The sequence below is a fragment of the Sciurus vulgaris genome, assembly GCF_902686455.1.
Source record: "Sciurus vulgaris genome assembly, chromosome: 17".
Lineage (NCBI taxonomy): Eukaryota > Metazoa > Chordata > Mammalia > Rodentia > Sciuridae > Sciurus > Sciurus vulgaris.
In genome coordinates this window covers 54,834,620-55,869,109 of record NC_136478.1, presented here as the reverse complement: position 1 = coordinate 55,869,109, position 1,034,490 = coordinate 54,834,620, and the positions used below count along the sequence as shown (strand labels likewise).

The following is a 1,034,490-nucleotide window of genomic DNA, read 5'->3' as shown; positions in this document are numbered from 1 at the left end:
TAAAGATTATTTTCAGGATTGTTCCATGCAGAGGTTCAAACATGTGACCTCTTCAATATGGTGACAGGAGTCCTGCTCCAGCACTCAGTTTGGCTCCCTGCTCTCCCTGAATTTCTCCTTACATCATTTCAACTTCAACACCTGGATATGCTGTGTGACCTCTGAATTTCCTCCGGGTAGTAGAAAGGATGCTAACATGACCTGTTTGAGGAAGACAGTGTGGATCTGAAGGGGCTGAGACCCTGGCACCCAACCTTAAGTTGCATAGGGCAGGGGCCACCCCCACAGTTCCTGCACCTGGAGTAGTAGAAGGTGCCCCAAGAATTGTTGATGGAAAGACTTCACTAAGACAATCTTTTGGGGAAGTTAATGCCAAACCTTTCCTCTGTACTTTCATTGCAGTAAGTGACCAATAAATATTTCTTTAATGAATGTATAAAAATGAACGAGCTTTAGGCAGGAGAGGAAGGCTGCAGGAATTATGTTCGAGGTGATTCTGTCACTTAACCAGCTCTTTGGGAATTAGAGGATCATTTCAGGTGCTGATGTAGTGAATTTAAATCAAGAAATAGTCTCTGAGGGAAAATAAAGGTAAGAAAGGCTTCCATACTTTCATATTTGTTTGGTCATTGAACAAATGTCTATTTCTTATCTACTATGTGTCAGGTGCCAGGAGGCAGAGTAGCCATGGCAGCAATAGGCTTTGAAAAGAGGTGATTTTAAAAAATACAGCGAGGTGCATAATAGAAATATTTTTTAAATTAGCCATAATCCTTCCCAGACAATCCTCAGTGACATTTAAAAAATAATGCATGTTTAGTCGTTACCTCTTACACTTGTGGGATACATTCCAAGACCCCCACTGGATATCTCAAAGCTTGAATGCTACTGAAATACAAATACTCTTGTACCCTATCCCTGTGATAATGTTTAATTTATAAATTAGGCAGCACAAACAACCTCACTCCTATGTTCCCTTCCATAGTAACCCTCTTCCCAAGGATTTCTTTAAAAGAAGAGCCAGGAACCCCCAAGCACACCTCTCACTCCCAAGCTGGTCCATATTCCCCATTGAGTGTGAATCTACCTTCCTGAATAAACCTGTCTGTGCCCCTTGGTGACACATGGTTACACTATTTTTCCATTGTGTGAGCCAAGCACCCTACTAGTCCTGAGTCCAGTTCCCACTTCTCTCTGGGAACTCCTCAGGACCTTCCCTGAAAATGCCTCTCCTCCCATGACAATACCATCTGAAACACTATCTCAAAACCCTGCCATCTGGGCACCCTGCTGCTGAAAACCCAGTCTGCCTTTGTTGCTTTGAAAAGTGAACATTTTGCTATTATTTATGTGAGATGCAATCGTATGCCAGGTCACAAGTCTACATGTGGTCATTAGCACTGTTTCCTAAATTTAAGATGTCTAATGATGCTCTTTAATTTGGTCAGTGATGTTAACCTCTACAGACCTGTTAAAGGCAGAGTCACATGGTAATAGTTACCCTATGGCACCAGGGATTCTGCATTTTACTTCTAAATTGAAAGCTAGGTTAGTATGTTAAGGACATTTGTGTAACTGTGATGCTAATTGCTACTGTCTTCTTTCAAAGTTCAATGTATTTATGTTCTGCAAGTGTACAAAGTTTCTAAAAAATGAAGCTTAGGAGAACACACTGTGTGTGTATGTGTGTGTGTGTGTGTGTGTGTGTGTGTGTGTTAGTGGGGATTAAACCCAGGGCACTCTACCACCCAGTCACAGCCCTAGCCCCTCCCCTTTTTTCTCCATAGGGTCTTGTGAAGTTGCTTAGGGCCTCATTAAATACTGAGGGCAGCCTCTAACTCGTGATCCTACCTCAGTCACCTGTGGCGCTGTGAGTACAGGCATGTGCCACCCCATCCGGCTTTAGGAGAACACTTTACCAAGCTGGTGTCTTCCAAATAAAAGTTGTTACTAGTGATGACTATTTTGGGCTTCTGTTTGTGTGCTCCTAATTGTTGGACTGAACACTGAGCAGTACCTGGGAAGCCTGCAGTGAGGTAAGGTCTCTAAAAGACAGAGGCCATGGGGGAAATGGGGAGGGGCTGGCCACTCCCCTTGCCTCCAGGCCTCAGGAGAGGATCTGAGCAGTGATCCTGGTTGTGAGGTAAATGAATGGTCTCATAACACCTGAAGACAGCCACCTGTACTGGGGGCAGGTATCTATCCTGTATAGTCTTTGGGCCCAGCACTGCTGGCATAAATGGAGTAGGCCAAACAACAAAGGAGTATGGTAGGAATAAAATAGCCACAGCCTCTGCAAGGACTCTTCCAAGTGCTTTCTTTGGGATTGACAAACAGTACCCTGGGGCTTTTGCAGCCCTGGGGTTGAACAATGGGCACATTGGGCAGGATCCCAGAGAGAGACTGGTTGACTCAGGAGACAAAACTGATGTGGGCTTTTTGGGAAATCCAGGCTGGCCAGAAGCCTGGATGTGGTTGGAGATGGTTTCCCTACTGGAGGGGTGGAAACCACCATGTGAGCACAGGGACACCCTGAACAAACCAAGAGGGGTGTTGAAAGTGTTGGAAGCAGCATCCAAAGTGGTCACTGCTGCAGGGCTGGCAAGGCCCTGCTGTGTCATTAATCTTAGCCACAGACTTGGAGCTACTGTTCCTGGTATAGGAGGAGTCCAAACTGAGAGAGATGCCTGTTCAGAACCTACAGAGGAGCACATGCACTTCAAGGCATGCCCACAGGCTAAACCTGAGGATGAGACAGCCCCGAGCCTGCACTAGGGTGCTGGCAACCGGTGAGAACAGGGGCCCTTGGACGTGGGACCCTCTCAGGGAGTCCACTAGTTTCAGTGACTCAGAAGTGGAGGTGGCAGATGAAGACACTGATGAAGCTGGACCACTAAGTGGGTGACCTGAACTGCTCCCTCCAGGAGGGGTGTTCACATCCCCCAGGAGACCACACCCCAGAGCCGGGGAGACAGGGGGGACGAGTTCAGGCAGAGAATGACGGCAGGTGCCTGCATGGTCACACGTCTGTGGGACACCAGAGCTTCCTGGATGATGTGGAAAGTGGAATTATCTTGAGTGAGCTCAGTGACTGCCCACCTGCCTGATGCCAGCATCTTTACCAATTACCACTGATGACAGCGGGGTCACGACTAGTTTGGCTGCTTCTTGACACTCACAATACGTGACCAAATCCAGAGGTTTTCCTGGGCCTGAGGCATCTTCACATGGGAAGGATGACCATAGACATGGTGGTCCTGAGCTCTACAAATGCAAAACCTTTCATTATGTTGCTGACATTCTTCTCTTGGCCAGATCTCTCACTGAGGCTGAGCCCATGATTCTGACTCACTTGCAAGGGAGAAGGTGGCTGTGAACCCTAACAAAGCAGGGCCCTGGCTGATGGGTGAAATTCTTGGGACTGTTTGGTCCAGTAGGACAAAGTTGTACCTCAGTTTTCACTTTCCAACACAGTAAAGCAAATACAACAATTTGTGGGGCTTCTGCGTTATGGGAAGGCTATCATCCCTCATCTGGCTCAGTATTGAGACTCTGATATGATTTGTACAGGAGGGAAAAACATATGGGACTGGACTGGCCAGTATACTGAGGCATTTAATCAGGCCAGATGAACCGTAAAACAGCCACACATCCTTGGGTCACTAGACACATTGAAACCTGCTGAACTTACCATCCTGGTCACTCTGGACAGCTTTGAATCAGGCTCATGGCAGTGAACTAAAGGACATAAGACCCCACTGAATCTTGGTCATAGGCACAGAAGGGGGAAGAAGATTGTTGTAGCTCATAGAAAGATAACTGTGTGCCACTTCAGCTGTCTTTCTTCCTACAGAGTCCATCACCAGAGAGGCACCGGTCAAGGTTGCACAAGTGGCAAAGATGAGATGGCTGGAGAAAGTCCAGCAGAAGAAATTGTCACTTGGCTACAATGCAGATTAAAGCTGTCAGGTCAAAAGACCATGTGGGCAGCTGTGACATGCTGGAGACTGCCCATGAACAGGTCTGATTCTGCTGCTGTTTGGTAGAATGGTCTTGCCTACCTGCAGTCTGCCTGCAATGACTGGAAGCTGTCAGGAGCATATCAAGCAAGGTGATCCACTCTTCAGCCATGGAAGAGGCCTTCTCCCATTATCACAAGAGACCAAATATGCACTGACTTGTGTGGACGAGTTCCAGGCTTGATGAGAGTCTTCCCCCAAAAAAGAAATCAAAAGGCAACTAGTAAGGGACTGGTCCAGCCCAGTGCCGTATGTGATTGAGAGTGACCACAGGTGATTGAGAGTGACCAGGGAACCTCTCTCACAAGCCATGACATACCACAGTGGAATCAAGACCAGGGCAAACCATGGATTTCTGACCTGCCACATCCAACAGGAGCCGGATTAGCTGGAGGGAGGAACAGCCTGGAACAAGCCTGAGGACTGACAGGGATTCTGCAGAGATGGGGTGCTCTCCTGTCTGCAGCATGAGGACCCTCAGAAGCCTTAACAGCCATGGACTGGGGCCTTTTTTGTGTCATCTCACCAGGGGCCCCCAGGGTTAAGGCTACAGACAGAGGACATGTCCAAGAAGCATTTTCTTTTCATATATATATATATATATATATATATATATATATATATATATATATATATAGTTTTAGATGGACATGATATCTGTATTTTTTTAAAAAATTTTTATATGGTGCTAAGGATCCAACCCAGTGACTCACCCATGTGAGGCAAGTGCTCTACCTCTCAACCACAACCCCAGTCCCACTGAGCATTTTCTCAAACCAGCCTGGGGCACAAGTGACAGCTTCCTGCTGCTGTGTCCTCAAAACGACACACTGGAGACATGAAGCACTGACTAGTCACAGAATGTAAAAGTAAGCCCTGGGCAGGTAGTTTGCCATCCTGAACCCCAGAGAGGGAAAGTGGGCAAACTTCCAAGTGAAGCCTACTGTACTTGGAACCTTGCATTCACAGTTCCAGGTGTTGTGACTCTCCCATGTCATCACCTGAGAAATGCCTGCATGGGCTTATTATGGTCTGGGTGCATCACTGAGGTGTCTGGTTCTCTCCAACCCCAAGGGGCAGCAGCTGAACCAGGCCTGGCACACTGGACGGCAGCCCTCAGGGTCCTGGCTCCCTGCACCCTGTGTCCCAGAGCTGGATGTCATTATTGGTGCATGGCAAACACCCATCACATCACACTCCCCACAGGTCTGCAACAAGGAGTCTTCTCCTGAGCTGTAAGATGGTAAGGGACGCTGCACCCTGCACCAGCCAGAGGGACCTTTGGGGCTGCTCAGAACTGCCGTGTCCATAGCTCGCAGGTGTCCCTGGGGAGCCCAATGCACAGAGGGGACCAAATGGACTCGGATAGAACAGAAGTGGACAGAAACCCTGCATAACTCGCGCTACGACCCCACGTCTAAGCAAACTGTGCACCCCAGTCACAGATGCTCACCCAGGGACTAGGGCGCTTCATGCTTTTGCTGCAGGGATGAAGGTAGGTGCCTGAGCCCAGTGAGGGACAGGAGCGGCTCCCGAGACACGGAAGGTGGAGGGTTGTGGAAAACTCCAGTCAGCGCATCCAAGCGTCTCTTCTCTCGCTGAGAGAAGGTCTAAAAATAGGTGCAGGAGGGACATGGGGGAGAGGCGGCCACGACCCTTTCTCCAGTTCTTAGGAGAGGGTCTAATCAGGGACTGTGGCTGCAAAGTGGAGGGATACACTCATGAGACACCTGGAAAAAGCCACCTGTGCAGGGGGCACGCCACCTGTCCTGTAAAACTCCCAGCTTCTGGGTGGGGGGTTCCTCCAATATATCTCGACTGCCAGGGCAGAGAATTAAGCAATAAAACATCCCATACCTCTCCACGGAGTTTTCCAAGTTCTTGCTTTGGGATTGCAGAAGAGTATGCTTGGGGTGTTTGCAGCCCTGGGGTGGAGCACTGATTATAGTAGGACCATCAGTTGTGAGTAAAGATGAGATGTGCCCAGTAATTGACCTGCCAAGCAGAGCCACTCTGAATGACGGGAAGTCAGGGGCTGTGATCACCAAGGGGGCGCTCCAAAACCATACCTACTTCATCCTGAAAGCATTTCATTTATTTTTTAAGACAAGAAAGGAAGACCAAAAGTCCCCTCCTTCCACTTTTGTACATATTCAGGGCCAAGGACACTCCAATTCTTGTTCAGGAACCAGTTGGAAATGAAAATTGACAACCAGCATCATTAAAGAAAGCATGACTAATTTGCACCCAGTCCCACTCTTAAACCATCCCAGCTCCTCTCATCGAGTTCAAGGGAAGACTGAGATTTCCTCATGTCCAATCTGGTCCTCTTTTTGGTCACCTGGATTTGGGGGTTGTCTTATCTAGTCATGGCCAATCAAAATCCTCCCAGAACTACTGGTTATCCACACCTAGAAGAATAAATCTAGACCCTGATTTCTCACCCTGCACAAAAATCAACTCAAAATTGATCAAAGTCCTTGGAATTAGACCAGAATCTGTGCAACTCCTAGAAAAAAAGATAGGGTCAACACTCCAGCTTTTAGGCACAGGCAATGACTTCTCAATAGGACCTCTAAAGCTCAGGAAATAATGCTAAGAGTTAATGAATGGGACAGCATCGAATTCAACAACTTCTACCCAGAAAAAAATAGAAATGTGAAGGGAGAATCCACAGAAAGGGAGAATACCTTTGCTATCTACTCTTCTGACAGACTATTAATATCTTGCATATGTAAAGAACTCAAGAAACTTTACAACAAAAAATCAAATAACCCAATGAATAAATGGGAAAATGTACTAAACACACACTTGTCAAAAGAAGAAAAGAAAATGGCCAACAAATGCATGCAAAATGTTCAACATCATTAGCAATTAGGGAAATGCAGAGCAAAATTACACTGAGATCTTATCTCATACCAGTCAGAATGGCAGTCATCAGGAATACAAATGATAATAAATGCTGGAGAGGATGTGGAGAAAAAGGAACACTTTTACACTGTTGGTGAAACTGGAAATTAGTACTACAGCTTTGGAAACCAGTATGAATGTTCCTCCAAAGACTAGGCATGGAAACACATGTGACATAGTTTTGCTACTCCTTGGTATTTCCCCTGAAGGATCAAAGTCATCTTACTATAGTGATATATGCAAACCTATGTTGACAGCAACACAATTCACAATAGCCAAACTCTGAAACCAGCCAAGTTGTCCTATTGCTACAAAGTGTGCATGTATAAATATGTAACAACCAATCTCATATATGCAACTATAATGCACCAATAATTTTGTGGGAAAAATCCCTCTCAGAGGCACATGTGGGCTTCAAGCTGCACGGGGTCCCTGTTTCAGATCCTCCAACACCCTCTTACCCACTTTGCTTAAGGTAGTTTGAAAAGATTAGGAAATATAAACTGCATCTTAGATAAGGAAGAACCCAGCCTGAGTCCAGCCCGAGCTCCAGCACATCCCCACTCCTATCCACGCCTACCATCTCCATTCCCTCTTGCTCACTCATCTTTTCTTTTCGGAGCATCTCTTTGTGTCTTCACCTTCCTAATCCCAGGCAGCCAAACACCACTCCCAGGGACATTGCACCCTCTCCAATGACCAAGATTCCCAAAGAATCAGTCACAAGCTATCAGTCAAAATTTCCCCAGAACACACCACAAGAAAGGAGAAGAAAAACCTGCCAGGGAGTTCAGAACCTTTTCCTGCAGCAGCTTAGAAGGAGGGATGGGACAGACTGGCTCTGAAATTCAGGGGCAGGCAGGGTACACTCAAGCCTTTGAGACCACATGCTCTGAGTATTATCTCCCATCATGATGGAATTAAAAATAAAGCAATACAAATGCAAATATGATGCTTAATTGTGGCTTATGTTACCAAACCCAGGTTTGGAAGCCCATCACATGGAAAATCAATGTCTGAGAGACATTCTACAGGAATTGAACATGCTCTACCACTGAGTTACATCACCAGTATTTTTCATTTTTATTTTGAGCCAAGGTCTTCTAAATTGCCAAGGCTAGCCTCAAAATTGAGATCCTCCTACTTCAGTCTCTCAAATAGCTTGGAGTATAGGAGTGTGAAACTGTGTATGGTTCATTTAAAATATTTTTTAAAATTTAATTATTTATTTTTTAATTTTTTACAGACTGCGTTTTGACTCATTGTACACAAATGGGGTACATCATTTCATTTCTATGTCTTAAAATTGTTTCTGACTTACAAAATAGTTGTAATAAGACAGGAGAGAGTGTCTCTCTGTATTTCATATAACATGCAGCATTATACATCATCCCAATTCAATTCTCGACACAGGAAGCTAACATTGACAAGATATTATTAATTAACCTACAAGCTTGAAATTAATTTTTTTAACCCCCAATGCCTATTTCTTGCTCCAGGAGCCTGCATTATTTTTCTTTAACATAATTTTGTCTCCTTACAACTTGGAGAGTGTTTTGTGCTTTCTAAGAGTCTCTATTTATCTCTTTGGTATTCATTAATAACAGAACCCAACTAATCACCAAGACTGTTTACGTCTCTTCTAGATCATCCACATATCAAGCTACATTTCTGCTACTGTAAATCAATCCAGGGCCAGGCAAGAAAACTAGCAACTTATGCTCAGAACCTGCCATTGTTACTCAAACTAATCAGTTTATCTGTTTCTCCCTCATGGCTTTGCCTTTCCCACAGGAAGCAGTAACCACTCTGGCTCAGCTTTCCCCTCACTCCTGCTTCTGTTTCTTCAGCTAGCCTGGTACTTCCCTCATCCCTGCTAGATGTGGTGGGCCTTTCATCTCTAGCAAGCTAAGAAACATTTGGCGTCTTTCAATTTTATTAGCCTCTCTGATTGGTCACCTCCACAGATGAAAATCCTGTGGGTAGAGATGAGACAGGTAGCTATTCCTGAAGTCTTTCCTCTCTGGTAGACTTTGGGTCATCTTGCCTGTTGTATGAAGACTGTTCCTGGTTTGGGACTTTGGAAGAACCCACAGGGACTCCTGAAGCTCACCTCTCACACTTTTCTTCATGTCACATCTTACAGTTTCCAGCTCCAGAATAACCAGAGCTCTGCACACTGTGCTCCCCAATGTCCATCCCTGCCCCTTGCACTTTATCTAGGCAAGTGTCCCAGGGAGACAGCTTGGTTATCTATGATCTTACTTTGTGAGTTTCTCTTCTTTCAGAGGTTGAGAACTTTTGAAACCTTTGTCCACTACCTGGGAGCAGTGGTCTAGTATTTTATCCATTTTCTCAGTTGGTAAAGTAGGAGAACTAGCCTGGTTCTTTGAAGGCTAATTTAGCAGGGTATAGAAGTCTACATTGGTGGTATTTTTTTTTTACCACTTTAAAAATGTGATAGAACCACATCTGTGGTTGACAAGATTCTCCAAAAGTTCTGCTCATGTCCTTTGTCAGTACCAGTTTCCAGAATCTTGATTTCATACCACTTTCTGTCATGCCAGTTACCACCATCTTCCACAATTACTTTCACATCTCAAATTTGATAAAGATTATTTATGCATTTTTGTGTTTATTTGCTTACTTGATGTAAAATTTGCCCAGGTTTGAAACTGGACAGAAACTGCTCAACTAGTGACAAAAGAGGAGAAGTGGAAGGCAGCAAGAAGCTTACCTAAAGAGGGGGTAACTTCTTCAGCCCCTCACAGTCAAGGCAGAGGAACACTTCAGTGTCCTGGCTCACTGTGTTCTGGACTCCTGAACTTGCTGACATACTTATGCATCACTGGATGAGGGAAAGCTGGTAGAGGGGGCAAGCTTAACTGAGACAGAAAACGAAGGAAGAATCAGGATCATGATCTTGAGCTTCTGGTTCTCGAAAGTCATGGAAATTAGATTTCACCTGAACCAAAAGACCACAACTATGAGACTGTGGACCATAGCCTGCATGGAGGCTTGTCACTTGTTCAAGGTTGTGCTCCATTGGGTAAGTGTCCCAGGCCGCTGTGCAGTGCAGTGTGGTGCCATCACCTGGGGTCATCTAGAGATTTAGAGCACTTATCCTACTGACAATGACTTGGGTTTCACCACATATAACAGTATTTTCAAGTCAAACCTTCAAAATACATTACACCCAAAGCAAATGGATCCATCTGCCTTGGTAAGGAGGACTCCAGGCCCAGATGTGTCAGGGAGAGATATCCTGCTTCCTGGGATGTGACTCTACTTTTGAGAGGAGCTTTGTTTTGACAAAATGTCAGAGAGCTGATGAGCCTAGGCATGCCTGTTGTCATGAGTCAGTGAGGGAAGCTGTCCTCGAAACCTGATATTGATCTCTTCCCTAGGAAGGGATTGGATGTTTTGAACTGGTGTGAGATATTTAGGTCAGAAGTTCCTTGGAGACCTGCACATCACACAGCAGTGGGTAACACCTCCAAAGTTAAAGCCTCTGATAAACATCATGGTCACCTTTGTAGTGTTCGGAATGAGTGCACTGGAGCAGAATGGAAACCCTGGCCTCACCACAGTGCAGGCTTCTTCTCAGGTCAAGTAATCAATTAGTTCATTGTTTTGGTTTCTGTGGTTTGTCACTCACATATGGCTTGGTTTGTCTTACATGATTTGCCCCAGAATTCCACTTAAACCTCTGTGACTGACCAAACACACTGATATGTATGTACACAATGAGGTACAAAGATGTTCACTGCAGCATATTTAGGGCAAGACTGAAAAAAAGGGGAACAAATTAAATAACTTTCAAGATTAAATATTTTGTCTTCAATGTCTGAGATTCTGTCTTCCAGGTGTTCTACCCTATTGTTTATGCTTTCTATGACGTTTTTAACTTGGTTTATTGTTTCCTTCATTTCAAGGATTTCTGTTTTTTTTTGTTTGTTTGTTTTTCAGTATCTCTAACTCTTTATTGAAATGATCTCTTGCTTCCTGTATTTGCTCTTTTAACTGTTGATTGGTGTGAACATTTAATGCCTGCATTTGCTCTATCATCTCCTTCAATGCCTGCATTTGCTCTTTCATCTCCTCATTTGCTTCACTGATCATTTTAATTATGTAGATTCTGAACTCCCTTTCTGACATTTCTTCTGCTGTCCTGTCATTGGGTTTTATTGATATCATATCTAGGTTTGTTTGGGACATTTTCTTCCCTTGTTTACTCATATTGGTCAGATATCAGTGGGACTCTGAGATATTGCAGATTTCCTCTATTGGCTTATAGTGTCCCTGTAGATTTCCAGTATAGCACCTCCCAGCCTTCAGTAGCCTGAAGTCTTGGAGGAACTTGATAATGCAGTGCCTCAGAAGAAAGTTGCCCCTGGCCCACTACTGGTTCCAGGGCTGGGGGCTGGCTCTGTGGGGAAAAGCTCTTACTGGGCAACCTGCTTCAAGAAGCTGGCTGTGGAAGGAGCCTGCCCCCGGAGGCAGCAGGGCTGCTTGGGGAAGTCTCTGGCTGCCCTGCCCTGGTCCCAGAAGCCACCTGCAGGCCAAGGCCCACCTCTGGGTCCGGGGCTTGGAGATGGCTCTGTGTGGAAAAGCTCTCACTGGACAGTTTGTTCCAAGAAGATGGCTGTGGAAGGAGCCTGCTGCGGGAGGGATCAGGGCTGCTTGGGGAAGACTCTAACTGCCTTCCCTGCTCCAAGAAGCTGCCCCTGTCCGGGCCTGCCGCCTGGGCTGAGCTTCACCCAGTGGGAGAGACTCACCCCACAACTCTGTGTTCATCCAAGTCTCTCAATGCTTCCCCTTCTTGAATCCTGGGTTCTGGAGTGATGGGAGATGCAGTTACCCTCTAGTTCACCATCTTGGACCTGTAAGGTTGTAAATTGTTTGCATTGGTTACTGTTATTATTTGTCTCCCCCTTAATGGCAAGGTGCTGGAAACTTTCAGAGACACTATAAGTCTCCAGGCTAGAAACTGTACTGCCCTAGATCCACCTGGCTAGATGGGAAGACACACAATCAGCAGAAAAAAAAAAGAACAACAAAAAAAAACAAGGAAAAAAATCACCCTGAACAAATCAAGATGTGCCAATGATAGAATCCAATGACACCACAGTAGGAGAAGTGTCAGAGAAGAAGTTTAGAATGTCATTGTTAAACTGATCTGTGAAGTAAGTGATGATGTAAGGAGTGAAAGCAGAGAAAAAATTCTGGAGGTACAAGATCACTTCACTTTCTGAAAAGAAATCAAACAGAATTCCTCAAAATAAAGGAATCAACAAACCAAATTTAAAATTCAATGGAAAGTATCACCAACAGACTACACCACTTGGAAGATAGAACCTCAGGCAATGAAGACTAAATATAGTCTTGAAAATAAATTTGACCATGAAGAGATGCTAAAAAACCATGAACAGCACTTCCAATAAGATTGCTGCAGCATGAAAAGACCTAATTTAAGATTTATCAGGAGAGATGAAGGTGCAGAGGTACAAACCCAAGGAATGCATCTTTTCAAAGAAATAATATCAGAAAATTTCCCAAACCTAAAGAATGATATGGAAAATCAGATGCAAGATGCTTATAGGAACCCAAATGTACAAAATTACAAAAGACCCACACCAAGACACATTTTAATGAAAATGCCCAACAAACATAATAAGGACATAATTTTAAAGGCTACAAGAGTAAAATAACAGATAATATTTAGCAGTAAACCAATCTAGACCTCAAGTGATCTCCCAACACAAACTCTCAAAGGAAGGAGGTCTTGAAATAATATATACCAAACTCTCAAAGAAAATGAATATCATCCAAAAATGCTATACCCATCAAAATTAAGCTTCATATTTGAAAATAAAATAAAAACCTTCCATTACAAACAAAAGTTAACTAATTCACAACTAGAAAGCCTGAACTACAGAACTTCCTTGATGAAAGATTCGATGAGGATGAAATGAAAAAAAGAGGGAAAACCAGCAAAGGGAGGAGCTACACTAAAGGAATCATCAATCAGAGGAGAAACTTATTCAAATTAACAACCAAAAGTAAATCAAAGTGATCAGGAGTACAACTTATATCTCAATAATAACCTTGAACATTAGTGTATTTCACTCACCAATCAAAAGATATACAATGGAAGATTGACTTAAAAAACAAGACCCAACAATATGCTGTCTCCAAGAGACTCACCTTAGAGGCAAAAATATCCACAGACTGAAGTTGGAAGGATGGGAAAAACATCACTCACATGGATTGTGTAAACAAGCAGGGGTTTCTATCCTCATATCAGATAAAGTGAACTTCAAACCAAGTTAATCAGAAGGGACAAAGAAGGACATTTCATACTTTTTAAGGGAATTATACAACAAAAGATATAACAATCATAAATATTTATACCCCAAATAATGAAGCATCTATGTACATCAAACAAACCCATCTCAATTGTGAGAAGCAAATGGATCACAACATGATAATACTGGGTGATGGTAACACACCTCTGTCACTAATGGATAGATCCTCAAACAAAAACTTAACAAAGAAACTGTAGAAATATTTAATGTAATCAATAATTTAGACTTAATAGACATTTATGGAATATTTCATCCATCAATGAATGAATACACTTTATTCTCAGCAGCACATGGATCCTTCTCTAAAACAGACATTTTCTTGTGCCACAAAACAACTCTTAGCAAATACAAAAAATTGAGAATCTCCTGCATTCTATCACATCATAATGGAATGAAATTAGATATCAATGATAAAATAAAAAGTAGAAGCTACCCTAACACCTGGAGACTAAATAATACAGTATTGCATGAGGAATGGATAGCAGAAGAAATCATGGAGGAAATAAAAGAAGCTTAGAGATAAATGAAGACACTGATAAAACAAATCAAAATTCTGGGACACTATGAAGGCAGTGTTAAGAAGGAAATTCTTTGCATTGAATTGTTCATGAAAAGAATAGAAAGTCAATGGGTAAATGACCTAACATTACATCTCAAAGTCCTAGAAAAAGAACAAATAAACAATAAGAGCAGGGAAAATAGGAAATAATTAAAATCAGAGCTGAAATGAATGAAATTGAAACAAAAGAAACTATTCAAAACATTGACAAGACACAAAGTTGTTTTTTTAAATAAATAAGATTAATAAACCCTTAGCCACTCTAATGAAGAGAAAGAGAGAGAAAACTCAAATTACTAAAATTCGTGATGAAAAATGAAATACCAGGATGGACACTACTGAAATACAGAAAATAATCAGAAAGTATTTTGAAAATTTATAGTCAAATAAAACAGAAAATCTTGAAGACACCAACAAATATCTAGAGACATAGGACCTACCCAAACTGAATCAGGAGGACATACACAATTTAGACAGATAAATTTCAAACAATGAAATAGAAGATTTCCTTCAAAAGTCTAGCAATTAAGAAGATCCCAGTACCACATGAATTCTCAGTAGAGTTCTACAAGACCTTCAATGATGAATTATCACCAATACTCCTCAAATACTCATCAAATCAGTGAGGAGTATTTCATTTTATAAATGAAATATAAAGAGAGGGAACCCTTTTAAATTCATTCTACGAGGCTAGTATCATCCTGATACCAAAACCAGACAATGACACATCAAGGAAAGGAAACTTCAGACCAATATTCTTGATGAATATAGATGGAAAATTTCTCAATAAAATTCTGGCAAATTGCATATAAAAATATATTAAAAATGTAGTGCATCATGATCAAGTGGGGTTCATTCCAGGAATGAAAGTTTGGTTCGATACATGGAAATGAATAAACATAATTCATCGCATCAATAGACTTAAAGACAAGATTCACATGATTACCTTAATAGATGCAGAAAAAGCATGTGATAAAATACAGCACTTCTTCGTTCTTGAAACACTAGAAAAACTATAGAGATAGTAGGAACATACCTCAACATTATAAAAGCCATATATGCTAAACCTAAGACCAACATCATTTTAATAGAGGAAAATTGAAAGCATTCCCTCTAAAATTGGAAAAAGACTGGGATACCATCTTTCACCACTTTTATTCAATGTCATCCTTGACACTGTAGCCACAGCAATTAGAAGAAAGAAACTAAAGGGATACAAAGAGGAAAAGAAGAACTCACACTATCCCTATTTCCTGACAACAGGATTCTATATTTAGAAGATCCAAAATATTCCACCATAAAACTTCTAGAACTCATAAATGAATTTAGCAAGGTAGCAGGATATAAAATCAATACCAATAAATCAAATGCATTTCTATATATAAGTGATGAATCCACTGCTAGAGAAATGAGGAAAACTACTGCATTCAAAATAGCCTCAAAAAAAAAAAAAAAAAAAACCCTTGGGAATAAATCCAACAAAAGAGGCAAAAGACCTCTACAATGAGAACTACAGAACACAGAACACTAAAGAAAGAAATTGAAGAAGACTTTAGAAGATGGAAAGATCCCCCATTCCCTTGGATAGGCATGATTAACATTGTCAAAATAGCCATACTATCAAAGTATTGTATAATTCAATGCAATTCCTATTAAAATTCCAGTGACATTCTTTATAGAGATAGAATAAGCAATCATGAAATTCATTTAGAAAAAAAGAGACCCAGAATAGCCAAGGCCATCCTTAGCAAGAAAAGTGAAGTAGCAGGCATCACAATACCAGACCTTAAATTATGCCACAGAACCATAGTGACAAAAATGGTATGGTAGTGGCACCAAAACAGAAAACAGACGTGAGTGTTGTGGGGCACAACTTAAGAACGTACTGATCACCACTGAGAAGTCCAAATTTGAGAGTCTTTATTAGCTGGCCAGATGACTATCTCACAAAGCCTAAAATGGTTATCAGAACAGGATGGAGATTAGTGTTGCAGGGATTTTTATACCATAAGTAAAGCATGTTGGTGCACTTAATCATAAGCGACTGTTGCTATGATTTGAAACTACAAATTAACATCGTGAGCTCTAAAATCATAAGCAAAAGGGGAAGTGGGTCAAAATGACCTTAGTCAGATACAAGTTAAAGAATGGTTACTAATATTTAAACAAGTGTTCTCTGGCAGGGTACATTGTCCAAGAAAAATAGCAACCAAAAAGATAATTTTACATTATATAACAATTGCCATTTTGTGTTGCCAAACATGCTATGCTAAGCAACAATTGATGGGCACAGAGGTGGTGTGTCCCCATGGGGGAAAGCATTTCCTACATAGCATGGAGTCTCAGGGTAAAGTGAAGTCTGCTTGGTCATTGCTCATATAGCCTGACCATAACAACAAGGTAAAATATTATATTCTTTACCAATATAAGACACAGAAGATAACCCAAATAAAAACAATATCTCACTCTAGACAGAAACACCAAAAACATACATTGGAGAAAGAATAGCCTCTTCAACAAATGGAGCTGGGAAAAAATGGAAATCCATACGTAGCAAAATGAAATTAAACCCCTATCTCTCACCTTGCACTAAACTCAACTCAAAATGGATCAAGGACTTAGACATTAGAACAGAGACCCTGCACCTACTAGAAGAAAATTTAAGCCCAAATCTACATCGCATATGCTTAGGACCTGATATCCTTAACAAGACTCCTAAAGCACATGAAGTAAAATCAAGAATCAATAAATGGAATGGAATTAAACTAAAAAGCTTCTTCTCAGGAAAGGAAACAATAATGTGAGGAGAGAGCAGAATGGAAGAAAATCTTTACCACATGCACCTCAGAGCACTAATCTCCAGGATATACAAAGAACTCAAAAAACTGAATACCAACAAAAAAACCAAATAATTCAATCAATAAATGGGTTAAGGAACTGAACAGACACTTCAAAGAAGAAAAAATACAACCAGTCAACAAATATATGAAAAATGTTCAACATCTCTAGCAATTAGAAATATACAAATCAAAACTACTGTAAGATTGCATCTCACTCCAGTCAGAATGGCAACTGTCAAGAATACAAGCAACAACAAATATTGGCAAGGATGTGTGGAAAAGGTACACTTATACATTGCTACTGGGGCTGCAAATTGGTGCTACATTTATGGAAAGCAGTATGGAGATTCCTCAGAAAACTTGGAATGGGCTCACCATTTGGCCCAGCTATCCCACTTCTTGGTGTATACCCAAAGGTCTTAAAATCAGCATACTTCAGTGATGCAGCCACATCAATGCTTATAGCAGCTCAATTCACAATAGCTAAGCTATGGAACAACATAGATGCCCTTCAACAGATGAATGGATAAAGAAAAATGTGGTGTGTATGCACAATTTAAGGCTGAATATTACTCAGCCTTAAAGAAGAATAAAATTATGGCATTTGTCAGTAAATAGATGGAACTGGAGAATATTGTGCTAAGCAAAATAAACCAATCCTTAAGAACCAAAGATCATATGTTTTTTCTGATGCACAGATACTAATTCACAATAAGGCAGGGTGGACACTAGGGAAGAATAGAGGTACTTTGGATTAGAAAGAGGGAACTTAATGGAGGAGATGGGGTTTGGGGGTAGTTAGAACAGGAGAATGAATGAGACACTTTTACCCTATGTGCATGTTTAATGACATAACCAGTGTAACTACATCATGTACAACCAGAAGAATGAGAAATTATACTCCATTTATATATAATGTGTCAAAGTGCATTCTACTGTCATGTACAACTAATTAAAACAAATAAAAAAGCTGTACCAGTCCAAAAAAATCTGAATTGTCTCTAATCTGACCAGAAAGTATACTCCTTTACTACAGTAATTATGGCTGTTTCATTTTTAGAATTCCTGTTTTTAAAATGTTCCATATTTTTAACCTCATGGTTTTATAGTACATCCATATTTAGTCCTGTCGGGTTAAATCAATATGTTTTCTCTAATCAGCCTTATTTTATCTCCTATAGAGATTTTTATACTCTGTTCAGAGGTCAATTTTCCAAGGGTTAACTCCCAAACACAGTTAGACATCTCCTTTTATGAAGTCCTAAGAAGGACTTAGACCTACTGATGTTGGGAATAAATCTGATAGCTATTGGGACAAGTGGCCACCTGAACCTTTGATTTTAGTGTCCACCATGGCTGTCAGACTTTACACTTGGAATTTTTATCTGTGCAGGACTGCCATGTATTTAAGTCATGATATGAAAGTCTGATAGGCTCTATTTTAATTTCTAATGGGTTAAATCTAACAGAGGCTTCAGTAAACATCTGTAGTGTTGCCTCCTACTTATATAGATCTACCTACAAAAAGCTGCAAGATCTTTGTTTCCTGTCTGCTTTATATGTGTGCACATCTGTGTATTGTATTGTTTACATATGTACTTGTGTCCATATATCATGAACATGATATCAAAATTGACATATAATTAAATGCTCATAAATCAAGGAGTGGGATAGTTGGGTTAAATGGTGGTTCCATTCCAAGTTTTCTGAGGAATCTCCATACTGCTTTCCATAATGTTTGCACCAATTTGCAGCCCCACCAGCAATGTATGAGCGCATTTTTCCCCACATCCTTGCCAACATTTATTGTTGCTTGTACTCTTGACAGTTGCCATTCTGACTGGAGTGAGATGAAATCTCAGAGAAGTTTTGATTTTCATATTTCTAATTGATAGAGATATTGAACATTTTTTCATGTATTTGTTGAGTGGTCATATTTTTTTATACTTTAAAGTGTCTGTTCAGGGGTCGGGGATTTAGCTCAGTGGCAGAGCTCTTGCCTTGCACGAGCAAGGCCCTGAGTTAGGTCCTCGGCCCTGAAAAAAAAAAAAAAAAGTCTGAAGTGTCTGTTCAGTTCTTAGCCCATTTATTAATTGGGTTATTTATTTATTTATTTATTGGTGTTAAGTTTTTTTCAGTTCTTTGTATATCCTGAAAATTAATGCTATATCTGAGATGCATGTGGGAAAATTTTTCTCCCATTCTGTAGGTTTTCTGTTCATGTTATAAACTCAAGTACTCTTGACATCTTAAATTCTGTATGGTAATATATTTAAAAATTAAATATGTTTTCATAAATTGGTTAATGAAAAAATTGAAGATTGTTTTGTTTCTGTGTCTTCACTAAAAACAAGGTTACTAAGAGCTAATATTTTTTCAGGTGCAATTGTTTATACAAAGAGTACACAATTTCAGTTGGGTTTCAATTAAAGTACCAAAAGAAAAGTTTTTCATTTCCTTCTACATAATGAGAAATGGGGTATGAAAAATGGTGGAATGAGACAGACATCATTACCCTATGTACATGTTTGATTACATGAATGGTATGAATCTACATCATGTACAACCATAGAAATGAAATGATGTACCCCATTTGTGTGCAATGAATCAAAATTCAGTCTGTAAAAACTAAAATGAATAAATAATTAAATGCTTGGGGGAAAAAGTCTATTCTCTCTTTCTCTCTCTCTTTTTTTTTTTTTTTTTTTTTTTTGTGGTACTGGGGATCAAACTCAGGGCCTTATGCTTGCGAGGCAAGCACTCTACCGGCTGAGCTGTCTCCCCAGCCCCTATTCTCTTATTAAAATGGAGTAATTTGTCTAAATTCAGAAATTTTATAAGGATTGTTTTAAAATGTAAATTTATAAAGGGGTCTCAGCTAGGAAAAAGATATAAAAATGTTCTTTGTATATAAATCTATTTTTGTATGGAAAGCAAAAGGAGAAAGAAATGTCTTCTGGATGAAATGTCTTTATATGGTAAAGTAAAAAGTTGTAAAATGTCTAAGAAAGTTACATCAGGTTTGTGCAGGGTAAATTTCAAAAGTTTTTGTGTTACTAAATTGGTTATATGTAATTAACTAAATCAATTAAAGTTATTCAAGGCTTTTTCCTAAGGTCAAATGTTAATGTACTGATATAAGCCAAAGTTTAATCCTGTGTGTGTTAAAGTAATAAGAATTTCTTAAAAGATTAATCAGCTCTTATCTATCAAGCTAATTTCGGTGTCAAGTTTTGTAATTTAGAGAAAATGTTCTTAAAGGAATTAGGGTTTGTACAACTTTGATAAAACAACAACTGTTATTTTAGAGTACAAACATAAAGGGGAAGAAAGGTGTTATCCATCTCCAATGAATCATGCTCTTTTTACTTTAAATTTTAAAATTGTGATGGAGAAGGTTACATTGCAGCTGAGAGGTATTTATTTTCTGACCCCAGCTTATTCAGCAGGAATGGTATGGTGGAAGGACTTGTAGTCAGGAAAATGGAATGGGCTGGATCCAGTAATGATGTGGGGGAATGAACCTCTCTGTATCTTTCCATAAGGTGCTGAAAGGTCAATTTGTGTATCTGAGAAAGCAGTGCATCAACGTGGATCTAACAGCCAGACTCAAACCCCAATTCATTTAGATTATGCAGAGAAAATTGAGGGGGAGGGGTATGAAAAATGTTGGAATGAGACCGACATCATTAGCCTATGTACATGTATGATTACACAAATGGCATGAATCTAAATCATGCACAACCATGGAAATGAAATGAGGTACCCCATTTGTGTACAACAAATCAAAATGCAGTGTGTAAAAATATAAAAAAAATAAAATTAAAAAGAATTTTAAAAAAAGATTAAGGATCACTCCAAAGATAGTGGTTCCAGAGCAACAGCCTCCTCCCACATCTCAGGAGAAAAAAAAAAAAGGCATGTAAAACAAGAAACCAGCAGGAGGCACACTAAGTTCTAATCTCCCGACGTGGGGTCAGATAAAGAAGCTGACAATGGAAGCTCAGATTGTGGCTGAGAGTCAAGGGACCTCTGTGATACCAGCTACCATGTTTATGCAGTGCTGGCAATTGTAGGTTGCTGGGAATATACATTGACAGGAGAAACTTACTGGATGTATTTCCCAGACCCTCCTGTAGTTAGTCCTACTTGCTGAGCAGGTGGATCTATTTCCAGTGTTCACAAACCACTCTACTAGGGTGTGTGTGGGTCAATCTGGTTGCCATATTATTCCCTCTCATTATTTTATTTATATTTATTCTGGGTGTAGTGCTGAGGCCTCTATTTGCCTATTCAGAAAACTGGATGCTTACAAATCCCTGGAAAATAAGACACACTATGGAGGAGGTGTCAGTTTCTGGTTCTTGGGATTTAAAATATAATATGTACACAAATAAGTTTTACATATATATGTCTATACAAGCCATCATTAAAATAGGGTTTCCTAATTCCAGTTATAAGAACTCTATCAAACACCTTCTGCTTCCTTATTACCCTAATTCTACTACCTTAGAACTGAGGATTTTTCCCCAATGTCTAGATTACATTTACTTCCTATAAGACTTAACATTTCCCAGTCTGAGACATATGTCCTGGACTGGTCTCCTAGATGTTAAGTCAGCACATCCTCATAATGAACTTATGATTCCTGGAGGGTTTGTTAGTAGTATCTTGACCAAAAGTTCAGGAGGCATATAGGATTAATGGCATCTAGATGATGCTTTACATTTTGCTCACTAGTGAATTACTAACAGATCTAAGCAGTGGTTGTACCTACCTCTAGCCATGTTATGGTTTGCAGGCATGTGTTTAGTCTCCTTATGTATTATTAACAGGAAATACTAATATCACAAAAATGGACAGTGATCATTATTTTGTGCAGTGAATGAATTGTAATCAATAATTGTGTGACTGGACATAACAAAGATAAAGATAATTTGGTTTTATACTAGCCTTCCTTTCTTATGTGTCCCACTAACATTACAGGTGACTGGTATCAAGGTGGACGGCTGCAATTTCTTAGGATTTCATAATTAGTTAACGCAGCCACACCTTGCTGCAGGTCTTATAGTCTTTGATATTGTTACACTAATTACTTTAATTACTACTGTAATCAGTGCTTCTGTCACTCTGGTGCAGGGAATCCAAACAACCCATTTTGTCACTGCTTTGACACAAAATATTTTAAGAGCCCTCTGAGAGCAGGAGGCTATTGATAATAAACTTCATACTAAGTTTAAATGCTTTAGAGGCCACTGTAATGGGTTTGGATGATCAGAGACAAAGTCTTAATGTCAGGCAACAATTATGATGCCATGTCACTTACCAATTTATTTGCGTAACACCTGTTCCATACAATAGCTCCCAATAGGACTGGAAAAGGACAAAAATGCATCTATTAGGAATTTGGAATCATAACAATGTTAGTCTAGATCTTTTGCAACTACACCATTACATCCAAGCATGCAGGAAACTACACCATTACATTTCAAGTCATGAAGAAAAGATAAATTCTCATGTTATGTCCTGCCAGTTTTGCAGAAAAGCTGTTCAATGACCTAAATGGTTTCAATCCTTGGAATATTCTAAAACATACTGCATGGTATCTCATAGAGTTTGTTTCCTTAGTCTTAATTTTGTGTGGTTTTCTTGCAGTCAGCTGCAAACTCATCTGATCCCAGTTCCAATGCCTTCAAGGAGACATTGGTTACAGTTAAAAAATTTAGAAAGAGGGGGAAGATGTGGAGTGTGAACAAGCTCAGTCATTTGCTGATCCTGCAGTGTCAGCAAAAGCCAAGCCTGAGAAACATTCCTTGCCAAAGGCAAGATTGTGTGAACAGCCTTGACACTCAGCTCTCACATCAGCAGTTGTCAGATGTTCCAGTACAATGGTGTTTCTGGGTACAGCAGGGTAGCAGCGCGATGTTCCTAACACTGTAACTTTCTAGTGCACAAAGAAGCCTCTGGAGAGCTCACAAGCCTTGAACAATTTACAGAGCTTCTGTAGTTAGCTTCCTGATCATGAGACTCTATACAATAAACATGCTGAGGTAGTTTTGGTCACTGTTCTTCCATCAGAGGACAGTGTCCCACCTGGATCCAGGTTTATGTAAAAATGTCTCTGTATTTTTCTTAATCTCCCATCACTGCTCCTCAAGGTCATTTGTTGTTTCTGTCCTGATTGTGTCACAGGTAAGAGTTTAAGATTAAAAAAAAAAGAGTTTAAGATTGCTTTGTTTCTTGGTCTTCGCTAAAAACAAATTTACTAAGAGTTAAATTTCTAACAGGTATAGTTCTATATGCAAAAATACAAAAATTTCAGTTGTGTAAATAACAAAGTATTTTGCCTTATTAAAATTGAATAATCAGAAAAATTCACAAATTTCATGAAGATTGTTTCGGAATGTAAATTTAGAAAAGGGTCAGCAGCTAGGAAAGAGATATGGAAATATAAAAGATTAGAAGGAAAAGAAAATGTTTCTGGATAAGGAAGTCTTTTATATGGTAAAGTAAATAAATTGTCAAGTGTCTAAGTACATTACACCAGGTTTATGGAGGCCATATTAGCAGGGTAGGAAAGTCTACAATTGTTTTAATATTTTTGCTACTATGTCTAAAATGTTATACTAACACGTCTGTGATTAAAACAGAAACTCTCAAAATTTTTGCTCAAGTCAGCAGGTTTCAGGACACTTGATTTCATACTCTGTAATGCCAATCATCACTATTTTCCTCTACTCCCCATTTCCAGTTAAATTAACATTATTTACACCTTCGTGTATTTATTTGCTTATTTGGTGTGCAACTTCCCCAGGTCCTAGGAGATAAGGTATCCAAGTACTGATATAAGGAAAACTGGAAAGCAGAACTAAAGCAGACTTTGGGAAAGTGTGTTGCTTTTGGAGAAAAGAGGTAAGTTTTTCAGCCCCACTGGTCAAGCAGACATGCATTTTGGTATTCACCGTGTACTGAATCCCTGAACTTGACACCATGCCCATGTGCCACTGAATGGAAGGAAGTTTGTGGACAGAGAAAACTGAGCTGATAGAGAGGTGGAGGAAGAACAAGGATCCTTTCCTTGATTCCTGGTTCCTGCAAGTCATGGGAACAGCATCCCACCCAAGCCAACAACCCCAGAGTTAAGACTGGTCAGCAGCCCAATGGCAGGCTGTAATCGTCTTTGGGCTTGTGCTCCACTGGGCAAATATCCCCGACCCCTGCACAGTTCAGCATGGTGCCATCACCTGGGGTTGCTTGGAGCTTTAAGCAATTATTATCAATGACTTCCTTTTTCCTCCAAATAAAAAAAAAATGTTTTAAAACCCTTCCAAACACATAACACTCACCCAGGATAATGGAATCCAACTACTACTCTCTCTTGTCATATGTCTCAATTTAAAAAATGCAATTGCTTGTGTCAAGTTCTACCTAACAGCCCCTTTGGCCTTGCTGGTTGTAGCTCACATGCCCTCTCTCTTGGCATGTTTTGGCTTAATTTCTGCAACTTACTCAGTAGTTGTTCCATGTTACTGACTTCTCCTAATCCTGGGACACTTCACTGCAGCTTTGGCTTCCTTCTCACATCTTTACACATCACCCTACAGATTTTCCATCCCTGCTACATTTGGCCTGGCCTCCCAGGCCTTTGAAATCTTGGTAAAAACCTCCATGACCCCCTAAATCTGCATCCTGCATTCCTGTAGAGCCAACACACCCCTCGTGACTCACTTATCTTCCTTCTGAGGGCATCTTAGAAATCCACTATTCTGTCTCAGAGCAATCAGCAACATGCAGCAACCAAATAGGAAAGCCACACACAACACTGCACCTCCCAGGAGAGCAGCCATGTGAACTTCAACAGCAAAGCCAGGGGTGGCAGGGCTACCTAAGTCCCTTGGACACTGCAGCCTGCACTGGGTACCAATCAGGGAGCTTAAGGCTTGATGTTTGACCTGTGGATATTTGGTCTTTCTTGGGCCTATGAACCTTTTCATTAGTTAATGTCCAGCAGTACTTGACCTTGTGCCTGTCCTGCTCTTGTATCATGGAAGCATGTAACCTTTTCTTTTTCCTTTTTGTTCTGGGAATTGAACCCAGTGCCTGGGCTTCCTGGGCCACCTCTCTACCTCTGAGCTGCACCCATCATGTAACTTGTTTTATTTTAATTTGTTTTATAAATTGTAGATGGACACAACACCATTATTTGATTGAATTATTTTTATGTGGTGCTGAGGATCCAACCCAGTGCCTCCATGTGCTAGGCAAGAACTTTAAAAACCCAGCCCCATGAGTTTTTGTTTGTGTGTTTCATTTTGTTTTGTTTTTCACAGGGTCTCACAGCTGGGAAAGTGTCTTTGAGTCTTGAAGGAGACTTTGAACTTGGGCATTTTAATGATGCTGGAATGAGATAAGATCTGGGATTATTAATTTTCAGTGCATTATAGTTAGACACAACAGTGGGGTTCACTTTGGTATAATTATACAATCATGGACTGTAATGGGCTCCACATCAGCCCCCAGTACCTCCCCTTTTCCTCCCTTCTTCTCTCTCTCCCCCTGTTCCCCTTTCTCCACTCTGCTGTTCTTCTCACTATTTATTTACAGTTTTAAAAATAGGTGCTTTAAAGATATTCATAAAGGCAAAGTCCTGTGTGGTGTAGTCATATATGAACATAGCATAACTTGGTCAATTGCATTCCACTGTCCTCCCTGTTGCACTGCCTCCTCTCCTGTCCTCGATCCCTTTTCTCTACTTCATTGATCTCTCCTCTTTTTTCACAAGATTTCAAAACAACTCTTTTATTTCTTCCAAATTAAAATTAAAAAGATCTACACAGCAAAGAAAAGCAATTAAGAGTGTGAAAAGAGAACCTACTGAATGTGAGATCTTTGTCACCTCCTCAGACAGAGGATTACTATCAAGAGCACATAAAGAACACTATTATTTTAGTCAGCTTTTTTGCTGATGTGACTAAATGATCTGACCAGCACAATTACAGAGGAGGAAAAGTTTCATTTGAGGGCTCACAGTTTCAGAGGTATTAGTCCATAGAAGGCTGGCTCCATTCCTTGGGGCTCCAGGTGATGCAGAACATCATGGAGGAAGAGCATGGCAGAGGGAAGCAGCTCACATCATCAGGAGGGAGAGAGAGAGAGAGAGAGAGAGAGAGAGAGAGAGAGAGGAGAGAGAGAGAGAGAGAGAGTCTACTCTTTAGATACAAAATATATACCCCAAAGCCATGCCCCAATTCCAATCTTCTCCACCCACACCCTACCACTTCAATTAATCCCATTAGGGATTAATTCATTTATTCACTGATTGGGTTAAGACTCTTACAACCCAATCATTTCTCCTCTGGTTCTTCCTGCTTGTCTCACAGGTGAGCTTTTAGGGGACCCTCACATCCAAAAAGTAAAACCTATATACATGTATGATTGCATTACAGGTGTGGACTCAGTATCATGTACAGCCAGAGGAATGATAAGTTATGCTCCCATTTGTGTACAATGTGGTGAAAGTGCATTCTACTGTCATATATGACAAATTAGAACAATAAACAAAAAGAATACACAAACAACTCAAAAAAGCTTCACAGCAAAACCAGTAACAACAAGTACCTAATTGTGTGTCTATGATCATGGAGTGATGCATTATACAATGTGAGACAGACAATAGACCTTGGGATCCTGGGGAGGGGTGCCGTAGTTTGGATATGGTTTGTGTCCCCCAAAGATTTCTGTACTGGAATGTTGGTCCTCAGTGTGGCAATGTTAAGAGGTGGTAGAACCTTCAAGAGCTGGGGTCTCTTATGAGGTGGTAAGGTCGTCAGGACACTGCTTGGAAAGGATTAGTGCTTATCTCATGTGGTGAGTTCCCATGAGAGGGGGTTATTATAAAATAGTGAGCCTGACCCCATGGATGTCTCTGTATTTCTGTCTCATGCATACTCTTGCATACACTCCCACTACATTTGGTCGTCTGCCTTGACGCCCTCATCAGAACTGAGGAGATGCTACCAACATGCCCTTAGACCTCCAGAACTGTAAGCTAAATGAGCCTCTTTTCATTAGGTACCATCCAGCCTCAGGTATCATCTTATAGGAATAGAAATTGGATTAATAGAGGTCACTAATGAAAGATGTAGACAAAATGCAAGAAGAGATGGGTGATGTAATAGATCAATGAATTTTTTTTTTGAAAGGATTAAAAAGAAATACTAATATCAAAAACATTGTGTGAAAATTGTGAGTGAACTTGACTGGGATACAAGATGCCTGAATATTTGGTCAAACATCATTGTGGCTGCTTCTGTGACGATGTTTGGATGAGTCAGCACTTCAGCTAGCAGATGAATAAAGCAGGTAGCTCTCCCTGATGGGAATGGACTCATGCAACCAACCTACAGGAGTAAACAAAAGGCTGGATCTCCTTAGTGGACTGAATCATTGTGTTTCCCAAATTCATGTATTGCAATTCTAACCCTTATGTGATTTTATTAGGGGTGAGGTCTGTGGGGATGATTATGTCATTAAAGTGAAACCCTCATAATTTGGATTAGTGTTCATTAAAGGGAACTCCAGATATCTCTCACCCTCTTTCTGGCGTGTGAGGACACAACTGAAGATGGTGTTCTGCACCTGGAAGAGGGGACCCACCCGAATGTGACCCTTCTGACCTGGCACCTGATCTCAGACATGCAGCCTCCTAAGTGTGAGAAATAAAATTCTGGTGTTTATTTTTTATTTATTTTTTTGGAGACGTTTTCAACTAAAGTGTTTTTAAAATTTCTATTTGTTCTTTTTAGGTATACATGACAGTAGGTGTATTTTGACGTATCGTACATAAATGATCGTTCTTGTGGTTGTACATGGTGTGGAGTTGCACTGGTCATGAATTCATATGTGAACATAGAAAAGTGACGTCTGATTCATTTCTACTGTCTTTCCTATTCCCATTGCCCCCTTTCTTCCCTTCATTCCCCTTTGTCTAGTCCAATGAATTTCCATTTCCATTACATTGTGTGTTAGTATCCACATATGAGAGGAACATTTAGCGTTTGTTTTGGGGGGATTATATATTATATCTCTTAGCATGATAGGTTTCATTTCCATTCATGTAACAGTAAATGCCATAATTTACTCCTGACATTTATAAGCCATGCTGTCTATGGTATATTGTTATAGTAGCCCAAACTGACCAAGATGTCCTCTCCTGAGTAAGAAGAGATAATTCTACCTGCCTCACTGCCTTCAAACTGGGATGTTTGTGTTTGAGTTTTTCACCCCTATTTTCAGACTTGAAGTGGATGGCAGCTCTTCCTGGGTCTGAAGCCTGCTGACCTTCAGACTGGACCTACACCAGGGACTCTCCTACCTGCTGGGCCTTTGAACTTGAACTGGAACTTAACCATTGGTTTTCCTGCATCTGCTGCTCCCTGACTCACCCTGAATCACCCTGAGAACTCTACAAGCTTGTGACAATTTCTGTACATTCAATCAGTCCAGCTTCTTGCATGTGTGCCTTTCAATGAGCTATTGTCCTAAATGGGTAACTGATCGATAGCAGAACTACTTCTGTGCTTGGTCCTCTTCTGCTGACCTGAAATGATTCTCCATGGGCATTGTCTTCACCCCAAGCACACTGGGTCCCTACAGAGTCATTCTTCCTTTTCCAAAAAATCCAGCTTGTGTTTGTTCCTAATTTTGGAGACTTTTCCTGCCTATAGAAATTGATGCTCTTTAGGCATCTTATCACTTATTTTTTCACTATCATTTTCAATGAAGCCAAGAATGCTTTGTTTTGTGTGATTTAACATGCTACACTTTCTGTGATGTTTATTGAGGGGAGTCATCCCACGAGATAGAAACCACATTACACATTTTTTGATATAGGACCTTCTGTCTGTCTTCACCCTCTTTGAGGGACAATGACCTTAAGATTTTTGGGAAATACCAGGTTGTTCATGCAATCTTGTGCTGAGAAGATAAGGCAGCCCAAATCCACAGGGACAGGAGACCTGACCTTCAGACCCTTTTAGACCTCGCCTATGTAATCTTCAAATGACTGTTACTATGTGTCCTTTTAATATCCTTTATAATAATGACCTGAAGAAAATGGATTCTTAGCATCTAGAGTTTGGCAGGGAAGGTCTGAGAGATGTGCCCTTGAGATGCTCAGAGGGCATCCTGCCTTGCTGTAAGGCCCCGCGGGGCATCTCCTTGGATGTTTCTGAGGTGAGATGGTCTGGATATGGTTTGAGTGTGTCTCCCGAGTGCTTGTGTGCTGGAACCTTGGTCCTACTATGATGGTGTAGATGTGGTGATACCTTTAAGAGGGGGACCTAGTAGCAGGTTGAGTCACTCAGGGTGCTGTTCTTGGAAGGGACTACTATAGTTCTTGGCACAACCTTCCCGAGGAAGCAGTTGTTATTTTTGTATAAAGTAAACTGGGCTCCTCCCCCATGCTTCCTGCCTCACTATGTGATTTTCCCTGTCACATGACCCCCACCCTGATGCCCTTCACCATGCTGTGACACAGCAAAGAAGTCTCATCAGAGTTTGGAATTTGGGGCCACCCATCCAGGAGGTTCAGTCTCCAATACATCAAATTCTGAGCTTTAAAAGACTCTTTTCATTGTAAAGCCTCCAGTCTCAGGTGTTTTGTTAAAGCAACCAAAACAGGCCAAGACACAAGGTCTTCAAACAACTCAAACAGCTTCACCTTGACTTCATCTTTAACAAGAAATTTTTCTGCAAATGTGAGAAATATTTCATTAGGAGAGACAAGGTTTTGAAAATGATTTATTTCTTCTAAAATTAGTGAGTGATTTGCACACACAATGAGGGAGAGCCAAGGAATCTATTCCAATGGAGTTTCCCATCAGCAGCATTGAAGCAAATCAGTAGCCAGAGTCACAATTTTGAAAAAGTTTTCATAGTAGCCCGTGACCACCAATTTGAAAACTAATATGTGCTTTTATATATGGGTTTTTCCTATATGTAGATCCTTTGACCCAACCCTTTCCAGCAACAACACTGCCTCCGTTGTAATACGAGATGGGAGGGCCCCACTTTATGTTCCTCCATAGGTGTTTCCGCAACACTTTATAAGCCATAGTCTATCAAGGCAGTTGTGCTGCTGCTCTGCCTTCCACTGCTTCACAACTTAGTTGGAATCATGCTGCTCAGAATCTTTGGTAAGGATTCTCCAGCCCCAGGTTGAGCCTAAGTTTTATCTCACCCCTTTGTCCCTCTGAACCTCAAACTCAGTTCTCTCTTCTGCATTCAGTTCTCAGCTTCCCAGTTGGTAATCACCCCTCTGTCTTCCCTGATTGCCCTGCACCCCCTCTGCCCACGTGCAAATGTCAGAAGCTTCACTCTTTCTAGATCCCTCCCTGCATTTCCTCACCTGCCAGCACAGACCCCAGAACCTGCACCAAGAATTCATCCCAAAATCCACTCTGCCATCACCAGCAACACAAGAAGCTCAGTGACATTGTCTTTGGGTCTCTGATCATGGCCTCTTGGCTACATTCCCAGCATCATTTTCATTTCCCTTCTATCCTCAGATGCTGTCTTCATTTTTGAACTCTTGGGCTCAACATACTCAGGATTCACAGGTGAGAAGAGGTGCAGTGAGGAAGGAGGAGAAAGATGGCTCTGTATGGGGTAGGTACTAGCATGGTCCTTGGAGTCCACCCAAATGTGACTCTTCCAGATGTTGACCCATGGATGTGCCAGCGGGCACGCAGGTGTGGGGACCAGATCTACGACCCCTTGGAGCCGTGGTGTAACGGTGACACCATACTGACCCTGAAATGGACCTTCCTGTGTGGCCCCAACTGCATCTACTGGTCCTGCTTTGAGCTCTGCTGCTCAGAGTCTTTTAGTCCCCAGAAGAAGTTTGTTGTGAGACTGAAAATCCTGGGTGTGAAGTCCCAGTGCCACTCAGCCCCTGTCTCCAGGGACAGTTGCAGGTAAGGACCCTTCCCCTGGTGGTGGCGGGTCCTCCTCTTTTGAGTGACTCTTGCTTTCTTGTCTAATCTCTAGGTCTTAATCAAATCTCTTAATTCTTAATGCTGAGGTAGTCTTCAGACGATGTGCAGTAGCTAAGGAAGCCTGAGATGAACACTGCTGAGGGACCTAGGCTGAGATTATTTTTCAAACATTTGTAATGCAAATTGCTGTTTGTTGAGTCAAGACTGTGCAAGTGGTTAACAGAAAAATAACTTGAGATAATTGCTAGAATATTTGGTTTAACATCTCTGAATTTCCCCAAGCAATGATTATGACTTACATATAACTTAAGATTTTAACTTACTGAACAATATTTTTAAAGATATGAGGAATTAATGCAATTACAAATGTTTATTCCATTTATTATCACCTAATTTATTCATTCTTAACAATTTTCTAAATTGCTCATGGAAATTTTGAGGCATTGAATAAAACTAGTTGACCATCATCTCAATCTATTTCTCTGTCAACTCTTTTCAAAACATGTGTATGTTAGGCAGGCTCTATATAGATAGGGCTTCTCATAGCCTTGTGGCTGAGTTGCAGAAGGAGTGTTCCAAGAACAAGTTCTCTAAATAAGCCCATAGAGAGGAAGTCCTGATGTGTCTTTTTTTAAGTCTCTAGGATGGAAAGGGTGAGTTCATTTGACCCCTTTTTTCTATACTCTGTAACTTACTTGAAATACCTGAAGAGGAACAGGTTGTATTAGCCAGTTTTCTGCTGCTGTGACAAAATGTCTGAGATGACCAACTTATAAGAAGGAAAGGTTCCTTTTGCCCATGGTATTAGTCTGTATTCACTTAGCAACATTTCTTGGGCAGTGAGAGAACAGTACCTCATGGTAGAAGTTTGTGGTGGAGCAGAATACTTACCTCATGGTAACTATGAAGCAAAGAGAAAGAGATAGTAAAGGGACAGGGTCCTAATATCTCCTTCAAGGGAACACTCCCAATGACCTATCATCCATTCATTAAGTTTCCAGGCCATCTTGAAACTCTGCAAGTCTGTCTCCATCAAAGCCCAAGAGGCCTTCCGGGGTATAGCGCTTTCAGGAAAATGTTGTGGGGCTCCTCTTCATGAGCCCACTCCCCAGAGCCACCTTGGAATCCTGCCCCCTACTTTCCTACAAAATGCTCTATATCTGCTCCAGCCATGGTTCAAAAAGGCCCTGGAGTGGCTAGTGCCAGTGCAGTTTTTGGTTGCATGTGTGATGTGTCATTTTGCATGCACACACAGATTTAAAGAGGTAGGGGGTCCTGGAATCTTTTATCAAGATGTTAATTATAAACCTGGGAAGATAGGCAGACATGTGCTGCAGGGGTGGAGGTGCCACAGAAATCCCTCAGTGGTGGAACTATGGGGAGTGGACCTCCTTCCAGGATCCTAGAAATGTAGGGCACTTATTATTGTTTCTAGTCTTGAGGACCATCATTCTGACTGGTGTGATGATATTTCAATGTAGTTTTTGTTTTCTATTGGTTGTTGGTTTTTTGGAGCTTTTTTTGTTTGTTTTGTTTTGTTTTGTTTTGTTTTGTTTTATTTTTGGTACCAGGGATTGAACTCAGGGGCACTCAACCACTGAGCCACATCTCCAACCCTTTTTTTGTATTTTATTTAGAGACAGGGTCTCACCGAGTTGCTTAGTCCCTCATTTTTGCTGAGTCTGGCTTTAAATTTGTGGTCCTCCCACACCACTGGATTACAGGTGTGTGCCACTGCACCTGACTGAGTGTAGTTTTAATTTGCATTTCCTTGATTGCTAATAATGTTGAATATTTTTTCATACATTTGATTGTCATTTGTATTCTTTTGTTAAAAGCAAAACTCTTTTATAATTCACAGATAACATAAATACACAACCTAAAGTAGAAATTTGTACATAACAGTGATGATAATAAATATGGTATTAATTGCTAACACTTTGTGAGCAATCTCCAGTAATGAATATAAGCATTTTTTAATGTATTGATTACTTTTTTGGGGGTGTTTTAATTATACACAATGGTGGGTTTCAATGTGGCATATTCATGCAAATATAAAAACAATTTGATCAATTTCAATAACTAGGACCTCCTTCACCCTCCCTTTGCTTCCTCCTGATTTGTATTTCTTCTTTGGAGAGTGTGTTTAATTCATTTGCCAATTTAATAATTGTTTATTTTTTGGTGTTAAGTGTTTTGAGTTCATTATATATTCTAAATATGACTAGATATTAGTGTTCCGTCAGAAGAGTAGATTAGCAAAATTTTTCTCCCATTCTGTAGGTCATCTCCTCCCATTTTAATTACTTCCTTTTCTGTGCAGAAGCTTTTTAATTTGATTCCATCCCATATATTAATGCTTGCCTGTACCTATATGCAGGAGTGTTGATCCTACATTTTCTTCTAGGAGTTGTATAGATTCTGGTCTATATCAATGACTATATTTTAATTAACTATGGTAATATTACTAACTTGTATGTTAATTGTATCCTTGTTTCCCAGATAAAGAAGTCTCTAAAGTATAAGATTTGAAGGGACATTTTACTAAGATGATGCTCTTTGAACTAAAACTTTTTACAATAATGGTCTCTTACAAACATATAATGATAACAAATTAATTAAAAATTTAATTATGTCATTTTATATTTTTAAATCAAATAAATATACATTATACAATTTTTATGTTACTCTCTACCCTGGGAAGTAAACATCTATATTTCTAAAGGACATTCAAGAGACACTATCTTAAATAAGGTTAGCAATATGGGAATTAGAAATATTTTGACACCTTCACCCAAGAGGGGATAAAAGCTCTCTTCACATGTCTGTTTCATGTTCCACATATGATATTAAATTATATTACATAATTCATATTAATTCAAAAAATTATATATAAAGGTTTTATGAAATGATATTCAAATAAGATGCTAGAGTTGGTTTCAAAATTAAAGTGCCTTACCTAAATTTTGTTAAGAGACCCACTTAAGAAAAATTAAGTACACATAGGGGTCTTTTGAGGTTCTACCACCCACAAATAACTATTATTGACATTTAGTAAATAATCTTCTGAACTGTTTTCCATACATAAGCTTAAAATATACACATATATTGCACATGTAAAATCATAGTTAATTTTAAAACTTGTAAAATAATTTTAAATTGCTCATAATTAGTATTCTTTTACAGTATTATTTTTAATGCCAGATTTTTTATCATATAGTTCACTTATCCAAAAACTCTATGTTGGACATTTAAATTATTTTTGCTACCTTGAAAACAAGGTTATTAAACATATTCATATGGCTATATCTTTATGCTTAAAAATTATTTTTGCATAAATCCCTTCAAATATGATTGCTAGATCAATGACATAAAATTCTAAAACTCTGAATAATTTATTGAATCCCTATCCTGAAAGGTATTACCAATTCTATAGCAACTTAAATTAATTTTTAATAATAAGGGCATTACATATAAGACAAACAAGTCATAAAACTGACTTTCAATATCTATACTGACTCCATTTTACAACTTTGCTGCTCAGCCCACTACTAGAGACAAAATCAAATCACACTTTTGTTAATGAAATTATGTACCCCATTTGTGTACAATGAATCAAAATGTAGTCTGTAAAAAATTAATAGCTAAATTAAAAAAAATCCTTAAAAAAACCAGGCCTTTTTTTCTTTTACTATAATGCCCTCTTCAACTCAATAACATTGACTTTAATAATAGGTAATATTATCAATTTTTCTGGCCAAATAGAAATATTTTATGTCATTTCTTATGGTTTAAATACTTGTACAATACTAGGCCCTTGTCCACAATTTAAGGCTAATGATGCTCAGTTTACATTGCTTTTTTCTACAATTTTGAGAAATAAAAAAGGGGAAACAGAGCCCTATGTAAACCCACATAATTTAAAAAATTTTTCTATAAATTTTGATATTAGGAGTGTCACCACTGCTGAGTGACACATGGAGCAAAGTTTTATAATACCATAGGGGAGAAGCTATATTTGTACATTTCCAAAAAAAGCAAGCTGTGATCATGGAGATAACTAAAGGACCTGACACTTCAGGCTGAAGGGACAGTTCAACAATAAGGAGATCTTTAGTCTCCAATCACAATGTTTGTGGACATTCTAGCTCTATTGAGCTGTCAGGTAAGTGGAATTCTTGGGAAAACTTATTGGGCCCATTTCCCAGATCCACCTTTAATACACCCAGGCATGTGGTCTGAAGAATCAATTCCAGTATTTACTGATGATACTAATACAATGGGAGGTTTTACAGATATTCAGATTACACCCATCCATGTGACTGGACTTAACTATACTGGCCACAATATAAAATTTATCTATATGCTGGTCCCATGATAGACACTCTGGCTGTCTAAAGGCAAGCTTTGAGGAAAAGACTACATAGGGAATGCCTAGGCCAGCCAATCATACTGGTCCTTGGAACTTAAGATTTTATGTTTAAACAGTTATTAAAATGGGACCTTACAAAAAGCCAGTCATTCCTATGATATATCCATCAATATCTTACTGCCTTAATTGTTCTACAGTAGAATCTGGCACCTTTCCTAAATGGATAAAATATACAAATGTCTTGCTATGACAATATAAAATCTGTAAAGTTCATGGCTATGTTTTGGATAGATCTTCAAAAATTAATAAAAGACAGTTACATCAGAATGTCACTTCCCACAGAAGGGTCAAAGCCAGGAAGGCTGAATGTGTCAGCATTGCCACTAAATGTGTTTCACTTTTACTTCATGGTGAAAAGAATTTATAAGCACCCATGTTCAATCTGAATTTTTAATACAATGGAAGATCTAAGAAACTAGGCAAATAGTTGAGTTATTTAAAACTATTTTCAGAATACAAGATTAGCTATAGAATTATTCTAATTGAAACTCCATGCAATTTAGAGTATTTCCTAATATTTGGATATTACCTGGCACTAGTAATAACCATGTAACGAAGTCCAAATTAGAGCCCAATAAACTGATTGGTATTACACTAGAAAGATAAGTAATTTACATTTACATTCTAAAAATTATTTCTTACTTGATGATGATTTGGGTCCTGTATATTTTAATGTATTCTTTTAGACTTCTATCTGTTCCACATTCACTATGTCTGGGGGCATAGTCATTCTGCCAAGATGCTATGGCCCCCAAAAGTTAAGTCTAAATAAAATGACTGAGTGCAAATTAAATGCTTTAACAGCTACTATTACAAGCATCAGTAATGAGCTTTTAGGTCACCAATTTAAACAAAGTCCTAAATGTCATAATGACTGTAAGCATGTCTGTGTTATTACAACCAAACATCATATTTCCCAAAGGGACTAAGGAGATAAGAAGAATCATCTAATGGACACTTGACATAGCAATTATAATAAACCTGGATCTTGTGCAGTTACATCATTACATCCCAGGATATATTCAAAAAGCCTAAATTGATCTCATGGACCCTGCATCTCTAGCTGATCAAATGTTTCATAATTTAAATAGCTTTAATCCTACAAATAGGGTAAAACACTCTATGTGATATATTATTGGAATGATATTTTTCCTACTAATTCTTTTTCATACCATAATAATAGGTTGTCATACCCTCAGAACCACAATCTGGGACCTCAAAGTAGTTGCCCATTATTTACATTTAGGAGAAAAGATGAGATACAGGGAGCCATTCATGACCAGCTATTAAAACCAGGTTGGTCAGCTGACAGACATAGAAATCTGACTTTCAGGAACTGGCAAGCATTGAGACATTGTTCCAGGTTGCCTGAAGTATGTGATATTCCTGCAGTGGTTCACCCCTGGGAATTTGCTGGTCCTGCCGGGATGTCCTAATAGAGAAAAGGACTTCCTTTACTCCACCCCATTCTATTCCTCACAGAAGAAACTCCTCCTGGTCCCCTTTTACCTGTATGACTATCAATAAAGGAAAGGCGGGCTCCATTTTCACATTAGAGCCAGATCTGGCATGGCTCAATCTTCACCTACTCCCTTTGATTTTAAAAAAAGATAATTTTCTCCTGGTTTTATTCTATTAAATAAGTTTCTGAGTGATTAATCTACACCTGGATCATCCCTCCAACAGAAACACTTTCCATCACCCATGATGGATGTGGAAGAAACCCAATACTTAATAAAAGTTTGCTTTCTTTCCCCACAATGCTCAATTCTCAGACATTGACTTTCCATGTGATGGGCTTCCAAACCTGGGTTTGGTAACATAAGCCACAATTAAGCATCATATTTGCATTTGTATTGCTTTTTTTTAAATTTCATCATGATGGGAGATAATACTCAGAGCATGTGGTCTCAAAGGCTTCAGTGAACCCTGCCTGTCCCTGAATTTCAGAGCCAGTTTGTCCCATCACTCCTTCTAAGCTGCTGCAGGAAATGGTTCTGAACTCCCTGGCAGGTCTTTCTTCTCCTTTCTTGTGGTGTGTTCTGGGGAAATTTTGACTGATAGCTTGTGACTGATTCTTTGGGAATCTTGGTCATTGGAGAGGGTGCAATGTCCCTGGGAGTGGTGTTTGGCTGCCTGGGATTAGGAAGGTGAAGGCACAAAGGGATGCTCCCTAAAAGAAAAGATGGGAGTCCAGGCAAGTGAGTTTCCTGGGTGTGTGGAGGGTGGTGCTGGGACTGAGGTGTTGCAGGGGTGATGAATGAGCAAGAGGGAATGGAGATGGTAGGCGTGGATAGGAGTGGGGATGTGCTAGAGCTGGGGCTGGACTCAGGTTGGGTTCTTCCTTATCTAAGATGCAGTTTATATTTCCTAATCTTTTCAAACTACCTTATGCAAAGTGCGTAGGAGGGTGTTGGAGGATCTGAAACAGGGACTCCGTGCAGCTTGAAGCCCACATGTGCCTCTGAGAGGGATTTTTCCCACAAAATTATTGGTGCATTATAGTTGTACATATGGGATTGGTTGTCACATATTTATACATGCACACTTTGTAGAAATAGGACACCTTGGCTGGTTTCAGAGTTTGGCTATTGTGAATTGTGTTGCTGTCAACATAGGTTTGCATATATCACTATAGTAAAATGACTTTGATCCTTCAGGGGAAATACCAAGGAGTAGCAGAACTATGTCACATATGGTTCCATGCCTAGTCTTTGGAGGAACATCCAGACTGGTTTCCATAGCTGTAGTACTAATTTCCAGTTTCACCAACAGTGTAAAATTGTCCCTTTTTCTCCACATCCTCTCCAGCATTTATTATCATTTGTATTCCTGATGACTGCCATTCTGACTGGTGTGAGATGAGACCTCAGTGTAGTTTTCGTTCTGCATTTTCCCTAATTGCTAATGATGTGGAACGTTTTTTCATGCATTTGTTGTACATTTTCTTTTCATCTTTTGAGAAGTGTGTTGTTTAGTTACATTTTCCCCATTTATTCATTGGATTATTTGATGAATAAATGGGAAAATGTTTTTGTCATAAGTTTCTTGAGTTCTTTACATATGCCAAGATATTAATCCTCTGTCAGAAGAGTAGCTAGCAAAGGTTTTTCTCCCCTTCTGTGGATTCCTCCCTTCACATTCCTATTTTTCTCTGTAGAGAAGCTGTTTAATTCGATGCCGTCCCATTTATTAACTCTTAGCATTATTTCCTGAGCTTTAGAGGTCCTATTGAGAAGTCATTGCCTGTGGCTAAAAGCTGGAGTGTTGACCCTACCTGTTTTTCTAGGAGTTGCATAGTTTCCGGTCTAATTCCAAGGACTTTGATCAATTTTGAGTTGATTTTTGTGCAGGGTGAGAAATCAGGGTCTAGATTTATTCTTCTAGGTGTGGATAACCAGTCGTTCCGGGAGGATCTTGATTGGCCATGACTAGATAAGACAACCCCCAAATCCCAGGTGACCCAAAAGAGGGCAAGATTGGGCATGACGAAATCTCCGTCTTACCATGAACTTGATGAGAGGCGCTGGGATGGTTTAAGAGTGGGACTGGGTGCAAATTAGTCATGCTTTCTTTATGATCCTCGTTGTCAATTTTCATTTCCAACTGGTTCCTGAACAAGAATTGGGGTGTCCTTGGCCCTGAATATGTACAAAAGTGGAAAGAGGGGCCTAGTAGGTTTTCCTGTTCTTGTCTTTAAAAATAAATGAAATGCTTTCAGAATGAAGTAGGTATAGTTTTGGAAGCACCTCTTTGGTAATCACAGGCCCCTGACTTCCCGTCATTCAGAGTGGCTCTGCTTGGCAGGTCAATTACTGGGCACATCTCATCTTTACTCACAACTGATGGTCCTACTATAATCAGTGCTCCACCCCCAGGGCTGCAAAACACCCCAAGCATACTCTTCTGCAATCCCAAAGCAAGAACTTGGAATACTCCGTGGAGAGGTTTGTGCTGTTTTATTACTTAATTCTCTGCCTTGGTAGTCAGGATATATTGGAGGAATGCCCCCGCCCACATGCTGGGAGTTTTACAGGACAGGTGGCGTGCCCCCTGTGCAGGTGGGCTTTTCCTCAGATGTCTCATGAGTGTATCCCTCCACTTTGCAGCCACAGTCCCTGATTAGACCTCTCCTAAGAACTGGAGAAATGGACGTGCCGCCCCTCCCCCATGACCCTCCTGCAAACTATTTTCAGACATTCTCTCAGTGAGAGAAGGACGTTCGGAGGCTGCTAACTGGAGTTTTCCACAACCTTCCACCTTCCATGTCTCAGGAGCCACTCCTGCCCCTCACAGGGCTCCGGCACCTGCCATCATCCCTGCAGCAAATGCACCCTCATCCCTGGGTGAGCATCTGTGACCGGGGTGCACAGTTTGCTTAGACGTGGGGTCCTATGGCCAGTGATGCGGGGTTTCTGTCCACTTCTGTTCTATCTGAGTCCATCTGGTCCCCTCTGCAGGTTGGCTCCCCAAGGAAGCCCCCGAGCTGCGGACACGGCAGTTTTGAGCAGCCCCAGAGGTCTTTCTGGCTGGTGCAGGGTGCAGCATCCCTTACCTTCTTACAGCTCATGAGAAGACTCCTTGTTGCAGACCTGTGGGGAGTATGATGGGTGTTTGCCATGCACCAATACTGACATCCAGCTCAGGGAGACAGGGCGCAGGGAGCCCAGGACCTGGATTAATAAAGGAGCCACCCTGAGAGCTGCTGTCCGGTGTGCCAGGCCTGGTTCAGCTGCTGCCCCTTGGGGTTGGAGAGAACCAGACACCTCGGTGATGCACCCAGACCATAATAAGCCCATGCAAGCATTTCTCAGGTGATGACACGGGAGAGTCCCAACCACATTGGGACCTGTGAATGCAAGGTTCCAAGTACAGTAGGCTTCACTTGGACGTTTGCCCACTCTCCCTCTCTGGGGTTCAGGACGGCAAACTACCCGCCCAGGGCTTACTTGTACAGTCCCGACCAGCCAGTGCTTCATGTCTCCAGTGTGTCATTTTGAGGACACAGCCTCAGGAAGTTGTCACTGTGCCCCCAGGCTGGTTTGAGAAAATGCTCAGTGGGACTGGGCTGTGATTGAGAGGTAGAGCACTTGCCTCACATGGTTGAGTCACTGCGTTGGATCCTTAGCACATATAAAAATAAAAATAATAAAGATATCGTGTGTCCATCTAAAACTATATATATATATATGAAAAGAAAATGCTCACTGGAATTTTCCTCTGTCTGTAGCCTTAACCCTGGGGGCCCAGGTGAGGCTGACACAGAAAGGCCCCAGGCCATGGCTGTCAGGTTCTGAGGGTCCTCACGATATAGGCAGGAGAGCACCCCCACCCCTGCAGAGTCCCTGTCAGTCCCCAGGCTTGTTCCAGCCTGTTAATCCCTTCAGCTAATCCAGCTCCTGTTGGATGGTGGCAGGTCAGAAATCCATGGTATGCCCTGGTCTTGAGCCCAGGTGGTATGTCATGGCCTGTGAGAGCGGTTTCCCTGGTCACTCCCAATCACCTGTGTTCACTCTCAATCACACATGGCACTGGGCTGGACCAGTCCCTTACTAGTTTGCCTTTTGATTTCTTTGTTTTTGGGGAAGGCTCTCATCAAGCCTGGAACTCGTCCACACAAATCAGTGCATATTTGGTCTCTTGTGATAATGGCAGAAATCCCTCTGCCATTGGCTGAGGAGGGGATCACCTTGCTTGATATGCCCCTGACAGCTTCCAGTTCATTGCAGGCAGACTGCAGGTAGGCAAGAGCATTCCTACCAAACAGCAGCAGTAACCAGGACCTGTTTCATGGGCAGTCTCCAGCATGGTCACAGCTGCCCACATGGTCTTTTGACCTGACAGCAAATAATCTGCATTGTAGCCAAAGTAACACTTTCTTCTGCTGGACTTTCTCCAGCCATCTCATCTTTCCACTTGTGCAACCTTGACCGGTGCCTCTCTGGTGATGGGCTCTGTAGCAAGAAAGACGGGCCCGAAGTGGCACACAGATATCTTCCATAAGGCACAACAATCTTCTTCCCCCTTCTGTGACAATGACCCAATACACAGTGGGGTCTAATGTCCTTGACCTTCACTGCCATGAGCACGATCCAAAGCTGTCCAGAGTGAACAGGATGGTAAGTTCAGCAGGTTTCAAATGTGTCTAGTGTCCCAAGGATGTGTGGCTGTTTTATGGTTCATCTGGCCTGATTAAATGTAAATTCTTTTAACTTTTCTTTATCATGGAAGGATTTTATTTCATCTTCAAATCTGAAGGTTAGTTTTGCTAGGTATAAGATTCTTGGTTGGCAACCATGTTCTTTCAGACCTTGAAATATATTAGTCCATGCCCTTCTAGTTATTAGAGTCTGGGTTGAGAAATCGCTGCTATCTGTATTGGTCTCCCCCTATATGTAATCTGATGATTTTCTCTTGCGGCCTTCAAAATCCTATCTTTATTTTGAATGTTAGGCACTTTCATTATAATGTGCCTTGGTGTGGATCTGTTGTGATTCTGTGCATTTGGTGTTCTGTAAGCCTCTTGTATTTGATTTTCCATTTCATTCTTCAGGTTTGGGAAATTTTCTGATATTATTTCATTGAATAGGTTGTTCATTCCTTTGGTTTATATCTCTGTGCCTTCCTCAATTCCAATAATTCTTAAATTTGGAATTTGGTCTTTTCATGATGTCCCATAGTTCTTGGAGATTCCGTTCATGATTTCTTACCATCATCTCTGTTTAGGCAGCTTTATTTTCAAGATTAAATATTTTGTCTTCATTGTCTGAGGTTCTGTCTTCCGTGTGGTGTACTCTTTTGGTGATGCTTTCCATTGAGTTTTTTATTTGGTTTTATTGTCTCCTTCATTCAAGGATTTCCATTTTTTTTTTTTTTAGAATCTCTCTCTCTTTGTTGAAATGATCTTTTGCTTCCTGCAGGTGCTCTTTCAGCTTATTGGTATTATCATTCATTGCCTGCATTTTGCTCTTTATCTCATCCTATGCTTTGTGAATCATCATAATCATGTATAATCTGAAGTCCCTTTTTCTGACATTTTCTTCTAACATACTGTCATTGGATCTATTAATATAGTATCTAGATTTGTTTGGATCATTTTCTTCCCTGTTTTTTCATGTTGTTCATGTATCTTCCCTCTGGCAGTCTCAGATCTGGGGGTATTGCAGATTTCTCCTATAGGGTATAGTGGCCCTATAGGTTTCCAAACCCTTTCTTTAAGGGGCGAACAATATTAGCAGTGCCCAAATCAGACACTATGCAATCCCTAGACCAAATAGCCCCTATGGGACCAATAACAAAATTGTCATAGTAAACAAAATGGGTTAAAATATTATCTTCAGTAAACAAACATTTTTGCAATAAGATCTGTAGTTTTCTAATGGAGGACAAAGAGGATGCAGAGGGATGAGAGTGTGGCTTTAATGGGATAAATAAAGAATATACAGAAGTTCTAGAAATAGAAAGGGTGAGAAATGTAATCAAAAGAAATCAGATGTTAGCATGCAAAAAGGGATAAAGAGAGTATGAGGGAACAGGAAACAAAGGAAAAGAGAGCAAGAAAGGTAAAGAAATAAAACTTAAATTTTTTACAAAGAAAAAAAAGAAAATCTACAGTATAACAGTCTATAGTAATGAAACCTCCCAGGTTCAGTAGCTGATGCATGAGAGGTACCTGACAATGAGCTTCAAGCCTCCATCAGGTGTCGCAGGATGGGATAAAGATTGGAGCTACGGCTTCCAGGATTATCCAAGATGGCCACTCTGGCTTCGAAATGTGTTGGCAAATGGGGAGCTGAAGCTCAGGGGTGGACGTGGTCAGCTGGAGGTCCTGGAAATGAGATGCAGTTGGTCCGGCAGGGGTCCTGGAGGTCCGGTGTGATTGGGGTGGTTGTGTTATCCTGGAGGCCGGGTGCAGTCAGTCTGGGGTCCCGGTGATAGGTCACAGTCAGTTGGTTCGGGGGTCCTGGCAGCAGGGAGCAGTCAGTTGATGTGAGGGCCCCAGAGGCAGGGAGTGATTGGTTGGGCTGAGTTATCCTGGAGACGGGGCTCAGTCAGTCCGGCCAGGGTCCTACAGGGCCTGGCTCTTGTCTCAAAATGGCGGCAGCCACGTGTAATCAAACCTGCAGGTACTGTAACAGTGAACTTCCAGGCAACAGCAGGCAGCTGGTACTCCACTGGCAGTTGGCGATTCCCTTTGCTGACTGCTGTCAGACAATTGGGAGGTGAACCTCATGCTTTGGGTGATGGATAGGTGTACAGCAGGTGATGGATAGGTGAGAGGCAGGCAAATGCGGATGATAGATGCCCGACAGTGAGCAATCTGCACTCAAAAATGGCATCGATATGCTGGCAGACTGCCAGGTCATCACAATAGACAAATGGGGTAAAAACCAGGGGATCCATAAGCAGCAAAAACTGCCTCACTGAGAAACAGATATCCTCTGCTTGAAACTAGAGTTACAGAACGACAAGGAATGCAGCCTCCCTCTAGTCCACCATCTTGGATCTGGGGTTTTTATCTTAAGCAATTATTTAAGTGGTAATTCTCAACCTCAATGGGAACTAAAGGAAAAATGGGATTTTTCCCAGAGGGTCATAAAGAGGGATAGGTTGACTGGGATCTGCCTATGGATGGACAATGTCCACCTGAAACATTGATTCAGGCCCACCATGTTGGTAGACCCTGACCAACCATCCCAAAATGTCAGGGCCTCCCCCATATCTGTGTCCTTTCTTCAATAATCTATTGCATGTCACATGACAGACATCTGTGACAAACTTTGTTTTGGTTTCTGAGGCCACCATTTGGCTGTCCCCTAGTCTTTCTGGCAATGCATAGACCCCATTCCCCCTCCTTTCTGGTCATCCCAGACTTTCTAAGCAATCCAGGATTTCTCTAAACAAGTGTGGAGTTGTTTCTTCTCAATTCCCTGGGATTTTTTATGGGTTTCTCTGAAATTAATTTTGATATCTTTCTTGAGCTGCTTTTCTTTGTTGTTGTTTGACAGAAAAAGATGGATTTATTTTTGCCAAGTCAGTTAGTCTAGAATACACACCACAAGGCAAAAGGAGCTGGAGTGTATGGGAAATGTCTGTTAGGAGAGTGAAAAGCACTAATTCTGTCTGGGAGCTCCTTAGAGGAGCTTTGATTGTGATGTAGCCCACATGCCTGCAAGTGTGTGCTGTCTTAAGGCAATTGCTTGTAAGTTTATTAACTTGACAATCAACTCAATTGAATCTCACTTGGATGACTGCAGCAACAAACTTATCTACAAGGAGAGGGGATTCTAGTTCAGAGCACAGCTTCTTCCTGGGTTGGAAGAAATTGTGAGGGGACCTTCCAGAAGGTGCACATTTGGGCCCCAGTGACCCTCATCCTCAAGTCACTCTGCTCACTCCTTGGTGTCTGGGGATTTTCTGAGACATATGAAGAGGATTGTCTAGCCCAGTGGTGAGACTGGGGAGGATTCCTAGGAGCAGCACACTTCATTGACCCCAAACACTTCCTGAACCACAGTCCTGGCTTCATTATCAGATGGGCTTCTGGAAGAAATGGAAAAAAGTTTCCTCTATATTGAGCTCTTTTTTTTTTTTTTTTTTCCTTTTTTGGTCTCTGGTAAATTCACTTCTTTTTCTGATTCTCTTTTCTTAAATTATATACTTTCATTTTATCAGCTTTAAAGCATTTTAATTTTTTCTATCTGTGGAAGATGTCTTTCTGTCTCTGAAAAGAAACTGGTTATCAAAGCTTTGCTGGCTTTAAGATGCAGTTTCTACAGGCCTCGACTTGGAAAAATGCAAATTTAAGATGTACAGGAGATTTCAAGATGGTGGACTAGAGGGTGGCTGCATTTCATGTTGCTGCAGGACTCAGGATTCAAGAAGATGAGGTTTTGCGAGACTTGGAACCAATTAAAAGCCACCAGGTGAGTCTCTCCCACTGGAGATGTGTCCCGGATGAGGTGGTAGTCTAGGAATGCAGGGGAATTTGTGAAGTAGAGTTGCCCAACAAGACACCCCTCCACCCACTGGAGTGGTGTACTTGGAAAACCAGGAGCATTGTAGAGGAGGGACACTCAGCACAATACTTGGAATTGGAGTGACTGTACTGGAACTCCAGGTGGTTGCTCAAAGGAGAACTCACGCAGTGATTCACTTGGACTCCAAGCATCTGCACCAGGTCTCCAGGCTCCTGGTGGCTGCTGAAGGAGGAGGCACACAGTGAGTTGCTTGGACTCAGAGCAACTGCACCAGGACTCCAGGTGGTTGCTCAAAGGAGGGGCCACACAGTCAGACAATTAGTTTCAGAGCATGGTCCCAGGACCCTAGGTGGCTTCTTGGTGGAGGAGCCACACAGAGAGATGCGTAGGGGTGGAGCAAAGTTTCCAGGGCTTCAGGTAGCTTCTCTGAGGAGGGGCAGCCTGAGGAGACTCTTTGGCACAGGGCGGGTGTCCCAGGCCGTGGAAGTAGGTCTGGGCCCCTGGGAACATTGCAGAGGAAGGCTGCCCAGCCCAGGTGGTAGTTGTGGGTTGAGGGGAACTTCTAGAAGGTGAGTTGACCAGCGAGATGTCCCCACTGGGTGAGTGTTCTCTGCTGGGTGAGTCTTTCCCACAAGGATGGTAAAACCAGAGACACAGGCCCAAACAGGCCTTGCCTCAGGCAACAGTCTAGTTCCCCTTTGGATGACCATTGGTCAACAAGTGTAGGTGCCTCTGCACACTAGCAAGGAATATACCCCTACTGAAGGCCACCACCACTAGAGAGGCAAAGTTTTTGTGGAGCACTACATTATCAAATTCCTCTAAGAATTCAGGCTACTGAAGGCTAGGAGCTGATATACTAGAAATCTTCAGGGACAGTATAAGTCAACAGATGAAATCTGCAATGTCTCAGCTGTCCACTGATACCTGAACAATATGAGAAAACAAGGTATGAAAATGCCCCAAACAAATCTAGATGTTACATCAATAAAATCCAAAGACAGGATGGAGGAAGAAATGACAGAAAGGGAGTTCAGAATGTACATAATTAAAATGATCAGGGAAACAAATGGTGAGATGAAAGAACAAATGCATGCTTTGAATGATGAGATGAAAGAGCAAATGCATGCATTAAATGATTGCACCAATCGACAGTTAAAAGAGCATATTACAGGAACCAAAAGATCATTAAAAAGATGTAAAGATATTGAAAAAAAAACTCAAACAAACAGAAATCCTTAGAAAGAAGGAAACAATAAACCAAACTAAAAACTCCAAAGAAAGCATAACCAATAGGATAGAATACCTGGAAAACAGAACCTCAGATATTGAAGAAAAAATATTTAATCTTGAAAAAAAAAGTTGACCAAACAGAGAAGACAGTAAGAAATCATGAACAGAATCTATAAGAATTATGGGATATCATGAAAAGGCCAAATTTAAGAATTATCGGGATTGAGGAAGGCTTAGAACAACAAACCAAAGGAATGAACAGTCTATTCAATGAAATAATATCAGAAAATTCCCCAAATCTGAAGAATGAAATGGAAAACCAAGTACAAGAGGCTTATAGGACTCCAAATATACAAAATTACAACAGACCCACATTAAGGCACATTATTACAAAAATATCTAACATACAAAATAAAGACAGAATTTTAAAGGCTGCGAGAGAAAAGAACCAAATTACATTTGGGGGAAAACAATATGAATGTCAGCAGATTTTTCAATCCAGAGCCTAAAAGCTAGAAGGGCCTGAAACAACATTTTTCAAGCCCTGAACGAAAATGGATGACACCCAAGAATCTTATACCCAGCAAAACTTACCTTCAGATTTGATGATGAAATAAAATCCTTCCATGATAAACAAAAGCTAAAAGAATTTACAAAAAGAAAGCTGGCATTACAGAACATTCTCAGCAAAATATTCCATAAGGAAGAGATGAAATCAATGATGTAAATCAACAAAGGGAGGAACTACCCTAAAGGAACAGGCAAATAAAGGAGAAACCAAGTCATGTCAAAAAAAAAAAAAAAAAAAAAAAAAAAAAGAGCCAAATGACCAGGAATACAAATCATATCTCAATAATAACCCTGAATGTTAATGGCGTGAAATCATCAATCAAAATTCATAGACTTTAAAAAGAAGATCCAAAAATATGTTGCCTGCAAGAGACTCACCGCATAGAACGAGGTAACCACAGACTAAAGGTGAAATGATGGGGAAAAACATACCATGCACATGAACTCAGCAAAAAAGCTGGGGTATCCATCCTCATTTCAGATAATGTGGACTTCACACCAAAGTTAGTCACAAGGAATAAAGAAGGACATATCATACTGCTTAAGGGAAGCATAAATCAGCAAGACATAACAATCATAAACATCTATGCCACAAAAAGTGACTCATTCATGTATGTCAAACAAATCCTTCTCAATTTCAGAAACCAAATAGACCACACACAATAATACTAGGTGATTTTAACACAACTCTCTCACCAATGGACAGATTGTCCAAACAAAAATTGAACAAATAAACCATAGATCTCAATAACACAATCAGTAATTCACTTAACAGACTTTTTAGAATATACCATCCAACAAAGAACGAATACACTTTCTTCTCAGAAGCACATGGATGCTTCTCTAAAATAGACCATATTTTATGCCACAAAGCTACTGTTAGCAAATTCAAGAAGCTAGAGACACTACCATGTATTCTATCAGATCATAATGGATTGAAGTTAGAAATAAATGACAGAGTAAAAAACAGAAACTACTCCAAAACCTGGAGATTAAGTAATACGCTATTGTATGATGAATGGATAACAGAAGATATCAGGAAGAAAATTAAAACAGTCTTAGAGGTAAATGAGGAAAAAGAAACAACATATCAAAATCTCTGGGACACTATGAGGAACTTTTACTTAGTTCTTAGAGGAAAATTTATTTCATAGATTGCATTCAATAAAGGAAGAAAAAAATCAACAAATAAATGACCTAACACTACAGCTCAAAGCCCAAGAAAATGAAGAACAGAGCAACACCAAAAATTAGTAGAAGACCGAAAATAGTTAAAATCAGAGCTGAAACTAATGAAATTGAAACAAAAGGAAAAATTGAAAAAATAGTTTTTCTTTGAAAAAATAAACAAAATTGATAAATCCTTAGCCTCACTAACAAAGAGGAGAGAGAAAACTCAAATTACTAAAATTCAGAATGAACAAGGAAATATCACAACAGACACGAGTGAAATACAAAAACCAATCAGAAGCTATTTTGAAAATCTCTACTCCAACAAAATAGAAAATCTCAAGGACATCAATAGGTTTTTAGAGACATATGAATTATCTAAACTGAATCAGGAGGAGATACACAATTTACATACACCAATTTCAAGTAATGAAATAGAAGAAGTCATCAAAAGCCTACCAAGAAAGAAAAGTCCAGGACCAGATGGGTTCTCAGCCAAGTTCTATGAAACCTTTAAAGAATAGCTCATTCCAATACTTCTCAAATATTTCATGAAATAGAAGAGGAGGGAAACCTCCAAAACTAATTCTATAAAGCCAATATTACCCTGATACATAAACCAGACAGAGACACATCGAGGAAAGAAAATTTCAGACCAATATCCTAAATGAACATCAATGCAAAAGTTCTCAACAAAGATTTAGCAATTCACATACAAAAATATATTAAAATGTTAGTGCACCATGATCAAGTGGGTTTTATCCCAAGGATGCAAGGCTGGTTCAACATTCAGAAATCAATAAATGTAAATCACCATATCAACAGATTTAAAGTCAAGAATCACATGATTATTTCGATAGATGCAGAAAAAGCATTTGATAAAATACAGCACTGCTTCATGATGAAAACACTAGGAAAAATAGGGATAGTGGGAAAATTCCTTAACATTGTAAAGGCTATTTATGCTAAGCCCATGGCTAATATCATTCTAAATGGTGAAAACCGAAAGCATTCTCCCTAAAAACTGGAACAAGGCAGAGATGCCCTCTTTCACCACTTCTATTCAACATCATCCTTGAAACTCCAGCCAGAGCAATTAGGCAGACCAAAGAAATCAAAGGGATACAAATAGGAAAAGAAGAACTCAAACTATCCCTATTTGTTTATGACATGATTATATATTTAGAGGAACCAGGAAATACTATCAGAAAACTTTAAGAACTCATAAGTGAATTCAGTAAAGTAGTAGGATATAAGATCAATGCTCATAAATCTAATGCATTTTTATACATAAGTGATGAATCTTCAGAAAGAGAAGTTAGGAAAACTACCCCATTCACAATAGTCTCGAAAAAAATAAAATACTTGGAAATAAATCTCACAACAGAGGTGAAAGAGCTCTACAATGAGAACTACAGAACACTAAAGAAAGAAATTAAAGAAAACTTTAGAAGATAGAAAGATCTCCCATGTTCTTGGATAGGCAGAATTAATATTGTCAAAATGAACATACTACCAAAAGTGCTATACAGATTCAATGCGATTCCAATTAAAATGCCAATGACATACCTTTCAGAAATAGAGCAAGCAATCATGAAATTCATCTGGAAGAATAAGAAACCCAGAATAGCTAAAGAAATCCTTAGCAGGAAGAGTGAAGCAGGGAGTATTGCAATACCAGATCTCCAACTCTACTACAAAGCAACACTAAAAAACTGGCATTGTATTGGTACCAAAATAGACAGGTAGATCAATGGTACAGACTAGAGGACATGGACACAGACCCAAATAAATACAATTTTCTCATACTAGATTAAGGTGTCAAAAATATGCAATGGAGAAAAGATAGCCTCTTCAACAAATGGTGCTGTGAAAACTGATAATCCATATGCAACAGAATGAAAATAAACCCCTATCTCTCACCCTGCAAAAAAATCAACTCAAAATGGATCAATGACCTTGTAATCAGACCAGACTCCCGACATCTTATAGAAGAAAAACTAGTTCCAAACTTTCAACATGTTGGCTAGGGTCAGACTTCCTTAACAGGACTCCCATAGCACAAGAAATAAAAGGAAGAATCAACAACTGGGAGAGATTCAAACTAAATAGCTTTCTCTCAGAAAAGGAAACTATCAGCAACACGAAGAGAGAGCCTACAGAGTGGAAGAAAATCTTTGTCACTCATACTTCAGATAGAGCACTAATCTCCAGAATCTATAAGGAACTCAAAAAACTCTACACCAAGAATACAAATAACCCAATCAACAAATTGGCCAAGGAAATGAACAGACACTTCACAGAAGAAGATCTAAAAACAATCAACAGATATATGAAAAAATGTTCAACATCTGTAGTAATAAGAGAAATGCAAATCTAAACTACCCTAAGATTCCATCTCACCCCAATTAGAATGGCGATTATCAAGAATAAAACAACAACAGGTGTTGGTGAGGATGTGAGAATAAAAGTGCACTCATACATTGCTGGTGGGGCTGTAAATTAGTGCAGCCACTCTGGAAAGCAGTGTGGAGATTCCTCAGAAAACTTAAAGTGGAACCACCATTTGACCCAGGTATCCACTCCTTGGCCAATACCCAAAGGCCTTAAAATCAGCATACTACAGAGATGCAGCCACAGCAATGTTCATAGCAGTTCAATTCACAATAGCCAGATTGTTGAACCAACCTAGATGCCCTTCAATTTATGAATGGATAAAGACACTGTGGTATATATAAGAATGGAATATTACTCAGTCATAAAGAATAATAAATCATGGCATTTGCAGGCAAATGTGTGAATCGGAGAATATCATGCTAGTGAGATAAGCCAATCTCAAAAATCCAAAGGACAAATGATCCCAGTGATCAGTGGATGATACACATAGTGGGGGTGGGAGGGAGGTAAGAATGGAGGAAGGAAGGAGGAACTGTATAGAGGGAAAAAAGCAGTGGGATGGTGAGGGGAAGGAAAAATAACAGAATGAATCAAACAGGATTATCCTATATAAATTATGAGTACACAAATGGTATGCCTTTGCCTCATGTACAAAAACAGAAACAGTATGTATGCCATTTGTGTACAATAAATATAAATTAAAAAAACGATGTACAGACATGTTTTTTGTTTTTTTTTTCTTTTTATATATGAAGAGAAATATGGACTGCTTCATAAATTTGTGGATCATCCTTGCATAGGAACAATGCTAATCTTTTCTGTTTTGTTCCAATTTTAGTCTTTGGACTGCCAAGGGAGCATAACAGATGTACTTTTATATCAGGTCAAAAGTCTGACTTTTAAAATTATCAAATGAGCCAAGCATGGTTGTGCACACTTCTAATCCCAGCAACATGGGAGGTTGACGTAGGAGGAGGCTACATGTGTACACAGCTTACTTGCTTGCTCTGTTCCTGACCAGGGAGGATCTGCTGCTCCCTGCTCTGGAAACTTGAGTAGTCATGATGGGTCTTTGCTTATTTCTTACATTATGAGTGGGGTGATTTCTTAATTTTGATTTTAGATTCCTCATATCCATATCACTTTATCACATGCCAAAATCTTTTCTTTTGTGATTCACCTGTGGTCCACATGCCAAAGCTTCAGTCCTTGTCCCCTAAGCCGACCCAGTAGGTTTTGGACAAGGTTCTGCAAAAAAAGGAAAAGAAGTTATCTTGCTTGATAGCAAAGGAGAAATACGTGGGACTCCCATCCTGGGGGCTGTGATCTGTCAGAGAGAACAGAGGGCTTTTAAAGAGGTTACACTCTATGATGCCCTGTCAGGAGTCATAATTCATTTGTAGCTTTCAAAGATGACCATTTCTTTGATCCAGAGATGTCATCTACAAAGTCTGTAGTGCTTCCTTTCTGTCCTCTATGAGACAAAGGACAGATAACTTGACTCAGTATGGGAAGAACAGTAATCTTTTGTTGCCCTGTGATTAGGGACAGGGAGAGGGAGAAGAGGCAGGGGCTAAATGTCAGTTTTAAAATAAGCCTCAGTGGAAGAGCAGCAAGGGTTATGTTCAAAGAAGGAAGTGGAACCCCTCAGCCCCCACCCCCTGCCTTATACCTGCAGTGTTCGGTATTGAACCCAGGGACAATCTACAACTGAGTTACATCCCCAGGCCTTTTTAAAATTATTATTTGTAAACAGGGTCTCTGTACCTTTCACCAGCTGGCCTCCAACTTGCTATCCTCCTGCCTCAGTCTCTGGGATTACAGGAGTGTGACAGTGCAACTAGCCACCTGTGGTATTTAATAAAATGTGCCATGAGTTAAGATCATTTCCAAATATTCTGAATGGAAAATCCTAAACTTTAATAAGTTTTTCCTCAGGTGTTTTCATTTATTTGCCTGTGACTAATCAGAGAGATTTATTTTAGGATTCAGGTATGCCGAATCTTTTCAAAGCATTCATGTTAATTCTTTTAAAACATTTTTTTCAATTAAAGTTATATACTTTCATGAGGATTGTTATGGGACGCAACTTAAGAACAGACTGATCAACACTGAGAAGTCCAAATTTCAGTCTTTACTAAGCTGGCCGGCTGACTGTCTCATACAATGCCCCAAAAAATGACTGTTGGGAGAACAGCCCCAGCCACAGGGTTGTAGGCGTTCTTATACCAAAAATTACATTAATCATAAGTGTCTGTTGTTATGATTCAAAATTATGCATTAACACCATGAGAATATCGAGAGAGGGGGAAGTGGGACAAAATGACCCTTACCTAGGTACAAACTAAATAATGGTTACTAACATCCACACAATCACTGTTCACATGGTACATTGTTTAGGAGCAATAGGTGCAGGGGCGCCTGGCAACCCAACCAGTGCTTGACAAGGATCCACTGGGGGAATGATGTTTGCAAGGACTCATCATCCAGGGAGATGCCAGATGTTTGCCTCTGGGCTCTGGTGCTTTTTCTGCATTATGTTTCTTATATTATATTACTCATACTATTCCTTGGTAGTAATCACTGAGGGTGAAGGGAATACTACAGAATTTCCCAATAATATTAATAAAACATTAGGGACTATAACTCCTTCTCAGCCACAACTAGTAAAAAATCTTTTACCACTGTGTGACGTGTCTTCTTCCTGGGGCGCTTGTTATGAACATGTAAGGCAGTACATAAATTTGCCCACAGAACCGTCTGTCTTTCCAACCATGAGTATGCAAAAAGCACCTCCCACAGTAGCTACTAGATATGGACTAGCTTATTTTATTAATGGCAAGCCCTGCTACCCCCCAAAGGCAAGCCCTTAGAGAAGGTAGATATAGATCTCCCCCTGTCTCTTACAGGGTGGTTTAATCCAGATGATGGCTTTGTTTATGTGTGGTGGTAAGGTAAAAGAATAAGGCTTCACAATATTCCTTCCTTCCTACAAAAAATAGGTCACTCCTATAATAAACATTGGTACACAATGCCTTGTTCTGGGAAAAGGAGTTCATAAGACAAGGTAACTTATTTAGTAAAAAAAAAAAAAAAAAAAAAAACTTAGCCATGGGAACCATTGGGACTATTGCCCTCCTGTAACTTAGCAATTTTAGATATTAATCAGATCGACCTAGTAGATATGGTCATGTGAGATTATTTGTCTATCACTTTAGCCGCGAGAATAATAATAGTCTTAGGTCACATAGAGTTTAGATATTAAGGAAATAAACAATGTATAGTTCATTGACTTAGTTAAATATTTGTAATCTGTACGGTTACTGATTTCTCACAATCTTTCGATAAAAACAATTTCTGCCTGTGCTTTGGAAACTTCTTTGATTTTATTAATCATAAGCCTGTCATCATAGCCTGAAGAAAAGTGTATATAAACCCAGCCTTCCCCAGAATAAAGTGGGATTGATTGCACCAGAACTAGAGTCTGTGTCTTTCATTCTCCATCCATCGCCGACTCTGTCTCCCCATGCCCCATTTACCAGTGTGGAACCCATGGACTCCTGCTAGGGCTGGACCCCGGCAAGTGGCACCCAATGTGGGGCCCTCTGGTAAGCCCCGCATTTAATTTCCTTCCTTTTCGAGACAGCTAGGATCCTGCCTGGGGTTCCGTGGACCCCTCGGTAGAGAAGGCCGAGAAAGGATAGGCAGGGATAGAAAGAACAGCTACCATGGGAGGTAGTGAAAGCAAAGAAAGAGCACTATTTATTGATATTACTAAGCACTTATTAACTAAAAGAGGAACGCATGTTGGAACAGCTCAATTAAAAAGATTTTTTCATTTTGTACAAGAATGTGCCCCTTGGTTTCCTGAACAGGGTAACTTAGGTGTTAAAACCTGGAAAAATGTAGACAATGCTATGCATTCGCATCATAGATTATATGGCAATGAAAGAGTCCCTGCTGATGCTTTTGCATTGTGGAGTCTTTTTAGGGACTGTTTAGACCCTAGACATGAAAGTGAACAGCTACGTAAAAGGGTAAGATCACCAGACCAAATGTCAGAAAAGGAGCCTTTGCTGACAGCCTCAGTTAAAAAATATACAGAGGAAATTCAGAGTGAAAGTGAAAGTGAATCAGACGATGATGAAGACGGGGAAAAGGAGAAAGGTCTACCTGATCAGTTCTCCCCGTCTGATGAGGAGGACTTGGAAGAAGCCGCTTTCAGATATCATAATGAGGATCCACCTTTGGTGGCTCCTGTTGTGCCGGCCCTTCCTAAACCCCCAGATAAAATAAAAGGGAAACTCCAAAAGGTAGAATTTCTAGGTGCTGTTAGTGAGGCATAAAAACTCTCAACTAATGATTTAAAACTTTTGTTTGAAATACTAAAGGGTGATTCAGATTCTAACTCAAGTAGACTATTAACTAAAGAAGGAGAACAAGCCTTACAAGTTGTTGAAACTGCAATTCAAAAACATTACTTGCAACAAGTTAATTATAACTTGCCTTGGATTTTTATTGTGCTAAAAACAAAACATACTCCAACAGGTTGTTTATGGCAAAATGATCCACTTGAATGGATACACTTACCAGTATCAGGAAAGAAAATAATTAATGTCTTATCCAAATATGGAGCTTCATTGGTCTTAAAAGCCAGACTTAGAAGCAAAGAACTGTTTGCTTGTGAAATGCATGAGATCATTATTCCATATACTAGGGAACAATATAATCATTTACTTCAGATTGATGATCAATGGACAACAGCTTTTCTTAACTACACAGGAAAAGTTTCTTCTCATTTACCAAATAATCCCTTGTTACATTTTCTAACACTAACAGAAATCATTTTTCCTAGATGGATGTAACAACTCCTATTACTAATGCAACCTTAATATTTACAGATGCATCTTCTAATGGAAAAGCAGTAACAATTATTGATTCTCAATAGGAATCAAAAGAGAGCAATTCTTTACTACATAGGAGTTGCCATTGTATATTATTAAACATGTCACACCAAGTAACTGATGATGGGCACAGAGGCGGGGTGTTCCCATGGGAGAAGCTTATTTCCTACATAACATGGAGTCTCAGAGCAAAATGGAATCTGTTTAGTCATTTCCCTTAGAGTCTGCCCTATAATATTCTCATGGAGCCAGTTCTGTCAGCCCATCACATTCCCCGCCGGTTTTAGGCACATAACCAAATCATTGATTCATTAGGTGATTGCAGTGAGTGCGCAACACCATTAGCTTAACAGACTGGATTCTATCTCTAATATATTTAGTTGAACAGTTTATCAAGCATGGCCTGATTAAAAGTCCCAACATAACTAGGATGAGCGGTTTCATCATCATGGTTATTGGAGTAATTAACCAGGGGGAACAAGAGAACAGATTGTGGTACCAAATTTTCTCAGGTTTTTAGCTTTTTCTTTTTCACTTTTTTGAGCCTTTTGTTTTGTTTTGTTTTGTTTTTTAACTCAAAGATAAACTATCAAGAATGATACCTGAGAGTTTAGTATAGAAACAATAGGTCTCCCTTAAGGCCATGTATAATTTTTTATTTTAAAAACAACAAATTTAACCCTCATTTGTTTTGTAAAACTACCTCAGCAGGTGAATCAAGGGAATTTTCTAAGCAACTTACAGAGTTTTTAACTCACTTAAGCCCAAATCTATTTGTCTACTCAAAGTTTTGACATTCTGGTTTCCAGTAATCAGGGTAGTGGTTCCAATAGCTGCGAAGCACACTATACCTATTCCCACTAGGAGGGGAACAAAGACAGGGGCTGCTTGTTTAGATATTAGTCCCATATGTTTTCTTCTTCCCTCTTTATCATAATAGTACACCAGAATTTATCCTATTTGGTAATCTCAAAAAGTTGAAGGGCTAAGCATGGAGTTATTCCTGACATAGTTCAAGCAAGAGAAAAAACATGTTTAACACCTTTTCAGTCTTATCTTTAGATGGTCGTTGGGGTCTCTGAGGGCTGTCTATTTTTCTGTTGTCTTGACTCAGATGTGATGAATTCATATTGTAAGATTCCTTCCATTTCAGCCAGGTGTTAGTCCTCTCTGGAACAATTTGATGTAGACATAGCCTTCTGACTGAAAAGGGTGGTGGAAATCAGTGGTCTCTTGGGGCTGGTTCTCTCAGAAGTTGAACCTGTTGGACAGACTTAACAACAGGTTAGAACAGGAGCAGGTTCTTGGTAAGGGTGGAGGAAGGGCTCTGAAAGCATTAACAATTTAATCTCTCGGAGGTCATTTGCCTCTAACTTTCTGGACCCAAACTGGCCCTTATTTTTGTGATTTAACCCAATCTGCCTATCTAAATTGATTGTCTTTTAAAATTTTTATTACTACCACTCTCATTTTAGGGACTTTTTACTGCTGTAAGGAAAATGGGCTCTTGCTGATTTGAGCTGAGAGGGGGCAATGTGTGGTGGGGTAAGCAGTAATAAGTTTCTTTCTAGGGGTAAAAGTCTTCTTCTACGAAAGAAACAAAAAACCATGAGTAAAAAATAAATAGCATCTGGAACATGTCAATGAATATCATGAAGCTGATAGACATGAATAATCCCTTACCATGAAGTGGAAGAGCTGAGACATTGTTTACATAAAAAGGCCTAACAGAGTCTAACTAGGCTGGAGAGGATAAGGCCTTAATTGTAAATCTTCAACACTGCCAGAGTTATCAGGAATGTAAACACAACATTTAGTTAAGTTACTTACTGTCATCTGAGTTTTGTAAAAAATCTTTTTATTGGCATGATCTCTTTGTTTAGTAGAGATCCCTTTATTTTTGTTACTCAGAGTTAGAGAATCATACTAGCAAACATTGATTAAGTCTACCTGTATCAGAGGTTAGGAAGATCTGTAGACCTTAAACTGATTAAAAACTTAATCAGAGAAACTGGCAGTTTCTCTTGATCATTATCGGGCATTTTTGTCTAAGAATTTTTTTGTTACCTCGACTTTTACTTATATTGGGGGATAACACAAGTGTAAATCTTAAGTTACATTAAAATAACTATTGTGTAGTTTTTTTTAAATGTCCAGGAATGACTTTGTTTTAGTTTTAACTGTTTTTGCTAGGTGTTTAAGATCAAGCTCATCAAATTGACCTTGTTTCTATATGCTGTTAAGAGTCAGCTGAATTCCCACAGGGGTCACTCTTGGGGAACTTGAGAGCAGCTTCTTAGCTCCTTTAGTGCCATTCACCTGGTAGGGTCTCCTGGATGAGGTGGCTTCCTTTGGAAGCATTAGGGATGGCTCTCTTTCCCAAAGAGCCTCCTCTGCAGCAGGGGCACTGATTGACTTTTCATTCTCTAGTGGTCTCATCAGTTTCCCTGATCAGAAGGTTGTGTGGCCCAGAGTTGCAAAGCTCCATAGAGAAGTTCTCACGTTCCCTTGGTTTAGGCTGACTCTGAAGACAAGGGCCAAATACTGATTCTCTTCACCCCTTTATTTTAATCTCAGTCTTTAAGTTTTGATTTTAAACATCCAGCAAGTCAGTTTCACCAGTCATACAGTAAGAGTACTGGGTTTTAACTTTAATGTCTATGACTTTATAGTTATTTATCAACTTTTATTAAACTGGGGTCTATATTATCTGTCCTATAGGTGATGGCTTATTATCTCAAATTAATTTAGATTGTTCTTGATCAGTACCTGTGTAAAACATTAATCAGTCAACAGTTACAGAGTTTACAAGGAACATACAAAATGGAATTAACAACAGTAAAAATATATTTAGTTGTATAATAGCTCTCTTAAATTTTGGCTGAGCAATATCTTATATCCCCTGTTTGAGGTTACAGCAATTTTATAACAAAATAAATCTTTTCAATATAACTTTAAATGAGCGGAAGTCTGACTTATTTTGGAGCCATTGTAACATGTAGTAAGGTAGGAAGCAGAGCCTTATCTCAGGTAAGGCAGGGCTCTTCATAAATTGTAGGTAATGTAGTCTAGTTCTGAAGCTGATCTTTATCTTTTTAAAATATAATTTTATAAAGTTCACATATATTGTTTCCTAAGTCTCTATTAATATTAATTAACACCGTATGATATTATACCTAAACCATGAATCAAAGAAAGCTGAGAGAGCTTTAAACTTTCCTTTTGTGTAGTAAAGTGGCAAAATGTTTTCCTATTTCATGATATTAACCTTTAAGCAGATCAGACTCTCATTATCTTTTAGAATACATTTACACTTTTATCCCAGTCCAGAAGGTAACATAAGGTTCAGGTCCAGTTATAGAACACTAAACTAAATGATATAAATAAATCCCCAATAACATTTCTTATTTTGATAAGTTTAAATTTATCATTACCACTTTAGGTTGGAGAAGACCAGCTTGATAAAATATTCTTTTCAACCTTTTAAAGACTTGTATACCTGGAAGATATGAACACATTTAATATATAAATAAGAGTAAAGGAATCATAATTGCATTGATGTTTGTATAATAACCATGTTTAACTTTTAAAGAAAATTTAGACTTTGTGAGATAGTACAATACTCTAAAATAACAGTTTCTGTTTAACCAGAATTGTACAAACCCTCAATTTTTAAGACTAGTTGCTTTAGAGAATAAAACTTAACAGACACAATGTTAAGGGTAAATTAATATTTTAAGAATCATTTCTCATTTTAGTGTATAGACTGAACTTTGGTTTATATCAGTACATTAATATCTGACCTTAGGAAAAACCTTGAATAGTTTTAACTGTTGTGTTAGTTATATATACACATAAACCTTTTAAAATTTACCCTTCATTTGCACTTTTTAAATTTTTAATTAGATTTTCTTGCTGTTTACTTAGCTGTATTACAGTTTATTTTATCACATAAAGGTGTTTTTATCTAGAAACATTTTTACTAAATATAATTTTATATGTAAAACCTTCTAATGTTTTAATCTGTTGATCCCCTTTTTTAATATTTATATTCTGAAACAACCCTTAAAAATTTCTGAATTTAGATAAATTACTCCATTTTAATCTGATGAAATTCTTTGTTACTTACAGAACTCTATTTAAATACAGTTGAAACTTTTGGACCCTCTATATAGAATAATACCTGTTAAGACTTTTAGTAACTATGTTTTCAGTGACAACATAAAGTAAATTTAAATCCTTTTTTTGACAATTTATGAAAATAATACAATTGTTTTAAGTATGTTACCCTGTGAAATTTAAGGAGATAAGACTACTTGATGTTATATTTAACAGTTATCATTTTAACTTTTTAAATCAATCAGATATCTCTAACAAACACATCCATGATCGATCCCATACATGTTAAACCTAATTTATTTATGTTTTTTAAGCCAAGATATCAGAGAAGTGTATTGGGCCATAGCAGTCATTTCTTTCCTGTTGAAGAAAAACCTAGAAACAATGGATATTAGACATATTATAAAATTAACATTTTATTTATTTTTTGACCACCTGGAAAAAAAACTGTGTTAGTAACTTTGAAAGCCATATTTTTGTTCACCCAATTTAAAAACCTTTGAAATCATGTAAATCAAAGTACTTGGATCCATATTTTAGAATTTTAATTTTTCAGCTCATATGTCAATTTTGGTACCAAATATATGTAGACATGACAACACACCAGTGTACATATACATAAAATAAACAGATGGACAAAGACCTTGTAGCTTTATTAGATCGAGAGTTAACCCTTGTAAACCGGCCTCTGAATGAAGCACAGCATTAAGAAAACTTTATATTTGGATAAAATAGGTCTGATCAAAAATTAACCTAGTTGCACCAGATTGAAATAATGAATTGAAAAAAAAAACAGAAATGTTAAAAGTCTTTTTGACTTTCATACTGATGTGGTCCCTCTCATCAGAGATGAAAAAGAATTAAGAGAATATAGACAAAGTTTATGCCCTATCCCTTCCTGAAGGAGTTTCCCAAACAGACAACAAGGAAGCTTGCTTCCATTGGTCTCCTTGGGAGAGACCCCTCAGGTTGGGTTCTTGTTCTAAACTGGCTTTCCTGGTCTCTTGGACAGCAGCCATCAAAATTTTAGCCTGGCATTTTGGCGGACCAACTCCAATAGTGGAAGTTTCAATTGGCAGCAGTTTATATTTTAATGTAAACTTTAGTGAACATGGTGAAAAACCTTTTTAACCATTTTCCCTCCAATTTGCCTATAAAACATTAGCTCAAGATGTTCAGGCTGCCCAAAGACAATTTGGTGGTCCCCTGAGGGGGCCATCTGATCTTGAAAGTTGGTCATTCTCTCTCACAGAATTTAGCGAGGGAAAAGACATTGCAGCCAGTTCCGTAGTCACTGACTCTTTTCTGGAATTCCTGGAAATTAGTTAACATGCACTGGAGGGGAGCACTTGACTGACATGAGGGAGACTGACCCATGCTTACACTTAAGGGCAACAAAAAAAGAGAAAAGGACAAACAAACAGAACAGATAAAACACCAAAGATGCAGACAAGTGGCCACTCCAGATTCCTTACCAGAGGGACTGAGCAAAGTCTTGCAAGTCGCGGACTCAGGAAGTAATGCTGCGTCCAGCCTTCCTCAGAGTCCCCAGATGTGGATCTGTGATAAACAGACTTACTAGTCCACCAGGGGTGCAGAAACAGGTGACTCTCTTGGAGAATTTAGTTCAGACCTGGGGTGGGGCTCCATAGGCCGTGCAGCCTGGGGCTCAGGAAGGTCTCTCAGAGGCCTTCCCCAAGGAGCAACCTTGTGGTCTCTCCCCTCCATAGGAGTTTCCAGGTCAGTGGTGAGTGGTGGCTACCTACCAGGCAGCGAGGATCTCGCTGGGGCCTCCAAATGTTATGGGGCACAACTAAAGAACAGACTGATCACCACTGAGAAGTCCAAATTTCAGAGTCTTTATTAAGCAGGTCGGCTGACTGTCTCACACAATGCCCCAAAAAATGACTATTGGGAGAATAGCCCCAACCACAGGGTTGTAGGGGTTCTTATACCAAAATTTACATTAATCATAAGTGTCTGTTGCTATGATTCAAAATTATGCATTAACACCATGAGAACATCGACAGAGGAGGAAGTGGTTCAAAATGACCCTTACCTAGGTACAAACTGAAGAATGGTTGCTAACATCCACACAATCACTGTTCACAAGGTACATTGCTTAGGAGCAATAGGAATGAAAAGAGAGCAATTCTTTACTACATAGGAGTTGCCATTGTATATTATTGAACATGTCACACCAAGTAACTGATGATGGTACAGAGACGGGGTGTTCCCATGGGAGAAGCTTATTTCCTACATAACATGGAGTCGCAGAGCAAAATGGAGTCTGTTTAGTCATTTCCCTTAGAGTCTGGCCCGTAACATTCTCATGGAGCCAATTCTGTCAGCCCATCACGAGGATACTACATGATGTTTAGATTCCTATAAACAATTGTGATGATTAAATCAAGTTAATTAAATTATGACTCATGTCAATTAGTTTTCAGTTTTTCCTTCTGGCATTGAAGATTGAACCCAGGGCCTTATGTGTGTCACATAAACACTCTGCCACTGAACCGCAACCCCAATCCTCACCTCATTTTATTTTAAATTTTATTTTTAATAAGCTCTTCCACTTTAATTTGTTTATATAATATTAAATTAGGCATGCATGGTGGTGCACACCTGTAATCCAGGAACCTGAGGCAGGAGGATTGTAAGTTCCAGATCAGCATAGGCAACTTAATGAGAACCTGTCTCAAAATAAAAAGGGCTGGGGCTGCAGCTTAGTGGTAAAGTGCCCCTGGGTTTAATCCCCAGTAACAAATGATTAAATAAATAAGAACCATCATAATACCTGGTCTAATTTTTACATATTGTCTTGGCATAGAATTACTCAATCTGGCCAAATATATGACTGCATTGGTTAGAATTTTAAAAGTAGGCAAGAATTCTATAGGACATCTTTAGCATCTTGAGCTTTTAATCTTACTATTTTTTTCTTTTTGCATAAGGCACTTAATTCTCTTTTAATCTTGAGTTTTAATTGGGTGAGGCCCATTCAGTATGTTTTCCAGTATTCCTAGAGAATAAAGATGAATTAAGGTTACAGTTGAATCCTCTTAAAAGTCCTTGTAAGAGCCCTTTCTTCTGACTGAGGTGGTTTCCAGTATCTCTTTTCACCATCTTCAGATTTGCTAATGTGTTCTACTCAGAAAAGTGCTCAGCCCACCCTGTATTTTCCAGGTCTCCCACAGCCAAGAGGGTCAAAGCCTTCCTCAAGGTGCTGGTGAGATGCTCTGAGTAGTCCCAGGAGTGGCACAGCCTGGGAATGGTGTCCCCGGTGACTACTCCCTCACAGCTGGATTGGTACAGTCACAGAGTTATACTTGGGAGTGAGCCATTGGCAGTCAAAAGGCCCATGACCCCATGGCAGCCTGACCTTACCACACCTCGTGCTGCTGGAGATAGTTCTGAGGTCCAGCCCAGTTCCTGGAACCTCATCTATTTCTCTATCAAAATTAGCCCTTGCTCAATAGGCTTATGAATAAATTCATAGCTCTTTTGCAACTAAAAAATATATAAAACCTCTCAAGGATCTGAGAGTCATTCCTTGGACATGTCATCATCAAGGAGACTATGCCTGTTTCCCAGGCTCCACAGGACGACAGTATCCTAAGTGTGAGAACTTCCATCTAACAAACCCTGGTGACCTAACCTCACACTAAATAACCTTTGTGATGGGCTGACAGATCTGGGTCCATGAGAATGTTATAGGCCTGACTCTAAGGGAAATGACTAAACAGACTCCATTTTGCTCTGCAACTCCATGTTATGTAGGAAATAAGCTTCTCCCATGGGAACACCCCGTCTCTGTACCATCATCAGTTACTTGGTGTGACATGTTCAATAATATACAATGGCAACTCCTATGTAGTAAAGAATTGCTCTCTTTTCATTCCTATTGCTCCTAAGCAATGTACCTTGTGAACAGTGATTGTGTGGATGTTAGCAACCATTCTTCAGTTTGTACCTAGGTAAGGGTCATTTTGACCCACTTCCCCCTCTGTCGATGATCTCATGTTGTTAATGTGTAATTTCAAATCATAGCAACAGACATTTATGATTGATGTGATTTTTGGTATAAGAACCCCTACAACCCAGTGGTTGGGGCTATTCTCCCAATAGCCACTTTTTGGGGCATTGTTTGAGACAGTCAGCCGGCCAGCTTAATAAAGACTCTCAAATTTGGACTTTTCAGTGGTGATTGGACTGTTTTTATGTTGCACCCCATAACACCTTTGCACTGGACTTCTCTAACTCCGCAGGGCCCCCAGCATCCCCTCCCTTAAGACACCTGAGACAGAATGGAGCCAGCCTCAGCAACTTAGTGAGGCCCTGACTTCCCACACAGGTGTGGTGTGAGGCCCAGCCTAAGTCCCAGCATGATGTAGCCAGGACTGCTGGGAAGCTGGGCTTCCAATGGTGGAGTCACGAGTTCCCTCCATTCTGTTCCTGTCAATTGGGTCTGTCACCCTCTACATCACAGGGACCAGTTCCAGGTCTTACTTATTCCTAAGTAACTGGCTTCAGGTTCTTGCCAGACTCTACAATTTTCCAGCAGGCCGATTCTACTTTCCCCTGGGAACCAGGGTTCTAGTCACCCTCTCCACACAGCCTGGTTCTGTGTCCCCAACTGCAACCTGTGTGGCCCTGCACGATGTCACTGTCCTCTCCAGGCTGTGTGTCCATTTGACTAATATCCCTGGGTTGGGTGTTCTGTGTTCAGCATTCCCAAAACCCTAGGGCAGACATTCCCTCTGCATAAACGGGGTGAGCCTGAGCAAGTACAGCAATATGGGAAAAGCAAGTTCATAAATTAATGTTAAGTCACTAGATGTTCTAGAAGCAGCATTTTAAACTTCTATAACTTGGCTATTGCACAGCACAGTAAGTAGAGTAAATACATGTTGTATAAATATAGTACATGTGTGGTAATATAGTATACTTTTAATATTTTAAATGTATACAGTGTAATGTATTATATTTTATAATTTAATATAGAAAATACATATATAACATATATATAATTGATATAGTAAATTTAATATAGTAAACATATGTAGTCTATTATATTTATGATACATTAGAGATATAACAAATAATATTCATGTATATTTATTATAAACTTCCCCTGGATTCAATCCCTGGTACCAACAATAAATTAATAAACTAAGCCAAGCATGGTGGTGCACACCTAAAACCCTAGCCACTCAGGAGGCTGAGGCAGGAGGATAACAAGTTTGAGACTAGCCTGGGCAACTAGTGAGATCTTGTCTCAAAATAAACAATAAAAAGGACAAGATGTAGTTCAGTGCCAGAGTGACCCTGGGCCCAATACCCAATACTGAAAAAAAGAAGAAAAAGAAAAGAAAAACAAAGCCTGCAAAAGGCTTGTGCATATTTTTGTAATTTTCATATATTTTTCTCCAATTTTTAATTATCTACTTATTTCTTAGTATTTTGAAATGCATCTCTGTGGGGTCATGCAAACTTTTTCCTTCTCTTTTTGTGTGGGGCATCCTGGAGTTAACTCAGGGACCGTGAATCACTGAGCCACATCCCCAGCCCAATTTTGAATTTCATTTAGAGACAGGGTCTCCCTGAGTTGCTTAGCACCTCACATTTGCTGAACCTGGCTTTGAACTTCAGATCTTCCTGTCTCACCTCCCCAGCCACTGAGATGACAGGTGTGCACCACCAGGCCTAGCTCATGTAAACTTTTTGATGCTTAGAAAAGTCCTAAGAATTTTCTTCCTATTCTGCTCATCACAGTAGTCATATCCAGAGCTTCTTCCCAATGAGGCTTCTGAAGAGCTCTGTGAGATGGGTGATATCATCCCTGCTTTAATAGACCAGAAGCCTGGAACTCGAGGATGTGAATGTGGCCTGGGAATTTGAGCACCCTAAAGTGAGCAGTGCAGGGCCAGCATCCCTGTCTCTGCCCATCTTGGCACACCGGGGGGCCGGGGGGCATCTGGTGATGTAATTTGAGCTTGGTGCTGGTGTATGGCAAATATCACATTTTCAAAGTGATCTTGTCTAGAAAAGTTTTCCTTCAATTGTAGAGAAAGAAAAATCAACAATTATGAGACATGGAGAAGGAAAAGAGTGGAAAGATTCCAGAAATGGTCAGAAATAAAAAAATGGGAAAGAGAGTCCAGACCCAAGGAGGAGGGGAACCCAATTAGGAGCAAGCTGAGAAAAGAGCTGCAGGCTCTTCTGCCAAGCTACAGAATAAAATGAGTGCTGGGAAACTGAGCAATGCAGCAGCGGAGTCCTAGCATCTGCCTCAGAAAGCTAAAGGACTTGGACTGACCGGTAGGTTCCGCCCTATATCACACCCACCTAGAATGAAACAGCAGCTGCCTGTCTAGCCTTGTACCTCCTGAGGCAAAGCCCTGACTAACCCTAGGCCAGCGGCTCAGCTGAGAGAGGCCAGGCCACCTGTGAGCTACTCCTAAGCTTACTTCCCTACCTTAAGGACCCAGAACCATGAGAGTTCTTTTGCCCACCAGTGGATTCTTCTGCTTCCTGCCGACATCACTGAACAGGTAAAAGGGTTCCTAGAGTCATATGTACACAAGCAAATACCTCTTGGTCCTACTGGTTCCAGCAGAGAGAGGCCCCATTGACCTCCATATGGCCAGTGTGACCTGGACATGAGGAGAAAACTTCAGGAGGTAGAGGGGCACAAACCCCACGCAGTTCCTAGATGCTGCCTCTAAGGCAGAGAATGCCTGGCTGGAACAGAAAGCCTGATAGGGGCCTCCCTCCCTGGAAGATCAGGAACCACTGCAAGAAAAGGGTCCTACAGGAGCCTTGGGCAGTGGGGAACTAAGGTCGATGGCATCGTGATAATGACAGGGTGACGAATAAGTCTCAACTTTCTGTGCTCCAGCCCCCTGAATGCAACCTGGGAAAACCAAGATTAAGCAGAGCTTTATGTGTGGGTCAGATTATCCCATCCCTCTCCTGGGATGAGACGTCATGAAACTAAAACACACAGCTGGCCTCTTCACTGAACACAGGGACGCCATTCACAAGTGCCAGCAGAAAACTCACTCTGATTCCAGTTTTCACTTGCCAATCAAAAAGAGGAAACTGAGCCTGCTTCGCTGGAGTTCTGCTCAAAAAGCTAGTAAGGTCATTTGGGCTGAAGTGATCCTGGGAAGAGTGATCAGTGTTACTGATACTGGTCTTGGAGATCAGGATTGGGTCTTTAGTCCCCCAGTGTTGAAGATTAAACACCCAAGAAATCACAGGCAAGTGTAGAAAGGAAGTTTTATTTGAGAAAAGGACAGAGATAGATTTCTCCAGAGAGAAGGGGGCCCAGGTTGGGTGCCTGTGGCAGGGTGGGGTCTTGCTTTCTTCTGGACCTCCACACCCAGTTTTCCTTCTCTGAGGATACCTAAGGGCAGGAAGGAGCAGCACAGCAGGTAATTGTGTGTGTTGGGAAATGGAAAATGTGATCTCCGGTTGAGTTAAGTGGGTTGAGTGAGATGAATGGGACAGTGTGATTCCATGGGAGGTTGGCCATTCCCTGTGGTATATTTATATAATGCACAGAACTTGAGTTTGTTAAGTTCATCCCACATTCCATGCCCACCCATTTCCTATCCCTCCTTCCTCCCTCTCAGTCTCCTTCTACTCCACTGACATTCTCTCTGTCTTTAACATATTCAATCTCTTCTTCTTTCCATTATTTTGCTCTAGTTTCCACATGTGAGAGAAAATAATCACCCCTGATTTCCTGAATATGGCTTATTTCTTTTAGCAAGATGTTCTCCATTTCTGCCCATTTACCACCAAATGCCATAATTCCATGTTTTTTTTTAAATGGTTGAGTAAAACTCTGCTGTGTATATGCAACGCATTTTCTTAATTCATCTATTGACAGGCATCTGGGCTGATTCCACAAGTTGGCTCTTATGAATTGCATTGCTAAAAGCATTAATGTGCCTGTATCACTATAATGGGCTGATTTTAGCTCTTTTGAATAAATACCAAGGAGTGAGACATCTGGGTCCTGTGGTGGTTCATTCCTTGTTTTCTGAAACACCTCCACACGCCATTCAGAGTAGCCGTGCTAGTCTGCAGTACCATCACCAATGTACAATGTGTCTTTTCCCCCTCATCCTCACCAGCATTTATTATGATGTGTGTTCTTGAGAGTTGCCATTCTGACTGGAGTGAGGTGAAACCTTTGTGTAGTTTTGATTTGCATTTCCCTGATAGATAGAGATGTTGAACATTTTGTCATATACTGGTTGGCCATTTGAGTTTCCTCTTTTGAGAAATATCTGTTTAATTGTTTTTCCCATTTATTGATTGGGTTATTTATAAATTTTTTTTGGTGTTATGTTTTTTGAGTTCTTTTGTATTCTGGATGTTAAACCCCGGTCAGAGAAGCAGCTGGCCAAGATCTTCTCCCACTCTGTAGGTCCTCTCTTCCTGCTCTCAATCATTTCCTTTGCTGTATAGAAACTTTTGAATTGGACGCCATCCCATTTCTTAATTCCTAGTTTATTTCTTGAGCTTTGGGGCTCTTGATGAGAAAGTTGATGCCTGCACCTACATGCTGGAGTGTTGATCCCATGTTTTCTTCTAGCAGTTGTAGAGTTTCTGTTCTGATTGCTAAGTCCTTGATCCACTTTGAGAAGACTTCTGTGAAGGGTATGAGAGGGATCTAGTTTAATTCTTCTACATACGGATGTCCAGATTTCCCAGCACCAGTCATTAGAAAGACTTTACTCCAAGGTGGTTTTGGCAAATTTGTCAAGTATCTGATGACTGTATGTATGCAGTTTTGTCTCTGAGTCGTTTATATTCCATTGGACTCAATGTCTATTTTGATGGTAATACCATGCAGTTTTTGTTACCATAGAAAGCTGTAAGTAATAATGTTCCATGTATTCTGTCCACAGAATCAAATCAATGCACCCAGCCAACTGCAAGGCCAGGTAACTATAGGAGGTCCACAATGCTAGATTTAAAGAATCTGTTCTTATGTATCTCACTGGAAAGGAAGCCCCAATTACTGTTTTCTTTTGAGTGACAGGACCCTGATACCAAAAAGTAAGCACCCCATGATCTGGACTATCTAACCTGAGGAGTTTACAAACTCTCCTACTCTGTTTTTCTAAATAAAATTCTAGTTGTAGATGGACACAATGCCTTTATCTTATTTATTTATTTTTATGTGGTACAGAGGATGAAACCCAGGTACCCAAATGGGAGGCAAGGGTTACACTGCTGAGCCCCAGTCCTAAAACTCTGCTACTTTGTTTAATGAGAGTCTAGCAAAAGACTTGCAAGGGTTACAGCTGGATCTAGCAATCCTTTGCCATATGTGAATGACTTGCTCTTATCCAGTCCTGACTGCAAACAGTGCCTTTCAGACACTGTTGCTGTATTAAACCACCTCTCCCCATGTGGATATAAGGTGTCCAAAAGAAAAGTTCAGCTTTGTAAATAGCAAGCCCCCTATCTCAGACTTCAGGGCTGCCAACTGTAGATTTAATAAGTGGCTCTCTCTCAAGGCTACAATGGATTGTGACTCCTGGCAGGGTCACCTGTGACACCTGGAGCATAGCCTTTGTACTCCCCCCTTAAAAACTAGCTGTGTCCCCTGGCTGTTAGAATGACATCCTCTGGGACAGAAGTCACTGTATATTCTCCTTTGCTAATAAAAACATCTTTTTCCTTTCTCTCCAAACCTTGTTCTTGTTATCGGATCAGCCTCAGGGACAAGGGCGAACATATTCAGTATCACTTCCCCAAGATACACCTTCCTGATGTCATCCCTTCAGAGACCCTAGAAGAGTTAAAGGAAAGTAGCAAAAGTTGGAACTTTCATATAAATGAACCTGGAATCACCCAATTCAGTGGCTAGGCATGTTGGATCATGTTGGATCAGGCCACCCTCAGTCTCTCCCACTTCTTCTTTGAGAATCACCTGAACATAATTTCCTTAGAAGACTTTGATGGTCTGATCTCAGGTGCAAAAACATTTTTGGCCAAAACCAAAAGCTTGCTGAATGACTCAGAGCTTCTTCCCTTGATTACTCACTTACCTCAGGATGAAGGAATACTAGTTGGTCCTGCCCCACACTAGGGTTTTTTCCAAATTTTCTAGCTCAGGCACTGAAGAGCGCAAGGTGGCCAGCTACCTTCTAATCATACAGGAATGCTTTGGCTCCTTCTCACCTGGTTTCAAGTCTCTCCTTCCCAATATTTGCTGTTTCTATAGTTTGCAGGAGCAATGTCTCTGGAAATATCAATGCCATTATCAAGTCACTTTTTTTTTTTTTTTTTTCATTAAGGACTCATCACAGCATTACTGAAAGAATGGACATTTTTTTAAGCTGTCTCTTTTATCTCAACTCCCTAAGGTCTCCCTCCCAGTGACGGGAACAAAGCCCTTAAAGCTGTTCCAGGAATCAGCCCCAAACAGGGAGTAAAAGGGTAAATTGAGCCAGATAGCCAGATAGTGCTCAAACAGTAGGATTACCAGAAACTATTGACCAGAATCTACGCCCTGCTGTAAAACATTGTGAAACATGTTGTATGTTATCAGCAAACCCAGACCCCCTTTGAAATTTCCCGGCAGCTTTGTCCCCCTTTTCCCTTTCATGTGCGACCCCTCCCGATGTGTGGTCTCTGCCTTTATAAACCTACAAGATTTTCTGCTAGGGACTCGACTCCTTGAGTTGGGTCCCAGCGCGCTGGAATAAACACCTCTTGCGGTTTGCATCAAGTGACGCCTCCTGCGGTTGATTGGGGTTGCCGTGGATCCATGGGACAGAGTTGGGGTTTCCTTTTTGGGGGCCTTACATTACCATGGTACAGAAGATGACCTGGGCCACAGAAACTCCACACAGAGGAATCTGGGCAGAGAATAGTGATGGTCTGATCATCATAATGCCTGTGGTGTGAGGATCCAGAGAGCTCCTTTGTCTAAGTTTCAAGGACAAGTGTGGACATGTGCTTTTCAGAGTAACACTGAAAGCTGTCTTGAAAATCAGAATCAGGTCCCATTCCCCAGTGTTGAAGATCGAACACCTGAGAAACGCTGAAGCAGGAGCAAAAAGTTTTAATTAAAGGATAGAACAGAGAGAGAAGCAGGCTCCTCTGGAGAGGGTGGGGACAAGAATTTGTGCCTGAAGGAGTGGGAGTGTCTTGCCCCTTTATGGATTTTAGGTATCCTTTCTTCTCAGGTCCCCTCTTCCTCTTATCTTGCTATGTGACCAAAGACAGGAGAGGACCTACCCAGGGGTACCTCTCCCTATTTTCCCAAGAAGGCCGGAGGGCAGATGCTCCGGGGACATTCGAAGCCAGAATTAAGGATAGGTAGTGTAGAAATAGTGGATCTGGTCAAATCGAGGAAACAAAGCCATGAAGCCACCTGCCTCTGGAAGTTGGAGACTGTCCCTGGAAGAATGGAATGTCAAGGATCTCTGGAGCCCATTGATTACCAAATTTACCTGCCTTTATCAAGGACTGCAAGCATGGAGCTGCTAATTAATGCCCCCTGGACCCTTACCTGCCTGAATCACCTTGGCTCTCCCCCTGACCATTGCTTCTCACTTTATGCAATACCAAACCATCCTAGTCACTGTAGGCAGGAAGGGGAGAGATAATGGGGGAGAAAACTGGAGAACAAAAGAGATTTTAACCTGTAAAAGATGTAGGGTGATCTCACTTCTTGGGACTTTAGAACATCAGCCATGGCCCCCTTCTTCCTCCCAGGAGAAGCCTGTATTATTACCTTTAAATAAAACCTGCTTAATATGCTTGCCTTGACGTGCTTCTCTAGTGTTCAAACTTCACCATTAAAGGGAGCAGAACTCGTCACCGGTAAATGGCGGTATCTCATTCATGAACAACTCCTTGTTGGAGGAAGTGTTCCCTGGAGGTAGGTGACCTTGGCAACAGGTTAGAGGAGTGGGAAGTGCTCTGGAGGCATTTTCTTTTCTCTTGAATCCACCTCCGACCTCCATCTTCCTCACTGGGTCATCCGTTTCTACATCCATTTTGCCCCACGTCAGTATTATGTCAACAGCCATTGGAGTGTGAGGCACCACTCAGAGATGTAGCCCAGACAGAAAGAGGGTCAGTGCAGAGGAAAGCGCCAAGGACAGAAGGACCTGGACAAGTTCAAATGGTCCCAAAGCCTGGGGGTGGTGATCCTCCTATGAGGAAAGGACTAAGGATGTGCCTGGCTTTCCATTCTGCCCTGTGTGGGGTCAGTTTGTGGGTGTACATTCACCCCATCTTCCCTCCAGCCTGCCAGACAGCTCTTCCCATCCAAGCTTTGCTCCCAGCTTTCCAGCACAGGTGGCATGGAAGTGGGACTGGGGTCTTGATGTGTGGGGCTGCTTTCTCCTGCCCTGGAATCTGAGAAGACCAACAGCACAAAGTTTTCTAATGAGCCAGCCTATTAGCTTATTACCAAACTTTGAAAACTCTGGGTTTGATTAGATAAAAATACAAAGGAAAAATAATATCTTTGAAATATAAGCATTACCCCCTCAAACAAGCTTTCCAGGATGCTACTGAGAGCTGGGAAGTTAGGGTGTACTCATTTTTCCCCCTTGGAAGTGTTTTGGGAGGATTGGTGTTAATTCTTTAAGTGTTTGGTAGAACTCACTGGGGAAGCTGACTGGTCCTGGGATTTTCTTTTCTGGGTGTTTTTTGATTACAGATTCAGTCTCTTTGCTAGTTGTAGATATGTTTATATTCTTCTGTGTTGCCTTGAGTGAGATTTGGTGGTTTGTGTATGTATAGAAATCATTCCATTTCTCTGGGTTATTAATTTGTTGATGTACAATTGGTGGTGTGATATATATATATATAATTTTACAAAGGATATTATTATAGTGTTGGAAAGGACTTATCTGGATTTAGTTAAACTTAAGCCCAAAGTAAACTTGTTAACATGTTGAGAACAAAGGAATAAAAACTGAGGGAAGAATTTCATATTGAATTTCTCGCTTGTCAGAAGTCATTGCCATACCAAGTTTACAATAGCATGCCTCAGTGAGGGCTACTCCAAGAAAATATTCTTGTTCATAAGGAATTTATCTGGTGTGCAATAAATGGTATAAGCCCTGATATGCCAGTGCATGCTGGCATTTCATTCCTTTGCCTCTGAAGGATGTCTTGAAAACTAATATTGCAATGCCTCCAACTTTGTTCTCTTTTGCCTAAGATTGCTTTAGAGATCCAGGGTCTCTTTCAGTTCCCTAAGAAATTTTTTTGGTACTGCATGATTGAACCCAGTGGGGTTTAACCACTTAACTACATCCCCACCCTTTTATATTTTGAGGCAGTGTTTCACTATGTTGCTTAGGGTCTTGCTAAGTTGCTGAGGCTTGCTTTGAACTTGTGATCCTCCTGCCTCAGCCTCCTGAGCTGCTGGGATTACAGGCATGCACCACCATGCCTGGCTGGTTCCATAAGCATTTTAGAATTTTTTCTACATCTATGAAGGATGTCACTGGTGTTTTGATGGGGAGTTAATCAAATGTATAAATGTCTTTAGGTAGTATGCACATATTAGTAATATTAATTATTCTAATCCATAAGCATGGGAAGTCTTTCCTTTTGTTTGTGTGTCCTCTTCAATTGTTTTCATCAGTGTTTGGCAATTTCCACTGTACATGACTTTCACTTCCTTGTTTACATCTCTTCCGTGGTATTTTGTGTTGTTCCCTTTTTTTCCCCCCAGAATGTGATTGCGTTTTTGACTTTTTCTTTGGCGAATTCACTGCTGGTATATTTAAAGGGCTACTGATTTTGTTGTGTTGATTTTGCATCCCTCTACTGCCCTGAATATGCTAATCGGTTATAAGGGTCTTTTGGTAGAGTCACATAGAATCATATCATCTGCAAGCAGGGATGATTTAATTTTTTTGTTTGTGTGACTTTCATTTATTTCTCTTGCATAATTTCTCTGATTAAAATGTCTAGTACTTTACAGAATAAGAGCAGTGAGAGTGGACACCCCATCTTCCTCCTTATCATAGAGGAAATCTATCAGGTTTTCTTCATGCAGCATGATGTCAACTTGGGTTTGTCACATGTCCCTTTATTTGTGGAGGCATGATCCTTCTATGCCTAATTTGCTAAAGCTTTTATCATGAAGGGATGTTCAATTTTGCTAAATGTTTTTCTGCATTTATTGAGGTGATCATATGATTGTGTGTGTGTGTGTGTGTGTGTGTGTGTGTGTGTTACTTATGATTGAACCCAGGGCCTCACCCATGCTAGATTAACACTCTGTCAACTGAGTTACTCCAACAGAACAAATCATTTGATTTTGATCTTCATTCTAATTCTATGATGTGTTATATTTATTGATTTACATTTATTGAACCATTCTTGCATCCCTGGAATGAAACCAACTTGATCATACTATATGATCTTACTGATGTGGTCTTGAACTGAATTTGCTAGGATTTTGTTGAGGGTTTTGCATCCATTTACATCAGTGATATTGGTCTATAGTTTCCTTCATCATTGTGTACATATCAGGGTTTTTGTTATCAGAGAAATGCTAGCCTCACAGACTAATTTGGATGGGTTACCTTCCTTTCAATTCTTTGGAACAGTTAGAGAATACTTGGTGTTAATTCTTCTTTAAAAATTTGGTAAAATTCTGAACTTGGGATGTAACTCAGAGGTAGTACACTTGCCTGGTATGTGCAAGATTCTGGGTTCAATCCATAGTACCTCCAAAAAAAAGTTCCTTTGTTAAAGGTTTGGTAAAATGAAGCCATCTGGCATTTGGGTCTTTGGCTCTTTGGGTTGTAAGGATATATATGATTCAATTTCATTACTTGTTATAGTCTCTTAAAGTTTTTTTGTTTTCTTTTTTTGTTTAAGTTTTTTTTTTGTTTGTTTGTTTGTTTGTTTTTGTCCTGATGTTTCAATTTTGGCTTGCCATATGTGTCCAGAAACTTATCCATTTCTTTTTGGTTTTCTAATTTACTAGCACATAGTTTTTCATTCTGATCTCATGAGGAAAGTCATTAGCAGAGAGAAAAAGTAGCTACTGCCGGTAATTTGGCAGAACCTAACCTAAGAAATCTTTTTGACTACCTTGCAGGTAACTTTGACAATTTCACTAATACAATATTTTGTTCAAACTTATACTAGTGGGTCCTTTTTAATACTTTGCTCTCTTTATTTAACCTAGTTATGGGATAATAAGTGATAACATTGATAAATATTACCAACAAGACAATGTCTGTGCTATTATCAATACAACATGCTATTTACATGTAACTCCCTCTGGGGAAATTGAAGCCCAACTATGTAACATCATATAACAAGGTGGGCAATTAAAAGCCTCATTCAGTTCCCCTTGGGCATTTGATTTATTCAGATGGTTGCCTTCAAGCCTCAGTCATAAATCACCATGATTATGTATACTGGTATTATGGTATTTCTATTAATATTACTTTGCATAATCCCAGTGATTCAAGAAGCTGAGGAGGGAGAATCATAAATTCAAGGCCAGCCTGGGTAATTTAGTGAGACCCTGTCTCTAAAATTAGTAATGGGGACTGGAGATGTAGCCTAGTGATAGAATGTCCCTGAGTTCAAACCTCAGTATCACAAAAATGCAAATAATCAAAATATCACTTTATCGTATTTCCTTTTAAAACGAAGCACCAGTTTTCTGTCAGATCTCTGCAGAAATACAACTCTGCATGAGTATGGTTTGCCTCACACTTTGAGACAACAACCAGCAACTATGGAACAGACATGATTTAGTTTAGCAATGAAATCCAGAGGAACCAGGCCTGATAGTTCTCATTTTGGTCTCCGTGTTACTCAAATGTGAGTAAAAGGATCTTGACATTGACTTCCAGCCATTAACTTCTCCCCAGTGCCACATGGAATGTGACCAACTAACTGGGACATGTCTATCCCAGCAATAGGAACATGGACAGTCTACCTAATATTAGGGAGCAAGTGGACATAAGCCATGTGAACATGGAGTTTAAAGGGTTAATTCTGTGGACTGAGCCTAAATACTCTCAGCATGTCTTTCTCTGAAGCAGCTCATACAAATTTCAGCCAAGTCATGGTTTACAAAGTACCAATATGTTAATTCTCTGTTGGAGTGTAGCTAGCAAAGATTTTCTCCATTCTGTAGTTTCTCTTGTCACTTTTTTTTTTGTTTAAGGGAATTATATTATTTATTTATTTATTATTTTTACAGACTGCATTTTGATTCATTGTACATGAATGGGGTTCATCACTTTGTATGGTTGTACACGATGTAGATTCATACCATTCATGTAAACATACATGTACATAGGGTAATGATATCTGTCTCATTCCACTATTTTTCATACCCCCTCCCTCTTATTTCCTTCTACATAATCTAAATTCCTCCATTCTTCTCTCACTCCCCACCACTTCATTCCCATTATATATCATCCATTTATCAGGGAAAACATTTGGCCTTTGGATATTTGTGATTGGCTTATTTCACCTACCATGATATTCTCCAATTCCATCCATTCCCTTTGCTGTGTAAAAGCTTTGAAATTTGATGCCACCCTATTGACTAACTGTTAGCATTAATTCCCGAGTTTTGGGGTCCTATATGCTGGAGTGTTGACCCTACATTTTTCTTTAGCAGTTGCATAGCTTCCAATCTAATTCCTAGGTCTTCAATCCATTTTGTTTTTATGCCTGTACCATGCAGTTTCTGTTAGTATAGCTCTGCAGTCAGGCATTGTGGTGCCTATAGCACTTCGTTTTTCACTTAGAATTACTTAGGCTATTCTGAGCCTTTAATTCTTCCAAATGAATTTTAGGACTGATTTTTCTAGTTCGGTGAAGAACTCAATTCACATTTTGCTGGGGATTGCATTGAATCTATGTATCTTTTGGTAGTATGGCCATTTTAACAATAATAGTTCTGCCTATCCATGAACACAGGAGATCTGTCCATCTTTTTGTGTCTTCTTCAATTTCTTTCTTCAATGTTCTATAGATTTTGCTGTAGAGGTTTTTCACCTCCTTGCTTAGATTTACTCCAAGGTATTTTACTTTTTAAAGTATGCTGAGTGGAATTGTTTTATTTTTTCTTAACAGACTCATTGTTTATGAAATAAGAAAGTTTATGAATAAGAAAGTTATTGATTTTTGTAGTCGATTTTGCCTCTTGCTATTTTGCTAAATGTGGTTGTTAGTTCTAGCAGTCTTTTGGGGAAGCTTTTTGTACCTTCTAAGTATAGCATCACATCATCTGCAAAGAGTACTAATTTACTTCTTCGTTCCTATTTTTATTCCTTTTATTTCCTTCTCTTGCCTAATTGCTCTAGCAAGAATTTCTAGCACTATATGCTTTGCTATACTTTTACTAAATCCTTGTCTTGCTTGGTGCAAAGGCACAAGAACTGAGAGAACAACACAATTGTTGGTAAAGACTTTACTTCAGGTATTATCCTAACACTGTTAGCACAAATTGATTGATCAGCAACATTTTTGGAGAAACATCTGTGTGTGTGTGTGTGTGTGTGTGTGTGTGTGTGTGTGTGTGTGCAGTACTGGGGATTGAACCCAGGCACACTTCATCAATGATCCACATCACTGGATCCTTCTTATTTTTTACTTTGAGAGACAGGGCCTTGCTAAATTGCTGAATGTGGCCTGAAACTTGCCATTTTCCTGCCTCATACTCCCAAGGTGCTTGGATTACAGAGGTGTGCCACCACACCCAGCTTGGAGAAACATTTTGATTAACAAAAAAAGAAAAAAAAGGGAAATGTGTTGGGGCTGGGGCTGTGGCTCAGTGGTAGAGCACTTGCCTATCATGTGTGAGGCACTGGGTTTGATTCTCAACACAGCATACAAATAAATAAATAAAGGTTCATCAACAACAACAAAAATATTTTTTAAGAAAGGAGAAATGTGAAAGTTGAAGATGCCAAGATGATATCATTCTTCTCACACCCAGATGAAATTGAAGCAAGGAAGTAATGAAGGAAGGGACTCAAGCTACCTAAGATAAGCAGTTTTAAATTATTTTCAAAAGTTCCACAAAATGTTCCTTCCTTTTCTACAGGCATCCCACACTTTGCACACCTCACCTGAATATGCATAGATTTATATAACAACGTTTATTTCTAGCACTCTTTAAGACTGCCATAATTCAGAAAAGATTCCCATGACAGAACACAAGCTGAAATTAGAGAATTCAAATTAAAACTACACTGAGATTCCATCTCAGTCCAGTCAGAATGGCAATTATCAAGAATACAAGTAACAATAATTACTGATGAAGATGTGGGGGAAAAGTTACACTCATACATTGCAAATTGGGGCAAACACTCTGGAAAGCAGTATGGAAATTCCTCACAGAACTTGGAATGGAACCACCATTTGACCCAGTTATCCCACTCCTCGGCCTATACCCAAAGGACTTAAGATTAGCATACTATAGTGACACAGCCACATCAGTGTTCATAGCAGCTCAATCCACAATCGCTAAGCAATAGAATCAACCTATGTGTCCTTCAACAGATGAATGGATAAAGAAAATGTGGTATATATACACAATTGAATATTACTCAGCCATGAATAAAAAATAAAATTATGGTATTTCCTGGTAAATGGATCATTTTAATCAGCGTTTTCACTGCTGTGATTAATATACTGCACCAGAACAAATGTAAAGGAGGAAAAGTTTATTTGACTGCTCACAGTTTCATAGGTCTTAGTCCTTAGAAGGCCAGCTCCATTCCATGAGGCTCAAGTGAGGCAGAACATCAAGGCAGAAGAGTGTGGCAAAGGGAAGCAGCTCACATGATGATCAGGAAACAGAGAGAGACTCCATCTGACAGATTCCCCAAAGCCACACCCCCACAATACCCTCAAAGCCATGCCCTCCTCCAGTTACCACTTAGTTAATCCCATCCTGGGATTAATTCACTGACTGGGTTAAGACTCTCACAACCCAATCATTTCTTCTCCAAACTTTCTTGCATTGCCTCACAAGTGAGCTTTTGGGGGACATCTCCCATCCAAACCATAACAGAAGAGACATAAGCTCCAGAACTGGGTTTGAAGGCTGGACAAATTCGCTATCACTCAGGACCCTGTGGCCCTACCTCTATCACCAAATTGACTAATAACTGCCTTCCTAGGGAAAATTTCCTATTTGATCATTTTGCAGCAAGCTGCCTTGCGGACGTCTGGAGAGAACACACTTAGCCAGACCACCTTGTGAGACATGTTGTTTTAATGCCATTCACAGAACCATGCCCCCCATTCCACTTATATCCTAAAATGCATCCTGTCCACATGTTCCCAGGCTCCAGGGAGGAAACACTGAAGGACAGTGTGGTTGGCCAGATCAGCTGCAAGACACGAAAGAGGCAGAGACTGAGCTACTGGGAGAGATACAGACCTGGAGGGGGCTGGGGAGATGTAGGGCTCACCCTCCCCAGGGGCCAAGTGCCCAGCTCCCCTCCCTGCCACAGTTCCTCTTCCAGTCTTACCTTGATTAAGGCAGGTACTTACCTCCTGCAGATCCTGGAGGTAGGAGACTCAGGACACTATGATGTCTCACCATGAATCTTCAACTTCACAACAAACTTCTTGTGGTGGCCAAAGGACTGAGGAGAGCAGAGCTCAAAGCAAGGGCAGTAAGTACAAGTGGGGCCACAGTGCTGCGTCCAGTTCAGGGGCAGGATGGTGTCATAGTCACAGCACTGCTCCAAGAGGTTGTAGATCCTGTCCCCACACCTGGGTGCCGGCTGACACAGCCATAGTTCTGAGCAAATGTGATGTGTGGGAGACCCAGAGTTTGTGTCTCTCCCAAGGAAACAGGTGACAATCACCAGGTTGTGGTCCCAGGCAGGCTCTGACCCCGGCCAAGAGTCCTCCTGTCCCCACCCTCCAGGTTGTCTTTACCTGTGCTTCCATCTGTGCCTGCAACCAGGGGCAAGACGATGCCCACACATACTGCAATGGTGGGGAAAAGAACTTAGTGGGGTTGGGGCTAGAGGACACCCTCTGGGAAGGCAGGTGTGGTAGGAAGTTGGCTTCAACTTAGATTCAGAAGAGGTTGGAGCACTTTGGGATATATAATGGAGGAACTGACCTTGCAGAATGTGTCCCTGAGAAGGGACTGAAAGCAGGATAGCCATGGGCTGAGCTGAGCTTTAGCTGGACTATTTGTGTACTGCAGAAGGAACAGAAGGGAGATGAAGGAATTCTTTCCACATAGGCAGGAACAGGTGGCTGAGTAAGGCAGCTATGCAGGGTGGGGCAGGGTGAGACTGATTTTACGAAATGGCTGCCAGAGTCCTCCTCACTCTGCCACCAGTCTTTGTTCCCCCTCTGCCCTGAACAGAGGTTCCACTCAAATCAGAGCACACACTCTTGGCGCTAATGAGTTCTGACAGGTCTCATCCTGATGGGATGCATGCAGGGTAAAATGGCAGGGCCAGAAAACAATCAGGGAGGTTACTGAAAGGCATCGTGGAGGGACACAGCATGTGGGGGGTCCCCAGAAAAGGTCTGAAATGTGGAAGGCAGAGGTGTGAGGGTCAGGAGTGTGAAGAGAGAAGAGGAGGGGCTCAGAGAGCAGGAGAAGAGACGGATGAGGCGAGGGGAGGAAAAGGCGGGAAGAGTCAGGCATGCTGGGAACACCTGTAGCCCAGCTCCTTGGAGGATGGAGGCAGGGAGATGACAAGCGTGAGTCTACCCCTGAGCAACCTGGCAGGCTCTAGGGCTGGGGTTGTGGTTCAGGGGTAGAGCACTTGTCTAGAACATGCATGTCCCTGGCTTCAATTCCCACTTCCATGGGGGAACAGGCAGGAGAGGGAGAGAGAGGAAAAAAGAAAAGAGAAAAGGGAAAGAGGGAGAAATGAGCAGGGATGGGGAGAGATGGAGAGGTGGGGAGAGACACAGGAGGAGAGCAGGGGTGGAGGCAGAGTGGAGATGAGAGGAAAAGGAAGTGTTGGGAGACACCTGGGAGGAGGGGAGAACCAGGGAGGAGGCAGGGGAAACAGGAGGCATCTGGGTGTAGGAAAGAAGGCAGGGGAGAGGAGAGAGCAACAGCAGCAGGGAAGAGAGGGGGAAGACCAGGGGAGAGAGAGAGAGCAGAGGAGAAGAAGGCCAAGCAGCAGGGCTGCAGCCATCTGGGCAGTGCTGGCTGTGGGGTGGGGGTCTCTGAAGGGCAGAGTTAGAGTTAGGTCCACAGGAGGGTGAGGGCCTGAGCAGCCAGGCCTGGGCTGGGCCAGGTCCCCTTACCTAGCATGCAATCTCTGGTCTTCATATGGCCAATTCCAGCTTCATGCTGCAAGGATGACTCAGAGCTCAAGAGAACTCAGAGAAGAAAGGCAGCGCATTCATAGATGAGAGGGGGAGGATGAGAGGTGGAGATTGATTCCTTTGAGAAAAAGGTAACACAGGACCAACCAGTGCTGTCACGAAAGAGTGGAAGAGAGTACAGAGATCCTCTCAGGCAACCCCTCAGTACCACCTCTGAGACAGGAGCAGCCTGGCTGTAATCACCACGCTGTTGCAATAGGTTTCATTTTCCAACATGGCCCAGGAACATTTGCATGGTGTTCAGATGGCCAGCGAAGCAGGTGGGCAGGTGCAAGACAGGGCAGCGATGGAGGGGGAGGGTGGGAAGGAGTGTGAGGCCAGTAAACAGGTGGCAGGTAACCATCAAGCCACATCCCCAGCTCTTTTTATTTTTTATTTTGAGACAGAGTCTTACTAAGTTGCGTACAGTCTCATAAAGTTGCTGAGGCTCGTTTTGAACTTGTGATCCTGCTGCCTTGGCCCCCTGAGCTGCTGGGATTATAAGCATGAGCCATGGCAACAGGTACAATATTTAAAATGCAAAATGCAAATGAAACCAACAAGACAATAACAAAGGCAGTTTCCATAACAAAGGTAGTTTCCATAACTGTCTTGAGCCATGACATAAGCTTGAAAGTAACCATCTGAATAAGTAAAATGTCCACGAGGAACTGGGTGAGATCTGTTACTCATCCAGCCTGTTCTCTGATGTTTTTGCAGGTGGGCCTCAATTTCCCAGAAGTAGTTGCCTAGACATTGACTGTAGTGCTGCTAATAGCACATTATCTTATTTAACTAAATTGATAATCTGCAGCAAAATTATCATTTGATAGCTCATGATTGGGTTGAATGAAGAGCAGCACTATAATCCAGTAATAGCAGATTATAGTTTTTCCTTGGAAAGGTAATTGTTTTTCCTCTAGTAATACCAATTTTTACCAAATATAGTTAAAAATCTTTTTTCAGAATCAGTTTAGTTTGGGCTTGATTATTTACATAAGTGTAGCAAGAAGAGCGATTTGCCTTACAGCACTGTCAGATTTAGAAACATTTTGAGCTTAGGAAGCCAAACTAAGGTAGAGTTTAGGTTTTCGCCTGCAGTACCCACTTTCTTGAGGTCCCAGGGTCTGCCAGGAGATGACAATTATATTCACTCACTGTAAGGCTGGGAATCCACAGTGTACAGTGGCTCATACCTGTAATCCCAGCAACTTGGGAGGCAGGAGGATCACATATTTGAGGCCAGGCTCAGTGACTTGGCAAGACCCTGTCTCAAAATAAGAACATTTAAAAGGCTTTGAAAATAGCTCAATGGTAAAGCATCCCTGGGTTCAATCCCTTGTAAAAAAAAAAAAAGTAAAAACAAAAATATTTAGGTAAAAAACTGTCTTAAATAAGAGACATAAAAATTTACAAGTTTTGTCAATTCATTTGTTCTCATGTGATTTTCTTTTTCCATACTTTTATTGATGCCTATATTTCCACCTAATGGTGGAATTTATTGTTAGTAGTCATACATTCACACACTATAACTATGTAATTTGGTCAATATCATTCCACTTGCCCTCCACTCTTCTGTCCTCCTGATCCCATCCCTCTATTCTACTGATATGCCTTCAATTTTCATGAGACCTCTCCCCCACCAACTTTATCTGCCTTTTCCCTTTCTAGCTTCCATATGTGAAGGAAAATCCACAACCTTGACTTTTGAAGTTTGACTTATTTTGATTAACATGACGTTTCCTGCCAATGATGTAACTTCCCTTTCCTTTATGACTGAATAATACTCCATTCTGTATGTACACCACATTTTTCTTATACATTCACCCATTGATGGACACCTAGGCGAGTCTCATAGTTTCACTCTTGTGAATTGAATTGTTCAGCCATAAAAGTGGGTATGCATTTATTGCTATACTATGACTGACCTTAATTCTTTTTTTCCATTCTTTTTTTATTTAGCTTTTAATTGTTTACAAACTGCATTTTGACTCATTGTACACAAATGGGGTACATCATTTCATTTCTATGGTTGTACACAAAATAGATTCAATCCATTCGTGTAGTCATACATGTACATAGGGTAATGATGTCTGTTTCATTCCATCATTTTTTAGACACCCTCCCTCTCATTTTCTTCTACATATTCTAAAGTTCCTCCATTCTTCTCTCATTCCCCATCTCTCCACCCCCATTATATATCATTCTCCACTTATCAGGGAAAACATTCAGTGTTTGTATTTTTGGGTTTGGCTTATTTCACTTAGCATGATATTCTCTAATTCCATCTATTTATTTGCAAATGCCATGTGAATGTTGTTAATTTGTGTATGGAACAGGGTATCCTGCCTCCTCCCTGACTGGGTCTACCTCAGCAGCAGAGTATCTACCCTGTGAGTTTGTAGTGTCCCAGTAAATTACCAGTGCCTCAGAGAAAAGGGGGAAATAAGCAATAGCAATAACCAATGCAAAGAATGCACAGCATTAAAATAAATACCCTGTACCTGCTATGATATCTACAACACTAAATACTACAAAAACAGAAATAATGGGGTCAGTAATTATCAAAAGCAAAAACAGTAGATAAATGTAAAGTAGATCTGTTGTTAAAGTAAACAACAGGCGTCCACTGTGCCATCCACAGTACTAATAACTGCAAGCACCTCAGTGATGGAAGCAGAGTTATGGCAACCAGACAGTTATAATATATGGTAAAGATGCTGTTCTTTAAGAGAGAAGGAATGTGATGAGAAGGCAAAAGAAATTTAGGAATGTTCACAATGTTAACAGAGAGAAAGCAGAAGAGATGTAACATGTGATGGCAGAAGACAGGAAAGACAAATAAACAAGAGAAGCAAGCAAAACAAAACAGAACAAAAAAGTACAAACAAACACCCCAATCCCCAAAAGACAAGGAAAAAAACAATCATTTAGAAATGCTAAATATGAGATGTTTTGGTCAGATTTTTCTCTGCTGTGACTAAATGATCTTACCAGCACAATTATGGAAGAGGAAAAGTTTATTTGAGGGCTCACAGTTTCAGAGGTCTGAGTCCACAGAAGGCTGGCTCCATTCCTCAGGGCTTCAGGTGAGGTTGAATATCATGGCAGAAGAGTGTGGCAGAGGAAAGCAGCTTGCATCATCAGGAAGCAGAGAAAGAGACTCCAATGGAATATAGGTGTATTGTTGTCTGGAGTTTCATTGTAACAGACCAGATGGATGTCCTCCCCAGGTGGGGCTGCTGCAGGTTCTAAGTGGGAAGCTCTGGTGTCTGGGCTTCACTCTAATAAGACCTTACAGCCTTTGTTGGGGGTTATCTGCTGTGAAAAGGGTAGATCAACACACTCGTAGGGTTGGGTGGATGCCAATCTCTGCTGGGAGTCTGGATCTCAGGAGACTTTAGAGAATTATACAGGTGAGTCATGCCACTGCCCATGAATATGGCCTTCCCAGGTTTAATCCTTGAGTGTATTCATGCCTGCCCACCTGCCCTCCTCTTCAGTTTCCCAACCATCTTCAGTGGGTCACATGAACTGCCAGACTCCATTGCTGTCTTGAGTCCCCCTGGGTACAATATTATCCGTGCCTCTTTCACTCATGTTCTGATAGGTACATCTCAGGTCACACATAGGTCACACATCTCAGGTCATACTTGCCAGGACAGTATGGCAACATTTGCTATGATCTTTGAGGTTCCTGTAGCAGTAGGCTGCCACCTGGTCTCCTCAAGATGGCTCCTTGCCTCAGCTCTCAGTTTTCCAGTTGAGAAACACAGAGCACTTTTCAGGAACCAGCTCACTGTGCAGCCTCTGGAGCTCAGGCTGCTTTTCTGGTATACAGGTTTTTTCCTTGTCAGTTTTGTCTGTTGTATTTCTTTCTCTGTTAGTATCATCCCTCCCCTCTGCAGTGAACCAGCACCACTGCCACAGCCAGCTTTTCTATGGTGGACTCTATCTTGTTCTTTGTCCAATTCACCTAAATTTCTGAGTCTCTAAAGCTCTGATTTTGTGATGCTGAACTTCAGTGAATTTCCTTTCACCCACCTCACTGAGAAGCAGTATTCCCACTGCTTGAGCCCTGAGTCATGAGCAGCTGGAAGTGCAGCCTTCCTCCAATCTGCCATCTTGAATCCCCTTTCCTCATGTAATTAATCTTTACTGTTTTATCTTTATTTGTAATGTCATGAACTCACAAGTTTGTCAGAGTTCTGGAGATATCCACTTAGTCCAATGATCATAAGGTTATCACAAATCTGCCCTTAAATGTACTTGTTTGGGACTGGTTCTATAGCACAATAGTAGAAGGAACCCTAGCATGAGTTTCTGCGACTTTGCTGGTAGGACAGGGCTCACTCTTTAGACAAAACCATACTACACATTCCTTTGAAACAGGGCCTTTGCTCTACCTTGAAAGAGAGAGACTTAAATCGTAAGATACTTTGAAGCCCTATGTGAGCAAGGGAGGTTCCATGAGAGAAGCCATTAAATATTATAAGAAGTATAGTTACAGATTATTTATTTATTTATTTAGTTTTTTTGTCCTGGCACGTGAATGCCTAATTCTCTCACCACCATTGATTGAAAGACTGTGATTTCCCTATGGAATTGCCTTGCTGCCTTGTTAAAAGTCACATGGACTTAAGTGGGTCTATTTCTGGTCTGTCTCATCATCTGTTGGTCTATATGTCCATCTATTTGTCAAATATGTGCCTTCTTTATGATTATGGATTTATATTGATTCTACAAACTGGGGAGTGTGAGTCGTGTGAGTCTTCCGGACTATTGTTCTTTTCCTTACTATATACATATATATATATATATATATATATATATATTTATATATATATATATATATATTTTTTTTTTTTGCAGTGCTGGGGATCAAACCCAGGGCCTTGTGCTTGCAAGGCAAGCACTCTACCAACTGAGCTACATCCCAGCCCCTTACTATATTTTTGTCAGTTCTGATTTATCTCACCTGTCCATGCACATTGAAAAATAAGTTTGTATGTATTTTTAAAAATTTCCTTTCCTATCACCCTCCCTTCCCTTCATTCCCCTCTGTCTACTCTTACTTTCCTGTGTACACATGAGTACACCACCATCATGAACCTCCCCACCATGTACATCCATGAGAAATCAATTAAAAAAATAACTATGGGTAAATGGTAGAAAGATCAATAGAGGGGAGGGAGCAGGGGGTAGAGAGAGGGAATGGGGAGGGGACATACTGGGGTCAGAGTTAGAAGAAGATATACTGCATGCTTGTATGATCATGTCAAAATGGATTCTACTGTCATGTATAACTAAAAAGAACCAATAATAAATAAAGATTCCTGCTGGGATCTTGACTGGGGTTGGTAAGTCTATAGATTAATTTAAAGAGAACTGACATCTCAACTCTATTTCTGTTGTATCTTCCAAATCACAAAAGAGAGATGATTTAAATCTCCACTGAATCATTTTGTGTTTGATTTTGAGCATGTGCTACCCCTTCTGTGTGTTTTACTGGACATATACCAAAGTATTTCATGGGACTGTTTTTAAAATTTCAGTTTCCAGATGTTCAAGCTAAAATAGGTAAATATTTAATATTTGTGTTTTGAATTTTTATCTTACAACCTTCCTAATGCCTATTATGATCACTTCCAGGAGCTTTTCTTTATATTCAGGTAAATGACTCCCCTTGTTCCCTGGTGATCTCGTGCATTCACTGGAAAAAATAAGTGAGGATTAAGTTCAGCTGGTATACATCTGGGTGGAGCATTCTCATTGTTCCAGCACAGAAGAGTCTGGCAGACTCAGGAGCAGCTTCTGTAAGGTCATTGATATTTGTTTCTATTTCAGGAGCTGTCACAGGAATTCTCTCCTTATCACCCACACCTATGTTTTGTAATTAAGTCTGAGGCTTTCTGTCTCACCTCACTTAGGCTAATGCTGCAGGCCATGAAACTGTTTAGCTATAGTGTGGAAAACTACCTTACAAAAAACTTTTCTTTACTGTTGTAGTCATTGGGTCTATTTTATTTTGGTGTTACAATGCACCACGGACACAGGGATCTGGCACCTGTGACTAGTCTTGCTTTTGCAGAATCTGGAATCTAAAAAAGGGCTTGTTGAAATTATTTAAAATTTTGTTTTGTTTTACTGGTCGAATCTATCAGACTGACTCTTGCTTGAAAATTGGTTTGATGTAATTTTTCTTTGCTGGGGTCCAGCCCTAGCAGCAGTCAGGTGTCTGAGGTGGATGGGAGGCATCGGGACAGTGGAGAAACAGCACACAGAGACACCAAGTGTTCTGAAGCTGAGTCTGAAACTTTATTGTTCACAGAGTCTTTTTGTATGTTTTTTTCCTTTAGTATTGATTACATCATTTCATGGTTAATACAAGGAAATGTTAAGTAAAAAATCTTCAAGAGTATAATTAATGAACTTATTCAATAAACATGTTTTTACTGTATGATAGGTTAAAAAGAAAAACAGTTCCCAGCAAGGTAGAGGCCACCATGCTCTGTTTAGTTTACATTTCCCTGAAAGAATATGATGTTAAGTTTCTGTAGGAGTTACCCCTTCCAAAAACTCTAGTTATTAACAGTGGAATGTTTTTTGTTATTAGTAACAGAGAATAGAGGAATCAGCTTCTTGTTAATATTTATTCTACTTCATGTACTCAATGATGGACTAAAACTGTAACTAGACATAGGAAGAATACAAATTGTACCTATGATTAACCTATTTATTTATTAACTGGGAAAAATATCCTTAAACTTAATCATAAACACTAAGAAAGCAATGAAGACCAAACACCACATCAAAGCTCAGAGGAATACTCTCATATACTTATATATAACTTTTAGAGAATTTGTATACTAAAAGAAATCACAGGCTCCTTACAAATTTGAGCAAATCATAATTGCTTAATTATAATTTCATCTAAGTATTAATATTAAACTTTGTTGTATGTTATTTTGTGTCCCAGCACCATGAAATCTCCCCAGTATTCACTATAATCTGAATCTAAGGATATATTGATTATTAGCATTAAAAGCAAGTGCACATGGAGACACACCTATGGCCCCCAAGAAGGAGGATGATCTTTCAACAGAAAGGTGTCAAGTGTTGAATCCTCTACTCCAACAGAACTGTGTCAAGTGTTGGAGTGGCAGGAAACAGATGCAGCATTTCTTCATTGATATTTTATTTATACTGATTAATTCTAGAAATTGTGTATGATTTTCCTCCACAGTTAGTTCCCTTCACCTTCACAGTTAGTTAGTTCACTTTTCATTTGTTAAGGATTTGTGGGCTGTGGACTTGGAGTTATGAAATCAACTAATTAACTTAGGACACAGGAATGTAATTCTTCTCTGTTTTCCTAGACGTTTATCTGTGTAAGTGGGGTGGGGCTATCATCACGGGTGGGATTCCTGTTCGGATGCATGGGCAAGGAGAAGGTGGACACGCACAAACACACACACACACACACACACACACACACACACACAGACAAATGAGAGGAGGTATAATAATTGATATGCATGTACCAATATGAAGTATTGCACATCCAATTTAAGAGAGGACAGAAGGGGTTTTCTCCCACTGAGGTTGCATTTGTACAGTTCCATGTTCTACCTTATCCCTCTTTAACCATCCTAAAGTTGTCACTGTAAGCTGGGGAGGAAAGCAAGAGAAAATGGAGAAGCACACCATACTACTGCTCCATATGTTGCCTCATCACACAAATAATGATTGATGGTGACAATAAAAAGTGCTAAGAAACATGGATGGAGCATTTCTTTGGATGAGAAACCTCATGAAAAATAAAGGCACTGCCTTTCCATCTGATCTATGAATCCCAGAGGTCTATCCTGTGACTGACTGGTCCTTTTTGTTTGCTCGTTTGTTTTGTACAGTCAAGAGGAGTTTCCAAAGCCTTCAGATTTTCAAAGTCTTCTAGATCATGATACAACTTTTTATTTCCCCCAAAATAACTCTGAAGAATTATACAGAATAGATCGGGAGATGAATGTGGTCTGAGTCTGGGTTAGAATAGCCTTTGCAACTTGCAGGTTGAGGAGGGCCACAGCCTAGGAACAACCAGTGGCCCATGGGTGGTTTGCACAGAGATGAGGGAGGGCCTGGGGATTCTTCCAAATTTTGGTTGGACCCTCATGAGTGTCAATACAGGGCGCAGAGTCACAACTTTGAAAGTTCCCACTATAGCACGTGCCTTGGGATTTCGATAGCATGTGCCTTGGGATTTCAAGGGGGATTTTTGAGAGGAGGGCAGCCAATGGGGGCAGACAGAGCAGCTCAATTCACTGGTGTGTGGCTTTATCATACACATAAGTATGACTTCGTGCACCACCCTTTCCGGTACACTGTGCCCTCTGTTGCAAAAGGAGCAGGCAAGCCCTCCCCTGGGAACGGCACAGAATTCCTATATAAGCCACAGCTCACAAGCCCCAAACCAGTTCTGCTGCTGCTCCACCACCTGCTGCTCCCCAGCCTCAATGTATCTATGGTACTCAGACACTTGGGTAAGGAGACTCCAGCCCCAAGTCAAGCCTAAGTGTTACTGCATCCTTGGGGTGCCTCTGAGTCTCAGCTTTATTCCTTTCTTACTTTTCAGTTCTCAGCTTTCCACTGCTAATAACCCTCCCTTCCCCCATCATCTCTGACTGCACTGCAGTCTCTCTGCCAACCTGCAAAGTTCAGCAGCTTCCCTCTTCCAAGGGCCCTCCTGCATGTCCTCACCTATCGACCCAGACTCCAGGACTCAAACCCACAATTCATCTCAAAACCCACTCAGCCATTACCAGCAATCCAAGAAGCTCAGTGACATGGTCCCTGTGACATCTGACCATGGCAAGTCAGCTAAATTCCCAGCATCACTTTCATTTCCCTTCTGTTCTCAGTTGCTGTCTTCATGTTTGAACTCCTGGTCTCATCAGGCTCAGAAGGAGTCACAGGTGAGAACAGGGGCATTAAGGAGGGAGGAGGTGACTCTGCATGGGGGCAGGTCCTTGGAGCCCACCCAACTCTGACTCTTCCAGCTGCTGCCCCATGGCTGTGCCAGCCAGTGCCTCGGTGTGGAGACCGGATCTACAACCCCTTGGAGCAGTGCTGTGTTGATGACACTATACTGCCCCTCAAGCGGACCCAACTCTGTGGCCTCAACTGCATCTACTGGCCCTGCTTTGAGCTCTGCTGTCCTCAGTCCTTTGGCCCCCAGAAGAACTTCATTCTGAAGCTGAAAGTTCTGGGTGTGAAGTCCCAGTGCCACTCAGCCCCCATCTCCAGGGACTGTGGCAGGTAGGACCCTGCCCCTGGTTGTGGCAGGCAGGGGCAGGGAAGGAGGAGGGAAGTCTGGATGTCTACACCTCTCCTTTGAGCATCCCTTGCCCTGTGGTCTGACCTCTAGCTCGTTCTCAAATCTTTTCATTAGTCTTCTTGTCTGTGATTTGTAATTACTTGTTTTCTTCCTTTTTGCAACAGAGAGATGTTTTCCCAAAGATATGGAAGAAACCCAACTTTCTCTAATACTACTCACCAGGAGAGACTGAGGTAGGCTTCAGGATGTGTACAATAGCTAAAAAGAAGTCCGAGATGAATTTAGAGGACCTAATCTGAGTAAATTTTCCCAGAGAACTTGTAAACTGCTACTTATTGACTCATGACCCTTTGAATGAGAGTCACCTGTTTTGGTGGCATGTTAATGGGTGAAGTTCCATAGTGTCTTAAGGCCATCAGCTTCCTCATACCGCAATTCTGAGTAAGGAGAGTTCAGAGCTTCACTCACTCTCAGATACAGAGTAGTCCAGGAGGGCAGTGAGTTCATGGGAATGGGGACATTTTTCCATGTACAAGTGTACCGACTCTGTGTGTTTTGAACTCTTACCAAGTCATTGTTCATTTCTGGGTGCTGTGGAGTGTGAGGTCTCCTGTTGTGGCCTATGCCATTAACACAGACCGGACACATTTGTGTCTCTCCACCATCAGAATTGATTAACAATAAATTCCCAGGCTATACCACTTTCAGTGGTTGTAGTTCATCAAATACCTGAGGGTCACCCGATAGTCATAAGCTGGGGAATCACAGGTTCTTTTATTTCAATCTCAACTACTAATATCTATAAAACTCATGTCATACAACACACTTTAGGTTAGGGTGGCCACTGGGGCCCAGGAGACTGAACTGAGAGCAAAGGCAGAGAGTCACCAGAGGTGGTCAGATAAGGTTACTGAACTCGTTCAGGGAGCAAATGTGTCAGAGCTCAGAACTTATTCTCGGCCAAGGTCCCAACAGGCTGCAGTTTCAGAGTGTCACCTTGGAGTGGACCATGTATGATTGTCACAGGCAGGAGAAACCATGCTATGGTAAAGTCATAGCCTGCGTACACACACACACACACACACACACACACAGATAGAGAGACAGCATAGAACAGAGATTCAGAGATTTGTCACTATGGAGATTTTTTTTTTAAAAACCTAGGGGTAAATGGAATAAATGGATAAATTAATTAATCATGCTAATAAAAATGACCACCTATGAACTTACTGAATTAATCAGAAGTACACGGATACATGGGGAAATCAAACTCATATCAGTAAAAACCAGGCCCACGAGTTTATAAAACACATCGGACCACAATATGAAACAATCACCTCACCTGAGACCCATAAAAGGAGTAATACCCCAAGACTGAACACGGCAGTACCCTGACCCTCGTCACTCAAAAGGAACCTTGCCAAAAAATCTCCATGGCAACTGTGAGGTGAAGAAAGTATGGTGCTCCATTTTCAAAATATAGTATTTAGCTTTAAATATGAAATGCCTTGGGATGTAAGAAAGGCAGCTAGAGAATGGACAGCTAAAACAGGTTACACGAGAATGTAAACAGTCGCAGTCTCTTGATAGACAGGAGGGGAGAAGGAAGCGTTCCCCACACTGACCAACAGAGCTGAGCTGTTTATGTGCCAAAAGACCCTCAATCCAAGGGGACTTTTCCACCCAAGAGACAAAGGGAGGTGGGTAAACTGAAGGGACACCTCGTTAAATAACCCAATAGGAGAGAGTGAAACCTAGGTGGTGTTGGGGAAGATGGCGCCCGTGGCACTCAGCCCAGGAGGTTGTGAGGGATCTTGCCCTCTAGGGTTTCCAGGTTGCATCAGACCTGCTGGCACACCCTTAGAGATGTTGTCCAAATGTTGCTGGTGTGTCCCTGACTACCAAGCACCTGGTCTTGCAAGACAATCATTAAAGTAAAGCCTCACTTTTTGCTGTTCCTTGTGTCTCTTGGTCCATCTTTGGACTGGGACAGGTGAGCATCCTTCTCACAGCAACGAGTCTGTGCATCTCTCTTCTCAGGCCCCTGCATAGTGGGGATTCTCCTGCCCGTGATGTGATGACCACCCATGGCCCACTCGAAGACAAGACTCCAAACTGACACTCTGGAATGGCCTTCTGTCAGGACCCTGGTCTGGAATTAGCTCTGAGCTGACAGTTCAGCTCCCTGAACAAGTTCCTCACTGGTTCAAGAATTCTGTCTGACCATCTGTGGTGACTCTGCCTTGTCTCTGTTCTCTAATTCCTATGTTCTCAGTTCAACCTCCTCAGTCCCAGAGGCTGCCCTAGCACTTTCTTAGGCTTTCTGCAGTGTGTATTGGTGTAAAAAGTGATATGTGTCCTGAGCTTTTAGAAGCTATGATTGGAATGAAAGAACCTGTGATTGCCTGGCTCATGATGTTCAAATGACCCTCAAGTATTCACTGAACATCAACTGCTGAAAGTGATGTAGCCTGTGAATTTATCATCATTCAATAAATCCTGACTTTGTGCAAAGATACAGATGTGTTTGGTCTGTTTCTGGCACAGCTTGCTAACATCAGTAATGTACCCAGAAGAGATTTTTCCAGGTTGCATCAGACCTGCTGGTGCACCCTTAGAGATGTTGTCCAAGAGATTCCTAAATCTTCCTCACCCAGCACTGGGAAAGGGGATTTCTGGTTGTTGCTAAAATCTCAGTCCTTGTCTCCAATGCCAATTCAAAAAGGAGGATCTGGTTTTGAGAAAGAAAAAAGAAGTTTTATTTATTTGCTAGCAAAGGAGAAATACAGAGACTACTGCCCAAAAGCTGTGACTCTCCCCATCAGATGGGATAGGGGAGTTTTAAAGGAGCTCTTCAAGGGTTACATTCCAGGTGTGCCCCGACAGGAGTCCCAAGGTGCCCTGAAACTGCGTTAACATTCACTTGTTAACTTGGAATAGTCATCTTCCACGTCCTCAGCAGGCATCTCTTTCCTGTGGTGCATGGATAGCTCAAGGTAATCTTGTCCCCTGCCCCCTAGGTTAGGGAGGGGGAGAGGGAGAAGAGGAAAAGGAAATCTTGTCCCTTTTAAAAATAAGCCTCAGAGATATATTCAAAAGGGCAAGAGGACCACTGTTACATTTCCCCACTGTCAATTTCTACATTCCATTTTTGATGAAAAATGGGCACCAACATCTCCAAGCTGCTTCCTGATAAGAGAGGACAAATTTGAGGGGGAGTGACCCAAAGTCCTTGTTTTCTGTTAGGTGGGGCCTGGACATTTAGGGGTTTTCAGCATCACAGCAGTCCAGAGGTCCAAGGTGGCAGTTGGAAGGTGACTGATCAAGGTATACACAGGGCAAGGTTCATGCTAGCACAACAATAAATGACAGTAAAGCATTAATTTTTTTGGTAAACAATTAATACATAACAATTAGTATTTCAGCCGGTTTCTGAAAGAGGACAAACTTGTGTTTTTATAGTCCTTTGTGATAGTTATTAGGCATTTTATAAAACAATCCTTCCTTTACAGCTTCCAGCTCTACTTCCTTTTGGTAAGGCTGACACAAGTGTACATCTTAAGTTATATAATTTAAAAAACTATTTTTTTTTCTTTTTAATTGTCCATATAGGACTGTCCTCAGGCTATATTCTCCTGACAGGTGTTTAAGACCAACCTGATCAAAACTGACCTTGTTTCTATCTACTCTTAAGGGTCAGCTGAGATTCCTCAGAGATCACTCTTGAGGACATGTGTAAAGACTCATGGTTCCTTTATTTTTCCTCTAACAGTGGTACCATGTGCAGGATGGGTCAGGTCTGGGTCTTGATGACCATATGGGGCTTCTCTTGGATGCATCAGGGACATTTCTTTCTCCAGTGACCCTCCTCTTTGCAGAATGGGCACCAGCAGTGGGCTGTTCTCTAGGGTCCTCTCAATCTTCCTGATTAGCAGAAGGGTGACTCACTGATTTTCAGAGCCCTTAGAGGGGACCCTCCTGTCATTCTCTGGGTTCTCACTGAACTTAGAAGGCAAGGATCAAATATTGTCAGCTCTTTCCTTGAAACTTTTACTTCCTTGACTTTGGTCTCCAAGGTTTTGGTTTTAAACACCCAGCATGTCAGTTTCATCAGTCTTAAGGAGGAAATAACAAGTTATAACTTCAATATCTATAATTCTACAGTCATTTGCCCCTTCTATTTAATTGGAGTCTGTATTAGTACTGGAAGTTAGCCTTACATCTTGTCTGTCCTCTATAGACGATGGTCTAAATCTCATATTAACTCTGGTTGTTATATAGGAAGTTACACTTCTGTAAGGCACTAACAGATAACAGTTAAGGTTTACAAGGAAAATACAAAATGAAATTAACTATAGAAAAAACACAATCAGTTTGTAAAATAGCTATGGTCCAAGAAACATAAATTTTTATGATTCCAATCTTATTTATATGATATCTTCTGTGTATTTTGAGGTCACAGTAATCTTTACAACCAAAATTGATCTTTTGAACGCAACTTTAACTGAGCTTAAGTCTAGCCTATTTGGAAGTCATTCTAACATGGAGTAAAGTGAGAGGCTGAGCTTTATCTCAGATATAGTGGGGCTCATTCCAAATAACAATACAACATTACAACTGAAACATGAATCAAAGAAAAGCTAAGAAAGATTTTGTGATGGTAAAACCAGACGTGGTTGTGAAATGAAATTACATAACCATTATGGTAAGAGTCCAGTGCCTGTGGAAGGGGTGAGTTCCCCTCCCCTCTCTCAGTCTTTCTGCAGGAAGCCTCATTAACCATGGGTCCCTACCTTTTAGATTGTCAATAACTGCCCTAAGAGTCTGACTTCTCCCTCATGAAATGTAAGAGATGTCTGTGGAAAGAGCTGTTTCTTCTTATCTGTTCTGTGAGCATGCTTTATGTTAGAGACCCTGCATAAGGTCTTTAGCTGAATAGACTAGGAATTATTTTTAAAAAGAGGGAAAAGTACCAATTATAGGATGGGTCTAAGGTGACATCAAATAACCTATAAATATTGTGAGAAACTGTGGATCAGGGCTCAGAATTTGGACTTTTTGTTTTCCTCTGGGCCTGTCAGTGTGAAATAAAGCTTGAAGTTCTTCTCCTCTCCAAGTGCTGCTTGCTGCTTCCGGACCAGTCTGTTTCCTGCAACACTCTTGACCCTTTTTTTTGTGGGAAAGTGGCAAAATTTTTGCAAGTTTTACAATTCCACCTTTAAACAGATCAGGCTCTCATTATCTTTTTAAAATACATTTAAATTTCTACCCCAGTGTAAAAAGGAACATAAAATATTACATATCTTAATGATAATAGGTCAAGTTACAGAACATTAAATGATATAAATTTCCAATTTAATTTATTATTTCTTGAAGATTTAAAATTACCACGTAAGACAATTTATTTTGGAGAACATCAGCTTGGTGAAGTGCTCTTCCAAGCTTTCTATCTTAAAATTTGTATAGTAGAAGAACATGAGTATACTTAATAGAAAAAAAAAAACTAATAATGTCACTATTACACAGCTGTCCTCATATTCAGTAGGTTTAATTTTCACAGTAAAATTTCAGAATCCACAGATATTTATAGGTTTGCAGAGTTTAGCAGTACTAGCAAAAATCAAGGATAGCCTTAAATCTCTTTTACATTTGGGGAACAATGTTAATAATTAGAATTAGCCTAAGTCAAAGCAGAGAGATGAAAATTGTTTTTTTAAAAGGCAGTGTTGCCCTTTTATGCCAGATGCAATGTATAAAAGATAGCACTTATTGCTTAAACTGAAATGACCTTTCATGTTATAAACTTTTAGAGAACATTTAGATAAGGCTCAGACAAACATATTTGGTTTAGATGTATTCATATCTCTAGTCATGTATATTTAGGTTATTCATGAAAATCAAGCCTGGTCAAGATCTTCAGTCATCTGTTTCTCTGACAAAGGAAAATCCTAAAAGCAATGGATATCACACTTTATTACTTTATAGGTGTCAAGTCTTGTGCAAATTGGCACTCATCAGTGTGAGATTGTTTAACAGGCAGAAGAGGCAGAGCAGGATACCTGGCTAAGCTGACTCATTGTACAAGTTAAACAGCTGCCCAGAAGAGAAGGAATGCCTCTTTCTTAAGCGGTTATTAGTTTTTCCTCTGAGTCACATTATTTGCTCCTAAAGCAATCTTGGTGAGGATGACACTGGCCACTTTCTCAGGGTCCCTTTAGCCTAAAGACCTCACTCACTCCTAGTAGACCTCCAGCAGAGCAGGTTCTGTTTGCTTTTCCTGGAAGGCACTTGCAAATGAAGCAGTTTTTGTTAAGCATTTCAGTCCACTCTTTTGTCCCAGAGTGGCAGGAAAATGGAAATGGAGGTGCACCCAAATGGAGGTTACAAAAACTTCAGACTTAAGGACTAAAAGCACACAGCCAAATAGAAATTCATGAGCCAAGCCAACAACCTTGGTACCTTCCCAACATCTGTGCAGCATAGATTCCAACAATTAGCCTTAAGGCTTTTTTATATCTGTTCATCATGGACTCTGATCAATGTCTTTATCCAGAAGCCTAAGTTCCTGAACGAGTATACTCAAGTGGAAAAGCTTTCTGGCAGTTTCCCCCTCACATCACAGGGAGTCCATCTTTTCTCCTCTCATTTAAAACTATTTTTTAAAAATTTTATCCTCTGTCACCATCCATGGATTACATTCTTTGAACCCACGTGACAAGAACCCAGAAAGAAAATCAATGAGGTGTATGGCTCACATAGATTTCATTTATCTGCAGAAGCAGAAAACTGAGCCCTGTTCTCAAACCCCAATTTTTTTTACATGGGCAATGAGTGGCTAGAAAGCAGGGTAGAGGCCAAGTTCTCTTTGCCCATTTCTCTAACAGACAAGGCAGCTCTCTTGGCATTTTCTTTTTTCTCCTTTACCACAGGACTGGTGTTCCTGACCCACAGCAGGATGATCTGCAGCTGCCTGGGGCCAGGCTGAGAAGTAGTACTCAAACTGTCAGCACCAGATTGAAGAGAAAAAAAAAGTTTTCTTTTTTATCCTCTGTTGCTCTATTGCTAAACTCACACATTAGAGGGAGCACCATTTTGCATCCAATTTATTTTTTGCCTATTAAGACTCATTATATAATTGCATACATTCCTGTACATACAGAGACTTTCACTTTTTAAAATCTCTGACAGACAGCCAACTGCAAGATTGTATGATAATTCAGGATACTCTTCAAAGACCAGAAAACATTTTTTATCTTAGGTTTGTACTTTTAGGTGACCAATGCAGCCAAGATATTTCCCAAGAAACAATCTATAGAATTAACACAGTATTGCCTATGTCTTAAGGGGCCATAAACAAATGTAAACAAATGACAAACAAACAGAGAGTCTCCCCAAACCATGGAAAACAGACAGGAACCTTTAAAACAGACATACCGGATGGGAAAAATTCCCCCCAAGTTTCCAACTCCAGCTTAACCATTTCATTTACACCACAGATGTCCCCATGAAAAGGTACCAGATATTCCCATCAAGGGGAAGCAGATGTGTAGAACCAAGGGTCCAGTGTGCCCACCAGGGGAGCTTACCAAATGGCCAAGGTGTCGAGAATTTACTGCGTTCAGTTTTCTTTTTCTTTCAAAGTAGACCAAGATGGAGCAGTCCTTACAGTGCAGGGAAGGAAGGGGGAATTTCCCAGAGCAAAAGGGACTTCAGCAGCTGCTGGGAATCCCTCAGTCTCTCCCTTTACTTACGGGAACAGCTCCTCTGTTTTGACCCAAGGCACACTCGCTCTCTCCTAACTTTCCAGTAGTCAGCTTTCAAAAGCTCACTTTACATCCTCAGCATGGAAGTGTGGTTACTTGGAGAATCAGGCCTGCCCAAGAAAGACAGAATGAAGCTGCTTTCAGGACCCACCTGACATACTAAATTTTTTGCCAAAACTTGGTTCTTGTCCCCAATGCCAATTCAATAACTAGGACATGGTGTTGAGAAAAAGGAAAAGAAAGTTGCATTTCTTTGCTAGCAAAGGAGAAACACAGGGGACTCCTGTCCCAAAGGCTGTGATTCTGCCCACTAGGAGGGATGGGTGGGGGGTTGGTAAAAGGGCTCTTCAAGGGTTTCTTTTCAGGTGTGCTCTGGTAGGGGGTTCCAGGGCACCTCCAGGATGGGTTAGTATTCCATTATTTATTTGGGAGATAGTCATCTCCCAGATCCTCAGCAGGCATCTCCTTCCTGTGGAGCACACATAGCTCAGGGTAATCTTTTTCCCTGCTCCCAGGTTAGGGAGTGGGAGAGGGAGAAGTGGAAAAGGAAAACATTTTCCTTTAAAAACTAAGCCTCAGACCTATATTCAAAGGGCAAATCACCACTGTTACATGGTGACTATCACTTGACTGTATGGGTCACAGAACGCCACTTCAGGAACATGAATCTCCCTCACCTCAGATGTGACACTTCTGTGGAAGTTGGTGAGTAGAGCATGCTACTGAAAACACACAGAGTCGAACTCTTGTAAGAACCCACAAAAACCATACTGGACATGAGATTTGAAATAAGAGGGTTTATTAAGCAGACAGAGTGTCTCCCTGCAGGGTCAGAGAGAAAATGAGAGATAAAGAGAGAGAGCACGTGCAAGAAAGAGTGTGAAAAGTGAGGAGGAGAGTGAAAGAAAGTGAGTAGGAGAGAGAAAGCATGAGAAAAGATGATGGGGAAGTTATCCTTAAGCAGTTTAATTCCACCAGGCTCACAGGAAACCAATAACGGAGAAGGACACTTGCAAGCTGACTGATGAACCAATAACTAGCTAGAATGTTCACAGACTGACAAGTAGTCAGGAGGTGGGGAAATGGCTGCAATGGAAAGGGCAGGGAAGCAGCTTTATACTCTAATCCATTCCCCCTTTTCTGTTTTTATAAGAAAATCTTTTGTTTTCCAGTTCTTCCTCGCCACCCCCTTATCTCTCCTTCCTGCCTAAGTTACTAGGGCTGGTTTTGCAGATGAGATGTAAAAAGTGCATTCTCCCAGGGGCAGTCTTCAACTTCCAGACTTCCAGAGGCAGATGGCTTTCATGGACTTCATTTCCTCCATTTGACTGATCCTGTATTTCTACACTAATTGCCTGTCCCCAATTCTGGCTTCATTATCTCCTCTAATTTTAGGGACTCCTTTACTGCTGTAGGAAAAGTTGGGGGAATGACCACTCTGGCTTCTTCGAGCTGGAAGGGGGCAGGGTGGGGCAATCAGTTTGGAGTTCCCTTTTTAGAAATCAGGTCAAACGAAGAGTCCATGGTAGAAGTCTGGTTGGGGAAGAGCAGGTTGTAAAGGCATCTGGGGGTGGGTGCTTCTATGAAAGAAGAACAAAAAGACATGAGTACTCCCCTTTTTGGGATAGAGCTGAGAAAGGTGGTATGAGGGGGACCACCTGCATCTAGGCTGCCAGCAGTGTGCCCTGGCCTCCTTGGAGACCCAGATCCAACCCGTGACCTGGGGGGCCAGTCCTCAGGCGCCACCTGGTGGCCACATTCATATGGTTTTCTCAAGTGTCATTAGCAAAGTCGGCCTAGGATGGAACACAACAGCAGTCTACCAAGCAAAGTTCCAGGATAGCTGCAGTGACAGCAGGATCATGCTGGCGTTGGTCCTGCACTGGCCCGGGAGCAATTTATGGACTTGGTATCTGCAAATGCCTGGGTGAGCGGACTTCTGGATCACATGGGAGGGTGCTCTGAGCTAACTATGGTCTTGGGTGTGAGCTCCTCTCTCTCAAAATGTATCCACTTTTGGATGCAAAGTGAATAAAAGTCACATCACTTTCCTCTTTCTGATTATTTGTCCTTTCTGCAGGGAAATGATCCAGTTTCTAGTCTTTCAGGAGGATTCAAGCAGGAGTTAAGACTTCAATTGATCATAGAATTTGGTGCCCACGGCCTCCACAGGGACAGATATGAGGATTTAATGCATTCAGTTCCAAAGTTTCAATCTTTGGATTATTTCAGTTAACATTGGTGTATTAAAATAGGTTGGAAATAATATAGAGTTTATATATTACAGTAAAATTGTATTATAATTATCATAGCATAATTATATTTCTGTCATTACATAATTGCATTATATATGTGCCACATATAAGTTTTATAGGTGTTCCACAACAGGGGCAATGGGACAAAATTTAATTAGCAAATTAGACTCCCTTTCTATCCCTTCTCTTAGTGGTTATCCCTCTATATCTCTGAAGGATTGGTTCTGGTACCCTGGTAGATGCCAAAATCTGTGGGTGCTCAAGTTCTTCGAATAAAAATGCTGTAGTATCTATTTATGACCTACACAATCTTCCATCATCTTTCAAGTCTAGATTTCTTATAATGCCCAACACAATGTGAACATTAGATAAATAGCTGTTATGCTATAATATTTTGAGAACTGTGACCAGAAAAATCTGTACATGTTCAGTGCAGTTTCTTCCTGAGTCCTTTCTATTGCTGTTGGTTGCATGAGGATGAAGAATTGAGGATAAATACAACAGAAAAATATATAAGTGTCCACTGTGTGTCAAGTATGTATTAAGAACAGAGCTATGTGGCAAAAAGGGAAAACAAGGTTCCTGCTCTTACATGAGACCTTCTTACCTGTGGAAGGCAGAAAATGGGGTGTATAAACACATTGATAAGATTGTGACTTATATTCCTTGATTATAGGGGTGTCCACTACAGGATTCCTGGACCACACCAGTTCTGTCCCCTCTAGTTTCCTTTTGAGCACTCACCTGTTGCTGTGCCTGCTGCACAGATGTGGGGACATGTTCTATGATTACCCCTTGAGAAACCATATTTAAATTTATCATATAAAACTAGGAATTCACAGGAGCTTATGAAGAATCAGTGAAGAAGCAAATGAATTAAGGGCAATTTCCCAGGTTAAGAACGAAATGGGGGGTAGAGGATTATGTTTGTTTAATCCAGCAAAGAGACTGCATGTTCTCAGGGAAAATTCCTATCTTGTGTGAAATGGAATTTGTGGAAGTCTCATTGACAATGACTTTGGAAATATGGATTGACAAGCAACTTTGTCATTAGAACAATGACTAACAAATTGAGGGAGCTGTCCTGAGCACTACAGGCTGGTGAGAGACAACACTCCTTGCCTATCCACTGAAGTTGATGTTTCCAACATGACAGGTCTGTGGTCAGCACCACGGACAGAGCCTTGTTCATTCCCCTGCAGTGGCATCTCCTGGCCAGAGAAAGGAGACAACTGAGAAGTTCTTCACTCTGGGTCTAAAGAATATGTCCAAGGATGACAGATTATGGGATGAATATAAAATTAATGAGTTCTGCAGGGACCAGAAGGTGCAGAAACCATTAAATGCATAGGGTGTCAGTTTCTTACTAGTGCTGTAGAATCAACTATTCTCACATTGTGTGGAATGGAGCAATCAACTTCATGATTGCTGGAGACCACAGGCCATATGGATAGCTCTGCTTAACTGGACCGGGATTAGTGGATCTTGGCAGGAATCACCCACATACCATGCTCAGTTGGTGGGTGCAGAATGGATGCTGACTTATCTACCAAAAACTCACTCAAGTTGTCTCAGAGGGAGACCTTGACTCAAGAGGACACATGGGATTCTGAGTATGTGAAAGTATGAAAGAATTTTAGCTCATGTCAGTTGAAGTACAGAGATGTATTTAGGGAAGCAAGGAATACAAATTCAAGGGCGAGAGCAGGCCATCACAAGAGGAAAGAGTGCTTTTTTGGAGTCCCCAGCTCTCTCTCTTTTTTTTTTTTTCCTATCAGCAATTGAACCCAGGGGCTACTGGGTTAAAGCACTGAACCACATTCCCAGCTTTTTTATTTTGAGACCGAGTTTTGCTAAGTTGGCTTAGGACCTTGCTAAGTTGCTGAGGCTGGCTTTGAACCTATGATCCTCCTGCCTTAGCCTTCTGAGCTAATGGGATTACAGGTGTCACCACAACACCCTGCTTCCAGCTCCTTTTATAAAGAAAAGTTAGTGAGAGTGTAGGAAGGTATGCAAGGATGACATCGGTCTGGGGATTGTGATGGTTCATGGTGGCCTGGTTGTCCTCAGAATCCTTAGGCTGATAAGGCCTCCATTATTGGATCAGTGAATAATACTTGGACATTCCATAAATTGTAGGTTTCATAAAATGTCACATCTCTCTTTATTTAATCTATTTGTAGGTGGGTTGATAGTGCACAAGGTAACGTTCGTAAGTGGGTGATTTTATGGTAACCTTAAGATTTACAGACCTCCCAGAAATTTGGGAGTGACAGACCTGGGAGAGAGACCAGGTTGGGGAGGTATGTGGAAATTGAATAAAAAATTATATTTCCTTGCCCTTCCTCTATGTCTTCTTTCTACCTGTTTTTTAATTCCATGTATCTGACCCTCAATGTGAGTGGTTAGGGGGCTCTCAGCAGACTGTGGGGTCTTCAGAGATCACATGTAACTCTTACTAACATGCCCCTAAGTGTCTCCAGGCTCCATCTGTTTCACCAGCATTTGTTCCCTTTGGAATTCCTCCTCTTGTTCCTGATGCTGTCTTGCCTGGGTTCAGCGCTGCCCACATTTAGCTCACCAACCAATTTTAATTAGTAGGGAGTCAAGTTTCCCTCTGGCTGAGACCTAGCTAGGTAGGTGAGATCAAGTATGAGCTCTTGGTTCATTACACCTTTGCTTTTCTATCCGCTCCAGGTTCCTGGAGAACAAGAATGCATCACTTCACACAGAGCTCAGGGATCCAGTCCTGGTCCACATAATCTGCCCCCCTCAATCCAGAATCACTATCTCTGGAATATACAGACATGTCTCCACCTGAATTTGGGTAAATCCTCCCACACCAGCATCCCTTGGTAGTGCAGAATTCTCCTTTCCTCTCTGTATTTCCTAACATATATAGATTATATTTAAGTTTTGGGCAAGAAAATATTTGTTTCATTAAAAATAACACTCAAAAAATATCACACAGGGCTGGGGAGATAACTCAGTTGGTAGAGTGCTTGCCTTGCAAGCACAAGGCCCTGGGTTCAATCCCCAGCACCACAATAAATAAATAAATAAATAAATATATTTTAAAAAATATCATATGAGCCAGGCACAGTGGTGCACACTTGCAATCCCATCAACATGGGAGGTTGAGGCAGGAGGATTACAAATTCAAAGCCAGCCTCAGCAAAAGTGAGGTGTTAAGTAACTCAATGAGATCCTGTCTCTAAAGAAAATACAAAAATAATTCTGGTCGTGTGACTCTGTGATGAGTGCCCCTTGCACACATATTTCTTGCTTTTAGCCACAAACTCCTTTCCCTCTCTGAGATTGCCCCATTTTCCTTGAACATGTATTTATTTCCTAAATAAACTTCCATCTGTGCCTTTAAATAAAATAATCACCTGACAGGGTCCAAGTAGTTATTTATGTTATATATAAGAATAAAACAGCCTGATGTGGTGGTGCCTGTCTGCAATCCCAGCGACTCTGCAGCTTAAGGCAGGATGGTCACAACTTCAAGGCCTGCCTCAGCAATTCAGCAGGGAAATAAGCAATTTAGAAAGACCCTGTATCAAAATAAAAACAAAAAGGGCTGGGGATTTAGCTCAGTGGGCAAGCACCCCTGATTCAAATCCAGAATGCCCCTGCAAAAAAAAAAAAAAAAAAGAAAAAAGAGAAAAAAAACTAAATTTTGTTTTCTCCTTAGCTGATACAGCCAGAAAGGTATGTGTTGTTATTGAACCCACTGAGGCAGAAGCTGGTTATGATTACCGAGTTCAAGAGACCATGTCACATATTCTTCCCTCTTCTATATCCTTTTGTCATTTGAATATTTACTCTAATGTCACGAAGTTTTCCATGGTGACTCATCTCCCCCAGTAAGAAATCCCAGAATCCAGTTAAGTTTATTGTTGAATGTTTGCTGATGGATGTTTGGGAGGACGATGTTGGTGCTTGTCCTTGCACAGATCTGGTGAGAGTGAAGGTCACCAGACAAGGGTCTGACATGACTTCTTCAAGGACATGACATCTCACCAAGAGAAGGGTTATTTAGACACCCCAGCAGCCTCTGGGGTGGATCCTATACCAAGTGGACTATCTAATGCAAATTCTCATTTGGGATTCAAAAGTAAGATTAATGTGGCATTTTAGTTACCTCTTTATTGTGGGTGCTAATTAGATTACATTTGTATATTTAATGAAATAAAGGCAAACCATTTCAGTGGTTATGGGTCACTTCTGGACTTCTGGAACTTCAGCATGGAGAAAGCACAAGTGGCCCTGTCAGTGGGTTGGTCAGCTTCCCAGTCCCTGCACTGAAGCTCCTTCTACTGATTTTAGTCTGAGATGTTTCTTTTGGATGAAGGGTTGGTGTTAATGATGATGGTTTGTTTGTTTGTTTTTTAAATACCAGAAAAATTGAACCCAGGGCGCTTGCCAATTGAGCCACATCCCCAGTCCTTTTTATTTTTTATTTTGAGGCAGGGTCTTCCTAAGTTGCTTACAGCCTTGCTAAGTTGCTGAGACTGGCTTTGAACTTGCCATCCTCATGCCTCAGCCTCACAAGTCACTGGAATTACAGGCATGTGCCATGGTGACAAGCTTGCTTCAATTCTAGCAAATACTGTGCAGCATTTTAAGCAGGAGGAATCTGTTCTGATGCTGAACCAGCTCTTAGCTCCTAAGGCCCTGGTGCAGGAAGCATTTAGAAGCCTGCAAGCTTTCAGTGCTCAGGTGGAGCAGAGTTATTTGCCGAGTCCAATCACATCTGAGGGAGGAACAGCCTCTGTCACAGAAGAGGCCCTGATGTACCACCACTCACGCCTCCTGAAATGCCCTCCATATCTGTTATCCATCACCTGGGAAAGGCTCCCTGGGGCCATATGGAAATTATACCCTAATTCAAAAAGTGACAGATTCAGGCTCCCTGCACTCTTGGTGCAGGGAAGAAACCCCTGACTAGAGGAAGCGCCAAGGTTTCTCTGTGTGGAAAAATATATTTCACATAAATAATAATCAAATGACAACTAGGGAATATATTTAAGAGCGAATAACCATTACAAGCATATATGAACAACAGGACCATGAAATATATGAAGAAAAAGAGAGATAAGTGAAAGTAGACATGTATAGTTAGTTGTTGGAGAATGCAAATCTACACTTTCAATAATAGATAGAATATCTAGGTAGAAGATCAAGAGAGGATTTGAAAATATTAGAACTAACAGACATATAAAAAACACTCCATTCAGCAACAGGAGATAGAGGTTGTCTTCAGATACACATGGAACATTGTCCAGGATCAACCAGAACTTGATAAGTTTAAAATCTTAAAGATGTACCAATAATATCTGAACACAAAAGAACCAGAAATCAATAAAGGAGGAAAATAAAGAAAATTAAAAATTCATGGAAATCAAACAACCAAAGACCAAAGATTTCAAAAGAGAAATTGTAAAGTGCTATAAGATGAATGAAGAGGAAAACAGTGTACAGAACCTTCAGAGATGCAGATAACAGTACGTTGAGGAAAAAGTATACTGTAAATTTAAAATATTTTTTAAAAAAGAAATTTTTCAAATCATTATCCTAAATTTACACTTTCAGTAACCAGAAAAGGATATTTAAACTAAACCCACTGAAAAAGAACAAGATGTTCAGGAAAGCAGGCAATGGGTCTCAACTAAGACCTGATTCAAAGGTGAGACCACACCAGGAGTATTAATGGGCACCATTGAGGCTTACTTCAAATATAAAAGAACCCAAGGCTCACCTTGGGAACACTGCAGCCAACTCCTTTGTCCCAGATAGGCAGGGAAAATGGAAGTTGGGAGTGTACTCAGGTGGGAGTTAGGGGAAGGATTAAAACTCAGGTAAAGAACACAGCCAATGGTCTTGATTTTTTTTATCAGGGCCTGTTTAACAAAGTTTTCTCCATGCTCTACCCAAAACCATATAAGCCCCGAAGCTAGCACACCAAAATGGGATTGCTTGCTATCTGACCCCCTCCCATAACTCAGGAATTCTCTCTCTTCTCACTTAAATAAATCCTACTCCATTTACTCTTCCCTTCTGTTATTGTCTGTGGATTTTATTTTTTGCATTTATGACACAAGATACCAGAAGAAAATTGGTAAAGCAGGGAATACACTCTCATCTCAAAACTCCAGTTTCATCATAGCTAGAAGGAAATATTAAAGAGTAGAGAAGAGATAAATGAAATAAATAAAAAGCAATAGACCCAAAGGTTCAGTCTTTGGAAATATCAAGAAAATTGACAAATCTCTAGAAAGATTGAAGGGGGAATTCAAGTTTAATAAAATCAGAAGTGAATATAGAGATATTATACTTGCCCTTACAGAAATAAAGAGGGTACTAAGAGAATGTGATGCACATGTGACAAATTAGATAAAAAGCAGCCTCACCGTTCCTGAGTAAATTAGACATGGAATCATCATATGAACAAGCAATCTCACTCCTGGATATGTACCCAAAATAAATAAAAGCAAAAACATGTGCTAACTGCTGCTGAAATGTATGTACAATTAAGACAGTTACAGTGGTAAATGCTGAATTTTTTAGGAGTAGTTTACCAAAAAAAAAAAAAAAAAAAAAAAAAGTAAAACATGACGAGGGAGTTCAAAAGAGCAGGAGGAGCTGTCCACATTGTCAGTCCTGACAAGTCCAATTGCTTTGATTATTTCTTCAGCTGAAGTGATGCTGGCTCTGAATGTCCTCACCTAACAGAGGAATTGTGGTGCCAAGCTGCTTGTGTGCAGTGGAGGCTGGTCTGGTTTATCCAGATACACAGTCCTTGATAAACTTGGTCACAGAAATTGATCATTCCCTCCTTGTAGACAGTCTAAAACCACAACAGGGAACCAATTCTCAAGTGTCTGCCTTAAAATCAAATCCAAAGTAGCTTTCATCATAGGCACATCCACACAGGTCTCCTTGGCTTGCTACCCAGTTAATTAGAGGATCTGAGTCATACCATGGTGGGAAAGTAGAGGATAATCAGACAGGGAGGGAGGCTCTCTGAGACTTTGCTGGTGGGAAAGCAGGGCTGCCTAGTCCATGGCTCCATGATAGAAAGAGCCCATGACTGAATAGTAGTGAGTCTTTGGGGTCAACACTGTGTCTGAATCCTGTTTCTTTCCCTTCTGAAAATGTAAAAAAAAAATATCAGGATTCTCTTGGGATTCCATATAAATTTGAGGATGAATTTGTACATTTTGTTTTTGGTCAGGGAATACCAGTGTAGCTGACTACAGCCTTGGGATACAGAAAATTTCCAGGTGCTGACATCTAAACTTAAAGCTAGAGAATGAAGATGATCCACACAGAGTTTGGAGAGGATCATAAAAGAGCAGTGGTATCTGAACCCAGCAGCATGAGCAGGTTCACAGGACAAAGAAAGAGATGGAGGCACAGAAAATAGGGAGAGCATGATGAGGTCTGCCCCTGGGGATGATGGAGGCTGAGATAAGGGAGGAATGTGTCTTTTGATAAGGAGCTCTATAAAGGAGGGTGAGGGGGAGCCACAGAGGGTGTGCAGGTCTTGGTGGGTGGACACCTGGGGCCCATCCACATCCTCAGGGCCTTCCCATCTGCAGGACCTGGAAACCTCAGACCACCCTTCCTCACTGATGGGGTTCTGGGTGTATCTGAAGCTCTGGGCAGCACAGCTGTGGGGTTGGCAGGAGCTTCTGTGGCATCTCATGCCAGGAAATAGTTGAGTTGCTGAAGGGCCATAGAAACTGCAGAAGTGGCACCAGGATCCTGGATCACAGCACAGCAAATGGTTCTGCTGTCTTTCCTGAGGCCCCTCCAGCCCCTGCCTCTGATATTCAGGCTCTTTATTCACTGTATTACATGGGGGACCCAAGAAGGGCAAGAGTCAAGCCTGATCATTAAGCTTTGGTGAACAGAAGCCCCTTTGCAGAGAGCAGGGTTCATCCTAGAAGTCCTGGTGATGTGGTCGGAGCACAGGACTGACAGCTTCCTTCTGCTTAGCCAGCAGAGGAGGGGCCTCCGTGCTCTGGGAAGCACCTGCCCCTCCTTCTGCACACCTGGCGTTCTCCCCACATTCCTGACAGTTCCTAGGAGGAGCTTCCCGAGGCCAGATGGAAATAACAGCCCAAGCCTGCCAGGACAGACTCATCTGTCTATTCCTGTGGAAAAGGGCAAGCCCTGGGGAAGCCTCTGAGAGCAGGAAGTGCCCACCTCCCCCTGGGCTTCACATTCCAGGAGTCCAGCTCTGCCAGCCCCTCCCAGGAGCCCTGGGAACCTCTGACCTGGATTCTACCCAGGGGTGTCTGTGAGCAGGCCCTGCCTGCCCTTCCCAAGGAAGCTGGGACAGTGGTGTTTGGAACCCCTGGAATGTAGCTCAGAAGACCTGGGTCCCAGTCCAGCCTGTGTCACTACCAGCAGTGGGATGTGGAGCGTGTGAGTCTAGACTGGATCTAGGGAGTGAAACAGGAGAATTAAGCAAATGGCCTTTAGAGGTCAGGATTTAGCACTGACTTTAGCAATCCAGAGTCTTTATTAACTGTGGGTAGAGTCCCAACACCTGAGGACTGGCTTCCACCAGGATGGCCCTTCTCTTGCTTCACAGAGATGGACATTACTGTAGAAGGCAGACCGTGGGCATTGACACCACACAGTGGACAGAACAGGGTTGGGGACTTGGAGGGTCTTCTGGTGGGACAGCGTTTTGTCCAAAAGACTTAGACACCTTGATAAGAAGCAGGGACGGAATTTGTACTCAGAGCTACCTGACCCCAATATGATGGCAGAGTCAGGGACATTCAGTGTTCACAGAACCCTGGACTGGCCCTTCTGCTATTCCACCATCCCAGCCTGTGAGTACCCTGTGCTCTGTCCTGACCTCCCTCCAGCTCCTGACTCAGCTGAGAGACCAGGATGCAGGCCAAAGAGAATCTTCTGAGTTCTTCCCTCCTTGAAGACCCTACCTTGCCCTAGGAGTGTGCTTCTCTACTACACCCTAGCTCAAATCCAAGCCCTACATCACCCTTTATTTTGGTAGAAAACAAAACACCTCTCCCCAAAATGTCTGAGGAATGGCCCCAAGAAAATGAAGTCAAACCAAGTTGCAAAAACTAATCATATTTTTGAAATTGTGATGAGACAGCTTCTGTATTCCCAAGTGGTTAAAAACATACTATAACTGAGTGGTAAAACAAAATTTACATTGGCCTGTGAGATCCATAAAGCCACAAAGACTCACGAAAAATATAGAGGTCACTTTATCTGATATGAGTATGGAAAATTAATCAGAAGGGAGGAAGGACATTTTATATTCCTTAAGGGAATTATGCATCATCAAGACATAACAATCTTAAATACGCTGCAAACAATAGAGCATCTATGTATATCAAACAAACACTCCTCAATTTCAATAAGCAAATAGGACATGGCACAATAATACTGGGTGACTTCAACACAGCTCTCTCACTTCTGGATAGATCTTTCAAACAAACACTTTACAAAAAAACTGTAGAACTAAATAATGCAATCAATAATTTAGACTTAACAGACATATATAGACTATTTCATCCATCAAAAAGTGAATACACTTTCTTCTCTGCAACACACAGATCCTTCTCTAAAATAGACCATGTGTTATGCCACAAAACAACTCTCTTCAAATACAAAATAGAGATAATAATCTGCATTCTATTAGATTAAAATGGAATAAAATTAGATATCAATAATAAATTAAAAATTGGAAGCCACTCTAACATATGTTGACTAAATAATACACTAATGAATGATGAATGGAGTAGAAGAAATCAGAGATGATATAAAAAAATTTTTTAAAGGTAAATGAGAATAGTGATACAACATATCAAAATCTCTCAGACACTACAAAGGCAGTGCTAGGAGGAAAGCATTGAACTCATTCATTAAAAGAACAGAAAGTCAATGAATAAATGACCTAAGATTACATCTCAAACTCCTAGAAAAAGAGCAAGAAATACGAAGAACACCCATAGCAGTCAGAAGAAAGAAATAATTAAAATCAAGAGAATGAAAATAAATGAACTTGAAACAAACAAATAAAGAAATTGAATAAAACAGAAAGTTGGTTCCTTTGTAAAGTAAGATAAAATTGATAAACTCTAGTCACCCTAACAAAGATAAAGAGAAAATTAACTAAATTACTAAAATGGTGATGAAAAAGGAAATATCACAACAGAAACTACTGAAAATACAGATGAGAATCAGAATCTATTTTGAAAAAATTATGCTCCAATAACATAGAAAATCTTGAAGACATAGACAAATTTCTGGAGACATATGACCTACCCAAACTGAATCAAGAGTACACACACAATTTAAACATGTCAATGTCAAACAACAGCAATGAAATAGAAGATGCCATAAAAAATCCTACCAACCAAGAAAACCTCAGGACCAGATGGATTCTCAGTTGAGTTCTACAAGACCTACAAAGAAGAATAACACCAAATTATTCCACAATATAGAAAAGGAGGGAACACTTCCAAATTCATTCTATGAGGCTAGTATCATCCTGATACCAAAATGAGATAAAAAAACATCAAGGAAAGAAAATGTTGAGAACTGATGTTCATCACTGATGAATATAGATGCAAAAATTCTCAATAAAATTCTGGCAAATTGCATATAGAATTATATTTAAAGATAGTTCTCCACAATTAAGAAGGTTTCATCCCAGGGATGTAAGTTTTGTTCAATATACAGAAATAAAAAAAATGTAATTCATTACATCAATAGATTTAAGGAAAAGAATCATATGACATCTCATCAGATGCAGAGAGAGGATTTGACAAAATACAGCACCCATTAATGTTCAAAACACTAGAAAAAACTAGGAATAGTAGGAACATACCTTAACATTATAAAAGCCATCTGTGCTATGCCCAGGGCTAACATCATTTTAAATGAAGAAAAATTGAAAGCATTTCCTCTAAAACCTGGAACAAGACAAGGATGCCCTCTTTCACCACTTCTATTCAATATTATCATTGAAACTGTAGCCAAATATTAGAATTGAAACTGTAGCCAAAGCAATTAGACAAAAGAAAGAAATTAAAGGGATATGAATAGGAAAAGAACTCAAATTATCACTATTTTCCAATTATGTGATTCTATATATAGAAGATTCAAAAAATTTCACCAGAGAACTTCTAGAATTCATAAATGAATTCAGCAAAGTAGCAGGATATAAAACCAACACCCATAAAAAAAAACAAATTCCTACATATCAGTGATGAATTTACTGAGAGAGATATTAAGAAAACTACCCCATTCACAATAGCCTCAAAAGAATAAAATAATTGGGAATCAACATAACAAAAGAGTTGAAAGACCTCTACAATGGAAACTACAGAACACTAAAGAAAGAAATTGAGATGACCTTAGAAGTTGGAAGACATCCCAAGCTCCTGGATAGGCAGAATTGATATTGTAATACAATATCAATCATACTACAGTCATACTACGAAAAATACTGTACAGATTTAATGCAATTCCTACTGAAATTCCAAAAACATTATTCATATAAATAGAAAAGTCAGTCATGAAATTCATTTGGAAAAAATAAGAGACGCAGAATAGTTAAAGCAATCCTTAGGAAGAAAAGGGAAGCAGGAGACATCAAATTCCCAGATCTTCAATTATACTACAGAGATATAATAACAAAATGGTGTGTTATTGGTGCCAAAACAGACATGGAACAGAATAGAAAACACAGACAAACCCACATAAATATGGTTATCTCATACTAGACAAAGGCCCCAAAAACATACATTGGAGAAAAGAAAGCCTATTCAACACATGGTACTGGGAGAACTGAAAATCCATGTGTAACAAAATGAAACTAAACTCCTATGTCTCATCCTGCACAAAACTCAACTCTAAGAACAGAGACTTTGTACCTGATAGAAGAAAAAGTAGAAAAGTGGGCCCAAATCTTCACCATGTCAGCTTAGGATCTGACTTCCGTAACAAGATTCCTATATCACAAGAAGGAAAATAAAGAATCAATAAGTGGGATAGATTCAAACTAAAAGGTTCTTCCCAGCAAAAGAAACAATCAAGAACATAAGAGAGAGCCTACAGAATGGGAGAAAATCTTTACTACATACATCTGAGATAGAACATTAATCTCTAGGATATATAAAGAACTCAAAAACATGGGCCCTCTTGGGAGGCTTTCAGAGTTCAGCAGTCTGCAAAGGACTGTGGGGAAAGTTGGAGACACTTAGAGTTCAGTGGAGAGGCTCCTGAAACTGAGGAACACATCATTCTATAACATATAGTGTGTTTTCCAGTGAACTGAGAAGACAGGCTGTTTTTATAGACAACAAGGACTGAGCAAAGCAGAAACAGTACAAAAAGCAGACGAGTCTTTTCAAAGTTACTTCCTGTGTAAAAGTGGAAGCAGAGAGTGTCCTTCTCATGCCAGTTATGACTGGCTTGTTTAGGGAGTGACCTGCAATCTCTCACTCTCCCAACTGCCCAGCTGGTCATTTCTGCTTGAGGAGGAAGAACCTTAGCACGAGTGACTCCATTTTGGCTTGGTCGGCTGGGCCCAATGCAGGGGCTCAGAGCCAACCAAGGCGTCCTGTGATGCCATGTAGCACCATCAACACAGAAAGTGCTCTGTAGACAGACACAAGAAAGCACTGAGCCTGAACGGAAACATGGAGGACCTTGAAGGGCTGGGAGAGGGGAAAGGGCTGGTCCTCAGGCTTCAGGAGGATATGAGTCTCACTTCAAGTAAGCCTCCTCAGAACTCCTCTCCTGGGGGACAGGTGGACTCAGGTGTGACCTTGATGTGAACTAAGTAAAAGGGAAGATTAATGAGCATGAGGAGGTGGGATGGGGCTGTGGGGCAAGAGGCAGTCCTCATGTGGCCTGAGGGGTGGGAGGAATCCATTCAGACAAAGGAGCCGGTCCTCAATCGTGGAAGTCCTGCAGTTGGGCCCTAGTGAGTGTCCAAGGGGGGCCCTAATGGACCATGGTGCTTGACTCTTGGGTTCTCAAGTTGTCCCAACCTTGTTCTTAAGCAATGTGTTCTGACTAAGATCTACTCGTATTAAACTGAACTGTGACAGAGGATTGGAGAGCAGTGACTGAGATTGGGGGTCTCTGATGACCTCACGGCTGTGGCATGTCTGGTGCCTGGGAATGTTCCTGTGCAATAGCACAGGATGCTCAGCTGCTGTGGCAATGCCCTGCACGAGGAGGATGTGCAAGAGTCCTGTCGGCTCTGACCTTGATCTCAGGCACACAGCTCCTGGGAATAGAGGAATTCTCATGCTAGACAACCACAATGTTTCACCAGTTCTGCTTCCCCTGAGCCTTCCTACTCCAAGTAACTTTTAACAGTGGACTTCTTGAGAGCACCACATAGCTCCTAAAATTGCAATTTTGAACTGCGGATTACAACTGTGGAAAAGTTACATTGATACCCCTAGTTTCTGTAACTTTCCTGAATACAAAAGATTAATGCTTGCATAGTCTTTAACTTGATAATGAGACATATACAATAAAGATTGTAGATATGCTTCTCCATGATAGAGCAGCATTCCACCTGATCCCAGCCATTTATCTTCAAAATCTGTGTTTTACTTTCTAACTCCCCATTGCACCTCACAAGAATGAGGAAATTTGGCTGCAGCTGCCCTGGACTTGGCATTAAATTTCACTAGAGCTTAAGTTATCTTTCCCAGTTGGCACACAGAGAAGCAAGGCTTGTGTGGGATCAAGTTTTAGACCTCTAATCTTTTCTCCCTTCCTTTTGGGTGCTTTGGTGAAGATGGTGGGATCTGGGCAAGGGAGGAGTGGAGAGTGCCGGAATTGGGCAGGACCAGGTCAACCCAAGGATCCCAGGCTAGAGAGGGGCGAGGCTGAGTGAGAGGCCTCTGTGCACCTGAACTGATGTTCAGCTGTTGGTGGGGGATTTGGGGTAGTTGAGAGGTTTCACGGAGATTGAGAGAACCTGTTCAGGGGCTGGTCTGACCTGGGAAACAAGCATTTCTCCTGCTCTTTTGGGGTTTTCAGTTGGGAATTTAAAAGAGTCAGTAGGCTATTTCACAGTAGGAGGGGTGATGGGAATGGGCAAATTCTGAGCAGGGGTGAAAGTTCAAGGCACTCTGAATATGAGAAGAGGCTGCCTCAGCAGAAGTCGCTGGTCTGTCCTGCCCCACTCTTCAGGGACAGTGATGGGTCAGGCCTGACACTAACAGGCTGCACCATGTTGGTTTTCCTCCAGAGGTCCTCGCAGCAAGCTGCAGGTGGAGCCCACCAGGATGGGAGTTCATCTTGCTCTTGGAATACCACCTCCCCAGGGGCCTAGGGTGTGCTAATTAAGTGTCTACCACTGAGTGCTTCCTCTTCACCCCTGCCAATTTTGAGACCGGGTCTCCCAAGATGCCCAGGCTGGCCTTGAACTCACATCTTCCTGTCTTAGCTGGGATTATGGGCCCACGCTATGGCACCTGGCACAAGAATACATTTCTGTCAACAGCAGACTGAGTGTAGCAGTTTAGTACCCTAAGATTATATCACCTCATGACACTGTACACATTTTAGTTCATGTGAGTGCACTCTAACATGTTGGCACAGTGACCTAACTGCCTAAGGACACTTTTCCAGAACCTATCCCCATGTCAAGGAAAACATTTGTGTATCTGAAAGCACATTTGAAAGAGAAATAGAATGACAGCAGATGAAAACCTTGTTACAAGATAGAATAGTTTATGCAATAGAACCACAAGAATGTGGGGAAGAACTGAGGAATGACACCCAACACGAGTGGGAGAAGGTGTGGCAAAGTCCACCGAGTGATTGTGCCAGGATCTGATGTCCTGAGGCTGTGCCTTTGCAGTTCCTCAGGAATTTACAGAGTTACCATGTGACCCAGAAATTGCATGCAAAGGGACAGGTCTAAGAGTAATAAAAACACGTCAGGGTGACAGATCTAGTCACAGCAGATGAGTTCTATCTGTCCCCTGGGGAGACAACCCAAAAAATGTCCATCAGCTCTTCAACCTATGAAAAAATTTGGTTTATCCAAACATGAAAGGTTACTTGGCAACAAAACACAATGAAATCCAGACATGTGAGACATTGAGGAATTTTTGAAACATTATGCTAAGTAAAAGACACAGATTCAAAAGGGTCATGTATGACTCCATTCACATGAAGTACTGGAATAGACAAAACCATAGAGATGCTAATTATATCAGTGATTGTCAAGGCTAAGGGGTAAAGAAAATGATTGCACAAATCTCTGAATAAATTAAGAAACCATTAAATGCTCACATTAAATGGATAACTTATGGTATGTAGATGATAACTCAATGAAGCAATATTGGAAAGACTAAGTCACTTATTGAAATAATTCATCAAATAAATCCTTACTGACTGATATTTGTCAACACTGAGTTGACAATGGAGATAAAATAATAAACTAGATAAAGGAAAGAATAACTGTATGGTATCTGAGTTCTATCTCAAATAAAACAGGATTGGAAAGACTGTCAATTCAGTTATTGAAATAACTCTTTAAATATGTCCATACTGACTAGGGTTTTTCAAAACCTAACTTGGAGATGAAGATCAAATAATAAACCAGAAAACATCCTGTTCTTGCTTTCTGGTCTCGCCAGTCTGGTGAGGATGGCAGCCACAGGGCACATGGCAAGAAGGCCTGATAAGGGTTTCTGACAGGTGGATTTCCTGCACAAGTCCATTCAGTTTGTTTCTGGATCCAAAGGTGCAGATCAACCAACTTTATCAAGTTCTTCTGAGGACGTCTGGGACGATCAGCACAAGCCTCAAAGAGCTGCTTGTAGTTGGCAAATTATTTCTGAATTCTACTTATGATTGCTTCAGATAAATTTCGACACTTCCATTCAATGTCTGGGTTCTGTTCTTCATGGGAAAGGCAGAGCCAGAAACCTTTTGCTCTTAATTTGAAGGAGAGCAGAGGTCTTCTTCAGGCAGTGTGTGGACCTCAGCCAAAAAGTTGGGTCTCTTTAAAGTCCTCCAGTGACAAGTGACCTCTGTCCCTTATGGAAGTTGCTGTCTGGCTGGGCCTTTGGCCAAGGAAAGAGAGTCTAAACCTCCATCTCCTCAGCACCATTTCTTGGATCTCAGATCCCTGCCCATCTGGGAATGGTCCCTGGTTGTAATTATAGGAGCAGCTCAGCAACTCCCTGTCTTTAGCAGTAAGAGTGGTGTTCATCTTGTCACCTGCTGTGCCCTGTGCTGATCACACACAAAAACTCATCTGAAGACTAAGAGCCCTGGCAGATGTTCATTCCTGCTCCTGGGCCACCATTAATCTTCGTCATTTTCAAATTGAAGTCATAATCCTAGACTGGCATTTTGATGCAATATACCTGACTTTCACAATCCATGAAGGAAGTGTCATTATAGGCAATAAACCGAAATAGTATCAACCTATCCAGTTTAAAGGCAAGGGGTCAGGTTGTGTATTTTTGAGTCCAGACCTACATTTATTGATAAAACCCTCAGGTCCTGTGCTCTCTTTGGCAGCACATATACTAATATTAGAATGATGCAGAGAAATTTAACATGGCCTCTGCACAAGGATGACATGCAAATTCATGAAGCAGTCCATATTTTTAAACATCATTACCCTATGTACATGTATGATTACACAAATGTTGCAACTCTATTTCATATACAACCAGAGCAACAACAGTTGTACCCCGTTTGTGTACAATGAATCAAAAAAAAAAAAAAAAACAAAACCCAGGTCCCCCCAGTTCAGCCTTTTTAATCATAAATCAAAGACTTGATTAGGACTCCTCTGCCCTACAGAGCATCTGGGACTTTGGAGGTAATTTCCAAATACAGATTCATGTAGTTAGCACAGAATAAAATGAGCAGTGGAGGGGAGGCAAAGCTCCACCTCTCTCCTCTTAGGGCCCCTGCTGGGCCTGGGAATTAACTTGCCACAGGCAGCCTAACAGGAGAAAGAACACAAATTATTTAATCCAAATTCTTATGTGGCATGGGAGCCTTTCTGAGGAAATGAAGACCCACTGGACTCAGAGGTGCATGCTGTGATCCCAGCATTTCAGGAGGCCAAGGCAGAAAGATCACAAGCCTGGGCAACTTAGCAAGACTCTGCCTCAAAATAAAAGCAAAAGGATAGGGGATGCAGCTCAATGGTAGAGCAGCCTGGGTTAAATCATCAGTACCACATAAAAATAAAAAAAAATTTGAAAAGGACCTGAAGACCCAAAAGAAGCTTAGTCAATCATTTCTGGGACTGAGGAATTAGCTCAGTGGTACAGGTTTTGCCTTGCACCTAGCATGCATGAGATCCTAGGTTCATTCCCCAGAGTCACACACACAAACACACACACACACACACACACACACACACACACACACACACACACACTTATTGCATAAACCAGAAGTAGTAGATTGTGATCAGGCCAGGGGCCTTGAGCTAAGGCCATGGATTCCATAGAGAAGTGACTGGGAAGATCAGGGTAGGCTTAACATGTTTGGTTTGCTCAAATTTTCCTCAGTTTCTGCTTTTCATCTTTGATTCTGAGAATGTTACTTTACAGGGAGGAATCTTTCTTGAGGCATTTTCTTTTCCCAATATAAAAAAGAAAACAGAGTGAGGGCCCAAATGGTCCTCTTGTACCTGCTGCTTCTTAAGCACCTTGGATTCCAAATAGTCAACACACCAGAGTGGCATACCAGAGACTGACATGGTAACTCCTCTGACTGATTCATTTGAACAAACATAAAAGCCATCCATCCTGCACTGAAGCAACATGAAAAGCCAAATCCAAAGCTGCTGTTCCAGAGGAGACAGCCACCCTGGACCTGCATCCCTTGGGTCCTGAGGCTATCGGGCCACCTCTCTGGTTCCCATCTCTCTCCCACTTTCAACTCCTTCTACCCCATGGACTGCATGGGTGTTACCAGAGGTTGATGAGGAGTGTGTAACCTCTGGGTCTCTCTGAACCCTGCACAGCAGAGACCCAACAGAGGCGTAATGCTGGGGACTGCATCTCCCCAGGCAGGAGAGTCCGCCCACAGACATGAGCTCAGTACCCTGCAGAAGAGCATGGCACCTCTGGCATGAGCATGGGAGATCATCTGACCACACACCCAACACCAGATGACTGAGGGTCAGTTTGTAGAATGCGAAAGCTACAAGTGCCTTGGAATTTCCCTTTTCCACCCTTCAGAACCCCAGAGAGCTCATGCTAAAACGACTCACCAGAAATGCAGTAACCTCTCCCGAGCTCCAGTCTACACAAAATGCAAGCACAGTGCTCCCAGGAAGCCCACATGCGGCTGGCGAGGGATCACAGGAAGTGCTGCTTCCGGGTCCATCTTCAGTTTCACAAATGCATTTTCCACATTCTTTTCTTCTCTAGCCACCTCTTCCTTCATCCTTTCTCTCTCTTTCTCCATCTCTTCCCTGAGATTCCACTGGCGGTTGCTTTGGTTTGTTGACGTACATTAGTTACTAAGTCTTTGTCATCTTGGTATGGATGACACTTGGGATGGGTTTTCATTTTTCCAGACATGTGATGCTGGTAGAGACTCATGTTGAAATTCGACTGCTGTTTTGGGGGCATCAGGAGGTGAGTCCTTTAAGAGGTCAGTGGATGGTTAAGAGGGATTAATGTATGTGTGAACCAGCACAGTGACCATGACTGTAATCCCAGGGATTTGGGAGACTGAGGCAGGAAGATTGGAATTCGAGACCAGCCTAGAAAGCATATCTGTCTCAAAATAAAACAAACAAATAAATAAAAATGACTGAGGATGCCACTCAGTGGTAGAGCACCATGGGTTCAATAGTGCTGCAGAGAGGGTGGGGGGATTGCTGTCTATTCTTCAGGAGTGCATACTTGCTGTTGCAGGTCTGGATTAGTTAATAAGAGCTGGCTGTTATACAGCAAGGCTGCCCCTCGGGTCTTGCCTCTTTCACCCCTGCCAGAGTACACTTCCACTTTCCCATGAATAGATGTCATATGAGGTTCCACCAGAAGCTGCACAGATGCTAAGGCCAGACTCATCAATAAACCTGTATTCTTCATAAATCTCCCAGCATCAGATATTCTGTTATAGCAAGAGAGAATTCCCAAAAACTTGAAATTGAAAAGAACCAGAGTAAGATGCCATTTCTGGTGACCTGACTCTATTGTATACCTGCTTATAATCTTTTCCTTTCAGCCTCCTGAAGCTGTATCAATGCAGGACCTTTCCTCATCCCTGACTATGGCCCTGATATACAACAAAATGACTCTGAATTGTGTCATCAAACAATTCTCTCATGTAATCAAACTGTCTGTCTCAACAGGATCTTCCTGACCTACATGTGCCTCAATTGTTCTCTACCCAAATTTTATAAACCCTGTACTTCTAAAGATCAGGTGCCAGGAGTTCTTTGAGGCATTAGCCTGCTCCCAGGCACCACTTGCCTGGCATGCTCATTAAAGAACACTTTCTCCCATTCAGTTTGTCTCAGCATGCAGAGTGATTTGTAATTCTCATGCATTCCATAACATTTGGAGACCCCAGTAAGATTGGGGGTTGCAAGGTCACCCCATGCTCTGGGACTCAGCTTCACTCGGGACCTTCCCAGTCAGTAAGGAAGATGACCGGGTGGTGCCCCCCTGATGAAATCCCAGTGTTCCATGCCTCCCACTGAGTCTGGAGTGACTGATGTATTCCTGGACACCAAAAGGATCAGGTCCTTCTAACCATTGTATGATGTTTGGTGGGAGGAAGATCCTGAAGAGGAATCTTCCCCAGTTCTCTCATGTTCTACTGGGATGCCAATAGTGGAGGATTTGGGTTTTCTGACTCCCTTGGGAAATTTGGTTTGGTTTTGTTTTGCCTGGCTGCTTGCTGCTGGACTGTGCAACATGCTGTATTGTTGCATGAATGACTGAACAAGTTCTGGATAGATACTTTGCTTAAAAATGTCTCCTTGTCAATGTCTTTGTCCTCTCTGGTCTCTCTGTTAGTGGTTCAGAGGAAAGGAGAGCTAGACTGTCCACAGAGCTCACTTTGGTTTAGTGGCCACAGGAAGCTGACCTGGGGTACTCCCTGCAGGGATCGGTTCCCTGCCCTCCTCGCCTGTATATGAGCAGAGTGGACCTCTTTCTGGGGTTATATTGACAGTTCCAGTAGACGCCTCCTCTAAGTCTTGTCTTTTCCTGTGCATGTAAATTCTGTGCTCTAAGTTTGTCTGATATTTGTCCTGTCCCTTGTCTGTAGATGTCCCAAATGTCCCTCTTTCCCCTGGCTGCTGGTGCCTGGGTAGTGGAGGCACAGGCAGTTGTTAGGATGGGAAATTTCCAGCCCCTGATCCATCCCCTGTGGCTTGGAGCACTGTCCACTGCCTAGTGCTGGCGGCCTAGGCTGGGGCACCACACAGAACCCCAGGGTGATGGCACCAAGGGGATTCCCCTGCAGCCTCCCTGGCCTGCCAGTTCTGGGCATGTAGCACTGCTGACCACCAAGGTTTAAGCACCCCATGTACCAGGGACCACAAGGCTGCAGCTGCTACTCTGTAGGAAGCACCTGGCCTGGCAGCAGTGGGGATGAGGGCAGAGTCCCAGGCCATGGGCCACCCAGGACAAGTGGTTGAGGACAAATGCTCCACATACAACCCAGCTCTGCTATAGAAAAATGGCCAGAGAACCTGGCCTCTGCCCTGCCTTTTGCCCCTGGACGGGGGTGGAGACTGCTGGTCATGCAGGATGTGGCAATAGGTTCCAGCACTGTTAGTTTATGACATGGTGACAGGAATAATCTCCCCTTTCAAGTTCTGACAGGACATCCCATTTGGCCAGAGGCTATTCATCACTGAGGCAAAAACATATTTTGCTAAAATAGCATCACATCAGTGTGCAGCCCTCTCCTGGGATGAAATTTGTTGAGTAAATTAAATACACAGAAAACATTCATAAGGTCTGTTTCAGAATATAAATTTAAGAAAGGGTCCAAAAGTTTCAACTGTGTTTCATTTAGAGTACTATCAGTTACATAAAGTATTCCAGCTTGTTAAAATGGAGTAATTGGTCTAAGTTTAAATTTATAAATATTGTTTTCAAATTATAAATTTAAAAGAAGAGACATATGGAGGTTTGTGATAGGAATTAGATGGAAGGCTTGTGACAAAAATTTCTGAGTAAGTGAAAGAGGGTCTGAGTAGGTAAAGGGTAAATTTTTAAAAGTTTGTGTTTGTGATTAAATTGGCTATAATTAGCACAGTTAAATTTATTTAATGTTTAGTACTGATATGAAACTAAATCTAAAACATTGATATGCTCCTATCAGAATAATTTTTTGTATTTGGCAGGTTTTATTACTTGGGGTAACTGCATCTTAAAGAAATTAAGGTGTGTTCCTGTTCTAAAGTCTTAAATGATTACTTTGTAACTGATTAGACAAACGTGTTATTCAGGTTAGAACAATATTGTTGACACCCAAAATATATGTGACTAGGTACAGGTATGCATCTGAGAACTATATCTAAGCCTTGTCTAAGTTTTATGTGAAAGTTTAAAGACATCTTCTATCTTTGACTAAGTCAATTTCTGATCATTAACACTGTTTACTAAATGTATAAAGATTTAAGACTATTCTTTGATTTTCATTAACCCATAAAGACCTGTGATAATTGTTATCATACACTCTGAATTCTAAATTGTACTTTAAAAAGTTAAACTTAGTTAAATATAAAGCTTAGAAAAATACTTTGCCAAGGTGGTGTTCTTCACACTAAAATTATGTGTAATGAAAGTCGTAGATTTGTACTAACATAAAAAACGTGGTTCATATTTATTCATGTCATTTGATGTTTTATACCTGGATAAAGTAACCTCTTTTCAAGAAGTTATATATACGGTTTTGTGTTATTCTTTGTAAGTGCAAAGATGGGAAGTTGACTTCAGTGGATTCAGAGAAGCCTTTATTCCTTTGCAGATTCACACGTCATTGAGAGCCATTTTCCAGATGGGAAAAATGGCCCTCAGTTTCAGAGGGGATTTTGGTTTTATAGGGTACAGTGATGAAATCATTGGGAGCTGTGTACGCGCAGTCTTGACACTCAGGGGCTAGCTGAACAGGTTAAAACTTTTATTTAGGAAAGTAGTTGTAAAAAGTTTGAGACTCAGTTTTGTTGGGGGAGATAAGAGTCCAGATCCCAGGGATGAGTACTCAATTCTTGCCCATTGGTATTAGCTGTGGTTCCATTTAGGACTACTAAGCTATGGGGGAAGGTCATGGTTTATGGCCCAGCATTCAATATCGTCCCCTTTCCCCCCTGGCCCATTGTTCCTTGGCTAGTTTCCCATCCCTCCTCCTGAGAAGTACCTCTCTCCATTTTTCTTTGGGGGATATGTTGCAGGAATATTATTTTCCAGAACACTTCATTCCAAACTCTGAAATGGAAGAAAGAATTGGTGTGCTGAGTCAGATATGGCTGCTTCCAGGTGAGAAGGGTTCCTTCTTTCAGAGTGCTGGAACCCAGCATGGAGACCCTGGTGGGGAAGGGGACCGTGAGGTCATCATAGTTGGAGTATTCTTTTTGTGGTTTTAGAAAGTCAGGCTGAGACTGTGGGAGAGGTGTGTTCTAGGAGGCAGTTTGAATTGGCCAGGTTATCACATTAAGAAACTGCTTCTGCCCAAAATTAAGAATAGGAAGAAGAAAGGTTATTATAAGAAAGATGAGCATTAATTTGTGAGTGCTAGGAAAACAGTTTTCCTGTGTTAAAACAGGACATGTTTTCTAAAATGCCAGGAATCATACACCTCAAGAACATATAAGGTAATGCCTTTCTTTCTGGAGGAGGAGTCCATGCTCCCTGTCCCACTGTCTCCCCCTTGGTTTCCTAACTCAGAGGCAATGGATGGAGCCTCTGGTCTTTTGGTATTGGTCCACAGCTGTGCCAGGGTGACCTTAGATCTTTATCTATTTTCCTTTCCTCCACTCCTGCTGCTGGTAAGTCTAGCACAACTCTTTCCTGGACACTTAGAAAGGTCCTTCAGTTTTGCTGGGTCATGACTCCTGCTTTCTGCCAGGAACTCTCCATCTCCCCAGACCCAAGCTCACTTATGGTACTAGTCAAAGGAGCTGCCTATGTGTGGTGGGTAACATTGACACCAGGGCATCATAAGTGGACAGAGGGGCCTTGTGTGACCCTGCATCCCTCATCCTGGCAGGGGAAGTGTGTACACTTTGGTCCTGGGAGGGCTGCACATCAATAGCAGGTTTCACTCCAGGACCTGCCCACAGCCCTGTGGTTACCACACACAGGCAGGTGCCCAAGGCCTAGGAAGACCTCCTGGATTTGGCCACATACTGTGAGTGACAAGAAGCAGCCAAGCTAGTCATGACCCCACTGTCATCAGGGGTGCTGCATGAAGACTCTGGGGTCAGGCAGATGAGCAGTCACTGAAGTCATGGAGACGATTTCAGGGCATTCCACATCATCGGGGCAGCTCCAGTGTCCCTCGGGCAGGGTGACCACACAGGCACATGCTTTCATTCTCTGCCTGAACTTGGCCCCCCGTCCCACCAGTTCTGGGGCATGGTGCCCTGGGGGATGTGAACACCCCTCCTGGCAGGAGCAGATCAGGAAGCCCCTCAGGCAGTTGACTGGGGCTCTCATTTGTGGAATTTAGTGGTCCAGCTTCCTCCAAGTCTTCATCGGCCACCTCCACTTCCAAGTCACTTGAACTAGTGGACTCCCTGTGCTGCTCCCACGTCTGAGGGTCCCTGTTCTCACTAGTCGTCACCACCCTAGAGCAGGCTCTAGGCTGGCACGTCTCCTCAGGTTAACCTGTAGGCATGACCTGAAGTGCAGATGCTCCTCTCTAGGTTCTGAACAGGCGTCTCTCTCAGTTTGGACTCTTCCTGTACCGGGAGCAGTAATGAGTGGCTAACTCCAGGTCTGTGGCTAAGCTTAAGGATACAGTGGGCCTTGCCAACCCTGCAGCAGTGACCACTTTGGATGCTGCTTCCTACACTTGCAGTACTCCTCTTCGTGTGTTCAGAGTGTCTCTGTGCTCACGTGGTGGTCCCCACCCCTCCAATAATGAAGCCACCTCAAACCACATCCAGGGTCCTGGTCAGCCCAGATTTTCCCACAAAGCCCATGTCTCTTCTGTCTCCTGACTCATCCAGTCTCTCTCTGGGATCCTGCCCAATGTGCCAATTGTTCAACCCCAGGGCTGCAAAGGCCCCAGGGTACTATTTTTCAATCCCAAAAAAGAACTTGGAAGAGTCTTTGGAGAGGCTGTGGCCATTTTATTCCTAAGTTATTCCCTTGTTGTTTGGCTTACTCCATTTAGGGCAGCAGTGCTGGACCCACAGGCTGCAGGACTATACAGGAGGGATACCCGCCTCCAGTACGGGTGGCTTTCTTCAGGTGTTATGAGTCCATTCCTTTACCTCACAACCAGGATCACTGCTCAGATCCTCTCCTGAGGCCTGGAGACAAGGGGAGTGGCCAGGTCCTCCCCTTCCCTCATGGCCTCTGTCTTTTAGAGACCTTACCTCACTGCAGGCTTCCCCAGGCACTGCCCAGTGTTCAGTCCAACAATTAGGAGCACACAAAGAGAAGCCCAAAAAAGGTCATCCTTACTACAAATTTTTAATTGAAGGACACCAGCTTGGTCAATTTTTCTCTAAAGCAGGCGAGGTGGCACAGGTAATCCCAGGACCTGGCTGAGGTAGATGGATGTCTAGTTAGAGGTTGTCCTCAGCATTTAGTGAAGCCCTAAGCAATTTAGCAAGACCCTATCTTAAAATTTAAAGAAAATAAAAAGGTCTGGGGATGTGACTTGTTGGTAGAGTTCCCTGCATTTAATCGCCAGTAGCACACACACACACACACACACACCACACACACACACACAGTGTTCTCCTAAGCTTTGCATTTTAGAAAGTTAGTATACTTGGGGACCATAAATACAATGAATTTTCAAAGAAGCCAGTAATAATTAGCATCCCCTTTACACAAAAGTCCTTTACATATTAACCTAGCTTTCACTTTTGAAGTAAAATGTAGAATCCCTGGTGCCCTAGGATAATTATCATCATGTGACTCTCAGACCTGTACAGGTTAACATCACTGACCAGAATTAAAGAGCAACATTAGACATCTTATAAATTTAGGAAGTAGTGCTAATGACCACATATAGACATGTGACCTGGCATATGATTGCATGTCACATAAACGATAACAAAATGTTCACTAGGTCAAAGCAACAGAGGCAGACTGGGGTTTCAGTGTAAGCACTGTCTAGGTGACAGGGGTTTTGAGATATTATTTCAGATAGTATTGTGTTGGGAGGAGAGGTATTTCCATGGAAGGGCCTGAGGAACTCCAAGAGACCAGGGGGAACTCAGGACAAGCAGGGTGCTTGACTCACACAATGGAAAAATAGTGTAAGCATGTGTCATCCAGAGGCCAGACAAATTGATTCAGGAAAGTAGATTCACATTCAAGGGAGAAGGTGGACCAGCCGGAGAGCGAGATGTGTGTTTGGGGGGTTCCTGGCTCTTCTTTTAAAGAAAACCTGGAGAGGGGGGCTATGGAAAGGAATATAAGAGTGAGGTTGTTTGTGCTGCCTAATTTATAAGTGAAACATTATCACAGGGATAGGGTACAAGAGTATTTGTAGTTCAGTACAATTCAAGCTTTTAGATATCCAATGGGGGTATTGGAATGTACCCCCAAGTGTAAGGGGTAATGACTATATGTGCATTATTTTTTAAATGTCACTGAGGATAGTTTGGGTAGGAAGATTATGGCAATTTTAAAAGTCATCCTATTGTGTACATTACAGTATTTTTAAAAATAATCTCTTTTCAAAGCATATTGCTACCATGGCTACTCTGCTTCCTGGCACCTGAGACATAGTAGATAATAAATAGACATTTGTTCAATGAACAAACAAATATGAAAGTATGGAAGCCTTTATTCTTACCTTTATTTCCCCTCAGAGACAAGTTCTTGATTTAAATTCATGGCATTGGCCCCTTAAATGCTCCCTTAATACCCAAAGAGCAGGTTCAGTGACAAAATCACCTTAATCATAATTCCTGCAGCCTTCTTCTCCTGCCAAAAGCTGAACCATTTTTGTACATTCATTAAACAAATATTTATTGGTCACTTACTGCATGCAAAGGACAGAGCAAAGGACTGGTATTAACTTCCCCAAAAGATTGTCCTAAGAAGTAATTCCATCAACAAGTGTTGGGGCACCTTCCACTACTCCAGGTGCAGGGTCTGCAGGGGTGGCCCCTGCCCTATGCAACTTAAGGTTGGGTGCCAGGTCTCAGCCCCTTCAGACCCACACTCTCTTCCTGAAACAGGTCATGTTAGCATCCTTTCTACTATCTGGGGGAAATTCGGAGGTCACACAGCATACCTACATGATGAATTTGAAATGTCCCTCCTGTAATGCAAAGGAGAAATTCTGGGAAAGCAGGGAGCCTAACTGAGTGCTGGAGCAGGACTCCTGCTGCTCTAGTGAAGAGGTCACTTGCTTGAAATCTGCATGGAACCACCCTGAAAGTAATCCTTAAGAACAACAGCAAAAAATTATATAGTAGACACTCTCCTGGAGATTTTAGTTGATAAAACTGCACAAATTCACTGGGCTTCTTTGTAAAAGCAGGTTCTATGCTCAGATCAATACAAATTGTACCTTGGTCTCCACAACAGTCCCTCAGGTCCTGGGTGGTGGCTGACTGAGCATGCAGGGATGGCTAGGACCCCTGCCCCACCTGTCAATCACTAGTCTGGCTGTCCCTGTCCCCAGGGTTAAGAAAAGCATAAATGCCTCCACCCCTCAAGAATGCTGAGTATGACAAGGGGAGACTGAGGTAGTCAACAAACAGAGGCCACCCTCTCTTACTGCACATCTTCAAACTACAGGGAGTCCCAACACTCAGAAAAATGTGTTGCATGAGCCCCACCAAGTCCACAGTCAAGGGCGTTGACCTCCCAGAGGATTCCAGTTGAGGAAGGTGATAATGACATGAAGAACCTTACAGTAAGTACCAGGACTGCGGGTCTGCCAAGACTACCCCAGGCCTGAGTCCAAACTGCATCTAATTTTTTCTTTTCTTTTGTTACTGGGGATTGAACCTAAGGACATCTCCAGCCCTTTGTATTTTTTATTTTAGGACAGGGTCAGTTGCTGAGGCTGGTCTTGCACTTTGGATCCTTCTGCTTTAGCCTCCCAAGTCACTGGGATTACAGGTGTGAGCACCTGTGTCTGGTTTACATCTCCTACTTTAAAAAGATAAACCTGTTTGTCTTTCTTACTTCCTTTCCTTTCTTACTTTGTCTTACTCTGTTTCCCAGGCTGGCCTCCAACTCCTGGATTCGAGGGATCCTCCTGACTCAGCCTCTAGTCTGGGACTAAAGGCATGGGCCACTTGGACCTAGTTTCAAAAAGTGATGTTTTTAAGGCTGTCTTGTTGCCTGGGAAACAAGGTTCTGATAGCTATTGTGTGAGGGTGCAGAACAGACAGAAACCTTAGAGCACATGACAACAGTCAAGAGCCAGCTGGTGGGATCAGTCAATATTTTCTTGTTATTAATTTTATCTTTTACAAATTTTATTTGTTCATATTAATTATAATTGATATGTTACAATCTCTTATAAATTTTGAAATAAACATATTACCACAAGGTGAAACAGTGCATGCCTTTAATCCTAGCAATTTAGGAGGCTGGGGCAAGATCACATGTTTGAGGCCATTCTAAGTAATTTAGTGAGACCCTGTCTCAAAATAAAATTGTGTACAATGAATCAAAATGCAGTCTGAAAAATTTTTAAAAAATAGTAAAGAAAAGAAAAATAAAAAGGTTTTGGATGTAGCTCAGTTTTAGAGCACCCCTGAGTTCAATTCCCAGTGCCACTAAAAAGAATAAAATTATTTTAGTATAATATTAGAAAATCACTTCCGAAATCTAAGAAACCTATAATCTCATTTTTTAAAATTGAGGGTATTTTTCCCTATAAATATGTACATATGTAACTCTTCACTTTATAAAAAAATTTTATCTTTTCTATGTTGTTTTATTGTGTAGCTTGTTTTTCTCACTCAGAATATACATCATTTTCCCATGTGTATTTGTGAGTTTTTCATTCCGGTGACCAAAATACCTGACAGAAACAACTTAAGGGAGGAAAAGTTAATTTTGGCTCTGGTTTCAGAGACCTCAGCCCAGGATCGGCTGCTCTAAGGAAGAAACCTCATGGTGCAAGGGCATGGAGGAGGAAAGCAGATGGTAACAGGGGAGAGAGAGAGAGAGAGAGAGAGAGAGAGAGAGAGAGAGAGAGAGAGAGAGAGAGAGAGAGAGAGAAGAGAAGAGAAGAGAAGAGAAGAGAAGAGAAGAGAAGAGAAGAGAAGAGAAGAGAAGAGAAGAGAAGAGAAGAGAAGAGAAGAGAAGAGAAGAGAAGTGAAGAGAAGAGAAGAGAAGAGAAGGAGAGGATGGAATGAATGTTCCCCATTTTGTAAGTGCTCGCAGATTGAGGCACCATAATTATCAAATGTCACACCAGCTGGAGCACCAGATGGGGCTCTTCTCCAAACACTTCTCCTTCCTTGAGTTTCTGCTTCTCCTTCTGTTGGAGGTGCCTCTTGTCCTGAAGCTGCCCTGAGGCTTCTGAGCTACCTGATGGATCTTGTGGCTTGGATCAGGTCAGGTCCTGTGTGTGGGGCTTGCATCTGAGGTTTTAGCCCCAGGTCAGGTCCTTCCCCATCCTCATGTTTATCTGCTCATTTTCAAGACATCCTAATGGGGTCCAGTACACAGGGAACTCACCCTTCTGGGTCTTCCCAGTGAGCCAGTGAGGTTCCTTTTGACCCAAGAGTGAGCATGTTATTGTGGGGCCTCCCTGTGAGTCTGCTGCACATCCTGGGTTGTTCCCTGTTCCACCTCCACCCTGCTGCATGAAGGAAACTAGGGCCTCTGTGGCCTGTTTGTGATCAGGTGCTCATACAGTTCCTATATTAAAAGGGGTCAAGTTGCAAGGATCAGGAGAAAGAGATGAAAAAGGAAAAGGGTGACTTCATATAAGGGAGGAGTGGCAGGAAGAAAAAAGAATTCTAGCAAAAAAAATAATGATCTGACAAGGGTTTTTGAAACAAAGGATATCCAAATTAAAGAGCTCAGGGTAAACCAATAACTGTCATTCAAACAAAATAAATTTCCAGTAAGACTGTGGTTCCTATCCATCAGAGCACTGTTGCTCCTAGATGAAGGTCTCTGAGAGGTGTTCCTCAACATCAGGCTGTATGGTTTGTGGAGTCCCGCCCCAGGACTTAACTAAATTCTCCAAGAGTCACCTGTTTCTGCACCTGCAGAGGGAGTTAAGTCTCTTTCTGGTGGATTCCTATCTGGGGACTCTGAGAAAGGCTACATGCAGCGTTACTTCCTGAGTCCAGGACTGTGGCAAGATGTCGCCCAAACCCTCAGGTCAGGAATCAGGAATGGCCACTTGTCATTGTCTTCGGCATCTTACCTGTTCTGTGTTTGTTCATCTTTTTCTATTTTTTGTTTCTCTTGAGTGTGGACATGGTCAGTCTTCCTCATGTTCATCATGTACCCCCTTCAATCACATTGACCAATTTCCAGGAATTCCTGACAAGGGCTGCTGACTTCAGGACCTGGTATGACTTCTTTTCTCTCTCTAAATTCTGCCAAGGAGAATGACCAACATTTGAGGTCAGATGGGTCCCTCAGGGGACCACCAAGTTGTCTTTGGGCAGCCTGGACATCCTGACCAAATGTCTTATATTCAAATTTGGAAAAAAAACGGTTAAAAAGGTTTTCAACCATGTTCACTAAAGCTTACATTGAAATGTAAACTGCTGCCAACAGGAACTCCTAACTATTGGATTTGGTTCACCAAAAGGCCAGGCTAAAATTTTGATGGCCGCTGTCCAAGAGACCAGAAAATCCAGTTTAGAACAAGACCCCAACCTGGGGGGCTCTCCCAGGAGACCAATGGAAGCAGCTCCCTTGCTGTATCTTTATGAAACACCTTCAGGGAGGGATGGGACATAACCTTTGCCTATATTCTCTTAACCCTTTTCATCTCTGATGAGCAGGACCACATCAGGATGGAGGCCAGAAAGACTTTTAAAATTCTAGATTTTAAGTTCTTCATTTTGATCTGATGGGCCTAGGTTAATTTTTTGATCAGAGATATTTTATTCAACTATAAAGTCTTTCTAAAGTTCTGTTTTGTTCAGAGACCAGTGTGCAAGGGTTAACTCTCAATCTAAAGGGTTTTCAAAAATAAGCTACTAGCCCTTTGTCTGTTTATTTTTTGTATCTATACACTGGTGTATTTTCATGACTACATATGTTTGGTACCAAAATTGATATATGAGCCCCTAAATTAAAATTTAAAAAATGGATCCAAATGCTTTTGATTCACATGATTTAAAGGGTTTTTAAGTTGGGTAAACAAAAGTATGGTTTCAAGTTACCAACAGTTTTATTTCTAGGTGGTCAAAATTAATGTTATTTTTATAAAATGTCTAATATCCATTGTTTTTTAGACTTTTCTTCAACAATGAGGAAATGACTGATGCTGCCCAATGTCCTTCTCTGATATCTTGGTTTAAAAAAAAAAAACTAAATTAGATTTGACATATATGGGATTAATCATGGATGTTTGTTAGAGACCTCTGATTGGTTTACAGAGTTAAAATGCTAACTCCTAAATATAACATCAGGTAGTCTTAACTCCTTAAATTCCATTGGGTAAAATACTTAAAGCATTATTGGTGTTTTCATAAATTAATAAATTAAAAAAGTGTAAAATTACTTTGTGTCATCACTAAAAACAGTGTTACTGAAACCCTCAACAAATATAATTATATATAAGTGGTCCAAATTTTTCAACCACATTTTAAATAAAGTTCTATAAATAACATAACATATTTCATCTTATTAAAATGAAATAATTTATCTAAATTCAGAAATTTACAAGGGTTGTTTCAGAGTACATTTTTAAAAAGGGGATCAACAGATTAAAAAATTAAGAGATTCTTGACATAAAAATATATTACTAAAAGAAAAAAAATTTTCTAGGTTAAAAAAGTCTTTATGAGATAAAATAAAACTGTAATACACTAAGTAAACAACAGAGTCTAATAAGTGATTAAAAATTAAATTAAGGGTAAATTTTTAAAAGTTTGTGTTTATATATAAGTAAACAACAGTTTTAAAACTGTCCAAGTTTTTCCCTAAGGTCAATATTAATATACTGATATAAACCAAGTTCAGTCTATATGGTAAAATGACAAATAATTCTTAAAAATATTAATTTACTCAACATTTGTCTGTTAAGTTTTATTCTCTAGGGCAATTAGTCTTAAAATTGGGAGTTTTTTACAACTCTGGTTAAATAGCAACTGTTATTTTAGAGTGTTGTGCTATATTATAAAGTCTAAATTTTCTTTGAAAGCTGAACTCGGTTAATATGAAATGATCAATGTAATTATGATTCTGTTACTCTTCTTTATATGTTAAATGTGTTCATATCTTCCAGGCATACAAGCCTTTAAAATAAACAGTTTCAAACAACATTTTATCAAGCTGGTGTTCTCCAACCTAAGGTTGTAATGTAATTTTAATCTTATAAGAATAGCAAATTTCATCATTTAATCTTCTGTAACTGGGCCTGAATTGTATGTCATCTTCTACACTGGGATAAAATGTTGAATGTAAATATATTTTTAAAAGTTAATGAGAGACTGATTTGTTTAAAGGTTAATGTTATGAAACGTAAAAACATTTTGCTACTTTACTACATAAAAGGAAAGTTAAAAGCTCTGTCTGCTTTCTTTTTTTGAAAATAACTAATTAATTAATTAATTTTTAATTTACAGACTGCATTTTGATTCATTGTACACAAATGGGGTACATCATTTCATTTCTACGGTTGCACACAATGTAAATTTATACCATTCATGTAATCATACATGTACATAGGGTAATGATGTCTGTTTCAATTCACCATCTTTCATACCCTGCCCCACACCCTCTTATTCCCTCTATACAATCTAAAGTTCCTTCATCTCTTCTTACCCCCTATCTTCCCATCTCTATTATGTATCATCATCCACTTATCAGGGGAAAATATTTGGCCTTTGGTTTTGGGGGATTGGCTTATTTCACTTAGCATGATATTCTCCAATTCCATCCATTTATCTGCAAATGTCATAATATTATTCTTCTCCATAACTGAATAATATTCCATTGTGTATATATACCACAGTTTCTTTATTCATTTCTCTGTTGAAGGGCACGTAGGTTGTGTACACAATCTAGCTATTGTGAATTGAGCTGCTATAAACATTAATGTTGATTCATTAGTGTAGTATGCTGATTTTAAGTCCTTTGTGTATGAACCCAGGAGTGGGATAACCAGGAAGGTGGGTTCATTTCAAGTTTATGTGGAATTTCCTTACTGCTTTCCCGAGTGGCTGCACCAATTTCAACTCTGCCAGCAATGTACAAGTTTGCCTTTTTCCCTACATTTATGCCCACATCTATTATTGCTTATGTTCCTGATAATAGCCATTCTAATTGGAGTAAGATAAAATCTTAGAGTTGTTAGAATTTGCATTTCTCTAATTACTAGAGATGTTGAACACTTTTTCATATATTTATTAATCATCTGTATATTTTCTTCTGTATAATGTCTGTCCAGTTTCTTGGCCTATTCATTGACTGGGTTCTTTGTATTTTTGGTGTAAAGTTTTGTTTTGTAAGTTCTTTAAAATTTTGGAGAGTAGTGTTGTATCTGAAGTGCTTGTGGAAAAGGTTTTCTCCCACTCTGTAGGCTCTCTTTTCACATTATGAATTGTATCCTTTGCTGATTAAAAGCTTTTTAGTTTGAATCCTTCCCACTTATTGATTTTTGCTTTGATTTCTTATGCTTTGGGAGTCTTGTTAAAAATGTCTTGCCCTAAACCAACATGATGGTTTGGGCCTACTTTTTCTTCTCTTTGGAGCAAGGTCTCTTGATACTTTTTGAGTTAGTTTTGTGTAGGGTGAGAGATAGAGGTTTAATTTCATTTTACTACATATGGATTTCTAGTTTTCCCGGCACCATTTGTTGAACAGGCATCTTCACTGCATTGTATGTTTTTGACTCCTTTGTCTAGTATGAGGTAACTGTATTTATGTGGGTTCATCTCTTTGTCTTCTATTCTGTACCATTGCTCTGCCTGTCTATATTGGTGTCAATATCATGCGATTTTTCTTTCTAGTGCTTTGTAGTATAGTTTAAGTTCTGGTATTGTGATACCTCCTGCTTCACTCTTTCTGTACAGGATTGCTTTGGCTTTTCGAGTTCTCTTATTTCTCCAGATGAATTTCATAATTACTTACTCGTTTTCTATGAGGAACATCATTGGGATTTTAATTGGAATTGCATTGAATCTGTACAGTGCCTTTGGTAGAATGACCATTTTGACAATATTAATTCTGCCTATCCAGTACATGGGAGATCTTGCCATCTTTTAAGATTTTCATTAATTTCTTTCTTTAGTGTTCTGTAGTTTTCATTGTAGAGGTCTTTCACTTATTTTGTTATATAAATTCTCAAGTTTTTTTTTTTCTTGAGGCTATTGTGAATGGAGTAGTTTTCCTAATTTCTCTTTCAGAAGATTCATCACTTATGAATAGAAATGCACTAGATTTATGTTCAGCTTCCTTTGATTCATGTTTTAGATGTAATATCATATTTTGTTAACTAACATTGATATAGACAGGAAACAATATATGTAAATTTTGAAAAAATGATACTTAAAAAGAAGACAAAGATCAGCTTCAGAACTAGGTCACTTTATCTAAGATTTGTGAAGAACCCTGACTTACCTGAGATAAGTCTCTGCCTTCCACCTTACTACATGTTAGAGTGGCTCAAAGATAAGCCAGACGTCAGCTCATTATATTCAAAAGATTTTTTTGTTGTAAAATTACTGCGATTTCAAACGGGGGATACAATGTATAGCTCAGCCAACATTTAAGACAGATATGACACAATTAAATATGTTTTTACTATTGTTAATTGCATGTTGTATTTTTCTTGTAAACTCTATAACTGTTGCCTGTTAATGTTTTTTCAGAGAGACTGCTTCAAGAACAATCTGAATTAATTTGAGATAATAAACCATCACCTATAGGACAGAAAATATAAACTCCATTAAATAAAAGTGAGTAAATGACTGTAAAGTCATAGACATTAAAGTTAAATCCCAGTACAGACTGGTGAGACTGGCTTGCTGGCTGTTTAAGATCAAGACTTAAAGATTGAGATTAAAATAAATGTTGAAGAACAAAAATATTTGGCTCTTGCCATCAGAGTAATTGTGAACCCAGGGAGCAACAGAACTTCTCTAAGGAGCTTTACACTCTGGACCAACGACCTCCTGACCAGGGAGATTAATGAGAACCACTAGAGAATAAAAAGTCAATCAGTGCACCTCCTGCAGAGGGGATCGTTGGATAAGGGAGAAATCCCTAATGCTTCCAAAAGAAGTCACCTCATCAAGGAGACCCTGCCTGGGGAATGGCACTGAAGGTGCTAAGAAGCTGCTCCCAAGTTCCCCATGAGCGACCCCTGTGGGAACTTAACTGACTCTTCAAAACAGACAGAAACAGGTTAATTTGACCAACATGATTGTGAACATCTAGCAAAACAGTTAAAACTAAAATATAGCCATTCTTGGACAATGTAACTTAAGATGCACACTTTTGTTAGCCTCCCCAAATTAAGTAAGACTACCGGTGACAAAGAGAAGATTCTTAGATAAAAATTTCTGATAACTATCCAGAAAAACCGCCAGAGTTATAAGTTTTTAGTCAGTTTAAGACCTATAGACCTTCCTAATCTCCTATACGGTTAGGCTTAATGTTTGCTTGTATAATTCTCTGGCCCTAAGTAACAAAAATATAAAAATTGCTACTAAACACAGGTTATACCAATAAAAGGATATTTTACAAAAGTAAGACAACTTTAAGTAACTTAAGTAAATATTGTAGTAACATTCCTGATAACTCCAACAATGTTAGAGATTTACAAATAAAGGTCTTATCCTGTTCAAATTTGTTAGGCTTTGTTAGGCCTTTGTTATGACTTGTTAAGAGGACAGTGTCTCAGCTCTTCCACATCCTGTTTAGAGATTATTAATTTCCATCATCCTTATGATACTCATTGACATGTCACAGATGCTATTTATTTTGTACTTTTTTTTGTTTGTTTCTCTTGTACAACAAGACTTTTACCTCTAGATAGACCCAAATTCCAAAAGGGGACTCCAAATTGCTCACCCCACCCAACAATGTCCCTTCTCAGCTCAATGCAGCAAGTGCCCTTTTACCCTACAGCAGTAAAAAGTCTCTAAAATTAGAGAAGAAATAAAATTACAGCTAGTGTAGATAGGTAATTGCATCAAAGCACAAAATGGAGGCTGATATGGTTCTGGAAAGCTGGAAATGACTTCTGAGAGATTAAAATGTTAATGCTTCCAGAGCCCTTTTCTCCACCTTTACCAAAATAACTTGATCCTGCTCCAACCTGTTGTTAAGTCTCTCCAACAGATTCATCTTATGAGAGATGGAGCCCCAAGACATCACTGATTTCCAACACCCCATTCCAGCCAGGAGACTATATCTACATCAAATACTCCAGAAAAATGACTAACACCCAATGGAAATGGAGGGGACCTACCTCACAACATGGATTCATCACATCTGAGTCAAGACATCAGAAAAAATGGGCAGCCCTCAGATACCCCCCAACCACCCCCTAAACATAAGACTGAAAAATATGAATCATGTTTTTCTCTCCTTAGACTATGTTATAGGGTCCAAGCTACTAAAGCAACATATTCCATTGGTCAAATTAATGTATACACATGACCACTACAACCCCTTACCTAATTTAAAAGATAAATCAAGGATTCTTGCACCCTTCTTGTGATACTCAGGACTTCCTCAGGCCCATATGACAACCATCTTGTGGCCCCTGAGGGAACATGGTTTATTTTTATGTCAGGAGTAACTCCATGCCTGGCCCTTCGACTTTTAGAGATTACCAAATGGGATGAATTTTGTGTTACTCTTCACATCATTCCCCAAGTGTACTATTATGATATGGAGGGAAAAAATGAACATCTGGGCTAATACTTTGATCTAAATAAGTGGCCTTATTTAGTGGTCTTAGTTCTCCTCCTGTTGGGATTAGGCATAGCTGGCTCCACTGCACTCATTACAGGAGACAAAATTTCAAAACCTTAAGTGGACAAATGGATCTAAACTTAAGGAAATTAAGAACTCTGTAAGCCACTTGGAAAATTACCTTGACTCACTTGCTGAGGTAATTTTATAAAACAGTTGAGATTGGCTTATCTCACTTAACATGATATTCTCCAATTTCATCCATTTGCCTGCAAATGTCATAATTTTATTATTCTTAAAAAAAAAAAAAAAAAAAAAAAAAAAAAAACCTCAAACATTTAATTGGTTCAGGTAGAATCTGACCCCAAAATTAAGGTGTTGAAGAGGACAGAAACAGTATGAAGCCAGAGATGCCAAGTCATTTATCCTGTCCCAGTTACCATGGGACATCTGTAGGTCCAAGTCACAAGTGAAAGGACAATGGGTTAACAAGGCTGCAGCCTTTTCTCCCCTGCTGTTTTGCTGCTGTCATTATTCTGCCTCCCCCACACCATTTTACAACCTAGATTGCTAGCCCATGAACTTCCTAGTCAGTCATTGGTCCAGATTGTTAGTAGCCCATGAAATTCCACTTCTTAAGGATAGTTCCTGTGCCATTTCATCCCCCCCACCCTCTCTCACCCTGCATGCAGACACTCTGCTCGTCCACTTAATAAGATCTCTCACATTAGTTCCCGTGTCTGGAGTGGTTTTCTGGCTGCTTTCAACAAATCAGTGTTTTCAGCAAGAGTGGATCTTGGGTGCCTTAAGCACAGACTAGGCGACCCCCATGTCCAGGGAGTGATCCACCACCAAGCTAGTGGAAGACTAATAATGTATTGCTCAGCTCTGTGACCTCCAAAATGAATGATTTTTAAGTGAAGGAAACCAACAATTTACTTAAAAATGAAACTATAGGGATCCAAAGAAGGTAGAAGATCAGCTCAGAGGGTAGACGTGTTTAATTGAATCAAAAGTGAAAGTGATTTTAAAGTATCAGAAACACGAGATTCATGGAGATGATGAATTTGTTTTGAACTTAGAAAAGGACAGCAATGACCATGTCAAGTGGCCAAAGTTTGACCCAATCACATAGTTAGGTTGTGAATAAGTTTTCTGGGTTGATTCCATCTGTTAACAATTGCTCTACCTCAGGATACCATCAGGTTCATCAACGCTTATAAAATTTAAATTTGTTTACAAGGTATCTTTCAAACAAACCATTATGTTACTCTCAAAAAAAGTGAAACTATAGTGTTTATTTAGTTATTTCCTTGGTGAAATCTTGAAGGACCTTCTGTAATAACCATTCATTACACACTATTCAATTTGGAACAAAATTTCCCTTATTTGAAAAGAAGTAGTTTATGCTGTATTTATTTCCATGACACCTGCAGCTTCTTTGAGATTGTGAGTCCCTGGGGTAATGATCCCCAGCTTGTGCTAATAGACCAGCCCAGTGACAGGAATGACACAGGTATTTGATGAATGAATGAGATCACTGGCAGAAAGCTAAGTTTCCTCTCTAGTTACATGTTAGAAGTTTTCTCCAAGCTCCTCTTGAACTACTTACTTAGTATATTCCATCTAAATAAATGGCACTCCTCATGCTCTGGATTCTTAGAAGAAGATGAAAAAAAAAAAAGAGTCATCATTTTGTCAGCTTTGCATCACTATGACTAAAATAACTGACAAGAAAAAGTCAGAGGAGGAAAGATTTAATTTGACTCAGGGTTTCAGATGGTTCAGCACACAACTGGATCCAAGGCAGCTGTGGAAGGGAGTGGTACAGAAAGCTATCAGCTAATGTGAGGGAGAAGCAGAGAAAGAGGAAGGGGCCAGAGAAAAGACAAACCCTTCTGGGGCATGCGCCAGGGACCCACTTCCTCCAGCTGGGCCCCACCTCCCAGCAGTCCATTCATCCGTCTTTGGACTAATACCCTGATGAGGTTGGGACCAGGCACAAGGGATTGATAGTGTAGATAATGGATAGTTGGGTCGGGAAGATGGGGGCTAATTCAAAAGGAAATAAAATGCCAGTACCACCAGGGCACTTCCCTCTCCTCATAACCTGCTACCAAGGCTACCTCTGTCTCCAGGGACTTGCTCCTCCCAATGCAAGGAGTTGTTAATGAGCACCCCAAGGGTGGCCCTTTCCTGTCTTTTGGCCACAGTAGGCAAGATAAGAGGAGGAGGGGCCATGAGAAGAAAGGAAACCTAAAATTTATAAAGAGGCAGAACGCCCAGCCTGCCTTGGGCACCATCTCTGGGCTCCCTCCTGTCTGGAGGAGTCTCATTCTCTCCCATATTTCTTAAATACGATTTACTTTCTGTGCTTTCTGTTTCTCAGGTGTTTGGTCTTTAACACCAGGGAAACACGGACCCGACCCTGATTTTTAGGACTGGTGTCAAGGTCCAGCCCTTATGCTCTGATCACCTCCCAGAGCTCCACCTCTGAGCACATGGATCTCTGGGGAATTTCCTTTGCAATACTTCTCTTGTTAAGTGACTCATACCCGACAGGTCCTTAAGTTCTTTTCTGCAATGTGGTCATGAACTTGAGGGTCCTAGCAGAGGTCTCCTCCACTCCCGGAGACCACTTCAGACCAATTTTTCCTGAAACCTGTTGATGAAAATGTACATTCCCCCTGCCCGTTCTTGGCAGCTTTGTCAAAAAATCAATGAACTACACATCCCTGGTTTTGTTTGGGCTTTATATCCTGTTCCCATTAGTTGATGAGACTGGTTTTACTCAAGTACCATATTAATCTATCGTGAGAATTATCAAATGTGTGTTTTCCTGGAGTCTGGGGTGAGAGAGGAGATTGACTATGATGAAACATAAAGGAACTCCATCTTGATTGTGGTGGCACATTACTCTGGTACAGGTCAATTTATCAATGCTTATTTAAATGTTCAGTTAAAATGTTAAAAGTTAAACTATACCTTAATAAAGTTGACTTAAAATCATATATGTGTACTTTGCAATAAAGCAAAGCATATCAGGAAATTATGAGAATTCTTGAGGAGCTTAGATCCTCTGGTTGAAACTGCTACAAATGTTCACAGAGTCAGAAATGGAAATTAAAATAATAATAATAATAATCAGATTTAACACTTTTCATATAGTTTGGATGAATCTATTACTAAAAAAAGGTAATTTTAAAATGAAAATTTCCTTGTAATTGAAAGTTGAAGTTACAGATAATCTTTTAGTTTTTCTTTTTTGGAACCAGGGATTGAACTCAGGGGCACTTGACCACTAAACCACATCCCCAGCCCTATTCTGTATTTTATTTAGAGACAGGGTTTCATTGAGTTGATTAGCTCCTTGCTTTTGTTGAGAATAGCTTTGAACTCACAATCCTCCTGCCTCAGTCTCCTGAGCTGCTGGAATTATAGGTGTGTGCCACTGTACTCAGCAATCTTTAGTATTTTTTACTTTTGTTTTTGAAACAGACTGTTCTTATGCTGAACAGATAGGCCTGAACACCTGGATTTAAGCAATCCTCCTGCCTCAATCTCCCAAGTAGTTGGGACGGTGGTGTAGGCACCCTAGTGCTTCACTTGCAAATATTTCAAATTACATACAAATTATGCAACCACTTTAGTTTCTTGCACAATCTCCACAAGTTACCATAGATTTCAGATAAAACATTAAAATACCATTATATATAAGTATATATAAAATATACTTAATAAAATATATATAATAAGATATATATATTATAAAAATAAATTCCAAATTATATCTATCTTTACATATATATATGTGGCACAAGTATACATTTTGAAATAGTCCCAAAATTCATTTGGAAGAATAAAAGACCCAGAACATCCAAAGCAATTCTAAGCCAAAAAAGCAATGATGGAGTTATTGCAACACCTGATTTCAAGTTATCCTACAGCGCTTTGGTCACAAAAACTGCACAGTGCTCGCATGAAAACAGGCATCAGTGGTACAGAGTAGACAACACAGAGATAAACCCATACATCTACAGTCATCTGACACTTGACAAAGGTGCCATAAACATACATTGGAGAAAAGAGCTTTTGACTATTGTGAATCATGCTGCTATAAATCTGGGTATGTGTATATCACTGTAGTAAGATGACTTCATTTCTTCTTAAGCCTCTGGGATTACAGGCCCCCACCTATAATCCTAGGGGTTTGGGAGGCTGAGGAAGGAGCATTGCAAGTTCAAAGTCAGCCTCAGCAACTTGGAGAGGCCCTAAGCAACTTAGGGAGACCCTGTTTCTAAATAAAAAGTAAAAAGAGCTGGGGATGTGGTTAAATGCTCCTGGGTTAAATTCCAAGAACAAAGAAAGAAAAGAAAGAAAGAAAGAAAGAAAGAAAGAAAGAAAGAAAGAAAGAAAGAAAGAAAGAAAGAAAGAAAGGTAGGTCGGTAATGGGAAAAAAGGTTATCCTTATGTCAAAGAATGAAACTAGATCCTTATCTCTCACCCTAAACAAAAATCATCTCAAATGGACAGAAAAGACCTAGGAATAGACCAAAACCTATGCAACTCCTAGAAGAAAACTTAGGGTTGACAATCCAGCAGAATTTCTCAGTTCTTTCTTATTGAGAAAGGCAATGACTTTCTCAATAAGACCCCTAACGTTTGGGAAATAATGCCAAGAGTTAAGATACAGGATGGCATAAAATTAAAATGCTTCTGCATAGCAAAGGGAAAAATTTAGAATGTGAGAAGAGAAATGCAGAATGGGAGAAAATCTTTGCTAGCTTCTCTTCTGACAGAGGATTAATATCTACAATAAAGAACTCCAAAAACTTTACATCAAAAAAAAAATCAAACAACCCAGTTAATAAATGGGCAAAGGAATTAGACACTTCTCAAAAGAATAAATACAAATGACCAACAAACATATGAAAAAAGGTTCAACATCATTAGCTAGTAGGGAAATGCAATTGAAAACTATACTTAGATTTCATCTCACATCAGTCAGGATGGCAGACAGCAAGTACAAATAATAACAAATACTGGAGAAGATGTGGAGGAAAAGGAACTCTTATACTGTTGGTGGAATTATTAATTAGTACAAACACTATGGGAATCAGTATGATTTCCTGAAAAGACTAGGCATAGAGCCACCATATGGTCCAGCTATCCCACTTCTCAAAGTTGATCCCAAAGAATTTAAGTCATCTTACTATAGTGATATTTGCATACTCAGGTTTATAGCAGCACAATTCACAATAGCCAAACTATGGAACCAGCCTAGGTGTCCATAAATGGATGAACAAAGAAAATGTGATATATGGACACAATAGAGTTTTTACAGCCATAAAGAAAAATGAAATTATGTCATTTGCAGGAAATTGAATGGAAGGAACATTATCAGTCTGTTACAGGGGAAGCACAGATCCAAGAAACATATTTGGAATCTTGGCAAGTGGAAAGAAGATACTCAGGTCACAGTCCACTCTGCTGGGTCCCTGTTCACCACAGGGCAATCAGGAATCCATTCACTATATCTTAACTCTACATAGGAGTCCATGATATTAGAACCTTGGCCACCAAACGCTACATGCTGCTTGGTGGCCACAAGCTCCTCCTGTGTACTAGAGTCAATGCATCTCTTACCTTTGGAATATCCTGCCAACTTCGTTCATTGTCAGGGTGGAGGCCCAGACCTAGCAAACACATTTGGGATTCTGGCAGGTGGGAGAAGATGCAATATGCAGTTGGTTTAATAGAAATGCTTTATTCAGAGGTGGCAGTAGTCTTTAACCAGCCCCTTTCTCCAGCTTTAACCCCCTGCCAGTTCCATGTACCTCCGTAGATCTTTTTCATAGGCCTTTTTTATTTGCAGGCCAGACAAAGAAGGTATATGGCCAACAGGTTACATCGATTGGTGCATGCTCACAAGCCTGTGTTTATGACTTTGAGCACATATGCTGAATCAGTGTTTATGACCTTGATTATGCACTAAAAACATAGCCCACTGGAAGTCTTGGTTAGGGAGCCTAACTATGACCATTTGGGACTTCCATGTACAGCCCCAGGGATCTGTTTAGAGTAATGGAAAATGGATGAATACCAGGGAGATTCAGATTTACACCTTGAAGGCAAGTAAGTGTGGGAAGTTCTCCACTGGTCGTTGCTGAGGTTTGGCTGGAGTAAAGCCATTATTGTTTCTTGAACATGTAGGTAATTCACTAAATCCCTCTCTCCATTCAAACTTCCCTATGAACCCTATATCTGCTTCCTTAATAGTCAAGATTAGGTACTTCCATATGGCCCAGCAAAATAGGAATTTCCAAAAATAAAATAAAAGAATAATTTAGTTTCAATAGATTAAGTTTTGTTAACAGAATTTTGTAGCTTAAAAAACCATCTATAAACAATTTCAAAAAACACAAGTTTTCTGTTTTCAGTTTCTAGGAAATTTAAGGGTATAAGAAGTGATATGGTTACCTTGGTTTGTTTTCTGTTGCTGTAACAAAATGCCCAAGATTGGGAAGTTTATAAGGAAAGAAGTTTATTCTGGCTCATGGTTCTGGAGTCTGGAAAGTACAAGTTCACACAGCAACAACTGCTGAGGGCCACATGCCACCTCAACTCCCTGTGGAAGACAGAAGGTCAGTGGGTGCAGTGAGAGTAGAAAGAGCATGAAGAGCAGCCTTGTTATAACAACCTGCTCTCAAAGTAATGAATCTGGGGAGAAGGAGAACTCACTCCTATCAGACGTCACTGAGACATTCACGCGGGCTCCACCCCTGTGACCTCAACACTGGCACCTGCTCCCAACCTCCCCTTCTCTAGGAGTTACTTCAGCATTGAAGAATTAAGATTCCACCACATGATCTTGGGGGACTCACTCAGACCACAGAAATCATCAAAAACCTCAGCATGGCTAGATACCAGATTCTGCTCCCCAGGGTGGTGGGGATGAAGTCAGATCTGGCCGAGGGCTGGCTGGGTGGTGTTCCTGCAGAAAGAGGAAGGGAGACAGCAGAGGGGCAGGGGGAGGGAGAGGGGGAGGGACAGAGACAGAGGGAATTGAGGGAGTCACATGCTTATTCAGGGATGGGAGATGGAGTCTCAACAGGGGCTGCAACCAAGCTCTGTCCCCTGCTGCCCCTCCCCCAGCCTGGGCTGGATCACAGGCTTACCTGGGCACATGTCCTGGAGATGGGGGAGGACCTGCAGTCGGGCTTCATGCCTGGGACCTTGAATGTCACCACTGCCTGATTCTGAGAGCCCTGGGACTCCAGGCAGCAGTGCTGGAAGCAGGGATAGAAGATGCAGTTGGGGACACACAGCCGGGTTGTATTCAGGGGCAGGATGGTGTCATTGTCACAGCACTGCTCCAAGGGGTCGTAGGTCTGGTCCCCACACCTGGGCGCTGGCTGGCACAGCCATGGGCCAGTATCTGGAAGAGTCAGAGCTGGGTGGGCTCCAAGGGCCAGTGTAGGACCCCCCACCAGGGGCACCTCCTCACCCCCTGTCCTCACCTGTGAATCCCTCTGAGTCTGACCTCAGGAGTCCAACGATGAAGACAGAAACTGAGAATAGAGGGAAACGAAAGTGAGGCTGGGAGTGTAGCCAGGTCCTGCTCAAGGGTCCCAGGGTGATGTCACTGAGCTGCTTCTTCTTTGGTTGCTGGTAATGGCTGAGTGGATTTTAGGTCCTGGGCTCTGTGCTGGCAAGTGAGGAAATGCAGGGAGGGGTCTGGGAAGAGTGAAGCCTCTGAAATTTGCAGGAGGGCAGAAAGGGTGCAGGGAAGTCAGGGAAGACAGGGGGGTGATCCCCAGGTGGGAAGCTGAGAACTGAATATAGAAGAGAGAACTGAGTTCGAGGTTCAGAGGGACAAAGGGGTGTGAGAACACTCAAGCTCAACTTGGGGCTGGAGGCTCCTTACCAAAGATTCTGAGCAGCATGGTTCTGGTTTGGCTGTGGAGCAGAGGGAGGCAGAGCAGCAGCACAGCTATCTAGGACCTTGATCTGTGGCTTATAAAGGGTTATGGAAACATCTAGAGAGGAACCTACAGCAGGACATTCCCATCTTGCATCACAACAGAGCAGTGCTGTTGCTGGAAGGGTTGGGCACAAGGATCTGCGTGGTAGGGAAAACCCACAGATGAAACCACATATTAGTTTTCACATTGGTTGACACATCCTATCCTGGAAACTTTTTCAAACTTGTGACTCTGGTTATTGCTTCTTTTTCAATGCTGCTGACAGAATCCCAGTTTTGTGTGCACGCCACCCACCAGCAACTGGCTGTTTCTAGGTTTCCCATTCTCCTCATCTTGGAAGTTTCAATATGAACAGGAGGGAGAGCAGAAGCTAGGGAGAACAAAAAAGGAACAGAGAGACATAAGACAGAGCTCTGGGATTCACAGAGAGAAGGGCAGTGCCTTTATTTGTTTGCTGAAGTTTTGGCCTAAAAATGCCCCACTCCTGTTTCTTACTCTTATTACATTGTCACCATCACTATTGTGTGTGTGATGAGCTGTCCCAGGAATATTCTGACTGTGGCCTCATCACCCTGTATTCCAAGGGCTTCCTCTGAGTCACAGTGAAAAGGCTGGGAGAGTGAAGGAGGGGTCGGGCAGAAGCCTTACAGTCACAGTAGTGCTTTAAGACATCAGGGAGAACCCTGTTCTCCACCTCCTCTCTAAATGAGGTAGAAAGTCTCCTACCTCCCCCACTGGTGGGGTAGTAAGGAGAGACTTCCTTGTGACACTCTCCTGAAATGGATGCAGATGACAATGACTTTGCCTTACATTGATCTATGGATTTAGCACAACTCTAATCAAGAGTCCCAGCAGGAAAATTTGTAAATACAAACCAGTGAATTCTAAAATGTGTATAGAATCAAGCCAGAGCAGGCAGAACTATGCTGAAAAAGAAAAAAAAATATTTGAGTACTTGCACTCCCTGATTTTAAGAATTATCATGACACCATCTTCAAAAGACAGTACTAACTACTGGAAAATGGATGGACATATAGATCAACAGACCATGAGAGACCAGAAATAGACCTACCCAATTATGGTTATTTATTTATTTATTTATTTATTTATTTATTTATTTATTTATTTATTTATTTATTTAATTTATTAGGTATGGGGAATTGAACCCAGTAGCACTTAACCACTGAGCTATATTCCCAGCCCTTTTTTATTCTTTTCTATTGAGAAGGTTATGACAAATTGCTTAGTGTCTCACTAAGTTCCTGAGGATGGCTTTGAATTTGCAATCCTCTTGCCTCAGTCTCCTGAGTCTCTGGAATTCTAGGCATGCTCTGCCATACCCTCCTGGCCATTTGATTTTTGACAAATGTCCAAAGACAATTTGTTGAGGAAAGCATTGTCTTCTCCCTGAGTAGTGGCGGAAGAATGAGGCATACCTGTACCAGAAAAAATTTAAATATACTTCATACTTTCTATAAAATTGAAATCAGAATGGATCGACTATGAAATGAAGAACTATAAATTCTGTAAGAAAATAATGGAGAAAACATTTGTGGCCTGGAGATGTGACATCTAAATCACAGTGCATAAAGGAAAATATTAATAAATAGAACTTCATCAAAACTTAAAACTTTTTGGGGAAAATATTTGCCCATCCCATATCTGACATGGGATTAGTATCTCAAGCATGCAAATATATGGAAAGTATATATCCAGCATATATGAGTATCTGCAAAGTTCTCAAAACTAAGAAGGAAGAAGAAAAACTCAGTACAGGTGAGAGCAGTACCTTACCAAAGAAGATACACAGGTAGCAAAAGAGCACTTGAAAAGTGTTTGACATCATGAGACTTTAGAGTTCTGAATATAAAGAATGCAATGAATGACCACCTCTTGTCCACTATAAGGGGGAAAAATTTTTAAACACTGGTGGGAATGCAGAATGGTACAGTGTTCTAGAAAACATGTTGACAGTTTCTTATAAACCCAGCCGGGTGTGTGGGTGCACCAGGTGTAAATGCATGCCTGTAATTCAGTGTCTTAGGAAGCTGAGGGGTTGGGAGCCATGAATGAATTGTGGGCACGTGTGAGCCATCTCTAAGTGGAGGTGTGCCATTCAGAGAGCTTCCAGTGTAATCTCACTGATCTAAGACCACATCTTTGCCTTGGCAACATCCTGCTCAGAGAGAATTCTGTGATACCACTGTAGTTATTGGTTCAAACGGCCCTAGGCTCAAATGAACTCCCTGGAGGTACAGAGAGATACCAGTGCCCCATCTAGCCTTGAGGCAACAGCTGCCTGGAGGAGGAAGTGATAGTCTCTTCCTCTCACCACCTCTCCCTTCCTGTTTACCTGGAAGAACCCTTCCTCATCATAAATTCCTTTAATGTGTTCTATAAATAAAGCTTGGTCGACTTTATCCCTTTGTTAGGATCAGACCCATCAGGTCTCTTCCACCCATCAAACCCTCACTTTAAATATATTTCTTGTGTATTTTGTTTTTATTTCTCAGTACTACTTTTTCAGCCTTTTATTTCCAGCCAGCCCACACCTCTGGTGGTTCCTTATTTTCTCACCATGCAGGTCACTGTGAGACTGAGGCAGGAGGATCTCAAGTTCAAAGCCAGCCTCAGCAACTTAGCAAGGCCCTGAGCAACTTAGTGAGACCCCGTCTCTAAACAAAAATAAAAAGGGCTGGGATGTTGCTCAGTGGTTAAGTGCCCCTGGATTCAATTCCCAGTACCAAACAAACCCCCCTTTCCAAAAGAAAACAAAACCCACCAAAAAGTTACCTTCCCATAAAAAAAGTTTATGAATATTCATAGCAGTTTTATTTTTAATAATTGGAAAATGGAACCACTGCAAATGTCCATCAAGAGATGAGTGTGTAGACAACCCATGGAACTCAAAGGCAAACTCAATAAATGGAGAACAAAGGACCTGAAATTCTGATGGAAGATTATGTACAGTGTAATCTACTTATAGAATATTCCTGGATGGGCCAAACTGTAAAGATGGAGAACAGATTGTTGTTTCCAGGGGTTAGTAGAGGTGATCACAAAAGGGACATCATGGGTGAACTTTTAAGGGTGAAGAGATTGTTCTGTGAAGAGTGAACATTAGGGAGCCTGAGAAACAGGAGGGGCTTCAGGAAAGTGGATGCCTGCTATTGCTGCTAGCTGTGGGTCCCTAACCCCCACCAGCAGCCTCACACAACCAGAACATCCAAGGGAGTGAAGTGAAATTCTCTCTGGTTTTGCAGCATGTGGGTATTCTTCACTGCACAAATTTCTACTGTAAAAAATATTTTCTGAGAAAACTTGGCAATGCTAAGTCAAATAAAGTTATCTTCATGAAAATATTTACAGGGCACAGTAGAAACAGCTGGGCGGAGGCATGCCAGCTGCTCCCCTGCTGGGGTGTTTCTGGACTTGTTCCTACCTACTGACTCCTCCGCTTCTTTCCTCTCATGCTCCTGAGGGTTTACCCTGGAAAGGTCCCAGTGGTGTTTCTGCTATGGTGCTGATAATTTAGATCTTATAGCTGGGGTTGTGGCTCAGTGGTAAAACATCTACCTAGCAGTGTGAGGTACTGGGTTTGATCCTCTGCACCACTTAAAAATTAATAAAATAAGGGTATTTTGTCTGTATACATATGAAAACATGGACACATTTTTATTCACAATGTATCTTCCTATAGGACATGTTGGTTTCAGTGTAGAAGGAACAGGTCATGTTTTCCAGCTCTTTTTAAAAAATATTTTTTAGATGTTGATAGAGCTTTATTTTATTCATTAATTTATATGTGGTGCTGAGGATCAAATCCAGTGCCTCACACTTGCCAAGCAAGTGCTCTACCTCTGAGCCACAACCCTTTCTGTTCTTGTAGAGTGCTGTTTATCACACATATGGATATCCATATGGATTGTTATGGGGTGCAACTTAAGAACAGACCGATCACCACTGAGAAGTCCAAATTTGAGAGTCTTTATTAAGCCGGTCAGCTGACTGTCTCACACAATGTCCCCAAAAATGGCTATTGGGGGAAAAGCCCCGACCACAGGGTTGTAGGGGTTCTTATACCAAAAATCCACATTAATCATAAGTGTCTGTTGCTGTGATGCAAAATTACACATTAACATCATGAGATCATCGACAGAGGGGGAAGTGGGTCAAAATGACCCTTATGTAGGTACAAACTAAAGAATGGTTGCTAACATCCACACAATCACTGTTCACATGGTATGTTGTTTAGGAGCAATAGGAATCAAAGGAGAGCAATTCTTCACTACATAGGAGTTGCTGTTGTATTTTATTAAATATGTCACAGTAAGTAACTGATGATGGGCACAGAGGCGGGGTGTTCCCATGGGAGAAACTTATTTCCTACATAACATGGAGTCTCAGAGCAAAATGAAGTCTGTTTAGTCATTTCCCTTAGGGTCAGGCCTATAACATTCTCATGGAGCCAGATCTGTCAGCCCATCACATGGATATCAAGTCAGATCTCAACATCTAAGTACAGTAGTTGTCTCCAGTGCTTTATATCATGTAACAACCCCCAATGGGCCTTTATGTGGCTTTTTAAGACTAGTTTTTTGATATTTGGGGAAATTGCATGGAGTTGCTGAGTGAGCTAGAAGTAATAGCCTATATATCCTGAAGACTTTCTATTCAACATGTTACTAGAAAAGGATTCTATTTGATGGCAATTCATAAGGATTATGCCCGAAATTTTCAATTTTCATGATGTTTACAAATGTATTTACTTTATTTGATGCTTATAAATCCTGACATGAAAACAAATCAGTTTTTCATGGAGTTTGAAGAGGAAACAAAAGCTCAGAGAGGTTAAGCACTTTGAGAACAACCCCACAGCTTGTGTTAGAGCTGAGACTCAAGAACCATGAAAAGGAATTGTGAACACATTAGAGGAAACTATGAGGTGACTAAAGCCAGGAACTAGGAACAGCATCAGTCTGTGGGGAGTGTCATGGGCGTTGCACTACAAGGAGGAAGGGAGACTCATTTTCAATTAGTAAAAATCATGTACTGGAGGTTTTCTGTATCTACACGTCTTTGATAAGAAGAGTGGGGGAATACACATGAGTCCTATGGGTGCAAAGCAGGTGCATCACTGCACCAGAGTGGAAAACGAAGCAGGTGAGGATGGTGGGAAGGGGTGCCTGAGTGAAGCCTGAGGAGAGCAAAGTCACTCAGGTGAGGGGCCAGGCAGGGATGAAAGCTGGCACATGGAGGCCTGGTTGGGCAGGTGTAGAAAGTTACTGTTGGACTGATGGGGAGAGTTGGGGAGGAGGAGGTGCTGGAGGACACGCAGGGCCAGGTCCTGGCGGGTGTCAACTAGAGCTGGTACAGAGTCATTCAGCAACTCTGAACTGTAAAAACCCATAATGAGATCTGCAGCCTGGACACAGTGGCACATGTATGTAATGCTAGTGGCTCAGGAGGCTGAGGCAGGAGGATCGTGAGTTCAAAGCCAGCCTCAGCAAAAATGAGGTGCTAAGCAACTCAGTGAGAACCTGTCTCTAAACAAAATACAAAATAGGACTGGGGATGTGACTCAGTGATTTGGTGCCCCTGAGTTCAATCCCTGGTACCCACATTCCCCCCCAAAAATAGATTTGTATTCTTCCCAAAGCAAGTCCCACTTCTGCCATTCTGGGATGTCTTCGCCCCACACACTTGGGACGAAGGCTGAGAGGTACTTTACTGGGCACCATGCCCTGGGCTCTTTTATTACCTTCTTTACAGATTTATTCATTTTGAAATAAATGTTGGCTTGTGGGTGTTGGGGGCAAATCTCCATGTCCTCTTTCATTTCCACACATGTTGCCATGAGACCGTGACTGTCCTCCTGTTCCACAGTCTTTTCAAGGATGTCAAGTAGTGAGCAGTAGAAGACAGAGTTAGTGTCTCCCTCCAGGGCAAAGCAGAGCACTGGTCAGCGTCCTGCATCACTAGGATGCCCTCTGATATCTTCCTACCTGACAAAGGCCAGGCAGGTTTATTGCCTACTATCAAAAAGGTGCTACTAACCTGGGCACAGTGGTGCATGCCTGTGATCCCAGTGACTGGGCAGACCGAGGCAAGAGGGTTGCAAGTTGAAGGCCAGCCTGGGCAATTCAGCAGCACCCTGTTTCAAAATGAAAATGAAAAGGTCTAGGGGTGCAGTTCAGTGGTAAAGAGTCCCTGGGTTTTGTCCCCTGTACAAAACAGGTGACATTTATAATATACTCCATTTTACACCCCTGATTTGTCTTTTTCAATATATGGCAACTCAGAAATGGTCTACCTCTTGCAGAAAACAGATATGGGTTTCCAGCTCCTGTCTGTGTGGGATGTACTTCATATTCCAGCCTCAATTTCCCCTGTAGAATATGCACATTGAATATCGCATGTCCTTCTGTAGTTGGAGGGGTGGGGACTGTGAATTGAACTCAGGGTACTTGACCACTGAGCCTCATCCCTAGTCCTATTTTATATTTTATTTAGATACAGGATCTCACTGAGTTGCTTAATGCCTCCCTGTTGCTGAGGCAGCTTTGTACTCACAATCCTCCTGTCTCAGCCTTCTGAGCTGCTGGGATTACAAGTGTGGGCCACCATACCTGGTCAGGTTTCTCTCTCTTTTGTGCTGTTTTTGCTATGATTAATGGGCCTGGGCTTTGGTCTAAGGGTCAACTGGCCCATTGGGCTGAGACTTGGCCTAACTGAAGAAAGACATCTGGTCTAGTGTTGGGAATGAGTGTGTCCCCTCAGGAAAAGCCGTACCTGGTGACTTTGTAGATCAAAACAATGTGTCTAAGCTGCTTACCCTTGTTAACATGCAAATATCCAAACCACTCTAGGCCACCCTACTGTCTGGAAATTTTATCTCCTTTGCAGTTTTGTGGCAGAGGCACACCCAGTTCTCAGAAATAGAACACTGCACAGAGGCTTGATGGTGATTTGATAAATGCACAGCAGAGCTGGTTCTCTCTTTCCATTACAGGAACAGCACTGGTAGTTTCAGGGCCATCCTAGTCTATGTAAGTCAAGGCCAAGCAATGAATAATGCTCTCTGAGAGACACACAGGTAAATCTAAAAGAAGGTTTCTTGGGAGTGGTGATTTGAATTACAGTCTCTGATTCTCAGGTGACAGAAGCATGCCTCTGCTGGGAACTCCTGGTACAAAGGCATGAGTTGAGACTGCCCCTTTGCTATGGTGACTTCCTGTTCAAAGGAGGTTCCGGACTTGCCGTAGGATGATCAGCCTTGACACTGAACTCAGACAGCAGCTACTGGGGGTAGATAATCATGAGCAAAAAACAATAATCATAATTGTATGACTTCCTAGAACTTTGTCCTTCAGCCTGCTTACTTTGAAGAAACTTTCTCACAAAGAAGCCCTTTTGATGTTTGAACCTATATAATAAACATACTGAGCTAGCTCTGGGTCATCCATCCCTCATCAGGGAGTGAAGAAACACTGGGTCTCAGCTTTTTCTCTATGTGTGTCTGTTTGTATTTTCTCTACTTCCCATTGCCCCTTGCAAGGCTTTCTGAATTAACAGCCATCCAGGTTGTGGCAAAGGTTGAAGATGGCAGAGACAACAAGGAAGGACTCAGAGGTAAGGCCAGGGGAAGTGAAATGCCATCTCACTGTATTGGAATGTATCCACAAAGTGGATTCCAGTGAGATTTACTACACCACATTCCCTTCTACAGGTGACCTTGGCACCCCAGCTTCCTCTGCTGGAACCCAGGCCCAGGCTGAATCATCCAGGGCTCTCACTCAGAACTCAGCCTTGCAGCAGCTTCAGGCACATAGAGCGGCCTCATCTGAGTGCCTTGAGACCCAACTGCACTGAACATTGTGTCTCCCTGTCCCAGGGGCCAGACGTGTGCAATGGAGCCCCCAGATAATTCCAGCTCCAGGTATTGAGTCACCTCAGCCTTCACATCTTTCCTGCTGAAGCCCCAAAAATCATGGAGCAGAGACACATTATTGCTGACCCACAGATACTTTATGCCACTACACTCTGGTGGCTACTAGTGAAGCAGCATTTCCCTAGGACCAAAAGTGGCACATGGCCAAGAAGAGCTGCAGCACACAGTTTTGGCTTGGTCCGCAAACAGTAGAAGACTGTGGAGGAAATGCTCATGAAGCCTGGAGGGCCTTGGTCTGACTTGGTGGAAGCTTGGATAAGAGGGGAAGCAGTAAAGAAAACTTGAAAAGAAAGGAAATCATTACATGCTTGTGGAAAGTTCCGTAAAAACGACACTCATTATAGTATTGAAAATAATAAACATACCTAATGAAAACATGGAGTCAGTTGAAAATATTTCTAGGCAGAGTGTTCTGTATAAAAATTTATTTTAGCCACATTTAGTAAGAAGAAAGATGTAAGATGGAATAAAAAGAAAATGTCCAGTTTCCAGGTTAATTTTTAGAGCATATACATAGAAGTGTCAGAACTTCCTAGATTCAAAAATAAAACAGTTTCCAAACTCCTGTCTCTCCTAATGGCAAGTTTCTCAAATTTTTTGAAACTTTCTCATTAAAGATGGAATCACAGTGAGGCTGTTTGTGTTTTTTGAAGTCCTTGTGACTTAGTTTGGTTTTGGTTGCTCTAACAGAACAGCTGAGTGTTGGTGCGTTATAAGGAAAAGAGGTTTTATAAGCTCAGAGTTTTGGAGGCTAAACCTCCCAGATGGGTAGCCTCATATCCCAAGTTCTGATGAGGCTTCCCAGCTCTGTCACTCATGGTGGAGGGCATCAGGGTGGTGTTCACCTGATGGGGAAAGGACACATGTGAGACAGGAAGTGGGAGAGAGGGTCCAGCCTATATTTTACAAAAATACCAACCTGTTTCTCAGAACTCAGCAGGGTTGGCCAAGAACTACATCCTTCTGAGGACAGTACCCTGAGTGAACCAAAGATTCCACCATCTAAACACCTCCACAGTGGGACCAAGAATTCAGCACATGAGCTCTTGGAAGACACAATCAAACCATATCCAGACCATCACACCTCAGAAATGTACAAGGGGATGCCCCACAGAACCTTTTAGCAAGAGAGGATGCACTCTGAGTTTCTCAAGGGCATATCATGCAGATCTTCCCTGCCAAACTGGGTGCTGAGAATCTATTGTGTTTATATTTAATAAACACAATAGATTTAATATATTGTACTTTTTAAAATAATTCAAGTTACTTATAAAGAAGTTCTGTTTAATCTGGGTAGACAGATACAATTAAGAAGTATTAATTAATAGTCAAAATGGCCGTACTACCAAAAGTGCTATACAGATTCAATGCAATTCCAATTAAAATCCCAATAAAGTATGTCACAGAAATAGAGCAAGCAATCATGAAATTCATCTGGAAGAATAAGAAACCCAAAATAGCTAAAGCAATCTTTAGCAGGAAGAGTGAAGCAGGGGGTATCACAATACCAGAACTTCAACTATAATACAAAGCAATAGTAACAAAAACAGTATGGTATTGGTACAAAAATAGAGAGGTACATCAATGGTATAGAATAGAGGACATGGACACAAACTCAAATAAATACAATTTTCTCACACTAGAAAAAGGTGCCAAAAATATGCAATGGAGAAAAGATAGTCTGTTCAACAAATGGTGCTGGGAAAACTGGAAAAGCATATGCAGCAGAATGAAACTAAACCCTTATCTCTCACCCTGCACAAAACTCAACTCAAAATGGATCAAGGATCTCAGAATCAGACCAGAGACCCTTCACCTTAGAGAAGAAAAAGTAGGTCCAAATCTTCAACATGTCTGCTTAGAATCAGACTTCCTTAACAGGACTCGCATAGCACAAGAAATAAAAGCAAAAATCAGTAACTGGGATAGATTCAATTTAAAAAGCTTTCTCTCAGCAAAGGAAACTATCAGCAATGTGAAGAGAGAGCCTACAGAGTGGGAGAAAATCTTTGCCACTCATACTTCAGATAGAGCACTAATCTCCAGAATCTATAAAGAACTCAAAAATCTCTACACCAAGAATACAAACAATCCAGTCAGCAAATGGGCTAAGGAAATGAACAGACACTTCAGAGAAGAAGATCTACAAGCAATCAACAGATATATGAAAAAATGTTCAACATCTCTAGTAATAAGAGAAATGCAAATCAAAACTACCCTAAGATTCCATCTCACCCCAATTAGAATGGCGATTATTGAGAATTCAAGCAACAACAGGTGTTGACGAGGATGTGGGGGAAAAGGTATACTCATACATTGCTGGTGGGGATGCGAATTAGTGAAACCACTCTGGAAAGCATTGTGGAAATTCCTCAGAAAGCTTGGAATGGAACCACGGTTTGACCCAACTATCCCACTCTTCAGCCTATACCCAAAGTATTTAAAATCAGCATACTACAGAGATGCAGCCACATCAATGTTCATAGCTGCTCAATTCACAATAGCCAGATTGTGGAACCCACGTAGATGCCCTTGAATTGATGAATGGAATATTACTCAGCCATGAAGAATAATAAAATTATGGCATTTGCGGGCAAATGGATGAAATTGGAGGATATCATATTAAATGAGATAAGCCAATCTCAACAAACCAAAGGATGAATGATCTCACTGATAAGTGAATGATGACACATAATGGGGGGTGGGAGGGGGGCAACAATGGAGGAAGGATGGAGTGTATAGAGGGAAAAGAGGGGTGGAAGGGGTGGGGGGAAGGAAAAAAATAACAGAGTGAATCAAACACCATTATCCTTTGTAAATGCATGATTACACAAATGGTATGCCTTTACTTCATGTACAGAGAAACATGTGTCCCATTTGTTTACAATAAAAAAAATCATAAAAAAAACTCCAGAGATCTCTCACCCTCTTTCTGCTATGTGAGTTTACAACTAAAATTCTTGTTGTACTCCCAGAGCAGGGGACGCACCAGAATGTGACTCTTCTGACCTGGCACCTGATCTCAGACATACACCCTCCAAAGTGTGAGAAATAAACTTCTGATTTTTATAAGCTGCACACCCTATGGTACTATATTACTGTAGCCCAAACTGACCAAGACACCCTGTCTCAAGTAGAAGAGAATTCCATCTGCCTGACTGCTTTCAAACTGGCACATTGGTGGTGGTGTTTTCCCCCTATTTTCACACTCAAATGGATGGCAGCTCTTCCTGGGCCTCAAGCATGCTGCCCTTCACTGGAGCTGCACCAGGGACTCTCCTGACTGTCAGGTCCTTGAACTTGGACTGGAACTAGCCATTGGTTCTCCTGCATCTCCTGTGCACTGACTCACTCTGAATGTTTGTTCTTTAGCCACCATCCAGGTTCAGGTATCTTCTTATAGGAATAGAAAAGGGATTAATTTCCCATTAATATCCCATTTGAGGCCTCCTAAATTGCTTGAGGCAATTTCTGTACTTTCACCCAGCCCTGCTTCTTGCATGCCTTTTAATGAGCAGTTGTCTGAAGGAGATAACTGGAGGGTGGCAGAACTCGTTCTGTGCTTGGCCCCCTTTGCTGACCTGAAATGCTTCTCCAGGTATGTTGGCTGCACCCCAAGCACCTTGGTCCCTGCAGAATTATCCTTCCTTTTCCACAAAAGCTAGAGTATTCCTGACCTTTTTTTGGAGGCTTATTCCTGCCTACAGAATTTGAAGCTCTAAAGGCATCTTCATATTTCATTCTTCTAGATCATTTTTCACCCAAGTCAACAGTGTTTTGTTTTGTGCAATTATCTTTAACCTGCTAGGCTTTCTGTAAGTTTACTGAGGGGAGTCATCCCACTAGACAGAAACCACGCTACACATCTTTTTGATACAAGACCTTCTGTCTATCTTCAGGCCCCTGTGAGGGAAAATGACCTTAAGATTTTTGGGAGATTCCAGGTTGGTCATGCACTCTTGTGCTGAGAGGGTTAGGCAGCCCAAATCCACAGGGACAGGAGACCCTGAACTTCAGACCCTTCTAATCCTCGCCTTCTGTACAGCTTCAAATGACTGTCACTATGTGTCCTTTTAATATCCTTTGTAAACATAACCTGAAGAGAATAGATTCTTAGCACTCTAGAGTTTGGCAGGGAAGGTCTGGGAGATAAGCCCTTGAGATACTCAGAGGGCATCCTGCCTTGCTGAAAGGCCCCGTGGGGCGTCCCCTTGGGCATTTCTGAGGTGAGATGGTCTGGGTGTGGTTTGAGAGTGTCCCCCAAGAGCTCACATGCTGGAAACCTGGTCCCACTATGGTGGTGTTGAGGTGGTGGAACCTTTAAGAGGGGGCCTAGTGGCAGGTAGGGTCACTCAGGGTGCTGCCCTTGAAAGGGACTAATGTACTTCTTTGCCCACTCTGGTGACTTCCTGAGGAAGAGGGTTGTTATTATTGTAAAAAGTAAACGGGGCCCCTCTCTCCTGCTTCCTGTCTCACATGTCATCTCTGCCCATCACATGAGCCCCCACCCTGAAGCCCTCCACCATGCTGTGTCAGAGGCAGGAAGCCTCATCAGAGCAGGAGACATGGGGCCACCCAGCTGGGAGGGTCAGGCTCCAAAACTTTGAGCTCTAAAATGGCTCCTTTTATTATAAATCACCCAGTTTCAGATGCTTTGTTAGAGCAACAAAAACAGACCAAGACATTAGGTCTCCCAAAATCAAATAGCCTCACCTTGATTTTACGGTTACCAAGACATTTTCAGAAAATTTGAGAAACTTGCCATTAGGAGAGACAGGAGTTTTGAAACTTTTATTTTTGAATCCAGCAAGTTCTGGCACCTGTATATATATGCTCTAAAATTGGCCTGGAAACTGGATATTTTATTTTTATTCCATCTTACATTTCTGTTCTTCCTAAGTGGAACTAAAATAAATAAATTGTTGGATTATTTTGCCTATAAATATTTTCAACTAACTCCATGAGTTCATTAGGTATGCTTATTGTTTTCAATAATGTGACAAGTGACATTGTTACTACACTTACCACAAGAATGTAGAGTTTCTTTCTTCTCAGGTTTCCATTACAGTTTTCCCTCTTCTTCCAGCTTTCAGTAAGTCATACTGAGGCCCACCAGCCTTCATGAACCTTTCCTTCATAATCCTCTTGTGTCTATGCAGACCTAAGCCAAAACTGTGCTGCAGGTCTCCACACAGGGCTGCACTTCACAGCCACATGCCACCTTCTGGCTTAGGAAAATGCTGCTTCACTAGTATCCACCAGAGTGTAGTGGCAAAAAAGAACACTTTTACTATTTCCATGAAATCTGCAGGTCAGGAGCAATGTGTCTCTGCTCCATGATTTCTGGGGTTTCAGCAGGAAAGATACAAAGGCTGGGATGACTAAATACCTGGAAGCTGGATGTATCTGGAGGCTCCATTGTGCATGTCTGGGCCCTGGGACAGGGAGATGCAACACTCAGAATAGCTGGGACTTGGTCTAAGCACTCAGATATAGCCTTTCTACGTGTCTGGGGCTGCTGCAAGATTGGGTTCTGAGTGGGAGCCTTGGATGATTCAGCCTGGGCCTGGATTCCAATAGAGGAAGGTGAGGTGGTAAGGTCATTCTGCAGGAGGGAATGTGGTATAATAAATGTTGTAGGGGTCCTCTTTTAAATACACTCCCACATGCTGAGATGGCACTTCACTTCCCTTGGTCTTACCTCCAAGTCTTTTCTTGTTCTCTCTGCCATCTTCAAACATCTTTAAGATTTGCCTGTGCATCTCACAGAGTGCATTGTTCCATTGTTTGACCCTGAGTTCTGCAGACAAGAATGTCCCTGAAACTACAAATACTGTTCTTGTAATGGAAAGAGAGAACCAGCTCTGCTGCGCATTTATCAATTCACCATTAAGTCTCTGTGCACTCTTCCATCAGTTTCTGAGAACAGGGAGTGCCTCTGCCACCCAACAGCAGAGGAGATGCAGTTTTGGCGAGTAGACTGGCCTTGGGTGGCACAGATGGCTGCATATTTATAAGAGTAAACAGCTTAGATACATCAATTTGATCTAAAAAATCACAAGGTACAGCTGCTTTTGAGGAGACACACTCATCCCTGCCACTAGATCACACTTCTTGCTTCAGTTTGAACAAGTCTGAGTGCAAAGGGCTGGGCTCAAGTCCAGGACCATTTATCTTTGCAAATATACCACAAAATAGAGGGAAATCTTACCTGCAGATGGATGTTCAATGTGCACACTCTGCAGGGAAATCGAGGCTGGAATATACAGTGCAACTCCTCACAGACAGGAGCTGGAAACCCATATCTGTTTTCTGTCTGCAAAAGGCAGACCTTTTCTGAGTTGCAGTATATTAAAAAATAAAGGCAAAGTGGGGGCACAAAAATGTAGAGTACTTTGAATACCACCGTTTTTTTCATACTGGGGATGAAACCCAGGGGATCTTTACCACTGAATTGCATCCCAAGATCTTTTCATTGTTATTGTGAAACAGAGTTCTGCTGAATTTCCCAGTCTGGTGTTGATCTTGTGATCCCCTGCCTCTGTCTCCTGGTCACTGGGATTACAGGCATGGGCCATGGCATCCAGTTAAGTAGTGCCTTTTGATGTGGGCCCTAAGTCTGCTGCCTGGCCTTCATCCTGGCGGAAGATGGCAGAGGGTATCATAGTTGTATAGGATGATGTCGAGTGATCTGCTTTCCTCGAGGGAGACACTACTCTGTCTTCCACTACTCACTGTGTGATGTCTTTGAAAAGACAGTGGAACAGGACAGTCGCTGCCTCACAGCAATACATGTGGAAATGCAAAAGGTCATAGAGGTTTGCCTCTGACATCCACAAGCCAACATTTATTTAAAAATGAATAACTGTGTAAAGAAGATAACAACAGTGCACAGGGTGTGGTGCCAGGAAAAGTGCCTCGCAGCCATGATAGACTTAGTCCTGAGTGTGTGGTATGAAGATGCCCCAGGATGGCAGAAGTGGGATCTGGAGAATGTAGATCTCATTATGGGTTTTCACAGCTCAGAGTTGCTGAGGACTCCCCATCAGCCCTGGTGACATCCTCCAGGACCTGGCCCTGCATGTCCTCCGGCATCTACTCCCCTCCCTGACAGACCCCCATCAACCCAACAGTTACTTCCTACATTGCTCCAAACAGCCCGTTCTGTTCCAGCTTAGTTGCCTATTCCTGCTTGCTGCCCTTCCTTGCCCTTCACCTAAGTGACTCTGTTCTCCTGGGCTCCTCTCAGGCTTCTCCTGCCCACCGTCCTTGCCTGCTCCAGTTGCCCTCTCTGGTGCAGTGATTCATCTACTCAGCCTCATAGGACTCATGCTTATGCCCTCACTGTGCTTATCATGACAGCAGGTGACACTTCTGATTTTTTGCTCAACCTGGATCCTTTTGACATTATGAATCACATGCACAGGTAAGGAAAACCTCCAGTACATGATTTTTGCTAATTAAAAATGAAAGTCTTCCTTCATCCTTGTCTTGCAATCCCCATGACACTCTCCAGAGACTGATGCTCTTCCTCGTTCCTGGATTTAGTAACTTCATAGTTTCAAGTAATGTTCTCACAATTCCTTTTCGTGGCTCTTGGGGTTCAACTCTACGAAAAGCTGTGGGATTTGTTTCAAAGTACTTAACCTCTCTAAGCTCCCATTTCCTCTTCAAACTCAATAAAATAATGATGTGTGCTCATGTTAGGATCTATAAGCATCAAAAAAGGTAAATATATTTGTAAACACCATGAAAATTGAACTCTCCAGGCATATTCCTTATGAATTGCTACCAAATTGAATTCTTTTCTGGTAACATTTTGGGTAGAAATTTTTCAGGACATAGGATTTTATATGCTATTACTTCTATCTCATTTAGCAACTCCAAACAATTTCCCCAAATATCACAAAACTAGTCTTATAATGCCACATAAAAGTCCATAAGGGGTTAAAGACTGATATAAAGCACTGGAGACAATTTAAATGTTAAGATTTGACTCAATATTGTGCCTAGATGTCTAATGGACAGCATTCTACAAGAGCAGGAAAACATGACCTCTTCCTTGTACTCTGAAAACAATGTGTCCTGTAGGAAGATATGTTGTAAATGAAATGTGTCAATATTACCTATTCCAGGATCTAAATTATCAGCAGCATAGCAGACAGGCCACCAGGACCTATCCAGGGCAAACTCTCAGGAGCATGAAAGGGAAGAAGTGAGAGGAGTCAGGAGGTAGGAACAAGCCCAGAAACATGCCAGCAGGGCAGCAGCTGACAAGCTTCCTGCCCATCTGGTGTACTGTAAAGATTTCCATGCAGATAACATCATTTGACTTAGCATTGCCATGTTTCCACAGAAAATGCTTTTGTAGTAGAAATTGATGCAGTGAAGAATACCCAGCCACTGCAAAATCAGAGATAATTTCACTGACTCTGTTGGATGTCCTGGTTGTGTGATGCTGCTGGGTGGGAGGAGGAACCCACAGCTAGTGCAACAGCATGCGTCCATGTGCCTGAAGCTGCTCCTGTTTCTCAGGCTGTCTAATGTTGTCTCTTCACAGAACAGCCCTTCACTCTAAAAGGCTTCCCAATAATGTCTTTTTTGTGATCACCTCCTACTAACCCCTGAAAACCACAGTCTGTTCTCCATCTTTGTATGGAGTTTGGCCCATCGAGGAATATTCTATAAGTGGATTACACTATACATAATCTTTCATCAGGATTTGAGACACTTTGGTCTCCATTTATTGAGTTTGCCTTTGAGATCCATGGGCTGTCTATGCACTCATCTGCTGATGGACATTTGCAGTGGTTCCTGTGTCTAATTATTAAGAATAAAAGTGCTGTAAATGTTCATGTACTTTTTCATGGGGAGGTAACTTTTTGGTGGTTTTTTAAAGTTTTGTCCTGTTTTTCTGTTTTGAGGGGGTTTGTTTGTTTGTTTGTTTGTTACTGGGATTTGATCCCGGGGACATATAACCATTGAGCCACATGCCCAGCCCTTGTTATTTTTTTTTTTCTTTTGAGACACAGTCTCACTAAATTGCTCAGGGTCTTGCTAAGACTCTGAGGCTGGCTTTGAACTAAAGGTCCTCTTGCCTCAGCCTCTTTAGCCACTGGGATCAGAGGCATGCATGTCATTGTCACTTGTATCCATTTAAGGAGAATGTTACAAGGAAGTCTTTCCTTACCACCCAACCAGTGGGGGAAGTAGGAGACTTTCTAACTCGGCCCACTCATGGCTCAGCTGCAGGGTGTAAAACTGCCAGCCTGCAGCACAGTGTTGCTGATGTGATGATGAAGTGTCTGTCACCCTCACTGCAGTCAGGGGGACCCTTTGGTTTGAGTATCATCCTGTGCATGAGGAGCTGGCACTGTTATGGGGCAAAACTTAAGAACAGACCTATTACCACTGAGAAGTCCAAATTTGAGTCTTTTTTAAGCCGGCCAGCTGACTATCTCACACAGAGTAGGGGTATTCCCAAGGGAGGATCATTGCCTACCTAACGTGGAGTCTCAGAGCAAAATGGAGTCTGTTTAGTCATTGTCCATATAGCCTGGCCTACAACTTTTCCATGGAGTCAAATCTTTCAGTCCATCACATTCCCCACTGGTTTTATGTACGTAATCAAATCATTGATTTATTATTAGTGTAGAAGTGATGGTAGTGTGTACATAACACCATTAGTTTAACAGATTGGATTCTTTCTCTAACATATGTAGTTAAACAGTTTGTCATGCATGGTCCAATTAAAAGCCCCAACATAACTAGGATGAGAGGTCCCGTCATCGTGGTTACTAGAGTATTTAACCAGGGGGACCAAGAGGACAGATTTGGGTACAAATTTACCTTAAGTTTTTGACTTTTCCTCCCTTTTTTTGAGTCTTATCCTAATCAAAGATAAACTATCACGAATGACACTTGAGTGGTTAGTATAGAAACACTACGTCTCCCCTAAGGCCGTACATAATCCTCCTTACTTTAGTAACAGCAAAGTTAACCCTCTTCTGTTTTATAAAACTACCTCAACAGGTGAGTAAAGGGAATTTTCTAAGCAGCTTATGGAGTTTTAATTTTGCTTATGTTTGGATTTATTTGTCCACTTAAGGTTTTGACATTTTGGTCTCCTGCAATGAGTGGAGCAGTCCCTACACAGTGCAGCCAGTTATATGTAGTCCAACTAGGAGGGGAACTAAGAAAGGGGACACTCTCTTAGATCAATGTATTAGCTCCAGATGTTCCTCTTCTCCCTCCCCAACCTAATAGTGCACCTGGGGAATGATGTGAACAGTAACACAGAATTCATCCCATTTGGTGATCTCAAAAAGTTGAAGGGCCAGGCATGGAGTTACTCCTGATGTACAAATAAACCATGTTTCCTCAGGGGCCACAAGATGATTGTCATATGGGCCTGAGGAAGTCCCAAGTACCACAGTAGAGGTATAAGAATCACTGATTTATCTTTTAAATTAGGTAAGAGGTTGTAGTGGCCATTCATATGCATTAATTTGACCAACAAAATATGTTGTTTTAGTAGCTCAGGTCTTATACTCCAAGCAAAAGAAAAAAGCATGATTAACATTTTTCCGTCTCATCTTTAAAGGGTTCTTGGGGTCTCTGAGGGTTGTTCATTCTTCTGTTGTCTTGACTCAGATGTGATGAATTGATATTGCGAATAAGGTCCCCTTCATTTCAGCCAGGTGTTATTCCTTTTTTCTGGAACTATTTGACAAAGATGTAGTCTCCTGGCTGGAATGGGTGTTGGAAATCAGTGATCTCTTGGGGCTGAACCTGTTGGAGAGACTTAACAACAGGTTTGAACAGGAGCAGGTTATCTTGCTAAGGATGGAGAAAAGGCTCTGGAAGCGTTAACATTTTAAATTCTCTGAAGTCATTTGTCTCCAATTTTTTGGACCAAACTGGCCTTTATTTTTGTGATTCAACCCAATTACCTACCTATATTGACTGTGTTTTTAATTTTTTTATTACCCCTCTAATTTTAGGAACTTCTTACTGCTGAAAGGAAAAATGGCAATGACTGCTGTTGCTGCTTAAAGCTGAGAGGGGGAAATATAGGATGGGGCAAGCAGTTTGGAGTCCCTTTTTAGAAATTGGGTCTTTGTAGGGATATGAGTCTGGTTCTATGAAAGAAAAAAATCATGAGTACAAAATAAATAGCATCTGGAACATGTCAATGAATACCATGAAGATGATAGAAATGAATAATCTCTTACCAGAAGGTGGAACAACTGAGATGTTGTTCCCACAACAAGGCCTAAGAATGCCTAACTAGGCTGGAGAGGATAAGGTCTTTATTTGTAGATCTTTATCACTGTTGGAGTGATCAGGAATGTAAACACAGCACTTAGTTAAGTTACCTAATGTCATCTGATTTTTGTAAAATATCTTTTTATTGGTGTGCTCCTCTCTTTGTTTAATAGAGATCCTTTTATTTTTGTTACTGAGGGTTAGAAAATCATACTAGCAAACATTGATTAAGTCTACCTTATAGGAGGTTAGAAAAATCTTTAGGTCTTAAACTGATTAAAAACTTATAACTGGCAGTTTGTCTTGATAATTATCTGGCATGTTTGTCTAAGAATCTTTTTTGTTTCCTCCAGTTTTATTTATTTTGGGGGGCTAAATAAAGTGGCCTCTTTAGTGGCATTCATTAGGTAGAGTCTCCTTGATGAGGTGGCTTCCTCTGAAAGCATTAGGAGTGTCTCCTTTTACAATGACCATCCTCCACATCAGGTGTGCTGATTGGCTTTTTATTTTCTAGTGGTCTCATCAATCTCCCTGATCAGAAGTCGTGTGGTCCAGAGTTGTAAAACTTCTTAGAGAAGTTCTCTTGTTCCCTGGGTTCAGACTGACTCTGAGGGCAAGAGTCAAGTATTGGTTTTTTTGGACCCTTTATTTAATCTCAATCTTTAAGTCTTGATCTTAAAATCCAGCAAGCCAGGCTCAGTAAACCAGTCATAGAGTAAGAGTACTGGGCTTAATATCTATGACTTTATAGTCATCAACTTGTTTTATTTAATTGGGGTCTATATTATCTGTCCTATAGGTGATGGCTTATTATCTCAAATTAAATCAGATTGTTTGTTCTTGAAGCTGTACCTCTGGAAAACATTAATCTGGAAACTGTTATAGAGTTTACAAGGAAAATACAAAATGGAATGAACAACAGTAAAAACATATTTAGTTGTGTAATAGCTATCTTAAATTTTGGCTGAGCTATACATTATATCACCTGTTTGGGATCACAGTAATTTTACAGCAAAAAAAAAAAACAAAAACAATCTTTTGAATATAACTTTAAATGAGCTGAAGTCTGGCTTATTTTGGAGTCACTCTAACATGTAGTGAGGTGGAAGGCAGAACCTTATCTCAAGTAAGGCAGGGCTCTTCATATATCTTAGGTAAAATCTTCTTAGCCTGGAGCTGATCTTTGTCTTCTTTTTTGAATATCAATTTACAAAGTTCACATATATTGTTTTCTAAATCTACATAAATTTTAGTTAACAGAATATGATATTTTACATCTAAAATATGAATCACATAAAGTTGAGAGAGATTTTAACTTTCCTTTTGTGTAGTAAATTGGAAAAAAGTTGTTTGACAACATTGACCTTTAAACAAATCAGTCTCTCAGTAACTTTTAGAAATACATTTGTATTTTTATCCCAGTGTAGAAGGTAACATAAGGTTCAGTTCCAATTATAGAACATTAAATGATATAAATATAACTTCCATAAAATTTGCTATTCTTATAAGATTAAAATTACCATTACAACATTAGTTTGGACAACACCAGCTTGATAAAATGTTCTTTTAAACTTTTATTTTAAAGACTTGTATACATGGAAGATATGACCCATATCTACTCATATTATATTGAGTAACAGAATCATAATTACATTGATGTTTTTATATTAAACGAGTTTAGTTTTTGAAGAAAATATGTAATGTAATACAATACTCTAAAAGTTGTTTGTTTAACCAGAGTTGTACAAATCCCCAATTTTTAAGACTAAATGTTCTAGAGAATAAAACTTAACAGACATAATGTTAGGAGTAAATTAATATTTTAAGAATTTTTTGTTATTTCAGCATATAAACTGAACTTTGGTTTATATCAGTATATTAAGTTTTGGCCTTAGAAAAATCCACTTAATAGTTTTAACTGTTGTTTATTCATGTATACACACGAACTTCTTAAAATTTACCCTAATTTATACTTTTTAGCTAGTTAATTAGACCCTCTTGTTGTTTACTTAGATGTATTACAGTTTTATTTTATCACATAAAGACATTTTTAACTAGAAACATTATTTTCTTTTACTAAATATAGTTTTATATCTAGAACCTTTCAAATTTTTAAACTGCTGATCCCCTTTTTAAAAAATTTATATTTTGAAACAACCCTTGTAAATTTCTGAATTAAGGTAAATTACTCCATTTTAATAAGATGAAACACTTTGTTATTTATAGAACTCTATTTAAATTATAGTTGAAAATTTTGAACACTTTATGTAGAATTATACCACTTGAGACTTTTAGTAACCTTGGTTTTAGTTATGACACAAAGTAATTATAAACCCCTTCTTTATTTATTAATTCACAAAAACACCAATATAATGCTGTAAATTTGTTACCCTATGGAAATTATGGAGTTAAGAGTATTTGATGTTATATTTAGCAGTTAGCATTTTAACTCTCTAATCCAGTTAGATGTCTCTAACAAACACTTCCATGATCAATCCCATATATGTCAAATCTAATTTAGTTATTTTTCAAAAATCAAGGTATCAAAGAAGGGTATTGGGCAGCATCAGTCATTTCTTCCCAGTTGAAGAAAAATCTAGAAACAATGGGTATTAGACATTTTATAACATTAACATTTTATTATTTTTGACCGCCTAGAAACAAAACTGTGCTAGTAATTTGAATGCCATATTTTTGTTTACCCAATTTAAAAAACTTTTAAATCATGTGAATCAAAGGCATTTGGATCCATTTTTTAAATTTTAATTTATGAGCTCATATGTCAATTTTGGTACCAAATATATGTAGACATTACAACACACTGGTGTACATATACATAAAGCAAACAGATAGACAAAGGCCTTGTAGCTTATTTTTAAAAACCCATTAAATTGAGATGTAACCCTTGCACATTGGCCTCTGAATGAAACAGAGGATTAGAAAGACTTCATAGCTGAAAATAGGTCTGATCAAAAAATTAACCTACATCATTTCGTTTCTATGGTTGTACATGATGTAAATTCATACTATTCATACATACTTATTCATACTATTCACACATACATGTACATAGGGTAGTGATGTCTGTGTCACTCCACCATTTTTCACACCACCCTTTCTCTCATTTCCCTCTACATAATCCAAAGTTCCCCCATTCTTCTCTCACTCCAACCCCCAAACCCCATTATATATCATTCTCCACTTATCAGGGTAAACATTTAGCCTTAGGTTTTTTTGGGCTTGGCTTAATTCACTTAGCATGATATTCTCTAATTTCATTCATTCATTTATTTCTAAATGCCCTAATACTATTTTTCTTTATGGCTTAAAAAAATTCAAAGATAAATAAAAAAGAAAAAAAGTGCTATAAAACTGGAAAATAAACTATGGAATAAATTTGATAAGATAATATCCTTAAAATAATCACATGAAAGTTTACATTTTGGTCCAATACAATTATTTGAACTTTGAAGAAAATTGACCTAGGCCCAACAGATCAAAATGATGAACTTAAAAACTAGAATTTTAAAAGTCCTTCTGACCTCCATCCTGATGTGGTCCCGCTCATCATAGATGAAAAGAATTAAGAGAATATAGACAAAGGCCATGCCCCATCCCTCCCTGAAAGAATTTCCCAAAGAGACAGCAAGGGAGCTGCTTCCATTGGTCTCCTGGGAGAGCCTCCTCAGGTTGGGGTCTTGTTCTAAACTGTTTTTCTGGTCTCTTGGATAGCACCCATCAAAATTTTAGCCTGGCATTTTGGTGGGCCACCTACAATAGTTGGGAGTTCCTGTTGGCAGTCATTTACATTTCAATGTAAGCTTTAGTGAATATGGTTAAAAATCTTTTTAAACTTTTTATTTTTTCCAAATTTGAATATAAGACCTTTGATCAAGATGTCCAGGCTGCCCAAAGACAATTTGGTGGTCCCCTGATGGGGTCATCTTAACTTCAAAGTTGACCATTCTCACAGAATTTAGAGAGAGAAAAGATATCACAGCAGATCCCGTTGTCAGTGGCCCTTGTCAGGAATTCCTGGGAGTACAGGATGAGCATGAGGGAGGCTGACCCATGTCCACACTCAAGGGCAACAAAAAACAGAAAACAATGAACAAACACAGAACAGGTAAGACACCAAAGATAATGACAAGTGGCCACTCCTGATTCCTGACCTGAGGGCCTGGGCAATATCTTGCCACAGTCCTGGACTTGGGAAGTAATGCTATGTTCAGCCTTCCTCAGAGTCCCCAGATACGACCTGGCAGAAACGGACTTACCAGTCCCAGGGGCAGGGAGGGAGCGCAGAAACAGGTGACTCTCAGAGAATTTAGTTAAGTCCTGGGGTGGGGCTGTGCAGACCATGCAGCCTGGGGCTGAGGAACATCTCTCAGAGGCCTTCACCTAGGAGCAACAGTGCAGCCTCAATCCTCAGCAGGAGTCTCCAGGTCAGCGGTGAGCAGTGGCTATCCATCAGGCATCAAGGATCTCACTGGGGCCTCCAATTGTTATGCAGCACAACTTAAGAACAGACCAATCACCACTGAGTAGTCCAAATTTGAGACTCTTTATTAAGCTGGCTGGCTGACTGTCTCACACAATGTCACAATAATGTCTATTGGAAGAACACCCCTGACAATAGGGTTGCAGGGTTTTTTAATACCCTAAGTCAGTATATGAATCATAAGTGTCTGTTGCTATGATTTAAAATAAAAAACTAACATCATGAGATCTGAAATATTTAGCAGAGGGGGAAGTGGGTCAAAATGACCTCACTTAGGTACAAAGTAAAGAATGTTACTAACATGTAAACAATCATTGTTGACGTCACTGTTAACATGGTACATTGTTTAGAAGAACAGGAATCACACAATTTTTTTATTATACAAGAATTACCACTTTCTCATTTTGTATTGCCAAACAGGTCATGCTAAGTAACTGATGTACTTAGTACAGAGGTTGGGCATTCCGATGGGAGAAGCATTTCCTATATAACATGGAGTCTCAGAGCAAAACGGAGTCTGTTTTGTCATTGCCCATATAGCCTGGCCTATAACTTTTCCATGGGGTCAAATCTGTCAACTTGTCACAACACCTGTGGCTCACCTTGCTTTCTGTCTACACAAGTAATAAACTCTGACTCTACAGAGGCCATGCTGGTTTTTTACTGGCAGAATCTACCAGCACTGATTCTTGCTGGACAGCAGGTTCTGTGGGAACTTCCACGAAGACACTTCAGTCATAGAGAAGAATTCTCCTGCTGATCAACCTTATTATTTTCCTCCACACTTAGTTCTGTTCACCTGGGGATTTCTCTCTCTCTCTCTCTCTCTCTCTCTCTCTCTCTCTCTCTCTCTCTCTCTCTCTCTCTCTCTCTCTCTCTCTCTTTTTGTGGTGCTGGGGATTGAACCCAGGGCCTTGTGATTACAAGGCCAGCATTCTACCAACTGAGCTATCTCCGCAGCCCAGGGATTTCTCTTTCATGTGATCATGAACTGCTGGGTTGCCATCTCAAAGTCATAAATGTGGCTTCAACTAATTAGCTAAGACAGAAATGATCTGTTTTACCAGAATTGTTTTGTATAAATAAGCATTTGGCAGTGGGATGAGGGTGTTTTTTTCAAGAGGCACTCCTGTTGGGGTGCAGGGACCAGGAGAAGGCATGGTGAGAACCTGACACAGAGACATCTGCAGAAGGAAAGGTGGGTGAGGCTGCATGTGTGGCAGATAACTCAAGTACTGCACATAGAGTTTAAGGTGGAGGAGGAGGAACAGGGGTCTCCCTGATGCTACAAAGCACTTCTGTGACTCTAATGCTTTTGCCTGATCCCTCCTCCACCCTCCCAGGCTTTTCACTGTGGCTCAGAGGAAACCCCTGGAAAACAGGGTGGGGAGGGGCACACTGTCAGAACACTCCTGGTGATAGCTCCTCACACATAATACTTGTCACATATATAACAGTGGTGGTGACAATAAAATAGTAGTAAGAAACAGATGAGGCAATGTTAGGATAAAGAATTGTGTAAACAAATGAAAGTGCTGCCCTTCCCTCTGTGAGTCTTATCCCAGAGCTCTGTTCCTTTTTTGCTCTCCCTAGCCTCTGCTTTTTCTCTGTTCTATGCTAAAACTTCATAATTCCTCCCAAATACCTGAAGAATTCTCTACAGTTCAGAGGGAGAAGTGGACTGAGTTGCAGGTAAAAGGAGTCCTTGAAACTTCCAGGGTGAGCAGTACGGGAAGCCTAGAAACAGCTGGTTGTTGGTGGGTGGTTTGCACACAAAACTGGGTTTCCCCTGGCAGCATTGAAGAGAAAGGCACTTGCCAGAGTCACAATTTTGAAAAAGTTCCCAGGGTAGCATGTGGCAGCCAATTTGAAAACTGATATGTGGTTTCATATGTGGGTTTTTCCTACATGCATATCCTTTGTGCCCAACCCTCCCTAGCAACACTTCCTCTGTTGTAATACAACATGGGAGGGCCCCTCTTTAGATTCCTCCACAGGTGTATCCATACCCTGATATTAGCCACAGTCCAGGGTTCCAGATAGCTGTTCTACTTCTCTGCCTCCCTCTGCTCTGCAGCCTAACCAGAACCATGCTGCTCAGAATCTTTGGTAAGGAGACTCCAGCCTTAAGTTGAGCCTAAGCCTTATCTCACCCTTTGTACCTCTGAACCTCGAACTCAGTTCTCTCTTCTGTATTCAGTTCTCAGCTTCCCACCTGGTAATTGTCCCGCTGTCTTCCCTGACTTCCCTGCATCCTCTCTGCTCACCTGCAAATGTCAGATGCCTCACTCTTCCCAGAGCCCTCCCTGCATTTCCTCACCTGCCAGCGCAGACCCCAGGACCTGACCCCACAGTCCATCTCAAAGTCCACTCTGAGTGTGAAGAGCAGTCAAAGCTCAGAGACAGCACCCTGTCCCCAGGACGGTGCTCAGACTGCCCCTGCCCAGCATTCTCATTCTCATCCCCTTCTTCTCAGCTGCTGTCTTCCTTGCTGAACTCCTGGGCTTGGGCTCAGGCGTCACAGGTGAGAACGGGTGTGGTGAGGAGAGGATGCCTCTGGTGGTGGGAGGTTGTGCTCTACACTGGCCCTTGAAGGCCGCTCAGCTCTGACTCTTCCAGATACTGGCCCATGGCTGTGCCAGCCAGCGCCCAGGTGTGGGGACCAGACCTACGACCCCTTGGAGCAGTGCTGTGACAATGACACCATCCTGCCCCTGAATGCAGCCCGGCTGTGTGTCCCCAACTGCATCTTCTATTCCTGCTTCCAGCACTGCTGCCTGGAGTCACAGGGCTCTCAGCACCAGACAGTGGTGACATTCAAGGTCCCAGGCATGAAGCCTGACTGCAGGTCCTCCCCCATCTCCAGGATTTGTGCCAGTTAAGTATAATTGTGGAACCAACCTAGATGTTCTTCAATTGGTGAATGGATAAAGAAACTGTGGTATATATATACAATGGAATATTACTCCACCATAAAGAATGATAAAATGATGGCATTTGCAGGCAAATGGTTGAAATTGGAGAATATCATGCTAAGTGAGATAAGGCAATCTCAAAATCCAAAGGACGAATGATCTCGCTGATAAGCAGATGATGACACATAATGGGGGGTGGGAGGGGTTAGCGTTAGGGTTAGGGTTAGGTTTAGGGTTAGGGTTAGGGAGGGTGGTAAGAATGGAGGAAGGAAGGACTGTATAGAGGGAAAAGAGGGGTGGGAGGGCTGGGGGAGAAGGAAATAAATAACAATGAATCAAACAACATTATCCTATGTAAATTTATGATTACACAAATGATATGCCTTTACTCCATGTACAAACAGAGAAACAACATGTATCCCATTTGTTTACAAGAAAAAAAAAAAGAAAAAAAAAGCATGTGATTCTAGCCCAGGCTGCGGGGAGGCAGCAGGAAGGGACAGACCAAAACTGGCATGCATTCTCCCAGTTGGACATGATTTATCTGTACCATTATCTGTAACTGCTTTGTCCTTTCATCTGTGGGTGTCTTCTCACCAACACCATTGTGAAATGGGCACACATCTATGCCAGAGTAGCAAACACCTCTCCCTGCTGGGTATGCACTAAAATGCCTGTGATTTTTACCACCAGACTACCCTGGTGAATTCAGACTATAGCTCTGGACAATTGAATGTGCCTGGAAAAGCCTTTTATTGCCATCTGAATATGGATGAAACTGGCAATGGTTTTTAGTAATCCTAGGTGGTGGGGCTTGTCTTCTGGTTGTATGATGTTACAGCTTGTATTGTTTTTGTGGCCTCTGAATGTGGGGCTTTGCTCTCCTCACTAAGGGAACATTGTGGAAGATGTCAAACATGTAGATTGTATGGTGAGGGATCCTATGGTGCAGATCATAAGACAGTCCTCAAATGGCTGGAGTTAGGCTCCTTTGCCAAGACCTCCAGCAGGCTATGTTTTTATTGTGTACTCGAGGTCATAAACACTGGCTTGTGAGCATGTGTCCACTGATGTAACCTGTTGTTAGTGTGCCTTCCTTGTCTGGCCTGCATATTAAATCAGCCTATGGAAAAGACTAGGGACTACATGGAACTGGCTGGGGGCTGAAGTTGGAGCTGGGGACTGGCTACTGCTACTGCTGCCTCTTAATAAAACATGTCTACTATCCCCAACTATGTCTTCTATCTTCTTCCACTTGCTGAGATTCTGAATCTGTCTCCTGGGTCTGAGCCGCCTGCCCCAACAGGGTGGTAATGTTCTTTCCATCAATTTTCCTGCAAGTGACATAATTTCATTTTCTTTATTGCTGAATAAAACTACACTGTGTATTTATACCACATTTTCTTTGTCCATTCATCTTTTTACAGACACCTAGGCTGGTTCCATAGTTTGGCTATTTTGAATTGTGCTGCTATAAATATGGATATGCATGTATCATTATAGTATGATCACTTAGATTCTTTAGGATAAATACTGAGAGGTGGTATACATGGGTCTTATGGTGATTCCATGCCTAGTCTTTCAAGGAAACTGCATACTAATTCCCCTAGTAGTTGGACTAGTTAACAACCCCACCAACAGTGTAAAACCATTCCTTTTTATCTACATCTTCTCCAGAATTTATTATTTGTATCCTTGATGACTACCATTCTGGTTGGTGTGAGATGAAATCTCAGTGTAGTTTTGATTTGCATTTTCCTAATTGCTAATGATATTGCACAGCTTTTCATATATTTGTTGGTCATCTGTATTTCTTCTTTTAAGAAGTGTCTAATTCCTTTGCCCATGTATTGATTGGGTTATTTGATTTTTGGCCTAAAGTTTTTTAAAGTCTTATATGTCCTAGAAATTAATCCTCTCTCAGAAGGGTACTGGCAAACATTTTATCCCATTGAGTAGTTACTGTCTTAACATTACTAATTGTTTTCTTTGCTGTGCAGAAGCATTTTAATTTGATGCCATCCTGTATGTTGACTCTTGGCATTATTTTCTGAACACAGGGGTACTATTGGGAAAGCCATTGCCTGTGCCTACCTGCTGGAGTGTTGACCCTAAGTTTTCTTCTTAGAGTTGCATAAGTTCTGGTCTATTCCTAGGTCTTTATCCATTTGAGTTAATTTTTGTTTAGGATGAGAGATAAGGGACTAGTTTAATTATTCTACATATGGTAAACCGGTTTCCAAATACCTTTTTTTTTTCTTTGTACCAGGGATTGAACTCAGGGGGCACTTAACCACTAAGTCACATCACAACCCTTTTTCATTTTTTATTTTGAGACAGGGTCTTGCTAAATTGCTTAGGACCTCACTAAGTTGCTGAGGCTGATCTTGAACTCCTCAGCCTTCCAAGCTGCGGGGATTACAGGTGCAAGTCACTGTGTCCAGCTCCAGTGCCATTTTTTTTAAAAAGGCTATCTTTCCTTCAATGTGTTTTGGGCATCTTTTTCAAGTATTATATGACTGTAGATGTATGGGTTTATCTCTATGTTTTCTATTCTGTATCACTGATCTATGTGCTGATTTTTATGCCAACACCTTACAGTTTTCTATTCTGTATCACTGATCTATGTGCTGATTTTTATGCCAACACCTTACAATTTTGTTACTAATGCTCTGTAGTATAATTTGAAGTCAGGTGTTATTGAATGAGCATTGATAAATTGGCTTAAATTTGCTTTGACTCTTCTGAGTCTTTTATTCTTCCAATGTATTTAAGAATTGTTTCCAAATTAAAAATTAGGACTGTTTTGCCAGATTATATGTATATAGATTTATATGTGTAGATATATAATTTTTACATATTAAAATATTAAATATGAATTTATATATTAAATATATTTTATACATAATATATTTTTATATATGTTTATATATAATGGTATTTTAAAGTCTTATCTGAAATCTACAGCAACTTGTGGAGATTATGCAAGAAACCAAAGTGATTTTATAATTTGTATGCAATTTGAAATATTATTTGCAAGGCAAACATTGGAAAATGAAGCATTGGGGTGCCCACATTCATAGTCCCAGTTAGTTGGGAGACTGAGGTAAGAGAATTGCTTGGGCCCAGGGGTTCAGGTCAATCTAGGCAGCAAAACAACACCCTGTCTCAAAAATAACAACAACAACAAAAACTAAAAGATTATTTTCTTCATATTTGTAATTTCAACCTTCATTTATAAGGAAATTTTTATTTTACAATTATCTTCCTTATTGGTCATAGGTTCATTCAACCTTTACATTAAAACTGTGTCAAATCTGAATATTATTATTATTATTTTAATTTTCATTAATGACCCTGTGAACATTTGCTCTGCAATGTTGCAGCTGCTTCAATCAGAGGTTCAATGTTTTTGAAGAATTCTAAAAATTTCCTGATATGTTTCATTGCAAAGTACACATGTATGATTTTAAATCAACTTTATTATGGTATGGTTAAACTTTCAATATTTTAACTGAATATTTGAATGAGCATTGATAAATTGACTTATACCAGTGTACTGTACCACCACAATCAAGATGGGGAACTTTTACATCACCCCACAAAGTTTCTTGATGTTTCATCATAGTGAATCCTCTCTCTACCCTAGACTCCAGGAAAATTGATACTTCCCACTACAGGTTAACATGGTACTGAAGTAAAAGACATATCAACTCATGAACAGGATAGAAAGCCCAAACAAAAACCCAAGAATTTACAATCCATTGATTCCTGAAAAAGCTGCCAAGAATGCACAGGGGGAAAGACAATCTCATCAACAAATGCTGCTGGGAAAAACTGGACCTTTATCTCACACCATATACTCAAAATCGACTCACAATGGTTAAAGGACTCCATTGTAAAACCCAGGGCTGTAAGGAGAAAACATGTGAGAAAGTAAGTTTTGCTGGTTATAAGATTCTTGGTTGGCATCCATTTTCTTTCAGGGCTTGGTAAATGTTGTTCCAGGCCCTTCTAGCATTTAGGGTCTGGATTGAAAAATCTGCTGATATTCTTATTGGTTTCGTCCTGAATGTAATTTGATTCTTTTCTCTCGTGGCCTTTAAAATTCTGTCTTTATTTTGTATGTTAGGTGTTTTCAAAATAATGTGCCTTCTTGTGGGTCTGTTGTAATTTTGTATATTTGGAGTCCTATAAGCCTCTTGTACTTGGTTTTCCATTTCATTCTTCAGATTTGGGAAATTTTCTGATATTATTTCATTGAATAGATTGTTCATTCCTTTGGTTTGTTTCTCTAAGCCTTCCTCAATTCCAATAAGTCTGAAGTTTGGCCTTTTCATGATATCCCATAATTCTTGTAGACTCTATTCATGATTTCTCACCATCTTTTCTGTTTGGTCAACTTTGTTTCCAAGATTAAATATTTTGTCTTCAATATCTGAGGTTCTGTCTTCCAGGTGTTCTATCCTGGTTATGCTTTCTATGGAGTTTTTAACTTGGTTTATTGTTTCCTTCATTTCAAGGATTTCTGTTTGTTTGTTTGTTTTTTTCAGTATCTCTAACTCTTTATTGAAACGATCTCTTGCTTCCCGTACTTGCCCTTTTAACTGTTGATTGGTGTGATCATTTAATGCCTGCATTTGCTCTTTCATCTCCTCCTTCAATGCCTGCATTTGCTCTCTCATCTCCTCATTTGCTTCCCTGATTGTTTTAATTATGTACATTCTGAACTCCCTTTCTGACATTTCTTCTGCTGTGCTGTCATTGGGTTTTATTGATATAGTACATAGGTTTGTTTGGGACTTTTTCTTCCCTTGTTTTCTCATATTGGTCAGATGTCAGTGGGACTTTGTGATATTGCAGAATTCTTCTATTGGCTTATATTGTCTCTGTAGAATTCCAGTGTATCACCTTCCTGGCTTCAGTAGCCTGAAGTCTTGGAGTAACTTGATAATGCAGTACTTCCAAGGAAAGCTGCCCCTAGCCCGCTACTGGTTCCAGGACTTGGAGCTGGCTCTTTGTGGAAAGGTTCTCACTGAGGGGGTCTGCTCCGAGAAGCTAACCTGGAAAGGCACTTCCCGCCGGAGGGGTCTGGGCTGTGGGCTGCTTGCAGAGGTCCCTGGCTGCCCTGTCCTGGTCCCTGAAGCAACCTGCAGGCAGGAACTCACCACCCTGGTTCAGGGACTTGAAGCTTGGTTCTGTGCAGAAAGGCTCTCACTGGGGAGCCTGCTCCAAGATGCTGGAGAATCTGGCCCTGTGGGAGGAGCCCACTGCCAGAGTGCGCAGGGCTGCCTGTGGAGGACTCTAGCTGCTCTGCCCTACTCTAATAAACCACCCAAATCCGGGCCTGCCGCCCGGGCAGAACTTCACCGGGTGGGGGAGACTCACCCCGTGGCTCTATTTTAGTCCAAGTCTCTCAATGCCTCCCCTTCTTGGATCCTGGCTTCTGGAGCAACTAGAGATGCAGTCACCCTCTAGTCCGCCACCTTGTATTGCCCTGTTGTGGTTTTTGATTGTCTACAAAGAGGGAATCATCACTTTCTGTGACCAAATTTATCAAGGACTGGTTATCTGGATAAACCAGCCCAGTCTCCACTGCACACAAGCAGCTCGGCACCACAATCCCACTGTAAGGTGAGGACATTCAGAGTCAGCATCACATCAGCTGCAGAAATAATCAAAGCAATTGTACTTGTCAGCACTGACGATGTGGACAGCTCCTCCTGCTCTTTTAAACTCCCCTGTCATGTTTTACTGTTTTTTTTTTTTTTTTCAATTTCATAAAATACTCCTAACAAATTCAAGGTTTACTACTGTAGATGTATTAATGTATCCATATAATACAGTAGCAGTTAGCACTTGTTTTTTCTTTAATTTCTTTTGGGTACATATCCAGGAGTGAGATTGCTTGTTCATATGGTGATTCCATGTCTAATTTACTGAGGAACAGAGAGGCTGTTTTCTATCTAATTTGTCACATGTGTATCACATTCTCTTAGTACCCTCTTTATTTCTGTAAGGACAATTCTAATATCTCTATATTCACTTTTGATTTTGTTAAATTTGAATCCCTCTTCAATCTTCCTAGAGATTTTTCAGTTTTCTTGATATTTCCAAAGACTCAAACTTTGGGTCTATTGTTTTTTACTTATTTCACTTTTCCCTTCTCTATTCTTTAACATTTCCTTCTAGCTATGATGAAACTGGAGTTTTGAGATGAGAGTGGATTCCTTGCTTTACCAGTTTTCTTCTGGGTTCTTGTCTCATAAATGTGAATAAGAAAATCCATGGACAATAACAGAAGGGACAAGTAAATGGAGGAGGATTTATTTAAGTGAGAAGGAAGAGAATTACTGAGTTTTGGGAGGGGACCAGATAGCAAGCAAACCCATTTTGCTGTACTAGCTTAGGGGCTTATCTGGTTTTAGGTAGAGCATGGAGCAAAGCATTGTAGATTGGGCATTGAAAAAGCATCAAGGCCATTGGTTGTGTTCTTTACCTGAGTTTAAATTCTTCCTCTAACTCCCACCTGAGTACACTCCCACCTTCCATTTTCCCTGCCTCTCTGGGGCAAAGGAGTTGACTGGAGTGTTCCCAAGGTGAGCCTTGGGGTCTTTTATATTTGAAGTAAGCCTCAATGGTGCCCATTAATACTCCTGATGTTGTCTCAACTTTGAATCAATCCTTAGTTGGGGCCCACTGCCTGCTTTCCTGACCATCTTATTCTTCTTCAATGGGTTTAGTTTAAATATACTTTTCTGGTTCTTGAAAGTGTAAATTTAGGATAATGATTTGAAAAATAATTTTTAAAAATATCTTAAATTTACAGCATACTTTTCCCTTGAAATACTGTTATTCTGCATCCCTGAATCTTCTGTACACTGTGTTTTCCTCTTCATTTTTCTCCTAGTATTTTACAATTTCTCTTTTGAAATCTTCTTTGCCCTTTGGTTGTTTCATTGGCATGAATTTTAAATTTTCTTTATTTTCTTCATTTATTGATTTCTGGTTCTATTATGTTCAGAGCAGATTATTGGTATAACTTCAAGTTTTAAACTTATCAAGATCTGGTTGATCCTGGACAATGTTCCGTGTGTACCTGAGGAGAACCTGTATCTGCTATTGCTGAGTGGAGTGTTCTTTATATGTCTCTTAGGTCTAATATTTTCCAGTCCTCTGTTGATCTTCTACCTAGTTACTCTGTGTATTATTGAAAGTGTACATTTGCATTCTCCAACAACTAACTACACATGTCCACCTTCACTTATCTCTATTTTTATTCATATATTTCATGGTCCTATTGTTCATATATGTTTGTAATTTTTATGCCCTCTTAAATATATTCCCTAGTTGTCATTTGATTGTTATTTATGTGAAATATATTTTTCCACACAGAGAAACCTTGGTGCTTCCTCTTGTCAGGGGCTTCTTCTCTGCACCAAGAGTGCAGGGAGCCTGAATCTGTCACTTTTTGCATTAGGGTATAATTTCCATATGGCCCCAGGGAACCTTTCCCAGGTGATGGACAACATATGTAGGGCAGTTCAGGAGGCATGGGTGGTTGGTACTTCAGGGCCTCTCCAGTTCCAGAGGCTGCTCCTCCTCCAGGTGTGATTGGACTAGGCAGATAACTCTGCTCCACCTGTGCACTGCAAGCTTGCAGGCTGTTATATGCTTCCTGCATCAGGGCCTTAGGTGCTAAGAGCTGGTTCAGAGACAGGTCAGATTTCTCCTGCATAAAATGTTGTGCAGTAGTTGCTAGAACTGAAGCAAGGCACGTGCTGTAATTCCAGTGACTTGTGAGGCTGAGGCATGAGGATGGCAAGTTCAAAGCCAGTCTCAGCAACTTAGCAAGGCTGTAAGCAACTTAGGAAGACCCTGCCTCAAAATTAAAGATAAAAAGGGCTGGGGATGTGGCTCAATTGGCAAGCATCCCTGGGTTCAATTCCTGGTATTTAAAAAATCAAACCATCATCATCAACAACCCTTCAGCCTTCTTTTGGCATCTCAGACTAAGATCAGTAGAAGGAACTTCATTGCAGGCACTGGGGAGCTGACCAACCCACTGACAGGGCCACTTGTGCTTTCTCCATGCTGAAGTTCCAGAAGTGACCCATAACCATTGGAATGGTTTGCCTTTATTTCATTAAAATATACAAATGTAATCTAATTAGCACCCACAGTAAAGAGGTAACTCAAATGCCACATTAATCTTACTTTTGAATCCCAAAGGAGAATTTCTATTAGATACCAGACTTGGTATAGGATCCACCACAGAGGCTGCTGGGGTGTCTAAATAACCCTTCTCTTGGTGAGATGTCATGTCCTTGAAGAAGTCATGACAGGCCCTCGTCTGGAGATCTCAACTCTCACCAGATCTGTGCAAGGACAAGCACCAATATCCTCCTCCCAAAGATCCATCTACAAACATTCAGCAATAAACTTAGCTGGATTCTAGAATTTCTTACTGGGGGAGATGAGTTAACATGGAAAACTTTATGACATTAGTGTAAATATTGAAATGCCTAAACAATATTGAAGATGAAAGACAATGTGACATGGCTCTCTTGAACTCAGTAATCATAACCAGCTTCTGCCCCCAGTGGGTTTTATAGCAATACATACCTTTGTGACTGTATCAGCTAAGGAGAAAACAGAATTTAGTTTCATTCTTTTTATTTTCTTTTTTTTGAGGGGGCATTGTGGATTGAAACCAGGGGTGCTTGCCCACTGAACTACATCCCCAGCCCTTTTTGTGTTTTATTTTGAGACAGTGTCTTGCTAAATTGCTTAGAGCCCTGCTGAATTGCTGAGGCAGGCCTTAAACTTGTGACCATCCTTCCTCAGCCTCCAAAGTTGCTGGGATTGCAGGCAGGCACCACCAGATCTGGCTGTTTTATTCTTATGTATAACACAAATAACTACTTGGACCCTGTCAGGTGATTATTTTATTCAAAGTCATAGATGGAAGTTTATTTTGGAAAATAAATACATGTTCAAGGAAGAATAGGGCAATCTCAAGAGAGGGAGAGGAGTTTGTGGCTAAAAGCAAGAAATATGTGTGCAAGAGGCACTCAATCACAGAGTCACATGTCCAGAATTATTTTTTTTTATTTTCTTTAGAGACAGGATCTCATTGAGTTACTTAACACCTCACTTTTGAAGAGGCTGGCTTTGAATTTGCAATCCTCCTGCCTCAACCTTCTGAGTTGCTTGGATTACAGGTGTGTGCCACTGTGCCTGGATTGAGTTATATTTTTGAGTGATATTTTTAATGAAACAAATACTTTCTTGCTCAAAACATAAATATGATCTATATATGTCAGGAAGTATAGAGGGGAAGGGAGAATTCCGCAGTACCCAGGGATGCTGGGGAGGGAGGATTTGCCCAAAGTTTGGTGGAGATGTGTCTGTATATTCCAAAGATAGTAATTCTGGATTGTGGGGGGCAGACTATGTGGACCAGGACTGGAGCCCTGAGCTCTGTGTGAAGTGATGCATTCTTGTTCTCCAGCAGCTTGGAGCAGGTAGAAAAGAAAGGTGGAACCAAGAGCTCACACTTGATCTCACCTACCTAGCTAGGTCTCAGCCAGAGGGAAACTTGACTACTTACGAATTAAAATTTATTGGTGAGGCTAAATGTGGGCAGAACTGAACCCAGGAAAGACAGTTTCAGGAACAAGAGATGGAATTCCAAAGGGGACAAAAGGTGGAGAAACAGATGGAGCCTGGAGACACTTAGGGGCAGGTTAGCAAGAGTTACATCTGATCTCTGAAGACCCCACAGTCTGCTTAGGGCCCCCTAAGCACTCACATTGAGGTCATATAGATGGAATTAAAAATTGGTAGTAAGGAGACATAGAGGAAGGTCAAGGAAATATAACTTATTCAGTTTCTACATATCTCCCAAAGTTGGTCTCTCTCTCAGGTATGTCACTCCCAAATTTCTGGGAAGTCTGTAAATTTTAAGGTTACCATTAATTCACCCACTTATGAAAATTTTCTTGCGCACTATCAATCAACCTACAAATAGATTAAATAGAGATGTGCCATTTTAAGTTCCCTATAATTTAGGGAACTTCCCAGTGTTATCCACTGATCCAGTAATGGAGACCTTATCAGCCTAAGGATCCTGAGGACAACCAGTTCACCATGAACCATCACAATTCCCAGACTGATGTCTTCCTTGCATACCTTCCTACACTCTCACTAAATTTTCTTTAAAAAAGGAGGTGGGAGCAGGGTGTCATGGCCACACCTGTAATCCTATTACAGGAGGCTAAGGGAGGAACGCCAGCCTTAGCAACTTAGTGAGGTCCTAAACAACTTAGTGAAACCCTGTTTAAAAATAAAAAAACTGGGGATGAGACTCAGTGGTTTAGTGCCCCTGGGTTTCATTGCTGGTAGGAAAAAAAAGAAAAAGAGCTGGGGACTCCAAAAATGCACTATTTTCTCTTGAGATGGCCTGTTCTCTCCCTTGAATGTGTATTCCTTGCTTCCCTAAGTATATGTCTGTGCTTCAACTGACATGAGCTAAAATTCTTTCATACTTTCACATGCTCAGGACCCCATGTGTCCTGAGTCAAGGTCTCCCCCTGAGAGCTCTTGCTGTGACAACATGAGTGAGTTTTCGGTAGATGAATCAGCACCCATTCTGTGCCCACCAACTGAGCATGATACGTGGGTGACTCCTCCCATGATCCACTGATCCTGACCCAGATAAGCAGAGCTACCCAGGTGGCCTGTGGTCTCCAGCAATCATAAAGTTAATTGTTCCATTGGACACAATGTAGGAATAGTTGATTCTGTAGCAGCAGCAGGAAACTGACACCCTGTGTGTTTAATGGTTTCTACACCTTCTGATTTCTGCAGAACTCACTAATTTCATATTCATCCCATAATCTGTCATCCCTGGATGTATTCTTAGACCTAGAGTGGGGGACTTCTCAGTTGTCTCCATTCTCTGGCCAGGAGATGCCACTGCAGGGGAATGAACAGGGCTCTGTCCGTGGTGCTGACCACAGACCTGGAAACGTGGACTTCAGTGGATAGGCAAGGAGTGTTGTCTCTTACCAGCCAGTAGTGCTCAGGACAGGTCCCTGGATTTGTTAGTCATTGTTCAAATGACAAAATTGCTTGTCAACTCATATTTTCAAGGAGCCTTCCACAAATTCCATTTAACACAGGATAGGAGTTTGCCCTGAGAATACTGAAGTTTCTTTGCTGGATTAAACAAACATAATCCTCTGCCCCCCACTTCATTCTTAACCTGGGAAATTGACCTTAATTCAATCATTTATTCACTGATATTTCATAAGGTCCTGTGAATTTCTAGTTTTATGTGATATATTTAAATATTGTTTCTTAAGGAGGAATCATAGAACATGTCTGCACATCTTCTGTGCAGCAGACACAGAAACAGGTGAGTTTTCAAAGGGACACTAGAGGGTACAGAACTGGTATGGTGCAGGAATCCTGTAGTGGACACCCCTATAATCAAGGTATACAATTCACAGTCTTATCAGTGTGTTTTATATTCCCCATTTTCCGCCTTTCATAGGTAAGAAGGTCTCATGTAAGAGCAGGAATCTTGTTTTCCCTTTGTGCCACATAGCTCTGTTCTTAATACATATTTGACACACAGTGGGCACTTATATATTTTTCTGTTGTATTTTTCCTCAATTCTTCATCCTCATGCAACCAACAGCAATAGAAAGGACTCAGGAAGAAAATGCACTGGACATGTACAGATTTTTCTGGTCACAGTTCTCAAAATACTATAGTATAACAGCTATTTATCTAATGTTCACATTGTGTCGGGCATTATAAGAAATCTAGACTTAAAAGATGAGGAAAGATTGTGTAGGTCATAAATAGATACTACAACATTTTATTTGAAGAACTTGAGCACCCACAGATTTTGGCATCTACCAGGGTACCAGAACCAATCCTTCAGGGATACAGAGGGATAACCACTAAGAGAAGGGATAGAAAGGGAGTCTAATTTGCTAATTAAATTTTGTCCCATTGCCCCTGTTGTGGAACACCTATAAAAACTTGTATGTGTCACATGTAATGCAATTATGTAATGACAGAAATATAATTATGCTATGATAATTATAATACAATTTTACTGTAATATATAAACTCTATATTATTTCCAACCTATTTTAATACACCAATGTTAACTGAAATAATCCAAAGATTGAAACTTTGGAACTGAATGCATTAAATCCTCATATCTGTCCCTGTGGAGGCCGTGGGCACCAAATTCTATGATCAATTGAAGTCTTAACTCCTGCTTGAATCCTCCTGAAAGACTAGAAACTGGATCATTTCCCTGCAGAAAGGACAAATAATCAGAAAGAGGAAAAGCGATGTGACTTTTATTCACTTTGCATCCAAAAGTGGATACATTTTGAGAGAGAGGAGCTCACACCCAAGACCATAGTTAGCTCAGAGCACCCTCCCATGTGATCCAGAAGTCCGCTCACCCAGGCATTTGCAGGTACCAAGTCCATAAATTGCTCCCGGGCCAGTGGGGGACCAACACCGACACGATCCTGCTGTCACTGTGTCCATCTTGGAACTCAGCTTGATGCGCCGCTTTGAGGTGCCATCTCAGGCCGGCTTTGCTAATGATACTTGAGAAAACGATATGAATGTGGCCACCAGGTGGCGCCTGAGGACTGGCCCCGAGGTCACTGGGTCGATTCTGGGTCTCCAAGGTGGCCAGGGCGCACCGCTGGCAGCCTGGGGGTTCTCCTCATACCACCTTTCTCAGCCCCATCCCAAAAAAAGGAACTTGGGGAAATTTGTGGCGTGTCTCCTGTGATCACTGGGCCCTGTATAAGTCAGCTGCCAGAATTGTTACTGAAAGCTTGGTCCTTGTCCCAGTGTCAATCCAATAATGAGGACAGGGTTTTCAGAAAAAGGAGAAAGAACATTTATTGCATTGCTAGCAAGGGAGAAACACAAGGGACTCCTATCCCAGAGGCTGTGATTCTGCCCATCAGGGGGAACAGGGGACAAGCAAAGACTACTTTCCACATGTTCTCTGTTGGGGTTGTAATTGGCTTGTTAATTGGGGAAAGAGTTGTTTTTGAGATCTTCTGGTGCCATCAAAGTCTGAATTACTTTATTATTGTGGTGGGTGTGTACTCAGGGACTCTGCCTAGGATGGGGAGGAAAAGTAATCCTGTTTCCCTAAGGTTAGGGACGTGGGGAGATTAGGGAGAAGCAGGGAGAAAGGATGAGAAAAGAAATGTCTGTTTTATAAATAAGTTGCAAGGACTACTATGTTCAAGCACAAAGTGGACACTGTCACAATATGGGACAGACTTTCCTGCCACCTCCCTGGCTGGCACATGAGGTTCTCCTTCTTCAGCAGGGATTCACATAGACATTAATGGGCACCAGAAGGAAGAGAATCCTGATCGTGACCCCCTCTCTGGACTTCTCAGGCAGGCACAGCTTGGTCCTGCCTTCAAATGCCTGATAAAAGTTTTCCAAGGGGACTATGGCAGCTGCAGGACCTGGGGAGATGGGCTCCAGAAGGGCTGATTGGGGACCCATTACTCTGGGCACAAGGGGAGGCAGAAGATTGTCCCAGAAGCACCTGGTGGAGGAAAGCAGCACCAGTCAAGGCAAGGGGAGCAGAGAGAACAGGGAGGAAGAAGCCAGGGGAGGGAGATAAAATCCCCAGCAACCGACTTTCTCCAGCTGCACCCCACCCACATACAGTTACACCTAGTACCCTTTCAAATTATTAATTGATCAAATGGGCAAATCCATAAATTAAGTATCAAATCTCACGTCAGATCTGTTACCTACAGAAAACCTAGTGGGAGACTAATGATGAACTGCCCAGCACAGTGAAATCCCAAATTAGTGATTTTTATGTCAACTAAGAGCAAGTGTAGCTTGAGGATTTATTTGGGATTTTCCCTATAACCTATCCTGGCCCAAATAAATGGCTGCTGCTTCCTTACTGACCACTGCTTTAGTTCACTTGAGTCTTTCCTCTTTCTGGATAACATTATGAAGATACATTATGAGTCAGCTTGGGCTGCCAGAACAAAACACACAGACTGGGTGACTTTAACAGTAGACATATAACTTCTTACAGTTCTGGAGAAGGGGAGAGGCCTCAGATCAATGCTTCCATCAGTTCAGATTCTGGTGAGGGTTCTCTTCCTGGTTTGCAGAAAGTCACCTTCTCCTGTGTGCTCTCAAGGACTCCTTTTAATTTAAAAATTTTAATTGGCAGATAATTGTACATATTTATAGGGAACAGTGTACTAATTCCATATGCATATACAGTATGTGATGATCAAATCAGATACTATAATTCGATTCATGCACAAAGTGTACTGGAAATAAATGTTCAGGCTTCCCATCACTCAGATAACCATATATGCAATAAAGATGTTGGTAGGAGGAATAAAGTATATTCAAAGTCAGTCTGGAAGAAAATAAAGGGGTCTGCTCCTCAAAGCAGGAGGGAAAAGATACAGTGAGGCTTCAGGATGGGTGGGGTCTCCATCAGCAAGTGTTCCAGTCTTCTTCAGAACTTTTAATTAACCTTCACCTCCTTGGATAGCTTCTGCATTTTCTTTTCAGACAGACAAGTTACTCTTCTGACAGTTATTTGACCTGTTTTGTGTTTTTGATGGCACAATAAATACTATTCACCATTGAACCATCTGGGTTATGATTGTTTAGACTTTAGAATGACAGAAGGGAGGAGTAGCCCACTGCAATATTATCAAATGATCAAATATAGACCATCAAATGCTAAGTGACTAAGCATTTCTGTGTCCTCAAATGATCATTTCTATGTGCTGAGAAGGTCTGACTTTGCTCCTCTAGCTATTCTGGAATGTGTAAGCAATTGGTGGACACAAGAGTCAGCCTATTATGTTATAAAATGTCAGAACTAACTACCCCACTAACCCTATTCACACTGTTTTGAAATCCTTTTCCATTCTCTCATGCTCCCTCTTCCTCTCTCCTTCTTGGCTCCAGAGTCCTCTATTCTACTCTCCACTTCTATGTGGCCAACTGTTTTAAATTCTAGAGTAAAAACAAGTGGTATTTGTCTGTGTCAGACTTACTTCAATGAACATAATGTCCTCCAGTTCCATCCATGTTGCCTAAATGTCAGAATTTCATTATTTCTTATATGCATGGCATTTTATGTGCATGAAGTGAATGAAGGAGAGGGAAAGAGGGAGGAATAGAGGGAGAGAGATAGAGGAGCTCTTCAGCATTTCTTCTCATTGGGGCACTGTTGCTGAAATCTTGACCTTGTCCCCCATGCCAATTCAATAGTGAGGACAAGGTTTTGATAAAAAGGAAAAGAAGCTTTATTGCTTTGCTAGCAAAGGAGAAACACAGGGACCTCTGTTTGAGAAGCTTTTAGTTTTGTCATCAGCAGGAACAGGGGTGCTTTTATAGAGGTGATTCGAAGGTTCCATTCCACATGTGTTCTCTATATGGAGTGGTAATTCACTCATTAATTGGGGAGATAGTCATTTCTGAGATCTTCTGGCACCAACCCCAAAGTCTGGATTACTTAATTCCTATGGTGATTGTGTACCCAAAGAGAGATAAAGTTATCTAGGATGGGAAGAAAGGTAATCCTGTTACCCCTGAGATTTGGGTTGGGAAGATTAGGAAGCAGCAGGGGTAGGGGAAGAGAAAGAAGCATGGCCATTTTAAAAATCAGTTGCAATGGCAGAGCAGCAAGGGCTGTATTCAAAGCATAAAGTGGCCACTGTTACAACAGTAATCATTTTGGATTATAGTGCCATCTTTATGATCTCATTTAACCTTAGAACTCACTTTGTCCTATTGTTCTCTATGCATAGCACCTATGTAAGTTTTAATATGGTATGTAATATATAACATAATGACAGAACAATGAGAATATAATATTTTATAATGATATTAAGAGTAAAGCAGTAACATATATAAGCACTACATAATGCTTTACAACCTATTTTATGCACCTGTGTCGATTTTGTTGAAATCTTTGCAGAATTGGAAATGTGGAATTTCATGTGTTCAGTATTTCCTTATAGGCCCCACATCCAGTTTTAACTGTACTTGGGTTCAAGGCTTCAATAAAGGAATCTGGGAGAGGCATAAACATTCAGACCATAACCATTTTAGGTTTATATAAATCTTGAATATAAAACAGAGCTCCACTCTGTGTGGTTTCTGGTATGTGGTCTGCTCACCAACTTTCACAGAAGTGTCACAGTTTCCCAGGGGGAAACTGTCAGAATGCTTTTCCATGTGAAAAGGCCTAGTTCAGGGACTTAGGCTTCTGCATAAAGGCATTGATCACAGTCCATGCTGAAGAGATATCAAAAAATATTAAGGCTAATTTTTGAAATCTATGTTGGGAAGGTACCAAGGCTGTTGGCTTGACCCATGACTTTTTATTTGGCTGTGCACTTTTTTTCCTTAAGTCTGAATTTTGTGTAACCTCCATTCGCATCCACCCCCATTTCCATTTTCCTGCCACTATGGGACAAAGGAGTAAACTGAAATGCTTAACCTCATAGGGTTGTCTTTACCCTTGAAAAAAATCTTATCTGGGTCCCATTACACTTACTCTTTGATGAGTAACTAGTGTATCTTAATGGGGATGGAAGATGAAAGCTGCCAATGATAAGAAATGGGGCAGTGGGTTCCAGTATTATTTAATTACAATCTGGAAACAAAATAGCCTCCCCTTTTTAAGATTTTTTCCTATTTGGCCAGGGGATACTTCGAGGAAATGTCCTCCCTGAGTCCCCATGAATTCAAACACTGGTGTCTTAGCACTACTGATTTCTGAAGAGAAGGTCTCTAACAATCTCCATATGGTCCTTTATTAGACAGAGTGCCCTAGATATGTAGGCATATAAAGAGAGAGAGTCTCTGGGTACAGTTGACAGTGGGGAACTCACTTAAAGTTGATGGCATTATGATGATGATGAGGGAGACTGATCAAACATATATAACCCATGTTCCAACCCCTTGAATGCAATGTCTTGAATAACTGATACTCTCCTGGATAAAATTTATTGTGTAAATTAAATGTACAGACAACATTCTCACCCAAAATGTAATGATTTCATATGCAAGTGCCTTCCAGGAAAAACAAACAGAACCTGCTCTGCTAGAGGTCTACTATGAGTGAGTGAGGTCTTTAGGTCAAAGAGACCCTGAGAAAGTGATCATTGTTATCTTAACCAAGATAGTTTTAGGAGAAAATAACTTGCCCCAGAGGAAAAAAATAATAACCCCTTAAGAAAGAGGCAATCTTCTCTCCTAGACAGCTGTTTAACTTGTACATTGTGTCAGTCTTTGCCAGATATCCTACTCTGCCTCTTCTTCATATTAAAATGTGTCACACTGATGAATACTAATTTTTGCAAGACTTAAGAGTTATAAAACATAAAAGTGTGATGTCCATTGCTTTTAGGATTTTTCTTTGCCAGAGAAAGAGATGACTTAAGAAAGATCTTGATCAGGCTTAATTTTCATGAATAACCTAATTATACATGACTAGAGATATGTATACATCTGAGACTAAATATGTATATCTGAGTCTTATCTAAATATTCCATAAAAGTTTATAAAATGAAAAGTAATTTCAGTTTAAGCAATAAGTGCTATCTTTTATACATTGCATCTGGCATAAAAGGGCAACATTACCATTTAAAAAGTTGATTTTCATCTCCCTGCTTTGACTTAGACTAATTCTAATTATTAACATTGTTCCCTAAATGTATAAGAGATTTAAGGCTATCCTTGATTTTTGATAGTGCTGCTTAAATCTGCAAGTCTATAAATATATGTGGGTTCTGAATTTACTGTAAAAATTAAACCTAGTTAATATAGGACATCTTTGTAATGGTGACACTATTAGTTTTTTGTATGTTAAGTATGATCATGTTTATTTCTAGTGTACAAATTTTAAAATATAAAGCTTGGAAGAGCACTTCATCTAAAGTTGGTGTTCTACAAATTAAGTTGTCAAAATGGTAATTTAAAATCTTCTAGGAATAATATATTGAACTGGAAGTCTATATCATACAATGTTATGTAACTGAACCTGTTATTAATAAGATATATGTAAAATTTTATGTTACTTTTTACACTGGGGTCAAAATTTAAATGTGTTTTTAAAAGAGAACAAGGACTTTGAGTCACTTCCCCTCAACTTTGTCCTCTCTCATCATGAAGGAGGTTGAAGACGTTGATGCTCATTTTTCCATAGAAATGGAATGTAGAAATTGAGAGTGGGGAAATGTAACAGTGGTCACTTTCCCTTTTGAATATAGCTCTGGGGCTTGTTTTTAAAATAAGGCCATGAGGCACCCTGGAACCCCTACCAGAACACACCTGGAAATTAACACTAGAAGAGTTCCTTTAACCTCCCCCCCTTCCCTTCCTGATTGGAAAAGTCACAGCATTTGGGAAAAGAGTCCCCTTGTTTCTCCTTTCCTATCAAAGAAATAAAACTTTTTTTTTCTTTCTCAAAACTGTATTCTCGTTATTGAATTGGCATTGGGGACAAAGACCGAGATTTTGGCCACAATCAGAAATACCCTTTCCCAGTGCTGGGTGAGGAAGATTTAGGAATCTCTTGGACAGCATCTCTAAGGGTGAACCAGCAGGTCTGATCCTTCCTGGAAAAATTTTGTCTGGGTAAGTTAGTCATGGGAGAAAACTGCAATAAACAGATCAAATACATCTGTGTCTTTCTACAATGTCAGGATTTGTTGAATGATAAAACATTCACAGGCTACAACACTTTCAGCAGTTGATGTTCAGTGAATACTTGTGGGTCACCTGATAGTCATAAGCCAGGCAATCACAGGTTCTTTCATTCCAAATGTAGCTTCTAAGAACCATGACCCTCAGGACACAGATCACTCTTTACACAAATACATATTGAAGAAAGCATAAGAAAGTGCTAGGGTGGCCTCTGGGGATGAGGAGGTTGAACTGAGAACATGGGAAGCCAGAGAGCAGAGACAATGCAGAGTCACCAGAGATGGTCAGACAAGATTCCTGAACCAGTAGAGGAACTTGTTCAGGAAGCAGAACTATCAGCTCAGAGCAAATTCCAGACCAGGTTCCTGACAGATGACCATTTCAGAGTGTCAGTTTGGAGTCTTGCCTTGGAATAGGCCATGGGTGGTCATCACATCATGGGCAGGAGGAGCCCCACTATGCAGGGGCCTGAGGACAGAACTGCAGAGATTCACTGCTGTGAGAAAGATACTCACCTGTCCCAGCCAAAAGAATGGGCCGAGACACAAGGAACAGCAAAATGTGAGACATTACTTTAAAGACAGTCTTGCAAAACCAGGTTCCTGGTGGTCAGGGACACACAGATTGGACACCATTAGCATTTCCTGCCCTAGAGGGCAAGGTCCCTCCCATCCTCCTTGGCTGAGTGCCTTGGGTGCCATCTTACCCAACACCACCTATGTTTCACTCTCTCCTACTGGGTTATTTAAAGAAATGTCCCTTTAGTTGTCCCACTTCCCTTTGTCTCTTGGGTGAGAGAGTCCCCCTTGGATTGAGTGCCTTTTGGCACATACACACCTCAACTTTGTTGGTCAGGTGGGGGAAATGCTTCCTTTTGTCCTTCTGTCTGTCAAGAGGGTGTGACTGTTTACATTCTGGTGTAACCTGTTTGTAGCTGTCCATTCTTTAGCTCCCTTTCCTAAATTGAAGGCATTTTATATTTAAAGCTAAATACTATATTTTGAAAGTAGACCACCAAACTTTCTATTTTTCACAGTTGCTATGGAGATTTGTTTTTTGTAAACAAATGGGATACATGTTGTTTCTCTGTTTCTACATGGTGTAAAGGCATACCATTTGTGTAATCATAAATTTACATAGGGTATTCTTGTTTGATTCATTCTGTTATTTTTTCCCTTCCCCCCCACCCCTCCCACCCCTCTTTTCCCTCTATACAGACCTTCCTTCCTCCATTCTTGCCCCCTCCCTAACCCTAACTCTAACCCTAACACTAACCCCTCCCTTTTTTTTTTTTTTTCAAGGTTCTTGATGAGTGACCAGGGTCAGGGTGCTGCTGTGTCCTCTCTTGGGACACTCCTCCTTTTATGGGTCTCAGGCGAGGGGATTGCTTCATATTGTGGTCCAGTGTGTTTGACAAACTCGTGGCCCTGTGTTTTCCTCATATAAGTTTGATCTGCCCATCTATCCATGTGCTTCTGACTAATTCAGTAAGTTCACAGGTGGCCATTTTTATTAGCATGATTAATTAATTTATCCATTTATTCCATTTACTAATAGGGTTTTAGAAAAATCTCCATAGTGACAAATCTCTCTTTGTTCTATGGTCTCTCTCTCTCTCTCTCTCTCTCTCTCTCTCTCTCTCTCTCTCTCTCTCTTCATATGTGTATGTGTGCATGCCTACTACTGCCTTACAATAGCAGGGATTCTTCTACCTGTGACAATCTTGCATAGTCCACTCCAAGGTGACACTCTGACTCAGAGGCACCTCAGGGATGCAATAACACTTAGACATGAGTTGGGGCTGGAGTCTCCTTACCAAAGAGTCTGAGCACCATAGTTCCAGTGAGGCTGTAGAGCAGAAGCAGAGCTGAGGTTGTAGGCTCTGGCTTATATAGGAATTCTGTGCCATTCCCAGTGGAGGTCTTTCCAGCTCCTATTGCAACAGAGGGTGCATTGTACTGGACAGGGAGGTGCATGAAGTCATACTTACATGTAGTACAAAGTCATACATCAGTGAACTGAGCTGCTCTGTCTTTCCCCATTGGCTGGTCTCTTCTCAGATTCCCCTTGAAATCCCACAGCACATGCTACTATGGAAATGTTCAAAGTTGTGACTCTGGAAAGTGCTCTTATTTGAACCTCATTGAGGTTCCAATCCCAGTTTGGAAGAATCCCCAGGCCCCCCTTATCTGCCTGCAAACCACCCTAGGCTATTCCTAGGCTTCTTGCTCTCCTCAACCTGCAAGTTGCAAAGACTCTTTTAAACCTGAGCTCAGTCCATATCCACCTCCTGTTCTGCTCTGCTTACAATTCTTCAGAGTTATTTGGGGGAAATTCCAAAATTATAGCATGATCTGGAAGACCTGGGGCTTTGGAAACTCCTTTAGAGAGTCAATAAATAAATAAATAAAAAGGATCAATGAGTCACAGGATAGACCTCTGGGATGGAAGTGCAGTGTCTTTATTTCTATAAGGTTCTTTATCCAAAGAAATGCTCCATCCAAGGCTGGATTTGTGGCTCAGTGGTAGAGCACTTGTCCAACATGTGTGAGACACTGGGTTTGATTCTCAGCACTGCATACAAATAAATAAAATAAAGGTCCATTAACAACTAAAAAAATATTTAAAAAAAGAGAAATTCTCCATCCATGTTTCTTAGTATTATTTTATTTTCACCGTAGTTAATATTTGTGTGATGAGACAATTTATGGAGCATTAATAATGCAATCTTCTGGTCTCAGCCTTAATTCTTTCTTCCCTTTTCAGTTCTCAGATTTGCACTACTAATAACCCTCCCCTCCCCCATCATCTCTGACTGCACTGCAGTCTCTCAGCTCACCTGCAAAGTTCAGCAGCTTCCTGCTTCCAAGGGCCCTCTCTACATTTCCTCACCTATCAACCCAGACCCCATGACTCAAACCCACAGTTCATCCCAAAACCCACTCAGCCATTAACAGACATCCAAGAAGCTCAGTGACATTGTCCTGTGGCCCCTGACAATAGCAAGTCAGTTAAACTCCCAGCATCACTTTTGTTTCCCTTCTGTTCTCAGCTGCTGTCTTCATGTCACAACTCCTGAGCTCATCAGACTTAGAAGGAGGCACAGGTGAGAACAGGGGTGGTGAGGAGCGGGGAGGTGACTCTGTGGATGGGAGTGGGTCCTTTGAGCCCACCCAACTCTTACTCTTCCAGCTGCTGCCCCGTGGTTGTGCCAGCCTGTGCTCCAGTGTGGAGACCAGATCTACAACCCCTTGGAGCAATGCTGTGTTGACAACACCATCCTGCCCCTGAAGCGAACCCAACTCTGTGGCCTCAACTGCATCTACTGGCCCTGCTTTGAACTCTGCTGTCCCGAGTCCTTTGGCCCCCGGAAGAATCAAATTCTGAAGATGAAAGCTCTGGGTGTGAAGTCCCAGTGCCACTCAGCATCCATCGCCAGGGACTGTGGCAGTTAGGACCCTGCTCCTGGCTGTGGCAGGCGGGGGGAGGGAAGGAGGAGGACAGTCTGGATGTCTACACCTCTCCTTTGAGCAACCCTTACCCTGTGGTATGACCTCTAGCTCTTTCTCAAATCTTTTCATTAGCCTTCTTGTCTGTAATTTGTAATTTCTTGTTTTATCCCATTTTGAAACAGAGAGATGTTTCCCAAATATATGGAAGAAACCCAACTTTCTCTAAGACAACTCACCAGGAGAGATTGAGGTAGGCTTCAGAATCTGTACAATAGCTAAAAAGAAGTCCAAGATGAACTTAGAGGACCTAATCTGAGTTAACTTTCCCAGAGAACTTGTAAACTGCTACTTGTTGACTCGCAACCCTTTGAATGAGAGCCACCTGCTCTGTGGCATGTTAATGGGTGAAGTTCCATAGTGTCTTAAGGCCACCAGCTTCCTTGTACCACAATACTGAGTAAGTTCAGCTAGAGCTTCACTCACTCTCAGGCACAGAGCAGTCCAAGAGGGCAGTGAGTTCATGGGAATGGGGATATTTTTCCACATACAAGTGTACTGACTCTGCTTGTTTTGAACTCTTACCACGTCATTGCTTTCTTCTGGGTGCTGTTGGGTGTGAACTGTCCTGTTTTGGTCTATGCCATTAACACAGACCAGACACATTTGTGCCTCTCCACCATCACAATTGATTGAATAACAATAAATTCACAGGCTACACCACTTTCAGTGGTTGTAGTTCATCAAATTCTTGAGGGTCACGTGATAGTCATAAGCTGGGGAATCACAGGTTCTTTTATTTCAATCTCAACTACTAAAATCTATAACACTCATGTCACACAACACACTTTAGGTTAGAGTGGCCATTGGAGCCCAGGAGACTGAACTGAGAGCAAAGGCAGAGAGTCACCAGAGGTGGTCAGATAAGGTTACTGAACTTGTTCAGGGAGCAAAGCTGTAAGAGCTCAGAAGTTATTCTGCGTCAGGTCCCAACAGGCTGAAGTTTCCTGTTGTTTTCCTTTCTGCTCACAGTGAAAACTTGAGGATGATTAAGAAGGGATAAGTTAGAAGCATGGAATTGTACAAGTGCATCCATAGTAGGAGAGACTCCCTTTCTGTCCTCTCTTAAATTGAATGTTCAATACTCCATATTGGTATATGCATATCAACTATTATCCCTCCTCTCACTTGGCAAGTGTATGTTTGTGTGTGTATGTGTGTCTGTGCCTTCTCCTGGCCAAGGCACACTAACAGAAATTCCACCGGTGATGATGGCCCCGTTACACAGAACCATTGCTATGTAAACAGACCCAGAAGAACTACATTCCTGCATTCAAATTATTTAGTTGAGTTCATGATTCCAAGTAAGCAACCCATGAGTCCATAATACATGGAAAAAAAAAAACCTTGGTGAAGGGAACTAGTTGTAGAAGAAAATCATACACAATTTCTAGAGGAATTAATCTTGGTATAAATAAAATGTCTGTGTAGAAAAAATCCACTAAACCAATTATCAAACAGGAGTAAGCCTGATAGATTCTACCAGCAAAACAACACAAAATTAAAAAAAAATCCAACAAGCCCTTTTTAGATTGCAGATCACAATATTTTATTACTTACATGCATAGCAAAAGCAAGACTAGACTAACCACTACGGTGCCAGTACCCTGTGTCCTTGGTGCAGGGTGACACCAAAATGAAAGGGACCAAATGACTACAACAATAATGAACAATACTTTGCCATATAGAGTTTGCCACACTGGAGCTGAACAGTGTCATGGCCTGCAGCATTGGCCTAAGTGGGGTGAGACAGAAAGTCTCAACCTGTAGGTGTGTGTAACAAGGAGAGACTTCCTTGTGATAGTCCTCCTGAAATAGACACTAATATCAATGACTTTAGGGAAGCTGCTCCTGAGCCTCCCAGACTCTTCTGTGCTGGAACAATCAGAGTGCTCCATCCAGAAGTAAATCAGCTAAGGTTAATCCTTGCTTATGTTTCCCATTGGATGCACAAGATCACCAGGGAATGAGGGGAGTCATTTCCCCGAACCTAAAGAAAATCTTGTGGAAATGATCGTCATAGGCATTAGAAAGGTTGTAAGATAAAAATTCAAGACACAAATATTAAACATTTACCTATTTTAGCTTGAACATCTGGAAACTGAAAATTTAAAAAGGGTCCCATAAAATACTTTGGCATATGTCCAGTAAAACACAGAGAGGGGTTGTGCAGCTGATTCACAAAATCAAAGACAAAATAAATAAATGGAGATTTAAATCATCCTTGTGTTGTGATTTGGAAGACACAACAGAAATAGAGTTGAGGTGTCAGTTTTCCTTAAATTAATCTATAGATTTAACACAACCGCAGTCAAGATCCCAGTAGAAATATGTATTTATTTATTATTGGTTCTTTTTAGTTATACATGACAGTAGAATCCGTTTTGACATGATCATACAAGAATGGAGCATATTTTCTTCTAATTCTGACCCCAGTACCTCTCCTTCCCATTTCTTGTCTCCATTCCCTGCTCCCTCCCCTCTATTGATCTGTCTGCCATTTACCCATAGTTATTTTTTGAATTGATTTCTTATGGATGTACATGGTGGTGAGGTTCACAATGGGGGTGTACTCATTTGTACACAGGAAAGTTAGAATTGACAGACGGGAATGAAGGGAATGGGGGACAGAAAAGGAATTTTTAAAAAATATATACAACCTTATTTTAAAATGTACATTGACAGGTGAGACAAATCAGAACAGGCAAGACTATAGTAAGGAAAAAAAATTCCAGAAGACTCACACTCCCCAGTTTGATGAATCAATATAAAACCACCATCATAAAGAAGGCCCACATTTGACAAATGGATGGACATATAGACCAACAGATCATGAGATAGACCAGAAATAGACCCAGTTAAGTCCATGTGACTTTTAACAAGGCAGCAAGGCACTTCCATGGGGAAATCACAGTCTCTCAATCAATGGTAGTGAGAAAATTAGGCATTCGTCTTCCAGGACAAAATAAATAAATAATTAAATAAAGAATCTGTAACTACACTTCATATAAAACTTAAATCAGAATTGATCCAAATATAAATGTGAAACTATGACTCTTGAAGAAAACCTTGGAGAAAAAAAGTCTGTGCCTGGAGACATAACATGTAAAATAAAGCATAAAAGCAAACATTGATAAATAGAATTTCAAAAATGTAAAACTTTGGGGAGAAAATATTACCCACCATATATGCGACATAGGACGAGTATCTCAAGTCCTGTGTGAGTTACAAAGTGTATGGGATAGAAAGCTCTCAAAATCAAACAATAAGAAAACCAAACAGCTCAGTACAGGCGAGAGCAGCACCTTGCAAAAGACGATAACAAGTGGTAAATAAGCACTGGAAGTGTGTGACAACCTGAGTCACAGGGGACTGAAAATGAAGGCGGCAGTGGACTGTCCCTCAGTTTCTCAATGTGGTTGCCATGGAGAACGTCACAACATTCAGGGAAACATTTTGACTGTTCCTTATAAAACTAAAGACTCATTTGTGATAAGGACGTTCTCAGAACAAAGGAAAGACAACATGGTGCCATCAGTATCCATGTGCACATTCCACAACTCCACTGCAACTCTACCCTATAAAAATGGAATGCCCAGTCAGAATGTGTATTCCTTCATATGGGAGACAGAGCCAGCAAGTGAGCAGGGACCAACAAAAGGTACAAGGGGCGATGCCTCCTGTGTTTGGGGCTCAGCCTTTGGGCCAGTGCTGGTACTTATAAATGCTGCTTCCTGCTGAAAACCCTGTGCCCTATCTCTGCTTGAGAGTCCCACAACACATTTACCATGTAACCCAGCACCACACTCCTGGGCACTTACCTCTCAAAAAGAAAAATTATGTGCCCCCCCCCAACAAATGTTTATGAGTGTTTTATTTGTAATAACCCCAAAGTATAAAAAGCACAAATGTCCATCAACAGGTAAACCAATAGGCCCTGGTAGATCCATACGATGGAATATGACTCTGTAATAAAACAACAACCACAAAAAAACTATTGACAAAATGAAATTAAACCTATCATTTACCCTGCACAAAACTCCACTGTAAGTGGGTCAAGAACTTGGGCATTAGAACAGAGACCCTGAACCTAATTGAAGCAAAAGTAGGCCCAAATTTACATCATGTTGACTTAAAATGTGAATTCTTCAACAAGACTTCTAAAGTTCAAAAAGTAAAATGGAGAATGAATAAATGGTATGAGTTCAAACTAAAAAGTTTGGCAGCAAAGAAAACAATCAAGAACATAAGGAGAGAGCCTGCAGAATGGAAGAAAATCCTTGCCACATGTACTTCAGATAGACCATTAATCTCCAGGATATATAAAGAACTCAAAAAACTTACCAACAAAACTACAAATAACCCAAGTCATGAATGGGCAAAGGAACTGAATAGGCACTTCACGAAGAAGAAATGTGAATGGCCAACAAATATATGAGAAAATATTCAACATCTCTAGCACTTAGAGGAAAGCAAATAAAAAATACACTGAGATTTTATTTTACTCCAGTCAGAATGTTAATTTCAAGAATACAAGCAACAGTAAATGTTGGTGAGGACGTGTGGAAAGAGGTACACTCATTCATTGGTGGTGGGATTGCAAATTGATGTAACCACTCTGGAAAGAAGTATGGAGATTCCTCATAAAAGCTGGAATGGAACCACCATTTGATCCAATTATTCCACTCCTTAGCACATACCCAAATTAATTAAAATCAACATACTATAGTGACACAGACATATCAATGTTTATAGTGGCTCCATTCACAATAGCTAAACTAGGGAACCAGTCTAGATGCCCTTCAATAGAAGAATGAATAAAGACAATGGAATATTACTCAGCCATAATGAGAAATAAAATTATGGCATTTGCTGGTAAATGAATAGAACTGGAGAATATCATGCTAAGTGAAAAAGCCAACTAGAAAAACAAGGCCTAATATCCTCTCTAATATGCATATGCTAACTCACAAAGAGTGAGAGCAGGGGCACACAGGGAAGAATAGAAATACCTTGGATTAGACAAAGGGGAATGAGGGAAAGGAGTGGGAATGGGAATAGGAAAGATAGAATGAATCAGACTTTATTTTCTACATGCATATATGATTACACAACCAATGTAATTCTACATCATGTACAACTAGAAGAATATGTATAATACGTATGATGTGTCAAAATTCATTCTACTTTCCTGTATAAGTAATTAGGACAAAATTTTTCAAAAGGTTATTGATTCAGACAACCTGGATGGATCTCAAAGGCATTGGCTTGCTCAAATAAGCCACTATCAAAAGGTAGATATGGTGTGATCTCATTTATACAATATTCCTGGATGGGCCAACTGTGAAGACGGTGAACAGATTGTGGTTTTTAGTGGTTAGGTGTAAGGAGAGGAGTGACCACAAAGAGATTTATGGAATGAAGAAGCCATTCTGTGAAAAGTGCACATAAAAGCCAGACACACAGGAGGGGACTCAGGAACATGGACTACTGCTATCACAGGTCAGTGTCAGTCCCTACCCTTCCACCCACTACCCTCACACCAGTTCATCTAAGGGAGTGAAGTAAAATTCTGATTTTGGAACATATGGCTTTAGAAATCTTATGCATGGACCTTCAAAGTAGAGCTGCACTCATGTTTAAAAAACGTCTAGTTCTGGGGACAGTATCTCATACCTATAATCCCAACAACATTGGAGGCTGAGGCAGGAGAATCACAAGCCTGAGGCCAGCATCAGAAATTAAGTGAGATCCTCAGCAACTCAGTGAGAGCTTATTGAAAATAAAAATTGGAAAAAGAAAAAAGGAACTGGGGATATAACTCAGTAGCTTAGTGGTAAAATGCCCCTAGTTTCAATTCTCAGTATCAAACAAACAAACAAACAAACAAACAAACAAAACCACTCTACCTCCATCTTTTCCTGCAATAAATTTACAGACTCCAGTTATAATAATACTCTTTGGTACTCGGTCAAATGGCCTCAACGCTCCTCTAAACCATCATTACACAAGGCCACTGGTCTTTCCAATCGTACATGTGCCCTACCCATTCTCTACTTCAAAAGTATGTGATTTCATAACCACTGGGAATAATGGGTCCACAGTCTGCATCATCCCGTGAGCAGCAAAAGCCTCCTTGGGCCTCCTTAAAAACACAAGCCTATCTCCATTAAGCAAAGGGACTCTTGATCCTTCCTTCACTCACTCCTAAAGATAAGGTAGATGCTACTTTTGAACAAAATCACCTATGCTTACCTAGGGGCATAATCCTCATGATAAAAAAGGAAGTCATCTAGGGATGTCTGAGGATGTGCTGTGCAGAGCATGGATTGGAAAGACATGGTCAGAATATGGGAGAGGGATATGTTATCAGTCCAGCTGGCTCAGGAAGATGGAGTAGATGCTCTGGACAACATCTCTTGCAGTTTTTATCCTGGTGTGTCTGGACAAATAGAAACTAGTTCTGAGAGCAACTTCACAAGACCCTTAACAAGTTAATGAGACCCTGTCTTGAAGTAAAAAATAAGGAAAGGATGAGATGGAGCTCAATGGTAGAGGCCTCTGGGTTCAATCCTCAGTACTGGTGGTGTGGGTGACAGAAAGATAGACAGATGATAGATAGATAGATAGATAGATAGATAGATAGATAGATAGATAGATAGATAGTTAGACAGATGATAGATAAACAAAAGAAAGAAATTGATGCTAACAAAATTTTACAAAAAGCTATTTGTCTTAAAACTACTTAACCAGGTAATACAAAGTCTAGATGGGAACTTATTAAAGCCTACTTGCCTAACCTCTCCTGGCTATTACTACTATTAGGACTACTATTAGTACTATTAGCAATACATTGCTTACTGTATTTCTGCTCTTCTTGTCTGACACTTGCTTCTTTTTCTCCTTTTCTTTTTCTTTTTCTTTTTCTTTTTTCTTTTTCTTTTTTTTTTTTTTTTTTTTTGCAGTACTGGGGATCGAACTCAGGGCCTTGTGCTTGCAAGGCAAGCACTCTACCAGCTGAGCTATCTCCCCAGCCCCTTTTTTCTTTTTATGGGAGGGTTTGTACATGTGGTTGCTGAGCCAGCTGTTCACTTGATGGGATGTTTCCCGGGCTCATTTATACATGCTAAGTGTCCACTCTTATCTTCTTCATTACCCCAAAGGGTTTACCCTGCAGAGATGACAGTGGCCTATCTGCTGATGGTACTGATAACAGTGACAGGCATGATTTAGGTGACATCTCAATTAACATCTAAAAACAAATGAAAGAGAATACAAAAAGAAAAAGACAGGGGACAGATCTCAATGGATCAGTCAGCTTTATTAAGCAGTGGAGGGGCGAAGTTTCAGGAGGGAAGATGGTGACTAGCTACAACCAGGGTCTGAGTTTTACAGGGTTCAACAGAGCCAGGTCATGGGAAAGCTTTTGGTGGGCTTTCTTTTGGCAGGCAGGGGGATTTTGGCAGATAAGGGAGATTGTAACAGGTCAGATTCCTGAGCTCCCCTTTTCCCTGAGGGTGTTGTAAGTCTCCATGTCCTTCAACATCTGCACATTTCACTGATGATGTGTTTTATATAAAGGACACATTTGTTCAGTGCAGAAGGAAAAGGGAACATTTTAAGCTCTTACTCTAGGCTTCCTACTCCATATTGAGTTGAATGCTAACAGCTAAGTATACTGGTTGCTTTTAGTGATTTGGATCCTGCACAATCCCCAATGGGCATTAATGTCACTAACACTATGTTTTAGTGATATTTGGGAAAATTAGTTGGGGTTGTTAAATGAGCAAGAAGTGAGCCAGTACTTAACTCATTTAAATACTAAACTACAAGTTCCTGTGTTCTGAACAACTCCTATGCAGCATGTCATTGAATGCAACAGGTTTGCCTCTTGCTGGGTATAGAGCCCATAAGCACAACCAGGAGATGGAGGAGGGAAAAGGTTTAAAATTTATGGTGGGCTGGGCACTTTTTGAGCATGCCCAGTTCTACTTCACCCTTCTTCGTATATCTCAGGTTCAAAATTTATGAACCAGAACACCCATCGTTTAGGAATATAATGAGCAAAGTTTATTTTAGGTCCCCTAAAAGTGGTAGACCATGATTGCCTTGCAATTCTAACTGGCTACTTATAAATTTCTCAAGTGGGCCTCTTACAAAACATAAAGGAACTTTAGAGGTAGGTTTAAAGTTACTTAAAGGAAAGTGTATTTTCTTTAACCCTAAAAGTTAGGTAATTTTTCCTGAAAGTACCTACCTGTCAGCTTAATGATTTTATCAGAAATGGAATCAGTTTGGTAACAATACTGGAAGTTTTCCATATGTACACACATCTTTGATTCTATAAAAAGAAACAATGTTGAGCAAATAAGTGGGAGAATGGCCAACCAGCAGAAGCACAATGAAAGTGGGAAGCCTGAGTCAAATGGGCTCCATCAGTGGGAACCTAGCCCATGGACTCAAGGATCCGGGTGTAAGGGGATGAATAGATGAGGATTTGGGAACATGAGGTTAAGAGAATAATTCTCTACAATGAGCCCTGTGCTGACTTCCATATGCTTTCTTTGTTAAAAGCAATCTGCCTACAGCCCAACCTGACCTGAGAGGATAGGAAATGGCACATTGCTCAACAAACTGAGGCGGGGGTGGAAGGCCTGAAGGCTGGGAGTAGACAAAGAAAAGACAGCAGGTTGCTATCAGCTAACCTCCAGATCCACACTTCCTGGCTCAACCAGTTGCTAACACCTCCCTCTCAAGGTTTCACTTCCCAACAGAAGTGATTAACCCCTGAGCTGCCACTTCCTGCTTGCAGGCATGTACATGGAGTAAAAAAAGAAGATGGAGGGAGATTCTAGAGACCTATAAAAAGCAAGACACACACCCTCCTGAAGGCACGCAGCTCTGGGCCCCCTTCTCTCTGGAGAAGTCTATCTCTCTCCCTCTCTTAAGTAAAACTTGCTTTTTTACCATTGCCTCCACATCTCTCAGGTGTTTATTCTTCAATGGCAGGAGATCTCCAAGAACCATGTTAGCCCAAAAAGACTGGGGAGGACTCAAACTCAGAAATCACCTCAGCTGTTTATTCAGGAATAAAGTTTCATACTGGAACAGGGGATGCAGAGATGAAATGGCATTGTAGACCCACTTTCCTGGTGGAAAATGAGCTACTAAACAAAGAAATGGAGTGGGTTTATATATGTTATTTTGAGGGGTGGTCTAGTGAGCATATCAGTTTCCTTGGACACTCAGGAATTTGAACTTTTTGGGATCAGGGACCTGTGGGCAGTGTCTGGAGAGGATTTACTTTGAAGGAGATTAATACCTCCTAGAGACAGTTACTTTAGGGCGGATAAATCACTTTCTCCCCATGTGCAACCGGCACCTGGAGAACATTTGTCTTAGGAATTGAAGGCTCTCAGTGCATGGCCTTCTTTTTACTCCCATTTCCCAGGCCATATTATCTTGGGGATTTTTTCATTTTCCATACCTATTAACTGATATCACCATCTCACTGGGTTTGGCACCCACCAGCATAAGAAATAGGAAAAAGATGAATAAAGGAAAAATGAACTTTTGATACTGCCATTTGCTGATGATGAGTTCTGCTCCCTCTAATGTTGAAGTTTGAACACTAGAGAAGCATGCCAAGGCAAGCATATTAAGCAGATTTTATTTAAAAGTAGTAAAAAAACAAACTTCTCCTGAGGGGGGAAGGGGGCTATGGCTGATGTTCTAGAATCCCAATGTGAGCACACCCTACATCTTTTATAGGTTAAAGTCTCTTGTTCTCCAGTTCTCTCCACCCTTATCTCTCCTTCCTGCCTACTTGACTCTTTTGAATTTTGCTGGGACAAAGGATATTGTCCTACAGTGGTTATTTTCCTGTCCTAGCATGTGGATTCCTTAAGACAGTTGCAATTCTAAGTATTGAACCTTTTGATGGCATAATTAAGCTTTATTCTTTGAGATCTTATAACCCTTATCAGCTAAGAAGTTTAGGAACTCTGTAATGGCCTTTGGATATTCCTCCTGGGTGAAGGCACATAAAGGATGTCATTTACATACTGTAGAACAATTACAGATGTTTTATCTTGGAATGTTGTTAAATCCTTAGCTAGGGTTAGTCCAGAACAGGTGAGGGCCATCCCTAAATCCTGAGGCAACACTGTCTAGGTTAGTTGACATACATTACCTGGTTCCTCAAAGACAAACAGAAATTGCAATTGAAAGTCTAGCATATATAGGAAAAGCCAACTTTTAAATCTAACACAGCAAACCTAGCAGCAGTTGTAATCCAAGATAAGCATGTATGGATTAAGAACTACAGGGTGAGGGAAATTACTGCTTCATTATTCTTAGGTGTGGACTAGGCAGTTTGCTTTATAACTCCTAAAATGGTGAATTGCCTGGGTTGCTGCAAGGCATTACAAGTTTTTGTCATTTTGAATGACCTTTAAGATTTTGAATGATCTTTCATAAGCCCTTTTTCTGGTCTTTATGCTCTCTTTCTTTTTTCTTTTTTTATCTCTATTACAAAACATGGAAGATCTAAACTAGAGAAGATCATCTATGGATTGATCAGGGCCATGTGCCAATTTTTGTAATTTTCTCTAAATGCTCGGGACTGACTGAATGATAAATTTATACTTTAAAAGTAAGTGGCCCTGTATGGATTCAGGATGGTGTGTTTCCTTGCGTTCCTGAGTCTCTCCATGAAAATAGCAGGACTTTCCTGAAGGCCTCATATAATAGTTTTCCAGGCATCCTACTCATTATTTGAACATCAGTTAGGATGGTTTCTGGAAACGGCCTGTGCTCTAGATGGTTAACAGCATAATTTTTTCCAGGTGAAGTCAAATACCTGGCATAAGTTTTGAAACATCAATATATTTATCTGGATCCTCCATAAATATCCCCTAAATTTATTTTTATCTGTCTTAAATTGGAGGGTGTAATATAAAGCCAATACTCTGCCTCCCAACCACTTGTCAATCTGCGCTCTGCCCGCCTCTTACGTCACAGGAATTTCCGACTTACTGTTGCCGCCATTTTCCTGCTTCCCACGTTTCATCCTAACATGCTAGATAGCTATTGGTTCATCAGTCCAATGAACTTGCAAGTATTCTCCTCCACTATTGGTTCCTTCCAGCCTGCAAGGTTCCAATATCTGGGAGAAGCCACATGCCATCTTTCTCAATTTTCCTTTCTTTTCACCCTGAGCAGATGTGTTAGTCGTCCGCATAATAAAGTCTCTTGCATGAGACCTCATGTCTGTGGTGCATTTTCCTGGGAGCTATTGGCGAGCCGCAACTGAGACAAGCGAGCAGAGCAGCGCAGCGGGAGTGTGCAGCGGCGGCTGGAATTGCCGCCACAGGTCCCAAGCTGAGTTGCATTTTTCCCTTACAGAGGGGTCCCCTTGATTTTTCTCCCTCAGTAGGTGTTTCCTCAAGGTTTTCTCCTCTCATGGTAGAGACTATTGATGTCAAGTCTGGTAACATATGAAAGGCACATTTCTTGATCATTTGTAATTTAACAGTACGCAGGCTAGTGATGAACCTGGAAATACTGTTGAGAGAGAAGCTCCCTTATGAGTTAGAAGTATGAGGAACGTCTCCCTAAATTTGAGCTTCCTTACCATCCAGAAAAACTGGTGTTTCACTACCTGGCTTTGCCAAATTTATTTCTGGCCTTCTTTGGCAAAGTTCTAGGGTCCTAGTTTGCCCTGTGCTAGAGACTCTTGGAGGATTCAGACTTAAGGGCATTACTGTTTTTGTCCCTCCCACTATAAACTCCTAGTTATGAAAAAAAGATGACAAAAGTAAAAAGGTGTGCATTTTTTCCTATCTTTTTGCCCTGTAGACTAAAGGAATTTCTGGAGGGTGAGGGGACATCTATTGGTTCTTAGGCATATAATGCCCTTTTCTTGGAGGGTCTCATGGGAGGGGTTGATTTTAAATATCTCCCTCTTGCAGCTTAAAGAGAACACAGTGAGCACATTTAAGCACAGGAACAGTAATGGGGAGACTCTAGATAGACTAGTGAAGGCTATCTATGCCAACAAAGGGAACCTGGGCATTTTCTCACTAATCACCCCAGGTCTTAATCCTAAAATTTGAATTCCTAATGTCAATTCAACATGGGAAGGGGAGCATCCAGGAGGGAGTGGATATGGGGCAGTGTGTGGCCCATAGTGAGACAAAGGTAATTGGTGCTTTCCCTCAGTGCCATTCATCAACCAATCACCCTTAGGGCAGTCGGGAGGGGGAGTCCAGGGAAGGACTCTTTGGGACCCACCCAAAAGTAGCCTGGGCCAGAGAACCCCACAGTTGTTCCAACCCTTCATCTGCCTCCCACATCCAACATCCAAGGTAGATCAGGACTAGGGACAATGGGTACTGATGACAACTGTGCTCCAGACCAGGATAGAAAAGTAGGAAATGTCTTCAGAGGACCCAAAATGCCTAGTCTGCACATAGCAGGTGATTGGAAACTCCATGGGACAGGAAAACCTCACCTGAGTCTTGAAGGATGGTGGCTGCACCAGCTGCATTTAAGTAGCTGACAGGTGCCCATTTTTGCCTTCCAGAAATAAAGAGACAGAAAGATGCACCTCAAGCAGATATGGGGTGCATGGAGAGAGAAGCTTACTTTGACATAGATCTTGGTGGGACCTCCAAATCTGATACCACCATTTGCAGGTGACGAGTTCTGCTCCCTCTAATGTTGAAGTTTGAACACTAGAGAAGCATGCCAAGGCAAGCATATTAAGCAGGTTTTATTTAAAAGTAGTAATAATACAGACTTCTCCTGAGGGGGAGAAGGAGGCATGGCTGATGTTCTAGAATCCCAAGAAATGAGTGCATCCTACATCTTTTATAGGTTAAGTTTTTTTTTATTCTTCAGTTCTCTCCCCACTTATCTCTCCTGCCTGCCTTACTGACTAGGCCTGGTTTTGCAGGGCAGGGGAACGACCAAAGTGATTCATCCAGGCAAGGGACCAGGGGGCATTAATTAGCAGCTCCTTGCCTTCAGTCCTTGATAAGGGCAGGTAAATTTGGTAATCAGTGGGCTCCTGAGATCCTTGACATTCCATTCTCCCAGGGAAAGTCTCCAACTTCTAGAGACACATATTTTTCATGGCCTCCATTTCCTTGATTTGACCCAATCCCCTATTTCTGTACTAACTGCCTGTCCCCAATTCTGTCTTCACTTTGGGCAGTTTGTTCAAACTGGGGAGAGGCAGTTAGGTAGAAGAAGTTACTGTTTTTAGAAACAAAAGTTGATGCACATATGTAGATTTAATTGGCCTGAAGAATGGGCAAAAATGGAAGGAAAGCAGGAAACACATATATGCAGATTTAGTTAGCCCATGCTAACAGATCAGGCAGGGCAATGTCTATCTCAGTTTCCTTAGGCATTGGAGGACTTGCATTCTCAGAATGAACAAGTTGTTCATAATTTCAGAGGGCCCCCCAAATCCAGTCTATTTCACTCATAGATCAGGCTCATAACTCCACCAGTGGAAGAAACTGGAATCAGGCTGGAAGGTGGTAGAAGATACCTGAGCTGAACTCTGAAGAAGAAAGTCACTTTGTTGAGGCCCAAGGCAGGTTTCCAAGCAGGGAGCTATAGGTGAGCTGGGGTGGTGGGGTACAGAAGCCTCTTTAGTGTGATGCAAAGAGGGACTGTGTTGGCTGAACAGTGGGAGACCAACAGGGGAGGGGAAGAAGATGCTGGAGTACAGGGCAGGGCCAGTTCATGAAGGACCTTGAGGGATGCACTGGGAAGTTTTATTTCCACTTTTATGCACTGGGGAGATAGATCATTCATGATTTTAAACTGTGAAAACCCTTGACCAGGTTTTCCATGTTTTTAATCCATGTTTGAGAAGGGTCTCTATAATTTGCTAAGTCTGGTCTCAGACTTGAAATCCTCTCATCTCAGCCTCTCAAGTATCTGGAATCGTAGATGTGACCACACCTGCCTGTCTCACTTTTGACATTTTTAATATATGGAAAACTCAGAAAATGGAAATGAGACCTGGTGTGCAGCTCTTAAAGCAAACAGATGTCTTCCCAATTATTGCCTTTTTGAAGTAGAGCAAATTGCAAGCTAACTTTGAGTCTTGATCCCCTCACATATTAATCCTATAGAATATGCACTTTGATACTTCCTTCCTTTTATGCCATTAATGTCATCATTAATGGGTCTGGGCAATGGTCTAAGGTTTAGTGAGGAGACCTACACATTGTACTGACCCTTGGGTAAGCCAAAGCAAGACTTATGTTGTCTATTACTTGAGATGAGTATGTCTTCAATAAAAGTTGAGCTTGGTGATGGTGAAGTATTAGAATTTCCAGAAATATTTTATATCACCATAGTGTGACATGTAAATAAACATGTAGACCTCAGATGCCTCCTAAGAGTCTATTCTGCTGAAATTAAATTTCATCCTCTTACTTATGTTATGCAATAACTATTCCCAGATCTCAGAACAAATATGGGGGAGGTTTGATGATATAGACATTGGTAGGATTGGTTCTCTTTCCCTTGGGGGAAATACCAGCAATTTCTGGGATCCAAACATATGTGTCAGTGATATACTCTGTGAAACACAGGTGGTTGCCGGGCATGGAGTCACATACCTGTAATTCCAGTGGTTCAGTAGACTGAGGTGGGCCTCTCATTCAGAGTGTTTGAATGGCTTATCTCATGGAACCTCCCTTGCACACAATAGGGCTCCCAAGTATCTTAAGATAAGTCTCTCACTCAAGGAAGAGCAAAGGCCCTGTTTCAAAGGAATGTGTAGTATGGTTTTGTCTAATGGAGTGAGACCTCTCCTACAGCAGAGTCACAGAAACTCAAGTGAGGCAAGTCCTCTACTACTGTGCTAACGAACCAGCCCTAAACAAGTATCTTTATGTGCAGATTTCTGATAACCTTCAGATCAGTGGCCTAAGTAAATATTTCCAGAAGTCTGACAAACTGGTGAGTTCATGATATTACAAATAAAGATAAAACAGTAATGATTAATTACATGAGGAACGGGGATTCAAGATGGCAGATTGAAGGAAGGCTGCACTTCCAGCTGCTCATGGCTCAGGGATCAAGCAGTGAAAATACTGCTTTTCAGTGAAGTGGGTGAAAGAGGAAATTCATTGAAATTCAGCATCACAAAATCAGAGCCTTAGAGACTCAGAAATTTAGGTGAATTGAACAAAGAACAAGAAAGAGTCCACCATAGAAAAGCTGGCTGTGGCAGTGGTGCTGGTTCACTGCAGAGGGGAGGGGTGATACTAACAGAGAAAGAAATACAACAGACGAAATTGGCATGGAAAAAAACTGTAGATCAGAAAAGCAGTCTGAAATCGAGGCTGCGCAGTGAGCTGGTTCTTGAAAAGTGTTCTGTTTCTCAACAGGAAAACTTAGACCTGAGGCAAGGAGCCATCTTGAGGAGGTCAGACTGCAGCCTGCTGCTACAAGAGCCTCAAAATCATAGCAAATGTTGCCATACTGTCCTGGAAAGTACCTATGTATGGCCTAAGGTGTACCTATCAGCAAATTAGTGAAAGAGGCACAGAGAAGATTGTACCCAGGGTGACTCAGTAAAACTTACTTGCCTTTGAATCTGGCAGTTCATGTGACCCACTGAAGATGGTTAGGGAGATGAAGAGGTGGGCGGGTGGGCAGGTATGAATACACTCAGGTATTAAACCTGGGAAGGTCATATTCATTGGCAGTAGCATGGCTCCCCAGTAGAATTCTCTGGAGGCCTCTGAGATCCAGACTCACAGCAAAGATTGACATTCACCCAATTCTAGGCATGTTTTGATCTAACCTTTTCACAGCACATACCAGCAGATACCACCCAACAAAGACCATAGGTCTTATTAGAGTGAAGCCCCAACCACCAGAGCTCCCCACTTAGAACCCTGCAGCAGCCCCACCGGTGGAGGACATCCATCTGGTCTGTTACAACAAAACTCCAGACAACAATACTTCCCATCTCATCCCACTATCTTCTGGTGAGAAGAGAAGTTGAAATCTATTCAATCAGCTTTGGTTTTAGGCCACTCAAGCTGTAAGCTTGGTATATAACATATAAAGAAGAAGAGTAACAACCTTCAACCCTTGCTCTAAAGGGGTACATGCCCAAAACAAATGGAAAAAAGGCCTGTTGGTAACAGGCAATGACAATTCACCCTGTTGACTGTTTCTTGGTGGAGAAAGAAAATTCTTTAATTTTTCATTAATAAACTTTTAATCCCTCCCCCCTTTTTGTGTGTATTTTTGCTGGACTGATTGGTTCATGGATATATATATATATATATATATATATATATATATATATATTTTTTTTTTTTTTTTTTTTTTTGGGTGCTGGGGATCGAACCCAGGGCCTTGTGCTTACAAGACAAGCACTCTACCGACTGAGCTATCTCCCCAGCAGGATATATATATATTTTTTTTTTTTGGTCTCATTTTAAGGTTTGGATGTGAGGGGTCCCTCAAAAGATCACATGTGAGACAATGTAAGAAGGTTCAGAGGAGAAATGATTGGGTTTTGAGAGTCTTAACCTAATCAGTGAATTACTCTGATGGGATTAACTGAGTGGTAACTTGAGGCAGGTAGGTTGTGACTGAAGGAGGTGGGAATTAGGGCATAGCTTTGTGGTGTATATATTCCAGTGGAGTCTCTTTCTCTGCTTCCTGATGATGTGAGCTGCTTTTCTCTGCTACACTCTTCTGCCATGATGTTCTGCCTCACCTCGAGCCCTGCGGAATGGAGCCAGGCTTCTGTGGACTCAGACCTCTGAAACTGCGAGCACTCAAATAAACCTTTCCTCCTTCATAATTGTGCTGGTCAGATCATTTAGTCACAGCTGAGAAAAACCTGACTGCAAAGGGCTGGTAAATCTGGTACAATGAGAATACTATAGGCCAGACTATAAGGGATTTAACTGAATAGACTCCATTTTGCTCTTAGACTCCATGTTATGTGGGAAATAATTTTCTCCCATGGGAACACCGCCCTCTGTACCCATCATAAGTTACTTGATGTGACATGTTTAATAATATACAATGGCAACTCCTAAGTAGTGAAGAATTGCTCTCTTTTGACCTCTATTGCCCCTAACCAATGTACTGTGAAAGCAGTAATCATGTAGTTATTAGTAATCATTCCTAACCAATGTACCAAGTAAATGGAATTGTGTGGTTATTAATAATCATTCTTTAGGTTGTACCCAGGTGACCCACTCCCTTTTTTGATGATCTCTTGGTGTTAGTTTGTAATTTTGAATCTTAGGAACAGACATTTATGATTAATGTAAATTTTGGTATAAGAACCTCTTCAACCCTGTGATTGGGGCTGTTCTCCCAATAGCCATTTTTGGGGCATTGTGTGAGACAGTCAGCCAGCTTAATAAAGACTCTCAAATTTGGACTTATCAGTAGTGATTGGTCTGTTCTTAAGTTGCACCCCACAACATGACCAAAATATCTCATTTGGCATTTCTAAATGATTGCTATTTTTCCTTGTCTTTTGGGAGCTAGGGGTTTTTGTTTGTACTTTTTTGTTCTGTTTTGTTTTGCTTCTTTCTCTTATTTTTCTTCCCTGTCTTCTCCCTCTAACAGCCAGGTCTCTTGTCCTCACTTTCTCCCGTTACTTACTTTACTTTTTAAATCTATTTTTCCTCCTTCTTTGTAGCCATCACGTGTTACATCTCTTCTGCTTCCTCTCTGTTAACATTTTAAACATGCTCAACTTTCTTTTGCCTTCTCATCACTTTTCTTTTCTCTTAATGAACAATGTTTTTACCACATATTATAACGATCTGGTTGCTATGACTCTGCTCCCACCACTCAGGCTGCTGCAGTTATTAGTAGTGTGGATGGCACAGGCACATGGATGCCTGTTGTTTACTTTAGCAACAGATCTACTTTACAGTTATGTATTGTTTTTGCTTTTGATAATTATTGACCCCATCCTTTCTGTTTTTGTAGTATTTAGTGTTGTAGATATCATAGCAGGTACAGGGTATTTATTTTAATGCTGTGCATTGTTTGCATTGGTTATTGCTATTGCTTATTTTCCCCTTTTCTGTGAGGAGCTGGTAATATACTTGGGACACTACAAGCTCACAGGGTAGATACTCTGCTGCTGAGCAAGACCCAGTCAAGAGGCAGCATACCTTGTTCTATACAAAAATTAACAACCCTCAAACTTCAGTAATATTTTAATACAAAGAATTAGAGAGACAAAACCCCCAAAACAACCAGACCCCAGGTATCAATCACTAGAGGGGGCCCTTTCTACTCATAGGCATTCAGTCCTACAGCAAAAATAGAATTAGAACAAAAACTGTGGGCACCACATCTATGAGGGTTGAAACCCCAGAGCATTCTGGGACATTTTAACAAGAGAAGGCTGTGCCCTTAAAAGATCCACAGATAAGAATGGAAGGGAAATCTATCCCAATGAACATTTAAAAGACAACTCAGTAATACAATATAAAAAAAATGTACCTTCCTAAAGTTCATAACTCACCAACAATTTACTCCAAAGATATTGAAATACCAGATAAGGAATTCAAAAGAATCTTTATAAAAATGGTCAATGAATTTCCAGACAATACACACACAAAAACAACTGAATGATTTAAGAAAGTCAGTTCAGGATATGAATGAGAAATTCAATAATGAGAGTGAGATACTGAAAAAGAGCCAAACAGAAATCTTGGAAGTGAAAGACACAATAAATCAAATAATGTATTCAATATTAATATAAAATATTAGGGTGAATGTCTCCCTAATATAGTGGACCATGCTAAAGACAGAATATCAAAGCTGGAAGACAAAAGTGGCATCCTTGAATGTTCAGAGAGTAGTAAAGAAAAAAGGAACCATTATCGGGATACACAAGAACTCTGGGACATCATTAAGAAACCAATTTAAGAATTGTTAGACTCAAATAGGATTTTGAGATGTGGGTTAATGGCACCAATACCCTCTTCAGCAAATAATAAACAAAAAAATTCCCAAACCTGCTTCATCTATTTCTTACTGCTCTGACACTTGACACGGTTCTGTTGAAAGATTATCCTCTCTCTTGATGGCCATAGGTGTGGCATGTCTCCATGTGTAGTTGATTTTTAATATTAATAATCAATATATCATTAGAAAGTTATTGGAAAAACATTGGGAAGATTTTATTGTATTGGGACACACAATAGTACACAATAAAAATTTAGTAGTAATACATAGATAAAATATATGAAAATAAACATGCTATGCTCGAATTAAAAGGAGCCTGTGATTACTTTAGTATAATAATTTCTAAATATAGATGGATGAAGAGGCACTCCTCTGAGCTTGGATACAGTATTTATCCTTTTTGCTTTCCTCATTTTAATAATTGATTCTAGAGATACTTTACATAATAAAAATATTTAGGTTAGTCATTAACATAATTTGTGTTTTTCCTATGTTTAGTCTAATTCTTTGAGAATAAAAATAAGATTGTAGTCTGCCATTAAATGAAATAGAATAGACTAAATATTAACTATAAGTTGATTTATTTGCCCTTTGTTAATAATAGTAAAAGCTTTTCACTGTTAAACACTGGAGTTCATGGTGGGGGTGGTTTCTCAGAAAATCTAGTGACATGTTTGTTCTGAAGTTTGAAGTTTGGCAGATTGTGGTGGCCTCAGTTTGGCTGGGGGATGGGGTAGTTTTGGTCTGGCTGGGAAATAAGGTTGTTTTGCTCTCAGCTCTTATACAGAGGGAATGCGTACTTTGAGAAGAAGCAGAGATAGTACTTTTGAAGGTTTTTCTTCTTTTAAACTAACCATAAAATTATATAATCATTACTAGAGAAAAAAATGTATAAAAAGACTGGCAGAAAAATAAAGATAGAGATTCAGCCTCACAACACTTGGTGTCTCTGCTACTTCTCCACCATGTCAATGCCTTCCATCCATCTAGGACCCCCAACCACTGCTAGGACTGGACCCTGGCACAAACCTTGAGAACAAGATGGACATCCAGATATAGGAGACATTTAGAACCCCAAATAGACAAGATCAAAAAATAACTTTTCTGCCATGCACTTTAATTAAAATGTCTAACACACAGAACAAGAATAGAATTTTAAAATTCTCAAGAGAAAAATGTCAGGTCATATTTAGAGGCAAGCCAATACTTCTGATTTCTTGGCACAAACTCTAAAATCCAGAAGGGATTGAAATGGATGTAGTTCCAAGTTCTGAAAGAAAGTAACTGTCAACCGAGATTTCTATATCTAGCAAAGTTATCCTTCAGAATCAAAGAAAAATAAAAAATTTACAAGGTGAGCAGAAACTAAAAAAATTCATGTCTACTAAGCTGGTGCTACAGAAGATAGATAAATACTATATACAGAAGATATAGAACACAAACCCCAGAGCTCACAAAAGGACAAATATCATTTGAAGAGCACATAAGCAAATGAAGAAACAGGACAAAATTAAACATTATAAATGTTTAATCAAACATATTTAATCAAAAAACACAAATCAAAATGGAAGGAATTAATAAATATCTTTTTATAACAACACTGAATGTGAGAAGTCTCAACTGTCCAATTAAAACACATAGGTTGGCAGAATGGAGGAAAAAACAAGACCCAGTTTTATGTCGTTTGCAAGAGAATCACTTCACAGGCAAAGGCAGCCACAGACTGAAAGTGAAAGGATGGAAACTGATACACCATGCAAATGAAGCACCCAAACAAGCAGAAGTAATTACTCTTACATTTGACAAAGCAGACTTCAAGTCAAAACTAATTACAATACAGAATACATAGAAAACTCAAAAACCTCAAGACCCAAATGCCAAATAACCCAATCTTTAAATGGGTAAATTAACTAAATAGACATTTCTCAAAGGAAATATTACAAATGGCCAAAAAGCATGTGAAAAAAAATATTTCGCATCATTGGCAATCAGGTACATGCAAATCAAAGCTACACTTCCATCTCACCACAGTTAGAATGGCAGTCATCAAGAAAATAAGCAATAATAATTACTGGAGATGATGTGGAGAGAAAAGAGCACTTTTACACTATTGATAGCATTGTAAATTGGTATAATCACTATAGAAATCAGTATGGAGGTCCTCAAGAGACTAGAAATGGAATCACCACATGACCCAGCTATATCTCTCCTCAGTATTTATTCTAAGGAATAAAAGTCAGCCATACTACAGCAATAAATGCATACCCACTTTTATAGCAGAATAATTCACAAGAGCCAAACTATGAGAGCAGCCTAGGTGTCCGTCAGTGTGTGAATGGATAAGAAAAATGTGGTGTACATATGGAATGGAGTTTTATTTAGTCATAAAGAAAAGGGAAATTACATAATTGGCAGGAAAATAGATAGAAGTTGAGAACATTTTGTTAATTGAAATAAGCCAAACTCCAGAAGTCAAGGGTTGTGGATTTTCCTTAACATGTTGAAGCTAGAAAGGGAAAAGGCAGATAAAAGTGGTGGGGGACAGATCTCATGAAAATTGAAGGCATATCAGTAGAATAGAAGGATGGGACCAGGAGGAAGGAAGAGGGGAGGAAAGAGGAATGATATTGGCCAAATTAGACAGTTAAAGTGTGTGAATTTTTGAATAGTAACAATAAATTCCACCATTAGGTGCAACTATAAGCAGCAATTAAAGTATGGAAAAGAAAATCCCATGAGACTAAATAAATTGACAAAACATAAATTTTTATATCTCTTATTTAAGACAGTTTACCTAATTATTTTTGTTTTTACTTCTTTTTTCAGTACAAGGGATTAAACCCAGGGATGCTTTACCATTGGGCAACATTTCTAGCCTTGTTAAATTTTCTTATTTTAAGACAGGGTCTTGCCAAGTTGCTGAGGCTGGCCTCAAATATGTGATCCCCCTGCCTCAGTCTCCCAAATTGCTGGGATTACAGGTATGAGCCACTGTACACTGTGGATTCCCAACCTTTTAGTGAGTGAATAAAATTGTCATACCCTGGCAGACCCTGGAACCTCAAGAAAGGGGGTACTGCAGGTGAAAACCTAAACTCTACCTTAGTTTGGCTTCCTAACCTCAAAATGTTTCTAAATCTGAGAGTGCTATGAGGCAAATCACTTATCTTGTTGCACTTATGTAAATAATCAAGTCCAAACTAAACTGATTCTGAAAAAGATTTTTAAGTGTATTTGGTAAAAATTGATATTACTGTAGAGGAAAAACAATTACATTTCTAAGGAAAAACTATAATCTGCTATTATTGGATAGTAGTGCTACTCTTCATTCAACCCAATCATGAGCTATCAAATGATAATTTTGCCGCAGGTTATCAATTTATTTAAATAAGATAATGTGCTATTAGCAGAACTATATTCAATACCTAGGCAACTACTTCTGGGGAAATTGAGGCCTATCTGCAAGACATCAGAGAACAGGCTGGATGAGTAACAGATCTCATCCAGTTCCCCTTTGGCATTTTACTTATTCAGATGGTTACTTTCAAGGTTAGGTCATGGCTCAAGACAGTTATGGAAACTGGCTTTTTTATTGTCTTGGTTTTGTTTACATTTTGCATTTTAAATACTGTACCTGTTGCCAGGTGCTGTGGCTCATGCTTATAATCCCAACAGTTTGGGAGGCCAAAGCAGGAGGATCACAAGTTCAAAACCAGCCTCAGCAACTTAACAAAGCCCTAAGCAACTTAGTAAAACTCTGTCTCAAAATAAAAAGAGCTGAGAATGTGGCTTGGTGGTTACGCACCTCTTGGTTCAATCCATAATGCCAAAAATAGAAAAAAAAAATTGTACCTTTTGCCTGACAAAATTCAACAGAAGTACAACTCCTAACAAAATTGTTTGGCACTGCACTGTGAAATGACGGTCCTCACCTACAGAGCAGTTAGAACTGAACTTGAAAATGGACTCTGGGAAAACAGCCTGAGAACCACTCCCACCTTGTGACTCAAGTGCAGATAAAAGGATTTGACGCTGACCCCTAAACCGGTCCATCAGTCCCCACTGGCAGGCCTGACTCACCTGCCACCTGTCCACTAGCTTCATGCTCCTTCCTACCCTCCCCCCTTGCCTCGCTGCACTGCCTTGCACCTGCCCACCTGCTTTGCTGGTCATCTGGACATGATGCAAATGTTCCTGGAGCAAGTTTGAAAATGAAACCTATTTCAACAGCATGGTGATTACTGCCAGGCTGCTCCTGTCTTCATAGAGAGGCAGTAAGGAACGGTTACCTGGGAGGTTCTCTGTACTCTCTGCCATTCTTAAGTGGCATCACTGGTTGGTCCAGTGCTACTTTTATCTCAAAGTAATCAATCTCCACCTCTCATCCTCCCCCTCTCATCTATGAATGTGCTGTCTTTCTTCTCCAAGTTCTCTTGAGCTCTGAGCAATCCTTGCAGCATGAAGCTGGAATTGTCCATATGAAGACCAGAGATTGCATGCTAGGTAAGGGGGACCCAGCCCAGCCCAGGCCTGGCTGCTCAGGCCCTCCCCGTCCTGCAGACCTAACTCTAACTCTGCCCTTCAGAGACCCCACCTCACAGCCAGCACTGCCCGGATGACTGCAGCCCTGCTGCTTGGCCTTCCTCTCCTCTGCTGTCTCTCCCTCCCCTGGTCTTCTCTGTCTTTTCCCTGCTGTTGTTGCTCTCTCCTCTCCCCTGCCTTTTTTCCTACACCCAGATGCCTCCCATGTCGCCTGCCTCCTCCCTGGCTCTCCCCTTCTCTCAGGTGTCTCTGAGACACTTCCTTTTCCTCTCCTTTCTGCCCTCCCTCCACCTCTGCTTGCCTCCTGAGTCTCTCCCCACCTCTTCCCATCTCTGCTCATTTCTCCCTCTTTCCCTTTTCTCTTTTCTTTTTTTCCTCTCTCTCCCACCCCTTCCCCCCAGTACTGGGAATTGAAGCTGGGGACATGCACATGCTGACAAGTGCTCTACCCCTGCACCATGTCCCCAGCCCTAGAGTCTTCTCAGGCTGCCTGGGGAAGACTCATGCTTGTCATCTCTCTGCCTCCATTTTCCCAGGAGCTAGGACACAAGTATGCCCAGCATGCCCGGCTCTTCCTGCCTTTTCCTCCCCTGGCCTCATCGGTCTCTTCTCCTGCTCTCTGAGACCCTCCTCTTCTCTCTTCACACTCCTGACCCTCCCACCTCTGCTCTCCTCTTTCCAGGCCTCTTCAAGGGACTCCCCTCGAGATGCTGTGTCCCTCCACTATGCCTTTCAGCAATCTCCCAGATTGTTCTCTGGCCCCTGCTGTTTTACACCTGCACATATCGCATAAGGATGAGAACTGTTAGAACTCTTTAGTGACAAGAGTGTGTGCTCTGATTTGAGTGGAACTTCTGTTCAGGACACAGGGGGAGTAAAGGCTGGCTGCAGAGTGAAGAGGACTCCAGTCCAGGCTGCCAGTCATTTTGCAAAGTCAGCCTTACCCTGCCCCACCCCGCATAGCTACCTTGCTCAATCACTTGCTCCTTTCTGCCTACTGTCTGTCCCTTCTGCAGTAGACAGATAGAGGAGTTAAAGCTCAGCTCAACCCTCAGGCTTTCCTGCTTTCTGTCCCTTCTCAGAGATACATTTTCCATTATATATCCCAAAGATCTCCAAGGTCTTCTGAGTCTAAGTTGAAGCCAACTTCCGACCACACATGCCTTCCCAGAGGGTGTCCCTCTAGCCCCACACCACTAAGTTCTTTTCCCCACCATTGCAGTTTGTGTGGGCATCATCTTGCTCCTGGTTGCAGGCACAGATGGAAGCACAGGTAAAGACAACCTGGAGGGAGGGGAAAGGAACCCTCTTGGCAGGGGTAAGAGCCTGCCTGTGGCCACCACTTGGTGATTGCTATCTGTTTCCTGGGGAGAGACACAAACTCTGGGTCTCCCATGCATCACATTTGCTCAGAACTATGGCTGTGCCAGCCGGCACCCAGGTGTGGGGACAGGATCTACAACCCCTTGGAGCAGTGCTGTGACTATGACACCATCCTGCCCCTGAACCGGACGCAGCGCTGTGGCCCCAAATGCATCTTCTGGCCCTGCTTAGAGCTCTGCTGTCCTCAGTCCTTTGGCCACCACAAGGAGTTTGTTGTGAAGTTGAAGATTCATGGTGAGACGTCTTGGTGTCCCACGTCTCCCACCTCCAGGATCTGCAGGAGGTAAGGACCTGCCTTAATCAAGGTAAGACTGGAAGAGGGACTGTGGCAGGGAGGGGAGCTGGGCACTCAGCCCCTGGGGAGGGTGAGCCCTACATCTCCCCAGCCCCCTCCAGGTCTGTATCTCTCCCAGTAGCTCAGTCTCTGCCTCTTTTGTGTCTTGCAGCTGATCTGGGCAACCACACCATCCTTCAGTGTTTCTTCCCTAGAGCCTGGGAACAGATCGACAGGATGCATTCTAGGATATAAGTGGAATGGGGGGCATGGTTCTGTGAACAGCATTAAAACAACATGTCTCACAAGGTGGTCTGGCTAAGTGTGTTCTCTCCAGACGTCCGCAAGGCAGCTTGCTGCAAAATGATCAAATAGGAAATTTTCCCTAGGAAGGCAGCTAATAGTTAATTTGGTGATGGAGGTAGGGCCACAGGATCCTGTGTGATAGTGAATTTGTCCAGCCTTCAAACCCAGTTCTGGAGCTTATGTCTCTTCTGTTATGGTTTGGATGGGAGATGTCCCCCAAAAGCTCACTTGTGAGACAATGCAAGAAAGTGTGGAGAAGAAATGATTGGGTTGTGAGAGTCTTAACCCAGTCAGTGAATTAATCCCAGGATGGGATTAACTAGGTGGTAACTGGAGGAGTTGGGGTATTGTAGGGGCATGGCCTTGAGGTATCTGGTAAGTGGAGTCTCTCTCTGCTTCCTGATCATCATGTGAGCTGCTTCCCTTTGCCACACTCTTCTGCCTTGATGTTCTGCCTCAACTTGAGTCCCAAGGAATGGAACTGGCCTTCTATGGACTATGTCTGTGGAACTGTGAGCATTCAAATAAACCTTTCCTCCTCTACATTTGTTCTGGTGGGGTATGTTAGTCACAGCAGTGAAAAAGCTGATTAAAATGATCCATTTACCAGGAAATACCATAATTTTATTTTTATTTATGGCTGAGTAATATATATATATATATATATATATATATATATATATATAGTGTATATATAGTACATTTTCTTTATCCATTCATCTGTTGAAGTACATGTAGGTTGATTCCATAGCTTAGCTATTGTGGATTGAGCTGCTATGAACACTGATGTGGCTGTGTCACTACAGTATGCTGATCTTAAGTCCTTTGGGTATATGCTGAGGAGTGGGATAATTGAGTCAAATGGTGGTTCCATTCCAAATTCTCTGAGGAATTTCCTTACTGCTTTCCAGAGTGTTTGCACTAATTTGCAATGTATGAGTGTACCTTTTCCCCCACATCTTCATCAACATTTATTGTTAATTGTATTCTTGATAATTGCCATTCTGACTGGACTGAGATGGAATCTCAGTGTAGTTTTAATTTGAATTCTCTAATTTCAGCTTGTGTTCTGTCATGGGAATCTTTTCTGAAATATGGCAGTCTTAAAGAGTGCTAAAAATAAACTTCATTACATAAATCTATGCTTATGGAGGTGAGGTGGTCAAAGTGTGGGACACCTGTAGAAAAGGAAGAAACTTTTTGTGGAACTTTAGAAAGTAATTTTAAACTGCTTATCTTAGGTAGCTTGAGCCTCACCTTTCATTACTTCCTGACTTCAACTTCATCTGGGTGTGAGAAGAATGATATCATCTGGGTATCATCAACTTTCCATTTCCCCATTTAAAAAAAATATTTTTGTTGTTGTTGATGAACTTTTATTTATTTGTAGGCAGTGCTAAAAATTGAATCCAGAGCCTCACACATGGTAGGCAAGTGCTCTACCACTGAGCCACAAGCCCAGCCCCAACATATTACCCTTTTTTTTGAATCAAAATATTTCTCTAAGCTGGATGTGGTGGCACACATGTGTAATACTGACACCTTGGGAGTCTGAGGCAGGAGGATAGCAAGTTTTAGGCCATGTTCAGCAATTTAGCACAGCCCTATCTCAAAATAAAAAAATAAAAAGGAACAGGGAAGTGGATCAATGATAAAGTGCCCCTGGCTTCAATCCCTAGTACCCCCCCCACACACACGCATGCACACACACAGATATTTCTCCAAAAGTATTGTTGATCAATCACTCTTTTGCTGAAAACAGAGATAGGATAATTACTAAAATAAGATCTTTACCAGCAATTGTGTTGTGCGCTCAGCTCTTGTGCATTTGCACCAAGAAAGACATGGATTTAGTAAAAGTATAGCAAAGTGGATAATGCTAGAAATTCTTGTCAGAGCAATTAGGCAAGACAAGGAAAAAAAAGAAATAAAAATAGGAAAGAAGAAGTAAATTAGTACTCTTTGCAGGTGATGTGATGCTATACTTAGAAGGTACAAAACACTTCCCCAAAAGACTGCTAGAACTAACAAACATTTATCAAAGTAGCACGATGGAAAATCAAATACAAAAATCAATAACTTTCTTATAAATCAACAATGAATATGTCAAGAAAAAATGAAACAATTCTATTCGGTATACTTAAAAAATAAAATAAAATAAAATACCTAGAAGTAAATCTAAGCAAGGAGGTGAGAAACCTCTACAGCAAAATCTATAGAACCCTGAAGAAAGAAATTGAAGAAGACACAAAAAGATGGACAGATTTCCCGTGTTCATGGATAGGCAGAATTATTATTGTTAAAATGGCCATACTATCAAAAGCAATATATAGATCCAATGCAATCCCCAGAAAAATATGGATTGAGTTCTTCACCGAACTAGAAAAATCAGTCCTAAAATTCATTTGGAAGAATAAAAGGCTCAGAATAGCCAAAGCAATCCTAAGTGAAAAAAGCAGTGCTGGAGGCATCACAATATCTGACTCTAATTACACTGCAGAGCTATAGTTAGAAAAACTGCAGGGTATAGGCATAAAAACAGATGCATAGACCAGGGGTACAGAATAGGAGACATAGAGACAACCCACACAGATATAATCATCTGACCCTTGACAAAGATGACAAAAACATACATTGGAGAAAAGAGTCTTTTAAACAAAAAGTGCTGGGAAAACTGGATATCATATATAGAAGAATGAAACTAGACACTTTTTTGATACAAAATTCACTCAGAATGGATTGAAGACCTAGGAATTAGACCAGTAGCTATGCAACTGCTAAAGAAAAATGTAGGGTCAACACTCCAGCATATAGGACCCTAAAACTCAGGAATTAATGCCAACAGTTAGTAAATAGGATGGTATCAAATTTAAAAGCTTTTACACAGCAAAGGGAATGTATGGAATTGGAGAATATCTTGGTAGGTGAAATAAACCAATTCCAAATAATAAAAGGCCAAATGTTTTCCCTGATAAGTGGATGATATATAATGGGGGCGAAGTGGTGGGGAGTGAGAGAAGAATGGAGGAACTTTATGTAGAAGAAAATGAGAGGGAGGGGGTATAAAAAATCGTGGAATGAGACAGATATCATTACCCTATGTACATGTATATTTACATGAATGGTATGAATCTACATCGTGCACAACCACAGAAACAACGTGATGTACCCCATTTGCATATAATGAATCAAAATGCAGTCTGTAAAATAAATAAATAAATAAATAAATAGATAGATAGATAGATAGATAGATAGATAAAATAGAATTCCTTAAAAAAAAAAAAAAGAAAGTGAAGAGAGAAACTACAGAATGGAGAAAATCTTTGGTAGCTACACTCTGACAGAGGATTAACATATTGGTACTTTTTTAAATGATGGCTGGGTTGAACTTTGTGTGAGCTGCTTCAAAGAAAGACATGCTGAGAGTATTTATACTCAGTCCCCAGAATTAACCCTTTAAATTCCATGTTTACATGGCTCACGTCCACCTGCTATCTAACATTAGCTAGACTGTGTCCCTGTTGCTGGGATAGACATGTCCCAGTTTGGTCACATTCCATGTGGGACTGGGGAGAAGTTAATGGCTGGAAGTCAATGTCAAGATCCTTTTACTCACATCTGAGCAACAGATAGGTCAGAATGAGAACTATCAGGCCTGGTTCATCTGTATTTCATTGCTAAACTAAATCTTGTCTGTTTCATAGTTGCTGGCTGTCATTTCAAAGTGTGAGGAAAACCATAATTGTGCAGAGTTGTATTTCTGCAGAGATCTGACAAAAACAGGTGCTTCATTTTAAAAGGAAATAATATAAAGTGATATTTTTATTATTAGCATTTTTTGTGATACTGAGGTTTGAACCCAGGGGCATTCTGCCACTAGGCCACATTTTCAGTCCCCTTCACTAATTTTAGAGACAGGGTCTCACTATATTGCCCAGACTGGCCTTGAATTTGTGATTCTCCCACTTCAGCTTCTTGAGTCACTGGGATTATGCAAAGTAATATTAATAGAAATTCCATAATGCCAGTATACATAATCATTTTGATTTATGACTTAGGCTTGAAGTTAACCATCTGAATAAATCAAATACCCAAGGGAAACTGAATGAGGCTTGTAATTGTTGACTTTGTTATATAATGTTACAAAGTTGGGCTTCAATTTCCCCAGATGAAGTTACCTAAAAACAGCATGTTGTATTGATAATAGCACAGACATTGTCTTATTGGTAATATTCATCAATGTTATCATTTATTACCCTATAACTAGGCTAAATAAAGAGAGTGAAGTATTAAAAAAAGGACCCACTTGTATAATTTTGAACAAAATGCTGTTGTATTAATGATGTTGTCAAAGTTACCTGCAAGGTTGTCGAAAAGATTTCTTACGTTAGGTTCTATCCACAGTAGCTATTTTTGCCTCTCTGCTAATGACTTTCCTCATGAGATCAATATGAAAAACTCTGTGCTAATAAATTAGAAAACCAAAAAGAAATGGATAAGTTTCTGGACACATATGGCAAGCCATAATTGAAACATCAGGACAATAAAACAAAAGCAAACAAACAAAAACAGAAAACAACAAAAAATCTTTAAGAGACTATAAAGTAATGAAATTGAATCATATATTTCCCAACAACTGAAAGAGCCAAAGACCCAAAGACCAGATGGCTACATTTTGCCAAACTTTTAACAAAGAAAGTAACTTGGTTTTGGAGGTAACTAGGGTTTGAACCCAGAATCTTCCACACACCAGGCAAGTGTACTACCTGAGTTACACCCCCAGTTCAGAATTTTACCAAATTTTTAAAGAAGAATTAACACCAAGTCTTCTCTAACTGTTCCAAAGAACTGAAAGAAAGGTAACCTGTCCAAATTCAGTCTGTGAGGCTGGCATTACCCTGATACCAAAAACCCTGAGAAGTACACAACAACATAGGAAACTATAGACCAATATCCCTGATGGAAAGGGATGCAAAACCAACAACAAAATCCTAGCAAATTCAGTTCAACAGCACATCAGTGTGTTCATACACTTCAGCCAAGTTGGTTTCATTCCAGGGATGTAAGTGAAGCCAGAATTGGGGACAAGCAATTAGTGCAGAAATAGGGGATTGAGTCAAATCAAGGAAATGGAGGCTATGAAAGCCATCTGCCTCTGGAAGTTGGAGACTGCCTCTGGGAGAATGGAATGTCAAGGATCTCAGGAGCCCATTGATTACCATTTACCTGCCCTTATGAAGGACTACAGGCAGGGAGCGGCCAATTAATGCTTTCTGGGCCCTTGCCTGCTGAGTCACTTTTGTCCTGCCCTGCCCCAACAATTTCTCACTTTTTATATCTCACCTGCAAAACCAGGGTAGTCACGTAGGCAGGAAGAAGAGATAAGGAGGGAGAGAACTGGAGAACAAAAGAGACCTTAACCTATAAAAGATATAGGGTGTGCCCACTTCTTGGGATTCTAGAACATCATCCATGGCCCCCTTTTCCCCCTCGGGAGAAGTCTGTATTGTTACTACTTCTAAATAAAACCTGCTTAATATGCTTGCCTTGGCATGCTTCTCTAGTGTTCAAATTTCAACATTAGAGGAAGCAGAACTTGTCACCGGTAAATGGTGGTATCACAAGAATGGTTCAATATATGTAAATCAATAAATATAACACGTTGAGTAAATTGAATGAGGATCAAAATCATATGATTTGATCTGGGGGTGTAACTCAGTTGATAGAGTACTAACCTAGTATAGGTATGGCCCTGGGTTCAGTCATCAATAACACACACACACACACACACACACACACACACACACACACACACTCATATGATTATCTCAATAAATGCAAAATCCACTGAGTAAAATTGCATTTTCCATGTTGAGGCCTGGAGAAACTGCATCTTAAAGCCAGCGAAGCTTAAATAACCAGTTTCTTTTCAGAGACAGAAAAAACATGTTCAACAGATAGAAACAAATTAAAATGCTTTAAAGCTGATAAAATGAAAGTATATAATTTAAGAACAGAGAATCAAAAAAAAAGAAGTAAATTTACCAGAGACCAAAAAAGAAAAAGAAAAAGAAAAAAAAAAAAAAGAGCTCAAAGTAGAGCAAATTTTTTTTCCATTTCTTCTAGAAGGCCATCTGATGATGAAGCCAGGACTGTGGCTCAGGAAGTGTTTGGGGTCAATGAAGTGTGCTGTTCCTAGGAATCCTCCCCAGTCTCACCCCCTGGGCTGGACAATACTCCTCACATGTCTCAGAAAATTTCCAGATATCAAGGAGTGAGCAGAGTGGCTCAAGGGTGAGGGTCACTGGGGCCCAAATGTGCACCTTCCATAAGGTCCCCCCCAGAGTTCCTTCCAATCCAGGAAGAAGTTGTGCTCTGAAATAGAATTCCCTCTCTTCGTAGGTAAATATGTTGCTGCAGTCATCCAAGTGAGATCTAGTTGAGTTGATTGTCAAGTTAATAAACATGCAAGCAGTTGCTGTAAGCCAGCACACACTTGCATGGTTGTGGGCCACGTTGCAATCAAAGTTCCTCTAAGGGACTCCCGGATAGAGTTAGTGCTTTTCGCTCTCCTAACAGACATCTCCCAAACACCCCATCTCTTTATGCCTTGTGGTGTCTATTCTAGACAAACTGACCTGTCAAAAATAAAGCCATCTTTTTCTGTCAAACAACAACAACAAAGAAAAACAGGTCAAGAAAGATATCAAAATTAATTTCAGAAATCCCTAAAAAATCCAAAAGAATTGAGAAGAAACAACTCCACACTGGTTTTAGAGAAATCCTGGATTGCTTAGAAAGCCCTATATGACCACAAAGAGAGGGAATGGGGTCAATATGCATTGCCAAAAAGACTAGGGGACAACCAAACTGTGGCCTCAGAAACCAGAACAGAGTTTGTCAAGATGTCTGTCATGTGACATGACAATATATTATAGAATAGAGGACACAGACATGGGGGAGGCCTTACAGTTGGGGATGGCTTGTCAGGGTCTACCTCTCATGGTAGACCTGAATCAATGATTCAGGTGGACACTTGACAGATCCCAGTCAATTTATCCCCCTCTTTATAACCCTCTAGGAAGATCCCATTTTGACCTTTAGTTCCAAGTGATGTTGAGAATTACACTTAAATAATTGTTTAAGATAAAAACACTTGAATAACTAGTTTTTTTTTTAAGGCAGTCATGTATAAAAAGCAGAGAGTATTTTCTCTATTTTTTCTCCTATTTATGGGACACCTCTTCATTGTCTAATATACATTTGGACCAAGTCATGGTACAGGAAAGAATTATTTTTCTTTAAATTCTCTGCCTTATATAATCCGGATTATTTAATATGTACCTAAGGGGTCAGTTCTCAAGGATAGACAGTAAATTAGTCATATTTTAGTTTGCATGCTGCAAAGGTTTCTCAGGGGAAAAATAGGTCTCTATAGGGAACACACTCTTGGTCTGTCCCATATTCCCCTGAGTTATACTTGGAGCCTCCACCAGGATCAGACTTTTTAGTCTGTCCCCTGCTGACCATCTGACCAGTGGCCAGGAGGCTCTGACATAGGGACGCAGCTGAGTGAGCCATGTGACTCATTCCTTAAAGAGATTCTAAGGAAGATCCTGCTTCTAAGCATTCCCAGGAGGCCAGGATCATCCACTTTTGGTTCTTCAAGAAAAATGAAGTCATTATGAAAAGAATATCCCTGTGATCTCAAGTAATCTAGGTGCACTTGAAAAGTTATGATTTTTAAAATAGCAAGGACATAAGATCTTCTATTGGGCTGGGGTATGGCTCAGTGGGAGAGCATATTCCTGGCATGTGTGAGGCCCCATCCCCAGCATCACCACAAAAATAAAACAAGGATCTTACAATAGACAGGCATTCTGGGAGAAAGCGGAGTTAGGCAAACTTCAATGGAAAAAATCCATTTACAGTCCAAGTCTAAGAAGCAACTTTAAATCACTTATTTTAAGTCTTATAGCTGAATTTAAGAGATACTTCTTTTATTCTTTGTGCCCTGGGGTAGATTCACATGTAGTTTACACTCCACCATGATTGAGATACAGCTCTTATAAGAATGGGTATCACAGACAGTAGAGAAACATAGGCATAGGCTTCTTCTTTTGTTTGTTTTGTTTTGGTATCGGGGATCAAACCCAGAGGTGCTTTGCCACTGAGTCAAATCCTCAGCCCTTTTTACTTTTTATTTTGAGACAGGGTCTTACTAAGTTGTTTAGGGCCTAAGTCATGAGGCTGGCTTTGATCTCCCATCCCCCTGCCTCAGCCTCCTGAGCCACTTGGAGGCTTCTACTTTTTTAAAGATGCTGGGGATTGAACCTAGGACCTCGCATATGCTAGGCAAGTGCTCTACCACTGAGCTACAATCCAGTCCCCTCCCTTCTTTTTTTAGAGACAAAATCAGTGAACTACTTTATGGTTTCAGAAACTCCTACCAGATCCCAAGGACACTGTCAACTGTCACCTTAGTGCCACTTGAATCAATACAGTTCAGGGGTTCCCCAGTTACCCAAAAAGGAGAGTTATAATAAATAAATAAATGAATGAGTAACAAATAAATGGGGAGCCATAGCAAATAAAGTGGATTGAGCTCTTCGGTCTTCGTAAGTGGAGGAAGCAGAGGAAGAGATTAGAAGTACAGGAGCTTCAAGAATAAGTCATAATGAAGGTAGCAGCAAAAGAATTTGGGTAAATTGTGAGCCCCACGTTGGGTGCCAGAAGAAATGTCACTGGAGGAGTCCCTGGAGAGGGGGACCTCAACTTAGAACAAGTGGGGTCCTCAGCACCCATGAAGGAAGAGAATTCCAGCATGTCCTAGTCAGAGTCTCTGATATTTTAGAAAAGCAAACAAGGTTCCAGGGAGGACAGGGGCCCTCTTAAGAGGGAGACAGCAACCCCTGGGTGCAGGGTGTTAACACCTCATAGAGGGACGGGAGCAGGGGGCTGTGCCTCCAGTGCAGGGAGGGTGGGGTTACACAGTTCTGCACTCTCACTGTTTTTTTTTTTTTTTTTTTTTTGCTGCTTTTGCAGGTAAGGGCAGGCCTGTGGAAATGGGCTGGGTTTGTGACAGAACGCTTGTTTTAATTTTCAAAAATACATAGGTTTTTCCTGCATTCAAATGCACCACTTCTTTTCATTTTTTATATAATTGTTTTTGAGACAGGGTCTCACTGAGTTGCTTAGGGCTTCACTTAGTTGCTGAGGCTGGCCTTGAACTTGCCATCCTCCTGCCTCAGTCTCTCACGTCACTGGGATGACAGGCATGTATCCCTGTGCCCAGTGCCTGCTTCTTTTTGAGAGGCAGAATATCTTTCCTTTTCTGATGCCCCAATTCCACCTCAGCAGCACTGACATCCATGAGGCAGCTGCACTGTGAATGGTGAAGAGTAAACAGCAGCATTTCTATTGCCAGACAGGGAAAAATTCCCACGTGATTCTACAGAATCCTGTTAGCATATTTGAAGAAAAAAAAAGTGTCTACTCCATAATTGCAGGCTCTGTCTCCATTCATTAGGTCTTTATTTCACCCATTTTTAAACTGGTAAATTTGTGTTCTATAAACTTGTGGTGCCAGCTAACAGGGAAGCTACACAGACAAACCAGGCTGGCACAGAGAAATCTATGCTGTGATTTACCAAGAATGGAAAGTGATAATTCTATTTCTGTACCCACCAGGGAGCATTTTGGTTTTCTGTTCTACTTATAGCTATATACCTATCACTAAGAAAATGATGCTTTATTTTTAAAGGTTGCTTTATTTTTTATTTGCTCGAATTAGTTGTACATGCAGTAGAATTATATGTTTTGATAGATCATACATAAGTGGAGTGTAATTTCTCATTTTTTGTATTATACATATTGTAGGATCACATTGATCAGCAGTCATATAGATACAGGAGGTACTAATGTCTGTTTCACTCTATTATCCTTTCTACCCTGATTTTAACCTTTTTTATGATTTATTATTGATATACAGCATGCATGGCCTATGTATCTGAAAGTGTACTGATTTTTGCAATTTTATGGATTTTGTTATTTTATGATTTTGTAATTTGTATTTTATGGTTTGTGAAATTTTATGGTTTTTATTATTTGTTTTGGTATGGGGGACTGAACCCAGGGTTGAATGACAACTAAGCTACATCCTATCTTTTTTGATTTTTTGGTTTGAGACAGGGACTTGCTCAGTTGCCAAGGATGGTTTTGACCTTGAGTTTCTCCTGCCAGGACATCTGCTGTCTCTGGGGTTATAGACGTGCACCCTGTCATGTGCTCCTCTGTCTGTTAGTCCCGCTGTTAGACTGTGTTTATGATGATTGACTGGATAAAGGGAGAAGGATCTGATGGCTGGCAGCCACGGTCTTACTGGAAATTTGTTTTGTTTGGATGACAGTTATTGGTTAACAGTAAATTGTTTAATTTGGATATCTTTTGTTTCAAAAATGCTTGTCAGGACATTTTCCTCCTAGAATTGAGTCTTTTTTCCTCCTGCCACTCCTCCCTTATATAAAGTCATCCATTTACTTTTTCATCTTTTTCTTCTGATCATTGCAACCTGGCTGCTTTTCATATAGAAATGGTATGAGCACTTGATCACAAATAGGTCACAGAGGTCCTTGTTCCCTTCAACTGAGCAGGGTGGAGGTGGCACAGGGAACAACCCAGAATGTGCAGCAGACTCACAGGGGAGCCCTTCCCTCATTAACATGCTCACTCCTGGGTCAGAAGGAACCTCACTGGCTCCCTAGAAGAACCATAGGGACGACTGCCCTGCACACTGGGCCCCATTAGGCCTGTCTTGTGAATCAGTAGATAAATGTGAAACAGGGAGGGAGCTGGTCTTTGGGTGAAAGCCTTGGACACAAGCCCCACACAGGACCTGACCTGATCCAAACCACAAGTTCTGTCAGGCAGCTCAGAAGCCCCTGGCAGCTTCAGAAGAAGGGGCACCTCCACCAAAATGAGAAGCAGAAATTCAAGGAAGAAGGAAGCTTTGGAGAAAAGCTCCATCTGGTGCTCCAGCTGGTTTGATGTTTGATCATTATAGTGCCTCAATTTGTGAGCACTTACAAAATGGGGAACATTCACTCCCCTTCCCCTCCCTCCCTCTCTCACCCCCTCTCTGTCTGTCGCTCTCTTTCCCCTTCCCTATTTCCATATACTGAGAAGCTTTCCTCCACCATGCCCTTGTTCTATGAAGTTTCTGCCTTGAAGCCAATGACCCTGGGCTGGAGCCTCTAAAACCAGAGCCAAAATGATCTTTTTCTTCCTTAAGTTGTTTATGTTAGGTGTTTTGGTCACTGGAATGAGAAGCTGGCTAGTACACATGGAAAATGATGTATTTTCTGAGTGGGAAAAGCAAGCTACACAATAAAACAATATAGAAAAGACAGCATTTTTTTAAATAAAGAGATACACATTACATATTCACAGGGGAAAAAAATCCTGAATTTTAGAAAATGAGATTATAGGTTTCTTAGATTTGTGGAGTGATAGTCTAATATTATACTAAAATAATTTTATTCTTTTTAGTGGCACTGGGGATTGAACTCAGGGTTGCTCTAACCCTGAGCTATGTCCCAAAACATTTTTATTTTTCTTTTCTTTATTATTTTTTAAAAATTTTTTAAAGACTGCATTTTGATTCATTGTACATAATTTTATTTTGAGACAGGGTCTCACTAATTTACTGAGGCTGGCCTCAAACGTGATCTTCTTGCCTCTGCCTCCTAAATTGCTAGGATTACAGATAAGCACTGCTGCACCTAGTTGTAATATGTTTATATTAAAATTTATCACAGATGGCAATGTATAAATTATAATTAATATGAACAAATAAGATTTGTAAAGGATAAAAGTAATAACAAGAAAATATTGCCAGTTCCCAGCAGCTGGCTCTTGACTGTTGTCATGATCTCTAAGGTTTCTGTCTGTTCTGCACCCTCACACAATAGCTACCAGAACATTGTTTCCCAGACAACCAGACAGCCTTAAAACTATTGCTTTTAGCAACTAGGTCCAAGTGGCCCATGCCTCTAGTCTCTAGTCTCAGACTAGAGACTGAGACAGGAGGATCTCTTGAGTCCAGGAGTTGGAAGCCAGCCTGGACAACAGAGTGAGACAAAAGAAGAAAGAAATGGAAGGAAGGAAGACAAACGGGTTTGTGTTTTTAAATGAGATGTAAACCAGACACAGTTGCTCACACCTATAATCCCAGCAACTTGGAAGACTGAGGCAGAAGGATCCAAAATGCCAGACCAGCCTCAGCAAATAACTCTGTCCCAAAACAAAAAAATAAAAAGGGCTGGGGATGTCCCTGTGTTCAATCCCCAATACCAAAAGGAAAGAAAAAATTAGAAGCAGCCTGGCACTCAGGCCTGGGTGAAGGCATGGAGGGTCCACAGTCCTGGTACTTACTGTAAGGTTCTTCAAGTCATCATCACATTCCTCGGCTGGAATCCTGCTGTCTGACACCTGGGAGGCCAACATCCTTGACCTTGGGCATGGTGGGGCTCATGCAACACATTCTCCTGAGATTTGGGACTCCCTGCAGTTTGAAGATGTGTAGTGAAAGGGGGCAGCCTCTGACTTCAGTGACTGCATTGGCCTCCCCTGGCCACACTCAGCATTCTTGAAGGGTGGAGGCATTTCTGCTTTTCTTAACTCTGGGGATAGAGACAGCCAGACTACTGATTGACAGATACGGCAGGGGCTCTAGCCATCCCTGCATGTGCAGGTCAGTCAGCCACTACTCAGGACCTGCAGGACTCTCATGGAGGACAAGGTACAATCTGTATTGATCTGAGCATAGAACCAGTAAATTTGTACAGTTTTAACAACTAAAATCTCCAGGAGAATATCTTCTATATAATTATTTTTTCCTTAAGGATTATTTTTCAGGGTGGTTCCATGCAGAGGTTCAAGCATGTGACCTCTTCTCTATGGTGGCAGGAGTCTTGCTCCAGCATTCAGTTTGGTTCCCTGCTTTCCCCAAATTTCTCCTTTACATCAGAGGTGGGACATTTCAACTTCAACATGTGGATGTGCTGTGTGACCTCTGAATTTCCCCCAGATAGGAGAAAGGATGCTAACATGATCTGTTTGAGGAAGACACTGTGGGTCTGAAGGGGCTGAGATCCTGGCACCCAGACTTTAAAATGTGTAGGGCAGGGGCCACCCCCACAGTCCCTGCACCTGGAGTAGTGGAAAGTGCCCCAACACTTGTTGCCAGAATGACTTCTTAGGACAATCTTTTGGGGAAGTTAATACCAGCCCTTTGCTCTGTCCTTTGCATACAGTAAGTGACCAGTGAATATTTCTTTAATGAATGTACAAAAGTTGTTCATCTTTTGGGAAGAGAAGGTCTGCAGGAATTATGTTTAAGGTGATTTTGTCACTTACCTTGCTCTTTGTTTATTAGGGGAGCATTTGTGGGACCAATGCCATGAATTTAAATCAAGAAATTGTCTCTGATGGGAAATAAAGGTAAGAATAAAGCTTCCATACTTTCATATTTGTTTGTTTGTTGATAAATGTCTATTTATTATCTACTATGTGTCAGGTGCCAGGAAGCAGAGTACCATGGTAGCAATAGGCTTAGAAAAGAGATGATTTTAAAAAATACAGTAACATACATAATAAGAAGATTTTTTAAATTAGTCATAATCTTCCTTCTCAAACAGTCCTCAGTGAGATTTTAAAAATAATACACATATAGTCTTTACCTCTTACACTTCAGGGATACATTCCAAGACCTCCACTGGATATGTGAAAGCTTGAGTGGTACTGAACTACAAATACTCTTGTACCCTATCCCTGTGATAATGTTTAATTTATAAATTAGTCAGCACAAATAGCCTCACTACTTTGTTCCTTTCCATAGTCCCCCTCACAAGGGTTTCTTTAAAAGAAGAGCCAGGAACTCCCCAAACACACCTCTTACTCTCCAGCTGGTCCACCTTCTCCATTGAATGTGAATCTACTTTCCTGCATCAACCTGTCTGGGCCTCCGGGTGACACATGCTTACACTATTTTTCCATCGTGTGAGCCAAGCACCCGGCTAGTCCTGAATCCAGTTCCCCCTTCTCTCTGGGAACTCCTCAGGACCTTCCCTGAAAATACCTCTCCTCCCATGACAATATTATCTGAAACACTTTCTCAAAAACCCTGCTATCTGGGCAACCCTGCTGCTGAAAACCCAGTCTGCCTCTGTTCCTTTGACTGAGTGAATATTTTGTTATTGTTTATATGAGATGCAATCGTATGCCAGGTCGCACATCTACATGTGGTCATTAGCAGTGATTCCTAAGTTTATAAGATGTCTAATGTTGCTTGATAATTCTGGTCAGTGATGTTATCCTGTACAGATCTGTTAAATGCAGAGTCACATGATGATACTTACCCTAAGGCACCAGGGATTCTGCATTTTACTTCAAAAGTGAAAGCTAGGTTAGTATGTAAAGGACTTTTGTGCAACTGTGATGCTAATTGTTACTGGCTTCTTTGAAATTTCATGGTATTTATGATCCCCAAGTGTACTAACTTTCTAAAATGCAAAGCTTGAGAGAATACACCCGTGTGTGTATCTGTGTGTACTTGCACTACTGGGGATTGAACCCTGAACACTCTACCACTGAGCCAGATACACAGCCCTTTTTTTCCTTTTTAATTTTGAGATAAGGCCTTGCTAAAATGCTCAGGGCCTCACTAAATGCTGATGGCAGCATCTAACTTGCCATCCTTCTACCTCAGCTGGATCCTGGGATTACCTGAGCCACCAAAGTTTTTGGAGAACACTTTACCAAGCTGGTGGCCTTCAAATAAAAATTGTTACTAAAGACAACCTTTTTGGGGGTTGTGTTTGTGTGCTCCTAATTGTTGGACTGAACACTGGGCAGTACCTGGGAAGCCTACAGTGAGGTAAGGTCTCTAAAAGACAGAGACCATGAGGGAAATGGGGAGGGGATGGCAAACCCCTTGCCTCCAGGCCTCAGAAGAGGATCTGAGTAGTGATTCTGGTTTTAAGGTAAAGGAATGGACTCATAACACCTGTGGTGGAGGCAGGCAACTGTGCTGTATAGTCCCACAGCATGTGAACCCAGCACTGCTGGCATAAATGGAGTAGGCAAACAACAAAGCAGTAAGTTAGGAATAAAATGGCCAAAGCCTCTTCAAGGACTCTTCCAAGTTCTTTCTTTGAGATTGAAAAACAGTACCCAGGACCTTTGCAGCCCTGGGGTTGAAGAATGGGCACTGTTGGCAGGATCCCAGAGAGAGACTGGTTGACTCAGGAGATGGAAGCAACACGGACTTTGTGGGGAAATCTGGGCTGGCCAGGAGCCTGGATGTGGTTGGAGTTGGCTTCACTATTGGAGCGGTGGGGACCACTGTGTGAGCACAGGGACACCTTTAACGCAGAGGGGTGCTGCAAATGTCAGAAGCAGCATCCAAAGTGGTTGTTGCCGCAGGGCTGGCAAGGCCCTGCTGTGTCTCTAAGCTTAGCCACAGACCTGGTGCTAGCCACTCAGTACTGCTCCCAGTACAGGAAGAGTCCAAACTGAGAGAGATGCCTGTTCAGAACAGAGGAGCATCTGCACGTCAAGGCATGCCCACAGGCTAACCTGAGGAGACATGCTTGCCCAGAGCCTGCATTAGGGTGCTAGTGACTAGTGAGAACAGGAACCCTCGGAATGGGAACAGCACAGGGAGTCCACTAGGTCCAGTGACTCAGAAGTGGAGGTGTTGGATGAAGACATGGAGGAAACTGGACCACTAAGGGTCCACAAGTGGGAGTCCCAGCCAGCTGCCTGAGGGGCCTGCTGATCTGCTCCTGCCAGGAGGGGTGTTCACATCCCCCAGGAGACCAGGCCCCAGAGCTGGAGGGACTGGGGGCCAAGTCCAGGCAGAGAATGAAAGCAAGTGCCTGCGTGACCACCCCGCCTGAGGGACACTGGAGCTGCCCCGATGATGTGGAATGGTGTGGAATTGTCTTGGTGACTTCAGTGACTGCTCACCAGCCTGATGCCAAGGACTTCACACAGTGCTGCTGACAGCAGTGGGGTCATGACTAGCTTGGCTGCTTCTTGTTACTCACAATATGTGGCCAAATCCAGGAGGTCTTTCTGGTCCTGAGGCACCTGCCTGTGCATGGTAACCTCAGAGATGTGGGCAGGAACTGGAGTGAAACCTGCCGTTGATATGCAGCCCTCCCAGGACCAGAAATATCCTTCCCCTGCCACGACAAGGGATGCAGGGTCACAGGCAGCCCCTCCATCCACTTACAGTGCCCTGGTGTCAATATTACCCGCCGCACGTAGGGCAGCCCCTGTGACCAGCAACCGTAACTGGGCAATGGTCTGGGAAGACAGAAAGATCCCGGAATTGCCACCATAGTGCACTGTGGACCAATTGCCAAAGGACCAGAAGCTCCAGCCATTGCCTTTAAGTAAGAAAACCAAAGGGGAGACAGTGGGACAGGGAGCATGGACTCCTCCTCCAGAAAGAGGCAGGCACCGCCTCTCCTGCTGGGAGGTGTGATAAAGGTGGAGCCCACTAAGGGGTCCTTGATTCCCTTTATTGTGGGACAAGTAGGGTAAAGGTCAAGGTTCAGAGGACCAAGTCATGCCTCTGCACCAGAGACCAAATATAGAATCGACTACATATTGGTCTTTAAAAAATATTCAGAGAGAGACAGAGAGGGTGAACTCAGGAGCTGAGCAGACATGTGTGCTGTGAAGCTAATATTATGGGGACCTGCTAAACACTCCCTGTTGTTTTGCCTGTGCCCACTGAATCATCACCACCAAAAATATAGTCCCCTCCCCCATGGACATCAAGAGGTAACAGAGACCATAGGGGAACTCCATAGAATAAATAGAGATCACCCAGCCCTCAGTCTTTTTAACTCCCCCGAGTGGTAGGTAAGAAAGCAGGATGGAACTTGGCACATGACAGTGGACTACAGGGAACTGAATGAAGCAGTCCCTCCACTTTGTGCAGCCATTGCCAACACAGCCAACTCTCTAGAAGAGCTCAACACCCAGCTGGAACACACCCTTGTGTGAGAGACCTTGCTAATGCCTTCTGTAGCATATATATAGAGCCCCTGAGAGCCAAGACCTGGCAGCCTTCACGTGGGAAAACTGATGAACATCGTGGTCCCAAGCTCTACAAATAAAAAATATCTCATTATGTTGCTGGCATTCTTATCACAGTCAAATCTCTCACTGAGGCTGTGCCCATGCTTCTGACTCACTTGCAAGGCAGAAGCTAACTGAGAACCCTGACAAAGTGGAGCCCTGACTGTGAAATTCCTGGGACTCTTAGGTCCAATAGGATAAAGTTATACCTCACTTTCCACTTGTCAACTCAGTAAAGCAAATACAACAATTTGTGGGACTTCTGAGTAATTGGAGGGCTTTCATGCCTCGTCTGACTTAGCATTGTGACTATATGATTTGTACAGGAGTCAGACAATATGGGACTGGCCTGGCCAGTATACTGAGGCATTTAATCAGACCATAATACAGGCGCAAACCCTTGGGACACTAGACACTTTGGAAACTGCTGAACTTACCATCCCAGTCACTCTGGACAGCTTTGGATGGGGCTCCTGGCAGTGGATTAAGAGACATAAGATCTTGATCACTGGATCTTGGTCACAGGCACAGAAGAGGGAATAAGAATGTTGTAGCTCGTAAGAAGATAACTGTGTGCCACTTAGCCCATCACCAGAGAGGCACCAGTCAAGGTTGTACAAGTGGCAAAGATGAGATGACTGGAGAAAGTCCAGCAGAAGAAATTGCCACTTGGCTACAATGCAGATTAAAGTTGTCAGGTTGGAAGACCATGTGGGCAGCTGTGACATGCTGAAGACTGCCCATGAACATTTCTGGTGCTGCTGCTGCTTGCTAGAATAGTCTTGCCTACCTGAAGTCTGTCTGCAATGAATGGAAGCTGTCAGAGACATCAAGGAAGGTGATCCACTCTTCAGTCATGGCAGAGGCCTTCTCCCACTATCACAAGGGACCAAATATGCACTGACTTGTGTGGACGAGTTCCAGGCTTGATGAGAGCTTTCCCCAGCAAAATAAATCAGAAGTCAACTAGTAAGGGACTGGTCCAGCCCAGTGCCATGTGTGCTTGAGAGTGACCACAGGTGATTGGGAGTGACTAAGGAACCCTCTCATAGGCCATGACATACCACAGTGGGCTCAAGACCAGGGAAAACCATGGATTTTTGACCTGCCACACCCAACAGGAGCTGGATTAGCTGAAGGGAGGAAGTCTGGAAGAAGCCTGGGGACTGACAAGGACTCTGCAGGGGTGGGGTGCTCTCCTTCCTGTAGCATGAGGACATTCAGAAGCCTTGACAGCCATGGTCTGGGGCCCTTTCTGTGTCAGCTCACCTGGCACCCCCAGGGTTAAGGCTACAGATAGAGGACACTTCTATTGAGCATTTTCTTTTTTTTTTTCTTTTTCTTTTTATATATTTTTAGTTGTAGATGGACACAATAGAGATATTTTAAATGTTTATGTGTTGCTGAAGATCCAACCCAGTGCCTCACCCCTGCAAGGCAAGCGCTCTACCACTCCTCCACAACCCCAGCCCCCAGTGAGCATTTTGTTAAACCAGCCTGGGGCACAAGGGACAACATCCTGATGTGGGTTCCTCAAGAGGTTGCATTGGAGACAAGGAGCACTGGCTGGTCATGGACTGTACAAGTAAGCCTGGGTGGGCAGTTTGCTGTTCTGAACCCCCAGACAGGCAGAGTGGGTAAACTTCCAAGTGAAGCCTAGTGTGCTGGGAACCCGGTACTCACTGGTCTAGGCAGTGTGACCCTCCCATGTCATCACCGGAGAAATGCCTGCATGGGGTTATTATGGTCTGGGTGCATCCCTGAGGAGTCTGGTTCTCCCCATTCCCATTTTTTTTTACATTGTATTTTATTTTATTTTATTTTATTTTATTTTTTAAAATAATTCTTTTTTTATTGTAAACAAATGGGATACATGTTGTTTCTGTTTGTAGATGGAGTAACACCATACCATTTGCATATTCATACATTTACATAGGGTAATGCTGTTTGATTCATTCCATGATTTTTTTACTTCCCCCCCCACCCCTCCCACCTCTCTTTTCCCTCTATACAGTCCCTCCCTCCTCCATTCTTGCCCCCCTCCCACCTCCCATTACATGTCATCATCTGCTTATCAGTGACATCATTCATCTTTTGGATTTTTTAGATTGGCTTATCTCACTTAGCATGATATTCTCCAATTTCATCCATTTGCCTGCAAATGCCATAATTTTATTATTCCTTATCCCTGAGTAATATTCCATTGTATATATATATATCACAGTTTCTTTATCCATTCATCAATTGAAAGGCATCTAGGTTGGTTCCATAGTCTGGCTATTGTGAATTGAGCAGCTATGAACATTGATGTGGCTGTATCTCTGTAGTGTGCTGATTTTAAGTCCTTTGGGTATAGGCCAAGGAGTGGGATAGCTGGGTCAAATGGTAGGTCCATTCCAAGTTTTCTAAGGAATCTCCACACTGCTTTCCAGAGTGGCTGCACTAATTTGCAGCCCCACCAGGAATGTATGAGTGTACCTTTTCCACACATCCTCTCCAACACCTATTGTTGCTTGTATTCTTGATAATCGCCATTCTAATTGGGGTGAGATGGAATCTTAGGGGAGTTTTGATTTGCATTTCTCTTATTACTAAAGATGGTGACAATTTTTTCATATGTTTGTTGATTGCTTGTAGATCTTCTTCAGTGACATGTCTGTTCATTTCCTTAGCCCATTTGTTGATTGGGTTATTTGTATTCTTGGTGTAGAGTTTTTTGAGTTCTTTATATATTCTGGAAATTAGTGCTCTATCTGAAGTATGAGTGAAGAAGATATTCTCCCACTCTGTCGGCTCTCTCTTCGCATTGCTGATAGTTTCCTTTGCTGAGAGAAAGCTATTTAGTTTGAATCTATCCCAGCTGTTGATTCTTGCTTTTATTTCTTGTGCTATGGGAGTCCTGTTAAGGAAGTCTGATCCTAAGCCAACAAGGTGAAGATTTGGACCTACTTTTTCTTCTATAAGATGCAGGGTCTCTGGTCTGATTTCAAGGTCCTTGATCCATTGTGAGTTGAGTTTTGTGCAGGGTGAGAGATAGGGGTTTAGTTTCATTCTGTTGCATATGGATTTCCAGTTTTCCCAGCACCAATTTCTCCATTGCATACTTTTGGCACCTTTGTCTAGTATGAGAAAATTTTATTTATTTTGGTTTGTGTCCATGTCCTCTATTCTGTACCATTGATCTACCTGTCTATTTTGGTGCCAATACCATGCTGTTTTTGTTACTATTGTTTTGTAGTATAGCTGAAGTTCTGGTATTGCGATACCCCCTGTTTCATTCTTCCTGCTAAGGATTACTTTAGCTATTCTGGTTTTCTTATTCTTCCAGATGAATTTCATGATTGCTTGCTCTATTTCTGTACGGTACATCATTGGGATTTTAATTGGAATTGCATTGAATCTGTATAGCACTTTTGGTAGTATGGCCATTTTGACAATATTAATTCTGCCTATCCAAGAACATGGGAGAACTTTCCATCTTCTAAGGTCTTCCTTAATTTCTTTCTTCAATGTTTTGTAGTTTTCATCATAGAAATCTTTTACCTCTTTGGTTAGATGGATGCCCAAGTATTTTATTTTTTTTGAGGCTATTGCAAATGGAGTTGTTTTCCTCATTTCCCTTTCAGCTGTTCGTCGCTTGCATATAAAAATGCTTTAGATTTATGCGTGTTGATTTTATAGCTTGCTATTTTGCTGAATTCATTGATGAGGTTTAGAAGTTTTCTGGAGGAGGTTTTTGGATCCTCTAAATATAGAATCATGTCATCAGCAAATAGTGACAGCTTAAGTTCCTCTTTTCCTATTTGTATCCCTTTATTTTCTTTTGTCTGCCTAATTGCTCTGGTTAGTGTTTCGAGGACAATGTTGAATAGAAGTGGTAAAAGAGGACATCCCTGTCTTGTTCCGGTCTTTAAAAGGAATGGTTTCAGTTTTTCTCCATTAAGAATGATGTTGGGCATGGGCTTATCATAAATAGCCTTTACAATGTTCAGGTATGTCCCTACTATCCCTATTTTTTCTAGAGTTTTGAGCATGAACGGGTGTTGTATTTTGTCGAATGCTTTTTCTGCGTCAATTGAAATAACCATATGATTCTTATCCTTAAGTCTATTGACATGATGGATTACGTTTATTGATTTACGAATGTTGAACCATCCTTGCATTCCAGGGATGAACCCCACTTGATCGTGGTGTACAATTTTCTTAATATGTTTTTGGATACGGTTTGCCAATATTTTGTTAAGGATCTTTGCATCTATATTCATCAAGGATATTGGTCTAAAATTTTCTTTCCTTCATGTGTCTTTTCCTGGTTTGGGTATGAGGGTGATGTTAGCTTCATAGAATGAGTTTGGTAGGGTATCCTCCTTTTCTATTTCCTGGAATACTTTGAGAAGTATTGGAATGGGTTCTTTGTTGAAGGTCTTGTAGAACTCAGCTGAGAATCCGTCTGGTCCTGGGCTTTCCTTGGATGGTACATTTTTAATGGCTTCTTCTATTTCATTGCTTGGTATTGATCTGTTTAAATTGTGTATGTCCTCCTGGTTCAGTTTGGGAGGAGCATGTGTCTCTAGAAATTTGTCAATGTCTTCTGTACTTTTTATTTTGTTGGAATACAGATTTTCAAAGTAGCTTCTCATTATGTTCTGTATCTCAGTGGTGTCTGCGTGATATTTTCTTTTGCATTATGTATTTCAGTAATTTGAGTCTTCTCTCTCCTTCTTTGTTAAGGTGGCTAAGGGTTTTTCTATTTTGTCTACTTTCTCAAAGAACCAACTTTTTGTTTTGTCAATTTTTTTAATTGTTTCTTTTGTTTCAATTTCATTGATTTCAGCTCTGATTTTAATACTGAGTCCATGTGTGTGGTAGTCTTTTTTACTGAGTCCATGTGTGTGGTAGGTTTTTTCCCATCCTTTCACCTTTAGTCTTTGGATGTCTTTTTCTATGAGATGAGTCTCTTGCAGGCAGCATATTGTTGGGTCTTTCTTTTTAATCCATTCTGCCAGTCTGTGTCTTTTGATTGATGAGTTTAGGCCATTAACATTCAGGGTTATTATTGAGAAATAATTTGTATTCCCAGTCATTTGGCTTATTTTTGGTTTTTAAGTTGGCTTGCTTTCTCCTTTGAGTGGTTTTTCTCTAAGGTAGTTCCTCCCTTTGCTGACCTCCATTGTTGTTTTTCATTTCCTCCTCATGGAATATTTTGTTGAGAACATTCTGTAGTGCAGGCTTTCTATTTGTAAATTCTTTTAACTTTTGTTTATCATGGAAGGATATTATTTCATCTTCAAATCTGAAGGTTAGTTTTGCTGGGTATAGGATTCTTAGTTGGCAACCATGTTCTTTCAGAGCTTGAAATATGTTGGTCCAGGCCCTTCTAGCTTTTAGAGTCTGGGTTGAGAAGTCGGCTGCTATCCATATTCATCTCCCCCTATATGTAATCTGATGCTTTTCTCTCGCGGCCTTCAAAATCCTATCTTTATTTTGATTGTTAGGCATTTTCATTATAATGTGTCTTGGTGTGGATCTGCTGTGATTCTGTGCATTTGGTGTTCTGTAAGCCTCTTGTATTTGATTTTCCATTTCATTCTTCAGGTTTCGGAAATTTTCTGATATTATTTCATTGAATTTTCTGATATTATTTCATTGTTCATTCCTTTGGTTTGTATCTCTGTGCCTTCCTCAATCCCAATAATTCTTAAATTTCGTCTTTTCATGATGTCCCATAGTTCTTGGAGATTCTGTTTATGATTTCTTACCATTTTCTCTGTTTGGGCAACTTTATTTTCAAGATTAAATATTTTGTCTTCATTATCTGAGGTTCTGTCTTCCACGTGGTCTAGTCTGTTGGTGATGCTTTCCATTGAGTTATTTGGTTTATTGTCTCCTTCATTTCAAGAATTTCTGTTTGGTTTTTTTTTTTTTTTTAGAATCTCTATCTCTTTTTTGAAATGATCTTTTGCTTCCTTCAGATACTCTTTCAGCTTTTTGGTATTATCATTCATTGCCTGCATTTGCTCTCTTATCTCATCCTTTGCTTCGCGAATCATCTTAATCGTGTATAATCTGAAGTCCTTTCTGACATTTCTCGTAACATACTGTCATTGGATTCTATTACTATTGAATCTAGATTTGTTTGGATCATTTTCTTCCCTTGTTTTTTCATGTTGTTCATGTATCTTCCCCTCCAGCAGTGCAGATCTGGGCTATTGAAGATTTCCCCCCTATAGGCTTATAGTGGCCCTATCGGTTTCCAAAACCCTTTCTTTAAGAGGAGAGCAATATTAGCAGTGCCCAAATCAGACACTATGCAATCCTAGACCAAATAGCCCCTATGGGGACAATAACAAAATTGTCATAGTAAACAAAATGGGTTAAAATATTATCTTCAGTAAAACAAACAGGTTTGCAATAAGATCTGTAGTTTCTAATGGAGGACAAAGAGGATGCAGAGGGATGTAGAATGTGGCTGTTAATGGGATAAATAAACAATATACAGAAGTTCTAGAAAATAGAAAGGGTGAGAATATAATCAAAAGAAATCAGATGTTAGCATGCAAAAAGGGGATAAAGAGAGTCTGAGGGAACAAGTAAACAAAAGGAAAAGAGAGAAAAAAAAGTAAAGAAAAAAAATTAAATTTTTTACAAAGAAAAAAAAGAAAATCTGTATAACAGTCATATAGTAATGAAACCTCCCAGTGTTCAGTAGCCTGATGCATGAGAGGTACCTGACAATGAGCTTCAAGCCTCCAGCAGGCGTCGCAGGATGGGATTTGCCCCACCCAAAGATCGGAGCTCCGGCTTCCAGGATTATCCAAGATGGCTGCTCTGACTTCGAAATGTGTTGGCAAATGGGGAGCTGCAGCTCAGGGGTGGATGTGATTAGCTGGAGGTCCTGGAGATGGGATACAGTTGGTCCTGCAGGGGTCCTGCAGGTCTCGTGTGTTTAGTGTGGTTGCAGGATCCTGGAGGCCAGGTGCAATCAGTCCGTCTGGGGTCCCGGTGATAGTGTGCTGTCAGTTGGTCTGGGGGTCCTGGCAGTTGGGAGCAGTCAGTCGATGTGAGGGCCCCAGAGGCAGGGAGTGATCGGTCGGGCTGAGGGATCCTGGAGATGGGGCTCAGTCAGTCCAGCCAGGGTTCCTACAGGGCCTGGCTGTTGTCTCAAAATGGTGGCAGCCACATGTAATCAAACCTGTAGGGACTGTAAGAGTGAACTTCCAGGCAGCAGCAGGCAGCTGGTGCTCCACTGGCAGTTGGCGATCAGTTTGCTGACTGTTGTTGGACCATCGGGAGGTGAACCTCGAGCGTTGGGTGATGGATAGGAGTAAGCAGGCGATGGACAGACGAGAGGCAGGCAAATGGCGGATGATAGACGCCTGACAGTGAGCAATCTGCTCTCAAAAGAGGCGTCGATACGCTGGCAGACTGCAGGTCATCACAGCAGACAAATGGGTAAACACCAGGGGATCGATAAGCAGCAAAAACTGCCTCACCAAGAAACAGATATCCTCCGCTTGAATCCGGCGTTACGGAGCGACAAGGAATGCAGCCTCCCTCTAGTCCGCCATCTTCGGGATATCTCTCCATTCCCAAGGGGCAGCTGCTAACTAGGCCTGGCACACCTGCCCTGCAGCCCTCAGGTCCCTGGGCTCTCTGAGAGCTGCTTCTAGGAGATGGATGGATTGGTGCCTGGCAAACACCCATCACACTCCGCACAGGTCTGCAAAAAGGAGCCTTTTCCTGGGCTTGGCCACAGTCACCGATGCTGCACACCTCACCAGCCAGACAGACCGTCAGGGCTGCTCAGAACTCACTGCAACCTCAGCACGTGGGCTTCCCTGGGGAGCCAAACCCACAGAAGGGACCAAGTGGACTTGGATAGAACAGAAATAGATGGAAACTCTGCATCACTCACACTATGACCCCGTGTCTAAGCAAACTGTGAGCCCCAGTCCCAGACACCCAGGGTCTCGGGTGCCTCGTGCTGCTGCTGCGGGGGATGGAGGCAGGTGCTGGAGACTGTGAGGGACAGGAGTGGCTCCTGAGGCACAGACAGTGGAGAGATGGGGGAAACACCAGTCTGTGTCTTGGAAAGCCTCTTCTCTCGCTGAGAGAAGGTCTGAAAAAATGTGGAAGGAGGGACATGGGGAGGAGTGGCTGTGTCCCTTTCTCCAGCTCTAAGGAGAGGGTCTAAACAGTGACCCTGGCTGCAAAGTGGAAGAATGCACTCATGAGAAATCTGAAAAAAGTCACCTGCACAGGGTGCATGCCACCTGTCCTGTACATCCCTCAGCTGGTGGGCGGGGGGCAATCATCCATTGTATCCTGGCTGCCAATGCAGAGCACTTTAAAACATCCCACACCTCTCCACTGAGTCATCCAAGTTCTTTCATTGGGATTGCAAAAGAGTATGCTTGGGGTGTTTGCAGCCCTGGGGTGAAGCACTGATTATAGTAGGAACATCAGTTGTGAGTAAAGATGAGTAAAGCAGAGCCACTCTGATGATGGAAAGGCAGGGGCTGTGATCACCTAGGGGGCGCTCTGAAACCATATCTACTTTATTTTGAAAGCATTTCATTTATTTTTCAAGACAAGAAAGGAAGACAAAAAGACCCCTCCATTTTCATACAGATTCAGGGCCAAGTGCCGGGGACCAGCCCTAGCAGCAGAGTCCAAGGGTCCCTAATGGCCTGAAATGTAAAAGCCCCCGAAAGATTAGGCGGCGCAGCGTCGGCGATGGACAGCAAACCACACGGACTCGGGTCAGTGTTGGAATGCTGACAACTTTATTGAACTCCTTTACAGCTTATATACCCTTGCTCCCACTTCTTTAAAAGTTTCAATAGATAACAGAAGTTAGGTTGTAAAATCAGCCAACTGGTGCCACCTGACACTTAACATTTTTCCGTAATGGGCTCTTCTTGACCCGAAACCTACAGAACATGCTGACGCACATTTTTCTTTAAGATTTAACCTTTACCTAAAGCTAACAACAACATCACAAAACATGTTGCTTCAGAATGTTCAGCGTTCCCCATAGGAAAATTAGTGTTTAGTGTAATCAATTGAACTTATTTTGTTGGAAATGATTTGAATTGTTTGTGTTCCTACCATCCCTCAACTGAGAAGCTTTATTGAGCATAATCACTCACTGTAGTAAGGTGAGCTTCCATTAGAAAAACAAGAAAGGGAAAAAGTCAATATTTTAAAGAAGGGGCTCCGGCTTTACTCAACTTACGACGAGTCCTTGCCAGCGTCTTCCAAGGAAGGCCTTAGCAGAGCCCAACTTACGACGAGTCCTTGCCAACATCTTCCAGAGGAAGTTTCCAACCTCTGGCATGGGCTGTTATCCACCAGGCACATTCCCTTGGCATGAGTTCTATATGCCGGGCGCCCCCGCAGTTCCCCCTTTTTTGTTTTGAAGATCAAAAAGACCTCTTTGAATTTGAAGGCCCTTAATAGCCCTTGTTAAGAGTCGAAGGATGACTGGAAGACAAAGAATCATCATAAAAATGCAAAATCCAATTAAAGCAAATTGTAGAATAGTGTTAAAAAGGGTACTATCAGTAATAGTTTTCTTAATATTGGTAAAAATATCCATGGGAAGGTTGGCATCTGGAGCAACAGCAAGATGTGCTTGACTCAATCTTTTATTTTTTGTTGCAAATCTAAGATATCCGGAGCTAAATTAGTATTATTCCATATACCTTTAAGATGATTTTTGCCTATGAGTAACAGGCGCCACAAAAGGAGGATAATCCTCATTATGATATCTAAAAGCAGCCTCCTCCAAATCTTCCTGATCTGAGGGTGACAATTGATCGGGATCATTACCTTCCTGAATTTCCTCATCATCAGTCTCATTAGTATCACGATTCTCATCCTGTGCACCTTGATTATTTTCAGCTGAAACTGCTATAACCTGATTATTGGCTGGCTCCTGATCACTAGATGGAGATAACAATAATTTTCGTTCCAATTGCTCTGCAGGTGGTTTTGTATCAAAACAATCTCTAAATAAACCCCATAATGCAAAAGCATCCTTAGGAACTCTCTCATTTCCATATAACTTATAATAACTTTTCATATCATGGCCGACCTGTTTCCATATTTTTAAATCAAGAGCGCCTCCGTCTGGAAACCATGGTGAACATTCTTGTATAAACTGAAAAAAATGACGTAATTGTGTAGAACTTACTGTAACACCTCTTTTCTTTAACAAATGCTTTGCTATATCAAGAAATAAAGTTCTCTCTTTAGATTCTGTATTACCCATCCTATCCAATCCCTGCCCTTTCTTTCTCAGTCTCTGTTACTGAGGGGACCGTGGCTCCCCGGGCAGTATCCTAGCTGCCAACCGCCTGAAAAGAAAAGAAAAGAACAAAAGAAAAGAGTAAGACATTTACCAATAAGGTCCCTGTTCGGGCGCCAAACTGCCGGGGACCAGCCCTAGCAGCAGAGTCCAAGGGTCCCTAATGGCCTGAAATGTAAAAGCCCCCGAAAGATTAGGCGGTGCAGCGTTGGCGATGGACAGCAAACCACACGGACTCGGGTCAGTGTTGGAATGCTGACAACTTTATTGAACTCCTTTACAGCTTATATACCCTTGCTCCCACTTCTTTAAAAGTTTCAATAGATAACAGAAGTTAGGTTGTAAAATCAGCCAACTGGTGCCACCTGACACTTAACATTTTTCCGTAATGGGCTCTTCTTGACCCGAAACCTACAGAACATGCTGACGCACATTTTTCTTTAAGATTTAACCTTTACCTAAAGCTAACAACAACATCACAAAACATGTTGCTTCAGAATGTTCAGCGTTCCCCATAGGAAAATTAGTGTTTAGTGTAATCAATTGAACTTATTTTGTTGGAAATGATTTGAATTGTTTGTGTTCCTACCATCCCTCAACTGAGAAGCTTTATTGAGCATAATCACTCACTGTAGTAAGGTGAGCTTCCATTAGAAAAACAAGAAAGGGAAAAAGTCAATATTTTAAAGAAGGGGCTCCGGCTTTACTCAACTTATGACGAGTCCTTGCCAGCGTCTTCCAGGGAAAGCCTTAGCAGAGCCCAACTTACGACGAGTCCTTGCCAACATCTTCCAGAGGAAGTTTCCAACCTCTGGCATGGACTGTTATCCGCTAGGCACATTCCCTTGGCATGAGTTCTATACGCCAGGCGCCCCCGCAGCCAAGGACACCCCAATTCTTGTTCAGGAACCAGTTGGAAATGAAAATAAAGAACTAGGGTCATTAAAGGAAGCATGACTAATTTGCACCCAGTCCCACTCTTAAAACCATCACAGCTCCTCTCATCCAGTTCAGGGTAAGAGTAAGATTTCCTCATGTTCAATCTGGTCCTCCTAAGGGTCATCTGGGAGTTGGGGATTCTCTAATCTAGTTGTGGCCAATCAAGACCCTCCCAGAACAACTAACTTGTTATCCACACCTAGAAAAAGGAAAATAGACCCTGATTTCTCACCCTGCATAAAAAATCAACTCATAATCAATCAAAGACCTTGGAATTAGACCAGACACTATGCATCTCCTAGAAAAAAAAAGTAGGGTCAACACTCCAGCTTTCAGGCAATGACTTTCTCAATAGAACCTCTAAAGCACAGGAAATAATGCCAAGAGGTAATAAATGGGATGGCATCGAATTAAACTGTTTGTACACAGGAAAAAAAAAATAGGAATGTGAAAGGATAACCCACAGAATGGGAGAAAATCTTTGCTAGCTACTCTTCTGACAGAGAATTAAAATCTAGAATATTCAAAGAACTCGAGAAACTTTACACCAAAAAAAATCAAATAACCCAATGAATAAACAGGCAAATGAACTAAACAGACACTTCTCAATGAAAGAAAAGCAAATGACCAACAAATACATAAAAAAATGTTCAACACCTTAGCAATTAGGAAAATGCAGAGCAAAACTACACTGAGATCCCTTCTCACACCAGCCAGAGTGGCAGTCATCAAGAACACAAATGATAATAGATGCTGGAGAGGATGTGGAGGAAAAGGAACAATTTTACACTTTTGGTAGAATTGGAAATTAGTACAACCACTACGGAAACCAGTATGGAGGTTCCTCCAAAGACTAGGCATGGAACCACATGTGACCAGCTCTGCCACTCCTTGGTATTTCCCCTGAAGAATTAAAGTCATATTACTATAGTGATACACGCACACCCATGTTTACAGCAGCACAATTCAAAATAGTCAAACACTGAAACCAGCCTAGGTATCTTATTGTTACAATATGTGCATGTATGAATATGTAACAACCAATCCCATATGTACAACTATAATGCACCAATAAAAATGTGGAAAAACCCTCCCAGAGGCACATGTAGCCTTCAAGCTGCACTGAGTCCCAGTTTCGAATCCTCCAACACCCTCCCCCACTCTGCTTAAGCCTGTTTGAAAAGACTGGGAAGTACAAATTGCACCTTAGATAAGGAAGAACCTAGCCTGAGTTCAACCCCAGCCCCGGCACATCCCCACTCCTGTCCACACCTACCATTTTCATTCCCACTTGCTCATTCATCACCCCTGTAGCACCTAAGTCACAGCACCACCACCCCCCACACCCAGGAGACTCCCTTCCCTGGACTCTCGTCTTGCCTTTTAGGAGCATCCCTTTGTTTCTTCTCCTTTCCAGGTTCCCAACAGCCAAAGATCACTACCAGGGATATTTCATCCCCTCCAATGACCAAGATCCCCAAGCTATCTGTCAAAATAATCCCCAGAACACACCCATATAAAAGAAAAGACCTGCCAGGGACTTCAGAACCATTTCCTGCATCAGTTTAGGAAGGATGGGTCAGGCTGGTTCTGAAATTCAGGGGCAGGCAGATACATTCACATCTATAGAGACCACATGCTCTGAGTATCATTTCCCATGATGATAGAATTGAAAATAAAGCAATATGAAGGCAAATATAATGCTTCATTTTGGTTTATGTTACCAAACTCAGGTTTAGAAGCCCATCACATGGAAAGTCAATATCTGAGAGAAGAGCATTGGGGGAAAAGAAAGCAAGTTTTTATTAAGAGTGCTAGCAACCCAGAAAGGGGGCAGATTAATGTACAAGTTCCTTTTACTTGAGTTTCTGTGAAGTTGCTTGTCTGTTTGTTTATTTACTTCGTATGGGGGATTGAATCCAGTGGTGCTTTACCACTGAGCTACAACCCCAGTTCTTTTTACATTTTTTGAGACAGGGTCTCACTAAGTTGCTATGACCTCAAATTTGAAATCCTCCTGCGCTTCCCAGGACCCGGGATTATAGGTGTGCACCTCCACACCTGCCCAGGTATAGGATATTTTAGATGAAGTTCAGGCCAGGAACTATGCACAGGCATCAGTTTTTCCCAGGAGCTTGACTCAGACATCAGGCGCTGACTGGAGCTGGTTAACCCTGTGCTGGCATCCTCTTATCTTGGGTTAAGAGGATCCCATTTTGAGTCAGTTCTCATGGTTAGCAGCTGGCTCCTGGTGCCAGCTCAGGAAAACAAGCAGGATCACAGGAATGCAAGTGAAGGCCATAGCCTGAGAATGGGAAGGGCACAGGAGAGACAAGAAAGACAAGATGGAACCACTGATGGCAACAGGCTATTGCACTTACTTGAAAAGGACAAATTTTTTCTTGAGTTTTTTTTTTTTTTTTTTTTTTTGCCTGCAAATTGTGGACAAAACTTTATCAGATCTCTACTGTTTTTTGTTTGTTTTGTTTTGTTTGCAGGGATTGAATGCAGGGACACCTATCCACGGAGCCACATCCCCAGCACTTTTTTAAAATTTATTATTTAGATACAGAGTCTCCCTAACTTGCTTAGGACTTCTCTTAGTTCATGACACTGACTTTGAACTTCCAATTCTCCTGCTTCAGCCTCCCTAGCTGCTGGGATTACAGTTGTGTACCACCAGGTCCAGCTCTACTCTTTCTTTCTTTGTCCCCCTCCCTTGCTGTTCCCTTAAGCAAGGATTTGGTGACATCTTAGAGGTGAGAGGTTAAGGACTTCCCAAAGGAGGGATGGTGATTTTCATGATGGAAGACTTAAACCTAGACCACTCCACCACACTCCCTCTATGCCTTAGGTCTTGGCTCACAGGATCTTGACAACTTTTTATTTTTTTGAAAGGGACTTTAGCTCTTTTTTAAAGATACAAGATTTGGACTAAAATACTTTGTGAAATGAGAAGCAACATCATCATAAAATTCAAAGAGAATCATTTTGATGAACAAAGCATGACTTTAGGGATACAAAACCAGAGCAGTTTTTGTTTTTACACCTTCCTTTTAAATTTGTGGTGCTGGATGTTTTTCTGTCACTAGATAAAAGTTAGGTCAAATCTCATGAATTTTTCTGGTCACTTTTATTTAACATGTCTTCCCATGATCAATTAAAATGTTCAGAAGTACATAAAAGTGGACACAACAAGGTGGATTTAAACTTATGCTTTCACTCTCTCTCCAAGTTCTGACCTGCAACCAAGTGGAAACCCCAACACAAGGAAGGATGTGGCACCTCTTATTCTTTTTCCCCACCTGGAACTTTTATGAAGTGCCCCCTATGAAGTTTGTGGATGTGGTTTCTGAGTCTACTGTGGTTGCATCTCAGGAAGTCTCCAGAAGGAGATAAGGTTCTTCCTTCACAGCAGCAAAACTGTTCTAGCAGTGCCCCTTTGACTGGACTTTGGAAATACTTAAAGCTGATTCTCTACCACACGTTGGATTTTGATTTCTTCAGAGAATCGTGCATCTGGAGCTTCCTTTGATGAGGGTAAACACATCTCCATTCTGTCTGATATTTTCCGCCCACAGCTACTTGGAACAGTTCCTGACCCACAGCCAGACTGCTGCTGAGCTGGCTGCTGCCACTGCAACCAATGGAGGGCTGCAGTTCTCCCCAGGTCAGACATTTCCAGAGCCCAGGCTGCGACCTGGAGACTGGTGTCAGTCTCAGGACACGCATGCCCGGATCCTCGCAGGTGTGACTCAGTCGGGCTCAAGCTGTCTCCTGTCCACCAGGAGGGTTGCACTTAAGTGACCTGCACAAGCTATAAAACCAGGTGCGCAGCGGTGGATACAACTCTTCAGTCCCATTTTCAGGTCGGGGAACTCCATGGGCTGACGCCTAAGGGGCCAATCGCGACGACTTGTCTCACCTCCGCTGCAGTAGCAATTTCTTTACATGACAGCATCACAATCTTGACAACCCTGCTCGAGCACCGTTGTACAGCACCTGCGCACTCGGGGCCTGAGCGCCTCCCTCCCCGGAGAGCCTCTCCTGCCACCTAGTGTTCACGGCGGGGAGGCCGGCTCGAAAACCCGCGGAGACCGCGAACGACGCTATGAACGTTACCTATGGCTGTGTCTGGGATACTTTAAACTCACCCTTGACCCCACGGTTGAACAATACTATAACATTTATGGAAACTGATCAAAAACAAACAAACAAACAAACAAACAAACAAAAAAAAAAAAAAAAAAAAAACCGAGACCAGTCGGTTAGTGTGAAGGGTCCGTTTCCATTGATGCCTCTGGATAGCAGGATCCTGATGGTTTATTTAAACTTGTTTATCCAAGTTCTTGGAGATGTTGGAGAAAGGTTGACAACAGATCTTAGCCTTTCTTCGTGGTCAACTGGCCTGAAGTGATCTTATCTCAATACTGTTTCTTTGGATCCATTCTGGGTTAAAATAAAATAAATGTGTCCTCTATTACAAGCAGCATTCATTATCATTACAAAGACGGTTTGTACTAAAAGGACTGTGACGGACACATAGGCACAAAGGACATGTGTAGCTTGGTCTTCAAAATTCAGTATAAGAGGCGGCACGGTCGTGCACCCTGTATTTCCAGGATTCAGGAGGCTGAGGCAGGAGGAACACAGGTTTGAGGTCAGTTTCAACAATTACTGAGATCCTAAATAATTTGGCAAGATCTTGTCTCAAAATAAAAATAACTGGAGGGGATGTGTCTCAGTGGTAATGTGTCCCTGGGTTCAATCTCCAGTACAAAAATAAAAGTAAGAAATGAGAGTTGGTCTCACTGGGAGGGGGCTCTTGCTACACATCTTGCATCACAGTGTGTGTTGGAAGCTCCATCAACAGGTTGACAAAAGATAATGGTCCCTGTGCTGTATTTCATGGTCGTTTGTTGGGCTAATCTCCTCTATAACCCTGAGAAAAGCATCAGATTGGAGAGCAACTGAGTGAGCTTCAGCCTTAGTCACCAGTTCTCTGTAGTGATATGAGACCCCCAGACCCCTGAGAACCAGTTGGCATGACTGTGTTCTTAGAACTGGGAGAGATGTTGATGTTACTGATTCTGTGTCCAGACACTATGTGGGGCAGTTTGTTCAACAGATAACCTGAGAGCTTCCACCACACAGTGACAGTATGAATCATGTCTACACAAAGGTATTGTAGGGCTGAAAAGCCAGAATGTCATCCAGCACAGGTCCAGGCACAGAGTGGGAGGAATTCTATAAGTACTGTACTTTGGAGCAGAAGAGAGTTTTCCTTAAGTCATCTTGGGAAAGATGGACAGGAAAACAATTGTGGAACTGAATCTTATGAGATGGAGAGGTGGATGGACTTGGAGGTGGACAGAATTAAGAGACATCTAGGACACATCTCACTGAGCCCACTTTAGGCTGCTAAATCAACCCATAAGATCAGAGTCATTTGACAGAGAGGGGTTTTCTTCATTGAATTCTTAGAACTATGAATATGCATAATTCCAACATGCTCATGTTATCTGAAAAGTGTGGTTAACTTTTCTCTGCTGTCCCTTAAGCCAAAGATTCAGAAATACCATTGCCCCTCATTATACCCAAATTTATTTTCAATTATATCCATCTTTTTTCAAAGACAGTTTGTACCTTTGCTGGGTTTCTCTATTGTATTATTGCATTCTACTTGAAACCACTAGGTAGTACCAGCAGCATATTTCTTGGATTCATACTGGCATTCACATATAAGAGAAAAAATGGAATTTGGCTTGGCACCAGAGTTCAAAATACACACAGGAAGGAAATATAACCTGTTGGCAATATTACACAAACTGAATGTTTTTCATTCTTGTTAATTTTATTTTGTATTTTACTTATGGAAGTGTATTAATATGGCCTACTAGTGTTTTTCAGAAAAACTGTTTCTAATAGAACAATCTGAGTTAATATGAGACAATAAGCCATCAGCTATAGGACAGACAGGATGTAAGACTGACTTTCAGTACTAATACTGACCTCAAATAAATGGAAGGGGTAACTATAAAATTATAGACATTGAAGTATAAGCCCAATACTCCTAACTTCAAGACTGGTAAAACTGGCCTGCTGGATATTTAAAACCAAAAGTTGAAGACCAAAGTCAAAGAAGTAAATGGCTAAGGAAAAAATAGTCCTTATTTTGACTCTTGCCCTTAAGATCAGTCAAGATTCAGGGAACAATGGAAGCTTTCTAAGGATCCTGCAACTCCAAACCCCAGTGAATCTCCCAACTTCCTGATCATTGTGATGGTGAAGACCTTAGAGAACAGAAATCCCACCATGAACATTCTGCATACAGGAAGGTCCTTGGAGAGGGAAAGATCCCTGATGCTTCCAAGGAAAGCACTATGTGGGCAGCCAGACTCTGACCCATTCTAGCAGATGGCACAACCAGTAGGAGAAAACTGAAGGAGCCAAGGGGCTTCTCACATGATCCCAAGTGTGATTCCTGACAAATCTCAGCTGACTCTTAACAACAGATAGAAAAAAGGTCAATTTTGGCCAACTAGGTCTTAACCACCTGGCAGGAGAGTGTAACAAAAGTGCAGTCATACGTGGGCATTTAAAAAAAAAGAAAAAGAAAAAAGGCCAATGGTTGCTTTGGGTTTTTTGTTTACTTGTTTGTTTTTTAGTACTGTTGATTAAACTCAGGAGTGTTTACCCACTCAGCCATATCCCCAGCCCTTTTTAATTTTTTTTTTTTTTTAAGAGATAGGGTCTCACTAAGTTGCTTAGGGCCTAAGTTGATGAGACTGACTTTGAACTTGTGATCATCCTGCCTCAGCCTCCCGAGTCACTGGGATTACAGGTGTGTACCACTGGTGCCTTGGTTCTTTTAATGTAACTTGAAATGTACATTTGTGTCAGTCCTGCCAAAAGTAAGTAAAATGGGGAGGTTTTAAAGGAAGGGTTTTCATAAGGAGTGCCTGATAAATCTCACAAAAAGCTCTTTCAGAGACACATTTGTTCTGAATTAATTTGAAACCTACAAATCTACCTAACTTCCTACATAGGGACACTTGATCTGTCTTTCTGTATTTTTTATTTTTTGTAATGGTTTGACAATCTAGCCCTTAAATTTATTATGAGCTGCTACATAGTCTACCTTACCAGGGAAAGTCTGCAGAATTCCCTGCCTGGAAACTAAAGGCCAATCTGAAAGAGAATATATTCTGGCCATATCCTCCATTTTATCATCCTTCAGGTTAAAGGGACTCTTTGCCCAGACCCCCTTTGGGGGTCACAATTGTTCATATCCAGCCTGGCAGTTTGGTTTTAATCAAGACCTGGATAAAATACAAGCTTCTGCTGAGCAGGAAAGGATCACACTAAATGCTCTTGACCACCGGCATGGCTATCCAAGCTGCTAAAGAGAGGTGAACTCATTACCTTGAGCAGTTTCCACCTCAAAACATTAATATGGCTAGGATGGGTGGCAATACCACAGGATACAGAGAAAAAAATTAAAATGAAACCAAAGGGCATAAAAAAGAAAGAGTGGAACCTTGTGAGAAATAGAAAATCTGGTGATCCTTTTTCAGAATAAAATATTTAGCTATTAATGTGAAATTACTTAGCATGTAAAAAATCATTCAAAGAAGAAATAGAACAAATGGTTACCAGCAGTTAACACCTGAATGTGCTGGATTCGCAGCCCTTGATAAACAGGAGCTGAGGGGGAAAGGGGCGGCCTAACCAGCAAAGATAAACTTAATAGTGCCAATAATCACACGATCCCAAAAGGACCCCCACCCCTAAACAAATGGAGATGAGAACAACAAAGGTACATTTTTAAATTTTATTTTCATTTATTTTTTGGTACTGGGAATTGAACCCAGGGACATTTAACCACTGAGTCACATTCTCTTTTTTATTATTTATTTTTTTGAGACAGGTCTTGTTTGCCCTTCTTGCCACATGTCCCTGTTCTTATTATATGTTTGACACACAGTGGGCACTTAATATTTTTCCATTGTATTTATCTTCAAATTCTGTATTCTCATGCAACCAACAGCAATAGAAAAGACTCAGGAAGAAACTGTAGTGAATATGTACAGACTTCTTCTGGTCCCAATTCTCAAAATGCTGCAACATAACAGCTATTTATATAACATTTACACTGTGTTGGGTATTAAAAGAAATCTAGACTTAAAATATAAAGGAAGGTTGTGTAGGTCATATACTGATACTACAGCATTTTATTTGAAAAACTCAAGCACCCACAGATTTTGCTTTCTACCAGGGCACCAGAAGCAATTCTTCAAGGATACAGAGGGATAACCACTAAGAGAAGGGATAGTAAGGGAGTCTAATTTGCTAATTAAATTTCATCCCTTTCCCCCTGTTTTGGAACACCTATAAAAATTATATGTGGCATATATAATGTAATTATGTCATGATGTAAATATAATTATGCTATGATAATTATTAGACTAATATTAATGTAATACATAAGTTCTAGATTATTTCAAATTTATTTTAATCCACTAATGTTAATGAAATAATCCAAAGATTGAAAACTTGGGACTTAATGTGTAAAATCCTCACATCTGTCCCTGTGGTGGCTGTGGACACCAAAATCTATGATCAACTGAAGCCTTAATTCCTGTTTGAATCCTCCGGAAAGTCAGACTAGAAACTGGATGGTTTCCCTGTGCAAAGGACAACTGATCAGGAAGAGGAAAAGCGATGTGACTTTTATTCATTTTGCATGTGAATGTGGCTACATTTTGAGAGAGGGAGGTCCTGATCCAGATCATAGCTCAGAATCATCACCCCCCTCCCATGACCTGAAATCCACTTGACCAGGTACCTGCAGGTATTGTTACAGAGGTAGTGCCAGTAACAATAAAACGGAGGCAGTGTGAAGATGCCCTTCACACCTCTACTCTGGTGATCAAGTCAGAAAGACTTCAGACATGTCCCTCAGAGTAATAGGTCTGAGTTTGTTGAAAGTTTAGGAAAAGGGACACTCTCAAGCAAGAGAGTGGGTTCTCTCATAGAGGAGGGACAGCATGCCTCTCCTGCATTACAGTTTTATTGGGAATCCCAAAGACCTTCACAGAGAGTCCTACCCTGGTCCACTTCTTGACTTTTGACTGACAGCAGGATGATATCAAACTTTCAAATCCCCACTGACATGACAACTCTAGGTCACCTAGGCCCATGCAGACCAGTTCTAACTGGATTATTAACCATAAATTCTAACAGATTTTATGATTAGGAAGAATTATCTCTCTGAGTTTTGGGGATCAGATCTGTAAAAAGGGTCAGAAAAGTTTCCCCCTTCAGGGTCACTTGGTCCCTCTTACTGATACTATTTCAGCATGCATTTCTCCTTCAGAAAATAGAGAGTTTTCTGAGGAATGGACATATCCTGGCCAGGGAGGGCTGCAGGTACATTGTTTTCTGGAAGAGAAAGCATGTGGGCTCAGCAAAGTTGACCCACATTATGGACTTATTCTCTTAATTTTGTGTCTCCACCACTTGCATCTGTCTGTCCCCTATCAGTGCCATGCGCATAATTAGCTCCCATAGCAGAGCTGGACCAACGCCACATGATCCTGCCCATCACTGCAGCCATCCTGGAACTCTGCTTCAGTGTCTGGTTGTTGGGGCCCATCTCAAACCGGCTTTGCCAAAGATACATGAGAAAATGATATAAATGTGGCCGCCAGGTGGCGCCTGACTGGCCCCGAAGTCACTGTGTCGGATCTGGGTCTCCAAAGATGCGAGGTTGCACTGCGGGCAGCCCTGACTCGGAGAGCCATCCTGATACTGTATTTCTCAGCCCCAGGCAGTGGGAGAGCTACCAGCCAGACCTCAAAAAGGAGACTTGGGGAAATTTGCAGGGAGGCTCCTGTGATCACTGGGCCCTTCAGAGGTCAGCTGCCAGTAGAGACAAACTTGCCTCCCATTCTGAAATGCCCCTACACTCAGAAACCATGGTTGTTTTAGAACCTTGCAAAAACAGCCCTCAAGCCCCTGGAAACCAACCTATACGACCATTATGACAAAACCCACCTGTCAGATCTGATACCTACAGAAAACCTAGTGGAAGACTAATAATGTACTGCTCAGTTCTATGAAAACCCAAATTAGTGATTTTTAAGTCAACTAAGGGCAAGTGAAGCTTGAGGGTTTATTTGGAATTTTCCTCATAACACATCCTAGTCCAAATAAATGGCTGCTACTTCCTTACTGACCACTCAAGTCTTTTCTCATTCTGGATAACATTATGAAGATACATTATGAGTCAGCTTGGGCTGCCAGAACAAAACATCACAGACTGGGTGGCTTCAACAATAGACATGTATCTTCTTACAGTTCTGGAGAAGGGGGGAGGCCTTGGATCACGGCATCCATCAGTTCAGTTTCTGGTGAGGGCTCTCTTCCTGGTTTGCAGACAGCCATCTTCTCCCGTGTACTCTCAAAACAACAACAAAAAAAGTTTTTTAATTTAAAAATTTTAATTGGCACAAAATAATTGTATGTATTTATAGGGAACAGTGTACTATTTCTACATGGGTAAACAGTAAGTGATGATCAAGTCAGATGCTCTAATTCAACACATGCACAAAGTGTACTAGAAATGAATGTTGAGGTTTCCCATCTTTCAGGTACTGATATTTGCAAGACAGGTATTGGTAGAAGGAATCAAGTTTAGCCAAAGTCAGCCTGGAAGAAGATAGAGGCACTAGGTCCTCAAAGCAGGAAGGAAAAGAGGCAGCAACGCTGCAGGCTGATTGGAGTCTCAGTCAGCAAGGGCCTCAGTCTTCTTCAGATCCTTGCAACTGACCTTGACCTCCTGGAATCAGCTCCTGCATTTGATCTTCAAACAGACACTCTTTTGCAAGCTAATTGATATGCTTTGTGTACATTGACACAATAAATGCTGTTTACCATGAACTGTCTAGGTGGAGCCTCTCTTATGATTTAGAATGGCAGGCAGAAGGGAGGAATCTTTAAGGGACTAGGAAAGAGAAGCCCTGGACAGTTCTGAAGAAGCCTATTATAATAGTGTGTAACAATCAAATATCAGTGATCAAATGCTAAGTGATTAGCATTTCTATCTCCTCAAATTGTCATTTTCTTGTGCTAGGAACCTTGAAACTCTACTTCTCTAATTATTCTGGAATGTGTAAGTATCTGTGGTAAACTAGAGTTACCCCACTCTGCTATGGAACATTAGAAATCTCCCACAACTGTTTTCCCTTTCCACTCCATATTAGTTAGCTTTTCCACCACTGTGAACAAAAAACCTGATGAGAACAACATGAAGGAAATAACATTTATTTGGGGCTCATGAAGGAAGGGTATGAAGCAGTTCAGAACACAGCAATTAGGAAGCAGAGAGCAAGAATTCCACTCACCAGGGACAAAATACAAAACCCAAAGGCACAACCCAGTGACACACCTCCTCCACCAACAACACATCTGCCTACAATAAAACCTAGTTAATCCATATCACTGTGTTAAGCTATCGACTCAATTAAACATCTAACAACCTAATAATTTCACCTCTGAATGTTCTTGCATTGTCTCACACATGAGCTTTTGGGGAGCACCTCAGATATATACCATAACATTCCCCATTCTGGCCTGGGTCCTGTCCTATATTCAACTCTACTTCTGTGTGAACACTTTTTTAACTTTCAGGACACTAAGTGGTTTGGATCGGTGCCCCATCCTTATGATATCATTTACCCATTTTGTCTCACTGATGTTGCCAGATGGAGTCTGAGGAGGTCCCAAGAAGGAAAAGGGGACCTCAACTCATCCCTGGAACGTTCTTGATTTACACAGAAAAGCATTTCAGGACACTTAAAAAGTGGCAAAAGCAAAGATTGATTTGGGAGAGCAAGGAGGTTTACTTAGGAAAACAAACAGTGAAGCAGGATCCACACTCAAAGCATAGGAAGGATGGGTGCCTGAGAGCAAGAGGCACTTTTGAGGCCTCAGGTTTTTTCTTCTAAAGGAAACTCTAAATGGTGAGCATGAGGGGTGAGGTACTGTCAGCTTAATAAGCTGAGTCTTTTGATTTTGGAGCACAGAGCATGTCACAGTAGCCTGGCTCTTCTCAGGACCTTTAGGTTGACATTATCTAGTTTAGTGCTTGAAAGTGTTGGAATTAATGGTGGGGGAGGGGTCCTAGGAAACCCAAGGGCTGAAATAAACACTTGGAGCCTAATCAGGTCTGTCAGGGGGGCAAGAATTTTATTTCTACGTGCAGAAGGGTGGATAGCAATCAACACCAAAAGCAGGTGCACTGAACTTTTGTCCCTGATGCAAGGGTAGTTGGCCATTGCCCATTGTCCATTGGTTGGGGTCCTCGGCACAATCTTTGGTGGGGATTACTACTGGGGAGGTACTAACTTTAGAGAGGTGACTGGGTTGCAAGAACATGACAGCCCAGAAAGTTAACTAAAATGCAGTCTCTGGTTTGACACAAAAGACTTGTTTTTCTCTCAGATTGCTATCAACAGAGGTGTGGTAAGAAATCACTTACTCAAAAGTGAGTGGGCAAGGCAAACCTTTACTCTACCAGAAAAGGGCACCACCAGAACCTGGCTGGCAAGTCCTGGCACCTGGGTGAGCAAATCCGCCTACCTATATGTCTACCCTGCTGCAGCTCTGTCCTTCACTCTGATTGAAAGAGTTCCGAGTTACAATTTATGCAATTGGCTAATTTAATAATTAGGGTGGGCAAAAGGGAGGGGCTACATTTGGATCAAATAAGGGTGAATATTCTGAGAATGGACACCACACTTTCTATTTCTCACAAATCCCCCCTTTTTATTTTAATTCCTTTTGGTTTTATTTTCATTGCACCCTTGGGTAGTGTCATCTCTCCTAGGTATAAACTTTCTGAGGTGGAAATTACACCTGGTATTGAGTTTTTGCCTTTCTAGCAGTTCAGATAGCCATCCCAGTGATCGGGAGCACTTGGTAAGGTCCTTTCCAGCTCAGCTGAAGATTGTATTCTCCCCAGGTCTTGATTAAAACCAAGTCATCAAGCAGAAGTGATGAATTGCAAATTCTAGAAGCAGAGTCTGAGCATCAGTTTATAATAATCACACTGCAAAAAAAAAAAAAAAAAATTCCAGGAACAGTTAAAGTCTGCCTGTGAAGGAGGTTAAGAAGATTTGGAGGTCTTAAACTGACAAAGAAAAACTCATGCATTAGGTGTTCTGTATAAAAACCTTTTCTTCACAGTTTAATTTACTTTTGGGAGTGCTGACAAAAGTGTACATCTCTTTGTACATTAAAAGAACTATTGTTTTATATATTTTTTCGAGAATATTACTCAGCCTTAAAGAAGAATGGAATTATGACATTTACTGGTAAATGGATGGAAGTTGGTCAAAATTGAATTTATGTCTATCTATTACTAATTGTTAACTGAGATTCTTCAGGGGATCACTCTTGGTATCTTTTAAGAAGCCTCTTAGCTTCTTTATTTCCATCTGCCAGGATGGGTCAGAGTCTTGCTAACCACATGTGGCTTCCCTTTAAAGCATCAGGGACATTTTCATCTCCAATGACCCTCCTATTTGAAGAATGAGCACTGACTGACCTCCCGTTCTCCAGGGTCCTTTTGATCCCCCTGATCAGGAGGTCATGTGACCCAGAGTTCCAAAGTCCTTAGAGAAGACTTATTGTTCCCTGGAACCTAGCTGCCCTCAGAGGGCAAGATCCAAATATTGGCCATTTTCCTTTAGTCCTTTAATTTCCTAAATTTGTTTTGGTCTTAAACATCCAACAGGTCAGTTTCACTAGTCTTAAAGTGGGAGTACTGGGTTTTAACTTTAATGTTTATAATGTTACAGTTATTTATCCTTTCTGTTTAATTGGGGGTCACCAGTAGCACTGGAAGTCAGCCTTATATTTTGTCTGTCTTATAGGTTATGGCTTATTTCAAAATTAACTTACAGTGTCCTGTTAGGAGTATTTCTTCAAAACACTAATAGGGAAAAGTTATAAAGTTCTATTAGGAAAAATATGAAATAAAGTTAATAAGATCACAAAGATATATAGTTTGTATAATAGCTTTAAACCAATAAACATAATATCTGTAAGGTCAGATATGAGTGTTCAGATAGGAGTCAGACCAAAATTGGCTGAACAAGGCTTTATTGGGGTTTGTCTCTCAGGAAACATTCACCAGTCCTCCAGGGTGAAGACCAGGGTAGAGGGCCAGGGAATCTGCATGTGACTCTGGTTGGCTGGGGCCTTTATAGTCTAGAATGGCTAGGGTCACACTAAGTGACAAGTGGGTGCAAGGTGCCATTAGGGTTCATCTGCCACCATTTGATTGGTTTTTCTTTGGCATGCATGGGCTGCTTGATGTTTTGCTCTCTCTCAGCCATCCACCTGAATCCAACCTAACATTCCAATGTTTTTGGTAATATTGGGCACCCAAGTCCATCTGGCTACTTCCTGCTTATTAGGGGATGTCATGGGGAAGGAAAGGTTAGCGTGCCGGTATGGTAGGGAGGTAGCTATAAGGGTGCAGGAGCATTTTGCTGTATGTTACCCTGGAAACCTTGCTTATGTGGCTCCAGGCAAACCTGAGGAGACAGGGAACAATCATCAGTAAGAATCCTATTACAAATATTGGAGTGAGGATGGGGGTCATCCAAGTGACAAGAGTAGGGTTTAGCCATCCTGGCCAAGGGTTGTTTGATTGTTTTTGCTTCAGTCTTTCACTCAGATGCCTGAGAGTTTCAACATTTTTCTCAACCAGCCCGCTTTCATTGATGTAGTAGCACCATTCTTCTTTTAGGAACAGACATGTTACCCCTTTGTCCACTATCAGGAGATGCAACGCTCAGCGATTCTGTAAGAAAACTTGGGAAATAGATATTATTTGTCTTTGTAGGGATGCCAAGGAGGCAGCAGATGCCTCTACTGCCTCCTGAAGTTGCTAGTCTAGCCTTTGAGTGGCAGTGACTGCATAACCAAGTCCTCCTGCCCCCAACCCAGAGGCCATGAGTGAGGATACTAGGGAGAGTTTCACCACCACTGGTAGGAAAACAGTCCATTTCACCCTAGGGATGGGATTTTGAGCAAGTCATATTAATTCCGTTTCACTATATAGTGTCAACTGAGGAACTAAAGGGGAGGGCACACAGAAAGCAAAAGGCATATTGGAACCTAATTGTTTTGTCAGAGTACAATTCAGCAGAAAAAGAATCCTGGAGAAGCAAACATTGGAGAAGAGACCTGTATGGTTCAGTTGTAAGGCACTGAGGTAGAGGAACTGTAGCAGTAAGCAAAGTTCTCTGAGGAGTTGTGATAAAGGGGAACTCCCTACAAAGGTGAAGAGGGGGGTTCTTTGAGGTGTTGAGGAAGTGTTAAGAGGGATATTCATGGGAACAGCTGTTAGGGGGATCTGATCCAAACCTGCACAGAGAAAGCAATCTGAGGTGTTATTGACTCTGGAGAGATTGAGACATTAAAGAGCTTGATGTATCAAAGCAAGCCATGAGAAAGGATTAACATGAGGCTGACTGAGTAGCTGCACTGAGCTGGCATTGGATCTCCTTTTCTGCTCCTGGATGGTTGGTGAACCTGAGGAACCACCTGAGTATAACCTCTCCAGATTGTATGTAAAGCCATGGGACAGCTGGCTGTTGGCCCTCTGTAAACTTTACCATCGACCCACAAGGCCCATTTTGGGGTCCAGGGATCTTTGATGTTGATTTTTATTGCTTTTTCCCAGTTACGCTTACGGAAATGTCTTCTACAGCTATTGTGGGGGCACCCTTCATACATGGTGGGCTCTGTTTTGCAGTATGTGTTGGTTTGGTCATATAGAAAGCTAACCATACAGGTAAAACAATAAGGGACAGATATAGTTTTAAAATTTTTGAGATCAAGGGTGATTTCCTGGTCACATTCTATGGGGGAACAGTCTTCTTCTGCTACGATCTTAGAGTGGGAGGTTCCATCCTGCTGCCATGTTTCCTGAGTGTAGAAATGCCATGGGATAGAGGTTTGAGAGAGGTTAATGAGTAGTAGGAATGCTAAGGAATTGGTGAGAGATTTTGAGTTTGGTGGTTCCCAGCAGGGTGGAAGCCCAGGACTGGATAGCTGAGAATGTCACTCTTTTAAAGTGTGAGACAAGGTACCAAGGGAGTGACCCTGAAGTTAAGCCACTGCTGGGATGGTAAGAATAACTATGTGAGGTCCAGTCCAGTGAGGTTGTAGTGATTAAGGATGTAATTCTTGAAACAAAAAAGTGTCACCTGGTGAAGAGGAATGGTAGCCAATTTGGTTTGTGGTCTGGCTGGAGATGAGATTGTGTACAGCGCTGGAAGGCAGTGGTCTGTGTGTTCCCTTAGGAGTTTGTACAAAAGTGTGAGGTAGGGTAGATAAGATGCCAGGAGAGGAGGAGTGATTGGGAAGTTTTGGTTGATTAGGAAAGGGCACTCATAGAGTAGTTCAAAGGGGCTGAGGTGTGAGGATGCTCTAGGGGCTGTCCAGATTCAGGCAAGGACTAATGGAAGGAGATTGGGCCAGGAAAGTCTAAGTTCAATTGTGAGTTTAGTGAGATGATCCTTGAGAATGCCCTTTCAACATTATGTGAGGATTGGGGTTGGTAGGGGATGTGGAGCCTCCAGGTGATGTTGAGGCTTTTGGAGGCTAGTTGAACAGCCTAAGAGGTGAAGGCTGGACCATTGTCTGACTGGATGGTGCAGGAAGTTTGACTCTGGGAATAATCTGCTCAATGAGGATGGAGGCAATAATGTCTGCAGTTTCCCTAGGATGGGGAAGGCTTCTATCCAGCCTGAAAAAGTATCAACCAAGGAAAGTAAGTAACGGAGATTTTCATGTCTAGGCATGTGGGTGAAGTCTTTGCCTGACTGATGGCCTCTTTAATATGATGTGCTGGGAGCCTGGGTTTGATGCCCCCTTGTGGGGATACTGTGGAGCAGACAGGGCAAGTGGAGTGGACCTGCTGGAGAATGGTTCTCATTTCTGGAAGATAAAAGAGGTGCTTGTAGCCAATATGAAGAGTATGAATATCCATCTATAAGTTGTAAGTCTGATGTTAAGGAAGGGCAATCTGGTCCCCCAAGAAGGTCCACCCATCATTCCTGAAATGGCTGCCCTGGGTTATTAGGTCCTCCTGTTCATATGGAGAATATTTAGGTTTAATGGTTCTGGGTAGGAATAGGGCAGAGGCTGTTGAGAACTTTGTTGTTAGCCCACATGCTATAGAGTCCACCTTGCTATTACCCATGATTATAGGGTCTGAAGAATTTTGGTGTCCATGGCAGTGTATGATGGCATTGGGATGGCAGCTGAAGTGTCTCCAAGAGTTTAGAAATTAGGGATGTGTTCACCACTAGTGACACCATCATGGTTAGGAATCCATGCTCCTTCCAAATAGCCAAATGTGAGTGATCAATCAAGAAGACCTATTTGAAATCTGTGTATATATTAACCTGTTTACCTTTGGACAGAATTAGGGCCCTAATCAGAGCAAAGAGTTCAGCTTTCAGGGAAGTGGTTTCTTCTGGAAGGCAGCTGGCTTCCAGAAATGAGGCAGTAGTGACTACTAAGTGGTTTGAAGGCATTCATTGGGACCCAGCACAGAACTGCCATCTACAAAAATGGTTAGATCAGGTTAGGGAAGTGGGTAATCAAAGAGGCTTTCACAGGGTGAATGTAGGGCCTCTAGCTCCTGTGGACAGGAATGGCTGATAGTTGAGGGAGGAGGGGACAGTGGTTGAAGTGTAGCAGAATTGAGAGAAGAAGAAAATAGAGTAATGGTGGGGTTATCAATAAAGAGGAGATGGAATTCCTGAATCCATTATGGGCTCAGGAGTGGAAGGGATTTATGGCTTATGAGGTCCTGTAGTTGATGGGTAAAGAACACAGTTATTGGTTGGAGTAGGGTGAGTTTTAAGGTTTTCTTAGTTCAGTTGCTGCTGCCAGTGCCCAGAGGCATGATAGCCACCCACAAATAGTAGAATCAAACCACTTGGAGAGATAAGCCACCATCCGTAGGAGGTCTGGTTGGTTGCATGAGGAGGCCAGTGGCAACACCCTGTTTTTCATCTGTAAAAAGGTAGAAAGGGTGGTTAGGGTTAGGGAGAGAAAGAGTGGGGGGATGTGAGATCATCCCTGAGCTTATAAAAAGAGTTAGCTATCATTTTCAGGGAGGCGAGGGGCCCATGAGGGGTCTCCTTTGCTTTCTCATTTAGGGGTCTGGCAAGAAGTGCAAAGTTAGGGACCCAATGTTTGAAGAAGCCAGCCAAACCCAGGAAGGAGAGAATATAATCTGCCACCTTAGGTGGCTGTAAGTCATGGAGGGCTTGTATTCTGTCTGTTGTAAAGGTCTTAGAGATAAGATTGAGAAGTATTCCTAAATATGTGACTGAAGAGATGGTAAGCTGGACCTTGGTTGGAGAGACCTGATAGCCTCAAGAACCCAGGAAGTTAAAGAGCTTGGCAGTGTGAGTCTGGGAGGCCTTGATGGATGGGCTACATAGGAGGAGGTCACCCACATATTGTAGGAGTGTGCTATCTCCCAAGGAACGAGTAGACAAATCCTGAGCCAGGGCTTGCCCAAGATGTGGGGACTGTCCCTGAAGCCTTGGGGTAAAACTGTCCATGTCAGTTGTTGAGACTTAAAGGATGTAGGATCCTCCCATGTGAAGCCAAAGGGGTAATAGGAGTGAGGGTGAAGAGGAACTGAAGAGGAAATTTAAAGAATGCATCTTTGAAATCCAGGACTGTGAAGTGAGTGGTAGACAGAGGAACATGGGAAAGAAGGATGTAAGGGTTGGGAACAACTGGGTGAATGGAAATAACTGCCTCGTTAATTAGGTGGAGATCCTGAACCAAGCGGTAGTTCCCTGAGGGTTATGTATTGGCAATATGGGGGTGCTACAGGAGAAATCAGTAGAGATGAGGAGTTCCTGAGTAAGCAAACAGTCTATGATGGGTTCAAGTCCTTTCCCATGAGTATGAGAAATAGGAAACTGGGGATGTGAAGGAAATTTAGTTTGATATTTTAGTTGGATAAGGACTGACTTGTAGAGAGAGGATATAACTGTCTTGGAGGTGTCCCAGACTTGGGGGTTGACCAGGTCTGGGGCAATGTAGGGTAGGTGGTGTGAGGGTGCTAGAGAATGTACAAAAAAGAGATAGTAGAAGATGAGTATTAATAGTGTGCCTGGGAAGAAGTCGTAGGGTGACTCGTAGGAGTTGGAGAACATCTCTGCCTAGGAGGGAAGCCGAACAGGAGGGAAGGACCAGGAAAGAGTGTGTAAAAGGTTGTCCCTCCAGGGCACATGGTAACCTAGCTCTTCTGATTGGGAAAGATGGTTTCCCATCAATTCCCATAACTGAATCCTGGGAAGGAAACAAAGGCCCAGAGTGGGCCAGCAATACAGAATAGGTAATCCCCGTGTCCCCAAGGAAAGGTATGGATTTACCCTCTACCAGGAGCATTACCCTGGGCTTGATGAGGGTGATGGGAGTCCTTGACTCCGGGTTCCTTCAGTCCTCTGTGAATCCCAAAAGCTCAAGGGAAGGGACTGCCTGGCTGGTCACGCCCATGTGTGGGGAGGGGCCAGTCATAGGGCAATCACTCTTACAATGGCCTGCTTGTTTGCAGGTGGAACATGGCCTGGTGGGGGGTCATGGGCTTGGGCATCGATGGGCCCAGTGACCTTCACATCACACTTGAAGCAAGCCCCTGGCCAAGAGGATTGTTGGTCCCCCTTTGAAGCTCTTGCTGGAGCCACAGACCACAGGGCAGCTACCAAGGCTTGGGATTAAAGTGTCTTTCTCTTGGGCATTATAGACTATGAAGGTCATTTTAACCAGATCTCAGATAGGGGTTTGAGGGTCCTCCTCAGCTTGTTTGAGCTTTTCTCTTATATCAGGAGCCAATTGAGAAATAAAATGGGTTGCTAGCACTGTAGCCCCAGAGGGAGATTCAGGGTCCAGTTTAGCACATCTAGTAAGGGTCTCTGTAAGGTGGTTAAGATATAAAGATGAGTTCTCATCTGGATCCTGGGTAATTTCCCTCAGTTTATCAAAGTTCACCTTATTAGAGACTGTCTGCATGCCTACTATGAGGTATTAGACCATGCAAACACAATAACGGTATCCCTCCTGGCCTCTCTGATAGTAGCAATTTGGTACAGTTATTGGGACTGCTGCTGCCCTGGTGGGTAAGGTTATGTCCATTAGGTGGACCTCATCAGCATGATCCTATACTGCCTGTTGGATGCAGGCTCATTCATCTGGGGTGAGAGTGGAAGAAAGAATGACATGAATGTCATGCCAGGTAAGATTATAAGTCTGGGAAAGATATCTAAATTCCTAAATATAGATAGAGGACTCAGCAGAGAAAGAACCTAGATGCTGCTCAATATGGGAAGGATCCTGAAGTGAGAATGGGACATGGACTAGCACAATGTCCTATGCATCAGCTACCTCCTGTAGGGGACAAATAGTTCCAGGTTGGGGGTGGGAGGGTCTGATGGGTTTGGTGTGAGTGGTAACAGGGGAGGAGAGAGTTGAGTGGGTGGAGGGACAGTGGGTGGAGGGACATTCTGGAGGAGGAGAAAGAAAGGGCTTGGAGGAGGAGGAGGAGCTATAGTTCTCTGAGGAAGAGGCAGAGTTCTCAGCATCACATAAAAAATGAATAATTAAATAAATAAATAAATAAATAAATAAATAAATAAAAATAAATAAATAAATGCATTTTTCCATCCACAACCAAAAGTATTTTTAAAAAAAGAAAAGAAAGAGTAATCTCCCACATTAACAATTGAATTACAGTTCCTCCACCAGAAACACCTGGATGGAGTCCTTGAATGTCTTCTTTGTAAACCTTTTTTTTTCTCCCTGAACACAGAATTATAGCCTGTAGGAGTGGAATCTTCTGTACCTTTCCCTGGTCAAAGTAATAATCCTTCATTTTTCCCTTACTTAAAATCATGTCCCCATCAATTCATGGGGGACAAAAATCAAGGTTTTGGTTACTTGATCACCTAGGAAATCATGGGGTTAGTAATTTTAATGGCATCATTACTCTTAACAATTTAAATTGGTCCTTTTTATTAACGTTTTATTTAAGTAATGTGAACTGAAAGACATTTATATCTATTCATTAAATTTATGAGTACTCATTGATCTATAAGTCAAATTAAACACCATGTATGTGATATAGACACAAGCACATATGTAGACCCATGATGTACAATACACAGGTGTGCATATATACATAAAACAGACAGAAAACAAATATCTTATAGCTTTTTAGCAGGTTCTAGGTCTCCACAGGTGGATGACAACAGCTACAGATGTCTACTAAAGTCTCTCTTAGTTTAACCTTTAAGTTTCTCTTAACTTTAGAAATTAAAGCAGAACCTATCACAGAGTTTTACAGTATGACCTAGAAGTGAAAAGGACGTGTGCATTTTGGAACATTAGGAATAGTCTGCCAGTCATGGTGGATGCTGAAATCAGAGATTTCAGCCCCAATCTTCCATGGGGCTGATTTATTCCCAATATTACCATTGTTTATTCCTTGCTCAGGACATTTTAAAGGTAAAGATTTGGACACATGGCCTCTTTCCATTGTTCTTCCCTGTCCCTAGCCCTAGGAGTTTTATTCCCTATTTTTGGTGAGTTCTTGTAATTGAGTTTCCCCTTGTGCATTTAGTTTTTCATCCCCCACATGTTTAATTCTCCTTATTGGGGATTTCTTACACATCTTGGGCTCGCGTATGCTCAAGCCTGCCTAACAGGGATTTCTTGAATTACTTCCCATCCCATTTTTCTGGGTGCAATCTTGTGTTTCTGAGTTACATACAACACTTTTGGTAAGGGCTGACCATCAAAGAGTCCTTTTCCCTGAAGCTGGAGAATAGATTTTCTCACTTTGGTCTATCATAGAATTGCTTGGTCACAGTGGTATTTGCCTGGGCCCTTTTCCTGCATTGCTGATCCATTTTTTATCCTTTTTGGACTTTGGGTCCCTTTGTTGGCCTCAAGGATGGTAATTTCCTTCCCCATTCTGAGGTCACCCACATGCAGTGGGATATGTCTCCTCTGAGAAGAAATATCCCCACAACCCATAGGTGAGGTATGGAACCTCATGTTGGGCAACAAAATTGTTATAAATAAGGAGGTGCTGCAAGAAATCAAACAAATGCTCAAAAGTGAGTGGGCAAGGCAGATCTTTTGCCAGAAGGGGCTGCCACCAGAACCTGGTTGGCTGTCCCCCTGCTTATATGTCTAACCTAACAGAATGCTGCCCTTCACTCTGATGGAGGAGGTCAAGGTTAAAATCTATGTGATTGGCTAATTTTAGAATTAAGGTGGGCAAAAGGGAAGGGCTATAAGTAGATCAAATTAAGGCTCAGTATTCTGAAAATGGACCACCAGAATTTATCTTGCTATTTCTCACAGACTACACCCACATCGTTTTTTGTTGTTATTATTCTTCTTAGATACACATGTCAGTAGAGTATATTCTGACACATTATACATACAAGGAGTATAACTTATTCTAATTAGGATCCCATTCTTGTGGTTGTAGATGATGTGGAGTTACACTTGTCATGTATTCACATATGAATATAGGAAAGTTATGTCTGATTCATTTTACTGTCTCTCATATTCATTCTCCCTCCCTTCCCTCATCCCCCTTTGTCTACTTCAATGAACTTTTATTCTTCTCTCCCTCCATATTGTGTGTTACCATCTGCACATCAGACAGAATATTTAGCCTATGAGATTTGGGAATTGGCTTATTTCACTTAGCATGATAGTCTTCAGATCCATCCATTTACTGGCTAAAGTCATAAAGTCATTTTTTATGCTGACTAATATTCTATTGTGTATATATGCCACATTTTCTTTATCTATTTATCTGTTGAAGATCACCTAGGTTGGTTCTATAGTTAGCTGATGTGAATTTAGTTTCTGGAAACATTGATGTGGTTGTGTCACTTGTAGTATACTGATTTTAAGTCCTTGGGTACACATTGGGGATTGAAATAACTGGGTCAAATGGTTCTACTCCAAGTTTTCCAAGGAATATCCATACTGCTTTCCATGTCATTGCACCCATTTGCAGTTCCACCAACAATGTATGAATGTACATTTCCCCCCATTTTCACAAGCATTTATTGTTACATGTATTCATAATTGTCATTCTGACTGGAGTGAGATGGAATCTCATTTTAATTTGTTTTTGTTTCTTGGTTTTTTTTTTTTTTTTTTTTTTTGGTACCGGCAATTGAACTCAGGGGTGCTCAGCTACTGAGCCAGACACCCAGTCCTATTTTGTATTTTATTCAGAGACGGGGTCTCACTGAGTTACTTAGCACCTTGTATTTGCTGAGGCTGGCTTTGAACTCACAATCCTCCTGCCTCAACCTCCAGAGCTGCTAGGATTACAGGTGTGCACCACCATGCCAGGCTCAGTGTAGTTTTAATTTGCATTTCTTTAATTGCAAGAAAAGTTGAATATCTTTTCATATATTTGTTGATCATTCATGTTGATCATTTTGTATTTCTTCTGTGAAGTTCCTCTTGAGTTCCTTTGCCCAATCTTTTCTGGGAAAGTAAGAAAAATATATCTAAGGAAGAATGTGGGCCATCTTGAGTGTGAGAAGCTTTTGGGATGAAGGAAGGACTACACATTCAAGGAGAATGTAGGCTAACTTCCAGATGAAAAGACAAGAACCTCTTGGTACAAGGTTAATATTTACAGAGGGACAGTAGTACTGGGTGGACTAGAGGTGGAGCCAGGGTGCAGTAATGTAGTTTTGTGCCAGTTTTTCTAGGGTGCTTGCACATTGCCCTCATGTTACTTTTTGTAGGCAAGGACATGGGCCAGGGGTGTAGGGTCAAGGTCACAGGGTGAATTGAATGGGAATGCATGTTTGAATTCCAAAGGTTCATGGATGCTTCTCTTCTTGGACTTGGTATAAATTTCCTTTTCTGTAACCCCAAATTCCTATTTTTTCCATAGAAATATTAGGTAACAGGGATCCCACTTTATGCTTTAAATATAAATCTTGCTGTTTAACAACTGGTGGCTTGTTTTAAAACCTACATGTTTTTATTTTCTTTCTTATTCTATTATCCCTTCCACAATCACAGGGGAAGCAAAATTAACATTCTTCCTGTCCTACTAAGCTGAGTTATCTGCCCTTCAGTTCACTGTATACAAGAATAATAAAACTCCAGAACTGGAACCTTTGATGGATATCTATTAGATGTATTGATAAAGGCACTTAGAAAACATTCCTTGTACTCCACTCATTAAAGCCCTGTGTTCCCCAGGGCAGTTGTAATGGCAGCGTCTGTGACATGAATCTATTTCTAGCAAAGCAGTAAAATGTTTTCCTTTTGCTCAAAGCCTTGTCCTCCTTATTAAATTTATAGGGACAAGGACCAAACTTCCAGTATTGAGTAAAAAATTAGAGTTCCAAACCCAAAATTTCCCGTATGGATGAAGAGTGCATTAAAGTGTCCAACTTAATGAAGTTCAAGACAAATTAAATATAGCAAACAAAACAAACCAAAATGGTAGGAAACAAACATCTATCCACAAAATGCTGAATATAAATGATAACAACTCTCCAATTAAAAGACATAGATTGACCGGATGAATTTTAAGAAAAAAATATCCTACAATATGCTGTTTACAGAAGACTCATCTGATAGGCAAATACATTCACAGGCTGAAAGTAAAAGGATGGAAAATATATTACATGAAAATGGTATCCAAAAGCAAGTGGTAGAAGCAATATTTTTTATATCTGACAAAACAGTTTTCAAGCAAAACTTAATCAAAGCCATCAAAGATAGTTTCCTGGTAAATATATATGCCCCACAGGTCAGAGTATCTAATTACATAAAAAGTATTTTTTGACATTAAATACTGAATAAAATCCAATATAATAATGCTGGTTGATTTCAACACACCATTATCACCAATAGAGAGGTCATCCAAAGATGAAATCAATAAGGATATTTTCAATCTAAGGGACCTAATAGACATCTACAGAATATTTCAACACAAACAGCTTAATTTACCTTCTTCTCAGCATCTCACAACACATTTTCCAAAATACACCATATTCTAAGTCACAATATTAATTGTAGCAAATACAAAAAATTGATATAATATTGTATACCCTATCAAATCATAATGGAATAAAATTAGAAATCAAGAGCATGAAAAATAATACAAATCACATAAACACATAACTGTAAAGTGAAGAATGCATCAAAGAAGAAATCAAGAAATTCTAATCAAAATATATGACAGTCTGAAAACAATTCTAATGGAACAATTTAAAGCAGTTACTGTGTTATTACATTTTAAAAAAACAGATATATCCGAAATAAATAATTTAACATTACACCTCAAGGCCTCAGGAAAGGAAGAACAAACTAATTTCAAAATCAATAGAAGACAGGAAATAATTAATATCAGAGCCATAATGAATGAGATTGAGAATTTAAAAAACCACAGAATCAATGCAACAAATAATGGTTCTTCAAAAATATCAATAAAATTGGGAAACCCTTAGTCAAACTTACCAAAAGAAAAAGAAGACCCAAATCTACACAATTAGAGATAAAGACAGACACATTATCACAGACACTTCTAAAGTCCAGAGAATCATTAGAAAGCATTTTGAAGGTGTATATTAAAATAACCTTGAAAATATAAAGACATTTACAAATTTCTAGACACACATGAGCTGTCCAAATTGAACAAGAAATATATAGAAAACCTAAACAGAAAAATATCAAGTAATGAAATTGAAAGAGCCTGTAAAAGCCTTTCAATGAAGAAATGTCTAGGAGTAGATGAATTCCCAGCTGAGTTCTACCAAACTTTTAAGAAGAACTAACACCAGTCTTTCTCAAATTATTCCATGAAATTGAAACATAGCAGGATATACGAGTAACATTCATAAATTAGTAGCTTTCCTGCACTCCAATAGTGATTCTGCTGAGAAAGAAATCAGGAAAACTATTTCATTCAAAATACCCTCAATAAAATAAAATAAAATAAAATACTTGGGAATCAATCTAACTAAGGAAGTGAAAGAGCTGTCCATTAAAAATTTGAGAACCCTGAAGAAAGAAATTGAAGATCTTGGAAGATGGAAAGACCTCCCATGATCATGGATAAGCAAAAACAATGTTGTCAAAATGGTCATATTACCAGAAGTACTGTATAGATTCAATGAAATTCCCATGAAACTAACAATGACATGTTTCACAGAACTAGAAAAAACAGTCCTAAAAATCATTTTGAAGAATAAGAGACCCAAAAGAACAGAAGAAATTTTGAGCAAGAAGAGCAATGCACAGGCATCACAATACCTGGTCTCAAATAATACAACAGAGCTATAGTAACAAAAACAGCATGGTATTGGTAGCAAAACAGACACAAAGACCAATGGAAGACTCAGAGACAAACCCAAATGCTTACCGTCATCTGATATTTGACAAAGGTGCCAAAAACATACATTGAAGAAAAGACAGCATTTTAAACCAATGGTGCTGGGGAAACTGAATATTCCTATCTAGAAGTTTGAAAGTACATACCTGTCACTCATCCTGCACAAAAGTCAGTTCAAAGTGTATCAAAGACTTAGGAATCAGTCCAAATACTTTGCAACTTCTAGAAGAAACCTGGGATCAACATTCCATCATACTGATGCAGGCACCAACTTCCTTAACAAGATATCTAAAGTTCAAGAAATAAAACCAATAATCAACAAGTGGGGTGGCATCAAATTAAAAAGCTTCTGCACTGCAAAGAAAACACTTAAGAGCATGAAAAGTCTACAGAATGGGAGAAGTAGTTTTGTAGCTACTCCTCTGACAGGGAATTAACATCCAGATTATATAAGGAACCCAAAAATTTTGACACCAAAAAACCTAGTAATCCAATGGGCAAATTAACTAGGCACACATTACTCAAAAGAGGAAAAACAAATGGTATACATATATGAAAAAAAGTGTTTGACCTCTCTAGAAATCAAGGAAAGGCAAATTGAAACTGTAAGCTTGGGAGCATGGTTAGTGGCCAAATAAAATCAGACAAAACACAGCCGAAGCAAGCTTTATTGGAATTTGGCTCTCAGGTGAAATTCCCAGACCCCTGGGGTACAGGTCAGGTAGGGACCCAGAGAAAATTGCATGTGGCCCCAGCTGCCCAGGGTCTTTATAGCGTGGAATGGGTGGGGCTCCTGCTGAGTGACAGGAGGATGTTAAGGGTCAGTGGAGTTTTCCTGTCCACTTGATTGGTCACCTCATGGCATGCTGCCCTTTGTCTCAGTTTCTCCACTCTGCCTCCTACAGTCGCCCAAATTCCGACCTAACACCCCGACCTTTTTGGCGATATAGGGCACCGGAGTCCATCTGGCTACTTCCTGCATGTTAGGGGGTATCGTGGGGGAAAAAGGTTCAGATTCTAGGTCGGTGGGGAGGCAGCTATAAGAGTGTAGGAGCATCTGGTTGTATGTCACCCTGGCAACCTCACTCATGCAGTTCCAGGCAAACCTGAGAAGACAGGGAACAATCATTAGCAGAAATCCTATCACAAATAGGGGAGTAAGTGTAGGGGTCATCCAGGTGACAAGAGTGGAGTTCAGCCATCCTGGCCAGGGGTCATTTGATTCTTCTTGCTTCAGCCATCTGAGAGTTTCGACGTTGCTTATCCATTAGAGCAATTTCATTGATGCAGCAATAACATTCTCTTAAGAAGAGGCATGTTCCCCCTTTGTTTGCTGTCAGATCTAGTGCTCAAAGTTTCTGCAAGAAAACTTGAGCAGTAAATGTTATTCATCTTTGCAGGGTTGTCACAGGGGCAGCAGATGCCTCTACTGCTTTCCAGAGTTGCTGTTCTAGTCTTTAGGTGGCAGTGACTGCATAACCAAATCCTCTTGTTGGTATGACCTGTGTTTAGTAGCGATCTCTATAGTTATGTGACTTAGGGCTAGAGCCAAATACTGGTTTTCATGGCCTCTGTATTTAATCTCAATCTATAAATTTGATCTTAACCATCTAGCAAGCCAGTCTCACCAGTCATAATGTAAGAATGCTGGGCTATAACTTCAGTGTCTATGACTTTACAGTTATTCTCCCCCTTATATCTAATTGGGGTCTATGTTATGTGTCCTATAGGTGATGGCTTGCTATGTCAAGTTAATTTACAGTGTTTGCTCTTGAAGTAGTACTTCTGAAAAAAATTAATCAAGCAACAGTTAGAGTTTACAAGGAAAATACAAAATGGAATCACCAACAGTAAAGCATTCAATTTGTGCAATAGCTATCTTGAACTTTGACTGTTATTCATTATAATATTTACAACAATCCTCAGACTTTTGAACACAACTTTAAATGAGTTAAAGTCTGGTTTACTTTGGGGCCATTCTATCATGCAGCAGGGTTGTGAGGCAGAGCCTTATTTCAGGTAAAGCAGAGTTCTTCACAACACACAGATTTTTGAAGATTAAGCTGAGATCAGATGGAGCTCTGTTCTCTTATGGAAATGCAATTCTAAAGAGTTACATCAGCAATCTTCATTTATATATGTCTTATTATCAGGTTAAAGGTTATGTAAGCATTGTTCTTTGTTTTCAGGAAGGTTACAGAGACTAGGACATCTACATAACTTTTTCACAGCTGCAAAATGCAATGTTAGGAGCTCTGTGTGGCTCTCAAGAAAGTCCACTGTCCAAAGTTACTGTAAGGTGGGCAGAAACCAGACAGTGGAGCTGAGGAAACACTGGTTATATAGCAAAATAACTCCTTCCTGCCCAAGAGCTGTGTGCCTGAGATCAATGTCAGAGCTGATAGGACTCTTGCACAGAGCGTCCCCAGAGAGGGTACTGCCACAGCAGTTAGGCATCTTGTGACCCTGCACAGGAACACTCCCAGGCACCAGGAATGTCACAGCCATGAGGTCATCAGAGATCAAAATCTCAGTCACTGTTGTCCCATTTTTGCTATTGTGCATCACACTCTTTCTTAAATGTCATCTTAAGAAGTTTATAAAGAATAAAATTTAACAGACCCAATGTCAAGGGCAAATTACTGTTTTTAAAGGAATCCTTGTCATTTTGACATATAGAGTAAACTTTGGTTTATATTGGAACATTAGTATTTGACCTTAGGAAAAACCTTAAATAGCTTTGACTTATTGTCTCACATACATATAACCTACTTAGTTACATGCAAAAGTGTTGAAATTTACCCTTTACTTACACAGACTTTCTTACACTTACTTTGACCCTCATATATTTCATCACATAAGAATTTTCTTACCCAGAAACATTCTTTTCCCTTTTACTGAATACATTTTTTATTCTTTGCTTACACAGACTTTCTTAGCACTTACATTAGACCCTCATATATTTCATCACACAAGAATTTTCTTACCTAGAAACATTTTTTTCTTCTATTGAATACATTTCCATGCTTAGAACTTTTTGTTTTTGTTCCTATCTGGTGAGCACTTTGTGGTGAAAAATCCATGCCCCTTCCATATAACCCAATGTGAGTGAGCAATCAAGAAGGCATATTTGGAATCTGTGTAGATGTTGACCTGTTTACCTTTGGATAAAATTAGAGTCCTGATCAGAGCAAAGAGTTTGGCCTTTCAGGAGTGGCTCCTTCTGGAAGGCAATTGGTTTCCAGACCTAAGGCAGTGGTGACACTGTGTAAGCAGCTCTACAGTGTCCATCTGTAGCCAGCACAGAACTGCCATCTACAAAAATGGTTAGGTCAGGTGATGGGAGTGGGTAATTGAAGAGGCCTTCATGAGGTGAACATAGCACCTCTAGCACCTGTGGGAGTGGAAGGGATTTATGACTTAAGAGGTCCTGCAGTCGATGAGTTGAAAACACAGTTATTGGTTGGAGTGAGATGAGTTTTAGAGCTTCCTTAGTTAATTCAGCTGCCGCCACCAGTGCTCAGAAACATGGTAGCCACCCATGAACTGTGGAATCGAGCTTCTTGGAGAGATATGCCACCATTCTGTAAGAAGGTCCAGTTGGTTGCACGAGGAGGCCAGTGGCAACACCCTATTTTTCATCCATGAAGAGGTGGAAAGAATGGTTAGGGTTGGGAAAAGAGAGAGCAGGGGAGGACATGAGAGCATCTCTGAGCTTTTGAAAGAGTTAGCTATCATCTTGGGAGAGCTAAGGGGCCCATGTGGACTCTCCTTTCCTGCCTGATATAGGGGTTTGGCAAGGAGGGCAAACTTAGGGACCCAGTGTCTGATAAAAACCAGCCAAACCCAGGAAGGAGAGAATGTAATCTGCCATTTCTGGTGGCTGTAAGTCATGCAGGGCTTGGATTCTGTCTATTGTGAGACTCATAGAGGTAGGAGTGAGGAATATGCCCAAATATGTGACTGAAGGGGTGGTGAGCTGGGCTTTGGCTGGAGAGACTCTATAGCCTTGAGACCCCAGGAAGTTAAGAAGCTGGGCACTGTGAGTCTGGGAGGCCTTGAGGGATGGGCTGCATAGGAGGAGGTGCTGCATATTGTAGGAGTGTGCTATCTCCCAAGTCACAAGTAGCCAAATCCTGAGCTAAGCCTTGCCCGAAAAGGTGGGGGTCATTCTGGAAGCCTTGGGGTAAAACTGTCCATGACAGCTGTTGAAAAAAAGGATGTAGGATCCACCCATGTGAAGGCAAAGAGGAAATAGGAGTCAGGGTAAAGGGGAACTATAAAGAACATGTCTTTGAGATCCAGGACTGTGAAGTGGGTGGTAGAAGAGGAAATGTGGGGTAGGACCTTCAAAAAGGAGACCCCAACTCTGTCCCACAGATCAACAGCCACCCCAATCAACCTCAGGAGGCATCACTTGATGCAAACCGCAAGAGGCTTTTATTCCAGTGCTCTGGGACCCAACTCGTGACTCATGCAGGAGTTGAGGAGTCAAGTGCCTAGCAGAAAATCTTACAAGTTTATAAAGGCAGAAACCACACATCGGGAGGAGTCACACATGAAAGGGAATAAAAGGAAAAAAAGGGGAACAAAGCCACTGGGAAATTCCAAAGGGGGTCTGAGTTGGCTGATAACATACAACATGTTTCACAATGTTTTACAACAGGGCATAGATTCTGGTCAATAGTTTCTGGTAATCTTACTGTCTGAACACTATCTGGCTATCTGGCTCAATTTACTCTTTTACTCTCTGTTTGGGGCTGTTTCCTGGAACAGCTTTAAGGGCTTTGTTCCCATTACAGGGAGCAAGACCTTAGGGAGTTGAGATAAAACAGCTTAAAAAAAATGTCCATTCTTTCAGTGGGAAAGAAGGGTGTAAGTGTTAGGAACCACTTGGTGGATGGGAATAACTGCCTCATTAATTAGACAGAGATCCTGGACCAAACAATAGGTTCCTGAGGGTTTATGTACTGTCAATATGCGGGTGTTACAAGGGGAGTCACTGGGGATAAGGAGTCCCTGAGTAAGCAACCATTCTATAATGGGTTTAAAGCCTACCCTGTGAGTACAGGAAATTGGAAACTGGGGACATGAAGGAAATTTAGTTTGAGGTTTCAGTTGGATAATAACTGGCTTATGGGAAGCTATGACTGACTTAGAAGTTTCCCAGACTTGGGGATTGACAAGGGCTGGGGGCAATGGTAGGGAAGGTAGTGTAGGGGCACCTATAGAATGTACAAAACAGAGATAGGAGAAGGTAAGCACTAGCAGTGTGCCTGGGAAGAAGCTGTAGGTTGACTCCTAGGAGTTGGAGAACATCTCTTCCTAGGAGGGGGATTGGAAAGAAGGAAATAACTAGGAATGAATGTGTAAAAGGATGTCCCTCCAGGGAACAGGCTAATCTAGCTGTTCTGCTTGGGAAGGAAGGTTTTATGTCAATTCCCATAATTGAAACCTGGGAAGAAAATAAAGGCTCAGAGTGGACAGGCAAGACACAATAGGTAGTCCCCATGTCCACAAGGAAAGTTATGGAATTACCCGCTACCTGGAGCTTTACCCTGGGCTCGGGGAGAGTGATGGGAATCCTCAAGTCCAGGCTTCTTCAGTCTTCTGCAAATCCCAAAAGCTCATGGGAAGGGACCACCTGGCTGTCCACACCCCTGTGTAGAGGCACTAGGGAGGGATTGGCCATAGGGCAGTCACTCTTCCAGTGTTCTGATTGTTTGCAGGTGGAACATGGCCTGGTGGGGTCTGTGGGTTTGGACATTGAAAAGCCCAGTGACCTTCACGTCCACACTTGAAGGAAGTCCCTGGTGGAGATGATTGCTGGTCCCCCTTTGAAACTCTTGCTGGAGCTGCAGGCCACAGGGCATCTACCAAGACTTGGGATTGGAGTGTCACCTTTTTCTGTAAATGAGCTTGCCTGGCCAATTCTGCTGATTCCTCTCAGGCATTATAGACTTTGAAGGCCATTTTTACCAGATCTCAGATAGGGGTTTGAGGGCCCTCCTCGGCTCATTTGAACTTTTTTACTTATATCAGAGGCTGATTGAGAAATAAAGTGGGTTGCTAGCACTGTAGCCCCAGAGGGAGATTCAGGGTCCAGTTTAGTATATCTAGTAACTCTGTAAGGCAATTAAGAAACAGACCTGAAGTCTCATCTGCATTCTGGGTAATTTTCCTCAGTTTATCAAAGTTTACCACCTTATTGGAGACTGCTTGCATGCCTGCTATGAGATATTAGACCATAAAAGCACAATAATGGTGGCCTTGCCATCCTTCCTAATAGTTCAGTTTGGTTCGATTACTGGAACCACTGATGCTCCTGTGGGTAAAGTTATGTCCGTTAAATGGGCTTGGACAGAGTGACCCTGTGCTGCCTGTTGGATATGTGCTCATTCATCTGGAGTGAGAGTGGAAGAAAGAATAACATGAACATCATACCAGGTGAGACTATAAGTTTAGGAAAGATATTTAAATTCCTTAATATAAGTAGAGGAATCAGCAGAGAAAGACCCTAAACATTTCTCAGTCTGGGAAAGGTTCTAGAGTGAGAATGGAACATGAACCCACACAATGCCTTCTGTACCAGCTACTTCCCAGAGAGGACAAAGAAGCTTTGGGTTAGACAGTGAGAGGGTCTAATGAGATCACATGTCAGCACTAACAGGGGAGGAGGGAACAGACTGGGCAGAAGGACATTCTGGAGAGGAAGTGGGAGGGATCTGAGGAGGAAGCAGAGGAGGAACTGCATCCACAGGAGGAGGGGACAGATTTGCAGGAGGAGAACAGGAAGAGGAGGTGAAATTCTGGGCAGAGCATGGAGGGGAGCAGGGCTTGGGACCACCCCAGGGAGAACTTGGGTGGTGGAACAGGTAGAAAAAGGGGTGGTGCAAGCACCAAATTCCAAAATGAAAAGCTTGAGAATGGTTGAGAGTGCCCTTTGGTGGCCATCTTGAGCCATTATCCAGAATATACTGAGGCCAGGCCACCGTCAAATAAAAAACTTGTTGTTTATGGCTTAAGTCTTGCGGGAGTCCCACTTTAGTAAAATTACAGTGGAGACAGCCCAAAGGAGTTTTGGGGTCCAATGAGCTACCCCTATTTCCCATTAGCCTTCCAACTTTACCCAGATAGGTATGCAGAAGCAAAAAAAGGCATCCCAATTTCAGTTCGTGCACACCGGAAAAATGGCAGATGGGCCAAAACCAAAACATCTTTCAAATTTTGGGGGTCCAGGATGGTATAATTGGGGGGCTCCCTGGGGGCCTGGACATTTCCACAATTACCAGAGCCCAAATGGAACAGACCCCTTGTGGAATGGAGGGTAAAAATTGGAATAGCAAATGGGAAAAAATCCCTAGGGAACTTACACCAATCTGATGACAGATAAATAGAAACAGGATGGAGCAGAACAAAACAAAATTGAGTGGAACAGAATGGAATCTCCTGTTTCTTCTGAGGGAAGGGGTCAACCTCAAACCTGATGGGGGAAGCCTGAAAACCTTCCTGAGTTTTAGCACAAAATGTGACTTCGGGGGCACGGTTAGCAGCCAAATAAAATCGGACAGAAAGTGGCCGAAGCAAGCTTTATTGGAATTTGACTCTCGGGTGAAATTCCCAGACCTTCAGAGTACAGGTCAGGTAGGGACCCTGAGAAAATCATGCATGGCACCAGTTGCCCAGGGTCTTTATAGATCAGAATGGGCGGGTGTCCTGCTGAGTGACAGGTGGATGTTAAGGGTCAGTGGAGTTTTCCTGTCCACTTGATTGGTCACCATTTGGTGTGCTGTCCTTTGTCTCAGTTGCTCCACTCTCCCTCCTACAGTTGCCCAAATTCTGATCTAACAGAAACTACTCTAAGATATTATCTCACTCCAATCAGAATGGAAATTATAAAAAGTGGTGGTGAGGATGTAGGGAAAAGCATTCACTCATACATTTTTCATAGTACTTCAGATTAGTACACCACTCTGAAGGCAGTTTGGAGATTCCTTATTGTGGGGAGTCATTCTTATTTGGCAGAATTAGACTAGGTTGAGCAATGGGACACAGGTCTGGTTTTTAGGAACTGCAGGGTAGCATGCGGTGCTACCTGGGAATGGTTCCCTGTCTCCTTCTGGAATTTTCCCCTTAAGAAAATGGCACACATAACTCCACCCTATTCTGTTCTTCACAGAAAAAGCTTCCCCCTTTTACCTGTATATCATAAATCAAAGAGAGTTGGGTGGGTTGCTGTAAGAGGCCAGAGCTTGTATGATCAGAACCATCATGCCTCCTCTCATTTAAAAAGAGTTTTGGCTCTTGTGTGTTTATTTTTTGTTATTGTTGTTCAATAAAGACATATATTTCATCTTCATTAATAAACTATTTCTGCTAGTCACACATGCAGTATTAGTAAAATACCTTCACTTTTACTTGCAATGTGGGACAAACAGTTAACAAGAGATATGAATTTTTTATCTTTTACTGAAAGGATTTTTTACACAGATGACTACACTTATAAGAGTTACAGTTTAGTTTCATGAGTTTCATTTTTTTAATTGTTTTTTATTATTTTTTTATTTAGCTTCTAATTTTTTAACAGACTACATTTTGATTCATTGTACACAAATGGGGTACATCATTTCGTTTCTATGTTTGTACACGATGTAGACTCATACCATTTGTGTAATCATACATGTACACAGGATAATGATGTCTGTCTCATTCTACCATTTTTCATAACCCCCTCCTCCATTTCCTTATACATATTCTAAAGTTCCCCCATTATTCTCTCATTCCCCATACCTCTCCTCCATTATATATCATTGCCCCCTTATCAGGGCAAACATTTGGTCTTTGGTGTTTTGGGCTTCACTTATTTCACTTAGCATGATATTCTCCAGTTCCATCCATTTATCTGCAAATGCCACAATCAAGAATGTGAAGTGAGAGCCTACAGAGTGGGAGAAAATCTTTTCCACATGTACTTCAGAGAGAGCACTTATCTCCAAAATTTATAAAGAACTTACAAACTTTACACCAAAAATACAAAGAATCCAATCAATAAATGGGCCAAGGAACTGGACAGACACTTTACAGAAGAAGACACACAGGCAATTAATCAATATATTAAAAAGTGTTCAACATCACTAGGAATTAGAGAAATGCAAATTAAAACAACTTTAAGATTTCATCTAACTCCAATTAGAATGGCTGTTATCAAGAACACAAACAATAATAGATGTTGGCAAGGATGTGGGGGAAAAGGCACACTTTTACATTGCTGGTGGAGTTTTGAATTGGTGCAGCCACTCTGGAAAGCAGTATGGAGAATCCTCAGAAAACTTAGAATAGACCCACATTTTGACCCAGGTATCCCACTCTTCAGTTTATACCCAAACAACTTAAAATAAGCAAACTACAGTAACACAGCCACATCAATATTTATAGCAGCTCAGTTCACAATAGCTAGATTGTGGAACCAACCTAGATGCCCTTCAACAGATCAATAAACTCTGGTATATATACACAATGGAATACTATTCAGCCACAAAGAATAATAATATTATGGCATTTGCAAATAAATGGATGGAATTGTGTGTTTATGGAGTAAATAAGTTTTTGGGGGAATAGAGTGATATACAGCCAACATCATCCTCCAGCAGTTAACACTTTTCTCATCCAAACTGGACATAGTAAAGAATACCCCCACATTTGGCACCCAGACAGCGACTGTTTGAGAGGATTTTAGAAGAAAGAAGAAAGGTAGGGATGTCAGTCACTTTCTGTGGGAAGTGTGCACATGTGAATAAGTATAGTAGTAAGAAAGGAAAGGGAATATAATTGTGTGACATTAAGCCTGGGGAATTTGCTCTCTACAGAGAGAGACATAAAAATAAGTCTATTCAGCTCTATTCAATACTTACCCAAAGTGAAAATTCAAAGGGAAGGACACAACTCCTACAGTTCTTGAAATGGAAATGGAGACCTGGTCACTGTGAATACTGCAGACTTGAAAAGGCAGGTCTGCCTGCATCTGTGACTGTATGAAACTAAGAACTAACTTGGCTTATGTAGGTGCAAAAGTTTAGAATCCAGAGAAGAAAACATCCTAATCAGGAATTCGGAGAAAATCTGTAATTTAAGACTGGAAAATTACTCAGTGGGTTTCCTAGTTTAAATACGTGTGTTCCTGCCAAGGTTCCCAGCCCTCCAGAAACAGCATGGTCTCTGCTCCCTGGTGGGAAGGGAAAAGCCTACTAAAAAAGCACAGCTACTCCCTGCTCAGGCATGGCTTTTCCCTGCTCAGGCAGAGCCCCTCAGTACTAATCCTCTTGACAGAGGGGATTGGAAGCCCAATGACAGGCTATGGGAATTTAGTTTGGACTGTAATAGTTTGCTTTTATTTGGACCAAGATGTTGATTTGTGGTTTTTGGAAGATTTGAGCAAGAGTCTCAGAAATGCTGTTAAGAGCTTTAGATCTAAGAGTCAGAAATGCTCGTTCTCCAGGACCTCTTTGTCTTCTGGGGAAATGGTGGTTGATAAAATAAAAGAAAAGAAAATATTCAGAAACTATCCCCAAACCTGTTTCTATGGACTGAGACTCACCTGATAGTCAGGGTGAAGTTTCTATTCAAAGAATGGAGAGCATTCAGATGTAGAGGAAGATGAGTTAACATGGGACTTCTGTAATTTACATTTGAAAGATCCTGCTCCAGTTCACATTACATTGGAAATGTTTATCAGTTCAGGACAATTTGCTGATTTGGGACAACAACTGACTTATGGCTTGCAAACTTATGCACAAATATGTGCATATGCACAAAGAGGATGGAGAGAATTACCTGTTTGTCACTGAGAGAAAAATAACCCTAAAAATCTTCACCCAAAACTGATGGAGAGAGAGTCATGAATGTCTTAGATCAATAGCCAATGGCATATCTCAGTAAGAAGTTTAGCATAGTAACTTCTTTCTCAAAAGTAATGGGAAATAAGGTCTCATAATTTTCTTTGACATCCAAACCTGTCCTAAAAATAAGAAATGGTTAAAACACCCTCTGTATCAAGTTTTTGCTGGGACTTCTAATTTTTGTTTTAGTTCCTTACAGATCTCAGAAAGTACATTGAAATGCAAATGGGACACCTGCAGACTGACTAGGACACAGACCCAAGAGAAGGAAATGATTTTTTTTTTCTGAAGTTGATAAAAGATGTTCTAATTGTGCTTTTTGGTGGATTAATCTTTTACTTCTGAGGGATCATTTTAATGGTGAATAACAATCATCAGAACGAAAACAGGCAATGTGAATTATTCTGAAGTATTTTTATTATATCTTTAATTCTTAGACAAATTAAATCAATGTTTAATACATGTTTGTTCATTGTTGTGGAGCTTCACTTACAATAAATTATAAAAACTTCCTTTTTTTGACTGATCTATAAATGTATGCATACAATAACTATATTTACATTTCAAGACTTACAGTTCAAGGAGCATGCTTACATTTTAAAATTAAAATAAAAATGGATCTATACAAATTTTAATTCATGTGAATTAATAAGATTTAATATACATTGGGTAAACAACTAAAAATTAAAATGTTTTCCTTATACTTATTAACTCACATTTTTCAAGATAAAAAGCTTTCTTGGGGGCAGAGGAATAGCTCAGTTGGAGGGGGTGCTTGCTTTGCATGCACAATGCCCTGGGTTCAATTCCTGGCATCACAAAAAAAAAAAAAAAAAGAAAGAAAAAAGACTTCTTAATTAATTCACATCTTTCTAGTGGTCAAATAAATAATAAAATTACTGAATTCTATAATATTTAAGATTTATATCCCTTATTTATAATGACATTTTTAACAGGAAAGAAATTATTATTGTTATTATTTACATTTGTTTGATATCTTGACTTTTACAATTAAGAATAAATAAATTTAATTTGAGGTAAATAAAAATAATTAAGCTTTTATTACAGGAGATAATTAATTCATTTACAAGAAAGGGATGCTAAAAGATTGTTGACTGAAACATCATCTACTAAATATAAAAACAACAGATACTTTAAATTAAAATACATTGAAACATTAAGCATATTTGTAATTTGCTTAATAAAAAGAAGGTCTGAAATTCCTTTATTCTCTGTGTTCTCATTGAGAACCAAGATATTTTAACTATCAGGTGTGATATGTGTCTAAAAAAATTTTATATTTCACCTGATAAAATGGAAGACTATAATACGTTGCATAGATTAAACCAAAATTTGTACACAATAATTTTCAAAAGATTTACATAGAATTACATTGGCTATACATAATTGACTATGTATATAATTAAATTGACTGTATATAATTACTACAATCAGTTAAGATTATCACAAAGGCTGTTTCCAATATAGAGGAGATCTTTTCACAAACCTCTATTGAGAATGAAGCTAGTATGCTAAGTTCCTTACTGAGATGTGCCATTGGATATTGACTTCATTTGTCCATGGCTGGCTATGGACCTTCTAACCAAAGAATGGAAGAAAAAATACTTAAAACATTAATTTCTCATTCTAATAAAATGACTTCTTATGCCTGTTGAATTTCTAATATAAAAAAGTCTAATTTCAAAGACATTATGGATTCTACAATTTGGTTAAGTAATAACTCTTACTTTAAAATGCCACTTTCCATTCCAAATTTTAAATTTCTCTTTAAAAGTCAAATTTGATTAATATGAAAACATCAAAGGATATATTTTAATTAACCATGGTAATTAGTTCTTATTATGTTTGTAAGAAAAATGCTACTCAGCTCAGGTCCCAAGGCAGCTCAGACCCTTAAATCCAGGGGAGCAGATGCTCTGGGTGCCCGGTCTGAGTCACAGTCCAGCAACAGCACCCAGAAAGCCACACTGGACATCAGAACTCACACAAGAGATTTTATTAGGTGGAGGACTAGAGCGTCCACACAGGCTGGGGGTCCCACAGGAGTGGCCAATTATTGGTTGGAAGAAACCTGTGGATTAGAAGCTGGAGAGGGGTTAGTGGATTGAGAATAGAGCTTAACCCAAGAAATGTGCAGCCATCCTGGTAAATCTTGTACCTTGACAGCCATTGGCATGGCCAGGATCACCGTATGGGTCCCTGCCATTTGGAGACAGAGGAACTGTAGCCTCCTGAGGAGGAGATTGTAATATAAAGCAGATACTCCACCTCCCCACCACCTGTCAATCTGCGCTTTGCCCGCCTCTTACGTTACAGGAATTTCCAGCCTCCCCACCACCTGTCAATCTGTACTCTGCCCACCTCTTACGTTACAGGAATTTCCAGCTTATGCTGTCACCATTTTCCTGCTTCCCACATTATGTCCTAACATGCTCAATAGCTATTGGTTCATCAGTCAGCTTGCAAGTATTCTCCTCCGCTATTGGTTCCTTCCAGCCCGCAAGATTCCAATATCTGGGAGAAGCCACACGCCATCTCTCTCTTTTTTCCTTTCTTTTTGCCCTGAGTGGACGTGTTAGTCATCTGCATAATAAAGTCTCTTGCGTGAGACCTCGTGTCTGCGGTGCATTTTTCTGGGAACTATTGGCAAGCCGAGTGAGCGGGCAGCAGTTCAGCGAGATCATGCAGCGATGGCTAATCGCCATGGCTCCCAAGCTGCCTTACATCTGGTACCAAAATCTGGGATGGGTCCTTCTGCTAATGAAGCAAGTGGAATCCTATCCAAATGCCCCAGTGCCCACGGATACAGGCTCACCTTCCGTTTACTTGGACGCCCAGTTTTCTGCATGCAACACCGGACTCCAAATTGGAGAGTTCCCCTTAGGCAGGTCCCCTAGACCACTTAAACACATTTCTGCTGACCTGAGAAGCGACTGTTGAGTATTCAGGCTGCTGAGGTATGGGGGTACCCCTAGCCATGACTTTCAAAGTTACAGTTGGTCCCTATAGTGGTCTTATTTGCCAGGTGGATTCCTGATTTTATGGTGCTGATATTCTCTCTCAGGGTTTGAGGCTTATTTTCTCGTCCTGCTTGAGATCCTGGCCAGGTCCTCAAACTCTCTCAGCTAATGCCTGGTAGACACTGGTACTGTGTGATGACCAGGCCTGTGTACTACCTTCTCATTGCCTAACATGTGGTCGTGGGATGACCGATCACTAACTTAGGCGTCTCTCAGTCTTCGCCATGGGATCCAGGACTTCCACCCTGGCAAACTTACCCCTGAGATGTTTATTAAACAATCTCAAACACCTTCACCTGTTCCCTGAATTAGAGCTAAACTGTCTTTTAGATAGTAAATCAGAATGGTCTATTTATGACACCCTAAATTCTAGTTTTATACTAGGTATAATTATATGCATAATTATACTAGTTATAATTAATTACATATGTGGGCAACCTGGTGAACGGAAAGAGACTTTTCCCCTTCGTGTTTTTCCTTTCTTTCATGTTAAACTTAATCTCTGTTCTCCCTAACAACCCGAACATGTTCTCTTGGCTTCTCCTCCCCCTTTTAACCCTTCTTTCTCTTCTGAGTTTGATCCAGCTGATGAATCATCTCCTTACAGGCCTCCTACTATAGAAGCCCCTGTTCATTCCTCTCCTTTGCCTCATTCTGTTTCTCCTTCCACTCCTCCACTCAGCCCACCAAGTCCTCCCACCATGCGCGGTCTCGTGCACATGTCCCAGCTCCTTTATGGGAGGTAGCTGGTGCAGAGGGAGTAATCAGAGTCCATGTCCCCTTTCCACTGTCTGATCTGTCCCAAATAGAGAAGTGGCTAGGCTCCTTCACCACCAACCCTGCAACCTTCATTAAGGAATTTCAGTACCTTACCCAGTCTTATAACTTTACCGGGCATGACATTTACATGATCATGTCCAACACCCTAACCCCTGAGGAATGCAGGAGAGTTTGGGAACAGGTGCGTAATGATGCAAATGAGATTCATCAATGGACCCCAACCCACCCCATTGGGGCTAAAGCTGTACCAGATAGGGAGCTCCTATGGAACTATAATACCAAGGCTGGGTGTCTACAGTGGGATAGGTTTCAAACCTGCATCCTTGCAGGTCTATGAAAGACTGCTATTAAACCCATTATCTATGACAAACTTCAGGAAGTAATACAGGACAGAGATGAAAACCCATCAGCATTTCTAAGCCGCCTTACAGAAGCCATGCTCAGATACACTAACCAGGATCCTGAAACCCCAGAGGGACGGCAGCTACTTATGACTTATTACTTTTTCCAAAGTTACCCTGACATAAAGGTTAAATTGAGGCAGTTGGATAGGGGGCCTCTTACCCCACAGCCACAGGTTCTAGCAGTGGCATTCAAGGTTTATAACAGAAGGGAAGAAAAAAAAAACAAAAATTAAAATACCAAATGCTGGCCAAAGCCTTTCCGCCAGATAGACCTGCCCAACTGTCCACCGCTAGGGGAGCCCAAACTCCCAGAAGACCTCCAAGCTCATGCCTCAATTGTGGGTAAGAGGGCCACTGGGCACGAGCCTGCCCCAACCCCCAGCAGCCCCCAAGTTCTTGTCCAAAATGCCACCAACTGGGACATTGGGCATTGGATTGCCCTGGTGCTCAGAGAAGTGCCAGGTCATCCTTGGCCCCTCCCTCCAGTGACTTGCTGGGATTGGCAATGGATAAATGAAGGGACCTGGGACTTCTGCACCTGACAACCATCACCACTCAGGAGCCCCAGGTGACCCTTATGGTGGCAGGCAGGCAGATCCCTTTCCTTATAGACACTGGATCCACCTTATCAGTGCTGCAGGAGTTTTGGGGACCCACTTCCCCTGCCAAATCCTCTATTGTCAGGGTAGAGGTAAAACCATATAACCCCTTACAAACCCCTCCAATAAGCTTCCATATAAGACAAATTGGCTTTACTCATTTCTTTTTAATAATTCCTTCATGTCCCATTCCCCTTCTGGGAAGGGACATCCTAACCAAATTGGGTGCCTCTATTTCCTTCTCACCCACCATGCGCCTCAGACAAGACTCCTCTGCTATTCCCCTCCTTATGACTCTACAGAAATATACAGCTCAAACAGAGTCCTCATATCCCCTTCCTCCCTCCCTGGTTGACCCCAAGGTCTGGGACACTCGTATACCCTCTGTAGCTAAATGCTCACCTGTACTCATTCATCTAAAGGACCCAACACCCTACCAAGCCCAGGCCCAATATCCCCTTCTCTGAAGGAGCCTTATAGGACTTCAATCAATCATCCAGGATTTAAGGCAGAAAGGCTTCCTGCGCCCTGCAAACTCACCTTATAACACTCCCATCCTGGCTGTTAGGAAACTTAATGGATCTTACTCTCTAGTGCAAGACCTCCACATCATTAACTCAGCAGTGGTCCCCACCTTTCCCATTGTGTCCAATCCCTACACCCTGCTTTCTTCTATCTCTTCTTCCACCACATACTTTTCAGTGCTAGATTTGAAGGATGCATTTTTTTACTGTTCCACTTCACCCTGATTCACAGGATCTCTTTGCTTTTACTTGGACTGACCCTTTCACTCGAGTTTCTTCTCAGCTGACCTGGACAGTTCTCCAACAGGGTTTCCGAGACAGCCCCCATCTCTTTGGCCAAACACTTTCTCAGGATCTTGTCTCTCTCACATTCATTTCCTCCCTTCTCTTATAGTATGTTGATGATCTTCTTTTATGTAGTCCCTCTCTTGAGGACTCCCAAAGGGACAAAATTAAGATTTTTAACTTTCTGGCTGGCAGGGGTTACAGGGTTTCTCCAGCAAAAGTGCAACTTTCCCAGCCTTGGGTTGTTTACTTAGGTGTCAGCCTCTCACCTGGATTTAAGGTCATCACTGTAGAGAGAAAAGCATTAATACAGGACATGCCCACTCTATCCACCAAGGAAGAAATCCTTTCCTTTTTGGGATTAGCAGGATATTTTAAAATCCTGGGTCCCCAATTTTTCCATCCTGGCAGCTTCCCTATATGAGGCTTCAAAGGGTACTTCCACTGAACCTCTCCTCAACACAGTGAAAGCTCCTTTCCAGATCTTAAGGAAAGCCCTTCTTCAAGCCCCAGCCCTACACCTCCCTGACTTAACCAAACTATTCTACCTGTTTGTCTCTGAGAAAAGTGGGTTCACCCTGGGGGTCTTAGGACACATGTTTGGTCCCACTTTTTGACCAGTAGCATACCCTGTCAAAGAGGTTAGACCCCAGTATAAGGGGCTGGGCGCCATGTCTTAGAGTATTAGCAGCAGCATTTGTCTTGATTCAGGAATCAAAGAAGCTTTCTTTTAGGGCTACCACTGAAGTGCTCTCACCTCATTATCTGTCTAAGCTTCTTACTTATAAAGGTCTGCAAATGCTACCACTCTGTCCAGTGTTGGTTTTGCAAACTGCTCTTATCGAGGACTCTTCCATTTCCTTTAAAACATGCTCTCCTTTAAATCCAGCCACCCTTTTACCCCTGCCTTCCAACATACATGCTTCTGCAACCCATAGCTGCCTTGAGACCCTGGAGGAGTTACTCCCCTACCCCTCTAACATCCAGGAAGGGGCTCTACGCAACCCTACTTTCATATGGTTCACTGATGGAAGCTCTTTTCTCCATAAAGGGATCTGACAAGCTGGATATGCCATTGTCTCTCTTAAAAAGGTGATAGAGTCGGGACCACTACCCAACAACACCACCAACCAACAGGCAGAACTAATTGCCCTAACCCGCACATTCACCCTCGCAAAGGAAGAATCCCTCACAGTCTACACTGACTCCAAATATGCTTTTCACATTATCCTCTCTCGTGCTGCTATCTGGAAAGAGAGAGGCCTTCTTACTACAAAAGGAAACTCCATCACCAACTCTAGTTACATTCTAAAACTCCTTGAGGCTGTTCGCTCTCAGCAACTATAGGCCTTGTACATTGCAGAGCCCATCAAACAAATCAATCACTCATCTCTTCAAGTAATAACAAGGCAGATGAGGAAGCTAAAAGGGCTGCCCTCTCATCCATGCCAGCCTCTACTATGGCTCTCCATGATCCTTTACCTCCACCACCCCCCAACAGGGAAATACTTTCCTAACTCCATCGTCTGTATCACCCCAACCTTTCTTCACCCTTACAATTTGTTAAAACTCATCTGCAACTGTCCTCCTCTGATATCTCATTTCTGAAGGAACTCTCCTCCACATGTGAAGTTTGCCTGCAAACAAATCCTACAGCTGTCAGGCCCCCCATTTTTCCAACTCACCAAGCCCGTGGAACCATTCCAGGGGTAGACTGGCAACTTGATTTCACACACATGCCCACAGTAAGAAAATCTAAATACCTATTGGTTATGATAGACACCTTCTTGGGATGGATTGAAGCCATCCCCACCTCCAACAAAAGGGCAATAACTGTCTCTACCTTCATCCTTCATGAAATCATTCCTCGCTTTGGAGTGCCTACTTCCTTCCAGTCAGATAATGGACCTGAATTCATTTCCCAAGTCACCCAACAACTTGCCAAGGCTCTCAGAGTCCCTTGGCATTTCCACATTCCCTTTCACCCAAAGTCATCAGGCAAAGTAGAAAGAGCAAACCGAACTCTTAAAAATGTTTTAACCAAGCTCTCTTTGGAACTTCACCTCGACTGGGTTAAACTCCTGCCCCTTCCTCTTCTGTGTCTTTGTTCACTCCCAAAGAAACCAACTAATATTTCCCCTTTTGAGCTAATGTACTGCCATCCCATCCTGCCCCCTGGGATAGTGCCCCTTCCTTCCCTTCTTCCTTCTCAAATATCCATTCCTCTCCTAAATCACATTTGAGCATTTCTATGGGGTTATGCTGACTCCGCCCTACCTAAACCTTTATCTGGCCTCCTTACCCAACCTCTTCAAATAGGAGACCAAGTTCTTATTTCTCCTCCTCAGGAGGCTACAATCCCTCTATCTCCCAAGTGGCAGGGATGCCATACAGTGATCCTGGGCATGCCAACAGTTGTCAAGGTACAAAATCTACCAGGATGGCTACACATTTCTTGGGTTAAGCTCTATTCATGGTCCACTAACCCCTCTCCAGCTCCTAATCCACAGGCTTCTTCCAGCTGATACTCGGCCACTCCTGTGGGACCCCTTCATCTCAGACTGAAGATCATGAAGCCCTCCACCCTTTCTCCCATTCCAAAAATTGGGAACCAGACAACTGAAACACCAGACAACCACACCCAGCCATGAGGTCTGGATTCCTGTTTATAATTTTCCTAACCACTGAATTTTTTTCCAATAGAATGCCAGCCGAAAAAGGGGAGCCCCCTGTCTTTTACTTCCATGTCAACTAATCAGCTTGTATTACAGAAATATCAGAATCTAATCAGAATATCAGAGCCCAGCTACAGGTGTGCCCCCAGAGGAACTATCAAGTCCCCAACTCTTCCTGCCATGATGATCTCTCCCCTAAATCAGCTCTACATCCACACTCAGCAGGAAGTAATTACAGAAGACTGCCCTTCATCCATGTACCCAAAAAGATTTTTTTTTATAAAATCAAAAATGGGGGAATGTAATATAAAGCCAATACTCCGCCTCCCCACCACCTGTCAATCTGCGCTCTGCCTGCCTCTTACGCTACAGGAATTTCCGGCTTATGCTGTCACCATTTTCCTGCTTCCTACGTTACGTCCTAACATGCTAAATAGCTATTGGTTCATCAGTCAGCTTGCAAGTATTCTCCTCTGCTATTGGTTCTTTCCTGCCCACAAGATTCCAATATCTGAGAGAAGCCACACGCCATCTCTCTCTTTTTTCCTTTCTTTTTGCCCTGAGCAGATGTGTTAGTCATCTGCATAATAAAATCTCTTGCGTGAGACCTCATGTCTGTGGTGAATTTTTCTGGGAGCTATTGGTGAGCCGAGCAAGTGGGCAACAGTTCAGGGGGATCATGCAGCGGCGACTAATCGCCGCAGCTCCCAAGCTGCCTTACAGAGATATAAGAACTTGGTCTCCTATTTGAAGAGGTTGAGCAAGGGGGCCAGACAAAGGTTTGGGTAGGGAAGAGTCAGCATAACCCCATAGAAATGCTCTAATATGGTTTAGGAGAGGAATAGATATATGAGAAAAAGAAGGGAAGGAAGGGGCATGATCCCAGGGGGTAGGATGGGACCACCATACATCAGCTCAAAAGAGAAAATATTAGGTGATTTCTTTGGGAGTGAGTGATGATGCAGAAGAGCAAGGGGCAGGAGTTTATCCCAGTCAAGGAGAAGTTCTAAAGAGAACTTGGTTAAGACAGTTTTAAGAGTTCAGTTTGCTCTTTCTACTTTGCCTGATGACTTTGGGTGAAAGGGAATGTGGACATGCCAAGGGACTCCAAGAGCCTTGGCAATTGTTGGCAAACTTGGGAAATGAATTCAGGTCCATTATCTGACTGGAAGGAAGTAGGCACTCCAAAGGGAGGAATGATTTCATGAAGGATGAAGGTAGAGAGAGTTATGCCCTCTTGTTGGAGGTGGGATGGCTTCAACTCATCCCAAGAAGGTGTCTACCATAACCAACAGGTATTTAGACTTTCTTACTGTGGGCATGTGAGTGAAATCAAGTTGCCAGTCTACCCCTGGAATAGTTTCATGGGCTTGGTGAGTAGGAAAAGTGGGGGGGGGGGGTCCGACAACTGTAGGATTTGTTTGCAGGCAAACTTCACATGTGGAGGAGAGATCCTTCAGAAATGAGATATCAGTGGAGGATAGTTGCAGATGAGTCTTAGCGAATTGTAAGAGTGAAGAAAGGTTGGAGTGGAACAAATGGTGGAGGTAGGAAAGTATATCCCTGTTGGGGGATGGTGGAGGTAAGGGATCATGGAGAGTTATATTGGGGGCTGGCATGGACAACAGGGCAGCACTTTTAGCCTCCTCATCTGCCTCATTATTGCCTGAAGAGATGAATGATTGTTCTGTCTGATGGGCTCTGCAATGTACAAGGGCTATAGTTGCTGGGAGGTGAACAACCTCAAGGAGGTTTAGGGTGAGTTGGTAATAGAGTGCCCTTTGGTGGTAAGAAGGCCCCCCTCTTTCCAAATAGCAGCATGGGAAAGGATAATGTGAAAAGAATATTTGGAGTCCATGTAAATTGTGAGGGATTCTCCCTTTGCAAGGGTGAATTTGCAGGTGAGGATTATTAGTTTTGCCTGTTGGTTGGTCATGTTGTTAGGTAGTGGTTCTGACTCTATGACCTTTTCCAGAGAGACAATGGCATATCCAGCTCATTGGATCCCTTCATGGAGAAAAGAGCTTCCATCAGTGAACCATATGAAAGTAGGGTAGTGTAAGGCCACTTCCTGAACATTGAAGGGACAAGGGAGTAACTCCTCCAGGGTCTCAAGGCAGCTATGGGTTGCAGAAGCATGTATGTCAGAAGGCAGGGGTAAGAAGGTGACTGGATTTAAAGGAGAGCATGTCTTAAAGGAAATGGAAGAGTTCTCAATAAGAGCAGTTTGCAAGGCTAAGACCCAACAGGATGGTAGAGTTTGCAGACCATTATAAGTAAGAAGCTCAGACAGATGATGAGGTGAGAGCACTTCAGTGGTAGCCCCAAAGGAAAGCTTCTTTGATTCCTGGATTAAGACAAATGCTTAATACTTTAAGACACGGTGCCCAGCCTCTTATGGTGGGGTCTAACCTCTTTGACAGATATGCTACTGGTCTAAAGGTGGGACCAAACATGTGTCCTACGACCCCCAGAGCAAACCCACTTTTCTCAGAGACAAACAGGTAGAATGGTCTGGTTATGTCAGGGAGGCGTAGGTCTGGGGCTTGAAAAAGGGCTTTCCTTAGAGTCTCGAAAGGGGCTTCCACTGTGATGAGGAGAGGTTCAGTGGGAGCAGCCCTTTGAAGCTTCATGTAAGGGAGCTGCCAGGATGGAAAAATTAGGATCCAGGATTGTAAATATCCTGCTAACCCCAAAAAGGAAAGGACTTCTTCCTTGATGGATGGAGTGGGCATGTCCTACAGCAATGCTTTTCTCTCTACAGTGATGGCCTTAAATCCAGGTGAGAGACTAACTCCTAAGTAAATAACCTGAGGCTGGGAAAGTTGCACCTTTGCTGGGGAGACCCTATAATTCCTGTCAGCCAGAAAATTTAGAAGCTTAACCATGTCTCTTTGGGAGTCCTTAAGAGAGGGACTACATAGAAGAAGATCATCAACATACTGTAAGAGAGAAGAGAAAATGAATGTGAGAGAGGCAAGATCATGAGACAGTGTTTGGCCAAAGAAGTGAGGGTTGTCTCAGAATCCCTGTGGGAGAACTGTCCAGGTCAGCTGAGAAGAAACTTGGGTGAGAGGGTCAGTTCAGGTAAAAGAAAAGAGATCCTGTGAATCAGGGTGAAATGGGACAGTGAAAAACCACATCCTTCAAATCTAGCACTAAAAAGTATGTAGTGGAGGAAGGAATAGAGGAAAGCAGGGTGTAAGGATTGAACACAATGGGAAAGATGAGTACCACTGCTGAGTTAATGATGTGGAGGTCTTGCATTAAATGGCAAGATCCATTAGGCTTCCTAACAGCCAGGATGGGAGTGTTATAAGGTGAGTTTGCAGGGCGCAGGAAGCCTTTCTGCCTTAAATCCTGGATGATTGGTTGAAGTCTTAAGAGGCTCTTTTGGGGAAGGGGATATTGGGCCTGGGATGGATAGGATGTTGGGTCCTTCAGGTGAATGAGTACAGGTGAGCATTTAGCTACAGAATGTGCGTGAGTGTCCCAGACCTTGGAGTCAACCAGTGAGGGAAGAAGGGGATATGAAGACTCAGGTTGAGTTGTATATTCCTGTAATGTGATAAGGAGAGGAATAGCAGAGGAGTCTTGGCTGAGGCGCATGGTATGTGAGAAGGAAATAGAGGCACCCAATTTGGTTAGGATGACCCTTCCCAGAAGGGGAATGGGACACGTAGGAATTATCAAAAAGAAATGAGTAAAGTCAATTTGTCCTATATGGCAACTTATTGGAGGGGTTTGTATGGAGTTATATGGTTTTCCATATACCCTGACAATAGAGGATTTGGCAAGGTAAGTGGGTCCCCCAAACTCCCACAGCACAGAGAAAGTGGCTCCAGAATCTATAAGAAAGGGAGCTGCCTGCCTGCAACCATAAGGGTCTCCTGGTGTTCCTGAGCAGTGATGGTCATCTGGTGTAGAAGTCCCAGGCCCCTTCATTCATCCACTGTCAATTCCAGTAAGTCACTGGGGAGAGGGAGCGAGGGTGGCCTGGCACTTGTCTAAGCACCAGGGAAATCCACTGCCCAATATCTCGGTTGGTGGCATTTTAGACAAGGACCTCGGGGCTGCCAGGGGTTGGGACAGGCTTGTGCCCAGTGGCTCTCTTGCCCACACTTTAGGCATGGGCCTGGAGATCTTTTGGGAGATTGGGCACCCCTAGCAGTGGCCAGTTGGGCAGGTCTAGCTGGCTGAATAGCTTTGGCCAGAATTTGGCATTAAATTTTTGTTTTGTTTCTTCTCTTCTGTTATAAACCTTGAATGCTACTGCTAGAACCTCTGCCTGTGGGGTAAGGGACCCCCTATTGAACTGCCTCAATTTAGCCTTTATGTCTGGGTAACTTTGGGAAAAATAGTAAGTCATAAGCAGTTGCCATCCCTCCGGAATTTCAGGGTCCTGGTTAGTATACTTGAGCATGGCCTCTGTGAGGTGACACAGAAATGTGGATGGGTTTTCAGTTCTGTCCTGTATTACTTCCTGAAGTTTATCATAGCTCAGGGGTTTAATGGCAGCCTTTCAGAGACCTGAAAGGATGCAGGTTTGAAACTCATCCTGCCGCAGACGCCCAGTCCCCATGTTATAGTCCCACTGGGGCTCCCTATCTGGTACTGTTTCGGCCCCAATGCGGTGGGTCAGGGTCAATTGGCGAATCTCATCTGCATAATTGTGTGCCAGTTCCCAGACTCTCCTGTGCTCCTCAGGGGTCAGGGTGTTGGACATGTCATGCCAGGTAAGTTCATAAGACTGGTTAATGTCCTGAAATTCCTTACTGAAGTTTGCAGGCTTGGAGGTGAAAGAGCCTAGCCACTTCTCTGTTTGGGAAAGATCAGACAATGAGAAAGGAACATGGACTCTTATTACTCCCTCCACACCAGCCACCTCCCATAAGGGGGCTAAAACACGTGCATGGGACCATGTGGTGGGAGGACTGGGTGGGCTGAATGAGGGAGCAGAAGCAGAAACAGAAATGAGGCAAAGGAGATGAAATGAGCAGAGGTTTCTCCAGCAGGAGACCTGTAAGGGGGTGATCCATCAGCCAGATCAAAGTCAGAGGAGGAGGGGGGATTAAAAGTGGGAGGTGAAGACACAAGAAGGTGTTCAAATTTGTGGGGAAAGCAAAGATCAAGTTTAGCATGTAAGAAAGAAAAAGGCTTGAAGATAAAAAATCTCTTTCCATTTGCCCACTCACTCACAGAAGTTGTACAAGTTCCTTAAAATATTGGGATCCAGGGTGCCATAAATTGCCCATTCTGATTTATTATCTAAATGATAGTCTGGCCAGACATCATTACACAAGTAAATAAGTTTTTCTGGCTCTAAATTAGGGATCAGGTGAAGGTGCTTGAGATTGTCTAGTAAACATCCCAAGGGTGAGTCTGCTGGGATGGAGGTCCTAGATCCAATGGTGGAGACTGAGAAGCACCTAAGTCAGTGTTCGAGGCATCCCAAGAACACAGATTAGGTGACTACGAGAAGGCAGCACAAAGATGTGGTCATCACACAAGCATCAGTGTGTGCCAGGCAAGAGCTGAGAGAGTTGAGGACCTGACATCAGGATTTTCAGAAGAGTGAGCGAGTAGAGGAGTCTCAACCCTGAGAGAGAATCTCCACCATAAAATTAGGAACCCATCCAGCAGTTAAGACTGACAAAGAGGGCCAGCCATAACTATAAAAGCCGTGGCTTGGTGTACCCCCACCCCTCAGCTGCCTCAAGGGCCCCGGACACTCAACGGTCAATTCTCAGGTTGGCAGAGGAGAGTTTAAGTCAGCCTAGGGGAACTTACCTAAGGGAACTCACCAATCTGAAGTTTGGTGTTGGATGCAGAGCTGAGTGTCCGGACAAAAGGAAGGTGAGGCTGTGTCCAGGGTCACTGGAGCATCAGATGTGGTTCCACTTGCCTAAGAGGCAGTGGAAGATCCCATCCAAGTCATGGCACCAATGCAAGAAAAATGTGGCTCAGCTCAGGTCCTAAGGCAGTTCAGACCCTTAAATGCAGGGGAGCAGGTGTTCTGGGTGCCCGGTCTGAGTCGCAGTCCAGCAACAGCATCCAGAAAGCCACTCCGGATATGGGAACTCACACAAGAGATTTTATTAGGAAGATGACTAGAGCATCTGCTTGGGCTGGAAGGAAGGAAAAGAAGAGGAATGGCATGGGAGCTTCTCCCAGATATTGGAATCTCCCAGGCTGGCAGGAACCAATAGTGGAGAAGAATACTTGGAAGCTGACTGATGAACCAATGGCTAGTTAGGATGTTCACAGACTGACAAGCTAGGTGGTAACTTGGGAGGTGGGGAAATGACTGCAGTGTAAATGGTGGGGGAGGAACTTTATATTATAATGTTAAGTATATTATTGTTTTCCAGTTATAAAAGTCTAAAACATTAGATTTACAGGGACATGTTATTAAGCTGATGCTCCTCAAACTAAAACTTTTTCAATAATGGTCTCTTGCAAACTTCTATAATAATAACAAATTAATTAAAAAATTAGCCATATTATTAGCCATATTATTTAATGCTTTAAAATTAAATAAAAATAAGATATACACTTTTATATTACTCTCTACACTAAGAAGTAAACTTAGCTATATTGTTTAGAGAACATTCAAGGGATACTGACTTATTAGAAGTCTAACAATATGGGATATGGAAGCATTTTGACACCTTCCCCTAAGAGGGGATGAAAACTCTTGGCCTTCTGTTTCATGTTTTCAGATGTGATATTAGACTATGCTGCTTAATTTATATTAATCCAAAGAATTATATATGGAAGTTTTATAAAATAATATTCAGATTAAGAGGCTAAAGATGGTTTCAAGATTAAAGTACTTTCCCTAGATTTTGTCAAGAGACCTACTTAAGAAAAAATAAGTATACACAAAATGAAATTTTTGAGGTTATAACAACTATTATTAACACTTATTAAATCTTCTAAACTGCTTTCCATACTTAAGCTCAGAGATACACATATTTTTTTTTGTTTGTTTTTTGTTTGTTTGTTTGTTTGTTTTTTGGTGGTGCTGGGGAATCGAACCCAGGGCCTTGTGCTTGCAAGGCAAGCACTCTACCAACTGAGCTATCTCCCCCACCCCATATTTTGTACATACAGAAATATATTGTTCATTTTTAAGCTTATAACATTATTTCAGATTGCCCATAATTACTATTCTTTTACAACATTACTTTTAATGCCAGGTTTTTGTCACATAGTTCATTTATTCAAAACCTTACTTTGGACATTTGGATTAGTTTTCCTACTTTAAAAACAAGGTTATTAAAGATTTTCATAAAACTATATCTTTGTACATAGAGGTTGTCTTTCCATAAGATCCCGTCAAATACAATTGTAAGATTCTAAGATTTTTAATTTATTGAATAGCTATCCTGACAGACACAACCAATTCTAATATAATAGCTTAAATTAATTTAGAATAATAAGGCCATTACCTATAAACACACAGACTTGAGATTAATCAATGTACTGATTGCATATTTATATTTTTTAACTCAGCCTGCTCTTAGAGACAAGATCAAATCCTATATTTGGTGGAAACTGGACCTTTTATCTTTTACTTTAATGCCCTTTTCAACTTAACAATATTGACCTTAATAATAGGTAACTTTTATTAATCCTTCTGGCCAAATAGAAATCTTTATTCAGTCACTTCTTACGGTTTAAATATTTGTATAATGCTAGGGCATTGTCTACAATTTATGGTTAATTATGCTCCAGTTTATAGTGATCTTTTTCTACAAAATAAATAAAAATAAAAAGGGGGAAACAGATCCCTATGTAAGTCCACTTAATGTCAAAAGCTATTGTCTAAAAATTATGATATTAGGAGTTTCAACACTGCTGAGTGACACATGGAGCAATGACATGCACCAGATTTTACAATAAGGAGATCTTAAATCTCCAATAACAATATTTATATGCTAGCTCTATTGAGCTCTCAATAAAATACATGGGAAATCTGTTGGGCCCATTTACCAGATACACCTTTAATATATCCAATGATGTGGACTGGAGAATCAATCCCAATGTTTGCTGATAATATTCATATAATGGAAGGTTTTACAGTCACATTATACATCCATCAATGTGACTGGATTTGACTATACTGGCTGCAATGGAAACTTATCCATATGCTGGTCCCCTTATAGAAACTGGTTGTCTACATGTAACCTTTAATAAAAAGACACGATAAGGAATACTTAACCAGCCAATTATACTGGCCCTTGGAACTTAGGCCAGTTGTTTGTATGTTCAAACAGTTATTAGAAAGGGAATTTCTCATATATGTAGTGTATAAAGCTGCTCCCCACCCCATCAGGTGCAGTCATTGTCCCCACCTCCCAAACACTCATCAATCTGTGAACATCCTAGCTAGCTATTGGTTCATCAGTCAGCTTGCAAGTATCCTTCTCCAATATTGGTCCCCTGTTAGCCTGGCGGAATTCAACTGTTTTACTGTAGCTTCCCCACCATCTTTTCCATTCTTCTGTCTGTCCTACACACTTTTCTCTATCCTTCTGGCTTTCCCCTCTCTCTAGTGTGCACCCTTTCTTTTCCTTTCTCTTTTCCTCTCATTTTCTCTCTTACCCTGCAGGGAGACACTGTTTGCTTAATAAATTCCCTTATGTGATTTCTGGTGTCTGGCGTGGTATCGTGGAAATTCCCTTACAGTGGTACTGTGACTCAGATGGGATCTTCCACTGTCTCTTAAGAGAATGGAACCCCATCTGACGCCCCAGTGCCCCGGACACGTCTCCACCTTCCATTCTGCACAGTCGTTCTGCTCTGCATTTATCACTGGACTTCAGGTTGGTGAGTAGGCCAGTTCCCCTAGGCTGATTTATAATTACAGCAGGCCCCTATAGTTGGTCTTATCTGCCAGGTGGGTTTCTGATTTTATGGTGGAAATCTCTCTCAGGGTTGAGGCTCATCTCATAATCCCATTCACACTCAAAAACCCTGATATCAGGTCCTCAACTCTTCTCGGCTTTTCCCTGGCCCACATGGATGTTTGTGTGATGACACCTTCTCCTCTCCAGTCAACTACTCTGTGGCCTCGGGACGCCAGGGCACAGAATTGGCTGTATCAGTCCTCACCATGGAATCTGGGTCCTCCAATCTGGCAGATTCCACCCTGGGAACCCTTCACCCGACCCCCGGTACTTAAAGCCATCAAAATCCGTTTGTGTAATGGCACACAGCTTCCGTGAGTGAGTGGGCAGATGGAAAGGGATCTTCCAGTCTCTTCTTTCTTGTTTCTAGGCTCTTTCTGCAGGTTCAAGCACCTCCAGACTCTGCTTCTCCATCTTCCCCTGCTCCCCCAGGTAATATAAGCAGCCCCATTCACCAAGTAGTGGGAGATAATTGTTTAACAATTTTTTGCATCTAAGCCTAAATTAATTACTAACCAGGAAAAAGAGCTAATAGGACCTAAGCATCAAGTTTCTGCTAGAACATTTTAGCCCCTTTCAGATTCAGATCTCAGTCAAGGCTTACATTGAAATGTAAATGGAGGAAGGTGCAGCGGGAGATCAGTCTCAAACCCAAAGAAAAAAAGTGTCCATTTTAAATTTCTCCTGGGCTACAACTCAGAATACTTTTCTCCATTTCACTTTTTCTTTCCTTCTCATTTTCTCATGCTTTAATTAATAACCATTATCATTTTTCTTCTAGGACTTTTGTTTTTCTTAAACACTATATTTTTGAGCTCACAATTTTGATCCTACATACCTAGGTTAATAATTTTTTATCAGTTCTTTTGATCCAACTCTAGAGTAATTTTTGAACATCCGTTACATTGCAATGGAGATAAGTATTACAAGGCCTTTGCTTTTGTGTTTAAATATAAGTGTACATAAAAATTAAAATTTTAAAAATGGATCCAATATTTTTAATTCATGTGATTTAAAGAGGTTCAATTTAAATTGGGTAAACTAATAGAAGTAAAATGTCCTTAAAATTAACTCACAAGTCTCTAGGAGATCAAACTAATAAAATTTTGATGTTTATAAAATGTCTAACATTAATTTTTCTAGGACTTTTCTTCAACAGGAAAGAGATGGCAAATACTGTTAGTACACTTGTCTGATATCTTGGTTTTTCTACAACAAGATGAGTGAATAATTTGACATGTATGGGATTACTCAAATGTGTTTGTTAGCGACATCTGATTAATTTATAAAGTTATTCCTTGGAGTAACATACTTAAAAACATTATTCTTTGTATATTAAATGTGTTCATATTTTCTAGGTATACAAGCCTTTAAAGCAGAAAATTTATCAAGCTGCTATTCTCCAAATTAAACTTGTCTGTAATGGTAAACCTATCATTTAATGTTCTATTGTAGGACCTGTCATCAATAGGGTATATGTAAAATTTGTTAAATGTATTTCTAAAAGTTATTGAGAGGACAGTTGAAAGCTCTCTCAGCTTTTCTTTAATGCATACGTACATATATAAACGTTGCTGACATAACTCTTTAGATCTGCATTTCTATCAGAGAACAGAGTTCCATCTGATCTCAGCTTAATCTTCAAAATCTGTGTTTATAAACCTTTATTTCCTAATATTTTCTTTGCCCCTCACTGAACTTGAGAATTTGGTCATGATGGTCATAGCAAAAGAGGAAAAATTACCTTTAGGAAAAGCCCCGCCTTACCTGAGATAAGGCTGTGCCTCACAACTCTGCTGCATGTCAGAATGGCTCCAAAGTAAGCCAGACTTTAACTCATTTAAAGTTGTGCTCAAAAGTCTGATGTTTGTTGTAAAGATTACTGTGATCTCAAACGGGAACTCAGCCAAAATTAAAGATAGCTATTGCACAAACTGAATGTTTTACTGTTGATGATTCCATTTTGTATTTTCCTTGTAAACTCTAATTGTTACCTGATCAATATTTTGCAGAAGTACTGCTTCAAGAGCGAACATCATAAATTAACTTGGAATAGTAAGCCATCAGCTATAGGACAGATAATGTAAACCCCAATTATATAAAAGAGGGTAAATAACTGGAAAGTTATAGACATTGAAGTTAAAGCCCAGTACTCTTGCTTTATGACTGGTGAGACTGACTTGCTTGATGGTTAAGATCAAACTTAGAGATTGAGATTAAATACAGAGGTCAAGAAAAGTCCATATTTGGGTCTTGCCCTCAAAGTCATCCTGAACCCAGGGAACAAGAGGACTTCTCCAAGGATCTTTGCAACTCTGGGACACACAACCTCCTGACCAAAGAGATTGATGAGACCACTAGAGGAAAATCCACTCATTGCACCTGCTGCAGAGGAGGGTCATGGAAAAAGGGAGACACCCCTAATGCTTCCAAGGGGACCCACCTCATCAAGAAGACCCTGCCTAACCAATGGCACTAATGGAGCTAAGAAGCTGCTCTTAAGTTCTCTATGAGTAACCCCTGTGGGAACTCAGCTGACTCTTTAACAGACAGGAATAGGTCACTTTGACCAGCTTGATCTTAAACATGTAACAAAATAGTTAAAACCAAAATATAGCCATTCTTGGGCATTTAAAAGAAATAATACTTAAATATAACTTAAGATGTACACTTGTGTTAGCCCACTAGAATAAAGACTAAAAGCTACAAAAGAGAGATTCTTAGGCAAATGTGCCTAATAACTATCAAGAGAAACTGCCAGAGTCAGAAGTTTTTAGTCAGTTTAAGGCCTACAGACACAGGTAGGCTTAATATACATTTGCTAGTATCTCTACTAAATGTTGTGTTTACATTCCTGATAACCTAGACAATGTTAAAGTTCCCAAATAAAGGCCTTGTCCTCTCCAGCCTTTGCTAGGCCTTGTTATGGGAACAACTTCTCAGTTCTTCCACCCCCTGGTGAGGAATTATGGACTTCTGTCATCTTTATGATATGCATTGGCATGTTCCAGATTCTGCAACATTTATATGGTATCAATCTCATTTCAGTACTCATGTCTTTTTGTTCTTCTCTCATAGAAGCACCCATCCCCAGATGCCTTTACAACCTGCTATTCTCAACCGGACTTCTACCATGAACCCCTCAATTGACCTGATTTCTAAAAAGGGAACTCCAAACTGCTTGCCCCACACTGCCCCCTTCCAGCTCAAAGAAGCCAGATCGGTCATCATTCTCTTTTCCCTACAGCAGTGAAGGAGTTCCTAGAATTAGAGGGGTAAATGAAGTCAGAATTGGGGACAGGCAGTTAGTGTAGAAATAGGGGATCAGTGAAATCAAGGAAATGAAGTCCATGAAAACCATCTGCCTTTGGAAGTCTGGAAGGAGAATGGACTTTTTATATCTCACCTGCAAAACCAACCCCAATCACTTAGGCAGGAAGGAGAGAGAAGGCTTCAAAAAGAACTGGAGAGCAAAAGATTTTCTGATAAAAAAAGAAATGGGGGAATGTAATGTATAAAGCTCCTCCCCCACCCATCAGGTGCAGTCATCATCCCCGCCTCCCAACCACTTGTCATTCTGTGAACATCCTAGCTAGATATTGGTTCATCAGTCAGCTTGCAAGTATCCTTCTCCGATATTGGTCCCCTGTTAGCCTGGCAGAATTCAACTGTTTTACTGTAGCTTCCCCGCCATCTTTTCCATTCTTCTGTCTGTTCTACACACTTTTCTCTATCCTCCTGGCTTTCTCCTCTCTCTAGCATGCACCCTTTCTTTTCCTTTCTCTTTTCCTCTCATTTTCTCTCTTACCCTGCAGGGAGACACTGTTTGCTTAATAAATTCCCTTATGTGATTTCCCATGTCTGGTGTGGTTTCGTGGAAATTTCCTTACAATATAAAGCTAGTCATTTCTATGAAATATCCACCAATATCTTACTGCCTTTATTGTTCTGCAATAGAATCTGGTGCCTTCCCTAAGTGGATAAAATATACAAATGTCTTGCCAATGTTACATCTTATCTCTAAAAGTGGTGGGTATGCTTTTGGATTGACCTTCAAAAATCAATGAAAGACAGTTATATCAATATATTTTCCTCTAGAAGTTTCAAAGCCAGCAAGGCCTAACGTAGCAACATTGCCACTGAATGTTTCAGTTTTACTTAAATGGAATTTACAAGCAACCATGTTTCCTCTAAATCTTTAATGCTATAAAAGATCTAAGGAACTAGGTAAATAATTGAGTTATTTTAAAACTATTTTTACTATACAAAACAAGATTAAATATACACATTTTGAGACAACAGCCAGGCCCCATAGAACCCCTGCCTGGACTGACTGAGCCCCGTCTCCAGGATCCCTCAGCCCGACCGACCACTCCCTGCCTCTGGGGCCCTCACATCAACTGACTGCTCCCAACTTCCAGGACCACCAGACCAACTGACTGTGCTCTATCACAGGGACCCCAAACCGACTGATTGCAACCAACCTCCAGGATCCCACAACTACACCAAACAAACCAGACCTCCAGGACCCCTGCCGGACCAACCACATCCCATCTCCAGGACCTCCAGCTGACCACGTCCACCCCTGAGCTGCAGCTCCCCATTTGCCAACACATTTCAAAGCCAGAGCGGCCATCTTGGATAAGCCTGGAAGCCATAGCTCCAATCTTTGCATGGGGCAAATCCCATCCCATCCCTGCTGGAGGCTTGAAACTCATTGTCAGGTACCTCTCATGCATCAGGCTACTGAACACTGGGAGGTTTCATTAGTATGTGACTGTTATACAGTAGATTTTCTTTTTTCTCCTTTTTAAAAATATTGTTTTTATTTCTTTACTTTTCTTGCTTTCTTTTCCTTTTGTTTACTTGTTCCCTCAGAGTCTCTTTCTTCCTTTTTTGCATGCTAACATCCGATTTCTTTTAATTACACTCTCACCCTTTCTGTTTTCTAGAACTTCTGTATATTATTTTCTTATCCCATTAACAGCCACATTCTACATCCCTCTGCATCCCCTTTGTCCTCCATTAGAAACTGCAGACCTTATTGCAAACCTGTTTGTTTTACTGAAGATAATATTTGAACTCATTTTGTTTATTATGACAATTTTGTTATTGTCCTCATAGGGGCTATTTGGTCTACTATTGCATAATGTCTTATTTGGGCACTGCTAATATTGATCTCCTCTTAAAGAAAGAAACCTATAGGGCCACTATAAGCCTATAAGGGGAAATCTGCACTACCCCAGATCTGCACTGCTAGAGGGGGAGATATATGAACAACATGAAAGACTAAATATACAATCATTCTTATTTTTGAAAGTCCATGTAACTTGAAATATTCTCTGGATATTTGCACTGCTGGTAACCATGTAATGGAGAACAAATTGGAATTCAGTGAAAAGATTCATTTTACACTAAAGGGATGAATAATTCACATTATATTCTAATAGTTATTTCTTTGATGATAATTTGGTTCATATATATTTTAATGTATTCTTCTAGGTTTCTAATTGTCCCCACATTCATTATACCTAGGGGCATGATTCCTTCTGTTAAGATGTTGGCCTCTGAAAATTAAGTATTAATAGAAAGATTGAGATTAACTTGAATGCTTTAATAGCAACTAATTCCAATATTACTGATTAACATTTTTCTCTCAGATTTAAACAAAGGCTTAAATGCCATAATAATTGTAAGCATGTAGGTTGTTAAAACTAAATATCATACTTCCCAATGGGACTAAGAGATAATTAAGTATTGTCTAATGGAAATTTGACATGGCAGTAATAATAGCCTGAATCTTGTAAAATCATATCACCTCATTCAGGATATTCATAAGATAGAATGGACCTCATGAACTCTGCATTCCTGGTTCATTAGATATTTCCTAAGTTGAATGGTCTTGGAATAATATGTTTGCTACTAATACTTTTTGTATTGTGATAATAGGTTACCATACCATCAGAACCAAGAGTGGGGACCTCAGAGCAGCACTCAGAACCAAGATTTGGAGCTTCAACAAAACTGCCCAACATTTGCATTTTAAAATATTAAAAAGGGGGAGATGTAGGAAGCCATTCTTATTTAGCAGAATCAGACTAGATTAAGTCATGTGATGCAGAGTCCTGGCTTCTAGGAACTGCCGGGTGGCATGTGGTGCTGTGAGGGAGTGGTTCCCTGTCTCCTGGAATTATCCCTTAAGAGAATGTCTCTCCTAACTCCACCCTATCCTGTCCATCAAAGAAGAGGCTCCTCCCAGTCCTTGCCCCTTTCACCTGTATATTATAAATAAAAGAGAGTCAGTGGATTGTGGTAAGAGGTCAGAGGTGGTGCACCCTCTCATTAAAAAGAGTATTGGCTCTTGTGTGTTTATTGAGTAGATAAGTTTTTTGGGTAATTAGGTGATATACACTCAGCATCCTCCTCCAACAGTTGGCCCTTTCCTCCTCCACATGGGACATGGCAGAGAGGACCTCCACATCTCATGAGACTAGGAATGGAACCACCATATGATACAGATATTCCACTCCTTGGTATTTATTCAAAAGAACTAAAGTTGGCATAGTACAGCAGTATGGCAAATCAATATTACAGCAGCACAATTCATAATAGCCAAGTTATAAAACCAGCTCTGATGATCATCAACAGATGAAAAAAGACAATGAATTATATGTACACAAAGGAGTTTTGCTCAGCCATAAAGAGGAATGAAATTATGGAATGTGCCAAAAAATATGGGTGGAACAAGAGAGTTTCATGCTAAGTGAAATGAAGCAGACTCAGTCAAGGATCAAATATTTTCTGTCATATGCAGAAGCTAGAGCAAAATGATGAAAAGTAAAGGTGTGAGGTCTGATATAATGATAAGGGGAATGTCAATGGACTAGAAGAAAGAGATGAGAGGGAGAAAGGATGATCAGGAAAGGGGAGGAAATGTGGAATGAATTTAACAAAAACCAATGCTATGTGCATATGTAAATATACCCCAGTGAGTTGTACCTTTCTGTATATTTATAAAGCAATAACCAGAAATAAATAAATGAATGAAAAGAGGACGAGTAAAGTAAAAGAAGGAGAATATGGGCAGGTAGGAGAGGAGAGGAAAGGGGGAGGGGTCATTAGAGATTGAAATGAGATAAATCAAATTTCATGCATATATGATTTTATCAAAATGATCCCAACTTCTATCTATGAATACAATGAATTTTTTAAAAATATAGCTCCACTTGTATCTTTTCAGGTGCTTCCTCTGATCACTAATGTAAGGTCAGATGCAGGTAGCCAAAAAAGAAGTCAAATCAAAAACATCTGAACAAAGCTTTATTGGGATCAGCTCTCAGGCAAAATTTGCAAGCCCTCCAGGGTGAAGGCCAGGGTGGAAGACTGGGGAATCCATGCTGTGATCCCAATGGGTTGGAGTTTTGTAGTCTGGAATAGGTGGAGGAAGTCTTGAGGGTTTAATGTTCCTCTGGGGTGGCTAAGGGACTCCGTTGATTGAGGGACTGTCACAAGACACCACTGGGGTTTATCTGCCAGTGTCTGATTGTTTGTTCTTTGGCACAAGCAGGCTGCCTGATATTCTACTGTGGCTGCCTTGCTCCCTCCTACCTAGGCACCTGAATCCAACCTAACAACTAACTTCCATGAAAATTGTCACCTCTGAGGCAAAGTTTCTGTAACTTTTACAGCCAACTGACAGCTATGAGAAATCCTCTTTCCAATGCCAAACAGTAGAAGACTTAATGACATCTCTTGGACAATGTCTCTAAGTTTACATAAACAAGTATCATCCATCCTGGAAAATCTGTTTGTTAGATTCTTAAAAATATATTATTTCAACAATAAAAATCCACAAATATTTAACAACAAAAGAAAATGTATGCACACATGAAAAAATAAGAGTACCCTCTCTTCCTCCCTGGTATAACTAAGTAAAACTTAGTGAGGGTGGTAAATTAAAATGGAGTGACAGGAAGACAACAGACTAATGAATAAGAGATGGGGCAGACAAGAGAACCCTATGATGTTAATAAGAGTGAGACTTCCATTCCAACACAACAATGGAAACTACACAGAGTTCTATGAAATGAAAGGATTAATTACACTCACAGATCTTAAAAGGGAGGCCCAGCATGCCAAGAGGGCCAAGATCATGACAGAAGAATGAAAGCAAAACAAGTATTTGTGTGCAGTTGTATTTCTTGAGAAATAGACGGGGTAACTGCAACACATGGGATGCTTTCTCACTGGATAATTTCCTTTCCCCCTCCCATTCTCCATCTTTCTCTCTCTCACCCTCTCCCTCTGCCTCTCCTTCTCCTTCTCCTTCATTTTGTTACTCTGTTGACCCCAGGGGAACTTTACCACGGAATATCCCCAATTCTTTTCATTTTTATTTATATTTTGAGACAAGATCTTTCTAGGTTACTAAGGCTGGTCTTGAACTTACAATCATCCTGCCTCAGTCTCCTGAGTCCCTGGGATACAGGCATATAACACCACACATAGATCATTGGATAATTTCAATGTAAGAGCATCAACAAGGAAGGTAAGTGTTATGTCACTGCAGCAAAAAATATTAAAACAGAAATTAGTACCAAGTGTGGGAACATTGCTGTGACTACCTGATCATGTCATTCAAAAGCTTTTGGAGTTTTTTTTGGAATAGGTTGGAGAAATTTTGAGTTGTATAGTAGTGCACACTGTAAATGCATTAGAGTGTTGTAAGCAGAGCTTAATGGCCAATTCTGGTGAAAGCTCAGAAGACCAAAAAGCCAATAGTACTGTGGACAGTGAAGAGAAGAATCAAGAGGGTTTTGAGGAAAAAGAGGACACTATTGGTAATTGGACTAAAGGCCATTGAAGTTATGTTCTGGATGAGAAACTGTCTGCATTTTGCCCATGTCCTGAGACTTTCTATGTGTCTGATCTTAAAAATGATGAACTTCTTAATCTGGCAAAGAAATATATAGGCAGAATAGCTTTCAGGTGGTGGCATGGATATTGCTGGTGACTTCTAGCCAAGTTTATTGTGATTTTCAAGATCTGAAAGAAGAACAGAAAGATTTGAAAGCTGTTGGAATCCATGTATAAATTGTGGGTTTGTTTGGGCGAACATAAGGCAGAGAGGCTACTTTTCTGGAAACTCCTGGTGGAATTCCTCAGTTTAAGAAAGCCTAAATCATGCTCGTGCCCTGCCTTATCTCACAGCCATAGGTTAAAAGGCAGCCACCCAGAGACGGGCATAACCTTCCAAGTTTCAAACAACTTATTTTCCCCATCTTTATCCTGTTTTCTTTAAGAAGTCTGACACACTGAAACCCTTTTATGGGTTTCACAATAAATAAAGCATTCAGGGCTTTTCCCTTTTTAGCATCAGATCCATCAGATTTCTTCCACCTGTAATGCCCATGCTTTTAATATATATAATTCTTGTCTTTTGTGTTTATTTCTTAATATTACTTCCTACTCTTGATTTCCAGCAGGCTAACACCTTCAATGGTTACCTTCTCCCTCCCCATGCATGTCGTGAGCAGAAAACACCTTGGCCTTGAAGGGCAGGAGAAAAATAGGGGCTAAGAAAATTGTAGTTGTTAAAGACATTACTTCCACTAACAAAAAGCTAAAGACTTTGACCAGAGACAATAAGAAATATGGCCTAAGGGCATCTCACATGCTGGAAAGACCATATCCATCTCAGGCTCAAGGGAGTAAAACTAAGAATTCTCTTTTTTTTATTATAAACAAATGGGATACATGTTATTTCTCTGTTTGTACATTGATTAAAGGCATACCATTTGTATAATCATAAATTTACATAGGGTAATGTTGTTTGATTCATTCTGTTATTTTTCCCTTCCCCCTACCCCTCCCACCCCTCTTTACCCTCTATACAGTACTTCCTTCCTCCATTCTTACCACCCTCCCTAACCCTAACCCTAAACCTAACCCTAACCCTAACGCTAACACCTCCCACCCCTCTTTTCCCTCTATACACTCCTTCCTTCCTCCATTCTTGCCCCCTCCCTAACCCTAACCCTAAACCTAACCCTACCCTTATACTAAAGCCTCCCACACCCCATTATGTGTCATCATCTGCTTATCAGTGAGACCATTCGTCCTTTGGTTTTTTGAGATGGGCTTATCTCACTTAGCATGATATTCTCCAATTTCATCCATTTGCCTGAAAATGCCATAATTTATCATTCTTCATGGCTGAGTAATATTCCATTATGTGTATATATATATATATATATATATATATACCACAGTTTCTTTATACATTCATCAATTGAAGGATATCTAGGTTGGCTCCACAATGTGATATTGTAAATTGAGCAGCTATGAACATTGATGTGGCTGTATCTCTGTAGTATGCTGATATTAAGTCCTTGGGGTATAGGCCAAGGAGTGGGATAGCTCGGTCAAATGCTAGTTCCATTCCAAGTTTTCTGAAGACTCTCCATAATGCTTTCCAGAGTGGCTGCACTAATTTGCAACCCCACCAGGAATGTATGAGTGTACCTTTTTCCCCCATCCTTGCCAACACATATTGTTGCTTGTATTCTTGATAATGGCCATTCTAATTGGGGTGAGATGGAATCTTAGGGGAGTTTTGATTTGCATTTCTCTTATTTCTAGAAATATTGAACATTTTTTCATATATCTGTTCATTGCTTGTAGATCTTCTCCTGTGAAGTGTCTGTTCATTTCCTTAGCCCATTTGTTGATGGGATTTTTTGTATTCTTTGTGTAGAGTTTTTTGAGTTCTATATAGATTCTGGAAATTACTGCTCTATCTGAAGTATGAGTGGCAAAGATTTTTCTTCCACTCTGTAGGCTCTCTCTTCACATTACTGACAGATTCCCTTGCTGAGAGAAAGCTTTTCAGTTTAAATCTATCCCAGTTGTTGATTCTTGCTTTTATTTCTTGTGCTATGGGAGTTCTGTTGAGGAAGTCTGATCCTAAGCTGATGTGTTGAAGATTTGGACCTACTTATTCTTCTATAAGATGCAGGGTCTCTGTTCTGATTTCAAGGTCCATTGAAGTTTGATCCATTGTGAGTTGATTTTTGTGCAGGGTGAGAGATAGGGGTTTAGTTTCATTCTGTTGCATATGGTTTTCCAGTTCTCCCAGCACCATTTGTTGAAGAGGCTATCTTTTCTCCGTTGCATATTTTTGGGCCCATTTTCTAATATGAGAAAATTGTATTTATTTGAGCTTGTGTCTGTGTTCTCTATTCTGTACCATTGATGTACCTGTCTATTTTTGTACCAATACCATTGCTCTTTTTTTATGACTGCTTTGTAGTAGAGTTGAAGATCTGGTATTGCAATACCCACTGCTTCGCTCTTTCTGCTAAGGATTGCTTTAACTATCCTGGGTTTCTTATTCTTCCAGATGAATTTTATAATTACTTGCTCTATTTCTGTAAGGTACATCATTGGGATTTTAATTGGATTTGCATTGAATATGTATAGCACTTTTGGTAGTATGGCCTTTTTGACAATATTAATTCTGCCTATCCAAGAACATGGGAGATCTTTCCATCTTCTAAGGTTTTCTTTAATTTCTTTTCTTAGTGTTCTGTAGTTCTCATTGTAGAGGTCTTTCACCTCTTTTGTGAGATTGATTCACAAGTATATTATTTTTTTCAAGGCTATTGTGAATGTGGTAGTTTCCTAACTTCTCTTTCTGAGGATTCATCACTTATGTATAAAAATGCATTGGATTTATGAGCATTGATCTTGTAACCTGCTACTTCACTGAATTCACGTATGAGTTCTAAAAGTTTTCTGGTGGAGTTTCCAGGTTCCTCTAAATATATAATCATGTCATCAGCAAACAGGGGTAGTTTGAGTTCTGCTTTTCCTATTCATATCCCTTTAATTTCTTTGTTGGGTCTAGTTGCTCTGGCTAGAGTTTCAAGAGTGATGTTGAATAGAAGTGGTGAAAGAGGACATCCCTGCCTTGTTCCAGTTTTTAGGGGGAATGCTTTCAGTTTTTCACCATTTAGAATGATATTGGCCATGGGCGTAGCGTAGATAGTCTTTGCAATGTTAAGGAATGTTCCCACTATTTCTATTTTTTCTAGTATTTTGAGCATGAAGGGATGCTGTATTTTATCAAATGCTTTTTCTTCATCTATCAAAACAATCACGTGATTCTTAACTTTAAGTCTGTTGATATGGTGAATGAGATTTATTGACTTCTGCATGTTGAACCAACCTTGCATCCCTGGGATAAAACCCACTTGATCGTGGTGCACTATTTTTTTTTTTTTTATTGTAAACAAATGGGATACATGTTGTTTCTCTGTTTGTACATGGCGTAAAGGCATACCATTTGTGTAATCATAAATTTACATAGAGCAATGTTGTTTGATTCATTCTGTTATTTTTTCCCTTCCCCCCACCCCTCCCACCCCTCTTTACCCTCTATACAGTAGTGTGCACTATCTTTTTAATATTTTTGTATGCAATTCGCTAAAGTTTTGTTGAGAATTTTCGCGTCGATGTTCATTAAGGATATTGCTCTGAGATTTTCTTTCCTCGATGTGTCTCAATGGTTTAGGTATCAGGGTGATATTGGCTTCATAGAATGAGTTTGGGAGGGTTCCCTCCTCTTCTATTTCATGGAATACTTTGAGGAGTATTGGAATGAACTCTTCTTTAAAGGTTTTGTAGAACATGACTGAGAACCCATCTTGGTCCCGGACTTTTCTTCGTTGGTAGGCTTTTGATGACCTCTTCTATTTCATTGCTTGAAATTGATTTATTTAGTTGTGTATGTCCTCCTCGTTCAGTTTAGGTAATTCATATGTCTCTAGAAACTTGTTGATGTCTTTGAGGTTTTCTGTTTTGATGGAGTATAGATTTTCAAAACAGCTTCTAATTATGTTTTGTATTTCACTCATGTCTGTTGTGTTATTTTCTTGTTCATTCCGAATTTTAGTAATTTGAGTTTTCTCTCTTTCACTCTGTTAGTGTGGCTAAGGCTTTATCAATTTTGTTTATTTTTTCAAAGAACCAACTATTTATTTTGTTAATTTTTCCGATTGCTTCTTTTGTTTCAATTTCATTGATTTCGGCTCTCATTTTAACTATTTCCTGTCTTCTACTACTTTTGGTGCTGGTCTGCTCCTCTTTTTCTAGGGCTTTGAGCTGTAGTGTTAAGTCGTTTATTTGTTGATTTTTACTTCTTTTGTTGAATGCACCCCATGAAATATATCTTCCTCTAGTGTCCCAGAGATTTTGATATGATATGTCTTTGTTCTCATTTACTTTTGAGAATTTTTACTTCCCTTCTGATGTCTTCTGTTATCTATTCATCATATAATAGTGTATTATTTATTCTCCAGGTGTCGGAGAATTTTATGTTTTTTATTCTGTCATTTATTTCTAATTTCAATCCATTATGATCTGATGGAATACAAGGTAGTATCTCTATCTCCTTGTGTTTGCTAACAGTATCTTTGTGGCATAAAATATGGTCTATTTTAGAGAAGGATCCATGTGCTGCTGAGAAGAAAGGGTATTCATTCTTTGTTGGATGGTATATTCTATATCTGTCTGTTAAGTCTAAATCGTTGATTGTGTTATTGAGATCTATGGTTTCTTTATTCATTTTTTGTTTGGAAGATCTATCCAGTAGTGAGAGAGGTATGTTAAAATCGCCTAGTATTATTGTGTTGTGGTCTATTTGATTTCTGGAATTGAGAAGGATTTGTTTGACATAATGGATGAGCCACTGTTTGGGGCATAGATATTTATGATTGTTATGTCTTGCTGACTTATTCTTCCCTTAAGCAGTATGAAATGTACTTCTTTATCCCTTCTTACTAACTTTGGCTTGAAGTCCACATTATCTGAAATGAGGATGGATACTCCAGCTTTTTTGCTGTGTCCGTGTGCATGGTATGTTTTTTCCCATCCTTTCACCTTTAGTCTGTGGTTATCTCTTTGTATGAGATGAGTCTCTTGCAAGCAGCGTATTGTTTGATTTTTCTTTTTAATCCAATATGCCAGTCTATGTCTTTTGATTGGTGAGTTCTGGCCATTAACATTCAGGGTTATTATTGTGATATGATTTATATTCCCAGTCATTTGACTCATTTTTTGTTTTTTTGACATGATTGGTTTCTCCTTTATTTGGCTATTACTTTAGATTAGTTCTTCCTGTTGCTGATTTGCATCATTGTTTTTCATCTCTTCCTCATGGAATATTTTGCTGAGAATGTTCTGTAATGGCAGCTTTATTTTTGTAGATTCTTTTAGCTTTTGTTTATCATGGAAGGATTTCATTTCATCGTCAAATGTGAAGGCAAGTTTTGCTGGGTATAAGATTTTTGGTTGTCATCCATTTTCTCTCAGGGCTTGGTAAATATTGTTCCAGGCCGTTCTGGCTTTTAGGGTCTGGATTGAAAAAATCTGCTGATATTCTTATTGGTTTCACCCTGAATGTAATTTGATTCTTTTCTTTCACAGCCTTTAAAAGTCTGTCTTTATTTTGTATGTTAGATATTTTCATAATAATGTGACTTGGTGTGGGTCTGTTTTAATTTTGTATATTTGGAGTCCTATAAGCCTATTGTACCTGGTTTTCCATTTCATTCTTCTGATTTGGGAAATTTTCTGATATTATTTCCTTGAATGGATTGTTCATTCCTTTGGTTTGTTTCTCTGAGCCTTCCTCAATCCCAATAATTCTTAAATTTGACCTTTTCATGATATCCCATAATTCTTATAGATTCTATTCATGATTTCATACCATCTTCTCTGTTTGGTCAACTTTGTTTCCAAGATTAAATATTTTGTCTTTAATGTCTGAGGCTCTGTCTTCCAGGTGTTCTATCCTATTGGTTATGCTTTCCATGAAGTTATTAACTTTGTTTATTGTTTCCTTCATTTCAAGGATTTCTGTTTGTTTTTTTCAGCATCTCTAACTCTTTATTGAAATGATCTTTTGCTTCCCATATTTGCTCTTTTAACTGTTAATTGGCGCGATCATTTAATGCCTGCGTTTGCTCTTTCCTCTCCTCTTTTACCGCCGTGATTGTTTAAATTATGTGCATTCTCAACTCCCTTTCTGACATTTTTTCTGTTGTGCTGTCATTGAGTTTTATTGATATAGTATCTAGGTTTGCTTGGGACATTTTCTTCCCTTGTTTTCTCATATTGGTCAGATATCAGTGGTACTCTGAGATATTGCAGATTTCCTCTGTTGGCTTACAGTGTCCCTGTAGATTTCCAGTATATCACCTTCCAGCCTTCAGTAGCCTGAAGTCTTGGAGGAACTTGATAATGCAGTGCTTCCAAAGAAAGCTGCCCCTAGCCCACTACTGGGTCCAGGTCTGGGGTCTGGTTCTGCATGGAAATCCTCTCCCTGGGCAGTCCTGCTCCTAGAAGCTGGCTATAGACAGGGCCTGCCACCACCTGAGGGAGCCAGGCTGCTCAGAGAAAGCCTCTCCCTGTCCTGCCTTGGTCCCAGAAGCCACCTGTGGGCCAGGGCCCGCCACTGGGTTCAGGGATTGGGGTTGGCTCTGTGCAGAAAAGCCCTCACTGGGCAGGTCTGCTCCACGAAGCTGGCTGTGGATCGCGCTTGACATGGGAGGGAGCAGGCTACTTGAAGAAGTCTCTCACTGCCCTGCCCTGGTCCCAGAATCCGCCTGTGGGCCAGGGCCTGCCGCTGGGTCCAGGGCTTGGGGTTGGCTCTGTGTAGAAAAGCTCTCACTGGGTGGGCCTGCTCTGAGGAGCTGGCTGTAGATTGTGCCTGCCCCCAGAGGGAGCAGGGCTGCTTGGGGAAGTCTCTTGCTGCCCTGTCCTGGTCCCAGAAACCACGTGTGGGCCAGGGCTTGGGGTTGGCTCTGTGCAGAAAAGCTCTCACTGGGTGGGCCTGCTCCAAGAAGCTGGCTGTGGATCAGGCCTGCTTGGGGAAGTCTCCTGCTGTCCTGACCTGCTCCAAGAAGCTGCCCCTTGTCCGGGCCTCCTGCCCAGGCCAAGCTTTACCCAGTGGGACTCACCCCGCGGCTGTATGTTGGTCTGAGTCTCTCAATACCTCCCCTTCTTGAATCCCGAGTTCTGGAATGATGGGAGATACAGTCACCCTCTAGTCCGCCATCTTGGATCCAAGAATTCTCTTGATAAGAGACCAGTGGGGCACACTTCTTGCCCAAGGATCTACAAATTTTTCAATATGCTTGCTCAACTAGGCACTCAAAGACTGCTGCAGCCAGGGTCCTGGGAGGTTTGGCTACTGCTCTAGATGGCAGTAGACATTGATGTCAACCATGTGGTGCTGGTTCTGCAGGAATGCATGAAGCCAGAGCTGCAGTAGAGACCCTTGAGATTAAGAAAGGTCAGTAGCATGGAACATTTCCTGAGGAAGACTACAAGAATTAAGCAGAAACAAGGAACAGAATAGCCACTAGAGCTGCAACCAGTAAGATCACAGGGGTGGAGCTACTTGGACTTTAGAGAGAATATCACCATGACATGTGCCCCAGGTGCTGCACATGCAGCTACAGGACTTGTTTGCCCAGGTGAATTTTGGTCTTGCTTTGATCCTGTCCCTTCTTTCCAAGTCCCTATTTTTGTGAATGTAAAAGTTTACTCTGTACCTTTAAATGCTGAATACTTGTATATCACTTTTGATTTTTATAGTAACTCATGGTACCAGTTTTCCCTGAGTCTCACAGACTTTGGACTTGAACTTTTGTGCAATCTTGGAACTATTAAGGTTATGGGGACCCTTGGAAATGGACTAAATTGTGTTGCATTGTGAAGTGAGCATGAGTTTTTAGGAGCCAGGGCAGAATGTTATGGTTTGGATGTGAGGTGTTCACAAAAGCTCATATGTGAGATGATGCAAGAAGGTTCAAAGGACAAATGACTAGGTTGTGAAAGTCTTAAATCAATCGGTGCATTAATCCCCTGATGGGATTAACCAAGTGGTAACTAAATGGGTAGGGTATGGCTGGAGGAGGTGGCGGCTTGACTTTGGGGTATATATTTTGTATCTGGTGAGTAGAGACCTCTCTCTCTGTTTCCTGATCATCATATGAGCTGCTTTCTTCTGCCACACTCTTCAGTCATGATGTTCTACCTCACCTCAAGCTCCAAGGAATGAAGCCTGCAGTCTATGGATTGAGACCTCTGAAACCGTGAGCTACCCAAATAAAATTCCTTCCTTAAAATTGCTCTTGTTAGGTCTTTTAGTCACAGTGGGGAAAAAAAGCTGGCTAAAACAGGAAGAAAAAGGCAAAGTCATCAAGAGATTTTTCACTTAAACACGTTGGGAATGAACACTCAGGTAAAATTTGAAAACAAGATGAAAATGTACAGTTGTAGATGAAAATTGTCCCCCTTATACTTAGATGATTACCAGATCAGTCCCCTACTGTACTCTATCAATAATCTAAGAGTCTACCACTAGGTCCCACATCTCAAAGTTCCACCCATTCCCAATAGCACCACCCTGTGAACCACATCAACATATGGACCTTTGGAGGATGCTTAGGCAGACCATAGCTCATACAATCAGAGGGTGGCTCTGCCATTCAGAGATTCATCAAATCATCAAACAGCAGATCACAATATAGGTATATTTGAAAAATTAACTGGCAATTAGTTTAAGTCCCTCGAAGGTGAAGGCTACCTCAGTCTCTTCTGGGAAGTTGCCTTAGTGAAAGATGGTTGTCTTCTATATCTTCTTTGAGCAAATATCTCTCTGCTACAAAGAAGGAAAAAACAAGAAATTATGACTCACAGACAAGAAGATTAATTAAAAGATTTGAACTAGATGTGGTGGTGCACTCCTGTAATCCTAGCAGCTTGGGTGGAGGATCACAAGTTCAAAGCCAGCTTCAGCCACTTACTGAGGCTCTAAGCAACTTAACAAGACCCCAACTCTAAATAAAATAAAAAAGGGCTAGAGTGGTTGCATCAATTTGCCATCCCACCAGCAATGTATTGCAACCACTCTGGAAAGCAGTATGGAGATTCCTCAGAAAACTTGGAATAGAACCACCATTTGACCCAACGATATACTCCTCTCTATATAACCAAGGGACTTAAAATCAGCATACTATAGTGACACAGTCACATCAATGTTTTTAGCAGTTCAAATCACACTAGCTAAGCTATAGAACCAACCTAAGTGTCCTTCAACAGATGAATGTTTGTTTTTTTTTAAATGTGTTATATATACACAATGGAATATAACTGAGTCATAAAGAGTAATGAAGTTATGGCACTGACTGATAAATGGATGGAATAGGAGACTGCCATGCTAAGTGAAATGAGACAGTCCCAAAAACACAAGTTTGAATATTCTCTCTGATAAGTGGATGTTAACACACAATAAGAAGGGGCAGGGAAGAATAGAAGTTCATTGGATTAGACAAGAAGGAATGAAGAGAAGGGAGGAGACATGGGTTTAGGAAAGACAGTGGAAGGAATTGGACATAACTTAACTTAACATAACATAACATACCAGTGAAACTGCATCATGTTCAACCACAAGAATGGGATCCTAATACTGTCATCTATATCTAAAAAGAACAAATAAAAAATAACAAAACACACAAAAACTAAACTGGGGGGAAAAGGGGCTAGTACTTTGGCTGAGTGGCTAAGCACCCATGGTACAAAAAAAAAAAAAAAAAAAAGAAAAAGAAAAAGAAAAAAAAAGATTGGGTAAGAGATTGGGACCTCAGGACAAAGGTTTTTCAAAATGTGAAGTACAGACATTCAGACTTGTTTCCCCACCCTCCACAGCCAGGGTCAGGGCTCTTACCTGCCACAGTCCCTGGAGATGGGGGCTGAGTGGCACTGGGACTTCACACCCAGGACTTTCAGCCTCACAACAAACTTCTTCTGGGGACTAAAAGACTCTGGACAGCAGAACTCAAAGCAGGGCCAGTAGATGCAGTTGGGGCCACACAGGCGGGTACGGTTCAGGGGCAGGATGGTGTCATCGTCACAGCACTGCTCCAAGGGGTTGTAGATTCGGTCCCCACACCAGGGCACTGGCTGGCACAGCAACAGGCCACTATCTGGAAGAGTCAGGTTGAGTGGGTTCCAAGGACCAGCCTAGTACCCACCCCATCCACAGAACCACCTCCTCCCTCCTCACCCCCCTGTTCTCACCTGTGAGTCCTGAGCATGTTGAGTCCAGAAGTGAAGGTATGAAGAGAAAAGCTGAGAATAGAAGGGTAATAAATGTGATGCTGGGATCACAGTAGCCAACTGGCTGTAATCAGGGACCAAAAATGATGTTACTGAGCTTCTTGGGTTGCTGGTAATGGCTGAGTGGATTTTGAGACTGACTGTGGAGTCAGGTCAGGGCTGGCAGGTGAGGAAATGCAGGGAGGGCTCTGGGAAAAGTGAACCCTCTGAAATTTTCAGGTGGGCAGAGAAGGTGCAGGGAAGTCAGGAAGGACAGTGGGGTGATTACCAGGTGGGAAGCTGAGAACTGAACACAGAAGAGAGAACTGAGTTTGAGGTTCAGAGGGACAAAGGGGTAAGAGAATGCTCAGGCTCAACGTGGGGCTGGACCCTCCTTACCAAAGATTCTGAGCAGCATGGTTCTGGTTAGGTAGTGGAGCAGAGGGAGGCAGAGCAGCCGAAAAACCAGGTCAACTGGGACCTTGATCTGTGCCTTATAAAGGGTTATGAAGACACCTAGGGAGGAATCTGAAGGGGGGACCTCCCATCACATACTATCCGGATGCAATGCTGTCCATGGGAAGGGTTGGGCACAAAGGATCTGCATGTAGGAAACACCCACAGATGAAAGCACATACCAGTTTTCAAATTGATTAAAGTGCCCTATTTTTCATTGCTACTGAGTGGAACCTGAGATTTGTGTGCAAGTCCCCATCAACCACTGGCTGTTTCTAGGCTTCCCTTTCTATCCACCCTGGAAGTTTCAAGGCATCTCAGCCCTGCATCTCAGTCTACCTCCCCACCTGAAATGTGAAGAATTCTTCAGATATTAGGGAGGAATTATGGAATTTCAGCATGGACTAGAGGAAGAACAGAGTCTTGGGAGAACAAAAGAGGAACGGAGTCATAGGACAGAGCAGAGGGAGGGTCAGTGCTTTTATTTGTACAATTCCTTGTCCTAGAAATGCACCATCCATGTTTCATACCACTATTTTATTGTCACCATCACTATCACATGTGTGATGTGCAATATTCTGGCAGTGTGGCCCTCCCCACCCTGATTTCCAGGGACTTCCTCTGAGTCACAGTGAAAAGGCTGGGAGGGTGGAGGAGAGGTCTGGCAGAAGCTTTAGAGTCACTGAAGGATTTTGTAACATCAGGGAGATTTCTGTTCCTCCTCCTTCTCTCTAAACAAGGTGTGCAGTACTTGAGTTATCTGCTGCACATATGGCCCCACCCTCCTCTCCTCCTGCAGATGTGTCTGTGTGGGTGTCAGGTTCTTGCCATGCCTTCTCCTGGCCCCTGCACCCCAACAGGAGTGCTGCTTGTAAAGACCACCCTCATCCCACTGCCACACCCTCATTTACACAAAACTGCTCTAGAAAAAAAGATCATTTCCATCTTAGCTAATTAAATTGATGCCACATTCATGACTGAGCAGCAACCCAGAAATTCAAGACCCCATAAAATAGAAATCCTGGGAGAACAAAATGGTGGAGGAAAATAATAGGAGTGATCCATAGGAGAATTAATCTCTATAACTGAAACATCTGAAAATCTCATGGAATCTACTGTGAGGTAAAAATCAGGACTGATAGATACTTCCAGGAAAAAACAACAACAACAAAAACAAGACTTTTTTGGAGTCAGACAGTTCTATTACTTGCATAGACAAAGCAAGGTGAGCCACAGGTGCCAGCTCCCTATGTCCCTTGCCACGATGACAATTAATAAATGGAGTCCACTGACTGAAAAAAGAAAATTAGAGACTGTGACCAGGCCAAGAACACCTGCTGCAGCTACACAACTTCACAGCCTTCAGCTCTCTCCTCAGGGGCTGAGCTGGAAAACCTCAGACCTCATCATCCATGCTGGTGGGTGGCCAGCAGAGGCTTCCTTGTGGCAGCCTCTTTAGAAGAGATGAAAATGACAATGACCTTGCAGTAGCTCTTGTGCCCCCATGGTTCATGTGGACACATGCAGGACGACCAGGGAACAAGGGGAGACATGGCCCTAACCCACAGAAAATCTCCTGGAACTGATCACTGAAATGAGGGTGGATGAAAGATGCAAGGTCAGTACCCAAACTCAGGAATTCTCTACCCTAGCTTGGACAGCTGGAAACTGACAATGAAAAACACTGCCAGGTACAACCCCCCATGAAATACTTAGGCAGGAGTCTGATAAAACATGTAGAGGATGTGTGGATGGAAGAGCACCTAAACTAATGCCAGAAATCAAACATGAATCCAATGGAGGATTTAAAAAAAATCACCATGTTATGGTTTGAGAGACTCAAGGGAAATAGAATTAAGAATGAACAGTTGTGGCCCAAGCCAGAGGGAAAAAGAATCTGTAAGGGTACCTCATACTTTATATAAAATTCATATCAGGATGAATCCAAATATACAATGCAACCTGGATGTGTTGGCACACGCCAGTAATCTCAGCTACTTAGGAGGCTGAGACAGGAGGATCACAAGTTCAAGGACAGCTTCAGCAACTTAACCAGACCCTGTCTCAAAATAAAATAAAAAGGCTGGTGATGTAGCTCCGTGGTAGAGTACTTGCCTCCTATACATGAGATCCCAGGTTCAAAAGGGGAGAAAAAAAAGAAGAGAGAACACTTCCAAACTTAAAAATAAATAAATAAATAAATAGATAAATAGATAAATAAATAAATAAATAAGACATTTATAAATAGAATTTGTCAAAACTCATTTTTCTGTGGGGTGCAATATTGGTCCATCTCATATTTAACACAGGATTTCTATGCTGAGCATGCATATATGTGGAAGTATGTATCCAGTGTTTGCTAGTATCTGAAAAGTTCTCAAAAAGTAAACAGAAAACAAACAACTCAGTACAAGTAAGAGCAGCACCTAACCAAACAGGAGATATAGGTACCAATAAGCACTTGAAAAGTGTTCAACATCATGAGTCCTTAGGGGACTGAAAAGAAGACCACGAGGAACTATTACCTCACGCTTAGTATAAGGGGAACATTTTTTACAGTAGTGGTGGAAATGAGAAATGGAACCAGCACTCTGGGAAAGAGTTTGGGAGTTTCTTATAATGAAACCTTCACTCACCTCATGACCCATCTCTCACTGTCCTGGACACTCACCCCAGTGACACAAAAACATGTTTCCACAAAAAAGCACAAGAATGTTCATGGCAGTTTTACTGGTAATAAAGCCAAATGGAAAACAACACAAATATCTATCAATGGGTGAATTGATGGACAAGCTGATGTATCTATACAACCCAGCAATAAAAGGGAAAAAAAAACCAACCTATCAATAGAGGCCTGGTAACTACATGGATGGATCTCCAAGACAGAGAAGCCAGAATTGAGGACAGGCAGTTAGTGTAGAACAGGGAATCCAGTGGAATTGAGAAATGGAGGCCGTCTGAGTCCTGGAAGTGGGAGACCACCCTGGGAGAAAGGAAAGTCAATGTCCCCAGAGCCCTTTGATCACCAAGTTTACCTGCCCCTTCCCAAGAGGCTGTGGGCAGGAAATTGCTAATTACTACCCCCTGGGCCCCTCCTGCCTGGGTCACTCCACTTGGCCCTGCCCCTGCCCATCTGCTTCTCACATTTTGCCATCTCACAGACATCTCCTGGACCTGTAGTCACATAGGCAGGAAGGAGAGAGATAAGGAGGAGAGAGCAGGAGATTCTAGTCTATAAAAAGTGCAGGGCACGCTGAATTCTTGGGATTCCAGAACACCAGCCATGGCCCCCTTCAGTGTTACTACCTATAAATAAGATCTGCTCCATATGTTTGCCTCAGCATGCTTCTCTGGTGTTAATCTTCAATATCTGAGGAAGCAGAACTTGTCACCCATAAATGACAGCATCAACATTATGGGTGGAGAAAGAAGTAGCTCTTGGACAGGCAAAAGTGCAAGGATGGAGAACTGATCGTGGTTTCCAGGGATTAGAAAGAAGTGACCACCAAAGGGACATAAGGGAGAGTTTTGGGGTGAAGGAGCTGTCCTGTGAGAGACTTTAGAGAGCCTGAGAAACAGGAGGGGCTTCAGGAATGTGGACGCCTACTGTTGCAGTAGCTGTGAGTCCCCCTGCTCCACCCAGCAGCCTCACACAACCAGGACATCGAAGGGAGTCAGTGAAATTCTCTCTGATTTTGCAGTGTGTGGGTATTCTTCAATGCATCTATTTCTACTATAAGAACATTTTCCAACCTGGGGATATGACTCAGTTATACCCCCATGTGTATACAGTTCAGTTATATGCCTCACATGCACAGGGCCCTGAGTTCAAGCCCAGCACCACAAAAAAAAAAAAAAAAAAAAAAAAAAAAAAAAAAAAAAAAAAAATTTCCCCTGTGGAAACATGGCAATACTAAGTCAAACAAAGTTATCTTGTGAAAAATCTTCACAGGGCATGTGTAGAAACCAGCTAGGCAGGAGGCATGTCAGGGGCTCTCCTGCAGGGCTGTTTCTGGGCTTGTTCCTACCTGCTGATTCCTCAGCTTCTTCCCTCTCATGCTCCTGAGGGCCTTTCCTGGATAGGTGCCAGTGGTGTGTCAGCTATGGTGCTGATAATTTAGATCTTCAGTAAGACTGGCACAATTCTTTTACAGTGTATCTTGCTACAGGGCACTGTGGTTTCAGTGAAGAAGAAACAGGTCATATTTTCTGCTCTTGCAGAGTGTTCTTCATTAGACTTCCATGTGGATATCGAGTCAAATCTCAACACCTTAGTACAGTAGTTGTCTCCAGTGCTTCATATCATGCAGCAACCCCTGATGGGCTTTTCTGTGGTTTTCTAAGACTAGTTTTGTGACATTAGGGGAAATTGTTATGGGCTGCTAAAAGAGATAGAAGTAATAGCATACAAGTTCCTATGTCCTGAAAAATCTCTATACAAACATGTTACCAGAAATGCATTTCATATGGTAGCAATTCAAAGGAATATGCCTGGATATTCATGTTTACAAATATTTTATTTGATGTTTATAATCCCACCATGGGCACATATCACTATATCATTGACTTTGTAGAGGAAATAGAAGCTCAGAGAGGTTAAGTAGTTTATTAAAAATCCCACAGCTTGTGTTAGAGCTGAGCCCCAAGAACCACAAAAGGAATCATGAAGTTAAAGCCAGAAACTAGGAACAGCATCATTCTCTGGGAGTGTCGTGGGGGTTGCAATACAAAGAGGGAGGGAGACTTTCATTTTTAATTGGTAAAAATTACGAACTGGAATCTTTCTTATCTATACATGTCTTTTTCTAAATTAAAAATCATAAATTTACATAAGGCAATGTTGTTTGATTCATTGTTATTTTTTCCCTTCACCCCACCCCTCCCACCCCTCTTTTCCCTCTATACAGTCCTTCCTTCCTCCATTCTTACCACCCTCCTTATCCCTAACCCTAAACCTAATCCTAACCCTAACACTAACACCTCCCTTCCCCCATTATATGTCCTCATCTGCTTATCAGCGAGATCATTCGTCCTTTAGTTTTTTGAGATTGGCTTATCTCACTTAGCATGATGTTCTCCAATTTCATCCATTTGCCTACAAATGCCATAATTTTATCATTCTTCATGGCGGAGTAATATTCCATTGTATATATATGACACAGTTTCTTTATCCATTCATCAACTGAAGGGCATGTAGGTTGGTTCCACAATCTGGCTATGGTGAATTGAGCAGCTATGAACATTGATGTGGCTGTATATCTGTAGTATCCTTATTTTTAGTCCTTTGGGTATAGGCCAAGGAGTGGAATAGCTGGGTCAAATGATGGTTCCATTCCAAGCTTTCTGAGGGGTGAGATGAAATCTTAGGGGAGTTTTGATTTGCATTTCTCCTATTACTAGAGATGTTGAACATTTTTTCATATATTTGTTGATTGCTTGTACATCTTCTTCTGTGAAGTTTCTGTTCATTTCCTTAGGCGATTTTTTGATAGGATTATTTGTATTCTTGGTATAGAGCTTTTTGAGTTCTTTATAGATTCTGGAAATTAGCGCTCTATCTGGAGTGGCAAAGATATTCTCCCACTCTGTAGGCTCTCTCTTCACATTACTGATAGTTCCTTGCTGAGAGAAAGCTTTGTAGTTTGAATCTATCCCAGTTGTTGATTCTTGCTTTTATTTCTTGTGCTATGGGAGTCCTGTTAAGGAAGTCTGATCCTAAGCCAACAAGTTAAAGGTTTGGACCTACTTTTTCTTTTATAAGATGCAGGGTCTCTGGTCTGATTCTGAGGTCCTTGATCCATTTTGAGTTGAGTTTTGTGCAGGGTGAGAGATAAGGGTTTAATTTCATTCTGTTGCATATGGTTTTCCAGTTCTCCCAGCACCATTTGTTGAAGAGGCTATCTTTTTTTCATTGCATATTTTTGGCACTTTTGTCTAGTATGAGAAAATTGTATTTATTTGGGTTTGTGTCCATGTCCTCTATTCTGTACCATTGATCTACCTGTCTATTTTGGTACCAATATCATGCCATTTTTGTTACTATTGCTTCGTAGTAGAGTTGAAGGTCTGTTATTGTGATACCCCCTGCTTCGCTCTTTCTACTGAGGATTGCTTTAGCTATTCTGGGTTTCTTATTCTTGCAGATGAATTTCATAATTGCTTGTTCTTTTTCTGTAAGGTACATCATTGGTATTTTAATTGGAATTGCATTGAATCTGTATAGCACTTTTGGAAGTATGGCCATTTTGACAATATTAATTCTGCCTATTCAAGAACATGGGAGATCTTTCCATCTTCTAAGGTTTTCTTTAATTTCTTTCTTTAGTGTTGTATAGTTCTCATTGTAGAGGTCTTTCACCTCTTTTGTGAGATTGATTGCCAAGTATTTTATTTTTTTTCAAGGCGATTGTGAATGGGGTAGTTTTCCTAATTTCTCTTTCTGAGGATTCATCACTTATGTATAAAAATGCATTGGATTTATGAGCATTGATCTTGTAACCTGCTACTTCACTGAATTCACTTATGAGTTCTAAGAGTTTTCTGGTGGAATTTCCAGGTTCCCCTAAATATATAATCATGTCGTCAGCAAATAGGGATAGTTTGAGCTCTTCTTTTCCAATTCGTATCCATTTAATTTCTTTGGTTTGTCTAATTGCTGTGACTAGAGTCTCAAGAACAATGTTAAATAGAAGTGGTGAAAGAGGGCATCCCTGCCTTGTTCCAGTTTGTAGGGGGAATGCTTTCAGTTTTTCACCATTTAGAATGATATTGGTCATGGGCTTAGCATAGATGGCCTTTATAATGTTAAGGAATGTTCCCACTACCCCAATTTTCTCTAGTGTTTTGAGCATGAAGGGATGCTGTATTTTATCAAATGCTTTTCCTGCATCTATTGAAATAATCATGTGATTCTTAACTTTTAGTCTGTTGATACGGTGAATGACATTTATTGATTGCCTGATGTTGAACCAACCTTGCGTCCCTGGGATAAAACCCACTTGATCGTGGAGCATTATCTTTTTAATATATTTTTGTATGCAATTTGCTAAAATTTTGTTGAGAATTTTTGCATCGATGTTCATGAAGGTTATTGGTCTGAAATTTTCTTTCCTCGATGAGACTCTGTCTGGTTTAGGTATCAGGGTGATATTGGCTTCATAGAATGAGTTTGGGAGCGTTCCCTCCTCTTCTATTTTATGGAACACTTTGAGAAGTAGTGGAATGAGCTCTTCCTTAAAAGTTTTGTAGAACTCGGCTGAGAACCCATCTGGTCCCGGACTTTTCTTTGTTGGTAGGCTTTTGATGACCTCTTCTATTTCATTGCTTGAAATTGATTTATTTAAGTTGTGTATGTCCTCCTCGTTCAGTTTAGGTAATTCATATGTCTCTAGAAACTTGTTGATGTCTTCGAGGTTTTCTATTTGTTGGAGTATAGATTTTCAAAATAGCTTCTAATTATGTTCTGTATTTCACTCCTGTGTGTTGTGTTATAACCTTGTTCATTCCGAATTTTAGTAATTTGAGTTTTCTCTCTTTCTCTCTGTTAGTGTGGCTAAGGGTTTATCAATTTTGTTTATTTTTTCAAAGAACCAACTATTTATTTTGTTAATTTTTCTGATTGCTTCTTTTGTTTCAATTTCATTGATTTCGGCTCTGATTTTAACTATTTCCTGTCTTCTACTACTTTTGGTGCTGGTCTGCTCCTCTTTTTCTAGGGCTTTGAGCTGTAGTGTTAAGTCATTTATTTGTTGATTTCTACTTCTTTTGTTGAATGCGCCCCGTGAAAAAATCTTCCTCTCAGTACTGCTTTCATAGTGTCCCAGAGATTTTGATATGATGTGTCTTTATTCTCATTTACTTCTAAGAATTTTTTTATTTCCCTCCTGATGTCTTCTGTTATCCATTCATCATATAATAGTGTATTACTTAATCTCTGGGTATTGGAGCCAATGTTCAGGGCATAGGTATATATGATTGTTATGTCTTGGTGATTTTTGCTTCCCTTAAGCAGTATGTAATGTCCTTCTTTATCCCTTCTGACTAGTTTGGGCTTGAAGACCACATTATCTGAAATGAGGATGAATACTCCAGTTTTTTTGCCTTGTCCGTGTGCATGGTATGTTTTTTCCCATCCTTTCACCTTAGTCTATGGGTATCTCTTTCTAGGAGATGAGTCTCTTGCAGGCAGCATATTGTTGGATTTTTCTTTTTAATCGAATCGGCCAGTCTATGTCTTTTGATTGATGAGTTCAGGCCATTAACATTCAGGGTTATTATTGTGATATGATTTGTATTCCCAGTCATTTCACTCATTTTTGTTTTTTGACATGATTGGTTTCTCCTTTATTTGGCTATTCCTTTAGGCTAGTTCCTCCCATTGCTGATTTGCATCATTGATTTTCATCTCTTCCTCATGGAATATTTTGCTGAGAATGTTTTGTAATGCCAGCTTTCTTTTTGTAAATTCCTTTAGCTTTTGTTTATCATGGAAGGATCTTGTTTCATCGTCAAATCTGAAAGTAAGTTTCGCTGGGTATACAATTCTTGGTTGGCATCCGTTTTCTTTCCAGGCTTGTTGAGTGTTGTTCCAGGCTCTTCTAGCTTTTACGGTCTGGATTGAAAAATCTCCTGATATCCGTATTGGTTTCCCCCTGAATGTAATTTGATTCTTTCCTTTGCAGCCTTTAAAATTCTGTCTTTATTTTGTATGTTAGGTATTTTCATCATAATGTGCCTTGGGGTGGGTCTATTGTAATTTTGTATATTTGGAGTCCTATAAGCCTCTTGTACTTGGATTTCCATTTCATTCTTCAGATTTGGGAAATTTTCTGATATTATTTCATTGATTAAATTGTTCATTCCTTTGGTTTGTTTCTCTAAGCCTTCCTCAATCCCAATAATTCTTAAATTTGTCCTTTTCATGATATCCCATAATTCTTGTAGATTCTTTTCATGATTTCTTACCATCTTTTCTGTTTGTTCAACTTTGTTTTCAAGATTAAATATTTTGTCTTCAATATCTGAGGTTCTGTCTTCCAGGTGTTCTATCCTATTGGTTATGCTTTCTATGAAGTTTTTAACTTGATTTATTGTTTCTTTCATTTCAAGGATTTCTGTTTGGTTTTTTTTTTTCAGCATCTCTAACTCTTTATTGAAATGATCTTTTGCTTCCCATATTTGCTCTTTTAACTGTTGATTGGTGCAATCATTTAATGCCTGCATTTGCTCTTTCATCTCCTCCTTCAATGCCTGCATTTCTCTTTCATCTCCTCATTTGTTTCCCTGATTGTTTAATTATGTGCATTCTGAACTCCCTTTCTGACATTTCTTCTGCTGTGTTGTCATTGGGTTTTATTGATATAGTATCTAGGTTTGTTTGGGACATTTTTTTCCCTTGTTTTCTTATATTGGTCAGATGTCAGTGGGACTCTGTGATATTGCATATTTCCTCTATTGGCTTATAGTGTCCCTGTAGATTTCTAGTGTATCACCTCCCAGCCTTCAGTAGCCTGAAGTCTTGGAGTAACTTGATAGTGCAGTGCTTTTGAAGAAAGCTGCCCCTAGCCCACTACTGGTTCCAGGGCTTGGAGCTGGCTCTGTGTGGAAAGGCTCTCACTGGGGGGCCTGCTCCAAGAAGCTGGCTGTGTTGGAGGAGCCCACTGCCTGAGTGCCCAGGGCTGCCTGGAGAAGAGTCTAGCTGCCCTGCCCTACTCTAATAAGCCACCCAAATCTGGGCCTTTCGCCCGGGCCAAGCCTCACTGGGTGGGGGACACTCACCCCGTGGCTCTATTTTAGTCTGAGTCTCTCAATGCCTCCCCTTCTTGAATCCTGGGTTCTGGAGCGACTGGAGATGCAGTCACCCTCTAGTCCGCCATCTTGGATTGCCCCGTGGAAAAAGACTGCGGTCGGAGGGGACAGGTCCACTTGAAGAGGTCTCTGGCTGCCCTGCCCTGGTCCCAGAGGCTGCTTGTGGGTCGGAGGTCTCCACTGGCTTTGGGACTTGTGGCTGGCTCTGTGTAGAAAGGCTCTCACTGAGCGGTCTGCTCCGAGAAACTAGCCTAGAAAGGCGCTTCCTGCCGAAGGGAGCTGGGCTGCTTGGGAAAGTCCCTGGCTGCCCTCTCCTGGTCTCTGAAGCAACCTGCGGGTGGGCCTGAGCTTGCTGCGTGCTGGCTCAGGGACTTGGAGCTGGTTCTGTGTAGAAAGGCTCTCTCTGGGGGCCTGCTCCGAGAAGCTGGAGAATCTGGCCCTGTGGGAGAAGCCCACCGCCGGAGTGCTCAGGGCTGCCTGGGGGAGACTCTAGCTGCCCTGCCCTACTCTAATAGGTCGCCCAAATCCGGGCCTGCCGCCTGGGCCGAGCTTCACCGGGTGGGGGAGACTCACCCCGTGGTTCTATTTTCGTCCGAGTCTCTCAATGCCTCCCCTTATTGAATCCTGGATTCTGGAGCCACTGGAGATGCAGTCACCCTCTAGTCTGCCATCTTGGATCACCTATACATGTCTTTAATAATATGTAAATAATCAAAATGAACAAACAAGCAGGAGTGTCACAGGCTGTCACAATAAGCACAGTGAGATGTAAGCATGAGTCCCTATGGGTGCACAGCAGGCATGTAAAACTGCACCAGAGATTCACTGGGAACAGGCTAGTATGGTGGGCAGGAGATGCCTGAGTGGAGCCTGGGGAGAGCAGTCACTCAGGAGAAAGGCCAGGGAGGCCTGCAAGCAGAGACTGGAAGCTGAGCTGGGACAGGGAGGCCTGGATGGGGGTGATGTAGGAAGTGACTGTTTTATTGATGGGGGGGTAGCAGGGAGGGGAGTAACATGCGGGAGGTCACACATGGTCAGGTAGTCCGCAGGTTGTCACCTAGGGCTGTGGGGATTCATTGGCAACTCTGAGTTGTGAAACACATAATGAGATCTGTATTCTTCCACTCCTGCCATGCTGGGATGTCTTCACCCCACACTCTGGGGACCCTCAGTCTTCAGGGCTATGAGGCACTTGTCCCAGCACCAAACCCGTGCACTGTTTTTACTTTCTTTGTGGATTTATTTGTTTTCAAATCAGTATTGGCTTGTGGGCATCAGAGGCAAATACTCCATGGCCTCTTGCATTTCCACACATATTGCAGTGAGGCAGTGACTGTCTCCTGGTTCCTCAGTCTTTTCAACGATGTTGCTAGTGAGCAGTGGAAGACAGAAAGTGTCTCCCTACCACAGCAAAGCAGAGCACTGCTTGATATTGATGATGATACCTCTCTGCCATCTTCCTCCAATGAAGTTTCAGGCAGGTTTACTGCCCAATTTCAAAAGGCACTACTCACCTGGGAGCCGTGGTCATGCCTATAATTGTAGTGACCGAGACTGAGGCAGGGGAGGATCACAAATTCAAGGCCCAGTCTGGGCAATTCAGCAACACCCTGCTTCAAGACAAAAATAAAAAGTCTGGGGTGAAGTTCAGTGATAAAAAGCCCCTGGGTTCAATTCCCATTATGAAAGAAATAAAAGGTGGCATTTAAAGCACAGTCCATCTTCATACCCCTGATTTGCCTTTATTGTTTCAATATATAGCAACTCAGAAATGGTCTACATTCTGTTCCTGTCTGTATGGGGTTGCACTGCATATTCCAGCCTTGATTTCCCCTGCAGAATGTATACATTGAATGTCCTTATACAGCTGAGATTCCCCTGTTTTGTTTTGTTGTTTTTTTGGTTTTTGTTTCTTATTTTATTGGAGGTGCGGGTTTGGTGCTGTTTTTGCCATGATTAATGGGCCTGGATTTGGTCTAAGAATCAACAGAGAGCCTATCCCATTGGGCTGAGACTTTGCCAAACTGAAGCAAGACATGTGGGCTAGTGCTGGGGATGAGAGTGTCCCCTCGATAATAGCTGTGCTTGGGGGTTTTGTAGATCAAAATGACACTTTTAAGCTGTTTACCCTAAAAAACATGCAGGTGTCCACACCACTCAAGGCCACTGTACTGTCTGGAAATTTGAGTCTCCTGTGCAGTTGAATGGCAGAGGCACTCCCTGTTCTCAGAAACGGTGAGAACATGCCAAAAGGTTGATGGAGATTTCATAAACACACATCAGAGCTGTTTCTCTCTTTCCATTACAGGATCAGCACCTGTAGTTTCAGGGCCAACCTGGACGAGGCATACAGGCCAAGCAATGAACAATGCACTCCATGAGACACACAGGCAAAGCTAAAGGAAGGTTGAAGATGGCAGAGAGAGCAAGGAAGGACTCAGAAGTAAGGCCAGGGGAAGTGAAGTGCTATCTCACTGTGTCAAAATGTATTCACAAAGAGGATCCCAGTGAGATTAGTCTGAGGGACACTAGAAGATTGTGGAAGGAAATGTCATGTGGGCTGGAGGGGCCTTGGTCTGACTTGGTGGAAGCTGAGAGAAGAAGGGAAACTGTAATGGAAATCTGAGAAGAAAGGAGCTCAACATACTGTGCAAGGTTCAGTAACAATGATACCTGTTATTTGAAAATAATACATAATGAACTCATGCATTTGGTTGAAATATTTCTAGACAGAATTCTAACAATTTATTTTAGCCACATTGAGACAGAACAGAGGTATAAGATGGAATAAAAGTAAAATGTCCAGTTTTCAGGCAAAATTTTTAGAGCATATACATAGAAGTGCCAGATCTTTCTGGATTCAGAAAATAAAAAAGGTTCAAAATTCCTGTCTCTTCTAATGGAACATTTCTGAAATTTTCAGAAAATTTTTTGTTAAAGATGAAATCACGGTGAGTTTCTTTGGATTTCTTGAAGAACTTCTGTCTTTGTTTTGGGTTGCTCTAACAAAACACCTGAGGCTGGGTGCTTTATAAGGAAAAGAGGCTTTTTAAAGCCCAGAGTTTTGAAGTTCAGAGACTGAACTTTCTGGATTGAGGGGCCCATGTCCCCATATCTAATGGGGCTTCCCGGCTATGTCACAGCATGGTGGAGGGGATCAGGGTGAGGGCTCATGTGAGCAGGAGAGATCACACGTGAGACAGGAAGCAGGAGACAGGGGTCCAGTTTCCTTTTTACAAAAGTAACAACCCATTTTCTCAGACAGTCACAAGTATATTTTAAGAACTACATTAATCCCTTCTGAGGACAGCACCCTGAGTGCTGCCCTATTAAAGCTTCTGCTTTGTCAACACCACCCTCAATGGGGCCAAGATTCCAGCACGTGAGTTCTCAGGGGACACACTCAAACCATATTCAGATCATCCACCTCAGAAATGCCCAAGGGGATGCCCCACAGGACCTTTCTCCAAGACAGGTTGCCCTCTGAGTATCTGAAGGGCATATCTCCCAGACCTTCCCTGTCAAACTCTAGGGTGCTAAGAATCTACTGTTTTGTTGTTATTTATGAGGTTATTATGGAGAATATTAAAAGGACACAGAAAAATAGCCATTTGAAGCCATACAGAAGGTGAGGTCTAGAAGGGTCCTATCCCTGTGGATTTGAGCCACCTTACCCTCTCAACACAAGATTGCACCACCTACCTGGAATCTCCCACAGAAACTTAAGGTCCCTCCCAGGGGCCTGACAATAGAGAGAAGGTCCTATATCAAAAGGATGTGCAGTGTGGTTTCTCTATAGTGGGATGACTCCCCTCGGTAAACACAGAGAAGCCATAGCATGTTAAAGGTAATTGTAGTAAGCAAAGCAGTGTTGACTGGTGAAAAATGACAGTGAGAATATAAGTGAGAGGATTCCTACAGAGCATTAGATTCTATAGGCAAGAAAAAGTCTCCAAAATTAGGAAGAAACAGAAGCTGGATCTTATGGAAAAGAAAGGATGACTCTGTAGGGACTGAGGGTGCTTGGGGTGGAGCCAACATACATGGAGAAGTATTAACAGCCAGCAGAAAGAGACTAAGTACAGAACCAGTGCTGCCGCCTGTCACTTATCCAACCAGGACAACTGCTCCTTGAAAGGCACACAAGAACCTGGGCTGGTTGAAAGTACAGAAAGGGTCTCATGCAATTGTGGAGGCCTCCAGACCCAAGATTCATGGTGAGTCAGTGAGCAGGAAATGCAGGAGAACCAGTGGTTTAGCCCATAGACTGACAAGCAGAAGTGTCCCTGGTGTAGGTCCAGTCTGAAGACAAACAGGCTTGCAGCCCAGGAAGAACTGCCATCCACTTTGAGTCTGAAGATGGGGGAAAACACCACCACCAATGTCCCAGTTTGGAGACAAGAAGGTGGAATTCTCTCTTACTCAAGCAAGGGTTTCTTGGTCCGTTTGTGCTACTATAACAAAGTGCCATAGACTGGGTGACTTATAAACATCAGGAGTAAATTATGGCATTTGCCAGTAAATGGATGGAACTAGATACTAACATGTGAAGTGAAATAAGCCAATTCCAAAAACACAAAAGCTGAATGTTCTCTCTGATATATGTATACTAACATACTAGAAGGGATGGGGAGGGAAGAATAGAAGTTCATTGCATTATACAAAGGAGAATGAAGGGAAGGGAGGAGGCAATGGAATATGAAAGACAGTGGATTGAATCAAACATAACTTTCCTATGTTCATATATGAATACATGACCAGTGTAACTCCAAGCCATATACAACCACAAGAATAGGTAGTTATTCTCCATGTTTATATGTCAACATACATCCTACTGTCATGTATAACTAAAAATAAAAAAATAAAAAATTTTAAAGACTTTAGTTGAACACCCCCAAATAAAATAAATAAATAAAAACAACATCAGAAGTTTATTTTTCACACTTTCTTGGCTGCATGTCTGAGATCTGGTGCCAGGTCAGAAGGGTCACGTTCTGCTGAGGTCCCCTTCCAGGTGCACACCACCAACTTTAGTCATATCCTCACATGGCAGAAAGGGAGTAGAGATTTCTGGAGTCCCTCTTTATGAGCACTAATCTAAATTATGAGGGCTCCACCTTCATGACCTAATCACCACCAAAGACCCCCAACTCCAAATACCATCATGTTGGGGTTAGAATTGCAGCAAAGCAGCAAATGAATCTGGGGAGACACAATCACTCAGTTCATTAAGGAGATCCAGCCTTTGTTTACTCCTTCGGATGGTTGAGTGAGGTCCATCCACATCAAGGAAGTCTTCCTGTTTTATTCATCTGCTAGTTTAAATGCTAACTCATCCAAAGCTTCCTCAAAGATACAGACACAATAATGATTGACCAAACACCTGGGCACCTCATAGCTCAGTCAAGTTCACTCATAAGTTTAACTTTCACACAATGTTTTTGCCATCTAGCATTTCTTTTTAATCTTTCAAAAAATTTTATTGCTCTACTACCATCACCAATCTCTTCTTGCAGGTTGTCTACCTATTCCATTAGTGACCCATATTAATCTCCTTTCTATTATTATAACAAGATACTTGAGACTGGATGAGGCCTAATGAAAGGAGGCTCATTTAGCTGACAGTTCTGGAGGTCTAAGGGCATGTTTGTTGTACCTGCTCAGTTCTGATGAGGGCATCATCACAGATGGTGGAAGTATACAAAAGAGTATGCATGAGACAGGAAGACAGAGATGACCATGGAGTCAGGCTCACTATTTTAAATATCCTGCTCTCATGAGAACTCACTCACCCCATGAGATAAGCACTAATCCCTTCCAAGCTGTGTCCTAATGTCCTAACCACCTCACATTAGGTCCCAATTCTTGAAAGTTCCATCAACTCTAAACATTGTCACCTTGAGGACCAAACTTCCAACACATAAGTCTTTGGGGACACAATCAAGTCATATCCAAACTAAAGCATCCCTCCCCAGGCTCCCAAGATCTATGTCTGTCTCACCATGGGTCACAGTCCTATTGATTGGATATCTGAGGATTGTTGTTCTTTTGGTGTGAAGTGTTTTGGGTTCTTTATGTTTCCTAGATATTAATCCCCTATCTGAGGAATAGGTGACAAAGGTCTCCCATTCAATAATTTCTCCCTTCATACCCTTAATTGCTTTCCTTTATGTGCAGTTTTTTAACTTGATGTGTCTAGACAAAATAAGCAGATGAAAAGGAGGCAGTGATAATTTCCATGAAAACAGAAGAGTGATCAGTGGAGTAGAGAAAGGGGACTGAGAGGGAGAGTAAGGAAGAGTGGAATGCAATTGACCAAGCTATTCTATGTGCATGTATGAATACACCATACTGAACTTCACCTTCACGTATATATATAAAGCACACTTAAAAAAATAATCAATAAATGGAAAGAGAACAAGCAGAGTGAAAGAAGTGAAATGGGGAAGGAAGAGGAGAACATAACAGGAGGTACTGGAGGCTGAAATGGAGCCAATCATACTCCATGCTTTTATAATTATATCAAAATGAACCCCATTATTATGTCTATCTATAATGCAGTAATAAAAAAGTCCCCAAATTTGAACTCATTCCAGTATCAATAAAAAGCCAAATTCAAAGACTCATTCAAGACTCAAGGCAAATTCTAACCAACTGTGAGCTCATCTAATATAAAAACAAAATAAAAAATAAACAAATCAATTTACAAGCTGGGTGCAGCTTTGAGGTAGACAGCTGGCACACCAAGCACAAGGCACTGGGTTCAGTTTCCTGAACAAAGAGTAAAACCAAAAAAAAAAAAAAAAAGTTACATGCTTCCAAGATACAAGGGCAGAACAAGCACAGGGTAAAATATTCCTGGACATTAACCACTGAAAGGGGTCATAGGCACCAGCATAGTTGAGACACTAAGCCTCAAGCTCCCTGATTGGCAACCCGTGCAGACTGTAGTGTCCAAGGGCCTTGGACAGCGCTGCCAGCCCTGGGTGACTGCTCAAGCCTACATGTCTGCTGTGCTGGGCAGTGCAGTGATGTCTGTGGCTTTCCTATTTAGTGGCTGTATGATGCCATTTGTTCTGCATGTCTGAGGTCCTGGCAGCAGATCCACTCCCATAGCTCCACCAGGCATTTCCCCATGGGGACTTTCTATGGCACCCCCACCCCTGAAGCAAACTCCTGACAGTCTCCCCAAGTTTACCGCTAAAATCTTGGCATGAGCTGCCATGACCTCTTCACTCTTCCATTCTGTGTGCCTGCAGAACCAGCACCTCACAGATGCACCAAGGGCTGCACTGGCACTAGCCTCACCTGGGTCTGCTTGAATCATGGCTAGAGGAGCCACAGAGCACTGTGTGGGAAAGCAGGGGGCAGAGATCCAAGCAGGCACTGGACAGTGGGTCCATGGAGAAAGCCCTGAACCCCTTTCCCAAAGCTTTCTGCCCTGGAAGGCCTGTGGAGCTTTGATGATGAGACAGACTTTCAGGTTTCTTAGATGCCCTCAGAGCCTTGTGGGGATGAGGTGGTTCTGCATGCTGGAGTTAGGGGTCATGGAGTCTTCCACCAGGATTTCAAAGGAAGGCCTGAGAGGCCAGACCATGTGCAGCAGGGTTGGAATCCTTGCAGACAGCCCTTGAGATCTTGGTGTGTGAGGATGTGAGAAGGAAGTCAAAATTCCAGTGGGGACTCCCAGTAACATGGAACATGTGCTGAGGAAGCTGCAGGAATGAAGCAGAAGCAAGCCAAGAGAGAGGCCGTGTGGGCTACAGTGAGCAAGGCCCTAGGGGCAGAACTACACAAGCCCTTTGGAGAGAACATCATGATGCCATGTGCCCCTGATGCTGGATATGGAGCTATGGATGTGTTTGCCCAGCTGAATTTTGGTCTTGATTTGGTCCCACCCCTTCTTTCTGTGCTCCTGTTTCTCCTTTTTGGAATGGAAATATTCACTTTGTGCCATGATATATGGGAGATCTGTACCTTGTGATTGATCTTTACAAGGATTCACAGCCAAGAGTTTGCTTGAGCCTTAGTGAATGTGGACTTGTTGGCAATGTGAAAGTGTTAAGATTGTGGAGACTACAGGAAGTGGACAGCTTTAGTCAGCTTTAGTTGCTGTTACTAAAGGACCCAAAAAGAACAACTGTAGAGCAAGAAAGTTTATTTGAGGACTCACAGATCCAGAGGTCTTAATCCATGGAGGCTGGCCACTTTCCTTGGGGTTTGAAGTGAGGCTGAACATCCTGGCTGCCTTGTGTGGTGGGGGGAGCAGCTCACTTCATGGTCAGGAAACAGAGTCCACTCGCCAGATACAGATATGTACCCAAAGCCACACTCCCATTTCCACCTTCTCCAGTCACACCCACCACTTCAGTTACCACTCAGTTAATCCCTGTCAGGGGCTCAAATCACTGATTGGGTTAAAACCCTTACAATCCAGTCATTTCTCCTATGAACCTTCTTGCATTGTCTCACATGAGAGTTTTGGGGACATCTCACATCCAAACCATAACATGGACTAAATATATTTTGCATTCTGAGATGGGCATGAGCTTTAGTGGGCCAGGGTGAAATGTTATGGTTTGGATACATGGGGTCCCATGAAAGCTCATATGTAAAAAAAGCAGGACTGTTCAAAGATGAAATGAGTAGATAATGAGAGTCTTAACCTAAATAGTTGATTAATTCATTTGATGAATAAGGATTTTGAATGTATTAATGGGTGGTAGTCATAGGCAGGTGGGGTTGGGCTGGATGAAGTAGGTCATTCATGGTGGGTTCTTGAGGAATTATCCCTGGCTCCTTACACTCAAGCTCTCTCTGCTTCCTGGCTGCCATGTCCTGAACTGCTTTCTTCTATCAAGCATTTCTACTATGATGTTGTGCCTCATCTTGGGCTCAGAGCAATGGAGTTGTCCAACCATGAACTGAACCTCTGAAACCATGAACCAAAATAAACTTTTTCTCATTCAGATTGTTCTTGCTGGGTCATTTGGTCACAGCTATGAGAAGATGACTAACACACCATGTGCTTATTCATTGCAGTAGTCTCTCCCTATTTATAATCATTTACTTTTTTTCACAAAGAGGGCTGCAAACTGTGAACCCATTTCTATAGCCTTCTGATTGATTCTCTGAACTCCTCTATATTTTTTCAATTAATTTCTTTTCTGGACTTTTTTCTGTGTGTGCTGGGGATTGAAACAGGTGTTTGTGCATATGAGGCAAGAACTAGGCCAACTGAGCTACCATCCCAGCCCCCTCTATTCTGGATGTTATTTATCCCAATTGCGATTCAGATTCCTGAAGGAGACATAGGACTTCAGATGAAATTGAAAGTGTTTCAGACTTGAGCAGTGAAAAGACTCTTGCAAAACTCAGAAAACCATTATGGGATGTTTAATAAGAAAAAGCACTGTCATAAATGACTCGTGGTACATTGTTCATACATTGTGCTCATGAACACAAGCACCAGTAGCTACATGTGGTGTAAATATTGAAATTGATGAGGATATACAAATGAAGAAAGAGATGAGCAACTCATTCCTGGACCTCAGTGTCACCTGCAGAGCTGTGCTGGGGTCAGGCAGGGTATGAATGGGTGTACCGTGGGAAGGCTTTTGTGGTTCTTTTATTAGTTTGGTAGAAAGTCTTGCTTGAATAGGTGTGAGAATTGGAGGCTATGTGTGACTTAAATTTATTCTTTCAGAGTGAATATTTATACACTGTGCTCTAGAAATATTAGGTATCTCTATTCGGAGTGCTTCCCTGATATCCCTTCTGCAGATCTTAAGTGAAACCGTCACATGGTGTTCCTGAAAACCAAAATCACGGATTCCAAAAGGCTTCAGCCCCAGGATGCTGTGTGCAGAAATGAGGACCACAGTCACTTCTCCTCTCCTTCTTGGCTCTAGGGGATTGTGGTAGTCCTTGCTTTTCTCCAGTTCCTGTCCCACATTCTCTATGGGGGTAAATGTGAGGTCTCAGAAGACTCATCAATGCAGCCAGGAACCAGATTCCAGGAGTTCACTTAAAGCTGGGAGCTAGAGGAGAATGTGGGGTTGAATGTTGGAGCTTCCAAGAAACAAAGGAATGAGAAAAAGAGACCCCATCAAATTAGCCTTAGAGAGACCTAGCGTTGAGCATGCTCCCTTCAGCCAGGGGAATTTCCCTCTTTCTTTGTGGGAAAGATGAGCTTGTGAAGCTACAGGGAACCACAACCCAACAACTCCTTGAAAACCTGAAACCCAAGTTCAATAAACACCTGGCATCATCTCTCAGGGAGATTCCCACATTAACATAGGTCTGCTAGTTGTATGTGAATTTCAAATAAGATAAAAATCTCCAGTGTAAGCTCATGTCAAATGTTGTACCCAAAGTACTCCAAATATGGATTCATTTTTTATCTGAATATAAAATGCATCTGGGCTTCTGCTGTGGTTTGGGTGTGGTTTTCCTCCAAAGGGTCCACTCATGGGAGTCTTTGTCCTCAGGGTGGTGATATTGGGAGGTTGTGGAAAATCAAAGAGATGGAGCCTCATAGGAGGTCCCTAGGTCACTGGTGCTGTGCCCATGGGAGGGATTAAGTGATGTCCCCTGGATTTCTCTTTTGTTCTCTTTACAAGTTTATTGCAAAAGTCCAAACCTGACCCCATCCAGTTTTCTGGCTTCCTGTCTCAAGATGTGATCATTTATACCCACACACATAATCTCTTGTGACTATCTATGATGGTGTGATGCTATGAGGGCCCTCCCCAGAGCTGAATTGATGCAATTCATACATTTGAATCTCCAAAACTGCAAGCTTAATCAACTTTCCTTCACAAGTTGTCTTAGCTATTCCACTATGATGATGAATGCTGACTGGTAAAGCATCCTGTGCTTTTATTTCTGGAATTTGGCAAACTGAACAAGAAGCACCTGACTCCAGTGTCCATGACATGCCCCTCCACTTCCTTGCAGATTTGAGGTCAAGGAATCCCAGTGCTCCTTCAATGAACCTGTTTAAATTAGGGCTGTGTCAGAGAACACTTAAGAAAGCATGACTTACTTCTAGCTTATCACACTCTTACCAACATCCCAGCTCAAGTCCAGTTCAGGGCCAGAGTGAGATTTCCTCATGTGCAATCTGATCCTCTTTAGAGTGCAGAATTCTCTGATCCAGCTGTGGGAAGTCAGAGAACATCACAGAGGTATATGTGGCTTCAAGCTTCACCCAGCCATGAAACACTCCCTTCCCTGGACTATGATCTTTTCTCTTAGGCGTGTTCTCTGTGTCTTCACTTTCCTGATTCCAGGCAGTCCAAGGCCAGTCCTAGGGACACTTCCCCCTTCCTGATCACCAAGATCCCAAAATAATCAGTCTCAAACTTACACTGGGCTTTAGGCAGAACCAGAACTAATGTAGGACATTCCCCTGAAGGAAACAGATAAACCAGGTGCAGTGGCACACACCCGTAATCCCAGTGGCTTGGAAGGCTGAGGCATGTGGATCATGAGTTCAAGGACAGCCTGGGCAACTTAATGAGCTCCTAAGCAACTCAGTGAGACCATGCCTCTAAATAAAATATGAAAAGGTGTGATCAGGCAGCCTGGGTTCAATCCATGATACAAAAAGAAAAAAGAAAAAAAAAAACACGACTGAAAATCGGTCCCATCACCACCCCCTTTCTTTCCACAGAGCTCTTTTGTTTTCTTGCACACCTGTGCTCACACTCAGGGATTTCTGGTGATGAATAAGGAAGAGGGAGGAGGTGATTTGCGATTGTGGGATGGGGCTCCTATAGAAGCCCAGCACTGGAGCCAGGCCTGGTGTTCTCTGCCACTTGAGGACATTACCCAAAGTACCCCAGGAGAGGGCTGGCCAGCCTCCAGGTGAGGGAACCAGATCTATTACACATGGAAAGCTGATGTGTGGGATAGACCATGCACCTTTGCCCACCTAGAGGCACAACTGCAACTAATGCCACGCTTCTAGAAATCCTCCTCCAGATTTGTGGGTCTCCTTTGGCAGATGACTTAGGGGAAAATCTCATGTGTCAGCTGTGACTTCAGGACTCCTTCCACCATCAAGGAAGACACCACTTAGGATGTCTGTTGGGCTCAGGAAGGATGGAGCATGGAGAGAGGAGTAGGGAGTGTTCCAGCACCTGCCTTTCCTAAGAGAGGACCTGCTGTGTTCCCCACCCCCAGTTCCCCTCCCAGGTTCTCTTCCACCTGCTCTGCATCTGTGTCTCCATGAAGCCCAACTACAAAAGTCTCTCCTTTTGTCTTTTCAGATTAAAAACCTTGTCAGAGAAGCCAGAACTGACATTCTCTGGAAGAGGCTTACAGAGAAGCCTGTAGTCCTAGGCTATGGACATGCGCAGGCTATACTACAGCTATAGAGACTGTGAGTTTGGAGTCATTTCTCAACAGGATAGAATGAAATGTAAAGTAGAACAAATGCAAACATGATGTTTTCATTGTGTTCTGAGTTGAAAGAGATGCTTTTTACTAGATGATTTTGCTTGCAATGTGTGGACATAGTTAACTAGTTTGGCACGGCACCGTTTTCTTATTTTTTTCTGCTTTGCTGACTCTCGAATCAAGGATTTGAAGTTCATTTAGAGTACTGAGGGCATTAAAGCCCTCTGGCTGTTCACCTGGTGATGAATTTTTTTTTTCTCTAGCTGGATCCATCTTCCTTTCTGTACCAGTCATTCCTATGGATTTCCCTTTGATAAACAGTGGTGAAAGATTTGGATTCTAAAGATAGACTTGGGTAAAGATCCAGCATTATAGGTGCTTAAAGTATGTGTGGCCACCCCTCAGCCTAAGGTCACTGCATGTGTGGCTTTGCGAGGTGCAGCACACAGAGCACTATCTCTTTGTTTTACAGACTTCAGTTCCCACCAAGGTAACAACCTCATACTAAAGACCACTTCAGCCATGACTAGGGATTGGAGAGCATGTTTCTGTTCTGTCCTTGGATTCTGGCTGCAGGAGGGGTGTTGACTCCAGGGCCTGGGACTGCAGGGAGCACATGCAGAGCTGTCCAGTCAGCACTGCTCAGAGCAGAAAGCCATATAAATGCCTCCATGGACTGGGGAAACCCATGCACACTATTGACTGTCCTCAGACAAGAGGTGGGGAGTGAGGGACTTTGTTCAAGGGCCCACCCCAGGATCAGGCACTGCCAGTGCTTAGAGAATGCCCTGTCCCTTCCCTACATTCTTTCCATCTGGTCCTTTGTTGCTGAAGTCATTTGCTGTATATCCACTCATTCTCTGTGATCCTTCTCTGTATATTTCAATTTTTAAGCATCACTTAAAGTAATTATACAGATAATGAGGGAGAATAGATTGGGGACCCTTCTCCAGGCCCCACTCCACCTGGATTAGCAGAGCTGACACAAGATTAAGGGTCTACCTTCATCCCATCCCTCTAAGTTATCAGAAGATCAAGCCTTTCCCCAATTATAAACAGTAAGATCCTCTTTTCCATCTGGGTGTGGCGACATGCTCCTCTAATAACAGTGACTCAGGAGGCTGAGGCAGGAGGATTGCAAGTTCAAAGCCAGCCTCAGCAATTTAGCGAGGACCTGTTCAAATTAGAAAGACACTGTCTCAAAGCATAAAAAGGGCTGGGGATGTGGGTCAGTGATAAAGTGCCCCTGAGTTCAATTCCCAGTACCAAACAAACAAAACAACAGACAAACAAACATTTTTTACACAGTGAGGGCTGGTTCTCATAACATGCCATCCCCTCCCAGAGGTAATTGCATTTACAGGGTGAAGTTTTTATTTTTCCATAAATTCTGCATAGTCAAATACATATGTATACATACAGACTACACATTTGCTTTTTGTAAGTAGACTATCATACATACCTCCTCGAAACCCTAAGTGATCACAGGTATTTCTGCCTGACTCTCCATCATAGGTATAAATTGTAATTTTTTTCATTTGGCCCTTTTGAAAGTCATTTAGTTTGCACCCAATTTTTCCATCTTTTCCTAAAAATGCTGCAACAGATGTACAACTTTATAGCATGGAGTTGGAAAACTGCTTTTGCTAAAAACAGTGATTTTACTCAGGTCTGCAGATGCCCAAAGGGTAACTAAAGCAGGATAAAGCTTGGCATCTTGGCCTTTGCTTACATCTGTCTCCTTTATTAAATGAAACTTCAGGTCATTTCCTTGCTCAACTCTGCACAGAGTTGTGTCAATCATTTCGAAGAGTTAACCTAAAACAAATAACACCGAGGTTTATCAGCCTTAGATTTACCTAACTTCTCATCTCCTTCAAATTTGTAGATTTGCAACATCCTGTTTCAGATGCCTGGAGTGACCCTGGAAGACTCCAGTCACTGTCCTACACATCCTACAAGCAGGAAGCAGACCCACCCCTAAAACACAGGAGCAATCATCTACTGGAAACTGAATTGCCTTTTTCAGGATCACAGGTCTGATGGATAAACATTGTGAGTGACCACTTGGGCAGGATTGCTTTCTTATGCAGACTTCAAACCCCTGCACAATTCTTCCTCCATTTAACCCTAAAACTCCTGTCAGGAACCAGAACCTGAAGACAGGACTGAGATACTTGATCTCATTTTGCTTCCCACATGGCCAATGTTGATTGAACACCTTTTCGTGTTCTTCACTATCACCTTTCTGTTTTTTTTTTTTTTCTTTGTCTTTTCTTTTTTTTTTGGTGGTGGGTAGCTGGACCTGAATTTTTTGGAACCCCCAGAATCAGATCCCTGATCTAGACTCTGGTAACAGCATCTTGTGTGTACGTCTTTGTGCAAACATCAGAGCTTTCACTCAGTCACAACAGTGGAATTGGAAATCGTGATGCAACTTGTGCAGGACAGATGAGCCACATGAGAAGAAAAAAATAATTGCTAACAGAGAAGGAACAATGGCATGTCTAGATTTGATCCTATAAATTTAGTGCATTTGGAATGGCTGTGATAAAATTTACTAACTCCAAACACTGCACAAGACATTCATGTTAATCCGAGATTTATTCCTGGAGATGTCACTTGAAGTTGTGCCATGGTGCAGGTCCTGGAGAACTTGTAACTTAACTGCCTCACACCAATGTTTATCACTTCAAGAAAAGAATTAATATAAAATGTCAAGGTGATCCACTGTCACTAAATCATGAAAAGAGAGAGTCATTCAAAATATACCTCCTCTCAAAAAGGGATGCATGACTTGTGGATTGGAACTCTTATGCCCTCCTTTGCAGGGCTAGGCCTAAATACTCCTTATCAAGGCAGTTAGATTCCATTATTCTGGGTGAGTGTGATGTGCTTGAAGGGTTTTAAAAAATGTTTTTTTCTATTTGGAGGGAAAAAGAAGTCATTGGTAATGGGATAAATCATCTGAAACTCCAGGGAACCCCAAATGATGGCACCATGCAGCACTCTGCAGAGGTTGATAATATTTACCCAGGGGAGCAGAGGCCCAAACAAGATTACACTCTGCATTTGAGTTGGCACAAAGTCTTTTTTCATTTGGGTACCCAGGATTGAACTCAGGGGCACTCAACCACTAAGTCACATCCCCATTCCTGTTTTGTATTTTATTTAGAAACGGTCTCGACAGCTGGGAGCGCCGTAAAGGAGGCCGCTCGGCACAGCGCTGGGACTCGGAGCAGCCACTGGGGCTCCGGCGGCTGCCCAGGGGAAGAGTGGCGAGGAGAACTGTGTGGACTCAGGACACCGGGGCCTGCCCTGAGGAGGAGGAGAGGAGCGTGGCCACTTGGATTCGGAGAGACTGCACCAGAGCTACAGGTGGTTGCAAGAGGAGAAGCTGCGCGGCGAGCTGTTTGGAATCAGAACGACGCTTCTGAACACCGGGGCCTGCCCTGAGGACAAGGAGGAAGAGGAGCGGCCGCTTGGATTCGGGTGACTACACCAGAGCTACAGGCGGTTGCCAGAGAAGGGGCTGCGTGGCGAGCTGTCTGGACTCTGACCACTTCTGAACCCCGGGGCCTGCCCGGAGGAGTAGGAGAAGGAGGAGGAGGAGTGCGGCGGGTCCTTTGGACTCGCAGTGACTGCATTAGCGCTCCAGGCGGCTGCTCAGAGGAGAAGGCGAGTGGTGAGTTGTTTGGTCTTAAAGTGACAGCTCCTGAACACAGGGGGGCTGCCTGGAGGAGAAGCGTGGTGGGACGCTTGGTCTCGAGTGGCCGCACCTGAGCTCCGGGCGGTGCCCAGAGGACCCGTGCAGCAGGTCACGTGGATTCAGAGCCACTCAGAGGGACTGCTCCTGAACACCCGGGGGGTTATCTGGAGAAGGAGGAGGAACGGGGAGGGTCACTTCGACTCGGAGTGATTGATGGCCCCGGGCTACGGGTGGTTGGTGGGAGGAGGAGGCACGAAGTTGAGTTTCTTGGACTCCTAGTGACACGCACCGGCAATACTGGGCGGCTGTCTGGAGGAAGAGGCCTGTGGCGGGTCTCTGGGACTCAGAGCGATTGTTCGGGGCCACAGGTGGCCTACTCAGAGGAGGGGCCACGCAGCCAGGCGATTAGGTGCAGAGCAGGGTCCCAGGATCTAGGAGGCTTCTGGGTGGAAGAGCCGCACAGAGACAGGCTTAGGGCGGAGCGAAGGTTCCAGGCCTGTGGGCAAATTATCTGAGGAGGGGCAGCCTAAGGAGATTCATCTGCGAAGGGTGAGGCTCCCAGGCCCAGGAGGTAGGGCCGGGCCCCTGGAAACTTTGCAGAGGAAGGCAGCCCAGCCCAGGCAGTAGCTGTAAATTGAGGGGAACCTCTAGGAGGAAACTGACCAGCGAGACCTCCCCACTGGGTGAGTCTTCCCTGCCTGGTGAGGTTTCCCCACAAGGACGGTAAAACCAGAGACACAGGCCCAAACAGGCCTTGCCTCAGCCCACAGCCTAGGTCCCCTTTGGATGACCATTGGTCAACAAGTGGAGGCACCTCTGCCCACTAGCAGGGAATATACCCCACCTGAAGGCCACCACTCCTAGAGAGGCAGCTTCCTTGTGGAGCACCGCATTATCAACTTCCTCCAAGACTTCAGCCTACTGAAGGCTAAGAAGGGATATATATAGAAATCTTCAGGGACATTGTAAATCAACAGAGGAAATCTGCAATATCTCAGCGGTCCACTGATACCTGAACAATATGAGAAAACAAGGAAAGAAAATGCTGCAAACAAATCTAGATGTTACATCAATAAAACCCAATGACAGCATGGCAGAAGAAATGACAGAAAAGGAGTTCAGAATGTACATAATTAAAATGATCAGAGAAGCAAATGATGAGATGAAAGAGCAAATGCAAGCATTGAATGATCGCACCATCGACAGTTAAAAAGAGCAAATACAGGAAGCAAAAGAATCATTTCAATAAAGAGTTAGAGATATTGAAAAAAAACCAAACAGAAATCCTTGACATGAAGGAAACAATAAACCAAATTAAGAACTCCATAGAAAGCATATTCAATAGGATAGAACACCTGGAAGACAGAACCTCAGACATTGAAGACAAAATATTTAACCTTGAAAACAAAGTTAAACAAACAGAGAAGATGGTAAGAAATCATGAACAGAATCTACAAGAACTATGGGATATCATGAAAAGGCCAAATTTAAGAATTATTGGGATTCAGGAAGGTCTAGAGAAACAAGCCAAAGGAATGAACAACCTATTCAATGAAATAATATCAGAAAATTTCCCAAATCTGAAGAATGAAATGGAAAATCAAGTTCAAGAGGCTTATAGGACTCCAAATACACAAAATTACAACAGACCCACACCAAGGCACATTATAATGAAAATACCTAACATACAAAATAAAGACAGAATTTTAAAGGCTGTGAGAGAAAAGAACCAAATTACATTCAGGGGGAACCAATACGCATATCAGCAGATTTTTCAATCCAGACCCTAAAAGCTAGAAGGGCCTGGAACAACATTTTTCAAGCCCTGAAAGAAAATGGATGCCAACCAAGAATCTTATACCCAGCAAAACTTACCTTCAAATTTGACGATGAAATAAAATCCTTCCATGATAAACAAAAGCTAAAAGAATTTACAAAAAGAAAGCCAGCATTAAAGAACCTTCTCAACAAAATATTCCATGAGGAAGAGATGAAAAACAAAGAAGCAAATCAGCAAAGGGAGGAATTATCCTAAAGGAATTGTCAAATAAAGGAGGAAACAAGTTGTGTCAAACAAATAAATAAACAAAATTTTAAAAATGAACCAAATGACCGGGAAACCAAATCATTTCTCTATAATAACCCTGAATGTTAATGGCCTGAATTCATCAATCAAAAGACACAGACTGGCAGATTGGGTAAAAAGAAAAATCCAACAATATGTTGCCTGCAAGAGACTCACCTCATAGAAAAAGATACCCATAGACTAAAGGTGAAAGGATAGGGAAAAACATACCATGCACATGGACTCAGCAAAAAAGCTGGAGTATCCATCCTCATTTCCGATAATGTGGACTTCAAGCCAAAGATAGTCAGAAGGGATAAAGAAGGACATTTCATACTGCTTAAGGGAAGCATAAATCAGCAAGATATAACAATCATAAACATCTATGCCCCAAACAGTGGCTCATCTATGTATGTCAAACAAATCCTTCTCAATTTCAGAAACCAAATAGACCACAACACAATAATACTAGGTGATTTTAACACGCCGCTCTCACCACTGGACAGATCTTCCAGACAAAAATTGAACAAAGAAACCATAGATCTCAATAACACAATCAATAATTTAGACTTAATGGACTTTTATAGAATATACCATCCAACCAAGCGTAAATACACTTTCTTCTCAGCAGCACATGGATCCTTATCTAAATAGACCATATATTATGCCACAAAGCTAATGTTAGCAAATACAAGAAGATAGAGACACTAGCATGTATTCTATCAGATCATAATGTATTGAAGTTAGAAATAATGAAAGAGTAAAAACACAGAAACTATTGCAACATCTGGAGATTAAATAATATGCTATTATATGATGAATGGATAACAGAAGATATTAGGAAGGAATTAAAAAATTCTTAGAGGTAAATGAGAACAAAGAAACATCATATCAAAATCTCTGGGACACTATGAAAGCAGTACTTAGAGGGAAATTTATTTCATGGAGCGCATTTAATAAAAGAAGTAAAACTCAACAGATAAACGACCTAACACTACAGCTCAAGCCCTAGAAAAAAGAAGAACAGAACAGCACCAAAAGTAGTAGAAGACAGGAAATAGTTAAACTCAGAGCTGAAATCAATGAAATTGAAACAAAAGAAACAATACAAAAATTGACAAAATAAATAGTTGGTTTCTTCGAAAAAATAAACAAAATTGATAAACCTTTAGCCACACTAACTAAGAGAAGACGAGAGAAAACCCAAATCACTAAAATTCGGAATGAACAAGGAAATATCACAACAGACAGGATGGAAATACAAAACATAATTAGAAGCTATTTTGAAAATCTATACTCCAACAAAATAGAAAATTTCGAAGACATCAACAGGTTTCTAGAGACATATGAATTGCCTAAACTGAATGAGGAGGACAAAAACAATTTAAATAGACCAATTTCAAGTACTGAAATAGAAGAAGTCATCAAAAGCCTACCAACAAAGAAAAGTCCGGGACCAGATGGGTTCTCAGCCGAGTTCTACAAAACCTTTAAGGAAGAGCTCATTCCAATACTTCTCAAAGTATTCCATAAAATAGAAGAGGAGGGAACCCTCCCAAACTCATTCTATGAAGCCAATATCACACTGATACCTAAACCAGACAGAGACTCATCAAGGAAAGAAAATTTCAGACCAATATCCTTAATGAACATTGACGCAAAAATTCTCAACAAAATTTTAGCAAATCGCATACAAAAACATATTAAAAAGATAGTGCACCATGATCAAGTGGGTTTCATCCCAGGGATGCAAGGTTGGTTCAACATCAGGAAATCAATAAACGTAATTCACCATATTAATAGACTTAAGTCAAGAATCACATGATTATTTCAATAGATGCAGAAAAAGCATTTGATAAAATACAGCACCCCTTCATGCTCAAAACACTAGAAAAAATAGGGATAGTGGGAACATTCCTTAACATTGTAAAGGCCATTTATGCTAAGCCCATGGCTAATATCATTCTAAATGGTGAAAAACTGAAAGCATTCCCCCTAAAAACTGGAACAAGGCAGGGATGCCCTCTTTCACCACTTCTATTCAACATCATTCTTGAGACTCTGGCCAGAGCAATTAGACAACCAAAGAAATTAAAGGGATACGAATTGGAAAAGAAGAACTCAAACTATCCCTGTTCGCTGATGACATGATTATATATTTAGAGGAACCTGGAAATTCCACCAGAAAACTCTTAGAACTCATAAGTGATTTCAGTAAAGTAGCAGGTTACAAGATCAATGCCCATAAATCCAACGCATTTTTATACATAAGTGATGAATCTTCAGAAAGAGAAATTAGGAAAACTACCCCATTCACAATAGCCTCGAAAAAAATAAAATACTTGGTAGTCAATCTCACAAAAGAGGTGAAAGACCTCTACAATGAGATCTACAGAACACTAAAGAAAGAAATTAAAGAACACCTTAGAAGATGGAAAGATCTTCCATGTTCTTGGATAGGAAGAATTAATATTGTCAAAATGGCCATACTACCTAAAGTGCTATACAAATTCAATGCAATTCCAATTAAAAATCCCAATGACGTACCTTACAGAAATAGAGCAAGCAATTATGAAATTCATCTGGAAGAATAAGAAACCCAGAATAGCTAAAGCAATCCTTAGCAGGAAGAGTGAAACAGGGGGTATTGCAATACCAGTCTTCAACTCTACTACAAAGCAATAGTAACAAAAACGGCATGGTATTGGTACCAAAAATAGAAAGGTAGATCTATGGTACAGAATAGAGGACACGGACACAAACCCAAATAAATACAATTTTCTCATACTAGACAAAGGGGCCAAAAATATGCAATGGAGAAAAGATAGCCTCTTCAACAAATGGTGCTGGGAGAATTGGAAATCCATATGCAACAGAATGAAACTAAACCCATATCTCTCACCATGCACGAAACTAAACTCAAAATGGATTAAGGACCTCGGAATCAGACCAGAGACCCTGCAGATTATAGAAGAAAAAGTAGGTCCAAATCTTCACCTTGTTGGTCTAGGACCAGACTTCCTTAACAGGACTCCCATAGCACAAGAAATTAAGCTAGAATCAACCACTGGGATAGATTCAAACTAAAAAGCTTTCTCTCAGCAAAGGAAACTATCAGCAATGCGAAGAAAGAGCCTACAGAGTGGGAGAATATCTTTGCCAATCATACTTCAGATAGAGCACTAATCTCCAGAATCTATAAAGAACTCAAAAAACTCTACTCCAAGAATTCAAATAGTCCAGTCAACAAATGGGCTAAGGAAATGAATAGACACTTCACAGAAGAAGATCTACAAGCAATCAACAAACATATGGAAAAATGTTCAACATCTCTAGTAATAAGAGAAATGCAAATCAAAACCACCCTAAGATTCCATCTCACCCCAATTAGAATGGCGATTATCAAGAATATGAGCAACACAGGTGTTGGCGAGGATGTGGGGAGAAAGGTACACTCATACATTGCTGGTGGGGCTGCAAATTAGTGCAGCCACTCTGGAAAGCAGTGTGGAGATTCCTTAGAAAACTTGGAATGGAACCACCATTTGACCCAGCTATCCCACTCCTTGGCCTATACCCAAAGGACTTAAAATCTGCATACTACAGAGATACAGCCACATCAATGTTCATAGCTGCTCAATTCACAATAGCCAGACTGTGGAACCAACCTAGATGCCCTTCAATTGATGAGTGGATAAAGAAACTGTGGTATATATATACAATTGAATATTACTCAGCCATAAAGAATGATAAAATTATGACAGTTGCAGGCAAATGGATGAAATTGGAGAATATCATGCTAAGTGAGATAGGCCGATCTCAAAAAGCCAAAGGACGAATGATATCGCTGATAAGTGGAGGATGACACATAATGGGGGGGAGGGAAGGGTTAGAGTTAGGGTTAGGGAGGGGGGCAAGTATGGAGGAAGGAACTACTGTATAGAGGGTAAAGAGGGGTGGGAGGGGTGGGGGGAAGGGAAAAAATAACAGAATGAATCAAACAACATTGCTCTATGTAATTTTATGATTACACAAATGGTATGCCTTTACGCCATGTACAAACAGAGAAGCAACATGTATCCCATTTGTTTACAATAAAAAAAAAAAAGAAACAGGGTCTCAGTGAGTCACTTAGTGCTTTGCTTTTGCTGAGGCTGTCTTTGAAATTGTGATCCTCCTGCCTCAGCATCCCAAGTTGCTGGGATTATAGGCATGTGCCACCATTCTTGGCTGCTGCCCAATCTTAACACTGGGTTGTTGGCTTGGGTGGGATTCAGATTCCATGACTTGTAGGAACCAGGAATCAAGGATGTGATCCTTGTTCCTCCTCCACCTCTCTATCAGCTCAGTTTCCATCATCCTCATACTTCCTTATGGGCATGGTATCAAGTTCAAAGTTTCAGTACACAGTGAACCAGAATACCAAAGTTCATGTCTCCTTGACCATGGGGGGCTGAAAAAGTTGCTGAGTAAGAAGAGTCTGTGGTCAGTAATCAGAAATGATGGGCCCCAGTCGAGGTCTCACTTAAATGCAGACCACACCAGAAGGCTAACACATAGAAATATGAAGGGATACCTTAAATGTAAAAGGCCATGAGGCTCACTTCAGTTAAAATTCCTGGCTAGCTCCTTTGTCCCAGAAGAAAGAAAATGGGAAGGGGGAATGAACCAGGTGGGAGTTACAGGATGGATAAAAACTCAGAATAACTGACACAGCTGATACTTTTTCAATGCCTCTTTAACATAGATTTTGCTCCATGCTATACCCCAACCATATAAGACCCAAAACTAGCACACCAAATGGATTTTTCTGCTATCAGACCTTTCCCACATGCCAGAATTCCTCTCTACTCATTTAAATAAATTCTATTCCTTTTGCTCTTTCCTTCCATTATTATCCATGAATTTTGTTCTTCTAATTGATAAACAAAAATACAGAAGGAAAGTGACAAAGGGGAATCTAGTCTCATTTCAAAACTCTAGTATCATCCCTCTTCTCTACAAAAGCTGCACGCTTTCCCATGGCCTCTTTCTGCTTTCCAATTTTTCTTTTACATCACTACTTGGCACCTTCTCTTCAATATAGGACCACACCAAATAAGTAAATAAATACACAAATACATAAATAATTTTCATTTAGCTGGAGATGGGGAAGTAGAAGAGGAAAATAGTGGTGAGTTGCATTACAGAGAAAGTGGTGTGAAATCAGGTGTCCTGAAACCTGCTGACCAAGGACATGAGAGAAATTTTTGAGAATTTTCTTTTTAAAGTAATGTAGGATTCTGGACTGGATTCTGCAGCAGTAAGTAGCCATTAGGGAACAAATGACAAAATTAAAATGAAGTCTGTACATTAGTTAATAGCATTGTGTCCATGTTAATATTCCAGTTTGGAAAACTGAATTAGTATTATGTAAGAAAGATGTTACATTGAGGGAAATTGTGTGAAAAATACATAGAAGTTTCATTCTTCTTCACAATTATTTTGAAGTCTGAAATTATTTAAAAATAGCAAACTAGAAAATATTTTACATGACATATCACAATTATCATGACCATTCCCCAAAGATAAAATCAAGAAGTGCTTTGTACCAATTTATGCCTGAAATTACAATCATAAACTCCTCCTCTTCTTTGTATTATGTATCTAGATTCCCTGGACTGTGGCATGGTCCAGGGGATTCTTTGGAACCCTGGTGCTCAGTTATAATACTCTACCACTTGCAACACAGCTGGCCAATTGTTGGGTGAGATGTAAGAGCCAAGTCATGCTGACCATTTCAGAATGTGATGGGCATGTTGTGGAAACCCACGAGGGCAGTGTCCCGACTACCACATGTAACCCACATAAACCACTAAAGACTGAACAGGTCCAGTGGTATGGTTTACCTATTAAGTATACCCCCCACCCTCTGCCTATCTCATGTTAATGCAGGGATGCTTGGAGGGAAATGCTTGGAGTGTGAGAACTGTAACCTAATTAGTCCATCCTAGTTTGAATAGATGGCTGGGTTGGTTACCTGTAGGCAGGTGGGGTGAGCTTGGAAAAGGTGAGTAACTAGGAGTGACCTGGAAAGTTTCATCTTTCCTCTTGCACATATCCCCCTGCCCTTTGTTTTCTGGCTGCTATGAATGGAGCAGTGCTTCTTTATCAGCATCTCCTACCATTTTGTGCTACTATATCTTGAGCCCAGAAAAATGGAGCCAGCAATGTATTGGCCAACAACTCTGAAATCATGAGCTCTAAAAACCTTTTCTTCCTCTAGGTTGTTCTTTTTGAGTATTTTGGTTAAACCAACACAAAGCTTACTAAAATAGAAGTTGGTACCAGGAGTGGGGCTACTGCTGTAACTAGCCTGACCATGTGGTTCCAAAGCCTTTGGAAACAGATTGCAGGGGGAATTTGAGAAAAGTCAGGCTGGAAAAGCTTTAGAATGCTGGAAGCAGAACTTAATAGTGATTGTGGTAGAAACTCAGAGGGACAGAATGCCAACAGGAATGCAATCTTTGCTCATGAGGTTTCAGAGGGAAATGAGGACTCTCCTGGGAATTGGGCTAGAGGCCATTCATGCTACATTCTGGCAAAGAGGCTATCTACAACATGACCATGTCCTGAGATTTTCAGTGTGGCTGAATATATTAGTGGTGAACTGGTTAATCTGGTGGAGGAAATTTCATGGCAGCACAACATACAGTCAGGAGCATGGATGTTGCTGGTGGTTTTTATCCAGGTATACTCTGAGGGTCAGGAGAAGAAAGCAAGGCTAAAGAATGTTTAAGACTTGCAGTTTGACCACAAAATGACTTGTCAAATTAGGATTGAGGAAGGTGTACTTTGCTAAAGAGATTATGTTCTAAACATTCTTTGTGGAAATAGGGAAGAGGATGGGACCTGTTTTCTCACTTATATATTGGTACTATTTTTGTTTCATCCCGTCTTTCTATGCCCCTATTACTCTCTTTGGGATTGAGAATGTTTACCCTGTGCCACTGTATATTGGATATATATATATACATATATATATGTATATATATATAACTTGCTTTTAATATTTACAGAGACTCACAGCCAAGAATTTTCCTTGAGTCTTAGAGGAGATTTTGAACTTGGACTTCTGGGCAATGGTGGAACGTTAAGACTAAGTGACTCTTGGAGTTGCATTTTGCATTGTGAGATGGACATGAACATTTGGAGGTCAGGGAAGAATATTATGGTTTGAATAAATGTGTACCCCTAAAGCTTCTGTGTTAATGCAGAAATATTCAAAGGTGAAATTATAGATTCTGATATTTGTAAGCTAATCATCCTAATTTAAATGAACAGACTATAGGCAGATGGGGTATGCTTGGGGGAGAAGGGTGACTTGGGGTGCCCTAGAAGGGTTCATCTTCATTGTGACACCTCCCCCTCCCTCCTCTCTCTCTGCTTTCTGACTGCCATCAAGGGAGAAGCATTCCTGTACCATGCCCTTCCTCCATGATGTAGTTCTTTACCTTGGGCCCAGAACAATGGACTTGGCCACCTCTAGACTAGATCTCTGAAGCCATGAGGACTGCCCCCCCCAAAAAAATCTTTTCTTCTCTAAGTTGTTTTTGTCAGGTATTTTGGTTACAGTGACTCAAAGCTGACCAAACATCCAGTCTCTACTAAGAGTCCATGTTTCCTGGACCTTACCTGTCCACAACACAACCTGGGAAAACTGCAGGGACTTGGCAAACATTTCTGTAAAACAAATGTACTATTAGCATTTAATTTATCATATTGGTGAAAAATCTTGATGGTCAAATATCATTACAAACCACATTTCCTCTTTACTTGTGGCTTAAAAATCATTACAAACCACATTTCCTCTTTACTTGTGGCTTAAAAAACACTCATTTCTTTTCCTTACATGCAAATTTGGGCAGGTCTCAGATTGTGTCTCTTTCATGTAATGGTAATAGGTGAACAGACTTGGCCTGGAGAATTTTCATCCAGAATGACTCATTTGTGTTCCTGGAAAATGGTGCTGAGTGCTATCTGGGAGCCTAGGCCAGGCCTTTGACTGGGGCCCTATTTCCCCACATGGACCTTTTGACAGGGCTCCTTAGTCTTCTTTGCAGAACAACAGATGAGCTCCATGAGCAATTTAAAAATATTGTTTGTTTTTGTACTGGGGATTAAACCCAGGGGTACTTTACCACTGAGCTGCACCCACAGTCCTTTTTATTCTTTATTTTGAGATAGCATCTCTCTAAGTTACAAAGCCTCACCTCAAACTCTCCATTCTCCTGCTTTAGCCTCCCAAAGTGCTGGGATTTCAGGTGTGTTCAACTGTATCTGACTCATGGGCAAGTTTTCCTAGAAGCTTGTGCAGTAGCCACAAAGCTTATGGTCTACTTTGGAAATTAGCCTTGATGGTGGAAAACTATATTATTGACATGATACTCAGATAATTTCCAACACAGTCTTCAGGCCAACCTCAGATATAATGGGATTAGGGGAAAATTAGAATTCACTCTTGATTGGGAAAAACAGGAAGCATTTGTTGATATCTTTCATTTACTATATACATGGAAATTCAATATTGAAAATAAATAATATTCAGACTCTGTGCCTCAGCCCCTGTAGTAGTCAATACCACTCCCCCAACTCTTGTTGCCACCACTTCTGAGTAAAAGACTACTGCATCTGCCACATATGATGATCTTGGCAAATGTTCTAGGGACATCTTCACCAAGGGCTATGGATTTGGCTTCATAAAACTATTTTTTTGTTTTCAAAACAAAATCTGAGAATGCATTGGAATTACAACCTCAGGATCGATCAACTCAAACCCCCAAAGTGATAGGCAGTCTGGAAAGAAAGTACAGGTGGACAAACAATACCTGATGTGTATAGAGAAGCAGGACAGTGACAACATACTACACAGGAAGGCAACAGTGAGGCCACAGTGCTCCTGGACTGACACTACCTTTGATTCATCCCTCTCACCTAACACTGGGGGAAACATGCTAAAATTGAGACAAGATACAAGCAGGAGCATGTCCACCTGGGCTACAGGGTGGCCTCTGACATCCCTAGGCCTTCCACAGAGGTGCTCTGGTGTTGGGACAGAGAGCTGCCTTGCTGACTGACAAATGAATTCTGAGATGGCATTGTCCCAAGGGACACAGAGCAACTTCCCAGTTGGTTACAAGACTGTCAAGTTCCAGCTTCACACTAATGTGAATGACAGAACCGAGTTTGGTGGCTCCATTTATCAGAAGGTAAACAAGAAGTTGGAGACCACCATCTATCTCACCTGGACAGCAGGAAACACATGCTTTGAAATAGCAACAAACTGTCTGATCCATCCTGATCCCTGCTTCTCAGCCAAAGTGAAAAACTCCAGCCTGATTGTTTTAGTAAACATCCAGATCCTAAATCCAGGTGTCAAGCTGACATTGTTGGCTCTGTTGGATGGCAAGAACTTCAAGGCCAGTGGTCACAAACTTGGTCTAGGACTGGACTTTCAAGCAGAAATGAATACTGTACCATCATTAATTTTAATTATTTTGCAATATAGCTACCTTCAGAATTTAGTGTGCCTTTTAATGCTATATGTATGGGATACAAGAGTTGATAAAAATCATGTTAGACCTCAGTCAAAGAGGATTCATCTTTAAAGTATTACCATTTCAGAGTATAGAAGGAACCCAAGTCAAAAAATCCTTTCAGTTGTAGAACTGTGTGTAAGAGTCCTTAGTGGACCCTCTACATATTCTCTGTCTCTTCTCCTCTCTTCTCCTCTCTTCTCTTCTCTTCTCTTCTCTTCTCTTCTCTTCTCTTCTCTTCTCTTCTCTTCTCTTCTCTTCTCTCTCTCTCTCTCAACTTAGAAATGCCTGGAAGTGGAAACTGGTAATGTCTGGGCACTTTGTAAACTGCACTGAGTAAATGAATGAAGTGTGACTTACTGAGAGTCACACACTGGCTTTCTAACCCTAATGGATGAGAAACTCGTGCTTGGTGGTGTGTACAAGCTCATCCGAAGGGACTTTTTTAGAAAGATCTTCATGACCTTTTTCTGCCCTAGTCCATCATGACCTTGTTTATACCACAAGTAGACTTCCGGGGGTAGTTCTCTTTCTTTTGTGCCATTTTGGGGTGGAGTGTGGGTGTGATGAAGCATGTAATTCCAGACGTCATTTCCTTTCATGTTTTTTGGCCTTTTCAACAGTGTATGAAACAGCTTCCTGTAGCTCCAGCTACAATCTGAAAGAGGCTGCGTGATTGTGATCCACAGTGACAACACTAGGAATCTACGCTGGACCTCTGTTGTACTCTTTCCACTCAATTTATTTTTCAGCAGTTTCATGGGGACAATTTACATTCTTCCATTTTGTGTGGAATTGGATCCTCCCCTTCAAATAATGTAATTAACATCACTTAAAACTTGAACATTATTGAAACCTTTAAAAATTCAATTCATTTTTAAAAACAGCTTTATGTTTATAGAGAAATTAGGAAACACAGCAGTCCATATACCTCCAATCTATTTTCCACTATTATTGTGTTCTTAAATCAGCATGGTAGTTTTTTATACTTAATGAAGCAATATTGACACATTGCTATTTACTAAAGCCCACACCCCATTCAGAATTCTGAGGGTTGCTCTCCAGAGAGGGAAATGGGAGGTCTCAGGGGAACAATTGAGGCAGTCAGAACCAGTTTCCAGGAGTTTGGTCAATGTCCATAGATGATGTGGGGTGTGTGGGACTGAATGTCGGACCTGGCATGAAACAAATGAATGAGAACCAGAGAGTCCAACAAAGTGGCTATGTCCCAGGGCCACCCTCCACCCAGCCAGGAAACACTCCCTCCCTGACTCTCCCCTCACTTTTTAGGAGCTTCCTTTCCTGCCTTCCCATCTCTGGATCTCAGACAGTGCAAGACCATTCCCAGGAACACTGCCCACTCCCTGAGGACCTAGATCTCCAAACGATCACCACCCAAACAACACTGGCCTTAGAACATCAGAACTACCTTACAACATGCCCAGGTGGGAAACATGATCACAAATAAGCCCCATCACCAACCCATTCTTCCCCAATAGGGCTGATTTGCAACCCTGCTCACCTGTGCTTAGACTCGGGGAGTTTTCAGTGAATAAAGGATGATGAATAAGGAGGAAGGAATTTGTGGGGGTTGGGGCTCCCATGTAGCCCAGAACTACAGTCACACCTGTTGCCCCCCATGTCTAATGTATCCCTGGGGAGGCTGGCCAGCTTTCAGGTGAGGGAACCAGATCTATTACACATGGAGAGTTTTTGTGTGGACTAGACCTCAGTACAATTTACCCACCTGGGTACAACCACACCTAATGCCACATTTCTGGAAAGGCTCCTCCAGAATCATAGGTCTCCAGGGTCAGATGACTTAGAGACAAAAGGTCCCAGCTGTGAACTGTGACTGCCGCACTCACTCCATTCACCATCAAGGAAAGAACTAGCTTGGAAGCCTGCTAGGCTAGGCTCCAGGAAGGAGGGAGCATGGAGAGAGCAGAGGGGAGGATTCTGGCACTTGCCCCTTCTGAGAGAGGACCTGCTACATTCCCCACCCTCCAGCTCCCCTCCCAGGTTCTCTTCCACCTGCTCTGTATCTGTGTCTCTCTGAATCTCAATTTCAGAAAGTCTCTCTCTTTATTGAAAAGTGGATACTGGGGATTGAGCTTAGGGGCTATTTACCCCTAAGCTACATCCCCAGTACTTTCTACTTTTTATTTTGCAATAGGATCTCTCTAAGTTACTGAGACTCATTTTGAACTTGAGATCCTTCTGCTTCACCCACCCCAGTTCCTGGGATTACAGGCATGCACCATCATTCCTGGTTCTCTTTATCTTTCCAGATTAAAAATAAAGACTCATCCAGGATGTGCAGCAGATACTCTTTGGCAGGGGCTTAAAGAGGAGTCTGGGCCTGTGATATCGAGATGAGCAGTTAACATTGCAGCTTAGGAACTTACAGCTCTGAGAATCATTTCTTATAATTATGAAGAGCAAGTTAAAGTGGTCCAATTGTTTTAATTTTGTGATAAACTGAAAGGAATGGTCCTCCCTTGACTTTACTTCTTTCCAATTGTGGGATAAGTTCAGCAAATAGAAACTGTTTCATTATTCATCATCCTGCCTTGAGGATTCCCTAAGAAATGGTTTAGGGTTTGTTGGGAGTCGAGGGATCTGATGCCCAAGAGAAGGTTTGTGCACTCACTGATAGAATTGAATTTTCTGGCTGGTCTCCAACTTCCTCCCTGGGCTAGGTCGGGGAGAAATCTGCAGCCAAACCCAGGAGTTTGTTCAGTATTCAGCCTGAGGCTTTAGTTTTTATTTAAGGAGGAAGTGTTACAAGTGCCTCAGGTGTGTGTGGCCATCCTTCAACCTCAGTCCACTGTGTGCTTGGTTTTGCAAGTCACAACCCTCAGAGCCCTGGGGACCTAAATCTCTTTTCTTTACTGACCCCAGTTCCCAACAAGGTGAAAACCTCATGCTAGAGACCACTTCAGCCATGATTAGGGATTGGAGAGCATGTTTCTGTTCTGTCCTTGGATTCTGGCTGCAGGAGGGGTGATGAGTCCAGGTCCTGGGGCTGCATGGAGCACAGGAGGAACTGTCCAGTCAGCACTGCTCAGAGCAGGCCAGATAAAAGCGTCCCTGGACTGTGGAAACCCATGCACATTATTGACTGTTCCCAGACAAGAGGTGGGGGTGCATGGTTTTGTTCCAGGACCCAACCCAGAAGCCAGTGCTAAGAGAAGAATGTCCTGACCTCTCCCTACATTCCCTCCACTTTGTCCTTCTGTTGATGAAATCATTTTCTCTCTCTCCCACCCTTTGTGATTCTTCTCTGTCATTTTGACATTTTTTAAATTTTCAAATACACTTGAACACCAATAGAGATAATGTAGCCATGTACTATATTGAAAAACACTCATCTACTGACACAGCAAGTGTTGGGCATCCTCATCCCACATCCTCTCTTCCCAGAGGAGATTTCATGGGCAGGGCAGCATTTGCATTCTCCTCTGTATTCTGAATACCTGCATGCATATAATCACCTGTACATACAGTTTCACATTCCCCTTCATGTATAAAGGATAATATAATATTCTCTTGAAATGCTACAAGACTAAAGATATTTCTTAGGGTTGCCAGATTTGCATTTTATGAATAAATTGTAAAATATTTTATTTGATCATTTTGTAATTATTTAATTTGTTCCCTTTTTTTCTGTATTGCCCTAAAAATGCTGCAATGACTATCTCCTTAACATTTTTTAATTTGTTTTAATGGTTTATATATGATAATAGAATGCATTTTGACACATTGTACACAAATGGAGCACAACTTGTCATCCTCTGATTGCACATGGTGCAGAGTAGCACTAGTAGTCTAATCATAGATGTATATAGGGTAATAATGTCTGTCTCATTCTACCATCCTTCCCATCCCCACTGCACCACCCCACCCTTCGCTCCCCTATCCATAATCCAAAGTTCCTTCATTCTTCCCTAAACACCCCCCATGAATCAAAATCCATTTATTGGAGAAAACATTTGGCCTTTTGGGGGGGATTTGCTTATTCCTCTTAGCATGATATTCTTTAGTGTAGAGATTTCAGGCCAGTAATTACACAAAGGAGTGAAAGTCCTTCAAGTGAGCAAACTCCTCAGGACAATAAGGCCTTCTTTTTGGAATACAAACACTCTGCAACTCTTCTGTCTTTGAGGTCTGGAGACATTGTCTTATTATTAAAAAAAAAAAACCAAAAAACCTTTGGTACTGAGGAGAAAAAGAGTTATATGATCTCCACATGTGCAAAGCTAACTGTACTATGTAACCTAATGCAACTTGATATGACCCTGGAATAGATAATAAAACTGAACTGGCTTTCCCATGGGAGGCACTTCTTGCTATACACCATCCTGTGTACTTGCCTCTTTATTTGCTATCCCCTTAACATTTACAGCTGGACCCAAATTAACATTTACACTCTAGTTCCATCTATTTACCTGCAAACACCATAATTTCATTCTTCCTTAAGGCTGAGTAGTATTCCATTGTGTTTATGTACCACATTTTATTGATTCATTCCTGTGGGCATCTAGGTTGGTTCCATAGTTTAGCTATTGTGAATTCAGCTGCTATAAACATTGATGTGTCTGTGTCACTGTAGTGTGCTGATTTTAAGTCCTTTGGATATATAGAGAGGAGTGGGATAACTGGGTCAAATGGTGATTCCTTTCCAAGTTTTCTGAGGAATCTCCATACTGCTTTCTACAGTGGTTGCACCAAGCTGCAGTCTCATCAGCAATGTATGCATGTACCCTTTTCCCCACATCCTTTCCAACACTTATAGTTACTTGTATTCTTAATAATTACCAATGTGACTGAAGTGAGATGAAATCTTAGAGTAGTTTTGATTTGCTTTTCTCTAATTGCAAAGGATGATGAACATTTTTTCATATTTGTTGATTGATTGTATTTCTTCTTCTGTGAAGTATCTGTTCAGTTCCTTAGCACATTTATTGATTGGGGTATTTGATTTGTTGTTGTTGTTGTTAAGTTTATTGAGCTCTTTATATATCCTAGAGATTAGTGCTCTATCTGCAGTGGATGTAACAAAGATTTTCTCCCATGCTCTAGGCTCTGTCTTCACATTATTGATTGTTTACTTTGCTGTGAAGAAGTTTTTTCAGTTGAGTCCATCCCATTTATTGATTCTTTCTCACCTCTGCTTTAGGAGTCTTCTTAAGGAAGTCAGATCCTAAACTGACATGATAAAGATTTGGGCCTACTTTTTCTTCTATTAGGTACAGGGTCTCTGTTCTTGTGCCTAAGTCTTGGATCCACTTTGAGTTGATTTCTGTGAAGGGTGAGAGATAGAGGTTTAAGTTCTTTTTGCTACATAGGAATTTCCAGGATTCCCAGCACCATTGGTTGACTAGGCTATCTTTTCTCCAATGTATGTTTTTGGCACCTTTGTCTAGTATGAGATAACCATATTTATGTGGGTTTGTCTCTGTGTCTTCTATTCTGTACCATTAGCTTATGTGTCTGTTTGGTGCCAATATCCTGAATTTCTTGTTACTGTAGCTCTGTGGTTTAGTTTAAGTTCTGGTATTGTGATTCCTCCTGTTTCACTCTTCTTGCTAAGGATTGCTTTGGATATTCTGGGTCTCTTATTTTTCCAAATGAATTTCATGATTGCTTTTTCTAGTTCCATGAAGAATGTCATTAGAATTTTAATAGGAATTGCCTTGAACCTGTATGAAACTTTTGGTAGTATGGACATTTTGACAATATTAATTCTGCCTATCCAAGTACGAGAGACACCTTTCATCTTGTAAGGTCTTCTTCAATTTCTTTCTGTAGTTTTCATTATATGTCTTTAACCACTTTTGCTAGATTGATTCATAAGTATTTTTTTTTATTTTTTGATGCTATTGTGAATGGGGGTGTGTCCCTAATTTCTCTTTCAGTGGATTCAATGCTTATGTATAGGAATGCATTTGATTTATGGGTATTTGTGGGGGGCCATCCTTATTTAGCAGAATCAGAGTAGGTTGAGCCACAGGACACAGAAGTCTGGTTTGTAGGAACAGGCTACCATGGAGGAATGTCCCAGAATGCCAGGAAGCATGTGTCACTGTGTGGGAGTGGTTCCCTGTCTGCTTCTGATGATATTTCCCCTGAGAAAATGGCTCCCGTAACTGCACATCATCCTGTTCATCACAGAAGAAGCCCCTCCCATTCCAGGCTCCTTTACCTGTGTGACTATAAAATAAAAGAGAGTTGAGCTACCTCATGTTTTTAGAGACCAGAACTGGTATGGCCAGACCCATCATTCCCCACCTCTCATTTAAAAATAATATTGGGTCTTGAGTGTTTATTGATTAGATAAGTTTATGGGTAATTGATGGATTTATAGTCAACATTGTCCTTTGGCAGTTAACCCTTTTCTCATCCACATAGAACATGACTGAGAGACCTCTACAGGTATTGATTTTGTATCCCGCTACTTTGCTGAATTCACTTATTTGTTCAAGACATTTTCTGGTGGGATTTTTGAGATCTTCTAAATATAGAATCATATCATTGGCAAATAGTGATAGTTTGAGTTCTTCTTTTCCTACTAATATCCCTTTAACTTCTTTTGTCTGTCTGATTGCTCTGGCTAGTGTTTCAAGGATGATGTTGAATGGAAGTAGTGAAACAGGTTATCCCTGTCTTGTTCCAGTTTTAGAGGAAATGCTTTCAATTTTTCTTCATTAAGAATGATGTTGCCCTTGGACTTAACATAGATAGATTTTACAATGTTGAGGTATGTTCCTACTATTCCTAGTTTTTCAAGTGTTTTGATCATGAAGGTGTGCTGTACTTTTTTAAAGACAACTGCTGTACGATCTCATTAGCTGCTAGGTAAAATTTTTTAAAGTAATTTTTAGATGTTGATAGATTTTTATTTTAATAATTTATTTATATGTGGTTCTCAGAATCGAACCCAGTGATTCACTCATGCAAAGCAAGTGCTGTACCACTGATTCACAACCCCAGCTCAAGGGGTTGCTGTATTTTGTCAAATGCTTTTTCTGCATCTACTGAGATAATCATATGATTCTTGTCTTTAAGTCTATTGATGTGATATATTACATTCATTGATTTCCATATGTTGAACCAACCTTACATTCCAGGGATGAACCTCAATTGATCATGGTGCACTTTTTTAATATGTGTTTGAATGTGATTCACCAGAATTTTATTGAGAATTTTTTGCATCTATGTTCATCAGGGATATTCATCTAGAGATTTTTTCCTTGATGTGTCTTTTTCTAGTTTTGGTATCATCTACCTTCATAGAATGAGTTAAGAAGGATTCTCTCCTTTTCTGTTTCATGGAATAATTTGAGGAGCATTTGTGTTAATTCTCCTTTGAAGGTCTTATAGAACTAACTGAGAATCTGTCTGGTCCTGAGCTTTTATTGGTTGGTAGACTTTTGATGGTGTATTCTATTGGGGGCTGTGCCATGTTGGCAGCCCCGGGATGGCACCTGATCACATCAGCAGTGAGGAGGTTAATTGGCATGAGCACACTTAGGTGATTTTATCGTCCATGCACACAATGTATGTGCATGTGTTCTTGAGCACTAATTGCTGCTAGGAGCATCTCGCCTAATCTTTGCGTAAGAGGTGTGGCCCTGCTCTCCGCCTCCTGGAGCTGATATAAGCGTAGGTGGAGTGAGACAGAAAAACAGCAGCCAGAGGGAAAAACACGTGGCAGCAGCTAGTAGGGAAAAGCGGTGGCAGCAGCCAGAAGAGAGAACACAGCAGCTAGTAGGGACGGACAGCAGCCATTAGCAGAAAAGCAGTAGAAGAAGACTCAAACACGAAAACAGCTAGGAAATGCGTGATGGCAGCTAGTAGGGAAAAGTGGCACAGCAGCTAGCAGGCAGCGGCGGAAGGCAGATCGCAGAACAGAGAACTGAGATGCATCACTAAACCACCTCAGGTAGATGTACCCTTAGTTCACAGGATGCAGGACGCACCAGTGGGAAGCAGCAGAACTTAAGTGAGGCATAGCAAGTCTCTCTCCCTCTAAGCTCTAAGAAAAGCCTGTCCTTCTCTCAAGGTCTCTCTGAAGCAAAGTCTCTTTCTCTCTGATAAGCAAAGTCTCTCTCTCTCTCCTCTCAAGGCAAGTAAACCTCATTTCCTCTATCCTCTATAAACAAACAAGCAAGAAAGCAGTGCACTAAAGAGAAAGATAGAAGTGCCTCAGTTTCCACTCCACCACCCATAAGACCCATGCAAGTTGTTGCTGCAGGTGGTAACAAACATCCATGGATTTTGGAACCGCAAAGAGCCAGCAACAAGTGGTGGCCCGTACGGGAAATGGGGAGCATGTGGGGAAGGAAAATTAGCAACAACCTTACAGGAAAAAAAGGGAAATCTGCATGGTGGGGACACTGAGGAACCTCATAGGAATAGGGCAAGGGAAAATTCAAGATCCGCCTCCGGGAATAGATACAGCAGGGAAAGTAGGAACCTCACAGAAGTCTCTTCCCAGAGCAGTTTAAGGGCGAGGGATAGTAAAAAGAAATAATGTTGATCAAAAACTAAAGGTCACAAAGGACACGACAGTGAAGTGCAAAAATGTGTGTATTTGTGTTGTTTGTGTTTAAAACTAAAACAAGTCACGTAAAATAAGTCAAGAAAATTTAAAGTAGTATACAGGAAGCTGGGTCGAAGAGGGCTCAGATACAGGGAGCTGGGTAAAGCAACCCCCAGCAGAGCTGGGTCGAAGAGGGCCCAGGTACAGGGTGCTGGGCAAAGCAACCCCCAGTGGAGAGGCCCTAAATACAGGGAGCTGGGTAAAGTAACCGACAGTGGACTGGCCAGGTATTATTAAAATAAGATTTTGTGTGTTTTTTGTTTGTCAAGAGTTCATGTCTTTGATCAGAATGGATGATAAAGGAGCTCCCGAATGTGTGTGTTTTGTATTGTTTGTGTATTTGTGCTACTGTTAGTGTGGCCTTTGTACAGTGAAGGATAAATTCAGAAATATGAAGTCAGTTTGAAGGTATAATTCAAAAGGAGGCATGAAAAATATATTACAAGAAGAAGTGTTGGGAGAGACTAAAAAGGAAGTTAGCTGGGGTAACCAAACACTGGGGAAGAACTAGAAAATAAGGAAACCACTGTAAGAGCAGAAATAAGTCCAGGGTTTATAGAGGAAAAGTTGCTCAATGTGCCACAAGGGGATCTTCATAAACAGGATCTAATAGCAACAGAAAAGAACTGTTAAAGAAAACAAAGTGAGGGATAATGTATGGTAGTGACTTAGAAAACAATTACTCAGAAAGCTTAAGAACAAGGGGAAAATGTAGGAGAAAGCTAAACCTAATACAAAGAACCCCAAAAAGGAATAACTAAATGGTAGTGAAAACTTAAGAGCAAGGGAAAAAGGAGAGAGCTGAATCTAATACAAAGAACTTAAAGGGGCAGTTACAACTGATTGGAAAAAGCTATGCAGAGCAGTGTTATCTGGAGGACAATCTCTAGTTGGAGAGCTCAGTGGCAAGAAATAGCTGTTGAAACTGCTTGCAGAAATGTAGTAGCAAGGTTTCCTGGTGGAAATGTTGGAATGCTAGTAGGAGAAGGCTAATATGCTTCAATAGATACTCAAAATCTATATGATCCTGGAGTTTATGCACATATATACAGCAGCAAAGAGACAATGCCCTAACAAAAGAAAAGCCAAGAGATAACTATAGTAAAAATCTGTTACATCTTGTGCCCCAGGCCTCTGCCCAAAGTGCAGAAAGGGAAAACATTGGGCTAACAAGTGCAAATTAGTTACTGATGTTGAGGGCAAGATGTTACCAAATCATTTAAGAAACAAGGCACAGAACTCTTCAACTCAAGGCTCACAAAATGGAAGCAGTTGTCATAGCCCTTGTAGAGTTTGGGGAGTAACAGATCGTTTTGCTGATAGTGATTGCATCACTCGGGCAATTCCTAAATTGGAATTGGTTGGACCCATAGCCCTCATGAGCTGATTTAGTCACACAGATGATTTTCATCTTTTTCTCAGTAAAGCAAGCTGCTTATTTTCATCCTGTGTAACTCACTTTCTAATCACTCATGTTGATACCTCACCTTTAAGGAGGGTTTATAAGTAAAGGGAAGTGCACTGACTAGAAGGTTAATGGAGTTAATATTGAAAAATGTAGAGAGGGTAAAACAATTGTTTTTTCAGCACAGTTTGGCACCAGATTTTGGGGATTTTAGGTTTTACACTAGTGGGCTTGGGTGTGCTTGTGTTAATTCTATCTTACATCTCAAAGCCAGTCAACAGGCTTATGTCATCATAAAATAGGCCATGGCCACCCTTGAAGCAGAACAATCTCCCAGTATATGGCTTGGTGTGCTGGATCGGTAGTCAAAGATGGGTAAGATTCATGGGGAGCTCATACCAACCAAAGACAGGGTTCTGACGCCTGGAGGTCAGAATTCCGATGACGGGTAAGGATGTTGCTCTGCCGTGGACAACCTAAGACAGACACGTTCCCTGCTAGCTTTCTTTTCATTGTATATAAAAAAGGGGGAATTGTTGGGGGCTGTGCCATGTAGGCGGTGCCGGGATGGCGCCTGATCGCATCGGCAGCGAGGAGGTTAATTGACATAAGCACACTCAGGTGATTTTATCGTCCATGCACACAATGTATGTGCATGTGTTCTTGAGCACTAATTGCCTGCTAGGAGCATCTCGCCTAATCTTTGCATAAGAGGTGTGGCCCTGCTCTCCACCTCCTGGAGGTGATATAAGCATAGGCGGAGTGAGACAGAAAAACAGCAGCCAGAGAGAAAAACATGCGACAGCAGCTAGTAGGGAAAAGCGGCAGCAGCAGCCAGAAGAAAGAACACAGCAGCTAGTAGGGACGGACAGCAGCCATTAGCAGAAAAGCAGTAGAAGAAGACTCAAACACAAAAAAAGCTAGGAAACACGCGACAGCAGCTAGTAGGGAAAAGTGGCACAGCAGCTAGCAGGCAGCAGCGGAAGGCAGATCGCAGAACGGAGAACTGAGACATATCACTAAACCACCTTAGGTAGACGTACCCTTAGTTCACAGGATGCAGGATGCACCAGTGGGAAGCAGCAGAACTTAAGTGAGGCGTAGCAAGTCTCTCTTCCTCTAAGCTCTAAGAAAAGCCTGTCCTTCTCTCAAGGTCTCTCTTAAGCAAAGTCTCTTTCTCTCTGATAAGCAAAGTCTCTCTCTCTCTCCTCTCAAAGCAAGTAAACCTCATTTCCTCTATCCTCTATAAACAAACAAGCAAGAAAGCAGTGCACTAAAGAGAAAGATAGAAGTGCCTCAGTTTCCACTCCACCACCCATAAGACCCATGCAAGTTGTTGCTGCAGGTGGTGACAAATATCCATAGATTTTGGAACCGCAAAGAGCCAGCAACAGTATTCTATTTCATTGCTCAAAACTGACATGCTTAAATTGCATATGACCTCCTGCTTCAGTTAGGGTGGATTGTATGCCTCTAGAAATTTGTTGATGTCTTTGAGATTTTCTCCTTTATTTGAGTATAAATTTTCAAAACATTATCTAATTATCTTCTATATTGCAGTAGTGTCCATCATGATATTTCCTTTCATATAATAAATTTTAGTCATTTGAATTTCTTTCTCTTTTTGTTAGTGTGGCTAAGGATTTATCAATTCTCTTTAGTTTTTCAAAGAACCAACTTTTTGTTTTGTCAATTCTTTGAATTGTTTCTTTTGTTTCAATATCAATGATTTTAGTTATGATTTTAATTATTTCCTGTCTTCTGTTGCTTTTGATAGTGATTTGTTCTTCTTTTACTATGGCTTTGAGATGTAATGTTAGGTGGTTTATTTGTTGAGTTTTTATTCTTTAGCGTATGAGGTCAATGCAATGAAATTTCCTCTTAGCATTTCATAGAGAGATTTTGATATGTTGTATCAGTGTTCTCATTTACCTCTAATTATTTTTTTTAGTTCCACTCTGATTTCTTCTTTTATACATTCATCATTCAATATCATGCTATTTAGTCCTCAGTTGTTGAGTTAACTTCTATTTGTTATTGTATGATTTTTTTCTAGTTTCATTCCATTATGATCTGATAGGATGCAGGGTATTATTTCTATTATTTTGTGTATACTGAGTTGCTTTTTGGCATAACATATGGTGTGTTTTAGAGAGGGATCCATATGCTGATGAGAAAACTGTGTATTTGCTTGATGATGGATGAAATATTCTATATGCGTCTGTTAAGTCTAAATCGTTCATTTAATTCATTTAATTTTATAGCTTCTTTGTTTATTTTTTGTTTGGAATATCTATCCAGTGGTGAGAGTGTTGTGTTAAAGTTTAATTCTTGTAATTGAGAAGGGTTCATTTGATATACATAGATGCTTGGTTGTTTGGGGCATATATAGTTATGATTGTTATGACTTATTGATGCATGATCTCCTTAAGTAGTGTGAAACCACCCTAAGATTCCATCTCACCCCAATTAGAATGGCGATTATCCAGAATACGAGCAACAACAGGTGTTGGCGAGGATGTGGGGAGAAAGGTACACTCATACACTGCTGGTGGGGCTGCAAATTAGTGCAGCCACTATGGAAAGCAGTGTGGAGATTCCTTAGAAAACTTGGAATGGAACCACCATTTGACCCAGCTATCCCACTCCTTGGCCTATACCCAAAGGACTTAAAATCTGCATACTACAGAAATACAGCCACATCAATGTTCATAGCTGCTCAATTCACAATAGCCAGACTGTGGAACCAACCTAGATGCCCTTCAATTGATGAGTGGATAAAGAAACGGTGGTATATATATACTATGGAATATTACTCAGCCATAAAGAATGATAAAATTATGACATTTGCAGGCAAATGGATGAAATTGGAGAATATCATGCTAAGTGAGATAAGCCAATCTCAAAAAGCCAAAGGACGAATGATATCGCTAATAAGTGGAGGTTGACACATAATGGGGGGGAGGGAAGGGTTAGAGTTAGGGTTAGGGAGGGGGGCAAGTATGGAGGAAGGAACTACTGTATAGAGGGTAAAGAGGGGTGGGAGGGGTGGGGGGAAGGGAAAAAAATAACAGAATGAATCAAACAACATTGCTCTATGTAAATTTATGATTACACAAATGGTATGCCTTTACGCCATGTACAAACAGAGAAACAACATGTATCCCATTTGTTTACAATAAAAAAAAAAAGAAAAAAAAAAAAGTAGTGTGAAATGTCATTCTTTGTCCCTTTTTTTTTTTTTTTTTACTGCTCCACTCAATATAAGGGAAACTTTATTCAGGTCCCATACATGGGGCTTGGGAAGGAGGCCACCCTTTGGGGAAAGGAGTCAGCAAGGGGTATTATTTGACATTCTTCTTAGAGCAGAGGTTGTTTGTGTGGCCACACTTCTTGCAACAGTTGACAGCATGGGGGTACAGGTGGGCTTAACACTTGAAAAAGATCTTGTCACTGTTGTACTTCTGGGCAAGCTGGTGCAGAAAAGGCTCAGTGATGCCACCTCACAGGCGAAGCACATAGTGCAGGGTGGACTCTTTCTGGGAGTTGTAATCTGAGAGAGTGGGGCCATCTTCCAGATATTTGTCCACAAAAATAAGATACTACTTGTCAGGTGGGATGCCCTCCTTGTCTTGAATTTTGTCTTTCACATTTTTGATGGTGTCACTGGGCTCAACCTCAAGGGTGATGGTATTGCCTGTCAGGGTCTTCACAAAGATCTGCATCTCTGCATCTGCCACTCAGGAGCATTGTTGAAGAGCAAAAGGACGGCAGATCCAGAAAACTCCAATTCCTCTTCATCTCTTCTGACTAATTTTGGTTTGAAGTCCACTTTGATATGAGGATGAAAACCCCTGCTTGTTAATGCAGTACATGTGAGTGATGTGTTTTCCCAATCTTTCACCTTCATTTAGTTATTGACTTCCTATTCTTTTCTTGAATGCACTCCATGCAATAAGTTTTCCTCTTAGTACTGTTTTCATAGTGTCTCAGAGATTTTGATATGTTGTATCATCATTCTCATTTACCTCTAAGAATTTTTTAATCTCCTCCCAAATGTTCTCTGTTATCCATGCTTCATTCAATAGCATATTATTTAGTCTCCAGGTGTTGGAGTAATTTCTGTTTTTTATTTTGTCATTGATTTCTAATTTTATTCCATTATGATCTGATAGAACACAAGGTAGTATCAATATTTTTTTTTGCATTTATTAAGGGCTGCTTTGTGGCATAGCATATGCTCTATTTTAGAGAAGATTCTATGTGCTGCTGAGAAGAAATGTATGTGCTCATTGATGGATGAAATATTCTATATATGTCTGCTAAGTCTCAGTTATTGATTGCGTTATTGAGATCTATGGTTTCTGTCCGGGTCTTAAGCCCCTTGCTCTTCTCAACCAGCAACAAGGGAAGGGAATACTCCCCAACAGAGCCATACCAGGATAGGTAGAGCCAACTGATCACCCGCATGCAGCCCTCCGAGCAGAGGACAATCAGATGCGTCAGGGAGACCAGTCACAGCAGGAACTCATTTATTGAGGAAATCACACAGCTTTTATGTAGGGTGGGGTCTAGGTGGGAACCAATCAGCTTAAATGTCAGCAAGGCAGGGGGGTTCACGCAGGTGAGAGTCCCATAGGACTGTATGGCAAGCACGAGCTGATCACGTTTGTGGAACTGTTGTTAACCAATCCCTGACGGAGGTCCAATTTATCATCATTAACCTTTGAAACTGCCTTTGAGGCCTTGATTTTGCTCACTCGCCAGGGAGTAAGGAGTCAGCCTGAGTTAGTTAACTTGTCATTAGTCCCAACAGTTTCTATTTTTATTTTTTGTTTGGAAGACCTATCCAGTGGTGACAGTGGTGTGTAAAAGTCACCCAGAATTATTGTGTTGTGGTCTATTTGATTCCTGGAATTGAGAAAGATTTGTTTCATGTACATGGATCCACCATCGTTTGGGCCATAAATATTTGCCATTGTTATGTCTTCCTGATTTATGGTTCCCTTATGTAGTATTAAACATCTTTCTTTATCCCTTCTAACTTTGACTTAAAGTCCAATTTATCTGAAATAAGGATGGGAACCCCTGCTTTTTTAGTGAGTCCATGTGTGTGGTAGATTTTTTCCCATCCTTTCATCTTTAGTCTTTGGATGTCCTATCTATGAGATGAGTCTCTTGAGGGCAGCATATTGTTGGGTCTTTTTTTTTTAAATCAAATCTGCCAGTCTATGTCTTTTGATGGATGAGGTTAGGCCATTAATATTAAGGATTATTATTGATATATGATTTGTATTCCCAGACGTTTTGGTTTATTTTTGTTTTTTTAACCTGGAACCTCTCAGGTGTGGCATGAAAAAAAGTGAGCAGAGGTGAGCCATATGAGTCCAAAGGGGTCTGCCAAAGTTCCACACAAGAACCAGGCTCCACACAACAGGCAAGACCATGAAAAGCCTACCAGAGAAGAAAGACTTGGGGAAGAGTTACATGTCAATCTGTACAGTGACTACTCAGAGAGACCAATGTCATTGAATGTAGTCTCGTGTTTCTCAGCTTGCTAGAGATGAGAGCCCCAACATGTCTAGCAGGCACATGGGAAAGCACCAGGCTTACTGAGGAGGCAGATGCAGGAGTGCGGGGAAAGTTGTGCCAGATCTATTACTGCTTCCTGTGGGAAAGGCAGGGCCAAGAGGGAGATACACCTAAACTGGCTAGTTTGAGTAGCACCAGCAGGCTAGGGGGCATAAGTTGATATTTTCTGCTGCCTGGTCCTGAGTTATGTAGAGTAGGAAAAACATTAGTTTTGTGTGCAGGACATAGATCTGTGAGCAGATCATAGGAGAGAGGTAAACAGTTTGGGTGATTTTTTGAGTCCTATAATTAATGGATACCAAAGAGATAAATAAAGACTCCTTAAAAACATAAATCACTCTTCCCATTGGAAGAAAACAAAAGTTATGACACTGAAAAGTAATGCATGTTCCTGGAGCAAGAAATAGACATTAGGGGACAAATGAAAAAATTAAATTCAAACCTATAGGTGAGTTGATAGTATCATGTCAATGTTAGCTTCCTGTGTTGAGAATTAAATTGTGAGTAAGATGTTCCATGAGAGGAAGCTGTGTGAAAGGCAGACACTGCCCTGTCTTCAAGACTGTTTTGTAACTCAGAAATGATTTCAAAATAGTAAGTTAGAAAATATTTTAAATGAGCCAAGTGCAGTGGCATACTCCTGTCATCCCATCTATTTGGGAAGCTGAGACAGTAGATCTCAAGTATGAGGCTAACCTTGGTGATTTAGAGAGACCCAGCCTCAAAATAAAAATAAAAAGAACTGGGGATGTAACTCAGTGGTAGAGCACGCTGATTCCAATCCCAATAAATCACACACCCACACACACACACGGAAAATATTTTAAATGATATAATGATAGGATAAGAGAGGCTGCTACTGCCTTTGAATAAATCATGCCCACTATTCCAATACACAAGCAAACAAAAATAGACCCAGAGAAATCCTGGAAATTCAATAAGCCACAATCAGGGTGCCCTAAATGCCTCCACAAGCCTGAAGTTGCAATTACAAATGTCTCTTCTCAGTGCTATTTTCTAGGCCCTCTGGGCTTTTGTGTGGTCTAGGGCATTCTTTGTGAGTCATAGGAGAGAGTTCATGGGACTTCTGGGGCATGAGTATAATGGCTGTACAACCACAAGATAACATGTCCATTGTGGGACCAAGTGTAAGACCAAAGGCAGGCAGACCATTTCAGAATGGGAAGGGTGTTGTGTTGAAGCCAGAGAGGCAAAGTCCCACCCACACTATTGAACCCAGAAAAACCTCTAGAAATTGGACTGTTCCAGTTTCTACTAGCACTAGAGTAACCACATTCCTCCCCCCACCAGGTCATGCTGCCTGCGCCTCTCCTGATTGGCAGCACATGCTGGTAAAACTCCAGAGACTTGGCAAACCACTTAATGACTCTGAGTCAGAGTCATTACATCAACTTCTCCTCTGGACAGTGGAAGTCTTAACAGAGAGAAAGATTTTGGTAAGAATGATTGAAAGCCTTTTTAATAATGAGAAATGAAATTCCTATTAATATTTAAATTAATTCCTATTAATTCCTATTAATATTTAAAAAGAATCATTTCCCTGAAAACATTGATTTATGGAATGTAATTACAAAGCATATTTCTTCTTTCATGACAGGTCTGAAAAACAAAAATCACTTAATTTTCCTCACACATATGTGTTTCCACAGCTCAGTGGGAAATCTCATGTGTCCTTCACACATGATAATGGGTGGACTGACTGGGCCTGGAGGATTTGCTTCCAAAAGGGCTCATTTGTGTTCCTGGGAAGCTAGTGCTGGGTGTCATTTGGGAGCTCAGTCCAGGCATTTGGCTGGGGCCACAGTTCCTTCTACATGTGTCTCTCATCAGGGCTATGTGGGCTTCCTCACAGTCATGAGCAAGTTTTCCAAGAATCATAAGCAGTAGCCACAGGCTTATGATCTGTCCTTGATTGTGGAAAGAACATCACTGACATGAAAATTATTTCACTTTCATGCCATTTATCAGGAAAATCCAGAAGTAAGAGGCAGGGACTAGATTCCACCTTTCATTGGGAAAAATACAAAGAATTTGTAGCTCTCTTGAATGTACTGCATACATGGAATTTTCAATACTTTTTAAAATCAAAATTCAGTTTTTAGAATTGTTTTAGATTTACAGAAAAATAGAAAACTCTACAAGCTTACATACTTCCTGATTCCAGTTTCCCCCAGTATTAACTACTTACATTTGTGTGGTACCTTTGAAATAATTAGTGAGGCACAATTCCTACAGCATTACTAACTGAAGTTCAGGGTCTATTCAAATTCCTTCATTTCCATCTAATGTACTTCTCTGCTGAGGGTACCACATCTGCATTGGGTTGTCAAGTCTCTTCAGCCTCCTCTTGACTGTGACAGTTCTCAGATTTTCCTTGGTTCTGAGACTTGACAATTTTGAGAAGTACAGGTAAGGCATTTTATAGAAGGTCTGGTATTGGAATCTATGTGAGGTTTCTCTCATTAGTACTCTTGCCTCCTTGGTTGGGGGAGGAAGTCCATAGAGGTAAATTACCAAGCTCATCACTTCAGAGCAACTTGACTCACAAATGATTACTGTGACAATGATCAAAACACAGACAGAGCATTCTTTAGATTTCTCTAGTGTAAAGTTACTCTTTCTCTTCCATTTACATACTGTACCCTTTGGAACCAGGGCATTATTTATAGCATACACATCAGGAATGGAGTTGTTCTCCCCATCCTTGAAAATGCTGTTTCCACATAAATTCCTTAGAATTCTTCTGCACTGGGGATGTGCCATTTCCTATTTATTTACTTATGCACACATACAAACATACATACCAGTCTGGATTCAAGCATATTTATTTCAAAGGTTGGACTTGTCTTAGTCCATTCCTGCTATAGCAAAATACCTTACACTGGGTTCTCTATAAACAACAGAAATATTCTCCTGGTTCTGGCAGTGGCAAGTTCAAGATCATGGTACCAGCCGGATTCCATGTCTGGTGAGAGCTGCTCTGGGCTTCAGAGGTGGTGCCTTATTTTGATTTGTTTTGAAATGGAATCTTCCTATGTTTCCCAGGCTAGTCTTGGATTCCTGGGCTCAAGTGATGCTCCTGCCTCAACCTCCTGAGTAGTTGGGTCTACAGGTGTGTGCCACCACCTGTACACCATCTACAGATGGTGCCTGGCTATGGTGGCTCATACGGTGCATGTTAGTCAGTTTTTTTATAACTGTAATACATACCAGAAGTAAATCAACTTCATGAGAGAATGTGCTTCCTTGGACCACACTTTTGTAGGCTCCAGTCCATGGTCAGTTGGTCCCCCAGCTCTGGGGTCTGTGATGAGGCAGTGTGGATGGCAGGAGTGCCTGGCAAAGGAGGCCACTCATCCCATGGCCACCAGAAAATTAAGGGAGGAGGGGGTCAGTGTCCCCTTGTCACCTACAGGGACATGACCCCACACACCTGAATGCCCACAAGCAGACCCAAACTCTTACAGTTCAACCACCTCCCAACAGACACACATACTTGAGACCAAGCCATTAACTCATGGTACTTTGGGGACATTTCAGAACAAAACTACAGCACAGTAAACAGGGGAAAGGTGACTGCAGACTCCCTCATTCCCTTTATACAAGCAGTAATTTCTATCAGGATGATGGAAGAGTGACAACCTAATCTCCTCCTAGTTCCCACCTCTTGATACTGTTGCACTGGGGGTTAAGTTTCAACACCTTCTGGGAGGGACACAAACATTCAAACCACACCAGGGTTATCAGCCAGTATCACTGAACTTGTTTTTGCCTTAATGGTTCCAGTGTTGTCACTGAGTTTTTATAGTTGGTTCCTGAGCCCCCTGACACACAGTGATCAATGTGGGTTTTATGAGTTGTATACATACTTTTTTTTCACTGCCTTTTTTCCTGGCACCCCATGTCCCTGGCTCAGGTTGTATGCTTCCCACCCATGGCCAGAATCTCACATTTCTCCAAAGGTCTGCAGCTTGCTTTCACATATTTTCCCTTATAAACTTACTCTGTGATTCTAGTTCATCATTGTTCAATAAATACTCTCTCTTGATGAACTTAATATTTCCAGAAATATATAAAAGTGTGAAAAATAGTCTTAGTTTTAAAAGTTACATTTTGAGGAGATCCAAGATGGTGGACTAGAGGGAGGCTGTGTTCCTTGTTGTTCCATAACTTGGGTTTCAAGCAGAGGACATCTGTTTCTTGGTGAGGCAGTTTTTGCTGCTTATGGATCCCCCACTCTTTACCCCATTTGTCAACTGCAATCACCTGCAGTCTGCCAACATATTGACTATTTGAGTCCAGATTTCTCACTGACTGGTGCCTATCATCCACCATTTGCCTGCCTCTTGCCTGTTCATCACCTGCCTTTCACCTACCTATCACCCACCACCTAAAGTTCACCTCCTGATCACCAACAGCAGTCAACAGACCAACCACAGACTGCAAGTAGAACACCAACTGCCTGCTCTTGCCTGAAAGTCCACTGTCACAGTACCTGCAGGTTTGGTTACACGTGGTTGCTGCCATTTTGAGACAACAGTCAGGACCTGTAGGATCCCTGACCAGACTGACTGAGCCTCATCTCCAGGACCCCTCAGCTTGACCAGCCACTCCCTGCCTCCAGGACCCCCAGACCAACTGACTGCGCCCTGCCACCAGGATACGTCAACCAGACTGACCAAATCGCACCTCCAGGACCCATGACCTACTAAGAGCACCCCACCTCCAGGATCTCCAGCTAACCACCCCCACACCCCAAGCTGCAGATCCCCATTTGCCAACACATTTGAAAGCCAGAATGGCCATCTTGGATTATCCTGGTAGCAGTCATTCCCATCTTTAAGACTCCTGCTGGAGACTGGAAACTCATTGTCAGGTGCCTCTCATATATTAGGCTACAGAAGACTGGAAGGTTTGAATACTATATGGCTGTTAGAGTGTAGATTTTTTTCTTTTTTCTCCTTTTTGAAACTTTTTAAAGTTTTTATTTATTTACTTTTCTTGCTATTTTCCTTTTGTTTACCTATTTCCTCAGAGTCTCTCTCTCCCTATTCTCATACTAACAACCAACTTCTTTTGATTATATTTTCACTCTTTCTATGATCTAGAACTTGTATATAATCTTTTCTTATTCCATTAACAGCTACATACAATACCGCTCCCTATCCTCTTTGTCTGCCATTAGAAACTGCACACATTGTTGCAAATCTATTTCTTATACAGTAGATAATAATTGAACTCATTATTTTTATTATGATAATATTGTTAACATCCTCATAGGGGCTATTTGGTTTAGGGTTGCATATTGTCTGTACTGTGTGCTGCTAATATTGATCACACCCTTAAAGAAAAGGTTTTGGAAACCTACAGGGTTACTATGGGTGGAAACAGCAATACCCCAGATCTGCACTGCAAGAAGGGAAAATATATGAACAACATAAAAAAAAAGGGAAGAAAATGATCCAAACAACTCCAGATTCTATATTAATAGAATCCAGTGTCAGCATGGTAGAAGAACTTTCAGAAAAGGAGTTCAGAATATACATAATTAAAATGATTCATGAAGCAAAGAATGAGATAAAAGAGCCAATGCAGTCAATGAATGATCACTCAAATAAGCAGTTGAAAGAGCAACTGCAGGAACCAAAAGATCATTTCAACAAAGAGGTAGAGATTCTAAAAAAAAAAAAAAAAAAAAAAAAAAAAAAAAAAACCAGAAATTTTTGAAATAAAGGAAACAAGAAACCAAATGAAAATTTCAATGGAAAGCATCACCAACAGACTAGATCACTTGGAAGACAGGACCTCAGACAATGAAGACAAAATATTTAACTTGAAAATAAAGTTGATCAAACAGAGAAGATGGTAAGAAATCATGAACAGAACCTCCAAGAACTATGGAACATCATAAAAAAGTTCAAATTTAAGAATTATTAGAGATCCAAGATGGCGGACTAGAGGGTGACTGAATCTCCCATCGCTCCAGAGCTCAGGATTCAAGAAGGGGATGTATTGAGAGACTCGGACCAACATAGAGCCCTGGGGTAAGTCTCTCCCACTGGGTGAAGCTTGGCCCAGGCGGCAGGCATGGACAGTGGGCAGCTTCACGGAGCAGGGCAGGGCAGCGAAAGTCTTCCCCAGGCAGCCCTGCTCCCTCTGGTTGGAGGTGTGATCCACAGCCAGCTTCTTAGAGCAGGCCAACCCAATGAGAGCATTTCCATACAGAGCCAACCCAAGAACTGGACCGGACAGCAGGCCCCGGACAGCAGGCGGCTTCTGGAACCAGGGCAGGACAGCAGAGGCATTCATGAACAGCCCAGTTACATCGGGTGGCGGCAGGCCCTGTCTACAGCCAGCTTCTCAGAGCAGGCTGACCCAGTGAGAGGATTTCCATGCAGAACCAGACCCCGCCCTGGACCCAGGGCTAGAGGCAGCGTTCTTCAGAAGCACTGCATTATCAAGTTCCTACAAGACTTCAGGCTACTGAAGGCTGGGAGGTGATATACTGGAAATCTACAGGGATACTATAAGCCAACAGAGGAAATCTGCAATATCTCAGAGTCCCATTGATATCTGACCAATATGAAAAAACAAGGGAAGAAAATGTCCCAAACAAACCTAGATACTATATCAATAAAACCCAATAACAGCACAGCAGAAGAAATGTCAGAAAGGGAGTATAGAATGTACATAATTAAAACAATCAGGGAAGCAAATTAGGAGATGAAAGAGCAAATACAGGCATTGAAGGATGAGATGAAAGAGCAAATACAGGCATTAAATGATCGCACCAATCAACAGTTAAAAGTGCAAATACGGGAAGCAAAAATCATTTCAATAAAGAGTTAGAGATGCTGAAAAAAACAAACAGAAATCCTTGAAATGAAGGAAACAATAAACCAAGTTAAAAACTCCATAGAAAGCATAACCAATAGGATAGAACACCTGGAAGACAGAACCTCAGACATAGAAGACAAAATATATAATACTGAAAACAAAATTGACCAAACAGAGAAGATGGTAAGAAATCATGAATAGAATCTACAAGAATTATGGGATATCATGAAAAGGACAAATTTAAAAATTACTGGGATTGAGGAAGGCTTAGAGAAACAAACCAAAGGAATGAACAATCTATTCAATAAAATATATCAGAAAATTTCCCAAATCTGAAAAATGAAATGGAAAACCAGGTACAAGAGGCTTATAGGACTCCAAATATATAAAATTACTACAGAACCACACCAAGGCACATTATTATGAAAATACCTAACATACAAAATAAAGACAGAATTTTAAAGGCTGCAAGAGAAAAGAATCAAATTACATTCAGGGGGAAACCAATAAGAATATCAGATTTTTCAATGCAGACCCTAAAAGCTAGAAGAACATTTACCAAGCCCTGGAAGAAAATGGATGCAAACCAAGAATCTTATTCCCAGCAAACTTTACTTTCATATTTGATGATGAAATAAAATCCTTCCATGATAAACAAAAGCTAAAAGAATTTACAAAAAGAAAGCCAGCATTACAGAACATTCTCAGCAAAATATTCCATGAGGAAGAGATGAAAACAATGATGCAAATCAGCAACAGGAGGAACCAGCCTAAAGGAATACCCAAATAAAGGAGAAACCAAATCATGTCAAAATACAAAAATTAGTCAAATGACTGAGAATACAAATCATATCACAATAATAACCCTGAATGTTAATGGCCTGAACTCATCAATCAAAAGACATAGACTGGCAGATTGGATTAAAAAGAAAAATCCAACAATATGCAGCCTGCAAGAGACTAATCTCATAGAAAGAGATACCCACAGGCTAAAGATGAAAGGATGGGGAAAAACATACCATGAACACGGACGCAGCAAAAAAGCCAGAGTATCCATCTTCATATCCAATAATGTGGACTTCAAGCCAAAACTAGTCAGAAAGGATAAAGAAGGACATGTCATACTGCGTAAGGGAAGCATAAATCAGCAAGACATAACAATCATAAATATCTATGCCCCAAACATTGGCTCATCCATGTACATCAAACAAATCCTTCTCAATTCCAGAAATCAAATAGACCACAGTACAATAATACTAGGTGATTTTAACACACCTCTCTCACCACTGGATAGATATTCCAAACAAAAATTGAATAAAGAAATCATAGATCTCAATAACACAATCAACAATTTAGACTTAACAACATATATAGAATTTACCATCCAAAATAGAACGAATACACTTTCTGCTCAGCAACACATGGATCCTTCCCTAAACTAGACCATATTTTATGCCACAAAGCTACTGTTAGCAAATACAAGAAGATAGAGGTACTACTATGTATTCCATCAGATCGTAATGGATTGAAATTAGAAATAAATGACAGAATACAAAACAGAAATTTCTCCAATACCTGGAGATTAAATAATACACTATTATATGATGAATGGATAACAAAAGACAACAGGAGGGAAATCAAAAAAATTCTTAGAAGTAAACAAGAACAAAGACACATCATATGAAAATCTGTGGGACACTATGAAAGCAGTATTAGAGGAAGATATATTTCATTGAGAACATTCAACAACAGAAGTAAAAATCAACAAATAAATGACTTAACATTACAGGACAAAGCCATAGAAAAAGAAGAAGAGACCAACATCAAAAGTGGTAGAAGACAGGAAATAGTTTAAATCAGAGCTGAAATCAATGAAATTGAAACAAAAGAAACAATAGAAAAAGTTGACAAAATAAACAGTTGGTTCTATGAAAAAATAAACAAAATTGATAAACCCTTAGCCACACTAAAGGAGAGAAAGTGAGAAAATTCAAATTACTAAAATTCGGAATGAACAAGGAAATAACACAACAGACATGAGTGAAATACAAAACATAATTAGAAGGTATTTTGAAAATCTATACTCCAATAAAACAGAAAACCTTGAAGACATCAATAAGTTTCTAGAGACTTATGAATTACCTAAACTGAACCAGGAGGACATACACAACTTAAATAAATCAATTTGAAGCAATGAAATAGAAGAAGTCATCAAAAGCCTACCAAAAACGAAAAGTCTGGGACCAGATGGGTTCTCAGCCAAGTTCTACAAAACCTTTAAAGAAGAGATCATTCCAATACTGCTCAAAGTATTCCATGTAATAGAAGAGGAGGGAACCCTCCCAAACTCATTCTAAGAAGCCAATATCATCCTAATACCTAATCCAGATGGAGACACACCAAGAAAAGAACATTTCAGACCAATATCCTTAATAAACATTGATGCAAAAATTCTCAACAAAATTTTAGTGAATCGCATACAAAAATATATTTAAAAGATAGTGCACCACAATCAAATGGATTTTATGCCAGGGATGCAAGGTTGGTTCAACATCTGGAAATCAATAAATGTCATTCACCATATCAACAGACTTAAAGTTAAGAATCACATGATTATTTCAATAGATGCAGAAAAAGCATTCAATAAAATACAGCAATGCTTCATGCTCAAAACACTAGAAAAAAATAGGGATAGTGGGACCATTCCTTAACATTGTAAAGGCCATTTATGCTTAGCCCATGACCAATATCATTCTAAATGGTGAAAAACTGAAAGCAATCCCCCTAAAACCTGGAACAAGGCAGGGATGCCCTCTTTCACCACTTCTATTCAACATCGTCCTTGAAACTCTAGCCAGAGCAATTAGACAAACCAAAGAAATTAAAGGGATACAAATAGGAAAAGAAGAACTCAAACTATCCCTGTTCACTGATGACATGATTCTGTATTTAGAAGAACCTGGAAATTCAACCAGAAAACTTTTAGAACTCATAAGTGAATTCAGTAAAGTAGCAGGTTACAAGATCAATGCTCATAGATCCAAGGCATTTTTATACATAAGTGATGAATCTTCAGAAAGAGAAGTTAGGAAAACTACCTCATTCACAATAGCCTTGAAAAAAATAAAATACTTGAGAATCAATATCACAGAAGAGGTGAAAGACCTCTACAATGAGAACTACAGAACACTAAAGAAAGAAATTAAAGAAAACCTTAGAAGATGGAAAGATCTCCCATGTTCTTGGATAGGCAGAATTAATATTGTCAAAATGACCATACTATCAAAAGTGCTATACACATTCAATGCAATTCCAATTAAAATTCCAATGATGTACCATACAAAAATAGAGCAAGCAATCATTAAATTCATTTGGAAGAATAAGAAACCCAGAATAGATAAAGCAATCCTTAGCAGGAAGAGCGAAACAGGGAGTATCGCAATACCAGATCTTCAACTATACTACAAAGCCATAGTAACAAAAACAGCATGGTACTGGTACCAAAATAGATAGGTAGATCAATGGTACAGAATAGAGGATATGGACACAAACCCAAATAAATACAATTTTCTCATACTAGACAAAGGTGCCAAAAATATGCAATGGAGAAAGGATAGCCTCTTCAACAAATGGTTCTGGGAAAACTGGAAATCCATTTGCAGCGGAATGAAATTAATCCTCTCTCTCTCTCTCTCTCTCTCATCCTGCATAAAAATCAACTCTAAATGGATCAGGGAGCTCGCAATCAGACCAGAGACCCAGCATTTGTAGAAGAAAAATGTAGGTCCACATCTTCAACTTGTTGGCTTAGGATCAGACTTCCTTAACAGGACTCCCATAGCACAAGAAATAAAAGCAAGAATCAATAACTGGGATGGGTTTAAACTAAAAAGCTTTCTCTCAGCAAAGGAAACTATCAGCAATGTGAAGAGATAGCCTACAGAGTGGGAGAGAAATCTTTGCCTCTCATACTTCAGATAGAGGACTAATTTCCAGAATAATAAAGAACTCAAAAAACTCTACACAAAGAATACAAATAACCCAATCAACAAATGGGCTAAGGAAATGAACAGACACTTCACAGAAGAATATCTACAAGCAATCAACAGATATATGAAAAAATGTTCAATATCTCTAGTAATAAGAGAAATGCAGATCAGAACTACCCTAAGATTCCATCTCACCCCAATTAGAATGGTGATTATCAAGAACACATGCAACAATAGTTGTAGGCGAGGATGTAGGGAAAAAGGTACACTCATATATTGCTGGTGGTGTTCCAAATTAGAGCATCCATTCTGGAAAGCAGTATGGAGATTCCTCAGAACGATTGGAATAGAAACATCATTTGACCCAGCTATTCCACTCCTCGGCCCATAACCAAGGGACTTGGAATCAGCATGTGCAGAGATACAGCCACATCAATGTTCATAGGTGCTCAATTCACAATAGCCAGATTGTGGAACCAACCTAGATGTCCTTCAATTGATGAATGAATTAAGAAACTGTGATATAGATATATATAGATATATATAGATATGGATATATATATATATAGATATATATACAATGGAATATTACTCAGCCATAAAGAATGATAAAATTATGGCATTTGCAGGCAAATGAATGAAATTGGAGAATATCATGCTAAGTGAGTTAAGCCAATCTCAAAAAACCAAAGGACGAATAATCTCACTGATAAGCAGATGATGACACATAATGTGGGGTGGGAGGGGGCAAGAATGGAGGAAGGAAGGACTGTATAGAGGAAAAAGAGGGGTGGGAGGGGTGGGGAGTAGGGAAAAAATAACAGAATGAATCAAACAACATTACCCTATGTAAATTTATGATTACACAAATGGTATGCTTTTACTCCATGTACAAACAGAAACAACACGTATCCCATTTGTTTACAATAAAAAAAAGAAATAAAGTAGTTGAAGGATAAAAAAAAGAATAATGTTGCACTCAGTATTTTGTGCAGATAAGAAATTATATGAGATTTGAGGTTAGCAGTGGAGGGAAGATCTAAAGATCCCAGGGTACTGGATGGATAAAGTGGAAAGTTGGGGACACAAAGTGGACAGCCAAAAGGTCAGTGCCAGGGATCTGGCACCAGCACTCTAGCTGCTGCACACCAAGGCCTCTGCTCCAAGGCTTGGCTGACTGGTAAGCCTGGTTTAGATCCTTCTGGCACTGAAAAGTACTCTTCTCTGAAATCACCATCAATGAATCAATCATCCAGGAAGTGTTGGGGTAAAACATCAAATGATTTAATAAAACAAAAAAATAAGAATTATCAGGAATGAGGAAGGCACAGAGAAACAAACCAAAGGAATGAACAACTTATTCAATGAAATAATATTAGAAAATTTCCCAAATATGAAGAATGAAATGGAAACTCAAATACAAGAGGCTTACAGAAAACCAAATGCACAAAATCACAACAGATCCACACCAAGGCACATTATAATAAAAGTGCCTAACATACAAAATAAAGATAGGATTTTGAAGGCAGTGAGAGAAAAGCATCAGACTGCACATAGTGGGAAAGCATAGAGATATCACCAGATTTCTCAGCCCAGACCCTAAAATTTAGAAGGGCCTAGAACAACATTATTTCACGCTCTGAAAGAACATGGTTTCCAACCAAGAATCCTATACTCAGCAAAACTAACCTTCAGAATTAAAGATGAAATAAAATCCTTCCATGATAAACAAAACTTAAAAGAATTTACAAATAGAAAGCCTGCACTACAGAATATTTCAACAAAATATTCCATGAGGAGGAAATGAAAAACAACAATATAGGTCAGCAAAGGGAGGAACTGCCTTAAAGGAAAAACCAATCAAAGGAGAAACCAAGCCAAGTTAAAAACCAAAAATAAGCCCAAATGACTGGGAATACAAATCATATCTCAATAATAGTCCTGAACGTTAATGGCCTAAACTTATCAAACAAATTTACAGACTGGCTGATTGGATTAAAAAGAAAGACCCAAGAATATGCTGCCCTCAAGAGACTCAGCTCATCGATAATGACGACCACAAACTAAAGATGAAAGGATGGGGAAAAACCTTCCATGCACATGGTCTCAGTAAAAAAGCAGGGATTTCCATCTTTATCAGATAAATTGGGCTTCAAGTCAAAGTTAGACAGATGGGATAAAGGACATTTCATACTGCTTAAGGGAACCATAAATCAGGAAGACATAATGATAATAAATAGTTATGATCCAAACAATGATGTATCCATGTACATAAAACAAATTCTTCTCAATTCCAGGAATCAAGTAGACCACAGTACAATAATTCTGGGTGACTTTTACACTCTGCTGTCACCACAGGATAGATCTTCCAAAGAAAAACTAAAAAAAAAAAGAAACCATAGATCTCAATAACACAATCAATTACCTAGACTTAACAGACATATATAGACTATCCCATCCACCAATGAGCACATACCTTTCTTCTCAGCAGCACATGGAACCTTCTCTAAAATAGACCACATGTTATGCTACAAAGCAGCCCTTAGTAAATGCAAAAAAAAAAAATTGATACTACCTTAGGTTCTATCAGATTGTAATGGAATGAAATTAGAAATCAATGTCAAAATAAAAAACAAGAATTATTCCATTAATAATATGCTATTGAATGAAGCATTCATAACAGAAAAATTTGGGAGGAGATACAAAAAATTCTTAGAGATAAATGAGAATGATGATACAACATATCAAAATCTGTAGGACACTATTAAAGCAGTACTAAGAGGAAAATTCATTACATGGAGTGCATTCAAGAAAAGAATAAAAAGTCAAAAACTAAATGACCTAACATTACAGCTCAAAGCCCTAGAAAAAGAACAGAACAATACCAAAAGTAGTAGAAGACAGGAAAATCAGAACTGAAATCAATGAAATTGAAACAAAAGAAACAATTCAAAAAATTGACAAAACAAAATTTTGGTTCTTTGAAACAGTAAACAAAATAGACAAACCCTTAGCCACACTAACAAGAAGAAGAAAGAAAACTCACATTACTAAAATTCATGATGAAAAAGGAAATACCACAACAGACACCCCTGAAATACATAATATAATGAGAAGTTACTTTGAAAATCTATATGCCAACAAAATAGAAAATACTGAAGACATTGACAAATTTCTAGAGACATATCATTCTCCCAAACTGAAACAGGAGGACATACACAATTTAAACAGATAAATATCAAGCAATGAAATAGAAGAAACCATCAAAAGCCTAACAACCAAAAAAAGCCCAGGACCAGACAGATTCTCAGCCAAGTTCTACAATAACTTCAAAGAAGAACACTTTCCACTACTTCTCAAAGTATTCCAGGAAATAGAAAAGGAGGGAACCTTACAAAACTCATTCTATGAAGTTAATATCACCCTCATACACAAACCAGACAAAGACACATCAAGGAAAGAAAATTGTAGACCAATATCTCTAATGATATTCATCTAAAATGAATATAGATGCAAAAATCCTTAATATAATCCTGGCAAACCACATCCAAAACTATATTAAGAAGATAGTTCACCATGATCAAGTGGGGTTCATCCCAGGAATGCAAGGTTGGTTCAACATTCAGAAATCAATAAATGTAACTCATCACATCAATAGATTTAAGGTTAAGAATCATATGGTTATTTCAATTGATGCAGAGAAGGCACTGGACAAAATACAACACCCCTTCATGCTCAAAACACCAGAAAAAACAGAGATAGTAGGAACATACCTCAACATTGTGAATGCTATTTATGCTAAGCCCACAGTCAACATTATTCTTAATTTAGAAAAACAGAAAGCATTCCCTTTAAAAACTAGAACCAGAAAGGGATGCCCTCTTTCACCACTTCTATTCAACATCATCCTTGAAATTCTAGCCAGAGCAATTAGGCAAACTAAAGAAATTAAAGGGATACAAATAGGAAAAAAGAAACTCAGGCTGTTACTATTTGCTGATGACGTGATTCTATATTTAGAGGATTCAAAAAACTCCGCCAGAAAACTTCTAGACCTCATAAATGAATTCAGGAAAGTAGCAGTATATAAAAACAACACACATAAATCTAAAACATTTTCATACATACGTGATGAAACACCTGAAAGGAAATTAGGAAAATAACTCAATTCGCAATAGACTAAAAAAAAAAAAAAAAAAATTGGGAATCAATCTAACCAAAGAGGTGAAAGATCTCTACAATGAAAACTACAGAATATTAAAGAAAGAAATGGAAGAAGACCTTAGAAGATAGAAAGATCTCCCATGTTCTTGGATAGGCAGAAATAATATCAAAATGGCCATTCTTTCAAAGGTGCTATACAGATTTAATGCAATTCCCATTAAAATCCCTATGACATTTCTCATAGAAACCAAAAAAAGCAATCATGAAATTCATCTGGAAGAACAAAAGACCCAGAATAGCCAAAGCAATCCTGGGCAGGAAGAGTGATGCAGGAGGTATCAGTGTACCAGACTTTAAACTCTGCTATAGAGCAATAGTAACAAAAACAGCATGGGACTGGCACCAAAATAGATAGGTAGACCAATGGTACCGAATGGGAGACATGGAGACATACCCACATAAGTACAGTAACCTCATACTAGACCAAGGTGTCAAAAACTTACAATGGAGAAAAGATAGCCTCTTCACCAAATGGTGATGGCAAAACTGGAAATTCATATGCAATAAAATGAAATTAAACCCCTATCTCCCACCCTGTACTCAACTCAAAATGGATCAAGGATCTAAGAATTATGCCAGAGACCCTTCACCAAATAGAAGAAAAAGTAGGTCCGAATCTCCATTACATTGACATAGGACCAAACTTCCTTAACAAGACCCCCATTGCACAAGAAATAAGCAGCAAGAATCAATACATGGAATAGATTCAAACTAAAAGCTCTTTTCTCAGCACAGGAAACAATCAATAATGTGAAAAGAGGCCTACAGAGTGGGAGAAAATCTTTTCCACACACCCTTCAGTCAGAGCACTCATCTCCAAAGTTTGTAAAGAACTTAAAACCCAAAATACAAAGAACCCAATCAATAAATGGGCTAGGGAAATGGGCAGACACTTCACAGAAGAAGATATATAGGTGATCAACAAATATATGAAAAAGTGCTCATCATCCCTAGTAATCAGAGAAATGCAAATTAAAACCATCCTAAGATTTCATCGAACTCCAATTAGAATGGCTATTATCAAGAACACAAGGAATAATAAGTGTTGGTGTGGATGTAGAGGAAAAGGCATACTCATACATTGCTGGTGGAGTTGAAAATTGGTGCAGTTACTCTGGAAAGCAGTATGGAGATTCTCAGAGAACTTGGAATGGACCCACTATTAGACCCAGCTATCCCTCACTCCTCAGCTTATACAGTTTATACCCAAAGGATTTAAATCAGCATACTGCAGTGATGCAGTCACATCAATGTTCATAGCAGCTCAATTCACAATAGCTAGATTGTGGAACCAACCTAGATGTCCTTCAATTGACAAAAGGATAAAGAAACTGTGGTATATATACCCAGTGTAATATTACTCAGCCATAAAGAAGAATAAAATTATGGCATTTGCTGCTAAATGGATGAAGTTGGAAAATATCATGCTAAGTGAAACAGGCCAAGCCCAAAAAACCAAAGGCCAAATGTTTTCTCCGATAAGCGCATGACACTATATAATGAGGGGATGGGGGAAGAGAAGAATGAAGGATCTTTCGATGGTGTAGAGGAAAATGGGGTGGGAGGGGTTGGGGGACAGAAAGATAGTAGAATGAAACAGACAGTATTACCCTATGTATATGTATGATTACATGAATGGTGTGAATCTACATTGTGAACAACCATAGAAAAGAAAGATTGTACCCCATTTGTGTACAGTGAAGCAAAATGCAGTCTGTAAAAATAAATGTCTTTTTAAAAAGTTGCATTTTGCCAAGTTATATTGCTATATTGTGTGCATGTACAAATATGTACCAACAAAGCCCAACACTATGTACAGCTAGAATGCACCAATGATGTCCGGAGCCAGCAGGTCACGCGCCTTGGCTCATGGTCACGCCCCCTGCCTTGCCTCATGCTGAGCTAAGATGGCACCTGCCAATTGCTGGTGGGGCGTGCCATTACCTGTTTACACACCTGTCAGACTATACCAGGTGCATCAGACTAGATTGCGTGGTGCTTCATGATTGGACAACTACACTTCCTTATTGGAGTTCTGGCGTGAGACTAGTCTTGCCTTCACGCGCTTTACTCTGATTGGTTTCTGTACTTTATATTAACTGTGTTTATTCTGCTAATAAACGAGACTTGATCAGGCTTTTGTCTTGTCTCCATTTCTCTTGTCTCTTGTCTCTCTCAATCCCAGCACCCCCTCCAGGTACCCGTTGATGTCCTGCGGGCCGGGACAAGTGGCGCCCAACGGTGTGGCTTTGGATACGGGGGAATTCGCGAGGGAAGTGGCGTGTAAGTGTTCAGCGGAAGAAGAAGAAAAAAAAAAAGTGAAAGTCAGTTCAACAAAGTTCGCCACAGGAGCCTGCCGGCCGTTCTTAAAGGTACAGTAGCACCTAAGTATGGGTCAAGAATTAAGTAAGCATAAAGTTTTTGTTAAGCAATTAAAAGAAGCTTTAAAGACACGGAGAGTAAAGGTTAAGAGTAATGATCATTTTAAGTTTTTTGACCTTATTAAGGACACCTGTCCGTGGTTCTCACAAGAAGGAAGCATTAAATAAGAAGTTGGAATAAGGTGGGAGATGCTTTGGGAGATTTTCACAGAACGTTTGGCTCAGATAAAGTTCCTATTACAGCTTTTGCTTACTGGAGTCTCATAAAGGAACTTTTAGAACATACAACAAATAATTCTGATATAGCAGCAGCAGTTACTCAGACAGAGGACATTTTAAAAGCAGCATCAAAACAGGATCTTCAGGAAGAGCCCTCTGAGGAAAAGGGAGAGGTAGATCTTATTTCCCTTGAGAGTGAAGATGAGAAAGTTACAAGTCCTTTTCCAGATGTAGGCAGCACAGATGTTAAAAAGAAAACTCAATATCAGAACGAAGCTCCACCTAAAATTTATCCTTCATTGACTCATTTTAAAGACCCTTCAAATGAGAATAAAATAGATGATGAGGACGTTGATTTGGACCTCATAAATGAGGAAGCCTCAAAATATCCTAATCCTGACTGCCCGCTTAAACAAGGACAGTCCATTTTCTCATATCCACCTCTCTATCGCACACACTCTGCTCCTATGGCAATGGCAGTGATAGATCCAAAGAAGACCTTAAAGAAAAAATTAAACATTTGGAGGAACAAATAAATCTAGAGGAACAATACCAAGCTCTGATTACCAGGTTACAAAAATTAAAGACAGGCAATGAATCAGTGCCCAGTCCTGATGGATTTAAAAGGGATATTTGCCCTCAAATTCTATCTGGACAACAGTGTCCAAGAGGAGGAGTTCCCTGAATCAACAGGGATTTAAAACCCCCTCCACTAAGTGCTTTCCCTGTTACTGAGACAAGGGATAACCAGGGACAACCCTGGAGGCACCACACTGGCTTTGATTTTACTATCATAAAAGAATTAAAAACTGCTGTTTCTCAGTATGGAGCTACAGTGCCATACATCCTTGCTATTTTAGACTCCATAGCAGAAAATTGGTTAACACCACAGGATTGGAATACTTTAGTTAGAGCCACCCTGACTGGAGGTGACTTCTTGCTTTGGAAGTCTGAATATTTTGAAAATTGCAAAGAGACAGCTAAAAGAAATCAACAAGCAGGAAATGGGTGGACTTTTGATATGCTCACTGGAGTAGGTGATTATGAAACCACAGACAATCAGATGCAGTATGACCCTGGAGCGTATGCTCAGATACAGGCAGCAGCCACTAAGGCCTGGAGAAAATTGCCTGTTAAGGTAGACATCAGCATGTCTCTTACAGGAGTCAAACAAGGCCCTGATGAGCCCTTTGCTGACTTTGTTCACAGACTTATAACAACGGCTGGTTGTATTTTTGGCAGTTCTGATGCAGGTCTTGACTATGTCAAGCAACTTGCTTATGAAAATGCCAATCCTGCATGCCAAGCTGCTATAAGACCATAAAGAAAGAAGACAGATTTAACAGGATATATTCATCTGTGCTCAGATATAGGACCTTCTTATCAACAGGGCTTAGCAATGGCAGCCGCTTTTAGTGGACAGACAGTGAGGGACTTTCTTAATAATAAAGACAAAAACAAAAGGGCCTGTTTCAAATGTGGCAAGGGTGGACACTTTGCCAAAGACTGCAGATCAGATTTACAAAAAACTCTTGAGGCCAAAATACCTGGTCTCTGCCCTAGGTGCAAGAGAGGAAAACATTGGGCTAATGAATGCAAGTCCAAAAGAGACAATCAGGGAAATCCCCTTCCCCCACATCAGGGAAATGGGAGGAGGGGCCAGCCTCAGGCCCCAAAACAAGCATATGGGGCGATCAGTTTCATTCCAACCAACAGCAGCAACAACAATCCATTTCAGACCTCAGTAGAGCAACCCCAGGGAGCGCAGGATTGGACCTCAGTTCCACCTCCCATGTCGTATTAACTCCTGACATGGGCCCTCAAGCCTTGAATACTGCAATTTTTGACCCATTGCCCTCAGGTTATTTTGGCTTAATTTTAGGAAGAAGTAGTTCTACCATGAAAGGTTTACAAGTACTCCCAGGAGTTGTAGATCAAGATTTCTTGGGAGAAATTAAGATCATGGCTAAAACAGATAACAACATTATTACTGTTACTCAGGGAGAAAGAATAGCACAGCTGATACTGTTACCATTAGTTCCAACCAAACACCCAGTTCAAAATCCTAGGAGAGGAAATGGAAGTTTTGGATCCTCTAATGTATATTGGGTACAACACATAACTGATCAAAAACCTTCTTTGACCTTATGGCTAGATGGCAAGTCATTTACAGGTCTAATAGATACAGGAGCAGATGTGACCATAATTAAACAAGAGGATTGGCCTTCTTCTTGGCCTACCACAGAAATTATGACTAATCTTAGGGGTATTGGTCAAAGTACAAATCCAAAGAAGAGTTCTAAATACCTCACTTGGAGAGACAAAGAAAACAACACAGGTCTCATTAAGCCTTGTATCATACCTCATTTGCCTGTTAATTTGTGGGGAAGAGACCTATTATCTCAGATGAATCATGTGCAGCCCCAATGAAACGGTAGCTGCCCAAATGCTATCTCAGGGATATACACCAGGAAAAGGGCTAGGAAAGGCCAAAAATGGTATTTTACATCCCATTCCTAATGTAGGACAGATTGACAGAAAAGGCTTGGGAAATTTTTGATTTCGGCCATTGACATGCCTGCACCCCAACTGTGTGCAGATCCAATAACTTGGAAATCAGATGAACCAGTTTGGGTTGATCAATGGCCGCTAACTTCTGAAAAACTTGAAGCTGCTCCAATGTTAGTGCAGGAACAGCTAACAGCTGGACATATCATAGAGAGTAATTCTCCTTGGAATACTCCTATATTTGTAATTAAGAAAAAATCTGCTAAATGGAGATTACTACAAGACTTAAGGGCTGACAATGTCACTATGGTGCTCATGGAAGCCCTGCAACCAGGGCTGCCATCTCCTGTAGCCATCCCTCAAGGATATTTTAAGGTAATTATTGACCTCAAAGACTGTTTTTTTAATATCCCTCTACATGTAGATGGTCAAAAAAGATTTGCTTTTAGTCTACCATCAATAAATTTTAGAGAACCTATGAAAAAATATCAGTGGAAGGTATTGCCACAAGGAATGGCTAATAGTCCAACCTTATGCCAAAAATTTGTTGCTCATGCCTTACAGCCTATTAGAGATTCTTGGAAACAAATATATATTATTCATTATATGGATAATATACTCATAGCAGGACAATCAGGAGAACAGGTATTACTATGTCTCACACAACTTAAACAGCAGCTGACTGCAGTAGGACTACAAATTGCTCCAGAAAAAGTTCAGCTACAAGACCCTTATACTTACCTAGGTTTCCTGCTCAATGGGCCTAGGATTATTAATCAAAAGGCAACAATCAGGAGAGATCATTTAAATACACTTAATGACTTCCAGAAGCTTCTAGGTGATATAAATTGGCTTCAACCATATCTTAAATTAACCACAGGGGTGTTAAAACCATTGTTTGAGATATTAAAAGGAGACCCTAATCCACAATCATCCAGGACTATATCTCCTGATGCATTAGCTGCTCTTAAAGAGGTGGAGGATGCTATTGCAGGTCAATTTGTTACCAATATTGATTATTCTCATCCCTTAATGCTCATTATATTTAATACTTCCATCACTCCAATGGGTCTTTTCTGGCAAGATAATCCTATTATGTGGATTCATCTTCCTTCCTCACCCAAAAAAGTGCTATTGCCTTATTATGATGCAGTAGCTGATCTGATTATCATGGGGAGAGAAGATTCTAGAAAATATTTTGGAATAGAGCCATATAAGATTATTCAATCCTACACCCGATCTCAGGTCAATTGGCTGTTACAAAATACTGACACCTGGCCTATAGCTTGTGCCTCATTCACAGGTGATATAGATAATCATTATCCACCAAATAAATTGGTTCAGTTTTGCAAACTACATCCTTTTGTGTTCCCTCGTATTATTAGAAGGGAGCCTTTACACAATGCTCTTGTCTTTACTGATGGGTCATCCACAGGAACAGCTGCTTACACCTTCCTTGATAGAACTGTCACTTTCCAGACAAAATGTACCTCTGCCCAACTTGTTGAATTACAGGCTCTTATTGCAGTTTTATCTGCCTTTCCCAATCAACCCCTTAATATCTACACAGACAGTGCCTATTTAGTGCACTCAGTGCCACTCCTTGAAACTGTCTCTCAGATCAGACATGTTTCTAAAACAGCATCACTGTTCCTTCAGTGTCAGACACTCATCCATAATAGAGGGGAGCCTTTGTTTATTGGACACATCAGAGCTCACTCTGGCCTTCCAGGGCCATTAGTTAAGGGCAACAGAATTGCTGACACAGCCACCAAAATGGTTGCAGTAGTTTTTTCAGATAATATTAAGCAAGCTCAAGGCACTCATAACCTACATCATTTAAATGCCCACTCTCTTAGGTTACTCTATAAAATCACTAGGGAACAAGCAAGGCAAATAGTAAAAGGCTGTACCACATGTGCTACTCATCTACCGGTTCCACATCTAGGAGTTAATCCTAAAGGCCTTGTTCCTAACATGGTGTGGTAAATGGATGTTACCCATTTTTTAGAGTTTCGTAATCTAAAATATATTCATGTTTGCATAGATACATTTAGTGGATTTATATCGGCTACACTTCAGGCTGGAGAAGCAATGAAACATGTAATTGTCCATCTATTACATTGTTTCTCAGGCTTGGGCTTATCTAAACAAATTAAAACAGATAACGGCCCTGGATATACAGCAAAAACCCTCCAAACATTTTGTGAAAAATTACAAATTCAACATGTCACCAGAATTCCTTATAATCCTCAAGGCCAAGGAATGGTTGAGAGAGCACATCTCTCTCTTAAAACTACTATTGATAAAATAAAAAAGGGGGAATGGTACCCAATCAAGGGTTCTCCTCATAATATACTCAATCATGCTTTACTCATTCTCAATTTTTTTAAAAAATGGATGATCATGGGAAATCTGCCACTGATCATTTCTGGCACCCAGAATCTCAAAAGCATTTTGCCATGGTAAAATGGAAAGATCCATTGGATGGTTCATGGCATGGTCCAGACCCAGTCTTGATCTGGGGTTGAGGTTCAGTCTGCATCTTCTCTCAAAATGCTGATGGAGCCAGATGGCTGCCAGAGCACCTTGTATGCCAAGTTAATGAAGTTACCTCCTCCAGGGGTAAAAATCATCCCTGAGAGTCTTTTCTTTTCCTTCCACAGGAATGAACAAAACATTGCTTCTCTGAATGACGGCTGCCTGTTCACTGCTCTCCTACAGCCATGCAGGGTTTGAGGACCCTGATAAGGCTCATGAGTATTTACTGGAGCTCAAAAACAAACCATGTAAGTGTGAGGGAGGATTTATAATGAGTACTGATGAGGCAAGTTATAAGCCGTCATACATCGGTAATCTCCCGAAACAATGCATAGAGATAGATTGTGGCAGTCACATCGCATTTTGCACGACACGTACACTGTGGTACTGTATCGAAAAACCACAGATTATTCCCTCAGTTAATGGCAAATATGCACCTTGTTCGTGCACGACCTTTCACACTTCCTCCCATAGCTCTTGTTATTCCTCAGCTCAGACCTGTTCTTCAGGAAACAAAACCTGTTTTACCACTACCTTAATAAAGTGCCATCCAGGATCAACTGGAGGGGATTGGTCTAATAACCCTGGAAAATTAAGTGTTGCCTCATGTCCTGCAGACCTAGTGGGGAAAACAGTTTGCTGATCTACTATGGCACCCCTACATGTGTCTGATGGAGGAGGCCCCCAAGATTATAATAGAGCCAAGCAAGTCCATGAAAAAATTCAATGGATGTACGAGGAACTGCATCCCAGTCTGTTATATCACCCACTAGCATTACCCAACCACAGACCTTCTGAGCTAGGCCCTGCCACATATGATATCCTTGAGGCCACTCACACCTTGCTTAATCGGTCCAACTCTCCCTTGACTGTAGATTGTTGGCTTTGCCTTCAGCTAGGATATCCTGTTCCACTAGCTATCCCAATTGATTATAGAAATAACTCTGCTACCAACCTCACAGTGATAAGTTATAAGACTATGACCAATCTTGATGCGTCTTGGTCCAGTTTTGCTGGTAGAAATTGCTTACCGACTCCACCATTTCTAGTACAGCCATTCATGTACTCCAATACTACTTGCTTTTTTCACCTGGCTATAATAACACCTGGGATTTAGATGTAGGGACTATAACCTTTAGTGGTTGTTCTGAGACATTCAATCTTTCACAGCCATTGTGCCCCCCTAATGGCACTGTGTTTGTTTGTGGAGGTAATAAGACTTTTACTCAACTGCCTATCAACTGGACTGGTCTATGTGTCTTAGCTGCCTTACTCCCAGATGTAGACATTATTCCAGGAGATGAGCCTGTCCCTATACCAACAACTGACTACATTACAGGGCGACCTAAACGTGCTGTCACTTTCATTCCTCTACTTGCAGGACTTGGAATAACTACAGCAGTGGCCTCGGGTACTGCTGGTTTGGGGGTCTCTCTTAATCAATATACTAAATTATCCAGACAATTGATTTCTGATGTACAGATACTCTCAAGCACCATACAAGATCTTCAAGATCAGGTAGATTCCTTGGCAGAAGTGGTCCTACAAAATAGAAGAGGTTTAGACCTTCTAACTTGCCGAACAGGGAGGCATTTGTTTGGCTTTGCAGGAGAAGTGCTGCTTCTATGCCAACAAGTCAGGAATCGTTAAGGACAAGATCAAACAGCTGCAAGAAGACCTAGAAAAATGCCAATGAGCACTGGCTGATAATCCACTATGGACTGGATTCAGTGGACTCCTTCCCTATCTCCTTCCCTTCTTAGGTCCCCTCCTTTGCTTGCTGCTAGTCATATCTATAGGTCCTTTGATATTCAACAAGATTATGGCTTTCATCAAAGCTCAAATTGAGGCTATACAGGCAAAACCTATTCAGGTTCATTACCATCGGCTGGAGATGATGGATTGTGATGGTGCAACATTTGATCAATATTAGATCGTAATAGACCATCACCCCTGTGCGCTGAACTGGTCAGCCAATGACGGGTAAGATTCGTGGGAGTGCATACCAACCTAAGAGAGGAAATGAGGGCAAGAGCCTCATTATCCAATGACGGGTAAGGATGCTGCTCTGGCACGGATAACCTAAGACAGGCACAGTTCCCGAGGGATTGTCACTCCAGCTCTATAAAATAAAAAAGGGGGACCTGTCCGGAGCCGGCAGGTCACACGCCCTGCCTTGCTTCAAGGTCACGCACCTTGGCTCATGGTCAGGCGCTTTGACTCATGGTCACGCCCCCTGCCTTGCCTCATGCTGAGCTAAGATGGCACCTGCCAATTGCTGGTGGGGCGTGCCATTACCTGTTTACACACCTGTCAGACTATACCAGGTGCATCAGACTAGATTGCGTGGTGCTTCATGATTGGACAACTACACTTCCTTATTGGAGTTCTGGCGTGAGACTAGTCTTGCCTTCTCGCGCTTTACTCTGATTGGTTTCTGTAGTTTATATTAACTGTATTTATTCCTCTAATAAACGAGACTTGATCAGGCTTTTGTCTTGACTCCATTTCTCGTGTCTCTTGTCTCTCTCAATCCCAGCACCCCCCTCCAGGTACCCGTTGATGTCCTGCAGGCCGGGACAAATGAAAAAGTGGATTTTAAAAAATAAATAAAGTTACATTTCATTCTATCTTCCCAGAAGCTTGATATAGGACAGGACATGGGTGCCTTTCTCTCTGTCTCCCCAACCTGTGAATCTTCTCCATTGACCTGGCTTCTATTTCTCTGCTGCTGGGAGCACAGGCAGGGAGGATGGAGGCAGGAAGTCTCCTCTCTAATTTGTAACATTAGGGTGATCATCCACTGACACTGTGGACATTGTAGACATGTAAGGCTGAGAACCTCGTGGTGGCATGTGGGTTCTGCAGACACGGGAGCGTCAAGGATCTCTCATCTGAACTTCCCTTCAGATTCACACCCTTCATCCTCTCCTGAAGGTCCCTCAGCCAAAGCCAGGCTGCCACTGAGCTGGCTGGAGTCCTGCACATGTAGGTTCAGCTGGAGCAGAGGCGCTGGGGCTGCATTTCTCCAGGTGCTGGGTTTCCAAATACAGTGCGTGACTTGGAATCTCCGGTGCCAGGCTGGGGATGGAGGCAGACATGAAAACCCCCTGAACCACATGTGTGTACTTTGGCTCTCTGAGTCTTACTGGGGTGCATGCTGTCTCCAGTCCTCAGGAGGATGCACTTTAGTAACCTGCGCAGGCTGCAAAACCAGAAGCACTGCGATTCTCTCAGCTCCAGTTTCAAGGCGGGGAGCTCCTGTTTCGACAGCGGGATGACATCCAAGGGGAAGGGTGCCCACTTTTCAAACCTCCAAGGGCCGCACTCGCAATTTCTTTATGTGACAGCATTGGAATTTTGGCAGGGAGTGAAGTTCCTCAGCCCCTTGGGCCCAAGCAAGCCCTACAGTAGGCACCTGCGCACTCGGGGTCTGCACCTCCCTCCCTCCCTTCCCAGTGCAACTTTTGCTGCCCCCTAGTGGTCACTTCTGGGGTTTAGACTTGAAAAACCTGGGAGAGGACGGCTCTTCTGAGAGAATGTGAATGTGACATACAGCTCTTTGATCCATTTTTAACTCGCCCTTGACCCCACGCTTAAATGATTCCGTAACATTTATGAAAAAGGATAAAAGCCCCACACTTAGAGTGGGAAGGGTCCATTGATGTCTGTGGAAAGTAATGCCCTGTCATTTATACAGGAGGTGGAGGGGAAAAATTTAAACTTGGAGTTGGAGGGGAAAAATTCGCAACAGATTATAGCATCTCTCCGCGATCAGTTGACTTCAGGTTATCTTATCCCAACGCAGTTTCTTTGGAACCATCCTGGGTTAAAATAAAATAAACAAAATTTTAAAAAGGCAGAGTGTTTTATCAGGCAGCATTCTTTATCATTGAAAAGACTCTCCATTTGGATTCATATTGGCATTCACAAACAGAGGGGGGAAAGTTCATTTTGACTTGGCACCAAGGCTCAGGGATGCTGTACAAGGTGCAGACCTTGATCTGGGCTTCAAGGCCACGTGGAGACTGGGGACCATGGTGGGGCACTGGCTGGGGTGCACCCATCTCAGGCATAGTGCCGTGTGACTGGTCCTGGGACCTGGGCCTGGCATAGGGACCAAGTCTAGAGGGCCCATGAACAGTGGGTGGTGGTGGTGGTAGAGAGATATGGCTGGAGGTGAGCTGAACTGAGTTCAGAATGACTCCTGAATGATTACAGTTTCAGGATTATTACATTACAGGCTTGCATTATTACATTTTAATAAAACGTTCTGTTGAAGAAGATGGAAAAAAGGAGAGAATGTGAAGAAACAATCATTCTAGATTTGCTATAAGTAATGTACATTAATAGAGCTTCTCCCCAGAAAAGGTTCCAATGTCTATTGAAGTATACAGTGAGTCACTTTTTGACTCAAGTTTAGGTATTGTAAATATATTTTAGTCCTAGACACAGGCACACTTCTGTATGCTGATGGTGTTAGTCAACTTTTCATCTCGGTGATAGAAATATCTGACTTAAACAAATTATAGGAGGAAAAGTTTATTTTGACTCCTGGTTTCAGAGGTTTCAGACCATGGTGGGCTGGCCCACTGCTCTGAGCCTGAGGTCAGGAAGGACGTCGTGGAGCCTGGCAGAGGAGAGTTGCTTAACTCATGGTAGCCAGGGAGCCACAGGGAAGGCCTGGGGACAAAACATGCCCTTCCAGAGCATGCCCCCAGGGACCTACTTCCTCCATGTAGGGTCCACCTCACAGTGCTTTGTCCACCTACCAATGGATTAATCCACTGATGATGTCAGAGCACTCAAGACGCAATCATCTCCTGAAAGCCCCACCTCTGACCTTGCTGCATTTCGAATGAAGATTTCAACACATGAGTCTTCAGGGGATGCTTCATATCCAAACCGCAACACTGCTCTTTATTATGACATTGCTTACACTAGTAAAAGATTGGAAACAATATAAATGGGGGAAGGTGAGTGTGATTAAACAGAATGAGAATGCTCTTGTTCATAAATACATGATGCAAAAAATTTTAATGAAGAAAAGAAATTGGGAGAAGATCACTTTAGGTCAACTTAGCCCCATGGAGAAGGGACTGCTGTGAACCATTTTTACCGACATCCCTATGAGTTTTACAAGCTACTTTTAAAAGACTACCAGGATCAGTAGTATCCACAGGGGCATAGATGGCCACCTCACATCCTGATTTATTTTTTCTTTTATGGTCCAATGAGTTTCTGCAATCCTTTTCCATGGTGGGAAACTGTGCATCATGTAAACCTTAGCATCTTAACCATTTTTACAGTTTCATTCAATGAGGTTAAATATATCACAAGGTTGAGCAACCATCATGTCCATCTGCCTCCAAACTTTTTCATCATCCCAAATAAAATTTGCTGATTTTAGATGCCCCATACAAGGGAGATCATAAAACGTGTCTAGCTTATTTCATTTAGCATGGTGCTTTCAAGGCTAACAGAATTGGAGTATGCATCCTTGAGTTCATGGACATGGGTTGTGGCCACCTTTGGGCTATTACAGACAACTACCAAAGCCAATATGAGCATTTACATACAAGTATCTATTACGTACCTATTGTCAATTATTTGGGGTATATATCCAGGATTATAATTGCTGGGTTACTTGATAATTTTTTAAATTTTTTGAGGAAATTGTTTTCTACAGCAATGAAACCTTTTTTTCTTTTTATTGGTTCTTTTTAGTTATATATAATGTTAGGATTCAACTGGATGTAATTTAAAAGCATGGGATATCATTTGCTCTACTCAGTTCCCAGCACTTCCCTTTTCCCTCTGCTCCTCTCTCGCCCTATTCCCTTCCCTCTACTCTGTCTTTCTGCTATTAAGTAAGTGCTTTGTGGATATGCATGCTTGTAAGAGTCACAGTGGTGTATTCATATATGTGCACAGGAAAGTCATGTCTGCTTTGTTCCACTAAATTGAACCATTTTTTGCATTTGGACTACCAACACACGAGTTTCCAGTTCCTGATATCCTTGCCAACTCTTGTTGTTTGTTTAATTATTTTGTCTCAGCCACCCAAATTGAGAGAAGTGTTATTTCCTTGTGGTTTTAATTTGCATTTCCCTAATGATTAATGAAGTTCAGCATGTTTTCATGTGGTTATTGTCCATTTGTATTTTCCCCCATTGGATTAATGTCTATTCTTGTCCTTCATCTAATTGTAAATTGGGTGCTCCTTATTGAGTTGTAAGAGTTTATTACATATTCTGGGTATTATTTTCTTATCTGACATGTTGTTAGCAAATATTCTCTCCCATTCTGTGGACTGTCTTTTCTAAAGCTTCTTATATAGGTTATATTACCATTTAATTTTCGGATCAAAGGCACAGTTTGCGTGTACCCAACATAATACTCTATCACTTTAATACTCTCAGGCCTGGCATGATAGCTCATACCTGTGATCCTCCCATGTGGGGAGCCTGAGGATGGAGGATCACAAGTTCCAGAACAATCTCAGCAACTTAGCAAACACCTCAGCAATTTAGAGAGGCCTGTGTCAAAATATAAAAATGAAAAGAGAGTTGGGCATGTAACTCAGTGGTAAAGAGCCCCTTGTTGAATCCCCAATACAAGCAAAAACAAAACAACAACAAAAAACTTCAAAATGTGTCCACCACTCTCTGTGTTTTTCAGCGACATCCCTGTATTCTCCCCAAGGTGGCAGCAGGCAACTGCTCAGAGTACACAGTGACTCCCAGACTTCCAATGCTCAGGTGCTTCCAGTGGAGCTCACTCACGCAGCGCTTCTGCGCACAGCGGGTGGATGGCCAAGTTTCTGACTGTCACCTCCTTGTGTCACTATTCAGTAGCTGCTGCTGCCTCCGGATGCCCTGGACGCTGCAGGAACCGTGACTGAGGCAGTCCTCTCGCTATGACTAGGATTTGGTGGCCTCAGTTCTGTACCAACTAGCACTGTGGCTGTCTTCCTGAGTGTCAGGCTGTCCAAGTTCCTAGCCTTGAAAATGGAGGCCAGCGAATTGTAGCCTACGTGCAGGTCACTTAGGCGCATCCACCGAGTGGATTGAACCTCCTTAACCTGGGTGAGAGCCAGGACATACCTGGGAGGAGCAGAACGTGGTGTCCGCTTCCATCCCGTCTGCCTTCCAGCCCCACCCCGGAGTTGCCTGGCAGCACGCAGCCTGCGCTTGAAAACCCCAGCACTTGGGAGCCCAGCAGCGGAGGAGGATCAGCTCCAGCTGCACCTACGTGTGCACCGCGCCCGCCAGCTCTGGGACAGCTAGTCTTTGGCTGTGGAACTTTCGGAGTGGACGAGGGATGTGAATGGATGTGTACGAAATGGAGATCTCAGTGCTCTGACCTGCAGGGAAGCTCAGATGAGAGGTCCTGGGCATTCCCATCTCTGCTGAAGCAGGATGCCACCGTGAGGTTCTCAACCTTACCGTGTCTGCAACTTCCATGGTTTTAGCGGAATATCTTCCTTGAAATCACCCAGAAACCACTCCAGACGCGGAAACTCACGCTGGGAACTCACGCTGGAGATTTTATTAAGCTGACAGGCAGAGTGTCTGCACACAGGGAGGGAGGGAGGGAGAGAGAGAGGGAGGGAGGGAGGGAGGGAGAGAGAGAGAGAGAGAGAGAGAGAGAGAGAGAGAGAGAGAGAGAGAGAGAGAGAGAGAGAGAGAGAGAGAGAAACAGGGAAGGGTGGAGCTGTTCTTAAGTAGTGGAATTTCCAGGGCTAATAACAACGGACCAATGGTTGGCGAGGAGGTTTGTGGGCTAACAATCTGGATTGTAAAGTGGTGTGGGGGAGGCAGAATAATGGCAGCAGCAAAATAGCAGATCTTATGCCAATAGTACTAATGTTACAAATCAACAAGCCTTACAAGTTTTCCTGCCTCTCTTGTCCCTGCCTGTGCCCCAGTAGCAGAGGAATTCCAGCCAGATCAGCAACAGAGAAGATGCTCAAGTAGACTCTAGCTGGGGAGACAGAGAAAGGCGCCTGAACCCTGTCCTGGCTACAGGCTTCCAGGAAGGTAGACTGAAATGTAACTTTTTAATGAAGATTAGGTGTTTCTGGACATTTCAAGCTGATCTGTGAGAATATATGTTAAATAAAAGTGACCAGAAAAATTCATGTGATTCGTCCTGATTTTTCTCTAAGTCAGGAAGAAATTAGAATCACAGAATGTTTTAAAAGAGGAAAGATATGTGAAAGCAAGCTGTTCTTAGAGAAACATCTGATTCTAGGTGTGGGTTAGGAAGCATACAACCTGAGCTTGGAGCACATAGAGTTAGGTAATAAGGAAGTGAAAAAAAATAATCATTACAAAAATGCTAAAACCCACATTGGTCATGATGTGTTGGAGCTCCAATGAGCAGCACAGTAAAAATTAGGTCAGTGATATTGGATAACTGTGGTGTGGTTTGAACATTTATGTCCCTCCCTGTTGAGGTCTGAGACTTAATCATCAATCCAATAGTATTAAGAAATAGGAATCTTAGGAGGTGACTAGGTCCTGACTCTTTAATAAAATTTGTGCTTCTATAAAAGGACAAGAAGTCTCTTTGTCCCTGTTTTCCCTTTGTGTGTGTGAGTGCACAGCAAGCAGACCCCATGATGTAAGCAAAGAGCAGCCCTCACCATACTTGGGATATGCTGCCACCTTGTTCTAGGACTCTTCAGCCTCCAGAACTGGGAGAAGTAAATTTTTGTTGTTTAAAAATGACCCAGTCTAAGGCACTTTGTTATAGCAGGGACAGACTAAAACAAACCCCCAAATAAAACTATCACTGAGTTCCTACTGTAGTCATTCATATCTGTGTATTCCACATTCATGGATTGCATTAACTATAGATCAAAAATATTTTAAAGTGCTGTGCCTATACTGAACACAGACAGATGTTTGGTTGTCATTTCTTAAGTAATAAAGTGCAACAACTATTTCACAGCACTTATATAGCACTTATAACAGTTACTGTTATAGTTTGGATATGACCCCCCCCCCAAACCTCTTGTGTGAGACAATGCAAGAAGTTTCAGAGGAGAAATTATTGGGGTGTGAGGGTCTTAACCCAGTCAGTGAATTAATCCATAATGGGATTAAATGGTAACTGGAGGCAGGTGAGGTGTGGCTAGAGGAAGTGGTTAATTGGGGGTTTGGCTATGGTATATATATTTTATATCTGGAGAATGGAGACTCTCTCCACTTTCTGATCACCATAATATGACTGCTTCCCTCCACCACCTTCTCCTACCATGATGTTCAGCCTCAACTTGAGCCTTGAGGAATGGAACCAGCCTTCTATGGACTAAGACCTCTGAAACTGTGAGCCCTCAAATAAACTTTCCCTCCTTTACAATTGTTCTGGTCAGATGCTTTAGTCACAGAGGTAAAAAAGCTGACTAAAAGAGTTACATAGATAATCTTGACAAAAAGTATACAGGAGGCTGTGCATATGTTCTAGGCAAAAACTATGCCATTGGATATGATACTTGAACACCCTTGAATTCTGTTATCTCCAGGGATTCCTAGAGCCGTTCCCCTGGGATACTAAGGGACAACTGTACTGGTATAAATAAATGACTGTATAAATAAATGAGAAGAAAGAGACACACCTCCAATGCAGTCACCTCAAGGATGGAGAGAGCAATTCCATGCTCTTTGAAGTATGAGCTCTAAATAAAACTTGGTTCTCAAGAGTACCATTTGGGCAGATAAAGAATGTTATTGAAAAAACCTGAAAATTATTGCAGCAACCAGGTGATCAATTTCATCATCATCATCATCATCATCATAATTATCATAAAGTATGTTAAAAGGATATATTCTTTTTTTTAACCAGGGTTTGAACCCAGGGGTTGCTTAACCACTGAGCCACATCCTCAGTCCTTTTAAAAGAATATTTTACTTAGAGACAGGTTCTCACTAAGTTGCTTAGGACCTCACTAAGTAGCTAAGGCTGGCTTTGAACTCATAATTCTCCTGCCTCAGCCTCCCTTCCTAAATTGTTGGGATTACAGGAATGTGCCCAGCTTGAAAGGCTGTATTCTTGATGCAATAGAAATGACACATTCTGTCTGTGGCCTTCCTCCCCCAAATCAATAACCCCTGTCTAATTGTGGAAAAAAAAATCAAACAAATCCCAAGACAGGCATGTTCTACAAAACAGCTTGCTGGTACTACTGGAAACATCAAATCAAGGAAAGTCTGAGAATCTGTCAGAGTTTAGAGATTGAAGAAACTCAAAAACTAAGTGCAATGTCATGCCCTGGAACAGAAAAAGACATTAGGTTACAATGAGGAGATCTGAACAACCTGAGTCTTTAGTTCATAAACATGCTTGAAGATGTTTCATTAATTTTAACATGTATCCTAACCTTAACTTTAGTTCTTCTGCTAACACCGTGGAAGTTGCAGACACGTAACTTTGAGAACCTCATGGTGGCACCTGCTTCAGCCGAGACAGGAATACCGAGGACCTCTCATCTGTCCTTCCCTGCAGGTCAGAGCACTGCTATCTCCATTTTGTGTGGATATTCACACCCCTCGTCCACTCCGAACGTTCCACAGCCAAAGACTGGCTGTCCCAGAGCTGGCGGGCACGGTGCACATGTAGGTGCAGCTGGAGCTGATCCGCGGCCACTGCGGCGCTCCCAAGAGCAGGGGTTTCCAAGCGCAGGCTGCATGTGGCCAGGCAACTCCGGTGTGGCGCTGAAGAGCAGGTGGGGGTCGGAAGTGGACACCAAATTCTGCTCCTCACAGGTGTGTCCTGGCACCTAGCCAGGCTAAGGAGGTTCATGCTCTCTCCAATCCACTTGGTGGATGCTCCTAAGTGACTTGCAGGTAGGCTACAATTCGCTGGACTCCATTTTCGAGGCTAGGAACTTAGCCTTACACTCAGGAAGACCACAGCAGCACTACATGGCACAGCACTGAGACCACCAAATCCCAGTCACATCAAGAGGATTGCCTCAGTCACTGTTCCAGCAGCATCCAGGGCGTCCGGAGGCAGCAGCAGCTACTGAATAGTGACACAAAGACAGCGCCAGAAACTTGGCCATCCACCCCCTCTGCGCTGAAGCGCTGCGCGAGCGAGCTCTACCTGAAGCGCCTGCGCATTGCAAGTCTGTGCGTCACTGTGGACTCTGAGCAGTCGCCTACTGTCGCCTGCTGCCACCTGGGGGAGAATACAGGGATGTTACCAAAACACCCCAAAGAATGGTGGACACATTTTGAAGTTTTTTGTTGTTTCTTTTTTTGCTTGTATTGGGGATTCAACAAGGGGCGTTTAACCACTGAGCCACATCCCCAGGTCTTGTTTTTTTTTTTTTTTTTTAAGTTGTTGATGGACCTTTATTTTACTTATTTATTTTTATGTGGTGCTGAGGATTGAACCCAGTGCCTCACATATGCTAGGCAAGTGATCTACCACTGAACCACCTCCCCAACTCTCTTTTTGTTTTTATATTTTTGACACAGGCCTCACTAAATTGCCAAGGTGTTTGCTAAGTTTGCTGAGGTCGTTGTGGAAATTGTGATCCTCCAGTCTCAGCCGCCCCACATGGGAGGATCACAGGTATGAGCTACCATGCCAGGCTTGAGGGTATTAAAGTGATAGAGTATTATGTTGGGAACATGCAAATTGTGACTTTGATCCGAAAATTAAATGGTATTATAACCTATATAAGAAACTTTGCAAAAGATAGCCCACAGAATGGGAGAGAATATTTGCTAACAATATACCACATAAGAAATTTATGCCCAGAATATATAAGGAACCCTTACAACTCAAAAAGGAGCACCCAATTTACAATTAGATGAAGGACAAGAATAGACATTAATCCAATAGGGGAAAATACAAATAGACAATAAATACATGACAACATTCTGGACATCATTAATCATTGGGGAAATGCAATTCAAAACTACAAGCAGGTCACTTCCTCCCCAGTTCTCCATTTGGTTGGTGGGGTCCCATGCTGGTTCAACATGCATATGGAGAAGTATTATTTCTGTTCGGGGCCTATCTACCCCTGCCATGGCATGATGCTCATCCACAATGAGTGCAAGGTATTCAGATTCTGTAAATACAAATGCCATGAGAACTTTAAGTTGAAGCACAATCCTCACAAAGTCAGGTGGACTAAAGCATTTCAGAAAGCAAATGGTAAAGAACTTAACACTGGATAATTCATTTGAATTTGAAAAAGGTAGAAATGATCCTGTCAAATACCATCAAGAACTATGCAATAAAACTATTGATGCAATGAAGAGAGTTAAAGAAATCAAAAAGAAACACCAAGAAATATTTATAATGAAAAGATTGAAGAAAAATAAAGTGCTAAGAAAGTTCAGGATATTAAAGAAGTCAAGCGAAACATCCATCTTATCTGAACCCTTCTCGCAGGCAAAGGAAAACAGCTTTAAGAAAAAAAAAATGGTACAGCAGTTATAACAGGATGTGGATATGGAGGATGCTTCTTAAAATTCTCAATCTCTGTAACCATTTCTATACATACATTTGAAAATCTCCTTTGGAGACTTAGAACTTAATTTTAAATTACTGATTTTTATATATGGTCACTGAAGTGAAATGTGATTACAAATATTTTTCTCTCATGCTGCTATTTGCACAGCATCAGATTATGGATGTTAGATTGCTCCTCAGCAATGTCATCATCGATAGACGTGTTTATGTAATGTAGATCATGAAAACTCTGCTTATAAATGCACAAGTGAATTGTGGACAGAGTGGTCATGCTTTTTGGATAATGGCCCTTGACAGCATTTATGTAATAACTAATTATAAAAATTTATGGCCTGTGATATATAAAATAAAATTTTTTCTTTGCAGTAAAATGTTCCCTTTATTTTGTTAGAGAAGGGAGGATACAGAAAGGAAGTAATAATTTGTATGACAATCTCAAAATCATTTATATTTATTGTATTTTTTGTTTTGATTTATTAGCTTAAAGGAGAATAATGGCATAATATGATGAAACATAGTTATGTTGGGCTATTTTGACCTGGTTTACCTGTTCTTGGCAGGTATTTGTGGGTGTTTCCACGGAGAGCTGAATAATCTTTACTTGAAATGGCACTGTATTATTTCTGCTTTAGAGAATTCTCATTTCTAATTTGTGATTCCTATTAGAACAAGGTACCTCCTTCTCCCGCTGCCTACCAATGGTCTAGAAGCAAAGAAATCCCAGTATCTTTTAAATTTTGTTGTGTAGTTTTCTCCCTTTTTTTTAAAGACAAGTTCCTAATTGTTATGGGAGATAGAATTTATGGGTATAACATCTGCCCATTATTTGTACATAAAATAAAAACATTTTTCAGTGAGTGCCTACACATTATTTAAAGGTACTAAACAAAGTATGTTTTTAGTTGGAAAAAATTACCTTTCTCTACACATACTACTTAATTAGTAGATATAGTTAAAGAGAAATATATGCTTAGTTAAAAAAAAAAAAAAAAAAAAAAAAAAAACACTAGGAGCAGCCAGTGACCAGAGTGCCCCTGAAACCTGGTGCTGAGTCAATGTCCACTTTTCCCCCTTGGTCTGTGAAAACCAATATGAATCCAAAAAATCTACTGCTGCTCTGACCTGGCAGTTGTAAGTAGAAAATAAATACACAATAGAAAATCTCAGCAAAGCTACAGATTGGTTCTTTGGAAACATTGATAAAATATAAAGTGAAATTGAGTGACTCAACCTACGTTACCAAACTCTTGGTCCAGCAAAGGGTGAAGAGGGATTGGAAAACAAAGATTCACAAACACAGATTTTGAAGATTAAGCTGAGATTAGGTGGAGCTCTGCTCTCAGGTGGAGATGCAGCTCTAAAGAGTTACACCAGCAATCTTTATTTATATAAGTCTCATTATCAGGTTAAAGGCTATTCAACCATTATTCTTTGTATTCAGGAACGTAACAGAAATTAGGGAATCTATGTAGCTTATCCACAGTTTCAAAGTGCAATGTTAGGAACTTTTTGTAGCTCTCAGAAAGTCCACTGTTAAAAGTTACTGTAGGGACTCTGCAACTGCAGCCAGAGCTGGAGCCACCCAGTTGCCGCAGGACTGGGGCTACTGGGGTCTGGACAGGGGTTGCTATGATCTGATTCATCCTCATCCACAACCAGGCAGGCAAGACGCACCTGGCAAAGTGGTGCATGCAATTTGATGATGACAAGAAGCAGAAGTTGATAGAGGAAGTGCACACCATGGTCACTGAGATGCCAAGCACATCAACTTTGTGGAGTTCAGAACTCTAAGATCATTTATCAATACTACACTGGCCTGCACATCTGCCTCTGTGTGGACATCAATGACAACAACCTGGCCTATCTGGAGGCCATCAACAAATTTGTGGAGATCTTGAATGAGTATTTCCACAATGTCTGTGAACTGGACCTGGTGTTCAACTTCTACAAGATTTACAGGGTCGTTGACAAGATGATCCTGGCTGGCAAAATCCATGAGACCAGACAGAGGAAGGAGCTGAAGCAGATTCTGATACTGCAGTCTCTGGAGTGAATGACACTCACTCGCCACCTCAGACACACCTGCCCACACCCAGCCAGGCCTTTGCCCCACCACACAGCCCCCTCCCTCAGCTGTCCTGGAGAAAGGGATCCAGCTGGTTCTGAGCCACAAGAAAGGACACTGCACTCCACTGCCTCTGGGCCTGCTGTGGGCAGAGGTCACATTCTGTGCCCCAAGTAACCACTCTGTTATTGTGTGATGCTATGAGCATGTGTGGACCTCCCAATAAACCCATGGTCCTCCTGGAAAAAAAGTTACTGTAAAGTGGGCAGGAACCAGAGAAGCAGAGCTGGTGAGATATTGTGGTTGTCTAGCATGAGAACATTATTCCCACCCAGGAGCTGTGTGCCTGAGATCAAGGTCAAAGCTGACAGGATTCTTGCACAGAGCCTCCTCATGCAGGGCATTGCCACAGCAGCTGAGCATCCTATTCCCTTACACAGAAACATCCCAGGCACTAGGCATGCCACAGCCATGAGGTCATTAGAGACCCCCAATCTCAGTCACTACTCTCCCATCTTATGCCACCACTCTCCACATCTCTCCCTTTTACATTTTTTAAATGTAAGTGATGGGTTAAGATTTGGAGTCATTGGATTTCTTCTCAGAAGATTTAGCATCCTATTTTTATAAAACAAAAGGAATTAGTAGCAAAGATATAATTCAAAAAATGTACCATACTGTATGTTTTAACAATTTCCAGGGATTAAAGCCATTTAGGTCACTCATTATTTATTTAGGAAGCCATGCAGCTTCCACAGAATCAATTTTAATTTCTTGAATGCCCTGCATATAATGACATAACTCCATAAGATCCTGGATACGTTATTTCTTTGCTAAATGCCCATCAAATGACTTTTAACTTTCTCACAACCCCATTGAGAAGCATTATATTTTGATGCTGTGACACAAAAATATCTTTAGTTAACATGGCAGTGGAGCTTTATTCTACATTTAAGAGTGGCAATTTCATTTCCTATATTAATAACTCTAGCTTCTAGAGCATCTAATTTTGCCTATAACTTATCATAAATTTAGCCTGATTCTACAAAGCTTTAGAAGTATTCTGAGCTAAATCATTAGCAAATTGAGCATTCTTTATGCTTTTGGATAAAACTATAGCAGCAGTCACAACAGAAACTAAAGTAGCTATTAAGGTGACTACTTCAATTATAACAAGGCATGACAGTGGATATCTAACTGGCCAAGATTCTGCTGTAGAACATGAACTCCAGTATTGGAATACAACGCTCTGAATTATTAACTGGAGTCATAATAAAAGAAGATCATCTTAACACAAGTGTTCCTTGTCATCTATTATACATAGTAATACAATTACTCAAATTACAGCTATAACAAATTACATGATAATTTTCTCTTATCCTGTTTATTTTTGTATTTCCTGTAATTAAAACATAAGGGGATTGTACAGAGACTCACAGCCATAACAAGGAGCCACTTTACAATCCTTATTTACAAAATCAGAAAGGGGAGTGTAGTAAAGTTAATAAAATCTAGGGCAGCTATTAAATGCCAAAGATCCCTTTGTATGTCACCACGACTGAAGGTCAGAAAGTTACTTATAAATCCTCTGGGGGTCATATATTTTATATAATTTTATATATAAGTTCTTCTCATCAACTTTGTGAGACCAATCCAAAATATATTCATCACTGCCATAGATATTATGACATACTGGCCAAATGTTGGCACACTCCATCCATTTAGGAATGGCATCCAATTCTGTAGTAGTATGATTAGGACAGTAAGTTATTGGTGGATGTACCATGGGAAACATGATTATGTCATCAGGCAGTCCCATTTTTAGTTACATCCCAGGGGCCAGTGAGTTGGGCTACCTTGGCTCCTCCCCCATAGGCTGTCTTATCTCCTGGGGTCTCCTTTAAACAGCTGGTATTGTCATTGTGAGACCATCTCCCACTGTATCCAATATAATTCAATCCATCTGAATGGACAGGTGTAATGTGTTTGTCTGAAAATCATTTGTCAATATTGGAATAGATTCTCCAGTCCAATTACTGGGTGTACTAAGGGTGGATCTGGAAAGTAAGTCCAGTAAATCTACCCATAAACTCTACTTACCTGCTCGCTTAATAAAGCCAGCATGGCCACAAGCATTGTGGCAGAAGACTTTGTATTTCCCTGTTGATTTACCATCTGTTCTGCCTGGTATGTCAGATTCTTCTGTAGTCCCCATGTTGGCCAACCAGACTTCTGGGTTCAATGAGTTCTCTTCTTCTTACCCAACATCTCTTTCTTGGTGGGTACTAGGATCAACACTTATGGTATGAGCTTCAATTGTTTGAACTGTGGTCGGGGTATGACCTGCACTTTCTGCAAAGATACAAGCAGACCTCTACCCCACATGATCACTGAATCTCATCCATTCCATTGTCCTGTTTGTAAGTCTTTCCTCCAGACCAGACCTGTTGAGCCAACTGTTGTATGAACCACATGTTGCTCTGCTGCCATGGGACCTTCAGCCTCATAGTTCAGAAAATTTAATATAAAAATAGCATGATTTAAACAATTTTGTGAGCTTCTATTTCCCCCCTTTTTGTTTTTGTAACAGTAACTTTAGAGATCAATGAGCTTGCTCTACAATTGCCTGGCCTTGAGGATTATAAGGAATGCAAATTCAGTGTTCAATATGATATTGATCACAAAATTGTTGAAAAGAAAAACTAGTATAAGTTGAAGTATTATTATCAGTTTTAATTTGTAATGGACAGCACACCACAACAAAAGCAGCCAAACAGTGGGAAATAACTTGATGTGAATTTTTTACTGCCAGGAAAATTAGTAAAAGTTACCTGGAAGGCAAGTAGGGATTGTCAAAGTTGATGTAGGTATTAAACAGAAAAGGGCACTCAGTTTTTGTCTTTAACAAAATTATGAAATGGAGTTAAAGATTTTGGAGGAGACTAGACAAGGTGGAGCCATTTAAAAACTTTTGAAGACTGCCATACAACCCCTGTAGTGTATGAGAAATAGAAAATATCAACACATGTATAGGCTCCTATAAATTAATTTTAGTAAGTTTTGCAGTTGTGATAGCAGCTTCACCTTTCATTAAGGCAGCCATTGCTTCTGTAGTATGCTGTTGAGGAGAGGCCAGAGAAGGGTCTCCACATAATGGATCAATAAAGGCCTCAAATCTTCAGTAGATAATGGTAAGCCCTAACCAGTTAAAATTTTCCAGTAACTTTTGGAAATCATTGAGAATATGTAAAACATCACCTGTAATTTGTAAGTTTTGTGGAAGAATCAAGTGTTCTACAATTACGCTGTCCAAATATAAAAAAGAAAGGTCTTTTGTATGTTTGTAAGGAACTAATAGACAATAGTTATAAAGTTTACAAGGAAAATACAAAATGAAATTTAACAAGAGTAAAAACATATTTAGATTGTTCAATTGCTATGAGCTGATAAACATGATTTTTTGTAATCCCAAACCTTTATTTAGCTGTATTTTATATTTCTTGTGTATTTTAAGATTATAGTAGGGTTTCAAGATGGCGGACTAGAGGGTGACTGCATCTCCTGTAGCTCCAGAACTGAGGATTAAAGAAGGGGAAGTATTGAGAGACTCAGATCAACTCAGAGATGCTGACTCAGTCATTCCCACTGGGTGAAGCTTGGCTTGGGGAGCAGGCTGGGACAGTGGGCAGCTTCTTGGAGCAGGTCAGAGTGGTGAGAGGCTTTCCCCAGCAGCCCAGCTCCATCTGGTGGCAAGCCCAGTCCACAGCCAGCTACTCGGAGCAGATCCACCCAGGGAGAGACTTTCTGAGCACACCCATCTCCGAGTCCCGCACCCAGCAGCAGGTCCCAGTCCTTAGACAGCTTCTTGAACCAGGGCAGGGTGGCAAGAGGCTTTACCAAGCAGCCCGGCTCCTTCCAGTGGCAGGCTCGGTCCACAGCCAGCTTCACGGAGCAGATCTGCCCAAGGAGAGGCTTTCCACACACACACACAGCAACCAACAGCGGGCCCCAGTCCAGTCCGCAGGCAGCTTCTCTGACAAGGCAGGGGTTCCAGAGGCTTTCCAGAGAAGCCCAGTTCCATCGAATGGAAGGCCCAGTCCACAGTCAGCTTCTCCAAGCAGGCCCACCTAGTGAGAGGCTTTCTGAGCACACCCAGCTCCCAGCTCTGCACCCAGTGGCAGGCCAGGGGCAGCTTTCTTCCGAAGCACTGTATTATAAAGTTCCTCCAAGATCTCAGGCTACTGAAGGCTAGGAGGTGATATACTAGACTTACCTAAACCGAACCAGGAAGACATACACAACTTAAATAGATTAATTTCAAGTAATGAAATAGAAGAAGTCATCAAAAGCCTACCAACAAATAGAAGTCCAGGACCAGATGGGTTCTCAGCCGAGTTCTACAAAACATTTAAAGAAGAGCTCATTCCAATATTCCTCAAAGTATTCCATGAAACAGAAGAGGAGGGAAGCCTCCCAAACTCATTCTATGAAGCCAATATCATCCTGACACCTAAACCAGGCAGAGACCCATTGAGGAAAGAAAATTACAGACCAATATACTTAATGAACATTGATGCAATAATTCTCAACAAAATTTTAGCAAATCATATACAAAAATATATTTAAAAGATAGTGCACCATGATCAAGTGGGTTTAATCACAGGGATGCAAGGTTGGTTCAACATTCGGGAATCAGTAAACGTATCATCATATCAAAAGTCTTAAAGTTAAGAATCACATGATTATTTTGTTAGATGCAGAAAAAACATTTGATAAAATAGAGCATCCCTTCATGCTCAAAACACCAGAATAAAAAGAGATAGTGGAAATGTCCCTTAACATTGTAAAGGCCATCTACACTAAGCCCATGACCAATATCATTCTAAATAGTGAAAAACCGAAAGCATTCCCCCTAAAAACTGGAACAAGGCAAGGGTGCCCTCTTTCAGCATTTCTATTCAACATTGTCCTTGAAACTCTAGCCAGAGCAATTAGACCAAGGAAATTAAAGGGATACGAATAGGAAAATAAGAACTCAAACTATCCCTGTTCGCTGATGACATGATTATATATTTAGAGGAACTGGAAAATTCCACCAGAAAACTTTTAGAACTCATAAGTGAATTCAGTAAAGTAGCAGGATATAAGATCAATGCTCATAAATCCAATGCATTTTTATACATGTGATGAAACTTTAGAAAGTGAAGTTAGGAAAACTACCCCATTCACAATAGCCTTGAAAAAAATAAAATACTTGGCAATCAATCTAACCAAAGAGGTAAAAGATCTCTACAATGAGAACTACAGAACACTAAAGAAAGAAATTAAAGAAAACCTTAGAAGATGGAAATATCTCCCATGTTCTTGGATAGGCAGAATTAATATTGTCAAAATAGCCATACTACCAAAAGTGCTATACACATTCAATGCAATTCCAATTAAAATCCCAAAGACGTACCTTACAGAAATAGAACAAGCAATCATGAAATTCATCTGGAAGAATATGAAACCCAGAATAGCTAAAGCAATCCTTAGCAGGAAGAGTAAAGCAGGGATATCACAATACCAGAACTTCAACTATAATACAAAGCAATAGTAACAAAAACGGCATGGTATTGGTACCAAAATAGAAAGGTAGATCGATGGTTGAGAATAGAGGACATGGACACAAACCCAAATAAATACAATTTTCTCATACTAGACAAAGGGGCCAAAAATATGCAATGGAGAAAAGATAGCTTCTTCAACAAATGGTGCTGGGAAAACTGGAAATCCATATGAGGCAAAATGAAACTAAACCCCTTTCTTGAACCCTGCACAAAAATCAACTCAAAATGGAACAAGGACCTCAGAATCAGACCAGAGACCCTCATCTTATAGAAGAAAAATAGGTCCCAATCTTCAACATGTCGGCCCAGGATCAGACTTCCTTAACAGGACTCCCATAGCACAAGAAATAAAAGCAATAATCAATAACTGGGATAGATTCAAACTAAGTAGCTTTCTCTCAGCAAAGGAAACTATCAGCAATGGGAAGAGAGCTCCTACAGAGTGGGAGAAAATCTTTGCCACTCATACTTCAGATAGAGCACTAATGTCCAGAATCTATAAGCAACTCAAAAAACTCTACACCAAGAACACAAATAATCCAATCAACAAATGGGCTAAGGAAATGAAGAGACACTTCCCAGAAGAATATCTATAAGCAATCAACAGACATATTCAAAAATGTTCAACTTATCTAATAATAAGAAAAGTGAAAATCAAAACTACCCTAATATTCCATCTCACCCCAATTATAATGGTGATTATCAAGAATGCAAGCAACAATAGGTATTGGCGAGGATGTGGGGGAAAAGGTACACTCATACATTGCTGGTGGGGTTGCAAATTAGTGCTGCCAATCTGGAAAGCAGTGTGGAGATTCCTCAGAAAGGAATCCCACTCCTTGACCTATACCCAAAGCCCTGAAATTAGCATACTACGGAGATACAGCCACATCAATGTTCATAGCTGCTCAATTCACAATAGCCAGATTGTGGAACCAACCTAGATGCCCTTCAATTGATGAATGTATAAAGAAACTGTGGTGTGTGTGTGTATATATATATATATATATATATATATATATATATACACAATGGAATATTACTCAGCCATAAAGAATAATTAAATAATGTCATTTGCAGGCAAATGGATAAAATTGGAGAATATCATACTAAGTGAGATAAGCCAATCTCAAAAAACCAAAGGAAAAATGATCTCGCTGATAAGTGGATGATGACACATAATGGGGGGCAAGGGGCAAGAATAGAGGAACGAGGCACTGTATCAAGGGAAAAGAGGGGTGGGAGGGTTGGGGGGATAGGAAAAAATAACAGAATGAATCAAACAATATCACCCTATATAAATGTATGATTACACAAATGATATGCCTTTAATCCATGTACAAACAGAGAAGCAACATGTATTCCATTTGTTTACAATAAAAATAAATTAGAAAAAAGATTATAGTAATTTTTATGACAAAAAAATTTCTTTTGAACCTAACTTTAAGTGAAATTTAATGGTTAACTTAACATGGAATAAAGTGAGAGGCAGAGTCTTAAGTCAAGTGAGGTGTGACCTCTTGACAAATCTTAGATAAGGTATTTTATTTCTGAAATTAATCTTTAATCTCTTTCTTAAATATTATTTTATAATGTTTTAATACATCATTTTCAGTCCATATGAATGAGTTAACATAATTTTATATTACATCTGAAATATGAATTAAAAGGCAAGAGAGCTTTTAATACTCTTGTGCAAAAAGGGAATAATGTGTTTACATCCCATATTATCAAACTTTAATAAACCAGGTTCTCCTTATTATCTATTAAAATATATTTAAGTTTACCTCTCAGTGTAGAGAGTAACACAAAATTTTATAATTTATGACAAATTATTTCTATCGCATTACAAAATGTTAAATCACATAATTTCTTAACTAAATTTGTTATTTTTATAATAGAACACTACTACAGAGAACATCAGCTTTGTAAAATGTTCTCCGAAACCTTATATTTTAAAGACTTCATATAAATACTTCTAGAACACAAAGAAACCATTTAACAGCACTGCTGTTTTTATATTAACCAAGTTTAACTTTTGAAGAAAAATTTAGAATCTGGAATGTAGCATAATACTCTAAAATAATAGTTATTGTTTAACCAGAGTTGGACAAACAATAGTTTTTATAAAGACTGGTTTATCTATTTATTGATTTATTTTAATAAGACTTCAGAGGCATAAGAAATTATCTTAATAAGTAGGAGCAAATTAATGTTTTAAGAAATATTTATTACTTTAACATATAGAGGATTAAACTTCAGTTCACATCAGAACATGAATATTTTACCTGTGTCTGGAGAAGAGGTCACCTTTACAAAACTACAACTGACACAAATCTTTTTGTCACTTACACAAACTTTTCTGTCAAGTACTCAGACCTTATATCTGTTTCCCTTCACAAATTTTATCTATTTCCTAGCCATTGATCCCTTTTTAAATTCACATTCTGAAATAATCCTTATGCAATTTCTGAATTTGTTCTAATTACTCCTCTCAATAAGATGAAATAATTTATGCTATTTACAGTGCTTTAATTAAAACACAACTGAAGGTTTGGGGCCCTTTGCATGTAGAATTGCACCTGTTAGAACTTTAACTCAGTAATTTTGCTTTAGTTAAGACCCATAAACAAAGCAATCCTAAACTCCTTTTTAAATTTATCCATTAAAAAATAAATTTATGAAGATTAATTTCATTTGTTAAATAGAATTTACTCATTTAACTGTAAATAAAAATATCAGACAATGTAGTTAGCACTATTAACCATCTCTTAATAAGAAGAAAAATTTAGAAAAAATGGATATTACATCACATTATGGACATCTGATAAAAATCAACACTGTAATAATTGTCTGACCACCTAGAAAAAACTTGTGAGTTAGAATTTTAAAGACAACTTTATTTTATCTGATTTTTTATTTAAATTATTTAGATCCATATCTTTACTTAAATTTTAATTGTTGAGCACTCATTTGTCTAAGTGCCAATTTTGATACCATGTACATAATATATAGACCCAACAACACAATTCACATGTGTACACACATACACAAAACAGACAAGAATCAAAGATTTTGTAAATTTTTGTAAGTGAAGCTCCACAGGTAGGAGGTAATGTTATTGATGTATATTAAATCCTCTATTAGATTTAACCTATTATAAATTAATATAGACCTCATCATACTTTAATATTATGACTTAAATATAGGATAGGTCTGTCCAATTAGAAATGCCAGGAATAAAATCTAACAACTATGAAGGACATTGGAATCAAAGGTTTCAGGTAACCAGCTATTTGTCCTTGATGGTTATCAAACTCATTCTCAACATCACCAAGTCGATGTCCTCCTTACAATTTATTAAAAAAGAATTTTTGAATGTATTTAAAAGTTAACCCTGGAGAAGTTGGCTTCTGAACAAAGAGTAAAAACCTTAATAGTTACATAAAATAATACTGATCAGAAAAATACATTAATGTGTAGAATTTTAAAAAACCAGAGTTTACTACAAAAAAAAAAAATTAGATGGCTGCAATACTCACATCTTCTTCATGTCAGAGTGTACTTTTAGCTCAGAGACAGCTCAGATATCTAAACAATGTGGAAGTCTGTGAAGTCCTCAGGAAAAAAAGAAGAAATTTTAGCAAAAGGAAGTTTGTACATTCAGAATCTCACTTTTCTCTTTCTGTGCTGTAGATTTAGAGAGGAACTGGTTAAGAAAGCCAGCTGAAAACAGATAAGATAGCCAGTAAGTCATTTGAATTTTAAAAGGGACACTATTTTTCTTATGTCTTAACTAGTTTTTCATAAGCCTTGTAAATCCTGCAGGCTGGGTAATTTACATTTTTAAACATAACCTTGGACAGATAGAAATCCAGCAGAAACTAAGAGGTAAAGAAACCTGCCATAATTATTTTTTTTTCTTTTGTAAGACTCTTCTCTTAAAGAATGGTGTCATAGTTTATATTCTCTCTAAAGAGCCCTTGTTTTCTCTTTTGTTCCTCAAGCTGCAAGCATAACTTTAAGAAGAGTGCCAGTCGCCCATGTCTTTACATTTACCACTCCTTCTAAAGGGAACCAGGGGCAAGTTTTAGTAATTATGTTTACAAATTGCAAACGCTGTGTGCTTCTCATAGCACTACCTCTATTCTTAAGCATATCTCTAAGGACAGACATGTAATGACCCATTCTTTAGATTCGGTATTTCCTACACTTCACACCTGACTCTGACTCACTCCCCCAACCTCCTTACCTTGAGGAGGTGTTTCTATGGCAGGCCTCTGGGAGTATCTCCTCTAATGGCTAAAGAAGTTCCCCTGTGTCTGGATCAGCACAGGCCACCAACCACCATGACCAGAGTGACCAAACTCTCGGGTCTGGCAAGATTTGAAGGAGGATTGGAAAATAAAGATTCACAAACACAGATTTTGCCAATTAAGCTGGGATTAGGTGAGCTGTGCTCTCTGATGGAGATGCAGATCTAAAGAGTTACATCAGCAATCATTCCTTAGATGTCTCATTATCAGGTTAAAGACTATGCAACCATTATTCTTTGTATTTAGGAAAGTAACAGAAATTAGGACATCTATGTAGCTTTTCCACAGTTGCAAAGTGCAATGTTAGAAGCTTTGTGCAGGTCTCTAGGAGGTCCATTGTTTAAAGTTACTGTGAAGTGGGCAGGCTCAGGAGAAGCAGAGCTGGTGAATATTGTAGTTGTCTAGCATAAGAATTCCTTCCCTCCTTCCCAGGAGCTGTGTGCCTGAGATCAAGATCAGAGCTGCAAGACTCTTGCACAACCTCCGCATGCAGGGCATTGCCACAGCAGCTGAGCATCCTGTGCCCTTGCACAGGAACATTCCCAGGCACCAGGCATGCCACAGCTGTGAGGTCATCAGAGACCCCCGATCTCAGTCACTGATCTCCACAGTTGAGGGTGTTGTGAGGCAGTAGAACTTGTGGGAATGAGAAAATTCTACATGGGAATTAACTCTTAATCCATGCCTTAAGGGCCAGTAGATGCAAAACGAGCATAATTTTTCAGATATTGCAAACCTTTGAGGAGTAAGCACATTTTTAGTTCCAGGGACACAATGAAGAAATCCCTACTTCTGCCAAATGACTCTGATCTTGCAGTCTGGTTTCCCCAAAATGTTATAGTATCGGCCTTCAAATGGGAGCACTAAGGCATGTTCTAGAGATCTCAGTGTTGTCCATCTCTGTCTCCCCAACTTCTCCACTCTGTAAGATTCTTCTTTATGGCAAACTCTTCCACAAATTATTCCCTACCCGTTTTTCCAGAGGTGGATTTAGGACAATTCTCTTTAGCACCAAAATACCATATTTATTGAATTCCTTCTACTCTGTTTCTGGACCTGTGCTGGATGACTTTCTGGATTTTCAGCCCTAAAATACTGTGGTGTAGATATAATTCATACTGTCATTTTGTGGTGGAAGTTCTCAGGTTTTTAACTGCCATTTTAACAAACCACCCCCACAATGTAGTGACTGGAGGCAGCAACAGTAACATTATTCTCCCTTCTCACAGTTCCCAGGACTCACCTGAGCCAACTGGTTCTCACTTGGGGTCTCTCATGTCACTGCAGAGAAATGGTGGCTGAGGCTGGTAACACTGAAGGTCACTCAGTCATGCTCATATCTGGTGCCTTCGCAGGGTTATAGTGCAGACTAGCCCAGCAAACAACTGTCCAATGCACACAGGATCCATTAGCTGGTATCAGCCCTTAAGATTCCAACACACACTGCAGTGACAAAAGACTCCTCCCAGGGAATCCAGAGCTCATTTCTTACACTGTGTTCTGAAGTCCAAGTTGCACAGGTACCCTGGGGCTGTGTGTGTGCTCACAGTCCATTTTCGTATAGAGCATCTTTTCAATGATAAAGGATGCTGCCTGGTAACACATTCCACCTTCATTTCATTTTACTATATTTTATTTTAACCTTAGGATAGTTCCAAAGAAACAGTGCTGGGATAAGATAACCTGAAGCAAACCGACCACGGAGATGTTAAAATCTGTTGTGAACTTTTTCTCCAACACCTCCATGAACTTGTACTAACAAATTTATGTAAACCACAGGAAATTACTTTCTAGGGGCATCAATGAACAGTTCCCACTCTAAGCAATTAGTCTGGGGCTTTTATCCTTTGTGTGTGTGTTTGTGTGTGTGTGTGTGTGTGTGTGTGTGTGTGTGTGTGTGTTACAGTATCACTTAAGCATGAGGTCAAGGGCAAGTTAAAAATGGATCAAAGAGCTGTATGTCACATTCACATTCTCTCAGAAGAGCGGCCCTCTCCCTGGTTTTCAAGTCGAAACGCCAGCAGTGACCACTAGGGGGCAGCAAAAGATGCTCTGGGAAGGGAGAAAGACGCAGACCCCTTGTGCACAGGAGCCTACTGTAGGGCTTGTTTGGGCCCACGGGGCTGAGGGATTTCACTGCCTGCCAAAATTCCAATGCTGTCACATAAAGAAATTGCGAGTGTGGCCCTGGGGGTGTGAAAAGTGGCCACCCTTCCCCTTGGATGTGGGCCTGCTATGGAAACTGAAGCTCCCTGTCTCGAAACTGGAGCTCAGAGAATCTCAGCGCCCCTGGTTTTGCAGCTTGAGCAGGTGACTAAAGTGCATTCTTCTGAGGACTGGAGACAGCGTGCACCCCCTTAGACTCATAGAACCAAATTACACACGTGTGGTTCCGGGGCCTTCATGTTTACCTCCCCCTCTAGCCTGGCACCTGAGTCTCCAGGCTGTGCCCTGCATTTTAAACCCAGCACCTGGAGAACTGCAGCTGCAGAGCACAATTGCTCCAGCTGAACCTACCTGTGCAGGGCTCCGGTCAGTTCAGTGGCAGCCTGGCTTTGGCTTAGGGACCTTCCAGAGAGGACGAGGAGTGTGAGTAGCCATTGCTGTCTTCTCCAGGGAAGCTCAGATGAGAGATCCTTGGCAGTCTGGTGTCTGCAGAAGCCAGATGCCACAGCAAGGTTCTCAGCCTTACATGTCTGCAATGTCCACGGTGTCAGTGGACGATCACCCTAATGTTACAAATCAGGGAGGAGTCTTCCTGCCTCCATCCTCCCTGCCTGTGCTGCCAGCAGCAGAGAAATAGAAGCCAGGTCAACGGAGAAGATTCACAGGTTGGGGAGACAGAGAGAAAGGCGACCATGTCCTGTTTTATGTCAAGCTTCAAGAAAGATAGAATGACATGTTGTAGGTAATGTCCCACAGGCATACTTGGCAGCAGTCACAGAGCCAATGGTGTGAGTAAAGGGCCACCACTCAGGCTGAATTGGAACGCCATCCAGTGGACTTGTGATTCTTGCCTGTATCCTTGGGAACATCTGTGATAAGCAGAGTTAATGACCTTTTCATTGGTGATACACAAGGAGCCTCCCCTCATGTAAGCAACTGCATAGTCTATGTAAACAAAAGCTTGGTGCACAATAAACGGATTTTGATTTACCACCACCTCAAGCGAGTCCCCAGTGTCTGTGTGTAGGTGACACAATGGCCCTCATCCATCCAAGGCAGAAACCCTGTTCAATGAGATGTAACTTTATTTATTTATTTTTTACACTCCACAATTTTTATTGGTGCATTATAGTTGTACATAATGATGGGATTTCTTGTTACATATTCATACATGCACACAATATAGCAATATATCTTGGCAAAATGTAACTTTTAAATTAAAATCATTGTTTTCACATTTATATATTTCTGAAAATTTAGGTTCATCAAGTGAGAATATTTATTGAACATTAACAAACTAGAATCACAGAATAATCGTATAAGAGAAAATATGTGAAAGAAAGTTGCAGGACCTTTGGAGAAATGTGAGATTTGGCTGTGTGTGGGAAGCATACAACCTGAGCCAGGGACATGGGGTGCCAGGAAATAAGGCAGTGAAAAAAGCATACATATAAAACTCATAACACCCACCTTGATCACCATGTGTTCAGTTGCTCAGGAGCCAACTGGAAAAGCTCTCAGTGACAACACTGGATCCATTAAGGCAAAAACAAGTTCAATGATATTGGCTGATAACCCTGGTGTGGTTTGAATGTTTGTGTCCCTCCCAGAAAAGTGTTGAAAGTTAACGCCCAGTGCAACAGTATCAAGATGTGGGAACTAGGAAGAGATTAGGTTGTTACACTTCCATCCTCCTGATAGAAACTACTGCTTGTATAAAGGGAATGAGGGAGTCTGCAGTCACCTCTCCCCTGTTTACTCTGCTGTAGTTTTGTTCTGAAATGTCCCCCAAAGTCCCATGAGTTAATGGCTTGGTCCCAAGTGTGTGTCTCTGTTGGGAGGTGGTTGAACTTTAAGAGGTGGGGCCTACTCATGAGCATTAAGGTCAGTGGGGTTGTGTCCCTGTAGGTGACTCTGAGACACTGACCCCTTCCTCCCTTAATTTCCTGGTTGAGTGGCCTCCTTTGCCAGGCACTCCCACCATCCAGTCTGCCTCATCACAGGCCCCAGAGCATTGGGGCTCACTGACCATGAACTGGAGCCTATAAAACTGTGGGTCCAGGAACCACATTCTCTCATGAAGTTGATTTACCTCCAGTATTTGTTCCAGTTACAAAAAACTGACTAATATGCACCATGAGAGACCACAGCCAGGCACCATCTGAGCCAGGTATGGTGGCACACACCTGCAGCCTCAGCTACTCAGGAGGTTGAGGCAGGAGGATCACTTGAGCCCAGGAGTCCATGACTAGCCTGGGAAACATAAAAAGACCCCCATTTAAAAAATCAAAACAATGCAACTCCTCTGATGCAGTTCTCGCCAGACATGGAATCTCGCTGGTACCTCAATCTTGGACTTGCCACTGCCAGAACCAGGAAAAGTAAATTTCTATTGGTTATAAAGTACCCAGTGTAAGGTATTTTGCTATAGCAGGAATGGACTAAGACAAACCCAATGTTTGAAATAAATATGCTTGAATCCAGACTGTTATGTATGTTTGTATGTGTGCATATGTAAATAAACAGGAAATGGCACATCCCCAGTGCAGAAAAATTCTAAGCAGTTGTGGACACAGCATCCTCAAGGATGGGGAGAATAACTCCAATCCTGATGTGTATGCTACAAATAATGCCCTGGTTTCAAAGAGCACAGTATGTAAAGGGGAGAGAAATAGCAAGTTTACACTAGAGAAATCTAAAGAATACTCCATCTGTGTGGTGATCGGTGTCACAGTAATCAGTTGTGAGCCACCGTTGCTCTGAGGTGATGAGCATGGTGATTTACCTCTGTGACCTTCCTCCCCCAAACCAAGGACTCAAGAGTACTCATGAGAAAAACCTCACACAGATTCCAATACCAGTACCTTCTATAAAATGCCTCACCTGTATTTTTCAAAACTGTCAAGTCTCAGAACCAAGGAAAATCTAAGAACTGTCACAGTCAAGAGGAGGCTGAAGAGAGTTGACAACCCAATGCAGATGTGGTACCCTCAACAGAGAAGGGCACTAGATGGAAATGAAGGAATGTGAATAGGCCCTGGACTCCAGTTAGTAATGCTGTAGGAATTGTGCCTCACTAATTCTTTCAAATGTACCACACAAATGTAAGTAGTTAATACTGGAGGAATCTGGAATCAGGAAGTATGTAACCTTTGTAGAGTTTCCTATTTTTCTATGAATCTAAAACAATTCTAAAAACTGAATTTTGGTTTTAAAAAATATTGAAAATTCCATGTATGCAGTAAATTCAAGATGGCTACAAATTCTCTGTATTTCTCCCAATGAAAGGTGGAGTCTATTCCCTGCCTCTTACTTCTGGATTTTTCTCATAGAATGGGGTGAAAGTGAAATGATTTTCATGTGAGTGATGTTCTTTCCAAAATCAAGGACAGATCATAAGCCTGTGGCTGCTGCTCATGATTCTTGGAAAACTTGCTCATGGCTGTGAGGAAGCCCACATAGCCCAGATGAGAGGACCATGTAGGAGGAACTGTGGCTCCAGCCAAATGCCTGGACTGAGCTCCCAAATGACACCAAGCATCAGCATCCCAGGAACACAAATGAGCCCTTCTGGAAGCAAATCCTCCAGGCCCAGTCAGTCCACCCATTACCTCTGTATGAAGGACACATGAGCCTTCCCCACGGAGCTGTGGAAACACATATGTGTGAGGAAAACTAAATGATTGTTGCTTTTTAGACCTGTCATGAAAGAAGAAAGATACTTTGTAATTACACTCCATAAATCAGTGTTTTCAAGGAAATTATTCTATTTAAATATTAATAGGAATTTTATTTCTCATTATAAAAAAGGCTTTCAATCATTCTGACCAAAATCTTTCTCTTTGTTAAGACTTCCACTGTCCAAAGGAGAAACGGAGATCATGACTCTGACTCAGGGTCATTGAGAGTTTTGCCCAAGACTCTGGAGTTTTCCCAACATGAGCTACTCTAAGGAGAGGCCCAGGCATCATGACCTGGGGGGATTAATGTGGTTACTCTGCTGCCAGTAGAAACTGGACCACTTCAGTTTCTAGATGTTTATCTGGGTGCCGTAGTGTATGTGGGACTTCGCCTCCATGGGCTTTAATACCACTCCCATCCCATGCTGAACTGGTCTGCCTGTCTTTGCTCTTACACTTGGTCCAACATTTAGCCAGTTATCTTGTGGGTGTAGAGTCATCCTACCTGTGCCCCAGAATTCCCATGAACTCTCTCCTACAGCTCAGAAAGAATGGCCTAGACCACATTAAAGCCCAGATAGCCTAGGCAATAGTACTGAGAAGAGGCATTTGTAACTGCAACTTCAGGCTTGAGGAGGCATTTAAGACACCCTGATTGTGTCTTTAGTGAATTTCCAGGGTTGCTCTTGGTCTATTTTTCTTTGTTTGTGTTTTAGAATAGTGGACATTCTTTATCAAAGGCAGTAGCAGCCTCTCTTGTGCTATTGTCATATCATTTAAAATATTTTCTGTGTGTGTGTGTGTGTGTGTGTGTGTGTGTTACTGGGATTGGAATCAGGGGTGCTCTACCACTGAGCTACATCCCCAGCCCTTTTTATTTTATTTTGAGGCAGAGCCTCTCTAAATCACCAAGATTAGCCTCATACTTGAGATCTATTGCCTTCCTAAATAGCTCGGTTGACAGGAGTGTGCCACTGCACTTGGCTCATTTAAAATATTTTCCAATTTACTATTTTGAAGTCATTTCAAACTTACAAAACAGTCATGAAGACAGGACATTGTCTGCCTTTCACACAGCTTCCTCTCAAGCAACATCTTACTTAATCCCAAATCAATTCTCAACACAGGAAGCTGACATGGATATCAACTCACCTATAGAGTTGAATTTAGTTTTCTCATTTGTCCCCTAATGGCTAATTCTTGCTTCAGGAACATGCATTACTTTTCAATATCATAAATTTTATTCCCTTCTAACTGGAAGAGTGATTTATGTTTTCACAGAGTCTCTATTTATCTCTTTGGTATCCATTAATTATAAGACCTAAATAATCACCCAAACTGTTTACCTCTCTCCTAGGATCTGCTCACAGATCTATGTCCCACACACTAACCTAGTATTTTCACTACTCTAAATAAACCCAAGACCAGGCAGCAGAAAATAACAACTTGTCCTCATAGCCTGCTTTTGCTACTCAAACTAGCCAGTTTAGCTGTGTCTCCCACCTGGCCCTGCCTTTCCCACAGGAAGCAGTAACAACTCTGGCCCAGCTTTCCCCTCACTCCTGCTTCTGCCTTCTCAGCATGCCTGATGCATCCTCACATGCCTGTTAGACATCTCTAGCAAGCTAAGAAACAAGAGACTACATTCAATGGCGTTGGTCTCTCTGAGTGGCCACTCTGCAGATTTAAATTCTGTGGGTAGAGATGAGACAGGTAGTGCATCCCCAAGACTTACCTATCTCATATGCTTTTGATGGTCTTGCCTGTTGTGTGGAGCCTGGTCCTGGTGTGGAATTCTTGCAGAACCCCATGGACTTCTGGGCTCACCTATGATCACTTTCTTCATACCACACTTGAGACGTTCCAGCTCCACCATTGTCCTGAATAACCACAGCTCTGCAGACTATGATCCTCCACTTCCATCCCTGCCACTTACACTTCAGCTGGGAAAGTATCCCAGGTAGTGGTCATCCAGGAATCTCTTTGTGAGTTTCTCTTCTTTCAGAGATTGAGAACTATGATGAATTTGTTTACTACCTGGGAGCAGTGGTCTCATTTTTCATCTGTCTTCTCAGTTGTTAACAACAGGATAACTAGTCAGGCTTCAGTCACCACCCTCAGGAATATATGTTGGAGCTTTGGTACTTAATTTTTGAAGGCTAATTTATCAGGATATAGAAGTCTACATTAGTGGGGCTTTTTATCACTTTAAATATGTGACTCAATCACATCTGTGGTTAACAAGATTCTCAAAAAGTTCTCATGTTTTTGATCAGCAGCAGCAGTTTCTGGAATCCTGACTTCACACCACTTACTGTCATGCAGTCACCACCATCTTTCTCTTTTACTTCCACATCTCCTGTTCTATGATGATTATTTATGCATTTGTGTGTTTATTTGCTTATTTGTTGTAAAATTTTCCCGGGTTTGAGATTGAACAGAAGCAGCCCAACTAGTGACATAAGTGGACTATTAGTAGTTCATAAGTTAGTTTTTTCATTTGTTCCCTAATGGCTAATTCTTGCTCTAGAAACATGCATTACTTTTCAATATCATAACTTTTATTCCCTTCTAACTGGAAGAGTGATTTATGTTTTTACAGAGTCTCTATTTATCTCTTTGGTATCCATTAATTATAAGACCTAAATAATCACCCAAACTGTTTACCTCTGTCCTAGGATCTGCTCACAGATCTACTACCGTGAACTTGCTGATATACTTGTGTGCACTGGATGATGGATCACCAGTAGAGAGGACAAGTTGAGCTGATTCAGACATGCAAAGGAAGAGCCAGGATCTTGGGACTGAGTCTCTGGTTCTTCAGGGTCATGGAATTCAGATCTCACCTGAGCCACAGACTCCAGCTTTGAGACTGTAGGCCACAGACTGCATGGAGGTTGCCACTTGTTTGAGGCTGTGTTCATTGTGGAAATGTCCCAGTCCCCTGTGAAGTGCAGTGTGGTGCCATCACCTGAAGTCACCCAGAGATTTAGAACACTATCCTACTGACAATGACTGTTTTTCACCCAATACAAAAGTATTTTTAAGCAAAACCTCCAAAACACATCTCACTCACCCAAAAGAAATGGATCCATCTGCCTTATTATGGAAGACTTCAGGCCCTGTCAGGGAGGGAATTGGTACAGGGTGATCCCACTTTCTGGGTTGTGACTCTTCTCTTGAAAGGAGCTTTATTTTGACAAAATGTTGGAGAGCACATGAGCCCAGGCATGTCTGTTGCGATAGGTCAATGAGGGCAACTGTCCTTGAAACCTCCAATGTTGATCTCTGTTTCCTAGGAAAGGACTGGATGTTTTGACCTGCTGTGAAGCATTTAGGACTGAAGATCCCTGCACATCACACAGCAGTGGGTAACAGCTCCAGAGTAAAGTATCTGATGAAATCATGGTCACCTTTGTAGTGTTTGGAGTGAGTGCATCAGAGCAGAATGGAAACCCTGGCCTCACCACAGTGCAGGCTTCTTCTCATGTGAAGTAATCAGTTGGTTCATTGTTTGTTTCCATGGTTTATCAATCACATGTGGCTTGGTCTGTCCTACACAACTTGCATCAGAATTCTCACCTATACCTCTGTGGGTGACAAAATACACTAATGTGTACACAAAGATTTGCAAAGATATTCACTGCAGAGGGGATCCAAAATGGCAGACTAGAGGAAAGCTGCATTCCTTATGTCTTCATCACCCAGGATTTAAGCAGAGGAAATACTGTTTCTCTTTGAGGTAGTTGCTGCTGGCCACCGACCTCCAATGGTATACCCCCCACATTCATCTGCCACAATCACCTACTATCTACCAGCAATTAGCCTGCCTTTTGAGTGCAGATTGCTTGCTGTCCACTGCTTATCATTCACCATTTGCCCATTTGCCCACCTCTTACCCTCCCATCACCCACCTTTCATCTGCCCATCACCCATTGCCCAAGGTCCATCTGCTGATCATTTGCTGCTTGCCTGCAGACCACCCACAGACCACCATCATATCACCTGCTGCCTGCTGTTGCCTGTAAGTCTGTTAACCAAACCACAGGTTTAGTTACATGTGGCCACTTCCATCTTGGGACAACAGCCAGAGCCTACAGTTTTGCAGCTGCCATTGTTTCCATCTTAGATAACAGCCACATCGATCTGGGGACACAGGCCAGGATGTGGAGATATATTGGTGTACCTGTAGTTCTGGTCTGCATCTGAGGTCTTTCTGCTTAGGGTGGTAGTGTTTGCCATCTGATTGCCTCTTTGCAGGGTTACTCCTCTGTGTGAATGGATCCTTGGTGGTCTCTCTGCACATTGAAAGGGCATGGAGATCTTGGGACTTCATCAAGGCAGGGACTGTGGAAGCTGAAGCCCAGGTCCATCAGATTGCGCTGGGTTTCCATGGACTACTCTGGGTCTGGCAAGCCTGTGGAAAGCCAGAAACTAGGGGCAGTTCCTTGTGGTGAGCACAGGTTGGACTAACTGTAGAAAACTGGACTTTCTCCAATTCATTGAGTCCTGAAGTGTGCAGGGACAGAAGGGGCTGGATAAAATTGGTGGGAATACTGGAAGAGGGTGTGAGGGCATCTTTCTGTCAGCTAACCTACCCAAGCAGTCCAGCACCCACTAGACTGGAGTTAACATCACACTTCAGACAACTCCACCTACTGGTGGAAAAGGGAAGCTGAGAAAAATTTTGCAGCCTACAGAAGCAATCATTTAATATTCCATTGAAATTTTTCTTTTTCTTTTTTTTTCCTGTCACCCTCTCTCACACACCTCTACCATCTTTGAATCCACATATTTTTCATGTATTGATTTATTGAGGAATAAATAATTCATGTCTGAATAGTATATTACAGTTTTGTTGTGTATTCTTATATTTTTACTTTTAAAAATCTGTATATATATATATATATATATATATATATATATATATATATATTCTGTCAACTGTTTCCTTGGATTCTGTTTCTTACTTCTCTCATACTAACAGTCAACCTCTATTAATTCCTCCCTCACTCTTACTATAAATTTTACAACTGTCTTCTCTTCTTCTCCCTCATAAACATCACATCTTACACTTCTTCTGTTCCCTCATTGTCCATCATTTGAAATGGTAAACCCTTTTAGCAAACTTACTGTTTATATTGTAGACAATAATTGAACACTTCATAATTGTCCATTGTGACAAAACTGGAAATGCCTTAATAGGAGCCATTTGAGTAAAGGTGGTATTGTTTGCTCTTAATATTGGTCTCCCCCTTAAAGATGAAGTACCGGAGGCCTTCAGGGACACTATAAGACTATAGGGTAGATATTGTACTGTATCAGATCCACACAACTAAATGAGAAGACACAAAAACAACATGAAAAAACAATGGAACAAAATGCCTCAAACAAACCAAGATGTTCCAATAATAGAATCCAAAGACAACACAATAGAAGAAATGTCAGAGAAAGAGTTTAGAAATTACATAGATTGATCTTTGAAATAAAGGATGGAATTGGAGAGAAAATACAGGAAGTAGAAGATCACTTCAATAAAGAGGCACAGTTTATAAAAGGAATCAAGCAAAAATCCTCAAAATGAAAGAAACAATAAACCAAATTAAAATTTCAATGGAAAGTATCAGCAACAGACTAGATCACTTGGAAGACAGAATCTCAGACAATGAAGACAAAACATTCACTCCTGAAAACAAAGTCAACCATACAGAGAAGATGGTAAGAAACCATGAACAGAACTTCCAAGGAATATGGGTTAACCCAAAAAGACCAAATTTAAGGTTTATCAGAATAGATGAAGGCAAAAAGATACAAACCAAAGAAATGCACAAGTCTTTTAATGACATGATATCAGAAAACTTCGCAAATCTAAAGAATAAAATAAAAAAATCAACTTCAAGAGGCTGACAGGACCCCAAATGTACAAAGTTATAGCAGACACACATAAGGACACAGTATAATGAGAATGACTATCATACAGAATAAAGATACAATTTTAAAGACTGTGAGAGAAAAAAATCAGAAAACATATAGGGGGAAACCAATTCAGATTTCACCTAATTTCTCAACTCAAACCATTAATGCCAGGAGGTCCTGAAATAACATATATCAAGCTCTGAAAGAAAATGGATGCCAAACGAGAATTTAAATCCAGCAAAATGAAACTTCAGATTTGAAGAAGAAATAAAAACATTCCATGATAAACAAAAGTTAAAATAATTCATGACTAGAAAGCCTGCACTACAGGACATTCTCAGCAAAATATTCCATGAGAGGAAATGAGAAAAAAATAAAAAAACAGTGAAAACAAGCAAAGAGAGGAACTACACTAAAGTAAAGATCTATCAAAGGAGAAACCAAGTCAAGTTAAAAAATCAAAACTAAACCAAAAAGACCGGGAATACAAATCATATCTCAATAATAACCCTGAACATTAATGGCCAAAACTCATCAACCAAAACACATAAACTGGCAGAATGGATTATATGCTGCCTTCAGAGACTCACCTCATAGATAAGGACATCCACAGACTAAATGAGAAAGGATGGGGAAAAGCCTACCACACACACGGATTCAGTAAAAAAGTGGGGGTTTCCATCCTTATTTTAGATAAAGTGGACTTCAAGCCGAAGTTAGAAGGGATAAAGAAGGACATTTCATACTGCTTAAGGGAAGCATACATCAGGATAATATAATGATCATAAATGTTTATGCTAGTCAAGCACTCCACCAACTGTACTATACCCCAACTGTTTTTTTCTTCCATTGAAAAATTTTGGTTTTTTCTACACTTTTCCTGCTCTCTCTAATTTCCTTGTTTACATGTTTCCTCAGAATTTTTTTCTTCCTTTTCTCATGCTAACAACCATCTTCTTTTGATTACACTTTCACTCTTTCTATGATGTAGAACTACTAATGCTCTTTTCCTATCACACTAACACTTACATCCTATACCCTTCTCCCTCTGCTTCATCCTCCATTAGAAACTGAAGACCTTATTGCAAATCTATTTGTTATACTATAGATAAAAATTGAACTCATTCTATTTATTGTGACAATATTATTAACATCTTCATAGGGGCAATTGGGTTTAGGGTTGCATATTGTCTGTACTGGGCACTGCTAATATTGATCTCCCCTTAAAGAAAAGGTTTTGGAAACCTATATGGTCACTATAAGCCTATGGGTGGAAACAGCAATACCCCAGATCTACACTGCTAGAGGGGAAGAAATGTAAAGAACATGAAACAAGGGAAGAAAATGATCCAAACAAACCTAGATTCTATATTAATAGAATCCAGTGACAGCATGGTAGAAGAAATGTCAGAATAGGATTTCAGAATATATATAATTAAAATGATTCATGAAGCAAAGAATGAGATATGCGAGCAAATGCAGGCAATGAATGATCACTCCAATATGCAGTTAAAAGAGCAACTACAGAAAGCAAAAGATCATTTCAATAAAGAGGTAGAGATTCTCAAAAGAAAAACAATCAGAAATCCTTGAAATGAAGGAAACAATAAACCAAATAAAAACACAATGGAAAGCATTGCCAACAGACTAGATCACTTGGAAGACAGAACCACAGACAATGAAGACAAAATATTTAATCCTGAAAATAAAGTTGACCAAACAGAGAAGATGGTAAGAAATCATGCACAGAACCTCCAAGAACTGTGGGACATCATGAAAAGACCAAATTTAAGAATTATCAGACTTGAGGAAGGCACAGAGATACAAACCAAAAGAATGAACAACCTATTCAATGAAATAATATCAGAAAATTTCCCAAACCTGAAGAATAAAATGGAAAATCAACTATAAGAGGCTTACAGAACACCAAATGCACAAAATCACAACACATCCACATGAAGGCGCATCATAATGAAAATGCCTAACATACAAAATAAAGATAGAATTTTGAAGGCAGTGAGAGAAAACATCAGATTACATATAGGAGGAAACCAATACAGATAGCACCAGATTTCTCAGCCCAGACCCTAAAAGCTAGAAGGGCCTGGAACAACATGAAAGAAGATGGTTGCCAACCAAGAATCCTATACCCAGCTAAACTAACCTTCAGATTTGAAGACAAAATAAAATCCTTCCATGATAAACAAAGGAAAAGAATTTACAAATAGAAAGCCTGCACTACAGAATATTCTCAAAAAAAATTCCATGAGGAGGAAATAAAAACCAACAATGTAGGTCAGCATTTAAGGAACTACCTTAAAGGAAACACCAATCAAAGGAGAAACCAAGTCAAGTTAAACCAAAAATAAGCCCAAAAGACTGGGAATACAAATCATATCTCAATAATAACCCTGAACATTAATGGCCTAAACTCATCAATCAAAAGACATAGACTGGCAGATTGGATTAAAAAGAAAGACCCAAAAATATGCTACCTTCAAGAGACTCACCTCGTAGATAAGGACATCCACAGACTAAAGGTGAAAGGATGGGAAACCATACCATGCACACAGACTCAGTAAAAAAGTGGGGGTTTCCATCCTTATTTTAGATAAAGTGGACTTCAAGCCAAAGTTAGAAGAGATAAAGAAGGACATTTCATACTGCTAAAGGGAACTATACATCAGGAAGACATAATGATCGTAAATAGTTATGGCCCAAACAATGGTGAATCCATTTACATTGACTAAATCCTTCCAAATTCCAGGAACCAGGTAGACCACAACACAATAATTCTGGGTGGCTTTTACACAATTTTGTCACCATTGGATAGAGCTTACAAAGAAACACTAAACAAAGAAACCATAGAACTCAATAACACAATCAATAATTTATACTTAACAGATATATATAGAATATTTTATCCATCAAAGAGCACATACACTTTCTTCTCAGCAGCACATGGAAACTTCTCTAAAATAGATCATATGTTATGCCACAAAGTAAAACATTAGTAAGTGCAAAAAAATAGGGACACACTACATTGTGTTTATCAGATCATAAGGGAATGAAATTAGAAATCAATGACAAAATAAAAAACAGAAATTACTCCAACACCTGGAGACTAAATAATATGCTATTGAAGGAAGCATGGATAACAGAAATATCAGGGATGAGATAAAAAAAATTCTTACAGGTAAATGAGAATGATGATACAACATATCAAAATGTCTGAGACACCATGAAAGCAGTACTAAAAGGAAAATTCATTGCATGGAGAACATTCAAGAAAAGAATAAAAAGTGAACAACCAAATGAAGGTGGAAGGTTGGAAAAACATAACTCACATGAACTGTGTAAACAAGCAGTTGTTCCCATCCTTATATCAGAGTGGACTTCTAACAAGTTAGTCAGAAGGGAAAAAGAATGACATTTCATACTGCTTAAGGAAATCATACATCAACGAAACATAACAATCATAACCATATATGCTCAAAACAATGAAGCATATATGTACATCAAACAAACCCTTCTCAATTTCAAGAATCAAATAGACAACAACACAATAATACTTGGTGACTTTAACACACCTCTGTCAGCACTGAACAGATCTTAGAAACAAAAACTAAACAAAGAAGCTTTAAAATTAAAATTAAATAATACAATCAATGATTTAGATTTAATAGACGTCTATAGAATATTTCATCCACCATCAAGCAAATACACTTTCTTCTCAGTACATGACTCCTTCTCTAAAATACACCATATGTTATGCCACAAAGCAGCTCTCAGACATACAAAATAATAGAAATACTACCCTGCATTCTATCAGATCATAATGGAATGAAGCTAGAAATCAATGAAACCAAAAAACAGTAGAAGACACTCCAACAGCTGAAGACTAAATAGCATGCTATTGAATGATGAATGGATAAAAGAAGAAGTCAGGGTGGAAATCAAAAATAATTACAGGTAAATGAGAACACAGATACAACATATCAAAATCTCTGGAATGCTATGAAGGCAGTGCTAACAGGAAAGTTCATTGTTTTGACCTCATACACTGAAAGAATAAAAAGTCAACAAATAAGTGACCTAATGTTACATCTCAAAGCCCTAATAAATATGTACAAATCACCATCAAAAGCAGCAGAAGACAGGAGATAATTAAAATCAGAGCTAAAATCATTGATATTAAAACAAAAGAAACAATTCAAAAAATTGACAAAACAAAAAGTAGGTCCTTTGAAAAACTAAAGAAAATTGATAAACCATTAGCCAAACTAACAAAAAGAGAGAGAAAATTCAAATTACTAAATTTTTGATATAAAAGGAAGTATTATGATGGACACTACTGCAATATAGAAGGTAATTAGATAATGTTTTGAGAATTTATACTAAATAAAAGAGAAAATCTCAAAGATATCAACAAATTTCTAGAGGCATACAATCTACCCAAATGGAAGCAGGGCTTCATATGCAATTTAAACGTGTCAATTTTGAGCAATGAAAGAATACACCATCAAAAGCCTACCAACCAAGAAAAGCCCAGGACCAGATGGATTCTCAGTTGAGTTCTACAAGACCTTCAAAGAAGAATTAACACCAGTTCTCCTCAAATTATTCCATGAAACAGAAAAGTAGAGAATCCTTCAAACTCATTCTGTGAAGGTAGTATCACCCTGATACCAAAGCCAGTCAAAGGCACATCAACAAAAATAACTCTCGACCAATATCCTTAATGAACATAGATGCAAACATTCTCAAAAAAAATCTGGCAAATCACATACAAACACATATTAAAAAGATAGTGCACCATGATCAAGTGGGGTTCATCCCTGGAATGCAAGGTTGGTTCAAAATACAGACATCAATGATTGTAACACATCACATCAATACACTTAACGTCAAGAATCATATGATTATCTCAATAGATGCAGAGAAAGCATTTGACAAAATACAGCAACCCCTGGAGCTGGGGTTGTGAATCAGTGGTAGAGAGCTTGCCTAGCATGTGTGAGGCACTGGGTTTAATTCTCAGAACCACATATAAATAAAGAAATAAAATAAAATTCCATCAATGTCTAAAAAAACATTTTAAAAAATCTTCTTGCCTACCAACTAGCAAAATTGTACAGTAGTTGTCTTTAAAACAAAATACAGCACCCCTTCATGTTGAAAACACTAGAAAAACTAGGGATATTAGAAACATACCTCCACATTGTAAAAGCTATCTATGCTAACTCCAAGGCCAAAATCATTCTAAATGGAGAAACATCGAAAGCATTTCCTCTAAAACTGAAACAAGACAGGGATAACCTCTTTCACTGCTTCCATTCAGCATAATCCTTGAAATTCTAGCCAGAGATTTCAGACAGGCAAAAGAAATTAAAGGAATATGAATAGGAAAAGAAGAACTCAAACTATAACTATTTGCCAATGACATGATTCTATATTTAGAAAATACAAAAATTCCACCAGAAAGCATCTAGTAAATGAATTCAGCAAAGTAGAAGGATATAAAATCAATACCTGTGAGGGGTCTCTAGCCACGTTTCACATGGATGAGAGAAGGGTTGACTGCCAAAGGACAATGTTGACTACAAATAAATCAATTACCCATAAACTTATCTAATCAATAAACACAAAAGAGCCAATACTCTTTTTAAGTGAGAGGTTGCATGATGGCTTCGGCCATACCAGTTCTGTCCTCTAACAACATGGGGTAGCCCAACTATCTTTTGATTTGCAGACACACAGACAAATGGGCCCAGAGTGGGAGGGCTTCTTCTGTGATGAACAGGATGATGTGGAGTTAGGGGAGTCATTTTCTCAGGGAAACTATCACAGAACCAGGCAGGGAACTATTCCCACACAATGACATGTGCGCCCCAGCAATCTGGGACATTCATCTGTGGTGACCAGTTCCTACAAACCAGACCACTGTGTCCCATGGCTCAACCTAGTCTGATTATGCTAAATAAGGATGGCCCCCCACAAATACCTGTAAATCCAATGCATTCCTATACATAAGCATTGAATCCACTGCAAGAGAAATTAGGGAAACTACTCCATTCACAATAACCTCAAAAAATAAAAGAATACTTAGGAATCAATCTAACAAAAGAGGTTAAATACCTCTATAATAAAAACTACAGAAAGAAATTGAAGAAGACCTTACAAGATGAAAGGTCTCCCCTGTACTTATACAAGCAGAATTAATATTGTCAAAATGGTCATACTACCCAAAGTATCATACAGATTCAAGGCAATTCCTATTAAAATTCCAATGACATTCTTCATGGAACTAGAAATAGCAATCATGAAATATATTTGGAAAAATAAGAGATGCAGAATAGCCAAGGTAATCCTAAGCAAGGAGTGTGAAGCAGGAGGCATCACAATACCAGACCTTAAACTACACTACAGAGCTACAGTAGCAAAAGAAGTCATGGTTTTGGCACCAAATAGACATGTAGACCAATGGTACAGATAGAAGACACAGAGACAAACCCACATAAATACAGTTATCTCATACTAGACAAAGGTGCCAAAAACTTACATTGGAGAAAAGATGGCCTAGTCAACAAATGGTGCTGGGAAAACTGGAAATCCATATGTAACAAAATGAACTTAAACCTCTATCTCTCACCCTGCACAGAAATCAATTCAAAGTGGATCAGAGACTTAGGCACAAGAACATACACTCTGCACCTAATAGAAGAAAAAGTAGGTCCAAATTGTTATCATGTCGGCTTAGGATCTGACTTCCTTAAGAAGACTCCTAAAGCACAGGAAGTGAAATTAAGAATCAATAAATGGGATGAATTCAAATGAAAAATCTTCACAACAAAATAAACAATCAACAATGTGAAGAGAAAGCCTACAGAAAAAGAGAAAATCCTTATCACATGCACCACAGATAGAGATCTAATCTCCAGGATATATAAAGAACTTAATAAACTTAACAACAAAAAAACCAAATAGCCCAATCAATAAATGGGCTAAGGAACTGAACAGATGCTTCACAGAAGAAGAAATACAATCAATTGACAAAGATGAAAAAATGTTCATCTCTTGCAATTAGAGAAAAGCAAATCAAAACTATTCTAAGATTTCATCTCACTTCAGTCAGAATGGCAACTATTAAGAATACAAGTAACAATAAGTGTTGGCAAGGATGTGGGGCAAAGGGTACATGCATACATTGCTGATGAGGCTGCAGATTGGTGCAACCATTATGGAAAGCAGTATGGAGATTCCTCAGAAACCTTGGAAAGGAATCACAATTTGACCTAGTTATCCCACTTCTCAGTTTATACCCATGGACTTAAAATCAGCACACTACAGTGACACAGCCACATCAATGTTTATAGCAGCTCAATTCACAATAGCTAAACTATGGAACCAACCTACATGCCCACAGGCATGAATAAATAAAATGTGGTACATAAACACGATGGAATACTACTCAGCCTTGATGAAGAATAACATTATGGTGTTTGCAGGTAAATGGATGGAACTAGAGTGTAAATGTTAATTGGGGTCCGGAAATAAAGGTTAAGGGGAAAGAAAATAAAGAGGCAAGCACACAGAATGGTGTATAGCAAGAAGAGGCTCCTGTGGGAAATCCAGTTCAGTTCAGTTTTATTATCTATACCAGGGTCATATCAAGTTACACTAGGTTATACAGTGCAGTTAGTTTTGCACATGTGCAGATCACATAACTTGCTTGCTTCTCAGAGTCCACTAATTTCAAATGTTTTTATAATAAGACAATGTCTCCAGGTCTCAAGGAGAGAGGAGTTGCAGAGTGATTCTAAGCCATTCAAACAGAAGGCCGTATTGTCCTGAGGAGTTTGCTCACTCAAAGGACTTTCACTACTCTGTACCTTTACTGGCCTGAAACCTCTGTAACTCCCCTTTTTTGTGTACTATGGCCTTTTGAACAGACATGATTTGTATTTTGTTAAGGAAGGTGCAGAAAGAAAGCAAGACAGACATTGACAGAAACATGCACAGCAAAATATGGCTAGTATCAATAAACATCCCCCAGTGAAAAGCTGCTTGAACCATGTAAAACTTGGTAGCCCTGAGGTTAATCAATCTAATGAATCACAACCTCCATCATCTTGTTGCACCTTCTTTACTCTGTCTTGAAGATGATCCAATCCCTTTAAATGGGATTACTCTCATCAGTTAAATTGAAGCAACACATATTTTTAAATTCCTAGTATCCCTTATGATGTAACAATATCAAAAAATCAATAGCACCCTATTATCACAATCACTTGATGGATACAATTTTTCAGAAGAATTAACAATTTCCACTAAGTGGATGCAAATATTATAATTAGTGTGGGAAGTCAAAGATGGAGCAGTTTTCTGTGCAGGGGTGCCACCAACAGGGATACAACAACAGAGAAATACCACAATAATAGCCACAATATTTGTGAATGTTGGGTAAGTTTTGCAAGCAGAGTTGTAACCAAATATTCCAGGGTACATTCTAAACCCATCTGAGCTAGAAATTATTGAGCCAATGTTGTTAAACTATTTATATCCCCCAAGTCACTAGATGATTAGGAGACCGGGATTCCCTTGGGTCTCTTGATTTTGTTGGAGATTCCTTGTCAGATGTGTGTACCAGATTGCTGGGGCAGGGTATGTGGAACTGTGGGAGTGGTTCCTTCCCTCTTTATATGATAGTTTCCCTGAGAAAACTGGTTCCCCTAACTCCACCTCATCCTGTTCATCAGAAGAAACCCCTCCTGTACCAGGCCCCTTTACCTCTGTGTCTAAAAATAAAAGAGAGTTGGGGAACTCCATATTGTTAGAGGCCAGAGCTAGTATGCCCAGACCCATCACACCCCCTCTCATTTAAAAAGAGTATTGGCTCTTGTTCATTTATTGACTAGATAAGTTTATGATTAATTGATTGATTTATAGCCAGCAATGTCCTCTGGCAGTTAACCATTTTCTCATCCATGCAGGATGTGGCTGAGAAATCCCCACTCCCCATGTAATTAAGGGTGCAGGGTCCCACTATATCCTATCTGGTGGAACTCAGTATTTCACATAAATCTTTGGTAGTGGTTGTTAGGGGTAAAGTGCCTGTCCAAGGCAGAGGATCAGCAATGTGTAGAATGTGTATTATCTTCATACTGCACATTAAGAACATGTATTTTGAACAAGACAATATTGAGGGCATCATTAACATGAGCAAGCCTAGGTCCCCTTTTTTGTTTTTGTTTTAAAAGGCATGTTTTAACCATGTGATGTTCATGTTCAATGAAGGCCTGTCCAGTAGGACTGTGAGGGATTTCATGGGTTAGAATTATATTCCATTGGTTACAAAACTGAGCAAAGGCACTAGAAGAATAAGCAGGAGCATTGTCAATTTTTAAATGATGAGGTTTACACATGGTGGCAATGCAAAGGAGCAAATGAGGGGTACAGGCTGGGACCTTGTCTGACTGATGTGCACTGGTCTGTACAAAGCCTGAGGATGTATCTGTAGTAACATGTAAAAAGGAATATGTATGAAAAGAAGGAAAATGAGTTACATCCATCTATCAGAGAGTAGTAGAGTATAAACCTCGAGCGTTTACAGTTTCCCAAGTAGGGGAATGGAAGTGTGCAATGAGAGCAATTATTAATGATGAAATGGGCCTGTTGAGAGGAAATAGAAAAGGTTTTCATTAAGGAACAGTCATTTTGATGAAAAAAAATTGTGCAATGGCACCACATCAGAAAAGAGTATAAAGTGATTTTACAGCAGCATCAGCATGAGCATTTCGTTCAGTGAGTGGTCCAGGAATCTTGGTGTGGCTACATATGTGAGCAAGAAATACTTTAGCTGTACAATCCTGTAGTGTAAAAGAGATTGAAGAGTGATAAACAGAGATAATGAATTAGAGTCCAAATGAGGTGAGAAAATTGCAGAGGAAATGAGGCATCAGTTTGGCTATACACTGAGAATCTGTAATGATGTTTAGGACAGTGGGAAACATGCAAAGAGCAGCTAATTCTGCTCACTGAGGAGAAGCTTGAGACAATATGTAATAAGCACTCATTTTTTATCAGTGAATATAGATACCACACCCATTTTTTCCTCCATCAGTATAGACAGTAATCCCACTGGAAAGTGGAATGGAGGAGATTAGAGAAGAAGGACTGTGAGAGATGACACAATAAGAAAACGTGTTCATCTGGAGGTGCATGGAAAGCAATAGGAGCTAAAAATCAGTTAAGACAACTTGATAAAATGAAGAAGATTGTAAATACTCTAAGTGTAAAGTCTTTCCATAAGTAAGATAAAGTACATGAATATCTGTTCCTGTAAAAGATAAAATACGATTGCAAACATCTGAGATTAATTGAGCTTACATATCAGCATAAGAGAGCACATTTCTTCCTGAAAAGTGAGGAGAATATAACCACTCTATTATGTACAAGTATTGATTAAAAATGGCAACAACTGTAGCAAAGGCATAAGTCTTTCCTGTAAAGATTATTAGCAATAAAGGAACATTGAGCATTGGGAGTGTGTCTATAAGAACTGTAGATAATTTTTTACTAACATGTTGAAGAGCTTCAGTTAGTTCAGGAGTTAACTGGAAAAAACTGATGGGATTCTGTTGCTGTTTCAACAGTTGAAAAAAGATGACAGCCTATCAGTAGTTAAAGAAATATATTGTCAGGCCCAAATTAAATGTCCTAAAAATTATTGCAAATGAACTCAGGAATATTTCGAAGAAAGAGTCAATCTGGAAATGTAAGGAATGGAATTACATTGAAGTATTCTATGTCCTAAATATAATAAGGAGTTGTTGAATTTTTTCTGTGGCCACATGGAGACCCGATTGTAATAGAATGTGTTGTAAAATCTCTTCTGTAAGTATTGGCCCAGCAATCAATATATTATCCTTATAATGATAAACAAGAATATGTTGAAATAATTGTTGGAAAGGCAGAAGAGCGTTATTCACAAAATGTTGCCATAATGTAGGGCTATTTAACATACCTTGAGAAAGAACTTTCCACTGATATCTATCAGCAGGCTTATGATGATTGAAAACAGGAACTGTGAAGCCAAATTTCTCCCAATCATCAGAAAAGGAAGAAATAGTTAAAAAAAAAAAGTATTTTAGGTCTATGAAATAAGGAAAAATTCTGAGGAATAAGATTAGTGTTAGCCAATCCATACTGAAGTGGACCCATTAGTTGTACACATTTTTAAATTTCTCTTAAATCTTGTAATAATCTCCATGTCCCTGATTTTTCTTTATGGTAAAAATGGGCATATTCCATTGACTGGTAGAAGGTTTGATATGTCCCAATTGTCACTGTTCTTGAATGAACATCTCTGTGGCTGCCACCTTCTCTTTAGACAATGGCCATTGTTCTACCCAGACAGGAGTGGTGACCTTTCATTTTAATGGCAATGTGGTCAGGTCCACAGAGGCCCCTATAAAAATGGGACTCCACAGACATTTGTAACTTGTGTAAGATGTCTCTGCCCCATATAGGAAAGGGAACTGCCAAAATATACAGTTGAATCTCAATAATAACTTACTGTGGGCTGGAAGGGGCAGAGCATAACCATAGAGAGATTTTTCATTATTGCCTCCTGTGCCCCAAACTGTGATGGCCCTCTGTAAGGGCCATGTATGAGGGCCACATTTAGACAAGTATAACTGTAACATTAGCACTGGTGTCCAATAACCCTGTGATTGACTGTTCACTTAAACAAAGAAGGTAAACTTTGGTCCATTTTCAGTAATAGGTAAACATGCTCCAATAAAAGTGGACCCAATCCTGTAGTCCCTCTTTCATTAGGAGCTATAGGGAAGTAATATAAGGAATGACAATTAATTGCGCTATGGAGGATCCCTTGGGGAGATTTAAAGTCATATTAGAGCAAACTTGAATGTATATAACACTAGCATAATCAGAATCAATTACTCCAGTAATTATAAATTTTCCTTCTTTAGCATTGCAGGAATGGTCAAAATTGAACCAATGGTATCTTTGTGTAGAAGTCCTTGAATTTGGGTAGCAATTTTACAAACTTTCCCTGGGAGACATATTTGAGCATCCTCAGCAGTAATCAAATTTATCCCTGTATTTCCCTTAGTGGCATGGAAGGATTTGTTGAAGGAGCTTCTGTTTGAATCCAAAACATTTGTGCAGTAGACATTTGCATTTGCAGGTGAAAAGGGTTCCTCCTCCTTTGGCCCTGGGTCAGGAGGCTACCCATAATTGGGTTTCCCAACATGTCTATTTTAGATCTGCATTGATTAGCCCAATGAAATCCTTTATCACAGATTGGACATTTTTATTGGGTCATTTTTGTGGCCAATTTTAATCTTACAATTCTATTTTTGCAGTGCTAGGGATTGAATGCAAGGCCAAGAGCTCACCAACTGAACTATATCCTCAGCCCTCTTACAATCCTGTTGAAGATGGCCAGGTTTTTTTTTTTTTTATAATTGTAACAAAGTTTATCACAGAGCTTGAAAGTAGCAGTCAGTAAACCTGCTTTATGACTTTCAGTTTCAACATTCTGACATACTTTTATTAAATCAGAAATCGTAGTGTCCACTTTATGGCAAGTGGATTTCATTACTTCCTTAAAATCATGGTTGACATTTTTGTAAGCTAGTTGTTTACTCAGAGTATTGGAAGCTTCCAAATTGTCTATTTGTCTTCCAATAGCTTTATTCAATTGAGTAAGAAAATTAATATAAGGCTCCCCTGAGGCTTGCTGAATTATAGCAAAGGACTCCTCCATGCTTTACAAACTAAGGTTCAAATCTGGGCAATGGCAGCTCTGTGTAACTGAGCTTATTGTAATGTAGTCTTTGACCCATGCCAAACAAGTCATCATAATCAATATTAACATTTCCCTGAGTAGTATCCTCAGCTTGAACAGGGCTAAATCACAGTATTCTTGTAAAAACACTGTAGTTTGGGCAAGAGAAGTAACCATTTCACCAATGCATCTCTATCATATTGAGCATGAAATTGCTATTAATTCCACTCTCCAACATTGTCCTTCTTAATACTTTAAACTCATCAAAAGGCAATTGTTCATGTTCTGACTGATTGCCATTATTTAATCTAATGTGACTGACAGTCAAGCTCTGAGTTTCTCCCTCTGCACCTTCTTGACTGAAACATTCAGATAAACAATACTGGACTTGGAGAGGAAAAGGAGGAAAGGAAGGAGGAGGAGGTGACTGAGGAAAAAACTTCAGTTGTAGAGACTACCAGATAAGTTCGTGACTCTGTCAGGGCTATTTTTGAGATAGCATCTTGACACAAATACCAAGAATGTAACACAGGTATAGGAGCCCACAGTTCCTTGTGAAATTTTTTACCTATGTCTTCCCAATCTTTGGGTCTCAAGGACCCACTCTCCATATACCATGGACAGCAAGCAAGAATCCATTTCAGACAGCAAAGCAGCAAGTTCAGCATTACTTACAGAATGCTTAGCCTTATGAAACAACTAGGAAAGTTCAGCCTGATGCCGATGTTGAGTGTCAGATAGGGAATTTCCCATAGCTCCACAGTGGGATCAGTACCAAGGGATGAGTGATGCATCAAAGCCTATTCTAGAGAGTAAGCTATTCCCTTCTCCTATCAATGCACTTACAAGGGTCCCTACTCAGGGTACCACCTGTAAAGGTGAATTGGGGTTGAGCTGTAAGAATTAAGGGGAGAGCAAATAAAGATGCAAGAACACAGGATGGTGTGTAGCAAGAAGTGGATCCTGTGCAAAAGACAGTTCAGTTTTATTATCTATTCCAGGGTCATCCCAAGTTACCTAGGTTACATGCTGCAGTTAGCTTTTCACATGAGCAGATCTCATAACTTGCTTGCTCCTCAGAGTCCACTACTACCAAAGGTTTTTATAAGATGACAATGTCTCCAGGCCTCAAAGAAAGAGGAGCTGCAGAGTATTTCTAATCCAAACAGAAAGCTTTATTTTCCTAAGGAGTTTGCTCACTCAAAGGACTTTCACTTCTTTGTATATTGACTGGTGTGAAACCTCTATACTAAAGAGTATCATGCTAAGAGGAATAAGCAAATCCCAAAAACAAAGGCCAAATGTTTCTCTGATAAGCAGGTGCGATCCATAGTGGGGGGTGGTTAGGGAAGAATGAAGAAACTTTGGATTATGCACAGGGGAGTGAGGGGTGGAGTGAGGCAGTGGGGATGGGAAGGATAGTAGAATGAGACAGACATTAGTACCCTATATACATGTGTGATTACACTACTGATGTGACTCCACACCACATACCACCAGAGGAATGAGAAGTGGTGCTCCATTTGTGTACAATGTGTCAAAATTCATTCTATTATCAAATATAACCCATTAGAACAAATAAAAAAAATTTAAGAAGATAGTAATTGCAACATTTTAGGGCAAGACAGAAAAAAGGGAACAAATTAAATGATTTCAAAATGGTCAAATTAAATATATTATAATTTATTCAAAAATGCAAATCTGGCAACCCTAAGATATATCTGTAGTCTTGTAGCATTTCAAGAGAATAATATAGTATCCATTTTACATAAAGGGAAATGTGAACTCTATGTACTGGTGTTTATATGCAGGCAGCTATTCTGAATACAGAGGAGAATGCAGACGCTGCCCTTCCCATGAAATCTCCTCTGGGAAGAGAGGACATGTGATGAGGATGACCATCCATTGCCATGTCAGCAGATGAGTGTTTTTTTAATATAGTACAGGACTACATAATCTCTATTGGTGTTCAATGGTATTTGAAGATTGAAAAAAAAAAAAAAAAAAATTACAGAGAAGAATCACAGATGGTGGGAAGAGAGAGAAAATGATTTCATCAACAGAAGAATCAGATGGAGGGAATGTAGGGATAGGTCAGGACATTCTGCTCTTAGCACTAGCAGTGCCTGGCTTCTGGGTTGGGCCATGGAAGCAAATCAGGCATCCCCACCTCTTCTCTGGGAATAATCAATAATGTGCATGAGTTTCAAAAGTCCAAGTAAGCTTTTATCTGGCCTCCTTCTCTGAGCACTGCCGACTGGACACCTCCCCCTGTGGTCCCTGCAGCCCGAGGACCTGGAATCAGCACACCTCCTGCAACCAGAATCCAAGGACAGATGAGAAATGTGCTCTCCAATCCCTAATCATGGCTGAAGTGGTCTCTAGCATGAGGTTATTACTTTGATGGGAACTGAGATCAGTAAAGAAAAGAGATTCAGGTCCCAAGGGCTCTGAGAGTTTTGACTTGCAAAACCAATCACACAGTGCACTGAGGCTGAGGGATGGACACATGCCTGAGGCACCTGTAACACTTCCTCCTTAAACAAAAACAAATGCCTCAGGCTGCATCCTAAACAAACTCTGGGGTTTGGCTCCAGAACTTTCTCCAAACTTTATCACATGGAAGACCATGGGTATGGCTGCCTAACCCAGGGACAAAGATGGAAATGAGCCAGAAAAATCAATTCCATCAGTGAGTACACAGCCCTGCTCTCAGGCACCTGAGCCCTCAACTCCCAACAAACCCTAAGCTCTTCCTTAGGGAATCCTCAAGGCAGGATAATGAATAAGGAAAGAGTTTCTATATGCTGAACTTATCCCACAATCAGCAAGAAGTAAAGTCAAGGAAAGACAATTCTTTGCAGTTTACAACAAAGTTAAAAAAAAATTGGACCACCTTACCTTGCTCTTCATAATCATAAGAAATGATGCTCAGAGCTGGAAATTCCTAAAACTGCAATGTAAACTGCCCATCCCCATATCCCAGGCCCAGAATCCTCTCTAAGCCCCTGCCAAAGAGCATCTGCTGCACATTCTGGATGAATCCTTTCTTTAATCTGTAAAAATGAAGAGAACCAGTCATGGTGGTGCATGCCTGTAATCCAAGGAACTGGGGTGGCTGAGGCAGGAGGATCTCAAGTTCAAGACCAGTCTCAGCAACTTAGAGAGATCCTGTTGCAAAATAAAAAGTAGAAAGCACTGGGGATGTAGCTTAGAGGTAAAGAGCCCCTGGGTTCAATCCCTAGTATCCATATTCCAATAGAGAGTCTTTCCGAAATTGGGATTCAGAGAGACACAGATGCAGAGCAGGTGGAAGAGAACCTGGGAGGGGAACTGGAGGTTGGGGAACACAGCAGCAGGTCCTCTCTCAGGAAGGGCAGGTGCTGAAACCCTCCCTGCCACTCTCCCCATGCTCCCTCCTTCCTGGAGCCCAGCAGGCTTCCCAGCTCGTTCTTTCCTTGATGGTGGAAGGAGTGGTGCAGTCACAGTTTACAGCTGGGACATTTTGTCTCTAAGTCATCTGTCCCGGGAGACTTACAAATCTGGAGGAGCATTTCCAGAAGTGTGGCATTAGATGTGGTTGTACCCCAAGTGGGTAATTTGTGCTGAGGTCTAGTCCACACATCAGCTCTACATGTGTAATAGACCTGGTTTCCTCACCTGGAAGCTGGCCAGTCCTCCCCAGGGATACATTATATGTGGGGGCAGAGAGAAACAGGCTTGACTGTAGTTCTGGGCTATGTGGGAGCTCCATCCCTTCACAAATTCCCTCCTACCTATTCATTAACCTTTCCTCACTGGAAACTCCCTGAGTCTAACCACAGGTGGGAAGGGTTGCAAATCAGCCCCATGGGGGAAGAATGGGTTGGTATGGGGCTGATTTGTAGGTGTGTTTCCCGCCTGGGCATGTTGTAAGGTAGTTCTGGAGATCTAAGGCTAGTGTTGTTTGGGGTGTGATCATTTGGGGATCTAGGTCCTCAGGGAGTGGGCAGTGTTCCTGGGAACTGGTCTTGTGCTGTCTGAGATCCAGAGATGGGAAGGCAGGAAAGGATGCTCCTAAAAAGTGAGGGGAGAGTCAGTGAGGGAGTGTTTCCTGGCTGGGTGGAGGACACAGCCACTCTGATGGACTCTCTGGTTCTCATTCACTTGTTTCATGCCAGGTCCAACACTAAGCACCACACACCACCCAACAGCTCTGAGCATTGACCAAACTCCTGGAAATTGTTTCTGACTGCCTCAACTGTACCCCTGAGACCTCCCACTTCCCTCTCTGGAGTGCAACTGAGAATTCTGAATGGAGTGTGGGCTTTAGTAAGTAGAAATGTGCCAGTATTGCTTCATTAAGTATAACACACTACCACACTGATCTAAGAACATAATAATAGTGGAAAAATGATTGGAGGTATATGGAAACTGTTATTTGTTTCCTCATTTCTCTATAAACGTAAAGCTGTTTTTAAAAATTAATTGAATTTTTAAAGGTTTCCATAATGTTCAAGTTTTTTAAGTGATGTTAATTATATTATTTGAAGGGGAGGATCCAATTCCACACAAAATGGAAGACTGTATAAAGTGTCCCCATGAAACTGTTAAAAAATAAATTGAGTGGTGAGAGTACAACAGAGGTCCAGTGTAGATTTCTAGTGTTGTCACTGTGGATCACAATCATGAAGCCTCTCCCCAGACTGTAGCTGGAGCTCCTGGAAGCTGTTTCACACACTGTTGAAAAGGCCAAAAAACATGAAAAGGAATGAAGTCTGGAATTACATGCTTCATTACATCCACACTCCACCCCAAAATGGCTCAAAAGAAAAAGCAACCACCCCCTGAAGACTACTTGTGGTGTTAACAAGGTCATGATGGACTAGGGCAGAGAAAGGTCATGAAGATATGTCTAAGCAATGTACCTTTGGATGTGCTTTTACACACCACCAGGCACAAGCCTCTCATCCATTAAGGTTAGGAAGCCATGTGTGACTCCCAGGAAGTCACACTTCATTCATTTACTCAGTGCAGTTTGCAAAGTGCCCAGACATTACCACATTACCAGCTTCCACTTCCAGGCATTTCTAAGTTAAGAGAGAGAGAGAGAGAGAGAGAGAGACAGAGAGACAGAGAGACAGAGAGACAGAGAGAATCTGTAGATGGGCCACCAAAGTCTCTTACACACAAATCTACAGCTGAAAGGACTTTATTATGAACTTGGGTTCATCTATATTTCTGAAATGGTAATACTTTAAAGATACATCCTCTTTAACTTATGTCTAACATGATTTTTACCAATTCTTGTATCCCATACATATAGCATTAAAAGGTACACTAAATTCTGAAGGCAGCTATGCTGCAAAATAGTTTAAAATTAATGATGTTACAGTATTCATTCCTGCTTGAAATTCTAGTCCTAGACCAAGTTTGTGAACAGTGGCTTTGAAGTTCTTGCCATCCAGCAGAGCTGACCATGTCAGTTTGACACCTGGCTTTAGGATCTGGATGTATCATAAACCTATCAGGCTGGAGTTGTTCACTTTGGCTGTGAAGTGGTCATCAGGGTGGATCTGGTATTTTGTTCCTATTCCAAAGCAAGTGTTTTATACCGTCCAGGAGAGGTAGTTGGTCTCCAACGTCTTGTTTACCTTCTGATAAATGGAGCCACCAAACTTGGTTCTCTCATTCACATTAGTGAGAAACCAGAAATAATCAGTCTTGTTGCCAACTGTGAAGTAGTTCTGGGTGGCTTGGAACACTTCAGTCTCAGAATTCATTTGTCAGTTAGCCAGACAGCCCTCTGAGCACCAGAGTGCCTCTGTGGAAGGTTCAGGGATGTTATCAGCCACCTTGAAGCCCAGGTGGATGAGCTCCTGCTCGTATCCTGTCTCAATTTTAACATGTTTCCCACAGTGTTAGGTGAGAGGGATGAATCAAAGGTCAGTGTCAGCCCGGAGAAAGATGATCTTCCACCATGGTCTCACTGCCTAGTATGTTGTCACCATCCTGCTTCTCTGTAAATGTCAGGTGTTGTTTGTCCACCAGTACTTGCTTTCCAGGCTGCCTGTCACTTTGGGGTCTCTGTATTGGCTGATCCTCCAATTGTAATTCCAATCCATTCTCAGATTTTGTTTTGAAAAAAAAAATTGTATCAAGCTAAATCCATAACGATTGGAGAAGTTGTCCCTGAAACATTTGCCAAGATCATAGTATGTGGCAGACACAACCATCCTCAACTCAGAGGTGGTGGCAACAAGAGCTGTGGGAGTGCTATTGGCTACTACAGGCACAAGATTGTATATTGTTTATTTTAATAATAAATTTAAATGTATCTGGTTGATGAAAGATGGCCCCAAATGCTTCCTATTTTTCCCAATGAAGAGTGAAAACTAATTTTCCCCCCACCCTGTTAAATCTGGGGTTTCCCTGATGATTGTGTTGCAAATAATCAATGACATCGTTTTCCATCATCAAGACTAATTTTCAAAGTAGACCATAAGTTTTGTGTCTACTACACTAGCTTCTATGAAAACTTCCCAAGAGTCAGATACAGTTGAACACACCTGAAATTCCAGCATTTTGGGAGGCTAAGGCAGGAGAATAGAGCATTTGAGGTGAGGCTCAGTCACTTAGTGGGATGTTATCTCAAAATAAACAATAAAAAGTGCTGTGGGTGAAGCTCAGTGGTAAAGTATCCCTGGGTTTCATCTCTAGTACAAAAACAAACATTTTTTTAAAATTGCTCATGGAGTTAGTCTGTCGGTCTGCAAAGAAGACCAAGGAGCCCTGTCCAAAGGCCCATGTGAGAGAACTAGGGCCCCAGTCAAAGGTCTTTTCTAGTCTCCCAAATAGCACTCAGCACCACTTCACAGGAACACAGATGAGCCATTCTGGGTGAAAATTCTCTAGGCCAAGTTTGTTCACCTATTACCATATCATGAAGGAGACATCATCTGAGACCTGCCCCAATTTGTGTGTAAGGAAAAGAAATGAGTGGTTTTTAAGCCCTGATAAACAGGAAATGTGGTTTGTAATGATATTTGGAAATCAAGATTTTTCAACAATATGATCTATTTAAATGCTAATAGTAATTTTGTTTTACACAAATGTTTGCAAAGTTCCTGCAGTTTTCCCAGCATGTGTTGTGGTCAGGTAAGGTCCAGGCAACATGGACTCTTAGTAGAGACTGGATGTTTGGTCAGCTTTAAGTCACTGTAACCAAAATTCCCAATACAAATAACTTAGAAAAGGAAACCTTTTGGGGTTCGGGGCCTCATGGTTTCAGAAATCTAGACTAGAGATGGCTAAGTCCATTGTTCTGGGCCCAAGGTGAAGGACTACAACATGTAGGAAGGGTATGGTGCAGGAATGCTTCTCCCTTAATGGCAGCCAGAAAGGAGTGGGGGGGGGCACACTGAAGATGAACCCTTTCAGGGCGCCCCAAGTGACCCATCTCCTCCAAGAATGCCCCATTTGCCTATAGTCTGTCCATTTAAATTAGAATGGACAGATTATAGCTATCTGAATCTAATAATTTCACCTCTAAATATTTCTGCATTAACACAGGAGCATTAGGTGTACAGATTTATTCAAACCATAACATTCTGCCCTGACCCCCAAATGTTCATGTCCATCTCACAATGAAAAATGCATTTTGTTCACCTCCAAGTCACTTAGTCTTAACAGTTCCACCATTGCCCAGAAGTCCAAGTTCAAAATCTCCTCTAAGACTCAAGGAAAACTCTTTGCTGCAAGACTCCATAAATATTAAAAGCAAGTTTACAATTATATATATAGCAAGTTTACACACACACACACACACACACACACACACACACATATATATATATATATATATATATCCAATATACATTAGAACAGGGTAAACATTCTGATTCCGAAAGAGAGGAATAGTGGCATAGAAAAAAGGGATGAAACCAAAATAGGACCAAAATGCAAGTGAGAAAACAGGTCCCATCCTCTGCCCTAATTCCACCTTCCTCGATCCTAGTTTGACAAGTTCTTTTCTGGTCAAACTGCAAGGGTTTTTTTTGTGTGTTTTTTGTTTTTTTGTTTGTTTTTTGTTTTTTTGTTTTGTTTTGTTTTGTTTTTTTTGCGGTGCTGGGGATTGAATTTAGGGCCTTGTGTCTGCAAGGCAAGCACTCTACCAACTGACCTATCTCCCCAAACTGCAAGTTTTAAACATCCTTTAGCCTTGCTTTCTTCTCCTGATCCTCACAATACACCTGGCTAAAAACTGCCAGCAATATCCATGCTACTGACTGTATGTTGTGCTCCCATGAAATTTTCTCCACCAGATTAACTAGTTCACCACTACTCTATTCAGCCACACCAAAAATCTCAGGACATGGTCATGTTGTAGATAGCCTCTTTGCCAGAATGTAACATGAATGGCCTCTAGTCCAATTCCCAGGAGAGTCCTCATTTCTCTCTGAAATCTCATGAGCAAAGATTGCATTCCTGTTGGCATTCTGTCCCTCTGAGTTTCCACCAGAATCACTATTAAGTTCTGCTTCCAGCATTCTAAAGCTTTTCCAGCCTGACTTATCTCAAATTCCCCCTGCAAACTGTTTCCAAAGGCTTCAGATCCATATGATCAGGCTAGTGACAGCAATAGCCCTGCTCCTGGTACCAACTTCTGTTTTAGTAAGCTTTGTGCTGTTGTAACCAAAATACCCAGCAAGAACAACTTAGAGAAAGAAAAGTTTCTTTTGAGCTCTTGATTTCAGAGGTCTTGGCCAATACATAGCTGACTCCATTGCTATGGAGTCAGCTCTCCCTGTGCTCCCTACAGCCCCAGGGCCAGAACTCAGAAAACCTTCTGCACCCAGAATCCAAGAACAAAACAGAAATGTGCTCTCCAATTCCTAATCATGGCTGAAGTGGTCTCTAGCATGAGACCCTGGTGGGAAGGGAAGTCAGTAAACCAAAGAGACAGTGCTCTGTATGCTGTGCCTTGCAAAGTCATGCATGCAGTGGCCTGAGGCTGAGGGGTGGTCACACATGCCTAAAGCACCTATAATGTTGAATCCCCAGCCAAGTCTGCCTTTAGAATCCAGATCTTTCCCCACTGTTTATCAGAGGGAAGGCCATGGGCATGCCTGGTCCAGAAAGAAAGACAGATCCAGCCAGAGGAAAAAAAAATTCATCATCATGTGAACAGCGAGAGGGCTTTAGTACCCTCAGTACTCTAAATGAACTTCAACTCTTTGACTCAGGAGTGAGCAAAGCAGAAGAAAATAAGGAAACAGTGCAGAACTAGTTACCTAAGTCCACACTTCACAAGCAAAATCACCAAGTAAAAAGCATCTCTTTAGACTGAGCACACAATTAAAACATCATGTTTGCATTTGGTCTACTGTACATTTCATTCTATCCTGATGAGAAATTACTCCAAACTCAGTCTCTACAACTGTAGTTTAGCCTACCCATGTCCATAGCCTAGGACTATGGCTTCTCTGCAAACCTCTTCCAGAGAACATGAGCTCTGGCTTCTTTGACAAAATTTTCCTTTTCTTAATCTGAAAAGACAAAAGGAGAGACATTTTGCAATTGGGGTTCATGGAAACACAGATGCAGAGAAAGTGGAAGAGAACCTGAGAGGGGAGCTGAGGGTGGAAAACACAGCAGGTCCTCTCTCAGGAGGTGCAGAGGCTGAATTTCTCCTGACTGCTCTCTCCATGCGCCTTCCCTCCTTGAGTCCAGTAGATTTCCCAACTGGTGCCTTCCTTGATGTGGAAGGATGCCTGCAGTCACAGCTGACACCTGGGATTTTTTCCCCTAAGTCATCAGCCAAAGGAGACCCACAAATCTGGAGGAGCATTTCTAGAAGTGTGGCATTAGATGCAGTTGTTCCCCAGGTGGGCAAAGGTGCATGGTCTATTCCACACAGCAGCCCTCCATGTGTAATAGATCTGGTTCCCTCATCTGGAGGCTGTTCAGCCCTCTCCTGAGGTAATTTGGGTTATGTCCTCAAGTGGCACAGAACACCAGGCCTGGCTCCAGTGCTGGGCTTCTGTAATAGACCCATTCCACAACCACAAATCACCTCCTCCTTCTTCCTTATTCATCACTGGAAATTCCTAAGTGTGGTCACAGGTGTGCAAGAAAATAAACCAGCTCTGTGGAAAGGAAGAGGGGTAGTGATGGGGCTGATTTTCAGTTATTTTTTTTTTCTTTATCTTATTTTGGTATCACAGATTGAACCAAGAGCTGCCTAATCACAACTTTTTATATTTTATTTAGAGATAGGTTCTCACTGAGTTGCTCAGGAAATCATTAAGTTGCCCAGGGTGTCCTTGAACTCATGATCCACATGCCTCAGCCTCCCCAGCCACTGGGATTTCAGGTGTGTGTAACTGCACCTGGTTTATCTGTTTCCTTCAGGGGAATGTCCTACCTTAGTTCTGGTTCTTCCTGAAGCCCAGTGTAAGTTTGAGACTGATTCTTTTGGGATATTGGTGATCAGGAAGGAGGAAGTGTAGGACTGGCCTTGGACTGTATGGAACCAGGAAAGTGAAGACACAAAGAACATGCCAAAAAGAGAAGATTAGAATCCAGGGAAGGGAGTATTTCATGGCTGGGTGTAGCTTGAAGCCACGTATGCCTCTGTGATGTTCTCTGACTTCCCATGGCTGGATCAGAAAATTCCACACTCTAAAGAGGACCAGATTTCACATGAGGAAATCTCACTCTGGCTTTGAAATGGACTTGAGCTGGGATGGTGCTAAGAGTGTGATAAGCTAGAAATAATTCATGCTTTCTTAAGTGTTCCTCTGCCACATCCATAATTTAAACAGCTTCCTTGAAGGAGATCTGGGGTTCCTTGATCTCAAATCTGCAAGGAATTGGAGGGGAATTTCATGGACACCAGAGCAAGGAGCTGCTTGTTGAGTTTGCCAAATTCCAGTTATAAAAGGACACTTTACTAGTCAGCATTCATCATCATAATGGAATAGCTAAGACCACTTGTGAAGGAAAGTTTATTAAGCTTGCATTTTTGGAGACTCAGATGTATGGATTGCATCAATTCAGCTCTGGAGAAGGCCATCATGGTCATCATAGGTAGTCACAAGGGAGTACCTGTGGGTATAAATGATCACATTTCCAGACAGGAAATCAGAGGGTTGGATGGGGCCAGCTTTGAATTTTTGCAATAATATTGTAAAGACAACAACCAAGAAATCCAGGGGACCTCCCTTAATCCCTCCCATGAGCACAGCACCAGTGACCTAGGGACCTTCTATGAAGCTCCATCTTTTTGGTTTTCCACAACCTCCCAATACCACCACCCTGAGGACAAAGCTTTCCATGAGTGGACCCTTTAGAGAAAAACCACACCCAAACCACAGCAGAAGCCCAGATATATTTGATATTCAGATAAATAATGAATCCATTTTTGGAGTACTTTGGGTACAACATTTGATGGGTGCTTACACTGAAGATTTTTATCTTCTTATGTGCAATTCACATTCAACTAGCAGACCTATTTTAATGTAGGAATTCTCCTTGAGAGATGATGCCAGGTGTTTATTGAACTTGGGTTTCAGGTTTTCAAGGAGTTGTTGGGTTGTGGTTCCCTGTGGCCTCACAAGCTCATCCTTCTCACAAGGCAAGAGGGAAAATCCCCTGACTGAAGGGAGCATGCTCAGTGCTAGGTCTCTCCAAGTATAATTTCATGGGGTCTCTTGTTCTCATTCCTATGTTTCTTGGAAGCTCCAACATTCAACCCCACATCCTCCTGTAGCTCCCAGCTTTAAGTGAACTCCTGGAACTCCTGGTTCCTGGCTGCATCAATGAGTCTTCTGAGACCTCACATTTCTTCCCATGGAGAATGTGGGACAGGAACTGGAGAAAAGCAATGGCTGCCACAATCCTCCAGAGCCAAGAGAGAGAGGAGCAGTGATTGTGTTCCTCATTTCTGCACACAGCATACTGGGGCTGAAGCCTTTTGGAATCCATAATTTTTTGGTTTTTGGGAAGACCTTGTAATGCTTTCACTTAAGATCTGCAGAGGAGATATCAGGGCAGCACTGCTAAAAGAGATATGCGGTATTTCTGGAGCATAGTGTATAAATATTCACTCTGAAAGAATAAATTAAAGTCTTACATAGCCTCCAATTCTCATGCCTATTCTATCAAGACTTTCTGCCAAACTAATAAAAGAACCACAGAAGACTTCCCATGGAGCATCCATTCATACTCTGCCTGTCCACAGCACAGCTCTGAAGGTTACACTGAGGTCCAGGAATGAGTTGCTTAACTCTTTCTTCATATGCATATCCTCACCAATTTCAATATTTACACTGCGTGTTCTGACTGGTGCTTGTGTTCATGAGCACAATGCTTGACCAATGTCTGTACTATTAGTCATTTATGACAGTACTTTTTCCTATTAAACATCCCATAAGGGTTTTCTGAGTTTTCCAAGAGTCTATTCACTGCTCAAGTCTGAAACACTTTCGATTTCATCATAAGTCCTATGACTCCCTTAGGAGTCTGTATTGCAATCAGGATAAATAACAACCAGAAGAGTAGGCTGGGGTTGTAGCTCAGTTGGTAGAGTGCTTACCTCACATGCACAAAGCCCTGGGTTCAATCTCCAGCACCAAAAAATCCAGAAAAGAAATTCATTGAAAGGTTATAGAGGAGCCCAGAGAATCAATCGGAAGGCTACACAAATGGGTCCACACTTTACAGCCCTTTTTATAAAATGAAAGTAAATGTTTATAAATAGGGAGAGACTGCTGCGATGGACAAGCATATGGTGTGTTAGTCACCTTCTCATACCTGTGACCAAATGACCCAGCAAGAACAACCTGAAAAAGGAAAAGTTTATTTTGGTTCACAGTTTCAGAGGTTCAGTTCTGGTTGGACAACTCCATTGCTCTGGGCCCAAGATGAGGTAGAACATCATGGTAGAAGTCCTTGATAGAAGAAAGCAGGTGAGGACATGGCAACCCAGAAGCAGAGAGAGCATGAGTGGAAGGAGCCAGGGATAATTCCCAAAGAACACACCACGAATGAACTACTTCATCAAGCCAAGCCCTACCTGCCTGTGGTTATCACCCATTAATACATTCAAAATCGTTATTCATCAAATGAATTAATCAACTATTTGGGTTAAGAATCTCATTATCTACTCATTTCATCTTGGAATAGTCCTTCTTTTTGTACATATGTGCTTTCATGGGGCCCCATATATGCAAACCATAACATTTCACCCTGGCCCTCTAAAGCTCATGCCCATCTCAGAATGCAAAATATATTTAGTCCATGTTATGGTTTTGATGTGAGAAGTCCCCTAAAAGCTCTCATGTAAGACAATGTAAGAAGGCTCAGAGGAGAAATGACTGGGTTGTAAGGGTTCTAACCCAATCAGTGATTTGACCACCCAATAGAGATTAACTGAGTGGTAATTGAAGTGGTGGGTGTGATTGGAGGAGGTAGAAATTGGAGTTGGGCTTTGGGTACATATCTGCTTCTGACAAGTGGACTCTGCTTCCTGACCATGATGTGAACTGTTTCCCTCCACCACAGAAGGCAGCCAGGATGTTCAGCCTCACTTCAAACCCCAAGGAATGAGGCCAGCCTCCAAGGACTAAGACCACTGGATCTGTGAGTCCTCAAATAAACTTTCTTGCTCTACAGTTGTGCATGTTGGGTCCTTTAGTCACAAAAACTAAAGCTGACCAAATCTGTCCACTTCCAGGACTCTCCACAGTCTTAACAGTTTCAGCATTGTCAACAAGTCCACAGTCACTAAGGCTCAAGGCAAACTCTTGACTGTGAATCCCTGTAAAGATCAAGCACAAGGTACAGATCTCCCATATATCATGGCACAAAGTGAATATTTCCATTCCAAAAGGGAGAAATAGGAGCAAAGAAAGAAGAGATGGGAAAAAAGGAAGACCAAAATCCAGCTGGGCAAACACATGAATAACTCCATATCCAGCATCAGGGGCACATCGCAGTATGAGGTTCTCTATAAAGGGCCTGTGTTGTTCTGCCCCTATGGCCTTGCTGACCATAGTCACATGGCCTCTCTCTTGGCTTGCTTCTGTTTGATTCCTGAAGCTTCCTCAACAGATGTTTCATGTTACTGGGAGTCCCCACTGCAACTTTGACTTCCTTCTCCCATCCTCACACATCAACATCTCAAGGGCTCTCTGCAGGGATTCCAAATCCTGCTGCACTTGGCCTGGCCTCTCAGACCTTCCTTTGAAATCCTGGTGGAAGACTCCATGACCCCTAACTCCAGCATGCAGAACCACCTCATCCCCATGAGGCTTTGAGGGCACCTAGAACCCTGCAGGTCTGTCTCATCATCAAAGGTCCACAGGCCTTCCAGGGAAGAGAGCTTTGGGAAAAGGGCTCAGGGCTTTCTCCAAGGACCCACTGTCCAGGGCCTCCTTGGGACTCTGCCCCTGCTTTCCCACACAGTGCTATGTGGCTGCTCCATCCATAGTTCAAGCAGGCCCAGGTGAGGCCAGTGCCAGTGCAGTCCTTGGTGGCATCTGTGAGGTACTGGTTCTGCAGGCACACAGAATGCAAGAGTGAGGAGATCATGGCAGCTCCCACCAAGGTTTTAGTGGTAAACCTGGTAAGACAGTCTATAGTTTGCTGCAGGGATGGGGGTGCCATAGAAATCCCCCAATGGGGCAATGACTGGTGCAGCAATGGGAGTGGATCTGCTGCCAGGACCTCAGACATGCAGAGCAATGGGCATCATGCAGCAACCAAATAGGAAAGCCATAGACACCACTGCACTGCACAGGATAGTAGCCATGTGGACTTGAACACCAAAGTCAAGGTTGGGAGGGCTGCCCAAGTCCCTTGAACACCACAGTCTGCACTGGGTGCCAATCAGGGATCTTGAGGCTTAGTGTCTGCCCTGTGGATATTTGATCTCTCCAGAGCCTTTCACTGGTTAATGTCCAGGGGTATTTTACCCTGTGCCTGTCCTGCCCTTATATCTTGGAAACATGGAACATTTTTTGGTTTTACTCTTTGTTCTGGGAATTAAACCCAGTGCCTTCTGCTTGCTGGACCACTTCTCAACCTCAGAGCTGCACCCAGCCCTGTGACTTGATTTTATTTTGTTTTTTTATGCTCAAAGCTAGAAAGAGTTTACCTTGAGTCTTGAATAAGGCTTTGAACTTGGTCTTTTTAATGATGCTGGGATGAGTTAAAATTGGGGGACTTTTTAAATTACTGCATTATAGTTAGACATAATAATGGGGTTCATTTTATATAATTATACAAGTATAGACTATAATTGGCTCCATTTCAGTCCCCAGTACCTCCCCTTTTTCTCCTTTCTTCCCTCTCCCTGTCCCCCTTCCTCCACCCTGCTGCTCTTCCTTCCATTAATTTGCGGTAGCTTTTCAAAATAAGGGCTTTACAGATATACATGAATGTGAAGTTTAGTGTGGTGTATCCATACACGCACACAGCATAGCTTGGTCAATTGAATCACACTTCCTTCCTCTCCTAATCCCTTCTCCCTCCCCCTCAAACCCCTTTCTCTACTCCTCTGATCTCTGTTCTATATTCCTAGGAATAGTCACTGCCTCCTCCCTCCCCCAGTTTTGATGTACATGCATCAAATTAAAAAATTCTGCACAGCAAAGGAAAGCAATTAACAGTGCAAAGAGAGAACCTACTGAAGGGGAGATCTTTGCCATCTATTCCTCAGACAGGGGATTAATATCTAGAACACATAAAGGACCCAAAACACTTTACACCAAAAATAAATAAATAAAATACCCAGTTACTGGGACTATGATCATGGAGAGAAAGCATTACACATGGTGAGGCAGACATAGACCTTGGGAGTCTGGGGAGGAATGCTTTAGATTGGATATGGCTTGATTGTGTCCCCCAAAGATTTATGTACTGGAAGGTTGGTCCTCAGTGTGGCAATGTAAACAGGTGGTGGAAACTTCAAGATCTGGGACCTTGTATGAGGTGGTTAGGTCATCAGGACACTGCTTGGAAGGGATTAGTGCTTGTCTCCTGGGGTGAGTGAGTTCTCCTGAGAAGGGGTTATTATAAAATAGTGAGCCTGACTCCATGGTCATCTCTGTCTCCCTGTCTCATACATGGTCTTGCATACACTCCCATCACATGTGACCATCTGCCTTGACACCCTTCTCAGAGCTGAACAGGTGCTACCAACATGCCCTTAGAGCTCCAGAACTGTAAGCTAAATGATCCTCTTTTCGTTAGGCATCATCCAGCTTCAGGATGCATTCCATAAGGTGGTAAGGATCTTCTCCTATTCGATAGGTTCTCTCTTTATAGTCTTATAGGAATTGAAAAGGATCAATTAGATCTCTAAGGGAATAGGTAGACAACATGCAACAACAAATGGGCAAGATAGTGGGATGATGGAAAACCTCAGAAGGAATACAAAGGAAATTCTAGATGTCAAAAGCATTGTGTAATAATTAAATTTATGTGTCAACTTGACTGAGCTATGAGGTACCCAGATGTTTGGTCAAATATTATTGTGGCTGTCTCTGTGAGGATGTTTTGGATGAGTTAGCACTTAAGCTGCAGATGAATAAAGCAGGCAGCCCTCCCTGATGTGGATGGACCTCACCCAACTACCTGAAGGAGTATAGGAAAGGTTGAATCTCCTTAGTGGACTGAACAATTGTGCCTTCCCAGATTCATGTGCTGCAATCCTAACCCCAATGCAATGGTATTAGGTGGTAGGTTTTTGGTGGTGATTACATCACGAAGGTGGAGCTCTCATGGTTGGCATTAGTGCTCATCAAAACGAACTCCAGAGATCTCTCACCCTCTTTCTGTCTGTGAGGATAAAACTGAAGATGATGATGTGCACCTGGAAGAGGGACTCACTAGAATATGACCCTTCTAACCTGGCACCTGATCTCAGACATACAGCCTCCAAAGTGTGAGAAATAACCTTCTGATATTTATAAGACACCCAGTCTGTGGTAATTTTCTAAGGTATCCCAAACTGACCACAACACCTGAGTGACTGTCTCCTAAATGGGATATTGGTGGTGGTGTTTTCTCCCTATCTTCAGATTTGAAGTGGATGGCAACTCTTCCCTGGGCCTCAAGCCTGCTACCCTTCAGACTGGCCATACACAAGGGACCCTCCTGACTATTGGGCCCTTGGACTTGGTCTAGAACCAGCCATGGTTCTCCTGAATCTCCTACTGTCCAATGCACCCTGATTCTAGGATCTAGAGACCTCCACAATTGCATGAGGCGATCTTTGTAGTTTCACCCAGTTCAAATTCTTGCATGCCTTATCTGAGCAGTTGTCCTAAAAGGATAAATGACAGATAGCAGCACTGGTTCTGGACTTGGCCCCCTTCTGCTAACTGTTAATGCTTCTCTATGTACATTGGATCCAACCCAAGCACCCTTGGTCCCTACAGAGTAATCCTTCCTTTTCCATAAGAGTTAGCTTCTGTCTCTTCCTATTTTTGGAGACTCCTTCGTGCCTATAGAATCTGATGCTCTGTAGGCATCTTCTCACTTATTTTCTCACTGTCATTTTTCACCAGAGTCAACACTGCTTTGTTTACTACAGTTGCCTTTAACATGCTATGACTTCTGTGTGTTTACTGAGGGGAATCATCCCACTAGAGAGAAACCACACTACACATCTTTTAGATACAGGGCCTTCTCTCTATCTTCAGCACCCTGGGAGGGACAATGACATTAAGATTCTTTGGGAGATTCCAGGTTGGTCATGCAATCTTGTGCTGAGAGGGTAAGGCAGCCCAAATCCACTGTGGCAGGAGACCCTGAACTTGGGACCCTTCTAGTCCTCGCCTTCTGTACAGCTTCAAATGGCTCTTAATCTGTGTCCTCTTAATGTCCTTTGTAATAGTAACCTGATGAACACAGATTCTTAGCACCCTAGAGTTTGACAGGGAAGGTCTGGTATATATGCCCTTGAGATGCTCAGAGGGCATCCTGTCTTACTGAAAGGCCCCATGGGGCATCCCCTTGGATATTTCTGATGTGTGATGATCTGAATATGATTTGAGTGTGTCCCCCACATACTCATGTGCTAGAAGCTTGGTCCCACAGTGAAAGTGTTGAGGTGGTGGAAGGCCCACCCTGGTGACTTCCTGAGAAAGCAGGGTTTTTTTTATAAAATGTAAGCTGGGTCTGGGGTTGTGGCTCAGTGGTGTAGCACTTGCCTAGCAAGTGTGAGGCACTGGGTTCAATTTTCAGCACCACATGTAAAAACAATGAATAAAAATAAAGGTCCATCGACAACTAAAAAAAGATATCAAAAAATAATTTTAAAAAATAAGCTGGGCCCCTCTCTCCTGCTTCACGTCTCACCATGTGACCTCTACCCCTCACATGAACACCTCTACCATGCTGACACAGCCAGGAAGCCTCATCAGAGCTGGAGATATGGGGTTGTCCCCAATATCTCCAATTTTAAAGCTCCCAAACTCTGAGCTTTAAAAAGCCTCTTTTCCTTATAAAGCACCCAGCCTCAGGGATTTTGTTAGAGCAATGAAAACAGACTAAGACATGAGATTGTCAAGAAAAACTCAAATAGCATCACCTTGATCTGATCTTTAAAATGATTTTCTGAAAATTTGAGAAACTTGCCATTAGGAGATACAGGAGTTTTAAAAGTTTTATATTAAAATAAAGCAAGTTCTGGTACTTCTATATGTATGCTCTAAAATTGGCCTGGAAACTGGATATATTTTTATTCCATCTTATATCTCTGTTCTATGCCCTGCCTAGAAACATTCTCAACTAACTCCATAAGTTCATTAGGTATGTTTATTATTTGAAATACTATAACAAGTGTCATAGTTACTGAACTTTCCACCAGCACATAATGAGCTCCTTTCTTCTCAGATTTCCTTTGCAGTTTCCCCTCTTCTCCCAACTTCCACCAAGTCAGACCAAGGCCCCTACAACGTTCATGAATATTTCCTCTACAGTCTTCTCGTGTCTGCAGACCAGGAAAAAACTGTGTGCTGCAGCTCTTCATGGCCACATGCCAATATCTGTGCTAGGAAAATGCTGCTTCACTAGTAGCCACCAGAGTGTAGTGGCATAAAGGAACAATTTTACTATTTCCACACTATCTGGAGTCAAGAGCAATATGTCTCTGCTCCATGATTTCTGAGGCTTCAGCAGGAAAGACACAAAGATTGGAGTGACTCAATACCTGGAAGCTGGAAGTTTCTGGAGGCTCCACTGCACATGTATGGCCCCTGGGACAAGGAGAAGAAATGCTCAGTGCAGCTGGGACTCAGGGCCCTCAGATGTGGCCTCTCAGTGTTTGGGGCTGCTGCAAGGCTGGATTCTGAGTGGAGCCCTGGATGACTCAGCCTGGACCTGGGTTCCAGCAGAGGAAGGTGAGGGTGCCAAGGTCACCTGCAGTAGGGAATGTGGTGTAGTAAATCTCACTGGGATCCTCCTAGTGAATACATTCTGACACATGGAGATGGCAGTTCACTTCCCCTGGCCTTACCTCCGAGCCCTTCCTTGTTCTCTCTGCTGTCTTCAAACTTCCTTTAGGTTTGCCTGTGTGTCTCACAGAGAGCATTGTTCATTGCTTGGCCTTGATGCCTAGACCAGGATAGTCCTGAAACTACAGGTGCTGATCCTGTAAAGGAAAGATAGATCCAGTTCTGTTGTGGGTTTATGAAATCACCATCAAGCCTCCAGGCATGTTCTCTCTGTTTCTGAGAACAGGGAGTGCCTCTGCCACCCAACTGCACAGGAGACTCAAATTTCCAGACAGTAGAGTGGCCCTGAGTGGTGTGGATACCTGCATGGTTTTTAAGGTAAACATCATAAAATGTAGTTTTGATCTACAAAATCCCTAGGCACAGCTCTTATCAAGGGGACACACTCATCCCCAGCACTAGCCCACATGTCTTGCTTCAGTTTGGCCAAGTCTCAGCCCAATGGACCAGGCTCCCAGTTGACCCTTAGACCAAATCCAGGCCCACTAATCATGGCAAAAACAGCACCAAAGAAAAAAAAAACCAGGGAAATATCAGCTGTGGAAGGACATTCAATGTACACATTCTCACATTCTACAGGGTTGCAGGGGAAATAAAGACTGGACTATGCAGTGCAACTCCACACAGACAGGAGCCATATCTGTTTTCCATGAGAAGCAGACAATTTATGAGTTGCCATATATTGAAAAATAAAGGCAAGACAGGGGTATGAAGATGGGGTGTACTTTAAATGCCACCTCTTTTTTTTTAATGGGAATTGAACCCAGGGGCTCTTTACCAATGAACTGCACCCCAGATATTTTTATTTTTATCTTTGAACTATGCTGCTGAATTGCCCAGGCTGGCCTTGAACTTGTGATCCTCCTGCTTCGGTCTCCTGGTATCTGGGGTTATAGGCATGGGCCATGGTACCCAGCTAAGTAGTGCCTTTTGAAAGTGAGCAGTAAGTCTGCTACCTGGCCTTTGTCCTGGAGGAAGATGGCAGAGGCATCATAGTTATGCAGGACGCTGACCAGTGCTCTGCTTTGCCCTGGAGGGAGACACTTTCCATCTTCCACTGCTCACTATGCGACATCCTTGAAAAGACTGTGGAACAGGAGAACAGTCACTGCCTCACTGCAATATGTATGGAAATGCAAGAGGCCATGGAGATTTGCCTCTGATGCCCATAAGCCAACACTGATTTCAAAAATGAATAAATCCACAAAGAAAGTAATAACAGTGCACAGCACATGGTACTGGGACAAGTGCCTCACAGCCCTGATGACTGATGGTCCCCAGTGTGTGGGGTAAAGATGCCCTAGGATGACAGAAGTGGGACCTGCTTTTGGAAGAATGCAGATCTCATTATATGTTTTCACAACTCAGATTTGCTGATGACTCCCCACCAGCCCTAGGTGACACCTTCCAGGACCTGGTCTTGTGTGTCCTCCAGCACCTACTCCCCTCCCTGCCACTCCCCATCAACCCAACAGTCACTTGCTACATCACCCCAACTAGGCCTCCATGTCCTGGCTCAGCCACCTGTCCCTGCTTGCAGGCCTCCCTGGCCCTTCACTTGAGTGACTGCTCTCCCCAGGCTCCACTTGGGCACCTCCTGCCCACCATCCTAGCCTGTTCCCATTGCCCTCTCTGGTTCATTTATGTGCCTGCTCTGCACCCATAGGACTCAAGCTAACATCCTCAGTGAGCTGATCGTGACACCCTGTGATGCTCCTGCTTGTTAGTTCAACCTGGATTTTAAAATATTTAAAAAAAATATATATACATATATATATATTATTAAAGACATGCATAGATAAGAAAAATTTCAGGATGTAATTGTTATATATTAAAAATGAAAGTCTCCCTCCCTCCTTGTATTGCAACCCCCACTGACACTCCCCAGAGACTGATGCTCTTCCTAGTTTCTGGCTTTAGTAACTTCATAATTCCTTTTTGTGGTTCTTGGGGCTCAGCTCTAACATAAGCTGTGGGATGTTAATTAACTTCTAAACTTCCTTTTCCTCTCCAAAGTCAATGAAATAATGATATGTGCCCATGTCAGGATTTATAAACATCAAATAAAATATTTGTAAACATCATGAAAATTGAAATCTCCAGGCATATTCCTTATGAGTTGCCACCAAATCAAATCCTTTTCTGGTAACATGTTGTATAGAGATTTTTTCAGGAAATAGGAGCTTATATGCTATTATTTCTATCTCTTTTAGTAACTACAAGCAATTTCCCAAATATCACAAAACTAGTCTTATAAAACCACAGAAGAGCCCACCAGGGGTTGCTGCATGGTAAGAAGCACTGGAGACAACTACTGTACTACGGTGTTGAGATTTGACTTGATATCCACATGGAACTCTAATGAACAGCACTCTACAATAGCAGAAAATATGACCTGTTTCTTCCATGGTGTCCTGTAGCAAGATATATTGTAAATGAAATGTGCCAATCTTACCGAAGATCTAAATTATCAGCACCACAGCAAACTTACCATTGGCACCTATCCAGAGTAGCCCTCGGGGGCATGAGAAGGAAGAAGCTGAGGAGTCAGCAGGTAGGAACAAGCCCAGAAACAGCTCCACAGGACAGCCCCTGACATGCCTCCTGCCCAGCAGGTTTCGAAATGTGCACTGAGAAGATTTTTCACAAGATAATTTGTTTGACTTAGTATTTCCATGTTTCCACAGGGGGAAAAAATTTTTGTGATTTTGTGATTGAACCCAGGGCCTTGTGCATGTGAGGCATATAACTGAGCTGTACACATATGGGGACATAACAGAGCTATATCCCCAACTGGAAAATCTTTTTATAGTAGAAATCAATGCAGTGAAGAATACACACACACTGCAAAATCAGGGAGAATTTCACTGACTCCCTTGGATGTGCTGGTTGTGTGAAGCTTCTGGGTGGGGAGAGAGACCCACAGCTACTGCAACAGCAGGTGTCCATGTTCCTGAAGCCCCTCCTGTTTCTCAGGCTCTCTAATGTTGTCTCTCACAGGACGGCTCCTTCACCCCCAAAACTCTCTCCTATGTTCATTTTGTGGTCCCTTCATAGTAACCCCTGGAAACCACAGTCTGTTCTCCATCCTTGCAGTTTGGCCTGTCCAAGAATATTAGGTAAGTGATTGACACCAAGTGTAGTCTTTAGAGAGCAACTTCTTTCTCCACCCACAATGTTGATACTGCTGTTTATGGGTGATGAGCTTTGCTCCCTCAGATGTTGAAGATTAACACCAGAGAAGCAAGCCAAGGCAAACATATGGAGCAGATCTGATTTATAGGTAGTAACACAGACTGCTCCCAGGAGAAAGAAGGGGGCCATGACTGGTGTTCTGGAATCCCAAGAACTGAGCATGTCCTGTGCTTTTTATAGATTAGAATCTCCTGCTCACTGCCCCCTAATCTCTCTCCTTCCTGCCTATGTGACTACAAGCCCAGGAGATGTCTGTGAGATGGCAAAATGTGAAAAGCAGATGGGCAGTGGGCAGGGCCAAGTGGAGTGACCCAGGCAGGAGGAGCCCAGGGGACAGTAATTAGCAATTCCCTGCCCACAGCCCTTTGGGAGGGAGCAAGTGACCTTGGTAATCGAAGGGCTCTGGGGACATTGACTTTCCTTTCTCCCAGGGTGGTCTCCCATTTCCAGGACTCAGACGGCCTCCACTCCTCAACTCCACTGATTTCCCTATTCTACACTAACTGCTTGTCCTCAATTCTGGCTTCTCTGTCTTGGAAATCCATCCACATCATTACCAGGTCTCTATTGATAAGGTTTTTTTTTTTTTTTTTTCCTTTTATTGCTGGGTTGTATAGATACATCAGCTTGTCCATTGATTCACCTGTTGATAGATATTTGTGTTGTTTTCCATTTGGTGTTATTACCAGTAAAACTGCCATGAACATTCTTGTGCTTTTTTGTGGGAACAAGTTTTTGTTTCTCCGGGATGAATGTCCAGGACTTTGAGAGATGGGTCATGTGGTGAGTGAAGGTTCATTATAAGAAACTGCCAGTCCATTTCTCATTTCCACCTCTATTGTTAAAAATGTTCTCTTTATACTAGGTGTGAGGTGGTCATTCCTTGTGGTCTTATTTTTAGTCCCCTAAGAACTCATGATGTCAAACAATTCTCAAGTGCTCATTGCTACCTGTTAGGTAGGAATTCTGGTGACTGTAGTGGGCACAGCGGAGCAACTGAGACAAAGGACAGTGCACCAAATGGTGACCGATCAAGTGGGCTGGGATACTCCACTGACATGTAACATCCACCTGTCACTCAGCAGGACCCCCTCCCATTCAGACCTATAAAGACCCTGGGTAGCCGGGGCCATGCTCAATTTTCTCCAGCTTCTGTACCCAGATTTGGTGCTGAAACCCGGGAGGGGTTTTCCGGCTCCCCTCCCAGGGTTGAGGCACACCCCCTGCTGCAGAAGAACCAGATTCTGTTCTGTTCTGCTCAGCTCTGCTCCGTTCTGCTCCATCCCATTTCTCTTTATCTGGTGTCAGATTGGGGTAAGTTAGGGTTTTTTTCCCATTTGCAGTTCCAATTTCCCTCCATTCCACAGGGATTTTATCTGTTCGTGCATGCCATAGATACCCCCGCCGTTCCATTTGGGCTCTGGTCACAGGGAACTCTGTTTCATACATTCTCTAGCACCCCCACACCATCTACCCTACCATTGCCCCCAGACCTGGTTAACCCCCAAGTCTAGGATACTTCCAAGTCAGTCATAACCTTCCACCACAAGCCAGTCTTTATCCAACTGAAACCTCATGCTAAGTTTCCTTCACATCCTCAGTCTCCAATTTCCCATACTCACAGGGAAGGACTTAAACCCATTATAAACTGGTTGCTTACTCAGGGACTCCTTATCCCTACTGACTCCCCTTGTAACACCCCCATATTGCCAGTACATAAACCCTCAGGAACTTATCACTTGGTCCAGGACCTGCATCTAATTAATGAGGCAGTTATTCCCATCCCCTAGAGGTTCCTAATCCTTACAACCTTCTTTCCCACATCCCCCCTTCTACCACCAACTTCATAGTTCTGGATCTTTACAGTTTCCCTTCACCTCACCCCTATTACATCTGATCCTTCACATGGGAGGATCCTACATCCTTTAGGTCTCAACAGCTGACATGGACAGTTTTATCCCAAGGCTTCTGGGACAGTCCTCGCCTTTTGGGGCAAGACTTAACTCAGGATTTCGCTACTTGTGACTTGGGAGATAACACACTCCTACCTCTAAAAGTCCCACAACAGACAGAAACCAAGCCCTGTGTGACTTACACCCACCAGAAATGGCAGATTACATTCTCTCCTTCCTGGGTTTGGCTGGTTTTATCAGACACTGGATCCCTAATTTTGCATTCCTTGCCAAACCCCTATATCAGGCAGCAAAGGAGACTCCACATGGGCCCCTTACCTCCCCCAAGATGATAGCTAAATATTTTTACAAGCTCAGGGATGCTCTTACATCCTTCCCTGCTCTCTCTCTTCCCAACCCTAACCGTCCTTTCCACCTCTTCATAGATGTAAAATAGGGTGTTGCCACTGGCCTCCTCATGCAACCAATGAACCTTCTTACAGACCGGTGGCATATCTCTCCAGGCAGCTTGATTCCATGGTTTGTGTGTGGCTACCATGTCTTGAGCACTGGCGGCAGCAGCTGAATTAACTAAGGAAGCTCTAAAACTCACTATACTCCAACCAATAACTGTTTTCCACCCATCAACTGCAGGACCTCTTAAGCCATGAATCCCTTCCACTCCCACAGGTGCTACAGGCACTACATTCACCTCAAGAATGCCTCTTCAATTACCCACTCCCCTAACTAACTTAACCATTTTTGTAGATGGCAGTTCTGTGCTGGGTCCCAATAGGTACCGTAGAGCCACTTATGAAGTTGTCACCAATGCCTCAGTTCTAGAAGCCAATTGCCTTCATAAAGCAACCAGTTCCCAAAAGGTCAAACTCTTTGCTCTGATTAGGACTCCAATTCCATCCAAAGGTAAACAGGTTAACATCTACACAGATTCCAAATATGCCTTCTTGATTGCTCACTCACATTGGGCTATATGGAAGTAGTGTGGATTTTTCACCACAAAGTGCTCACCAGATAGGAAAGAAAAACAGAAGGTTCTAAATATGGGGATATATTCAGTAGAAGGGAAAATAATGTTTCTGGGTAAGAAAGTTCTTGTGTAATGGAATATATGAGGGTCATAGTAAGTGCTAAGGAAGTCTGTGTAAGTAAAGGGCAAATTTCAACAAGTTTGCATATAACTAAGTTGGTTATATGTATATGAGACAATCAGTTAAAACTATTTAAGGTTTTTCTTAAGGTCAAATACTAATGTACTGGTCATCTATATGTTAAAATGACATTGTGTCTGTTAGGTTTTATTCTTTATAAGCTTCTTAAAATGACACTTAAGAAAGAGTGTGATGCACAATAGCAAAAAATGGGACAATGGTGACTGATATTGGTCTCTGATGACCTCATGGCTGTGGCCTGGTGCCTGGGAGTGTTCCTGTGCAAGATGCCTAACTGCTGTGGCAGTACCCTCACTGGGGAAGCTCTGTGCAGGAGTCCTATCAGCTCTGACATTGATCTCAGGCACACAGCTCTTGGGAAGGAAAGAATTTTTTGCCAGATAACCAGTGTTTCCTCAGCTCCTTTCTCTGGCTCCTGCCTGCCTTACAGAAACTTTGGACAGTGGACTTTCTTGAGAGCTACACAGAGCTCCTAACATTGCACTTTGTGGCTATGAAAATTACATAGATATCCTAGTCTCTGTAACTTTCCTGAAAACAAAAAATAATCCTTACATAATATATAACCTGATAATAAGACATATATAAATAAAGATTGCTGACATAACTGTTTAGATCTGCATTTCCATCAGACAACAGACCTCCATCTGATCTCAGCTTAATCTTCAAACTCTGTGTTTTGTGAAAATCCCTGCCTGACCTGAAATAAGGCTCTGCCTTACCCTGCTGCATGTTGGAATGGCTCCAAAGTAAGCCAGACTTTAATTCATTTAAAGTTGTGTTCAAAAGTTTGATATTTGTTGTAAAGATTACTGTGATCTTAAACAGGGGATATAATGAATAACGCAGCCAAAATTCAAAATAGCTATGACACAAACTGGATGTTTTACTGTTGGTGACTCCATTTTGTGTTTTCCTTGTAAACTCTATAACTGTTGCCTAATTAATTTTTTTGCAGAAGTACTGCTTCAAGAGCAAACACTGAATTAACATGAAATAGTAAGGCATCACCAATAGGACAGATAATCTAAACCCCAATTAGATAAAAGGGGGTGAATAACTGTACAGTCTTAGTGAAGTTAAAGCCCAGCACTAATGGAGCTAAGAAGTTGCTCTTAAGTTCTCTGCGAGTGACCCCTGTGGGAACTCAGCCGATTCTTAACAGACAGGAACAGGTCAATTTGACCAGCTTGATCTTAGACATCTAACAAAACAGTTAAAACTAAAATATAGCCATTCTTGGGCATTTAAAAAAATAATAGTTTGATGCAACTTAAGATGTACACTTGTGTTAACCCCCCTAGAATAAATAAAGTCTGGAAGCTACAAGAGAGAAATTCTTAGGCAGATGTACCTGCTAACTATCAAGAGAAACTGCCAGAATCAGGAGATTTTAGTCAGTGTAAGACCTACAGATCCTCCTAAACTACATAGATACACTTAATCTATGCTTGCTAGTATGATTACCTAGCACTAAGTCACAAAAAATATAGAGATCTCTACTAAACACAGGTTATACCAACAAGAGAACTTGGTCATGCAGTCACTGCCACCCAAAAGCTAGAACAGCAACTCCAGAAGGCAGAATGTTGTTGCTACATGAATGAAACCAGTCTAATGGAAAAGTGAGATCAAAACTCTCAGATGTCTAAATAAAAGGCTGAAGCAAGAAAAATCAAATGACCCCTGGCCAGGATGGCTGAACTCCACTCTTGCCACCTGGCTGACCACTACCCTTACTCCCCTATTTGTGATAAGATTTCTGCTAATCATTACTCCCTGTCTTCTCAGGTTTGCCCGGAACCACATGAGAATGGTTGCCAGGGTGACATACAACCAGATGCTCCTACACTCCTATAGCAGCCTCACCGCCGACCTAGAACCTGAATCTTTTTCTCTCCATTACACCCCCTAACAAGCAGGAAGTAGCCAGATGGACTCCAGTGCCCTATATCACCAAAAAGGTCAGGATGTTAGGTCGGAATTTGGGCGGCTGTAGGGGGCACAGCAACTGAGATGAAGGACAGTGCACCAAATGGTGACCAATCAAGTGGGCTGGAAAATTCCACTGATCCTTAACATCCACCTGTCACTCAGCAGGACCCCCACCCATTCTGGGCTATAAAGACCCTGGGTAGCGGGGGCCACACTTGATTTTCTCTGGCTCCTGTACCCTGGGGGTCTGAGAATTTTTCCCGAGAGCCAAATTTCAATAAAGCTTACTTCAGCTGCTTTCTGTCTGATTTTCTTTGGCTGCTAACCGTGCCCTGAGTTTACACTACCTATTTATCCTGTTTGGTTAGGTGCTGCTCTTACTTGTACTGAGTTGTTTGTTTTCTGTTTACTTTTGAGAACTTTTTAGACACTTGTAAACACTGGATATATAATTCCACATCATACATGCATGCTCAGCATAGAAATCCTATATGAAATATGAGATGGACAAATAATGCCCCCCCCAAAAAAAAATTAGTCCTGACAGAATTCTGTTTATCAACATCTGCTTTATTTATTTATTTATTTTTAAGTTTGAAAGTGTTCTCTCCTCTTCTTTTTTTCCCCTTTGAACCTGGGATATCATGTATAGGAGGCAAATATTCTATTACTGAGCTACATTCCAGGCTTTTTATTTTATTTTGAGACAGGGTCTGGCTAAGTTTCTGAGGCTGGCCTGGAACTTGTGATCCTCCTGCCTCAGCCTCCTAAGTAGCTGAGATTACTGGCATGTACCAACACATCCAGGTTGCATTTTATATTTGGATCCATCCTGATATAATTTTTATATAAAGTGTGAGGTACCCTTACAGATTCTTTAGCCCCCTGGCAAGGGCCACTACTGCTCATTCTTAATTCAGTTTCCCTTGAGTCTTCTAAATCATAACATTTAACATTTAGTTCATGTTTGATTTCTCGCATCAGTCATAGGTGCTCCTCCACCCACATGTCCTCTATGTGTTTTAACAGACTCAGACCTGAGTATTTCATGGGGGGTTGTACCTGGCAGTGTTTTTCAAATGTCAATTTCCAGCTGTTCAAGCTAGGGTAGAGAATTCCTGAGTTTGGGTACTGACCTTTCTTCTTTCATCCACCCTCATTTCAGTGATCAGTTCCAGGAGCTTTTCTGTGGTTTTAGGGCAACAATTCCCCTTTTCCCTGGTGGTCCTGCATGTCTCCACCTGAGCCATGGGGGCATGAAAGCTGCTGCATGGTCATTGTCATTTTCATCTCCTCTAAAGAGGCTGCCACAAGAAGACCTCTGCTGGTCGCCCACCAGCATGGATTATGAGGTCTAAGGCTTTCCAGCTCAGCCCCTGAGGAGAGAGCTGCAGGCTGTGAAGTTGTGTAGCTGCAACAGGCTTTCGTGGCCTGGCCACAGTGTCTGATTTTTCTTGTTTCCCTTTGATTTTTGGTCCCATTGATTGATTGTCTTCCTGGGCAAGAAACATAGGGAGCTGGGTCCTGTGGCTCACCTTGCTTTGTCTATGCAAGTAATAGAACTGTCTGATTTTTAAAAAATTGCTTTTATTGTTCTTTGTTTTCTGTTTTTTTTTTTGTTTTGTTTTGTTTTGTTTTCTGGAAGAATCTATAAGCCCTGATTTTTGCTTGACAGTAGAGTCCATGAGATTTTCAGATGTTTCAGTTATAGAGATTAATTCTTCTACTGATCACCTTATTATTTTCCTCCACAGTTTTGTTCACCCAGGATTTCTTTTTCATGGTGTCCTGAATTTCTGGGTTGCTGCTCAGAGTTATGAATGTGGCATCAAGTTAATTAGCTAAGATGGAAATGATCTATTTTCCCAGAGCAGTTTTGTATAAATGAGTGTGTGGCAGTGGGATGAGGGTGGTTTTTACAAGCAGCACTCCTGTTGGGGTGCAGGGGCCAGGAGAAGGCATGGCAAGAATCTGACACCCATACAGACACATATGCAGAAGGAGAGTTGGCAAGGCCATATGTGTGGCAGATAATTCAAGTACTGCACATCCAGTTTAGAGAGAAGGAGGAGGAACAGGGGTCTCCCTGATGTTGAAAAAGGCCTTATGTGACTCTAAAGCTTCTGCCTGACCCCTCCTCCACCCTCCCAGCCTTTTCACTGTGACTCAGAGGAAACTCCTGGAAATCAGGGTGGGGAGGGCCACACTGTCAGAACACTGCAGTGTCAGTGACAGCTCAGCTCTTCACACACATAATACTCATCACATATATGATAGTGGTGGTGGCAATAAAATAATGGTATTAAACATGGATGGGGCATTTCTACAACAAGGATTGTACAAATAAAGTCACTGCCCTTCCCTCTGCTCTGGGAATTCCAGAGTTCTGACCTATGATTCTGTTCCTTTTTTGTTCTCCCAAGACTCTGTTGTTCCTCTAGTCCATGCTGAAACTCCATAATTCCTCCCTAATACATGAAGAATTCTTCACATTTCATGAGGGGAGGTAGACTAAGATGCAGGACTGAGATGCCTTGAAACTTACAGGGTGGAGAGAATGGGAAGCCTAGAAACAGCCAGTGGTTGATGGGGGCTTGCACACAAAACTCAGTTCCCCTGAGCAGCAATGAAAAAAAGGGCACTTTCCAGGGTAGCATATGGTAATCAGTTTGGAAACTGGTATGTGCTTTCATCTGTGGTTGTTTCCTACATGCAGATGATTTGTTCCCAACCCTTCCCAGGGACAGCACTGCATCTGGATAATATGAGATGGGAGGGCCCCACTTTAATTCTTCCCTAGCTGCTTCCATAACCCTTTATAAGCCACAGATCAAGGTCCCAGATGGCTGTGCTGCTGCTCTGCCTCCCTCTGCTCCACAGCCAAACCAGAACCATGCTGCTCAGAATCTTTGGTAAGGAGGCTTCAGCCCCAAGTTGAGCCTGAATGTTCTCTCACCCCTTTGTCCCTCTGAACCTTGAAGTCAGTTCTCTCTTCTGTATTCAGTTCTCAGCTTCCCACCTGGTGATCACCCCCCTGTCTTCCCTGACTGCTCTACACCCTCTTTCCCCACCTGAAAATTTCAGAGGGTTCACTTTTCCCAGACCCCTCCCTACATTTCCTCACTTGCCAGCACAGAGCCCAGGACCTAAAATCCACTCAGCCATTACCAGCAACCAAAGAAGAAGCAGTTCAGTGACATCACCCTGGGACCCTTGAGCATGACCTGGCTACACTCCCAGCCTCACTTTCATTTCCCTCTATTCTCAGTTTCTGTCTTCATAGTTGGACTCCTGAGGTAGACTCAGAAGGATTCACAGGTGAGGACAGGGACAGTGAGGAGATGCCACTGGTGGGGGGGTCCTACACTGGCCCTTGGAGCCCCCCCAGCTCTGACTCTTCTAGATACTGGCCCATGGCTGTGCTAGCCAGCGCCCAGGTGTGGGGACCAGACCTATGACCCTTTGGAGCAGTGCTGTGACAATGACACCATCCTGCCCCTGAATGCAGCCCGGTTGTGTGTCCCCAACTGCATCTTCTATCCCTGCTTCCAGCACTGCTGCCTGGAATCCCAGGGCTCTCAGCATCAGGCAGTGGTGACATTCAAGGTCCCAGGCATGAAGCCTGACTGTAGGTCCTCCCCCATCTCCAGGATTTGTGCCCAGGTAAGCCTGTGATCCAGCCCAGGCTGGGGGAGGGGCAGCAGGGGACAGAGCTTGGTTGCAGCCCCTGTTGAGATTCCATCTCCCATCCCTGAATAAGCATGTGACTCCCCCAATTCCCTGTGTCTCTTGTCCCTTCACCTCACCCCTATCTCTCTGCTGTCTCCCTTTCTCTTTATGCAGGAACACCACCCAACCAGCCCTTGGTCAGATCTGACTTCATCTAGACAAGTCTGAAGAGCAGATCCTGGTATCTAGTAATCAGTCATGCTGAGGTTTCTAATTATTGCTATGGTTTGAGTGAGTCCTCCAAGTTCATGTGGAAGAATGCTAATTTATTTTGGGGGCGCACGGTGCTGGGGATTGAACCCAGGGTCTTAAGCACTCTACCAACTGGGCTATCTCCCCTGCCTGGGAATCTTAATTCTTCAATGCTGGAGTGACTCCTAGAGATGGGGAGGATGGGAGTAGGTGGGAGTGTTGAGGTCACAGGGGCAGACATCATGAATGTCTTAGTGCCGTCTGGTAGGAGCAAGTTCTACTCCCCAGATTTGTTACCTTGAGAGCAGGTTGTTATAACAAGGCTGCTCCTCATGCTCTTTCTACTCTCACTACATGCACTGCCCTTCTGTCTTCCACAGGGAGTTGAGTGGCATGGAGCCCTAGACAGATGTTACCAAGTGATCTTGAACTTTCCAGACTCCAGAACCATGAGTCAGAATAAAGTTCTTTCCTTATAAATTATTCAATCTAGGTCATTTTATTATGGCAACAGAAAACAGAACAAGACAACTATATTGCTTCTTTTTATCGGAGCCAGGTACTGGGGATTGAACTCAGTGGCACTCAAACACTGAGCCATATCTCCAGCCCTATTTTCACATTTCATTTAGAGACAGTGTCTCACTTTTCCTGAGGCTGGCCTTGAACTCATGATCTTCCTGCCTCAGCTTCCCGAGCAGCTGGGATTACAGGCATGCAATACTGGCCCAGCCCTATAGCACTTCTTATATCCTTAAATTTCCTATGAGATGAAAACAGAAAGCATGTGTTTCTTGAAGTGGTATTGGCTTCATTATGGATTTTTTTATGGTAATTTTATTAAACCACAAAATTCTAGTAACAAAATGTAATTTATTGGAAGGAAATTATTCTTTTATTTTCTTCTGGGAATTCCCACCTTGGTGATGCTGTATAAAAGTAACAAATCCTCACTATTAAATAAGAAGGTATTGGGTTCATAGAGGAAATTTTAATGGAGACAGGTGTTTAATTTGAGAATTATCTACATCTTCAATTCAGGGTTCCCCAGAAAATCAATCCCATATCTACCTTAAAAGGAGAAATTACCTGGAGCCTTCCCATTTGCTCTTCTTTGCAGCCTGTCTTAGTCTGTTTTGTGATGATACAACAAAATACCTGAGATGGGGTACATTATAAAGAAAAGAGTATTTTAGCTCACAGTTTTGGAGGTCCAAAGGTCAAGACCAGGAAACCCTATCTGCTCAGTCTTAGGTGAGGTCTTCTAGCTCACCATGGTGGATGACATCAAAGATGGCGCACATACTATAGTGGTTAGTGGTGTGTGCAGAAGAGAGAGGTCACACGGTGAGAGAGGAAGCAAGAGAGCAAGACAATAGAGCTGAACTTGGTTCAGATAACCAACCTAGTCCCATGATACCTAAGCTGTTTTTGCAAGACAGGCATTGATACCTTCCCAGGGTGCTTTCCCCCATGGCTTAATCACCTCTGGGTAGACTCCACTTCTTAAAGGGTCTACCATCCTTAGTACTTTTACACTGGAAACCAAACCTTCAGCCCATAAGCTTTTGAGGGAAAAAATCATAACCAAACCATGGCAGAGCCCATCTAACACGTGTCAAGTCAACCACACAATCCTCAAGGAAGTCTCAACTCATCTGATAATTGGGCAAGCAGCAAATTTCTCCCTAAACAGGCCAATGGCATAGCATGCTGAAGCCTGATAGGACTGGGGGTTCCAAAAGGCTGGGATGGGCCAAGTTCTAGCCCTTCTGACACCCATGCTGGGAAACTGGGGTTCCATCCTGAGCACAACTTTCAGGATTCTCACTCTAATATAGTGGGGACCTTGAGCTCTTGCGTCCAGGGAAAGTTCTTTCCAAGGTTAGGGGGTTTTATGTTCTAGGGAACATTTAGAGAAGGTAGACAGAGCCTTCTACATAATTTGCAGGGCCTAGTGCAAAATGGGTGAGCTTAGTTCAAAAAATTCAGGAAAAAGAGATAACACAATTACCTTCATTTGAACATCATACAGTTGTTCATGTATTTAAACACCACAGAGTAATATATATACATCTGTAATTTTATGTATTGATTTAAAATTTTAAAGATACTAAGATGTTGAGAATATTTCTTTTTAATTATTTTATTACTAACAAAACATAGTAGGGAAAGTTATGCTTCAATGGATTAGCCCATTTTTCCTGCTCTTCCTGCTAGGTAAATCTAAAAGCCCTGACTATTGTAAAACAAAGATAAGACTGTGAATGGTGGAGTGAAAAAGGCAGACTGAAGTCCTCAGGTCCAAAGGACAATATGTTGGTGAGTTCCTGGACCTTCTTTGACATCATAGGTCCAAGACTCACAACTGAAAATGTCAACAACCCAGAAAGAGGAATGGAAGAACACCAATAAGGCATGTCTCAAAGTTCTCCCTCTAGCCACAGGACCAGGACAAGGGAAGTCTAACAAGACATGCAATTTTGGGACAATAATGGCTTTACTCCAGCCAAACTTCAGCAAAGTTCAGTGGAAAACCTTTCAACTCACCTGCCAGCAAGAAGTTACTTCAAATACCCCTTGTCTTCATCCATATTTCTGTTACTATAGCAACATCCCTGAGGCTTTTAATGTATAAAGAAAAGAGGCTCATGTGGCTCACAGTTCTGGAGGCTTGAGGTCATGGCACTAGCCTCTGATTGCCTCTGGTGTAGGCCTCATGGTGCATCACAATGACAGGAGGGCATGTGACAGGAGAGATCACATCCTAGACAGGAAACCAAAGCACAGCTGGGTTCCCATGAGAACTACATTCACCCCTTCAAATGGCACACCCCAATAATCCAGAGACCTCACCCTAGGCCCCACTACCATGTCCTACACTGCCAAACTCACAGTGCCAGTGAGGGGTGATGGGTGATGGGGGATTAGAAAAGAAAGTCTCTTACCTGGGATCAAGTGGAATGCTGCTCTTTGGTGGAGAAGCAGATGTAAAGAGTCATGCCAGCAATTTTTATTTATATATGTCTCATTATCAGTTTAAAGACTATGCAACCATTATTCTTTGTACTCAGGAAAATTACAGAAACTAGAAACAACTCTACAACTTTTCCACAGTTGCAGTGTGCAATGTTAGGAGCTTTTTGTAGAGCTCAAGGGGGTCCATTGCTTAAAGTTACTGTTAAGAAGGCAAGCTCAGGAAAAGCAGAGCTGGCGAAATGTTGTGGTTGTCTAGCATGAGAATTCTTCTATCCCTGGGAGCTATGTGCCTGAGATCAAGGTCGAAGCTGATAAGGTTCTTGCACAGAGCCTCTTTGGGCAGAGTGTTAACACAGCAGCTGAGCATCCTGTGCCCTGTCTTGAACATTACCAAGTAGCAGGCATGCCACAGCCATGAGGTCATCAGAGACCCCCAATCCCAGGCACTGCTCTCTCATCCTGGGTCACCGCTCTCCACACCCCACCTCCTAAGGGTTCCAACACCTCTTAACAGTCTTACACTGAGGACCAAGTTTTCAACCCCTGAGCCCTTGGGAGGCAAATCACATTCAAACCACAGCACCCACATGGATGCTGTCAGAGAAGAACAGGGGTGGGCTGGGAAAGACATTCTGTCAGGCAGTGACAAGGCTTCCCTCCACCGATTTATCTGCTGTAAAAATATTTAATTCATGTTATATCTTGGATTATAAATTTCTTTTAAAAATTATAAAAATTTTATAATTAAAATTTTATATAAAAAATATAATTTATTTTGTACTATGGAGTGATTTCAGGGGCACTTAACTAGTGGGTAACATCCCCAGCCCTTTTTTTGTATTTTATTTAGAGACAGGGTCTCACCGAGTTACTTAAGTCCTTGCTAAATTGCTGAATCTGGCTTTGAACTCATGATTCTCCTGCCTCAGCCTTCCAAACTGTTGGGATTACAGGCATGTGCCATTACTTCCAGCAAAATTTTTTGGAATTATAATTTTTTTCTTTTTTCTTTGTTGTTGTTTTTTTTTTTTTTTTTTTCTTTTATTAGGTATTTAACCCAAGGGCACTTAAGCACTGAGCCACATCCCCAATCCATTACTTTGTTTTGTTTTGTTTTGTCTTTTGTTTGTTTGTTTGCCTTTGATACAGGGTCTTGCTCTATTGAGGGCTTTGATCCTCCTGCCTCAGCATCCTGAGCTGCTGGGATTTTAGGTGTGCACCACCATAGCTGGCTAAGAATTTTTTTTTATCTTACATCTGAACAAATATATTGTGTCATCAAAATGTAGACTTTCAAAAATCTTAATTTTTGACTTATACAAAAAATGAAAAATCACCAAAAATATTTACATTTAATATTTGGAATTATCTTTTCAATTATGACTGGGGCTACTGAGATTATTTTACAGAATGACAACTCTCTGGTAAATTTCTTTCTTATGCTAGATGTTTTCTCTTTAATTGAAAAATTACTCAATAACTTTTAAGTACATGCACTAATTTTAAAGGACTAGTGTTTTAAAACATATGTACATTGTTAACATCAGTAAAACTACCACTCATGTCAAGATACAGAGCATTTTTTGCATGAATGTCATATTATTTCTTACATAATCTTTCTTAAATATTACATCCTATAATGTATGTTTAGCAAACATGAAATATTTTGTTAGAGTCAGGCACAATGCTGCACACCTATAGTTCCAGCTACTTGGAGGCTGGGAAAGGAGGATTTCTTAAGTCCAGGATTTCAAGGAAAACCTGGGGAACATTATGAAACTGTCCAAGAAATATCTATTTTGTTATATCTTTGAATTTTACCTGATAAAAATGTTGCTCTTAAATTCTGTGGACTGACATGATTTCCATTATCATAAAAGCTTTAATCTTTCATTTGATACAAATGTGCATATCAAATTGAGTTTGGGTTTTTGTTGTTGTTTTGTTTTGTTTTGTTCTGGGCACCACAGATTGATCCCAGGGGTGTTTAACCACTGAACCATGTCCCCAGCCCTTTCTTTTTATTTTGCTACATTTTTGAGGCTGACCTTAAACTTGTGGTCCTCTTGCTTCAGCCTCCTGAGTCACTGGGATGACACACCTGTCCCATCATGCCAGGCTCAATCGAGATATTTCTAATAAACATATTTAACCAGTTTCTGAGTATGATAACTCACTGTATCTCTGTTGATACATTTTATTCTCATCCTAATGCTTCCTTTCTCTTTTCATTTTCATATTGTTTTTGACTTTTTACCTCTTTTTCTCCAATCCAAAAAAATTAGAATGAATGTATATTGTACTCTTGTCTGTACACTTACCTCAATGTTAAATTGACTCAGTGAACTATTATATGATGCAATGAGAGTTTTTCCAATGTAGCACATAAAACAAGTTTTAATCCACCCCTCTTCAATTGCTGATATGGGAGTTTTCTTTTCAGACTATTATATTAACATTATGGACAAACATGTTAGATCTTTTTCATCTATAAACATACAGAAAAAGAACACTGTAGCAGTTGTCTTTCAATTTTTTTTAGATTAAGAATAACTTTATTATGCTTGTCCTGTTTAGAGTGGCAAAGTCTTTTCATTTTACTCTTGTTTAGCTTAGAAACACACAGTACTACTTGGAAAACTTACATATATATATAAAACCAATATTGGTATTTTGATGTTTAATCTCAAATCTACTATAATATGTGAAGATCAAGCAAGAAACCAAAAATGGTTTCATAATTTGAATGTAATTTAAATACTATTTGAAAGTGAGGCATTGGGGTGCCCATACCCATACTCCCAGCTACCTGGAAGGGTGAGGAAGGAGAATGCTTGGGCCCAAGAATTCAGGTCAACCTGGACAACATAGTTACACCAGGGGGGTTGGGGGTAAGAGAAGAAGGGAGGAACTTTACATTCAATAGAGGAAAATGAGAGGGAGGAGGGTATGAAAAATGGTGTACTGAGACAGACGTCATTACCCTATGTACATGTATGATTACACAAGTGGTGTAAATCTATGTCATGCACAACCATAGAAATGAAATGATGTACCCCATTTGTGTACAATGAATCAAAATGCAATCTGTAAAAATAAAAGAAAGAAAGGAAGGAAGAAAAGAAGGAAGGAAGGAAGGAAGGAAGAAAAAGAAAGGAAGAAAGAAAGAAAAAAAGAATTTTAGGAAAAGATTACTTACATTATTTCTGTACCTCCAATTATAAGGAAAATTTCATTTTAAAACTACCTACCTTACTGGTAGTAGTGAAACCAGAGTTGCTCTGCTTCTGCTGGCAGGTGGCATCTGCACAAGCTGCAGACCTCTGCAGCTGAGGAGTGTCACAGCTCTTAATGACAGGCCATGCCCTCCAATGTTGCAGCAGACCCCAGCAGCTCACCATCCATTTCTTCTTTTTGGATTCTTGTCTTGGGGTTTCAAAGAATGAAATCCACAGACCAGGATAAGTGAGTATAAGAGAGGATTTATTGAAGAAGAGGAACAGAAGTCAGCAGGGAAGGAGGGGACCCAAGAGGGCTTTGCATTTGAGTGTGTTAGTCTAGGGACTTATATAGCACTTGGGTCAATGTTACTGTTCCAAACTTGCACTAATCAACGTTTTGCCCCAAACTATACTAATTAGGTTTTGGGAAAGTACTAAATGCTATTGACTAGCCCTGCAATCCCATTCAGGGTGCTCTACTTCCATTTTCCTGCTGCCACAGAAAGCGGGAGATTGCAGTCAATGGATCCTGCATGCTTAGGACTTCCAGAGCTGCAACACTGCATGAAGTGGGTTCCTGCACCAGTGTCCTCACTGGTCAGTGTGCCTTGACTCGCCTTGGTACTGGCCTGCAAGGTCTTAGGCCTGTGCTGGCATGGTGGCCTCCATGTGACCATAGGCCATGCTCCAGACCCTGGGCTGCTGCTCTGCTGATCTACCCCTCCTCCACTCTGTTACTGCTCTCAGCAGAGACCAATGGGCTGGCTGCACAACTTGGTGGCCTGGGAGCCATGTCATTCCCCACTCTGAAGAAGTGTTTATAACAGTTTCCTAACTGGGGGAAAGGATGATGATCACTCTGGCTGCTTCAAACTGAAAAGGAGTATTGACAGGAAACAGGACTTAGGGTCTTCTTACAGAGGCCTACCTAAGGGCCCCCAGTGGAGTGGAAGCTTGGATTTGGATTCCGTTTGTAAGGCTATTTGTAGCTTTGGCATCTCACACATCAGGGCAGTCCAGAGATCCATGGTGGTGGTTGGCAGATGACCACATGCAGCATACATAGGGAAGAGATCATATTAAGACAGCAATAAGCAAGACAGAAACACATTTTCTGTAAAGAATTAGCACAAAACCAATTTATTAGCCAGTCTCTGAAAACCATGAAGATGAGTAGATTATTAAGGTTTAAGGTGGGGTCTATTATATCACCAATTTATGATTGGAGGCCATTTAAGACTTCAGAAAAAATACTGTGGGCATGTCTGAGCCAACTCTAAAGCAGAGGTAGGCCCTTTGGAGAACTCTTGGTGCAATTTCGCCCATCTGAGATTGCTCTGTTGCTTTGACAGACGTCCTGCTCAAAGAGAAGTCTGTGATTCTGAGGAACTTATTGGCTCTGACAGCCCTAGATTCAAACATAATTCCTAGGAGGTGGAGAGAAATACCAGTTCCCCAACTAGTCTCTTGGAGCCAACTGCCTGGAGAAGGAAGAATTACAAGTGATGAGTCCCCAGTCAAGCAATCACCCCTAGACTCCTCGCTTCTTATACCTTGCAGAACCCCTTCTCAACATAAATTCCTTTGGTGCATTTCATTCTAAATAAAGCACTCATGGGATTTTCTGTTTCTTAGGATCATACTCAACAAGTCTATTCCACCCATTAATGCCCCCACTTTAAAAAATATATTTCTCATCTTCTGTGTTTATTTCTTATTACTACTTTTCAGACTTTTTATTTCCAGCTGGCCCACACCTCCAAGTATTACTTATTCCCTACCCGCACAGGCTGTGGCTGAGACTCAAGGCTGTTGGTGACACCCCTTGAGACCTGCTAGTTAGACTAGTTGCTGTTACCAATACAAAATACCTAAAGCTTCCTATGATCTTTATTTTTTTTTCTTTTTTATTTATTGTAAACAATGGGATACATGTTGTTTCTCTGCTTGTACATGGCATAAAGGCATACCATTTGTGTAATCATAAATTTACATAGAGTAATGTTGTTTGATTCATTCTGTTATTTTTCCCTTCCCCCCACCCCTCCCACCCCTCTTTACCCTCTATACAGTACTTCCTTCCTCCATACTTGCCCCCCTCCCTAACCCTAACTCTAAACCTAACACTAACCCATCCCTCCCCCCAATTATGTGTCATCCTCCACTTATTAGCGATATCATTCGTCCTTTGGCTTTTTTAGATTGGCTTATCTCACTTAGCATGATATTCTTCAATTTCATCCATTTGCCTGCAAATGCCATAATTTTATCATTCTTTATGGCTGAGTAATATTCCATTGTATATATATACCACAGTTTCTTTATCTACTCATCAATTGAAGGGCATCTATGTTGGTTCCACAGTCTGGCTATTGTGAATTGAGCAGCTATGAACATTGATGTGGCTGTATCTCTGTAGTATGCTGATTTTAAGTCCTTTGGGTATAGGCCAAGGAGTGGGATAGCTAGGTCAAATGGAGGGTCCATTCCAAGTTTTCTAAGGAATCTCCGCACTGCTTTCCAGAGTGGCTGCACTAATTTGCAACCCCACCAGCAATGTATGAGTGTACCTTTCTCCCCACATCCTCGCCAACACCTGTTGTTGCTTGTATTCTTGATAATCGCCATTCTAATGGGGGTGAGATGGAATCTTAGGGTGGTTTTGATTTGCATTTCTCTTATTACTAGAGATGTTGAACATTTTTCCATATGTTTGTTGATTGCTTGTAGATCTTCTTCTGTGAAGTGTCTATTCATTTCCTTAGCCCATTTGTCTACTGGATTATTTGAATTCTTGGAGTAGAGTTTTTTGAGTTCTTTATAGATTCTGGAGATTAGTGCTCTATCTGAAGTATGATTGGCAAAGATATTCTCCCACTCTGTAGGCTCTTTCTTCGCATTGCTGATAGTTTCCTTTGCTGAGAGAAAGCTTTTTAGTTTGAATCTATCCCAGTGGTTGATTCTAGCATTTATTTCTTGTGCTATGGGAGTCCTGTTAAGGAAGTCTGATCCTAGACCAAAAAGGTGAAGATTTGGACCTACTTTTTCTTCTATAATCTGCAGGGCGGTTGCCAGAGGAGGGGCTGCGTGGTGAGCTGTTTGGACTCAAACCGCTTCTGAACCCCGGGGCCTGCCCGGAGGAGTAGGAGGAGGAGGAGGAGGAGCGCGGCGGGTCGTTTGGACTCGCAGTGACTGCATTAGCACTCCAGGCGGCTGCTCAGAGGAGAAGGCGAGTGGTGAGGTGTTTGGACTTAAAGTGACCACTCCTGAACACAGGGGGCTGCCTGGAGGGGAAGCGTGGTGGGTTGCTTGGTCTTGAGTGGCCGCACCAGAGCTCCGGGCGGTTGCCCAGGGGACGCGTGCAGCGGGTCACGTGGATTCAGAGCGTGGTGGGTTGCTTGGTCTTGAGTGGCCGCACCAGAGCTCCGGGCGGTTGCCCAGAGGACGCGTGCAGCGGGTCACGTGGATTCAGAGCCACTCAGAGCGACCGCTCCTGAACACCCGGGGGGGTTATCTGGAGAAGGAGGAGGAACGGAGAGGGTCACTTTGACTCGGAGTGATTGATTGCCCAGGGCTACGGGTGGTTGGTGGGAAGTGGAGGCACGCAGTGAGTTTCTTGGACTCCTAGTGACCGCACTGGAATACTGGGTGGCAGTCTGGAGGAAGAGGCGTGTGGCGGGTCTCTGGGACTCAGAGCGATTGAACGGGGCCCCAGGTGGCTGCTCAGAGGAGGGGCCGCATAGCCAGGCGATTAGGTGCAGAGCAGGGTCCCAGGATCTAGGAGGCTTCTTGGTGGAAGAGTCGCACAGAGACAGGCTTAGGGTGGAGCGAAGGTTCCAGGCCTGTGGGCAGATTCTTTGAGGAGGGGCAGCCTAAGGAGATTCATCTGCGAAGGGTGAGGCTCCCAGGCCCAGGAGGTAGGGCTGGGCCCCTGGAAACTTTGCAGAGGAAGGCAGCCCAGCCCAGGCGGTAGCTGTAAATTGAGGGGAACCTCTAGGAGGGAACTGACCAGTGAGACCTCCCCACTGGGTGAGTCTTCCCTGCCGGGTGAGGTTTCCCCACAAGGACGGTAAAACCAGAGACACAGGCCCAAACAGGCCTTGCCTCAGCCCGCAGCCTAGGTCCCCTTTGGATGACCATTGGTCAACAAGTGGAGGCACCTCTGCCCACTAGCAGAGATTATACCCCACCTGAAGGCCACCACTCCTAGAGAGGCAGCTTCCTTGTGGAGCACCGCATCATCAACTTCCTCCAAGACTTCAGCCTACTGAAGGCTAAGAGGGGATATATATAGAAATCTTCCGGGACACTGTAAGTCAATAGAGGAAATCTGCAATATCTCAGCGGTCCACTGATACCTGAACAATATGAGAAAACAAGGAAAGAAAATGCTGCAAACAAATCTAGATGTTACATCAATAAAACCCAATGACAGCATGGCAGAAGAAATGACAGAAAAGGAGTTCAGAATGTACATAATTAAAATGATCAGAGAAGCAAACGATGAGATGAAAGAGCAAATGCATGCACTGAATGATGAGATGAAAGAGCAAATGCAAGCATTGAATGATCGCACCAATTGACAATTAAAAGAGCAAATACAGGAAGCAAAAGATCATTTCAATAAAGAGTTAGAGATATTGAAAAAAAAACAAACAGAAATCCTTGACATGAAGGAAACAATAAACCAAATTAAGAACTCCTATGATCTTTAAACTGTGAGCAATCATGTATTGAGGCTGTTGGTTGGTTTAGCCACTCTTGCCAACACAAAATACTCAGTTTCCAAAAGACTGTGCAGCCAGGCAGGGGAGGGATTTCAAGGTTGGGGGGACAGTCAGGGAGCATGTCTGATATGCCACTGGGAAAGTGACCACTCAGGAACTGAGGAAGACCTGGCCAACCCAGCCAGGGAACCTTGTCTTTATTGGGCTAATGTTCAGCAACTGGCTAGGCCACACCAGAGCCTTTCCTTGAGGCTGTCACTCTTCTCTGGTCAGGAGAATGGCCTCTTCAAGCTCCCCACTGGATCCAAAGTAAGGTACCATTTTTTACCTTCTTCTGTGTCTTCTGCACCTGGCACGGTGCCTGAACTCAAGGTAAATGCTTAAAAAATCCTGATGGAATTGAATTGAATTGAATTGGATCAGAACTGAATGCAAATAGAGAAGTGGAGCAGGACAGGGAGGAATGGGATTATCTGGACCCAGCTCAGAGAAGCCTCTATAAAGATGTCATGATGGAGAATTATGGGCACCTGGTCTCACTGGATGTTTTGAACAGATATAAGGATGAAGAACCAACTGAAAATCAAGAAATTGAGGAAGAAGTGGAGCCACAGTGTGTAATAGTAACAAGAATCAAAAGTGAAATTGACCAGGATTCCATGGGTAGAGAAACTTTGAACTTGTTGGTAGGTTAGGTAAACAGACAGGAATTTTCTTATGGGAAATACCACAAGAATCTTTGACCAAGGAACAGAAAATCATCAGAGGAAACACTAACACTATCCATAAGAAACAAAACTCAGAAGAAAACTGCCATAAATGTGAAGAATGTGGAAAGGGTTTTGTTCACAAGGCCCATTTCATTCAACATCAAAGGTTCCATACTGGTGAGAAACCTTTTCAGTGCAATGAAGGTGGGAAGAGTTTCAGCTGCAGTTCATTTGTTATTGAACATCAGAGAATTCTCACTGGGGAAAGGCTCTATGAGTTCAATCACTGTGGAAAAACATTTAGGGTGAGCTCAACCCTTACTAGACATCAGAGAATCTACCCTGAAGAAATACCCTACCAGTGTAATCAATGCAAACAGAGCTTCAGCCAGAGAAGGAGTCTTGTTAAGCATCAGAGGATTCATACAGGTGAGAAACCCCACACCTTATTGAGCATCAGAGAGAAACCCTATCACTGTACCAAATGTAAGAAAAGCTTTAGCCAAAATTCATTGGTTAGTGAACTTCAGAGAATCCACACTAGGGAGAGATCCCATAAATGTGGTGAATGTGGGAAAGCCATTAGATTTAGTACTTATCTTATACAATACCAAAATATTCACATTGGTGAGAAAACTTTTCTTTGTAAAGAATGTGGGAAAAGCTTCAGTCAGAGCTCATTCCTTATTGAACATCAGAGGATCCACACTGGTGGACAGCCTCATCAGTGCAAAGAGTGTGGGAAAAGTTTCAGTCAGCTTTGCAATCTTACTCATCATCAGAGACTTCACGCAGGAGACAAACCTCTTAAATGTGAGGAGCATGGAAAAGCCTTTAGTAGAAGCTCAGGTCTTATTCAGCATAAGAGAATCAAAACCAAAGAGAAGACTTATTCATACACTTAAATTAAGGACACTTTTGATCCAAATTGCAGTCTCATTATATAGCTGGAAATCTACCCTAAGAAAAAATCTAACAAATGTGATAAACATGGGAAAAACTTTTAGTGTTAGCACTCATCTGCTACATCATCAAGGAATCCACATTGGCAAAAAGCCCGATCTGTGTACTGTTTGTGGGAAAAGCTTTAGTCAGAGTTTATTTCTCACAGAACACCCAAGAATCCACACTGGTGAGAGATGCTATCTAAGCAGACAGTGTGGCAAAAGCTTCAGTTAACTTTGTGATTTTATTCAACATCAAGGTGTTCACACAGATAATAAGCCCCATAAACCTATGGAATGTGTAAAAAGCTTTACCCAGAACTCAGTCTGGTTTCACACCAGAGAACACACACAGGAGAGAAACCTGACAAGTGTGAGAAGTGTGACAAAAGTTTCAGTCAATGGCAAACCCTCGTCAACCATTAGAAGATCCACACAGTGGTGAAAACCCAAGAAACCTGTGAATGTGATGCTTGTGATGAAGACTTTATTGCCATATTTCTCCTATTTAGTGACTTGTCTTACCTACATGACAATTTCTTTACATGACAGCATCACAATCTTGGCAGCCATGCTCAGTCATCCCCGTGTGTCTGCTCGAGCACTGTTGTATGTGCCTGCACACTCGGGGCCTGTGCCCCTTCCTCCCCAGAGCAGGTGGGGAACACTAGTGTTCCACCTAGTGTTCACTGCAGGGAGAACTGGATGACACTATGAACATGACCTACGGCTGTGTCTTGGGTATTTTAAACTCATCCTTGACTCAACAGTTGAACAATACTATGACATTTATGGAAACTGGCCAAAAAAAAAAAAAAATGAGACCAGTCAGTTAGTGTGAAGGGTCCATTTCCATTGATGCCTCTGGATAGCAGGATCCTAATGGTTTACATTAAACGTGTTTATTCAAGTTCTTGGAGGTGTTGGAGAGAGGTTGACAACAGATCTTAGCCTTTATTCATGGTCAATTGGCCTCAATTGATCTTATCTCAATACTGTTTCTTTGAAACCACCCTGGGTTAAAATAAAATAAATGTCATGTATTATCAGGCAGAATTCATGATCATTACAAAGATGGACGGTTTGTACTAAAAGGACTGTGAAGGACACATAGGCCCAAAGGACATGTGTAGCTTGGTCTACAAAATTCAGTATAAGAGGCAGGTGCAGTAGTGCATCCTGTAATTCCACAGATTCAGGAGGCTGAGGCAGGAGGAACACAGGTTTGAGGTCAGCTTCAACAATTAGTGAGATCTTCTATAATTTGGCAAAAGTTTGTCTCAAAACAAAAATAAATGGAGGGGATGAGTCTCAGTGATAATGTGTCCCTGGGTTCAAACTCCAGTATGAAAATAAAAAGTAAGAAATGAGAGTTGGTCTCACTGGGAGGGGGCTCTTGCTACACATCTTGCATCACAGTGTGTGTTGGAAGCTCCACCTACAGGTTGACAAAAGATAATGGTCCCTGTGCTGTATTCCATGGTCATTTGTTGGGCTAATCTGCACAATAACCCTGAAAGGGCATTAGATTGGAGAGCAACTTAGTGAGCTTCAGTGGTGACATCCTCAGTCACCAGTTCTCTGTAGTGACATGAAACCTTAAGACCCCTGAGAACCATCTGGCGTGACTGTGTGTCCTTAGAACTGTTGAGAGGTGATGATGTTACTAATGCTGTGTCCTGTCACTATTTGAGGCAGTTTATTCAACAGATAACCTGAGAGCTTCCACCACACAGTGACAGTATAAATCATGTCTACACAAAGGTATTGTAGGGCTGAAAAGCCAGAATGTCATCCAGCACAGGTCCAGGCACAGAGTGGGGGGAATTCTATAAGTACTGTATTTTGGAGCAGAAGAGAGTTGTCCTTGAGTCATCTTGGGAAAGATGGACAGGAAAAAAAATCATTGAACTGAATCTTATGAGGTGGAGAGGTGGATGGACTTGGAGGTGGACATAATTAAGAGATGTCTAGAATATGTCTCACTGAGCCCACTTTAGGCTGCTAAATCAATTTGCAAGATGAGTCTTTTGAAAGAGATGGGAGTTTTCTTCATTGAACTCATACAACTATGAATGTGCATAATCCCAATATGCTCCTGTTATCTGAAAAGTATGCTTAACTTTTCTCTACTATCCCTTAAGCCAAAGATTCAGAAATATTCTCTTGCCCCGCAATACCCCCAAATTTACTTTCAGTTATATCCATCTTTTTCAAAGACAGTTTGTACCATCACTGGGTTTCTTTATTGTATGATTGTTTTCTACTTCAACCACTAGGTAGTACCAGTAGCATATTTCTTGGATTCATGTTGGCATTCACATATAAGAGAAAAAATGGAATATGACTTGGCACCAGTGTTAAAAATACACACAGGAAAGAAATATAACCTGTTGGAAATATTACACAAACTGAATGTTTTTCATTCTTGTTAAATTCATTTTGTATTTTCCTTATGGAACTTTATTACTATTGCCTATTAGTGTTTTGCAGAAAAACTGTTTCTAATAGAACAATCTGAGTTATTATGAGACAATAAGCCATCCTCTATAGGACAGACAGGATATAAGACTGACTTTCAGTACTAATACTGACTTCAATTAAATGGAAGGGGGGGGTAAATATAAAATTATAGACGTTGAAGTGTAAACCCAATACTCATAACTTCAAGACAGGTAAAACTGGACTACTGGATGTTTAAAACCAAAAGTTGAAGACCAAAGTCAAAGAAGTAAAATGGATATGGAAAAAACAGTCAATATTTTGATTCTTGCCCTTAAGATCAGTCAAGATTCAGGGAATGATGAAACTCTTCTAAGGATCCTGCAACTCCCAACCTCAGTGAGTCACCCAACTTCATGATCACTCTGATGGCAAAGACCTTAGAGAACAGAAATCCCACCATGAACATTCTGCTTAGAGGAGGGTCCTTGGAGAGGGAAAGATCCCTGATGCTTCCAAGGGAAGCTATATGTGGGCAGCAAGACCCTGACCCATTCTAGCAGATGGCACAACCAGTAGGAGAAAGCTAAAGGAGCCAAGGGGCTTCTCACATGATCCCAAGTGTGATCCCTGACAAATCTCAGCTGACTCTTAACAACAGATAGGAAAAAGGTCTGTTTTGGCCAACTAGGTCTTAAACACCTGGCAGGAGAGTATAACCAAAGCACAGTCATATGTGGACATTAAAGAAAAAGAAAAAGAAAAAAGGACAATGGTAGCTTTGGGTTTTTTGTTTTCTCATTTGTTTTTAGTACTGGGGATTGAGTTCAGGAGTGTTTAACCACTGAGCCACATTCCCAGCCCTTTTTATTTTATTTTTTTTAATTTAGGGACAGGGTCACTCCAAGTTGCTTAGGGCCTAAGATGCTGAGACTGACTTTGAACTTGTGATCCTCCTGTCTCAGCCTCCCGAGTCACTGGGATTACAGGTGTGTACCACTGTGCCTTGGTTTTTTAATGTAACTTGAAATGTAGATTTGTGTCAGTCCTGCTAAGTGTAAGTAAAATGGAGAGATTTTAAAGGAAGGGTTTTTCATAAGGAGTACCTGACAAATGTCACAGAAAGCTGTGTCAGAGACACGTTTGTTCTGAATTAATTTGAAACCCATTCATCTACCTAACTTCCTACATAGGGAGACTTGATCCATGTTTCTGTATTTTTTTCTTTTTTGTAATGCTTTGACAATCTAGCCCTTATATTTATTATGAGCTACTATATAGTCTACCTTACCAGGGAAAGTCTGCAGAATTCCCTGCCCTGGAAACTAAAGGCCAATCTGAAAGAGAATATATTCTGGCCATATCCTCCATTTTATCATCCTTCAGGTTAAATGGACCAATCCTTCAGGGATACAGAGGTATAACCACTAAGAGAAGGAATACTAAGAGAGTCTAATTTGCTAATTAAATTTTGTCGGGCTGGGGAGATAGCTCAGTCGGTAGAGTGCTTGCCTTGTAAGCACAAGGCCCTGGGTTCAATCCCCAGCACCCAAAAAAAAAAAAAAAAATTTGTCCCTTTTCCCCTGTTGTGGAACACCTGTAAAAAATTATCTGTGGCATATATAATGCAATTATGTAATGACATAAATATAATTATGCTATGATAAGTATAATATAATAATATTAATGTAATACATAAACTCTAGATTATTTCCAACTTATTTCAATCCACCAATGTTAATGAAATAATTCAAAGATTGAAAACTTGGGGCTTAATGTGTAAAATCCTCATATCTGTCTCCATAGTGGCTATGGGCACCAAAATCTATGATCAACTGAAGCCTTAATTCATGTTTGAATCCTCTAGAAAGTCAGACTAGAAACTGGATGGTTTCCCTGTGCAAAGGACAACTGATCAGGAAGAGGAAAAGAAATGTGACATTTATTCATTTTGCATGTGAATGTAGCTACATTTTGAGAGAGGGAGGTCCTGATCCAGATCATAGCTCAGAATCATCACCCCCCTCCCATGACCTGAAATCCACTTGACCAGGTACCTGCAGGTATTGTTACAGAGGTAGGGCCAGTAACAATAAAACTGAGGCAGCATGATTCAGTCAGAAAGATTTCAGATATGTGCCTCAGAGTATCAGGTCTGAGTTTATAGAAGGTTTAGGAAAATGGAAAGGGAACACTCTCAAGGAAGAGAGTGGGTCCCCTCAGAGAGGAAGAACAGTGTGCCTCTCCTGCATTACAGTTTTATTGGGAATCCCAGAGACATTTACAGAGAGTCCTGCCCAGGTCCACTTCTTGACTTTTGACTGACAGCTGGATGACATCAGACTTTCAAGTCCCCACTGACATGACAGCTCTAGGTCACCTAGGCCCATGCAGACCAGTTCTAATTGGATTATTAACCATAAATTCTGACAGATTTTATGATTAGTAAGAATTATCTCTCTGAGTTTTTGGGATCAGATCTGTAAAAAGGGTCAGAAAACTTTCCCCTTCAGGGTCACTTGGTCCCTCTTACTGATGCTATTTCAGGCATGCATTTCTTCTTCAGAAAATAGAGAGTTTTCTGAGGAATGGACATATCCTGGCCAGGGAGGGCTACAGGTACATTGCTTTTTGGAAAAGAAATCATGTGAGCTCAGCACAGTTGGCCCATATTATGGACTTATTCTCTTAACTTTTTGTCTCCACCATTTGCATCTGTCTGTCACCTATCAGTGTCATGCCCATAATTAGCTCCCACAGCAGAGCTGGACCAACGCCACATGATCCTGCCATCACTGCAGCCATCCTGGAACTCTGCTTCAGTAGATGCCTGTTCGGTCCCATTGCAAGCCAGCTCTGCCAATGATACATGAGAAAACCATATGAATGTGGCCAGCAGGTGGCCAGTGACCCTGAGGTCACTGGGTCATATCTGGGTCTCCAAAGAGGCAACATGGCACTACTGGCAGCCCTGACTCTGAGTGCCACCCTTGTACTGCATTCCTCAGCCCCAGGTAGTGGAGGGCTACCAGCCAGACCTCAAAAAGGGGACTTAGGAAATTTGCAAGGAGGTTCCTATGATCACTGAGCCCTGCAGAGATCACGTGCCAGTAGAGATAGACTTGCCTCCCATTCTGAATCACCCCTACAGGCAGAAACCACAGTTGTGTTAGAACCTTGCAAAAGCGGCCTTCAAGCCCATGAAAAGCAACCTACACAACCATTATCTCAAAACACACCTGTCAGATCTATTATCTACAGAAACCTAGTGGGTGACTAATAATGTACTGCCCAGTTCTGTGAAACCCCAAATCAGTGATTTTTAAGTCAACTAAGGGCAAGTGAAGATTGAGGGTTTATTTGGAATTTTCCCCATAACACATCCTAGTCCAAATAAATGGCTGCTACTTCCTTACTGACCACTCAAGTCTTTCCTCATTCTGAATAACATTATGAAGATACTTTATGAGCCAGCTTGGGCTGCCAGAATAAAACATCACAGACTGGGTGGCTTCAACAATAGACATGTATCTTCTTACAGTTCTGCAGAAGGGGGGAGGCCTTGAATCACGGCGTCCATCAGTTCAGTTTCTGGTGATGGCTCTCTTCCTGGTTTGCAGACAGTTACCTTCTCCTGTGTTTTCTCAAAAAGAAAAGGTTTTTAATTTAAAAATTTTAATTGGCACAAAATAATTGTACATATTCTTAGGGAACAGTGTACTATTTCAATATGGGTACAAAGTATGTGATGATCAAGTCAGATACTCTAATTCACCACATGCACAAAGTGTACTGGAAATGAATGTTGAGGCTTCTCATCATTCAGGTACTGATACTTGCAAGTCAGGTATCAGTAGAAGGAATCAAGTTAACTAAGTCAACCTGGAAGAAGATAGAGGTGCTAGGTCCTCAGAGTGGGAGGGAAAAGAGGCAGCAAGGCTGCAGGCTGAGTGGGGTCTCTGTCAGCAAGGGCCTCAGTCTTTTTCAGAACCTTGAAACTGACCTTAACCTCCTGGGATCAGTTTCTGCCTTTGGTCTTCAAACATTCACTCTTCTGCCAGCTAATTGATATGCTTTGTGTACATTGACACAATAAATGCTGTTTACCATGAACTGTCTAGGTGGAGCCTCTCTTAGAATTTAAAATGGGGGCAGAAGGGAGAATGTCTAAGGGGCTAGGAAAGAGAAGCTCAAGACAGTTCTGAAGGAGCCTTTTATAATAGTGTATAACAATCAAATATCAGTGATCAAATGCTAAGTGATTAGCATTTCTATCTCCTCAAATTGTCATTTTCATGTGCTAGGAACCTTGAAACCCTACTTCTCTAATTATTCTGGAATGTGTAAGTATCTGTGGTAGACTAGAATTACCTCACTCTGCTATGGATCATTAGAAATATCCCACAACTGTTTTCCCTCTCCCCTCCATATTAGTCAGCTTTTCCACCACTGTGAACAAAAGATCTGATGAGAACAACATGGAAGACAACGTTTATTTGGGGCTCATGGAGGAAGTGTAGGAAGCAGTTCAGGACACAGCACTTAGGAAGCAGAGAGCAAGAATTCCACTCACCAGGGAAAAAATACAAAACCCAAAGGCACAACCCAGTGACACACCTACTCCACCAACAACACATCTGCCTACAATTACACCTAGTAAATCCATATCACTGGGTTAAGCTATTGACTCAATTACATGTCTCATAACCTAATAATTTCACCTCTGAATGTTCTTGCATTGTCTCATACATGAGCTTTTGGGGGACACCTCAGATATATACCATAACATTCCCCATTCTGGCCTGTGTCCTGTCCCATATTCAACTCACACTTCTTTAACTTTCAGGACACTAAATGTTTTGGGTCAGTGCCCCAACCTTATGCCATCATTTACTCATTCTATCTCATTGATGTTGCCAGATGGGGTCTGAGGATGTCACAAGAAGGAAAAGGGGACCTCAACTCATCCCTGGAAGGTTCTTGATTTACAGAGAAGAGCATATCAGAACACTTAAAAGTGGCAAAAGCCATGGCCAAAATCAGAGTGACTATACCAGAGCTACAGGTGGTTGCCAGAGGAGGAGCTGTGCAGCGAGCTGTTTGGACTCAGAGCAACGGCTCCTGAATGCCAGGGCCTGCCCTGAGGAGGAGGAGGAGGAACACGCGGGTCACTTGAACTCAAAGTGACTGCACCAGAGCGACAGTGAGTTGCCAGAGAAGGAGCTGCATGGCGAGCTATTTGGACTCAAAAAGACTGCTTCTGAGCACTGGGGGGCTGCCAGGAGGAGAAGGAGGAGTGCGGCAGGTCACTTGGACTTGCAGTGACTGCATCAGAGCTCCAGGTGGCTGCTCAGAGGAGAAGGCGAGTGGTGAGTTGTTTGGACTCAAAGCGACCACTCCTGAACACGAGGGGGCTGCCTGGAGGAGGTGTGCAATGGGTCACTTGGACTCAGAGCGACTCAGAGTGACCACTCCTGAACACCCGGGGGGCTACCTGGAGGAGGAGGAGGAACGGGGTGGGTCACTTGGACTTGGAGTGACTGCCCAGGGCTATGGGCAGTTGACAGGAGGAAGAGGCATGCAGTGAGTTGCTTGGACTCCTAGTGACGGCACCGGAACAGCAGGCGGCTGTCTGGAGGAAGAGGCATGCGGCGGGTCGCTGGGGCTTGGAACGATTGTACGGGGCTCCAGGTGGCTGTTCAGAGGAGGGGCCTCATAGCCAGGCGATTAGGTGCAGAGCAGGGTCCCAGGACCTAGGAGGCTTCTGGGTGGAAGAGCCACACAGAGACATGCTTAGGGGTGGAGCAAAGGTTCCAGGACTGTGGGCAGATTCTCTGAGGAGAGGCAGCCTAAGGAGACTCATCTGCGAAGGGTGAGGCTCCCAGGCCCAGAAGGTAGGTCTGGGCCCCTGGGAACATTGCAGAGGAAGGCAGCCCAGCCCAGGCAGTAGTTGTAGATTGAGGGGAACCTCTAGGAGGGGAACTGACCAGCGAGACCTCCCCACCAGGTGAGTCTTCCCTGCCAGGTGAGGTTTTCCCACAAGGACGGTAAAACCAGAGACACAGGCCCAAACAGGCCTTGCCTCAGCCCACAGCCTAGTTCCCCTTTGGATGACCATTGGTCAACAAGTGGAGGCACCTCTGCCCACTAGCAGGGAATATACCCCACCTGAAGGCCACCAGTTCTAGAGAGGCAGCTTCCTTGTGGAGCACCGCACTATCAACTTCCTCCAAGACTTCAGCCTACTGAAGGCTAAGAGGGGATATACTAGAAATCTTCAGGGACATTATAAGTCAATAGAGAAAATCTGCAATACCTCAGTGGTCCACTGATACCAGAACAATATGAGAAAACAAGGGAAGAAAATGCCCCAAACAAATCTAGATGTTACATTAATAAATCCCAATGACAGCATGGCAGAAGAAATGACAGAAAAGGAGTTCAGAATGTACATAATTAAAATGATCAGGGAAGCAATTGATGAGATGAAAGAGCAAATGCATGCACTGAATGATGAGATGAAAGAGTAAATGTAGGCATTGAATGATCGCACCAATTGACAGTTAAAAGAACAAATACAGGAAGCAAAAGTTCATTTCAATAAAGAGTTAGAAATATTGAAAAGAAACCAAACAGAAATCCTTGAAATTAAGGAAATAATAAACCAAATTAAGAACTCCATAGAAAGCATATCCAATAGGAAGACAGAACCTCAGACATTGAAGACAAAATATTTAACCTTGAAAACAATGTTGACCGAACAGAGAAGATGGTAAGAAATCATGAACAGAATCTCCAAGAACTATGGGATATCATGAAAAGGCCAAATTTAAGAATTATTGGGATTGTGGAAGGCTTAGAGTTACAAACCAAAGGAATGAACAATCTATTCAATGAAATAATATCAGAAAATTTCCCAAATCTGAAGAATGAAATGGAAAATCAAGTTCAAGAGGCTTATAGGACTCCAAATACACAAAATTACATTACAGAGAAAGTGGTATCAAATCAGGTGTCCTGAAACCTGCTGACCAAGGACATGAGCAGAAATTTTTGAGAGTTTTCTTTTTAAAGTAATGCAGGATTCTAGATTGGATTCTGCAGCAGAAAGTAGACATTAGGGAACAAATGACAAAATTAAAATGAAGTCTGTACCTTAGTTAATAGCATTCTGTCCATTTTAATATTCCAGTTTGGAGAACTGAGTTAGAATTATGTAAGTAAGATGTTACATTTGAAGAACCAGGAGGGCACCGTCTGTGCCAGACATTCTTCGCTGAGAGTCTCTGTAGTTTCCTGCTTCAACGGTGCTTGGACAGAACCAGCGCTTGACCCCCACACTGGCCAGCCACTCAGAGACAGCAGCCCTTCGCCACCTCCTCACAGTGCCCTTGGACCACCCCAAGATCTCCACAGCTGCTCCAGCTACCCACAGCGGCCACATCTCTCCTCAGCCACCTGCCAGAACTACCACCACATCCCCCTCTCAAGTGTGCCAGAACTACCACCAGGACTCAGAGGCCGCCATCAACTGCCAGATAAATCTGGAACTCTATGCCTCCTAGATCTACATGTCTATGTCTTACTACTCTGATGGTGATGATTTAACTTTGAAGAACTTTGCCAAATACTTTCTTCACCCATCTCATGAGGAGAGGGAGCATGCTGAGAAACTGATGAAGCTGCAGAACCAACGAGTTGGCTGGATCTTCCTTCAGAATACCAAGAAGCCAGACCATGATTGGGACAGTGTGCAACATGGAGTGGAATGTGCTTTGCACTTGGAGAAAGGTGTGAATCAGTCACTTCTGGAACTTCACAAACTGACCACTGATGAAAAGGACCCCCACTTGTGTGACTTCATTGAGACTCAATAACTGAATGTACAGTTGCAATACCTCAAAGAATTGGGTAACCATGTAGCCAACTTGCACAAGATGGGAGCCCTAGAATCTGGCATGGCAGAGTATCTCCTTGACAAGCACACCCTGGGAGATAGTGATAATAAGAGTTAAATCTTAGGCTGACTTCCCATAGCTATGGAAGTGAATTCCCTGGTCACCAAGGCAGTGCATGCATGTTGGGGTTACCTTCACCTTTTCTATAAATTGTGCCAAAACATCCACTTACATTTTTTAATTTGTACCATTCCTTCAAATAAAGAAATTTGAAGCCTCCCCCCCCAAAAAAAAAGTTGTTACATTGGGGGAAATTGTGTGAAAGATACATAGTGTAATGTATAAAGCTGCTCCCCCGCCCATCAGGTACAGCCATTTTGCCCACTTCCCAACCACTTGTCAATCCGTGAACATCCTAGCTAGCTATTGATTCATCAGTCAGCTTGCAAGTATCCTTCTCCGATATCGGTGTCCTGTTAGCCTGGCGGAATTCAACTCTTTTACTGTAGCTTCCCTGCCATCTTTTTCCATTCTTCTTCTGTCTGTCCTACTCACTTTTCTCTATCCTTCTGGCTTTCCACTCTCTCTAGTGTGTGCCCTTTCTTTTCCTTTCTATTTTCCTCTCATTTTCTCTCTTACCCTGAAGGGAGACACTCTGATTGCTTAATAAATTCCCTTAAGTGATTTCCCATGTCCGGCATGGTTTCATGGGATTTCCTTACATCTGGTGCTGTGACTTGGGATGGGTCCTTCCACTGTCACGAGTGGAACCTCATCTGATGCCCTAGTGCCCCCGGACATGGCTCCACCTTCCATTCACCTGGTCACTCTGCTCTGCATTTATCACCAGACTTCAGGTTGGGGAGTACGCCAGTTTATCTGCTGGGTGGATTCCTGATTTTGTGGTGGACATCTCTCTCAGGGTTGAGGCTCATCTCATTCACACTCGAAAAACCTGATATCAGTTCCTCAACTCTTCTTGGCTTTTGCCTGGCCCCACATGCTTGTGTGATGACAATCAATGTGCTGCCCCTCATCTCCAGCCCAGTACTCTGGCCTCAGGATGCCCTGGCCACAGACTTGGCTGCATCAGCCCCCACCATGGAATCTGGGTCCTCCAATCTGGCAGATTCCACCCTGGGAACAATTCACCCAACCCCCGACTTAAAGCCATCAATATCCATTTGTGTAATGGCACACAGCTTCCGTGAGTGAGCAGGCAGATGGAAAGGGATTCCTTATTTTCAGCTCTTTTCTGTCTCACTTCTTGGCTCTTCCTGCAGGCTCAAGCACCTCCAGACCCTGCTTCTCCATCTTTCCCTGCTTCCCCACATAATATAAGCAGCTCCATTCACCAAGTGTGGAAGATAATTGTTTAACAATTTTCTGCATCCAAACCTAAATTAATTACTAACCAGTGAAAGAGTTAAAAGGATGTAAGCATCAAACTTCTTCTAGAACATTATAGCCCCTTTCAGATTCAGATCTCAGTCAAGGCTTACATTGAAATGTAAATGGGGAAGGCACTGTGGGAAACCAGTCTCAAGCCCAAGGAAAAAAGTGTCCATTTTAAATTTCTCCTGGGCTACAACTCAGAATACTTTTCTCCCTTTCAGTTTTCTTTCCTTCTCATTTTCTCATGCTTTAATGAATAACCATTATCATTTTTCTTCTAGGATTTTGTTTTTCTTCAATGCTATATTTTTGAGCTCACAATTTTGATCCTACATACCTAGATTAATGATTTTTATCACTTCTTTTTATCCAACTCTAGAGTTATTTTTGAACATCCATTACATTGCAATCTGCATTGCAATTGCAAGGCCTTTGCTTTTGTGTTAAACATAAGTGCACATAAAAATTAAAATTTTAAAAATGGATCCAAATATTTTTAATTCACATGATTTTAAGAGGTTCAATTTAGATAGAGTGTCAGCCCCAGGCTCTTTCCACAGAGCGATCAAAGATGGCAGACTAAAGGGTGACTGCATCTCCTGTCGCTCCAGAACACAGGACTCAAGAAAGGAAGGCATTGAGAGACTAGGACTAAAATAGAGCCACGGGGTGAGTCTCCCCACTGGGTGAAGCTTGGCCTGGATGGCAGGCCCGGATAGGGGCGGCTTATCAGAGCACGGCAGGGCAGCTAGAGTCTTCCCCAGGTAGCCCTGCTCCCTCCGGCAGTGGAATCCTCCCACATGGCCAGCTTCTCAGAGCAGACCCCCTAGTGAGAGCCTGTCTGCACAGAACCAGCTCCAACTTCTGGAGCCAGTGGCAAGCTCCGGCCCACAGGCAGCTTCAGGGTCCAGGACAGGGGAGCCAGGGACTTCCCCAAGCAGTCCTGCTCCCTCTGGGGGCAGACTTTTTTCATGGCCAGCTTCTCAGAGCAGACCGCCCAGTGAGAGCCTTTATGCACAGAGGCACCTCCAAGCCCTGGAAACAGTAGTGGCTAGGGGCAGCTTTCTTTGGAAGCACTGCATTATTAAGTTCCTCCAAGACTTCAAGCTACTGAAGGCTGGGAGGTGATACACTGGAAATCTACAGGGACACTATAAGCCAACAGAGGAAATCTGCAATATCTCAGAGTCCCACTGACATCTGACCAATATGAGAAAACAAGGGAAGAAAATGTCCCAAACAAACCTAGATACTATATCAATAAAACCCAATAACAGCACAGCAGAAGAAATGTCAGAAAGGGAGTTCAGAATGTACATAATTAAAACAATCAGGGAAGCAAATTAGGAGATGAAAGACTAAATGTAGGCATTGAAGGAGGAGATGAAAGAGCAAATGCAGGCATTAAATGATTGCACCAATTAACAGTTAAAAAAGCAAATACGGAGAGCAAGAGACCATTTCAATAAAGAGTTAGAGATACTGAAAAAAAAAAAACAGAAATCCATGAGATGAAGGAAGAAATAAACCAAGTTACAACTCCATAGAAAGCATAACCAATAGGATAGAACACCTGGAAGACAGAACCTCAGATACTGAAGACAAAATATTTAATCTTGAAAACAAAGTTGACCAAACAGAGAAGATGGTAAGAAATAATGAACGGAATCTACAAGAATTATGGGATATCATGAAAAAGCCAAATTTAAGAATTATTGGGATTGAGGAAGGCTTAGAGAAACAAACCAAAGAAATTAACAATCTAATCTATTCAATGAAATAATATCAGAAAATTTCCCAAATCTGAAGAATGAAATGGAAAACCAAGTACAAGAGGCTTATAGGACTCCAAATATACAAAAGTACAACAGACCCACACCAAGGCACATTATAATGAAAATACCTAACATACAAAATAAAGACAGAATTTTAAAGGCTGCAAAGGAAAGAATCAAATTACATTCAGGCAGAAACCAATAAGAATATCAGGAGAATTTTCAATCCAGACCCTAAAATCTAGAAGGGCCTGGAAAAACATTTACCAAGCCCTGAAAGAAAAGGGATGCCAACCAAGAATCTTATACCCAGCCAAACTTACTTTCAGATTTGATGATGAAATAAGATACTTCCATGATAAACAAAAGCTAAAGGAATTTACAAAAAGAAAGCCAGCGTTACAGAACATTCTCACCAAAATATTCCATGAGGAAGAGATGAAAAACAATGATGCAAATCAGCAACAGGAGGAACTAGCCTAAAGGAATAGCCAAATAAAGGAGAATCCAAATCATATCAAAAAACAAAAACGAGTCAAATGACGGGAATACAAATCATATCACAATAATAACCCTGCATGTTAATGGCCTGAACTCAGCAATCAAAAGACATAGACTAGTAGATTGGATTAAAAATAAATATCCAACAACATGCTGTCTGCAAGAGACTCATCTCATAGAAAGAGATACCCATAGACTAAAAGTGAAAGGATGGGAAAAAACATACCATGCACACAGACACAGCAATAAAGCTGGAGTATTCATCCTCATTTCAGATAATGTGGACTTCAAGCCAAAATTAGTCAGAAGGTAAAAAGAAAGACATTACATACTGCTTAAGGGAAGCATAAATCAGCAAGATATGACAACCATAAACATCTATGCCCCAAACACTGGCTCATCCATGTACATCAAACAAATCCTTCTCAATTTCAGAAATCAAATAGACCACAACACAATAATACTAGGTGATTATAACACACCTCTCTCACCACTGGATAGATATTCCAAACAAAAATTGAATACAGAAAACATAAATCTCAAAAACACAATCAACACTTTAGACTTAATGGACATATATAAAATATACCATCCAACAAATAATGAATACACTTTCTTCTCAGCAGCACATGGATCCTTCTCTAAAATAGACCATATTTTATGCCACAAAGCTACTGTTGGCAAATACAAGAAGATAGAGATACTACCTTGTATTCTATGAGATCATAATGGATTGAAATTAGAAATAAATGACAGAATAAAAAACAGAAACATCTCCAATACCTGGAGATTAAATAATACACTATTATATGATGAATGGATAACAAAAGACATCAGTAGGGAAATAAAAATATTATTACAAGTAAATGACAACAGAATATAGGACATGGACACAAACCCAAATAAATAAAATTTTCTAATACTAGACAAAGGGGCCAAAAATATGCAATGGAGAAAATTTACCATCTTCAACAAATGGTGCTGGGACAACTGGAAATCCATATGCAACAGAATGAAACTAAACTCCTATCCCTCTGCACAAAACTCAACTCACAATGGATCAAGGACCTTGAAATCAGACCAGAGACCTGGCATCTTATAGAAGAAAAAGTAGGTCCAAATCTTCACCTTGTTGGCTTAGGATCAGACTTCCTTAAAAGGACTCCCATAGCACAAGAAATAAAAGCAAGAATCAATAACTGGGATAGATTCAAACCAAATAGCTTTCTCTCAGCAAAGGAAACTATCAGCAATGCGAAGAGAGAACCTACAGAGTGGGAGAATATCTTTGCCACTCATAATTCAGATAGAGCACTAATTTCCAGAATATATAAAGAACTCAAAAACGCTACACCAAGAATACAAATAACCCAATCAACAAATGGTCTAAGGATATGAACAGACACTTCACAGAAGAAGATATACAAGACAAACATATGAAAAAGTGTTCACCATCTTTAGTAATAAGAGACATGCATCTCAAAACTACAATTAGATTCCATCTCACCACAATTAGAATGGCGATTGTCAAGAACACAAGCAACAATAGGTGTTGGCGAGGATGTGGGGAAAAAGGTACACTCATACATTGCTGGTGGGGCTGCAAATTAGTGCAGCCACTCTGGAAAGCAGGGTGGAGACTCCTTAGAAAACTAGGAATGGACCCAACATTTGACCCAGCTATCCCACTCCTTGGCCTATATCCAAAGGACTTAAAATCAGCATACTACAGAGATACAACCACATGAATGTTCATAGCTGCTCAATTTACAATAGTCAGACTATGGAACCAACCTACATGCCCTTCAATTGATGAATGGATGAAGAAACTGTGGTATATATATATATATATATATATATATATATATATATATATATATAAAACATGGAATATTACTCTGCAATGAGAATGATAAAATTATGGCATTTGCAGGCAAATGGATGAAATTGTAAAATCTCTCACCCTGCACAAAATTCAACTCAAAATGTATCAAGGACCTCAGAATCAGGCCAGAGACCCTGCATCTTATAGAAGAAAAAGTAGGTCCAAATCTTCAACTTGTTGGCTTAGGATCAGACTTCCTTAACAGGACTCCCATAGCACAAGAAATAACAGCAAGAATCAATAACTGGGATAGATTCAAACTAAAAAGCTTTCTCTCAGCAAAGGAAACTATCAGTAATGTGAAGAGAGAGCCTACAGAGTGGGAGAACATCTTTGCTTCTCATACTTCAGATAGAGTGCTAATCTCCAGAATATATAAAGAACTCAAAAAACGCTACACCAAGAATGCAAATAATCCAATCAACAAATGGGCTAAGGAAATGAACAGACACTTCACAGAAGATGTACAAACAATCAACAAACATATGAAAAAATGTTCAACATCTCTAGTAATAAGATAAATGCAAATCAAAACTACTCTAAGATTTCATCTCACCCCAATTAGAATGTTGATTATCAAGAACACAAGCAACAATAGATGTTGTCAAGGATGTGGGGAAAAAGGTACACTCATACATTGCTGGTGGGGTTGCAAATTAGTGCAGCCACTCTGGAAACCAGTATGGAGATTCCTCAGAAATCTTGGAATGGAACCACCATTTGACCCAGCTATACCACTCCTTAGCTTATACCCAAAGGACTTAAAATCAGCATACTACAGAGATACAGGCATATCAATGTTCACTGCTGCTCAATTCACAATAGACAGATTGTGAAAGGAACCTAGATGTCCTTCAATTGATGAATGGATAAAGAAACTGTGGCATATATATACAATTGAATATTACTCCACCGTGAAGAATGATAAAATTATGGCATTTGCAGGCAAATGGATGAAATTGGAGAATATCATATTAAGTGAGATAAGCTAATCTCAAAAAACTAAAGGATGAATGATCTCGCCAATAAGTGGATGAGGACATATAATGGGTGGTGGGAGGCATTCACGTTAGGGGGTTGGGGTTAGGTTTAGGGTGAGGGTTAAGGAGGGTGGTAAGAATGGAGTTAGGAAGGACGGTATAGAGCAAAAAGAGGGGTGAGGGGGTGGGGGCGAAGGGAAAAAATAACAGAATGAATCCAACAACATTACCCTATGTAAATTTATGATTACAAAAAAAAAAAAGACAACCCTGAAAAAAAAAAAAAAGAGTTCAATTTAAATTGGGTAAACTAATAGAAGTAAAATGTCCATAAAATTAACTCACAAATCTCTAGGTGGTCAAACTACCAAAATGTTGATGTTTAAATATGTCTAACATCAATTTTTCTAGGACTTTTCTTCAACAGGAAAGAAACGGCAAATACTGTTGTTACACTTGTCTGATATCTTGGTTTTTCTACAATAAGATGAGTGAATTAGAGTCGACGTGTATGGGATTACTCAAATGTGTTTGTTAGAGACATTTGATTAGTATATAAAGTTATTCCATGGAGTAACATAGTTAAAACATTATTCTTTGCATATTAAATGTGTTCTTATTTTCCAGGTATACAAGCCTTTAAAGCAGAAAATTTATCAAGCTGCTGTTCTCCAAATTAAACTTGTCTGTAATGGTAAACCTATCATTTAATGTTCTTTGTATATTGTTATCAATAGGGCATATGTAAAATTTGTTAATGTTCATATAGACTCAGGAGTCAATATATGTAAACTTCTTAAAATGACATTTAAGAAAGAGTGTAATACACAGTAGCAAAAATGGAACAACAGGGACTGAAATTGGGGTCTCTTATGACCTCATGGCTGTGGCATGCCTGGTGCCTGGGAGTGCTCCTGTGCAGGTGCACAAGATGCCTAACTGCTGTGGCAGTACATTGATCTCAGGCACACAGCTCTTTGGCAGGAAGGAATTCTTTTGCTAGATAATCAGTGTTTCATCAGCTCCCTTCTCTGGTTCCTGCCCACCTTATAGTAACATTGGAACCTAACATTGCACATATATAAAGATTGCTGACATAACTCTTTAGATCCACATTTCCATCAGAGAACAGAGCTCCAACTGATCTCAGCTTAATCTTCAAAATCTGTGTTTAAAACCCTTTATTTTCTAATAATCCTTTGCTCCTCACTGAAAAGCCCCACGTTACCTGAGATAAGGCTCTGCCTCACAACCCTGCTACATATTACAATGGCTCCAAAGTAAGCCTGACTTTAACTCATTTAAAGTTGTGTTCAAAAGTTTGATATTTGTTGTAAAGATTACTGTGATCTCAAACAGGAACTCAGCCAAACTTCAAGATAGCTATTGTGCAAACTGAATGTTTTACTGGTGGTGATTCCATTTTGTATTTTCCTTGTAAACTCTAATTGTTGCCTGATCAATATTTTGCAGAAGTATTGCTTCAAGAGCGAACATTATAAATTAACTTGGAATAGTAAGCCATCACCTATAGAACAGATAATGTAAACCCCAATTGGATAAAAGGGAGTAAATAACTATAAAGTTATGGACATTGAAGCTAAAGCCCAGTACTCTTACTTTATGACTGGTGGGACTGACTTGCTTGATGGTTAAGATCAAACTTAGAGATTGAGATTAAATACAGAGGTCAAGAAAAGCCCATATTTGGGTCTTGCCCTCAAAGTCATCCTGAACCCAGGGAACAAGAGGACTTCTCCAAGGAGTTGAAACTCTGGGTCACACAACCTCCTGACCAAGGAGATTGATGAGACCACTAGAGGATGAAAAATCACTCAGGACATCTGCTGCAGAGAAGGGTCATGGAAAAAAGGAGAGATCCCTGGTGCTTTCAAGAAAAGCCACCTCATGGAGGAGACCCTGCCTGACCAATGGCACTGGTGGAGCTAAGAAGTTGCTCTTAAGTTCTCTATGAGTGACCCCTGTGGGAACTCAACTGACTTTAACAAACAGGAACAGGTCACTTTGACCAGCTTGATCTTAAACACCTAGCAAAACAGTTAAAACCAAAATATAGCCATTCTTGGGCATTTAAAAGAAATAATACTTAAATGTAACTTAAGATGTACACTTGTGTTAGCCCACTAGAACAAAGACTAAAAGCTACAAAAGAGAGATTCTTAGGCAAATGTGCCTGATAACTATCAAGAGAAACTGCCAGAGTCAGACGTTTTTAGTCAGTTTAAGGCCTACAGACACAGGTAGGCTTAATCTATGTTTGCTAGTATCTCTACTAAATGTTGTGTTTACATTTCTGTAACCTAGACAATGTTAAAGTTCCCAAATAAAGGCCTTGTCCTCTCCAGCCTTTGCTAGGCCTTGTTATGGGAACAACTTCTCAGCTCTTCCACCCCCTGGTGAGGAATTATTGACTTCTGTCATCTTTATGATATGCATTGGCATGTTCCAGATTCTGCAACATTTATATTGCATCAATCTCACTTCAGTACTCATACTCATGTCTTTTTGTTCTTCTCTCATAGAAGCATCCATCCCCAGATGCCTTTTCAACCTGCTCTTCCCAACCGGACCTCTACTATGAACCCCTCAATTGACCCGATTTCTAAAATGAGAACTCCAAACTGCTTGCCCCACTCTGCCCCCTTCCAGCTCAAAGAAGCCAGATAAGACATCACCCCTTTTCCCTACAGCAGTGAAGGAGTTCCTAGAATAGAGGGGTAAATGAAGTCAGAATTGGGGACAGGCAGTTAGTGTAGAAATAGGGGATCAGTCAAGTCGAGGAAATGAAGTCCATGAAAAGCATCTGCCTTTGGAAATCTGGAAGGAGAATGGACTTTTTACATCTCACCTGCAAAACCAACCCCAGTCACTTGGGCAGGAAGGAGAGAGAAGGCTTCAAAAAGAACTGGAGAGCAAAATATTTTCTTATAAAAAAAGAAATGGGGATATGTAATGTATAAAGCTGCTCCTTCGCCCATCAGGTACAGCCATATTGCCCACCTCCCAACCACTAGTCAATCCGTGAACATCCTAGCTAGCTATTGGTTCATCAGTCAGCTTGCAAGTATCCTTCTCTGATATTGGTCCTGTTAGCCTGGTGGAATTCAACTCTTTTACTGTAGCTTCCCTGCCATCTTTTTCCATTCTTCTGTCTGTCCTACTCACTTTTCTCTATCCTTCTGGCTTTCCACTCTCTCTAGCATGCACCCTTTCTTTTCCTTTCCATTTTCCTCTCATTTTTCTCTCTTACACTGCAGGGAGACACTCTGCTTAATAAATTCCCTTATGTGATTTCCCATGTCCAGCGTGGTTTCATGGGATTTCCTTACACATAGATGTTTTGTTCTTCACAATTATTTGAAGTCTGAAACTATTTAAAAATAGTAAGCTCGAAAATACTTTACATGACACATACCACAATTTTCATGACCATTCCCCAAAGATATAATCAAGAAGCCCATTGGGCCACCTCATTGGGAGAAATACTAAGTCTTGGCTAGCAGCTGTGAATATCTCAAGTGTGTAAGGAAAACTTTCACACATTCATTCCCATCAGGAATACCTATGGAGAGGAGCATTCTGTTCTTGTCACTTAGGAAAGTAAACAATGCCCCCCAAGTATACCTACAGTTACCAAGGGAACCTGTATAGGGGCCTGATGGTCTGATCCCCCATGGCACAGAGTGAGTGGCTTAAAAGTCTATAAAATGTTTGGTTTCTCCTGTAATAAATGAGTTTGCAGGTTACTTGCCACAAGCCTGCTTTTACCCAACTCCTGGAGTCTGGGTCATGACTCCATCAGATCTTACCTGTGCCTGAGTTAGCCTGGCACACCCTATATTTGGTGCTAACATGCCTTATAACTCAAAGTTCCTCAGTATTGGTGAGTTTGCCCTGATTCCTGATTTGGTAAGAGCCCCTCCATGTTCTGTGTGTTGAAGGTCCTGTGAGGGTAAGCACAGGACCCCTCTCCTCCCCTTTATTCCCTGTTTGTCCTAATTGTCCTAATCCCCAAGAAAAGGCACACACCACTGCTGAATCAAGTTACATGCCCCCCCCCAGCAGCCCTACTTTCCCCTTTGTTTCTTCCAGCGAGTTCACATAAGGGATTGATCCCCCCAAATTCAGAACCAGGTCTCCCTCTGTGGGTATTTTTACCGGAGACATCATGCAGGACACACAGCTGTGACATAATGACTCACAGAAGTTCCCCCATGAAGAACCAAAATATTTCAGATCCTAAACACTTATCTTTATGTCTGAAGATAGGCTCCCTTTGTCTTCCCACTGGGCCCCTATTTTAGGCTTAGGAATACTCAGTGCAGGTTGCCTCACAGTCATCTCTCTGTTTTGGAGAGATTTGTTTACACTAATCCGCAACTCAACACCACCCTTTCAGGGGACTCCACTCCTTAACACTGGGAAGCCTCCCTCCTACACAGAGAACTCCACAGCTCCCTGCTTTAAAGGTGTGTCTCATGCAGCATGGGCTTAAGGTGAAACCAAAAAAATCTAAACTGTTTTGGGGATGAATCAGTAATCATCGCACCATGGATCAGCCCCAAGAACATTTGGGATCCCCAAATTTGGATGAGGGTTCTATACCTAGCTAGAAAAATAGAGAAGTTCATGATGGCTACTCCCCACTGGCAACATTCATTCCTATTCTCCTAGTGAATATTGCCAACCTTCAGGGCTCCTCAGCAGAAGATATTAAAAATCACAATGATTCTCTAGATGACAAGAACATGATTTTGCAAACCTCCACTTCAAGAGTTGTGACCTCTGAGGAGGAGGAGACAGATGTGGATACTGACAAAGGCCACGCGCAGAGTAACAAAGGCCTCCTGCCAAGTAATAAGAACCTCCTGCCATCTGCCTCTCCCCCTCTGTACCCTTGGAGTGAATTGCCCTCTCCCACCTCCTCCAGAGTTCTCTCCAGAGTTCTCTCCTCCAAGCAGGAAACTTTAAAAGGATCTTCTTTTTCTCCCAAGAATCCATTTGCAGTGTACCCCATCAATTTGGGTCTGGACAGGAATGAAAGGCCTTGGATCCCCACCCCATTTCCAGACCTTGCCCTTCTTAGGAAGGCATCTCAGGATTCTGGTCCTGACTCCCCTTACTTTGAAGAAGTACTTAACCAATGATCAGCTAATCTTAAAACTCCCTCCGATTGGATTTCTGTCCTCAAGGCCTGTTTAACTTGCCTATGATTTTTGCAATATAAAGCGTCCTATGACAAGGAATGAGAACAAACAGCATGAGATAATTTGGCTTATAATATCCCCTTAACGTTGGACATTCTTGCTGGGCATGGGAATTATATTAGCCCACAAGCCCAGTTGCAAATTGGTAACCTTGTGTTTCTCAACCAAGTTAAAAGCTTGGCCATAAAAGTCTTAAAAAACTTTACATTGCTAAAAGCAGATGAACTACTTAGAAATTTAATACAATCCTCTACTGAATGGTTTCCTGACTTCTTGTCATGGGTTACAGAGGCCATAGTAAAGAGAGTTCCATCTGGCCCCTTGATAGAACAATTGGCTTGGGAAGGGGCAAATACTGAAACAAAAAATGCCACAGCCCCTGTCAAAAATGAGTCAATCTCAAAATAGGTTAAGCTACGAAGGAGATTACTGCTACAGAAGGCCCCATTCTTGCACTAGTTGCTGCAATCAATAAATCGACCCTTCAGCATGGAGAAAAATTCTCGCATGACAAGCTGGGGCCTATATGCTGGGATTGTAGTAAAAAAGGACATGTAGCAAAACATTGTCCATGAGATAATAGGCCTTCAAAACCAAAAACTCCTTCCCCTAAATGTAAACAAGGATATCATTGGGCAAACAATTACAAAAGAAACAATTTAAACTTAAAAGGGGGCAACCCTCAGCCTCACAAGTAAGAGGGTCCACTACACATCCCCAGGTGCACTAGACATTGCCAATCCTGGACAAAAAAACCTTGAATGACAATCCACTTATACAGAGTTCTCATTAAGGGTCTAGTGGTTGTGGGAGCAGATATTACCATCATTGACTCTGGTGCCACCTCAAAAATGCAATGGAAAACAATAGCTTGTGCTAACATTCAAGGAGTGGCTGGTCTCCAACCCACTCATCAAGTGTCCTCCTCTGTGATTTGGCAAGAATTTGGTGGTGAAAAGGGCACTTTTTGCCCCCTAATCACTGATGTTCCCAACACTTTATGGGGACATGATTTATTAGGAATGATGGATACTGTTTTGACAACAGACAATAAGGCCTTCTGTGATTAGATAATGGTACATGACAAAATAGGTCTTTTGGGCACACAGCCTCTCCAATTCTAAAGTCCATTGTTCTGCCTCTCCCCAAACCCATTTCCATACAGTGGACACCCAAGATGATATATTGGTAGAACAGTGGCCTTTCTAGAACCTAAACTTACCATACTAAAAATGCTGGTGGAAGAACAGTTAAAACTCAGGCACATAGAGCCTTCCACTAGCCCCCATAATACTCCTGTCTTTGTCATCCCAAAAATAAATGGTAAACATAGACTCTTGCAAGACCTTAGACCTATTAATAAACACATGAAAAAGATGGGATCCTTTCAATCAGGACTCCCCCACCCTGCTAGTATTCCAAACAATTATCATATAATTAACATTGACATAAAAGATTGTTTTTTTCTCAATTCCTATTGCACAACAAAACAAACCATATTTCACTTTCAGTTTGGGAACCTAACACTGGGATCCCAGCACAAAGGTACCAATGGACAGTACTGCCCCAAGGAATGAAGAATAGCTCCCCTATGTGTCAACACTTTGTTTCACATGCAACCAGGCCTCTCATTAAGCAATGTTTAATAATGCACTATATGGATGATATCTTACTTGCCCATAGAGATAGTGCCACATTATTAACTTGCCTTAACTAATTTTTAGCCAACCTCACTACATTGGGGTTACATGTGGTAACTGACAAAGTTCAGCACCAACCACCCTTTGAGTTTCAGGATATAAAATTTCATCAAAAATTAGGCCCTTCAGACCAACTATACTTATAAAACCTAAATATACCATAAATAAATTGCAACGGCTTTGTGGACATGTTAATTGACTCAAATCCTTTCTGTCCATCTCTCAAAAGGTCTTGACCCCTTTGCTCCACTTGCTCAGGCAAGACTCCTGCACTTCAAAGAAAATTACCCTAACTCCACAAGCCCTGCAAACAGTTAATCACATCAATAACTGTCTTGCTGACCTTCAAACACAATGCTATGATAAAAGCCATCCCCTGCTAGGGATTGTCTTATTGTCCCCAGGGGCACCCCTTGGTGTCATTTGGCAGCAGATGGTCCTCTGTTCTGGGTACATCTAGTGTGGAGTCACTGCCACAGAATCACCAGCAGACTGGAAGGCTTAAGATAAGATATTATCATTATAAGGTCTTCAATGCTGAGCCAGATACTCTGGTACTTCCATTAATACAAGTTGAAATCTTATACCTCATACAGAACAACACTCAATTCCAAACCTTAATCTCTGACTTTCCAGGACAATTAGATAATCACCTTCCTCCTAACAAGATGCTTCACATGCTACAATCCCTAGATATTTCTCCTTCAAAAATGACTTCCCTTCCTCACAACCCATAGCTAGTTCCCTATGTGCATTTACTGATTTCAATAAGCAAAAGTTTGGGGTACTTATAAAAACAGTAAATGAACCAGACATCACATATCTAGAAAACCATACAGGGTCTGTTCAACTAGGTGAATTGAGGACTGTAACTCAAGTATTTCTTCTATACCCTGAAACCCCCATTAATATATTTCCTGACAGCAAATACACTGTACAAGTGGCAAAAGCACTCCCTTTTTCTGTGTTCAGACTGACCAATAAACTCATTGATCAAGCCCTCCACACCTTAAAGGAACTTACTGAAAGCAGACAATTTTCATGGTATAGTACCCATGTACGATCCCACACAAATCTGCCAGGGATCATTGCTCAGGGTAATGATAAAATAGACAAACTTATCTCATGTTACTCCATTTCATTGAGTGCTTTAGAGAAAAGCATGCATACTACATACTAAGTTTCACATGTCAGTTAGCAATTTGAAGGTTTTGTTTCCTGAACTCACTTTAGCACAATGTAAACACATGGTGCAAGCTTGTAAACACTGTGCCCCTATGGCATCATTTGATCCCTTACAACCTCAAGGAGTTAATCCTAGAGGCCTATCCCATAACAAACTCTGCCAGATGGATGTTACCTATATTCCTTCATTTGGCATATTAAAATATGTGCATGTCATTTAGGACACATATTCCAAGCTCACTTTTGCTATTGCACAGTCTGGAGAAAAAACCTCAAAAGTAATAAAAGCTATAAAAATGGCTGTTAATGATGGGAGTTTCTTAGGCCATAAAAACTGATAATGGGCCTGCCTACACCTCTTCCAGCTTCCAACAGTTCTTAACATCATGGGGTATCTCCCACACAACTGGCATTCCATATAATCCACAAGGGCAAGGACCGATCATACATTAAAGGAAACATTGCAAAACCAGAAGGACATTCATATATGCCTGGACCCTAACCTCACACTCACACACATTCTATTTACACTTAATTTTCTCACATTGATAGCAATGGAGTGAGCCCTGCATATAAACATTGGGACTCCTTTCCTTCCCTGACCCCCTTACAACTGGTACACTGGAAAGACTCACTCACAGGCATATGGCAAGCAAGGACCACACCCTCTTATCACCCAGGGATGAGGGTTTGCTTGTGTTTTCCCAGAGTCCACTCCTAACCCCATTTGGATACCAGCCAGAAATGTCAAGCCAGGCACAACTAGCCAAATTCCAAAGATTAAGCCTATCAGAAAAGAAACAATGCCAACATCCCACATATCAGAGAGCCCACAGATAACATGGGGTGACATAAAGACATTAGCCACCCAAGCCACGGAGATTTCACTATCCTAGGACCATAGCCCAGGCACTCTATTCTTACTCATATGTGCTATTATAACTGCTAACTTTCAGGTAAGTACTGCACAGGTAATTTCCGTCCCCCCACCTTTGGACACTTGTTCATCAACCCCCGTACTTCAGATTGTCCATAATTGGGCTCCTTCTTTTCCTAGGTCTTCCACTGTGCCAAATGCCCCAACAAAGTCATCCATTAACATCAGCATTGATATAAAGAATTCTCTAAGTGTCTTGCTTATATACACAACTTTTACAAATACATCACTTCATACTGATGATCATATCCAATTCAATTATCCGAGTAATGGAGGTGACTTTCCACAGTATTGCTGGACTAATAACATCCTTTGTCTCCTGAATGACATAGAATCCCTAGAAAGATGCAAGGTGCACGAATTAAGTCACCAAAAGGCCAACAAATCAGGCCTTGGTGGTCCTACACTGGCTAATCCCACTTACTTTCAGGGACAGCTAGGCAATATTGAGGAGACAGATCTCTATCCAGATGTCCCCAATAACACAATGAAGCCCCCCAATCCCCAATGTACCCTTCCTGATTGCTCCAAACCTAACACACTTAATTACCCTCCACCTCATGTTCTATGCCATGGACCCTACATAACTGGAATTAGTGGAACACTGACTTATCATAATGCAGCCATTCCTGTGGTCTTCACTGATCTATCATGATTCATCTGCAGTCACAGTATTTCACGTTGAGACTGATAATGCTAGTAACCCCTTTGGCATGAAAAACCTATGTAACAAGTACACTTGCACAGACCTTTCTCCTCTGAAATTCCTGAATGCCACTGCATATGAAGATAAGGCCATTACCACTGGCAAGATAAAGTGTTTGTACATCTTCAGTTTTATGGAAAACTGCCACTTCTTTGCCCAGATGCTCCAAGCAGCTCTGCAGCAGCTTCTCTTATGGAAAACCGCAGCTTCTCACTCTTACGGCCCAACCAGCGGGACAAAAGACACTTACACTTCAGAGGTTCATGAAGCAGCTTCCCATTTATTCAGATAACACACCCTCAATATATAAGCATAAGCAATTGTAACCAGATATGTCCATCCAATCCTTTTAAAGGTCAAGCAATCACTCGCTCAAGCATACATGTAAAGTATGTCTGTCCACATGCTAGGCTGCTGAACTGATTATCATACAGCCAATTGTAAATGCATTCTGCCCTTCTCCAGGCATAATCAGGATGCCGTTTGCTCTCTGCCAATCGCCATCTTTAGATGCACATGATTTAACCCTGGGCCCTGGGTTTTGCCCACCAAAACTCCCCCTTTCTGTTTATAAAAGGGTCTGTGCCTGTCTTAGGTTGTCCACGGCAGAGCAACATCCTTACCCATCATTGGACAATGAGGCTCTAGCCCTCATTTCCTGTCTTAGGTTGGTATGAGCTCCCCATGAATCTTACCCGTCATTGGCTACTGGTCCAGCATATTTAACCAGACTTGGGGGGATGGGCCAGCATCAATTGCCACAAGAACTTGATGAATAATGGCTGTTTCTCTGCGCAGATGGATATGCATTTTGTATATGCACAGGACAGATACAACACACAAAAGACCTCCCCTGGACAAAAACCCAAACCATTCTTTTCCCCATAGAACAGCAGACTGCAGAAATGTGGCCAAATGTTGTAAAAATAGGAGGATATAGAATAGAGGAATTGGTAAGGGGTACAGTATAGGGCCACATCTTCACTATCTCCCATAGTTCACACAAGTCTCTTTCATTAATTCGGCGAGAATTCGCCAGCACCATCAGCGGGAGAAGCCTCCTCATCTTCTTCCTGTTTTGGGGTCTCTGTTGAGGCCTTGACCAATCTCTCCAGCTCCCAAATTGGTGGTTGTGCATCCTGTGGGAAAACACAAACAGACCCTCAGGTCCAGATTAATACCGGTTCTGGGCCTTTCCATTGTCCTGATAGAATGTCCTTCCAGAGCACTTGAGGTAGATGCTTTTTATTAGGCTCTGAATGATGGTCAGAAGCTGATCAGCCCTCAGAATCAAGATTTTAAAAATTTAAAATGAACAGGACAACAGACAATTTGTCTTTTGGGGATCTGTATGATGCCCCTATTCCCCCTTTGTTTATAAAGCATGTTTTTAAGCGTTAAATGGGCATGCACAACAATGCTTTGTCCAGTAGGGTTATAGGAAATTCCTGTGACATCTTGAATACCAAAGGTGAAACAAAATTGTTTAAAGGTCTGGGACATATATCCAGGACCATTATCTGTTTTAATTTGTTTTGGAACTCCTAGGATGGAGAAAGAGTGTAAACAGTGATTATTATATCTTTGGTTTTTTCTCCAGTAAGAACAGAGGCCATAATAAATCCTGAAAAGGTATCAATAGACACATGAATGAATTGTAGTTTTCCAAATTCCGAATAATGAGTTACATCCATTTGCCAAATATGATTGGGCTGAAGCCCATTCAGATTTACTCCTAACGAGGGGTTAGGAATAAATGTAACACATTTAGCAAAAGACTTGACTATGTCTCGAGCTGTTGCCTTAATAATTTTATAGCGTGTGTGTAGAGTGGAAGCATTTACATGAAATTTGGAATGAAAAGTTTTTGCATTTTCAAGCATATTAAAGACGTGTGGGTCTCTGGTGGTCATGTCTGTTAAATCATTGTGTAAACTTAAAGGACCTGGAAGGCCAGTATGAGCCCGAACATGCCCAATAAAAACAGGATTTTTTCTGTCCGAAATAAATTTTTGTAAACTTTCCAAATATTTAGTAATAGTGGAGGTGAGGGAAATCATACCAGTTATTTCTAAATTTTGAATTAACAACGTATTTGCTATCAGAGAATAGGTTAAAAGGCTCATGGTGGGTTTTGAATACTTCTATAACTACTAATAATTCCATTTGTTGTGCAGATAGAGTATTAAACAGCAATGTTTCTGTAACATTATCTATAGTAATAGCACCCGTACCCTACTTTGATCCATAATTAAATATAAGGGTAGCTCCTGTGTCTCGTCCAGTGAGTACAATGAAGACTCAGCTCTCAGATGAAGTTTTAAGGTCTTTATTTTTATGGGAGAGCTTCTGAGCCAAGTGCCTGGTTCTTCTTCCTCCTCCATCACCACCGTCTTCTTCTTCTTCTTCCTCTTGTCATGCAGCTCTCTCTTTCCTTCTTTTCTCTCGTGCAGCTGCTGCTTCTCTCTTCTTCTTCTCTCATCACGCAGCTGCTGCCTGCCTCTGCCATGCAAAGTATGCAGCTTTTATGGGATGTAACAGGTCAGGCGTTTGGCTCGTGGAGACTTAATGGTGGGTAATGAGGACATGTACTGATCACGAGCTAAGCACGGACGCGGAGGAGATCAGTCAGCCAATTAGAAAGCACTTCCTTAAATTTGTTTTTCTTTGCAGTTGGGCTTCTCGGCGCCATCTTAGGGTGAGGCCAGCTACCACTGCAGGCCCTACAGGGCAGCAGTCTCCAACATCTCCCCCTTTCTGTTTTATTAATGGGCTTAGGATCAGGTCATCATGATAGCTCATGTGGCGAGCACCATCCTTACCCGTCATCGGAATTCTGACCTCCAGGCATCAGAACCCTGTCTTAGGTTGGTATGGGCCCCCATGAGCCTATCTGTGACTCTGGATCCCCAGGATCATGCCTGTCTTAGGTTGCATAACAGCAGAACATATTCTTACCCATCATTGGTATCTCACCCATCTTGGGATGAGGACCTGTCTTAGGTTGATATATGTCTCTGTTTGCTTACCCGTCATTGGCTACCGATCCAGCATTTTTAGCCACACCTGGGGAGATGTGCCAGTTTCAAGCACCATAAGTGCCATTTTGATGGTCTGACATTCTCCCTGTTGTTGGTGTCTTACATGCATAAGGCATTGGATCATTAGTCCAAATCCCAGTACCATAAGTGTTCCAAGAGCCATGCTGTCTGCCCATGTTTCAGTCTCTAATCCTAATTGAGTGGTAAGGTCCTCAGGAGTATAAGATCAGTATGCCAGCCTTTAAGAGGGCATCGATAACCTTTTGTGTTTGTAAAGCTGAGGCGGCTCTTTCAGCTATATTATTGACAGCTTGTGCTACTGGTATTGTAGTAGCTAATGCTGTCACTGCTGCCGCAGCTGCAGCAGCAGACACAGCCACTGCTGTAACCACTGCTGTTGTAATGCCGAAGTCTCTTTTGTTTCTAAACAAAGTCATAGGCAGCTCTTCATCAGTTATGGAGACTGGTAGAGGCAAGAAAGTAGGAACACGCATAATCACTGCAACAGAAAACTGGGAGGCATTCCAACATTGTGAAAGGAAACAAGTTACGTTAGCATCAGAACAATTTAGGACAGTAGTACCATGGTTAGTTAATAGAAACATGAAAGGGGATCACACACAAACTGGAGTGGGAGAAAAGGTTATGCTTCCATTACAGGTAAGAGACTGAGTAGCAGATAGGAAAGAAGAATTGTCCCAATTAGAGGAGTTCCACTGGCACAATTTATGTTCCGCTCCCAGAAGGCTGAAAAATGACTGTATATTAGTATATCCTTTTGTGTTAGAAAGGAGAAGCCAGTTATAAGGATTGACATGTTTCATTCCTAACTGAACATCATCCTGGTAAAGAAAAAGACATAGCATTAAAAGAACGGTCTGTGAATCAAAGGGAATTGCAGGCAATCCTGTCGAAGCATTGGTACTAAAAATAGGTGGAAGAATAGAAGAGGTATTAGTTAATGGTAAAGGATGACGATGTCTTAGATGCGGGTCTTGTTAATCTCTCTGGGATCCATACTGGTGTTTTTTCACCCTGCGGGAAAACACATATGGAGCCTTGACTCCAGAATAACACTGGATCCAGGCCTCTCCATTGTCCATTGAGTACATCCTTCCATTGAACAAGGACCTTTGGAGCCGCTGTAGGATTTTCGTGTCTATCTGTGGCTGTTTTTCCATCTTTGTCCAAATTTAGAAAATTTAAAGTAAATAATGCTATGTTTAGTTTATCTCTAGGAGACCTGTATGTGTCTCCTATTCCCCCTTTTTGTTTATTTAAAACAGCCTTTACTGTTTGATTGGCTCTTTCAATGATTCCTTGTCCCATAGGATTGTATGGAATTCCAGTGGAATGGGAAATATCAAAGGTACTTAAGAAATTTTTAAATGATGCAGAAATATATGCAGGCCCATTGTCTGTCTTACATTGTTTAGGCTTTCCCCAAGTTGCAAAGGCCTGTAAGCAATGTGATATTACGTCTTTTATTTTTTCTCCACTATGTAATGAAGCAAATATAACCCCTGAGTAGGTATCAATAGTTACATGAACAAATTTGAGATTTCCAAACTCTGGAATATGTGTTACATCCATTTGCCATAGATGGTTGGGCAGTAGGCCTTTTGGATTAATGCTATTATTAGGTGAATTTATGTATGTTACACAATTATTACAGTTTTTTACAATGGTTCGGGCTTGTTCTTTGGTTATATTGAATTTTATTTGTAAGGTTTTAGAATTTACATAAAATTTACTATGGAAGTTTTGTGCTTCTTCTATTATAGAAAAAACGTGAGGATCCCTTGTGGCTAGATCAGCTATATTATTGCCCTGTGTTAACGGACCTGGCAAGTCTGTGTGAACTCTTAAATGTCCTATGTAGAATGGCTCTGTTCTACTCCAAATGAGTTTTTGTAATGCTAAGAGTATGTTGGATATGGTGGAATTTTTGTTGATTAAACAGGCGTTTTCCAGTTATTGAACTGCATTAACAGCATAATGGCTATCCGACAGAATATTTACAGGAACTTTATGAAAATCTTTTAATGTTTGTTCTATTGTTAATAATTCTATTTGCTGTGCAGAAGCCTTTGGAAAAAGAAATGTTTGTACCTTGTCTTTATGAAAATATGCTCCAGTACCATTATTGGAACCATCAGTAAACACTACCACTGCTTGTCTTATAGGTTCCCTTTTTGTAATTTTTATTTGAATCACCGGATTTCTTAGATAAAATTGTATATATGGATGTTTTGGATAATGATTGTCAAATTGGGCAGCAGTTGTGAACATAAGAATTGCCCAATCATTGTTATTATTACTTAAGTAAGAAATTTGTTCTGAATTATATGGGGTTATTATCTTATCTGGAGATTTTCCAAATACTATGATGGCTGATTTTAATGCCTTGAATATTATTTGTGCCATTGCTTCAGGATAAGAAACTATTGTTTTTCCTGGAAAGTAGGGTAAATGTATCCACATTAAAGGTCCTGTTGCCAGAGGACTCCTGTAGGGACTAAATTGTTTGGAAGTACTATGAGTGATAGAGATGCCGACAGATCTATAAGATCAATCTGTGCTTCATCTAGTCTTTTTTGTACTACATCTAGGGTTTTTCTAGCTTCCTCTATAAGTTTTCTGGGTGAAGAAGGATGAGCATCTCCCTTTAAGATATTAAATAATGGTCCTAAATCTTGAGTAGTTAATCTAAGGTAGGGCCTTATCCAATTAATATCACCTAATAACTTTTGAAAATCATTTAAGGTATTAAGATGGTCGAGTCTAAGAGAAGTTTTTAGGGGTGTAATGATTGTGCTGTTTATTTTAGTGCCTAAAAAGTCTTGAACTTGTTGTCTTTGTATCTTTTCAGGTGCTATAAGTCCTCTGGTCTTTAAATGACTGATTAGATCAGTAAATACCTTATCTAGTATTGTTTGTTCTGGGTGGCAAATTAATACATCATCCATATAATGGTATATAATTATATCTGGATACTTATTTCTGATTGGTATTAAAGCACTATTTATGTAAATTTGACATTGGGTTGGACTATTGGCCATCCCTTGGGGTAGGACTTTCCATTCATATCTGGCATCAGGCTGTCCATGATTAATGAAGGGGACCATAAAAGCAAACTTTTCTATGTCATCAGGGTGGAGAGGAATAGAGAAAAAACAATTTTTTATATCTAATATTATTGATTTCCAGTCCTTTGGTAATGCTGATAAGACTGGTAGGCCCAACTGAATTGGCCCCATGGATTGCATTATGGCATTGATGGCTCTTAGGTCATGTAATAATCACCATTTACCTGATTTCTTTTTTATAAGAAATATGGGGGTATTCCAAGGTGATGTGGAGGGCCTTATATGCCCTGCCTCTAATTGTTCTTGTACTAATTCCTGGGCTGCTTTAAGTTTTTCTGTATTTAGTGGCCACTGAGGGACCCAGATTGGTTTTTCTATATTCCATTTTATTTTAATTATTTCATCAGTGGCCCCGAGGAAAAACCCAATCACTGTCTATCACCTTTTTGTTTAATTGATATTGGTTCCGTTATGCCTTGTTCATTGATTCCTAAGCCCTTTCCCCACTGTGCCCTTGTTTTATCATTATGTTTTGTGCTTGTTCACTGTATATTCCTTCTGTGGTTATTTTCATCCACATTTGAATTAAAATATCTCTACCCCATAGTGTCACTGGGATTTGTTCTAAGACATATGGTTGGAAAAGTCCTTCTTGACCTTCTGGGCTTTTCCATTGTAGCCACATGGAGCTCTTTTTTGGTTCTGTGGCAATACCAAATCCTCTCAATGTTTGATTTGCCTTTCGTGCAGGCCAATCCTTTGGCCAGTCTTTTTCTGCTATGATAATTTTGTCTGCTCCTGTGTCTAACAATCCATTTATAATTTTTCCTTTTACAATTAATTCTAACATAGGTCTGTTTTTTAGTTCCATAGTAAGGCAGGCCAAATCAATACCTGTAGATCCCATACCCTTATCTCCCCTAAAATGTTGTTGTGACGGGAATGAGCCATGAAGACTAGGTAGTATACAAAGCTGAGCTATTCGGTCTCCCAGAGAAATGGATATAATGCCCTGAGGTGATGAAGCAAGCACTTTAATTTCTCCTGTATAATCTTGATCTACGATTCCTAGAACTATCATTAATCCTTTAAGTGCACAGGAGCTTCTGCCTAATAATAGTCCCATGGTGTTCTCAGGTAGGGGACCCTTAAATTCAACAGGTATGACTTGTACTCCCATTTCTGGTGTTAGTATTGCTTTGGTGGTAGAACAGAGGTCCAGTCCTGCACTTCCTGGTGTTTCTCTCCTTGGTCTGTCACTGGATAATGTGTCCTGGCCACTTTTTGAATCACCCCATACATTTGTGCCAGGCCCTGGGGTTGTGAGCCCCGTCCCTCGTTTTTTTAACTTCCACGAGGAAGGATAGGGTTACCATCTACATTTATCATAGATCTACATTCACTGGCCCAATGATATCCCTTTCTACATCTTGGACAGATTCCAGGTTTAGGCCTTCTCTGGGGTCTGTCTTGATGTTTTAACTGGGGACATTGTTTTCTAAAGTGTCCTTGTTGTTTACAATAGAAACATGATCCTGGAGGTCCTCCTCTCTTAAAGTTTAGCCTTTGCATTCCTTGTGTTCTTTTTTCCTGTTTCTCTTTTTTCTCCTCTAAAATGTCTTCTCCTTTTTCTAGCGTATCTTTAAATGTTGGCCTCGGGTTAGTTAAGCACCCGCAAATCAACGTCCAAATTGCACTTGTGCCAACCGGTAATGGTTCTACTTTCTTCCTCTTTCTTAAATCCTCTCCTAAGTGATCCATCCCACTGTGGTATATTTAAGAGTCCCTCATCTAAAAACCATGGCGCAGCTTCTTCTACTGTTCTGAGGAAAAGCCTCACAGTCTTTGTTTTTAGAGGTGTTCCACTTGCTTTTAATAAGTCTCTAAGCGGACCCTCCATTCTGACCCGTGATGTTTCGCCGCCCATATTCTAAAGCTTTAAATGCTAACCACACTACAATGCTAAGCCACACTAAAGCAACTAAAAACAATAGTGCTCTGCAACAATACAATGCGACCAAAGACGTGAACTCTCGACAAACAACAAACACACAAAATCTTATTATTTTAATACCTGGCCAGTCTGCCGGGGGTTACTTTACCCAGCTCCTGTACCTGGGGGTTAGTTTACCCAGCTTCCTGTATACTGCTTTAACTTGTCTTAACTTATTTTACTTGACTTGTTTACTTTTAACAGCTGCTTTACCTGCATATTACTTACCTCTTTTGTGGTGGTGCAAGGGGTCCCAGGTTTCAGCACCACTTGTCTCGTCCAGCAAGTACAATGAAGACTCGGCTCTCAGATGAAGTTTTAAGGTCTTTATTTTTATGGGAGAGCTTCTGAGCTGAGTGCCTGGTTCTTCTTCCTCCTCCACCGCCACCATCTTCTTCTTCCTCTCGTCGCGCAGCTCTCTCTCTCCTTCTTTTCTCTCGTGCAGCTGCTGCTTCTCTCTTCTTCTTCTCTCGTCACACAGCTGCTGCCTGCCTCCACCGTGCAAAGTACGCAGTTTTATGGGATGTAACAGACAATCACCTAACAGGTCAGGCATTTGGCTCATGGAGACTTAATAGTGGGTAATGAGGACAAGTACTGATCACAAGCTAAGCACGGATGCGGAGGAGATCAGTCAGCCAATTAGAAAGCACTTCCTTAAAGTTGTTTTTCTTTGTGGTTGGGCTTCTCAGTGCCATCTTAGGGTGAGGTCAGCTACCACTGCGGGCCCTAAAGGACAGCAGTCTCCAACATCCTGTAATAGGTTCTTTTTGGGTGACTTTAGGAAAAATTATAGGATGTTGTCTCCAAAACTGGAGAAGAGGATCAGATGGCAAATGATTGTCAAACACAGCAGAAGTACTAGTAAAGACTACAGCCCATGAATTTGAATTATTAATAAGATATTGTATCTGATCAGTAGTATATAGAGCAGTGATAGTTGAGGCATGTGATCCAAAGGTGGAAAGGGATACTTTTAATGCCTTAAGGATTAATTCTGCCACAGATTCAGTAAACAAGGCTAAGACCTTGTTAGGGGCATAATTCATGTGTACCCATAGAATAGGACCCTTTTGCCAAAACACTCCTGTGGATAACTTATTTGTGGCCAAGACAATGAATGATAAAGGCTTAGTTAGGTCAATACAATCAAGATGAGCCTTTTCAATAGCTGTTTCAACAAGCTTGAGAGCTGTTCAAGCCTTAGGGGTAAGCACTCACTTAGAAAGAGGGTCAGAATCACCTTTAAGAATATCAAACAGGGGTCCCAATCTTGAGGTGGGTAAATGAAGGTAAGGTCTAATCCAATTAATATCACCCAAAAGTTTTTGAAAAAAATTTAAAGTTCTAAGCTCATCCACCTGAACGGTAATTTTTGCGGGTTTAACCATAGTTTGATTTATGATAGATCCCAGGAAGTTTTTGGTGTCTGTGATTTGTATTTCATTAATGGCAATATGTAAGCCCCATCTTTCAAGTGACTTTAGTAAGGAATTATAACATTGCTCTAAGACAGGTTTTTCCTTATGAGCTAGCAAAATATCATCCATATAATGATAGATTAAAAGTTGAGGGTTTGCTAAGCATATAGGTTCAGTAGCCTTGCCTACATATATTTGACACATGGTAGGGCTATTGGCCATGACTTATGGGAGGACTATCCATTCATATCTTTTATTAGGAGGGCTATTATTAAGTGAGAGCACAGTAAATGCGAATTTTTTGGTGTCTGAAGGATGTAACGGAATGGAAAAGAAACAATCTTTTATGTCAATTACAATGGAGGGCCAATTAACTGGGATAGTCGGTAAAGTAGGTAATCCTAATTGAATACGTCCCATGGGCTCCATTATAAAATTCACTGCTCTTAGGTCATGTAAGAGCCTCCATTTTCCTGATTTCTTTTTTATTATAAATATTGGTGTGTTGAAAGGAGAGGTGGATGGTTTCACATGTCCGGCCTCCAGTTGTTCGTTAACCAATTGCTGGGCCGCTTCTAATTTGTCTTTTGAGAGGGGCCACTGAGGGACCCAGACAGGTTTCCATGTTATTTTAATTGTTTCAGTGGCCCCTAATGAAAATCCAATCCCTTTCTATCTTGTTTTGGAGTAACTAAAATGGGTGAAGTAGGTCCTTGACTATTTTTCCCAAGACCTTTTCCCCATATGTGTTCTTGGGCTAACATCATTTGATTAGCTTTTGGATTATCATATGGAATCTATGATGTGAGATATAAATCCATCTGTTCCATGATATCTCTCCCCCATAAGTTTAGCGGGAGATGTTCAAGGACATAAGGTTGGACAACACCACTATGACCTTCTTTATCCTTCCATTTTAATGTGGCTGCACTCTTGTTAGGGTTGGAAGGTATACCCAATCCTCTTAAAGTCTGATCTGCCTGTTGAAGTGGCCAGGCTTTGGGCCATTCTGTAATTTTGATAATACTTTTGTCAGCCCCAGTATCTAATAAGCCCTCAAAACTTTTGCCTTCTATCACTAACTTTGTCATAGGCCTATCTTTTAAACCCCATGTTAACATGACCATATTTTGGCCAGTAGAACCTAACCCTTTATTTCCCCTAATAATATTTTTTGATGGATATTGATAATAGCAACTGGGTAAGACCAACAATGGTGCTATGCAATCACCCTGAGCTATTATTGCTATACCTCTTGGTGAAGAAGCAAGGATTTTTATTTCTCCCATAAAATCATGGTCTATAACCCCAGGGACAATATTTAATCCTTTTAAAGCAGAAGAACTCTTCCCCAGAACTAGTTCCACTGTTCCTTTAGGTAATGGACTGACAGCCGAAGTTGGTATTGGCTGTACTCCCATCTCTGGAGTTAATACAGCTCTGGCAGAGACACAGAGGTCCAATCCTGCACTTCCTCTTGTTTGTCTAATAGGGGAGTCAAGGGGTAATGGGTCCAAGGCACAGACTGGACAGCCCCATATATTTGTGGGCCCCAAGGCCAGGGGCCCTAATTCCCATTTTTTGGAGGTAAAGGGTTACCATCTTTGTCTCTAGTTGATTTATAGTCACTTGCCCAGTGTTTCCCCTTTTTACATCGTGGACATAGTTTTGGCACAGAACCTTGGGTGCAGTCCTTTTTCATGTGTCCAAATTGTTTACATTGATAACACTGTTGGCCTGGGTGGAAACTGGTATTATCTCTAAGACCCTGTGCAAATGCTGCAGCCATCACCTGACCTTGAATAAAAGTCTCATTAATATCCCTACAGGCCTTTAAGTAGGCTCCAAGGTCTTTGCTTTTCCAAGGTCTTAGTGCCTCTTTATACTGTCTATTTGCCTGTTCATAAGCAAGCTGTTTGACTAAGGGCATCACCTGGTCCACATCTCCAAATATACGTCCTACTGTTTGAATCAATCTGTCTACAAAATCAGCATAGGGTTCATTATGACCTTGAATAACTTTAGATAACTGTCCTTGAAGATCGCCAGCACCTGAAAGCGTTCTCCAAGCTTTAGTGGCAGCAGCACTAATTTGTTGATACACACCAGGGTGGAAATTAATCTGGTTACCTTGCCCTTCATATGGTCCTTGGCCTGTCAGCATGTTTAGATTCCACTGAGGATTGCCCGCAACTGCATTGCAGCGGGCAGTATCAGAACATAACTCCTGGTTAGCCACCTTCCACATGAGATATTGTTCCCCAGATAAACATGCCTTTGCTAAATTACTCCAATTAGTCAGAGTAAGATTTTGACTTGCAACATTCTCTAATAAAGAAATGATAAATGCAGCTTGTACTTCATAGGACGTAACTGCCTCTTTTAATTGTTTCACTAATTTTATATCTAATATTTGATGATATCTCTGATATCAAATATCAAATATTTGATATTTGAAGATCAAATTTTCAAATATCTTCAAATACTGGGAGTATTGGGAACACTGATCGAGATTCTACATCAGCCCACTGTCTGGGGGCCTCCCCTGTGCAGCAAGTACATGAGCCTTTACAACTTGAAAAAGAGTGATGATCTGGATTATATGCCAGAGGGCGTGGCGTGGTAGGGGTTAGATGCCACTGAGGTAACTTCTTTTCCGGCTCTGTCTCAGATTGGTCCTGTTCCTCAGAGTCTGAACATCTACTTTTTCTTTCAGAAGCTTGATTTGATTGTTCTTTTTCTACATTTTCTGATATCTTTTCCCCTTCTCTTAACTGTTTTTGAGATTTTGATTTTTTGGAAGTCAGACAAAAACGAACTAATGTACACATCGCTATAACAACAACAAACAGAAACCAAACAAGAAAAGGTAACACAAACAGCAATTTACACATATTTGTTATGGGACGTCCTTTGCTGTCTCTTGGGACAGCCTTTCAATATATTCTCTCTCTAGGAGAATCTTCCATTAATAATCCCTCTCTAGGGGACCCTTCCATTAAAACCTTAAGGTAACCATCTCCTCAAATAGGGAAACCTTCTCATTAATTATGCTAGCAAAACTGTCTTTTATATATCTGAGCACTCACCAATTCCCAGTTCGATCCTCGTTTGATCCCAATCCGGACCACCACTTACGGAAAACCGCCGCTTCTTTGCCCAGCTGCTCCAAGCGGCTCCACAGCCACTTCTCTTACAGAAAACCACGGCTTCTCGCTCTTACGGCCCGACCAGCGGGATGAAAGACACATACACTTCTGAGGTTCATGAAGCAGCTTCCCGTTTATTTAGATAACACACCCTCAATATATAAGCAGTCTCATGCATAAGCAATTGTAACCAGATATGTCCATCCAATCCTGTTAAAGGTCAAGCAATCACTCGCTCAAGCATACATGTAAAGTATCTGTCCATGCGCTAGGCAGTTGAACTGATTATCATACAGCCAATTGTAAACGCGTTCTGCCCTTCTCCAGGCATAATCAGGAGGCTGTTTGCTCTCTGTCAGTCACCATCTTTAGATGCACATGATTTAACCCTGGGCCCCGGGTTTCGCCCACCACACAGTTTCATATTATTCAAGTTTCAAACTTCAATTTGACTACCCTCACAGGTAGCATGATTAACTGCACACAATTAAGCTGTGTTCTTTCTAACCATCTGGATATTAATATCCCACTTCATATCATGGTTCATAACCTTTCATTTCTGTATAGGATGGTTACTGACATGGATCTAATGCTCCCTATCGCATTAACAGAATCACTCATCATGACCATTAACTGGATCCCGCAGATGACGAGACTTCAGAATCTCTGTCCCCATAACTGCTGCCTTGATTTTCTCCACCACTGCTACACCTGCCTCCACTGCTGCCTTAATCCAGTCTGGATCCACCGCTGTTGCCCTTCACCAAACTATACACTCCTCCTCTGATTTGTTCTATGGCCTTACATCATTAGCCACACTTACCTTTGATGGCATCCACAATTTACAAGTCCAAACAGACATACAACAACAGCAAATAGATTATTTAATAGTAACAAAAATTTTTTGGTGTGCCATTATCATTCAGCCTTCATCTGTTTGTATAACAGATGTTACTGTTCATAAACTTACACATGACAGAGATTTACCTGAGCAACAACTGAAGGCTGAATGGTCACAAAAATTTCTCAATGTAACATGCCTCATTGAACAGGAAATCACAAACATGAGAAAAATCAGGGTTAATCAATTTGATACAACTACAATACAACAAATATGGTCAAAGCTAAAAAACATGCTGAATCCTACAAATCTGATAATATTAGGGCTAGCCTGTATACTCTTTCTTATAATTCTTGCAGTTCTTAAATGGACAGCTGACAAATTGTTGGGCCAGATGTAAGAGCCAAGGCATCATGATCATTTCAGAATGTGATGGGCATGTTGTGGAAACCCAGGAAGGCAATGTCCTGGCTACCACATGTAAGCCACATAAACTAGTGGTATGGTTTGCCTATTATGTATACCTTCCACACTCTGCCAGGTATCATGTTAATGCAGGGATGCTTGGAGGTGAAATCACTGGAGTGTAAGAACTGTAACCTAATAAGTCCATCCTAGTTTGAATAAATGGCTGTGGTGGTAACTGTAGGCAGGTGGGTTGTGGATGGAAAAGATGAGTTATTAGGTATGTCCTGGGAGGATTCATCTTTTCTCTTGCCCTTTTCCCATTTCCCTCTGCTTCCTGGCTGCTATGAATGGAGCAGTGCTCCTTCATAAGCCCCTCTCACCATTTTGCACCCCCACATCTTGGGCCTGGGCCAATGGAGTCAACCATGAATTGGCTAAGATCTCTGAAATCATGAACTCCAAAGAAACTTTTCTTCCTATAAGTTGTTCTTTTTGGATATTTTAGTTATAGCAACACAAAGCTTACTAAAACAGAAGTTGGTACCAGGAATGGGGCTATTTCACTAACTAGCCTGACCATGTGGTTCCAGAGATTTTGGAAATAGTTTGCAGGGGATAAATCAGGCCGGCAAAGCTTTAGAATGTTGGAAGCAGAACTTAATAGTGATTCTGGTGGAAACTCAGAAGGACAGAATGCCAACAGGAATGCAATCTTTGCCCATGAGGTTTCAGAGGGAAATGAGGACTCCTGTGGGAATTGGACTAGAGGCCATTCATGTTACATTCTGGCAAAGAGGCTATCTATAACATGACCATGTCCTGAGATTTTCAGTGTGGCTGAATATAATAGTGGTGAACTAGTTATTCTGGTGGAGGAAATTTTATGGCTGCACAACATACAGTCAGTAGCATGGATATTGCTGGCAGTTTTTAGCCAGGTATACTGTGACGATCAGGAGAAGAAAGCAAGGCTAAAGGATATGTAATACTTGCAGTTTGACCAGGAAAGGACTTGTCAAACTAGGATCAAGGAAGGTGTAGTTTACTAAAGAGATTATGTTCTATTTTTTCTTTGTGGAATTAGGGCAGAGGATGGGACTTGTTTTCTCACTTGCTTTTTGGTCCTAAATTGGTTTCATCCTTCTTTCTATGCCCCTATTCCTCTCTTTGGGAATAAGAATGTTTACCCTGTGCCACTGTATATTGTATAACTTTCTTTTAATATTTACAGAGTCTCACAGCCAAGAGTTTTCATTGAGTTTAGAGGAGATTTTGAACTGGGACTTCTGGGCAATGATGGAACTGTTAAGAGTAAGTGACTTTTGGAGATGAACAAAATGCATTTTGCATTGTGAGATGGACATGAACATTTGCAGATCAGGGCAAAATGTTATGGTTTGAATAAAGGTGTACCTCCAAAGCTCCTGTGTTAATGCAGAAATATTCAGAGGTGAAATTATTAGATTCTGATAGCTGTAACCTCATTAGTCCATCCTAATTTAAATGGACAGACTATAGGCAGATGGGACATGCTTGGAGGAGGCGCATCACTTGGGAAGGGTTCGCTTCAGTGTGGCCCCTCTCCTCTCTTCTCTCTCTCCTCTCTCTCTCTCTCTCTCTCTCTCTCTCTCTCTCTCTCTCTCTCTCTCTCTCTCTCTCTCTCTCTCTGCTTTCTGGCTGCCATCAAGGGAGAAGCATTCCTGCACCATGCACTTCCTTCATGATGTAGTCCTTCACCTTGGGCCCAGAACAATGGACTTGGACATATCTAGACTAGATCTCTGAAATCAAGAAGGCCCCTACCCCCAAAACAGTTTCCTGCTCTTAGTTGGTTTTGTTGGGTAGTTTGGTTACAGGAACTCAAAGCTGACCATACGTTCAGTCTCTACTAAGAGTCCATGTTGCCTGGACTTACCTGACCACAACCCATGCTGGAAAAACTGCAGGGACTTGGCAAACATTCCTGTAAAGCAAAATTACTATTAGCATGTAAATAGATCAAATTGCTGAAAAGTCTTGACTGCCAAACATCATTACAAACCACATTTCCTATTTATTTATGTCTTAAAAACCACTTATTCCTTTTCCTTACACACAAATTGGAGCAGGTCTCAGATTGGGGAGGCTCATGTCTCTTTCATGTAATGGTAATAGGTGAACAGACATAGCCTGGAGAATTTTCATCCAGAATGGCTCAGGTGTGTTCCTGGGAAGTGGTGCTGAGTGCTATTTGGGAGCCTAGGCCAGGCCTTTGGCTGGGGCCCTAGTTCTCCCACATGGGCCTTTTGACAGGGCTCCTTGTTCCTCTTTGCAGACCAACAGATGAGCTCCATGAGCAATTTTTTTTAATTGTTTGTTTTTATACTGGGGATTGAACCCAGGGATACTTTACCACTGAGCTGCACCCAAAGCCCCTTTTTATTCCTTATTTTGAGATAGCATCTCACTACATTACTGAACCTCACCTCAAACTCTCCATTATCCTGCGTTAGCCTCCCAAGGTGCTGGGATTTCAGGTGTGTGCCACTGTATCTGACTCATAGGCAAGTTTTCCTAGAAGCTTGTGCAGTAGCCACAAAGCTTATGATCTATTTTGGAAATTAGCCTTGATGGTGGAAAACCACACCATTGACATGAAACTCAGATCATTTCCAACACAATCTTCAGGGCAACCCCAGATTTAATGGGGTCAGGTAACATATTAGAATTCACTCTTCATTGGGAAAAACAGGAAGCATCTACCAGATACATGGAAATTCAATATTAAAGTAAACAATATTCAGTCTTGTGCCTCAGCCCCTGTGGTATCAATGACACTCCCACAGCTCCTGTTGCCATCACCTCTGAGTAGAAGATGGTTGTGTCTCCACATACAATCTTCTTGGCAAATGTTCCAGGGACGTCTTCTCCAACAGCTATGGATTTGGTTTGATACAGTTTTGTTTTTCAAAACAAAATCTGAGAATGGATTGGAATTACAATCTTAGGATCAGTCAACACAGATCCCCAAAGAGACAGGTGGCCTGGAAAGCAAGTACAGGTGAACAAACACCACCTGACATTACAGAGAAGCAGGACAGTGACAACATCATAAGTAGTGAGGCCACAGTGGAAGATCATCTTGCTCCTGGACTGACACTGACCTTCAATTCATCCCTCTCACCTAACACTGGGGAAACATGCTGAAATCGAGACAGGATATGAGTGAGCAGGAGCATGTTCACCTGGGCTGCAGGGTGGCCTCTGATATGCCTAGGCCCTCCACAGAGGCACTCTGGTGTTGAACCTGGCTGACTAACAAATGAATTCTGAGACTGCAGTGTCCCAAGTGACCCAGCGCAACTTCCCAGTTGGCTATAAGACATGAGTTCCAGCTTCACACTAATGTGAATAACAGAACCAAGTTTGGTGGCTCCATTTATCAGAAGGTAAACAAGAAGTTGGAGACTGCCATCTATCTCTCCTGGACAGCAGGAAACGCCTGCTTTGGAATAGCATTGAGGTGTTGGATCCACCTGATGTCTGCTCCTCAGCCAAAGTGAACAACTCCAGCCTGATAGGTTTATGATACACCCAGATCCTAAAGCAAGGTGTCAAACCTACATGGTCAGCTCTGCTGGATGGCAAGAACTTCAAATCCAGTGGTCACAAACATGGTCTAGGACTGGAATTTCAAGAAGAATTGAATACTGTACCATCATTACTTTTAAACTATTTTGCAGCATAGCTACCTACAGAATTTAGTGTTCATTTTAATGCTCTATATTGGGATACAAAAATTCATAAAAATCATATAGACCTCAGTCAAAAAAGATTCATCTTTAAAGTATTATCATTTCAGAGGTACAGAGGGTACCCAAGTACATAAAAATTTCTTTCAGTTCTAGACTTGTGTGACCCCTCTACAGATTCTCTCCTCTCTCTCTCTCTCTCTCTCTCTCTCTCTCTCTCTCTCTCTCTCTCTCTCTCTCTCTCTCTCAACTAAGAAATTCCTGGAAGTGGAAGCTGGTAATGTCTGGGCATTTTGTGAACTGCACTGAGTAAATGAATGAAGTGTGACTTCCTGGGAGTCACACACTGGCTTCCTAACCCTAATGGATAAGACACTAAAGCTTGGTGGTATGTAAAAACTCATCCCAAGGGACTATGCTTAGACAGATCTTCATGACCTGTTTCTGCCCTAGTCCATCATGACCTTGTTTACACCACAAGTAGTTTTCAGGGAGCGGTTGCTCTTTCTTTGGTGGCATTTTGGGGTGGAGTATGGTTGTAATGAAGCATGTAATTCCAGACTTCATTCCTTTTCATGTTTTTTGGCCTTTTCAACAATGGATGAAACAGCTTCCAGGAGCTCCAGCTACAATCTGGGAAGGGACTGCATGATTGTGACCCAGTGACAACACTAGGAATCTACACTGGACCTCTGTTGTACTCTCACCACTCAATTTATTTTTAGCAGTTTCATGGGGACAGTTTTCAGTCTTTCATTTTCTGTGGAATTGGATCCTCTCCTTCAAATAATGTAATTAACATCACTTAAAACTTGAACGTTATGGAAACCTTTAAAAATTCAATTAATTTTTAAAAACAGCTTTAAGTTTATAGAGAAATTAGGAAACAAATAACAGTCCATACACCTCCAATCTATTTTCTACTATTATTGTGTTCTTAAATCAGGGTGGTAGTTTTTTATCTTTAATGAAGGAATATTGATACATTCCTACTTACTAAAGCTCACACCCCTTTAAGAATTCTCAGCGTTGATCTCCAGAGAGGAAAATGGGAGGTCTCAGGGGCAATGATTATCTTTTAAATTTTTTTTATTTGTTCTAATTGATTATACATGATAATAGAATGCATTTTGACACTTTGTACACAAATGGAGCACAACTTCTCATTCCTTTGGTTGTACATGATGCAGAGTCACATCAGTCACATGTATGTAGAGTAATAATATCTGTATTGTTCTACTGTCCTTCCCATACCCACTGCCCCACCCCACCTCTCACTTCCCTCTGCATACTCCAAAGTTCCTACATTCTTCCCTACCCATCCGCCACCATTTATAAGCATCTGCTTATCAGAGAAAACATTCAGCCTTTGTTTTTGGGGATTCGCTTATTCCTCTTAGCATTATATTCTCTAGAGCATAGATTTTTCAGTGCAGTCAATGTACAAAGGAGTGAAAGTACTTCAAGTGAGGAAACTCCTTAGTACAATAATGCCTTCTGTTTGAATGACTGAGAAACACTCTGCAATTCCTCTGTCCTTGAGATCTAGTGACATTGTCTTATTATAAAAACCTTTGGTACTAGTGGACTCTAAGGAGCAAGCAATTTATGTGTTCTGCACATGTGCAAAGCTAACCACACTATGTAACCTAGTTAACATGGTATGACCCTGGAATAGATAATAAAACTGAACTGGCTTTCCCATGGGAGACACTTCTTGCTGTACACCATCCTGTGTGCTTGCCTCTTTATTTAATCTCCCCTTAACCTTTACAACTCCACCCCAATTCACCTTTACAGCTGGCACCCTGATCAGGGACTCTTGTGGATGTGTTGATGGGAGAAGGAGATAGTTTACTGCCTGGAACAGGCTTTGATGCATTGCTCATCCCCTGGTACTGATCTCACTGATAAGCTATGGAAAATTCCCAATCTGATGCTCAACATCATCATCACATTGAACTTTCCTAATTGTTTTGAAAGGCTAAACGTTCTGTAAATAATGCTGAACTACTGCTTCCCTGTCTGAAATAGATTCTTGCTGTCCATGGTATCTGGAGAATGAGTCATTAAGATCCAAAGATTGAGAAGACATAGGTAAAAAGTTTCATGAGGAATTATGCCTGTGTTATATGCTTGTGTCAATATGCTATCTCAAAAATAACTTTGACAGAGCCACAAACTTGTCTGGTATTCCCTACAACTGAAGATTTCTCATTCATCTATTCCTCCTTCCCCTCCTCCTTTTTCTCTCCAAGTCCAGACTTGTTTATCTGAATGTCTCACTTAGCTGCAGAGGGACAAACTCAGGTCTTGGCTGTCCACCCAATAGATTAAATAATGACAATCAGCCAGAATATGAACAATTTCCTTTTGCTGTGTTTGGATAATTAAGAACCACAATGTTGGAGAGTGGAATTAATAGTAATTTCATGCTGAATATGATAGAGAGGCATTGGTGAAATGGTTACTTCTCCTGCCCAAAATACAGTGTTTTTACAAGAATACTCTAATTAAGCCATCTTCAAGTTGAGGATACTGTTCAGGGGATTGTTAATATTGATTATGATGACTTGTTTTTGTGGGTCAAAGAGGGACATTACAATAAGCTCAGTTACCCACAGCTGCCATTGCCCAGATTAGAACTTTAGTTTGTAAAGCATGGAGGAGTCCATTACTATATATAATTCAGCAAGCCTCAGGGGAACCTCTTATTAATTTTCTTAACAGATTGACTAAAGTTATTAGAAGACAAATAGACAATTTGGAGGTTGCCAATATTCTGAGCAATATAGCTTACAAAAATGTCAACCATGATTGTAAGGAAGTAATGAAATCTTTTTACCATGAAGTGGATACTACACTTTCTGATTTAATAAAAGTATGTCAGAATGTTGGAACTGAAAGTCATACAGCAGGTTTACTGACTGCTGCTTTCAAACCCCCTGATGAATTTTTTTACAATTATAAAAAATACCTGGCCATCTTCAAAAGGATTGTAAGAGGGCTGGGGATATAGCTCAGTTGGTAGTGTGCTTGCACAAGGCCCTGTGTTCAATTCCCAGCACTGCAAACAAAATTGTAAGATTTAAGAAAGGGCCACAAAAATGACTCAATCAGAATGTCCAATCTGTCATAAAGAATTTCATTTGTCTAATCAATGCATATCTGAAACAGACAGGTTGGGAAACCCAATAATGGGTAGCCTCCTGACCCAGGGCCAAAGGAGGAGGAACCCTTTTTACCTGAAAATGCACATATCTCTTTCACAAATGTTTCAGACTCAAACAAAAGATCCTTCAACAAATCCGTCCATGCCACTAGAGAAAACACAGGGATACATTCGATTATTGCTGAGGATGCTCAAATACATCTCCCTGGGGAAGATTGTAAAATTGCTACCCAAATTCAAGGGTTTCTACCCAAAAATAACATTGGTTTAATTTTGCACACTCCCACAGTGATAAAGAAAGAAAATTTATAATTCCTGGAATAATTGATTCTGATTATGCTAGTGTTATATACATTCAAGTTTGGTCTCATATGCTTTTAAATCTCCCCAATGGATCCTCCATAGCTCAATTAATTGTCATTCCTTATATTACTGTCCAACAACTCCTCAATGAAAGAGGGAATACAGGATTTGGGTCCACTTTTATTGGAGCATGTTTACCTATTACTGAAAATGGACCAAGTTATCCCTTTGTTTAAATGAACAATCAATCACAGGGTTATTGTAACTGCTAATGTTACAGTAATACTTGTCTCAATGTGGCCTCATACATGACGTTACAAAGGGCCACTACGGTTTGGGCACAGGAGGCAATAATGAACAGGTGTCTGAATGCTCTCTGTGGTTATGCTCTGCCCTTTCCAACCCATGGCATGTTTTGACTCAGATTAAACTTTATATTGTGGCAGTTCCCTTTCCTGTATGAGGCAGAGACATTTTACACAAGTTACAAATGTTTCTGGAGTCACATTTTTATAGGGACCTCTGCAGATCTGACCACTTTATCATTAAAATGGAAGGTCACCACTCCTGTCTGGGTAGAACAATGGCCATTGTCAAAGGAGAAGGTGGCAGCTGCAGAGGTGCTCATTCATCAAAAGTGACAGTTGGGACATATCAAACCATCTACCAGTCCATGGAATATTCCCATTTTTACCATAAAGAAAAAATCAGGGAAATGATTTTATTACAAGATTTAAGAGAAATTTTAAAAATGTATACAACTAATGGGTCTACTTCAGTATGGATCGCCTAACACTTATCTAATTCCTCTTGATTTTTCCTTATTTCATAGGCCTAAAAGACTATTATTTATTTATTTATTTATTTATCTATGTATGTATTTATTTGTTGTTCTATTCCTCCATTTTCTGATGATTGAGAAGAATTTGCCTTCACAGTTTCTGATTTCAGTCATCATAAGACTGCTGATAGATATCAGTGGACAGTTCTTCCTAAAGGTGTGTTAATAGCCCCACATTATATCAACAACTTGTGAATATGCTCTTCAATCTTTCCAGCAATTATTCCCACATATTCCTGCTTATCATTATATGGATGATATTTTGATCACTGGGTCAATACTTACAGAAAAGACTTTAACTAAATTATAACACATTCTATTACAATCTGGACTCCAAGTGGCCAGAGAAAAAACTCAACAACAACTCCTTACTAAATATTTAGGACATAAAATACTCCAATATTATTCCATTCCTTATATTCCCAAATTGATTCTTTCTTCCAATTTTCCTGAATTCTTTTGCAATAATTATTGGGACAATATATTTCTTTACTGATAGACTGTGGCCTGTTTTTCAGGTATTGAAAAAGCAACATAATCACACCAGTTTTTTCCAGTTAACTCCTGCACTGACTACAGTTCCTCAACATGGTAATAAAAATTATCTACAGTTCTTATAGACAGACTCCCAATTCTCAGTGTTCCTTTATCGCTAATAATCTTTACAGGAAAATCTTATGCCTCTGATACAGTTGTTGCCATTTTTAATCAAGACTTGTACATAATAGAGTGGTTATATTCTCCTCACTTTTCAGGAAGAACTGTTCTTTCTCATCCTAATATGTAAGCTCAATTGATCTCAGATGTTTGCAATCATATTTTATCTTTTACAGGAACAGATATTCATATAATTTATATTACTTATGGAAATACTTTACACTTACAGTATTTACAACTTTCTGCATTTTATCAAGCTGTCTTAACTGATTTTTAGCTTCTATTGCTTTCCATGCACCTGCAGATGAATACCATTCCTTATTGTGTCAATCCCCTCGCAGTCCTCCTTCTATAATATTGTCCATTCCACTTTACAGTGGGATTATTGTCTATACTAATGGAGGGAAAAAATGGGGTGTGGTATCTCTATTCATTGATAATTTACAACTGGTTAATACACATTACCTCAAGCTTCTCCTCAGCGAGCAGAATTAGCTGCAATTATTTTGGCTCTTTGTATGTTTCCCACTGCCCTAAACATCATTACAGGTTCTCAGTGTGTAGCCAAACTGATGCCTCATATTTCCTCTACAATTTTCTCACCTCAAATGAACTCTAATTCATTATCCCTGTTTATCACTCTTCAATCTCTTTTACAGGATTGTACATCTCCAGTATTTCTTGCTCACATACACAGCCACACAAAGATTCCTGGACCACTCACTGAAGGAAATGCTTATGCTGATGCTGCTGTAAAATCACTTTTTCCTCTCTTTTCTGTTGCCGTGCAATTGCACAATTTTTTCCATAAAAATGCTCATTCCTTAATAAAAAACTTTTCTCTTTCCTCTCAGTAGGCCCATATCATCATTAATAATTGCTCTCATTGCACACCATTTTGCTCTCCTACTTGGGAAACTGTAAACCATCAAGGGTTGCAATCTAATACCCGCTGACAGAGGGATGTAACTCATTTCCCTCCTTTTCATACCTCTTCCTTTTTACATGTTGCCATAGATACATCTTCAGACTTTGTATTGGCCAGTGCACATCATTCAGAGAAGGTCCCAGTCTGTACCTCTCATGTTCTCCTTTGCATTGTCACCCTGTGTAAACCTCATTGTTTAAAACTTAACAATGCCCCTGCTTATACTTCTAGTACCTTTGCTCAGTTTTGTAATCAATGGAATATAATTCTAACCCATGAAATTCCTCACAATCCTACTGGATAGGTCTTCATTGAACATACACATCACACACTTAAAACATGACTTTAAAAAGGGGGGGGGGCTAGGCTTGCTCATGTTAATGATGCCCTCTCTATTGTCTTGTTCAAAATAGATGTTCTTAATGTACAGTATGAAGATAATGCTGGACAGTACTGGTCCTCTGCCTTGGACAGGAACTTTATCCCTAAGGAACCACTACCAAAGATTTATGTGAAATACTGAGTTCCACCAGATCTGATATAGTGGGACTCTGCACCCTTAATTAAATGGCACATGGGGGTTTCTCATCCACATCCTGTATACATGAGAAAAGGGTTGACTGACAAAGGACAATGCTGGCTATAAATCAACCAATTACCCATAAACTCATCTACTCAATAAACACAAAAGAGCCAATACACTTTTTAACTGAGAGGGGATGTGATGGGTCTCACCATACTAGCTCTGGCCTCTAACAATGTGGAGTAGCCCAACTCTCTTTTATTTATAGACACAGAGATAAAAGGGCCCAGTACAGGAGGGGTTTCTTCTGTGATGAAAAGGATGGGGTGGAGTTAGGGGAGCAAATTTTCTCAGGGAAAATATCATATAACCAGGCAGGAAACCACTCCCACAGTGCCACATCCCCACAGCAATCTGGGACAGATCTCCATGTCTGCCAGTTCTGAAAAGTCAGGCCTCTGTGTCAGGAGGCTCCATCTCATCTGATTCTGCTAGATAAGAATGGCTTCCCACAATGGGTGAAGGGATATGATTCTGTTCTTATTCCTACAGGTCCTGAATTCCTGCCAGGTGTGTGAGACACGACAATCATCATGAGTTGGCATCAAGGACTTCACAATGTGTCAAATTCCATCTGAACCTGGATGAAGAGGACCCTGATTCAAAGAAGGAACCTCCGACAAGAACAAGAGACCTGAGGAACCCCTGGTCTTCTAATCATCTAGTGACTTGGGGGATATAAAGAGTTTAACAACATCTGCTCAACAATTCTAGCTCAGATGGGTGTAGTATGTACCCTGCTTATTTGGCTACAACTCTATTTGCAAAAATTACCCAAAATTCACAAGTATTGTGGCTATTATTGTGGTATTTCTCTGTTGTAGTATCCCTGTTGGTGGCACCGTTGTACAGAAAGCTGTTCCATTTTTCACTGCCCACATTTAATATAATATTTGCATCCACTTATTGGAAATTGTTAATTCTTCTGAAAAATTGTATCCATCAAGCTATTGTGATAGTAGGGCTGCTATTGATTATTCATGTTGTTACATCGTAAGGGATGCTAGGAATTTATTATGTGTTGTTTCAATTTAACTGATAAGAGTAATCCCATTCAAAGAGATTGGATCATCTTAAAGACAGAGTAAAGAAGGTGCAACAACATGATGGAGGTTGGGATTTATTAGATTGGTTAACTTCATGGCTACCAGATTTTACATGGATCAAACAGCTTTTCATTGGGGATGTTTATTGATACTAGCATAGTTTGCTGTGCTTGTTTTTGTCAATGCCTGCCTTGCTTTCTCCTTCCACCTTCCTTAAGCAAAAGACAAATCATGTCTCTTCAAAAGGCCACAGGACACAAAGAGGGGAATTACAGAGGTTTCAGGCCAGTCAATGTACAGAAAAGGGAAAGTCCTTTGATTGAGCAAACTCCTCAGGACAATAGTGCCTTCTGTTTAAATGGTTTAGAAACACTCTGCAACTTCTCTCTTCTTGAGGCCTGGAGACATTGTCTTATTATAAAAATTTTGGTACTAGTGGACTCTGAGAAGCAAGCAAGGTATGTGGTCTGCACATGTGCAAAAGTAACTGCACTATGTAACCTAGTGTAACTAGATATGACCCTGGAATAGATAATAAAACTGAACTGGCTTTCCCATGGGAACTACTTCTTGCTACACACCATCCTGTGTGCTTGCCTCTTTATTTTCTCTCACCTTAACCTTTATAGCTGGACTCCAATTAACTTTTACACTCTGGTTTCATCCATTTACCTGCAAACATCATAATTTCATTCTTCATTAAAGCTGAGTAGTATTCAATTGTGTTTATGTAACTCATTTTATTTATTCATTACTGTGGGCATCTAGGTTGGTTCCATAGTTTAGCTAATGTGAAATGACCTACTATAAACATTGATCTGGCTGTGTCACTGTAGTGTGCTGATTTTAAGTCCTTTAGGTATATACAGAGGAGTGGGATAACTCGGTCAAATGGTGGTACCTTTCCAAGTTTTCTGAGGAATCTCCATACTACTTTCTTGTGTGTGTGTGTGTGTGTGTGTGTGTGTGTGTGTGTGTGTGTGTGTGTGTTTTAAACTCATTTTCAATATTCTGGTTGCCTAAGTACATGAATAGACATAAGAGAACTCAGGTTTCAAAAAAATCAAGGTCAACAGAAGTTAATTCTTTTTTTTTTTTTTTCCATGTTCCTATTTATTAACCCACACCCAGAGAATTTAAATTTTATCAGCTCTGGGATCATCTTAACACAGTCAATTTTGTGTGTGTGTACATATAGACAAATAACTGACATTTATTTAATTCTAATAAAACACAACACATTGTACTAAACGCCTTATACCTGTTGACTCAGTTAAGTATTTTGGTACTCCTATGGCACATATACCTCTTATACTCGTTTTATTTATTTTTTTATTTGTTTTAATTAAAAATAATAAATTTATATAGGGCAATGTTGTTTGATTCATTCTGTTATTTTCCCCTTCCCCCCACCCCTCCCACTCCTCTTTTCCCTCTATACAGTCCTTCCTTCCTCCATTCTTACCCCCCTCCTTATCCCTACCCTAAACCTAACCCTAACCCAAACACTAATCCCTCCTACACTCCCTTATATGTCCTCATCTGCTTACCAGCGAGATCATTCATCCTTTAGTTTTTTGAGATTGGCTTATCTCACTTAGTATGATATCCTCCAAATGCCATAATTTTATCATTCTTCATAGCGGAGTAATATTCCATTGTATATATATATACCATAGTTTCTTTATCCATTCATCAACTGAAGGACATCTAGGTTGGTTCCACAATCTGGCTATACTGAATTGAGCAGCCATGAACATTGATGTGGCTATATCTCTGTAGTATGCTGATTTTAAGTCCTTTGGGTATAGGCCAAGGAGTGGGATAGCTGGGTCAAATGCTGGTTCCATTCCAAGCTTTCTGAGGAATCTCCATACTGCTTTCCAGAGTGGCTGCACTAATTTGCAGCCCCACCAGCAATGTATGAGTGTACCTTTTTCCCCACATCCTTGCCAACACCTCTTGTTGCTTGTGTTCTTGATAATTGCCATTCTAATTGGAGTGAGATGAAATCGTAGGGTACTTTTGATTTGCATTTCTGTTATTACTAGAGATGTTGAACACTTTTTCATATACCAGTTGATTGCTTGTACATCTTCTTCTGTGAAGTGTCTGTTCATTTCCTTAGCCCATTTGTTGATTGGATTATTTGTATCCTTGGTGTAGAGTTTTTTGAGTTCTTTATAGATTCTGGAAATTAGTGCTCTATCTGAAGTATGAGTGGCAAAGATATTCTCCCACTCTGTAGGCTCTTCCTTCGCATTGCTGATACTTTCTGTTGCTGAGAGAAACCTTTTTAGTTTGAATCTATCCCAGTGGTTGATTCTAGCTTTTATTTCTTGTGCTATGGGAGTCCTGTTAAGGAAGTCTGATCCTAAGCCAACAAGTTGAAGGTTTGGACCTACATTTTCTTCTATAATCTGCAGGGTCTTTGGTCTGATTCCGAGGTCCTTGATCCATTTTGAGTAGAGTTTGGTGCAGGGTGAGAGATAGGGGTTTTGTTTCATTCTGTTACATATGGATTTCCAGTTTTCCCAGCACCATTTGTTGAAGAGGCTATCTTTTCTCCATTGCATATTTTTGGCACCTTTGTCTAGTATGAGAAAATTGTATTTATTTGGGTTTGTGTCCATGTCCTCTATTCTGTACCATTGATCTACCTGTCTATTTTGATGCCAATACTATGCAATTTTTGTTATTATTGCTTTGTAATAGAGTTGAAGATCTGGTATTGTGATACTCCCTGCTTCGCTCTTTCTACTAAGGATTGTTTTAGCTATTCTGGGTTTCTTATTCTTCCAGATGAATTTCATAATTGCTTGCTCTATTTCTGTAAGGTACACCATTGGGATTTTATTTGGAATTGCATTGAATTTGTATAGCACTTTTGGTAGTATGGCCATTTTGACAATATTAATTCTTCCTATCCAAGAACATGGGAGATCTTTCCATCTTCTAAGGTTTTCTTTAATTTCTTTCTTTCGTGTTCTATAGTTCTCATGTAGAGGTCTTTCACCTCTTATTGAGATTGATTCCCAAGTATTATATTTTTTTCAATGCTATTGTGAAAGGGGTAGTTTTCCTAATTTCTCTTTATGAAGATTCATCACTTATGTATAAAAATGCATTGGATTTATGAACATTGATCTTGTAACCTGCTACTTTACTGAATTCATTTATGAGTTCTAAGAGTTTTCTGGTGGAATTTCCAGGTTCCTCTAAATATATAATCATGTCATCAGCAAACAGGGATAGTTTGAGTTCCTCTTTTCCAATTCGTATCCCTTTAATTTCTTTGGTTTGTCTAATTGCTCTGGCTAGAGTCTCAAGAACGATATTGAATAGAAGTAGTGAAAGAGGGTATCCCTGTCTTGTTCCAGTTATTAGGGGGAATGCTTTCAGTATTTCACCATTTAGAATGATATTGGCCATGGGCTTAGCGTAGATGGCCTTTACGATGTTAAGGAAAGTTCCCACTACCCCAATTTTATCTAGTGTTTTGAGCATGAAGGATGCTGTATTTTATCAAATGCTTTTTCTGCATCTGTTGAAATAATCATGTGATTCTTAACTTTTAGTCTGTTGATATGGTGAATGACATTTATTGATTTCCGGATGTTGAACCAACCTTGCATCCCGGGGATAAAACCCACATCGTGTATACTATCTTTTCAATATATTTTTGTATGCGATTTGCTAAAATTTTGTTGAGAATTTTTGCATCGATGTTCATTAAGGTTATTGGTCTGAAATTTTCTTTCCTTGATGTGTCTCTGTCTGGTTTAGGTATCAGGGTAATTTTGGCTTCATAGAATGAGTTTGGGAGGGTTCCCTCCTCTTCTATTTTATGGAACACTTTGAGAAGTATTGGAATGAGCTCTTCTTTAAAGGTTTTGTAGAACTCGACTGAGAACCCATCTGGTCCTGGACTTTTCTTTGTTGGTAGGCTTTTGATGACCTCTTCTATTTCATTGCTTGAAATTGATTTATTTAAGTTGTGTATGTCCTCCTCGTTCACCTTAGGTAATTCATATGTCTCTAGAAACTTGTTGATGTCTTCAAGGTTTTCTGTTTTGTTGGAGTATAGATTTTCAAAATAGCTTCTAATTATGTTTTGTATTTCACTGGTGTCTGTTGTGATATTTCCTTGTTCATTCCGAATTTTAGTAATTTGAGTTTTCTCCCTCTTTCTCTTTGTTAGTGTGGCTAAGGGTCTATCAATTTTGTTTATTTTTTCAAAGAACCAACTATTTATTTTGTTAATTTTTCCAATTGTTCATTTGTTTCAAACTATTGTTGGTGTTGGTCTGCTCTTCTTTTTCTAGGTCTTTGAGCTGTAATGTTAAGTCGTTTATTTGTTGCTTTTTACTTCTTTTTTTGAATGAGCCCCAAGAAATAAATCATCCTCTAAGTACTGCTTTCATAGTGTCCCAGAGATTTTAATATGATGTGTCTTTGTTCTTGTTTACTTCTAAGAATTTTTTTTATTTTCCTCCTGATGTCTTCTCTTATCCATTCATCATATAATAGTGTATTATTTAATCTCCAGGTATTGGAGAAGTTTCTGTTTTTTATTCTGTCATTTATTTCCAATTTCAATCCATTATGATCTGATAGAATACAAGGTAGTATCTCTATCTTCTTGTATTTGCTAACAGTAGCTTTGTGGCATAAGACATGATCTATTTTAGAGAAGGATCCATGTGCTGCTGAGAAGAAGGTGTATTCGTTCATTGTTGGATGGTATATTCTATATAAGTCGGTTAGGTCTAAATTGTTGATTGTGTTATTGAGATCTATGGTTTCTTTATTCAATTTTTGTTTGTATGATCTATTCAGCTGTGAGAGAGATGTGTTAAAATCGCATAGTATCATTGTGTTGTGGTCTATTTGATTTCTGGAATTAAGAAGGATTTGTTTGATGTATATGGATGAGCCAATGTTGGGGCATAGATGTTTATGATTGTTATGTCTTGCTGATTTATGCTTCCCTTAAGCAGTATGTAATGTCCTTCTTTATCCCTTCTGAGTAGTTTTGGCTTGAAGTCCACATTATCTGAAATGAGGATGGATATTCCAGCTTTTTTGCTATGTCCGTGAGCATGGTATGTTTTTTCCCATCCTTTCCCCTTTAGTCTATGGGTATCTCTTTCTATGAGATGAGTCTCTTGCAGCAAATTGTTGGATTTTTCTTTTTAATCCATTCTGCCAGTCTATGTCTTTTGATTGATGAATTCAGGCCATTAACATTCAGGGTTATTATTCTGATATGATTGTATTCCCAGTCATTTGACTCACTTTTGTTTTGTGACATGATTTGGCTTCCCCTTTATTTGGCTATTCCGTTAGGCTAGTTCCTCCCATTGCTGATTTGCCTCGTTGTTTTTCATCTCTTCCTCATGGAATATTTTGGTGAGAATGTTCTGCAATGCTGGCTTTCTTTTTGTAAATTCCTTTAGCTTTTGTTTATCATGGAAGGATCTTATTTCATCATCAAATCTGAAAGTAAGTTTTGCTGGGTATAGGATTCTTGGTGGACATCCATTTTCTTTCAGGGCTTGGTAAATGTTGTTCCAGGCCCTTCTAGCTTTTGGGGTCTGGATTGAAAATTCTGCTGATATTCTTATTGGTTTCCACCTGAATGTAATTTGATTCTTTTCTCTTGCAGCCTTTAAAATTCTGTCTTTATTTTGTATGTTAGGCATTTTCATTATATTGTGCCTTGGTGTGGGTCTGTTGTAATTTTGTATATTTGGAGTCCTATAAGCCTCTTGTACTTGGTTTTCCATTTCATTCTTCAGATTTGGGAAATTTTCTGATATTATTTCATTGAATAGATTGTTCATTCCTTTGGTTTATTTCTCTAAGCCTTCCTCAATCCCAATAATTCTTAAATTTGGCCTTTTCATGATATTCTATAATTCTTGTAGATTCTGTTCATGATTTCTTACCATCTTTTCTGTTTGGTCAACTTTGTTTTCAAGATTAAATATTTTGTCTTCAATATCTGACTTTCTATGGAGTTTTTAACTTGGTTCATTGTTTCCTTCATTTCAAGGATTTCTGTCTGTTTTTTTTTTTAATATCTCTAACTCTTTATTGAAATGATCTCTTGTTTTCCATATTTGCTCCTTTAACTGTTCATTGGTGCAACCATTTAATGCCTGCATTTGCTTTTTCATCTCCTTGTTCGCTTCCCTGATTGTTTTAATTATGTACATTCTGAACTCCCTTTCTGACATTTTTTCTGCTGTGCTGTCATTGGGTTTTATTAATATACTATCTAGGTTTTTTTGGGACATTTTCTTCACTTGTTTTCTCATATTGATCAGATGTCAGTGGGACTTTGTGATATTTCAAAATTCTTCTATTGGCTTATATTGTCCCTGTAGATTTCCAGTGTATCACCTTCCTGCCTTCAGTAGCCTGAAATCTTGGAGTAACTTGATAATGCAGTGCTTCCAAGGAAATCTGCTGTACGCCTGCTACTGGTTCCAGGACTTGGACCTGGCTCTGTGTGGAAAGGCTCTCAATGGGAGGTCTGCTCCAAGAAGTTAGCCTGGAAAGGTGCTTCCCGCCGGAGGGGGCCGGGCTGCAGGCTGCTTGGGGAAATCCCTGGCTGCCCTCTCCTGGTCCCTGAAGCAACCTGCGGGCAGGAACTCACCACCCTGGTTCAGGGACTTGAAGCTTGGTTCTGTGCAGAAAGACTCTCACTGGGGTGCCTGCTCTGAGATGCTGGAGAATCTGGCCCTGTGGGAGGATCCCAACACGGGTGTGGGCAGGGCCACCTGGGGAGGGCTCTTGTTGTTTTGCCTTACTCTAATAAGCCACCCAAATCTGGGCCTGCCACCTGGGCAGTGCTTCACCACTTCACCAGGTGGGGAAGACTCACCCCGAGGCTCTATTTTAGTCCGAGTCTCTCAATGTCTCCCCTTCTTGAATCCTGGGATCTGGAGTTACTGGAGATGCAGTCACCCTCTATTCCACCATCTTGGGTCACGCCGTGGAAAAAGCCTGCGGCTGGAGGACCAGGGGTCAGGTCCGCCTGGAGAAGTCTCTGGTTGCCTTGCCCTGGTCCCAGAGGCTGCTTGCAGGCTGGAGGTCACCGCTGGCTTGGGGACTTGTGGCTGGCTCTGTGTGGAAAGTCTCTCGCTGGGTGGACTGCTCCAAGAAGCTAGCCTGGAAAGACGCTTCCCGCTGGAGGGGGCCGGGCTGCGGGCTTCTTGGGGAAATCCCTGGCTGCCCTGTCCTGGTCCCTGAAGCAACCTGGGGGCAGGAACTCACCGCCCTGGTTCAGGGAACTGAAGCTTGGTTCTGTGCAGAAAGGCTCCCACTTGGGGGGGCTGCTCCGAGATGCTGGAGAATTTGGCCCTGTGGAAGGAGTCCACCTCCGGAGTCTCCATACTACTTTCCACAGAGGTTGCACCAATATGCAGTCTCATCAGCAATGTATGGACATACAATTTTGCCCACATACTTGCCAACACTTATAGTTACATGATTACTTAATAATTAACAATCTGACTAAAGTGAGATGAAAACTTAGAGTAGTTTTGATTTGCTTTTCTGTAATTATAAGAGATGATGAATATGTTTTCATGTTTGTTGATTGCATTTCTTCTGTGAATTATCTGTTCAGTCCCTTAGGCCATTTATTGATTGCACTATTTGTCTTCTTGTTGTTGTTAGGTTTATTGAGTTCTTTATATATCCTAGAGATTAGTGCTTTTTCTGCAGTGGGTGTGATAAAGATTTTCTCCCATTCTGTAGGCTCTCTCTTCACATTATTGATTGTTTACTTTGCTGAGAAGAAGTTTTTCTTCATTTGACCATCCCATTTACTGATTCTTAATTTCACTTCTTGTGTTTTAGAAATCTTCTTAAGGAAGTCAGATCCTAAGCTGACATGACAAAGAGTTGGGCCTAATCTTTCTTCTATTAGGTGCAGGGTCTCTGTTCTCATGCCTAAGTCTTTGATCCACTTTGAATTGATTTCTGTACAGAGTGAGAGATAGAAGTTTAAGTTCATTTTGTTACATATGAATTTCCACTTGTCTCAGCACCATTCGTTGACTAGACTATCTTTTCTCGACTGTTTTTGGCACCGATGTCTAGTATGAGATAACCACATTTACGTGGGTTTGTCTGTGTCTTCTGTTCTGTACCATTGGTCTACATGTCTACTTGCTGCCAATACCATGACTTTCTTGTTACTGTAGCTCTGTAGTATAGTTTAAGTTATGGTATTGTGTGTGATTCCTCCTGCTTCACTCTTCTTGCTAAGGATTGCTTTGTTTATTCTAGGTCTCTTATTTTTCCAAATGAATTGCATGATTGCTATTTCCATTTTTTTATTTTAACTTATTTTTATTATAAACAAATGGGATACAAGTTGTTTCTCTGTTTGTACATGGAGTAAAGGCATACCATTTGTGTAATCATAAATTTATGTGCTGCATTGGAAAAACTGTTATTGCATTATATAATAGTTCACTGAGTCAATTTAACATTGAGGTAAGTGTACAGACAGAAGTACAATGTATATTCATTCCAATATTTTTTGGATTAGAGAAGAGGTAAAAAGTCAAAAACAATGTGAAAATGAAAACAGAAAGGAAGCTTTAGGATGAGCACACAATATATCAACAGAGATACAGTGAGTTATCATACTTAGAAACTGGTTAAATATGTTTATTAGATAGGTCCCAATTGAGTCTGGCATGATGGGACATGTCTGTAATCCCAGTGACTCAGGAGGCTGAAGCAAGAGGACCACGAGTTTAAGGCCAGCCTCAAAATTTAGCAAAATAAAAAGAAAGGGCCGGGGATATGTTTCAGAGGTTCAGCACCCCTGGGATCAATCTGTGGTGCCCAAAATAAAACAAAACAAAACAACAACAAAAACCCATACTCCATTGGATATGCACATTTGTATCAAATGAAGGATTAAAGCTTTTATAATAATGGAAACCATGTCACTCCACAGAATTTAAGAGCAAACATTTTATCAGCTAGAATTCAAGAATATAACAAAATAGATATTTCTGGGACAGTTTCATAATATTCCCCAGGTTGTCCTTGAAATCCTGGGCTTAAGCAATCCTCCTGTCCCAGCCTCCAAGTAGCTGGGACTATAGGTGTGCAGCATTGTTCCTGACTCTAACAAAATATTTCATGTTTACTAAACATACAATATAGGATGTAACATTCAAGAAACATTATATGAGAAATAATATGACTTCATACAAAAAATGCTCCATATCTTGACATGAGTGGTAGTTTTACTGATGTTAACAATGTACATATGTTTTAAAACACTATACCTTTAAAATTAGTGCATGTACTTAAGTTATTGAGTAATTTTTCAATTAAAGAGAAAACATCTAGCATAAGAAGGAAATTTACCATAGTGTTGTCATTTTATAAAATATATCCAGTTGCCCTAGTTATATAATTGAAAAGATAATTCCAAATATTAAATGTAAATATTTTTTGGTGATTTTTCATTTTTGTATGTCAAAAATTAAGATTTTTGAAAGTCTACATTTGATGACACAATATATTCGTACAGATGTAAGAAAGAAAAAAATTCTTAGCCAGCTATGATGGTGCACACCTAAAATCCCAGCAGCTCAGGAGGATGAGGCAGGAAGATCAAAGCCCACAATATTGCAAGACCCTATATCAAAGCCAAACAAACAAAACAAAAGACAAACAAAACAAAACAAATTAGTGTATTTGGGATGTGGCTCAGTGCTTAAATGCCTGTGGGTTAAACACCTAATACAAGAAATAAAAAAGGCAAAGATAAAAGAAAAAATTTTTAATTCCAAAAAATTTTCCTGAAAGTAATATCACATGCCTGTAATCCCAACAGTTTGGGAGGCTGAGGCAGGAGAATCAGGAGTTCAAAGCCAGATTCAACAACTTAGCAAGGACCTAAGTAACTCGGTGAGACCCTATCTCTAAATAAAATACAAACAAAGGGCTGGGGATGTTACTTGCTAGTTAAGTGCCCCTGAATTCACTCCCTAGTACAAAAAAATTTATATTTTTTAAAAAATAATTTAATTATAAATTTTTTATAATTTTTAAAAGAAATTTATAATCCAAGATATAACATGAATTAAATATTTTTACAGCAGATAAATCGGTGGAGGGAAGCCTTGTCACTGCCTGACAGAATGTCTTTCCCAGGCCACCCTTGTTCTTCTCTGACAGCATCCATGCAGGTGCTGTGGGTTGAATGTGATTTGCCTTCCAAGGGCTCAGGGGTTGAAAACTTGATCCACAGTGTAAGACTGTTAAGAGGTGGTGGAACCTTTGGAGGTGGGGTGTGGAGAGCAGTGACCCAGGATGAGAGAGCAGTGCCTGGGATTGGGGGTCTCTGATGACCTCATGGCTGTGGCGTGCCTGCTGCTTGGGAATGGTTCAGAGCAAGGGCACAGGATGCTCAGCTGCTGTGTTAACACTGCCCAAAGAGGCTCTGCACAAGAACCTTATCAGCTTCGACCTTGATCTCAGGCACATAGCTCCCAGGGATAGAAGAATCCTCAAGCTAGGCAACGACAACATTTCACCGGCTCTGCTTCTCCTGAGCTTGCCTTCTAAACAGTAACTTTAAACAATGGACCCCCTTGAGCTCTACAAAAAGCTCCTAACATTTCACATTGCAACTGTGGAAAAGTTGTATAGATGTTTCGAGTTTCTGTGACTATTCTGAGTACAAAGAATAATGGTTGCATAGTCTTTAACCTGATAATGAGACATATATAAATAAAATTGCTGGCATGACTCTTTACATCTGCTTCTCCACCAGAGAGCAGCACTCCACTTGATCCCAGCTATTCATTTTCACAATCTTTGTGAGTCTTTCTTTTCTAATCCCTCATCACCCATCACCCCTCACTGGCACTGTGAGTTTGGCAGTGTAGGACATGGCAGTGGGGCCTAGGGTGAGGTCTCTGGATTATTGGTGTGTGCCATTGGAAAGGGTGGATGTGGTTCTCATGGGACCCCAGCTGTGCTTTGGTTTCCTGTCTAGGCTGTGGTCTCTCCTGTCACATGCCCTCCTGTCATTGTGATGCACCATGAGGTCTACACCAGAGGCAAGCAGAGGCTGGTGCCATGACCTCAAGCCTCCAGAACTGTGAGCCACATGAGCCTCTTTTCTTTATACATTAAAAGCCTCAGGGATGTTGCTATAGTAACAGAAATATGGATGAAGACAAGGGGATTTGGAGTAACTTCTTGCAGGCAGGTGAGTTGAAAGGTTTTCCACTGACCTTTGCTGAAGTTTGGCTGGAGTAAAGCCATTATTGTCCCAAAATTGCATGTCTTGTTAGACTTCCCTTGTCCTGGTCCTGTGGCTAGAGGGAGGACTTACAGACATGACTTGTTGGTGTTCTTCCATTACTCTTTCTGGGTTGTTGACATCTTCAGTTCTGAGTCTTGGATCTATGATGTAAAAGAAATTCCAGGAACTCACCAACATACTGTCTTTTGGACCTGAGGACTGCAGTCTGCCTTTTTCACACCACCATTCACAGTCTCATCTGTGTTTTATAATAGTCAGGGCTTCTAGATTTACCTAGTGGGAAGAGCAGGAAAAATGGTCTACTCCATTAAAGCATAACTTTCCCTACTCTGTTGTATTAGTAATAAAAATAATTAAAAGGAGAAATCCTCAACATCTTAGTATCTTTCAAAATTTAAATTAATACATAAAATTATACACACATATATAGATTACTGTGTGATGTTTACATATATGAACAATTGAATAATGTTCACATGAAGGCAATTGTGTTACCTCCTTTTCCTGAATTTTTGAACTAAGCTTACCCATTTTGCACTAGGCCCTGCAAATTATGTAGAAGGCCCTGTACTCTGCCTACTTTCTCCAAATGGACCCTAGAATATTAAACCCCCTAACCTTGGATAGGTGAAGTTTCCCTGGACCTAAGAGCTCAAGGTCCCCACTACATTAGTGTGAGAATCCTGGAAAGTTGTGCTCAAGTTGGAACCCCAGTTTCCCAGCATGGGTGTCAGAAGGGCTAGACTCTGCTCATCCCAGCTTTCTGGAACCCCCAACCCTATCACGCTGCAGCAAGCTATGCCATTGGCTTGTTAGGGAGAAATTTGCTCCTTCCCCAAATATTAGATGAGTCGAGGCTTCCTTGAGGATTGTGTGATTGACTTGACAGATTTTAGATCGGCTCTGCTATGGTTTGGGTTTGATTTGTCCCCCCAAATGTTCATGGACTGGAGGCTTGGTCTCCAGTGTAAAAGTACTGAGGATAGTAGAACGTTTAAGAGGTGTAGTCTACCTGGATGTGATTAGGCCATTGGGCAAGCATCCTGGGAAGGGATCAATGCCTGTCTTGCAGGAGCAGCTTAGGTATCATGGGAATGGATTGGCTACCTGAACCAAGATCATCTCTGTTGTCTTGCTCTCTTGCTTCTTCTCTCACCATGTGACTTCTCTCTAACCACTATCATACACGGTCCATCTGTGATGTCATCCACCATGGTAAGCTAGAAGAACTCACCTAAGGCTGAGCAGATAGAACTGCCTGATCTTGGACTTTGGGCCTCCAAAATGGTGAGCTAAAATACCCTTTTCTTTATAATGTACCCCATCTCAGGTATTTTGTTTTATCAGCACAAAATAGACTAAGACAGGCTGCAAAGACCAGAAAATGGTAAGTCTCCAGGGAAATTCTCCTTTAAAGATATATATGGGATTGATTTTCTGGGGATCCTGAATTGAAGATGTAGATAATACACTGATTGAACCTCTCTCTCCATCAAAATTTCCTCTATGAACCCAATATCTTCTTATTTAATATAGAGGATTTGGTACTTTTATACAGCATCAGCAAGGTGGGAATTCCCAAAAAGAAATAAAAGGATAATTAAGTTTCAATAAATTAAGTTTTGTTACTAGAATTTGGTGGTTAAATAAAACATCTATAATGAAGCCAATAACTTTTCAAAAAAACAAATGTTTTCTGTTTCCTCTCATAGGAAATTTAAGGATGTAAGAAGTGCTATAGGGTTGGGCCAGTGTTGCACACCTGTAATCCCAGCTGCTCAGGAGGTTGAGGCAGGAGGATCATGAGTTGAAAGCCAGCCTCAGCAAAAGTGAGACCCTGTCTCTAAATAAAATGCAAGACTAGGGCTGGAGACGTGGTTCCATGTTTGAGTGCCCCTGAGTTTAATCCTCGTATCTTGGCTCTGATAAAAAAAAGTGATATAGTTGTCTTGTTCTGTTTTCTGTTGCTATAATAAAATGCCCTAGATTGAGTAATTAATAAGGAAAGAAGTTTATTCTGACTCATGGTTCTGGAGTCTAGAAAGTTCAAGATCACATGGTACCATCTTGGTGAGGGTCCCATGCTACCTGAACTACTGTGGAAGGTACAAGGGCAGTGAATGCATTGAGAGTAGAAAGAGCATGAAGAGCAGCCTTGTTATAACAACCCACTCTTAAGATCATGAATTGGGGAGAAGGAGAAATCACTCCTACCAGACGGCACTAGACATTCATGAGGGCTCTACCCCTGTGACCTCAACACTCCCACCTACTCCCAACCTCCCCTTCTCTAGGAGTCACTCCAGCATTGAAGAATTAAGATTCCTGGGCTAGGGATATAGCCCAGTTGGTAAGAGTGCTTAAGGCCCTGGGTTCAATCCCTAGCTGTCCAAAACAAAAAACAAAAAGAAAACAAATTAGCATACCCACTGAACTTGGGGGACTCACTCAGACCATAGCATAATTAAACACCTCAGCATGGCTGATTACTAGATATCTGATTCTGCTCTCCCAGATTGTCTGGATGAAGTCATATTTGGCTGAAGGGTGGTTGGGTGGTGTTCCTGAAGAAAGAGGAATGGAGATATCACAGGGGCAGGGGAAGGGGGAGGGGGAGGGACAAGAGACAGAGGGAATTGGGGGAGCCACATGCTTATTCAGGGATGGGAGGTGGAGCCTCAACAGGGGCTGCAACCAAGCTCTGTCCCCTGCTGCCCCTCCCCCAGCCTGGGCTGGATCACAGGCTTACCTGGGCACATGTCCTGGAGAGGGGGGAGGACCTGCAGCTCAGGCTTCATGCCTGGGACCTTGAATGTCACCACTGCCTCATTGCTGAGAGCCCTGGGACTACCGGGCAGCAGTGCTGGAAGCAGGGATAGAAGATGCAGTTGGGGACACACAGCCGGGTTGTATTCAGGGGCAGGATGTTGTCATGTCACAGCACTGCTCCAAGGGGTCATAGGTCTGGTCCCCCACACCTGGGCGCTGGCTGGCACAGCCATGGGCCAGTATCTGGAAGAGTCAGAGCTGGGTGGGCTCCAAGGGCCAGTGTAGTGACCCCCACCAGGGGCACCTCCTCACCCCCTGTCCTCACCTGTGAATCCCTCTGAGTCTGACCTCAGGAGTCCAATGATGAAGACAGAAACTGAGAATAGAGGGAAATGAAAGTGAGGCTGGGAGTGTAGCCAGGTCATGCTCAAGGGTTCCAGGGCGATGTCACTGAGCTGCTTCTTCCTGGGTTGCTGGTAATGGCTGAGTGGACTTTAGGTGCTGGGGTTTGTGCTGGCAGGTGAGGAAATGCAAGGAGTGGTCTGGGAAGAGTGAAGCCTCTGAAATTTTCAGGTGGGGAAAGAGGGTGCAGAGCAGTCAGGGAAGACAGGGAGGTGATCCCCAGGTGTGAAGCTGAGAACTGAATACAGAAGAGAGAACTGACTTCAAGGTTCAGAGGGACAAAGGGGTGAGAGAACACTCAGGCTCAACTTGGAATCTCCTTACCAAACATTCTGAGCAGCATGGTTCTGGTTAAGCTGCAGAGCAGAGGGAAGGAGAGCAGCAGAACAACCATCTGCGACCTTGATCTGTGGCTTATAAAGGGATCACAGAATGCCTAGGGAGGAATCTAAAGAGGAACCCTCCCATCTCATATTATCCAAATGCAGTGCCATCCCTGGGAAGGGTTGGGCAAAGGAGCTGCGTGTAGGAAACAACCACAGATAAAAGTAACATACCAGTTTGCAAATGGATTACCACATGCTACCCTGGAAACATGCCCTTTTCTTCATTGCTGCTGAGGGAAACCCATGTTTGTGTGTATACCCCACCCACTACTGGCTGTTTCTGGGCTTCCCATTCTCACCACCCTGGATGTTCAGGGCATCTCAGTCCTGCATCTCAGTCTACTTCCCCATCTGAAGAATTCTTCAGGTATTAGGAGGAATTATGGAGTTTCAACATGGACTAGAGGAAAAACAATCTCAGGAGTACAACAACAGAACAGAGTCATAGGACAGAGCTCTGGGGTTTCCAGAGCAGAGGGAAGGGCAGTGCCTTTATTGTACAATTCCTTGTCCTAGAAATGCCCCATCCATGTTTAATACCATATTTTATTGTCATCACCACTATTATACATGTGATGAGTATTATGTGTGTGAGCGAGCTGAGCTGTCACCTGGAGTGTTCTGACAGTGTGTCCCTCCCGACCCTGATTTCCAAGGGTGTCCTCTGAGTCACAGTGAAAAGGCTGAGAGGGTGGAGAAAGGGTCAGGCAGAAGCTTTAGATTCACAGAAGGGCTTTGTAACATCAGAGAGACCCCTGTTCCTCCTCCTCTTGAACCAGATGTGCAATACTTGAGTTATCCCCACACATATGGCCTCACCCTGCTCTCCTTCTGTGTATTTGTCTGTGTGGGTCAGGTACTCGCCATGCCTTCTCCTGGCCCTACACACCCCACAGGAGTGCTGCTTGTAAGATCACCCATCCCTTTGCCACACACTCATTTATACAATCTGCTCTGGGACAACAGATCATTTCCATCTTAGCTAATTAACTTGATGCCACATTCATGACTCTGAGCAGCAACCCAGAAACTCAAGACTCCATGAAAGAGAAATACTGGGGGGAAACAAATCTGTGGAGGAAAATAACAAGGTGATCCACAGAAAAATTAATCTCTATAACTGAAAGATCTGAAAATCTCATGGAATCTACTGTCAAGCAAGAATCAGGGCTGATAGATTCTTTCAGAAAGAAAAAAGAACAATGACAAAAGCAAATATCTTTTTGAATCAGACAGTTGTATTACTTGCATAGACAAAGCAAAGTGAGCCACAGATCCCAGTTCCCTTGTCCCTTGCCCAGGATGACCAATCAATCAATGGGGCCAAAAATCAATGGGAATCAAGAAAATCAGAGACTGTGGCCAGGCCAGAACACCTTCTGCAGCTGCACAACTTCACAGCCTGCCACTCTCTCCTCAGGGGCTGAGCTGGAAATCCTCATACCTCATCATACCCGCTGGCAGGTGGCCAGCAAGGCCTCCTTGTGGCAACCTCTTTAAACAAGATGAAAATGACAATGACCATGCAGCAGCTCTCCTGACACCATGGCTCAGGTGGAGACATGCAGAACCACTAGGGAACAAGGGGAGTCATTGAACCTAAACCCACAGGAAAGTTCCTGGAACTGATCACTGAAATGAGGGTGGATGAAAGATGCAAGATCAGTCCCCAAACTCAGGGATTCTCTACCCTAGCTTGAACAGCTGGAAAACTGACATTTGAAAAACTCTGCAGGTACAACCCCCATGAAATACTCAGGTAGGAGTCTGATAAAACATGTAGAGGATGTAGGAGTGGAGGAGTGCATATGACTTATGCCAGAAATCAAAAGTAAACTGGAAGGAGGTTTCTTTCTTTCTTTTTTTTTTTTAAACCCATTATGTTATGATTTAGAAGACATCAAGGGAAATAGAATTAAGAATGAACAGTTGTGGCCCATGCCAGGGGGCTAAAGAATGTGTAAGTGTACCTCACACTTTATATAAAAATTTATATAAGGATGGATCCAAATATAAAATGCAACCTGGATGTGTTCACACACACCAGTAATCTCAGCTACTTAGGAGGCTGAGGCAGGAGGATCACAAGTTCTAGGCCAGCCTCAGCAACTTAGCCAGACCCTGTCTCAAAATAAAATAAAAAGCCTGGGATGTAGCTCAGTGGTAGAATATTTGCCTCCTATACATGAGATCACGGGTTCAAAAGGAAAAAAAAGAAAAAAGAAGAAGAGTAGAGAACACTTCCAAACTTAAAAATAAATATATAAATAAAGCAAACAGACATTGATAAATGGAACTCTGTCAAAACTCATTTTTTGGGGGGCACAATATTCTTCCACATCATATTTAACACAGGATTTCTATGCTGAGCATGCATGTATGTGGAATTATATTTCCAATGTTTACAAGTATCTGAAAAGTTCTCAAAAATAAACAGAAAACAAATAACTCAGTATAACTAAGAGTAGCACCTAACCAAACAGGATATATAGGTAGCAATAAGCATTTGAAATGTGTTCATAATCGTGAGTCCTTAGGGGACAGAAAATAAGACCATGAGGAATGACCACCTAAACCTAGATAAAGGGAACATTTTTAACATAAAGGTGGAAATGGAACCAGCACTCTGGGAAAGAGTTTGGCAGTTTCTTATAAACCTTCACTCATCACATGACCCATCTCTCACCGTCCTGGACATTCATCCTAGTGAAACAAAAACTTGTTCCCACAAAAAATCACAAGAATGTTCATGGCAGTTTTAGTGGTAATAATGCCAAATGGAAAACAACACAAATATCTATTAACGGGGGAATTTGTAAGCTTGGGGGCAGGGCTAGGTGGCCAAATAAAATTGGACAGAAAGCGGCTGAAGCAAGCTTTATTGGAATTTGGCTCTTGAGTGAAATTTCCAGCCCCCAGGGTATAGGTTCAGGGTAGGGAGCAGGAGAAAAAGCCCATGGCCCCGCCTGCCCAGGGTCTTATATAGACCAGAATGGGTGGGGGGTCCTGCTGAGTGACAAGTGCACATAAGGGTCATGGGAGCTTTCCTGCCTATTTGGTCATGGTTTTGGCTCACTGCCCTCTGCTCAGTGGTTCTGCTCTCACTCATATAGTCACTTCATTTCTGACCTAACATCCTGAACTTTTTGGTGATATAAGGCACAGGAGTCCTTCTGGCTACTTCCTGCACGTTAGGGGGTGTCATGGGGAAAGAAAGGTTCGGTTCTAGGTCAGTGGGGAGGCGGCTCTAAGAGTATAGGAGCATCTGGTTTGTATGTCACCCTGGCAACCTATCTCATGTGGTTTCGGAAAACCTGAGAAGACAGAGAGCAATCATTAGCAGAAATCCTATCACAAAAAGGGAGTAAGGGTAGCAGTCAGTCAGGGTGACATGTATGGACTTCAGCCATCCTGGCCAGGGTTCATTTGACTCTTCTTGCTTCAGCGTTTCATTTAGATGTCTGAGAGCTTTGACCATTTTTTTCCATTAGACGGTTTCATTGATGCAGCAACAACATTCTACTCTTAGAAGAGAAATTCTCCCCCTTCATCTGCCATCAGATCTAGTGCTCAATAGTTATGCAAGGAAACTTGCGCAATAAATGTATTCATCTTTTTAGGGATGTCAGGGGGTCAGCAGGTGCCTCCACTGCCTTCTGGAGTTTCGGTTCCAGCTTTTGGTGGCAGTTGACTGCATGACCAAGTCTCCTTGTTGGTATACCTGTGTTAGTAGAGATCTCTTATATTCTGTGACTTAGGGTTAGATAATCATGCTAGCAAGTTAGATTTAAGCCTACCTGTGTAGCTTAGGAGGATCTGTAGGTCTAAAACTGACTAAAAAACTCCTGATTCTGACAGTTTTCTCTTGATAATCCACAGGTACATCTGCCTAAAAATCTCTCTTGTAGCTTCCAGTCTTTATTTATCCTAGGGGGGCTAAACAAGTGTACATATTAGGTTGCATTAACTATTATTTCTTTTAAATGCTCAAGAATGTCTACATTTTGGTTTTAACAGTTTTGCTAGTGTTTTAAGACCAAGCTGGTTAAATTGACCTGTTCCTGTCTGTTAAAGTTGGCTGAGTTCCCACAGGAATCACTCGTAGGGAACTTAAGAGCAGCTTCTTAGCTCCGTTAATGTTGTCTTTAGGAAGGGTCTCTGCAACGAGGTGGCTTCCCTTGGGAGTATCAGGGACGTCTCCCTTTTCAAAGACCCTCCTCTGCAGCAAGTGCCTGATTGGCTTTTTATCCTCCAGTGGGCTCATCAATCTCCCTGATCAGGAAGTTGTGTGGCCCAGAGTTGCAAAGTTCCTTAGAGAAGTTCTCTTGTTCCCTGATTGGGCTGACTCCCAGGGCAAGAGCCAAATACTATATTTTCTTGGGCCTCTGTAATTTAATCTCAATTTCTAAGTGTTGATCTTAACCATCCATCAAGTTAGTCTCCACCAGTCATAAAGTAAGTGTACTGGCTTTAATTCAATGTCTATGACTTTATAGTTTATTCACCCCCTTTTATCTAATGGGGTCTATATTATCTGTCCTATAGGTGATGGCTTCCTATTTCAATTAAGTTAAGGTTTTTTGCTCTTGAAGCAGCACTTCTCCAAAATTTAATCAGGCAACAGTTATAGAGGTTACAAGGAAAATACAAAATGGAATCACCAACAGTAAAACATTCAGTTTGTGCAGCAGCTATCTTGAATTTTGGCAGAGTTATTCATTATAACCCCCATTTGAAATCACAGTAATCTTTACATCAAACTTTTGAACACAACTTTAAATAAGTTAAAGTCTGGCTTACTTTGGAGCCATTCTAACATGCAGCAAGGCTAGTGGCCAAATAAATCAGACAGAAAGCGGCTGATGCAAGCTTTATTGGAATTTGGCTCTCGAGTGAAATTTCCAGACCCCAGGGTACAGGTCAGTGTAGGGAGCAGGAGAAAATAGTAACATGTCCCAGCTGCCCAGGGTCTTAAGAGGCCAGAATGGGTGGGGGGGTCCTATTGAGTGACAGGTAGAGGTAAGGGTCAAGGAAGTTTCATGCTTGTTTCATTGGTCATGGTTTTGGCTCACTGCCCTCTGCCTGAGTGGCTCTGTTCTCACTCATATAGTCACTCAAATTCTGACCTAAACAGAATTGATGGACAAGCTGATGTATCTATACATCCAGCAATAAAAGGGGGGGAAAAACCCCTATCAATGGAGGCCTTGGTAGTGACATGGATGGATCTCCAAGACAAAGAAGCCAGAAATGAGGACAGGCAGGTTAGTAGGTAGAACAGGGAATCCAGTGGAATTGAGGAATGGAGGCCGTCTGAGTCCTGGAAGTGGGAGACCACCCTGGGAGAAAAGAAAGTCAATGTCCCCAGAGCCCTTTGATCACCAAGGTCACCTGCCCCCTCCCAAAGGGCTGTGGGCAGGGAATTGTTAATTACTGTCCCCTGGGCTCCTCCTGCCTGGGTCACCCCACTTGGCCCCGTCCCTGCCCATCTGCTTCTCACATTTTGCCATCTCACAAACATCTCCTGGGCCTGTAGACACATAGGCAGGAAGGACAGAGATTAGGGGCAGAGAGCAGGAGATTCTAGTCTATAAAAGCACAGGGCACACTCAATCCTTGGATTCCAGAACACCAGCCATGGTCCCCTTCTTTCTCCTGGGAGAAATCTGTGGTACTACCTATAATAAGATCTGCTCTGTATGTTTACCTCAGCATACTTCTCTGGTGTTAATCTTTGACATCTGAGAGAGCAGAACTCATCACCCATAAACAGCACTATTGACATTATGGGTGGAAAAAGAAGTCACTCTCTAAAGAATGAACTTGGTGCCAATCACTTACCTAATATTCTTGGACAGACCAACTTCAAGGATGGAGAACAAACAGTGGTTTCCAGGGGATTAGTAGGAAGTGGCCACAAAAGAGATATAAGAGAGAGTTTTGGGGGTAAAGGCGCAGTCCTGTGAGAGACAATGTTAGAGAGTTTGAGAAACAGAAGGGGCTTCAGGAACGTGGACACCTGCTGTTGTGTTAGCTGTGGTCCCTCCCTTCACCCAGCAGCCTCATACAACCAGGACATCCAAGGGTGTCAGTGAAATTCTCTCTGATTTTGCAGAGTGTGAGCATTCTTCAATGCATCTATTTCTACTACAAAAACATTTTCTGGTTGGGGATATAGCTCAAATAGCTCAGTTATATCCCCATATATGTACAGCTTAGTTATATGCCTCACAGCACAAAGCCCTGGGTTCATTCCCAAGCACCACAATTTTGTTTTCCCCTGTGGAAAACAGGGCTGGTACTAAGACAAACTAAGTTATCTTGTGAAAAATTTTCACAGGTGCATGTGTAGAAACCAGCTGGGCAGGAGGCATGTCAGGGGCTCTCCTGCAGGACTGTTTCTTGGCTTGTTTCTATCTGCTCTCCTTGTCTTCTTCACGCTCATGTCCCTGAGGGTTTGCCCTGGATAGGTGCCAGTTGTGTGTCTGTTATGGTGTGATGATTAGATCTAGGTAAAACTGGCACATTTTATTTACAATGTATCTTGCTACAGGGCACCGTGGTTTCAGTGTAGAAGAAACAGGTCATATTTTCTGCTCTTGTAGAGTGCTGTTCATTAGACTTCCATGTGCATATCAAGTCAAATCTCAACACCTTAGTACAGTAGTTGTCTCCAGTGCTTCATATCATGCAACAACCCCTGATGGGTTCTTCTGTGGTTTTCTAAGACTAGTTTTGTAATATTTGGGGAAATTGGTTGTGGTTGATAAAAGAGATAGAATTAATAGCATATAAGCTTCTATGTTCTGAAAAATCTCTATACAACATGTTTACCAGAAAAGAATTTGATTTGGTAGCAATTCATAAGGAATATGTCTAGAGATTCCAATTTTCATGCTGTTTACAAATATTTATTTGATGTTTATAAATCCTGACAAGGACACATATCACTATTTCATTGACTTTGGAGAGGAAATGGAAGCTCAGAGAGGTTAAGTACTTTAATAAAAATCCCACAGCTTGTGTTAGAGCAGAGAGCCCCAAGAACCACAAAAGGAATTATGAAGTTATAAAGCCAGAAACTGGGAACAGCATCAGTATCTGGGGAGTGTCAGTGGGGGGGTTGCAAAACAGGAGGGAGGGAGACTTTCATTTTTTAATTGATAAGAATTACATACTGGAAGTTTTCTTTTCTAGGCATGTCTTAATAATTTTTTTTTAAAAATTTCAGGTTGAACAAACAAGCAGGAGCATCATAGGCTGTCACAATGAGCACAGTGAGGATGTAAGCATGAGTCCTATGGGTGCGGAGCAGGCACATAACGAACCAGAGCGGTCACTGGGAACAGGCTAGGATGGTGGGTAGGAGATGCCTGAGTGGAGTCGGGGCAGAGCAAACTACTCAGGTGAAGGGCCAGGGAGGCCTGCAAGCAGGGATGGAGGCTGAGCTGGGAAACAGAGGCCTGGTTGGGGCAATGTAGGAAGTGACTGTTGGGGCTGATGGGGGGGGTGGAGGTGAGGGGGAGTAGGTGCTGGAGGAGACACACAGGGCCAGGTCCTGGAGGGTGTCACCTAGGGCTGGTGGGGAGTCATCAGCAACTCTGAGTTGTGAAAACTTTATAATGAGATCTGCATTCTTCCAAAGGCAGGTCCACTTCTGCCATTCTGGGGTGTCTTCACCCCACACCGTGGGGGACCATCAATCATCAGGGCTGCAAGGTACTTGTCCCAAACCATGCCCTGCACCACTGTTATTACTTTGTGGATTTATTCATTTTGAAATCGTATTGGCTTTGTGCATTGGAGGCAAATCTCCATGGCCTCTTGCATTTCCACACATATTGCTGTGAGGCAGTGACTGTCCTCCTGTTCCTCAGTCTTTACAAGGACATGGCATAGTGAGCAGTGGAAGACAGAAAGTGTCCCCTCCAGGGCAATGCTGAGCACTGGTCAGCGTTCCCTGCATAACTATGATGCCCTCTGCCATCTTCCTCCAGGACAAAGGCCAGGCTGCAGAGCTTACTGCCCACTTTCAAAAGGCACTATTTAGGCTGGGTGTTGTGGCCCATACCTCTAATCCCAGATACTGGGAGTCTCAGGCAGGAGGATCTTGAGTTCAAGGCCAGCCTGAGAAATTCAGCAGCAGTTTCAAGATAAATATTAAAAAGTTCTGGGGTACAGTTCAGTGGTAAGGAGCCCCTGGGTTCAATCCCCATTAAAAAAATTTAAGTACACTCCATCTTCATACCCCACCATTACATTTATTTTCCAATATACAGCAACTCAGAAATAGTCTGCTTCTCATAGAAAACAGATAAGGGTTTCAACTTTTGTCTGTGTGGAGTTGCACTGCATATTCCAGCCTTGATTTCCCCTGCAGAAGTGTACATTAAATGTCCTCCACAGCTGATATTTCCTTGTTCCTCCTGCTTTGGTGCTGTTTTTGCCATGATTAATGGGTTTGGATTTGTTCTAAGTGTCAACTGGGGGGCCTGGCCCATTGAGTTGAGACTTGGACAAACTGAAGCAAGACATGTCAGCTGTTGTTGGGGTTGAGTGTGTCCTCTCAATAACAGCTATGCCTGGGGATTTTGTAGATCAAAAATGGTGTGTTTAGGATGTTTACCCTAAAAAAACATGCAGGTATCCACACCACTCAAGGTAACTCTTCTGTCTGGAAATTTGAGTCTCCTGTGCATTTGGGTGGCAGAGGCACTCTCTGTTCTCAGAAACAGATGAGACCATGCCAGAAGCTTGATGGTGACTTTGTAAGTGCCTGGCAAAACTCATTCTCTCTCCCATTACACAATCAGCACCTGTAAGTTGTCAGGGCCATCCTAGACTATGTGCAAGCAGGGTCAAGCAATGAACAATGCACTCTGTGTGACACACAGGGAAGCCTAACGGAAGGTTGAAAATGGCAGAGAGAACAAGGAAGGACTCAGAGGTAAGGCCAGGGGAAGTGAAGTACCATCTCACTGTGTCAGAATGTATTCACAAGAAGGAACCCAATGGTATTTACTACACCACATTCCCTTCTGCAGGTGACCTTGGCACCCAACCTACCTCTGCTAGAATCTAGGTCCAGGCTGAGTCATCCAGGGCTCCACTCAGAACCCACCCTTGCAGCAGCCCCAGGCACTGAGAGGCCACATCTGAGGGCCCTGAGTCCCAGCTGCACTGGGCATTGCATCTCCCTATCCCAGGCGCCAGACTTGTGCAGTGGAGTCCCCAAATACTTCTAGCTCCCAGGTATTGAGTCACCCCAGTCTTCATGTCTTACCTGCTGAAGACTCAGAAATCATGGAGCAGAGACACATTGTTCTTGACTCCAGATAGCATGGAAATAGTAAAATTGTTCCTTTATGCCACTACACTCTGGTGGCTACTAGTGAAGCAGCATTTCCCTAGGACAGAAAGTTGGCACATTGCCATGAAGAGCTGCAGCACACAGTTTGACTTGGTCGCAGACACTAGATGACTGCAGAGGAAATGCTCAAGAAGGCTGGTAGTACACTTGGTCCAACATGTGGAAGCTGGGAGATAATGGGAAACCGCAAGGAAATCTGATAAGAAGAGCTCATTATTGCTGGTGGAAAGTTTGGTAATATGACACTTGTTATAGTGGTTTCTAATAATAAACATACCTATGAACTCAATGGATTATTTTGAGAATGTTTCTAGGCAGGGCAGAGAATAGTGACATAGATGATAAAAAAAAATCCAGTTTCCAGGTCAGTCTTACAGCATACACATAGACGTACCAGAACTTGCTTGATTCTACTGTAAAAAATCAAAACTCCTGTCTCTCCTATGGGAAGTTTCTCAATTTCAGAATAAATTCGTTGCAAAGATCAGATCAAAGTGATGCTCTCTGAGTTTTTTTTTTTTCTGACAACCTCATGTCTTAGTCTGTTTTTGTTGCTCTAACAAAATACCTGAGGCTGGGTGATTTATAAGGAAAAGAGGCCTTCTAAAACTCAGGGTTTGGGAGGTTGAACCATCCAGATGGATGGCCCCATGTCTCCAGCTCTGATGAGTCTTCCTGGCTGTGTCATAGCATGATAGAGGGCAATGTGGCTGCTCATGCGAGGGGGAGAGGTCACATGGTGAGACAGGAAGTAGGAGAGAGGAGCCCAGCTTATTTTTTTAAATTTTTTTTGAAATTTTTTTAGTTGTTGATGGACCTATCTTTTCATTCATTTATTTTACTTATTTATTTATACATGGTGCTGAGAATTGAACCCAGTGCTTTATACATGCTAGGTAAGCACTCTACCACTGAGCCACAGCTCCAGTTTCAGCTTACATTTTATAAAAATAACAACCTGTTTTCTCAGGAAGTCACCAAAGTGGGCCTTCTACCACCTCAACACCTTCACTATGAGACCAACTTTCCAGCATGTGAGTATGTGGGGGACACACTCAAACCATATTCCAGATCATCACACCTCAAAAATATCCAAGGGGATGCCCCACAGGGCCTTTCAGCAAGACAGGATGCCTTCTGAGCATCGTCAAGGGCATATCTCCCAGACCTTCCCTGTCAACTCTAGGGTGCTAAGAATCTATGTTCATCAGGTTATTATTACAAAAGGGACCTTAAGAGGACCAGATTAAGAGCCTTTGAAGCTGTAACAGAAGGTGAGGACTAGAAGGGTCCCAGTCAGGGTCTCCTCCACAGTGGATTTGGCTGATTAACCCTCTCAGCACAAGATTGCAATGAGCCAACCTGGAATCTCCCAAATAATCTTAAGGTCATTGTCCTCCCAGGGGGCTGAAGATAGAGAGAGATCCTGTATCAAAATATGTGTAGTGTGGTTTCTCTCCTAGTGGGATACTCCTCTCAGTAAACATCACGGAAGTCATAGCATGTCAAAGGTAATTGTAGTAAACAAAGCAGTGTTGACTCTGGTGGAAAATGACAGTTAGAAAATAAGTGAGAAGATGCCTACAGAGCATCAGATTCTATAGGCACGAAGGAGTCTCCAAAAATAGGAAGAGACAGAAGCTAGATCTTACAGAAAAGGATGGATGACTCTGTAGGGACCAAAGATGCTTGGGGTGGAGCTAATGTACAAAGAGAAGCATTAAAAGTCAGCAGAAGGGGGCCAAGTCCAGAACCAGTGCTGATATCTGTCACTTATCCTTTTAGGACAACTGCTCATATAAGGCATGCAAGAAGCTGGACTGGGTGAATGTATAGAGATTGCCTCATGCAATTGTGGAGGTCTCCAGACCCAAGTCTCAGGGTGCCTTGGGAATAGGAGATCCAGGAGAACCATGGCTGGTTCTAGTCCAAGTCCAAGGGCCCAGTAGTCAGGAGGGTCCATGGTGTAGGTCCAGTCTGAACTGCAGCAGACTTGAGGCCCAGAAAGAGCTGTCATACACTTCAATTCTGAAGATAGGGGGAAAACACCACCAACTGTCTGAGTTTGGAGACAGTCACTCAGTTTTAATTCTCTTACTCAACCAAGGGTATATTGGTCAGTTTGGGATGCCATAGCAAAGTACCACAGACTGGGTGTCTTATAAATATCAGAAGGTTATTTCTCACACTTTGGAGCCTGTATTTCTGAGATCAGGTGCCAGGTCAGAAGGGTCACATTCTAGTGAGTCCCTCTTCCAGGTGCACACCATCATCTTCAGTTTTATCCTCACAGGCAGAAAGAGGGTGAGAGATCTCTGGAGTTCCTTTTGATGGGCACTAATGCCAATCACAAGAGTTCCACCTTCATGATGCAATCACCACCAAAGACCCCGCCTCCTAGTACCATCGCTTAGGGGTTGGGACTGCAGCACATGAATCTGGGAAGACACAATAATTCAGTCCATTAAGGAGATCCAGCCTTTCATATACTTCAGGTGGTTGGAAGAGGTCTATCTGCATCAGGAAGGACTACCTGCTTTATTCATCTGCAGCTTAGGTGCTAACTCATCCAAAACATCCTCACAGAGACAGCCACAATAATATTTGAGCAAACATCTGGGCGCCTCATAGCTCAGTCAAGATGACGCACAAATTTAACTATTACACAATGTTTTTGACATCTAGCATTTCTTTTGTATTCCTTGTGAGGATTTCCATCACCCCACTACCTTGCCCATTTGTTCTTGCATGTTGTCTACCTATTCCATTAGAGATATATATTGATCCGTTTTCAATTCCTATAAGAATATGAAGAGAGAACCTATCCAATAGGAGAAGATCCTTACCACCTTATAGAATGGCAAGTGGAATGCATCCTGAGGCTGGATGATGCCTAATGAAAAGCAGATCATTTAGTTTACAGTTCTGAAGGTTTCAGAGAATGTTAGTAGCACCTGTTCAGCTCTGATAAGGGTGTCAAGGCAGATGGTCACATGTGGGGGGAGTGTATGCAAGAGTATGCATGAGACAGAAAGACAGAGATGACCATGGGGTCAGGCTCACTATTTTATAATACCTCCCTCTCATGAGAATCACTCATCCTAGGAGACAAGCACTAATCCCTTCCAAGCAATGTCCTGATGACCTAACCACCTCATACAAGGTCCCAGCTCTTGAAGTTTCCACCACCTCTTAGCATTACCACACTGAGGACCAACCTTCCAGTACATAAATCTTTGGGAGACACAATCAAGCCATATCCAAACTAAAGCTTCCCTCCCCAGACTCCCAAGGTCTATGTCTGTCTCACCATGTGTAATGCATTCTCTCTATGATCATAGTCCCATTAACTGGCTTTTTTTTTTTTTTTTTTTTTTGACGTGAAGTGTTTTGGGTCCTTTATGTGTTCAAGATATTAATCCCCTGCCTGAGGAATAGGTGGCAAAGATCTTCTCACATTCAGTAGGTTCTCTCTTTGCACTCTTAATTGCTTTCCTTTCTTGTGCAGAATTTTTTAATTTGATGCGTCTAGATCAAAATTGGGTGTGGGGGAGGAGGCAGTGACAGTTCCCTTGAAAACAGAAGAAATTGAGTGGAGTAGAGAAAGGGGATTGAGGGGGGAGGAAGGAGGGATGGGGAGAGAGAAAGAGTGGAATGCAAGCTATGCTATATGAATGTATGGATACACCACACTGAACTTCACCTTCATGAATATCTATAAAGCACCTATTTTTAAAATGTACTACAAATTAATGGAAGGAAGACAAGCAGAGTGGAGGAAGGGGAACAGGAGGAGGGAATAGGAGCGCAAAAGGGGAGGTACTGGGGGCTGAAATGGAGCCAGTTATAGCCTTTGCTTATATAATTATGTCAAAATGAACCCCATTATTATGTCTAACTATAATGCAGTAATTTAAAAAGTCCCTCAATTTTAATTCATTCCAGCATCAATACAAATCCCAAGCTCAAAGCCGCATTCAAGACTCAAGGTAAACTCTTCCCACCTTTGAGTGTAAACAAATAAAATAAAATCAAGTCACAGGGCTGGGTGCAACTCTGAGGTGAAGAGGTGGCCCAGGAAGAACAAGGAACTGGGTTTTATACCCAGAACAAAGAGTAAAACCAAAAAAAGGTACATGCTTCCAAAATACAAGGATAGAACAGGCACAGTGTAAAATTCTCCTGGACATTAACCAGTGAAAGGGGTCCATAGGCTTCAGAAAGACTAAATATCTACAGAGCAGACACTAAGCCTCAAGCTCCCTGATTGGCATCCAGTGCAGACTGCAGTGTCCAAGGGCCTTGGGCAGCCCTGCCACCCCTGACTTTGCTGTTCAAGTCAACATGGCTACTATCATGGGCAGTGCAGTGATGTCTGTGGATTTCCTATTTGGTCCCTGCATGGTGCCCACTGCTCTGCATGTCTGAGGTCCTGGCAGCAGATCCACTCCCATGGCTCCACAAGGCATTGTCCCATGGGGTTTTCTATGGCACCCCCACCCCCGCAGCAAACTTCAGACTGTCTTCCCAAGTTTACCATTAAAACCTTGGTGGAAGTTGCCATGACCTCCTCACTCTTGCATTGTGTGCCTGCAGAACCAGCACCTCACAGATGTCACCAAGGGCTGCAGTGGCACTAGCCTCACCTGGGCCTCCTTGAACTATGGATGGAGCAGCCACAGAGCACTGTGTGGGAAAGCAGGGGCAGAGTCCCAAGGAGGCCCTGGAAAGTAAGTCCATGGAGAAAGTCCTGAGCTCCTTTCCCAAAATGATCTGCCTTGGAAGGCCTGTGGACTTTTGATGGTGAGATAAACTTGCAGGTTTCTAGATGCCCTCAATGTCTCATGGGGGTGAGGTGGTTGCACATGCTGCTGTTAGGGGTCATGTAGTCTTCCACCAGAATTTCAAAGGAGGGCCTGAGAGGCCAGGCCAAGTGCAGCAGGGTTGGAATCCCTGCAGACAGCCCTTGAGATGTTGATGTTTGAGGATGTGAGAAGGAAGCCAAAGTTGCAGTGGGGGTTCCCTTGGGGAATTGTACATGGCTCCTTGTAATAAACCCCCTCTGCTTCCTTGCTGCCATGTCCTGAACTGCTTTCTTCTATCAAGCACTTCTACCATGATGTTCTTCTCTTCTTGGGCCCAGAGCAATGGAGTTGGTCAACATTAACTGATCCTCTGAAACTGTGAACCAAAATAAACTTTCCCCTTCCAGGTTGTTCTTGCTGGGTCATTTGGTCACAGCTATGAGAAGCTGACTAACACACCATATGCTTGTCTATCACAGCAGTCTCTCCCTATTTATAATCAGCTACTTTGTTTTATAAAGAGGGTTGTAGAGGGTAAGCCCATTTATCTAGCTTTCTGATTTATTCTCTGGCTCCTTTATATTCTTTCAATGAATTTCTTTTCTAGATATTTTTGTGTGTGCCGGTGATTGAACCCCAGGCTTTTGCATGTGAGTCAAGCACTCTACCAACTGAGCTACAACCCCTGCCACCCCTTTTCTTGATGTTATCTATCCTGATTGCAAATCAGATTCCTGAAGGAGTCATGGGTCTTCAGATGAAATTGAAAATGTTTCAGACTTGAGCAGTGAAAAACCTCTTGCAAAATGTTCAACATCTCTAGTAATAAGAGAAATGCAAATCAAAACCACCCTAAGATTCCATCTCACCCCAATTAGAATGGCGATTATCAAAAATACAAGCAACAGGTGTTGGCGAGGATGTGGGGAGAAAGGTACACCCATACATTGCTGGTGGGGCTGCAAATTAGTGCAGCCACTCTGGAAAGCAGTGTGGAGATTCCTTAGAAAACTTGGAATGGACCCTCCATTTGACCCAGCTATCCCACTCCTTGGCCTATACCCAAAGGACTTAAAATCAGCATACTACAGAGATACAACCACATCAATGTTCATAGCTGCTCAATTCACAACAGCCAGACTATGGAACCAACCTAGATGCCCTTCAATTGATGAGTAGATAAAGAAACTGTGGTATATATACACAATGGAATATTACTCAGCCATAAAGAATGACAAAATTATGGCATTTGCAGGCAAATGGATGAAATTGGAGAATATCATGCTAAGTGAGATAAGCCAATCTCAAAAAGCCAAAGGACGAATGATATCGCTAATAAGTGGAGGATGACACATAAAGGGGGGGAGGGAAGGGTTAATGTTAGGATTAGAGTTAGGGTTAGGGAGGGGGGCAAGTATGGAGGAAGAAAGTACTGTATAGAGGGTAAAGAGGGGTGGGAGGGGTGGGGGGAAGGGAAAAAATAACAGAATGAATCAAACAACATTACTGTATGTAAATTTATGATTACACAAATGGTATGCCTTTACGCCATGTACAAACAGAGAAACAACATGTATCCCATTTGTTTACATAAAAAAAAAAATCAGAAAACCTTTGTGGGATGTTTAATAAGAAAAAGTACTGTCATTAATGACTCATGTGGTAGAGACATTGGTGATGCATTGTGCTCAGGAACACAAGCACCAGTCACAATGTGCAGTGTAAACATTGAAACTGGTGAGGATATACATATGAAGAAAGAGATGAGCAACTAATTCCTTGACCTCAGTGTCACCTGACAAGCTGTGCTGGGGTCAGGCAGAGTGTGAATGGATGCTCCATGGGAGGGCATCAGTGGTTCTTTTACTAGTTTGTCAAAAAGTCTTGATAGAATAGGCATGAGAATTGGAGGCTATGTACAACTTTAACTTATTCTTTCAGAGTGAATATTTCTGCACTGTGCTCCATAAATACTGGGTATCTCTTTCGGAGGTGCTGCCCTGATATCCCCTCTGCAGATCTTAAGTGAAAGCATCACATGATCTTCCAGAAAACCAAAAAATCACGGATTCTGAAAGGATTCAGCCCCAGATGCTGTGCACAGATATGAGGACCACAGTCACTGCTCCTCTCTCTCGGTACTGGGTAATTGGGGTATCCATTGGTTTTCTCCGGTTCCTGTCCCACATCCTCCATGGTAGGAAATGTGAGGTCTCGGAAGACTCATGATGCAGCCAGGAACCAGTTTCCAGGAGTTTGTTTAAAGCTGGGAGCTGGTGGGGGGTGGGGGTTGAATGTTGGAGCTTCCAAGAAACATAGGAATAAGAACAAGAGACTCCATCAAATTAGCCTTGGAGAGACCTAGTGCTGAGCATGCTCACTTCAGTCAACGGATATTCCCTCTTGCCTTGTGGGAAGGATGAGCTTGTGAAGACACAGGGAACCACAACCCAACTCCATGAAAACCTGAAACCCAAGTTCAATAAACATCTGGCATCATCTCCCAAGGAGAATTCCCACATTAACATAGGTCTGCTAGTTGTATGTGAATTTCAAATCAGAAGACAAAAATTTTCAGTGTAAGCACCTGTCAAATGTTTTACCCAAAGTTCTCCAAAATTGGATTCATTATTTATCTGACTATCAAATGTATCTGGGCTTCTGCTGTGGTTTTGGTGTGGTTTTACTCCAAAGGGTCCACTCGTGAGAGGCTTTGTCCTCAGGGTGGTAGTATTGGGAGGTTGTGGAAAACCAAAGAGAGAGAGCCTCATAGGAGGTCGCTAGGTCACTGGATCTGTGCCCATGTTAGGGATTAACGTCGGTACCCTGGATTTCATGGTTGTTTTCTTTACAATCTATTGCAAAAGTCCAAACTTGGCCCCATCCAACCCTCTGGCTTCCTGTCTAGAAATGTGATCATTTATACCCACACATACTCCCTTGTGACTATCTATGATGGTGTGATGCTATGAGGGCCCTCCCCAGAGCTGAATTGATGCAAGCCATACGTTTGAATCTCCAAAACTGCAAGCCTAATCAACTCTCCTTCACAAGTTGTCTTAGGTATTCCATTATGATAATGAATGCTGACTAGTAAAGTGTCCTTTTATTTCTGGAATTTGGCAACCTTAACAAGCAGCATGGCTCCAGTGTCCATGACATCCCCCTCCACTTCTTTGCACATTTGAGGTCAAGGAATCTCAGTGCTCCTTCAAAAACCTGTTTAAATTAGGGCTGTGTCAGAGGAACACTTCAGAAAGCATGAATTATTTCTAGATTATCACACTCTTACCACCATCCCAGCTCAAGTCCAGTTCAAGGGCAGAGTGAGATTTCCTCACATGCAATCTGGTCCTCTTTAGAATTGGAACTCTCTGATCTGGCCGTGGGAATCATAGAACATCACAGAGGCACATGTGGCTTCAAGCTGCACCCACCATGAAACACTTCATTCCCTGGATTCTGATATTGTGTCTTAGGAGTGTTCTCTGTGTCTTCATTTTCTTCATTAAAGGCAGTCCAAGGCCAGTCCTAGGGACACTTCCTCTGTCCTGATAACCAAGATCTCAAAGAATGAGTGTTAACCTAACACTGGGCTTTAGGCAGAACCAAAACTAATGTTGGACATTCCCATGAAGGAAACAGATAAGCCAGGTGCAGTGGCACACACCTGAAATCCCAGTGGCTCCAGAGGCTGAGGCAGGTGGATCATGAGTTCAAGGACAGCCTTGGCAACTTAATGAGCTCCTGAGCAACTCAGTGAGACCATGTCTCTAAATAAAATATGAAAAGGTGTGATTAGGCAGCCCTGGGTTCAATCCATGATACCAAAAAACAGAAGAAGAAGAAGAAGAAGAAGAAGAAGAAGAAGAAGAAGAAGAAGAAGGAGAAGAAGAAGAAGAAGAAGGAGGAGGAGGAGGAGGAGGAGGAGGAGGAGGAGGAGGGGGAGGGGGGGGGGGGGAGGAGGAGGGGGGGGGGAGGAGGAGGAGGAGGACGAGGAGGAGGAGGAGGACGAGGAGGAGGAGGAGAAGGAGGAGGGAGGAGGAGGAGGAGGAGGAGGAGGGGGGAGGAGGGGAGGAGGAGGGGAGGAGGAGGAGGAGGACAAGGAGGGAGGAGGAGGACGAGGAGGAGGAGGACGAGGAGGAGGGGGAGGAGGAGGAGGAGGAGGGGAGGAGGAGGAGGACGAGGAGGGAGGAGGAGGACGAGGAGGAGGAGGAGGAGGAGGAGGAGGAGAAGGAGGAGGAGGAGAAGGAGGAGGAGGAGGAGAAGGAGGAGGAGGAGGAGGAGGAGGAGAAGAAGAGAGGAGAAGAAGAAGAAGAAGAAGAAGAAGAAATGATTGAAAATGAGCCCCATCACCACCCCCTTCCTTTCCACAGAGCTGGTTGTTTCCTTGCACACCCGTGCTCATACTTAGAGATTTCCAGTGATGAATAGGGAAGAGTGAGGAGGCAAATCCATCCCCCAACCACAGCAGAAGTCCAAATACATTTGATAATCAAATAAATAATAAATCCAATTTGGAGCACTTTGTGTAAAACGTTTGACAGGTACTTAGACTGAACATTTTTATCTTCTTATTTGAAATTCACATACAACTAGCAGACCTATGTTAATGTAGGGATCTCCTTGAGAGATGGTGCCAGAAGACCAGCATTGGACCCAGGCCTGGTGTTCTCTGCCACTTGAGGACATTACCCAAAGTACCCAAGGAGAGGGCTGGCCAGCAACCAGGTGAGGGAACCAGATCTATGACACATGGAAAGCTGATGTGTGGAATAGACCACGCACTCTTTGCCCACCTGGGGGCACAACTGCACCTAATGCACACATCTAGAAATGCTCCTCCAGATTTGTGGGTCTCCTTTGGCAGATGACTTAGAGAAAAACGTCCCAGATGTCAGCTATGACTGCAGCACTCCTTCCACCATCAAGGAAGGCACCAGCTGGGAAGCCTGCTGGGCTCCAGAAAGGAGGGAGCATGGAGAGAGCAGTGGGGAGGGTTTCAGCACCTGCACCTCCTGAGAGAGGACCTGCTGTGTTCCCACCCTCCAGCTCCTCCCAGGTTCTCTTCCACCTGCTCTGCATCTGTTCTGAACACCAATTGCTAAATTCTCTCTTTTTTTCAGATTAAAAAGAAAACCTTGTCAGATAAACCAGAGCTGATGTTCTCTGGAAGAGGCTTACAGAGAAGCCTGTAGTCTAGTCTCTGGACACGGGCAGGCTACACTACAGCTGTGGAGACTGTGAGTTTGGAGTCAATTCTATTAGGATAGAATGAAATGTAAAGTAGATCAAATGCAAAAGGGATTACTTAATAGCTTGTGTCTATGTTAATATTCCAGTTTGGAGAACTGAATTAGTATTATGTATGTAAGATGTGCCTTGGGGGAAATTGTGTAAAAGAACATAGAAGTTTTTCTTCTTCACAATTCTATTGAAGTCTGAATTATTTAAAAATAGTAAGCTGGAAAATATTTTACATGACACATATTACAATTATCATGACCATTTCCCAAGGATAATCAAGAAGCCCTTTGGACCACCTCATGCCTAAAATTACAATCAAAAACTCCTCCTCTTCTTTGTACTACATATCTAGGCTCCCTGGGCTTTGGCATGGTCTAGGGGATTCTTTGGAACTCTGGTGCTCAGTTAAAATACTCTAGCACCTGCAATACAGCTGACCAATTGTTGGGTTAGATGTAAGAGCAAAGGCATGCTGATCATTTCAGAATATAATGGGCATGTTGTGGAAACCAGGGAGGCAATGTCCTCACTGCAACATGTAACCCACATAAACCACTAAAGCCTGAACAGGTCCAGTGGTATGGTTTGCCTATTATATATACCCCTGCCCTCTGCCAATCTCATTTAATGCAGGGATGCTTGGAGGTGAAATGATTGGAGTATGAGAACTGTAACCTAATTAGTTATACTAATTTGAACAAATGCCTGGGGTGTTTTACCTGTAGGAAGGTGGTATGAGCTTGGAAAGAGGTGAGTCATTAGGTGTGTCCTGGGAGGATGGATAATTAAGAACCACAATGTTGGAGAGTGGAATTAATAGTAATTTCATGCTGAATATGATAGAGAGGCATTGGTGAAATGGTTACTTCTCCTGCCCAAAATACAGTGTTTTTACAAGAATACTCTAATTAAGCCATCTTCAAGTTGAGGATACTGTTCAGGGGATTGTTAATATGATTATGGACTTGTTTTTGTGGGTCAAAGAGGGACTTACAATAAGCTCAGTTACCCACAGCTGCCATGCCCAGATTAGAACTTTAGTTTGTAAAGCATGGAGGAGTCCATACTATATATAATTCAGCAAGCCTCAGGGGAACCTCTTATAATTTTCTTAACAGATTGACTAAAGTTATTAGAAGACAAATAGACAATTTGGAGGTTGCCAATATTCTGAGCAATATAGCTTACAAAAATGTCAACCATAGTGATGTAAGGAAGTAATGAAATCTTTTTACCATGAAGTGGATACTACACTTTCTGATTTAAAAAAGTATGTCAGAATGTTGGAACTGAAAGTCATACAGCAGGTTTACTGACTGCTGCTTTCAAGCCCCCTGATGAATTTTTTTACAATTATAAAAAATACCTGGCCATCTTCAAAAGGATTGTAAGAGGGCTGGGGATATAGCTCAGTTGGTAGTGTGCTTGCACAAGGCCCTGTGTTCAATTCCCAGCACTGCAAACAAAATTGTAAGATTTAAGAAAGGGCCACAAAAATGACTCAATCAGAATGTCCAATCTGTCATAAAGAATTTCATTTGTCTAATCAATGCATATCTGAAACAGACAGGTTGGGAAACCCAATAATGGGTAGCCTCCTGACCCAGGGCCAAAGGAGGAGGAACCCTTTTTACCTGAAAATGCACATATCTCTTTCACAAATGTTTCAGACTCAAACAAAAGATCCTTCAACAAATCCGTCCATGCCACTAGAGAAAACACAGGGATACATTCGATTATTGCTGAGGATGCTCAAATACATCTCCCGGGGAAGATTGTAAAATTGCTACCCAAATTCAAGGGTTTCTACCCAAAAATAACATTGGTTTAATTTTGCACACTCCCACAGTGATAAAGAAAGAAAATTTATAATTCCTGGAATAATTGATTCTGATTATGCTAGTGTTATATACATTCAAGTTTGGTCTCATATGCTTTTAAATCTCCCCAATGGATCCTCCATAGCTCAATTAATTGTCATTCCTTATATTACTGTCCAACAACTCCTCAATGAAAGAGGGAATACAGGATTTGGGTCCACTTTTATTGGAGCATGTTTACCTATTACTGAAAATGGACCAAGTTATCCCTTTGTTTAAATGAACAATCAATCACAGGGTTATTGTAACTGCTAATGTTACAGTAATACTTGTCTCAATGTGGCCTCATACATGACGTTACAAAGGGCCACTACGGTTTGGGCACAGGAGGCAATAATGAACAGGTGTCTGAATGCTCTCTGTGGTTATGCTCTGCCCTTTCCAACCCATGGCATGTTTTGACTCAGATTAAACTTTATATTGTGGCAGTTCCCTTTCCTGTATGAGGCAGAGACATTTTACACAAGTTACAAATGTTTCTGGAGTCACATTTTTATAGGGACCTCTGCAGATCTGACCACTTTATCATTAAAATGGAAGGTCACCACTCCTGTCTGGGTAGAACAATGGCCATTGTCAAAGGAGAAGGTGGCAGCTGCAGAGGTGCTCATTCATCAAAAGTGACAGTTGGGACATATCAAACCATCTACCAGTCCATGGAATATTCCCATTTTTACCATAAAGAAAAAATCAGGGAAATGATTTTATTACAAGATTTAAGAGAAATTTTAAAAATGTATACAACTAATGGGTCTACTTCAGTATGGATCGCCTAACACTTATCTAATTCCTCTTGATTTTTCCTTATTTCATAGGCCTAAAAGACTATTATTTATTTATTTATCTATGTATGTATTTATTTGTTGCTATTCCTCCATTTTCTGATGATTGAGAAGAATTTGCCTTCACAGTTTCTGATTTCAGTCATCATAAGACTGCTGATAGATATCAGTGGACAGTTCTTCCTAAAGGTGTGTTAATAGCCCCACATTATATCAACAACTTGTGAATATGCTCTTCAATCTTTCCAGCAATTATTCCCACATATTCCTGCTTATCATTATATGGATGATATTTTGATCACTGGGTCAATACTTACAGAAAAGACTTTAACTAAATTATAACACATTCTATTACAATCTGGACTCCAAGTGGCCAGAGAAAAAACTCAACAACAACTCCTTACTAAATATTTAGGACATAAAATACTCCAATATTATTCCATTCCTTATATTCCCAAATTGATTCTTTCTTCCAATTTTCCTGAATTCTTTTGCAATAATTATTGGGACAATATATTTCTTTACTGATAGACTGTGGCCTGTTTTTCAGGTATTGAAAAAGCAACATAATCACACCAGTTTTTTCCAGTTAACTCCTGCACTGACTACAGTTCCTCAACATGGTAATAAAAATTATCTACAGTTCTTATAGACAGACTCCCAATTCTCAGTGTTCCTTTATCGCTAATAATCTTTACAGGAAAATCTTATGCCTCTGATACAGTTGTTGCCATTTTTAATCAAGACTTGTACATAATAGAGTGGTTATATTCTCCTCACTTTTCAGGAAGAACTGTTCTTTCTCATCCTAATATGTAAGCTCAATTGATCTCAGATGTTTGCAATCATATTTTATCTTTTACAGGAACAGATATTCATATAATTATATTACTTATGGAAATACTTTACACTTACAGTATTTACAACTTTCTGCATTTTATCAAGCTGTCTTAACTGATTTTTAGCTTCTATTGCTTTCCATGCACCTGCAGATGAATACCATTCCTTATTGTGTCAATCCCTCGCAGTCCTCCTTCTATAATATTGTCCATTCCACTTTACAGTGGGATTATTGTCTATACTAATGGAGGGAAAAAATGGGGTGTGGTATCTCTATTCATTGATAATTTACAACTGGTTAATACACATTACCTCAAGCTTCTCCTCAGCGAGCAGAATTAGCTGCAATTATTTTGGCTCTTTGTATGTTTCCCACTGCCCTAAACATCATTACAGGTTCTCAGTGTGTAGCCAAACTGATGCCTCATATTTCCTCTACAATTTTCTCACCTCAAATGAACTCTAATTCATTATCCCTGTTTATCACTCTTCAATCTTTTACAGGATTGTACATCTCCAGTATTTCTTGCTCACATACACAGCCACACAAAGATTCCTGGACCACTCACTGAAGGAAATGCTTATGCTGATGCTGCTGTAAAATCACTTTTTCCTCTCTTTTCTGTTGCCGTGCAATTGCACAATTTTTTCCATAAAAATGCTCATTCCTTAATAAAAAACTTTTCTCTTTCCTCTCAGTAGGCCCATTCATCATTAATTGCTCTCATTGCACACCATTTTGCTCTCCTACTTGGGAAACTGTAAACCATCAAGGGTTGCAATCTAATACCCGCTGACAGAGGGATGTAACTCATTTCCTTTTCATACCTCTTCCTTTTTACATGTTGCCATAGATACATCTTCAGACTTTGTATTGGCCAGTGCACATCATTCAGAGAAGGTCCCAGTCTGTACCTCTCATGTTCTCCTTTGCATTGTCACCCTGTGTAAACCTCATTGTTTAAAACTTAACAATGCCCCTGCTTATACTTCTAGTACCTTTGCTCAGTTTTGTAATCAATGGAATATAATTCTAACCCATGAAATTCCTCACAATCCTACTGGATAGGTCTTCATTGAACATACACATCACACACTTAAAACATGACTTTAAAAAGGGGGGGGGGCTAGGCTTGCTCATGTTAATGATGCCCTCTCTATTGTCTTGTTCAAAATAGATGTTCTTAATGTACAGTATGAAGATAATGCTGGACAGTACTGGTCCTCTGCCTTGGACAGGAACTTTATCCCTAAGGAACCACTACCAAAGATTTATGTGAAATACTGAGTTCCACCAGATCTGATATAGTGGGACTCTGCACCCTTAATTAAATGGCACATGGGGGTTTCTCATCCACATCCTGTATACATGAGAAAAGGGTTGACTGACAAAGGACAATGCTGGCTATAAATCAACCAATTACCCATAAACTCATCTACTCAATAAACACAAAAGAGCCAATACACTTTTTAACTGAGAGGGGATGTGATGGGTCTCACCATACTAGCTCTGGCCTCTAACAATGTGGAGTAGCCCAACTCTCTTTTATTTATAGACACAGAGATAAAAGGGCCCAGTACAGGAGGGGTTTCTTCTGTGATGAAAGGATGGGGTGGAGTTAGGGGAGCAAATTTTCTCAGGGAAAATATCATAACCAGGCAGGAAACCACTCCCACAGTGCCACATCCCCACAGCAATCTGGGACAGATCTCCATGTCTGCCAGTTCTGAAAAGTCAGGCCTCTGTGTCAGGAGGCTCCATCTCATCTGATTCTGCTAGATAAGAATGGCTTCCCACAATGGGTGAAGGGATATGATTCTGTTCTTATTCCTACAGGTCCTGAATTCCTGCCAGGTGTGTGAGACACGACAATCATCATGAGTTGGCATCAAGGACTTCACAATGTGTCAAATTCCATCTGAACCTGGATGAAGAGGACCCTGATTCAAAGAAGGAACCTCCGACAAGAACAAGAGACCTGAGGAACCCCTGGTCTTCTAATCATCTAGTGACTTGGGGGATATAAAGAGTTTAACAACATCTGCTCAACAATTCTAGCTCAGATGGGTGTAGTATGTACCCTGCTTATTTGGCTACAACTCTATTTGCAAAAATTACCCAAAATTCACAAGTATTGTGGCTATTATTGTGGTATTTCTCTGTTGTAGTATCCCTGTTGGTGCACCGTTGTACAGAAAAGCTGTTCCATTTTCACTGCCCACATTTAATATAATATTTGCATCCACTTATGGAAATTGTTAATTCTTCTGAAAACTTGTATCCATCAAGCTATTGTGATAGTAGGGCTGCTATTGATTATTCTGTTGTTACATCGTAAGGGATGCTAGGAATTTATTATGTGTTGTTTCAATTTAACTGATAAGAGTAATCCCATTCAAAGAGATTGGATCATCTTAAAGACAGAGTAAAGAAGGTGCAACAACATGATGGAGGTTGGGATTTATTAGATTGGTTAACTTCATGGCTACCAGATTTTACATGGATCAAACAGCTTTTCATTGGGGATGTTTATGATACTAGCATAGTTTGCTGTGCTGTTTTTGTCCATGCCTGCCTTGCTTTCTCCTTCCACCTTCCTTAAGCAAAAGACAAATCATGTCTCTTCAAAAGGCCACAGGACACAAGAGGGGAATTACAGAGGTTTCAGGCCAGTCAATGTACAGAAAAGGGAAAGTCCTTTGATTGAGCAAACTCCTCAGGACAATAGTGCCTCATTCTGTTTAAATGGTTTAGAAACACTCGGCAACTTCTCTCTTCTTGAGGCCTGGAGACATTGTCTTATTATAAAATTTTGGTACTAGTGGACTCTGAGAAGCAAGCAAGGTATGTGGTCTGCACATTGCAAAAGTAACTGCACTATGTAACCTAGTGTAACTAGATATGACCCTGGAATAGATAATAAAACTGAACTGGCTTTCCCATGGGAACTACTTCTTGCTACACACCATCCTGTGTGCTTGCCTCTTTATTTTCTCTCACCTTAACCTTTATAGCTGGACTCCAATTAACTTTTACACTCTGGTTTCATCCATTTACCTGCAAACATCATAATTTCATTCTTCATTAAGCTGAGTAGTATTCAATTGTGTTTATGTAACTCATTTTATTTATTCATTACTGTGGGCATCTAGGTTGGGTTTCCATAGTTTAGCTAATGTGAAATGACCTACTATAAACATGATCTGGCTGTGTCACTGTAGTGTGCTGATTTTAAGTCCTTTAGGTATATACAGAGGAGTGGGATAACTCGGTCAAATGGTGGTACCTTTCCAAGTTTTCTGAGGAATCTCCATACTACTTTCTGTGTGTGTGTGTGTGTGGTGTGTGTGTGGTGTGTGTGTGTGTGTGTGTGTTTTTAAACTCAGTTTCAATATTCTGGTTGCCTAAGTACATGAATAGACATAAGAGAACTCAGGTTTCAAAAAAATCAATGTCAACAGAAGTTAATTCTTTTTTTTTTTTTTCCATGTTCCTATTTATTAACCCACACCCAGAGAATTTAAATTTTATCAGCTCTGGGATCATCTTAACACAGTCAATTTTTGTGTGTGTACATATAGACAAATAACTGACATTTATTTAATTCTAATAAAAACACAACACATTGTACTAAACGCCTATACCTGTTGACTCAGTTAAGTATTTGGTACTCCTATGGCACATATACCTCTTATACTCGTTTTATTTATTTTTTATTTGTTTTAATTAAAAATAATAAATTTATATAGGGCAATGTTGTTTGATTCATTCTGTTATTTTCCCCTTCCCCCACCCCTCCCACTCCTCTTTTCCCTCTATACAGTCCTTCCTTCCTCCATTCTTACCCCCCTCCTTATCCCTACCCTAAACCTAACCCTAACCCAAACACTAATCCCTCCTACACTCCCTTATATGTCCTCATCTGCTTACCAGCGAGATCATTCATCCTTTAGTTTTTTGAGATTGGCTTATCTCACTTAGTATGATATCCTCCAAATGCCATAAGTTTTATCATTCTTCATAGCGGAGTAATTATTCCATTGTATATATATAACCATAGTTTCTTTATCCATTCATCAACTGAAGGACATCTAGGTTGGTTCCACAATCGGGCTATACTGAATTGAGCAGCCATGAACATTGATGTGGCTATATCTCTGTAGTATGCTGATTTAAGTCCTTTGGGTATAGGCCAAGGAGTGGGATAGCTGGGTCAAATGCTGGTTCCATTCCAAGCTTTCTGAGGAATCTCCATACTGCTTCCAGAGTGGCTGCACTAATTTGCAGCCCCACCAGCAATGTATGAGTGTACCTTTTCCCCACATCCTTGCCAACACCTCTTGTTGCTTGTGTTCTTGATAATTGCCATTCTAATTGGAGTGAGATGAAATCGTAGGGTACTTTTGATTTGCATTTCTGTTATTACTAGAGATGTTGACACTTTTCATATACCAGTTGATTGCTTGTACATCTTCTTCTGTGAAGTGTCTGTTCATTTCCTTAGCCCATTTGTTGATTGGATTATTTGTATCCTTGGTGTAGAGTTTTTTGAGTTCTTTATAGATTCTGGAAATTAGTGCTCTATCTGAAGTATGAGTGGCAAAGATATTCTCCCACTCTGTAGGCTCTTCCTTCGCATTGCTGATACTTTCTGTTGCTGAGAGAAACCTTTTTAGTTTGAATCTATCCCAGTGGTTGATTCTAGCTTTATTTCTTGTGCTATGGGAGTCCTGTTAAGGAAGTCTGATCCTAAGCCAACAAGTTGAAGGTTTGGACCTACATTTTCTTCTATAATCTGCAGGGTCCTTTGGTCTGATTCCGAGGTCCTTGATCCATTTTGAGTAGAGTTTGGTGCAGGGTGAGAGATAGGGGTTTTGTTTCATTCTGTTACATATGGATTTCCAGTTTTCCCAGCACCATTTGTTGAAGAGGCTATCTTTCTCCATTGCATATTTTTGGCACCTTTGTCTAGTATGAGAAAATTGTATTTATTGGGTTTGTGTCCATGTCCTCTATTCTGTACCATTGATCTACCTGTCTATTTTGATGCCAATACTATGCAATTTTTGTTATTATTGCTTTGTAATAGAGTGAAGATCTGGTATTGTGATACTCCCTGCTTCGCTCTTTCTACTAAGGATTGTTTTAGCTATTCTGGGTTTCTTATTCTTCCAGATGAATTTCATAATTGCTTGCTCTATTTCTGTAAGGTACACCATTGGGATTTTATTTGGAATTGCATTGAATTTGTATAGCACTTTTGGTAGTATGGCCATTTTGACAATATAATTCTTCCTATCCAAGAACATGGGAGATCTTTCCATCTTCTAAGGTTTTCTTTAATTTCTTCTTTCGTGTTCTATAGTTCTCATGTAGAGGTCTTTCACCCTCTTATTGAGATTGATTCCCAAGTATTATATTTTTTCAATGCTATTGTGAAAGGGGTAGTTTTCCTAATTTCTCTTTATGAAGATTCATCACTTATGTATAAAAATGCATTGGATTTCTGAGCATTGATCTTGTCACCTGCTACTTTACTGAATTCATTTATGAGTTCTAAGAGTTTTCTGGTGGAATTTCCAGTTTCCTCTAAATATATAATCATGTCTTCAGCAAACAGGGATAGTTTGTGTTCCTCTTTTCCAATTCGTATCCCTTTCATTTGTTTGGTTTATCTAATTGCTCTGGCTAGAGTCTCAAGAATGATGTTGAATAGAACTGGTGAAAGAGGGTATCCCTGTCTTGTTCCAGTTATTAGGGGAATGCTTTCAGTATTTCACCATTTAGAATGATATTGGCCATGGGCTTAGCGTAGATGGCCTTTACGATGTTAAGGAAAGTTCCCACTACCCCAATTTATCTAGTGTTTTGAGCATGAAGGATGCTGTATTTTATCAAATGCTTTTTCTGCATCTGTTGAAATAATCATGTGATTCTTAACTTTTAGTCTGTTGATATGGTGAATGACATTTATTGATTTCCGGATGTTGAACCAACCTTGCATCCCGGGGATAAAACCCCACATCGTGTATACTATCTTTTTAATATATTTTTGTGTGTGATTGCTAAAATTTTGTTGAGAATTTCTGTATTGATGTTCAAAAGGTTATTGGTCTGAAATTTTCTTCCCTTGTTGTGTCTCTGTCTGGTTTATGTATCAGGGTAATTTGGCTTCATAGAATGAGTTTGGGAGGGTTCCCTCCTCTTCTATTTTATGGAACACTTTGAGAAGTATTGGAATGAGCTCTTCTTTAAGGTTTGTAGAACTCGACTGAGAACCCATCTGGTCCTGGACTTTTCTTTGTTGGTAGGCTTTTGATGACCTCTTCTATTTCATTGCTTGAAATTGATTTATTTAAGTTGTGTATGTCCTCCTCGTTCACCTTAGGTAATTCTATGTCTCTAGAAACTTGTTGATGTCTTCAAGGTTTTCTGTTTTGTTGGAGTATAGATTTTCAAAATAGCTTCTAATTATGTTTTGTATTTCACTGGTGTCTGTTGTGATATTTCCTTGTTCATTCCGAATTTTAGTAATTTGAGTTTTCTCCCTCTTTCTCTTTGTTAGTGTGGCTAAGGGTCTATCAATTTTGTTTATTTTTCAAAGAACCAACTATTTATTTTGTTAATTTTTTCCAATTGTTCATTTGTTTCAAACTATTGTTGGTGTTGGTCTGCTCTTCTTTTTCTAGGTCTTTGAGCTGTAATGTTAAGTCGTTTATTTGTTGCTTTTTACTTCTTTTTTTGAATGAGCCCCAAGAAATAAATCATCCTCTAAGTACTGCTTTCATAGTGTCCCAGAGATTTTAATATGATGTGTCTTTGTTCTTGTTTACTTCTAAGAATTTTTTTATTTCCTCCTGATGTCTTCTCTTATCCATTCATCATATAATAGTGTATTATTTAATCTCCAGGTATTGGAGAAGTTTCTGTTTTTATTCTGTCATTTATTTCCAATTTCAATCCATTATGATCTGATAGAATACAAGGTAGTATCTCTATCTTCTTGTATTTGCTAACAGTAGCTTTGTGGCATAAGACATGATCTATTTTAGAGAAGGATCCATGTGCTGCTGAGAAGAAGGTGTATTCGTTCAGTGTGGATGGTATATTCTATATAAGTCGGTTAGGTCTAAATGTTGATTGTGTTATTGAGATCTATGGTTTCTTTATTCAATTTTGTTTGTATGATCTATTCAGCTGTGAGAGAGATGTGTTAAAATCGCCATAGTATCATTGTGTTTGTGGTCTATTTGATTTCTGGAATTAAGAAGGATTTGTTTGATGTATATGGATGAGCCAATGTTGGGGCATAGATGTTATGATTGTTATGTCTTGCTGATTTATGCTTTCCCTTAAGCAGTATGTAATGTCCTTCTTTATCCTTCTGAGTAGTTTTGGCTTTGAAGTCCACATTATCTGAAATGAGGATGGATATTCCAGCTTTTTTGCTATGTCCGTGAGCATGGTATGTTTTTTCCCATCCTTTCCCCTTTAGTCTATGGGTATTCTCTTTCTATGAGATGAGTCTCTTGCAGCAAATTGTTGGATTTTCTTTTTATCCATTCTGCCAGTCTATGTCTTTTGATTGATGAATTCAGGCCATTAACATTCAGGGTTATTATTCTGATATGATTGTATCCCAGTCATTTGACTCACTTTTGTTTTGTGACATGATTTGGCTTCCCCCTTATTTGGCTATTCCGTTAGGCTAGTTCCTCCCATTGCTGATTTGCCTCGTTGTTTTTCATCTCTTCCTCATGGGAATATTTTGGTGAGAATGTTCTGCAATGCTGGCTTTCTTTTTGTAAATTCCTTAGCTTTTGTTATCATGGAAGGATCTTATTCATCATCAAATCTGAAAGTAAGTTTTGCTGGGTATAGGATTCTTGGTGGACATCCATTTTCTTTCAGGGCTTGGTAAATGTTGTTCCAGGCCCTTCTAGCTTTTGGGGTCTGGATTGAAAATCTGCTGATATTCTTATTGGTTTCCACCTGAATGTAATTGATTCTTTTCTCTTGCAGCCTTTAAAATTCTGTCTTTATTTGTATGTTAGGCATTTTCATTATATTGTGCCTTGGTGTGGGTCTGTTGTATTTTGTATATTTGGAGTCCTATAAGCCTCTTGTACTTGGTGTTTCCATTCATTCTTCAGATTTGGGAAATTTTCTGATATTATTTCATTGAATAGATTGTTCATTCCTTTGGTTTATTTCTCTAAGCCTTCCTCAATCCCCAATAATTCTTAAATTTGGCCTTTTCATGATATTCTATAATTCTTGTAGATTCTGTTCATGATTTCTTACCATCTTTTCTGTTTGGTCAACTTTGTTTTCAAGATTAAATATTTTGTCTTCAATATCTGACTTTCTATGGAGTTTTTAACTTGGTTCATTGTTTCCTTCATTTCAAGGATTTCTGTCTGTTTTTTTTTTAATATCTCTAACTCTTTATTGAAATGATCTCTTGTTTTTCCATATTTGCTCCTTTAACTGTTCATTGGTGCAACCATTAATGCCTGCATTTGCTTTTTCATCTCCTTGTTCGCTTCCCTGATTGTTTTAATTATGTACATTCTGAACTCCCTTTCTGACATTTTTTCTGCTGTGCTGTCATTGGGTTTTATTAATATACTATCTAGGTTTTTTTGGGACATTTTCTTCACTTGTTTTCTCATATTGATCAGATGTCAGTGGGACTTTGTGATATTTCAAAATTCTTCTATTGGCTTATATTGTCCCTGTAGATTTCCAGTGTATCACCTTCCTGCCTTCAGTAGCCTGAAATCTTGGAGTAACTTGATAATGCAGTGCTTCCAAGGAAATCTGCTGTTAGCCTGCTACTGGTTCCAGGACTTGGACCTGGCTCTGTGTGGAAAGGCTCTCAATGGGAGGTCTGCTCCAAGAAGTTAGCCTGGAAAGGTGCTTCCCGCCGGAGGGGGCCGGGCTGCAGGCTGCTTGGGGAAATCCCTGGCTGCCCTCTCCTGGTCCCTGAAGCAACCTGCGGGCAGGAACTCACCACCCTGGTTCAGGGACTTGAAGCTTGGTTCTGTGCAGAAAGACTCTCACTGGGGTGCCTGCTCTGAGATGCTGGAGAATCTGGCCCTGTGGGAGGATCCCAACACGGGTGTGGGCAGGGCCACCTGGGGAGGGCTCTTGTGTTTTGCCTTACTCTAATAAGCCACCCAAATCTGGGCCTGCCACCTGGGCAGTGCTTCACCACTTCACCAGGTGGGGAAGACTCACCCCGAGGCTCTATTTTAGTCCGAGTCTCTCAATGTCTCCCCTTCTTGAATCCTGGGATCTGGAGTTACTGGAGATGCAGTCACCCTCTATTCCACCATCTTGGGTCACGCCGTGGAAAAAGCCTGCGGCTGGAGGACCAGGGGTCAGGTCCGCCTGGAGAAGTCTCTGGTTGCCTTGCCCTGGTCCCAGAGGCTGCTTGCAGGCTGGAGGTCACCGCTGGCTTGGGGACTTGTGGCTGGCTCTGTGTGGAAAGTCTCTCGCTGGGTGGACTGCTCCAAGAAGCTAGCCTGGAAAGACGCTTCCCGCTGGAGGGGGCCGGGCTGCGGGCTTCTTGGGGAAATCCCTGGCTGCCCTGTCCCTGGTCCCTGAAGCAACCTTGGGGCAGGAACTCACCGCCCTGGTTCAGGGAACTGAAGCTTGGTTCTGTGCAGAAAGGCTCCCACTTGGGGGGCTGCTCCGAGATGCTGGAGAATTTGGCCCTGTGGAAGGAGTCCACCTCCGGAGTCTCCATACTACTTTCCACAGAGGTTGCACCAATATGCAGTCTCATCAGCAATGTATGGACATACAATTTTGCCCACATACTTGCCAACACTTATAGTTACATGATTACTTAATAATTAACAATCTGACTAAAGTGAGATGAAAACTTAGAGTAGTTTTGATTTGCTTTTCTGTAATTATAAGAGATGATGAATATGTTTCATGTTTGTTGATTGCATTTCTTCTGTGAATTATCTGTTCAGTCCCTTAGGCCATTTATTGATTGCACTATTTGTCTTCTTGTTGTTGTTAGGTTTATTGAGTTCTTTATATATCCTAGAGATTAGTGCTTTTTCTGCAGTGGGTGTGATAAAGATTTTCTCCATTCTGTAGGCTCTCTCTTCACATTATTGATTGTTTACTTTGCTGAGAAGAAGTTTTTCTTCATTTGACCATCCCATTTACTGATTCTTAATTTCACTTCTTGTGTTTTAGAAATCTTCTTAAGGAAGTCAGATCCTAAGCTGACATGACAAAGAGTTGGGCCTAATCTTTCTTCTATTAGGTGCAGGGTCTCTGTTCTCATGCCTAAGTCTTTGATCCACTTTGAATTGATTTCTGTACAGAGTGAGAGATAGAAGTTTAAGTTCATTTTGTTACATATGAATTTCCACTTGTCTCAGCACCATTCGTTGACTAGACTATCTTTTCTCGACTGTTTTTGGCACCGATGTCTAGTATGAGATAACCACATTTACGTGGGTTTGTCTGTGTCTTCTGTTCTGTACCATTGGTCTACATGTCTACTTGCTGCCAATACCATGACTTTCTTGTTACTGTAGCTCTGTAGTATAGTTAAGTTATGGTATTGTGTGTGATTCCTCCTGCTTCACTCTTCTTGCTAAGGATTGCTTTGTTTATTCTAGGTCTCTTATTTTTCCAAATGAATTGCATGATTGCTATTTCCATTTTTTTATTTTAACTTATTTTTATTATAAACAAATGGGATACAAGTTGTTTCTCTGTTTGTACATGGAGTAAAGGCATACCATTTGTGTAATCATAAATTTATGTGCTGCATTGGAAAAACTGTTATTGCATTATATATAGTTCACTGAGTCAATTTAACATTGAGGTAAGTGTACAGACAGAAGTACAATGTATATTCATTCCAATATTTTTTGGATTAGAGAAGAGGTAAAAAGTCAAAAACAATGTGAAAATGAAAACAGAAAGGAAGCTTTAGGATGAGCACACAATATATCAACAGAGATACAGTGAGTTATCATACTTAGAAACTGGTTAAATATGTTTATTAGATAGGTCCCAATTGAGTCTGGCATGATGGGACATGTCTGTAATCCCAGTGACTCAGGAGGCTGAAGCAAGAGGACCACGAGTTTAAGGCCAGCCTCAAAATTTAGCAAATAAAAAGAAAGGGCCGGGGATATGTTTCAGAGGTTCAGCACCCCTGGGATCAATCTGTGGTGCCCAAAATAAAACAAAACAAAACACAACAAAAACCCATACTCCATTGGATATGCACATTTGTATCAAATGAAGGATTAAAGCTTTTATAATAATGGAAACCATGTCACTCCACAGAATTTAAGAGCAAACATTTTATCAGCTAGAATTCAAGAATATAACAAATAGATATTTCTGGGACAGTTTCATAATATTCCCCAGGTTGTCCTTGAAATCCTGGGCTTAAGCAATCCTCCTGTCCCAGCCTCCAAGTAGCTGGGACTATAGGTGTGCAGCATTGTTCCTGACTCTAACAAAATATTTCATGTTTACTAAACATACAATATAGGATGTAACATTCAAGAAACATTATATGAGAAATAATATGACTTCATACAAAAAAATGCTCCATATCTTGACATGAGTGGTAGTTTTACTGATGTTAACAATGTACATATGTTTTAAAACACTATACCTTTAAAATTAGTGCATGTACTTAAGTTATTGAGTAATTTTTCAATTAAAGAGAAAACATCTAGCATAAGAAGGAAATTTACCATAGTGTTGTCATTTTATAAAATATATCCAGTTGCCCTAGTTATATAATTGAAAAGATAATTCCAAATATTAAATGTAAATATTTTTTGGTGATTTTTCATTTTTGTATGTCAAAAATTAAGATTTTTGAAAGTCTACATTTTGATGACACAATATATTCGTACAGATGTAAGAAAGAAAAAAATTCTTAGCCAGCTATGATGGTGCACACCTAAAATCCCAGCAGCTCAGGAGGATGAGGCAGGAAGATCAAAGCCCACAATATTGCAAGACCCTATATCAAAGCCAAACAAACAAAACAAAAGACAAACAAAACAAAACAAATTAGTGTATTTGGGATGTGGCTCAGTGCTTAAATGCCTGTGGGTTAAACACCTAATACAAGAAATAAAAAAGGCAAAGATAAAAGAAAAAATTTTTAATTCCAAAAAATTTTCCTGAAAGTAATATCACATGCCTGTAATCCCAACAGTTTGGGAGGCTGAGGCAGGAGAATCAGGAGTTCAAAGCCAGATTCAACAACTTAGCAAGGACCTAAGTAACTCGGTGAGACCCTATCTCTAAATAAAATACAAACAAAGGGCTGGGGATGTTACTTGCTAGTTAAGTGCCCCTGAATTCACTCCCTAGTACAAAAAAATTTATATTTTTTAAAAAAATAATTTAATTATAAATTTTTTATAATTTTTAAAAGAAATTTATAATCCAAGATATAACATGAATTAAATATTTTTACAGCAGATAAATCGGTGGAGGGAAGCCTTGTCACTGCCTGACAGAATGTCTTTCCCAGGCCACCCTTGTTCTTCTCTGACAGCATCCATGCAGGTGCTGTGGGTTGAATGTGATTTGCCTTCCAAGGGCTCAGGGGTTGAAAACTTGATCCACAGTGTAAGACTGTTAAGAGGTGGTGGAACCTTTGGAGGTGGGGTGTGGAGAGCAGTGACCCAGGATGAGAGAGCAGTGCCTGGGATTGGGGGTCTCTGATGACCTCATGGCTGTGGCGTGCCTGCTGCTTGGGAATGGTTCAGAGCAAGGGCACAGGATGCTCAGCTGCTGTGTTAACACTGCCCAAAGAGGCTCTGCACAAGAACCTTATCAGCTTCGACCTTGATCTCAGGCACATAGCTCCCAGGGATAGAAGAATCCTCAAGCTAGGCAACGACAACATTTCACCGGCTCTGCTTCTCCTGAGCTTGCCTTCTAAACAGTAACTTTAAACAATGGACCCCCTTGAGCTCTACAAAAAGCTCCTAACATTTCACATTGCAACTGTGGAAAAGTTGTATAGATGTTTCGAGTTTCTGTGACTATTCTGAGTACAAAGAATAATGGTTGCATAGTCTTTAACCTGATAATGAGACATATATAAATAAAATTGCTGGCATGACTCTTTACATCTGCTTCTCCACCAGAGAGCAGCACTCCACTTGATCCCAGCTATTCATTTTCACAATCTTTGTGAGTCTTTCTTTTCTAATCCCTCATCACCCATCACCCCTCACTGGCACTGTGAGTTTGGCAGTGTAGGACATGGCAGTGGGGCCTAGGGTGAGGTCTCTGGATTATTGGTGTGTGCCATTGGAAAGGGTGGATGTGGTTCTCATGGGACCCCAGCTGTGCTTTGGTTTCCTGTCTAGGCTGTGGTCTCTCCTGTCACATGCCCTCCTGTCATTGTGATGCACCATGAGGTCTACACCAGAGGCAAGCAGAGGCTGGTGCCATGACCTCAAGCCTCCAGAACTGTGAGCCACATGAGCCTCTTTTCTTTATACATTAAAAGCCTCAGGGATGTTGCTATAGTAACAGAAATATGGATGAAGACAAGGGGATTTGGAGTAACTTCTTGCAGGCAGGTGAGTTGAAAGGTTTTCCACTGACCTTTGCTGAAGTTTGGCTGGAGTAAAGCCATTATTGTCCCAAAATTGCATGTCTTGTTAGACTTCCCTTGTCCTGGTCCTGTGGCTAGAGGGAGGACTTACAGACATGACTTGTTGGTGTTCTTCCATTACTCTTTCTGGGTTGTTGACATCTTCAGTTCTGAGTCTTGGATCTATGATGTAAAAGAAATTCCAGGAACTCACCAACATACTGTCTTTTGGACCTGAGGACTGCAGTCTGCCTTTTTCACACCACCATTCACAGTCTCATCTGTGTTTTATAATAGTCAGGGCTTCTAGATTTACCTAGTGGGAAGAGCAGGAAAAATGGTCTACTCCATTAAAGCATAACTTTCCCTACTCTGTTGTATTAGTAATAAAAATAATTAAAAGGAGAAATCCTCAACATCTTAGTATCTTTCAAAATTTAAATTAATACATAAAATTATACACACATATATAGATTACTGTGTGATGTTTACATATATGAACAATTGAATAATGTTCACATGAAGGCAATTGTGTTACCTCCTTTTCCTGAATTTTTGAACTAAGCTTACCCATTTTGCACTAGGCCCTGCAAATTATGTAGAAGGCCCTGTACTCTGCCTACTTTCTCCAAATGGACCCTAGAATATTAAACCCCCTAACCTTGGATAGGTGAAGTTTCCCTGGACCTAAGAGCTCAAGGTCCCCACTACATTAGTGTGAGAATCCTGGAAAGTTGTGCTCAAGTTGGAACCCCAGTTTCCCAGCATGGGTGTCAGAAGGGCTAGACTCTGCTCATCCCAGCTTTCTGGAACCCCCAACCCTATCACGCTGCAGCAAGCTATGCCATTGGCTTGTTAGGGAGAAATTTGCTCCTTCCCCAAATATTAGATGAGTCGAGGCTTCCTTGCGGATTGTGTGATTGACTTGACAGATTTTAGATCGGCTCTGCTATGGTTTGGGTTTGATTTGTCCCCCCAAATGTTCATGGACTGGAGGCTTGGTCTCCAGTGTAAAAGTACTGAGGATAGTAGAACGTTTAAGAGGTGTAGTCTACCTGGATGTGATTAGGCCATTGGGCAAGCATCCTGGGAAGGGATCAATGCCTGTCTTGCAGGAGCAGCTTAGGTATCATGGGAATGGATTGGCTACCTGAACCAAGATCATCTCTGTTGTCTTGCTCTCTTGCTTCTTCTCTCACCATGTGACTTCTCTCTAACCACTATCATACACGGTCCATCTGTGATGTCATCCACCATGGTAAGCTAGAAGAACTCACCTAAGGCTGAGCAGATAGAACTGCCTGATCTTGGACTTTGGGCCTCCAAAATGGTGAGCTAAAATACCCTTTTCTTTATAATGTACCCCATCTCAGGTATTTTGTTTTATCAGCACAAAATAGACTAAGACAGGCTGCAAAGACCAGAAAATGGTAAGTCTCCAGGGAAATTCTCCTTTAAAGATATATATGGGATTGATTTTCTGGGGATCCTGAATTGAAGATGTAGATAATACACTGATTGAACCTCTCTCTCCATCAAAATTTCCTCTATGAACCCAATATCTTCTTATTTAATATAGAGGATTTGGTACTTTTATACAGCATCAGCAAGGTGGGAATTCCCAAAAAGAAAATAAAAGGATAATTAAGTTTCAATAAATTAAGTTTTGTTACTAGAATTTTGTGGTTAAATAAAACATCTATAATGAAGCCAATAACTTTTCAAAAAACAAATGTTTTCTGTTTCCTCTCATAGGAAATTTAAGGATGTAAGAAGTGCTATAGGGTTGGGCCAGTGTTGCACACCTGTAATCCCAGCTGCTCAGGAGGTTGAGGCAGGAGGATCATGAGTTGAAAGCCAGCCTCAGCAAAAGTGAGACCCTGTCTCTAAATAAAATGCAAGACTAGGGCTGGAGACGTGGTTCCATGTTTGAGTGCCCCTGAGTTTAATCCTCAGTATCTGGCTCTGATAAAAAAAAGTGATATAGTTGTCTTGTTCTGTTTTCTGTTGCTATAATAAAATGCCCTAGATTGAGTAATTAATAAGGAAAGAAGTTTATTCTGACTCATGGTTCTGGAGTCTAGAAAGTTCAAGATCACATGGTACCATCTGGTGAGGGTCCCATGCTACCTGAACTACTGTGGAAGGTACAAGGGCAGTGAATGCATTGAGAGTAGAAAGAGCATGAAGAGCAGCCTTGTTATAACAACCCACTCTTAAGATCATGAATCTGGGGAGAAGGAGAAATCACTCCTACCAGACGGCACTAAGACATTCATGAGGGCTCTACCCCTGTGACCTCAACACTCCCACCTACTCCCAACCTCCCCTTCTCTAGGAGTCACTCCAGCATTGAAGAATTAAGATTCCTGGGCTAGGGATATAGCCCAGTTGGTAAGAGTGCTTAAGGCCCTGGGTTCAATCCCTAGCATGTCCAAAACAAAAAACAAAAAGAAAACAAATTAGCATACCCACTGAACTTGGGGGACTCACTCAGACCATAGCAATAATTAAACACCTCAGCATGGCTGATTACTAGATATCTGATTCTGCTCTCCCAGATTGTCTGGATGAAGTCATATTTGGCTGAAGGGTGGTTGGGTGGTGTTCCTGAAGAAAGAGGAATGGAGATATCACAGGGGCAGGGGAAGGGGGAGGGGGAGGGACAAGAGACAGAGGGAATTGGGGGAGCCACATGCTTATTCAGGGATGGGAGGTGGAGCCTCAACAGGGGCTGCAACCAAGCTCTGTCCCCTGCTGCCCCTCCCCCAGCCTGGGCTGGATCACAGGCTTACCTGGGCACATGTCCTGGAGATGGGGGAGGACCTGCAGTCAGGCTTCATGCCTGGGACCTTGAATGTCACCACTGCCTCATGCTGAGAGCCCTGGGACTCCGGGCAGCAGTGCTGGAAGCAGGGATAGAAGATGCAGTTGGGGACACACAGCCGGGTTGTATTCAGGGGCAGGATGTTGTCATTGTCACAGCACTGCTCCAAGGGGTCATAGGTCTGGTCCCCACACCTGGGCGCTGGCTGGCACAGCCATGGGCCAGTATCTGGAAGAGTCAGAGCTGGGTGGGCTCCAAGGGCCAGTGTAGGACCCCCCACCAGGGGCACCTCCTCACCCCCTGTCCTCACCTGTGAATCCCTCTGAGTCTGACCTCAGGAGTCCAATGATGAAGACAGAAACTGAGAATAGAGGGAAATGAAAGTGAGGCTGGGAGTGTAGCCAGGTCATGCTCAAGGGTTCCAGGGCGATGTCACTGAGCTGCTTCTTCCTGGGTTGCTGGTAATGGCTGAGTGGACTTTAGGTGCTGGGTTTTGTGCTGGCAGGTGAGGAAATGCAAGGAGTGGTCTGGGAAGAGTGAAGCCTCTGAAATTTTCAGGTGGGGAAAGAGGGTGCAGAGCAGTCAGGGAAGACAGGGAGGTGATCCCCAGGTGTGAAGCTGAGAACTGAATACAGAAGAGAGAACTGACTTCAAGGTTCAGAGGGACAAAGGGGTGAGAGAACACTCAGGCTCAACTTGGAATCTCCTTACCAAACATTCTGAGCAGCATGGTTCTGGTTAAGCTGCAGAGCAGAGGGAAGGAGAGCAGCAGAACAACCATCTGCGACCTTGATCTGTGGCTTATAAAGGGATCACAGAAATGCCTAGGGAGGAATCTAAAGAGGAACCCTCCCATCTCATATTATCCAAATGCAGTGCCATCCCTGGGAAGGGTTGGGCAAAGGATCTGCGTGTAGGAAACAACCACAGATAAAAGTACATACCAGTTTGCAAATGGATTACCACATGCTACCCTGGAAAATGCCCTTTTCTTCATTGCTGCTGAGGGAAACCCATGTTTGTGTGTATACCCCACCCACTACTGGCTGTTTCTGGGCTTCCCATTCTCACCACCCTGGATGTTTCAGGGCATCTCAGTCCTGCATCTCAGTCTACTTCCCCATCTGAAGAATTCTTCAGGTATTAGGAGGAATTATGGAGTTTCAACATGGACTAGAGGAAAAACAATCTCAGGAGTACAACAACAGAACAGAGTCATAGGACAGAGCTCTGGGGTTTCCAGAGCAGAGGGAAGGGCAGTGCCTTTATTTGTACAATTCCTTGTCCTAGAAATGCCCCATCCATGTTTAATACCATTATTTTATTGTCATCACCACTATTATACATGTGATGAGTATTATGTGTGTGAGGAGCTGAGCTGTCACCTGGAGTGTTCTGACAGTGTGTCCCTCCCGACCCTGATTTCCAAGGGTGTCCTCTGAGTCACAGTGAAAAGGCTGAGAGGGTGGAGAAAGGGTCAGGCAGAAGCTTTAGATTCACAGAAGGGCTTTGTAACATCAGAGAGACCCCTGTTCCTCCTCCTCTTGAACCAGATGTGCAATACTTGAGTTATCTCCCACACATATGGCCTCACCCTGCTCTCCTTCTGTGTATGTGTCTGTGTGGGTCAGGTACTCGCCATGCCTTCTCCTGGGCCCTACACCCCCACAGGAGTGCTGCTTGTAAAGATCACCCACATCCCATTGCCACACACTCATTTATACAAATCTGCTCTGGGACAACAGATCATTTCCATCTTAGCTAATTAACTTGATGCCACATTCATGACTCTGAGCAGCAACCCAGAAACTCAAGACTCCATGAAAGAGAAATACTGGGGGAACAAATCTGTGGAGGAAAATAACAAGGTGATCCACAGAAAAATTAATCTCTATAACTGAAAGATCTGAAAATCTCATGGAATCTACTGTCAAGCAAGAATCAGGGCTGATAGATTCTTTCAGAAAGAAAAAAGAACAATGACAAAAGCAAATATCTTTTTGAATCAGACAGTTGTATTACTTGCATAGACAAAGCAAAGTGAGCCACAGATCCCAGTTCCCTTTGTCCCTTGCCCAGGATGACAATCAATCAATGGGGCCAAAAATCAATGGGAATCAAGAAAATCAGAGACTGTGGCCAGGCCAAGAACACCTGCTGCAGCTGCACAACTTCACAGCCTGCCACTCTCTCCTCAGGGGCTGAGCTGGAAATCCTCATACCTCATCATACCCGCTGGCAGGTGGCCAGCAAGGCCTCCTTGTGGCAACCTCTTTAAACAAGATGAAAATGACAATGACCATGCAGCAGCTCTCCTGACACCATGGCTCAGGTGGAGACATGCAGAACCACTAGGGAACAAGGGGAGTCATTGACCTAAACCCACAGGAAAGTTCCTGGAACTGATCACTGAAATGAGGGTGGATGAAAGATGCAAGATCAGTCCCCAAACTCAGGGATTCTCTACCCTAGCTTGAACAGCTGGAAACTGACATTTGAAAAACTCTGCCAGGTACAACCCCCATGAAATACTCAGGTAGGAGTCTGATAAAACATGTAGAGGATGTAGGAGTGGAGGAGTGCATATGACTTATGCCAGAAATCAAAAGTAAACTGGAAGGAGGTTTCTTTCTTTCTTTTTTTTTTTTAAACCCATTATGTTATGATTTAGAAGACTCAAGGGAAATAGAATTAAGAATGAACAGTTGTGGCCCATGCCAGGGGGCTAAAGAATGTGTAAGTGTACCTCACACTTTATATAAAATTTATATAAGGATGGATCCAAATATAAAATGCAACCTGGATGTGTTCACACACACCAGTAATCTCAGCTACTTAGGAGGCTGAGGCAGGAGGATCACAAGTTCTAGGCCAGCCTCAGCAACTTAGCCAGACCCTGTCTCAAAATAAAATAAAAAGCCTGGGGATGTAGCTCAGTGGTAGAATATTTGCCTCCTATACATGAGATCACGGGTTCAAAAGGAAAAAAAGAAAAAAAGAAGAAGAGTAGAGAACACTTCCAAACTTAAAAATAAATATATAAATAAAGCAAACAGACATTGATAAATGGAACTCTGTCAAAACTCATTTTTTGGGGGGCACAATATTCTTCCACATCATATTTAACACAGGATTTCTATGCTGAGCATGCATGTATGTGGAATTATATTTCCAATGTTTACAAGTATCTGAAAAGTTCTCAAAAATAAACAGAAAACAAATAACTCAGTATAACTAAGAGTAGCACCTAACCAAACAGGATATATAGGTAGCAATAAGCATTTGAAATGTGTTCATAATCGTGAGTCCTTAGGGGACAGAAAATAAGACCATGAGGAATGACCACCTAACACCTAGTAAAGGGAACATTTTTAACAATAAAGGTGGAAATGGAACCAGCACTCTGGGAAAGAGTTTGGCAGTTTCTTATAAACCTTCACTCATCACATGACCCATCTCTCACCGTCCTGGACATTCATCCTAGTGAAACAAAAACTTGTTCCCACAAAAAATCACAAGAATGTTCATGGCAGTTTTAGTGGTAATAATGCCAAATGGAAAACAACACAAATATCTATTAACGGGGGAATTTGTAAGCTTGGGGGCAGGGCTAGTGGCCAAATAAAATTGGACAGAAAGCGGCTGAAGCAAGCTTTATTGGAATTTGGCTCTTGAGTGAAATTTCCAGCCCCCAGGGTATAGGTCAGGGTAGGGAGCAGGAGAAAAAGCCCATGGCCCCGCCTGCCCAGGGTCTTTATAGACCAGAATGGGTGGGGGGTCCTGCTGAGTGACAAGTGCACATAAGGGTCATGGGAGCTTTCCTGCCTATTTGGTCATGGTTTTGGCTCACTGCCCTCTGCCTCAGTGGTTCTGCTCTCACTCATATAGTCACTCAATTTCTGACCTAACATCCTGAACTTTTTGGTGATATAAGGCACAGGAGTCCTTCTGGCTACTTCCTGCACGTTAGGGGGTGTCATGGGGGAAAGAAAGGTTCGGGTTCTAGGTCAGTGGGGAGGCGGCTCTAAGAGTATAGGAGCATCTGGTTGTATGTCACCCTGGCAACCTATCTCATGTGGTTTCGGAAAACCTGAGAAGACAGAGAGCAATCATTAGCAGAAATCCTATCACAAAAAGGGGAGTAAGGGTAGCAGTCAGTCAGGTGACATGTATGGACTTCAGCCATCCTGGCCAGGGTTCATTTGACTCTTCTTGCTTCAGCTTTTCATTTAGATGTCTGAGAGCTTTGACATTTTTTTCCATTAGACGGGTTTCATTGATGCAGCAACAACATTCTACTCTTAGGAAGAGAAATTCTCCCCCTTCATCTGCCATCAGATCTAGTGCTCAATAGTTATGCAAGGAAACTTGAGCAATAAATGTTATTCATCTTTTTAGGGATGTCAGGGGGTCAGCAGGTGCCTCCACTGCCTTCTGGAGTTTCTGTTCCAGCTTTTGGGTGGCAGTTGACTGCATGACCAAGTCCTCTTGTTGGTATAACCTGTGTTTAGTAGAGATCTCTATATTTCTGTGACTTAGGGTTAGATAATCATGCTAGCAAGTATAGATTAAGCCTACCTGTGTAGCTTAGGAGGATCTGTAGGTCTAAAACTGACTAAAAACTCCTGATTCTGACAGTTTCTCTTGATAATCCACAGGTACATCTGCCTAAAAATCTCTCTTGTAGCTTCCAGTCTTTATTTATCCTAGGGGGGCTAACACAAGTGTACATATTAGGTTGCATTTAACTATTATTTCTTTTAAATGCTCAAGAATGTCTACATTTTGGTTTTAACAGTTTTGCTAGGTGTTTAAGACCAAGCTGGTTAAATTGACCTGTTCCTGTCTGTTAAAAGTTGGCTGAGTTCCCACAGGAATCACTCGTAGGGAACTTAAGAGCAGCTTCTTAGCTCCGTTAATGTTGTCTTAGGAAGGGTCTCTGCAACGAGGTGGCTTCCCTTGGGAGTATCAGGGACGTCTCCCTTTTCCAAAGACCCTCCTCTGCAGCAAGTGCACTGATTGGCTTTTTATCCTCCAGTGGGCTCATCAATCTCCCTGATCAGGAAGTTGTGTGGCCCAGAGTTGCAAAGTTCCTTAGAGAAGTTCTCTTGTTCCCTGATTGGGCTGACTCCCAGGGCAAGAGCCAAATACTATATTTTCTTGGCCTCTGTATTTAATCTCAATTTCTAAGTTTGATCTTAACCATCCATCAAGTTAGTCTCACCAGTCATAAAGTAAGTGTACTGGGCTTTAATTTCAATGTCTATGACTTTATAGTTATTCACCCCCTTTTATCTAATTGGGGTCTATATTATCTGTCCTATAGGTGATGGCTTCCTATTTCAAATTAATTTAAGGTTTTTGCTCTTGAAGCAGCACTTCTCCAAAAATTTAATCAGGCAACAGTTATAGAGTTTACAAGGAAAATACAAAATGGAATCACCAACAGTAAAACATTCAGTTTGTGCAGCAGCTATCTTGAATTTTGGCAGAGTTATTCATTATAACCCCCATTTGAAATCACAGTAATCTTTACATCAAACTTTTGAACACAACTTTAAATAAGTTAAAGTCTGGCTTACTTTGGAGCCATTCTAACATGCAGCAAGGCTAGTGGCCAAATAAAATCAGACAGAAAGCGGCTGATGCAAGCTTTATTGGAATTTGGCTCTCGAGTGAAATTTCCAGACCCCAGGGTACAGGTCAGTGTAGGGAGCAGGAGAAAATAGTACATGTCCCCAGCTGCCCAGGGTCTTTATAGGCCAGAATGGGTGGGGGGGTCCTATTGAGTGACAGGTAGAGGTAAGGGTCAAGGAAGTTTTCATGCTTGTTTCATTGGTCATGGTTTTGGCTCACTGCCCTCTGCCTGAGTGGCTCTGTTCTCACTCATATAGTCACTCAAATTCTGACCTAACAGAATTGATGGACAAGCTGATGTATCTATACATCCCAGCAATAAAAGGGGGGGAAAAAACCCTATCAATGGAGGCCTGGTAGTGACATGGATGGATCTCCAAGACAAAGAAGCCAGAAATGAGGACAGGCAGTTAGTGTAGAACAGGGAATCCAGTGGAATTGAGGAATGGAGGCCGTCTGAGTCCTGGAAGTGGGAGACCACCCTGGGAGAAAAGAAAGTCAATGTCCCCAGAGCCCTTTGATCACCAAGGTCACCTGCCCCCTCCCAAAGGGCTGTGGGCAGGGAATTGTTAATTACTGTCCCCTGGGCTCCTCCTGCCTGGGTCACCCCACTTGGCCCCGTCCCTGCCCATCTGCTTCTCACATTTTGCCATCTCACAAACATCTCCTGGGCCTGTAGACACATAGGCAGGAAGGACAGAGATTAGGGGGCAGAGAGCAGGAGATTCTAGTCTATAAAAGCACAGGGCACACTCAATCCTTGGGATTCCAGAACACCAGCCATGGTCCCCTTCTTTCTCCTGGGAGAAATCTGTGGTACTACCTATAAATAAGATCTGCTCTGTATGTTTACCTCAGCATACTTCTCTGGTGTTAATCTTTGACATCTGAGAGAGCAGAACTCATCACCCATAAACAGCACTATTGACATTATGGGTGGAAAAAGAAGTCACTCTCTAAAGAATGAACTTGGTGCCAATCACTTACCTAATATTCTTGGACAGACCAAACTTCAAGGATGGAGAACAAACAGTGGTTTCCAGGGGATAGTAGGAAGTGGCCACAAAAGAGATATAAGAGAGAGTTTTGGGGGTAAAGGCGCAGTCCTGTGAGAGACAATGTTAGAGAGTTTGAGAAACAGAAGGGGCTTCAGGAACGTGGACACCTGCTGTTGTGTTAGCTGTGGGTCCCTCCCCTTCACCCAGCAGCCTCATACAACCAGGACATCCAAGGGTGTCAGTGAAATTCTCTCTGATTTTGCAGAGTGTGAGCATTCTTCAATGCATCTATTTCTACTACAAAAACATTTTCTGGTTGGGGATATAGCTCAAATAGCTCAGTTATATCCCCATATATGTACAGCTTAGTTATATGCCTCACAGCACAAAGCCCTGGGTTCATTCCCAGCACCACAATTTTGTTTTCCCCTGTGGAAACATGGCGGTACTAAGACAAACTAAGTTATCTTGTGAAAAATTTTCACAGTGCATGTGTAGAAACCAGCTGGGCAGGAGGCATGTCAGGGGCTCTCCTGCAGGACTGTTTCTTGGCTTGTTTCTATCTGCTCTCCTTGTCTTCTTCACGCTCATGTCCCTGAGGGTTTGCCCTGGATAGGTGCCAGTTGTGTGTCTGTTATGGTGCTGATGATTTAGATCTAGGTAAAACTGGCACATTTTATTTACAATGTATCTTGCTACAGGGCACCGTGGTTTCAGTGTAGAAGAAACAGGTCATATTTTCTGCTCTTGTAGAGTGCTGTTCATTAGACTTCCATGTGCATATCAAGTCAAATCTCAACACCTTAGTACAGTAGTTGTCTCCAGTGCTTCATATCATGCAACAACCCCTGATGGGTTCTTCTGTGGTTTTCTAAGACTAGTTTTGTAATATTTGGGGAAATTGGTTGTGGTTGATAAAAGAGATAGAATTAATAGCATATAAGCTTCTATGTTCTGAAAAATCTCTATACAACATGTTTACCAGAAAAGAATTTGATTTGGTAGCAATTCATAAGGAATATGTCTAGAGATTCCAATTTTCATGCTGTTTACAAATATTTTATTTGATGTTTATAAATCCTGACAAGGACACATATCACTATTTCATTGACTTTGGAGAGGAAATGGAAGCTCAGAGAGGTTAAGTACTTTAATAAAAATCCCACAGCTTGTGTTAGAGCAGAGCCCCAAGAACCACAAAAGGAATTATGAAGTTATAAAGCCAGAAACTGGGAACAGCATCAGTATCTGGGGAGTGTCAGTGGGGGGTTGCAAAACAAGGAGGGAGGGAGACTTTCATTTTTAATTGATAAGAATTACATACTGGAAGTTTTCTTTTCTAGGCATGTCTTTAATAATTTTTTTTAAAAAATTTCAGGTTGAACAAACAAGCAGGAGCATCATAGGCTGTCACAATGAGCACAGTGAGGATGTAAGCATGAGTCCTATGGGTGCAGAGCAGGCACATAACTGAACCAGAGCGGTCACTGGGAACAGGCTAGGATGGTGGGTAGGAGATGCCTGAGTGGAGTCGGGGCAGAGCAACTACTCAGGTGAAGGGCCAGGGAGGCCTGCAAGCAGGGATGGAGGCTGAGCTGGGAAACAGAGGCCTGGTTGGGGCAATGTAGGAAGTGACTGTTGGGCTGATGGGGGGGTGGAAGGGAGGGGAGTAGGTGCTGGAGGACACACAGGGCCAGGTCCTGGAGGGTGTCACCTAGGGCTGGTGGGGAGTCATCAGCAACTCTGAGTTGTGAAAACTTATAATGAGATCTGCATTCTTCCAAAGGCAGGTCCACTTCTGCCATGCTGGGGTGTCTTCACCCCACACCGTGGGGACCATCAATCATCAGGGCTGCAAGGTACTTGTCCCAAACCATGCCCTGCACACTGTTATTACTTTGTGGATTTATTCATTTTGAAATCAGTATTGGCTTTGTGCATTGGAGGCAAATCTCCATGGCCTCTTGCATTTCCACACATATTGCTGTGAGGCAGTGACTGTCCTCCTGTTCCTCAGTCTTTACAAGGACATGGCATAGTGAGCAGTGGAAGACAGAAAGTGTCCCCTCCAGGGCAATGCTGAGCACTGGTCAGCGTCCTGCATAACTATGATGCCCTCTGCCATCTTCCTCCAGGACAAAGGCCAGGCTGCAGAGCTTACTGCCCACTTTCAAAAGGCACTATTTAGCTGGGTGTTGTGGCCCATACCTCTAATCCCAGATACTGGGAGTCTCAGGCAGGAGGATCTTGAGTTCAAGGCCAGCCTGAGAAATTCAGCAGCAGTTTCAAGATAAATATTAAAAGTTCTGGGGTACAGTTCAGTGGTAAGGAGCCCCTGGGTTCAATCCCCATTAAAAAAAATTTTAAGTACACTCCATCTTCATACCCCACCATTACATTTATTTTCCAATATACAGCAACTCAGAAATAGTCTGCTTCTCATAGAAAACAGATAAGGGTTTCAACTTTTGTCTGTGTGGAGTTGCACTGCATATTCCAGCCTTGATTTCCCCTGCAGAATGTGTACATTAAATGTCCTTCCACAGCTGATATTTCCTTGTTCCCTCCTGCTTTGGTGCTGTTTTTGCCATGATTAATGGGTTTGGATTTGTTCTAAGTGTCAACTGGGGGCCTGGCCCATTGAGTTGAGACTTGGACAAACTGAAGCAAGACATGTCAGCTGTTGTTGGGGTTGAGTGTGTCCTCTCAATAACAGCTATGCCTGGGGATTTTGTAGATCAAAATGGTGTGTTTAGGATGTTTACCCTAAAAAACATGCAGGTATCCACACCACTCAAGGTAACTCTTCTGTCTGGAAATTTGAGTCTCCTGTGCATTTGGGTGGCAGAGGCACTCTCTGTTCTCAGAAACAGAGAGAACATGCCAGAAGCTTGATGGTGACTTTGTAAGTGCCTGGCAAAACTCATTCTCTCTCCATTACACAATCAGCACCTGTAGTTTCAGGGCCATCCTAGACTATGTGCAGCAGGGTCAAGCAATGAACAATGCACTCTGTGTGACACACAGGGAAGCCTAACGGAAGGTTGAAAATGGCAGAGAGAACAAGGAAGGACTCAGAGGTAAGGCCAGGGGAAGTGAAGTACCATCTCACTGTGTCAGAATGTATTCACAAGAAGGAACCCAATGGTATTTACTACACCACATTCCCTTCTGCAGGTGACCTTGGCACCCAACCTACCTCTGCTAGAATCTAGGTCCAGGCTGAGTCATCCAGGGCTCCACTCAGAACCCACCCTTGCAGCAGCCCCAGGCACTGAGAGGCCACATCTGAGGGCCCTGAGTCCCAGCTGCACTGGGCATTGCATCTCCCTATCCCAGGCGCCAGACTTGTGCAGTGGAGTCCCCAAATACTTCTAGCTCCCAGGTATTGAGTCACCCCAGTCTTCATGTCTTACCTGCTGAAGACTCAGAAATCATGGAGCAGAGACACATTGTTCTTGACTCCAGATAGCATGGAAATAGTAAAATTGTTCCTTTATGCCACTACACTCTGGTGGCTACTAGTGAAGCAGCATTTCCCTAGGACAGAAAGTGGCACATGGCCATGAAGAGCTGCAGCACACAGTTTTGACTTGGTCTGCAGACACTAGATGACTGCAGAGGAAATGCTCAAGAAGGCTGGTAGTACCTTGGTCCAACATGGTGGAAGCTGGGAGATAATGGGAAACCGCAAAGGAAATCTGATAAGAAGAGCTCATTATGTGCTGGTGGAAAGTTTGGTAACTATGACACTTGTTATAGTGTTTCTAATAATAAACATACCTAATGAACTCATGGAATTATTTGAGAATGTTTCTAGGCAGGGCAGAGAATAGTGACATAAGATGATAAAAAAAAAATCCAGTTTCCAGGTCAGTCTTACAGCATACACATAGAAGTACCAGAACTTGCTTGATTCTACTGTAAAAAAATCAAAACTCCTGTCTCTCCTAATGGGAAGTTTCTCAAATTTTCAGAAAATTCTTTGCAAGATCAGATCAAAGTGATGCTCTCTGAGTTTTTTTTTTTTCCTTGACAACCTCATGTCTTAGTCTGTTTTTGTTGCTCTAACAAAATACCTGAGGCTGGGTGATTTATAAGGAAAAGAGGCCTTCTAAAACTCAGGGTTTGGGAGGTTGAACCATCCAGATGGATGGCCCCATGTCTCCAGCTCTGATGAGTCTTCCTGGCTGTGTCATAGCATGATAGAGGGCAATGTGGCTGCTCATGCGAGGGGGAGAGGTCACATGGTGAGACAGGAAGTAGGAGAGAGGAGCCCAGCTTATTTTTTTAAATTATTTTTTGAAATTTTTTTAGTTGTTGATGGACCTATCTTTTCATTCATTTATTTTACTTATTTATTTATACATGGTGCTGAGAATTGAACCCAGTGCTTTATACATGCTAGGTAAGCACTCTACCACTGAGCCACAGCTCCAGTTTCAGCTTACATTTTATAAAAATAACAACCTGTTTTCTCAGGAAGTCACCAAAGTGGGCCTTCTACCACCTCAACACCTTCACTATGAGACCAACTTTCCAGCATGTGAGTATGTGGGGGACACACTCAAACCATATTCAGATCATCACACCTCAAAAATATCCAAGGGGATGCCCCACAGGGCCTTTCAGCAAGACAGGATGCCTTCTGAGCATCTCAAGGGCATATCTCCCAGACCTTCCCTGTCAAACTCTAGGGTGCTAAGAATCTATGTTCATCAGGTTATTATTACAAAGGACATTAAGAGGACACAGATTAAGAGCCATTTGAAGCTGTACAGAAGGTGAGGACTAGAAGGGTCCCAAGTTCAGGGTCTCCTGCCACAGTGGATTTGGGCTGATTAACCCTCTCAGCACAAGATTGCATGACCAACCTGGAATCTCCCAAATAATCTTAAGGTCATTGTCCCTCCCAGGGGGCTGAAGATAGAGAGAAGATCCTGTATCAAAATTATGTGTAGTGTGGTTTCTCTCTAGTGGGATGACTCCTCTCAGTAAACATCACGGAAGTCATAGCATGTCAAAGGTAATTGTAGTAAACAAAGCAGTGTTGACTCTGGTGGAAAATGACAGTTAGAAAATAAGTGAGAAGATGCCTACAGAGCATCAGATTCTATAGGCACGAAGGAGTCTCCAAAAATAGGAAGAGACAGAAGCTAGATCTTACAGAAAAGGATGGATGACTCTGTAGGGACCAAAGATGCTTGGGGTGGAGCTAATGTACAAAGAGAAGCATTAAAAGTCAGCAGAAGGGGGCCAAGTCCAGAACCAGTGCTGATATCTGTCACTTATCCTTTTAGGACAACTGCTCATATAAGGCATGCAAGAAGCTGGACTGGGTGAATGTATAGAGATTGCCTCATGCAATTGTGGAGGTCTCCAGACCCAAGTCTCAGGGTGCCTTGGGAATAGGAGATCCAGGAGAACCATGGCTGGTTCTAGTCCAAGTCCAAGGGCCCAGTAGTCAGGAGGGTCCATGGTGTAGGTCCAGTCTGAACTGCAGCAGACTTGAGGCCCAGAAAGAGCTGTCATACACTTCAATTCTGAAGATAGGGGGAAAACACCACCACTACTGTCTGAGTTTGGAGACAGTCACTCAGTTTTAATTCTCTTACTCAACCAAGGGTATATTGGTCAGTTTGGGATGCCATAGCAAAGTACCACAGACTGGGTGTCTTATAAATATCAGAAGGTTATTTCTCACACTTTGGAGCCTGTATTTCTGAGATCAGGTGCCAGGTCAGAAGGGTCACATTCTAGTGAGTCCCTCTTCCAGGTGCACACCATCATCTTCAGTTTTATCCTCACAGGCAGAAAGAGGGTGAGAGATCTCTGGAGTTCCTTTTGATGGGCACTAATGCCAATCACAAGAGTTCCACCTTCATGATGCAATCACCACCAAAGACCCCGCCTCCTAGTACCATCGCTTAGGGGTTGGGACTGCAGCACATGAATCTGGGAAGACACAATAATTCAGTCCATTAAGGAGATCCAGCCTTTCATATACTTCAGGTGGTTGGAAGAGGTCTATCTGCATCAGGAAGGACTACCTGCTTTATTCATCTGCAGCTTAGGTGCTAACTCATCCAAAACATCCTCACAGAGACAGCCACAATAATATTTGAGCAAACATCTGGGCGCCTCATAGCTCAGTCAAGATGACGCACAAATTTAACTATTACACAATGTTTTTGACATCTAGCATTTCTTTTGTATTCCTTGTGAGGATTTCCATCACCCCACTACCTTGCCCATTTGTTCTTGCATGTTGTCTACCTATTCCATTAGAGATATATATTGATCCGTTTTCAATTCCTATAAGAATATGAAGAGAGAACCTATCCAATAGGAGAAGATCCTTACCACCTTATAGAATGGCAAGTGGAATGCATCCTGAGGCTGGATGATGCCTAATGAAAAGCAGATCATTTAGTTTACAGTTCTGAAGGTTTCAGAGAATGTTAGTAGCACCTGTTCAGCTCTGATAAGGGTGTCAAGGCAGATGGTCACATGTGGGGGGAGTGTATGCAAGAGTATGCATGAGACAGAAAGACAGAGATGACCATGGGGTCAGGCTCACTATTTTATAATACCTCCCTCTCATGAGAATCACTCATCCTAGGAGACAAGCACTAATCCCTTCCAAGCAATGTCCTGATGACCTAACCACCTCATACAAGGTCCCAGCTCTTGAAGTTTCCACCACCTCTTAGCATTACCACACTGAGGACCAACCTTCCAGTACATAAATCTTTGGGAGACACAATCAAGCCATATCCAAACTAAAGCTTCCCTCCCCAGACTCCCAAGGTCTATGTCTGTCTCACCATGTGTAATGCATTCTCTCTATGATCATAGTCCCATTAACTGGCTTTTTTTTTTTTTTTTTTTTTTTGACGTGAAGTGTTTTGGGTCCTTTATGTGTTCAAGATATTAATCCCCTGCCTGAGGAATAGGTGGCAAAGATCTTCTCACATTCAGTAGGTTCTCTCTTTGCACTCTTAATTGCTTTCCTTTCTTGTGCAGAATTTTTTAATTTGATGCGTCTAGATCAAAATTGGGTGTGGGGGAGGAGGCAGTGACAGTTCCCTTGAAAACAGAAGAAATTGAGTGGAGTAGAGAAAGGGGATTGAGGGGGGAGGAAGGAGGGATGGGGAGAGAGAAAGAGTGGAATGCAAGCTATGCTATATGAATGTATGGATACACCACACTGAACTTCACCTTCATGAATATCTATAAAGCACCTATTTTTAAAATGTACTACAAATTAATGGAAGGAAGACAAGCAGAGTGGAGGAAGGGGAACAGGAGGAGGGAATAGGAGCGCAAAAGGGGAGGTACTGGGGGCTGAAATGGAGCCAGTTATAGCCTTTGCTTATATAATTATGTCAAAATGAACCCCATTATTATGTCTAACTATAATGCAGTAATTTAAAAAGTCCCTCAATTTTAATTCATTCCAGCATCAATACAAATCCCAAGCTCAAAGCCGCATTCAAGACTCAAGGTAAACTCTTCCCACCTTTGAGTGTAAACAAATAAAATAAAATCAAGTCACAGGGCTGGGTGCAACTCTGAGGTGAAGAGGTGGCCCAGGAAGAACAAGGAACTGGGTTTTATACCCAGAACAAAGAGTAAAACCAAAAAAAGGTACATGCTTCCAAAATACAAGGATAGAACAGGCACAGTGTAAAATTCTCCTGGACATTAACCAGTGAAAGGGGTCCATAGGCTTCAGAAAGACTAAATATCTACAGAGCAGACACTAAGCCTCAAGCTCCCTGATTGGCATCCAGTGCAGACTGCAGTGTCCAAGGGCCTTGGGCAGCCCTGCCACCCCTGACTTTGCTGTTCAAGTCAACATGGCTACTATCATGGGCAGTGCAGTGATGTCTGTGGATTTCCTATTTGGTCCCTGCATGGTGCCCACTGCTCTGCATGTCTGAGGTCCTGGCAGCAGATCCACTCCCATGGCTCCACAAGGCATTGTCCCATGGGGTTTTCTATGGCACCCCCACCCCCGCAGCAAACTTCAGACTGTCTTCCCAAGTTTACCATTAAAACCTTGGTGGAAGTTGCCATGACCTCCTCACTCTTGCATTGTGTGCCTGCAGAACCAGCACCTCACAGATGTCACCAAGGGCTGCAGTGGCACTAGCCTCACCTGGGCCTCCTTGAACTATGGATGGAGCAGCCACAGAGCACTGTGTGGGAAAGCAGGGGCAGAGTCCCAAGGAGGCCCTGGAAAGTAAGTCCATGGAGAAAGTCCTGAGCTCCTTTCCCAAAATGATCTGCCTTGGAAGGCCTGTGGACTTTTGATGGTGAGATAAACTTGCAGGTTTCTAGATGCCCTCAATGTCTCATGGGGGTGAGGTGGTTGCACATGCTGCTGTTAGGGGTCATGTAGTCTTCCACCAGAATTTCAAAGGAGGGCCTGAGAGGCCAGGCCAAGTGCAGCAGGGTTGGAATCCCTGCAGACAGCCCTTGAGATGTTGATGTTTGAGGATGTGAGAAGGAAGCCAAAGTTGCAGTGGGGGTTCCCTTGGGGAATTGTACATGGCTCCTTGTAATAAACCCCCTCTGCTTCCTTGCTGCCATGTCCTGAACTGCTTTCTTCTATCAAGCACTTCTACCATGATGTTCTGTCTCTTCTTGGGCCCAGAGCAATGGAGTTGGTCAACATTAACTGATCCTCTGAAACTGTGAACCAAAATAAACTTTCCCCTTCCAGGTTGTTCTTGCTGGGTCATTTGGTCACAGCTATGAGAAGCTGACTAACACACCATATGCTTGTCTATCACAGCAGTCTCTCCCTATTTATAATCAGCTACTTTGTTTTATAAAGAGGGTTGTAGAGGGTAAGCCCATTTATCTAGCTTTCTGATTTATTCTCTGGCTCCTTTATATTCTTTCAATGAATTTCTTTTCTAGATATTTTTGTGTGTGCCGGTGATTGAACCCCAGGCTTTTGCATGTGAGTCAAGCACTCTACCAACTGAGCTACAACCCCTGCCACCCCTTTTCTTGATGTTATCTATCCTGATTGCAAATCAGATTCCTGAAGGAGTCATGGGTCTTCAGATGAAATTGAAAATGTTTCAGACTTGAGCAGTGAAAAACCTCTTGCAAAATGTTCAACATCTCTAGTAATAAGAGAAATGCAAATCAAAACCACCCTAAGATTCCATCTCACCCCAATTAGAATGGCGATTATCAAAAATACAAGCAACAGGTGTTGGCGAGGATGTGGGGAGAAAGGTACACCCATACATTGCTGGTGGGGCTGCAAATTAGTGCAGCCACTCTGGAAAGCAGTGTGGAGATTCCTTAGAAAACTTGGAATGGACCCTCCATTTGACCCAGCTATCCCACTCCTTGGCCTATACCCAAAGGACTTAAAATCAGCATACTACAGAGATACAACCACATCAATGTTCATAGCTGCTCAATTCACAACAGCCAGACTATGGAACCAACCTAGATGCCCTTCAATTGATGAGTAGATAAAGAAACTGTGGTATATATACACAATGGAATATTACTCAGCCATAAAGAATGACAAAATTATGGCATTTGCAGGCAAATGGATGAAATTGGAGAATATCATGCTAAGTGAGATAAGCCAATCTCAAAAAGCCAAAGGACGAATGATATCGCTAATAAGTGGAGGATGACACATAAAGGGGGGGAGGGAAGGGTTAATGTTAGGGTTAGAGTTAGGGTTAGGGAGGGGGGCAAGTATGGAGGAAGAAAGTACTGTATAGAGGGTAAAGAGGGGTGGGAGGGGTGGGGGGAAGGGAAAAAATAACAGAATGAATCAAACAACATTACTGTATGTAAATTTATGATTACACAAATGGTATGCCTTTACGCCATGTACAAACAGAGAAACAACATGTATCCCATTTGTTTACAATAAAAAAAAAATCAGAAAACCTTTGTGGGATGTTTAATAAGAAAAAGTACTGTCATTAATGACTCATGTGGTAGAGACATTGGTGATGCATTGTGCTCAGGAACACAAGCACCAGTCACAATGTGCAGTGTAAACATTGAAACTGGTGAGGATATACATATGAAGAAAGAGATGAGCAACTAATTCCTTGACCTCAGTGTCACCTGACAAGCTGTGCTGGGGTCAGGCAGAGTGTGAATGGATGCTCCATGGGAGGGCATCAGTGGTTCTTTTACTAGTTTGTCAAAAAGTCTTGATAGAATAGGCATGAGAATTGGAGGCTATGTACAACTTTAACTTATTCTTTCAGAGTGAATATTTCTGCACTGTGCTCCATAAATACTGGGTATCTCTTTCGGAGGTGCTGCCCTGATATCCCCTCTGCAGATCTTAAGTGAAAGCATCACATGATCTTCCAGAAAACCAAAAAATCACGGATTCTGAAAGGATTCAGCCCCAGATGCTGTGCACAGATATGAGGACCACAGTCACTGCTCCTCTCTCTCGGTACTGGGTAATTGGGGTATCCATTGGTTTTCTCCGGTTCCTGTCCCACATCCTCCATGGTAGGAAATGTGAGGTCTCGGAAGACTCATGATGCAGCCAGGAACCAGTTTCCAGGAGTTTGTTTAAAGCTGGGAGCTGGTGGGGGGTGTGGGGTTGAATGTTGGAGCTTCCAAGAAACATAGGAATAAGAACAAGAGACTCCATCAAATTAGCCTTGGAGAGACCTAGTGCTGAGCATGCTCACTTCAGTCAACGGATATTCCCTCTTGCCTTGTGGGAAGGATGAGCTTGTGAAGACACAGGGAACCACAACCCAACTCCATGAAAACCTGAAACCCAAGTTCAATAAACATCTGGCATCATCTCCCAAGGAGAATTCCCACATTAACATAGGTCTGCTAGTTGTATGTGAATTTCAAATCAGAAGACAAAAATTTTCAGTGTAAGCACCTGTCAAATGTTTTACCCAAAGTTCTCCAAAATTGGATTCATTATTTATCTGACTATCAAATGTATCTGGGCTTCTGCTGTGGTTTTGGTGTGGTTTTACTCCAAAGGGTCCACTCGTGAGAGGCTTTGTCCTCAGGGTGGTAGTATTGGGAGGTTGTGGAAAACCAAAGAGAGAGAGCCTCATAGGAGGTCGCTAGGTCACTGGATCTGTGCCCATGTTAGGGATTAACGTCGGTACCCTGGATTTCATGGTTGTTTTCTTTACAAATCTATTGCAAAAGTCCAAACTTGGCCCCATCCAACCCTCTGGCTTCCTGTCTAGAAATGTGATCATTTATACCCACACATACTCCCTTGTGACTATCTATGATGGTGTGATGCTATGAGGGCCCTCCCCAGAGCTGAATTGATGCAAGCCATACGTTTGAATCTCCAAAACTGCAAGCCTAATCAACTCTCCTTCACAAGTTGTCTTAGGTATTCCATTATGATAATGAATGCTGACTAGTAAAGTGTCCTTTTATTTCTGGAATTTGGCAACCTTAACAAGCAGCATCTGGCTCCAGTGTCCATGACATCCCCCTCCACTTCTTTGCACATTTGAGGTCAAGGAATCTCAGTGCTCCTTCAAAAACCTGTTTAAATTAGGGCTGTGTCAGAGGAACACTTCAGAAAGCATGAATTATTTCTAGATTATCACACTCTTACCACCATCCCAGCTCAAGTCCAGTTCAAGGGCAGAGTGAGATTTCCTCACATGCAATCTGGTCCTCTTTAGAATTGGAACTCTCTGATCTGGCCGTGGGAATCATAGAACATCACAGAGGCACATGTGGCTTCAAGCTGCACCCACCATGAAACACTTCATTCCCTGGATTCTGATATTGTGTCTTAGGAGTGTTCTCTGTGTCTTCATTTTCTTCATTAAAGGCAGTCCAAGGCCAGTCCTAGGGACACTTCCTCTGTCCTGATAACCAAGATCTCAAAGAATGAGTGTTAACCTAACACTGGGCTTTAGGCAGAACCAAAACTAATGTTGGACATTCCCATGAAGGAAACAGATAAGCCAGGTGCAGTGGCACACACCTGAAATCCCAGTGGCTCCAGAGGCTGAGGCAGGTGGATCATGAGTTCAAGGACAGCCTTGGCAACTTAATGAGCTCCTGAGCAACTCAGTGAGACCATGTCTCTAAATAAAATATGAAAAGGTGTGATTAGGCAGCCCTGGGTTCAATCCATGATACCAAAAAAGAGAAGAAGAAGAAGAAGAAGAAGAAGAAGAAGGAGGAGGAGGAGGAGGAAGAAGGAGAAGGAGAAGAAGAAGAAGAAGAAGAAGAAGAAGAAGGAGGAGGAGGAGGAGGAGGAGGAGGAGGAGGAGGAGGAGGAGGAGGGGAGGAGGAGGAGGAGGAGGGGAGGAGGAGGAGGAGGACGAGGAGGAGGAGGACGAGGAGGAGGAGGAGAAGGAGGAGGAGGAGGAGGAGGAGGAGGGGGGGGGGGGGGGGGGAGGGGGGGAGGAGGAGGAGGACAAGGAGGGAGGAGGAGGACGAGGAGGAGGAGGACGAGGAGGAGGGGGAGGAGGAGGAGGAGGAGGGGAGGAGGAGGAGGAGGACGAGGAGGGAGGAGGAGGACGAGGAGGAGGAGGACGAGGAGGAGGAGGAGAAGGAGGAGGAGGAGAAGGAGGAGGAGGAGGAGAAGGAGGAGGAGGAGGAGGAGGAGGAGAAGAAGAAGAAGGAGAAGAAGAAGAAGAAGAAGAAATGATTGAAAATGAGCCCCATCACCACCCCCTTCCTTTCCACAGAGCTGGTTTGTTTCCTTGCACACCCGTGCTCATACTTAGAGATTTCCAGTGATGAATAGGGAAGAGTGAGGAGGCAAATCCATCCCCCAACCACAGCAGAAGTCCAAATACATTTGATAATCAAATAAATAATAAATCCAATTTGGAGCACTTTGTGTAAAACGTTTGACAGGTACTTAGACTGAACATTTTTATCTTCTTATTTGAAATTCACATACAACTAGCAGACCTATGTTAATGTAGGGATTCTCCTTGAGAGATGGTGCCAGAAGACCAGCATTGGACCCAGGCCTGGTGTTCTCTGCCACTTGAGGACATTACCCAAAGTACCCAAGGAGAGGGCTGGCCAGCAACCAGGTGAGGGAACCAGATCTATGACACATGGAAAGCTGATGTGTGGAATAGACCACGCACTCTTTGCCCACCTGGGGGCACAACTGCACCTAATGCCACACATCTAGAAATGCTCCTCCAGATTTGTGGGTCTCCTTTGGCAGATGACTTAGAGAAAAACGTCCCAGATGTCAGCTATGACTGCAGCACTCCTTCCACCATCAAGGAAGGCACCAGCTGGGAAGCCTGCTGGGCTCCAGAAAGGAGGGAGCATGGAGAGAGCAGTGGGGAGGGTTTCAGCACCTGCACCTCCTGAGAGAGGACCTGCTGTGTTCCCCACCCTCCAGCTCTCCTCCCAGGTTCTCTTCCACCTGCTCTGCATCTGTGTCTCTGAACACCAATTGCTAAAATTCTCTCCTTTTGTCTTTTCAGATTAAAAAGAAAACCTTGTCAGATAAACCAGAGCTGATGTTCTCTGGAAGAGGCTTACAGAGAAGCCTGTAGTCTAGTCTCTGGACACGGGCAGGCTACACTACAGCTGTGGAGACTGTGAGTTTGGAGTCAATTCTTATTAGGATAGAATGAAATGTAAAGTAGATCAAATGCAAAAGGGATTACTTAATAGCCTTGTGTCTATGTTAATATTCCAGTTTGGAGAACTGAATTAGTATTATGTATGTAAGATGTTGCCTTGGGGGAAATTGTGTAAAAGACACATAGAAGTTTTGTTCTTCTTCACAATTCTATTGAAGTCTGAATTTATTTAAAAATAGTAAGCTGGAAAATATTTTACATGACACATATTACAATTATCATGACCATTTCCCAAGGATATAATCAAGAAGCCCTTTGGACCACCTCATGCCTAAAATTACAATCAAAAACTCCTCCTCTTCTTTGTACTACATATCTAGGCTCCCTGGGCTTTGGCATGGTCTAGGGGATTCTTTGGAACTCTGGTGCTCAGTTAAAATACTCTAGCACCTGCAATACAGCTGACCAATTGTTGGGTTAGATGTAAGAGCAAAGGCATGCTGATCATTTCAGAATATAATGGGCATGTTGTGGAAACCAGGGAGGCAATGTCCTCACTGCAACATGTAACCCACATAAACCACTAAAGCCTGAACAGGTCCAGTGGTATGGTTTGCCTATTATATATACCCCTGCCCTCTGCCAATCTCATGTTAATGCAGGGATGCTTGGAGGTGAAATGATTGGAGTATGAGAACTGTAACCTAATTAGTTTATACTAATTTGAACAAATGCCTGGGGTGTTTTACCTGTAGGAAGGTGGTATGAGCTTGGAAGAGGTGAGTCATTAGGTGTGTCCTGGGAGAATTCACGTTTCCTCTTGCCCTTTTTCCCCTTTCCTCTGCTGGCTGCTATGAATGGAGCAGTGCTCCTTTATCAGCACCTCCTACCATATTGTGCTCCCACATCTTGGGCCCGGAGCACTGGAGTCAGGCATGTATTGGCTGAGACCTCTGAAATCATGAGTTCCAAATAAACTTTTCTTCCTATAAGCTGTTCTTGTTAGATATTTTGGTTACAGCAACACAAAGCTTACTAAAATAGAAGTTGGTACCAGGAGTGGGGCTATTGCTCTAACTAGCCTGACCATGTGGTTTCAAAGCATTTGGAGACAGATTGCAGGGGCAGTTTGTCATAAGTCAGGCTGAAAAATCTTTATAATGCTGGAAGAAGAACTTAATAGTGATTCTGGTGGAAACTCAGAGGGACAGAATGCCAACAGGAATGCAATCTTTGCTCATGAGGTTTCATAGGGAAAGGACAACTCTCCGGGGAATTGGGCTAGAGGCCATTCATGTTACATTCTGGCAAAGAGGCTATCTACAACATGACTGTGTCCTGAGATTTTCACTGTGGCTGAATATAGTAGTGGTGAACTAGTTAATCTGTTGGAGGAAATTTCATGGCAGCACAACATACAGTCAGTAGCATGGATATTGCTGGCAATTTTTATCCAGGTGTTCTGTGAGGATTAGGAGAAGAAAGCAAGGCTAAAGGATGTTTAAGACTTACAGTTTGACCAGAAAAGGACTTGTCAAACTAGGATCAAGGAAGGTGTACATTTCTAAAGAGATTATGACATATACATTCTTTGTGGAATTAGGGCACAGGATGGGACCTGTCTTCTCACTTGCATTTTGGTTCTTTTTTGGTTTCATCCCTTCTTTCTATGTCCCTATTCCTCTTTGGGAATGAGAATGTTCACCCTGTGCCACTATATATTGGATATATATATATATATATATATATATATATATATATATATATGTGTGTGTGTATATATATATATATATATGTATGTATATATATATATGACTTGCTTTTAATACTTACAGAGTCTTGCAGCCAAGAGTATTCCTTGAATTGTAGAGGAGATTTCAAACTTGGACTTCTGGGCAATGGTGGAATTGTTAAGACGAAGTGACTCTTGGAGATGAACAGAATGCATTTTGCATTGTGAGATGGAAATGAACTTTTGGAGGTCAGGGGGGAATGTTTGTTATGGTTTGAATAAACATGTACCCCTAAAGCCCGGATGTTAATGCAGAAATATTCAGGTGTGAAATTATTAGATTCTGATAGTGGTAACCTAATCATCCTAATTTAAATGGACAGACTATAGGCAGATGGGGCATGCTTGGAGGAGATGGGTCACTGGGGGTTCCTTGGAAAGGTTCATCTTCAGTGAGGCCCCTCCTCCTCCCCTCTATCTCTCTGCTTTCTGACTGCCATCAACAGAGAAGCATTCCTGCACCACGCTCTTCCTCCATGATGCAGTCCTTCACCTTGTGCCCAGAATAATGGACTTAGCAATCTCCAGACTAGATGTCTGAAACCATGAGTGCCCCCGCACCCAAAATTTTTCTTCTCTAAGTTGTTTGTGTTGGGTATTTTGGTTACAGGGACTCAAAGCTGACCAAACACCCAGTCTCTACTAAGATTACATGTTTCCTGGACCTTAACTGATCTCAACACATGCTGGGAAAACTGCAGGGACTTGGCAAATATTTCTGTAAAGCAAATTTACTATTAGTGTGTAAATAAATCATATTGATAAAAATTCTTGATTGCCAAACATCATTACAAACCACTTTTGCTCTTTATTTGTGGCTTAAAAACCACTCATTTCTTTTCCTTACACACAAATTGGGGCAGGTCTCAGATTGGGAAAGCTCATATCTCTTTCATGTAATTGTAATAGGTGAAAAGACTTGGCCTGGAGAATTTTCATCCAGAATGGCTCACTTGTGTTCCTGGGAAGTGGTGCTGAGTGCTATTTGGGAGCCTAGGCCAGGCCTTTGACTGGGGCCCTAGTTCTCCCACATGGGCCTTTTGACAGGGCTCCTTGGTCTTCTTTGCAGACTGACAGATGAGCTCCATGAGCAATTTTTAAAAATGATGTTTGTTTTTGTACTGGGGATTGAACCCAGGGATACTTCACCACTGAACTGTACCCACAGCCCTCTTTATAGTTTATTTTGAGATAGCATCTCTCTAAGTTACTGATCCTGACTTCAAACTCTTCATTATCCTGCCTTAGCCTCCCAAAGTGCTGGGATTTCAGGTATGTGCCACTGTATCTGATTTGTGGGCAAGTTTTCCTGGAAGCTTGTGCAGCAGCCACAAAGCTTATGGGCTACTTTGGAAATTAGCCTTGATGGTGGAAAACCAAGCCTTCAACATGAAACTCAGATCATTTCCAACACAATCCTCAGGGAAATCCAAGATTTAGTGGGTTCAGGGGACAAATTAGAATTCAATCTTCATTGGGAAAAACAGGAAAGATTTGTGGCCATCTTTCATCTACCAGATACATGGAAATTCAATAATAAAGTTAACAATATTCGGTCTTGTGCCTCAGCCCCTGTGGCACATTGGCACTCCCACAGCTCCTGTTGCCACCACCTTTGAGTTGAAGGCAGTTGTGTCTCCCACATACGATGATCTTGGCAAATGGTCCAGGAATGTCTTCAACCAGGACTGTGGATTTGGCTTGATACAACTTTTTTTTCAAAACAAAATCTGAGAATGGATTGGAATTGCAATCTCAGGATCATCCTACACAGAGACCCCAAAGAGACAGGTGGCCTGGAAAGCAAGTACAGGTGAACAAACAACACCTGATGTTTACAGAGAAGCAGGACAGTGATGACATCCTAGGCAGTGAGGCCATGGTGGAAGATCATCTTCCTCCTGGACTGACCTTTGATTCATCCCTCTCATCTAACACTGGGGAAAATATGATAAAATCAAGACAGGATATGAGCAGGAATACTCCACCTGGGCTGCAGGGTGGCCTCCAACACCCCTGAGCCTTCACAGAGGCATCTGGTGTTGGGCCAGAGGGCTGTTAGTTGGCTGACAAATCAATTCTGAGACTGCAGTATCCCAAGAGACCCAGAGCAACATCACAGATGGCTACAAGACTGACAATTTCCAGCTTCACACTAATGTGAATCATAGAACTGAGTTTGCTGGCTCAGTTTATTAGAAGGTAAACAAGAAGTAGGAGACTGCCATCTATCTCTCCTGGACAGGAGGAAATACCTGCTTTGGAATAGCAGCAAAATATCAGATTCAGCCTGAAGCCTGCTTCTCAGCCAAAATGAATAACTCCAGCCTGATAGGTTTAGGATACACAGAGGTCCTAAGGCCAGGTGTCAAGCTGACCTGGTCAGCTCTGCTTGATGGCAAGAACTTCAAAGCCAGTTGTCAAACTTGGTCTAGGACTGGAATTTCAGGCAGAAATGAATACTGTAAAATGGTTAATTATTAACTATTTTGCAGCATAGCTACCTTCAAAATTTAGTGCACATTTTAATGCTATATGTATGAGATCAAGAATTGGTAAAAATCGTGTTAGACCTCAGTCTAAGAGAATTCATCTTTAAAGTATTACCATTTCAGAGTATAGAGGGAAATGAGGTTCAAAAAAAGTCCTTTCAGTTGTAGATTTGTGTGTTAGAGGCCTTGGTGTCCCTCTACAGATTCTCTCTCTCTCTCTCTCTCTCTCTCTCTCTCTCTCTCTCTCTCTCTCTCTCTCTCTCTCTCTCTCTCTCTCTCTCTCAACATAGAAATGCCTGGAAGTGGAAGCTGGTAATGTCTGGGCACTTTGTAAACTGCACTGAGTAAATGAATGTACTGTGAGTTCCTGGGAGTCACACACTGGCTTCCTAACCCTAATGGATGAGATGCTCATGGTTGGTGGTGTGTACAAATTCATCCCAAGAGACTTTACTCGGACATATCTTCATGAACTTTTTCTGCCCTAGTGCATCATGACCTTCTTTATACCACAAGCAGTCTTCAGGAGTGCAGGTTGCTTATTATTTTGTGCCACTTTGGGGTGGAGTGTGGATGGAATGAAGCATGTAATTCCAGACTTCATTCCTTTTTGTGTTTTTTTGCCTTTTCAACAGTGTATGAAACAGCTTCCAGGAGCTCCAGCTACAATCTGGGAAGGGGCTGCATGATTGTGATCCACAGTGACAACACTAGGAATCTACACTGGACCTCTGTTACACTCTCACCACTCAATTTATTTTTTAACAGTTTCATGGGGACACTTCATACAGTCTTCCATTTTGTGTGCAATTGGACCCTCCCCTTCAAATAATGTAATTAACATCACTTAAAAGTTGAACATTATGGAAACCTTTAAAAATTCAATTAATTTTTAAAAACAGCTTTAAGTTTATAGAGAAATGAGGAAACAAATAACAGTCCATACACCTCCAATCTATTTTCCACTATTATTATGTTCTTAAATCAGCATGGTAGTATGTTATACATAATGAAGCAATATTCACACATTGCTACTTACTAAAGCCCATACCCCATTCAGAATTCTCAGGGTTGCTCTCCAGAAAGGGAAATGGGAGGTCTCAGGGGAACAACTGAGGCAGTCAGAACCAGTTTCCAGGACTTTGGGCAATGGTGGGAATTGTGGGGCTGGAGGGGAGGGTGCTGAATGTTGTACGTGGCATAAAACAAATAAAAGAGAACTAGAGAGCCCATCATAATGTCTGTGTCCCAGGGCCACCCTCCACCCAGGCAGGAAACACTCCCCCCTGACTCTCCCCTCACTTCTTAGGAGCTTCCTTTCCTGCCTTCCCATCTCTGGATCTCAGACAGTGCAAGACCAGTTCCCAGGAACACTGCCCACTCCCTGAGGACCTAGATCCCCAAATGATAGTCCCCAAACAACACTGGCCTTAGATCTCCAGAACTACCTTACAACATGCCATGGCAGGAAACACTTCTACAAATCAGGCCCATCGCCAATCCATTCATCCCCCATGGGGCTTATTTGCAACCCTTCCCACCTGTGCTTAGACTCATGGAGTTTCCAGTGAGGAGAGGGTAATTAATAGGGAGGAAAGAATTTGTGGGGGGATTGGTCTCCACAGCCCAGAACTATAGTCAAGTCTGTTGTTCTCTGCCCCCCACATCTAATGGATCCCTGGGGAGCGCTGGCCGCCTTCCAGTATTACACATGGAGGACTGATGTGTGGAAAAGACCTCAGCACACTTTACCCACCAACACCACACCTAATGCCACACTTCTAGAAATGCTCTTCCAGATTCATAGGTCTCCTGGGAAAAATGAGTTAGAGGCAAAATGTCCCAGCTGTGAACTGTGACTGCAGCACTCCTTCCACCATCAAGGAAAGAACAAGCTGTGAAGCCTGCTGGGCTCCAGGAAGGAGGGAGCATGGAAAGAGTGGCAGAGAGGGTTTCTGCACCTGCCCCTCCTGAGAGAGGAACTGCTGTGTCCCCCACCTTCCAGCTTCTTTCCCAGGTTCTCATCCACCTGCTCTGCATCTGTGTTTCTCTGAATCCCAATTTCAGAAAGCCTCTCACTTTATTGGAAAGCAGATACTGGGGATTGAAGCCAGGGGCTCTTTGCACCTAAGCTACATCCCCATTGTTTTCTACTTTTTATTTTCTAATAGGATCTCTCTAAGTTGCTGAGGTTGGTCTTGAACTTGAGATCCCCTGCCTCAGCTGCCCCAGTGCCTGGGATTACAGGCATGCACCATCATGCCTGGCTCTCTTTATCTTTCCAGATTAAAGAAAAAGATTCATCCAGGATGTGCAGCAGATGCTCTTTGTCAGGGCTTAGAGAGGAGTCTGGGTCTGGGGATGGGTAGTTTACATTGTGGCTTTAGAAACTTCCAGCACTGAGCATCATTTCTTATAATTATGAAGAGCAAGGTAAGGTGGTCCAATTGTTTTAACTGTGATAAACTGAAAAGAATGGTCTTTCCTTGACTTGACTTCTTGCAGATTGTAGAATAAGTTCAGTGTATAGGGACTCTTTCCTTATTCATCATTCTGCCTTGAGGATTCCCTAAGGAAGAGTTTAGGGTTTTGGGGGAGTCAAGAAATCTGAAACCTGAGAGGAGGACTGTGCACTCACTGATAGAATTTATTTTTCTGGCTGGTCTCCATCTTTCTCCCTGGGCTAGACAGCCAAGCCCATGATCTTCCATGTGATAAAGTTTGGGGAAAATTTTGTAGCCAAACCCTAGAGTTTGTTCAGGAAGCAGCCTGAGGTATTTGTTTTTGTTTAAAGAGGAAGTATTACAGGTGCCTCAGATGCAAGTGGCCATCCCTAAGCCTTAGGCCACTGTGTGCTTAGCTTTGCAGGGCACAGCACTCAGCCCTGGGGGCCCTGGACTGTCCCCAGAGGGGACAAGAGGGTGGTGGGTGCATGGCTTTTTCCCAGGGCCCACCCCAGAGACCAGGCACTGCCAGTGCTAAGAGCTGAGTGCCCTGACTTCTCCGTATGTTCCCCCCATCTGGCCCTTCTGTTGATGAAATCATTTTCTCTCTCTCCCCACCCTCTGTAATTCTTCTCAGCCATTTTCACATTTTTCTCAATATTCAACTACACTTGAACACCAATAGAGAGAATGTAGGCCTGTATTATATTGAAAAACACTCATCTGCTGACATGGCAAGGGCTATTCATCCTTATCACATGTGCTTTCTCCCCAGAGGAGATTTCATGGGTAGGGCAGCATTTGCATTCTCCTCTGTATTCTGAATAGCTGCCTGCATATAAACACGTATACATACAGTTCACATTTCCCTTTATGTAAAAGGGATAATGTAATATTCTCTTGAAATGCTACAAGACTACAGATGTTTCTTAGGGTTACCAGATTTGCATTTTATGAATAAATTTTAATTTATTTCATTTGATCATTTTGAAACCATTTTATCTGTTCCTTTTATTCTGTCTTGCCCTAAAAATGATGAAATGATTATCTTTTAAATTTTTTTTATTTGTTCTAATTGATTATACATGATAATAGAATGCATTTTGACACTTTGTACACAAATGGAGCACAACTTCTCATTTTCTGGTTGTACACGATGCAGAGTCACATCAGAGTCACAGGTATATAGGGTAATAATGTCTGTATTGTTCTACCATCCTTCCCATACCCACTGCCCCACCCCACCTCTCACTTCCCTCTGCATACTCCAAAGTTCCTTCATTCTTCCCTGCCCATCCCCCACCATGTATAAGCATCTGCTTATCAGAGAAAACATTCAGCCTTTGTTTTTTGGGGGGATTCGCTTATTCCTCTTAGCATTATATTCTCTAGAGCATAGATTTTTCAGTGCAGTCAATGTACAGAGGAGCGAAAGTTCTTCAAGTGAGCAAACTCTTCAGTACAATAAGACCTTCTGTTTGAATGACTCAGAAACACTCTGCAATTCCTCTGTCCTTGAGATCTAGTGACATTGTCTTATTATAAAAACCTTTGATACTAGTGGACTCGGCCAGCAAGCAATTTATGTGGTCTGCACATGTGCAAAGCTAACCACACTATGTAACCTAGTTAACATGGTATGACCCTGGAATAGATAATAAAACTGAACTGGCTTTCCCATGGGAGACACTTCTTGCTGTACACCATCCTGTGTGCTTGCCTCTTTATTTAATCTCCCCTTAACCTTTATAGCTCCACCCCAATTCACCTTTACAGCTGGCACCCTGATCAGGGACACTTGTGGGTGTGTTGATGGGAGAAGGAGATAGTTTACTGCCTGGAACAGGCTTTGATGTATTGCTCATCCCCTGGTACTGATTTCACTAATAAGCTATGGAAAATTCCCGATCTGATGCTCAACATCATCAGGCTAAACTTTCCTAATTGTTTTGAAAGGCTAAACATTCTGTAAATAATGCTGAACTACTGCTTCCCTGTCTGAAATAGATTCTTGCTGTCCATGGTATCTGGAGAATGAGTCATTAAGACCCAAAGATTGAGAAGACATAGGTAGAAAGTTTCATGAGGAACTATACCTGTGTTATATGCTTAGTATTTGTGTCAAGATGCTCTCTAAAAATAACCTTGACAGAGCCACAAAATTCTCTGATAGTCTCTATAACTGAAGATTTTTCTCATTCACCTCTTCCTCCTTCCCCTCCTCCTTTTTCTCTCCAAGTCCAGTCTTTTTTATCGGAATGTCTCACTCAGTCAGCTGCAGAGGGAGAAACTCAGATCTTGGCTGTCTGCCCCATAGATCAAGTAATGAAAATCAGCCAGAATATGAACAATTGCCTTGTGCTGTGTTTAAAGAATTAAAAAGGACAATGGTGGAGAGTGGAATTAATAATAATTTTATGCTCAAAGTGATAGAGAGGCATTGGTGAAATGGTTACTTCTCCTGTCCAAAATACAGTGTTTTTACAAGAATATTCTAATTAAGTCCATCTTCAAGTTGAGGATACTGTTCAGGGGATTGTTAATATTGATTATGATGACTTGTTTGGTGTGGGTCAAAGAGGGACATTACAGTAAGCTCAGTTACCCACAGCTGCTATTGCCCAGATTAGAACTTTAGTTTGTAAAGCATGGAGGAATCCTTTACTATAATTCACCAAGCCTCAGGGGAACCTTTTATTAATTTTGTTAACAGATTAACTAAAGTTATTAGAAGACAAACAGACAATTTGGAGGTTGCCAATATTCTGAGCATTCTAGCTTACAAACATGTTGACCACAATTGTAAGGAAGTAATGAAATCTATTTACCAAGAAGTGGATACTACAATTTCTGATTTAATAAAAGTATGTCACAATGTTGGAACTGAAAGTCGTACATCAGGTTTACTGACCACTGCTTTCAAGCACCCTGATGAATTTTTTTACAATTATAAAAGTACCTGGCCATCTTCTAAAGGATTGTAAGAGGGCTGGGGATATAACTCAGGTGGTAGAGTGCTTGCACAAGACCCTGCTTTCAATTCCCAGCACTGCAAAAAAAAATTGTAAGATTTAAGAAAGGGCCACAAAAATGACCCAATCAGAATGTCCAATCTGTCATAAAGAATTTCATTGGGCTAATCAATGCAGATCTAAAACAGACATGTTGGGAAACCCAATTATGGGTAGCCTCCTGACCAGGGCCAAAGGAGGAGAAACCTTTTTTACCTGAAAATGCATATATCTCTTTCACAAATGTTTCAGACTCAAACAAAAGATCCTTCAACAAATCCGTCCATGCCACTAGAGAAAACACAGGGATACATTCAATTATTGCTGAGGATGCTCAATTACGTCTCCCTGGGGAAGTTTATAAAATTGCTACCCAAATTCAAGGATTTCTACCAAAGATACCATTGGTTTAATTTTGCACACTCCCACAGTGATAAAGAAGGAAAATTTATAATTCCTGGAATAATTGATTCTGATTATGCTAGTTTTATATACATTCAAGTTTGGTCTCATATGCCTTTAAATCTCCCCAATGGATCCTCCATAGCTCAATTAATTGTCATTCCTTATATTACTGTCCAACAACTCCTCAATGAAAGAGGGAATACAGGATTTGGGTCCACTTTTATTGAAGCATGTTTACCTATTACTGAAAATGGACCAAGTTAACCCTTTGTTTAAATGAACAGTCAATCACAGGGTTATTGTAATTGCTAATGTTACAGTAATACTTGTCTCAATGTGGCCTTGTACATGACCATTACAAAGGGCCACTACGGTTTGGGGCACAGGAGGCAATAATGAACAGGTGTCTGAAGGCTCTCTGTGGTTATGCTCTGCCCTTTCCAACCCATGGCAAGTTTTGACTCAGATTAAACTTTATATTGTGGCAGTTCCCTTTCCTGTATGAGGCAGAGACATCTAACACAAGTTACAAATATCTGTGGAGTTGTCTTTTGTTAGGGTCCTCTGAGAATCCAACCACCTTGCCATTAAAATAGAAGGCCATCACTCCTGTCTGGGTAGAACAATGGCCATTATCAAAGGAGAAGGTGGCAGCTGCAGAGGTGCTCATTCATCAACAGTGACAATTGGGACATATCAAACCATCTACCAGTCCATGGAATATTCCCATCTTTACCATAAAGAAAAAGTCAGGGAAATGGGATTATTACAAGATTTAAAAGAAATTTTTAAAATGTATACAACTAATGGGCCCACATCAGTATGGATTGCGTAACACTAATCTAATTCCTCTGGATTTTTCCTTATTTCATAGGCCTAAAAGATTTTATTTATTTATTTATTTATTTATTTATTGTTCTATTCCCCCCTTTCCTGATGATTGAGAAGAATTTGCCTTCACAGTTCCTGATTTCAGTCATCATAAGACTGCTGATAGATATCAGTGGACAGTTTTTCCTCAAGGTATGTTAACTAGCCCCACATTATATCAACAACTTGTGAATATGCTCTTCAATCTTTCCAACAATTATTCCCACATGTTCTTGCTTATCATTATATGGATGATATTTTGATCGCTGGGCCAATACTTACAGAAAAGACTTTAACTAAATTACAACACATTCTATTACAATCTGGCCTCCATGTGGCCAGAGAAAAACTCAGCAACAGCTCCTTATTAAATATTTAGGACATAAAATACTCCAATATTATTCCACTTCTTACATTGCCAAATTGATTCTTTCTTCCAAATTTTCCTGAGTTCATTTCCAATAAATTTTAGTACTATACATTTCTTTACTAATAGACTGTTGCCAGTTTTTCAGTTGTTGAAAAAGCAACATAATCCTACCAGATTTTTCCAGTTAACTCCTGCACTTACTGCAGTTCCTCAACATGCTAATAAAAATTATCTACAGTTCTTATAGAAAGACTCCCAGTTCTTGGTGTTCCTTTATCGCTAATAATCTTTACAGGAAAGTCTTATGCCTCTGTTACAGTTGTTGCCATTTTTAATCAAGACTTGTACATAATAAAGTGGTTATATTCTCCTCACTTTTCAGGAAGAACTGTTCTTTCTCATCCTAATATGTAAGCTCAATTGATTCAGATGTTTGCAATCGTATTTTATCTTTTATACGAACAGATATTCATGTAATTTATATTACTTACGGAAAGACTTTACACTTACAGTATTTACAATTTTCTTCATTTTATCAAGCTGTCCTAACTGATTTTTAGCTCCTATTGCTTTCCATGCACCTCCAGATGAACACCATTCCTTATTGTGTCAATTCTCTCATGGTCCTTCTTCTATAGTATTGTCCATTCCACTTTACAGTGGGATTATTGTCTATACTAATTGAGGAAAAAATGGGGTGTGGTATCTCTATTCATTGATAATTTACAACTGGTTAATACACATTACCTCAAGCTTCTCCTCAGTGAGCAGAATTAGCTGCAATTATTTTGGCTCTTTGTATGTTTCCCACTGCCCTAAACATCATTACAGGTTCTCAGTGTGTAGCCAAACTGATGCCTCATATTTCCTCTACAATTTTCTCACCTCAAATGAACTCTAATTCATTATCCCTGTTTATCACTCTTCAATTTTTTTTACAGGATTGTACATCTCCAGTATTTCTTGCTCACATACACAGCCACACAAAGATTCCTGGACCACTCACTGAAGAAAATGCTTATGCTGATGCTGCTGTAAAATCACTTTTTCCTCTCTTTTCTGTTGCCATGCAATTGCACAATTTTTTTCCATCAAAATGCTCATTCCTTAATGAAAACATTTTCTATTTTCTCTCAGCAGTCCCGTTTCATCATTAATAACTGCTCTCATTGCATACCCTTTCATTCCCCTATTTGGGAAACTAAACCATCAAGGGTTGCATCTAATACATTCTGAAAGAGGAATGTAACTCATTTCCCTCCTTTTCATACCTCTTACTTTGTACATGTTGCCATAGATACATCCTCAGACTTTGTATTGGCCAGTGCACATCATTCAGAGAAGGTCCCAGTCTGTACCTATCATGTGCTCCTTTGCATTGTCACCATGTGTAAACCTCATTGTTTAAAACCTAACAATGCCCCTGCTTATACTTCTAGTACCTTTGCTCAGTTTTGTAATGAATAGAATATAATTCTAACCCATGAAATTCCTCACAATCCTACTGGGTAGGCCTTCATTGAACATACACATCACACACTTAAAACATGACTTTAATAAAAAGTGGGGGGGACCTAGACTTACTCATGTTAATGATACCCTCAATATTGCTTGTTCAAAATTGCTTGTTCAAAATAGATGTTCTTAACGTACAGTATGAAGATAATACACAGTGCTGGTCCTCTGCCGTTGACAGGCACTTTATCCCTAAGGAACCACTACCAAAGATTTATGTGAAATACTGAGTTCCACCAGATCTGATATAGTGGGACTCTGCACCCTTAATTACATGGGACATGGGGGTTTCTCATCCACAACCTGCATACATGAGAAAAGGGTTAACTGCCAAAGGACAATGCTGGCTATAAATCAATCAATTACCCATAAACTTATCTATTCAATAAACACACAAGAGCCAATACACTTTTTAACTGAGAGGGGATGTGATGGGTCTCACCATACTAGCTATGGCCTCTAACAATATGGAGTAGCCCAACTCTCTTTTATTTACACAGAGGTAAAAGGGCCCAGTACAGGAGGGGTTTCTTCTGTGATGAAAAGGATGGGGTGGAGTTAGGGGAGCAAATTTTCTCAGGGAAACTATCATACGACCAGGCAGGAAACCACTCCCACATTGCCACATCCCCACAGCAATCTGGGACAGATCTCCATGTCTGCCAGTTCTGAAAAGTCAGGCCTCTGTGTCAGGAGGCTCCATCTCATCTGATTGTGCTAGATAAGAATGGCTTCCCACAATGGGTGAAGGGATATGATTCTGTTCTTATTCCTACAGGTCCTGAATTCCTGCCAGGTGTGTGAGACACGACAATCATCATGAGTTGGCATCAAGGACTTCACAATGTGTCAAATTCCATCTGAACCTGGATGAAGAGGACCCTGATTCAAGGAAGGAAACTCTGACAAGAACAAGAGACCTGAGGGACCCCTGGTCTTCTAATCATCTAGTGACTTGGGGGATATAAAGAGTTTAACAACATCTGCTCAACAATTCTAGCTCAGATAGGTGTAGTATGTGCCCTGGAATATTTGGCTACAACTCTATTTGCAAAAATTACCCAAAATTCACAAGTATTGTGGCTATTATTGTGGTATTTCTCTGTTGTAGTATCCCTGTTGGTGGCACCATTATACAGGAAACTGTTCCCTCTTTCACTGCCCACACTTAATATAATATTTGCATCCACTTAGTGGAAATTGTTAATTCTTCTGAAAAATTGTATCCATCAAGCTATTGTGATAGAAGGGCTGCTATTGATTATTCATGTTTTTACATAATAAGGGATGATAGGAATTTAATATGTGTTGTTTCAATTTAACTGATAAGAGTAATCCCATTCAAAGAGATTGGATCATCTTAAAGACAGTAAAGAAGGTGCAACAATATGATGGAGGTTGGGATTTATTAGATTGGTTAACTTCAAGGCTACCAAATTTTACATGGATCAAACAGCTTTTCATTGGGGATGTTTATTGATACTAGCATAGTTTGCTGTGCTTGTTTTTGTCAACGCCCGTCTTGCTTTCTCCTTCCACCTTCCTTAAGCAAAAGACAAGTCATGTCTCTTCAAAAGGCCACAGGACACAAAGAGGGGAGTTACAGAGGTTTCAGGCCAGTCAATGTACAGAAAAGGGAAAGTCCTTTGATTGAGCAAACTCCTCGGGACAATAGTGCCTTCTGTTTAAATGGTTTAGAAACACTCTGCAACTTCTCTCTTCTTGAGGCCTGGAGACGTTGTCTTATTATAAAAACATTTGTACTATTGTACTCTGACGAGCAAGCAAATTATGTGGTCTACACATGCACAAAATTAAGTGCACTATGTAACCTAGTGTAACTAGATATGACCCTGGAATATATAATAAAACTGAACTGGCTTTCCCACGGGAACCACTTCTTGCTACACACCATCCTGTGTGCTTGCCTCTTTATTTTCTCTCACCTTAAACATTATAGCTGGACCCCAATTAACATTTATACTCTAGTTTCATCCATTTACCTGCAAACATCATAATTTCATTCTTCATTAAGGCTGAGTAGTATCTATTGTGTTTATATAACTCATTTTATTTATTCTTTCCTGTGGGCATCTAGGCTCCATAGTTTGGCTATTGTGAATTGAGCTGTTATAAACATTGATGTGGCTGTGTCACTGTAGTGTGCTGATTTTGAGTCCTTTAGGTATATACAGAGGAGTGGGATAATTGGGTCAAATGGTGGTACCTCTCCATGTTTTCTGAGGAATCTCCATACTACTTTCCACAGAGGTTGCTCCAATATGCAGTCTCATCAGCAATGTATGGACATACAATTTTGCCCACATTCTTGCCAACACTTATAGTTACTTGATTACTTAATAATTAACAATCTGACTAAAGTGAGATGAAAACTTAGAGTAGTTTTGTTTTGCTTTTCTGTAATTATAAGAGATGATGAATATGTTTTCATGTTTGTTGATTGATTGTATTTCTTCTATGAATTATCTGTTCAGTTCCTTATCCCATTTATTGATTGCACTATTTGTCTTGTTGTTGTTGTTAAGTATATTGAGTTCTTTATATATCCTAGTGATTAGTGCTCTTTCTGCAGTGGATGTGATAAAGATTTTCTCCCATTCTGTAGGCTCTCTCTTCACATTATTGGTTGTGCACTTTGCTGTGAAGAAGTTTTTTTTGTTGTTGTTGTTTTTTGTTTTTGTTTTTTTTTTTTCATTTGACCATCCCATTTACTGATTCTTAATTTCACTTCTTGTGTTTTAGGAGTCTTCTTGAGGAAGTCAGATCCTAAGCTGACATGACAAAGATTTGGGCCTAATCTTTCTTCTATTAGGTGCAGGGTCTCTCTGTTCTCATGCCTAACTCTTTGATCCACTTTGAATTGATTTCTGTACAGGGTGAGAGATAGAAGTTTATGTTCATTTTGTTACATATGAATTTCCAGTTTTCCCAGCACCATTCATTGACTAGACTATCTTTTCTACAATGTATGATTTTGGCACATATGTCTAGTATGAGATAACCATATTTATGTGGGTTTGTCTGTGTCTTCTGTTCTGTACCATTGGTCTACATGTCTACTTGCTGCCAATACCATGACTTTTTTGTTACTGTAGCTCTGTAGTGTAGTTTAAGGTCTGCTATTATGATTCCTCCTGCTTCACTCTTCTTGCGAAGGATTGCTTTGTCTATTCTGGGTCTCTTATTTTTCCAAATGAATTGCATGATTGCTATTTCTACTTTTTTATTTTAATTTACTTTTATTGTAAACAAATGGGATACAAGTTGTTTCTCTGTTTGTACATGGAGTAAAGTCATACCATTTGTGTAATCATAAATTTATATATGGTAATGATGTTTGATTCATTCTGTTAATTTTTCCTTCCCCTTCACCCCTACCAGCCCTCTTTTCCCTCTATACAGTCCCTCCTTCCTCCATTCTTGCCTCCCTTTTACCCCCCATTATGTGTCATCATTCACTTATCAGTGTGATCATTCATCCTTTGGTTTTTGAGATTGGCTTATATCACATAGCATGATATTCTCCAATATCATCCATTTGCCTACAAATGCCATAATTTTATTATTCTTTATAGCTGAGTAATATTCCATTGTATATATATACCACAGTTTCTTTATCCATTCATCAATTGAAGGACATCTAGGTTTGTTCCACAGTGTGCTATTGTGAATTGAGCAGCTATGAACATTGATGTGGCTGCATCTCTGTAGTATGCTGATTTTAAGACCTTTGGGTATAGGCCGAGGAGTGGGATAGCTGGGTCAAATGTTGGGCCATTCCAAGTGTTCTAAGAAATCTCCACACAGCTTTCCAGAGTGACTGCACTAATTTACAGCCCCACCAGCAATGTATGAGTGTACCTTTTTCCCCACATCCTCTCCAACACGTATTGTTGCTTGTATTCTTGATAATTGTCATTCTAATTGGAGTGAGATGGAATCTTAGTGTAGTTTGATTTGCATTTCTCTTATAACTAAAATTGGTAAACATTTTTTCATATGTTTGTTGATTGCTTGTAGATCTTCTTCTGTGAAGTGTCTGTTCATATCCTAGCTCATTTGTTGATTGGTTTATCTGTATTCTCGGTGTAGAGTTTTTTGAGTTCTTTATATATTCTGGAAATTAGTGCTCATCTGAAGTATGAGTGGCAAAGATATTCTCCCACGCTGTAGGCTCTCTCTTCTCATTGCTGATAGTTTCCTTTGCTGAGAGAGAGCTTTTTAGTTTGAATCTATCCCAGTTATTGATTCTTGCTTTTATTTCTTGTGCTATGGGAGTCCTGTTATGGAAGTCTGATCCTAAGCCAACGAGTTGAAGATTTGGCCTACTTTTATTCTGTAAGATGCAAGGTCTCTGGTCTGATTTCAAGGTCCTTGATCCATTGTGAGTTGAGTTTTGTGCAGGGTGAGAAATAGGGGTTTAGTTTCATTCTGTTGCATATGGATTTCCAGTTTTCCCAGCACCATTTGTTGAAGAGGCTATCTTTTCTCCATTGCATATTTTTGGCCCCTTTGTCTAGTATGAGAAAATTGTATTTATTTGGTTTTGTGTCCATATCCTCTATTCTGTACTATTGATCTACCTGTCGATTTTGGTGCCCATACCATGCCATTTTTGTTACTCTTGCTTTGTAGTATAATTGAAGTTCTGGTATTGTGATACCCCCTGTTTCATTCTTCCTGCTAAGGATTGCTTTAGCTATTCTGGGTTTCTTATTCTTCCAGATGAATTTCATGATTGCTTGCTCTATTTCCGTAAGTTACATCAATGGGATATTAATTGGAATTGCATTGAATCTGCATAGCACTTTTGGTAGTATGGCCATTTTGACAATATTAATTCTGCCTATCCAAGAACATGGGAGATCTTTCCATCTTCTAAGGTCTTCCTCAATTTCTTTCTTCAATGTTTTGTAGTTTTCATTGTAGAGATCTTTTACCTCTTTTGTGAGATAGATTCCCAAGTTTTTTGTTTGTTTGTTTGTTTGTTTTGAGGCTATTGCAAATGGAGTTGTTATCCTCATTTCCCTTTCAGCTGCTTCATGGCTTGCGTATAAAAATGCTTTAGATTTATGTGTTGATTTTATAGCCTGCTATTTTGCTGAATTCATTGATGAGGTCTAGAAGTTTTCTGGAGGAGTTTTTGGGTCCTCTAAATATAGAATCATGTCATCTGCAAATAGTGACAGGTTACGTTCCTCTTTTCCTATTTGTATCCTTTTAATTTCTTTAGTCTGCCTAATTGCTCTGGCTAGAGTTTCGAGGAAAACGTTGAATAGAAGTGGTGAAAGAGGATATCCCTGTCTTGTGCCCATTTTTAAAGGGAATCATTTCAGTTTTTCTCCATTAAGATTGATGGGGAGGGAAGGGTTAGAGTTAGGGTTAGGGAGGGGGGCAAGTATGGAGGAAGGAACTACTGTATAGAGGGTAAAGAGGGGTGGGAGGGGTGGGGGGAAGGGAAAAAAATAACAGAATGAATCAAACAACATTGCTCTATGTAAATTTATGATTACACAAATGGTATGCCTTTACGCCATGTACAGAGAAACAACATGTATCCCATTTGTTTACAATAAAAAAAAAAAAAAAAAAAGTTGAAAAAAAAAAAAAAAAAAATAAATTGTGAAAAAAAAAAAAAAAAAAAGATTGATGTTGGCCATGGGCTTAGCATGAATACCCTTTACAATGTTCAGGTATGTTCCTACTATCCCTATTTTTTCTAGTGTTTTGAGCATGAAGGGGTATTGTATTTTGTCGAACACTTTTTCTGCATCAATTGACATAATCATATGATTCTTATCCTTAAGTCTATTGACATGATGGATTATGTTTATTGATTTACAGATGTCAAACCATCCTTGTATTCTAGGGATGAACCCCACTTGATCGTGGTGCACGATTTTCTTAATATATATTTGGATACAGTTTGCCAATATTTTGTTAAGGATCTTTGCATCTATATTCATCAAGGATATTGGTCTAAAATTTTCTTTCCTTGATATTTCTTTTCCTGGTTTGGGTATGAGGGTGATATTAGCTTCATAGAATGAGTATGGTAGGTACCCTCCTTTTCTATTTCCTGGAATACTTTGAGAAATATTGGAATGTGTTCTTCTTTGAAGGTCTTGTAGAACTCAGCTGAGAATCTCTCTGGTCCTGGGCTTTTCTTGATGATAGGTTTTTAATGGCTTCTTCTATTTCATTGCTTGATATTGATCTGTTTAAATTGTGTATGTCCTCCTGGTTCAGTTTGGGAGAGCATATGTCTCTAACAATTTGTCAATGTCTTCGGTAGTTTCTATTTTGTTGGAATATAGATTTTCAAAGTAGTTTCTCATTATGTTCTGTATCTCAGTGGTGTCTATCGTGATATTTCCTTTTTCATCACGAATTTTAGTAATTCAAGTTTTCTCTTTCCTTCTCTTTGTTAGTGTGGCTAAGGGTTTTTGTTTGGAAGATATATCTAGTGGAGACAGCAGTGCATTAAGTCACCCAGAATTATTGTGTTGTGGTCTATGTGATTCCTGAAATTGAGAAGGATTCCTGAAATGGAGAAGGGATGCAACATTGTTTGGGGCATAAATATTTACTATCATTATATCTTCCTCATTTATGGTTCCCTTAAGCAATATGAAATGTCCTTCTTTATCCTTCTGACTAACTTTGGCTTGAAATCCACTTTATCTGATATAAGGATGGAAACCCCTGCTTTTTTTACTGAGTCCATGTACATGGTAGTTTTTTTCCCATCCTTTCACCTTTAGTCTGTGGATGTCTTTTTCTATGAGATGTCTCTCTTGCAGGCAGCATATTTTTGGGTCTTTCTTTTTAATCCATTCTGCCAGTCTATGTCTTTTGATTGATGAGTTTATGCCAATAATGTTCAGGGTTATTATTGAGATATTATTTGCATTCCCAGTCATTTGGCTTATTTTTGTTTTTTAAATTGGCTTGATTTCTCCTTTGAGTGGTTTATCTCTAAGGTAGTTCCTCCTTTTGCAGAACTACATTTGTGTTTTTCATTTTCTCCTCATGGAAGATTTTGTTGAGAACATTTTGTAGCGCAGGCTTTCTATTTATAAATTCTTTTAACATTTGTTTATCATGGAAGGATTTTATTTCATCTTCAAATCTGTAGGTTAGTTTTGCTGGGTATAGGATTCTTGGTTGACATCCATTTTCAGAGCTTGAAATGTGTTTATCCAGGCCCTTCTTGCTTTTAGAGTCTGGGTTGAGAAGTAGGCTGCTATCCGTATTGGTCTCCCCCTATATATAATCTGATGTTTCTCTTGCAGCCTTCAAAATCCTAACTTTAATTTGAATATTAAGCATTTTCATTATAATGGACCTTGGTTTGGACCTGTTGTGATTTTGTGCATTTGGTGTTCTGTAAGCTTCTTGTATTTGATTTTCCATTTCATTCTTCAGGTTTGGAAAATTTTCTGATATTATTTCATTGAATAGGTTGTTCATTCCTTTGGTTTGTATATCTGTGCCTTGCTCAATCCTGATAATTCTTACATTTGGTCTTCTCACGATGTCCCATAGTTCCTGGAGATTCTGTTCATGATTTCTTACCATCTTCTCTGTTTGGGCAACTTTATTTTCAAGATTAAATATTTTGTCTTCATTGTCTGAGGTTCTGTCTTCCAAGTGGTCTAATCTTTTGGTAATGCTTTCCATTGAGTTTTTTATTTGGTTCCTTGTTTCCTTCCTTTCAAGGATTACCATTTTTGTTTGTTTGTTTGTTTGTTTGTTTTTGAGAATCTCTATCTCTTTATTGAAATGATTTTTTGCTTCCTGCAGTTGCTCTTTCAGCTTATTGGTATTATTATTCATTGCCTGCATTTGCTCTCTTATCTCATTCTTTGCTTTGCAAATCATCTTAATCATGTATAATCTGAAGTCCTTTTCTGACATTTCTTCTAACATACCATCATTGGATTCTATTACTATAGAATCTAGATTTGTTTGGATCATTTTCTTCCCTTGTTTTTTTCATTTTTCATGTATCTTCTCCTCCAGCAGTGCAGATCTGAGGTATTGCAGATTTCCCCCTATAGGCTTATAGTGGCCCTATAGGTTTCTAAAATTCTTTCTTTTAAGGGGAGATCAATATTAGCAGTGACCAATTCAAACAGGATGCAATCCTAAACCAAATAGCCCCTATGAGGACAATAACAAAATTGTCATAATAAATAGAATGAGTTCAAATATTATCTTCAGTAAAACAAACTGATTTGCAATAAGGTCTGCAGTTTCTAATGGAGGACAAAGAGGATGCAGAGGGATGTAGATTGTGGCTGTTAATGGGATAAGAAAATAATATACAGAAGTTCTAGATAATAGAAAGTGTGAGAATGTAATCAAAAGAAATTGGATGTTAGCATGCAAAAAAGGGAGAAAGAGACTGAGGGAACAGGTAAACAAAAGGAAAAGAGAGCAAGAAGTAAAGAAATAAAAACAATTTTTTTTCAATAAGGAGAAAAAAGAATCTACAGTATAACTGTCATATAGTAATGAAATCTCCCAGTCTTCAGTAGCCTGATGCAAGAGAGATACCTGACAATGAGCTTCAGGCCTCCAGCAGGCATCTCAGGATGGAATTTGGCCCACCTGAAGATCAGAGCTATGGCTTCCAGGATTATCCAAGTTGGCTGCTCTGGCTTCCAAATGTGTTGGCAAATGGGGAGCTGCAGCTCAGGCTCTGGATGTGGTCAGCTGGAGGTGCTTGAGGTGGGATACAGTTGGTCAGGCAGGGGTCCTGGAAGTCGGGTGTGTTTGGTGTGGTTGTGGGATCCTGGAGGCTGGGTGCAATCAGTTGGCCTGGGGTCCCAGTGATAGGGTGCAGTCAGTTAGTCTGGGGGTCCTGGCGGCAGGGAGCAGTCAGTCGATGTGAGGGCCCCAGAGGCAGGGAGTGATTGGTCGGGCTGAGGGATCCTGGAGACAGGGCTCAGTCAGTCTGGCCAGGGGTCCTACAGGGCCTGGCTGTTGTCTCAAAATGGTGGCAGCCATGTGTAATCAAACCTGCAGGTAATGTAACAGTGAAATTCCAGGCAACAGCAGGCAGCTGGTGCTCCACCTGTGGTCGGCAGTCATTTTGTTGACTGTTGTCGGATGATCGGGAGGTGAACCTCATGCATTGGGTAATGGATAGGTGTAAGGCAGGCGATGGACAGACAAGAGGCAGGCAAATGGTGGATGATAGGTGCCTGACAGTGAGCAATCTGCACTCAAAAAAGGGCGTCGATTTGCTGGCAGATTGCAGGTGATAACAGCAGATAAATGGGGAAAACAGCAGGGGATCAATAAGTAGCAAAAACTGCCTCACCAAGAAACAGATATCCTCTGCTTGAAACTGGAGTTATGGAGTAACAAGGAATGCAGCCTCCCTCTAGTCCACCATCTTGGATCTGAGCATGATTGCTATTTCTAGTTCCATGAAGAATGTCATTGGAATTTTAATGGAAATTGCCTTGAGTCTGTATGAGACTTTTGGTAGTATGGCCATTTTGACAATATTAATTCTGCCCATCCAAGAACAAGGGAAATCTTTCATCTTGTACGGTTTTCTCCAATTTCTTTCTGTAGTTTCATCATAGAAGTTTTTAACCTCTTTTGTTATATTGATTCCTAAGTTGCTTTTTTTTTTTTTTTTTTGAGGCTATTGTGAATGGGGGAGTGTCCCTAATTTCTCTCAGTGGATTCAATTCTTATGTATAGGAATGCATTTTATTTATAGGTATTTGTGGAGAGCCATCCTTATGTAGCAGAATCAGACTAGGTTGAGTCATGGGACACAGAGGTCTGGTTTATAGAGACTGGATACCATAGAGGAATGTCCCAGAATGCCAGGAGGCATGTGTCACAGTGTGGGAGTGTTTCCCTGTCTGGTTCTATGATAGTTTCCCTGAGAAAATGGCTCCCCTAACTCCACATCATCCTGTTCATCATGGAAGAAGCCCCTCCCATTCCAGGTCCCTTTACTTGTGTGACTATAAAATAAAAGAGAGTTGGCTACCCCATGTTGTTAGAGGCCAGAACTGGTATGGCCAGACCCATCACACTCCCTCTCATTTAAAAAGAATATTGGCTCTTGTGTGTTTATTGATTAGATAAGTTTATGGGTAATTGATGGATTTATAACCAACATTGTATTTTGGTAGATAACCCTTTTCTCATCCACATGGAATGTAACTGAGAGACGCCCACAGGTATTGATTTTATATCCTGCTAATTTGCTGAATTCATTTATTTGTTCTAGACAATTTCTTGTGAAATTTTTTGGATATTCTAAATATAGAATCATATCATTGGCAAATAGTGATGGTTTGAGTTCTTTTCCTATTCCTATCCCTTTAATTTCTTTTGTCTATCTGATTGCTCTGGCTAGAGTTTCAAGGATGATGTTGAATGGAAATAGTGAAAGAGGTTATCCCTGTCTTGTTCCAGTTTTAGAGGAAATGCTTTCAATTTTTCTCCATTTAGAATGATGTTGGTCTTGGACTTAGCATAGATAGCTTTTACAATGTTGAGGAATGTTCCTACCATGCCTAGTTTTTTGAGTGTTTTGAGCATGAAGTGGTGCTGTGTTTTTTTTAAAGACAACTGCTGTACAATGCCATTAGTTGTTAGGTAAGATTTTTTTTTAAAAATACTTTTTAGATGTTGATAGGCTTTTATTTTATTCATTTATTTATATGTGGTTCAGAGAATCAAACCCAATGCCTCACTCATTGAGGCAAGCACTCTACCACTGATTCAAAACCCCAGCTCCAGGGGTTGCTGTATTTTGTCAAATACTTTTTCTGCATCTATTGAGATAATCATATGATTCTTGTCTATAAGTCTATTGATGAAATATATTTCCTTCATTGATTTCCATATATTGAACCAACCTTCCATTCCAGGGATGAACCTCACTTGATCATGGTGCACTTTTTTTAACATGTGTTTTTATGTGATTCACCAGAATTTTATTGAGAACTTTTTGCATCTATATTGATCAGGGATATTGGTCTAGAGTTTTTTCCTTGATGTGTCTTTGTCTGGTTTTGGTATCAGGGTGTTACTACCTTCATAGAATGAGTTCAGAAGGGTTCTCTCATTCTCTGTTTCATGGAATAATTTGAGGAGAATTGGTGTTAATTCTTCTTTGAAGGTCTTGTAAAACTGAGAATCCATCTGGTCATGGGCTTTTCTTGGTTGGTAGGCTTTTGATGGTGTATTCTATTTCATTGCTCAAAATTGACAAGTTTAAATTGCATATGAACTCCTGCTTCAGTTTGGGTTGATTGTATGCCTCTAGAAATTTGTCGATGTCTTTGAGATTTTTCTCCTTTATTTGAGTATAAATTTTCAAAACATTATCTAATTATCTTCTGTATAGCAGTAGTGTTCATCATGGTATTTCCTTTTGTATCATAAATTTTAGTAATTTGAATTTCCTCTCTTTTTTTTTAGTATGGCTTAGGGTCTATCAATTCTCTTTAGTTTTTCCAAGAACAAATTTTTTGTTTTGTCAATTCTTTGAATTGTTTCTTTTGCTTCAATATCAATGATTTCAGCTCTGATTTTAATTATTTCCTGTCTTATGCTGCTTTTGGTGGTGATTTGTTCTTCTTTTACGAGGACTTTGAAATATAATGTTAGGTCATTTATATGTTGATTTTTTTATTCTTGGAATGTATGAGGTCAATGCAATGAACATTCCTCTTAGCACTGCCTTCATAGTGCCTCAGAGATTTTGATATGTTGTATTGGTGTTCTCATTTACTTCTAATTATTATATATATAATTATATATATTAAAATATAAAATTACATATATATATGTAATTTTTAGTTTTAGGTGGACATAGTACCTTTATTTTACCTTATGTGGTGCTGAGTATGGAATCTAGGGCCTCACACATACTAGGTGAGTGCTCTACCACTGAACCACAACCACAGCCCCTCTAATTATTTTTTATTTCCACTCTGATTTCTTCTTTTAACCATTCATCATTCAATACCATGCTATTTAGTCTTTAGTTGTTGGAGTAGATTCTATTTTTAATGTGTGATTGCTTTCTAGCTTCATTCCATTATGATCTGATAGGATGCAGGGTAGTATGTCTATTATTTTTTATGTGCTGAGAGTTGCTTTGTGGCATAACATGTGGTGTGTTTTAGAGAAGGATCCATGTGATGATCAGAAGAAAGTGTATTTGCTTGATGATGGATGAAATATTCTGTATGAGTCTGTTAAGTCTAAATCATTTATTGTATTATTTAATTTATAGCTTCTTTGTTTAGTTTTTGTTTGGAAGCTCTATCCAGTGCTGACAGAGTTCTGTTAAAGTCACCAAATATTATTGTGTTGTTGTCTATTTGATTCTTGAAATTGAGAAGGGTTTGTTTGATGTACATAGATGCTTGATTGCTTGGGGCATATATAGTTATGATTGTTATGACTTGTTGATGTATGATTCCCTTTAAGCAGGATGAAATGTCATTCTTTGTCCCTTCTTTTTTTTTTTTTTTTAACTGTTCCACTCAATGTAACGGAAACTTTATTGAGGTCCCAAGGCCATACATGGGGCTTGGGAAGGAGGCTACCCTTTGGGGAAAGGAGCCGGCAAGGGGTCTTATTTGACCTTTTCCTTAGGGCAGAGATTGTTAGTGTGGCCACACTTATTGTGATAGTTGACAGCATGGGGTTGCAGGCAGGCATAACACTAGCAAAAGATCATCTTGTCACAGTTGTACTTCTGGGCAAGCTGGTGCAGGGAAGGCTCAGTGATGCCAGTTCGCAGGTGAAGCACCAAGTGCAGGGTGGATTCTTTCTGGATGTTGTAATCTGAGAGAGAGGGGCCATCCTCCAGCTGTTTGCCCACAAAAATCAGACACTACTGGTCAGGTGGGATGCTCTCTTTGTCTTAAATTTGGGCTTTGACATTCTCGATGGTGTCAGTGGGCTCGACCTCAAGGGTGATGGCCTTGCCCGTCAGGGTCTTCACAAAGATCTACATATCTGTATCTGTCACTCAGGAGCCTCATTGAAGAGAAAGAGGGCAGTGGAACCAGGAATCTCCAATTCCCCTTTGTCCCTTCTGACTAATTTTGTTTTCAAATCCACTTTTATATGAGGATGAAAACCCCTGCTTGTTTATGCAGTCCATGTGAGTAATGTGTTCTCCCAATCTTTCACCTTCATTTATTTGTTGACCTTTTATTGATTTCTTGAATGTGTTTCATGCAATAAATTTTCCTCCTAGTACTACTTTCACACTGTCCCAGAGATTTTGATATGTTGTACCATCATTCTCATTTAGCATTAAGAATTGTTTTATATCTTCCCTGATATTTTCTGCTACCCATGCTTCATTCAATAGCATATTATTTAGTCTCCAGGTATTGGAGTAGTTTCTGTTTTTTATTTGTCATTTATTTCTAATTTTTTTCCATTATGATCTGATAGAACACAAGGAAGTATTCCTTTTTTATTTTATTGCGTTTACTAAGAACTGCTTTGTGGCATAACATATTGTCTATTTTAGAGAAGGTTCTAAAAACCTGCTGAAAAGAAATATATGTGCTTTGTGATGGATGAAATATTCTATATATATCTGTTAAGTCTGTTATTGATTGTGTTATTGAGTTGTATGGTTTCTTTGTTTAGTTTTTGTTTGTGAGATCTATCCAGTGGTGAAAGCAGTGTGTAAAAGTCACCCAGAATTATTGTGTTGTGGTCTATTTGATTCCTAGAATTGAGAAGGATTTGTTTGATGTACATGGATGCACCATTGTTTGGGCCATAAGTATTTACAATCACTATGTCTTCCTGATTTATGGTTCCCTTAAGCAGTATGAAATGTCCTTCTTTATCCCTTCTTTTTTTTTTATTGTAAACAAATGGGATACATGTTGTTTCTCTGTTTGTACATGGCGTAACGGCATACCATTTGTGTAATCATAAATTTACATAGAGTAATGTTGTTTGATTCATTCTGTTATTTTTCCCTTCCCCCCACCCCTTCCACCCCTCTTTATCCTCTATACAGTACTTCCTTCCTCCATACTTGCCCCCCTCCCTAACCCTAAATCTAACCCTAACACTAACCCTTCCCTCCCCCCCATTATGTGTCATCCTCCACTTATTAGCGATATCATTTGTACTTTGGCTTTTTGAGTTTGGCTTATCTCACTTAGCATGATATTCTCCAATTTCATCCATTTGCCTGCAAATGCCATAATTTTATCATTCTTTATTGCTGAGTAATATTCCATTGTATATACATACCACAGTTTCTTTATCCACTCATCAGCTGAAGGGCATCTAGGTTGGTTCCACAGTCTGGCTATTGTGAATTGAGCAGCTATGAACATTGATGTGGCTGTATCTCTGTAGTATGCTGATTTTAAGTCCTTTGGGTATAGGCCAAGGAGTGGGATAGCTGGGTCAAATGGAGGGTCCATTCCAAGTTTTCTAAGGAATCTCCACACTGCTTTCCAGAGTGGCTGCATGAATTTGCAGCCCCACCAGCAATGTATGAGTGTACCTTTCTCCCCACATCCGCGCCAACACCTGTTGTTGCTCATATTCTTGATAATCGCCATTCTAATGGGGGTGAGATGGAATCTTAGGGTGGTTTTGATTTACATTTCTCTTATTACTAGAGATGTTGAACATTTTTCCATATGTTTGTTCATTGCTTGTAAATCATCTTCTGTGAAGTGTCTATTCATTTCCTTAGCCCATTTGTCGATTGGATTATTTGAATTCATGGAGTAGAGTTTTTTGAGTTCTTTATAGATTCTGGAGATTAGTGCTCTATCTGAAGTATGATTGGCAAAGATATTCTCCCACTCTATAGGCTCTTTCTTCGCATTGCTGATAGTTTCCTTTGCTGAGAGAAAGCTTTTTAGTTTGAATCTATCCCAGTGGCTGATTCTAGCTTTTATTTCTTGTGCTATGGGAGTCCTGTTAAGGAAGTCTGATCCTAGACCAACAAGGTGAAGATTTGGACCTACTTTTTCTTCTATAATCTGCAGGGTCTCTGGTCTGATTCCGAGGTCCTTAATCCATTTTGAGTTTAGTTTCGTGCATGGTGAGAGATAAGTGTTTAGTTTCATTCTGTTGCATATGGATTTCCAATTCTCCCAGCACCATTTGTTGAAGAGGCTATCTTTTCTCCATTACATATTTTTGGCCCCTTTGTCTACTATGAGAAAATTGTATTTATTTGGGTTTGTGTCCATGTCCTCTATTCTGTACCATTGATCTACCTTTCTATTTTGGTACCAATACCATGCCGTTTTTGTTACTATTGCTTTGTAGTAGAGTTGAAGATCTGGTATTGCAATACCCCCTGTTTCACTCTTCCTGCTAAGGATTGCTTTAGCTATTCTGGGTTTCTTATTCTTCCAAATGAATTTCATAATTGCTTGCTCTATTTCTGTAAGGTACATCATTGGGATTTCATTGGAATTGCATTGAATTTGTATAGCACTTTAGGTAGTATGGCCATTTTGACAATATTAATTCTTCCTATCCAAGAACATGGAAGATCTTTCCATCTTCTAAGGTGTTCTTTATTTCTTTCTTTAGTGTTTTATAGTTCTCATTGTAGAGGTCTTTCATCTCTTTTGTGAGATTGATTCCCAAGTATTTTATTTTTTTCGAGGCTATTGTGAATGGGGTAGTTTTCCTAATTTCTCTTTCTGAAGATTCATCACTTATGTATAAAAATGCATTGGATTTATTGGCATTGATCTTGTAACCTGCTACTTTACTGAATTCACTTATGAGTTCAAAGAGTTTTCTGGTGGAATTTCCAGGTTCCTCTAAATATATAATCATATCATCAGCGAACAGGGATTTTTTGAGTTCTTCTTTTCCAATTCGTATCCCTTTAATTTCTTTGATTTGTCTAATTGCTCTGGCCAGAGTCTCAAGAACGATGTTGAATAGAAATGGTGAAAGAGGGCATCCCTGCCTTGTGCCAGTTTTTAGGGGGAATGCTTTCAGTTTTTCACCATTTAGAATGATATTGGCCATGGGCTTAACATAAATGGCTTTTACAATGTTAAGGAATGTTCCCACTATCCCTATTTTTTCTAGTGTTTTGAGCATGAAGGGGTGCTGTATTTTATCAAATGCTTTTTCTGCATCTATTGAAATAATCATGTGATTCTTGACTTTAAGTCTATTAATATGGTGAATTACGTTTATTGATTTCCTGATGTTGAACCAACCTTGCATCCCTGGGATGAAACCCACTTGATCATGGTGCACTATCTTTTTAATATGTTTTTGTATGCAATTTGCTAAAATTTTGTTGAGAATCTCTGCATTGATGTTCATTAAGGATATTGGTCTGAAATTTTCTTTCCTTGATGAGTCTCTGTCTGGTTTAGGTATCAGTGTGATATTGGCTTCATAGAATGAGTTTGGGAGGGTTCCCTCCTCTTCTATTTTATGGAATACTTTGAGAAGTATTGGAATGAGCTCTTCTTTAAAGGTTTTGTAGAACTTGGCTGAGAACCCATCTGGTCCCGGACTTTTCTTTGTTAGTAGGCTTTTGATGACTTCTTCTATTTCAGTACTTGAAATTGGTCTATTTAAGTTGTTTATGTCCTCCTCATTCAGTTTAGGCAATTCATATGTCTATAGAAACCTGTCGATGTCTTCGAAATTTTCTATTTTGTTGGAGTATAGATTTTCAAAATAGCTTCTAATTATGTTTTGTTTCAATCCTGTCTGTTGTGATATTTCCTTGTTCATTCCGAATTGTAGTGATTTGGGTTTTCTCTCGTCTTCTGTTTGTTAGTGTGGCTAAAGGTTTATCAATTTTGTTTATTTTTTCGAAGAACCAACTATTTATTTTGTCAATTTTTTGTATTGTTCTTTTGTTTCAATTTCATTGATTCCAGCTCTGAGTTTAACTATTTCCTGTCTTCTACTACTTTTGGTGCTGGTCTGTTCTTCTTTTTCTAGGGCTTTGAGCTGTAGTGTTAGGTCGTTTATTTGTTGAGTTTTACTTCTTTTATTAAATGCGCTCCATGAAATAAATTTCCCTCTAAGTACTGCTTTCATAGTGTCCCAGAGATTTTGATATGATGTTTCTTTGTTCTCATTTACCTCTAAGAATTTTTTAATTTCCTTCCTAATATCTTCTGTTATCCATTCATCATATAATAGCATATTGTTTAATCTCCAGATGTTGGAATAGTTTCTGTGTTTTACTCTTTCATTTATTTCTAACTTCAATCCATTGTGATCTGATAGAATACATGGTAGTGCTCTATCTTCTTGTATTTGCTAACATTAGCTTTGTGGCATAATATATGGTCTATTTTAGAGAAGGATCCATGTGCTGCTGAGAAGAAAGTGTATTCGCTCTTGGTTGGATGGTATATTCTATAAATGTCCGTTAAGTCTAAATTATTGATTGTGTTATTGAGATCTATGGTTTCTTTGTTCAATTTTTGTCTGGAAGATCTGTCCAGTGGTGAGAGAGGCGTGTTAAAATCACCTAGTATTATTGTGTTATGGTCTATTTGGTTTCTGAAATTGAGAAGGATTTGTTTGACATACATGGATGAGCCACTGTTTGGGGCATAGATGTTTATGATTGTTATATCTTGCTGATTTATGCTTCCCTTAAGCAGTATGAAATGACCTTCTTTATCCCTTCTGACTAACTTTGGCTTGAAGTCCACTTTATGTGAAATAAGGCTGGATACCCTTGTTTTTGAACTGAGTTCATGTGCATGGTAGGTTTTTCCCATCCTTTACTCTTTAGTCTGTGGATGTCCTATCTATGAGATGAGTCTCTTGACGGCAGCATATTTTTGGATCTTTCTTTTGAATGAAATCTGCCAATATATGTTTTTTGATTGATGAGTTTAGACCATTAAAATTCAGGATTATCATTCATATATGATTTTTGTTCCCAGACATTTGGTTTATTTTTTATTTTTTATCTTAACTTAGTTTCTAATTTGATTGATCTTTCTTTAGTGTAGTTCCTCTCTTTCCTGTTTTTCATTGTTTTATTTTTTATGTCCTCCTCATGGAATATATTGATGAAAATGTTCTCCTGTGCAGGCTTCCTACTTATGAATTATTTTAACTTTTGTTTATCATGAATGGTTTATATTTCTTCAAATCTGAAGTTGAATTTTGCTGGATATAAATTCTCAGTTGTCATCCATTTTCTTTCAGAGCTTGATATATGTTATTCCAGGATGTCCTCACATTGAGGGTCTCGGTTGAGAATTTAGGTAAAATCTGAACTGGCATCTCCATACACGTTATCTGAATTTTTCTCTCAAAGCTTTTAAAATTCTGTCTTTATGCATATGTTGGACATTTTTCTTGTACTGTGTCCTGATGTGGATCTGCTATAATTTTGTACATTTTGGGTCCTGTAAGCCAGTTGTTGTTGGTTCTTTTACATTTTATTCTATAGATGTGGGGAAGTTTCCAATATTATGTCATTGACAAAATTGTACATTCTTTTGGTTTGTATCTCCTTGCCTTCATCTATTCTGATAAATCTTAAATTTGGTCTTTTCAGGTTATCCCATATTCCTTGGAAGTTCTGTTCATGGTTTCTTACCATCTTCTCTGTATACTTGATTTTATTTTCAAGAGTGTAATTTTGTCTTCATTGACTGAGGTTTTGACTTCCAACTGATCTAGTCTGTTGCTGATAGTTTCCATTGAATTTTTAATTTGGTTTATTGTTTCCTTTATTACGAGGATTTTTGCTTGATTCATTTTATAACCTCTGCCTCTTTATTGAAGTGATATTTCACCTACTGTATTTTCTCTCCAATACCATCCTTTCTTTCAAAGATCAATCTATGTATTCTCTAAATTCCTTCTCTGACATTTCTTCTACTGTGTTGCCTATGGATTCTATTGTTGGAACATATTGGTTTGTTTGAGGCATTTTGTTCCATTGTTTTTTTATGTTGTTTTTGTGTCTGCTCATCTATTGGTATGGATCTAATGCAGTACAATTTCTACCCTGTTGTCTTATAGAGTCCTGAAGGCTTCTGGTACTCACCTTTAAGGAGAAGACCAATATTAACAGTATTCAATGCAAACAATATACCATCTCTAACCAAATGGCCCCTATTAAGGGATATACAGTCTTGTCACAATGGACAATTATGAAGTGTTCAATTATTGTCTACAATATAAACAGTAAGTTTGCTGAATGGGTTTATCATTTCAAATTATGGAAAATGAGGGAACAGAAGTAGTGTAAGATGTGATGTTTTTGAGGGAGAAAGAGAGAAGATATATGTAAAAATATATAGTAAGTGTGAAGAAGGAATTAATAGAGGTTGACTGTTACTATGAGAGAAGTGAGAAAGAGAATCCTGGGAAACAGGTAAGAGAAAATATATATACAGATTTTAAACAGTAAAAGTATAAGAACACACAACAAAACTGTAATATACTATTCAGACATGCCATTCCTCAATAAATTGAAGCATGAAAAAAATTGGATTCAAAGATGGTAGAGGTGTGTGACAGAGGGTGACAACAAAAATAAATAAAAAAGGAAAATTTCAATGGAATAGTGAATGAGTGCTTCTGTCAGATTTCAAAAATTTTCTCAGCTTCCCTTTTCCACTGATAGATGGGGTTGTCTGAAGTTTGATGTCAGCTCCAGTCTAGTGGGTGCTGGACTGCTTGGGTAGGTGAACTGATAGAAAGATGCCTTCACTCCCTCTTCCAGTATTCCCACCAATTTTATCCAGTCCCTTCTGCCCCTATACACTTCAGGAATCAATGAACTGGAGAGAGTCCAGTTTTCTACAGTTAGTCCAACCTGTATTCACCACAGGGAACTTCCCCTACTCTATGGCTTTCCAAAAGCTTGTCAAACCCAGACTAGCCCATGGAAACCCAGCTGCAATTTGATGGACATGAGCTTTAGCTTTCACAGGCCCTGACTTGCTGCAGTCTCAAGATATCAATGCCTTTACAACTTGCAGAGAGACCACAAAGGATGGACTCACACAGAGAAGTGACCCTGTAAAGAGGTAGCCAGATGGCAACCACTATCACCCTGAGAAAAAAGACCTCAGGTGCAACCAGAACTGCAGGTACCCCAACCTATATCCAGACCCTGGCCTGTGTTTCCAGATCAAGGTGGCTGTGCCCTAACATGAAAGCAATGGCAGCTGCAAACCTGTGCACTCTGGCTGGTGTCCCAAGATGGCAGTGTTCACATGTAACAAAACCTGCAGATACTGTGACAACAGACTAACAGGCAACAGTGGACAGCAGGTGATCCAAAGGTGGTCTGTGAGTGATCTGCAGCCTAATAGAAGATGATCAGTAGGTGGACCTTGTGCAGTGGATCATAGGCAGGTGAAAGGTGGGTGATGGGCAGGTAAGAGGTGGGCAAATGGGCAAGTGGCAGATGATAAGCAATGGTCATTATGCAATCTGCACTCAAAAGGCAGCCTATATGTGGAAGACAGCAGTTGAATTTGGCAGACAAATGGGTTGAAATATCAAGGATCAGTGGCCAGCAATGACTGCCTCACAGAGAAACAGTATTTCCTCTGCTTAAATCCTGAATGATGGAGAGACAAGGAATGTAGGTTCCCTCTAGTCCACCATCTTGGATCCCCTCTGCAGTGAATATCTTTGCAAATCTTTGTGTACTCATTAGTGTGTTTTGTCACCCACAGAGGTATAAGTGAGAATTCTGATGAAAAATTGTGTAGGACAGACCAAACCACATGTGAGTGATAAACCACTGAAACCAAAACAATGAACCAATTGATTACTTCACATGAGAAGAAGCCTGCACTGTGGTGAGGCCAGGGTTTCCATTCTGCTCCAATGCACTCACTACAAACATGACCATGATGTATCAGAGATTTACTATGGAGTTGTTACCCACTGCTGTGTGATGTGCAGTTTCCAGGGACCATGTGACCTAAATGCCTCACACCAGGTCAAAACATACAATCCCTTCCTATGAAACAGAGAGCAACATCCAAAGTTTCAAGGAGAACTGCCCTCACTGACCCATGGCAAAAGACATGCCAGGGTTCATAAGCTCTCCAATACTTTGTCAAAATAAAGCTCCTTTCACAAGCAGAGTCACAGCCCAGAAAGAGGGAACACCCTGTACATATTACTTCCATTACAGGGCCTGAAGTCTTCCATACCAAAGCAGATGGATCCATTTGTTTGGGTGAGTGAGATGTGTTTTGGAGGTTTTGCTTACAAATACATTTGTATTGGGGGAAAAACAGTCATTTTCAGTAAGATGGTGTTCTAAATCTCTGGGTGACCTCAGGTGATGGCACCACACTGCACTCCACAGAAGCCAGGGACATTGACCCAATGAACATAGCCTCAAAGAAATGGCAACCTCCATGCAGTCAGTGACCTACAGTCTCAAAGCTGGGGTCTATGGCTCAGGTGAGAACTGAGTTCCATGACTCTCAAGAACCAGAGACTCAAGCCCAAGATCCTGACACTGTGTTCAAATCAGCTCAACTCATCCCCTCTGCCAGTGACCCATTATCCAGTGCACACAATTATGTCAGCAAGTTCAGGGGTCCAGGTCACAGTGAATCAGAACACTGGTGTGCACCTCCACCTTGACAGTGAGGGGCTGAGGAAGTTACCCCTTACTAGGTGAGCAGTGCATGCCCCAAAGGGCTGCCCTCTGGCTGCCTTCCAGTTCTCTTACATTACTAGTTGGGCTGCTCCTGTGCAATCTCAAACCTGGGCAAACTTTACAACAAATAAGAAAATAAACACACACATGCATAAATAATCTTCATAGAATGGAAGATGTGGAAATAAAAGAGGAAGATTGTGGTGACTGGCACTAGTGGTGTGAAATCAGGATTCCAGGAGCTGCTGCTGACTGAGGACATGAAAACTTTTGGGGAATACTTTTAACCACAGATGTGATTGAATCAAAAAGTTAAAATGATAAAAGGCCCACTAATGTAGACTTCTATATCCTGCTAAATTAGCCTTCAAAAATTAAGTACCAAGGCTCCAACATACATCTCTGAAGGTGGTGACTGGAACCAGACTAGTTATTCTGTGGTTAACAATTGAGAAGACAGATGAAAACTGAGACCACAGCTCTCAGGCAGTGGACAAAGGCATCATAATTCTCAATTTCTGAAAGAAGAGAAACTCACAAAGTGAGCTCCTGGATGACCAAGCTCTCTTCCTGGGATACTTTCCCAGCTGAAGTGCTAGCGGCAGGGATGGAAGTTGAGGAGCATAGTCTTCAGAGATGTGGTTATTCAGGACATTAGTGGAGCTGGAACCAGTTGGGTGTGGCATGAAGAAAAGTGAGCTGAGGTGAGCCATAGTAGTCCACAGGGTTCTGCCAAAGTTCTACACCAGAACCAGGCTCCACACAACAGGAAAGGTCATCAAAAGCCTACCAGAGAGGAACGACTTGGGAAAATGCTTCCTGTCAATCAGTAGAATGACCACTCAGAGAGACCAATACCATTGAATAAAGTCTCATGTTTCTCAGCTTGCTAGAGATGAGAGCCCCAGTATGTCTATCAGGCAAATGGGGATGTACCAGGCATGCTGAGGAAGCAAAAGCAGGAGTGAGGGGAAAGCTGGGCCAGATCTGTTACTGATTCCTGTGGGAAAGGTGGGGCCAGGAGGGAGATACAGCTAAACTGGCTAGTTTGAGTAGCAACAGCAGGCTATGGGGCACAAGTTGTTATTTTTTGCTGCCTGGTATGAAAAGAACTAGCTTGGTGTGTGGGACATAGATCAGTGAGCAGATCACAGGAGAGCGGTAAACAGTTTGGGTGATTATTTGGGTCCTATAATTAATGGATACCAAAGAGATGAATAGTAAACACATAAAGCACTCTTCCACTTGGAAGGGAATAAAAGCTATGATATTGAAAATTAATGCATGTTCCTGGAGCAAGAAATAGACACTATGGGACAAGTGAGGAAATTAAGTTCAACTCTGTAGGTGAGTTGATACTATCATGTCCATGTTAGCTTCCTGTGTTGAGAATTAAATTTGGATTATGTAAGAAGTTGCATGTGAGGAAGCTGTGTGAAAGGCAGACACTATGACAGCTTTATAAGTCTGACATCACTTCAAAATAGTAAGTTAGAAAATATTTTAAATGAGCCAAGTGCAGTGGCACACTTCTGTCATCCCAGTTATTTGGGAAACTGAGAGAGTAGATCTCAAGTATGAGGCTAACCTTGGCAATTTAGAGAGACTGTGCCTCAAAATAAAAATAAAAAGGACTGAGGATGTAGCTCAGTGGCAGAGCACCCTGGTTCGAATCCCAATAAAACACACACACACACACACACACACACACACACACATACACAAAGAAAATGTTTTAAATGATACAACAGGAGCACAGGAGATGTTGCTTCTGCCTATGAATAAAGAATGTCCACTATCCTGAAACACAAACAAACAAAAATAGACCAAGAGCAATCCAGGAAATTCACTAAAGACAAATCAGGGTGCCCTAAATGCCTCCCCAAGTCTGAAGCTGCAATTACAAATGCCTCTTCACATTACTATTGTCTAGGCACCATGGGCTTTAGTGTAGCCTAGGGCATTCTTTCTGAGGCAGAGGAGAGAGTTCATGGGAATTCTGGGGCACAGGTAGGATAGCTCTACCACCCACAAGATAAGTGGCTAACTGTTGAACCAAGTGTAAGAGCAAAGACAGGCCAACCATTTCATCATGGGAAGGGTGTGGTGTTGAAGCCCAAGGAAGCAAAGTCCCATCCACCTTATTGAACCTAGAAAAAACTCTAGAGACTGAACTGGTCCAGTTTCTACTGCCACCAGAGTAACCACATTCCTACCCCCTCCCAGTCCATGGTCCCTGGGCTTCTCCTGAGAGCAGTTCATGCTGGGAAAACTCCAGAGACTTGGCAAAGCTCTCCACACTCCTGAGTCAGAGTCATAATCCAACTTCTCCCCTGGACAGTGGATGTCTTAACACAGAGAAAGATTTCGGTCAGGATGATTGAAGCCTTTTTTATAATGAGAAATGAAATTTCTATTATTATTTAAATAGAATCATTTCCCTAAAAACATTGACCTATGGAATATAATTACAAAGCATCTTTCTTCATTTATGACAGGCCTAAAAAGCAACAATCATTTAATTTTCCTCACACATATGTGTTTCCACAGCTCAGTTGGGAAGGCTCATGTGTCCTTCATCAGAGGTAATGGGTGGAATGACTGGACCTGGAGGATTTGTTTCCAGAAGGGCTCATTTGTGTTCCTGGAAAGCTGGTGCTGGGTGTCATTTGGGAACTCAGTCCAGGCATTTGACTGGAGCCACAGTTCTGCCTACATGGGCCTCTCATTGGGGCTATATGGGCTTCCTCACAGCCATGAGCAAGTTTCCCAAGATCATGAGCAGTAGCCACAAGGCTTATGGTCTGTCCTTGATTGTGGAAAGAACATAAAAAACATGAAAATCATGTTCCTTTCACCGCATTCTATCAGAAAAATCCAGAAGTAAGAGGCAGGGACTAGATTCTACCTTTCATTGGGAAAAATACAAAGAATTTGTAGCTCCCTTGAATCTACCACATATGTGGGATTTTCAGTACTTTTTAAAACAAAAATTCAGATTTTAGAATTGTTTTAGATTTACAGAAAAAAATAGGATACTATACAAAGGTTACATACTTCTTGATTCCAGTTTCCCCCAGTATTAACTACTTACATTTGTGTGGTACATTTGATATAATTAGTGCAGCACAATTCCTACAGCATTACTAACTAAAGTCCAGGGCCTATTTGAATTCAATCATTTCCACCTAGTGCCCTTCTCTGTTGAGGATACCACATCTGTATTGTGTTGTCAAGTCTCTTCAGCCTCCTCTTGACTATGACAGTTTTCAGATTTTCCTTGGTTCTGAAACTTGACAGTTTTGAGAAGTACAGGAAAGGCATTTTATAGAAGGTCCTGGTATTGGAATCTAGGCGAGGTTTTTCTCATGAGTACTCTTGAGTAATTGGTTTGGGGAAGGAAGTTCACAGAGGTACATTGCCACACTCATCACCTCAGAGCAACACGGCTCACAACTGATTACTGTGACACTGATCACCACACAGATGGAGTATTCTTTAGATCTCTCTAGTGTAAAGTTACTCTTTCTCTCTCCTTTACATACTGTGCTCTTTGGAATCATGGCATTATTTGCAGCATACACATCAGGAATAGAGTTATTTTTCCCAATATTGAGGATGCTGTGTCCACATAAACTTCTTAGACTTCTTCTGCACTGGGGATGTGCCATTTCCTATTTATTTACTTATGCACACATACAAACATACATACCAGTATGGATACAAGCATATTTATTTCAAACATTGGGTTTCTGTTAGTCCATTCCTGCTATAGCAAAATACCTTACACTGGGTTCTTTATAAACAACAGAAATTTATTTCTCCTGGTTCTGGCAGTGGCAAGTCCAAGATCAAGGTACCAGCAAGAGTCCATATCTGCTGGGAGCTGCTCTAGGCTTCAGAGGTGGTTCCTTGTTTTGATCTGTTTTGAAATTGTGTCTTCTATGTTTCCCAGGCTAATCTTGAACTCCTGGGCTCAAGTGATCCTCCTGTCTCAACCTTCTGAGTAGCTGAAGCTACAGGTGTGTGCCACAATATCTGACTCAGATGGTTCCTGGCTGTGGTCTCTCATGGTGCATGTTAGTCAGTTTTTATAACTGTAACCAATACCAGAGGTTAATCAACTTCATGAGAAAATGTGGTTCCCTGACCCACAGTTTTGTAGGCTCCAGTGCATGGTCCGTGGGCTCCAATTCTCTGGTGCCTGTGATGAGGCAGCCTGGATGGCAGGAGTGCCTGGCAAAGGAGGCCACTCACCTCATGGCAGCCATGAAATTAAGGGAGGAGGGGGCCTGGAACCCAGTGTCACCTACAGGGACACGACCGCACTACCTGAATTCCCAGAAGTAGGCCCAACCTCTTATAGTTAACCACCTCCCAACAGTGACAAACACTTGGGACCAAGCCATTAACTCATGGGACTTTGTGGGACATTTCAGAACAAAACTACAGCAGAGTAAACAGGGGAAAACTGACTATAGACTCCCTCATTCCCTTTATGTGAGCAGTAGTTTCTATCAGGAGGATGGAGTGTGACAACATAATCTCTTCCTAGTTTTCTCCTCTTGGTACTGTTACACTGGGGGTTAAGTTTCAACACCTTTCTTGGAGGGACACAAACATTCAAACCACACCAGGGTTATCAGCCCTTATCACTTAACTTGTTTTTGCCTAATGGTTCCAGTATTGTCACTTAGAGCTTTCCCAGTTGGCTCCAGAGCACCTGGACACATGGTGATCAATGTGGGTTTTATGAGCTTTATATGTATGCTTTTTTTTCACTGCCTTATTTTCTGGCAACCCATGTCCCTGGCTCAGGTTGTACGCTTCCCACCCACGCCCAGAATCTCACATTTCTCCAAAGGACCTGCAGCTTTCTGTCATATATTTTCCCTCATAAACTTATTCTGTGATTCTAGTTCATTAATGTTCAACAAATATTCTCACTTGATGAACTTAATATTTCCAGAAATATGTAAAAGTGAAAACAATAATCTTAATTTAAAAGTTACATTTTGAGGAGATCAAAGATGGCAGACTAGAGGGAGTCTGTGTTCCTTGTTGCTCCATAACTCAGGTTTCAAACAGAGGATATCTGTTTCTTGGTGAGGCAAGTTTTTCTGCTTATTGATCCCCTGCTGTTTACTCCATTTGTCTACTGTGATCACTTGTAGTCTGCCTGCATATTGACTACTTTTTGAGTGCAGACTGCTCACTGACTGGTGCCTATCATCTGTCATTTGCCTGCCTCTTGTCTGTCCATCACCTCCCTTTCACCTACACATCACCCACCATCAAAGGTTCACCTGCTGATCACTGACAGCAGCCAGCAGACTGACCACAGACAGCCAGTGGAGCACCAGCTCCCTGCTGTTGCCTAGAAGTCCACTGTCACAGTACCTGCAGGTTTGGTTACACGTGGCTGCTGACATTTTGAGACAACAGCCAGGACCTGTAGGACCCCAGGCTGGATTGACTGAGCCCCATCTAGAGGACCCCTCAGCCCGACCAACCACTACCTGCCCCCAGGACCCCCAGACTTATTGTGCCCTGCCACCAGGATCTCTCAACAAGATTGACCACACTCCACCTCCAGGGTCCCTGACCAACCAACTGCGCTCTGCTCCTAGAATCTCTAGATGACCACTCCCACACCCCAAGCTTCAGCTCCCCATTTGCCAAAACATTTGAAAGCCAGAGTGACCATCTTGGATTATGCTGGAAGCAGTACTTTCCATCTTTAGGAGGGGAAAATCCCATCCTGAGATGCCTGCTGGAGACTGGAAGCTTTTTGTCAGGTGCCTCTCATACATCAGGCTACTGAAGACTGGGAGGTTTGAATACTATATGACTGTTATAGTGTAGATTTTTTTTCTTTTTTTCTCCTTTTTGAAACTTTTTGTTTTTATTTACTTACATTTCTCACTCTATTTTCCTTCTGTTTACCTGTTTCCTCAGAGTCCCTTTCTCCCTTTTCTCATGTTAACAACCAATTTCTTATGATTACAGTTTCACACTTTCTACAATCTAGAACTACTTTATGCTCTTTTCTTATCCCATTAACATCTACATCCAACACCCCTACCCATCCTCTATGTCCTCCATTAGAAACTGAAGACCTTATTGAAAATCTATTTGTTATAATGTAGATAATAATTGAATTCATTCTGTTTATTATGACAATATTTTTAATGTCCTCATAGGGGCTATTTGGTTTAGGGTTGCATATTGTCTGCACTGGGCATTGATAATATTGATCTCCCTCTTAAAAAGTAAAAGTTTTGGAAACCTATAGGGTCACTATAAGCCTATGGGTGGAAACAGTAATACCCCAGATCTGCACTGCTAGAGGGGAAGATACATGAACAATATGAAAAAACAAGGGAAGAAAATGATCCAAACAAACCTAGATTGTATATTAATAGAATCCAGAGATAGCATGGTAGATGAAATGTCAGAACAGGAGGTCAGAGTATACATACTTAAAATGATTCAGGAAGGAAAGAATGAGATAAGAGAGCAAATGCAGGCAATGAATGATCACTCCAATAAGCAGTTGAAAGAGCAACTACAGGAAGCAAAAGATCATTTCAACAAAGAGATAGAGATTCTCAAAAAAACCCAAACAGAAATCATTGAAATGAAGGAAACAATGAACCAAATGAAAAACTCAATGGAATGCATAACCAACAGAATAGATCACTTGGAAGACAGAACCTCAGACAATGAAGACAAAATAATTAATCTTGAAAAGAAGTTGACCAAACAGAGAAGATGGTAGAAATAATGAACAGAACCTCCAAGAACTATGGAAGATCATGAAAAGACCAAATTTAAGAATTATTGGGATTGAGGAAGGCACAGAGATACAAACCAAAGGAATGAACAACTTATTCAGTGCAATAATATGAGAAAATTTCCCAAACCTGAAGAATAAAATGGAAAATCAAATACAAGAAGCTTACAGAACACCAAATGCACAATATCACAACAGATCCACACCAAGGCACATCATAATGAAAATTCCTAACATACAAAATAAGATAGGATTTTGAAGGCAGTGAGAGAAAAGCATCAGATTACATATAGGGGAAAACCAATACAGATATCATCAGATTTCTCTCAGTCCAGACCCTAAAAGCTAGAAGGGCCTGGAACAACATATTTCAAGCTCTGAAAGAGCATGGTTGCCAACCAAGAATCCTATACCCAGCAAGCCTAACCTTCATATTTGAAGACAAATTAAAATCTTTCCATGATAAACAAAAGTTAAAAGAATTTAGAAATAGAAAGCCTGCACTACAGAATATTCTTAACAAAATAATCCATGAGGAGAAAAGGAAAAACAACCATATAGGTCAGCAAAGGGAGGAAAGACATTAAAGGAAAAACCAATCAAAGGAGAAACCAAGTCAAGTTAAAAACCAAAAGTAAGCCCAAATGACTGGTAATACAAATCATATTTCCATAATATCCCTGGAGGATAATGACCTAAACTCATCAATCAAAAGACATACCTTGGCAGATTGGACTAAAAAGAAGGGCACAAAAATATGCTGCCCTCAAGAGACTCATCTCATAGATAAGGATGTCCACAGACTTAAAGGTGAAAGGATGGGAAAAAACCTACAATGCACATGGACTCAGTAAAAAAGCAAGGGTTTCCATCCTTATTTCAGATAAAGTGGACTTCAAGAGAAAGTTAGTCTAAAAGGATTCAGAAGGACATTTCATATTGCTTAAGGGAACTTTAAATCAGGAAGGCGTAAGAATCATAGATATTTATGGCCCAAACAACAGAGCATCCATGTACATCAAACAATTTCTTCTCACTTCCAGGAATCAAATAGACCAGAACACAATAATTCTGGGTGACTTTCACACACTGCTTTCACCACTGGATAGATCTTCCAAACAAAATATAAACAAAGATACCATAGAACTCAATAACATAATTAATAACTTAGACTTAATATATATAGAACATCCCATCCTTCAAATAGTGAATACTCCTTCTTCTCAGCAGCACATGGAGCCTTCTCTAAAATAGACCATATGTTATGCCACAAAGTAGTCCTCAGTAAGTGCAAAAAACGAGAGATGCTACCTTGTGTTCTATCAGATCATAATGTAATGAAATTAGAAATCAAAGACAAAATAAAAAACAGAAATTACTCCAACACCTGGAGACTAAATAATATGCTATTGAATGAAGCATGGATAACAGAAAACATAAGGAGATAAAAAATTTCTTAAGGGTAAATGAGAATGATGGTAAGACACATCAAAATATCTGGGACACTAAGAAAGCAGTACTAACAGGAAAATTCATTGCATGGAGCACATTCAAGAAAAGAATAAAAAGTCAACAACTAAATGACCTAACATTACAGCTCAGAGTCCTAGATAAAGAAGAACATAATGACACCAATAGTACTAGAAGACAGGAAATAAAAAATCAGAACAAAAATCAATGAACTTGAAAAAAAGAAACAACTCATATAATTAACAAAACAAAAAGTTGGTTCTTTGAAAAAGTAAACAAAATAGACAAACCCCTTAGCCACACTAACAAGGAGAAGAAGAAAGAAAACTCAAATTACTAAAATTTGTGATGAAAAAGGAAATATCACAAAAGACACCACTGCAATACATAACGTAATGAGAAATTACTTTGAAAATCTTTATCTCAACTAAATAGAAAATATTGAAGACATCGACAAATTTCTAGAGACATATCATTCTCCCATACTGAACAAGGAGGACATACACAATTTAAACAGATCAATATTAAGCAATGAAATAGAAGAAATCATCAAAAACATACCCACCAAGAAAAGCCCAGGACCAGACTGATTCTCAGCCAAGTTCTACAAGACCATCAAAGAAGAACCGATTCCACTACTTCTCAAAGTATTCCAGGAAATAGAAAAGGAGGGAACCTTACCAAACTCATTCTTTGAAGCTAATATCACCCTCATTCCCAAACCAGGCGAAGAAACATCAAGGAAAGAAAATTGTAGACCAATATCTCTAATGAATATAGATGAAAAATCCTTAACTTAATCCTGGAAAACCACATCCAAAAACATACTAAGAAGGTAGTGCACCACGATCAAGTGTGGTTCATCCTGGGAATACAAGATTGGTTCAACATCCAGAAATCAATAAATGTAATTCATCACATCAATAGACTTAAGGTTAAGAATCATATGGTCATTTCACTTGATTCAGAGAAAGTGTTTGACAAAATACAACACCCCTTTATGCTCAAAACACTAGAAAAAGTAGGGATAGTAGGAACATACATCAACATTGTGAAGTCTATGTATACTAAGCCAATGGCCAACATCATTCTTAATGGAGAAAAACTGAAAGCATTCCCTTTAAAAACTGGAACAAGTCAGGGATGCCCTCCTTCACCACTTCTGTTCAACACTGACCTTGAAATACTAGCCAAAGCAATGAGACAGACTAAAGAAATTAAAGGATAGAGAGACACCCCTCCCCCAGCTGGAGCAGTGAACTCGGACAACTGGGAGCGCCGTAAAGGAGGCCGCTCAGCACAGCGCTGGGACTTGGAGCAACCACTGGGGCTCTGGCGGCTGCCCAGGGGAGGAGTGGCGAGGAGAGTTGTGTGGACTCAGAACATGGGGGCCTGCCCTGAGGAGGAGGAGGAGGAACGTGGCCGCTTGGATTTGGAGTGACTGCACCAGAGCTACAGGCGGTTGCCAGAGGAGAAGCTCCGAGGTGAGATGTTTGGACTCAGAACGACTGCTTCTGAACACCAGGGCCTGCCCTGAGGATGAGGAGGAGGAAGAGGAGCGCGGCCACTTGGATTTAGAGTGACTACACCAGAGCTACAGGTGGTTGCCAGAGGAGGGGCTGTGTGGCGAGCTGTTTGGACTCAGACCACTTCTGAACACCGGGCCCTGCCCAGAGGAGTAGGAGGAGGAGGAGGAGGAGCGCGGCGGTTTGTTTGGACTCGCAGTGACTGCATTAGCACTCCAGGCGGCTGCTCAGAGGAGAAGGCGAGTGGTAAGTTGTTTGGACTTAAAGTGACAGCTCCTGAACACAGGGGGGCTGCCTGGAGGAGAAGCATGGTGGGTCGCTTGGTCTTGAGTGGCCGCACCAGAGCTCCGGGCGGTTGCCCAGAGGACCCGTGCAGCGGGTCACATGGATTTAGAGCGACCGCTCCTGAACACCCGGGGGGTTATCTGGAGAAGGAGGAGGAACGGGGAGGGTCACTTTGACTCAGAGTGATTGATTTCCCAGGGCTACAGGTAGTTGGTGGGAGGAGGAGGCACGCAGTGAGTTTCCTGGACTCCTAGTGACCGCACCGGAATACTGGGCGGCTGTCTGGAGGAAGAGGCGTGTGGCGGATCTCTGGGACTCAGAGCGATTGTACGGGGCCCCAGGTGGCTGCTCAGAGGAGGGGCCGCATAGCCAGGTCATTAGGTGCAGAGCAGGGTCCCAGGATCTAGGAGGCTTCTTGGTGCAAGAGCCGCACAGAGACAGGCTTAGGGTGGAGCGAAGGTTCCAGGACTGCAGGCAGATTCTCTGAGGAGGGGCAGCGTAAGGAGATTCATCTGCGAAGGGTGAGGCTCCCTGGCCCAGGAGGTAGGGCTGGGCCCCTGGGAACTTTGCAGAGGAAGGCAGCCCAGCCCAGGCAATAGCTGTAAATTGAGAGGAACCTCTAGGAGGGAAATGACCAGCGAGACCTCTGCACCGGGTGAGTCTTCCCTGCCGGGTAACGTTTCCCCACAAGGACGGTAAAACCAGAGACTCAGGCCCAAACAGGCCTTGCCTCAGCCCGCAGCCTAGGTCCCCTTTGGATGACCATTGGTCAACAAGTGGAGGCACCTCTGCCCACTAGCAGGGATTACACCCCACCTGAAGGCCACCACTCCTAGAGAGGCAGCTTCCTTGTGGAGCACCGCATTATCAACTTCCTCCAAGACTTCAGCCTACTGAAGGCTAAGAGGGGATATATACAGAAATCTTCAGGGACATTGTAAGTCAATAGAGGAAATCTGCAATATCTCAGCGGTCCACTGATACCTGAACAACATGAGAAAACAAGGAAAGAAAATGCTGCAAACAAATCTAGATGTTACATCAATAAAACCCAATGACAGCATGGCAGAAGAAATGACAGAAAAGGAGTTCAGAATGTACATAATTAAAATGATCAGAGAAGCAAACGATGAGATGAAAGAGCAAATGCATGCACTGAATGATGAGATGAAAGAGCAAATGCAAGCATTGAATGATCAAACCAATCGACAATTAAAACAGCAAAACAGGAAGCAAAAGATCATTTCAATAAAGAGTTAGAGATATTGAAAAAAAACCAAACAGAAATCCTTGACATGAAGGAAACAATAAACCAAATTAAGAAATCCATAGAAAGCATATCCAATAGGATAGAACACCTGGAAGACAGAACCTCAGACATGAATACAAAATATTTAACCTTGAAAACAAAGTTGAACAAACAGAGAAGATGGTAAGATCATGAACAGAATCTACAAGAACTATGGGATATCATGAAAAGGTCAAATTTAAGAATTATTGGGATTGAGGAAGGCCTAGAGAAACAAGCCAAAGGAATGAACAATTTATTCAATGAAATAATATCAGAAAATTTCCCAAATCTGAAGAATGAAATGGAAAATCAAGTTCAAGAGGCTTATAGGACTCCAAATACACAAAATTACAACAGACCCACACCAAGGCACATTTTAATGAAAATACCTAACCTACAAAATAAAGACAGAATTTTAAAGGCTGTGAGAGAAAAGAACCAAATTACATTCAGGGGGAAACCAATACGGATATCAGCAGATTTTTCAATGCAGACCCTAAAAGCTAGAAGGGCCTGCAACAACATTTTTCAAGCCCGGAAAGAAAATGGATGCCAACCAAGATCTTATACCCAGCAAAACTTACCTTCAAATTTGATGATGAAATAAAATCCTTCCATGACAAACAAAAGCTAAAAGAATTTACAAAAAGAAAGCCAGCATTACAGAACATTCTCAGCAAAATATTCCATGAGGAAGAGATGAAAAACAAAGAAGCAAATCAGCAAAGGGAGGAATTATCCTAAAGGAATTGTCAAATAAAGGAGGAAAAAAGTTGTGTCAAACAAATAAATAAATAAAATTTTAAAAATGAACCAAATGACTGGGAAACCAAATCATATCTCTATAATAACCCTGAATGTTAATGGCCTGAATTCATCAATCAAAAGACACAGACTGGCAGATTGGGTAAAAAGAAAGATCCAACAATATGTTGCCTGCAAGAGACTCACCTCATAGAAAAAGATACCCATAGACTAAAGGTGAAAGGATGGGGAAAAACATACCATGCACATGGACTCAGCAAAAAAGCTGGAGTATCCATCCTCATTTCAGATAATGTGGACTTCAAGCCAAAGTTAGTCAGAAGGGATAAAGAAGGTCATTTCATATTGCTTAAGGGAAGCATAAATCAGCAAGATATAACAATCATAAACATCTATGCCCCAAACAGTGGCTCATCCATGTATGTCAAACAAATCCTTCTCAATTTCAGAAACCAAATAGACCATAACACAATAATACTAGGTGATTTTAACACGCCTCTCTCACCACTGGACAGATCTTCCAGACAAAAATTGAACTAAGAAACCATAGATCTCAATAACATAATCAATAATTTAGACTTAACGGACAGTATAGAATATACCATCCAACCACAGAGCGAATACACTTTCTTCTCAGCAGCACATGGATCCTTCTCTAAAATAGACCATATATTATGCCACAAAGCTAATGTTAGCAAATACAAGAAGATAGATACACTACCATGTATTCCATCAGATCATAATGGATTGAAGTTAGAAATAAATGAAAGAGTAAAACACAGAAACTATTTCAACATCTGGAGATTAAACAATATGCTATTATATGATGAATGGATAACAGAAGATATTAGGAAGGAAATTAAAAAATTCTTAGAGGTAAATGAGAACAAAGAAACATCATATCAAAATCTCTGGGACACTATGAAAGCAGTACTTAGAGGGAAATTTATTTCATGGAGCGCATTTAATAAAAGAAGTAAAACTCAACAAATAAACGACCTAACACTACAGCTCAAAGCCCTAGAAAAAGAAGAACAGACCAGCACCAAAAGTAGTAGAAGACAGGAAATCAATGAAATTGAAACAAAAGAAACAATACAAAAAATTGACAAAATAAATAGTTGGTTCTTCGAAAAAATAAACAAAATTGATAAACCTTTAGCCACACTAACAAACAGAAGATGAGAGAAAACCCAAATCACTACAATTCGGAATGAACAAGGAAATATCACAACAGACAGGATTGAAACAAAACATAATTAGAAGCTATTTTGAAAATCTATACTCCAACAAAATAGAAAATTTCGAAGATATCAACAGGTTTCTAGAGACATATGAATTGCCTAAACTGAACGAGGAGGACATAAACAATTTAAATAGACCAATTTCAAGTACTGAAATAGAAGAAGTCATCAAAAGCCTACTAACAAAGAAAAGTCCGGGACCAGATGGGTTCTCAGCCGAGTTCTACAAAACCTTTAAAGAAGAGCTCATTCCAATACTTCTCAAAGTATTCCATAAAACAGAAGAGGAGGGAACCCTCCCAAACTCATTCTATGAAGCCAATATCACACTGATACCTAAACCAGACAGAGACTCATCAAGGAAAGAAAATTTCAGACCAATATCCTTAATGAACATCAATGCAGAGATTCTCAACAAAATTTTAGCAAATTGCATACAAAAACATATTAAAAAGATAGTGCACCATGATCAAGTGGGTTTCATCCCAGGGATGCAAGGTTGGTTCAACATCAGGAAATCAATAAACGTAATTCACCATATTAATAGACTTAAAGTCAAGAATCACATGATTATTTCAATAGATGCAGAAAAAGCATTTGATAAAATACAGCACCCCTTCATGCTCAAAACACTAGAAAAAATAGGGATAGTGGGAACATTCCTTAACATTGTAAAGGCCATTTATGCTAAGCCCATGGCCAATATCATTCTAAATGGTGAAAAACTGAAAGCATTCCCCCTAAAAACTGGAGCAAGGCAGGGATGCCCTCTTTCACCACTTCTATTCAAAATCGTTCTTGAGACTCTGGCCAGAGCAATTAGACAAACCAAAGAAATTAAAGGGATACGAATTGGAAAAGAAGAACTCAAATTATCCCTGTTTGCTGATGACATGATTATATATTTAGAGGAACTTGGAAATTCCACTAGAAAACTCTTAGAACTCATAAGTGAATTCAGTAAAGTAGCAGGTTAGAAGATCAATGCCCATAAATCCAACGCATTTTTATACATAAGTGATGAATCTTCAGAAAGAGAAATTAGGAAAACTACCCCATTCACAATAGCCTCGAAAAAAATAAAATACTTGGAAATCAATCTCACAAAAGAGGTGAAAGACCTCTACAATGAGAACTATACAACACTAAAGAAAGAAATTAAAGAACACCTTAGAAGATGGAAAGATCTTCCATGTTCTTGGATAGGAAGAATTAATATTGTCAAAATGGCCATACTACCTAAAGTGCTATACAAATTCAATGCAATTCCAATTCAAATCCCAATGACGTACCTTACAGAAATAGAGCAAGCAATTATAAAATTCATCTGGAAGAATAAGAAACCCAGAATAGCTAAAGCAATCCTTAGCAGGAAGAGTGAAACAGGGGGTATAACAATACCAGATCTTCAACTCTACTACAAAGCAATAGTAACAAAAACGGCATGGTATTGGTACCAAAATAGAAAGGTAGATCAATGGTACAGAATAGAGGACACGGACACAGACCCAAATAAATACAATTTTCTCATACTAGACAAAGGTGCCAAAAATTTGCAATGGAGAAAAGATAGCCTCTTCAACAAATGGTGCTGGGAGAATTGGAAATCCATATGCAACAGAATGAAACTAAACACTTATCTCTCACCATGCACGAAACTAAACTCAAAATGGATTAAGGACCTCAGAATCAGACCAGAGATCCTGCAGATGATAGAAGAAAAAGTAGGTCCAGATCTTCAACATGTCGGCTTAGGACCAGACTTCCTTAACAGGACTCCCATAGCACAAAAAATAAAAACTAGAATCAGCCACTGGGATAGATTCAAACTAAAAAACTTTCTCTCAGCAAAGGAAACTATCAGCAATGTGAAGAAAGAGCCTACAGAGTGGGAGAATATCTTTGCCAATCATACTTCAGATAGAGCACTAATCTCCAGAATCTATAAAGAACTCAAAAAACTCTACTACAAGAATTCAAATAATCCAGTCGACAAATGGGCTAAGGAAATGAATAGACACTTCACAGAAGAAGATCTACAAGCAATCAACAAACATATGGAAAAATGTTCAACATCTCTAGTAATAAGAGAAATGCAAATCAAAACCACCCTAAGATTCCATCTCACCCCCGTTAGAATGGTGATTATCAAGAATATAAGCAACAACAGGTGTTGGCGAGGATGTGGGGAGAAAAGTACACTCATACATTGCTGGTGGGGTTGCAAATTAGTGCAGCCACTCTGGAAAGCAGTGTGGAGATTCCTTAGAAAACTTGGAATTGACCCTCCATTTGACCCAGCTATCCCACTCCTTGGCCTATACCCAAAAGGCTTAAAATCAGCATACTACAGAGATACAGCCACATCAATGTTCATAGCTACTCAATTCACAATAGCCAGACTGTGGAACCAACCTAGATGCCCTTCAACTGATGAGTGGATAAAGGAACTGTGGTATATATATACAATGGAATATTACTCAGCCATAAAGAATGATAAAATTATGGCATTTGCAGGCAAATGGATGAAATTGGAGAATATCATGCTAAGTGAGATAAGCCAATCTCAAAAAGCCAAAGGACGAATGATATCACTAATAAGTGGATAATGACACATAATGGGGGGAGGGAATGGTTAGTGTTAGGGTTAGAGTTAGGGTTAGGGAGGGGGGCAAGTATGGAGGAAGGAAGTACTGTATAGAGGGTAAAGAGGGGTGGGGGGGAAGGGAAAAATAACAGAATGACTCAAAAAACATTACTCTATGTAAATTTATGATTACACAAATGGTATGCCTTTATGCCATGTACAGAGAAACAACATGTATCCCATTTGTTTACAATAAAAAAAAAGAAATTAAAGGATACAAATAAGAAAAAAAGAACTCAACTATTTGCTGATGACATGATTCTATATCTAGAGAATCCAAAAAACTCCATCAGAAAACTCCTAGACCTCATAAATGAATTCAGGATAATAGCAGGTTATAAAATCAACACGCATGAATCTAAAGCAATTTTATACATATGCAATGAAACATCTGAAAGGGAAATGAGGAATACAACTCCATTTGCAATAGCCTCAAAAAAAAAAAAAACCTTGCGAATCAATCTGAAGAGGTGAAAGATCTCTACAATGAAAACTACAGAACATTAGAGAAAGAAATAGAAGAAGACCTTAGAAGTTGGAAAGATCTCCTGTGTTCTTGGATAGGCAGATTTAATATTATCAAAATGGCCATACTTTCAAAGGTGCTATACAGATTTAACACAATTCCAATTAAAATCCCTATGACACTTGTCATAGAAACAGAAAAAGCAATCATGAAATTCATCTGGAAGAACAAAAGACCCAGAAGAGCCAAAGCAATCCTGGGCAGGAAGAGTGATGCAGGAGGTATCACAATACCAGATTTTAAACTCCACTGTAGAGCAATAGTAACAAAAATGGCATGATATTGGCACCAAAATAGACAGGTGGACCAATGGTACAAGATGGAAGACACGGAGACATACCCACATAAGTACAGTTATCTCATTAGACAAAGTTGCCAAAAACTTACAATGGAGAAAAAGATATCCTCTGCACCAAATGGTGATGGCAAAACTGGAAATTCATATGCAATAAAATGAATTTAAACCCCTGTCTCCCACCCTGTACAAAACTCAACTCAAAATGGATCAAGGATCTAGGAATTAGGCCCGAGACCCTTCACCAAACAGATGCAAAAGTAGGTCCAAATCTCCATTACTTTGGCATAGGACCAGACCTCCTTAACAAGACCCCTATAGCACAAGAAATAATAAGCAAGAATAAACAAATGGAATAGGTTCAAACTAAAAAGTATCTTCTCAGCACAGGAAACAATCAATAATGTGAAAACAGAGCCTATAGAGTGGGAGAAAATCTTTTCCACCCACACTTTAGACAGAGCACTAATCTCCAAAGTTTGTAAAGAACTTTAAAAACTTTACACCCAAAATACAAAGAATCCAATCAATAAATGAGCTAAGGAAATGGGCAGACACTTCACAGAAGAAGATATACAGATGATCAACAAATATATGAAAAAGTGCTCATCATCCCTAGTAATCAGAGAAATGCAAATTAAAACCACCCTAAGATTTCATCTAACTCCAATTAGAATGGCTATTATCAAGAACATGAGAAATAATATGTGTTGGTGTGGATGTGGGGAAAAAAGCACACTCATACATTGCTGGTGGAGTTGCAAATTGGTGCAGCCACTTGGAAAAGCAGTATGGAGATTCCTCAGAAATCATGGAATGGACCCACCATTTGACCCAGCTATCCCACTCCTCAGTTTATACCCAAAGGACTTAAAATCAGCGTACTATAGTGATGCAGCCACATCAATGTTCATAGCAGCTCATTTCACAATAGCTAGACTGTGAAACCAACCAAGAAGCCCTTCAATTGACAAATGGATATAGAAACTCTGTTATATATACACAGTAGTATATTATTCAGCCATAAGGAAGAATAAATTTATGGCATTTGCTGGTAAATGGATGAAGTTGGAAAATATCATGCTAAGTGAAATAGGCCAAACCCCCAAAAAAACCAAAGGCCGAATGTTTCCTCTGATGAGTGCATGACAATATATAATGAGGGGGGTTGAGGGGAAGAGAATAATGAAGGAAACTTGGATGGTGTCATGGAAAATGGGGTGGGAGGGGTTGGGAAACAGAAAGTAGAAAGAAACAAACAGTATCATCCTATGTATATGTATGATTACATGAATAGTGTGAATCTACATTGAATACAACCATAGAAATGAAAAGTTGTACCCCATTTGTATACAATGAAACAAAATAGTCTGTAAAATTTTTAAAATTTTAATAAAAAAGTTACATTTTGCCAAGTTACATTGCTATATTGTGTGCATGTACAAATATGTAGCAACAAATCCCATCACTATGTACTGCTAGAATTCAACAATTAAAAATAGCGGATTTTTAAAAATAAATAGTTACATTTCATTCTATTTTCCTCTAAACTTGACATAGGACAGGATATGGGCACCTTTCTTTCTGTCTCCCCAACCTGTGCATCTTCTCCGTTGACCTGACTTCTATTTCTCTGCTGCTGGGAGCACAGGCAGGGAGGACAGGAGGGCTCCTTCCTGATTTGTAACATTAGGGTGATTGTCCACTGATACCATGGACATCAAAGACATGTAAGGCTGAGAACCTAGCGGTGGCCTCTGGCTTCTGCAGACACAAGAATGCCAAGAATCTCTCATCTGAGCTTACCTGGAGAAGACAGCAATGGCTATTCACACCCTTTGTCCTCTCCGGTAGGTCCCTGAGCCAAAACCAGGCTGCCACTGAGCTGGCTGGAATCCTGCACACGTAGGTGCAGCTGGAGCAGATGCACCCCATGGCTGCAGTTCTCCAGAAACTCGGTTTACAAACGCAGGGTGCGGCCTGCAGACTCCAGTGCCAAGCTGGGGGGCGGAGGCGGACAGGAAGGCTCCCAAACCACACGTGTGTACTTTGGCTCTCTGAGTCTAAGGGGGTGCACGCTGTCTCCAGTCCTCAGGAGGATGCGCTTTAGTGACCTGAGCAGGCTGTGATTCTCTGATCTCCAGTTTCGAGGTGGGGAGCTCCAGTTTCGACTGCAGGCAGACATCCAAGGGGACCGGTGGCCACTTTTCACACCTCCACGGCCACGCTCGCAATTTCTTTACATGACAGCATTGGAATTTTGGCAGGTAGTGAAATCCCTCAGCCCCCTGGGCCCAAGCAAGCCCTACTGTCGGCGCCTGCGCACTCGGGGTCTGCGCCTCCCTCCCTCCCTTCCCAGAGCATCTTTTGCTGCCCCCTAGTGGTCACTGCTGGGGTTTCGACCTGAAAACCCAGGGGGAGGGCGGCTCTTCTGAGAGAATGTGAATGTGACATACAGCTGTATGATCCATTTTTAACTCGCCCTTGACCTCACGCTTAAATGATTCTGTAACACTTATGAAAAAGGATAAAAGCTTCACACTTAGAGTGCGCGAAGAGTCCATTGGTGCCTGTGGAAAGTAAGACCCTGTCATTTATACAAAACTTCGAGGTGGAGGGAAAATGTTCACCAAAGATTGTAGCATCTCTTTGTGGTCAGTTGACTTCAGGTTATCTTATCCCAACACTATTTCTTTGGAACCATCCTGGGTTAAAATAAAATAAACAAAACAAAATAAAGGCGGAGTGTGTTATCAGGCAGTATTCTTTATCATTAAAAAATTCCTGTATTTGGATTCATATTGGCATTCACAGACCAAGGGGGAAAAGTGGATTTTGACTTGGCACCAAGGCTCAGGGATGCTTCAGGAGGTGCAGACTGTGATCTGGGCTTCAAGGCCACGTGGAGACTGGGGGACCATGGTGGGGCACTGGCTGGGGTGCACCCATCTCAGGCATAGTGCTGTGTGACTGGTCCTGGGACCTGGGCCTGGCATAGGGACCAAGTCTAGAGGACCCATGAACAGTGGGGTGGTGGAGGTGGAGAGGCATGGCTGTGGGGGAGCTGAACTGAGTTCAGAATGACTCCTGAATGATTACAGGTCCAGGATTATTACATTACAGGCTTGCATTATTACATTTTAATAATAAGTCTTGTTGAAGAAGATGGAAAAAAGGAAAGAACGTGAAGAAACAGTCATTCTAGATTTGCTGCAAGTAAATATACATGACTTTTCTCCCTAGAAAAGTTTTCCAATGTCTATTGAAGTATACAGCAAGTCACTTTTTGACTCAGGGATAGATATTGTAAATATATTTTAGTCCTAGAGACATAGGTACACTTCTGTATACTGATGGTGTTAGTCAGTTTTTCATCTTGGTGATAAAAATATCTGACTTAAACAAGTGATAGGAGGAAAGGTTTATTTTGGCTCCTGGTTTCAGAGGTTTCCGACCATGGTGGGCTGGCCCACTGCTCTGAGCCTGAGATCAGGAAGGACATCATGGAGCCTGGCAGGGAGAGTTGCTTATCTCATGGTAGCCAGGGAGCCACAGGGAGGGCCTGGGGACAAAATATGCCCTTCCAGGCATGTCTCTAGTGACCAACTTCCTCCGCGTAGGGTCCAGCTCCCAGAGGTCTGTTCACCTACCAATGGATTAATCCACTGATGACGTCAGAGCACTCAAGACGCAATCATTTCCTGAAAGCCCCACCTCTGACCTTGTTGCGTCTCGAATGAAGACTTCAACACATGAGTCTTCAGGGGACACTTCATATCCAAACCACAACACTCTTCTGTATGATGACATTGCCTACAGTAGTAAAAGATTGGAAACGATATAAACGGGGGAGGTGAGTGTGATTAAACAGATTGGAATGCTGTTGTTCATAAAAACATGATGCAATAATTTTTAATGAAGAAAAGAAATTGGGAGAAGATCACTTCAGGTCAACTTAGTCCCATGGAGAAGGGGCTGCTGTGAACCATTTTTACCGACATCCCCACGCGCTTGAACAAGCTACTTTTAACAGACGACCAGGATCATAGATGTTCAACTCACATCCTGATTTGTTTTTTGTTGTTGTTGTTGTTGTTGTTGTTGTTGTTTTGTTTTGTTTTTTGGTCCGACGAGTTTCTGCAACTTTTTTTCATTGTGGGAAAATGTGCATCATGTAAACCTTAGCATCTTAACCATTTTTACAGTTCCATTTGATGAGGTTAAGTACATCACAAGGTTCAGCAACCATCATGTCCATCTGCCTCCAAACTTTTTCATCATCCCAAACAAAATTTGCCAATTTTAGATGCCCCATACAAGGGAGATCATAAAATGTGTCTAATTAGCATGATGCTTTCAAAGTTCACAGAATTGGAGTATGCATCCTTGAGTCCATGGACATGGGTTGTTGCCACCTTTGGGTTATTACAGATAATGCTGCCAAAACTGATATAAGCATTTACATACAAGTATCTATTAAGTGTCTATTGTCAATTTGGGGGGATATATATCCAGGATTATAATTGCTGGGTTACATGATAATTTTGTTCAATTTTTTGAGGAAATCATTTTCCACATCAACAAAACCATTTAACCATTTTTCTTTTTATTGATTCTTTTTAGTTATATATAATGTTAGGATTCATCTTGATGTAATTTAAAAGAATGGAATATCATTTGCTCTATTCAGTCCCCAGCACTTCTCCTTTCCCTCTGCTCCTCTCTCGTCCTCTTCCTTTCCCTCTACTCAGTATTTCTACTATTAAGTTAGTGCTTTGTGGATATACATGCTTCTGAGATTCACTGTGGTGTATTCATATATGTGCACAGGAAAGTCAGGTCTGCTTTGTTCCACAGAACTGAACCATTTTTTTGTATTTGTACTAGCAACACACGGGTTTCCAGTTCCTGCATATCATTACCAACTCTTGTTGTTTATTTATTTTGTCACAGCCACCCTAATTGAAGAAGTGCTATTTCCTTGTAGTTTCAATTTGCATTTCCCTAATGATTAATGATGTCCAGCATGTTTTCATGTGGTTATTATCTATTCGTGTTTTCCCCCATTGGATCAATATCTATTCTTGACCTTCATCTAATTGTAAACTGGGTGCTCCTTATTGAGTTGTAAGAGTTCCTTACATATTCTGGGTATTAATTTCTTATCTGATATATTGTTAGCAAATATTCTCTCTCATTCTGTGGGTTGTTTTTTCCAAAGCTTCTTATATAGGTTATAATACCATTTAATTTTGGGATCAAAGGCACAGTTTGCATGTTCCCAGCATAATAGTCTATCACTTTAATACTCTCAAGCCTGGCATCGTAGCTCACACCTGTGATCCTCCCATCTGGGGAGGCTGAGGCTGGAGGACCACAAGTTACAGAACAACCTCAACAACTTAGCAAACACCTCAGCAATTTAGTGAGGCCTTGTGTCAAAATACAAAAATAAAAAGAGAGTTGGGGATGTGACTCACTGGTAATGCACCCCTTGTTTAATCCCCAATGCAAGGAAAAAAAAAAAAAAAACAAACTTAAATGTGTCCACCACTCTCTGGGGTGTTTGGGGTGTTTTGATGACATCTCTGTATTCTCCCACAGGTGTCAGCAAGCGGCTGCTCAGAGTATGGCAGTGACTCCCAGACTTGCAATGTGCAGGCCCCTCAGATAGAGGTCCCTTGAGCAGTGCTTCAGCACAGAGGGGATGGATGGCCGAGTTTCTGATGCTGTCACCTTGTTGTGTCACTATTCAGTAGCTGCTGCTGCCTCTGAATGCCCTGCAAGATGCCAGAACAGTGACTGATGCAGTCCTCTCCATATGACTGGGATTTGGTGGTGTCAGTGCTGTGCCAACTAGCACTGTGGCTGTCTTCCTGAGTGTCAGGCTGTTCAAGTTCCTAGCCTTGAAAATGGAGTCCAGCGGATTGTAGCCTACCTGCAAGTCACTTAGGTGTATCCACCAAGTGGATTGGAGACAGCATGAACCTCCTGACTCAGCGTGAACCTGAGAGCCAGGACACACCTGTGAGGATCAGGACGTGCATGTGTGCTTCCATCGCAGCCTGCCTACAGGCCAGCATGGGAGTTGCCTGGCAGCACACAGCCTGTGCTTGGAAACCCCAGCTCTTGGGAGCCCCGCAGCAGTGGTAGATGAGTTCCAGCTGGGCCCACGTGTGCACCGCACCGCGCCCGCCAGCTCTGCAACAGCCAGTCTTTGACTGTGGAACTTTCGGAGTGGAGGAGGGATGTGAACATCCACATGAAATGGAGATATCAGTGCTCTGACCTGCAGGGAAGCTCAGATGAGAGGTCCTGGGCATTCCTGACTCTGCTGAAGCAGGTGCCACGTTGAGGTTCTCAACCTTACGTGTCTGCAACTTCCATGGTGTTAGTGGAAGATCATACTAAAGTTAAGGTTATGATACATGTTAAAATTAATGAAACCATCTTCAAGCATGGTTATGAACTAAAGACTCAAGTTGTTCAGATCTCCTCATTGTAACCTAATGTCTTTTTCTGTTCCAGAGCATGAATTGCACTTAGTTTTAGAGTTTCCTCAATCTCTAAACTCTGACAGATTCACAGACTTTTGTTGATTTGATGTTTCCAGTACTACCAGCAAGCTGTTTTGTAGAACATGCCTGACTCGCAATTTGTTTTCTTTTTTTTTTTTTCCATAATTAGACAGGGTTTATTGATTTGGGGGAGGAAGGCCACAGACAGAAAGTGTCCTTTCTATTGCATCAGTCTTTCCAGCTGGGTGCATTCTGTAATCCCTGCAACTTGGAAAAGGAGGCTGAGGCGGGAGGTTTGTGAGTTCAAAGCCAGTCTCAGCTACTTAGTGAGGTCCTAAGCAACTGAGTGAGAACCTGTCTTTAAGTAAAATATTTTTTAAGAGGACTGAGGATGTGACTCAGTGGTTAAGCAACCCTTGGGTTCAATCCCTGGTACACACACACACACACACACACACACACACACACACACAAAGAATACATCCTTTTAACATACTTTATGATGATTACGATGATGATGATGAAATTGATCACCTGACTGATGCAATAATTTTCAACAAAATTTCAGGTAGGCTATAATTCGCTGGACTCCATTTTCAAGGCTAGGAACTTGGACAGCCTGACACTCAGAAAGACCAACACAGTGCTAGTTGGCACGGCACTGAGGCCACCAAATCCCAGTCATATGAAGAAGACTGCTTCAGTCACGGCTCCAGCAGTGTGCAGGGCATTCAGAGGCAGCAGCAGTGTCAGAAACTTGGTCATCCATCCCCTCTATGTGGAAGCTCTGTGCGAGGGAGCGCTACCTGAAGCACCTGCATGTTACAGGTCTGCGCCGAAAAACCCCAAAGAGTGGTGTACACATTTTGATGTTTTTTGTTGTTTTGTTTTTGCTTGTATTGGGGATTCAAGAAGAGGTGCTTTATCACTGAGACACATCCCCAGCTCTTTTTTTTTTTTTAATTTTTTTAAGTTGTTGATGGACCTTTATTTTACTGATTTATTTTTATGTGGTTCCGAGGATTGAACCCAGTGCCTTGCAAGTACTCTACCACTGAGCCACATCCCCAACCCTCTTTTTATTTTTATATTTTGACACAAGGCCTTGCTAAATTGCTGAGGTGTTTGCTAAGTTGTTGAGGTTGTTCTGTAACTTGTGGTCCTCCAGCCTCAGCCTCTCCAGATGGGAGGATCACAGGTATGAGCTACGATGCCAGGCTTGAGAATATTAAAGTGATAGAGTATTATGCTGGGAACATGCAAACTGTGCCTTTGATCCCAAAATTAAATGGTATTATAACCTATATAAGAAGCTTTGGAAAAGACAGCCCACAAAATGGGAGAGAATATTTCCTAACAATGTATCAGATAAGAAATTAATACGGAGAATATATAAGAAAATCTTACAACTCAATAAAGAACACCAAATTTACAATTAGATGAAGGTCAAGAATAGACATTAATACAATGGGGGAAAATACAAATAGACAATAACCACATGAAAACATGCTGGACATCATTAATCATTAGGGAAATGCAAATAAAAAGTATAAGTGGGTCACTTCCTCCCCAGTTCACTGTTTGGTTGGTGAGGTCCCACGCATGTTCAATATGCACATGGAGAAGTGTTATATCTGTTCAGGGTCGATCTACCCCTGCAGCATGATGCTCTTCCACAATGATTGCAAGGTTTTCAGATTCTGTAAATCCAAATGTCATGAGAACTTTAAAAAGAAGTGCAATCCTCACAAGGTCAGGTGGATTAAAGCATTCCAGAAAGCAACTGTTAAAGAACAGTGGATAATTCATTTGAATTGGAAAAATGTAGAAATGAACCTGTCAAATACCAGTGAGATTATGGAACAAAACTGTTGAAGGAATGAAGAGATTTGAAGACATCAGAAAGAAACACGAAGCAAAATTTATAATGAACAGATTGAAGTGCTACAGAAAGTTCAGGATATTAAAGATGTCAAACAAAACATCCATCTTATCCAAGCCCCTCTTGCAGGCAAGGAAAGCAGCTGGAAGAAAAATGGTACAGCAGTTACAACAGGGTGTGGACATAGAGGATATTTCTTAAAAATCTCAATCTCTGTAACCATCTCTATGTACATTTGAAATTCTCCTTTGGATACTTGGAACATAATTCTAAATTACTGATTTTTATATATGATCACTGAAGTAAAAGGTGATTACAAATACTTTTCTCCTCTGCTGCTATTTGCAAAGCATCAGATTATGGATATTACATTGCACCTCAGCAATGTCATCATTGATAGATGTGCTTATTTATGTAAATCATGAGAACTCTGGTTATAAATACACACACAGATTGTGGACAGAAAGGTCATGCTTTGTGGACAATGGCATTTGACAGCATTTATGTAATAACTAATTACAAAAATTCATGGCCGGTGACATATAAAATAAAACTTTTTCTTTGCAGGAAAATATTCCCTTTATTATGTTATAGAAGGGAGGATACAAAAAGGACCAAAAATGTACCGTACTGTATGTTTTAACATATTCCAGGGATTAAAATCATTTAGGTCATTAATTATTTGTTTAGCAAGCCATGTGGGATCCACAGAATCAATTTGATTTTCTTGAATGTCCTGGATATAATGATGTAACTCCATAAGATCCAGGTTATTGTTATTTCTTTGCTAAATGACCATCAAATTATTTTTAACTTTCTCACAAGCCCATTGAGAAGCATTATATTTTGATGCTGTGACACAAACATATCTGTAGTTTGCATGGCAGTGGAACTTTTGTCTAAATTTAAAAGTGGCAATTTCATTTCCTATATTAATAACTCTAGCTTCCAAAGCATTTAATTTTGACTCTAACTTATCATCAATATTAACCTGATTCTGCAAACCTTTAGAAGTATTCTGAGCTAAATCATTAACAAATTGAGCATTCTGTATGCTTTTGGATAAAGCTATAGCAGCAGTCATAACAGAAACTAAAGTAGCTATTAAGGTGACTACTTTGATTATAATATGGCACAACAGTGTCTATCTAACTGGACAGGATTCTGCCATAGAATATGAACTCCAGTATTGGAATACAAGGCTCTGAAATATTAGCTGGAGTCATCATAAAAGAAGATCACCTTAACACAAGTGCTCTTTGTCATCTATTATATATAGTAATACAATTAGTCAAATTACAGTTATAACAAGTTACATGATACTTTTCTCTTATCCTGTTTATATTTATATTTTCAGTAATTAAAATGTAAGGAGATTTGTACACAGGCTCACAAGCCATAACTAGGAGCAACTTTACAATCCTTATTTACTAGATCAAGTAGGGGAGTGTTGGTAAGTTAACAAAATCTAGTATGGTTATCAAATGCCAAAGATCCCTTTGTATGTCACCACTACTGAAGGTCAGAAAATTACTTATAAATCCTCCAGGGGTCATATTTTTATATACTTTTTTATATAAGTGCTTCTCATAAACATTGTGGGACCAACCCAAAATATATTCATCATTGCCATAGATATTATGACATACAGGCCAATTGTTATCATACTCCATCCATTTAGGAATGGTATCCAATTCTGTAGAAGTATGATTAGGACAGTAAGGTATTGGTGAATGTACCATGGGAAATATGGTTATGTCATTAGGCAGTCCCATTTTTAGTTACATCCCAGAGTTGGGCTACCTGAGCTCCCCTATATGCTGTCTTATCTTCTGGGGCCACTTTTAAATAGCTGGTATTGTCATTGTGGGACCAACTCCCACTGTATCCAGTATAATTCAATCTGAATAGAGAGGTGTAATGTGTTTATCTGAAAATCATTTGTAAATATTGGAATAGATTCTCCAATCCAATTACTGGGTGTACTAAGGGTGGATCTGGAAAGTAAATCCAGTAAATTTCCCCATAAACTCTATTTACCTGATAACTTAATAAAGCCAGCATGGCCACAAGCATTGTGGCAGAAGACTTTGTATTTCCCTGTTGATTTACCATCTGTTCAGCCTGGTAGATCAGATTCCTCTATAGTCCCCATGTTGGCTGACCAGCCTTCTGGTGTCAGCAAGTTCTCTTCTTCTTCTTCCCCAACATCTCTTTCTTGGTGGGTACCAGAATCAACACTTCTGGTATGAGCTCCAACCTTTTGAACTGTGGTTGGAGTATGAACTGCACTTTCTGGAAAGATACAAGCATGACCTCTACCCCACATAATCACTGGATCTGGTACATTCCATTGTCCTGTTTGTAAGTCTTTCCTCCAGACCAGCCATGTTGAGCATACTGTTATATGAGCCTCATGTTGCTCTGCTGCCATGGGACCTTCAACATCACAGTTCAAAAAATTTAATATATAAAGAGCATGATTTAAACAATTTTGTGAGGTTCTATTTCCCTCTTTTTGTTTTTGTAATAGTAACTTTAGAGATAAATAAGCTTGCTCTACAATAGCCTGGCCTTGAGAATTATAAGGAATGCAAATTCAGTGTTCAATATGATAAGGATCACAAAATTGTTGAACAGATAAACTAGTATAAGTTGGAGCATTATTATCAGTTTTAATTGGCAATGGACAGCACAGCACAGCAAAAGCAGCCAAACAGTGGGAAATAACTTGATGTGAACTTTTTGCTGGCCAGGAAAATTAGTAAAAGTCACCTGGAAGACAAGTAGAGATTGTCAATGTTAACATAGGCATTAAATGGAAAAGGGCACCATAATGAAAGAGGGCTCAGTTTTTGTCTTTAACAAAATTATGAAATGAGTTAAAGATTTTGGAGGAGACTAGACAAGGTGGAGCCATTTAAAAACTTCTGAAGACTGCCATATGACCCCGGTAGGTTATGAGAAATAGAAAACATCAACACATGTATAGGCTCCTGTAAATTAATTTTAGTAAGTTGTGCAGTCATGATAGCAGTTTCAATACTCATTAAGGCCACCATTGCTTCTGTAGTAAGTTGTTGAGCAGAGGCCAGAGAAGGGTCGCCACATAATATATCAATAAAGGCCTCAAATCTGCAGTAGATAATTGTAAGCCCTAACCAGTTAAAATCTTCTGGTAACTTTTGGAAATCATTGAGTATATGTAAAACATCACCTATAATTTGTAAGTTTTGTGGAAGAATCAAGTGTGCTATAATTAGGATGTCCAAATATAAAAAGGAAAGGTCTTTTGTATTTTTGTAAGGAACTAATAGACAATAGTTATAAAGTTTACAAGAAAAATACAAAATGAAATTTAACAAGAGTAAAAACATTTAGATTGTACAATTGCTATAAGCTGATAAACATGATTTTTTGTAATCCCAAACCTTTATTTAGCTATATATTATATTTCTTGTGTATTTTAAGATTATAGTAATTTTTATAACAAAAAATCTTTCTTTTGAACCTACCTTTAAGTGAAATTTAGTGGTTAACTTAACATGGAATAAGGTGAGAAGTGAGGTGTGACCTCTTGACAAATCTTAAATAAGTATTTTATTTCTGAAACTAATCTTTAATATCTTTCTTAAATATTATTTTATAAAGTTTTAATACATCATTTTGAGCCCATATGAATCAGTTAACATAATTTAACATTACATTTGAAATATGAATTAAAAAGGCAAGAAAGCTTTTAATACTCTTGTGCAAAAATGGAAAAATGTGCTTACATCCCATTTTATTAAACTTTAATAAACCAGGTTCTCCTTATTTTGTATGAAAAATATATATATTTAAGTTTACCTCTTAGTGCAGAGAGTAACACAAATTTTTATAATTCATGACAAATTATTTTTATCTCATTACAAAATGTTAAATCACATAATTTCTTAAGTAAATTTGTAATTTTTATAATAGACCACTATTATGGAGAGCATCAGCTTTGTAAAATGTTCTCCTAAACCTTTAAAGAATTTATATGAATACTTAGAATACAAAGAAACAAGTTAACAGCACTAATGCTTTTATATTAACCAAGTTTAAATTTTGAAGAAAAATTTAGAATCTGGAATATAGCATAATACTCTAAAATAATAGTTATTGTTTAACCAGAGTTGGAAAAACAATAATTTTTATAATGATTGGTTTATCTATTTATTGATTTATTTTAATAAGACTTCACAGGCATAAGAAATTATCTTGATAATTAGGAGCAAATTAATGTTTTAAGAAACATTTATTACTTTAACATATGGAAAATTAAACTTTGGTTCACATCAGAACATGAATATTGTACCTGTATCTGGAGAAGAGGTCACCTTTACAAATCTATAACTGACACAAAATTTTTTGTCACTTACACAATTTTTTCTGTCATGTACTCAGAACTTCTTGTCATGTATTCAGACCTTCTATCTCTTTCTCTTCACAAATCTTATATCACTTTCCTAGTCATTGATCCCTTTTTAAATTCACATTCTGAAACAATTCTTATGAAAATTCTCAATTTGTTCCAATTACTCCTCTCAATAAGACGAAATACTTTATGCTGTGTACAGTGCTTCAATTGAAACACAATTCAAGCTTTTTGGACCCTTTGCATATAGAATTACACCTGTTAGAACTTTAACTCAGTAATTTTGCTTTAGTAAAGAACGAGAAACAAAGCAATCCCAACCTCCTCTTTAAATTTATCCATTAAGAAAACACATTTATGAAGATTAATTCCATTTAGTTAAATTTAATTTAATTTTATTTTAACTGCAAAATAAAAATATCAGACAAACATGGTTAGCAGTATTAACCTTCTCTTGATTGTTGAAGGAAAATTCTAGAATCAATGACTATTACATCACATTATAGACATTTTATAGAAATCAACAGTGTATTGTCTGACCACTTAGAAAAACTTGTGAGTTAGAATTTTAAAGACACCTTTATTATCTGATTATTTGATTTGCATTAAATTATTTGGATCCATCTCTTTACTTAAATTTTAATTGTTGAGCACTCATTTGTCTAAGTGCCAATTTTGATTCCATGTACATAATTCATAGATCCAACAACACAATTCACAGGTGTGCACACATACAAAAACAGACAAGAAACAAAGATTTTGTACATTTTTGTAAGTGAAGCTCCACAGGTAGGAGGTAATGTTATTGATGTGTATTAAATCCTCTATTAGATTTAACCTATTTTAAATTAAAATAGAGCCCATCAGAATTTAATATTATGACTTAAATACAGGATAGGTCTGTCCAATTGTAAATGCCAGGTACAAAATCTAACAACCATGAAGGACATTGGAATCAAAGGTTTCAGGTAACCAGCTATTTGTCCTTGATAGTTATCAAGCTCATTCCCAACATCACCAAATCGATGTCCTCCTTACAATTTATTAAAAAAGAATTTTTGAACATATTTAAAAGTTAACCCTGGAGAAACTGGCTTCTGAACAAAGAGTGTAAAATCCTTAATAGTTAGATAAAATAATACTGATCAAAAAGTACATTAATATGAAGAATTTTTAAAAACCGGATTTTCTATTTTAAAAAATTACATGGCCACAATACTAACATCTTATTCAGGCCAGAATGTACCTTTAGCTCAGATAAGAGACAATTGTCAGATATCTAAACAATATGGAAGACTGTGAAGTCCTCAGGGGGAAAAAGAAGAAGAAATTTTAGCAAAAGAATGGACATTCAGAATCTTTCACTTTTCTCTTTCTGTGTTGTAGATTTAGAGATAAACTGGTTAAGAAAATCAGCTAAAACAGATAAGATAGCCAGTCAAGTCATTGGAATTTAAAAAGGGACACTTTTTCCTTAAGTCTTAACTGGTTTTTCATAAGCCTTGTAAATCCTGCAGGCTGGGTAATTTACATTTCTAAATATAAGTCTAGGAGGGATAGAGATCCAGTAGAAACAAAGAGGTAAGGAAAACTGCTGTAATTATTTTTTCTTTTGTAAGACTATTCTCTTAAAGCATGGTGTCATAGTTTATATTCTCTCTAGAGAGACCTTGTTTTCTATTTTGTTCCCCAAGCTGCAAGCATAACTTTAAGAAGGGTGCCAGTCAACCATGTCTTTACATTTTCTGCTCCTCCTTTGGGAACCAGGGGCAAGTTTTAGTAATAAAGTTCACAAATTGCAACAGCTTTGAGCTTCTAACAGCACTACCTCTATTCTTAAGCATATCTCTAAGGACAGACCCTTTCTGTGGATCCTGTATTTCCCACACTTTACACCTGACTCTGACTCTGACTCACTCCCCCAACCTCCTTACCTTGAGGAGGTGCTTCTATGGCAGGCTTCTGGGAGCATCTCCTCTTCTAATGGCTGAGGAAGTTCCCCTGTGTCTGGATCAGCACGGGCCACCAACCACCATGACCAGAGCTACCAAACTCTCGGGTCTGGCAAGGGTTGAAGGGAGATTGGAAAATAAAGTTTCACAAACACAGATTTTGCAGATTAAGCTGGGATCACTTGAGCTGCACTCTCTGATGGAGATGCAGATATAAGTAGGTAAACCAGCAATCTTTACTTATATATGTCTCATTATCAGGTTAAAGATTATGCAACCATTATTCTTTGTATTTAGGAAAGTTACAGAAATTAGGACACCTATGTAGTGTTTCCACAGTTGCAAAGTGCAATGTTAGGAGCTTTGTGTAGGTCTCAAGGAGGTCCATTGTTTAAAGTTACTGTGAAATGGGCAGGCTCAGGTGAAGCAGAGCTGATAAAATATTGTAGTTGAATTATATAAGAATTCCTTCCTTCCTTCCCAGGAGCTGCGTGCCTGAGATCAAGGTCAGAGCTGGCAGGACTCTTGCACAACCTCCTCATGCAGGGCATTGCCACAGCAGCAGAGCACCCTGTGCCTTGCATAGAAACATTCCCAGGCACCAGGTATGCCACAGCCATGAGGTCATCAGAGACACCCCCCCCATCTCAGTCACTGCTCTTCCATCCTCTGTCACTGCTCTCCACAGCTGAGGGTGTAGTGAGGCAATAGAACTTGTGGGAATGAGAAAATTATACATGGGAATTAACTCTGAATCCATGCCTTAAGTGCCAGTAGATGCAAGATGAGCATTTGTCAGATATTGCAAATCTTTGAGGAGTAAGCACACTTTTAGTTCCAGGGGCACAATGAAGAAAATCCCTACTTCTGCCAAATGACTCTGATCTTGCAGTCTGTGTTCACAAAAGTGTCATAGTATCGGCCTTCAAATGGGAGCACTGACGCATGTTCTAGAGATCTCAGTGTTGACCATCTCTGTCTCCCCAACTTCTCCACTGCTTTATGGCAAACTCTTCCACAAATTATTCCCTACCCATTTTTCCAGAGATGGATTCAGGATTATTCTCTTTAGCACCAAAATACCATATTTATTGAATTCCTTCTACTCTGATTCTGGACCTGTGCTGGATGACTTTCTGGATTTTCAGCCCTAAAATACCTTGATGTAGATATAATTCATACTGTCATTTTGTGGTGGAAGTTCTCAGGTTTTCAACTGCTACTTTAACAAACCACCCCACAATGTAGTGACTAGAGGCAGCAACAATAACGTTGTTCTCCCTTCTCACAGTTCCCAGGACTCACCTGAGCCAACTGGTTCTCACTTGGGGTCCCTCATGTCACTGCAGAGAAATGGTGGCTGAGGCTGGTAACACTGACGGTCACTCAGTCACGCTCATATCTGGTGCCTTGGCAGGATTATAGTGCAGATTAGCTGAGCAAACAACCATCCAATGCACACAGGAACCATTAGCTGGTATCAGTCCTTAAGATTCCAACACATGCTGCAGTGACAAAAGACTCCTACCGGGAATCCAGCGCTCATTTCTTACAGTTTTTTGAAGTCCAAGATGCACAGGTACCCTGGGGCTGTGTGTGTACTCACAGTCCATATTTGTATAGAGGATCTTTTCAATGATAAAGGATGCTGCCTGATAACACACTCCACCTTCATTTCATTTTACTTTATTTTATTTTAACCTTAGGATGGTACCAAAGAAACAGTGTTGGGATAAGATAAATTGAAGCTAACTGACCACGGAGATGTTAAACATCTGTTGTGAACTTTTTCTCCAACACCTCCATGAACTTGGATTAACAAAATTAATGTAAACCACAGGAAATTATTTTCTATGGGCATCAAAGAACCGTTCCCACTCTAAGCAATTAGTCTGGGACTTTTATCCTTTGTGTGTGTGTGTGTGTGTGTGTGTGTGTGTGTGTGTGTGTGTGTGTTACAGTATCATTTAAGTTTGAGGTCAAGGGAGAGTTAAAAATGGATCAAACCGCTGTATGTCACATTCACCTTCTCTCAGAAGAGCCGCCCTCTCCCTGGTTTTCAGGTCAAAACCCCAGCAGTGAACACTAGGGGGCAGCAAAAGATGCTCTGGGAAGGGAGGAAGGCACAGACCCTGAGTGTGCAGGCACCTACTGTAGGGCTTATTTGAGACCATGGGGCTGAGGGAGTTCACTCCCTGCCAAAATTCCAATGCTGTCACTGAGTGCGGCCCTGAAAGTTTGAAAAGTGGCCACCCGTCCCCTTGGATGTCAGCCCGCGATCGAAACTGGAGCTGCCCACCTCGAAACTGGAGCTCAGAAAATCGCTGCTCCCCTTGTTTTGCATCCTGTGTAGGTCACTAAAGTGCATCCTCCTGAGGAATGGAGACAGCGTGCACCCCCTTAGACTCAGAGAACTAAATTACACACGTGTGATTCGGGGACCTTCATGTCCACCTCTGCCCCCAGCCTGGACCAGAGACTCCAGGCCACACCCTGCATTTGGAAACCCAGCACCTGGAGAACTACAGCAGCGGGGTGCATCTGCTCCAGCTGCACCTAGGTGTGCAGGGACCCAGTCAGCTCATTGGCAGCCTGGCTTTGGCTCAGGAACCATTCGGAGAGGACGAGGAGTGTGAATAGCCATTGCTATCTTCTCCAGGGAAGCTCAGATAAGAGATCCTTGGCACTCCAGTGTCTGCAGAAGCCAGAGGCCATTGTGAGGTTCTTAGCCTTACCTGTCTGTGACATCCACAGTGTCAGTGGACCATCACCCTAATACAAATCAGAAAGGAGCCTTCCTGCCTCCGTCCTCCCTGCCTGTGCTCCCAGCAGAAGAGAAATAGAAGCCAGGTCAATGGAGAAGATGCACAGTTTGGGGAGACAGAGAGAAAGGTGCCCGTATCTTGTCCTACATCTGTCCTATAGCTGTCCTACAGCTTTGGGAAGACAGAATGAAATGTTGTAGGTAATGTCCCACAGGCATACTTGGCAGCAGTCACTGAGTCAATGATGTGAGCCAAGGCCCATCACTCAGACTGGATTGGAACACAATCCAGTGGACTTCCAATGCTTGCCAGTAGCCTCTGGAACATCCACCATAAGCGGAGTTAATGACCTTTTGATTGGTTGATGCAGAAGGAGCCTCCCCTCACGTAAGCAGCTGCATTGTCTATGTTACTAAAACCCTGATGCACAATAAATGGATTTTGCTTCACCACAACCTCGAGCAAGTCCCAAGTGTTGTATGTCACTGACACCGTGGCCCTCACACACCTGCAAGGCAGAAACCCAATTCAAAAAAAAAAAATAACTTTATTTATTTCATTTTTACACTCCATATTTTTTATTGGTGCATTATAGTTGTACATAATGATGGGATTTGTTGTTACATATTTGTAAATGCACACAATATAACACTATAACTTGGCAAAATGTAACTTTTAAATTAAGATCATTGTTTTCAATTTTATATATTTCTGAAAACATTAAGTTCATCAAGTGAGAATATTTATTGAACATTAACAAACGAGAATCACAGAATAAGTTTATAAGGGAAAATATATGAAAGCAAGCTGCAGGACCTTTGGTGAAATGTGAGATACTGGCTGTGGGTGGGAAGCATACAACCTGAGCCAGAGACATGGGGTACCAGGAAATAAGGCAGTGAAAAAAGCGTACATGTAAAACTCATAAAATCCACATTAATCACCATGTGTCCAGGAGCTCAGGAGCCAACTGGAAAAGCTCTCAGTGACAACACTGGAACCATTAAGGCAAAAACAAGTTAAGTGATATTGGCTAATAACCCTGGTGTGGTTTGAATGTTTATGTCCCTTCCAGAAAGGTGTTAAAACTTAACCCCAGTGCAACAGTATCAAGAGGTACTTAGGAACCTTAGGAAGAGTTTAGGTTGTCACTCTTCCACCCCACCTATAGAAACTATTGCTCACATAAAGGGAATGAGGGAGTCTGCAGTCATTTTTCCCCTGTTGATTCTGATGTAGTTTTGTTCTGAAATGTCCCACAAAGTCCCATGAGTTAATGGCTTGGTCCCAAGTGTGTGTCTCTGTTGGGAGGTGGTTAACTATAAGAGGTTGGGCCTACTTCTGGGAATTCAGGTAGTGGGGTCGTGTCCCTGTAGGTGACACTGGGTTCCTGGCCCCTTTCTCCCTTAACTTCATGGCTGCCATGAGGTGAGTGGCCTCCTTTGCCAGGTACTCCTGCCATCCAGGCTGCCTCATCACAGGCACCAGAGTAGTGGGGCCCACAGACCATGAACTGGAGCCTACAAAATGGTGGGTCCAGGAAGAACATTCTCTCATGAAGTTGATTAACCTCTGGTATTGGTTACAGTTATAAAAAACTGACTAACATGCACCCTGTGAGACACCATAGCCAGGCACCGTCTGAGTCAGATATTGTGGCACACACCTATATCCTCAGCTACTCAGGAGGTTGAGACAGGAGGATCACTTAAGCCCAGGAGTTCAATACTAGCCTGGGAAACATAGAAGACACAATTTCAAAACAAATCAAAACAAGGAACCACCTCTGAAGCCCAGAGCAGCTCTTACCAGACATGGACTCTTGCTGGTACCTTGATCTTGGACTTGCCACTGCCAGAACCAGGAGAAATAAATTTCTGTTGTTTATAAAGTACCCAGTGTAAGGTGTTTTGCTACAGCAGGAATGGACTAACAGAAACCCAAAGTTTGAAATAAATATGCTTGAATCCATACTGGTATGTATGTTTGTATGTGTGCATAAGTAAATAAATAGGAAATGGCACATCCCCAGAAGCAGTCTAGCAGTTTATGTGGACAAGCATCCTCAAGGATGGGGAGAATAACTCCATTCCTGATGTGTATGCTGCAACTAATGCCCTGGTTGCAAAGAGCACAGTATATAAAGGGGAGAGAAAAAGTAACTTTACACTAGAGAAATCTAAAGAATGCTCCATCTGTGTGGTGATCAATGTCACAGTAATCAGTTTTGAGCCATATTGCCCTGTGGTGATGAGCATGCAATTTACCTCTGGGACCTTCCTCCCCCAAATCAATGACTCAAGCATACTCATGAGAAAAACCTCACCTAGATTCCAATACCAGGACCATCTATAAAATGCCTTACCTGTACTTTTCAAAACTTTCAAGTCTCAGAACCAAGGAAAATCTGAGAACTGTCAGTCAAGAGGAGGCTGAAGAGACTTGACAACAAAATGCAGATGTGGTACCCTCAGCAGAGAAAGGCACTAGGTGGAAATGAAGGAATTTGAATAGGCCCTGGACTTCAGTTAGTAATGCTATAGGAATTGTGCCTCACTAATTATATCAAATGTACCACACAAATGTAAGTAGTTAATACTGGGGTAAACTGGAATCAGGAAATATGTAATCTTTGTATAGTTTCCTATTTTTCTATAAATCTAAAACAATTCTAAAAACTGAATTTTTGTTTTAAAAAGTATTGAAAATTCCACATATGTGGTAGATTCAAGGGAGCTACAAATTCTTTGTATTTTTCCCAATGAAAGGTGGAATCTAGTCCTTGCCTCTTACTTCTGCTGGATTTTTCTGATAGAATGCGGTCGAAGTAACATGATTTTCATGTTATTTATGTTATTTCCACAATCAAGGACAGATCATAAGCCTTGAGGCTACTGCTCATGATTCTTCAAAACTTGCTCGTGGCTGTGAGGAAGCCCAATAGCCCTGACAAGAGGCCCATGTAGGCGGAACCGTGGCTCCAGCCAAATGCCTGGACTGAGTTCCCAAATGACTCCCAGCACCAGCTTCCCAGGAACACAAATGAGACCTTCTGAAAGCAAATTCTCCAAGCCCAGTCAATCTACCCATTACCATGTCTGAAGGACACATGAGCCTTCCCCACTGAACTGTGGAAACACATGTGTGTGAGGAAAACTAAATGATTGTTGCTTTTTAGACCTGTCGTGAAAGAAGAAAGATGCTTTGTAATTACATTCTAGAAATCAATTTTTTCAGGGAAATGATTCTATTTACACATCAATAGAAATTTCATTTCTTATTATAAAAAAGGCTTTCAATCATTCTGACCAAAATCTTTCTCTCTGTTAAGACTTCCACGGTCCAGAGGAGAAGTGGAGATCATTACTCTGACTCAGGGTCAATGAGAGGTTTGCCAAGTCTCTGGAGTTTTTCCAACATGAGCTGCTCTCAGGAGAGGCCCAGACAGCATGACCTGGGGGGAGGAATGTGGTTACTCTGGTGTTAGTAGAAACTGGACCAGTTGAGTCTCTAGAGTTTTTTCTGGGTTCCATAGGGTGTATGGGACTTTGCTCCCTGGGCTTCAACACCACATCCATCCCATGCTGAAATGGTCAATCAATCTTTGCTCTTACACTTGGCCCAACATTTAGCCAGTTATCTTGTGGGTGGTAGAGTCATCCTACCTGTGCCCCAGAGTTCCCATGAACTCTCTCCTATGGCTCACAAAGAATGGTCTAGACCACACTAGAGCCTAGGGAGCCTAGACAATAGTAATGTGAAGAGGCATTTGTAATTGCAACTTCAGACTTGGGGAGGCATTTAGGGCACCTTGATTTGTCTTTAGTGAATTTCCTGGATTGTTCTTGGTCTATTTTTGTTTGTTTGTGTTTGGAGATAGTGGACCTTCTTTATTCAAAAGCAGTAGCAGACTCTCTTGTGCTATTTATTGTTGTATCATTTAAAATATTTTGTTCTGTGTGTGTGTGTGTGTGTGTGTGTGTGTGTGTTTGTGTGTGTGTGTGTGTTTTATTGGGATTGGAACCAGGGTGCTCTAACACTGAGCTACATCCCCAGTCTTTCTGATTTCATTTTTTCATTTTGAGGCGCAGTCTCTCTAAATTGCCAAGGTTAGCCTCATACTTGAGACCTAACCCAAACCTAGTTTTCCAAACAGCTGGTCTGACAGGAGTGTGCCACTGCACTTGGCTCATTTAAAATATTTTCTAATTTACTGTTTTGAAGTCATCAGACTTACAGAACTGTCATGAAGACAGGACAGTGTCTGCCTTTCACACTGTTTTCTCTCATGCAACATCTTACTTAATCCCAATTCAATTCTCATCACAGGAAGCTAACATGAACATGACACTACCAACTCACCTATAGAGTTTGAACTTAGTTTTCTCTTTTGTCCCCTAATGTCTATTTCTTGCTCCAGGAACATGCATTACTTTTCAATATCATAACTTTTATTCCCTTCAAACTGGAAGAGTGATGTATATTTTTACAGAGTCTCTATCTCTTTGGTATCCATTAATTATAGGACCCAAATAATTACCCAAACTGTTTACCTCCCTTCTACAATCTGCTCACAGATCTACAGCCCACACACCAAGCTAGTATTTTTCCTACTCTAAATAAACCCAGGACCAGGCAGCAGAAAATGGCAACTTATGCCCTATAGCCTGCTTTTGCTACTCAAACTAGCCAATTTAGCTGTATCTCCTTCCTGGCCCTGCCTTTCCCACAGGAAGCAGTATCAACTCTGGCCCAACTTTCCCCTAACTCCTGCTTCTGCCTCCTCAGCATACCTGGTGCATCCCCATGTGCCTGCTAGCTGTGCCAGGGCTCTCATCTCTTGCAAGCAAAGAAACGTGAGACTACATCCAATGGCATTGGTCTCTCTGGTCACTCTACAGATTAAAATCCTGTGGGTAGAGATGAGACAGGTAGCTCTTCCCCAAGCATTACCTCTCTTGGTCTGGTCCTTGTGTGGAATTTTGGCAGAACGCCATGGACTGCTGGGCTCACCTCAGCTCACTTTTCTTCATGCCACGCCTGAGAGGTTCCAGCTCTACCACTGTCCAAAATAACCACAGCTCTGCAGACTGTGCTCCTCAACTTCCATCCCTGCTACTTGCAGTTCAGCTGGGAAAGTATCCCAGGCAGAGAGCTTGGTCATCCAGGAGCTCACTTTGTGAGTTTCTCTTCTTTCAAATTGAGAATGTATGATGCCTTTGTGCACTACCTGAGATCAGTGGTCTCAGTTTTAAGCAGTCTTCTCAGTTGTTAACAACAGCATAAGTAGTCTGGTTCCAGTCACTGCCCTCAGGGATGTATGTTGGAGCCTTGGTACTTAATTTTTCAATGCTAATTTAGCAGTATATAAAAGTCTACATTAGTGGGGTTTTTATCACTTTAAAAATGTGATTTGATCACATCTGTAGTTAACAAGATTCTCAAAAAGTTCTCATGTCCTTCTGGACATGAGACAAGCAGCAGCTTCTGGAATCCTGACTTCACACAACTTTCTGTCATGCCAGTCACCACTATCTTTCTCTTTTACTTCCATGTCTCCTGTTATATGAAGATTATTTATGCATTTGTGTGTTTATTTTCTTATTTGTTGTAAAGTTTGCTGAGGTTTGATATTGCACAGAAGCAGCCCAACTAGTAACATAAGAGGAAAACTGGAAGGCAGCTTGAGGGCAGCCCTTTGGGGCTTGTGTTGATCACCTAGTGAGGGATAACTTCCTCAGCCCCTCAAGGTCAAAATGAAGATGCATGCCAGTGTTCTTGTTCACTGTGTACTGGACCCCTGAACTTGCTGACATGCTTGTGTGCATTGGATGATAGGTCACTGGCAGAGGGGATGAGTTGAGCTGATTTGGACAAGCAAAGGAAGAGCCAGGATCTTGGACTTGAGTCTCTGGTTCTTGAAAGTCATGGAATTCAGATCTCACCTGAGCCACAGACCCCAGCTTTGAGACTGTAAGTCACAGACTGCATGGAGGTTGCCACTTGTTTGAGGCTGTGTTCATTGGGTAAATGTCCTATGCCTATGTGAAGTACAGTGTGGTGTCATCACCTGAAGTCACCCAGAGATTTAGAACACTATCTCACTGACAATTACTGTTTTTCACCAAGTACAAAAGTATTTTTAAGAAAACCTCCAAAACACATCTCACTCACCCAGAGGAAATGGATCCATCTGCCTTGGTATGGAAGACTTCAGGCCCTGTAAGGGAGAGAGTTGGTACAGGGTGATGCCTCTTTCTGGGATGTGACTCTGCTCTTGAAAGGAGTTTTATTTTGACAAAATGTTGAAGAGCACATGAGCCCAGGCATGTCTATTGCCATAGGTAATGAGGACAGCTCGCTTTGAAACCTCCGATGTTGATCTCTGTTCCCTAGGAAGGGACCGGATGTTTTGACGGGTGTGAGGTATTTAGGTCAGAAGGTCCCTGGAACTTACACATCACGCAGCAGTGGGTTACAACTCCAAAGTAAAGTCTTTGATAAATATTATGGTCATGTTTGTAGTGTTTGGAGTGAGTGCATTGGGGCAGAATGGAAATCCTGGCCTCACCACAGTGCAGGATTCTTCTCATGTGAGTTAATCAATTGGGTCATTGTTTTGGTTTCAGTGGTTTATCACTCACATGTGGCTTGGTCTGTCCTACATGATTTTCATCAGAATTCTCACTTATACCTCTGTGAGTGACAAAACACACTAATGAGTACACAAAGATTTGCAAAGATATTCATTGAAGAGGGAATCCAAGATGGTGGACTAGAGGGAAGCTACATTCCTTGTCTCTTCATCAGTCAGTATTTAATCAGGGGAAATATTGTTTCTCGGTGAGGCAGTTTGCTGCTGTCCACTGATCCCCAATGGTTTACCCCCTGCATTCATCTGTCACAATCACCTGCTGTATACCAGCAATTAACCTGCCTTTTGAGTGCAGATTGCTTGCTGACCACTGCTTATCATACACTTTTTGCCCATTTGCCCACCTCTTACCCTCCCATCACCCACCTTTCATCTGCCCATCACCCATTGCCCAAGGTCCACCTGCTGATCATCTGGTTTTTGCCTGCAGACAACCCACACATCGGATTTGCTTACATGTGGCCACTGCCATCTTGGGACACCATCCAGAGCCTAAAGATTTGCAGCTGCCATTGTTTCCATCTTAGGTAACAGCCTTCTCAATCTAGGTGACAGGCCAGGACTTGGAGATATGTTGTGGTGCCTGTAGTTCTGGTTGCACCTGAGGTCTTTCTGCTCAAGGTGGTAGTGGTTGCCATCTGGCTACCTCTTTACAGGGTCACTTCTCTGTGTGAATGGATCCTTAGTGGTCTCTCTGCAAGTTGAAAGGGCATTGAATTGAAATCTTGGGACTTAAGCATGGCAGGGCCTGCGGAAGCTGAAGCCAATGTCCATCAGCCTGCAGCTGGGTTTCTGTGGGCTAGCCTGGGTCTAACAAGTCTGTGGAAAGCTGTAGACTAGGGGCAGTTCCCTACAGTGAGCACAGGTTGAACTAACTGGAGAAAACTGAACTTTCTTTAGTTCATTGAGTGCTGAAGTGTGCAGGGACAGAAAGGGCTGGATAAAATTGGTGGGAATACTGGAAGAGGGTGTAAGGGCCTCTTTCTATCACCTCACATACCCAAGAAGTCCAGCACCCAACATACTGGAGATAACATCAAACTTCAGACAACCCCACCTATTGGTGGAGAAGGAAAGCTGAGAAAATTTTTGCAGCCTAGAAGCAATCATTTAATTTTCCATTGAAATTTTCCTTTTTTATTTCTTCTGTTGTCATCCTCTCTCACACACCTCTACCATCTTTAAATCCAAATTTTTTCATGCAAAAATTTATTGAGGAATGGTATGTCTGAATAGTATATTACAGTTTTGTTGTGTATTCTTATATTTTTACTTTTTAAAATCTGTATATATATTTTTTTTCTCTCAACTGTTTCCCTGGATTCTCTTTCTCACTTCTCTCATACTAACAGTCAACCTCTATTAATTCCTCCCTCACTCTTACTATAAATTTTACAACTGGCTTCTCTTCTTCTCCCTCATAAACATCACATCTTACACTACTTCTGTTCCCTATTGTCCATCATTTAAAATGGTAAACACTTTTAGCAAACTTATGGTTTATATTGTAGACAATAATTGAACACTTCATAATTGTCCATTGTGACAAGACTGTAAATCCCTTAATAGGAGCCATTTGGTTAGAGGTGGTGTATTGTTTGCATTGAATACTGTTAATATTGGTTTCCCCCTCAAAGGTGAGTACCAGAAGCCTTCAGGAATCTATAAGACAACAGGGTAGAAATTGTACTGCATTAGATCCATACCAATAGATGAGCAGACACAAAAACAACATAAAAAAACAATGGAACAAAATGCCTCAAACAAACCAATATGTTCCAACAATAGAATCCATAGGCAACACAGTAGAAGAAATGTCAGAGAAGGAATTTAGAGAATACATAGATTGATCTTTGAAAGAAAGGATGGTATCGGAGAGAAAATACAGGAGGTGAAATATCACTTCAATAAAGAGGCAGAGGTTATGAAATGAATCAAGCAAAAATCCTCATAATAAAGGAAACAATAAACCAAATTAAAAATTCAATGGAAAGTATCAGCAGTACACAGACTGATCAGTTGGAACACAGAACCTGAGACAATGAGGACAAACGATACACTCTTGAAAATAAAGTCAACTCTACAGAGAAGACGGTAAGAAATCATGAACAGAACTTCCAAGGAATATGGGATAACCTGAAAAGACCAAATTTAAGATTTATCAGAATAGATGAAGGCAAGGAGATAAAAACCAAAGGAATGCACAATTCTTTTAATGACATGATATCAGAAAATTTCCCAAATCTAAAGAAAAAAATGGAAAAAATCAACTACAAGAGTCTGACAGGACCCCAAATGTACAAAATTACAGCAGACCCACATAAGGACACACTATAATGAGAATGACGAACATACAAAATAAAGATAGAATTTAAAGGCTGCAAGAGAAAAAAAATTATATAACATATAGGGGGAAACCAAATCAGATTTCACCTGATTTCTCAACCCAGACCATCAATGCCAGGAGGTCCTGGAATAACATAAATCAAGCTCTGAAAGAAAATGGATGCCAACCAAGAATTTATATCCAGCAACATAAAACTTCAGATTTGAAAAAGAAATAAAAACATTCCATGATAAACAAAAGTTAACATAATTCATGACTAGAAAGCCTGCACTACAGGACATTCTCAGCAAAATATTCCATGAGAGGAAATGAGAAAAAAATTAAAAAACAGTGAAAAGAAGCAAAGAGAGGAACTACACTGAAGTAAAGATCTATCAAAGGAGAAACCAAGTCAAGTTAAAAAATCAAAACTAAACCAAAAAGACCGGGAATACAAATCATATCTCAATAATAACCCTGAATGTTAATGGCCTAAACTCATCAATCAAAAGACATAGACTGGTGAATCAGATTATATGGTGCCTTCAAAAGACTCACCTCATAGATAAGGACATCCACAGACTAAAGGTGAAAGGATGGGAAAAAACCTACCATGCACACAGACTCAGTAAAAAAGTGGGGGTTTCCATCCTTATTTTATATAAAGTGGACTTCAAGCTAAAGTTTGAAGGGATAAATAGGTACATTTTATACTGCTTAAGGGAACCATAAATCAGGAAAATATAATTATAAATATTTATACTAGTCAAGCACTCCACTAACAGGGCTATACCCCATCTGCGTTTTCTTATTTTTGAAAATTTTTGGCTTTTTTTCTTTACTTTTCTTGATCTATTTTCCTTCTCTTTACCTCTTTCTTCAGAATCTCATTCTTCCTTTTCTCATGCTAACAACCAACTTCTTTTGATTACATTTTAACACTTTCTATGATCTAGGACTACTATATACTCTTTTCCTATCCCACTAACAGTTACATCAAATAACCCTCTTCCTTCACTTCATCCTCCATTAGAAACAGAAGTCCTTATTGAAAATCTATTTGTTATACTATGGATAAAAATTGAACTCATTCTGTTTATTGTGACAATGTTGTTAACATCTTCATACGGGCTATTTGGCTTAGGGTTGCATATTATCTGTACTGGCTGCTGCTAATATTGATCTCTCCCTTAAATAAAAGGTTTTTGGAAACCTACGGAGTCACTATAAGCCTATGGGTGGAAACAGTAATACCCCAGATCTGCATGGCTAGAGGGGAAGATATGTAAACAACATGAAAAAAACAAGGGAAGAAAATGATCCAAACAACCTAGATTCTATATTAATAGAATCCAGAGACAGCATGGTAGAAGAAATATCAAAAAAGGAGTTCAGAATATACATAATTAAAATGATACATAAAGCAAAGAATGAGATAAGAGAGCAAATGCAGGCAATGAATGATCACTCCAATAAGCAGTTGAAAGAGCAACTACAGGAAGCAAAAGATCATTCAACAGAGGTAGCGATTCTCAAAAAAAAAAAAAAAAAAAAAAAAAAAGAAATCCTTGAAATGAAGGAAACAATGAACCCAATGAAAAACTCAATGGAAAGCATCACCAACAGACTAGATCACTTGGAAGACAGAACCTCAGACAATGAAGACAAAATATTTAATCTTGAAAATAAAGTTGCCCAAACAGAGAAGATGGTAAGAAATCATGAATGAAACCTCTAAGAGCAATGGGACATCATGAAAAGACCAAATTTAAAAATTTCAGGATTGAGCAAGGCACAGAGATACAAACCAAAGGAATGAACAACTTATTCAATGGAATAATATGAGAGAATTTCCCAAACCTGAAGAATAAAATGGAAAATCAAATACAAGAGGCTTACAGAACACCAAATGCACAGAATCACAAAAGATCTGCACCAAGGCACATCATAATGAAAATGCCTAACATACAAGATAAAGATAGAATTTTGAAGGCAATGAGAGAAAAGCATCAGATTACATACAGGAGGAAACCAATATGGATATCACCAGATTTCTCAGCCCAAATCCTAAAAGTTAGAAGGGCCTGGAACAACATAGTTCAAGCTCTGAAAGAACATGGTTTTCAACCAAGAATCCTATAAGCAGCAAACCTAACCTTCTAATTTGAAGACAAAATAAAATCCTTCCATGATAAACAAAAGTTAAAAGAATTTACAAATAGAAAACCTGCACTACAGAATATTCTTGGCAAAATATTCCATGAGGAGGAAATGAAAAACAACCATGTAGGTCAGCAAAGGGAGAAACTACCTTAAAGGAAACACCAATCAAAGGAGAAAGCAAGTCAAGTTAAACCAAAAATAAGCCCAAATGACTGGGAATACAAATAATTTCTCAGTAATAGCCCTGAACATTAATGGCTTAAATTCATCAATCAAAAGACATAGACTGGCAGATTGGATTAAAAAGAAAGACCCACAAATATGCTACTTTCAAGAGACTCACCTCATAGATAAGGACATCCACAGACTGAAGTTGAAAGGATGGGGAAAAAACTTACCATGCACACGGACTTAGTAAAAAAGTGGGGGTTTCCATCCTTATTTTAGATAAAGTGGACTTCAAGCCAAAGTTATTCAAAAGGGATAAGAAAGACATTTCATACTGCTTAAGGGAACCATAAATCAGGAAGACATAATGATTATAAATATGTATGCCCAAACAACAGTGCATTCATGTACATCAAACAAATCCTTCTCAATTCCAGAAATCAAATAGACCACAACACAATAATTCTGCTGTCACCACTGGATAGGTCTTACAAACAAAAACAAAACAAAGAAACCATAGAACTCAATAACACAATCAATAACTTAGACTTAATTGACATATAGAATATTTCATCCATCAAAGAGCACATACACTTTCTTCTCAGGAGCACATAGAAACTTCTCTACAATAGACCCTATGTTATGTCACAAAGTATCCCTTAGTAAGTGCAAAAAATAGAGATACTTCCTTGTGTTCTATCATATCATAATGAAATGAAATTAGCAATCAATGACAAAATAAAAAAGGAAATTACCCCAACACCTGGAGACTAAATAACATGCTATTGAATGAAGCATGGATAACAGAAAGTAAGAGGGAGGAGATACAAAAATTCTTACAGGTAAATGAGAATGATGAAACTATATATCAAAATCTCTGGGACACTATGAAAGCAGTACTAAGAGGAGAATTCATTGCATGGAGCACATTCAAGAAAAGAATAAAAAGTCAACAGCTAAGTGAAGTGAAAGATTAGAAAAACACATCACTCACATGAACTGTGTAAACAAGCAGTGGTTTCCATCCTTATATCAAATTGGACTTCTAACTGAAGTTAGTCATAAAGGAAAAAGAATGACATATCATACTGCTTAAGGAAATAATACAACAACACATAAAATCATAACTATATATGCTCAAAACAATGAAGCATACATGTATATCAAATAAACCCTTCTCAATTTCAAGAATCAAATAGACAACAACACAATAACACTTGGTGACTTTAACACACCTCTGTCAGCACTGAATAGATCTTCCAAACAAAAACTAAACAAAGAAGCTATAAAATTAAAATTAAATTATACAATCAATAATTTAAATTTAACAGACATGTATAGAATATTTCATCCATCATCAAGCAAATACACTTTCTTCTCAGTACATGGATCCTTCTCTAAATTTGTGGTTCCCTGTCTGATTATATGATATTTTCCCTGAGAAAATTGGCTCCCCTTACTCCACTCCATCCTGTTCATCACAGAAGAAACCCTTCCTGGAATGAACCCCTTTACCTCTGTATCTATAAATAAAGGAGATTTGGGCTACTCCATATTGTTAGAGGCCAGAGCTGGTATGGCCAGACCCATCACACCCCCTGTCATTTAAAATGATTACTAGTTCTTGTGTATTTATTGACTAGATAAGTTTATGGATAATTTATTGATTTATAGCCAGCATTATCCTCTGACAGTTAACCCTTTTCTCATCCATTCAGGATGTGGCTGAGAAATCCCCACACCCCATGTAATTAAGGGTGTAGGTCCCAGTATATAGGATCTGGTAGAACTTGGAATTTCACATAAATCTTTGGTAGTGGTTCCTTAGGAATAAAGTGTCCATCCAAGGCAGAGGACCAGCAATGTGTATTATCTTCATACTGTACATTAAGAGTATCTATTTTGAACAAGACAATATTGAGGGCATCATTAACATGAGCAAGCCTAGGTCCCCCTTTTCTTCTTAAGTCATGTTTTAAGCATATGATGTGCATGTTCAATCAATGAAGGCCTGTCCAGTAGAATTGTGAGGGATTTCATGAGTTAGAACCATATTCCATTGATTACAAAACTGAGAACATGCACTAGAAGTATAAGCAGGGGCATTGTTAGGTTTTAAACAATGAGGTTTACACGTGGTGGAAATGCAAAGGAGCACATGAGAGGTACAGGCTGGGACCTTGTCTGAATGATGTGCACTGGCCCATACAAAGTCTGAGGATGTATTTATGGTAACATGTGAAAAGGAATAGGTATGTAAAGGAGGGGAATGTGTTACATCCATCTGTTAGAGTATTAGAGAGTAAACTTCATGGGTTTACAAATTCCTGAGTAGGGGAACAAAACGGTGTGCAATGAGAGCAATTATTAATGATGAAATGGAACTGCTGAGAGGAAATAGAAAAATGTTTTCATTAAGGAATGAGCATTTTGATGGAAAAAAATTGTGCAATTGCACTGCATCAGAAGAAAGAGGAAAAAGTGATTTTACAGCAGCATTAGATGAGCATTTCCTTCAGTGAGTGGTCCAGGAATCTTAGTGTGGCTGTGTATGTGAGCAAAATATACTGGAGCTGTACAATCCTGTAAAAGAGATTGAAGAGTGATAAACAGTGATAATGAATTAGAGTCCAAATGAGGTGAGAAAATTGCAGAGGAAATATGAGGCATCAGTTTGGCTATACACTGAGAATCTGTAATGATGTTTAGGGCAGTGGGAAACATACAAAGAGCCAAAATAATTGCAATTAATTCTGCTCGCTGAGGAGAAGCTTGAGGTAATGTGTAATAAACAGTCATTTTATATCAGTGAATATAGGTACCACACCCCATTATTTCCTCCATCAGTGTAGACAGCAATCCCACTGGAAAGTGGAATGGAGGAGATTATAGAAGAAGGAGCCTGACAGACGTGAAACAATAAGGAAAGGTGTTCATCTGGAGGTGCATGGAAAGCAATAGGAGCTAAAAATCAGTTAGGGCAGCTTGATAAAATGAAGAAAATTGTAAATACTGTAAGTGTAAAGTCTTTCCATAAGTAATATAAAGTACATGAATATCTGTTCCTGTAAAAGATAAAATATGATTGCAAACATCTGAGATTAATTGAGCTTACATATCAGCATAAGAAAAAACAGTTCTTCCTCAAAAGTGAGGAGAATATAACCACTCTTTTTATGTACAAGTCTTGATTTAAAATGGCAACAACTGTATCAAAGGCATAAGGCTTTCCTGTAAAGATTATTAGCGATAAAGGAACACTGAGAGTTGGGAGTCTGTCTATAAGGACTGTAGACAATTTTTTATTAGCATGTTGAGGAACTGCAGTCAGTGCAGGAGTTAACTGGAAAAAACTGGTGGGATTATGTTGCTTTTTCAACAACTGAAAGAAAGGCAACAGCCTATCAGTAGTTAAAGAAATATATTCTCAGGCAAAATTTAAGTGTCCTAAAAATTATTGCAAATGAACTCAGGAAAATTTGGAAGAAAGAGTCAATTTGGGAATATATGGAATGGAATAATTTTGGAATATTATATGTCCTAAATAATTAATAAGGAGTTGTTGATTTTTTTCTGTGGCCACATGGAGGCCAGATTGTAATAGAATGTGTTGTAATTTAGTTAGTCTCTTCTGTAAGTATTAGCCAAGTGATCAAACTATCATTCATATAATGATAAACAAGAATATGTGGAAATAATTGTTTGAAAGGTGGAAGTGCCTTATTCACAAAATGTTGACATAATGTGTGGCTATTTAACATACCTTGAGGAAGAACAGTCCACTGATATCTATCAGCAGACTTGTGATGATGGAAAACAGAAACTGTGAAGGCAATTTTTTCCCGATCATCAGGAAAGAGAGGAATAGTAAAAAAAAAAAAAAAAAAAAAAAAAAAAACCTTTTAGGCCTATGAAATAAGGAAAAATCCCAAGAAATTAGATTAATGTTAGGCAATCCATACTGAAGTGGACTCATTAGTTGTATACATTTTTAAAATTTCTCTTAAATCTTGTAATAATCTCCATGTCCCTGAGTTTTTTCTTTTTGGTAAAAATGGGCATAGTCCATGGACTGGTAGAAGGTTCAATATGTCCCAATTGTAACTGTTCTTGATCCAGCACCTCTGCAGCTGCCACCTTCTTTTTGACAATGGCCATTGTTCTACCCAGACAGGAGTGGTGACCTTCCATTTTAATGGCAAGGTGGTTGGATTCTCAGAGTACCCTATAAAACCGCAACTCCACAGACATTTGTAACTTGTGTAAGATGTCTTTGCCCCATACAGAAAGGGAACTGCCACAATGTACAGTTGAATCTGAGTAATAACTTGCTGTGGGCTGGGAGAGGCAGAGCATAACCACAGAGAGCTTTTAGACACCTGTTCATTATTGCGTCCTGTGCCCCAAACCTTTGTAAGTGTCATATACGAGGCCACATTGAGACAGGTAAAAGTGTAACATTAGCATTGGTGTCCAATAACCCTGTGATTGACTGTTCATTTATATAAGGGGTTAGTTTGATCCATTTTCAGTAATAGGTAAACATGCTCCAATAAAAGTGGACCCAAATCCTGTATTCCCCTCTTTCATTGAGAAGTTGTTGGACAGTAATATAAGGAATGACAATTAATTGAGCTATGGAGGATCCCTTGAGGAGATTTAAAGGCATATGAGACCAAATTTGAATGTACATAACACTAGCATAATCAGAATCAATTTTTCCAGGAATTATAAATTTTCCTTCTTTAGTACTGTAGGGTGTGAAAAATTAAACCAATAGTATCTTTGGGTAGAAATTCTTGAATTTGGGTAGCAATTTTACAAACTTCCTCAGTGAGACATATTTGAGTATCCTCAGCAGTAGTTGAATTCACATGTGTTCCCTCTAGTGGCATGGAAGAACTTTTTTGAAGGAGGTTCTGTTTGAATCTGAAACATTTGTGCAGGAGACATTTGCATTTGCAGGTGAAAAGAATTCCTCCTCATTTGACCCTGGGTGAGGAGGTTACGTGTAATTGGGTTTCCCAACATGTCTGTTTTAGATCTGCATTGATAAGCCCAATGAAATCCATTATGACAGATTGGACATTTCTGATTGGGTCATTTGTGACCCTTTTATTAATTTTACAATTTTTATTTGCAGTGTTGGGGATTGAACCCAGGGCCTTGTGCTTGCAAGGCAAGCACTCTACCAACTGAGCTATATCCCCAGCCCTCTTACAATCCTTTTCAAGATGGCCAGGTTTTATTTTATAATTGTAAAAAAGTTTATCAGGGGATTTGAAAGCAGCAGTCAGTAAACCTGCTTTATGACTTTCAGTTCCAACATTGTGACATACTTTTATTAAATCAGAAAGCGTACTATCCACTTTATGGTAAATAGATTTCGTTACTTCCTTATAATCGTGGTTGACACTTTTGTAAGCTAGTTGTTTGCTCAGAATATTGGAAGCTTCCAAATTGTCTATTTGTCTTCCAATAGCTTTAAACAATCAGTTAGCAAAATTAATATAAGGCTCCCGTGGGGCTTGCTGAATTATAGCAAAGTACTCCACCATGCTTTACAAACTAAGGTTCTAATCTGGGCAATGGCAGCTGTGGGTAACTGAGCTTATTATAATGTCCCTCTTTGACCCACAAAAAAACAGTCTTCATAATCAATATTAACATTTCCATGAACAGTATCCTCAGCTTGAACATGGGCTTAATAAGAGTATTCTTTAAAAACACTGTATTTGGGGCAGGAGAATGCAAATGCTGCCCTGCCCATGAAATCTCCTCTGTGGAAAGAGGATGTGGTATGAGGATGCCCAGCCTTCCATGTCAGCAGATCAGTATATTTCAATACAGTTCATTCCAACATTATCTGTATTGATGTTCAAGTGTATTTGAAGATTGAAAAAAAAAAGTGAAAATGACGAAGAAGAATCACAGAGGGTGGGGAGAGAGAGAAATGATTTCATCAACAGAAGTACCAAAAAGAGAACATATGGAGAGGTCAGGGCACTCAGCTCTTAGCACTGGCAGTCCTGGCCCCTGGGGTGGGCCCTGGAACAAAGCCATGCACCCACCAAAATCTTGTCCTCTCTGGGGACAGTCAATAATGTTCATGGGTTTCCACAGTCCAGGGAGGCATTTGTCGGGCCTCCTGCTCTGAGAAGTGCTGACTGGACAGCTCTCCCTGTGCTCCCAGCAGCCCCTGGGTATGGACTCAGCACCCTTCCTGCAGCCAGAATCCAAGGACAAATGAAAAATCTGCTCTCAAATTTCTAATCATGGCTGAAGTGGTGTCCAGCATGAGGTTGTTACCTTGATGGGAACTGAGTTCGGTAAAGAATAGAGTTTCAGGTCCCCAGATCTCTGAGAACTGTGACTTGCAAAGCCACGCACATAATTCCTGGGGTGGCTGAGGAAGGAGGCAGGAGGATCTCAAGTTCAAGACCAGTCTCGGCAACTTAGAGAGATCCTATTGCAAAATAAAAAGTAGAAAGCACTGGGGATATCACTTAGGGGTAAAAAGCCCCTGGGTTCAATTCCCAGTATCCACTTTCCAATAAAGAGAGAAGCTTTCTGAAATTAGGATTCAGAGAGACACAGATGCAGAGCAGGTGGAAGAGAACCTGGGAGGGGAGCTGGAGGGTGGGGGACACAGCAGGTCCTCTCTCAGGAGTGGTAGGTGCTGAAACCCTCACCACTGCTCTCTCCATGCTCCCTCCTTCCTGGAGCCCAGCAGGCTTCTCAGCTGGTTCTTATTCAAACCATAACATTCCTCACTGACCCCCAAATGTTCATGTCAATCTCACAATGCAAAATGAATTCTGTTCATCTCCAAGAGTCACTTAGTCTTAACAGTTCCACCATTGCCCAGAAGTCCAAGTTCAAAATCTCCTCTAAAACTCAAGGAAAACTCTTGGCTGTGAGACTCTATAAATATTAAAATCAAGTTATACAATATACAGTGGCAAAAGGTAAATATTCTCATTCCCAAAGAGAGGAATAAGGGCATAGAAAGAAGAGATGAAACCAAAATAGAACCAAAATGCAAGTGAGAAAACAGGTCCCATCCTCTGCCCTAATTCTACAAAGAAAAACTAGAACATAATCTCTTTAGTAAACTACACCTTCCTTGATCCTAATTTCACAAGTTCTTTTCTGGTCAAACTGCAAGTCTTAAACATCCTTTAGCCTTGCTTTCTTCTCCTGATCCTCACAGTGCACCTGGCTAAAAACTGTCAGCAATATCCATGCTACTGACTGATGTTGTGCTGCCATGAAATTTCCTCCACCATATTAACCAGTTCACCACTATTATATCCAGTCACACTCAAAATCTCAGGACATGGTCATGTTGTAGATAGCCTCTTTGCCCAATGTATGTAACATGAACGGCCTCTAGCCCAATTCCCAGGGGAGTCCTCATTTCCCTCCGAAACCTCATGAGCAAAGATTGCATTCCTGTTGGCATTCTGTCCCTCTGAGTCTCCACCAGAATCACTATTAAGTTCTGCTTTCAGCATTATAAAGCCTTTCCAGCCTGACATATCCCAAACTCCCCCTGCAAACTGTTTCCAAAGGCTTTGGAACCACGTAGGTAGGTTAGTTACAGCAATAGTCCCACTCCTGGTACCTTCTGTTTTAATAAGCTTTGTGTTACTGTAACCAAAATACCAAACAAGAATCACTTAGAGGAAGAAAAGCTTCTTTGGAGCTTATAATTTCAGAGGTCTCAGCCAATACATGGATAAATCCATTGCTTTGGGCCCAAGATGTGGGTCCACACAATGGTGAGTGGAGCTGATCAAGGATCACTGCTTCATTCATAGCAGCCAGGAAACAGTAGGAAGAGGGAAAAGGGCAAGAGGAAAGATGAGTCCTCCCAGGCCACACCTAATTATTGGGGGCTGTGCCATGCGGACGGTGCCAGAACGGCACCTGATCACATCAGCAGCGAGGAGGTTAATTGACATAAGCACACTCAGGTGATTTATCATCCACGCACACAATGCATGCACATGTGTTCTCGAGCACTCCTAATCGTGCCTGCTCAGACATCTAGCATCTTGCTTAATCTTTGCATAAGAGGCATGGCCCTGCTCTCGGCCTCCTGGAGATAATATAAGCTGACCATAGCAGAAAGAGCAACAGCAAAGCAGCAGCTAGCAGCAAGAGGCAGAGAGAAGCCACTAGCAGAAAGGAAGAAGAAAAGGCAGCAAGTGAGGCAGCAGTTAGCAGAAAGAAGCAGTGAGATGCCATTAGCAGAAAGGAAGAAGAAGCGGCAAGCAGATAGAAGCAGCAAGTAGGGGCAGTGGCGGAAGGCAGATCACAGAGCACAGAACTGAGAACACATCTTAGGTTGCAGATCACAGATTGCAGTAAGCAGGATGCATCACTAAAGCACCTTAGGTAGATGCACCCTTAGTTCACAGGATGCAGGACACACCTTAAGAAGCAGCAGAAAACTAAGAAGATATACATATCTCTGAAAGTGTAGTTCTCTCTCTTAAGCAAAGCCTTTCTCTCTCTCCTCTCAAAGCAAGTAAGCCTCATTTTCTCTATCCTCAATGAAAAAGCAAGTAAGGAAGCAGCTCAGAGATAGAAGTAGCTCAGTTTCCAGTCCACCATCCATAAGACCCGTGCAAATTGTTGCTGCAGGCAGTGACAAATATCCGCGGATTTGGTACTGCAAAGAGTCAGTGACATATGGTAGCCTGTATGGGGAGGGAAATTCATAACAACCTTACAGGGAAAAAGGAAATCAGCATGGTGGGGAAAGTAAACTGAAGAAGTCTGTCTCTGGGAATAGGTATGGCAGGGAAAGTAAGAACCTCGCAGGAGTTTCTGGCCAGAGCGGTTTAAGGGCAAGGGATAGTTAAAGATCACAAAGGGCATAACAGTGAAATGCGTACTACTGTTAGTGTGGCCTTTGTCTCACATATTCAAACTCTAACAGAAATAAGCCCAGGCTTCATAGAAGAAAAGCTGCTCAGTATGCCACAGGGGGATCTTCATAAACAGGATCTAATAGCAACAGAAAAGGAGTAGCTGGCCAGATAAGGTTCACAGAAAGCGACTGAGTTTAAGGTTCACAGAAAAGTGAGTGAGTTTGAGGTTCACAGAAAAGCAACGAAGAGGCCATGACTCAGAAAATTTAAGAACAAGGGAAAAAGGAAAGAGCTAAATCTAATACAAAGAACCCCCAAAAGGAATAACCAAGTGGTAGTGAAAACTTAAGAACAAGGGAAAAAAGGTAGGAGAAATCTAAACCTAATACAAAGAGCTTCAAAATTTGTAGAACCTGCCCATATTTGAGGACCAAAATAAAGATACCATCAATCATTAGAAAAAATTTAAAGAGGCAGTTAAGACTAAAACAGCTATGCAGAGCAGTGTTATCTGGAGGACAATGTCTAATTGGAGAGCTCAGTGGCAAGAAATAGCTGTTGAAACTGCTTGCAGAAATGCAGTAGCAAGGTAGAAAATAGAAGGCTAATATGCTTCAATAGATATTCAAAATCAATATGATCCTGGAGTGTATGCACAGATACATACAGCAGCAAAGAGACAATACCCTAACAAAAGACAAGTGATGACTATAGGAAAATCTGTTACACCTTGTGCCCCAGGTCTTTGCCCAAAGTGCAGAAAAGGAAAACATTGGGTTAATAAGTGCAAATTAGTTACTGTTGTTGAGGGAAAGATGTTGCCAAATCATTTAAGAAACAGGGCACAGAACTCTTCAACTCAAGGCCCACAAAATGGAAGCAGTTGTCATAGCCCTTGTAGAGTTTGGGGAGTAACAGATCCTTTTTATGATAGTGATTGCATCACTCGGGCAAATCCCACATTGGAATTGGTCGGACCCATAGCCCCTCATAAGCTGATTTAGCCACAGATGATTTTAATCTTTTTCTAACTCACTTCTAATTCCTCATGTTGATACCTCACCTTTAAGGAGGGTTTATAAGTAAAGGGAAGTGCACTGACCAGAAGGTTAATGGAGTTAATATTAAAAATGTAGAGAGGGTGAAACGATAGTTTTTTCAGCAGTTTGGCACCAAATTTGGGGGATTTTTAGGTTTTACACTAATAGGCTTGGGTGTGCTTGTGTTAATTCTATCCTACATCTACAAATGCCTCAAACCCAGTCAACAGGCTTATGTCATCATAAAACAGGCCATGGCCACCCTTGAAGCAGAACAATCTCCCAGTGTATGGCTTAGTATGCTGGATCGGTAGTCAAAGATGGGTAAGATTCATGGGGAGCTCATATGTTGCTCGGTTGTGGACAACCTAAGACAGGCACGATCCTTGCCAGCTTTCTTTTCATTTTATATAAAGAATGGGGAATTATTGGGGGCTGTGCCATGCGAATGGCACCAGAACGGCGCCTGATCACATCGGCAGCAAGGAGGTTAATTGACATAAGCACACTCAGGTGATTTATCATCCACGCACACAATGCATGCACATGTGTTCCCGAGCACTCCTAATCATGCCTGCTTGGACATCTAGTGTCTTGCTTAATCTTTGCATAAGAGGCATGGCCCTGCTCTCTGCCTCCTGGAGGTGATATAAGCTGACAATAGCAGAAAGCATGACAGCAAAGCAGCAGCTAGCAGCAAGAGGTGGAGAGAAGCCACTATCAGAAAGGAAGAAGAAAAGGCAGCAAGTGAGGCAGCAGCTAGCAGAAAGAAGTGGCGAGATGCCATTAGCAGAAAAAAAAGAAGAAGCGGCAAGCAGATAGAAGCAGTGAGTAGGGGCAGCAGCAGAAGGCAGATCACAGAGCACAGAACTGAGAACACATCTTTAGGTTGCAGATCACAGATCGCAGTAAGCAGGATGCATCACTAAAGCACCTTAGGTAGATGCACCCTTAGTTCACAGGATGCAGGACACACCTTTAAGAAGCAGCAGAAAACTAAGAAGATATACATATCTCTGAAAGTGTAAGACTCTCTCTTAAGCAAAGCCTTTCTCTCTCTCCTCTCAAAGCAAGTAAGCCTCATTTTCTCTATCCTCAGTGAACAAGCAAGTAAGGAAGCAGCTCAGATAGAAGTAGCTCAGTTTCCAGTCCACCATCCATAAGAGTCGTGCAAATTGTTGCTGCAGGCAGTGGCAAATATCCGCGGATTTGGTACTGCAAAGAGCCAGTGACACCTAATGACTCTTTTTTTCCATCCACATCCCACCTTCCTACAGTTATCACCCCAGCCATCTAGTCAGACTAGGATGGACTAATTAGGTTACAGTTCTCACACTCCAGTGATTTCACCTCCAAGCATCCCTGCATTAATATGAGATACAACAGAGGGCAGGGGCTATACATAATAGGCACACCATACCACTGGACCTGTTCAGTCTTTAGTGGTTTATGTGAGTTACATGTGGCAGTCAGGACATTCCCTCCCTGGGTTTCCACAAGATGCCCATCACATTCTGAAATGATCAGCATGCCTTGGCTCTTACATCTGGCCCAACAATTGGTCAGCTGTGTTGTGGGTGGTAGTGTCATTTTACCTGGGCCTCAGGGTTCCACATAATCCCCTGAACCATACCAAAGCCCAGGCAGCCTAGATACATAGCAAAGAGAAAAGGAGGAGTTTATGATTGTAATTACAGGCATGAGGTGGCCCAAAGGGCTTCTTGATTGTATCTCTGGGGAATGGTCATGATAATTGTGATATGCATCATATAAAATATTTTCCAGCTTACTATTTTTAAATAAATTCAGACTTCAAAAGAATTGTGAAGAAGAATAAAATGTCTATGTATCTTTCACACAATTTCCCCCAATGTAACATCTTACTTACATAATCCTAATTCAGTTCTCCAAACTGGAATATTAACATGGACACAAGGATATTAACTAATGCACAGACTTCATTTTAATTTTGTCATTTGTTCCCTAATGTCTACTTCCTGCTGCAGATCTGGTCCAGAATCCTGCATTACTTTACAAAGAAAACTCCCAAATTTCTGCTCCTGTCCTTGCTCAGCAGGTTTCAGAACACCTGATTTCACACCACTTTCTCTGTAAGGCAAATCACCACTATTTTCCTCTTCTACTTCCCCATCTCTGGTTAAATGAAAATTGTCTATGTATTTGTGTATTTATTTGCTTGTTTGGTGTGGTCCTAGATTGAAGAGAAGGTGCCAAGTAGTGATGTAAGAGAAAAATTGGAAAGCAGAAGGAGGGCGTTGGAAAGTGTGTCACTTTTGTAGAGAAAAGGGATGATACCAGAGCTTTGAAATGAGACTAGATCCCCCTTTGCCAATTTCCTTCTGAATTCTTGTTCCTCAATCTGAAGAACAAAAGTCATGAATAATAATGGAAGGAACGAGCTAAAGGAACAGGACTTATTTTAAAAAAGAGAGCCAGTGACTATGGAACCAGCTGCAAAGTCTTTTCTCTCTCTGCATTCTGTGAGAGAGAATGACCAACTTTCCAGGTCAGATGGCCCCCTCCGGGGACCACCAAATCGTCTTTGGGCAGCCTGAACATCTTGATCAAATGTTTTAGTCAAATTTGGAAAAAAAAAATGGTTAAAAAGGTTTTTAACCATGTTCACTAAAGCTTACATTAAAATATAAACAGCTGCCAATAGGAAATTCCAACTGTCGGACTTGGTCCACCAAAATGCCAGGCTAAAATTTTGATAGCTGCTATCCAAGAAACCAGGATAATCAGTTTAGAACAAGACCCCAACCTGAGGGGCTGTCCCAGGGAGACCAATGGAAGCAAGCTCTCTTGCTATCTCTTCAGGAAACTCCTTCAGGGAGGGATAGGGCATAACCTTTATCAATATTTTCTTAATACCTTTTCATCTCTGATGAGAGGGACCATATCAGGATGGAGGCCAAAAAGACTTTAGAATTCTATTTTTTTGAGTTCATAATTTTGATCTGGTGTGCCTAAGTTAATTTTTGATCAGACCTATCTTATCCAACTACAAAGTTTTCTTAATGTTCTGTTTCATTCAGAGGACAGTTTACAAGGGTTAACTCTCAATCTAATGGGTTTTTAAAAATAAGCTATAAGGCCTTTGTCCATCTGTTTATTTTATGTATATGTACACAGGTATATTGTCATGTCTACATATATTTGGTATCAAAATTGACATGTGAGCTCATAAATTAAAATTTTAAAAAGTGGATCCAAATACTTTTGATTCACATGATTGAAAAGGTTTTAAATTGGGTAAATGAAAATATGGCATTGAAGTTACTAAAACAGTTTGTTTCTAGGTGGTCAAAAATAAATAAAGTGTTAATTTTATAAAATGTCTAATATCCATCATTTCTAGATTTTTCTTCAACAGGAAAGAAATGACTGATATGGCTCAATACAATTCTCTGATATCTTGGTTTTTCAAAAAAATAACTAAATTAGATTTAACATATATGGGATTGATCATGGATGTGTTTGTTAGAGACATCTGATTGGTTTAGAGAGTTAAAATGCTAACTGTTAAATATAACATCAAGTACTCTTAACTCCTTAAATTCCACAGGGTAACATACTCAAAACATTTTTGGTGTTTTCATAAATTGGTAAATAAAAAAAGGATTCAAATTTACTTTATCACTGAAAACATGGTTACTAAAAGTCTTAACAGGTATTATTCTATACAAAAGGTTCAAAAATTTCAACTGTATTTAAATAGACTTCTGTAGGTAACAAAGTATTTCACTGGATTAAACTGGAGTAATTTATCTAAATTCAGATATTTATAAGTGTTGTTTCAGAATGTAAATTTTAAAAAAGGGGATCAACAGATTAAAACATTACAACTTTTAAATATAAAAATATATTTAGTAAAAATGTTTCTAGATAAAAAAGTCTTTATGTGATAAAATAAGACTGTAATACATCTAAGTAAACAACAAGAGTGTCTAAGTGATTAAAAACATGCTAATTAAGAGTAAAATTTAAACGGTTTATGTGTATATATAAGTAACACAACAGATAAAACAATTCAAGGTTTTTCCTAAGGTCAAATATTAATGTACTGATATAAACCAAAGTTCAGTCTACATGCTGAAATGAGCAATAATTCTTAAAATATTAATTTACTCTTAATATTATGTCTGTTCAGTTTTATTTCTAGAGCAACTAGTCTTAAAAATTGGAGGTTTTTACAACTTTGATTAGACAGCAACTGTTAGAGTATTGTACTACATTACAAAGTCTAATTTTTTTAAAAGCTAAACATGGTTAATATAAAAAGCAATATAATTATGATTCTATTACTCTTTTTCATACATTAAATGTGTTCATATCTTCCAGGTATACAAGTCTTTAAAAGGTTTAAAAGAATATTTTATCAAGCTGGTGTTTTCCAACCTAAAGTTGTAATGGTAAATTTAAACTTATCAAAATAAGACATATTATTGGGGATTTATTTATATTGTTTAGAGTTCCATAGCTGAACCTGAAGCTTATGTTACCTTTTGCCCTGGGAAAAAAAATGTAAATGTATTTCTAAAAGATAATAAGAGTATAATCTCTTTAAAGGTTAATATCATGACACAGAAAAACATTTTGCCATTTTACTAGACAAAAAGTAAGTTAAATCTCTCTCAGTTTTCTTTGATTCATGTGTAATATCATACTATTAATTAACATTTATATAGACTTAGGAAACAATATATGTAAACTTTATAAAATGATATTTAAAAACATAAAGATCAGCTTCAGAACTATACCACTTTACCTAAGATTTATGAAGAGCCCTACCTTACCTGAGATAAGATTCTGCCTCCCACCTTACTACATGTTACAGTGGCTCCAAAATAGGTCAGACTTCAGCTCACTTAAAGTTATATTCAAAAGATTTTTTTTGTAGTAAAATAACTGTGATCTCAAACACGGGATATAATATGTAGCTCAGTCAGAATTTAAGATAGCTATTATACAACTAATATGTTTTTCCTATTGTTAATTCCATTTTGTATTTTCCTTGTAAACTCTGTAACTGTTGACTGATTGTTTTACAGAGGTACTGCTTCAAGAACAATCTAAATTAATTTGAGATAATAAGCCATCACCTATAGGACAGATAATATAGACCCCAGGTTAATAAAAGTTGGTAAATAACTATAAAGTCATAGATATTAAAGTTAAAACCCAGTACTCTTTTTTAAATTTTTTTTTAATTTTTTATTGTAAACAAATGGGATACATGTTGTTTGTCTGTTTGTACATGGGTTAAAGGCATACCATTTGTATAATTATAAATTTACATATGGTAATGTTGTTTGATTCATTCTATTATTTTTCCCTTCCCCCCACCCCTCCCACCCCTCCCACCCCTCTTTTCCCTCTATACAGTCCTTCCTTCCTCCATTCTTGCCCCCCTCCCTAACCCTAACCCTAACACTAACCCCTCCCACCCCCCCTTATTTGTCATCATCCACTTATCAGCGAGATCATTCGTCCTTTAGTTTTTTGAGACTGGCTTATCTCACTTAGCATGATGTTCTCCAATTTCATCCATTTGCCTGAAAATGCCATTTTATTATTCTTTATAGCTGAGTAATATTCCATTGTATATATATACCACAGTTTCTTTATCCACTCATCAATGGAACGGCATCTAGGTTGGTTCCACAATCTGGCTATTGTGAAATGAGCAGCTCTGAACATTGTTGTGGCTGTATCACTGTAGTAAGCTGATTTTAAGTCCTTTGGGTATAGGCCAAGGAGTGGGATAGCTGGGTCAAATGGTGGTTCCATTCCAAGTTTTCTAAGGAATCTCCACACTGCATTCCAGAGTGGATGCACTAATTTGCAGTCCTACCAGCAATATATGAGTGTACCTCTTTCCCCACATCCTCGTCAACACCTGTTGTTGCTTGTATTCTTGATAATCACCATTCTAATTGGGGTGAGATGGAATCTTAGGGTGGTTTTGATTTGCATTTCTCTTATTACTAGAGATGTTGAACATTTTTTCATATGTTTGTTGATCGCTTGTACACCTTCTTCTGTGAAGTGTCTGTTCATTTCCTTAGCCCATTTGTCGACTGGATTATTTGTATTCTTGGTGTAGAGTTTTTTGAGTTCTTTATAGATTCTGGAGATTAGTGCTCTATTGGCAAAGATATTCTCCCACTCTGTAGGCTCTTTCTTCACATTGATGATAGTTTCCTTTGCTGAGAGAAAGCTTTTTAGTTTGAATCTATCCCAGTTATTGATTCTTGCTTTCATTTTTTGTGCTATGGGAGTCCTGTTAAGGAAGTCTGGTCCTAGGCCAACATGTTGAAGATGTGAACCTACTTTTTCTTCTATAATCTGCAGAGTCTCTGGTCCGATTCCAAGGTCCTTAATCAGTTTTGAGTTGAGTTTTGTGCAGGGTGAGAGATATGGGTTTAGTTTCATTCTGTTGCATATGGATTTCCAGTTTTCCCAGCACCACTTGTTGAAGAGGCTATCTTTTCTCCATTGCATATTTTTGGCACCTTTGTCTAGTATGAGAAAATTGTATTTATTTGGTAAAACACAGTACTCTTAATGTATGACTGGTGAAACTAACTTGCTGGGTGTTTAAGATCAAAACTTAAAGATTAAAGTTAAAATAAAGGGGTCAAGAGAATCAATATTTGGCTCTTGCCCTCAGAGTCAGACTAAACCCAGGGAACAAGAAAACTTCTCTAAGGAGCTTTGCAACTCTGGGCCACACAAACTTCCAATCAGGGAGACTGATGATACCACTAGAGGATGAGAAGCCAGTCAATGCACCTGCTGCAGAGGAGGGTCCTTGGGAAAGGGAGACATCCCTAATGCTTCCAAAAGGAGCCACCTCATCAAGGAAACCCTACCAGGTGAATGGCACTAAAGGAGCTAAGACGCTGCTCTCAAGTTCCCCAAGAGTGACCCCTGTGGGAACTCAGCTGACTCTTAACAGCAGATAGGAACAAGGTCAATTTGACCAGCTTGATCTTAAACACCTAGCAAAAACAGTTAAAACTAAAACAAAGTCATTCCTGGACATTTTTTAAAAACTAAACAATAGCTATTTTTAATGTAACTTGAGATGTGCACTTGTGTTAGTCCCCCCAAAATAAGTAAACTAAAAGTGACACAAAGATTCTTAGACAAAAATGCCTGATAATTATCAAAAGAAAATGCCAGAGTTGTAAGTTTTTAGTCATTTTAAGGCCTACAGGTCTTTCTATCCTCTGATACAGGTAGACTTAATCAATGTTTGCTAATATGATTCTCTAATCCTAAGTAACAAAAATAAAGGGATCTCTACTAAACAAAGAGATCATGCCAATAAAAGATAATTTAGAAAAATCAGATGACAGTAATAACTTAAGTAAATGTTGTGTTTACATTCCTGATAACTCCAACAGTGCTAAGATTTACAATTAAGGCCTTATCATCTCCAGCCTTGTTAGACTTTGTTAGTCCTTTTTATGTAAATGATATCTCAGCTTTTCCTCCTCCTGGTAAGAGATTATTGATTGCTATCAGCTTCATGATATTCACTGACATGTTCCAGATGCTATTTATTTTGTACTCATTTTTTTTTGTTTGTTTCTTTCATGAAACAAGACTTTTTCCCTTTTCGAGATGAGGAGAATGGGAAACTTAGAAACAGACAGTTGTTGGTGGGTGGTGTGCACACAAAACTGGGGTTCCCCCAGCAGCAATGAAAAAGAAGCACCAGAGTCACAAATTTGAAAAAGTTTCCAGGATAGGATGTGTCAGTCAATTTGAAAACTGATATGTGGTTTCATCTGTGGGTTTTTCCTACATGCAGATTCTTGTGCCCAACCCTTCCCAGCAATAGCACTGCATCTGTGATAATATGAGATGGGAGGGTTCTTCTTTAGATTCCTCCCTAGGCATTTATCTGATCCCTTTATAAGCCACAGCCCAAGCTCCCAGATAGTTGTGTTGCTGCTCTACCTCCCTCTGCTCCACAGCCTAACCAGAACCATGCTGTTCCGAATGTTTGGTAAGGAGACTCCAGCCCCAAGTTGAGTCTTTGTACCTCTGAACCTCGATTCTCTCTTCTGTATACTCATCCCCTGTCACCTCTGACTGCACCCTCTCTTCCCACCTGCAAATTTCAGAAGCTTCACTCTTCTCAGACCCCTCCTTGCATTTCCTCATCAGCCACTGAGACCCCAGGACCGGGCCCCAAAGTCCACTCTAAGTGGTGAGTCAAAGCTCAGAGACCTCACCCTGCACTTCAGCCTGGTGCTCAGACTGCCCCTTCCCAGCATTCTCATTCTCATTCACATTTCTCAGCTGCTGTCTTCCTTGCTGAACTCCTGGGCTCATCAGACTCAAATGGAGTCACAGGTGAGAATTGGTGTGGTGAGGAGGAGATGCTGCTGAGGTGGAGGGCATGTCCTACACTGGCCCTTCAAACCTGCTCATCCATGACTCTTCCAGATACTGACCTTCTGCTGTGCCAGCCAGCGCCCAGGTGTGGCGACCAGACCTACAACCCCTTGGAGCAGTGTTGTGACAATGACTCCATCCTGCCCCTGAATGCAACCCGGCTGTGTGTCCCCAACTGTATCTTCTATCCCTGCTTCCAGCACTGCTGCCTGAAGTTCCGGGGTTCTCAGAATCAGGCAGTGGTGACATTCAAGGTCCCAGGCATGAAGCCTGACTGCAGGTCCTCCCCCATCTCCAGGATTTGTGCCCAGGTAAGCCTGTGATCCAGCCCAGGCTGGGGGAGGGGCAGCAGGGGACAGAGCTTGGTTGAAGTCCCTGTTGAGGCTCCACCTCCCATCCCTGAGTAAGCATGTGACTCCCTCAATTCCTTCTGTCTTTCTCCTCCTCCTTCCCCTCCCCCTGCCCCTCTGCTGTCTCCCTTCCTCTTTCTGCAGGAACACCACCCAACCAGCCCTCAGCCAGATCTGACTTCATCCAGACCACCCTGGGGAGCAGAATCTGGTATCAAGTAATCGGCCATGCTGCAGGTTTTAATTATTGCTATGGTCTGAGTGAGTCCCCCACGTTCATGTGGTGGAATCTTAACTCTTCAATGCTGAGTGACTTTTAGAAATGGAGGAGGTTGGGGGTAGGTGGGAGTGTTGAGATCACTGGAGGTGGAGCCATCATGAATGTCTTAGTGCCGTCTGGTAGGAGTGAGTTCTCTTTCTCACCAGATTTGTAACCTTGAGAGTAGGTTGTTTATAACAAGGCTGCTCCTCACACTCTTTCAACTGTCAATGTACCCACTTGTCCTTTCATCTCAGCTCCAATAAGGAGTTGAGGTAGCATTGGCCCTCTCCAGATGTTGGTGTGTGAACTTTCCAGACTCCAGAACCATGAACCAGAGTAAACATCTTTCCTTTTAATTTACCCAATCTCAGGCATTTTGTTATAGCAAAATAGAAAACAGAATGAGAGAAGTATATAACCTTTTTTTGGACATTTAATATGTATTTTTTTATTTTTTATTTTTACAGACACATTGTTTCATTGTACACAAATGGGGTACAACTTTTCATTTCTATGGTTGTACATGTTGCAGATTCACACCATACATGTAATCATACATATACATAGGTAGTGATGTTGTTCACTTTCCTTCTCCCTGCCCCCTCCCCCTCTCATTTCCTATAAAAATGAGAAAGCACATTTTTTTGAAGTTGTTTATAGATATTTTATTAAAGTTTCAAAATTCTCATAATAAAATTAAATTTATTCAACTAAGTTATTCTCTTATTTTCTTTTCAGGAAATCCTACCTTACTGGTGCCATATAAAAGTACCTAATCTTGACTATTAAGTAATCAGATATTAGGTTCATGGGGGAAATTTTGAGGGAAAAAGGAGTTTAGTGAATTACCTACATCTTCAATTCAGTGTCCCCCAGAAAAATCAATACCATATCTTCCTTAAAAGAAGTTCTCTGGAGCCTTCCCTGTATATCTCAGCAAGGACCTGATACAACAAAATACCTGAGACTGGGTACATTATAAAGAAAAGAGTACATTAGCCACAGTTTTGGAGGCCCAAAGTTCAAGATCAGGCAGCCCTATCTGCTCAGCCTTAGGTGAGGTCTTCTGGCTCACCAAGGTGAATGACATCACAGATGGAGCATGTACAATAGTGGTTAGAGGTGTGTGCAGAAGAGAGAGGTCCCATGGTGAGAGAGGAAGCAAGAGAGCAAGACCACAGAGCTGAACTTGGTTTATAACAGCCCACTCCATGGGTAGCCAACCTAATCCCATGATACTTAAGTTACTCCTGCAAGACAGGCATTGATCCCTTCCCAGAATGCTTTCCCCCAAGGCCTAATCACCTCCAGGTAGACTCCACCTCTTAAAGGTTCTACCATTCTGAGTACTTTTACACTGGAGGCCAAGCCTCCAGTCCATGAGCTATTGGGGGGACAAATCATACCCAAACCATAGCAGAGCCCATCTAACACCTGTCAATCACACAATCCTCAAGGAAGACTCAACTCATCTGATACTTAGGGGGAGCAGCAAATTCCTTCCCTAACAAGTCAATGGCATAGCATGCTACAGCCTGATAGAACTTGGGCTTCCAGAAGGTCAGGATTGGCAGAGTCTAGGCCTCCTGACACCCATACTGGGAAAGAGGGGCTCCAACCTGAGCACAATTTTCCAGGATTCTCACTGTAATGTGGTGGGAACCTTGAGTTCTTGGATCCAGGAAAAGAAAAGTCCTTCCTTCCAAGATCAGGGGATTTTATATTCTAGGTACCATCTGGTCACAAAGTGTGAGGAAAGTACTCAGAGTACAGGGCTTTCTACATAATCTGCAGGACCCTGTGCAAAATGGGGCTCAGTTCAAAATATCAAGAAATATAGATGTGATTACCCTGGTTTGAATATTATACAATTGTTCATGTATTTAAGCATCACACAATAATCTCTAAATATGTATAATTTTATGTATTGAATAAAAAATTTAAAGGTATTAAAATATTGAGTTTTTTCCTTTTAATTATTTTGTTAGTCATAATCCATAGTAGAGAAATGTCTGCTTCAGTGGAGTAGACCATTTTTCCTGCTCTTCCTGGTAGGTAAGTCTAAAAACCCTGACTACTATAAAACAAAGATAAGAGTGTGAATGGTGCAGCAAAAAAGGCAGACTGGAGTCTTCAAGTCCAAAGGATAAAGTGTTGGTGAATTTCTGGACTTTCTTTTACATCATTTGTCTAAGACTTGGAACTAAAGATGTCAACAACCCAGAAGAGTAATGGAAGAACACCAACAAGGCATGTCCGAAAGTCCTCCCTCTAGTCAAAGGACCAGGACAAGGGAAGTCTAACAAGACATGCAATTTTTGGATAATAATGTCTTTACTCCAGCCAAACTTCAGCAAAGGTCAGTGGAAAACCTTTCAACTCACCTGCCTGCAAGAAGTTACTCCAAATCCCCCTTGTCTTCATCCATATTTCTGTTACTATAGCAACATACCTGAGGCTTTTAATGTATAAAGAAAAAAGATGCTCATGTGGCTCACAGTTCTGGAGGCTTGAGGTCATGGCACCAGCATCTGCTTGCCTCTAGTGTAAGCCTCATGGTGCATCACAATGACAGGAGGGCATGTGACAGGAGAGATCACATCCTAGACAGGAAACAAAAGCACAGCTGGGGTCCCACGAGAACTACATCCACCCTTTCCAAAGGTACACCCCAATAATCCAGAGACTTCCCCCTAGGCCCCACCTCTTAACAGCCTTATTCTGAGAAACAAGTTTTCAACCCATGAGCCCTTGGAAGGCAAATCACATTCACAACACAGCACTCCTTATGGATGCTGTCAGAACAAGGGGTGGGCTGGGAATGACATTCTGTCAGGCAGTGAGTGAAAAGGCTTCCCCCCACAAATTTATCTGCTGTAAAAATATGTATTCATGTTACATCTTGTTTTACAAATTTTATTTAAAAATTATAAACAATTTTAAATTAAATTAATTTTAAGATTAATTTTTATAAATACTATAAAATTAATTTTTTTTCAGTTTTTTTCTTTATCCAAGGGATACTTAAGCACTGTGCCATATCACCAGCCAGTTTCTTTTGTTTTTATGTTTTTGTTTTTGTTTGTTTGTTTGATTGCTTGTTTTTGAGATAGGTTCTTGCTAAGTTCCTGGTTTTGAATTTATGATCCTCCTGCCTCAGTCTTCTGAGTTGCTGGGATTACATGTGTGCACCACCATGTCTGACTAAGATTTCTTTTTCTATCTTACATCTCTACAAATTTATTGTGTCATCAAAATGTATACTTTTAAAAGATTAATTTTCAACTTATACAAAAGTGAAAAATCAACAAAATGTTTACATTTAATTTTTAGAATTATCTTTTCAATTATGTAACTGTTATGGGGCTACTGAGAGTATTTTATAATCTGACAACTCTGTGGTAAATTTCTTTCTTTTCCTATGTGTCTTCTCTTGAACTGAAAGATTACTCAATAAATTTTAAGTACATGCACTAATTTTAAGTGTATAGTGCTTTTAAATATATGCATTGCTTGCATCAGTAAAACTAGCACACCAAGATACGGAGCATTTGTTTTGCATGACTATCATGTTATTTTTCACATAAAGTTTCTTAAATGTTACATCCTATATTGTATATTTAGTAAACATGAATTATTTTGTTGGAATGCTGCATACCTGTAGTCCCGGCTACTTGGAGGTTGGGACATAAAGATTGCTGGAACCCAGGATTTTAAGGACAACCTGGGGAACATTATGATACTGTCCCCAAAATATATATTTTATTATATTCTTGAATTCTGCCTAATAAAAATGTTGCTCTTTACTTCTGTGGACTTATGGTTTTCCACACCATAAAAATAGTTATCCTTCATTTAATACCAATGTGCATATCCAATTGAGTTTGGTTTTTGTTGTTTTGCTTTGTTTTGTTTTTAGGGCCAGAGATTGATCCCAGGAGAACTAAACCACTGAACCACATCCCAGCCCTTTCTTTTTATCTTGAGACAGGGTCTTGCTAGATTGTTGAGACTGACCTGAAACTTGTGGTACCCTTGCATCAGCCTCCTGAGTCACTGGGATTACAGACGTATGCCATCACACTGGGCTCAATCAGAATTTTTTTCAAAGTTCCTCCATTTATCCCTTCCCCCCTGACCATTATGGATCAGCATCCCCATATCAGAGAAAACATTTAACCTTTGATTTTTTGGGATTGGATTATTTCACTTAGCATGATATTCTCCAACTCCGTCCATTTACCAGCAAATGCCATAATTTTCTTCTTCTTTCATACTTTGTAATATTCCATTGTGTATATATGCCACAGTTTCTCTATCCATTCATCTATTGAAGGACATCTAGATTGGTTCCATAGCTTAGCTATTGTGAATTGAGCCACTGTAAATAATGATGTGCATACATCACTGTAGTTTGCTGATTTTATATCTTTTGTGTGTAAACCAAGGAGTAGGATAACTAGGTCAAATGGTGGTCTCATTCCAAGTTTTCTGAGGAATCTCCATACTGTTTGCCAGAGTGGTTGCACTAATTTGCATTCCCACCAGCAATGTATGAGTGTACCTTTTTTTCCCACATTCTCAGCAGTATTTATTGTTGCTTGTATTCTTGATAATTGCCATTCTGACTGGAGTGAGATGATATCTTACAGTAGTTTTGATTTGTATTTCTCTAATGACTACAGATGTTGAACATTTTTTCATATATTTGTTGATCTTCTTCTGTGAAGTGACTGCTCAATTCCTTAATCTATTTATTGATTGGGTTATTTGTTTGGTGTTTTTTTCTGTTCTTTATGTATCCTGGAGATTATTGCTCTTTCTGTTGTATATGTGGTAAAGATTTTCTCCCACTCCATAGACTCTTTCTTAATGTTATTGATTGTTTCCTTTGCTGAGAAGAATGTTTTTTGTTTGAATCCATCCTATTTATTGATTCTTGATTTTATTTGTTGCACTTTTAGGAGTCTTGTTAAGAAAATCAGATCCTAAGCTGACATGGTGAAAATTTGGGCCTACTTTTTCTTCCAGTTGGTGAAGGGTCTCTGGTCTAATTCCTAGATTATTGATCCACTTTGAGTTGAGTTTTGTGCAGGATGAGAGATAGGGATTTAATTTTATTTTCCTGCATATGGATTTCCAGTATTCCCAGCATCATTTGTTGGAGAGGCTATCTTTCTCCAATGTATGTTTTTGACACCTATGTCTAGTATGAGATAACTGCATTTGTGTGGGGTTTTCTCTGTGTCTTCTATTCTGTAACATTGGTCTACCTGTCTATTTTGGTGGCAATACCATGCTGTTTTTGTGAAGAAGGAGGCATTACAATACCAGACCTTAAACTATACTACAGAGCTATAGTAATAAAAATGGCATGGTACTGTGATCTTCTTAATAAGGATATTTAACCAGTTTCTAAGTATGATAACTCACTGTATCTCTGTCAATCTGTGTTGTGCTCATCTTAATGCTTCCTTGTATTTTCTTTTGCTACATTGTTTTTGACTTTTTACCACTTGATCTCTAATCCAAAAAAAAAATTGGAATGAATGCATATTCTAGCTAGATTTTCAAGATGGCAAAATAGAGGAGGTCATTTTCCTGACAGCTTTGTGGTGTGAAACCAAGAAAGCAGACAAGCATCTTCTCCAAAAGGTGAATGAACACAAAAAGTGGAGAGGTGGAGTACTTTACTGGAATTCAAAACTGGACATTCAAAGCAGATCAGGGACTTAGGAGGACGGATATAATAAAACAAGAAAAAATCCCCAGCAACACAACCACTGCCTCAGCCAGGCCAGAAGCTCCAGCCAGAGAAATCCCTCCATGAACAAAGTGGAGGGAAAAGGGAATTAAAGGAACTCACATTTCTGGGAGGCCTGAGGCATGTCTCATTATGGAGCATTTAGAGATCAAGGGCATTACCTACCAAACCTGAAAGACCTACTGCACGATATCCACGTGCAGGGAAAGAAGCCACCATCTCTCCAGGTGGTGGACTGAGGACAAGGGAAGGAACTAGTGTGCAGTCGTGGCATGGAAGCTGGCAGCTGAGGAAGCTGATTCCTGACAAACCTGAGTTTGGCTCGAAATACAGACTCAGAAAACACACACTGCACAACATAGAGTGTGCTTCAATCACCAGGAGAAAATTAAACATGGAGAAAGGTTTACACAGGGGGCAACTGGTCAGGGAAACCCACCCAACTCTATCCCTTCCCTTCCAGTCCAGCTGCTTGCAGGACTGGCTGAGAAAAATGCATCTGGCCAGGAATTCAAAAGGGCAGAGACAGAAGAGATTGATTGGAGACTGAACCCAAGACCAGGAAACATGAGGTCTAAAGATGATGTAGGGGACTAAGAATTGGCTCCCCCACCAAATGAGTGGAACCCAGGGGAGATTCTCTGGGGTGAAGTCCTCCAGCATGGACCAGCTAGTAGTGGACACTGGAGGTGAGCTGATTTAAAATCTCCAGACCAATTAGCATTCAGGAAAGAGCCTGGATTCACCTAAGCCTAAACCGTACCTCCAGGAATTCCACCTATGGGATTACCTCTCTCACTCCAGCAATCCAGAGGGTGGAGCACCACACCCCAGAAGACCCCACCTAACACTGCTGAGAGGAGAAGCTGGGAACATTTTGTACTCCAATGGAAAGAATTCCTTAACTTTTCATCAAGAACTTATTTTGTTTTTCTATTTTGTGTGTTTGTTTACTCTTTTTCTCTGTTTGATTGTGAACTTAGTGGTACGTGGACATTTATACATACTTATATATATGGGTTTTTTTCTCATTTCTAGTATTTTTTACTTCATCTTCTCTTCTCACTCATAATCATCACATCCTGTATCACTTCTGCTCTCTCCTTGCCCACCATTGGAAATTGTCAACCATTTTGCAAACTTCCTATTTATATTCTAGGCAATAACTGATCATATCATTTCTTTTTACTGTGATAATTAACATTGTAGACATCATAGAAGTAACTATTTGGTTTAATGCTCTATATTGTTTGAATTGGTTGTTATTATTTATCTCCCCCTAAATACCAAGGATTTTGAAACCTTCAAGGACACTATAATTCAAAAGGGAGAAACTCTACTGTTTCAGAGTTAATACTGCTAATGGGTAGACACATAAACAACATGAAAAAGCAAGGAAACAAATCACTCCAAACAAAGATATTCCAATAACAGAATCCATCAACATCACAGTGGAAGAAATGTCAGAGAAGTGGTTTAGAATGTACATAAACGGACATGCAAAGTAAATGATGGTGTAAGGAATGAAATCAATAAAATCAGAGAGAAAATACAGGAAGTAAAAGATCACTTCAATAATGAGGTACAGATTCTGGAGTACCCAGAGCAGAAATTCTCAAGATGGAGGAAGCAATAAACCAAATTTAAAATTCAAAAGAAATTATAACCAACAGACTACAACACTTGTAAGACAGAACCTCAGGCAGTAAAGACAAAATATATAATCTTGAAAATGCAGTTAATCACAGAGAGAAGATGTTAAGAAACCATGAAAAGAACTTTCAGGAACTATGGAATAAACTGAAAAGACAAAATTTACAATTAATCAGGGTAGAGGAAAGCACAGAGATACAAACTAAAGGTGTGCACAATATTTTCAATGAAATAATATCAGAAAATTTCCCAAACCTAAAGAATAAAATGGAAAAATCAAATACAAAAGGCTTACAGGACCCCTAATATAAAAAATTACAACAGACCCCCACCAAGACACACTATAATGATGATTACTAACATACAGAATAAGGGTAGAATTTTAAAGGCTGTGAGAAAAAACATCAGATTATATATAGGGGCACCAAATCAAGTCTGAGCTGATTTCTCAACCCAGAACCTCAAAGTTAGGAGGTCCTGGAATAACATATACCAAGCTCTGAAGGAAAATGGATGCCAAACAAGAATCCAATATTGAGCAAAATTAAGCTTCAGATTTGGAGATGAAATAAAAACCTTCCATGATAAACAAAGTTAAAAGAATTGGCAACTAGAAAGCCTACATTACAGAACATTCTCAACAAAATATTCCATGAAGATTAAATGGAAGGAAATCCAAAAAGGGATGAAATACATTAAAGGAATAGTCAATCAAAGGAGAAACTAATTCAAATTAAAAACTAGAAATAAGCCAAAATTACTGGGAATACATATATCTCAATAATAACTTTGAAGGTTAATGGCCTAAACTTATCAGTCAAAAGACATAAACTGGCAGATTAGATTAAAAAATAAGACCTAACAAGTCTCTAAGAGACTTACCTCATAGGCAAAGACATCCACAGATTGCAAGTGAAAGGTTGGGAAAAACATACCACTCACATGGATCACCTAATTAAGCAGGGAATTCCATCCTCATATCAGATAAAGTGTACTTCGAGCCAGAATTAATCAGAAGGGATAAAGAAGGATGTTTCATACTTCTTAAGGGAATCATACATCAACAAGATATAACAATCATAAATATGTATGCCCCAGACAATGAAGCATCTGTGTACATAAAACAAACCTTTCTCAATTTCAAGAAGCAAATAGACCACAACACAATAATACTGGGTAACTTTAACACACCTATCTTTCATGACTGGATAGAGCCTCCAAATAAAAACTAAATAAATAAACTATAGAACTAAATAACATAATCAATAATTTAGATTTAACAGACACATATAGAATATTTTATCCATCAGTGACTAAATACACTTTCTTCTCAGCAGCACACAGATTGTTCTATAAAATAGGACATATCTTATGCCACAAAGAAACTCTCAGCAAATACCAAAACATAGAGATAATACCCTGCATTCTATCAGATAGAATAAAAATAGAAACACTCTAACACCTGGAGATTAAATAATACACTATTGAATGACCAATGATTAGCAGAAGAAATCAGGGAGGAAATAAAAAAATACTTAGAGGTAAATGAGAATACTAGTACAACATATCAAAATCTCTGTAACACTCTGAAGCGAGTGCTAAGAAGAAAGTTCATTGCATTGAGCTCATTCCTTAAAAGAATAAAAAGTCAAAAAATAAATGACCTAACATTACATCTCAAAGCCCTAGAAAAAGAACAAATCGAAACCAAAAGCAGAAAACAGGAAATAATTAAAATCAGAACTGAAATCAATGAAATTGAAACAAAAGAAACAATACAAAAAACTGAAAAAACAAAAAGTTGGTTCTTTGAGAAAGAAAATAATATTGATAAACCATTAACCACACTAATGAAGAGAGAAAACACAAATTACTATAAATTGTGATAAAAAAGGAAATATCATGAAGGACACTACTGAAATACAGAAGATAATCAGAAATGACTTTGAAAATTTATACTCCAATAAAATAGAAAATCTTGAATACTTTGACAAATTTCTACAAGAATATAACCTACCCCAAATGAATCAGGAGGACATACACAATTTAAACAGGTCAGTTTCAAGAAATTAAATAGGAGATGCCCTCAAAAACCTACCAATGAAGAAAGTCCCAGAACCACATGTATTCTCAGTCAAGTTCTACAAGACCTGCAAAGAAAAATTAACACCAATACTCCTCAAAGTATTCCATAATATAAAAAGGAGGAAATCCTTCCAAATCATTCTGTGAGGCTAGTATCACCCTTATATCAAAAACAGATAAAACACATCAAGGAAAGAAAACTTCAGAACAATATCCCTGATGAGCATAGATGCAAAAATTCTCAAAATTCTGGCAAATCACGTACAAAAACATGTTGAAAAGATAGTGCACCACGATCATGTGGGGTTCCTCCCAGGGATGCAAGGTTGGTTCAACATACAGAAATCAATAAATATATTTCATCACATCAAAAATGTAAAGACAAGAATCATGATTATCTCAATAGATGCAGAAAAAGCATTTGACAAAATATAGCACTCCTTCATGTTGAAAACACTGGAAAAACTAGGCATAGTAGGATCAGTCCTCAACATTGTAAAAGCTATGTATGCTAAACCCAAGGCCAACATCATTCTAAATGGAGAAAAATTGAAAGCATTCCCTCTAAGAACTGGAACAAGACAAGGATGATGACTTTCACCACTTTTATCCAACATAGTTCTGGAAAATCTAGTCAGAGCAAATTAGACAGAAGAAAGAAATTAAGGGATATGAATAGGAAAAGAAGAACTCAAGCTATTGCTATTTGCCAGTGACATAATTCTATATTTAGAAGATCCAAAAAATCCACCAAAAAACTTCTAGAACTAATAAATGAATTCAGCAAAGTAGTAGCATGTAAAATTAACACCCATAAATCAATTGTGTTCCTATACATCAGCGATGAAACCACTGAAAGAAAAAATAGAAAAGCTACTCCATTCACAATAGCCTCAGAAAAATGAAATATTTGGCAATCAATCTAACAAAAGATGCAAAATCCTCTACATGAAAACTACAGAACAGTAAAGAAAGAAATTAAAGAAGACCTTAGAAGATGGAAAGACCTCTTTTTCTCTTGAATAAGCAGAATTAATATTGTCAAAATGACCATTCTACCAAAAACATTTATGCAGATTTAATGCAATTCCTATTAAAAACCCAATGCCAGTTTTCCATAGAAATAGAAGAAGCAATCATGAAATTCATTTGGAAAAATAAGATACCCAGAGTAGATGAAGCAATCCTTAACAAATGTGAAACAGGAGGCATCACAATATCAGACCTTAAATTATACTACAGAGCAATAGTAACAAAACAGCATGGTATTGTAACCAAAATAGACAGGTAGACCAGTGGTGCAGAATAGAAGGCACAAAGACAAACCCAGATAAATACAGTTAACTTACTTAGACAAAGGCCCCAAAAATATTCTTTGGAGAAAAGGTAGCCTCTTCAACAAATTTGACTGAAAAAACTGGAAATCCACATGTAACAAAATGAAATTAAAACTCTATCTTTCACCCTGCATAAAAATCAACTCAAAGTGGATGAAGGACTTAGGCACTAGAACAGAGACCCTGAACATAATATAATAAAAAGCAGCCCCAAAACTTCATCATGTTGGCTTAGGACCTGACTTCCTTTGCAACACTCCTAAAGTACAAGAAATAAAATCAAGAATCAATAAATATCATGAATTCAAAGTAAAAAGCTTCTTCACAGAAAAGGATACGATCAATAACACGAAGAGAGAGCCTACAGAATGGGAGAAAATCTTTATCACAAACACATCAGATAGAGCACTAATCTCCAGAACATATAAAGAACTCAAAAAACTGAACACCAAATAACCCAATCAACAAATGGGCTAAGGAAGAGAACAGATACTTCACAGATGAAGAAATACAATTGACCAATAAATATATGAAAAAATGTTCAACAACTCTGGTAATTAGAGAAATGCATTTTGAGACTACACTGAGATCCATCTAACTCCAGTCAGAATGACAATGATCAAGATATAAGTAACAATAAATGTTGGGGAGGATGTGGGGGGAAAGGCACACTCATACATTGCCAAAGGTACTGCAGATTGGTGTAACCACTCTGGAAAGCAGTGTGGAGATTCCTTAGAAAACTTGGAAAGGAACCACCATTTGACCCAGCTATCCCATTCCTCACTTTATACTCAAAGGACTTAAAATCAGCATACTACAGTGATGCAGCTACATCAATGTTTATAGCAGCTCAATTCACAATAGCTAAGCCTTGAAACCAACATAAGTGTCCTTCAACAGATGAATGGATAAAGAAAATGTGTTACATATACACATGGAATATTACTCAGCCTTAAAGAATGACATTATGGCATTTGCAGGTAAATGGATGGAATTGGAGAAGATCATGCTAAGTGAAATAAGCCAATCCCACAAAACTAAATGCTGAATGTTTTCTCTGATAAGTGAATGCTTGTCCATAGTGGGGGGTGGGTAGGGAAGAAGGAAGGAACTTTGAATTATGCAGAGGGGAATGAGGGGAAGGGTGGGATGGGTGGGGATGAGAAGGATGGTAGATTTAGACAGAAATTATTACCCTATGTACATGTATGGAAAAAATTTTATCACCATCAAAAAATATTAATGAAAAAATAAATAAAAGTTTTTTAAAAAGAAAATACATATTGACCAACAGGGAAAAAAAGAATGAAATCCACAGACCAGGATGAGTGAGTATAAGAGAGAGTATAAGAGGGTATAAGAGTGAGTATAAGAGAGTATGAAGAACAGAAACAGAAGTCCAGCAGGGCAGGAGGGGACCCAAGAGGGTTTCCCATCTCAGTGTGCTAGCACTTGGGTCAAACTTATTTTTTCAAACTTATTCTAATAAAAGCTTGGAAAAGTATAATGCTATTGGCACAAAATTATGCTAATTAGGTTTTAGAAAAGTGCTAAATGCTATTGATTAGCCCTGCAATCCCATTCAGGGATCCTTACTTCCATTTTCTCACTGCTCCTCAGGAAGCTGGATGTTTCAGTCAGAGGATCGTGTATGCTTAGGCGTTCCAGAGCTTCAGCAGTGCATGGAGTGGGTTCCTGCATCAGTGTTCTCACTGGCCAGTGTGCCTTGGCTCACCTCAGTACTGGCCTACAGGGCCTTAGGCCTGTGCTGAGAGGGTGGCCTCCTCATGAACACAGGCCATGCTTCAGCACCCCTGGGCTGCTGCCTGCCTCTCCACCCCTCCTCCAAACTGTTGCTGCTCTCAGCAGAGACTAGTGGGCTGGCTGCACAACTTGGTGGCCTGGGAGCCATGTCATTCCCCACTCTGAAGAAGTGTTTATAACAGTTTCCTAACTGGGGGAAAGGATGATGGCATCTCTGGCTGCTTCAAAATGAAAAGGAGTGTTGGCAGGAGACAGGACTTAGGGTCTTCTTACAGAGGCCTACCTAAGGGCCCCCAGTGGGGTAGGAGCTTGGATTTGGATTCCATTCATAAGGCTATTTGTAGCTTTGGCATCTCACACATCAGGGCAGTCCAGAGATCCATGGTGGCAGTTGGCAGATGACCACATGGGTCATACATAGGGAAGAGATCATATTAAGACAGCAATAAGCAAGACAGTAACACATTTTCTGCAAAGAATTAGCACAACAGCAAGTTGTTAGCCAGTCCCTGAAAACCATGAAAATGAGTAGTTTATTAAGGCTTAAGGTGGAGTCTAACATGCCAGTGATTCTGGTACCATGTAAACAATATATGCTACAAGCATATATGCAAACATGATAAATATGTAGAAATACACATAAAACAGGAAACAAAGGTTTAGCAACTTTTTACCAGGTACTGAATCTCCACAGGTAGAAAAAAAAAAGAATTACACAGTGTCTATCAAAGTTAACCCTTTAGAAATAAACAGACTCTGTCACCAATGTTTACATTATGCCTTAAACTCAGGGAGGACCTGGGAAATTGAGGATATTAGGAGTAGAGTCTGTCAGCTATAATGGTGGTCAAATTCACTTGCACTATCACCACTATTAAAAAAAATTCCTATTAGACAAAACAATATTTCTGAAAAAAAGATCAGAAAAAAAACTAATTTAGCTGCATAAAACCAAAGACAAATAGAAAAACTGAGCTGAAAAAAAGAGGGTTTTCTAAAAAGAGGAAACAGCCATAAATACTCTTGAAAGGAGCATATGAAACATATTTATCAGATCAGAGTGCACTTTTGGATCAAAGTCAGCCCTTTCATTTTGTGGAGGCCATTTAAGACTTCAGAAACATTAATGGAGTTGTTAGAAACATATACACACCATTTAGTTTGTGTAATGTCTAAGGTATTCATTTGAGCAATAAAGATATCTAATCTTTACAACCTGATGCTTGTAAAAGCTTTTTCATTAGTGTCACCTATTTGGTAGAGGGATCTCCTTCAGCCTCATCAGGTAGGGCTTCCTTGGAAAAGTAGATTTCATGCGTCATATTACATCTTTTTGAGGAGTACTTGTTGGGGCTAAATTATCATACCAGTGAAAATCACATTGAGTTTATCTAAGTAAGAGGTTAGAAAGATTTGTAGCATTCTTTAGAATGCCCCTTTCTGTACCATTTAGGTAGGAACTTAATGCAAAAGCAGAATCCCAGAGTACAAGAAAGTTTATAACAGTTTGGATTTAAAAGCAAAACCTCTTGGGCTGAAATTGTGGCTCAGTGGTAAGCACTTGCCTGGCACCCGTGAGGCACTGGGTTCAACCTCAGCACCACATATAAATAAGTAAATAAAACAAAGGTATAAAAAAATACCATTATAAAATACTTTTTTAAAAAGTGACACCTCTTTTCTTTGGTCTTAAATTGGTTTGAGCAATTCTATTCATGCAAGTCTAATTATAAAATGGTGTTACAGTTTATCCTTTCCTTGGCTATCTCTCTCTATGTTCCAACTTGTATTTGAATCAGATTGAGTACAGAAAAAATTTTCCCCCAGGGTTTGAGAATCAAAGGAATCCCAGTGTATGAGTGCTTGTGGCAGATGGATAGTTACCTACCTGAAAGATAAGTGGAAGGTGTCCCTTGGCATTTCTCCATTATCTGAAGCAGATTGAATGTCCCTCCATCCCCTATGGACCTCAAATGTTGGAAGCCAGGAATGAACAGTGGGCATGTCTGAGCCAACTCTAAAGCAGAGGTAGGCCCTTGGAGAACTCTTGGTGCAATTTCGCCCATCTTGAGATTGCTCTGTTGCTTTGGCAGACGTCCTGTAAAAAGAGAAGTCTGTGATTCTGAGGAATTTATTGACTCCAACAGCCGAAGGCTCAAGCACAATTCCTGGAAGGTGGAGAGAGATACCAGTGCCCCAACTAGTCTCATGGAGCCAACTGCCTGGAGGAAGAAGAATTACTGCACAAGTGATAAGTCCCCAATCAAGTCAATCTCCCCTAGGCTTCTTGCTTCTTGATACCTTGAAGAACCCCTCTCCTCACCATAAATTCCTTTGGTGTATTTCACTATAAATAAAGCATTCACAGGATTTTCCATTTGTTAGGATCATACCCAGCAGGTCTCTTCCACCCGATAATGCCCCACTTTGAAAAATTTATTTCTCATCTTTTGTATTTATTTCTTAATACTACTTTTCAGACATTTTATATCCAGCCAGCCCACACCTCCAATGATTACTTATTCCCTCCATAAACAGGCTGTGGCTGAGACTCAAGGCTGCTGCTGACATCCCTTGAGACCTGCTAGTTAGACTAGTTGCTCTTTCCAACACAAAATACTTAAAGATTCCTTGATGTTCAAAATGTGAACAATCATGTATTGAGGACGGCTGGTTGGATTAGTCACTCTTTTCAACACAAAGTACTCAGTTTCCAAAAGACTGTGCAGCAAGGCAGGGGAGAGGATTCAAGGTTGAGGGGCAGCCAGGAAGCACATCTGATAGGCCACTGGGGAATTGACCACTCAGGGACTGAGGCAGGACCTAGCTTACCCAGTCAGGGAACATTGGCTTCATTGGGTCTAACTTCCAGGAGCTGACTAGGCCTCAACAAAGCCTGTCTATGAGACTATCATTCTTCTCTGGCCAGGAAAAGCCTCCACTGGAGCCAAAGACAAGGCACCATTTTTAACCTTCTTCTGTGTCTTCTGCACCTGGCACAGTGCCTGAACTTAAGGCTTAATGAATCTTATGGAATTGAATTGAATTGAATTGAATTGAATTGAACAATTCAATTTGTAACAAGCAAATGCAAATAGAAATTGGAGCAGGATGGCAAGGAGTGGGATTATCTGAACCCAGCTCAGAGAATCCTCTATAAAGATGTCATGATGGAGAATAATGGGAATCTGGTCTCACTGGATGTTTTGAATGGAGATAAGGATGAAGAACCAACTGTAAAACAAGAAATTAAAGAAATTGAGAAAGAAGTGAAGCCATAGGATGTAATAGTTACAAGAATTAAAAGTGAAATTGACCAGGACCCCATGGGTAGAGAAACCTTTGAAATTCTTGGTAAGTTAGATAAACAGAAAAGAATATTCTTATGGGAAATATCACAGGAATCTTTGATATAAAATTCTGCGAATGCTTTATTTATAGTGAAGTGCACCAAAGGAATTTATGGTGAGAAGGGATTCTTCAAGGTATCAAGAACCAAGAAGCCTAGGAGAGATTTTCTTGATTGGGGACTTATCGCTTGTGCAGTAAAGACATTCTTTCATAGAAATCTGTTCTGACACAGGAACAGAAAATAGTCAGAGGAAACACTAATATTATCCATAAGAAAGAAAACTCAGAAGAAAATTGCCGTAAATATGAGGAATGTGGAAAGACCTTTAGCCAGAACAAGAGAAAACACCCAGGAGGAGAAACCTGACAAATGTGACAAGTGTGACAAAAGTTTCAGTTAACAGCACAGCCTTGTCAACCATTAGAAGATCCATGCAGAGGTGAAAACCCAAGGAACCCATGAATGTAATGCTTGGGGTGAAGCCTTCATTTGCCATGTTTCTCTTATTCAGCATCAAAAATTGCATGCTACATGGATGCAGGAAATGTAGAGAAATACGTAGGCTCAGTTTAATTTGAGACTAGCTACCCAAGTGCAGTTTTAGTGTGGCTCAATATGGGTCAGACTTTCTGATAAAGCATGTTGTCAGGGGCTTCAGGCAAATGGTTTCTAAAGGTCTTGTGAGTAGTGGACACACGCCCATGGGCAACTGGCTTCTATGACTCTGTATTCATGATCATGGAAAAAGACTCACTAGTTTATCTAAGCACCCTTAACAAATCTTTCAGCAGAGAGGTTGAACCCAGGTGTGGAACATGGAGGTGCTCTGAAGACAAAGTTGAATGAGTGCCAGGGAACTGGGAGCAGCTGACTTAGAAAATCACTGAGAATAATCACACAGGAATCTTTTGCCCCCATCTCATGTGGTCCTTCAATTCCATTATGTTTGGCTGTGCATGCCAAAGCCTAGTGATTAGCATATGTGAGTTGTCAAACAACACCTAGTTGATTTTGAGACCAGTATACAAAGTTTTTGTCATTTGTTTCAGGAAGCTAATAGTTCAGCATGCGAGTTAATGAAAGGCTGTTACAGTGTCTGGCTATTCTCACTAAGTGAGTGAACCATTAAGTTCAGATGTAATGGTCATGTGAGTAACTAACAAACCTAGCCTCACAAAGGTGTTACCAAGCAATCTTTGGGACTGCCTTTTTTCCCACCAAGATGGACCTAAAACAGTGGAAGAAGATAGCTCTTCTTTTGTGCTGTCCCATCTGTAAGAGATATTTGTAATACTATATGAATAAGTTTATTCCTGCACAACTGAGAGCATGTGAAAGTGTACATATTTTGAATATCAAGAATTGGAAATTAAAAGACTTCAAGTTTGTGCTAGGAAGATAGAGACATTTTGGCTTTGTAGATTTTGCATGCAATGTAAAAATGCTTATTTCTGTCTCTAGAGCTTTCACTGGTTAATGACTTTTTTATAAACATGTTAAGTCATTGTATTAATCATTAAAACCAGTTTTGTTTAAAAAAAAATGCAAAGCATCTGTTATCTCCTATGATCCTCAAAACATGAGTGACCATGTATGGAGGCCTGAATAGGATTTGAGCTGATTGGATTAACTGTCCTTACCAGCACATGACTCAAAATCTCTTTTCTTTGTGTCATTTTCCTCTTAAAAGGAGAAACCCTAGTTTCTTTGGATTTATTTGTACTGTTTACCCCCAAATATGGAGGCACTTATAGGTGGGGTTGTGTGTCCTGAAGGAACTCGGTCATTATGCTAAGGACAATAAGGGAGAGACATGTTCCTGAAGGTCATGTGCCCTGGAAAAGCTTTTAACTTTCCCAGATGTTTGTATTTACAGTACCAGTTTTGGGGGAAAAATAATACTTCATGTGATTTTTGATCTTAAATCATTTGAGAGTGTTCAGATTTTGTTTTTTCTTTGATAGGTTTAAAAGCATTCAAAGGCAAACTTGGCAAGGTTTGGAACCTAGGGAATGGGACTCTTTGTGAGTGTGAGCACACCTGGGACAAGGGTGGGGTTTGGGTCCTAAAAAGAGCTCCAGGACTTGAATTTTCCCAATTAATTTATCTATGGATTCTACTTAAACAATTGAGATTCAGAAAACAGAGTCTACATGGGTTCTGAAGCACACATAAGAGGAGAGGGAAAAAGAGACCCCTTGATCACACTCAGGATTAGTGGGTTGCCTCTTTCCCAAAGACCTCAGATCAGACTAAGACCTCGTGTCAGGATCCAGAACACACTGGGTGAGGGAACCCTCCACCATCAGGCAAGTCAGTCGGAAAGTGAAAGAAACAAGAAGACACTTGAACTGACCTGTCAACTGGGTTCATGTTCTACAGACAGAAGCTGAAGCAGATCCAGACCAACATTCCTCCATCAGAGAGGAAGGGGATTGAGCAAGCCTCCTCCAGTAAGCCTGTCACCCATGTCTTTAGACTGGGGACTGTGCTACCTGCTTTAAACTGGCCCTATGTGCTGGTATTTAGTAAAATATTTTTCAAACAGGAGTATAGAACTCTGGGGGGGAAAAGCAATAGTTTTGTTGGTCCATTTCACTCACCTTTTCAATAAGCCCCATGTTGGACACAAGATGAAGCCAGAGTTTCTCTGCTTCTGCTGGCAGGTGGGTCTGCACAAGCTACAAGACCCTCCTCATGGGGGCCATGCCCTCCATTGTTGAAGCAGCCCCCAGCAGCTTACCATTCATTTATTCTTCCTGGATGCTTATGAATTCAAAGAATGAAATCCACATAGGATGAGTGAGTGTAACTACAGGATTTATTGAAAAATTGAAATGGGAACAGAAGTCTGTCAGGGCAAGAGGGGACTCAGTAGGGTTGCTGGCTGAGTGTGCTAGTCTAGGGGTTTATACAGCACCTGGGTCAACACTATTGGTCTAAACTTATGCTAATTGGAGTTTAGAAATGTATAACGCTATTGATCCAAAATATTGCTAATTAGGGTTTGGGAAAGTGCTAAACACTATTGGTTAGCCCTGCAATCCCAGTCAGGTCTGCCCCACTGCTATTTTCCCACTGCTTGTCAGGAAGCATAAGGTTGCAGTGAGCAGACTGGCAGATGCTGCACACTTGGAATTTCCAGATATTCAGTGCTGTATGGAGTGGGCTCCCCATCAGGTGTCTTCACCAGGCCAGTGGGATGGTTTAGGATGACAGGTCCATGCACCTTGGATCACTTTGGCACTGACCCAACAGGACTTCAGCCAGTGCCCATCACCTGGGCTCAAGTCCACAAAGGGTGCTGCTCTGCTGCTCCACCACTCCACCATTCTGCTGCTGCTTCTTGGCAGGGACCAGAGGGCTGGAAGCACAACTTGATGGTCTGGGAGCCATGTCAATAGATTCATCCAAACTTTATATGAAAACAGTGTCAATCTTATTATTATCATTATTATTATTAATTTTTATTTTCATTTCTGACCCTATGAACCTTTGCTTTGCAATGTGGCAGCAGCTTCATTCACATGTTTTAAACTCCTTGAAATTCTCCTAATTTTTTGTTATGTTTTATTGCGAAGATCACATGTATGGTTTTAAATCAACTTTATTAAGGTATGGTTTAACTTTAACATTTTAGCTGAATGCTTGAATGAGCATTAATAAATTGACATATACTAGTGTAATGTACCACCACAATCAAGATGGAGACTTTACATCATCCCATCTTGTGTTTTATCATAGTCAATTCCATCTCTCCATCCCAGACTCCTGGATTTATACATTTGATACTTCTCACTATAGATTAACATGGTACTGAAGTAAAAGACACATCAACCAATGAAACAGGATAGAAAGTCCAAAAAAAATCCAAGGATTTATAATTCATTGATTTTTATTTTACAAAGCTGCCAAGAACATACAGGGGTAAAGGACAGTCTCATGAACAAGTGCTACTGGAAAAGCTGAACCATTATCTCACACCATACACTCAAAATCAACTCACAATGGATAAAAGATTCCAATGTAAGACCCAGGGCTGTAAGGAGGAAACAGGGGAAAGAGCCAAAACACTGATATTGAGATAGGGATTTAGGAAAAAGAGAGAGAAATGTTGAATCTTAAAGGAAACACCCACCTGCCATTGAGATGTACAAAGCACAGTTGTAAATCTTGGGCTGCCTGTCCTTAGCCCTTGTGAAATGGGGGGAATACATAAGCACAGGGAAAACTGGCATGAAATTGTGCAGCTCCACCCTGGATCTACCTCAGTCCAGCCCTGATACAGCCCCTCCATAAATATCAAACCCCCAGACCACTCAAGAGTGCGCCTCACTCTTGAGACAGCTCTATTCTTCCTTGAATGGGTATTGACCTTCCTAAATAAACCTCTGTCTATGCCTTTGTCTCACTTGTGCTAAAATTCTTTTCTGTCAAGTATACTAAGAACCCTACTGGTCCTGAGTTGACCTTCTCTTCTGGGAACTCCTCAGACCTTTCTCTGGAGATATATCTTCTCTGTAACAGTCTAGGCTATGTTTTTGGATGGTACTCCAAAAGGATAAGCAACAAAAGCAAAAATAGACAAGTGAGTTTGCATCACACTAAAAAACATTTAAAACTATAAGGGAAAGAATTAGCAGAGTGAGAAAACAACCCACAGATTGAGAAAAAAATACTTGTAAATTATGCTTTTAATAAACAGATGTAAAAGGAAATTGTGAAAGGAATACAACTCAATATCAAGAAAAAATAACTCATTTTTAATTGGGTTGATTTTTTGCTTATTTATGAGTTTTAAGAGTTCTTTGCATATTTTTGATAACTCTTCCTTATATGTCTTTTGTAAATGTGTTCCCTAATCTGTGGCTTGTCTTCCCATGCTCTTGACATGCTCTTTCACAGACCAGAACACATTTTTATGTATTTATCTATTTATTTATTTATTTATTTATTTATTTATTTATTTATTTATTTATTTATTTTTGGTACCAGAGATTGAACCCAGGGGTGCTTAACCACTTAACCACATCCCCAGTTCTTTTTTTTTAATATTTCATTAGAGATAGGATCTTGCTAAACTTCTAAGTGCCTCCCTAAGTCCCCAAGACTTGCCTTGAACTTGAAATCCTCCTGCCTCAGCCTTCCAAGTCACTGGGATTACAGGCATGTGTCACCTGATAGAGCCAGGATACTTATTTTTAATATGTCTAGCTTCTCAGTCATTTCTTGCATGGATCATGTCCTTGGTGTTGTATCTAAAAGTCATTGCCATACCCAATATCATCTAGGTTTCTGCCTATGCTGCCTGGCAGGAGTTGTATAGTTTTTCATTTTATATTTAGAACTATTATCCATTTTGAGGTAATTTTTATGAAGGATAGTGGGGCTATGCCTAGATTCATTGTCTTCCATGATGACCACTTGTTCTACCACAATTTGTTGAAAAGACTACTGTTGTTCCATTATATTTTCTTTGTTCTTTTCTCAAAGATCAGTTGACTATTTATGTGGGTATATTTCTGGACACTTTTACATTCCATTAGTCTATTTGTCTCTTTTTTCACCCTTATCACACTTCACTGATTACACTCTTTACAATAAGTCTTGAAATCAGAAAGTGTCAATTCTCTATTCTCCAATATTGTGTTGACTATTCTGAATCTCTTGCATCTCCATAATAAACCTTACAATCAGTTTGTCAATATTGACAAAATAACTTGCTGAACTTTTGACTAGAATTTGCATTGAGGCTATAGATCAAGTCAGGAATAACTATTATCTTGGTAATATTGATCATTCCTATCCATGAACATGGGATATTTCTCCATTTACTTACTTCTTCTTTACTTTTGTTCTTCAGAGTTTTGCAGTATTCCTCAGTAGATATTATGTATGTTTGGTTAGATTATTTAAAAGATATTTTATTTTGGGGAGTGCTAATATAAATTGTATTGTTTTTTATTTCAAATTGTACTAGTCTGTAGGGAATTAATTGTCTTTTCACTACTAAATTTGTATTCTACAACCTTGATATAAACTAAACTTCTTAGTTCCAGGAAGGTTTTTCTGGGATATTTGTTTGTTTGTTTGTTAATTCTGCTTAATTTTCTACATGCAAAATCATATCATCTGTGAAAAATACAGTTCTATTTCTTCCTTCCCTGGGGAACATTCAAGATTCAAATTATAGCACTTGTTCCCAGAAGATTCACACCTATATTGCAATGCAACATGCATTTGGTCAATTTCCAAAGGGAAACACCCATCCTGAAGTTTTGACTGTTCATTCATTGCTCAAAAGGCCAATCCCAAATTCTCCTCTGAGACTGAAGACAAACTCAGCTGTGAGTTCCTGTAAAAGTCAAAAGGTGACATTCATCCAAGGTACAATGGTGGGACACACAGAGGGTAAACATTCCCATTTCAAAAGTGAGAATAGAAAGAAGGGTTTGGAACAAAGTAAGACCAAAAATCAGATCAAGCAGTGAATCTCCATACTCCACATCTGCCCTCAGAGGCATACTGCTCTATGTTAAAGTCCGAGAGCAGTCCGAGAGCAGAGGCTCAACTATAGGGGTCCCAACAAATAGGGTGTGGTCACTAACCCTAAGCTCTACATAGAAAAAGTAGAGGAAAAAATAGAAAAGAAACTTTATTTAGTGTATCTATGCCAGAAAGACAAAGTGACCTGCACCCTTAGCTCTTTCTTTCAGAGGTTGGCAACAACATTAGGGCAATATAGAAAGGAGGATGCGGGCAAGTGTTGGGGCTCTGTGTAGCTAGAAGTTTTGTATAGCTGAAAAAGCAAGTAATCTTTGTCAGGCATATCTAGTTCATCATTATGCCCCAATTGGTGGGGCCTGGGTTCATCCTGGGACAAGAAGAAATTTTCTGTTGCCTATAGGAGTGGTCTCCACACATCACAAGAATCTTATCAATCTGACTCATTGTTCCTGGAATCCAAAGTGACTGAAAGCAAAGGAAACAGAGGAAAAAAGGCAGAGATGCCAAAATTTATATCCTTCATCTTTTTGACTACACAATGGAAATATTCAGGCCCAAGTGAAGAGTCTAAGGTGTAATGCAGCAGGAAGTGTATTCCAAGGGTTGGCAAAGGCTTTTTCCCATGGGTTTGCAGGTTTCAGGCTAAATGGTCACTCTCCTGAGCTGGCTTTTGTCTGCAGGCATCCCACATTCCTGACATTTCTCTCCCTGAGGTCTCCAGTGCAGCCTCAGCTTCACTCTCACAGCTCCACCCATCACCCAGTTGGGGAGACTTGCAGGGACTCCCACTCTGGGGTACACTGCCCCACTGCCAAGGCTTTCCTTTGAAAGCTCAGTGGAAGCTTCCATGACTGTTGCATTCTGCAGGCCTGAAAAACCAGCATCACAGACACTGGACAACACCAAGTTCTGATGCTAGTGGGAGCTGAACCTGGGTCCACTTAACTCACAATGCAATGGCCTGTGGATTCCTGGCTCTCTAAACATGAAGAAACAAATCCCTAGGTGCTTTCAGTTGTGCTAGGGCTCTTTTCTCTGAAAACTCGGCCCTGAAAAGTCTTTCGAACAAATTTGCATTTCTACACTTGCAGTTGTGATGAGTGGAGTGGCCCTGCAGATTCCTGAAATGGCCTCCAGCATCCTTCCCCTTTTCCCAAGGTAAAGCACTTTCCTTTTTATTGATGCTAGCAACCAAACCCTCCCCTCCTTGACAACACCTTTAAACATGCTCCTTTTCTGGAAAAATGAAAAGTTTCCCAAATCTTTCTATTCTATTCCTTTTTGCTTTAAAATTTTCTGTAAATTTGTCTAAAAGCAGCCAGTAATATTCATGAATGAACAATTTACTGATTTGAAATTTTCTTCAACAGATAAATTTATTCATAAACATTAAGCTCGGCCTCCTACAAAGTCTCAGGGAATGGACAAATGCAATCAGATTTTTTGCAATAGTGTGGCAAGGAAGGCCTCTAGTCCCTCTTCCATCTGAAACCTCATCAGCATAGTCTTTATTGTCCACATTCTTATTGGCAATCTGTTCTTCTGAACCCTCACCAAGATTGCCTAGTAAGCTTATTTGTAGCATTCTAGACTTTTTCTAGACTGCTCCTCAAACTTTCCAAACTCCTCCTGCAAAAGAAAGGTTCTCCCACATCATTAGGTATATGACAATGGCAAAGACCATCCCAGTTTTTAGTACAAATTTTCTGTTAACGTTCCATTACTGTAACAAATATCTAACACAACCAACTTATAAAAATATTTAGTTTGGTTGAGTTTTGGAGGTCTCATAACACAACTGCTTTGTTCAATTACTTTTGGGTTTGTTGTGAGACAACACATCATGGCAGAGCAGAATGGCTCACCTTGTAGCTGGGATATGAAAGAGAAAGAAACTGGAGACTCACAATTCCCTTTGAGGTGATGCCACCAATGACCTCCCACTGGCACTGTTAACAGTTCCACCACCTCCCAATAATGCCAAAATGAGATCAATCCTTTAGCACATGGGCCTTTGGGAAACATTCCAGATCAAAACTCTAAATACAGGATAGAGGCACATATGTATAAGTGCACTTCAGGCAGGGTTGGAATGTAACTATGGTCCATTTAATGCTTTGAATACATCCACTGCTGCTCTGCTTCAGCAAGTTCTGTTTTAAATGGATATGTTTCTTCCTCTTCCTCTCTCCTACTCCTCCCTAGTCTCTCTCCCTCTCTAATCAGGGGAAACAGGATTACCTTTATTCTTCATTATAGGCAGATTTATCTCTCCCTGAGTACATACTCACCATAGGAATGAAGTAATCCAGACTTTGGAGATGGCACCAGAAAATCTCAGAAATAACCATCTCCCAAATTAACAAGGGAATTACACTCCAACAGAGTACATGTGGAATGGAGCCTTTGAGTTGCCTCTTTAAAAGTCACCTGTTTTAGCTAATGAGAATAAAATCACAGCCTCTGGAACAGGAATCCCCAATGTTTGTCCTTTGCTAACAAAGCAATAAACTTTCTTTTTCCTTTTTCTCAAAATCAAGTCCTCATTATCACATTGGCACTGGAAACAAGGACCCAGTTTTCAGAAGGAACAGTCTCACGTCCTTCCTGGAGACTTAAGCTCCACAACAAACATCCTCTGGATGCCAAGTGCCCACAACAGCAGGACTCAATATGTAACCATGTAGAGATCCAAGGAGGTCTCCAAGAGCAGAGGCCCCCACTGCTCAGAAAGAAGCTGTTAAGCTCTTGCCATTTGGGGGTCTGAGTTGATCTCCAGGAGTGAAGGAGACCTCTGCTAGGACCCTCCAAGTTCATGACCACGTTGCAAAGAAGAACTTAAGGACCTGTCGGGTATGAGTCACTTAACAAGAGAAGTATTGCAAAGGAAATTCCCCAGAGACCCATGTGCTCAGAGGTGGAGCTCTGGGAAATGATCAGAACATAAGGGCTGGACCTTGACACCAGTCTTGAAAATGAGGGTCAGGTCCATGATTTCCCAGTGTTAAAAATAAAACACCTGAGAAACACTGAGGCAAGCACAGAAAGTAAATTTTATTTAAAAAATACTGGAGAGAAAGACTCTTCCAGACAGGAGATAGCCCAGAGCTGGTACCCAAGGGAGTCTGGGTGTTCTGCCTCTTTATAAAATTTAGGTTTTGTTTCTTCTCATGCCTCTCATCCTCTTATCTTGCCTACTGTGAACAAAAGACAGGAAAGGGCCACCCAGGGGGTGCTCATTAACAAATTCTGCATTGGGAGGAGCAAGTCCCTGGAGACACATGTAACCTTGGTAACAGGTTGTGGGGAAGGGAAATGCTCTGGTGGTCCTGGTATATTATTTCCTTTTAAATTAGCCCCCATCTTCCTGACCCAGTCATCCATTATCTACACTATCTATCCTTTGTGCTGTTCCCAACATCATCAGGGTATTAGTCCACTGATGGATGAATGGACTACTGGGAGGTGGGGCCCAGCTGGAGGAAGTGGGTCCCAGGGGCATGCCCCAGAAGGGTTTGTCTTTTCTCTGGCCCCTTCCTCTTTCTCTGCTTCCCCCTCCCATGAGCTGATAGCTTTCTCTACCACCCCCTTCCACAGCTGCCTTGGATCCAGTTGTGTGCTGAACTATCTGAAACCCTGAGTCAAATAAATTTTTCTTCCTCTGACTTGTTCTTGTCAGGTGTTTTAGTCACAGTAATGCAAAGCTGATGAACATGATGACTCTCTTTTTTATTCTTCTAAGAATCCAGGACATTAGTGTGCCATTTATTTACGTGGAAAATACCAAGTAAGTAGTTCAAGAGGAACCAGGAGCAAAACTTCTAAACTGTAACTGGAGAAACAGCTTAGCTTTCTGGTGGTGATCTCATTCATTCATCAAATATCTGTGTCATTCCTGTCACTGGGCTGGTCTATAAACACGAACTTGGGATCATTACCCCAAGGACTCACAACCTCGAAGGAGCTACAGATGTCATGGAAATAAATACAGCATAAACTATTTCTTTTTAAATAAGGCAAATTATGTTCCAAATTGAATAATGTGTAAAGAAAGGTTATTACAGGTGGTCCTTGAAGGTGTCGCCTAGGAAAAACTTAAACATACCCTATAGTTCCACTTTTTTTGAGAGTAACATAATGATTATATTGAAAGATACCTGTAAACAAATTTAAATTTTAAGAGTTGATGAGCCTGATGGTATCCTGAGGTAGAGCAATTGTTAACAGATGGAATCAACTCAGAAAAGTTACTTAGGACTTAAATATGTGATTGGGTCAAACTTTGGCCACTTGATATAGTCATTGCTGTCCTTTTCTAAGTTCAAAAAGAACTTATTTTCTCCACAAATCTTATATTTCTGATATTTTAAAATCACTTTCCCTTTTGATTCAATTAAACACCTCTACCCTCTGAGCTAATCTTCTTCCTTCTTTGAATCTCTATAGTTTCACTTTTTAAATAAATTGTTGGTTTCATTGACTTGAAAATCATTCATTTTGGAGGTCACAGAGCTGAGCAATACAATATTAGTCTTCCAATAGCTTGGTGGTGGATCACTCCCTGGACATGGGGGTCGCCTAGCCTGTGCTTCAGGCACTCAAGATCCACTCTTGCTGAAAACACTGATTTGTTGAAAGCAGCAAGAAAATCACTCCAGACATGGGAACTAACGTGAGAGATCTTATTAAGTGGACTGGCAGAGTGTCTGCCTGCAGGGTGAGAGAGAGAGAGAGAGAGAGAGAGAGAGAGAGAGAGAAAATGAAATGGCAGGGGAGCTATTCTTAAGAAGTGGAATTTCATGGGCTACTAACAATCTGGACCAGTGACTGACTAGGAATTTCATGGGATAGCAATCTAGGTTGTAAAATGGTTTGGGGGAGGCAGAATAATGACAATGTAAGGCCCCCAAAAAGGAAACCCCAACTCTGTCCCACGGATTGACAGCAACCCCAATCAACCGCAGGAGGCGTCACTTGATGCAAACCGCAAGAAGCTTTTATTCCAGCGTGCTGGGACCCAACTCGTGACTCACGCAGGAGTCGAGGAGTCGAGTCCCGAGCAAAAAATCTTGTAGGTTTATAAAGGCAGAAACCACACATCGGGAGGGGTTGCACATGAAAGGGAAAAGGGGAACAAAGATGCCAGGAAATTTCAAAAGGGGTCTGAGTTTGCTGATAACATACAACATGTTTCACAATGTTTTACAACAGGGCGTAGATTCTGGTCAACAGTTTCTGGTAATCTTATATCATATATATCTTAACTGTCTGAATACTATCTTGCTCCAATTACTCTTTTACTCTCTGTTTGGGGCTGTTTTCTGGAACAGCTTTAAGGGCTTTGTTCCCATCACTGGGAGGGAGACCTTAGGGAGTTGAGATAAAATAGCTTTAAAAAATGTCCATTCTTTCAACAGCAGCAAAACAGCAGGGGAGAAGTGACTGCAGCCTTGTTAACCCATTGTCCCTTCACTTGTGAGTTGGACCTACAGATGTCCCATGGTAACTGGGACAGGATAAATGACTTGTCATATCTGGCTTCATACTGTTTCTGTCCTCTTCAATGCCTTAACTTTGAGGTCAGATTCTACCTGAACCAATTAAATGTTTGAGAAATCTGTTTTGTCAAAACTATAATGTAGGGTTCACTTGACCTAAACATGCCTCCTTTTCTCCCTTTCCCTCTTCCTCTCTCTCTCTCCCACACACATACACTTTTCACACACACACACACATCCTTCCCCTCTTCAAAGAAAAAGACACCAGAAGCCCTGACCAAAACATGCCAATGAAAGGAGTATCCACAGAGTTCCTGGAAGTTCTCTGCCTATTCCCAGAAAAGACAAGAGTATTCCTCCCCTTTCTCAGCCTGTCCCTCTCCCTCACTATTCCTATCCTTCATCTGTAGCCCTCAATCCCCTGAGGTTGAGAAACTTTTTGTGAGCAAAGCTCCCTCTTCATTCTTGACCACTGAATAGTCTTCTTCCCTCAGTACTGGGAACTGTACCCATGGGTGATATTGAGCCCCAGCCCCAGATCTTTTATATTTTCTTTGGGACAGTGTCTCTCCAAGTTAATTACTTCCTCACTAAGTTACTGAGGCTAGCCTTAAATGTGCAATCCTTCTGCCTCAGTCTCCTGAGTCAATAGGATTACAGGTATGTGCCATCACACTGGACTTAAATACAGCCTTACTTTACCCCATCACTCATCTCTCAGACGCTGGTCTTTCCGAGGGATGAACCTCCAAACCTGGCCTCAGTAATAAAGCCACCCTGCCTCCTTTATGTCTCTTCCTTGAATCCAGCATAATTAATTTTATAGGCCAGAAGTTGCTCTTGACAGGCACTCACCTGTAATCCCAGCAGCTCAGGAGGCTGATGCAGGAGAATTGAAGTTCAAGGCCAGACCAGACAACTTATCCAGACCCTTTCTTGAAGGATATGGAAAAACAACCCCCAGGGAGAAAAGGAGAACAATGAGTTTGAGGGAGAGAAGGAAAGTAAAGGGCTCTGAACTTTCACCATTTCCCAGCAACAACAAGCTCTGAACCTTCACAATTTCCTATTCTATAGTTATTTCCCTGACTACCCAACTGACACATTCTGCTATGATTAAGTATATATGGTTAATTCTCTACAAATTCTTATTTGATTATTAAGTCTCACTTAACCCTATAAAAATCAAACCTGTTGTAAACAGGTGCCCTAAAAATGTGCCCCTCCACTATTTAATAAAGCATCATCGCTGGTCCTTCAAGGTCTATCTCTATTTCTTTTACTTTTGCTTTTATTTTTCAAAATAAGAAAATGAAAAAGGGCTGGGGGTGTGACTCAGTGATTGAGCACCCCTGGGTTCAATCCCTTGTACCAAAAGGAGGAGGAGGAGGAGGAGACAAAGGCAAAGGTGAAGAAGCAGCAGCAGCACAGGCCCTCTCTCTCTCTCTCTCCCTGTCTCCTTCTCTCCCTCTCTCCCGCCCCCCTCTCTCTCATATCAGAAAAATATACAATAAGAAACATGGATGAAACTCCAATGTCAGGAAAGGACCATAAAAATTTTTATAAAATCAAACAACATAAGAGGATAAAATAAAATAAAATGTGACAAATTACTAGAAATGCTCAAGTTTCACTTTTGGTTCAAGGTCAGGAGCTGCAGCCCAGGTATCCCAAGAGATGTCTGTGTAGATCCAGGTTCAAAGTCAACCCCAAAAACCCCTAGGGTGACTGATTCTGATGACTCAGCCTGAGGGGCTTGGACAGTTGGGCTGCCCCTGACTCATGTGAACCTATCCTGTGTTTGCAACCAAGAGTGAGGGAGGCCTGGAGGAGGGGGCTGCTCTCTGCAGCACCTGAGGACACAGGACAAATGACAAAGCTGTCTAAAGGAAAGCAGCCACAGGAATGAATGACTTAAGTCACTCCAGCCAAAGGGCGGGCTTTTCCACTGCCCCAGCCACTGACCCTAGGAAGAGTCCAGAAGTGTTATGGGGCACAATCTAAGAACAGACCCATCACCACTGAGAAGTCCAAATTTGAGAGTCTTTATTAGGCACTCAGATCACTGCCTCAAACAATGCCCCAAAAATGGTTATTGGGAGAACAGCTCTGATCATAGGGTTGCGGGGGGTTTTATACCATAAGTCAGTACATCAATCATAAGTGTCTGTTGCTATGATTTAAAATTATAAACTAACATCATGGGATCTGAAATTATTAGAAGAAAGGGTAAGTGGGTCAAAATAACCTTTCTTAGTTACAAATTAAAGAATGGTTACTAACATCTAGACAATCTCTGTTGATATCACTGTTGACACAGTATACTGTTTAGGAAAAATAAGAATCAAAAAGAGAACAATTTTTCATTATATAAGAATTGCCATTTTATGTTGCCAAACATGTCATGCTAAGCAACTGATGATGGGTACAGAGGTGGGGTGTTCCCATGGGAGAAGCATTTCCTACATAACATGGAATCTCAAGGTAAAATGGAGTTTGTTTAGTCATGGCCCTTATAGTATGGCCTATAATATTTCCATGGAATAAAATATGTTAAACTGTCGCATTCTCCACTGGTTTTATGTATATAATGAAATCATTGATTTATCATTAGTTTAGAGGTTATGGTAGTAGGTGTGTAACACCATTAGTTTAACAGATTGCATTCTTTTTCAACATAATTAAGAAGTTTATCAAGTATGGCCCAATTAAAAGCCCCAACATAACTAGGATGAGAGCTCCCACCATCATGGTTATTAAAGTAGTTAACCAGGGGAACCAAGAGAACAGATTTTGGAACCAATTTGCCTCAGGCTTTCAGATTTTCCACCCTTTTCTTGAGGCTCTTCCTAATTCAAGATAAACTATCACAAATAACACCTGAGTGGTTAGTATAGAAAAAAAAAAAAAAAAAACAGATGGAGATCCAAGGTGGCGGACTAGAGGGAGGCTGCGTTCCTTGTCGCTCCGTGATGCCAGATTCAAGCAGAGGATATCTGTCTCTCGGTGAGGCAGTTTTTGCTGCTTATCGATCCCCTGATGTTTACCCCATTAGTCTGCTGTGATGACCTGCAGTCTGCCAGCATATTGACGCCATTTTTGAAAGCAGATTGCTCACTGTCAGGTGTCTATCATCCACCATTTGCCTGCCTCTTGCCTGTCCATCGCCTACCTTACCCCTATCCATCACGCAATGCTCGAGGTTCACCACCCGATCGGTCGACAGCTGCCAGAAGACTGACTGCAGACCGCCAGTGGAGCACCAGCTGCCTGCATTTGACTGGAAGTTCACTGTCACAGTACCTGCAGGTTTGATTACATGTGGCGGCTGCCATTTTGAGACAACATCCAGGCCCTGTAGGACCTCTGGCCGGACTGACTGAGCCCCATCTCCAGGATCCCTCAGCCCGACTGACCACTCCCTGCCTCTGGGGCCCCCACATCAAATGACTGCTCCCTGCTGCCAGGACCCCCAGACCAACTGACTGAGCCCTATCACCGGGAACCCAGACCGACTGATTGCACCTGACCTCCAGGATCCCACAAGCACATCAAACGCACTGGACCCCCAGGACCCCTGCCGGACCAACTGCATCCCATCTCCAGGACCACCAGCTGACCACGTCCACCCCTGAACTTCAACTCCCTATTTGCCAACACATTTCAAAGCCAGAGCGGCCACCTTGGATAATCGTGGAAGCCTTAGCTCTGATCTTCGGGTGGGGCAAATCTCATCCTGAGACGCCTGCTGGAGGCTTGAAGCTCATTGTCAGGTACCTCTCATGCATCAGGCTCCTGAACACTGGGAGGTTTCATTAGTATATGACTGTTATACAGTAGATTTTCTTTTTTCTCCTTTTTTAAAAAAATTTAAGTTTTTATTTCTTTACTTTCTTGCTTTCTTTTACTTTTGTTTACCTGTTTCCTCAGAGTCTCTTTCTCCCTTTTTTTGCATGCTAACATCTGATTCATTTTGATTACACTCTCACCTTTCTATTTTCTAGAACTTCTGTACATTCTTTTCTTATCCCATTAACAGCCATATTCTACATCTCTCTGCATCCTCTTTGTCCTCCATTAGAAACTGCAGACCTTATTGCAAACCTCTTTGTTTTACCAAACATAAAATTTGAACTCATTTTGTTTATTATGACAATTTTGTTATTGTCCCCATAGGGGCTATTTGGTCTAGGATTGCATAGTGTCTGATTTGGGCACTGCTAATATTGATCTCCCCTTAAAGAAAGGGTTTTGGAAACCTATGGGGCCACTACAAGCCTATAGGGGGAAATCTGCAATACCCCAGATCTGCAGCGCTAGAGGGGAAGATACATGAACAACATGAAAAAACAAGGGAAGGAAATGACCCAAACAAATCTAGATTCTATAGTAATAGAATCTGATGACAGTATGTTAGCAGAAATGTCATAAAAGAACTTCAGATTATACATGATTAAGATGATTCGTGAAGCAAAGGATGAGATAAGAGAGCAAATGCAGGCAATGAATGATAATACAAATAAGCTGAAAGAGCACCTCCAGGAAGCAAAAGATGACTTTAAAAAAAAAAAAAAAAAAAAAAAACCGAAAATCCTTGAAATGAAGGAGACAATAAACCAAATAAAAAACTCAATGGAAAGCATCATCAACACACTAGACCACTTGGAAGACAGAACCTCAGAAAACAAAGACAAAATATTTAATCTTGAATATAAAGTAGCCCAAACAGAGAAGATGGTAAGAAATCATGAACAGAATCTCCAAGAACTTTGGGACAGAATGAAAAGACCAAATTTAAGAATTATTGGGATTGAGGAAGGCACAGAGATACAAACCAAAGGAATGAACAACCTATTCAATGAAATAATATCAGAAAATTTCCCAAACCTGAAAGAATGAAATTGAAAATAAAATACAAGAGGTTTACAGAACAACAAATGCACAGAATCACAACAGATCCACACCAAGGCACATTATAATGAAAATGTCTAACATTCAAAATAAAGATAGGACATTGAAGGCCGCAAGAGAAAAGCATGAGATTACATATAGGGGGAGACCAATATGGATAGCAGCTGACTTCTCAACCCAGACTCTAAAAGCTAGAAGGGCCTGGACCAACATATTTCAAGCTCTGAAAGAACATGGTTGCCAACCAAGAATCCTATACCCAGCAAAACTAACCTTCAAATTTGAAGATGAAATAAAATCCTTCCATGATAAACAAAAGTTAAAAGAATTTACAAATAGAAAGCCTGCACTACAGAATGTTCTCAACAAAATGTTCCGTGAGGAGGAAATGAAAAACAACAATGGAGGTCAGCAAAGGGAGGAACTACCTTAGAGAAAAACCACTCAAAGGAGAAATCAAGCCAACTTAAAAACCAAAAATAAGCCAAATGACTGGGAATACAAATCACTTCTCAATAATAACCCTGAACATTAATGGCCTAAACTCCTCAATCAAAAGGCATAGACTGACAGAATGGATTAAAAAGAAAGACCCAAGAATATGCTGCCTGCAAGAGACTCATCTCATAGAAAAAGACATCCAAAGACTAAAGGTGAAAGGATGAGAAAAAACCTACCACGCACATGGATTCAGTAAAAAAGCGGGGATTTCCATCCTCATATCAGATGAAGTGGACTTCAAGCCAAAGTTAGTCAGAAGGCATAAAGAAGGACATTTCATACTGCTTAAGGGAACCATAAATCAGGAAGACATAATGATAGTAAATATTTATGCCCCAAACAATGGTACATCCCTGTACATCAAACAAATCCTTCTCAATTTCAAGAATCACATAGACCACAACACAATAATTCTGGGCGACTTTAACGCACTGCTGTCACCACTACATAGAACTTCCAAACAAAATCCAACCAAAGAAACCATAGAATTTAATAACACAATCAATAATCTAGACTTATATAGAACATTCCATCCATCAACGAGCAGATACACTTTCTTCTCAGCAGCACATGGAACCTTCTCAAAAATAGACCATGTGTTATGCCACAAAGCAGCCCTTAGGAAATGCAAAAAAATAGAGATACTGCCTTGTGTTCTCTCAGATCATAATGGACTGAGAGTAGAAATCAATGAAAAAATAAAAAACAGAAATTACCCCAACACCCGGAGACTAAATAATATGCTATTGAATGAAACATGGACAACAAAAAACATAAGGGAGGAGATTAAAAAATTCTTAGACGTCAAGGAGAATGATGGTACAACATATCAAAATCTCCGGGACACTACAAAAGTGGTAATAAGAGGAAAATTCATTGCATGGAGCGCATTCCAGAAAATAATTAAGAGTCAACAATTAAATGACCTAACATTACAGCTCAAAGCCCTAGAAGAAGAAGAACAGAATAACAGCAAAAGTAGTAGAAGACAGGAAATAATTAAAATCAGAGCTGAAATCAATGAAATTGAAACAAAAGAAACTATTCAAAAAATTGACATAACAAAAAGTTGGTTCTTTGAGACAGTAAACAAAATAGATAAACCCTTAGCCACACTAACAAGGAGAAAGAGAGAGAACACTCAAATTACTAAAATACATGATGCAAAAGGAAATATCACAACAGACACCACTGAGATACAGAACATAAAGAGAAGCTACTTTGAAAATCTGTATTCCAACAAAATAGAAAGTAACGAAGACATTGACAAATTTCTAGAGACATATGCTCCTCCCAAACTGAACCAGGAGGACATACAGGATCTAAACAGATCAATATGAAGCAATGAAATAGAAGAAGCCATTAAAAATCTACCATCCAAGAAAAGCCCAGGAACAGATGGATTCTCAGCTGAGTTTTACAAGACCTTCAAAGAAGAACTCATTCCAATACTTCTCAAAGTATTCCAAGAAATATTAAAGGAGGGTACCCTACTGAACTCATTCTATGAAGCTAATATCACCCTCATACCCAAACCAGGAAAAGACACATCAAGGAAAGAAAATTTTAGACCAATACCCTTGATTAATATACATGCAAAGATCCTTAACAAAATATTGGCAAACCGTATCCAAAAACATATTAAGAAAATTGTGCACCACAATCAAGTGGGGATCATTCCTGGAATGCAAGGATGGTTCAACATTCATAAATCAATAAACTTAATCCATCATGTCAATAGACTTAAGGATAAGAATCATATGATTATGTCAATTGATGCAGAAAAAGCATTTGACAAATTACAACACCCCTTCATGCTCAAAACACTAGAAAAAATAGGGAGAGTAGGAACATACCTGAACATTGTAAAGGCTATTTATGCTAAGCCCATGGCCAACATCATTCTTAATGGAGAAAAACTGAAACCACTCCCTTTAAAAATGGGAACAAGGCAGGGATGTCCTCTTTCACCACTTCTATTCAACACTGTCCTCGAAACTCTAGCCAGAGCAATTAGGCAGACTAAAGAAATTAAAGGGATACGAATAGGAAAAGAGGAACTTTAGCTGTCACTATTTGAGGATGACATGATTCTATATTTAGAGGATCCAAAAACCTCCTCCAGAAAACTTCTACACCTCATCAGTGAATTCAGCAAAATAGCAGGCTATAAAATCAACACACATAAATCTACAGCATTTTTATTCGCAAGCCACGAAACAGCTGAAAGGGAAATGAGGAAAACAACTCCATTTGCAATAGCCTCAAAAAAAATAAAATACTTGGGCATCAATCTAACCAAAGAGGTAAAAGATCTCTACAATGAAAACTACAAAACAGTGAAGAAAGAAAATGAGGAAGACCTTAGAAGATGGAAAGATCTCCCATGTTCTTGGATAGGCAGAATTAATACTCTCAAAATGGCCATACTACCAAAAGTGCTATACACATTCAATGAAATTCCACTTAAAATCCCAATGATGTACCTCACAGAAATAGAGCAAGCAATCATGAAATTCATCTGGAGACTAAGAAACCCAGAATAGCTAAAGCAATCCTTAGAAGGAAGAATGAAAGAGGGGGTATCACAATACAAGAAATTCAACTATACTACAAAGCAATAGTAACAAAAAAAGCATGGTATTGGCACCAAAATAGACAGATAGATCAATGGTACAGAATAGAGGACACAGACACAAACCCAATTAAATACAATTTTCTTTTTTTTATTTTTTTTTATTATAAACAAATGGGATACATGTTGTTTCTCTGTTTGTACATGGTGTAAAGGCATACCATTAGTGTAATCATAAATTTACATGGAGTAATGTTATTTGATTCATTCTGTTATTTTTTCCCTTCCCCCCACCCCTCCCACCCCTCTTTTCCCTTTATACAGTCCATCCTTCCTCCATACATGCCCCCCTCCCTAACCCTAACTGTAATCCTAACACTAACCCCTCCCTCCCCCCATTATGTGTCATCATCCACTTATTAGCAAAATCATTCATCCTTTGGCTTTTTGAGATTGGATTATCTCACTTAGCATGATATTCTCCAATTTCATCCATTTGCCTGCAAATGCCATAATTTTATCATTCTTTATGGCTGAGTAATATTCCATTGTATATATATACCACAGTTTATACATTCATCAATTGAAGGACATCTAGGTTGGTTCCACAGTCTGGCTATTGTGAATTGAGCAGCTATGAACATTGATGTGGCTGTATCTCTGTAGTAGGCTGATTTTAAGTCCTTTGGGTATAGGCCAAGGAGTGGGATAGCTGGGTCAAATGGTGGTTCCATTCCAAGTTTTCTAAGGAATCTCCACGCTACTTTCCAGAGTGGCTGCACTAATTTGCAGCCCCACCAGCAATGTATGAGTGTACCTCTTTCCCCACATCCTCGCCAACACCTGTTGTTGCTTGTGTTCTTGATAATCGCCATCCTAATTGGAGTGAGATGGAATCTTAGGGTGGTTTTGATTTGCATTTCTCTTATTACTAGAGATGTTGAACATTTTTCCATATGTTTGTTGCTTGCTTGTAGATCTTCTTCTGTGAAGTGTCTGTTCATATCCTTAGCCCATTTGTCGACAGGATTATTTGTATTCTTGGAGTAGAGTTTTTTGGGTTCTTTATAGATTCTGGAGATTAGTGCTCTATCTGAAGTATGATTGGCAAAGATATTCTCCCACTCTGTAGGCTCTTTCTTCGCATTGCTGATAGTTTCCTTTGCTGAGAGAAAGCTTTTTAGTTCGAATCTATCCCAGTTATTGATTCTTCCTTTTATTTCTTGTGCTATGGGAGTCCTGTTAAGGAAGTCTGGTCCTAAGCCGACATGTTGAAGATCTGGACCTACTTTTTCTTCTACAATCTGCAGAGTCTCTGGTCTGATTCCGAGGTCCTTAATCCATTTTGAGTTTAGTTTCATGCATGGTGAGAGATATGGGTTTAGTTTCATTCTGTTGCATATGGATTTCCAATTCTCCCAGCACCATTTTTTGAAGAGGCTGTCTTTTCTCCATTGCATGTTTTTGGCACCTTTGTCTAGTATGAGAAAATTTTATTTATTTGGGTTTGTGTCCGTGTCCTCTATTCTGTACCATTGATCTATCTTTCTATTTTGGTACTAATACCATGCCGTTTTTGTTACTATTGCTTTGTAGTAGAGTTGAAGATCTGGTATTGCAATACCCCCTGTTTCACTCTTCCTGCTAAGGATTGCTTTAGCTATTCTGGGTTTCTTATTCTTCCAGATGAATTTCATAATTGCTTGCTCTATTTCTGTAAGGTACATCATTGGGATTTTAATTGGAATTGCATTGAATTTGTATAGCACTTTAGGTAGTATGGCCATTTTGACAATATTAATTCTTCCTATCCAAGAACATGGAAGATCTTTCCATCTTCTAAGGTGTTCTTTAATTTCTTTCTTTAGACTTCTGTAGTTCTCATTGTAGAGGTCTTTCACCTCTTTTGTGAGATTGATTCCCAAGTATTTTTTTTTTCGAGGCTATTGTGAATGGGGTAGTTTTCCTAATTTCTCTTTCTGAAAATTCATTACTTATGTATAAAAATGCATTGGATTTATGGGCATTGATCTTGTAACCTGCTACTTTACTGAATTCACTTATGAGTTCTAAGATTTTTCTGGTGGAATTTCCAGGTTCCTCTAAATATATAATCATGTCATCAGCGAACAGGGATAGTTTGAGTTCTTCTTTTCCAATTCGTATCCCTTTAATTTCTTTGGTTTGTTTAATTGCTCTGGCTAGAGTCTCAAGAATGATGTTGAATAAAAGTGGTGAAAGAGGGCATCCCTGCCTTGTTCCAGTTTTTAAGGGGAATGCTTTCAGTTTTTCACCATTTAGAATAATATTAGCCATGGGCTTAGCATAAATGGCCTTTACAATGTTAAGGAATGTTCCCACTATCCCTATTTTTTCGAGTGTTTTGAGCATGAAGGGGTGCTGTATTTTATTAAATGCTTTTTCTGCATCGATTGAAATAATCATGTGATTCTTGACTTTAAGTCTATTGATATGGTGAATTACATTTATTGATTTCCAGATGTTGAACCAACGTTGCATCCCTGGGATTAAACCCACTTGATCATGGGTTTTTAATATGTTTTTGTATGCAATTTGCTAAAATTTTGTTGAGAATTTCTGCATCGATGTTCATTAAGGATATTGGTCTGAAATTTTCTTTCCTTGATGAGTCTCTGTCTGGTTTAGTATCAGTGTGATATTGGCTTCATAGAATGAGTTTGGGAGGGTTCCCTCCTCTTCTATTTTATGGAAAACTTGAGAAGTATTGGAATGAGCTCTTCTTTAAAGGTTTTGTAGAACTCGGCTGAGAACCCATCTGGTCCTGGACTTTTCTTTGTTGGTAGGCTTTTGATGACTTCTTCTATTTCAGTACTTGAAATTGGTCTATTTAAATTGTGTATGTACTCCTCATTCAGTTTAGGCAATTCACATGTCTCTAGAAACCTGTTGATGTCTTCGAAATTTTCTATTTTGTTGGAGTATAGATTTTCAAAATAGCTTCTAATTATGTTTTGTTTCAATCCTGTCTGTTGTGATATTTCCTTGTTCATTCCAAATTTTAGTGATTTGGGTTTTCTCTCATCTTCTCTTTGTTAGTGTGGCTCAGGGTTTATCAATTTTGTTTATTTTTCCGAAGAGCCAACTATTTATTTTGTCAATTTTTTGTATTGTTTCTTTTGTTTCAGTTTCATTGATTTCAGCTCTGAGTTTAACTATTTCCTGTCTTCTACTACTTTTGATGCTGGTCTGTTCTTCTTTTTCTAAGGCTTTGAGCTGTAGTGTTAGGTCATTTATTTGTTGAGTTTTACTTCTTTTATTAAATGTGCTCCATGAAATAAATTTCCCTCTAAGCACTGCTTTCATAGTGTCCCAGAGATTTTGATATGATGTTTCTTTGTTCTCATTTACATCAAAGAATTTTTTTTAATTTCCTTCCTAATATCTTCTGTTATCCATTCATCTTATAATAGCATATTGTTTAATCTCCAGATGTTGGAATAGTTTCTGTTTTACTGTTTTATTTATTTCTAACTTCAATCCATTATGATCTGATAGAATACAAGGTAGTGTCTCTATCTTCTTGTATTTGCTAACATTCGCTTTGTGGCATAATATATGGTCTATTTTAGAGAAGGATCCATGTGCTGCTGAGAAGAAAGTGTATTCGCTCTTGGTTAGATGGTATATTCTATAAATTTCCGTTAAGTCTAAATTATTGATTGTGTTATTGAGATCTATGGTTTCTTTGTTCAATTTTTGTCTGGAAGATCTGTCCAGTGTTGAGAGAGGCATGTTAAAATCACCAAGTATTATTGTGTTATAGTCTATTTGGTTTCAGAAATTGAGAAGGATTTGTTTGACATACATGGATGAGCCATTGTTTGGGGCATAGATGTTTATGATTGTTATATCTTGCTGATTTATGCTTCCCTTAAGCAATATGAAATGACCTTCTTTATCCCTTCTGACTAACTTTGGCTTGAAGTCCACATTATCTGAAATGAGGATGGATACTCCAGCTTTTTTGCTGAGTCCATGTGCATGGTATGTTTTTCCCCATCCTTTCACCTTTAGTCTATGGGTATCTTTTTCTATGAGGTGAGTCTCTTGTAGGCAACATATTGTTGGATCCTTCTTTTTAATCCAATCTGCCAGTCTATGTCTTTAGATTGATGAATTCAGGCCATTAACATTCAGGGTTATTATAGAGATATGATTTGGTTTCCCGGTCATATGGTTCATTTTTTAAATTTTATTTATTTATTTATTTGACACTACTTGGTTCCTCCTTTATTTGACAATTCCTTTAAGATAATTCCTCCCTTTGCGGATTTGCTTCTTTGTTTTTCATCTCTTCCTCATGGAATATTTTGCTGAGAATGTTCTGTAATGCTGGCTTTCTTTTTGTAAATTCTTTTAGCTTTTATTTATCATAGAAGGATTTTATTTCATCGTCAAATTTGAAGGTAAGTTTTGCTGGGTATAAGATTCTTGGTTGGCATCCATTTTCTTTCAGGGCTTGAAAAATGTTGTTCCAGGCCCTTCTGGATTTTATGGTCTGCATTGAAAAATCTGTTGATATCCGTATTGGTTTCCCCCTGAATGTAATTTGGTTCTTTTTTCTCACAGCTTTTAAAATTCTGTCTTTATTTTGTATGTTAGGTATTTTCATTATAATGTGCCTTGGTGTGGGTCTGTTGTAATTTTGTGTATTTGGAGTCCTATAAGCCTCTTGAACTTGATTTTCCATTTCATTCTTCAGATTTGGGAAATTTTCTGATATTATTTCATTGAACAGATTGTTCATTCCTTTGGTTTGTTTCTCTAGGCCTTCCTCAATCCCAATAATTCTTAAATTTGGCCTTTTCATGATATCCCATAGTTCTTGTAGATTCTGTTCATGATTTCTTACCATCTTCTCTGTTTGTTCAACTTTGTTTTCAAGGTTAAATATTTTATCTTCAATGTCTGAGGTTCTGTCTTCCAGGTGTTCTATCCTACTGGATATGCTTTCTATGGAGTTCTTAATTTGGTTTATTGTTTCCTTCATGTCAAGGATTTCTGTTTGGTTTTTTTTCAGCATCTCTAACTCTTTATTGAAGTGATTTTTGCTTCCTGTGTTTGCTCTTTTAACTGTGAATTGGTGGGATCATTCAATGTCTCCATTTGCTCTTTCATCTCATCATTCAGTGTGTGCATTTGCTCTTTCATCTCATCATTTGCTTCCCCGATCATTTTAATTATGTACATTCTGAACTACTTTTCTGTCATTTCTTCTGCCATGCTGTCATTGGGTTTTATTGATGTAACATCTAGATTTGTTTGCAGCATTTTCTTTCCTTGTTTTCTCATATTGTTCAGGTATCAGTGGACCACTGAGATATTGCAGATTTCCTCTATTGAGTTACAATGTCCTTGACGAATTCTATATATATCCCCTCTTAGCCTTCAGTAGGCTGAAGTCTTGGAGGAAGTTGATAATGCGGTGCTCCACAAGGAAGCTGCCTCTCTAGGACTGGTGGCTTTCAGGTGGGGTATATTCCCTGCTAGTGGGCAGAGGTGCCTCCACTTGTTGACCAATGGTCATCCAAAGGGGAACTAGGCTCCGGGCTGAGGCAAGGTCTGTTTGGGCCTGTGTCTCTGGTTTTACTGTCCTTTTGGGGAAACCTCACCCGGCAGGGAATACTGTCTCGCTGGTCAGTTCCCCTCCTAGAGGTTCCCCTCAATTTACAGCTACCTCCTGGGCTGGGCTGCCTTCCTCTGCAAAGTTCCCAGGGGCCCAGCCCTACATCCTGGGCCTGGGAGCCTCACCCTTCACATATGAATCTCCTTAGGCTGCCTGTCCTCAGAGAATCTACCCGCAGTCCTGGAACCTTCACTGCCCCCCTAAGCGTGTCTCTGTGCGGCTCTTCCACCAAAACCTCCTAGATCCTGGGACCCTGCTCTGCACCTAATCGCCTGGCTATGCGGCCACTCCTCTGAGCAGCCACCTGGGTCCCGTACAATTGCTCTGAGTCCGGAGACCTGCCGCACGCCTCTTCCTCCAGACAGCCGCCCGGTGTTCTGGTGCAGTCACTAGGAGTCCAAGCAACTCACTGCGTGCCTCCTCCTCCCACCAACCGCCCGCAGCCCTGGGCAATCACTCCGAGTTGAAGTGACCCACCCCGTTCCTCCTCCTTCTCCAGGTAACCCCCTGGGTGTTCAGGAGTGGTCGCTCTTAGTGGCTCTGAATCCATGTGACCCGCTGCACGCCTCCTCTGTGCAGCCGCCCGGAGTTCGGGTGCGGCCACTCGAGACCAAGTGACCCACCGTGCTCCTCCTCCAGGCAGCCCCGTGTTCTGGAGCGGTCGCTTTAAGTGCAAACAACTCACCAATCACCTCCTCCTCTGAGCTGCTGCCTGGAGCTCTAATGCAGTCACTGCAAGTCCAAATGATCCGCTGCGCTCCTCCTCCTCCTCAGGGCAGGCCCCGGTGTTCACAAGTGGTCTGAGTTCAAACAGCTCGCCACGCAGCTCCTCCTCTGGCAACCGCCTGTAGCTCTGGTATAGTCACTCCGAATCCAAGCGACCGCACTCCTCCTCCTCCTCCTCCTCCTCCTCAGGGCAGTCCCTGGTGTTCAGAAGTGGACGCTGTGGGTCCAACCAGCTTGCCGCACAGCTCCTCCTCTGGCAACCACCTGTAGCTCTGGTATAGTCACTCTGAATCCAAGCGGCCACGCTCCTCCTCCTCCTCCTCAGGGCAGTCCCCGGTGTTCTGAGTTCACACAGCTCTCCTCGCAGCTCCCCCCTTGGGCAGCCACCGAAGCCCCAGTGGTTGCTCCAAGTCCCAGCGCTGTGCTGAGTGGCCTCCTCTCCGATGTTCCCAGTTGTCCGAGTTCACTGCTCCAGCAGGGGGAGGGGCGTCTCACCGGGCAGCTCTACTTCACAAAGTTCCCTGCGTTCTGGGACTACCGCCCCATCCAGGAAGCCTCCCCAACAGGAGAGACTCACCGGCTGCTTTGAGTTGGTCCCAAGTCTCTCAATATCTCCTCTTTTGAATCCTGAGTCCTGGAACAACATGAAATGCAGCCACCCTCTTGGCCACCATCTTGAAACCTCCTCAGGATCCAATTTTCTAATACTAGACAAAGGTGCGAAAAATATGCAATGGAGAAAAGATAGCCTCTTCAACAAATGGTGCTGGGAAAACTGGAAATCCATATGCAACAGAATGAAACTAAACCCCTATCTCTCACCATGCACAAAACTCAACTCAAAATGGATCAAGGGTCTTGAAATCAGACCACAGACCCTGCATCTTATAGAAGAAAAAGTAGGTCCACATCTTCACCTTGTTGGCTTAGGATCAGACTTCCTTAACAGGACTCCCATAGCACAAGAAATAAAAGCAAGAATCAATAACTGGGATAGATTCAAACTAAATAGCTTTCTCTCAGCAAAGGAAACTATCAGCAATGCGAAAAGAGAGCCTACAGACTGGGAAAGTATCTTTGCCACTCATACTTCAGATAGAGCACTAATTTCCAGAATATATAAAGAACTCAAAAAACTCTACACCAAGAATACAAATGACCCAATCAACAAATGGGCTAAGGAAATGAACAGACACTTCACAGAAGAAGATCTACAAGCATTCAACAGATATATGAAAAAATGTTCAACATCTTTAGTAATAAGAGAAATGCAAATCAGAACTACAATAAGATTCCATCTCACTCCAATTAGAATGGCGATTATCAAGAATACAAGCAACCATAGGTTTTGGAGAGGATATGGGGAAAAAGGTACACTCATACACTGCTGGTGGGACTGCAAATTAGTGCAGCCACTCTGACAGCAGTGTGGAGATTCCTTACAAAACTTGGAATGGACCTACCATTTGACCCAGCTATCCCACTCCTTGGCCTATACCCAAAGGACTTAAAATCAGCCTACTACAGAGATACAGCCACATCAATGTTCATAGCTGCTCAATTCACAATAGCCAGACTGTGGAACCAACCTAGATGCCCTTCAATTGATGAATGGATAAAGAAACTGTGCCATATATATATATATATATATATATATATATATATATATATATATAATGGAATATTACTCAGCTATAAAGAATAATAAAATTATGGCGTTTGCAGGCAAATGGATGAAATTGGGAATATCATGTTAAGTGAGTTAAGCCAATCTCAAAAATCCAAAAGAGGAATGATCTCACTGATAAGTGGATGATGACACTTAATGGGGGGTGGAAGGGGGACAAGAATGGAAGAAGGAAGGACTGTATAGAGGGAAAAGAGAGGTGGGAGGGGTGGGGTGGAAGGAAATAATAATGGAATGAATCAAACATCATTACTCTATGTAAATATGTGAATATGCAAATGGTATTCTGTTACTCCATGTACAAACTGAAACAACATGTATCCCATTTGTTTACAATAAAAATAAATTAAAAAAAAAAAAGAAAATCCACATCATGTACAATCATGGAATTTGAATGTTATATTCCATGTATGTATAATATGACAAAATATACTGTACTGTCATGTATATCTAAAAGAAAAAATAAAAATAAATAAATTGGAAAAAAAATCTCAACTAAGGCCATACATAATCCTCCTTATTTTAGGAACAGCAAATTTCACCCTCTTCTGTTTTGTAAAACTTCCTCAGCAAGTGAGTCAAGCAAATTTTCTAAGAGGCTTACAGAGTTTTTAATTTGCTTAAGTTTAGATCTATTTGTCCACTTAAGTTTTTGAAATTTTGTCTCCTGTAATGAGTGCAGTTGTCCCTACAGCACTGGAGGCAGTTATACCTAACCCCACTGGGAGGAGAACCAAGACAGATGCCACTCATTTAGATCAAATTTTTAGCCCCAGATATTCATGTTTTCCCTCCCCATGATAATAGTACTCCTGGGGAATAATGTGAACAGTAACACAGAATTCATCCCATTTGGCAATCTTGAAAAGTTGAAGGGACAGGCACAGAGTTACTCCTGACATACAAATAAACCATGTTCCCCTCAGGGGCCACAAGATGGTTATCATATGGGCCTGAGGAAGTCTCAAGTACCACAGTAAGGGTGCAAAAATCCTTGATTTGTCTTTTAAATTAGGTAAAGTGTTGTAGTGGTCATGCATATACGTTAATTTGACCAATGAAATATGTTGCTTTAGTAGCTCAGGCCCTATAACATAATCAAAGCAAGAAAAAAATGATTAATATTTTTTAGTCTTATCTTTAGAGGATGGCTGGGGTCTCTGCGGGCTGCCCACTTTTTCTGATGTCTTGACTCAGATGTGATGAATCCATGTTAGTTCCCCTCCATTTCAGCTGGGTGTTGGTCCTTTTTTCTCAAACTATTTGACATAGATATAGTCTCCCATTGGAATGGGGTGTTGGAAATCAGTGTTGTCTTGGGGATCATTCTCTCATAAGATGAACCTGTTGGAGAGACGTAACAGGTTGGAGCAGGAGCAAGTTATCTTGCTAACGGTGGAGGAAAGAGCTCTGGAAGCATTAATATTTTAATCTCTCAGAAGTCATTTTCAGGGAAAAGTGGGGCTGAGGGTGGGGGAGAATGGCAGTTGCGGCGCTGGTTCCCGGGAGCTGTGGTCCAGCCAGAACTGCGGAGGAGGCGTTTGGGAAAGCGGCCGGCCGGACCCCTTCCCTCCGTTACCCCCGCCCCAGTTGAGAGGCACCGCGGCGAGTCCCAGGACCCTCCTCCGCGCTTCCTCTGGCTTTTGCCCCCGTCCCGGAAGATGGGCCTGCTCTCCCGCAGCCTTGCGTCGCTGCCGCTCTGAGGACTTGAAGGACATCTATGATAATAGTCTTCAGTAAATCAAACTTCTTCAAGAATTCTGTGAAGGAACCAAGTAGAATTTTCTTACATCATGACTTAGTCTGAATGCAAGAACAAGAAATAGGTTGTATCTGTAAATATAATGAAGGGCTGTGTATAAACACTGACCCTGACACAATTCTAATGAGCATTTTAGACATGAGTTTACACTGGCAAATGGGTTCAGATCGAGATCTTCAATCTTCTGCTTCATCTGTGAGCTTGCCTTCTGTCAAAAAGGCACCCAAAAAAAGAATTTCAATTGGCTCTCTGTTTCGAAGGAAAAAGGATAACAAATGTAAATCAAGGGAGCTAAATGGCGGGGTGGATGGAATTGCAAGTATTGAAAGTATACATTCTGAAATGTGTACTGATAAGAACTCCATTCTCTCTACAAATACCTCTTCTGACAATGGATTAACTTCTATCAACAAACAAATTGGAGACTTTATAGAGTTCCCTTTGTGCCTTTTGAGGCATTCTAAAGACAGATTTCCTGATTTAATGACTTGTCATCATAGATCTTGTGTGGATTGCTTACGACAATACCTAAAGATAGAAATCTCTGAAAGTAAAGTTAATATCAGTTGCCCAGAATGTACTGAATGGTTTAATCCCCATGACATTCATTTGATATTAAGTGATGATGTCTGGATGGAAAAATATGAAGAATTTATGCTTAGTCAGTGGCTTGTTGCAGATCCTGATTGTAGGTGGTGTCCAGGTCCAGCTGTGGTTATGCTGTGATAGCATTTGGATGTGCCAGCTGTCCAAAATTAACTTGTGGATGAGAAGGCTGTGGAACAAAATTTTGCTACTACTATAAACAGATTTGGCATCCCAACCAGACCTGTGATGCTGCTAGACAGGAGAGACCCCAGAGTTTACGTCTGAGAACTATTCGTTCTTCATCCATTAGTTACAGTCAAGAGTCTGTAGCAGCAGCTGATGGTATAAAGCCATGTCCACGATGTGCTGCTTATATAATAAAGATGAATGATGGGAGCTGCAATCACATGACGTGTGCTGTCTGTGGTTGTGAGTTTTGTTGGTTGTGTAGGAAAGAAACCTCTGATTTACTTTATCTAAGTCCATCAGGATGTACTTTTGGGGGGGGAAAAACCCTGGAGTCGAAAGAAGAAAATCTTGTGGCAGCTGGGAACCCTTGTTGGTGCTCCTGTAGGAATTGCTTTATAGCTGGTATTGCTATCCCAGCAATGATTATCGGAATTCCTGTATATGTGGGCCATTCACAATCATTACGAAGGCAAAGATGTTTCAAAGCACAAACAGAATCTGGCCATAGCAGGTGGTGTAACATTGTCTGTAATAGTATCTCCAATAGTAGCTGCTGTGACTGTAGGTATTGGTGTTCCCATTATGTTAGCTTATGTCTATGGCATTGTTCCAATTTCTCTCTGCCGAAGTGGAGGTTGTGAAGTCTCAACAAGCAATGGAAAAGGAGTCAGGATTGAATTTGATGATGAAAATTATATAAATGTTGGTGGAACTAACACAGCTGTAGACACAACGTCAGTGGCAGAAGCAAGACACAACCCTAGCATAGGGGAGGGAAGTGTCGGTGGTCTGACTGGCAGTTTGAGTGCAAGTGGAAGCCACATGGATCAAATTGGAGCCATTCGAGACAACCTGAGTGAAACAGCTAGCACCATGGCACTAGCTGGAGCTAGTATAACGGGAAGTCTGTCAGGAAGTGCCATGGTCAACTGTTTTAACCAGTTGGAAGTACAAGCAAATGTGCAGAAAGAATAGTACAGTCTAAGTGGAGAATCTGGTACAGTCAGCTTGGGAACAGTTAGTGATAATGCCAGCACCAAAGCAGTGGCAGGATCCATTCTGAATTCCTACATCCCATTGGACAAGGAAGGCAACAGTATGGAGGTGCAAGTAGATATTGAATCAAAACCATCGAAATTCAGACACAACAGTGGAAGCAGTAGTGTGGACGATGGCAGCGGCGCCCGAACCCATGCCGGTGGTTCATCCAGTGGCTTGCCTGAAAGTAAATCTTGTGCCACCAAGTGGTCCAAAGAAGCAACTGCAGGAAAAAAAATCAAAAAGTGGGAAACTGAGAAAAAAGGGTAACATGAAGATAAATGAGACCAGAGAGGACATGGACACACAGTTGTTAGAACAACAGAGCACGAACTCATGTGAATTTGAGGCTCCAACCCTCAGTGACAGTATGCCATCTGTAGCTGATTCGCACTCTAGTTATTTTTCTGAATTTAGTTGTTCTGATCTAGAAAGCATGAAAACTTCCTGTAGTCATGGTTCCAGTGATCATCATGCCCGATTTGCTACTGTTAACATTCTTCCTGAGGTAGAAAATGACCGCTTGGAGAATTCTCCACATCAGTGTAGCATTTCTCTGCTTACTAAAACTGCTTCATGTTCAGAAGTTCCACAACTGAATCAGACAGCTGAAGAACATGGTAACAATGGAATAAAACCTAATGTTGATTTATATTTTGGTGATGCACTAAAAGAAACAAATAACAACCACTCACATCAGACAATGAAATTAAAAGTTGCAATTCAGACTGAAATTTAGGCCCATAAATGCTGCAAAACTGTTACCACTGAACAACCTTGTTGGGAGCTGGTTGAACTATATGTGACTACTTTTAAGTTGCAAGTTACTAGGAAAAGCTAGATTTCAAATCATAATGCAGATAACATTTTCTGTGTTCAGCAAAGCATTGTGTTTCATGTGAATCTTAATTACCAAACTATGAAATGAAAGCTTTAAAAGTGCATTACTATAAGAATAATAAATCTTAAGAGCAAAGCATGTTTTGTGTGCTTGTCACAAAACATTGCTTGATGCACATACCTGTGTATTTAGATAGAAATTTGGCTTAATTTATAATCAATATAAAATACTAATGCAGTTCTACAGCTTTCTTATGAAGTAAACTTGAGGCTTAGGAATCAGTGGTTAGTGATATTTTATTGAAACCACTAAGGGATACTGTTCAAAAGAACTTGGCAGGTTATTCTCGATACATAATACTCTTTGTAACATTTCTGTTCATAACTGGGCTTGAATTTCATTTTTTTCTTCATATGCAATGTGAATATATAAAGCTTAATGCAGCCCATTTGCAACCATTTGGATACTTAGACACTTTGAGCAAGATTGTGGCAGTTTTTGCACAACTTTGAAATAGAAACACCTGGTACTCTATATCTCTTATTGTTGATGCCATTTGAGAAGAAAAATGTAAAGGTAGGTAATTAAGTGTACTGGCAACAAATATATGACTGCAAAATAAAATCCCATTAGGTTATAAGTATCACAAAAATGTCCCCTTTTACTAAGGGGCAATTTGCACCCCATTGATTCTTGGTGCCTTTGGGATAGACTGGGTTTTAAGGGCCTAGTTATTTGAGGATTTTACTGTGTTGTTTTCCATACTGTCCTCTTTAGTCACCTTGGATTATATAGAAAAATACAGGAAATAGATAAACATGAATGTGATTAATAACAATGCTGAATAAGTATTAGCCTACCAAAGACACACTCAGGCTTTAGTGAATAGCTTCACATAACCTCAGTTTTTAACACATGTATCTTTTCCAATGATGATAACAAAGCACTGGTGCAGAGCTTATACCAAGTACAAAAGGTCTGTGTATGATTGGCTTTATTTCCTTTTGTTTATGGAAGATGTACAACTGACATAAGCAGAAGTCGGCCATAATACTGCCTGTACTGTTAACTTCTTGTATAATTCACTTAAATAAAACAGGTTAACTCAATGATAGCAGTTACAAAGTTCCATCTTATGCGTTCTTTTAAGTATTACCATTATGGTGCTACTGAGCATTTCCTTTTGATAAAAAGGAAAAATGTCATGGGCTTAGGTCTTCTTCCATCACTTTTCCTCACCAGGTCCATTAATATGCTTATAACACTAGTGCCATTTATTTTATTTGATAATGCTTATTAATGGTATTTGTATATTTGTTTGGATTCCAGTTTTGTTCAATGAGTGTGTAAACTGCATATGTGAAATAAATGTAAATACTAATGTTACTGCCAAAAAATAAAAAATAAAAATAAGTCATTTCCAACTTTCCAGACCCAAATCACCCTCCATTTTGTGTTTTGACACAATTACCCATCTACACTAGCTGTAATTTTATTTCCCCTCTAGTTTTAGGGATTTTTACTGCTGTAGGGTTAAAGGGCAATGACTGCTCTTGCTGCATTGAGCTGAGAAGGGACAATGTGGGGTGGGGCAAGCAATTTGGAGTCCCCTTTTAGAATTTGGGTCTATCTAGAGGTAAAAGTCTGGTTCTATGAGAGAAAATAAATGAGTACAAAATAAATAGCACCTGGAATATGTCAATGAGTATCATAAGGATGATAGAAATTAATAATTTCTTAATGGAAGGTGGAAGAGCTGAGATGTAGTCCCCATAACAAGGCCTAATAAAGCCTAACAAATTTGAAGAGGATAAGACCCTTATTTGTAAATCTCTTATCAGGAATGTAACTACAATATTTAGTTAAGTTACTTAAAGTTCTCTGATTTTTGTGAAATATCCTTTTATTGGTATAACCTGTGTTTAGTAGCAATTTTTATATTTTTGTTACTGAGGGCTAGAGAATCATACTAGCAAACATTGATTAAGCCTACCTGTGTAGGAGATTAGGAAAGTCTGTAAGCCTTATACTGACTGAAAACTTATAACTTATAACAGTTTTTCTTGACAGTTATCAGGAATTTTTTTCTAAGAATATTCTCTTTGTCACCTCTGGTCTTAATTATTTTAGGGGGCTAACACAAGTGTACATCTTAAGTTACATTGAACTATGACGTATTTTAAATGTCCAAGAATGACTATATTTTAGTTTTAACTATTTTGCTAGATGTTCACAGTCAAATTAACCTGTTCCTGTCTGTTGTTAAGAGTCAGCTGAGTTCCCACAGGGGTCACTCATGGGGAACTCGAGAGCAGCTTCTTAGCCCCCTTATTGCCATTCCCTAGGTAGGGTCTCCTTGATGAGGTGACTTCTTCTGGAAGCATTAGGGGTGTCTCCTTTTCCAATGACCCCCTCTGCAGCAGGTACACTGATTGACTTTTTATTCTCTAGTGGTCTTATAAAACCCCTGGTCAGGAGATGATGTGGCCCAGAGTTGTAAAACTCCTTAGAGAAGTTCTCTTGTTCCCTGGGTTCAGACTGACTCTGAGGGCAAGAGCCAAATATTGATTTTCTTGGAACCTTTATTTTAATCTCAATTTTAAGTCTTGATCTTAAACATCCAGCAAGCCAGTCTCACCAGTCATACAGAAAGAGTATTGGGCTTTAACTTTCATGTCTATAACTTTGAAGTCATTTACCCACTTTTATTTAATTGGGGTCTATATTTTCTGTCCTATAGGTGATGGCTTATTATCTCAAATTAATTCAGGTTGTTTGTTCTTGAAGCAGTACCTCTGCAAAACATTAATCAGGCAACAGTTATAGAATTCACAAGGAAAATACAACAGTAAAAACATATGTAGTTGTGTAATAGTTATCTTAAATTTTGGCCGAGCTATACATTATATCCCCTGTTTGAGATCACAGTAATTTTACAACAACAACAAAAAAATGAGCTGAAGTCTGGTTTATTTTGGAGTCACTCTAACATGTAGTAAGGTGGGAGGTGGAGCCTTATATCAGGTAAGACAGGGTTCTTCACAAGTCTTAGATAAAGTAATCTAGTACTGAAGCTGATCTTTGTCTTCTTTTTAAGTATTATTTTTCAAATTTACATATATTGTTTCTTAAGTCTGTATCAATGTTAGTTAACACAATATGATATCACATCTAAAACATGAATAAAAGAAAGCTGAGCTTAAATCTAGTGCATTTCTATTCATAAGTGATGAATCTTCTGAAAGAGAAATTAGGAAAACTACTCCATTCACAATAGCCTCAAAAAAAGAACTTGAGAATTTATATAATAAAAGAGGTGAAAGACTTCTACAGTGAAAACTACAGAACACAAAAGAAAGAAATGAAACCCTTAAAAGATAGCAAGATCTCCCATGTACTTGGATAGGCAGAATTAATATTGTCAAAATGGCCATTCTGCCAAAGAAACTATACAGATTCAATGAAATTTCAATTAAAATCCCAATGATGTTCCTCATAGAAATAGAGAAAGCAATCATGAAATTTATCTGGGAAAATAAGAGACCTTGAATAGCCAAAGCAATCCTGTGCAGAAAGAGTGAAGCAAGAGGTATCACAATACCTGAACTTAAACTATACTACAGAGTAATAGAAACAAAAATGGCATGATATTGGCACCAAAATAGACAGGCAGACCAATGGTACAGAATAGAAGATGAAGAGATGAATCCACATAAATACAGTTACCTCATACTAGACAAAGGAGTCAAACACATGCAATGCAGTGAAGATAGCCTATTCAACAAATGGTGCTGGGAAAACTAGAAATCCATATGTAGTAAAATGATATTAAACCTCTGTGTCTCACCCTGCACAAAACTCAACTCAAAATGGACCAAGGACCTAGGATTAGACCAGAGACCCTGCACCAAAGAGAGGAAAAAGTAGGCCCAAATCTTCATCATGTTGGTTTAGGACAAGACTTTTTTAACAAGACTCCCAAGCACAAGAAATCAAATCAAGAATTAATAAATGGTAGGGATTCTAACTAAAAAGCTTTTTATTAGCAAAGGATACAATCCATAATGTGAAAAGAGAGCCTAAAGAGTGGGAGAACATCTTTTCCTCAAGCACTTCAGATACAACCCTAAACTCCAAAATTTATAAAGAACTTACAAAACTGTACACCAAAAATACAAAGAACCCAGTCAATCAATGGGCCAAGAAACTGAACAATTTACAGAAGAAAATATACAGATGATTAACAAATATATGAAAAAGTGTTCAACATCTCTAGTAATTAGAAAAATGCAAATTCAAACAACTCTAAGATTTTATCTTACTCTAATTAGAATGGCTATTATCAAGAACACAAGCAATAAGAGATGTTGGCATGGATGTTGGGAAAAGGCACACTTGTACATTGCTGGCGGAGTTGAAATTAGTGCAGCCACTCAGGAAAGCAGTATGGAAATTCCACAAAAAAAAAAAAAAAAAAAAAAACTTGAAATGAACCCACCTTTTGACCTAGTTACCCCACTCCTGGGTTTATTCCCAAAGAACTTAAAATTAGCATACTACAGTAATGAATTAACATCAAAGTTTATAGCAGCTCAGTTCACAATAGCTAGATTGTGAAACCAAACTAGATGCCCTTCATCAGAGAAATGGATAAAGAAACTGTGGTATATATACACAATGGAATATTATTCAGTCATAGAGAAGAATAATATTATGGCATTTGCATATAAATGGATGGAATTGGAGAATATCATGCTAAGTGAAATAAGCCAATCCCAAACACCAAAGGCCAAATATTTCCCTTATAAGTGGATGATGATACATAATGAAGGTGGGAAGATAGGGGGTAAGAGAAGAATGGAGGAACTTTAGATGGCATAAAGGGAAATAAGAGGGGGTGGGGACAGGGGTATGAAAGATGGTGGAATGAAACAGACATCATTACCCTATGTACATATATGATTATATGAATGGTATGAATCTACAGCATGTCAACCATAGAAATGAAATGATGTACCCCATTTGTGTACAATGAATCAAAATGTAATCTGTAAAAATAAAAAATTAATTAATTAATTTTACAAAAGAGAGATGAGAAAGCTTTTAACTTTCCTTTTATGTAGTAAAGGAGCAAACTTTTTTTACATTTCACCACATTAACCTTTAAACAAATCAGTCTCTCATTAACTTTTAAAAATATATTTACATCTTTATTCCAGTAACATACAGTTTAGGTGCAGTTATAGAACTTTTAATGGTATGAATAAATCCCCAATAAAATTTGCTAGTCTTATAAGATTAAAATTACCATTACAATGTTAGGTTATAGAACACCAGCTTGATAAAATGTTTTTTGAACCCTTTTATTTTAAATACTTGTATACCTGAAAGGTATGAACACATTTAACATATAAAGAAGAGTAATAGAATCATAATTATATTGGTGTTTTCATATTAACCAAGTTTAGCTTTCAAAGAAAATTTAGAATTTGTAATGTAGTACAACGTTTGAAAATAACAGTTGCTTTTTCATAAGAGTTGTAAGAAACCCCAATTTTTAACACTAGTTGCTCTAGAGAATAAAATCTTAACATACACAATGTAGAGTAAATTAATATTTTAAGAACTATTTGTCATTTTAGCATATAGACTGAAAATGGTTTATAACAGGACATTAATATTTGACCTTAGGGGGAAACCTTGGATAGTTTTAACTGTTGTTTATTATATATACACACAAACTTTTTAAAATTTACCCTTAACTTACTTTTTTAAGTACTTATTAGACCCTTTTGTTGTTTACTTAGTGTACTATAGTTTTATTTTATCACTTAAAGACTTCTTACTTAGAAACATTTTTTCTTTTAGTAAATATATTTTTAGATCCAGAATCTTTTAATTTTTTAATCTGTTGATTCTCTTTTTAAAAAAATATACTCTGAAGTCATCCTTGTAAATTTCTGAATTTAGATAAATTATTTCATTTTAATAAGATGAAATATATTATTTATAGAACTTTATTTAAAATATGGTTGAAAATTTTGGACCATTTATATAGAATTATACTTGTTGAGCTTTTTAGTAACATTGTTTATAGTGATGACACAAACTGATTTTACACTTTTTTATTTATTAATTTATGAAAACACCAATAATGGTTTAAATATGTTACCCCATGGAATTTAAGAAGTTAATAGTACCTGCTGTTATATTTAGGAGTTAGTATTTTAACTCTGTAAACCAATCAGGTGTTTCTAACAAACAGATCCATGATTAATCCCATATATGACAAATCTAATTTAGTTTAAAAAAAAAAACAAGATATCAGAGAAGGGTATTGGGCAGCATCACTCATTTCTTCCCTGTTGAAGAAAAATCTAAAAACAATGGACATTAGACATTTTATAAAAATAACATTATTTTTGGACCACCTAGAAGCAAATTAGTAACTTGACACCATACTTTTGTTTACCCAATTTAAAAACCTTTTAAATCATGTATATCAAAGGCATTTGATCCACTTTTTAAATTTTAATTTAGGGGCCGATATATCAATTTTGGTACCAAATGTATGTAGACATGACAATACACCAGTGTACAGATACATAAAATAAACAGAAAAAGGCCTTGTAGCTTATTTTTAAAACCCCATTAGATGGAGAGTTAACCCTTGAACATTGGCCTCTGAACAAAACAGAATATTAGAAAGACTTTATAGTTGAATAAAATAAGTCTGATCAAAAAATTAACTTAGGCCCAAAAGATCAAAAAGATGAATTTAAAAAGTAGAATTTTAAAAGTCTTTCTGGCCTCCATCCTGATGTGGTCCTGCTCATCAGAGATGAAAAAAGTTTAGAGAATATAGACAAAGACCATGCCCCATCCCTCCCTGAGGAGGTTTCCCAAAGAGACAGCAAGGGAGCTGCTTCCATTGGTCTCCTGGGAGAGCCCCTTCAGGTTGAGGTCTTCTTCTAAAATGGTTTTTCTGGTCTCTTAAAATTTTAGCCATGCATTTTGGTGAACCAACTCCAATAGTTGGGAGTTGGTAGCAGTTTATATTTTAATGTAAGCTTTAGTGAACATGGTTAAAAACCTTCTTAATAATTTTTTTTCCAAATTTGAATATCAGACATTTGATCAGGATGTCCAGGATACCCAAAGACAACTTGGTGGTCCCCTGCGGGGGCTGTCCAACCTTGAAAGTTGACCATTCATTCTCCAAGAATTTAGAGAGAGAAAAAATGTCATACCAGGTCCTGAAGTCAGCAGACCTTCTCTGGTATTCCTGGATATTGGTCAATATGCATTGAAGGGGGTACATGACAAACATGAGGGAGACTGACCATGTGCACACTCAAGGGCAACAAAAAACAGAAAAAGATGAACAAACACATAAAGGTAAGAAGCCAAAGATACTGACAAGTGACCATTCCTTATTCCTGACCTGAGGATCTGGGCAACGTCTTGCCACAGTCCTGTACTCAGGAAGTCATGCTGCGTCCAGCCTTCCTCAGAGTCCCCTGATATGGATCCACCAGAAACAGACTTACCTGTGTCCCCCTGAGGGTGAAGAAACAGGTAACTCTCAGAGAATTTAGTTAAGTCCTGGGGTTGGGCTCCACAAACCCTGCAGCCTGGGGCTGAGGAATGTCTCTCAGAGACCTTAATCTAGGAGAAACAGTGCAGCCTCTGATGGCTACAAACCACAGTCTTATTGGAAATTTATTTTGTTTGAATGACAGTTGTTGGTTTACACTGAGCTGTTTAATTTGGATATCCTTTGTTTCAAAAACACTTGTCAGAACTTTTTTTTACTAGAATTGAGTCTTTTTCCTCCTGCCACTCCTCCCTTATACAAAGTCATCCTTTTCCTTTTTCATCTTTTTATCCTGATCATTACAACCTGGCCCCTTTTAATATAGGAACTGTATGAGCACCTGATCACAAACAGGCCACAGAGGCCCTTGTTCCTTCAACCAGCAGGGTGGAGGTGGCACAGGGAACAGTCCAGAATGTGTAGCAGACAGACAGGGAAGCTGCTCATTAATATGCTCACACCTGGGTCAGAAGAAACCTCACTGGCTTGATGGGAAGACCGATAGGGATGACTGCCCTGTGTACTGGACCCCATAAGGATGTCTTGCAATTGAGCAAATAAATGTGAAATGGGGGAGGGAGCTGGTCTTGGGCAAAAGCCTTGGATGCAAGCCCCACACACAGTACCTGACCTGATCCAAACCACAAGATCCATCAGGTAGCTCAGAAACCCCAGGCAGTTTCAGGAGAAGGGACACCTCCACAAGAAGGAGAAGCAGAAATTCAAGGAAGGAAAAGTCTCTGGAGAAAAGCCCCATCTGGTGCTCCAGCGGGTGTGATGCTGATAATTATGGTGCCTCAATTTGCAAGTACTTACAAAATGGGGAACATTCACTCCCCCCATCCTCTTCCCTGTTTTCATATTCTGAGCAGCTTTCCTCCACCATGCCCTTGTGCCATGAGGTTTCCACCTTGGAGCAGGTGACCCTGGGCTGAAGCCTCTGAAACCAGAGCCAAAATTAACTTTTCCTCCCTTGAGTTGTTTATGTCAGGTATTTTGGTCATCAGAATGAAAAGCTCACTAATACACATGGGAAAATGATGTATTTTCTGAGTGGGAAAAGCAAGCTACACAATAAAATAATATATAAAAGACAGCATTTTTTTAAGTAAAAGATACACATGCACATATTTAGAGGGGAAAAAAACTCATTTTTGGAAAATGAGATTATAGATCACTTAGATTTGGGGAGCGATATTCTAGTATTATAATAAAATATTTTTATTCTTTTTTGTGGTACTTGGGATTGAACTCAGGGATGCTCTACCACTGAGATACATTTCAAACCTTTTTATTTTTCTTTTCTTTTTTCTTTCTTTATTTTTTTTTTCATTTTTTAGATAGCTTCCAGTCATTGCAGGCAGATTGCAAGTAGGCAAGACCATTCTAGCAAGCAACAGCAGCATCAGACACATTCATGGGCAGTCCCCAGCATGTCACAGTTGCCCGCATGGTCTTTCAACCTGACATCTTTAATCTGCATTATAGCCAAGTGGCAATTTCTTCTGATGGGCTTTCTCCAGCCATCTTATCTTTGCCACTTGTACAACTTGTGAATTGGATAGAGTAAATATAGTTCAACCAATCCACAGTACTTTTAACTGCCCTGTGTGGTAGGTTAGAAAACAGGATGAAATTTGGTACGTGACAGTGTACTACAGGGAAATGAATGAAGGGGTCCCTCCACTTTGTGCAGCCAGTCCCAAAAAAGCCACCTTTCCAGAAGAAATTCACCCTCAGCTGGAACACACCCTTGTCTGGGAGAACTTGCTAATGCCTTTGGTAGCACATATAGAGCCCCTGAGAGTCAAGGCCTGGGAGCCTTCACATGGGAAGGCTGATGATGGACATCATGGTCCTGAGCTCTACAAATGAAAACCATTTCATTATGTTGCTGACATACGTCCCTTGGCCAGATCTCTCACTGAGGCTGAGCCCATGCTTCTGACTCACTTGCAAGTGAGAAGGTGGCTGTGAACTCTAACAGAGCAGGACCCTGGCTGATGGGTGAAATTCTTGGGACTGTTTGGTCCAGTAGGACAAAATTGTACCTCAGTTTCCACTTCCCAACACAGTAAAGCAAATATAACAATTTGTTGGGCTTCTGGGTTATTGGAGGGCTTTCATTCTTTGTCTGGCTCAGTATTGTGGCCCCTATATAATTTGCACAGGAGGGGGACAATAGGGGACTGAACTGGACAGTATACTGAGGCATTTAATCAGACCATAAAACAGGAACAAATATTTGGGACACTAGACACATTGAAACCTGCTGAATTTACCATCCTGGTCACTCTGGACAGCTTTGGATGGGGCTCTTGGTAGTGGATTAAGGGACATAAGACCCCACTGGATCTTGGTCATAGTTCAGAAGGGGGCAGAAGAATGTTGCAGCTTGTAGGAGGATAACTGTGTGCCACTTAGGCTGTCTTTCTTGCTACAGAGTCCATCACCAGAGAGGCACCGGTCAAGGTTGTAAAAGTGGCAAAGATAAGATGGCTGGAGAAAGCCCAGCAGAAGAAATTGCCACTTGGCTACAATGCAGATTAAAGCTGTCAGGTCAAAAGACCATGTGGGCAGCTGTGACAATGGTGGAACTGCCCATGAACAGGTCTGAAGCTTCTGTTGCTTGCTAGAATGGTCATGCCTACATACAGTCTGCCTGCAATGACTGGAAGCTATCAGGGGCATATCAAGCAAGGTGATCCACCCTTCAGCCATGGCAGAGGCCTTCTCCCACTATCACAAGGGACCAAATATGCACTGACTTGTGTGGATGAGTTCCAGGCTTGATGAGAGCCTTCCCCAGCAAAAGAAATCAAAACTCAACTAGTAAGGGACTGGTCCAGCCCAGTGTCATGTGTGATTGAGAGTGACCACAGGTGATTGGGAGTGACCAAGGAACTCTCTCATAGGCCAGAACATACCACAGTGGGCTCAATACTAGGGCAAACCATGGATTTCTGACCTGCCACACCCAACAGGAGCTGGATTAGTTGAAGGGATGAACAGGCTGGAAGCAGCTTGGGTACTGACAGCAACTCTGCAGGGGTGGGGTGCTCTACTGTTTGCAGCATGAGAACCCTCAGAAGCCCAGACAGCCATTGCCTGGGGCCCTTTCTGTGTCAGCTCACCTGGGGCCCCCAGGGTGGTTAAGGCTACAGACAGAGGACACTTCCACTGGGCATTTTCTTTTTCTCTTTTATTTATATATATATACATATATAATATATATATGTATATATATAATATATATATATATATATTAGTTGTAGATGGACACAATATCTTTAGACTTTTGTTTTTATCTGGTGCTGATGATTGAACACAGTGCTTCACTCATGCGAGGCACTCTACCTCTTGGCCACAACCCCAGCCCCCACTGAGCATTTTCTTAAACCAGACTGGGGCACAAGTGACAACTTCCTGCTGCAGGCTCCTCAAGATGGTGCATTGGAGACAAGGTGCACCGACTGCACTGACTGGTCACAGACTGTACAAGTAAGCCCTGGGTGGGGGGTTTGCCATCCTGAACCCCTAGAGACGCAAAGTGGGTACACTTCCAAGTGAAGCCTAGTGTGCTGGGTACCTGGCACTCACAAGTCCAGGCAGTGTGACACTCCCATGTCATCACTCAAGAAATGCCTGCATGGGCTTGTTATGGTCTGGGTGCATCACCGAGGTGGTTCTCTCCATCCCCGAGGGGTAGCTGCTGAACCAGGCCTGATACACCTGCCCAGCTGCCCACTGTGCAGCTGCTTTACTAACCAAGATCCCTGGGCTCCCTGTGTGCTGCCACCCTATTGTCAATATGCTCATGTTATCTGAAAATTATGCTTAACTTTTATCTACTGTCCCTTAAGCCAAAGATTCAGAAATATTCTGTTGCCCCTCAATACTCCCAATTCACTTTCAATTATATCCATGTGTTTTCAAAGACAGTTTGTACCATTGCTGGGTTTCTCTGTTGTATGATTGTTTTCTACTTCAACCACTAGGAAGTACCAGCAGCATATTTCTTGGATTAATGTTGGTGTATAAGAGAAAAAATGGAATTCCACTTGGCACCAGAGTTCAAATACACACAGGAAAGAAATATAACCTGTTAGAAATATTACATAAACTGAATGTTTTTAATTCTTGTTAATTTCATTTTGTATTTTCCTTAGGAAAATTTATTATTATTGCCTATTAGTGTTTTGTGGAAATACAGTTCTTAATAGAACAATCTGAGATAATATGAGACAATAAGCCATCAGCTATAGGACAGACAGTGTATAAGACTGAGTTCCAGTACAATTACTGACCTCAATTAAATGGAAAGGGTAACTATAAAATTATAGACATTGAAGTGTAAACCCGATACTCCTAACTTCAAGACTGGTAAAACTGACCTGCTGGATGTTTAAAACCAAAAGTTGAAGACCAAAGTCAAAGAAGTAAAATGGCTAAGGAAAAAATAGTCCTTATTTTGACTCTTGCCCTCTAAGATCAGTCAAGATTCAGAGAATGATGGAACCCTTCTGAGGATCCTGCAACTCCAAACCCCATTGAGTCACCCAAGTTTCTGATCACTGTGATGGTGAAGACCTTAGAGAACAGAAATCCCACCATGAACATTGTGCATAGAGGAGGGTCCTTGGAGAGGGAAAGATCCCTGATGCTTCCAAGGGAAGCTATATGTGGGCAGCAAGACCCTGACCCATTCTAGCAGATGGCACAACCAGTAGGAGAAAGCTAAAGGAGCCAGGGGGCTTCTCACATGATCCCAAGTGTGATCCCTGACAAATCTCAGCTGACTCTTAACAACAGATAGGAAAAAGGTCACTTTTGGCCACCTTGGTCTTAAACACCTGGCAGGAGAGTATAACCAAAGCACAGACATACGTGGACATTAAAAACAAGAAAAAGAAAAAAGGACAATGGTTGCTTTGGGTTTTTTGTTTGCTTGTTTGTTTTTTAGAACTGGGGTTTAAACTCAGGAGTGTTTAACCACCAAGCCACATCCCAAGCCCTTTTTATTTATTATTTTTTATTTAGAGACTGGGTCTCACCAAGTGGCTTAGAGCCTAAGTTGCTGAGACTGACTTTGAACTTGTGATCCTCCTGAGTCAGTGGGATTACAGGTGTGTACCACTGTGCCTTGGTTCTTTTTTTTATTATTTTATAGGAAATATGTTTATTAATGATCATTTCAATTCAAAAATACTGCTTTTTCAAGGCTGGTCCATCATATGCTGTCTCTTTGGAAATATGAAATATACCTTAAAATTAAGAGCCATTTTAATAGTAACACTGAAACTTCTGAATAGTGATACAGGAATTTCCAACAATGAAATAAGGCTCCCGAACTTACCATTAAAACAAAGAAGCATTTCCAGTGAGAAGAAGTAGGAACCCACACAGAAAATCTAACAGAGCACATGTTGCAAAATGAGATCAGGAAACTATATCCCACCCTTATTCTGAATATGTTCTATGATGGTGCAAAGCATGGATGGCCTGTGAAGGGCTCAGAGATGTAATTGCTTTTGTCTGAAGAATGTGTACTCTGAGAATGGGACACATGGTACCTTCAGGCAGGCCCCAAAGTCAACTGTGTTCTAACTTCTTCTCAATGAAATGATGTCCAGAGGTATCAAGGAGCAAACAGGCATGGACGTATTTAGCTTTGACCTTTGAGTAGATGTAACACCAGCTCTTCATCCTCTGCTAAAGACAGGCCTGTATCCAAAGGCTGTAAGATTTCTCACTTGGTCTTCTTTCTATGATGACTTGTTGGTCCCACATCTTCTACTTCACTGTTGTTCCTTTTCTTCATTCCCTGCTTCTTCTTGGTATCACTAATTTTATTTTCCATTTCTTCACTATCTGATTCTTCGGAGATTCTGTATTTATCTGGATCTGAAAGTATGCTCGGATCAAATCCATCATCATCATCATCACTCCAATCCAGAAAGGCTTCCTCTTCCTCTTGGGTCTTTGCTTGTCTCTTGTTGGCTTCTCGTCTGGCTTCCCTTTCTTTCAGTCTCTTCTCCCGATGCTTTGCCTTAATTTTCTTCCTATATTCTTCTTTGTCAAATCTGTCCTCTTCCTGAAGCCTTTCCTTTACTTTATTTAAGTTGATACCACCAGTGTCATCATCTTCCTCAGTGTCATTCATGATAGATTTCTGCATCCGTGGCCACTGCTGAACCAACTCCCCTTCATCAGTAAATGTTATTTTCTTATTCACTTTAAAATTTCTCTTCATTACTTTTTTTGCTTCTGCAACTTTAGTTACTTTTTTCTTGACACCAGATTTGGAAGGTTCTTTCTTCTGTAACACTTTATTCTCTGAAAGATTCAACCCAAACACATTGCACCGTTTCACCGTAAGGAAATTACTATCAGGCCCATCTTCTTCCTCGTCATCTCTGTCCAAGAACTGCACAGAAACTTCTTTGACCTGTGTCTCCGTGTTGGAATCAGACTGAGTTTGAGACTCTTTTGCTTTTCCCAGTTTCTCTTCCATTTCTTCATCCTTTTCCTCCTCTTCACTAATATTGCTAGCCAGTCTATTCTCTGTTCCTTCTAGTCTTTTCCCACCTTTCTGAAGAATGGACATTTTCTCATTGAAATAGGCTCTAAATTCTTCCACCTCATCACTGGTGAGAGAAGGAGCCCTGGGCTCAGTTACCACATTGCCTTGACTCTTCACCAATTCTTTGGTAGGCTGTTTCTGAATTTTCTGAAGAAATCTTACCCGTGGTGCCACAGCAAGACCAAGAGACAGTGCATACTCAGGAATAGGTAACTTGTTCACATCAAATACTTCTTTATCCTTCATAAGATATACTGAACGTATATAGGAGACAAAACATCTTTGAGCTCTTTCTTTTAAATCTTGATCTTGGGCTAAAAAGGATTCCAATTTTTTCTGGACATCTATAAGTTTTTCTGGATTTATTTTTATTTCCTTCACAGGTACTTTCTTCTGGAGAAGTTGCTGTACCATCCCTTTTTCTTCAGAGGAAAGCAAAATTAATAAAGCTTCACCATCCTCTTTGTACCTGGCAGTTGTACCTGCTCTGTGAAATATACGTGTTGGCATCCTCTGGACAATCAAACTGAAGAACCCAATTTACAGCCGGAAAATCCAACCCCCTGGCTGCAATATCGGTAGCAAAGAGTACTGCAGCTCTCTTGTGAACAAATTCATTATAGACCTCCATTCTTCTCATCTGTTGCTGTCGACCATGGAGAGCAAGGATAGAAATACTAGGGCGAAGACGGCAAAAAACTCGGTATAGGTACTGAACCTCTTTGCAACTAGAGAAAAACACAATACTCTTCTTCTCCAGACGACTTCTCAAAAAGGAATACAGCACACTTATTTTTTGCTGCAGCTCACAAACTATGTAGTTCTGTTCCAAAGTAGCAGGGGTACTGTATTTTGCTTTTTCATGAACCCACACATACTCAGGGTCTTTCAAGCTCAAATGTGCAAGGTCCTTTACAGATTTGGTTTGTGTTGCTGAGAAAAGTAAAGTCTGACGTTTCTTGGGAAGATTTTCAATAATAGCATTCATGGTATCAGCAAAGCCCATATCCAATATTCTATCTGCTTCATCAAGAACTAACATTTGGAGATTGGTGGCATGGAAACATATTGTTTCATCCATGTGTTGAAGAAGTCGACCTGGTGTGCAAACGAATATATTTATGTTGTTGATCCTCTCAGCTTCATGTTTCAGATCCTTTCCACCAATGATGAGACCAGCTGAGAAGTCATGATTCTTTCCTACTTTTCAGAGAACCTCAAAGGTCTGATAGGCCAGTTCTCGTGTAAGTGATATTATCAGAACACCCAGCCCATCAGTTGAGGTCCACTGCAGATGGTATAAGGCTGCAGATGGTATAAGGACAAGAAAAGCCAAAGTCTTGCCAGATCCAGTTTTGGCAGCTCCAAGCACATCTTTACCTTGCAAAGCCAACCCAATGGTCTGCTTCTGTATCTCAGTTACCAAGCAGTACTGAGCTTCTTGCAACCCTTTCAATGTTTTTTTAGACAAGGGGAAATCTGAAAATCTTGTAATTTCATTTACGTTTATCTTCTCATAGTTCTGTACTAGGCGGCTGATGCCTTCACATTCAACCTGCCTCTCTGGCTTCTTCAGCTGCTTCATCAACTGCTTCTTTTGGTTCTGCCTATGACTGTGTTTCTTCTTCCAGCCATTGAAGCTCCGCACGGGGTCGTGTCAGGCTCTCTGACTCAGAGAGTCAGCAGTTTTGCCCATCCTGGCTATGGCGACAGCCCGGACAGTGCTCAAACAGGAGACCCCTAAGGCCAGGCAGAGGTGCGGCAGGGTTCACCTGGTTCTTTTAATGTAACTTGAAATGTACATTTGTGTCAGTCTTGCCAAAAGTAGTAAAATGGGGGAGGTTTAAAGGAATGGTTTTCATAAGGAGTGCCTGATGAATCTCACAAAAAGTTCTGTCAGAGACATGTTTGTTCTGAATCAATTTGACACCTACAAATCTATCTAACATCCTACATAGGGAGACTTGATCTGTGTCTCTGTATTTCTTCTTCTTCTTCTTTTTTTTTTTTTTTTTTTTTTTTTTTTTTTTTTTGCTGGTTTGAAAATCTAGCCCTTATATTTATTATGAGCTGCTATATAGGCTCACATACCAGGGAAAGACTGCAGAATTCCCTTCCCTGGAAACTAAAGGCCAATTTGAAAGAGAATATATTCTGGCCATATCCTGAGATATGTCTCCATTTTATCATCCCTCGGGTTAAAGGGACTGTTGGCACAGACTCCTCCTTTGGGGGTCACAATTATTCACTTCCAGCCTGGCACCTTGTTTTTAATCAAGACCTGGATAAAATACAAGCTTCTGCTGAGCAGGAAAGGATCGTACTAAGTGCTCTTGACCACTGCCATGGCTACCCAAGCTGCTAAAAAAAGGTGACCTCATTACCTTGAGCAGTTTCCACCTCAGAATGTTAATATTTCTAGGATGGGTGGCAATACCACAGGACTCAGAAACAAAAATTAAAATAAGACCAAAGGGCATAAAAAGAAAAAGTGGAAACCTGTGAGAAAGAAAATTCGGTGATCCATTTCCAAAATAAAGTATTTAGCTATTAATGTGAAATTACTGAGCATGTAAAAAATAAGCCAAAGAGGAAATAGAACAAATGGTTACCAGCAGATAACACCTGAGTGTGCCAGATTCACAGCCCTTGAAAAACAGGAGCTGAGGGGAGAGGGGTGGTCTAACCAGCAAAGATAAACTTCATAGTGCCAAAAAGCACATGATCCCAAAAGGCACCCCCACCCCAGAACAAATGGAGGTGAGAACAACAAAGATACAATTGTAAAATTTTATTTTTATTTATTTTTTGGTACTGAAAATTGAACCCAGGCGCATTTTACCACTGAGCCACATTCCCTTTTTTATTTTTTTATTTTTTTGAGACAGGTCTTTTTTGCCCTTCTTGCCATATGTCCCTGTTCTTATTATATGTTTGACACACTGTGGGCACTTAATATTTTTCCATTGTATTTATCCTCAAATTCTGCATCCTCATGCAACCAACAGCAATAGAAAAGACTCAAGAAGAAATTGTACTGAACATTACAGAATTTTTCTGGTCCCAATTCTCAAAATACCACAGCATAACAACTATTTATATAACATTTACATTGTGTTGGGTATTATAAGAAACCTAGACTTAAAATATAAGGGAGGATTGTGTAGGTCATATATAGATACTACTGCATTTTATTTGAAGAACTTGAGCACCCACAGATTTTGGTATCTACCAGGGTACCAGAACCAATCCTTCAGGGATACAGAGGGGTAACCACTAAGAGAAGGGATAGTAAGGGAGTCTAATTTGCTAATTAAATTTTGTCCCTTTGCTTCTGTTGTGGAAAACCTATAAAAACTTATATGTGGCATATATAATGCAATTATGTCATTACAGAAATATAATTATGCTATGATAATTATAATATAATAATATTAATGTATTATATAAACTCTAGATTATTTCCAACTTATTTTAATCCACCAATGTTAATGAAATTGATACCGCCGTTTACCAGTGACGAGTTCTGCTCCTTCTAATGTTGAAGATTGAACACTAGAGAAGCACGTCAAGGCAAGCATATTAAGCAGGTTTTATTTAAAGGTAATAATACAGACTTCTCCCGGGAGGAAGAAGGGGGCCATGGCTGATGTTCTAAAATCCCCAGAAGTGAGAGCACCCTACATCTTTTATAGGTTAAAGTCTCTTTTGTTCTCCAGTTCTCTCCCCCCTTATCTCTCCTTCCTGCCTACCTGACTAGGCCTGGTTTCGCATAAAGTGAGAAGCCATGGGCAGGGGGAGGGCCAAGGTGATTCTGACAGGCAAGGGCACAGGGGGCATTAATTAGCAACTTTCTGCCTGTGGTCTCTGACAAGGGCAGGTAAATTTGGTTATCAATGGGCTCTGCAGGTCCTTGATATTCCATTCTCCCAGGGTAGTCTCCAAATTCCAGAGGAAGATGGCTTTTATGGCTTCCATTTCCTCAATTTGACCCAATCCCCTATTTCTACACTAAACCTGTCCTTAATTCTGGCTTCAAAATTATCCAAAGATTGAAAACTTGGGACTGAATGTGTAATATCCTCATATCTGTACCTGTGCTGGCTGTGGGCACCAAAATCTATGATCAACTGAAGACTTAAATCCTGTTTGAATCCTCCAGAAAGTCAGACTAGAAACTGGATGGTTTCCCTGTGCACAGGACAACTGATCAGGAAGAGGGAAAGTGATGTGACTTTTATTCATTTTGCATGTGAATGTGGCTACATTTTGAGAGAGGAGCTCCTGACCCAGACCATAGTTAGCTCAGAATCACCACCCACCTTCCATGGTGTAATGTATAAAGCTGCTTCCCCGCCCTTTCTGTTGCAGACATTTTCACCACCTCCCAACCACTTGTCAATCTGTGAACATCCTAGCTTGCTATTGGTTCATCATTCAGCTTCCAAGTATCCTTCTCCGATATTGGTCCTCTGTTAGCCTGGCGGAATTCAACTGTTTGCTATAGCCACCCCACCATCTTCTCTTATTCTATTTCTGACTCTCCTCCTCACTTTCTCTATCCTCCTGGCTTTCACACTTTCTCTAGCATGCGCCCTTTCTTTTTCCCTTTCTTTTCCTCTCATTTCTCTCTTACCCTACAGGGAGACGCTCTGTTTGCTTAATAAATTCCCTTATGTGATTTCCCTTGTCTGGCATGGTTTCATGGGATTTCCTTACACATGGCCTGAAATCCACTTGCCCAGGTACCTGCAGGGATTGTTACAGAGGTAGGGCCTGTAACAATAAAACTGAGGCAGCATGATCAAGTCAGAAAGAGATCAGACATGTCCCTCAGAGTAACAGGTCTACATTTGTTGAAGGTTTAGGAAAAAGGAAAGGGAACACTCTCAAGGAAGAGAGTGGGTCCTCTCAGAGAGGAGGGACAGCATGCCTCTCCCTTATTACAGTTTTATTGGGAATCCCAGAGACCTTTCCATGGAGTCCTGCCCAGGTCCACTTCTTGACTTTTGACTCACAGCAGGATGACATCAGACTTCCAAGTCCCCACTGCCATGACAACTCTGCATCACCTAAGCCCATGCATACCAGTTCTAACTGGATTATTAACCATAAATTCTAACAGATTTTATGATTAGGAAGAATTATCTCTCTGAGTTTTTGGGCTCAGATCTGTAAAATGTGTCAGAAAACTTTCCCCCTTCAGGGTCACTTGGTCCCTCTTACTGATGCTATTTCAGGCATGCATTTCTCCTTCAGATAATAGAGAGTTTGCTGAGGAATGGACATATCCTGACCAGGCAGGGCTGCAGGTACATTGCTTTTTGGAAAAGAAAGCATGTGATCTCAGCACAGTCGGCCCACATTATGGACTTATTCTCTTAACTTTGTGTCTCCACCACTTGCATCTCTCTGTCCCCTATCAGTGCCATGCCTATAATTAGCTCCCACAGCAGAGCTCCACCAGTGCCACATGATCCTGTCATCACTGCATCCATCCTGGATCTCTTCTCCAGCATCCTGCTGTTGGATCCCATCACTAAACCCCTATCTCTCACCCTGCACAAAACTCAATTCAAAATGGATCAAGGACCTTGAAATCAGACCAGAGACCCTGCAAATTATAGAAGAAAAAGTAGGTCCACATCTTCACCTTGTTGGCTTAGGATCAGACTTCCTTAACAGGACTCCCATAGCACAAGAAATAAAAGCAAGAATCAATAACTGGGATAGATTCAAACTAAATAGCTTTCTTTCAGCAAAGGAAACTATCAGCAATGTGAAGAGAGAGCCTACAGAGTGGGAGAATATCTTTGCCAATCATACTTCAGATAGAGCACTAATTTTCAGAATATATAAAGAATTCAAAAAACTCTACACCGAGAATACAAATAACCCAATCGACAAATGGGCTCAGAATATGAACAGACACTTCACAGAAGAAGATCTACAAGCAATCAACAAACATATGAAAAAATGTTCACCATCTTTAGTAATAAGAGAAATGTAAATCAAAACTACACTGATTCCATCTCACCCCAATTAGAATGGTGAATATAAGAATACAAGCAACAATAGGTGTTGGAGAGGATGTGAGAAAAAAGGTACACTCATACATTGCTGGTGGGGCTGCAAATTATTGCAGCCACTCTGGAAAGCAGTGTGGAGATTCCTTAGAAAACTTGGAATGGACCTACCATTTGACCCAGCTATCCCACTCCTTGGCCTATACCCAAAGGACTTGAAATCAGCATACTACAGAGATACAGCCACATCAATGTTCATAGCTGCTCAATTCACAATAGCTAGACTGTGGAACCAACCTAGATGCCCTTCAATTGATGAATGGATAAAGAAACTGTGGTATATATATACACAATGGAATATTATTCCACTATAAAGAATAATAAAATTATGGCATTTGCAGGCAAATGGATGAAATTGGAGAATATCACGTTAAGTGAGATAAGCCAATCTCAAAAATCCAAATGACGAATGATCTCACTTATAAGCAGATGATGACAAGAATGGAGGAAGGAGGGACTTTATAGAGGGAAAAGAGAGGTGTGAAGGGTGGGGGGGAGGAAAAAAATAACAGAATTAATCAAACATCATTACTCTATGTAAATGTATGAATATGTAAATGGTATGCTGTTACTTCATGTACAAAGAGAAACAACATGTATTCCATTTGTTTAAAATAAAAATAAATTTAAAATAATAATAATAATAATAATAAAATTACCAAATTCTATAATATTTAAGATTTATATCCCTTGTTTCTAATGGCTTTTTTAACAGGAAAGAAATTATTATTGTTATTATTTACATTTGTTTGATATCTTGACTTTTGCAATTAAGAATAAATAAATTTAATTTGAGGTAAATGAAATTAATCTTTTATTAAATGAGATCATTAATTCACTTACAGGAAAAGGATACTAAAAGATTGTTTATTGGAACATGTACTAAATATGAAAACATCAGATACTTTTAACTACAACACATTTAAACATTGAATATATTTGTAATTTGCCTAATATAAAGAAGGTCTAAAATTCCTTTATTCTCTGTGTTCTCATTGAGAACCAAGATATTTTAACTCTCAGGTGTGATATGTGTCTTAAAAAAATTATTTTTCACCCTGTAATGTATAAAGCTGCTCCCCTGCCCACCAGATACAGCCATTTTGCCCACCTCCCAGCCAATTGTCAATCTGTGAACATCCTTGCTAGCTATTGGTTCATCAGTCAGCTTGCAAGTATTCATCTCCAATACTGGTTCCCTGTTAGCCCAGCAGAATTCAACTGTTTTACTGTAGCTTCCCCGCCATCTTTTTTCCATTCTTCTGTCTGTCCTACACACTTTTCTCTATCCTCCTGGTTTTCCACTCTCTCTAGCATGCGCCCTTTCTTTTCCTTTCTCTTTTCCTCTAATTTTCTCTCTTAACCTGCAGGGAGACACTGTTTGCTTAATAAATTCCCTTATGTGATTTCCCGTGTCCGGTGTGGTTCTGTGGAAATTCCTTACATTTGTGCCGAAACCCGGGATGGGATCTTCCACTGTCTCTTAAGGGAGTGGAACCCCATCTAACAACCCAGTGTCCCCAGATACAGCTCCACCTTCCATTCTGCCGGGTTGCTCTGCTCTGCATTTATCACCGGACTTCAGGTTGGTGAATACACCGGTTTATCTGCTGGGTGGATTCCTAATTTTATGGTGGAGATCTCTCTCAGGGTTGAGGCTCATCTCATGCTCACACACTCCTCCTTGAAAATCCTGATATCAGGTCCTCAGCTCTTCCTGGCTTTTGCCTGGTCTACATGGATGTTTGTGTGATGACACCTTCTATGTGCCGCCTTTTCGTCTCCAGTCTACTACTCTGTGGCCTTGGAACGCTGGGGCACAAACTCAGCTGTATCAGTCCCCACCATGGAATCTGGGTCCTCCAATCTGGCAGATTCCACTCTGGGAACCCTTCACCTGACCCCCGGTACTTAAAGCCATCAAAATCCGTTTGTGTAATGGCACACAGCTTCCATGAGTGAGCAGGCAGATGGAAAGGGATTCCTTATTTTCAAATCATTTCTTTCTCACTTTTAGCTCTCCCTGCAGGCTCAAGCATCTCCAAACCTAAATTAAAAGGACCTAAGCATCAAGTTTCTCCTAGAACATATTAGCCCCTTTCAGATTCAGATCTCAGTCAAGGGTTACACTGAAATGTAAATGAAGAAAGGCGCAGTAGGACACCAGTTTCAAACCCAAGAAAAAAAATGTCCATTTTAAATTTCTCCTGGGCTACAAGTCAGAATACTTTTCTCCCTTTCAACTTTTCTCTCCTTCTTATTTTCTCTTGCTTTAATTAATAACCATTATCATTTTTCTTCTAGGCCTTTTGTTTTTCTTAAATGCTATATTTTTGAGCTCACAATTTTGATCCTACATACCTGGGTTAATGATTTTTGATCCAACTCTAGAGTTATTTTTGAACATCCATTACATTGCAATGGAGATAAGTATCACAAGGCCTTTGCTTTTGTGTTAAATATAAGCATGCATAAAAATCAAAATTTTAAAAATGGATTCAAATATTTTTAATTCATGTGATTTAAAGAGGTTCAATTTAAATTGAGTAAGCTAATAGAAGTAAAATGTCCTTAAAATTAACTGTCAAGGGTTTTCAAGATGGCGGCCTAGAGGGTGGCTGCATTTCATGTTGCTCCAGGACTCAGGATTCAAAAGAGGAGATATTGAGAGACTTGGGACCAACTCAAAGCAGCTGGGTGAGTCTCTCACATTAGGGGCAGTAGTCCGGGAACGCACGGAACTTTGTGTAGTAGAGCTGCCTGGCGAGACACCCCTCCCACCGCTGGAGCAGTGAACTCGGACAACTGGGAGAATCGTAGAGGAGGCCGCTCAGCACAGCGCTTGGACTCGGAGCAACCACGGGGGCTCTGGGTGGCTGCCCAGAGGAGGAGCTGTAAGGAGAGCTGTTTGGACTCAGAGCAACCACTCCTGAACACCGGGGCCTGCCCAGAAGAGGAGGAGGAGAGCGTGGCTGCTTGGATTTGGAGTGACTATACCAAAGCTATGGGTGCTTGCCAGAGGAGGAGCCACGTGGTGAGCTGTTTGGACTCAAAGCGACCGTTCCTGAACACCGGGGGGCTGCCTGGAGGAGAAGCACGGTGGGTCACTTGGTCTCAAGTGGCCACATCAGAGCTCGGGGCGGCATGCAGCAGGTCACGTGGGCTCAGAGCAACTCAGAGTGACCGCTCCTGAACACCTGGGGGGCTACCTGGAGGAGGAGGAGGAATGGGGCGGGTCACTTGGACTTGGAGTGACTGCCCAGGGCTACAGGTGGTTGGCGGGAGGAGGAGGCATGCAGTGAGTTGCTTGGGCTCCTAGTGATCACACTGGGACACTGGGTGGGTGTCTGGAGGAAGAGGCATGCGGTGGGTCGCTGGGATTCGGAGCGATTGTACGGGGCTCCAGCTGGCTGCTCAGAGGAGGGGCTGCATAGCCACGTGATTAGGTGCAGAGCAGGGTCCCAAGACCTAGGAGGCTTCTTGGTGGAAGAGCCGCACACAGACACGCTTAGGGGCGGAGCAAAGGTTCCAGGACTGCGGGCAGATTCTCTGAGGACAGGCAGCCTAAGGAGACTTGTCTGTGAAGGGTGAGGCACCCAGGCCCAGGAGGTAGGTCCAGGCCCCTGGGAATGTTGCAGAGGAAGGCAGCCCAGCCCAGACAGTAGTTGTAGATTGAGGGGAACCTCTAGGAGGGGAATTGACCAGCGAGACCTCCCCACCAGGTGAGTCTTCCCTGCCGGGTGATGTTTTCCCACAAAGATGGTAAAACCAGAGACACAGGCCCAAACAGGCCTTGCCTCAGCCTGTAACCTAGTACCCCTTTGGATGACCATTGCTCAACAAGTGGAGGCACCTCTGCCCACTAGCAGGGAATATACCCCACCTGAAGGCCAACACCCCTAGAGAGGCAGCTTCCTTGTGGAGCACCACGCTATCAAATTCCTCCAAGACTTCAGTCTACTGAAGGCTAAGAGGGGATATACTAGAAATCTTCAGGGATATTATAAGTCAATAGAGGAAATCTGCAATATCTCAGCGGTCCACTGACACCTGAACAATATGAGAAAACAAGGGAAGAAAATGCCCCAAACAAATCTAAATGTTACATCAATAAAACCGAATGACAGCATGGCAGAAGAAATGACAGAAAAGTAGTTCAGAATGTACATAATTAAAATGATCAGGGAAACAAACAACGAGATGGAAGAGCAAATGCAGGCACTGAATGATGAGATGAAAGAGCAAATGCAGGCATTAAATGATCGCACCAATCGACAGTTAAAAGAACAAATACAGGAAGCAAAAGATCATTTCAATAAAGAGTTAGAGATATTGAAAAAAAAACATAAATCCTTGAAATGAAGGAAACAATAAACCAAATTAAGAACTCCATAGAAAGCATATCCAGTAGGATAGAACACATGGAAGACAGAACCTCAGACATTGAAGACAAAATATTTAACCTTGAAAACAAAGTTGAACAAAAGGAGAAGATGGTAAGAAATCATGAACAGAATCTACAAGAACTATGGGATATCATGAAAAGGCCAAATTTAAGAATTATTGGGATTGAGGAAGGCTTAGAGAAACAAACCAAAGGAATGAACAATCTATTCTATGAAATAATATCAGAAAATTTCCCAAATATGAAGAATGAAATGGAAAATCGAGTTCAAGAGGCTTATAGGACTCCAAATACACAAAATTACAACAGACTCACACCAAGGCACATTATAATGAAAATACCTAACATACAAAATAGAGACAGAATTTTAAAGGCTGTGAGAGAAAAGAACCAAATTACATTCAGGGGGAAACCAATACGGATATCAGCAGATTTTTCAATCCAGACCCTAAAAGCTAGAAGGGCCTGGAAGAACATTTTTCAAGCCCTGAAAGAAAATGGATGCCAACCAAGAATCTTATACCCAGCAAAACTTACCTTCAAATTTGACGATGAAACAAAATCCTTCCATGATAAACAAAAGCTAAAAGAATTTACAAAAAGAAAGCCAGCATTAGAGAACATTCTCAGCAAAATATTCCATGAGGAAGAGATGAAAAACAAAGAAGCAAATCAGCAAAGGGAGGAAATATCCTAAAGGAATTATCAAATAAAGGAGGAACCAAGTCATGTCAAATAAATAAATAAATAAATAATGAATAAATAAATAAATAAATAAAATTTTTAAAATGAACCAAGTGACCGGGAAACCAAATCATATCTCAATAATAACCCTGAATAATAATGGACTGGATTCATCAATCAAAAGACATAGACAGGCAGATTGGATTAAAAAGAAAGATCCAACAATATGTTGCCTGCAAGAGACTCACCTCATGGAAAAGATACTCATAGACTAAAGGGGAAAGGATGGGAAAAAACATACCATGCACATGGACTCAGCAAAAAAGCTGGAGTATCCATCGTCATTTCAGATAATGTGGACTTCAAGCCAAAGTTAGTCAGAAGGGATAAAGAAGGACATTTCATACTGCTTAAGGGAAGCATAAATCAGCAAGATATAACAATCATAAACATCTATGCCCCAAACAGTGGCTCATCCATGTATGTCAAACAAATCCTTCTCAATTTCAAAAACCAAATAGACCATAACACAATAATACTAGGTGATTTTAACACACTTCTCTCACCACTGAACAGGTCTTCCAAACAAAAATAGAACAAAGAAACCATAGATCTCAATAACACAATCAATAACTTAGACATAATGGACATTTATAGAATATACCATTCAATCAAGAGCGAATGCACTTTCTTCTCAGCAGCACATGGATCCTTCTCTAAAATAGACCATATATTATGCCACAAAGCTAACATTAGCAAATACAAGAAGATAGAGACACTACCTTGTATTCTATCACATCATAATGGATTGAAGTTAGAAATAAATGAAAGAGTAAAAAACAAACTATTCCAACACCTGGAGAATAAACAATATGCTATTATATGATGAATGGATAACAGAAGATATTAGGAAGGAAATTTAAAAATTCTTAGAGGTAAATGAGAACAAAGAAACATCATATCTAAATCTCTGGGACACAATGAAAGCAGTACTTAGAGGGAAATTTATTTCATGGAGCACATTTAATAAAAGAAGTAAAACTCAACAAATAAACGACCTAAAACTACAGCTCAAAGCCCGAGAAAAAGAAGAACAGACAAACACCAAAAGTAGTAGAAGACAGGAAATAGTTAAACTCAGAGCGGAAATCAACGAAACTGAAACAAAAGAAACAATACAAAAAATTGACAAAATAAGTAGTTGGTTCGTTGAAAAAATAAACAAAATTGATAAACCTTTAGCCACACTAACAAAGAGAAGATGAGAGAAAACGCAAATGACTAAAATTTGGAAGGAACAAGGAAATATCACAACAGACACGAGTGAAATACAAAACATAATTAGAAGCTATTTTGAAAATCTATACTCCAACAAAATAGAAAATTTTGAAGACATCAAAAGGTTTCTAGAGACATATGAATTGCCTAAACTGAACAAGGGGGACATACACAATTTAAATAGACGAATTTCAAGTAATGAAATAGAAGGGGCCATCAAAAGCCTACCAACAAAGAAAAGTCTGGGACCAGATGGGTTCTCAGCCGAGTTCTACAAAACCTTTAAAGAAGAGCTCATTCCAATACTTCTCAAAGTATTCCATAAAATAGAAGAGGAGGGAACCCTCCCAAACTCATTCTATGAAGCCAATATCACCCTGATACCTAAACCAGACAGAGACACATCTAGGAAAGAAAATTTCAGACCAATATCCTTAATGAACATCGACGCAAAAATTCTCAACAAAATTTTAGCAAATCGCATACAAAAACATATTAAACAGATAGTGCACCATGATCAAGTGGGTTTCATCCCAGGGATGCAAGGTTGGTTCAACTTCAGGAAATCAATAAATGTAATTCACCATATCAATAGACTTAAAGTCAAGAATCACTTGATTATTTCAATAAATGCAGAAAAAGCATTTGATAAAATACAGCATACCTTCATGCTCAAAACACTAGAAAAAATAGGGATTATGTGAACATTCCTTAACATTGTAAAGGCCATTTATGCTAAGCCGATGGCTAATATTCTAAATGGTGAAAAACTGAAAGCATTCCCCCTAAAAACTGGAACAAGGCAGGGATGCCCTCTTTCACCACTTCTATTCAATATCCTACTTGAAACTCTACCAGAGCAATTAGACAAACCAAAGATATTAAAGGGATACAAATAGGAAAAGAAGAACTCAAATTATTCCTATTTGCTGATGATATGATTATATACTTAGAGGAACCAGGAAATTCCACCAGAAAACTTTTAGAACTCATAAGTGAATTCAGTAGAGTAGCAGTTTACAAGATCAATGCACATAAATCTAATGCATTTTTATACATAAGTAATGAATCTTTGGAAAGAATAATCAGGAAAACTACCCCACTCACAATAGCCTTGAAAAAAATAAAATACTTGGGAATCAATCTCACAAAAGAGGTGAAAGACCTCTACAATGAGAACTACAGAACACTAAAGAAAGAAATTAAAGAAAACCTTAGGAGATGGAAAGGTCTCCCATGTTCTTGGATAGGCAGAATTAATATTGTCAAAATGGCCATACTACCTAAAGTGCTATACACATTCAATGCAATTCCAATTAAAATCCCAATGATGTACCTTACAGAAATAGAGCAAGCAGTCATGAAATTCATCTGGAAGAATAAGAAACCCAGAATAGCTAAAGCAATACTTAGCAGGAAGAGTGAAACAGGGAGTATCGCAATACCAGATCTTCAACTCTATTACAAAGCAATAGTAACAAAAATGGCATGGTATTGGTACCAAAATAGAAAGGTAGATCAATGGTACAGAATAGAGGACATGGACACAAACCCAAATAAATAAAATTTTCTCATACTAGACAAAGGTGCCAAAAATATGCAATGGAGAAAAGATAGCCTCTTCAACAAATGGTGCTGGGAGAATTGGAAATCCATATGCAACATAATGAAACTAAACCCAAATCTCTCACCATGCACGAAACTAAACACAAAATAGATCAAGGACCTTGGAATCAGACCGGAGACCCTGCATCTTATAGAAGAAAAAGTAGGTCCAGATCTTCAACATGTCGGCTTAGGACCAGACTTCCTCAACAGGACTCCCATACCACAAGAAATAAAAGCAAAAATCAACAACTGGGATAGATTCAAAGTAAAAAGCTTTCTCTCAGCAAAGGAAACTATCAGCAATGCGAAGAAAGAGCCTACAGAGTAGGAGAATATCTTTGCCAATCATACTTCAGATAGAGCATTAATCTCCAGAATCTATAAAGAACTCAAAAAACTCTACACCAAGAATGCAAATAATCCAATTGACAAATGGGCTAAGGAAATGAATAGACACTTCACAGAAGAAGATCTACAAGCAATCAACAAACATATGGAAAAATGTTCAACATCTCTAGTAATAAGAGAAATGCAAATTAAAACCACCCTAAGATTCCATCTCACCCCAATTAGAATGGCGATTATCAAGAACACAAGCAACAACAGGTGTTGGCGAGGATATGGGGGAAAAGGTACACTCATACATTGCTGGTGGGGCTGCAAATTAGTGCAGCCACTCTGGAAAGCAGTGTGGAGATTCCTTAGAAAACTTGGAATGGAACCACCACTTGACCCAGCTATCCCACTCCTTGGCCTATACCCAAAGGACTTAAAATCAGCATACTACAGAGATACAGCCACATCAATGTTCATTGCTGTTCAATTCACAATAGCCAGATTGTGGAACCAACCTAGATGTCCTTCAATTGCTGAATGGATAAAGAAACTGTGGTATATATACACAATGGAATATTACTCAGCCATAAAGAATGATAAAATTATGGCATTTGCAGGCAAATGGATGAAATTGGAGAATATCATTCTATGTGAGATAAGCCAACCTCAGAAAACCAAAGGTCAAATGATATTGCTAATATGTGGATGAGGACACATAATGGGGGGAGGGAGGTGTTAGTGTTAGGGTTAGAGTTAGGGTTAGGGAGGGGGGCAAGAATGGAGGAAGGAAGGACTGTATAGAGGGAAAGGAGGTGGGAGGGGTGGGGGGAAGGGAAAAAATGACAGAATGAATCAAACAACATTACCATATGTAAATCTATGATTACACAAATGGTATGCCTTTACGCCATGTACAAACAGAGAAACAACATGTATCCCATTTGTTTACAATAAAAAAAAAGAAAATTAACTCACAAGTCTCTAGGTGGTCACACTAATAAAATGTTGATGTTTATAAAATGTCTAACATCAATTTTTCTAGGACTTTTCTTCAACAGGAAAGAGATGGCAAGTTCTGTTGGTACACTTGTCTGATATCTTGGTTTTTCTACAATAAGCGACCTGTATGGGATTACTCAGATGTGTTTGTTAGAGACATCTAATTAATTTATAACATTATTCCATGGAGTAACATACTTAAAAACATTATTCTTTGTATATTATATGTGTTCATCTTTTCCAGGTATACAAGCCTTTAAAGCAGAAAATTTATTAAGCTGCTGTTCTCCAAATTTAACTTGTCTGTAATGGTAATCCTATTATTTAATGTTCTATTATAGAACCTGTCATCAATAGGGCATATGTAAAATGACATTTAAGAAAGAGTGTAATGTGCAGTAAGTAGCAAAAATGGAACAACAGTGACTGAAATTGGGGTCTCTGATGACCTCATGGCTGTGTCTAAATAACACTGGTTATTTAGCAAAAGAATTCCTTCCTGCCCAAGAGGTGTGTGCCTGAGATCAATGTACTGCCACAGCAGTTAGGCATCTTGTGCACCTGCACAGGAGCGCTCCCAGGCACCAGGCATGCCACAGCCATGAGGTCATCAGAGTCCCCAATCTCAGTCACTGTCGTCCCATTTTTACTACTGCTCATTACACTCTTTCTTAAATGTCATTTTAAGAAGTTTACATATATTGACTCCTGAGTCTATATGAACATTAGTTAACACAATTTAACATTATATCTAAAACATGAATTAAAGAAGGGCTGAGAGAGCTTTTAAGTTTCCTTTTGTGTGGCAAAGTGGTAAAATGCTTTCATGCTTAACCTTTAAACAAATTAGGCTCTTAATAACTTTTAGAAATACATTTAACAAATATTACATATACCCTATTGATGACAGGTCCTATAATAGAACATTAAATGATAAGTTTAAAATTACCATTACAGAAAAGTTTAATTTGGAGAATAGCAGCTTGATAAATTTTCTGCTTTAAAGGCATGTATACCTGGAAAATATGAACACATTTAATACACAATGAATAATGTTTTTAAGTATGTTACTCCATGGAATAACTTTGTAAGTTAATTAGATGTCTCTAACAAACACATTTGAGTAATCCCATACATGTCAACTCTAATTCGCTCATCTTATTGTAAAAAAACCAAGATATCAGACAAGTGCACCAACAGTATTTGCCGTATCTTTCCTGTTGAAGAAAAGTCCTAGAAAAATTGATGTTAGACATTTTATAAACATCAACATTTTATTAGTGTGACCACCTAGAGACTTGTGAGTTAATTTTAAAGACATTTTACTACTATTAGTTTACCCAATTTAAATTGAACCTTTTAAATCACGTGAATTAAAAGTATTTGGATCCATTTTTTTCTTCTTATTTTTATATGCACTTATATTTAATACAAAAGTAAAGGCCTTGTAATGTTTATCTCCATTGCAATGTAACAAATGTTCAAAAATAACTCTAGAGTTGGATAAAAAGAATTGATAAAAAATCATTAACCCAGGTATGTAGGATCAAAATTGTGAGCTCAAAAATATAGCATTTAAGAAAAACAAGAGTCCTAGAAGAAAAATGATAATGGCCATTAATTATAGCATGAGAAAATGGGAAAGAGAAGAGCACAGAGAAAAGGAAAAGGGAGAGATGAAGTGTTGTGTTGTGGCCCAGGAGAAATTTAAAATGGACACTTTTTTTTTTTCCTTGGATTTGAGACTGGTCTCCCATCGAGCATTCTGGCTTCCTCCATTTACATTCCAGTGTAAGCCTTGACTCAGATCTGAAAGCAGCTAACAGTTCATACTCCTTACTGGGACATGCCACTGATGGTTGGGCTGGTTACTCACTCCACACTGGCATATGTGGGACCTCGTGCCAGGAGGACTAGGTGGGCAGGGCCAGGGAATGGAAGCAAAAACAGAATGGGGAAAAAGAGATGGAGAAGCAGGGGAAGATGGAGAAGCAGGGTCTGGAGGCACCCAAGCCTGCAGGAAGAGCCAAGAAGCAAGAAAGAAGAAACTTGAAGATAAGGAATCCCTTTCCATCTGCCTGCTCACTCATGGAAGCTGTGTGCCATTACACAAATGAATTTTGATGGCTTTAAGTCGGGGTCGGGCGAAGGGTTCCCAGGGTTGAGTCTGCCAGATTGGAGGACCTAGATCCCATGGTGGGGACTGATACAGCCGAGTCTGTGGCCAGAGCGTATGTGGCCATTTTGATGGGTACTCTGGCCAAATATAAGCTGAAAGTCAGGCAAAGGTTCCCAGGGTTGAATCTGCCAGATTGGAGGACCCAGATTTCATGGTGGGGACTGATACAGCTGAGTCTGTGCCCCGGCATTCTGAGGCCACAGACTAGTCAACTGGAGACAAGAAAGCGGCACACAGATGGTGTTATCACACAAACATCAATGTGGGGCCAGGCAAAAGCCGAGAAGAGTTGAGGACCTGATATCAGGGTTTTCAATTGTGAATGCGAATATGAGATGAGCCTCAACCCTGAGAGAGAATCTCCACCATAAAATCAGGAATCCACCCAGCAGATAGGACCAACTATAGGGGCCAGCCATAACTATGAAAGTTGTGACTGGGGGTACCCCCACCCGAGGGTCCTGGATAAATGAGCCTAGGGGAACCAGCCTAGAGGACTCACCAATCTGAAGTCTGGTGATGAATGCAGAGGAGAGCCTCCGGGCAGAATGGAAGGTGGGGCTGGGTCCCAGGGGCACTGAGGCTCAGATGGGGTTCCACTAGCTTAAGAGACAGTGGAAGATCCCATCCCGAGTTGCAGCACCAATGTAAGGGATCCATGGAAACCACACCGGACACAGGAAATCACATAAGGGAGTTTATTAAACAAACAGAGTGTCTCCCTGCAGGGTAAGAGAGAAAATGAGAGGAAAAGAAAGAGAATGAGAAAGGGCATGCTACAGAGAGTGTGAAAGGCAGGAGGATAGAGAAAGTGAAGAGGAGAGAGAGAAGGATGAGAAAAGATGGTGGGGTAACTATTGTGAAGCAGTTGAATTGCGCCGGGCTAAAAGGGGACCAATAATGGAGAAGGATACTTGCAAGCTGACTGATGAACCAATAGCTAGCTAGGATGTTCACAGACTGACAGTAGTTGGGAGGTGGGGAAAATGGCTGCACAGGAAAGGTCAGAGGGAGCAGCTTTGTACATTACACTGAGACTTTCTGTGAGGCTGATTTTAAAAAATGATGAACTTCTTAATCTGGCAAGGAAATATATAGGCAGCATAGATTTCAGGTGGTGGTGTGAATATTGCTGATGGCTTCTAGTCAAGTTTATTGTGATATTCAAGAGCTGAAAGAAGAGCAGAAAGATTTGAAAGCTGTTGGAAACCATGTATAAACTGTGGGTTTGTTTGGCCCAACATAAGGCAGAGAGGCTACTTTTCTGGGAACTCCTGATGGAATTCCCCAGTTTGAGAAAGCCTAAATCATGCTGGTGCCCTGCCTTAGCTCAAAGTCCTAGGTTCAAAGGCAGTCACCCAGAGATGGGCATAACCTACCAAGTTCCAAACAACTTAATTTCCCCATCTTTATCCTGTTTTCCTCAAGAAGTCTGCCACACTGAAACTCTTTTATGTGTTTCACTATCAATAAACCATTCATTGCTTTTCCCTTTGTTAGGATCTGAGGCGTCAGAATTCTTCCACCTCTAATGCTCCTGCTTTTAATATATAAAATTCTTGTATTTCATGTTTCTTTTTTCTATTGTAAACAAATGTGATACGTGTTGTTTCTCTGTTTGTACATGGAGCCAAGGCATACCATTTGTGTAATCACAAATTTACACAGGGTAATGTTGTTTGATTCATTCTGTTATTTTTTACTCCCCCCCACCACTCCCACCCCTCATTTCTCTCTATAACTGTCCTTCCTTCCTCCATTCTTGCCCCCCTCCTTAACCCTAACCCTAAACATAACCCTAAACCTAATGCTAACCCCTCCCACCCCCCATTATATGTCAACATCCACTTAGCAGCGAGATCATTCATCCTTTAGTTTTTTTGAGATTGGCTTATCTCCCTTAGCATGATATTCTCCAGTTTCATCCATTTGCCTGCAAATGCCATAATTTTATTATTCTTTATGGTGGAGTAATATTCCATTGCATATATATGCCACAGTTCCTTTATCCACTCATCAATTGAAGGACATCTAGGTTGGTTCCACAATCTGGCTATGGTGAATTGAGCAGCAATGAACATTGATGTGGCTGTATCTCTGTAGTATGCTGATTTTAAGTACTTTGGGTATAGGCCGAGGAGTGGGATAGCTGGGTCAAATGGTTCAATTCCAAGCTTTCTGAGGAATCTCCACACTGCTTTCCAGAGTGGCTGCACTAATTTGCAACCCCACCAGCAATGTATGAGTGTACCTTTTTCCCCACATCCTCGCCAACACCTATTGTTGCTTGTGTTCTTTTTTTTTTTTTTAACAGTTTCAGAAGTTTTTATTTTATAGTTGTTTGGAAATATTTTTTGAGGCATGTAATGCAGCAGAACATCATGGTGGGGAACTTATGATAGAATAAAGCTGCTCAAGACATGGTGGGATAGGAAACAGAAAAAAGAGAAGGAGAAAGAGAGGTCCTCATATACCCTTTAAGGCACACCTCCCATGACCTGACTTCCTTCTACTTGATTCTACCTCCTTAAGGTTTTACCATCTCCCAATACCACCACAGGCAGGATATTAAACCTTTAAAACATGACCTTCGGAGGCATTTAAGATTGATACCATTGCACCATGTTCAACTTTCTCCCACCCTTTATTCTTATTTTCATTCCCACATACTCCTGTGCTGCTACATTGTCTTATCTTCCCTCATCAAGTTCTTTACTCCTTCAATACTTTTATTTCAAGGAATCATTTAAGTGATCTGCTAATATGTAACTGATAACCAAGAGTGATGACATTGTGAAATAGGCTGTTTAGGATTGAATTTATGGTAAGAATTTCAGACAGAATGACAAAGAAAAGTGAGTTATTTAACAAGAGTGGAGACATAGTATTGGAGGTAAAGAGAGTGATTCCAATCAAATTATAATATTAGATTTATCTGGATATTTAACAATAGCAAAGGGAGGGAAAGGTATTAATTATTATTTTGGCCTGTAGAAAGGGATAGATTAAATTTAAGCACTACAATTACAAAAGGCTCTTTAAATTGTTTTCTTCTTTTTCTTTCCAGCACACTACATGAGAAATAAATTTTCTCTGTTATTGTTATTGCTCTGTAATTTATGCAATTCTTCCTGACAGGTTCTAAATGCCATCTATTTTCATGTACTGTGTTAGCAGCAGTTGCTGCATTTTGGTATGGAATATACACTTTTTGGTGGGCAATATACCTTCCGAACACAAAAGAGTTTGACAAGCACACTTTAAGGAAGATTTTTTTTAAAAATGCACATTATATTCTCCTCATAATGTGTTAGAGATCCTGAAAATTTACTCATGTTGTGATAGGAGGAAATAAGAGTTTAAAAATAGTGTCAGCCCCTCCTCCTTTTCTTTTATTTATATATATATTTTTTTATTAATTTTTTTAATTAAAAATCATAAATTTACATAGGGTAATATTGTTTGACTCATTCTGCTATATTTTCCCTTCCCCCCGACCCCTCCCACCCCACTTTACCCTCTATACAGTCCTTCCTTCCTCCATTCTTACCACCCTCCATATCCCTAACCCTAAACCTAACCCTAACCCTAACACTAACCCCTCCTACCCCCCATTATATGTCTTCATCCTTTTATCAGCGAGATCATTCATCCTTTAGTTTTTTGAGATTGGCTTATCTCACTTAGCATATTTTCCAATTTCATCCATTTGCCTGCAAATGCCATAATTTTATTATTCTTCAATGTGGAGTAATATTCCACTGTATATATATGGCACAGTTTCTTTATAAATTCATCAACTGAAGGGCATCTAGGTTGGTTCCACAATCTGGCTATGGTGAATTCAGCAGCAATGAACATTGATGTGGCTGTATCTCTGTAGTATGCTGATTTTAAGTCCTTTGAGTATAGGCCAAGGAGTGGGATAGCTGGGTCAAATGGTGGTTCCATTCCAAGCTTTCTGAGGAATCTCCATACTGCTTTCCAGAGTGGCTGCACTAATTTGCAGCGCCACCAGCAATGTATGAGTGTACCTTTCTCCCCAATCCTCGCCAACACCTATTGTTGCTTGTGTTCTTGATAATCACCATTGATTGGGGTGAGATGAAATCTTAGTGTAGTTTTGATTTGCCTTTCTCTTATTACTAGAGATATTGAACATTTTTTCATATATCTGTTGATTGTTTGTACATCTTCTTCTGTGAAGTGTCTGTTAATTTCCTTAGCCCATTTGTTGATTGGATTATTTGTATTCTTGGTGTAGAGTTTTTTGAGTTCTTTATATATTTTGGAAATTAGCACTCTATCTGAAGTATGAGTGGCAAAGATATCTCCCACTCTGTAGGCTCTCTCTTCACATTACTGATAGTTTCCTTTGCTGAGAGAAAGCTGTTTAGTTTGAATCTATCCCAGTCATTGATTCTTGTTTTTATTTCTTGGGCTATGGGAGCCTTGTTAAGGAAGTCTGTCCCTTCTTTTCATGTCCCTATTTTTGTGAATGTAAATGTTTACTCTGTACCTTTAAGTACTGAATACTTGTAAATCACTTTTGATTTTTATTGGAGCTCATGGTGCCAGTTTGCCCTGAGTCTCACAGACTTTGGACTTGATCTTCTGGGTAATGTTGGAACTATTAAGGTTATGGGGACCCTGGGAAGTGGACTAAATTGTTTTGCATTGTGAAATGAGCATGACCTTTTAGGAGCCAGGGAAGAATTTTATGGTTTGGATGTGAGGTGTCCCCAAAAGCTCATGTGTGAGATGATGAAAAAAGGTTTAGAGGACAAATAATTAGCCTTAAATTGGTGCATTAATCCCCTGATGGGATTAACCAAGTGGTAACTGAATGAGAAGGGTATGGCTGGAGGAGGTGGGGCACTGGGGGCTTGACTTTGGGGTATATATTTTGTATCTGGTGAGTAGAGACCTCTCTGTGTTTCCTGATCATTATATGAGCTGCTTCCCTCTGCCACACTCTTGCCATGATATTCTGCCTCACCTCGAGCTCCAAGGAATGGGGCCTATAGTCTATGGATTGAGACCTCTGACACAGTGAGCCACCCAAATAAACTTCCTCCCTTAAAATTGTTCTTGTTAGGTCTTTTAGTCACAGAGGTAAAAAAAAATAAAAATAAAAGCTGGCTAAAACAAGAAGAAAAGGGCAAAGTCATCAAGAGGCTTTTCACTTAAACACATTGGGAATGAACACTCAGGTAAAAGTTCAAAACAAGCTGAAAATGTACGGCTGTAAATGGAAATTGTCCCCCTTATACTAGATGATTACCAATTCAGCCCCCTACTGGACTCTATCAGTAACCTGAGAGTCTCCCACTAGGTCCCACATCTCAGAGTTCCACCCCTTCCCCATAGCACCACCCTACGAACCACATGAACATATGGACCTTTGGAGGACGCTTAGGTAAACCATAGCTCATACAATCAGAGGGTGGCTCTGCCATTCAGAGACCCATCAAATCAACAAACAACAGATTTTAAAAACATGCATATTTGAAAAATTAACTGGCAATTAGTTTAAGTCCCTCAAAGGTGAAGGCTACCTCAGTCTCTTCTGGGAAGTTGCCTTAGTGAAAGATGGTTGTCTTCTATATCTTCTTTGAGCAAACATCTCTCTGCTACAAACAAGGAAAAAACAAGAAATTATGACTCATAGACAAGAAGATGAATGAAAATATTTGAGCCAGATGTGGTGGTACATGCCTATAATCCTAGCAGCTTGGGAGGAGGATTGCAAGTTCTAAGCCAGCCTCAGCCACTTAGTGAGGCCCTAAGCAACTTAAAAAGACCCCATCTCCAAATAAAATAAAAACAAGCTAAAGGGCTAAAGTAGTTACACCAATTTGCCATCCCACCAGCAATGTATTGGTTGAATCACTCTGGAAAGCAGTATGGAGATTCCTCAGAAAACTTGGAATAGAAGTACATTTGACCCAACTATATGTTCTTCTCTATATACCCAAAGGACTTAAAATCAGCATACTATAGTGACACTATATATATATCAGTAACATCAATGTTTATACCAGTACAAATCACAGTAGCTAAGCTACAGAACTAACCTAAGTGTCCTTCAACAGATGAATGTTTTTTTTTTTTAAATGTGGTATATATACACAATGGAATATAACTGAGTCCTAAAGAGGAATGAAGTTATGGCATTGGCTGGTAAAAGGATGGAAGTGGAGACTGCCATGCTCAGTGAAATAAGCCAGTCCCCAAAACCCCAGGTTGAATATTCCCTCTGATAAGTGGATGTTAACACACAATAAGTGGGGGGAAGAATAGAAGTTCATTGAATTAGACAAGAAGGAATGAAGGGAAGGGAGGAGGTATGACATTAGGAAAGATAGTGGAATGGATTGGACATAATATTTCTGTGTTCATATATGAATCCATGACCAGTGAAACTGCATCATGTTCAACAACAAGAATTGGATTCTAATACTGTCATGTATATCTAAAGAGAACAATTAAAAATAACAAAACACACAAAACTAAACTGAGGGAAATAAGGGCTAGGAATTTGGTTCAGTGGCCAAGCAAACATGGTACAAGAAAAAGACTGGGTAAGCAATTAGACCATAAGAAAAAGGTTTTTCAAAATGTGAGGTATAGACATTCAGACTGTTGTTTCCCCACCCCCCACAGCCAGCGGTAGAGCTCTTACCTGCCACAGTCCCTGGAGATGGGGGCTGAGTGGCACTGGGACTTCACACCCAGGACCTTCAGCCTCACAACAAACTTCTTCTGGGGACTAAAAGACTCTGGACAGCAGAGCTCAAAGCAGGGCCAGTAGATGCAGCTGGGGCCACACAGGCGGGTACGATTCAGGGGCAGGATGGTGTCATCGTCACAGCACTGCTCCAAGGGGTTGTAGATTCGGTCCCCACACCAGGGCACTGGCTGGCACAGCAATGGGCCAGCATCTGGAAGAGTCAGGTTGGGTGGGTTCCAAGGACCAGCCTAGGACCCACCCTCCACAGAGCCACCTCCTGCCTCCTCACCCCCCCGTTCTCACCTGTGAGTCCTGAGCATGTTGAGTCCAGGAGTGAAGATATGAAGAGAAAAGCTGAGAATAGAAGGGAAACAAATGTGATGCTGGGATCACAGTAGCCAACTGGCTGTAATCAGGGGCCTAAAAAATGATGTTACTGGGCTTCTTGGGTTGCTGGTAATGGCTGAGTGGATTTTGAGACTGACTGTGGAGTCAGGTCAGGGCTGGCAGGTGAGGAAATGCAGGGAGGGCTCTGGGAAAAGTGAAGCCTCTGAAATTTGCAGGAGGGCACAGAGGGTGCAGGGCAGTCAGGGAAGACAGGGGGGTGATCACCAGGTGGGAAGCTGAGAATTGAATACAGAAGAGAGAACTGACTTCAAGGTTCAGAGGGACAAAGGGGTGAGAGAACACTCAGGCTCACTTGGGACTGGAGTCTCCTTACCAAAGATTCTGAGCAGCATGGTTCTGGTTAGGCTACGGAGCAGAGGGAGGCAGAGCAGCAGCACAACCATCTGGGACCTTAATCTATGGCTAATAAAGGGTTATGGAAACATCTAGGGAGGAATCTAAAGGGGGACCCTCCCATCTCACATTATCCAGATGCAGTGCTGTCCCTGGGAAGGGTTGGGCAGAGGATCTGCATGTAGGAAACACCCACAGATGAGCGCACATACTAGTTTTCAAATTGATTGCCACATGCTACTCTGGAAAGTGCCCTTTTTTTTTCATTGCTGCTGAGGGGAACCCAAGTTTTGTGTGCAAACCCCCATCAACTACTGGCTGTTTCTAGGCTTCCCATTCTCCCCACCCTGAAAGTTTCAAGGCATTTCAGCCCTGCATCTCAGTCTGCCTCCTCATCCAAAATGTGAAGAATTCTTCAGGTATTACGAGGAATTATGGAGTTTCAGCATGGACTAGAGGAAGAACAGAGTCTCAGGAGAACAAAAGAGGAACAGAGTCATAGGACAGAGCTCTGGGGTTCCCTGAGCAGAGGGAAGGGCAGCACCTTTATTTATACAATTCCTTGTCCTAGAAATGCCCCATCCATGTTTCATACCATTATTTTATTGTCACCACCACTATTATACATGTGATGAGTATTATGTGTGTGAGGAGCTGAGCTGTCACCTGGAGTGTTCTGACAGTGTGCCCCTCCCCACCCTGATTTCCAGGGGCTTCCTCTGAGTCACAGTGAAAAGGCTGGGAAGGTGGAGGAGGGGTCAGGCAGAAGCTTTAGAGTCACTGAAGGATTTTGTAGCATCAGGGAGCCCCCTGTTCCTCCTCCTCCTCTCTAAACCAGATGTGCAGTACTTGAGTTATCTGCCACGCATACAGCCTCGCTCTCGTCTCCTTCTGCATATGTGTCCATGTGGGTGTCAGGTTCTTGCCATGCCTTCTCCTGGCCCCTGCACCCCAACAGGAGTGCTGCTAGTAAAGACCACCCTCATCCCACTGCCACACACTAGTTTATACACAACTGCTCTGGGAAAACAGATCATTTCTGTCTTAGCTAATTAACTTGATGCCACATTCATGACTCTGAGCAGCAACCCAGAAATTCAAGACCCCACGAAAGAGAAATCCTGGGTGAACAAAACTGTGGAGGAAAATAATAAGAGCAATCAGTAGAAGAATTGGTCTCTATAATTGAAACATCTGAACATCTCATGGAATCTACTGTCAGGCAAAAATCAGGACTGATAGACTCTTCCAGAAAAAAAAAAAAAAAAAAAAAAAAAAAAAAAAAAAAAGAACAACAACAAAAGCAAGCCTTTTTTTGAATCAGGCATTCTATTTCTTGCATAGACAAACAAACAAGGTGAGCCACAGGTCCCAGCTCCCTATGTCCCTTGCCCAGGAGGACAATCAATCAATGGAGCCCAGTGACTGAAACAAGAAAATCAGAGACTGTGGCCAGGCCAAGAACACCTGCTGCAGCTGCACAACTTCACAGCCTGCAGCTCTCTCCTCAGAGGCTGAGCTGGAAAGCCTCAGACCTCATCAACACCCACTGGTGGGCCTCCAGCAAAGGCTTCCCTGTGGCAGCCTCTTTAGAAGAGATGAAAATGACAATGACCATGCAGCAGCTCTCCTGACACCATGGCTCAGGTGGAGACATGCAGGACCACCAGGGAACAAGGGGAGTCGTTGCCCTAAACCCACATGAAAGTTCCTGGAACTGATCACTGAAATGAGGGTGGATGAAAGATGCAAGGTCAGTCCCCAAACTCAGGAATTCTCTACCCTAGCTTGGACAGCTGGAAACTGACATTTGAAAAACACTGTGAAGTACAACACCCAATGAAATACTTACGTAGGAGTCTGATAAAACATGTAGAGAATGTGTGGGTGGAGGAGGACCTATGACTGATGCCAGAAATCAAAGGTAAACTGAATGGAGGTTGTTTTTAAAAAAACCATTATGTTATGATTTTGGAGACTCAAGGGAAATAGAATTAAGAATGAACAGTTGTGGCCCATGCCAGGGGGCAAAAGAATCTGTAAGTGTACCTCACACTTTATATAAAATTCATATCAGGATAGATCCAAATATAAAATGCAACCTGGATGTGTTGGCACATGCCAGTAATCTCAGCTACTTAGGAGGCTGAGGCAGGAGGATCACAAGTTCCAGGCCAACCTAAGCAACTTAGCCTGACCCTGTCTCAAAATAAAATAAAATGACTGGAAATATAGCTCAGTGGTAGATTATTTGCCTCCTATACATGAGATCCCAGGTTCAAAGGGAGGGAAAAAAAGAAGAGGAGAGAACATTTCCAAACTTAAAAATAAATAAATAAAGTAAGCAGACATTGATAAATAGAATTCTGTCAAAACTCATTTTTTGAGGGGCGCATTATTTGTCCATCTCATATTTAATATAGAATTTCTATGCTGAGCATGCATGTATGATGTGGAATTATATATCCAGTGTTTTCAAGTATCTGAAAAGTTCTCAAAAGTAAACAGAAAACAAACAACTCAGTACAAGTAAGAGCAGCACCTAATCAAACAGGAGATATAGGTACCAATAAGCACTTGAAAAGTGTTCAACATCATGAGTCCTTAGGGGACTGAAAATAAGACCACGAGGAACTATTACCTCACACCTAGTATAAGGGGAACAATTTTTATAATAGTGGTGGAAATGAGAAATGGAACCAGCACTCTGGGTAACAGTTTGGCAGTTTCTTATAATGAACCTTCACTCACCACTTAACCCATCTCTCACCGTCCTGGACATTCATCCCAGCAACACAAAAACTTGTTCCCACAAAGAAGCACTAGAATGTTCATGGCAGTTTTACTGGGAATAAAGCCAAATGGAAAACAACACAAATATCCATCAACAGGTGAATTGATGGACAAGCTGATGTATCTATACAACCCAGCAATAAAAGGAAATAAAAACCCTATCAATGGAGGCCTGGTAGTGACATGGATGGATCTCCAAGACAGTGAAGCCAGAATTGAGGACTGGCAGTTAGTGTAGAACAGGGAATCTAGTGGAATTGGGGAATGGAGGCCGTCTGAGTCCTGGAAGTGGGAGACCACCCTGGGAGAAAGGAAAGTCAATGTCCCCAGAGCCCTTTGATCACCAAGGTCACCTGCCCCTCCCAGAGGGCTGTGGGCAGGGGATTGATAATTACTGCCCCCTGGGCCCCTCCTGCCTGGGTCACTCCACTTGGCCCTGCCCCTGCCCATCTGCTTCTCACATTTTGCCATCTCACAGACATCTCCTGGGCCTGTAGACACATAGGCAGGAAGGAGAGAGATAAGCAGGGAGAGAGCAGGAGATTCTAATCTATAAAAAGCACAGGGCATGCCCAGAACACCAGTCATGGCCCCCTTCTTTCTCCTGGGAGCAGTCTGTGTTACTACCTATAAATCAGATCTGCTCCCTATGTTTGCCTTGGCTTGCTTCTCTGGTGTTAATCTTCAACATCTGAGAGAGCAGAACTCCTCACCCATAAGCAGCAGTATCAACACTATGGGTGGAGAAAGAAGTCACTCTCTAAAGACTGCACTTGGTATCAATCACTTACCTAATATTCTTGGATAGGCCAAACTGCAAGGATGGAGAACAGACTGTGGTTTCCAGGGATTAATAAGAAGTGACCACAAAAGGGACATAGGGGAGAGTTTTGGGAGTGAAGGAGCTGTCCTGTGAGAGACAATGTTAGAGAGCCTGAGAAATAAGAGGGGCTTCAGGAATGTGGACACCTGCTGTTGTGGTAGCTGTGGGTCCCCTCCCTTCACCCAGCAGCCTCACACAACCAGGACAACCAAGGGAGTCAGTGAAATTCTCTCTGATTTTGCAGTGTGTGGGTATTCTTCACTGCATCAATTTCTACTATAAAAACATTTTCTGGCCCGGGGATATAGCTCAGTCCCCATATGTATACAACTCAGTTATATGCCTCACATGCACAGGGCCCCGGGTTCAATCCCAACACCACAAAAAAATTTTTCCCCCTGTTGAAACATGGCAATACTAAGTCAAACAAAGTTATCTTGTGAAAACTTTTCACAGTGCACATGTAGAAACCAGCCAGGCAGGAGACATGTTAGGGGCTCTCTTCGGGGGTGTTTCTCGGCTTATTCCTACCTGCTGACTCCTCAGCTTCTTCCCTCTCATACCCCTGAGGGCTTACCCTGGATAGGTGCCAGTGGTATGTCTGGTATGGTGCTGATGATTTAGAACTTCAGTGAGGTTGGCACATTTCATTCACAGTGTATCTTGCTACAGGGCATGGTGGTTTCAGTGCAGAAGAAACAGGTCATATTTTCTGCTCTTACAGAGTCCTCTTCATTAGACTTCCATGTGGATATTGAGTCAAATCTCAACACCTTAGTACAGTTGTTGTCTCCAGTGCTTCATATCATGCAGCAACCCCTGATGGGCTCTTCTGTGGTTTTCTAAGAGTAGTTTTGTGAAATTTGGAGAAATTGCTTGGGATTACCAAAAGAGATAAAAGTAATAGCATGTAAGCTCCTATGTCCTGAAAAATCTCTACAACATGTTACCAGAAAAGGATTTGATTTGGTAGCAATTCATAAGGAACATGCCTGGAGATTCCAATTTTCATGATGTTTACAAATATTTTATTTGATGTTTATAAATCCAGACCTGGGCATATATCATTATTTCATTGACTTTGGAGAGGAAATGGAAGCTCAGAGAGGTCAAGTACTTTAATAAAAATTTCACAGTTTGTGTTAGAGCTGAGCCCCAAGAACCACAAAAAGGAATTGTGAAGTTACTAAGGCCAGAAACTAGGAAGAGCATCAGTCTCTGGGGAGTGTCAGTGGGGGTTGCAATACAAGGAGGGAGGGAGACTTTCATTTTTAATTGGTAACAATTACATCCTGGAATTTTTCTTATCTATGCATGTCTTTAATAATATTTTTAAAATCCAGGTTGAACAAACAAGCAGGAGTGTCACAGGCTGTCATGATAATCACAGTGAGGGCATAAGCATGAGTCCTATGGGTACAGAGCAGGCACGTAAGTGAACGAGAGAGGGCACCAGAAACAGGCTATGATGGTGGGCAGGAGATGCCTGAGTGGAGCCTGGGGAGAGCAGTCACTCAGGTGAAGGGCCAGGGAGGCCTGCAAGCAGGGACGGGAGGCTGAGCTGGGACGGGGAAGCCTGGTTGGGGCAATGTAGGAAGTGACTGTTGTGTTTATGGGGGGGTGGCAGGGAGGGGAGTAGGTGCTGGAGGACACACAGGGCCAGGTCCTGGAAGGTGTCACCTAGGGCTGGTGGGGAGTCACAAATCTGAGTTGTGAAAACTCATAATGAGATCTGCATTCTTCCAAAAGCAGATCCCACTTCCGCCATGCTGGGGCATCTTTTCCCCACACACTGGGGACCCTCAGTCTTCAGGGCTGTGAGGCACTTGTCCCAGCACCACACCCTGTGCACTGTTTTTACTTTCTTTGTGGATTTATTCATTTTGAAATCAGTGTTGGCTTGTGGGCATCAGAGGCAAATCTCCGTGGCCTCTTGCATTTCCACACGTATTGCAGTGAAGCAGTGACTGTCCTCGTGTTCCACAGTCTTTTCAAGGATGTCGCATAGTGAGCAGTGGAAGACAGAAAGTGTCTCCCTCCAGGGCAAAGCAGAGCACTGCTTAATAATGATGATGATACCCTCTGCTATCTTCCTCCAGAATGAAGGTCAGGCAGGTTACTGCCCACTTTCAAAAGGCACTACTTAACTGGGTGCCATGGCCCATGCCTGTAATAACAGTGACCAGGGACCACACATTCAAGGCCAGTCTGGGCATTTCAACAGTACCCTGTTTCAAAATAAAAATAAAAAGATCTTGGGTGCAATTCAGTGGTAAATAGCCCCTGGGTTCAATCCCCACTACAATAAATGAAAGGTGGCATTTAAAGTACACTCCTTCTTTATACCTCTGACTTGCCTTTATTTATTCAATTAGCAACTCAGAAATGGTCTACCTTTCATTCCTGTCTGTGTGGGGTTGCACTGAATACTCCAGCTTTGATTTCCCCCTGCAGAATTTGCACATGGAATGTCCTTCCACAGCTGAGATTTCCCTGTTTTGTTTTGCTGTTTTTTTTTTTTGGGGGGGGGGGTGGGGGGTTGGTACTGTTTTTGCCTGGATTAATGGGCCTGGATTTGGTCTAAGGGTCAACTGGGAGCCTGGCCCATTGGGCTGAGAGTTGGCCAAACTGAAGGAAGACATGTGGGCTGGGGATGAGTGTGTCCCCTCGATAAGAGCTGTGCCTGGGGGTTTTGTAGATCAAAACATGTTTAAGCTGTTTGCCTTTGTAAGCATGCAGGTGTCCATGCCACTCAGGGCCACTCTGCTGTCTGAAAATTTGAGTCTCCTGTGCAGTTGGGTGGCAGAGGCACTCCCTATTCTCAGAAACAGAGAGAACATTCCAGGAGACTTGGTGGTGATTTCATAAACACACAGCAGAGCTGGTTCTCTCTTTCCTTTACAGGATCAGCACCTGTAGTTTCAGGGCCATCCTAGTCTACCTGCATCAGGGACAAGCAATGAACAATGCACTCTATGAGACACACAGGCAAACCTAAAGGAAGGTTGAAGATGGCAGAGAGAACGAGGCAGGTCTTGGAGGTAAGGCCAGGGGAAGTGAAGTGCCATATCTGTGTATCAGAATGTATTCACAAGGAGGATCCCAGTGAGATTTATTGCACCACATTCCCTTCTGCAGGTGACCTTGGCACCCCACCTTCCTCTGCTAGAACCTAGGTCCAGGCTGAGTCGTCCAGGGCTCCCACTCAGAACCCAGCCTTGCAGCAGCCCCAGGCACATGGAGAGGTCACATCTGAGGGCCCTGAGTCCCAGCTGTATGAATCATTGTGTCTCCTTGTTCAGGGGCCAGACTTGTGCAGTGGAGCCTCCAGATACTTCCAGCTCCCAGGTATTGAGTCTCCCAGCCTTCATGTCTTTCCTGATGAAGCCTCAGAAATCATGGAGCAGAAACACATTGTTCTTGACTCCAGATAGCATGGAAATAGTAAAATTGTTCCTTTATGTCACTACACGCTGGTGGCTAACAGTGAAGCAGTATTTCCCTAGGACAGAATGTGGCATGTGGCCATGAAGAGCTGCCCTGTGTGGAGACCTGCAGCACAGTTTTAGCTTGGTCTGCAGACACAAGAAGACTGTGGAGGAAATGTTCATTAGGACTGGAGGGACCTTGGTCTGACTCGGTGGAAGCTGGGAGAAGAGGGGAAACTGCAAAGGAAACCTGAGAAGAAAGGAGCGCAACATACTAGTGTGAAGTTCAGGAACAATGACACCTGTTATAATTTTGAAAATAAAACATAATGAACTTATGAATTTGGTTGAAAATATTTCTAGAATGAGTATTCTAACAATTCATTTATTTTAACCACATTTAGAAAGAACAGAGGTATAAGATTGAATAAAATGAAAATGTCCAGTTTCCAGGCAAATTTTAGAGCATATACATAGAAGTGCCAGAACTTTCTGGATTCAGAAATAAAAGAGTATCAAAATTCCTATCTCTTCTAATGGAACATTTCTGATATTTTCAGAACATATTTTGTTAAAGATGAAATCACGGTGAGGTTGTTTGAGTTTCTTGAAGACCTTCTGTTTGTTTTGTGTTGCTCTAACAAAACACCTGAGACTGGGGACTTTATAAGGAAAAGAGCCTTTTTAAAGCTCAGAGTTTTGGAGCCTGAACTTCCTGGATGGATGGGCCCATGTCCCCATCTCTGATGGGGCTTCCTGGCTATGTCACAGCATGGTGGAGGGCATTAGGGAGGGGGCTCATGTGAAGGGGAGAGACCACACGTGAGACAGGAAGCAGGAGACAGGGGTCCAATTTCCTTTTTAAAAAAGTAACAACCATTCTCTCAGATGGTCACAAGTATATTTTAAGAACTACATTAATCCCTTTTGAGGACAGCACCCTGAGTGATCCAACCTGCCACTAGGCCCACCTCTTAAAGCTTCCACTATGCCAACACCACCCACAGTAGGACCAAGGTTCCAGCACATGAGATCTCAGGGGACACACTCAAACTATTCAGATCATCACACCTCAGAAATGTCCAAGGGGGATGCCCCACAGGACCTTTCTCCAAGACAGGTTGCCCTCTGAGTGTCTGAAGGGCATATCTCCCAGACCTTCCCTGTCAAACTCTAGGGTGCTAACAATCTATTGTTTTGTTGTTGTTTATGAGGTTATTATGGAGGATATTAAAAGGACACAGATAAATAGCCATTTGAAGCCATACAGATGGTGAGGTCTAGATAGGTCACATCCCTGTGGATTGAGCTGCCTTTGCCTCTCAGCACAAGATTGCACCACCTACCTGGAATCTCCCAAAGAATCTTAAGGTCATTGTTCCTTACAGGGGGCTGAAGATGGAGAGAAGGTCCTGTATCAAAAAGATGTGTAGTGTGGTTTCTGTCTAGTGGGCTGACTCCCCTCAGTAAACACAAAGAAACCATAGCATGTTAAAGGTAATTGTAGTGAACAAAGCAGTGTGGACTCTGGTGAAAAATGACAGTGAGAATATAAGTGAGAAGATGCCTACAGAGCACCAGATTCTATAGGCAGGAAGAAGTCTCCAAAAATAGAAAGAAACAGAAGCTGGATCTTATAGAAAAGGAAGGATGACTTTGCAGGGACCAAGGGTGCTTGGGGTGGAGCCAACATACATGGAGAAGCATTAACAGTCAGCAGAAGGGGTCCAAGTCCAGAACCAGTGCTGCTGCCTGTCACTTATCCATCCAGGACAACTGCTCCTTGAAAGGCACACAAGAGCCTTGGCTTGGTTGAAAGTACAGAAAGGGCCTCATGCAATTGTGGAGGCCTCCAGACCCAAGATTCAGGGTGAGTAAGTGAGCAGGAAATGCAGGAGAACCAATGGTCTAGTTCTAGTCCAAGTCCAAAGGCTGACAATCAAAAGGGTCCCTGGTGTAGGTCCAGTCTGAAGACAAACAGGCTTTCAGCCCAGGAAGAGCTGCCACCCACTTCAAGTCTGAAGATGGGGGAACACACCACCAAAAATGTCCCACTTGGAGACTGTCACTCAGGTGGAATTCTCTCTTACTCAAGCAAGGGTGTTTTTGTCAGTTTGTGCTACTATAACAAAGTACCATAGACTGGGTGGCTTATAAACATCAGGAGTAAATTATGGCATTTTCCAGATTTTCCAGTAAATGGATGGAACTAGCGACTAACATGCAAAGTGAAATAAGCCAAATCCAAAAAAAAAAGGCCAAATGTTCCTAGAGAAGTTCTTTGCATTAGACAAAAAAGAATGAAGGGAAGGGAGGAAGAAACGGAATAGGAAAGACAGTGGATTGAATCAAATATAACTTTCCTATGTTCATATATGGACGCATGACCAGTGTAACTCCAAACCACATACAACCACAACTACATGGGTAGTTATTCTCCATGTATACATAATACGTCAAAATACATTCTACTCTCATGTATAACTAAAAATATAAAAATAAAATAAAAAATTTTAAAGACTTGAGTTGAACCCCCAAAATATAAATAAATAAAAATAAGAATAACATCAGAGGTTTATTTTTCACACTTTGTTGGCTGTATGATCAGGTGCCAGGTCAGAAGGGTCACCTTCTGGGGAGGTCCCCTTCCAGGTGCACACCACCACCTTCAGTCATAACCTCACATGGCAGAAAGAGAGTAGAGATTTCTGGAGTCCCTCTTTATGAGCACTAATCCAAATTATGAGGGCTCCACCTTCATGACCTAATCATCGCCAAAGACCCCCACCTCCTGACACCATCATGTTGGGGTTAGAATTGCAGCATATGAATCTGAGGAGACACAATCATTCAGTCCATTAAGGAGATCCAGCCTTTTGTTTACTCCCTCAGATGGTTGAGAGAGGACCAATCACGTGAAGGAAGGCTTCCTGTTTTATTCATCTGCTAACTTAAGTGCCAACTCATCCAAAGCTTCCTCACAGAAACAGACACAATAATGTTTGACCAAACATCTGGGCACCTCATAGCTCAGTCAAGTTCACTCATAAGTTTAACTGTCACACAATGTTTTTGCCATCTAGCAGTTCTTTTTAATCCTTCAAAAAATTTATTGCTCTACTAACATCACCAATCTCTTCTTGCAGGTTGTCTACCTATTCCATTAGTGACCTATATTAATCTCCTCTCTATTATTATAATGAGATACTTGAGACTGGATGATGCCTCATGAAAAGAGTCTCATTTAGCTAACAGTTCTGGTGGTCTAAGGGCATGTTTGTTGTACCTGCTCAGTTCTGATGAGGGCATTATTGCAGATGGTCACATGTGGTGGAAGTGTACGCAAGGTATGCATGAGACAGGAAGACAGAGATGACTATGGGATCAGGCTCACTATTTTATAATATCCTGCTCTCATGAGAACTCACTCACCCCATGAGACAAGCACTAATTCCTTCCAAGCATTTTCCTAATGACCTAACCACCTCATACAAGTTCCCAGCTCTTGAAGGTTCCACCACCTCTCAACATTGCCACACTGAGGACCAACCTTCCAGCACATAAGTTTTTGGGGAAACAATCAAGTCATATCCAAATTAAACATCTCTCCCCAGGCTCCCAAGGTCTATGTCTGTCTCACCATATGTCATAGTATGATTAATTGGGTATTTGGGGTTTGTTGTTGCTGTTGTTGTTGTTGTTTTGGTGTGAAGTGTTTTGGATTCTTTAAGTTTTATAGATATTAATCCCTTTCTGAGGAATAGGTGGCAAAGGTCTACTTCCATTCAGTAGATTCTCTCTTCATACTCTTAATTGCTTTCATTTCTGTGCAGTTTTTTAAATTGATGTGACTAGACCAAAATAAGCAAGTGAAAAGGAGGCATTGATAATTTTCATGAAAATAGAAGAGCAATCAGTGGAGTAGAGCAAGGGGATTGAGAGGGAGAGGAAGGAACAGTAGAAAGCAATTGACCAATCTATGCTATGTGCGTGAACTTCACCTTCACGTATATCTATAAAGCACATATTTTTTAAAACAAATAACAAATAAATGGAAAGAGAACAAGCAGAGTGGAGGAAGTGAAATGGGGAGGGAAGAGGAGAGCATAAGAAGAGGTACTGGATGCTGAAATGGAGCCAATTATAGTTCATGCTTCTATAATTATATCAAAATGAACCACATTATTATGTCTAAATAATGCAGTAATAAAAAAGTCCCCAAATTCAAACTCATCCAAGTATCATTAAAAAGCCAAATTCAAAGCCTCATTCAAAACTCAAGGCAAATCTTTCCCAGCAGTGAGCCCCTGTAATATAAAAAATAAAAATTAAAAAAAATCAAGTTACAAGCTGAATGCAGCATTGAGGTAGAGAACTGACCCAGAAAGCACAAGGCACTGGGTTCAATTTCCACAACGAAGAGTAAAACCAAAAAAAAAAAAAAGTTACATGCTTCCAAGATACAAGGGGAAGGACAAGCACAGGGTAAAATACTCCTGGACATTAACCAGTGAAAGGGGTTATAGGCCCCAGCATAGGGCACACAATAAGACTTAAGCTCCCTGATTGGCACCTGGTGCAGACTGCAATGTCCAAGGGCCTTGGGCAGCCCTGCAACCCCTGCGTTGCTGTTCAAGCCCACATGGCTGCTCTCCTGGGCAGTGCAGTGATGTCGGTGGATTTCCTATTTGGTCACTGAATGGTGCCCATTGCTCTGCATGTCTGAGGTCCTGGCAGCAGATCCACTCCCATGTCTCCACCAGGCATTGCCCCATGGGGGATTTCTATGGCACCCCCACCGCTGCAGCAAACTCCAGACTGTCTTCCCAGGTTTACCATTACAACCTTGGCGTGAGCTGCCATGACCTCTTCACTGTTCCATTCTGTGTGCCTGCAGAACCAGCACCTCACAGATGCACCAAGGGCTGCAGTGGCACTAGCCTCACCTGGGCCTGTTTCAACCATGGCTGGAGCAGCCACAGAGCACTGTGTGGGAAAGCAGAGGCAGCGTCCCAAGAAGGCCCTGGACAGTGGGTTCATGGGGAAAGCCCTGAGCCCCTTTCCCAAAGCTCTCTGCCCTGAAAGGCCTGTGGAGCTTTGATGGTGAGACAGACTTGCAGGTTTCTTAGATGCCCTCAGTCTCATGGTGGTGAGGTGGTTCTGCATGCTGGATTTAGGGGTCATGGAGTCTTCCACCAGGATTTCAAAGGAAGGTCTGAGAGGCCAGGCCTTGTGCAGCAGGGTTGGAATCCCTGCAGAGAGCCCTTGAGATGTTGATGTGTGAGAATATGAGAAGGAAGCCAAAGTTCCAGTGGGGACTCCTAGTAACATGGAACATCTGCCCAGGAAGCTTCAAGAATCAGGCAAAAGCAAGCCAAGATAGAGGCCATGTGGGCTACAGTCAGCAAGGCCATAAAGACAGAACCACATAAGCCCTGTGGAGCCTCATGATGCCATGTGCCCCTGGTGCTGGATATGAAGCTATGGATGTGTTTGCCCAACTGGATTTTGGTCTTGCTTGGGTCCCACCCCTTCTTTCTGTGCTGCTGTTTCTCCCTTTTGGAATGGAAATATTCACTTCATGCCATGATATATGTGAGATCTGTACCTTGTGCTTGATCTTTACAGGGATTCACAGTCATGAGTTTACCTTGAGCCTTATTGAACACGGACTTGTTGGCAATGCAGAAACTGTTAAGACTGTGGAGAGTCCTGGAAGTGGACAGCTTTAGTCAACTTTAGTTGCTGTGACTAAAGGACCCAACAAGAACAGCTGGAGACCAAGAAAGTGTATTTGAGGTCTCACAGATCCATAGATCTTAGTCCATGGGGGCTGGTCTCATTCCTTGGGGCTTGAGGTAAGGCTGAACATCCTGGCTGCCTTGTGTGGTGGAGGGAAGCAGCTCACATCATGGTCAGGAAGCAGAGTCGACTCACCAAATGCAGATATGTACCCAAAACAACACTTCCATTTCAACCTCCTCCAGTCACACCCACCATTCCAGTTACCACTCAGTTAATCCCTATCAGGGAGTTAAATCATTGATTGGGTTAAAACCCTTACAACCCAGTCATTTCTCCTCTGAACCTTCTTCCATTGTCTCACATAAGAGCTTTGGGGGGACATCTCACATCCAAACCATAACATGGACTAAATATATTTTGCATTCTGAGATGGGTATGAGCTTTAGGGGGTCAGGGTGAAATATAATGGTTTGGATATATGGGGTCCCATAAAAGCTAATATGTACAAAAAGCAGACTGTTCCAAGATGAAATGAGTAGATAATGAGTCTTAACCTAAATAAGTTGATTAATTCATTTGGTGAATAAAGATTTTGAATGTATTAATGGGTGGTAATCATAGGCAGGTAGGGTTGGGCTATATGAAGTAGGTCATTATTGTTGTGTTCTTGGGGAATTATCCCTGGCTCCTTCCACTCAAGGTCTCTGCTTCCTGGCTGCCATGTCCTGAACTGCTTTCTTCTATCAAGCACTTCTACCATGATGTTCTGTCTCTTCTTGGACCAGAGCAATGGAGTTGGCCAACCATGAACTGAAACTCTGAAACTGTGAACCAAAATATACTTTCCCCTTCCAGGTTGTTCTTGCTGGGTCATTTGGTCACAGCTATGGCAAGCTGAATAACACACAATATGCTTGTCCATCACAGCAGTCCCTCTGTATTTATAATCAATTACTTTGTTTTATAAAGCAGACTGTAAACTATGGACCCATTTGTCTAGACTTCTGATTGATTCTCTGGGCTCCTCTATATCCTTTCAATGAATTTCTTTTCTGGATTTTTTTTGCGTGTGCTGGGGATTGAACTCAGGACTTTGTGCATGTGAGGCAAGCACTCTGCCAATTGAGCTACAATCCCAGGTCCATCTTTTCTGAATGTTATTTATCCTGATTGCAATTCAGATTCCTGAAGGAGACACAGAAATTCAGATGAAATTGAAAAGTTTTGAGACTTGAGCAATGAAAAGACTCTTGCAACCTCAGAAAACCCTTATGGGATATTTAATAGGAAAAAGCACTGTCATAAATGACTTGAGGTACAGACATTGGTCATGCATTCTGCTCATGAACACAAGCACCGGTCACAATATGCTGTGTAAATATTGAAATTGATGAGGATATACAAATGAATAAAGAGATAAATAACTCATCCCTGGACCACAGTGTCACCTGCAGAGCTGTGCTGGGGTCAGGCAGAGTGTGAATCAATGCTCCATGGGAAGGCTTCTGTAGTTCTTTTACTAGTTTGGCAGAAAGTCTTGACAGAATAGGCATGAGAATTGGAGGCTATGTATGACTTTAATTTATTCTTTCAGAGTGAATATTTGTACACTGTGCTCCAAAAATACTGGGTATCTCTTTCAGGAGTGCTGCCCTGATATCCCCTCAATAGACCTTATGTGAAAGCATCACATGGTCTTCCTGAAAACAAAAAATCATGGATTCCAGAGGCTTCAGCCCCAGGATGCTGTGTGCAGACATGAGGACCACAGTCACTGCTCCTCTCTCTCTTGACTCTATGGTAACCATGGCTTTTCTCCAGTTCCTGTCCCACATTCTCCATGAGGGGAAATGTGAAGTCTCAGAAGACTCATTGATGCAGCCAGGAACCAGTTTCCAGGAGTTTGTTTAAAGCTGTGAGCTGGTGGAGGGTGTGGGGTTGAATGTTGGAACTTCCAAGAAACATAGGAATGAGAACAAGAGAACCCACCAAATTAGCCTTGGAGAGACCTAGTGCTGAGCATGTTCCCTTCAGCCAGGGGATCTTCCCTCTTGCCTTGTGGGAAGGTTGAGCTTGTGAAGCCACAGGGAACCACAACCAGAAACTCCTTGAAAACATGAAACCCAAGTTCAATAAACACCTGGCACCATCTCTCAAGGAGAAATTCCCTCATTAACACAGGTCTACTATTTGTATGTGAATTTCAAATAAGAAGATAAAAATCTTCAGTGTAAGCACCTGTCAAATGCTGTACCCAAAGTACTCCAAAAATGATTTTATTATTTATCTGAATATCAAATGTATCTGGGCTTCTGCTGTGGTTTGGGTGTGGTTTTTTTCTCCAAAGGGTTCACTCATGGGAGGCTTTGTCCTCAGGGTGGTGGTATTGGGAGGTTGTGGAAAACCAAAGAGATGGAGCCTCATAGGAGGTCCCTAGGTCACTGGGGCTGTGCCCATGGGAGGGATTAAGGGGAGTACACTGGATTTCATGGTTGTTCTCTTTAGAAGTTTATTGCAAAAGTCCAAACCTGGCCCCATCCAGTTCTCTGGGTTTCTGTCTAGAAATGTGACCATTTATACACACACATACTCCCTTGTGAGTATCTATGATGGTGTGATGCTATGAGGGCCCTCCCCAGAGCTGAGCTGATGCAATTCATACATTTGAACCTCCAAATCTGCAAGCTTAATCAACTTTCCTCCACAAGTTTTCCTAGGTATTCCATTATGATGATGAATGCTGACTAGCAAAGTGTCCTGGGCTTTTATTTCTGGAATTTGGAAAATTCAACAAGAAGCATCTGGCTCCAGTGTCCATGAAATGACCCTCCACTTCCTTGTGAATATGAGGTCAAGGAACCCCAGTGCTACTTCAAGGAACCTCTTTAAATTAGGGCTGTGGCAGAAGAACACTTAAGAAAGCATGAATTATTTCTAGCCTGTCACACTCTTACCACCATCCCAGATCAAGTCCAGTTCAGGGCCAGAGTTAGATTTCCTCATGTGCAATCTGGTCCTCTTTAGAGTGTGGAATTCTCTGATCTGGCCGTGGAAATCAGAGAACATCACAGAGGCACATGTGGCTTCAAGCTGCACCCACCCATGAAACACTCCCTTCCCTGGATTTTCATCTTGTCTTTTAGGTGTGTTCTCTGTGTCTTCACTTTACCGGTTCCATACAGTCCAAGGCCAGTCCTAGGGACAACTTCCTCTATCCTGATCACCAAGATCCCAAAAGAATCAGTCTCAAAGTTACACTGGGCTTTAGGCAGAACCAGAAGTAATGTAGGACATTCCCCATGAAGGAAACAGATAAACCAGGTGCTGTGGCACACACCTGTAATTCCAGTGGCTCGGGAGACTGAGGCATGTGGATCATGAGTTCAAGGACAGCCTGAGCAACTTAATGAGCTCCTGAGCAACTCAGTGAGACCTTGTCTCTAAATAAAATATAAAAAGGTGTGATTAGGCAGCCCTGGTTTCAATCTGTGATACCAAAAAAAAGAAAAAGGGAAAAAAAGAAACATGACTGAAAATCGGCCCCATCACCACCCCCTTTCCTTTCTACAAAGCTGGTTTGTTTTCTTGCACACCTGTGCTCACACTCAGGGATTTCTGGTGATGAATAAGGAAGAGGGAGGAGGTGATTTGCGATTGTGGGATGGGGCTCCTACAGAAGCCCAGCACTGGAGCCAGGCCTGGTGTTCTCTGCCACTTGAGGACAATACCCAAAGTACCCCAGGAGAGGGCTGGCCAGTCTCCAGGTGAGGGAACCAGATCTATTACACATGGAAAGCTGATGTGTGGAATAGACCATGCACCCTTTGCCCACCTGGGGGCACAACTGCACCTAATGCCACACATCTAGAAATGCTCCTCCAGATTTGTGGGTCTCCTTTGGCAGAAGACTTAAGGGAAAAAAGTCCCAGATGTCAGCTGTGACTGCAAGACTCCTTCCACCACCAAGGAAGGCACAAGCTGGGAAGTCTGCTGGGCTCCAGGAAGGAGGGAGCATGGAGAGAGCAGCAGGGAGGGTTTCAGCACATGCACCTCCTGAGAGAGGACCTGCTGTGTTCCCCACCCTCCAGCTCCCCTCCCAGGTTCTCTTCCACCTGCTCTGCATCTTTGTATCTCTGAACCCAAATTACAAAAAGTCTCTCCTTTTGCTTTTCAGATTTAAAAAAGAAACAATCTTGTCAGAGAAGCCAGAGCTGATGTTCTCTGGAAGAGCCTTACAGAGAAGCCTGTAGTCCTAGGCTATGGACATGGGCAGACAGCTTTAGAGACTGTGAGTTTGGAGTCATTTCTCATCAGGATAGAATGAAATGTAAACCAGAACAAATACAAACATGATGTTTTAATTGTTCGCTTAGTTGAAAGAGATGATTTTTACTTGATGATTTTGCTTGCAAATTATGGACTTAGTTAACTAGGTCTGCACTGTTTCCTTATTTTTTTCTGCTTTACTGACTCCTGAATCAAAGAATTGAAGTTCATTTAGAGTACTGAGGGCATTAAAGCCCTCTGGCTGTTCACCTGATGATGAATTTTTTTCTCTAGCTGGATCTGTCTTCCTTTCTGGAGCAGTCATGCCCATGGCCTTCCCTTTGATAAACAGTGGGGAAAGATCTGGATCCTAAAGACAGACTTGGGTGAGGATCCAGCATTATAGGTGCTTCAGGCATGTGGCCCTCAGCCTCAGGCCACTGCATGCATGCCTTTGCAAGGCACAGCACACAGAGCACTGTCTCTTTGCTTTAATGACTTCAGTTCCCACCAAGGTAACAACCTCATGCTAGAGACTGCATCAGCCTTGACTAGGGATTGGAGAGCACATTTCTGTTCTGTCCTTGGATTCTGGCTGCAGGAGGGGTACTGAGTCCAGGCTCTGGGGCTGCAGGGAGCACAGGGAGAGCTTTCTAGTCAGCACTGCTCAGAGCAGGAGGCCAGATAAATGCCTCTCTGGACTGGGGAAACCCATGCACATTATTGACTGTCCCCAGACAAGAGAAGGGGGTGAAGGGCTTTGTTCCAGGTCCCACCCCAGGATCAGGCACTGCCAGTGCTAAGAGCAGAATCCCCTGCCCCTTTATCACTTTCTTTCCATCTGGTCCTTTTTGCTGAGGTCATTTGATGTATGTCTGCTCATTCTCTGTGATCCTTCTCTGTATTTTTAAATTTTGAAACATTACTTAAGCTAATTATACAGATAATGAGGAAGAATAGATTAGGGACCCTTGTCCAGACCCCACTCCATCTGGATTAGCAGAGCTGACACAAGGCTAAGGATCTACCTTCATCCTGTCCCTCTCAGTTATCAGAAGAGCATGCTTTCCCTCAGTTATAAACAGCAAGATCCTGTTTTCCATATGGGTTTGTAATCTCAGTGACTCAGGAGGCTGAGGCAGGAGGACTGCAACTTCAAACACAACCTCAGCAATTTAGCAAGGCCCTGTTCAATTTAGGGAGACCCTGTCTCAAAATAAAACATAAAAAGAGGTGGAGATGTGGCTCAGTGATAAAGTGCTCCTGGGCTCAAGTCCCAGTACCAAAAAAAATCAAAACAACAGACAGACAAACATGTTTTCCAAAATATTTCCCTACCATTCCAAGGAGTATGCAGAGATCCCCAAACTTGACCTATAGTGTCTGGAGGGAACAGTCCCCTACTTAAGATCTCATACATATTCCTTCTATCTTATTCATCCAGTATAATACCTAGGAACAAACATTTGGTAAAAGCACAAGAGCTATTATGGACAGAGCATGGGAATCTGTTGATCATCCCACATGTAGCATGAACCACTCCTAGTGAAAAGCTCATCAAAGGTGAACGAAGTGCATAGAAGCCCATATCCCCTCTGAGTGAGCAGGCAGATGTCTATGTCATGCTCCTGCAATCAGAGTCCAGCTTATCTCCCTCCAATAAACTCTCTCAACTGCTTTCCTTTGTCCTGGTGAATTCTTCTTACTCCCCACCCCACACTATACCAGCAACCATCTAAAGGTCCTGTGACAGACAATGTAGGAATGTATTTTATGAAAATACATTGAGAACTAGAGCTTACACAGTGAGGGCTGTTCCTCATCACATGCCCTCCCCTCCCCAGAGATAACTGCATTTACAGGGTGAAGTTTGTATTTTTCCATAAATTCTGCATAGTTGAATACATATGTGTACATACAGACTACATATTTGCTTTTTATAGGTAGACTATCATACATACCTCCTCTAAACCCTAAGTGATCACAGGTACTTCTGCCTGGTTCTCCATAATAGGGATAAATTGTAATTTATTTCATTTGACCCTTTTGAAAGTCATTTAGTTTGTACCACATTTTTCAGTCTTTTCCTAAAAATGCTGCAACAGATGTACATACATTATAACATGGACTTGGAAAGCAGCTTTTGCTACGAACAGTGAGTTTGCTCAGCTCTGATGATGCCCAAAGGGCAACTAAAGCAGGATAAAGCTTGGCATCTTGGCCTTTAGCTTACATCTGTCTCCTTTATTAGATGAAACTTTGGATCATTTCCTTGCTCAGCACTGCACAGTGTCATGGCAATCATTTTTGGAGAGGTCACCTAAAAAAAATAATACGAGGTTTATCAGTCTCAGATTTACCTAACTTCTCAACCTCCTTCAAGATTTGCAGATTTTCAGCATCCTGTTTCAGAGGCCTGGAGTGTCCCTGGAAAATTCCTGTCACTGTCCTACACTTCCTACAGCAGGAGGCAGACCCACCCCCCAAAAACAGAAGCAATCATCTATTGGAAACTTAATTGCTGCTTTCAGGATCACAGGTCTGATATATAAACACTGTGAGTGACCAACGTGGGCAGGACTGCTTATTTACGCAGACTTCACACCGCTGCACAATTCTTTCTCCATTTAACCCTAAAAACTCCTGTCAGCAACCTGAAGACAGGGCTGAGATGCTCGATCTCATTTTGCCTTCCTAACACGGTCATGTTGATTGAACATCTTTTCCTGTTCTTCACTATCACCTTTTCTATTTGTTTCTTGGAGTGAGTGGCTGGACCTGATGTGATGGCACTCCCAGAATCAGGTCCCTGATCTAGGACTCTAGTAACAGCATCTTGGGTGTACGACTTTGTGCACACATCACAGGGTTCAGTCAGTCACAACAGTGGAAGTGGAAATCGTGATGCAACTTGTGCAGGACAGATTGAGCCACATGAAAAAATAAACAAATTGTTAACAAGAAGAATGAACAATGGCATGTCCAGGATTTTGATTCTATGAATTTAAATGCATTTGGAATGGCTGTGAATAAAATTTACTAACTCCAAATGCTCCACAAGACAGTCATGTTAATAAGAGGTTTATTCCTGGAGAAGTCACTTGAAGTTGCGTAATGATGCAGATCCTGGGGCACTCGTAACTTAACTGCCTCACACAAATGTTCATCACTTCGAGGGGAGAATAATTAATATAAGATGTCAAGGTGCACCATGTTCACTAAATCATGACAAGAGAGAGTTATTCAAAACATACCTCCTCTCAAAAAGGGATGCACGGCTTGTGGGTTGGAACTCTTATGCCCTCCCTTGCAGGGCTAGGCCTAAATACTCCTTATCAAGGCAGTTGGATTCCATTTATTCTGGGTGAGTGTGATGTGCTTTGAAGGGTTTTAAAAATGTTTTTATATTTGGAGGAAAAAAGTCATTGGTAATGGGATAAATCATCTGAAACTCCAGGGAACCCCATGTGATGGCACCACGCTGCACTCTGCAGAGGTCGATAATATTTACCCAGGGGAGCACAGGCCCAAACAAGGGTGGTTACCTGTAGGGAGGTGGAGTAGCCTGGAAAAGATGAGTCATTAGGTGTGGCCTGGGAGGATTCATCTTTTCTCTTGCCCTTTTCCCCCTTCCCTCTGTTTCCTGGCTGCTATGAATGGAGAAGTGCTCCTTTGTCAGCACCTCCTACCATTTTGTGCTCCCACATCTTGGGCCCAGAGCAATGGAGTCAGCCATGTATTGGCTGAGACCTCTGAAATCATGAGCTCCAAACAAACTTATCTTCCTCTAAGTTGTTCTTGTTGGATAGTTTGGTTACAACATCACAAAGCTTACTAAAATAGAAGTTGGTACCAGGAGTGAGGATATTGCTCTCACTAGCCTGACCATGTGGTTCCAAAGCCGTTGGAAACAGATTGCAGGGGGAGTTTGGGATAAGTCAGGTTGGAAAATCTTTAGAATGCTGGAAGCAGAACTTAATAGTGACTCTGGTGGAAACTCAGAGGGACAGAATGCCAACAGGAATGCAATCTTTGTTCATGAGGTTTCAGAGGGAAATGAGGACTCTCCTGGAAATTGGGCTAGAGGCCATTCATGCTACATTCTGGCAAATAGGCTATCTACAACATGACCATGTCCTGAGATTATCAGTGTGGCTGAATATATTAGTGATGAACTACTTAATCTGTTGGAGGAAATTTCATGACAGCACATCATACAGTCAGTAGCATGGATATTGCTGGCAGTTTTTATCCAGGTGTACTGTGAGGATCAGGAGAAGAAAGCAGGGCTAAAGGATGTTTAAGACTTGCACTTCGAGTAGAAAAGGACTTGTCAGTTTAGGATCGAGGAAGTTGTACTTTACTAAAGAGATTGTGTCCTAGACATTCTTTGTGGAATTAGGGCAGAAGATGGGACCTGTTTCTTTGTTGCATTTTGGTCCTACTTTGGTTTCATCCCATCTTTCTATGCCCCTATTCCTCTCTTTGGGAATGAGAATGTTTACCCTTTGCCACTGTATATGTGTATATATATATATATATATATATATATAAAACTTGCTTAAAATATTTACAGAGTATCGCAGCCAAGAGTTTTCCTTGAGTCTTAAAGGAGATTTTGAACTTGGACTTCTGGGCAATGGTGGAATTGTTAAGACTAAGTGACTCTTGGAGATGAACAGAATGCATATTGCATTGTGACATGGACATGAACTTTTGGAGGTCAGGACAGAATGTTATGGTTTGAATAAAGGTGTACCCCTAAGTTCCTGTGTTAATGCAGAAATATTCAGAGGTGAAATTATTAGATTCTGATATAGGTTAAATGGACAGACTGTAGGCAGATGGGGCATGCTTGGAGGGGATGGATCACTTGGGGTGCCCTGGAAGGGTTCATCTTCAGTGTGGCCCCTCCCCCTCTCCTCTCTCTCTCTCTCTCTCTCTCTCTCTCTCTCTCTCTCTCTCTCTCTCTCTCTCTCTCTCTCTCTTTCTCTCTCTGCATTCTGGCTGCCATCAACAGAGAAGCATTCCTGTACCACGCCCTTCCTCCCTGATGCGGTCCTGCACCTTGGGCCCAGAACAATGGACTTAGTCATCTCTAGATGAGATCTCTGAAACCATGAGGCCCCGCACACCCAAAAAACTTCCTTCCCTAAGTTGTTTGCGTCGGGTATTTTGGTTACAGTAACTCAAAGCTGACCAAACATCCAGTCTGTACTAACAGTCCGTGTTATCTGGACCTTACCTAACCACAACACATGCTGGGAATACAGCAGGGACCTGGAAAACATTTCTGTAAATCAAAATTACTATTAGCATTTAAATAGATCACATTGCTGAAAAATCTTGATTGCCAAATATCATTATGAACCACATTTCCTCCTTATTAGTGGCTTAAAAAACACACATTTCTTTTCTTTACACACAAATTGGAACAGGTCTCAGATTGTGTCTCTTTCATGTAATTCTAATAGGTGGACAGACTTGGCCTGCAGAATGGCTCATTTGTGTTCCTGGGAAGTGGTGCTAAGTACTATTTGGGAGTCTAGACCAGGTCTTTGACTGGGACCCTAGTTCTCTCACATGGGCCTGTTTTTTTTTTTAATTTAGCTTTTAATTTTTTATAGACTGCATTTTGATTCATTGTACACAAATGGGGTACATAATTTCATTTCTATGGTTGTACACAATGTAGATTCAGACCATTCGTGTAATCATACATGTACATAGGGTAATGATGTCTCTCATTCCACCTCCCTCTCATTTTCTTCTACATATTCTAAAGTTCCCCCATTATTCTCTCATTCCCCATCCCCACCCACTATATATATCATCCTCCACATGTCAGGGAAAACTTTCGGCCTTTGGTTTTGGGGCTTGGCTTATTTCACTTAGCATAATATTCTCCAGTTCCATCCACTTATTTGCAAATGCCATAATATTACTCTTCTTTATGGCTGAATAGTATTCCATTGTGTATATATACCAGAGTTTCTTTATCCATTCATCTGTTGAAGGGCATCTGGGTTGGTTCCACAATCTAGCTATTGTGAACTGAGCTGCTATAAACATTGATGTGGCTGTGTACTGTAGTTTGCTGATTTTAGGTCCTTTGGCTATAAATCGAGAAGTGGGATAACTGGGTAAATAGGTGGGTCCATTTCAAGTTTTCTGAGGAATCTCCATACTGCTTTCCAGAGTGGCTGCACCAATTTGCAACTACACCAGCAATGTAAAAGTGTGCCTTTTCCCCCACATCCATGCCAACATCTATTATTGTTTGTGTTCTTGATAAAAGCCATTCTAATTGGAGTAAGATGAAAACTTAGAGTTGTTTTAATTTCCATTTCTCTAATTACTAGAGATGTTGAACACTTTTTCGTATATTTATTAATTGCCTGTGTGTCTTCTTCTGTAAAGTGTCTGTCCAGTTCCTTGGCCCATTTATTGATTGGGTTCTTTGTATTTTTGTTGTAAAGTTTTGTAAGTTCTTTATAAATTTTGGAGATAAGTGCTCTATTTGAAGTGCATTTCAAAAAGATTTTCTCCCACTCTGTAGGCCCTCTCTTCACATTCTTGATTGTATCCTTTGCTGAGAAAAAGCTTTTTAGTTTGAGTCCATCCCATTTATTGATTCTTGCTTTGATTTCTTGTGCTTTGGGAGTCTTGTTGAGGAAGTCTGATCCTGAGCCAACATGATGAAGATTCAAGCCACTTTGTCTTCTATTAGGTGCAGGGTCTCTGGTCTAATTCCTATGTCTTTGATCATTTTGAGTTGAGTTTTTTGCAGGGTAAGAGGTAGAGGTTTAATTTCATTTTACTGCATATGGATTTCCAGTTTTGCCAGCACCATTTGTTGAACAGGCTATCTTTTCTCCATTGTATGTTTTTGGTTCCTTTGTCTAGTATGAGGTGACTGTATTTATGTGGTTTTGTCTCTGTGTCTTTTATTCTGTACCATTGGTCTGCCTGTCTATTTTGGTGCCAATACCATGATGTTTTTGTTACTATTGCTCTGTAGTATAGTTTAATTTCTGGTATTGTTTTACCTTCTGTTTCACTTGTTCTATTCAGGATTGTTTTGGCTATTCAAGTTCTCTTGTTCTTCCAGATGAAGTTCATGACTGCTTTCTCTATTTCTATGAGGAATGTCATTAGGATTCCATTGAATCTGTATAGTGTCTTTGGTAGTATGGCCATTTTGTCAATGTTAATTCTGCCTATCCAAGAACATGGGAGATCTTTCCATCTTCTAAGGTTTTCTTCAATTTCTTTCTTTAATGTTCTGTAGTTTTCATTGTAGAGGTCTTTCACCTCTTTTGTTAGATTCATTCCCAAGTATTTTTTTTTTTTGAGGCTACTGTGAATGGAGTGGTTTTCCTAATTTCTCTGTCAGAGGATTCATCACTTATGAATAGAAATGCATTAGACAGACACTATTGAAATACATAACATAATTCGAAGCTACTTTGAAAATCTATACTCCAACAAAATAGAAAATATCAAAGTTATCATAAATTTTTAGAGACATATGATCCTCCCAAACTGAATCGGGAACATGTACACAATCAAAACAGATCAATTTCAAGCACTGAAATAGAAGAAGCCATCAAAAGCCTACCAACCGAGAAAAACCCAGGACCAGATGGATTCTCAGCTGAATTCTACAAGACCTTTAAAGAAGAAGTGATACCAATACTCCTCAAAGTATTTCAGGAAATAGAAAAGGAGGGAACACTTCCAAATTCATTCTATTAAGGCTAGTATCACTCTGATACCAAAACCAGACAAAGACACGTCAAAGAAAGAAAACTTTAGACCAATAGCCCTGATGAACATAGATGCAAAAATCCTTAACAAAATACTGGTAAATCTCATACAAAAATACATTATAGAGATAGTGCACCATGATCAAATGGGGTTTATCCCAGGGATGCAAGGTTGGTTCAACATCCAGAAATCAGTAAATGTAACCACATCAATAGACTTAAAGTTAAGAATCACATGATTATTTCAATTGATGCTGAGAAAGCATTTGATAAAATACAGCACCCCTTCATGCTTAAAACACTAGAAAAAATAGGAATAGTAGAAACATACCTCAACATTGTAAAGGCTATCTATGCTAAGCCCATGGCCAACATCATTCTTCTTCTTTTTTTTTTTTTTTTTTTTTTTTTTTTTGTGGTACTGGGGATCGAACTCAGGGCCTTGTGCTTTCGAGACAAGCACTCTACCAGCTGAGCTATCTCCCCAGCCCGCCAACATCATTCTTAATGGTGAAAACTGAAAGCATTTCCTCTAAAAACTGGAACAAGACAGAGATGCCCTCTTTCACCACGTCTATTTAACATCATCCTTGAAACACTTGCCAGAGCAATTAGACAGACCAAAGAAACTAAAGGGATACAAATAGGAAAAGAAGAACTAAAGCTGTCACTATTTGCTGATGACATGATTCTGTATTTACAGGATCCAAAAAATTCCATTAGAAAACTTCTAGAACTAATAAATGAATTCAGCAAAGTAGCAGGATATAAAATCAATGTGCATAAGTCTAAAGCATTTTTATCCACATGGGCCTTTTGACAAGTCTCCTTGGTCTTTTTTGCAGACCAACAGATGAACTTCATGAGCAATTTAAAAACTTATTTGTTTTCATACTAGGGATTGAACCCAGGGATACTTTACCACTGAGCTTCACCCACAGCCCTTTTTATTCTTTATTTTGAGATAACATCCCACTAAGTCACTGAAGCTCACCTGAAACTCATCATTCTCCTGCCTTAGACTCCCAAGGTGCTGGGATTTCAGGAATGTGCAGCTATGTCTGACTCGGGGGCAAGTTTTCCTAGAAGCTTGTGCAGTAGCCACAAATCTTATGATCTACTTTGGAAATTAGACTTGATGGTAGAAAACCATGCCATTCACATGAAACTCAGATCATTTCCAACACAGTCATCAGGGCAACCTCAGATTTAATGGGTTCAGGGGACAATTAGAATTCACTCCTCATTGGGAAAAACAGGAAGCATTTGTGGCCATCTTTCATCTACCAGATACATGGAAATTCAATATTAAAGTAAACAATATTCAGTCTTGTGCTTCAGCCCCTGTGGTACCATTGGCACTCCCACAGCTCCTGTTGCCACCACCTCTGAGTAGAAGATGGTTGTGTCTGCCACATACGATGATCTTGGCAAATGGTCCAGGAACGTCTTCACCCAGGACTGTGGATTTGGCTTGATACAATTTTTATTTTCAAAACACAATCTGAGAATTTATTGGCATTACAATCTCAGAATCAGTCAACACAGACCCCCAAAGTGACAGGCAGCCTGGAAAGCAAGTACAGGTGGACAAACACCACCTGACATTTACAGAGAAGCAGGACAGTGACAACATCCTAGGCAGAGAGGCCATGGTGGAAGATCATCTTGCTCCTGGACTGACACTGACCTTTGATTCATCCCTCTCACCTAACACTGGGGAAACATGCTGAAATCAAGACAGGATATGAGCAGGAGCACATCCACCTGGGCTGAAGGGTGGCCTCTGACATCCCTGGGCCTTCCACAGAGGCATCGGGTGCTGGATCAGAAGGCTGTGTGACTGACTGACAAATGAATTCTGAGACTGCAGTGTTCCAAGGGACCAGAACTACTTCCCAGTTGGCTACAAGGCTGACAAGTTCCAGCTTCACACTAATGTAAATGACAGAGCTGAGTTTGGTGGCTCCATTTATCAGAAGGTAAACAAGAATTTGGATACCAACTTCTATCTCACCTGGACAGCAGGAAAGGCCTGCTTTGGAATAGCAGCAAATTATCAGATTCACCCTGAAGCCTGCTTCTCAGCCAAAGTGAACAACTCCAGCCTGATAGGTTTAGAATACACCCAGATCCTAAAGTCAGGTGTCAAGCTGACATGGTCAGCTCTGCTGGATGGCAAGTAGATTAAACCCAGTGGTCACAAATTTGGTCTAGGACTAGAAGTTCAAACAGAAATGAATACTATACCTTCATTAATTTTAAATTATTTTGCACCATAGCTACCTTCAGAATTTAGTGTACCTTATAATGCTATATGTATGGGATACAAGAATTGGTAAAAATCATGTTAGACCTCAGTCAAAGAGGATTCATCTTTAAAGTATTACCATTTCACAGGTATAGAGGAAACCCAAGTCCATAAAATTTCCTTTCAGCTGTAGATTTGTGTGTAAGAGGCCTTGATGCCCCCCACTATAGATAATAGGTCTCTCTCTCTCTCTCTCTCTCTCTCTCTCTCTCTCTCTCTCTCTCTCTCTCTCTCTCTCTCTCAACTTAGAAATGCCTGGAAGTGGAGTCTGGTAATATATGGGCACTTTGTAAATGGCTCTGAGTAAATGAATGTAGTGTGACTTCCTGGGAGTCACACACTGTCTTCCTAACCCTAATGGATGAGATGCTCGTGCTTGGTGGTGTGTACAAACTCATCCGCAGGGACTTTGCATGGACTTATCTTCATGACCTTTTTCTGCTCTAATGCATCATGACCTTGTTTACACCACAAGTAGGCTTCAGGGTGTGGTTGATCTTTATTTTGTGCCATTTTGGGGTGGAGTGTGGATGTAATGAAGCATGTAATTTCAGACTTCATTCCTTTTCATTTTTTTTTGGCCTTTTCAACAGTGTACAAAACAGCTTCTAGGAGCTCCAGCTACAATCTAGGAAGAGGCTGCATGATTGTGATCCACAGGGACAACACTAGGAATCTACACTAGACCTCTGTTGTACTCTCACCACTCAATTTATTTTTTAGTATTTTCATGGGGACACTTTACAGTCTTCCATTGTGTGTGGAATTGGATCTGTCCCTTCAAATAATGTAATTAACACTACTTAAAACTTGAACATTATTGAAACCTTTAAAAATTCAGTTCATTTTTAAAAACAGCTTTAAGTTTATAGAGAAATTAGGAAACAAATAACAGTTTCCATATACATCCAATCTATTTTTCACTATTATTATGTTCTTAAATCAGCATGGTAGTATGTTATACATAATGAAGCAATATTCACACATTGCTACTTACTAAAGCCCATACCCCATTTAGAATTCTCAGGGTTGCTCTCCAGAGAGGGAAATGGGAGGTCTCAGGGGAATGGTTTTGGCAGTCAGAACCAGTTTCCAGGAGTTTGGTCAATGCCCGGAGGTGCTGGGGTGTGCGTAGGGCTGAAAGTTGGACCTGGCATGAGGCAGATGAATGAGAACCAGAGAGTCCAACAAAGTGGCTGTATCCCAGGGCCACCCTCCACCCAGCCACGAAACACTCCCTCCCTGACTCTCCTCTCACTTTTTCAGAGAATTCTTTCCTGCCTTCCCAGCTCTGGATCTCAGACAACACAAGCCAGGTCCCAGGAACTCTGCCCACTCCCCAAGGACTTAGATCCCCAAATGATCAGCCCCCAAAGACCACTGGTCTTCGAACACCAGAACTACCTTACCACATGCCCAGGCAGGAATCACAATCACAAATCAGCCCCATCACCAACTCATTCTTCCCCAACAGGGCTGATTTGCAACCCTGCCTACCTATGCTTAGATTCAGGGAGTTTCCAGTGAGGAAAGGTTAATTAACAGGGAGAAGAGAATTTGTGGAGCAATGGGGTTCACACATAGATCAGAACTACAGTCAAGCCTGTTTTTCTTTGCCCCCACCCACATCTAATGTATCCCTGGGGAGGACTGGCCAGCTTCCAGGTGAAGAAACCAGATCTATTGCACATAGAGAGCAAATGTGTGGACTAGACCTCAGCACACATTACCCACCTGTGGTTCAACCACACCTAATGCCACACTTCTAGAAATGCTCCTCCAGATTCATAGGTCTCCTGGGACAGATGACTTAGAGGCAAAAGATCCCAGCTGTGGACTATGACTGCAGCACTCCTTCCACCACCAAGGAAGGAACCAGCTGGGAAATCTGCTGGGCTCCAGGAAGGAGGGAGCATGGAGAGAGCAGTGGGGAGGGTTTCTGCACCTGCCCCTCCTGAGAGAGGACCTGCTGTGTCCCCCACCCCACAGGACCCCTCCCAGGTTCTCTTCCACGTGCTTTTCATCTGTGTCTCTCTGAATCCCAATTTCAGAAAGCCTCTCTCTTTATTGGAAAATGGATACTGGGGATTGAACCCAGGGGCTCTTTACCCCTAAGCTACATCCCAGGTCCTTTCTACTTTTTATTTTGCAATAGGATCTCTCTAAGTTGCTGAGGTTGGTCTTGAACTTGAGATCTCCTACCTCAGCCACCCCAGTTCCTGGGATTATAGGCATTCACCATCATGCTTGGTTCTCTTTATCTTTCCAGATTAAAAAAAAAAAAAAAAAAAAAAAAAGACTCATCCAGGATATGCAGCACATGCTCTTTGTCAGGAGCTTAGAGAGGAGTCTGGGCCTGGGATATGGGGATGGGCAGTTTACATTGCAGCTTTAGGAACATCCAACTCTGAGCATCATTTCTTATAATTATGAAGAACAAGGTAAGGTGGTCCAATTGTTTAACTGTGTGATAAACTGAAAAGAATGGTCTTCCTTTGACTTTACTTCTTGCTGACTGTGGAATAAGTTCAGCATGTAGGAATTCTTTCCTTATTCATCATCCTGGCTTGAGGATTCCCCAAGGAAGAGCTTAGGGTTTCTTGGGAGTTAAAGGATCCAATGTCCAAGAGGAGGGCTGTGCACTCAATGATAGAGTTGATTTTTCTGGCTGGTCTCCATCTTTCTCCCTTGGATAGGAAGCCTTGCCCATGGTCTTCCACATGATAAAGTTTGGGGAATAATCTGGAGACAAACCCTAGAGTTTGTTTAGGATGCAGCCTGAGGCACTTGTTTTTGTTTAAGGAGGAAGCATTACAGGTGCCTCAGGTGTGTGTGGTCATCCCTCAGCCTCAGTCCACTGTGTGCATGACTTTGCAAGTCACAGCAGCTCTCAGAGACCTGGGGATCCAAATTGCTTTACTTTATCCACTTCAGTTTCCATCAAGTTAAAAACTTCATGGCAGTGACCACTTCAGCCATGAATAACAATTGGAGAGCATGTTTCTGTCCTGGCCTTGGATTCTGGCTGAAGGAGGGGTGCTGAGTGTAGGGCCTGGGGCTGCAGGGAGCACAGGGAGAGCTATCCAGTCAGCACTGCTCAGAGCAGGAGACCAGATAAATGCCTCCCTGGACTGGGGAAACCCATGCACATTGTTGACTCTTCCCAGAGGGGACAAGATGTTGGTGTGTGCATGACTTTGTTCCAGGGCCCACCACAGGGACCAGGCACTGCCAGTGCTAAGAGTGAAATGCCCTGACCTCTCCCTATGTTCCCTCCATCTGCTCCTTCTGTTGATGAAATAATTTTCTCTCTCTCCCCACCCTCTGTGATTCTTCTCTGTCATGTTGACTTTTTTTATATCTTCAAATACACTTGAACACCAATAGAGATAATGTAGGTATGTATTATATTGAAAAACACTCATCTGCTGACACGCCAAGGACTGGTCCTCCTCAGCCCACGTCCTCCCTCCCCAGAGGAGATTTCATGGGCAGGGCAGCGTTTGCATTCTCCTCTGTATTCTGAATAGCCACATGCATCACATGCATATAAACACCTGTACATACAGTTCACATTTCCCTTTATGTAAAAGGATAATATGATATTCTCTTGAAATGCTACAAGACTACTGATATTTCTTAGTGTTCCCAGATTTGCATTTCATGAATAAATTGTAATATATTTCATTTGATCATTTTGAAATCATTTAACTTGTTCCATTTTTTCTGCCTTGCCCTAAAAATGCTGCAATGATTATCTTTTAAAATTGTTTTTATTTGTTCTAATTGGTTATACATGACAGTAGAATGCATTTTGACACATTGTACACAAATGGAGCACAACTTCTCATTCCTTTGGTTGTACATGGTGCAGAGTCACACCAGTAGTGTAATCATACATGTATATAGAGTAATAATGTCTGTCTCATTCTATTACCCTTCCCATCCCCACCCCTCACTCCCCTCTGCGTGATCCAAAGTTCCTTCATTCTTCCTTACCCACCCCCTACAGTGGATCAAACTCCATTTATCAGAGAAAACATTTGGCCTTTGTATTTTGGGGATTCACTTTTACCCCTTAGCATGATATTCTTTAGTACATAGGTTTCAGGCCAGTCAATATAGTAGTGAAAATCCTTTGAGTGAGAAAACCCCTCAGGACAATAAGGCCTTCTGTTTGGATTGGAAATACTCTGCAACTCCTCTTTCCTTGAGGCCTGGAGACATTGTCATATTATAAAAACCTTTGGTACTAGTGGACTCTGAGGAGCAAGCAAGTTATGTGATCTACACATGTGCAAAACTAACTGCACTATGTAAACTAATGCAACCTGATATGACCCTGGAATGGATAATAAAACTGAACTGGCTTTCCCATGGGAGCCACTTCTTGCTATACACCATTCTGTGTACTTGCCTTTTTATTTGCTCTCCCCTTAGCCTTTACAGCTGGACCCCAATTAACGTTTACACTCTAGTTCCATCCATTTACCTGCAAATGCCATAATTTCATTATTGTTTATGTTCCACATTTTATTGATTCATTCCTCTAAGCATCTAGGTTGATTCCATAGTTTAGCTGTTGTGAATTGAGCTGCTATAAACATTGATGTGACTGTGTCTCTGTAGTATGCTGATTTTAAGTCCTTTGGGTATACAGAGAGGAGCGGGAAAACCGGGTCAAATGATGGTTCCTTTCCAAGCTTTCTAAGAAATCTCCATACTGCTTTCCACAGTGGTTGCACTAATCTGCAGTCTCATTAGCAATGTGTGCCTGTACCCTTTTCCCCACATCCTTGCCAACACTTATAGTTACTTCTATTCTTAATAATTACCAACCTGACTGAAGTGAGATGAAATCTTAGAGTAGTTTTGATTTGTTTTTCTCTAATTGCAAAAGATGATGAACATTTTTTCATGTTTGTTGACTGATTGTATTTCTTCTTCTGGGAAGTATCTGTTCAGTTCCTTAACACATTTTTGATTGGGCTATTTGTTTTTTTTTTGTTGTTGTTGTTGTTGTTGTTGTTGTTGTTGTTGTTAAGTTTATTGAGTTTTTTATATATCCTAGATATTAGTGCTCTATCTGCACTGGATGTGATAAAGATTTTCTCCCATTCTGTAGTCTCTCTCTTCACATTATTGATTGTTTACTTTGCTGTGAAGAAGTTTTTTCATTTGAATCCATTCCATTTATTGATTTTTTTCACTTCTGCTTTAGGAGTCTTCTTAAGGAAGTCAGATCCTAAGCTGACATGATAAAGATTTGGACCTACTTTTTCTTCTAATAGGTGCAGGGTCTCTGTTCTCATGCCTAAATCTTGGATCCACTTTGAGTTGATTTCTGTGCAGGGTGATAGAGGTTTAAGTGCATTTTGCTACATATGAATTTCCAGTTTTCCCAACACCATTTGTTGACTAGGCTATCTCTTATACAATGTATGATTTTGGCACCTTTGTCTAGTATGAGATAACCATATTTATTTGCATTTGTCTCTGCATCCCTGTGTCTTTCATCTGTATCATTGGTCTACATGTCTATTTGGTGCCAATACCATGAATTTTTTTGTTACTGTAGCACTTTAGTGTAGTTTAAGGTCTGGTATTGTGATGCCTCCTGCTTCACTCTTCTTGCTAAGGATTGCTTTGGCTATTATGGGTCTCTTGTTTTTCCAAATGAATTTCATGATTGCTCTTTCCAGTTCCACAAAGAATGTCATTAGAATTTTAATAGTAATTGCCTTGAATCTGTATGACACTTTTGGTAGTATGGCCATTTTGACAATATTAATTCTGCCTATCCAAGAACAAGGGAGATCTTTCTTCTTATAAGGTCTTCTTCAGTTTCTTTCTGAAATTTTCATTATAGAGGTCTTTAACCTCTTTTGTTATATTGATTCCTAATTTTTTTTTATTTTTTGAGGCTATTGTGAATGGGGTAGTGTCCCTAATTTCTCTTTCAGTGGATTCAATGCTTATGTATAGGAATGCATCTGATTTATGGGTATTTGTGGGGAGCCATCCTCATTTAGCAGAATCAGACTAGGTTGAGCCATGGGACACAGAAGTCTGGTTTGTAGGAACTGTCTACCATGGAGGAATGTCCCAGAATGCCAGGAAGCATGTGTCACTGTGTGGGAGTGGTTCCCTGTCTGGTTCTATGATAGTTCCCCTGAGAAAATGGCTCCCTTAACTCCACATCATCCTGTTCATCACAGAAGAAGACCCTCCCATTCCAGGCCACTTTACCTGTGTGACTATAAAATAAAAAAGAGTTGGCTACCCCATGTTGTTAGAGGGCAGAACTTGTATGGCCAGACCCATCACACCCCCTCTCATTTCAAAGAATATTGGCTCTTGTGTGTTTATTGATTAGATAAGTTTATAGGTAATTGATGGATTTATAGCCAACATTGTCCTTTGGCAGTTAACCCTTTTCTCATCCACATGGAACATGTCTGAGAGAACCCCACAGGTACTGATTTTATATCCTGCTACTTTGCTGAATTCATTTATTTGTTCTAGACATTTTCTGGTGGAATTTTTTGGTTTTTCTAAATATAGAATCATGTCATCAGCAAATAGTGATAGTTTGAGTTCTTCTTTTCCTATTCATATCTCTTTAATTTCTTTTCTCTGATTGCTCTGGCTAGAGTTTCAAGGATGATGTTGAATGGAAGTAGTGAAAGAGGTTATCCCTGTCTTGTTCCAGTTTTAGAGGAAATGCTTTCAATTTTTCTCCATTTAGAATGATGTTGGCCTTGGACTTAGCATAGACAGCTTTTACAATGTTGAGGTATGTTCCTACTATCCCTAGCTTTTCTAGTGTTTTGATCATGAAGGGTTGCTGTATGCTTTCTTAAAGACAACTACTGTACAATCCCATTAGTTGCTAGGTAAGATTTTTCTAAATACTTTTTAGATGTTGATAGATTTATTTTATTTACTTATTTATTTGTGGTTCAGTGCCTCACTCATGCAAGGCAAGCGCTCTACCACTGATTCACAGCATCAGCATCAGGGATTGCTGTATTTTGTCAAATACTTTTTCTGCATCTATTGAGATAACCATATGAGTATTATCTTTAAGTCTATTAATGTGATGTATCACATTCATTGATTTCCATATGTTGAACCAACCTTGCATTCCAGGGATGAACCTCACTTGATCATGGTGCACTTTTTTAATATGTGTTTGTATGTGATTCACCAGAATTTTTATTGAGAATTTTTTGCATCTATGTTCATCAGGGATATTGGTCTAGAGTTTTTTTCCTTCATGTGTCTTTGTCTGGTTTTGGTGTCAGGGTGATACTACCTTCATAGAATGAGTTCAGAAGGGTTCTCTCCTCTTCTGTTTCATGGAATAATTTGAGGAGAATTGGTGTTAATTCTTCTTTGAAGGTCTTGTAGAACTCAACTGAGAATCCATCTGGTCCTGGGCTTTTCTTGATTGGTAGGCTTTTGATGGTGTATTCTATTTCATTGCTCAAAATTTACATGTTTAAATTGCATATGAACACCTACTTCAATTTAGGAAGATTGTATGCCTGTAGAAATTTGTTGATGTCTTTGAAATTTTCTCCTTTATTTGAGTATAAATTTCCAAAACATTACCTAATTATCTTATATATTGCCATAGTGTCCATCATGATATTTCCTTCAATATCATAAATTTTAGTAGTTTGAATTTCCTATCTCTTTTTGTTAGTATGGCTAAGGGTTTATCAATTCTCTAGTTTTTCAAAGAACTAACTTTTTGTTTTGTCAATTTTTTGAATTGTTTCTTTTGTTTCAATATCAATGATTTTAGCTCTGATTTTAATTATTTCCTGTCTTCTACTGCTTTTGATGGTGATTTGTTCTTCTTTTTCTAGGGCTTTAAGATGTAATGCTAGGTCATTTATTTGTTGATTTTTTATTCTTTTAATGTATGAGGTCAATGCAATGAACTTTCCTTTTAGCTCTGCCTTCATAGTGTCCCAGAGGTTCTGATATGTTGTATCTGTGTTCTCATGTACCTCTAATTATTATATATATATATTTAGTTTTAGGTGGACATAGTACCTTTATTTTGTTTTTATGTGGTGCTGAGGATGGAACCTAGGGCCTCACCACTGCTAGGTGAGTGCTCTACCATTAAGCCACAACCCCAACCCCTCTAATTATTTTTTATTTCCACTCTGATTTCTTCTTTTATCCATTCATCATTCAATAGCATGCTATTTAGTCTTCAGCTGTTGTAGTAGCCTCTATTTTTTATTGTATGATTGATTTCTAGCTTCATTCCATTATGATCTGTTAGGATGCAGGGTAGTATTTCTATTATTTTGTATGTGCTGAGAGTTGCTTTGTGGCATAACATGTGGTGTGTTTTAGAGAAGGATCCATGTGCTGATGAGAAGAAAGTGTATTTGCTTGATGATAGATGAAATATTCTGTATGAGTCTGTTAAGTCTAAATCATTTATTATATTTTTTAATTTTATAGCTTCTTTGTTTAGTTTTTGTTTGGAAGACCTATCAACTGCTGACAGAGTTATGTTAAAGTCACCAAGGATTATTGTGTTGTTGTCTATTTGATTCTTGTAATTGGGAAGGGTTTGTTTGATGTACATACATGCTTGATTGTTTGGGGTATATATAGTCATGATTGTTGTGACTCATTGAGGTGTGATTCCCTTAAGCAGAATGAAATGTCATTCTTTGTCCCTTCTTTTTTTTGTTTGACTGCTCCAGGCAATGTAAGGAAAACTTTATTGAGATCCCAAGGCCAGACAAGGGGCTTGGAAGGAGGCCACCCTTTTGGGAAGGAGCCAGCAAGGGGTTTTATTTGACCCTTATCTTAAGGCAGAGGTTATTGGTGTGGCCACACTTCTTCTTGAGACAGTTGACAGCACGGGGGTGCAGACAGGCATAACACTTGCAAAAGATCATCTTGTCACAGTTGTGCTTCTGGGCAAGCTGGAGCAGGGAAGGCTCAGTGATGCCACCTCACAAGTGAGGTGACAAGTGCAGGGTGGACCCTTCTTGGATGTGGTAATCTGAGAGAGTGGGGACATCCTCCAACTGTTTGCCCACAAAAATCAGACACTACTGGTCAGGTGGTATGCCCTCCTTGTCTTGAATTTCGGCTTTGACCTTCTCAATGGTATCACTGGGCTTGACCTCAAGGGTGATGACCTTGCCCATCAGGGTCTTCACAAAGATCCGCATCTCTACATCTGCTGCTTGGGAGCCTTGTTGAAGAGGGCAGCAGAACCAGAAACCTCTGATTCCACTTTACCCCTTCTGACTAATTTTGGTTTGAAGTCCACTTTGACATGAGTATGAAAACCCCTGCTTGTTTATGCAGTCCATGTGAGTCATGTGTTCTCCCAATCTTTCACCTTAATTGAGTTGTTGACTTTTTATTCTTTCCTTGAATGAACCCCATGCAACAAATTTTCCTCTTAGTATGCTTTCATAGAGTCCCAGAGATTTTGATATGTTATATCATCATTCTCATTTAGTCTAAGAATTTTTTATCTCCTCCCTGATGCTTTCTGTTATCCATGCTTCCTTCAATAGCATATTATTTAGTCTCCAGATGTTGGAGTAATTTCTGGTTTTTATTTTGTCATTAATTTCTAATTTCATTCCATTACGATCTGATGGAACACAAGGGAGTATATCTATTTTTTTGCACTTACTAAGGGCTGCTTCGTGGCATAACATATGGTCTATTTTACAGAAGGCTCCATGTGCTGCTGAGAAGAAAGTGTATTTGCTTGTTGATGGATGGAATGTTCTATATATGTCTGTTAAGTCTAAGTTATTGATTATGTTATTGAGGTTTATGGTTTCTTTGTTTAGTTTTTGTTTGGAAGATCTCCAGTGGTGACAGCAGTGTGTTAAAGTCACCCAGAATTATTGTGTTGTGGTCTATTTGATTCCTGGAATTGAGAAGAATTTGTTTGATGTACATGGATGCACCATTGTTTGGGCCATAAATATTTATGATTGTTATGTCTTCCTGATTTAAGCAGTACGAAATGTCCTTCTTTATCCCTTTTGAATAACTTTGGCTTGAAGTCCACTTTATCTGAAATAAGGATGGAAACCCCTGCCTTTATACTGAGTCCATTTGTGTGTGGTAGGTTTTTCCCATATTTTCATCTTTAGTCTGTGGGTGTCCTATCTATGAGATGAATCTCTTGAAGGCAGCATATTGTTGGGTCTTTCTTTTTCATCCCATCTGCCAGTCTATGTCTTTTGATTGATGAGTTTAGGCCATTAATGTTCAGGGTTATTATTGATATATGATTTGTATTCCCAGACTCTTGGTTTATTTTGTTTTTTTAACTTAACTTAGTTTCTCCTCTGATTGATATTTTCTTTAGTGTAATTCCTCTTTCCTGGTTTTCATTATTTTTTTTTCATGTCCTCCTTATGGGATATTTTGCTGAGAATGTTCTGTTGTGCAGGCTTTCTAGTTGTGAATTATTTAACTTTGGCTTATCATGGAAGGTTTTTATTTCTTCAAATCTGAAGTTTAATTTTGCTGTATATAAATTCTTAGTTGGCATCCATTTTCTTTTAGAGCTTGATATATGTTATTCCAGGATGTCCCCACATTGAGGGTCTGGGTTGGGAAATCAGGTGAAATCTGAATTGGTATCCCCATACATGTTATCTGAATTTTTCTCTCACAGCCTTTAAAATTCTCTCTTTATTCTGTATGCCAGTCATTCTCATTTCTTATGTCCTGATGTGGGTCTGCTTAATTTTGTACATTTGGGGTACTGTAAGCCTCTTGTAGTTGATTCTTTTACTTTTTTTTCTTTAGATTTGGGGAAATTTCCAATATTATGTCATTGAAAGAATTGTGCATTTCTTTGGTTTGTATCTCCTTGCCTTCATCTATTCTGATAAATCTAAAATTTTCTCTTTAGCCCATATTTCTTGGAAGTTCTGTTCATGGTTTCTTACCATCTTCTCTGTATAGTTGACTTTATTTTCAAGAGTGTATATTTTGTCTTCATTGTCTGAGGTTCTGTCTTCCAACAGATCTAGTCTGTTGCTGACACTTTCCATTGAATTTTTAATTTGGTTTATTGTTTCCTTCAGCTTGAGGATTTTTGCTTGATTACTTTTATAACCTGTGCCTCTTTATTGAAGTGATCTTCCACTTCCTGTATTTTCTCTCTAATACCATCCTTTATTTCAAAGATCAATCTATGTATTTTCTAAACTTCTTCTCTGACTTTCTTCTACTGTGTTTTCAATGGATTCTATTTTTGGAACACCTTGTTGTTTTGCAGCATTTTGTTTCATTGCTTTTTCAGGTTGTTTTTGTGTCTGCTCATCTAGTGGTATGGAGCTGATGCACTACAATTTCTACCCTGTTGTCTTATAGTGTCCCTGAAGTCTTCTGGTACTCAACTTTAAGGGGGAGACCAATATTAACAGCACCAAATGCAAATGATATGCCACCTCTACCCAAATGACACGTATGAAGGCATTTCCAGTTTTGTCACAGTGGACAATTATGAAGTGTTCAATCATTGTCTGCAATATAAACAGTAAGTTTGCTAAAAGGGTTTCCCATTTCAAATGATTGACAATGAGGGAACAGAAGTATAAGATGTGATGTTTATGAGGGAGAAGGAGAAAAGATAGATGTAAACATTTATAGTAAGAGTGAGGGAGGAATCAATAGAGGTCAGCTGTTAGTATGAAAGAAGTGAGAAAGAGAATCCATGGCAGGGAGAGAAAAGCATCAAATTACATATAGGGGAAACCAATACAGATATCACCAGATTTCTCAGCCCAGACCCTAAAGCTAGAAGGGCCTGGAATGATGTATTTCAAGCTCTGAAAGTACATGGTTGCCAACCAAGAATTCTATACCCAACAAACCTAACCTTCAGATTTGAAGACAAATTAAAATCTTTCCATGATAAACAAAATTAAAAGAATTTAAAATTGGAATCCTATGCTACAGAATATTCTCAACAAAATATTCCATGAGCAGGAAATGAAAAACAACAATGTAGGTCAGCAAAGGGAAGAAATACCTTTAAGGAAAATCCACTCAAAGGAGAAACCAAGTCAGGTTAAAAACCAAAAATAAGCCCAAATGACTGGGAACACAAATCATATGTCAGTAATGTTCCTGAAGGAAAATGTCCTACAATCATCAATCAAAAGACAGAGACTGACAGATTGGATTAAAAAGAAAGACCCAACAATATGCTGCCCTCAAGAGACTCATCTCATAGATAAGGAGGTCCACAGACTAAAGATGAAAGGATGGGGAAAAACCCTACCACGCACATGGACTCATTAAAAAAGCGGGGGTTTCCATCCTTATTTCAGATAAAGTGGACTTCAAGCCAAAGTTAGTCAGAAGGGATAAAGAAGGACATTTCATACTGCTTAAGGGAACCATAAATCAGGAAGACATAACAATCATAAATATTTTTGACCCAAACAACAGTGCATCCATGTACATCAAAAAAATTCTTCTCAATTCCAGGAATCAAATAGACAACAACACAATAATTCTGGGTGATTTTTACACACTGTTTTCACCACTGGATAGGTCTTTCAAACAAAAACTAAACAAAGATACCACAGAACTCAATAACACAATCAATAACTTAGACTTAACAGACATATATAGAATATCCCATCCATCAAAGAGTGAGTACACTTTCTTCTCAGCAGCACATGGAGCCTTCTGTAAAATAGACCATAAGTTATGCCACAAAGCAACCCTCAGTAAGTACCAAAAAATGGAGATGCTACCTTGTGTTCTATCAGATCATAATGGAATGAAATTAGAAATCAATGACAAAATAAAAAACAGAAATTACTCCAACACCTGGAGACTAAATAATATGCTATTGAAGGAAGCATGGATAACAGAAAACATATGAGAGGAGATAAAAATTTCATAAGGGTAAATGAGAATGATGATAAAACAAATCAAAATCTCTGGGACACTATGAAAGCAGTACTAAGAGGAGAGTTCATTGCATGGAGTGCATTCAAGAAGAGAATAAAAAGTCAACAACTAAATGACCTAACATTACATCTCAAAGGCCTAGAAAAAGAAGAACAGAACAACACCAAAAGTACTAGAAGACAGGAAATAATAAAAATCAGAACTGAACTCAATGAAATTGAAAAAAAAACAATTCGAATAATTGACAAAACAAAAAGTTGGTTCATTGAAAAAGTAAGCAAAATAGAAAAACTCTTAGCACACTAAAAAGGAGAAGAAAGAAAACTGAAATTACTAAAATTTGTGATGAAAAAGGAAATATCACAACAGACTCCACTGCAATACATAACATGAGAAGTTACTTTGAAAATCTATACATCAACAAAATAAAAAATACTGAAGACATTGACAAATTCCTGAGACATCATTCTCCCATACTGAACCAGAAGGACATACACAGTTTAAACAGATCAATATCAAGCAATGAAATAGAAGAAACCATCAAAAGCCTACCCACCAAGAAAAGCCCAGGACCAGACCAATTCTCAGCCAAGTTCTACAAGACCTTCAAAGAAGAACACATTCCACTACTTCTCAAAGTATTCCAGGAAATATAAAAGGAGGAAACCCTACCAAACTCATTCCATGAAGCTAATATCACCCTCATGCCCAAACCAGGCAAAGTAACATCAAGGAAAGAAAATTGTAGACCAATATCTCTAATAAATATAGATGAGAAATCCTGGAAAACCCATCCAAAAACATATTAAGAAGATAGTGCACCATGATCAAGTGGGGTTCATCCCAGGAATGCAAGGTTGGTTCAACATCCAGAAATCAATAAATGTAATTCATCACATCAATAGACTTAAGGTTAAGAATCATATGGTTATTTCAATTCACTTTCTCAGCAGAAAGTGTTCAACAAAATACAACACCCCTTCATATGCAAAACACTAGAAAAAATAGGGATAGTAGGAACAAACATCAACATTGTGAAGGCCAACATTATCTTTTTTTTTTTTTTTTTTTATTGTAAACAAATGGGATACATGTTGTTTCTCTGTTTGTACATGGCGTAAAGGCATACCATTTGTGTAATCATAAATTTACATAGAGCAATGTTGTTTGATTCATTGTGTTATTTTTTTCCCTTCCCCCCACCCCTCCCACCCCTCTTTACCCTCTATACAGTAGTTCCTTCCTCTATACTTGCCCCCCTCCCTAACCCTAACTCTAACCCTTCCCTCCCCCCCATTATGTGTCAACCTCCACTTATTAGCGATATCATTCGTCCTTTGGCTTTTTGAGATTGGCTTATCTCACTTAGCATGATATTCTCCAATTTCATCCATTTGCCTGCAAATGTCATAATTTTATCATTCTTTATGGCTGAGTAATATTCCATAGTATATATATACCACAGTTTCTTTATCCACTCATCAATTGAAGGGCATCTAGGTTGGTTCCACAGTCTGGCTATTGTGAATTGAGCAGCTATGAACATTGATGTGGCTGTATTTCTGTAGTATGCAGATTTTAAGTCCTTTGGGTATAGGCCAAGGAGTGGGATAGCTGGGTCAAATGGTGGTTCCATTCCAAGTTTTCTAAGGAATCTCCACACTGCTTTCCATAGCGGCTGCACTAATTTGCAGCCCCACCAGCAGTGTATGAGTGTACCTTTCTCCCCACATCCTCGCCAACACCTGTTGTTGCTCGTATTCTTGATAATCGCCATTCTAATTGGGGTGAGATGGAACCTTAGGGTGGTTTTGATTTGCATTTCTCTTATTACTAGAGATGTTGAACATTTTTCCATATGTTTGTTGATTGCTTGTAGATCTTCTTCTGTGAAGTGTCTATTCATTTCCTTAGCCCATTTGTTGACTGGACTGTTTGAATTCTTGGAGTAGAGTTTTTTGAGTTCTTTATAGATTCTGGAGATTAGTGCTCTATCTGAAGTATGATTGGCAAAGATATTCTCCCACTCTGTAGGCTCTTTCTTCGCATTGCTGATAGTTTCCTTTGCTGAGAGAAAGCTTTTTAGTTTGAATCTATCCCAGTGGTTGATTCTAGCTTTTATTTCTTGTGCTATGGGAGTCCTGTTAAGGAAGTCTGGTCCTAGACCAACAAGATGAAGATTTGGACCTACTTTTTCTTCTATAATCTGCAGGGTCTCTGGTCTGATTCCGAGGTCCTTAATCCATTTTGAGTTTAGTTTCGTGCATGGTGAGAGATATGGGTTTAGTTTCATTCTGTTGCATATGGATTTCCAATTCTCCCAGCACCATTTGTTGAAGAGGCTATCTTTTCTCCATTGCATATTTTTGGCCCCTTTGTCTAGTATGAGAAAATTGTATTTATTTGGGTTTGTGTCCGTGTCCTCTATTCTGTACCATTGATCTACCTTTCTATTTTGGTACCAATACCATGCCGTTTTTGTTACTATTGCTTTGTAGTAGAGTTGAAGATCTGGTATTGCAATACCCCCTGTTTCACTCTTCCTGCTAAGGATTGCTTTAGCTATTCTGGGTTTCTTATTCTTCCAGATGAATTTCATAATTGCCTGCTCTATTTCTGTAAGGTACGTCATTGGGATTTTAATTGGAATTGCATTGAATTTGTATAGCACTTTAGGTACTATGGCCATTTTGACAATATTAATTCTTCCTATCCAAGAACATGGAAGATCTTTCCATCTTCTAAGGTGTTCTTTAATTTCTTTCTTTAGTGTTGTATAGTTCTCATTGTAGAGGTCTTTCACCTCTTTTGTGAGATTGATTCCCAAGTATTTTATTTTTTTCGAGGCTATTGTGAATGGGGTAGTTTTCCTAATTTCTCGTTCTGAAGATTCATCACTTATGTATAAAAATGCGTTGGATTTATGGGCATTGATCTTGTAACCTGCTACTTTACTGAAATCACTTATGAGTTCTAAGAGTTTTCTGGTGGAATTTCCAGGTTCCTCTAAATATATAATCATGTCATCAGCGAACAGGGATAGTTTGAGTTCTTCTTTTCCAATTCGTATCCCTTTAATTTCTTTGGTTTGTCTAATTGCTCTGGCCAGAGTCTCAAGAACGATGTTGAATAGAAGTGGTGAAAGAGGGCATCCCTGCCTTGTTCCAGTTTTTAGGGGGAATGCTTTCAGCCTTTTCACCATTTAGAATGATATTAGCCATGGGCTTAGCATAAATGGCCTTTACAATATTAAGGAATGTTCCCACTATCCCTATTTGTTCTAGTGTTTTGAGCATGAAGGGGTGCTGTATTTTATCAAATGCTTTTTCTGCGTCTATTGAAATAATCATGTGATTCTTGACTTTAAGTCTATTAATATGGTGAATTACGTTTATTGATTTCCTGATGTTGAACCAACCTTGCATCCCTGGGATGAAACCCACTTGATCATGGTGCACTATCTTTTTAATATGTTTTTGTATGCGATTTGCTAAAATTTTGTTGAGAATTTTTGCGTCGATGTTCATTAAGGATATTGGTCTGAAATTTTCTTTCCTTGATGAGTCTCTGTCTGGTTTAGGTATCAGTGTGATATTGGCTTCATAGAATGAGTTTGGGAGGGTTCCCTCCTCTTCTATTTTATGGAATACTTTGAGAAGTATTGGAATGAGCTCTTCCTTAAAGGTTTTGTAGAACTCGGCTGAGAACCCATCTGGTCCCGGACTTTTCTTTGTTGGTAGGCTTTTGATGACTTCTTCTATTTCAGTACTTGAAATTGGTCTATTTAAATTGTTTATGTCCTCCTCATTCAGTTTAGGCAATTCATATGTCTCTAGAAACCTGTTGATGTCTTCGAAATTTTCTATTTTGTTGGAGTATAGATTTTCAAAATAGCTTCTAATTATGTTTTGTATTTCCATCCTGTCTGTAGTGATATTTCCTTGTTCATTCCGAATTTTAGTGATTTGGGTTTTCTCTCGTCTTCTCTTTGTTAGTGTGGCTAAAGGTTTATCAATTTTGTTTATTTTTTCGAAGAACCAACTATTTATTTTGTCAATTTTTTGTATTGTTTCTTTTGTTTCAATTTCATTGATTTCAGCTCTGAGTTTAACAATTTCCTGTCTTCTACTACTTTTGGTGCTGTTCTGTTCTTCTTTTTCTAAGGCTTTGAGCTGTAGTGTTAGGTTGTTTATTTGTTGAGTTTTACTTCTTTTATTAAATGCGCTCCATGAAATAAATTTCCCTCTAAGTACTGCTTTCATAGTGTCCCAGAGGTTTTGATATGATGTTTCTTTGTTCTCATTTACCTCTAAGAATTTTTTAATTTCCTTCTTAATATCTTCTGTTATCCATTCATCATATAATAGCATATTGTTTAACCTCCAGATGTTGGAATAGTTTCTGTGTTTTACTCTTTCATTTATTTCTAACTTCAATCCATTATGATCTGATAGAATACATGCTAGTGTCTCTATCTTCTTGTATTTGCTAACATTAGCTTTGTGGCATAATATATGGATCCATGTGCTGCTGAGAAGAAAGTGTATTCACTCTTGGTTGGATGGAATATTCTATAAATGTCCGTTAAGTCTAAATTATTGATTGTGTTGTTGAGATCTATGGTTTCTTTGCTCAATTTTTGTCTGGAAGATCTGTCCAGTGGTGAGAGCGGCGTGTTAAAATCACCTAGTATTATTGTGCTGTGGTCTATTTGGTTTCTGAAATTGAGAAGGATTTGTTTGACATACATAGATGAGCCACTGTTTGGGGCATAGATGTTTATGATTGTTATATCTTGCTGATTTATGCTTCCCTTAAGCAGTATGAAATAACCTTCTTTATCCCTTCTGACTAACTTTGGCTTGAAGTCCACATTATCGGAAATGAGGATGGATACTCCAGCTTTTTTGCTGAGTCCATGTGCATGGTATGTTTTTCCCCATCCTTTCACCTTTAATCTATGGGTATCTTTTTCTATGAGGTGAGTCTCTTGCAGGCAACATATTGTTGGATCTTTCTTTTTAATCCAGTCTGCCAGTCTATGTCTTTTGATTGATGAATTCAGGCCATTAACGTTCAGGGTTATTATAGAGAAATGATTTGGTTTCCCGGTCATTTGGTTCATTTTTAAAATTTTGTTTATTTATTTGTTTGACACAACTTGTTTCCTCCTTTATTTGACAATTCCTTTAGGATAATTCCTCCCTTTGCTGATTTGCTTCTTTGTTTTTCATCTCTTCCTCATGGAATATTTTGTTGAGAATGTTCTGTAATGCTGGCTTTCTTTTTGTAAATTCTTTTAGCTTTTGTTTATCATGGAAGGATTTTATTTCATCGTCAAATTTGAAGGTAAGTTTTGCTGGGTATAAGATTCTTGGTTGGCATCCATTTTCTTTCAGGGCTTGAAAAATGTTGTTCCAGGACCTTCTAGCTTTTAGGGTCTGGATTGAAAAATCTGCTGATATGCGTATTGGTTTCCCCCTGAATGTAATTTGGTTCTTTTCTCTCACAGCCTTTAAAATTCTGTCTTTATTTTGTATGTTAGGTATTTTCATTATAATGTGCCTTGGTGTGGGTCTGTTGTAATTTTGTGTATTTGGAGTCCTGTAAGCCTCTTGAACTTGATTTTCCATTTCATTCTTCAGATTTGGGAAATTTTCTGATATTATTTCATTGAATAGGTTGTTCATTCCTTTGGCTTGTTTCTCTAGGCCTTCCTCAATCCCAATAATTCTTAAATTTGGCCTTTTCATGATATCCCATAGTTCTTGTAGATTCTGTTCATGATTTCTTACCATCTTCTCTGTTTGTTCAGCTTTGTTTTCAAGGTTAAATATTTTGTCTTCAATGTCTGAGGTTCTGTCTTCCAGGTGTTCTATCCTATTGGATATGCTTTCTATGGAGTTCTTAATTTGGTTTATTGTTTCCTTCATGTCAAGGATTTCTGTTTGGTTTTTTTTCAATATCTCTAACTCTTTATTGAAATGATCTTTTGCTTCCTGTATTTGCTCTTTTAACTGTCGATTGGTGCGATCAATCAATGCTTGCATTTGCTCTTTCATCTCATCATTCAATGCTTGCATTTGCTCTTTCATCTCCTCGTTTGCTTCTCTGATCATTTTAATTATGTACATTCTGAACTCCTTTTCTGTCATTTCTTCTGCCATGCTGTCATTGGGTTTTATTGATGTAACATCTAGATTTGTTTGCAGCATTTTCTTTCCTTGTTTTCTCATGTTGTTCAGATATCAGTGGACCGCTGAGATATTGCAGATTTCCTCTGTTGATTTACAATGACCCTGAAGATTTCTATATATATCCCCTCTTAGCCTTCAGTAGGCTGAAGTCTTGGAGGAGGTTGATAATGCGGTGCTCCACAAGGAAGCTGCCTCTCTAGGAGTGGTGGCCTTCAGGTGGGGTATATTCCCTGCTAGTGGGCAGAGGTGCCTCCACTTGTTGACCAATGGTCATCCAAAGGGGACCTAGGCTGTGGGCTGAGGCAAGGCCTGTTTGGGCCTGAGCCTCTGGTTTTACCGTCCTTGTGGGAAACCTCACCCAGCAGGGAAGACTCACCCGGTGGGGAGGTCTCGCTGGTCAGTTTCCTCCTAGAGGTTCCCCTCAATTTACATCTACTGCCTGGGCTGGGCTGCCTTCCTCTGCAAAGTTTCCAGGGGCCCGGCCCTACCTCCTGGGCCTGGGAGCCTCACCCTTCGCAGATGAATCTCCTTAGGCTGCCCCTCCTCAGAGAATTTGCCCATAGGCCTGGAACCTTCGCTCCGCCCTAAGCCTGTCTCTGTGCGGCTCTTCCACCCAGAAGCCTCCTAGATCCTGGGACCCTGTTCTGCACCTAATCGCCTGGCTGCGTGGCCCCTCCTCTGAGCAGCCACCTGTGGCCCCGAACAATCGCTCTGAGTCTCAGAGACCCGCCACAGGCCTCTTCCTCCAGACAGCTGCCCAGTATGCCGGTGCGGTCACTAGGAGTCCAAGAAACTCACTTCGTGCCTCCTCCTCCCACCAACCACCCGTAGCCCGGGGCAATCAATCACTCCGAGTCGAAGTGACCCTGCCCGTTCCTCCTCCTTCTCCAGATAACCCCCCGGGTGTTCAGGAGCAGTCCCTCTGAGTGGCTCTGAATCCACGTGACCCGCTGCACGGGTCCTCTGGGCCACCGCCCGGAGCTCTGGTGTGGTCCCTCAAGACCAAGCGTCCCACCACGCTTCTCCTCCAGGCAGCCCCCCTGTGTTCAGGAGCTGTCACTTTAAGACCAAATAACTCACCACTCGCCTTCTCCTCTGAGCAGCCGCCTGGAGCGCTAATGCAGTCACTGCGAGTCCAAAGGACCCGCCGCGCTCCTTCTCCTCCTTCTCCTACTCCTCCGGGCAGGCCCCGGGGTTCAGAAGTGGTCAGGGTCCAAACAGCTCGCCACGCAGCCCCTTCTCTGGCAACCGCCTGTAGTTCCCGTATAGTCGCCCGAATCCAAGCGGCTGCTCCTCTTCCTCCTCGTCCTCAGGGCAGGCCCCGGGGTTCAGAAGCGTCGTTCTGATTCCAAACAGCTCGCCGCGCGGCTTCTCCTCTGGCAACCGCCTGCAGCTCTGGCGCAGTCTCTCCGAATCCAAGTGGCCACGCTCCTCTCCTCCTCCTCAGGGCAGGCCCCGGTGTCCTGAGTCCACACAGTTCTCCCCGCCTCTCCTCCCCCGGGCAGCCGCCGGAGCCCCAGTGGCTGCTCCGAGTCCCAGCGCTGTGCCCACCGGCCTCCTCTATGGCGCTCCAGCGGGGGGAGGGGCGTCTCGCCGGCAGTTCTACTTCACAAAGTTTCCTGCGTTCCGGGACCCCCGTCCCATCCGGGATGCCCCCCCAGGGGGTGAGAGTCACCCGGCTACTTTGAGTTGGTCCCAAGCGTCTCAATATCTCCTCTCTTGAATCCTGAGTTCTGGAGCAACACGTAATGCAGCCACCCTCTAGGCCGCCATCTTGAAAACCTCCCCAACATTATCTTAATGGAGAAAAACTGAAAGCATTCCCTTTAAAAATGGGAACAAGACAGGGATGCCTTCTTTCACCACTTCTATTCAACATTGTCCTTGAAACACTAGTCTGAGAAATGAGACAGACCAAAGAAATTAAAGGGATACAAATAGGAAAAAAGGACCTCAAGCTGTCACTATTTGCAGATGACATGATTCTATATTTAGAAGATCTAAAAAACTCCACCAGAAAACTTCTAGACCTCATAAATGAATTCAGGAAAATAACAGGATATAAAATCAACATGCATAAATCTAAAGCATTTTTATACATAAGCGATGAAATATCTGAAAGGGAAATGAGGAAAACAACTCCATTCACAATAGCCTCAAAAAATAAAATACTTGGGAATCAATCTGACCAAAGAGGTGAAAGATCTCTACAATGAAAACTACAGAACATTAGAGAAAGAAATGGAAGAAGACCTTAGAAGTTGGAAAGATCTCCTGTGTTCTTGGATAGGTAGAATTAATATTATCAAAATAGCCATACTTTCAAAGGTGCTATACAGATTTAACACAATTCCAATTAAAATCCCTATGACAGTTCTCATAGAAACCAAAAAAGCAATCATGAAATTCATCTGGAAAAACAAAAGACCCAGAATAGCCAAAGCAATCCTGGGCAGGAAGAGTGATACAGGAGGTATCACAACTTTAAACTCTTCTATAGAGCAATAGTAACAAAAATGGCATGATATCAGCACCAAAATAGACAGGTGTATCAATGGTACAGGATAGAAGACACGGAGACATATCCACATAAGTACAGTTATCTCATATTAGACAAAGGTGCAGAAAACTTTCAATGGAGAAAAGATAGCCTCTTCACCAAATGGTGATGGCAAAACTGGGAATTCATATGCAATAAAATGAAACTAAACCCCAATCTCCCACCCTGTACAAAACTCAACTCAAAATGGATCAAGGATCTAGGAATTAGGCCCGAGACCCTTCACAAAATAGAAGAAAAAGTAGGTCCAAATCTCCATTACGTTGGCATAGGACCAGACTTCCCTAACAAGACCTCCATAGCACAAGAAATAAAAAGCAAGAATCAATAAATGGAATAGATTCAAACTAAAAAGATTTTTCTCAGCACAGGAAACAATCAATCATGTGAAAAGAGAGCCTACAGAGTGGGAGAAAATCTTTTCCGCACACACTTCAGACAGAGCACTCATCTCCAAAGTTTGTAAAGAACTTAAAAAACTTTACACCCAAAATACAAAGAACCCAATCAATAAATGGGCTAAGGAAATGGGCAGACACTTCACAGAAGAAGATATACAGGTGATCAACAAATATATGAAAAAGTGCCCATCATCCCTAGTAATTAGAGAAGTGCAAATTAAACCCACCCTAAGATTTCATCTAACTCCAATGGCTATTATCGAGAACACAAGCAATAATAAGTGTTGGTGTGGATGTGGGGGGAAAGGCACACTCATACATTGCTGGTGGAGTTACAAATAGGTGCAGCCACTCTGGAAAGCAGTATGGAGATTCCTCAGAAAGCTTGGAATGGACCCACCATTTGACCCAGCTATCCCACTTCTCGGTTTATACCCAAAGGACTTAAAATCAGCATACTATAGTGATGCAGCCACATCAATGTTCATAGCAGCTCAATTCACAATAGCTAGATTGTGGAACCAACCAAGATGCCCTTCAATTGACAAATGGATAAAGAAACTGTGCTATATATACACAGTGAAATATTACTCAGTCATAAAGAAGAATAAAATTATGGCATTTGCTCGTAAATGGATGAAGTTGGAAAATATCATGCTAACTGAAACAGGCCAAACCCGAAAAACCAAAGGCCGAATGTGTTCTCTGATGAGTACATGACAATATATAATGAGGCGGGGTGGGGGTAAGAGAAGAATGAAAGAACTTTGGGCAGTGTCATGGAAAATGGGGTGGGAGTGGTTGGGGGGACAGAAAGATAGTAGAAGGAAACAGACAGTATTAACTTATGTATATGTATGATTACATGAATGGTGTGAATCTACAGAGAAATGAAAAGTTGTACCCCATTTGTGTACAATGAATCAAAATGCAATCTGTAAAAATAAAAAAGATTTTAATAAAAAAGTTACTTTTTGCCAAGTTATATTGCTATATTGTGTGCATGTACAAATATGTAGCAATGAATCCCATCATTATGTACAGCTAGAAAGCACCAATTAAAAAAAGTGGATTTTAAAAAATAAATAGTTACATTTCATTCTATCTTCCTCAAGCTTGACATAGGACAGGATATGGGCACCTTTCTCTCTGTCTCCCCAACCTGCGCATCTTCTCCGTTGACCTGGCTTCTATTTCTCTGCTGCTGGGAGCACAGGCAGGGAGGACGGAGGCAGGAAGGTTCCTCCCTGATTTGTAACATTAGGGTGATCGTCCACTGACACCGTGGACAACGCAGACATGTAAGGCTGAGAACCTTGCGGTGGCATCTGGCTTCTGCAGACACCAGAGTGCCAAGGATCCCCCATCTGAGCATCACTGGAGAAGACAGCAATGGCTATTCATATCCCTCGTCCTCTCCGGAAGGTACCTAAGGCAAAGCCGGGCTGCCGCTGAGCTGACTGGAGCCCTGCACAGGGTAAATGCAGCTGGAGCAGATGCACCCCGCGGCTGCAGTTCTCCAGGAACTCGGAATACAAACGCAAGGCGGACTGGAGACTCTGGTGCCAGGCTGGGGACGGTGACGAACATGAAGGCTCCCGAACCACACGTGTGTAATTTGGCTCTCTGAGTCTAAGGTGGTGCACGCTGTCTCCAGTCCTCAGGAGGATGCGCTTTAGTGACCTGAGCAGGCTGCGATCCTCTGAGCTCCAGGTTCGAGGTGGGGAGCTCCAGTTTCGACCACGGGCAACATCCAAGGGGACGGGTGGCCACTTTTCACACCTCCAGGGACGCACTCGCAATTTCTTTAGGGACAGCATTGGAATTTTGGCAGGCAGTGAACTCCCTCAGCCCCCTGGGCCCAAACAAGCCCTACAATAGGCGCCTGCGCGCTCGGGGTCTGTCCTCCCTCCCTTCCCAGAGCATCTTTTGCTGCCCCCTAGTGTTCACTGCTGGGGTTTCCGACTTGAAAAAACAGGGAGAGGGCGGCTCTTCTGGGAGAATGTGAATGTGACATACAGCTGTTTGATCCATTTTTAACTCGCCCTTGACCTCACGCTTAAATGATTCCATAACACTTATGAAAAAGGATAAAAGCCCCACACTTAGAGTGCAAAGAGTCCATTGGTGCCTGTGGAAAGTAAGACCCTGTCATTTATACTAAACTTGGAGGTGGAGGGAAAATGTTCACAACAGATTTTAGCATCTCTCTGCAGTCATTTGATTTCAAGGTTATCTTATCCCAACATTGTTTCTTTGGAATCATCCTGGGTTAAAATAAAATATACAAAATAAAGGCGGAGTATTGCAGGCAGCATTCTTTATCATTAAAAAGACTCTATTTGGATTCATATTGACATTCACAGACTGAGGGGGAAAGTGGATTTGACTTGGCATCAAAGCTCAGGGATGCTCCTGGAGGTGCAGACTGTGATCTGGGCTTCAAGGCCACGTGGAGACTGGGGGACCATGGTGGGGCACTGGCTGGGGTGCATCCATCTCAGGCATAGTGCAGTGTGGCTGGTTCTGGGAACTGGGCCTGGCATAGGGACCAAGTCTAGACTCCTGAATGATTACAGGTCCAGGATTATTACATTACAGGCTTGCATTATGACATTTTAATAAAAAGTCCTGTCGAAGAAGATGGAAAAAATGAGAGAATGTGAAGAAACAGTCATTCTAGATTTGCTATAAGTAATGCACGTGACTTTTCTCCCTAGAAAAGTTTTCCAATGTCTATTGAAGTATACAGTGAGTCACTTTTTGACTCAGAGATAAGTATTGTATATATATTTTAGTCCTAGAGACATAGGCACACCTCTGTATGCTGATAGTGTTAGTCAACATTTCATCTTGGTGATAAAAATATTTGACTTAAACAAATTATAGGAAAATTTTATTCTGGCTCCTGGTTTCAGAGGTTTCAGACCACGGTGGGCTGGCCCCATTGCTCTGAGCCTGAGATCAGGAAGGATGTCGTGGAGCATGGCAGAGGAGAGTTGCTTATCTCATGGTAGCCAGGGAGCTACAGGGAGGGCCTGGGGACAAAACATGCCCTTCCAGAGCATGCCCCCAGGGACCTACTTCATCCTCCTATGATCCACCACTTCCCAGTGGTCTGTCCACCTACCAACGGATTAATCCACTGATGACGTCAGAGCACTCAAGATGCAATCATCTCCTGAAAGCCTCACCTCTGACCTTGCTGCATTTCGAATGAAGACTTCAACACATGAGTCTTCAGGGGATGCTTCATATCCAAACCACAACACTGCTCTTTATTATGACATTGCCTACAGTAGTAAAAAATTGGAAATGATCTAAACGGGGGAGGTGAGTCTGATTAAACAGATTGCTAATGCTGTTGTTCATAAAAACATGATGCAATAATTTTTAATAAAGAAAAGAAATTGGGAGAAGATCACTTCAGGTCAACTTAGCCCCATGGAGAAGGGGCTGCTGTGAACCATTTTTACCGACATCCCCACGAGCTTGAACAAGCTACTTTTAACAGACGACCAGGATCAATAGTACCCACAGGGGCATAGATGGCCACCTCACATCCTGATTTTTTTCTTTTTTGGTCCGATGAGTTTCTGCAATCCTTCTTCATTGTGGGAAAATGTGCATCACGTAAACCTTAGCATCTTAACCATTTTTACAGTTCCATTGGGTGAGCTCAAGTACATCACAAGGTTGAGCAACCATCATGTCCATCTGCCTCCAAACTTTTTCATCATCCCAAATAAAATTTGCCAATTTTAGATGCCCCATACATGTGAGGTCATAAAACGTGTCTAGCTTATTTCATTTAGCATGATGCTTTCAAGGTTCACAGAATTGGAGTAGCATCCTTGAGTTCATGGACATGGGTTGTGGCCACCTTTGGGCTATTACAGACAATTACCAAAGCTGATATGAGCATTTACATACAAGTATCTATTAAGTGCCTACTGTCAATTATTTGGGGTATATATCCAAGGTTATAAATGCTGGATTGCTTGATAATTTTGTTTAATTTTTTCAGGAAATTGTTTTCCACAACAATGAAACCATTTAACCATTTTTCTTCTTATTGGTTCTTTTTAGTTATATATAATGTTAGGATTCATCTTGATGTGATTTAAAAGCATGGAATATCATTTGCTCTATTCTGTACCCAGCACTTCCCCTTACCCTCTGCTCCTCTCTCACCCTGTTCCCTTCCCTTTATTCTTTCTGCTATTAAGTTAGTGTTTTGTGGATATACATGATTGTGATATTCACTGTGGAGTATTCACATATGTGAAGAGAAAGTCACGTCTGCTTTGTTCCACTGAACTGAACCACTTTTTATATTTGGACTAGCAACACGCGGGTTTCCAGTTCCTGATATCCATGCCAACTCTTGTTGTTTTATTTATTTTGTCACAGCCACCCTAATTGAGAGAAGTGCTATGTCCTTGTAGTTTTGATTTGCATTTCCCTAATGATTAATCATGTCCAGCATGTTTTCATGTGGTTATTGTCTATTTGTATTTTCCCCCATTGGATTAATGTCTGTTCTTGACCTTCATCTAATTGTAAATTGGGTGCTCCTTATTGAATTGTAAGAGTTCCTTGTATATTCTGGGTATTAATTTCTCATCTGATATATTGTTAGCAAATATTCTCTCCCATTCTGTGGGCTATCTTCTGCAAAGTTTCTTATATAGGTTATAATACCATTTAATTTTGGGATCAAAAGCACAGTTTGTGTGTACCCAACATAATATTCTATTACTTTAATACGCTCAAGCCTGGCATGGTAGCTCATACCTGTGATCCTCCCATCTGGGGAGGCTGAGGATGGAGGATCACAAGTTCCAGAACAACCTCAGCAAACTTAGCAAACACCTCGGCAGTTTAGCGAGGCCTGTGTCAAAATATAAAAATAAAAAGAGGGTTGGGGATGCGGCTCAATGGTAAAGCGCCCTTTGTTGAATCCCCAATACAAGCAAAAAAAGAAACAACAAAAAACTTCAAAATGCGTCCACCACTCTCTGGGTTTTCGGCGACATCCCTGTATTCTCCCCAAAGTGGCAGCAGGCGACTGCTCAGAGTCCGCAGTGACTCCCAGACTTGCAATGCGCAGGCGCTTCAGGTAGAGCTCGCTCGCGCAGCGCTTTCGTGCACAGGGGATGAATGGCCAAGTTTCTGACGCTGTCACCTCCTTGTTTCACTATTCAGTAGCTGCTGCCTACGAACGTCCTGGACGCTGCCGGAACCGTGACTGAGGCAGTCCTCTCGATATGACTGGGATTTGGTGGCCTCAGTGCCGTGCCCACTAGCACTGTGGTGGTCTTCCTGAGTGTCAGGCTGTCCAAGTTCCTAGCCTTGAAAATGGAGTCCAGAGAATTGTAGCCTACCTGCAGGTCACTTAGGTGCATCCACTGAGTGGATTGGAGACAGCGTGAACCTCCTTAACCTGAGAGCCAGGACACACCTGCGATGATCAGAATGTGAGTGTCCGCTTCCGACCCCAGCCTGCTCTCCAGCGCCACACCGGAGTTGCCTGGCAGCACGCAGCCTGCGCTTGGAAACCCCAGCACTTGGGAGCCCCGCAGCCGAGGCGGATCAGCTCCAGCTGCACCTACGTGTGCACCGCGCCCACCAGCACTGGGACAGCCAGTCTTTGGCTGTGGAACTTTCGGAGTGGACGAGGGATGTGAACATCCACAGGAAATGGAGATCTCAGTGCTCTGACCTGCAGGGAAGCTCAGAGGAGAGGTCTTGGGAATTCCCGTCTCTGCTGAAGCAGGTGCCACCGTGAGGTTCTCAATCTTAAGTGTCTGCAACTTCCACGGTTTTAGCGGAATATCTTCCTTGAAAACACCCAGAAACCACTCCAGGCGCGGTAACTCACGCTACAGATTTTATTAAGCTGACAGGCAGAGTGTCTGCACACAGGGAGAGGAGGGAGGGAGGGAAGGAGGGAGGGAGGGAGAGAGAGAGAGAGAGAGAGAGAGAGAGAGAGAGAGAGAGAGAGAGAGAGAGAGAGAGAGAGAACAGGGAAGGGGGGGAGCTATTCTTAAGTAGTAGAATTTCGAGGGCTAATTACAACGAACCAATGGTTGGCTAAAAGGTTTGTGGGCTAACAATCTGGATTGTAAAGTGGTGTGGGGGAGGCAGAATAATGGCAGCAGCAAAATAGCAGATCTTATGCCAATAGTCCTAATGTTACAAATCAACAAGCCTTACAAGTCTTCCTGTCTCTCTCGTCCCTGCCTGTGCCCCAGCAGCAGAGGAATTCCAGCCAGATCAGCAACTGAGAGGATGCTCAAGTACAGTCTAGCTGGGGAGACAGAGAAAGGCACCTGAATCCTGCCCTGACTACAGGCTTCCAGGAAGATAGACTGAAATGTAACTTTTTAATGAAGATTAGGTGTTTCTGGACATTTCAAGCTGATCCATGAGTATATATGTTAAATAAAAGTGACCAGAAAAATTCATGTGATTTGTCCTGACTTTTCTCTAAGTCAGGAAGAAATTAGAATCACAGAATAAATTTAAAAGAGGAAAGACGTGTGAAAGCAAGCTGTTCTTGGAGAAACATCTGATTCTAGGTGTGGGTTAGGAAGCATACAACCTGAGCCTGGAGCATGTAGTGCCAGTAATAAGGAAGTGAAAAAAGATAATTATTACAAAAATGCTAAAACCCACATTGGTCATGATGTGTTGGAGCTCCAATGGGCAGCACAGTAAAAATTAGGTCAGTGATATTGGATAACTGCGGTGTGATTTGAACATTTATGTCCCTCCCTGTTGAGGTCTGAGACTTAATCATCAATCCAATAGTACTAAGAAATGGGAACCTTAGGAGGTGACTAGGTGCTGACTCTTTAATAAAATTTGTGCTTCTATAAAAGGACAAGAAATCTCTTTGTCCCTTTTTTCCCCTTTATGTGTGTGAGCGCACAGCAAGCAGATCCCATGGTGTAAGCAGAGAGCAGCCCTCACCATACTTGGGATATGCTGCCACATTGTTCTTGGACTCTTCAGCCTCCAGAACTGGGAGAAGTAAATTTTTGTTGTTTAAAAATGACCCAGTGTAAGGCACTTTGTTATAGCAGGGACAGACTAACACAAACCCCCAAATAAAACTGACTATCAGTGAGTTCCTACTGTAGTCATTCATATCTGTGTGTTCCACATTCATGGGTTGCATTAACTATAAATCAAAAATATTTTAAAGTGCTGTGCCTATACTAAACACAAACAGATGTTTGGTTGTCATTTCCTAAGTAATAAAGTGTAACAACTATTTCACAGCACATATTGTATTAGTTACTGTTATAGTTTGGATATGAGGTGACCCCCGCCCAAGCCTATTGTGTGAGACAATGCAAGAAGGTTCAGAGGAGAAATTATTGGGGTGTGAGGGTCTTAACCCAGTCAGTGAATTAATCCATAATGGGATTAAATGGTAACTGGAGGCAGGTGGGGTGTGGCTGGAGGAAGTGGTTAATTGGGGTTGTGGCTATGGATTATATATTTTATATCTGGAGAGTGGAGAACCTCTCTGCTTTCTGATCACCATGGCATGACTGCTTCCCTCCACCACTTTCTCCTACCATGATGTTCAGCCTCAACTTGAGCCTTGAGGAATGAAACCAGCCTTCTATGGACTAAGACCTCTGAAACTGTGAGCCCTCAAATAAACTTTCCCTCCTCTACAATTGTTCTGGTCAGATGCTTTAGTCACAGTGGTGAAAAAGCTGACTAAAAGAGTTACATAGGTAATCTAGAGAAAAAGTATACAGGAGGCTGTGCAAAGGTTCTAAGCAAACATTATGCCACTGTATATGATACTTGAATATCCTTGAATTCTTTATCTCCAGGGATTCCTAGAGACGTTCCCCTGGGATACTAAGGGACAACTGTACTGGTATAAATAAATGATTGTATAAATAAATGAGAAGGAAGAGACACACCTCCAATGCAGTCACCTCAAGGATGGAGAGAGCAATTCCGTACTCTTTGAAGTGTGAACTCTAAATAAAACTTGGTTCTCAAGAGTACCATTTGGGCAGATAAAGAATGTTACATTGGAAAAACCTGAAAATTATTGCATTAGTCAGGTGATCAATTTCATCATCATAATCATAATCATAAAGTATATTGAAAGAACATATTCTTTTTTGTACTAGGGATTGCTTAACCACTGAGCCACATCCTCAATCCTTTTTAAAAATATTTTACTTAGAGACAAGTTCTCACTAAGTTGCTTAGGACCTCACTAAGTAGCTGAGATTGGCTTTGAACTCACAAACCTCTTGCCTCAGCCTCCGTTTCTAAACTGCTGGGATTACAGGAATGCACCCAGCTTGAAAGGCTGTATTCATATGCAATAGAAATGACACTTTCTGTCTGTGGCCTTCCTCCCCCAAATCAATAACCCCTGTCTAATCATGGAAACAATATCAAACAAATCCCAGACACAGTTCTACAAAACAGCTTGCTGGTAGTACTGGAAACATCAAATCAAGGAAAGTCTGAGAATCTGTCACAGTTGAGAGACTGAGGAAACTCAAAAACTAAGTGCAATGTCATGTCCTGGCACAGAAAAAGACCTTAGGTTACAATGAGGAGATCTGAACAAACCGAGTCTTTAGTTCATAACCATGCTTGAAGATGGTTTCATTAATTTTAACACGTATCATAACCTGAACTGTAGTATGATCTGCTAACACCGTGGAAGCTGCACACTTGTAAGTTGAGAACCTCACGGTGGCACCTGCTTCAGCAGAGTCAGGAATGCCCAGGACCTCTCCTCTGAGCTTCCCTGCAGGTCAGAGCACTGAGATCTCCATTTCCTGTGGATGTTCACATCCCTCGTCCACTCCGAAAGTTCCACACCAAAGACTGGCTGTCCCAGTGCTGGCGGGCGCGGTGCACACGTAGGTGCAGCTGGAGCTGATCCGCCTCGGCTGCAGGGCTCCCAAGTGCTGGGGTTTCCAAGCGCAGGCTGCGTGCTGCCAGGCAACTCCAGGGGTGGGGCTGGAGGGCAGACGGGACGGAAGCGGACACCACGTCCTGCTCCTCCCAGATGTGTCCTGGCTCTCACCCAGGTTAAGGAGGTTCACGCTGTCTCCAATCCACTCAGTGGATGCGCCTAAGTGACTTGCAGGTAGGCTACAATTCGCTGAACTCCATTTTCAAGGCTAGGAACTTGGACAGCCTGACACTCAGGAAGACAGCCACAGCGCTAGATGGTACAGAACTGAGGCCACCAAATCCTAGTCATATCGAGAGGACTGCCTCAGTCACGGTTCCTGCAGCGTCCAGGGCATCCGGAGGCGGCAGCAGCTACTGAATAGTGACACAAGGAGGTGACAGTCAGAAACTTGGCCATCCACCCGCTCTGCGCGGAAGCGCTGCGCCAGCGAGCTCCACCTGAAGCGCCTGCGCATTGCAAGTCTGGGAGTCACTGTGGACTCTGAGCAGTCGCCTGCTGCCACCTTGGGGAGAATACAGGGATGTCGCCGAAAACCCAGAGAGTGGTGGACGCATTTTGAAGTTTTTTGTTGTTTCTTTTTTTTGCTTGTATTGCGGTTTCAACAAAGGGCGCTTTACTACTGAGCCACATCCCCAGCTTTTTTTTTTTTTTTTAAGTTGTTGCTGGAACTTTATTTTACTTATTTATTTTTATGTAGTGCTAAGGATTGAACCCAGTGCCTCACACATGCTAGGCAAGAGCTCTACCACTGAGCCATGTCCCCAACCCTCTTTTTATTTTTATATTTTGACACAGGCCTCGCTAAATTGCTAAGGTGTTTGCTAAGTTGCTGAGATTGTTCTGGAACTTGTGATCCTCCAGCCTCAGCCTCCCCACATGGGAGGATCACAGGTATGAGCTTCCATGCCAGGCTTGAGAGTATTAAAGTGATAGAGTATTATGTTGGGTACACGCAAACTGTGCCTTTGATCCCAAAATTAAATGGTATTATAACCTATATAAAAAGCTTTGGGAAAGACAGCCCACAGAATGGGAAAGAATATTTGCTAACAATATACCAGATAAGAAATTAATACCCAGAATATGTAACAAACTCTTACAGCTCAATAAGGAACACCCAACTTACAATTAGATGAAGGTCAAGAACAGACATTAATCCAATGGGGGAAAATACGAATAGACAATAATCACATGAAAACTTGCTAGACATCATTAATCATTAGGGAAACGCAAATAAAAACTACAAGCAGGTCACTTCCTCCCCAGTTCACCCCAATTTGGCTGGTGGGGTCCCACGCAGGTTCAACATGTGTATAGAGAAGTGTTATTTCTGTTTGGGGCCCATTTACCCCTGCCACAGCATGATGTTCATCCACGATTATTTCAAGGTATTCAGATTCTGTAAATCCAAATGTCATGAGAACTTTAAAACTAAGCACAATCCTTGCAAGGTCAGGTGGACTAAAACATTCTGGAAAGCAACTGGTAAAGAACTTAACAGTGCCTATCCAAGAACATGGGAGAACTTTCCATCTTCTAAGGTTTTCTTTAATTTCTTTCTTTAGTGTTCTGTAGTTCTCATTGTAGAGGTCTTTCACCTCTTTTGTGAGATTGATTCCCAAATATTTTATTTTTTTCAAGGCTATTGTGAGTGGGGTGATTTTCCTAACTTCTCTCTCTAAAGATTCATCACAGAGGGGTGAGAGGGGTGGGAGGGGTGGGGGGAAGGGAAAAAATAACAATGAATCAAACAACATTGTTATATGTAAATTTATGATTACACAAATGGTATGCCTTTACGTCATGTACAAACAGAGAAGCAACATGTATCCCATTTGTTTACAATAAAAAAAAAAGAAAAAAAGAAAAAAAAAGAAAAGATATCAGTTTCTAATTAAAGGGAAAAAAACAGAAAAAAGTGTTTAAAAATAGGTATTTTTGGTACTCTACTTCCTGACACTTATTTCAACTCTATTGCTTTGTATTTTAAATGGTGATTATATTCTGAATAAAATAAATGGGTGTTTCAGAATACAAAAATAAATAAATAAATAAAATAAAGATTCATCACTTATATATAAAAAGGCATTAGATTTATAAGCGATGATCTTATATCCTGCTACTTTACTGAATTCACTTATGAGTTCTAAAAGTTTTCTGGTGGAATTTCCCAGTTACTCTGAATATATAATCATGTCATCAGTGCACAGGGATAGTTTGAGTTCTTCTTTTCCTATTCATATCCCTTTAATTTTTTTGGTCTGTCTAATTGCTCAGGCTAGAGTTTCAAGGACAAAGTTGAATAGAAGTGAGAGAGGGCATCCCTGCCTTGTTCCAGTTTTTAGGGGAAATGCTTTCAGTTTTTCACCATTTAGAATGATATTGGCCATGGACTTAGCATAGATGGCTTTTACAAATATGTACCTCACAGAAATAGAGCAAGCAATCATGAAATTCATCTGGAAGAATAAGAAACCCAGGATAGCTAAAGCAATACTTAGCAGGAAGAGTGAAGCAGTGGGTATCACAATACCAGAACTTTAACTATACTACAAAGCAATAGTAACAAAAATGGTATTGTTACCAAAATAGACAGGTAGATCCCTCGGAATCAGACTGGAGACTCTTCACCTTACAGAAGAAAAAGCAGGTCCAAATCTTCAATACGTTGGCTTAGGATCAGACTTCCTTAACAGGACTCCCATAGCACAAGAAATAAAAGCAAGAATCAATAACTGGGATACATTCAAACTAAAAAACTTTCTCTCAGCAAAGGAAACTATCAGTAATGTGAAGAGAGAGCCTACAGAATGGGAGAATATCTTTGCCACTCATACTTCAGATAGAGCGCTAATTTCCAGAATATATAAAGAATTCAAAAAACTCTACACAAAGACTACAAATAACCCAATCAACAAATGGGCTAAGGAAATGAATAGACACTTCACAGAAGAAGATCTACAAGTAATCAACAGATATATTTAAAAATGTTCAACATCTCTAGTAACAAGAGAAATGCAAATCAAAACTCCCCTAAGATTCCATCTCACCCCAATTAGAATGGCAATTATCAAATATACAAGCAACAATAGATGTTGGTGAGGATGTGGGGGGAAAAGGTACACTCATACATTTCTACAATTGTCTAATTGTTGCAAATTAGAGCAGCCACTCTGGAAAGCAGTGTGGAGATTCCTTAGAAAACTTGGAATGGAAAATCATTTGATCCAGCTATCCCACTCCTTGGCCTATACCCAAAGGACTTAAAAATCAGCATACTACAGAGATGCAGCCACATCAATGTTCATAGCTGCTCAATTCACAATAGCCAGATTGTGGAACCAACCTAGATGTCCTTCAATTGATGATAAAGAAACTGTGATATATATATCACATTATATATATATATATATATATATATCACATTATATATATAATGGAATACTACTCAGCCATAAAAAATAATGAAATTATGGCACTTGCAGGCAAATGGATGAAATTGGACAATATCATGCTAAGTGAGATAAGCCAATCTCAAAAAAACAAAGGATGAATGATCTCGCTGACAAGCAGATGATGTCACATAATGGGGGTGGAAGGGGACAAGAATGGAGGAAGGAGGGACTGTATAGAGGGAAAAGAGGGGAGGGAGGGGTGAGGGGAAGGAAAAATAACAGAATGAATCAAACACCATTACCCTAGGTAAATGCATGGTTACACAAATGGTATGCTGTTACTCCATGTACAAACAGAGAAATGAGATGTATCGTATTTGTTTACAATAAAAATAAATTTTAAAAAAAGAACTTAACAGTGGATAATTCATTTGAATTTGAAAAATATAGAAATGAACCTGTCAAATACCAGCAAGAACTATGCAATAAAACTATTGATGCAATGAAGAGAGTTGAAGAAATCAAAAAGAAATACCAAGCAAAATTTATAATGAACAGATTGAAGAAAAATAAAGTGCTAAGAAAGTTCAGGATATTAAAGAAGTCAAGCGAAACATCCATCTTATCCGAGCCCTTCTCGCAGGCAAAGGAAAACAGCTGGAAGAAAAAATGGTACAGCAGTTACAACAGGATGTGGACATGGATGTTTCTTAAAAATCTCGATCTCTGTAACCATTTCTATGTGTACATTTGAAAATCTCCTTTGGAGACTTAGAACTTAACTGTAAATTACTGATTTTTATATATGGTCAATGAAGTGAAAGGTAATTACAAATACTTTTCTCCTATGCTGCTATTTGCACAGCATCAGATTATGGATGTTAGATTGCACCTCAGCAACATCATGATTGATAGAGGTTTTATGTAATGTAAATCAAGAAAATTCTGCTTATAAATGCACAAGTGGATTGTGGACAGAGTGGTCATGCTTTTTGGATAATGGCACTTGACAGCATTTATGTAATAACTAATTACAAAAATTCATGGCCAGTGATATATAAAATAAAATTTTTTCTTTGGAGCAAAATGTTCCCTTTATTATGTTAGAAAAGGTATGATGCAACAAGGAAATAAGAATTTGTATGACAATCTCAAAATCATTTATTTTTATTATAGTATTTTTTGTTTTGATTTATTAGCTTAAAGGAGCATAATGGCATAATACGATGAAACAGTTACGCTGGGTTATTTCGACCTGGTTTACCTGTTCTTGGCAGGTATTCATGGGTGTTTCCAAGGAGAGCTGAATAATCTTTACTTGAAACGGCACTGTATTATTTCTGCTTTAGAAAATTCTCATTTCTAATTTGTGATTCCTGTTAGAGCAAGCTCCCTCCCTCTCCCCCGACCTAGCAATGATCTAGAAGCAAAGAAATCCCAATATCTTTTAAATTTTGTTGTGTAGTTTTCTTCCTTTTTTAAAGACAGGTTCCTAATTGTTATGGAAGAGAGAATTTATGGGTATAACATCTGCCCATTATTTGTACATAAAATAAAAACATTTTTCAGTGAGTGCCTACTTATGACTTAAAGGTACTAAACAAAGTATGTTTTAGTTGGAAAAAATTAACTTTCTCTACACATACTACTTAATTAAGATATATATATATATATAAAGAGAAATATATGTTTAGTTAAAAAAAAAATAAACTACAGCAGCCAGTGCCCAGTGTCCCTGAAACCTGGTGCTGAGTCAAAGTCCACTTTTCCCCCTCGGTCTGTGAATGCCAATATGAATCCAAAAAATCTACTGCTGCTCTGACCTGGCAGTTGTAAGTAGAAAATAGATATGCAATAGAAAATCTCAGCAAAGCTACAGATTGGTTCTTTGGAGACATTGATAAAATATAAAGTGAAGTTGAGTGACTCAACCTGTGTGACCAAACTCTTGGTCCAGCAAGGGGTAAATGGGGATTGGAAAACAAAGATTCACAAACACAGATTTTGAGGATTAAGCTGGGATTAGGTGGAGCTCTGCTCTCAGGTCTAAAGAGTTATACCAGCAATCTTTATTTACATATGCCTCATTATCAGGTTAAAGGCTATTCAACCATTAATCTTTGTAGTCAGGAAAGTTACAGAAATTAGGACATCTATGTAGTTTTTCCACAGTTGCAATCCATGGTTGCAAAGTGCAATGTTAGGAGCTTTGTGTAGCTCTCAAGAAAGTGCATTGTTAAAAGTTGCCATCGGAGCCACCCAGCTGCTGCAGGACCGGGGATGCTGGGGTCCAGTCAGGGGTCACCAGGCAGGCAAGACATGCCTGGCCAAGTGGTACATGCAGTTTGATGATGATGAGAAGCAGAAGCTGATAGAGGAAGTGCACACCATGGTCACTGTTTGAGATGCCAAGCACACCAACTTTGTGGAGTTCCAGAACTTTAAGATCACTTACCGATGCTACACTAGCCTGTACTTCTGCATCTGCATGGAAGTCAATGACAATAACCTTGCCTATCTGGAGGCCATCCACAACTTTATGGAGGTCTTCAATGAGTATTTCCACAATATCCGTGAACAGGACATGGTGTTCAACTTCTACAAGGTTTACAGGGTCATGGACAAGAGATTCCTGATCAACAAAATCAGCAAGACCAGCCAGAGGAAGGAGCTGAAGCAGCTGCTGATGCTCCAGTCTCTAGATTGAAGTTTACCCACCCACCACCTCAGACTTGCCTGCCTGCTCCCCGCCAGGCCTGCAGCCCACCACGCAGCTCCTTCCCTCACCTGCCCTGGAGAAAGGAATTCAGTTGAGTCTGAGCCACAAGGAAGGAAACTGCACCCCACTGCCTCTCGGCCTGCTGTGGGCAGAGGCCACATTCTGTGCCCCAAGTAACAACGCTGTTGTTATGTGATGCTGTGAGCATGTATGGACCCCCCAGTAAACCTGTGGTCCTCCTGGAAAAAAAGTTACTGTAATGTAGTCAGGAACCAGAGAAGCAGAGCTGGTGAGACATTGTGGTTGTCTAGAATGAGAGCCTCTATTCTCAGGAGCTATGTGCCTGAGTTCAAGGTCAGAGCTGACAGGACTCTTGCACAGCCTCCCCAGGTAGGCCATTGCCACAGCAGCTGAGCATCCTGTGCTATTGCACAGGAACGTTCCCAGGTACCAGGCATGCCACAGCCATGAGGTCATCAGAGACCCCCAATCTCAGTCACTGCTCTCCCATCCTTGGTTGCCACTCTCCACATCTCTCCCTTTTATATTTTTTAAATGTAAGTGATGGGTTAAGACTTGGAGTCATTGGATTTCTTCTTAGAAGATTCAGCATCCTATTATTATCAGAAGAGATTATTAGCAAAAATAAAATTCCAAAAATGTACCATACTGTATGTTTTAACATATTCCAGGGATTAAAGTCATTTAGGTCATTAATTATTTGTTTAGCAAGCCATGCCAGATCCACAGAATCAATTTGACTTTCTTGAATGTCCTGGATATAATGATGTAACTCCATAAGATACAGGTTATTGTTATTTCTTTGCTAAATGACCATCAAATTATTTTTAACTTTCTCACAACCCCATTGAGAAGCATTATATTTTGATGCTGTGACACAAACATATCTGTAGTTAGCATGACAGTGGAGCTTTTGTCTAAATTTAAGAGTGGCAATTTCAATTCCTATATTATTAACTCTAGCTTCATTTCCTACATTAATAATAATTTTGACTCTAACTTATTATCAATAGTAACCTGATTCTGCAAAGCTTTAGAAGTATTCTGAGCTAAATCATTAATAAATTGAGCATTCTGTATGTTTTTGGATAAAGCTATAGCAGCAGTCATAACAGAAACTAAAGTAGCTATTAAGGTGACTACTTTGATTATAATATGGCATGATGGTGTCTATCTAACTGGGCAGGATTCTGCTGTAGAACATGAACTCCAGTATTGGAATACAAGGCTCTGAAATATTAGCTGGAGTCATCATAAAAGAAGATCACCTTAACACAAGTCCTCTTTTCATCTATTATACATAGTAATACAATTAGTCAAATAACAGTTATAACAAGTTACATGATACTTTTCTCTTATCCTGTTTATCTTTATATTTCCAGTAATTAAAATGTAAGGGGATTTGTACACAAGCTCACAAGCCATAACAAGGAGCCACTTTACAATCCTTATTTATAAGATCAAGTAGGTGAGTGCTAGTAAAGTTAACAAAATCTAGGGTGGCTATCAAATGCCAAAGATCTCGTTGTATGTCACCACCACTGAAGGTCAGAAAATTACTTATAAATCCTCCAGGGGTCATATTTTTTATATACTTTTTTATATAAGTGCTTCTCATCAACGTTGTGAGACCAATCCAAAATATATTCATCACTGTCATAGATATTATAACATACTGGCCAATTGTTGGCACACTCCATCCATTTAGGAATGGCATCCAATTCTGCAGAAGTATGATTAGGACAGTAAGGTATTGGTAGATGTATCATGAGAAACATGGTTATGTCATCAGGCAGTCCCATTTTAGTTACATCCCAGGAGCCAGTGTGTTGGGCTACCTTGGTTCCCACTCCCCCGTATGCTGTCTTATCTTCTGGGGTCTCTTTTAAACAGCTGGTATTATCATTGTGGGACCAACTCCCACTGTATCCAGTATAATTCAATCCATCTGAATGGACAGGTGTAATGTGTTTGTCTGAAAATCATTTGTAAATATTGGAATAGATTCTCCAGTCCAATTACTGGGTGTACTAAGGGTGGATCTGGAAAGTAAGTCCAGTAAATTTCCCCATGACCTCTAATTACCTGATAGCTTAATAAAGCCAGCATGGCCACAAGCATTGTGGCAGAAGACTTTGTATTTCCCTGTTGATTTACCATCTGTTCAGCCTGGTAGATCAGATTCCTCTATAGTCCCCATGTTGGCTGACCAGCCTTCTGGTGTCAGCAAGTTCTCTTCTTCTTCTTCCCCAACATCTCTTTCTTGGTGGGTACCAGGATCAACATTTCTGGTGTGAGCTTCAATCATTTGAACTGTGGTTGGAGTATGAACTGCAATTTCTGGAAAGACACAAGCATGACCTCTACCCCACATAATTACTGAATCTCATCCATTCTATTGTCCTGTTTGTAAGTCTTTCCTCCAGACCAGACCTGTTGAGCCTACTGTTATATGAGCCACATGTTGCTCTGCTGCCATGGGACCTTCAGCCTCACAGTTCAGAAAATTTAATATAAAAAGAGCATGATTTAAACAATTTTGTGGGCTTCTATTTCCACCTTTTTGTTTTTGCAACAGTAACTTTAGAGATAAATGAACTCGCTCTACAATTGCCTGGCCTTGAGGATTATAAGGAATGCAAATTCAGTGTTCAATATGATATTGATCACAAAATTGTTGAAAAGATAAACTAGTATAAGCTGGCGCTTTATTATCAGTTTTAATTTGCAATGGACAGCCCAGCACAGCAAAAGCAGCCAAACGGTGGGAAATAACTTGATGTGAATTTTTTACTGGCCAGGAAAATTAGTAAAAGTCACCTAGAAGGCAAATAGGCATTGTCAAAGTTGATGTAGGCATTAAACTGAAAAGGGCACCATAATGAAAGAGGGCTCAGTATTTGTCTTTAACAAAATTATGAAATGGAGTTAAAGATTCTGGAGGAGACTAGGCAAGGTGGAGCCATTTAAAATTTTGAAGACTGCCATATGACCCCTGTAGGGTATGAGAGATAGAAAACATCAACACATGTATAGGCTCCTGTAATATAATTTCAGTAAGTTGTGCAGTCACGATAGCAGTTTCAACTTTGATTAAGGCTGCCATTGCTTCTGTAGTATGCTGTTGAGGAGAGGCCAGAGAAGGGTCTCCACATAATGTATCAATAAAGGCCTCAAATCTGCAGTAGATAATTGTAAGCTAGGCCCTAACCAGTTAAAATCTTCTGGTAACTTTTGGAAATCATTGAGAATATGTAAAACATCACCTGTAATTTGTAAGTTTTGTGGAAGAATCAAGTGTTCTATAATTAGGCTGTCCAAATATAAAAAGGAAAGGTCTTTTGTATTTTTGTAAGGAACTAATAGACAGTAGTTATAAAGTTTACAAGGAAAATACAAAATGAAATTTAACAAGAGTAAAAACATATTTAGATTGTATAATTGCTATGAGCTGATAAACATGATTTTTTGTAATCCCAAACCTTTATTTAGCTATATATTATGTTTCTTGTGTATCTTAAGATTATAGTAATTATTATAACAAAAGAATCTTTCTTTTGAACCTAACTTTAAGTGAAATTTAGTGGTTAACTTAACATGGAATAAGGTGAGAGGTAGAGTCTTAACTCAAGTGAGGTGTGACCTCTTGACAAATCTTAGATAAGGTATTTTATTTCTGAAACTAATCTTTAATCTCTTTCTTAAATATTATTTTATAAAGTTTTAATATATCATTTGGAGTACATATGAATCAGTTAACATAATTTAACATTACATCTGAAATATGAATTTAAAAGGCAAGAGAACTTTTAATACTCTTTCGTGCAAAAATGGAAAAATGTGTTTACATCCCATATTATCAAACTTCAATAAACCAGGTTCTCCTTATTGTCTATTAAAAATATATTTAGGGGTGGGGATACAGCTCAGTTGGTAGAGTGCTTGCCTTGCATGCACAAAGCCCTGGGTTCAATCCCCAGCACCAGAAAAAAAATATATATATATATATTTATATATATATTTTTTTTATTATAATAATTACTTTTTTATAATAATTACTATAATCTTATATATTATATATATTTTTTTTAAATCTATATAAATCTATATATATATTTGTTTAAGTTTACCTCTCAGTGTACAGAGTAACACAAAATTTTATAATTTATGACAAATTATTTTTATCTCATTACAAAATGTTAAATCACATAATTTCTTAACTAAATTTGTTATTTTTATAATAGACCACTATTACAGAGAACATCAGCTTTGTAAAATGTTCTCCTAAACCTTCTATTTTAAAGACTTTATATGAATACTTTTAGAATACAAAGAAAAAAGCTAACAGCACTGATGTTTTTGTATTAACCAAGTTTAACTTTTGAAGAAAAATTTAGAATCTGGACTGTAGCATAATACTCTAAAATAATAGTTATTGTCTAACCAGAATTGGACAAATAATTTTTATAAAGACTGGTTTTCTATTTATTGATTTATTTTTAATAAGACTTCACAGGCATAAGAAATTATCTTAATAAGTAAGAGCAAATTAATGATTTAAGAAATATTTATTACTTTAAAATATAGAGGATTAAACTTTGGTTCACATCAGAACATGAATATTTTATCAGGACATGAATATTTTACATGTGTCTGGAGAAGAGGTCACCTCTACAAAACTACAACTGACACAAATCTTTTTGTCACTTACACAAACTTTCCTGTCATGTAATCAGAACTTCTTGTCATGTACTCAGACCTTCTATCTCTTTCCCTTCACAAATCTTATACCTCTTTCCTAGCCATGGTTCCCTTTTTAAATTCACATTCTGAAACAATCCTTATGAACTTTCTGAATTTGTTCCAATTACTCCTCTCAATAAGATGAAATACTTTATGCTGTTTACAGTGCTTTAATTGAAACACAACTGAAGCTTTTTGGACCCTTTGCATATAGAATTGCACCTGTTAGAACTTTAACTCAGTAATTTTGCTTTAGTAAAGACCCAGAAACAAAGCAATCCTAAATGCCTTTTTAAATTTATCCATTTAAAAAAACACATTTATGATTAATTCCTTTTATGTTAAATATAATTTACTCATTTAACTGTAAAATAAAAATATCAGACAAATGTGGTTAGTAGTATTAACCATCTCTTTCCTGTCAAAGAAAAATTCTAGAAGCAAGGGAAATTACATCACATTATAGACATCTTATAAAAATCAACACTGTATTAATTGTTTGATCACCTAGAAAAAACTTGTGAGTTAGAATTTTAAAGACGTCTTTATTTTTATCTGATTATTTGATTTGAATTAAATTATTTGGAACCATATCTTAAATTTTAATTGTTGAGCACTCATTTTTCTAAGTGCCAATTTTGATTCCATGTACATAATACATAGATCCAACAACAAAATCCACAGTTGTGCACAAATACAAAAAGCAGACAAGAAACAAAGATTTTGTAAATTTTTGTAAGTGAAGCTCCACAGGTAGGAGGTAATGTTATTGATGTATATTAAATCCTCTATTAGATTTAACCTATTATAAATTAAAATAGAGCCCATCAGAATTTAATATTATGACTTAAATATAGGACAGGTCTGTTCAATTGGAAATGCCAGGTACAAAATCTAACAACTATGAAGGACATTGGAATCAAAGGTTTAAGGTAACCAGCTATTTGTCCTTGATAGTTATCAAGCTCATTCCCAACATCACCATGTTGATGTCCTCCTTAGGATTTATTAAAAAAGAATTTTTGAATGTATTTAAAAGTTAACCCTGGAGAAGTTGGCTTGTGAACAAAGAGTGTAAAAACCTTAATAGTTAGATAAAATAATACTGATCAAAAAGTACATTAATATGTAGAATTTTTTAAAACCGGAGTTTTCTATTTAAAAAAATTACATGGCCACAATATTAACATCTTCTTCAGCCCAGAGTGTACTTTTCACTCAGATAAGAGACAATTCAGATATCTAAACAATGTGGAAGTCTGTGAAGTCCTCAGGAGAAAAAAAAGAAGAAATTTTAGCAAAAGAAAGCTTGTATATTCAGAATCTTTCACTTTTCTCTTTCTGTGCTGTAGATTTAGAGAGGAACTGGTTAAGAAAACCAGCTAAAAACAGATAAGATAGCCAGTCAAGTCATTGGAATTTAAAAAGGGACACTTTTTCCTTATGTCTTAACTGGTTTTTCATAAGCCTTGTAAATCCTGCAGGCTGGGTAACTTGCATTTTTAAATATAAGACTAAGAGGGATAGAGATCCAGTAGAAACTAAGAGGTAAGGAAAACTGCTGTAATCATTTTTCCTTTTGTAAGACTCTTCTCTTAAAGCATGGTGTCATAGTTTATACTCTCTCTAAAGAGCCCTTGTTTTCTCTTTTGTTCCTCAAGCTACAAGCATAACTTTAAGCAGGGTGCCAGTCAACCATGTCTTCACATTTACCACTCCTTCTAAGGGAACCAGGGGCAAGTTTTAGTAATAAAGTTTACAAATTGCAACAGCTGTCCACTTCTAACAAACTACCTCTATTCTTAAAGCATATCTCTAAGGACAGACACGTGATGACCCTTTCTGTGGATCCTGTATTTCCCACATTTTACACCTGACTTTGACTCACTCCCCCTACCCCCTTACCTTGAGGAGGTGCTTATGTGTCCCACCTCTGGGAGCATCTCCTCTAATGGCTGAGGAAATTCCCCTGTGTCTGGATCAGCATGGGCCACCAACCACCATGACCAGAGTGACCAAACTCTCTGGTCTGGCAAGGGTTGAAGGAGGATTGGAAAATAAAGATTCACAAACACAGATTTTGCCAATTAAGCCGGGATTAGGTGAGCTGTGCTCTGTGATGGAGATGCAGATCTAAAGAGTTACACCAGCAATCATTCCTTAGATGTCTCATTATCAGGTTAAAGACTATGCAACCATTATTCTTTGTATTTAGGAAAGTAACAGAAATTAGGACATCTATGTAGCTTTTCCACAGTGGCAAAGTGCAATGTTAGGAGCTTTGTGCAGGTCTCAAGGAGGTCCATTGTTTAAAGTTACTGTGAAGTGGACAGGCTCAGGAGAAGCAGAGCTGATGAATATTGTAGTTGTCTAGCATAAGAATTCCTTCCTTCCCAGGAGCTGCGTGCCTGAGATCAAGGTCAGGGCTGGCAGGACTCTTGCACAACCTCCTCATGCAGGGCATTGCCACAGCAGCTGAGCATCCTGTGCCCTTGCACAGGAACATTCCCAGGCACCAGGCATGCCACAGCCATGAGGTCATCAGAGACCCCCGACTTCAGTCACTGCTCTCCCATCCTCTGTCACTGCTCTCCACAGTTGAGGGTGTTGTGAGGCAATAGAACTTGTGGGAATGAGAAAATTCTACATGGGAATTAACTCTGAATCCATGCCTTAAGGGCCAGTAGATGCGAGACGAGCATAATTTTTCAGATATTGCAAACCTTTGAGGATTAAGTACATTTTTAGTTCCAGGGGCACAATGAAGAAAATCCCTACTTCTGACAAATGACTCTGATCTTGCAGTCTGTGTTCACCGATGTGTTAGCGTATCAGCCTTCAAATGGGAGCACTGAGGTAAGTTCTAGAGATCGCAATGTCATCCACCTCTGTCTCCCCAACTTCTCCACTCTGTAAGATTCTGCTTTATGACAGACTCTTCCACAAATTATTCCCTACCCATTTTTCCAGAGATGGATTCAGGACAATTCTCTCTAGCACCAAAATACCATATTTATTGAATTCCTTCTACTCTGTTTCTGGACCTGTGCTGGATGACTTTCTGGATTTTCAGCCCTAAAATACCTTGGTATAGATATAATTCATACTGTTACTTTTTGGTGGAAGTTCTCAAGTTATCAACTGCTATGTTCACAAACCACCCCAAAATGTAGTGACTGGAGGCAGCAACAATAACGTTATTCTCCCCTCTCACAGTTCCCAGGACTCAGCTGAGCCAACTTGTTCTCACTTGGAGTGTCCCATGTCACTGCAGAGAAATGGTGGCTGAGGCTGGTAACACTGAAGGTCACTCAGTCACGCTCATATCTGGTGCCTTGGCAGGGTTACGGTGCAAATTAGCCCCGCAAACAACTGTCCAATGCACACAGGATCTATTAGCTGGTATCAGCCCTTAAGATTCCAACACACGCTGCAGTGACAAAAGACTCCTCCCAGGGAATCCAGAGCTCATTTCTTACAGTGTTTTCTGAAGTCCAAGTTGCACAGGTACCCTGGGGCTGTGTGTGTACTCACAGTCCATATTAGTATTGATGATCTTTTTAATGATAACAGATGCTGCCTGATAACACACTCCACCTTCATTTCATTTTACTTTATTTTAACCTTAGGATGGTTCCAAAGAAACATCTAACCACGGAGATGTTAAAATCTGTTGTGAACGTTTTCTCCAACACTTCCATGAACTTGGATTAACAAAATTAATGTAAACCACAGGAAATTACTTTCTATGGGCATCAATGAACTATTCCCACACTAAGCAATTAGTCTGGGGCTTTTATCCTTTCTATATTTGTGTGTGTGTGTGTGTGTGTGTGTGTGTGTGTGTGTGTGTGTGTGTGTGTGTGTGTTACAGAATCATTTAAGCGTGAGGTCAAGGGCGAGTTAAAAATGGATCAAACAGCTGTATGTCACATTCACATTCTCTCAGAAGAGCCGCCCTCCTCCTGGGTTTTCAAGGCGAAACCCCAGCAGTGAACACAAGGGGGCAGCAAAAGATGCTCTGGGAAGGGAGGGAGGACAGACCCCGAGCTCGCAGGCGCCTACTGTAGGGCTTGCTTGGGCCCCGGGGCTGAGGGAGTTCACTGCCTGCCAAAATTCCAATGCTGTCGCTAAAGAAATTGCGAGTGCGTCCCTGGAGGTGTGAAAAGTTGGCACCCGTCCCCTTGGATGTCGGCCCGCGGTCGAAACTGGAGCTCCCCACCTCGAAACTGGAGCTCAGAGGGTCGCAGCGCCACTGGTTTTGCAGCCTACGCAAGTCACTAAAGTGCTTCCCCCTGAGAATTGGAGACAGCGTGCACGCCCTTAAATTCAGAGAACCAAAGTACACACGTGTGGTTGGGGGGCCTTCATGTCCGCCTCCGCCCCCAGCCTGGCACCAGAGACTCCAGGCCGCGCCCTGGGTTTGCAAACCCAGCACCTGGAGAACTGCAGCCGCCAGGCGCATCTGCTCCAGCTGCACCTACCTGTGCAGGGCCCCAGCCATCTCAGTGGCAGCCTGGCTTTGGCTCAGGGACCTTCTGGAGACAAGGAGGGGTATGAATAACCATTGCTGTCTTCTCCAGGGACGCTCAGATGAGAGATCCTTGGCATTCCGGTGTCTGCAGAAGCCAGATGCCACCGCAAGGTTCTCAGCCTTACCTGTCTGCGATGTCCACGGTATCAGTGGATGATCACCCTAATGTTAAAAATCAGGGAGGAACCTTCCTGCCTCCGTCCTCCCTGCCTGTGCTCCCAGCAGCAGAGAAATAGAAGCCAGGTCAACGGAGAAGATGCACAGGTTGGGGAGACAGAGAGAAAGGCGCCCATGATCTAGCTTATGTCAAGCTTCGGGGAAGATAGAATGAAATATTGTAGGTAATGTCCCACAGGCATACTTGGAAGCAGTCACTGAGTCAATGGTGTGAGCAAAGGCCCACCACTCAGGCTGTACTGGAACGCCATCCAGTGGACTTGTGATGCTTGCCTGTGGCCTTGAAACACCCGCGATAAGCGGAGTTAATGACTTTTTCATGGGCTGATGCAGAAAAAGCCTCCCCTCAGGTAAGCAGCTGCATAGTCTATGTAACCAAAATCTTGGTGCACAATAAACAGGTTTTGCTTCACCACCACCTCGAGCAAGTTCCCGGTGTCTGTATGTAGGTGACATCGTGGCCCTCACCCCTCCAAGGCAGAAACCCTGTTCAATAAAGTATAACTTTATTTTTGCAGTACACATTTTTTATTGGTGCATGATACTTGTATGTAATGATGGAATTTGTTGTTACATATTCATACATGCACACAATATAGCAATATAACTTGGCAAAGTGTAACTTTTAAATTAAGATTATTGTTTCCACTTCTATATATTTCTGAATATATTAAGTTCATCAAGTGAGAATATTTATTGAATATTAATGAACTAGAATCCCAGAATAAATTTATAAGGGAAAATATGTGAAAGCAAGCTGCAGGGCCTTTGGAGAAATGTGAGATTCTGGCTGTGGGTGGGAAGCATACAACCTGATCCAGGGACATGGGGTGCCAGGAAATTAGACAGTGAAGAAAGCATACATATAAAACTCATAACACCCACATTGATCACCGCATATCTGGGGGCTCAGGAGCCCACTGGCAAAGCTCTCAGTGACAAAACTGGAGCCATTAAGGCAAAAACAAGTTCAGTGATATTGGCTGATAACCCTGATGTGGTTTGAATGTTTGTGTCCCTCCCAGAAGGTGTTGAAACTTAACCCCCAGTGCAACAGTATCGAGGTGGGAACTAGGAAGAGATTAGGTTGTCACTCTTCCACCCTCCTGATAGAAACTACTGCTTGTATAAAGGGAATGAGGGAGTCTGCAGTCACCTTTCCACTGTTTACTCTGGTAGTTTTGTTCTGAAATGTCCCCCAAAGTCCCATGGTTAATGGCTTGGTCCCAAGTGTGTGTCTCTGTTGGCATGTGGTTGAACTTTAAGAAGTGGGGCCTACTCGTGGGCATTCAGGTCATTGGGGTCGTGTCCCTGTAAGTGACACTGATACCCTGACCCCTTTCTCCTTAATTTCTTGGCTGCCATGGGATGAGTGGCCTCCTTAGCCAGGCACTCCTGCCATCCAGGCTGCCTCATCACAGTGGGGCCTACTGACCATGAACTGGAGCCTACAAAACGGTGGGTCCAAGAAGCACATTCTCTCATGAAGTTGATTTACTTCTGGTATTTGTTACAGTTATAAAAAACTGACTAACATGCACCATGAGAGACCACAGCCAGGCACCATCTGAGCCAGGTATGGTGGCACATACCTGCAGCCTCAGCTACTCAGGAGGTTGAGGCAGGAGCATCACTGAGCCCAGGAGTCCAAGACTAGCCTAAGAAACATAGAAAGACACCATTTCAAAACAATTCAAAACAAGGCACCACCTCTGAAGCCCAGAGCAACTCTCACCAGACATGGAATCTGGCTGATACCTTGATCATGGACTTGCCACTGCCAGAACCAGGAGAAATAAATTTCTGTTGTTTATAAAGTACCCAGTGTAAGGTATTTTGCTACAGCAGGAATGGACTAAGAAAAACCCAACATTTGAAATAAATATGCTTGAATCCAGACTGGTATGTATGTTTGTATGTGTGCATAAGTAAATAAATAGGAAATGGCACATCCCCAGTGCAGAAGAATTCTAAGCAGTTTATGTGGACACAGCATCCTCAAGGATGGGGAGAACAACTCCATTCCTGACATGTAGCTGCATAATGCCCTGGTTCCAAAGAGCACAGTATGTAAAGAGGAGAGAAAGAGTAACATTACACTAGAGAAACCTAAAGAATACTCTATCTGTGTGGTGATCAGTGTCACAGTAATCAGTTGTGAGCCACGTTGCTCTGAAGTGATGAGCCTGGCAATTTACCTCTGTGGCCTTCCTCCCCCATCCAAGGACACAAGAGTACTAATGAGAGACACCTCACACAGATTCCAGTACCAGGACCTTCTATAAAATGCCTTACCTGTACTTCTCAAAACTGTCTAGTCTCAGAACCAAGGAAAATCTGAGAACTGTCACAGTCAAGAGGAGGCTGAAGAGACTTGACAACCCAATGGAGATGTGGTACCCTCAACAGAGAAGGGCACTAGGTGGAAATGAAGGAATTTGAATAGGCACTGGACTCCAGTTAGTAATGCTGTAGGAATTGTGCCTCACTAATTCTTTCAAATGTACCACACAAATGTAAGTAGTTAATACTGGGGGAAACTGGAATCAGGAAGTATGTAATCTTTGTATAGTTTCCTATTTTTCTGTAAATCTAAAACTATCCTAAAAACTGAATTTTGGTTTTAAAAAAATTAAAAATTCCATGTATGCAGTAGATTCAAGATAGTTACAAATTCTTTGTATTTTTACCAATGAAAGGTGGAATCTAGTCCCTGCCTCTTACCTCTAGATTTTTCTCATAGAATGGGGTGAAAGTGAAATTATTTTCATGTCAGTGATGTTCTTTCCACAATCAAGGACAGACCATAAGCCTTGTGGCTACTGCTCATGATTCTTGGAAAATTTGCTCATGGCTGTGAGGAAGCCCACATAGCTCTGAGGAGCGGCTCATGTAGGAGGAACTGTGGCCCCAGCCAAATGCCTGGGCTGAGCTCCCAAATAACGCTCACCACCAGCTTCCCAGGAACACAAATGAGCCCTTCTGGAAACAAATCTTCCAGGTCCAGTCAGTCCACCCATTACCTCTGATGAAGGACACATGAGCCTTCCCAACTGAGCTGTGGAAACACATATGTGTGAGGAAAATTAAATGATTGTTGCTTTTTAGACCTGTCATGAAAGAAGAAAGATGCTTTGAAATTACACTTCATAAATCAGTGTTTTCAGGGAAATGATTCTATTTAATTATTAATAGGAATTTCATTTCTCATTATAAAAAAGGCTTTCAATCATTCTGACCAAAATCTTTCTCTCTGTTAAGACTTCCACTGTCCAAAGGAGAAGTGGAGAACATGACTCTGACTCAGGAGTGTTGAGAGTTTTGCCAAGTCTCTAGAATTTTCCCAGCATGAGCTGCTCTCAGGAGAAGCCAGGCAGCATGACCCCGAGGGAGGAATGTGGTTATGCTGGTGCTAGTAGAAACTGGACCAGTCCATCCTCTAGAGGTTTAACTTGATGCCATAATGTGTGTGGGACTTTGCCTCCCTGGGCTTCAACAACACACCCTTCCCATGCTGAAATGGTTTGTCTGTCTTTGCTCTTACACTTGGTCCAACAGTTAGCCACTTATCTTGTGGGTATAGAGTCATCCTACCTGTGCCCCAGAATTCCCATGAACTCTCTCCTACAGCTCAGAAAGAATGGCCTAGACCACATAAAAGCCCAGGAAGCCTAGCCAATAGTACTGAGAAAAGGTATTTGTAATTGCAACTTCAGGCTTGCAGAGGCACTTCGGGCACACTGACTGTGTGTTTAGTGAATTTCCGCAATTGCTCTTAGCCTAATTTTCTTTGTGTTTTAGATAGTAGACATTCTTTATTCAAAGGCAGTAGCAGTCTCTCTTGTGCTATTGTTGTATCATTTAAAATATTTACCACTGAGACACATAACATAATGAGGAGCTACTTAGAAAATCTGTATTCCAACAAAATAGAAACTACTGAAGACATTGACAAATTTCTAGATACATATGCTACTCCTAAACTGAACAGGGAGGACAAATATAATTTACAAAGATCAATATCAAGCAATGAAATAGAAGAAACCATTAAAAACCTACCATCCAACAAAAGCCCAGGACCAGACAGATTCTCAGCTGAGTTATACAAGACCTTCAAAGAAACACTCATTCCAACACTTCTCAAAGTATTCCAGGAAATAGAAAAGGAAGGTACCCTACCATACTCATTCTATGAAGCTAATATCACCCTCATACCCAAACCAGGAAAAGACACATCAAGGAAAGAAAATTTTAGACCAATATCCTTGATGAATATAGATGCAAAGATCCTGAACAAAATATTGGCAAACCATGTCCAAAAACATATTAAGAAAATTGTGCACCACCATCAAGTGGGGTTCATCCCTTGAATGCAAGGATGGTTTAACATCCATAAATCAATAAACATAATCCATCATATCAGTAGTTTAAGGATAAGAATCATATGGTTATTTCAATTGATGCAGAAAAAGCATTCAACAAAATACAACACCCCTTCATGCTCAAAACTCTAGAAAAAATAGGGATAGTAGGAACATACCTGAACATTGTAAAGGCTATTTAGCTAAGCCCATGGCCAACATCATTCTTAATGGAGAAAAACTGAAACCATTCCCTTTAAAAATGGGAACAAGACAGGGATATCCTCCTTCACCACTTCTTTTCAACATTGTTCTTGAAATACTAGCCACAGCAATTAGACAGACTAAAGAAATTAAAGGGATATGAATAGGAAAAGAGGAACTTAAGGTCTCACTATTTGCTGATGACATGATTCTATATTTAGAGGATCCAAAAAACTCCTCCAGAAAACTTCTAGACCTCAAAAATGAATTCAGCAAAATAGCAGGCTATAAAATCAACATGCATAAATCTAAAGCATTTTTATTCACAAGCAGTGAAACATCTGAAAGGGAAATGAGAAAAACAACTCCATTTGCAATAGCCTCAAAAAATAAAATAAAATACTTGGGAATCAATCTAACTAAAGAGGTAAAATCCCTACAATGAAAACTACAACACATTGAAGAAAGAAATTGAGGAAGACCTTAGAAGATGGAAAGATCTCCCATGTTCTTGGACAGGCAGAATTAATATTGTCAAAATGGCCATACTACCAAAAGTGCTATACAGATTCAATGCAATTCCAATTAAAATCCCAATGACATACCTTACAGAAATAGAGCAAGCAATCATGAAATTCATCTGGAAGAATAAGAAACCCAGAAGAGCTAAAGCAACTCTTAGCAGGAAGAGTGAAGCAGGGGGTATAGCAATACCAAAACTTCAACCATACTACAAAGCAATAGTAAGAAAAATGGCATGGTATTGGTACCAAAAGAGTCAGGTAGACCAATGGTACAGAATAGAGGACGTGGACACAAACCCAAATAAATACAATTTTATCATACTAGACAAAGGTGCCAAAAATATGCAATGGAGAAAAGATAGCCTCTTTAACAAATGGTACTGGGAAAACTGGAAATCCATATGCAACAGAATGAAACTAAACCCCTATCTCTCACCCTCCACAAAACTCAACTCACAATGGATCAAGGACCTTGGAATCAGACCAGAGACCCTGCATCTTATAGAAGAAAAAGTAGGTCCAAATCTTCAACATGTCGGCTTAGGATCAGACTTCCTTAAGAGGACTCCCATAGCACAAGAAATAAAAGCAAGAATCAATAACTGGCATAGATTCAAACTAAATAGCTTTCTCTCAGCAAAGGACACTACCAGCAATGTGAAGAGAGAGCCTACAGAGTGGGAGAAAATCTTTTCTACTCATACTTCAGATAGAGCACTAATTTCCAGAATATATGAAGAACTCAAAAAGGCAGTCACGGAGCAAGCTTGCAGGTGAGTCAGGCCACCTATATCACGGAGGTAGGTGGCGGGAAGCAAACCGCCCAGCCAGCAGGCCAAGGACAGACATCATATCTGAGCGACCCTGACCCCTGCACCTAGGTTGGTGCCATCACTGGTTGGTCGTAGTCCAGAGCAAAGTTGCTGGTGAATCAGACCACTTGCATGGCAGAGGTAGCAGGTGGGCACCGAACCCACCTGCCTTGCAGAGGTGGGCGGCGAGTAGCCAACCCACCCAACCACCAGGCCAAAGACAGACGCCATCGCTGAACATCCCCTGCTAGACCACCAGGCCAAGGTTTGTTGCCATCACGGAGTTACCCAGAGGCTTCTTTATAGGCTGGTGCAGGCATATTGAATTACTCCTGAGGGTGTGGTCATCATCATTAGAAGGGCAACTCCCTTCCTCAGACACCTACAGGAGGCTAGAGGACCTTTGACAGGACCCAAGAGTCAAGAAGAGGAGGTATTGAGAGACTTGGGACCAGCTCAGAGCCATTGGGGAATATACCCCACCTGAAGGCAACCACCCCTAGAAGGCCAGCTTCCTAGTGGAGCACCGCATTATCAAGTTCCTCCAAGACTTCAAGCTACTGAAGACTAAGAGGTGAGTTACTGGAAACCTACAGAGACAATATTAGTCAATAGAGAAAATCTGCATTATCCCAGTTTCACTGTTCGAGGGGTAGACACCTGAACAATATGAGAACACAAGGGAAGAAAATGTCCCAAACAAACCCAGATGGTATAGCAATAAAATCCAATGACGGCATGGAAGAAGGAATGTCAGAAAGAGAGTCCAGAATGTATATAATCAAAATGATCAGGGAAGCAAATGAGGAGATGAAAGAGCAAATGCAGGCATTGAAGGATGAGATGAAAGGGCAAATGCAGGCATTGTATGATCGCACCAATTGACAGTTAAGAGAGTAAATACAGGAAGCAAAAGATCATTTCAATAAAGAGTTAGAGATAATGAAAAAAAAAACAGAAATCCTTGAAATGAAGGAAACAATAAACCAAATTAAAAACTCCATAGAAAGCATAACCAAGAGGATAGAACACCTGGAAGACAGAACTTCAGATATCAAAGAAAAAATATTTAATCTTGAAAGCAAAGTTGACCAAACAGAGAAGATGGTAAGAAATCATGAACAGAATCTACAAGAACTATGGGATATCACAAAAAGGCCAAATTTAAGAATTATCAGGATTGAGGAAGGCTTAGAGAAGCAAACCAAAGAAATTAACAATCTATTCAATGAAATAATATCAGAAAATTTCCCAAATTTGATGAATGAAATGGAAAATCAAGTACAAGAGGCTTATAGGACCCCAAATACAAAAAATTATAATAGACCCACACCAAGGCACATTATAATGAAAATACCTAACATACAGAATAAAGATAGAATTTTAAAGGCTGTGAGAGAGAAGACTCAAATTACATTCAGGGGGAAACCAATACGGATAAAAGCAGATTTTTCAATCCAGACCCTAAAAACTAGAAGGGCCTGGAACAACATTTTTCAAACTCTGAAAGAAAATGGATGCCAACCAAGAATCTTATACCCAGCAAAACTTACCTTCAGATTTGATGATGAAACAAAATCCTTCCATGATAAAGAAAATCTAAAATAATTTACAAAAAGAAGCCAGCATTACAGAATATTCTCAGCAAAATATTCCATGAGGAAGAGATGAAAAACAACTATGTAAATCAGCACAGGGGGCACTACCCTAAAGGAACAACCAAATAAAGGAGAAATCAAGTCATGTCAAAACAAAAAAAAAAAAAAATGAGCCAAATGACCAGGGATACAAATCATATCACAATAATAACCCTGAATGTTAATGGCCTAAACTCATCAATCAAAAGACATAGACTGGCAGATTGGATTAAAACGAAAGATCCAACAATATACTGCCTGCAAGAGACTCATCTCATAGAAAGAGATACCCACAGACTAAAGATGAAAGGATGGGGGAAAACATACCATGCACATGGACACAGCAAAAATGCCAGAGTATCCATTCTCATTTCAGATAATGTGGACTTCAAGCCAAAGACAGCCAGAAGGGATAAAGAAGGACATTTCATACTGCTTAAGGGAAGCATAAATCAGCAAGACATAGCAATCATAAATATCTGTGCCCCAAACAGTGGCTCATTCACATACATCAAACAAATCCTTCTCAATGCCAGAAATCAAATAGACCACAACACAATAATACTAGGTGATGTTAACACACCTCTCTCACCACTGGACAGATCCTCAAAACAAAACTTGAACAAAGAAACCATAGATCTCAATAACACAATCAACAATTTAGACTTAACAACATATATAGAATTTACCATCCAACAAAGAGCAAATACACTTTCTTCTCAGCAGCACATGGATCCTTCTCTAAAATAGACCATATATTATGCCACAAAGCTACTGTTAGCAAATACAAGAAGATAGAGATAATACCTTGTAATCTATCAGATCATAATGGATTAAAATTAGAAATTAATGACAGAGTAAAACCAGAAACTACTCCAACACCTGGAGATTAAATAATACATTATTGTATGATGAATGGATAACAGAAGATATCAGGAAGGAAATTAAAACATTCTTAGAGGTAAATGAGAACAAAGAAACAACATATCAAAATCTCTGGGACACTATGAAAGCAGTTCTTAGAGGAAAATTTATTTTATAGAGTGCATTCAATAAAAGAAGAAAAATCAACAAATAAATGACCTAGCACTACAGCTCAAAGCCATAGAAAAAGAAGAACAGAGCAACACCAAAATAGTAGAAGACAGGAGATAGTTAAAATCAGAGCTGAAACCAACAAAATTGAAACAAAAGAAACAATAGAAAAAATTGACAAAATAAATAGCTGGTTCTTTGAAAAAATAAACAAAATTGATAAACCCTTAGCCACACTAACAAAGAGAAGAGAGAAAACCCAAATTACTAAAATTCAGAATGAACAAGGAAATATCACTACAAACATGAATGAAATAAAAAATGTAATCAGAAGCTATTTTGAAAATCTATACTCCAACAAAATAGAAAATTTCGAAGACATCAACAGGTTTCTAGAGACATATGAATTACCTAAACTGAACCAGGAGGACATACACAATTTAAATAGATCAATTTCAAGTACTGAAATAGAAGAAGTCATCAAAAGCCTACCAACAAAAAAAAGTCTGGGACAAGATGGGTTCTCAGCTGAGTTTTCAAAACCTTTAAAGAAGAGCTCATTCCAATACTTCTCAAAGTATTTCATGAAATAGAAGAGGAGGGAAGCCTCCCAAATTCATTCTATGAAGCCAATATCACCCTGATACCTAAACCAGACAGAGACACATCGAGGAAAGAAAATTTCAGACCAATATCCTTAATGAGCATTGATGCAAAAATTCTCAATAAAATCTTAGTAAATCGCATATGAAAATATATCAAAAAGATAGTGCACCACGATCAAGTGGATTTTATCCCAGGGATGCAAGGTTGGTTCAACATCTGGAAATCAATAAATGTCATTCACCATATCAACAGAGTTAAAGCCAAGAATTACATGATTATTTCAACAGATGCAGAAAAAGCATTTGATGAAATGCAGCATCCCTTCATGCTAAAAAACACTGGAAAAAATAGGGATAGTGGGAGCATTTCTTAACATTGTCAAGGCCATCTATGTGAAGCCCATGGCCAAAATCATTCTAAGTGGTGAAAAACTGAAAGCATTCCCCCTAAAAACTGAAACAAGGCAGGGATACCCTCTTTCACCACTTCTATTTAACATTGTACTCCAAACTCTACCAGAGAAATTAGACAGACCAAGGAAATTAAAGGGATACGAATAGGAAAAGAAGAACTCAAAGTATCCCTATTTGCTGATGACATGATTATGTATTTAGAGGAACCAGAAAATTCCACCAGAAAACTTTTAGAACTCATAAGTAAATTCAGTAAAGTAACAGGATATAAGATTAATGATCATAAATCCAATGCATTTTTATACATAAGTGATGAATCTTCAAAAAGAGAAGTTAGGAAAACTACCACATTCACAATAGCTTCAAAAAAATAAAATACTTGGGAATCAATCTCACAAAAGGGGTGAAAGACCTCTACAATGAGAACAACAGAACACTAAAGAAATAAATTAAAGACAACCTTAGAAGATGGAAAGATCTCCCATGTTTTTGGATAGGCCGAATTAATATTGTCAAAATGGCCATACTACCAAAAGTGCTATACACATTCAATGCAATTACAATTAAAATCCCAATGACATACCTTACAGAAATAGAGCAAGCAATCATGAAATTCATCTGGAAGAATAAGAAACCCAGAAGAGCTAAAGCAATCCTTAGCAGGAAGAGTGAAGCAGAGGGTATAGCAATACCAGAACTTCAACCATACTACAAAGCAATAGTAAGAAAAATGGCATGGTATTGGTACCAAAAGAGTCAGGTAGACCAATGGTACAGAATAGAGGACATGGACACAAACCCAAATAAATACAATTTTATCATACTAGACAAAGGTGCCAAAAATATGCAATGGAGAAAAGATGGCCTCTTCAACAAATGGTGCTGGGAAAACTGGAAATCCACATGCAATATAATGAAACTAAACCCCTATCCCTCACCCCGCACAAAACTCAACTCACAATGGATCAAGGACCTTGAAATCAGACCAGAGACCCTGCATCTTATAGAAGGAAAAGTAGTTCCAAATCTTCAACTTGTTGGCTTAGGTCAGACTTCCTTAAGAGGACTCCCATAGCACAAGAAATAAAAGCAAGAATCAATAACTGGGATAGATTCAAACTAAATAGCTTCTTCTCAGCAAAGGAAACTATCAGCAATGCGAAGAGAGAGCCTACAGAGTGGGAGAAAATCTTTTCTACTCATACTTCAGATAGAGCACTAATTTCCAGAATATATAAAGAACTCAAAAAACTCTACACCAAGAATACAAATAACCCAATCAACAAATGGGCTAAGGATATGAACAGACACTTCACAGAAGATCTACAAGCAATCAACAAACATATGAAAAAAATGTTCACCATCTTTAGTAATAAGAGAAATGCAAATCAAAACTACACTAAGATTCCATCTCACCCCAATTAGAATGGTGATTATCAAGAATACAAGCAACAATAGGTGTTGGAGAGGATGTGGGGAAAAAGGTACACTCATACATTGCTGGTGGGACTGCAAATTAGTGCAGCCACTCTGGTAAGCAGTGTGGAGATTCCTCAGAAAATTTGGAATGGACCCACCATTTAACCCAGCTATCCCACTCCTCGGCCTATACCCAAAGGATTTAAAATCAGCATACTACAAAGATACAGCCACATCAATGTTCATAGCTGCTCAATTCACAATAGCCAGACTGTTGAACCAACCTAGATGTCCTTCAATTGATGACTGGATAAAGAAACTGTATATATATATATATATATATATATATATATATATATATATATATACACCATGGAATATTACTCAGCCATAAAGGAGAAGAAAATTATGGCATTTGCAGGCAAATGGATGAAATTGGAGAATATCATGCTAAGTGAGATAAACCAATATCAAAAATCCAAAGGACGAATGATCTCACTGATAAGCAGATGATGACACATAATGGGGTGTTAGAGGGGGGCAAGAATGGAGAAAGGAGGGACTGTATAGAGGGAAAAGAGGGGTGGGAGGGGTGGGGGGGAGGAAAAATTACAGAATGAATCAAAGATCATTACCCTATGTAAATATATGATTATGCAAATGGTATGCTGTTACTCCATGTACAAACAGAAACAACATGTATCTCATTTGTTTATAATAAAAATAAATTTAAAAAACTGTAGATAATTTTTTATTAGCAGGTTGATGAGCTGCAGTCAGTGCAGTAGTTAACTGGAAAAAAATCATGGGATTATGTTGCTTTTCAACAGTTGAAAAAAAGGTGACAGCCTATCAGTTGTTAATGAAATATATTGTCAGACCCAATATAAGTGTCCTAAAAATTATTGCATATGAACTCAGGAAAATTTGGAAGAAAGAGTCAGTCTGGGAATATAAGGGATGGAATAACATTGGAGTATTTTATGTCCTAAATAATTAATAAGGTGTTGTTGTTGAATTTTTTCTGTGGCCACAAGGAAGCCAGATTGTAATAGAATGTGTTGTAATTTAAAGTCTCTTCTGTAAGTATTGGCCCAGCAATCAAAATATCATCCATATAATCATAAACAAGAATATGTGGAAATAATTGTTGGAAAGGCAGAAGAGCAGTATTCACAAAATGTTGACATAACGTGGGGCTATTTAACATACCTTGAAGAACAACTTTCCACTGATATCTATCAGCAGGCTTATGATAATTGAAAACAGGAACTGTGAAGGCAAATTTTTCCCAATCATTAAGAAAGGGAGGAATAGTAAAAAAAAAAAAAAAAAAAAAAAAAAAAAAAAAAGTCTAGTGTTAGGCAATCTATACTGAAGTGGACCCATTAGTTGTATATATTTTTAAAATTTCTCTTAAATCTTGTAATAATCTCCATGTCCCTGATTTTTTCTTTATGGTAAAAATGGGCATATTCCATGGACTGGTAGAAGGTTTGATATGTCCCAATTGTCACTGTTGATGAATGAGCACCTCTGCAGCTGCCACCTCCTCCTTTGACAATGGCCATTGCTCTACACAGACAGGAGTGGTGGCCTTCCATTTTAATGGCAAGGCGGTTGGATTCTCAGAGTACCCTATAAAACCGCAACTCCACAGACATTTGTAACTTGTGTAAGATGTCTCTGCCCCATACAGGAAAGGGAACTGCCACAATGTACAGTTGAATCTGAGTAATAACTTGCTGTGGGCTGGGAGAGGCAGAGCATAACCATACAGAGCTTTTAAATACCTGTTCATTATTGCCTCCTGTGTCCCAAACCAGAGTGACCCTTTGTAAGGGTCATGTACAAGGCCACATTGAGACAGATATAACTGTAACATTGGCACTGGTATCCAATAACCCTGTGATTGACTATTCATTTAAGCAAAGGGTTAACTTTGGACCATTTTCAGTAATATTTAAACATGCTCCAGTAAAAGTGAACCAAAATCCTATATTTCCTCATTCATTTAGGATTTGTCAGACAGTAATATAAGGAATGACAATTAATTGAGCTATGGAGGATCCCTTGGGGAGATTTAAAGGCATATGAGACCAAACTTGAATGTTTATAACACTAGCATAATCAGAATTGATTACTCCAGGAATTATAAATTTTCCTTCTTTAGCACTGTGGGAGTGTGCAAAATTAAACTAATGGTATCTTTGGGTAGAAGTCCTTGAATTTGGGTAGCAATTTCACAAACTTCCTCAGGGAGATATATTTGAGAATCATCAGCAGTAATTGAATTTATCCATGTTTCCTCTAGTGGCATGGAAGGATTTGTTGAAGGAGTTTCTGCTTGAAACTGAAACAGGATACATTTGCATTTGCAGGTGAAAAGAGTTCCTCCTCCTTTGGCCCTGGGTCAGGAGGCTACCCGTAATTGGGTTTCTCAACATGTCTGTTTTAGATCTGCATTGATTAGTCCAGTAAAATCCATTATGACAGATTGGACATTTCTGATTGGGTCATTTTTGTGACCCTTTTATTAATCTTACTTTTTTTTTTTTTTTTTTTTTTGCAGTGCTGGGGATTGAACCCAGGGCCTTGTGCTTGCAAGGGAAGCACTCTACCAACTGAGCTATATCCCCAGCCCTTTAACAATCCTTTTGAAAATGGCCAGGTTTTTTTTTTTATAATTGTAACAAAGTTTATCAGGGGATTTGAAAGCAGTGGTCAGTAAACCTGCTTTATGACTTTCAGTTTCAACATTCTGACATAATTTTATTAAATCAGAAAGTGTTGTACTACTTTATGGTAAATAGATTTCATTACTTCCTTACAATCATGGTTAACATTTTTGTAAGCTAGTTGTTTGCTCAGAATATTGGAAGCTTCCAAATTGTCTATTTGTCTTCCAATAGCTTTAGACAATCAGTTAAGAAAATTAATATAAGGTTCCCCTGAGGCTTGCTGAATTATAGCAAAGGATTCCTCCATGCTTTACAAACTAATGTTCTAATCTGGGCAAAGGCAGCTGTGGGTAACTGAGCTTATTGTAATGTCCCTCTTTGACCCACAAAAAACAAGTCATCATAATCAATATTAACATTTCCCTGAGCAGTATCCTCAGCTTGAACATGGGCTTAATCAGAGTATTCTTGTAAAAACACTGTACTTTGGGCAGAAGAAGTTACCATTTCACCAATGCCTCTCTATCATATTGAGCGTGAAATTACTATTAATTCCACTCTCCAGCATTGTCCTTCTTAATTCTTTAAACACAGCAAAAGGCAATTGTTCATATTCTGGCTGATTACCTTTATTTAATCTAATGTGGCAGACAGCCAATATCTGAGTTTCTTCCTCCTCACATTCCTGCCTGAGACATTCAGATAAATAAGACTGGACTTGGAGAGGATAAGGAGGAGGGAAAGAAGGAGGAGGTGACTGAGAAAAAACTTCAGTTGCAGAGACTACCAGAGAAGTTTGTGACTCTGTCAAGGCTATTTTTGAGAGAGCATCTTGACACAAATACCAAGCATGTAACACAGGTATAGGAGCCCTCTGTTCCTCATGAAATTTTTTTACCTATGTCTTCCAAATCTTTGAGTCTCAAAGACCCACTCTCCAGATACCATGGGCAGCAAGAATCTACTTCAGAAGCAAAGCAGCAAGTTCTGCATTACTTACAGAATGTTTAGACTTACAAAACAAGTAGGAAAGTTCAGCCCAAAGACGACATTGAGCATCAGATAGGGAATTTCCCATAGCTCCTCAGTAGGATCAGTACCAGTGAATGAGCAATGTGTCAAAGCCTGTTCCAGGCAGTAAGCTATCCCCTTCTCCCATCAACACACCCACAAGGGTCCCAGCTCAGGGCACCAGCTGTAAAGGTGAAATGGGGTCCAGCTGTAAAGTTAAGGGGAAAGCAAATAAAGAGGCAAGCACACAGGATGTTGTATAGCAAGAAGTGGCTCCTGTGGGAAAGTTTTATTATCTATTCCAGGGTCATCCCAAGTTACCTAGATTATATAGTGCAGTTAGCTTTGCACATGTGCAGACCACATAACTTGTTTGCTCCTCAGAGTCCACTAGTACCAAAGGTTCTTATAATAAGACAATGTCTCCAGGCCTCAAGGACAGAGGACTTGCAGAGTGTTTCTAATCCATTCAAACAGAAGGCCTTATTGTCCTGAGGAGCTTGCTCACTCAAAGGACTTTTACTCCTCTGTACATTGACTGACCTGAAACCTCTATACTAGAGAGTATCATGCTAAGAGGAATAAGTGAATCCCCCCCCCAAAAAAAAAAACAATGTTTTCTCTGACAAATGGATTTTGATTCCTAGTGGGGGGTGGGTAGGGAAAAATGAAGGAAGTTTGGGTTATGCAGAGGGGAGTGAGGGGTGGGGTGGGGCAGTGGGGATGGAAATGATGGTTGAACGAGACAGACATTATTACCCTATATACATGTATGATTACACTACTGGTGTGACTCTGCACCTTGTACGATCAGAGGAATGAGAAGTTGTGCCCCATTTGTGTACAATGTGTCAAAATGCATTCTACTGTCATGTATAACCAATTAGAACAAATAAAAACAATTTTAAAAGATAATCATTGCAGCATTTTTAGGGCAATACAGAAAAAAGGGAACAAATTAAATGATTTCAAAATGATCAAATGAAATAAATGACAATTTATTCATAAAATGCAAATCTGGCAACCCTAAGAAATATCTGTAGTCTTGTAGCATTTCAAGAGAATGTTATATTATCCTTTATACATGAAGGGGAATGTGAACTCTATGTACAGGTGTTTATATGCAGGCAGCTATTCAGAATACAGAGGAGAATTCAAATGCTGCCCTGCCCATGAAATCTATTCTGGGGAAAGAGGACATGGGATGGTGATCACCAGCCCTTGGTGTGTCAGCAGATGAGTGTTTTTCAATATACTTCATTCCTACATTATCTCTATTAGTGTTCAAGTGTATTTGAAGAAAACACTTGATATTGTTTAATATTGAAAAAAGTGAAAATGACAGAGAAAAAATCACAGAGAGTGGGGAGAGAGAGAAAACGATTTCATCAACAGAAGGACCAGATGGAGGGAACATAGGGAGAGACAGGGTATTCTCCTCTTAGCAGTGCCTGGTCCCCGGGGTAGGCCCTGAAACAAAACTATGCACCCACCAACTTCTTGTCCCCTCCGGGGAGAGTCAATAATGTGCATGGGTTTCCACAATCCAAGGAGGCATTTATCTGACCTCCTGCCCTGAGCAGTGCTGCAGCCTCAGAACTCGGCACCCCTCCTGCAGGCAGAATCCAAGAACAGATGAGAAACCTGCTCTCCAATCCATAATCATGGCTGAAGTAGTCTCTAGCATGAGGTTGTTACCTTGATGGGAACTGAGGTCAGTATAGAAAAGAGATTCAGGTCCCCAGGGCTCTGAGTGCTGTTTCTTGCAAAGCCAAGCACACAGTAGCCTGAGGCTGAGGGATGGCCACACACACCTGAGGCACCTGTAACACTTCCTCCTTAAACAAAAACAAATGCCTCAGGCTGCATCCAGAACAAACTCTAGGGTTTGGCTCCAGATTTTTCCCCAAACTTTATCACATGGAAGACCATGAGCAAGGCTGCCTAGCCCAGGGAGGAAGATGGAGACCAGCCAGAAAAATAAATTCTATGAGTGAGTGCACAGCCCTCCTCTCAGGCATCAGATCTCTCTACTCCTAACATACCCTAAGCTCTTCCTTAGGAAATCCTCAAGGCAAGATGATGAATAAGGAAAGAGTTCCTATATGCTAAACTTATCCCACAATCAGCAAGAAGTAAAGTCAAGGAAAGACCATTCTTTTCAGTTTACCACACAGTTAAAACAATTGGACCACCTTACCTTGCTCTTCAAATTAAAAGAAATGATGCTCAGAGCTGGAAGTTCCTAAAGCTGCAATGTAAACTGCCCATCCCCATATCCCAGGCCCAGACTCCTCTCTAAGCCCCTGCCAAAGAGCATCTGCTGCACATCCTGGATGAGTCTTTTTTTTAATCTGGAAGGATAAAGAGAGCCAGGCATGATGGTGCATGCCTGTAATCCCAGGAACTGAGGTGGCTGAGGCAGGAGGATCTCAATTTCAAGACCAACCTCAGCAATTTAGAGAGATCCTATTGCAAAATAAAAAGTAGAAAGGACTGGGGTAAAGAGGCCCTGGGTTCAGTCCCCAGTATCCACTTTCCAATAAAGAAAGAGGCTTTCTGAAATTGGGATTCTGAGAGACACAGATGCAGAGCAGCTCTCTCCATGCTCCCTCCTTCCTGGAGCCCAGCAGGCTTCCCAGCTGGTTCTTTCCTCAATGGTGGAAGGAGTGCTGCAGTCACAGTCCACAGCTGGGACATTTTGTCTCTAAGTCATCTGTCCCAGGAGACTTGTGCATCTGGAGGAGCATTTCTAGAAGTGTGGCATTAGGTGTGGTTGTACCCCACGTGGGTAAAATGTACTGAGTTCTAGTCCACACATCAGCTCTCCATATGTAATAGATCTGGTTCCTTCACCTGGAAGCTGGCCAGTCCTCCCCAGGGATGCATTAGATGTGTGTGGCAGAAAGCAACTGGCTTGACTGTAGTTCTGGGCTATGTGGGAGTCCAATCCCCCACAAATTTCCTCCTCCCTATTCATCATCCTTTAGTCACTAGAAACTCCCTGAGTCTAACCACAGGTGGGCAGGGTTGCAAATCAGCCATGGGGGGAAATAATGGGTTAGTATGGGGCTGATTTGTAGGCGTGTTTCCTGCCTAAGCATGTTGTAAGGTAGTTCTGGAGATCTAAGGACGGTGTTGTTTGGGGTGAGATCATTTGGAGAGCTAGGTCCTCAGGGAGTGGGCAGCGTTCCTGGGAACTGGTCTTGTGCAGTCTGAGATCCAGAGATGGGAAGGCAGGAAAGGATGCTCCTAAAAAGTGAGGGGAGAGTCAGGGAGGGAGTGTTTCTTGGCTGGGTGGAGGGTGGCCCTGGGACACAGCCACATTGGTGGGCTCTCTAATTCTCATTTACTTGTTTCATGCCAGGTCCAACATTCAGCCCCACACACCACCCAACAGCTCCAGGCATTGTTAAAACTCCTGGAAACTGGTTCTGACTCCCTCAATTGTTTCCCTGAGACCTCCCATTTCCCTCTCTGGAGAGCAACCCTGAGAATTCTGAAGCAGGTGTGGGCTATAAGTATCAATGTGTCAATATTTCTTCATTAAGTATAACAAACTAACATGCTTATATAAGAATATAATAATAGTGGAAAATAGATTGGAGGTATATGGAAACTTATTTGTTTCATAATTTCTCTATAAACTTAAAACTGTTTTTAAAAATGAATTAAATTTTTAAAGGTTTCATTAATGTTCAAGTTTTAAGTGATGTTAATTACATTATTTAAAGGGGAAGATCCAATTCCACACACAATGGAAGACTGTAGAGTATCCCCATGAAACTGCTAAAAAATAAATTGAGTGGTGAGAGTACAACAGAGGTCCAGTGTAGATTCCTAGTGTTATCACTATGGATCACAATCACACAGCCTCTTCCCAGATTGTAGCTGGAGCTCCTAGAAGCTGTTTCATATACTGTTGAAAAGGCAAAAAAACATGAAAAGGAATGAAGTCTGGAATTACATGCTTCATTACATCCACACTTCACCCCAAAATGGCAAAAAATAAAGAGCAACCACCCCCTGAAGACTATTTGTGGTATAAAAAAGGTCATGATGCACTAGGGCAGAAAAAGGTCATGAAGATATGTCTAAGCAAAGTCCCTTCAGATGTGTTTGTACACACCACCAACCACGAGCATCTCATCCATTAGAGTTAGGAAACCAGTGTGTGAATCCCAGGAAGTCACACTTCATTCATTTACTCAGTGCAGTTTACAAAGTGCCCAGACATTACCAGCTTCCACTTCCAGGCATTTCTATGTTAAGAGAGGAAGAGAGACAGAGACAGAGTAGTGAGAGAGAGAGAGAGAGAGAGAGAGAGAGAGAGAGAGAGAGAGAGAGAGAGAGAGAGAATCTGTAGAGGGACATCAAGGCCTCTTACACACAAATTTACAACTGAAAGGACTTTTTATGAACCTCGGTTCCCTCTATACCTCTGAAATGGTAATACTTTAAAGCTGAATCCTCATTGACCTGAGGTCTAACATGATTTTTTTTTTTGTAACAGATGTTGACAATGTATTTTAAAGTCTCATCAGTAGACTTTGAACAGGTGAGGAAAGAATCTCCAAAATTGAAGATCAATCAATAGAAATTACACAAATAGAAAAACAAAGCAACAAAAAAGGGAAAATTTATGAATAAGCTTCTACAAGTGTGAAAATTTATCAAGTAGGATAATACATGTATAGTTGAAATCCCATAAGGAGAAAGCAAAACTGGGGAGAAAAACATTGGAAAAAATAACCATCAACAATTTTCCAAAATTATGACTGAACCATAGATCAAATAAGCTCATAGAACACCAAGAAAATATAGAACAAGACAAAAACCAATAAACTAAGCCAGAAAACACCTAGGTATGTCATATCCAAACTGTCATATCCAGTATGGATAAAATCTAGAAAGTAGACAAAAACAGGCAAAATAAAACAGCAATAACAAAGAAAAATACCTACAAAAGAAAAAAAAAAGAGAATTACAGAAGACTTCTCTTCAGAAACTATGCATGCCAGAAGAAAATGGAGTGACATCTTTAAGTGTAGGTTGGGGAGAGGACTGTTATTGTAGATAATATTTTTCATTTTAATTTATTTTTATTATAAACAAATGGGATACATGTTCTGTTTGTACATGGAGTAACAGCATACCATTTGTGTAATCATACATTTACATAGGGTAATAGTGTTTGATTCATTCTGCTATTTTTTCCTTCCCCCCACCCCTCCCACCACTCTTTTACCTCTATACAGTCCCTCCTTCCTCCATTCTTGCCCCCCTCTAACCCCCCATTATGTGTCATCATCTGCTTATCAGAGAGATCATTCATCCTTTGGTTTTTTGAGATTGGCTTATCTCACTTAGCATGATATTCTCCAATTTCATCCATTTGCCTGCAAATGCCATAATTTTATTATTCTTTATGGCTGAGTAATATTCCATTGTGTATGTATACCACAGTTTCTTTATCCATTCATCAATTGAAGGACATCTAGGTTGGTTCCACAATCTGGCTATTGTGAATTGAGCAGCTATGAACATTGATGTGGCTGTATCTCTGTAGTATGCTGATTTTAAGTCCTTTGGGTATAGGCCAAGTAGTGGGCTAGCTGGGTCAAATGGTGGGTCCATTCCAAGTTTTCTAAGGAATCTCCACACTGCTTTCCAGAGTGGCTGCACTAATTTGCAGTCCCACCAGCAATGTATGAGTGTACCTTTTTCCCCACATCCTCTCCAACACCTATTGTTGCTTGTATTCTTGATAATCGCCATTCTAATTGGGGTGAGATGGAATCTTAGTGTAGTTTTGATTTGCATTTCTCTTATTACTAAAGATGGTGAACATTTTTTCATATGTTTGTTGATTGCTTGTAGATCTTCTGTGAAATGTCTGTTCATATCCTTAGCCCATTTGTTGATTGGGTTATTTGTATTCTTGGTGTAGAGTTTTTTGAGTTCTTTATATATTCTGCAAATTAGTGCTCTATCTGAAGTATGAGTGGCAAAGATATTCTCCCACTCTGTAAGCTCTCTCTTCACATTGCTGATTTTTACCAATTCTTGTATCCCATACATATAGCATTAAAAGGTACACTAAATTCTGAAGGTAGCTATGCTGCAAAATAGTTTATAATTACCCATTTTACAGTATTTGTTTCTGCTTGAAATTCCAGTCCTAGACCAAGTTTCTGACCACTGGCTTTGAAATTCTTGCCATCCAGCAGAGCTGACCATACCAACTTTACACCCAACTTTAGGATCTCGGTGTATCTTAAACCTATCAAGCTGGAGTTGTTCACTTTGGCTGAGAAGCAGGCTTCAGGGTGGATCTGATAATCTGCTGCTATTCCAAAGCAGGTCTTTCCTCCTGTCCAGGAGAGATAGATGGTGGTCTCCTACTTCTTGTTTACCTTCTAATAAATGGAGCCACTAAACTTGGTTCTATCATTCACATTAGTGTGAAGCTGGAACTTGTCAGTCCTGTAGACATCTGTGATGTTGCTCTGGGCCTCTTGGGATACTGCAGTCTCAGAATTCATTAGTCAGTCAACCAACAACCCTCTGGCCCAACACCAGATGCCTCTGTGGAAGGCTCAGGGATGTCAGAAGTCACCCTGCAGCCCAGGTGGATGTGCTCCTGCTCATATCCTCTCTTGATTTCAGCATGTTTCCCCAGTGTTAGGTGAGCAGGATGAATCAAAGGTCAGTGTCAGTCCAGGAGCAAGATGATCTTCCACCTTGGCTTCACTACCTAGGGTGTTGTCACTGTCCTGCTTCTGTGTAAACATCAGGTGTTGTTTGTCTGCCTGTACTTGCTTTCCAGGCCGCCTGTCTCTTTGGGGTCTCTGTGTTGGCTGATCCTGAGATTCCAATCCATTCTCAGATTTTGTTTTGAAAAAAAGTTGTATCAAGCCAAATCCACAGTCCTGGGCGAAGATGTCCCTGGACCATTTGCCAAGATCATCGTGTGTGACAGACACAACCATCTTCTACTCAGAGGTGGTGGCAACAGGAGCTGTGGGAGTGCCAATGGTACCACAGGGGCTGAGGCACAAGACCGAATATTGTTTATTTTAATATTGAATTTCCATGTGTCTGGTAAATGAAAGATGGCCACAAATGCTTCCTGTTTTTCCCAATGAAGAGTGAATTCTAATTTGTCCCATGACCCCACTAAATCTGGGATTTCCCTGAGTATTATGTTGGAAATGATCTGAGTTTCATGTCAATGGCATGGTTTTCCACCATCAAAGCTAATTTCTAAAGTAGATCATAAGCTTTGTGGCCACTGCACAAGCTTCTAGGAAAACCTGTCCATGAACCAGATACAGTGGCACACACCTGAAATCCCTTGGGAGGCTAAGGCAGGAGAATGGAGTGTTTGAGGTGAAGTTCAGTAACTTAGAGAGATGCTATCTCAAAATAAAGAATAAAAATGGCTGTGGGTGAAGCTCAGTGGTAAAGTACCCCTGGGTTCAATCCCCAGTACAAAAACAAACATTTTTTTTTAAATTGCTCATGGAGCTCATCTGTCAGTCTGCAAAGAAGATCAAGGAGCCCTGTCAAAAGGCCCATGTGGGAGACATAGGGCCCCAGTCAAAAGGCCTGGCCTAGGCTCCCAAATAGCACTCAGCACCACTTCCCAGGAACACAAATGAGCCATTCTGGATGAAAATTCTCCAGGCCAAGTCTGTTCACCTATTACCATTACATGAAAGAGACATGAGCCTTTCCAATCTGAGACCTGCCCCAATTTGTGTGTAAGAAAAGAAATGAGTGATTTTTAAGCCACAAGTAAAGAGCAAATGTGGTTTGTAATGATTTTTGGCAATCAATATTTTTGAGCAATATGATCTATTTAAATACTAATAGTAATTTTGCTTTACAGAAAAGTTTGCGAAGTCCCTGCAGTTTTCCCAGCATGTGTTGCAGTCAGGTAAGATCCAGGAAACATGGACTCTTAGTAGAGACTGCATGTTTGGTCAGCTTTGAGTCCCTGTAACCAAAATACCCAAAACAAACAAGTTAAAGAAGAAAAATTTTTCAGATGGGGGACCTCGTGGTTTCAGAGATCTAGTCTGGAGATGGCTAAGTCCATTGTTCTGGACCCAAGGTGAAGAACTACATCATGGAGGAAGAGCATGGTGCAGGAATGCTTCTCTGTTGATGGCAGTCAGAAAGCAGAGAGAGAGAGGGGTGGGGGAGGGGCCACATTGAAGATGAACCTCTTCAAGGAACCCCCAGTGACCCATCTCCTCCAAGCATGCCCCATCTGCCTATAGTCTGTCCATTTAAATTAGGATGATTAGGTTACCACTATCAGAATGTAATAATTTTACCTCTGAATATTTCTGCATTAACACAGCGGCTTTAGGGGCACACATTTATTCAAACCATAACATTCTCCCTTGACCTCTAAAAAGTTCATGTCCATCTCACAATGCAAAATGAATTCTTCTCATCTCCAAGAGTCAGTCTTAACAGTTCCACCATTCACCCCGGATGTCCAAGTTCAAAATCTCCCCTACAACTCAAGGAAAACTCTTGGCTACAAGACTCTGTAAATATTAAAAGCAAGTTATATAAGTTTTATATATATATAATATATATATAGTTTTATATATATTTTATATATATAAAATAAGTTTTATATATATAGGATATATATATATATATATATATATCCAATATACAATGGCACAGGGTAAACATTCTCATTCCCAAAGAGAGTAATAAGGGCATAGAAAGAAGGATGAAACCAAAAGAGGACCAAAATTAAGTGAGAAAGCAGGTCCCATCCTCTGCCCTAATTCCACAAAGAACATCTAGGTCATAATCTCTTTAGAAAAGTACACCTTCCTCGATCCTAGTTTGACAAGTCCTTTTCTGGTCAAATTGCATGTTTAAACATCCTTTAGCCTTGCTTTCTTCTGATCCTCACAGTACAACTGGCTAAAAACTGCCAGCAACATCCATGCTACTGACTGTATGTTGTGCTGCCATGAAATTTCTTCCACCAGATTAACTAGTTCACCACTATTCTGTTCAGCCACACTGAATATCTCAGGACATGGTCATGTTGTAGATAGCCTCTTTGCCTGATTGTAACATGAATGGCCTCTAGCCCAGTTCCCAGGAGAGTCCTCATTTCCCTCTGAAACCTCATGAGCAAAGATTGCATTCCTGTTGGCATTCTGTCCCCCTGAGTTTCCACCACAATCACTTTAAGTTCTTCTTCCAACATTCTAAAGTTTTTTCAGCCTGACTTAACCCAAACTCCCCCTGCAATCTGTTTCCAAAGGTTTTGGAAGCACATGATCAGGCTACTTAGAGCAATAGCCCCACTCCTGGTACCACCTTCTATTTTAGTAAGTTTTGCATTGCTGTAACCAAAATATCTAACAAGAACGGCTTATAGGAAGAAAAGTTTATTTGGAGCTCATGATTTCAGAGGTCTTGGCCTATACATGACTGACTCCTTTGGCCTGGGCCCAAGATGTGGGAGAAGAAAATGGTGGGAAGTGCTGATAATGAAGCACTTCTCCATTCATAGCAGCCAAGAAACAGAGGGAAGGGGGAAAAGGGCAAGAGGAAAGATGAATCCTCCCAGGCCACACCTAATGACTCATCTTCTCCAAGCTCAACCCACCTCCCTACAGGCAAGCACCCCAGCCATCTATTCAAACTAGGTTGGACTAATTAGGTTACAGTTCTCACACTCCAAGCATTTCACCTCCAAGCATCCCTGAATTGACATGAGATTTGGCAGAGGGTGGGGGGTACACATAATAGGCAAACCATAACATTGGACGTGTTCAGTCTTTAGTGGTTTATGTGGGTTACATGTGGTAATCAGGACATTTTCTCCCTATGTTTCCACAACATGCCCATCACATTCTGAAATGATCAGCATGCCTTGGCTCTTACATCTGGACCAACAAGTGGTCAGCTGTGTTGCAGGTGGTAGAGTATTTTAACTGAGCATGATGGTTCCAAAGAATCCCCTGGACCATGCCAAAGTCCAGGGAACCTAGATACAAAGCACAGAGAAGAGGAGGAGTTTATGATTGCAATTTTAGGCATGAGGTGGCCCAAACGGCTTCTTCATATCTTTGGGGAATGGTCATGAAAATTGTGAATGTAAAATATTTTCTAGCTTACTATTTTCAAATAATTTCAGGTGTCATACGAATTATGAATAACAAAACTTCTATTTATCTTTCACACAATTCCCCCCAATGTAACATCTTACTTACATAATCCTAATACATTCCTCCAAACTGGAATTTGATTGCACCCCACCTCCAGGATCCTGCAACCACACCAAACACACCCTACTTCCAGGACCCCTGCCTGACCAACCATACCCTGCCTCCAGGACCTCCAGCTGACCATGTCCACACCCTGAGCTGCGGCTCCCCATTTGCCAACACATTTATAAACCAGAGTGGCCATCTTGGATAATCCTGGAAGCCATAGCTCTGATCTTTAGGTGGGGCAAATCCCATCCTGAGATGCCTGATGGAGACTTGAAACTCATTTTCAGGTACCTCTCATGCATCAGGCTACTGAAGACTAAGAGGTTTCAATACTATATGACTGTTAATAGTATAGATTTTCTTTTTTCTCCTTATTGAACAATTTTAAGTTTTTATTTCTTACTTTTCTTGCTCTATTTTCCTTTTGTTTGCCTGTTCCCTCAGTGTCTTTCTCCCCTTTTAGCATGCTAACAACCAATTTCTTTTGATCATACTCTTGCCCTTTCTATTATCCAGAACTTCTGTATATTCTTTTCTTATCCAATTAACAGCTACATCCTACATCCCTCTGCATCCCCTTTGTCCTCCATTAGAAACTACAGAACTTATTGAAAATTTGTTTGTTATACTGAAGATAATATTTGAACTTATTTCGTTTATTATGACAGTATTGTTAGTGTCCTCATAGGAGCAATTTGGTCTAGGATTGCATATTGTCTGAATTAGAAACTGCTAATATTGATCTCCCCATTAAAGAAAATGTTTAGGAAACCTATAGGGCCACTATAAGCCTATGGGGGGATCTGCAATACCCCAGATCTGCACTGCTAGAGGTGAAGACACATCAACAACATGAAAAAACAAGGGAAGAAAATGATCCAAACAAATCTAGAGTCTATATTAATAAAATCCAATGACAGAATGGTAGAAGAAATGTCAGCAATGGAATTCAGATTACACATGATTAAGATGATTTGTGAAGTAAAGGATGAGATAAGAGAGCAAATGCAGGCAATGAATGATAATACAAATAAGCAGTTGAAAGAGCAACTCCAGGAAGCAAAACATCATTTCAAAAAGAGATTGAGATTCTCAAAAAAAATGGAAATCTTTGAAATTAAGGAAACAATAAACCAAATAAAAATCTCAATGGAAGGCATCACCAAAAGACTAGACCACGTGGAAGACAGAACCTCAGACAATGAAGACAAAATATTTAATCTTTAAAATAAAGTTGTCCAAACAGAGAAGAAAGCAAGGAATATGAACAGAATCTCCAAGAACTATGGGACATCATGAAAAGACCAAATTTAAGAATTATTGGGATTGAAGAAGGTACAGAGATATGAACCAAAGGAGTGAACAACCTATTTGATGAAATAATATCAGAAAATTTCCCAAGCCTGAAGAATGAAATGGAAAATCAATTACAAGAGGCCTACAGAACACCAAATGCACAAAATCACAACAGATCCACATCAAGGCACATTATAATGAAAATGCCTAACATTCAAAATAAAGATAGGATTTTGAAGGCCGCGAGAGAAAAGCATCAGATTACATATAAGGGGAAACAATATGGATATCAGCAGACTTCTCAACCCAGACTCTAAAAGCTAGAAGGGCCTTGAACAACATATTTCAAGCTCTGAAAGAACATGGTTGCCAACCAAGAATCCTATACCCAGCAAAACTAATCTTCAGATTTGAAGATGAAATAAAATCCTTCCATGATAAACAACAGTAAAAAGAATTCACAAATAGAAATCCTGCACTACAGAACATTCTCAACAAAATATTCCATGAGGAGGAAATGAAAAACAACAATGGAGGTCAGCAAAGGGAGGAACTCCTTTAAAGAAAAATCCACACAAAGGAGAATCCAAGCCAAGTTAAAAACCAAAAATAAGCCCAAATGACTGGGAATATAAATCATATCTCAATAATAACCCTGAACGTTAATGACCTAAACTCATCAATCAAAAGACAGAGACTGGAAGAATGGATTTTAAAAAAGACCCAACAATATGCTGCCTGAAAGAGGGTCATCTCATAGAAAAAGATATCCACAGACTAAAGGTGAAAGGATGGGAAAAAACCTACCATGCACATGGACTCAGGGAAAAAAGTGGGGGTTTCCATCCTTATATCAGATAAAGTGGATTTCAAGCCATAGTTAGTCAGAAGGTATAAAGAAGGACATTTCATACTGCTTAAGGGAAACATAAATCAGGAAGACATAACGATCATAAATATTTATGCCCCAAACAACAGTGCATCCCTGTACATCAAACAAATCTTTCTGGATTCCATGAATCAAACAGACCACAACACAATAATTCTGGGTGACTTTAACCCATGGCTGTCACCACTGGATAGATCTCACAAACAAAAACCAAAAAAAGAAACCATAGAACTCAATAACACAATCAATAACCTAGACTTAACAGACATATATAGAATATTCCATCCATCAACAACCAAATTCACTTTCTTCTCAGCAGCACATGGAACCTTCTCAAAAATAGACCATATGTTATACCACAAAGCAGCTGTTAGGAAATGCAAAAAAATAGAGATACTGCCTTGTGTTCTATCAGATCATAATGGACTGAGAGTAGAAATCAATGACAAAATAAAAAACAGAAATTACTCCAACACCTGAAGACTAAATAATATACTATTGAATGAAACATGGATAACAAAAAACATCAGGGAGGAGATAAAAAATTCTTAGAGGTCAAAGAGAACAATGATGCAACATATCAAAATCTCTGGGGCACTATAAAAGCAGTACTAAGAGGAAAATTCATTGCATGGAGCACATTCAAGAGAAGAATGAAAAGTCAACAACTAAATGACCTAACATTACAGCTCAAAGCCCTAGAAAAAGAAGAACAGAATAACAGCAAAAGTAGTAGAAGACAGTAAATAATTAATATCAGAGCTGAAATCAATGAATTTGAAACAAGAGAAACAATTCAAAAAATTGACAAAATAAAAAGTTGATTCTTTGAAAAAGTAAACAAAATAGACAAACCCTTAGTCACACTAACAAACAGAAGGAGAGTGAAAACTCAAATTACTAAAATTCATGATGAAAAGGGAAATATCATGATGGACACCACTGAGATACATAATGAGTAGCTACTTTGAAAATCTGTATTCCAACAAAATAGAAACTACTGAAGACATTGACAAATTTCTAGATACATATGCTCCTACCAATCTGAACCAGGAGGACATACACAATTTAAACAGATCAATATCAAGCAATGAAATAGAAGAAGCCATTAAAAACCTACCATCCAACAAAAGCCCAGGACCAGACAGATTCTCAGCTGAGTTCTACAAGACCTTCAAAGAAGAACTCATTCCAACACTTCTCAAAGTATTCCAGGAAATAGAAAAGGAGGGTACCCTACCAAACTCATTCTATGAAGCTAATATCACCCTCATACCCAAACCAGGAAAAGACACATCAAGGGAAGAAAATTTTAGACCAATATCCTTGATGAATATAGATGCAAAGATCCTTAACAAAATACTGGCAAACCATGTCCAAAAACATATTAAGAAAATTGTGCACCACCATCAAGTGGGGTTCATCCCTGGAATGCAAGGGTGGTTTAACATCCGTAAATCAATAAACATAATCCATCATGTCAATAGACTTAAGGATAAGGCTCATATGATTATTTCAATTGATGCAGGAAAAGCGTTTGACAAAATACAACACCCCTTCATGCTCAAAACTCTAGAAAAAATAGGGATAGTAGGAACATACCTGAACATTGTAAAGGCTATTTATGCTAAGCCCATGGCCAACATCATTCTTAATGGAGAAAAACTGAAACCATTCCCTTTAAAAATGGGAACAAGACAGGGATGTCCTCTTTCGCCACTTCTATTCAACATTGTTCTTGAAATACTAGCCAGAGGAATTAGACAGACTAAAGAAATTAAAGGGATAAGAACAGGAAAAGAGGAAATTAAGCTGTCACTATTTGCTGATGACATGATTCTGTATTTAGAGGATCCAAAAAACTCCTCCAGAAAACTTCTAGACCTCAAAAATGAATTCAGCAAAATAGCACACTATAAAATCAACACACATAAATAGAAAGCATTTTTATACACACAGCAATGAAATATCTGAAAGGGAAATGAGAAAAACAACTCCATTTGCAATAGCCTCAAAAAATAAAATAAAATACTTGGGTATCAATCTAATCAAAGAGGTAAAAGATCTCTACAATGAAAACTACAAAACATTGAAGAAAGAAATTGAGGAAGACCTTAGAAGATGGAAAGATCTCCCATGTTCTTGGATAGGCAGAATTAATATTGTCAAAATGGCCATACTACCAAAAGTGCTATACACATTCAATGCAATTCCAATTAATATCCCAATGACATACCTTACAGAAATAGAGCAAGCAATCATGAAATTCATCTGGAAGAATAAGAAACCCAGAAGAGCTAAAGCAACCCTTAGCAGGAAGAGTGAAGCAGGGGGTATAGCAATACCAAAACTTCAACCATACTACAAAGCAATAGTAACAAAAACAGCATGGTATTGGCACCAAAATAGACAGGCAGATCAATGGTACAGAATAGAGGACATGGACACAAACTCAAATGAATACAATTTTCTCATACTAGACAAAGGTGCCAAAAATATGCAATGGAGAAAAGATAGCCTCTTCAACAAATGGTGCTGGGAAAACTGGAAATCCATATGCAGCAGGATGAAACTAAACCCCTATCTCTCACCCTCCACAAAACTCAACTCAAAATGGATCAAGGCCCTTGGGATCAGACCAAGGGAAGAGACCCTTCATCTTTTTTGTTTGTTTCTTTGTTTAAGAAAAGTTTTACTAATGTGTCAGTATTTCAGCAAAGTTATTGCAATGGGTTTAAAAGGCAGAGACACACACTGAAAAAGGCTACAAATTAACAAAGTTTTATACAATTAAAATATTACACAGACCTATGGGATTTGAGTAACTACCACATCCAGAAAAGAAATTACATCTGAAAGGTTAAATCCAGTATTAGCACCGACAATATCTCTGAAAGTAAAACTTTTAACTGCTTCATTCTCACCTAATATATTTCATAACTTTCTCCCAAATTCAGTGCTCTCAAACCCAGAAAAGAATGAAAGGCTTTAAGAAACCCAAACACTAGGAACACAGAGACAAAAGAAGAGTTAGAAATATTGATTCAGACTTGAGAGTTTGACTTTGAAGTCACTTAACTTACTTGAACCAATCAAGATTTTTGTGCGCTGAATACTGTATGAGGAATCTATAAATCATAAAGTTGCCAGTATGGTTGAAAATTAGCAATATACAGTATTATGCCTATCAATTTTTTTCTCATAAGTTATATTTATAACAAAACTATAATTAACATATTTACTATACTTGCTTATTACACATTCAGGAATATATGTGTTTGATGGTTTAGCATCCACTTTATTATGCCTACTTATTTGTGTAATGAACAAGCAACACATATCACATCTTTCCAACATTCAAGGTAATGCAATAATAATATAAAAGTCTCCAAAGAAAATAACTGAAAATTGTATTCAATACTGCTTTAATTAGGTATAATTGCTATAATAAAACAAATAACAATATACAGTATTTTTTTCAATGAGCTTCAGTTTGAAAACTGAATAACAGAAATCAATCTTAAGACTTGAATCATGGCAAAACTGGTAGTTCTTTGAAATCTGGGAAATGCATTAGCATAACCACAGACAGTCTATCCCTCACCTGGAAAAAAGTCTTTTAATAATTTTGGGGAATGCGACTGAACATTGGCTAAAATATAAACTCGTTGAAGTCTAAAGCCACCTGGAAAACTGGCCCAAGGAATGAAGAGAATTCATGGTACTGGTGGCAGGTAAGAAATAAAATTTTGCATTGGGCTGACCAACTGCGTATTTTGTTAAATCACTTTGAATTTTAAAATGTGAAATGCTTCATTGTGTTTTCTCAGAAATTAATCAAAAGATTACAGAGTGCTACACAATTTAGAGGCACAAAGTGGATGCTGAGCGACTAGAGGTCACTCCAGGTGTGGAATTTTTGAAAGTTAGTCCTTGGAGTAAATGGTACCGTTGCTCTGGCAGCAGATACAAAAGAATGATGCTCTGGAGAGGAGGTAGGGACTCTGATCAGACAGTGGGCAGATGAGGGTCCCAGCTGGAGGTGGGATCTTTAATTTTATGGTTTATCTTCCACTGCTCATGCCTCTGTCTTCATAAATGGAACTCAAAGTCCTCTCTCAATAGGGTCTGTCAGAAGGAGGCCCTGGGGAGCATATATCTTCTCATTCTGTTCTTGAATATATTTGGAGACTTTCTTCAGAATCTTCTCATAATGAGTCTCCATGTATAAGATGGTATATGCTGTTAAACAAGCCAAGCAGCCTTCAAGATACAATTGGCCTCCAAGTTTCTCTGCTTCTGCATAAAGGTTATTTAGAGTTTGAACTGTCTCTTCAAACTGTTGCCTATCAATCCAGTTTTCCAGCTCCACAGGGAACTTGGTCTGGAACTGGCAGTGTGTGCCACTGCTGTAGTCTCCTTGAATGAATACCTTCCCAGACAACAGCGCCTGCTATGGCCTCATGGAGAAGACAGGACCGGCTGCGCCACCTCTCCTGCCCTCCAGGTGCTGTTGCACCACTTTTGCCATCACTTACGTTCTGACCCCTTCATCTTATAGAAGAAAAAGCAGGTCCAAATCTTCACCTTGTTGGCTTAGGATCAGACTTCCTTAACAGGACTCCCATAGCACAAGAAATAAAAGCAAGAATCAATAACTGGGATAGATTCAAACTAAAAAGCTTTCTCTCAGCAAAGGAAACTATCAGCAATGTGAAGAGAGAGCCTACAGAGTGGGAGAAAATCTTTGCCAATCATACTTCAGATAGAGCACTAATTTCCAGAATATATAAAGAACTCAAAAAACTCTACACCAAGAATGCAAATAATCCAATCAACAAATGGGCTAAGGAAATGAACAGACACTTCACAAAAGAAGATCTACAAACAATCAACAGATATATGAAAAAATGCTCAACATCTCTAGTAATGTCAAGGACCATCTTGGACAAGATGGCACCTGGCAGTGAGCCAAAGGGCACTGGCTACCAAAATAAGGAAGTACCCAAAAAGGCTGCTTGCTTACTAGTTCCTTGGAGACTTATGACATGTTAACACCAAGCTCAAGGATTGGCTATCTAATATCATGCCACGCGTGGACAGCTCGTGATTTATATAGTGTTATGCTGGCATTCCTCTGCATGCTCTCCTGCATGAGAGAAAGCTTTGCTATAATTGACTGATAAGCTAGGAGCCTGGGGGAGGAGAGAGGGAGAGAGAAGAAGAAGGAAGATAGGGAGAGAACAAAGGAGACAGAGAGACAGGGAGGACGCAATAAATCTCGTCAAACTAAAGATTAGTGGTGTCTCCTTTCTCCGTGCCAGTTCCGCTGGATGGAACAAGTGGTGGCCCAAACGGAGAACTTCTTTCTCCTTCTGCAGCCTCCCAGGTAAGTAACTTAAGGTAAGCTATAGGAAAACTAAGTAACTTAAGGTAAGCTATAGGAAAACTGTAGGATAACCTCCCAGAAATCTCTGGCCAGAGTGTATAAGGGGGAGGTCACATAACCCCAGTGGAGGGGTCACATAACCCCAGGAAAGGGGTCACATAACCCCGGTGGAGGGGTCACATAACCCCAGCAGAGGGGTCACATAACTCCGGTGGAAGGGGTCACATAACCCCAGCAGAGGGGTCACATAACCCCGGTGGAAGGGGTCACATATCCCCAGTGGAGGGGTCACGTAACTCCAGAACAGGGTCACAAATGTCCAGAAATCAAATGATAAGAATCATACAAGATGTGCTTAAGGCTAATGGGACTGCCATAAAACAATCTACTGTAGCAGCATATGTAACCACACTGGCCAAGGTTAGTCCTTGGTTTTTGGAAGAGGGAGTCCTAAATATTTCACAATGGGAACTTCATAAAGAGGATTTTATCAAAGCAGGAAAGCAATCCCCGTTACCTAGAGGTACATTTCCCATGTGGCAGCTCATTAAGGAATGTCTAACATCTGAGAAAGGCAGAATAAAAACTTTAGTAGAAGAAGGAAATATGTGTTTGGAAGAGATAAAGGAACAACTAAGTGTAACTTCTCAAAAAGAGGAAGAAGAGGAGGAGGGGCTTACTGGGGAGGAATCAGAAAGAGCATCAGGGACATGGTTGCCCCCATCAGTTATGTCAGGAAGGAATACCAATCCCTTCCTGGAGGCAGGAGCTCCCCCGCAGGCAGCCTGCCCCCTACATTCCCCAAGGTACCCCTGGGAGGAGTTAGCTCATGCCATAAATCGGATGGGTTTTTCACTGCAGGGAGAAAACCCCCCTTAAGGAAACCTCAGCAGTCCCACAGTTCTTCCTGTGCTAGAGGACCAAAATAGACAAAGATGCCACCAACCTCTGGATTTCAAAACAGTAAAAAATTTAAGGAGGCAGTGGGTGCATACGGTCCACAGGCCCCATTTACAATTAGTATGTTGGAATCAGTAGCGGGGCTAAATCTAGTGCTGGAAGATTGGAAAAGGCTATGTGAAGCTGTACTATCGGGGGGGCAGTGCCTAGTGTGGAAAACTGCATGGCAGGAAGCCTCATTAGAAACGGCATGCCATAACGCTGCCGCAGGGTTTCCCCAAAGAAATGTAGAAATGCTAACAGGAGAAGGAAACTATGAAGGTATTCAACAGCAGATTATTTATGATCCTGGGGTGTACGCACAAATTGCTGCTGCTGCCACTAAAGCCTGGAAATTAATTCAAGGGAGAGGAGATTTACAGGGACAGTTGTCCAAGGTGATTCAGGGAAGTAACGAACCATTTGCAGATTTTGTTGATAGATTAATCCAAACTGCTGCTAGAGTGTTTGGAGATTCAGAACAAGCAATGCCCTTGATGAAACAATTAGCTTATGAGCAAGCAAATAAATGGTGGAAAGAAGACCATGAAAAAATAAAGATTTAAGTACCTATATAAAGGTCTGCAGGAATATCAATGATGCAGTCATTACAGGACAAGTAAAAGCTGCTGCTCTTCATGGGCCAAATCAGGGGCCATCAAGATCTAAAGGAATAACATGCTTTAAGTGTATACAAGAAGGGCACTTCAGAAAAGACTGCCCTGAAGGACCCACAGATCTAGAGCCCAGGGGAATACCTAACACTGGAGAACAACAAGGGGCAAATCAACCTGACCCAGGTCTATGTCCCCGGTGCCAAAAAGGAAGGCACTGGGCGAAATACTGTACATCAAGATCTGAGAGCCATAAATTCCAGTATGCAGATTATGGGCCCGGTGCAACTGGTCTCCCCTCATTAGCTGCTATTCCAAAACATTATCATATCATCTCTATAGACATAAAAAATTGTTTCTTTTCCATTCCTGTTCATCCCAAGGATAGTCCTCGATTTGCCTTTTTCCATTCTTTCTTTAAATAATGATGGGCCTAATACAGATACCAATGGGTGGTCCTTCCCCAGGGAATGGCAAATAGTCCCACTATGTGTTGAATATATGTTGGCAAGGCTATATCACAGATTAGACAAAATTGTAAAGAACTTTATTGTCTCCCTTATATGGATGATATTCTTTTGGCTCATAGGGAACAGGAGACTTTATTAGGGGTATTTGACAATATTATTAAGACCCTAGGAAAATGGGGATTACATGTGGCCCCAGAAAATGTGCAAACCCGCAGCCCTATTACCTTTCTAGGACATCAAATATTAGATACCTGTGTTAGGCCACAAAAAATTCAATTAGCCACAAAAAAGCTTAAGACTCTAAATGATTTCCAAAAATTATTAGGTGATATAAATTGGATAAGGCCAAATTTGGGAATCACCACTGGTCAACTTAAGCCTGTTTGATATTTTCCAAGGAGATTCAGACCCTACATCTCCCAGAAATTTAACTCCTGAAGGTTGAAAAGCCTTGAGGTTAGTAGAACAAGCTTTACAAAATGCTCATAGTGATAGAGTTGATCTATCCTTGCCTTTTAATCTCATAGTATTAGATTCTGAATATACTCCTACAGGTCTATTGTGGCAGACTGGACCCCTGATATGGATCCACTTGCCAGTGTCCCCCAAAAATGTTGTTTCCCCGTATCCTGTGATGGTGGCAAATCTAGTTGCATTAGGACTTAAGACAGCTTTGAACTTGCAATCCTCCTACCTCAGCCTCCTGAGTCACTGAGATTACAGAAGTGTGTCACCACCCAGATGGAAAACAGGATCTTGCTGTTTATAATTGAGGAAAGGCTTGCTCTTCTGATAACTGCAAGGGAGAGGATGATGGTAAATCCTTAGCCTTGTGTCAGCTCTGTTAATCAAGGTGGAGTGGGGCCTGGACAAAGGCCCCTAATCTGTTCTCCCTCATTATCTGTATACTTACTTTAATTGATGCTTAAAAATTGAAAAATACAGAGAATGAGCAGACATACAGCAAATGACCTCAGCAACAAAGGACCAGAAGGAGAGAAAATGGGGAAGGGGCATCTGCTCTTAGCACTGGCAGTGCATGGTCCTGGGGTGGGACCTGGAACAAAGTCCCTCACCCCCAACCTCTTGTCTGGGGACACTCAATAATGTGCATGGGCTTCCCAGTCCAGGGAGGCATTTATCTGGCCTCCTGCTCTGAGCAGTGCTGACAGGACAGCTCTCCCTGTGCTCCCTGCAGCCCCAGGGCCTGGACTCAGCACCCCTCCTGCAGCCAGAATCCAAGGCCAGGACAGAAACATGCTCTCCAATCCCTAGTCATGGCTGAAGCAGTCTCTAGCATGAGGTTGTTACCTTGGTGGGAACTGAAGTCATTAAAGCAAAGAGACAGTGCTCTGTGTGCTGTGCCTTGCAAAGGCATGCATGCAGTGGCCTGAGGCTGAGGGGTGGCCACACATGCCCGAAGCACCTATAATGCTGGATCCCCACCCAAGTCTGTCTTTAGGATCCAGATCTTTCCCCACTGTTTATCAAAGGGAAGTCCATGCACATGACTGGTCCAGAAAGGAAGATGGATCCAGCCAGAGAAAAAAATTCATCATCAGGTGAACAGCCAGAGGGCTTTAAAGCCCTCAGTACTCTAAATGAACTTCAACTCTTTGACTTGGGAGTCAGCAAAGCAGAAAAAAATAAGGAAACAGTACAGAACTAGTTAACTAAGTCCACACTTTGCAAGCAAATCATCAAGTGAAAATCATCTCTTTCAACTCAGCAAACAATTAAAACATCATGTTTGCATTTGGTCTAGTTTACATTTCATTCTATCCTGATGAGAAATGACTCCAAACTCACAGTCTCTAAAGCTGTCTGCCCATGTCCATAGCCTAGGACTACAGGCTTCTCTGTAATGTTCTTCCAGAGAACATCAGCTCTGGCTTCTCTGACAAGCTTTTTTTTTTTTTTTTTTATCTGAAAAGACAAAAGGAGAGACTTTTCGCAATTGGGTTTCAGAGACACAGAGACAGAGCAGATGGAAGAGAACCTGGGAGGGGAGCTGGAGGGTGGGGAACACAGCAGGTCCTCTCTCAGGAGGTGCAGGTGCTGAAACCCTCCCTGCTGCTCTCTCCATGCTCCCTCCTTCCTAAGCTCAGCAGACTTCCCAGCTGGTGCCTTCCTTAATGGAGGTGGAAGGAGTCTTGCAGTCACAGCTGACATCTGGGACTTTTTTCCCTTAAGTCTTCTGTCAAAGGAGACCCACAAATCTGGAGGAGCATTTCTAGATGTGTGGCATTAGGTGCAGTTGTGCCCCCAGGTGGGCAAAAGGTGCATGGTCTATTCCACACATCAGCTTTCCATGTGTCATAGATCTGGTTCCCTCACCTGGAGGCTGGCCAGCCCTCTCCTGGGGTACTTTGGGTAATGTCCTCAAGTGGCAGAGAACACCAGGCCTGGCTCCAGTGCTGGGCTTCTGGTACTATCTCTCAAGGAGAATTCCCACATTAACATAGGTCTGCTAGTTGTATGTGAATTTCAAATAAGATAAAAATCTTCAGTGTAAGCACCTGTCAAATGTTTTACCCCAAGTGCTTCAAAAATGGATTCATTATTTATCTGAATATCAAATGTATCTGGGCTTCTTCTGTGGTTGGGGTGTGGAATCGCCTCCTCCCTCTTCCCTATTCATCACCAGAAATCCCTGAGTGTGAGCACGGGTGTACAAGAAAACAAACCAGCTGTGTGGAAAGGAAAGGAGGTGGTGATGGGGCTGGTATTCAGTTATGTTTCTTCTTTTTTTTTTTTTTTTTTTTTTTTTTTGGTATCATAGATTGAACCCAGGGCTGCCTGATCACACCTTTTCATATTTTATTTAGAGACATGGTCTCACTGAGTTGCTCAGGAGCTCATTAATTTGCCCAGGCTGTCCTTGAACTCATGACCCACCTGCCTCAGCCTCCCCAGCCACTGGGATTTCAGGTGTGTGCCACTGCACCTGGCTTATCTGTTTTCTTCAGGGGAATGTCCTACCTTAGTTCTGGTTCTGCCTAAAGCCCAGTGTAAGTTTGAGACTGATTCTTCTGGGATCCTGGTGATCAGGAAGGAGGAAGTGTCCCTAGGACTGGCCTTGGACTACCTGGAACTAGGAACAGGTCCCTTGAAGGAGCACTGGGGTTCCTTGACCTCAAATCTACAAGGAAGTGGAGGGGAATTTCATGGACACTGGAGCCAGGTGCTGATCATTGAGTTTGCCAAATTCCAGAAATAAAAGGACACTTTACTAGTAAGCATTCATTATCATAATGGAATACCTAAGACAACTTGTGAAGGAAAGTTGATTTAGCTTGCAGTTTTGGTGATTCAAATGTATGGATTGCATCAATTTGGCTCTGGGGAGGGGCCTTATGGCCATCGTAGATAGTCACAATGGAGTACGTGAGGGTATAAATGATCACATTTTCAGACAGGAAGCCAGAGGGCTGGATGGGGCCAGTTTGGGACTTTTGCAATAAACTTGTAAAGAGAACAACCATGAAATCTAGGGGACCTCCCTTAACCCCTACCATGGAAACAGCCCCAGTGACCTAGGGACCTCCTATGAGGCTCCATCTCTTTGGTTTTCCACAACCTCCCAATACCACCACCCTGAGGACAAAGCCTCCCATGAGTGGACCTTTTGAAGAAAATCTACACCCCAACCACAGCAGAAGCACAGATATATTTGACATTCAGATAAATAATGAATCCATTTTTGGAGCATTTTGGGTAAAACATTTGACAGGTGCTTACACTGAAGATTTTTATCTTCTTTAAAATTCACATACAACTAGCATACCTATGTTAATGTGGAAATTCTCCTTGAGAGATGGTGCCAGGTGTTTATTGAACTTGGGTTTCAGGTTTTCAAGGAGTTGGGTTGTGGTTCACTGTGGTTTCACAAGCTCATCCTTCCCACAAGGCAAGAGGGAAGATCCCCTGGCTGAAGGGAGCATGCTCATCGTTAGGTCTCTCCAAGGCTAATTTGGTGGGGTCTCTTGTTCTCATTCCTATGTTTCTTGGAAGCTCCAACATTCAACCCCACACCCTCCTCCAGCTCCCAGTTTTAAACGAACTCCTGGAAACTGGTTCCTGGCTGCATCAATGAGTCTTCTGAGACCTCACATTTCCCTCCACAGAGAACGTGGGACAGGAACTGGAGAAAAACAATGGCTGCCACAATCCCCCAGAGCCAAGAGAGAGAGGAGCAGTGATTGTGGTCCTCATTTCTGCACACAGCATCCTGGGGCTGAAGCCTCTGGAATCCATGATTTTTTGGTCTTCAGGAAGACCATGTGATGCTTTCATTTAAGATCTGCAGAGGGGTATCAGGGAAGCACTCCAAAAAGAGATACCCAGTATTTCTGAAGTACAGTGTAAAAATATTCACTCTGAAAGAATAAATTAAAGTCATACAGAGCCTCCAATTCTCACACCTATTCTCTCAAGAATTTCTGCCAAACTAGTAAAAGAACCACTGAAGCCTTCCCATGGAGCATCCATCCACTCTCTGCCTGACCCCAGCACAGCTCTCCGGGTGACCCTGAGTTCCAGGGATGAGTTGCTCATCTCTGTCTTCATTTGTATATCCTCACAAATTTCAATATTTACAATTCATGTTGCTACTGGTACTTGACTTCATGAGCACAATGTGTGACCAATGTCTGTACCACATGACTCATTTATGACAGTACTTTTTCCTGTTAAACATCCCATAAGGGTTTTCTCAGTTGTGCAAGAGTCTTTTCACTGCTCAAGTCTGAAACATTTTCAATTTCATCTGAAGTCATATGACTCCTTCAGGACTCTGAATTGCAATCAGGATAAATAACATCCAGAAAAGAGGGGGCTGGGGTTGTAGCTCAGTTGGCAGAGTGCTTGTCTCACATGCACAAAGCCCTGCATCTGGTGAGTGGACTCTACTTCCTTACCATGATGTGAGCTGCTTACCTCCACCACACATGGAAGCCAGGATGTTCAGCCTCACCTCAAGCCCCAAGGAATGAGTCCAGCCTCCATGGACTAAGACCTTTGGATCTGTGAGTCCTCAAACTTTCTTTCTCTACAGCTATTCTTGCTGGGTCCTTTAGTCACAGCAACTAAATCTGACTAAAGCCGCCCACTCTCCACAGTCTTAACAGTTTCAGCATTGCCAACAAGTCCACGTTCACTAAGACTCAAGGCAAACTCATGGCTGTGAATCCCTGTAAAGATCAGGCACGAGGTACATATTTCCCATATATCATGGCACAAAGTGAATATTCCCATTCCAAAAGGGAGAAACAGGAGCACAGAAAGAAGGGGTGGGACCAACGGAAGACCAAAATTCAGCTGGGCAAAAACGTCCATAGCTCCATATCCAACCTTGAGGGCACATGGCAGTCATGATGTTCTCTCCAAAGGGCTTGTGTAGTTCTGCCCCTAGGGCCTTGCTCACTGTAGCCACATGGCCTCTCTCTTGACTTGCTTCTGCTTCATTCCTGCAGCTTCCTCAGCACATGTTCCATGTTACTTGGTGTTCCCACTGGAACTTTGGCTTCCTTCTCACATCCTCACACACCAATATCTCAAGGGCTCTCTGCAGGTATTCCAACCCTGCTGCACTTGGCCTGGCCTCTCAGGCCTTCCTTTGAAATCCTGGTGGAAGACTCCATGACCCCTAACTCCAGCATGCACAACCACCTCACCCCCATGAGACTTTGAGGGCTTCTAAGAAACCTGCAAGTCTGTCTCACCATCAAAGCTCCACAGGCCTTCCAGGGCAGAGAGCTTTGGGAAAGGAGCTCAGGGCTTTCCCCATGGACCCACTGTCCAGCGCCTCCTTGCTTTCCCACACAGTGCTCTGTGGCTGTTCCCGCTATGGTTGAAGCAGGCCCAGGTGAGGCTGGTGCCACTGCAGCCCTTGGTGGCATCTGTGAGGTGCTGGTTCTGCAGGCACACAGAATGCAAGAATGAAGAGGTCATGGCAGCTCACACCAAGGTTGTAATGGTAAACCTGGAAAGGCAGTCTGGAGTTTGCTGCAGGGGTGGGGGTGCCATAGAAATCCCCCCATGGGGCAATGCCTGTTGGAGCCATGGGAGTGGATCTGCTGCCCAGACATCAGACATGCAGAGCAATGGGCACCATTCAGTGACCAAATAGGAAATCCACCGACATCACTGCACTGCCCAGGAGAGCAGCCATGTGGGCTTGAACAGCAACCCAGGGGTGGCAGGGCTGCCCAAGGCTCTTGAACACTGCAGTCTGCACTGGATGCCAATCAGGGAGCTTGAGGCTTAGTGTCTGCCCTGTGGATATTTGGTCTCTCTGAAGCTATGGACCCCTTTCACTGGTTAATGTCCAGGACTATTTTACCCTGTGCCTGTCCTGCCCTTGTATCTTGGAAGCATGTGATTTTTTTTTTTTTTTTTTTTTTTTTTTTTTTCTTTGTTGTGGGAATTGAACCCAGTGCCATGTACTTACTGGTCCATCTCTCCACCTCGGAGTTGCACTCAGCCCTGTGACTTGATTTTTTTTTTTTTTTTTTTTTTTTTTTGCTCGAAGCTGGGAAGAGTTTACCTTGAATCTTGAATGAGGCTTTGAACTTGGGCTTTTTAATGATGTTGAAATGAATTAAAATTGGGGGACTTTTTATTACTGCATTATAGTTAGACATAATAATGGGGTTCATTTTGATATAATTATATAAGCATAGACTATAATTGGCTCCATTTCAGTCTTCAGTACCTCCCCTGCCTATAGAATCTGATGCTCTCTAGGCATCTTCTCACTTATTTTTTCACTGTCATTTTCCACCAGAGTCAACACTGCTTTGTTTACTACAGTTGCCTTTAACATGCTATGACTTCCATGATATTTACTGAGAGGAGTCATCCCACTAGAGAGAAACCACACTATACATCTCTTTGATACAGGACCTTCTCTCTATCTTCAGCCCCCTGGGAGGGACAATGACATTAAGATTCTTTGGGAGATTCCAGGTTGGTCATGCAATCTTGTGCTGAGAGGGTTAGGCAGCCCAAATCCACTGGGGCAGGAGACCCTGATCTTGGGACCCTTCTAGTCCTCGCCTTCTGTACAGCTTCAAATGGCTCTTAATCTGTGTCCTCTTAATGTCCTTTGTAATAATAACCTGATGAACATAGATTCTTAGCACCCTAGAGTTTGACAGGGAAGGTCTGGGAGATATGTCCTTGAGATGCTCAGAGGGCATCCTGTCTTGCTGAAAGGCCCTGTGGGGCATCCCCTTGGATATTTCTCAGGTGTGACAATCTGAATATGGTTTGAGTGTGTCCCCCACATACTCACGAGCTGAAACCTTGGTCCCACAGCAAAGGTGTTGAGGTGGTAGAAGGCCCACCCTGGTGACTTCCTGAGAGAGCAGGTTGTTTTATTTATAAAATGTAAGTTGGGGGTTGGGGTTGTGGCTCAGCCATTGCCTAGCACGTGTGAGGCACTGGGTTCAATTCTCATCACCACATATAAACAAATGAATGAAAAGAAAGGTCCATCGACCACTAAAAAAAAAAAATCAAGAAATAATTTTAAAAAATAAGCTGGGCCCCTCTCTCCTGCTTCCTGTCTTACCATGTGACCTCTCCCCCTTGCATGAGCACCCATATGCCCTCTACCATGCTGTGACACAGCCAGGAAGCCTCGTCAGAGCTGGAGACATGGGACCATCCATCTGGATGGTTCAGCCTCCCAAACTCTGAGTTTTAAAAAGCCTCTTTTCCTTATAAAGCACCCAGTCTTGGGTGTTTTGTTAGAGCAACAAAAACAGACTAAGACATGAGTTTGTCAAAAAACTCAAACAGCATCACCTTGATCTGATCTTTAAAAGAATTTTCTGAAACTTTGAGAAACTTCCCATTAGGAGAGACAGGAGTTTTGAAATTTTTATATTTGAATCAAGCAAGTTCTGGCATTTCTATGTATATGCTCTAAAATTAGCCTGGAAACTGGACATTTTTTTATTCCATCTTATATCTCTGTTCTATGCCCTGCCTACAAATATTCTCAACTAACTCCATGAGTTCATTAGGTATGTTTATTATTTGAAATACTATAACAAGTGTCATAGTTACTGAACTTTCCACCAGCACATAATGAACTCCTTTCTACTCAGGTTTCCTTTGCAGTGTCCCCTCTTCTCCTAGCATCCACCAATTCAGACTAAAGCCCCTCCAGCCTTCGTGAACATTTCCTCCACAGTCTTTTAGTATCTGCAGACCAAACCAAAACTGTGCTGCAGATCTTCACGGCCACTTGCCACTTTCTGTCCTAGGGAAATGCTTCTTCACTAGTAGCCACCAGAGTGTAGTGGCATAAAGGAACAATTTTACTATTTCCATGCTATCTGGAGTCAAGAACAATGTGTCTCTGCTCCATGATTTCTGAGGCTTCAGCAGGAAAGACATGAAGGCTGGAGTGACTCAATGCCTGGGAGCTGGAAGTATCTGGAGGCTCCACTGCACACATCTGGCCCCTGGGACAGGGAGAAGTGCTGCTCAGCGCAGCTGGGACTCAGGGCCCTCAGATGTGGCCTCTCAGTGCCTGGGGTTGCTGCAATGCTGGATTCCAAATAGGAACCCTGGATGATTCAGCCTGGGTCTGGATTCCAGCAGAGGAAGGTGGGGATGCCAAGGTCACCTGCAGTAGGGAATGTGGTGTAGTAAATCTCACTGGGATCCTCCTAGTGAATACATTCTGACACATGGAGATGGCACTTCACTTCCCCTGGCCTTACCTCCAAGCCCTTCCTTGTTCTCTCTGCCATCTTCAACCTTCCTTTAGGCTTGCCTGTGTGTCTCACAGAGAGCATTGTTCATTGCTTGGCCCTGAGGCCAAGACCAGGATGGCCCTGAAACTACAAGTGCTGATCCTGTAATGGAAAGAGAGAACCAGCTCTGCTGTGTGTTCATGAAATCACCACCAAGTCTTCGGGCATGTTCTATCAGCTTCTGAGAATGGGGAGTGCCTCTGCCACCCAACTGCACAGGAGACTCAAATTTCTAGACAGTAGAGTGGCCTTGAATGGCATGGATACCTGCATGGCTTTTAGGGTAAACATCTTTAACATGTTGTTTAGATCTGCAAAACCCCCAGGCACAGCTCTTATTGATGGGACACACTTACCTCCAGAACTAGCCCACATGTCTTCCTTCAGTTTGTCCAACTCTCAGCCCAATGGGCCAGGCTCCCAGTTGACCCTTAGACCAAATCCAGGCCCATTAATCATGGCAAAAACAACAACACCAAAAAAAAAAAGGAAATCTTAGCTGTGGAAGGACATTCAATATACACATTCTGCAGGGGAAATCAAGGCTGGAACATGCAGTGCAACTCCACACAGACAGGAGCTGAAACCTATATCTGTTTTCCATGAGAAGCAGACCATTTCTGAGTAGCCATATATTGAAAAATAAAGCAGATCATTTCTGAGTTGCCATATATTGAAAAATAAAGGCAAGGCAGGGGTATGAAGATGGAGCATACTTTAAATGCTAACTCTTTTTTAATGGGGATTGAACCCAGGGGCTCTTTACCACTGAACTGTACCCCAGAACTGTACTTTTATCTTGAAACTGTGCTGCTGGCTCAGGCTGGCCTTGAACTTGTGATCCTCCTGCCTCAGTCTCCCAGTATCTGGGGTTACAGGCATGGGCCATGGTACCCAGCTGAGTAGTGCCTTTTGAAAGTGGGCAGTAAGTCTGCAGCCTAGCCTTCGTCCTGCAGGAAGATGGCAGAGGGCATCATAGTTATGCAGGATGCTGACCAGTGCTCTGCTTTGCCATGGAGGGAGACACTTTCTGTCTTCCACTGCTCACTATGTGACGTCCTTGAAAAGACTGTGGAACAGGAGGACAGTCACTGCCTCACTGCAATATGTGTGGAAATGCAAGAGGCCATGGAGATATTCCTCCAATGCCCACAAGCCAACACTGATTTCAAAATGAATAAATCCACAAAGTAATAACAGTGCACAGGGCATGGTGCTGGGACAAGTGCCTTGCAGCTCTGATGACTGAGGGTCCCCAGTGTGTGGGGTGAAGATGCCCTAGGATGGCAGAAGTGGGACCTGCCTTTGGAAGAATGCAGATCTCATTATGTGTTTTCACAACTCAGAGTTGCCGATGACTCCCCACCAGCCCTAGGTGACACCCTCCAGGACCTGGCCTTGTATATCCTCCAGCACCTACTCCCCTCCCTGCTACCCGCCCCCCATCAGCCCAACAGTCACTTCCTACATTGCTCAATCAGGCCTCTGTGTCCCAGCTCAGCCTTACATCCCTGCTTTCAGGCATCCCTGGCCCTTCACCCGAGTGACTGCTCTCCCCAGGCTCTGCTCAGGCATCTCCTACCCACCATCTTAGCCTGTTCCCAGTGACCTCTCTGGTTCAGTTATGTGCCTGCTCTGCACCCATAGGACTCATGCTTACATCCTCACTGTGCTTATCGTGACAGTCTGTGATGCTCCTGCTTGTTTGTTCAACCTGGATTTTAAAAATATTATTAAAGACATGCATAGATAAGAAAAATTCCAGGATGTAATTGTTACCAATTAAAAATGAAAGTCTCCCTCCCTCCTTGTATTGCAACCCCCACTGACACTACCCAGAGACTGATGCTCTTCCTAGTTTCTGGCCTTAGTAACTTCACAATTCCTTTTTGTGGTTCTTGGGGCTCAGCTCTAACACAAGCTGTGGGATTTTTATTAAAGTAATTAACCTCTCTGAGCTTCCATTTCCTCTCCAAAGTCAATGAAATAGTGATATGTGCCCATGGTGGCATTTATAAACATCAAATAAAATATTTGTAAACATCATGAAAATTGGAATCTCCAGGCATATTCCTTGTGAATTGCTACCAAATCAAATCCTTTTCTGGTAACATGTTGTATAAAGATTTTTCAGGACATAGGAGCTTATATGCTATTACTTCTATCTCTTTTAGCAACCCCAAGCAATTTCCCCAAATGTCATAAAACTAGTCTTAGAAATCCACCTAAAAGCCCATCAGGGGTTGCTGCATGATGTGAAGCACTGGAGACAACTACTATACTAAGGTGTTGAGATTTGACTCAATATCCACGTGGAAGTCTAATAAACAACACTCTACAATAGCAGAAAATATGACCTGTTTCTTCTACACTGAAACCACGGTGCCCTGTAGCAAGATACATTGTAAATAAAATGTGCCAGTTGTACCTAGATCTAAATCATCAGCACCATAGCTGACACACCACTGGCACCTATCCAGGGTAAGCCCTCAGGAGCAAGGGAGGGAAGAAGCTGAGGAGTCAGCAGGTAGGAACAAGCCCAGAAACACCCCTGCAGGAGAGCCCCTGACATGCCTCCCGCCCAGCTGGTTTCTACATGTGCACTGTGAAGATTTTTCACAAGATAACTTTGTTTGACTTAGTATTGCCATGTTTCCACAGGGAGGGGGAAATTTTTTGTGGTGCTGGGATTGAACCGAGGACCTTGTGCATATGGGACATATAACTGAACTGTATACATATGGGGATATAACTGAGATATATCCCCAGCAGGAAAATGTTTTTATAGTAGAAATTGATGCATTGAAGAATACCCACACTATGCAAAATCAGAGAGAACTTCACTGATTCCCTTAGATTTCCTGGTTTTGTGAGGCCTCTGGGTGGAGGGGAGGGACCCACAGCTACCACAACAGCAGGTGTCCACATTCCTGAAGCCCCTCCTGTTTCTCAGGCTCTCTAATGTTGTCTCTCACAGGACGGCTCCTTCACCCCGCAAAACTCTCTCCTATATCTCTTTTGTGGTCACTTCCTACTAACCCCTGGAAAGCACAGTCTGTTCTCCATCCTTGCAGTTTGACCTGTCCAAGAATATTAGGTAAGTGATTGACACCAAGTGCAGTCTTTAGAGAGTGACTTCTTTCTCCACCCATAGTGTTGATACTGCTGTTCATGGGTGATGAGTTCTGCTCTCTCAGATGTTGAAGATTAACACCAGAGAAGCAAGCCAAGGCAAACATACGGAGCAGATCTGATTTACAGGTAATAACATAGACTTCTCCCAGCAGAAAGATGGGAGCCATGGCTAGTGTTCTGGAATCCCAAGAATTGAGTGTGCCCTGTGCTTTTTATAGATTAGAATCTCCTGCTCTCTGCCCCCTAATCTCTGTCCTTCCTGCCTATGTGACTACAGGCCCAGGAGATGTCTGTGAGATGGCAAAATGTGAGAAGCAGATGGGCAGGGGCAGGGCCAAGTGGAGTGACCCAGGCAGGAGGAGCCCAGGGGACAGTAATTATCAATTCCCTGCCCACAGCCCTCTGGGAGGGGGCAGGTGACCTTGGTGATCAAAGGGCTCTGGGGACATTGACTTTCCTTTCTCCCAGGGTGGTCTCCTACTTCCAGGACTCAGACGGCCTCCATTCCTCAATTCCACTGGATTCCCTGTTCTACACTAACTGCCTGTCCTCAATTCTGGCCTCTCTGTCTTGGAGATCCATCCATGTCACTACCAGGCCTCCATTGATAGGGTTTTTTTTCCCCCTTTTATTGCTGGGATGTATAGATACATCAGCTTGTCCATCAATTCTGTTAGGTCAGAATTTGAGTGACTATATGAGTGAGAACAGAGCCACTGAGGCAGAGGGCAGTGAGCCAAAACCACGACCAATCAAACAGGCATGAAAACTCCCCTGACCCTTACCTCCACCTGTCACTCAGTAGGACCCTTCGCCCATTCTGGTCTATAAAGACCCTGGGCAGCCAGGAACATGTGCTATTTTCTCCTGCTCCCAACCCTGACCTGTATCCCGGGGGATGGGAATTTCACCCGAGAGCCAAATTCCAATAAAGCTTGCTTCAGCTGCTTTCTGTTCAATTTTATTTGGCCACTACACATGCCCCTGAGCTTACATTTGGTGCCAAGACCCGAGAGGGTTTTTGGGCTTCCCCCATCAGGGTTGAGGTCCACATCCTCCCTCAGAGGAACCAGGAGATTCAGTTCCACTCAGCTCTGCTCCATTCCACTCCATCCAGTTTCCCTTTATCCGGCAACAAACAGGGTAAGTTTCCCAGGGGTTTTACCATTTGCCTTTCCAATCTTTACCATCTGATTCACACGGGATCCGTCTGTTGCACACACCACAGATCCTCACCCCCATTCTATGTGGACACTGGTAGCTGTGGAGATGTCCTAGCCTCCAGTTAGCCCCCTGTTTATTCCATTCCAGACCCCCAAAACTCAAAAGATGTTTTGACTTTTGGCCTATCTACTATTATTCAAGTGTACACAAGCTAAAATTAGGATGCCTTTTTCTACTTCTGTGTAACCAACTGGGTAAAGCTGGATGGCTAATGGGAAATATCAGCAGCTCATTCGACCCCAATACTCTTCTGGGCTGTCTCTACCATAATTTCACTAAACTGGGACTTCCCCAAGACTTACAGCATAAACAGCTAGTTTTTATTCGACCATGGCCTGGCCTCAGTATGTTTTAAATAATGGCTCAAGATGGCCACCAAAGGGCACTCAGGACCATTTGCAAGCTTTTCTTTTTGGAATTTGGCACCGCGCCCTGCCCATTCTTCTACCTGTTTCACCACCCAAGTTCTCCTCACTGGGGCCAGTCCCAAACCCGACCCCCTCCATGCTCTGGCCAGAATTCCCACCCTTCTTCCTGTCCTCCTCTGGCAAACCTGCCCCCTCTTCCTGTGGATGCATCCCCTTCCTCTTCCTCCTCAGAGCCCTTCCTCCGCCTAACCCAGAGCTTCTTTCTCCTATGGTGTAGCTGGTGCAGAGGGCATTGTGCAAATCCAAGTTCCTTTCTTACTCCAGAATCTTTCCCAGATTGAGAACCATTTAGGGTCTTTCTCTGCTGACTCCTTTATTATACTAAAGAAATTAGGTATCTTTCCCAGACGTATGATAGCACTTAGCATGTCTTTCTTCTGTTCTTACCACAGAGTAATGACCCTGCATCCGAAAGGCACCACAAGATCTTACTGACCAAGTCCACCTAATGGACATGACTATCCCCACAGGTGAAAAAAAAAAAGCCTTTTACCACAACTCCAACAAAGTAATAATTAATAGCCACGTCATTTTTCCAGGACTCTTGTTTTGTTTTTGTTTTGTTTTTTTTCTTAAATTCTATATTTCTTGAGCTCATAACATTGATGCTTTAATCAGTCCTATTTTTATTGAACTGAAGTTTTTGAGTATTTGTTACATTGCAATGGAAATCTCACCTTTAAAAACTACAAGGCCTGGAGAGATCCAAGATGGAGGACTAGAGGGAAGCTGTATTCCTTGTCACTCTGTAACTCTGGTTTCAAGCAGAAGATATCTGCTTCTTGTTTCACCTCCCAATCGTCTGTCAGCAGACAGAAAACTGATCGCCAACTGCCAGTGGAGTGCCAACTGCCTGCTGTTGCCTGGAAGTTCACTGTTACAGTACCTGCAGGTTTGGTTACACGTGGCTTCCACCATTTTGAGACAACAGCCGGGTCCCATAGGACCCCCTGGCTGGAAAGACTGAGCCCGTCTCCAGGATCCCTCAGCCCAACCGATCACTCCCTGCCTCCAGGGCCCTCACATTGACTGACTGCTCCCTGCTGCTAGGACCCAGGACCAACTGACTGTGCCTACCACCGAAACCCCAGACTGACTGATTGCACCCTGCCTCCGGGATTATGCAACCACGCCAAACACACCCCACCTCCAGGACCCCTGCCTGACCAACCGCACCTCGCCTCCAGGACCTCCAGCCAACCATGACCACACCCCGAGCTGCAGCTCCCCAATTGCCAACATTTTGGAAGCCAGAACAGCCATCTTGGATAATCCTGGAAGCTGTATCTCCCATCTTTAGGTGGGGAAAATCCCATCCTGAGATGCCTGCTAGAGACTTGAGCTCATTTTCAGGTACCTCTCATGCAACAGGCTACTGAAGACTGGGAGGTTTCAATACTATATGACTGCTATAGTGTAGATTTTCTTTTTTTCTCCTTATTGAAAAATTTAAGTTTTTACTTCTTTATTTTTCCTGCTCTCTTTTACATTTGTTTACCTGTTCCCTCAGAGTCTCTTTCTCCCTTTGGCATGCTAACAATCAATTTCTTTTGATTATACTCTCACCCTTTCTATTATCTCAAACTTCTGTGTATTCTTTTCTTACCCCACTGACAGCTACACCCTACATCCCTCTGCATCCTCTTTCTCCTCCATTACAAACTCCAGAACTTATTGCAAATCTATTTGTTATACTGATGATAAGAATTGAACTCATTCTGTTTATTATGACAATATTGTTAATGTCCTCATAGGAGCTATTTGGTCTAGAATTGCATACTGTCTGAACTCTGCACTACTAATATTGATATCCCCCTAGAAAAGGTTTAGGAAACCTATAGGGCCACTATAAGCCTATAGGGGGGAATCTGCAATACCCCAGATCTGCACTGCTAGAGAGGAAGATACGTGAACAACATGAAAAAACAAGGGAAGAAAATGATCCAAACAAATCTAGATTCTATATTAATAGAATCCAGTGACAGTATGGTAGAAGAAATGTCAGAAAAGGACTTCAGATTATACATGATTCAGATGATTCATGAAGTAAAGGATGAGAGAGAAAATGCAGGCAATGAATAATAATACCAATAAGCAGTTGAAAGAGCAATTTCAGGAAGCAAAAGATCATTTAAACAAAGAGATAGAGATTCTCAAAAAAAAAAAAAAAACAGAAATCCTTGAAATGAAGGAAACAATAAACCAAATAAAATCTCAATGGAAAGCATCACCAAAAGACTAGACCATGTGGAAGACAGAACCTCAGACAATGAAGACAAAATATTTAGTCTTGAAAATAAAGTTTCCCAAACAGAGAAAATGGTAAGAAATCATGAACAGAATCTCCAAGAACTATGGGACATCATGAAAAGACCAAATTTAAGAATTATTGGGATTGAAGAAGGTACCAAAGGAATGAACAACCTATTTGATGAAATAATATCAGAAAATTTCCCAAGCCTGAAGAATGAAATGGAAAATCAATTACAAGAGGCCTACAGAACACCAAATGCACAAAATCACAACAGATCCACACCAAGGCACATTATAATGAAAATGCCTAACATTCAAAATAAAGATAGGATTTTGAAGGCCATGAGAGAAAAGCATCAGATTACATATAAGGGGAAACAATATGGATATCAGCAGACTTCTCAACCCAGACTCTAAAAGCTAGAAGGGCCTGGACCAACATATTTCAAGCTCTGAAAGAACATGGTTGCCAACCAAGAATCCTATACCCAGCAAAACTAACCTTCAGATTTGAAGATGAAATAAAATCCTTCCATGATAAACAACAGTAAAAAGAATTCACAAATAGAAATCCTGCACTACAGAATATTCTCAACAAAATATTCCATGAGGAGGAAATGAAAAACAACAATGGAGGTCAGCAAAGGGAGGAACTCCTTTAAAGAAAAATCCACACAAAGGAGAATCCAAGCCAAGTTAAAAACCAAAAATAAGACCAAAAGACTGGGAATACAAGTCATATCTCAATAATAGCCCTGAACGTTAATGGCCTAAACTCATCAATCAAAAGACATAGACTGGCAGAATGGATTAAAAATATGCTGCCTGCAAGAGACTCATCTCATAGAAAAAGACATCCACAGACTAAAAATGAAAAGAAGTGAAAAACCATATCACACACATAGACTCAGTAAAAATGTGGGGGTTTCCATCCTTATATCAGATAAAGTGGACTTCAAGCCAAAGCTAATTAGAAAGGATAAGAAGGGCATTTCATACTGTTTAAGGGAACCATAAATCAGGAAGACATAACGATTGTAAATATTTATGCCCCAAACAATGTTGTATCCCTGTACATCAAACAAATCCTTCTCAATTCCAAGAATCACATGGACCACAACACAATAATTCTGGGTGACCTTAACACACCACTGTCACCACAGGATAGACCTTCAAAACAAAAACCAAAGAAACCATAGAACCCAATAACACAATCAATAACCTAGACTTAATAGACATATATAGAATATTACATCCTTCAACAAGCAAATTCACTTTCTTCTCAGCAGCACATGGAACCTTCTCGAAAATAGACCATATATTATGCCATGAAGCAGCCCTTAGGAAATGCAAAAAAAATAGAGATACTGCCTTGTGTTCTATCAGATCATAATGGAATGAGAGTAGAAATCAATGACAAAATTAAAAACATACATTACTCCAACACCTGGAGACTAAATAATATGCTATTGAATGAACCATGGATAACAGAAAACATCAGGGAAGAGATAAAAAAATTCTTAGAGGTCAATGAGAACATTGATACAACATATCAAAATCTCTGGGACACAATGAAAGTGGTACTAGGAGGAAAATTCATTGCAAAGAGTGCATTCAGGAAGAGAATGAAAAGTCAACAACTAAATGACCTAACATTACAGCTCAAAGCCCCAGAAAAAGAAGAACAGAATAACAGCAAAAGTAGTAGAGACAGGAAATAATTAAAATCAGAGTTCAAATTAATGAAATTGAAACAAAAGAAACAATTCAAAAAATTACAAAACAAAAAGTTGGTTCTTTGAAAAAGTAAACAAAATAGACAAACCCATAGCCACACTAACAAGTAGAAGAGAGAAAACTCAAATTATTAAAATTCAAGATGAAAAAGGAAATATCACAACAGATACCACTGAGATACAGAACATAATGAGAAGTTACTATGAAAATCTGTATTCCAACAAAATAGAAACTACCGAAGACATTGACAAATTTCTAGGACATATGCTCCTCCCAATCTGAACCAGGAGGACATACACAATTTAAATAGATCAATATCAAGCAATGAAATAGAAGAAGCCATTAAAAACCTACCATCCAACAAAAGCCCAGGACCAGACAGATTCTCAGCTGAGTTATACAAGACCTTCAAAGAAGAACTCATTCCAACACTTCTCAAAGTATTCCAGGAAATAGAAAAGGAGGGTACCCTACCATACTCATTCTACAAAGCTAATATCACCCTCATACCCAAACCAGGAAAAGACACATCAAGGAAAGAAAATTTTAGACCAATATCCTTGATGAATATAGATGCAAAGATCCTTAACAAAATACTGACAAACCGTGTCCAAAAACATATTAAGAAAATTGTGCACCACCATCAAGTGGGGATCATCCCTGGAATGCAAGGATGGTTTAACATCCGTAAATCAATAAACATAATCCATCATGTCAATAGACTTAAGGATAAGACTCATATGGTTATTTCAATTGATGCAGAAAAAGCGTTTGACAAAATACAACACCCCTTCATGCTCAAAACTCTAGAAAAAATAGGGATAGTAGGAACATACCTGAACATTGTAAAGGCTATTTATGATAAGCCCATGGCCAACATCATTCTTAATGGAGAAAAGCTGAAAGCATTCCTTTTAAATATGGGAACAAGACAGGATGTCCTCTTTCACCACTTCTATTCAACATTGTTCTTGAAATACTAGCCAGAGCAATTAGACAGACTAAAGAAATTAAAGGGATACAAATAGGAAAAGAGGAACTTAAGCTGTCACTATTTGCTGATGACATGATTCTATATTTAGAGGATCCAAAAAACTCCTCCAGAAAATTTCTATATCTTTGCCACTCATACTTCAGATAAAGCACTAATTTCCAGAATATATAAAGAACTCAAAAAAACTCTACCTCATCAATGAATTCAGCAAAATAGCAGGCTATAAAATCAATACACATAAATCTAAAGCATTTTTATTCATAAGTGATGAAACATCTGAAAGGGAAATGAGGAAAACAACTCCATTTGCAATAGCCTCAAAAAAAAATAAAATACTTGGGAATCAATCTATTGAAAGAGGTAAAAGTTCTCTACAATGAAAACTACAAAACATTGAAGAAAGAAATTGAGGAAGACCTTAGAAGGTGGAAAGATCTCCTATGTTCTTGGATAGGCAGAATTAATATTGTCAAAATGGCCATACTACCAAAAGTGCTATACAGATTCAATGCAATTCCAATTAAAATCCCAATGACGTACCTCACAGAAATAGAGCAAGTAATCATGAAATTCATCTGGAAGAATAAGAAACCCAGAAGAGCTAAAGCAACCCTTAGCAGAAAGAGTGAAGCAGGGGGTATCACAATACCAGAACTTCAACCATGCTACAAAGCAATAGTAAGAAATATGGCATGGTATTGTAACCACAATAGACAGGTAGGTCAGTGGTACAGAATAGAGGACATGGACACAAACCCAAATAAATACAATTTTCTCATACTAGACAAAGGTGCCAAAAATATGCAATGAAGAAAGGATAGCCTCTTCAACAAATGGTGCTGGGAAAACTGGAAATCCATATGCAATATAATGAAACTAAACCCCTATCTCTCACCCTGCACAAAACTCAACTCAAAATGGATCAAGGACCTCAGAATCAGACCAGAGACCCTTCACCTTATAGAAGAAAAAGTAGGTCCAAATCTTCAACATGCGAGCTTAGGATCAGACTTCTTTAACAGGGCTTCCATAGCCCAAGAAACAAAAGCAAGAATCAATAACTGGGAGAGATTCAAACTAAATAGCTTTCTCTCACCAAAGGAAACTATCAGCAATGTGAATAGACAACCTACAGAGTGGGAGAATATCTTTGCCACTCATACTTCAGATAGAGCACTAATTTCCAGAATATATAAAGAACTCAAAAAACTCTACACCAAGAATACAAACAACCCAGTCAATAAAAGGGTTAAGGAAATGAACAGACACTTCACAGAAGAAGATCTAAAAGCAATCAACAGATATATGAAAAATGTTCAATATCTCTAGTAATAAGAGAAATGCAAATCAAAACTCCCCTAAGATTCCATCTCACCCCAATTAGAATGACGATTATTGAGAATTCAAGCAACAACAGGTGTTGAAGAGGATGTGGGGACAGAGGTACACTCATACATTGCTGGTGGGGTTGCAAATTAGTGCAGCCACTCTGGAAAGCAGTGTGGAGATTCCTCAGAAAGCTTAGAATGGAACCGCCATTTGACCCAGCTATCCCACTACTTGGCCTATACCCAAAGGACTTAAAATCAGCATACTACAGAGATACAGCCACATCAATGTTCATAGCTGCTCAATTCACAATAGCCAGACTGTGGAACCAACCTAGATGTCCTTCAATTGATGAATGGATAAAGAAACTGTGGTATGTATATACAATGGAATATTACTCAGCCATAAAGAATAATAAAATTATGACATTTGCAGACAAATGGATGAAATTGGAGAATATCATGCTAAGTGAGTTAAGCCAATCTCAAAAAACCAAAGGACAAATGATCTTTCTGATAAGCGGATGATGACACATAATGGGGGGTCAGGGGGGCAAGAATGGACGAAGGAGGGACTGTATAGAGGGAAAAGAGGGGTGGGAGGGGTGGGGGAGAAGGAAAAAATAACAGAATGAATCAAACACCATTACCCTTTGTAAATGTATGATTACACAAATGGTATGCCTTATGTACAAACAGAGAAACAACATGTATCCTATTTGTTTACAATAAAAATAAATTTAACAAAATAACTGCAAGGACTTTATTTTGTGTTATGTGTATATTGTGTTGTCTGTCCATTTTGTGTCCAAAAATTGTGTACATGATATCATGAGTTACCTCACAAGTCTCCAGGTAGTCAAGTCTAAAAATGTTAATTAATATTAATCATTCGTTTCTAGAACTTTTCTCCAACAGAAAAGAGACCACAAATACTGTTCAATATAGCTACCTGATATCTTGGTTTTCACAGTAAAATAAGGATTTGACATGTGTAGGATTACTCAAATGTGTTTCTTGGAAACATCTAATTAATTTACAAGGTGTTTCCACTGGTCTCCTTTTGCAACAAACTGGACCTTCCTAGAGACTGGTGGCATATCTCTCCAGGCAGCTTGATTCTTCCATTTGTGGGTGGCTACCATGTCTCCGAGCACTGGCAGCAATAGCTGAATTAACTAAGGAAGCTGTAAAATTCACCCTACTCCAACAAATATCTGTGTTCTCCATCCATCAACTCCAGGACCTCTCAAGCCATAAATCCCTTCCACTCCTGAGCTGATCATGGATTCAAGAATTTCACCTCCTTTTTATACAAAACCTAACCATTACTCTCTGTTCTTCTCTCAATCCTCTAAATTTCTCCCACTGTCCCCACCTCCCTCAACTATCAGCCATTCCTGTCCACAGATGCTACAGGCCCTACAGTAACCTCATGAAGACTTCTTTGATTACCCACTTCCCTCACCCGAACTAACCATTTTTGTAGATGGCAGTGCTGTGCTGGGTACAGATGGACATAGAGCTGCTTACATAGTGGTCACCACCGCCTCAGTTCTGGAAGCCAGAAGGGACCACTTCCCAAAAGTCTGAACTCTTTGCTCTGATCGGGGCTCTAGTTCTATCCAAAGGTAAACTGGTTAACATCTACACAGATTAAGAATATACCTTCTTGATTGCTCACTCACATTCAGCTATTTGGAAGGAGCATGGATTTCTCACCACAAAGGGGTCACCAGATAGGAAAGAAAAACAGAAGGTTATAAGCATGGGAATATATTCAGTAGAAGGGAAAAGAAAAATTTCTGGGTAAGAATGTCTTTGTGTGATAAAATACTTGAGGATGTAAGTAAGCACTAAGAAAGTCTGTATGTAAGTAAAGGGCAAATTTCAACAAGTTTGCATGTAACTAAGTTGGTTTTATGTACTTGAGACAATCAGTTAAAGCTATTTAAGGTTTTCCTAAGCAGAATTATAAATACTAATGTACTGATATAAACCAAAGTTTAATCTATATGTTAAAATGACAAGGATTCCTTTTTTTTATATATATTTTGGTAAATTATTTATTCAACCTCTTCTTTAGGTTCTCAAGGTGTTCCATATTAACATCTTGTAATGCAAGTACCACTGCTCTACACAAGGAAGGATTAAATGAAATAGTCATCAGACAGCACAAATCTATTAGATCTCTTTGACATTTCTGCAAACCTTCTTGGAACTTTTGGTATTTAAGAGGATCCTTTTTTAACTGTTTCATTTCTGGTCCTGAAAATCCTATCAAACTAGTAAGTATTTCATCTACAAACTCTACATCTAGGTATGCAGTACCATCAGAAACCTTTGCAGTAATATTCCAAATGCCACCAGAACTTGAGAGATTTTCAGTTAAAGTTACAATAAATGCTCTGATTTTCACTGTAGTAACTTCCTTTGGTTTGTTAGCCATTGGAACAGACAAATAGATAAACGGTGGCGAATACAAATCCATGCCAGCAGAAAGATCAGAGCTAGTCTCTGATGATCTTAAAGAACAAGACTGTAAATGGAAACCATTTTCACTAGAAGTTTGTGAGGTTTTTTTTGGATACATCATTAACCAGCTCTCTATTTAATATTTTGTCATTTAAGGAATATTTATCTGAACTGTTGATGATTTGTTTTATTCTATAATCTGTCTCTGAATTTTTATCTTTACTTGTAAAATCATGGGCTAAGGGCACATTACAATGATCTGAAAAAACACTATTGTTTTGGTCTCTAGCAGATGGACAACCAAAACACCTATCTTCATGAGTCCTTTGTTCAGATAAATGTTCTCCATTCCATTTACTATTTTCTTGTTTGTAAATCAAAGAAAAATCATTCAGAGTATTAGGTTTATGTGAAAATCTCTCTATGCTTTTATCTTTGTTTCTGTTCAAAGTCAATGTCTGCAATTCTCTAGCTTCCATTTGTTCTTTCTGGACAGTTTCTTCTAAAAGCAAGGCCTCCTCCAATGAAAAGTCATCTAATTCCCCATCAGTGACATGCACAGATTGGTCTGGTGGTTTCTCCTCTGGTCTTGGAGAAACAAATCCTGGCTCAATATCTGATTGTCTTGTGGGAATAGTATTTGAGGAACTACCTGTGTTGAAACATCTTTCAAAGGAGGTGTCATTATTTGTTGCAAGTTCATCATTTTCATCAAGACTTGCCAAAAGTTCCTCATCAGAAGGTCCTAATGCAGGATCTAGAACATCTGTAACTCTGGGAATGCTCTGGTTTGAATTATTTGATATGACTGAAACAATGGGATCCGGTTCCCCAATTAATCTTACAAGTACTTTTTCTTGCGTATATTCTTCTAAAAGAGCATCTACTTCACCTCCTAACACCTTTTCATTTTCTGGTTTCAATAAGAGGACACCAAGATGGAAAGAAATGTTTCCATAAATCAAAATTTTTGTACCTGGAGGAAGATCACTATGAAGAGCAGGTACACACTGGTATTGCATTCCCTGTAGTTGTACAATTCCATCGGTTAGCTGCAGCATCAACATCCGTGAAGACTTTGCTTCCCAAGGTTTGGGGGTAACTTGTGTTTCAGCTGTAACTAGATCATTCATTGTATTCTTTCCTCTCAACTTCTGTATCTGGGAATATGCAGGCTGACTTACATCAACCAAGGAATTAATCTGTAGAGCATAAAATCCATTCAATTCTCCTTTTGGAAGTTCTAAAATGCCATCAGGTAAAAGAGGGTATTCCAAATCTCTCAGATCAGTAAGTAGCCATTGCTCGAACACTTGTTTGTTTATCTGTGCCTGACTCATAGTAACATTATTATTTTCTTCTTGGATCCAGTTAATACAAGCTTCCAGCCACATTAGAGGTACTTTAACATGCCATGTAGCTAATAGCCAGGTTTCAACTCTTGAAGCAATACCAGTTACACTCATTTCTTTTAAATAAGAGATACTATGTCTCTGTTACCTATTAAAAGATACTGCCAAATTGGATAAACCAAATCCAGTTGAATTCTTCATCTAAAACAATGTGAGACCTAAAACAAAACTGGGCGTTCCACCTTCCTGGTGCAACAGCAGATCCAAGGATTCCTTTAAAAACACTAATTTGCTCTTGACATTGTGTCTGTTTTATTCTTTATAAACTTCTCAAAATGACATTTAAGAGTGTGAATGGCAATAGTGGAAAATGGAACAAGAGTGACTGAGATTGGGGTCTCTGATGATCCCATGGCTGTGATATGCCTGGTGCCTGGGAGTGTTCCTGTGCAGGGGCACAAGATGCCTAACTGCCATGGCAGTACCCTCCCTGGGGAGGCTCTGTGCAGCTCTGACATTGATTTCAGGCACACAGCTGTTTGGCAGGAAGGAATTATTTTGCTAGATAACCATAGTGTTTCCTCAGCTCCCTTCTCTGGTTCCTGCCCACCTTACAGTAATTTGGACAGTGAACTTTCTTGAGAGCTACACAGAGCTCCTAATAATGCACTTTGCAGCTGTGAAAAAGTTATTTAGATGTCCTAGTCTCTGTAACTTTCATGAAAGTGAAGAATAATGCTTACATAGTCTTTATACTGATAATAAGACATATATAAATAAAGATTGCTGATGTAACTCTTTAGATATATGTTTCCATCAGAGAACAGAGCTCCATCTGATCCCAGCTTAATCCTCAAAATCTGTGTTTATAAAACTTTATTTTCTAATCCTTCTTTGCCCCTCACTGATATTGAGAATTTGGTAATGCTGGTCATGGCAAAAGAGGCAAAAATCAGTTTCAGAATTATAACATTTTACCTAAGTTTTGTGAAGAGCCCCACCTTACCTAAGATAAGGCTCTGCCTCAAACCCTGCTGCATGTAAGAATGGGTCCAAAGTAAGCCAGACTTTAACTTATTTAAAGTTGTGTTCAAAAGTTTGATGTTTGTTGTAAAGATTACTGTGATCTCAAACAGGGGCTATGATGAATAACTCAGCCAAAATTCAAGATAGCTGTTGCACAAATTGAATGTTTTACTGTTGGTGATTCCATTTTGTATTTTCCTTGTAAACTCTATAATTGTTGCCTGATTAATTTTTGCAGAAGTACTGCTTCAAGAGCAAAAACCATAAATTGACTTGAAATAGGAAGCCATCACCTAAAGGACAGATAATGTAGACCCCCAACTAGATAAAAAGGGGGTGAATAACTGTAAAGTCATAGACATTGAAATTAAAGCCCAGTACGCTTACTTTATGACTGGTGAGACTAACTTGCTGGATGGTTAAGATCAAACTTAGAAATTGAGATTAAATACAGAGGCCAAAGAAAACCAGTATTTGGCTCTTGCCCTGAGAGTTAGCCTTAATCCAGAGAACAAGAGAACTTCTCTAAGGAGCTTTGCAACTCTGCACCACACGACCTCCCAATTGGGGATATTGATGAGACCACTGGAGGATGAAAAGCCAATCAGTGCACCTGCTGCAGAGGAGGGCCATTGGAAAAAGGAGACATCCCTGATGCTTCCAAGGGAAGCCACCTCACCAAGGAAACCCTGCCTGATGGACAACACTAATGGAGCTAAGAAGCTGTTCTTAAGTTCCCTATGAGTGACCCTTGTGGGAATTCAGCTGACTCTTTACAGGCAGGAACAGGTCAATTTAACCAGCTTGGTCTTAAACACCTAGAAAAACAGTTAAAACTGAAATATAGACATTCTTGAGCATTTAAAAGAAACAATAGTTAAATGCAACCTAAGATGTACACTTGTGTTAGCCCCCCTAGGATAAATAAAGACTGGAAGCTACAAGAGAGATTTTTTAGGCAGATGTACCTGCAAATTATCAAGAGGAACTGTCAGAATCAGGAGTTTTTGGTCAGTTTCAGGCCTACAGATCCTCCTAAACTATGCAGGTAGGCTTAATCTATGCTTGCTAGTATGATTATCTAGCCCTAGGTCACAGAACTATAGAGATCTCTACTAAACACAGGTTATACCAACAAGAGGACTTGGTCATGCAGTCACTGCCACCCAAAAGCTGGAACAGAAACTCCAGAAGGCAGTAGAGGCATCTGCTGCCCCCCTGGCATCCCTACAAAGATGAATAACATTTATTGCTCAAGTTTCCTTGCAGAGCCGTCAAGCACTGGATCTGACAAAGGGAGAACATGCCTCTTCCTAAGAGAAGAATGTTGTTGCTGCACCAATGAAACCAATCTAATGGAAAAGCAACATCGAAACTCTCAGAGGTCTAAATGAAAGACTGAGGCAAGAAGAATCAAATGACCCCTGGCCAGGATGGCTGAACTCCACTCTTGTCACCTGGCTGACCACTACCCTTACTCCCCTATTTCTGATAGGATTTCTGCTAATGCTTGCTCCCTGTCTTCTGAGGTTTGCCTGGAACCACATGAGTGAGGTTGCCAGGGTGATATACAACCAGATGCTCCTACACTCTTATAGCCCCCTCCCCACTGTCCTAGAACTCGAACCTTTCTTTCCCCACAACACCCTCTAACATGCAGGAAGTAGCCGGATGGACTCAGGCGCCCTATAGCACCAAAAAGGTCAGGATGTTAAGTCAGAATTTGAGCGACTATTTGAGCGAGAGCAGAGCCACTGAGGCAGAGGGCAGTGAGCCAAAACCACAACCAATCAAACAGGCAGGAAAACTCCATTGACCCTTACCTCCACCTGTCACTCAGCAGGACCCCCCACCCATTCCAACCTATAAAGATCCTGGGCAGCTGGGGACACATGCAATTTTCTCTAGCTCCCTACCCTGACCTGTACCCCAGGAGCTGGGAATTTTGCCTGAGAGCCAAATTCCAATAAAGCTTGTTTCGGCCACTTTCTGTCTGATTTTATTTGGCCACTGAGCTTACAAATTCACCTGTTAATAGATATTTGTGTTGTGTTCCATTTGGCATTATTACCACTAAAACTCCCATGAACATTCTTGTGCTTTTTTGTGGGAACAAGTTTTTGTTTCACTGCGATGAATGTCCAGGACTGTGAGAGATGGGTCATGTGATGAGTGAAGGTTTCATTATAAGAAACTGCCAAACTCTTTCCCAGAGTGCTGGTTCCATTTCTCATTTCCACCACTATTGTAAAAAATGTTCTCTTTATACTTGGTGTGAGGTGGTAGTTCCTCGTGGTCTTATTTTTAGTCCTCTAAGGACTCAAGATGTTGAACACTTTTCAAGTATTTATTGCTACCTTTATCTCCTGTTTGGTTAGATGCTGCTCTTAGTTGTACTGAGTTGTTTGTTTTCTGTTTACTTTTGAGAACTTTTCAGATACTTGTAAACACTAGATGTGTACTTCCACATACATGCATGCTCAGCACAGAAATCCTATGTTAAATATGAGATGGACAAATATGATGCCAGCCCCAAAAAAATGAGTTTTGGCAGAATTCTTTTTAGCAATATCTGCTTGCTTTATTTATTTATTTATTTTTAAGTTTGAAAGTGTTCTGTCCTCTTCTTTTTTTTTTTTTTTTTTTTTTTTTTTTTTTTTTTTTTTTTTTTTTTTTTTTTTTCTTTTGAACCTGGGATCTCATGTATAGGAGGCAAATACTCTACAACTGAGCTACATCCCCAGCCTTCATTTTTATTTTGAGACAGGGTCTGGCAAAGTTGCTGAGGCTGTCTTAGAACTTGTGATCCTCCTGCCTCAGCCTCCTAAATAGCTGAGATTACTGGTGTGTGCCAACACTTCCAGGTTGCATTTTATATTTGGATCTATCCTGATATGAATTTTATATAAAGTGTGAGGTACACTTACAGATTATTTTGCCCCCTGGCATGGGCCACCTCTGTTCATTCTTATTTCTATTTCCCCTGAGTCTTCAAAATCATAACATAATGGGTTTAAAAAAAAAAAAAAGGAAGAAAGAAACCTCCTTTCAGTTCACGTTTGATTTCTGGCATCAGTCATAGGCGCTCCTCCACCCACATGTCCTCTACGTGTTTTATCAGACTCCTACCTGAGTATTTCATGGGGGTTGTACCTGGCAGAGTTTTTCAAATGTCAGTTTCCAGCTGTCCAAGCTAGGGTAGAGAATTTCTGAGTTTGGGGACTGACCTTGCATCTTTCTTCCACCCTCATTTCAGTGATCAGTTCCAGGAGCTTTTCTGTGGGTTTAGGACAATGACTCCCCTTGTTCCCTGGTGGTCCTGCATGTCTCCACCTGAGCCATGGTGTCAGGAGAGCTGCTGCATGGTCATTGTCTTCATCTCTTCTAAAGAGGCTGCCACAAGAGACCTCTGCTGGCCACCCACCAGCGGGTATGATGAGGTCTGGGGCTTTCCAGCTCAGCCCCTGAGGAGAAAGCGGCAGGCTGTGAAGTTGTGCAGCTGCAGCAGGTGTTCTTGGCCTGGCCACAGTCTCTGATTTTCTTGTTTCTCATTGATTTTTGTCCCCATTGATTGATTGTCATCTTGGGCAAGGGACATAGAGAGCTGGCATCTGTGGCTCACCTTGCTTTGTCTATGCAAGTAATAGAACTGTCTGATTCAAAAAAAAAAAAAAAGGCTTGCTTTTGTTGTTCTTTGTTTTTTTTTTTTTTGTTTTTTGTTTTTTGTTTTTTGTTTTTTTTTTCTGGAAGAATCTATCAGCCCTGATTCTTGCTTGACAGTAGGTTTCATGAGATTTTCAGATGTTTCAGTTATAGAGATTAATTCTTCTACTGATCACCTTAGTAGTTTCCTCCACAGTTTTGTTCACCCGGTATTTCTCTTTCATGGGGTCATGAATTTCTGGGTTGCTGCTCAAGTCATGAACGTAGCATCAAGTTAATTAGCTAAGATGGAAATGATCTTATTTTACTGAGCAGTTTTGTATAAACGAGTGTGTGGCAGTGGGATGAGGTGGTCTTCACAAGCAGCACTCCTGTTGGTGTGCAGGGCCCAGGAGACGGCATGGCAAGAACCTGACCCACACAGACACATATGCAAGAGGAGACGAGGGCGAGGCTGTATGCATGGCAGATAACTCAAGTACTGCACATCTGGTTTAGAGAGGAGGAGGAGGAACAGGGGTCTCCCTGATGTTACAAAGCCCTTCTGTGACTCTAAAGCTTCTGCCTGACCCCTCCTCCACCTTCCCAGCCTTTTCACTGTGACTCAGAGGAAGCCCCTGGAAATCAGGGTGGGGAGGGGCACACTGTCAGAACACTCCAGGTGACAGCTCAGCTCCTCACACACATAATACTCATCACATGTATAATAGTGGTGGTGACAATAAAATAATGGTATGAAACATGGATGGGGCATTTCTAGGACAAGGAATTTTACAAATAAAGGCACTGCCCTTCCCTCTGCTCAGGGAACCCCAGAGCTCTGTCCTATGACTCTATTCCTCTTTTGTTCTCCTGAGACTCTGTTCTTCCTCTAGCCCATGCTGAAACTCCATAATTCCTCCCTAATAACCGAAGAATTCTTCACATTTCCGGTGGGGAGGTAGACTTATATGAAGGACTGAGATGCCTTGAAACTTCCAGGGTGAGGAGGATGGGAAGCCTAGAAAAAGCCAGTAGTTGATGGGGGTTTGCACACAAAACTCAGGTTCCCCTCAGCGGCAATGAAAAAAGGGACACTTTCCAGGGTAGGATGTGGTAATCAGTTTGAAAACTGGTATGTGCTTTCATCTGTGAGTGTTTCCTACATGCAGATCCTTTGTGCCCAACCCTTCCCAGGAACAGCACTGCATCTGCAATAATATGAAATGGGAGGAGCCCCACTTCAGATTCCTCCCTAAGTGTTTCCATACACTTTATAAGCCACAGATTAAGGTCCCAGATGGTTGTGCTGCTGCTCTGCCTCCCTCTGCTCCACAGCCTAACCAGAACCATGCTGCTCAGAATCTTTGGTAAGGAGACTCCAAGTTAAGCCTGAGTGTTCTCACACCCCTTTGTCCCTCTGAACCTCAAACTCAGTTCTCTCTTCTGTATTCAGTTCTCAGTTTCCCACCTGGGGATCACCCCCACTGTCTTCCCTGACTTCCCTGCACCCATTCTGCTCACCTATAAATTTCAGAGGCTTCACTCTTCCCAGACCCCTCCCTGCATTTCCTCACTTGCCAGCACAGAGCCCAGGACCTAAAATCCACTCAGCCATTACCAGCAACCCAAGAAGCAGCTCAGTGACATCACCCTGGGACCCTTGAGCAGGACCTGGCTACACTCCCAGCCTCACTTTTGTTTCCCTCTATTCTCAGTTTCTGTCTTCATTGTTGGACTCCTGAGGTCAGACTCAGAGGGATTCACAGGTGAGGACAGGGGGTGAGGAGGTGCCACTGGTGGGGGGTCCTACACTGGCCCTTGGAGCCCACCCAGCTCTGACTCTTCCAGTTACTGGCCCATGGCTGTGCCAGCCAGCACCCAGGTGTGGGGACCAGACCTACAACCCCTTGGAGCAGTGCTGTGACAATGACACCATCCTGCCCCTGAATGCAACCCAGCTGTGTGTCCCCAACTGCATCTTCTATCCCTGCTTCCAGCACTGCTGCCTGGAGTCGCAGGGCTCTCAGAATCAGGCAGTGGTGACATTCAAGGTCCCAGGCATGAAGCCCGACTGCAGGTCCTCCCCCATCTCCAGGATTTGTGCCCAGGTAAGCCTGTGATCCAGCCCAGGCTGGGGGAGGGGCAGCAGGGGACAGAGCTTGGTTGCAGCCCCTGTTGAGACTCCATCTCCCATCCCTAAATAAGCATGTGACTCCCCCAATTCCCTCTGTCTCTTGTCCCTTCCTCTCACCCCTGTCTCTCTGCTGTCTCCCTTTCTCTTTATGCAGGAACACCACCCAACCAGCCCTTGGTCAGATCTGACTTCATCTAGACAAGCCTGAGGAGCAGAATCTGGTATCTAGTAATCAGCCATGCTGAGGTTTTTAATTATTGCTATGGTTTGAGTGAGTCCTCCAAGTTCATGTGGTAGAATGCTAATTTATTTTTGGGGGGGCACAGTGCTGGGGATTGAACCCAGGGTCTTAAGAGAATAAACTTCTTTCCTTATAAATTATTCAATCTAGGGCATTTTATTATAGCAACAGAAAACAGAACAAGACAACTATATCACTTCTTTTTAGCAGAACCAGGTCCTGGGGATTGAACTCAGGGGCACTCAAACACTGAACCACGTCTCCAGCCCTAGTTTTGCTTTTTATTTAGAGGCAGGGTCTCACTTTTCCTGAGGCTGGCTTTGAACTCACAATCCTCCTGCCTCAGCCTCCTGACCAGCTAGGATTACAAGGCATGCAACACTGGCCCACCCCTATATCACTTCTTACACCCTTAAATTTCCTATGAGATGAAAACAGAAAGCATGTGTTTTTGAAATGGTATTGACTTCATTATAGATGCTTTATTAAGCCACAAAATTCTAGTAACAAAACTTAATTTATTGAAACTTAATTATTCTTTTATTTTGTTTTTGGGAATTTCCACCTTGCTGTTGCTGTATAAAAGTACCAAATCAAAAAAAAAAAAAAAAAGTACCAAATCAGATATTGGGTTCATACAGGAAATTTTTTTCTTGGAGAGAGGGGTTTAATTAGTGAATTATCTACATCTTCAATTCAGGGTCCCCCAGAAAATCAATCCCATATCTACCTTAAAAGGAGAAGTTCCTGGAGATTTCCCATATGCTGGTCTTTGCAGCCTGTCTTAGTCTATTTTGTGCTGATACAACAAAATGCCTGAGACAGAGTACATTATAAAGAAAAGAGTATTTTAGCTAACAGTTTTGGAGGCCCAAAGTTCAAGATCAGGCAGCCCTATCTGCTCAGCCTTAGGTGAGGTCTTCTGGCTCACCATGGTGGATGACATCACAGATGGACCATATACTATAGTGGTTAGTGGTGTGTGCAGAAGAGAGAGGTAACATGGTGAGAGAGGAAGCAAGAGAGCAAGACAACAGAGCTGAACTTGGTTCAGGTAGCCAACCCAGTCCCATAATACCTGAGCTGCTCCTGCAAGACAGTCATTGATCCCTTCCCAGGATGTTTTCCCCATGGCCTAATCACCTCCAGGTAGACTACACCTCTTAAAGGTTCTACCATCCTCAGTACTTTTACACTGGAGACCAAGCCTCCAGTCCATGAAATTTTGGGGGGACAAATTGTACCCAAACCATAGCAGAGACCATCTAACACCTGTCAAGTCAACCACACAATCCTCAGGGAAGCCTCAACTCATCTGATAATTCGGGGGAAGAGCAAATTTCTCCCTAACAAGCCAATGGCATAGCATGCTGCAGCCTGGTAAAGGATTGGGGGATCCAGAAGGCTGGGATGGGCAGAGTCTAGCCCTTCTGACACCCATCCTGGGAAACTGGGGTTCCAACCTGAGCACAACTTTCCAGGATTCTCACTCTAATGTAGTGGGAATCTTGAGCTCTTGAGTCCAGGGAAAGTTCTCCTTTTCAAGGTTAGGGGGGTTTATGTTCTAGGGACCATTTGGAGAAGGTAGGCAGAGTACAGGGCCTTCTACATAATTTGCACAGCCTAGTGCAAAATGGGTGAGCTTAGTTCAAACAATTCAGGAAAAAGAGATAACATGATTACCTACATTTGAACATTATACAATCATTCATGTATTTAAACATCACACAGTAATATATATATATGTGTGTGTGTGTGTGTGTGTGTGTGTGTGTAATTTTATGTATTTATTTAAAATTTTAAAGATACTACATTGTTGAGGATTTCTCCTTTTAATTATTTCATTACTAATAAAACATAGTAGGGAAAGTTATGCTTCAATGGAGTAGACCATTTTTCCTGATCTTCCCGCTAGGTAAATCTAAAAGCCCTGACTACTATAACACAAAGATGAGACTGTGAATGGTGGAGTGAAAAAGGCAGACTGCAGTCCTCGGGTCCTCAGGTCCAAAGGACAAAGTGTTGGTGAGTAACTGGACTTTGTTTTACATCATAGGTCCAAGACTCAGAACTGAAGACATCAACAACCCAGAAAGAGTAATGGAAGAACACCAACAAGGCGTGTCCAAAAGTTCTCCCTCTAGCCAAAGGACCAGGACAAGGGAAGTCTAACAAGACATGCAATTTTTGGACAATAATGTCTTTACTCCAGCCAAACTTCAGCAAAGGTCAGTGGAAAACCTTTCAACTCACCTGCCGGCAAGAAGTTACTCCAAATCCCCTTGTCTTCATCCATATTTCTGTTACTATAGCAACATCCCTGAGGCTTTTAATGTATAAAGAAAAGAGGCTCATGTGGCTCACAGTTCTGGAGGCTTGAGGTCATGGCACCAGCCTCTGCTTGCCTCTAGTGTAAGCCTCATGGTGCATCACAATGACAGGAGGGCATGTGACAGGAGAGACCACAGCCTAGACAGGAAACCAAAGCACAGCTGGGTTCCCACGAGAACTACATCCACCCCTTCCAAAGGCACACCCCAATAATCCAGGGACCTCCCACTAGGCCCCATTGCCATGTCCTACACTGCCAAACTCACAGTGCCAGTGAGGGATGATGGGAGATTAGAAAAGAAAGACTCACAGAGACTGTAAAAATAAATAGCTGGGATCAAGTGGAGTGCTGCTCTCTGGTGGAGAAGCAGATGTAAAGACTCACGACAGCAATCTTTATTTATATATGTCTCATTATCAGGTTAAAGACTATGCAACCATTATTCTTTGTACTCAGGAAAGTTACAGAAACTAGAAACATCTATACAGCTTTTACATAGTTGCAGTGTGCAATGTTAGGAGCTTTTTGTAGAGCTCAAGGGGGTCCATAGTTTAAAGTTACTGTTAAGAAGGCAAGCTCAGGAAAAGCAGAGCTGGTGAAATGTTGTGGTTGTCTAGCTTGAGAATTCTTCTATCCCTGGGAGCTGTGTGCCTGAGATCAAGGTCGAAGCTGATAAGGTTCTTGGGCAGAGCCTCTTTGGGCAGAGTGTTAACACAGCAGCTGAGCATCCTGTGCCCTGTGTTGAACATTCCCAAGTAGCAGATACACCACAGCCATGAGGTCATCAGAGACCCCCAATCTCAGGCACTGCTCTCCACACCCCACCTCCTAAAGGTTCCACCACCTCTTAACAGTCTTACACTGAGGACCAAGTTTTCAACCCCTGAGCCCTTGGAAGGCAAATCACATTCAAACCACAGCACCTGCATGGATGCTGTCAGAGAAGAACAGGGGTGGGCTGGGAAAGACATTCTGTCAGGCAGTGACAAGGCTTCCCTCCACCGATTTATCTGCTGTAAAAATATTTAATTCATGTTATATCTTGGATTATAAATTTCTCTTAAAAATTATAAAAATTTTATAATTAAATTATTTTTTATAAAAAATATAAACTTTTTTGTACTAGGGAGTGAATTCAGGGGCACTTAACTAGTGAGTAACATCCCCAGCCCTTTTTTGGAATTTTATTTAGAGACAGGGTCTCACTGAGTTACTTAGGTCCTTGCTAAGTTGCTGAGGCTGGTTTTAAACTCACGATTCTCCTGCCTCAGCCTCCCAAAATGCTGGGATTGCAGGCATGTGCCATTAATTACAGTAAAATTTTTTGGAATTATAATTTTTTTTCTTTTTTTTTTTTTTTCCTTGTATTAGGTATTTAACCCATGGGCACTTAAGCACTGAGCCACATCCCCAATCCATTACTTTTTTGTTTTGTTTTGTTTTGTTTTGTCTTGTCTTTTGTTTTGTTTGTTTGTTTGACTTTGATACAGGATCTTGCTATATTTCTGGCTTTGATCCTCCTGCCTCAGGCTCCTGAGCTGCTGGGATTATAGGTGTGCACCACCATAGCTGGCTAAGAATTTTTTTCTATCTTACATCTGTACAAATATATTGTGTCATCAAAATGTACACTTTCAAAATTCTTTTTTTTCAACTTATACAAAAAAATGAAAAATCACCAAAAAATATTTACATTTAATATTTGGAATTATCTTTTCAATTATATGACTGGGGCTACTGAGATTATTTTACAGAATGACAACACTGTGGTAAATTTCTTTCTTATGCTAGATGTTTTCTCTTTAATTGAAAAATTACTCAATAACTTTTAAGTACATGCACTAATTTTAAAGGTATAGTGTTTTAAAGTATATGTACATTGTTAACATCAGTAAAACTACCACTCATGTCAAGATACAGAGCATTTTTTGCATGAATGTCATATTATTTCTCATGTAATATTTCTTAAATGTTACAACCTATATTGTATGTTTAGTAAACATGAAATATTTTGTTAGAGTCAGGCACAATGCTGCACACCTGTAGTCCCAGCTACTTGGAGGCTGGGACAGGAGGATTGCTTGAGCCCAGGATTTCAAGGACAACCTGAGGAACATTATGAAACTGTCCCAGAAATATCTATTTTGTTATACTCTTGAATTCTACCTGTCAAAAATGTTGCTCTTAAATTCTGTGGAATGACATGATTTCCATTATCATAAAAGCTTTAATCCTTCATTTGATACAAATGTGCATATCCAATTGAGTTTGGGTTTTTGTTGTTTTGTTTTGTTTTGTGTACCACAGATTGATCCCAGGGGTGATTAACCACTGAACCATATCCCCAGCCCTTTCTTTTTATTTTGAGAGAGGGTCTTGCGAAATTGTTGAGGCTGGCCTTAAACTTGTGGTCCTCGTGCTTCAGCCTCCTGAGTCACTGGGATTACAGACATGACCCATCATGCCAGGCTCAATTGGGATTTTTCTAATAAAGATATTTAACCAGTTTCTGAGTATGATAACTCACTGTATCTCTGTTGATACATTTTGTGCTCATCCTAATCCTTCCTTGCTGTTTTCATTTTCATGTTGTTTTTGACTTTTTTTTTTTTTTTCCGGTACTGGGGATTGAACTCAGGGCCTTGTGCTTGCTAGACAAGCACTCTACCAGCTGAGCTATCTCCCCAGCCCTGTTTTTTACTTTTTACCTCTTCTTCTCCAATCCAAAAAAATTGGAATGAATATGTATTGTACTTTTGTCTGTACACTTACCTCAATGTTAAATTGACTCAGTGAACTATTATATGATGCAATAATGGTTTTTCCAATGTAGCACATAAAACAAGGTTTTATCCACCCCTCTACAACCAGTGATATGGAAGTTTTCTTTTCAGACTATTAGATTAACATTATGGAGAAACATGTTAGTTCTTCAATTTTTATCAGATTAAGAATAATTATGCTTGTCCTGTTCAGAGTGGCAAACTCCATTCATTTTACTCTTGTTTAGCTTGGGAGCACACAATACTACATGCAAAACTTATATATATATAACCAGTATTGATATTTTGATGTTTAATCTCAAATCTACTGTAATATGTGAAGATCATGCAAGAAACCAAAAATGGTTTCATAATTTGTATGTAATTTTAAATCCTTTTTGCAAGTCAAGCACTGGGCTGCCCATACCTATAGTCCCAGCTACCTGGAAGGGTGAGGAAGGAGAATGCTTGGGCCCAAGAATTCAGGTCAACCTGGACAACATAGTTACACCAGGGGGGTTGGGGGTGAGAGAAGAAGGGAGGAACTTTAGATTTCATAGAGAAAAATGAGAGGGAGGAGGGTATGAAAAATGGTGTACTGAGACAGACATCATTACCCTATGTACATGTATGATTACACAAGTGGTGTAAATCTATGTCATGCACAACCATAGAAATGAAATGATGTACCCCATTTGTGTACAATGAATCAAAATGCAATCTGTAAAAATAAAAGAAAGGAAGGAAGGAAGGAAGGAAGGAAGAGAAAGAAAGAAAGAAAGAAAGAAAGAAAGAAAGAAAGAAAGAAAGAAAGAAAAGAATTTAAAAAAAAAAGATTACTTACTTCATTTCTGTACCTCCAATTATAAGGAAAATTTCATTTTAAAACTACCTTCCTTACTGGTAGTAGTGAAACCAGAGTTGCTCTGCTTCTTCTGGCAGGTGGCATCTGCACAAGCTGCAGACTTCTGCAGCTGAGAAGTGTCGCAGCTCTTAATGACAGGCCATGCCCTCCAATGTTGCAGCAGACCCCAGCAGCTCACCATTCATTTTTTTTCTTTTTGGATTCTTGTCTTGGGATTTCAAAGACTGAAATCCACAGACCAGGATGAGTGAGTATAAGAGAGGATTTATTGAAGAAGAGGAACAAAAGCCAGCAGGGCAGGAGGGGACCCAAGAGGGCTTCCCATTTGAGTGTGTTAGTCTAGGGATTCACTTGGGTTAATGTTACTGTTCCAAACTTGCACTAATCAATGTTTGGAAGAGTATCATGCTATTGGCCCAAAATTATGCTAATTAGGTTTTGGAAAAGTGCTAAATGCTATTGATTAGCCCTGCAATCCCATTCAGGGTGCTCTACTTCCATTTTCCTGCTGCCTCAGAAAGCCGGAGATTGCAGTCAGTGGATCCTGCATGCTTAGGACTTCCAGAGCTGCAACACTGCATGAAGTAGGTTCCTGCATCAGTGTCCTCACTGGTCAGTGTGCCTTGGCTCACCTTGGTACTGGCCTGCAGGGTCTTAGGCCTGTGCTGGCATGATGGCCTCCATGTGACCATAGGCCATGCTCCAGACCCTGGGCTGCTGCTGTGCTGATCCACTCCTCCTCCACTCTGTTGCTGCTCTCAGCAGAGACAGTGTGCTGGCTGCACAACTTGGTGGCTTGGGAGCCATGTCATTCCCCACTCTGAAGAAGTGTTTATAACAGTTTCCTAACTGGGGGAAAGGATGATGATCACTCTGGCTGCTTCAAACTGAAAAGGAGTATTGACAGGAAACAGGACTTAGGGTCTTCTTACAGAGGCCTACCTAAGGGCCCCCAGTGAGGTGGGAGCTTGGATTTGGATTCCATTTATAAGGCTATTTGTAGCTTGGCATCTCACACATGAGGGCAATCCAGAGAGCCATGGTGGTGGTTGGCAGATCACCACATGCACCATACATAGGGAAGAGATCATGTGAAGACAGCAATAAGCAAGACAGTAACACATCTTCTGTAAAGAACTAGCACAAAAGCAATTTATTAGTAAGTCCCTGAAAACCATGAAGATGAGTAGTTTATTAAGGTTTAAGGTGGGGTCTAATATATCGCCAATTTATGAGTGGAGGCCATTTAATCTTTAGAAACATTAGCAGAGTTGTTAGAAACATACACACCATTTAGTTTGTATGACGTCTTAGGTATCCACTTGAGCAATAAATATATCTATTCTTTACCACCTGATACTCGTAAAACAGGTTTTTCATTAGTGTCACCTGTTTGGTAGAGGGATCTCCTTCAGCTTCATCAGGTAGGGATTCCTTGGAAAAGTAGGTTACAGCTTTCATGTGTCATATTACATCTTTTTGAGGAGCACTTGTTGGGGCTAAATTATCATACCAGTGAAAATCAGATTGGGTTTATCTATGTAGGAAGTTAGACAGATTTGTAGGTCTTGCCAGGGTGGTGGCACACGCCTGTAATCCCAGCAGTTTGGGAGGCTGAGGCAGGAGGATTTCAAGTTCAAAGCCAGCCTCAGCAAAAGCAAGGCACTAAGCAACTCAGTGAGACCCTGTCTCTAATTAAATACAAAATAAGGCTGGGGGTGTGGTTCATTGGTCAAGTGCCCCTGAGTTCAATCCCCAGTACCCAGGAAAAAAAAAAAGGAAAAAGAAAGATTCGTAGGTCTTGAGTTGACTAGTTGACTTAGAAGAAACTTGTGACTCTGGCAGAGCCTTTCATGGTAATTATCAGGCATTCCTGTATAAGGAGCCCTTTATAACCTCCCAGTTATGCTTACTTTTTTGAGAACTGACACAAGTGTATGTCTAAAGTTACAAAGTCTTCCTTGAATGACTGTGCTTTAGATTACGCCCTCCTGCCAGGTGTTTAGGACCAAGTTGGCCAAAATTGACCTTGTTTCTATCTACTCTTAAAAGTCAGCTGAGATTCCTCAGAGATCACTCTTGGGAACTCGTGAGAGGCCTCTTGGCTTCTTCATCTTTCCTCTACAAGTCTTACCATCTGCCAGGATGGATGGGGGTCTCGCTGACCATGTGTGGCTTCCCTTGGAAGCATCAGGGATCTTTCTCTTTCCACTGACCCTCCTCTTTGTGGAATGGACTGCAACAGGTTGGCTTCCTGTTTTCTAGGGTCCTCTTGAGCCTCCTGATCGGCAGGTTGGGTGACTCAGAGTCACAGGGCCCTTAGTGAAGTCCTATCATTACCCAAGTTCTGGCTGACCTTAGAGGGCAAGGGCCAAAATATTGGCTGTTTTTTCTGAGCCCTTTTACTGCCTTGATTTTAGTCTCCAAGTTAAGTTTTAAACATCCAGAAGGGCAGTTCCACCCATCTTACAGTGGGGGCAATGGGTTTTGAATTTCTGGAAGTCAGCATTTGGTACTGGAAGAAAGACAGACATATCTATCTCTCCTGTAGGTGATAATTTATTGTCTAAACTCGGCTTCTTTTCTTAGGAGTAGTACACCTAAGTGCAAAACACTAATAGGCAACAGATACAAAGTTACTCAAAGCAACCAGATATAAGCCGGGTTTTAAAATGGCAGTGCATAGGGCTGGGGCTTGGTGATAGAGCACTTGACTAGCACATGTGAGGCACTGGCTTCGATCCTCAGCACCACATAAAAATAAATAAAATAAAAACATTCTGTCCCTCTACAACTATATATATAATATATATTAAATATATATATATAATGTGTGTATATATATAGTCACATATATCTATGGTGTCAACTATATTGTAATAATCTAAAAATAATAGTTGCTTATTTAACCACTTATGGAGTAATTGTTTAAAAGACCTTAAAACAAGTATAAACCTTTTTTCTTTTAAGACTTAGGATTTTCCTAATAAAACCTAACAGAGACAAGAAATTATCTTAATGAGCATTAGAGGTCTCTTTTAACACACACTTACTTAGAAAGGTTTCATTAGGAATTGTATATTACCCATGAAAACCAAGATATCAGAAAAGCCTAATTATTCCTGCCAATGAAAAATTCTTTAAAGCAATGGGCACTGCACTTTAAACATTTTACAGAAACCAAAGCTTTCTTAATTAACTGACCACCTAAAAAATGTGTTTTACTAATTTCAAAGATATCTTTACTTTTACCAATTTATTTTGATCAAAGTTTCACATAAACTAAAGGCATTTGGATCCACTTTTCTTAATCTATGAGCACTTATGTATCAATAAGCCAGTTCTGGTACCATGTAACAATATATGCTACAAGCATGTATGAAGACATGATAAGTATGCAGAAATGTACATAAAACAGGAAACAAAGGTTTAGTGGCTTTTTACTAAGTACTGGATCTCCACAGGTAGGAAACAAAAAAAAAAGATCACACAGTGTCTATCAAATTTAACCCTTTAGAAAGTAAATCTGTCACAGATTTTTACATTATGACTTAAACTATACAGAGGGAGGACCTGGGAAATTGGGAATATTAGGAGTGGAGTCTTTCAGCAATGGTGGACACTGAAATCAAGGATTCAGATGGCCACCTGACCTCCATGGGGGTCAAATTCACTTCCACCATCACTATTAAAAAAAAAAAACTCCAGTTAAGACAAAACAATATTTCTGAAAAAAACTGATCAGAAAACAATTAATTTAGGTGCACAGAACCAAAAGCAAGTAGAAAAACTGAGCTGAAAAAAGGGGGTTTTCTAAAAAGAGGGAACAGCCATAATTACTCTTTAAAAGAGCATGTGGAAGATCTTTATCAGACCAGAGTACAATTTTGGGTCAAAGTCAGCCCTTTCCCTTTGTCTCCCCCTTTATATAGCATTTAGGTAGGAGCATACTGAGAAAGCAAATCCCAGAGTACAAAAAAGTTTATAGCAGTTCGAATTTAAAAGTGACACCTCTTGGCTGGCATTGTGGCTCAGTGGTAGTGCCTGCTTGCCTAGCATGTGTGAGGCACTGGGTTTGATCCTCAGCACTGCATATAAATCAATGAATCAATGAATAAATAAATGAATAAATCAAAGGGTATTAAAAAAACCATACCTTTTAAAAGATACTTTTTTAAAAAGTGACACCTCTTTTCCTTGGTCTTTAATTGGTTTGAGCAACTCTGTTCATGCAAGACTAACTATAAAATGGTACTATAATTTATCCTTTCCTTGGGCCATCTCTCTCTGTGTTCCAACTTGTATTTGAATCAGACTTGATTACAGAAAAATGTTTTCCCCCAGTATTTGAGAATCAAAGGAATCCCAGTGTATGAGTGCTTGTGCCAGATGGAGAATTACCTAACTGAAAGACAAGTGGGAAGGTGACCCTTGGCATTTCTCCATTATCCAAAACAGATTGAAGTATCCCTCCATCCCCTATCGACCTCAAATGTTGGAAGCCAGGAGTGAACTGTGGGCATGTCTGAGCCAACTCTAAAGCAGAGGTAGGCCCTTTGGAGAACTCTTGGTGCAATTTCACCCATCTGAGATTGCTCTGTTGCTTTGGCAGACTTCCTGCTCAAAGAGAAGTCTGTGATTCTGAGGAAGTTATTGGCTCCAACAGCCCTAGGTTCAAACACAATTCCCAGCAGGTAGAGAGAGATACTAGTGTCCCAACTAGTCTCATGGAGCCAGCTGCCTGGAGGAGGAAGAATTACCGCACAAGTGATAAGTCCCCAATCAAGTCAATCTCCCCTAGGCTTCTCACTTCTTTTACCTTGAAGAACTCCTTCTCACCATGAATTCCTTTGGTGCATTTCATTCTAAATAAAGCATTCATGGGATTTTCCATTTGTTATGATCATACCTTGCAGGTCTCTTCCACCCATTAATGTCCCCACTTTAAAAAATGTATTTCTCATCTTCTGTGTTTATTTCTTAATACTACTTTTCAGACTTTTTCTTTTCAGCTGGCCCACACCTCCAAGGATTACTTGTTCCCTCCCCCCACAGGCAGTGGCTGAGACTCAAGGCTGTTGGTGACATCCCTTGAGTTAGACTAGTTGCTGTTACCAACACAAAATACCTAAAACTTCCTGTGATCTTCAAACTGTGAGCAATCATATATTGAGGCCTGCTGGTTGGATTAGTCACTCTTGCCAACACAAAGTACTCAGTTTCCAAAAGACTGTGCAGCCAGGTAGGAGAGGGAATTCAAGGTTGAGGGGACAGTCAGGGAGCACATCTGATATGCCACTGGGGTAGTGACCACTCAGGGACTGAGGCAGGACCTGGCCGACCCAGCCAGGGAACCTTGTCTTCATTGGGCCTAATGTCCAGCAGCTGGCTAGGCCTCACCAGAGCCTTTCCTTGAGACCATCACTCTTCTCTGGCCAGGAGAATGGCCTCCCCATGCCCCTCTCTGGAACCAAAGGTAAGGCACCATTTTTTACCTTCTTCTGTGTCTTCTGCACCTGGCACGGTACCTGGACCCAAAGTAGATGCTTAAAAAACCTGATGGAATTGAATTGAATTGAATTGAATTGAATGAGTCACAAGTGAATGCAAATAGAGAATTGGAGCAGGACAAGGAGGAGTGGGATTATCTGGACCCAGTTCAGAGAAACCTCTATAAAGATGTCATGATGGAGAATTATGGGAACCTGGTCTCACTGGATGTTTTGAACAGAGATAAGGATGAAGAATCAACTGAAAAACAAGAAATTAAAGAAATTGAGGAAGAAGTGGAGTCACAGGGTGTAATAGTTACAAGAATCACAAGTGAAATTGACCAGGACCCCATGGGTAGAGAAACCTTTGAACTTGTGGTAAGTTAGACAAACAGAGAGGAATCTTCTTATGGGAAATACCACAGGAATCTTTGACCCAAGAACAGAATAATCAGAGGAAACAATAATACTATCCATAAGAAACAAAACTCAGAAGAAAAATGACATAAATATGAAGAATGTGGAAAGGGTTTTGTTCACAAAGCCCATTTCATTCAACATCAAAGAGTCCATACTGGCGAGAAACCTTTTCAATGCAATGAAGGTGGGAAGAGTTTCAGCTGCAGTTCATTTGTTATTGAACATCAAAGAATTCACACTGGGGAAAGGCCCTATGAATGTAATTACTGTGGGAAAACCTTTAGGGTAAGCTCAACCCTTACTAGACATCAGAGAAGCCACGCAGGAGAAAGACCCTACCAGTGTAATCAATGCAAACAGAGCTTCAGCCAGAGAAGGATCAGAGGATTCATACAAGTGAGAAACCCCACACCTTATTGAGCATCAGAGAGAAATCCTATCACTGTACCAAATGTAAGAAAAGCTTTAGCCAAAATTCATTGCTCCTTGAACATCACAGATTTCACACTGGGGAAAGACCCCATAAATGTGGTGAATGTGGGAAAGCCTTTAGATTAAGTTCATACCTTATACAATGCCAAAAAATTCACACTGGTGAAAAACCTTTTCTTTGTAGAGAATGTGGGAAAAGCTTCAGTCAGAGCTCATTCCTTATTGAACATCAGAGGATCCACACTGGTGAACAGCCTTATCAGTGCAAAGAGTGTGGGAAAAGTTTCAGTCAGCTTTGCAATCTTACAAATCATCAGAGACTTCACACAGGAGACAAACCTCTTAAATGTGAGGAGTGTGGAAAAGTCTTTAGTAGAAGCTCAGGTCTTATTCAGCATCAGAGAATCCACACCAGAGAGAAGACTTATCCACACAGTGAAACTAAGGACATTTTGATCCAAATTGCAGTCTTGTTATACAGCTGGAGGTCTACCCTAAGGAAAAATCTTACAAATGTGATGAATGTGGGAAAACTTTAAGTGTTAGCGCTCATCTGGTACATCATCAAAGAATCCACATTGGCAAAAAGCCCTATCTGTGTACTATTTGTGGGAAAAGCTTTAGTCGGAGTTCATTCCTCACAGAACACCAAAGAATCCACACTGGTGATAGATCCTATCTCTGCAGCCAGTGTGGCAAAAGCTTCAGTTAACTTTGTGATTTTATTCAACCTCAAGGTGTTCACACAGGTAATAAGCCCCATAAACACATGGAATGTGGAAAGGCCCTTAGCCAGAACTCAGTCTGGTTCCACACCGGAGAACACACACAGGAGAGAAACTGACAAGTGTGACAAAAATTTCAGTCAACAGCACAACCTTGTCAATCATCAGAAGATCCACAGAGAGGTGAAAACCCAAGAAATCCACAAATGTGATGCTTGTGATGAAGCCTTCGATTTCCATATTTCTCCTATTTGGCATCAAAAATTGCATGCTGCATGGATACAGGAAATGTAGAGAAATAAGTAGGCTCAGTTTAATTTGAGACTAGCTACCCAAGTGCAGTTTTAGTGTGGCTCAATATGGGTCAGATTTTCTGATAAAGCAAGTTGTCCTGGGCTTCAGGCGAATGGTTTCTAAAGGTCCTGTGAGTAGTGGACACACGCCCATGGGCAACTGACTTCTATGACTTTGTTTTCATGATCATGAACAAAGACTCACTAGTTTATCTAAGCACCTTTTAACAAATCTTTCAGCAGAAACGTTGAACCCAGGTGTGGAACATGGAGGTGCTCTGAAGACAAAGTTGAATAAGTGCCAGGGAACTGGGAGCAGCTGACTTAGAAAATCACTGAGAATAACCACTCAAAGAATCTTTTGCCCCCATCTCATGTGGTCCTTCAATTCCATTATGTTTGGCTGTGCATGCCAAAGCCTAGCGATTAGCATATATGAGTTGTCAAACAACGCCCAGATGATTTTGAGACCAGTATACAAAGTTTTTGTCATTTGTTTCAGGAAGCTAATTGTTCAGCATGCGAGTTAATGAAAGGCTGTTACAGTGCCTGGTTATTCCCTGGTCATTGAAGTGAGTGAACCATTAAGTTCACATGTAAAGGTCATGTGAGTAACTAACAAACCTAAAATTGGAAAGGTGTTACCAAGCAATCTTTGGGAGTGCATTTTTTCACACCAAGATGGGCCTAAAACAGTGAAAGAAGATAGCTCTTCTTTTGTGCTGTCCCATCTGTAAGAGATATTTGTAATACTACATGAATAAGCTTATTCCTGAACAACCAGGAGCATGTGAAAGTGTACATATTTTGATTACCAAGAATTGGAAATAAAAAGACCTGGATTTATGATAGGAAGCTAGAGATATTTTGCTATTGCTTTGGGTTTTATGGCATCTAGATTTTGCATGTAATGTAAAAATTCTTATTTCTGGCTCTAGAGCTTCCCCTAGTTAATGATTGTTTTATAAACCTGTTAAGTCATCATTTTAATCATTAAAGCCAGTTTTGTTTTAAAAAAAAAAATGCTCAGTTTCTGCTATCTCCTGTGATCCTCAAAACATGAGTGACCGTGTACTGAGGACTAACTAGGATTTGGGCTTATTGGATTACCTGCACTTACTAACACGTGACTCAAAATCTGTTTACTGTGTGTCATTCTCCTCTTAAAAGGAGAAACCCTGATTTGTTTGGGTTTATTTGTACTGTTTACCCCCAACTATGGAGGCACTTATAGGTGGGGTGGTGCGTCCTGAAGGAACTCAGTCATTGTGCTAAGGGAGAGGTGTGTTCCTGAAGGTCATGTGCACTAGACAAGTTTTGAACTTTTTCAGATGTTTGTATTTACAGTATCAGTTTGGGGAAAAAAATAATACTTCATTTAATTTTTGTAAATAGTTTATCTAAATCACTTGTACGTGTTCAGATTTTGGTTTTTCTCTGATAGGTTTAAAAGCATTAAAAGGGAAACTGGCAGGGCTGGAAACCTAGGGAATGGGATTCTCTTTGTGAGTGTGAGCACACCTGGAACAAGAGTGTTGTTTGGGTCCGAAAAAGCACTCCAGGACTTGAATTTTCCCAATTACTTCATCCATGGATCCTACTTAAACAATTGAGATTTAGAAAACAGGGACTACATAGATTATGAAGCACACATAAGAGGAGAGGGGAAAAGAGACCCCTTTGCTCACACTCAGGAGATTAGTGGGTTGCCTCTTTCCCAAAGACCTCGGATCAGACTAAGACCTTGTCTCAGGTCCAGAACACACTGGGTGAGGGAACCCTCCATATCAGGCAAGTCAGTCGGAAAGCAAAAGAAACAAGCAGACACTTGTTTGAACTGACCTGTCAGCCTGGTTCATGTTCTGCAGACAGAAGCTGAAGCAGATCCTGACCAACATTTCCTCCATCAGAGAGGAAGGGGATTGAGCAAGCCTCCTCCAGTCAGCCTGTCACCCATGTCTTTAGACTGGGGACTGTGCTATCTGCTTTTAACTGGCCCTAGGTGCCTGGTATTTAATCAAATATTTTTCTAACAGGAGTATAGAACTCTGGGGGGAAAAGCAATAGTTCTGTTGGTCCATTTCACTCACCTTTCCAATAAACCCCATGTTGGGCACCAAAGATGAAGCCTCAGTTGCTCTGCTTCTGCTGGCAGGTGGGTCTGCACAAGCAGCAAGCCCCTGCCACTGAGAAATGGGTCCTGATGGGGGGCCATGCCCTCCAGTGTTGAAACAGCCCCCATCAGCTCACCATCAATTTCTTCTTCCTGGATTTTTGTGAATCCAAAGAATGAAATCCACATAGCAGGATGAGTGAGTGTAACTACAGGATTCGTTGAAGAATTGAAACAGGAACAGAAGTCTGGCAGGGTAAGAGGGGACCCAGTAGGGTTTCTGGCTGAGTGTGCTAGTCTAGGGGTTTATAAGCACCTGGGTCAACACTATTGGTCCAAACTTAGGCTAATTAGAGTTTAGAAATGTATAATGCTATTGATCCAAAATGTTGCTAGTTAGGGTTTGGGAAAGTGCTAAACACTATTGGTTGCCCTGCAATCCCAGTCAGGTCTGCCCCACGCCATTTTCCCACTGCTTGTCAGGAAACATGAGGTTGCAGTGAGCAGATTGGCAGATGGTGCACACTTAGGGTTTCCACAGCTTCAGCACTGCATGGAGTGGGCTCCCCATCAGGTGTCCTCACCAAGCCAGCCAGGTGGTTCAGGATGACAGGTCCATGCACCTTGGCTCACTTTACACTGACGAACAGGACTGCAGCCAGTGCCCATTGCCTGGGCTCAAGCCCACCCAGGGTGCTGCTCTGCTGCTCCACCACTCCACCATTCTGCTGCTGCTTCTCAACAGGGACCAGAGGGCTGGAAGCACAACTTTGTGGTCTGGGAGTCATGTCAATAGATTCATCCAAACTTTATATGAAAACAGAGTCAAATCTGGTTATTATCATTACTATTATTATTAATTTTCATTTTCACTTCTGACCCTATGGACATTTCCTTTGTGATGTTGCAGCAACTTCATCCACAGGTTCTAAACTTCTTGAAGAATCCTCCTAATTTCCTGATATGTTTTATTGCAAAGTAAGCATGTATGATTTTAAATCAGCTTTATTAAGGTATAGTTTAACTTTAACATTTTAACTGAATGCTTGAATGAGCATTAATAAATTATATATACCAGTGGAATGTACCACCACAATCAAGATGCAGACTTTACATCATCCCAAAATGTTCTCTTGTGTTTTATCATAGTCAATCCCATCTCTTCACCCCAGACTCCTGAACTCACATGTTTGATACTTCTCACTATAGATTAACATGGTACTGGAATAAATGACATCAACTAATGAAACAGGATAGAAAGCCCAAAAAATATATCCAAAGATTTATAATTCATTGATTTTTTTACAAAGCTGCCAAGAACACACAGGGGGAAAGGACAGTCTCATGAACAAATGCTGCTGGAAAAGCTAACCCTTATCTCACACCATACACTCAAAATCAAGGCACGATGGATAAAGGACTTCAGTGTAAGACCCGGGGCTGGAAACACAGGGGAAAGATCCACAACACTGATATTGAGATAGAGTTTTAGGGAAAAGAGAGAGAAATGCTGAACCTTAAAGGAAACACCCACACGCCATTGAGATGTAGAAAGCACAGTCGTAAACCTCCGGCTGCCTGTCCTTAGCCCTTGCCCTTGTGAAATGAGGGAAATACACAAGCACAGGGAAAACTTGTTGGGGGCTGTGCCACGTTGACCGTGCCAGGGTGGCGCCTGATCACATTGGCAGCGAGGAGGTTAATTGACATAAGCACACTCAGGTGATTTATCGTCCACGCACACAGTGTATGCGCATGTGTTCTCAAGCACTCCTAATTGTGCCTGCTCGGACATCTAGCGTCTTGCTAATCTTTGCATAAGAGGCGTGGCCCTGCTCTCCGCCTCCTAGAGGTGATATAAGCATAAGCAAAACGAGACAGCATGGAAGCAGCAAAACACACGCAGCAGCAGCCAGAAGAAAGGAAGTGGCTAGCCGATAGAAGCAGCGAGTAGGGGCAGCGGCGGAAGGCAGATCGCAGAATGGAGAACTGAGATGCATCACTAAAGCACCTTAGGTAGACACACCCTTAGTTCACAGGATGCAGGATGCACCAGTAAGAAGAAGCAGACCTTAAGTGAGGCGTGGCAAGTCTCTCTTCCTCTAAGCTCTAAGCAAAGCCTGTCCTTCTCTCAAAGTCTCTCTTAAGCAAAGTCTCTTTCTCTCTGATAAGCAAAGTCTCTCTCTCTCTCTCCTCTCAAAGCAAGTAAACCTCATTTCCTCTATCCTCTATAAACAAGCAAGAAAGCAGTGCACTAAAGAGAAAGATAGAAGTAGCTCAGTTTCCAGTCCACCACCCATAAGACCCGTGCAAGTTGTTGCTGCAAGCAGTGACAAATATCCACGGATTTTGTACTGCAAAGAGCCAGCGACAAAAACTGGCATGAAATTGTGCAGCTCCACCCTGGATCTACCTCAGTCCAGCCCCTGATACAGCCCCTCCATAAATATTAAACCCCCAGACCACTCAAGAGTGTGCCTCACTCTTGAGACAGCTGTATTCTCCCTTGAATGGGTATCAACCTTCCTAAATAAACCTCTGTCTATGCCTTTGTCTAGCTTGTGTTAAAATTCTTTTCTGTCATGTGTGCTAAGAACCCTACTCATCCTGAATTGACCTCTTCTGGGAACTCCTCAGACTTTTCTCTGGAGACATCTCTTCTCTGTGACAGTCTGGGCTATGTTTTTGGATAGTACTCCAAAAGGTCAGGTAACAAAAGCAAAAACAGAGATGTGAGTTTGCATCACACTAAAAAAAAATTAAAAACTATAAAGGAAAGAATTAGCAGAATGAAAAAACAACCCACAGATTGGGAGAAAATATTTGCAAATTATGCTTCTAATAAACAGATATAAAAGGAACTTAACTCAATAGCAAGAAAAAATAACTCATTTTTAATTGGGTTGATTTTTTTGCTTAGTGATGAGTTTTAAGAGTTCTTTGCATATTTTTGATAGCTCTTCCTTATGTGTCTTTTGTAAGTGTGTTTCCTAATCTGTGGCTTATATTCCCATTCTCTTGACATCCTCTTTCACAGACCAGAACACATTGTTATTTTGGTACCAGAGATTGAACCCAGGAGTGCTTAACCACTGAGCCACATCCCCAGCTTTTTTTATACATATCTTATTAGAGACAGGGTCTCACTGAATTGCTAAGTGCCTCACTAAGTTGCCAAGACTTACTTTGAACTTGAAACCCTCCTGCCTCAACCTTCCAAGTCACTGGGATTATAGGCATGTGCCACCTGACCCAGCCAGGACACTAATTTTTAATGGGGTCCAGCTTCTCAGTCATTTCTTACATGGATCACGTTCCACTTTGAGAAAAAGGAAAAAGAACTCAGTAAAGTCACAAACTCAGGCCATCTGGTAAATTCACCAGTGTGCACACTGAGACCCTTGATTCCACACATCTGGTTCCTCTTTATGGGGACATCTGAGGTGCCACTCATGTAGAAGTCATGGTTAAGCAGGACTCAAGAACTTAAAAGATATATTTACTCCCCTCTGATCTATTCTAGGTTCTCACCTGTTTGTTGGTCTTGGGTTTTGGACTTCCCTCTGGTTGTCTGTCTGTGTTTTTGTTTTGTTTGTGTCTGTTACTGCCCCTTTTAAGACATGGCCTGCACTGCACTGATCCTATAGGCAGTCTCTTGGGAAAGAGCTTGGTTGGTCAATTTAAAAGTTCCCATCTGTCAGCCATGGTTTTGGGGCTCCTCTCTGGTTGTCTGTCTGTTTTTTTGTTTCTTGTTTTTTACAATCTTGCAATTGGAGTTGGTCTGTCAGAGGTACAGTGAGTTGAAGAAAGGGCTATCTATGGGGATAAGACTGTAAGATAAAGTTTTACTCTAACACTCTGGCTTTTAAATAGCTTTCTGGATAATTATACAATCTTGCATTTGGAGTTGGTCAGTCAAAGATAAAGAAAGTGAAAGAAATCTATATGTGCAGATCTGTCTGCTTTAAAGGTTCTTGTCTATCATCCCTGGTTTCAGTGATCCATGTCTGTTTTTTAGCTTCTTTTACTGGACCTTTAAAACATGGGCCATGCTGCATTGATGGTCTTTTGAGCAGAGAGATCTTGGCTGAATGGGCCATGTATATGTCTGTCTGTCTAAGAGACAGTTTACTGTAACACAATCTGGCCTTTGAATGGTTTTTCTGGATTGTTACACAATCTTGAAGTTGGAGTTGTATGAAAGAGATGACGTTCGTACAGGTTTTTATGCAGTTACATGATAAGGGGTCTAAATAATCAGGCTCTAAGTTGAAAGTGCCTAAAGGCACTGCCTCTGCTGTGTAAGGATCACAGGACACTAGAAGAAAGGGTTAAAAAGATTTGAATCCTTTAAGCCCACTGCAGGTACTCCCCGCACTGTTTCTCAGCCTGGCCCCAGGTGGCCACAGATCATCTCACTGTGGATCAAGGACACTAGGCCTAAGCTGGGGGGAAAAAAAATTCCAGAAAAGCTACCTGAACTGGAGAAAAATAGCCAAAGAGAACATGGCCTCTGCCCTGCCTGCCAGTCCCTTTTGCCCAGGGTGGGTGGAGGCTACTGACCACAAAGGATGTGGCAATAGGTTCCAGCACTGTCAGTTTATCACGTGGGGACAGGAATAGTCTCCCCTTTAAGATCTGACAGGCTACCCCACTTGTGCAGGAGATATCCATCGCTGGAGCAAAGCAATTCTTGCTACAACAGTATCCCATCAAACTGAATGCCTAGGGAGACTGGCAGAAAAAATAACTGCTCCCAGAAAAGAAAAAGATGGAAATTAAGGCCAACCATGTTTTGTAGGCAACCTCTGCAAAGGGATCTTCAAGGAAGCCTAAAGAAAAGGATGGAAAGGGCCTCCTCCATTGCATGTCAATATGCCTAGTATAAGAAAGGGTCCAAAAGAGCCTCTGGGTACAGTTGACAATGGGGAACTCAAAGTTGATGGCATTGTGATAATGATAAGAAAGAAAGGTCAGGCTCAAAAATATCCTGTGCTCCACCCCCTTGAATGCAACTTAGGAGAAAAAAAGATTAAGGTACAGTTTTTGTATATGGCAGATTTTCCAACCCTTTCCTGGGATGAAATTTTTTGTGCAAACTAAATGCACAGATAACATTCATAAGGATTGTTTTTAAATATGAATTTAAGAAAGGGTCCAAAACTAGAGAATATAAAATAAATTTATAGGTATGGAAATATGCTTTAGTGCAGAAAATTAGAAGGTAAAAGAAATGTTTCTGGATGAGAAAGTATTTTGTCTGGTAAAGTAATATTCTTGCACTAAAGTCCAAGATGAAAGAGAACAAAACTAAGGATGTAAACAAGTTGTCAATGTCTAAGTAAGTCACAAAAGATTTGCAGAAGGCAAATCTCAAAAAGTTGGTTTGTGATTAAATTTGCTATAATTAGCAGTCAGTCCAGGTTATCTGAACTTTAATGTACTGATATGAAGCAAAGTCTGAAACATTGATCTGCTCTTATCTATCAAGATAATTTTCTCATATCTGTTAGGTTTCATTACTTAGGAAAACTAAGTCTTAAAAGAATTAGGGTTTGTACCTGTTTTAAAGTCTTTTTAATGATGCTTTGTAACTGGTTAAATAAACAACTTATTTTAGGTTATTGCAATATAGTTAACACCCTAAATATATGTGACTTTGTTGTGGAAACGACAAGACAGCACTCAGAAAGTAGGAGAAACCAAGCTTTATTTTATACCAGTGAACCCAGAGGAGATTAGCACTCCAAAAGTCTGAGCCCTTATCCACAGTTTCTCACAATATTTATACATTATTTGAAGTAATCTTAGACCCGTCTATCACTGGAACTTTTTCCTCTGAAGGCCTGTGCAGGGTCTCTAACATAGAGCATGCTCACAGAACAAATTAGGAGATAAGGCTCTTTCCACAGACATCTATTTCATTTCAGGAGGGAAGAGTCAGACTCTTAGGGCAGTTATTGACAATGCAAAAGGTAGGGACCCATGGTTAATTAGGCTTCCTGGAGAAAGGCTAAGAGAGGGAAGGGGAACTGACTCCTCCTCAGGCATTGGACTCTTACCATAATGTTTTTGTAATTTCATTTCACAACCAGGTCTGGTTTTGCCATCACAACTTGGTATATGTATGCATCTGAGAACTATATTTGTCTAAGCCTTGTCTATCGTGTAAACATTTGTAAAATGAAAGTCTATGTAAGTTTACCAGACCAGCAAGATAAACAATAAGTACTCTCTTTTACACATGGTATCTGACATAGAAGGGTCACACTGCCTTTAGAAGACCTGTCTTATATATGTTTGTTTTTACTGTCTATTTCTGATCATTAGCACCATTTCATAAATGTATGACAGATTTAATGCTATCCTTTGATTTTTGCTAACCCATGCAGACCTGTGATTTTTGTTACCATACACTATGAATTCTAAATGGTACTTTAAAAGTTCAACTTAGTTAAATGTAAGCTTAGGGGAGAGCCCCTTTACCAAGTTGGTGTTCTTCAAACCAAAATTATAAGTAGCAATAGTCTCAGATTTGTATAGAAATAAAAAATTGGGTTGGTTTTTATTCTTCTAAGAATCACAGAGCAAGAGAAGTATTGCAAAGGGAATTCCCCAGAGACCCATGTGCTCAGAGGTGGAGCTTTGGGAGGTGATCAGAGCATAAGGGCTGGACCTTGACACCAGTCTTGAAAATCAGGGTCGGTCAGTGTTTCCCGGTGTTAAAGACCAAACACCTGAGAAACACTGAGGCAATCACAGAAGGTAAATTGTATTTAAGAAATATGGGAGAGAATGAGACTCCTCCAGACAGGAGGGAGCCCAGAGCTGGTGCCCAAGGCAGGCTGGGTGTTCTGCCTCTTTATAAATTTTAGGTTTCCTTTCTTCTCATGGCCTTTCCTCCTCTTATCTTGCCTGCTGTGACCAAAAGACAGGAAAGGGCCACCCCAGGGGTTCTCATTAACAGCTCCTTGCATTGGGAGGAGCAAGTCCCTGGAGGCAGAGGTAACCTTGGTAACAGGTTGTGAGGAGGGGGAAGTGCCCTGGTGGTATCGGCTTTGTGTTTCTTTTTGAATTAGCCTCCATCTTCCTGATCCAATCATCCCTTATCTACACTGATATCTGTCCTTTGCCCTCCACTGATGGATGAAATGGACTACTGGGAGGTGGGGCCCAGCTGGAGGAAGTGGGTCCCTGGGACATGCCCCGGAAGGGTTTGCCTTTTCTCTGGCCCCTTCCTCTTTCTCTGCTTCCCCCTCCCATGAGCTGATAGCTTTCTCTATCACCCCCTTCCACAGCTGCCTTGGAGCCAGTTGTGTGCTGAACCATCTGAAACCCTGAGTCAAACAAATCTTTCCTCCTCTGACTTGTTCTTGTCAGGAATTTTAGTCACAGTAATGCTGACAAACACGATGACTCTCTCTTTTTTTTCTTCTTCTAAGAACTCAGGGCATGAGAGTGATATTGCCGTTTACCGGTGACGAGTTCTGCATCCTCAGGTGTTAAAGTATAACATCAGAGAAGCACGCCCAGGCAAGCATATTCAGCAGGTTTTATTTAAAGGTAATACAGACTTCTCCCAGGAGAGAGAAGGGGGTCATGGCTGATGTGCTAGAGTACCAAGAAGTGAGCACACCCTAAGGTCTCTTTTGTTCTCCAGTTCTCTCCCCTCTTATCTCTCCTTCCTGCCTAAGTGACTAAGCCTGGTTTAGCAGGTGAGCAGCAGATGGCAGGGGGAGGGCCAAAGTGATTCAGGCAGTTAAGGGCCCAGGGGACATTAATGAGCAGCTTCCTGCCTGCAGTCCTTGATAAGCACAGGTAAATTAGGTAATCAATGAGCTCTGGAGGTCCTTGACATTCCATTCTCCCAGGGGCAGTCTCCAACTTCCAGATGCAGGTAGCTTTCATAGCCTCCTTTTCCTCAATTTGACCAGATCCCCTAGTGTCCCCTAATCTGGGTACTCTAACTGCCTGTCCCCAATTCTGGCTTCAATACCAAGTAAGTAGTTAAAGAGGAGCCTGGAGAAAAACTTCTAAAGTGTAGCTAGAGAACAGAGACAGTTTAGCTTTCTGGTGTGGGTCTCATTCATTCACCAAACACCTGGGTCCTTCGTCACTGGGCTGGTGTGTAAGCACAGACTGGGGATCATTACCCAAGGACTCGCCATCTCGAAGGAGCTACAGATGTCATGGAAATACATACAGCATAAACTATTTCTTTTCAAATAAGGGAAATTATGTTCCAAATTGAATAATGTGCAATGAAAGTTTATTACAGCAGGTCCTTGAAGGTGTCACCAAGGAAAAACCTAAATAAACCCTATAGTTTCTTTTTTTTTTTTTTTTTTTTTTTTTAAGAGTAATGTAAGCTCGAGGGCAGGGGCTGGTGGCCAAACAAAAGCTGACAGAAACGGCTGAAGCAAACCTTTTTTGGAATTTGGCTCTCTGGAGAAATTCCCAGCCCCCAAGGGGTATAGGTCAGGATGGAAAGCCAGAGAAAATTGCACATGGCCCCAGCTGCCCAGGGTCTTTATAGGCCAGAATAGGCGGGCGTCCTGCTGAGTGATAGGTGGACGTAAGTGTCAGTGAGGTTTATCTGCGTTTGATTGGTCACTCCATGGCACGCTGCTCTCTCCCAGTAGCAATTTAAGTCCCAACCTAACAAGTAACATAATGATTTATTTGAAAGAAACCTTGTAAACAAATTTAGATTTTATAAGAGTTGATGAACCCGACTGTATCCTGAGGTAGAGTAATTGTTAACAGATGGAATCAACCCAGAAAAGTTACTTAGGACTTCAATGTGTGATTGGGCCAAACTTAGGCCATTTGAGATACTCATTGCTGTCCTTTTCTAAGTTCAAAAACAATTTAACATCTCCACAAATCTTGTGTTTCTGACACTTTAAAATCACTTTCCCTTTTGATTCAATTAAACACCTCTACCCTCTGAACTGATCTTCTTTCTTCTTTGGATCCCTATAGTTTCACTTTTTAATTGTGGTTTCATTGACTTAAAAATCACTCATTTTGGAGGTCACAGAGCCAGGCAATACAGTATTAGTCTCCCGCTAGCTTGGTGGTGGATCACTCCTGGGACATGTGGGTCAGGACGGTCACCTAGGCTAAACTTCAGGCACCCAAGTCCACTCTTGCTGAAAACACTGGCTTGTCACTTGGACCTACTGATGTCCCATGGTGACTGGGCAGGATAAATGACTTGGCATCTCTGTCTTCATACTGTGTCTGTCTCCTTCAGTGCCTTAACTTTTGGGTCAGATTCTACCCATTAAATGTTTGAGAATTTTTTTTGCCACAACTATAATGTAGGGATGGCTTGACCTAAATGTGCCTCCTTCTCTCCCTCTCCCTCTCCCTTTCCCTCTCCCTCTCCCTTTCTCTCCCTCTCTCCCACACACATACACCCTTCACACACACATCCTTCCCCTCTTCAAAGAAAAAGACACCAGTGAAAGGAGTGTAAACAGGTAGCCACGGAGTTCCTGGAAGCTCTCTGCCCGTTCCCAGAAAAGACAAGAGTATTCCTCCCCTTTCTCAGTCCATCCCTCTCCTTCAATATTCCTATCCTACATCTGTAGCCCTCAATCTGCTGAGGTTGAGAAACTTTTTTTGTGAGCAAAGCTCCCTCTTCATTTTGACCACTGAATAAAGCCTTCTTCCCCCAGTACTGGGGATTGAACCCAGGGGTGCTAACCACTGAGACCCAGCCCCAGATCTTTTATATTTTTTTGGAGACAGGGTCTCGCCACATTGCTTACAGCCTGGCTAAGTTGCTGAGGCCAGCCTCAAACTTGCAATCCTCCTGCCTCAGTCTCCTGAGTCAATAGGATTGCAGGCATGCGCCATCACACCAGGTTTAAATAAAGCCTTTCTTTCCCCCAACACTCATCTCTCAGACACTGATCTTTTCAAGGAATAAGCCTCCAAATCTGGCCTCAGTAACCACCCTGCCTCCTTTATTCCTTTTCCTGGAATCCAGCATAATTAATTTTGTAGGCCAGAAGCTGCTCTTGACAGGTACTTTCCAATCCCAGCAGCTCAGGAGGCTGAGGTAGGAGGATTGCAAGTTCAAGGTCATAATGGACAACTTAGCCAGATCCTTTCTTGAAGGATATGGAAAAACAACTCCAGGGAGAAAAGGAGAACAATCGGCCCCAGGGAGAGAAGGAAAGTAATGGGCTCTGGACTTTCAACATTTCTCAGCTACAACAGGTTCTGAACCTTCAGTTTCCTGTGCTACAGCTATTCCCCTGACTGCCCAACCCACACATTCTGCTATGATTAAGTGTCTATGATTAAGTCTCTGCACATTCTGCTGTGATGATTCAGTCTCACTTAACCATATAACAATCAATCCTGTTGTAACCAGGTGCCATGTTCCTCCTGAAAACGTGCCCCTTCGCTACTTAATAAAGCATCATCGCTGGTCCTTCAAGCTCTATCTCCATTTCTTTTACTTTTGCTTTCATTTCTCAAAATAAGAAAATAAAATAAAAAGGGCTGGGGGTGTGGCTCAGTGGTTAAGCACCCCTGGGTTCAATCCCCAGTACCAACAGGAGGAGGAGGAGGAGGAGACAAAGGCAAAGGTGAAGCCACAGCACAGGTGCGCTCGCGCTCTCTCTCTCTCTCTCTCTCTCTCTCTCTCTCTCTCTCTCTCTCTCTCTCTCTCTCACTCACTCTATTTCATCAGGAGAAGAAAATACAATTAAAAAATTTGGATGAAACTCCAATGTCAGAAAAAGCACATAAAAACAATTTGTAAAATCAAACGATGTAAGTGGACAAGATAAAGTGAAACATGACAAATCACTGGAAGTGTTCAAGTTGCACTTTTGGGTCAAGGTCAGAAGCTGCAGCCAGGGTATCCCAAGAGGTGGCTGTGAAGACCCAGGTTCAGAGTTAACCCCCAAAACCTCTAGTGTGACTGACTCTGGTGACTCAGCCTAAGGTGCTGGGCTGCCTCTGACTCATGTGAACCTGTCCTGTGTTTGCAACCAAGAGTGAGGCAGGCCTGGAGGAGGGGCTGCTCTCTGCAGCACCTGAGAACACAGACTGATGACACAGCTGTCTGAAGGAAAGCAGCCACAGGAATGAATGGCTTAAGTCACTCAGTCAAAGGGCGGGCTTCCCACTGCCCCAGCCACAGACCCTAGGAAGGCTCCAGAGAGCTGCTGATCCCCACTCCTGCCCACCCAGGTGATAGTAGCTGCTTGCTCTGCACCTGCCTGGGAGAGGCTTCAGCCGCAGACCCTGATGACTCAAAGTCAACCCCAACCATTAGGACATCTTCCAATAAATATCCAAGTGGAATAGTTGACACAGAAATGGCATAATGTAAAGTGGGAATCAGCAAAACTTGAAACGTAAGGGATGGGGTGTATCTCAGTAGTAAAATGCTGACTAGCAAGTCTGAGGGCCTGGGTTACACCCTGAACATCAAAAGGAAAAAAAGGGGAGGGAGGAAGGAAGGGTAAGAGAGTAAAAAGGAGGGAAGAAGGAAGAAAAAATAAAAATACTTGAATGTAAATTTCAAATATTTCCTATCTAATCAAAATTTGAGATTGGGAGCTGGAAAGCAGCTGAATAGGAAAGCCCCCTCCATGTGCAGAGGAGAGGGAGCCAGAGGGAGGGACAAATATTATTCTCTGTTATGTGGATAAATATAGACATGTTCTTTAAATAAACTTTTGAATTTTTAAAGAGGGTGTAATAAAAACTGACATAACAACTTCCAAACACCCAAATTTGGAGAAACAAAGAATTAAAAGAGCAAGCTAGATCATTTCAGCAAAAATAGGTAAACAAGATAGGTACAAGAGTTCACGCCTGTAATCCCAGCACCTCAGGAGGCTGAGGCTGAAGGATCACAAATTCCAGGCCAGTCTCAGCAACTTAGTGAGGCCCTAAGAAAATTAGAGAGACCCCCATCTTAAAATAAAATACAAAAAAGGGCTGGGGATGAGGGTCAGTGGTTAAGCACCTCTGGGTTCAATTCCTGGGACAAAAAAAGGGGGGGAGGGGGGGTCTTATCTCTGTTGCTCTTTCTTTGCCACAAACACTGACATTCACAGGTTCCAGGTCAGGATGTAGCTATCTTTGGGGAAACCGTGTTTCGGCCTGCCACAGCTTTTTGAAAATACAATAAATTCAACAGTCCTAATCTACTGGAAGATTGAAACATAAAAATAGTTTTAAAAAAAAAAAAAGTCTAATTTACAGAATATCAAAGGGCAAAAGAATTTGGCAAGAGGGTTGACCTTAAGTGGGGCCTGTTCCAGTGGCCCAGCAAGATCATCACAGTCGTGGTCTCTTTCTGCATCTTCTCTGCCTTCTGAAGTGCTGATCACACTAATTTTGGCTTCCATTATGGTTGAAAACAGGCCTCTAGAAGCTTCCATGATTGTAGGCTTCCTCCAAGGGTGCTTCCTCCCATGTTCTGTGCTGCACAACTGCCAGAATGAGCTCTCAAAAATGCAAAGTGAAAAAAAAAAAAAAAAAAAACTGCCAAGTGAACCAGGCTTCCCGGTGCACGCCTGTAATCCCAGAGGCTGGGGAGGCTGAGGAGGCTGAGGCAGGAGGATCACAAGTTCAAATTCAGTCTCAGCAACTTGGCGGGACCCTGTCTCAAAACACAAAAAGGGCTTGGGACGTAGCTCAGTGGATAAATGCCCCTGGTGGGAAAAAGAAAAAAAAAAAAAAAAGCAAAGTGAAGCACCCCACTTCCTGAAATGCTCTTCCATGGCTCCCTGGGGCCCACAGCATGAAGTCCAGACCCTTATAATGCCCGACAAGCCCGGGGCGGTCTGGCCCTGCTGTCCTGGCCAGCCTCCTCGCTCCCCACGCACCCCCACCCTTTGCGTCCCAGCAACGCCAATCTTCCTACCTTCCTTCCAGACACACCTGCCTCTTCTCTTCTCCGTGCCTTCGCTCACGCTGGGGCATCTGCTGAGCTCCCTCCTCTCCTCATCGGGCTCCTGGACCTACAGGGTCAGACAGCTCTGAGGGATTGAAATACTGTGTAACTCTGGACATCATCATAAAACCCAGTAACTCTCCGCTCTGGGTATTTCATACTACAATTCTTAATAGTGCTGATAGGAGCAGACTACTCCCCCGGAGAGGCGGACTCTCAGGAACATCACAGAATCCGACCCCGCGAGGCTGAGGTTGCTCTATGGACCTGCAGGTGTTGGACCGAGCCTGCGAGGACGGACTAGTGACAACTGCGCGCTCTGGCGGTGGAAAGAGGGAACTGCAGGGACCCACGAGGCGTCTTTTCCCCGACGAGCAGAGCCCAAGCTCAAGGTCAGAGTTAATAACTGATGATCCCTAGGAGCTTGTCACCTCAGGTACCACGCTAATCTGGTCATCCACGTGAAATATGGTACATTTGGTTCTTTTAATAGTTACAAGGTTTTTTTCATTTATTGCCTGTCTTCCCCCAGTACCTGTGAATACAGAAATTTCTGTACACATCCCTAGCACCTACAACAGGTAGGTGGAACACACAGTAGTTGCTCAATAAATAACATGGAATGGAATAGAATTCACATCAATTCTGCCCTTAAACTCAAACCTGAGTCTCTCCCCACAGGGCAAGGAGTCCATACGAGCAAGCAGGTGTGCCAGTCCCTGTTTCTGGATCTCCAGATCACGGAATTCCCCAGACAGGAGCCCCAAGCCTCCTTCCGGAACCTGCACAAGCCTCTTCCCCGAATTCATGGTGCACGAAAGTCAAGCGTGACTCCTAAATCCAAGGGGCACCTGTCTCTGGGGCTATGCCAGAGACATCCGTGTCCAAGAATTCTGAATGCCAACCAATTCTGCTAGCCTCTGGCTCTTCTAAGGAAATTAAAAAGGTGCTGCCTGCAGGGTGTGGGGCTGGGAGCACCTTGTGAGAGAGTTTGCCTGAGTTAGCTCAGGTAAGGGCAGGCAGAAGGGCAGATGAAGAGGGAGAAAGAAACAGTGTTTATGATCTGTGTTCCCACATTGCTGGGAAAAGAGCTGACAGATGGTGGCCAGGTGATTCAACAAAAGCTCCCGACTTCCCTCCTCCTACCCCAACTCCCCAGAGTAAGCCATGGGCTTCGACAGAAAAGGCAATTCAGAAACCGTGCTGTCCACGATCGTTGGGTGTGGGCTGTTGACTGGCACCTGTCTCTCGGCTTTGTCTTTTTGAAGGTGTTTGGTGCAGGGCATAGATCAGAGTCGTTTAGCAGCTGTTACCTTGATGTGTAGGTTTCACTGCATGAAGCCATTACCTGTGTTCCCTGTACTCTTGCCAGGAGCCCACAGACAAGGGGCAGCCCTGATGCCTTGTGGGGAGGGACTATCACTAAGTCCCAATGTGCAGATGGAGAAACTGAGAACAGATCCGTGTGTAATCCACCTGCACAGATCACCATGTAGGATGTCCGCTAGGGACCGGGGATATAATGGTGAGGGGGCAAATGGCAGTTCCCTTCCTTATCTTTAAATGGGACAGTGATACACCCGGGACTATCTGAGACAGTCTTGCCTGTGCCTATTGGCCCAGAATAGATCTTCATAGCTCCCCCCTTTGCTCTCCAATGTTGGCGTTTGGATGATGAATGAAATGACGACCTTACTTATAGACATCATTGTAAACTAGGAAAGACAGAAATTGGCCAAAGAAGAAAACAGGCAAATAAAAAGCTACAGTTGTGATAAGTACAAAAGAGATGAAATGGTGTGGAGAAAGCAGAGGGGTTTTTTTTTCCTACTCTGACATACTGGAAAGAAGAATGTCCCCTTGAGGAGACAACATGGAAGGAACATAGGTGGCAACTGGGGTGGGGGAGGAGGAGGAGAGCAGTCCAGGCTTAGGGACAGCAGAGAAAAAAATCAAGATGCCACCTTGTAAATGCCATCTTCATTTAATCTTATTTCTATCATTTTTTTTAATGGTCTGAAACTGTATTTTGAAGAAACGATGGCTGAAAATTCCCCAAAGTGGCAAAAGACATAAATGTACAGATTAAAGCAGCTCAATAAACTCCAGAGGCCACTCAAAGAAATCCACATCAAAACAACACAGTGAAGCTTCCAGAAATTAAAAACACTGCTCTCAAAATAATGTTTCCAATAATAACCTTCACAATTTCAATTAAATATGTTATACACAAAGATGTCATTTGGCTTGGGTCAAGAGAAAAACAGTGAAGGACAAGTGTTTCAAAGTCTCTTCAAGTTTTTCACAATCTAATATGCAATGTCAGTGCAAGTTTACAATTAAGTCTTATTATGGTATAAAAAAACTAAGGTACAAACTACAAACAACTGAGGTAAATCCTTATAAATAAACACTCTCAGGTAACTCAGATAGGTTAAAAATGACTGGACACATCAAAGGTCTCTTCTGTTCACTCCCTTCTGAGCTGTAGGCCCTGACCTTGGAATGCACTTGATTCTCAGTAGGGGACATCTCACTAAGCAAGGTCTGCCGGTCAGGAGTGGCAGGGCCCCTGGGCAGCATTCCTTGGCTTCGGTCCCAATGGTGCCTTCATGGAGCAAGCGCAGTGCTGCTGCTGGCTGTGAGCACTTAGCTGAGCTGTTGTCTCCATCAGCACTCACAGGGAGCTCTCCCCAGTTCTTTCCATCTCCCTCCTTTGTATCCATAGCTAAAGGCCGAAGGACAACCTTTGTTCCTCCACCATTCTCACCCTAGAGGATGAATTCATTGTGAATCCCCATCTCTAACTTCTACCCCTGCAACTTACCACTGATCTCTGTAGGACTCCATCCCCTTGGCATGACGAGATGCCCCTTCCCCGCCCCCACCCTGGCACACCCTATTTCTCTCTCAAGCTGGTAGTTTACATACATGTTAGACATAAACTTCCCCTTCACACGCCCTCCATTAGGACATCTTAAACCATGTAAACCCCCTTTAGCAGTCTGGTGAGCTATGTCCACATTGACGATGACCTTTTTAACAGTCACTTTCTCTGTGGTCCTCGCAGCAAGTCCAGGAAACTCCATGAGTCCACCCTGATGCGCATTCACCCAGTGTGAATCCTCTTCTGTTTGCCGAGGGCTGGGTGCTGACTGAGGGCCGCTGCGTGTTCCTTCCTTCCCCCTCCAGCATGCGTTTTCTGGTGCTGAGAAAGGGAGGAGCTCTGGCTGAAGGCCTTCCCGCAGTCCTTGCACTTGTAGGGTTTCTCTCCAGAGTGAGTCCTCTGATGACGGATGAGCGCCGAGCGGTCACTGAAGGCTTTGGCGCAGTCGGTGCATTTGTAGGGCTTCTCCCCGGTGTGAGTCCTCTGGTGCTGGGTCAGGGCGGAACAGTAGCCAAAGGCCTTGCCACACTGGCCGCACTCGTAGGGCCTCTCGCCGGTGTGGACGATGTGATGGCGGGTGAGGGCTGAGCGGTGGCTGAAGGCCTTGCCGCACTCGTGGCAGCTGTAGGGCTTCTCCCCGGTGTGGACTCCCTGGTGCAGGGTGAGGTGGATGCTCTGGCTGAAGGCCTTGCCGCACTCCTGACACTCGTAGGGCTTTTCTCCCGTGTGGATCCTCTGATGCAGGACAAAAGCCGAGTAGTAACTGAAGGCTTTGTCACACTCGTCGCACTTCCAAGGTTTCTTCCCTGCACACATCCTCTCATGTCTAAGTGTATCTGAATTTCGTTTCAAGTTCTTTTTAAATGAATCAAAGTTATGAAATCTCTCTTCTTGTTGTTGGACCAGCAATGACCGCCGACTCAGATTCCTTCTAAATTCATCACACTGGTAGCTTCTCTCTCCAGAAAGTTTCTTCTGAGTGACGACTTCTTGAATCAAAGGTTTCTCATGGTTTTCCTGCTGACTCTCTAAAGAGTCTTCATGTCCACTGGAACCTTCCTTTGGAAATCTTTCTATCAACACCCCAGGCGCTGATTCCTCTTCAGCAAAGTCCTTCTCTGGAGTTAGCTCCTTGCTTTCTGGAATGGTCTCCCAGTCATGCTATGCTGCCTCTGCTGGATAACAGAAAGGCAAGGTATCAATTTAGAGTCACCGGCCTAAGACTGGAAAAACGCAGCACCATCCGGGACTGGCTGCTTTGGAGGCTTCTCTCCCCAGCTCCTCCCTACACTCCAGCTGAGAGATCACAGCAGGCTTGGAAATCGGAAGTCCCAGCAGGACCAGACTGCGATGCTTCTCAGGCCTATCTCCTGGAGCGGCAGCCAGCTGCCCCCACTGGGTGAGAGCCTCAGCCACATCCCTGATCCTCAGCCATTCCTGTGACCCAGGAGTCAGCAGCATGTCAGTCACACCATTTTCTTTTGGCTCTGCAGCACTGGCAAGGTTTGGGACCTCAGAAAAGGACCCTCGGTCCCCGGGCTCCATGGCGACTGCCTCCCGGGCCCGCGCCGGGACGGCCGCCGGGGGGAAGGCCCGGGGCCCCGACCCCCGCCGTCTTTCTTCCGGGCACGCGGACTCGGACGGACTCGCTCTTAGCCCTCCTCCAAGCCGGGTCGGGCCTCTCGCCCGACACGGAGGAAGCGGGGATCGGCGACAATGGCATCTAAGAGCCGCCGCGCCGAGCATCGCCGGCCCTATCATTTTTTATACAACAAAGAAAACAAATGTTTTTACTAACTACAGGAGAATTTGAGTTTTCACACAAGCTAAATTAATGATGATATATTAAGTAATGGCTAGTGAGTTAGACATTTTAAAATTCAACTTTCCAAAACATACAGGAAGTAAATCTAATTTCCTCTTATCAAAAAAGTACACAAGTAATATAGACTCAGAAATAAAAGCAAAATATAACAATTACCCATTGAAGCTGCAGTAAACGCCTATAAGGCATGTTTCCTTTTAGGTTGACAAAATACAGAATAAATAAAACTCTAACAAGGGAAGACTTCACCCCACCTGGCCAATATTTATGTTCTTAGTACCTATGAGGAATCTGATAATCAAATGTCCCTGTCTTTTTACAGCTTGCTCGGTGTTTTGTAATCTAAAAGCCAAGGTACAAAGTTCCTGATTTCTCAAGTTTCCCCTATTTAGAATTTGTACAGGGTATGTAAAAAGTCCCCCATAGATAGATACATGCCATGTCCAACATAGAAAAACTTACAGTTCCAGCGAGGGGTGATGGGGGATTAGAAAAATAAAGATTCACAAATGTAGATTTTGAAGATAAATAGCTAGGATCAGGTAGAGTGCTGCTCTCTGGTGGAGAAGCAGATGTAAAGAGTTACACCAGCAATCTTTATTTATATATGTCTCATCATCAGGTTAAAGACTATGCAGCCATTATTCTTTGTATTCAGGAAAGTCACAGACACTAGGACGCATCTATGCAGCTTTTCCACAGTTGCAATCCACAGTTCCAGAGTGCAATGTTAGGAGCTTTGTGAAGCTCTCAAGAAAGTCCATTGTTAAACTTTACTGTAAAGCAGGCAGGAACCAAAGAAGTGGAGCTGGTGAAACATTGTGGTTGTCTAGCATAAGAATTCCTTCCTTCCCTCCTTCCCAGGAGCTGTGTGCCTGAGATCAAGGCCAGAGCTGGCAGGACTCTTGCACAGCCTCCCCAGGCAGGGCATTGCCACAGCAGCTGAGCATCCTGTGCCCTTGCACAGAAGCATTCCCAGGCACCAGGCATGCCACAGCCATGAGGTCATCAGAGACCCCTGATCTCAGTCACTGCTCTCCCATCCTCTGAACCACTCTCCACAGATACCGGGTAGACAATACATGTTCAAGGGTTATCAAGGACGGGGTGGCTGGGGGTCTCAGACACAACTGTGGTAAGAGCAGTCCATGCTGTCAGACGTGGTGGGGAGCTTGGGGCTTATTCCAAAGATCATGAGAAACCACAAGAGAATGTGACTCATTTTGAGGGTGATCTTCAGAAAAGACCTGACCAGATCTGAGCTTTGGCCTCACAGGGCAAGAGTGCATGCTAGGAGACCACTAAGAGGCAGGGAGAGAAATCCAAGGGGGAGGAGATGGTGACGGGACAGAGTGGAGGAAGTGTGACATACAGAAGCAGTCCAATGCCCAGGACATTTAGGAGGTAACAGCAACATGACTTGAGGGTGGAGTGCATATGCATTTAGTCATCCAGTAACTATTTATTGAGCACCTGCTGTATGCTGAGCATTGTTTTGGGTGCTAGATACAACAGGAGAAGGAACAGGGGATGATGGAGGAAGGTGCTCAGATTTATGGCTTCTGTAACAGACAGATGGTGATATCATCCCCTTGTACAGGGACCCCTGAAAGAGAACTAATTGGAAGAAGAAAATCACCAGCCATCTTCTTCTGGAGGTGTCTGTGGAATGTCAAGTAGGCAGGTGGATATACAGACCCAGAACTCAGCAGAGGCTAGACATTAAAACCTCAGAGTTGGGAGGCATGATGGCACATGCCTGTAATCCCAGTGGCTCGGGAGGCTGAGACAAGATGATCTCAAGTCCAAGACCAGTCTCAACAACTTAGTGAGACCCTCAGCAACTTAGTGAGACTCTATCTCAAAAAAAAAGGGGGGGGGGGGCTGGGGATATGGCTCAGTGGTAAAGCACTCCTGGGTTAAATCTTCCAGTTCCAAAAAATTAAAAATAAATCTCAGAGTCATCAGCATCTCAGTGGTAGCTGAAGTCAGAATGTAGCAGAAGAGTATATGATCCAGGGCAGAAGAATGAGCCCAAAAGAAAGAAAGAAGGAAAAAAAAAAAAAAAAAAAAAGACCAGCCACAGAAGCAGAAGGAAAACCAAGACAGTCTTGGGTCACAGAAGCTAAGAGAAGTGAACATTTCAAGGAGGAAGTGGTCAACTATATGAAATGTTGCCCAAGGTCATCCAGCTAATAAGTGGTAGGAATGAAATTTAAAACAAGGCCTGGCTATATAATAAATGATGCTGGAGTAAATGGTCACCATTCAGAAACAAAGTTAGACCCCTACCTCACACCACATGGAAATGTAAATGAGAGCAAAGTTCTAAAAGTAAAACACAGAATAATGATATTTCTAAAACACAAAAGGTTTTACAATTTTGGTGTGAAAAAGTCTTCTTAAGGCAAGACAGGAAACAAAGAAATCTGACTGATTTGAGGGAAAGAACTGATTGGAGGGAAAGAACTGACAGACAATCCAACAGGAAAATGATTAAGAGATGAATGAACAGTTCAGAAAACATGGATGCAAATAGCCATAAATGTATTTAAAAGACAAATATCTCTCTAATGTTGAAGTGGTAACGCATGTATAAACTGTTTACATTGCTGGGGGGAAAAACACAAAACCCTTTTGGGGTTGGCATTTTGCAGCATGGATAAAAATGTTACATGTGTTCTATTTGCTGATTTAGGTGCTCATACATGGGGGGATTTACTTTGTGAAAATTAATTGACCTCTGCAATCTATTAATTCTATTGTCTATAAACTCTATTCTACTAAGTCTGTAGGAAGTGCACTTATACACTTGTCTATATGTACATTATTCTTTATTGTTTCTTATTGGGGGGGGGGGGGTACCAGGGAGTGAACTCAGGGGCACTCAACCACTGGGCCACATCCCCAGCCATATTTTGTATTTTATTTGGAGACAGGGTCTCACTGAGTTGCTTAGCGCCTCACTTTTGCTGAGGTTGCCTTTGAACTCAAGATCCTCCTGCTTCAGCCTCCCAAACCGCTGGGATTACAGGCATGTGCCACTAAACTGGCTCTTTATTGCTTCTAAAAAGAGCTGATACACATAAAACATACTTTCCTAACAACTCCATAATCTTAGTTATGGGATTATTTGTTTCACAAATTGAATATAATAAGACAACCAGCATCTGCATGTCAGAGTTACTTTAAATTAGGTAGAGGGTAGTGAAGGGAGGGAAGGGGTATGGGGTAGGAAGGATAGTAGAGTAAAACAGACAGTATTACCTCATGCACATATATGACTGCATGACTGATATGAACTTTCAATATGTACAATCAGAAAAATGAGAAATTATACTCCATTTATGTATGGTTTATCAAAATGTAAAAATTCACTCTATTGTCATGTATAACTAATTAGAACAAATAAAAAAATTTAAAGATAAACAGGTATTTTTAATGGGCAATGGATACAAACTGGTAACTGACAGAAGGGCAAATCCAAAGGCACAGCACACAGAAATTACTCCGTCTCCTGAGTGGTCATACAAATGTCAGTTGAAGTTCCCGACAGATATCACTTTATGTCTATTTAAGAAATTTAAGAAATGACAGCACCCGCTTCTGGGGTGGTGGGGATGAGAAGGCATCAATAAAAAAAAATCAGTGGTGGAAATATGAATTGTTAATAGCCTTTTGGGGAAAGCAATGTGGTAAAATCTATTAAATGTGTACTTTTGACTTAACAAGTCTGTCTCCATAGCGTTTCTATGAGTGCTCCAGTGTACAGGGACACTTTGTGCAACACAAGGCAGGAAGAGGACCAGAAAGCCTTCCAAAAAAAGAGTTCATCAGCAATGCTTCACCACGAAACACTATGCAGCTGTAGAAGGAATTCATGAGCAAAGGCTGCTTTGCCCTGGAGAGGTACACATGAAATGCCAGGTGACAAAAGGTAAACTGAGGCTGGACATGGTGGCACACACCTATCATCCTCCCAGCGACTGGGGGAGCTGAGGCAAGAGGATCAAAAGTTCAAGACCAGCCTCAGCAACTTAGCCTGACCCTGTCTCAAAATAAAAAATTAAAAAGGGCTCAGGATGTGGCTCAGTGGGTAAGTACTCCTGGGTTCAATCTCCACTACCTCAAAAAAGGGGGGAAGCTAATGCATTCAATTCCAATTTTGTTGTTTTTCATGCCCTTATATAAGTGGAATTGATTTAGAACTCCCTGTCTGGAGGCAGGAAGCCAGGGTTCCAACCCTGGCTTCGCCATCTCCCCCATGTGTAACCCACCATGCCTGTTTCCTCAACTGTAAAAGATGGTAAAATAGCATGTACCTCCCAAGCCTCTTGTGACCATGTGACAATCTCTGTGGGGCTTAGAGTTGTCATGCTTGGAGTTGCCTGGAGTGTCACTTCGGTGGTATCATGAGTGTGAGTATACTTTACATGAACATGAAAAACGTGGAAGAAAACGTACACGCACCCCACGTCCTCATTGGGGACCTCAGGTGTGCTGAGCGGGAGGAGGCAATTAACCTTCACAGGATTCAGTTTGTTACAACTAGTTTGTTCAGTTTGTTACAACTAGTATGTGATTCTTAAAACTTTTTTTTAAGGTACAGGGACCGGGGGTTGAAGGCAGAGGCCCTCTACCACTGAGCTACACCCCCAGCCCTTTTTATTTTATGTTGAGACAGGGTCACACTAAGTTGCTGAGGCTGGCTGCAAAAGCAGCTGGGATCCTCCTGTCTCAGCTCCCCAAGTTGCTGGGATTACAGATGGCACTTTGTAAACTGTAAAGATTAGCTAAAGTGGAAGGAAAAGAGGAAGAAGAAGCCAGACACTCTGCCCCAAATTTCCCAAGTGCTCTAGGAAGGCCTGGGAAGGAAAGCCCTCTTCCCCACAGATCTGAACCCACTCAGTGGCCCAGGCAAGTGGCTGCTCCTTTCTGGTCTCAGCTGACTTCTCTTCAGAATGGAGCTGCTAGTGGCACCCATGAAAGTCATGGTGCTTATGACCAAGGGCAGACCTGAGTTTGAGTCCTGATGAAGTTCATGTGTCACCGTGTACCAGACATCTAAGGGCCCTATCCTGGTCAACCCATTGAATTCCCCAAACTTCTCAGCTGAGAACCTCACCTTATCATCCCCACATTGCAGACGGGAAAAAGTGAGGCACAGAAAGATGAAGTCACTTGCCAGGGCTCACACACTAGAAAGTGCCCAGAGTTCCAAGGTGGGCAACTTGGTCCTGAATTCCAGTTCTGGACCACTGGGCTCTAGGGCCTGCCTGCGTGTCTTGGTGATTGTCCCTCTTCCAACCTCATTTTACTCAGTTGTGACCCTGGTTTCCCACGACTCACCTCCAATTTGCTGCAAGAGTTAAATGCACCTCTGGACTTGTGAGAAGTGTTTTTAAAATGGAACCTTTGTTAGCTCAGTCCCTGCAGGAAGGGGGAGATGTGCCAATGCCCTGGGCCCCTCTCCGTCCTGTGCAAGTTCCTGGTAAGTTATCCAATACCCCCACTGAGAGGAGACACAAAGGCTGGCAGGGATCCAGCCCCAAGCAAAGCGCCCCAGGGCCTGTGCGCCCTTCCCCACCTGACCCAGACTCACCACTGACCACACCGCATCCTGTTCGGCCCTACCAGAGGAGGAAGTTGAAACTGGGGTCCCATGTGATTGGCCCAGGAAGTCCCGCCGGGGTGTGAAGCAAGCGCTTCCCTGCTGCTGTGCTCCAGCAGATAAAGGTGGCCCCGCCAGCTGCGCCGCTCCTAGCCAACTCTGCGCGCCCTGCCGTCATGTCCCACCCCTGCGCGTTGCTCGCCTGGGCCCTCCTCGCCCTCATCGGACTCGAAACAGCTCAAAGTAAAGAAACCCCAGCCTGCTGCGGCCCCATCGTGTCCCGGAGCGAGTGGGGGGCCCTGCCATCCGAGTGCTCCCAGCGCCTAAGCCAGCCGGTGCGCTATGTGGTGATATCGCACACCGCGGGCAGCAACTGCGACACCCCGGCCTCGTGCCGGCAGCAGGCCCAGAACGTGCAGCACTACCATGCGCGCACGCGGGGCTGGTGCGACGTGGCCTACAAGTGAGTGCGGAGGGAGGCAAGGCTGAACTGGGGACCACAGGGGGCAGGGGTGCAGTCGCGAGCCAGCAGACCTGCTCTTAGTTACAGTTCTGGAGCCACCTGGCTGACACCTCCGCAGCTCACTGGAGCTCGCAGGGTTGTGGTTTCTCCCCAGGGTCACGGCCCAGGGCTGGGCAGGTAGCTGCAGGCAGCAGCAGAAGCTCTGAGGACCTCAAGTCCAAGCTCTGCTCCCCAGAGGCGCGGGCAGACAATCTCACACACCAGACATCCTCTACACCATGAAGGAATCCCTTCACCATGCTGGCGCCTTGTCAGGAGGCTCGAGTGCAAGGCCAGGTCCCAGTATCAGCTGGGCTTAGTGCTGCCTGAGACCCAGGGCAGGTCCCTTCCCAGCGGGGACAGGTCCTCTCCACTTCAGCTCCCCAACTCTTTAGTCAACCGGCTTGCGCGGCAAGCACTTAGGCTGCTCAACCTAGCATGTTGCAGGAGCCCAAAATTCATGCGCTACTGACGTTGAGCACATACTGTGTGCCGGGCAGTGTGCAGAAGCTGGAGCCAGACCCCCCTCCGGGGCCTTTAGAAGGCTGGCGGAAGGAAAGGCGTCCCTGGGCAGTGGCTTTGAGGTGGCTCTGGGATGAGGGAGCTGAGGGAAGCTGCAGTGAGTGTGTGTGTGTGTGGGGGGGGGGGGGGCAAATGCTGTGAATCCAGGTAAGCAGGTCACACCTGAAAGCCGCAGTGGCTGGATATGCTGGAAGGGGCCTGTGGTCAGTGAGGACTTTGGTTTTCACTCTGAGATGGGAGCCATGGGGGCACCTAAAAAACAGGATGTGGGCAGGCTTCCTCGGGCTGCTGTGAGGGAAACAGACCATCCAAGAGGGCGGATTCAGGGCAGCAGGTGGGGTAAATCAGCCTGCGGGAGGGATGGGCGTGGCCGTCAGCTCCTTTAAGTGGTGGGGCGGGGGCTCACACAAAGACCCCCCAGAGAGAGGGTACACTGCAACCCCATAGGTTCTCAGGCCAAGGTGAGCATCTGAATCCGGCAATGCAGCTCCCCAGGCCCCACCCTGGAGCCTGTTCCAACAGATCCCACTCAGAAGTCTAGGAGCCACAAGGATACCCCCAGCCCTTCCCACTTGAGATTTTATCAATTGAGGATCCAACTTCAAGATTCTGTTTCCAAGGGTCAGGGGCTTAGATCCTAAGTGTTTCCTGAGGTCAGGAAGCTAAGCCAGGGCTACAGCCTCTGGTCTAAATGGCCTTTTAAAACAGCACACGCTGACACCTGCTCCTCGGATTTGAGGGTTCGGCATCTGATTCTCATGTTCTGAACACCCCTCCCTTGCCATACCTATCATGTTCTCTCTCAGCCTGTTTCCCCACCTGGAAATCGGGATTTTCACTGTACCCACCTGATGGTGGTTGAGGTTTAAATTAGATGCATCCAGGGAATAAACACAGAGCCCCAACCACAGGAACAGTGCCGGGGATGGACAGGGCCATCACTGGCTCAGTCCCCACAGCTGGCATCATTAGGGTATTTCTAGTCTTCCCAAAGGCAGATTCTATGAGCTGGCTTCCTAAATGGCAGACCCAGGACTTGGATTCAGAAGTTCCAACATTCTGTGTATCCTCAGTGACTCTGTGACCCAGAGAGCTGAGTCCACAGATACTGCAGCTCCAGGGTGCGATCTTCCAGTTAATTCCAAGGTGCCAGTCATACTCACTCAGTCAAGACATGTTGAATGAGTGAATCTTAAGGATCTTCTGCCAGGATTGAAACCCCAAGGAGACAGATGTGATCCAAACCCTTGAGTCCCCGATTCTGAGGGGCAAGTGCCTCTAAGGCATGACCTTGTGCAAATCATGTGGCTTTCTGAGTCTTTGCCCCTCAGCTTAACATGGGGAAGACTAGGGTACCCACCTCAGAGGGTGGTCCTGTGAGGATTCAGTAAAGTAAGGGTTCATCAAATCCAAAAGGGAGGCAAGAGACAGCAAGGAACAAGAGCATGTGGGCGGGCATCCGGAGACCTGGGTAAAACTCTGGCTCTGCCTGACTGTGACCTTGGACAGGAGAGCCCACCTCTCTAATCCTCTCTTAGTGACATGGGATGGCAGTGACCCATAGGCAGTAGGGGGATTTAAAAAAAAAAAGATACACAGAGAGCTGTGCTTGGCATGTGGCAGAGGCCACATTGTTCTTGTGGAAAATCAGACAGTGAAGAGAGGACTACTGGAAATCGCTCATGCTGTGGCAGTAACAGGGTGGGGAGGCCCTTCCTCCTCCTTAAGGTGAACCCTCCGCGCAGCTTCCTGATTGGAGAAGATGGGCTCGTATATGAGGGCCGTGGCTGGAACATCAAGGGCGACCACACAGGCCCCACCTGGAACCCCATATCCATTGGCATCACCTTCATGGGCAACTACATGGGTGAGTGACTGTCCTGGAGGCTGGGATGGGCTCAGGGGTGGAGCAGGAGGTGGGTGGTGGCTGAAAGGTTATGCCATTTACAAGTTCTGTGACCTCGGGCAAAGGATTCCACTTCCAGAGCCTCATCTCCTCTTTAAATAACAGTGGGAGCAGCTGGGGCAGGAATGAGGATTATCTGCATAATTTCTTGGGCCAGTCCAGATGTGAGCCAGACTATCAGCATGGCTATCAGCATGGGCAGAACACAGAGGAGGGAGAATAAGCGATGATCTTGGCAGTCAGTGCTTACTAAGCCTCCCAGGCACGTTCCTTGGGTTTTACATAAAGTAGCTGTCATTACTGTCGCCTTTCACGGAGGAGCAAACAGGCACAGAGAGCAGTTAAGACCAGTGCAGGGGGCGCAATTTACCCCTACTTCATACTAGACTACTTCTGCCCTTTAAGGGAGCCCCAGCCTAACTTCTGCATCTGTCCCTCCAGAGCGGGTGCCCCCACCACGGGCCATCCGGGCAGCCAAGAGTCTGCTGGCCTGCGGTGTGACTCTAGGAGCCCTGAGACCCGACTATGAGATCAAAGGACACCGGGATGTGCAGCAGACACTCTCTCCGGGTGACCAGCTCTATGCAGTCATCCAGAATTGGCCACACTACCGCGAGTGAGGCCCTGCTTGTCAGCCCCCCACCCCATGCCTCTCTCCCCAAAAGCTGGAAAAACCCCTGCCTCCTCCTCCTCCTTCAAAAAAGATGAGGGCTAGGGATGTAGCTCAGTGCAAGCACAAGGCCTTGGGTTCAATCCCCAGCACCGCAAAAAAAAAAAAAAAAAAAAAAAAAAGGATTTATGGGCTGGGGTTGTGGCTCAGTGGTAGAGTGCTTCCCTAGCATGTATGAGACACTGGGTTCGATTCTCAGCATCACATAAATATAAATAAATAAAAATAAAATAAAGGTATTGTGTCCTTCTACAACTAAAAAAAAATTTTTTTTAAAAAGATGCAGCTTGAGAGGCTGAGGCAGGAGGATCACAAGTTCAAGGCCAGCCTGGACAACTTAGTGAGATTCTGTCTCAAAAGAAAATAAAAAGGACTGGGGATGTAGCTCAGTGGTAGAGCACCCCTGGGTTCAATCCCCAGTACCACCATATAAAATAAATACAGCTCCAACTGTGTTCCTGAACTGGCCCCACCACATGCCCTGCTCCTCCCTCCCACAAGGTCCCAGCATCACCCTTCCTCCCAGCACTCTGTCCTCGATGGTGCTCAGAACCCAGAGGCCCCGACCCTGAACCAAGACCCCGGAGATCCCAGCTCAGAAGCAACATCACAGCTCAGAACCCAGAGGTCTCAGGTCAGAGCCCAGGAATCAGCACCAAGTAGGCCCAGATGTCACCACGAGCAGCTCAGAGGGCTCCCCAGGCAGTAGAGCATGCTGCAAGACACCCCTTTCCCACCACACAGCCAAAGACATCCTGTGCAGAACGTCTGCTTGAACTCCTTTGCAGCCAGACTGCTCACGCGCACTCCTCAGGTCTCCCCTTACACTGCTTGAGAGAATGCAGAAGTTCTTCCTGAGCCTGAACCCCCATATGCCTCCCAGACATGCCCAGAAATACCCACAGATCCCAATTACACCCCCATCCTCCCCCTTTCTCTTCACTCCACCCCCACCCTTCAGTTATAAGTTGAGGGATCCCAAGGACAAACAAGTTTATTTACAAAACACACATACCCTATCTCCCAGCATGCACTGCCTGAAGAGCGGGTGGGGTCAGAGCCTCACAAACCTAAGACCAGGAGCACCTGAAGGGGTGGAGTCTGGGCGGGCTGGAAGGCTACCCTGGTCCTGCCCCCACACCATACCCACTGGGGAGTCAGGGTGGAGGGGCAGTACCACTGCTCCATGGTCATGACCGGGTGTCCAGTCGGTTCATGTACTCTTGCAAGGCCTTCAGGCGGGCATCTATTTCAGCCATGTCAGCCGCCTGGTGGTCCGAGCTGTACTCTGTGAGAGCAGGCATGGATGTGGGGGGCTGTGAAGGGCCTGCAGCTACAGGGAGCTCCGGCCCACACACTTCCTCAGTACCATCCCTGCAGGATCTGGGGCTGGTGGGCTCACCTTTGATGGGGACCCAGCCCCCTGAATTGGTCAGGTGTCTCCGATGATTGCTGTGTTCCTGAGGGGTGGACTTCTGGTGATGCGAAAACAAGAGAGGGGGTCAGGCACCTTCCCTTTGTTCTTGCCCCGCTCCCCAAAGTCCCACTGGAATTTCTGAAACCAAGGGGAAATAAGGGCTGAAGCCTACTGGGCACTCATTACACCAAAATATCCTGCTCTGTGGACATAAGAACCCTCTGAGGGGATGCCATTACCATCCCTGAGTAACCACAGAGAAACTGCAACCCAGAGAGGCTTAAAAGTACTTTCAGTCATACAGGTAAAAGGAGCCAGACTTGAAGACCTGGCAGTTTAAGCCTAGATCCTATGTCCCCCACTATTCCCCTCTCCAATCTCATAAGGGCAAAGCACCCTATTTTTCTGAGGCCTTTCAGAGTCACCTCTACAACCTGATCCCCAGGATGGCATCATGAGAAAACGGGACATCTGGTTTCCAGGAGTTTAAGGTTAATCATTTCTCTTCCTCCAAGGCCTGGGAGAGACACTCACCGTATTGGACCCACTCCAGGGTGTAGGACTGGGTGGTTTTCCACGGCCGCGGCAGCGAAGGCTGAGAGAGGAGGGTAATCAGGGACCAATGCACAGTCCTTGCTACCGTCCACCTGCCCCTCCTTTGTAGATTCAAGACCCCCCCGCCTCCATCAGCCATTTCCCTGCAAAAGGTCTCCAGTCTCCCCAAACACCCTTGCAAGATGATCCTACCCCGATCCAAGTTTTACCCTCTGGAGAGTGACTCAGAGAAATCTTCGAACTCGCTGCAGGAACTGGCTGAGGAGCAGCGGCTGCGGAAACTGTCCACTAGAGTGAGGGGCAGGAGTGAGTCTCCTGCAGTCACCAGCCCCGCCCAGCCCCGCCCGCAGGCTCCAGGCCCGTTACCCGAAGAGCTGCGGTTCCGGGAACGGTTAGCTGCATCCCCACGGCCAGTCACGGCAGCGGGGGGTCGGGTCTGGCGAGACCATGAGATAGAAGGGCCATCCCCGCTCCCTCCACTACCCAATCGGTTCCGCTGCTGCTGCTGCTGTCGCCTAAAAAAACCCGGGAGGAGACGACCCGCTGTGTGCCCAACTAATGCGGGACCGGCATTGCTGCACCAGAGCAGATGACCCACCTGAGGTACCGTGGCCTGGGAGCGGAAAAAGCTTGCGGGGACACAGAGCAAGTGGGGGGCGGGGGGAAACAAGTAAGCAGTCCAGTAAGGTGTGAGGAGAGGGGTCAGGTGGGAAGTGGGAACTGGCAGGGGTAAGGTGAGACCTGCAGCAGGTGACAGGAGATGGAGACTGACGGGAGGCGGGGCACCGGTGTCAAGGGAGCAGGCACAGGCTGGGGAATCGCTGCGGGGCAGGGGTAAGGGCGGGGAAGAGGGAATACGCACTAACTTCATTCTGATCTCTTTCTGCTTCTTCTCCTTGGCTTTCACAAAGGCGGTGGGGTCGAAACGTGTCACACGACCACCTATGACAGTGTGGGCAAGAGGAGGGAGGAGGCTGGATCACAGGATCAGGCTTTCACGATGCTTGTCTTCCTCCTCCCCCAAGGCAGGGCAGGATGGGTAGAGACCTGTGGGCGAAGGCGAGGGGCGCGCCGGCCTGCCTCGACCCCGGATCCCATGGCCGCTCTCCCGGGATGAGGAGCGGGCGGCGCCGCGGCCACGAGACGTGGAGCGCTCCCGGGACGTCGAAGCCCGGCCTTCCCGGGCAGTGGGAGGCACTGCGGGTGAAGTCCTCCTCCTGAGAGCACAGGATCCGCTATCAGTTCCCGCAGGCCATGACACCCCAACCTTCTTCTCTGAACCCTCAGGCCCGTCCCCCATCAACTCCTGAGCGTTCACGCTGAGGCCTGACTCTCCCGGACACCCTGCCCTACGCTCCGCCCCTCTCCCAATCCCACAGGACCCCTCCAAAACCCTGTCATTTCCCTGCATACCATTCACAACTCTTTTGCCCAGGTCTCCCACAGACCCCTGGAAACCCTTCCTAACGTTCCTCCACCCACCCCTATAAATGCTGGCGATCTAGATTCCACATGTGGGCCACACCTGGTCGCTCAACACAATCCCTTGGCGCCGCCGACGCTCCCGCCCCTATCTCCAGGCACAGCCTCAAGTCCCGCCCATCTCCCACAGGCCCCGCCCACCACTCCCACAGGTATTCGGAATCCCTAGGCCCCACGAACTTCATTAGGACCCGCCTTCCTGCCCAGCCACGCCCACCATCAGCTCCGCCTATCCCCTCCCTCCTGCCTCAGACTCCACCCCCTCCAGGCCCCACCCAACCCTGGCCAGGGTTCCTCACCCCCTTTTGTACAAGGCCAGCTCGCAGTTCAGCGTCTTCAACCGGGCGCGCAGGCTCCGCTCCGACGCCTTCACCTCCTCCAGCTGCAGGAAGTGAAAGGGGACGCCGTGGTCCACAATGAGGCCCGCGTCCGCTCCCTGCGGGCCGTACCCGCCGGCCATCCGGCCACCCGGCCCCCTCACCTCCTTGGCAAGGCGGCGGCAGTCCTGGCTGCGACGGCCCGTTGCCCAGTGACCCAGTCCGCGCTCTTGCCGCAGCTCTAGCTCCAGGCCGCGCACCAGCCCGCGCAGCGCCTCTGCCTCCTGTCGCGCCGCTCGCCCGGCCAGCGCCTCCTCGCGTGACCGGCCCAGCTGGGCTTCCAGCTCCCTCTTCTCAGATGCCAGACGAGACACCCTGCGGGGAGCGGGCTGTAAGGGCTTAAGGCGCACGCCCCTACATCCCCACTCCTCCACCAGGGCTGGGCATGGCCAAACATTTCACCTCCCCACGAAGAGGGATCCCGTCAGTCCCAGCTGCCCCCGCAGTGAGGTGGTGAAAGTGGTCATCTCCGTGGGGGAAGGGACACGGTCATATCACCCTCATTCATCCCATAAGGAGGACAGGAGCCCATCTCTCCCTCCCTCCCTCTCTCTCTCTCTCTCTCTCTCTCTCACACACACACACACACACACACACACACACACACAAACACACACATCCACCCAACCCACCGCACCCCACCCCACCCCAGAGGGATGTGAACACAGCCCTGCGTTCTGGTTTGAAAAGTTTCATCCATCTGGCCATCTCCACACCATGAAAGCCTGGCCCTGAGTCCTCGCTCTGGCCTCCAGGGCCTTCCCAACCAGGTCTTCCCGCCGGCCACTCACCAGGATTCTATGAAATGCAAATCCAATCAGGTCACTACAGTGATCAAAACCCTTCCTTGAGAAAATGACATACGCATAAGGCTCTTTGCTGTGGCTCTACTTATAATAACAGCAAAAGAGCAGAAATAACCAAAATGCACATCAACAGAACTAGCTGAATTTCTAAGGTACTTCCAGTTGAGTGCTAACTGTGGAAAGGAATGAATGAGGAAGACCTGTCCCCAGGTGATCACCATGATACAGTGTAAATCAGCACCCAACAGTGGGTTCAAGTCCCTTTTTGAAAAAGAAGGAAATTAAAATTATATATATGATCATATTTTCAAGATAGAATAAATAAAAAGCTTAAAATGGGGAAGAGCTGACTGGGATGTAACCCGAGGGAAGGGCACTTGCCTAGCAAGTGTGAGGCCCTGGGTTCAATTCCCACCACCACAAATAAATAAATAAGGCAGGGGGAGGGGTAATTATCCATGGAAGAGGGAGAAACACAGAAGAGGAACAGGACCTCTCTGAGTATAACCCCCTTTTCAGCTCTGACTCTGGAACTATGAAAATATTGTATATAAAGAGTTACAAGCTCTGTTGCCCAAGCTGGTCTCAAACTCCTGGGTCATTTCAAAATGATGCGGGAGCCAACATGGAAGGTTCCTACCAGCCAAAGACAAGACAATATCTACATCAAAAAGAATAAATGCAATGAATGGATGTGTGATAGGCTGAAGAGTGCCCGTGCCCACACACACACACACACACACACCCGCCAAAATATATCCCTGTCCTTTTCCCTGAAATGTGTGAGTGTTACCTGATATGGCAAAAAGGCACTTTATGACTCTGATAAATTAAGGATCTTGAGGTGAGAAGATTATCCTGAATTATCAGGTTGGGCCCTAAATATAATCCCAAGTATCCTGATTCAGTCTGAGAAATTAGACACAGAAAAGGAAAGGACAATGTGACCACAGAGGCAGAGACTGGACTGAGGTGGACACAAGCCAAAGAATGTCAGGAGACACCAGGAGCTGGAAGAGGCAACAACAGATTCTCCCAGGTGTCTCTGGAGGGGGCACAGCCCTGCCAATGTCTTGATCTCAGTCCAGTGAAAGTGGTTCCAGACAGCTGGCTTCCAGAACTGGGAGAGAACAAATTTCTGTTATTTTAAAGCCACCAATTTTGTGGAACTTTGTCACAGCAGCCATAGGAAACCAACACAAGATCAATTATGTTACAGTTCATAGAGTTTATAACCATACAAGAACAGAACTCACTGATCTCATGGTGAATGAGATGGAATAACACATTATTCTGAGGAAAGTTAAATAAAAGAAAGTTAAGCATTAATCATACCTCTCCTGTACAAAATGTACCTGGGGGAAGTCAAATACTTGACAGAATCTTTTCTTTATAGAAAACCTACAGCTAACAAAAACAGAAAGAACTATGGAATTAGAGCACCATTTACGAACCCCTAGTGAAAAATAAATACAGCCAGCAATCATCAATATCTATCAAAGATACACATTAATTCAGTTGTTCTCATTCTGCCTGAAAATTAAAATCAATTAGGAAGATGAAACATTCAGATGAACTCATTTTTGGCAAAATGTTGAATTTCCCCTTTGTGATCCAAAAGGCTGGGGCGCCACCTTGTGGCCATTATGGAAAGTGCATGCACGCACACACACACCCCTACCCAGGAAAGAACTGAGCATGAAGCTTCTTCCTGCTTCCCACCCTGACCTCTCCACTGTGGCTTTTCTCCCTCCCCATCCAGCAGTGTGTACAGCCACAGTTCTCCCAGCCCGGTAAGCTCCCATTCCTGACAAAAGAGAGGGTCAGTCTTCTCTGTGTGCACTTAGCGCTCAGTACTGGGCTAGCAGCTGCCAATAGTGCACACCAGCTGGGGAGGGGAAGGGACCATGGCACTGATCTAAGGTCTAGCCTGGCCATATATCATTCACTGTATGACCTGGAGAAAGTTCCCTAACTTCTCTGGGACTCTAAAAGGAGGACAGCAGTGCCCATCTGTCTACCTTGTCAGGAAGCGTTGAGGATAAAATGAATTCACCATAAAGCATTGAGCAGAATCCCTGGCACACAGGTAAATGCACAATAAACACAGTCACTGGTACCATTATTATTATTACATCATATTTCCACCAACACACGGACTCTGCATGTGCTGTTCCCTCTGCCTGGAACACTCTGCCCAAGTAGTCCTAACCACCCCAGACCTGTCAGGTCCCGGCCCTCCTCACCCATCTCTGCTTCGGGAGACCACCTAGGTGGTTATGTGATTAGCATTCACTTGCACTGGGCCACGCACCATGTGAGGGGTAGGGAGGAGCCAGAGACACTTGGTGATAGAGGACTCCAGTGACTCAGCCTGCCTGCCCACCGGCCGCTCCCTCAGTCAACAGGACCCTCCACACACATTCTGAGTCTTCACTGTGGCAGACAGCTCTGTCTCCCTCACTGGCTGGAAGTTCAGGAGGGAAGGGCCAGGACTGTCCCCAGCACAAGGCAATACAAGGCAGGCACAGAGGAGGAGCTCAGGATGAACAGGGTAGATGAGGGATGGCTGTCCCCCACCCTGATCCCTGGCCGCCCACCCCTCTTAGACTCACTGCTCCCGCAGGTGCCAGATCTCAGTCTCCCGGGTTTCCCGAGTGTCCTGGCCGTCCAGCCCTCGAAGGCGGCCCAGCTCCTCCTTCAGCGAGCGGATGATGCCCTGCAGGACCACAGGGTCGGGCTTGCCCTGGTACGGGAGGGGCAGCGGGTAGTGAATCCTGAGGAGGGGATTAGAACCAGGGCATCTCAGAGGCCAAGCAACCGCCCAAGGGTGAGCCCAGGTTCCGAGAGCCAGAGTCAAAACACAACCCACACCCCACACCCCGCCAGCAGCTTGGGCCCAGCCTTGCCCCCGCCCCACACACAGCCACCCCTAGGGGCCTCTCACAGAGTAACCCGGAGGCCACAGGGACCGAGAGCCCTGGAGCAGCCTCAAGCAACTCCTGCTGCAGGCGCTGGCGGAGTGGACATGCAACCAGCCACACACAGTGAGAGGTCTCGTTGGCCTGACCTGGTCACCCCTTGGCTGGCGAAAGGACTGCAGCTTGGATAACTGCCCCACCATCTCTGATTCACAGGGGACTGGCCCCTTCCCACTAGAACATCCAGCAGCCATGACCAAGTGGGGCAGACACTGCCCTCCACTGCTCCCGGGTCCCGTCTTGCTGTCTGCCTCCCGTTAGAAAGGCCACAAAGCCAGGCAGGCATTTTCCCAACAATCCTCTATATTTGCTGGCCAAATATTATGGGAAATCTGTTAGGAGTCTGTGGCAATATTTTTGTTTTCCAGATAAACTATAAGATTCAATTAGCAAACATAGCCCTGTCCCTTTTCTTCCTGCTTTGACACAGATGCAATGCCTGGAGATACAGCCGTTATTTTGTGACCATGAAGAGATAAATATGAGGTCAAAATGTCAACACCTTAAGTATGACAAAGAACAAAAATAAAAACTGCCTGAGTTCCTAATGGAACTGTTGACTCGTAGTCACCTAGACATTTTGTTATGTGATAAACTATTGCTTGTTTAAAGCACTAGCAATGGAGCCAGCCACAATGGTGTATGCCGGTAATCCCAGTGACTTGTAAGGCTGAGGCAGGATAGCCAGTTCAAAGCCAGCCTCAACAACTTAGAGAGACCTGGCCTTAAAATTAAATAAAAAGGGCTATGAATGTAGTTCAATGGTAAAGCACCTCTGGGTTCAATCCCCAGTATTTCAAAATAAATAAATAAACAAGCACTAGTGATGGTTATTCTGCTACTTGTAGCCAAACAATAATAAATGATATAAACCCTGACTCCAAAGGCAAGGCTTAAATAACATCCCCACATTACCCTGGCTCCAAAGGGTTCTTTCCCCACTCCTGCCCACCAGCCTGGGCCCAGAGCCAGCCCCTCATGCCCACCTGTCAAACTCCACGGAATAGATAAGGATCAGGTAGCGCTTGGAGTTGAGCTGGGTCGATCTCGGGGCCAAGGTGCCCGGACGGCCCCCCAGCTTGCGGTTCCTCAGGGACTCCAGGTCTGTGTAGGTCAGGAGGTCTAGGGTGACAGACTCACTGCTCTATTGGAGAGGAAGGAAGAAGCTGCCCCAGGGCTGACAGGGCCACCCCAGAGCACACAACCCACACTCCAGGACCACCCTGCCCCGGGCTGCTGGGCTTCCCTGCACTGAGGCTGCCAGTCAGGAGATCCCGGATCTGGGGATGCGCATAGGATGTGACCAGAGAGAGATTGCAAGGAACATTCATGCTCAACCAGGGGGGACAGCTTAGGCCTGTGGCTCTCTAAGTGTTGTCTGCAGGCCCCTGGGGACCCTCTCAGGGAGCCCAGGAGGCCAAAACTACTTTCATAAAAATGTAAAGACTTGGAATGCCTTTTTACTGCATTGATGCTCACACAATGATGCAAAGGCACCGCTGGCTTTGTAAAACTGCCGCGCCAATGGCACCAGCAGTTCCAGCCTTCCTCGTGCTGGGCAGTGACCCGTGAGTACCCACCAGTCTCCTCACTAATCTGTACAAGAAAATGGGCAGGACCACCAAGTGCCCCTGCTGCATACCAAAGCCTGACAGTGGCCTCCAGAAAGCACCTGTGCAACCAAGTTTTGAGCCAAATTAGCCACTTTTTCATGGAACAATATTTTCACTTGAAAGAAGTGACAGACAAAAGAATGGTTCTGCAGAGCGGGGCGCTCGGCAGGCATTTCCTCCAAAATGAATGCAGTGAGCTGTCTCTTCAAGGAAGAGAGCATCCCAATTGTTGCCAATGATCAACTTCAAGTTTTGCACTTGAATTAGAATTAGAATTTTGGAAAACTTGCACCTGCCACTCTGCTTGATGGCTTTCCCCTGTTCCAAGACTCACCTGGTTAGATCAGTGGGGATGTTACTAAATGTCACTCCTGCCTTTGGATAATGAAATGGGTCAACTCTTGAAAGATCTGTGCAACTCGATGAACCAATGTTTTCCAAACGACCAATGCATGATGTTACAAACTCATGCAGGGAGAAAAGAACCACAGAAGTGCAAGATGCATTCCTGGGTTTGATGGGGGCTGGGGGGTTCTTTGGTTTGGGCTTTATTTTTCTGCAGCACTGGAGACCAAACCCAGGGCCTCCCGCATGTTACTTGAGCACTATGCCCCTGAGCTACATCCCCAGCCCCAATTAACAGGTCTGAATCTTTTTAAAGCAACAGTATAAGTTCACTGAAGAAATTTCAGATTCCGCACTGCAACTAACCTTCAAGAAACTACACTTGTCTGGTTTTAGTGCAAAGATGAATAATCACAATTATTTGAAAAAACTATTAAAGTACTCCCTTTTCTAACTATGTAGTGTGTAAGGCAGGATTTTTCTACATATTCTTCAACCAAAACATAGCACAACAGACTAAATGCAGAAGCATATGAGAATCCAGAATTTTCTATTATTAAGCCAGACATTAAACGGATTTGCAAAAATGTAAAACAATTTTTGTTTTAGAAAATTTATTTTTCATTAAAATAATATAGGTTAACATAACAGATTCACTATTGCTATTTTTAAATGAACTAATAAACACCTTTAAATTTTTGTTTGAACTCCTAATGGCAAATAAATATTAATAGATATAATCTACATAAACAAAAGCTCTTTGGTGTCCTCCACAGTTTTTAAAAGTATAAAGGGGTCATGAGACCAGTTTGAGAACCACTGGGTTGTATACATCATGATGCATGTGTACAATACTAAGCAACTACTAACAAGGATGATAAATTCAAAAACTGATAATAATAAAAAATTGTACCTGTACACCTGTTACGATTAGCTAATGTTTTACACACAGTAACTCATTTAATCTTTGCAATATTATGAAATGGGAACTACTATTATTCCCACTTTATAGACACTGAGGGGAAATGACTGGCTAAATTTCCATCTAGGAAGTGGCAGTAATAAGTCTGAATTCAAAGAAAAGTGTTACAGCCTGGGTGAAGAATAAAAAGGGAATTTATAAAGGACTTGGAGTCACACTTAAATATCTTCAGTTTTATGAGGGCATATTTTATCTATAATCAGAGAAAGAATATAGTTTATAATTTTAAAAATAATATCTAAATACCCCTGAATCCTAAGTTCTAACCTGCTCTTTTGCTTTTACTTGGTATAAATTTTTTTCAATCACCTATCTCTCTGACTAGAAGGCCAGCAGCAGAGACCTGGTCCCCTGGGCTCACTACTGTACCTCCGGTGTCTGAGACAGTGCCAGGGAACACTGTAGGTGCTCAGCAGAGGAAATGAACACTCTTACACTCACTGATGGGACTAAATTCCCATGAAACATCGTTGGGCGTAGAATGCCTTGGAAAATACATCAACTTGTTGTTCATCACAGATCTGCCCATGCGGAGGTGGGGGGAGGGAAAGAAATGAGGAAACGGCCAGAGTGACTTTCACCAGAGTATTAACAAGAGTGAGAGTTAGCAGCAGGGTGATTTTCACGTTCTTCTTTATATTCCTGTGACCTGAATTTTCTACCTAAGAATAACTATCCTTAGAATCAGAAAAGCCGCTTACATTGAGAAAGAAAAGGCCCTGTCCCTTCAATGAAGAAGGCAAAGGGTCATGCAAACATCACATGGGCATGGACCCCAGGAACCTACCCCTGCCCCTCAACCCTGGTCCCTACCTGGGTGAGTGCTGACTCCAGCATGTTACAGAAGATGTTGAACTGCTTGAAGTTCCCTGTCTTGTGAGTCAAATCTTCGATGACTGGTGGGGGAAAAAAGTCCCTCTTGATATCTGACCACCCGCCCAACCCAAGGGCAATACATCCAAGCTCTTTGACTCTACCCAGCTTGGGTGCTTCTGGCCTGAGGAACAAGGCCTACACCCTCCCCACCTCGGACAGCTCTGATCAGACAGAAGAGGCAGGCAAGCCAACTCTGGTGGACTTCATCTTTGGGGGAAGCTGGCACCAGGGGATGGGTGCCCACCCCAGGAAGGCACACTCACAGCTGGCATCGAACTCGCCACGCCACTGGTCAGCCGTCATCCGGTCCTCCACCTCCAGCTCCAGCACCTGCCCAGAAACCACCACCCGCACAGCATGCTCCACACCCCGGAAGACATAGTCCACCTGCAGGCCAGAGGGTTGGTCCATGGCCAGGGTCACTGGAGAGAAGGATGAGACAAGAGACCCAGAGGGGCTGAGAGGCCAGACTCTTGAGTGTGAAGACCAGGATTCATATCCTGGACTCACCATTTACCAGCTGTGGCACCTTGGGAAAATGAGTCCACTTCTCTGAGCCTCAGTTTCCTCATCTGGAAAATGGGCTTAACTGTGGCCCCTATCTCACAGCGTTATGAGGATTAAACTGGACAACACACATAAAAGCTCTAAGAACTCTGTCCCACATTACTGTGCTCAACACAAGCTGACTAGCAGGAACAGATGATACCCACAGGACAGTCGGGACCAGGACTACTAATTATTACTCATTCATTCATTTATTCAGCAAACATTTGTGGAAAAAAATCAAACTGGAGAGGGGAACAGGGATTATGGGGGTTGGGCAGGTCAGAAAAGGTCACTCAGAGTAGTTGACATTTGAGCAGAGATCTGAGGCAGGTGAAGGAACCAGCCACATAGCTATCTGGAGAAAATGCACCACATCCAGGGAACAGCCAGCTCCATATATTATGGATGATATACTGAAAACATGCACACTGATTTAATCATTGATTTTATTAATTGATTATTAATTAATTAATCTGCTGAAGCAGATTAATCTGCTCCTAGCCAATAGAGCTACGACTCTTACATTAGGTCTACAAAGAGCAGCTATAACTCTTGCATTAGTCTACAAAGAGCGAGCTGGAGGAGGCTCCCAGGCCTCTGCCCTCTACCCAGAGTCCAGGGGGTAGTTCAGAATGGGAGCCTGGGCTGCCTGAGTTCCCATCTAGGTCCTGCCTGCACATAAGCAAGTTAGTCACTCTCTCCCTGAGCCAGAATTCCAGCCATGAAGAAGAGGCATCCAGGTGTTGGGGATGTGATAAGAAACCAGGATGTCCGCCCCTGTGGGGTGGACAGCAGATGTATAAAAATGCCACTGGTGGAGAGTGGGGCCAGTGATGGGGAAGGGGCTGCTCTGTAGCTAAAATGGCCAGGGGAGGCCTCTCTGAGCAAAGGCCAGAGGAGGAAAGCGGGAGGAAGATGGCTATCAGAGGAAGACTGTCCAGGCAGAGGGAAGAGCCAGGCAAAGGCTCCAGGTGGTCTTCAACAGGGAGGTCGGAAGACTGGAAGAGCAGACAGGGGAGGGGGCGAGTGATAAGATCTGAGATGTCACAGGTGGCCAGACATGATCACACAGGCCTCGCCTCCTTGGCTGGTGTAAGGATTCAATGAATGAAATGTGTTGAAATCTTTGGCGAAATTCAGCAGTGCCTGACACACAGCAAGCATTCCATGCATACTAACATTGTCATCATCATTGCTATTATTATCTTCTTGTTGTTTCTGAGCTTAAGAGAGACATATAGACAAGTTTATTCCTTACAGTTAACCCAGAATGCAGATGGGAAACTGAGGTTCAGCAAGTAAAGGGGCTCAAATCCTGGGGACCACCACTGCTCCAAAGTCAGTCACCAATCCAGACCATGAGGGCCCCTCCAATGCCTGGTACCCTCTCCCCACCACCTCGAGTCCTCACACTTCCCCCAGGAAGTTCTTCCTGGAGTCTAACAGCAGACAAGATAATGCGGGGGGGGGGGGGGGGGGGAGATAAGCCCTGAAATTCTAGGTCGGTGAACCTTTTTAGAGTCCTCAGGCCTTTGAGAATCCAATGAAATTTCTGAACACTTCCCTTATAAGCAAACCTTTTGCAGGTAATTTCAGGGGCTCCCAGAATACCACACCCTAGGCCCATCCACACATTCCCTTTCCCAGAGGTCCAAGGACAACTGGTCCTGATAGGCACCTCTGTCTCTAGATCGGAGCTCTTAACTTTATTTGGGGAAAGAGCCTCTAGTGCTTTTTGTAAGGGCTCATGACATTCTGGGAGTCTCTTTCCCCAGAAAACTCAGACTCCAGATATTGTGCTTTTATCTTCTGGTGGTTCAAGGGTCTGGCGCTAAGGCTCCCTCATCTCCCTGCAAGCACATCGCTGCACAGTTCAACATAGTCCTCATTCCTGACCCTTAATGCGGTGCCTGGCAGCGCAGGCCCCACCCCAACGGGAGTCCTAGACCCCACCCACAGACCCCGCCCCTCAGACTCCCTGAGCCAATCAGCTGCCGCGCCGTCCCAGTTACCAAGGCACCGGAGGTTACCAAGGCGTTGGTGGAACCCGCGGAACACCTGAGAAGCCACGCAGCATCACCGCCCCCATCCGTGGTACCTGAGAGGAAGGGGCCTGCCACACGCCACCCCTACCGCCAACCTGGCCCAGCCCTCCTTTCCCTGCTCCACGGCCTAAACCCCCCATTCTCACCCCGCGACAGCAGCGGCCCCTTTCCGTGCTCAACTGCCCTAATGTCCTTAGCGCCCACCCTGTCACCGCGGTTCCAGACTCAGCCTCGGAACAATCTGCCTGAATGCAACTGTCTCCTACACAACACACCTCCCTCCCCTATGCCCAGCCCCTCCCGGAGGCCAAAGTGTCCTCAGCGGCTGAAGGCATAAATCTCACACTTCGGCCAGCTCGAAACCCTCTCCCCTGAAGACCACGGGATTCTAGCTCCGCTTCCCCCTCTCTCCGCAGAATCTCGCTCCCTCCATATTCCAGCCCTGCCCCCTTGTGCTGTTCCCCAGAAACCAGTCCCCTCTCCCCTCCAAAGTCTCCTATGTACATCTGTCTCTCACAGACTGGGGGGAGTGAGGGAACAGTCACACTGCTTCTCCCTCCACCGGTCCCCCCTCCATCTTCCTAGGGTTCCCCGCATATCCTACCTGAATTCTGCCTCCCCCCCAAGTTATTCCACCAGGCTTCTGCCCGCATATTTATTCAAGGTACTACTCCACACAAACCCACTTTTAGCCTGTATTTCATCGTCCCCATATTTCACCTGGATTCCTCCCAAATTGCATGCAAATCCCCTTCTCCACCGCACACATTACACACCTCTCTTCCCTTCGGAGAGCCTTCTCAGAACACCCCCGCCCCCATCGATGGGATCCCCGGGCCCTGAGCATGCTCCCCCCTCCAGCCCCACCCTGTCCCTCTACCTGCAGCTTCCATCTTCGCTCTGTGACCAGTGGCCCATCCTGGTTGTTGATTTCATTCCAGTCCCAAGGTTCTCCCAGCTTCTCTTCTCCGCCTCAGCCTCCTGACCCTGCATCCCAGCGGCGCCTCCAAGGCCCCGCCCTCACTAACTCCTGACGTCACCACCCCAACCCTGCAGGCGTGTGGGCACCCCAGCACCTCATTCTGGCCCACACATCAGACCCCAGTGTCCAGGCTTCATGACATCAAAGCTCCAGCTCACACAGTTTCCCAGTCCCCAGCCCTCTTGCCCCCTCCTTCACTAAGGTGACCCCTTCTCCTTTCCAGTGTTACATCACCGCCTCTGGCTCCTCCTCCCAACCTGCACCTCCCAGCTCACAGATTTCACAGCCCTCATCCAGGGCCTTAGCTGCGAGCCCTCCTCACTGGCTCCCCAGAGACAAATCCACAGGACCACTTTCCACACCAAACATGGGCAAACCCCAATCCCTGGCAGCCACCCCTCCATGGCCCAGCCAGGGCCCAGCCAGGGCCTCCCTGGTTTCTCCAATGCAGTGCCCACACACTGTGGCCTGCCCTGGCTTAGATAAGGACCAAAGATGCTTATCAACCCAGGGACTCACTTAATTCTGCTCTCCGGCAGATTTTATAACCATCCCCCTTTTTAGAGCATAAAGCTGAGGCTTGCCTGGGACCCCACAGTGAGGGAGCACCCATCCCCTCCTATTCATTATCCAGCCGCCCTTCCCTGATCACCTCCTCTTTCCTCCCGGAACTCTGCTCCTTTCTGTCTCATCACTAACCCAAATGTGGCCTCATCGTACCCGCTGCAGGCTGGGGATTCCTGGGTTCAGACCCCAGCTCCTCCCCTTAACCCAGTGTGATCTTGGGCAAGATACTTGCCATCTCTGTGCCTTTCCCCCATCAGTACAGGGAGACAAGTGCTCCTGCCTCATAGGATTGTGGAGATTTAGTTAGTGCATACATGGTGCTTCTGGTGCCTGGCCCCTGAATGTTACCAGTGTGATCTGCTGATTAGGTAACAGACCCGGAGTGTCATCTCGATCATTCTTATATCGTCTGCACCCTGCACCCTGGCCTGGCATAGATCAGGGGCTGCTTGTCAATTTGATGGGAGATGCCAGGGAACAGGACAGAGGTCTGTGGATACAGCCAAGGTCTTCTCCCCTCAGCTCACTCCCAATCACTCTCCCAGGCTCAGTTCCAAGGCCCCCTCCTTCAGGAAGCCCTCTCTCACTCCATTCTGGAGAGTAGGGGAGCAGTCACACTGTCTGTATCACCAGTGTCCTGCCACCCCAGTCTGACCCTGCCCAGCAGGGGACTGGCCACAGAGGAAGAGCTTGATGATGAGTGGAGCAGCCTCACTCCAGCCCAGGCTCTGAACAGGCCTGGTCAGATGAGGGTTGAGGGCTGTGAGACCTCAGCATGATCTCCGGCCCTTGTGGAAATGCAGGCTCCTGGACCTGGTCCCCACCCTGCAGAAGCACAATCTCTAGGGTGAGCCCAGGAATCTGCATTTCCTATAAGCTCCTTCAGACTCTAAAGTTAAGACTCTCTGCCCTTGGGAATCACAATGAACCCAGTGTGTTACCCGACCCCCACTACCAGACACAAGACCCTCCCAATTCAGCAACCCTGCCCCATACCCAGGGAGACCAGAGGAAGGGTGGTAATGGTGGCATTATAGAAGTAACAGTGTTTACACACCTACATGCTCTTCCAGGAGCTACCTGGAGCCAAACACTCCAGTGGGCAAGTCTGAGAAGCCCAATGGACATAGACAGATAATCACTGTCATGCAGTGGTGTTACAGAGAAGAAGAAAAAAAAAAAGCCAGGTGTAGTAGGGAGGACCAGGAAGTGACAGGAAGTTTCCTAGCCTGAGGAGTCAGCAAGGGCCTGTCTGTGAGATTGACATCTGAATAAAGGCCTGAAGGAGGGGAGGGAGAAGCCATGTAGACATGGGGGGCCTGGTCCAGGTGGAGGGGATGGGGAGCACAAAGGTCCTTGGTGGCAATGTATTTGCTATGTCCAAAGGACAGTGAGGAAGCCAGGGTGGGGCAGGGGAGCTGGGAAGGGTAGGAATTGAGGGGAGGGTGGAGGAGGAAGCTGGATTGCTTGGGGGCCTGGTGGGGACTTTTGCTGAGTGAGGTGGAAGCCAGGAGGGGGCCTGAACAGAAGAATGACATGATCTGATATTTGTTTCAAACAGGCTCTCTTGCCTTTGGGGGTCAAGGCCAGATGCAGGGAGCCCAGTGAGGAGGCCAACAGAACAGGTAAAGCCAAAGATGGCTTGCACCACAATGGCAGCCAGGGTGATAGTGAACAGTAGGATCCTGGATGAGATCCAGTGATGGGCAGACAATGTATGTGGGTGACAGAAAAGGAGGGAGCAGCAGGCAAATTCAAGGTGACATCAGCTGGGTTTGAAGGCCAGAGGGGGTAAACAACAAGTTTGGTTTGGGACAATTTTCAGTCTGGATGTCAGCTGGACTTCCAAGTACAGCACAGTGGGCCATGGAATATATGAGCCTGGAGTCCAGGGCAGAGGTCCAGACTGGAAAATGACACCTGAAAGTTATCACCAGGGAAAGAGGATGAGGCTACTAGGTGAGTGGTATAGATGGAGAGGAGGCAAGTCCTTCTCAGGATGATGAAACTAAGGCGCAGAAGGTTAAACAACCCGCCCAAAGCCAGTGTGATGTTCAGCAGCAGGGTCAGCAGCAGAGCCAGGATTCAAACCCCAGCAATCAGACGACAGAGCTCAATCTTAACCTCTGGTGGGGCTTGTTAGAAAGTGTAAGAGTTCATGCAGAGGCTCGGTATAGCTCAGGGGTAGAGCACTTGCCTAGCGCGTGCACTACCCTGAATTCCACCCCAGAACGGTCGGAAGAAAAGTTAATGCACATAGTAAACGCTACATGTGTGACGGGCTTCATATCTCGCCAAAGCACACGCACGTCCCTAGATGGCTCCCTCCTCCCTCAACGTTGTTTCTTCCAAGCCCTCCACCCAAATCAAAGTTTCTAACCCATCACAGAGAACCGGTCCTCCCATCCACTCTGCGCTGTAGTAATGCTCTGCCTTAAAACCTCTCATTAAATCGCAAGGCTGTAGTTCGGGGGGACTCTACATTCCACCACCTGCCGTCTCCTGCATTACAATCCCCCCTTTAAACAGCCTCCCGTGATACACACAGCCGACTCACCTACTAACTTCTGCCCCGCAAGCCCTCATTCAAGAGCCTACCGGGTTAAAGGGCACCCCCTGCCGATTCCCACACCGCCGGGTCAGCTGCCCGCCGCAGTCCCCTCTCCCGAAACCCCTCCCCCGCGAGATCGCCGCCCCAGCCCGCGCATCCGCCGCGCCCGCCGCCGCTCACCTTCTCCGCGGACACCCCTGCTCGCGAGCGGTTCAACTGCCGAAGCACAGGCCCCGCCTCAGGATCCGGCCCTCTCACTCCGGATTGGCCCTAGCTTGCCCTCAGCCAAGTTTCCTATAGTCAATGAACACGTCAATCACTCTGTCCCGCCCCCGGAGAGACCCCTCCCACTCAAAGCTTACGATTGGTCAACTTCGAAAAGGTGTTCCTAAATGAGTTTTGGGAGAACCCCCCATCGTCTGTCTCATGCCAAATCACTACTGGTTAATGCTGCTGTCAATCATATAAAAGGGTTGTTCCCTGAAGTAGGGTCGAGGGAGGATCCCGGAAGTAGCCTCTTGGTTCCGCCCACCACGCCTGCAGCGGGGTAGGCCACGCCCACGTGAAGGGGAGGTCTTGTAGGAGAGCGTCGAGTGTGCATGCGCACAGGAAGATCTTGGTCGCAGGTCCGGAAGCTGCGGGAGTGTGCCCGGGGATACATGGGTTGGTGTTTCTCTTCGCTCAGTGCGTTTTGCAGGCCTTGTCTTACTCAAAGTCTATAAGAACCCGGCAAAGTCAGCATTATTATGACCTCCCTTTAACCACTAAGGAAACAGGCTCAGAGAGGTACAGCTACTATCCCAGATCACATGGCTTGTGAATGACCCCTATTTCAAGCCAGTGAGTCATCAACAGAGAGGATTCAATTATGGAATTGAGGGGGCGGGCCCTCTTTAAAAGAATACAAAATCACAAACTGGATATGAATATGAAAATTCACATAGAATGTGAAATAATAAATCACATACTTAAAAGAGCTGAAAAATAGCACAAACATTGCAAAATCCCAAACAATAACGTAATGTTTTTATTAATTTACTGCCTGACACACCTCTAAGATGTTTTTTTCTAATTTTTGAGCTGCATACACATTTCATAATAGCCTTATCTACAGTGAAAAGAGAAGAATTAACTGCCTCTTACTTGACTGATGGAACTTTTGTTATTATTATAACTTAGAAAAAGTTCCAGCTTCACAAATCAATATTGGTGATCTCATCTGAATTTTTTGGAAAACTTTCATAAAGTTTCATTCATATGTTAGCTGCATAGTTTGGAAAATGTTTTCACAAACCAGCTTCTGGCTCAGTCGTTTCAATTCTTGACTCACTTCTCTTATACAAGAGCTTCTAGAGCAGGCCACTGGAGGACACATTGAATGCCACACCAGACTGGCTTGGCACCTGGTGTTTGTTTTCTAAATGGCACTGAAGATTGAATCCAGGGGCATTCTACCACTGAGCAACATCCTCTTCCCCTACCCACACCTTTTTTTTTTTTTTTTTAATAAATTTTGAGACTGCATCTTGCTAAATTGCTGAGGTTGGCCTTGAACTTGGAGTCCTTCTGCCTCAGCTTCCCAAATCACTGCAATTGCAGGTGTGGGTCACATGCCTGGTCCCTAAAGAAATATTAGTGCGTTCTTAGAAGCCATTCCTACACCAAGATGAGCTAGGTTATTCAATTATCTGTCCCAGGCTACTCCAACACCACCCCTGGCAAAAGAATGCACAACAAAGGGAAAGTACTCTGGGAAAAGACAGTGGTCTTAACCAATTGAACTTTAAATACCTCCTCTTTGCAAATTTTACAAGAACATCAGACTACAGGAACATACTGCCAGGGTCTCTCTAAGGGCCTTGGAAGAGCCCAAGCAAATCAGGGGCCCTGAAGCTTGAATGAGCTTTACTCTAAAACTACTCCTAAATGCCAGTAATCATGCATTAATTGAGTGTTTACTATGTTCAGGGGCTATGCCATATGCCATGGAAAAGCACAATACAGTCCTGATACTGCCACCAACTGGTCATGGAGCCCCTTCCCCTCCCTAGGTATGAGTTTTCTCACCTGCAAATTGAATATTGCTAAAAATCTAACATTTAGGGTTATTACACATCCAAGATATAAAGTTCACAAAATAGACCAGTTAATACCGTGATCTCTGCTCTCAGAGAAATGCAGGATCCAGACCTTCCTGTGACCAGTTGGGGGACTTCCCCCAAGTCACATCTCTCCTGTGATATTTCCTTTCTTTGTCTGCAGGTGGATTTTGATTCATTTATTCATCATGCATTCCTCAGCACCTACTATGTTCCAGGCACTCTTTCTGGGTGGTGAACACAGAATTAGTGAACAAAGAGAAAAGGTCCATGCCCTAGTAAAAGGGAGAGAAATAATAACAAACGAAAAATAAATGTCAGATGGTGAGTGCTACAGAGAAAATGAAGCAAAGAGGACAGGATGACTGGGGAAGGTGACTCAGAGAAACTGACTTAGAAGCAGAGATCTGAAGGAAGTGAATGAATGACCAGCAGAGAATGACCCTCGAGCCAGCAATTCCACTTCTAGATCTATCCCCAAGAAAATTGAAAACAGGTGTTCAAATAATTAGTCATACATGAGTTTTCATGGAACATTATTCACAATAGCCAAAATGTGGAAACAACCCAAGAGTCCATGAATAAATAAACACAATGTGGTATATCTATACAATGGGATAGTATTCAGCCATAAAAAGGAATGAAGTTCTGATACACACTATGGCATGGATGAACCATGAAAACACTATGCAAAGTGAAAGAAGTCGGATGCAAAGGGCCACATAGTCCATGATTCCATTCACATGAAATGTCCAGAATAGACAAGTCCAGAGAGGCAGGAAGTGATGTCAGGCACTGGCCAGAAGAAGGAGCAAGGAATCACTGTTAACGGGTGTGGGGCTCCTTTGAGATGACAACGACATTTTGGAACTAGATAAGAGGTAACAATTGAACAGCATTATGAACATACTATTGTACACTTCAAAGTGGTTAATTTTATGTTATGTGGATTTCGTCTCAATAAAAAAATTTTAAGCAAAAGATAAAAGAATAATTCGAATGAGAGATGATGGTGGCTTTTACGAGGGCGGCAGCCGAGGAGGTGGTGAAAGTGGTTAGAATCTGCATATATTCTGAAGGTAGGGCTGACAGGATTTGCTGATGGATTGGGTGTTGGGAGAGAGAAAGAAAGAGAGGAGTCAAAAAGGATTCCAAAGTTTTTGATCAGAGAAGCAACTGCTAAGATGAAGTTTCCATTTATGGAGATTCAATGAATGGGAGGTGGAGCGTAGGGATTAGGAGTGTGACGCTGGACTTGTGGAGGCACTGATAGACTTCCGGGTGGAAGCACTGAGGGAAGAGGTGATAGGTGGGTCTGGACCCTGGGGTGAGGTCCAGCTTAGAGACTGGATGGACAGAGAGATGATAGATAGATAGATAGATAGATAGATAGATAGATAGATAGATAGATAGATAGATAGATAGATAGATAGATAGATTGATAGATTGATAGATAGATAGATAGATGGATGATAGATAGATTGGTAGGTGGATCCATCCATCTGGGAGTTTATCACCAAAAGACTGAAGAGGACCAAGCACAGACACCAAGACTCTCCAGTATTTAAAGACTCTTAAGTATGAAAGAGAAAACTGCAAAGGAACAGCCACTAAGCAGGGTGGGAAATGATCAGAAAGGCATGTCCTGGATGCCAGGGGGGAATAAGCCAAGAAGCAGGCGTGACCATTAAGATGTGGAGTGTTGGAATCACATCAGGGCAGATCACTGGACTGTCAGACTGAGCCACATTGAGGTCACCAATAACCTCATAGAGAGTGGATTTGGCCAAGTGGCAGAGCCAAAGCCTGACTGGAGTTGTTCTCAAAAGATTGGGAGAAGAGGAATGAAGATGTTAGTAGATACCTTTTCTGAGGGTTTTGTTGTAAAGGGCTGCAGAACACAAGCTGGAGCTAGACACAGAGGGCTAAACACACGTGCTTGTATTAGAGCCTGTTTGTTTGGTTTTTTATTTGGTACCAGAGAGTGAACCCAGGGGTGCTTAATCACTGAGCCACCTTACCGAGCCCTTTTTATTTTTTTTATTTTGAAACATAAATTGGGGTCCTGCTAAGTTACTTAGGACCTCCCTAAGTTTCTGAGGCTGGCCTCGAACTTCAGATCCTCCTGTCTCAGCCTCCTGAGTCACTGGGACTACAGGTCTGCACCATGTACAGGTCAGCCCCATGAGAATGATCCAGGGAAGAGGGGACAATTAGTAGTGCAGGAGAGAGAGGGAAGACTTGCTTGACCGGTGTTCCTGGGCAGGCCAGTGCACATGTGTGGAAGCTGGCCTTGGCCGAGAGACCCCAGCTGGCAGCAGGGCAGGCAGACAGTTGGCCACAGGTGCAAGCTGGTGGGGGGACCTGGGGAAGTTTTCTACTGATGGCTTCTCTCCTCTCTGGGCACTGGGAAGGGTCCAGGGTGAGAGGGAGGATGGCCGGTGGGGGAGGCGCAGGCGTGAAGTACATTTGCAGGAGGCTGGGGGCGGGAGGCCAGGCAGCCCCCAGGCTGGCCGATAGTGAGATCATGGTGAGTCTGGCTTCACTCTTCTCCAGCTGCATTCAGCAGCTGCAGGTGCACAGAGAGTGGAGAGTTCAGCAAACTGGAGCCCTGGGAACGGGGTCATGGTAGCCAGGAGCGCCGGGAAGGAAAGCAGCAGAGATAATTCGAAGTGTGTGGACCTGGGAAATGGGTCTCTGGCAATCCAACCTTGTCCTTTTATAGACAGGAAAACAGAGGCCCAGAACCCTTCCAGGATTTAAACACTCTACCATGATTTTTTTATGTAAGGTGCTATTATTGTTATGCTTGTAAAATGTTCCAGTAGCTGCTGGGTGTTTTGGTGAGCTAACTGATCCCAGCTACTCAGGAGGCTGAGGAAGGAGGATTGCTTGAGCCTATGAATTCAAAGTATCTTCTAATTTGTTCATCCTAATCCTGCACAGAATTTCTCTTCCAAGATTGGCTGTGTGTCCTCTTGAACACATTTTGATGTTTCTTCTGACACCACCTGGAGGTAACCTCCCAAGTAGAAAAACAATATCATGGGTTACCAGCACCCCATAAACATTTGTGTTTTGACTGATTGTGTTTCTTTGGCTGAAATTCACTCACTCCTTCATTCATTCACTCATTCATATCAAGGTCCCAGAAAGTCAACCCCAGGCATGATACATTCCTAGGAAAGGCTCTGCCACTAAGCCCCGTTCCCACCCTTGGGAGGTTAGCAGTTCTAGGTAAAGAAGTTTCCATGCTGGGTGCGGAGGCACATGCCTGGAATCCCAGCGAAGGCTGAGGCAGGAGGATCAAAAGTTCAAAGGCAGCTTCAGCAATGGTGAGGTGCTAAACAACTCAGCGAGACCCCGTCTCTAAATTAAAAATACAAAATAGGGCTGGAGATGTGGCTCAGTGGATGACTGCCCCTGAGTTCAATCTCCCACATAAAAAAAAAAAAAAGTTTCCAGCTTCCCAACAATGCTAAACTCGGGAAAGATGGCCCAAGGTGCACAGCCTGAGCTGTGTAGCAAGACTCTGTCTCAACAACAATAACAAAAATGTTTCAATAGCTCAGTTGATTGTAAGGTTTGCAAAGGCAGTCTGCAAACATGCCCCCAACCCCTCTGAGTCACCTTGCTGCAGCTGGGATAACAGAGAGCACTCAGTAAGCCCTAGGTGCTTTCCTGAACCGTCTACAAGAGGCTCTGAGCCTGTCAGCCTGGGTTCAAATCCCAGTTCTGCTTCCTACACACAGCTTCTCCATGGGTCAGTTTTCTCATCTGAAAAATGGGGCAGTAATAGCAGCAGATCCTTGTAGTGTTCCTGGAAGGAATAAATGAGTCAATATGTGCACAGTGTTTGGCACGGTGGCTACCATGCAGCAGGCACCTGACGGGCGGTGCTGTTATCATTGCAGTGCATGATGAAGGTTGGGGGCAGAGAGGCACCAGGAGGATCCCTGTCCTACTGTGAGAGGGAGTGAAATATCAAAGTGTTAGCTTTCAGAGTCTCACACGGAGCTGGGCACAGTGGTGCAAACCTGTAATTCCAGCAACTCAGGAGGCTGAAGCAGGAGGATCACAAGTTTGAGACCAGCCTCAGCCACTTAGTAAGTCCCTTGGCAACTTGGTGAGACCCTGTCTCAAAATAAATAAAATAATTTTATTTATTTGGGGGTGTGGCTCAGTGGTAGAGCACCCTTGGATTCAATCTCCTCCCCGCCCCACCCCAAAAAGTCTTACACAAATGCATGCACACACACACACACACGTGTGCAAACACACACACACTCACACACACAAAACCTGTTAATTTGCAATAATTCTAGATGGAGATGAAGACTAAAGAAGCCAGAGGAACTAAACTGACCTACAAAAGAAAGTACATAAGCCGATCCTTTCATACTTTCCACATCCACCATACTGGCAAAAATTAGCATGAGGGCACCATGTTTTGAAGGAGTCTTTGGAAGAGTGGACCCTTCAGCAGTGATGGAAGGAAATCAAATAGGCACATCCTTGCTGAGTACAATTGAGCAATGCTTTAAGACATTAAATAAAGAATACCTGATGAGCCAGGCCTGGTGGCACACCCCTGGACTCCCAGCAACTCTGGAGGCTGAGGCAGGAGAATCACAAGTTCAAAGTCAGCCTCAGGGCTGGGGAGATAGCTCAGTTGGTAGAGTGCTTGCCTTGTAAGCATAAGGCCCTGGGTTCGATCCCCAGCACCAAAAAAAAAAAAAAAAAAAATCAACCTCAACAACTTAGTGAGGCCCTAAGCAACTTAGCAAGACCCTGTCTCAAAATAAAAGTTTAAAAGGGCTGGGGATGTGGCTCATTGGTTACTTGTCCTTGGTTCAATCCCTGGTACCAAGGAAAAAAAATATGCCTGATGACCCAATTATCCTACCCTACAGACAGCCTGTTACTGAGGTAGGTATGGATGAGGGTACACACTGAAGTGTGTACAGTAGTACAGGTAGTATGGAGTTGGAAAGAACTAGACGTTTGTATTAGGACTGGAAGAGTGGAATGTGGAATAAGCATGGAATACAATACAACAGTGTAAAGAGGAATAAGGTAACACGGGTGCGGTGCTCAGTAACTGCCCAATGCCGTGTGTTTTCAGATGCCACCTTGCAGCAATTTCATGAAAAGGGGACTACAATTTTAAACTCCCGTTTTATAAATGAGGAAACTGAAGCCCAGAGAGGTTAAGTCACTTGTCCAAGGTCATTCAACTGGTGAGCAGTGGAACTGGAGCTTGAACGGAGGCAGTCTCTCAAGAGTCCAGAAAACTCACTCACCTTGAACTGAAAACAAGCATGCCACACAGACACCTCTCCAAAGGCAAAGACACAGAGAGAGAGAGAGAGAGAAAGAGAGAGAGAGAGAGAGAGAGAGAGGTTTGTAGCTCAATGACATTGTCTTACAAATTTAGCACACATAAAACAAAACTAAGATAATGCATGAGGCATGTATTTTTTTTTTTTTTTTTTTTTTTTGGTCCCAGGGATTGAAACCAGGGTTGCTTAACCACTGAGCTACATCATACATCTCTAGCCCTTTATTTTTTATTTTGAGACAGGGTCTCACTAAGTTACTGAGGCTGATCTTGAACTTGTGATCCTCCTGCCTCAGACTCCTGAGTTGCTGGGATTACAGATGCACACCATTGTGCCCTGCATGGATTTGTTTTTGGGGGGTTACCAGGGATTGAACCTGGGGTGCTTAACCACTGGGCCACATCCCAGTCCATTTTATATTTTATTTAGAGATGGGGTCTCGCCAAGTTGCTTAGGGCCTTGCTAAACTGCTGAGGTTGGCTTTGAACTTGTGATCCTCCTGCCTCAGGCTTCAGAGCCGCTGGGATTACAGGCATGTGCCACCATGACCAGCCCCTGCATGGATCTTAATAAAAGAATAGAAGATTGGAAAGTCAAAGATTAAGCTCATTAGAGCGGGTGCCTATTGGGGGCAGATGAAGGGGAGGAATTACTAAAATTAAATTCCACCAAAGATGATCGCACAGAACCAGCACAAGTCTACACTCTACAGGTTCTCAGCAAAGTAAGCAGCAAGATCCCCAAGGAAGGCGGGCACCCTGGACTGAGGGGGCCGGTGCCTGAGAAAGAGGCAGCAGCTGCGCTCTCGAATCAGCCTTCTCGCGCCTGAGTTTCCCCGTCCATACCGTCTGCACAGTCACACCGTGTGGAAAGATGCACAGGAAACTCCTTCCTCCACAGAGGAGGCAAGAGGCAGAGCAGGTGCCTCTGATCAGAGACGCCTGCACTCCCGTGTTCTGCAGCTCTGTCCACAACGGTCAAGGTGTCAGCCGGGGTGTCCGTCAGCAAACCAAGGGACACAGGAAATAGGCTGCATGCGCACCATAGAATGCTATTCAGTGGTTTTCCAAAATAATGAAATCCTGAAAACATGGTGCATATATATACATACATATACATGCATACAGTGGAATGTTATTCAGTGACTTAAAAAAGAATGGAATCCTGTTCTCAGAAGTTTAAAAAGTTGATCTGGAAGAAGAAGAGAGTGGACTAGTGATTACTAGGGGCTGCGAGGGGAAGGGGATTGGGGAGAGAAGGAGGCTGGATAACAGTTACCTACGAGGAATAAGTTCTGTTCTACAGCACAGTGGAGCGATTATAGTTCACAATGACCTATTACACACACACACACACACCATCACACAGACTGGGGGTTGAACCCAGGGGTGCTCTACCACTGAGCCACATCCCCAGCTCTTTTTATTTTTTTATTTTGACTTGCTGAGGCCAGCCTCATACTTGCAATCCTCCTGCCTCAGCCTCCTGAGGCTGGGATTATAGGCATTTGCCACGGTGCCCAGCTACCTATTATATATTTTATGAAGAACAGAAGACAGGAGTTCAAGGTCTCTGAACAGAAAGAAATGACGAGAAGATGGGAATGCTAATTATCCTGATTTGATCATTGCATATCGCATACATGTATGTCTTCAATATGTACAATTATGTGTTAATTGGAAGGAAAAAAAGGGCTGGAGGTATAGCTCAGTGGAGCATTTAACTAGCACGCGTTGAGGCCTTGGGTTCCATCCCAGCACCAAAAGAAAGTGGGGGGGAGGGAAAGAAAAGAAATAGAGCAATATAAATTGCTTCTCTATGTTTTTACAAAAACTCCAACTTTATTTCTTTTGAACACAACGCAGCATACAGTGTGACTTCCCTTTGAAAAGGAAGCCCCTGGCTGCTGGTTGGGAGGGTGGGTGAGGTTGAAATGGGGAGCAGAGGAAGAAAGTCAGGTTGAGGTGGAAGGGGATGGAGCCCCAGTGGTGGTGGGGGAGCTGGAGAGCAGGGGTCTCATTCAGAGCCTAAAGGTCCAGCAGAAAGGGTCTGCTGTGGGGGTCAGGGGATGGGGTTTCAAGGGCAGCAGCAAGGTTCATGGCCTGAGCAACCAGAAGAATTTGGAATTGGTCCCAGAAGCAGGAGGGAATCACAGGAAGATGTTGAGGCTGGGGCGGGGGTAGGGACTGGGTCAGATGCCAAAATCACCAAGGTGGCAGCCAGCACCAGAAGCCCAGGCCCGAGAGACAAGAGATGGGGAAGATTCTCGGCCCAGCTCAGTCCCCGAACTCACTGTGGGATCCTGGGCAAAATCAGACCCTCTCTGGGACTCTAGGTCCCTGTCCTATGAAAAGGCCGTTAGACCCCCAAAAGACCTCTCAAAGCTGAGGCATTTTTGCTCCAAGTTTTTCTGCCTCAAATGTCCCCGGGATCAGGTAAGACCCAGCCAGCATGCAGGATGCAACCTCCTCTCCCCAGCCTCCTCCTCAAAGCCCACCCTGGCACCCCTGGGCCTAGGAGCCTGGAGGACGGTGACAAAACCAGACAGTACCAGCTGGCCACCAGGAGCCCTGAGAGGTTCTCCCCACCTGCACCACCACCTCTCATCCCGGCCCAGCCACTGCCCCTCGCACCTGGATGGCCCAAGTCACCTCCCTGCTGGGTGCCTTTACTTACATCTGTCACTGCCCCTGATCCTGCTCTCCACGTGGAGGCAGAAGGATCTTGCCATCTAAGTCAGCTCGCATCCTTCCTCTGCTCAAAAGCCTTCCATGGCGCCTGCTTAGAGGCAAATCTGTCTTCATGGTGGCTTCTTATCACATCCCTGCATCTCCCCTCCTCCCACTGGGACAGGGTTGGTGGTGGTACAGGCAAAGAAGCCCAGAACCTGCGCTGGCCCCATCCCAGCTCCCAGTCTGACCCCTCTCCCTCCATTGCCCCTACGATGCCTAAGTCACTCCCTGCTTGGAATCCTTCAGTGACCACAGGGTTCACCATGTGTCAACTCCACACCAGTTGGTTACAACAGGTTAGTGGGCTGTGAGATCAACCAGCATTTTTTAATAGAAAAGAAGAGATTAGCATTTGAGCACGTAGGGTAGAGACAGCATAGACCAAGGTACAGAGGAAGTCCCCTTTAGGGAAACTTGTGTTCCTTCTATATGCATTGCCCAGCGATGGAAATGCATTTCTTACTGCAAGTCAAAAAAGTTTGCAAAACCCTGCACCACACGGTCCTGGCTCTGCCTCTCCTAAATCCTGTGGACTGAGTGGATGGATGATATTAATAGCAGTTCCAATTTATCTCTTTGCCGAAACCCATGCCAAGTGGCTTTGTGTGCTTCTGCTGGTGGACTCCTCGCCACATCCCGAGCACGGCTATAATTCCCTTTGGACAGATGGTGAGACTGAGGCTCCGATTGGAGGCACACTATGCCTGAGGTCACGAGCCTGGGAAGGCAGGGTTTCCAGTCCTCGCCAGCCTTTCTCCTGAGCCTGAGCACCGGAAGCCCGCCCACTTGGCCGCTGGTCCCGCCCCTCCTGCTCTGCTCCCCACCTACCGGGAGCACTGTCCTCAGAACCCCTAGGGGCAAGCTGCCTCATGGGTCCAACAGCCCAACCAACAATGCCATTCCAATTCCCATTTTGCAGGCTTGAAAACCGAGGCCTTTCATACCAGAAAACAAAAGCTGAAAAGTATGTCCAAGAATTCACCCTTCTTATCACCCTTCTCCAAACTCCCCTCTTTCAGAGGCAGGAGAGAGAAATGGCTAAGAATGTTTCTTTAACACCTGGGTTCCTAGCTGTGTGACTGTAGGCAAACCCTCTAGGCCTCAGTTTCCTTTTCTGCAAAATGGGGATGATAGCAGTAACCTACCCGTAAGGTCATGCTTATGTCTTAAGTAATAAGTTAGAACATATACAAAAACAGTGGCCACCTCTTCCTCAGAGGGGGTATCTTCCCAACAACCCAATGCAAATGGACTACTATTTGGTCCCCAACTTTGTCACAGAAGAAGGAAGTCCCCTTGCCTTAGTTCACAAAGCTAGAAAGTGGGAAGGTCAGAATTTGGTTGTAGATCTGTCTGGACTTTTAGCCACCACGTCACAACAGTACTTTAAGGAATATGAGTGTCAACAGCAATGTTTTCCAAATTAAGGGATGTGAGACTCAGAAAGGGTGAGGATGCGCCCAAGTCACACAGCCTGTAAATGGCAGAGCCAGGATTCAAGCTCGGTCTCGTGTGTGCCCAGGTGCAGGCTGACCTTCACTGCAGTGAGCCCCTCCATACCGCACTGAGGGTGCAGAGCAAAGAGCAGGTGGAGGCTCCCCTCTCCCAGCCTGGTCTGGGTCTCTGTGTCCCTGGCTCTGGCCTCTATCCAACCTAGGGTGGCTGCTCCCCCGAAAGCCTTGGGATGGGGGGAGTGGGGTGGCAGAGATGAAAGCAGAGGGTGCAACCCCCTTCCCCTGCCTCTGATTGGGGCCCTGCAATCCCCCAGGATTTGGTGCTTGGAAAGCTGACGTTGGGTTGCTATGGTGATGGGTTTGGGGCGGTTGCCATGGCAGCGGAACTAGCCTAGGTTTAAAAATATCTAGGAGGAGGTTTGTGTTTGTGTGTGAGTGTGAGTGCGTGACCGACCGTGCTGTTGTGTGTGTCCAAACGGGAGGATTGGATCAGGGTGGGTGGGGCCGGTCCTACAGGCATGATGCGGGAGGGGAGCGCAGAGCCACACACAGCCCTCCAAGCGTGTGTGTGTGTGTGTGTGTGTGTGTGTGTGTCACTGAATGGCCCGAGAGATCCAATCATTGTGTGTTAGACTAGGTATTAAATGTGTGTGATCAACGCATGATCGAGGCTGTTCATCAGTCTATACGGCTCATGTCACTAACATGTATGTCTTATGTAACTTAGCGCGTGTCTTGTGGCTTTGATCACGTAATATAACTTTTCAGTGTTTGTGGGCCACTGAATTGTGGTGAATCTTGAACACGTACGCCTGGGTATTATTTGTGACTGCCTTGATATTAGATTTGCATCTATTCATGTGTGAGAGCTCGTGTGGTGGCTTTGGAGCCGCACGACTGAATGTGCATCCGAGGTGAGTGTGGGTACGTGTGCATGTGGATGTGTGCGTGTGTGCACAGTGGCTATCTCCTGGGAGTGTTCATGCATCAGTGTGCTTGTGTGAAACTGTGTTGAGTCCATGCACCTGTGTATCCACAGCAGGGCCTGTGAGAATGTGAGAGGGACCTTCGCCCCCAACTCCATGGATCCTGGAATACTGGATACCTGTGTGGTGTGAGCCTCCACCTAAAAGGGCCTAAGGTGTAGATCTCAGCCTGACCTCAGTACCTCCCTGCATCCCTCTCGCCTCTTCCCCGTCTCCATGACAACCAGCTCCTCAGCTCCCTCCAGGAAGATAGAGGGGGAGGATCCAGACTGCAGTGGACCACAACCCCCTCCCATCCCCCTTGGCTCCAGGGACAATGGGGGGGAGGGGACAGATGGGCAGCCACCCCATCCACCCCAGGCCATCTGCTCCCCCCCCCCATTCTGGGGACCTGAGAGCGTAGCAGGGGAGGGGCAGGTGGAATGAAGCAGATCCCAATGCCACGGACCCCCACAGCTGCCACAATTACTCTCGCTCAGGCCCCCTCTGAGTCTAACCTTGCCTCTGGCCAAACTAGGAAGGAAGGAATCCTTGGAGACCAGGAATCTAGGAGAAGGTAATTCATGTATCAGAGAACACAGACTACTATCAATGATCTCATTCCAAAGAAGAACCCCCTGCTTCCAATGACTTCAGCCTCTGAACTTAAGCTTGTCCTCTGTTGAAATTCCGATTTTCCTTCTGTCCAGCTGTGTGCCTCTGAACAAGTCACACTCCATGTCACCAAGGCTTCCACTTTATCATCTAAAAAATCAGAATTTCTTAACTGACCTGAATGGTAATACTCTACAAGGGCCAAGACTGTTTTGTTCCCTGTAGTATCCTGGTGTCTCACCCGTTAGCAGCTGGCCCACAAGTACTGTGGATGGAAGTGAGGCAGTTGTGTACCAGCCTCAGGACTATAACTGTTTTAACTCAGGGGCTCACTGAATTCAGTTCTCTGGGGCCATGTAGCAACCTTGTGTTGATTCTACATGAGATTGACTGAAGGTTTGAAAGGGAATTTCCATGCTGTCGGGTTAGGAGACACCGAAAAACTAAATGTACTTTGTCCAAGTGAGGTCAGGTCTCTTAGACTCAGTTTCCTCACCTGTAAAATGGGAGTAATAAAAGTCCTTCACAAAATTGTTTGCACTGGGATTAAATGGGATAACGTCTATGAAGTGCTTACTTACTTAGAACCAGTCCTGGTACATAATATATGCTCAAGAAACGCTCATTGAAGGTGAGGGTGGAGAAGGCAGTGGAGGTGCACAGGGTCCTTATTATATCTTGTGGGGGAAGTCGGGTCCCTCTCTCCCCCGCCGTGAGGGGCGTGGCCAACCCAGAGGGACGTGGTCCAGGCTTCAAGAGTGGACCAATGGGGGCGCCGAAGGGCGTGGCCCTGACCGGCATGGGCGTGACCTCGCGCGGGTGGGAGGGGCCAGGCCGCTGTGGGAGCCTCCGGGAAGAAGATGCTCGGGCCAGCAGCCACCGCCAGCCCAGTCGCCGCTGCCACCCGCGCCCGCCGCCCCCGGGGCCCCCACTAGCGGCAGCCTCCGCCTCCCACCTCCGGCCCCCCGCCCCGAGCAGGGCCTGGGGGGCTCGGCCCTCCGCCCCGGGCAGCAAAGAAAGGGGGGTCCTGTCCCCCCAGTGGCGCGGCCAGTCCCCGGCCTCCGTGATCTTGAGAGAGACCCCACCCCTCAGTTCTCTCCGGGCTCTGTCGGAGACCCCCTCCGCCCTCCCATCCTGCTCACATCCGCTCCCAGGCTCTGTCAGCCCCCCAGAAGCAGCTCCCTCCCTCCTCCCCTCTCCGGGGTTCCCCCTCCCCCATCCCTCCGCCGCCCCCTCCCCCTCCCACATCCCCTTCCCTCCCCCTCCCCCGTCCCCCGTCCCCCGCCCCCCCACCATGAGGATGATGGCCGCCGGCGCGGTGCACGGCCTCTTCACGGCCTCCGCGGCCCCGCAGCCGCCGCCGCCCCCGCCGCCGCCGCCGCCGCAACCCCAGCCTCCCCAGCAGCCGTCGCCGCCGCCACAGCAGCCGCCGCCGCCGCCGCCGCAGCCGCCGCAGCAGCAGCAGCCGCCGCCCCAGGCCCCCCCCATGGAGCCCGAGGCCCCGGATTCCCGCAAGAGGCCCCTCGAAACGCCCCCCGAGGTGGTCTGCACCAAGCGCAGCAACACGGGAGGTGAGCGAGGGCTGCGGCGGGCGCGGGCGCGGGCGGGGGCCCGCCTTTCTCTGTCCGCCCCCCTCCCCTGGCAGGTGCACGGCTCTGCGGAGGGAGGGGCGCCCTCCCCATGGCGGGGGGCAGGGGTGGGAGGAGGCCGGACCCCCTCCTCCTCTCGCCGCGGCCGGGCGGGAGCTTTGTCTTCGAGGAGAGGGGTTGGGGGGAGGGGGGGGCGAGTGTCCTTGGGGGGGCGCGGAGGATGGGGGCGTGGGTGCCCCCGGGAGGGTGTCTGCGTGTCCTTGAGGGGTGTGTGATGTGACCCTTGCGGGGCAGGGGTGTTTCCCGGCTTGCGCGTCCTGGCGGGGGGAGGGGAAGGAGTAAAGGAGGCCTATGGACCCGGAGCTTCCCAGCCTCGCTCCCTGGGGATGTCCCGAGCAAGGGCTGTCCCCAAGGGAGGGACGTGTGGGCCACAGGGATTGTGCGTGGGGACAGGCGAGGTGGGTGTGTTGGGTGACATAGAGGAAAGGCGGGTGTGTAAAGCTGGGTGGGAGAACGTGAGTCTAGGACAGGTGTGTTTGTGTGGGTCTGTGTGGGCCCTGCAAGGCCTGAATGTGTGACATCAGGTATGATGGGATAGAAGGTGTGTGTGTGTGTGTGTGTGTGTGTGTGTGTGTGTGTGCAAGAAACAGGACTAAATAAGGAGGACGGGGCTCCATGATTGAGACCCTCAAGGAGCATACGTGACAAGGGAAGGTGCATGCTTGTCACCCCAGAGGGGCCATGGTGGACTGTGACACATGAGAGAGGGTGTGTGTGACAAGCAAGGGGGTGTGTGGGGGACGCGGAATGCGGTGGCCCTGGGCGTGAGCCAGGAGAGGCTGTGTGGACCAAGGGAGCGGGTTCCGTGTGAGATACAGCATGCACAGGCGGGTGGGACCAGAAGCTGGTGAGGGGATGTGACAAGAAAGGGGTGTGGGTGTGACTCCGGAGAGTCTGTGGCTGGGTCTGACACATGGAGGTGTGCAACAGTGACATCAGAGGGGGTGTGTGCGACAGGGGAAGGTGGGTGTGTGAGGAGGGAGAGGCCAGGCTGTGGGTGAAACCACGAGGGTGTGTAAGGAGGACAGGGATTGATGGTTCCCAAGGAACAGGGGAGGTGTGCGTGACACCCTGGGGGCAAGGTGTGCGTGTGCATGCAACAGGGAAGGGTGTGTGTGAAACGGCTGGTGTGTGACCCCACAGATGTGGGGCGATTCTGTGTGTGTGACAAGGAACGGCATGCGCGTGCGTGTGTGCATAAGGTAACAAGGTTTGATGCCACAGAGGTGTGTCTGTGAGACAAGAAGGGCCCTTCCTGTGCATGCCCGGGGCAACGTGTGGACCAAGCTGGGTATGAAGTACTCACCTCGCTGGCGGGGGATGCAGAGCTTTCGGGGTGCTCAGCCCAGCACTCCAGCTCCCTGTAAAGAGGGAGACCCCAGAGCAGACAAGCCCCACCCCGCGGTCACCTTGGCCAAAATCTCCACTTCCCCTGGCCTTTTCCTCCGGATGAGAAAGGGATGGCCTCTGGCAGAGTGCGCCCTTCCCTCTGCCTGGCTCCAGGGTGGGTGGGGTAGGGGCCTCCCACCTCCTCCCCTAGATGAATAGCAGCCTGTCCATCCAGGTAGGACAGGAATCAGGGACCCCCTCGGTGCCTGGGAGGGTGTCCAGCAGAAATTGGAGGAAAGGGAAGTTGGGGGAAGGGTGGAGGGAGTTTCCTGTCCTTCTTCCTGCACCCCCACCCCCAGCACACACATGAATGTGTCCCCGCCAACTTCCTTCCCTTCTTCCTGCCCCACTGCCATTCCCAGTCCTAGAGAGATCGGGGACCTCCTAGGCCTGGCTGACCCAGCTGTTTCTTGGGGTGAGGGCTTCCACCCTTGTCTTAATGGCTCCGCAGCAGAACATAGCACTACGGCTGCTGCTGCTGGAGACTGTCACCTCCACCTACATGGCACCTACTATGAGCAGGCTCTGAGCAGGGGTGAACTTCTCAATAGCACCCTTGGGCTGGAGATGTGGCTCAGTGGGACAGCCCAGGCTGTGCCAGGCCCCGGGTTCAATCCCTCGCACTGGAAAAGCAAACAAAAGAACCCTCGGGAGACATGCTTTGAACTACTTTTTTTACAGATGAGGAAAAGTGAGGTTCAGCAAAATGCAACCACTTGCCCAAGGTCACACAGCTCCTAAGCCCTGGGCTGCTGGTTTCCTGGCACACGTAGTTACCCCCTGTGCTATCCTGCATCCCTCACCAGTGGTGAAACTACAATGAGGGAGTTCATTGGAGGGACCCTCCCCTCCAGGCTTCCTCCAGTTGGAGCACCCTGGGGAAACTGAGGCCAGGAGAGGGAAAGAGATGGCCCTCCATTGATGGAAATACTCAAGAGCCGGGCAAGCGAAGGTCTAGGGCTTTGACCTCAAAACTGAAGATTCCTTTCAATAATGGACCTTAATAACTGGCAGGCCGGGTCAACCCCTCCTCTTTTCCAAGTAACCCTAGTGATGATGTAATCATAGTTACCAATATTATTAATACCTTACATGGAATTTCATTTACTTCTCCCAATGCTTTATGATGTGATAATAATAATAATAATAATAATAAATTATTAGTAATAGCTAAATTATAGTAATGGTGCTGAAATGTGCCAGGAAGTATTATGGAATGTGCCTAACACGGATCATTAAATCCTTACTGTTCTATTACAGAAAGGTGACGTGCCTTGCTCATGTCAGTTAATAGAGGCAGAGTCGTGATTTGAACTTGGGAGACTGGCTCCATGGTGTGGCTAGACGCGATAGTGAACCGTGTGTTCAGATAGGGAAACTGAGGCTTGTGGTGGTGAGGAGTTTCTAGAGTGTCAGAGCAAGTAGTGGCAGACTGGACAGAGCCAGCTCTTGCCCTTGGTGCCAGCCTGTCCCTCCTGCTTGTTTCTGGGGTTGGGTGGGAGAAACAGAGGAGATGGTGGCTGTTCTGACTGACTTCTTGGCACTAGTCTGGTTGACAGACACCGTGGGGAGGAAGGGGGGGCATAAAGGCAAGAGGGCTCAGTGAAGAGGCTGGATGGAAACCCAGTCAGGCAGTCCAGAGAAAGAAAAGACCCCTTCTGGCGGGACATTCATAAAGAGTGTCCCCTAAGTACAGATCATAACTCCCCATGACCTGACTGCATTCCAACCTCCGTTGCTTCCCTGGCCACCAAAATACAGAAGGAAAAAAAAAAACACACTCCTGTCTTTTACCCCTAACACAGCATGCAGCAGCCAGGTCTCACCTCTCATATTCTTAAACCCAAAGACAGTGTACCCAGGGCAGGGCCCGAATGAGCCCTTTCAAGGTTCAGATCTTGTCACTGTTAAGTGCTTGGCAGGGAACTCTCAGGATAGTGATTTTGTTGCTCTGAGCCTCAGTTTCCCCGTGTGGAAAATGGGGACAGTAAGGCTGACCTCCCTGGTGGTCGAGTGCGTTCAGTGAGATCGTGCAGGTCAAGGGCAGGGCACACGGCATGGCGGGTGGTAGTTGCTCTGGAAACAGCCATGTTCTCATCAGTGTCATCAAGAATGGGATGATATCCTTTTTTTTGTCATCCAGTAGAGGTTCACCCCAAGGAGATCGTACCCCTGCACCCTTCTCTCTGTTGGCCACAGCCGCAGCTCTAGCCGCCATCCCACCCTTCCGCTTCCCATCCCTACAGAAGCGCCCTCACGTTGTTCTGGTTTCTCACACAAACAAGCACACCATCCTTTACAGAGAGAATCATCACTCCACACCACGCCCTCGCCATCTCGTCTTCCACCAGTGACATCCCCACATGCTCCCAGTGACAACGCCAGCCTCACACCCCAGCCCCCTCATAACTGTCGAACACGCCAACTCTCCCATTCCCAACCCCCAAGCAACAGCGGGTACCTAGAACAGCACCCCAACTTTGTTCCCTCTGGATGGATTGCCACCAGAAACAACCCCTTCCTGACCTCAGCCTTGGGCTCCACTTTGTCCTTAGTGACCCCCACAGGTCCAAGCCCCCTCACAGAGTCAACTCTGTGGCATTCATACTATGACACCCCAAGCTCTTGGGTGGGCTGACACTATTTGTGGGTGAGAGGAGCACTGATGGATTTTTTGGAAGCCTCCAGAAGCATCCCAGAGGGAGGTAGGCACGAGGGGAGGAGGCCAGAGACTCAGCGACTCGGGGAAAGGCAGCCCAGCCTCCTCCCAAGGTGAAAATGCTCCAGATTGCAGCAGGAGGGAGATGGGCTCACCCGGGAGATGAAGCTGTCATCTGCAGGCTGCCAGTCACTGTCAGTGGGTCACAGGAGCCGTCCGGACCCCAAGGGAAGGGATGAGAGAGGGCTGGGAGTAGGTGGGGTGGAGTTCTGGCATCTAGATTCTGCCTCCGCAGAAGGAAGAACTTTCTCACAGGCAGAGAAAGTTCAGACTCGGTGGTTGCAACAGGGTAGGAGCCAGTGATGTCTGGGGACTCCCGAGTTCAGCTGAGGTCACGTCCCTGCCCTTGCTACAAGGAAGGCTGGGAAACAGAGGCTTGGCCTCTCCCCAGCAGAGGTGGGACTCAGATGGCAGGAAACACCCCCAAACAGGAAGGATGTACGGACGATTCTAGAAAGGACCAGAAGTAGACTGATGTCCACGGTGGGGACTCTGGGACTTGGAGTTCTGAGCTTCTGCGGGCAGAAGGTCTCAGCTCATCCCTCTCCATTGCAGACCTAGAAAGAGGTCAAGGAAGGAGAGCAGGGACAGGGTGTCCCTTGTGTCAGTGAGAGGACATTTCTCCAAGAAGCAGGGGAAGCCTGGGCTGGCCCCCCAGGTGGAGAGGTGATGGAAGAAGTGGGGTCTCCCTCCCAACAGAAGCCCCAAGTCTGCCAGGAGTTCCCCCCTTTCTAGAGCACTCTGTGCTGAGCACTGTGAGGACACTTGGCTTGTGTTCATGAAGTGGATAATAATAATAATGATAATAATGATTTCTGACATTTCTCAAGCGCTCCGTGTGCCCCGATCATCCTGGTCCTTTGCATCTCATAACTTGGTGAATCACAAGCCTGAACAGTAATGCCATCACCTTCTCCATTTTATGGATGGGGAAGCGGGGGCCAAAAGAGGTGAGGAAACTTGCCAGAAGACGTACAGCCATCAGTGACAAAATCCACACGGCGTCTAGGGTGATGTCTGCTGCTTCATCCAGTCTCAGACAAAGCTCCAGGGAAAATGAGAGAGGAAGCAGAGAATGGGGAGGGGTACCCCAGTTTTCTTCAGAGGTGAATGCCTTCCGCCCTCAGGAGAGAAGTGGGGAGATTGAAGGAGGACTGGTGAGCAATTCCCTCCCCTTTTTTCTGAGCCTTCCAGAGATAAGGAAACCCACCTCTGTGACAGGTATAGGGGCAGAGAGGGGACACCTCTGTGAGCCCTGGGAAGAAAGTAGAACCAGGAGGGGTCAGGATGATGGATGGGAAGGCACCCTAGGGGGTAAATTACCTAATAGGCTTCATGTTCTCATCAGGCAGTTTTAACAAGGATTGCCTTGGGCTCAGGGGACCCCCTCCCCATGCCTGCGAGTCCACATCCAGCCCCTCTTTCCTCACGGTCCCGTCCTAGACATTTCAGGGAACCCAGAACCTTCACTCTGAAGGGACCAGGTGGAGATGGGCAGGACTCCCAGCGCCTACTCTGTGCCCTGCTTTATACTAGAGTTCTTCTCCTCCTCCTCCTCCCCCACCTTCCTTCGTCCTCCTCTTCCTCTTCTTTCTCTGAAGTGCTGGGGTGGAACCCAGGCAGGCAAATGCTCTGCCACTGAGTCGTACCCCAGACCCAACATTGGGATTTCATGTGAACCACTGAAAATGGGCTTTTTCTACTTAAAAGAAAAGGGTGTTTTTTAATTAGGGGATTGCTTGAGGCCTTATGTTTTAAAAAGCAGAGTGACCTGATCCCCCTTCCTTTTCCCAGTGTTTATGTATACCTACTATGTGTTTGTACACTGCCCAAGTCCCTGGGACACAGGGATGAGCTCTATTCATGTGGTTCACACTGGACTTCTGTGATAAATTGCTCAGACAGGAAACAGGGGTCTTTCTCATCCTCGAGGTTCAAGGAAAGCTTCCAAGAAGCAACATTTGAGTGAGGTCCTAAAGGACAAGAAGGAGATGGGCATGTTGGGCAAGAGGATGTGCAAAGGCCCTGGGGTGGGAGGGAGCAGTGAATGTTTGAGGAACAACAAGAGACAGTGAGTCTGGTGCCTGTAGAGGGAGATGAGGGAATGAAGTTGAAAAGGTGGGAGGGGCTGAAACACAGTGCCTTCTACTGAGAGGGCTCCAGAATTTCTACCCTGGGAGAACAAGGGGCAACAGTTTGGTTAGACAGTAAGAGAGGTTAGGACTTGCTTGGAGGCTGCATTAATGAAGTGCCATAAGCACAGCCAACTGGTCTATAAGAAAAAAGACCGAAGCCCCACCAACCGTTGGCACCACTTCTAGATCTTTGAGGCTGACATGGAATCATGGTGGGAGGGGAGGATGTTAAGCAAGGACATACCAGGACAGAACCAATTGGATTTAATAACCTGGCAACAGTCTTGGTGCCCTTGGGCGGGCGCCGTCACACCTCCACGCCCCTCTGTGCCTCAGCTTCCTCTGGTGTAGAAGAGGAGCTCTTTCTGTGCTGCTCACTGGGAGGCTGTGAGGGACGGATTAGACCAGGCTTGTGAAGCACTGGTCGAACAGCCAGGGTTTGGAGCATGTCCAGCGCTGGCCCTCCTCCACCTCCCACCCAGCAGTCTGACCACTGTCACCTCCTGCCCGTACCACGGCGCTCACCTCCTCTCAGGACACGCAGCTCTTTGCTCTTGCTTCTCACATCCCTCCTGAGGCTCCCACCTCACTTGGAGTAAAAGCCACAGCGGTGGTCCCCAAGCTCCGACACTCCCTTCCAGCCCCTCTGCTCTCACTTCTCCCATCAGCCCCCAGTCAGACTTGGCCCCCCTTTCTCTTCCTCCAACAGCCCATGCACTGTGTGACCCCAGGGCCTTTGCAACTTGCTCACCCACCACATAGCCACATGGTCCTGTCCCCTCCTCCAGAGCCTTATGGTTCGAAACACAGACTGGGGCCAGGTTGAGTCCAGACCTCAGCTCTGCCCACCTCCTCTCTCTCTGAGCTTCAGCCATATCTTCGCCTTTGTTTCTGCATCTGTAGAATGGGTTTTTAAATAGTACCTCCCCCATGAAACCAGGGTAAAAGTCAAAAAGGACTGGTATTTGTAGGGGACCTGGAGCAGAGCGTGGTGCATACCAGGTGCTGCGGCAGCGTGTGATGAATAAGGAATGCCACGCTCTTGAGAAGGCTTTCCTGGCCTCCGTCTCCGACATCGCAGCCCACGACACCCTCCTGTCCCCTTTCCCTGCCTCTTGAACTCTTAGTACTTACTACCATTTTACATGAAACAGAGTCTGTCTCCCCCTCCTGTGAGCTCTCAGCTAAATCACGGAAACTCTTTTGGCCTTATTCGCCTGCAAAATCAGGGGCTGTTTCCCCAAACCGTTGCTCAGGATCTACTCGTTGAATGAATGAATGAATGAATGAATGAATGGAGATTGTGCTCAGCGTTCTTTCCTTCACTGCTGCCTTCCCGGTTTTGCACCTATGTGTCCCTGTGCTCTCCTCTGGCCACCCATGCTGGGGCCTCCCTGGAAGTGACTCTCCTCCACCCTGTGTGCTCCTGCAGAGGAAGGTGAATACTTCCTGAAGGTGCTCATCCCCAGCTACGCGGCCGGCTCCATTATTGGCAAGGGCGGGCAGACCATCGTGCAGCTGCAGAAGGAGACCGGAGCCACCATCAAGCTGTCCAAGTCCAAAGACTTCTACCCTGGTGAGCCCTGGCCCAGGCAGAGACCTGGGCCTCCCTCTCTTCCTCCTTCCCTTCCACCTGGGCCCTGGATGAGGCTACCCCAGGGACTGGGAGAGGGATGGGGGGCCTTCCCTCCCTCCCCCTAAGGGGACAGAGCTGCCCCAGCCCAAGCGGCCTGGCCTGAGCAGATGGGGGTGGGGGCAGGGCTAGACAATGGGCCTGCTGCATATTCATGGACTCATTTGCATGATGTGCTGGCAGATGTGTCCCTTCCCACACACCTGCCCCCTCGGGTCAGTTGGAGGAGCTAGGGCGGGAGGGAGGCAGGTGCCAGGGTGTCCCTCGGGGCTCGGGGCCAGCCGTCTGTGTTGCCGTACCCCGGCTCTTTCCCTTTGGATTTCTGTCACCCCATCTTGCCCCATCTTGGTTTCACTGGCTTCTCCCTCTGGGTTACTCCTGATGTGTCTCTTCCTCCTGTTCCTGCATCTCTCATTCGCCTCCGCCTCTCTCTGCCTCCTCTTGCCCCTCTTTGTGCCTCTCTCGGGATCTGTCTGTATGTCCCCTCTCCTGTCCTTTGAGGCTGAGTCCCTTCTGTGTGTCCTTCTGCCTGCCCTCCCCTTTCTATCCTCCCGCCTCCCCTTTTCCTTTCTCTCCACCTCTGAGTCGCCCCCTTTCTTCCTCTCCCTCTCAGAACTCTGCATTCATCCACTCAGCTGATGCTTAGCAACACCTGCCATGGGGTCTTTCTCTGCCTTGTCCCCTCATCCCCTCTCTGGCTTCTACTCCTGCTTGCCCACCTCTCCCTTTATATTTCTTTTTCCTAAATCTCAGCTCCTTCACACTTTCTTCTTCCTCGCTCCCAACCCAGCCCCTTCTCTGCCTCCACTCTGTTTCCATCTCTGTGCCCGAAACCGTACACTTTTTAAGGTTCCTCCACTTTCTCTAAAACCCCTCAGTATCTCTCACCCCTCCATGTCTCCCTCCCAAGGCCAGTGTCTGAGCTTCAACATCTAGGAATCTAGGGGAGGCCCCCAAATTACATCTTTAGTCCAGCGCTGGTTCTAGTTCACTCCTAATCCCCTTGGATTTTTTTAGGTCAAACAGCAGAGATGGAGCGCAGGGTCAGGACACCTTCATTTCCCCCCCCCCCCCCCCCGCACCTCCCTGCATCCCTCCCTCCCAGTTCACTAAGCAGCTTTGGCAGAGAGTTTAGAGAAAAATCTAGTGGCCCAAGTACAGCATCCCCTTTTCTCTTCCGCCCTGGCCCAGTTTCCTTGCACCTCTCTAACCTGGAAGATGTAGATAAGACTTCTGCTTAGGATAGTCATCTGAGGACACTTGGTTCCTTGCCCCCTGGGTTGCATTCTGTGACACAATGTCATCCGCTCCCAACTCAGTGACCTGCCCCACAAGCTGCTAAGAAACCCAGAAAATGGGACAGGTCTTGGTTCTCTGAGACCAACCACTACGCAGATGGGCAGCATGAACCAGGGTCTCTCCACAGCCCCTGGACGAGCAGCCAGCCCCACTTCCAAGCTGGAACATCCAAATCATACAGCCTGTGCCAGCTCTGGCCTCAGAGATGCAGGACCCAGCTTCCTACAGTCTCAAGAATTTTCTGGGATCCACAGAAAATAGAGATGCTACTGCATGAGATAAAAAGCATTTTTCCCTCCATTTCTGGGGAAGATCCTTTCATTGATTCGTTCAACAAACATCCTCTGAGCACCCCCTCTATGCCCTGGGCTGGACAGAGACAGGGGACACAGTGAAACTGAAGCATCCCAGCCTTGCTTTCTTGGACCTCATGGTAGTCAGGGAGACAGCCCATACCAGTAACAACCCAGAATATCCAGGGCTGGAATGGAGAAGCCCAGGGAGGTGAGGAAGGGAAGTCCAGACAGATAAGTGAGCTATGAGCTAGGTAAAGAGCAGGGAAGGACACTCCAGGAAGGAAAAAACTCCACGTTTAAAGCTGAGAAGTTTGTTGTGTGTTGTGGCCGAGGCATAGAGAACAAGTGAGAAACGACAGTGGAAAAGCTGAGAGGGTCCTCTGGGCCTCACAGTTTCACACACAGACACACAGACAAACCGACAGGCACACACACACACACCAAAACCCTGCACTTGTGTCTGGCAGAACACACAAAGGGCATCCCCTTCTTGAAAATGGATCCCAACACTCCAGATTCAATCCTTTCCATTCATGGAGAAACAGATCCAGAAATAAGCAGGTATCTGCCAAGGCCTCCCAGACTCCTCACCAGTCAGACATCCCAAGTGAAAACAGCTTCTCATGTTGAGCACCTGGACCTTAACTTCTGGGGGAAAAGCACAGACTCACACCGCTGATTGTTTTCATAATTTTTATTAATTTATAATGTGCTTGCATCAAAGAACAAAATCTTAAGTGCCTCCTTAAATTCATACATATTCTTTCTCAATGTTAAAAACAAAAACAAAACTGCAGTCATTTATTCCCCCAACACATACACATAGAGCTAATCACTCACGAACCCCAAATTCAGCACAGGGTAGCATAGTGATTAAGAGCACAGACTCTGAAGCCAGATATCTGGGTTCAAAACCTAATTGTTCCGAGTGAACGTGGACAAGATCCAAACCCTCTCTGTGCCTCAGTGTCCTCAGCAGGAAATTGGGGAGAAGAATACTGCCTACCTTGTATTCTAAGTGGATAAATACATGCAAAGGGCTTAAAATGGTACCTGGTGCTTAGTGTTACATAATCGCCAGCTGTTACTATGGGCTTTTTTTCAGGGTTTAACTGGGCCCCCTGAAAAACCCCTCGGACCTCAGGTTAAGGACTACAGGGGTGGGAGGTCACAGTCACCAAGTTGGAAGGAAGCCTGGCCACTGCAGTCAGGCTCTCCCTGGGGCCTCCTGGGGCTTCCCCCTCCCCTCTGTCCCCTGCTCCATCCCAGTTCCAGCCCGACCCACACCCTTTCCTATTTACACCCAGACAGAGGCAGCCTGCACGCTGACTCACCCTGGCTCAGACCAAGCTATTGTTCTGGGGCGGAGGGAGTAAGAGTGAGGATCGTGCCCCAAAGGGGGTGGGGGCTTTCAGCTACACAAGTGACCCACAGACAGTGACACCCAGGCACATGGCAAGGTTGGCATGCCAGGCTGAGCAATGGCAGGCGAGAGTTCAGGGTCACAGCACCAGCACCCTGCACCAAAGTGCTGGCCAGACAATGGCACTTGCTGCCAAGTGTCCCAGACACACAGACTCGGAGCCTGGCATACCTTCAAGAGCTTTTTCAAATCCAGGGAGCTAACTGGGTCCTGCAGATGGAGCCCACAACCCCAGGGAGACTGACCCTCACACTTCACCCATCGAACACGCCCGGCTCGCTCAGACATTCACGCGCTCACACAGTCACAGTCGAGGCTTCTTTGTCTGGCGGTGGTACATACACTGGGACGCACGACCGCACAGGCACATCTGTATCCCAAGTCTCACCTGAGCCAGCCTTCTCTCCCTCTGTCTCTCCTCGTGCTCACACGTGCCAGTCAGAGGGTCATGTGCCTAGAGACACATGCCACACACCAGGCATCCAGAGTGTCTGTGATCACCGGAGATGTGTGACATCTTTCTCTTGCTCATACGGATGCAGACACACCCACCACCAATGAGGGGCACAGTCATCGTACAGCCTCAGTGTCGCTTCGTGACATTCTTTGTTTCTTTCTCTCACACACTTCGCTCAATCTTACAAACCATGTACAGATCATCACAGCGACACCAGTCTTTCCTACACACACAGGGGTGCACACGGGCCCAGTACCAGAAGAAATTACTGCGTCTCCTAGTCTGTTTCTATGGAAGCCTCTCCTGTTCTTTCTCTTATACACACAAACACCAGTTCAGGTGATCTAGCCTGTCCTGCCCAAGAACACACAAGCACACACAACACCCACCCCAGGTACACACACACATGTAGTCACAATGTCACCCAGAGTCTCTCTCCACACACATATACCTCAATGCCACCCAGCTTCTCTTTCCCCTGAGCCCTACCCAGAACACACAGAAGCGAGAAGGATGCCCAGGTCAGAACTGCAGCCAGAAGCTGGAGGACGTCCAGCAAACAAAGTCACCCACTCCCCTTTCCCAGTCCCTCAGTCTCCACTGCTCCAAGAGTTGCCTTTGACCCACACCCCTGTCCACACCCCTGCCCTCCCCCACCCCTCAGCCCTCCATCTGGTGGGTCCAGGCAGGCACTCAGGCCTCTCTTCTGCCTCCCCCATCCCCCAACCCTTCCCCATCCTCTCCAAAAGCCCAGAGGCCTGCGCTGCAGGCTTTCAGGGGTTGCCATGGCAACGGGGCCTCGTCCCTCATCCCCCTGGGGGTGGGCTGAGGACCTGGCCAGCCAGACCGATAAGGGGGTTCCAGTTACTGTGGCAACCACTGCAGGCCTGAGCGCTCCGCTTCTAGAAGGAGGGGGGGCCATGAGTGAATGGTTGCCAAAGCAACCAGGGAGCCCGCAAGAACTGGGAAGAGGCAGCTGAGCCCTGTCTCCCCTGCCCAGGGCTGCCGTGGGCATCGCAAAGCACTTAAGCATCATTCTTCCATCCCCCGGGGTTGTTTTAGGGGAGGGAGATAAAGTGTAGATTATAAAACAAGGATTCCATTCATTCTCCCAGCTACCCATCGTGGCCTGGGTATCCATGCCAGCTTGCCCAGACTCACTGTATGGCCCAGAAACAATCAGGTCCACTCCCTGGACCTCAGTTGTCCCCTCCATTAAATGGGGCCTGTCTCTCAGGAATGTCCCCATTCCTGTCTGATGAGTGTGCCCTCTCTCTCCCTTGCTCAACAGGAACCACAGAGCGGGTATGCCTAGTACAGGGCACAGCAGAGGCCTTGAATGCTGTGCACAGCTTTATTGCCGAGAAGGTCCGAGAAATCCCTCAAGCGATGACCAAGCCTGAGGTGGTCAACATCCTTCAACCCCAAACCACGATGAACCCCGACAGAGCCAAGCAGGTCAGCTGGGGTAGAGCGGGCTGCTGTAAAGCTGGTGAGGTTCAGGAGGCAACATTCCTCCCAGATGCCTGCGCAAGGGTTCGATTGGGACAATTCCCATTAAAAAGTTTATCAAATACATGCTAGTGTTTCATATTATTAGGGAGTCAGCGCTGATAGTCTAGAAAGGAATCCAGACCACTTGGAGCGGGCTTGTTTCAGAAGGAGTAAAGGCCTAGGGAGAATTTGGCCGGGATCTTCCCACTCATCCACCCTTCCTGAGATTCTCTAGATCCTTCTCTCCCACCTCATCCCATTGTCTCTCTGAGCAACCTGCCTCCGACTTCCTGTACTCACCGGAAGTGACCTCAGTGGCAGCTCATTCCAATAAAGTTTAGAAATGACCTCTTATTCTCTCTCCCCCATAATTACCGTTATGGGGGCAGATTTGGTGCTTCGTTAGCGAGAGTCGGGGCGGGTCCCTGTCCCACTCTGCCCTCTCTAGGAAGGGATGGGAGCGGGGAGGGCCACGCCCCTGCGTTGCCTCAGTTACCGGGAAGCGGTGGCGTAGGGGCGTGGCAGGGAGCGAGCCAATCGCTTCCCGAGCCTCTCTGGTTGCCATGACGACGATCCGCCTCGGACAGGTGGACTCGGGGCAACGCCCTTAGTTGTGGTCCTGAAGCCGAGCGGACAAGGGGAGGAGGAACGCCGGATAGCTGCGCGCGCTCCGCGTTCTCTCTGCCCTCCTCACCCCGTGTGCACACGCACCTAGTGCAAAGGAGGAGAGAAGCCCTGCGCGGGCGGGCGCGCCGCCTCTGGGAGTTCCTTCAAGTCCGCCTAGAAAGTAAAGACGAAGACCAGGGATCTGGAATTCTTGGGTCCTGGCATTAACCTGAGGTGGGGGAGACCATGAACCTGAGTTCCCTCAAGCTCGTGGGGACATGGCGGGCGGAGAGCTCTGGAGGAGCGTTGCTGGGTGGATCGCTCCCCAAAAAGGACAGCGGGCTTGGGGCGCGGAGCGCGGCCGCTGTCCTTGGTGCTGAAGTGGCTCTGCTCCTCAGGCCCTGCTCGGCCTCTCCTGAATCCCTTCCCGCCCGCAGAGCACAGCTTGCTATCCACAGCTTACACAGGCGAGAGGATTGCCCCTGCCCTCCGCCTTGATCGTGGCCACAAGGGACTCAGGGTTCATCGAGAGTTTGTGGATGTTGCAGGGAAAATGGGGTCAGCACCATCTGTGCCTCAGCCTTCCAGCGCCTCCCCCTAATCCACAGGAACTCGCACAGCGGAGTCGAGAGGTTACAGAACCAGGATTTATCCTCTGCCTTATTATTCGATGCTTCCAAAGAATGAGAGAGATAATGACTGAAGACTCCAACTCCGGAGTTAGATATTGAATTGAGTTCTACTCTTTCTTCCTTCCTACTCGTGTGACCTTGGGCAAGACTTGATTTCTCCATGTGTGGTTTTTCTCATTTGTAAACTGAGATTCATTATGGTGCCTACTTAAGGGTGGTGGTTAATGTTCTTGATGCTTGAAAAGTACTTAGCATGTATTCCTACAGCATCGAAATTTCTCCAAAAAAATCCTTTGCCATTGTTATGCCTATGGGACTTTTGAGTCAGAAGATAATGTCTACTCCTTTTCTGCCTTTGACCTGCTGTCTTGCTCAGGGCCCCCTGCCCTCCTGTAGGCCTCAGTTTCTCTTTCTTTACACTGTAGTATGTGGATAAAACCAGGAGTTATAAACTAAAATGCCTCCAAGAAAGGGAACATAAGATATTAAGGATCATGGACCTCTGAAGGGGGAGCAGTTACTACTCAATTCCACTTTGTCCATTCCTGTCCTTGGGGAACATGGACAAAGCATTTCTATGTCCTCCAAACTTCTCAAGAGATAACCACAAATCTTTGATTTTCAACTGATTTTAAAAGACACTATGAAGGTCAAAGAAAATATGGTTGTAAGCTGACTATGACCTTAGGACTACCAGTTTACTGCCTCTGGGCTGAACCAGTTGTTCTCAGCCCTAGCATCCAGATTCCAAAGCCCTAGCCTAGAACCACTGGATCAGAATTTCTGATAAGACCTGGGATCCAATCCTGGCTCTACTACTCACTCCTGTGTCACCTTGCACAATTTACTTAACCTTTTTGTGCCTCCATTTCCCAGTCTAGAAAATGTGATAATAATAGTGCCTACCTCATTGTGCAGATTAAGTTAATTACTATTCAAAAACAATTTTAGAAAAGTTCCTACCAAATGCTAAGTCCTGTGTCATCTGCTGCTGCTATTAGTATTTGAAATTTTCCATGGGATTGCAAATCCTAGGGAAGATAGTCTGTGTTCTGCCTGCCTTTAAGCCTCCTGAAGTTTTGTGACCGTGATTTCAAGACTCTAGGCTTCTGTTATTATTCTGATTCTACTGTTCTCACATTCTGGGACTCCCAAGTTTTGTGGATCTGTACCTGTGCTGTCTCTAAGATGCCATGATACTACAATTCAGGGTCTATCATGAAGGCAGCTACCACTTTCTTGGGACTTCCCATGTGCCAAGTATTGAGAAGCCACTTTTTGTTGCTGAATCTTCTCAATAATTATACGGGGGAGCTGTGGTTATGCTACTGTTGGACATGAGGAAATTGAGGCACAGAGAGGTGAAAGCATTTGCCTAAGGTCACACAGGTATAAATAACCAACTAGGATTTGGACCTCACTTTGTTGAGAAAACAGCAATCACAGTTAACATTGACTGAATGATTACCTTGGAGCAGGCCACCCATATTTTCCATACCTCCAAAAGAAACATTTCTGCGAGGGGCTAGGGATCAAACCCACAGCCTTGCACATACCCAGAGCCTTGGTGAGTGTTCTACCACTGAGCTACATCCCAAGCCAAAAAGAAACCTCAATACCCTAAACTGGCATCCCTCAACCTTCCTCCTCTCCAGCTAACCCTTTCTCTGTCCTTAAGCTTCCACTAATGTACTTTCTCTGGCTGTAGATTTGCCTATTCCAGACACCCATGTAAATAGAATCATAGACTGTAAGGTCAACCATCACCACCATCTAATTCCAGAATGTCTCCATCATCCCCAAAAGAAACCCCATTCCTGTTAGCAATCACCCCCAATCCTTCTCTCCCATCACCTGGCAACCAAGAATCTATCTTTTGTCCTTGTGGGGTTGCAAAATTCTGGACATTCTTGTGATTAGAATCCTATGTAGCCTTTGTGACTGGTTTCTTTCACTTAGCATAATGCTTTCCAGATCCATCCTTGCTGCAGTATGGATTATATCAGCACTTCATTTAAATTTATTGCCAAATAATATTCCATTGTATGGATATACCACACTTTTTTTAATCCCATGAGACCTTTTTAAATACAGGAGAAATAAAATGAAGGTTATTTGTTATAAAATAAGATTAACTTCCA

The 1,034,490-nt window shown here is 41.6% G+C and overlaps 14 protein-coding genes, 6 long non-coding RNA genes and 11 pseudogenes across 44 annotated transcripts in view; 18 read left to right on the top strand and 13 right to left on the bottom strand.

The window, feature by feature from the left end:
- Window positions 1-78,136: 78,136 nt before the first annotated feature.
- On the bottom strand, window positions 78,137-81,037 carry LOC306647591. Of its 2 annotated transcripts, none has more exons than XR_013760133.1 (4): window positions 80,787-81,037; window positions 79,443-79,493; window positions 79,028-79,302; window positions 78,137-78,886 (listed from the first exon to the last, which is right to left on the bottom strand). It is a non-coding gene; the product is annotated as an uncharacterized lncRNA (long non-coding RNA). The 2 variants fall into 2 exon arrangements; XR_013760134.1 differs by having other exon boundaries at window positions 79,050-79,302; window positions 80,787-81,009.
- Window positions 81,038-81,081: 44 nt separating this feature from the next.
- Window positions 81,082-92,689, top strand: LOC306648508 (insulin growth factor-like family member 3; the record flags this gene model as incomplete). Its single annotated transcript, XM_079118700.1, has 5 exons — window positions 81,082-81,202; window positions 89,765-89,818; window positions 89,903-90,161; window positions 90,345-90,413; window positions 92,221-92,689. The coding sequence occupies 5 exons, from the start codon at window positions 81,082-81,084 to the stop codon at window positions 92,297-92,299; spliced, it is 582 nt and encodes a 193-aa protein (XP_078974826.1). The 3' UTR covers window positions 92,300-92,689.
- Window positions 92,690-142,936: 50,247 nt separating this feature from the next.
- Window positions 142,937-597,640, bottom strand: LOC306647874 (insulin growth factor-like family member 4). 6 transcript variants are annotated; one of them, XR_013760191.1, is made up of 6 exons: window positions 597,480-597,640; window positions 597,079-597,129; window positions 596,737-596,996; window positions 596,460-596,551; window positions 593,953-594,257; window positions 591,345-591,425 (listed from the first exon to the last, which is right to left on the bottom strand). XR_013760191.1 is itself a non-coding variant. In XM_079117453.1 (5 exons), exons 1-4 carry the CDS (start codon window positions 597,622-597,624, stop codon window positions 596,477-596,479), a joined length of 531 nt encoding a protein of 176 aa, XP_078973579.1. In that variant the 5' UTR covers window positions 597,625-597,640; the 3' UTR covers window positions 142,937-143,367; window positions 596,460-596,476. The 6 variants fall into 6 exon arrangements, 4 of the variants coding, with proteins under 4 accessions (XP_078973579.1, XP_078973580.1, XP_078973578.1 ...); XM_079117453.1 differs by lacking the exons at window positions 591,345-591,425; window positions 593,953-594,257 and adding an exon at window positions 142,937-143,367; XM_079117454.1 differs by lacking the exons at window positions 591,345-591,425; window positions 593,953-594,257 and adding an exon at window positions 143,281-143,337 and having other exon boundaries at window positions 596,431-596,551.
- Window positions 143,378-321,508, bottom strand: LOC306648507 (insulin growth factor-like family member 4; the record flags this gene model as incomplete). Its single annotated transcript, XM_079118699.1, has 4 exons — window positions 321,458-321,508; window positions 143,979-144,029; window positions 143,637-143,896; window positions 143,378-143,452 (listed from the first exon to the last, which is right to left on the bottom strand). Exons 1-4 carry the CDS (start codon window positions 321,474-321,476, stop codon window positions 143,378-143,380), a joined length of 405 nt encoding a protein of 134 aa, XP_078974825.1. The 5' UTR covers window positions 321,477-321,508.
- LOC306647882 (insulin growth factor-like family member 4) lies at window positions 170,141-173,676 on the top strand. Of its 2 annotated transcripts, XM_079117463.1 has the most exons (4): window positions 170,141-170,272; window positions 170,640-170,687; window positions 170,783-171,042; window positions 171,666-173,676. In XM_079117463.1, the coding sequence occupies exons 1-4, from the start codon at window positions 170,254-170,256 to the stop codon at window positions 171,687-171,689; spliced, it is 351 nt and encodes a 116-aa protein (XP_078973589.1). In that variant the 5' UTR covers window positions 170,141-170,253; the 3' UTR covers window positions 171,690-173,676. The 2 variants fall into 2 exon arrangements, 1 of the variants encoding a protein (XP_078973589.1); XR_013760201.1 differs by lacking the exon at window positions 171,666-173,676 and having other exon boundaries at window positions 170,166-170,272; window positions 170,364-170,687.
- LOC306647884 (insulin growth factor-like family member 2) lies at window positions 216,809-219,496 on the top strand. The gene is made up of 4 exons (XM_079117466.1): window positions 216,809-216,863; window positions 218,125-218,175; window positions 218,316-218,568; window positions 218,732-219,496. Exons 1-4 carry the CDS (start codon window positions 216,839-216,841, stop codon window positions 218,733-218,735), a joined length of 333 nt encoding a protein of 110 aa, XP_078973592.1. The 5' UTR covers window positions 216,809-216,838; the 3' UTR covers window positions 218,736-219,496.
- LOC306647881 (insulin growth factor-like family member 3) lies at window positions 285,347-557,438 on the bottom strand. Its single transcript, XM_079117462.1, has 5 exons — window positions 557,334-557,438; window positions 321,041-321,091; window positions 320,688-320,942; window positions 319,548-319,622; window positions 285,347-285,477 (listed from the first exon to the last, which is right to left on the bottom strand). Exons 2-5 carry the CDS (start codon window positions 321,055-321,057, stop codon window positions 285,471-285,473), a joined length of 354 nt encoding a protein of 117 aa, XP_078973588.1. The 5' UTR covers window positions 321,058-321,091; window positions 557,334-557,438; the 3' UTR covers window positions 285,347-285,470.
- Window positions 339,045-359,737, top strand: LOC306648506 (non-selective voltage-gated ion channel VDAC1-like; annotated as a pseudogene). The gene is made up of 3 exons: window positions 339,045-339,212; window positions 358,161-359,012; window positions 359,699-359,737. The product of its transcript is annotated as a non-selective voltage-gated ion channel VDAC1-like (transcript).
- LOC306648505 (AP-2 complex subunit sigma-like) lies at window positions 391,959-411,951 on the top strand (annotated as a pseudogene). Its single transcript has 4 exons — window positions 391,959-392,123; window positions 407,913-408,022; window positions 408,401-408,534; window positions 411,535-411,951. The product of its transcript is annotated as an AP-2 complex subunit sigma-like (transcript).
- Window positions 477,023-944,999, top strand: LOC306647876 (insulin growth factor-like family member 4). Its single transcript, XM_079117456.1, has 5 exons — window positions 477,023-477,096; window positions 715,488-715,541; window positions 715,635-715,894; window positions 716,078-716,144; window positions 944,907-944,999. The coding sequence occupies exons 1-5, from the start codon at window positions 477,027-477,029 to the stop codon at window positions 944,951-944,953; spliced, it is 498 nt and encodes a 165-aa protein (XP_078973582.1). The 5' UTR covers window positions 477,023-477,026; the 3' UTR covers window positions 944,954-944,999.
- LOC306647887 lies at window positions 477,484-481,043 on the top strand. Of its 2 annotated transcripts, none has more exons than XR_013760202.1 (4): window positions 477,484-477,502; window positions 477,611-477,847; window positions 478,028-478,094; window positions 480,326-481,043. It is a non-coding gene; the product is annotated as an uncharacterized lncRNA (long non-coding RNA). The 2 variants fall into 2 exon arrangements; XR_013760203.1 differs by having other exon boundaries at window positions 477,588-477,847.
- On the top strand, window positions 489,545-501,292 carry LOC306647699 (ferritin heavy chain-like; annotated as a pseudogene). The gene is made up of 2 exons: window positions 489,545-489,718; window positions 500,448-501,292. The product of its transcript is annotated as a ferritin heavy chain-like (transcript).
- LOC306647698 (non-selective voltage-gated ion channel VDAC1-like) lies at window positions 534,225-534,987 on the top strand (annotated as a pseudogene). The gene has a single exon. The product of its transcript is annotated as a non-selective voltage-gated ion channel VDAC1-like (transcript).
- LOC306647888 lies at window positions 591,065-591,300 on the top strand. Its single transcript, XR_013760204.1, has 2 exons — window positions 591,065-591,155; window positions 591,187-591,300. It is a non-coding gene; the product is annotated as an uncharacterized lncRNA (long non-coding RNA).
- On the top strand, window positions 676,524-676,995 carry LOC306647877 (putative ribosome biogenesis protein RLP24; annotated as a pseudogene). The gene has a single exon. The product of its transcript is annotated as a putative ribosome biogenesis protein RLP24 (transcript).
- Window positions 761,707-766,011, top strand: LOC306647858 (E3 ubiquitin-protein ligase RNF19A-like; annotated as a pseudogene). The gene has a single exon. The product of its transcript is annotated as an E3 ubiquitin-protein ligase RNF19A-like (transcript).
- On the bottom strand, window positions 777,410-780,532 carry LOC306647859 (putative ATP-dependent RNA helicase DDX10). The gene is given in 4 exon segments (XM_079117418.1): window positions 777,410-777,990; window positions 777,994-779,316; window positions 779,318-780,031; window positions 780,035-780,532. Coding segments are annotated over 4 exon segments (2,496 nt in total). The 5' UTR covers window positions 780,410-780,532; the 3' UTR covers window positions 777,410-777,906.
- Window positions 801,376-803,923, bottom strand: LOC306647697 (insulin growth factor-like family member 2; the record flags this gene model as incomplete). The annotated part of the gene is made up of 4 exons (XM_079117201.1): window positions 801,376-802,032; window positions 803,085-803,343; window positions 803,436-803,486; window positions 803,854-803,923. 4 exons carry the CDS (start codon window positions 803,921-803,923, stop codon window positions 801,954-801,956), a joined length of 459 nt encoding a protein of 152 aa, XP_078973327.1. The 3' UTR covers window positions 801,376-801,953.
- LOC306647696 (non-selective voltage-gated ion channel VDAC1-like) lies at window positions 815,881-830,979 on the top strand (annotated as a pseudogene). Its single transcript has 2 exons — window positions 815,881-815,947; window positions 830,231-830,979. The product of its transcript is annotated as a non-selective voltage-gated ion channel VDAC1-like (transcript).
- LOC306647886 (putative ribosome biogenesis protein RLP24) lies at window positions 863,390-867,061 on the top strand (annotated as a pseudogene). Its single transcript has 2 exons — window positions 863,390-863,594; window positions 865,909-867,061. The product of its transcript is annotated as a putative ribosome biogenesis protein RLP24 (transcript).
- LOC306647875 (AP-2 complex subunit sigma-like) lies at window positions 867,555-868,832 on the top strand (annotated as a pseudogene). The gene has a single exon. The product of its transcript is annotated as an AP-2 complex subunit sigma-like (transcript).
- Window positions 898,464-899,378, bottom strand: LOC306647695 (non-selective voltage-gated ion channel VDAC1-like; annotated as a pseudogene). The gene is made up of 2 exons: window positions 898,845-899,378; window positions 898,464-898,697 (listed from the first exon to the last, which is right to left on the bottom strand). The product of its transcript is annotated as a non-selective voltage-gated ion channel VDAC1-like (transcript).
- On the bottom strand, window positions 908,714-921,016 carry LOC306647694 (golgin subfamily A member 7-like; annotated as a pseudogene). The gene is made up of 3 exons: window positions 920,987-921,016; window positions 918,045-918,164; window positions 908,714-909,289 (listed from the first exon to the last, which is right to left on the bottom strand). The product of its transcript is annotated as a golgin subfamily A member 7-like (transcript).
- On the bottom strand, window positions 934,181-936,204 carry LOC306647863 (recQ-mediated genome instability protein 1-like; the record flags this gene model as incomplete). The annotated part of the gene is given in 2 exon segments (XM_079117423.1): window positions 934,181-934,702; window positions 934,704-936,204. Coding segments are annotated over 2 exon segments (1,878 nt in total). The 5' UTR covers window positions 936,060-936,204.
- On the top strand, window positions 941,892-946,040 carry LOC306647878 (insulin growth factor-like family member 4). Its single transcript, XM_079117457.1, has 5 exons — window positions 941,892-941,983; window positions 942,332-942,382; window positions 942,465-942,724; window positions 942,905-942,971; window positions 945,048-946,040. Exons 1-4 carry the CDS (start codon window positions 941,914-941,916, stop codon window positions 942,956-942,958), a joined length of 435 nt encoding a protein of 144 aa, XP_078973583.1. The 5' UTR covers window positions 941,892-941,913; the 3' UTR covers window positions 942,959-942,971; window positions 945,048-946,040.
- Window positions 945,714-979,505, bottom strand: LOC306647892. The gene is made up of 2 exons (XR_013760209.1): window positions 977,037-979,505; window positions 945,714-946,059 (listed from the first exon to the last, which is right to left on the bottom strand). It is a non-coding gene; the product is annotated as an uncharacterized lncRNA (long non-coding RNA).
- On the bottom strand, window positions 947,700-948,250 carry LOC306647891. The gene is made up of 2 exons (XR_013760208.1): window positions 948,025-948,250; window positions 947,700-947,922 (listed from the first exon to the last, which is right to left on the bottom strand). It is a non-coding gene; the product is annotated as an uncharacterized lncRNA (long non-coding RNA).
- LOC306647889 lies at window positions 967,873-973,360 on the bottom strand. Of its 2 annotated transcripts, none has more exons than XR_013760205.1 (4): window positions 971,330-973,360; window positions 970,704-971,117; window positions 969,217-969,875; window positions 967,873-968,032 (listed from the first exon to the last, which is right to left on the bottom strand). It is a non-coding gene; the product is annotated as an uncharacterized lncRNA (long non-coding RNA). The 2 variants fall into 2 exon arrangements; XR_013760206.1 differs by having other exon boundaries at window positions 971,347-973,360.
- A 2,239-nt stretch (window positions 979,506-981,744) lies between the features above and the next one.
- Window positions 981,745-985,306, top strand: PGLYRP1 (peptidoglycan recognition protein 1). Its single transcript, XM_079117451.1, has 3 exons — window positions 981,745-982,145; window positions 984,452-984,573; window positions 985,054-985,306. The coding sequence occupies exons 1-3, from the start codon at window positions 981,859-981,861 to the stop codon at window positions 985,230-985,232; spliced, it is 588 nt and encodes a 195-aa protein (XP_078973577.1). The 5' UTR covers window positions 981,745-981,858; the 3' UTR covers window positions 985,233-985,306.
- A 952-nt stretch (window positions 985,307-986,258) lies between these two features.
- CCDC61 (coiled-coil domain containing 61) lies at window positions 986,259-1,003,700 on the bottom strand. Of its 5 annotated transcripts, none has more exons than XM_079117428.1 (14): window positions 1,003,591-1,003,700; window positions 996,980-997,138; window positions 996,654-996,736; window positions 993,887-994,044; window positions 992,535-992,696; window positions 989,218-989,428; window positions 989,036-989,118; window positions 988,302-988,471; window positions 988,121-988,196; window positions 987,621-987,769; window positions 987,464-987,542; window positions 987,234-987,294; window positions 986,685-986,757; window positions 986,259-986,570 (listed from the first exon to the last, which is right to left on the bottom strand). In XM_079117428.1, exons 2-14 carry the CDS (start codon window positions 997,125-997,127, stop codon window positions 986,473-986,475), a joined length of 1,551 nt encoding a protein of 516 aa, XP_078973554.1. In that variant the 5' UTR covers window positions 997,128-997,138; window positions 1,003,591-1,003,700; the 3' UTR covers window positions 986,259-986,472. The 5 variants fall into 5 exon arrangements, 4 of the variants coding, with proteins under 4 accessions (XP_078973554.1, XP_078973553.1, XP_078973552.1 ...); XM_079117427.1 differs by lacking the exon at window positions 1,003,591-1,003,700 and adding an exon at window positions 1,000,191-1,001,998; XM_079117426.1 differs by lacking the exon at window positions 1,003,591-1,003,700 and having other exon boundaries at window positions 987,621-987,762; window positions 988,117-988,196; window positions 996,980-999,191.
- A 13,756-nt stretch (window positions 1,003,701-1,017,456) lies between these two features.
- Window positions 1,017,457-1,034,490, top strand: part of NOVA2 (NOVA alternative splicing regulator 2) — a 23,354-nt gene continuing 6,320 nt past the window's right edge. Inside the window, exons 1-3 of the mRNA XM_079117419.1 lie at window positions 1,017,457-1,018,188; window positions 1,025,942-1,026,085; window positions 1,030,909-1,031,075. Coding sequence (XP_078973545.1) covers window positions 1,017,912-1,018,188; window positions 1,025,942-1,026,085; window positions 1,030,909-1,031,075 — 588 coding nt within the window. The 5' untranslated portion in view covers window positions 1,017,457-1,017,911. The remainder of the gene's footprint in view (window positions 1,018,189-1,025,941; window positions 1,026,086-1,030,908; window positions 1,031,076-1,034,490) is intronic.

Excerpts from the sequence above, each read along its gene's own strand:
- LOC306647882 (XM_079117463.1), top strand. Across the intron at positions 170,688-170,782 it reads CTTGGGCTCAGGCGTCACAG|ATACTGGCCCATGGCTGTGC; the intron begins GTGAGAACGGGT and ends TGACTCTTCCAG. Across the intron at positions 171,043-171,665 it reads TCTCCAGGATTTGTGCCAGT|GTCTTCTCACCAACACCATT; the intron begins TAAGTATAATTG and ends TCATCTGTGGGT.
- LOC306647884 (XM_079117466.1), top strand. The coding sequence starts at position 216,839 with ATGAAGACCAGAGATTGCATGCTAG. Across the intron at positions 216,864-218,124 it reads GACCAGAGATTGCATGCTAG|TTTGTGTGGGCATCATCTTG; the intron begins GTAAGGGGGACC and ends CCACCATTGCAG. Across the intron at positions 218,176-218,315 it reads AGGCACAGATGGAAGCACAG|AACTATGGCTGTGCCAGCCG; the intron begins GTAAAGACAACC and ends ACATTTGCTCAG.
- LOC306647881 (XM_079117462.1), bottom strand. Across the intron at positions 319,623-320,687 it reads ATCTCCAGGGACTGTGGCAG|CAGAGAGATATTTGCTCAAA; the intron begins GTAAGAGCCCTG and ends CCTTCTTTGTAG.
- LOC306647876 (XM_079117456.1), top strand. The coding sequence starts at position 477,027 with ATGGCTGTGCTGCTGCTCTGCCTCCCTCTGCTCCACAGCCAAACCAGA. Across the intron at positions 715,542-715,634 it reads AGACTCAAATGGAGTCACAG|ATACTGACCTTCTGCTGTGC; the intron begins GTGAGAATTGGT and ends TGACTCTTCCAG. Across the intron at positions 716,145-944,906 it reads ACCCTGGGGAGCAGAATCTG|GTAAATCTAAAAGCCCTGAC; the intron begins GTATCAAGTAAT and ends TCTTCCCGCTAG.
- LOC306647874 (XM_079117453.1), bottom strand. The coding sequence starts at position 597,624 with ATGGGAGGGTTCCTCTTTAGATTCCTCCCTAGGCATTTCTGTGATCCC. Across the intron at positions 597,130-597,479 it reads CATGCTGCTCAGAATGTTTG|TTTCTGTCTTCATCATTGGA; the intron begins GTAAGGAGATTC and ends CTCTATTCTCAG. Across the intron at positions 596,997-597,078 it reads AGACTCAGAGGGATTCACAG|ATACTGGCCCATGGCTGTGC; the intron begins GTGAGGACAGGG and ends TGACTCTTCCAG.
- LOC306647878 (XM_079117457.1), top strand. The coding sequence starts at position 941,914 with ATGGTTGTGCTGCTGCTCTGCCTCCCTCTGCTCCACAGCCTAACCAGA. Across the intron at positions 942,383-942,464 it reads AGACTCAGAGGGATTCACAG|TTACTGGCCCATGGCTGTGC; the intron begins GTGAGGACAGGG and ends TGACTCTTCCAG. Across the intron at positions 942,725-942,904 it reads TCTCCAGGATTTGTGCCCAG|GAACACCACCCAACCAGCCC; the intron begins GTAAGCCTGTGA and ends CTCTTTATGCAG.
- PGLYRP1 (XM_079117451.1), top strand. The coding sequence starts at position 981,859 with ATGTCCCACCCCTGCGCGTTGCTCGCCTGGGCCCTCCTCGCCCTCATC. Across the intron at positions 982,146-984,451 it reads TGGTGCGACGTGGCCTACAA|CTTCCTGATTGGAGAAGATG; the intron begins GTGAGTGCGGAG and ends CCCTCCGCGCAG. Across the intron at positions 984,574-985,053 it reads CTTCATGGGCAACTACATGG|AGCGGGTGCCCCCACCACGG; the intron begins GTGAGTGACTGT and ends CTGTCCCTCCAG.
- CCDC61 (XM_079117425.1), bottom strand. The coding sequence starts at position 997,229 with ATGGTGAGTCCAGGATATGAATCCTGGTCTTCACACTCAAGAGTCTGG. Across the intron at positions 987,295-987,463 it reads TCTGAGTCACTCTCCAGAGG|CCTTCGCTGCCGCGGCCGTG; the intron begins GTAAAACTTGGA and ends CTCCTCTCTCAG. Across the intron at positions 986,571-986,684 it reads GGGCTGGGTCCCCATCAAAG|AGTACAGCTCGGACCACCAG; the intron begins GTGAGCCCACCA and ends CTGCTCTCACAG.